At 38.4% G+C, this 1,065,320-nt stretch overlaps 5 protein-coding genes, 1 long non-coding RNA gene, 2 other non-coding genes and 3 pseudogenes across 39 annotated transcripts; 8 read left to right on the top strand and 3 right to left on the bottom strand.

The window, feature by feature from the left end:
- The first annotated feature begins 45,348 nt into the window (after positions 1-45,348).
- On the top strand, positions 45,349-433,735 carry HECW2 (HECT, C2 and WW domain containing E3 ubiquitin protein ligase 2). 14 transcript variants are annotated; one of them, XM_063791409.1, is made up of 29 exons: positions 45,349-45,436; positions 199,495-199,821; positions 289,126-289,233; positions 298,383-298,477; positions 303,241-303,316; positions 307,746-307,915; positions 310,254-310,396; positions 312,445-312,545; positions 312,958-314,331; positions 315,514-315,609; positions 324,782-324,932; positions 325,629-325,732; positions 326,250-326,374; positions 340,114-340,299; positions 354,244-354,378; positions 358,797-358,899; positions 361,634-361,730; positions 374,990-375,073; positions 378,856-378,965; positions 390,733-390,853; positions 392,386-392,499; positions 404,704-404,856; positions 407,093-407,191; positions 410,630-410,759; positions 412,032-412,178; positions 412,820-412,934; positions 415,881-415,966; positions 416,996-417,108; positions 431,596-433,735. In XM_063791409.1, the coding sequence occupies exons 2-29, from the start codon at positions 199,530-199,532 to the stop codon at positions 431,705-431,707; spliced, it is 4,740 nt and encodes a 1,579-aa protein (XP_063647479.1). In that variant the 5' UTR covers positions 45,349-45,436; positions 199,495-199,529; the 3' UTR covers positions 431,708-433,735. The 14 variants fall into 14 exon arrangements, 13 of the variants coding, with proteins under 13 accessions (XP_063647479.1, XP_063647480.1, XP_063647478.1 ...); XM_063791410.1 differs by lacking the exon at positions 45,349-45,436 and adding an exon at positions 45,961-46,502 and having other exon boundaries at positions 312,979-314,331; XM_063791408.1 differs by lacking the exon at positions 45,349-45,436 and adding an exon at positions 46,086-46,172.
- Positions 368,730-372,932, bottom strand: LOC134808060 (uncharacterized). The gene is made up of 3 exons (XR_010150181.1): positions 372,761-372,932; positions 372,553-372,681; positions 368,730-369,880 (listed from the first exon to the last, which is right to left on the bottom strand). It is a non-coding gene; the product is annotated as an uncharacterized LOC134808060 (long non-coding RNA).
- Positions 417,651-417,754, top strand: LOC112208514 (small nucleolar RNA U13). The gene has a single exon (XR_002942991.1). It is a non-coding gene; the product is annotated as a small nucleolar RNA U13 (small nucleolar RNA).
- Positions 433,736-450,226: 16,491 nt separating the features above from the next.
- STK17B (serine/threonine kinase 17b) lies at positions 450,227-499,495 on the top strand. Of its 3 annotated transcripts, XM_063791425.1 has the most exons (10): positions 450,227-450,558; positions 451,533-452,421; positions 456,505-456,765; positions 469,866-470,031; positions 476,618-476,830; positions 487,150-487,294; positions 489,500-489,626; positions 491,893-491,941; positions 493,385-493,564; positions 495,463-499,495. In XM_063791425.1, exons 4-10 carry the CDS (start codon positions 469,910-469,912, stop codon positions 495,743-495,745), a joined length of 1,119 nt encoding a protein of 372 aa, XP_063647495.1. In that variant the 5' UTR covers positions 450,227-450,558; positions 451,533-452,421; positions 456,505-456,765; positions 469,866-469,909; the 3' UTR covers positions 495,746-499,495. The 3 variants fall into 3 exon arrangements, with proteins under 3 accessions (XP_063647495.1, XP_063647494.1, XP_001168212.1); XM_063791424.1 differs by lacking the exons at positions 450,227-450,558; positions 451,533-452,421; positions 456,505-456,765 and adding exons at positions 461,365-461,649; positions 467,557-467,709; XM_001168212.7 differs by lacking the exons at positions 450,227-450,558; positions 451,533-452,421; positions 456,505-456,765 and adding an exon at positions 461,404-461,649.
- LOC112208390 (uncharacterized) lies at positions 459,539-467,061 on the bottom strand. The gene is made up of 4 exons (XM_054678848.2): positions 467,003-467,061; positions 461,952-462,277; positions 461,351-461,897; positions 459,539-461,077 (listed from the first exon to the last, which is right to left on the bottom strand). Exons 1-4 carry the CDS (start codon positions 467,059-467,061, stop codon positions 460,936-460,938), a joined length of 1,074 nt encoding a protein of 357 aa, XP_054534823.1. The 3' UTR covers positions 459,539-460,935.
- Positions 499,496-507,111: 7,616 nt separating the features above from the next.
- On the top strand, positions 507,112-900,438 carry DNAH7 (dynein axonemal heavy chain 7). Of its 10 annotated transcripts, none has more exons than XM_054679167.2 (66): positions 507,112-507,267; positions 564,778-564,845; positions 581,836-581,898; positions 588,695-588,757; positions 591,544-591,652; positions 592,440-592,587; positions 611,899-611,986; positions 613,000-613,180; positions 615,428-615,503; positions 620,672-620,797; positions 627,074-627,193; positions 638,084-638,267; positions 639,073-639,252; positions 651,696-651,968; positions 652,736-652,863; positions 655,229-655,307; positions 667,432-667,656; positions 669,798-669,944; positions 678,931-679,616; positions 682,331-682,517; positions 703,389-703,582; positions 705,414-705,612; positions 713,604-713,744; positions 716,361-716,573; positions 717,965-718,074; positions 729,924-730,092; positions 733,103-733,205; positions 733,326-733,453; positions 739,626-739,838; positions 742,352-742,450; positions 744,890-745,138; positions 748,309-748,458; positions 751,131-751,313; positions 751,678-751,854; positions 753,839-753,970; positions 755,307-755,531; positions 758,116-758,313; positions 763,574-763,729; positions 764,430-764,598; positions 766,628-766,754; positions 767,838-768,057; positions 775,018-775,890; positions 778,092-778,321; positions 781,235-781,565; positions 782,317-782,663; positions 784,049-784,229; positions 786,511-786,696; positions 794,918-795,081; positions 805,695-805,849; positions 816,031-816,221; positions 822,661-822,794; positions 823,527-823,862; positions 830,626-830,752; positions 831,615-831,809; positions 833,676-833,768; positions 841,040-841,216; positions 843,801-843,962; positions 845,999-846,199; positions 853,457-853,618; positions 862,540-862,725; positions 864,546-864,683; positions 868,666-868,896; positions 881,917-882,069; positions 883,686-883,863; positions 897,324-897,427; positions 900,013-900,438. In XM_054679167.2, exons 1-66 carry the CDS (start codon positions 507,183-507,185, stop codon positions 900,217-900,219), a joined length of 12,213 nt encoding a protein of 4,070 aa, XP_054535142.1. In that variant the 5' UTR covers positions 507,112-507,182; the 3' UTR covers positions 900,220-900,438. The 10 variants fall into 10 exon arrangements, with proteins under 10 accessions (XP_054535142.1, XP_054535143.1, XP_054535144.1 ...); XM_016950238.4 differs by having other exon boundaries at positions 507,147-507,171; XM_063791407.1 differs by having other exon boundaries at positions 507,194-507,257.
- Positions 575,998-576,765, top strand: LOC129143324 (glutathione S-transferase A4-like; annotated as a pseudogene).
- LOC104005309 (transcription factor E2F3-like) lies at positions 644,367-645,842 on the top strand (annotated as a pseudogene).
- Positions 897,295-1,058,653, bottom strand: SLC39A10 (solute carrier family 39 member 10). Of its 8 annotated transcripts, XM_063791423.1 has the most exons (13): positions 1,058,553-1,058,653; positions 1,038,999-1,039,107; positions 1,028,361-1,028,458; positions 954,418-955,436; positions 951,546-951,753; positions 931,338-931,507; positions 929,284-929,472; positions 924,618-924,738; positions 921,156-921,524; positions 919,827-919,907; positions 909,802-909,992; positions 898,315-898,405; positions 897,295-897,360 (listed from the first exon to the last, which is right to left on the bottom strand). In XM_063791423.1, exons 4-13 carry the CDS (start codon positions 955,423-955,425, stop codon positions 897,341-897,343), a joined length of 2,448 nt encoding a protein of 815 aa, XP_063647493.1. In that variant the 5' UTR covers positions 955,426-955,436; positions 1,028,361-1,028,458; positions 1,038,999-1,039,107; positions 1,058,553-1,058,653; the 3' UTR covers positions 897,295-897,340. The 8 variants fall into 8 exon arrangements, with proteins under 8 accessions (XP_063647493.1, XP_063647492.1, XP_054535148.1 ...); XM_063791422.1 differs by lacking the exons at positions 1,028,361-1,028,458; positions 1,038,999-1,039,107; positions 1,058,553-1,058,653 and adding an exon at positions 978,255-978,786; XM_054679173.1 differs by lacking the exons at positions 1,028,361-1,028,458; positions 1,038,999-1,039,107; positions 1,058,553-1,058,653 and adding an exon at positions 977,927-978,210.
- LOC112208563 (U6 spliceosomal RNA) lies at positions 965,055-965,157 on the top strand. The gene has a single exon (XR_002943023.1). It is a non-coding gene; the product is annotated as a U6 spliceosomal RNA (small nuclear RNA).
- LOC470609 (adenosylhomocysteinase-like) lies at positions 1,050,630-1,051,871 on the top strand (annotated as a pseudogene).
- Positions 1,058,654-1,065,320: the final 6,667 nt, after the last annotated feature.

Raw genomic sequence — 1,065,320 nt, 5'->3', positions numbered from 1 at the left:
CATGATGGCCACATGGAGAGTAAAACACAGAAATCTGTTTTCAGGTCTTTCGTCTCTTCAGCATAAATTATTTCTTGCCCTGTCTACAAGTTAATAGGTATTTGTAAATCTGAGTGTAAGTAGCTATGAAACGAAAAAGAGCATTGAGCTGTCCCTGGTTTTTTTGGTGGTTTGCTTTTTTGAGATAGGGTCTTCCTCTGTCGCCAAGGGTGGGTTACGGTGGTGCGATCTCGACTCACTGCAGCCTCGACCTCCCGAGCTCAAGCGATCCTCCCATCTCAGCCTCCCCAGTATCTAGGACCACAGGCGAGCGCCACCACGTCTGGCTAATTTTTGTATTTTTTCGTGGAGGCGGGGTTATCACCATATTGCTCAGGCTGGTCTCTTTGGGCTCTAGCCATCCGCCCACCTCGGCCTCCCAAAGTCCTGGGATTACAGGCGTGCATCACCACACCAGCGTTTCTGAGTTGTTTTGCTTTAAGAATATGTATTCTCACTTAAGGGAAAGCCTTCTATAGTGCAAAGACGCGGCTTTGCGTTTTGGTAGCTGGACAGAACACCTGTTATCCCTGCCAGGGCAATTAAAATGCATTTCTCTCTTCTCCCTAAGAGTGCAGCCAAGAATCACTTCAGCCCTCTCATGTAAGCAATCAGATCCGAGATGAGACCTCATTTACTTAGCCTGACAATTGATCTTGCTATTCTAATTCTTTTCATAGCGGAGCCTCAATGTGAGATGCAGAGACTGCCCATCAAACCACAGCCATATTCATCAAGCTTTGAGCCGATCCGATGAAGGAGAAATGAGTACTGCATACATTATTCAGAGAAAGGGACGAAATAAAGCTTTTAATAGGAAATGAAAATGTATTTTAAAGCGTCAGTGCAAACAGCCAATTATTTTCATTATGTATGTTTTATCTTGCAATGACCTCTGGTTTATCAGTGGAATTAAGAGATGAGTGATACATGTATCCACGTGTTTTTGTGTAATGAGAGTTTTCACCTTCTCCTCAAATCTCCATATTAAGCAGCAGTCAGGGAACCAAACTGATTAAATTCGTGTTTTTCATTTGTTTTCCCTTATTCACTGTCTGGCAAACCGTATAAGAACTTAAGCAATTACAAACTTAGAGAAAAGGACCTGAAGTCTTCAATAAACTTGAAATCAGGGAGTATAGTCCTCCAACTTTGTCCTTTTTCAAATTTGTTTTGGCTGTTCCTTTAACTTTCTAGTTCCTTTACCTTTCTCCCAAATTTTTTGAATCAACTTGTTGATACCTACAAAAATTCTGCCAGGATTTTGGTTGAAATAATGCCAAACATACCGATTTTCTTGCTGATTTCCCTCTTGATTTTCAGTTGATAAATAGTTCTCAGACATTACCCCATTTATCAAACAAGATCATTTCATTCACGGAAATCCTAGATATTCCATGAAGACCACATTCTGTTTCACTGCGATAACCTCCTAACTGGTTTTCCTATTACCCCTTCCAAAGTATCCTTCATATGGCTACCAGATCTTTTAAAAAAGTAAATCTGATTATCTCAGGTCTTTGCTTAAAGACATTTAATCGTTCCCCCATTGAACTAAAAGTTTTCCGTTGAGCAGGATGAAGACCTAACTGGTAATAGCTTCAGCCAAACCCTCCAGCCTACTCTGCACCTAGTGCCCCAGTGGAACTCTGAATTCAAGCCTGCTACCATAGAATGTCTTTGTGCTTGCAGGTTATGCTCACTCTGCTGTGCACTGCCTTCCTCTTGTCAGTCTCACCAGCTCAACAGAAACTTAGCCTCTTCTGTGAAGCCATTCTATTCTCTCCCAAAGCACTTCATAATTGTCAATGTATCTTATTTCCCCTTATTTGAGCTGTAAGCTACTTAAGGACAGGAATTTGTTTTTTTCTTTTCAACACCAAGTACAATGCCCGGCACACAGTAGGGGTTTGGAAAGTTTTTGTTAGGTGAGTGAATGAATAAATTTTGAAACGGCTCTACTAATAGAGGCTGTGTTTCACTCTCTACTTGTAAGCCAGGAAAAGGCCTCCAAATAGAATATACGCTGCAGATGATTTGACATTGTAGTTACACGAATGGCAGTAAAGTTCCCTGCAACTACTTCCCCTTGGAGTTGGAAATGTATTCCGTGGACAAAGAAATGCAAACAGAACACCCAAAGTTTTCATATCTTGTTGGTAAAATAAAAGAATAAAAATGGCAAATTCACTAACTGGTTCCTCACCTTATGTGGGCAATCCAGATATTTTGGTAAAGTATTGGCTCTGGGTATAGAGATTAGGATTTGAAAGAGTCTTTGGCTTTTTAATGAACTGGTGAATCAGCCCAAGGCTGAGAAGATAATTCTTTTTTTTTTGAGACGGAGTCTCACTCTGTCGCCCAGGCTGGAGTGCAGTGGCTCGATCTCTGCTCACTGCAAGCTCTGCCTCCCGGGTTCACGCCATTCTCCTGCCTCAGCTGGGACCACAGGCGCCCGCCACCACGCCCCACTAATTTTTTTGTATTTTTAGTAGAGACGGGGTTTCACCATGTTAGCCAGGATGGTCTCGATCTCTGGACCTCGTGATCCGCCCACTTCGCGTCTCCCAAAGTGCTGGGATTACAGGCGTGAGCCACCGCGCCCGACCACGGCTGAGAAGATAATTCTATTAATTGAATTGGCCAAGGATAACAGTGCTTCTTATACGGTCTCTGTCACTTAGCTCCACCAACTAAATTTTATAGTCAGGTAGATTTTCACCTTGTTCCATTAACCAAACTTATGAATAAGGTCAAGGCTATGATGACACTGCTGCAGCTCTATTTTACCTTTCCTAAGATTAAAGTACTCTTTTGTACTTTATCATATCACCACACATGATTCTGACTGTAACCTTTGGTGTAGTAGTTATATTCTCATTTTACTTATGAAGTAACTGACACCGGGGGAAGTTAAGTAACTTGCCTAAAGGCCATACAGCCAATAAGTGACAGAATGGTTATTTGGAATAGGCTCTATCTCGCTTCAAAGCTTATGCATTTTGGTTAGACTCCATCTCCTACCATTCTTCACCCCATCTGACAGCAGTGGGGTAAGACAGAATTTTCAGCATCTAACTATGCAATGAGAAATATATGAATTAACTTCACACAATCAAATACCATGTTTATCAAAGAAAATAAGGAAATCCAGGTGGTGGTATGTGAGTATTTACTATGCCATTCTTACAAATTTTCTGTATGTCTAAAATTATTTTCACAATAAAAATTTTTTTATGAGGAAAATGTCTATGTACTTATATGGAAAATTCTATAGGATATATTTTAAGTTGAACAAGTGAGGTATTGTGTAACGCCAGGAGGGATAAGAATTTTATATTTGTATAAATAAGCACTGGGAATATACACAAGAAATAAAAGTACCTTTTATTACCTGTGTAGATAGTGTGACCATATAATTTTTCATCCAAACCAAGATAATGTATCTCTCCACATATCTAAGATCTTCTTTGGTTTCTTTAATTAGTATCTTATAGTTTTCAATATATAGATACTATATATTTTTTTAGATTTGTGTTTAAGTTTTCCACTTTTTGTTACTAGTGTTTTTTTAAAATTTCAAATCCATTGTTTGTTGCTAGTATATAGAAATATAATTGACTTTTGTATTTTGAGCTCTTATCCTATGACCTTGCTAAACTCCCTTACTAGTTTTAGGACTAGCTTTAGAATTTTTTTCATATGTTATTTGGGATTTTTTTACATAAACAATTCTGACATCTGCAAATAGAGTTTTTTCTTTCCCTTTCAATCTGAATGACTTTGTTTTTCTTGCCTTGTTGCACTGGCTAAAACTTTTACTATGATATTGAATAGCAGTGGTGAAAGAAGGATGTCCTTATCTTGTTCCCATTAAGTATGATGTTAGTCATAGGTTTTTGCAGTTGTCCTTAATCATATCCAGGCAATTTCCTTTCATTTCTAGTCTGCTGAGAGTTTTTTTGGAAAGAAATTTGAATTTGTCAAATGCCATTTAGATAATCATGGTTTTTTTCTTTAGTTTGGTAATCTGGTAAACTACATTGGTTGAGTTTTCCCAAATTGAAACAATCTTGCATTCTTTGGATAAATCCCACTTAATCATTCTGTATTTTCCTTTTTTATATATTTCTAGACCCAATTTAATAATAATTTGTTGAGTATTCTTGTGTCTGTGTTTGTGGGGGATATTGGTCTTTCTTTTTCTTTTTTTTGGAAACAGAGTCTCACTCTGTCACCCAGGCTGGAGTGCAATGGTGTGCTCTCAGCTCACTGCAACCTCTACCTCCTAGACTCAAGCAATTACTGGGCCTCAGCCTCCCAAGTAGCTTGGACTACAGGCACTCACCACCACACCTAGCTAATTTTTGTATTTTTAGAAGAGAAAGGGTTTCACCATGTTGGCCAGTGTTGTTTCAAACTCTGGGCCTCAAGTGATCTGCCCGCCTCAGCCTCCCAAAGTGCTGGGATTATAGGCATGAGCCACCGCACCTGGCCTGGTCTTTATTTTTCTTTCATTATACTGGTTTTGCTATTAGGGTAATGCTAGCTTCATAAGATGCATGGGGAAGTGTTTCCTTCTCTTATAAATTCAGAAAAAGATTGTATAGAATTGTTATTGTTTCTTCCTTAAATGTTTTCTAGAATTTTGCAGTAAAATATATGGGCAGGGAACTTTCTTTTTTGAAAAGTTTTTAACCACAAATTCAATTTATTTAATAGTTGTAGAACTTTTTTTTTTTTTTTTTTTTTTTTTTTTAGTGAGTGTAGGTAGCTTGTGTATTTTAATAATTGGTCTGTTTTATCTAAGTTGTTGGATTTATGGGCATACAGTTGTTTTTAGGACAGTAAGTCCTTAACATCCTCAGTAGATTCTTGGAAATGGCAACTTTAATTGAAAGTTTAAGGAAACCACTTTTATTATAGCCTAATTGATATAAATGAGAATTAGGTGCCTATGACATACTTCTGGTCACAAAAAAATCACCAAATTTCTAAATAAAGACCAAAACACTTCTAATATTAAATATTGAAATAAATGAGAGCTATACATACATTTAAGACAGATTAATAGGCCAGGCATGGTGGCTCACGCCTGTAATCCCAGCACTTTGGGAGGTCAAGGTGAGTGGATCACCCGAGGTCAGGAGTCCAAGACCAGCCTGGCCAACATGGTGAAACCCCGTCTCTACTGAAAATACAAAAATGCCGGGCGTGGTGGCACGTGCCTGAAGTCCCAGCGACTGGGGAGGCTGAAGCATGAGAACTGCTTGAACCTGGCAGGCGGAGGTTGCAGTGAGCCAAGATTGAGCCACTACACTCCAGTCTGGACGATAGAGTGAGACGCGGTCTCAGAAAAAAAAAAAAAAAAAAAAAAGATTAATAAAAACAAGTAAGATAATTATTTACCCAGTTACCCCAGTTCAAGGTTGTGAGTGGCCAGAGCTTTTACCCAGTTATCCTAGTTCAGGGTTGTGGGTGGCCAGAGTCTATCCCCGCAGCTCAGGACACAGGGCAGGAACCAGCCCGAGGCAGGATGCCACCCTATCTCAGGGCACACACACACACACAAACATGCACACACATACACAATCAGTTACACGGGGACCATTTAGCTCAGCAGTTTACGTCACATGCACATCTTTGGGATTTGGGAGGAAACTGCAGTAACCAGAGAAAACCCGCAGACACGGGGAGGACATGCAAACTCTACGCAGACAGTGTGCCATTAATCAATTTTTTTGTTAACCTCATCAAAGTTGAATGAAATGACACACTTTGAGGACTTCCTGTATTCGTTTTATCATTTTAATTTCTGTGGGGGTCTGTCATGATAGCCCCTCTTTTATTTCCAATATTGGTAATTTTTGTCTTCTCCCTTTTTTTCTTTGTCAGTCTGGCTAGAAGTTTATCAATTTTATTGATGTTTTAGAAGAATCTGCTTTGGTTTCGTTAATTTTTTTCTATTACTTTTGTTTTCAAGTTCATTGATTTTTTTCCTCTCATGTTTATTAGTTAAACTTTTGAGAGTAAATGGGGGCACTATTAATAATTAAACCAAGAAAAAAGGCATAAACTGGAAATGTTGTTGGGAAACCACAATGTATGATCACTCCGCCTATAGGATATGTGACGGGGAGAAGAGAAGCAGATGGGAACCTTTGTGGGAATAAAACTTTACAGTGTATACCTTTTAGGATTACTTTGATTTAAAATCACTTGGAGTTTTTCCCCAGCTTTATTGAGATATGGTTGACAAATAAAAATTGGATATATTTTAAATATACAACATGATGTTTTGATATATGTATGATATATGTATACATAGTGAAATGATTACCACAATCAAACTAATTAACATATCAATCACCTAACATAATTACCTTTATTTTATTTATTTATTTATTTATTTATTTTGAGACGGAGTCTCGCTCTGTCGCCCAGGCTGGAGTGCAGTGGCGCCATCTTGGCTCACTGAAAGCTCCACATCCCAGGTTCACGCCATTCTCCTGCCTCAGCCTCCCGAGTAGCTGGGACTACAGGGGCCTGCCACCACGCCCAGCTAATTTTTTTTTTGTATTTTTAGTAGAGATGGAGTTTCACCGTGTTAGCCAGGATGGTCTCCATCTCCTGACCTCGTGATCCGCCCGCCTCAGCCTCCCAAAGTGCTGGGATTACAGATGTGAGCCACTGCACCCGGCCTACCTTTTATTTTTTTAATGACAATACTTGAGATCTACTCTTTTAGCAACTTTCAAGTGTACATTATTATTAACTACAGCTATCTGATATGGTTTGGCTCTGTGTCCCCACACAAATCTCATGTTGAACTGTAGTCCCCAGTGTTGGAGGTGGAGCCTGGTGGGAGGTGATTGGATCATGCGGGTGGTTTCTAATGGTTTAGACTATCCCCTTAATGCTGCCTCATGATACAGTTTTTAGGACATCTGGTTGTTCAAAGTGTATGGCACCTTTCCCTTTGCTGTCTCTCCTGCTCTGCCAGGTGAAGATGTGCCTGCTTCCCCTTCAACTTCTGCCATGATTGTAAGTTTCCTGAGGTCTCCCCAGCCATGCTTCCTGTACAGCCTGTGGAACTGTGAATCAATTAAACCTCTTTTCTTCATAAATTACCCAATCTCATGTGGTTTCTTATAGCAATGCGAGAATGGACTAATATACCATCATGCTGTACATTGGGTCTCCAGTACTTATTTACCTTATGGCTGAAGGTTTGTATCCCCAATATCTTCTTTTGTCCCCTTCTCCACAGTCTCTGGTAACAACCATTCTATTCTCTGTTCTGTGAGTTCCATTTTCTTTAAATTCCACATATACATTAGATCATGCAGTTTTGTCTTTCTGTGTTTGGTTTCTGTCACTTAGCATAATGTCTCCAAGTTTAATTCACGTTGTTGAAAATGGCAAGATTTACTTAGTTTTCAAGGCTTGATAATATTCCATTATATATGTATACCACATTTTCTTTATCCATTCATCTGTTGACAGACACTTAGGTTGTTTCCACATCTTGGCTGTTGTGAATAATGCTGCAATGAACATGGGAGTGCAGATACCTCTTTGACATACTGATTTCAATTTCTTTAGATACACACCCAGAAGTGAGATTTCTGGATCACATGGTGATTCTATTTTTAATTTTGTTGAGAAACTTCTATGCTGTTTTCCATAACAACTGTACCAATTTACATTCTCACAAAAAAATGTCTAAAAGTTCCCTTTTCTCCACATCCTTGCCAACACTTGTTATCTTTTGACGTTTTGGTAATAACCATCCTAACAAGTGTGAGGTGATAGCTCAGTGTGAGGGGATATCTCAGTTTAATTTGCATTTTTTTGATGATTAGTGAGGTTGAGCATCTTTTCATATAGTTGTTGGACATTGTATGTCTTCTTAGGGGAAAGTGTCTATTCAGGTCCTTTGCCCATTTTTAAATTGGGTTATTTAGGGTTTTTTTTTTTTGCTGTTGAGTTTTATGAGTTCCTTACATATTTTGAATATCAACTCATTGTTGGATATGTGGTTTACAAATATTTGCCACCATTTCATAAGCTGCCTTTTAATTTTGTTGGTTGTTTTCTTTGTTATGCAAAAACTTTGCAGTTTGATACTGTACAGTAAGTACATTTAGTTTTATTACTGTACATTGCTCATTTCTGTTTTTGTTGCCTGTCCTTTTGGTATCAAATCTGAAAAACTATTGCCGAGATCAATGTTGTGAAGTTTTCCTTTATGTTTTTTTCTAGGACTTTTATAGTTTCAGGTCTTATGTTTCGGTCATTAATCCCTTTTAAATTGATTTTTGTGTATGGTGTAAGAGAAGAGTTCAATTTAATTATTTATCTATTTGTTTGCTTTTCTTTCTTTCTTTCTGCATGTGGATATCCAGTTTACCGGAACCATTTATTGAAGAATCTATTTTTTTCCCTTTGTGTATTCTTGTCACCTTTGTTGAAAATTAGTAGACCAAATATGTATGGGTTTATTTCTTGGCTGTCTATTCTCTTCCACTGGTCTGTGTGTTTGTTTTTATGCCAGTACCATACTGTTTTGATTACTACAGCTTTGCAACATAGTTTGAAAGATGTCTTCAGCTTTGTTCTTCTTATTCAAGATGGTTTTCTCTGTTTGGGGTCTTTTGTGGTTTCATATAAATTTTAGGATTGTTGTTTTTTTTTTTTCTATTTCTGTGAAAAATGCCACTGTAATTTTAGTAGAGATTACATTGACTCTAGAGATCACATTGGGCAGTGTGGACATTTTAATAATGTTAACTCTTCAAATAGATGAACACAGGATATCTATTTCTTTGTGTCTTCTTCAATTTCTTGCATCAATATTTTAGAGTTTTTGTTGTATAGATCTTTCACCTCCTTGGTTAAATTGATTCCTAAGTATTTTATTTTTTATGCTATTGTAAAAGGGATCATTTTCTTAATTTCTTTTTCAGATAGTTCACTGTTAGTGTAGAAAAACATAACTGATTTTTGTAGGCTGATTTTGTATCTCACAATTTACTGAATTTATTAGCCTTATCATTTGTTTAATGAAGTCTTTAGAATTTTCTACATATATAAGATCATACCATCTGAAAACAGAAGCAATTTCACATTTTTCTTTCTGATTTAGATGCCTTTTATTTATTTTTCTTGCCTAACTGCTTTGGCTAGAACTTGCAACACTATGTTGAATAGAAGTGGTGAGAAGGGGCATTCTTGTCTTGTTTGTAATCTTAGAGGAAAAACTTCCGACTTTTCAGTTTTGAGTATGATGTTAGCTGTAGGCTTGTCATACATGGCCTTTATTATGTTAAGGTATGTTTTTGCTATAGCTAATTGGTGAGAGTTTTTGTTATAAAAGGATGTTCAATTTTGTCAAATGTTTTTTCTGCATCTATTGAGATGATCATATATGGGTTTTATCCTTCATTCTGTTAATGTGTTATGTCACATTGATACATTTGTGTATGTTGAACCATCCTTGCACAGCAGGAACAAATCTACTTGACTATGGCATATGATCCTTTTAGTGTGCTGTTGACTTTTGTTTGCTAGTATTTTATTGAGGATTTTTGCATCTATGTTAATCATTTGAATGTATAACCTATTTAAAAATAAAATAAATGCATTATTCAAATATCTGGCATAGTTTCTCGCATGTAATAAGATCTCAATGTAAGTTTGTTGAATAAATGAATGAATCAATCAATCTGTTAGCATTGTGATTACCTGGGCTTCATTGAAGAAAATTGAGGTAATCATTATACATCCACATCTGAAAGTCTATAACATATGTAGCAGAACTGAATGATTGATTTGTTCTGCATTCCTAACCTTTGGGTTTGGTAACATAAAGTATTATCAACACAGATTTTGTTATTTTGTTTTTATTATTTATATCCTTCTCTGCCTATTTTCCAATTCATTTGAGGCATCATGCATACAAAGAAAGAGTAAACTGCAACTTGCTGTAAAAAAGCAGGATGAAAGAAAAGGAGACTACAGATTTTCTGTAGAGGTTGTCATTGAGGGTCTCCCTATGTCCGATCCTTCTCCTCAAAATCTGTGCTCCATCTACATGGTGACTGTGAGAATTGTCATTTTCATATATGTTCTAAATGTATGTCCCCAGCACAGCTAGTGCCTCTTCCACACAATTTTTGCACAAGAAAACCTATACAATAATAGGAAAACTGATTGGAAATAAAATATATAATATGGTTATTTAGAATTCAATGTCTGAGTGAAGTGTTATAACTGCAGTCATAACTTCGGTTCATTTGTTCCTGAGACCCAGCTGCATTTTGGATATTTAGTATGTCTTTGAATTCCGGAAGCCAATAAATCAGATGAATAGAATGGAGTTGTTTTATTTCTGGAATGAACTATATAACACTATTCTTTCTGTAGATTTGTGGGAAAATTATGTCTTTCTTAAAAAACATATGAAAAACATGTGCACATACATATATGTCCTAAAGAACTGATTTGATCAATTAAATCCAAGTAATACATTCAGATAAGTACATTTGTTTTTTGGTATCCATGGGGGTATTCATTCCAGGACCCTGTAGATAAGAAAATCTGGGAATGCTCAAATCCCCTACATAAAATGGCACAGTATTTGCATGTAACCTATGCAATCCTCTCCTATACTTTAAATTATCTTTAGGTTGTTTTTAATACCTAGTACTATGCCTACACATCACCTCATTTATGTGGATTCAATGTAGTAGGTGGTGCTCCACAAATTCAAGTTTTGTTTTTATGGAACTTTTTTTTTTTTTTGAGACAGGATCTCTCTCTACTGCAGTGGCTCAGTCATGGGTCACTGCAGCCTCAACAACCTCCTGGGCTCAAGCAATCTTCCCACCTCAGCCTCTCAAGTAGCTGGGACTACAGGCGCACACCACTATGTCTGGCTAATTTTTAGAAACAGGGTTTCACCATATTGCCCAGGCTGGCCTCGAACTCCTGAGCTCAAGCGATCCACCCACCTTGGCTTCCCAAAGTGCTGGGATTACAGGCATGAGCCACTGCACTGGGCTTTGTGGAACTTTTTGCAAGTTTTTTTTCTCCTAATATTTTTGATACATGGTTGGTTGAATCCATGGATGGGGAACACATGGATATGGAGGGCGAACCCATGGATATGGAGGGCTGACTGTATTCCTGAAAAGAATAAGAATGCTCATGATTAATCCAGCCCTTCAAAAAACAAAAGACAGCCAGCCTAGTGGCTCATGCCTATAATCCCAGAGCTTTGGGAGGCTGAGGAGGGAGGATCGCTTGAGGCCAAGAGTTTGAGGGCACAGTGAGCTATGATCATGCCATTGCACTCCAGCCTGGGTGACAGAGTGAGACCTGTCTCTAAAAGTCATTATTACAACAACAAAATGTCTCATCAAAGATGTAGGAAAATTCAGTGGGTGACAAAAGTGGAAATCAAAATAATGTTTTACCGAAACATTGAATTCAAAACAATTGGTTTATAAACCTTGTTTCTCAGGATTTTTTTCCTTTATTGGAAAGTCCCTCTGATTCCTTTCTAGATATTAATTATATTCAGATACAGATGACATCTTATTGTTACAATAGTGGTAACCCCCTACAGAATACAAAAATATATATTCCACTAAAATCATTAAAATTGAGCTCAAGGTATCACTTGGATATCTTAGTGAGACAATTATCAGATGGTAGAAGGCTAAATCTTCATAAAACCTTCTTTGATATCATTATATTACAAAGCAGTAGAATTGTTTCTCCTCTGGCCCTCAACAAATAGAAAGATCCATATTCACGTTGGTTTCTTTGTTGCTTCCTCATAACGATCAGTAGAGAAGACTCATTGAGGTAGTACATCAATCAAACATATTGACAAAAAAATCAAGTTTCTACATTAGCACTGAAGTGCATATTGTCTTTCAAGACTTTTGACAGCTTGGCTGCTTTCATTTTCTATCCCCATGCATTCTCTTCCTGGAAAGCATCCCGACTTCTTTAAATAACTGTTCATGGAAAACATTCCTTCTAGCTACAGTGCTACCAAAACACAATTTTTTCTTATATAAATGGAACAGCTTAATAAATTCAAAAAGGCTACTGTTTTAAATGATAATGAAAAAATTAACCAATATGCCTGGCTCTACTATTCATTTGCTGTGTGATCTTGGCTAAGTTCCTTACACTCTCTGTGTTTTCGTTTCCATATTTGTAAAGTAGAGAGTATTAAGTTAATAAATACCATTAGGAGACAATTGTCTATAGGTCTTTCCCATTTCTACATGACTTATTAGAAAAGGCACCGAATGCCCTTTATTTCAGACTATCTTTTCAAGAATATTTGCATAGGGAACAGCAGTGGAAAATGGAAATAATGTCTTCCTCTGAAGCAAAGAGCAGTCTTGCTTACCACCAATTATAAAAAATTTGGATTCCCTAAACTCAGAGATCACCTACTGAAACACAACCTGCTACATGTACAAGTACCCATCTGGACTGATATGTGATGTCCCTCTGGTACTTTGGGTCAAGAGCAACTAATGCAAACATGCTGATGATCATGCTGCTTGCTGTGTCATGAATAACAAAGTCCTTTATCTCTGACCTAGGAGTTTCAGTTCTCTGCCAGCATCCATGAAACTGTGGCAAGATAACTTCTTAGTTTGCAAGTAAGGTCAACTCTCAGACCCTTTACAGTTCTTGACACATAAAAGACTAAGAGTCTAGAATATGGCTGGGCATGGTGGCTCATGCCTATAAATCCAGCACTTTGGGAGGCTGAGGTGGGCGGATCACCTGAGGTCAGGAGTTCAAGGCCAACCTGGCCAATATAGTAGAACCCTATCTCTACTAAAAAAATACAAAAATTAGCCGGGTGTGGTGGTGCGTGCCTGTAGTCCCAATGACTCAGGAGGCTAAGGCAGGAGAATCACTTGAACCCAGGAGGCGGAGGTTGCAGTGAGCCAAGATCATACCACTGCACTCCAGCCTGGGCAACAGAGTGAGACTCCGTCTCAAAAAAGTAAATAAATAGAGTCTAGAATATAGGAAATGCTCAACAAATATTAATGTTATTAATATTTATTACTATCAATATTATGTGGCTTCAAAAATACTAAGCTCTCATCTAGCAATTATAGTTCTGGGAACTTATCTGGCTTAGAGTTACAAGTTATTTTCTTTCTTTTTCCTTTTTTTTTTTGAGATGGGGTTTTGCTCTGTCACCCAGGCTGCAGTGCAGTGGTGCAATCACAGCTCACTGCAGCCTAACTTTCCAGGCTCAAGTGATCCTCCCACCTCAACCTCCTGAGTAGCTAAAACTACAGGCATGAGCCACTGTGTCTGGACACAAGATATCTTTAAAAAGATGGGTATTAATTACAAAATTGTTTATAACAACAAAAAAATTAGAACCAACCTAAATGAACATTCTATAATGCCCTGTATTACATTCTTATAGAACATTCTGTAATTCTTATATTGCCTCAGTAATACTGCCTAACGAAACCACTCTAAAACTCAGTGTCACACACAAATAAGAATTTATTCTCATATACTGCCTACAAGTTATCTGGGACAGCTCTGCTCCATGTGTCCCTTTCCGGGGCCCAGGCAAATGGGACCTCATTACCTGGGGCATGCTTTTCTTGGCCATGACAAGAATAAGATGACAAACGTAACTGCACAGACACACTTCAAGCCTCTGCTTGTGTCACATAATAACATCCTAATGGCTGAAACAAGCAACATAACTGAGCCCAAAGTCAAGGCAGAGAAAATCACATTGAGGCCACCCATGGCAAGGGTGTTTGATATACTGTAGAATAGTGAAGAATTAGAATGAATAATTCAATCTACCATACTCATTAACAGGAAAGTGGTTAAGTAATAATAGTATATCCATACTAAACAGCTGTCAGAAAGAATGAGTATATATGAATGTTCTAAAATGGAAAATATTCACAATACATCACTGAATGAAAGAAACAAGTTTAAAATATCTATCATATGATCCTTTTTTATTTTAAAAAATGTACATACACATATTTATTTTATATGCATAATAAAGAGATAAATACACAAACGGTTAACAGCATTTATCTCTCAGTATTAGAGTTGGGAGATGAAGAAATAACTTCGATTTTATACTTTTATGTACTTTTGTATTACTGGAAAAAATTTTTATATATATGTATTACTTTTTTTTTTTTTTTTGAGATGGAGTCTTGCTCTGTCACCCAGGCTGGAGTGCAGTGGTGCGATCTCTGCTCCCAGCAAGCTCTGCCTCCTGGGTTCACGCCATTCTCCTGCCTCAGCCTCCCAAGTAGATGGAACTACAGGCGCCCACCACCACGCCTGGCTAATTTTTTTGTATTTTTAGTAGAGATGGGGTTTCACCACGTTAGCCAGGATGGTCTCGATCTCCAGACCTTGTGATCCACCTGCCTTGGCCTCCCAAAGTGTTGGGATTACCAGCGTGAGCCACCGCGCCCAGCCATATATGTATTACTTTTGTGATGAAAAAACAAATATAAACAGAACAAACAAACAAATAATAAAAGAAAATGACTGACAACAATATTTTTCTTTTCCATGTATTTTCTAGTTGATGATACATTTTCCATTCCCTTTTCCCAGCACATGAAATAATAAAGTAACAAATCTAATATCCAGAAGTTTTAAATTTGTGCTTCTGCGCCTGCAAAACTTCATTCTGCTTTAAAAATGATCTACTTTATTCCTCATAATCACCCTTAGAATTGTGGGGTACATCTTAATTCTATTGGGTATCATCAGAAGCAGAGCATTCCTAAGAGTATTTGAAGATTTTCTGAGTTTCTTGATAGTTATTTCAAATATGGTATTTTTCTGTTTTAAAAATTCCATTTCTTTCTTTTTAATAGTTTCTATTTCTTAGTTGAGAACGTCTGTCTTTCAATTCATTTAGAGAGTGTTTACCTTTACCTTGTGGAGTATGTTTATAATAGCTGCTTTGGAGTCTTTGTATGATGTTTCCAACATCTAGATCAGGAGTTGGCAAACTACAGCCTATGTGCCAAATCCAAACGGCTGCCTGTTTATGCATGGCCCATGAGCAAAGAATTGTTTTGTTTTCAGTTTTAAATGGTTTGGGGGGAAATCAAAGAAAGACTAATATTTCATGAACCTAAAAATTAAATGAAAATCAGATTTTGGTTTCCATAAATATAATTTTATTGGAACATAGCCATGCTTATTTATTTACATATTGTCTGTGACTTTTTTGTCCTAAATGACAGAATTGAGTTATTGTGATGGAAACCATTTGGCCCCCATGCCCTAAAATATTCCTTCCATCCAGCTGTTTACAGAAAAAGCTTGCTCCTGATCTGAGTTAGCTCAGGTTTTGCATCTGTTGATTGTCCTGTCCCTTAAGAATTGGTCACATTTTCCTGGTTCTTTGTATGTTGAGTAATTTTGGATTGTATCCTGGACATTTTGAATATTATTTAATGACTTCAGGGCCTGTTAAATTCCTCTAGAATGTGGATTATTTATTGTTTTAACAGACAATCAACCCAGTTAGATTCATACCTCAAGCTCTATTTCAATCTCTGTGGGAAATGATTCCAATGTCATTTTAGTTTTCAAAGACTTCACTATACTGGTTTACATCTTTTTCATGTATGCTCAGCTCGGGGTGAGCTTGGAACTTGTGCTGGTTTATACTCAGAATAAGGGATTTTCTTCTCCAGTTCCCTTCTCTATGATATTTTCCTCCTTCTCTACAACTCCTCAGGGCCCCTCCTTCCAGTCCTCTGGTTAGAAGGATGGGATTTCTCTCATAATTACAGCTACCCATGCTGATGCACAGTTACACACAATTAGAGTTGCTCTTAAATCAACACCAGCAGAGAGAAGAGGGGCAGAGACGGAAAACTTACCCCAGTACGAGTCATTCACTAAGCTTTGACTCCTTTCCACAATCCACCTGCTATTGTTTTCCAGCGTCTTGAGGTAGCTACTTTTTGTGTATTGTCCAGAGTTTTTATTTACATAAGGTTTTGACTCCTGCCAATAATTAAGGGGTTGAAATTTCCAGAAAATAAGCACATCCTAAACAATGTCTTGATAATCCTTATATCACTATTTGGCAATAATTTAGCTCTAAAATCGTGGTCTTCTTGGGATTAAGCATATGCAAAAGGCAATATCATGGTGGATTTACACAGGACCAACAATTCCGTTGACTCCTGAGGTTCTTTACTAGAATAGAGTAGGTGGATCAATTCCTATGATAAAACCAAGTTGACCTGAGTAAAGAGGTTTACAGCCTATCAGAAAATGTAAGTATACTCAAAGTATTTATTCTGTTAGATTTAATGCAAGAAGTTGAATGGTAAATGAGGCTAGGACTCTTGTTTGCAAGTGACAAGAAGAAAATAAGAAAATAATTTTTTGCAAGACCAGAGGTGGGGTTAGGGTGGTAGAAAGACTAATGGCTCCCCAAAGATATCCATATCCTAATCCTCAGAATCTGTGAATATGTTTTTTTCATGGCCAAAGGGGATTTGTTCATTAAAATAAAAATCTTGAGATGCAGAGATTATCCTCTGTTACCATGTCCAAATATAATTAAAGGGTCTTTATAGCAGAAAGAAACAGAAAGAGGGAGGCAGGAGTGTCAGAATCATAGAAGGAGATGTGATGATGGAAGCAGAGGTCAGGGAGATGGAGAGAGAGAGAGAAATTTGGAGATGCTGTACTGCTGGCTTTGAAGATAGAGGAAGGGGCAAGGAGCCAAATAATGTAGACGTCTCTAGAATCTATAAAACGTAAGGAGCCAAATTCTCCTCTAGAATCTCCAGAAGGACCAAGCCCTGCTAACAACTTTCACCTCTCTTCAGCCCTGTGTCCCCAGAGTTAAATGGGGCTTTACCCTTTGGAGCCATTTAAGACAACCTCAGAGGAGGACTTTGGCTCAGGTCAACTGCCCAACCATTGAAACAATCATCTGAATAAATGGGAAAGAACAGAATTATAAGCCAGAACCACCTGAGTTACTTGCAGTCCCCCTTGACTAGGGAGAAGGTAATGTAATTGCAGTTACACTAGAAACACGTGGAAAAAGTAACAAATTTTCCAAAGGAGAGAAGGGTGCTGATCAGCCAAAGAGAAGAAGTCTTCACCATAGTTGGTCCTTTCGCTGATGAGACCCAGCAAGGCCATAGCAATGACAATGTCAACACATATCCCCAAATTTCCATTGAGATTACCAATTTATCATACCATTTCTAACACCATAATCTGTCTCCTCTTCTATCAGCATGTCTGCACTCACTTGTCTGGCTTACCTGCTGCATCATTTAATATTAGATTTTGCTTTGAGTGACAGTAAATGCAAAATAATGATAACTTGAGGTGTGTGTTTATGATGAGAGGGGGACAACTCAATGAGGCACTCTTTGTTGGATCTTCTCCCTTCTCTGTTTCACTGTCTCTGCCCCCTTATTTCAGCTGCCTGGGATCATCCCCTAAATAAACAATTTGCATTTCTCTACATAAATGAAATCTAGAGGTAGATAGTTCAGGGCTGGCAGATGCTCTGCAGTGCCAGGGCCCTGGGCATTTTCTATCTTGTTGTTTGCCGTCCTTAACAAGTTATTTCAACCTCAGGGTCCAAGATGGCTCCTCAGGCTCTACCCATCATGTCTGTATTCCAGAATGCAAAAAAGAAGGAATAAATAAGAACCTATCTCTTTCCTAAAGATATTTCCTGAAAGTTGAATAGATTCCATTTATCAGAATATAACCACATAGTCACATGTAGCTGTGAGACAGGACAGAAAATGGAGGTACGTTAGTGACAATGTGCCCAAAATCAGCTTCTGTTACGAAGAAAGAAAGGGGAAATACATATTGGGAACAGCCAGTGGTGTTGGTCACTTCACCTCCTAGATTCTTTAGGACATTGAATCATGATTGCCTCTACAATTTACCTAATCAGTCAGTTTACTTCTGGTCACATATAAACATCTTCTCCTGGACTCCATAATCTGTTGTTTCTGATGTTGTCATCATGAACATTTAGACATACTGCTGGGTATGTCAGGCCTAAACTTGGATTGCTAGCTCTCCCCTCTCTCCATCTATGCCCGATTTCTACCATATTGTGTTTTGTGGTTATTAATTCGTGTGAGATAGATAGCTATAAAAATGTAAGGACTCAAAGTAAATATCTATTTCCAAGGATTCTGTTGTCTTTGTATGTCTGCTAACCCTTTTTTGCCTCCCACAGTGTTGTCTTCAAACTCTGGTTTTAAACCATCCTCACCTCATCACCCTCCTCTTCCTTCAATGCCTCCAGCAGGTCCAGGGAGGGAGACAGCGCTAACAACTTTTGTGAAAAGTACATGATTTTCTCTCCCAGAAGGCCCAGAAAACACTTTCTCTCATGTTATTGGCTCTGGGTAATAGCTTCAATAAATGACTGACTGGGAGAATTTTGCCTCCTTATTATTTTATTTTATTTTATTTTTGCAATAGGTTCTCATTCTGTTGCCAAGGCTGGAGGGCAGTGGAGTGATCTTAGCTCACCGCAGCCTTCAACTCCAGGGCTCCGGTGATCCTCCTGCCTCAACCTCCCACGTAGTTAGGGCTACAGATACATACCACCATGCCCACCTTACATCTTTAATTATTATCTTCTATTTAGAATATTCCCCTGGCTTTTGATCTTCTGTGTATAGATATGCCCAGACAGCCATTTGTTGGGGGAGGAGGGAGTGGGTAGAAAAGAGCACATAAAAATAAAACAAAAACAATTATTTGACACTGGTTATCAAGCCACCAGCCTGAAAATGAGTGGGGAAAATAACTGAACTAGAGGGAAAAACAATCTGGCTCTGTCAACTTTCTAGCTGTGCGACTTTAGGAAGTCACAATCTGAGACTTAGTTTCTTTATTTGCAATATAAAGGTGTAATAGTTCAAATAATAACTAAGAAAAACTCAAGATTTCCTTTAATTTGCAATATAAATAATTTTCTAAACTGTTTCCACTTCTTTTATCTGCCTATTTTTAGGCACTGTAATTGGATAGTGATCTTCAGTACTTTCCCTGCAGTGGCCATCGGGGATGGTACTGTTGACCTCCATCTTGCAGGGTCCTGGTGGCTTTAAAAATTCTTGTCTTCATTCTTTCTGACCTTTCTGTAGCATGTAACACCATTGACCATCCTTGTTCTTCTGGGCACACTGTGTTTACTTCAGTTTTAAGATAGAGTACTCTACATCAAACACAGATAGACTCCCAACCTCAAAACTGAGCTGAAGCTAGGTTCTCCACTCTAACAAAACTTAATGAGTCTCAGGGCAGATGGAAGCACAGGAGACAACTGGCTACCAGGTATGGTTCTTTTTGTAACCATGGTTCATCCATAGGGATGCTCTTTTGCCTGGTTACCACATATTTCCCTGTGGCAGATGACAGTTTCCTTTACCCCTTATGAGTAGCTTCATGCATGTTCTTGGAGCCCAGGCCTAGAATGGTGAAAAAAATCCCTTCTCATCTGATTTAGGATCCTCCTCTTCCCAAGAAGATTGGCAGTGAAAATAACCATGCCCTTCATAACAGCTCACATATCCTCCTCAACATGACACCTCAGAGCACAGTATCCAATATCGATACAGGAGATGCACACCCATAGCAGTGGGATTCCAATCTTAAATGTCCCACTTCCAAATAGCAAAGAGACAAAAAACATTTCTTAAACATTTCTCAAACCTGTGTTGTTATATTTTCAATAATATCATATCCTTGACAGCAGCAATTCAGTCCAAGGTGAGCTTTGCTAAACCCAGTCTGGTTCCTTTTATGACTTCTTCTCCCGTGTGAGATGAATAAAGTGTCTGAACATGCTTCCTGCAGTTTTGAGGATTACAGGGCCTTATCTGTAATAACTGTTCAAATGAGAACACAATAATCTCAACAAAACCCAGCAACATTTGCAGGCACAAGGCAGTTTAAATCTACTTACAGAAAACATTTCTCCAAAGAGGACATGGTTTGCAGATATTCAGCTCTGGCTATAGCATAGAAAAAAATTCATGATCACAAATGCAGTTTAGCTTCTTAGAATTCACAACAGACACTTGGGTGTCCCAAACAACACTCTTAGCCCAGGTGATTCCAGCACAGCTATGGCGGACAATTCCAAGCACAGTGCCACATTCGACCTCAAATGTGGGCAGTGGCATCTCTCTGCCTTTCTACTTCAAGGCTTTCTTTGAAAAACAGAAGGCCACTCAGCCCAACCCAAGCAGATTCAGCTGAAAAGTTCAGGGAAGAGCATAGGAGGAGGCGGCAGTTGCTCCCGGGCCAACCCTTAACCAACTCCAGTTGCCCACAGCTCAGTGAGGCACTCTTTGTTGGTTCTTTTCCCTTCTCTGTTTTACTTTCTCCACCCACTTATTTCAGCTGCCTGGGATCACCTCCTAAATAATCAATCTGCACCCAAGTCCTTTCTCAGATTCAGGTATTGGAAAAACCCAATCACTAAGAACTCCAATATCTACACTGTCTTATATGGGCTCTGGTTTTCTTTTGTGCAATTAAATGTTTTATTTGAGTTGTTTTTTTCAAATTAAAACTATAACCCATATCAGAGCTGCATTCAATTCTCAGTGCCTTCCTTTTTTTTTTTTTGAGACGGAGTCTTGCTCTGTCGCCCAGGCTGGAGTGCAGTGGCGCGATCTCGGCTCACTGCAAGCTCCGCCTCCCGGGTTCACGCCATTCTCCTGCCTCAGCCTCCCGAGTAGCTGGGACCGCAGGCGCCCGCCACCACGCCCGGCTAATTTTTTTTGTGTTTTTAGTAGAGACGGGGTTTCACCATGTTAGCCAGGATGGCAGTGCCTTCCTTCTAACACACAAAGACTGATTGCAGCTCTGAGATGTCACTGAGCCCTATCCTCAACTTTCTACTATTTCTGCCAATGCTTAGGAGATCTTAGGCCTGTATTGAGTCAAGACTCAAGCTCAAAAAACCATGTTCAACCTCCCACCAGCTTTTTCTAGAAAGAAGAAGCACATTTGAAAAACATGCCCTAGAAATGGGAGCTTGGTCCTGAGCTGGGGGCAGAGGAAAGGCTGCTTTCCTATTTTACATCTTGCTCCTGCAACAGTCTCTGCCTACTCCCTGTGCAGTTAATAACTGCATTTTCTGCCAAACTCTATATGAGGTGTGAGCTGACTTAATTCATTAACTGACCACTTATTGCTTGGATCAGACACTATGCTAACTGTAGGGGTAGCAAATTAATAAGGCAAAGTTCCAGAAGACAAGGGCCTCGCTGTCTTGTAAGAAAGACTGAAATCCAAACAAGTAAGCCACCTCCTGTGATGGAAGAAAGTCGAGTAGGCTCAGGAGGGGCATCTTATTTGGATAGGGGTCTGAGAAAGTTTTCTGGAGGAAATGATGTCAGAGTTAAGTGAAAAGTGATGAACAGGAGTTATCCAGTTGAACAAGGGCAGAAAGGGAGCCCCAGGTGGGAGGAACAACCTGTGCAAGTGTGTTTGGTAGTGAGAAAGCAAGGTCCATGTGGGAAACTGAAAGTGCAGTGTGACTAGAGCAGAAATGCTGAGGAATGAAAGTAGGCACTACTTAGATCGAAGTTATGATAAGGAGTCTGAACTTTGTCTTGAAGCTGTCTGAATTTTGTCAGTAAGCTACTGATGTCATTTACTTACGGAATGAAATGGTTAGATTTGTGCTTTAGAGAGATAAATTTGGTAGTCCTATGAGATTGAATTGGAAATAGTAAAGGATAGAGGCAGAGAGACAAATTAAAAGGCTAAGGCAGTGATATGGCAGGCAAATAATTCTAAAGGCCTGAATTTTCATATGGTATACTTAATTGACACTGAATTTTTGTGTGTGTATGTGTAGAACACCTATTTGAAGTCTATGGTATCTAGTTTGGGAATTGCTGAATGAGGAAGCTATTCAGGAGGCAGAAATGATGGTCCACAGAGACTGATTAAATGTGGTAGTGAAGAGAGAAGAATTCAGAATGACTTGGTCAACAGGGTAGAGTATGGAGCCATTTAAGGAGACAAAGAAAAGAGGAAGAGGATGAGATTTGGGGGTATATTTGTTGTCTATTGCTGTGTAATACATTTTCACAAACTTAGCAGTTTAAACAGCACATTTGTTACCTCACAGGTTTTTCTGGGGGGTGGTCAGGGATCTGGGCATGACTGAGCTGGGTCCTCTGCTTAGCATCTTACAAGGTTGAATCAAAGTGTCGGCCAAGTTGAATTCTCATTGGTTGTTGGCAGAGTTCATGTCATGTGGTTGTAGAACTGAGGGTCCCTGCTTCTTACTTTAGTTCCTTGAGGCCATGTGCAGTTTCTGAAGATTGGTCACAGTTTCTTGCCACCTGGGCTCTCCCAACATGACTACTTATGTTATTAAGTCAGCAGAGAGAGTCTCTAAAGTGATTCTGCTGGTAAAATGGAATGTTGTATAACATAGTATGACCACAGGAGTGACATCCACTACCTTTGCCATATTCTACTGGTTAGAAGCAAGTCACAGGTCCTGGCCACACTCAAAGGAGAGGGGACAACACCGAGGTGTGAACACAGTGAGGCAGGGATCAAGGGGCTACCTTAGAATCTGTCTACCTCAAGGGGAAAGATGAGTTCAGTTTGGACATTTTGAGTTTCTTGTAACATTCAAAAACAGATATCCAGTGGGATATGTGGGTCCAGGACCAAAAAAGAGGCTTAGAGATGGAGCTGTAAGTTCAGAATCCACTTGTAGATCCACAACCGATAGGTGAAGCAGTAGAAGTAGATGAGATTGCCCAGGGAGGGTGTATATAGTGAGAGTAATACAGGCATCTGTGCAGATGTAGATGAACTATCCTTTCTCTAAACTGGAGGACAGCCAATTTATTCCTTGGCCTTCTCATTTTCAGAGTGAAACAAGATCCACTTCTGTTTTCTGTACACTTATTCCCTTTTAAAATCCTTTATTTTGTTCCCTCCCCTCTGGATTGTCTCTTGTTTCCCTATATTATACTTAAATGAAGGAATTAAAATTAGAGGCATAGCTATAGTAGCCAAATCAGCTTGACACTGGCATAAGAACAGACACATAGATCATGGAACAAAATAGAGAACGCAGAAATAAATCCAAACATTTATAGCCAACTCATTTTCAAAAAAGACATCAAGAACATACAATGGGGAAAGAACAGTGTCTTCAATAAAATGATGCAATAAATGGTGCTGGGAAAACTGAATATTCCATATGAAGAAGAATGAAACTAGATCACTGTTTCTTGCCATATCCAGAAATCAATAAAAATGGATTAAAGGCTTAAATCTAAGGCCTGAAACTAGGAAACTACCAGGAAAAAACATTGGAGAAATGCTCCAGTACATTGGTCTAGGCAAATTTTTTTTGTATAAGACCTTAAAAGCATAGGCAATCAAAGCAAAAATGGACAAATAGGATTATATCAAGCTAAAATGCTTCTGCACAGCAAAAAAAAAAAAAAAAAAAAAAAATCAACAATCACCCCAGTTAAAACGACTTTTATCAAAAAGCAGGGAATAATAAATGCTGGCAAGGATGGGAAGAAAGGGAAACTGTCATAAAATGTTGATAGGAATATAAATTAGTATAGCTACTATGGAAAACTGTATGGAGGTTCCTTAAAAAACCAAAAATAAAACTACCAGATATTTCAGCAATCCCACTATTGAATATATATCCAAAGAAAATAAATTCAATATGTTAAAGATATCTGCACTCCCATAATTATTGCAGCACTATTAGCAATAGTCAAAATATAAAACCAACCTAAGTGTCCACCAATGGATGAATGGATACAGAAAATGTGGTATATACACATAATGGAATATTATTCAGCCATAATAAAGAATAAAATTCTGTCATTTGCAGCAACATGGGTGGAACTGGGGGTCATTATGTTAAGTGAAATAAATCCAGACAAATATCACATGTTCTCACTCATATGGGAGCCAAAAAGGTGGATCTCATAAGGTAGTAGATTGGTAATTACCAGAGGCCAGGAAGGGTAGACCGGAGGATGAAGAGAGGTTGATTAATTTCTTTTATCAAATGTACACTTTGGTAGAAGAAATAAAACCTAGTATTTGATAGATCAGTAGGGTGACTATAGTTTACCAGAATCTATTGTGTATTTCAAAATAGTTTAAAAATAATAATTTGAATGCTTCCACCATAAAGAAAAGACACATATTTAAGGTAATATATATATCCCAATTGCACTGATTTGATCCTTACAAATTATATGAATGTATTGTTATCATGTGTACCTCAAAAATGTGTACATCCATTATTTATCAATTTTAAAAAAGAAAATTTAAAGGCAGTGCATTAATAAAGGTTCTAATTAATTCCCAATAAAGCAGAACTATCTTCTGGGTATTTTATGATTTTTTTTTTGTTTATGACAATAACATCATTTAAAACTTTTAAACAATCTGTTGTATCCAAAATTGTGTTTCACATATCTTGTACAATATTGCAGGAAGCCAAAGATAATTGAAATTTTACCAAAGTAATTAAAAATCTTGAAACACATCTAATAGTAATTTAAAGGAGTAAGAAGTGAACATGTAGTTATTGACATGTTTAACAAATTAATTTTGGCATCCCTGGTGAAGGGTAATAAATAAGGGAAAAATGTTACTTATACATTCAAAAGATTATCCTGGTTTAGTCTTTCAGATTTGAGAGTCAGAATTTAGAAGAAAAGTATATATTGTATATGCCATAGAGTTCTATAAATTAGGTAGTAATGTTAGTTCTTTCAGTGTTATACCAAATGATCAAAAAAGCTGAAAAAGAAAGCGCATCAGGGTGATGACTTAGGGGGTATGGGTTTCTTTTTGGGGTGATGAAAATGTGCTAAAATTGATTGTGGTGATGAATGCATAACTCTGAACATAGTAAAGACCCTCTAGGCCAGGCGCGGTGGCTCATGCCTATAATCCCAGCACTTTGGGAGGCCAAGGAGGGGGGATCACCTGAGGCTGGGAGTTTGAGACCAGCCTGACCAACATGGAGAAACCCCGTCTCTACTAAAAATACAAAATTAGCCAGGCGTGGTGGTGCATGCCTGTAATCCCAGCTACTCAGAGGCTGAGGCAGGAGAATCGCTTGAACTCAGGAGGCGGAGGTTGTGGTCAGCCGAGATCGCATCATTGCACTCCAGCTTGGGAAACAAGAGTGAAACTCCATCTCAAAAAATAAAAAATAAAGAAAAACTAAAGACCATCAAATTGCACACTTTTAATGAGTGAATTATATAGTATTTGAGTTATATCTCAATGATTTTTTTTTTTTAAGGCAGGGCAATGGTATTTATGGTATTTATTTGCTAACAGCATTTGTTTCTGCTGTCGTATCTCTGTTTCCCACTAGGGGAAGGTGAAGGATAGAAAACTCAGCAATTCTGAAGTTGTTCAATTGACAAGAAGACAAATCTTCTCTTGTCTTGCTACCTTCCTAAAACATCAGAGCGGAAAAACAAGTCTACCCTTTTCTTCAGGGAACTCTGGAATCAATCTCTCTCTCTCTCCATCGCTTTCTGTTTTCTGTTGTTGCCAATGCATAGTAGTAAACAACTGTAGTGTCAGAAATAAAACTTGTAGTTTAATAACTTGGATTTTTAGTTTATGGTTGTATGGAAGGAAGTAGTTAACACATCATTTTAAAATTAAGTTTATGGGCCGGGCGCGGTGGTTCACGCCTGTAATCCCAGCACTTTGGGAGGCCGAGGCAGGCAGATCACAAGGTCAGGAGATTGAGACCATCCTGGCTAACACGGTGAAACCCAGTCTCTACTAAAAATACAAAAAAAAAAAAAAAAAAAAAAAATTAGCGGGGCGGGTGGCGGGCACCTGTAGTCCCAGCTACTTGGGAGGCTGAGGCAGGAGAATGGCGTGAACCTGGGAGGTGGAGCTTGCAGTGAGCCAAGATTGTGCCACTGCACTCCAGCCTAGGTTAGAGAGCAAGACTCCGTCTCCAAAAAAAAAAAAAAAAAATTAAGTTTATGTACTATCTGCTAATATTTGTGTTAATTATGAAAGTACAAAACAATCACATTGATAATTATCTGTTTGCCTTTCCAAATCAATTTTCTGCCCTTCTCTTTCCTGTTCTGTGGTGCAAGAAACTGACCTTTAAGGACAGCATCGTATATTATAGGTTCTCCTGGCTTCTGGTTGGTTTTGGTCAATGAAAGGCACAGACAGGAGATCAGAGGAGGAAGGAAAGAGGGCCTGGTATTTATTTTCCTAGCAGGCCTTGGTTTAAGCAGCAGGCGAGATCCTCTAATTTCTCTGCTGAAGTTCTCAGCTCTTTTCTGACTCCTGTACCACTGCTGCAGCCCATGCCAGGCCCTGGGATCATTACTCCTTCCCCTTCCCCCTTCATATTCAGAGGTGGTAAGAGTCTCCCACTGTCATCACTCCTTGGACGTTTTACCATGTCTTCTTGTTCTTTGAAATTGCCAATCTCTATTTAAATAATCCCTTAATTACCCCTCTATTTATTCCATCTCTAATTGACCCTTTGAGTGTGCCATCAGTTTCTTGCTGGGATACTAACTGATTGAACCATAGTATATCTTGTATCTGAATATATGCACATGAAGAAAAATGTTACCAAAATGAAACAAAAAACCCACAAATAAAGGATGGGAATTATATACATCAACTTCAGGGTGTAGTTATTTCTGAGGAAGAGAGGGAAAATGGGAATTAGGACTTTTTAGCTTAGTTCTTTTTAGGCCTTTTTCTTGCTTAGTTCTGAAAATAGTATTTAACTTCTAAAAAAAAGATGTGAAATAAATATGGCTAATTGTTTGTTTAATCTCAGTCATAGACACCTGCATACCTCTTTTCTATATTTTTGAAAAAGTAAGCAATAAAATTTACCTTATTTTGGATTGAATCTATTTGTAAAAGAATCTATTCTGCATAACAGGTTGGCTGTACAGATGAATGAGAATTTGGTGTACATGGTCTAAGAAAAGGGAAAACAAAGACTGAACATTTAAGGACCTAGACTAGTTGTCCAAAAAAGTAGCCGAGTCTATACATATAACAGAGATAGACTCCTGTTGTTCTCACGAGATAGTGCAAATTCTATTTCTGGGTTCCTGGAAAAATCTTTTAGGAAAGTGGTCTGCTGCCACCTTAAATGTTCTACACAACCTCTGAGTTCATGTACTTGCATACTATGGCACTTTATGATTCCCTCCCTGGTTCTCAGCCATATTGTTTGTATGGGATGGACCCCACTCCCATCCGTAGAGGTAGATCCTGATTGGCATAAACCAAACCAATTAACCTATTTCAGCTTCTTTCCCCTGAGGTGACTGGTTCAGAAATACACACTTAGGCTGGGCATGGTGGATCAAGCTTATAATCCCAACATTTTGGGAGGCTGAGGTGGGAGGATTGCTGGAGACTGGGAGTTCAAGACCAGCCTGAGCAACTGTATTAGTCTGTTTTCATGCTGCTAATAAAGACACACCTGAGACTGGGAAGTAAAAGAGGTTTGATTAGACTTATAGTTCCATATGGCTGGGGAGGCCTCAAATCATGGCAGGAGCTGAAAGGCACTTCTTACTTGGTGGCAGCAAGAGAAAAGGAGGATGAAGCAAAAGTGGAAACCCCTGATAAACCCATCAGATCTCGTAAGACTTATTCACTATCATAAGAATAGCATGGGAAAGACCTGCCCCCATGATTCAATTACCTCCCCCTAGGTCCCTCCCACAACAAGTGGGAATTCTGGGAGACACAATTCAGTTGAAATTTGAATGGGGACACAGCCAAACCATATCAGCAACATAGCCAGAACCCGTCTGATATGGTTTGGCTGTGTCCGCATCCAAATCTCAGTTCCCATAATCACCACATGTTGTGGGAAGGATCTGGTGGGAGGTAATTGAATCATGCCGAGGGTTGGGGGGTGGTTATCTCCATGCTGTTCTTGTGGTAGTGAGTGAGTTCTCATGAGATCTGATGGTTTTATAAGGGGTTTTTCCCCTTCGGTCTGCAGTTCTCCTTGCTGCCTCCGTGTGAAGAAGGATGAGTTTTTTCCTCTTCTGCCATGATTGTAAGTTTCCTGAGGCCTCCCCAGCCATGCTGAAGCGTGAGTCAATTAAACCTCTTTCCTTTATAAATTACCCAGTCTCGGGTATGTCTTTATTAGCACTGTGAGAATGGACTAATACACTGTCTCTACAAAAAATAAAAAAAATTAGCAAGGTGTGGTAGCATGCACCTGTAGTCCCAGCTATTTGGGAGGCTGAGGTGGGAGAATCCCTTGAGCCCAGGAGCAGGAGGCTGCACTGAGCTATGCCCTCTAGCCTGGGTGACAGAGCAAGACCAGGAAATTCACACTTAATCAGAATCAATAATTGATAGAAGACCTTGTAGGAGCTTCAGTAAAAGAGAGGCTTTCACTCTTTTTCTGAGATTATGGAAATAAAGGTATGAGGAAGATGGGATTGTTGCAGCCATCTTGCTACCATAACAGCAGCCAGCCTGATGATGAAATCCCAAAGAGGCAGAGTCAACCTAGGTCCTAGTGTTCTAGTTTGACCTAAGTCAGGCTGTGCCTGATGCCAGCCCTAACTGAAGGCTTCAGTTATAGGGCCTACATACTCTTTTTCCTTTTTGCTAAGTTTAGTTTGATAGCTCAGCTGATACAGAGGCACACAGTGCAGTGTGACTCTCGACAAATACCCCTGGGCCAACTGACATGGTAGATTTGCTGAATTAGTTTGTTGATGTTAGGCAAGAATTGTGTTTGGCTGACAGTAACATGGACATCAACAGTGACTTATGTACCCAAGAGTTTATTCTCTCATATGCAATAAGCACAGAGTTTGGCAGTTCAGACTGGGGTATAGGGGCTCTGCAAAGGCCTAGGCTTATTCTACCTTTTTTGTTTCACTATCCTAGACATAGATTACATTCCCAGTATTAATCTCACAGTCCAATGTACTATTGGACTCCAGCCATTATGTCTGTGTTTGAGGCAGAAGGGAGGAAGGAAAGAGGAAGAAGAGAAGAGTGTACATTCCAGCTAAATCAACATCCTTTAACCATTCTTCCCCAAAGGCCCATCTATTTGCATATTATTGCCCAAAATTTAATATTATAACTGTATCTGGAATATACTTATAAATGTATTATTTTAGATGGTGATATAGCTACATGTGGCAGGCTGAATAGTGCCCACCCTAATCCCTGAAACCTGTGAATATGTTATTTTATATGGAAAAGGGGCTTTGCTGATGTGATTACATTAAGAATCTTGAGATAGGGAGATTGTATTAGTCTATTCTCATGCTGCTAATAAAGACATACCTGAGACTGGGTAATTTATTTATTCATTTATTTTTGAGACAGAGTCTCACTTTGTTGCCCAGGCTGGAGTGCAATGACACGGTCTCAGTTCACTGCAACCTCCACCTCCCGCGTTCAAGTGATTCTCCTGCCTCAGCCTCCCGAGTAGCTGGGACTACAGGCGGGTGCCACCACACTCTGCTAATTTTTTGTATTTTTTTTTTTTTTTAGTAGAGACGGGGTTTCACAGTGTTAGCCAGGATGGTCTTGATCTCCTGACCTCGTGATCCACCCACCTTGGCCTTCCAAAGTGCTGAGATTACAGGCGTGAGTCACTGCACCTGGCCAAAACTGGGCAATTTATAAAGAAACAGAGGTTTAATGGATTCACAGTTCCACATGGCTGGGGAGGCCTCATGATCATGGTAGAAGGCAAAGGAGGAGCAAAGGCACATCTTACGTGGTGGCAGGGAAGAGGTCATATGCAGAGGAACTGCCCTTTATAAAACCATCAGATCTTGTGAAACGTATTCATTACCATGAGAACAGCATGGGAAAAACCTGCCCCCATGATTCAATTACCACCCACTGGGTCCCTCCCATGACATGTGGGGATTATAAGAGCTAAAATTCGAGATGAGATTTTGGTGGGGACACAGCCAAACCATATCAGAGATTATCTTGAATTATCCAGATGGGGCTATTGTAATCACAAGGATCCTTATAAGACAGAAGAAAGAGGGTTAAAAGCAGAAGAAGGAAATAGAAGTTGGACAATGAAAATAGAGATTGAAAATAGAGGTTGGGGTGATGAGTTTTGAAAATGGAAGAAAGAGTCTCAGGCAAAAGGAGATAGGTGACCTTTAGAAGCTAGAAAGGACAAGGAAATAGAGTCAACAGAAGGTAGACCAGCTGACACCTTGACTTTAGTCCAGTGAAGCTGATTTCAGACTTCTGACTTCCAGGACTGCAAGATTATAAATTTGTGGCTTTTTAAAGCCATCAAATTTATGGTCATTTGTTACAGCAGCAGCAGGAAACTAATGAATTGCACCAGATGAAGTCAATATTCTGTTACCAAGGAAATAGACTCTATCAGTTTCTGCTGGAGTGGTAGGTAAAAAATGTCTGAAGTGTTGTGCATTTCCCAAACCCACTGCTCCTTGAGTGCAGCCAGTTGAGAAGACAATTACCATTACATTCTTCTAACCATAAAAGCGTGGGTCATCTAGGCCGGGCGTGGTGGCTTATCCCAGCACTTTGGGAGGCTGAGACATGCAGATCATGAGGTCAAGAGATTGAGACCATCCTGGCCAATGTGGTGAAACTCTGTCTCCACTAAAAATACAAAAATTAGCTGGGCGTGGTGGCACACGCCAGTAGTCCCAGCTACCTGGGGGGCTGAGGCAGGAGAACTGCTTGAACCCGGGAGGCATAGGTTGCAGTGAGCTGAGATTGCACCACAGCATTCCAGCCTGGTGACAGAGCAAGACTCTGTCTCAAAAAAAAAAAAAAAAAAAAAAAAATGGGTCATCTAAAAAGATAATTGCCTTAAGTCAATGCACTTTAATTTGGAACCACATTGGTGGAAAAGTCCCCACATTGTCATTTTCATCAATTCTTTAGCTCATAAGAGGCTTTTTTTTTTGGTCTGGTGGTAATGGTGGAGTGAGGAAGAGGAGTAATAGCACCTTATATTTGCCACAGCTTTAGTTAATAAAAGAAAAAAATAAATATTTGCAACTGGATTTCAAGAAGTGGTTAGAGAGCTTATAGTTATATTAGAAAAGCTACCAATGAAAGTCTGATTGTCATGAATACAATGGTTACAAAAAGAGTATTTGGACAATTTTAATCGCAGTGTAATTTTCTAATGTTGTTGATACATACTAAGCATTTTGGAGAAGTTTGCATGTTGAATGTCAATGAAGTCATAATGAACCAGCATTCTTCCCCTAAATGGGAAGGCCAGGAAGGTTTTCCTGTGTCTTTTGACAGCTGAGTGGTAAGACAAAACTCGTTATAAATAAACTAAATGAAAAGAATCAAATGCGTAAAATAATAAACTATTCATTACTAAAAATAATTATATTATGCTCAGAGAAAAACAATATTTTCTTTAAAAGAGTTAAGGCAAAGTGAAAAGAAATTCATTATTGTGAGGTTTCTTTAATGCTCATTAGTTTCATTTCTTGAATGATGTTTAAACAAAGTCCCTCTGGCATGGCAACCGTTGCCAGATAGGGCTTAGCTTCCTAAGGAGTTCATTGAGATAAGAGGCTGCTTTTAATCAACAAGCTAAAGGAACCAGATGTAGCCAGTAGGCTGAGCACACAATATTTGGTCCCACAAGTCAACAGCCAGACAAAATAAACAAAAACCAAAGCGGCCATGGTGCAGATCTCTGTCCATATGCAAAGCTGAGAAAAATGCTGGCTTTCAAATGGGGAGCTGCTGGCACCGTGGTAGTTTCTTAGATGGCCCTCAGGCCTGATTTGATGATTTTCCTCCAATAGTGTGACCCCCTTAGCTTATTTTGGTATAAAGTCAGCTAAATAAGACTACAGGAAAATAGTATTGTGTGTGCATAATTTTATTTTTATAAAATAAAATTAACAAGTTTAACCATCTTTTTTTAAATGCAAAGTTCAGTGGCATTAAGTACATTCACATCGTTTTGCAACCATCACCACCATTCAGCTCCAGAACTTTTTCACCTTTCCAAACCAAATCTCTGTATTCATTAAGCAACAACTCCACTTCTGCGCCCCCCGCAAGATCTTAGCAACCACCATTATACTTTCTGTTTCTATAAATTTGGCTACTCTAGGTATCTCATATAAATAGAATCATACAATATTTTTCCTGTTGTGTCTGGCTTATTTCACTTGGACTAATATCGTAGCATGAGTCAAGATTTCCTTCCTTTTTAGGATAAATAATATTCCTTTGTAGGTACATGCCACATTTTATTTGTCCATTCCACTGTTGATGGACATTTGTGTTGTTTCCACCTTTTGGCTGTTATGAATAATGCTGCTGTGAACATTGGCATATAAATATCTGTTCACATAGGAGCATGGTTTTTAACTATGGAAGTTACAATTCACCTGGGACATATTCTCAAAATATGTATGACAAGAAAGTGGGAGGAGACTGTCTTAGTCTGTTTGGGCTGCTATAACAAAATACCATAAACTGGGTAGCTTATAAACAACAGAAATTTATTTCTCACAGTTCTGGAGGCTGGGAAGTCCAAGATCCCATCCCCAGCAGAGCTGGTATCCGGTAAGGACCCATTTCCTGGTTCATAAATGGTATCTTCTAGCTGTGTCTTTGCATGGTGAAAGAGGCAAACAAGATACCTGGGCTTTTTTTTTTTTTTAAGTAAGGGTACCGATTTCATTTATGAGGGCTCTTCCATCATTACCTAATCACCTTCCAAAGGCCCCACCACCTAACACTATCACACTAGGCATTAGGTTTTAATGTAGGAATTTTGGAGGGACCCAAACATTCAGAGCACAGCAGAGACTCTAAGTATAGAGGCTTTGATTCAGTGTGTGTGGTGATTCCAAGGCACAAATCTGGTTACAAATCACTGCTCTTATGTATCAAGAAGACATATAAATAATGAGATTAAAAATTGAAACACATCAATGGGACTCTCCAGAAATAGCCAAGCTTAAGAAATGATTTCTAAGCATTTTTGTGAACGGGACCAGAGTGTTATCATCTAGAAAAGTGTTATGTTTCATCTGGAAGATATCCGAAAATGATAAGAGGCTAATGTAAAATAGTTGTAACACTGGATGTTATTACTTGAAATAATGTCACGGAAGAAGCGTTTAGTACTATCAATGAGTATCCCCTTGGAGAAGTTGGGTGGTAGTTTGTCAGTAGGTCTATAGCATTTTCCAAAAGAGAGCAAGCTTTGGTTCTAAAAGTGGTACTGGTAATTTTTAAAAATTTTTCATTGGCTTCCAATATAAATACAAAAGGTAAGCCCCTATTGTAAATGTACAGCTCAATAAAGTTTCACAAATGAATCTACCTGTATAACTAGCACCAAGATTAAATAAGGTAACATCACCAGCTTCCCAGAATCCCCTCTCATGGTTCTCTTTCAATCATAACCTCCCCACCCAAGGTAATTGCTATCCTGACCATACAATATATGCTTTTTTGTGTCTTTTTTCACTCAACATTACGCTTGGGAGATTCAACCATATTGTTTCAGACAATGGTTGTACAGACCTTGACTTACAATGGTTCTACGTATTATTTTTCCACTTTACCATGGTGCGAAAGCAACATGCATTCAGTATGTACCTCAACTTATGATGGAGTTACATCTGGATAAACTTGTTGTAAGTTGAAAATATTGTAAGTCAAAACCCACTTTCAACTTACAATGGTTTTATTGGAATGTAACCCCATCATAAGTCAAGACTTATTGGTATGTAGTTATAATTTGTTTATCCCTATTACTGTATAGTGTTCCCTGTAGGTACTGTGTTTGGTTTTGTTTTTTGTTTTTTAAATGTAGGCATATACTTGTGTATATAACAGCAATTAATATGTCAACATAAATTCATGGGAAAATCCCTTAAAAATATCCAGCGCCTCTAGTTCTAACTCTGTGCTCAACACGATACAAACATCTGATCTGTTATTTCAGATTCTAAACTGTATTACCCACCAGAAGGGAGAACCCTGGGTGGATGGCCTAATAGTTTTGATGCCAGAGATTTTCTTCTGCAAGTTAATAAATTGAATTTTGGAATTATCACTCAGTGTCCTATGGGTTTGTTTGACATAAATAGATTCCCTATGGTTCCATTATCTCCAGGTGAATTGATAAAATTAAAATTTTTGAACCTTCAAAATGTAAGTAAAAATTCTCAATGAAGCTAGGTCTCAAATGACCTGATGGCAATTGATTTGGTTTGTATTGACTCAAACTCTATTAATCTGAACTGTAAAGACTGTCTACTCTAAATGTACTTCTAACTGTGTCTGAATCTATCATTTCTTGGAGTGTAAATATCCTGAAAAAGAATGTCTGTCAAAAGCTCAGCAGAAAATAGAAGGCATGTTGAGCTGGGATGTTGTACATAATGTCATGAAACATCTATTCGCAGAGGCTTGGGCAGGGTTAAGAAAACTAACAAGGAATGTTGAAGCACCCAGGGATCTGCAACACTGGGATGCTGCTACTATTCATAGGCACAAAGGGAGGAGGGAAGGCAAGGATGTCCCTGGAGTCCAGAGAGGGCTGGGGCAGTGGAAGGGGCATGGACTGACAGGAGGGATGCTGGACCTGCATCACCAAGTCGAGGAGGAAAAAATCACTTTCACTTTTCTTTTCTTTCTTTCTTTTTTTTTTTTTTGAGACAGAAGCTCACTCTGTTGCCCAGGCTGGAGTGCAGTGGCACGATCTCAGCTCACCACAACCTCTGCCTTCTGGGTTCAAGTGATTCTCCTGCGTCAGCCTCCCAAGTAGCTGGGACTACGGGTGCGTGCCACAATGCCCAGCTGATTTTTGTATTTTTAGTAGAGACAGGGTTTCACCATGTTGGCCAGGATGGTCTCCATCTCTTGACCTTGCGTTCTGCCCGCCTCGGCCTCCCAAAGTGCTGGGATTACAGACATGAGCCACCGCGCCCGGCCACTCTCAGTTTTCTCTCTCCCTCCTCTCCAACCTCCCCCAGTTCCAGAGGGCAAGAGAGCCTGTTGTGCAGTCCATAGTGTCAGCCTTTCAGGACTCAAAGAAGGGCAGGGAAGGGTAGAACTTGGGTCCCAGAGAATTGGCTTGGCATAAGAGACAACCAGTGCCAAAGGATAAGTTTTGTGTAGTATAACATTGGCACAGGACATAGGTAAAGAATAACACTAAAAATGACACCATAATTAAAATTCTTAATTTTATATGATTTTTCTAGAACCTCACACTTTAAATTTAGCAATGTATTTTCTATGTTTCTGTTTCACTTTAGCTCTCCTTAGATTAATTGCTGCATCAGCTGTCACCTCTGTGTCCTAAATCACAACATAGACTCCTTGGCCCAAGTTTCAGTAATGATACAGCTTCTGGGAAAGGTCTTTCCTTTGGCCAAAAACTGTAGCATCACCCAGTCTTCTTCTCAACAAACAGAATCAAGTTTTAGGTTAGAATTTGGAGCCAAGGGGAATTGCTGAGTTGATCTGATATATTTTTCTATAAACAAGAAAAAATAGGTAAATTATATTATATATTTCGGATTTTTTAAAGCATTCACTATATGTATATATACACATATATACATATATACACATATGCACATATATACACATATATACATATATACACACATATACATATATACACATATACACACACATACACACACACACACACACACACATATATATATATATATTTTTAGACAGACTCTTGCTCTGTCACCCAAGCTGGAGTGCAGTGGCACGATCTCAGCTCACTGCAACCTCCACCTCCCAGGTTCAAGCAATTCTCCTGCCTCTGCCTCCTGAGTAGCTGGGATTCAGGCACCCACCGCCGCACACCTGGCTAATTTTGTATTTTTAGTAGAGACGCGGTTTCACCATGTTGGCCAGGCTGGTCTCGGACTCATGACCTCATGTGACCTCAGCCTCCCAAATTGCTGGAATTACAGGTATAAGCCATCTTGCCCAGCTGATATTTCTTAGATGCATAATTATGCTTAAGAGATTCACCCATATTGTTATAGATGGTAACCAAATATTAGAGGATAATAACCAAAGTATTATCCTCTCAGGGATCTCTTTCTATATGTTTGTTTATTTTGCCTTCTCATCTCAGGAAGTCGTGAAGATATATATTCATTCAAAAAGTGATTTGGGGATTTTCCTATATAAATATTACTGAAAATGCTATAAGGGGGTAGTAGCATCATGAAATATACTAACAAATAAAAATAAGAAGGTAAGAAACTTTAAAAAAACGATTTAAACAAATGCAAAAGAAATCTGAGCAAGCGAGTAATTTGAATGAGAGTGAGATTAATTTTAGGTGTCTTCAGGAAAGAAGTAATTTTAAAGCTATCTTAGCTTAACACAAGAGACAATACCCCATGGTAGAAAAACCACTGCACAAGGAGTTCAAAACCTGGTGTTGATCCTGGTAAATGACTTATCCTTTCTGTGCTTCAATTTCCTCACAATTAAGTTAGAATAATAGTGCAACTAATTCCTCAAAAGAGAAAGTATATAGTGAACTTACTGAGTTCAATACCCTTTGCCAATAATGCAAGTGTAATATTTTAAAAATACCTCCTGATTTAGTTTCCCTCATTGTTAAGCAGACCTCTTTCCCCATCCTTACCTCCATGGAGGCTTAGCAGTGTGGCTGGGTTTGGGAGGGAACACATGCCATAAAGGCACTGGGAAGCCCAGAGGCTCTGCTTCTGACCAGAGGAAGTCGTAGGTAGACAGGAAGGGGTGGTGAAAGCAAAGACATCTCTTCCAGGTCTGGCAGGTCATGGGATAAGGCAGATAGGAGAGGCCCACCGTGTGGCAGATGTTTTCCTCAAAATATATGCCCTTTCTGGGCTTTGGCCCAGAAGAGTGGATATGTTAGGGCAGGGACGCTTGCTTCAGCTTATATTTAAGGGTTAGGAAGGAGACTGCCTTACAGGATGCCCTGGTGCCAACCTGAGAGCAGCTGTAGCCAAGTAAATTCAGGGGTGCCGTGTCATGGTTAGGCAGAGGGAAACTCTGAGTTTAACTTTATTTACTGAGCCCAGGCCATGGAATTGATGGCACATGTGACTAAATGTTAGAGGAATCTATAGCAGCAGCAGCAGCAGCAGCAGCAGCAGCAGCAGCAACTATGAGGAGGTCAAATCCGCTAGGGAGCAATGCAGGGCCCCGTGCAAGCTGAGAGATCAAACTGTGAGATCAAACTGTGAGTCACAGCAGCCACAGGCGTCAGTTGCTATAAGTGGAATCACCAGGGTGGGACCAGTCAACCTTCTGCAGTCCAGGCAACCCAGATGGCCACTCCCCATGACAGGCCGGCACGCTCAAGGATGCCATGAGGACAGCTGGATCCAGCAACCCAGCCGCTGTCATGCAATCACAGAAGCCACCATTGCCACCTTTCCTCCCAGCCACTAGCTTGAGAGTGGAGACGAATCTGGGAGACTGAGGCTTGCCAAACTAAACAAGTTGAGAATTAATCTAAATAGAATCCTTTAACCATTATATAGACTAATTTTATCAGGTTGGCTTTCTTTTTTTAGATTAAAAAAAGTTTTTGTTACCAAGCAGGAAAGATGAAATCATACACACAAAACAAAATGAAACATAAGTATTAATAGTAATAATACCTTTGCAGCAGAATCATAACTATATTTACATTAAACTCATATCTTTGTATTAGTCCCTGGAATACTGGAATACTTAACTTTTTTGAATAAATGGATGAATGAAGCTCATAAAAATAATATATTTTTTGGAAACTTGGTATGGGCAAATACTACTGTAAAGAATCTTAAAAACAAGGTGATGGACAGAATCTCTGATACAGTCAGCACCTTTGTACTTACTGTTTCCCTTCTCCTTCTCCTTCTCCTCCTTCTTCTCCTTCTCCTTCTTCTTTTTTTTGAGAAAGTCTTCTTCTGTTCCCCAAGCTGGAGTGCAGTAGTGACATGATCGTAGCACACTGCAGCCTGGACCTCCCAGGGTTAAGTAATCTCCTCACCTAGCCCCCTGGACTCAAATGATCCTCCCATCTTGCTCTCCCAAACTGTTGGGATTACAGGCATGAGCCACTGCACCTGGCCTGTTTCTCCTTCTTAGAATGCTCTCCCCCCACATGACTGCTTGTTTGGTTCTTTTTCTCAGGTCTTTATTTAAAAGTCATCTTCTCAGGGAGGGTGTTTACTATCTAATATTCCAACCCCTTGAAAACTTTCTATCTCTATCTTCTTCTCTTTTCTTATACTTATGTGAACATAATTTACATTTTTAGATTTATTTGTGCTTAGGATCAGTAACACTAGCAGTTCTGACAACTAACTCCTAAATATGAGTGATTTAACATGAGAAATGGTTATTTCTTATTCATGTAACAAGTCTAGGGGTAAGTGGAGCTATTCTCTTGGGTAGCTCTTTTCCAAGTGGAACTCAGAAAGCCAGACTTTCATGTTGCAGTGTTGCTATCTTTCAAAATGTGGCCTTTCATGGTCTCTAGGGAAGGGGAAAAGGGAGACAGAGAAGGCACGTTATGTAATTCACCATCTCGGCCCAGATGTGACCCATATTAGTTCTGCTCACATTTCATTGGATAGTTAGTCACATTGCCATTTAACACAAGGAAGCCTCGGAAACATATAGAAGGACATAGTTACTGGTAAAGACCAATATATTGCCTTCTGGTCACCAAATATCCATTTTAGGCAGACAAATGAGTGAAGTCTCTGAGTGTGGGTGACATCTAAGTAGCTTAACACTTTCTTGCTCACATTACAGGACCCCACAAAATGATGGCTCAGGGATCCAGTCTCCTTCCATTTTGTGAGGATACCTTTTCAACACATGGCCTCTGTGGTTTCCAGTGAAGGCAAAGAGAATGAGAGAAGTCACACTATATTCTTAATCTTCACAGCCACAAGTGAGCCTCATCAAAACTCCTTAAATTCTATTTGTCAGAAGTAGTCACATGGCTATCCTAATTGCAAATGAGGATGCAAAATGTAGAAGAGCATATGGATTTTGTAAGCACTGATACTCTGCCACATGTTGCTTATTATTCGATCTCTGCTTCCCTATCCCACTAGAAAATCAGCATCACAAGGGCAGGGATTTTTGTCTATTCCCTTCACCTCTGCATCCTCAATAGTTAGAAGAGATCCTTTCTCATTAGTAAGTGGTTATTAAATATTTACTTAAAGGATATGTGAAATGGAGAACCCAGAGATTCTCATCATTGGTAATGAGTGAGAACTGGAAGACAGAAAGAAAGGATACTGAGCAACCAAAATAGATATCACGAAATTTATGCACCAAAGTTCATGTCCATTATCCACTGAACCTCCTCCCTCCCACAAGCCATTTTAGACAAAGTTCTAATATTTATTTAGTCTATCAATTCCATATAAAACCATAAGCAGGAAATTAGAATGAGATAAGAAAGATTATCAAGAAAGGAAAAAAATGAGCGGTGACAGGAAAAAAATGCGAGGTCCTAGAGAAAAAGTTACTCTTAAAGTACCACAATAACAAAAAAACCGATAGAAGCCTGAGGCCATTTAGTCTAAGGGCAAGACCACTTCTACATAGAAGCTTCTAAGAGTATCCCTGAATTAGAGCATGATAAATAAATCATAGCCACTATGAAAATAATGAGTCAATTATATTTAGTATACTTTCTTTAAAAAGGCAGAAAAGTCATAATACATCTAAGAATATATTTTGGCATTCAAATGGATATCCTTTGGTCATTCTACAAATTCCCTGGCTGTAACTATTAATTCATTCTCTTAGGATGGTTGACAGATAAAATACTACAGAAATGACTGTCTCAAGGCAATATTGTGCTTAAGTTAGTCACCTCTTCAGTTGGAATCTCCCACTTTTTTTGAGATGGAGTCTCACTTTGTCACCCAGGCTGGAGTGCAGTGGTGTGATCTTGGCTCACTGCATCCTCCGCTTCCCAGGTTCAAGAGATTCTCCTACCTCAGCCTCCAGAGTAGCTGGGATTACAGGCACCCACCACCACATCTGGCTAATTTCTGTATTTTTAGAAGAGACTGGGTTCCACCACGTTGGCTAGGCTGGTCTTGAACTCCTGACCTCAAGTGATCCACCTGCCTTGGCCTCCCAAAGTGCTGTGATTACAGGCGTGAGCTACGGTGCCTGGCCTGGAAACTCCCGTTCTTTGAATACTACACAGATTAGGTCACACTGAAGACAGATTCAGGTTCTGTGGAGACTGATGATTATACAATTCAGGACACTTCTCCCCTCCCTCTCCCCATCCCCTCCCCCTCCTCTCTCCATTCCCTCCCCCTCCCCTTCCGCTCCCCTTCCCTTTCCCTCCCCTTCCCCTTTCCCTCCCCTTCTCCTCCCCTCCCCCTCCCCTTCCCCTCCTCCCCTCCCCTTCCTTTTCCCCCTTCCCCTTCCCCTCCCCTTCCCCTCCTCCCCTCCCCTTCTCTTCCCCCCTTCCCCTCCTACCCTCCCCTTCCCTTCCCCCCTTCCCCTTCCCCTCCCCTTCCCCTCCTCCCTTCCCCTTCCCTTCCCCCCTTCCCCTCTCTTTCCCCTCTCGCCCCCACCTTTCCCTCCCCCTCCCCTCCCCTCCCTTTCCTTCCCTTTCCTTCCTTCCCTTCCCTTCTTTTCTTTTTTCTTTTTTTGAGACAGAGTTTCGCTCTTGTTGCCCAGGCTGGAGTGCAATGGCATGATCTCGGCTCACGGCAACCTCTGCCTCCCAGGTTCAAGCAATTCTCCTGCCTCAGCCTCCTGAGTATCTGGGATTACAGGTGCCTGCCATCACACCCAGCTGATTTTTCGTATTTTTAGTAGAGACAGTTTTTACCATGTTGGCCAGACTGGTCTTGAACTCCCAATTCAGGACACTTTTTAAGAAAAAAAAATACACATTATACATACAAAATGAGGTACTGAAAAGAATATATATCCAGAATAAAAAAAATCACAACAATTCGCACATTCAAAAAATCTTATAAGGCTGGGCATGGTGACTCACGCCTGTAATCCCAGCACTTTGGGAAGCCAAGGCCGGTGAATCACTTGAGGTCAGGAGTTTGAGACCAGCCTGGCCAACATGGTTGAACCCCGTCTCTACTAAAAATACAGAAATTAGCCAGATGTGATGGTGGGTTCCTGTAATCCCACCTACTCTGGAGGCTAAGGCAGGAGAATTGCTTGAACCTGGGAGGCAGAGGTTGCAGTGAGCCAAGACCGTGCCACTGCACCCCAGCCTAGGCGACAGTGACACTCCATCTCAAAAAAAAAAAACCAAACAGCAACAACAACAGCAACAACAAAACAACCTTACAAGTATTAGATCACCAAATACAGAAAAATACCACAATCTTTAAATTAACTAACTGCCTGACATACCTCTGTGATATGTCTTTCCTACGTATTTTGGCTTTATACTCTTTGATTTATTCTTCATATGAAAATGATTTTGTGACATTATGTTCTATAGAGTTAATAGATATTCCAGTGTTTTCACTAGTAAAGTTGACTAAAATTTGTTTTTATTACTGATAGTTTAGAGGAGTTTCTTTTCAGTCCACAATGCATTATTGGGAAAGTAACATATTTTTAGGATTGTTTCAAAATTTAGGAAAATCACTATTAAATTTATTTCACGTATAAACAATAAGATGTGGGAGGGTTTTCCATATTCTAGTTCTGAATCCGTACATACATTTCAAACATCATTTACCCCGTTACCCATATACTTCTGTGCTGGGTGCTGAAGTATGCAGTTATTAATACTTGGTGGTATAATTTCCATCCCTTTACCTTTGTGTCACAACACTGAAGGGCCCAAGTGACTGTCTTTGCACAGTCAAAATAGACATCACTGTCACAACTTTAATGCCCACAGACCACATAAATGTATTCCACTTAACCAATTCAACTTCCCTTTAGCCAGATCCCCACAAATGTCCACAATCACTCCACTTCTTTCAGAACAAGGGGAATTAGGACAACACGGAAGTTAGAATGAAAAGAGACAGCAGTCTTGTCTTAATTTAAGCTGCAATAACAAAGCATCCTAGACTGGGTGGCTTATGAAAAACAGAAATTTATTTTTCACAGTTCTGGACGCCAGAAGAATGAGATCAGGGTGCCAGTGTGGTTGTGATGTGGGTGGGAAGGCCCTCTTCCAGTTGCAGACTGCCATCTTTTCTTTGTATCCTCAAGAGGCAGAAAGAGGGTGAGAGAGCTCTCTTGGGTTTCTTTTATAAGGGCATTTATTCCATCACCTCCCAAAGGCGCCACCTCCTAATACCATCATATTAGGGGTTAGGATTTCAACACATGAATTTGGGGGAGCACAAACATTCAGTCCACTGCAAATCGCTTGAGATTAAAATATCTTACTTTGGAAGCTTTTATAAAAATATAAGACCACATGAACATGTCTCTCAGGCTCCTTCTTTGTTGTTGGAAGAGGGCTGGAGTATAAGTTTCTTGGAATCTGCCTTTGGGTTTAGCTTTGGCCATATGCTTTAGAAGGAGCAGTCACAAACCTTGGCACATCTGTAGAAAGGAGGTAACCTAGGATGATGAAGGGTCAGGACACATTGCCATGTGTCCTGCATGACTTATGGGTCATGCAAAGATCTTGGAAAAGAGACAATTCAAGTGGTTCACAAGTTTGTCTTCAGTGCTTGGAGTACTCTCAGGTGGAAGAAATATTTTAACTCAATATAAGGGATCACTTCCTAATGTCAGGCCAGTTTCAATGCAGAATTGACCAGCTTGTGAAGTACTGAGTTCTCTTTAAGGGAATGGCTCCAGGAGAGGATAAGTGAGACCCGGTCAGAGATCTTGTGAAGGAGAGTGGTGGTGATGACGAACGGGGAGTGCAGTGTGAAAGAACCTACCTAATCTTTACACACCTTTGCAAGTCTGAGATTTTTAGGATGACTTTGCTATTAATGTTCTTTGATGCCTTAGTCTCGGTTTTAATGGTCGATATGTAGAAAGTTTTAAAGGTAGTTGGGGCTGCTTTTAAAGTGAGAGAAAAATATTTTTTAAGACCTAGGGCAGCAATAGTGATTCACTTTGCCTCTATTCATTTTTAGGGTTCTTCTTTCTCCCTCCTTTCCTCCCTTCCTCCTCCTTTTTTCTTTTCTTTTTCTGTTTTTCTTTTCTTTCTTTCTTTTTCCTCCTCCTCCTCCTTCTTCCTCTTCCTCTTCTTTTTTGACAAGGTGACAGGGTCTTGCTCTGTCTTCAAGCTGGAGTGCAGTGGTGCAATCACAGCTCATTGCAGTCTTGAAATCCTGGGCTCAACTGATCTTCCTGCCTCAGCCTCCAGAGTAACTGGGATTACAGGTTCAGGCCACCATGCCTGGCTATTTTTATTTTTATTTATTTATTTAATGTATTATACTTTAAGTTCTGGGATATATGTGCAGAACGTGGAGGTTTGTTACATAGGTATACACGTGCCATGGTGGTTTGCTGCACCCATCAACCCATCTTTCTACATTAGGTATTTCTCCTAATGAGATCCCTCCCCTAGCCCCACAACCCCCGATAGGCCCCTCCTCCCTGATGTGATGTTCTCCTCCCTGTGTTCATGTGTTCTCATTGTTCAGCTCCCACTTATGAGTGAGAAAACGCAGTGTTTGGTTTTCTGTTCCTGTGTTAGTGGGGTCTCACTATGTTGCCCAGATTGGTCTTAAACTCCTGGCTTCAAGAGATCCTCCTGCCTCAGGCATGATTACAGGTGTGAGCCACTGCACCTGGCCCATTTTGATTAGAATGTAACATAGTGGTTAATCAACACAAAGAAGCTAAGGATTGCAGGTGTGGGGTTGCTGGATTTGAGTAAGTTGTGAAGGAGAACATCATGTGGGAACAAACCTCTAGGATCCCTGTTCTTCCAGCAAGAACTGGAATTGGGCCTTTTGTGGGGTGGGGCTCTTTGATTCTGTGGAGGATCCTAACAGTGATGCCTGGGCTGATAGATCCAGGGGACTAAGGAGTCAGGGCTCCTCTGAGACATGTGACAAAACACAGCTGACACTGACTTGAAATAAAAGAGAGAGGATTTATTGGCTTTAAGGGTAGAGTTCACTGCAGACACATCTACCTCCTGAGGTTCCTGAGAGGGTGGGACATCACCCTCTCACCAGCAGCTTTTCTTCCCTCAAAGTTGGCTTCATTGGCATGCACTGTTGGTCCTTGTTACCGTAGGCTTATATCCTTCCAATTTAGTTATCCTAGTTTAAAGAGCTTACTTTTCTGCAGTAATACATCCAAAGCCCTAGGCCGAGTTCCTGGATCAACATGCCCAACCCAGAACCGATCACTGCGGTCCGGAAGATGACTGGCTAGTTCTGGGGGTTGAGGGTGGGAGGTGTCAGTACCCTGGAGCCACAAAGACTCATTGTGGGTGAGGGGGAAGGGCAGTTCCCATAGGAATAATGAACTGCTGTTACCAGAAAAGGCGGAGAGATGGGTAATATTGAGCACACACTCAAAAGTCCCAAAGGAATGGCTATCCATTATTTGGGGACTTACTCCATATGGATATAGTTAAATCGTAAAATTGAATAAATCTTCCCTAAATCTGGACAGATGCAAGGGTGGGTGGGGAGGGACACAATATATTTACACTTTAGCATTTTTACTTTTTCTCCTACGTGGGACTGGTTGATGAAGATGCTATAGAAGTAAACAGAAAGCCGAAAGTATTAATACAGTAATTTTAAATTTTAGTGCCCTCTTTAGGCAAAGTATCCGGGAACGCTTTCAATAATCCATTTTTTCATCGTGACCACACCCTGTGTGTGCGACATGAGTATTACCATCTTGCCCTTGCAGTTGGGGAAACCGAGGCATGACACTCCCCTATTCAGCTTTCTGGTGGGGTTGAGGAACAGTGTTGTCTGCACGACCTCAGAGGGTCTCCTCCACCCTCCGCGACACCTCTAGGAATCCTCCTGTCCTTCGACTTCGCAGAAGGAGAGCAACTCAGGCTCCGCCGCAGCCTCGGGACTCGTCCTCCGCCCAGCCGCACCCGCCCCATTCTTCCGCACCTTCCTCAGGGAGGTCCCGCTGGCCAAGGTCTGGCTGTCCCTCCTGTCCTCTGCCCCCGCCTCCCTTCCACCGGTCCCCGACGTGCCGGCAGCTCCCAGCCCAGCGTCCCGCAGGGCGGTGCGGGCAGATGCCGCCGAAGCGTCTAGCGGGAAGGGCGCCGGCGCGGCTGGAGGTGAGGGGGCCGGACTCTTCGCTCTCCGCGGACCGGGGCACCGCGGCTGGAGCGGACGCCTGGCACCCGGGCGGGAGGAAGGTGGCGGCAGGGAGCGGCGAGAGGGTGGCGACGCGGGCGGGTCGGCGCCTGGAGAGCGAGCGGCGGGGAGCCGGGCGCTGCGGGGCCGCTCGGGGCCGCGCCGCGCTCGGCCACAAACCTCCCGGAGGCGCAGGACCCCCGGCGCCCTCCCGAGCGCGGGCGGGAGCCATGGCTTCGCGCGTCCCCGCCGCCGCTGCTGACTCGACACAATCGGCGGGTCGCGCGGGGGCCGTGGCGTAACCCGGGGGTGGGTGGCGGCGCGGAGCCGCCTCGAGAGCTCTGGGTGTCGCTGGGAGCTAGGAAGATGCCAGCACAAAGGCGAGCCGAGACCCAGCCCGCTGCGGAGGGCGGCGGGAAGAGCCGCTGAGGGGCGCGCCGGGCGCGCTCTGCCCCTGCGCCGCGTCTCTCCGGGCGCTTCTCGCGGTCTCGGGGTCGGGGACTGCAGCGCAGAGACTCTCGGCTCCGTGGCAGCGGCCGCAGCAGCCGTGAGCTGCATGCAACGCGCGGCGGCGCCCCCGGCCGCCTGCTTTCTCCGCGGCGCGCACGGACCGGCCGCAGGGCGCCGGGGCCGCGGGTCCGGGCGACTTCGGGGGCGCCCTCCCGCCCCGCGGCCGGGTCCCTACCCGCAGCTTGTGGCGACGGGCGCAAAGCCCAGGTGAGCGCGCGGCCCTCGCCGCAGGTAGCGGACGGCGGGAGGTGGCTTTGTTTTTCCTCCCTTGCGCCCCGGCGCGGTCATTCATTTGACATTTCGGTTTCCGCTGCCCAGAAACGCGGGCGAGAGGCACCAGGATGTGTTGGATGGTTTGGTTCTCCAGGGAAACTGGGACTTTGGGGTCTATTTGAGCATCAATTGAGGGAGAGGACGCTTCATTTCCTTTTTGGTTGGGAATGTGCCGTGAACATCCTCTGCTGGAGCTTGGGGCCTGGAGCAAACTGGGGCTGCAGATTTAGACGTAGACGTTTCCGAGGACGCGAGACTGCAGAGGTCTGACTCTCTCATGCCTTGTCTTCACTATTAGCAGCGCTCGGGTGCTTTTCGTCGTTTATTATTATTAATTTAGAGAACATCTTTACAGCCACATTTATTTCTTTTAGAGTTAGAAGTCTTTGGAGTCAGTACAGAGAGCTCACAATTAGAGTTACAAGGGTTCAATCGATATTAAACTTCAGGAAGGAAAACATTTGTGATCATTACAGATAGAGGTGGACAGCATGCAAACTTCGGGGGCCTTTAGCTTTTGGGTTATGATTTCTGCTTTCACTGTCCTAGACTCACGCAAACTCTGTTTTCGTATATATATACCTTTGTGAAAGTGTGAAACTTGTCTTTTCTGGAGTAGTGTTCTATAGTTTGTCATTTAGAAGAAGAATATTTTAGTGTAATTAGTAGAGCTCTCCATGTGTTCGTCTTATAAATATGATTTTCTTTTTACTATTTCTCCTATTCCCTCAAGGGTTCATTTCTTCTGTTGCTTTGAGAGAGCTTTTTTTCTTTCTCTTCCCAACAGATGGCTGTATGTTCCAAGAGGTTATCTTTAAAATGACACACACATTATCTACAAAGAAATAAAGATCAGTTATTGACTTTATCTTTGGAGTTATTAAAATAAAAGGCCTAATCTGGATGGGGATATTATTAATGGCGTGAAAATCTGGAGTTTGCTAATCTGTTTGGTCATCAGAAGATTCCTGCGGGGATTGTTTATATAGCGTGGGAGACAGATGGCATCCCTAGCAGACTAAAGAAGCCAGGCATAAAGGGTCATTGTATTCTTCAGAAATTATCCACTTCACTATTAGAGGTGGGGTAGGGTGGGGTGGGGGGTGGCAAAGACATTTTGATCTCTTAAAGGAGACACTGTAACGTTACTATCCAGCAGTCTAACCAACTTTAATTTTTCTTTTTGTTGAACATTCAAAAAGTCCCAATTGAGCTATTTGTTTTGATTATTTCATTGGCACATTTTGGCTTCGATGTGGTTGTGTGAAGCAGTTTATTAACAAAAATGTCTTTGAACTTAAAAATAATCGTGCTGCTTCTGGGTGAAAATCAGTTGCACCTTTCTTAGCTCTTGTATATAAATGGCCCCTTGGACTCAAACCGTCTTCTGGCTGGAAAGACTTTAGTCTTCATTAGTTTGAATCCAGTTTCCTTCACCATCTCCGTGACAGGTGGTTTCCAAATCCCCACCATTTGGCCGCAGACTCTGAGGTTTGGGCACCATGATGATTTCCCAGTCTAAGACATTCGCTTCACCATCGCCTCTATCACGGTATTGGGCAACATTTGGCAATGAATCTTTATGAATGACTGTGGTGTCCGTAAAGAAATCAAAATCATTCTGAACATTTGAGATAAACCAGCTGGAGCTTTTCTGCGCCTACCACTGTTGTGGATTATCTATGTGTTGTGTAGATTGCAACCAGATCACAAAGCTAGTTTTCCCTCTTTATGAATGTGAAGGAAAATATTCCAGTAAATTAACATTTGCCAGCCACAGGACTAAATTTAATGAAGATTATGAGCAATGTTTGACCCCTCTGAACAGGAGACAAAAAATAAAAGTAAGCACTGGTTCTGTTTCACTTGGGCAATGTGATCTTGGGAGAAAAACCTGTATTTTCTTACTCTTTTAAAAGGCTTTTGCAACACTGATTTCAGCCAAAGGCAAAGAAACCAAGGTTGTTACCTATAGTTGAGGACAGATGCTTTGGCGTTTTCTCCTAGATGAATGTGTTTTGCAGGAGAGGTGGCTTTTGGGATCTTCCCAGTTTTAATATGTGCCTACACATCAATGAAATGATCTTGCATTCAAAATACTTGTTAAGTCTATATGGTTGGTATCTGTGTAACCTCTAACCAGGTGGCTTTCTCTGTTGTGAAGTGTTCCTAAGAGAAACCAGAGGCTTCTCGCCTGGGGCTTGCTGTGGGCCTGGCCTGGATCCACATTCTTGTGCATTGCTGACTGCTTTCTTGGGAAAAACTGGAACCAGTTTTGCTTGGTGTGTTGGACAGGGAATGGCAGCATTGGGTGAAAACCTTTCCAGCTCTGTTACCAAAAGCCAGGCCTGGCCTGAAAGAGGGAGGACTATGTTTGAAGTTTGATTGATTTAACAGAGGCAGAGGTTGCTTCATTACACACAGGATGCCTTTTGTATCAGGATATGAATGAGAGATTAGAAAGGTGACCAGATGCCCTGCTTTGCTTGTGACAGTGCCAGTTTACTCCTGTTGGTTTATCTTAATTATCAAAAGCACCCCCTTTCACATGTAAAAGTGTCCTGGTTTGGGTGATAATTATCTGGTCACCCTAGATATTAAGGAATCCTGAATTTTTTTTCATCACCCCTCTTCCGACACCAGATTTTGAGTCTTGCCTTATTTCAGTCTTTTATTTATTAAATGCAAAGCTAGAAAATCAGAAAAATTTAAACCTGAAAAATATATAAGAAAAATGAAATAGGAGGAAGGAAGATAGGACAATGAGATAATTGTTTGTCATCTATTTACACACATAGTGAATAAAATAGTTTTATTCTTAAGTTACTAAGCGTCTGCCGTGGCTGTAAGCCCATATTATTATTGTCTTCAAGCACAATATGAATTAACACCTGTCCATATATCTAGAGCTGACACTAATTGGGACAAATCCTGTGATTTGGGAGAGCAGTTTCTACAAAGCCTGTTTGCAGACCTAATGGTTACCATGGCTCTTAGAGGTAGGAATGCAAGTTTCAAGATCTAGTGTCTGGTCCAGATCTTGGATATTTACTGAGATTCCAGAACACAAGTGTTGTTGTGAAAACTTGATTCCACATTCTCTTAGTTTCCAAGCTCTCAGGGCCATGAGGATAATAGGAGGGCTTTTGTTTTCTATACTCCCTTGTGTCTCCAGTGTTTGGTTTGGGTCTCAGCTTTTCATACAGAGGGGTCGCAGAGAGGGAGAACTGTTGTGTCTGTTCACCACATGAAAATTCTCTTGGGGGTTTGAGATTGTGCGGGTGACCTGGCAAGGGTTTGGGTTCTTTACCCAACTTAGATATATGAAGTTTGTGGCATTTGCTTCTGCAGTAGTTGCTATGCTCCTTTACCAAAGAATTGTGTGTTTGTAACACAGCTCACTTACTATGTTGGCCAGTGGATGTTATAATTAATTATGGCTGTCACCTTTCCCAAACTCACTCCACTGAAGTCCTCAAAAGCTTGGTCAGCATGTCTAAATAAGAAGAAATTTATTTATTTATTTATTTTTTGAGACAGAGTCTCACTCCATTGCCCAGACTGGAGTGCAGTGGTGCAATCTTGGCTCACCGCATCCTCCGCCTCCTGGGTTTAAGCGATTCTCGTGCCTCCATCTCCCAAGTAGCTGGGATTACAGGCACGCACCACTACCATCAGCAAATTTTTGTGTTTTTAGTAGAGACAGGATTTCACCATGTTGGCCAGGCTGGTCTTGAACTCCTGACAAATGACCCACCCTCCTCAGCCTCCCAAAGTGTTGGGATTACAGGCGTGAGCCACCGTGACCGGCCTATGTATCTTTTTTATAAGTAGGATGACTATGTAATTTAAAAAAATCCAGACAAGGACACTTTTGAGAGTAAAATATGGTACTAACTGGAAGGGGCATTAGATCAACAAGTATAAACTGAGACTGTGCCAGGAAAACTAGGATTTATGGCTATTCTAACTATGACTCAAGTGATAAGCTTGTATATGTATTATATCCATATGATGGAGAAATGTCCTTAGCTTCTTCTAGTCTTGTTCAACATATATGTGTATGTGTGTGTATGCAATGTATGTATAGATAAACATTGATAATGTATCTATGGATATGTGAATTGTAGGTTTGAAATAAACCACTTAAGAAGTCCTGGTAATTGGAAATTTATGCCCTTCCTTATCTCTTTCATTGGTTGACTTTTAAACTAAACTCTTTGGATCTAGCCTCTCCAAACTTTAAATCATCTCTCAACCTGGTCTATTTTAATACCATTCTATTGATATAATTCTTTTGCTTAAAAATCTCTGATGGCTTATCATTTTCTTTTTAATTCTCAAAGTAAGATCCATAGGCAGTTTGGTGGTTAGAAGGGAAAAGCAATGAAAAAATTTAATTCATTCATCCATTCATTTATTTGTTCATTCAAGTAATATGTATTGAGCTCCATCTGTGGGTTAGTCTCTGATCTAGGTGCTGGGAATATATCAATGAATAAAACAAAGATCTCTGACCTTGTAGAGTTTTCATTCTGTTGGGGGCAGGCAGGTGGGAGGTGGGAGACAGATAATAAACCAAATAACTAAATTATATATGATGCTAGAAGGAGATGAATGCTTTGGAAGAAAGAGAAAGTAGGACAGGGTAAGTGTGGTTGAGTAGGCTTCATGGAGAAAGAGACCTTAAGCAAAGAGTTAACAGAAGGTAAGAGAAGTTGCTTAATACAAATACCTGAGGGATAGAGTTGCAGGATGGCCAGTGCAAAGGCCCTGAGAAAAGAATGTGTTTGGATATGTTCAAAGATTTGCAAGATCAGCATGATGGGGTGGAATGACAAGGGGGAAGTCAGAAATGAGACCAGAAGGGTGGTGTGGGTGTTGCAAAGCCTGTAGGGCCTTGAGATAGGCCATTTAATTATGATTTCAGCAGACATCCCCTTATGTTCTTAAAACTTATCATAATATTTAAGATTGTGTTTGTGCTGCAAAGACTGCACTGGTGAGTGCGTATAGCTTACATTTTGTTAATGGTCCACTTCATGTTTGTTAATATAATTTTTATATCATTTACTTATTTTTTATTTGTTAAAAGAATATTTTTTGTTTTTGCTGTTCTTAAATTGTATTCCCATTTCACAAAACTAGATAAGTGGTTCAAAAGTAGTTCATTGAAGTGTAAAAATAATGTGAAAATAGTACTGTAAATGCTACATTTCAGAATACCATAAACATACTTAGAGAACTGAATCCCACTGCATATAAAATGGGAATATGTATGTATAGAGACAAGGGAATCTCTGAGAGTGACAATTTCAGAACAGTAGCTGAAATTGAAAAGTGCAAATGGAAATATGACAATGACTATCTCAAAACTATTTTTTATTGGACTTGCTATCCCCATTAGGACCAAATGAATCCGTAATCGTTGCCTGTTATGAAACTTTGTCCAATAGTGGCATGAAGCCATGGATGTTTTTGTGTCATTTTCGAACAAAGCACAGTGGCTTCTCTGTTATACTATTGAAGTTTTCTAGGACAAGCACACAATAATGCTTTCCTTTATAAAATTAATGTATTATATGGCTAAAGGTAGGTAAGAGATTATAATTCTATTAGCATCATTAAAGGATCCTTGTAGCAAAATAAGTATGAGTCATATTATTGAAGAGACACTTGGAAAATCAGCTGGAAAGTTAAAGACAAACATTATCCTTAGAGAGAAACCAGAAGTTATTGACAAAACTCCTTTGTCAAATAACATGGTTGGCTGTGGCATAATATCAGTGGAGTGGAGTGTGGAAGAGCGATTACTATCAAGTGCATGCTAGCAGATATTTCACTTTATGGTTGGATGAAACCACCGATGTCATGCAGAGAATGAATCAGCTTTTGGCATTTGTTCAGAAATGAGTGCTCGGTGATGCTTTTGTTCATTTGTCACTGAAAACTTGTGCTATAGGAAGAGTTTTTTTTTTTTTTTTTTTTGGTTAACCATTATTCATGAGAGTGGAAAAGTTGCTCAGGGGACAGAACTGACAGGGTACTGGGCTCAGGTACAGATAAGGTGATGGCTTCATGAAGAAAAGGAGTTGTACTTAGAAAGAAGCCAATCCACATGCTACCCACTTCATGGAGAAGACGTAATACCCTCTGATCTTGAGGAAATACAAAAAGAAACAGTGGAAACTATGGATTCAACCAAACTGTGGCCCTTGTGTCTGTGAGTTTGCTGTGCAAAGTGATGGGCAGTGAGTGTAAGACTGCTTCCCCAAGCTGACATATGCTAGCTGCATAGTGGAAAGGTGCTTGTGTAATATTTTATCTGTGGAGTAAGATATCTTTGGAGCAAGAAAAACATTTCCTTATGACAGTGATTAGAAATGATTTGTGTTATATCAAGTGGTATACCTAAGTCATATGCTTAGCCCGTGGTGAACCGTGGCAAGGACAGAGAGGGAAGGGAGAATTATTAACAAATAAAACAATATGCCACAATCTTAGACTATGAAATTTTTTATTAGGGAGTTGGAAGTTCACATTGACTGTAAATTAAGGAAGTGATATTTTCAGTAATAGACAGCCATTTATATCATAAGCATAGTATCTCTCAGTGACCTGCTAGAAGAATAAGAGCTCAAAGTAATAGAACTTAGACCCAGTAAGTTTTGATGGGGAGTAGACACAAGTGTATATTTGGTATTTGAGAGCATGTAGAGAACCATGGCAGGAGGGACCCAGACTTTTAGGATTTTGCATGAAGATATTGGGTGGCAGGGAGTACAGGCTGAAGGAGGTAGAGAAAACTGTCAGATTTCTCTGACAGTTGGATATGACCTTTCTTAAGTTTTTGCCTTAGGCTTCACTTCATTTCATCCAAATGGACTTCATACTCTAAGGTTTTCAGGACATAATCTTTATTGCCATTGGCATAATCTAGAAAAAATGAATGATTTCTTCTGGTCTTATAGTGGTCTTGGATACCCTCCGTATAGGCCCCCACCCCTTCCTCCCTCCATTTTTTCCTCTCTTCTCTTTCTCCTTCTCCTCCTTTGTTCTCTCCTTCTTTAAGCCATTGAGTTGGCATCTCTAAGCTACACGAGCTAGAAGAGCTCATCTTCTGTATCACTGTTATCTAGGCAGATATATGTGCTATTCAGGGAACAAGGGAAAGGAGCCCCTAGGGAAGGGAAGTTCTGTACCTTGCTCAACTAACTCATCCTAATGTCCGATATCCAGCTATAGCATGCATTTAAATGTAAACCCCATTCTTTAATAAAGACTCATTTCCTTTTTCCCCTCTTTGGACTTTTAATAAAGATGGAATCATTGTCTTTTGTTTAATAAGTCATCCATTGTGATGGCCCTTATTTAATACTAGGACAAAAGTCATTCATGCATTCTTCATTGAACCTTATATGCCAGGCTCTATGCTAAGTAATGGGTATAAAAGAGGTTAATAATCAGACATGGCTCTGTCCAGATAAGACAGAATCTAATGGAAAACAGGCCACACAGATATGAATAAATAAATAAGTATATAATTGCAAAACAAGGCAAAAATATTAATGTTTGTTAAATCTGGGTGTTGGTACGTATGGTATACCTCAGTAATATACTTAGGCCACAGTGAATCATGGCAAAGACAAACAAGGAAGGGAAAATTATTAGCAAGTAAAACCATATGCCACAATCTTAGACTATGAATTTTTTTATTAGAGAGTTAGATGTCCACATTGACCATAAATTAAGGAAGTAATATTTGGTATATGGGCTACTGTTATATTAACTTCTTAACAATATGAACTTCTAAATGTATATTTTAAATATTTCATAAGCAACAAATGAAAAAACCTAGTTGGAAGTACATTAAGTGCTTTGTCGAGGTGGGCTTTGGCAGAGAATGTTGTGTAACTGAGACTTCCTTTAGATGGAGTGCTCAGGGAAAACCTGAAGTGTAATTCATTACTTGCCTATATAAGAAGGATGAGGATAATTTGGAAAGGGTTCAGGGAAGAGTAACAAAGATGATTGATGACAGAGTTGAAAATAGCCCTATGAGAACAGTCTTAGAGAACTGGGGATGCTAAGCAGCAATGGAATGCTTAACCTAATGCAGTGATTTAGGTTTTTTTTTTTAATTTATAGGGAGTTTTACACATCCACATTCTCTTCACTTGTCTGCCATGGTCAACAGCAGGCAAGACACGTGATTCAATTTAGAATTATGGGTTGGAGAAGAATCAGAATTTTGTTCTGCACTTGAGGAAAAATTGGAAAGGATCTGAGAGGTAAACTAGTTTAGCCTTTCTGTAAAGAAATATCTCTTCAGTGTTTTTAACAGGTGGTCATCAGGTTTTTAGGAGATAGTTTCCATGCTTCCTCCACTAAAAATAGGGTGATGGTGAGTGGGACACTCTAGTTTACTTTAATTAGACAGGTCGTCTTCCTGTCCCATAAATACCCTAGACTCATCTCCACCTCAGTACTTTTACCACAGGAAGCAACTCCCACCTGGAATGCCCACCACTTCTACTTACTCTTTCAGGCCCCAGGTCTCCATTGCCCTTCTGTATGCAATTTAAAAACAGTGGTTTTTGTCATTTTTCCCACCTCATCCTTCTGAAGAATATGCCATTCCTGGAATTCAGTGTAGTTTCCCTTGTCAGTGATTGACAGTAAGAGTAAGGGTGGAGTAAGTATCTTATAGGAGGAGTTGGGAGACAGTGTGTTTAGCCTTCCACCCAGATGCTGATATGCTACCCTCTTGGGAATCACTCGTTTGTAGCAATTAAAATCTTAGTCATCTGCTGTTTTAGGTGGTACACTAGTTATTGTTTTCCATTAGTCTTCTTGCCAACTAGATTTTAAGCACTCTAAATATATGGAAACTTGGCAGATGCCCCTGTGTAATGCCCAGTATTGATCACATAGTGAATATTCAATAACCAATGCCTAATGGCTAAAGGAACCATCTATTTCTTCTTCATGGACCATTATGAAGTGTTGTTATTTATATAGATCAGATATTAATTGACACAGGATTCTAAAAGATTAACATTTTGGACTTTTAAAATGTCAGAAAGTCAAGTCTTGGAGGCCTAGTTCATTCAGATAACTCTCATCTCAGAACTTTCTTCCTTCGTAAGTCTTCTAACTCCTTGCTATTCAAAGTGTGGTCCACAGTCCAGGCAGCATCAGGATCACCAGGGAGCTTGTTGGAAATGCAGAATCTCAGGCACCACACCAGACTTATTGAATTTGAATCTGCATTTTTAAAAGATCCTCACATATGTTGGATGCACAGTAAAGTTTGAGAAACATCATTTTAAATCATCAGAACTCAGAAATTTAGGAGTATTTATCTTCAAAGAGAAGTAAGTGTGGAAATGAAGATTTCATCAGTCTGTGGATGAGATCCTCAGTGCCTTCTGCCATGTGGTCTGGAATTTTGCTACTTCATATAGGAGCTTGCCAGGCCAGAAGATACCTCTGCAGGAGTTCCCTGGGGTAGTTCAGGTATGTAGGTGATATTTAGGATTGGTGATTACAGGAAGAAGAAGCAGTTGTTGGCATGAGAAACTAGGAGAGGTTGTCATAAGTAGAGGAGCATGGCAATACGACCCTAAACCAAGAGATCGCTTTATGATTGGACACAACTTCTAACTCCCTGGACATGGACTTGTCTCAAACTCCAATACCTCCAGAGCCAACAGGTCACAAATGAAACCAGCTGGATGTGTTGTGTATGGTAGCCTTGTGGAGTGGTGAGGATCATGGAGAGACACACTTCATCAAAAGGAAAGGCAATGTCCCCACTTGGCTCACCTTATTGTTGCCACATGGGAATTTGGACCCACCATGGCCAAATCTTCAGATTTTTCAAGTGAAGCTAAACTTAATTACATGTAAGTTTGTATGTAAAACATCTCTTGGGTGTAATTTGTTGGTTAAGTATACTGTTTTCAGAACAGCTCATGCCAAATGAAATTCATGTGCTGTTGTGGTGTCTGTGTCTGGTTCGCAGTACCTGTTCTGGATCAACTGAATGTGTGAGGTGTTTTTGATACCTGGCTTCTTCAGTGCAGGGCACCAGACGCAGGTGTTATGGATCTCTACCAATAAAATGAAATAAAAAGACGTAAAATAAGGGAGCTGTATATGCTTTGATGACCTGATTTAAAATCTGTGATAATCTGAAGAACCTCAGTGGTGTTTGAAGAAAGGGTTAGGTGCCTAAAGGAATAAAATCCAGGTTTTGTAAAAACAGTAAGCAGGTGTTGAGGCAAGGGCAAGGAAATACAGAAACAGAAAGTACTTGGCATCCTCAAGCTAGGATCACACACTGCAACAAGGCAGTCAGGGCAAGGATGCTGGACCATAGCTGGAACCTTCTTGTGCTAGAAGAGAAGTGTAACCGTAGCTAGAATTTGAGTTAGTTTATCTTCAGCATCTGGTTATTGAATTTGGTGGCTACCGAAATTGAATTTTGCTGGATTTTCAATTGAAGTTTGTTGTGGTAAAATTACATATTTTGAGAGTGAAAACCAGGTGAAGAAACCAAAATTCTTCCTAATGATTTGCTACTTATTGTATTTGTTAAAGACTAAATTTCTTCAGGGTAAGGATAATTTATTATTATTATTATTATTATTATTATTATTATTTTTCGAGATGGAGTCTCACTATGTCACCCAGGCTGGAGTGCAGTGGCACAATCTCAGCTCACTGCAAGCTCCGCCTCCTGGGTTCACACCATTCTCCTGCCTCAGCCTCCTGAGTAGCTGGGACTACAGGCTCCCACCGCCACTCCCGGCTAATTTTTTGTATTTTTAGTAGAGATAGGGTTTCACCGTGTTAGCCAGGATGGTCTCAATCTCCTGACCTCGTGATCCACCTGCCTTGTCCTCACAGAGTGCTGGGATTACAGGCATGAGCCACCGCGCCCGTCCATGGTTTATTTATCTTTACATCCCTAGCATCTATCATAGTCCAAATCAATGAATGTTTCTTGACCTGAACTGATTATAAGACAAAATAAAGTTTATTTTCTATCTTGGAAGTCTATCTGTAGGTGTTCATTTTCCTAACTAAATTTTAAAAAACAGCTTTATTGAGGTATAATTCACATACCATAAAATTCACAATGTTAAGGTGTATAATTCAGTACTTATTATTTTTATCTTTTATTTTTTATTTTTTTTGAGATAGAGTCTCACTGTATCGTCCAGGCTGGAGTTCAGTGGTGTGATCTCAGCTCACTGCAATGTCTGCCTCCCAGGTTCAAGTGATTCTCATGCCTCAACCTCCTGAGTAGCTGGGACTACAGGCACATGCCACCATGCCCAGCTATTTTTGTATTTTTAGTAGAGATGGGGTTTTGCCGTGTTGGCCAGGCTGGTCTTGAACTCCTGACCTCAAGTGATTCTCCTGTCTTGGCCTCCCAAAGTGCTGGAATTACAGGTGTGAGCCATCATGCCCAGTCAATTCAGTACTTTTTAGTACATTCACAACAGTATGCAACCATCACCACTATCTAATTCCTGAACCTTTTCATCACCTCTAAATAGAAACTACATACCCATTAGTAGTTATTTCCCGTTTTTCCTGCTCCCAAACTCTTATCAACCACTACTCTAGATTTGCCTATTCTGGACATTTTGTATGAATGAAATCATATAATATGAAGTCTTTTGTGACTGCATCTTTCACTTAGCATAATATTTTTAAGGTTTATGCATGTTGTAGCATGTGTCACTACTTCACTCCTTTAAATGACCAAATATTTCACTGCATGAGTTTTGTTCATTTTGTTTATCCATCCATCAGTTGATGGACAATGAGGATGGTCTCATTTTTCGGCTATTATGAATAATGCTGCTATGAACATTTATGTAAAAGTTTTTGCATGGATGTATGTTTTTAGTTCTTTTGCATATATACCTAGGAGTAAAATTGTGGGCCATATGGTAAATCTGTGTTTTGAGGACCTGATTAACAGAAAGTAGGTGCAACATTTTATATTCTAATCAATGATGTATGAGAGCTCCAGTTTCTCCACCTCTTTCCCACTTTTTTTTTTTTTTTTTTGCCATTGTAGCGGGTGTGAAGTTGTGTTTCATTAAGGTTTTCGTTTGTATTTCCATGATGACTAATGATGTTGAACATTTTTTCATGTGCTTATTGGTTATTTAACTATTTATCTTCTTTGAGGAATTGTCTATTCAAATTCTTTGCTAATTTAAAAAATAGAGTTGTCTTTTTATTGTTGAGTTTTAAGACTTCCTTGTATTATGGATACTAGACCCTTAAGAGATATATGCCTTGCAAATATTTTCTTCTGTTTTGTAGATTGTTTTTTCACTTTATTGATAGTGTCTTTTGAAGCAGAAAAGTTTATAAATTTAATGAAATCCAACTCACCTTTTTAAAAATGGTTCCTTGTGCTTTTGGTGTTATAACTGTCCTTGTTGATCTTTAGTTGTTTTATCCATGAGGAGAAGTGGGATATTGATGTCTCTGACTATTGTTGTCCATTTCTCCCTTTAGCTTTGTCAGTTTTTGCCCATGTATTTTGCTGCCTTGTTGTTAAGTGCATATATGTTTATAATCATTATGTTTTCCTTTTCAATTGATCCTTTTATCATTACAGAATATCCTTCTTTGTCTTAAGTAACAATTTTTGTCTTAAAGTCTATTTTGTCTGATACTAATATTATCACTCCAACTCTTTTTTTGGTTGCTGTTATCATGTTGTATTGGTTTGCTAGGGCTGTCATAGAAAGTACCACACTCTGGGTGACTTACACAACAGAAATTTATTTTCTTGCAATTCTGGAGGCTGGAAGTATAAGATCAAGGTGTTGGCAAGTTTGGTTTCTTCTGAGGCTTCTCTCCTTGGCTTCAGGTGGTCACCTTCTTGCTGTGTTCTCATATAGGCTTTCCTCTGTGCATGTATGTCCCTGGTGTCTATCTGTGTGTCAGAATTTCCTCTTCTTATAAGGACACCTGTCAGATTAGATTAAGGTCTATACTAATGGCCTCATTTTAACTTAATTACTTCTTACAGGTTGTATCTCCAAATTTAGTTACATTTTGAACTACTTGGGGTTAGTACTTCAATATATGAAGTTTTTTTGTAGGAGGGCAATTCATCCCATAACACATGGTATATATATTTTTCGACTTAAAATTTTTATTCTGTTTTTATCTCTGATTATACAGTATCTCTTGTAGACAGCATATAGTTGGATCACTTAAAAAGTATTTTCTGCCAATTTCTGCCATTTGACTGGATTGTTTAATTTACTTAAACATTTAATGTAATTACTGATAATCAAGTAGCATTTATGTCTGTCTCTTTCCTGTTTGTTTTCTACATGTCTTCTACTTGTCTTGTAGAAGAGTTCCTGAGTTCCATTACTGTCTTATCTTGTGTTAAATATATATTTTCCAGTGTACCATTTTAATTCTCTTGTTGATATTTTTCTGGAGGAGGAGATTTTCATAGGTGTTTACTCCATAATTCCTGATGATACTGTTATGATATTTTTTGAGTTATTTTCTTAGTAGTTGCTCTGGGGATTACAATTAACTTCTTTACTTAAAACAACCTAGTTCAGATTAATCAACTTAAATTCAGAAGTATATAAAACTTCACTCCAATACTTCACTTTGCTCTCATTGTAATACAGATTACATCTTTATACATTATAAACCCGTGACTACACTTTTTAAATAATTGCTTTATGCAATTGTCATTTAAATTAGATAAAAAGGAAGGGTTATAAATATAAATATATTTATCTTCTCTGTGTGGATAGCTTTACCAATACTCTATTTCTGTGTGGCTTTGAGTTAATGTTTGGTGTCGTTTTTATTTCAGCCTCAAGGACTCCTTTTAGTATTTCTTGTAGGATGTGATGGTGACAGATTCTCTCAAGTTTTGCTTATTTGAGAATGGCTTAATTTTGCCTTCATTTTTTGAAGGATAGTTTTTCCAGTTATAGAAGTCTTGGTTGAACTTTTCTTTCAGCACTTTGAATTGTTATACTACTGCCTTTTGGCATCCTTGGTTTCTCATGAGAAATCAACTGTTATTTTTATTCAGGTTCCCTGTACATGCTGGAATATTTTTTTCATACTGCTTTTGTTTCTCTCTTTGTGTTTTGACATTTTGACTATGATGTACCTTGGTGTGAATCTTTTTTAGTTTATCCTGTTTGGAGTTTGTTTGAGCCTCCTGGATACATAGATTAATGGTTTTCATCAAATTCAAGAAATGTATGGCCACTAATCTTAAAAATATTCTTTCAATTTCTTTCCTCTTTTCCTGGAACTCCCAGTGTGCATATGTTGCTTTGCTTGTGGGTGTTTCACAGGTTTCTGAAGCTCTGTTAATTTTTCTTTGTTCTTTTTCTTTCTGTTCTTAAGACAGCATAACCTCAGTTGATATATCTTCAAGTACACTGATTCTTTTTTATGCCTGTTCAAATCTACTATTGAACCCCTCTAGTGAATTATTCATTTCAATTACTGTATTTTTCCACTCCACATTTTCTTTTTGGTCCTTTAAAGCTTTTTTCTTTATATTGATATTCTTTGGTGAAGCATCATTTTTATACTGTACTTTAATTCTTTAGACATGATTTCCTTTAGTAATTTGAACCTATTACATAGCCTATGTAAAGTCTTGGTCTGATATGTCCAACACCTAGGATTTTTTGATTGCCTGCTTTATTTCCTGTGAATGGGCCATGCTTTACTGTTTATTTGTATGTCTTGTAAGTCTGTTGAAAAGTGGACATTTCAAGTAAGATAATGTGACATAGATTGTCCTCCCTCCCCAGGATGTGGTATTGTTGCTCTTTGTTGTTGTTTATTTATTGACTTCAGAATGAATTCTGTAGTCTGTATTCTTTGTCATATGTAGCTACTGGAGTCTCTGTCTGGTTATATTAGTGGTCAGCTGATGGTTGAAAGAGATTTCCTTAATTGCCTTGGATTAGTAAATCTCAGTCATTGCTGAGAGCTCTGTGTACATGTTGGGGGCATACCTTCAACAATCAGCAAGACAGTTGACAATTCTGCCTTAGCCTTCACTTACTGCTTGCACACATCCTCAAGGTGAGCCAGAGATTAGAGCCTTCTTAGGTATGTCTTGGGTATGAGTACATACATGTGGCGTTCTAGAGTCTAAGGAATATGTCAGAGCTTTGCAAAGACCTATATGGACATCTCATTCCCCAGATCTTTCTTTTAAATTTTTTCTTTTTGCCAGTCTTTCCCCCAACATCAGGTCTAATAGATCCTTTTTCTTTGTTAATATCAAAGCCTTAAATAGATGACTAACATTATTATATTTAGTAAAATTTAATAAATGACTTTTTAATAAAATGACTAATTTGCAAAAGTAAAAATAAAGGTATAGTAGAAAAACAGCATAATTAGAAGTTATAATAAAAACTTAAGCACAGCACACCTAATTTTTTCCTTATATTTTTCTGGTTTTGAAGGCATATATATTCCAATTGGGCAACATTCTGTGAATGCAACCAGCTGCATGTGGAGACATGTGTTGTATATGAACCTGGAACATATCCACCTTGTAAATACTGATTCTGAGATTCAAATATGTCCCTAATAAGTTCTAGCCTATCATTATCTCTTTTCCTTCTTCTTACACTTGCCTTGACAAAATCCGTTATTTGCATCATTTTGAAATATTTGATGTATCATAACTTTGTTGAAGAGTCTTCAGCCATTTTCCTTCCTGTATAAGTGGAAAACATTTTTATTCTTAGATGATTGAAAACTGGATTGACTGATGAATCCAATGGTTTATTTTTATTTCTACATCCATTTCCTTTTTTTCTAATAAACCTTTTTCCAGCTTTATTGAGGTATAACTGACAAATAGAAATTATATATTTATAATGTGTATAATTTGGTGTTTTGATATGTGTATACATTGTGAAATGATCACCACAATGCTTGTTAACATTTGTTATCTCACATGGTTATCTTTTTTTTGTGGTGAGAACACTTAAGATCTATCATCTTAGCAAATTTGAAGTATACAATTAGTGTTGCCAACTATAGATATCATGCGGTATGTTAGATTTCTTGAACCTATTCATCTTGCATAACTGAAACTTTGTATGTTTGACGAATATATCCCCATTTTCCCCACCTTCCCAATTCCTGGCAACCACTATTCTACTCTGTGCGTCTGAGTTGGACTGTTTTCGATTCCACCTATAAGTGAGATCATGCAGTACTTGTCTTTCTGGACTATTTCACTTAGCATAATGTCTTCCAGGTTCATTCATGTTGTCACAAATGGCAGGATTTCCTTCTTTTTTAAGACTAAATAATATTTAATTGTACATACATGTACAGTCATGCATCACTTAATGATGGGGATAATTTCTATGAAATGTGTCATTAGGCAATTTAGTCATTGTGTGAACATCAAAGTATGTATGTACACAAACTTAGATGTTATAGCCTACTACACACTTAGGCTATATGGTATATATGGTATAGCTTATTGCTCTTGGGGTACAAACCTGTACAGCAGGTTTGTACTGAATACTGTAGACAATTATAACACAATGGTAAGTATTTGTCTATCTAAACATATATAAACACTGAAAAGGTATAGTAAAAATATGGTGTTATAATCTTATGAGACCACCGTTAATATAGTTTAGATATTTGTTCCCTCCAAATCTCATGTTGAAATGTGATCCCCAATGTTGGAGATAGGGCCTAGTGGGAGGTTTGGGTCCCACTCATTTATGAGGGGGTGGATCCCTCATAAACGGCTTGGTGCCCTCCCGTTGGTGATGAATGAGTTATTGCTCTGTTAGTTCATGCAAGAGGTGGTTGTTTAAAAGAGCTTGGCAGCTCTCTTGCTTCCTCTCGCCATGTGACACGCCTGCTCCTGCTTAGCCTCCCACCATGAGTAAAAGTTTCCTGAGACCTCACCAGAAGCCAAGCATATATTGGTGCTATTTGTACAGCCTGCAGAACCATGAGCTAAATAAACTTATTTTCTTTATAAATTACCCAGTCTTATGTATTCCTTTATAGCAATGCGAAATGGACTAATACAGCTGTCATCTATGCAGCCCATTGTCTATGTTAAATGTAATTATGTGGCTCATGACTGTGTGTATATATCTATATACATACACCATATTTTCTTCATTCATGTACTGATGGACATTTGACTGTTTCCATACCTTGGATATTATGAATAATGCTGCTTTGAACATGGGAGTGCAGATGTCTTTTTGAGATACTAATTTGATTTCCTTGGGTTATATACCCAGAAATGAGATTGTTAGATCATATGGTAATTCTATTTTTAATTTCTTGAGGAACTTCCATATTGTTTTGCACAATGACTGTACCAGTTTACATTCTCACTAAGTGTACCAGAGTTCCATTTTCTCCAAATTCTTGCCAATATTGTCTTTTTGATAACAGCTATTCTAAAAAGTGTGAGGTGATATCTTATTGTGGTTTTGATTTGCATTTCTCTGGTGGTTAGTGATGTTAAGCATTTTTTCATACATACGTTGGCCAATTGTATTTTTTTTTTTGCAAAATGTCTGTTCGGGATCTTTGCCTTTTTTTTTTTTTTTTTTTTTATTTGAGACAAGGCCTTGCTCTGTTACCCAGGCTGGAGTATAGTGGTATGATCATAGCTCACTGTAAGCTTGAACTCCTGGGCTCAAGCAGCAATCCTTTCACCTCAGCATGTGGATATTTAGTTTTCCCAACACCATGTATTTAAATGACTATCCTTTCCCTGTGATGTGTTCTTGGCATTCTTGTCAAAGATCAGATGACTGTAAATGAGTAGATTAATTTCTTGGCTTTTTATTCAGTTCCATTAGGCTATATGTCTGTTTTTATGCTGGTACCATACTGTTTTGATTAATGTAACTTGGTAATATGTTTTAAAATTAGGAAATGTGGTGCCTTTAGTGTTGCTCTTTTTGCTCAAGATTGCTTTAGCTATTAGTGTTCTGTGGTTCTGTGTAATTTTTAGGATATTTTAAAATTTCTGTAAAGGATGCCATTGGAATTTTGATAGGAATTTCATTGAATCTGTAGATCATTTTGTGTAGAGTGGACATTTTAATGTTATTAATTCTTCCAATCCATGAACACGGATGTCTTTTTATTTGTCTGTATCTTTAATTTTCTTCATTGATATTTTATAATTTTTGATGCACAAGTCTTTCACCTCTTTGGTTAAGTTTATTCCTAAGTATTTTATTCTTTTTTTTTTTCTTCTTGAGACAGAGTCTCACTCTATTGCCCACACTGGAGTGCAGTGGTGCTATCTCTGCTCACCGCAACCTCTGCCTCCTGAGTTCAGGCAATTCTCCTGCCTCAGCCTCCTGAGTAGCTGGGATTACGGGTGCATACCACCACACCCAGCTAATTTTTGTATTTTTAGTGGACACGGGGTTTCACTATGTTGGCCAGGCTGGTTTTGAACTCCTGACCTCAAGTGATCTGCCCGCCTCAGCCTCCCAAAGTGCTGGGATTACAGACGTGAGCCACCGTGCCTAGCCAAGTATTTTGTTCTTTTTGTCGCTATTGTAAATGGGATTATTCTCTTAATTTCCTTTTTGGCTAGTTTGTTGGTTGTGTATAGAAACACCAGTGATTTTATAATGTTGATTTTGTATCCTGGAACTTTTTTTTTGAAATGGGGATCCCACTGTATTGCCCAGGCTGGTCTTGAACTCCTGGGTTCAGGCAATCCTCTTGCCTCAGTCTCCCAAGTAGCAGGGATTACAGGCATGCACCATCCTGTCTAGCTGTTTATTATTTCTCACTGTTTTTTTTTTGTTGTTGTTGAGTCTGTAGGGTTTTCTATGTATATTATTATGTTACCTGCAAACAGAGATCATTTTACTTCTTCATTTATGAGTTGGATGCCTTTTATTTCTTTTTCTTGTCGAACTGTTCTGTTTCCCCAGCCTCTTGTTTGCCACAGCTGGTATTGCTGCCTAGGCATCCGCAGTGTTCGGCAATTGCAGCTGATTGTTTTCAACACATGCTGTGGGGATACGGCTTTTCCCATTGAGTGGGCACTGAGTCAGGTCCTATTAAGACAAGTCCTGAGAATAGGGCTTTTCCAGCTAACTGCCAGGTCATACAGTGATAATTTTCTGGGTTAGGGCCTTTTTGAGGAGCTCCAGACCTGTTTGCTCCCTTGTCCATGCACTCTGCCAGAGTGCTGTTTTCCATAGTTACCATGGCTACAAGGATCTGGGTTTTCAAGGGTCCTGTGATGCTGGGGAGAGAGTGATGGAAATAGGGCAAAAAATTAAAAAAAATAAAGCACACTGTCCTTACTGAGACTCAGATATTTTTCTTGAGTAAATCATCCTCATAATGTTGTAAGCCTATTTTTGATTTCCAGAGTTGTGAAAAAGTTGATTTTGACATTTTTTTTTTTTTTGGTCAGCATTCTTATTGCTTTTATGGAGAAACAAATTTCTGGGGGTCTTTGTTCGGTCATTCTGAAAGTGTTTTCCCCTCTTACTGAATTATAAAACTGCCTGCCACTCTCCTGATGTTTTATTTGATTGTTTTCTTTTTTAGATCTTAAAACATGGTTTGTATTATCGCATTTCTCATCTTTGTCATCTGTTTTTCCTCCCCTCTTCTCCCATAGGTACATACTTAAAGAAAAGTCCATGTGTAGATTTTAAAAGACTTTTAATTTGGTAAAATACACGTCTTAGTCAGCTCTGACTGCTATAACGGAATACCATAAACTGGGTTGCTTCAATAACAGATATTTACTTCTCACAGTTCAGGAGGTTGGACAACCAAGATCAGAGTGCCAGCAGGGTTGGGTTCTTGGTGAGGGCCCTCTTTCTGGCTTATAGACAGCTGTCTTGTGGCTGTGTAGACACATGGCAAAAAGGGAGCTAGCTAACTCTGTGGCCACTTCTTATAAGGATACTAATCGCAGTCATGAAGGCTCTACCCTTGTGACCTAATTACCTCCCAAAGTCTCCACCTCCAAATACCATCACATTGGGAGTAGGGTTTCAACATGAATTTGGAGGGGGCAAGCACAAACATTTAGTCTATTGTAACATATACCATAAAATTTGCTATCTTAAACTATTTTTAAATGTACAATTCAGTAATGTTAAGTACATTCACACTGTTATGCAACCAATCTCTAGAACTCTTTCATCTTGCAAAACTGAAACTCTGGGGCATGGTGGCTCATGCCTGTAATCCCAGCACTTTGGGAGGCTGAGGTGAGTAGATCGCCTGAGCCCATGAGTTTGAGACAAACCTGGGCAATACAGTATGACTTCGTCTGTACAAAAATTTAAAAAATTAGCCAAGCATGGTGGCACACACCTATAATCCCAGCTACTTGAGAGGCTGAGGTGGGAAGATCGCTTGAGTCCAAGAGCTGGAGGTTACAGTGAGCCGAGATCATGCCACTGCACTCCAACTTAGGCAACACAGTGAAATCCTGTCTCAAAAAACACAAAACAAAAACTTCTGAAACCCTTTACCCATTAAACAAAACTCCCTGCGTCCCTCTTCCATCAGTCCTTGGCAGTCACGACACTACTTTTTGTTTCTGAATTTCTGAATCTGATTGCTCTTGCTACCTCATATAAGTGGACTCACACAGTATTTGTCATTTTGTGACTGGCTTATTTCACTTAACATAATGCCCTCAAGATTCTTCCATGTTGTAGTATGTGTCAGAATTTCCTTCCTTTGTAAGACTGAAATATTTCATTGTATGCATATACCACATTTTTTTATTCATTCATTCCTTGATGGATTCTTGGGTTGCTTCTACCTTTTAGCTATTGTGATTAATGCTGCTATGAACATAGGTGACAAACATCTCTTTGTGACCTTGCTTTCGATTCTTTTGGGTGTATGATTGGTTTATTTTTGCTTTGTATGGAAGCATCTATAGAAATACCCAAGTTGATAATTGATTTTTCTTTTCTTTTATTTTTTGAGACAGAATCTCATCCCGTTGCCCAGGCCGGAGTGCAGTAGCATGATCTCGGCTCACTGCAACCTCCGCTTCCCATGCCTCTCGTGCCTCAGCCTCCTGAGTAGCTGGGATTACAGGTAACTGTCAGCACGCCCAGCTAATTTTTGTATTTTTAGTAGACTTGGGGTTTCACCATGTTGGCCAGGCTGGTCTCAAACTCCTGACCTCAAGTGATCCACCCGCCTTGGCCTCCGAAAGTGCTGGGATTAGAGGTGTGAGCCACTGCGCCCAGCCTCAACTTGATAATTTTTAATAGGCCAGTAAACTTAATGATTTGCTCAGATTTTGTTATTTTTGATACATTCTTCAGTAGACACAACTAAGTATTGTTTGCTGTTTATTCCCAAACATTAGACATTACCTCACTTGTTCTCTTGTGTTTAAAGTGATAAAGTTTAAACAATTTTAAATGACACAAAGCCATGTCAGGGATTAGGAAATGAGTACATTACAAAATTAAATGTAATCTGACTTCTGATTCCTAGTTGAATCCTTAAACTGCTGTGCTTTGTTATTATTTTTGTCTAAAGGAAGAGTATAAGGGTAAGAAGTATTGTAGTTCTTTTGAATAAGCAATTAACACAGCATTTCATAGTCTAAATTTCATTGATAAATTAGTAGGTTATTGGGGAAATATATTTAGGGAAAGAAAGTTACAGTTTTAGTCATTGAGATAGATGTGAGTGGCCATACGTTCTTTGAACATCAGGGAAACAAACTCAAATACCTGCACTGCACAAGCAGGTAACAAGTCCATGAAGCAAATGGGGTGAAGAGTCTGGCAAACTGGACCTCACATGCACTTTCTAAAGGGACAGCTTCTACTGGCTATTGCTGGTTATTGTCCCATGATACTAGCTAGATATGCCAATTTTTCAAGAAAAATCAGAAATAATAATTTGTATGTGAAATCTTTTTATTTTGAGAAGTGAGCAAATAATTTATTTATTTCTATTTTTAAATTATACTTTAAGTTCTAGGGTACATGTGCACAACATGCAGGTTTGCTACATAGGTATACATGTGCCATGTTGGTTTGCTGCACCCATCAACTCGTCATTTACATTAGGTATTTCTCCTAATGCTATCCCTCCCCCTACCCCCCACCCCATGACAGGCCCCGGGGTGTGATGTTCCCCACCCTGTGTCCCAAGTGTTCTCGTTTAATTCTCACCTATGAGTGAGAACATGCAGTGTTTGGGTTTCTGTCCTTGTGATAGTTGAGCAAATAATTTAAACATTTCAATAAAATACTGTGCTGCCCAACCAGATAAGTTTGCAAGCTTGATTTATGACTCTGACGTCGATAAATTTGTGAATTCAGAGGGTAGCTGGTTTGATAGGTGCAATATAAATGATATGTTCATTATAATCTGAGATAATTGACTAAAATGATTATGGTAATTACATTTCTCGTGTTGTAAAGTACCATAAGGATCATCTAGTGTATCCATTTTATTTTATAGTTAAGAAAACAGGACCTTACAACGTTTAATGACTTTCTGTGTTTGCAGTCATATCTATTGAGACTTTTAGAACCATACAAAGCAAGCTAAAGGGTAACAGTGCCAGTGCCGCCTTCTGAAAATGCATTTGGATATCTCTTGTGTCTTTTATTTTCAGAAACAAGGTATTGCTGTGATGTCCAGGCTAGAGTGCGTTGGCTATTCACAGGTGTGATCATAGTGCATTATAGGCTTGAACTCCTGGGTTCAGGCATTCTCCTACCTCAGCTTCCCAAGTAGCTGGGACTTCAGGCACGTGCCACCATGCCTGGTTCTTGTGTCCTTATTAGTAATAACTTGGGTTTATATAGTACTTTTCCATGTGCCTTCACATATAGGTGTTATTCTCATTTGGTCACAGAAGAAACTGAGTCCTAAAGAAGTTTTGTAACTTGCTTAAGTTCACACAGCTCATTTATGAGAGATAGTGTGTTCATTATAATTTATCCTACAGCCTGGTACATCTTTGAGTATGATAATTACACTGGGACAATAGGCACAAATCGGGGGTCCTGGGAAGTCTCAGATAGAGGGTCCCCCTAGTGATGGAACTGATGTTAGGATCTAGTACCTTTATTTGTAAACTTTCCCTGTCTTAGCAGGAAGATAAATAATATGACAAAATTAAGGTTTCTCAAGGGAAAAATATATGTGTGTAGAATAGAGAAGCATAAAAAAGTATCATATGGAAAAAGTAGACAGAAGTCATTTTCTTCTTTATGGTATTTATTTATCAAGGAGAAGTTGATGCTTGAGACACAAAGCCTATTTTATTTTATTTTATTTTAGTTTTGTTTAGTTTATTTTAGTTTAGTTTAGAGACAGTGTCTCACTCTGTCACCCAGGCTGGAGTGCAGTGGCACAATCATAGCTCATTATAACCTTGAACTCCTGGGCTCAAGTGAGCTTCCTGCCTCAGCCTCCTGAGTAGCCAAGGTTACAGATGTGTACCACCATGCCTAGCTATTTCTTTTTTCAAAGTTTTTGGAGAGATGGGGTCTCACTATGTTGCCCAGGCTGGTCTTGAACTCCTGGCCTCAAGTGATTCTCCTCCCTGGCCTCCCAAAGTGCTGAGATTTCAGGCATGAGCCGCCTTTCCCAGCCAGAGCCTATTTTATAACAAAGCTGTGAACATCTCATGTAATTTAGTGAATACTGCACTGAAAGTAAAAAACAGGATGGTTATATGGGCATTCACAATTAACATACACAACTGAAAGCACCCTGGACCTGGGATGTTTGAAGCATTGAACTAAAATTAATTGTGGATGCTGGGGATGCTACAGCGACCAGGTTATCAATTTCTCTGTCTCCTGATGAGGCTCGAGAGTAGCTGGTAGGGGACCCTGGAGTATCTATACTTGTTGATGGTTTAACGGGCGTAGTGCTCTTCAAGAAGTTAGTAAGTATTGGTTTTTTACCCTTGCGATTGTGTGGCTGACTAGGATCTGTGGCTTACTGCACTACCCAGCATTGCAAGAGTATCACATTGTATATTGCTAGGCCAGGAAAAGATCAGAGTTCAGAATCTAAAGTACGGTTTCAACTGAATGCATGTTGCTTTCACACCATTGTAAAGCTGAAAAATTGTAAATCAAACCATGGTTAAGTCCACATGCTTCTGGATTTATTATGGGGTTATGTCCTGATAAACCCATGGTAAAATTGAAAAATCATAAGTAAGCTCACCTATCATAAGTAAGGGGCTGTCTGTATTTCCTAGTTTTTGGCTTAGTGCTTTGTTAGGCTTTTTATTTTCCCCCATGTATTTTACTCACACTTCAGGTCTCCATTTTGTAGTAGATAGGAGTGGGTGAAACTAAGTACTGTTTGAGTTTTTAAGTTGGCTGCATTGACTGAGATGCTTTTAGGAAGTAAGGTTTCATATAATGGGAATACAGAAGTAACTATCATAACATAGAGGATTTTAATTTAGATATATATTTGAGTGTCCTAATGACTTTTTTCCCAAATTTTTAAAAAGAAACAGACACACAACTTCATGTTATGAGGTTTTAATGGATCCTTGAAAAAATTTGGAAATGAAAAGGTAATAAAGAGAGAACAAATGTAGCAAAATATGCAAACCCTTCAATTAGAACAATTCAATGTTTCTAGGAAATATGTTTGAAATATTATATTTATTAATTACTTTATTTTTAGGTATGTATAAGGTTAAAGTAAAATGAAAGGTTTACTGGATAACTGTGCTTAAAATATTTACTGGATAACATGATTAAAATATTTTCTTTCAAGCTTTAAGATAAAATATTCCATTTCTTAATTTCCAAAATGTGAGAAGACTTTATTTAGTGCTTTCAGTTTAATTCCCATTAGGGAGGAATGAAATTAATCTAGAAACAGATTTATTAAGACATCCTACTACTGAAATTTTTATTGTAGAAGATAAATAAGACTATGACTTTTGCCAAAGAACAGAATTATTTCCAGGATTTCTTTGTGATAATGGCCCATATCAGCGTTAGATAATTAATTCTGGTTGAACATCTGGAATCAGAGAAATATCTAATTCCTGCGCTTTCCATCATCTACTTTCCCTAGGGCAATAGGCTCTATAGGCATATGATTCCGCCTGCCTTCAAGGGAGTCTCAGGTGACAGGTTTGGCAGACATTTTACTGTGACAAACAAGGGTCACCAGTTTATGACCTTTTTCAGTTAGCAACATCTGCTTTCTTGTTTTGAGGGACCCAACTGCCAAACCAACGCTTCATATTTTATATTTATGTAACATCAGCACACCACTTCTGGCACCAGTTTCTATGATTGTTTGGATATGAGCTAAGCTGCTATAATAGGCACTCCTCCAAAGCACAGTGGCCCAATAAAGACAGAAGCTTATTTTTGTCTTAACATTCTTTCTGTTATTTCTCTCTTATTTCTACTTAAGGGAAACAGGTGGGTCAGGATGGACAGCACTGCCCATTTCTTGTATTTTGTTGCTCTGCCATCCCTTGTCATCTGTGCGGTCAGAGATGCCTCATCCACATTTGTACCCCAGTCTGTGAGAACAGAGAGAAGCACAAGATGTGGAAATGGCATGTTACTTCCACTAACATTTCATCAGTGAGAATTTAATCTTATGACTATGCCTGCACTCAGTCAGGGGCAGGCAGGTGTTTTCTCTCCATGGATGGTCATGTACCCAGCTAAAATGCTGTTACTAGGAAAGAAGGAGAGATTAGATTTTGGGGAATGCCTAGCAATCTGCCAGAGTTACTTAATTCCTCGGAATCTTAGTTTCCTCTTCTCTAAAATGTGGTAATAATTTTATCTACCTCAGAGAGTTGTCTCGAAAATTGGGTAATACATAGAAAGTATAGTTTCTGAGGCTGAGGAAGGCAGATCACTTTGAGGCCAGGAGTTTGAGACCAGCCTGGCCAACATGCTGAAACCGCATCTCTACCAAAAATACAAAAAAAAAAAAAAAAAAAAAATTAGCTGGGTGTGGTGGCTGGCACCTGTAGTCCTGGCTACTGAGGAGGCTGAGGCAGGAGAATCACTTGACCCCGGGGAGGCAGAGGTTGCAGTGAGCCAAGATCGTGCCACTGCACTCCAGCCTGGGCAGCAAGAACGAGATTCCATTTCAAAAAAAAAAAGAAAAGTATAGTTTCTGGTATATATAATATGCTCAATAAATGTTAGTTTTTAATTATGAAGATATTTTTCTAATGACAAGAGTGGCTATTGCTTTTTAGTTTATTAATGCATAAAGAACTTGTAAGCAATGCTTATTTTACTTCAGAAAAATTCTACTATTTAAAGCAGTAAAAGGCGCAGACCTAAATACGTGGAGACCATAGATATTACAGCACCATAACATCTGGGTTCTTTTTTTTTTTTTTTTTTTTGCTTATTTTTGAAAAAGCAAAATTATTAATGGAACAACCATTTACACTGTTTCTTAGAATGGTTTTAATGTAGATAAAGCGTAAGTAGGTTTTGAGGTAAGTAGTCCATTAGAGTAATTTAATTTCCCTTGCAAAAATTTTGGTTTTTTTTTCCTTTTAAAATGGGTCATCGCTAGAAGCAATTCATTTATTTGGCAAGATATTCTTAGCATATGGATTTGAGGCAGCGGTGAGAATTCTAAAATGCCTATGTAATTTAAAAAGTTGTTTCCTGGTAATTGGCTGAGGGAAACAAACAAAGTTTTTACTAGCCTAAAGAAAAACAAAAGCTGAAACATATACAAAAGTGGAAATAATTTACTAATATTTTAAACTGCTTGAGTTTGAAAGTAGGGAAAGTAACCTAGTATTGTGACTATTCACACGTACTATACATTATTTGCCATTGATAGCTATAATGAAACATTTAAATCCACAATTATTCTTTATTATTTTATAGACAATTATTATTTTTGAATAAAGAAAGATAACTTTATTTTGGGTTTTGGTTTCTTTACTTGTTAATTTCAGCCAGTTAATTGTTAAGGTTCATTATAATTTTTGAAAGCACTTTTTAGCAGAACTCAGTTTTTGGTCAAGAAGCAAAGATGAAAAGTGACTAGGAAGTTATTCAGAGATTTTTCACTAGTTTTGTGAAATTGGTGGTTAATATGGTTAAAGCACTCTGTATCCACTAGAAATATGTCTTAAAGATGAGGAAGCTGAACTTTAAATCTATTTGTTCATCTATTCCGTACTTTCAAAGGACATATGGGAAAACAAAGTAAAGAACATGTCAAGTTAAATTTTTTTTTTAAACTTAGCATCTCTAAAGCATGTTCATTTGTTGCATAAGAATTCTTCTTTGGTTTCCTATTTTTTGGGCAAAATGCCGAAAGAGGATATGTGTGCCATCTGCTTTGTCATCATCAATTTTAGATTAAATTCCCCAAATTTAGATTGAGTTTTCACTGATTTAACCTGCAGCTTTTGGTAATTTTTTTCCTTGATCTCTGGCATAGCTTCTGACTATTTTGTGGGTGAGTTAAAGATGATGTTTAGATGTAGTAAGATAGGGGTTGGGTTACTGCAGCCACTGGCCTTGCAATTAGTTAAGTTGGACTTCATTGTGAAGTTAGTGGGGAGCATTGGGCAAAAGAGAGTGGTGAATTTTACCAAAAGGTTTTTCTGTTTAATTAATTCATTATTAGCTAGGCTCTGTTTAACTATCTCTGTGAAGAAATAGTTAAGTTGCTTGCCTCAAAAAAAAAAAAAAAATCAAAGCATAGAAACAAATTACCACTCGACTTTTAATGTATTGTCTACTAGACTGTACTGCTCATTAGGCTTTTATTTGATATGCTATTTTATTTTTCAATTTTAAATTATAATCTATGTAAATTTGGAATATTGAATGTATAGGATGGAGATGACTTTAATTGCTGTCAAACTCCAAGGATAAGTTAAGTAGGAGGCATGAGGTTGAGGAACATAAGTTTTTATGAGAAAAAATAAGGTTAAGAGAGAATAAGAAAAAACAGTAATGAATGTTTAAATTAAAAATATTTCCTCTTTCCCTCAATTTTTAATTTAAAAAAACTTCTAACTGCAAAAAAAGTTGAAATAAAAAGAAAAAGCAGCACTCATAAGATCCATCTGTTGCATTCTGTCACATTTGATTCTCTATGTATGTGATATATTTATTTAGAAAGCTTTTAAAAATAAGTTATAGATACCATTAAACATCCTGCCTGAATACTTCCACACTTCCTGAGAATAAGGACATTCTCCTACCATCCCTAATATTATTGTTTTTGTGGTTATTACTGTTGCTGAATCTTCCTAATTAATCATAATTCAATAATATCATATCATGTACATTTTATGTTGAATTATCCCATTTTTTAAGGATCCAGGATGCAATAAAATTTCACACATTGCATTTGATTGTCATGCCTCTTAATCTCATTTTAATCTGGAAAAATTCCCCTGCCTTTTTTTAAAATTATGACTAATTTGAAGAGTGTAGACCAGTTATAGGATGTTCTATATTCTGGATTTGTCTGTTTCCCATTTTTTAGATTCACTTTTTTTGGCAAGAAGACAGCTGAGGTGATATCACTACTACTTCCCATCAGAAGGCACAGGATGTCTGCTACTGGTGATTGTGGAATGGGATTGTTTGGTTAAGTGTTAACTACTGTAGCTTTCCCATATACAAGTACCTGTGTCCTTTTGTGATTAGTAAATAGTCTCTGGGATGATACTGTGTGAGATCATGTGAATATCCTATTCCCCAATAATATTTTCCCAGGTACTTCTAGGCATTCATAGGTGATTCTTGCCTGAATTAATTACAGTGAAGATTGCAAAGGGATTATGTTCTAATTCTGTAATCCCTTTTTCATTTAATAGATAGCATTTTGCAACAACTTCCCTCACATCCTTCCACTCCCCCTTAATATGGACTCATGGATTTTTAAATTAAATGTATTATATTTAATACTTGATGATCAGTATTATATTTTTAGATGCACAAATTATTCAGATCTAGCCAGTGGGTGCCTTTTCAAGCTGGTTCCTGTGTTCTTTACTTGACTCCTGTAGTCTTTGAGCACTTTCTTGCATTCAGGAATGAATTTTGTTTGTTTGTTTTTGTTTTTTGAGATAGAGTCTCACTCTGTCACCCAAGTTTGAGTGCAGTGGTGGTGTGATCTCGGCTCACTACAACCTCCGCCTCCTGGGTTCAAGCGATTCTCCTGCCTCAGCCTCCTGGGTAACTGGGATTACAGGTGTCCGCCACCACATCTGGCTAATTTTTCAATTTTTAGTAGAGACGGGGTTTTGCCATGTTGGCCAGGCTGGTCTCAAACTCCTGACCTCAAGTGATCCACCTGCCTCGGCCTCCCAAAGTGCTGGGATTACAAGCGTGAGCCACCGTGCCCAGCCAGGAATGAATATTTTTTATGTGACTAAGATAACGTTATAACATTTATTTTATAATAAAGCAGTAAAAGTGGTTTAGACATTTTACACAAACTAATTTTCTTCTATCATCGTTTGATGGAAAGTTCTTCTTATAGTTTCAGTGATAACTGAAATAAGTGTATACCTCTTAATTATTGAAGATTATAAGCATATCAAGAGGCTGGTTTCTGGTGTGTTTCTCAAAGCTAGTACTTTTCTCTTATTTTTGAGACAGGGTCTCTCCCAGGCTGGAGTACATTGTGCGTTCATGGCTCACTGCAGCCTCAACCTCCCAGGCTCAAGCTATCCTTCCACCTTGGCCTCCGAGCAGCTGGGACTACAGGTGTGCCTCACCACACCTGGCTAATTTTTTAATTTTTTGTAGAGACAGGGTCTTGCTATATTGCTGAGGCTAGTCTTGAACTCCTGGGCTCAAGTGATCCTTCTGCCTCAGCCTACCAAAGTACTGGGATTACAGATGTGAGCCACCAAACCCGGCCAAAGCTGGTACTTTTCTGATTTGTGATTCGAATAAAAAATTCTGAGTGCTGCCTCCTGGGAACCTCTGTGAATGGATGCCTAAGATGGAGAAATACTTTGGGACAGCCCTCCTTACATGTATTTCTGCTCTGTCCCTCCTGCTTCTTGTGTATTTTGGAAATGCAGTGATAAGGCTGGGGTTTACTTGTGCTCATTTTCCATTATCTTTCCCACATTTTAATTGGACAATATCTAAATTGCTTCTCTGTATCCACTTTACCTGTCTTTTATATTTCCAAGCCCTCTTTCAGCTTTAGCTACTGAAAATGCTATTGAAAACAGTTTAAATAAATAACTCATACAGGGAGAATATCATTAAATTTTAAATATTGTCAAAAGAATGTGCTGTAAAGTATACTGAATTCCTCCTTTGTAAAATTCTGGTATAAGTGCCTTTACTTCTTTATACATTTAAAGTACATGTAAGAAATTTAGTATGTATCACTTGTGCTATTGTTTCTAACTTGGTTGGAGGGTGGGAGGGTTTAAAGCTGGGAAAGGGAAGGAACTATGAAGGAATCTTTTACTAGACTGACATTTATTCCACCAATTCATTGTCTTTGGATATTCTGCTTAACCACCTGCGAATCTATTCAGCATATCATTATTTAGGCTGCATGTCTCTATTCTTGGCCACAAGAGTGTTTTAAGAGACTTCATACCATGCCGACATCTAAATATGCTGTCTAAAGCGTTGTCATACCCACCATTTTCCTAACCCTGTCAAAAGGAAATAACGTGTTTGGCATAACTTATTCTTAGTGAAACCCTGCTGTTTTCTACTGATTGCCTCTTTTCATTGCCTCTAAGTTCTCACAGACCACTTATTTGGTAAACTATTTTAGAGGTGTGCAGGGTAGGACATCAGGCTCTGTGAGTCTCAGAATCTACCTTTCCTCCTAATCTTTGCCCATCCCAAGACATCAGTTCTTTCCCTGTAGCTGGATGTTGCCTGTGCTGCTGGGTAAGGCAAATCTCTAACTAAGAAGTCATTGTATGTATTAGGGGAACCAGCCCCTGATATTTCAACATAGGTTCTTTTCTATTTTCCCTAAGTGCCGACCAGTCTGAGAAATAAAGGGAAAGAGTACAAAAGAGAGAAATTTTAAAGCTAGGTGGCTGGGGGAGACATCACATGTCGGCAGGTTCCGTGATGCCTCCTGAGCTGTAAAAAACAGCAAGTTTTTATTAGCAATTTTCAAAGAGGAGGGAGTGTATGAATAGGGTGTGGGTCACAAAGATCACATGCTTCAAGGGCAACAAAAGATCACAAGGCAGAAGGTCAGGGTGGGATCACAAGGTCAGGGCAAAACTAGAATTACTAATGAAGTTCCATGTCCCACTGTGCACGCATTGTCATTGATAAACATCTTAACAGGGTTCAAGAGCAGAGAGCAGGTCTGACTAGAATTCGCCAGGCTGGAATTTCCTAATCCTAGCAAGCCTGGGGGCACTGCAGGAGGCCAGGGCGTGTTTCATCCCTTATCTGCAGCTGCATAAGGCAGACACCCCCAGAGTGGCCATTTTAGAGGCCCCCTCTGGGAATGCATTCTTTTCCCAAGGCTGTTAATTATTAATATTCCTTACTGGGGAAAGAATTCAGCAATATTTCTCTTACTCGTTTTTGGTAATAAGAGAAATGTGGCTCTGTCCTGCCTGGCTCCCAGGCAGTTAGACCTAATGGTTATCTCCCTTGTTCCCTGAACATCGCTGTTATCCTATTCTTTTTTCAAGGTGCCCAGGTTTCATATTGTTCAAACACACATGCTTTACAAACAATTTGTGCAGTTAATGCAATCATCACAGGGTCCTGAGGCGACATACATCTTCAGCTTACGAAGATGACAGGATTAAGAGATTAAGGTAAAGACAAGCATAGGAAATTATAAGAGTATTGATTGGGGAAGTGATAAATGTCCATGAAATCTTCACAATTTATGTTTTTCTGTCACGGCTTCAGCAAGTCCCTCCGTTCGGGGTCCCTGACTTCCCGCAACAGTATGGACTTTTTTGTGGGAAAATTATTTGTGTGGATCCACCAAGGAAATGTCTGCAGAGTCCACTTTGAGAAAAGCTGACTTGAGAAACTGATTTTCTGGACACATTGTATCAATTATTTCTGTAAATGAGAAGTCACTGAACTGGTAAAATATATATTTTTTAGATTATCCAAAAAAATGAACATGCAATTAAGATTTTTTTTAAAGCTTAGTTCCCTGGGACAGGGACAGGGAGTGCAGGCATATGAAGATCTCAGATAAGAAACAGTGGTTAAGGCTGGGCACAGTGGCTCAGGCCCGTAATCCCAGCACTTTGGGAGGCCCGAGGTGGGCAGATCACCTGAGGTCAGGAGTTTGAGACCAGCCTGGCTAACATGGTGAAACCCCGTCTCTACTAAAAATACAAAAATTAGCTGGGCATGGTGGTGGGTACCTGTAATCCCAGCTACTTGGGAGGCTGAGGCAGGAGAATCACTTGAACCTGGGAGGTGGAGGTTGCAGTGAGCCGAGATCGCGCCATTGCACTCCAACCTGGGCAACAAGAATGAGACCTTTGCTGTTAAAGGGTGGTCCCTGCAGCAGCAACATCATCAGGGTGCTTCATAGGAATACAGACTCTCAGGCCCTAATCCAGCCCTGTTGAGTCAAAATCTGCATTTTGACACCATCTCCAGGTGATTCATATACAAATTAGGTTTCAGAAGCTCTGGAAATCATTTTCATGAGACCGTCCCTCTCTGCAAGTGAACTGGTAGAGAGATAAAGACTCATCTTGTGAAGTACCTGCAGATACTAAATAGCATAATTAGGAAAATCCTTTTAGAGTGAAAGGAATTCAGATATTTATTGTACATTGTTGGCTCAATACAATTGTTTAATATTGACCTTCCTAGACTGTACCTTGTGAGATTTAAGATGTATGCAAATACAATGACTCTTTTTTTCAAAAAATGATTTTTGTAGTCATTTTACTAGCCATAAGCCAGAGTGCTCAAAACCTTTCCCCCTTTTTCTGCTTTCTGTATTCTTTCTAAAGGTGGCTAAATTGTCGAAGTTATAATTCAGCATGAAGAGAAAACTCCAAGAAAAAAGGCTTTAGCTGGGGCCATGCCTCTGTTGTTTGCATCCTAACTTTGTTAGAGCTCCTTAAGCCCAGTAGGGCCTCGTCTGTTCCATGACACTGCAGGCTTGTCGCATAACCCTATGAGTAGTAATCAACTGGACTCCAGATGTTGCTATCTCACATTAGCCCAACGTTAGCTTCAATAATGTTGATGGCAGCTTGATATATATCAGGGTTTCCTAGCTTTCTTAGATGTCTTACTTATATTGGGGGTGATGAAGGAATTGAACCTCCTCCCTTTAGCTGAGACATCCCCACGTGTTTCTGAAGAGTGGACATGTCAGGTAGGACTCTGATGGGCTGGTGTATGTGCTATTGAAGAAAATAATTTAAGCCAATGTCAGATTGCAGGTACATCTTACTGGCTCACTCAGGTGGGAGGGTCTAGTGGGAACTGTGGGTGTTGTGAGCTGGCAGAGGGCATCATTATGGTGTAGTGAAAAGAACATTGTGTTTCTAATTAGGTAGATGTAGTTTGAATCCCAGCTCTCCTGCTTATTAGTTCTGCAACCTAGTAGCAGTTATTTAGTCTCTGATTTTTGAGTTCCATAATTGTAAAAATAGGGTTAATTTCTATCTCCCTGGGTTGTTGTGAGACTCTAATGAGATGATGTATTAAGAGCCTAATATCGTGCCTGGCATAGAGTAGGTGCCCATTGAATGGTAAGTTCACATTACTAATCCATTTGGTATATTAAACAATTCCATACAGGTTTTTTTAAATGCCTGCCCCAGCTAAACTAAGTAAGGATTTAAGTAGCTTCTGATAGTTTTGCCCATCAAATGTATTTTCAAGTGATTCTTTGCCAGGTAAGCATCATCTTCTGTTATTGCCGCTGTGGCAGACACAGGCCTTCAAAGGCACAATGCTGTCAACCTGGCAGATTCATCAGCTGGATCAGAGCCAGCAGGGATTACATGTCCAGAAAGCTGAGAATATTCCATTTTACACAAGGGATACGCCAACATGTCAGCTAGAATCAAGGAAAAGCGACTACGTGCTTAAAACAATAACAAGTGGTAAAAAGAGCTTTGGTGAATTAATCACGTTCAAATGGTTGCAGTACCTGGTGTTGTTTTCTATGAAGAAGGCTATGAAATGCAACATTTTGTTTCAAAAAGTATGCTCATGCTCATATAATATCCTGGAAAGGACATTTTTCTTTATAATTATAAAGGGTGTAGAGTTTGATGTAAAGCTCTCCAAATTCACAACTCTGCTTATATCAGGAAACCAGGAGGTGTGGCACAAAATCCTAACTTATTAGTGTTCTACCTGTGAATATTTGACTGTAGACTTCTTCCATTACTTTTCTCTCTCTATTTCTGAATCTGAACCCATAGCCCGTCTGAGTTTGAAAGCTCTGATTTTAGGTATTGAAGTAGTGCCTTGGTTATTTTTTAACTTTTAAGTGGTTGCTGTTTAGAAAATGTTAGAAAAATAACTTTAATCAGATTTAAGAAAACTACTGGATGAAGAATATTTTTTGTTTTGACTAAATTACATTGATTCATCTTTTAAATGGGGATTATAATGGTACCTATTCCATAGGATTAGTATCTACCTTACAGAATAAATAAAGTATTAATAATATATGTGACGTGTTTAGTATATGGTGCTTGGCATGCCATAAGCATATTTTATAATCGTGTTAAGTATTATTAATTTTTTGCTATTGGTTTCTCTCTGCTTACAAAACAGAAATTTTCATTGTAGAAAATGTAAAATAAAACAAAGAAAAAAAATCACATAAATGCTCTACCTAATAACAGATACTGACATTTTAGTACATCTTCCCAGCCTTCTGTTTCCCTACATGCATATATTTTACATAAGCAAATCAAAATTGTAGTAGTTTCAAACTTGCATTTTTCACTCATTATATTAGCAGGATTTTCCCATGAAATATTATCACATGATTTTATTGTCATTTTATTTTACTTATGTCCTAAAACTTGTTTCCTCTATTGTTAGATATTTGTGTTTTCAGTCTTTCATTAGTTATTAGGAGCTCTCCAGTGAATTTTTTTTTCCCCTTGGGCTGAGTTGGAAGAGGAATTACTGGATTAAAAGCTGTATACACTTTTGTGCACATTGCAAAACTGTCTTTCAGGGAAGTTCTACAAATTTATATTCATACTTGGAATATATGAAATTTGGTGCTTACTCCTTCTGACACTGGGACATGATACTTTTTTTTTTTTTGAGATGGAGTTTTGCTCTTGTTGCCCAGGCTGGAGTGCAATGGTGCAATCTTGGCTCACTGCAGCCTGCGCCCCCCAGGTTCAAGCAATTCTCCTGCCTCAACCTCCCAAATAGCTGGGATTACAGGAATGTGCCACCACGCCCTGCTAATTTTGTATGTTTAGTAGAGATGGGGTTTCACCATGTTGGTCAGGCTGGTCTCGAACTCCTGACCTCAGGTGATCCGCCCACCTCAGGCTCCCAAAGTGCTGGGATTACAGACATGAGTCACTGCATCCTGCCAGACATAATTTTTAAAAAGTCTCAATTTAATAGGTTAAAAATACCATTTTTATGTAAAACTTAAATATTTTCTACTAGTATTGAACTTTTTATGTTCAGAAACTCTATTATTCTATATGAGTTTGCTTATCTGTGTCCTTTGAACATTTTGTGGGAGTTAGTTATTTATAGAAATCTCTAATTTTTAAGGCTATCAACTCTTAATCAGGAATACTGCAAGTATTTTTCCATAGTTTTCAATTTGCCTTTTAAGTTTGTTCACAATATTTTTGATAGAGATTTTTAGTTTTTGGTAGTCAGATGTAACAGTTTCTTTTTCTTCTTTGTTTCTGCCTCTGTGTTATGCTTGGGATATCTATCTCCACTCCAAGATTACACCATCGTCTATGTTTTAGTTCATTTCTTCATCCACGTACCTTAATCCCACAGATGTTCATTGAATGTCTCTTATATGGCAGGGCTAAGACAATTGCCAGGCAAAAAGTAATATACCTTACACATTTGGAGCTTCAATCTGGTAGGAAATTGACCTTAATAAGGACATGATGCTAAGTGAAATATGCCAGGCACAGAAAGATAAATACTGCATAATCTCACTTATAAATGGAAGCTAAAGAAAGTCAACTCATAGAAACAGAGAGTAGAAGGGTCGGGAATAGAAGGGTCGGGAACGGGAGAAAATGGGAGATATTGGTCAAAGGGTACACACTTCTAGTTATAAGATGAATACATTCTGGAGACTTACTGTACAGCATGATGACTATAGTGAATAATAATATATTGTATACTTGAAATTTGCTACGAGAATAGATCTTACATATTCTCGCCACAAAATCAAGGTAATTATGTGAGGTGATGGACATGTTAATTGGCTTGATTTTGGTAATCATTTCATAATGCATACATATATCAAAACATCATGTACTCTTTAAATATACAAAATTTTCATTTGTCAATTATACCTCAGTGAAGCTGCAAAAAGAAGAAAATAGGCCTTAATTTCTCTTAAATTTGCACAAATAAAATTAAAACTGTGCTAAGTATTATGAAGGAGAGGTAAATAGTAAAATAAAAATGTCTACTGAGGTTAACTGACCTGCTTGGGGAGGTCTGGGAGGGATTTCCAGTGGAAGTGGCCTTGATGGAAGATTGTAGTTGAATCACATAAGGAGGTGGTGGAGGAAGGCATTTCAGGCCTGGCAGATGCCACTGTGGCTGAAGCACAGAGATCAAGAAAGATAAAGCAGGATTATGTCAAGAAATGGCTGGAAAGGAATTTTGAAGCTAGACCTTGTGGGGACTTGTAAGTCTTGTTAAGGATTTTGATACTTTGTTGTAAGAGCAATGGAAAACCACTAATGCCATTTAAGGAGGATGCTCAGAGTAGGTGATATGATGCTGTCTTTTCTTTTTAAAAAATACTTAACTCTTTAATTCTTTTAGAGTTTATTTTTATGGGGCCTACAAATATTTTTTTCTAAGCAGTTAAAGTCACTGTACCTTTAGTTGAATAATTTTTTGTTTTCCCATTTTTCTGAAGTGTACTCTTATCATAAAGTAAAATTTTATATATCACTTGTGTCTTTTATGCAGCAAGATGTTTTGATAGGACCTATGTGCTATGATCTGAGTGTTTGTGTCCCCCCACCACCAATTCGTATGTTGAAACCTAACCTGCAATGTGATGGTATTAGGAGGTGGCCTTTGGCAGGTGATTAGGTCATGACAATGGAGCCCTCATGAAAAGGATTCGCACCCTTACAAAACAGGCCCCATGCAGCTGCCTTGTCCCTTCCACCACATAAGGACCCAGCAAGAAGGGGCTCTGAATCAGAAAGGAGCCCTCACCAGACACCAAATCTGCCTGCTTGATCTTGGACTTGATCTTGCACCTCCCCGCCTCCATAATGATGATAAATACATTTCTGTTGCTAATAATCTACCCAGTTTATGGTATTTGTTATAGCAGTCCAAACAGAAAAAAAATTGCTTGTTTTTTCTTCCTTATTTAGTCTTACTTCAGTGGAATCTGTTCATTCCTATTTTAGGCCATATTTATCCTTATTCTCAGTGTCTGTATTTTGGGCGACCTTGAAGGTTTGACAATCCCCCTTTGGCCTTTTAAAGTAGAGGGCAGAGTGTTGTGCACAGTCTGGACCCAACTGTGTTTTATCTTGGCCTTTATTGGCTGTGGATCTGTTGTCCCGTGCAGGGATTTTTTGGTCTCTTGTTCAGGTCTTTTTATGAGGGCGGGAATTGATTCTGTAATGATGTGAAAACATAAGTATTTTGCAAGCCAACAATTTTGCACACTGCAGAGCCTACTGCTCTTCGTTCTTCTAGGCTAAACTTCTCCGATGATTGACTTATGGATCAAAGCCCCAGACCCATTGCATGCTGGAAGATGAAGCTGGTGGAAATTAAAGTGGAATTGGAATAAGAAAAGACTTACTGAGAGAAAGGGACAGTTCTCAGTGATTTTAGAAAGCAGGTTAAGGGTGTAGTTTGCCCCCCTTTGTGTCCAAAGCCCAGTTTCTGGGAGGTGGGGCACATATTTTGGCTAGGTGAAGGAAATTCTGCTGTTTGACCATCCTCCTCATTCTTTGATTAAGGTCTCAGGGCTTCAACTGAGTTTTAGTTTTACTAACATTTAGTTAGTAGATGTTTCTTCAGTTTTTTCATAGATCATTGAGCCATTTGTCAAGATTCCAGGACTGTGAAAACATCAATACGATGATGAGCCAGTGAGCGTAAGTCACAAGTTGTTTTTTGCCATCATAATTCAAAAATCTTTTTAAGAGAAGCCCTCCAGCCCTATCCTAGATATCAGGGAGCTACCCTCCCTGGCAAACAACCTCTTGGCTTTTGTGCCATTTGGGGCTGTATTATTTTGTTTGAGTGAGATGTCAAGTTTACTGACTGAAGAGTTTTTTATTGGTTAGGTGGAAGTGACACTAGCACATAAATATATTTTGAGGCTTGTGTGGATTGGATATTACTGATTGGATATTACTGAGGCTCAAGTTAATGGTGTTTTAGGTTAAAAACTTACCTAGTATGTGGAGCATCAGTTTGATTCAGTATACAATTCTATAAGAAGCTTTCTTTGGTCTAGTGAGCCACTGGCCTGAAGACTTCTACAGACTGTTGTTCCGCAAATCAGAGTTTAAATGCAGATGTCTCCTAGACCAACAAATTGCTGCAATTTTCTACCATGTTTTCTTGGTCACTGCTTCATCCTGCTGAGGAGCCTGATGGCAGTGGGGTAGTGCCTGGAAGTATAATTTTGTTGAAGGGCGTAAGGCAAACACTTATTACCATTTGTAATGCTCTGCTTACTTGCTTATTATCTGTCTCCTCAGTAGTCTCTAAGCAGTGGCATGCATATCTGTTTTATTCTCTACTGTGTGCCCAGGGTCTAGCACAGTATCTGGTGCTCCATGTATATTTGATGAATGAATGAATGAACTTGAAAGAGTCTCAGTGCCAAGTACCCACAGGTTACAGGGAAGTTATAGACAAGTTTTTGCCTTTATTGGTTAACCTGCAACTTCAATTAACTTGGTTCCAAAACCTCTTCAGATGTAGTAGAATTACTACATGTAATGCATACTATTGGGTGGAATTCAAACAAAATGGTGTTTCTGAAGAAGAGCAATTGCATGTGAAATACATTTTCTTGTGACTAGCAAAAATAATTTATTAGCCTCTAGCTCATTTAAATTTGATTCCTAGAAAGCAGTTATAGTAAAACACAAAAGCCTGTGAGAAAAGATGCGATATTTTTCCCTTTGGCCCTACTCGCCCACCCCTTCTGGGGCTTGGGGCACAGTCATCTCCCCCTGGGGCCTTATCCAGATTAGGTAATGGAAACATTTTTCCTCGGGTGGGATGGAGATTTGGAGACTTTCTGGGTTCTAGGGTTATACTGAGAGGGACTTTATTTTGCTAGAGACTTCCTTAATGCCGGAGACATTTTGAGGCCAGATCTGGAAGTTCCTTTCCCTGATTCACTGAAGAGGAAGGATTCACCCTCTCACTGCCATTCTGGCCTCTACCCTTTCCATGGAAGTAAAATCTAATGGAACCAAATGGTGGAGATGCTTGGCCAGCCACAGAGAAAGAATGAGAGGAAGCCTCAGGCTCAGGAAGAGGAGGTAAGACACTTAAGGAACCATAGGGAGAGGGAGAGAGGAAGGACTTCCTTTGGCCTCTCAAGGTGATTATGTGAAGAGTTGAGCTGGTGATTTAGGGAACAATAAAAGAACTGTTTTGTACCATGCTCCTGACTCTACACTTTATCTTTTAATAGTAAGGCTTCTTTGCTAATGGACTATGAATATATCTCTGTTTTCTCTGAAGATGGAGGCTAGGTCATCTTCTGTGAGTGAGACAGATAAAGGCTGTGTGGAAATTTTGAGGAGAATGGGGAAAGTAAGAAATAGTTGTCATGAAAGTGGACCAGAAAGCTGCCAGGAGAAAACTTAGAAGGATTTCCAGGCAGCCAAGGGCCTAAGGGTCACTTTGTTGGGAGAATATAAACGTTTTCTCACACAAACCTGATTGGTCAGCTGCACAGCCTTTAAGAAGCTTTCTTTGACCATAAAGCTTTAAGTTTGATTTACAACTTAAATATCTCTCCCTGGTACTCGCATGTCAACTTGGCCATGCATTATAATTCTTATCATTTTGGGTTGAAATATTAGTTCCCTGCATCTCTCTTTTCAAAGACAGGTCATGCCTTGTTTCTTCTTTACCTGTAGGACCTGGTCCTGTGGCGCTGTCTTAATAGGCTCTGGGTAATGTTTGAATTAACCCAGATAAGTAGAGAAGGGTGAGAAGTGATTCAGGATGGTATGTTGTCATGAAGGCTGAGGAAGTGATAGCTGACAGTAAGAAATGCTAGGAAAATAAAATGAAGAAGTATTGCATATGAAGAAGGTCAGCTGATGACCTTGGAGAGGAGAGCTCCAGGCAAATTTGGATCCTGAAGACAGATTGCAGAGGCCTATGAAAAGAATGCATGACTGAATATTATTGTTTCCTCAGAATTTAGTGTAATTTTCAATTCATATTGATTCTCTTTCAAATCAGGGAATAATTATTGTACATCTAAGCTTAAAAGAAATTAATAGTCATGTTTACCATTTAAACAAAGTTATCAGATACTATATTTAGATGACCTGAAACTGCAGAGATGTTAAATCTTTCTTTATATAGTATGCACAGGGAAAAATTATATTATACCCGTATAAAGAAGCATGTTAAATCCAGACATTTGTATATTTTGAATTATCATCTGGAATAGAGTTTTAGAGTAAACAGAAGCCAAGTTCTGCTAGGTTATGTCTATGAATATCAGTCTTTCCATTTTCTAGAGTGGAGTGATTCAAAATAGTTGTGTTATCTACAGACTGTCACTTTTTAACAATAGCTTGACTTTTTTTGGTCTTTTAAGGTCTCATACAAATGTTTGCAAAAAGGAGTATTTACTTACTATTTCTTTTCACTTAACTTTCTCCTGCCCATGTCCTTGGCTGTAAGTGTGTGTTTCTTCCTAATAAAATGAAGTGGGTGTGTCTCTTAGCTGTTTTCATTGTGAAACTTTTATTCTTTTGGTCCCTGAAGTATTGCATTTCTTTGGCTTCTTCTAAACTTATGTAGCCTATGGAGCTATTTATCTGGTCTGTTGTGATGGAGATGAGAGGAACATTTGGATTTCATTTAACTTCTTAGTTGCCTTTGGAGGCAATGGAATTTTTACTGGATAAAAAGACAAACACTTAGATTTCATCCTAATTGGAAGTTTGAATGTTTGGCACTGTCTTGTGTACATGCTAGCAATAAGGCATGAAAGGTTTAAAATCTTTATTGATCTTATTAGAAATTCTTTTTTATATTAATTTTCTTGGTTGTAACTAAAGTTCTTCCAGTTGACTGTATTTGGTCTTAAGCTATAACGAACTGCTAAGGCAGAAGATAAGAATTGGGTGTTCTCATTGATCATGTATACATCTTCCTGAAAGAGATTATTTAAATAGATGCCTAATAAATTATAGTACATTCTTACAATAGAATTCTATTTTGCCATTTAAAATGACACTGTAAGAAAAAATTTATTGCCACAAGGTGGTCTCTGCAATATATTTTTAAGGCAATAAAGATAGTCACAAAATAGCATTTATAACATGTTCTCATTTTTGTTATCCCTTTACCTGTGTATTTATGAATGGAAAAGAAAGTCTGGAAGGATATGTGGTAAAATGTCTCTGAGTATTAGAAATAAGGGTGGCTTTCACTTTATTCCTAATAACATTTATAGAGACTAAAAAGCAATAGTAATTTTTTTTTTTTTTTTTTTTTTTTTGAGACGGAGTCTCGCTCTGTCGCCCAGGCTGGAGTGCAGTGGCGCGATCTCGGCTCACTGCAAGCTCCGCCTCCCAGGTTCACGCCATTCTCCTGCCTCAGCCTCCCGAGTAGCTGGGACTACAGGCGCCCGCTACCACGCCCGGCTAATTTTTTGTATTTTTAGTAGAGACGAGGTTTCACCGTGTTAGCCAGGATGGTCTCGATCTCCTGACCTCGTGATCCGCCCGCCTCGGCCTCCCAAAGTGCTGGAGCAATAGTAATTTTAAAAGGAAAAGCTGTTTTCTTAGAGAATTTTCAATGAAAATTTCATGTTTCTTAATTTTTTTTTTTTACTTAGTTCATTTCTACTTCATAGAGATATATCTGGAATGACAGGGAAAACAACTTCCCAACTGTGATTCATTTTGTAGAGGAGTCACATCACTGTTCGAACTTGTATTTAAATTACAATCAGAAAATACAGCTGATCATCAGGACTAGGAAATGAAGTCTGGATGGAGACTTCTAAGCAGGAATTAGAGTCCAAGCTTAGAATATGAAGTGAAAGAGTCAGTCAGTCTACCTTTATATGGCTGGTAGATAAGTTAACCAAACTAGTGTCCAATTCCAGCCTGTGTAGGCAAGGTCAGAGCATTGAGGAAACTTCAAGTTGAATCGATCAAGAAGCAAATATTCTCTGTTGAAACTCCAACAAGAATTGGTCAAGCCTCTAAAGTCAGCACAGTCTGGCAGGTTACATTGAAGATTCTGTGTTCATCAGTGAAGCTTGTCAGCCAGACCCTGCAAATGCCTGTCCCCTTCAACCACTGAATCATGCTCTCTTTCACCTTTACCTTGCCATTTACATACTTTGGGAGAAAGGGTCTATGGGCCAGTTCAGTTTAGAATATTATAGCATTGCCTGAAACATATCGGGTCGATTGGTAAATATACTTTGCTATGAGTATCGTTTCTTTTTCAGCTTTTCTGGGAAAATATCTGTGGAGGCATTGCTGAAGAAAATTGCTTGTATTATAATCTGTCTATGTAGGAGCTTTAAACAAAAAATGATTTTGTAAGATAAAAACTATAAAGTCAGTTGTAGTCATAGTAGTTTCAATGTGTAGATATAACTTTGATGTAGACATTGAAGGATGTGGGGATGTTAAAAAAAAAAAAAAAAAAAAGAGCAAGACTGGCAAATATCAGAAAATGTAGTGTTGACCAGCTAAGTTGGATTTAGGTTAATGGAATATTCTTTGAAACCATTTAAAAATGTAATTACATGGATGAATCTTACAAATATCTTGAGTGAAAGAAGACTCTAAATAATGTATTACAATATCGTTTCACTCACATGCAGTTCAAAAACCAAACTGTATTATGTTTGGGATACATTTAAAAGTGGTAAAACCATGAAGGAAAGAAAAGAAGTCATTTTCCTTAACGTAACGATAGTGAGACCTCCTGGAGGAGGGAGGGGAGTGTGACCAGGAAAGGGCATACAGGGGTCCCAGACTGCTGACTGTGCTCTATTTTTTGACCTGGATTGCAGTTATGCACGTGTTTCCTTTATAATTATTTGTTATGCTGTAGATTGATGTCTTAGCATTTTCCAAATCTGTTATATTTTCCAATAAAAAGGCTTTTAAGAGGATAAAATGACTATCATAGTCAGTACCTACTATTTGGTCTGAGATGTAAAGGGTTTCTAAGTTTGTGGGGTTGGATTGTGTCCCCCGCAAAGTTCATGTGTTGAAGTGCCAACCCCTTGTACCTTGGAATGTGACCTTAACTGGAGATAGGTTCGTTAAAGAGGTAATTAAGCTAAAAGGAGGTCATTAGGGTGGGCCCTAATCCAGTATAACTGGTGTCCTTATAAAAAGGGGAAATATGGGCAGAAAGACATGCACAGAGGGAAGACTATGTGAGGAGAAATAGGAGAAAGACCGCCACCTATAAGCCAAGGTGAGGGTAGAACAGATTCTTCCCTCACAGCCCCAAGAAGGAACCAACCCTGCCAACACCTTGACTGTGGGCTTCCAGCCTCCAGAACTGTGGGAAAATACATTTCTGTTATTTAAGCCACCCAGGCTGTGGTATTTCTTATGGCAGTCCCAATAAAGTAACAGTTCAGAAGACTGACAAACATTTTATCTTTTAATCAGTGGCTTTACTTATTACAATGACCTGTTTTGGGGTTTTTCAAAGTAGAATGGGGCAGCTACCTTTCCCATGTGACTCAGGAATTTCTAATTAAAGTGACTAAAGGCTGGGAGCAAGGATGTAGTTTATCCTCAAGTCATCCAGCTTTTGTTTAATATAATAGTTACCTATCTTTCAGAGCCTTTACTATTTTTTTGGTGTTTTTTTTTTCTTTTTGTAAGCATCTGTATTATGTAAGATCAGTGGATTTCTTTTTTCTTTTTCTTCTTTTCTTTTTTTTTTTTTGAGATGGAGTCTTGCTCTGTCATCCAGGCTGGAGTGCACTGGCGAGATCTTGGCCCACTGCAACCTCCACCTCCCCAATTCAAGCAATTCTCCTGCCTCAGCCTCCTGAGTAGCTGGGATTACAGGCAAGCAACCACCACAGCCTGGCTTATTTTTGTATTTTTGGTAGAGATAGGGTTTCTATATTGGCCAGGCTGGTCCTGAACTCCTGACCTCAAGTGATCCACCCATCTTAGCCTCCCAAAGTGCTGAGATTAAAGGTGTGAGCCACTGCGCCTGGCTCATAGTGGATTTCTTACTGGTGTTACTTAAGCAATGAGTTGCATTTGGATTAAAATCATCCAGGCTATGAAGAAGACCTCACTCGAATTCCCTCAGGTGATGAGAGTTGCCCAGAGAAGAGGTCCCCCAAGTGATGTCTTACAATATGATTCCACTCAGTTGCCCCTCAGTTGCTGGTATAGAGATGAGTTTCCTCACTGACTGTGAAGCTGGATATGATCATGTGACGAAATCTAGCCAATGGGGGAAAATCTAGCCATTTCTCTTTCTTCCTTCCTACTGACTGGGAGATGGTGAGACTTCAAACAGCCACCTGGAAGTAGAAGTGGAAGCCCTTCCTGTGTATTGCTTACCTCTTGACTGTTAAATGTGAAACATAAATATTGCTCCTGTTCAGGCCACCTTACTTCTTGGTTTCTGTGTGGTGGCACCTGAATCTATATCCACAACTAATACACACCACTAGTTAGAGGTAGGTGAAAACTGTAGTCTCCTATCAATGCCCCCACCCTCAGACATGAAAGCAAATCTTTATTTGTAAGAGGACACAAAAGTACACCTACAACCTATTTTATAAGTTTGATAGAGTCTATGACTTTGCCCTTTTAGGTGTTCCTTGCATTGTTTAAGAGGTTCACTTGGGGCAAATATAAAGTTTTTATATTATAAAGGCAGGATTCAGTTAAACTTACAGTTGGCCCTGGACAGCCAGAATCTTCCATCTGAATTGTGCCTGAGTGCAGTATCCCTCCTAGGGTCCTGTTCTTGAGTCCAGCCTTCTGAACATGCTAGGTTATAGCCCATCATGGAATGCTGGGGTGCCCCTGAAGTATTTCTAGTCAATTCACAAGTCTTGAACATCTTAGATTTTAACAGTAAAAACCCATTTCTACATTTCTGATATCCATTTTGATAACTGAGAACCTCAGCTCTTTACTAGAGGTAAAGATAGCTGAAAACTTTAAGAGACAGTAGCCATCTCTTAATGTGGCCCTTTTATTAACTGAGTCTTCATACTGTATTGTAGAGGAAGTTTCAGGTCACATAACAGTGGCTGTCATACTTTCCCGATGCTTACTTCAGCTTCTTTCTGTGTCTTTTCCTTCTCCTCTTTCTCTGCAGTTGTATATGCTCCTTTCTCCCTAGTGTCCTCATAGCTTTTGCTTATTCTTGGCCTCTCCTGCTTTAGAGTTTCAGTTTTTACTTTCTCTTTTTTTTTTTTTTTTTTTGCTGTCCTTCTCCTATATGACAGGTCTCTCTGTACGAGTTGCATTCAGATGCACTGCAAAAGAATCTTGTTGTGTTGCCTAATCACTGTTCAGTACAGTTTATCACCTATGCGGTTGAGCTGTCATGCCTGACCACCTTGAAAGCCAGTGGTCTTTCTCATGCCCAGTCCAGAGCTGAAACCTTTAGGTAGGTCAAGCACCAACCCCTGATCCAGATAGTTGTAGCCAGGGTTGCAGGATACATTTCGCAAAGGTTAAAAACTTGTGCACCATAAACTGTTTCTTAAAGGGAAGTCACACACCAGATTTCTAAGACTTCTCTCCAATACCTTCCTTGATGCTTGAAACCAAACAATGACATAAAAGCCACAAGCCAGATATTCTGGTAAAATTCTGACAAGTTTAGTTAATTAAATCCATTCGACTAATGTTTACAGAGCATCTGCTAGACACTGTGCTAGACTAGTCATGAAATCATCTGAAGTCTAGTAGGGGAGACGTGTAAACAAGTGATGACAAAGGTTTGGGGAGAGAACTACTTGCTTCTCTTTGTGGCTTGGGTTAATTAAGACAAGAAGCTGGGAAGTGGCACTAAGGGGAGGTCCTCAAAGAATCTAACCACAGACAGGATTTGTGCCTATAAGGAAGAAACCTTCATTTGCATAAAAGGTAGCTGTAATAGGAGATAAATTTGCAAACATGCACTTTTGTCCTCTGAATTTCTTATCGTGGTGAGCATAAACAACTCCTTGTGTTCGAAATAATGTGGGTTTAAAGAACTCACCTTTATTAAAGTATGAGTGATGTGTTCTCCATAATTGAAAATGTCATCAAAGATATAGTCAAAGACATATACTTGGAAACTATTCAGTGTCATTTTGCTACTGTAAGTGATTTTTTGATGCCAGAATTCACTGGAATGAATTCATTGCATTTAATTTGGAGGAATTGAGTTCTCTTGGGCAACATAGAATTTTATAATCTATTAAGTGGTTTTCAATTACTCTCAGTACTTGGGACCAAGTGATGCATCCTCTTAAGAACTTGGGAACAGGGGAAATGTGATTGCTTTCTGAGAGTTAACTTTTAAAGTTATTGTATAATGGAGCAGAGACAGAATGACTTGCAGTCCTGCCAGAACGGATTGAATGTAAGAGCATGGTTTCAGAGAGACTGTGTTAGTGGCAGGTGCGCTTGGTTAGGTGTCAGAGCAAGATGCCTAAGGATGATCCCTGGCGTGCCCTTGTGTAAATGCTTTCAACTAATGCTTATTAAATATTCAAATCATATTACAAACTCTCCTTAGCCAGTTCTATTTTCCCTATCAAAACTCTCATCTATTAATCAGGACTTTTTGTTTGCAAGAGATAGTGATGTTGTCGGGCTGTGGCTGTCTCCATTTCTTCCTTCTGCTCTCCCGTTGGGCTTTGTTTTCAGTCAATGCTCTCTCTTTGATATGGCCCTCAGTGTGTTCCAGCTCATATCCTTACCCTTTAGCAATCCGAGTAATTACTGAGGAGTTTCAGCCCTGAGACTGGCCAGTCCTGGGACATGTGCCCACCCAACCATCTAAATTATAAGTTCTCATCATGGGTGATGAATGGTTCCCAGAGGTAAAATTTTGTGATTTTGTAAGAGGGAATAGATTTGAATAGGCAGACATTGCAGGTTTCCTCTGTCACTCTATTATTTGACTTCCACATGATGAGCTTACAGGAAGCAGTTTTCCCTGTCAATGAATACATTAGCATTCTTTGTGTTTGGGTATGTGTGATCACACACACACACATCCACACGCCCACTCACATGTAGATCTTATGAGTTTCACTAAAGTGAGCTTGCCCTTGAGAGGGGTCTACTCAGAATGTGGCAACTCATGGGGTTCCTAAGCTTCCCTGGCTAAGAAGCAAAATCTGAACTTGAGCAAAACAAGGTATGAGGTTCGAGGTCCTGCGGGGCCCTTTTTCCTTTGCTGTTCCCTGTTCCCCCAGCCCCTGTTCTTTACTGTTGAATTCCCACACAGATTACCACATTGTGTGTGTGGTATGCCAGTTTTTAAAAAGGGCATGGCAACAGGAAGATGGAATTGCCACAACTGATTGGACCTGTCATCTGGCCAGCTTTGTGTTTAATAGAAATACTCTCCAGGGACCTGTGATTTGACTTGCTGTCTGCGAAGTAGCACCATTATTTATCCCATTCCTACATCGTGCTATGCAAATGACTTAGGTTGAAATTCATTTCTCAGAAATGGTGGTACCTGTGGAATTGTGAGGTAGTTTTGGAAGAGTGGGCTGAGACCTTCCAGTGCCCCCCAACTGGATTGGTTACAGCAATCAGGAGTTGGGGAGTCACAGGTGTATGCTGTGAAAGGGGAGGGGATGGCTGTTCAGGTCTTGACTGTCCGTCTCTCCCCTTCCTTTCCCTTTCACACTGAGGGACTCATGTTTCTTAGCTCAAGGACAAATGGGACCTCATTAACCACTCTAGCCTGCCTTTCAGGGGCTCATGAGGCTGAGGGAGGGAAGCCAGCTTGAGTTGGGCACTTGGTCCTGCTAGAGGCTGGGCTGGAGGCCTGCCATCCCACAGAGGCCTGTGTGAGGCCTTTGGATAAGAGCAAGGCCACACTTCCGGTCTTGATCTGAGTGGAGTTGTGTCAGTTCTTCTGAGGAAAACTGGTTACTGTCCTTAATGCTGGCAGTAGTTTTTATAGTGCCTGCTTTGAGAGCTGCTTGAGGTAGTCACTTTGCCTCCTTCATCTTTGTATCCCCTTTACCTAGCAGAGTCCTGGAATGTGGAAACATGGGGCTGCCTGATGGGTAGATGAACTGAATGCCCTGAGAATGCTGCCTAAGGCTTTCTAGATATTTTATTACCAATTTACCTGTCTTTCTAAGAAAAGTTCCTGGCTGGGTGCAATGGCTCACGCCTGTAATCCCAGTAGTTTGGGAGGCCGAGGCGGGCAGATCACGAGGTCTGGAATTCGAGACCAGCCTGCCTGGCATGGTGAAATCCTGTCTCTACTAAAAATACAAAAAATTAGCTGGGCGTGGTGGCACGTGCCTGTAATGCCAGCTACTCGGGAGGCTGAGGCAGGAGAATTGCTTGAACCCAGCAGGCGGAAGTTGCAGTGAGCCAAGATTGCGCCACTGCACTCCAGCGTGGGCGACAGAGCGAGACTCCATCTCAAAAGAAAAAAAAAATAAAAAAAGAAAAGTTTTTAAACCATGCCTTAGAATATGAACAGCAGCACACAAATGCTGATTACATACTGAGAAGGATGGCAATATTAAAGTTAAATTTTTGTAATTACCTCTGCATCTGCACATCTATAATAAGATCAATAATTTAACATTTGTGTATGGCATTTTATATTGAGTATATAATTATATGCACATTTACAAATACATTAAAAATACATTATAATATTTCCAGATTTGTCTTTCTGGGTAGGACTTTAAAATGTATCTTGAATGTTCTACACACAGAACATTTTTTTTTTTTTTACCAAAAACAACAAATTTATATATATAAAAAAATATATATTTCTAATTCTGAGAAATTATAGGCATCTAAATATGTGACACTCTTCACTTGTAGATTTGTATTTAACTGAACTACTGAACCACTGATGTCTAAAATATTTTCTGACTGTAGCAATATTTGATTACTACATAGAATCTGGAAAATATGAAAAGGCATAAAGAAAAAATAAAAATCACTGAAATGCTACCTCCCAGTGATAGCAACTGCTAATATTTGACAAACTTACTGTTGTCCTTTTTTCCTTTGTGTGTGTGTGTGTATTACAACGGAATTTTGAGGCCTGATTTTATATATATTAGATATGTATAATACCTATATATCATTAATATATAAATATATAATATATAGCTATCTATATCTATAGATCTATATTACATATATTAGATATACCTATATATAGATATATATTAGATATGTAATACCTATATTTTATTAGATGTATATTAGATATTAGATTATATATAGATATGTCTTTCTCTGTGTATCCATGTATCTATCTAGATATATTTATATATATATGCACATATATATCTTTGTATCCTACATTATTTATATAGGATACATTTGTATCCTATATTATTTTCATACCCACCTGCTTGTATACATGGACTGTCCCTAGAAGGAAACAGAAGAGTCTGTTAACAGTAGTTGCTTCTGCGGAGAGGAATGGGTGGCTGACAGAAAAGGGTGTAAGGGAGACTTTTCAATATTTACCATCTTATTGCCTTTGAATGTTGTACCATGTGCATATGTTACTTTTTCTAAAAATATGAATAAACTATCTAAAAATTATGCTATGAGCAATTTCCCATGTCAGTAGGAACTTTTTCAAAACATGAGTTTTAACCACTGCTTATTTTTCTTAATGTTTATTTTTCATGTCATTCGGTTTTCCAGTGTTGGATTTGCCTTTCTCTACGTCCAGTGTGGTTTTAATTCTAGTTCTTTTGTTCTTCTCTCTTGTTTACCGTACTTTTTTAAAACTTGCGCCTTTGTCTTTTTTTTTTTTTTTCTGAGACAGAGTCTCACTCTGTCGCCCAGGCTGGAATGCAGTGGCCAGATCTCAGCTCACTGCAACCTTCGCTTCCCGGGTTCAAGCAATTCTCCTGCCTCAGCCTCCTGAGTAGCTGGGACTACAGGTGTGCGCCACTACGTCTGACTAATTTTTGTATTTTTTTAGTAGAGAAGGGGTTTCACCATGTTGGCCAGACTGGTCTCAAACTCCTGACCTTGTGATCCGCCCACCTCAGCCTCCCAAAGTGCTGGGATTACAGGCATGAGCCACCGCGCCCGGCACCTTTGTCTTTTTCTATGTTACATTCCATTTCTTTTGTTTGTCCTGCTATTTATATATTTACCAAATATAGAAGTAAAATTTCTTTTTTTCTGCAATTATTCCTTTAGATAGTTCTTGCATACTATTGAAAATGTTGAACATTTTTCTGAAAAAATCTTCAGATGTTGGAAGGAGTTTGTTTTTAAGAGATAGAGTCCTTTCTGGTTTCTGGGACTTGTAGTTTTGGAATGAAAACAAAACAAAAAACAAAACAAAAAAAACCTTTAAATGTTTTCTTATAGGGATCTTTAAATGTAACCAGTTAAAGCAGAGAATCATGAAAGGTGATTGAATTATTCCTTATGCACACTTACCAATCTTTTGATATAAAACTGAGGTCTTCTCTTTGAGTCTGCATCTGCTAATTTGAGTTCCTCTGGGCTTTCTTGCAGAAGCCATACCCATAAGCCTTCCTCCGTGCTTTCATCATTAGTAAAAGGACTTAAAGGCTCTTGGGAAGCAATCTGAGATAAGATTTCTTCTAGAATTTTAAGATTTCTCCCAATCCTCTAGCCATTCTGAATTTGACAGAAGTATTTTTGGTTACCCGCCTTTTACTAAACCTTTCCAGAGCACCTAACTTGGTTTCCATAGATATAATCACTTTTTCTTTTCCTCTCAAATTTTCTGTGGCTTACATAATATTAAATTATACAATTAAATTACATAATATTAATTATGTTACATAATTATATAATTACAATAACAAGTAGAGCTGGCATAAAGAGGTTTATTAACAAATACAGTTGGCTTTTGGGGGCAGCCAACCCAGCTGATAGGTACAGAGGTGCACAGGCAGTCTGCAGAGCCGCTCCCAGGAGGTCCAGTGGGCATCACTCAGCATATCTTATGGAGGAAATATAGAGCATTGGCTATTTGGGTGGTTGGTTAGTGAAGGTTAACTTGGATGAGGTTGGTAAGGGAATTTGTAGTATAAAGATACTGATTGACGGAAGGGCACATTGATGGATGGCTTTATGTTCAGTCTCTTGGCAAGATGCTACATTTACAAGTTTGCTTTGTTTTTTCTTTCTAGTTCCTGATAATCACATTCTCTGTCATCAGTAAATGGGAGGAACAGCCATTTCTTTGTATGATTATCCTATGGAGAAAGTGTAGTGATTAAAAATATTGTGCTTCCTCATAGTGACTCCTATTCATTGTTTTAGAAAAAATATATGGTAAAAAGAAGATGACATTTGAAATTTAGATTCCTGACCAGGTGTAGTGGCTCATGCTTATAAACCCAGAGCTTTGAAGTAGGAGGATTGCTTGAGGCCAGGAGTTCAAGACCAGCCTGGGCAACATAGCGAGACTCCGTCTTTACAAAAACATTAAAAAATTAGCCGTGCATGGTGTTGTACTCTTGTAGTCTCAGCTACTTGGGAGGCTGAAGCAGGAGGATACTTGAGCCAGAAGTTCAAGATGACAGTGAACTGTGAGCTGTGATCTTGCCACTGCACTCCAACCTAGGTGACAGAGTGAGAACCTGTCTCTAAAAATAAAAATAAAAAAAAGAAAGAAAAATAAATTATATTCCTTAAACACAAATACCCCTTTCTTACTTGATTATTAAATTCTGATCAATGTCATTGACATTAACAGATTTCTCTAGGGGAGTAATTTTAAGATTGATAAGTAAGTCGTTAATAAGTAGAACAACTACTTGCTCTTTCAGTTTTTAAAAGTTTAAAGGAGTAACATTCATGATGATAAAATATTTGTTTATTTAAAAAATTTTAATCTTTTTTCCCCCAAAAATTGTATTGAAGGAAAAGTACAAAACATTTGAAGTACAATGTTTACAGTCACAAGTTGTAGTGAATGAATTCCCAAAAATATAGTACAACTCAAGTTGACTTATCTTGTTACATTAAAAAGCCTACTTTTGTCAAAGTAGTTCAGACAGTACATACATAGTGCTCCAGCTGTACCTACGTATAAACAAAGTGACTGCTCATTCATCCGCTGTCCTGAATAGCTTGGGAAACATTCCTACCTTTTTACATGGGAAAAACAAAACAAAAGATAGTATCAGTTTTGGAATTCTCTATAATTAAACAAGGCATATTCATGTACCACATATCCTTGCAGTGCTCAGAGGTAGCCTCTTCACTTTATATTTTTTAAAAGTGGTAAAATTCCTTTCCTTTTGTGCTATTGAACCTATCTTATATTCAGATTCTCTCAAGGACTAATAAACAAAATACTTACTTGATCGAGGAAGATTTAAGGCAAGTTCAAGCCCTTCCAAAGGGACCCTCATGTGAGATTACTCGTACACGTAAAAGTATTTGTTTTCTTTTTTTTCTTTTTCTTTTTGAGACGGAGTCTTGCTCTGTTGTCCAGGCTGGAGTGCAGTGTCTGGATCTTGGCTCACTGCAAGCTCCGCCTCCCAGGTTCACGCCATTCTCCTGCCTCAGCCTCCTGAGTAGCTGGTACCACAGGTGCCCGCCACCACAGCCGGCCAATTTTTTTGTATTTTTAAAGTAGAGACAGGGTTTCACCGTGTTAGCCAGGATGGTCTACATCTCCTGACCTCATGATCCACCCGCCTCGGCCTCCCAAAGTGCTGGGATTGCAGGCATGAGCCACTGCGTCCGGCCTACGTAAAAGTATTTGTTTATTGACTAACATTTTACGGAAAGTTGTCACATGTTTCCTGACATGTAAGCCTTAACATTTCCTGTGAGGAAGGATGGGAGGGAAGAGTTCCCTCATTTCACAGGTTTGTAAAAATGAGCCTGAGAGGTTAAGTGATTTGCCCGAGATCCTACAGGGACTGAGCGCCCCAGACAAGAACTTAGGAGTGCTCAGAGTTTCTCCACCGAACTACCTTTAGTCTCGGCTTAAGACTCCAGGGCACTTCTGGACTTCTGCCACTATTCATGCCTTTTGGGCAATAGTTCCTTACTTTTAGGACTAAAAAGGTTGAATCGAGTCTTCCCTTTCAGACCACCACTTCTCACTGTTGGAAGCACTTGGTGTCTTTTTTCAGGGATATTTAGGAAACCCTTTATTTTTTCCACTTTCAAAGAGTACCTGAGCTCCGAGGAAACTGCTGTGGTGGTGCGTTGATTGGTAGAGAGGAGGCAGCTGGTTCCTAGGTGACTGCTAAGCTTTTATTGCTGGTGAGTTTTGATGAGCAGCCTGCCAGCTGGCCTTTCTTATCACTGGAGCTGTCCTTCATATGAAATGAAGGTACCTGGGAGAAAAACTTATACGAGCAAAAGCAAAATTGTCAGAACATGTTAACTCATGAGACTGTTATAGTTTTTTTAAACTGAAAGTTTTTAATAAGACAAGTCATTTTTTTCTTACATACTCAAGGCTGGGTATAGAGGGGCACTGGTTAAGTCTGGGACTAACCAAACTCCAGGGTGGCTTCCCTGATACAAGACTAATCTAAGCTGCCATCCTAAATCTCCCAAAAATGTACTGTGGGACAGGAGTGTAAAGAACTTTCCCAAAACCTCTCTGAGGACTGCTAAGTGCGGGGTACCTTTTACGCTGCCAGAATGAATGTAGGGCTGCTACACCGGCTAGCATATTACCCTTTTTACTGCCCTCACCGCAGTTCAGTGTTTGCCAAAGTGTGATCCAGAACTGCTTGTATCACAGAATCTCTTGGGGCAGGGCCTGGCGTTCTTAATTTTAAACAAGCTCTCCAAGTGCTCAGTGACACTCTAAAAATTGACAGCCACTGGTTCCTTTATCACCTTCCTTGTTTGTCTTTATCAGAAAAAGTGGAGGATATGCCTCAGGTCAAATTGCTTTATGGAAGGAGGTGGAGAGGTTACAGGGGAGCAATCTTTGTAAGGTAGAGAAACGATGCAGGTACTTCACTGTCTCTGTCGGACTCCTTCGTCTTTCTGTTGAGTACGAGTGTTATAGGACAGGGGTCCTGATCCCGACACCAACAGAGGGTTCTCGGATCTCCCACAAGAAAGAATTCAGGGCGAGTCCACAGTGCAGAGTAAAAGCAAATTTATTAAGAGAGTACAGTGGTGAAAGGACAGCTACTCCACAGACAGAGTAGGAGGTTCCCTAGCTACAATGCTGGTATATATGGGGAGATGGGCTCTGTTACAAGGGTTTGTGATAAAGAATTAATTTTCTCAATTGCTATATTTTGCAAGAATCAATATTATTATCTTCAAAGAAAAATTGGGAATGCCTTTGTTCTCCAGATATCAGGATATCTGGACACTCCCAAGTCTGGGTCTGTTTAGTAAACATTATTAATTTGTTCCCTTAACCATAAACATCTAGAGGCTAGGAATGCCTCACTTTCTGAGAATGCAGCCCAGCAAGTCTCAGCCTCATTTTCCTAGCCCTCACTCAAGATGGAGTTGCTCTGGTTCGAACGCCTCTGACACCAGTACCGTTCAGCCACACCTCAGCTTCTCCTGTTGTCCGTCCTGGTTCATGCTGTCCCTGGTTTTCTAGACATGTTTTCATAATTATAATCATCTGTGCCCTGTCTGGTCTGCTTGGCAGGCCAAGAGCTTTGCTGCCTCCTGATCTCCAGCTTCAATTGAATTGGAAACGTTTTGAATGTAGCTCGCCGGTCTCTGGGTTGGATGTTTAAATTCCTCTTGGATCTATTGGCTTCCATCGTGAGGCTTTCCATCTTCCCACCTCCCACCCTGTCCCCATACATGGACAGCACATTCTCAGTTTCCACACAGGTTTCCCCAGTATCGCTTTGTCAGTTTTCTGTTTATGTCTAGGAGCACATTTTCCTGGAAACTCTATTGTAGTGTTTAGATGTTCAGGTTCTTCCACCAAAGCTCATTCACCCCATATGGAACTGAATTGTTCTTTCCTAGGAGCAGGAGGCCTGAGATATGGAGGGAGAAGGAAGAAGAATAGCTTTCTTCCTTCTTCCTAGGATGGAAATGATTTTAGGCAAAATTGAACAGAAAGGAATTGGTTTTCGCCCCTGCTTTCTTTTTACTAATTTCATCTTTCCTGGCCTCCTATGTTTGAGATTAGGTGATTAAGCTGTGAGATGTGAGTGATTTGTGTCCCTAGTGAATTTGGGGAGCTCTGGACTTGCTCAGTTACAGTGGCTGCTGTCTTTCATCCAACACAACCACCAATGCAGCCATCAAAGATCAAATGAGTTTCAGTGGCCTTCTAACTTGGTGTATTGATGCTCAGTTTGAGTAGCACAGTGGCCATTTAGCAGATTAATGATGGGAGTAACTGACTCTGTGGCTCTCAGCCCCTAGTCCAGAGAGTTGGATTATGTGCTCCTGAAGATTATTTGCTGTGTGACTTTTTGAGATCTATAATCTCCTTTTTTCCTTCAAGCTGGAGATTAGTCCTTGGAGGGGGTCTAGGAACAAAATGGCAGACTCTAGTGGTTATCAGGAACAAAAGTTTTTTAAAATTGCTTCTTCGCTTGTCGGTAGAGGAATTTTTAAGGTTGGTGGGAACAGAGATACATAGGCAGCAGGAGTTTTGTGAGGCTGAGCATGCCAACTTTTAGTATCTGTGGGCTTTAGACACATCCTCTGGAAAGCAAGTGCCCACTGACATTTCTGATCTTTCTCCAGCTCTCTCATGTAGTCCAGTGGCCTTTACAGTAGTCCCTTATGCAGAATACTCTCACAGCTGCTACAGTTCAGAGTGGCAAACCATGCACCTAGGTGTACCAAGAAAACTAATGAACTCAGAAGTTCTTTAAAGCCAGAGGGTCCCATCCCATAAGTTTTACAGGAGCCTCAAAGTGTTTACAGATCAGGTTACTGGTTGATGAGATCTATTAATTATCGGCTTGTTCAGTGTGTCCTTCATGCCCACCCTTGGCCATTTAGAAAAATTGGTATTTATTTTCCAAAAGTTTTTAGGAAGTCATGTAAGTCCTAAGGGCACACATTACCTTTCCAGGTTGTTCTAAAGTGCTCCCAAATTATTTAGCCTCTATCAACCATTTTTTCCTCTCTGTGGTTCTTTGATAGATGTTAGAGTGGAAAGCAATCTGATTGTATTTTTCATAGTCTAGTGATCCCCCTGGAGGTAGATTTTTTTTAACACATAATACTTGTTAACTCAGATCTCTAATTGATGACATCTCAGGCAATGTATCATAACAAAATGAGCCATTTCAAACATTCTAGACAAACGTGAAGGGACAGCATAAAATAATTTATGGCAGTTTGTCCCTGGAGTCTCTTCTTCTAAACTGTTTCTGCTTTCTCTATTTTTGCTAGTTTTGAACTCATAGCACCTCTGCATTTCCAAGGTGACTGTGATGATTTGGGATCGATGAGGAGAGGGTAAGGCAGAGAATATCCAGGACTATTATGTACACATTTAGGGTCGACTGTGCCACAGACATTAGACCCAGAAAGGTATGTGGTAAGCGGATAAGGGATTTTGATGCAGCATTCTCACTTATAGGATCTAAGTGCAGTGTGCTTGAGCCTTATAATTAAATTGCCTTATAATTTGCCTTTAGTAAGTCTCTTATCTTTTAATATATTATCCAAGGCATTATACCAAACTCACCACTCTAACCGCTGCATGTAAATTTGATGTGGTATGGTATTACATGTTTAACATTGATGTATTTGGAATCTTGTCCTTTGCTATACATTGTGTTTGAAGTGGCACTTAAGAATAACAAAACTAGCATGGTAAACAGGCTGCAGTTCTCACAGTGGTGGCAAGGATCCACCCACGTCTAGTTTAGTACTGATCTTGATTTTGTGTTTCTTCATTTGGAGTCTTTGCCAGCTTTATGAATACAGCACTGATTTTCAGAAACTGGGAAATCTATTTTTCTCTCTTATGGGAGTGTTGTGAGAAATGAAACTGATGAAGCTTTAAATGTGAGTTTTAGGGGCTAGCGTTTTTAGCAGTTGAAGGAGAGTGGGTTTTTTTTGTTGTTGTTGTTATATTGACAATTTGTTTTCTTCCTAATCATTTTGTCGTGCAAATTGGTATAGACTGAAGGGGACACACATTAGTTGGGGAGTTAGCCACTTTGTTAAGTTAGTATTTGCTGTTTCAAAAATTTCTCCATTAAGATGTGGAGAACTAAGTGGCAATTGAAATAGGATTTGATTTTGGTATCTTGGACTTGCAGTGAGATGTCTACCCTATCCCGCTCATTCTAGTCAGCCACACCCTGCCAGGTGAAGCCACTGGAGTAGGCAAAGCAAGCAGCATCTTGTTTCACAGTAGAGACTGACAATGGAAGTGCTTTCTGAGGCCGGGGCAGGCGATTGTGTTAAGCAGGTTCTTGGGAGCTACTTTTAGCTCTTTGAAAAATTTATATCTCAAAGCCCCAGCTCTCCCTCCTGCGTCACAGCAGCTGGCCTACATTTACCAGAATATGCAGACTCTCTTCTGATATTTATGGGAGATGGAGTGAGGCATCAGAGACTAGAAGAAGATTCAGCTATCATTTCAACCCCGTTCTCATTTCTGAGGCTGAAAAGATTCTTCCATGCTCCTTAGGCTATATATTATTTAAAGAGGAGAAAAGTAACAAATTCCTCCCTAGTGTTTCACACTCACTGAATTGAGATCTCAGAGTATGTTGCTACTAATAATTTATACCTGTTTATTAATGCTGACATATGAGCAGTTTAGTGCATGAGGCAGGGAAGGGCTACATAGTTGAAGAACAAAGTAGAGTAAAGATTTTTTTTTTCCTGCACAAAAACAGGAGGCCCTGACACACACCGAAGACTCATTTACAGTGAGAGTGAAGCTTTCCTGTGGTCAGGAAATACTTCTGTGAAATAGAACTATAAATACCTGATCTTGTAAAGGATGCTAAAGTTATACATACTACTTTCAAATTGTCTGATCTCATTTAGTTTAGACACAAAGTTGGGACTTCTTAGCAGATACATATTATCAGTGAAAGCAAATGAAATCAGGATTCTGGGAATAGTGTGCAACAGTAAATCAGGGAGCAGCAACAGAAAAACAAATCAAATCCCCAGCCCAGCTGACAGCTCATGAACAGTATCAAAGTAGCAGATGCACTAGGTAAGGTGGTTCATAGCAATGAGGTTATAAATTATGTACAATAATTATTTTCCAGAATGCTAGTATTATATTTTAGTCCTAAGAAAAATTTGGTTTCTTGTTCTTGATACAAAGCAAAATGGAAGCAGTTGTAAAGCTTTCATCTTACACACTTAATTAAATTCTCGAGTCTACCATTGACCTTATAACTGTTTTACAGTGAGATAAGTTGAGCCAGAAAAAAGTCAGGCTAGTTTAAGGTGACAGTAACAGAGCTTCTTGTCTAGTTAAACACATTGTTAATGGAAAATAAAGAATGAAATTACACCTATATATTCCTTTTCCAGTGTCATGGACAAGGATACATATGACTTTGCTGAGATTAAGGAATAGAAGCTCTTCCATCCTGCAGCCTGCAAACTGAAGGGGAAGGCAGGAGGGTGGAGGAAGAATTGAGAATTAGATAAAAGATACCCCCCCACACACAAAAAAAGATGAGTAGTCTCTTGGCTGTTGTGATTCAAAATAATTTAAAGGGCAAGTTTCATTTGTGGTGGTTGAGGTTCCTTCCTGTTATGGAAGGGGCTCTATCCCACGTCAATAATAAACATTTTTATGCTAGAAACTTAACACTGCAAATAGATAGAGGTCATTGGTTGCTAATTCGTAATCAACATAGGGATCTTTGCTACAGTTTCTCTACAGAGGTTAAGATTACCTGTTTGAACATTTTCATAACATTATAATTTATAAGTTCAAAAGATCAGCTGGCCAATTCCTGGTTACCACAGATAATTAAAACATAGTAGCTAAGCATCTGTTTTGGTCTTAAAACAAACATGACTAAGATGCAATTGCAATCTTATTTAAGGTAAGAATAGTAAGGGGACATTCAGTTGGTCTCCACACCAGAAAAATTACATGGTATGCACCTAAAAATATTAATATGATAGCTGAAGAAACTGTATGTTATCTGACTTTCTTCAACTTCCTTCCCCAAATATTTTCAATGTATTTTCTTAATAAGATATCTTGGGGAGCAGCCTAGACAGAAGAGTTCACTGAGCCATGCCAAGTTATGCCAAATTAGTGTGTCCCTCCTCCTTCTCCTCTTTTCCCCACCTCTTTGCTCTCCTTCTCCTTACTAGTGTTACTATAAGTAAAATAAAATAATATAAGCAATAAATATAGACGATAGCAAGGTAGTTGATAAGGTCTCTCCAGAGGTCATTGTAGCCAGTGTGGAGGAATGTGCCCTGGAAGATGGTAATTTTTTTTTAAATATTAACTTTTATTCCCTATTACACATACTATTTTTTAAATTATTATACTTTAAGTTCTGGGCTACATGTGCAGAATGTGCAGTTTTAATACATCGGTATACACGTGCTATGGTGTTTTAATGCACCCATCAACCCGTCACCTACATTAGGTATTTCTCCTAATGCTGTCCCTCCCCTAGACACCCACCCGCTGACAGGCCCTGGTATGTGATGTTCCCCTCCCTGTGTCCGTATGTTCTCCTTGTTCAACTCCCACTTATGAGTGAGAATATGTGGTGTTTGGTTTTCTGTTCTTGTGATAGTTTGCTGAGAATAATGGTTTCCAGCTTCATCCATGTCCCTGCAAAGGACATGAACTCATCCTTTTTTATGGCTGCATAGTATTCCGTGGTGTATATGTGCCACATTTTCTTTATCCAGTCTATCATTGATGGACATTTGGGTTGGTTCCAAGTCTTTGCTATTGTGAATAGTGCTGCAATAAACATACATATGCACGTGCCTTTATAGTAGAATGATTTTTAATCCTTTGGGTATATACCCAGTAATGGGATTGCTGGGTCAAATGGTATTTCTAGTTTTAGATCCTTGAGGAATCGCCACACTAGGAAGATCGTAATGTTAGATGCCAGTTGTGTGCAGGGCACATTGCTAGGTGCTGCCAGTGCAGCAATAAACAAGTGTGATGTGATCTCTTCCTTCAAGGAGCTTATAATGCTTTTGAGACTTTTAGAAAACTAAGAGCAGTGAAATATGTCAAAGTGATGATGAGAGGGTACAGGGTCTTCTGTTGGAGTGTGTGATAGGGATCTAATGGACCTTTAAGATTAGGGAGAGTCTCTCTAAGAAGACAATTTTTAAATAGTGATCCGGAGGCTAAGAAGTTAACTAGGTTAACATTAAGAGGTGGTAAAGTATTCTGAGCATAGGTAACAGCGTGTGCAAAGGCTCGGAAGTAAAAGAGAGCTTGGTCTCATCCTGAAAACTTTTTTTTTTTTTTTTTTTTGAGACAGAGTCTCACACTGTTGCCTGGGCTGGAGTGCAGTGGTACGATCTCAGGACACTGCAACCTCCGCTTCCCGGGTTCAAGTGATTCTCCTGCCTCAGCCTCCTGAGTAGCTGGGATTACCAGTGCCCATCACCATGCCCAGCTAATTTTTTGTATTGTATTTTTATTAGAGATGGGGTTTCATTATGTTGGCCAGGCTGGTCTCGAACTCCTGACCTTGTGATCCATCCACTTCAGCCTCCCAAAGTGTTGGGATTACAGGCCTGAGCTGCTGCGCCTGGCCAAAAACATTTAATAATAATAAGTTTAGTGTATTTGTTAAAGTACAAGCTAAGCTGCTGTAACAAAGTCACTCCATAGTACAGTAGATCGAACAAGACAGAAGTTTATTTCCCCTCCTGAAATAGTTTGGAATTAGTCAGCAAACCAGGGTGATAGGCAGCTCTCCTCTTAAAGGTCATTCTGGAACTTGGGCTCTTTTTATCTTGATCACTCATTTCACTAATGAAACATTATTTCTGGCATCCCTTATGCTAATTAATGAACCACAGTGCGTAAAATGACAGCTGAAAGTCAGAGAGAAGTCTGCTATTAGAATACATATCAAGGGAAATGGAACCCAGTCTTAAGGTTAGGGATAATATTGCGGAGGAAGTGAGAACTGAAGTAGAAGTTGGCCAGATGAAGGTTAGGAGGTGGGAGAGTTCTAGAGGGAACATGTGCGAGAACTCATGGTAAGAGGATAGTGTATTTAAGAAAATGAGAAACACTGGGTGTAGTATTAGGACATACTTTAAGGTACTGCAACAAGGAGGCCACAAATTACAATGAATCAAACAAGATAGGAGTTTATTTTCCTCCCATAGAACAGTTAGGATTTAGTATAGTGGCTTGTGGAGAGTGGACACCTCCATAGGGTCCTTGCAATGCCAGTAAGAGTAAATTACTGATTAGGGAAATTAAATTGTTATATTTAGTTGTTTATGAATAACTAAATAACTGTCTTACTGTATTTTAAAGTAGATTATAAGACAGCTCACTAAACCATGTTAAGGAGTTTAGGATTTATCCAAAGGTAAACATGAAACCATTTGAAAAGAGGGAATTAAGCTTGCAATTTATAAAGGTGGCACTGCTTTTAATGCCATGAATTAAGAGGAAAGCAAGATGGAAGGCTGGAAGGTCAGTTAGGCTATTGCTGTAATCCAGGTGAGAAAGGATATGGTGGTGGTCTGGACTCTGTAGAGATGGTTATCTGTTAGGCATAATATAATTAGTAGGCAGAACTTCATGGAGAGGAGTTTGGTAGAAATTATTTTAATCTATTACTGTCCAGGCCTGAGCTTCATAACATTGTATGCATCCCTAGAATTCTAAATGTCCATACATTTATTTAATGAGGGTTACAAAGTCAAATATTTACCAAGGCTTGCTTAGCAAAGGAAAACTAAATAAAGCAGGCTTGCTATAAGAGTGGGAGGTTTTGGGGAACTGGATAGCACATGCCCCCTTTAAAGAGGACAAGTCTATTCAGTTGCAGGCAAGTGTTGCCATTTGTAAATACGAATTATTGCCAGATCTTCTGATTTTTTTTCTTTTTCCAAAGAATCTTGGATTCTTATATGAAATCTAATTTTTACATGTTGATGTCTAAGTAAAAATTAAACAAACATGCAAACAGAATACTGAGTAGGCCAACATTGTTAGAGCCAAATGAAACAAGTAGGAGTGGGATTTGGTTTGCCTGGGTTCATTTGTGACCTCCAGCTAATAACTGTATTAGTTAGGGCAGGCTGATATGACAAAGAAATCCAATAAGAAAATGGCCAAAAGAACAGAGATGTTTGTTTCCCATGTGACAGTTCCAGTGTGAGTGGGCCAGGTGGCCAGACATTGTTGCTCTTCGTGGTCACTCAGGTGCTTTCCAAATTGTTATCTCCTAGTGTAGACTTGTTCACTGGCATGGTTGTAGCTGGCCCTCACCATGTCTGGATTCCAGCCATCGAAGAGGGAAGGAGAGTATGGATGAACATGAGCACACTCCTTGTCCTAAGGCCCTGGCCATCTATTCATAACAATGTAATATTTATGTATGTTTGTGTAGCATTCTTTTCTGTTAATTTTTTAAATCCTTACAGCCATTTGAGCCTGGCATGAGGGGTATTATTCCTGTGTGACAGATGAAGAAGTAAGGTTCAGGTGGGTTGTGACTTGCCCGAGATCACAAAGAGAATTAGTGGTGGAAAGACCAGAATCCACCTCAACTCTTTTTTAGTAATAATAAAATACCTTTTAAATGTATTAATAATAATTTATATGAGTTCCTATTACCAAACAAAATTGAGTCACTCACCAAAGTGTGAAGGGAGATGGCAACATGTTTTTCCTCCTGAAATATGTTACCATATTCCCCTTCCAAAATATCATTCTTGATCACAGCTAGCAGCACATGGGGAGGTACACAAGAGCCAGAAGTCCTTTGAGTTCTTAGTAGGATGGTTTTGCTCTGGAATACCAGAACATTCTTTTGTCTTAAATATTACAGGGTAATTGTGTGTGGGAATATTGATTCCATGTGGTGTGGCTTCTGCATGTGATTATAAGCTTCAGCCTCATTTGATTTCTGTTACTGAGAAAATGATGAGAGAGTCATGGCAAGAATTGCTCTCATTAGTCAAATCACTCTCCTGGTTCTGGGTAACCCCAACTCCCTGCACAGATAAAGGAAGTCTCATTTAACGGTTTTTGGAGCATTTCACTAATGTAGAAAAAGAGAAAGCCAGAGAGTTTCCAGATACCTGACTGTTCTCATTCATTGTTACCCAAGTCTTTGAATGAAACATTTAAACAGTAAATTTGGAGTTCTGCAGAATGAAAAGTTAGAGAGATGTGGAATTCTTTCTCCTCATTCTTTTATTAGAATTAGGAAAAGAACCAGGCATGACCACATAATTGTGACTGCTCCCATGAAGAATGGGCAGAACAATGAAACAGTGATGTGCTGACAGTGCCTTGGATGTGTACAATAGAAAAGCCTTCCTTTTTTGTTTTGTTTTGTTTTGCTTTTGAAGGAGCATCCTGTTCTGGTTGGTTGAGGCCAGGGTTATAATTCCAGGATACCAAGGTTCTAGTCCTGGTGTTTCTGCCCCTGATTCTCACCACTGACTTTGAAAATCTATTAGTGTTTGGTTGCTTCGGGCAACAAATCAGTTTTAAATAGGTGAGGCCAAGTATGTTCTGCCTCTTATGTGGAGAACAGAATAGTGTAATGTTGTTTTTATGTAATTTAATATATGTAATTAAAAATAATACAGTTGACTCTGCTTTCCACTAATTAGTCAATTTTTAATAATATAGATACCAATGTTAATATTTAATTAATTGCTTGGTAATGCATTTATATAATTGAAATCATTACACATTTATGTAATTGAATCATTTAAAGAGATATTTTTAAAAGTATAGGTCGTGTTTATTGAGGGAAGAATTTTGCATATTAAGTGATAGCCCAAATGATCTTATGGGAACTCTAATCAAAGTTACTACCACCATTACAGTTGCTATCACCTCCATCATCATCTTTTTAGTTCCTGCTATGGGACTCATTTTCTAGAAGAGGAAAAAGAACCTTTTAGAGGAAACCAAATCACTCAATCTTTTATGGGCTTTATGAACAAGAAATTAAGGAATCATTATCATTGTATTTTTAAAATGTGGAAATAATCAGAAGTGAAACCTGGTAGTTTTCAAGTCTGTGAGCCTTTTTTAAAAATTAATTTACATGACTGCTTATAAAATTTTAACCAGGACATAAAAGTCACTTAAATATGTTTCTGAAAAATTTCAAGTGGACTCCTTCTGGGACAGGGCTATAAACCCCTGGGGCTTGAAATATGGTTCAAAGCGTGCTGCTGTAAGTCTGAAGTTTCTCTGCAATGTATTACTTTAAAAATTCATGCAGATATAGTATTCTGTTTTGTATATTTTTTGTTTCAACATAAAAATACTGTTTTAAATTATTCAACGTAGGGTAAAATTTGACACTCCAGGAAGGTTTTCTTGTGGTTTGCCCTTAACGTTGCCTCAGACCTGAGTGTGAGCTTGGGCAAGCCCATTTATGTTGTTCATAGTGGCTGGATTAAAATGAAGGGATTCAAGTGACTTTCTAATATTCATATATAAGTTTCTGAAACATAATTGGGAAGCAAATTTTTTATAACTAGTGTCTATTAGAAATTTTCTGTATAGAATTAGGTATGAATTGGCAGTGATAGGATTTTCTTTTTCTTTCTTTCTTTTTTTTTTTTTTTGGTTACTCACGTTTCATAGTGAGGATGAAATACAAGAAAGACTGCAGGATAGAGGAAAACCCTTCGAAGTAATGATCCTGGGTGTGATGCTGGTCTCACTACTTTCTAGCTTTCTGAGCTTGGGCCTGTTATTATTACTTTACCTACAAAAGAGCTTTGATTCTTCCCATGTAAAATAGAATGATAGTACCTACTACGTTAGCTTGTTGTGAAGATGAAATGAAATAATGCTTTTCTCCTGATCTGAACCCACCCTAGTGTTGCATGCCACAAGGCTGCTGGGTTTTGTAGGGCTCGTTCCCTGGCTTTAAGCACATACTTTCTTCTATAAATCCTAAAATCATACTGTTTGAGCTAGCTCTCTTTATTTATTTTTTCTGACCTTATAAATAAGTTTATGTCTTATACGTGGTGAGTTATTCTTCTTGCGTGTCCTTCTGTGTGAACTGAGCATTACTGTTAACTAAATTGAATCCCCTCTGACCTACCCGTTTTCATCTTAGTTATGCTGCTTAACTGTGGAACGTTGATATATGATAGTCATTAAAAGCTACAGTGGAAAAACTGTTTTGAGTATTGTGTTACAAACTGATGTGAGACATTTTGGTTCTGCACAACTAGTAGGTTCTTTTGCTTTAGTGAACATTTCTAACCTCCAATATTTAGGGGTGATTTCTTACCAGATTACAGTGAAAGCAACTTATAGACTTCATTCCATTTCACATAAATGTGTTTATTAGCAAGAATGTAAAGACAAATATGCAACCTGTCTTAAAAGCCCTGTGAATTTCCCACTGTCTGCCCTTTCAGGTGCTCTTAAGGTGCACATTACATGATAGTTTTTCCTGCGGCAATTGCAACCACATTCTATCAGGAAGATTTTGTTAACTACGTAGGGTTGGGTAGACAGGAATCCATTGGAACAGAGACTATAGGTAGGGTCTTTAAGAATCAAGCCTAAGATGCCAGCCTTAATGGCACAGTCTACCATGCTCACTGGATCTTTTTTTTTTTTTGGTAATAATTTGAGATTGACAGAAAAATTGCAAAGATGATACAGAGTTTTAATATACTTTACCCAGTTTCCTCTATTTTTAGCCTTCTACATTATCATGGTATATTTATCAAAAGTAAGAATTCAACGTTGGTACATTACTTTCAACGAAACTTCAGACTTCTCTCCATAAATATCCTTTTTCAGTTCTAGAATCAAATCTAAAATACCACATTGCATTTAGTCACTAGAGTTTTGTATCATGTTCATGGAAGGAGGCAGTCCACACATCTTAAACTCTATTAATTTCACTAATGAAAACTTATCTCTAATATCTGCAGCACCTATGATTACCATCACTAGTGTGGATTGGAGGGAAGATCACTTCCTCTGGGAGTGTAATTCTCTTGAGTTAGTCAGTTGATTACCCCTGGAGCATGTCTCAATTAGAATGGAGATTAAAACTAACACATATGATTCATATAGTTCTCGTATTTTAAAGTAAATTCCAGGTAATGTAAGTGCCATTGCACCTATTTTCTTGGCTTAAACATTAATTTTTCCCTTAAATCTAATTACTCCTGTGACCCCTGGCAACAAAGGTAAATGTCAGAAATATTTGCAGTCCATGAATCTGCATTTATCCTTCTCCAAATAATGTTTCTGGGAAGCTTTTACCTTTTTGCCTTCAGGGGTTGACTGGCCTGATCTCAAGAGCTGAGAAGCAAGAACAAAAATTTTTTTCTAGTATAAAGCATTACTTTTGTTTAAGCAGTTTCTTACAGAATTTCATATTACGTATTTTAAGAAATAAGAAGGTGTGCATTTTCTTCAGAACATAGACGGGTTACCATGCTGATATTATAGCTGAAGCAAGTTGCTAGTGCTGTTTTCTGTTTGTTTATTTATTTATTTTTGGTACAGTTGTCGAGTACATTGTGGGAGAAATTGATGACAGTGGCTTTGCATGTCTGCTCTTCTGGTGAATCTATGAAAATGGAATAGGGTGGCAGACGGAAGTCAGTTTCATGTGAAATGGGGAGTTTCAGTCCTAGCTCCACCACCTTCTAAAGGTTTGAGACTGGGCATGCTGCTTAGCCCCTTCCCACTTTGTTTCCTCACCTATAGCATGGAGGTAGCGATAAATACCTCCTCAGAGAGCTGAAGGTGACATGAGCTGAGGTGGTCTATGTAAAGCACTTACACATATGCTAGCTATTGTTAGTATTAAATGTGTTGTTTGGGAAATAGTTGTAAATTGAAACAATTCCAGTTCTGAAGTAGACATCTATTGAACTGTAATTGTTAAGCTCTGGACATGGCACTAGAGATGCAGAGAAATGACATGTTCAGGTTCTCAAGATTCTGCATGTAGTAGTGGAGACAGACGCCAACACCGTGGGATACTGTGGGCCAGGCCTGGCAGAAAGACTGGTGAGGAGGCAGAGAAGGCTGCTTGTAAGAGGCAGAGATACAGAGAGGAGACCCAGGTGGGCAAGAGGGCAGCAGGCACTGAGCTAAGGCCAACTTTTAAATTATTGAGGGACAGTAGGTCATATCAGAGGGGAGTGAAGGATCCTGTGGAGCTTCAGAGTGCACAATTCTCTAAAGGGTTTTTTTTTTTTTTTTTTTTTTTTTTTGAGACAGAATCTCGCTCTGTTGCCTAGGCTGGAGTGCAGTGGCGCAATCTCAGCTCACTGCAACCTCTGCTTCCCGGGTTCAAGCAATTCTTCTGTCTCCGCCTCCCGAGTAGCTGGAATTACAGGCACTGCCACCATGCCCGGCTAATTTTTGTATTTTTAATAGAGATGGGGTTTCATGATGTTGACCAGGCTGGTCTCGAACTCCTGACCTCAAGCGATCCACCCACCTCGGCCTCCCAAAGTGCTGGGATTACAGTCGTGAGCCACCGCGCCTGGCCTAAAGGGATTCTTTAAGGTGATGCACAGAAGCCTTTTGTAAAGTGAGCCATCATTACTTAGCTCTTATCTTATAATTTGGTTTTAGGCATCCCATTTCTCATAACATCAGACTCAGATGTCTTTGTGTGATTTTGCATTGTTTTTCTATTATATTTTATTTTTTAATCACATTTTTGTATTACAAGAGACCTGTAACATCATCACAAAACTTGAAAAACAGAAAAAAGGAGGAAAAATCCCTACAATTCCATTGCTGTGTTAGTGTAGGGGATTTCTGTCTTTTTTCATTTAATCCCAGATGTGTTAAAAGCTTTCTTTCTCCCCTTCCTATTTATATTGCTAAAATTTGATTAACACAAACATTAAAGGACATTTGAATTGTAAAGTGCATGGTCTCTAAGGGGTGCAGTGTGAAGGGATTATCCCATGAGGTTTTACCTGGGTGATGCTTTGAGGTGGAATTAGGGGAAGTTATGAACCCCAAGCCTTTTTAGCAGTAGCTGCCCTCCCAGTCACTGGTGAGCTGCTGTATCCTGAAACTCTGGGGAGGTTGAGTTGGGGTGGTTCAAAGTAAGCATGATTTAGCGGAACAATTTTCCTAAGTTTTTACCTTATATGAGTGCCACCTCTACTATTGATTACTGATATTTTTGTTCTATTTACTCACTTTTTATTTAAGAAAACTTATTTTAAAAGGTAACTGTAGTATTATTATATGATTAAGACCAAGTAACTGTAACAATCTTTACAGTGAAAACAAAACAATGTCACTGACTTCTAATTGGATACTGATACTTGCCAAAGGCTCTAAGCTAAATGTCTGTTCTTTGTTAAAATGGGAGATTACCAAGTGTTGAAGATTTATTAAAGCCATCTTATCATTAAATACAGACTTTATTTCAGTAGAAATATTGTAATAAAATTTTTATATAGTGTTGTCATTTCTTTTTCCTTTTTAAAATTTTATTTTTAGGAACCTGTGACCGTGGCATTATTGTATGGTAATTTAGTTTGAAAGTGATTTAGTATAAAGGGTATGATTCTTCTCTTAATTTTCTCCTTAGAATGTGGTTAGTTATTATTCCAAGAACCCTCATAAGGAATTAACATCTTCAGTATTGAATATTTAGAACTTCAAATACTGGCTTAGAGATCTACCTTAGAGGATTTAATGAGCCTGAGGGATATTAGGAATAATTTTTCATGCATGAGATGAGTGCCTCCTTGTATGAATGACTGGTGGGAAGCCCAAGAGTCACTGTAGTTTCACCAGGACACTGGCTTGTCCCGCCATCAGGACACCTTGGTGTCTCTCTGGGAGGGAGTCTGTCAAGTTAGATAATGGCAGGAAGAAATTGGGACTTTCTAGACCTATAAAACAGATTTGGTGCCTGCTGGATAATGTATGTACCTTTGGTTGAATGTAATCCGTGACTTGATATCTTTGTAACAGCTTGCGAGGAATGGGATATTTTGCCTGGTAGCAAGCTTGTGAGGAATGGGATATATAGCCTGTACCTAGCTTAACTGATGCTTACTCAAAGACCTCTTCTGAACGGCTCATCTCGCAATGACTTTCTTACTGTCTGATTCAATGTAATTTAATGCCTAGTCTGTTACCAAGCAACACATCCTGAATTTGGGAAAATATAGCCCTAGGGAAAACTATGATTGCATAACTGGCTGGTTTCTAGCAGTTTGGGGTAGATCAATATTTTTCAGTGAGGGACTAATGTTTCTTTTATTAAATTTTAATTCCCGATACCTTGTGGACTGATACAGTGAATTACTAGAAAAACAAAATAAGAGCCAGACATACAAAATATAAACCCAGACTTTTTATTATTTGATTCAACAGACACAATTAAATTTCATTATATAATACGAATAAACATAGCTTAAGGAAAAAATTACAAAAATTATAATTACAAAAACAGTACACATGTTCCTTGAAAGTGTGTGTGTAGGCAGTTAATATAAAGAATTAGTATTACATTTGTAACTTGGTAGACTGCAATTATAGCTAAACAAATGGCTTTAAGAGAAATAGTGATTCCCTGTTTGTTTATATGCTTTGAACATAGACTGTCTGTATTAGTATTTAAAGTTTTTCATGCTACAAATGAGCTTGCTTCCTAAACCATGTTGGAGTGATGATAATGCTACTCACAAGGCATAATCCAACCTAAAAATATTTCAGATTTTTGTTTTGTTTTGTTTTGTTTATTGAGACAGAGTTTTGCTCTGTCACCCAGGCTGGAGTGCAGTGGTGCAATCTCAGCTCACTGCAAACTCTACCTCCTAGGTTCAAGCGATGCTCATGCCTTAGCCACCCGAGTAGCTGGGATTACAGACATGAGCCACCATGTCCAACTATTTTTTTTTTTTTTTGTATTTTTTTTTTTAGTAGAGAGGTGGTTTCGCCCTGTTGGCTAGCCTGGTTTCAAACTCCTGACCTCAAGTGATCCGCCTACCTCCACCTCCCAAAGTGTTGGGATTACAGGCATGAGCCACCACACCTGGCCTAGGTTTTGTTTTAATAACACTCATAGTAGCAAAACCAGTTTTGTGGAAGGGATCTTAACAGGAGTGGAAGAAGAGATTTTTAAAGTAATGTCAGCAACCACAGGATATTAACTTTACACTTTTATCCAAAGTAAAGGTATTATTTTCAGAATTAATCTTTCATTCATTCTCAGTAAACAATTTCAACAATATTGTAGTAAAGAATTTGCCTGTTGGAGAAATAAATGATTTCTGGGTTTGATACCCTTTTGGGTTATAGTTGGAAAGGGTTGCATGTTGTTACATGGTCCTGCTGCACATTACTGGCATGCAGCCTGTGCCACATGTGTTCTAACTGGTCAGTGATGTGCTCGCCAAGCCAAATCCATGGAACATGAGTTTAGATGTCAGGGTGTCATGAGATCGTTAGGGTGTTGCTTTGCCAGCTGGAAACCTCTGTTGCCGGCAGCATCTTCTGGCTGAGTTTTGTTTGCGTCTGCTGGGCTTATTCTGCCCACTCGGCCCAGCAGCCTGCACTTGGCTTGTACTAACAGCCTGGGTCCCACACCTGCCAAGCCGGGTGCAGAGCAGCGAGAAGTGTGTGGGCAAGTGAGCATGCGATCCGGCCACTGTGCACAGCCAGGCATGCCAGCTCCTGTGGCAGGGTGGGCAGCTCCAGGCGCCAGCACAGGTGCCGGCTCTGTGCGAGGCTGTGGCTGGACCGGATGTACTGCACATGGCTTCTGCTGTGGGCACCTGCGTCTGGACAAAGGGAATGCAGTGGTCCCTGGAGGCTTGGAGAGGCCAGGAACTGCAGAGCCCCAAAGAGGGTGTCACAGCCCTGGCTTGGGGAGCCCCTAGGTCTGGGCTCCCTAAAGGGCCGCTTCTCTCCTTCTGGACCTGTAATGTGGTAAGCAGGGGTGTATGTTTCAGCCCTGTTTGTGTTACAGCGCTTTTAGTCCCACCATTTGGCTGGTCCCAAGTTCTTGTCCTGCATCCAGGAAGAATGAGGTGTGCAGACAACTGGAGTGTGAGCAAGGCAGAGAGGAGCTTCACTGAGTGGCAGAACTGTTCTCAGGAGACTCAGAGTGGGTAGCTCCTTTCCGCAAGCAGGTCGTCCCAATGAGGGTCCAGCTCTCCTTGGAGAGGAGACCCAGAGTCAGTAGCTCCTGTCCTCAGGGGGGTTGTTCCATCATCTGCCCAAGTCTGGGTGAGTCTCAGATTTTTATGGACTTCAGAGGGGAGGGAGTGCATGCCGATTGGTCCATGGGTAGCCATGGGCGTGCCGGGAAAAAGCACCATAAGTTCTCACTCCAGTTTATGGAACTGACAGCCTGGCTTCCAGGCTTCAGACTGTCCTTGGCTTGAAGGTGGGACTTCATCAGGGACCCACCCCTTTCCACCCAGGAGCCCTTCTGCCTCCTGCTGCTGTTCATGGCGCCCAGGCTTTTCTGCTGAGGAGCGCCTACAGGCCTGTGCAGAGCCGCCCTCAGCCCCACTGTGGTCTCCTTCTGTGCTGGTTGGTGCCCAAAGTCTGAAGGGAACTTTACAGACTATACAGAGGCGGCAGGGGACAGGTGTGTCAGCGCCCTCCGAAGTGCATGCACACCTGGCTGGGTTGTGACAGTGCCCAGGCTCGGCCACAACTTTGCTCTGAAATTGGAGTGGGCACTAGAAGCAGGGAGAGGCCGGGCAGTGGGAACAGGTAATTCTGAGACTATGGGGTTGGGGAGCTTCCTGGGCCCCTGAGAGTGCAGGGAAGCCTGGGTCTGCAGCCCTTGATGGGGTGGCTGCTGCTGTACCTGGGAGGGCGGGGCTCCTGCCCCTCCAACTCCGAAGTGGGTGGGGCTCCAGCCTGTTGCTGGCTCCCACTGGCTCTGGAGTGGGCAGCCCCAGCAGCGCCTCCCCCACTGCCACCAGCGTCATGGCAGTGGCTGCACCAGATGGGCTGCTGCTACCATAAAGGGCAGTGCCCAAATGCTGGAAAGGTTTCTAACCACTTACCCTCTATTTCTGTACTTACTTCACGGACCAGTAGCAAACTGTTTGCCAACTGGCACTGGTCCATGGACCCCTCTTTGAGCACCACTGGTGTGGATGATCCCTTTTATCCGCTCTGTCTCTTCACACGTGACTTATATACCAGGCCTATTGGAATCTTACTTTTGTGGCTTCTTACTATCTTTATTTGTTCTGCACAGTTAAATATTTCATTATATACTGTTTTTATATTGTCTTCTAGTTGTTGATGAGATTTTTTTCTCATCAACAAGAATGTAAGCCCTTTGAGAACGGGTTGAGCATTATGCTGAACAGGTATTAAATGCTTATTGAATACTTTTTCTTTTTGAGACAGGGTCTCGCTCTGTCACCCAGGCTGAAGTTCAGTGTTGTGATCATGGCTCACTGCAGTCTCGACCTCCCTGGGCTCAGGTGATCCTCCTACCTCAGCCTCCTGAGTAGCTGGGAATACAGGCATGTGCCAACGTGCCCAGCTAATTTTTCTATTTTTTGTAGAGATGAGATTTCGCCATGTGGCCCAGGCTGGTCTCACTCCTGGGATCAAGTGATCCACCTGCCTTAGCCTCCCAAAGTGTGAATACTTTTTATATGGATTGTTGTGAAAGATGAAATTACTGCCACCTTCATTGTGGTAGATTTATGTTTAAAGACAGCAACACTTACTTACAAAAATTTAGAATATTATAAAATATACTATTATATCTTCACTGTAATCCATTCCTTAAATGTATATGATTTCTTAGGCTTAAGTAATAAAGGACAAGAATAGTGGAATGGATTATCCTATAGTTTTTTGTTTTCTTCGTCTGAAGTCTTGTGCTAATAGTATATTAAAAAGTCAAATCAGCTAGGCATAGTGGCTCATGCCTATAATCCCAGCACTTTGGGAGGCTGAGGTGGGCAGATTGCCTGAGGTCAGGAGTTTGAGACCAGCCTGGCCAACATGGTGAGACCCCGTCTCTACTAAAAATACAAAAAAATTAGCCAGGCATGGTGGTGTGCACCTGTAATCCCAGGTACTTGGGAGACTGAGGCAGGGGAATTGCTTGAACCAGGGAGGTGGAGGTTGCAGTGAGCTGAGATTGCACCACTGCACTCCAGCCTGGGTGACAGAGCGAGACTCCAACTCGAAAAAAAAAAAAAGTATAATCTGGCCAGGTGCAATCTCACTCCTGTAATACCAACACTTTGAGAGGTTGAGGTAGGATTGCTTGAGGCCAGGAGTTCAAGACCAGCCAGGGCAACATAGTGAGACCTCATCTATGCCCTCCAAAAAAAATTAGCTATGTTTGGTGGCACGTGCCTGTAGTCCTGGCTGCTTGAAAAGCTGAGGTGGGAGGACTGCTTGAGCCTGAGAGCTTGAGGTTGTGGTGAGCTGTGATCATGCCACTGCACTCCAGCCTGGGTGACAGTGAGACTATGTCTCAAAAAAAAAGAAAAAAGTTAAATCAGTTGAAGGGTTAAAAAAGTGACATCTTCTGTACCTAGATAACTGACATAAAATATTAAAGGGAGGTTGCAAAGTGGTGGGCCACAAATTTGCTTTATTTGCTCCGTATAGTCTTTAAAAACTGAAATGTTTCACATGAAAATATTTTCAGATGTCTAGCTTCTCTTTTGAAAATCTCTTATGTTTGGCCCCGTGGGTCCTGCATTCTCATGTGGCCCGTCATTGTGAATGGAATGAAAGTTACATCCTGCCTGTTTTCCAGGTCTCCATAGGTCTTTCACACAGAGTGTGCATACATATGTCTTCATTCATTTTCTTCACCTGCTTGGCCTTGTGGGCAATGAAATTTGTGATCTCTGGCATAGAGTAGTGTGTTAAAATCTTTCCTGCTCCACAGAACATGCAGTGAGCAGGCCTCAGTGAGGGACACCATCTAAAACAATCCATCAGTTTGCTTCATTAGTAACATCATAAATCCTGTTAGCAAGGGTGCCAAGTTCCTGAATCACAGGGCCTGCTCTGAATGGCTACTTTTTTTCTTTACCACTTCTCCCATCCTCCTATGCCCTTACTCCCCTTCTGGTCTCTCTAGAAACCTCCTTGTTGTATCAACCTTGATTGTTTGCCTGCCCCTTAAGACTCTGCCCTTTGGATCACACACTTTTCTCATGCAATACTAACCTTGCAATGCCCCTGGGTTTGCCTTTTCTGTCTTCCTTGTTCAGGAATATTTCCTCATAGCACTTTTTGTTTCTTTAATAACATCTGTCATAATTTGTAATGATATATTTATGTGCTTATTTATTTAATACCAGACTGTAAGCTCTGTGAAGATCCATCTCTGCTTTGTTCACCAGTGAATTTGAAACCACTGCTCTTGTATCTGGCATACAATAAATAGGTGCTCACATATTTGTTGGATGACTGAAATGAAGTTATCAGTGAAGTAGGCTTGAGGGTAGGTTGTGGAATTAATTTGTACCTCTGCAGTACACAATACAGCATTCAATCTTCATTTAAAGTCCATTTCTACCTTAACGATTCTAGAAAATGAATGGAAATATTGATTGGTGTTTTGATAACATCATTTAATTATATTTTTTGAGGTTGTGATTTCACATTTAGGAATTTAATATTTTATAATTCCCAAAATATTTATTGTACCTATATGATTATCAGTCAGGTTACAAAGTTTAACTTTTACCGGCCTGGCCTGGCCCACATGGTAAAACCCTGTCTTTGCTAAAAATACAAAAATTAGCTGGGTGTGCTGGTGCACACTTGTAATCCCAGCTACTTGGGAGGCAGAGGTGCATGGATCACCTGAACTTGGGAGGCGGAGGTTGCTGTGAGCCAAGATCACACGACTGCACTCCAGCCTGGGCGACAGAGTGAGACCCTGTCTCAAAACAAACAAACAAACAACAGCAAACCCAAACAAACAAGAAAAAAACCCCAAACAAACAAAAATTCCCATTTTTAGAGATTTTTCAAGAGAATGGGGGAGTAGTCCTCATAGTCCTCACTACTAATTGCTTGTGGTTATAATCCTGAGGGGAAAAATAAGTCACCATTAAATTAGCTTCATACTACTTACTAATTAAAACCACAGTGCTACACAATAATTAGAACTACTTCTCTATAAGCTCTTCTGGGCTTTTGATCACACCATTATAAAAAGATAGCTAAGTAAAAAAAAAATAACAATTTCCATATTTGTGGAAAATAACAATTAAAACCCTACCTTAAAAAAATCAGTGTCTTTAGTATTGAGGGATGGAAGACTTAAAAAAAAAAGGAATTATAACAATTAAAGGAATCTTCTAAAAGAAAACCCCACAACCTGGAGATAAAAGCATGAAGGCCTGTAAGTCTTCCTGAGTGTGTGCTCACATTCAGCATGAGTGGGACTAAAGGAGCATCCCCACTAGATTTTCCTGTTTCTCTGGTTGATCTGGGCGAGAGTGGGTGGAGGAGGATGCTGGTAAGACTATGAAATTCTTGCCAAGGGAGGAGTAATGCTGGTTTAATGATTATACTTTTTCTTTCTTCCCCACATCACCTCAATTTATTTTTCCTTTCCCCTGCCTGATGTAGTAGTTCTAGGACTGGTCTGCAACTACAAGTACAGAATTCCTAAGGGCCTGATGGTGGCGGGTTGTGGCTTCATCCCATCTAGCCAAATTGGGATTGAGAGTGAATGCAACCATATTGCCTAGTGGTAAAGATGGCTATGTAACCTTATCCCATCTGAATGGGAGTGGATGGGGGAGGCACTTCCTAGGCTGGGATTGCTGCCTGTAATCTAGACTAGCAGCACAATGGTGGAGTCTCATGTTTCTTCCAAAAGTGGTAAAGTTTGGCTATTAATGGAGAGAAGGAGGAATAGTAGTCAAGGCTTAAGAAATGAATAAATAGATTATGAGTTGAGTGGAGCACAGTATTACATTAATATCTTAAAAGAGTCTCAGAGCAAGCGATTGTATTGTCTTTTAGCTCACTTATGCCTGAAGGAGTGAAGCTATGTGTTTGCCAAGACCACTCCTGCTTTTGGAACCTGGCAGGATTGAATGGAAGCCTACAAACTTGAGTGGCCTCACCCTGGAAGTCATTTTTACAATATGATGGACTGGACTAATTGCTAATGATAGAATGGGATTCTGGCAATGTGGTACTATCTTTTGAGTTGTATGTCCTTTTTATTTAAGGGATCCAGGTTCAAAGACTAGGAGTGGACTGTGATACTGTGAATTTCATATTTGGTCTTTGTCCTTGTTTCCTGACATACAATGTTTAAAATCCTTGGGATCCCCAAAGTGATGCCTTTTTGTATGCTAATGATTGATTGATACCTGGAAGCCCCTAGTAGCTTCAGGATAGCCACTGGTCACCAGAAAAACAACGGCACTATTAGAAGATTGGGACTCCCAGCCCTACTCCTTGACTTCCAGGGAAAGGAGAGGGGCTAAAGGTTAAGTTGATCACCAGTGGCCAATGATTTAATCAACCATTCTTACATAATGAAGCTTCTTTAAAAACTCAAAAGGACTGGGTTTGGTGAGCTTCCAGATAGCTGAACACATGGAGGCTTACAGGAAGGTGAAAGAACTCATCCATGAGCCAGGAGGGTGGTGCACTCCCATTCCACAGGTACAGAAGTGTCAGCACTTGGGACCCCTTCCACAACTCACCCTATGTATCTCTTCATCTGGCTGTTTATTCATTTGTAGCCTTTAAAATATCTTTTGTAGTAAACTGGCAAATGTTAAAAAAAAAACCCACAATCCTATTAAACCTATTTATTTTCCTGCATTTGAGCTGAAAGCTTAATTAAACATTGAATACTTACTTTTGTCTGGGGTGCAGTGGCGCAATCTCAGCTCACTGAAAGCTCTGCTTCCCGGGTTCATGCCATTCTCCTGCCTCAGCCTCCTGAGTAGCTGGGACTACAGGCGCCCACCACCACGCCTGGCTAATTTTTTGTATTTTTAGTAGAGACAGGGTTTCACCATGTTAGCCAGGATGCATTTTTACAGAGTAATAAGTGTGGTTATTTTAAAGCTTAGGATGAAAATATTCACAAAAGAGACTCTGAAAGGAAAGAATGAAGTTTTCTTCAGGGATGGGGACAATGGAGGAGGAATGAAAGAAAGGAATGGGGGTGCTCATCCCCTGCTAAGATGCCTTTAGGGGATGAAGTGATGGAGGAAAAAGAGAGAGTGGAGGAAGGTTGGGGAGCCCCAATGGGAGTGATTTGCATACTTCACAGATATTAGTGGGAGGCTGGGATGAAGGAATTAAATCCGCTAAAGAACCAAAATACTGTTCTTTCTTATTATACCCCCACCTACTCATCCTACACACAACTCTCTGCACACACTGAAGCTTTTTATAATCTGTGAACTTTGAAAGTCAAACATTTCCTGCTCATCAGCTTCAGCGAGCATCCAGTAGCTTTCTTTGACCAGCTCTTAAATGGTGATCTTGAAGAAAATGTTTAATGGTTTTGTTTTCCAATTTGTATTTTAGCTGCACCACAGGGAAAGATGGAAATACTCAGCCTGTTTGTCTTGAGCATACCCAGAGATTGATGGATTCAGGTTTCTATATTTGACACAGATGGTTTATTAACTCTTCTTTTCTCCCTTCTGCAGTTGTAGTAAAGAAGTCGAAAACAGGTTAGAAAAAGTAGGTCAAGAGTGTTAGCTGAAGAAAAGTAGTGTATTTATGTCTCCTAACTTTTGTTTTTCAGAAAGCAGTACTCTTTTAAAGACAGTTGCAGAGGGATAAAAATACTTGTTTCAAGTAATCCAGTCCCCCTACCATACATAAGTTGTATAAATGGCATAAGAAAACAATATTTAAAACACACTAGCCTATTATAAAAATTTCCAGAACAGTTTGAAACAATGGACCCCTGCTTCCAGAGCATATTGGGGTTGAAGAGGAGTGTTAATGTCACAGGAGAAAAAATTAGCTGCACAAATGCTTTGGTGGACTGCTCTTAAACCATCTGACCATTGATAGGTGGTAGAAGGAATCCCTGAACTTTCCTTACTGCTGGAAAAGTCATTCCACTGGGGGAGGAACACACCCGTAGAGCATTCTCTCTCCTAATCATGACTGTTTTGTTAGGTGTAATGTTTAGGTAAATTTTAGAGTTGGTTATTTGGAATTCACAGTGCATTTTTCCATGGAAATAATGTTTTAACTCAGTGATAGGGTTGCAGTGGGTATAATGAGAAGAGTCTTGGAATCAGATTTGGAGTTAGATGTTGCATTTCCTTTAAGTCAGGGTTTCTCAACTTCATCACTATTGACATTTTGAACTGGATAATTATTTGTTGTGGGGAGCTCTCCTGTGTGTTCACTGTAGGATGTTTAGCAGCATCCCTGGCCTCTAACTACTGTATGCTAGTAGCAGTGACCCCAGTCATGACCATCAGAAATATCTCTAGACATTGCTAAATGTCCCCTGGGCACAAAATAATTCCCAGCTGAGAACCACTGCTCTAAACGTATGAGTTCTAAGACTTTGGTCATGTTATGTAACACTCCACAGCCTGTTTTTCTCTGTATATGTTGGGTATTACTTACCTCAAAAAAGGTAATGAATGGTTTTGAATATGCTCCGTAGTCTAGCTACATGTGTTTCTATTTATATGTGTGTAATATACACATATTAGTGTGTGTGTAATATACACATATTAGTGTGTGTAATATACACATATTAGTGTGTATAATATACACACTAACGTGTGTAATATACACATGTTAGTGTGTGTGCAATATGCACACATATAAATAGATTTTCCAATGTTGAGCCATTCTTTTATGCCAATATTCCATTTATTTCTGGAATAAAAATTCTAATAGCCATTCCAATATTACATTTATTTTTGGAATAAAACCTGCTTGGTAATTTTATATATGCATTGTTCTTTAAAATCCTTTCTGTATAGATTTTTCTAATACTGTATTTAAAATTTTGTATACCTGGGGGTCATAAGTCAGCTTGGCCTGTAGCAATGTTTTTCCAAATGTGGTCCATGTGCCAGTACCAAGTATTGGCAGAATGTGAACTACTCTCAGGTAGTATGTGGAAAAATATTTTAAAAATTGTAATAGTTATGCAGTTGTTTTAATTAATTTTGACAAGGGGTACTGGTTTTCTATTTATGATAGTAATATATTTTTGGCTACTTTGTAGCCAAAAATTTAAATAAATATTAATTAAATAATATTTCTGTGTACTACAGTGGTATCTAAGTATGTCAGAAATTGAAAAGGTGGTACCTGAATGACTGAGGTTTGGGGACCTTTGGTCCATGAAATAAGTGTGTATGTGTGCGTGTGTGGGTGCATGCTCATGCTAGAAAAGGGGCAGGGGTGGGAAGAACCCTGTGTATACCAGGTCTTCAATGATGTCCTTTCATTCAGCATCATTTCATTGACCAGAAGAAAAATATATCCCCAGCTGGTAAAATTAGTTTCGTTATACATCATTTCACTTGAAGTTGCAGTTTCCAGAACTATTGATTCTGCAAAGTGACCGTTTACTGCATATCTGTCTGATTTGTTTTCTAGATTCTGTAAGCCTCATAAACATTCAGAAATTTTCTATATAGGGCTTATCACTTCTTCAAAGCCTTGGTGAAATCCACCTGTAAAGCCATCTGAACCCAGTTTCTCCCATAGTTATTGATCTGTACAGTACTTTCACCTCGTTTGGGTCTTTTGTTGACTTAGAATGCATTTTTAAGGCCCATATCATATTATGCCATCCCCTTTCTCCCCTCCTCACTGAACTTGAACTAGCTGAGCACTGGCCAGTTACTTTTTGCTTGACCCACGTGGCCCCATCCCTCCCCGACTGCCTTATTGAGAGATACCCCTGCTCTGTTGCTCCCACTTAATCACCTTCATCTTCCTTCATAGCACTTATCACCATATGACATGCTATGTATTTTTAAATTTCTGTTCCCAGCCCTACCTCCCAAAGGAAAACTCCACAGTTGGGGGGACTTCATCTGTTTTGACTTTGATAGCCCCAGTGCTTGGTCTATAGGAGCTCCTCAGTAAATATTCATTGAATGAATTAATACATATATATTTCTAGAAAGTTATCCACCTGGGTTAAAGATCCAAATTTATTAGTATAAATCTATAATGTTTTCTTGATAAGGATTAGCCATTATGTCCCTTTATAATTTTAAAGAAAATTCTGGTTTTACTTGCGTATTTCCTCTTTTGAAAAATCAGACCAGCCTGTGATTTGTCTGCTTTATTGGTCTTTTCCAAGTATCATCTTTCGGTTCAGTAATCAAGTCTAGTTTCTTTGTTTTCTCTTTCTTCTTTTTTTTTTTTTTGATGAAGTCTCACTCTGTTGCCCAAGCTGGAGTGCAGTGGCACAATCTTGGTTCACTGCAGCCTCCACCTCCTGGGTTCAAGCGATTCTCCTGCTTCAGCCTCCTGAGTAGCTGGGATTACAGATACACACCACCACACCCAGCTAATTTTTGTGGTTTTAGTAGAGACGGGGTTTTCACCATGTTGGCCAGGATGGTCTTGATCTCTTGACCTCAGGTGATCCACCCGCCTCAGCTTCCCAAAGTGCTAGGATTACAAGCGTGAGCCACTGTGCCTGGCCTTGTTTTCTTGTTTATTAATTGCTGTTTTTGTCTTAATTCTTACTGCTGTCTTGGTTTTTTAAATTACTTTAAAAGTTTTTTTAAACGGTAAGGTGTGGTTATTAATCTAATTTTATCATTACTATGTGAACAAGTCCTTAAAAGCCTATTTAAGGCATGATGGAGCTGATGTCTCTGTTGACTGATACATAAGACTCTTTAGAGTCAACCATTCATGCAAGCAGGAAACTAATACAGTGGAATGACAGTAACATGGTATTAATAGTTTTACAGATATAGGTAGAGCTCTGTTTGGTGTGGTCAGAGATATTTTTAGCATTGTGGTCTTGAGTACCTTGCTTAAGCTCTCTGCACTCATTTTATTTTTCAGCCTGAAAATGTGTACAGTAATTATGGTTGGTAATGTTTTGTGAAGAGTAAATGAGATAATCTATGTAAAAAGCACAGTTCCAGAGACTGGCAGACATGTTCAAAAACTCCTTCCCTAATATTGAGTGTATAATATGTAAGGTTGGATCATACACTCTCTGTCCCAAAGAACTCACAAATAAACAATTAATTCAAGTCCAAAGAGATATGTCACATAAAAGAGAATGGTCTTGAATTCTTAGGAGAGTGAGGGCTGGTGTAGAGGCTTGCTGAACTCTAAAGAGTAGACTGGTGGGCTGGCATGGACCTGTTAGCATTTCCTTAAATACCATAGCATTTGCCTGGTGGATAGATAGAGAGAGAGGAAGGAGAGTTCATTTCTATGATGATCATGTGAGGCAGCCTCCCTGCCATATATCCTTGCTTGGAGGGACTGAGTGGGCCTCAGTCAGGTAGGATCATCCCGCGGGTGAGCCAAGGTGAGTATGTACTGCATCTCTTTGATTGGGGTTGGGCATAACAGGGTCCCAGCACCTGTGGTTAGCCAGTCATTGCATGGCCTCCACCAGCTTTTTTTTTTTTTTTTTTTTTTTTTTGAGAGAGAGTTTCACTCTTATCCCGCAGCTGGAGTGCAGTGGCACAATCTTGGCTCACTGCAACATCTGCCTCCCGGGTTCAAGTGATTCTCCTGCCTCAGCCTCCCGAGTAGCTGGGATTACAGGCGCCTGCCTCCACGCCTGGCTAATTTTTGTATTTTTAGTGGTGATGAGGTTACACTATGTTATCCAGGCTGATCTCAAACTCCTGACCTCAGATGATCTGCCCGCCTCGGCCTCCCAAAGTGCTGGGATTACAGGTGTGAGCCACCGCGCCTGGCAGCTTCCACCAGTTTTTGATGAAGTCGGCGTTGGATGCTCCCAAATTACAAGCATTTGTGTTGGATTTGACAGTGGGAGTCCCTGGGTTGGTGGTTCTGCAGTTGAAAGTCTCACAAAGAGCACAGTAAAGCCTGTGGTGGGAAAAGTACTTTTAAAAATGTGGGGGTTTTGTGTAATTTAATAAACAACTTTTAAAATGCTGCGGCTTATTTTTGAAACTTTTGTGTTTGTGTTTCTATCCATCTGAGATGGGCAGAACTGGCCTTGAGCAGAATCTTAATAAACATCAGTTGCTTTCCACTTTTTTCTTGTTTTTTCTCTCCCCTCCTGATTCTGCTGGGCTGTGTACTCTGCTATTATGGGGAGACACCACTCCCTGCCACAGCAGAGTAGGGTCCTCTCCTGTTTCCCTTCCCTTTGCTGCTGTTGGCCGACTGGGTGAGGGGAACAGGAGGGCAGAAGGAGTAGGGGGAGCACTCAGTAGCATCAGGATAGTATGTGTTTTTCCCTTGTCCCTAGTTCTTTTTCTGCCCTACCTCTCAATGCGGCTCTTGACTGACACTGAACAATTTACCTCTGCCTGTAGATGAACCCACTACTGCCCATAGATCTAGGCAAGAGGCCCTTCCCTTTCTCTGGCCCTCTTCTATCTTGCCCCTCTGCATAGGGCAAGGAGTCCGTAGGCCCAAGGGAATGTATTCACCTGGAGCCTGTGCCCTGCCTGTGGTAGTCTGAGATATAGGATTTCCATGCCCAAAAGCCCCAAGCCTGTTTCTTGGGGTTGTTTGGGGTTCTTTGTGGGGGTTCCTACTGGGGACAAACAGAGAAGCCAATGTACACACTCTCAGTCCCAAGGGGTGTCTAAGGAGCAGCTAATTGCAGAGATGTGAATGGAATTTCATGAGCTGGCACAGGTGCCCATGATTATGCAGAGGTGAGGCCCCTTGTGGTGCTGAATGGAGCTAGGGGTGGAAGGAGAAGGGTACCTGTCACCTCCAACACTCCTGCATTCTGAATTCCCAATTCAAATCTGGTCTTTTAGGCCATTATGAAGGTCAAGGTAGAAGAAGAGATCATATTTATCAGCTTAATTTATAGACTTTAAAATATTTAGACATAGGGATTTGGACCTCCATGTGTACTCTTTGCAAGTATGAGAGGTAGCCCTGTGTAAGAACATTGCCCATGCCTGTTCTCCACTGCCTGGTGGTATTGGGAAGAGCAAGGCTGGGTGAAGAGCATGCCTGTCCCACCACACATGAGCTCCATTGGGCGGGACCGTCCATAGTTGCTCTTACCCATTATTGTTCCTTAGAAACATGCCTGACACGTAATTGTGCAAGGAAGGAAGGAACAGTCATGGGATCTGAGGAGTAGTAGAAGGGAGGGAATTAGCCAGAAGTAGAAGGGAAATACTGCCACCATTGGAGTACGAATATGTATAACATAATCAGTCACATTGGAGTGTGCATAATCAATTGCATTGGAGTGCGATTATGTGTAACAAACGAAAGCCAGCTGTTCCAAGATGCTTTCTGATACTAACATGAAGTTTGAACTTTTTGTAGAATTTAGGGATCCTCAGTTATGTCAATTTGATAATATGTTATTGTTTGACTTTGTATCTGTAACATATTTTCTCTCTGAGGAAAGGGAGCTCCACAATAATTTTTTAATTCAGATTTTCATTTTAAATATCCATTCTAGGATGACGTACAGTTCAATTAGGTTAGAACAAACAAAAACAAAGAAAAGTCTGGAACACCAAAGTTGGTTAAACGAAGACAACAAATTAAGAAATACATTATAGAAAACTGTTGTAATTGTTGTTGATCATCGAGACTGTATGTTTTCAGCAAAATGAGAATATTATATTTTTTGACAATTTTTTCATATAAATACCAGCACTATTTTGAAATCATTTTACAAAATAAACAAAACTATGTGAGCTGGATTCAGGGAAAGTCCAAGTTTTCATACTAAAGAACGTTAAACTCAATATGACTTGAGTGATTGTAATCTAAGCCATTTGTGGGGATTGGGAGACTGTGCTAGAAGAGAATGTAAAGTGAGATTCATCCTGTGTCTTTTTTCCTTTTAGGGAATAAATGATAGATGAAGGCTTAGGAAAATATTATATACTGCTTTTATTTAGGCTTTGGAAAAGTATGGACTAAACATTATTGAATGCTCAAGAGAAGTATAACCATTCATGTTTCCAAACCAAAAGATATTATTTTTTTCTAAAATTTAATTAGAAGTAAGCCTAAGTCACTTTATGTTTTGATCTATGACAGTACTTGTAGGTTTAGATATTGAGAGTCTTTTACATTTTAAATAAGTATTTTAAAAAATCTAAAGCAGGAGAAACTGTGCTGTCATAAATGTAATTGCAAAATACATGGAGAACTTAGGCTTTTGGTTCTAATTTGAGAATTGGTAATTTTTTCCTTAAAAAAAAATTCTTGGCCAGGCATGGTGGCTCATGCCTGTACTCCTAGCACTTTGGGAGGCTGAGGTGGGCAGATCACTTGAGGTCAGGAGTTTGAGACCAACCTGGCCAACATGGTGAAAAATACAAAAACTTATATTTTTATAGAGACTCCCACGCCTGTCTCTACTAAAAATACAAAAATCAGCTGGGCGTGGGAGGTTGCAGTGAGCTGAGATCACGCCACTGTGCTCCAGCCTGGGCAACAGAGTGAAACTCTGTCTCAAAAAATAAAATTCTTTTTGTCAATTTCTGTAATTGTGGCATCCCTTCCAACTGTCTCTTTAATACGATGCAACATTTAAAAGGCAAGTTTCACAGTAAAGAAACCAGTTTTTAGAAAATATTAGTCACCTTTTATAACTTATAATTTTAAAAAGTTATTCTGATATTTTACGGTTTTCATAAAAAAGATAAAATGTACTTCTGCCATTATAATCAGACTACTTATTACATGAAAATTCTGTTATTATTACTTCAATTTCTGAAAAGAGCCACCTTCTGGATAAGAATTAAGTAAGTCTTAATCTTTAGCCTGGGAAATGATTTAAAGCGGGAAAATAAGGAAGCCCTCACTGTTGGAATCTTGCCTTCCATCTGGGGGCTTTGTTTCCCTCCAATCAAGCCTGCCTTGACTGTAGATTCTAAAGTGTTGAGTCCTGGATAGGTGACTCATCCTGTTGACAGAGATGGGGTGGAAGATTAAAGGAAGTAACAGGGGAATACAGACAAGAAATGGAGGTGTGGTAGGTTGTCCTTGAAATCCAGTATAGTCTAGATAAGTTGTTTTCAAATGCTGTTCTGAGACAATGTTTTTATGGGCTTAGAAAAACATAGACAATGGACTTTTTATTAATGCATAGGTTATTCAACGTAAGGAATTAAATGGTAAAGTGGTGTTAATTGAGCTAGTTTAAAAAATGTCATTGATAAAATAAAAGTTAGTTACTTTATGTCAGTCTGCAAAATGTTTTTGGAATTTTATTGTTCTTTGAAACTCAAAAGTTTTCCATTCATGCTTTTAGTGACAGCAACAATTACTTAGCATTTACTCTTTTTTTTCTAGCAGTGGGAATTGTTTCTATGCAGATTATTTGAACTCACATCCTTTGATGGTGTAAGATTGCATGTATGTATGTATGTATGCATGTATGTATGTAAGTATGATGAAGTGGTCCAACATACTGCTAATGCCTACAGTGTCTGGATGTCATGGGATGGGGAAGTAAACTTTGAATTTCTTTCCCTCCCCTCCCATAAAAGCAAAACATTGATATTCACAGAGTTGGATCTACTAAAAAAACTTGAAGTTCTAGAGTTGGGTAGAGCATTTTCACATGTATCATCTCATTTGATTCTTCTTGGGGTCACAGAGGTAGCACCAATCATTTGAGAATTTTAATTATTAGCAAAAGGTTTATATAATCTTTTTTTTTCTTGAGGAGGAACATTTTTGGGGATGCTTGATATTGGAACAAAATATGTGGTAGAACTTTATGTAAAATAGAATCCAAGACTCATTATTCCATCTGCTGTCATATGTGTATAGAAAAGAGTAGAAATGTAATACACAAGGGTGGTTTGTTGTAACAAAGTCATGTCTCTTTGAAAGGTCATACAGCATAATCATTAACTCAGAATGATTCAGAACAGTGAGGTTAAAATAAATAAAACCCTTGAGGAAAAGAACTTTCTGGAAGAACTTGAGTTCTTTAAAGGAGGTGTTGAGGGTTTGGTCAACATCAATGTTTAGTTTATAGTAAGTACTTTCTGAACTAATTTTTATCCCTTTTAAAAAATGCATGCATTTTAATGCATTGTCAAGTCTTAGAGTGAGAATTAAGTCCCAGAATTTAATTGAATATGAAAATCTGCAGAGTGGCAGGCCATAAGTTTGCCTTTAAGAAGGCTAGCAATAAAGATAAAATGTGTCTGGAGCTATCTGTAGATGCTAAGAAAAAAGTTAAGCCTCCATCTAAATAGCTTATTTCCTAATAAGCTCTTCTGAAGTCTTTACAGGGTCCCCTGCTTTGAAACTCTTAGATGCAGAGGACATTATTTATATTTGTAATGTAAATTATTTATATTATCAAGGCATGTTTAAGTTAGGAAACCTGCATTGATTAAAAAAAGAATGCTTAATGCTGGCAGAGGTCCAGTAGAACGAATACTTTCATAACCTGCAGTCAGAATGTATTTAAGCTTTTTTTTTTTTTAAGAAGTTTGTCAATGTGTCAACAATTTTTAAATATATTACTTTCCTATTTCCATTTCTGGTTTCTATTGTAAGAAGTAGTCATGTTACAGCCCAATGGGTTCTTCTTGCCTACTGCCCAGAAAAAGCCAATACACTGAGATGGCGGGTATTGCAGCAGAGAAAGCATTTAATAATTGCAGGGCAAGCTGAGCAAGGAGATGGGGGATATTTCTCAAATTTCCCTCTCTAAGAATTTTGAGGCTAGGGTTTTTCAAGGATAGGTTGGTGGGCAGGGGGCTGGGGAATAGGGAAGGCTAATTGGTTGGGTCTTGGATGAAATTATAGGGGGGTTGAAACTGTCTTCTTGTGCTGAGTCAGTTTCTGGGTGCATGTTACCAGTCTGGGTGGCACCAGTTGGTCTGTTGGAATGCAAGGTCTGAAAAGAAAAGTCTTAAACACTAGTTTTAGATTTTACAGTAGGGATGTTTTCTATAGAAGCAATTGAGGAAGTTATAAATCTTGTGACCACCGGCCATGTGACTCCTGTTAGTAAGCAGTTACAAAAAAGGCAAGCTATAAAACAATGACTGGTTAGAGTTTAACTATACCTACATCTTAGCAGAGTTCAGGCCTCTACCGTAAACTAACCCTGTGGCCTTTCATTAGTTTTACAAAGGTGATTTCAGTTCCCTAGCAAGGAGGGGATTAAGTTTGGTAAGGAACTATTAGCATCTTTGTTTTAAAGTTAAACTGTAAACTAAATTCCTCCCATAGCCTGGCCTATATGCAGGAATGAGCAAAGACAGCTTGTGAGTTTAGCAGTAAAATCGAGTCAGTTATTTTAGGTCTCTCTCACGGTCATAATGTTTGCAAAGGTGATTTCAGTCAGAAATCCATACAAATCTCTATTCATAAAGATGTTCACTGTGATACTGCACATAAAAATAAAAAAGGGACCTTCAGGCTATTTCTAATTAATAAGAATGGTTAGAAAAATTATGATGTAGTCATGCAATAAGATATTTACATAGCTTTTAAAATGACATGCTGGAAATTTTTTAATTAAATGAAAAAAGCACTTATGTTATAATATTATGTGAAAAAAACCAGGCTCTGAGATTTATATAAGTTTCAGTTATTAGGAGTGACATTATCTCTTGTAGTCCAAGATGCTTTTACCTTACTGGTTAGTTGGTGCTGTAGGGGCCAAGGAAGAGCTTTCCCCTTGGCCCTTTGAAAGTTCACTGAAAAATCAACTCTCAAAAGGCAGATTAATTGGAGAAAAGGCATAAGGATTTATTTAATGGGTATACATAGGGGGCTTTAGAGTGAAGACCCAAAGATGGAGATGAAATTCTCTATTTTCATGCTTAGGTTCAACAAAGTGTAGACAGCCACATAGAAATAGGATTGGACAAAAAGAGTACGATCTAATGTGAATGGACTGAGTGGGGAAACCCAGAAAGCCCTGTCTGTCTAGATGCTTCTTGCCCTCTGTGAGCAGCATTCCTTTCTTCTGGGTATGGAGCAGGACTCTCTGTGGTTAAGTAACTTCTCTATGGCTAGGTTTTGCAAGGAAAGGTGGAGGTAAGTTAGGGTAATATTTTTAGCTTTTTTGGCTGGTGTTGGGGAAAAGGGGTTCTAGTTTCTATGACACGCCTTGTGGAAGAGGGATTCTAGTTTCTACAGCTAGCCTTGGTGGGGAGAATGGGACTGAGAGACAGGAACATAGGAGAAGGTCAGAGAAAACCTTTTGCTTCTAAGGCTGTTGCTAAGGCCTTCATTTGGGGTATTGTTTTCTGGATCCCGACAGTGCATTATCATCATCTAATACTGGTCTTATAATTCATTCAGTTAAGTCAACAATCTCCCCTCTACTCTACCAGATATTGAGCTGGTCCTTGAGATACAAAGATGAATAGCCTAAGAACTACAATATTTGAATGCAAACTTAATATTTACTCATATTTATTTACTAGGAAGCTATAGAGTTTTAGTCAAATGTCACGGCCTGAATTTCTTTCCTAGGTGAAATGATTTGTTTGCTTTAGGAATCAAAGTCATACAAACTAAAGTTCAGCAGAAAAAGAGACCAGGAAATACAAGTTACCTTAGGAAATCTTAAGTGGATGACTTGGTCTAAACATTTTTAGCATGCATATTTTGGGGGAACCTATAGATCTTAGAATTGGGATTTGAGAATAAAATTTGATATACTTTTTAATGTTGTATTCACATTTCTCCCTCCTTTGGGCTCCTGAAAACCAATCCTGGTTTGATTTGGTCTAGATTATTAACTGGGAATGGGTCTGTCTACCCCACCTAACTGAGAATTCCTGTAAGGCAGATACCAAGACTTAGGTACGTTTTACTCATTTTTCCCCCTAGTTTTTCATAGTGTCTGGCAAATGCTAGGTACTCATTAATGTTTGGAAAAATGAATTACTGGTATAGTTATAGTTAACTGCCATGATATAGAATAGATGGATGGAGACATAACGTTTGAGTAACATGGCCTCCACAGTGTTGTCACTCTTTTGCAGTGAACTTTTAGAAAAAATATTTACTTCTCTTTTACAGGCCAGCGAGGTTATATAGTATTTCATACCTACTATCTCACAAGGACTTAACAAATTTTAGACTAATTATAAAGCAACATAAGCTGCTTGGAAGAAAAGCGCTTGTATATCTGAATTGGAAATTTGGTTATTTTTAATTCTAGTGGGAGTTCAATGGCAAATGAAGAGTGAAAAAGGGCTTAAGATTTGGATGAAAACATGCTGTAAAAAGAATATGAGCTTTATGTGTGATAATTATAAAAAATGCTTGAGATTAGTCATCCTGATAGAATATAAACATATGAGAACTACTCTATATGTATGCATGCATGTATAAATATATGTACTATATATATACATATATGGAAAGAGCTTATCAATGTTGCTCATATCAACCCAGCATACTGCATTTGTGATTAGTAAAAAGAAAATATTATCAGAAACATCAACAAATATGCTGAGTCTTAGGTTTCACATACAGTACTAGTCTCTGAGGCTGCCATGGCCCAAGGACTTATACAGCACACACCTGCACACACACACAGACACACACACACATACAAAGGTAAAGTTAAAAAATATATGTAAGCTGTAGAGTTTCAGCCAATTTTTTTAAAGCAGATCTAGAATTAGTATTTTCAACCTCTGTACTTATTGAAAACTCGTGTGGTCAAGCATAGGATGGGAAGCAGATCATTTTATAATTAGAGTTTCTTATATTTTAAATAAAAAGTCTGATGTTTGGAAAGATAAAAGATGCTCATCTTCCTTTCCTGTTCTAAAACCTTCAGTGGCATCTCTTGCATGTAGAATGAAGTCCAAAGTCTTCTTTGCTTTTTTTAACCTCTACAGTCTATTTTATACTTTCCGCCCACTGCTCACCATCATGAACTGTACACTGCAAATTCACCTTCCCCAGTTTTCTGTCTCTGTATATCTGCTAAATATGATGCCAGCTGCCTGTGCCCTGTGCTAAGAGTCTTACATATATTATCTCATAGAATCCTAATGGTGACCGAAAGGTAGTTGCAATTATTCTCATTTGGATTCATTATTTTGTCCAAAGTCATACAGCTAGTGAGTGTCAGAGTCCTAACATAAAGGCAGGCTCTCTGAGCAGAAGCCTTTGCACATGCTCTCTGGCCTTTTCCCACCACATGGAATGCCCTTTTGTCTCTGTCTCTGCATGTCTAAATCCCACTCATTCTGCAGGCTGTTTATATAGAAGTTCTTCCCTAGATCTTTCCTATTGGTGGTCTCTCTTTCTCTGATCACTCATCACTCTATATCTTTTTTAGAGCTATCCATCATCTTTCACAGTATATTATGGTATTTTTATGTTACATATCTCATCCTCCTCCTCTCCCCCAGCTCACAGGGTTTCTAGTATAAAGAGTGATGACAGGGCGTGGTGGCTCACGCCTGTAATCCCAGCACTTTGGGAGGCCGAGGTGGACAGATCACAAGTTCGGGAGATTGAGACCAGCCTGGCGAACATGGTGAAACCCCATCTCTACTAAAAATACAAAAATTAGCTGGGCGTGGTGGCGTACGCTTGTAATCCCAGTTACTTGGGAGGCTGAGTGAGGAGAATCGTTTGAACCTGGGAGGTGGAGGTTGCAGTGAGCCAAGATCACGCCGTTGCACTCCACCTGGGTGACAAGGCGAGACTCCATCTCAAAAAAAAAAAAAAAAGAATGATATATGTTACATTTTACCAACTTTTATGGATCACATACAAGGTGCCTGGTATCACGCCATTCCTGAGAGTTATTTAACACTCTCAGCAGTGCTGGGTAGAATAAATCTGCATTTTGCAGAGGAACAGAGTAGGTCAATGATTGTTGGAGACTACAGAGTAGGTGCAGCCTGGATTTGTAATAAGAGAATCTTGACTTCAAGTTTGGAGCTCTTTTCACCATGTACAGCAGCCTCATCAAATGCTCAGTGGAATACCTTGCGTCTGGGAAGCTGGCAATAAAGATCTCTCAAGTGATTAAGCCTGAACCTGCATAATAGTCACCTAAAGAGTTATACATGAAGAAAATGTCTTGGGAAGTTTCAGTAGTCTTAGACTTTTGGATTTCATATATTCAGTTTTTTATCTGCATGTTAAGTTTTACAAGTATCTTGAACACAACTATCCACCCTCAATTGTCATGCCTTCCCTATGTGCTCTGTTTTTGTAAATGGTAGTACCATCCACCCAGTTGGCTGGAGGAATCTGGGAACCTTCCTAAACTTCTCCCTTCTGTAACTGTCCCTCTCCCTGCCTTCTCCCCATCTGATTAAATACTAAAGTCTGGAAATTCTACCCCTTGAAAATATCTCTTGAATCTGTATCATCTTCCCTGTTACCTGGGGCCATTGTAATTGTTTTCAGGTTTTCTCCTTTCGGTATCATCCTCCACAATGCTACTAGAATGCTCTTCTTAATATGATGGTATGGTCATATCACTTTGTGGCTGGAAATTCCTTTTCAGGGCTCTTCCCAGCCCCCGCCAGCATATCAGCTTGACATACATGTTGCTTTATGATTTAGATTCCAACTCTCTGTCCAGCTTCAGCTCCCACTGCTACACTCTTGGCATCACAGAAACATTTTCCTGAACAAGTCCTGCTCTCAGACTTTCATTCCTCTATGCTTGGGATTCCTTTCTCTTGGAATGCCTCTCCTTACTGGTGAATTCCTACTAATTCTTCAATACTGAACTCAAAGCCATGACGTCTGTGAGACATTACTGAATCCTTGGAGCAGGTTAGTCACACCCTTTTTGTTTCTAGTGCAATTTATCCTTAAAGTTGAATTGTAGTGTATCTACTTATATGACTGTTTTATCTCTTAGATTTTGAACAACTCATCTTTGTAGTCTAGCACTGTGCAGGTAACCACTGAATAGTCACTCAGTAGATGCTTATATTGGGAAGCCAGTTTCCAATAGCATAAAAGGCTTCTCCCTCCTCCCCCAAATTTAGGAGCTAATGTTGACTATTCTTTAAACCTGATTATAATCTCTCACCTACAGCCCCAAATTTGCTTTTTGAAAAGCATTCAGAGGACCTGGGAAATATTTCTCTTCTGTCTCTGGCTTAAATCATGACCAATTAAGCCCTTGACAAAGAAGAGAAACACAGACCTAATTTTTTAAAAAACTGATCACTTTTAATTTGTGGTGAATCAGTCTACTTATTCATTTTTGAATTTGTTTGCTGTGAGAGTTACATCATACTGCTTTAAAAAATATACTTTAAAAAAAGAGATGGATAATATCTAATACACTGACAGACTCAATAGTTAAAAACAAGTGTTTTCATCAGTGGCAAAGATATATCTGAGTTTCTGTTTATGTCATCTAATTTTTTTCTGTGCTTTTTTGTTGTTGTTCTGACAGGGTCTCAGTACAGGGTCTCTGAGCCTGTTGCCCAATCTGGAGTGCAATGGTGCAGTCACATCTCACTGCAGCCTTGAGCTCCTGGACTCAAGTGATTCTCCACCTCAGCCTTCCTCATAGCTAGGACTACAGGTGATGCTACCATGCTCAGCTAATTTTTAAAATGTTTTGTAGAGATAAGGTCTTGCTGTGTTATCCAGGCTGGTCTTGAATTCCTGGCCTCAAGAGATTCTCCCACCTCAGCCTCCCAAAGTGCTCGGATTACAGGCATGAGCCACCATGTCTAGCCTGTGTTATCCAATTTCGATCTTATTAGAAATAGGCAGATTCTTCTGAAATATCCTGAATGTACATATTTCAGTCAGCCATCTCTATTCTATTCCCCCTATAACTTTACAGCAGTGTTTTTGTCTATTTATTTTTAAGACTCAAGACGTTTATTAAAGTTAACATCTCTGTTCTCTAACATCACAAACTTGAAAAGCCTTTGTTGTTTTTGTCAAAAAAAAATGAGTCTGTTGAATTTTGTTTATGAAAGTTTTGTTAAAGTAGCAGTTTTTCTGACTACTTCAAAGGTATGTCTTGCAAATTTCAAGCTGATGAAGACAGTAAAAGATGTGACAACACTTACTTGCCACTACTGATATTACTCTTTTGAGTACAGTTTTTTTCCCCCCAAATTTTCTTTTAAATTCAGGAAAGAGAATACTTTGGTAATAACAATGGTATCTTTGAATTAACACCTCAGAAAGAAACAAGTATTTCATAAGGATTCCACTCCCGCCCCTTTCCCCTACAATCCTTTGTCCTCTGACTGAGGATGAATTTGCAGGAGAGTTTAATAACTTCAGTTTGATAATCTGTTCTTTAACAGGCTGACACTTTATGGACTATGTGAATTTTTTTTCCTATTTACTCTTCCATAAGTTGTTGCAGGTTTGGGCATTCCACATGGCACTGGGCATTTTCCCTGTGGTTTGTGGGAGTAACTTACATTGGAGATTTTTAGTGAGGGGCAGGAGGTCACCATAACTCTGTCTAGTGGACTGGCATCATGGGAACCCATGGTCTGGATGACGGTCCAGGCTAGATGTTGATGTCTGTTGGGTAACAAAGTGACACTTGGTTTGCTCACCGTGGTGTCCCCTTTGGCCCTGGAGCATTCTGTGACAATCTGCAGGTTTTGTACTGAGGAGTGTAACTCTAAAAAATAAACCTTTGTTTTTCTCTATTTACATTGCAACATTTTTGACTATGTTAAATTGTTTTGTAAGAGATTGTATATTTTTATTTTAAACATTAAATGGTGATGTATACTATGTTTAAATCAAGATTTTAAGTGTTCACTCAGATTCAGAGATATAACTTACTTATTTGAAAAAAATTTTTACAAAATTGTTTCTCTTTTTGTTCTGTCACTATTATATTCACTTTAAATGAAATCTTAGAAGAGCTGATCTGGAATTATAGTGCTTTGTAATTGTTATCTTTATCTCAGAAGCCAATCATGTACTTGGAAATAAATTTTTTTTCTTTAATTATTGTACTAGTATGTAGAGAATTATAATACTGAAGAGATTAGATTTGAGACCATTTGCAAATGATATCTTTATTATTTTAAGTTATATCAACTATCTGACAACATCTTGAAAACTAGTTTTGATTAAGTGTGATTGGATTTCTTTCCTTAAAGACACAAAGCTCTTTGTTAATAAATTAGTCAGAAGGCTTAAACTTTCTGTTTTTTAATTTTAAATGTTAACATTCTAATATATATGTATATATACACACATATCTATGTATATATATTATTTTAGGCTTATCCATATATACATATATATGTGTGTATATGTGTGTGTGTGTGTATATATATATATATATATATACACCTAATATACCTAAGTGTGTATATATGTGTGTATATATATGCATACACACATAAGTGTGTGTGTGTGTGTGTGTATATATATATGTGTGTGTGATTTTGTATTTGTTTTAGACATGGGGTTTCACCATGTTGGCAGGGCTGGTCTTGAACTCCTGGCCTCAAGTGATCCATCTGATTCACCCACCTTGGCCTCCCAAAGTGCTAGGATTACAGGTGTGAGCCACTGCACCCAGCCAACAATCCATTATATTTTAAGTTTGTTCAGTATAGTAGGAGTGGAATAAACCTTATTTTTAAATGGTCTGTGTACTCACACTTTTCTTACAACTTTATTGTGGTATGATTTATATAACATAAAATTTATGTATTTTGAGTGCGTGATTTGGTAGTTTTTAGTAAATTCTCTGAGTTGTATAAGCGTGACTAAAATCCAGTTTTAGAGCATTTTCATCACCACAGTAAAATTGCTCATGACCTTTTACAGTTAATTATTTTCCCACCCCCAGTCCCAAACAACTACGAATCTACTTTCTGTCTTTCTAGATTTGCTTTTTCTAAATATTTCTTATAACTAGAATCATACAATATATGGTATTTTGGTTTTGGCTTTCTTCACTTAGCATGATGTTTTTGAGGTTCATTCATGTTGTGGCATGTATCACTACTTCCTTCCTTTATATGGCTGAATAGTATTCCATTTTATGGACATACCATATTTTGTTTAATCATTCACCAGTTCATGGACATTTGTGTTGGTTTTTACTTTTTGGCCTTATAAATAATGCTGCTGTGAACTTTCATATACAAGTTTTTATGTGGGTGAACATATGTTTTTATTTCTCTTGGATAGATATCTAGGGGTGGGATTGCTGGGCTTTATGGTAAATGTATGTTTAACTTCTTAAGAAACTGCCTATTTTCCAGAGTGACTTTTCTGTCTTGCATTTCCACCACCATTTTCACCAGTATGTGAGGGTTCTTCTTGTTGGAATAACTTTTTAGAGTCTTTGAAGTCTCATTTTGGATCAAATGAGAGCATCTTTGTGAATGAGTTTAGCTTGTGCACAGATATATCTCCTGTCATTGTCAGGTGACAGATAGTGTGGCTGATTTCACGAGAAAGATGAAACAAAAAAGGGAGAGAAAATAAAATGGAGGGAAAGAGGGACAACCTTTGAATAACCCCTCTTTTAATTTGTTGTTGTTTTGTTTAATTTGGGTTTAGTTGTTGGTTTTTCAGAGCTTATCAAGTGTAGTTAAATAAAATCCTTCCCAAGGAGGGCCAAGCCCAGAGGGCAAATGGAGTTTGCCAGGCAATTGGGCACCTCTGTTGTTTTTTGAGGGGTGGGGGGTCCATTAGCCATCTCCCACAGTGGCTGAGTGTGGGAAGGTAAGGCTTCTGACATCTCCTCTTGCTTTGCAGTGGTCATAGTGGAGAGTGGCATGGACATTATGCAGTATGGAGGAGCTCCCATATGGAGTCAGATAGCTTTGGCTTTGAAATTTGTCTCTGCCTCTTACTTTGTAGACCTGTTTAGGTCCCTTGGCCACCCCAGTCTTCAATGACCACATTCTTCTTGGTCACCTGGCTCTTCCCTCTCTGTAGTGTTCTCTGCAGAGTAACCTCAGATATGATAATGGAGGCTAAAGTGTCATCCACTGAACAGAAGAAAGTAGGGGACAGTGCATTCCCATTCTTTACCTTTTGCTGTGCTGCTGCCTTCCCACTTCTCTTTGGGTTATTTCCTTAGTAAAAGACCTACTTCCCAAGTCTGGGGCCAAGTGGATGGGCCATCCCAGACTTAAAATGGCAAACTTGAGTGTGTTAAGGGTAAGTATTTGAAACAGGCTTGTGGTCTGTTCCTTCACACGCCAGGGATGTTTTTCTTTGGAATTTTTTAGTTTAATGATTGGAAGGAAAGGATTTGGAGTATGTTAACCCTGTGGGACTTTCATTACAGAGTAGAACCATGATGTGGGTTCTTTTGATCTTTCTTCTGGTCACTCATTAGTCCCTGTTGAATTTAGCTGTGTCCTCCAGCACACCACTGAATTATAATAGTGTCTTTGGGAATAAATAGCTTTGAGGACCTTAGAAGAAAAACAGTACTTTGTTGCAGAAAATGATAGCTTTGTTATAATAGGGGAGTTATATATCTCTCTGTCTTTCAGTCCTTGAAAAACCTCCTCACAGTTTCTAGTCTAGCATAAAAACAAAGCACTATTTAAAAATATGTTCAGTATACGCTTCTATAAGCCTACTAATTTATGACCTCATGCTGTCTTCTGATTAACAAAGCAAAACAATGCCAAGGACTTATTACCTCTGTAAATTCCATGTTTTTTGAGATCCTCTTTCTGTAATTTAAATAAGACTACAAGAACAAAAGGTAACTAACTCTATTCATGTTACTCCCAAGTCTCTTTTTTGTTTTAGTTAGTATATACATTTTAATATAGCATAGTATGTGTAGGTAATATTTTTCCCTTTGCTTTTAGCTTACTTCTATGTATGCATTTTATGCATGGAATTTTTAAGTTAATGTTTATAGAGTGCTTCTTTTGTGTAGGCACTGAGTTTTGTGCTCTTCTCAGATATAATCTCATTTAGTTTCTACAATATCCTATGTGAGGCTAGATCCTATTTTGACCTTAAAAATCATGGTCATTGTAGAAAAGTAGGAAAAGTAAAAATAAAAAAACTGTATTAGGAATTCAGCCATTTAGAGATAACTTTTTGGATAAATTTTATTCCTTTCCCCCTTAGAGTTTTATGGAATCAGGTATGTTTTATGTGGGGTGTGTGTGTGTGTGTGTGTGTGTGTATTCATTCTTCATGATAAAATTAGTATCTCATTGTATATGTTGTTTTGAAATGTGCTCTTTATTATTTTAACAAGATATAGTGGTATAGTGTAATAAACATTTCTCCATGCCATTACATCTCCTTCTGTAACATTACTTTAATGATTTTCCCTGCTTACCATAAAGGGAATAGAGCTCATCGTCATTCAGTTAGTCAATTCAGAAAGATAAAGAAGAAAGAGAAAGAATTGCTGTTTTGTGTCTATGCTTTGAGACTTTTTTCTGGTCTTGATCTCTTAAAACAGCTATTTACATGTGGGTGGAAATATTTGTCAGAAATATAATGTGATATATCTTAACTCTTACTGGTTTTTATTGTAAGAGGGGAAGTAAATGTTATGTTGTTTTGAATATAAGAAGGATATGGTCCTCTTCCCTACCATATGCCTTTGAGAAATGGGATCATAATAGACACCTTGGAGAATATTAGCAAGCTGACTTCTATGCTTGCAGATCCATTGCTTAGTGTGGTAATGACAGTCTTACTGAATAATCCCCTATCTTGGAATACACACATACAGATTCTCATTTTAAAAAGGAAGCACAGTAAGTGGAATTTCAAAAACATCATAGTCTTTGAAGCTATCTCAACTGTTAATTTGTAGTTCTAGAGCTTTGCTTTATTCTTGTTATTTTTAACTAAGGTTTGTTCTTATTAGCCAGCAAATTTAAAAATAGAAATGTCCTGAAAGACCTAAGGACTCCTGTTATAAAGATGTTGCATTCTGGACAGATGTCATTGATACTGTACCCTTGGGAATACTGCCTAGTAAATATGCTGATCTAATAGCATTGCTGTTTTTATGTGGAAATTTTATCTTAACAACTATATCAAAATGTTTGAGTCATGCATTTAGGGTCAGTACTACAGTTTTGAGATGGTTAAATTCATGCAGTCTTTGGCTGTTCTCTTAGAAGACCGTGTGTGTCAGAGTCAAATTATCTAACAAAGCATTGCTCGGTGTGGGATGTAATGTGAGGCACCCCTTCTGCTGGTGCTGTGACCAAATAGGCCAATTTCTTTCCCTGGAGAGTGGGGTGTGGTTCCATGGCAGGGGTAAAGTCTCAACATCAGCACATTGGAACATTAGTAAGCAAGGTCTGGATAAGGTTACATTTTCCCAGAAATAAACAGGGAGCCTTTCTTCATGAGCTAACTTGAGCATTATCATCCAGAGATTGGGGATGTAGCGATAATTACCCATAGCTCATGGCACCACTTGGGCAATAATAGAAGTTTATTTAAGTCCTTGTTATTTTGCTTGTTTGTTTTTGAGACAGGGTCTTGCTCTGTCACACAGGCTGAAGTGCAGTGTCAACAGCATGGCTGACTGCCACCTCAACATCCTGGGCTCAAGTGATCCTCCCACCTCAGCCTCCTGGTAGCTGGGACTCCAGGTGGAAGCCACCATGCCTGGCTAATTTTTTTTTTTTTTAGGCAGTGTCTCAATCTGTTGCTCAGGCTGGAGTGCAGTGGTGCGATCTTGGCTCACCACAACCTCCGTCTCCTGGGTTCAAGCGATTCTCCTGCCGCAGCCTCCCAAGTAGCTGGGACTACAGATGTGTGCCACCATGCCTGGCTCATGCCTGGCTAATTTTTAAAAAAGTTTTTTGTAGTGACAGGGTCTCACTATGTTGCCCAGGCTGGTCTTAATCTCCTAGGCTCAAGTGATCCTCCTGCCTCGGCTTTCCATTAAATCCTAGTTTGAAGATTTAATATTAGCTCTGCTTTCCTAATTTTAGTGAATAGAGGTGAAGCTGCTTAAAATTATCTAAGCTTATATTCGGAATCACATGGATAAGAGGTGGACACTGAGGATTTCTATTCTTGTTTAATAGTTCCCTTGGATGCCGGGTCCCAGTCTTTGTTACTAGGTTAAAATATCATTCTATTCATTAAACCTCTCTAAAAATAGTCCAAGTTTGCAGTAATAATTAAGGGAGCTTCATTCCCCGTGTCTTCTTCCCATTTCTGTCTCTTCCAGGGGAGGGCTGCCACCCACACCCCGGGCCCTTAGAGGAGGCTCAGTGTTGCCACTTCTTTGTCTTTTCTGTTAGGGTCACTCCTGTGTATAATGCTGGAATAATGCATGGGCTTGAGGGTTTTCCAGAATCATAGTTTTTCTCTGAGCCCAGGGGGGTTGCATCTGTAGTGTGTGACCATGTGAAGCTTGGCCACCCTCCCTGTTCACTGACATAATGAGAAGCTCTGTGTAACTGCTAGTCCCACTGGCTGACATCAAGGTTAGGAAACATGCAAGCAGCTCAGCAGGGAGGCTCTGGAGAGCTGTGAAAATACCATTTAGTTTGCATAGAGAAATGTTGTGACTCCATGTAAACGCTCCAGCTAGAACTTCTAGAACATTTTCTCACGTTTAGAATTGCTCTTTGCCCTTCTATTAAGCTTCCTTCCTTCCTTATTCATAACTTTCCTACCAGACATGTTCCACGTAGCCAGTATCCGAATCTAGACTATCACCAGACCCTTTACAAAACCCACAAAAATTGCCATGTTTCTCACACTATTTTTGTGAGATATAGTGGGGAAATTATAGGTGCCATATTTGGTATTGGTAAGAGTTAGGAATAGTGTGGTATGTATGATGCAAGCTAATTCTGAATTGATTCAGGGAATAGCTTCCTGTGTTTTGAAAGTGTCTACCTCCTGAGTTGCTGGGACTACAGATGCATGCTACCATGCCTGGGTCTCCATTTTATTTTTCTAAATATCTTCCTCCCTCACACTTTTGATCACATTTTTCTTCTTTACCCTCATTTTTATTGTTTTACGAATTACTTTTGTAAGCCTTGGCTTTTATGGTGATATATCATCTTATTTTCCTTATGATCTTGTCTCTGGCCAGTTCCTTCCCAGTGGCTTTCCTAAACACGCCTTCCTTGGTCCCCTTGTTATGTGTTGATGTTTACTATGGTCTGGATATCACCCAAAATTTGGTGTTGAAACTTAATCACCATGTGATAATGTTAAGAGGTGGGGCCTATAGGAGGTAACTCATGAGGGTGCAGAGCCGTCTCTGCTGTCTCATCCCCCTGCCTTCCACCTCCACCTGTGAGGACACAACAAGGCACCATCTTGGAAGCAGAGAGACCTTGCCCTCACTAGACACCAAACCTGCTGGGACCTTGATCTTGGTCGTCCAGCCTCCAGAACTGTGAGAAATGAATTTCAGTTCTTTTAAAATTACCCAGTCTTAGGTACTTTGTTATAGCAGTAAAACGGACCAAGACAATGTTCTACCATGTTTTGTCTTTGACCTGATATTCTTCTTTTTCTGGTTTCAGCTGTGTGCTATGCTCCCAACTCAGCTTCTCTAAGCCACACCTTTCTGGAGACCCCCACTTCAGTATTTCACAGATACCTCACACTCAGTGCTCCAATAGAACTCTTCTTTTTTTGATATTTTCTTTTCTCCAATGGCTCTTTCTCTTGTGATCCCACTCTTAAGAAAGTGGGGAGTTATTCTGGACTTTTCCTCCTCTCAGTAATCACACTCAGCCCTGTTGGCCCTTCCTCCTTGCTGACTGATAACTCTGTCCTCTTCTCCCCTGCTCTCCAACCATACTGGGTTGATTCAGACTTGCCTCACTTTTGACCTAGAATCCTCCAACAGAACCTCTAACAGTTTCATCTTGCTACCTACCCAAAGTACAGCCGGAGGGTTGCTTACCGCATTGAATCTTTAACTTTCATGCTTGAATCCCTCCATCACTTTCATGGTTTTCAAGATGAAGTTGAAAGTCCTGCCTGTACATTCGGAGTCCTCTGTGATTTGGCATGTGGAGTGAATGAAGTATGAACTTGCCACTCCCCGGGGTTGGGGAGGGCGGTGCCTGGCATGGGGTGTATTAGGGGGTGAAGGTATGAACCAAAATAGGTTGTACCCAAAAAGACTTAGTTTAGGAGATGAACAAGAGCCATTTTCTGGAGAGCCCTTGATTCCTGGGATGGTATTATCTAAGTCTATGGGGCAGTGAAGGATAAGAACAGGGATTTGTGGATTTGGCTGCTGGGAGGGCAGGAGCAGAATAGGGTGACTGTGAGGAGGGACCGCAGAGTGAATAGTGAACTCCCATTAAGTGCAGTCCTGCAGGTTCAGGGTGTGCTGGGCAGCCTTCAGGATCATGCTGTGTAAGCAACCTGAGAGAGATTGTGAGCAAAGTCATTTTAAACATAAATTCTAAAGAAAAACCTTAAGTTTTGAACACTTAATGAGTGTGCAGTATATGGAAGATGCAAGAGGAGTAACCTAGTTCAGATATTAGAGTGAGCTGAGTGGAATCAATAGCAAGGTTTTAAAAAGTTCCTAAACATCTTAACAGTAATATACATGGAATGAGTGCTCACTGTGAACCGGGCACTATACTAAGCACTTCTTCATGCTGTAGCTTATAAACCTCCAACAACTTAATGAAGCAACAACTATTATTATTTCCCATTTTAGAGAGAGGACATAAAGCCAAACTTACCTGGAAACTTACCCAAATTTTTGTTACCCAGTCTCAGAAGAGATACTTCCAATCAGAAAACGATTTCAAAGCCTGGACCCTCAGCCATTACTCTGTCTTGCCTTTTTAACCATACATACATCACTATTATAACATCTAAAAATGAACGGTTCCTTAATTTCATTAAATATCTTGGTCTCATTAATGTCATGTTTTTTCCCCCTCAAAAGATTCAAAAACCTTTCACAGAAGGTCCACACTTTGCAAGTGGCTGATGTATTTTTAAAGTCTCTTTTTATTTAATAAGTGTTCCTCCACATTGCAATTTAAGATTCAAAGAAATTGAGTTATTTTTCCTAGTATAATTTCCCACAGTTTGGATTTTGCTGAATGTGTCCCTTATGGTTTGGTTAATATGTTTCCTTGTCCCCTGTATTTCTTGTAAATTGGTAGTTGAAACTGGAGGCATGAGCAAATTAGGGTTTGATATTTTTGGTAAGACTTATACTTTAGAGGTGATGGTGTGTTCTCACTTACTGGATTCTGAAAGTTTGTAGGAAAAGGACTGTAACTCCAAGGTACTATCGGTTTTCTTGAGAAAGATGTTTCTACTAAATGGGAAGGGTCTGGTAAACCTCCTCCCTGTCCCACTCAGCAGGGTTAGATGTTTTCCCTTTGTGTTCCATGGCAATTGATTCTGTAACACTTACCAAACTAAAGTGTCAATTTTTGTGTCTGTCTTCTCTATTTCAGTGAGCAGTCTTCATTCTTCAAGGAGTTGTATAATTCTTGATTTTTGTAACATGGAGCTTAGCATAATGCCTGGCATGTAGACACACAAGATTTATTAAATATCCATTGAGTAAATAAATTATTAGAGATTAATGCATTATGAAGGCATGTTTCAATCCCATATTATTGTTATGCTTGTCAAGTTGTCTATGTTGTCAGTATTTGGAGGCTACCACCAGGGTTGGAAACACGATAAATGAGAGTGCTTTTTTTTTTTTTTTACAACTATGAAATCAACACACATTGTGGATGTTGCTTAGCTTTTAAAATACTAGTCTGAAAATAATTTGTTCATTAAAGGGACACCTTAGTTTTCTCGAGGTAAGCCAATGAGTTGTAGCTGTTGGCAAAACTGGACTATATTTGCATGTTAGAGTTGTGTCACACCCAAGGACACTGAGAAGGAAACAAAAAGTCAGAGAAGTGGAGCTGGTGTTGTGATGTGTAACCAGTGAGTCACATAGGGCATCCCACTCAGAAAGGCTCTGCATTTGGGGCTCAGTGCTCTGTGGTTGCTATCTTGAATTCTTAGTAATTTTATTCTTGAATTTGTGATTTTGTAAGTGAAGTCCAATAGGACAGTGGAGCATGCGTCAGCAGCATGGAGCTCTGCCTTCTGTCACCTCCTTGCCTCCCAGGACAGATGCTCAGCAGCCAGCTCCCCTGCCCCCTGGTACCCTTGTCTCTCCTGGCCTCCCTTTGACACCACCATCAAGCAACCACTATTACCCTCTGTCCCTAGTTGGAGTCTGGGAGCAGGAGGGTCAATGTCTGCTATGAATACCCTGTGGTATCTTGTAGGCATGGTGCTGGCTGTCCCCACTCCCAGCTGGCAGTGCCACCATTCTTTCAGCAAGCAACAGTGGCAAGCCTCCCACTCATTCCTGATTCAGGTGCTGAGTGCATCCCAGCACAGAGGTTGTAATCCCTTGGAGTTGCCTGTCCACCATGAGCAGGGCAGCATGCTCCTTTGCAAGGGGAGATGCCTGGCTCAGGCCCACCACCTCTGGGTTGGCACTGTCAGTCCAATAACTTGCAGAAGGGGGAGCCCTATAGCTGATGGGTTGCACACTTATGCCCTTGATCATGGGACAAGGCCCTTGCATGCCTATGAGGGTCCATATTGGCCCTGTGAGTATCCCTGTGCTCAAGGGAGTTTGATATTAATAGCAATTTAAAAGCACCATGAGAGGTTGAAAGAGAGACACAGAAGAAAGGAAAAAATTTATACTTTGGTGCCTTTAATGGCACTTTCATCCTATTTTTTTCAGCAAGGAAACTCACATTTTTATTTTGGATTAAGCCCTGCAAATTATGTATCCCACCCTGAAGAGAAGGTAGTTAGAAGGCATACAGAAAAAGAGAGAACTTGGACATTGTGTAGGTAGTTCTTTCCATGGGATGGGAGTGGTGGTCAATTTTCTTGGATTTTTATGGGAACAGTCTCTTAAGGTGTCTCATCTGAAATACCTTTGGTAAGAGCCTTTAAGTCCCTTTTTATCTGATTTCAGTGTTCACCCAAGCAATCTTATGACCGTGGTTTGTCTTCCATATAGCTTAGCTACAGGAGAGAATGTAGTGATTAGGGGAACTTTAAGTTTTCTGATTCTTGTGATAGTTATTTTTTATTGTAAATTAAACTCACATTTTGAATTTCTGTTTTGGTCTGTAAGCTTGTTTTATGAAAGTCTGTCTTTGAAGATATATTCAGTTTGGGGGACTGCCACAATATGTTTTTGAGCTTGCAAGCCTGAGGGCTTGAACCATGGTCAGTTAATCCCAGAATGAGCAATACTCTGTGAGATCTCTAGGGAGATGGTCTGCCGCTGGTTTCCACTGTGAATGAGTCCACAATATTGCAATGTGGCAGAGCACATATGTGCTTATTTTTCCAAAGCATTTATGCTCTAGGGCACAAATAGCAACTGTGAAGCTTACTTGCGCCTAGAACAATACAAGCATAACTGTATCTCTTTTGGCAGCACCTATAAGCCTATGGCTCCTAAAAAGGATGAAATTAATATGTAATTGAAAGGGTTGGGGAGGCCAAGCTAAAATTGTGACATTCCACCTAATTTTAGAAAGATAAACAAGTTTGTGGTCTTCAAAAGATCTTTTAAAAAACATTGGCTGCCAAACACCTGCTTTACCATATGCCACTAGTACTTAAGCAGTCCTGAAAGCAGGCATGGGTTTTCACAGAAGAGTTTAATTGCGAATCCAAAGCCTTCTTGAAACTTGCTAATGAAAGCTTTTCAGTGTCTACTGACTACAAGTGATAAGGTGATGACTAAAGAGACTGCAAAGGGCTAAAATTAACTCCTCTTTTTCCTCACAATTAAAATATCTATTCTCTAATTCATGTCAAAAATATTTCTTGAGTACCAATACTTAACAAGTACAATGCATGTATGTCTATCTACATGTGTCTCATGTACAGTAACTCAGTTGAGCTATGCACAGAGGGAAACATGAGTCAGGATCAGACATTCTGCTTAACTAGCCAGTAGACAATAGAAAGGATGGTGTAGCAGGACTCTGTGATTGTGAGGGACCTTAAGCAAGAAGAGAATATTTTTTACTCACGTCACTGAAAATTTCAAGTATAAGACTAGGTTTTGCGTGGCATTGTTGCCAAGACAAGGTCTCTCACCTTTCAGCTCTGTGTCCTGCAGTGGATCCAGCTCTCCATCCTCCCTATTCAGTGCTCTTCCCAGTTCTTGAAGAAAACTCACGGACTGAGTTCTGTCCCAGCACTGTCTTGTTGACTTGTACAATGTCCACATCCAAGAACCCATCACTGTGGCTGGGGGATGGAATATGCTACCTGTCCTAGGCTGGGATCCTCTTCTCTACCCTTGGGGCCTTGAGGGAGGCCTCGCCCAATTTTAATGGACTGAGAGTTGGGGGGAAAGGGATCCCTAAATAGAAGTCAGGTTGTCTCACCACGTGGCAAACAACCTCAGGATGTTTTTTCACTACAGCGGATAAATGAGCACAAAGAGAATTATGTTAGGATAACCAAGTATAAACTGTGTGTGGAAGGGCAGATAAAAGGAGAAAGAAATCTTATATTAAAGAAGTTGGCAAAGCTACACGAGAGGGACCCCCCAAACTGATGTGATTTGAGTAGGAGTGTGGAAAGATATTTCAGACAGACACCTTTTTTTTTGTTTTTTAATTGGAAGTGATGGGGAAAACATATGGCTGAGATTGGAACCTGGTTGGGGAAGAATATACAGATTGGAGAATAGGTATTTTGGGGGGAGTGGCAGTGGTGTGCCAGGAAAGACAATGGAGTCATGTTATAAAAATTCTCAAATTCTAGGTCAAGGCATTTAATTTACTAGGCAATAGAGAGTCCTTTAAATATTTCTAAGCATGAATAATGCATAAATGGAGTTGAAGACAGTAGAAGTAGTTTCAGGATGCTCTGAAGGAGGGAGACCATTTAAGAGACAAGCTAAGAGTTCTTCAGGCAAGAGGATGGTAACAGGAGTAGAAAATCAGGGCAAGATGGAAAAGAAAATTGGGGCTGGTAGGAAGAGTCAAAGATAACTCAGAGCTCTTGGGTCAGGGTTCTGTTATAGAAATAAGGAGATCTGGAGAGGTTGCTGGTGGAGGGAGAGGAGAGAGATCCTGAATTTGTCCTTGGAAATATTGAGTACTGTGTTAACACAGTGTAATGTGCTTGGTTAAGCATTGAGTGGAGACTCAGCCAATGAGACACAATGCATAGCTGTGGTCCAGTGATCCAGTGATTCACAATTAGAGGCAGTCTGGGAAATGTGGTGGGGCAATGTTGATTGTGACTGGGAATGGCTACTGGAATTTAGTGAACACTGTTCTGCAATACTGGACACATCCCTGCACAAGGAAGAACTGTTCCAGCCAAATGCCAGTAGCACTTCTTGTTCTGGAGATTGGAAACTCCTTACTGATGAAAGCCTCAGGACCTTGGCAGTGAAAGAGCATGCAATCTTGCTGCCAAACATAAATTATTGCTCCTTGTTGTTTTTATGTCTATAACAGAATGATGAATATTATGCCAAGTGCCAAAGGTACTTTGGGGGTTTTAGATAAAAAATTTCCTTTTGGGAGAGAAGGAGAAGATGTGTGGCTGAGATAGAGTTAGAAGTGGTGTGAAAGGCCCTGGGTTCACTTTCTTATTTTGCCATCAACTTGTATGTGCTCGCAGTGATCAATTTTCTGCACCACTTCTTCTTTATCCATTACATTGGAAAAGGAGAGGGAAACTTTGCATCCCAGTGGAGTGAGCTGATGCTCTACTGTATTGTTCTGAATTATGTACCCCTCTTCTTGGCCCTCACATTGGCTGTGTTGCTCTTCACAAAGTGGGGTCCTAATGAGTGCCGCTTGGCCTCTTCTTTCTCTTGGGATAAAACCCAGTAATCATCAAGTTTGCCGTAAGATGACCCCTCTTCTATGTACCACAAATAGAGGTTGTCTTAGCTGTAGCCCTGGCTCCTGCTTGTTCTAACTGGTGCTGTGGGTGAGTTTCTATTTGGGGATGCACATTAACACAGAAATTCCCATGACATAGAGAGGAAGGTAGCTTTCTAGGGCCTTAAACTGCCCTGTCCTCCATTGTAGGGCTGGATTGCTTCTTCTGCTGAGTTGGGGGTCTCCTGTGACTCTTTTGACATACTTTTTTAAATGATAAGTTCTTCATGAAAATGTTTGTGGGGATTAGGTAAAAAGTAACTGTTGAGAGTGAAGTTAAAATGAATAGTGATAATAATAATTATTCCCGTTCAAGATACCGTTTTAATCCACTCAGTTTGTTGGGTGTAAGTAACAGAATGTTTAAACTTAAAGAACTAGATAGATAACAGTGACTGCAAAGCTACTGGGCAATGTGAAACCTGCTTTTTATATCACTGGACAGTAAAAGTAGTAATACCATCACAGACCAGCAGCCAGGAGACTCATCTGTGGAAATGTCACAAGAACCATTGTGAGTTAGTTGAGCAGGGACTTCAGTGGGATGTTTTTCCTTCTCCTTTCTGCCTGTCCAAATCCTACAGCTCCTCAGAGCCTAGATCAGGTCCCTTCTTGGCCTGAAGCCACTCCTGATGTGGTGACACTCTGATTTCTCCTTTTGAATTTTCTGCTGTTTCTGTGCCTCACAAGCAAGTGTCTAAGTTTCTTTAGAGACATGGTTCATGAGTGGGACTTGTGTACTCTGTGAGGTTTTTTTTGTTTGTTTTTGTTTTGTTTTTTGGATGTTTGTTTGTTTTTTGAGACAGAATCTCACTCTGTTGCCCAGGCTGGAGTGCAGTGGCATGATCTCGGCTCACTGCAACCTCCGCCTCCCAGGTTCAAGTGATCCTTCTGCCTCAGCCCCCCTAGTAGCTGGAATTACAGGCACGTGCCACCATGTTTGGCTAATTTTTGTATTTTCAGTAGAGACGGAGTTTCGCCATGTTGGCCAGACTGGTCTCGAACTCCTGACCTCAGGTGATCCACCCGCCTCAGCCTCCCAAAATGCTGGGATTACAGGTATGAGTCACCGCACCCGGCCTCTCTGTGAGGTGTTTAACTCCTAGAAGACAGGGGTGGTCCTTGTACTCGCTTCTTTCCAAGCCTCCTTCCAAGCCTGCCAGTGGGAGCTTGGAATGTTTCTGTCAGTTTTATTCAGATTTCATGTAAAAGAAATATGTAGCACTCATTCAGATTTTTGTGATGATTTGAAAAGGATTAAAGGGAGATAAATTAATAGCATAGACTTTGTATGAAATTATGGCCCTATAGAAAATGAAATCCCCTGTGACAGTTGAAGGGATTTTGAGGAAAAATGCATTATGTATCCCATTTAGACTTTTCCTTCTGAAACACTTGAAAGCTGAGAACTGCCTGGAAGAACTGTTTTCTTTATTTTAAAAAGCATGTAAGATTTCATACAAATGGTCTATTAATTTCTAACTTTAATAAAGGAATTTTGATTGAGTTTGATGTTTTTTAATGGCAGCAATTTGATGAATTGAATAGACCAAATTTTTATTAGACAACTGCTGGAAAAATATTCATTACAACATTCTTCCACATATTAAATATGGCCAATTTCTCATTTGCATGTATTCATTTAGCTTTTTCTTTTAATAAGTTGAGGTCATGATATTACTTCTAATTTTTTTTTTTTTTTTTTTTTTTTTGCTTTTCCCTCCAGGGAAAAAACCTCACCTACACAGGAGTGCAGTGGTGCAATCACAGCTCCTGTTAACCTCAAACTCCTGGGCTCAGGTGATCCTCTCACCTCAGCCTCCCAAGTAGCTAGGATTACAGGTGTGTGCCACCACGCCTGGCTAATTTTTAAAGTTGTTTTCCTTTTTTTTTTTTTTTTTTTTTTTTGTGAAGATGGGGTCTTGTCATGTTGCCAGGTCTGGTTTTGAACTCCTGGCCTCAAGTGATCCTCCTGCCTTGGCCTCCTAAACTGCTGGAATTACAGGCATGAGCCATTGCACCCAGCTGAAAAACCTCAATCTTTTACAGTTCAGAATTCCACTGTTCTGTGTACCCCAAATTTTAAGCTCCCTTCTTTTCTGAGTTTATCAGTAACCAAATTAGATAATTGTCACAATATAAAACCAGTGAGAGCTTTGGACAAAATGTAAATTAACTATAATCTTTTTAGATTGTTAGATGTTTAATGTCTTGTGGATTAAAAAAAGATCTACTTGATAGTTATTAACTGAACTTTTTCAAAATGACTCTGTTAGAAGACTTAATTCCTAACATTTATTGAGAGATAACTTTCTGCTGGGCACTGTTTTAAGCACTTTGCCTGTGTCATCTTATTTTTTGCCCCAACAACTTGATAGATGTGCCATTGTCGCCTGCCTTTTTTTTTTTTTTTTTTTGAGATGGAGTCTCACTTTGTCATCCAGGCTGGAGTGCAGTGGCACAATCCCGGTTTACTGCAACCTTTGCCTCCTGGGTTCAAGTGATTCTAGTGCCTCAGCGACCTAATAGCTGGGACCACAGGCATGCGCCACCACACCCGGCTAAGTTTTGTATTTTCAGTAGAGATGGGGTTTTGCCATGTTGGCCAGGCTGGTCTCAAACTCCTGACCTCAGGTGATCTGCCCACCTAGGCCTCCCAAAATGCTGGGATTACAGGCATGAGCCACTGCTCCCAGCCCACCTGCCTTTTTTTTTTTTGATGAGGAAACTGAGGCACAGAGAGATTATACAGCTTGCTAAAATGATAGAGCCAGAATTAGAACCCAGGCTGTTTGACTCTAGGGTCATTCACTACACCAAATGGGTTTTCCCTGTGTCAGAGAAATGTATTGAGGGTCCTATGCTAGATGGACATGGTGAGGCACAGCGGGTCCGAGGCTGGAAAAATGTGCAAGAGGATTTGAAGACAAAGCAGAACAAGGAGAGTCCTGAGATTGGCTGTGGTTTGCCTGAATGCTCTCCTGTAGCAACACCCAGTTTGCCTTTTGAAACTGTCCTTCCTTCTGATGCCGGAAGTGGGCAAATGGCCCAGGCCAGGCCAATCAGAGGAGTCCTTGCACCTCTCAGACCACAGTGATTGGTTCACAAATGGGCAGATAACCAACAGAGGCCAATTAAGCTGATGAGTTTTCATTCTGGAAATTTTATTGCAGTGCTTTAGAAAGAGATCCTGTCTTTTCACTGAATTTAAAGCTGGGAAGATGTAGGCCTGGTGCTGCTGGCAGATATCTTGTCACTGCTAAGATGAGACCCTGCTAGTAAGTGGGGATCATGCAGAGAAAAGCAGAGGTTAGAAATCGGGAAAAAGAGGTGAAGTTCTGATAATATCCCCTGGATCTGGCTATGTCTGAAGGTAGGAGACCCACTCCTCAATTTTTCAGTTATGTGAGCCGCCCTCCTTTTTTCCCTCCCCTCGTCTCTCTCCCCTCCCCTCCCTTCACTCTCTTTCTCCCTCCTCATCTTCCTATCTCCCCTCTTCCCTTTGCGCATCCCCTCCCTCCCTCTCCCCCCATCTCCTTTATTCTCCCCACTCCCTTCTCCTTCCCTACCATTATTTGCAGCTGAAGGAATTCTAGCATAAATGGTGATTAGATTTGGGAACTCTCCAATCTGGCAGGTTCCTCATTTCTGCCCTTGGCTGGAAGGGAGAACTGTTCAACTCTATAAGGGTACAGAACCAGGTGGGTGGGGGCAGTGTTAGGTGTGTGTGGGTGTCTTCTGAACATCTCAAAGAAAACCACTGAGAAAGGGCCTTTGGTTGTTGATGGTCCCTGGGAGGCAGAGCCATGGGACCATGGACCAAGCCACTGTTGGTGTATCACAGAAATTCGTTAAACTGTGTTAAGCGTCTGTAATGATGCTGCTCGCTGGGCCCAGAGAGTTGAGGATCAGGTGCGGGTGTGTGATGATACATAGCTTGTCTTCTGCTATTGAACATATTCTAATAAATGGGCCTCTGCCTTAAGAGTCTAGATGTTAGAGTGATTAATTTGCTTAGTTTCATGCCCTTGAGGGAAGAAATTAGAAATCTCAGCAAGTGCTTTTATCAAAAACTTATCTACCCTGGTATGAAATTATAACATTCCATGCTGTACCTTGTAGGAATCAATCCTAAAAAAAGATGGCAATGGAGATAGAATGAGAATTGCTTCCATTATCAGATATGAAATGACAGATAGCTTTCTATATAAGCTTTGCACATATAGAGCTGTGTAGCTTCCTTACAGCAAGGTACAAAATAGATGTCTGTGTCTACTAAAGGCCTGTGACCTCTAGTGAGATTTTCTGAACTGGTGTCCAAATGAATGTTTATGAAGAATTCTTTGAGAGGGCTTTCTTTTGCCTGCCTGGTGGGAGAACATCATTATTATTAGGGTAAAATGCACACTATCCTAATAAATATATTAATGTCTCTCAATTTATGACTAATGATATTTGTGGTATCCACCCACCTCCATTTCTACTTCTGCCAAAATGCAAGCCATTATGGTAGCTGGCTGATGTGCACTTTCTTACATTATCTGCTCATTGTTAAATTGATAAGTGGTGCATGTGAATAGTCCTCTCATTGTCCCCAAAAGATATTGAATACTTATTTTCACCAAAAGCATATTTATAATACTTTGCTAAACATTTGACAAAACTATATCCTGTTTATTATGAATGCTATTGGCAGTAACCAAGATCACTAGCTTGAAGGCCAAGAGGAGGAGTTTATTTTAAAATACTGCTTCTTTGAATAGTTATTTATAGTAAGATGATACTATTTGATTTCGTATAACTTATTTTATTGGAAGATTACACTCTAATCTAAAAGGTTTGTGAAACAGAGTTTTCTTTTCTGCCTCCTGAAGTTGGTTCTAGAAAAATTCTCGCTGCATTGTATCAGGCAAAAGCCCACACTCTCACTCACATTTTCTGGTGATGTGCCATTTTCTAAATATGTCCTGCCTGTTCCAAAATGAATATCAATAGCTGGAAGCAGTTGGAGAATGTTAATTTAGCACTTGTGTTACAGAGTGGCATTCAGTTTCCTAGATTGTGTCCTGTTGCCACGTGGGCTTTTCAAGTGATTTATTATCTTTTTCAAGCAAAGCATCCAACACGAATAAGGCCAGACCTGTTACTGCACTGGTTGGCAGTTATGTCAACCTTTGTCTTGAAGCCTGATGTGAAATTTGGTCTGTAGAAAGTTGGCAGACATAGGCTGTTTTCAGACTGTAGTTTTAGTCATCTAGTTCAAGATATTTTTTGACTAATAAATTATCTCTAAAAAAATCCAGTCCTCCTGTATAATCTCTATTTTTAACTTTCAGGGTCTGGATGTAGGTTACTTGGACAGGTGGTTTAGAAAGTCCATTAATGGTCATCCCTAACAGTGGTTTTTAAACTTTTTAGACCTTGCACTTTGATCAGTAAAGAATGATTTATAAATGACATGACATACCACTGTGCAGGAATATATTATATAAATTAATTTAGATTTGTGTCTGTTATGTATTTTCTATAACAGATGAAACCTAGAAATTGAAAGGATTTTATGGAAAAACACATAGTTCCAATATTTTCTTCTTGTGGCCCAATGCACTCCACTTTGGAAGCTACTGATTTAGAAAACAAAACATTATTCAGTACATGCAAATGGTTCTTTTGGAGCTATCACACTTATCCTAGTTTGATTTTTGAAAAATGTGGTTTTTAGTAAACTTCAGAATAAATGTGTCTTGAGTACAACTTCTGGTCACGATCAATTGCTATCAGTTATCTGTTTGAGTTATCTATTATGGGAGTGTGGTAACCAATTAACCAGGACAAGATTCTACAATTTCATTATGAAATATTTAAGACATACAAAAGTATAAAATGTAATGTGACAAATGTGCATGTTTTAATCCACCACCTTAAAAAAGTTACCTTCCAGCTGAGTGCGGTGGCTCCGGCCCGGAATCCCAGCACTTTGGGAGGCCAAGGCGGGTGGATCACTTGAGGTCAGGGGTTCGGAACCAGCCTGGCCAACATGGCGAAACCCCGTCTCTACTAAAAATACAAAATTAGCTGGATGTGGTGATGCATGCCTGTAATCTCAGCTACTTGGGAGGGTGAGGCAGGAGAATCGATTGAGCCTGGGAGGTGGAAGTTGCAGTGAGCGGAAATCGCGCCATTGCACTCCAGCCTGGGCAACCAGAGTGAAACTCCATCTCAAAAAAAAAAAAAAAAAGAAAAAGAAAAAGAAAAAAAAGTCATCTTCCTCCTACAGAGATCCACTATTCTGATCTGCCTTTTTAAATTTCCATGTAACTATAGACCTGTGTTTGGGTCCTAAACAGTGAGTTACTGTTTCACTTTTTTTTTTTTTTTTTTTTTTTTGACGGAGTCTCTGTCACCCAGGCTGGAGTGCAGTGGTGCAATCTCAGCCCACTGCAGCCTCCACCTCTCAGGTTCAAGTGGTTCTCCCACCTCAGCCTCTCGAGTAGCTGGGATTACAGGCGCCTCCCCCCACCGACCACCCCCAAATTTTTGTATTTTTAGTAGAGACAGGGTTTCTCCATGTTGGCCAGGCTGGTCTTGAACTCCTGACCTCAAGTGATCCTCCTGTCTTGGCCTCCCAAAGTGCTGGGATTACAGGCATGAGCCACCACACCCAGCCTGTTTTGAACGTTTTAAACTTTATGCAGTACCTACATACAATATATAGCATACATTTGACTACAACTATTTTTTTTTCGCCCTCTAAATGTGTTTGATTATGGGTAAATCTAGTTCATTCATTCCCACAGCTGCATTCTCTAAAGTTTGAGAATGCCACAGTATATCCATTCGTCTATAAGTGACTTTTAGGTTCTCTCTTGCTTTTCTTTTTTTTTTTTTTAAACTTTTGTTTTAGGTTCAGGGCTACACATGCAGGTTTGTTTTATAGGTAAGCTGTGTGCCATGGGGGTTTGGTGTACAGATTATTTCATCACCCAGATATTATGCTTAGTACCCAGTAGTTGTTTTTTCTGATCCTCTCCCTCCTCCTTTCTTCTACTGTCAAGTAGGTCCCAGTGTCCCTTGTTCCCCTCTTTGTGTCCATGTGTTCTCATTGTTTAGCCCCTACTTGTAAGTGAGAACATGTAGTATTTGGTTTTCTGTTCCTGCATCAATTCACTTAGGATAATGGCCTCCAGGTCCATCAATGTTGCTGCAAAGAACATAATCTCATTCTTTTATATGGCTGCCTAGTATTCCATGGTGTATATGTATAACATTTTCTTCATCCAGTCTACTGTTGATGGGCATTTAGGTTAATTCTATGTCTTTGCTTTTGTGGGTAGTGCTGCAGTGAACATATATGTGCATGTGTCTTTATGACAGAACAATTTATATTCCTTTATGTATATATCCAATAATAGGATTGCTGGGTCAAATGATAATTCTGTTTTAAGTTCTTTGAGGAATCACCACACTGCTTTCCACAAAGGATGAATTAACTTACACTCCCACCAGCAGTGTATAAGTGTTCCATTTTCTCTGCAACCTTGCCAGCATCGGTTAATTTTGATTTCTTAATAATAGCCATTCTGACTGGTATGAGATGGTATCTCACTGTGGTTTTGATTTGCATTTATCTATTGATTAGTGATGTTGTTTTTTCTATTCCAAATAATCGTGCTAGGGATTTTAAAAATAAAAATTTGTTGATGTTTTCTTAGAATATACTTAGGAGTAGAATTGCTAAATTGTAAGATGTGTACTTTATTGCATTCATGAGATACTCCCACCATTGTCCATATGAATCTCCCTTGCTCCTTGTCCTTGTTTACACTTGGTATTGTCAGACTTTTTTTTTTTTTTTTTTTTTTTTTGCCAATTTGATGGATGTGAAATAATATCGCATTGTGGCTTTATTTTTTTGTAAACGGTTTATTGGCTTTTGTGATTTTATTTTCTGTAACTTGCTTATTCATATACTTTGCTGTTTTCTTTTTTTCTTTCTGAGTTTTATACATTCTATGTATATTCAGGATACTAACCAGTTATCTATTATAGATGCCTGCGACCTGTCTTCACTTTTAAAAAATGTTGTCTTTTAATGAACAGAACTTTCATATATAAAGCTTCCATATATCAATGGGTCTATTTCTCCACTCTCTATTTTTTGGTCATGTACTAATAATCTAAATTGCTTTGACTGGATAATAAGTATTAGTTATGGCAGAATAAGTGCTTCCCCTATCTTACTCATCTAATGTAAAATTATTTTCTTCAATCTTGCTTAGTTTTTTATGCCTCATTTAAAAAATTGAATGGGCAACCAAGAATCATTGGACATTTTCTGAAAACAAAACAAAACTCCAAAACACAACTTCAATATGAAAGCAAGAGACGAAGATAAACAGAAAAAATAAAGTTTAGCATCCACAAAGTACTAATATGCATAAAGCAATATTATTTAGGACTAATCCTTACTCATTTGCAAAATATCCCTAAATTTAGCAGTGTTAACAAATCAGCCTTACTGTGACCCATTTATTTACTTAATATATTTTATTGGGAAACTCAAAATTGTATCCTTTTTTTTTTTGGAGACAAGGTCTTGCTCCATCACCCAGGTTGGAATATAGTGGTCAGAAACTGGCTCACTGCAATTGATGCTTGTCCAGATGAATAAGTAGCATACTAGAAGTATAGTAAGGTTTTGTTGTCATTATTGTTGTTGTTTATTTGCCTGGTATCTCTGTTACTTGGCTGTGTTATAAAACAGAATATAAATTTTTATTTTGCTTATGCGAATTTTTTTCTGTGATCCTTGTCTTTTCTGATCATTCTTTTGTAGTGAATATGTATATTATTTTTATAGATAGAATGGGAAATTTTTTTAAAGAAAGTTTTAACTAGAATTTTTCTGATAATTAAGTTTTATTCTAGAAATTCTTGTAAGGTGAACTTGAATTTTTTTTTGGATTCATTGTAAAAAAAAGTCAATTTCCCTCATAAAAAGTCATCCATATATTTTTTACTTTTATGACCTCCAATTAGTCCCCCGCCCCAGAGGTAACAGCCTTATTTTTTTTTCTTCATACTATATATACTTCTTGGTTAACTACTTATTATCTCATATGGATTATTTATATATTCAGGATGTTAACCTTTCATCATGTTATAATATTTCCTCAACTTTTCATTTGTCTTTTACCTCTGTTTATGAACTTTCTTACCACCTACATTTAAAATTTTTGTTATGACTATTTAATGACATATGTAAATAACCTTCTCTATCTCAAGATCATAAAACATACTTAATTTTGTTTCAGTGCCCCTATACTTTTTATTACATTTTTTATGTTTTAAATATATTATGAATATTCTAGATATATAAAGAATGAGATATTTAGCACCTGTGAGCCCACCAGGTGATTCAGGAATAAACTATAATCTATCCTCCTAAACTTCCTGGGTGTTCCTCCCCAGTTGCATTTCCCTCCTTTTGCCGCAGAGGTAGCCCCTCTGCCAAAGTGATGAGACAGTTGTCCCCATTTTTAAAATATATAACACTCTTATTAAAGTCTAACTTCTTACAGAAACTTGGTTCTGTTTCTGGTCCCTCTAGTTTGTTCTGTTTAGTTGTCTCTACATTTTGGCACCCATAACATGTTCTTTTATTTAAGGCGGGGCAGCTCCTCTTATATTATTCTTCCTTTTTACAATTTTCTTGGCTAGTTTCACTTATTTACACACACACACACACACACACACACACACACAGGTTCAGTGACCTGCGATAGAAAATAAAATGATTCTTTGTCTTCCTTCTTCACATCTGGCTCTGATGGGAAGTACCATATCACCTCCTCTCCTTGAAAAAGAATTGTTGCTTCTTCCATCGCGATATAGCGTAGTGGATGTAACCTGTCATTAGCCTGCTAAAAAACATTTTGCAACTTAAATGCTGTCTAGGAGGACGAGGCAGATAAATGTAGGAAAAATCTCAACAACACTGGCTTTCTGTAATTCTTGCTTGAACACCTGTAGACTTGGCTTAGATAACCCATATATGTATATCATCCTTCCCTTTGCTTCCCTGCTCCCAGAGTCCAAGTCCCTTCTTACAGATCTTGCTGACCCGAGTTATTTTGAAAACACACCTCAGACCTTCATTCATTTGGAAAATCTGTAGCTTTGGAAGTGGAAATATTAACAAGCAGGGAAAAAAAATGGAATAGTTTAGAGAATTGCCACTTAAAGTGTGGTCTGCAGATGGCAGTGTCACTATCACTTAGAAGTTTGTTAGAAATGCAGATTCTCAGGCTCCACTCCAATCCTACTGACTCAGAGGCTGCATTTTAACAAGTCACGCTTGAGAAGTTTTGCTTTAAAAATCAGAATCCTAGGCAAGGTTGACCTGCCTCAGAAGTGTCCACTCCTCCTCTAATCTTTAAAAAGTAACTGAAGCACAGGGGTGGGTGGGTGTTGACAATATTGTACATACTCCATGCAATTTGAGGCTTTACCAGTGAGAGATTAATTTGAGTTAATGTAATTAATTGAAACATTTGTCTTTAAAGAACAACCAGCTGGGCACGGTAGCTGATGCCTGTAATCATAACACTTTGGGAGGCCAACGCGGGCGGATCACTTGAGGTTAGGAGTTCGAGACCAGCCTTGCCAACATGGCAAAACCCTATCTCTACTAAAAATACAGAAATTAGCTGGGCTTGGTGGCATGTGCCTGTAATACCAGCTACTCGGGAGGCTGAGGCAGGAGAATTGCTTGGACCTGGGAGGTGGAGGTTGCAGTGCACTCTAGCCTGGGCAACGGAGTGAGACTCCGTCTCAAAAAAAGAAAAAAAAGAAACAACTGGGAGAATGAAGGGTTATTACCGGCTACTGGCTGTTTGTATTGCCAGTATGATTATTAGACACTGTTGATGCTGATGATTATTAGACTCTGTTGCTATATTCTATAAGGACACATTTAGCAAGAGAAGAGAAAGTAATTTTGTAACATGGACACTTAGGGAATAGGCTAGGCCTGGATTGGAGGGGGCTGTCAGGGAAACGTGACATTTATTTAGTAAGAAGAGGAATTAGAGGGTGAGATAAAGGTAGCATGGGGGTTTTGCTCAGAAATGAGAAAATCTTCCCTTTTCCTGCTTTTATGTTGTGATAATTTGTATGCTCAATATCCAGTATTATTCTTTTAATCTGACTTTTCAAGTTTAACCTGGAAAGTTAATTGCCACTTCCAATATTGTTTCTGTTTACAAATACATAGCAGCCATTTCCTGCATGTAGGGTTCCCTAAGAAGAATCAGACGCCGAAACCAACATTAGAATGAATGACTGTAAGCGCATCATAGAAGTATTGACTTGAGCCTCCGTGTCTTCCTTTTTCACAGGATTACAAGGAGGATTAAATGGAATCTGCAAGAAAGCCCGGAAAGCTCTCAATAAATAGCAGCTCCTCCTCCCCTTCCCTCCCTCCTTCCTCTCCCTCCCCCTCATCCTATACCAAGCAGTTTGATTCCAGATTCTGTAGAGGCTAATAATACTAAGAATAGCAGTAGTGGTAGAAATATTTATAAGGTGCAAAGATAAGGAGGAAGTAATTTTGTATTGGAAGAGATATTTGGGGTTCCAAGGGAATAGCTTTAAGAATGCATATGCAGAGTTTTGAGAATTGTCTTCATTTAAATTATAATAATTTACAATTTACTGAAGACAAGCTAGGCTGAAATTTATCCTAAACCATTTCTTTGGGAACCCCTAACAACAGCTTTAGGAGTTAAAGCTGACATCAACTGGTACTTGTTGTAATCCCTAGCAGGAGGTTCAGGGTTACCAAGTGACATGGCAGCAGGCTTGGTACTAGTATGCATTCTAGTCTAGCAAGTCTGAAAACTAAGACGGTTGGAGTTATCAGAGATCAGAAAAGAAGTTAAAGATCAGAAAATCGAGGAGTCAACAAAATTTGAGAGAATATTCTTAAAACACTTCTTTATCACTCTCATCATAGAACTTCAGTAGCTCCTTCTGCCTGGCTGATTTTTCAAGGTATTGCCAGACTGGCCCAAAGCCCATTTCTAGCTCACCTTATGCTTTTACCCATTTTTCTGCCTATTCAGTAATTCCCCTGGAGATGACACTTTCTACTTTTTCCAGCTGTCTAAAATCATAATCATCAATTAAGATCTGCTTCAAATCTCACTTCCCTTTCCTCTCTAAACTCTTCTGGAGAATTTCAAACAATTTGAATTCCTGCTGGCCAACCCTCTCACCAGCTTCAGTATTATTTTTGCACCTGCTTCTCTATGCATTTCCTATGTCTCTTCCCTGTGAATATTTGGAAGTGCCCTGAGGGCTGGGAAAGCTATAATTTGATGTTTTTATAAGTTCGTACTTACAAGTAGTAATTTTTTAATGTAAAAGGTAACCCTTGCTAGCTAAACTTTTATCCCTGGATTATCTAAACCCAGGGACAGAATGGATTTGGATAACATTTTGGAGAGGGAAATATTTGGAGGAAAGTCATTGAAGTGTAAATATTTTCATTGTGGCTTAATTCAAGCCAACAACCTGAGGTCTCAGGATGGGGAAGCCAGCTCTAGCACACTGCTGAAAGGGATCCTCCACTTTCCAACTCTTTATTCAAATCTCTGGAGCCAAATATTAATAGATTTGGGTAACACTGTTTTCCTCACTGTCAACCTCATGGATGGAGTAGGGAGAGTCATTTATACTTGATCACTGGATTCTGCTGGTATATAGGTGTGACAAAGAAAATTCTTAGCCATTAGGTAAATATGGTCGTTTCTAAAAAATATTCTTAACAGCCAGTCTGTTAGAGAAACAATTAAAAGGTTATGGGATTGGATGTGAACATAACTTTGTAGCTACATATTTGGACAGCCTGTGAAAGCAATTTCTTTGAAGGACTGTGAATAGCAAATGTTCAATAAATATTGGCCAGATGACTGATAGAAGAAAAGGGCTAAAGAAAGGGGAATGATTGCATTGTACATCCAGTGGAATTGCATGAGGCTAAAGGAATAGAAAACAAGAAATGGTGAGGCTTCATTTTCATTTTCTGTCCTTTTGGATCAGTGGTCCAGATCAGTTTCCTAACTGTGCCATGCAAATACGTGTCCAGAACGGCCACGTATTTGCATGGCACAGTTAGGAAACATGAGTTTATTTAAACTTAATATAAGCACAGGAATTTGTAGAGAAAGTTTACTAATCTTTATCATGGAAAAGCAAAAGTTAAGGCAGGTTCCCTAAAGTAAGATTAGGCTTACAAGCAATAGAAAAAATGGTGACTTTACCTCAAGAGCACCCTAAAAATCATGATGTAAGCTGGGCCCAGATTGTCCTAGGCACATGGTTATTTTTAAATCCATGATTCCTACTTCGGAGGACTAAGAACACTGAATCCAGCATTATTTTAATTATTTGAATTTGGATTCCTAATTAAAGCTAACTACTGCTTCACAGATTAATCTAGATAAGAAAGTTAAAGCAATTCTGTTGCCTTTAATAAACACCTCTGAATCTGGAAGAAGACTAGATTCGCCAAAATCTTATTTTATAACTTGAAGTTCTAAAAAGCAATAGCAAATCAGCCCCTTAGCATTTCCCAAAATACTCCAATCCATCTGCTTAAAAAAATTACTGCCAAATACTTTAATTTGTTAGAAATAAAATACTTTACTCTTAAAGCTATGCTTTGAGTTGTTCATTCTCCATTGAGGTGCATGTAGAACCCTACCTCTCCAGGAGAGCATATTAGGATTACAGGCAAGTAAGGGTATTGCTATCCCCTTCTTTTTTTGAAACAGAGTCTTGTACTGTCACCCGGGCTGGAGTGCAGTGGCACGATTTCGGCTCACTACAACCTCCACCTCCTGGGTTCAAGCGATTCTCCTACCTCAGCCTCCTGAGTAGCTGGGATTATAGGTGTGCGCCACCATTCCTGACTAATTTTTTGTATTTTTAGTAGAGACAGGGTTTCACTGTGTTAGGCCAGGCTGGTCTCGAACTCCTGACCTCGTGATCCGCCCACCTCGGCCTCCCAAAGTGCTGGGATTACAGGCGTGAGCCACCGTGCCTGGCCACTGTCCCTTTCTTTAAGCAAAGATTTTTACAAGCACAAAGTCTTATCCTATTTGGAGGTTTATCATCCTTTTTCCTAACATGAGCTTAAAAATACTATCATTACACTAACCTTTTGCCTCCTCTGAATTCTTATGGGTTTGAGCATGGCCAATGGGATAATTATAGACTGAATTTTTGCCTCTTGTTTGTAAAATCCTGGGAGTTATACTTTAGGTTTTCCTTTGGCTTTTCCCCTTTCTTGCTTATTTGGTATATAGTGGAAAGAGGATTGAATGTCTCAGCTTAGTCACCAAAAACCTGTAATTTGATATCTTGAAAGGAAACAGGATCTGCTTTAGTTTTGGTGGCATCTTCATGATTAGTAAAACAGAACAAAACAAAAATATTGATGATACTTAAGTTATCATTCTAACTCCCAGCGTTACTATTGAACCCTAGTTCTACCTGAAATTTTTTCCCCTCCTATGTAACCTATGTAGTTTTTCAGATGGGAATTCTGGGGTATGTTTAAAGGCCCTAAAATGAGAGTTAAGATGAGGCAATAACAGCTGGTGATAAAGTGGCAGCATATGCTTTCTTAGGTGCCATTTTCCTAATGTTTTATGTTGAGAGATCCAAAATGAAATTGGAAGCAGTTGAGATGATAATGGCCCCAAAAGTGGGTAGCAATTTTAATGTATTCCTATTCAGAAGTATTGGTTAAACCATTTCCAGAAAAAAAAAAAGGAAAAGCTGGAAGATGGAAAGATGGATTTGAAAGTAAAATAAAAGGACCTGAGTTTTCATAGGTGGAGGAAGGAGAATGGGAAAGTAGATCAAAATAGTACTTACTTTCAGTTCCTTTATATGAAGCTTTCAGCATAGTTTGATTTGCATTTTCTGGGTCAAGGTGAAGCCCAGATATTGAATGTTGCTAGTTGGGCTCGTTGCCCCTGTGGATTTTCAGGGAAAGGAAGATCACTGTACAGGCTGCCACCTGGTTGTAGCAGTATAAAGGGTAGAAGGTTTCAGAGTGAGGCAGATTATAACAAAAAACAGTGTTATCTAATAGAATTCAAAGAACAAAGAGATCAGGTAGTTCAGTTAATCACCTTGGAAATAGTTTCACTTTGTAATATAAAATACAATATTATATAAGCAAGTTTAAAACAATGATGAAAAAATTAGCACTTTCTCTGCAATTACTACTGTTATAGTCATAATGCAAACAAATGCCACTCTGCATTAGTGTTCTCAAAAAGCCCAGCCTTGTAGTTTTGAACTTTCATTTCTATTAAAATTTCCCCTTTGCAGTTGGAATTTTTCTTTTCTTTTTCTTTTTCCTTTTTCTTTTTTTTTTTTTTTGCAGGGTAGAGGGTGGTGGTGGGTGGTGTGCAGCCTGACTTGCGTGACGAATCTACATTGGATCTGTTTCAGTCCATTCCCAAACATTGTAGGCACTGAGGCAGCTCTGTGGTATTTTTAGAGAACTCATCTCTCACTCAGTAGTAACCCATGCTAACAGTTACAATTGATAATGCAATCACCTGTTACAATAATTACTGCTGCTTCTCTCCTAATCTCATGTGAAAGAGGTTGAGACACCCCTTCTGTTATACACCCAACAGGGTTTTTGATGCTATCACTAGTGACCATTAGAGAAGAAAGCACTGGGTTATTGGATGTCCCTATGACTAATTGCCACTTAGTGACTACAGAACTTACAAGTTAAATTTCTACCAAGACTCAGAAGCCCTGGCATACTACCACTGGGGAATGGGGGAGTTTGCAGTTTCTTTCACTGCTGGTGTGAGTGGAGGGCACTTCTCTCTTGTATTGGAGTCTCCCCGGACCAGGGGATAATGAATAAGTGAGAGTTTGTTTCTTTCATCAGGCATTTGTACACATTTGTTTCATCTCCTTAGGCCACTCTCTTAAGGCTTTCCGTTGCGTTTTATTTTCTAGTCTTTGTTGTTGAGATGAAAAAGTACAGTTGTTTTGACCTGACTTGTGTCTAAGATTACTCAGAATTGTTAAGTGCCTTGAAAGATCATTTCATTTTGTTCAACATCTTTTTTCGGGGGGAGGGGTGGGTGCTTGGGAACTGCTTCAGAGATTTACAAGTTTATAATTTACTAAAAATTTCCAAACCGTCTGCTTTGTAAATAAGTGGGCTTAAAGGAAGACCTGTTAATAAAAAAGATACCTGTTTTGGTTATGTTTCTGAGAAGGAATGATTATATTAGGTTTTAAGATTCTGTTCACCTAAGATCTGATTAAAGCATAACCAGAAATTGGCCGTCTGGAAAGCACTATTAATGGATCCAGAAATGTCATTGTCATCTTGATCATATAATAGAATTTGCATTGAAGAAAAATATGGTGGGCTGAGTAGAATTCAAAGTCTATGAAAAACTCAGAATTCCTTAACTTTATTCTTTCTTTAGGTCGATTTATTGCACATATCATTTTTAATTACTATTTTTCCCCTTTCCCATTTCCCCCTATCAAAATTTACATTATGATAGACTGCTTTTCAATACATTTTGAAATATAAATTGAATGATTACATAAAAAATAACAATCCAGGTTTTATTATTATAACTTTTTGCCTTTATAAAATTTTTGCCTTTCTTTAATATGATTCAAATTATGTTATGAAGAGGAAAAAACCTGTTTCTAAATGTATACATATATATATACATATATGTATACGCACACACACACACACACATAAACACACACATATATATATGAGTACAGAAAAGGTCTGACAGGATGCTCACATATTGATGGACATTTGGGTTTTTTCCAGTTATGAGTTATTACAAATAAAGCTGCTAGTGAACATTTGTACATAAGTGATATGGTTTGGCTGTGTCCCCACCCAAAATCTCATCCTGAATTGTAATCCCCATGGTTCCTGTGGTCCCCATAATCCCCATGTGTCAGGCGAGAGACCAGGTGGAGGTGGTTGAATCATGGGGATGGTTCCCCCATGCTGTTCTCATGACGTTGAGTGGGTTCTCACGAGATCTGATGGTTTTGTGGGTGTCTGGTGGTTCCTCCTGCATTCATTTTCCCTCCTGCCACCTTGTGAAGAAGGTGCCTTGCTTCCCTTTAACCTTCTGCCATGAATGTAAGTTTCCTGAGGCCTCCCCCGCCATACTGAACTGTGAGTCAATTAAACCTCTTTCCTTTATAAATTACCCAGTCTTGGGCAGTTCTTGATAGCAGTGTAAAAATGGACTAATACAATAAGTCTTTGTGTGGATATGTTTTCATTTCTCTTGAGTAAATAATTAGGAGTGGAAAAGCCGAATGGCATGGTGTGTGTATGAAAATGGTTTTCCAAAGTGTTTGTGCCATTTTGTACTCTGATCAGCAATGTATGACATTTACAGTTGTTCTCTACCCTTGTGAGCATTCAGTATTGGCTGTCTTAAATTTTGGTCATCCTAGTAATGGGTGTGTAGTAGTATAGTATCTTATTGTGGTTTTTCAGTAGTTCCTTGTTCATTGTCTTCATGCCAGACTTTGGTTTGTAATGTAATTCTTCTGACATGTTTTTAATCTCTGTTGCTTCTTGCCTGCCTGCCTGCCTGCCTTTCTTTCTGCCTCCCTCCCTTTCTTCCTTCCTATCAGGCTGTGCACTTATCCATGTATGCTTTCTTTTTGTTATTACCCATCTTCAACTGAAGGCCATTTTATCTATTACAACTGTTTACTCAAAAATTGAATGGGGAGGAAACAGAGAGTGAGTTGGGCCAACATCATCATTAATTCAGGCATTTTATCTCAGAATATTTTCTCACGTAATTAATTTGATCCTGTGCTGTGCTGTGTCTCCATTTAGGAGTCTCTTTATTAGGCTGGAGATGGTGGCTCACACCTGTAATCCTAGTACTTTGGGAGTCCGAGGTAGGAGGATCACTTGAGGCCAGAAGTTTGATACCAGCCTGGGCAACATAGTGAGAGCCTATCTCTCCAAAAAAAAAAAAAAAAAAAAAATTGCCAGGTGTGGTGATGCATGCTTGTAGCCCCAGTTACTTGGGAGGCTGAGGTGGGAGGATCATTTGAGCCCAGGAGGTTAAGGCTGCAGTGAGCCAGTTATGGCACCACTGTACTCCAGCCTGGGTGACAAGACGAAGACCCTGTCTCACAAACAAAAACAAAACAAGACAAAAAACAATTGAGATTTTTCCCTGCCCTGGGAGAAAAGCAAAAAATTAGACAGAAATTATATGTTCTCTGCTCTTTAAAAGAAAAAGCTAAATGAATACATGCAAAAAAAAAAAAAGGTTTAATCGGTTTTGTTTTTGTATCCTCATTCAATTTGGTTCAATTTTTACTTCATTGGAAATTATTCCTCATGGCTTGTAGATGAGATGGCCTTCTAATTAGGTTGAATATTGAGTCTGTTCTTTTTTGAGTTCTTTTTATTTTGGTTGTCTTTAGGAGGAAAGTCGAATAAAAATGCCTCTCTTCTGTTAACTTCAATCAAAAGTCTTACTTGATATTTCTTAGAGTCTTTTAATTATGCCCATCCCCATAAACTGTTAGTGGCTCTAATGCATCAAGTCTGACTCCTTGGATTTCTAGATTTTTTAATTCCAGCCTCATTGTCAGCTGAAGAATGACGAGGTTCATAAATTTGGAAAGGAGAGCTTTATTTTTCATAAAGGGTTGCAGCCTGCAGGGTAGCCATTCTGACAGACTGGGAAGCATAGCCTTCCATTGGAGACCAGAAACAAACAATTGGAGGGTGAGAAGAATAAGACAGGGATTCACACTGAAGGAGGTGGAGGAATATTCGTGTTCTGTAAGCAATAGGAGGAGTCATGTGTATTTAGGAAGGGAGAAACATGCGCATGCACAGCTGAGCCTCATCCTTCACCAGGGGACCCATGGTTTTTAACTATGGCGGCGTTAGCATGATCCAGGGTGGAATTTTCGGATCTCTGACTTCAAAAGATGAAGCAGAGGATGCAAAACCCCTCCCTGCACATCCTCCGTGGACTGGCCAGAACCACTCTGTGGTCTGTGGTCTCTTATCAAGAAGGAATGCTGGTTGGTTATTTTGTTGAAAACCACAAAAAGGAGGGGCGGTTTCAGGAGGTTGATTGACATCAGGGGTGGAGCGGGGCTTTCCAAAGGGCTGGTTTCTGTTTAATCCTTACGGAGGAAATCCTAATGTTGGTTATGGAGGGAGGGGACATCATGAGGCACGTCTGATCTCCTGTCTGGTCATGGTTGGGAACTGAGTTTTCAAGGATTTCTGGGGTCCCCTTGGCTAACAGGGGGTCTGTTCAGTAGGTTGGGGGGCTTAGGATTTCATCTTTATTTTTTACTGTATCTATACAACCTAATTTTTAAACCACTCTCCAGTACTCTCCTTTATACTCAAATACTCTAACCTGTACTTTTCCCCCCTTTAACTGTTTTCTTCTCCTCATGCTAAGGCTCATTGGAGTTTCTAAGCCCACTTCTGTATTTCTCATAGTCTACATCTCCCATCTCTCTTCAGCTAAGTCTTCTCAAGCTTTAAGACTCAGCTCAGTGTTACTGCCTCAAAGATGCCTTCCCTGTCTAATCTGATCCGAAGTGGTCCTCCTTTTCTGGAAATTTCTCCATCACTTATGTGCAGAATTTAACATTTAATTATACGTATAGTCTTGTGATGTTTCTTGTGCTGATTTGTTTGTTTGTTTTTTTAGCATTATCTCTCCCAGCTGGACTACTCAGAGAACTACTAGAGAACATGGACCAAATCATTCCTTATTCTGTAAATCCTGCAGTACCTAACATGGATCTGGACATACAATAAATCCTTAATAAAAAACTAGTGGTTAATTAGTCATGTGAACATATGAGTTTTGGCCAGTGTGTTTACACTTATCTCTCTTTGTTGTTGTTGTTGTTGTTGTTGTTGTTGTTGAGACAGAGTCTTACTCTCTTGCCAGGCTGGAGTGTAGTAGTGCAATCTCGGCTCACTGCAACCTCCTCCTCCTGGGTTCAAGTCATTCTCCTGCCTCAGCCTGCTGAGTAGCTGGAACTACAGGTGCACACCACCACGCCCAGCTAATTTTTGTATTTTTGGTAGAGACGGGGTTTCACCATGTTGGCATGATGGTCTCGATCTCTTGACCTCGTGATCCACCCGCCTCGGGCTCCCAAAGTGCTGGGATTACAGGCGTGAGCCACCCCGCCCAGCCTACACTTGTCATCTTTATCATCTGGTTTCACAGTTTTCCATCTGGAGCTTTTTAGAGTCTTGTATGATTTGCCTCAGTACTAGTAATGCCAAGTCACATATTTTCATCCCCTTGGGGTGTGTGTATGTGTGTGTGTGTGTGTGTGTGTGTGTGAGTGAGTGAGAGAGAGAGAGAGAAACAGTTAAGATCCAGAGACTCCCAGCATTATGAGACCTTTCCTTTTCAGAGCCTGGATATTTCAGGTGTAGAATTTAATAGAATTGGTAGAGTGCACAGGAAAGAGATAGTTCCCAATATTTTACTTATTTAATAATTCTTAGAGACAGGGTTTTGCTCTGTCACTTAGGGATGGAGTGCAGTGGCACAATCATGGCTCACTGCAGCTTTGACCTCCTGGGCTCAAGTGATCCTCCTGCCTCAGCCTCCTAAGTAGCTGAGACAATAGGCATGTGCTGCCACACCCAGCTAATTTTTTAATTTTTTGTAGAGATGGGGTCTCACTATGTTACCCAGGCTGGTCTCGAACTCCTGGGCTCAAGCAGTTCTCCCACCTCAGCCTCCCAAAGTGTTGGGATTACAGATGTGAGCCACTTTGTCCAGCCAGTTCCCAGTATTGTAGAGTATGGTGACTTTTAAGAATTGTGGCTATTGTCCCTTTTGATTATTTGTTTAGATCAAATACCATGATGCTTTATTGATAAATACTTTGGCATATTTGGACATACTTCCTAAGTATAGCGTGCTTGTGTATATAATGCTTTTCAGGTTTTGTGGTAGTAGCGGGTATGAGTATGCTCTGAGAAAAAGAATAGAAGTGAAAGACCTGGTTATACTTATTTTTAAATGAATCACAGACTTACAAAATTTGTAGAGCTAAGAGGTATCTTGGAAATCATATAGTCCCGCTCCTTCATTTTTAGGGTCAGGAATATAAAGGACCAGTGTGGTTGACTTACATAAGGTCACAGTAGTAGTAAGGAATAGCACAGTACTGTGAATAGGCTGAGATAATCAATTTATATTATTTCTGGATTTTCTGACCCAGTTTGAGGAAAGTATTGTGTATTTGAGAAACTCACACATTCTTAAAAAGTAATTTTTTAAACAGCTTTTCAAAAGATCTTTCATATGCTAAAATATTGAACAACATGCTTGGAGTATAGTTAAGAGGTGACAGTACCATGTAGTGGGCAGGTAGTTAAGAAATCTACATCCTAATTCCAGCTCTGGTACTTACAACCTTGGAAAAAGTCATACAGAATGAAGAAAGTCAGTTTGTATTATTCAAAATGAATGGATCAGGCGAGATTCTCTCTGAGGGCCCTTTTAGTTCAAAAATTCTGTGTAAAAGTGAAGCAGTTGTAAGCCATTGAAACTTGATGTGATCAAAGCTTTATGACATCAGAGCAGAGACATATGTGTAGTATCTCTCCAAAACGTATCAACAGCTCAACATATAGAATTTCATATCTTGATTCCATGCCATACCTACTCATTAGGCACTGTTGATTCTTTCCAGATACTTTCTATTTCTTAGGCTTAATTTGGATGCTCCTTCTTTGCTTGAAGCTTGGTACAGGAATATGAATACCAGGAATAGATATATATGAAGCAATAAATTTATTTGATAGTCTTTTGGCTCTTCCAAATGAATAGTTCACACATGTGTTAGATGTGTTGGTGTATTAAAGAATGAAGAAAACCCGAGGTTGCTTAAATTTGTAGCATCTTTTACTGTAAGGTACTATAACTGCTCTGTGGGCTAGTTTTGTTGAATTGGTATGTTTTGCTTGATCAATTTCCCTTATTTGATATTCTGGAAAATCTGTAAAAAAGTAAATCCGGAGTTTCTTAGGCAGCCTTACTCTAATTCAAGGAAAGTGTCCCATAAGAGCAGTAAAAAAGAAGACCATCTGGACACACTTCAGTGTCATTGTACCTTGTCCCCTATCACTGATGCTGGTATATGATTACTCTTATTTGCTGATTGCAGTGGTCTCCAAGTAATCAATCTGTGACCAGCCTAAGCTCAGACCATGTTTGCAGTGAAGCTTCCCCAACCTTTCTCCAGAAGACATATGGTCAGTCCCAAGGAGCCATTTACAATCCATATATAGAAAGTGCTTATGGAAGATTGTGTAGCAAGGGCAATGTGAAGCCAGTAGTGTGGCAATACTTTCCTTGCTGGGATAAGGTAAATCAGTGATAGGAGATAATGTATATAAGGCTCATAGCTTAGAGTCTGGCTCATTTATAAATGTTCAGTAAATATGTTCTTATTCTGCTTTACAATTTTGCCTTTGGACTTATAACCCTCAAGCAATCATGTATTTTGTTAAGGCTTGGGAAATCTTCTAGAATATTTGACTTAGTGTAGAGTTTTGATATAGTGTCCTTTCTTCTGTTGTTTAACTTAAAGAAGAGCTTAAATGTTTTGTGACTTCAATATTCCTCATTTTGGGGCTTAGCAATTTAGGGGCATGATTTATATTAAAGACCTTCATATCTAGAAATAATTTATACGCCTTCTCAGGGTGTGGGAGTATAGGGGTATGAATTGTGAAAAATTGAGTCTCCTTTCCAAATGTATATGCTGTTTTAGGTCAAAAACACAAGAAGTCAAGAATACTAGATGAAAATGTTATCCTTAAAGTTAAAGGGCTCAATATTTTTTATTGCAAATGGTGTTCTAATTTTTTTCTGTTATTTATATCATATATATTATTTAACAAAATAATTGATTTTGGGTTATTGTACAAACTGCATTATTGTCTGAATTTCTTTTGTCTTGCAAATTAATTTGCAAGAATAAAATAATTTTCTATTTTATCCTTTGTATTTCCAGTGTTAAAAATTACTGTGGTCTTTATTAAAAGTATGTGTTCAATTTAGTTAAAAAAGATTGTTTTAATGTAAAATGTTTAGTACTTTTTTCCCAAAAGAGAATGTCACAATTTAGAAGCAATCCAGAGTTTGTATTTAAAGGACTGTTTATAAGAAAACTATATGGAAAAAGTTGTCTGAATTACAACATTTTATTATTTTGATGTTTGAAATATTTTTAAAATCCTTTTATCATAAAGTCATAAATGAGATAAGGATATTTATGACCACTATTATCACTCACCTTTGTTTTAGAAGTTCTAACCAATGTAGTTATCTCAGAAAAATAAATCAGGAAGATATAGAAATCACTATTATTTATAAATGATATGATTGACTACTTTAGAAAAAGTTAATAAAAATTAAGTAAAAGGGGCTGGGCATTGTGGCCCACACCTGTAATCCCAGCACTTTGGGAGGCTGAGGTGGGCAGATCATGAGGTCAGGAGATCGAGACCATCCTGGCCAACATGGTGAAACCCCATCTCAACTAAAAATGCAAAAATTAGCTGGACGTGGTGGCACACACCTGTAATCCCAACTACTTGGGAGGCTGAGGCAGGAGAATCTCTTGAACCCAGGAGGTGGAGGTCGCAGTGAGCCAAGATCGTGCCACTGTACTCCAGCCTGGTGACAGAGTGAGACTCCGTCTCAAAAAAAAAAAAAAAAATTAAGTAAAAGGGTCTGTGGTCAATCCCAGAAATAATCAAATGAATACAGATTAAACCGAAACATGAGATTTGCTTTTACCTTTCAGGTGGACAATATCTCATATAATAAGTACACACTTATTGTTTATTGTACATCAAATATCATATTAACTCATTTAATTCTAATAATAACCCTTTCAGGTAGGTACAATGATACAATCCCCATTTAACAGAAATCTGCAGAAATGTTGAGTAGCCTTCCAGAGGTCATGGAGCATGGCAGAGCTGAGATTTGAACTCAGCTATAAAATTCTAGTTCTAGAACCTATACTTTTATCCACTAAGCTGCCTCCAAAGATGGATAACATTCAGTGTTGGTGAAGGTATTTGGAAGAAAATAGCTACCTTCTCTGCACTGCAGATATGGGAATGCTTATCATGCCTCCTTTTCAAAAGGCATTCGGTAACACTCATCAACGGCTTAGGATACAGCTATTTTGCTTCTAAGAAATAATCCTAAGGAAATAATCAGGCAAGTGTGCAATAATGAATGTGAGGGTGTGTTTACAGCATAGTTTACAACAATAATCTAAATGACCATCTTGAGGGAATTGTGTAACTAAATTATGGTATATACATCATACAGTGGAATGTTAAATAGCTATTAAAAAGGCTGATATAGTTTCATGTTTATTAATATGAATGCCCACTTTACATTTTGTGTGAAAACAAAGCAAACTACAAAAGAGTTTTGCTCTATAGTATCATTTCACCTTATTTATACATCAAAGTGGCTATACATTAAAGTAACTATACATGTATTATACATGTATAAATCTGGCGAGGCGGGCGGATCGCTTGAGGTCAGGAGTTTGAGACCAGCTTGGCCAATATGGTGGAACCCTGTTTCTACTAAAAATACAAAAATTAGCCATAAATTGCTTGAACCTGGGAGGCAGAGGTTGCAGTGAGCTGAGACCGTGCAACTGCACTCCAGCCTGGGCAACAGAGTGAGTCTCTGTCTCAAAAACAAATAAACAAACAAACAAAACCCATAGAAGTATTTCTTTTTTCTGTTCCCCCAACTGTTATTATTTTGTGATAAAATTAGGCCGACAATTTTCAGTTTGGTTTTTTGCCTTCTGAATGTGAGGCAGTCTTACATGGAGCTTTTCATGAAGCTCCACGTCACAATTTTGTTTTTGAAGTTTCAACTTTCAAGGTTATATTGATTCTCTATCCCCGAACTGCTCCAGAAATCTAGGTGTGCTGTCATTAGGTGGGGCTAGTGAGCTTTGGATGTTCTAAACTGCAGGTCCCACCCTCGTTTGCCTGAGCTTCCTGATGAAAACATGACTTTTAGGTAACATAATTTATAAGAAAATAGAACTCTGTTAAAGTAACTAAATATAAGCTATCACTGACTGTTAAAGCAGATGATATTTTAAGCTGCATTTAAAATCAACAAATGTCATTGTTAATCAGGAATCTTTTGTCAGACAGTCAGAATTTTTCTCTGAGATGCTCTGTATGGATCCTAATTACAATACTCTTCCTAATTACAATACTCTCCTTCCTAAGTGTTAGGAAGAGCTTCCTAAAGCTTGTACTCCACAGCACACCCCATCCTGGGTTCAGTCTTAGCTGATATTGAAGTGCTTTGAGGCAGTTCATTTTCTACTCAAACTTTTAGTTCACATGCTTAAAACTAATTTAGTTGGCTGCGTTCTTTCAAAGTCTTCTTTAGAAGTAATTGTCTGATGCATTTTAGCATCACCCCAGTCCAAGACCCTAAACTGATATGATGTAAAAGAAGAAAGAGTCACTACTGATTTATTGCAGAGAACCCAAACTCTTGGTGTTAGAGATCTTGAAATTCTGTGTCCTTAAAGAGGAATGAAGCCTACCCCTTCTTTCTTATGTGAGTGGATTAATTTGCTTACATGGTCTCTGTAGGCAGAACAAATACAAAGGTCTTGCTGAGTTGCCTAAACATATTCCTTAGAACAGAACTGCTATAAAAAGCAAATTTTACAGTAAATAAGCTTTAAAAAAATTTTTGTCAGAGGCCACAATTTCATCATGGAGTCTCACTGGTTCTTACGGATGGGGTTTAGTCTCATTTTTTGTATTCCCGGCCCTGGCATTGATTTGCTCAAATTAGAAGATTATCTTATTGGGCAGTCTCCCATTGATAAGCCCTGCTCTGGAAATATACCAGGCTACATTTATTGGGCCCTTTTTTTTTTTTTTTTTTTTAGTGCTTTGGGGTCAGTCACTCATTTGATCATGCATAGAAAAATCCCAGAATTGTTTTCTGAGGAAGATTTTGCCCAGAAATGATCCCTCCACCACCCTCCATGCAGGAGAGGAGTGGTCTTTTGTGCAGGTGCTCATGTTGGTTAGCTTCCTTCATGTTCATAAAAGGATGAAATCCTTCCAAAGTGGCTTTGCACTGGATCACATGTCAGATGTTCAAGGTCAGATTTATATTAGTGGATATTACCTTGAACTTTCTGTTGCCAGTTCTTACATTAAATTCGTTATAAAGAATTACTTGGAAAATAGGAAGCCCAGACATGGCTTTAAGAGTTAAAATTTAAGTCTAAATTTACCCTTGGACTGAGTTGGGAGTATAGTTGTTTATCCAGCACCATTCTAGTGAGCCACACATGTTAATTTTTAAAAATAGCCAAATTCAAAACAGATGAAATTAATTTTAATAGTATGTATTATTTAACTCAGTATATCTAAAACACTACCATTTATAATCTTGTAAAAACTTGTGATCAATACGTCTTATTGATGAGATATTTTAATTTTTTTGTGCTAATTCTTTAAAATCTGGTGTGCATTTTATACTTGCAGCATATCTCATTTTAGGCTAGCCACATTTCAAATGATCAATAGCCACATGTAGCTAGGAGCTCCTGTAATGGACAACACAGTGTTATACCATTACTGAGCTATGTATGCTTGTTCCTGAATTGGGCCTATTGGTGTTAGGCCAATGAGATGACATAAAAATGGTAATACAACACTATAGTATTTGATGTAGTTAGAAGAATGGAGACTAATACTTCATACACCATGAAGACCAATTGGAGAAAGTTCTCCAAATAAGAAATAAATCATTTCTTATTTATTTACTTATTGAGACGATGTCTTGCTCTGTTGCCCAAGCTGGAGTGCAGCGGTGTGATTTCGGTTCACTGCAACTTCCGCCTCCTGGGTTCAAGGGATCCTCCCACCTCAGCCTCCCAAGTAGCTGGGATTAGAAGTATGTGCCACCACGCCTGGCTAATTTTTGTATTTTTAGTAGAGACGCGGTTTCACCATGTTGGCCAGGCTGGTCTCAAACTCTTGACCTCAGTGATCCTCTTGCCTTGGCCTCCCAAAGTGGTTGGATTACAGGCATGAGCCACTGCGCCCAACCATTAGGAAATCATTTCTGTTTATCTTATGGATGGGGAATGGGTCTGTGATTCTTGTAACTCTTTGGGTGTTAGAAAGATCAGAGATAAATTAATGGCCTGTTTCTAGTATCTGAACAGAGGAGAAAAGCATGAGTTCTGGGTATAAACTTTGCCCCGTATTTCTTTTTTTTTTTTTTTTTTTTGAGATGGAGTCTCGCTCCATCACCAGGCTGGAGTGCAGTGGCGCAATCTCAGCTCACTGCAACCTCCGCTTCCCAGGTTCAAGCAATTCTCCTGCCTCAGCCTCCCAAGTAGCTGGGATTACAGGTGCGTGCCACCATGCCCAGCTAATTTTTGTATTTTTAGTAGAGACGGGGTTTCACCATGTTGGTCAGGCTGGTCTTGATCTCTTGACCTCGTGATCCACCCGCCTCGGCCTCCCAAAGTGCTGGGATTACAGACATGAACCACTGTGCCCAGCCTACCCCATATTTCTTAAGCTTGCTTTCCTTTTTTGACAACTTTCAGCTTGTTGAATGTAATACTGCAGTGTTTCAATTCCTTTTAATTAATAAAAATATTTTATTTCAATTTTCACAATGTTTCAATAATTATGTCTGTCTAAATTTTATGGGAAATAGAATTTAAAAATTCTTAGGCAAATCTCTCAGTTGACTTTTGGTTCATTTTAAATTTGTTTAACAAATTTGGATATACTTGGAGAGATAGTGTCAGTTATTTGGTCTAACTTGGGACTACATATAGTTAATACCTGGTGATTTCTTATGTCAGCAGTTCTCAAATTTCAGCATTTATCAGCATCAAATGGGGAACATGTTAAAAACCTGATATTTGGGCTGGGCGTGGTGGCTCACATCTGTAATCCCAGCAGTTTGGGAGGCTGAGGCGGGTGGATCACCTGAGGTCAGGAGTTGGAGACCAGCCTGACCAACATGGTGAAACCCTGTCTCTACTAAATGCAAAAAATTACCCAGGCGTGGTGGCACATGCCTGTAATCCTAACTACTTGGCAGGAGAATCTCTTGAACCCGGGAGGCAGAGGTTGCAGTGAGCCAAGATTATGCCATTGTACTCCAGCCTGGGAAACAAGAGAGAAACTCCATCTCAAAAAAAAAAAAAAAAAAAAAAAATCTGATATTTGGGCAGCATCTAACAGGTGGCTTATGATCAGTAGATTTGGAGACTAGACAATGGTAGTTGAACATGCTGTCTGCTGTTATATTCCTGGTAGCTGCCTCTTCCAGCTTTCTTCTTCCTCTCATCTCCAGAAAAAATGCTGTAACCCCACAATCCTTTTCTTTCTTTCCCTGCCACTCTCTGGCTAAGCACCGTGTTTTTATCGGTCAACTCAGATTCTTTCCCTTCTGCTTCACCTATTATCTAGGTTTTGTGTACTAAACAGTGGGACATATCCATTGTATTACTGAAGTTCTTTACATCTATGACAGAAACCCAACCTAAACTCTGCAACGCAAAAAGGGCAAAGTTTTAGATGCATAGGGATGGACTTTGCCTTAGGCACACTGGGTTAAGTCTGGAGGAATGGCCCACAACTTGCTTTCTGGTTCTCAGCCTGGCACACCACCAAGGCCCCCATACTTGTAGAAAGCCGGGGGAGGGACAACTGTAGGCAGAGAAAATGCATATAAGAAGAGGGGACAAGGAGTGCTAATATTTATGATTCCAAGTCTCTTCTTTATTCCTGTTTCCCATGCATTATGACCGAAGGAATCACACCACTGCAAAGGGTGGGTTCTTGTCTTATCTTTCTATAAATTAAAAAAAAAATGGATTAATGAGGTAATGGATAAGTGTGTAGTGTTTGAAAAGATTTTTCCTAATTACAACCAGTTAAAACTTTTGCATTTTAATGATATTTTAATTCATTTGAAATTATTATTTAAGGCCATGGTATTTTTACATTTTAGTAGTGCAGCATTCTTAGCAAAAATAATTTATTTATAAACTGAATGGATTTATTTCTTTGAATAGATTTTAATCTATTAATGAAAATGCAGCTTCTTTTAGTTTATTGAATTTGGGAGCAGGAATCCAATTTCTATAAATATAATGAGTTAAAATAATTTGACTCACTAAAACAAATGAAATCTTTCAGCATCCATAGAAAGAAATCGGCAATTTTACTTATGGTCATATAGTACTATCATTTTGTAAGGATTATCTAATTATCTATTCAGCAGAAATCATTCCATCAGACTTCAAACCTTGCTTCATTTATACCTTCTCATGTGTTCCATTTTTAGTGGATAGTTACCACAGTGTTTCTGCCCCTGCACTAGATACATTGCTAAACTAGTGAGATGAGACAGAGGTGGGGAAGACCACAGACCATACAACTCATAGTTTCAAGGTCAGCTGGAGAGCTATAGTAGGTCCAAAGGATTAGTTCTGTGCATCAATGTACTGGGGTGGGAGGAAACTGGTACTGTAGCCCAGCGAAATTCCCAGACTTGGCACCACAGTTTCTTCCTTTTTCCCCATATCTTTAGGCTAAGAGACCATCACCATCTTCCTTTTTAACACATAACCAGGTGCCACGGACACTCACCCCAACATTGAAGTGGGAGGCAGAACTTCACATCTCAACTTACTGTAGGATTCCTGAGTACAAGTGTTCACATGCTTGATTTACTTTGACTCAAGGAGACATCCAAATACTTACTATTTTTTTCCCCAAAAAAATGGATAGTGAGAGAGGAAGGGCAAAAAGGATGTGATTTGTATTGAGCTGCTACTCTGGAAGGGCTCCTAGCAGCAGAGCTACTCCTTCAGGCCTCTTTAATTATGCCTGCTTATCAACGAGTTGTCAGGGTCCATGGAGACTGTCTTGAGAGTGGGAAATTGCTACTTCTCAACAAGGTGATGGGCTTCTAAAGTTGATTTAAATCTGTGGCTCACAACAAATAAATAAATAATTGCTTTCTATATCTGCAAAGATAACAGTAGGTGAACCACAAATGAGAGTGAGAAAGCGAGGAGACACAGCAGAGCCGATCAGGCAGTTCTGCTTTGGCGGGGGAGGCTGCTTGGCTCCTGTTTATGGCACTGATTTTAAAACCTGTAAACAGTTGATTACGTCTTTCTCCCCAAATTTTGTGGATAAACCTGGGTTCCATATGATACAGCTTTCATAACCCAGTTGTAACCCAGAAGCCACAGGAGGCGTAGCATATTGGAATAAAATCAGACTTAAAAGACCTCAGAGTAGGTCTCAGCTGTGTCATCCACTAGCTTGGTGCCTGTCTGGAAGTCAAATCTAGGATTAAGAGCTGCATGATAACATGGGAGTGAGGGATGGGAGCGGAGGATAGACAGGAGTTACCAGGAAAGCAGGCCTCTTAAAGTAAATCTATTTACATTGATTGGGAAGCCAAATTGCAGAGTAAATAGGGAGACAAAGGGCTTGATCCTGACAAAAGTTCAAATGATGGGAATCAGTTTATTTTATCTTACACCAACATTTAGGTTATAATCACAAATATGGCCTGATCATTAGAAGGAACAAATAACAAATGAAGTGTTGAAACTTTTTGTTTGTTTGTTTTTGAGATGAAGTCTCCCTCTATTGCCGAGGATGGAGTGCAGTGGCGCAATCTCTGCTCACTGCAACCTGTGCCTCCTTGGTTCAAGTGATTCTCCTGTCTCAGCCTCCTGAGTAGCTGGGACTGCAGCTGTGCGCCACCACGCATGGCTAGCTTTTTTTGTATTTTTAGTAGAGATGGGGTTTCATCATATTGGCCAGGCTTGGCTCGAACTTCTGACCTCGTGATCTGCCTGCCTCGGCCTCCCAAAGTGCTGGGATTACAGGTGTGAGCCACTGCACCTGGCCCAAAGTGTTGAAACTTTTAGAGGGTTGGGATAATTCATTTTTTTCAAGAAAACTGTGTGATAGCACAATACGATATTTGATTTTCTCACTACAGTCATAAAGAAAGTCATATTGCAAAAACTATTTCAAGCCTCTGTTAACTTTCCCATGGCTTCTGTCTAATCCTAAGAGAGTCAAATTATCCTTAATTTTTTTCTCTTTAAGTTACCAATTGTTCTAACTTTGCCAGATCCTTATTACTCAGTGGTTTTGCATGTGACTTTAAAATCACTTTGACTTTTATGAATTCCTGAATCTTTTACCAGTTCATGTAATTTCTCTTTGCCATCAGTTTATTGTTGGAACATCTAACATTCAGTGAGAGACTAGCAGAAATGGGGTTGAAAGGGGTTGACAGGGGTTGACTCTCTCATTGTATGGGAGAAATGGTTGAATGGGGACTAATTTTACATCTTCAGTTCATAGTTGTGTGATACTTTTTGCTTTCATTGTCAGCCCATTAATAGAGTGGAGCTGGGCCATGAACACTTAGGTAAAAGGAATCTCTTCTTTGTTAAAAAAAAAACTGGAAAATACAGTGCTTTGTAGGTAGTCCTTTTGGAAAAGATTCCAAGCATTTTTTTTTTATCCCAGTATTTGAAGTAAAATTAAACTTGGTATCAACAAGCTGGATCATGACACTGAAGAGAACTGTTTCCTTATTCACATGTTGCATATTCATTTAGTTTTTTGGTTCTTCCAGATGAGTCTTTGCCCTCATTGGGGATCTCATAAATTGAGTAGTTTATTATTATTTTGAATTCATTCTTTTTCTAGTCTTATGACTGTAAGTTCCTTCAGAATGGAATTTGTTCCATTTGTTTGTTCTAGTGCAAGAACAATACCTCATACTTAGTAGGCATTGGATAACTCTTATTTGTATGAAAAACCAGGCAGGTTTGACACTCTTGTTTGTGACTTACATGTGCCTTTTCTTCCTAATGTGGTTCTTCCTTCTTGTTTGATTCCATCCCTTCTTGCTTTTTTCTGCTTTGATGCACCTTTTGTTGATTTCTGTAGTAATGGTAAGCATCAGTTGGTAACCTCAGACTTTAAAATTTAACCTGTGTGTTTGCAACATCTGCTTACAACCATTGCATTCTGCCCATGAAATCACTTCAATTAAAGATCTTACTGTGGTGCCAAATAGTTTGTAAAATTAAAAACAATAATTGATTAATTAAGTGAAACATTGTTCCAGGTGCTCTACCAAGAAAACCATGTAGGTCCAGCTGCCAACTTAGAGGTGATGTCTGTCTGTCATTTCTGACTCCTCATGAAGCATACATTCTAGGGGGAAGAGATGCAATAAACAGGTGAATAAATCATACTGTATATTACAATATGAAAAGTGCTGCAGGAGAAAAATAAAGCAGGAAAAGGGAGTAGGTAGTGTTGGAGCAGTTGAAATTTATCATGGGTGGTCAGGGAAGGTCCCTCTGAGAGGCTGCCATTTGGTAAAACCATGAAAGAAGTAACAAAGTGAGCCATGTGCATACTGAAGAGAAGAGCAGAGGGAATAGCATATGCAAAGGCCCTGTGGTAGAGAGTGGCTGGAACATTCTAGGAGCAGCAGTGGGACTGGAGCAGTGTGAACATGGAAGGTAGTAGCAAAAGATGAGGTCAGAGAGGACCAACAGCCAGATCATGTGGGGCTTTCTAGACCACTGTAAGGGTTTTGGCTTTTTCTCTGCATGAGATAGGGGTTACTGGAGGATTTTTGGTAGAGAACAAAATGATCTAACATCTGAACAGGGTCACTCTGGCTGTCATATTGAGAATATACAAAAATCAAGAATGGAAGAGGGGAAGGAGGCTGTTCATTCAGAGGAGAGATGACGGTGGCTTGGATAGAGTGAAGGTAGTGAAAGCTAATTCCTATCTATCTTTACTTTTTAGTTGTATTGTATGGCCTAGAATGCACGCCATATTTTTTAGTTGTACTCTAGTATGGCCTAAAATGCATGCCATGTTTCATGGCCCCTTCATATCTTTCAAGGTCCAGCTCAGATTTTCTCATTAGACTTTTCTTTACTTCAGCCCCTGCTGATCATGCCCCATAATGAGCTCTCTTACTGCCTTTTGCACTTATACATTACAGTACAGAAGGCAGTTACTTTCTACTTCTTTCATGTAGCTTGACTTTTATTTTTTGTATGCTGTAGCAAGAGCCTTATTTTATACTTTTTAGCACACAGTAGGCACTTTACTCAAAAAATCCTTTTTAGTTGGCTAATGTGGCTAATTCTAGTGACACACAATTTACCTATATAAGAAGCCTGCACGTGTACCCCTGAACCTAAAGTAAAAGTTTTTAAAAAAAGCCAATAATGCTAATTAAACAAGTGAATGGAGATGCTGTTAACACTGTGTCATTTTTCTGTAATGGATCTACCTTTGTAACTCAAAAATAAACTCCAAGTTTGGGGGAAAAAAAGAAAAGTCAAGATTTATTCATACTGTTGACTTTGTTCTTTTGCATTGTTATTTTCTCACTGGTAGCATTTGAAAAATAAACACTATTTGTGTAAGAGAAACAGTAATATGTCCTCAAAAAGCTTATAGTCTGGCAGGAGAAGACATGAATCTTCATAATTAGAATATGAGGCACTGTGAAGTATAAGTGATAAGAATAATATAAAAACAACTGGAATTGACATATAGGAATGTTGCCTTCTGGCTGGGTGCTCTTCAAAAAGAGAGTGTTCTTTAGGTCTTGAAGATGGAGCAGGTGGTAAGAATTGCATGGACACGGCTGGACTTGCTAAGCATTTGCAAGGGTAACAGAATAGATAAATTTGCATGGAGAAAGTTTGCATGAAACTTTTGGTTTATTCAGGGAATTATAAAGAAATCCAGGGAAAAAAAATCCACCCTCTGCTCTCCTCCCTGACCCCCAGAGCCACCACTGAAATCTGTGCCTTCCTTGCTACTCACCTGGACTATGCAACCATTTGCTAACTTCAGATCTCAGCCTAATGAGCTTTAATGTCACTACTTGTGAGAGGCCTTCCCTGTTCACCCTTGCCAAACTTGGTTCCTTCCCTGCTCCTTTGTTCACTTCCATCATGGCTTTTTAATTATGTCATTTACTTGATTGGAAGGGTTGGCATTGAAAAAGTGCTGTAGGGAGAGAGTAGATAGATTGGCTGGGGAAAATGTAAGGACCAGAGAGGTCTTTTTAGAAGTGGTGGTCTAGGTATGAAATGATGTGAACTTGGCTTAGTGCTGTTGTGGCAGTGGAAATGAAAGAGAGAAGCATTAAGGGTTAAAAATGTACTCTATGGAGTATAGACTGCATGATAGAATTGCTAGAATTTGTAGTTATGACCTCTGGTGTTTTACGGAATAAACAATTATATTGAAATACAGTTGGTCTTTTCTGGAAGCTTTTGCCAATCAGTAACTAGGAGCTTAAGTTTTGTGATTTGCTTTGCAAGGAAGACTTTCCCACCTAACGCGCTTCAGCCACCACAAAGTAATGTGGAATTCTTAAATATTTGAATTTCACTTACCAATAGTTTACCAACTTAACTACAGGTAATGTTTTGAGATGTATTCCACACAAAAGAGAAAAGATATCTTCCGCTTAAGGTTGCAAAGGAGTAAAAGTTTCGTATCTTTCAAAAGGAATGAATGTAAGAGGAAATGATTCCACTTCTCTCACATAAACCATTAATAATTGTTTTTGTTTTTATTGTTGCCACAGGGTCTCACTCTGTTGCCCAGGCTGGAGTGTAGTGGCCTGATCTCGGCTCACTGCCACTACCACCTCTCAGGCTCAAGCGATCCTCCCACTTCAGCCTCCCAAGTAGCTGGGACTATAGGCACACGCCACCATGCCCAGCTAATTTTTGTATTTTTTGTAGAGATGGGGTTTTGCCATGTTGCCCAGGCCAGGCTGGTCTCCAACTCCTGAGCTCAGGCAGTCTGCCCACCTCGGCCTCCCAAAGTGCTGGGATTACAGGCGTGAGCCACAGTGCCTGGCTAGTATTTGTTAATAAACGAGCAAACCACCAAAAGTGGTTGATATAAAAGCAAAGAGTTTTTCTTGTTTTCTTTTCTTCTTTTTTGACACTTGGATAGACTATGACTTCATGTATGTTTACTGAAAAATAGGTTGGAATTTTTAAAAGGTAGTGAAAATATGTGAAGTTTTGGCTTTCATTTTCCTAATCTGGCTTGACATTTAAAAATGATTCTTAAAATGAAGTTTTGCTCTTCTTAATTGACTAACATTTTAAAAGTATAGGTTAATGTAAAAAACTGATACCTCTGCCAATAAATATTGTTACAGTGGGGGCTCATCACAGTCTATCCTGTATTTAGATAAATGAGTAAGAGATGTTGCCCTTGTTCTTCCCATATTTGCTAGTCTATATTCTTCTCTTGTTACACATTTAAGGGTCTATGATATTGGCACTGGTATTTTGTTAGTGGCTTTTTTCTTTTATCTTTGTCCAGCATTCATTTTTTATTCATCTAGTAACAGCAAAGCTTCGTTTTCACTAATTTAATTCTTTTTGAGGAATCACTTCTCCCCAACTGCCTTCAGTTTTGGTAGAATTGCCCATCCATATGCCATCTCCTCTTCTCTGTAGGTCCATAGGATCCTGTCTCCTACCAGTCAGTCCTGAGCAACATCATGGAGAAAGGATGGATGTTTAGGTGGATTGATCCTGGTGGCTACTGTTACCCAAGAGCATCTTTAGTTCATTATTTTCCTTTATTTTGATTCTGTGGGCTACCTAATATCTTTCTAGTAAATTTCCTTTCTGTTTTGGTTTATCAGAGGGGGCTTCTGTTCCTTGCAACTAAGGAGCCCTCGAAGATAACCATTTATTGTAATAAATAAATAATAGTAGGAACCATCGTTTCATATCAGAGGTCTATTTTAAATAACATTATTATATATCTTATTGTAGAAAAATTCAAAAATTGAGTATCAAGAGGTAAAAACAATTGTAATCCCACTATCTATAACTTGAAAAAATATACTCTTTTTTCTATGTGTGTTATTAACACAATTTAATTATATTGTATATGTAACAGTATTTGATAATACTTAACCTTATAGCATGAACAAATTCCCATGTCAAATCTTAAAAATATGTTTTTAATGGCTTCATAATAGTCTATAAGGTAGATATGCTATAATGTAAACACTTTTCCATTGTTGGACATTTGTTTTGTTGTTAATTTGTTCTCTATTTTGAATAATGTTGTGGTGATCATCTTTTTATAACTCTTTGCTGGCATCTCTGCTTCTTTCCTTAGGGTAGAGCCCTGGAAATGAATCACTGGGCCTAAGGGTGTGAGCATACCTAAAGCTCCAGAAAGCTTTATGAAACTATCCTCTCAGCAACATATGAGTGTTGTTTCTCACTGCATTTTCACTTGAGTACTACTGCTTTTCAATGTTGATGTTTTAGTGGACAACAATTATATCTTTTTTAAAAATGTGTTTTGATATATACTTATTGATTCAATTTTTTGGTAAAATATCTACTCATACCTTCAAAGAAGGTTTTAATTAAATAATTGAATTAAAAATCTCACTGCGTTTAAATAACTGAGTTAAATATTAATGATTGTCTCTTTTTAATCTAGTTGCATATTTAATGATTTAAAGCTAAACCAACATCTTGAAAGCATTCTTGAAGTTAGTCTTTAAAATTAACAATTTTTTGGAACTTAAAATTATTTCTATTTGTGTACATCCCTTTTCCAAATTTACATTTGGGTAATTTTTATGTTGTGGATTATAACATATTCTTTAGTAAAATTTTGGGGAAAACACGCTTTTCCTAAAGGGCAGCAGGCTGGAGGATAAATTGCATTTTCTGAGACTTTTCCACCTGGAAAGAGGAAGTGAGGGGCAGCTCCAGTTACCCCAGGTTCTCTATTCAGTTCTCATTTCCTAGCAGGTTGTGTAAAAGGACATTTTCTGGTTTTCCTAATCATTTTATTAGCATACTCTTGCTGAGTAAGCTAAGCATCAAGTTGTGATTATCTATGATAAACACGGAGTTTATCTGAATGTTCATTTATACTGAATGACTGAAAATGCTCTCTCTTGCTACACACAGGGGAAATCCACTGGAGGGGGAGCTTTGGTGGAAGATTTGGTGACGTCCTTGTTCATCTCAGATGGCAATTGGCCTTGCTGGGGATGGGTTACTGCTTTCTTTTCCTATAGTTCTCACATCTCTACTTACTGCAGGCTAATTATATCTTGACTATAAATGTAGTTTTTCACCCTTTGTTTTCCTCATTTAGATAGTAAAAAATAAAAATAAAAAATCACTTGGAGTTTGAAGCATAGTATAGTTGAACAAGTGTGTGTGTGTGTGTGTGTGTGTGTTGTATGTTGTGTCTTTTGGAATTTGAAGGGTTAAACAAGTTTGTCTTTTATTATTATTGGTTTTATTTATCAATGCCAACTCTAGGAAGTTAGATCCTAGGATGCATTTCTTAAATTCTATAAAAATCCTCTGACAATGTTTTTCAGTACCTGCCCTTCAGGTGAGGTTTAGTAAATTGACATTCACCTCCAGATTCTTTAGCAAAACTATTTTCAATAAAAAACACTTGCTTAATGTATTTGTCATCTGCTACTGTCTATATCTTCTGAACAAAATCTGCTGGTTTTGGAATTGAAGTTGTATACTATGGCTTTTTGTGATTTGCTTAGTAATTAAATCTCTCTTGACCTCTTGAAGAAAAATGATTTTGTTTTCAGTTGTTTGAAACAGATGTCTTTTATCTGGGAGAGCAGCATGGTGCAGACCTAATCATATTTAGAAGGAGGGTTTTAAAAAAATTTTTAAGGAGTGCTACATCATGTTAAATTGTGCCCACTGGGAATGGGACAAATAGCTGCAGCACAGACTCACCCTGGGAGGGATGAGTTATCTAAGGAGCTTTAAAGGACCAGCTTTCTACTTAAGCCATATAGTGAATATTAACCTGTTTCCCTTGCCGTCGCCTTTATTTTCTGAAGCTTTTCAAACGAACGTGAATAATTTTCTGAAGAAAATGTGTCTTTCTTATTGCAGAAGGCAATAAGAAATGTGAAATCAAGAAGCAAATTGAGAGTCCTTAGGTTTCAGTATTAGAAAATGCGCAGCAGCTGTTCTCTGTTATTGAGTAACACTGGTTTTCCCATATGAGAATATTACATTGAATAAGGTAGCTAAAACTCAAATTTTAGGTATAAAATTTAGAGTGCTTTGATTTTTTTTCATTTTTATGTGACTTTGCAAATTAATTTTTGCACAGTACTTATTTACTATCAAAACGTGAACTCTAAAAACTATATTACATTTCCTATAAGGGAAAAATTAAGGTTTCCAAAGCAATTAGATAATAGTCCCTTGTTGTAATCTAAATAAAATCATTGATTTATTTCCTTTCCAGTTGACCTAAGTTATGTAAAGTAAAACATCTGAATGAGGTTTTTAAACCCTGAAATAAGACTTTTAGGGATATATTGGCATAGTCAATTTTAATTAATACTAAGGCTATTATTGAGCAGAGACTTGCATTTGAATATTTGTTTTATCCCCGGCCTCATAATAACCGACAATTTGGACCCACCCTCATAAGAGTTATATTTACTTGGATATATTGCATTTACTTCCATCTCACCTGAAATGATTTTGATTTTCTCAGCCCTGTCAATGTTTCTGGGATTCTGTTGTCACTTAGATTGAAAATCCAGAATTTAGTCCTAATTTCACCCTCACTTTTATCCCCTATATTCAATCTGTCATCATGTCTATGTGTTCTTCCTTTGAAACATTCCTGATTGATATTTCCTTTTCATGTCACTAAAATCCATCTTCTGCCAACGGCGCTGGGTTCCCTGACTGATCAGTTTCTCACTGGTTTCCCCACCTCTGTTTTCTTCCTGTTATAATCAGCCCTGCATAAACTCTCAGATTACGTTTCCTCAGACTTCCCTTTCCTATTTTCGCCTCTCTTCTCAAGACCCTGGAATGGCTCCCCACTCACTACTGTTGGTCAGGTTCCAACAGGACTACTTCAAGTTCTGTGGCCAAGTTTCTTAAATTCTTGTCTCCTCTGTCTTACATCTTACACTGTCCCATCGCTGGCTTGTGGGCGGTGGGCTCTGCAATTCTTTTCTAAGGGAGTTGTTTGGAGGTCGTCATTACTTTTTAATACAGAAACAGTTCTATAAAAGCTACGGTTGAGTTTCTTAAGCTGTAACTCAAGGCCTGTATGACCTAATGTGGCTGATTTCTGAGCCCTGGAAACCAGGAGCCATGTGGAATAGGTGGAGACAGGGGAAGGATGGACGTTTTCTTCTTTTTTTCTAAGTACAGGGTCATCTAGACTAGGCAGAACTTCTAGTGGTTTTTAATATGTAAAGTTGGTCTTCAGGATTTGCTTTCTGTTCACTGTCTTCCAAATCCTGGTGTTCCTCTCCCCAGGCTCTTAGGCATAAATAATTACCCTAGACTAAATAATGCATTAATTAATTCAGTAGTTATAATGTTTGCCTACTAAAATAACCATGGCTACTTTTTATTGAACACTTTCATCCACAGTATTTCAATCCTTAAAACAACCTTGCATGGTACATTAAAATTACTTCCATTTAATAGATAAATAAATTAAGGCAGGGTGAAGTTTAAATATATACAGCTACTGATTTATGTACTGACTTACAAATAACCTGTACATATTTGAATATCACTTAGGAAAAGTTTGTATCATATATGAGAGTTTGTTAAAGGAATATATAGAAAACCTCCATCCCTTCCCCACTTCATCTTCTCCCCTGACACACAAGCACCTCTGGGACACTTCTGCTTTTGAAGACTATACAGCTTCAGGGTACAAGAAAAGAAGCAAAAAGAGATATAAAGAGTTTCTGAGACTTGTCAACCTCCCCATCCTCAAGTCTATCCCCAGAAAACCCTCCACCCCCGGACTGGATGTCTTCGTATAACAGGATTGAACAATGATTCCTATTAGAGATTTGGCTCAAAAAGCATCTTTGTGCTAAAGTGTAATGAAAGAACTCTTGGAAGGATTAAGGAATTCTTGGCTATTAACACATTATTGTCAGCTAGTTCAATGACATCTTCTTCTGAGCTACCTTCAGGGTCTTTCTGATCAATGGAGTTGAAAAGGAAGTGGGGGCACCTCCATGGTTTAAATCTGTACTTCCCGGTCCTGTATGTAGCTGTGGAGGACGTGAAATGTGGTCAGTTTGAACTGAAATGTGCTTTAAGGGTAAAATTCACACTGGATTTAAAAGCCTTAGTATTTAAAAAAAGAAATAAAAAAATTAGTAACTGTTTATATTAATGTTGAAACAATAAGTTTGGATATAGTGAGTTAAATAAAATGTTATTAAAATTTTCATCTGTTTTATGTTTTTAAAATGTGATTACTAGAAAATTTTAAATTACACCCATGGGTTATGTTATATTTCAATTGGACAGTGCTGGTTTGGACTAATTCTCCACCTGTCCTGTGTCTTCCAGCTTTTGTTCATCCTAGTAGCCATGCTCTGTACTATGTCTCCTCTCTTTCCTACATCTTCATTCTCTCCTCTTTACTGGCCCTTTTCTCTCAGTTTTTATTCATTCAGCAAATATTTCCTGTTTTCTTAGTTCCTATGCTGGTATTAGGAACATGCAGAATCTCTTCCATCCTAAAAACAAAACAAAACGTGAAAGCAAACAAACCCAACTCTGTCTCAATCCATGTTGCCCTCCCCACATGCCTCCTTCTCTTCGCCATCCAGCCTTTTGAGGAAGAGCCTGGATTCTTTACCCCACTTTTACCACTCCATGCTAACTCTTTTGGCCACCAATTTTACCCACTCCTCAGTCTTTCCCTGCAGCATTTGACACTGTCCTTGGAGTCTCTCCTTCCTTGACTTCGAAGTTCTCTCTCTCTCTTTCATTTTTCTCTCTCCCGCTTTAACTTTGTTTTTAAGCATGTGACTGACTCATCAGCTTTGTGACGCTGGGTGGGCCTAACCTCATGGAGCCTCAGTATCTTCTGTGTCACATTGGGGCTTGCATTCGTCAGTGGGCACTGTGGTGACCCACCCCCTCCAAGGCTGGTGCTTTTTTTTTTTTTTTTGAGACAGAGTCTCACTCTGTTGCCCAGGCTGGAGTGCAGTGGTGTGATCTCGGCTCACTGCAACCCTTACCTCCCTGGTTCAAGCGATTCTCGTGCCTCAGCCTCCTGAGTAGCTGGGATTACAGGCATGTTCCACCATGCCCAGCTAATTTTTGTATTTTTAATGGAGACAGAGTTTTACCATGTTGGCCAGGTTGATCTTGAACTCCTGACCTCAGGTGATCTGACTGCCTCAGCCTCCCAAAGTGCTGGGATTATAAGCCTGAGCCACTGCGCCCGGCTGGTGCATGGTTTCTTTTGCAGGATTCTCATCATCTTCACCGGGTTCTGTGGAAACTCTACATTTGTTTTTTTCTTCCCCGCCTCCCAGTACTCTTCCTTGGTAGTTTCTTTGTATCCATGCTTCCAATTAGAATGCTCTTCATGCGTTTCTTTTTTTTTCTAATTCTTTAAGGCTCACGTCAGATATCACCTCTGCCACCAAGTGTTTTCTGTCTTCTTCAGCCAAACTTTTGCCTCACAAATCTTTCTCAGTTTCCTCATCTGAAAAGAGAGATAATGATGTTATCTCTTGGAATTAATTCACAATATTCTGAGGGCTTACTCGAGATACCTGACGTGAAAGTGCTTTGGAAAAGGTTAAGCCCATTATAAATATATTTTTATCACTTTCAGATGCCCTACAGCATTTATTGTCCCCACAACATATTTGTTAAGACTAATTATACATGTATATAAAGTGCCATTGATACCAGCTTGAATTATCTCATATATGAATATTTGCTTTTGTTCCCCAAAATTTCAAGTTCCCACAGGGAAAGGGCTATGTTAGGAAAAGAAAAGAAAGAAATTGAAAAAAAAAAAAACAAAACCTTACTCTTTTTACTATTTAGCATACGCTGCAGCTTTATGGTAGACATGTAGTAGTAGATGCTCCATACATTTTTGCAGGTGCAATTAAGCTAGCAGATTCACACATTTCTAGCTCTTTTTGTACTTTCACTGAAAACAAATATGTATTATGTATTTGGTTTTTGGCCCTTAGTTGCGTGTCTTTTCTTGTTAGAATGCAGGCTTTTTTGAACTAGGGACTTTGACTTTTGCTCTGTTGTATCCTTAATGCTTTTCACTTAGGAGGAGCACAGTAATTTGTTGCATGAACGATGAACCCACTACTGGTGATGAAGTTGAGTTTCAACTTTTTTTTTTTTTTTTGAGATGGAGTCTCGCTCTGTCGCCCAGACTGGAGTGCAGTGGTGCGATCTCTGCTCACTGCAAGCTCCGCCTCCTGGGTTCATGCCATTCTCCTGCCTCAGCCTCCCGAGTAGCTGGGACTACAGGCGCCCGCCACCACGCCTGGCTAATTTTTTCTATTTTGTAGTAGAGATGGGGTTTCACCATGTTAGCCAGGATGGTCTCAATCTCCTGACTTCATGATCCGCCTGCCTCGGCCTCCCAAAGTGCTGGGATTACAGGCGTGTGCCACCAGGCCCGGCTCAAAGACCAGGGAATGGCTCTTGTCAGTGTTATGGGGCCAAAGCTTGGGCTCTGAGATATCTGAGGTCCTCACTGCCTACAAGGCACTTTTATTTCTGTTAGGGGCTATGCTTTGAAATACTGAAGATGCTGATTAAGTAGAAGGGGTGATGGGAATTATGGGAGTATTAAAACCAGTTCTTGATATAATTAAAGTAGAATGTAGTCACATAATGGTATTAATAGCTAAACTTGACCAAGCACTTACTATATGCCAGACACTGTTTGAAATGTTTTATCTGTGCTGATTTATTTAGTTCTCTCCAAAATCCTATGAGGCAGATGTTATTCTGTTCTTCCTGGATAGGTGGGGAAACAGAGGGACAGAGAGTTAAAATAAATTGTCTAAGCTCATAGAGTGATAGAAAGTAAAGATATAACCGAAATCCAGAAGTTGGGCTTCAGAGCTTTTTCTCTTAGCTGCTGTGCTAACCTATCTCTCTGCTTAAATACAGATAATTTAAAAACAGTAATGTGGGCATACATACATGTTATTTCACTTTTTTCTAGAGCGGAATAATTGTCAGTATTTCTTCTGTTGTGGTTTTAAGCTATAAGGGTTGTGGCCTATTTCTTTCTTTCAGGGAAGTAGTTTAGTTATATACAGCCTGCATTTTTTATTCAACTACAATGTGTTAGGAGTTAATTATTTATAGTTCTTGCTGAAGCTGATGTGCTGCATGACTCACTGAGTTTATAAAGAAATAATGGCCTGTTGAAAGTCAGTAAAATGAAATTTCTTGAAACTATCACATTAGAAGTTGACCTGTATTTTAAGCTTCATAGACTGGAGATTTTCTAATAATTATGGATTCTTTTATGGTATCAGAGTTACCATAGACCACATACAGAAAATAAGTGCCAACTTTATGAAGAGAGATATGGGATTTAAAACCATTGAACTGAGTAAATCAGCTTATCTGTTCATTTTTATTTCTATCCTTTTCACAAAAGATATCTTGTCCAAGTTATTTTCATTCAAGAGATAGTGCTCAAAGTATGAGATCTACTTTATGGCAGAAACTGTTTGAATAAATACATTTGCAAGTGCTATAAACCTAGCACAGAAGCATGTCCTCTTCATCCAAAGTGTCTGTGAACTCAATGGGAGGATGAGAGAAAAAACCCTATCTTCCCTTGCCCTCCTCTCAGACTCAGTAGCCAAGGTCGTTAGCTGTCATGTAAATATTGCACCCAAGGTTACTTTGTTTGTTTTTTAAATGAAAACTCATGCAGTGGGTGTTGAAATATATCATATGAGAAGTGGTAGTGTGAGTGGCAGAAAGTTTTTTCATAGACTTCCCAGGACCCAATAGGGTTTGCCCTGAGATGAAACATGGCATAATGAAGATGGTGGCAGGTACTAAGCTTGCAGAATAAATGTGAAATCCATAAATTCATGAGTGGATTATGTAGTTCTGAAAGGGATGGTACAGAAGAAAATCAGATCAATTCTATGTAAAGCTAGTGAGATCCGAGTGAGGTAATGTAAACCCATGGCAAACAGGTAAGGCGCCGGTAGATAGAACCTTAGTTGTGCTGCGTTAAAGTACAGGAGGTACTGGAGTCTCTGTCTGTATCTGGAAGTATTTTATAACTAGACTCAGTGAGCCAAAAAGGGGCTGTCTAAGTTCCAACAGGGAAGGCCTTGTTCCTTTGGAACCAAAGGAAATAGCTTATCGGGAGCCAAAGGAAATAGCTTATCGTGATCCAGATGGCCCAAATAATGTGGACCAGCCAGAAAGTCAGGATGGCAAGGGGCAGGCTCAGGAAAGGGACTGGAGATACAAGTTATGTCAAGAAGTATCTAGGAGAAAGATGCTTACTCTTCCTGCATCTGTTATTTAACAAATATTTATCGACATGTACTGTGTAGCAGGCACTGTTGTAGACACTGGGGATAAAGTAGCCAACAAAACAGATGAAAATCCCTGCCTTTGTGAAACTTACATTCCTGTCAGGGGAAGTAGACAATAACCAAATAAATAAGTAAATTGTATGGTACGTTAGATCACAAAAATTGCTATGGAGAAAAATCAAGAAAGGAGGGATGGGGAATGCTGGGGTGCTGCAGTTTTAAATGTGATGGCCACTGTATTTAGGGGAAGAGGTAACATTTGAGCAAGCTCCTGAAAAGATTTCAGTGAGTTACATTCTTATGCTAAAGAAACTGAGCAAGTGAACTTGTACTTAATGGTGTACTTCAACTGTATTTAGCATGTGTCTCGCTATTTTAAAATTTCATTGCAGCAGCAAATAAATATGTGTGTGGGATGGAAAACGAGAAGAGGATGCCATGTTTGAACGTGGGGTGTTTGGGAAAGGATAGACCTAAAAGGGATGGCAGGGAAATCCTCTCCTCCTTGATTGCTAGGAGAAAGCTGTGCCAAGTGAAATCGAGGGTCGCAGGCATGTGACAGCCTTTGCCATCATGTGACTTGACTCTATAGAAGCTGTTTCTGACATCATCATTTAACAGTAGAATAATAGGTTTTATTTTGACAGCAGAAGATTATTGCATGATCAGGCTTATTAAACACCCTTTAAGCCTTTATGTCTGGAAAGCTTAAATCTAATTCTTCGTGTTGTAGCACTAATGTTTTATGTTTATCTGTCTCTTGCAGCTTTGTAGGCAGCCAATCCCAGAGAGGCAGACGGGATGGCTAGTTCAGCCCGGGAGCACCTGCTTTTTGTGAGGCGTCGAAATCCCCAGATGCGGTACACATTGAGCCCAGAGAACCTCCAGAGCCTCGCCGCCCAGAGCTCCATGCCAGAGAACATGACCCTGCAGCGGGCCAACAGCGACACCGACCTGGTGACTTCTGAGAGCCGCTCCAGCTTAACTGCCAGCATGTACGAGTACACGCTGGGGCAAGCCCAGAACCTCATTATCTTCTGGGACATTAAAGAGGAGGTGGACCCCAGTGATTGGATTGGACTTTATCATATAGGTGAGTCAAGTGGAATGGACTTGCATGTGACTCAGAGCATACAAGTTTTTAGTTTGACATTTTTACCATTCTGTATTTTCTTCTGGAAAAAAATTCACATGCACATATACACATAGCAGATTCTGGGAATTTATTTTTTTTCTTCTTTGGGAGGAGGAGATTCAACAGTACATTTGCTTATATTATGAAGTTTGTGGTTACATCTCTGCCTCATTAAATGTCAGAACCTTCAGAACCTGCAGGTGTTACAGTATTTTCTGTTAGGTCGATGCAAAAGTAATTGCACCAACAAAACTTCACCTTTCTCTTGATCAGCAGTCCCATTTTAGAAAGAGATATCTATTAACATTTACTAACATTTTTAAACTGATGAAAGAGACGTGTAGATTTAGATGACATATTTTAAAAGCTCTGTATTTTCTAAAATTTGAGTTTTGTTAAGAACTACTTGTAGCCTAAGATGTCTTTTTATTTTTAAATTTCATGACTCTGTTCTAGATCAATTAGGGGAAGGAAGTGTCATGTTTTCCTGACAAATGACTTATAAATAATTGCTATTTGCTTTAATAAAAACAGTTCAGCTCTGTTTAGCTAATTTACGCTTGTTGTTCTTAGTGAACTTACATTTGCTGAGTGAGCGATGAATGAAACATCCCAAAAAGTACGAAGTCTGCCACATTCGAAAGCAAAAATCTAACCTACCAACTAAACAAAAAGAAAATTGAAATCCAACCCAATAATAAAATCTAACATTTTCCAAAGTTGGAGAACTTTTTCATTGAATGAAGAAAATTCTCTCCAAAATTTAGCATCAGATATTAGGAAGACATTGTTGCTTTCAATGTAAGTTGTAAGCCAAGCATCCCCCCATCACCCCGCCGCCCTTTTTTTTTAACGAATAAATCAGAGGAAAAAAAGACCCATCTGTTTATGGCAGTACTTCTTAGCCAGGGAAGATTTTGCCCCCTAGAGGACATTCGGCAAGGTTTGGAGACATTTTTGGTTGTCACAACTGGGTAGGGGGATATGAAGCCAGGATGCTGTAAAACATCCAGCAATGTAAAGGACAGCCTCCCTCCACAGTGATCTAGCCCCAAATGCCAATAGCACCACTGTTGAGAAGCCCTGTTTGAGGCAAAACAGCACTCTTGCTGAAATTTTGTTAGATAGTTAAAGCCACTGAAATTTATTTTTCTCTGGGATAAAGAATTTTATATTGACTGAAATAAAAACATTTGATTTGTATTCACTTATATAACTCTTAATGGTTAATCATGCTGGAAAGCAAAAAGTCTAAACTGGGCAAAGCTTTAATGAATTGTTATCTCTCTTTTTTTCCTTATGGTAAACAAAAAAGGGGAAAAGTCTTCACAGCATTTTCCCTAAGTGTGTTTAAAAATATAATCAAATTGAGGAAGATACATAATTTAAAAATTACATTTGTATCATTATGTTCACAAAAAGTCTTAGTTTTGTTGGGACTTTAGATGTAACCCTTTTGATTTGAATGTAATTTCACTCTTTTGCACTTCATATAACTTCTCTTTAGACTTTCTCATTTTTTACCATTTTAGATTTTATTTTATAATCTTAATAGAAGACTTAATATGAGACTACAAATACCAAATTGTAGTTTAAAAAATCCTTTTATGATATTTATTTGGGAAATAATCAGTTTTACTTTCTCATATAAGATGATTTATTTTGTGTATGAGTAACTTAATCTTTAAACTGCTAGAATCACTTAAAAAGTTGATTCCCATACACACACTTGCTTTACTTCCCTGTCTAAATTTAATCAGGAAGGAACTAAGGAATTCCAACTGCAATGAATCTTATCTCCAAGTGACCAAACCCACAAAATCTTGATGTTGTTATATTTTACTTTCTAGAGGAAGAAGTATAGGTCAGAGTCCTAAGTCTGGAATTAATCCAAGGCTGTCACTAGGAAAGCAGAATTAGGAAATAAATCCCTTTTGAAAAGTGATAACTCTTCATCAGTTTATTTCAAGAAGCTTCTGTGTCTTTCTCATGTAAGTTATCATTGTGTCTTTGTTCCCCTGTATGTTACATGTCTTTTTTCCCCTCCTTTGGCTACTTTCAAGATTTTTCTCTTTATCTTGGTTTCCAGCAGTTTGTCTATGCTATACTTAGGTGTGATTTTCTTTTTATTTATTCCAGTTGATATTCTCTGAGCTTCGTAAGTTAATGTTTTTGATGAAATTTGGACAAATGTTGGCCATTATTTCTTCAAATATTTTTTCTCTTTTTATTTTTTTCTTCTTTTTCTGAGATGCCAGTTATGCATATGTTAGAATCATTTCATGTTGTTCTGCAAGGCCCCGAGGCTCTCGTTCATTTTCCTTCAACATCTTTTCTCTTTGATATTCAAATTTGATAATTTCTGTTTATCTATCTTCAAGTTCACTAACTTTGCCCTTTTTTGGTCTTCATTCTGTTGTCAGTCCCACCCAATGGATTTTTAAACTTTGAGTTATTTGACTTTTCATTTCTAGAATATGCATTTCTCTTTTTCTAGTTTTCATTTCTCTTATGAGATTTCTTGTGTGTTAACTCATTCAGATCATATTTTTGTTCAGTTCTTCAAACTGAATTGAATATAGCTACTTTAAAGATTCTGTCTTCTAATTTCAACATCTAGGCCATCTCATGATCAGTTCCTATTGACTATTTTTTTTTTTCATTGACCATGGTTCTTATTTTTTGGTTTCTTTGCATAGCTAGCACTTTTTGATTTTACACTGGATATTAAGGATTCTATGTGGTAGAAATTCTGAATTCTGTGGAATAACAGTGTTGATTTTTTTTCTAATAAGCAGGTTTATTTCTTTGAGCTTGTATAGGTTTGATTTTTTACACTTTGTTAGACTGGATCTGTGGAAAGGCCAGTGTATTTTTCTACTATTTCTAACTTGATGGAATTCATCCTCTGAATTTGGTCTCCCCTGTGAATTTTGTTAGGTCTTGCTTTTGGGCTGTGGTAAAATCAGTATATGGTAGGCCTTATATTAGTACATTCTGCTTACTCCTGAGCAGCAGCATTTCTGATGTCTTAGCTGGATACCTGGAGTGCTAGCCAGGTCTCTTCACTCTGGCTGGGCTGTAGCTCCAACATTCACCAGCACTGCTTACCCTCTGGTCACTCTGTTTTCCTCTCAGCCCTGTAAAGCTGCTCTCTATAAAGCCTTGGTCATTTCTTTCTGAGCATGTGCAGCCCAGACCTTGGCCAAAGATTTGTAGGGGATCCCCTTTGTGGACTTCTGGCCCTCATCCTTCTAGAGCTCTTTTCTTTCCAGGGCCCTGGCCTGGAGATTCTAGTACTGCAGTTGACTCAGACTCAGATCTCTGTATCCAAGCTCAGCAGAACTGCTATGGACTCTAGCTTCTTGCTCTACACTCAGGAAATTGTCCTCCATCTGAGATCTGGGTGATCATAGAGTCACCTCATAAGTTTCTCTTTTCTCTGAGATTATAGTCTAATACCATCTGTTTTCCAATGTCTGAAAACCACTTCTACTTCTAATTTTACAGTTATGTACATTGGGAAAGCTAGTCTGGTGCTAATTACGTCATTAAGGCCTGAAGCAGAAGTTCCTTTATAATTTGATTTAGGGTGGGAGATAAGAGGTCTCAATTTTCCCCTCTAGCCATTTCCAAAGAACTGAATAAAATTGATTGCTTACATCTATGTTGTCACTTCTTACTGTATTTTCTAATAGATTTCTATCCCTAGCAGGAAAGAGGGATGAGGACCTGGCATCCCAGACCCCACAAGGGTCCATTTTCTGCCCCCTTCGTTCTGTAGTCAGAACCCTGATGGGGTCATTGTGAGCAGTAAGTCCTTAATCTCAGGGCAGGTAGGCCCTCCCCAGGCTCAGGAAAGGTCTAGACTTGTATGCTAATCCAAACATTGAGTAGTCTAGAAGTAGACATGTGACTCGGTTCTTGCCCATGAGATCTAATGGGAAACCTTTGGGGGAACTTTGCTTTCCAATGAAAAGCCTGAGTTTCATGAAGAGTCTTTTAAACTTCCTCTTCTCTTGTACTTGGAACTCTGGTGAAAAGACACGATTTCTTGAGCTGTTGCATCCATGTAGCAATCATGAGGCATCAATCAAGAGAATAAAAAGCTATGGATGGCAGAGCAGAAAATAGATCTTGGACTGGCACTCTGAAGTTCATGTTATATGTGGAAAAAAATGTTCTTCTCTTTGTTTAAGTCAGCAACAGGCTTTCTTGTACCTGCAGTTGTTACTAATAGAGCCACTAACACAGCTAGAAATACAAGAAAGGGAAAAGGGTAACAACTGCTTTTAAAGGCAAGATAAAGAATGAGTGGGCTGCTTTGGTAGTTACTACTTCGTGGAGAGTGTTAAGGACTATTTTAATATCTGTGAAAGCCACCAGGTTGTTTTTAAAAGAAGCAACAACAATTTTGATATAAAAATTCTGAACACAGTAACTCCAAGCCATGTGGAAATTTTCAGTGCTTTAATAGGACCAATACTGTGTTGGGAATAATCTTTCAAATGAGTAATTAATAACATGAAAATGTGCAAAACAATTTTTTGGATACTATTAAATGAAAGTAGGTAAAATGATACATTTGGAGAGGAAGTGAAAGAAAAGAGGAAACACCATGCTAGAACAGGAAAAGATTTTTGAGGTTCAGGTTAAGTCACAAATTTAATACTGTGTGGCTAAACAGGAACATGCATAATAAATTCTCTCTTGGGCTCTGTGAAATAGATGTGCTGAGAATCCAGGTTTCGTAACAATAGCATGTATGTCAGAAATAGCTTCAGATTTCTATACCTTTTGGTAGGAAGCAGCCTCTCCCCTTCAGTTGTGTCCTGAGAAGCCTGACTGTTTCCTAGCAACTTCTAGTTTTAGTTATGGAACAGAGAGATGGTCTCTATAGAAATAAGTCCCAAAGGAGAAGGAATTTAGTAGAACATCAAGCTGACGAGGTGTGGCTTGTTGGCACACTCTGCATTTTGATTGTGTTTCTCTTGGCTTACATTTTCTTCCCCTCTAGAAGTGTGAGTTTTGTTTTTGTTTGGCTCATTGTGCAGAATGTTTTGAACTGTACAACTCACTCCAGATGACTTGTAGCACTTCTAATCTGGAGGGAAAACATATGCATGTGAATCAGAAAAATAAATCCTTCTTTAGGCATTTTTAGGCAGTAAATAGGCCCTATTGGAAATACAAAGAAAAAAGTTGAAAATATCAAAGCATTATTTGAGAAGACTTTGGGTGTGAACACAGTTCTCAAAACATATGCTAATTATATTTCCTCCTTCCAGAAAGCCTCGTATACACCCTGAGATTTCTAGAGATGATCACAATGGAGCTATAGGCCCAAACCTCCAAATTACAACAATTAATCCCTTGCAGATGGTTTGCGGAAATCACTAGGCTTATAATTTATTGTTGGTCTCCAAAATTAGAATTGATTCCTCACAAATTTAACAGTGCTATTTATTGCCTCCTCCTAAGTGCACCAAATAAAAAGAACCAAATGCTTATCTTATACAAAGACACTTAGGTCATCCAACACAAACAGCTTTCCATGAAGAATCAGATGGAAACAGTTTAAAGAGGATGTAGATTATAGTAAATTTGTTTCAGGCTCACTGTCTAATTCCCCTTCACCTTTGGACTATGCTCATTTTTCTGGCTGTACAAAAGAAAAACAAACACTTCAAAAGGCTCCATTTGCCATTTCTCATTTGTAGGCAACTTCAGGTACTTAACAGAACTAGGAAATTGCACATTAAGACAATTATTTATTTTTTAATTTTGCATAATGAAAATGTAAAAGTGTATACTATGCTATGTACCAGCAGTTATTCAAAATACTGGTCTGCAAACTGTTACTGATCTGTGAACAGATAAGGTGCTCTCTCCAAAATGTAAATCAATATACTGATTTCTTCGATGAGAAAATGTTGCTATGAAAAAAAACCATCTAAAGTTTCTTGATGTAAGTATTTCAGATTCTGGCTCAAGCTTCTTACATTGTCATGGACCGGTAACAAATAATTTACCAGCATTTCTCTGGACCACACTTTAAGTAGACCTCTCAGTGTCTATGGATTGATTATGTCTTCAAAAGTGAATGGCAGAACAACTGTATTTTGACTGTCAGTCTTAAAAAAGTATCATGGTAATATATTTTGACATTTTTCATATTTCTTCACATTTGGAGAATAAAATAAAGTAAGATTGCAATAGTGAACCAAAGCATTATCATCATGTATCTTAGAGCTTTAAGATCCCAAAGTTTAAGCTTATGTTTTATAAATAAATAGCTAAGGTCTAGAATGATGATACCCTACAGCTTGTTGGGGGAAGAGTCAAGGCTGGAACTTCAGTGTCCTATGTTCCAAGTCTTCATTTTTCTTTCCTGTGCTGAGAATTGTAGTCTCATATTTCCCAACTGTTAATTACTTGCTCACCACCTTCTTGATTTTTTGCAGTTTTAGATGATTGGCTATAGTGTTAGTATTTTCCTTTAAACTATCTAATTGACAAAGGACCAGAATAGACACTTCTCAAAAGAAGACAAGCAAATGTCCAACAGGTATATTTAAAAAAAAAAAATCAACATCACTAATCACCATGGAAATGCAAATTAAAACCACAATGAGATATCACCCCACACCTATTAGAATGGCTGTTATCAAAAAGACAAAAGATAACAAGTGTTGGTGACATTTGGAGAAAAGGGAACCCTTACACACTGTAGGTGGGAATGTAAATTAGTACAGCCATTATGGAAAACAATACAGGCATAACTCAGAGATAGTGTGGTTTCGGTTCTGGATTCCCATAATAAAGTGAATAGCAAATTAAAGCCAGTCACACAGTTTTTTGGTTTCTCAGTGCATGTAAAAGTTGTGTGTACACTATACTGTAATCTAAATATTAAGTGTGCAGTAGCACTATGTCTAAAAAAAACTGATGTACATACCTTAACTTAAAAAGACTTTATCATTAAAAAATGTTAATGATCATCTGAGCTTCAGTAAGTCATCATGTTTTTGCTGGTGGAGGGTCTTGCCTCCATGTTGATAGCTGCTGACTGATCAGGGTGGTGGTTGCTGAAGGTTGGGGTAGCTGCACAATGTCTTTAAATAAGACAGTAGTGAAGTTTGCTACATTGACAGACTCTTCCTTTCACGAAAGATTTCTCTGTAGCATGAATGCTATTTGATAGCATTTTACCCACAGTAGAACTTTTTTCAAAATTGGAGTCAATCTTTTCAAACCCTGCTGCTAGTTTTTCAACTCAGTTTATGGAATATTCTAATTTTTTTTGTTGTTGTAATTTTAACAATGTTCACAGCTTCTTTATCAGGAGTAGATTTTATCTCAGGAAACCACTTTCTTTACTCACCCATAAGAAGGAACTACTTATCCATTCAAGTTTTATCATAAGATTGGAGCAACTCAGTTACATCTTCAGGCACCACTTCTAATTCTAGTTCTCTTGCTATTTCTACCACATTTACAGTGACTTCCATCACTGAAGTCTTGAACCCTTCAAAGTCATCCATGAGGGTTGGAATCAACTTCTTCCAGACTCCTGTCAATGGTGATATTTTAGTCTACCCCATGAATTGAGAATGGCATCTAGAATGGTGAATCCCTTTCAGAAGGTTTTTAATTTACTTTGCCCAGATTCATCAGAGAAATTCCTATCTATGGCAGCTATAGCCTTAAGAAATGTATTGCTTAAATAATAAGACTTGAAATTCAAAATTACTCCTTGGCCCATGGGCTACAGAATGAGTGTTGTGTTAGCAGGCATGAAAACAACATTAATTTCCTTGTAAATCTTCATCAGACCTCTTAGGTGAGTTGTTGCAGTTTTTTTTTTCTTCTCCAAGCAGTATGTCTCAATAGTGGCCTTAAAATATTCAGCAAAATATTCAGTAAAAATATTCAGTAAATCTAAATGACAGGTGTGCTGTCATTTTGGCTTTGTTGTTCCATTTCTAGAGTGCCAACAGAGTGGCTTTAGTATAATTCTTAAGGGCTCTAGGATTTCTGGAATGGTAAATGAGCATTGGCTTCAACTTAAAGTCACCAGCTGTATGAGCCCCTAACAAGAGAGTCAATCTGTTCTTTAAGCTTTAAAGCCAGACATTGACATCTCCTCTAGCTATGGAAGTCCTAGATGGCATCTTCTTCCAATAGAAGGCTGTTTTGCCCACATTGAAAATCATTTGTTTAGTGTAGCCACCTTAATCAATGATCTTAGCTAGATCTTCTGGATAACTTACTGCAACTTCTACATCAACACTTGCTGTTTTACTTTGTACTTTTATACTATAGAGATGGCTTCTTTCCTTAAACTTATGAATCAACCTTTCCTAGCTTCCAGCTTTTCTTCTGCAGCTTCCTTACCTCTCTCAGCCTTCATAGAATTGAATAGGGTTAGGGTCTTGCTCTGGATTAGGCTTGGTTTAAGGGAATATTTTGACTATTTTGATCTTCTCTCCAGACCCCTATAATTTTCTCCATATCAATAATAAGGCTGTTTCACTTTCTTATCATTCGTATGTACTTTGGAATAGCATTTTAAATTTCCTTCAAGAACGTTTCCTTTGCTTTTACAACTTGGCTAACTGTTCGAAGCAAGAGGCCTAGCTTTTGGCCTGTCTCAATTTTTGAGATGCCTTCCTCTCTAAGTTTAATCACTTTTAACTTTTGATTTAAAGTGAGAGATGTGTGACTTTTCCTTTCATTTAAATACTTAGAGGCCATTGTAGGGTTATTAATTGGCCTATTTTCAATATTGTTGTGTCTCAGGAGTTAGGACAGCTGAAGAGAGGGAGAAAGAGGATCGTTGGGTCAGTGGAACAGTCAGAACACACACAATATTCATTGATTAAGTTTATAGTCTTGGGCACAGTTCATGGTGCCTCAAAACAATTACAATAATATCATCAAAAGACCACTGATCAGAGATCATCACAACAGGCATAATAATAATGAAAAAGCTTGAAATATTGCAATAAATAGCAAAATGTGATACAGAGACATGAAGTGAGCATATGCTGTTGGAAAAGAAATGGCACCAATAGACTTGCTCAATGTGGGGTTTCCACACACCTTCTATTTGTAACAAAAACACATTATCTGTGACGTGCAATAAAGCGAAGCATCATAAAAAGAGTTTTCTATGTAGGCTTCTCAAAAAATTAAAAATATAAATACTATATGACCCAGCAATCCCACTTATGGGTGTACATATCCAAAGGAAATGAAGTCAGCATACAGAAGAGATATCTGGATTCCCATGTTTATTGCAGCACTATTTATAATAGCCAAGATATGCAGTCAACCTAAGTGTCCATCAGTGGATGAATGGATAAGAAAAATGTGATACACACACACACACACACACACACACACACAATGGAATACTATACATTCATTAAAAAAGAAGGAAACCCTCTCATTTGTGACAACATAGATGAACCTGGAGGTGAAGTGAAATAACTCATTTGATTAAAACAAAACATGCTGTCTACCCTGACAATGTTCTAAGCAATAGTGTTAGAGAAAGGTTTGCGTTGTTAGGTATATTTCTTTCTGACATGCATTAACTGTTAAGGAATAACTTTTGTCAATGAACTACCCAGGACCGTCACAGCAGCACACTTTGAGAAGCTCTGACGTTATCAATTGTTGAGATCACAGGCGCTATAGTTAGACACATTAGTAAATTCAGTGAATGACTAGCTGAATGACCATGGGCAGATAATTTAACTTTTTAAACCTCAATTTCTCCATTTTTAAAAAAATGACTTAAACCACCAATATTATGAGAATTAAATGAGATATTGCATATAAAATGCTCGGCACGGTGCTTGGGCAGATTGTAAGGTTATTATTATAAACTATCATTAATATTTTGGTAATTATTAATAATAATAAAATCATTTTACTGGTAGCCTGAAGCTGCAGCTCAAACTTACCCACTGAATGAATTCCCAAGAAGGGATTTCCAGTTTAAAGTGACACAATGGGCCACTTCTACCTAAGGAAAACAAAATTCATTTATTTGAAGCAGAGCTCTAGAAATTATATAAGCACTTAAAATGTGAATGCTAAATAATACAGTATTTTAATTTGAGTATTATTTAGGTTCTAAATCAACATGCTTTACAAGGTGATGGGAAATCCGCAATTTAATCTGAAATTCAATCAAATGGAACAAATAATGCATTAGGTTTTTCATCTTCAGAATAGCTATCAAATACAGTTAAGAGTGCCCGATCCTAAGTTCTTTTGATATTTTATCATGATTCCTGGTGAAGGAAAGTTGTTTTAGGTCATATTTTTAAAATTTTAAAATGCTCTTAGAAAGTAAGAGCTTTGAACATGTAATTGTTTTTTGGAACAACTTAACTCTAAATTCTTTTCACCTAGTCAGATTATGCTGCAATAATCTACTAACCCTAAATCCTCAGGGCTTAACAGAACAAAGGATTATTTATTGCTAATGCTGCATGTCTAGTGTGGGTTGGCAGGGGGCTTGATTCATACTGTCACTTAGGGACTCAGGCTCATCACCTTCTTTATTTTTTCCATATTAGATTATTAAAGGCTCAACCATTTTATCATTATGCCATCTGGACACATGACCTCTTTGGGCAAGTGTCAGGAGAAGAGAGAGCTGGAAACTCTTATGCTAGCTCTTAAATTCTTAGACACCAAAGCCACACATTTCACTTCGGCTCAGAGCTCATTGTTCAGCATTGTTAGCAAAATTTTGCCTAACTGCAAGGGGACTGGAAAATGCATAGAAGCCTTTGGCTATTCAGTGAGCAATCAGTGTCTCTCCCATAGTAGAATGTCTTGCTAACAATGTATCTGGTCCTCTAGTCTGTTTCAAAGCTTAAGGCATCCTTGTATGGTCACTGCAAGAATAGATACTAGGGGTTAGAAAGTCTCATACTTCGGAATACACTTTGCAAGGTGTTCAGAGACTGAATGAGCAGGCATAGCCAGGGCAGTACCAAGGACAGTGCATGACCATTATAGATGAAAAATAGCTTAGTGGAATCTGAATTCACAGGATCACCTTGGTATCTCAGACTATCACGGATCTTCCTTTTAATATGCGTGTGGAAGATTTGGTCCACAGAGGAGTCCACATGTTCAAAATGGTTATGAAAGACTCCCCTGGATATTAGGTAGGTTTTCGAAAATTGCATAGGTTGGTGTAGCCAAAGAAGCTTTAGTGTATTTTATGCCTTAACATATTGACTGCAAGCGATACTTGATACAGGCATTCTTCTCTCCATAGATTGAGATGATTCTAGAAACATTACCCTTGTTGTATTTTTATTGCCCCCCATGCTTATTTGTGTCACTTTTCCTTAAAGGAGACTCATATAGCCAAAATTAGTAAATGTTAAATAATTGTAAATATTTTGTGATTGAGTTAAGATAGCTTTTGCATGCGGTTTAGAAATTCTTTGTTCTGATTGCAACCGTTACTAACCCACAAAATAATTGCTTACTATACATACTGATTTTATTGTGTTTGTTATAATTAGCTTTTTATACTTTCTTAAGGACTAAATAGTGGACACACCTATAAAGTTACTTACAATGCAATTATTTTATCCTGCTATATTTCTTAAAGTCTGTTTTGTCTGTTATCAGTTGTTATATCAACTTCCTTTCAGTTAGTTTTTGCTTAGTGTATCTTTTCCCATCAATTTACTTTCAGCCATTCTTTGGCGTGCTCTAGATTTATCTGCTGTAAATCATGTAAAGCTTTATGATTTTTAATCTAATTTAAGTGAGCATCTTTTAAAATTGGTACATGTAGAGTTTTTTACATCTGCTTTTACTTTTGATATGTTTGGACTTTTTACAACATCTTATTTATTTTCTGCATGTCATGCTTTTTCTTAGTTTTTTCCCCCTATTTTTATACCTTCAATGGAAATGATGAGTTGTTTTTACTCCCACATCTCACATTCTTCCTGAGCATATTTGCTTGGAATTTAAACATTCTAGTCTATTCTCTTAAAAGTTTATCCTTTCAATTTTTGACATATGTAATTGAGTTAGCATATAATGAATTGGGATCTTTAAGTGCCTCAAACTGTACAAGAATCTTAGGATCTTTTCATTTCAATCACTTTCTTTCCCATCTTCTCTTTTATTGTTGACGACATTTAATTCCATCCTATTTTAAACCCCTTCTTCCACATTAGTCATTACTATTATTATTGTGTTTTTTTCATAGACATATTCTATGTAACAAACCTCCATAACATAATGGCTGAAAACAGTAATCTTTTGGATAAATAAACAATTTGAAGATGAAAAAAAAGAACTGACTTATCTGAATCAGCAGCACCAGAGTACAACTGGGCTTGATTTTCTTATAGAACACATACGTACAAAAAATGTTGCATTATAAAATAAATGGAAGCACATAGGTGAAGTTTACAATTTAACTTCAAATCCTTGTTGGTTTACCAAACCAAAGAATATATTTTTTTCTTGATTAATGTAGGTTATGATGAAAGGTGTCAGATATATCCAAAATCTTCTCTTCATTTTCTCCAGTGGGTCTTCCCCTTAGCAGGCTCTCATGTGTTCTCTATTTCATTTTGCACCAGCTATTTTTATCATTATTTGTAAAGTCAAGGCCTTAAACCAATCTTATGCTTGCAATCTTTGAGTTACAGTGGAGCTGTGATAACTATCAAAGTCATTATATTTTTTTCCGTCAATTGTTTCCCACAATCTGGCTGACATTATTGTTGAATTGTTGAATAAATACAGACTTGCTTCACAATAGTGTGCAGTTCATATGGACTTCAGAGAAACTGCATTGAGCAACTCAGATTTTCAACCTGTTTTAAGTTTAGAAACCAGAGTATTGTAACTCAGATTTAGTGGTGACGTTAAGGGATTCTTCCACATTTTCATAGTTTGAGTTTTTGTACTTATTTTATTTAAATTATGAATTGCAAAATTCCAAATGTGTGTTCATTGAGAAAGCATGATATTTCTCTTCCTTCATCAAAATGTGTAAAACAACAGTCAAATAGTATAAATGATCACATTTTCTTAGCTACTGTAGTTCATAAAATCATTACCAGAACCATGGTAATGCCTTACCTACAAACAAGCTGGAACTGGATAAAGTCTCCATTAACCTCAACATTGGGTAATAATACAGTGGCTCTGAGGATCGTTTTGGAGTGGGGGTACGGGACAGTAGTTGGCACTTGGAAGAGTTGCTGAACCATTCCGAGCCTCAGTTTCTTAATATACCAACCTCATAAGATTGCACTGAAGGTGGAACAAGATAACATTTGTAATTGTGATACGCGAGTAGCCAGGTAGCCACCCCACTACCCACATCCCCAACAAACATTTGTTGAGAACCTACTGTGTGGCTGCCACTAGGCAATAGGATAAAAAATGAATCAGTTCATAAGAGGTGAGATATAAGTAGGAAGGAAATAATTGTAATGCACTGTGTTCAGAACAATATTACAAAGACCACAGGAGCATGGAGAAGGGGCAGTTTAATGCCTGAGATGGGTTCAGAGATGGGAAGGGTATAGAAAGGGCTTTACCAAGAAGATGATATTTGGACTTCATGTGAAATTGAGATGTTTTTTGGCATTCACACACAAGAAAGGTCATTCCAGGAGGTGGAAATTGTATGTGCACATGCCAGTCTTTTGTCCCGAAGGGTTTGCAGATGTACTTGAAGAGAACACCTCCTGTTCCTTTCCCTTTTTCTGTCTGAATTCCGTGTATCTTTTAAGTGAGGATTCAGAAAAATCGCCCACTCTGTGGGTAATCTACCTAACTATTCTGGGTAATCAGTCTGTTTTCCTACTCCCTTAGGTATTTTGTAATATCGCTGTCTCAGTGCTGATTACACTGTGTTATTTATAATTTGTCTTTCTCCATGCTTCTTCCTTCCATTGCACTCTTAACTCCTTAACTGCATCTTGTTCATGTTGTAGGCTGAGCACCTTACCCAGCTCTCTGTGCTGCATTATCTGTGCAGATTCATTAATTCATTCGAGAGTTGGTTTTAAGCTAGAGTAATTATGGTGTGAGTAAATACTTTTTTATTGAGGATGATTCCATATTATGTAGCTTTCAACTAATGATTTTATTGAACAGAATATCTTTGGTATTCATTCATCTGTTTGTTTAACAATGTTAGAACTTTACAATGTACCAGGCTTCTGAAAAAAAATTTTAAATATCCTCTATATTCAGGATCATAGTTAATAAGTCATCATTGCAGGTTTTTCCTAATTTTTTTACAGTGTACCAGCCTTTTGTTTCCCATTTCCTTACCTATAGGATCTATCTTCAATATTGAAAGCATTTTATGTTTAAATAGAAATAACATTTTCCTGAATTCAGTATGTCTACTGCTTTATACTCTCATTTTTTGGTCTTTTCTTATTCTCTTGTTTCCAAAAATGTGCATCTGTTGCTCTAAGCAGTCATAGATGTTTTCCTGAAAGTTATAACTTGTTTGACATGAAGAATATCTATTATATTTTTGACACTCTGAAATATGTAACAGTATATTTGCGATATAGTTATTATACCTCTAGTACAAGCAAGTGCTGTTTTGAGATTATTGATGGATCAAGAAGTGATCATCTGGCCGGGCACGGTGGCTCACGCCTGTAATCCCAGCACTTTGGGAGGCCGAGGCAGGCAGATCACGAGGTCAGGAAATCGAGACCATCCTGGCTAACACAGTGAAACCCCGTCTCTTCTAAAAATACAAAAAATTAGCCGGGCGTGGTGGCGGGCACCTGCGGTCCCAGCTACTTGGGAGGCTGAGGCAGGAGAATGGCATGAACCCGGGAGGCAGAGCTTGCAGTGAGCTGAGATGGTGCCACTGCACTCCAGCCTGGGCAACAGAGCGAGACTCCATCTCAAAAAAAAAAAAAAAGAAGTGATCATCCTTTCCCTCTACAAAATTAAGTACTGCTTTTTTGGGGACTATATTTATAGCACTAAGCTATACTATTAGACTCAAATATGTTAATGAATGACTAACCTAAAAAATGTGAAATTTCCAACTGGGAATTTACATTAAATTAACTAACAGGAGTCTAAATATTTACTATGTATCTTTTTAAGGCATCCAAGTAAATAGGAGGTTTTTTTTTCTTTAAGTGTAAGTCCGTGGCATATTTTTGACATTGTAAAGCATTCACCATGAAAAGGAAAGCTTTAAGAATTCAGCAAACATCTAGAGGTTAAATTCTTAGTTTGGGGCTCCGTGACAGCCACTTTTTCTCTTTTCACTTTAACTGCCAAAACCTGTCATTTCTGAGACATTTCAAGGAGATAAACAAGGTGAACTGTGCTATGCACATAACTCGACGTAACTGCTGATTTGAGCAAGGTTACTGGTCAGCATATGTAAGGTAACTTGGAGTTTTCTGGTCCATCATGTGATTCATTTGCCTGAATGGAGTGCTATGCAACTAATAAAATTCTTTTGAAAAATCAGCATTGTTTGCCAGTAGCACCAGTTACTAGGGAGGCTGAGGCTGGAGGATCACTTGAGCCCAGAAGTTTGAGTCCAGCTTGGGCAACATAGCAAGAGCCTGTCTCTAAAACTTTTTTTAATTAAAAATAATCAGGATTATTACTTGTAAAATTCTTTCTAACTGCATCAACGCTGCTAGGACAAGCAGCAACATTGTCATCTTAGTGACATCTTATTATGTGATGCTGTCTTTGGAATCTCCACAATTCTATGTTTTAAATAAGTTTCACTCAAATCTAAGGAAACTATATTACTTATTTAAGGAAATTGAATGCTAGCAGTGAAGTATGATATTTTTCATCATTTGGAATCATTAAAATATTATTTATATGTTGAAGTATATTTTAAAATATAGAGCCATAAAGGTTTTAAATTTAGAAATAAAATTAATGATCATTTACTCTATCGGTCTCATTTTACAAATTAGAAGCTGAAGGCTTAGATGGATTAAGTAATGTGTATCTGGTTGCTCAGTAAAACAACAGGGAAAAATACAGTGCCTAATAGGAATTTCCTTCATCGTGGAGTTGCTTCTTAAAAGGAATTAGTTGCTAAAGCCACTTCCTGAAGGTGATTTTTTAGTATAGCCAAAATTACCCCTGAAAACTCCTTAGGAAAGCAATATGACTTAACACCAAATTCAATGGCAGGTTTTTCTTCCAGCTTTAGAACAGACTGCTGTCTCAGACTGAGTGCCAGAGAAGAAGTTAGCTTGTGTTTATGGGCTGTTTTTATAAGAAAACAAACAAATAATAACAACAAAGCCCTTGTCATCAAAAACAAATTCCCTGCAGCCTGGCGGGATACTTGGAAGAATTGTATATTTCACATTCCCTCTTGGGTCACACATGCAGGGTTTGGAATTGTTCCCATGCTGCTTCAGTTGTCCCCTTTGTCAGTCTCCTCTCTTGCACCCAGTAGGCTTGTGTGGTTACACTGAAATATGTTAAATGGGCATTTACTGGGCCTCCCACTGAACATGAATCTGATCCTCCAAGATTCAGTAGAATATGATGATTCAGTTTCTTAGATGGAGGCTCATAGAGGTTTAATTTATAATTTTTTGCTAGTTTTTTAATAGCACCATTTAAAATATCTCACCAATACTGTTTTTGTAAAGCTGCCACAGTTTTTTAGGTGATCTTTATGATCAAATACATAGAAATACTTTTTTTCTGTTATCTCTTATGTTTCCTTTTTAGTGCAGCACACTGTCCTTGGGATTTTAAATCCACAGGGCTGAGTGCTTGCTTATATAAGCCCTAGGCATAGGAGAGAGTGAGATGATCTAACATGATTGTATATAGTACAAACATTTCTTTGCCACAAAATTTAAAACTTATTCATCTTTCTCTAAACTGTAACTGATGTAATTTATTGTTTTCTAAAGGTCAATGTGACCAATGCAAGTGTCTATAAGCTAAAATATTTCAGCATAATTTCTTTAATATCTTTAGTAAGAAAAGCTATCTCTATAGGTGGGAATTGAACAATGAGATCACATGGACACAGGAAGGGGAATATCATACTCTGGGGACTGTGGTGGGGAGGGGGGAGGGGGGAGGGATAGCATTGGGAGATATACCTAATGCTAGATGACGAGTTAGTGGGTGCAGCGCACCAGCATGGCACATGTATACGTATGTAACTAACCTGCACAATGTGCACATGTACCCTAAAACTTAAAGTATAATAAAAAATAAAAAATAAAAAAATAAAAAAAAGAAAAAGATACGAAGAAATAAAATTCAAATAGAAAATTCTTATTTTTATGAGAAATTACAACTAGAACCCCTCTATCCCTACTATGTAGTAAAACCATGCACTTGGAAATCAACAATAACTCTTAAAAGTTATATTACTAAACCTTTTGTTAATCTTCAACTCCCGACACCCTTTGATACTGTTTTTTGCCCCTTCTTTTTGAGACTTTTTTCTTCATTGGCTGTGACACTGTCCTGGATCTCCCTGTTTTCTGACCAATCCTTTCATTTTTACAGAAACTTGTTTCTTTCCTTATTCTAAATATTCTTCAGGCTTTATTGTGGATGTCCTTCTTTTTAAGAGGCCAGTTTAAGCAGAAAGCTTTGTCTCCAACCAAAGGTGCCTGGAGCCATCTCTTACTGGCTCCTGAGAGCCCATTCTGCACGTCATGCACGGAAAGCTCAGCTCCGCATTCAGTGCGTGCACGTTGGTAGCAGGAAGTCAGCTGTGATGAGAGCATTTACACCACAGGAAGCATCAAACACTACACATCACGGCTTTCCCACCCTCAGAGAGCCAGTGTCCCAGCATACCCCTATTGAATCCCAACCTCTGTCTAAAGCTCCCAGGATCATTTCTCTCCAAATATGCTACTCACTTTCAAACTCAGTTTGTTTAAAACGAACAGACTGACAAGCAAAACCAGTTCTTGATTTCCCTGTTTTTGTTGGTAGAAATGCCATTTTTTCAATCTCATAGGCTTGGAAACCTTGTACAAGATTTTGACTCCTACTACACTTTTAACATGCACATCCAGTCTCCTACCGAGGAATGTAAGTACCCTGCTTCTTTTCAGTGTATGTATATGTTTTTGACAAAGATAACAGGTTCACCAGAACATAGACAGTGGCCCCAGAGAAATCCCCTATGAAATCAACAACTCCTCTCTCACCTGGTAGCCAGGTAAGGGTCATGAGAATGATTCTGGACCACCTCCTTCCCATGTCCTGCTTAGACAGTGAGGCATCTCACTTTGGACTTTGGGTATGGCTGTCACCTTTCACTTCAGGGCCTCAGCAGGGGTACTTCCCTCTACCTCAAGTCAGATGAGAGAGGCATGAAGGGAACTGCTCTAAGAGCTTCCTGAGTGCTGTCTGCAGTGGACTGATATCCGACCCACACCTGAAGACTCCCAAGGTGAGAGGCTGTGGCTGGAACTCAGAGTGAGAGGGGCTGTGCTGACAATAACCTGCACGGTTTGAGTTGTTGGGGCAAGAACACATGATTCTTGTGGACCAGGTATGGGGGATCCGCCCACAACAAAGCTGGTGTTGGGGCACTGTTACTCCTGCTGAAGGAGTCCCCAGGGGCTGATGTTACCCAGGGGCCACAGAGGCCAGATGGAAGACCCTGGCAGAAAGAGGCAGTGTGTGGTCCTGAAGCCTAGTGTCTAGGGCTAGTGACCACCTCAGGGGAATTTGCAAGTGCAAGTCTCCAGAAATGGGTCGTCTCTCTAGGACTCAGGAAGGCCCCTTTGAGGGAAAGAGAGACACTCCACACTCACAGAATGTTCGCACCAGATCATGGCGATACCAGCTCAATCAGCCCTTCCCTGCCTCCTAAGCACATTCTATCTTTGAAGTTAGAAGGGGAGAAGATCCTAACACATACTGAGATTTGTTTGGCTTTATTTTTCAAGTTGGAAATGGAGATGTTACAGGAATGGAGGACTGGTAGGGTTTCAGTCTCAGATTCAGAGGTGAAATTGAGCTGACTCTGGCTGAGTAAAGTGGGATACAAAACGGTGCTGTTGGGGGAAATGTTGCCTTTCTCTGGTCTGTTGCTTCTGAGTCAAGCTAACTGACAGCTGTGCTCAAGTCCCCTGGAGAGAACCACTTTTGAAGAAATATTCACGTGGTGTGAGGCTCTGAACTATTTATGGAAAAGCAAAGCATTTCACTCAAAAGCAGCGAAGAAGAGAAAATCAGGGGACTGTCTTCTCAGTGCTTTTTGATGACTGTGTTGGTGGGGTACAGCTGAGTGCAGAGGTGAGCTGCAGAGTAGTGATCACCAGTAACACACAACGAAGGCAGAACCTGCCTCAGTCCTTGAGGCTTGAAGCACGGGGTGATGGAAATGAGGTCATCTGTCACTAAGAACAGCTTCCGCGTTCCTATAGAGACCAGCACCAGCCAACAGGCTAAGAGAAGTGCAGGCTGGTGTGGGTGGGCAGTGTAACTGTAGGAAACCTCAGAGAATACAGGGAGAGCTCCAGATTAGAGAGTGGAAAAGAGCAGAAGTAAGGGTTCAAGTTTTTCATCTGCTGTCCATTTTATCCATGATAATATTTTTATAGTGCTTTTATATTGAGAGAGCTCTTCTAATAATATTATCTCATATAATTTTTTTGAGACAGGGTCGGCTGGGCATAGTGGCTTACACCTGTAATCCCAGCACTTCGGGAGGCCAAGGCGGGTGTATCAGCTGAGGTCAGGAGTTTGAGACCAGCCTGGCCAACATTTGAAACCCTGTCTGTACTAGAAATACAAAAATTAGCCGGGCATGGTGGTGCGTGCCTGTAATCCCAGCTACTTGGGAGGCTGAGGCGGGAGAATTGCTTGAACCTGAGAGGCGGAGGTTGCAGTGAACCAAGATTGCACCACAGCACTCCAGCCTGAGCAATGGAGTGAGACTCAATCTCAAAAAAAAAAAAAAAAAAAAAAAAAGGCAGGGTCTTGCTCTGTCACCCAGGCTGGAGTGCAGTGGCACAATCATAGCTCACTGTTACCTCGCGCTCCTGTGCTCAAGCGATCCTCCCACGCCAGCTTCCTGAGTGGCTGGGACTGCAGGCAGTACACCACCATGCCTGGCTAAGTTTTTAATTTTTTTGTAGTGACAGGGTCTCTCTATGTTGCCCAGGCTAGTCTTGGACTCCTGGCCTCAAGTGATCCTCCAGCCTGGGCCTCCCAAAGTGCTGAGAGTACAGGAGTGAGCTATCATGCCCAGCTCTATTTCATGTTATTTCATATTTCATATAATTCTTAGGGCAGCTCTCCACCTGATTAACTGTTTCACCTGATGGTGGGAACCAGAGGAGGAAGTTAACAGGTTAAGTTGCTTACCCATGACAGATGATGGTGACAGAATTTGGACCAAAGTTGTCTAATAATTTCCTAATTCAGAGGGCTCCTTCCAGCCTTTAGGGCTATGTTGAACTGGGGTAGAAGGATTTCATATGATTCATGGGCAGTATTTTAAAATTTAATTGTAATGTGTTTAGTTTTAAATTTACTTTCTATTTTTGGCAGGGATACTGGTTTTCCATTAATGGACTGAGGTAAACTCACTTAAGTAAAAAGAGCAAAGATGAAAAAGCATCAAGTAAATAGTAGCATCAAGATGTGGCAGTAATTGTGAAGGGGACTGTGAACATGACATTTCAAAGCCACTGCTCTAAAGGCTTCCTGGCCAAAACAAAGAGCTTATCATTTGATTACATTCCCTAAAGGGTGTTCTGAATGTGTCCTGTGACTAAGTCCTGACCTCAAAATGGGATGATAAACTCTTTGTGAATAAGGACTGTGCCTTCTATAATTCAGATGCTGTGTCCTGGCACCCCCCAAATTCATATGTTGAAGTCGTAACCCCAGTACCTCAGAATGTGGTCTTATTTGGAGACAGCATCTTTACAGAGGTAAGCAAGTTAAATGATGTCATTAGGGTGGGCCTTAATTCAATATGACTGTTGCCCTATGGAAAGGGGAAGCAGCATGTGACATGAAGACGGTCACCTGCACACCAAGGAAAGAGGCTTAGAACAGATTTTCCTACACTGGTCGCAAAAGAAAACAACCCAGTCAACACCTTGATTTTGGACTTCTAGCCTCCAGAACTTTAAGACAATAACTTTCTGTTGTTTAAGCTAACCAGTTTGTGGTACTTTATCACGGCAGCCCTAGCAAACTAATACAATAGGTTTGTGCATAAATACTGGGGACATAAATAATGAACCTTAAACTGAATAACAGGATCTTCCCGTGTAATTTTTATTCATTTATTTATTTATTTTTATTTTTTAAGACAGAGTCTTGCTCTGTCACCCAGGCTGCAGTGCACTGGTGCAATTTTGGCTCACTGCAACCTCTGCCTCCTGGGCTCAAGTGATTCTCCTGCTTCAGCCTCCCAAGTAGCTGGGACTACAGGTGTGCGCCACTACACCAGCTAGTTTTTGTAGTTTTTGTAGAGATGGGGTTTCACCATGTTGGCCAGGCTGGTCTGAAACTCTTGACCTCAAGTTATCTGCCCACCTTGGCCTCCCAAAGTGCTAGCATTACAGGCGTGAGCCACCGCATCCAGGCTTCCCATGTAATTTTGATCCAAGTCACTCCAAGTTTCTAATTAAAAATGCCTCCTCTTGAGCTTTAAGGCCTTGTTGGCCAGCTCTTCTCTCTCTTTGCATTTCAACAATGCTTCCCACTGCCCCAGTACTGCTGTCTCCTGAGCTTGGGCACTTCCTGGTGTGTCTCCTTTTACAAAAGTACAGTGCCCTAGATGTCTGGACTTTGCCACTTGATTCAGTGGGGAGCCATCCTCCTTTGCACAAGACCTTTGTATTGAAACAGGATTGCTTTTTTTAAACCTTAAATGCCTTGCAAGGTTTTTTTTTTGTTTAATTCCTCTGACCAGAAAATAATTGTTACCTTTAGAAGTGATAGCACCCACTAAAAAGGAAGAGCACTGCACCCTGGAACCTGGCCCTTAATTAAAAGATGCTGCTAGTCCAGGCATGGTGGCTCATGCCTGTAATCCCAACACTTTGGGAGATGGAGGTGGGAGGATTGCTTTAGGCCAGGAGTTCGAAACCAGCCTGTGCAACATAGGGAGACCTTGTCTGTACAAAACTAAAAATAAAAAAAATTAGCCATATATGGTAGTGTGTACCTGTAGTCCCAGCTACTCAGGAAACTGAGGCAGGAGGATCACTTGAGCCTGAGAGGTCAAGGCTGTAATGAACTATGGTCACACCATTGCACTTCAGCCTCAGCAACAGAGTGAGACCCTGCCTCAAAACAAAACAAAACAAAAAGCTCCTGTCTCTAGCTGAGCCATTGCATTGCCTGGAATGGCCTTATGATCTCAGAATCTGCATGTATCTCTTCGGTGGGCTGTTGTTATCACTGCTGTCTGTATGCTATGTTGTTACATTTGTGGATGTGCTAGCCTTCTACTGTGCTCTGTGGACTTCTTGACTTTACAGACTGACCATGTCTGAATCATATTTGGATCAAGTTCAATAAAAATGTGTTGAATAATGAACATTTTAAAAGGAGAACTGAAGTTCAGTGTCCTGTTGGCTGTATTTCTGTTTGATATACAATTGAATTTTGTGACATGGTTCACTGGAAGTATCCCTCTAGTCTTTAGATTTAAAATCATGTTGATTTGGGGAAAGCTGTTAGTCCTGGACTGAATTTCCAAGACTTCATGGATCCTATATTGCTAGGGAGCTTTAAGAATTGTTTTCAATGGCTTAAGTACTGATCTGATCGGACATAACAGACTGACCTAAAAAACTCCCCCCTTTTTGTTTTAGTCTCTAAAGATTTATTTTTATGAATTAGATTAGATACATATGATCATTTTCTAGAATTCATTCTAAGTTTAAACTGCTTTGTCTATTTTTAAGTTCTGCTCTCTCTGACTGAATTTTTAGAAATCTGGCTCCAACACACTTACAAATAGATCCTGCTAGATATTGTTCTTGTCATCACTTTTAGGATTATGTCAAAATGTACCATTGCTATTTACTTGATCCCAAAATATGTTACATGCATTTTTCTTTCAAAGCACATGACCGTGGAACAATGATCATATTTACAAATCTTTGCATCCCTAAGTGAGAACACTTGGCAGAGCAGAAGCAACATTTCCATTTTTTTTCAGGATGAAACCTTGCACAATAACACTGCCATCCTACATGATAGGATAAATCTGTGCTGGCTTGTCATGAGCACTTATTTTGAGGAGTCCTCTGTTGCTCTGGGAGAAACATTTAACTAAATGTTATTCATTGCCCATATACCAATCTCAGGTCAATGAACCCCCAAACTCTACCAAACCAGGGAATTGACTGTAGCAAATCTTTTTATGATTCTTGTGCCAGGTTTTGTGGGTAATACGCAGTCTCTCCCTTCAAGGGATTTACTGTATAAGGGATTCAGGATGGTGGCTCAGGATCAAGACTGGAACTCTGGTGTTAGGATATGTGCTTTTTAAAAATCTTCTGGTAGCATGGCACTTTTCATTCCTGCCCTCATACCTAGAGGGCTTCTTATGGAACCTCACAACTGCAACAGGATAGAATTAGCATGCACTTGACAAATAATGGCCAGAAATGCTCTGAGAGCCTCTAGCCTAAGTCTAAATGTAACGCTTGAGTCAGCTGGAGGCTTTCTGAAACTTTCTTTCATGCAACTAAAAAATTAAGAGTCCTGAGAACTTTAGAACTATGACTAAGTTTGAGTGTGGTGCGTTGGCCAAATGCATCAGACTGAAACAGCACTAGACTGTGGTCTAGCAGAAGATGGGAAGATTGATCCATGTCTTGGTGCTGCCCAGCTTTTGGTTCCTGGAGAATTTCCTGTAAGATCTCGGGAGTCAGGGTAGGTATGACCCGGACAGAGAATCATAAAATCCCAAGTTTTAGATCCTAAAGAGATATTTGAGTTCATTTGTTTAACTTCTCTTAACATTTTAGTCAACAACACAGAGATTTAGAAACTTGCTCCAGTTTTCATAGTCAGTTAATGGGAATATTAGAACTAGAACCCAGGTTTCTTGATTTATGAATCTTCTCTTTGTTCTCTGTTGGTGTTGCATTATCTGTTTTTCCCAGAGCCCAGAGCCTTTCTAGCCAAGTGCCATGGTCAGTAGTGTGTTGACAAACTGGATTTCTCTTTCAAACAAAAACAAAAAACCCTGGTCTGTAGTGTTTGTTGATTTCCATGGTATAAATACTTCTACCATGGCCAATTTCAAGCTACCAACATCTAACAACCAGCTTGCAAGTTTCCTGAAAAAGTTAACAATAGACTCCCGCACACCATTGATTGTATTCTCCTGTATGCTTGTTCTTTTTGGCATTGTTGGTAGCATATCAGTGACCAACCTTTTGTAAGATAGGTGGGCCCCTTATGGCGATGGGAGATAAATTAATGGAATTAAGAGAAGGACTTGTTTCATTGATTAGCTTACTTCAAACGAGTCCAGCATTCCTCGGATCCTAATCTCTCCATAAGACTCAGTAGTCCTCTTGACTTAACGTGATAAAAAATAATGGAAGCTAAAGGGAGATATTTCCTTTGGTTCTAAAGCATTTTGAAACTGTTGTGTTGTGGGACTTAGGATTTGCTGTTCATAAAGGTTCTGCTTCTACTTTGTATCTTGAAAGAAAGTTCAATGGAGGGGTGTAGAATTTCTAGAATTTCCCATTTATCTAGTGATTTGTTCATTCATTCATTTATGTTTGACTATTACCACTGTACCCTAACCTAATTATGGCAATCCTCTAGCTATTTTGAGTTCAGAGACTGAGGGGGATAAGATACTGGATACAGTGTCATAAAAATCAAGACTACTTAGAGAGTAACAGATTTTAGAGCTGGGAACGACCCTACAGATGATCATCACCCCTATGCTGTAGATAAGGAAGCTGAGAGACTGACAGAAATCTGCATAGAATCACGCAGTTGTTTGGAGTCTTCACTGGGTTCATAACTTGTGATTCTTGATACCTCATTCAATGTTTTTCCATTATACCATTATAACTCATTTTTCTCCCACATTCAGAGCATGAAAAAAATATATAGCATATGTCTCTAGCCTGTGACTTCAGATTGAATAAATCTTAGATTTTCAGCACAGCCTTTTGATCATATCAGGAAGGGGGAAGTGAATTGGAGTACTGATTTAGAGGACTGCCTACTGCTCTTCTAACCTCCTGCATCTTGTGGCACATACATTGTCAGTGAAAGACTCAGAAGGTGCTGGATGGTGTGAAACTTAGGGCTTTTCAGAAGAATCATTAAGGGTTTTATATATTCAGAGTGAAGTCTTTAGTATTGAGATAGAATAACCAATCTGTTTTGCATGGAAAAGAAGACTTGGCTCTGATATGAGTATTCAGTTAAATTCAACCAGCATTTTAACACCTACAAGGTACCACACAGTGTGCTAAGCACTAGGAATATACAGATGAATAAAACATCAACTTTATTTTATAGGAACACATAGCCTGTGCGAAAAGAGACATGAACAAGTAACTTCAGTATAGTCTTCTAAGTGCAGCACACACACAGTTCAATACATTGTTTTCACTTGTTAATTTAGACTTAGTGGGAAGAGCACTGAGCAAGGAGTCTAGCCATTTAGGTTTTCGTCCCAGCACTGCCACTGCCTGACAGTGTGACCTGGTATAGATCATTGAGCACCTTCCTCTCTGTGTTGGGGAGAGGAAGGATCATGAAGACCTTCTAAAATGTAATCAGGAAAATTAAACAAATGTTTGTGAAAGTGTTTTGAGCCAGGTGTGCTGGCTCATGCCTGTAATCCCAGCCCTTTGGGAGGCTGAGGTGGGCAGATCGTGTAAGTCCAGGAGTTTGAGACCAGCCTAGGCAACATGGTGAAACCCTGTCTTTCACCCTTCCATGGTGGAAGTATTTATACCATGGAATAAAGAAAATTAGCTGAGTGTAGTAACATGCACTTCTAGTCCCAGCTACTTGGGAGGCTGAGGTGGGAGGATCACCTGAGTCCAGGAGGTAGAGGTTGCAGTGAGCCAGGAGAGACGCTGTCTTAAAAAAAAAAAAAAAAAAAGTTTTGAAAGTATTATCTGCCACATAAACCTAAGTATATTATTTTTATTTTGCAAATAGGTAACTTTTTTATACCGGAAAGCTCATACTCTTTGACTAAGCTCTACTGAGAAAGCACTTATTATCAAATATTTTTTGAGCATCCACTTGGCGCTAGACATACTTCTAGATCCTGGGATATGGCAATAAATACAACAGAGCGTCTCCCTACTTGTGGAGCTTACATTCTAAAGAGAAAAGATGGAAAATAAATACACAAGAAAAATATCAGATAGTATTTCAAGTAAGTACAATGCAGATAATAAAAACAGTGTAATGCAACAGGAATGATTGGGCAGACTTTAGATTGGGAGTCAGGAAAGACCTTTCTGCAAGGTGATGTTTAGGCTGAGTGACAAGAAGGAACAAGCATTGCCAACATCAGAGGTAGGAGCATTCTAGGCAGAGAATGGTTCCTAAGGCCCTAAGCAGGAACGAGCTTGGCAGGTGTCAGGAACAGAGAGAGGGCCAGGGTGGCTGGAGCATGGCGGGCCAGGTGGAAATGGGACACAGTGGGTTCAGAGAAGAAGGTTGGGGTCAGATCACAGAGAACTTTGTCAACCAACATAAGGAGTTTGTGTTTTATTCCAAGTACAGTGGAGACCAGGATTTTAAGCAGGAGATTAATAAGGTTTGACTTTTAGAAGATGACTCTGGCTTTTGGAGGAGAATGGATTATAGGTCAGTCTTGTAGCAGTGCAGATGAGAGGGAATATGGGCTTATACTGGGCTAATAATAGAAAAGTTGATAAAAGTAGAATATGTGTGGGGTATCACTGAAGATGGTATAAAGAGAAACTCCTCATGGCTTAGATTGGTGTGGGAAACAGAAGTATCAGGTGTGGTTCCTTGATTGTTGGCCAGAGTAGGACAATTTACAGAAGGAAAAGTAATTATGGGGAATGAGGAGGAAAAGGAGAGTCAGGAATTGTTTTGACCCTGTGAAATTTGACTTGCCTATCAGTCATCTTGGTGAATATGTCAAGAAGGAAGAAGCTGGGTCTGCAAATCTCTAGTGTGGGAATCACTGGCACATAGATGGAGCTGGAGGAGGTTACCCTGAAGGACAGTGTACACAGAGAAAGGAAGGGGTTCTAGCTTGGAGGCTGAGCCCAGAGAGGAGGCACAGAAGGCTGAAAAAGAATAGTCAGTGAGGAAAACCATGAGAATGAGGTGTCCTGGAAGCTACTAGAAGAAAGTAGGGGATAATCAAGTAGGAGGGAGGTCAAGCAGTGTAAGAACAGAGAAGCGACCACTGGGCTTGGCAATGTGTCAAGGGAAGCTGTCGGCTGGTGTCTTGACAGGACTGGTGGGGGTAGAAGTTGAAATGAAATGAGTTGAGAAAGAGTTGTGAGGTGAGGAAGTGGGTATTTCAGCTGTAGAGAATTCCCTTAAGAAGTCTGCTGTGAAGGGGGACAAAGCAATGGGGAATGCCTACTGGAGGATTCAGAACAAAGTAAAGATATCTGGTATGTTTGCACATTAATGAATATGATCTAGTAGACATTGTCCACATGACATTGATGTGCACAAGGAGGGATAATTATTGGAGATAAATCCTTGGTAAGGTGTGAGCAGATGGGATTTAGAGCATAAGATGGGGGGTTGGACTTCAACAGGAGCAGAGACATTTCATCCAGAAGAGCAAAAGGGAACACAGAGAAGAAGTATGGCAGATGAGTGGTAGATGTGGCATTGAAAAGGTGAATCTGTTTGCTTCTGTTCTTTATGCATTTGAAAGTGGTGGGGAGCTAGAGGAGAGAGGTAGACGTGTGATATCGTCACCTGGAGAAGTGAGGAAACACATATGTAGAGCACTGTGGCAAAGTTGCCTGGCAGTATTGAGTGCCCTGCAAGATTTGTGGTCCTGAGTCTAAAGTAAGACTCATGAGCATGCTTGTGTTTGGTTTTGTTTTATTCTTCTACCAGCTGGACTGCAGGTATCGTTTAAGTAGTAGCTAGTTTAATCACTGTTGGGTTTTTCCAGGGGAGTACAGTGGAAGGGGAGACGGAAGATGGAGTTAGAAATATTACCAACAGGAGGGGCCGCGCGCGATGGCTTACACCTGTAATCCCAGCACTTTGGGAGGCCGAGGCAGGCGGATCACGAGGTCAGGAGATTGAGACCATCCTGGCTAACATGGTGAAACCCCATCTCTACTAAAAATACAAAAAAAAAAAAAAAAAATTGCCGGGAGTGGTGGCGGGCACCTGTAGTCCCAGCTACTTGGGAGGCTGAGGCAGGAGAATGGCGTGAACCTGGGAGGCAGAGCTTGCAGTGAGCCGAGATTGCACCACTGCACTCCAGGCTGGGTGACAGAGCGAGACTATGTCTCAAAAAAAAAAAAAAAAAAAAGAAAAGAAAAAAGAAAAAAAAGAAATATTACCAACAGGATGATTATAAGAATGGATCAGGGAATCTGGCAGGATAAGGAGGAAATTGATAACTGGGGGTGATTAATGGAGAAAAAGTGGATTGGAGAGCTTGAGATGGAAGGGTTTCTGTAGTGGGAGCACTGGAACTGGTGACCTGGAAGATCAGGAAATGTTTGAATGCAGAAATGTGCCAAAAGACAGGAAACATTTTCCAAGATGATAAAAATCTCAGTAGTGAAAATCTCTTTGGGGTTTAATGTATTTTGAGGCTTTCACCACAATTAAAAAGTGACACTAATTCTGAAGTTACAGATCTTTGACTAGGGGAGGCAGTAGAAGACCCTCTGAACCTTCCTGGCTGGTCAGGACAAGCTTACTGGGTTTTGGGAAATAAAAACATCATTTTCTTCTCCTAGAAGGTCTAGAAAGAGACTTTGAAGAATCTCTTTATTACAGAATCCTAGCAGACATGACAGAGAGAGGCATGACTAATACTTAGGCAAGTAAGTATATATTCATGGGGCAAATCATAGGGAGAATTATGCTTTTTAACTATTAAAGTTCATGTAATGGGACTTACGCCCAGTCTCCAACTCAAGTGCCATGTTTCTCCTCAATTATTACAAAAATCAAGAGTATCCTATGTGGATACTACAAGTTGCTAAGCTCTTTATTGTATGGATTCAAACAGAAGACTTTTTTCTGGCACTCAATTGCATTTAGTAAAAATGCAGCATAACATGGTTAGCCAACCATAGCCATTGCATGGTTCCATTGTATGTTACTAGAGTGTTTTTCTCAGATGAATGTGAGGCCTAAAACACTCACAGTGACATAATTTCACAAGAAATTCTGGGTTCTATAGAGAAGGTTGGCAGTGTGATGCTGAAATATGTAACAGGCCTGAAATACAACCTGAAGGAATACTTGAAGAAGTGTCTGGCTTTCTGCTACATATCTTAAGCAGGAAGACAGGCATGTTCTTTTTTGTTATTATTTCCTTCAAAAGATCTGAGGACCTGTTACATGAGGTCATTCTTCTTCCCTGTGTACTCCCTTAGGCTGACTGGTCTTATAGCCACGATTATCTTCCCTGCAGAGAATGAATTTTCCAGAATGTTTTGGTTCATTTCCTTGAGAGCTTTTAAGCTTTAGAATTTTTTCACAGACTAGGATAGCTGTAAAACTTTAGGAAAGTGACTCAGTCTTCTTAAATAAATAATGTAAGCCACTGAGTACTTTGTAATCAAGTCACATTTTGCAGAAATGAGCTGCATAGTATGAATGTCTTTTTAAAAGTACATTAAAAATTATGGGCATCTTGAAGGTTTGTGTTTACTGTATCTCTCATATGAGGAGATGCATTTTTAATGACAGATCCTACCTTTCCCTGGAAGTCTTTTTAATAGTCTCTATGGATACCCTATGTGGAAAGCAGAAACACTTAAGCATCTGTTGCTTTATTACTGTGATCATGTTCCTGAACATGTATCTGTTAAATACTTTCTTGTACATTATGTCAGCTGTCAAATGCAGTATCAAAATGCAGCATTTAGTTGAGTGACATTTTAGTAGCCTGTGGCTATTTAGTACTTATTTGCTCTTTCTATGCCTATGTCTGTCCTACCCAGCACAGTTAAAATTGGTCACCAGTGGAAAGAATGACAGAAGAATAAGAATCCCAAGGTGGACAGGTGTGGTGGCTCATGCCTATAATCCCAGCACTTGGGAGGCCAAGGTGGGTGGATCACCTGAGGTCAGGAGTTCAATATGAGCCTGGCCAACATGGTGAAACTCTGTCTCTACTAAAAATACAAAAATTAGCCAAACATGGTAGTGCGCGCCTGTAATCCCAGCTACTCGGGAGGCTGAGGCACAAGAATTGCTTGAGCCCAGGAGGCGGAGGTTGCAGTGAGCTGAGATCGTGCCACTGCACTCCAGCCTGGGTGACAGAGCGAGACTCTGTCTCAAAAAAAAAAAAAAAAAAAAATTCCCAAGGCAAGGAATCTGTTTGTTAATTGATTACTTTATTTGATTTACAATATTCACATTTCCAAGTATGTATTTGACCTCCCAAATTAAATTGTTAGCTATAGAAATTTTGTTCGTTCTCTTACAGTTTGTTTTTTGAGTTTCAGGACTATTGTTAAAGGTATACCGTGACAATGTGTATTAGATACCATGAAAAATATATCATTGAATATGCTGTATCACTCACACTGACAAAAAGCTGTTAAATAAATGACAGAGAAACATTATGGAACATAATATCTGTCAGGGGGACTGAATCAGTGAAGGAAAAGTAGCCAAAGTAACCCATGACGTGGAGGTGCACCATGCACACTATTAATGGCTCAGAGTCTCTCACTCTTATTCCCATGTTAGACAACAATTTCAAAGTTTCTTTGACTAAGAATAAAAAGTAAATCTCTTGCAAGCCATCCCCCCAGAAATGAAACTCAAGGTCTGTTAAAGGGCCAGTATATAGCTGCACAATTATCAAATTTCTGAGCTAAAGCTTGTCATTTCCCTTTAGTAACTTATTATGGCAAGTTTCCCTTCTTTTTTTTTTTTTTTTTTTTTTTTTTTTTGAGACAGAGTCTCGTTCTGTTGCCCAGGCAGGAGTGCAGTGGTGCCATCTCGGCTCACTGCAAGCTCCGCCTCCCAGATTCATGCCATTCTCCTGCCTCAGCCTCCTGAGTAGCTGGGACTACAGGCGCCCACCACCACGTCCGGCTAATTTTTTTGTATTTTTAGTAGAGACAGGGTTTCACCGTGTTAGCCAGGATGGTCTCGATCTCCTGACCTCGTGATCTGCCTGCCTCAGCCTCCCAAAGTGCTGGGATTACAGGCATGAGCCACCGCGCCCGGCAAGTTTCCTTTCTTATGACGCCTAGTTATTTTTGGTACCCTCTCCATTTGAGAACATAGTAGGTCCTTGATTCAATGTCTTAACTTATCTGAGGGATTTTGTTTTCCATTGGAAATCATATTGGTGAAGAAAATATTCTCATTAGTAAAAATTTTTTCTCTAAGATTATAAATGAAAGCTCTTTAAATGTTCATTTTAAAACATCCTGAATATTCACATCTGTGTGATATACAGGATGAATATATACCCTGAATGTGTGTTCACACCTGTGTATATAAAACATCTGTGAAAGGTATATGTCACCTGAACCTAATATTTTGAAATATTTGACAAAAGGAACAACTGATCCATATTTTTTGAGGTAGAGTTTTTAAAGGAAAATTCTATTTAAAAATTCCAGAAGAGTATTGTATTTTTTATAAAATTTCAAATAATACTAATTGTTTCCCTTTCTTCACCAAAGGAAAGAAGTGTTAATGGTGGATTATATATAATAATACACACAGAGAAACACATATGCACAAGTGTACTTTTAAACAAAAATGTATTATGTTATGTGCATTCTTCTGTAAATAGTTGCTTCTACTTTGCAATATGCCTTAGACATCAATCCATCTCAATATTCATTGTTTATAACTTCTTGATAGTACTCCTTAATATGCTTGTACTATAATTTCTTTAACTATTACCCTATTAATGGTCCTTTGGGTTGGTCTTAATATTTGATATTACAAATAGTGCTGCAGTAAACATCCCTATACTTACATTTTTGAGCATTTGTGTCAGTATTTCAAAAAACAATTTCTAGGCATGAAACTGCTGAGGCAAAGAATGTGCGCATTTAATTTGAGACATACTGATAAATATCCCTACAGAAATGTTGTTTCAGTTTCCAGAAGTCTGTTATTAATCATGAAACGAAATAAATTAGAAGTTTCTCAAATGATAGGAATTACAAGTCTGCTGAATGATTAGGGCATATATCACAGATGAAGTTTTATAACTCTTTTTGGTTTTGTATAAATTTAAAATTTATATTTTAAGTAAACACAAGTTGAATACAAGACATGGAAATTATTTTAGCTCTTTTTTTTTTTTGCATTTTGTGGGAATGAGGGTTAGTGGCTCAGAGAGAGGAGAGGGCAAAAGAGTCACTATTTGGTCTTGGAAATGGAGAAATGTAGGTGAGTGAAAGCATCTTTATAAGAATATGCTTTCTGGAACAAGATGATGTTTAGTAAGGTTTTCATGATTTTCAAGTAAACCAGCTGTGACTGGGATTCAGTCCAAGAAGGTCTTTGTGCTGGGACAATACAGATCTTTAGGCTATGGAATAGGAGTAGAACAACAAAATTTCCTGTGCATATTTGGTTTATAAAAATAACCTCTTTGAAAGCACATTTTAAGTTTCAAGTATCCCGTGCTTCTGAACTATTTCTAGGCTATCCTGTTTCAGTCAAAGGGCTTGATTTTAATACAATACCTAAGCTTATCTTTTCACTCAAGAGCAAAAATTCTATATCTTTTCCAGAGTTATGCAGGCATTAGTCATATACTCTACTCTCCTTCCCCCCAACACGAAAATCCTTCCTCTGTCTGTCCCATTTCCTCACTGATGTATGTAACAGGAGTGATGCAATTTCTCTGCAATGTTGGCAGTTATAATTAGGCTATCTCTTTTGGAAAGGCCTCAAGAATCCCATAGTGAAGGCTGCAAAGGCACCACATGCTTTTTTATTCACTGTGTGATTAGAAAAATTATTGAAAATTTGAGATTTGATTCTTAGACCTATGAAGAAGCTCTTGTGAAACTGGCCTGAGAAAGGGAGCCAGTTAATTTCTTTATAAGACAAATTTCTCCATGCTTTCAGATTCCAGCATATTTTATTATTTTAGCAGGCACCCAGTTATTAATTACTGTAGTAATTCAGTTAAATATGATAAGATTGTTGAGTGCTCCTTAGGACCTTCTCCAGGAGTCTACTTAATTCCTGAGGACCCTTTCTTATACTAATACTGGGCTTGGCAGTATCTGGTGCACTATTCCCTCACCTAGGAAATGTCAGTAGACACAGCTGTGAAAGGCTATTTAACTGTTTGTTCAAAGATACGTTAATACTTGCTTATAATTTGAAGTATTCTTTTGAAAACTAGTTAGGCCTTCAGGTCCTATCTGTCAGTCCTACTTAGGAGACTGTGTGGTTAGAAAGAACAATAGCATTGGTGTTCAAATAGGCTTGTGTTTGAATCCCACTTTTGTTTTTGTTACCTACTACAGTGGCTTCAGCTTGGGCAGGTTATGTCAGATGGGTATCATAACTCCTGTGGGACTAGAGAAAGAAGTGAGCAAATGTTTGTAACATGCATAACACCACACTTAACTTGGGGGAAGAGCTGGATCAACAATCGTTGTTCTCGTCATTAGCACTTCCTTCTCAGTTTTGGGGAATCCTTAAAATAGTGCTTCCCAGAGTGTTCCACAAGGGTATTCCTGCTGCAGAAGATCATAAGCCCTCTGGCCTCTGGCAGTTTAGCCCAGAGTAGTCTGCTGCCAGGGGGAAATGACTTGAAGTCTTGTTTTACTTTAACCTCTTTGTAATATACATATGTTTTCATGCAGAAATGATGTTAGAATTACCAATTGAATAACTTAATGTAACTTGATGTTTCCCCTTCTTCAAATCCTTGGGGAAAAAATTAGCCTCCAAAAGTATGCTCCACACTTCTAATGGGGCTGAGTCTGGGGCAGCCCATTAGTAGTGCTTCCAGAGTGTACATGCTCAACCTGAGAACCATACCCAAGAGAAGCTCTGGAACTATTGGGGCTTGTATGCAGTTGGCCTTTTGAGATTAAGAATAGATTTTGGGGGCCAATATGTCATCATGAATTGAAATAAAATCATATAATAACATTGGATTGTAAATATATGTTGGTTTAGAAGCCATACTTTTGTCTCTATTTTTTGTTTTTAAAGAGACAGGGTCTCCCTCTCTTGCCCAGGCTGGAGTGCAGTGTTGAAATCACAGCTCACTGCAGCCTCTAACTCCTGGGCTCAAGCCATCCTCCCACATCACCCTCCCAAATGCAAGTAGCTGGGACTACAGGCATGCACCACCATGCTTCGCTCAGTATTTTTAAAAATTTTATTTCTCCTCAGAGTTATTGAGCTTCTGTATCTGCAGAATAACGTGAGTCTTTTGCTCTCACTGGGGAAACCAGATATGGGGATACAAGGTATCAGAAGATTCATAGCTACATGCAGTGGCATATGATTAGGTGAGAAATGGTGGTGTGGATCATAAATAACATGTTTAATAGAGAAAGATGCCACCTTGGACCGAAAGCCAGAGGTGGTTTCTTCGAGGTGCATAGATAACTTGATGAGTTTGGAGAATGGGTGGGATTTGATTGGTTGGAAAACAAGGCATCTTGGGATATTTCTTCCTTTCCATTCTCATAGCTATTACTAAATCTTACTGCTTATGTTTTCTACCAGCTCCTGAAACACTAATTTATTTGAACCTATGGCAATATCTCTTGTTTTTGAAAAGACCTGTAGTAATGGTATAACATTTTTGTTAAATGTGTTTATTTAAAACTGTCACATTTTACTATATGTCTGTGTTTCTCTGCATGCATAATCAAACAGTATTTTTTCCCACTGACTTGGCCATATTGTTTTGTCTTCAAAACGCTTAACCATTAACCTTTCTGATCAAATTATGAGTCTTTCCCATTTAGCTAAGATTATTTTCAGACCAATGTATCCTCCCTACTCACATGCATGCATTTTGACTTCCCAGGCCATTTCCCCTAACTCCCCCACCCACCCACACACCCATCCAGCCACCTTTCCCCTACACTCACTTTTTTCCCCTTCTATTATGTCCTTCCTTCTCCTTTGCTTGCCTGAAATCACCTACCTCTTCTTATAAAAGACTCCACTTCCTGGTGAGGTATCTCGGAAGGGTATGCTTTCTGCAGGGCTGTTAGAACTTTGTGGAAATACTTTGGCTCAGTGCAGCTTTATTGAGCCCTTCCATGAATATCTTTGGGAGCAGGTGAGGAGGATGGGGTATATGAAGCAATGGTATTGGGACTGCTTTTGAGTTTTAAAAGACTACATTGGAAGCATTTGGGAAACAATGTCTTGGCATATATGGAAGGAAATTATATCTAAACAGTTGGTGGAAATCCCAACCTAAAGAATTTAACAACTTCCAAGGGAAAACAGATTGTTGCAATTTACTTTCTTAATTTAAATGGGAAAACATGCCTTGGCCATTTTCAACTAATGATGCTGTCTGGTATTTGGTGGGGGACTAAAGGGGATTCTGTCACTATTATCTGGAGGTTGTATAGAGAGCCAGCGAAGCTGTTAAGCGTAAATAGAATACATTTTTTAAAAATAATAAAAAGAAAAAACAAACCAAACTCACTTTTATCCTTGCCCTCCACTGCCTTCACCCCAAAAAGAATTTAAGATTTCACAAAGCCACATCCCTAGAGGATGGCCAGAAGAGGTTTGTGTGTAGATCACTGAGATGATATAAAATGTGGTAGGTTCACATGGGCCCTAGGAAGTGAATGTCAGTAAGCCCTTCCAGATATGAATGTAAAGCTTTTCAGAAGAAGAGACATTTCTCTGGTACCTGCATCATATTAGGTGCTACCTTATGTTACCTTAGTTGGGACAGAAAGCAGGGACACACAGCAGTGTCTTTCCTCTGTCACACCAATCTGTCTAAACAGCTCTGATTCTTCCATATGTAGAAGAATTCCCAAAGACAGTTTTTTATTTTTGTTTTTTTTGTTTTGTTTTGTTTTGTTGAGACGGAGTCTCGCTGTGTCCCCCAGGCTGGATTGCAGTGGCGCCATCTCGGCTCACTGCAAGCTCCGCCTCCCGGGTTCACGCCTTCTCCTACCTCAGCTTCCCGAGTAGGTGGGACTACAGGTGCCCGCCACCATGCCCGGCTAATTTTTTTTGTATTTTTAGTAGAGACGGGGCTTCACCATGTTAGCCAGGATGGTCTCAATCTCCTGACCTCATGATCCGTCCGCCTCGGCCTCCCAGACTGCTGGGATGACAGGTGTGAGCCACCACACCCGGCCAGTTTTTTTTTTTTAATTGGAATATATGCAAACCTAGGTCTGTAATATTTTTGCAAGACAATAGTTTGCTGGAACTGGAGGGGACATTGCCACATCCCACCCAGGCCACTTTACTAATTCTTGTTTCCTTCTTGATCTCTGTAAACATTTCAGAGCCTCTAAGGAAATGCCTCTAGGCAAGGCTCTAGGTACCCAAAAACATTAGTCTGGGGCATATTTCTCCAAAAGGGGAAACAATAGAGATACATTGATAGCTTGTGTTGAACATTTATACATTATTCTTTAGAAGATTGAAATGGTCTTATATGTTGCAACCAGAAATGTGTAATAATGCCTGTTTTTATCTGTTTATTTTTCTTTACCAGGTGTTCAGGGACTCTGTAAAAATGGCACTTGTGAACTTTTCTCTATGTGATAATTTACTCTCTTTTTGGTTCTGCATATATTTGCATTCATCATTTTGTAAAGAGATCCTGGGAATTGACTATATGTGTTTATCTAAAAACTATTTCTATAGTTTGAATAGTAAAGTTCTCAATTACTTTTGTGCTATTGCTTGTTTGTATACTTTTTATTCCATTTAGATATGCAAACTTTTTCTCATTCATTCTCTCCTCTCCCCAGCCCCTGGCAACCATCATTCTACTTTCTGTCTCTATGAATTTGATTACTCTAGGTACCTCATGTATGTGGAATCATACAATATCTGTCCTTCATGACTGGCTTATATCACTTAGCGTAATATCTTCAGAGTTCATCCATGTTGTAGCATATGTCAGAATTTCCATCATTTTTAAGATTGGATCATGTTCCATTGTGTGTATATACTACATGTTATTTATTCAATGGACACTCAGTTTGCTTCCGCCTTTTGGCTATTGTGAATAGTGCTCCTATGAACATGGGCATACAGATACCTGTTTGAGTCCCATTTTAATCCCTTTACGTGTATACCCAGATGTAGAATAGCTGGATCGTATGGTAATTCTATGTTTAATTATTTGAAGAATTACCATATAATTTTTCATAGCAGCTGCACCATTTCACATTCTACCAGCAATGCACAAGTTCTCCACATCCTCACCAACATTTATGATTTTCTTTTTTTAAAAAAAAAAAAACGTAGTCATCCTAATGGGTGCACAGTGGTATCATTGTGATTTTGGCTTCCATTTTCCTAATGATGATGTGCATCATTAGTGATGTTAAACATCTTTTTAATGTGCTTAGTGGTCATTTGTATGTCTTTGGAGAAATGTCTATTAAGTTCTTTGCCCATTTCTAAACCAAGTTGTTTGGTTTTTGTTGTCGTTGTTGAGTTGTAGGAGTTCTTTATATATTCTGGATATCAATCTCTTATCACATACATGATTTGCAAATATTTTCTCCTATTCTGTATATTGCTTTTCCATTCTGTCGATAGTGTTTTTTGATGTACAAGAGTTTTAAATTTTGATGAAGTCCAATTTATCTATTTTTTTCTCCTGTTAACTGTGTTTTTGGTGTCATATTCAAGAAATCATTGCCAAATCCAATGTCATAGAGCTTTTACCGTATGTTTTCCTCTGAGAGTTTTAAGTTTTAGCTCTATGTTTAAGTCCTTGACCCATTTTTGAATTAATTTTTGTGTACTCTATAATGTAGAAGTCTGCTATGGTGTGAATCTTTGTTTCTTCCCAAAATTCATGTATTGATACCCCCAAGGTAATGATAGTAGGAGTTGGGGCCTTTGAGAGGTGATGAGGTCGTGAGGGCAGACCTCTCATGAATGGGATTAGTGCCCTTACGAAAAAGACCCCAAAGAGCTATCTGGCCCCTTCTACCAAGTGGGCACACATAAAAGGCATTATTTATGAGGAAGCAGGCCCTCACCAGACACTGAATCTGCTGATGTCTTGATCTTAGACTTCCCAGCCTTCAGAGGGAAATGAGAAATAAAGGTTTATTGTTTATAAGCTACCCAGTTTATGATATTTTCTGATAGCAACACAAAGGGACTAAGACATGGTCCAACTTCATTCTTTCACATCTGGAAAATGAGTTTTCCCAGCACTATTTGTTCAAAAGATTGTCCTTTTCCCAATGAATGGCAGACGTTCTTAGAAGTAATATTTTCAAAGCCATTTTTCTTTCTCAGAGAGGTATTGTGATATATTGAACTTTAGAATCATACAAATCTTACTTCACTACTAATTAACTGATCTGGGATACATTAATTGACCTGTCTGAGACAGGATATTGGAGAGATCGTTCATCTTTCTGGCTCTCGTGTCTGCCTTTAGGTGGTCTGAACTCTCTAAAGGGGGGATGTTTATTGACTCACTAAAATTACACCAGCTCCAATTTCAGGCAAAAAGATGGAAGGAATATTTTATTTTAAAACATGAGATTTTAGTTTCTCTCTATCTAATTGGTCTATCTTATACCTTAGGTTATAAGAAAAATAGAAAATAAATTCTGGTCTATCTTTACATTTACCACCTGTACTATTTTTCTGGGATCATTTTCTTTTCTTTTTTATTTTTAATTATACTTTAAGTTCTAGGGTACATGTGCACAACGTGCACATTTGTTACGTATGCATACATGTGCCATGTTGGTGTGCTGCACCCATTAACTCGTCATTTACGTTAGGTATATCTCCTAATGCTATCCCTCCCCCCTCTTCCCCCCTCACCCCCCGACAGGCCCCAGTGTGTGATGTTCCCCACCCTGTGTCCAAGTGTTCTCATTGTTCAGTTCCCACCTATGAGTGAGAACATGTGGTGTTTCTGTCCTTGTGATAGTTTGCTCAGAATGATGGTTTCCAGCTTCATCCATGTCCCTACAAAGGACATGAACTCATCCTTTTTTATGGCTGCATAGCATTCCATGGTGTATAGGTGCCACATTTTCTTAATCCAGTCTATCATTGATGGACATTTGGGTTGGTTCCAAGTCTTTGCTATTGTGAATAGTGCCGCAATAAACATATGTGTCCATGTGTCTTTATAGCAGCATGATTTATCATCATTTGGGTATATACCCAGTAATGGGATAGCTGGGTCAAATGGTATTTTAGTTCTAGATCCTTGAGGAATCTCCACACTGTCTTCCACAATGGTTAAGCTAGTTTACAATCCCACCAACAGTGTAAAAGTGTTCCTATTTCTCCACATCCTCTCCAGCACCTGTTGTTTCCTGACTTTTTAATGATCTCCATTCTAACTGGTCTGAGATGGTATCTTATTGTGGTTTTGATTTGCATTTCTCTGATAGCCAGTGATGATGAGCATTTTTTTGTGTGTCTGTTGGCTTCATAAATGTCTTCTTTTGAGAATTGTCTATTCATATCCTTTGCCCACTTGTCGATGGGGTTGTTTGATTTTTTTTTCTTGTAAATTTGTTTAAGTTCTTTGTAGATTCTCAATATTAGCCCTTTGTCAGATGGGTGGATTGTAAAAATTTTCTCCCATTCTGTAGGTTGCCTGTTCACTCTGATGGTAGTTTCTTTTGCTGTGCAGAAGCTCTTTAGTTTAATTAGATCCCATTTGTCAATTTTGGCTTTTGTTGCCATTGCTTTTGATGTTTTAGTCAGTCATGAAGTCCTTGTCTATGCCTATGTCCTGAATGGTATTGCTTAGGTTTTCTTCTAGGGATTTTATGGCTTTAGGTCTAATGTTTAAGTCTTTAATCCATCTTGAATTAATTTTTGTATAAGGTGTAAGGAAGGGATCCAGTTTCAGCTTTCTACATATGGCTAGCCCAGCACCATTTATTAAATAGGGAATCCTTTCCCCATTTCTTGTTTTTGTCAGGTTTGTCAAAGATCAGATGGTTGTAGATGTGTGGTATTATTTCTGAGGGCTCTGTTCTGTTCCATTGGTCTGCATCTCTGTTTTGGTACCAGTACCATGCTGTTTGGGTTACTGTAGCCTTGTAGTGTAGTTTGAAGTCAGGTAGCGTGATGCCTCCAGCTTTGTTCTTTTGGCTTAGGATTGTCTTGGCAATGTGGGCTCTTTTTTGGTTCCATATGAACTTTAAAGTAGTTTTTTCCAATATGAAAATCTTTTGTATGTAAATAGTGGTGGTTTCTTGTCTTCCTTTTCTCCTTTTATTACTGTTGTTTCAGTGTTGATTTGTATTGCTTTTGCATTTCTTTAATGTTTTCCAGAAATATTTCTGAAACATGGTGGTGGCATTTGGCATTTTTGTATTTTATATTTTGTTAAGGAGAATGATTCATGCTTTTCTGTTACCTACTCCTACTTATGACATTTATAAGTATTTTGATGTTAGAATATGGAACGCCTTGTGTTGCATTGCTGACAAAACACAAACAAATCTTTAAATTAATTTAAAAAAAATTTTTTAATGTACCACACTTCCTTAAACTTCTCTATGTAGCATTTTAATTAAGGAATATAAAACTTAAAAGCAAAGAACTAGAAGGAGCCTGATAGGTTACACAGCCGTGGCACCGAAAGTAGGTTTTATCTTACATTCCTATCCGAGTTGAATAGTGGAAGCTGCATAGAGTGCTATGTTAGGAAGACTGAGGCTTCATTCTGGAAAGAGTTGTATAATCAATTAGCGATGTTTGGCATGGGCAAGAGATGAAGCAAAATATTACTCAATTTTATTCTATTCATTACCAATCTTAATATAATTTATTTTACAGATAAAGGGATTGAATCTAAAAAGGAAAAAAGTTTGCATAGATTTACATAGCATATGTGTAGTGCTTTGAATAGTGTCCCCATAAGTCATGTCTTCCTGAATCTCCGAATATGACCTTGCTTGGAAGTAGGGTCTTTGCAGATATAATTAGTGAAGATAAGGTCATACTGGATTACAGTGGGCCAATGAATCCAATGAATGTTGTCCTTAAAAGAAGAGGACAGGATAAGAGAAAGACACAGAGAAGACCATGTGAAGACAGAGGCAGAGACTGGACAGATGCAGCTACAAACCAAGGAGTATGAAAGATTGCCAACAACCATCAGAAGCTAGGAAAGGGCAAGACAGGATTCTTCCCTAGAGCCTTTGGAGGGAGGATGGCTTGCTAACACCTTGATTTTAGACTTCTAGATTCTGAAAGTATGAGAGAGTAACTTTCTGTTGTTTTAAGTCACTCAGTTTGTGGTACTTTGTCACAGAAACTCTAAGAAACTAATACAATATCTGGGACTAAAACCCATACCTCCTTAATCTAATTCCAAAGAGTTAAGCACAGCATGAGAGAAAAAATATAGAACTAAACTTTGAAAAGTAGAAAAACTGTGGGGTTACATGTGATAAGCCTTTGGGTTCCAAATGTGAGATCCTATCATCTAAAACATACATTCATGAGAGTTAAACAGTATAATGAGAGCAGTATCAATTCAGTACAAAAAACAGTGCAAGGAAGTTCTTGATTGATTGCTATGTCAGTCAGGGTCCCTGCCAGATGCAGATGGCCATCTCAACTTAGATCATTTGTGTGACCTTTAATACAAGGACTGTTTATAAAAGCATAGAGAGATCATAGGGGTGATACATTACAACACAGCCAGTAACAGTGGGGCAGGGTACCGTTACTACTCCTAGGCCTGAAGATGTAAGAAGAGGGAACAGTTACTAGAACCTGGGTTACGGAGAGAGCTGGGTTGAGGGGTCACCTGGTAGAAGATAAATAACCTACAGAGAGACTATATATTTAGAACTGGGAGTTTAAATATTCCAGTCTTACTCTCCTCCCTGCCTCCTATCTCTTGCTGGTGCTCCCTGTTGACTAAATCCACTTGGAAATTTGAGGTCAGTGGAGCTCAGTGATGCAGTACCTATAGGTCGGTTTCCCAGGGCAGAGAGCAGAGTGTATGGGGGAGGGAGGGAGGCACATGGAAGATAACCAGTCAGTGCCAATGAGTATAAGACAGCAGATTAATAAAGAAATCGAGCTCGCACAATGTAGAATTTCCTAGACAATATGCAAAGCTCAAAACAGAAAGTCCTCTTGTGTCTAAGTACGTAGCCCATTCAAGTAAAAACAACATTCCTGCCTGTTGTGAAGTCTTAATCTACTTATCTCCAAGCATCTTATTTCTTATGGTGACATGTTTTGCAAAGAATGTATTTGTGTCTAGATCCATGAATGCCTTGGACCCAACAGGCATCAAGTATGAAACTGTTGTGTTAATAAAAAACAACAAGGTTATAGATGGCATTTTTTCCCTTAGGAGGCTAAACATGCAGTCACAGTACTTTCTCTACCACATTATGAATTAGTGCAAGTGTGATTTATGTTTTTCAGGTGAGCAAAGACAGGCACAGAAAAGGCTAGTAAGCTACCTAGGGTCACCTAGTGTGTTTAGTTTTCCATGCAGTGACTTTTGCTGTTTAGTTTCAGAGGTGACCGAGTGTCTGCTGCAAAGTCATGATAAGTGATCATTTGGGGGAGTACAAGGAGTGCTGGCAAGAATGTAAAAGCAGTTCCTTCTGATAATTAAACTATCAAGTTGACATATTGATCATTCCAACAACTTGGAAGGTTCTCCGATCTTTAAACCAGTAAAGCAGCTGGTAGAGAATGTGGATTCCAAAGACCAATGGCCTGGATGCAAATTTTTAGTTGGCCTTTCTTTTTCTGTAATTTTGGGCAAGCTACATAACTTCTTTGAGCCTCAGGTATTCATGAATAAAATGGGTATCATAATAGGGTCTACCTCATGGAGTTGTCAGGAAAATTATGAGATAATAAATATAATATAATATAGTATCTGAGCATAATATCAGTATTTCATGCCATATCTAACATTGAGAAAGTACTAAATAAATGTTAACTATTATTATTTCAAGCCTAAGCTTTCAAAGTATCTAAAGAGGTCCTGGACCATCAGAAAGGGTTTTGGCTGGTTGTGGAAGCTTAGCACGAGTGGTGTAGTCCTTTGTAGTGTCCATCCAGTGGCTGTTCAGGGAGAGGATACACTCATCCAAGGATGAGGTCTGTGGTCCCCAGGGCCACATGTGCATGAATCAGACTGTTAGCTAGAAACCTTTAAACATCTGAACTCACTCCCCCACTTCTGATTTCTTACTACCAAGAAAACTTGTGATGATAAATTGGCTTTCTCTATAGTTTTCCCAGAAAGTCAGAAGATGCCAAGAATAAGGCCCCTTTCAAAGTTACCTTTCTTAGTCAATTTAGTCTGCCTTTCTGGTACTGACCACCTCTGAGACCCTGACAAGGTCAAGCCTCTTGCAGAGGCAGGAGGCAGATCTGGAATAGTGGGGGATTCATCAAGTTACATTCCCCAGGCTGTTTGTAGGTGTTCTGTTATAAAGTGTTCCTGGGTTAAATCAGTTTAGGACGCCATAGAAGGCAGAGGGCTTCTGGAGCTTTCGTATTATTTACTAATGCATGTTTTGAACTTCTAAAAGGGGAGTATGGTATCCACCACATCCTAGTCTTATTTGACCAGGAGCCCATTTTTCCTAGTAACACCTCAAAACACTAGGGTTTCTCAAAATGCACTTTAGAAAATGCTGCACTAAGGAAATAACTCTCTGTAGGTCTTCTTGGTAACACATCCATTTGCCCATTTGCCTGCCACAGACAGTTTTGCAATATGACAGTTAATTTCATGTGCTAAATATTCTTTAATTAATGGTGTGAAGTGGCTGTGACATATAAAGAGAGAAATCAGATATGGGTGAAAAATTTGTAAAACCAGATGTGGGTGAAGAGTTTGTCCTGAATGGTCCATAAAGTGACTCCACAACAGATCGCACTTCAATCACAATTGGTATTTGCCAATATATTTATGCTTCGTATTCTAGGAACTATATAGCATTTCTGTTGCCTATAAAGGCTATCCTGTAGAGACTTATATTTCTGTTCAGTTTTTCACTGGGGTGCCCCTCAGAGTGGCAGTAACCATGCTTCCAAATGCCAGTCTTCCCCGTCAGCAAAAGTTAATTTATGTAACAGCAAAGCAGCTTTGTGGACCAGTGACTCTGGTGTCTGAGAAGTATATACCTCTAATAATCTTAACATTTTCACTTTTGAAAAACTACCACAATATTTTGCTTTTGATACCTAGACAAATTTGCCTCTTATCTTGTTTTTCTAGGTTTCCATTCTTATAGATTGAAAATTATGCATATGATTAGATGCTAGCCATACATTAAGGAAAAAGAAAAAAGATATATGTTGAAGTCCCACAAGTAAATATAGAGTAGCATAGCATAGCAGTTACATACATATACTCTGAAGCCAGATATCTGGATTGAATTCGGGCCCTACTACTGACTGACTAGTTGTGTACCCATGGATATATTACGTACCTTCTGTGTCTCAGTTTCCCCCACAGGTAACATGGGAATGATAATAGCATCTAATTTATAAAGTTGTTGTTAGGATTAAATAAATTTACATTTGTAAAGCACTATAAAGCATGCCTGACAGTAAGCACTATGTAACTATTAAATCGATAGACCTAAAGAAAGCCATGAAAAAACAAAAATCTCTAGAAATGACGTTTTGTACAATTATAATAACAAAACTGTAATTTTTTTTGAGACAGTGTCTTACTGTATCATCCATACTGGAGTACAGTAGTCCAATCATAGCTATTGCAACCTTGACCTGGGCTTATATGATCCTCTTGCTTCAGCCTCCCAGGCAGCTGAGACTACAGGTGCATGCCACCATGCCTGGATAATTAAAAAAAAAATTTTTTTTTTTAGTAGAGATGAGGTCTTATTACGTTGCCCAGTCTGGTCTTGAACTCCTGGGCTCAAGCAATCCTCCCACATTGGTCTCCCAAAGTGCTGGGATTATAGGTGTGAGACACTGTTTCTGGCCACAAAATTGTATTTTAAGGAGTGTTTACAAATAACTCAGTGCTTACAAGCCTTATTTAATTTAGTTGAGGTGAATTAGGGCCTTTGAATTTGATAAAACTTATTTACTGCTGCTACTCTTCAATGAAATACGGAGGTTGCTAAATGATATTCCCAGAGTCACAGCATGGAAGACAAATGCTGTAATTTGGCATGTTATTTTCTTACCTACATCACTCACCACAGAGACCCCAGTGGTCTCTTTTCTACTGTTGACTTCATGCTGAAATAGAGCCACAAGATTCTGATCCCTGGAGATATCTCTCTCTCTATATATATATAGATATGTAGATATATCTATGCATATTTTCAAGAGTATGTTTTTTATAAGACATTTTAAGTTTTGTGTTTTTGTTCAAAATAATCCACCTGTCTTAGTCCATTCAGGCTCCCATAACAGAAGACTTTAGGCTAGGTAATTTATAAACAACAGAAATTTCTTTCTCCGTTCTGGAGGCTGGGAAATGCAAGATCAAGGTGCCAGCAGATTCGGTGTCCAGTGAGGACCTATTCCTCACAGATGGTGCTACCTTTGTGTCCTCATATGGTGGAAGAGCAGAAAGGCAAAATGGGATGAACAAGCTCTCTCTTTTATAAGGATGCTAATTACATTCATGAGGGCTTTATCCTCATGACCTAATCACTGCTTAAAGGCCCACCTCTTAATAATATTGCATTGGGGATTTGAAGTCAACATATGGTTTTTGTGAGAGACACATCCAGACCATAGCACCCCAAAGTACTTAAGCATATTCTAACTAATGGAGATCATCAGTTTATAGTCTTCCTGCTTATAATATTGCTGTCACCAAGTAATACTGCTTTAACTGTCTGAGCTTATGAAAGAAGGTAAGAAGTAAGTTTAATATGTAAATTATGTGTTTGTGCCAAGAAAGGGCCAAAACAAAATACTTTTCTAATAGAGAAAAATGAGAAAAATTGAGTCATCACCTAGCACCATGCATTATGCTCATGATGGACTCAAAACAATCTTTGCTGTTAGGAGTTAGTATTATAGCCTTGTTATAAGCATAGTGATTTACTTCTAGCAAACGACTATAATCATTCACAGTGAGTGAGTGTTGTTAATCAGAACTTGATTCTTTTTCTAGTTTTGTTTGTATTTAATGCATCATTTTTTGTTTTATGAATTTGTTTAGCACTATTGGCAGTTAACTGTATGTTTTTGTACATTTAATGATACTATGATAACAGTATCTACACTAGGGATTGTGCCAGAAATTAGTCACATTCAAAAATCATTGCCTAGGAAGGAGATGGTCTTGTCCCTGAGGCCTTCATTTTGCTTAAAAAGGGACCCAGAGCAAAGAAGGCCAAGGAGATTTTTCTCACCTTTTCCTAATTTGCAGTGCTGGGATGCCCAGCTTGTCAACAGAGACAAGTCAAAAACAGTGGCAGCAGTGAAAAGCTAATTCAAACAGGTGGTCTGCTTCTTTACATTGCTGTTAATGTCTGCATTCCTTTTATCTCCTTGCTGCTTCTCAAGCATGTTAGCAAGCTCCCTCATTGGGGCCTTTGCACTGATTGTTCTTTTTGCTTGGAATGTAAGGCCAAATCCAAGACCTCACTCAATTCTTTGCTCAAACATCCCCTTCTGAATGAGGCCTACTATGCTTCCCTACTCTCAAGCCCCTGCTTTCCCTCTCTGCTCTCTTTCCCCCAACACTTATAACCATCCTATATACTATATGATTTACCTTAATATGTTCCTTGTTTACTGTCCATCTCCCCTTTCCATCTCCTGCTAGAATGTAAACTCCATGAGGGTAGGTGGTTTTCTTTTTGTTGAATTCACTCATGTATCCTAAGATCCTGGCACAAAGTAGGCACTCAGTAAATAGTTATTGAATAAATTGGTCTTTCTACCATCTTGTTAGTCCGATTCTTCATGAAGTTATAGCCTAAGTTTCTCCTTTCTAAACAGTTTCAGGGTTGAGGGTAGAGGTGGCACATTGGTGTATGTTAGTAGGAAGAAGTTCTAGATACACAGCTCTACACTGTTGTGACATTTTTCACTTTAAATGAGGCATTTTACATTCAATGAAACATACCTAATAGGTTTTAATAAATAGGCTTCCAACCAAGTTAGTTTCATTTGGACCAAATTCCTAAGTAATTAGGAAAAAAAACAAAACCCATGTACTACAGTAGTTATTTTAATCTAGACAAGTTATATTTGCATTTATATTGCACTTTACAGTTTGAAGAGCAGCTTATACAAAAATTTCCTTGGATTTTCAACCACCATGACTGGTCTAAACAAGTATTTTCAGTCCCCATGTGCTCCAGTTCCAGAGAAGTTAAAGGACTAGCTTCAGATCACAAAAGTGATTCTCTAAGACCTGCCACCCAGGTCTTCTAGAGTCCTAGCTTAGGTGAGTAGAGTGCTCTTTTTAATAAGAGGCTTTTGGTATCAGGTTTAATAAGAGGCTTTGGTATCAGGGCATAGGGCTTAATGGAGAGGGATGGCCAATGATACATGATTTTAGGAACAAGTTCTGCATGATGGAAAATTAATTACTTTCTAGTGAGATCATATTTTAAAAATTTGCTTTAATATCTCCATGTTCAGTGGTTTGTTGAATACTTTTCATTAAGTAACTAGAGCTTTTATATTCTGATTAAATGAATGAGCCGGGGCTTGTAAGATGGGGAAGGCTTTTACTGTCTTAATTAAATAAGATTATGATTTATTGCATATGAGATACAGAAAAGAAACCATCAGGCCAGGCACAATGGCTCATGCTTGTAATCCCAGCACTTTGGGAGGCTAAGGCAGGACGATTGCTTGAGCCCAGGAGTTCAAGACCAACCTGGGCAACATAGCAAGACCCTGTCTCTACAAATAAAAATTAGCTGGACATGGTAACTGGTGCCTACAGTCTCAGATATTTGGAAAGCTGAGGCAGGAGGATTGCTTGAGCCCAGGAGTTGGAGGCTGCAGTGAGCTGTGATTGTGCCACTGCCCTCCAGCCTGAGCGAAAGAACAGGACCCTGACTAAAAAAAAAAGTGAAAGAAAGAAAAAAAGAAACCATCTAACAGGTGGCTGAGGAGATTTATTGTTAGTTTCATGAAGTTACTGAGAATTGCAGAGAAGGATAGATTAAATAAAAGTATTTAGGAGAAGTGATTAACATTTTATAAAGCATGCTAAAGAAGTTAATCAATTGGCAGCCAAGTGTTTCTGTTTTTTGTAACCTTAATTCAGGATGTCATAATGAATGAATGTAAAAAATACTAGGGAGGGGCAGTAAGTGTTTTGTTCATCATTTCATTGTGTAAATACTTATGAATAACTCTTCAGACTTCTGCTATTTTATTTGCCACCTTATGATTAAAACAATTTTTTTTTTGGAGACAGGGTCTTGCTCTGTTGCCCAGGCTGGAGTATAGTAGTGCTGTCTCGGCTCACTGCAGCCTCTGCCTCCCGGGCTCAAGTGATCCTCCCACTTCAGCCTCATGAGTATCTGGGACTGCAGGCGGATGCCACCATGCTTGGTTAATTTTTAAATTTTTTTGTAGAGATGGGGTCTTTCTATATTATGCAGGCTGGTCTCAAACTCCTGGGCTCAAGCGATCCTCCTGCCTCGGCCTCCCAAAGTGTTGGAATTACAGGTACGAGCCACCGTGCTCAGCCTAAAAGAATTTTTTATGTAGCCTGTGAGAGCTGGGATCAAGCCCTAATCATTTTTTTTGTCCCCAGGTTCCAGTAAATTAAAGCCCATGGAAAGGGCTTAATAAATGTTTATTGCCAAGTGAATGAGTAAGGTTAATGAACAGTGCTGAATGAGCTTGTTAAACAATCCAACCTTCAATCAGGGAGGTCAAGATTTAATTTCTTTTTGGTTTTACACAGATGGAAGAGTTAAGAAATATAATAGCATCTGATGACTGAGCAGGCACTAAGCTAGTTGCTCACCTCATCTAACCCTCAGTAACCTGTTGAGGTTGTACAATTCCCATTGCCATTTTACAGATGAGTAATATGAGACACAGTCACACAAGTGATAGAAACAGGATTTTAACTCAGGGAATATATTTAACCACTATACTGAACTGTTTAACCTTTTGCCGTGAAATAAATGAGAATATGATTTCCATGTTCACGTCTTAGGGATTTGAAATGAGTGATGTGTGAAGGGCCACTATTGAATGATTTAGTTTTCTTAGTTGAAATGTTCACCTTCCATTTTATTCCTCAGCCCACCTCAGCCTAGCTTTCAACTCCAAACCTTGACTGTCACTGCCCCACTGAGGACATTGGAGCCCTTGTCATTGCCAACTGGGTGAAGTGGGGCTTTATCCTCTTAAATCTTGACAGTATTTGATGCTGTTGATGTCACTGTTCCCTTCTTGAAAAGGTCTAGTCTTTAATCTTTCCTAGACCCTTCTTTTCCAGTTACCTGCCTGAAGTTATTTCTGTTTTGTCCTTTGCTCTCTCTTCTTCCACCTTAGTTGGTGTTCCACAGATTTTTCTCTCCTAGGCTCTTTTCTCCTAATTTTGCTCTTGGCACCCTGCAATCTCATCTGTTTCCATGGATTCAGCCAATACCTATACACTTACATCCCCAATCTTCATTTTTTTCTGAGTGCCATTATTGTATTTCTAGCTGTTGACTTGGCATCTCCACCTGGATTGGCCTCAGACCCCTCAAATTCATTGTAGCCCAAACAGAATTTGACCACATCCTTCATCCTCCTTCATACGCCTCTTTAATGTTGCTGGCAGCAGTTATGCAAATCAGACATTTGAGACTTATGCTTGCATTTTTCTTCATCACTTCCATCCAGGTGGCCTGGTCAGTTAACCTCTTCAATTTATCTATATCTGGCTCCACTGCTTCAAATTTTATTCCTATCTTTGTTATCTTTCTCCTACCTTGAACCACTCTTCTGACTGATGCTTCTGCCACCAATTTCCTCTTACTGTAATTCATCCCCCATACCGCCACCAGAGCCACCTGTCTTACGAAAAATATAGTTTTATCCCTGATCATGAAAGTTAAGCTTAGTGAAAAACATTTAAAATACAGAAAATAGAAAGAATAAAATGAAAGCTACTTGTGGTCCTGCTACCATTTGCAATATCATTTTTACTAGTATTGAGGCTGGTTACATTTCTAAAGGTCAGGGTTATCATGCCAGCTACCCTGGTTTAGAACATTCATGTAAAGCAAGTGCCATTTCCATTGGAAATGCAGTTGCTGTAGATGCTTTTTAAAGCCAGGTTATTTATAAATAATGAAGACAAAGTAGGGCATGTATTGCTACAAGACAGAGAATACAATCCGCTATTATATTGTACAGACTCTCATTCTATCCTTTTTCATGTTATATACCTATTCAGAAATTCTTTCTGGGGTTTACTTAGGGCTTCATCAACTAGAGATTTACAAAATCTGAATACATCTCTAGTTTCTAATTTTTTTAAAAACTGTAAGATAATTTTATTACATGTTTTTTTTTGCCCTATGTGAATAACCAGAGGCCTTTTTTTGATTAAGTAATATAGTCATTTGGCCCAAAAAACTTTCTAAATGCAAAGAAGTAGTTTGACAAGTTTCCTTTCAACCTCTCAACCTCTCATGCATTTCCAAATTTTTCCCTTTTTTTCTCACAGGTAACAATGCTCATTAGTTTCAGGTTTATTCTTTCAAAGTTTTTATACATATATGGATGGATATATATTCCACACATGTATATATATATACACACACACACTATATATATATACACACACACATATACATACATGTATAGCAATAAGCAAATACAACTATGTAGAAATTTTCACCTCTTCTAATATAAAAAATAGCAAAATACATGCACTATTCTACACTTTGTTTCACTTATATATTGTTCAGATTTTTCCAGGTCAGAACATAGAAAGAGTCCCATTCTTATATATGTGCACACTTTTATTGTTGAGACGTAACATAATTTATTAACTGGTATACTTGATGGGTTAAGTGGTGGACATTTAAATTGTCTCCAGTTTTCTCTATTACAAACAAATAGTGCTGTAATGAATAATCATACATATATGTATATATTTAAATCACATTAGTGTTTTGTCTTGCTTAATATTACGTTTAATTTTATTTCAGTTTAAACTAGTTAAAGACTAATGTCAGCTGTGTCCTGCAGTAGATTTCTGCAGGAAATCTGGCAGTTTAGGAAAGCTGTCTTCTTTATGTCACACTAAACTTCTAGTCATGGTCCACAGAGAACCTTATCATGGGGATGTTGCCTTACTAATGACCCTTATAACCTCAGCTGGGTCTGATTTCTGGGAAACTCTTGCCCTCCTGGTAGGAGGCAAATGTCTGCTTCCTGACTTCCCAGAACTTTTCGTCTACTTTTATTTATTATAATATAAGGAACATTTTCTGGCTATTAATAGACTGGAACCTGCTTCTTTATAATCCTGACGCTATGAGAAACCAGTGACCTGCTTGAAAATTTCACTGTTGGTTGATTTTGGGTAGAATTTTATATGGACATTGATTTTACTTTATTTTTCTATACTGATTTACAACTTATTAACAGCTAAGGCACCAAAGCATTATGAAATGAAGATAAAACCTTCATAGAAGCTACTATCATAGTCCACATGGTTACTAGGACATGCTGAATTTAATCATTTTCCTAGTAGGAGGGATGACTTTGTGCTGAACTGATCCTTAGACTCAGTGACGTGAGAACCATGTGGGGTGATTGGTGAGGTTCATGGTCACAGAACAGTGTCTTAAGGGACTTTAGACTTTCTAAAGAGCATCATGCTTTAAGCAACTGTGCTTATTGTAAATGGCAGCTGAGAAGCCGGGTAGGGTTTTCCTACGGGGCTTAGGTCAGGGGTTTTCTTACCCCAATCTAACCTTCAAGGGATGATTGTGAGGAGAAGCACTTCGGGAATGGTAGAGTAAGAACCCCCACCACCACATTCTGCTCCCCAAAAAAGCAATGAAAACACTGGAGAAAATTGCAAAAGTCAACTTTTTTAGAACTCTGGAAATCAGCCAAAAGCTTTCAAGTACATGAGGAGCATTTGTTCAAGAAACAGGTTGAACTCAGCACAGTAGGCTTTGGCTGTGTAACATTTTATTATAACTTGCCTTTTATCATTCCTGTCTCCCCAGCTCTGCAATAAATGAAAACCAGAAGCTCTGCAACCATGGTAGTCATGAAAACAAACACACCTTACGAGCCACTAATGGCAGCAGAATGGGTTTTTCAGCTTCCCCAAAAACCTCATCCCTGTTAGAGAATTGTCACTACCTGACATGTCTGGCAGCTCTCTGGAAAATCCCCATTTGCAGGACTTTCGTTAACCTGGCTCATAGCTTCTTTGGTGCAAACAACCCTATCACCAGAACACTTTTCAAAAACAACCAATGGCAGTTGTTTAACACTGCACTTACCTGAGGTGGCAATACCACTTGGGGCACATAAGGGACTAACAGAAAAAAACGGAAAAGGACAATATAGAGAAAGAGATGTGCATAGCAGGCTTTGAAAAGCTCAAATATATTCCTGGGAATTGGGAAAGCCAAATGCATACAAAGGGCTGTGTGCATACCCAGGAGAGACCTTATTTTCTACTGTGCCTGACCTTCAGGCTCTGTGCAAGCAGGAAGTAAAAGTTAAGGCAGAGCTATAAACTGCTGAGAGTACTGAAGGAGTGTTCCATCAAACACACACAGCCCATCAGCAAAGGCTGGGAGACTTACTGATTGAGTGCATTTAAGCAAATCTTTGTGCATTTGTTATCCAACCACTGAGTGAACTGAGCAGGGACTTAAATAGCCACACAGGACAACTGCTTCACCCCTATGAACTTCTAATAGGGATATTTTCTTAAATAAGCAAAATGTCTTTATTATGCTTAATATTATACACAAGAATTATCTAATATTAAAATTTCACTGTTTCTCAAAAATAATTGATTTAAGCAAAATCCAGTTAACAATTTATTTATTATGTCACCTTTAATATAGAGCAGTACCTTCTCCCCTCATCCTTTTTTTTTTTTTTTTTTTTTTTTTGCTGGAGAATAGCATACATGCAGAGAAGTAAAATCATCATAAATGTATGGCTCTTGCATCTTCTCAGTAACACTCTTCCTTAAAGGTAACCATTGTCCTGACTTCAAACACCATAGGCTAATTATATCTCTTTTATTGTTTTATTGAGGAATTGCACATATTTAGGAAAGTCCTTAAGGTGCCATAATCCTTTTTTTTTTTTTTTTTTTGAGACGGAGTATCGCTCTGGCCCCCAGGCTGGAGTGCAGTGGTGCGATCTCAGCTCACTGCAAGCTCTGCCTCCCAGGTTCACGCCCTCCTCCTGCCTCAGCCTCCTGAGTAGCTGGGACTACAGGCGCCCGCCACCACGCCTGGCCAATTTTTTGTATTTTTAGTAGAGACGGGGTTTCACCATGTTAGCCAGGATGGTCTCGATCTCCTGACCTCGTGATCCACCTGCCTCGACCTCCCAAAGTGCTGGGATTACAGGCATGAGCCACCACGCCCAGCCAAGGTGCCATAATCTTAAGTGTACTGTGTAATGAACATTTACGTATGTGTAGACCTGTATAACTGCCACCCAGATCAGGACATAGAGTATTCTCAGCACCTCAAAAGTCCTCCTCATACTCCCAATCACAGCCTCCTTAAGGCTTGACTTCTAAAGCTGTAGGTTAGTTTTGCCTGTTTTTGAACTGTAGATAAAAAAGAGACTTATTTAGAGTGCATTAGTTTTATCTGACTCTTTTCACTATCATTTTTTCCTTTCATTTTTCACAGTGCCAGTGACAACTGTATCTGTTTTCCTTGAGAATGTCTCACATTCAGGATTTGTTTTTTTTTTTTTTTTGCTCACTGGTATTGTCTTTTAACTTGTTCCACTGACTCCCTTATTTCTTATAAATTGGAGGTTAACCAAAAGGGTCTTGAATATCATCAAGTTAATGTTTTTCCCCAAGGATGCTTCTTTGGTGGTGCTGTGTACTTCGTGTTGCATTCCATCAAAAGTTACACAAGAGTCTGACTGCCCCATTCTTCGTGATGCTAAGATTGATTAGTGGGTTCAAGTTGTGGCAACGTAATGTCTTCGTTAGAATGTTTCTCATTGATTTTTTTGTCTAATGTTTTCAAATATATTATTTTCTTATGCATTGAAAAATTATGAATTTTGTAATTATCTTATTTCTTCTGTACTTATTTCCTGGAATTCTTATGTAAAAAGCACTTCTCCTCATGGCTCGTTAGTACCTTTGAAATACTATTCATTCTGGAAAAGCAAAATGATGCTTAATTCTTTAATTTTCAATGACAGTTTTCAGAATATGTGGGCATTGGTGCCCTAGTTATTGTCAATTGTGACTAATGAGTTTTATTTTATTTAGGGGCTACATATATTTTAATATTGCTATGAACTCGTGTTTAAACATTTTATTTTCATGTGTTCTAATGAATTGCAGGGTTTTGAAAATATTCTAATTGGGCCAATGGGGAAAGCTATACAAGAAGGTGTTTTAAGAGTAGTTTTATATTTTATCCCTGGTATCTCCACTCTGAACACTTATTCTCTCTGTAGGTAACCATTTGTGGTGGCTTCTTCTTTATCGTTTCCGTGTTTCTTTTCATAAATAAAAGCACATTGTATGAAATCGTGTGTGTACGGGGGTGGTGGTGCAGTATATATGCTATTTCAGCCCTAGGCAATGGGAATTAAAGTGATTTAGCCAAGATGACAAAAAGATGACATGGTAGGGCCTGGATTTAAACTTAGGAATCTGACTTCTGAGCTTGGGTTTTTAACCACTCTGCTCTACTTATGGCAGTCCCATTGACTCCCAACCCAAGGAAAGGCCAAAGAGGAGACAGTTGTGATTTTGCTACTCTTAGAGTAATACGTGCAAAACTAATCTGAACACAGATTTAACAGTGGAACTTGTTTTTAAAATAATTGCAGAAATGCTTTGTGAGACTGCATCTGAGTAAACTTGTGCCAAGAAAATATATACTTCTTGATTTTCTTTCCTTTTTTTCTCTTTTGTATTTTGCTTGTTTGTTTGGTTCACATTTTCTAATTTGGCTTAGCAGTATTGACTTAATCTGCTGGTAAGAAACAGTGAGAAAAACTTATTTTAAGTGCTTTCAGATGTTGCAATTGTTATTGCATGAGAAATTTGTAAAATGGAAACTTTGCTTCATTCATGCATTAACTATGCTGAGGATATTTCAGGAAAATGTACATGATATGGTTTGGCTATGTTCCCACCCAAATCTCATCTTGAATTGTGGCTCCCACAGTTCCCACGTATTGTGGGAGGAACCCAATGGGAGGTAAGTGAATCGTGGAGGTGGGTCTTTCCCATGCTGTTCTCATGATGGTGAATAAGTCTCATGAGATCTGATGGTTTTATAAAGGGGAGTTCCCCTGCACAAGCCCTCTCTTGCCTGCTACCATGTAAGACGTCCCTTGCTCTTCCACCATGATTGTGGGGCCTCCCTAGCCATGTGGAACTGTGAGTCAGTTAAACCTCTTTCCTTTACTAATTACCCAGTTTTGGGTATGTCTTTATGAGCAGCGTGAGAACAGACTAATACACTGCATCAGGACAATTTTTAGTACCTTATATCAAGAATACAATTGTTGCAAGTAGATAACTTTAAAACTGACAAAAAAATCAAAATGACCATAATATAATTTGCCTCTTAGGTTGTGTTTGAGACTCTCTCTTCGGGATTCTCAGAATTTACTCATTATTTTATCACTGAAAGTTTAAGCTACTTTTCCGTGGCACTAACTAGCGGATAGCTTTGGCCGACCTGGTTTCCCTGTGATTTAGGAATTAATGTTATTAAAATTTCCTTGGCATGTTTATGAAATTTGAGTATGATCAAACAGTAATTTTTATAGAGTTTGTAACTCTATGTTTTTTCCCCCAAGGACTGAAAAATGATTTTAATTAATTCATTCATTTATTTTTATGTATTGATTTTTTTTTTTTTGAGATGGAGTTTTGCTCTTGTTGCCTAGGCTGGAGTGCAGTGGTGTGATCTTGGCTCACTGCAACCTCCGCCTCCCGGGTTCGAGATTCTCCTGTCTCAGCCTCTTGAGTAGCTGGGATTGCAGGTGCATGCCACCACACCTGGCTAATTTTTGTATTTTTAGTAGAGACGGGGTTTCATCGTATTGGTCAGGCTGGTCTCGAACTCCTGGACCTCAGGTTGATCCGCCTGCTTCAGCCTCCCAAAGTGCTGGGACTACAGGCGTGAGCCACCATGCCCGGCCTGTTTTTTTTTTTTTTTTTTTTTATGACAGAGTCTTGCTCTGTTGCCCAGGCTGGAGTGCAGTGGTGTGACGTGATGTTGGCTCACTGCAATGGCCGCCTCCCTGGTTCAAGCAATTGCTACCTGCCTCAGCCTCCTGAGTAGCTGAGATTACAGGTGCGCACCACTGCACCCAGCTAATTTTTGTATTTTTAGTAGAGATGGGGTTTCGTCATGTTGGCCAGGCTGGTCTCAAACTCCTGACGTTGTGATTCATCTGCCTCGGCCTCCCAAAGTGCTGGGATTACAGGCATGAGCCACTGTGCCCAGCTGAAAATCTATTTTAATTTATGTTTTGTTGTTGGATTCTTGTTTTTTACTTCTCAGTATAATGAGATTATTTTTGATGTGGCTTTTTGTCTATTATATTCTTAGTATCTCTTCAAATTGTTGTTTAAATAGTTGCTCTTAAATATACAAATTTGGAGACCAATAAGTTATGAAGTACTTCACACTTCTGGTTTGGGGCAAAGTTTGAGGGAAATAAAAGCTAAGATTCAGAATGTGTTATTATTCTTTTAATCAAAAATATGTATTGTGCCCTTCCCACCATTAGGTAATTGTTAGGAATACGGAGATTAATAAAACATGGTTCTGAGCCTGAAGGAACGTAGGCTGATAGAGGGAATTGGACCTGACAGTGTATCCAAATGGACCAGATTTTCCTAACTGGCATAAGAAGGCACATGCGAAAGTACTTTGAATAGTAGACATATAAGCTTTAAGAACACGTTCATCAGCCTTGGAAAAATGTATGGCATTGGTGATATAGAACAAGTGTCATTCATAATATTTGCATAACTGCAATACAGTAATAAGTAGAGGCTATTTCACTTTTATTCTGGACAATCTCTATTAGAAAAATTGAAATAGATGATGTTTCTCTGTAGACGTTTTCCCACCTCTCATGTTTGATTCCTTTTTCCTAGCCATTGCATGACACCAATATCCACATCTTTTTCCACTGTTGTGTTCCCACTAATAATCAATTTTGATTCTCAAGTATACACTTGCCAGTCTTTTACCCGTCCTGATGTTTTGAAAAAGGTTACCACTTCCTTTTCTTTCAAAACCCAGTGGTAACAAGCTGTGAAATTAAAAACATACTTCACAAACTGGCAAAAACTATTATCTCAATGAAAAAAGTAAAAGTAGAATCTATTAAAGTTTATAGAGAAACTGGAAATATCTGTGATCATGAATGCTCACAATGATTGATTGCAGTGTGATTTCTGTGTGTGTCTGTCTGTGTCTGTTTCCAGTCAGAGTTAGAGAGGCTCTAAGATAGACTGGGACTCCGAATTCTTTTAATATTTATGTTTGATTTAAATTGATGTCATGATTCCATTTGGGACAGTTCTCTTTAAGTTGATATCTGCTGAATACTTGAAGTTTTGAATACAACAGCTCAACAGATTGAAACTAGTTTTCTTTCTTTTTTTTCTTTTTTTTTTTTTGAGACTGAGTCTTACTCTGTTGCCCAGGCTAGAGTGCAGTGGCATGATCTCAGCTCACTGCTACCTCTGCCTCCTGGGTTCCAGCAATTCTGCCTCAGCCTCCCGAGTGGCTGGGATTACAGGTGCGCACCACCACGACTGGCTAATTTTTGTATTTTTTAGTAGAGACGGGGTTTCACCATGTTGGCCAAGCTGGTCTTGAACTCCTGACCTCGTGATCTGCCCACCTCGACCTCCCAAAGTGCTGGCATTACAGGCATGAGCCAGCGCCCGGCCAAAACTAGTTTTCATGTGCCGTCTTTGCTTCTTTTTTTTTTTTACTCTTCCCTTACTGGATGTATCCCACGTCTATGCTTTGTCCCCTAGAGGTGACCTTATGGTGGATGATACTTGTATTTTTTAGAATCTTAAGATATGAGTTGTTGATAATACTTTGTGGATAGCTACAAGGTCACTTTTTGGGGAAACTGCTTGATAAATGAAAACTTCTTTCTGAATATTTCATAAATCCACAGTACAAATAAGATTTTCAAATGTCAAAATAGTTGATGATTAAAGATAGATTTGCAAGGGCAGTGCAGAGGATGTAGAAAGATAGGAGAGAGATGCCAGCCTTCATTTTTTTCCTGTATTACTGTTTCTGTATTTGTCTGTGACACTAAGCCACAATGAAGCCTTTCTTTTCTGATTAGTAAAGTAATGCAAGTTCATTGTACACCACTTGGAAATTATGGACAAATATGAAGAACTTAGGTTTTCCAGCCAAGCTATAACTACTATGAACATTTTGGCATATTTCTTTTACAACTTTAAATATAGATTGTATACATATTTATTTTATAATCCAGTTAAGTTCCTATTGTACATATAATTTTGCAGTATGTTTTTCCACTTATTATCTCATGAACGTTTTCCATGTTATTAAAAATTATTTGAGAATATCATGGGATGGCTACATAATACCCTATAATATGACTGTACCATAATTTACCTTTTCATTAATTTCTGGACAGTTATTTAGCTTCTAATTATTATGAATCATGACATATTATTCACCGTTGAATTTATATAATCTTTGGTGGCACATATTTCTTGAGCATGCACCTTATTTTGCTTATCAAGCCATGGCAGATATTTTTTTTTCATGTATAATCATTACTTTTTTGTTTGTTTCCCCTTGTACTCTTATCCTTTACTGAAGGAAGTTGTTAAATTTTAAAAACAATAGCTTTTTTTAAGTTTGAGATGTTTATATATAAACCCTGAAATAGGTTAGAAGGTAAAATTACAAATCCTGATGACAGCAGTTTATGATGGAAATGCTTAAGGACCTTTAAATATAGCTTGGTAGGGAAGGGTGGGAGTGAATCAAGTTGTTACAGTTTGTTCCAGGAAGGACATTTTGGATGAATGCCATCTGCTTTTACAAAGATGTCCTGTGATTTTAGTTATATTTGCTCCACTTAACCTTTCCCAAAGTGTGCTGAAACAAATGTATGTGGTACACTAAAAGAAATTAACATAATTATAATTCCTTTGGTTAACTGAAAACAGGCAATTCTTTTTCTCCAAAGATGTTACTTGAATTACAAACAAAGTACTGAATTTGAACATGGTTTGGGCATGTTAGATAACCTAGATCAAGGAGACTGCAGAGATCAGTTCATCTAGCCAGCTGCCTTCCTGGTGGACTTTCCTTTATCTATTTTGTGTACTTGTCAGAGTGAGAAAATTCCAAGAACTTCTCTAGATTTTATTTCAGTGATTTAGAGTCTTCCTTGTTAAGAATAACAACACTCATATCTGAGCTTTTACTGCAGCAAGCGTGGACTCTGCACCAGGTCATGTGCTGCTGACTTTATGTAGCTTCACAATCCTCTCAAAATTGTACTGGCTGTGCCTCGTTATCCCAATTGTACAGATGTGAAAACTAAAGTTTAGGGAGTTAAATCACTTGGCCAACCTCACACAGCTAAAAAGGTGTCCATTTTTGGCCACGGAACCAAAGCTGTCCTGGACAGCCTGCAAGCTGTCAGAGAGTTCTTAGTCATATAGTTAACCGATTACATGAGAAAATGTCTTAAAAATTGGGTTTCTAAAAAAAATGTTAAGCAAATAAAATGAACAAATTTAGTGTGCAACTTATAAGCATCAGAAAGCAAATTTGGACACTTAATAGTTGACTTCCTAACTCTTCTCAAAGGGGGACACAATTAGGTAGGGAGGAAAAAATCCTCATTTTTATTCTTCCTGGCCAGAGATCTTGGCAACTGGGAAAGTGGTTGCTATTATTGTGACTTTACCCATTGTATGCACAGATTCATACTTCCAGGTTCTCCATCCTACACCTTTTATAAACACCATGTTTAACTTGGAAAGGGAAAATGTTATTCTTGGCAACACTTATATACCAAAAGTAGAAACTGTAGGGGACCACCAAAGGATATTATCAACCAGGAAGCAGATACCGTAAAGAATATATCTAACATTTAACTTTAATACTGTTTACAATGCAGGTCTTCAATAAGGGAGAAAATTATGATTCAAAGTTTACTAGGAGGCAGGGAAACCACAAAATGAGATCCGTGTCCCATGTATTTATGACTAGAATAATTTACTGATACTTTGTGCTTCTTATTACTGTTATTGCCACATATCAAGAAAATCATTAGGTAGTTGATAGGGACCTGGCATTAAGATGAGCAGAGCAGTTAAAGGATCTGCTTTTTGAGAATAGAGTGAGACCATAGTTTCATGTTAGCAAAAATGCACAGATAGGGTACAGATATTAATACAATGTAGCATTCGTCACTGAATCCTCAAATGTTAAGACTCAAGGGTCTCTTTGAAAAGTAAAAGACAAATAAAAGTGAAAAAGTACTACTTTACACTGTTGAAAGTAAACTTTTAAGAAATGTTACTAAAATGTTATTCTAAAAGGGGATACAAGCTAAAAAGAAGTTGGTAGATTCACAGAAAACAGAGATCGTTCATTGCTGACAGATTCACAGTAAGTAATTATGAGAAGTTGAGGATATTCACTTTTGTATTAAAATCCTGGGTTAGGAGAGGCTCACCGGACTAACCAAGAAGGCCGGTTCTTCTCTGTAGAGTTCACCAGTGCTTTGCAGACTACCTGTGGACATTGATCTTTGTAAAATAGAGTGAAAATAAGCTAGTAGAAAAAGAAATGGAATAAAATATAAGATCTATAAAATACAAGTCCAAAATTTTATTATTAGATTGAATAGACATAAAATTACTCTGACAAATTTCTGTAAAAGTTTCTAAGAGCTTCCAGTCAGTTTCTAGACCTATCTCAGATTATAAACAACCAATTCATGGACCAGCACTTACCCATGGCCCATATTTTGTGGAGCACTGTTCTCAGCTTAAATAGAATCTAAAACTTTGTTCTCATGTTAGTGCCCCTTTCTGTCTTCTTTATTCCTGTACTTGCTTGTCCTTTTATTATGCTTTTTTATTCTTTATTTAAAAGTAGATTGAACATAATAATTGTGAGCTGTTAAGGTAGGAGACACATTACAGGTACAGATGTATGTCTGTTTTTGAGTTTAATAAAATGAATATGCAAAATCAAAAATGGCATGTACCTATACGTGTACATTAATATATGGACTATTGGATTTTAAGACTCTACACCATTGTCTGTTAGAAATGTGGTTCAAAGAGTACCTGTATCAGAATTAGCTGAGGTAACTGTTTAAAAATGCAGACTTTAGGGGGCAGAGCAAGATGGTGGAATAGAAGCCTCCACTGATTGTCCTCTCACAGTAACACCAAATTGAACGACTCTCCACACACAAAAAAACACCTTCATAAGAACCAAAAATCAGATGAGCAATCACAGTATCTGGTTTTAATTTCATGCCACTGAAAGAGGCACTGAACAGGGTAGGAGAGAGAGTTTTTCATTTCCGACACTGCATCCCCGCTATCCTCCAGCAGCAGCAAGTGGCACAGAGAGAGAATCTATGCGCTAGGGGAGGGAGAATGCAGTGATTGTGGGACTTTGCATTGAAATGCTGTGCTGCATTGTCACAGCAGAAAGCAACGCTGGGCAGAACCTAGCTGGCACCCACGGAGGGAGCATTTAGATCAGCCCTAGCCAGAGGGGAATCACTCATTCTAGCAGTCAGAACCTGAATCCCAGCAAGCCTCGCCACCATGGGTTAAATTGCTCTGGGGTTGTAAATAAACATTAAGGGCAGTCTAGACCACAAGGACTGCAATTCCTGGGCAAGTCCTGGTGCTGTGCTGGGCTTAGAGCCAGTAGACTTTGGGGGCGTGTGGCCTAGTGAGACACCAGCTGGGGTAGCCAGGGGAGTGCTTGTGCCATCCCTCTCCCACCCCCAGGCAGCACAGCTCACAGTTCCAAAAGAGACCCCTGCATTCCACTTGAGGAGAAGAGAGGGAAGAATAAAGAGGACTTTGTCTTGCAACTTGGATACCAGCTCAGCCACAGTAGGATACGACACCAGACAGAGTCTTGAGGCTTCCATTCCAGGCCCTAGCTCCTGGATGACATTTTAGACACAGCCTGGGCCAGAAGGCAACTCACTTCCTTGAAGTGAAGGACTCAGACCTGTCAGGATTCATCACCTGCTGACTAAAGAGCCCTTGGGCCCTAAATAATCAGCAGCAGTACCCAGGTAGTACTCATCATGGGCCTTGCTGAGACTTGGAGACATGCTGGCTTCAGGTATGACCCAGCAGATTCCCAGCTGTGGCAGCTAAGGGGAGGGACTCCTTCTGCTTGAGAAAAGGAGAGGGAAGAGTAAGGGGACTTTGTCTTACTGCTTAGGGGACTTTGTCTTACTGCTTAGGTACCAGCTTGTCCACAATGGGTGAGGACACTACCCACTGGTGTCCTCAATTCTAGGTCTTGGCTTTTAGATGGCATTTCTGGAAATACCCTGGGCCAGAGGGGAGCCCACTGCTCTAAAGGGAGAGTTCCAGGCCTGGCAGCATTCACCACAAGCTGACTAAAGAGCTTTGTAAGCCTTGAATGAATATCAGCAGTAGCCAGGCAGTGCTCACCATGGACCTAGGGCAGTAGTGGCCATAGGGAGAAATGCCTCTGTTTGTGGAAAGATGAGGGCAGAGTGGAAGGACTTTGTTTTGTGGCTTGGGTGCCAGCTCAGCTGCAGTGGAATAGAACATCGAGTATATTCCTAAGTTTTCCTACTGTAGGCCCTGGTTCCTTGATGGCATCTTTAGGCCTGCCCAGGACTGAGGGGATTTTGCTGCCCTGAAGGGAAAGACATAAGCTTGGCTAGCTTCGTTATGTGCTGTGCTGATTGTAGAGCCCTAGGCCCTTGAGTGAACATAGGTGGTAGCCAGGCAGTGGTTAACATGTGCCTTGGGTGAGACCCAGTGCTGTGCTGGCTTCAGGTCTGACCCAGTGCAGTCCCAGTGGTGGTGACAACAGGAGTCCATGTGTCATTCCTCTCTTAGGTTCAGAGAGCTCATCAATGAGAGAGAGAGAGAGAGAGAGAGAGAGAGAGACTCCATTTGTTTAGGAGGAGTAAGGGAAGAGAAAAAGAGTTTCTACCAGGTAATCCACAGAATTCTTCTAGATCCTATCCAAGACTACCAAGGTGGTACCTATAGGAGTCTGCAAGAGTCACACTGTTACTAGGCTTGGGATGCCCCCTAATGAAGATGTGGCTGCAGTGATCAAAAACTTAGATCACAACACCAAAGTCCCTTAAATATCTGGAATACCTTCAAAGAAAGACAGGCACAAACAAGCCCAGACTGCAAAGACTACAATAAATACCTAACTCTTCAAAGCCCAGACCCTGAAGAACATTCACAAGCATCAAGACCACCCAGGAAAACATGACCTCACCAAAGGAACTAAATAAGACACCGGTGACCAGTCCTGGAGAGGCAGAGATTTGTGGTCAGTCAGACAGAGAATTCAAAGTGACTGTTTTGAGGAAACTAAAAGAAATTCAAGTAAACAAAGAGAAGGAATTTTGAATCCTATCAGATAAGTTAAACAAAGAGCTTGAAATAACTAAAAAGAGTCAAGCAGAAACTCTGGAGTTGGAAATGCAACTGACATATTGAAGAATGCCTCAGAGACTCTTAGCAGCAGAATTAATCAAGCAGAAGAAAGAATTAGCTTGAAGACAGGCTATTTGAAAACACACAGTCAGAGGAGACAAAAAAGAATAAAAAAGAATGAAGCATGCCTACAAGATCTAGAAAACAGCCTCAAAAGGGCAAATCTAAGTTATTGGCCCTAATCAGGAGGTAGAGAGAGATAGTGGTAGAAAGTTTATTCAAAGGGATAATAACAGAAAAACTCCCAAACCTAGAGAAAGATATCAATATTCAAATACAAGAAGGTTATAGAACAGCAAGTAGATTGAACTAAAACAAGACTACCTCAAGACATTTAATAATGGAACTGCCAAAGGTCAAGGATAAAGAAAGGATGCTAAAAGCAGTAGGAGAAAAGAAACAACATCCAATGGACTTCCAATATATCTAGCAGCAGAGAAATGCACAGCAAAACTACAATGAGATATCATTTTACCCCAGTTAAAATGGCTTTTAAAATGCTGGCGAGGATATGAAGAAAAGGGAACCCTTGTGCACCTTGGTAGGAATGTAAATTATTACAACCACTATGGAAAACAGTTTGGAGGTTCCTAAAAACTAAACATTGAACTAACATATGATCCAGCAATTACACTGCTAGGTATATATGTAAAAGAAAGGAAATCAGCGTATTGAAGAGATATCTGCACTGTTTGCTGCAGCACTGTTCACAATAGCCAAGATTTGAAAGCAACCTAAGTTTATAACAACAGACAAATGGAAAAAGAAAATGTGATATATATATATATGTATCATATATATGTATCTCATATATGTATCATATATATGTATCTCATATATGTATCATATATATGTATCTCATATATATATGTATCTATGTACCATACACACACACACACACACATACAATGGAGTACTATTCGGCCATGAAAAAGAATGAGATCCTGTCATTTGCAACAACATGGATGATACTGGAGGTCATTATGTTAAGTGAAATAAACCAGGGACAGAAAGACACACTTCACATGTTGTCACTTACTTGTGGGAACTAAAAATGAAAACAATTGAACTCATGGAGATAGAGAATAGAATGATGGTTACCAGAGGCTGGGAAGGGTAGTGGGTTGTGGGGGAAGTGCAGATGGTTTATGTATAAAAAAATATGGTTAGATAGAATGAATAAGATCTAGCATTTGATAGCACAACAGGGTGACAACAGTCAACAATAATTTATTGTACATTTAAAAGTAACTAAGAGTATAATTGAATTATTTTTAACACAAAGGATAAATGCTTGAGGTGATGAATATTTCATTTACCCTGATGTGATTATTATGCATTGTATGCCTGTATCAAAGTATCTCATGTACCCTGTAAATATAGGCACCTACCATGTACCCGCAACAATTAAAAATTAAAAAATGCAGACACCTAAGACCCATCCTATACCTACTGAATCACAATTTCTGTGATTTGCTCTATGGAGTCTGAATTTTAAACATGAGTCTCAGATGATTCTAAGACACGTAAAATGTAAGAACTACTCTTTCAGCATGTGGGAATCTGTGTGATATGTTTAATTCTGAATCATACACTATGGTGGTGAAGTATAAATGCCAATTTTGTTCACTAATGTGAATATATTAGAGTCTCTGAATGTGTTCTTTCAGGAGAGCATCTCCAGGGTATATTATTATGTTCATTGCTATATGCAAAGCATTATTGGAAAAGGGTAATGTTCCCATTTTACAGACAGAAACAACATATATATACACAGATAAAATAATTTTACATCTTTCTCTACTAGTTTCATCTTAATTGAAGATTTTTGCATGCTTAAAACCTATTCTTAAACTCCCCCTGGTTTACAATAATATAATTTAATTTGGAATGAAAAATAACATAGCTGAAGAACCCATTAACTGTGCAGTTAAAGAGTTATAAATTGAATTAGAGAAGGGGGATTGTATTTAAACCCCTTAACATTTCACTTGGAAACATTTGTGTTTCCATTAATATGGAGTTAACGCAACGTTAACACAAAGTTCACCATTAAGGAAAAATATAATACTCTTGATGTTAATATGAAATTCTCCCATGAGGAAAAATACTACATCCTAAGAGCTTCAAGACATATGCCAATCAAATAAACCAGATACCACTATAGCTGGGTCTTTAATTCTGTGGTGGAAGTAGGTGAAGGGAAAAGAACTACATTTATTCTGATTTGTGTATAGCTTTCAGAGTTTTTGGCACATTACATATGCTTGTGGGTATTGATCTGTTAAACATAGATAACTGAGGGTCATTTATTTTTGTGTACGAAAGTAATGGATCACAATGCTGATATTTTGGCTTGAATGGACATTCCTAGAGGGATTTCCTCGTCCACCGAAGATGAGGATATCAGTCCTTTGGGAATTTTCTTCTCTTCCAAAGCATATTAATAATTTCCCAGATAAAACTGAAAAACCTTAAGAAAGTAACAAGTCCTTAATTACTTTTACTAAACTCATTGTACCACACAAATTTCTTCTGAAATTGTGCAGGGTTCTGGGAAATCTTCCTCTGCACATTTCAGCCTTGCTGTGGTGCTCCCTTGATCAAGTTCCTGGAATTCTCTGAGCTCAGTTTCCTCATCTAGGGGCTAAGAACACTTCTCAGAATTACTGTGAGAATTCTTTCAGTGGATGATTCTTAATTACTGAGCGTAATTCTTGACATTTAGTGAATGGTAGGTAGTTATTGTGGGGGGAAGCTGTAGAAGAGTGGCAAAAGTATGGGTAAGCTTTGATGTTATACAGACCCAAGATTTGAAATCCAGCTAGTTTCTGGCTATGTGATCTTCTGTGAACAAGTTATTCAATCTATCTCCTAGTTTTCTTCATTTATGACATAGGGATTGTTACTCTGGTGACTCTGAGGATTAAATGAGTGTGTGTACACACTTATAGGGCCTAGCATGTATTCAGTTATTATAACAAATAATAGTCATGATCGTTTTTAGTGAGTTTAACGGCCTACTTTCTAAGCCAAATTTAAAAATACACGTATTTTGTACACATGTATCAACTTGGGTTTATATTTGAGGTCCTACCCTTGATATTTTAGCAGCTACCTCACTTTTGTATATATTTTCAAAAAGCTTTCTGATTTATACACAGACTGATGTGTATTCCCATTGAAACATTTTGGGAATCTGAAAACAGAGTGACAACGGGACAAGCATTCCTCTGGCTGCTTTAGGAACACAGGGTTCGAAGAAAAAGTCTCCAATAAAAATTGCAGCAGATAGGCAGACACATCCAGTGAGGCTTCAATAATGTATATAAGTGATGTCAGCCTCAGAGGCATGCAAAATGCAAAACACAAAGGAAATTCATAATGGGATTTTCAGGAAAAGGGTTGTTCCTTCCTGATGTGCTAACCTTGATTCTAGTTGTGTTTTTAGTACCAGCATAAAGATAGGTGGAGGAGGCACTGCTGAATTTTTCCATTGCCAATTTGTGTTGTAATCTAAGGACTGTGTCTTTGCTCTTCCCTGCTTTACTCACAATAAATATTCTGCGAGCTTTGGGGAATGAGCTACTTTAGTTAAGTGATGTCTTTAATTGTGTATAATTAATCCATTCAGCATCCATAAATCACATTTCCACCCATGGGCATCCTTGCTAGATCAATAGCTTTGAATGTTGAAAACTGTAATAATCAGTTGGGCTTGCAGTGGGAGATCTGATGGAAATGGGAAAGATAATTGGGGGATAATTTCCATTCCTTCATTCTTAAGCTTCCCTTTCTATCCCTTTACATCAATTCTTGAAATTTCTAGATGCTGTTCTCCTTCACCAGCCTCATCCCTTCAGAGCACGGTTCATATGCCAATGCCTTGAGTGAGCTTTCTCTTTTTCTCCTGACCACGTCATGTTGATGGCCCATCCATACTCTGAGGATCTTTTCTTTTTCCTTTGTAGCATGTGTCATAATTGTAATTAAAGAATTCATTTTATATTTATTTAATGTTTTTCTCTTTAAAATATAAGCTCTGTGAGGGCAGGGGCTATGTTTATTTTGTTCGCAGCTACCTCCCAGTGCCTAGCACCATATGATATCATAGTAAGTAAAAACATAAGAGTGTTTTGTTGATAAAAAGTCGTTATTAATGTGCTTCCCCATTTTATTTGTTGCTCTTGGTTTTGCTGGACTTTCCCCGCAAAGGGGTGTGGTTTGGAGAAAGGAAAGCATATGTGAATTTATGATACTCTGGATATACCTTCTCAATATAATCATTTGCTATGATTAAAGTAGTACTGGCTGAATTACTTGTGCTTAAAAAATTACCATCCCAGTGAAAGAGTACATGTGTGATGGCTTGAAATCGGAGCTCCAACATTCATCAACCACTGTGGCCCTACACTTTTTAGTTTCTTTCTTGGTTAGCTGGAAAATCTAATTCCATTATGATAGTGTCTTATGCTGGGGGGAAGTAGGTTTTCTCCATATAGGAAAATAGATAGTCACATGTAGGTGTTGGTAATACATGGGTAATCCAGAACCTAGAGCGCAGGTAAAGTGGTGTATGTACCAAATGTTATGGTATTTGGAAGGCAAAGAATCATGGCTTGGAGGACCAGAGTGATAGGAGCATCAGGTGGGATTCAGAGACCAGGGAGTGAGTGATAGTAAGAGCTGCACCATAAGCAGAGTAGGTGAGTCTCTCTTCTACCCAACAGAGAGTCTATTGGTCCATAACTAGAAAGTAGTCAAGAGCTCAAGATGATACTCTATTCCTGCCCGGGGATAAAAACAGAGAGGCTTACATTGTTAAGAAGTCTATTTGTTGTCCATAGGCTGTAGCCAACTTTGATGCCAAAAAGAGGAAATATATTTATTCTTTCTAGATTTCTTATTCTTTCTTTTCCTCCTTTCTGTTTCTTTTTAGAGACAGGATCTCACTCTGTTGCCCAGGCTGATTTGCATTGGCAGGATCGTAGCTCACTGTAGCCTCAAACTCCTGGGCTCAAGCGCTCCTCCCACCTCAGCCTCCCAAGTAGCTGGCACTACAGGTGCATGCCACCATGCCAAGCTAAGTTAAAAAAACATGTTTTTGTAGAGATGGTGTCTCACCATGATCTTGAACTCCTGGCCTCATGCGACCCTCCTACTTTGGCCTCCCAAAGTGCTTGGATTATAGGTGTGAGCCATGGTTCCTGGCCTAGATTTATTTTTCTTAATCTCCCAGTGGTGACTGAGCCCACTGTGGACCCATTGGCCACCTAAATTAGTGAGGTTGCTGGCATTTTCAAGAGTGTTATATGAGGAAGGCAGCGTATCTTAAAAGAGCTTGGGTTTAAGTGTCTTTCAGATGAGACTTTAAATCCTGGCTGTTATCACTTCTTCTCAGTGAGCCTCAGTTTTCTCATCTGTAACATGGGCCTAATGACACTACTGACCTTATTCTTAGAGCACAGTGACACTCATTTGATACTATTTTTAAAGCATCTCCTATGTGTCCCTGGCACATAGTACCATTCTGAACATGCTTGCTATTATTGTTGTTTGCTAGGACACTGGAAAGTCATAGTGATTTGTTCTAAAACTGGGCTGGGTTTGCATGTCCAGAAGAGGCCTGGACAGGGTGATGGTGATCCTGGAGTGCCTGGCTTGCTGTGTTCACTCATCCAATTCCAGAATCAGCCCAAAGCTCTGTGGCCCTTCGAAGCTTCAGGGCAAACTGTGTCTGGGTTAAGGGAACAATAGAGAGGTAATTGCAGCCATCAAATGTAGTGTGAAGCTTAAATCTAGTTTGCATCTTTTCACAGCAAATGTACCTGACATGTAAGACCATTTCATCTAGTTTTCCTGGAGGTTGCTGGAGAGAGATGGTCTTATAGCCTTTGATTACATTAAACCAGCACCTTGTAATTGCAACCGCTGACACAGGTGGGCTAACAGCTTCAGAAAGCCCCTTTCTCCATTAAAGAATGATGGATCTGGACTGGGGATTTCCCTACCCCAACTCTTTCCAGTATAAGACAAGAGCATTAGCTAGATTGATAATTGTATCTGTTTTCACATTAAAAGTCAGGTTTGAAAATAACTTCTGCATTGATAACCGCATGTTTGAATTTTCATTAAAGCTATATTACGTTTGAAAAAGCTTTAGTCCTTTTTCACAGTTTGAAATCACAAGTCCACAAATTTCACTCTGGATTAGTTAAAATACTGTAAGCCCATTTCAGTAACCTAAATGAATGCTATGTCTGATTTATGGTAATGGTAAGTTGGAGTTCTCAGGTAGTGACCACTCTATTCTGAGTAAATCAAATAGCAAGCTCCCCTTTCTGGGATTGCAGTCAGCTTGTTTGACATCAGCCCACTCTGTGTGCGTGTGTGTGTGTGTGTGTGTGTACACATAACTCATTCTTTGGAATTCTCCCATGGAAAAGCAAAGGAAGGAAGCTGAGGGGAGGATGGGGCGATTGCATCCTGTACCCTTTACAGGGGTGTGGCCACGACTGCCTCAGCCGAGGGGATGTGATACATTTTTTTCACTTAGGATGCCTGGACAGTGATAAGTCTTGATGAAAGGCAGGAGTGGCTTTTAGTGTCATTCGTACTGGACAGGAGCCTCTTGTTAGAGACCTGCCGGAATCCTGTCTAGTATTTCATTTCTAGAACTTTGGGGGAAGAGGAAGAGAAGCAGGAGCATCCGTGAAGTGGACCTGCAGAGCTTTCACAGCCACCTTAGAACTCCAGACCCGCCTTGACTTCAGTTCAGCTCTGGCTGCTCCTATGAATGAAACTGCCACGTGGGTTGGCCAGGTGTATGATTTTAAGGAAGAATGCCATGTTTCTTCTTGCTGCTGCCTAAGTCTCATTTGACTGATGGATTTTAAAACCTTTGGGATTATATGAGGTAAGATATTGGAAAGTGCTGTGGAATGAATTCCACTGTCACTTGATTTCCTTGTCCAGCTGTTTGGGATTTACAGTTTTCTCTGCCTTTCACTTTGAAAAGCTCTTAAAAGTGGTCCCCTCCCAGCTGGCTGAGGGACAATTATTAACAAACTATGTGGCACATTTATCACTTGGCAACTGGATATAAGAGATCAGTACTGAGATTAAAGCATGCAAAACTGTTACATATAGACAGTCACCTCATTGTGAATTTTTAGGGTTCTGCTTGTTTTAAATGGATTGTGTTGTTAAGTACAGGTTCTACCTACAAGAAAATGCTTTTGAAAATTGCCTTAGGTTGAGTCTAAATAGATTTCATGGAAGGTTATCTGTCCCTGGAATAATCATGGTTTTTGACAAATTTTAAACTTCTTCTCTCAGAGAGTGAGATGTGAAAACAGATTTACTTTTAGGGTAAAGTTCAAATGGACAAGTATTCATAGACATCCATATTCTAGAGACTGTTGATTGAATGACAGTCTTACAGCAACACTTTAACTTGAGAATAAAACCATGGTTTTTATGTAGTATCTTGTGGCAAACTGACTCAGTTTTCTATAGACCTCTAAAATTTGCAAGCAGAAAATCCACTTTAATTAATTATTTAAAAACTGGAATGACTCCAGGGCAAAATTTTAGTTTTATCCTAATTCCTTACAAGTTAGTTTTATACAGTGAAATTTTTTACTTTTTGGCTATTAAATGCCAGTCAGTGATTCTCAAGAGGGGTGGTGATGTTCATTTTTATTGCCATGTAGGGTGCAACTGGCATTTAGTGCCTGAGAGCCAAGGATGCTAATGTTTCTGCAATGTATTGGATAGACTCTCACAAAGAATTACCCACTAGAATGCCTGTAGTGCCCTCATTGAGCACAGTTTAGTGAAAAGTATGTTGAAGATTTAGTAAAGACTTACATGAGCAGTCATCTCTGGAAAGGTAACTGATCTTCTGATAAAGCAGTTTTGGGGAGGGACCCACAGAGAGCAGTCACTTCGTAACACTATTCTTTAGGATCAGGAGCAGTGAATGTTTCAGAAACATTTCTCCCACCTGTTTTTTTTTCTATTTTAGGTTCAGGGGTACATATGCAGGTTTGTTAGGTAGGTAAACTTGTGTCACAGGAGTTTGTTGAAGAGATTATTTTGTCACTCAGGTACTAAGCCACTAGGCTTAATTTTTTTTTCTGATCCTCTCTCTCCTCCCATCCTTCACCCTCGAGTAGGCCCCAGTGTCTGTTGTTCCCTTATTTGTGTCCATGAGTCTCATCTCTTAGCTCCCACTTACAAGTGAGAACATGCAGTATTTGGTTTTCTGTTCCTGTGTTAGTTTGCTAAGAATAATGGCCTCCAGCTCCATCCATGCTCCTGCAAAATACATGATCTCATTCTTTTTTATGGCTGCATAGTATCCCATGGTGTATATGTACTACATTTTCTTTATCCCATTTGTCATTGATGGGCATTTAGGTTGATTCCATGTCTTTGCTCTTGTGAATAGTGCTGCAGTGAACATGCGCAGGCATGTGCTATTATGATAGAATGATTTGTATTGTTTTGGGTATATACCCAGAAGTGGGATTGCTGGGTCGAATGGCAGTTCTGTTTTTAGCTCTTTGGAGGTTTGCTACCCTGCTCTTTTTGTGTAATTTTTTTTTAGAGACAGGGTCTCTCTCTGTTGCCTAGGCTGGAGTGCAGTGGCATGATCATAGCTCACTGCAGTCTGGAATTCCTGGGGCTCAAGCAATCCTCCTGCCTCAGCATCCTGAGTAGCTAGAACTGCAGGTGTGTGACACCGTGCCCAGCTAATTGTAAAAAATTATTTGTAGAGGCAGGGTTTGCTGTGTTGCCCAGGCTAGTCTCTAACTCATAGCGTCAAGCAATCCTCCGATCTTGGCCTCCCAAAGTGCTGGTATTACAGGCATAAGCCACTGCCCCCAGCCATTCCCACATGCTTCTAACTAATATTTTCAGGCTGAGATTAGATGAGCTCCAACAAGTATTTGGTTTAGTTCAATAAGAGTAACCTCCTTCTTTAAATAAAATTAGCTATTATAGTTCCTCATCCATATTATATGAACTCATTAAGATCAAAGGAATAATTTACTCCTAACCAAAGGATGCTTTTGTATTGAACATTGTATTTCATAATGATTGTATATTTCTCTGAATTTTCAGCCTTAGGTGCAATGTAAAAGTAATATCCTACAGGTTCTAGAATTTGCTAAACTTCACTTACTATTAAAAGAGATTATCTTTGAGTGCAGGCTTAATATATGCATGGTTTTGTTTGTTTGTTTGTTTGTTTGTTTGAAGATGGAGTCTCGCTCTGTTGCCAGGCTGGAGTGCAGTGGCACCACCTCGGCTCACTGCAACCTCTGCCTCCCAGGTTCAAGCAATTCTCCTGCCTCAGCCTCCTGAGTAGCTGGGACTACAGATGTGTGCCATCACACCCAGCTAATTTTTGTATTTTTAGTAGAAACAGGATTTCACCATGTTGGCCAGGATGGTGTCGATCTCCTGACCTCATGATCCACCTGCCTTGGCCTCCTGACATGCTGGGATTACAGGCATGAGCCACCGTGCCTGGCCTGCATGGTATGTTTTAAATAATTAGAGGAAAGAAAGGAGGGTGTGTAATCAAATTGCTATTATCATTCCTGGTAACTCTTTACACACATAGTGACAAGGTAGAGATTCTCAAGTTGAACACTATATTCAAGGTCCTGGCTTCATTGTGTAGGGAGATGAGGGCACCTCCATCTGGTTCTTTATCAAGCCAGGCTTAAAGCTCATTGACAGAATTTTAAGCTTTGAATGACCTTCTGTTGAAGAACTGGGCAGTATGGAGATACTACATGTGAGATACTGTGCTATGCTCTTAGTGGCATGGTTTACAATCACTGTACAGTAAGGACTTCACCCATGCTGCCTGTTCTTTTGGCATCTATGGATTAAGAAAGCAGAGTTTCAAGAAACATAAATAAGCATGCCTTTGTTTTAATTTATGTATATTTATGAGAAATTAGAATAAAATAAATTTTAAAAGTAAAAGCTAAGGAAATGAAGTTGGAGAATTGTGCTTTTGAGTAATGAAATGAAAACATAGCTCCCTTTAAAAGAAGGAATAAATAGAGTTTCTTTTTTTTTTTTTTTTTTTTTTTTTGAGACAGAGTCTTGCTCTGTCGCCCAGGCTGGAGTGCAGTGGCGCGATCTCGGCTCACTGCAACCTCCGCCTCCTGTGTTCAAGGGAGATTCAAGCAATTCTCCTGCCTCAGCCTCCCAAGTAGCTGGGATTATAGGCACCTGCCACCATGCCCAGCTAATTTTTTGTGTTTTTAGTAGAGACAGGGTTTCACCATGTTGGTCAGGCCAATCTCAAACTCAAGTGATCCACCTGCCTCAGCCTCCCAAAGTGCTGGGATTACAGGTATGAGCCACTGCGCCTGGTCCGAAATAGGTTTTTAAAACTCGTATGTTTAGCTCCTGATATATGCCAGGTTCACATACTATACTCATGTACTCCTCACAGCTTTCTGAGCTGAAGTGTGATTACTATCATTTTATAGATTAAGAAAATGGAGTCTATGCAGTTTTCAAGATTTGCCCAAGGTCATAAATCCAGTGAATGGGAGAAATGGAATTTAAACCCAAATCAGCTGTTACCCAGCAGTGGCAGCCTGGCAATATCAGTATCAAGTGGTGTATTATTCTCATTGCACCTGTAAGGTGTGATATATACATAGAAAAGGAAAATGTACTTTTGTTGGTGTATTAGTCCATTTCACACTACTATAAAGAACTTCCCTAAGACTGGATAATTTATAAACAAAAGAGATTTAATTGACTCACAGTTCCACATGGCTGGGGAGGCCTCAGGAAACTTACGATCATGGCAGAAGGTGAAGGGGAAGCAGGCACCTTCTTCGCAAGGTGGCAGGAGAGAGAAGTGAGCAAAAGCAGGGAAAACTGCCTCACAAAACCATCAGATCTCATGAGAACTCACTTGCTATCATGAGAACAGCATGGAGAGAACCACCCCCATGATCCAATGACCTCCCTCCCTCAACATGTGGGGATTACAAGTCCTTCCCTTGACACATGGGGATTACAATTTGGTAATTTGGGTAGGGACACAGAGCCAAACTTTGTTGGTAAATAAAGGTTTATGTAGGCTGAACACTAGTGCTATAGTAAACATGTTGCATTAAGGGTTTTACTGAGCTACAAAGTGATGGACAATCAGAGCTTTATATTTTGACTGATTAAAATTGAGTGTGGGGAAAATTGGACTTTTGGGAGTTGTTTGAATAAAGAGAGGGAGGAGAAGAGCATGGTGGAGGTAGACAGTGAAATTACAGGATGGTGTTTGACTTGGAGCGGGCTTAGAGGAGGATGAGTGCCGCCCCCCCGCCAACCCCCCCACCAGGGTTGTCAAACTGAAGAGTGCGAGATTGGGTCACAGCCTTTTGCACTAAGGTGGATATTTGTATCGGCTATAGCTCTGTCTGCACAGGGAGGATGGAGATGGAGGTGAGTCATATCCAGGTTATGGCTCCCATGCTTGGTCGTTGGCCTGGGCATGAAGCATTGTGTGCCATCCTCTCTTGCCATTCTACCATCTGTTCTGCACACAGCAGCCAGAGTTATCATTATCATTTTTTAATGCAGATCATGTCACTTCCCTGCTTTAAATCCTTCAATGACTTTCCATTATCCTCAGAGTGTGGTCTAGACAGACAGTAAGGTGTAGTGTTGAGGAGCATGGTCACTGGAGCAAGACTGGGTTCACTCTGTGCATACAGTAATTCCACTTTATCCATGGGGGATACGTTCCAAGACCCCCAGTGGATTCTGAACCTGAAGATAGTGCTGAACCCTACCATACACTGTTATTCCCTATACATATATACCTATGATAAAGTTTACTTTATAAATTAGGCACAGTAAGAGATTAACAGTAACTAATAACAAAATAGAACAATTATAACAATATATTATAACAAAAGTTAGGTGAATGTGGTCTCTCTCTCTCAAAATAGCTTCTGTGATTGTGATCTCTTTCTCTGAGAATATCTTACTGTGTTGTACTCACCCTTCTTCTTCTTTTTGTGATGATGCGAGATGACAAAATGCCTGCGTGATGAGATACTATGACAGCTGATCTGATAATTGAGATGGCTACTAAGTGACTGACAAGCAGGGAGCATCTACAGCATGGACCTGCTGGACAGAGAGATGATTTACATCCGGGCAGGATGGAAGGGACAATGCAAAATTTCATCACACTACTCAGAATGTACACAATCTAAAACTTATGAGTTGTTTGTTTCTGGAATTTTCCATTTAATATTTTCAGACTAAGGTTAACTTTGGGTAATGGAAATTGCAGAAAGTGAAACTATGGTTAAGAGGTGACTGCCGTACCAGCTTTATCATCCTAGACAAATTTCTTAACCTCTCCCTGTTTTACTCTCCTCATTGTTAAAAATTTTATAGATAATAGTTCCTACCCTAAAGGGTTGTTAGAGGTTTAAATGAGTGAATAAAAGTAAAACACTAGAACAGCACTGGCACATAGTAGGTTCTAGAGAGTGTTATTGTTATTATTACAGTCCGGAAGCCTGCCCCTGCCTGTCTGTTTCTCTCATCTCTTCTTCTCCCACTCTCTGCCTCATCCATGCTGCTGTGGCTGCATCACTTGGGTGTTCCTTGGAACATGGTAGGCTTGCTTCTGTTTCAGGGCTTTTGCATTTTTGTGTTATGCCTTTTCCCAAAATCTCCCTGTGGTTCAGTCCCCTGCTTCATTCAGGTTCCTGTTCAAATGCTTCCCTGACCAACCTATGTAAAATTGTACTCTCCTACCAACCTCTCTCCACCCCATTCCCAAGCTTTCTTTCTTTAAGCCAGTTACTACTACTTGACATTACATTTTTGCTTATGTATCTGCTTACTGACCACTTTCCCCACCAGACCAAAATCTCCACCAGGACAGGGACTTTGACTCTTTTACTCCTACCCAAATCCCTGTCACTTAGAATATTGCCTGGTAGATAGTAGATGCTCAATAAATATTTGTTGAATGAATTTTTGTAAATTTCATTTTCTCTATCCCTTCTATAATTGCTGTTTTCATTCTGTCTTTGAGGCTTAAAATGTTCTTTTCAACTGTCTTTGGCCTGTTTATCCAAATGGAAAAAGAGCATTTACTCTGCTCTTTCTTATGAAAGTTCTTTGACAGCAGGAAGTCTTGTTCTAATACTTTGAGCCTTGTTACAGGGGATGGGATTGAGGCATTTTATCATCATTGTCATAGAAAATTCTTGAAGGGCCTAATGTTGGATCTTGTGCTAAGGTGTTTACCGAGCTACCAAATGCTGGCCATACTTCACCATTTAAAAGGGCTCGGGTTTACATTTTCATTATAAAGCATAATTGCCAAAGGAAAGTAGCCATGCAAGTATGATGGGGAAAATCATGTACTGACAGCAGTGTGTACTTGAAAGAGACTTTGGAAATCTTGAAGTCTGAAGTTTTACAAAGAACACCTCATTCCTGCTAACATTTTTATCATGAAATTGGATGCAACTATTGCAAATGCCTTATTCTGTTTTCACATGAGATTTATCGTAAGTTTTACAATAGCCACCATAAATTATAAGTTTCTTGTTTGATGTAAGTAAGCCTTTAGTAATTTTCCATTTGAGCATTATCAAAGAATTTGAGTTCTCACAAATCCTATGTAGTAAAACATTCAGTCTGGGGAAAAAAATCTTAATTTATAAATGCTCTGAAAATCCTTGTCAAGAAGGAACTTTAAGATGTTTCAAAGGCCTTACTCGAAACTGGTTATGTGATCTTAGGTAAGCCTCTTAATCTTTTTTGTGCTTTGGTGTGACCAACTGTAGGATATAAACAAAGTTGAATGTCACATCAGCAGTGTGGATGAATTAAGTGTGAATGTTAATTGGAAATTCTTATTATAAAGATCCAGAGTTTAAGCTGGTCTTGTGGAATTCGCCTGATAATGCTTACCAAGAATTTGCAATGTTGTCCCTGTTTTTCTCTACTCTGAATAAGATGGAGATCTCTTTAAAAAGGCTTTGTGTGTTCCATGGTGAGAATGTTATTTCTTTTTTGTATATTTTAAGAATATAGTACTAATATTCAATTAATATCATATAATCAAAAGAAGATATCAAGATACTGATGCAGGATTTTTCTCAGCCCCCACAGCAGGAGGCACCCTGTCTAGTCAGCCCACCAGGCCATGGTTGGCTTGCACTCCAGTGTGGAACCCAGGGCTGCTGTGACTGTGCGCTCAGCCCCTAGTGGGAGGGAGTATGTGAGCAAGTGAGTGTGGGGTCTGGCCGGCCATTCCAACCACTGGTACAGCGGCAGGCTCCATGCAGAGCTTGTGGCTGGACCAGCCATGTCACCCTGACGGGAATGCGGTGGTGCCCAGGCAGGGGTGGCCACAACCCTGAAGCCTCAGAAGGGGTGTTACAATGTGGTAATTAGCTCTTTTAGTCCCACTATCTGCAGCCTGACTGATGGTGGTGTATTAACAGTCCAGTTAGCTCCTAGCCCCACTCTGGCCCATGGCTCTAGAGCTGGGGCTTGGCCCTGATGTTGCTTCCTGTTGCATGGGGTGGCTGCCCTCCACTGGCAGAGGGCAAAGGGCCACAGTATTAACAGCCTTTTGAGTACTTGCATTCGGTGGGTCCTGAGTTCTTGCCCCACATCCAAGAAGAATGAGGTCATACTGACAATTGAAGGGTGATGAGGTTGGAGAATTATATTGAGCAGTGAAACAGCTCTCAATGGAGAGGGGACGGGAAAGTAGTCTCTAACCCTAAGTCAGGTCATCTATCACCCTAAGTCAGGTTGTCTCTGCCAGTGTGGCTGAGTCTGAGGTTTTTATAGGCACAGGATGGGAGAGGGACAGACCATAGGCAGTACTGGAAAAGGCAACATTTGATTGGTTAAAAAGCATTATTCAAGAAAGAATCAATGGGGAAAGGGTGGGCAAACATGAACAGAGGTTCTTACTCTGGATCATGGCTTTCATCCAGAACCAGCAGCGTGGTCTTTCAGCCTTCAGGCTGTTTTTGGCTTGAAGGTGGCATTTCACCAGGGACTCGCCCCTATGTACCTAGGCATTTATCTGCCTCTTGTCATTATCAATATCTTTCATTCAACCAAATATTAGCACCTACTATGTGTCAGGTTTTATTCTAGGCACTTGGGATACATCAGTAAACAGAATAGACAAAATTCCTTGACCTCTTGGAGTTTACATTCAACAGAAGACAGACAATATATTTAAATGTGTAACTAGATTCTTATAGAGTATGTGAGAAGGTGATAAGGATTATGGATAGGAAATTGAGCAAAGTAAGATAGTCTGGGAATGCTGGAGGAAGACTTGCATTTCAAAATGAAGCAGTCAGAGTAGGTCTCATTGAAAAGGTGATGTATAAGCCACAAAATTGAAGGGAGGAATTGAGCCATAACAGTATCTCGGGGAAAGTTCCAGGTGAATGGGATGGCCAGAGCAATATCCCTGGAGCCAAATCCTGCCCACACCTTTGGGGACATCAGGGAGGTCAATGTGGCTGGAAGGGGGTAAGGAGCGAGGCGGGGAAAGTAGGAAAGGGTGCGGTCAGAGCTGTAATTGGAGGGAGTGGGCAGCCATGTCCTGTGGACACTGGAAGCCATCATAAACACTTTGGATTTCACTCTGAGAAAAATAGGGAGCCACTGAACAGAAGAGAGACATGTTTCTATATGCCAGTGTGACATGTGTTTGAAATTGATTCTTTTGTAAGCCATTTCTGAACTGCTTCTTATTATCTGGTATACTGGGCCATGATTGTAACTCTTGGGAGGGATTTACTGAAATGAGTCCAAGTGTTTCTTCTCACTGGGCTGTCAGTAATTTCTTTTCCTTGTCAAATGAGTGTTTAATCAAATAGTTTAGGACCAATTGTTTTTATCTAGGAAGTTGCTGAGCAGAGCCTCCTCCCTTTGCCTAGTACATCTAGAGGTGTGAGTGTGCAGGTGACCCCTCAGGGGTGTGGTTCAGACTTGACTATATGTCACCCAGTTTGGATCTAGTAAGACATTTCACATTCTCCAGTTGGGCCCCACTCCCTGCTTGTGATACCCTGCTATAGAGGATACAGCAATAAAACATCTCTCTTAAACTTGATAGTGCATATTGTGAGTTCAACAAGTGTGCCCTGTGCCTCTCCACTCTGCCAGCATTCCCTTCCAGGGCAGTGATGAGGTCCATGTCAGAGACAGTGTCCTGCACACCTTTCAGTGCACAGATATTCCCAAGGCCAGACCTTGCAGTCTTGTCATTGGCTCTTCTAAGCCCGTGTTGTTTTTTTCTACCCAGTAATGTGCTGGTGCCCATTTCTGCATTCTCGGGCACACTGTTCTCAGCAAATCATTCTGGTGCCATTCAAGTGGCTTCAAAGCCGTAGTCGCCAGTAGGTGCCCTCTTAGCAGGTGGCCTGGTGGTGCCATGATTGTCAGACACACTCTTGTCTCCATTCAGAGAAGACTTTAATATAAAGAATTGGGCATCTAAGGAGATTGTGTTAAAAACTAATGCTAAGTTTGCAAATTCATGAGGAAGTTTGCCAGTGAATTCTCCTAGCACTTAATAAAATTGGTGCTCCATTTGGTACATTCAGTTGTGAAGACCCACCCATCTTCCACACTATAGCTCAGCTCTCAAAGTCGTCGTCACAGTTTTCTCCTCAATGTAGCTCTGGGATTCCAGTAACTGGCCTGGTACTTGCTGGTAAATTTGTACCATTTTAACAGTCAAGCAGTCCCTCTGAAGGGGTGTTCTTTGCCCAGGTCTAGAATGATAATCTTGATTCAACTCCTAGCTTAGTATTGCTCTCCAATCCCAAATTCCAGACAGGCATCTAATTCCCGAGTGTACCCATAATAAGATCAAGCATCTTTATGGTTCCAATCTCAGGACATAGTTGTTTTCAATTTATATACAAAAGATAATTGAAAATCAATTTAGAATGTATGCCATTTTTTAAGAAAATGTAGAGAGGAGATGGAATTACTTTAAAGCAAAAGAAAATTTGTAAGTATTATTTTTCTGCTCTCTGGCACAATCGGTCACATGGCATCTTTCTCAAAAAATTTCTCCTCTATTTTCAACTCTCCTGGGTTGATTGGTAGGAGGGTAAGTGCTTTGGATACTTTTTTTGTTTCTATTTTATTTCAAGTACCGTATGGAGGTTTTGGAGTTATTTAACATAGACATAAAAACATTTCCAAATCTAGAATATGTTTGGATATGTCTGATATGTCTGTTCATGTTTCCTATATATTCTCTTATTATCTTAAAAGGATAATTTTCTGGAAATCCAAGAATCATGTACAGGAAAAAAATTAATCTTTTAAAAATAGTTTTCACACCCATCTCTGTGTGTGGAATATTATGGGGAAGAAAGAACTTGAAAAAAAATTTAAAGTTTTTCTGTTTACATTATTTTAGCTTGGTGTGTCATTTTTTTTAAAAAAAAGAATTAGTTTTTTTAAAAGACTACTCTCTATAATTACATTGTAGGTTAATATAATTATCAACTTTTCCAGGGAAGAAAAGGATAATCTCCTGGGGCCCAAGCAAAAATGGTAACATTGACCTCTGAATTCAGCTTTAAATATGTTGTTTCTGATGACCATTCATAGAACCAAAAATGTGAACTGTGGAAGGTAAAGAAATATATATGTCTAGGGAATGGGTGAGGAAACAATGTCTGGCTTAGATTTGTAGACTTCTCAAAGGAGATCTCCATAAACCCTTCCAAAGACACTTTAAACCTAACAGCTCAGAACCATATGAATCAAGCACAGACACCAGGATGACTAATCATTCCTCCTCTTTTTTCCTCTTTTAACAAAACATGGTTACCTTTACCATAGTAATTTTCGCATTGCATTATATATCTATGTGCCTTATCCCGTCAGCTCCTTATGGCAGGAAGTATCCCCCCTTATCCCGTCAGCTCCTTATGGCAGGAAATAGATGCTTATGGTCTTCATAGTAGTCAGTCAATAAATACCTGTCAAATGAATGAATGAATGAACAAGGTAACAAATGAGAGGGACAATGGTCAAAGACATATGCATGGTCCACAGCATTGCTGTGATTGCTCAACTTCCCTGGAAATAACCATGAAGCAGAATTTTTCAAAATGTGGTCTTTATGGTACTTGCATCTGAATCATCTGGTTGGGGTGCTTGCTAAAATTCAGATTCCTGAGCCCAGACTCAAACCTACTAAATTCAAAGTCTCTGGAAGAGCAGCACAAGAATTAGCATTTTATTTGTTTATTTTTTTAAGACGGAGTCTCGCCCTGTTGCCCAGGCCGGAGTGCAGTGGCACAATCTCAGCTCACTGCAACCTCTACCTCCCAGGTTCAAGCAATTCTCCTGCTCAGCCTCCCGTATAGCTGGGATTACAGATGTGCGCCTCCACACCCAGCTCCTTTTTTGTATTTTTATTAGAGTTGAGGTTTCACCATGTTAGCCAGGCTGATCGCAAACTCCTGACCTCAAGTGATCTGCCTGCCTCAGCCTCCCAAAGTGCTGGGATTACAAGCATGAGCCACCATGCAGGAATTAGCATTTTAAAGAAGCACCACTCACCCCCTTATTCATTGTGAGCCATGAAGTTGGGCATTCGTTGCCCTGGAGGATCAGGTAGCTGAAAGAGATGGTGACCCGTGAGGATCTGTGACAGTGAATGTGCAGGAGATTTTGGTAAGTCTGCTTATATAGAGATTCTGTTTAAGACCCCTAGGTGTTCCTCCTAAAAATAATGTGGTTTTAATGAAAGAAAAGGGGCCTATTTCTCACCTCATTAACAAGCTCTGAGAAGTTTCTCTGTGTCATTATATAGTTAGTAGAAGAGGGTTGTGTGTTGTAATCTTCTATTTCTACTCTTTTATCTCCTGGGTCCAAACACTTTGTTTCTCCCTTGAAGAAGCAGAATTAACATAACTAATTCCAGTATTAGTAACAGGATTAATGGGAGTAGCTCTAAGTTGTAATTTAAAATAATAATAATACATGAAATCACTCTGGATAAGTATCATGTTCAGGCATGGTGGCTCACATCTGTAATCCCAGTACTTTGGGAGGCCAAGGTACGCATGTGTGCACACACACGCACACACACACACACACGTTTCACTTTTCTATTTAGAGAAAATGTGTAGCCAACTAGACTTGTAAGAGAATGAAGAAGTCGTGAGACACGAAGGGACAAGCTTAATATAAACCCTACCAAACAAAATTAGATTTAGAAGGTATTTGGGTATATATGTATTAACATCTCCAATGTCCCTTTCTTTGTAATTATATTTCCACTAGGAAGTAACCTAAGAATCTAGAATATATACTCCTGTAATATAGACTGTTTTGTAACAGAAAAACAGACACTTTAATCCTAGTACGAGAGGAAATAGGAATGAGGATGGGAAAGAAGGCAAGGAAGGTAATGGTCAAAGAACAAAGACAAAAGCAGGAGAATATGCCTCATGGAAGCTGACAGGTTTCTAGGTTGAGTGGAAGGTCCCTCTAGAGAAAAAGGTTAAATATTAAGATGACAGAAAGTGACTGGTGGAGAAGAGGGCACCGCAGGCACCACTGTAAGGGGAAGTAGAACCCTGGGCAAGAAGGCAAGAAGTAGGCACAGATACAGAGGAGATAGTAGTAGGGAGATGGAGAAATCAAGGGAGATCAGGCCTAATGTCCTCTTGAATGCCACAGAATGCATGAGTTTAGGGACACAGAGTTCACACAGAGTTCCAGTGAGGGTGGAAATTAGGTAGGGGATGTGAGGACAGAGACAGATTTGGAATTGTTAAGAGAAACGAGAAAGGGAAGTGGCCAAGTATAACTTGGTTTTAAAGACCAGTGGCATTCTATGATTTGTCGGAACCTTTACTCATTTAAAGGAAGAAATAAAGTTATAATTACTTCTATATTACACATGTGGGGGATTTAGAATTGTTTCTTTGATATACCTTTTTATATTCAGTTATTGTTCTTTTTTTTGAGTTAGGGTCTTGCTCTGTCATCTGGGCTACAGTGCAGTGGTGCAATCGTGGCTCACTGCAGCCTCAAACTCCTGGGCTCAAGGGACACCCCTGTCTCAGCCTTCTGAGTAACTAGGGCTACAGGTGCATGCCACCATGCCCAGCTAATTAAAAAAAATTTTTTTTTGTAGAGACAGGGTCTTGTTGTGTTGCCCAGGCTGGTCTCAAACTTCTGGCCTCAAGCAATCCTCCTATCTTGTCCTACTGAAGTGTTAGGATGACAGGCATGACCCACTGCACCTGGGCCCACTATTGTTCTTACTTTGGGTTGGGGTCATTTTGAAAAAACCAAATCACCTCATACAGGTACTAAATGAGGATAAAAAAGAATAGTTCATTGAATATAGGAAAAAAAATATGTTGGCCTATACAAAAAAATCCATGAACAACAGAGCTGAGCAGAGAAAATGCTACCACTCTAAAATGATTCTCAGGCTAGACCAAAATTGACTGCAACCTAAACAAAGGTGTGAACAAAAAATTTGATCTAAAGGACTAATTAAAATTAATCTTCTTGGAACAAAGGAATTAGTCATTCTAGGCATTTCTTAGCATGATGTGCCAAGGCTGGCCATAGCTCTGCTAGCCACAGTAGGAGCAGTGGCAGTTGTAGAGATTGTAGTAGCCATTTCACAGTAATGTGAACTCTGTGTCCCTAAACTTATTTCTCAGGATTCATATTTGCAATTAAGGGTTGCTGCCACTCAGTGGCAGAAGTATTTGTATCTGTCAAGGATAATGAATTATCAAGAATATGATCACATCAAAGAAAAATTTCCATCTAGAATAACCAGAATATTAACTTGAGGGTCTCTTACTTGACAAGCACCATGGTTGGCAAGGAATAACGCAGCAGCTTTCCTTCCTTATGAAGGCCAAAGGATGGTCACTGGCCATGGCATTTGAACTTGTTTTCTGTAATCAAAACAGGCCCATCCAGCTCCTGCTCAGGGTCAGCTCATTCTGCTTCTGACCCATTTTTTGTCATATATGGAACATTTGTGTTCTGTGTGAACCTGAATACTCATGGTACAATTTACCCATTTGGCTTCAAAGGGCTAACTTTTATTTCTTTAAATGTCACAGATTTCACCAGGCCAGGTGTGGTGGCTCATGCCTGTAATCCCAGCAGTTTCAGAGGTTGAGGCAGGCTGATCACCTGAGGTCAGGAGTTCGAGACCAGCCTGGCCAACATGGTGAAACCTCATCTCTATTTTGTATTTTGTATTTTGAAAAATACAAAAATTAGCCAGGCGTGGTGGCTTACACCTGTAATCCTAGCACTTTGGGAGGCCGAAGCAGGTGGATCACGAGGTCAGGAATTCGAGACCAGCCTGGCCAACATGGTGAAACCCCGTCTCTACTGAAAATATAAAAAACAAAAAAATTAGCTGGGCGTGGTGGCAGGCACCTGTAATCCCAGCTACTCGGGAGGCTGAGGCAGGAGAATCACTTGAACCCAGGAGGCAGAGGTTGCAGTGAGCTTAGATAACACCACTGTACTCCAGCCTGGGTGACAGAATGAGACTCCATGTCAAAAAAAAAAAAAAAAAAAAAGTCACCAAACGGAAATGGAATTTTTTTTTTTTTTTTTTTTTTTTTGAGACGGAGTCTCACTCTGTCACCCAGGCTAGAGTGCGGTGGCGTGATCTCGGCTCACTGCAAACTCGGCCTCTCGGGTTCAAGCAATTCACCTGCCTCAGCCTCCCGAGTAGCTGGGATTACAGGCGCCTGTCACCACGCCCAGCTAATTTTGTTTTCTGTATTTTCAGTAGACACAGGGTTTCACCATGTTGGCCAGGCTGGTCTCGAATTCCTGACCTCGTGATCCACCTGCCTCAGCCTCCAAAAGTGCTAGGATTACAGGTGTGAGCCACTGTGCCCGGCTGGAAATGGAATTTTCTACATGGCCTATGAACTAACCAGGGGAACTAAGGCAGAGTTACAGAGATATAGAGTTTATCCCAACCTACAGGAGCTGGTGGGTGAATTGAACACTTAACTCTAGGCTTGTTTCATGGTAAAGCGTCTGGGAAGAAAGCACACGTTATTTATTCTCCCTTATCTCCTACTTCTGAGACTAAGCAAGGATATGCAAGTAGTACAATATTTATACCTTGAGATGAACCTAACTAGCAAAGGAAGTGATATTAGTGACCCATTTAGAATAAGAGATGCTGACACCAGTTCTCTGTCCAAGCTCCCTTCTAGGGACCATGTAAAGGAGCCTCAGGATCTCCTCTGTCCAGGGTTCAGGCCTCATCCTCATCCCATTCCTACCCATCCATTCTAATTTTTGATCCTCACTGGTCCATGTTCCCAAAATTGTCATGTCAGAAATGCGTTTGGATTAATTTATTGGCTTAATTGATTGCCTGGGGAGAAAAAGTTTAGTAATACCAAATAATGCATACACTTTTACAGTGAGGTCACATTAACAGGTACAACTTTTTTACAGTTGCTTTTTATCTTCTTGATTCTAGTACTTGCTCCTTAAAACCAGATTTGATACTGCCTCATCTTTTCCGAGGCCTCAAGAGGAAGGAATCTGTTACAACAACGTTTTTAGGAAATTTCCCATGTACATAACTACTTTTTTTAAAAAGCTTTGTGAATAGGTGGAAACCCTCTATCTCCTATGTGTGTGTTCTCTTTCTTTTAGAGTCCAGCCTTCTGTGCCTTCCAAGTGACCAGTAGCTAATAAGTAAATTTATTTGTGAAAATAGGAGAGTTCTTCTCCCAGCATCCAAGCAGCTCTGCTAATTAAAATATCTTTCAGAAGGTGAAGCAAATACCCTTGTTGTCTAACCTGGAGCAGTGATCCAAACTTGAGGATTCCAGATCAAGTCAGAAATGATGAGTCTGAATCACTGAGTGGTTTTTAGGATGGGTATATCTGTTAAGAATTGTGTGTAGCTGCAGGTAACAGAAACACAACCACAGTGGCTTAACCAAATAGGATTTTTTTTTTCCTAGGTAGCAAGAAGCCTAAAGGCAGGTGGGTCAGGGCTCAATGGATCATCCTGATTGCGTCTTGCTTCTTGCTCTGCCATCTTAGCAATGTGGCTTTACTTCAAAAAGAGGGGACAGGGAAGAGCAAAAGGATGTTGAGTTTGTCCTTTTCTTATTAGGAAAATTACAGTTTTCCATAGGGTTCCACCTAGTAGACTTCCACTTACATTTCACTGGGCAGAACCAGGCCACATGTCACCATTAGCTGGATGGGATTTTGGAGAGGTATTTTTAACAGGGCACATTGTTGCCTTGAACAAAATTGGGGTTCAGTTGGCAAGGTAGAAGCTCAGTGGTTATGCAGCAAGCAGGGTCTGCCCTAAGGAGCCATGTGATACCTTTCAAATCCAGTGATTTTTAAGTGATTGCCCGAGTACCATCTAAATATCAGCATCTTGGTTATATTTCTGTATGAAATGGAGTTGTTTGCTCGCATTGTTTGTCTAGGAGAGGATGTGATGCCATGAATGGGTTATGTCTTTCCATTCTTATAAAGAACAGTGGCTGCTTCTTGGCCTTTCACAGTAAAGAACCTTTGACTTATAATGTGCTCAATGCAAATGCATGAAAGGACTATCCCTCCCAAAGTTCTTTGGCTTTTCAATATGATGAAACTAGTAGGGCAACCACAAAAAAAAACAGAAATCCCTCTGTCCCCTTGCTTTGACCCATTTTCTGTTTCTTTCGTGCTTAAAAGAAGAGAAGTTTTTCTCCTCGGGACTATTCCTTTGGGCTTGGGACCTTTTCTCCATCTTTCCATTTTTAGTGTAGCTCATACTTCACCCCGTCTTCTTTATTCCAACTCTCAGTTAAAGTAAAGTGCAACCTTAATCCTTCCTCCTTGGAAAGGGATTTGGGGAAACAAATGAGGTACATCTGGCATTAAGAGCCAGGATCACTACATACTTTTTAATGTGCCTATAAAACTCCAAATTGTCTCCTTTTCATGTTTTCTAGTTTCATTTCCTATTCTGGGCCACTAAGACAGAGCTTCAAACTAGTGTAATGTGAGCAAATTATAGAATATGAATCCCCAGTCCTCAGGGTGCTGGGGGCAGAGCCTGAGGAAGCCAGAGCATCCCTGCCTGTCATATTAAATTGTAATCATGGCCTCTGTTGAATCTAGTGTGCCATACAAATACTACCATTTTCTTTGTGCCATGAGGTCAGAAAGCTTGGAAAATGCTGCTTTCAGGCCTTTTGGGGGGATCACTGTTCTTTCTATTCTTCTTCAACACAAAAGCCTATAGAGACTCTTTTTTTTTTTTTCTTATCTTGTCTCAAGGTCTATGCCTTTGGTCTTTTGCAAAGGACTGTCCTGACAGATGTGATGAACTTGGTTTGTGTTCCCTAAACACTGTTCCTGGCAAAGCTGTGCTGTATCTTGACTCACTTTCGTAGCTTAACGTCCCTTTTGTTCATCCCATCTTGAATTCTGTTATATTCTCCTAGGTCTGTTCTTCCTTTCCTTTTTATAAAAGCGTTTTACAAATGGGAGCACACCCAACCCCTTTGTTATAAATCAGCTCATAGCTAAAGTTGTAGCAGTTGTACCCTTTGTTCTTTGCAGTTTTGTCTTTTGGCAACATTGACCACCTTGGCCAAGCCCAGAGATGCCATCTTCTTTCCACCCAGCCCTCTTTCTCCCACATAAATGCAAGCACAGAAACTCGGGTAATACTCTGCTGGGAGGTAGTCATTAAGAATAATGTGCATTATATTTTCTCATTTATCTTTTTTCCATTTATTTTAGAACTTATGTTAATCTTCCTGCTAAGGAGAGACAGGTTATAATTAATCTGAAAAGTGTTTCTTTGGTTTTTCTAGATGAGAATTCTCCAGCCAACTTCTGGGATTCTAAGAACAGGGGTGTGACTGGAACACAAAAAGGGCAAATTGTATGGAGAATTGAGCCTGGGCCCTATTTCATGGAACGTAAGTAACTAAGTGTGAAATATAAACTTATTATTGAACATTGCATAAGTATGCAGAATTCTATGGAGTCTTTTTGAATGTTATTTTGAAATTCTTTGGTTTGGATTTACATATTTATGCCATGATGGAAAATATATTGTTTTAGAAAATGCTCAGTAAAGAATGTTCACATATTTTGAAAAAACTGTATGTGTTTAAATATACAGTTAGCCATCCATATCCGTGGATTTCACACCTACAGATTCAACCAACTGTGGATCAAAAATATTCAGGAAAAAAAAATGTCATTTTGTCTCTACTGAACAAGTACAGACATTTTTTCTTATTATTCCCTAAACAATATAGTATAAGAATTATTTGCATAGCATCTATATTAGGTATTATAAGTTATCTAGAGATGATTTAAAGTATACGAGAGGATGTACACAGGTTATATGCATATACTCTGACACTTTATGTAAGGAACTTGAGCATCTGTGGATTTTGGTATCCCATGGGGGTCTTGGAACGAATCCCCCGTAGATATCAAGGGACAACTATATAATATGTGCATGTGTGTATATGTATATACACACACACACACAAACATACACATTTACATATATATGCAAATATTACATGTACATACATATACATGTATATATACAAAAATATATATAGTATATTTTATATTTTACATATACATTATGAATGTATGGTATATAAATTATATATGGTTACTTTAATACTTTACACATTTTTATATACCCTTTATATCTATAATTAATATTTATTCATATGAATTTCAGAAAGAATAAGTCAAGATTTCACTTAATTTAATAACATGACTTGCATTTGAAATATCTCATTATAATTTTTGCCAGCGGCAGAATAACTTCGTGTTTGGACCCCAGTCTTTTCAAAGTGTTGATGAAATAGACGGGCTCACTGACATTGAGGTCAGCTTACCAGAAAATCAGACATTGGCTGCAGATAACTCAACTATTACCTAATTAATTCAGTGTTATAGTCATTTATAAATTCAAATGCTCATATATAGTGCCTGGTTCACAAAAATATCTTGTCCCTTTTTCTGTTGGGTGATGGTGTTATTTATAGTTGCCACCAATATTATTGAAAAAATAGTAAATACTCAGTACATTTTTGTGGAATATATAGAAGAATGAAGGAATAAATGCTTTACTAGTTGGTCCAGGTTAACTTCTACATTTATAGAATTTATTTTTCTTTCTTTCTTTTTTTTTTTTTTTTTCTTGAAACGGAGTTTAGCTCTTGTTGCCCAGGCTGGAGTACAATGGCGCAATCTCGGCTCATCACAACCTCCGCCTCCCGGGTTCAAGCAATTCTCCTCCCTCAGCCTCCAGAGTAGCTGGGATTACAGTCATGCACCACCACGCCCAGCTAATTTTGTATTTTTAGTAGAGACAGGGTTTCTCCATGTTGGTCAGGCTGGTCTCGAACTCCTGACCTCAGGTGATCCGCCCGCCTCAGCCTCCCAAAGTGCTGGGATTACAGGCATGAGCCCCTGTGCCTGGTCATTTTTCTTTAATGTAGAAAAAAAATGGGCTTTTTAAACTTTTTCTGAGTTGTTGAGCTCTGAGTGAGCCTTAAGATTAGTATATGCAAAAGATTTAATATAAAAGAGAATGCGTGGGTACTAGTACTTAAAGATAGCACTTACTAAACGTGAACATTAAAGATTTGATTAAATGGAAACCTGCCACAAGCATATCTTTGTGAAGCATATCAAACTTCTCTAATACACAGTTATCTTAAAAGGTTAACATCTGTTACTTTGAATTGCCATTAAAGGCATGAAGTAATTTCTTTTACCATCCTTACTAGTAAATCAGCACTCTAGAACTTTCTCTAATCCTGCTTCTGCCCCATAAGAAATGTCTTCTTTTCATATTCCAGTTTTCTGACTGGATTCTCTCTTAGGCCTTAAAAGAAATGTCATTTTTAAGGGAAAATGCTCACAAAAAGCAGAGAGAAAGGAAGGTCAGAAAGGGGAAGTAGGTACATTCAGCAGAATCCTAGCTAATAGCACAGCATATAGGAAAGTTTGGAAGAAAACTTGCCAACATGTGAATGAGGATGGTTTCTGGCAGGTGGAATTATGGATGATTTGTTTTTCCGACTTATGTCTATGTAACTTTCCAACATTGCCCCAGCTGGCACGACTATCTAAGTAATGAAGAAATAAGTGATAAAAGAATGTGGGAAAATGGAATGGGAAATAGCTGGTTTTACTTTCAGTGTGATTCCTCCTTTGAAAGGATCCTGGTGTTTAAAAGGCTGATCTAGCTGAGAAATATTGCCAACTGAACTTCAGGGGAAAAGGTAAAATCACTTCCTTTGGAGTGATTTTGGCAAAATCACTCCAAAATGCTGAAGGCTGCTGGTAATTATTGCCTGTTGGAGTGCACAGATTGATATTACAAGGCTCATGTGAACCCCTGGGAAGAAGTCAGTACCACGTGCTGCTATAGTTTGGAATATAATGTGAGAAAAAGCCCATTTACAGAGTATCCCCTTTGCTGTGATTGATTTTCTTTCTCCCTCCCAAAGTGTTAGAGATTCATAATGTCCTGGCTGATTAGGCTATAGTTAAATAGCTCTATCTTGACTGATTTCTCTACATCTCACCCTAGTATTTAATAGAAATGGGCTTGACATTGAAACTAGGAGTTGGGAATGAAGAAAAGAGAAGGGTTTTTTTTTTTCTTTTCTCCGTATTTTAGCATTTCCACCTTAATTCTTCTCACATAAAATTGGGAGTATTGCGGAGCATAATTGTAAAACTGGAAATATTCAGTGATGCATTTTTTAAAGACTGAGAAATGTAGTATAAGTAAAGTTCAGGACAGTGAATAGGAATTTCAGAAAGATTCTCCTTTGAATAAGTCTTTCTTCATTAATCAGAATGAAGCACTCCCTGCCCCCCCAAAACACTCACCCCCTACCCTTGCAATATAAAAGAAGTTGTAATTATATTTATAGTGCCTAGAAATAGTCTATGCCTTTGGGATGTCTTTTTTTTTTTTTTTTTTTTTTTTTTTTGAGACGGAGTCTTGCTGCGTCTCCCAGGCTGGACTGCAGTGGCGTGTTCTTGGCTCACTGCAACCTCCACCTCCTGGGTTCAAGCGATTCTCCTGCCTCAGCCTCCAAGTAGCTGGGATTACAGGTATGCATCACCATGCCCGGCTAATTTTTGTATTTTTAATATAGACAGGTTTTCACCATGTTGGCCAGGCTGGTTTCAAACTCCTGACCTCCAGTGATCCACCCACCTTGGCCTCCCAAAGTGCTGAGATTACAGACGTGAGCCACCGTGCCCGGCTGGATGTCATTTTTAAAACCCATTGTCTGGCTAGAGCATTCTTAAAGGGACTCACAATGGAATGTTGGTTGAATCTCTGGAGCTGATTGCATGGAACTTTTTTTTTTAATTGTGAAGAGATTAGACAGTTTCTAAAATATTTTCCACCTCCAATCCTGAAAATGCAAAGTATTTAAAAATGTTTGTTTTTATCTGCAGAAAGGAAATTTGTTTATCTTTAACTCACCAGAAGTCCAAACAAAGGTTTAAAAATCTCTGAAAATTGATCTATTAAAGTTCCAGGGAAAACCTGGATTTGAGCACTATGTAGACTATTTGTGAATTTAAGATGGCTTTAGTTTGTCTGGATAAATCCCCAGAGGAGGCAGGTAGTCCAAATTTATTTCATTATAGGGCTTACCTGAATGGATTTGAAGGACAAAACCAAGTATAAATGTGGGTAGATGAGCCTCAGGGCATTCAAGAGGAGGGCCAGCTTCATCTACACTTACTTGTCATAAGACAGTCAAGTATTCAAGAGAGCTCAGGCTCACAGAACCTGAATGGGTCATCTGTGCAGTATGCATTTGTGAGTTTTAAATTTTAAGAGGTTTCAAAAGTACTGGCAGGCCAGAATGTCTGTTTCATTCTGTACAGTCTTTTATGGGTTATGGTCATTCATTTATTCATATTTGCTTTTTGTTCTTCCTTCCCACCTTCCATCCATCTGTCCATCTATCTCCTCATCTATCCTGAAGTATTCATTGAGTGCTACCTTTGTGCTGGGTCTTATTCTAGGTGCTCACTAAATCTTGTATCAATGAGTGAGCTTAGAGTACTAAACTTCATCCTACATTGCTATGTACTGAATTGATATGTGATCATTGAGGAATATGACAAAACACTGATATTTGTATAAATTACATAGCGATTTCACATACTTACCCATCCCAGCCCTGGGAAATGTATATAGGATTAGGAAACAGTATGCAAGTGACAACTGTGAGTGAGAGTCTTTTCTCTGAGTGGTGCTCAGGTTGGTACCTTGCCAGAATAGATGTGTCATGGGTGCCTTTTTATTTGGTGTAGATGGGGTGGCCTCGGTCTCTTATTTTTACTATCAGAGCCTTTTCTGTAACTTTCACCATTCCTAAGTCCCCTCCCACCAATATCAGAAAGGTCTTTTTGCCCCTTGGATGGAGATTTAATGCTTTTCATCCCCCATCTTCACACTTTATATTTTAGGCCCAGTTAGTTCTCTAGTCCTATTAGGTTTCTGCCACATCTGCATGGATATTGTCCCTTTTGTTTTTCTGAGTTTTAGCAGAGGAAAGCCTGGCCATTTCAGGCTCCACTGGCCCTTGTTAAAGAGAAGACAACTTCCAGTGACATGTAACTGACAAGTGAGCATGTCACTGGCATGTGGGTAAATTTCCTCAAACGCATGAAGAGTAAAGCTGTGAATAAGAATCATAATATTAATAGTTTAATGAAAACACATAGGACAATGGTGAAAGTCATGTTCTAGAATAAATTACGATTAGCTTGATTCTTTAAGATTATTCTACCATTTAAGTAAAATAGATATGATTAAAGGAAGAAGGACATTTTTATTCCATCCATCTTTATGCTTCAAATATTCAACTTCTAGAAACTTGGGGAAAATCCAGACTCTCTAAATAGGAACAGGCTGTTAACTACTGCCTGAGTGAATCGTGTAGCTATTTAAGATGATGGATGAGATCCTAGTCTGAGGCAAAACCATTTCTTGCAGGGAGTGGCTTGTAGAACCTTTTTGCAGAGAGGGCTTGAAATATAATCTTATATAATTGCCTAGGGTTAATACAGCTGAGTTGTGATTGCTTTTCTAAAAAATAATTTTGAATAGGTAATATACGAAAGAGTATAACGTTTAAAAAGTACAAAAATCGAAAGTAAACGTCTCCCCAGCTTCATGTCCAGTTGCCAGTTTTCCCACCCTGAAGGCAACCACTACAACTAGTGTCAAGTTATCTATCTGGAAATATTTTATTCATATACAAACCCAGAAATGTATTCTTCTTTTAAACAGGTGGTAGAATGGTTGATTTAAAATGCAGTGTCAGAATTTCACAGTTACAGAAACCCCTTTACTCGAGAACAGGTTTAAGTTCCTAAACACTGTTCAAAGCCCCTCTGCCTCCCCAGCTTGCCCTGGAATATGCCCAAAGTGACGTCTCACAAATGACCACCCTCCAACCCATGGTAGAGGGGAGCAGGCATGCTGCTACCCTGAGGGACATCTTCATTTGTATTTATGAAAATTAGTAAGTCAAAAAATTGAAAATAATGGGGCTTTTCTGTTTAAAGAACATTCAAATACAGAGTGCTAAATCTGTATTTTAGCAATGCTATAAGCAAATGTATCCTGAAGATTATCAAAAGGGCCCCTTATATTGCCATGATCTATGACTGGCTTCAGCTGTCCAGAAGGGACCTCAGAGAGCAGATGCCGCTCATCCTCTGTTCTCTTCCTCCTGAGGCTAGACCTGGCTCAGCCGATATCAGGTCCTTACAGGTTCATACAGGATGCCTTTCCCTTTTCCTAGCTCACTGCCCTCTGAGGCAACATGCTTTTGATTGGTGAATTCAAAATACTCTTTTTATAGCCCAAAAGAATGGAGATAGATAGATATATAACATATATTATATATTTGGATATATATAAGTATATGCAAATATTAAAATATGTTTCTATACAAATATATATTTTACATATATATATATTTTTTATTTTTTTTCCATAATTTGAGGCCAGCAGGGGGAGATGTTGCCTGCCACATCAGGCTGTGGGGAAAAGCAGCTAGGATAGATGGACTCATTCATTGCTCTTTGGTACATGTCCTCCATCTCTCCTGCTTATGAACAGGAGGGCTGGGCTCTGTTGATCACTGGGATCCTCCCTAATCAGTCATCGTGCCTGTGCTTACTTCCACCTGCCTTTGTATATATTTCTCAGAAATAGCTTTTTACAAAAAAAACAAAATGCTCCTCTTGCAGTCAGAGGTTACACATTGTAGGTGCAACAGAAGCCTATGCCCCTGGGCACCAACTTCCCTTTTCCATCCTTCTGAGCATTCTTCCGTTACCTCTTCCAATAACCAAAATATTCAAATATATTAATCAAAATGCTGCTCTCCCCCTTTGTCAGAGGGGATGTTGCTTAGTTACACCATTTTTAAAAATCTTGTATGATGTTCTAAAACATTAAATAACATTTAAAGATGAAAACTCCCACTCAGAGTGGAACATTCCGATATTTTTAGGGGCAGGAATCTTCACTGATGTCCTGCTGAAGGATCCAGCTAGTTTTCATCCCTACGCAAACCACTCCTCATTCTGTCCAGGACTGTTTTCCTCTCTAGTGACCAGCCTGTGTGTGTGGTTTTGTAATGGGTGATCTGTGGAAATCCCCTCAGCTTTTTGCTCCTGCGACACACAGCTCTGTAGCACTGGTGGGGGTGGGGGGATTGGATCATGCCCACAAAATCTACTTTTGTGCAATTCGAGATACATTGATCTTAGTTTCAGGGATTCTACTTTGTCATCTGGGTTGGAGATTTTTGTTATAGCAAGGAATAAAGTAACACCCAAAATGGGTCAGCTAGCAAAGTTGGCATGATTATCATCATCCTCCAAAAAAAATAAGCAGTCACATTTTTTTTATCTCATTGTCTGTTACCTAGTTGACTATTAAAACCTTAGGAAAAGAAGATGGCATCCTTACTTGAGACAGAGTTAGGGGAAGATATCTTATAAAAATGCACTTCTCTCTGTGGAAAAAATGGCCTGCTCACTCGCTAACCATTGATTTGATCTATGAGGTGCTGCCTGTAGACAGAGCCACGGATGTTTGCTTCCCCAGCATGAAGAGTGTGATACCAATGAGCTCATGTCCAGAGAATTCAATCCCCATGCATGTTACCACACTTTACTCTGCTCGGACCGTCCTCGTGCACACTACTTAGCTTTGTTCTTGCAGACTACATGCTATTCGTCTTGGAAAAAAGCAAGTGGGAGAGTAAAGTTTGCTCAGATCTGTCCAGCTATTACTATTTCAGAAATAACCAGTAATCTGTGTTTGTGTTCAGGAAAGTCATTTGCAGAAGAGTTCTCAGGGAGGCAAAGTAATAGTAAAGCTAGAATTCCTGCGTAGGTCATCTCGCCATTCTTCAAACCCAGCATGCTTCATCTGTGCCTCCCTGCTTTTGCCACTCCTTAACTCTCTCTAGCCCCATTTTGCTCATCCATTAGACCTGTTTTTTCCATGACACCTTTCTGACTCCACCATGTCCTCTCTCATCTTCTCTACGCTCTCTATGCTGTTCGACCTGGTGCTCTTCCTTTTTAGTGTGTGTCTTCTGTATTTTGCCATGCCTGTGATTGGCATCTCAGCAGCTACACTACAGAACACCCGCTAGACCAGAAACCTTTCCTTGATTCCCTTGCACTGTCTGGCACATTGCTTCCTGGCCATGTGCTGTGGCAGGTACGTAGTAAAAATCTTCTGGCCAATGATGCTTATTAAATTATGAATTATTGGATAGTGACTCACATAAATAATATAAGGACTCAATATTTTTACCCCATAACAACTTTTGTTTTTTTGAGATTTAGTATTTGGTCATTGGTAGGAAGAGTGTAATGATATAAATTCCTGGAAGAGGATTTTTCTTCAGTTATCATATCTTTCTCTTAAAATAAGGAAACCAAAGACCCTGCAGGAGGCCATTTGGTACAGTCGAGAAAGTCAGTGAAAGATGAACTTCCTTAGGGAAATACATTGAGCAGCCCCACTTTAATAGTCCTGGTGACTCATTTGAGAGAGGAACTCCCTCCCGTAGCCTAGGATTCTCCCTCCAGGGCCTGCCCATCAGCATCCTTGCATATTTAGAACGACACCTTGGGAGAAATGCATCTCGCAGTGACACTTCAGTGACTCAGACGCTTTGTATACAGAGAAATTCCAGTGACTGTAGGTTTATCTTTAACACAGTTTGGTTTCATGCTTTGGAATTGTAGTTACTTTCCAAAAACCATAATTGGCATTTGTATTACTTTCTATCAAAGTGGAATTATCAGAAAAAAACGTATGAAATGTGTGGATTGCCACAAGCTGTGAGATATAGACATCAGTTGTTTGTAGATTTGATCCCTGTCTACTGGGTGTATTTAAATGACTTGGAAAATTAAAATAATATAAATTTACAGATCCTGTCACTAGAGAATCTACTACAGTATACTTCCATGCTTTGTTAGACTGCTTTTCCTCTATTTCCATTGAGAGCTACAGTCAATGTAGATAGAGGTTATGAGTGAAGGCTTTGGAATCAGACAGCTCGGGTTTGAGTCCTAACTCTCATTTCTTATCTGTCTGACCTACAGCAAACCTCAACATCTCATCTGTAATATGGGGAAAGGAATTTCTGCCTCCCAAGGTTCTGTGAGGGTTCACTAACAACATGAACGTGAGACATAACATTGTGGCACATTAAGGAGCACCTCAATAAATGCCAGCTAGTCCCATTCTTATCGCTACACTATTTCTATTTTGGCATGTTGTTTTGGTGCATCATTTTTCTGATATGTTCAAGAGGTTACAAAGTTTTGGAGGAGCATATAAAATCAAACAGAAATTGATGTAATCTGTTGGCGCTGAGTGGAAAAATGAGGTCATTCAGAGTCATGAGTAGGATTCCCTGAGAGGTGGTATGGTGGATTTCCACAGCTGATTCCTACATGACTTGTTTCACTGTTTAAATTACTGTTTTCTCCAATTGCTTTGCAGCGGAGATAAAAATCTGTTTTAAATATTACCACGGCATTAGTGGAGCCCTGCGAGCCACAACCCCCTGCATCACCGTGAAGAACCCAGCTGTGATGGTGAGTGCCCCTCGCTGCCAGCTTCCTTGTGAGATCCATGCTGGGTCTTGATTTCTATTTTTGCCTGTGCGGCCCTGACAGGGTTATGAGGAACAATGAAAAAGGAAACACATAACAGTGTGGGCACTGTTATAGGAAAGGAAATAGCTTACAAGGTTGTCACACCTGAATCCCTAATTCGAATCAGTAGAAACATAGGATTTGATTTGTAACCGCCATTTGTAGAGTCGACTCTCCAGGGAACCCATTCATGAAGCAAAGTAGCAAGTGCCCCATTTTGGAAGGTTTAAACTTAGTCTAGGTGACCAGTTGGTAGGAAAGAGTGGCATTGCATCTTATGTGAATTTTAACCATTTAAATTATGGGTGATTTACCTGCCAGTCAACTCAAGGAGCCGTTGCTCGGAAGGGAGTCTAAGTTGGCAGTCACAAGTGCACTGTTTTCCTTAAGGTCTTAGTGCTGGTTCCTTCTCAGTGCTGAGTTTGGATCTAGTGTCTAGAGATACGGCTCATATTTTGGGTAAGATGTGGCCACTCAAAGGAAGTCAACTTCTTTAACTTCAGAAGTTGACTTCAGAAGTCAGGCCTTCAGTTGAAGAAACAGATATCTAATTTACTTTTGTAGGAAACTTGTTGTGTTGGACTTTTGAAAGAAAGCCTGCCCGTTTCCAACATGGCAATTTTGTGATTTTTTAAATTTTATTTTAGAACCTAACAGTCTCACAATACACAGCTACACTGTATATGGGTGGTTGGACTCAGATGGTTTGGGGAGATTCTTAGAGTCCAAGATATGTAAATTACTTCAGTTTTAATTAGTCATTACTAAAAATGAGGTCATGAAAGCATAGAAAAAATACTGACTCCTATGACATAGAATCTTTACAACATTGTATGTGTGGGTATATGTGTATATACACATTTATAGATGCTTGCATTTTTGGAAACAGGCAAGTAGTCAGGTTGAAATTCAGAAAGCAGTCTTTGCAAATGGCACTTTGAAATTGTTCAGACTCACCCTATGCTGTCTCTGATAGTGCTTGTACCTCTATATCAAGCAGTCTTTCCCTCTCATCTATTAATTTAAACAAATATTCATTAAATGTCTGCTAAGTAAGCATTGTGCCACCACTACAGATGAAATGATGAAGAAAAACGCCATCATTGATCTCGTAGGTCTGGTGCAGAAGAGAGACGTCAATCAAATATTATATTTATTTGAGTGATAATTGTATGAGAGGGAGCAAAATGGGGCAAGAGAGCATGTTCTATGTAGTAGGATTTGTCCTGATCAGGAAATTCCTGGAAGGCTTACCTGAAGGTGTGTCCGAGAGACAAGCTGAAGAATGAATAGAAGTTTTATAGGTGAAGAGGGAGGGAAGAGCGTTGCAGGCAGAGGGAATAGTGTGTGCAAAATCCTCAACATCTAAGTACTCTGCTCACATTAGAATTATATTTGAGTTTCCATTGTAGTAAACATAGTGTAGAACATAAAAGAGAAGCCTACATTTACTATATAAGACTTTGAAGGTCACAAAGAGAATAGCAATTGTTGATTACAAAGTCTGCCATGTCACATAGTAAGCACTGGAACAGACTTTAGTTAATATTCTAAAAAAGGAAAGTTACAAAACTAGAAGAGTGGGGCTGTTTTTAATAAAATCTTTAAAAAAAATCATTGTGTCTGAAATTAGACAACAGCTTCCAAACATGATTAAGCATTTTCTGGATTTAGATTTTTTTAGACTTGAGCAATTTCAGTATTTAGATATCATCGAAGGCAGTGGGAGTTTACGGTTTGTTGAACACTGATCTTATTCCATTGATTTTTGCATTGAGATTGCTCTGTCAAAGCCTGTGGATAGTTTGGAGATAATTTGCTTCAAACAGGTTTCAGAGCATCTTGAAAGCGTCACAGATACAACACTGGCAATCAGTATAGTGTATTTTGGTTCAGAGACTGAATAATGCAATGGGTCGTTAATCGATTTCTGACCAAGCTTGAGACAGTTTGGTCTATGTCCAAAATTGAAAGGCTGTACCTCATGGGCACCTCATTTTGGGGATCAGGTCTATGTTTCTATAATAGCATGATGGTCATCTAGGTATATGACATGTGTTTAGTTATGTGACTGATTAACATCCTTGATACTTACAAATCCCACTTAGTACAATTATACCATGGCCAGATACAAAGAATAGACCTGGAAGATGTAATTGAGAAACTCCACAGGGAAGGAAATGAGCTGTCATGCTAATCATGTGGTCTCTTTTCTCACATATCCTATTGCAATGAATTGAAGATTAAAAAAAAAAAGGGGGACGTCTCTGTCATTTGTATTTTGTTTTCATTGTCATTCATCAGCATACACAGTGATATGTGTCTCAGATACTTGGAACAGGAAATCTTTCAGCTTCAGGGACAAATTAAGGCTGCCATTACTCACTACCATGTATTGTTTCAACACTTGGTTGACGTTCTTATTTCTGGGTTTTCCTGGAATGAATCTATGGAGTGAGTTTATTTTAAAGCTAGTCTCTAAACATTGAGTGCAGATGTGTTTATTATCCCTAATATCCCTGTATCTAGTGGTAATGCCTGGTTTTTCCTGGCTTTATTGTAATGAATGATAAAAATTGAATTATTTGGATATGATTTCAGATGAGCATTTTGCCAGAGTTGTTGTTCAGGACACTTTTTCTGTGAAGTCTTTGAGAATTGTTTCAGGAAGCCTTTTGCCAGAGGGTGAATTACATTTGAAAAATGAGAATTAGAGGTCATTTTCTTTCGTTTCTCATAATTTCTTATAATTTTCAAATAGGTTTTAAATGAAGACAGGTTATGAATTGTTTCAGCCTCATTAAACTCATTTAGCACAAATATCCATAGCCGACAGAGATGTGTTTTGAGGGGTGGCACATCTTACTGGGGCATGTGGCCCATTTGCAGAGAGGCCGCAGTTTCTAGGATATCTTCCTGTGCCCAGGCACAGAAGGAATGGCAGGTTACCGAGGGTGTGTCTCAGTCGTAGTCCAGCGTAGTGTGTGGTGAAAGCAGGATGAGATGGCCACAGCAGTTAGTTCTCTGGCCAGTGTACTGCTGCCTCTGCCCTAGTTAATCTGGAAATGCTGAGTCAGAGGAGTACAATACAATATAATAAACCACACATGTTTGTTGAGAGCCAACTCTATGACCCAGGAATTGGATCTATAGATGGAAGGAAAAACAGATACCTGGATGGACCCTGGTGTGTTGCAGAGGACATGTGAAGCAATCAGGATGCAGTTAAGTGGCACACAAAATAGTTTGACTAAGGTACAGGAGTTACAGTGGAGGCAGTAGAAATTTATACTTCAAAATTTGAATGGAATTTCTCAACTTTGCTTGGATTAGTGATGGCTTTTATCTCCTGGGGATGTATGATTTTTATAAGAGTGTGGGGAATGCAGCAAAGATAAAGGGGAGAAAGAGTTTAAAAAAAAAATCAGACCTGGACAGTAGTTAAGTAGTAAAAGCAAATTCAAATCAGAAACTATTGCATTAGGGGAAAAGAGAACTCAATATAGAATTGGCTCAATTCCAGATACAACCAGGGAAAGTGGGGGTTAGTAGCCAAGAAGCAGGGTTGGAGTGGAGGGATTGGCAGATGGAAATTTACCAAGAGCTTAGGGGGACTCTTGTTAAACTGACCTAACAGAATTCTTGCTGATGGCGGGGCCAGAGTGATCAGATATCACATGGAGGATGGTGGGAGATGAGGAGTTCGATCTGATATCAAGGGTGATCACATATTGAGGGTGGGGATTGACTCTAAACTGACTTACCAGGGATTTTGCTAAAACTAAACTCTATAAGGATGGAGATAAAAGCCCAAGGCCTGCCTAGTTGAGCAGAGAGCTCCAAAGAGCCTGAGTAAAGTTTGCTCAAGGAAATCATCTTTGTCAGAAGAATTTAATCTAAACTTCAGAATTAAAATGTGGTTCTATTTCCCACATTTAGGTATATTCTGCCTTCAATTCTGTTGACTTCTTTTGACTTATTTTGCAGAGTAATATGAAGGTTTTTCTTCCTAATGTACCACAAATTGTGCATTAATTGTACATAATTTGAGAGAAAGGTCTAAATTTGCTAGGTGGTTTATAAATTACTGGCTTCTTGTGAGGTATAATTTACTCAAAAGCTTTCAGGAAAAGGTTATCAGTATAATAGCACTGCAAATTCTTATTATTGCTAATTATAGTAGCATGTGCCATGTACCTGCAGCACAATAGAACACAAGCCTACAAGGGAGATAGGACTCCATGTGGATTTTCAGAAATACTTGACGAGAGAGCATAATTCTGTATATATGGGTAGGTCTGATATGAATCAATTGTTTCGTTTATTCTAGGTTTTCCTAACAAATCTGAAGGAACTTGATGTTTGGTTTTTAACTAAAGAGAATGTTTAATATAGTAATAGTAATATATTTACTACAAATCAACTATATTCTTATCAAAGGGAAAAAAGACATAGTTTGATTCATAGTTATTGGAAATTTTGAAGCTTATATATTTTTTGTTTGTGGTAAAGATTAAATTTTAGTCTTTCCTCCAATAATCAGCATTTGTGTCTCTGTTCCAAGATTGGGAAATGAAAGGACACATGATACAATACCCGTTTGATGCAAAAATCATTGCATTTAGGAACATACATGGTTTCCTAGTCAGATCCAGTGGCATCATATGCTTCTGAAACTTCAGATGCATGTTTTTTCTTTTCAGATGGGGGCAGAAGGCATGGAGGGAGGTGCTTCAGGAAACCTGCATTCTCGAAAACTTGTTAGCTTTACATTGTCAGGTAAGAATGTCTTTAAACGTGACATCCAGTTTGAAAGTGTACAGTTTCGAAGGTATGAATAGTCACTTCTTTCTACAGACTTTCGTATATGATATGATGATATGTGAACTAGTTTTGGGGGGTCATACTTCTGAAAATTCAAGTATATCTCTTACCATGATAAATTAATTATTAATATAAATTCAGAAATTATTTCTTCTACCAAGTTTTCTGGCGATAGACAGTCTATATAACTATGTATAGTTACTTTAAGAAAAACTGTAACGTAATGTGCTAACCTCACTGAGGAGCTTTGATTATTGAAAATAATTTATTCTTACTTCAGCTAGAGAAAGAAAAAATTTGAAGTCTGGAAAACAAAAGCCAATATACTTCTTTATCTGTGGAGGAATACACATGCAAATTGGAAAGTGGATAAGCCAATTATTTTTGGCTTGTTTTCTGATTAGTAAAATGTTCAAATTGCTTGTATGTTTACCATACAAGTAAAGCACGGCTTTTCAAGTTATGAGACAAGACTCATTTCCAGTTTGTAAGTTTGATTTAGTTAAAATCAGTAACTGAAAAAAAAAGAATAATGTCAGAGTTTACCACTAAAGGGATTTTTTTTGGGTAAAGCATCAATTTATATAAACTGAAAATTTTCATATACAATAATATACATCCCTATATTTATGTGTAGTAGGTTGCAATGTAAAATGTATTTCATACATAGGACACTGTTGAAAAAGTTTGAAGGGCACTGATTTTAGAAAATAAATTGGTAGTCATAAAGTCAAGAATAAGAAAATCCATATTTGAAATAGACTTTTAAAACAGATAACTATGCTACAATACATAGAAAATAAAGTCTAATGGATCTCCTTCACTGGAATATGTTTTGTTTTCATTTTTCTGTAGTTTTAGTACTTCCAAAATTTAAATTAGATCCACTTTTCTTGATTGCAAAAAACAAACAAACAAAAAACATGTTGTGAGAGTGAGCGTTAAAAGACCTGATCCTGAAACAGACTCTTCCACAACGCATAATTACCACATATGACTAAAGTGTACACATCAGTTCATTGCTGGCCCATGGCCTTCTGAGTATCTGTGCTTGGTTTTGCATGTTTCTCCTTTTCCCATATGAGCTTGCTTTTTTGCTTTGCTTCCCTGGTGAATTTCAGCAGCTGTAAACTAGTGACTTATTGTTCAAATTTGGCCAATAAATTTGTTTTGTTAGGAACCATCAGGGTTTAAAAAATATCTAGGTTTGCAGAAGGGCACTAAAAATAACCACAGCCTGTGGTACTATCTCCCTACCCCTCTTATCTGCCTGTTTCCTAAAAACATTTTGGCTGGACACCTGTGCTTTAAACCTTCACAGTACTGAGGGTCTGAAGCTACTAAAATCCCTGGTGACAGGCAGGAAACAATTTGTCGACCCTGATAGCTCAGAAAATTTAGAGTATGACCACACCATGGGTTTCTTGTTTTCGTTTTTTTAATTTACAGGTAAAAAAAATTTTTTTTATGGTGTACAGCATGATGTTTTGATATAAACCATGGGTTTCTTAGTTTAAAATTATTACCCTATGCTTTTAGGTGATCCGTATCATTCTAAGCATGACACACACTTATTGGTTTTGACTCCAGATGGGATGTTATTAACTGACTATGTGAGAATGACCATCTGCAAGTTAAAAATCCTAGGGCATTTTCCTAAAAAGTAGGAAGTAAGCTTTGAGGCACAGCCAAATGCTTCTTCCTTACACATTTCTTCCAACATCGCACCTCTATTCACATGGAGGCTAGCTACCTAACATCTGTTTTATTTCTTACCATATAGCCAGACATTTGCAGACAGTGTACAGAAATGACTAGGAGCTGAAACCAATTCTATAATGTTAATTCTAAAAATTAATCTGGTTGTAGCATACTAACAGCGGATGATAATATTTATCTGAGAACATTTAAGCACTGTAGAATGGCTGCCTACAAATGTTCCACTCTTGATTATCTATGGATAGGTAGGGGCACAAATACTTGAATTTTATGGCTAAAATTAAAAATGTATTTTCATTAATATTTTAAACATACTGCAAATAAGGCTTTACTTAGGATATTTAACACATCAAACCTTTGTGACTTTGAGTCCTTCTTTGGCCCATTATATGGTGTGGATATTTGTGAGCAATAGCATATGTAAAAGACAAAAAAGAAAAGATCAGAAATGAGATGGATAAAGGGAACTGAATAATCAGATTAAAAATCATTGGTAGTTTATTGTATTTATTAAGGAAGATTTATTTGTACAACGTCCCATTGTGGAAAAATTTTGTATCAGGCTTATCTAACAGTGATATTATTTATCGCAGTGACTTAATTGTCTGGTGGAATGCTTTTTGTTCAAAGGAATATTTTTTGTGAATGATTTAGCTCTGTCAGACCTTGTGGCATTCATTTCTGTCTATGTTACTCTTTATTTACTACAAAGAGATCCCTTTTTTGGGCATAGATTTAATATATAAAGAATATCATTCTTCTGTCTGGGTTCAAGGGCAACATAATCAAGAAAGGCAAGAAAATGAATGTGGCAATTGCCTTTTCTTCTCAAAGCTGTTCCCTGCTGAAGAAAGCCAAGTGAAAGTAGCATCGTTAAACTGACAGTAAGATGCAAATTCTGCATTTAATAATGAGTACATAGTTTATGAAGTGTCAGGAATGGGGATTGCAAGGCTAATGAGATTATGGCAGCCTCTCTGAAGTGCCTATCTAGTTCTTTACCTGTCTTTTCCTTCTCCTACTGGTTTTCAGATCAAAGATCTTGCTATGTATTTCATGCAGTGTTCTCAATGCGCAGTGGCTCACGCCTGTAATCCCAGCACTTTGGGAGGCAGAGGTGGGCAGGTCATGAGGTCAGGAGATCAAGACCATCCTGGCCAACATGGTGAAACCCCATCTCTACTAAAAATACAAAAATTCGCTGGGTGTGGTGGTACGTGCCTGTAATCCCAGCTACTCAGGAGGCTGAGGTATGAGAATCACCTGAACCCAGGAAGCAGAGGTTGCAGTGAGCCAAGATCACACCACAGCACTCCAGCCTGGCGACACAGCGAGACTCTGTCTCAAAAAAAAAAAAAAAAATTGCTCTTAGTTTAATTTTTAAATATTTGCAGATATATCAAACTTTCCACCTCTACTGCCAGGTATGTGTCATTAGACATTTCTGGAGTGTTTTCAGCACGTGTACCTGGGCCATGAGTTCTTGTGGGCCACTGGTGAGCCACCTCCTGGGAGCACTCCTTCGAGAATACGGTTCTATGGACAATTTCAGGCCAATTCTATTTTTCTAAGAAAGACCTTGTATTTCAGGAATGGGCTTGTGTGGGATGACCCTGGTGACTTCCTATAATTTAAGAGTCACTATCCAGGATCTGGTTGCCAGCTAATCTGGGTAATTCAAAGGTCTTTGGAGGTTCAGGGGCCATATGCAGAATTTCTCTCTGAACTACAGTGTTCAGAACCTCCCTAGATTAATCTTCCAGCATTTTCTAAGATGACTTAGCTCCCAGGCCTATCTTATTCAAACTGATGTTCTCTGAAACGTTGAAGACTCAGTGGAGCCAGCTTTATTTCCTGACATGTTTGTGTCTCTTAGCCTGACCATGGAAAAACATACAGTCTCCTCACTAAATGGACTTTGGCTAGGACTTTTAGCAGCATATAGTGTGAAACAGCAATTTGTGAATCTAAGGTGAGTTATAGGACATTCTTCAAATATTTAAGTTACTTTACTGGCTATTTAAAATAGCAGGCAGCACTTACATTTCAGAAAACCTTTCTCCTAACATTCATCACATTTATGGAATATATATGACATTTTAAATGTGGTACAAATGGATATATGCTCTGATGTTTCATCTCCAATTAAACTTAGTTCTATGTATATGTAGAAGATTCATTTTTCTCTCATGAAGGAACATGTTTTTCAGTGAACTGCTTACTCAGTATTTCTCTCAAAACATTGTCTGAAATTCTGGTTGCCGAATTACATTGCTCTAGGAAAAAGGTGGTGAAGATGCACATGTTGGAATCAAAAGAGTTCCCAGGAAAAGTCAGTTTAGGGATGTGAGCTGGTGCTAAAGGTTTGGCTTCACTTTTGCGGCCTGTTAGGTGACCCCTCTGCTGAAATTACTACCATAACCCATTTGTCTTCACTTACCTAAGCAATCATAGTGTGAATAACTGCTATTGTGTTACAGAGTCGTTTCTGTTTAGAGCCTCCTGTGTGTTTATTTAAGAACAAATTATCTTTGAGCTGCTTGTTCTAATCAGGACATATGGATCCTTCCTTCTTCTGTCCCTTGTTCTCTCCCTTCCTCCTTTCTTTCCTCCCTCCCTCCTGCTTTCTCTTTGTCCCTCCCTCCTTCTCCCTCTTTCTTTAAAGATCTTAGGGCAGTTGGGCTAAAGAAAGGGATGTTCTTCAATCCTGACCCTTATCTTAAGATGTCAATTCAGCCAGGAAAGAAGAGCAGTTTCCCCACCTGTGCCCACCATGGGCAAGAGAGACGGTCTACTATCATCAGTAACACCACCAATCCAATTTGGCACCGAGAGGTAAGATGATCCTCAGGGGTCTCCTACTTGATGGTGAGGAAGTCAGCCCAGTCTCTCTCTTTCCTTGAGACTTTTGCATCCCTCAGGTTGTTTATGAAGTGTCTAGGGGTTCTGCTGGGAAGGGGTACAATGAGAATGAGCTATTCCCATCTCTCCAGAGCCAGGTCTAGGGTAAGACAAATGAAGCTGTCACATCAGGGGAACAATTTAAGGAGCCTCCAAAAAACTCAATTGTTAAAATAAAGATCTTAATGCAGTTTTTTTAAACTCACAATTAATGCAAAAAATTCATAATGAATAAAATATGAACATTTAAAATAAGGACAGGATCAGTAACATTGCCTTGTAGAGTCAAAGTGGGGCCTGAGGCAAGAGGAAAAATCAGCAATACTGATCTTGTTTTATTTAAAATTTTGATATTTTGTTGTAGCATACATTTAGTACAAATTAAAGGAATTTCTCTCTCTGCGGGCTTTGGCAAATGTTTTATGAATTTCTAGAGTTTTGTTAATTAGATGAGCCATTCAAGGAGTCATCATCCTGAGTGAAGCCAGATTGTGTTGATGGTATTTTAGACTTCCTCACAGCTACAGTATGCTACCAGTCATCTTAGTGCACCATATCAGTGAAATCAAGCAAAGGGTTTTCTCATTTGAACTACGGAAAGTCAAAGAATGAACAAATAGACACTTCTTATCTAGTGAGCAAAGCTTGAGCTCTCCCTCCATTTCTTGGAGATCTGAGGCATGTTTTACATAACTAGTGTGAAAATCTTTCTGGGCTGGCATAGGAGTTACACAGTTAATTAGATCATACCCTAAATATTTAATGACAACAATATGTTCTAACAATATTGTAGAAATATTTAATTGGAGAGAGGTATATCAGGGGATCTAAAACCGATTGCAGAAAAGATGTCGTTATCTGAGACTTGCCAACACAGCAAGGCATTTCTCCTGGGCAGTTCCTATGGTTTTAGATATTGAATATTGCTTGTGTTCTTACACTTGGTTTAAGAAACTACAAATGATCTCATCATGGTAAAAGAAAAAAAAAAAACTCTTAAGGGCATGCCACTTAGTCTAATGCACTTCAAAGCCTAGAAGAAATAAAAATATATCTCAATATGATTCTAGAAAGCACATAATAGATATGATAATGAAACAAGCAGTAACTATTTTCCTAACATTTTAAATTTGCAAAGTTTTTGACCATGTCACCAGTGCAAGCCTGAAAGGGAGGCACGAAGGATGAGATTATTATGTCTTCATTTTGGTGATTAAGAAATTGAAGCTTGAAGTGTTTATGGGACTAGCTATTCAGAGACAGAAGTGGGGCTTAAACTCGGCTTTTTTATTCTAAGCAAGTACTTTTTTCCATTAAGCAGACTGCCAAATTGCTTGGCCCTTTGGAAAACCTTAATTGTTATGACTAGATAAACCTAGAGGCACCTAAGTGAAAAGTTGGCGAACACTATTCACATCACTATAGTTGCATGGATACTGCCAGGGAAGCAGTGAAATAATTTAGGTTAGATTCCTGGCACCATCATTTACTTATCCTGAGATTCTCATCTTTAAAAAGAAAGTTACATCGTTGTAAAGATAAAGTGAAGATAATATATGTAAAAGTCTCTGTGAGTAAAGCTCTTCATATTTATTTTATATCCTTCTTAATGTCCGATCCAAATTTCCCCAGTGGCATTCTTAAAATGAAAACAACAAAAGCTATCTTAACCTCATACTTTTATTTTTCTGTCCCAGAAGAAATGACCCTGTATGCCTTTTAAACTTAAGGAAAAATTCCATTTAAACATTCTTTTAACATTTATCAGGGAAACCACAGTATTCTGCAGATGTTCCTATTTTAACCACTAAGTGGAGGAGTATTTTCAACTATGTTTTGCAACTTCAGAATTTCATGAGATTAGGAATTCAAATTGTCAATCAAATATACTAGTTAATTCTAATCCATTCTATAACAAGATATTAAATATCAAAGAATTGAGATACAATAAATGTAGGGAGTACTAAAATTGCATTGTGCATAACTTAATATTTGATAACATCTCCTAAAACTGTGAAACTAGGAAGGGCTGCATGATTGACTGAGAAGGCTTCTTTTGTCATACAGATCCTTGACTGCTGCTTTTTAATCATGGTGAATGCTAATGATTCTGAGTGAATAAAGGATTGACAATAGCTGCAGCTATTTCTAGCTATGTGGAACTCTGTATGTTGTTAGAATTTAAGAGATACCATTTCCTATACAAATAAAATGATATAGTATCATATTTGTCTTTCTTTTAAACCAGCATGTTATCTGTTTGTGTTTTCAGAAATATTCCTTTTTTGCACTTCTTACTGATGTCTTAGAAATTGAAATTAAAGACAAATTTGCCAAGAGCCGTCCCATCATCAAGCGTTTTCTGGGGAAACTAACCATTCCAGTCCAGAGGCTGCTGGAGCGACAAGCCATCGGGTAATCAGCCCTTACCTTTGGGGATCTTGTTGAGATTAGTTCATATAGGAAAAAATGACATGAAACTTGGTAGTCCTAGGACTTTTCATACTGATAAGAAGTAGTAACACAATTCTTTTAAAAATATAAGTGTCCTTACACTTATTAAAATGTACTTGACAAAAAAGTAGTTTATTTTAATTATATATGTTTTTTGCGTCTTTATCTTTTCCAAGATGTACCCACTGTTAATATTTCAGTGTCAAATCTCATAGTGTTTGATTGTCTCTCAGTATATTGGAGCTTTTTATAAAACCTTCTCCCTAGGGCAGAATTCTTGGATCAGGTTGATGCCTACCTTATCCTAAATAATTCCATCCAGAGAACTTGTTACTCTTGAAAAATGGAAACAATCTTGTCTTGGAGCCATTTAAAACGAGACCTAGACTTGAAGAAGTGTTATAATAAAGCTCCTATACATATACATTCATTCAAGCAACTAAAATTTATTCATTGACATTCTCTTAAAATTTAATGTGTAATTAATGTCTATTTTCTTTTTGTGAGCTTTTTATAAGTTGTGAATAAAGTAGTAAGTCATACTGAGGAGATAGAGAAGACCAAAAACAAGTTATGCAAATTAACAATGCATAGCTGACTAGAGGCTCTAAACTGTACAGTGGAGCAAAGAGTAGATAGAAGAAACATTGTGTCTTCCTTCTGAAATAGCCATTAGAGGGCAGAGGTGGAGTGATTTGGCACTATCCTTTTGATGATTCTCCTTAATTAAGAATAAGTTGGCCGGGCACGGCAGCTCATTCCTGTAATCCCAGCACTTTGAGCGGCCGAGGTGGGCAGATCACCCGAGGTCAGGAGTTCGAGACCAGCCTGGCCAACATAGTGAAACCCTGTCTCTACTAAAAATACAAAAAAATTAGCTGAGTGTGGTGGCGGGCACCTATAATCCCAGCTACTTGGGAGGCTGAAGCTGGGAGAATTGCTTGAACCCGGGAGGTGGAGGTTGCAGTGAGCCAACATTGCACCACTACACTCCAACCTGGGCAACCCGGGCAACAGAGCGAGACTCTGTCTCAAAAAAAAAAAAAAAAAAAAAAGAGAGAGAAAAAGAATAAGTCATTTAATTCAGAATAAGATTGTTACTTGTGTGCAGGAAAATGAAATGACTGCATTTGACTTTGATAAAGAAACAGACTTGAAACAGATGGAAAACTCCATCCTTCAGGAGGCAGACAGTCCAAGCCCGGGGCCCCGGCAAGGCAAAAACTGAACCTGCTTCCAGATCTGGGATATGACCCCACCACAGGGGCACATCTGGCTTTGCCAACCATCCCATCAGCACTGCTTACAAGGCACCCTGAGAATCAGTGATAGGCCAGGCTTCCCAGCAGGGAGGGCCAGCAGCTGCAGCCTCCTTACTCTACAGGTGAGGAAGGAGAGCTTAGCTGTCCTCTCCCCATCACACAGCCAGGGCTGCTGTCTTGGCTATGAAGGGCGCTTTCATTCTTGTGTTCTTGTGCTTCTCTCCCCTAAGTCCCAGCTCCTGTTCTTCAGGGCATAGCACAGTGCCCTACGTGCCATGTTGGGTGATAATCCTTAGCTGTGAGTGTCCTTTTAGAACCAGCTTCCTGTTGTGCTAAATGCTGAGGAACCAGGCTCTCTCCCCTTTTACACCCGAGTCAAAAAACCCCTAAAACTTGAGGCCTTTCACAACTCCTTTATGACCTTCAAAATGTCCTTTTCCTGGTCACCCTTAAAAGTGAGAGAGCGAATCAGTGTCCTTAAAAATATCACATAGCATATGATGTCTTGTGCTCGTAATAATAATTTTTCTTATGGCAATATTTCCTTTTATCTCCGGGTTTATAAGTGTTCCATTTGTATGAATGAATAATATTACATTGGACTATAATGGGCTTTGAGCCTTTAATGTTCTTGTGAGTCTGAAAGTTTTAAGAGAGATAGGAGGGATTTGGTGGGTGGCCTGTGGAAAGACGGCGAAGGCTGACTCCAGCGTAGTCAGGATGAAAGAAGCATTTCTCTTCTTGCAGTGATCAAATGCTCAGCTACAACCTTGGCAGAAGGCTCCCAGCTGACCACGTGAGTGGGTACCTCCAGTTTAAAGTGGAGGTTACATCTTCTGTTCATGAAGGTGAGATATAAATATATCTGTATGAATACATTGCTATAGGAAAAACTTGTTAAACCTAACTCGATTGTCAGTTTGCTTCTGAAGAGAATTGAATTCATGTTCTGTTTTGAAAGTAAAATAGCTGTCAAATAATTACCTGCTGAAATTTTCTAAGCAAGTAGGAAAGGCTGTTTGCCCAAAAATGTCTCTTAGATTGATGCCTGCATTTTGAAACTGGGCTGTAGAGTTTTCAGCCATGCTAACATAGATAGCTCCTTGCCAAGCTGATTAGCAGTCTCCTCATTTAGTAGTGAGTGGTGAATCTTAGCAAGTCAGTAGAAAGCCCTCAGAATGACTGATTTCTTTGAACTTATTGGTGGCAAAGCAAATAAGTCATAAAACTTTCACTTATTATTTCTGGTTAATTTTTTAGAAATGCTGTTTTCTCATTCAGATGCCTCTCCAGAAGCTGTTGGCACAATACTTGGAGTCAATTCTGTGAATGGAGACTTAGGTAGCCCTTCCGATGACGAGGACATGCCAGGGAGCCATCACGACAGCCAGGTGTGCTCTAATGGGCCAGTTTCTGAGGACAGTGCTGCCGATGGAACCCCCAAGCATTCACTCAGGACTAGCTCCACTCTGGAAATAGACACAGAGGAATTAACCTCTACTTCTTCAAGGACCTCACCTCCCAGAGGACGTCAGGATTCACTCAATGATTACTTAGATGCTATCGAACACAATGGCCACTCCAGGCCGGGGACAGCGACCTGCTCTGAGAGGTCCATGGGTGCCTCTCCGAAACTGAGGAGTAGTTTTCCCACTGACACAAGACTCAATGCCATGCTTCATATTGATTCAGATGAAGAAGATCACGAGTTCCAGCAAGACCTGGGTTACCCATCTTCCTTGGAGGAGGAGGGAGGCCTGATCATGTTTAGCAGGGCATCCAGAGCTGATGATGGAAGCCTGACATCTCAGACAAAGCTGGAGGACAATCCTGTTGAGAATGAGGAAGCCTCCATACACGAAGCTGCTTCCTTTGAGGATAAGCCAGAAAATCTTCCAGAGCTTGCAGAGAGCTCCTTACCTGCAGGCCCAGCCCCAGAGGAAGGTGAAGGCGGCCCAGAGTCTCAACCCAGTGCTGACCAGGGCAGTGCTGAACTGTGTGGCTCTCAAGAGGTAGATCAGCCCACAAGTGGGGCAGACACGGGGACTTCTGATGCATCAGGAGGAAGCCGAAGAGCCGTCAGTGAGACCGAGTCTCTCGATCAGGGCTCTGAGCCTTCCCAGGTGTCCTCTGAAACAGAACCCAGTGATCCTGCCAGGACAGAGAGCGTGAGCGAAGCCAGCACCAGGCCTGAGGGAGAGAGTGACCTGGAATGCGCTGACAGCTCCTGCAATGAGAGTGTGACCACGCAGCTGTCCTCTGTGGACACACGGTGCTCCTCTCTTGAGAGCGCACGGTTTCCTGAAACCCCAGCCTTTTCTTCTCAGGAGGAGGAAGACGGAGCCTGTGCAGCAGAGCCCACCAGCAGTGGCCCTGCCGAAGGGTCGCAGGAATCCGTGTGCACTGCTGGTTCTTTACCTGTGGTACAGGTGCCCAGTGGGGAGGATGAAGGGCCAGGGGCAGAATCGGCCACTGTACCTGACCAGGAGTTGCTGGGGGAGGTCTGGCAGCGGAGGGGGAGCCTGGAGGGAGCTGCAGCTGCTGCCGAGAGCCCACTGCAAGAAGAAGGCAGTGCTGGGGAGGCCCAAGGCACCTGTGAAGGGGCAACTGCCCAGGAGGAGGGCGCTACTGGAGGTAGGATATGGACACCACTGTGGCTCTTGGCTCGAGCGTAGCTGTGCAGAGAGAAGTTCTGTAGTTTTCCCCTCAATGTAAATAAGGCCGCAGGTTACATATGACCTGAATTCCTCACCTTGAGGTTCAGCAGGCAAGAAGAGAGGCAAGATTGAAAACAGGGCCAGGAAGAGAAGGAAACAGGTAACAAATGAGTGGGCAGCTGAAACCCTTCCTCTAGATTAGGCCTCCTGTTTCAGAGCGGGGAGACCTTGGGACTTAATCACATAGCTAGGAAGAAGGCAGCATGGTTTGCATCCAGATGGGCTTGAGTTCAAATTCAGTGCTCTTTTAAAAAATGGCTCTTCTGCTGCTGAAGTAACAGGCCTGTTAAACAGCAGTCTTCAAACTTAAATAATGGGTCTCTATTGGAACCTGGGTTTGTAGATACACAACCAAACAGGCTGGCAGCTTCAACCTTAGTGTAATCTGCAAAGGTTATGAGAAACACCTAGCCACTCCTCCTTTCTAAAATTTCACAGTGGAAGATTAATGTATGCTATGCATCAAAGGTAGTGTTTTTGTCTTCTACAATTTAGGAATGTCAACTAAGTTAGGTGATGCCTTCTGACTTGGAGAATAAGCTGTTTTTGTATCCAAGGACACAAATTTACACCTGAAATTTGTATTACGCTCAGTGAATGCAGCTCTCTAGAATGATTCCTTTAATATGCCCTGTAAGGATGCATTAAAAATCAGAGAGCAATTTCATATGTCTGGCTGGCATAACTCAGAAATAGGAATGATTTTCTTTTTCTGTAATGTATTTTTCTACCTACATGATCCCCTTCTTTTCTTCCTCCTCCTTTTTTTTTTTAAATTTTGTTTCCTTCATTATATTGTAGCCACCATGTGACCCTAAAGCATTAGCGCATGACCAGGACAGAGGCCGTCATGGGTGAGGGATGAGGCAGGGGAAGCTGCAGGAGGGGGGGATACATGCAGAGGACATTTCTTCAGGAAGCCCTCTTCTAAGCATTCACCTCCTATTCTCTTCTTTTCTTTCTAGGTCCTCATATGGGAAATGAGACTAAACAGAGAAAAGAAACTAGCCTTGGGATTTATGTTAGGTTTTTTATATAGAGTCTGTTTTGATACTGAAAGAGAAAACAATACCTGGTAACTTTCTACCTTTAATCCTAGGTTCTCAAGCCAACGGCCACCAGCCACTGCGAACACTACCTTCAGTGCGCCAGGATGTTAGCCGGTACCAGAGGGTGGACGAGGCTCTCCCACCAAGTGAGGACCTGTTAGTTAAAAGGGCCCACCTAAATCAAAGGGTGAAAGGTGACAGGCAGGCCCATTCCCATGAGTCTCAAAAGATGGATACATGGTCTTCAAGCGGAAGGAATCTGGGGGTTGCCACTTGACATAGCAGGTGTAGTCCGGGACGTGCTAGGCCAATGACTCTTCTCTGGCACCATTATGCTGAAAGAAAGGGCAGCTGTAAATCCTGTGTTGCCCATGGGGTAAATACTGTAATAATGGAGGTAGATCCAGATATTTTGGGAAATTGGGTGCATAATAGAATTGTTTTAAATTATGTCTTACCACAGCATGAATGTTCTTTCAGCTAATAGACAAATTGGTACACTGTCTTAGAAAAACCTCACTCTATGTAATATACTGCCTTTTTGTTCACTTACAGCATTTAAAATCATTAAGCACAAGGTTCTGATTTTTTTTCTTAGGGATATGCGAGAAGTATTGTTAATTTCAGAAATTAGTCTACTAGTTATTTGGGATAGGACAATTAGCTGGGGACTTGAAAGACATTTCATTTATTTCACTTTTAGAAAACACTTAGCACTTAAGGAGAAATGGTGGAGGATTAGGGATGCTGGGATATAGTTACATAATCTGTATTCAAAGGTATGAGTGATACCCTTAGCCAATCATAATCCAAATGAAGTGTAAACTTTGTTTAAATTTCGACAGTCCTTTAAAGAGATGTAGCTCTATGAGAGCAATGCATTTTGATGAATATTGATAAAGCCTGGTAAACATTGCTTTAAAAAAAACACTGGAAGGTACACCCTTTTGCCTTACCGCTTTCCCTTCTTGCTCACCCCCTCCACTTACCCATCTTATATGTGACCATGACAACAGGCTGATGCCTTGGTTCCTCTGTTTTAAAAATGGTGGAACATAAAGAAGGGAGGGGATGTGTTTAAAGGGTTGCAATTCTGAGTGATTAGTCTGGCAAGTACTGACAAAAGAGCTGAATGGTACTATGAAGAGTTTATCAAAATATCGGCTTAATCCTTTTGAAATTCTTTTGGGCACAGATCTTTCCCTTGTTTGTTTATTTGGATAACTAAGGGCCGTGACTCATAACAAACATATTTTAAGCAGTTTAAAATAAAATGGACTGAGAGATTAATTAACCTTGTATCATCTTAAGCAGGTAGAGGGGCCCAGGGACCCGAGAGGGCCACAGAAAACTTCCTTATTGATAAAACAATTGGTAAACCTTTAGAGAAAAGATGAGTCAAAAAAGGAAAATGTTTCTGGAAGATATTTAGGTATAATTGGAGCAAAACAAATTCAGAACACTAGGAGAGAGTTCTGGGAGAGCTTTATTTTTATGTATATACAGATTAATAGTCATTTAGAGTTTCAGAGGGTTGGACAGGAGCATTGCAGAAGTGCATTGATAAATCACGTCTTCCTAGCCACATCCAATTGCTGTAATTTTTGCTGTATACAAGTTTGGTCTCCTGATTGTATTTAATAAAGACAGATACTTTCCTGCTGAAATTATGACCATAATTCATAAATGACATAAGATGTTTGTGACATCTCAATGTATTGTTTAAATACTGGTGTTTGCATTACACCTGTAGATACATCTTGGGAAATTTTTTTTACAATTGGCAGTTCCTTTTAATGAGTTGATGTATTTGCAAAAGTAAAGGCAACTTAGTGACTCATCGTATTTAATCAGTGACTGACAAACAGGAGGAAAATTCTTAAGAAGTGTTCCCTCTTATTCAGAGGTTTTCAGTGATGGCAGGGGATGCCACCCACTACGCGATGTTTAGAGTTGAGGTGGGGTGGCCTTTCAGTATAACAGTGGTTGAAGGGTGCTACTGGCATTTAGTGGGTGGAGGGCCAGTGTATCAAACATCCTGCAATGGGGGACAACTAAGAATTGTCCCACCCAAAATTCAACAGTGTGCACTCTAAGAAACACTTCTCTGTGCTAATTTATTTAATACTTGGTAAATAACATTTTTTTGTAAAATATAAACAGAATTTTTATATTTTAAAAACTCAGAAGTGAAGATGCCTCCCTCTAAAAATATAAGTTATACACACACACACACACACACACACACACACACACACACTCATACACTCGTGCTGTAGGACCAAGCAACTTGCAAATCTGGGGATGTGTATTCTCATGGATAGGTTGTGGATTGTGATCTGAGCATACCTGATTGCTGTTCAGCTCTGTCTCCCATTCCCATGTGTGTCTCATCCTTGTGACAGTGTTAATCGCTTGGCTGCCCTTGCTACTTGTCTGTCCTCACCTCAGCTGGATCCCTGCCCTCCTTTTCTAACTGGACAACTTTGCTACCACCTCTGGTCATGCGTCTGACTTACAGCTGTGGCATCTACACTCTGCAGTGTCTTGTGGCTTCTGGGCTCAGCTTGGGGTGTCTGGCTGGATCGTGCAGATTGGCCCATCTCTTAAATGACCTGATTGAATTTTAAGGCTAACAGTTGTGATTTTTAACACTGTTAGTTATTATAACTTCTTTTTTGCGGTGATCTACACTTTACAAAGCACACTTTTGCATCCTTTCCTTTATTTTTTGTTCTTTCAATAATTTTGCGAGGTAGGTGAAGCACGTCTTGTCTGTAATTTATAGGTTGTTGCATAGAAGTCAGCTAATCTGATTCTTTTATTTTATAGTTGCAGAAACTGAAGCCCAGATAAATTAAGTAATTTGCTTAAGATTTCATGCAAGTAAAAGTTGACACAGAGTCTCAAATATTCCCTCTCCTCTATCAGGTATTCTGATCTGAGATTGGAAGGGAAGGGCCTATTGTGTGGGTAGATGAATGTAAATTCTGAAAGTCTGGTTTGAGGCAGAGGGTGGCTTACACGGTGATATGTTATTTATTGGGCACCACCAATGCCTCACATCAGAGGGTTTGGGGGTTTCACTGAAACTTCAATATATTGCAGTGCTTTGAGGTCAGACCCACCAGGAAGACTCAAAAAGTGCTCAGCTTTCTCTTCTTCTGGGATAGAGTTATGCAAAGAGGCCCTCCCCAAGGAGGCCCCTCACCTATTAGGGAAGTGGCTGCAGTGGTTTGAGCCAACATCATGTGGTCCAGACAGATGTGCTGTATTCAGCATCTGTATTAGACCCAGCAGCACCTTTCCTCTCTGTGCAGGTCACTCTCTTTCTACCCTAGGGACAAGCTACTGAAGCAGTGTAGTTTGAGCTTTGATGGCCGCCATGTGGCATGATCATGGTGCACTGCAGCCTCAACTCATGGGCTCAAGTGAAGCTCCTGCCTCGGCCTCCTGAGTAGCTGGGACTATAGGCAAGCATGATCATGCCTGGCTGGTTTTTTTATGTTTTTATTTTTTGTAGAGACAGGGTTCTATGTTGCCAGGGCTGGCCTTGAACTCCTGGCCTCAAGCAATCCTCCCACCTTGGCCTCCCAAAGTGCTGGGATTATAGGTGTGAGCCACTGTGCCTGGCTTTGATTCTTTTTTTCTTTTTCTTTATCATTATTATTGTTGTTCTTGTTATTTTAGCACCTTTTCGTCATATTTTCAGGGATTTACTTGTTTGCTTTCTTCTTTTTCCATTCTTATTTCTCCCATCTCAAGAAGGGAACAGATCTTGGACTTAGTACTAAGATTGATCAGTGGTGATGGTGATCTACCAATTGGTTCTCAAAATCTTACTCTTGCCTTAGATGACACAGAGTGCCCTGTGGCCTTGTGGCTTGTGTAACTCCAGCTCTGGTTGAGAGATATTCTAATGATTTGTAAAAAATAAGAAAGTTCCAGGCCTTGGAGTCAGCATGACACTGTTGAGAGCCTCCCAGGGAAGTAGCTTGGACTCAATTATGCCCAGAATGCCTTAAGAATTTTCTGTATCTTCTCATTCTGATGTTACTGATGGTCCTGTCAGCTAGAGGTAGTTCAGGGCTAAAGCCCTCTAAAATATTATCAGTGTGACAAATGTTGGTCTTTTTAGCATTAAGATGAGTGAAAAAAGAATCGCCAGCCCAGCCCCTCTGAAAAACTATTTTCTTTTTCTCTTATTGATTCCAGTGTAATTGTGACTTAACCCATTGCTGCATTGGAGACAGTATGGAATTGTTGTATAAACGTTTTTCCCCCAAAATGGTAGTTTTTCTAGGAATAGGCCTAGATTCAGGATGAACAGTCTGGTTAGTGGACTCTGATAGGATCCCAGGATGTTGCATATTGTTAGGACTCGTCTATTACTTATGTGAGGGGTTCAAACTATGGGGGAACATTTATCATTTTTGTGGTTGTATACTTTCATTATTAAAGTATTTTTTAAAATGAAGGCCTAAAACCATGCAGTGAATCTGAAAAGTATAATTAATCTAAACTTAGAGTTTCTACTATGTTTAGGGTTAGGGACTCTTATTCTCTAAGGTTACAACTTTGTTTTGAGGAAAAAATGGATACTTTTAAACTAAAAAGCTACCTTATTAAAAATTGAAGATTAAAGTGCCAAATATGCAACTACTTGACTTTTTAAAAAACTTTTTGTTCAAATAAAATAGCAGAAAAGAGCACATATGGCCTCCCGAATTCTTTCTACTAAACATACATGGCAGGCCACGCCATCAGCACTCTAGAAGTCCCCTTTGTACCCTCTTTCAATCACTGACCGCAACTCCATATGGGGAAATGGGCCTACCGTCCTGATTCCTAAAGTCATAGATAAGTTTAGCCTACTTTTGTACTTTATACAAATGGAATTTTACTTCCTTGAGTGTTCAAATAAGAAAAAAAAATTTTTAAACACTGTCATCTGTCATTTATCACAAAGCTTATAATTTTCCTTGAAAGTACCTTTAGTTCATTAGAACTTAATCATCTCGCCATTTTGGTGATGATACCTGTGGTTATTATAGTTTTTTATAGTGGATTTATACATTTATTTCACAACAATCAGGTGCTTGATTTTACTAAATCCAATGATAACCAATTCAAAACCCTGCCCATAGCACCCCCCCAGCCATCCCTGATATGTTGTAATTCATGCTGTTTAGTTGTTAACTTCTCAATATCAGTATCCACTGAGATGTATTCACACCTCATCCGATCATAAGCGAAGTGGTCCAGTGGAGACCGAGGTCTGATTTGAAGGGAGTGGGAAAGGATGATGAGATGAGCAGAGGGATCACAGAAACAACCCTGCCCCCTTCCCACATATGTTGATTTTAAAAACTGTAAACTCTGAAGACCTTACATTCTACCTGCCTCTGTTCCCTGCTGAGGACACCAGTGCTGTGACAGTAACCTTGGAGTAGTTTTACCCACTTTCTAATTCTCCGACTTTCCCTTCATGTCCAGCCACTTAAAAGCGCCTATTTATATTTAAGTCTTAGGGTGTCTAAGAGTCTACTTGCTCCTGGATTTTAGGCAAGGTTTAGGGTTTTGTTTGTTTGTTGTTGTTGTTGTTTTGAGATGGAATCCAACTCTGTTACCCAGGCTGGAGTGCAGAGGCGTGATCTCAGCTCACTACAGCCTCTGCCTCCTGGGTTCAAGTGATTCTCCTGTCTCAGCCTCCTGAGTAGCTGGGATTACAGGCATGCACCACCACCCCTGGCTGAATTTTGTATTTTTAGTAGAGACAGGGTTTCACCTAGTTGGCCAGGCTGGTCTCAAACTCCTGGCCTCAGGTGATCTGCCCGACTTGCCCTCCCAAAGTGCTGGGATTACAGGTGTGAGCCACCGCACCCGGCCGCTGAGGTTTAGTTTCTTGTGAGCCCCCATTTCATGGTCTCTGAGAAAGCTAACATTTGCCTCATGGGTTTGTTCAGCAAACTAGCTACTGTTTTAAGTTCTTATTAATTTGTGTCAGTGTTGCTCAAATTTTAGTGTGTCTAGGAATAAGCCGAGAAGGTTGTTAAAAGTGTAGATAACTGAGCCCTAGCTTCAGATAGTCTGATTCTGAAGACCTGGGGTGCATCATAGGAATCTGCATTTTTATTGATCCTCAAAGTGATTCTGGCACATGTTGTCAGAGTCCACCTGCCTTGAGAAACATTTCTGTAGGTAATAGTTTTCAAACCTTATTATTGTCATGAAGCTATTTATGCAAATGAAATATTATGTGGAACACCAATATACACAGCAATAACATTGGAGCTGTCATGGCTAAAATAGGATTGTCAGGTGTTTGTGGAGCCCTGTCCCTCAGGGACTCAAATCTCCTGGCCCTGTAAGGCTAGCCTAGACATAAAATGTTACTAGGTTCTTGCTGAACTTAATATAATAAAATGGGCATAATTTTATAGATTCCTAGAATACTAGAACTGGAAGAGACCTTTGCAATTGTTTGATTTTGTCCTCTAATTTTTCAAAACTGTGATTCATAGGGGTGTAGTGACTTTTTTTAAGGTCTTGTAGTGAAAGTGTGTCAAGCCACAGCCAGAAATCAGGCCTTCTACCTCCCAATTCAGTGCAAAACACACACACACACACACCCAAAATCGTTGCTCTCGTTTTCACTGCACCCTGATTATATAACGTATTTGACAATGTGGCAAGACAAGGAAGTAAATGTTAAGTCCTCAGTCTTCTAACTCTACCTATCTCATTTTAGCATTGTCTATCTGAAAGAAACTTTGATGCTATGAAATGAGTTTTCATATGCTTTCTTATACCAAAAACAAACCAGGCCCAATATAAAGACATATAAGATGTTGGAGCAGTTGTACCCAGCAAAGTAACTTTGATAGATACAACAGAGAGCTAACCTTCCTGCAGGCACCTCTGCTGCCTTTGCCTGGGTAGAATGATATTGACAGCGTGGGTAGAAGTGGATATGTAGTTCATGGATAAACCAATAGCATAACAGCCCTTCCTGATTCAGAGACAAGCATTCACTTGAAATTGGCACTATAGAATTTGTCTTTATGGGGTCTTGAGTAATTACATCAGTGTGAAGATACAGTATTTGATAGGGATAATTTTAATATGTGTTCAGTGTTCCATGACCTTAGAAAGCAAATTTTTGGTCCTTGTTTTCTTATTCTCCCCATTGCACATTGAAAGGTCTTTATTGAACTATAAATTAAGGCTATTACTGGCCTTTGTAGAAGGTGAATACAAGAATCATTCTTTTTTGTGGCTTTGTGTCATTTTAAATTATTTTTTCATTTATTACATGCTATGTGCAAGACACATTAATTTGGCTGTTCTCTCTTCCACCTAGCCATTTTGCTACACATACAGACCTCAAACAAGCCATAGTCACATTTCACTTGGTAAATTCCTACTTTGTTAGTTCCAGGAAAAAATTCCATCTTTGAGAATTTTTTTCACTGTTTTTGTCAGAAAATGGAAAGTATGCAACAATGTGTTTTCTTTTCTGCCATAACTGCCAGAAAATTAAGAGCCAAATTTTAGTAATAATCTAATCTTGGGAGTTTGGCAGCATCTTCTCTCTCTGTTTCCTTTAGTTGGTCTAGTTGCTCTCTATTTTTTTATCCTGAATTGACCTATTCTACATTTTTAAAATTGGGGCTACTGTAAACATTCTTTGGAGAAGAATTGGTCATTTCTTTTCATGTGTATTTGATTTGATGTGTATGTGCCTGAATTACCCTGACTCCAATGAGAAAGGAATGAGATAGGGGTAATTGGTTCCCAAAATCTTTGAGATGGAAAAGCATGCAAGGAGCAGAGCAAAACAGTGAAATAAATCAAAGTGTTTTGAAAAATGGTTCCTGAGGATGCTTTAATGTACTTGCTATTTGTGAGCATATCAACAGGCTGGGCATGAGGTCTTTTGAAAATGTCTTATTGATGGGACTTCAGTGCCCAAAGAATTCAGATTTGGCAGGCTGTTTCATGGTACAGTCTGTGTTACCTTGGAACATGAATGGCATTGAGTTGTTTGCTGTCTGTGTGGTGCTTTTGTTCAGCCCAATTCCTCTTTCTTTTGCCATTTGTCATAAATTACAATGTGCTGAGATCAACAAAAGATGTCTTTCTGCTCCTAGCTGAGGTGATGGCCTTCAGCAATGGTCTGGTGCAGGCTGAGCTCTACCATGCAGGTCTTTCCAACCCTAAGGACTCTGTTGGGATACTTGCCCTGTTCCCTTACAGAGCAAATGCCATAGGTGGTCAGGAGAAAATATGCCCTCCTTCTGGTCTCCAGGATTAGCCCCACTGTGTCTGTTGATAAGCATGTGATCACATGGACAGTTTTGAGATAGTTGAATGTGTCAGGAGAAAAATGCTTATTAATTTCAAAAAATAACTTACACAAAAATATAAATGCATAAAGAACTTTCCTGGTTAAAGAATAGATTTCTGCTGTTTTCATGTTTCCTGTGCAAATTACCCTTCACACCTGTAATAAGTTTCAAAATTTTGCCTTTTGAAAAGATCAGCTCATGCTCTGTGGATTTCAGTAGGCGAATGGCCTTTTAGAGAGTCACAAAGGTGGGGTGTCTGACTCTGAAGACCAATCTGCCTTCTGAACATTCACTTGTATATTTCTCTAGAAAGATTTAACACACTTAAAAATAAAATTAATCTTTTAAAACGTTATGTTTATTTGACGTTGGGAAGCAAGAAATTGCCCTTGCTCTGAAAATGTAGTCATCTTTGGAAAAGTGCAAATAGAAGTTTGTAGATAATGATACTGTTTCATCACTAGGCGAGCATAGTTATTTTAGTTATTTTTTTCTGAGGACTAAATTTACTACAATTGTGCATGAATATGCGTGTGGAAGTTTCCAGCTATGAGGCTTTCACTGAAGCTAGAAAAGACGTAGAGAAATCAGGTTTTTTTGGTGAAAATAAACATCAGTACCCATTTTGACGTGACTATCTGAAGTGTTATGAAACCAACTACATATATTTTTAAAATGCTGGGGCTCATATGTGAAGGGTGAGCACTGTGGGCAAATTTGGAAAGATTCTCTACATTTAAAGATCATTTAAGGGACTGGTATTATATGCACAGGATAGGCTAAATAATCAGTCACAACAGATTCTGGAGTGGACTGGGGAGAAGTAAGGGATAGTGCAGTGAGATGTATGTTATTAGTCTCAGATTATAGCATGTCAGAGAAAGAAAACACATGCCGAACTTAATGAACCCTATTAATCATCTCACCTCCTCCTCCTAATTCCTTTCGGTGCCTCACTGCTGTTTAGACTGGGAGGCACGCATTGACAGCCACGGCAGGATCTTCTACGTGGATCACGTAAACAGAACCACGACGTGGCAGCGACCGACAGCTCCCCCAGCCCCACAGGTGCTGCAGAGATCTAACTCCATACAGCAAATGGAGCAGCTGAACCGGCGGTGAGGATGAGCATTTTGCTGTGACTGTTGTATTTTGTGGTTGGGCTAATTTTTACTTGGCACAAAGTAGAAGACATGGTTGTCTCTTTGATCTTTGTGTGTCCTGTCATTAAAGTGTAGCTGTTACCGCTTTTGATTCCCAGACTTCAATTGGATTTCTCTTGATTAAAAAAAAATAATAATACTCACCCACATATATACCTTGTTTGGAAACTAGAGAACAAATAAATATGACCCCTTTAGTCAACCCAAGCATTGATGTTTACTAAAGCAGAACATATACATTTGTTATTTAAAGCCAAACATCTTTTCTAGTCTCTAGAATCTTTATTTGTGGCTTCTCATTATTATCAACCTAAGCTTTTTAGATGAGTCATTCTTTTCCAAGAATTAATTGCTGTGGAACATAAAGTTTTTTTCCTTTAACAATATAGGAATTTACTTTTCTTTAGTTGAGGGCCACAGAATTTTTTTAGTGTTATTAATTTGCCAGGAAAATGTTCCCCAAACAATGGACAGAAGAAATTTAATGCAGTGTAATTTAAACAGCAGATGGCCAAGAAGTCCAGGGAATGGGGGTTGGAGGAGGAAATAGTTGAAGCTGAGAAGATAGTGAAAAGTTCTAGACTCTTGGGGAGCAGTTGAGTCCCATCTCTTAAATGCTGCTGGAATGTAACTCTAGGCTCATGATTTTAGATATCAGAGTATCCGCAGAACCATGACTAATGAGAGGCCTGAGGAAAATACCAATGCTATTGATGGGGCAGGGGAGGAAGCTGACTTTCACCAAGCCAGTGCAGGTAAGAGCTTTGGGCTTTGTTTTTGTAATTTCATAAAAGTGGAAAAAGAAGCAAATAAGGATTCCCAACAAATAAGGCTTTTCTTTTGGAGAACTTTTGCTCTTCAATAAGATCTGGTAATCCAACTCAAAAAACAGAATTTACCAGAAACCTCTTCTAATCCTCAATGTTTAATTAATATTAAGAAAGGAATCACAAAACCCAAGTAGAATATAAATTTCTTTAATTTCTTGATCTGTGGGATATTGGAAAAAGAATCAGATCATTTAAAACACGTAAGAATGCATTAAAATGTTAATAGTGACTAGAAATATTACTTAACTGAATTTTAGTGTAATTAAGAACAGCCATGTTTTATGTATGAATTTACAGCAAAGAAAAAAGCATTGGGGGATTAAAATGATGACACATGATGTGGGTATCCTGTGGTTCTTTTGAAATGCAGACTGAAGTGAGTAGATAGTTTTCACATCGTAGAAAGATTTCCCTGACAGCCTCTGTGGTCTGCCCCATCTAGATTTCCGACGGGAGAACATCCTGCCTCACTCTACCTCCAGATCCAGGCTCACGTTGCTGTTACAGTCTCCCCCCGTGAAGTTCCTCATCAGCCCAGAGTTCTTCACCGTGCTGCATTCTAACCCTGTGAGTAGCGAATCTGAAAGAGTGTGAAGGAAAACAACAGGCCAAAGCAAATGATCGTTGTTTTTGTAGTAATAGCAGGAATGATAATGGCGAATGTTTCCAGAGCACTTACTGTGTTCCGAGCTCTGTGTTGAGCACTGTACACTTTAACCCGTTTAGTCCAAAGAAACCATTTGAGTTCACTGGGCTGCTATAACAAAGCACTGTAAGCTGGGTGGCCTATAAGCAACAGAAATTTATTTCTCATGATTCTGGAGCTGTGAAGGCCAAGATTGAGGCACTGGCAGATATGGTGTCTGATGACAGTCCATTTCCTTGTGTGTAGATAGCATCTTCTCCCTCCATCTTCATATGGTCTAAGGGCTGAGGGTGCTCTCTCAGGCTTCTTTTATAAGGGTATTAATTCCTAATTACCTCTTAGGTCACCTCCTGCCCCCACCTCCTAATACTATTATATTGGTGATTAGGTTTCAACATACGAACTCTGGGGGACACAAACATCGGACCCATAACAGGAGGATTTAAAGGATTATTCCACGAGTCTCTGAGGGCTGAGGGAGTGGCTTACGGAAGATAGTAATTAAAGGAAGGTCATTTTAACTGCACATGAAGTGATTTAGAATGAGGGAAACATTGGCCATAGAAGTCTAGCAGGATATAATCCGTTCATCATGGCATGTGTTGATAGGAACCTGTACTAGGATATAAGAAAATAGACAAAAAGGATTCAGCATGAGAGGAATCGCAGACAGGGAGAAGATTTGGTGGGTAAATAGGTAGAATAGAAACTGAAGAAGTTGACCTTGAGTATTAATAATAATAATACATAAATAATGAACAATACATAATTAATAATACTAGGAAAATTCGAATGAGGGGCTTGTTAAAGGAATTGAAGGAGAACATATTGAATTTAACAAGACATATTGTACACTTTCGGAAAAAGAGTAGATCATAGAGAAAAATAAAAGTCAACATAGTCCTATCACCAGGAGTATGTGGTGAGGTAATTAGTATATATTAATACATATTTATTTATGTTAATATTTTTCTGCCTTCTTTAGCTTTGCTTTACAAGTATAAACATCTGTCTGCCTTTCCTCATCATTGTCTCCTGGTTTACAGGTTTAGCTTGGAGCAGAGAAGACTTGGGAGGAGAGTAAGCAACGAATAACATGCTAGCTATCCTCATATATTATGAGAGAGGGGTTAGATTTACTGAGCACTCAGCTTCGCAAGTTTGTTGATGATTATGTGCTAGGCACTGAGCTAAGACCTAGGGATACAGAGATGACAGCAACTGTGGGCCCTGGCATCCCAGACTTGAGAGTAATTATAATGTCATAACCAGAATTACAAGTGCAATAATGGATGGCTATAGAAGATACACTGCTGGAGTGGACGATTAACTCCACTCCAGGGAAGGCACATGGAAGGGGCCATAGACAGGTTTGCATTTGAGATTAGTTTTAAAGGCTGATTAAGAGCTTGTCCCAGAAACAAGATGGGCAGGAGTACTCTAGGTAGAAGGAGCATCATTTGCAAAACAATCGATTCATGAAGCTGCAAGTCTGTCTTGATAATTACTGCAGAAGTTCTAAAACTGGATTATTAGTATTGTAAGCAATTCGGTGTTGCTGGTGTATTGAGAACATAGGACACTAGTGAAAGTCAGATTTGAGCCTGGGAAGGGATACAGAAGCTAGGTTACACAAACCTAAACTCATGTATGGGACAATTCTAGGAGGTGACAGGCTTTCATGCAAGGCAGAATGGGCTAACATTTAGAGTTGTCACTGTAACAGAGAAAAAAAATCATCCTTTAATAGGAAGAGCCTCGGACTTGGAGTCAGAAGGCACAAGCTCCCCTTTGTTTTCTGTTCATTTGTTCATGCCTTCATTTAATCAGTATTTATTAAACGCCTGTGATTTGCCTGGTACATTCTAGACTCTGGGAATAGAGTGGTAAATAAGACAGAGTAGAATATAGTTAACAGACTAGTGAATAAAAAAGATAATGCAGGTACTGTAGTGTGGTGTGAGGCAACTGAAACCACACACTGGGATAGAGTTACTTGGGGATGAGGAGGAGGAAGCACTATTTTATTTTATTTTATCTTTTACTCTCAAAATCTCACAAGGAGGCACTATTTTAGATCAGGTGGACAGGAAGGCCTTTCCAAGGGAGCCACATTCAAGCCGTCATAAAATGCCCAGAAGCCGATAAGGTAAATGTCTGAGAACAGAACCTGCCTTGCCAAGGAAGTGCAGAGACTCAGGGGTAGGAATGAGTTTTCTGTGGTACATAATATGGTCAGGGAAGCGCGCAGGGCTACAGAAGGTTGGGCTTGCATGATCTGGCAAGGTATTTGGGCTTTATTCTGAAAGGGTTTTCTATATGGGAGTAATTTAGAGTTTTAAAAGTTCCTTCTAGCTGTTATGCAAAGAATGGGTTTTAGAGGGCAAGCTTGGCATCAGGGAGACTAAGTGAAAAGCTACTGTGGTAAGGCATGGAAGTGGCTTGGGCTAACGCAGTTAGCAGTAGAGACGGTGACAAGTGGATGAATATTGGATATATTTTGAAGACAGAGATGACATTCTTGCTAATAGATTGGAATATGGGATAGGAGAAAAAATGGCTTCAAGGAGGAGCAACTGTAGCTAGACTAATAAAGAAGAAAAGAGATAAGACTCAAATAAACACAATCAGAAATGATAAGGGACAGATAACCACTGACCCCACAGAAATACAAACAACTGTGTCAGAGAATACTATAAACACCTCTATGTACATAAACTAGAAAATCTAGAAGAAATAGATAAGTTCCTGGACACATACACCCTCCCAAGACTGAACCAGGATGAAATTGAATCTGTGAATAGACCAATAATGAGTTCTGAAATTGAGGCAGCAATAAATGGTCTATCAACCAAAAAAAGCCCGGGATCAGATGGATTGACAGCTGAATACTACTAGAGATACAAAAAAGAAGTGGTACCATTTCTACTGAAATGACTCCAAAAAATTGAAAAGGAGGGACTCCTCCCTAACTCATTCTATGAGGCCAGCATCATCTTGATACCAAAACTTGGCAGAGATATAGCAGAAAAAGAAAACTTCAGGCCAATATCCTTGATGAGCATCGATGCAAAAATTCTCAATAAAATACTGGAATCCAGCAGCACATCAAAAAAGTTATCCACCACAATCAAATTGACTTTATCCCCAGGATGCAGGGTTGGTTCAACATATGCAAATCAATACATGTGATTCATCACATAAACAGAACTAAAGACAGAAACCACATGATTATTTCAATAGACGCAGAAAAGGCCTTCGATAAAATTCAACATCACTTCATGTTAAAAACTCTCAATCAACTAGGTATTGAAGGAACGTACCTCAAAGTAATAAGAGCCATATATGGCAAACCAACATCCAGTATCATGCTGAATGGGCAAAAGCTGGAAGCATTCCCCTTGAAATCCAGCACAAGGCAAGGATGCTCTCTGTCACCACTCCTATTCAACATAGAATTGGAAGTTCTGGCCAGGGCAATCAGGCAAAAGAAAGAAATAAAAGGTATTCAGCTAGGAAGAAAGGAAGTCAAATTATCTTTGTTTGCAGATGACATGATTCTACATCTAGAAAACCCAGTCCTCTCAGCCCAAAAGATTCTTAAGCTGATAAGCAACTTCAGTCTCAGAATACAAAATCAGTGTGCAAAAATTGCTAGCATTCCTATACACCAACAACAGGCAAGCAGAGAGCCAAATCATGAATGAACTCCCATTCACACTTGCTACAAAAAGGATAAAATACCTAGGAATACAGCTAACAAGGGAAATGAAGGACTTTTTCAAGGAAAACTACAAACCACTGCTCAAAAAGAAAACAGAGAAGACACAAACAAAAGGAAAAACATTCCATCCTCATGGATAGGAAGAATCAATATCATGAAAATGGCCATATTGACCAAAGTAATTTATAGATTCAGTGCTGTTCCCATTAAACTACCATTGACATTCTTCACAGAATTAGAAAAAACTATTTAAAAATTCATATAGAACCAAAAAAGAGCCTGAATAGTCAAGACAATCCTAAACAACAAGAACAAAGCTGGAGGCATCACACTTCCTGACTTACAGCTATACTAGTAATTTCTAACTATACTAGTAACTTACAACTATACTAGTAACCAAAACAACATGATACTGATACAAAAACAGACACATAGACCAATGGAACAGAATAGAAAACTCAGAAATAAGACTGCACACCTACAACCATTTGACCTTCAGCAAACCTGACAAAAACAGGCATTGGGGAAAGGATTGATTCCCTATTTAATAAGTGGTGGTGGGAGAACTGGCTAGCCATATGCAGAAAATTGAAACTGGACCCTTTCCTTACATTATATACAAAAATTAACTCAAGATGGATTAAAGACTTCAATGTAAAGCTGAAAGCTATAAAAACCCTACAAAAAAATCTAGGCAATACTATTCAGGACATAGGCACAGGCAAAGATTTCATGACAAAAGTACCAAAAGCAATTGCAACAAAAGCAAAAACTGACACATGGGATCTAATTAAACTAAAGAGCTTCTACACAGCAAAAGAAACTATCATCAGAGTGAACAGACAACCTACAGAATGGGAGAAAATTTTTGTAGTCTGTCCATGTGACAAAGGTCTAATGTCCAGAGTCTACAAAGAACTTAAACACATCTACAAGAAAAAAAAAATCCCATTAAAAAGTGGGCAGAGGATATGAATAGACATTTCTCAAAAGAAGACATACACGTGGCCTACAAACACATGAAGAAAAGCTCAACATTACTGGTCATTATAGAAATGCAAATCAAAACCACAATGAGATGTCATCTCATGCCAGTCAGAATGGCCATTATGAAAAAGTAAGAACACAACAGATGCTGGCAAAGTTACAGAGATAAAGAAATGCTTCTGCACTTTCGGTGGGAGTGTAAATTAGTTCAACCATTGTGAAAGACAGTGTGGCGATTCCCTAAAGATCTAGAACCAGAAATACCACTTGACCCAGCAATCCCATTACTGGTTATATAACTAAAGGAATATAAATCATTCTATTATAAAGATACGTGAACATGTATGTTCATTGCGGCACTATTCACAATATCAAAGACATGGAATCAACCCAAATGCCCATCAATGATAGACTGGATAAAGAAAATGTGGTACATATATACCATGGAATACTGTGCAGTCATAAAAAGGAATGCAATCATGTCCTTTCCAGAGGCATGGATGGAGTTGGAAGCTATTATTCTCAGCAAACTAAAACACAAACAGAAAACCAAACACCACATGTTCTCGCTTTTAAGTGGGAGCTGAATGATGAGAACCCATGGACACATGGCAGGGAACAACACACACTGGTGCCTGTCGGGGGTGGGGTAGGGAGAGGGCGAGCATCAGGGATAATAGTTAATGGATGCTGGGCCTAATACCTAGGTGATAGGATGATCTGTGCAGCAAACCACCATGGCACACATTTATCTGTGTAACAAATCTGCACAACCTGCACACATACCCCTGAACTTAAAAGATGAAGAAAAAAAAAAGAGCAACTGATTGCATGGTAGTGTTCATGAGTTTTCTAGTATATGTTTAACCACTGGCTTTCTGGAGAAAAAAGTGTGTGTATATTTGTGTGTATGTAGGTTGTGTTTATACACACACATGTATGTCTGTGTATAAATATATGCATGTGAGATATATGTATATATGTGTGTATATATGTATAGATATAAATATAGATAAATATGTATAGATGGAGGCATCACACTTCCTGACTTATAATTTACAAATAATAGTAAAAGAGACACTGAATGCTTTTGTTGATTTTTGCTACCTACAGTGGTAATTGAAGAACAAGTATAATTCCAACAAGAATATTTTCATTTGCATTAACAAGTAAAGACAACAGTGTAAAAGGGAGACATGTTGGAGTTTCATATTCCTTTGTCAGTAGTTTTTGAATACTAGACTTACATTTCTTCATGTTATGTGTGTTTGTGCTATTTGCAATGTAACAGCAGAATTTGAAGTTTCATCTGCATTTTAATTTTCTCCATTAATTTCTTAAGTCTGGACCTTAAGTAAAGAAAAAGGCAGTAAACTTTTCCTATAAAGGGCCGGAGAGTAAATATTTTAGGCTTTTGGCCCAAAGACAACATGTAAGCAAATGGCCCTGGCTGAGTTCCAATGAAACTTTGTTTACAAACACAGACAGCTAGCCATTGGGCCTGTAGGTTGCCCACCCCTAGTCTAGACAGCCTACAGAACAATAAATCAAGCCCTGATATTGCATTTTCTGATTTCTGTAGTGTTAATATGCCCACTATGGCCAATGTCAAACCACCAATGACATCATGAAGCCCAGAGTTCTAACTTCTCTCTTTGGGCTGCCGTCTTCATACAAGTTCCTCATCACTGCATTGTTTCAAGTAGAGACTGGATTACTAGTCATTGAGTTGTGGTATAAGGCTGTGGGAATTTTTTTTTTTTTTTTTTTTTTTTTTTTTTGAGACAGAGTTTCGCTCTGTCGCCCAGGCTGGAGTGCAGTGGCACCATCTCGGCTCACTGCAAGCTCCACCTCCTGGGTTCACGCCATTCTCCTGCCTCAGCCTCCAGGGTAGCTGGGACCAAAGATGCCCACCACCACGCCCGGCTAATTTTTTGTATTTTTAGTAGAGACGGGGTTTCACCATGTTAGCCAGGATGGTCTCGATCTCCTGACCTCATGATCCGCCCACCTCGGCCTCCCAAAGTGCTGGGATTACAGGCGTGAGCCACCGCGCCAGGCCCAAGGCTGTGGTTTTTAAACTTGGTGACTTTAAAAAATAAAATGCATATTCTTGGTACCCAGATCTTAGAGATTCTGGTTCAGTAGGTCTGGAGTGGGTCCCAGCAGTCTGTTTTTATTTTGCTTTGTTTTGTTTTAGGCCCCTTAAGTGATTCTGATACAACTGTGGCCTGTAGTCTGGGAACTCCTAGGATAAAGAGATTTTGCATTAAATGTCCTTACCCTGTTTGTTACAACTATAACTCTCCTGGACTTTTGACAACTAACATGTTTTAACAGTATGAAAATACTAAGCAGCTTACAGGCTTTTTTTTTTTCTTAACTTATTTTGTTTTTGTGTTTTTATCGTGTTTCCTTTTTCTTTAGTTGGGCATGATTTTAGAATTTATTTTGCTGGATAGTCTATCTTGATTTCAAAGTATTCTCTCTAAAGCATTTTAATTTTTTTCTTCCTCTTACTGAACTGCATTTATATTAGCTAAAAAGATGATCCATGCTGTGCATTTATACATTTCTGTAAGACTTAAATTCTGTGGGTTTAGGAAGTATTATTTTCCTGACTTATATATGGCAAATATTGAAGTAGCTGGATTTGTCTTGCTAGAAGTCTCAAGGTATGAATTAATGGAGATAACTCAGACAATTTTTTCTAAAGGGCATTACTTGCTGGAATGTTTTCTTTTTTCCTAGATTAACAGAAAATGTTACAAAATAACTTTTATTTGATTTCTGTATTTTAAGATTTATTGTCTAGGGTTTTTTGCTAGAATTGTTTATGATCTATACCTCTTTCAGTTACTTCCCTGTTCGTATTATTGAAAATGTTCAATATGCAAAAGGAATGTGTTTAATAATTTTCCTATTTTTTTATGACTTGAAGGTATCAGTTTATGTTGAAAGAAAGTCATGAAAAATAGGTGGGAATTGAACAATGAGAACAACACTTGGACACAGGAAGGGGAACATCACACACCGGGGCCTGTCATGGGGTAGGCGGAGGAGGGAGGGATAGCATTAGGAGATATACCTAATGTAAATGACGAGTTAATGGGTGCAGCACACCAACATGGCACATGTATACATATGTAACAAACCTGCACGTTGTGCACATGTACCCGAGAACTTAAAGTATAAGAAAAAAATAATAAATTTAAAAAAAAAGAAAAATAGATTACGTGTAGTTGTAATACCTAGTAATCCTTACTGGAAAGAAAAGTGTTAAATAGATATATGGTTGTCATAACACTAAAGTAAAACTTGAGAAAGAAAATTTTGTGGGTTTTTTCTTTCTTTTTTTGCATTGTGGTTGCTTTAGGAATTATTCTACTGCCCTCTAATGGTTGTGATCAGATTTCTTTCAAAATTGTCCTGACAAACGATTTCTCTGTTAATTCAAGATTTAGTTATTAGTGCCATGTCTTTTATAGCTGATGTGCCTATATTTGTCTAATTAATGTCATACATAAATATATTTCATTATATTCAACTGAATAATTTTCCAACATACATGCCAAATAATTACTACTGTGGCTTTTAATGAGCTCTAAAAATACATTAATTCTAGCGTTTAAGTTTCTTAGTACTTAATGAAGAAAAATACTGTTCCAAAATCCATACATATATTCTTAAAACTTGGGAATTCCTGCTATTGCAAAATAGATGAATTGATCATTTGTAGATAGTTTTGTTAATGTGAAAATTCCCTTCCATTTTACTCTAGCTAGATGAAAACAATGTAAATCCTGTAAAATTAAAAATATTATGAAGACAGACTGTATAAAACAGGACTGTTTTGATATCTCTGCATACATATTATGCAAACATTTCTTGATTTTGTATATATTAAATTTTGTTTAGTGAATAATGTATACAAGTGCTCAAATCTGCTCCCTTGTGAATATGAGAGATGTTTGCTATAGATTCGGTGACGTGCTTTTCCAAACCTGAATTCAGAATGCCTATTCTTGATGAAGCCTTTCTGAAATATGAAAGAAAGACTTTATCAGTAATGTACTTAACTATGTTTTGAAAACAACAGAATTAGGTGAAGTTAGGACTGGGCCAGGTAATCTAGGACATTTGGTCATCATAACACTAAGGAAAACCTGCAAAAAAAGGAGAGGGGATTGATTATTATTTGCATTGTGGTTGACAAGAACTAAGTATTTGCATGTAATTTTCTTATTCTGCCGCCAAATGGCAATGACATTTACTTCTACAACCTCAAACAAACATGTAACCAAACAAAAGCACATTTAAGTTCTAAGGAGTGTTATTTAACAAAACTCCACTCAAGAAATTCAGTTGATCGTTCACTCAACCATCAAGTGCTTATTTCTTGCTAGGACGATGAGAAACAACCAGGAGGGAGGTTGGAACAGGGATTTTGGGAATTGAGAAGGAATAACTAAAAAGAATAGTTAAATTATGTCAAAGGAAAACAAAGTGTTGTTTCCTTTAGAGATCATTTAAAGGGGCTTTGTCTACTATTAACAATGACCAATTCCTCTTAACTACTCGAGTCCACATGCAGTGGCTTCCCAGGTGAATTCTGTTCATTATCATGAGACTATGTTATGAAATAGGTATCATGGGCTCTTCTCTAACCTACTTTTGTTTCAAGTAAAATATCAGATTCATTTACTGCATCTTTTTCTGTGAGATAAGCAAGCAAACAAACAAACATAGAAAAGGATCCTTACCTAGTTAGAACCACTAAACCCCAGGAGAATAAAGGGAAATATTTTCTCTTAACCCACAGCTTTGTCAATATCAGCTTCATGAAGACTAAACTCTGTCAACCTAATCCTGTTTAGTGTTTTTGGCTCTTTGGGCTGCTCCCATTCTTACCTCTGCTCATTCTGTCAGTGTGTTTCAGTATTTTCACGACTGTCGTGGCCTTTGTTTTTCCAACTCTTTCTGCCTCTGGTGAATCTCTTCCTTCCACCTCCCCCTATAATTCTCCTTCTTCATCCTTTTGAATGATCAGGCCTTGCTCATCTCTGTATCCTCAGGGTTTAGCACATGGCTTAGCACATGGCTTAGCACATAATTAATGAAGCTTAGGAGACCCTTGTTCAGTTTATAGAATGTGGGATGCTGGGCCAAGATCTTCAAAGACTAAAAGTGGTGAACAATTTTGCCACTCTCTTTATCTGTTATAACACAGGTATGATAGATATAATCCCCTATATATTTTTACTTACTTATAGCCTGTATTCTTAAAGTGATTTTGACCTTTTCAAATTACTTTACCATCCTTTGTCCCACTGGATTTGAATCTCACGTGCCTATGGAGAAAGCAAGGGAGTTATTATTATCCCATATTACAGTTAAGCAAATTGAGACAGAGATTAAGTAGTTTTCTTTGTCTCTATGAGTGACAGAGCTGAGACTAGAATCTGCACTGTAGTTCTATATGAAGTGGAGTATAAATATCCTTCCCAAACTATAGATATATAAATTACATATATATATACACACACATAAACTATATATACATATCTATACACACACAGTTTTTGCATAAACATATGCAGTTATTCAAACATAGTTTTGTTTTTTTTTATAGAAACATAGCAGTCTAGAAGTATGTTCCTGTTTGGCTTAAGTGTTTTGTATAGACCCTAACAGTCATGTACTTACTATTCAGACTTGAAAAGGCTGTGGATCTAAAGATTGTTTACTAGTTACTGAGAGAAATCTCCTGCATTGAATTACTTTGGTAGATGCTCTTTGCAAGATCAGATGTGTTTGGCACCATACTACATGTTTCATTGAGTGGAGAGGAGGAAGATGAAATGACATAATTAATTATAAGACCAGCCTTAAGATTTCTGTGCTTAAAGAGCTATTCAGCCCCAGGGAATTACTTCAAGTCTGAGGCTGGGATGAGTTTCTTAACTTAATTGCCACTGCTTCTTGCCCTAATGAAGTTCTTTTTTAACAAAGTCAGGAGCATTTCTGGTGCTCTAGATAAGAAATCAGAATGTGGCCTATTTAGTTATTTTAGTGAGAAGAGGGAGCAGTGAAGGCGATAAAGAGGTATACCTATTTAGAACAATGGGTAATGTAATGATTTATCCGACAGAATTATCCCCCAAATAATTTGTCCCTGAAGAGACTTAATATTTGTTTTACTCTTAGGTAGTAAGACCTGAAAGCTCATTATGATCCCTACACAAACTAGTGTGGTCTCAGGACTCTAACTTGCAATGACTTATGTGAAAATATATCAGCAACACTGAGCCAAATGCAGAAAACAGTTGCCTTGCTGATTGTATTTAAAACTCAAAGCAGAGTCAGCCAATAGAGCCAAAACTGTTACTTAGCTGAAGTTAGGTTTTTTCTGACACTGCCCAACTTCTGTTATTTCCTTCTCTGCTTTCATGGTATCACTTTCCTATCCTCTCATGCTCTCTAATTGCCCAGAGCCCATGCATAGGCCTGCCTGCATTGACAGTACTCTCTGCTCTGAACCACACAACTGCTCACAGCCATCAAAACCTCTTATTTAGACTGTCGGTTGAAATATGACTCAAAAGTATTTTATACTCAAGTGTACTGAGGAATTAAGGTTCAAGGATGGTTCATTGTGGTCTTCTTTCTTCTTCCCTTCCTCCTCCCTTCCTTTCTTCTTTCCTTTAATTTGTTTTGATAGGGAACAAGTATTTAATGATGGTAAATCAATCAGAATAATTTAGGTTATACTTCAATAATAATGACCAACAAATCTCAGTGGCTTAAGCTAACAAAGGATTACTTCTCATTCCAAGTCAGGTTATCAGGGTCCCTGTGGTCACTCAGGGACCCAGGGAGCCAGGCTGGGGAGCATCCCTGTTCAAACATTGCCACTTGCTGTGTCAAAGGGAAGAAAGCTCTAGAGGGACTCACATCAGCAATAAATGCTTTGACCTGGACATGACACATCTTGAGGGATCCTAGAAAGACTGGAGCAATGTTGACTGTCTTCACACTCATTCTTCTTTGATCCCTAATAACGAACACAGTACTGGGTACAGCAAAGACAATAAATGTTTATTAAAATGAAATCATTTCCAGAGACTCTAAGTCCTTGGGGTTTGCCTTGGGCTGTCTTAGACTAAAATAGATAACAACCCATAAAGTTTAGACTAAAATAGATAACAGAACCCATGCAATTTAGACTAAAATAGATAACAGAACCCGTAAAGCTGGAAGACGTCCAGACCCAGTCTAGTGTCCCTGAGACACTAAAGATAAAAGGAATCCAAAGCCCTTTGAATCAGTCTGAGAAGAATAGAGTTCCAGGATGATCATTCACGGCCTGGTCAGTTTCATGAATATCATATTCCCTCTGATGATTCAAGGAAACAGCTGCCATACAGTTATTCCTCTTCTGCTGTTTTGTGCATGGTATTATGCAATAAATATTTATTGACTGACTCATATGTGGACAATCATGACATAATCAGTTTGTGGAATCTTCTTTAAATATCATAGAAATGAAGACTGTAAGGTTTTGGACAAAACAATCACTTTTCTGTGTGGTGGTATAGTGGAGTTTTTTTAAACTTGCATTTCATTCATATACATCCAACCAAATATACACAGGGAAAAAGAGAAAAAAAGAAAAAAGAATGAGATGTACAGCCCAGGCACCTCAGCCTGCTATTCCATTCACCAAGCTTATATGCCTCTATGAAGGGTGAGATTCTAAAACCTCAGTCTATTGTGATCTCAGTTGAGTGTGATGGTCAGTGAGAGCAACTCATTCCATTGCATGTCCTTCTAGTATAGAAATGTATGGCAAGCATTTTTCCATGCAATTTGGCCCTTAAGTGTATACTAGTTGTGTCATCTGGCACTCACTCAGAGAACCAATAACCTAGTCCAATACTGGGGAAGAAACTGGCTATGTCAGGGCTCTCTGTAAGGTGGCATATTCATCACCAGTGTGGTATAATTTTGACTGTGTGTTTCTTTCCTAAAACCAGCTTCAGGATTTAATGGCCCATGTGCAGTGAGACTCCACAACATGTTTGTTCTTTAGTAAATTAGTTCAACCATTGTGGAAAACACTGTGGAGATTCCTCAAAGATCTAGAACCAGAAATACCATTTGACCCAGCAATCCCATTACTAGGTATTTACCCAAAGGAATATAAATCATTCTATTACAAAGATACCTGCACATATATGTTCCTTGCAGCATCATTCATAATAGCAAAGACATGGAATCAACCCAAATATCCATCAATGATAGACTGGATAAAGAAAATGTAGCATATATACACCATGGAATGCTATGCAGCCATGAAAAGGAATGAGATAATGTCCTTTGCAGGAACGTGGATGGAACTGGAAGCCATTATCCTCAGCAAACTAACACAGGAACAGAAAACCAAATACCACATGTTCTCACTTATAAGTGGGAGCTAAAAAATGAGAACACATGGACACAGAGAGGGGAACAACACACACTGGGGCCTGTTGGGGAGTGGGACTGGGGGAGGGAGAGAATTAGGGAAAAATAGCTAATGCGTGCTGGGCTTAATACCTGGGTGATGGGTTGATAGGTACAGCAAACCACCATGGCACACGTTTACCTGTTTAACAAACCTGCTCTTCTTGCACATGTACCCCAGAACTTCAAATACAAATAAAAATTAAAAAAAGAGAACTAGACACCAGCTGTGGATACTGCCTTACCTTCTGTAGTCTTTATGTTTCATTTTGTTCAAGATATTTTGCTCTGTCTGCTGTTTCCATACATGGGTCTAGAGTTCTGTCAAAGCCTATATATGCATCTCATTACTTATTGGAAGATTAGCCATACCCCTGTGTAGTATTTCTGGTGCTTCTGCATGTCATAAGTGGGTTAACATTGGTTCTCCATTCTTTTCTTTAGAGTGCCTACCGCATGTTTACAAACAACACGTGTTTGAAGCACATGATCACCAAAGTCCGGAGGGACACCCACCACTTTGAACGCTACCAGCATAACCGGGACCTTGTGGGATTCCTCAACATGTTCGCGAACAAACAGCTAGAGCTGCCGCGGGGATGGGAAATGAAACATGATCACCAGGGCAAGGTAACACGAGGGAGATGCCTCAGGGAGTGCCAAATGCCTGTGGGCTGCTTGTGGCTTCGACACTTGGCCCTACCCTTCAAGTGAGGGCCAAGGCTCTTTGTGAGGTGAAACATTCCACCTTCTGTTCAAGTGAAACCTGGACAGCAGGTTGTTTGTGACCACAAACAGTGACTGTGCCATTCTGAAGTCGTGGAGGGAGAGGCGGGAGGGCTGTGAGGCTGGCAAAGCATTCACTTCTCCCTGGAAACTCTCCTACCTGTCATCTCTCTCTATGCTCTGCTGATTAGAGGAAAGGGTTCTCAGGCAGTGCTTCCTTATCCCTAGTGATACAGCTTGTGTTGTAGGTATTTGAATAAAAAGTTGTGGTATTGTTTGGAGAAGGTGGCTAGGAGGTCACTAAGCAAGCAACTACATGAGGTGTGTCTTTGTGACACTGTCTGGGCTTGGCTTCAGTCTTACTGGTTCAGAACTGTGATTTTGTTAGCACATTAACCAAAACTCACTGATTGATTAATTTATGACAAGAAATGTGTAACTGCAACACAGGCCAGAATAGCTACATCCGTACTTCCTCTGTAAGTGGATGAACCAGAAAGCCTGGTTACAATCAGGAAGTCATTCTATGAGTAAGAAATCAGAATGAGAAAGTTAGTGCTTGTTATAAGGTGACCCTCAGCTAAGATTTAATTTTTATTTAACTCTTATGTAGTACCTACTATGAGCCATGAACTGTTTAAGCTCTTAAGGTCCTCACCACAACTTTGATAAAGCAGTACTATTATTATTGCCATTTACAGATAAGCAGCTCCATGTCCAGAATGGTTCAGTGACTTGCCTGACATCACAGAGACAGGCAGTGGCTGAGCCACGCTGTAGGCCAGCCAGGCTGGTTCCAGGAACCATGCTCTTAACCATGACATTATACTCTGCAAGTATTGAGTAACCAACCTCAGTTTCTCTGTCTATAAAAAGTCTGGGAATATGTGACTTGAAGGGTAGGGAAAATTAAAATGACATATTTAAAGTATTTAACAACCCTTGGAGTGTTTGTTCAACAAATATTTATTGAGCACCTAAGCAAAACAGGTAAGCCAACTACTTTGTAGAACTGTCATTCTCATGAATGCAGCATTCATGTCTCAGAGACAGGCAATAGACAAATAAATAAACATACTATTCTTCGTATGCCAAGAGCTGATTAATGCTATGATTAAAAATAACGCAACAAATGAGGTCTAGTGAAAGACAGGAATGGAGAATGTTATTTCATATAGGGTGGTTGGGGAAGGTGTCACAGATAAGGCCATAGGTGAGCAGATACCTGAAAGAAGTAAGGAGTAAAGTATATCAACATTCAAGGCAAATGGAACACGTAAAGTACTCAGTAAATGCCATTTACCCCCCAAAGTTCCCTCTAGCAGAGGGAACTTTACCACAATAGCCTCTTACTTATCCTGAACTCAGCTTCCAGCAATATTACCTGAGAATCTATGAGCAGTCAAAATGGTTGTTACAAAATGCATGTATTTTAATGCATGGGAGAAGCCCTTAAACTCTCATTGAAACTATTGACTTGATTTCTGCAAGTGTTTTTAATAAACCTCTAATTCCCAGCCAAGAGAAGATTAGAAGTGGCAAGCATGAAGTTTAGGAGAGATGAAAGAGAATTGGGCTTGTGATTATGTCCCTGGACCACAGGTAAAATGACACTGAATTAGAGTCAGATGGGCATGACAGAGAAGCCTTTCCAGAACACTGAGCTGGAAGCAGGGACACCAGGGGAAGATATGGCTTTGCTGGTACTATATTTGGTTCAACAGCCTGAGAGCCCAGTGTCTGTAAATATTCCATTGGATGGAAGGGCATAGATGGTCCAAGTAAGGACTTTGAAAAATACTGGTAGTATTATACCTGGGTATAAAAGAGTAGTAGCCCACCAAGAATTCATCTGTTTTCAGCTCTGACAAGATTTTACCTGGAATCATGAATGAGGAGCTGTGTTCATTAGAGAATCAGAGGTCCAGGGAAAACCCAAGTTAAGATAATGGATAATGCTGCATCTGTTTGTGCTCTGTGTTGAGATTTAACTTGTTAAGGCAGGGGTTGGTCCCTTCTTGCCAGTCATAACTTGCCAGACACACTTTAGGAGAGAGGTTCTTTTACTAACCCCTGAACCTTGAAAAAAGTTTCAATTACATATAGGATACTATTGAAGAAGAGTTGTAATGTATTCTTAAGAACAAGTTCTGTCTCATAGCTTTTATAAAAGTTTTGGTGGTTAAACAGGAGTAAACATTATCTCAACCATGTTCATAACATGACTATACAAAACATCCTATTTTCTGGGGATGTTTTTACTAATCTGGGTCTTACAACTTGAAGTTGGCATTGTACAGAACCCTGAGTGTAGGCTGGTAGAGAGCTGACCTCACAATCTGCTGCTGGCTTTTACATTAGAATCCTGTTTGGGGTGAAAGATTTGAAGGACCCCTGTCTTGTGGACAAGACAGATTAGCAGGCAGACCCAAAAGCTTATCACTTTAGCCTGATCTCTCTCTGTCATGCATTAAGACTTTAATAAGATTTTTAGCTAAGCTGGACACCTTAACTAAAGCAGATTTATCTCCGTGCGATTCTCCCATGTAAGTTTCTTCCCAAGTGACCAGCTTCCAGTAGATTAAAATAACTTAAAGGAACATTCAGGGAGGCTGGTGCTCGGTCTCTATTTGGCTACTCTGCTTTGGGCTGCATGTTAGGAGTCCTGTCTCCTGTCTTATGAATAGGCAGCTAATAGGTTTTCTGTCAACCCTGGAATTTTAGCCCCTTTTAATTGAATTTAATAATATTTATTTTAAGAGACAGGATCTTGCTATGTTGCCCAGGCTGGAGTACAGTGGCTATTCACAGATATGATCCCACTACTGATCAGCATGGGAGTTTCAACCTGTGCCATTTCTAACCTGGGCTGGTTCCTCCTACCTTAGGCAACCTGGTGATCTCCAACTCCTTGGAGTTCACCATATTGTTGGGGAACTTAGTGTGGACACCTGATTGGCATAGCACACTGTAGTCCAGAACTCCTGGGCTCAAGCAGTCCTCCCACTTCAGCCTCCCAAGTAGCTGGAACTATAGGCACGTGCCACCCTGCCTGCCTTGACCCTTTTAAAAATGAGTTGCTGTGCTTCTAGAACATTTGAAGGGAGAAAACATTTTTCGTGTAATGCAACATCAAAGCTATTAACTATTATGAAGTTATTTTCCCACAGTGATGACTGATTTCTAGAGTTGATATGAAACAGGATGTCCATATCCTCATCTGCATGAAAGGAAATGGTTCTTAACAGAAATGTTCTCAGGCTAAAATTTGCCTTCATCTCCTCTTCTCTAGTGTAACATCTTCCTTTCGTGTTTTCACTTATTTAGTCATTCAGCAACACTTCTGAGGTGTGTACCATTGTGCTAACAATGATGAAAATTTACCACTTAGTGTAGTATTCTGGAGTACGTAGCATTGCCCCTGGGCCAGACACTAGTTCATTTAGTGCTCACAGCAGCCTGGAGATGGGTGCTATTTTTATCCACATTATATAGAAGAGGAAACTGAGGCACAGCATGATTACGTGAATTGACCAAGGTCCCACAATTCGTAAGTGGTGGAATTGGATTTGCACCCAGGCAGTCCAGCTCCAGAGTCTGTGCTCTTCTCCTGCCTCTCACCAGTAAGGAGGGTGAAGGGATATCTTCAGCAATTATCATGAAGATAGCAAGGGCTTGGCAGGATGCTGTGGGAGCCTCCTGATAATTTATAAGGTAGGTATTATTATCATTCATAATTTACTGAAATTTAGAGGTAGAAGTAGGGATCTATATAGAATAGTAACCAAAAAATCTCATCAGTTTGGCATTTCATGAAAATAATACAGATTTGTTAATTATGAAACTTTACTCTTATAGGAAATGCATGATGACTTATAAGGGATATACTGTAGGATTCATGTCAGCATCCTATTCCTCCTCTTAAGGAACTGCTGGTCTCCCTTAACCGTGGTGGTCTGAGAGAATGGCATTTTCACAGCAGGGTTTCTTTTTGGTGTTACAGTTTTTTGCTGTCCATGTTGTTCTTGATCACTGCAGGGTAGTCTGACCTGGGCTGTTTGCTCCTGCCTTACACCTGTATAATGACATGGAATGTTCTCTGTTTCTGTATGATGCATGCTCTGATACTGTGGTGTCTGAGTGGATTTGTTCTCTTGCTGTATCAGTGGACTTCTGCTCTGGTGGTTGTATTCTCCATCAGCCATGATCATGAAACTAGGGTTTTAGAAACATCCTTGAAAGCCAAGTAATTTAGAACTGGAACTGAAATCAGATCGACACATTGGCACAAAATCATGTACTTCCTGTGTAAAGCCACTGACCATCCCTTTCCTAGACATTGTTCTTTTACCCTAATTGCCTCTTCTTTGAATTATAAAAGAATGCGTGCCTGTACACATATGTAACAAACCTGCACGTTGTGCACATGTACCCTAAAACTTAAAGTATAATAAAAAAAGATTAAAAAAAAAAAGGATGTGTGCCTTAGCACTGGTATGTGCTATGCAAGGGTCCACTGTAGAATGACTTATTTATGGCATGAGATACCTGGAAAGTTTTCATAGTAACAGCAGTATTTGAGGTGAGCCTTAAATGATGGGCTGAAGTTTGGTTAAAAGAGATTTTGGAGGAGAGAGAAAATAGGAATGGGGTGGGGAAAACACCCAAAGGAAAGGCACAGAGACAGGAAAGCACCAGGTGGGTATTTCTGGTTCCTGTGAAGAAATAATGAGTGAATTTCAAGAGACACATATGAATTACATGAAATCAGTGGATGCTGTACTGCAGAGAGTCAAACTGAGAGAATGCTACAAGATGACTTGGATAATGAGAAAACAAAACCGTGAAAGTTGTTATTTCTCAAGTTTACATAATGGGATTATTTGATTTAATTTTTAGAAAAAAAGTCTCTTTTTTTAAAATTTCCTTTAAGATGTTAAATACGGACTATTTCCCCCTGCCTCTTTGCTTTAGACTCTCAAACAATATTAACCCAGGGTTTTTTCCCCCAGATTATTCTCTTTGGGCCTAAATCAAGATGCGAAGAAACTTTGAACTTTATAAGTGACATATCATAAATGTCATGAGATTTTAAAAAATAAAAATATACAATGGGGACCATCTTCTTATTTAAAGTGAAATATCTTTCCCATAGTTTGTTGTGTTTTTCCCTACAGAAATCATGTGTTACAATATCTCCCAGCTAAATTGGCTTCCATTGCTATGTCCAAGCTTTGTAACTGTAGAGGTTTTGACTTTGGGTGTCAGATTGGGAGTTTAAGTATCAGAATGGTCCAAATACTCATCTTTGAGAACCACAGCAAATAGCATTTATGGTTATGAGGACAGATTTTAGAACAGAACAAATATTTGTAGGGTAGAAAGTACCACAGGCTGAGCCTATTTGAGAATTCTCATTTTACCAGACCCTAATAGCCTGTGTGGCTACAGTTGTTTCAGTAATGACCCAGACCCTGGTTTCAATCTTGCATGAAACTGATGGCAACTATTTACTGGGTCAAGTCCTATTTATCTCAGTGAGTAAAGTGCAACTTAATATTTGGAGGCCACAACTTATTATAATTTCAAAAGTCTCTTAGCAAGATAAGTGCTACATTTTGAAAAATATGTTGTCTACTTGACCACCACATTTGTTACTTTTGTGACACATTTTTAATTGCTTGGAAACAACTGATACCTCTTGTGGTGGGTATCTGGTTTAATTACCTTAAGTTATGCAGCAATCTAGCTGTTGATGGAATTAAACTATAAAATGATAGATAGCACATGGTTTTTAAGGACCTCTTGTCTATTTTAAAAGGTAAAAATATGTTAGAAAAAATTAATGCATAAGTATACATAGAAGGCAAATGGCAAAAATAAACTGTCTAGGGGTTGTGTACCTTTTTGAATGAGAAAATAGAGCAGAGATCAGTTTTCTGAATAAATTTCTGAGTAAAACAGTAGACTCATGGAATCTTGAAGGAATTGCCTAAGTACAGAGATGGCCTTTGCCTTTTCTTTTTTAACAGTTGTCTTTATGAGCTGCATGGATTTAAATATATATATATATATATATATGTGTATATATATATGTATATATATATGTGTGTATATATATATATGTATATATATATATATGACCTCCATCTTAAAATATATATATATGAGTATATGATTTCAACATTTCATGGTAATGCCCTTCTACTCCACCTAAAATGTGGTAATTTGGATAACTTTATTCCCACTCTTCCACAGCTGTAAGTTGGGAAATGTTGAACAATCAGCAATCTGTGGCAGGTGGAGAGGAGGGCTGATTTGTAGCACTTGCCAGTTTTGATGGTGTAAATTCTCCCAACATGGTCAATTACATGCTGTCAGCATCACATCAACCTGCTCACAGAATTCCTTAAAATTACAGTCCACTCTCACGAGCTGGTACAAACCATCTCCAACATAACACTGGCTCCCCTCTTATAGGTTGAACGCCTAAATACTGTCACTCCCAACATATAAAATACCACTCCCTTAGCTAACATTTTACATCAAAGTGTTGTACTTATATTGTGCTTGTCCACATCTACTAACCGACTGTTTTTGGGACTCTGGCCCAAGTACCACAAATCCCTGTTTCCTCTCCTAGCACCTTTAGAGCTGCAGTCATAGCAGTTAAACGTAATACTTTTCTATAAGCTTTTTTGTGACTGATACAGATGTCATGAAATAATTGGGACTACTGATTCCTTCAAAAGAACCAAGTTAGCATGACGATTTTTTACTGAGGATAAACTGTATCATTCAGCCCTTTTTATCTCCACTATTTGTGACAAAGAGTCTGTCTAAGACATAGAGAAAATAATAGCATGTTTATTCCTTATAACTGGGGGAATCTTGGGGGAAGGAGCCAGGAGCTGAGAAGAGAGTTATAATCTGGAAGGAAGAGAATGGGTAAGTAAATACAATCTTTAAAAAATGAAAGTAGATTAAAATGAGCCTTTTTTTGAGCACTTCTGAGACTTTGTAGGCTAAGACACCAGAATTTACAGCAGATACAATACATAGTGCTTCTGGCTTATCAATTATTGTCCTTTCACTGTTTACATAACTCTTTACAGAAAGAAAAATGGAAGATCGGATGTTCTGTCTTTCTGTAGCATTCTGTAGCATAGTTACAAGCACTTTTTGTTTTATTTTGTTTATATAGCCTTTTAATATGTATTCCTTAGTGGCAAAATAGTAACTGGAAACAATTTCAAACTTCTTTAACTTAGATTTGTTGAGCCTGAGGTTGGTATTTCTTCATAAATAGTGATGGCTTTTTCTTTTCTTAAAATAATAGAAGTTTTTTTAAAAAAAGAAAAAAGAAAGAATTGTGTAAAGAAAGAAATGTATTTTGTTTGGCTTCACTAAAATACCACTTGGCTCCAACTAGCCCATATTTCCTGACTCTGACTATGCCCCGAAGCAGTGAAAGGGTAGATGTTTTTAAAAATGAGATTCGAGTTTGTGTATTTGCATTCCTTTCAGTTTTTGAGTTGTTAGTTGGCCCAGCACTGTAAAGCTTGAGTGAATTTCCTTAATGAAACTTAGCATTAGGGAATCAATATTGTTCAAAATTTGCTTTGCTAGTAGCCAATGTGAAAAGGATCTATTTTTCCATACGATTTCTTTTTTCATGCCTGCATTCTCGACATACTCTACTCTAGACAGCATTTATTAATATGTGATAGATACTTACATAAATAATTGCAGGCTATTCAAAAACTGTGACATAAAGTGATCCAAATGTACTAGGTCAGCTTCATTGCTGGCTTGAACTAGGTAGCATTTCCTGTGGGAAAGTGATCCATTTTCCTGACATAATTGATATGTGTGTCACAAATAGAAATGGCATGCTTGGACTTTGCATGCTCTTCTCCTCATTTTAAAGTAGAATCTATTTTTCACAATTCAGCTGTGACCTGAGTAATTTCCTTTATGTGAATAAAGCAAAGCACTAAGGAAACCTGTCCAAGGTCACACAGTGGGCCCAGAGCAGAGCCAAAACTCACACCAAGGGATAGCTCCTTAGAAGTGCTATATTCAGTCAGTGCCCTAGCTGTGTGGCTTTGATGGAGGTCTTAATTGAGACTTTTCCCCTAAGTACTTGGCAGATGTAAAAAGCATGTGTAAACAATATACACATTCCATTTGACTCTGAAATAGAGCCCCTTGTGGGATACAAATAGGACCTATTCTCCACCCATGGCCATCCTTCCAACAGATTAGTGATGAGAATTGGGCGCAGTATGTAGAGCATGCTGTCTGGGATCAGTAGCAGTCTTTCCACTTGAAACTTTGCAGTGTTGAAACTGGTGAGGCCAAGCACTGTGAGTGGCTGTTACTGTCAGCCTCATTCAATACATAATGAAATGTTTTCCTAAAATAAAGTATGATATAAGGTGTGAGGGGAGTGGGAAGAACATAAAAAGGAAAAGATGGTAGGCAGAAAGCAGAATGGAAAAAAGGAGATAATGTATGAAAAGAAGAGAGGTGGGGAAAAAGATATTGCTCATTGGGCTTTGGGGTCAGACAGAAACATGGGTTCAAATCCCAGCTTGATAAGTTCCAACTGTACATTTCACTTAAATTGGGAATTGTATTCTAGCTGTATTAAAGGTGAATGATAGATATATCATTATTCACCAAATAGGGAAAATCCCTACATATAATGGTGGTTTCTGATTTTACTTTTAGAGAGACTGTCTTTCCTCTGCAGTGTGGAAACTTCACTGTTTCCAGTGGGATTTGATTTGACTGTGTCGTAGTGGAAAACCCATATACATTTTAACATACAAGACTGTATTCTCACCAGGCATGGTGGCTTACGCCTGTAATCCTGACACTTTGAGAGGCCAAAGCAGGTGGATCACCTGAGGTCAGGAGTTCAACACCAGCCTGGCCAACGTGATGAAACCCCGTCTCTATTAAAAATACAAAAAATTAGGTGTGGTAGCGTGGTGGTGCGTGCCTGTAATTCCAGCTACTTGGGAGGTGGAGGCAGGAGAGTCACTTGAACCTGGGAGGCAGAGGTTGCAGGGAGCCAAGATTGTGCCACTGCACTCCAGCCTGGGCAACAGAGCAAGACTCCATCTCAAAAAAAAAAAAGTGTATTCTCTCACATAAAGAAGTTGAGAGGTAGGCAGTCTAGGGTTGACCAGGGAGTTCATCATGTTGCAAAAGCCCCCATCTCCTTCCAACTTTTTTTTTTTTTTTTTTTTTTGAGATGGAGTCTTGCTCTGTCACCCAGGCTGGAGTGCAGTGGTGCGATCTCTGCTGACTGTAACCTCTGCCTCCCGGGTTCACGCCGTTCTCCTACCTCAGCCTCCCAAGTAGCTGGGACTACAGGTGCCCGCCACCACGCCCAGCTAACTTTTTGTATATTTTTAGTAGAGACGAGGTTTCATCATGTTAGCCAGGACGGTCTCCCTCTCCTGACCTCATGATCCGCCTGCCTTGGCCTCCCAAAGTGCTGGGATTACAGGTGTGAGCCACCACACCTAGCCGCTCCTTCCAACTTTTTGCTCAGCCATCCTTCATTTTGTAAACCAAAAATAAAATTCTAAGCCCCTCAACCATCTGAATGGACCCCTCCTCTCAGCCAAGGACATTCCAAAGTTAACCTAAAAAAGCTAGTTCAGGCCATGATGGAAAGTGGGGGGTTGGATATGCCTTGCAGCTGACCAGCATTAACACCAACACAGAGACCTTAAGACTGATAGAACAGAGCCTTTGAGTCTGATAAGAAATATTTACAGTCTATTCTCTCTGAAGCCTGCTACCTGGAGGCTTCATCTGCATGATAAAACCTTGGTCTCCACAATCGTTTTCATAACCCAGACATTCCTTTCTATTGATTCCAGATCTTTAGATAATAACCAATTGCCAAACAGAAAGTCTTTGAATCTCCCTATGACCTAGAACCGCCCCCACCCCTGCTTCCAGTTGTCTCGCCTTTCCAGACTAAACTAACATATATCTTGCATGTGTTTTTGGTGTCTTAGCCCTCTCTAAAATGTATAAAACCAAGTCCACCTTGGGTAGACATTCTCAGGATCTCTTGAGGGCTGTGTCACAAGCCATTGGCCACTCATGCTTGGCTCAGAATAAATCTCTTCAAATATTTTACAGAGTTTGACTCTTTTCCTCAACAATCCCCATGGTTCAGTATGGCTACTGGAGCTCCACTATTAAATTTGTGTTTCAGAGGGTAGGATGGGTGAAGGACAGAACGAAGGATCATCTGTCCCTTATCAGATTTCCCAGAAGTACTATGTTTTACATCTTACTGGTCAGAACTTAGTCTTGGCCACACATACTTACAAGGAGCCTGGTAACAAACACAGTTTTCACTGGTCCTCCTTTTTTTGAGCCTTGTGTATGGGCTTTAGCAAGAAACACTGTGATCCTTAGGAAACTGTTTCAGAAAAGAAAACTATTATTTGTGAAAATAATAGGACCTCATATTTGAGGTGTCACAGGCAGCATGCTCAAAAATTCATATGAACTATCTCAGTTAACCTTCCTTTAATGTAGTTATGATCCCCATTTAACAGGAAAAGAAACTGAGGTTTAAAATTTTTAACTAGTTTGCCCAAGGTGACATTGCTAGTGAGTAGCAAACTAGAGCTCAGAACCAAGCTTGTCTTTTTCCAAATTCGAAGCATTTAATCATTATGTTGCCTCCCACTTCTCAATTTTTAACCTGGTACATTTACAATGGGATTATTAAAATCTTCTGTTTGTGGTTTTAGGGTCTTTAGCTTCCCTCATTTTTTTCCCCCAAATCTTAAGTATTTCGGTAAAAGAACACGCTTTTTTTTTTTTGAGACGGGGTCTCACTCTGTCACCTACCCAGGCTGGAGTGCAGTGGTGCAATCTTCGCTCACTGCAATCACCACCTCCCAGGCTCAAATGATCCTCTCACTTCAGCCTCCCAAGTAGCTGGGACTACAGGTGTCTGCCACCGCATGCCTGGATAATTTCTGAATATTTTGTAGAGACAGGGTTTTGCCATGTTGCCCAGGCTGGCCTTAAACTTCTGAGCTCAAGCGATCCACCTACCTCAGCCTTCCAAAGTGCTGGGATTACAGGTGTGAGCCATCGCGCCTGGCCCAAGAACATGCTTTTTAGCACTTGGTTAGTTAATTGTTAGTTGTCTCCTTGTATTTTGGTTGGAAATTTAAGTTTTTGGCAATTTGTTTTTATCTGAGCACCCTCTTTCTCCCAGGCACAGCCCTAAAAGCTACTGGGGATAACAGAGTGACTATACAGTCACTACTCCCAAGGCTTTTGCAGTATAGTTCTTTTGAGAATGGATTTTAGACAAGCCTCTTAACATCACATTAGGCTATGACACTACATACAAATCATAGTTGACCTACATGTAGACACCCACTTGTCTTTATAATTGCAAGTGCATCATTGTACCATTAATGACCACCCATCCCTTCAAAACATTCCTAAGAAATTAGGTAAATAGGCCATTCTAATTTATGCTGTTTGTATTTTTCCCTTAAACAAGATGGTTAATAGGATTGTGTTAGTAATAAAAGCTTGTTACTCTCCATTTACATACAGAGGATATGGGTTTGGTTCTAATATGTATTATTTAAAAATAGGTATTAGCCACATCCATTGGTGCAAAATAATTTAATTGCTATTTTATGACATTTTGAATAGTGGCAGAAATAGTGGACAATTGTATTAGAAGCACAAACCAAATGGGACCAATGTGACGTTTGGGGTCAGAACCTGTCAATGCAAGTCCACACAGGTTTTATCACTGGAGTACTTTTTATAAGACCTGAGAAGAAGGATGTTTCACTCAAAGTTAGTGAAGAGGAAACATTACCCAGGATGTGAGGCTGATGACAAAATCTCACACAAAACCTTTATTTTTTTTGTACCCAGAATTGGATAGTAAGAGAAAGGACTGGGAAAGATTCCTGTTCTGTCCATTTTTCTGCTTTGTTTTCTGGTACATCCATTGCTTAAAGTTATTTCTTTATAAAGATGTAAAAATGTTTTCTATATGGGACCTGCCCCATTTCTTGATGATGTACATAGAGTTCCATATGAAACATTCTGTTCCATAATGGGAAAATAGGTTTCTAAATAGGCATAAATATACTATCTGCCTCTGGCATTTGCCTAGATACCTTCATCTCTAGGTGTTAAGGTACTTTGTTAACTGAGCTCCATTGGTTTGAAAGGTCAGTTCTTTTTTGCCTGTTATTTGGCATACATCATGTGCCTTGATACTAGGTTTATAGGTACTGAGTCTCCTGGCTCTCCTAATAGCCCCTTTCATCTTTGATGACCTAATTAACTATCTGATCATGGAAAACTTACAATTTCTAATTGTACTTAAGATAATGGGTTTCATTATTACCTTGAGTCAATTTTACTTTGAAAACTTACAACATTGGGCCCCTAAGGATAATGATAGATAGCACTTGTATAGTTTTAGAATTAAACAAACAGACCAAAAAATGCTTTGCTACATTGTAGTCCATCTTACTGCAATGCTGAGGTAAATGGTTTGTGCTCATTCATGATTTCATGTTATCAGAGATTCTGCAGTGATCATGACAGACATGGCTTCCACTCTTCTAACACATTATGGGGGAGAAATGTTAGGAATGAAGGAGACATGTTTTTGTAAGAAATATATAGCTCAGAGAACTTAAGTGACTTACCCAAAGTTCTAGACGGTATGTGATGAGTTTGTATGGGTGTGTAATGGGTGACTAAACTGGAAAGGCATGTAGGCAGACTGTTAAAGAGTAATGAAAAACTGACCAAAGAGTGGGAATGTCTTTTCTGTGGACAATGGATAGCCATGAGAAGCTTTGTATTGGGGTGGTGATGTAATTGAAGTGTTTAGAAAGAATATTCTTATAGTAACGGGCCAGTTAAATGACTATGGTGATAGAGATGTGGAGCAGCTGAGAAGCCACCAGTACTTGCACACATAAAATAAAGTCCCAAAATAATGGGGTGGTGTTCAGGCTGGGAGGGGACAAATAGAGGACACTACAGTGAGAAAATGAGAAGGATTTTGTGGCTTACTGTATAGGAGAAGGAAAAAAGAAGAGAAGTCAATGATATTTAAAAGTTTCGGCCGGGTGCCGTGGCTCACGCCTGTAATCCCAACACTTTGGGAGGCCAAGGCAGGCAGATCACGAGGTCAGGAGATCGAGACCATCCTGGCTAACACAGTGAAACCCCGTCTCTACTAAATATACAAAAAATTAGCCGGGCATGGTGGTGGGCGCCTGTAGTCCCAGCTACTTGGGAGGCTGAGGCAGGAGAATGGCGTGAACCTGGGAGGTGGAGCTTACAGTGAGCTGAGATCGCGCCACTGCACTCCAGCCTGGGCGACAGAGCGAGACTCAGTCTCAAAAAAAAAAAATTTTTTTTTTAAAGTTTCAAGGTGGTAAGAACTTTATAATACCACATATGACAGTAAGAGCTCAAAGACCATCAGTTAAGAGAAGCCTAAATGTCCATTCTTCTGGCTTCCTTCTTGGATCATATCTTTGGTGACTACCTCATGGAGTATTTCCTAAAACCAGGCATAATGTTCCTTCCTGCTCTCTTCGTTCTGGATCTCATCTAAGCTTGGCTTTCTCTAATCTGATCTGTCCTGTGTGCGTAAGGAGAAATTTCCCCAAAGATTGAAAATTATGAGAAAATAGAGCTAAGATTGTGACTCAGAAGTGAGTCTTTTCCTGACCGTCTGATGTTATAAGTCAGCTAAGACATGTGAGCGGCATGTATTTGACTCAGTGTATTGTATCCTAGGCATTCTTTGTGGACCACAACTCCCGCACCACCACTTTCATTGATCCCCGGCTCCCACTTCAGAGCAGTAGACCCACAAGTGCGCTGGTTCATCGGCAACACCTGACAAGGCAACGCAGCCACAGTGCGGGTGAGGTGAGTCATGCGTTTTGGGGACTGACCTGTTGGTTGATAGACGCTTCTAGTATGTGATGGTTTGAGGAATTCGACTGATTTTTTTAAAACATTTTTTCTTTCTTTTTTTTTTTTGAGTTTGATTTAGAGGCTGAAAAGCTTTCGAATGTTGACAGGGCTTCTCTGGAAATACATACAGCCTAAATCACAAATTTAAATAGGTAGGATATATGAGGCAAAACTGAAGAAATTTAAGATTTTTTGACTCAGAGGAAGGTGAGAGGGAGTTGATAATGTACTAAAATGTTCGAGACAGGAAGATGATAAGCCCATTTGCACACCCATTTTCAGCCTCACAGGAAGAAATGAATATAACTTGGTTAAATGTGGAATTTCTTTATATATATATATATATATATATATATATATATTTTATTATACTTTAAGTTCTAGGGTACACGTGCGCAATGTGAAGGTTTGTTACATATGTATACATGTGCCATGTTGGTGTGCTGCACCCATTAACTCATCATTTACATTAGGTATACCTCCTAATGCTATCCCTCCCCCCTCCCCCCACCCCATAACAGGCCCCGGTGTGTGATGTTCCCCTTCCTGTGTCCAAGTGTTCTCACTGTTCAATTCCCACCTATGAGTGAGAACATGCGATGTTTGGTTTTTTGTCCTTGTGATAGTTTACTGAGAATGATGGTTTCCAGCTTCATCCATGTCCCTACAAAGGACATGAACTCATCATTTTTTATGGCTGCGTAGTATTCCATGGTGTATATGTGCCACATTTTCTCAATCCAGTCTATCATTGTTGGACATTTGGATTGGTTCCAAGTCTTTGCTATTGTGAGTAGTGCCACAATAAACATACGTGTGCATGTGTCTTTATAGCAGCATGATTTATAGTCCTTTGGGTATATACCCAGTAATGGGATGGCTGGGTCAAATGGTATTTCTAGTTCTAGATCCCTGAGGAATCGCCACACTGTCTTCCACAACGGTTGAGCTAATTTACAGTCCCACCAACAGTGTAAAAGTGTTCCTATTTCTCCACATCCTCTCCAGCACCTGTTGTTTCCTGACTTTTTAATGATTGCCATTCTAACTGGTATGAGATGATAGAATTTCTTAAGTGAAGTTTTCTATATTACATTAAAATATCCATCCAGGGATATGGGATTATGGAATCCTCACTAGTATTCTTTAAAATTAGGATATTTTTGAGAGAGTTGATTTATATACTTTATGTGCCTGGAGAAAAAGGGCTGAACTAAGAATTACTAAAAACTGCTCTACTTTACCGGTTTGCAGGGACCAATGGTAACCACACGAGGGCCCTCTAATATCCTAACCAAAAAAAAGAACAACCCTTGTTTCACTTCTTCCTTTTGCAGCTTCAATATATAAAAGAAATGTCTTAAGTCAAGTTTTCTTCTCCTTCACATGGGCTTATGATTTGATTATATACCATCACTTGATTTACATTGTTTCTGAAAATTCCCTTAGACAATAGAATTTGGATCCTTTACCCACCTTTACATGCCTTTTCTGTGTCTATGTGCATGTCATATTTTCAGTATTATATTGTACATCAAATATCTTTTTATCCTTCTATTTTGTATAAGAAAAAATATGAATACAATAAATAACTGGATCTGATTCATCAAAATTCTACTCTTGGAATTTCCCCTCGTGATTTATATACTTGCTCCAATGCATCATGTGTTTGCTGGTTGTAAGTGCAGATATAGAAGGGTACACATGAGAAGCTCATATAAAAATGATATACAAATATATTACAGGATGAGGTATGTGCAAAAATTTTTCTGTTTTATGAGTAGCTAATAAATCTTTACCTTGCTGTCATGTAACCCATTAGTGGTGAACTGAATGACACTAACAACATTCATCTTAAAAGCAGAACAGACCTCTCACCTTTGGACTTTGTGTGTGATGTGTAGCACAATTAGGGCTCTGTCTGATATTTTATTGCATAGCCCGTGCCCTTTAACCACTCACCTTATCATGACTTCACAGTATGAAGCTGGCTGTTTGGTCTAGTTAGGACTATTTTTCTGGGAAAACATGCATGAGATTAATAGCTATACTTTCATTTTCTTTCAACCCCTCTACCTTAAAACATGAATATTTTCATGGTCTAGTAGTAGTAGCCTTTATGAGAGAGGGACCCTAAGGGATACATTAAGACTTTTCCTCCTATGGCTGGAAACTGAGCAGTGGCCCAGAGATAAGTCCATATAGACTAAGTGTCCAGCCCTCCACATTGTTAAACCTTCCGGGGGAGTGTCCTTTCTGACACAGCTGTTGGAAGCATGCACATCCTGAAGTGCTGCCCATCAGAGGGATTGCCCACTGTCCGCTGGTCTGGTTGCAAGGACTGAGGTCTTAGGGAGAAGACCTTTGGCTTTTCTGGGAAATGATGAGACATGGCAACATACTGTGAGGAGAGAAAGTATATATTGGAGTGTTGAAATGATAAGTTATCTGACTAACAGTCTATACTTAGTGATCAGATCTCCCCAGAGAGTAGCTGTATTCATTCCTCAAAGCCAGTAACTCAAGAGAAGCAGGATGAGAAGACTTCTAGTTACATACATGAGTCATTTGAGCCACTGTCTTATATTCCTTCAGCAAATATTCCATTCAGTAGAAATATTGATGTCTTTTCCATCTAACAAGTTAACACCAAACACCTGCTACAATGAAGAAACATAGTGGTTGCTGTTATGAGGGATGCAAATAAATAACACATTTCCTGCATTCTTTTTTTTTTTTTTTTAAGACAGAGTCTTGCTTTGTCGCCAGGCAGGAGTGCAGTGGCGCGATCTTTGCTCACTGCAACCACCACCTCCCGGGTTCAAGAGATTCTCCTGCCTCAGCCTCCCGAGTAGCTGGGACTACAGGCACCTGCCACCGTGCCCGGCTAATTTTTGTATTTTTAGTAGAGATGGGGTTTCACCATGTTGGCCAGGATGGTCTCGATCTGTTGACCTTGTAATCCGCCCGCCTTGGCCACCCAAAGCGCTGGGATTATAGGTGTGAGCCACCGTGCCCGGCCCACACATTTCCCGCATTCTTAATAGGAAAGGAAAATATGAAAGCCTACTACAAATGAATAAAAATATGAATGAAAAATGCTTTGTAAATTTTCTTTTTTAATAGTTGGGAAAGAAAAATATACCTTTAGATAATCATGTTTTCTTCTTTTTATTTATATCTTTCCAGCTTTAGTGAGGTATAATTGACAAATAATATAAACTGCTCACAATGGCAGCTGCTTGTTCTGTTTGTTCTGTGGGAGCTCAGAGGAGGTTGTATTTAACTTGGTCTTGAAGGAGAGGGAAGACCTTGTCGAGGAGGGGCTGTTTGAACTATGCTTTGAAGAATGAGTGAGAGCATTCTTGAAGGACAAGCAAGCAGTGGAGGGTGGGGAGGATATTTCCAGCATTAGAGTCTTTAGAAAAATCCTCAGCAAATACCCAAGTGATGCAACATGATAAAAGGGCTGCAAATGGTTGTGGGTGGAATAAAACTCTGTTTTCAAAATCCCAGTTTATAAATCCAGTACAGTATGTTATTTTTTCTTATTCTCTCTTATACTGCTGTTCTGCTATTGTCTCAAAAGATTTCTGTAATGTGGGGGAAAATGCTAAAGCAGAAGCAAAAACAACATTAGAGTTTTCTGGTAAGGCTGTTAATGGGTATTTTTGGTTATCTACTTGTGTGTATGAGTTTCTAAATCTATATTAGGTGCAATAAATAATTCTGGTTAGGACAACTCTATTTAGCTCCTCCACACCTGCTCCTATTAGCACCCTGGTGTGGGAGGCTCAAACCAGAAAGATCTGTTGTACCAGGTGTTCTAATAGGCATGGAGAATTGCTCCTGAGGAGATAATACACTAACTCGAAACCCCACATGAAGATTGCTGCTCTTCAACCCCTCCTCTGCTGAGCCAGGGAATTCCCTGGCCTGCCTTAGCCAAAAGAAGAAATATCTTGGCACTGCCCCAAAACATTTATACCACTCAGTCTTCCCTTTGATTTTGTTGTTGCAGACTGTGCTCTGTCAATGCAGAAGTTAGTACTGATGAACAAGTCTGCTGTTTAGCTGCTGCAGCCTCAGTAATTATAAGCAGATTGAACTACTTCTGTGCCACTTGGTAAAGAGTCACTGCCCCAGCCCCTCTCAAGAATGTGGATGCCTCAACTCCCCCCACCATTTAGCCACTAAAACAAGGCTTTCAATAACTAAGAACCCTACTTCAGCCCCACAGCTGGTGTCTGTTCTGATCAAGTGGTACTTCACCATGCTCATTGTTAATATTTTGAACAACTTGGTTTGGGATGCTGATATAGAGCATTCTGGCTCTTGGTGCAGAACATAAATGATGCTTCTGTTTGCAGGTAGGAGAAGATTCTCGACATGCAGGACCACCAGTTCTTCCCAGGCCATCCAGTACATTCAATACAGTCAGTAGGCCACAGTACCAGGACATGGTTCCAGTGGGTATGTCATCCCTTTCCAGAAATCATCTGTCCTTTTGTGCTATTATCTGTACCATGTACACTGTGCTGATACTTCCCCTGTTGTTAGCCTGCTACTTTTTGCCCTATATTGAGAAATTGCTGCATTATCCTTAAGAAATGTATAACAAAATCCTACAGACTTGAGTCTCAAAGGGCTTCTGTCTTGTAATATCCTAAAGGATGAGATTGTTTTTTAATACCACCCTACCTTTCCTGAGTAGAGGTATCAGATTAGATTATTGAAGTTAAGGAAAAATAATTTATTAAGGTAATACATTATGCAATCATTATAAATTAAGAATTTGGACTAGCATATACTTAGTATATATTTAAGGCCAAGACAGAATTTAAATGGTGTGTGAATCTGTAGCAGCCTCACAAAATGAACAATCAAAGAGAGCACATTCTTAAGGGCTTTTGTCACAAATAGAAGGCAGCAAGAACCTCTAAAATAGTAAAATAAAAATAAATGAGTGTGGGAGAAAGGCCTGAAAAACAACTTGAGTTGTTATTAAAAGGATGAGGTTGAAGTAGATCAGTGGTTGCCAAACCTGGAGCACCTAAGGCAGGTGGAGTGGACAGACTGGTGGGAGGCCATAGGGGCTCCGTGCTCCGTCTTAAATTAGACTAGGTTGGCTGGGCGCAGTGGCTCACGTCTGTAACCCCAGCACTTTGGGAGGCCGAGATGGGCAGATCACAAGGTCGACAGATCGAGACCATCCTGGCTAACACGGTGAAACCCCCTCTCTACTAAAAATACAAAAAATTAGCCAGGCATGGTGGCACGCACCTGTAGTCCCAGTTACTCGGAAGGCTGAGACAGGAGAATCACTTGAACCTGGGAGGCAGAGGTTCCAGTGAGCCGAGATCGCACCACTGCACTCCAGCCTAGGGGCAGAGCAAGACCCAATCTCAAAAAAAAAAAAAAAAAAAAAAAAAATAGACCAGCTCTCCATTTATCTTTGTTTTAAAACGTCTTCTTTAAATTTAAAAAAAAAAAAAATGTCGCGAAATTCAATATAATGCCCATGACCTAAGAAGTTTGACCTCTGGATAAGAAGAAATCTAGGGTTGAAGTCTAACAGTCTAGGTTTTTTTTTATGTTATTGCTAATATGACACTAAATACTGCACATGGAATTTTAAAGCACTATAAAATTGTTGCTTAGACAGTTATGTGGGCTCTGAGCTCAGATGCACTATAAACCCCAATTCAATAATTATCCAAGTGTCTTCATTATTCATATATAGTGAAACGTGCACTTAGGGAACATTTGAGTTGACAATGGTATTCCATTTTAGCAGGTAGTATTTCTTCAATAACAATTAAAATTGTTATTGTTATTGTATATATAAATATACATAACTAAAATAGATATGTTATAGGCAATATGATGCAGGTAAGATTGGAAATGGCAGATCTCTACAGAATTATTATACTTTTTTTGTTTAATTATTTGTTAAAGAAAGGCATGTATCTTGATAATATCCTATACCAGAATCTCTGATGTTTAAGAATTTAGACACTCTGTCCTAGTTCTGTGAATTTAAATATATTTGTGCCTATTTATGATTATCAACAAATATAATCAAGATGAATCATCTTAAGTAAACAAATTCATTTTCTTGACAAAAGAGTATTAACGGTATCCTTAATAAATTTTAATTAACTATTTTTAAGTTTCTTTAGCCAACCTTGACTGGGATTTAGATTTTTCTAAACACATTTTGTTCATGGTTCGTGATGATGGTTGTGTTGTAGCTGTTGGTATAGTTGGTTTGGTAAAGAGCTATTTGTGGCTTAATGGCATTGATTTCCACGTAGACTTTTAGAATAGTTTGTCCTCTGCATTTTGGTCCTAGTTGTTGCTGGCAACTAGTACATTTTGGCAAATTGAGTTCTGCCTCTTTACCTCCCTGGCTGGCTGCTAATCAATCAGAAGATGGTTTTTCATTTCTGACTTGTCATTTCTGTGAGGCTGATTTTCGTAAGCTTAAAATGATCAAGATCTAGAATCTCGTTGGTGACCTCATCTTGCCATTTGATAATAAATATGGCTTGTCAAATGAGTTTACTAAGAATGTTTAACTAAGCCACAGCTAACAGACCTAAGTCCAATAATCATATAAAAGGTTAGATACAAATTGGAATGTAAGCACCTATAGTGGTGGGCATAGTCTAGTTCCAAACTATAACTTTGAATATAAGTAATATTAGCCAGAAAAACAGATTTCATTTATTTATTTTGTTGTTGTTGTTTTTCAATAGAAACAAGTTCTCACTATGTTGCCCAGGCTGGTCTTAATCTCCTGAGCTCAAATGATCCTCCCAACTCAGACTCTCAAAGTGCTGGGGTTACAGGTGTGAGCTACCATGCCTGGCTGAAAAACAGATGATTTTGAAAAGTTTGGATTTATAGGCTGGGCACAGTGGCTTACACCTGTAATCCTAGCACTTTGGGAGGCCAAGGCAGGTGGATCAACTGAGGTCAGGAGTTTGAGATCAGCCTGGCCAACATGGCAAAACCCCATCCCTACTAAAAATACAAAAAAATTAGCTGAGCATGGTGGCAGGCACCTATAATCCCAGCTACTTGGAAGGCTGAGGCAGGAAAATCGCTTGAACCCGGTGGGGCACACAAGTTTGGATTTATATACATAAAACTAAAAATAGATTCTTTTTTAAATTGTTGTCTTTTTTGATTTTTTTTTCAGCTTACAATGACAAGATTGTTGCATTTCTACGTCAACCCAATATCTTTGAAATTCTACAGGAGCGTCAACCTGATCTTACCAGGAATCACTCACTCAGGTAACAATAATATTGGTATTTGGTTCAAGTTGCATAAACACAAACCATTAAATCTTAGTTGTACTGATAGTTGTCTTGGAAATTTATTCTTTCTTTCTGACATCCTTTGCAAAACATCTTGTATGCAAATATTTTGTCATCATCACCAGGTATTGTAGTGCTGGCTTCTCTCTATTAAGTATAAAAGTTGAATAAAATCGGCTGGGCACGGTGACTCACGCCTGTAATCTCAGCACTTGGGGAGGCCGAGGCAGGCAGATCATGAGGTCAAGAGAGCAAGACCATCCTGCCCAACATGGTGAAACCCCGTCTCTACTAAAAATACAAAAACTAGCTGAGCCTGGTGTTGCGTGCCTGTAGACCCAGCTACTCGGGAGGCTAAGGCAGGAGAATCGCTTGAACCTGGGAGGTGGAGGTTGCAGTGAGCTGAGATTGCACCACTGCACTCCAGTCTGGCGACAGAGTGAGACTCTGTCTCAAAAAAAAAAAAAAAATAAAGGTGAATAAAATCAACTAAACAACCCAGAACCCTATTTAAAAAACGAAATATGAAAAAAAATTTAAGCCAAGTGTTTATCCTAGATGTGCAGATTATAATGAAATTAATGACATAACTTTTTGAGTGTAACTTGAGTAAGCAAAAGTAGCATACAGTTTATTGAATTGAGATATATAGAGTTCCAGACTTGGTATTCACATTTTTCCATAATAAAAACAGATTAGAACCTAAGTAGGGAATATGATACTCTCTAAAACTGAGCCTCCCCTTGCATGAGCCCTCTCTTCTAAACAACTTTTCAAAACATCATTTCTCAAGCCCAGTTTTACTTTCCTGAATACATGCTGTTCCCCTTCCCTGGCAAGCTTTTCTCTCCTTCTAAGTTTGGGAAGCAAGATTTTTCCACTAAAACCCAGCAGAAGCTTTCCCTCCTTGAAATCTTTCAACTCCACTGTGGACTCTCACTTTCATGATCTAGGCTAGTATTTCTCTAAGTGTGCTAGGCATCAGTGGGGATAGGAAAAGAAGAGTTTCTGCTGAAAATCTTTCTTAACCCCAAGTCCAGTTGTCACTTTTACTGGTAGAAGTATATTTGCCTGGTAGTACCATCCTGGCCCACAGCAGTGATTCCCAAATACTGATCCACTAAGTTGTGCCCAACTGTTTTCATCAGTATCACCTGGGAAGCTTTGTATAATGCAAAATGCCAGGTCATGCCTCCTCCAATTCCTCTCCCTTCTCTGAATTTATACCCCTGTTCTCCCATGCCCTACCCAGAAATTTAATTCAAGAGGTCTGGGGTAGAGCCTAAGAATTATTTTTTCAAAACCTCTCTGTATAATTCTGATGGCACAGTTGGCTGCAATAACCTTTGGTCTTGACACTATTTTGATCATGAGTCATGAAATGTATCACATTGTCCTTTGTACTGGTTTGACTTTATGACTTTTGTGTTTTGATTTGACTTTTCAAGTCCTTATGCATTATTTTCCAATTAGATTTTAAGAGCCTTGCAAATAGGGATCTTATCCAACTCATCATTATTTTTCCTCCTTACTGTTCAAATATCTAGAATAGCATTTTGCACATACTGAATGTAAAAATATATATGTATATAGTTGTCGATTTGAAAATAAATTACCAAATATTCTCACGATATTCTTGGTCTCATGTCTTTTTTTTTTTTTTTTTTTTTTTTGGGAGGGGGGAGACGGAGTCCCACTCTTGTCGCCCAGGCTGGAGTGCAGTGGTGCGATCTCGGTTCACTGCAACCTCCGCCTTCCGGGTTCAAGCGATTCTCCTGCTTCAGCCTCCCGAGTAGCTGGGATGACAGGTGCCCACCTCAACACCCGGCTAATTTTTGTATTTTTAGTAGAGACGGGATTTCACCATGTTAGTCAGGCTGGTATTGAATGCCTGACCTCAGGTGATCCGCCCGCCTCGGCCTCCCGAAGTGCTGGGATTACAGGCATGAGTCACTGTGCCTGACCTTGGTCTCATGTCTTTAAAGTTGTCACTACCTTCTAAAGTTTGTAAAGGCTAAAGCTACACAAAATTTCAAGTATTATACTATAAACACTGTGTATATAAAAATCCCAGTTTCACCTGGTTTCACATGGTTAATAACATTTGACTCAACTCTTAGTGCCTTCCCCAACATAAGCATGCTGTTCTTAACCACGGAAAAATTATAATAATTATGCAAGTGAAGATTTTGCATGTTTGTTTATTATGGCATCCACTCAGTAATCCACGTTCCCCTAGAGAATCTTGTGTAAGAAGTTTTAGTTCTAAAAAATTGCAGAAACGAGCCCCTCAGTGATCTAATTAGAAATGTTAGCAATCCTAGACCTCAAAGCAAAACAAACAAAATTCTTCCTCTTTTGCTAATCACAAAATAAAGAGAACTCTATTTTCTCTCTTTTCTACCACTTCCAACCAACACATGCCACTAGTTAATATCTGTTCCTCTAAGTGTACCCCATCCCCCACAAAAGAGGAAACTCAAGAAGTTTTTCACTTTTTCTCTGCATTCCACATTAGTGTGTAATACTAATTAACATATCTTTAAATCTCCACCATCAGAGAGATTAGGTGATCTAATCTACCTGGACAGGGCATTTGTCATTAGTCTTTAATGACTTGACAGAATCTTAACAGATCCTAACAGAGGGAAAAGCTGCAGGCCCAAGTTGGTAGCCTCAAGTTTTGTTTTGTTTTCTTTCTGCTTTTTAGAGTCTGAAAAGTCTCTAATCTCCTAAAGATGTTGAAGATTTTTTTTTTAGTGGCATCTAGAGTCCTCAGTTAAGCATAATCTTTCTTCTAACATAGGATTCACATGGTAATCTATTTTTACGCAATTATTTGGTAGGCTATGAAATATATTTCCATCTTTACAGAATGTGACCATGGGAAGCAGATGCAGTCATGCTAAGTAAAAGGAAGGGGGAACTTAAATCAATGAGATAATGCCACTCCTCCTATCCAGAGTGTGTGTCACACTGCACTTCCATTTTCTGTCAAGTTTTTGGGAGTTAAATATTTTGCTTATCATAACATTGTAAAGGGGAAGTTTGTATATCTAAGAGAACATTCTGTTTTATATAGTTGTGAGGAGCATTCCCACAAACACAGGGGTGGGAAATAGGCTGAGCTTCTTTAATTTCCTATTTCAATGATATTTTTGATAACAGATTTATGCATGGAATGGAGCCACTGAGTAATCTATGTGTCAAAGTTCACTGTGGACCTTATATTCATACCTGGAGCAAGGATTCCCAGTACCAACATAGCTTTGCATATGTCCTTTCTCATCTGTGGCACACTACTTAAGATAAATATTCCTTCTTATTTTTCCCATAATATAATGATAAAAGTGGTAGCCCTTGAGAGATTGAAGTAGGTATACCTCTTTACTTTGTGTTTTCCTGGTTTGCTTGTGATTCATCCTAAGCCAGAGGATAGCAGGCAATTCATTTAGTTTGCATCTGTGTATAGTTTTCTCTTCCCTGAGACTTCACTGGTGTGTCTTCCTGTCTATGTGGCTATGGTTTGCCATGCATTGTGATATGGCTTTTACTTTCAACTGCTGTATTTAAATCGCTGCTCCCTATAAATTCATTTATCACACAAATGTGAATGGTACTAAGTTGCTGTCCTTTTTTTTTTTTTAAACAAACCTCAGGAGATGTTTATTTCCCCTGTTAGAAAAATCAGCTTCCAAACGTCAGTACCACGTCTGTAAAATGGGTAGTGTCCCCATGGGATTATTATATGCTACTACTGGTTCTCACTGAAAGAAGATGTTTGTATGCTATGACACTAAAATAAAAGCTGAAAAAAAGTTCTAACATTTTATACGAATACAAATATATTCATTAGAAAACAACCTTTAACAGTATTTTATAGGTGAATGTAATGCACATTTAAAAATTCAATAAAATTTTTAGTATTGGTGTTTGTACAGCACTCTGTAATGAGAAAGGCCATGAACCTGAGTTAAGAGTTGAGAATTTCCCCTCTAATATGATTATTAGGTCCAGCCAGTAAATCTGTTCCCTACTAGTCCAGCTCTCCCCAGGCACCAGTGATTATTTTTGGCAGCAGGCTGTTTCCTCCTTGAGTGCTTCCTATATAACTCCCCTCACCATGAGGACATGATCTGTGATAATTTTTTCATTCTGGGTAGATTAGATCATTCCATATTTTATGTTATTAGGAAATCAGTAACTTGGGAGTCAAGAAATTCTGAACCACAAAAGGCAAATGGATATGTGTCTCAGGATTCACCAGACTAGAGGCAAATGCAGAATTGAACCTTCTATTTCCTTTCATTATCCTATTTGAAGAGCCCTGGGGTTTTGTTAGAGTTTAATTTTACTCTTAATTTTTTTTATTTTAAAAATAATGGCCCATTTTGAAGTTTATCAAACAATACAGAATTTTAGTTAATAAAAAGTTAAAGTTTCAAAAGCTATATTTCTTAAGATAAACCCTAGTGTTCAAAATTGCTAACCTATTTCTTTTCCAGCTTTGTGGCAAATGAATTTTTCTGCATATAATATTAGACTGGAAATGTTAGTCTTGGTTAACAACTGAAGTACTTGGTGAAAATAGCATGAATTTACTTCTGCTGATCCGTATGCATTTTCCTGTTAAGACCTGCCTAGCTCTCTCCCTTAGTCCTCTCCTGATTTGTTTACTTATCACTCAGATGTCTGGACCAACATGGCAAACTTCTGATCTTTGCTGTACCAAACTTAAATAATAGCAAATCTGGACTGAGACTATTATTTTCCTACAGACAGTTTACATAGTGATAATTATTGAATTTTTAAAGACACCTTTTTTTTTTCTTTTGAGGCAGGGGGTCTCACTCTGTTGCCCAGGCTGCAGTGTAGTGTCGCGATCACAGCTGACTGCAGCATCAACCTCCTGGGCTCAAGCCATCCTCCTGCCTCAGCCTTCCAAGTAGCTGGGACTACAGGAGCACACCACCTTGCCCCGCTAATTGTTTTGTGTTTTTTTTTTTTTTAAATAGAGATGGAGTCTTGCTATGTTGTACAGGTTCATTTTGAATACCTGGGCTTAAGAGATCCTCCTGCTTCAGCCTCCCAAAGTGCTGGGATAACAGGCATGAGCCACTGTGCCTGGACACCTGATTAAAATAATTTATTGACACCACATAGTAATGGTAATTGGGAAGTCCTAATAGTAGACTCTGTCTCACTGGGACAGCAGCAGTAATGGCTCTTAGAAGGTAGTTGAGTATAGCTCTTAAGATTTTGTTCAGGTTTGGAGCCAGAAAGACCTAGGTTTGAATGCTGGCTCTGCAATTTACCCACCAGGTGACTTCGAATGAGACATTAAACAACCTCCAAGTTGTCATCCTCATCTGTAAAATGGGGATCGGAATTTCTAACTTCCAGCATCTTTTTGAAGATTAAATGAAATAATATATGTATAAACCATTTGGTACTGTGTAAGCATAGTAAGCATATAGTAAATTTAAATCAATATTATATTAGTAGTCTGCCCTTCACTTCTTTGTTCTATCAGAAGGACTCAGTTTAAAGTAATTTGCCCCTAAACTTACTCTAATTCTAAAAACCATTATTCCTGAAATTAATCATGCATATAAATGGACCAATGTGATTCTGTGGATATAATTTAAATGCAACTAGGATCTAGGATCTCTTTTCCTTTTGGGGGTGGGGAGCGGACAGAGTCTCACTCTGTCACCCAGGCTGGAGTGCAGTGGGCACAATCTCGGCTCACTGCAACCTCTGCCTCCCGGGTTCAAGCAATTCTTGTACCTCAGCCTCCTGAGTAGCCAGAACTACAGCAATGCACTACCATGCCCGGTTAATTTTTGTATTTTCAGTAGAGATGGGGTTTCACCATGTTGGCCAGGCTGGTCTTGAACTCCTGGCCTCAAGTGATCTGCCTTCCTGGGCCTCCCAAAGTGTTGGGATTATAGGCGTGAGCCACCCTGCCTGGCCATCTTTAATTCAACTATTAATTTGTTTATAGGAGGGCTTTTTAGTGGTGCTCTCACATTGTTTCCTACAGGGAGCGTTACTCTAAAATGTTTTACATTTACACAATAAAACCAGCCTTGACTGCTCCATGCCTAGACTGAGGACTGAGCCTTCTGGCTCGAGGTTTAGCCGGAAATTACTGAGGGCCAAAATATCATGGGAATATCATTAAGATAACGTTTTAGAAGCCATCCAAAGGTATATTAAAATACCTTTCCAAGGAGCTAATTATCTTGTAGGCCTATTAAGAGATTAGAGACTTTCTTCTTCAGGGCAGTAAGGAACACAGATTCTTAGAACCTGTCATCTATTCTATGACTTCTGCAAAAGGAATAAGTGCTAGTCGTGTTTTATTTGAATGGATGTACTAATTTATAGATCTACATATGCTTTTGAATTATATATCATGTATATATCTAATTTTCACATTTTTGATGCATGGAATCTCTTAATTATTAATGTCAACTTGAAGACAACTGGACAGTCAATCACCTAAAATTTAAAAGGCCCAAAACAGGAACTCCAATAGCCAAAATTAGTTTAGGTTCTTTTCACAGTATCACTCTCAGATATTTGTTAAATTATTTTCTGATAAACATTGTTCTCTGATGTAACTTTGAAAGATTCTCCAAATTATACATGCATTCATCCACTGGATATTTCTCCAAAGTATTGTGGTTTTTTGCTAATAAGTGGTTCAATCATGATTTTCAAGATGGTTTTCTTACATGAGGAATAATAATATTTTAGGTACATCTGTTTTACTGTTGATTTTTCCTACATTCTGTTATATTTATGAAGAAAACAGTTCAGCAAAATGTCATTTTCCTTTAGTAACTCATTAGACTTGGACTCTCTGTGGACCAAAGCAAAATATCAGTGCTGAAACCAGTCTCAGTGCCTTCCCCAACCCCAAAAGAATAATAAATCCACTTCTAAATCATAGAGAACAATGAATTATTTATGATAGCACAAAGTAGTTTTTAATAAAATCTGCTTTTTACTTATATTTAAATAAATTGCCCAGTTACTGAATCAGAAGCATTTCTTACAAAGCAAACAAAATAAGCATCCCTTCTATGTTAATAACATGTTAATAGTATGTTGGCAAGTTGATTTAGAACAACTTGCCAACAATACAAACAGAAAAAGGAGTGGGTCAAAGAAATCTAGTTTGGCTTTATTTTCAATAGATCATACTGTCTGCTGAAAAAGGAATAAATAATTATGGAGCCTGTCTAATAATATACTCAATAGTTTGAAATTATTGAGTGCTTCCTATATAATAGGCTCCAGGCTAAGTATTTCATTTGCATTCTATAATTATGTTTATATTAACATGAGGAAACAGAGTTAAGTAACTAAGTTCTTAGCATGCAGATAACTTATATCTATTTATGACAAACTTTGTCCCTACACATGTGGCTGATTAATTTCACATCTCTGGGTCCATAAGAATCATATGACCATAATGGACTTAAATTCCCATAACCTTTCAACTGCTCGGCTGTATCTGTCAAGTCAGACAGTGCCCTGTGACTGTAATAATGAGTATCAATGATCAGTGCTGGTCTTCCTTTCTTGACATTATACCATTAGGCAAGTCAAAGCATTTCTCTAGAACTGCCTGAGGGCAGTTTTTGAAAACGTTTATTTGTGAATGTGCCACTGAACTGTATCTAGAGGAACCAGGATGTGCGGAGTCGGCAATCCAGAGTTTTGTGGTTTTGAGCATTGCTGCTTCTGGTTGTCTCCGAACACATGCCCTTCTTTAACTTCACCAGAATATTGGGTGGTTTCATGAGAATGTTTTCTGTGGGAATTCAGTCTTGAGACTTTGTTCATTGTCCTCAAATGATCTAGTAGAGTTGATCTTCTGGGGTGATTCCATGCAGAGGAGGAAGTGGTTACACATACTGTGAGAGTCTGAGAGACAGCAGTAGCTGGAGACTTTTTCCTGAGTTTGTCGCTGTATGGTTTAGGTTCTCATTTTACAGTTGTGAGTTTTCATGTTAAGAGATTGCCTTTTTACCTGCCTTTGCATTTCTCTCCAGTGGATACTGTTTTAGTAAATAATTGGACATCGGCTTTCCAATTCTTTTTTTATTTCTCTGCCACAGGAAAAAAAGAAAAAAAAAAAGATAGCAAGATTGTTTATTCCAAACACCGGGTGGAAATTGTTAGGAGCCACATACGTTATTTTGGCCTAAATTAATCATGTCCCTGCTTTGTATTTTACTAAGCACTTATCAGGTAGACAGAAAAGTGTTTTGTACTTGGGGAACACAAAGATAAAGGAGGACGGGCTGAGCACCATAGCTCGTGCCTGTAATCCCAGCCACTTTGGGAGGCCGAGGTGGGTGGATCACTTGAGGTCAGGAGTTCACCTGGCCAACATATGAAACCCTATTTCCGCTAAAAATACAAAAATTAGCCAGACATGGTGGCGCATTCCTGTAATCCTAACTACACTGGAGGCTGAGGCAGGAGAATCACTTGAACCCAGGAGGCAGAGGTTGCAGTGAGTCGAGATTGGGTCTCTTCACTCCAGCCTGGGTGACACAGTGAGACTCCATCTCAAAAAAAAAGATAAAGGAGCAAGGGCTTTTGCCCTGAAGAAACTTATGTTTCAAAAGGAATTTAAGTTGTACCTCACTAGCCAAATCAGAAGGTGTACCCATAAAAGTGCTAGAATGTACTCTAAGGGGCACAGAGAGATAAACGTACCCATGTAGAGAGAGCCAAATGATAATACTTTGTATTAGTATAACCTTAATCTTCATTATATACCACTGAGGTTGAATTGAATTTCTTTGTTAAGAAGAAGCCAGGCTGATGCAGTAAGTAGCTCACTCCTATAATCCTAGTAGTTTGGGAGGCTGAGGCAGGAGGATCACTTGAGGCCAGGAGTTCAAGACCAGCCCAGACAACATAGCAAGACCCTGTCTCTACAAAAATGTTTAAAAATTAGCTGGGTGTGGTGGTACATACCTGTAGTCCCACCTACTCAGGAGACTGAGGCAAGAGGATCACCTGAGCCCAGGAGTTTGAAGCTATAGTGAGCTATGATTGTACCACTGCACTCTAGACTGGGCAACAGAGAGGACTGCCACAGATTGCTTCTAACTGTATACATTAATAAACTTGAATAAATATATTCAAGTAATTTTCAAACATTCCTCTAATCATGATCAGTTGTCTTTAACAACATTTCTCAAACTTGTTATGTTATTCCAAACGCTGGGTGGACTCATGAAAATTTGTAAGAGTCACATCTGTTATTTTTCCACTCTAAAAGGAAAAAGAAATATTGCGGACCTATAATGTTGACGTTAATCACTTTTATTTTAAACTTAAATGTGTACAAATATAAAATATGTATAAACCTCTTATGCTTACAGCTTTTATAAACTACAAAACCAAAAGACATACAAATTAAGTTAAAAACTAGAAAAAATCAATAACATTTGAATTAATGCTATTAATATGAGGACACTTTGTTTTTCAGAAGCCAAATCACCAATGTTGAGACCATTATCGGTGGAAAGACACATTTGCACCTTTCTGTGCTTGTGTTTGACTTGATTCTTTTGATTTTTTGCATCTCTGGCCTAGCATATGCCTCCTTGGAATTATCAGTCATCATTTTTCCTTCTTAACAAAAAGCTTATTTTTATCTACTGATTCATTGGTTTGATAAGCCAATTCATTTAATAGTGTAACCTGAAATACAATACTGAAGGATAAAACATATCGTTGAATGTGCCTTGGGATGAGTGGATTCTACCACCACTTTTCTATTTGCAAACTATTGCAGAGCTTTTGTTCTTAGAATAAGCCAGGATATCTTTTATGCATTATTTAGCATGAATGTATAATTTTCTTTTTAAATCCATCTCTTTTCTCTTTAGCCTGTGGTAATTTACATATACATTACTTAACCCCACTTGATCATTTTCATGATGCAAATTAATACTGTAAGAGAAAAGGTTTTTTTAATTGCTAAGCAAAGTGTGCGTAAGTGGCAGATGGGGACTGGTGTTATTATCATATTGAACATCAAGGCCCTGACAGCCTAAGGGCAGCCAGGTGTGTTCGCCGTCCCTTTAAAAGCTCACCTCTGATCACTTTGCACCAAGTGCCCTATAAATACAAACATGGGACCCAAAGTCATATGGCAAGATTCAGTCATAAATGTCATCCATCTCATCTAAAATATTATTATATTGTTTCATGTGCTTTGATCATTGAAGTGAAGACACAAAATTTAAAAATTCTTGCAGAGCTTGAGCTTATGTATGCAAATTTCTAGTAGACCAAGGATGCCAGTTTGAGAATCACTGGTCTATAGCATATTGGGCAAATACCTGGTAACCAAGAAGTGGTTCCTTTGTTTTTCTCAGAAAAGATTGGTGACATTTCCAGGACATCTGCTGACTTCTGTCTGTTCCTCAGCCTTGATCTGCTCTCTTTACAGGCAGTAAACTAATGCCTTCTTTGTTTCTACGTGAAAGGACTTTATAAAGAACTGTTTAGACCGGGAGAAGGTATAAAGCCTAACCACGCTTCAGTTAAGTGAATAGAAGAATTTAAATATTTTCACATCAAATGAGAATTACCTTTTGACTTTCTCTCTTCCACTGCACTGTAAGCTCCTTGAAAAGGGACTTTCTCTTACTCCCCATTGGATTCCCAGCGTGTGGTACCATGACTAGCACACAATAGGCATGCAGAAAATGTTCACTGAAAGAATGACTCAATATCAACATAAGAAAGTACTTACTGGTGTGATGTACATCAGACATGTTCCAGTGTCTGGTTCCTGGAAGCATATGACCCATAGCTTGTCATTGTGATGAATTAGCTGGCCTGGTAGAAAATTGGTCTCAGCCTGCCTCTCATATGTTCTCACCTGAAAAATCAGACCAGTTGCCTTCACAGACTGCTAGTTTATATCTGGAAAGTGATGAAAAGTTTCCCATCTGGCATACCTCCTCTGGTACCTTTGTCCTTTCTTTTTCTCATCCTATCATCCTTGTGACTCAAGAAGCGATGATGTTTTTCTTATTCACAGGAAACTTCCAAGCCGCAGACCAGGGCCTGATATCTACCATCACTCAACTCCTTCTGTGTAGCTCCAGTTAAGGAAGGAGGGGAGAGTGCTCAGCCTGTTTGTTTTTTGTCTTGTTCTGTTTGCCTGGATTCACTGTGTTGATAGACAAAAGAGATAAGCTGCATATTTGTGGGAGATAGCTTTTGATTCTTCAAGATCAAAGCATGGTGTTACTGACCCTTATAAGAGTAGTTCTTTGGTTAAGTTATTATTCATTTTTCTTCAAGATAACTTTCCTCTGATTTAGCTTTTATCAGCCAACATTTACATCTCTTATCAGAAAAACCATTCACCAGATAATGGGCCTGGGTTTCCATCACGTGTTTCAGATGTATGATTCCAAAACTTGAGGGAAAATGTTCTGTCTGGTTCAAGCCTTCACTGAAATAACCTTAAGCAGAGAGAGGCTGGCCTTCTGAGCAACTCCTTTACGTACATGCCTACCACTAATTTCTAATAGTCTTTAAAAAAAAAATAGTAGTTAGCTGCTGGCAATAAAGTACAGAAAGGAAAGTTTGGCAAATACTAAAGATTAGCTGCTTCATCTATCATATAAAATGGATCTAGCCAGAAGAAACCAAGGACTGAACTCTGTTTGTCATACCTCGTAAGCTGTGTGGCTAAGGGCAAATCCATTGACTTTTCTATGCGTTAGGGAATTTTTCATGTGAACATGAAGCCTTGCCTTCCACCTCAGTGCCTTCAAGTCAGCAAGCAATCTTAAGAAAAATATTTCAAATTTGGGAATATAAAAATCAGTGCAACTTGGCCAGGCATGGTGGCTTACGCCTATAATCCCAGCATTTGAGAGGCCAAGGCAGGCAGCTCACATGAGGCCAGGAGTTTGAGACCAGCATGGCGAACATGGCAAAACCCCATCTCCACCAAAAGTACAAAAATTAGCTGGGCGTGGTGACGCATGCCTATAATCCCAGCTACTCAAATGTCTGAGGCAGGAGAATCATTTGAACCCAGGAAGCAGAGGTTGCAGTGAGCCAAGATCATGCCACAGCACTCTGGCCTGGACGACAGAGTAAGGCCCTGTCTCAAAACAAACAAACAAAAAAATCAGTGGAACTTTGTGAAAATATCAAATAGAAAAACAAGTTGCTTGTAGATAAGAACTAAATCTAAATAAATACTTGTATCAGTGATTGGTATTTTGCTTTATGGTATTGGAATCAGAATATATTGTCCATAGCACTCAGAATAAAATTGCATATTTGCATTATCCTCTATATTCCAATGAAATAGAATGATTTTAGTACCATAATTTGTGTTTTTATTTTTTTCTTCATCTTATAAAAGTTAATATGGTGTGCTTTGAAATAGCATGATGTAAATAAGGGAAGAAAGCAACTAGGAAAAAAATTATTAAAATTGTATTCATATAACAAATTGAAAATAGTGACATGATGATGACTCATCAAACAAAAAAGAAAAAAACTGGTATCACATTTACCTATAACAAAATAATGGTAGAAATAACTCACCTTGTGTTTGATATGTATATGTATATATACATTGGCACAGGTATGCACACAATCTATTTCACCAACTGTTGTAGCAAAGTATTTCAGTTTTTTCTTTATTTAAAAAAGGCATATGCTTTTACACTGAATATGTAATGCATAGATACTATCTGCTTCCAATTAGGAATGAGCTCATCACATGCAACTTAAAGGTATGGCCTCAGGAAAATAGATGACTCTCCCAACACAATCCCTTTTTGGAACAGCAGGGCATCAGCGTAAGACTATATCGCTAAAATTCAGGCCCACAGTCAGCTTTAACTCAAAGCAGACACTGATTTTATTGGTTGAATAGTATACTATTTATAGTACTTGGGCAGCAAAATGATGAAGCCAGTGAAAGAATCTTTCTCCCCACAACATTAGAACTGGGAGGTGTTGATGCTTACAAGATCCCCCCCTTGAAGGCAAAGACCATGTCTCTCTTGGATGTGTATTCCTAGGGTATCACACAGTAGCTGCCACATCATAGGTACCAAAAAACATCATGACTATTATAAAAAATGCTCTTTACTACTGAGTTATAGCCTAAAGGTCTACCATATACATTTTGTGCTGTTTCTTTTTTTGAATAGGGAGAAGATCCAATTTATCCGAACTGAAGGGACTCCAGGATTGGTGCGCCTTTCAAGCGATGCAGACCTTGTTATGTTGCTGAGGTACATACGTAACACTCACTCTTGAAGCAGAAGGTCTCTTATCATCAGATATCATGGAACATTGTAGAAAATAATATGCCAATATTCATAGCCTAAAAATTATTCTTATTCTTTAGACTTGTGGAAATATTTTGAAGATTTAGGGTGCTGATTGAGTGATCATTCACTTCAGGTTGCATTTGTTACACTGAGATCTGTTTAATTTTGTTTTCACCCTGCTGGCAAGGGAGATGGTATTGGAAAAGGGAAAGGTTGTAGTGAATAGAATCTCCCACTCACAGAATGGAACAGAAGGGTATCAGAATAAGGCATCCACCGTTTACCCCTCAGTGTTTACCCTTTCAGTTTAATATTCTTTCAAATGTTTTTCTCAAAATATGTTTTGTCCCCTTTTGCTGACTCAAGGCATTATTTATTTACCTTGTGGTTTTGAGAGTGTACGTTTGGGAAATCAGATCAGAAAGTTGACATTTGGTCTATGCTACTCATTGCCAACTTGATAGCCCTTCATAAAACTGACCAATTATTTTCACCCTCCGCCCCCTAACCCTCCAATGGTTAAATCAGCTTTGGTTTTAAATTTTAGAGTAGTTTAGAAAGGAAACTGGCAAGTTTTCAAAAGACTTTCTCATTTTTTTATTATCCCTCAAATGTAGGCAAGCCAAAGTAAAATAATGCTTTGCTCTACCCAGTGGTTGGGACGCTCATCCCTGTAACCTCCAGAGAATTAAAAGGAACATCATACTGAGCCTTCCAGGCAAGGTTTTGTTTATCCCTGAGTGCTAATAACCTCATTCAAGTATTCATTATGATCTTGACCCTGACCATTTCTAATTCTCCATTCCATAGTTGCCATATTTGTTGCCATATTTCTGACCTCCCATGTGATTGTTGTCAGAAAATTATTTTTCTTTATGTGTAGTCAAAGCATAATTCAAAGGGATATATTCACTTTCTATAGATACTTCACTTCAGTTGACTCTGAATAGGACCTATGGTGGGGGTAGCTTCTCAACCTAATGGGTGGCCTCTCTCCTGTGGTATTGAGCCAGTTGTGAAACCAGCATATAGTATGCTAGGTGGTCAGGAAGACTACTGGTCAATTAACGTTAGAGTGTGATGTTTCTATCATGGTTTGGTTGGTGATAAAATAGTTGAAGTTTCTGTTAACAGAATTCTAGCCAGGATATGCTCTTTTTCTTCACTATAGAAAGCTAAGGTTTTTTTCTTTTAAACGAAGAATTCTGCTTTGGGAATTAGTAAAAACAGAAGTCATAATTATCATTCACCTATCCATAGTTAAATAATATTTAGATGGTATAGTCTTAAGTTTATTTTACTATAGCTTATAATATTTGTACTTTGATAACACAACAGTTTGCATGAGTTTCTATGTGTTAAGTAGTAGAATTCAAATGTATTTGAATTCAAATAATTCAGAACTCATTCATACATAAAGAGCAAGGCTGCATTTTCTCCTCTTTGGGAAAATAAGCAGGTTCTGTAAAGCTAATGGGCCTTTGGAGAAGTGTGAGAAATTTTCTTACATATAATAGTTCTCTAATTATTGTATACAAATGATGTCATTAAATTCTAGGCTTTTCATGTGGGTGATCACATGTGTTTATTATTTTAATAATAGTAAACAACACAATGTATTATATGTACATGCTTAATAAGTAATATGATTAGTGATTATTGAAAAATTTGGGGTTTTATTCATGTCCTCGATTATTTATTTATTTATTTATTTTTGAGATGCAGTCTCGCTCTGTTGCCCAGGCTGGAGTGCAGTGGTGAGATCTCATCTCATTGCAACCTCCACCTCCTGAGTTCAAGCAATTCTCCTGCCTCAGCCTCCCAAGTAGCTGGGACTACAGGTGCAAGCCACCACGCCCGGCTAATTTTTTGTATTTTAATAGAGACGAGGTTTCACCGTGTTGCCCAGGCTGGTCACGAACTCCTGAGCTCAGACAATCCGCCCTCCTCGGCCTCCCAAAGTGCTAGGATTACAGGTGTGAGCCACAGCGCTCAGCCATTCATTTTTTATTTTACTTTGGAATTGGAATGATTTGAATTGGTGACTACAAACTTCAGTCAGCATACTTGTCACTTACATAATGGAAGCCTTTGTGTCTATTTTAATGTTTTGTCTAATTTCTTAAAAAGGAAAAATCACTCCTGGTACAAATTGACTTATCAGTAAGCTGCAATGTAGAGATAGTGTTGCTCTAGGACATTATTCAATTCAGAATAAACCCATGTAAAGTTATTTTCCAATAGGGCTATTTTAAAACCCAATAATTTTTAAATGACCTTGTTTAATTTGTTATTGATTTTTGTATTTCATGTATCTTTTCACTAACTCAATTCATGTAAAAAATGTACCTCTATCAGAGCTCATACAAGAAATGATTGATAAATTTGGCTACATAAATATTTTTAAATGGATATAATGAAAGATACCACATATAAAGGCATAAAGAAAGATAATCAACTGGAAGAATAGATTTACAACATGTAAAACAAAGAGATCAGCTGGGCGCAGTAGCTCACGCCTGTAATCCCAGCACTTTGGGATGCTGAGGCAGGCGGATCATGATGAGGTCAGGAGATCGAGACCAACCTGGCCAACATGGTGAAACCCCATCTTTACTTAAAAAAAAAAAAAAAATTAGCTGAACGTGGTGACTCGCACCTGTAGTCCCAGCTACTCAAGAGGCTGAGGCAGGAGAATCACTTGAACCCAGGAAGTGGAGGTTGCAGTGAGCCAACATCGTGCCACTGCGCTCCAGCCATGCAACAGAGCTAGACTGTGTCTCAGGAAAAAAAAAAAAAGGAAACCAGATTGTGGATACATAAAGAAGGCCTTTAAAAGAAGAGAACCCAATAGAAAAATGGGTAAAGGTTATGAAAAGGCATAGAAATGGAAGTATGAATAGCCAATAAACCCATGGAAAGATGCTAGTAATGTAAGTGTAGTTTCAAATAATGAGATACCATTTCACAGTATTAGATTTGTAAGAGTCCGAAAGTCTGAATACCTAATGATACATAAGAACTCTCATATTGTCTGGGCTTAGTGGCATTGCAGTTTCTACAGTCTTGTTAGAGTACAAACTGACACTGTCTTGTACAGCTGAAAAGAGCTCAGGTCTCTGGTTACTCTCTTTTAGGAGAATATCAGAAACAGACATTTCAATATGGAGAAGAAAGAAGACAATTAAATGGTCTAAGATCCAAATCCTCACATTTGAAAAATAGTAGCCAGGGTAAACAAGGGAGCTAATTATTTTGTGATTGTAGTTATTTAAGAGGTGTTTTGTTTTATTTTGCTATTAATTATCAAATTAAATCCTAAGCCCTTCGAAGGCTGAGACCCTATTGTTTATTTCTTGGAATGAGGATATAGAACATACTTTATATATTTATGATGGGTTCTCAATAAACATTTTCTATTTTGTGTTGGAATCCTGTTTCCAAATCTGAAAACCTAGGTATGATTTTCAAACAAACATGTACACTCAAACTCATATGTTGAAATAGTAAAATAAAATCACGTTGTCCAAAGTTGGTAGGAAAACAGGGAAATAGCCACAGGGTTCACAAAAAGTACCACAGCCAGCCATTTTGTACCAAGAATTACCTGCAAGAGAAAGGGGGCGGATGCTCTCTTTGGGATATAAACCGGATCTTGGATGGAATATTCTACTCCTTTGGGATTTAGGCTTTTCCCCACTGCTTTGGCTGAAGTTCCCGTTTTGTTTCTTGTCTTTCCCCAGCTTATTTGAAGAAGAGATAATGTCATACGTGCCTCCACATGCCTTACTCCACCCCAGCTACTGTCAGTCCCCACGTGGCTCTCCCGTGTCATCTCCTCAGAACTCGCCAGGTGAGTCCACCTGCTGCTCACAGTGAATTCTCTGAGGAGTGAACCTTCAAGCCAGACGTTCTATCCTCCCTAAAGACAGAACAGTAAGGGAACACTTCAGGTACATCTTTGGTGTTAGCACAGACACACGTGTGCATTTCCTGTCTCGTAAGAGTGGCTTATTTCCATGAGGATTCATTTTGACAAACAGATAATGAATAGGAGGATTAGTGGTATGACATACTCAGATAGAGAATTTACTTTTCATGATGTTATGTCATACAATATCAGCAGACAAAATATTAAGTTGCTTTTTGACTTTAGAAAGTTCTAGTGAAGAGAACTTTTTTGATATACAATGAAGATAAAGTCTCTACTCTCAAGAAATAATATGGAATTGAAATTGTTCAGTGTAATGGACTTGGAAATTCCTGCAATTCATTAATTGCATTAGATAGAACAGAAATGGATTGGCAGATAGAAGATGTTGATAGGTAAACTGAAATGTGTACATTCAATCTCTTTTTGAAAGAGATAGGCCTGAATGAAAGAGTGAGTGGGTGGATGAATGGGTGGATGAGCAAATGGTAGAAAATGCAGCTTGGCAAATGAGCTTTGAAAATGAAGGCAGTCATGATGTTGACAGAATAGCAGATGTATATAGGTCCTTATTATAGGCAGTGCATTGTTCACACTTTAACAGCTGTCAGAACTGAAAATGATTTCAGTAGAAGTGCAAACTCCATATGTGTCACTAAGCTGCTGTATGTTCTTTGGTATATAACATGTGTTTTCACATACTGCAATGATAATGAAGCTGCAGCCTAATTGGATACTGCAGACAGGAAAAGATCTATTAATATGTTCATTTAACACAGATTTATGGAGCATCCAACTATGATCCAAGCACTGAATTAGACTCTAGGACTACAGAGATGAATAATACAGTTTCTTCCTTTGAAGAATTCATGGCGTGGCAGTGAGTCAACAAATAACTCTGTGAAGCTCTGTAGTTAGTTCTGTAATGAAGAAATGTATGAGAACACAGCTGTGGGAACAATTATTCTTTCAGGGCTGGGGATGGGGTATTTGGGGAAATATGAAGTGGAACCTTGAAGAATGATGAATAGGAGTTTACCAGGTGGACCAAAGAAAGAAGGACATTCTAGTGAAGGGAGTGATGTGTTAGGCCATTCTTGTGTAACTATAAAGAAAACCTGAGGCTGGGTAATTTATAAAGAAAGGTTTCACTGGCTTATGGTTTTGCAGACTGTACAATCATGGTGCCAGCATTTGCTTGGCTTCTGTTGAGGGCCTCAGGAAACTTCTACTCATGTCAGAAGGTGATGGAGAGCCAGCATGTCACATGGTGAGAGTGGGAGCCAGAGAGAGCAGGGGGGAGGTACCACACACCTTTAAACAATCAGATCTCCTGTGAGGTCACTCATCACCAAGGGAGTGGTGCTAAACCATTCATGAGGGATCTGCACTTATGATCCAAACACCCCCCACAAGGCCCTACCTCTGACACTGGGGATTATATTTAAACATGAGATTTAGAGGGAACAAACATCCAAAAAAACCATATCAGGTAGCATAAGCTAAGCCACAGAAGCATGAAAGTAGTGTAGGAAATAGATACAAGTATAGTTAATAGATACAAGGGAAGGGAAGTTCTCAAAGCTCAGGTTGGAAAGGTAGGCTAGGGCTGGTTGGTCATTGAAGCCTTATTATTATTATTATTATTATTATTATTATCATTATTATTATTATTATTATTATTTTGAATCGGAGTCACACTTCTTCGCCCAGGCTGGAGTGCAGTGGCGTGATCTCCCAGGTCCAAGTAATTCTCCTGCCTCAGCCTCCCCAGTAGCTAGGATAACAGATACGTGCCACCATGCCCAGCAAATTTTTGTATTTTTAGTAGAGACTGGGTTTCATCATGTTGGCCAGGCCGGTCTCAAACTCCTGACTTCAAATGATCTGCCTGTCTCGGCCTCCCAAAGTGCTGGTATTACAGGTGTGAGTTGCCACCCCCAGCCAGCCCTATTCTATCGTCCATGTGAAGCCACTGAAAATGTATAAGCAGAGGAATACCAATAATATCCTGCTTTTCAAAGATCAGTCTGGTGGCAGTTGGGAGGATAAATTAGAAAATGAGAGACTAGAGACAGTTTCTCAGAGAGGCCATTGCATTAGCCAGAGTAACATGATGAAAGACTGGACTAGGCAGTGGAGATGGGGACCAGAGAACGAATTGAAGGGATATGTAGGATGCAGAGACATCAGGACTTTGAGTAGAGGTAGGGAAGAGTCAAGGAAGATTCAAAGGCCCTCACTACCTAGGCTACCAGGCAGATGGTAGCACCCTCTGCCAAGAATGGGAAATGGTTAGACTCAAATTGGAAGATTGAGTGAGTTTGGTGTTGGACAAGCTTTATTGAGAAATCTTTGGGCCATCAATGGGAGATTCCCAAAGACAGCTGGAAATGGCAGCCATGGCGCACAGGAGAGGTTGAAAGCAAGGAGTTCAGTGTACTGGTGGCAACTGAAACCTAGAGTATAGATTAAAGCAATTGGGGAGAAAGTCACTGAAAAGGAGAGGAAATAGAGGATGATGTCATGAGAAACCTCAATATTTAAGGGATGAGCTGAGACAGAGAAGCAAGTGAAAGAAAGAGAGCCAACAGATTTTGAATAGACTTAGGAAAGTCTTTTCAGGGGAGCCGGGTTTCACAGAGGAGTGGTCAATAGAGCCACATGCTCAAAGGGCTCAGGAAGTCCCAGCTACTCACGGGGGCTGAAGTGGGAGGGTTACCTGGGCTCAGAAGGTCAAGCCTGCAGTGAGCCATGATCGTGCCACTGCACTCCAGCCTGGGCAACAGAGTGAGACCCTGTCTCAAAAGGGGGATAGGGCATCAAGAAGGATGAGATCTGAAAAGAGGCCTCATTTAGATTTGAAAATCATGACATTATCAATGGTCTTTGCCAAAGCAGGTTCTGTGAAGTAATAGGTTATAAACCGGATCATGATTGGTGACAGAATGATACAGGATCTGAAGCAGAAGTCAAATGTTCTTTTCACAAAATCTGGAGGTGAAAAGAAAGCAAAATAGAACAGTAGTTAGGAGAAGAGAGAGGGAAGGAATTTTAGGATGGGAAGTTGAGCATACATGTGCAGAGGACACAGGACGTGAGTGGAAGGAAAGTGGTTTGTGGAATAAGGCAGGCTCATGGGCAGCACAACACTGAAGGCAGAAACACAGGCCAACTTTGGAACAAAATAGGGACACCTATTTTCGTGACACAGGCTGAAAGAAGTGTATGACACTACAGGTAAGTTTAAAGGTTTAGGGGAAAACTTCATGAAATTCCCAACTGGGAATTTCATTCTTTTAGCAACTGTCTGACTTTAGGCAGGGTACCTCCTTCCCTGAGCCTGAATCTCTTTTTCTGTAAAATAGAGATAATAATAATTACCTCACCTCTCACGATTATTTTTGGAGAACACTTTGCTTGGTGCTTGGAACATAACAAGTAGCCAATAAAGGTTAATGTGTCGCTTTTTCTTTCTTTCTTTCTGGAAATTTGATTCTGAGAAGTAGTTTGTTCACATTTGAACCATTAATAACTGGAACATACAAACCCTGATTTGCAGAGCTGTCTGCTTAGATATTTAATCATGCAGAGTGGTTTTTATCTTAGTAAGAGCCTATGCTGGGGTTTAAAGTGGACCATCCCTTTACCTGTGTTTTATGGTTAAAGACATGAAGCCATGTGGATTGTTGCTCGTGCCAGTCAAGGCTGTCCTTTTCCAGGCCTTTTGTGTGGCCTGTCCTCCCTGAGGAAAAGGTAAATTGCCAAATGCTGCCCCTTCCGTGCCCTTTAAAGGCATGCACTTGAAGACTGCACACATTCTTCAAGACTGTATGAGCACTCTAAATGTGGCCGAGTTCACTTCCTCATTTAGCATCGCAAATGCACATGAGTAATCATTGGTGACAATAAAATCCATTCTAGAAACTTACATTTAGAGTTAAACATTTTCCAAAGACCTGTGTAACCCAAATATATCTAAATTGCTAGCAGTGTTTGTGGTGGTTTTAATTTTCAGGAAGAATCATCTCCATATTTCTGGCCTACTCTGTTTCAGTGGGCTTTGTTTGATCTTGAAACTGGGTTGTACAGCCTGATATCAATGGAAGTCACTATAACAAATTCCACATGATACCAGGGCAGGACTACCTAACCTCATTTCCCCTCTGGAGGAATCTTCTGTTCCTTTGAATAAAATAGCTTCTCCTTCTACCAGGATTCCTGAAGGTTTTGTGAAAGCAACATCTCAAACAGATTTTTTTTAAGTGGTCTGATCCTCCTTGTGACTATAATTTCACCCCTTTTAGTGGTGTGAGAATAATATCTTGAAAATTATGACAGTAATAAATTTTAATGATCTTCATTGAGAATTCCTAGGAACCTGGTAAACTTTCCCCGCTTTTCCTCATTCCAAGCACATTGACATGTATTTTCAAGTGCAGAAGAGAGAGGGGCTTTGGAAACTTTGACTCACTGCTTTTTGCAGCTGTTAGAGTGCTCACCAAAATTTGTCAAAATTTTGGAATGTGAAGGTTTGTTTTTCTAGGACCGTTATAATGCCAATCCCAACCTCAGTGATGCCAGAAGGAAAAGATCTTTCCAAACACCATGTGGCTTATTATGCCAAATATGGGACCCAGAAGTTTATTTAAGCTGCACGTTTCTAGGAAATTAAATGCAATAACACCTAATTTATCTGATATTATTGGAGATGTGCTCTCTTATGTGGATTTTCCAGGTAACCAAAGCTATGATTTTAACTGTTTGAGAATTTGTTTAACCCCCCATTTGCTGAAACTCTTTCATAAATATGTTATATTTCTCTTTACTTTCCTGTACACTGCACATTGAGGATATTTCATGGTTTGGGGGGATCATTGTGCCTATGAATCATGATGCAGAGCTCCTGTTACTTGACTAGAGCTGGACTCCCTGGAAACTAGCACCAGCAGAAAGTCACCTTCAACAGAAGTAAAACACTCAGAGAGCACAGAAGAGCCCTGTGGGTCTTTACTAAAGATTGTCTTGAGGGGATGGGTTGTGAGAGGGAATTATTTCTCCCACCACATTGTGTACCCTTAATGATCTTCCTTTTCTTTCTCCCACCACAAAGTCTTAGCATTTTACCAGCTGTTTATGTCATCTTCTTCTCTTTTCACAAACAGTTCCTCTTCTCTGCTCACTTTCTCTCCTTTTCTTCCTTCCTCCCTCTCTATTCCTCTCTGTCTCTCTCTCTCTCTCTGTGTGTGTGTGTGTGTGTGTGTGTGTGTGTGTCTGTCTCTCTCTCATCTGTCCCTCTCCCTTTCCCCACCTTTCCTACAGTCCCTGAAGTAGCTTTAGAGTTGTTTTTAGAAAAGGTGTTTGATCCCTTCCCTTGACTCAGCCCTACAAAGATGATCTAGGAACCAAATTGCACAAATGAAGGATGCTCCCTGGGTGGGTAGGGATGGGGAAGTTGTGATCCCAGAGACCAAAAGAAAGCCACAGACACTGTCTCTCTCATAGTATAGAGACTTAACTTTTTGTTGTTGTTAGTCTCCCTTGTCCTCACCCATGGAGCTGTCAGAGGGTGCCTGCTATTGGCAGACCCTTTACATTTCCCTTTAATAAATCACTTCCCTGCCAAGATCTCTGTCAAGGTTTGAGAAGTCAGAGCATTAAGTTATTTTCAATAAATGGTATGTACATGAACATCAGCAAGCTCCAAGAAATGACTCGAGGGCCTTTTACTACTCAGAGAATAAAGCAAAAATGCCAGGTTTTCAGTGCTTGTGCTTTGTGCCAGGGATTTGGACGTGTTTTTTGTTAAGTTCCAGCATTGAGCTATGTTCCAGAAGATGGAGCCTTCCAGAAATTATTGTAGTGCTTGATGTTTTGTTTTCATTCACTCACAGGGCATTTGTTTTAAATGTCATAGGGATTTTTTGAAAGTGAACCAGGAAAGAGATGAGCGTCTGAGCTGTCCCAGGACAGAGGCAGGGAGCCATGCTGGATCAGGCTAAGATCCAGCCCCTGTCCAATACGGAGAACCAGTGCTAGTCATCAGAACAGTCCAGGTTCTGGGTCACACACCCAGAATCAAAAAAGACTGAGACTGCCTGGGAGTTGGATGCCAAGCTATTTCTAGTGTCTTCTGAAATATTTTGTCAGATAGAATTCTTTAGTTTGTATATGATTATGCAATTTTGTAACAGTATATGAAAATAGGGTAACACAATATAGAAGTTCTTTAGACCTGCCTAGCAATGACAAAGCAAAACTCTCTAGTGTCTGTTACTGAAATCTTTTCCTGCACAGTATTAGCAAAATGCTGACTATCCGTGAAGTCAGCCCTTCATTTGATGTAACATTGATCTTTTGTACCTGATTTTCTTTAAGACTGTAAAGACCATAAAATTCCTCTGTCTACAAAGTATTATGACCTAGAACTTCACTTGTAGTTCTCATACAATTTTATTAGCGCAATCTTCCAAGAACATTTTGTATTTCCAAAGTGGAAGTAACATCATTCCTGCTCTGGAATTTCTTGGCAATTATACCTCACTTGTATTAAGAATTTGACAAAGGCCAACAGCATAATTTACTGTAATTTTATTTATTTATTTATTTATTTATTTATTTATTTATTTATTTATTTTGAGACGGAGCCTCACTCTGTTGCCAGGCTGGAGTGCAGTGGTGCGATGTCGGCTCACTGCAACCTCCGCCTCCTGGGTTCAAGTGATTCTCCTGCCTCAGACCCCAAGTAGCTGGGACTACAAGCACACCCAGCTAATCTTTGTGTTTTTAGTAGAGACGGGGTTTCACCATGTTGGCCAGGATGGTCTCGATCTCCTGACCTCATGATCCACCCACCTCGGCCTCCCAAAGTGATGGGATTACAGGCGTGAGCCACCGTACCCAGCCAATTTACTACAATTTTAAAATGAAATAATGTGTAAATGACTTCTTTCATGATGGAACTATGAGCAAAAGAATTTTTGCATTTAACAATTGCTGTCTCAGAGTTTTTATGATTAAATCCCTTTACCTAGAGTATAAACAGAATCAGAGCTAATTTTTATTGTGTCTGTATTGATATTGATGGAATGCATTATGGCATTTCCCACGTCCTTTTAAGCATCTCAAATTATATAGGAGTAGTTTGTGTCTGTGCTGTTTTTTAAAGTAATCAGCTCTTAAAAAAACATGTTTCTTGGCAGGGCACAGTGGCTCATGCCTGTAATCCCAGCACTTTGGGAGGCCGAGGTGGGTGGATCACAAGGTCAGGAGATCGAGATCATCCTGGCTAACATGGTGAAACCCCGTCTCTACTAAAAAAAATACAAAAAAAATTAGCCGGGCGTGGTGGCAGGCGCCTCTAGTCCGAGCTACTCAGCAGGCTGAGGCAGGAGAATGGCATGAACCCGGGAGGTGGAGCTTGCAGTGCCCGAGATCGTGCCACTGCCCTCCAGCCTGGGCGACAGAGTGAGACTCCGTCTAAAGGAAAAAAAAAAAAAAGTTTCTTTTGTGTCTTAAAAGATTTTCATTCAGTTCCTTGTTCTTCATTTTTCTCTCTCTTATCAATGATTTTGCTCTTGAAAGTTGATTCATTACAGCTGCGTTCTGCCCTGTCTGGGTTTTCTAGTCTGCAGTTTCTCAGACTGGAGCACTGACACTTTGATTGTGCCACCCTTGAGTGGACTTGAACTGCACGGTCCTATCCCTCATTCATCTAGGAGAGCAGCCTTGTGTTCATGGAGATAATGTTCCTTCGTGTTGCAAATTATGCCTTTCGGTACACAGGAAACATTTGCCCTGTGTTAGTCCCTGGATGCTGCCCATGTGTTTCACTGGTGATGTTTGACCTTCCTGTAAGGGAATAGTGTTCTCAGCCATAGCTACACATTACACATCGGAATCATCTGGACAGTTGTATTTAACACTCATGCCTGGGTCCCACCCCACATTCTGGGTCTTTACACATTTTGTTGTAATGCATCTTGGGTGTGGCCTGAACATTGGAATTTTTAAAAGCTTCCTAAGTGATTCTAATGTGCAGTCAAGATTGAGAACCCCTGCCTAGGAGTCCCTTCTGCTTCCCAGATCTCTAAAGTCAAGTTTATTCACTTGCTTTATGACATAACTCAGCTCTTTGCCTAACTATACAAACAGATCTCCAGACAGATTATTGGTCAATAGCCAGTTTTGTACAAATTCATTAGTAAAATCTCAATTCATTTCCCTGTCTTTAGTATTCACCTCTATGCAGATAACAACAGCTAACACTTATGTGGGATCTCTTATGCAACAGTCACTGCATAAAGTGCCATAAACACACTAACTCAGCTCATCCACATGTGTGGCCCTGAGCTCTCACCCCAATTCCAGCCCTGTATTTTTCAGTCTCTAGGGCATTTGGTTAGCTGTGATATCCAAGTCAATATGTATAAAGTTTCACATGCCCTTGTCCACCTGCATCACTTCCCACACTCTTCATAGCATCAGGTAGATAGACTTGGCTCAAATCCCAAATCTACTGTCACTGGAATATGACTCGGACAGGAAACTGCACCTTCATTTTCCTTAGTTGCAAAGTGGTGTGTGATGGTCCTAGTAATACCCGCTTCGTAGACTTGTGAGGATTTCTCAAGATCCCCTGTGTAATGTGCATCATCTGTAATGTACAGCAGGCACTTAACAAGTAAGACCTGTTGTTATTGTTTAAATACACTTTATATTATCATCATGCTTCCCATTCTTCTTCCTTGCTTACCTATTCTTTTCCCAGTGTATATTTCACATTGTAGCTGTTTCTCTGAGTCACTCACTCCAGTCTAGTCCTTATCCCCTCGGGCTTCAATTACTGCAACGACTCCTAACTGGGGCTCTTTCCTCTTGCCCACCCTTAATTTACTCAACACACTCTGAAAATAATTTCTTAAATAAAACACCATTTGTATGTTATTCTTCTGCTCAAGAACCTATAAAGGCACTGTTCACTGCATCATGCCCAAACTCCTCTGCTAGGTTTTAAAAATTCTTGTCATAATTTGGCTCCAACCCTTCTGATCAATTTCATTTCCCATTTACTCCCAGCACTCCTCCTCCACTCTAGGCTAGCTTGGTTCTCTTGGCGTCTTCTGAACACACATGCAGTGCTCATGCCAGCTGTTGCTGCTGTGTTCCACTATAGGATATAAATTCTCCTTCTTTTGCAAGGTGTGGTTCCAATTAAGCTTCCTCCCTAAGGCCTTTTCCACTTTGATCTCTACTTATACTCATTTCTTTTTTATAACATTACTATTACTTTTGTGTAACACTGATCTTAACAAATGCTTGCGGGGCTTGGGGGGCAGGCAGCCGTGTCATTGAGTGGCTGCCGCAGAGTGGTGAGCGCATGCCTCGTCTAACAGAGTAGCTGCAGCTGCCCGCTGGATCCCCAAGGAAAGGCAAGCCAGTCATTGCAAGATTTCCCAAATAATTTTCAAGAAAAAAATCTGGAATTTTTTAATTTGAAATTTAATTTGTAAATGTTGGCAATTAATTTAAAATATTCAAAAAAGATTATGGGGCAAGCAACTGGGATCTATAGGACTAGGTATAGCCCCAGGGGTATAGCTTTGTTTCCTCTGCTTTCTAGTCTGTATACCACCTAGTTCAGGACTTAATTATTCTCTAATTGTTTGATGTTTTATTTCTGTTTCCCCACCCCACTCCAGCAACCCCACCTTACTCATTTTGGACATCCATTGGTGAACCTAACATAGTATTCCCAATGAATAACAACTATTTAGTTCACTCATTTGTTAAAGACATTTTTAATGAACTTACATGGTATGTAATGAACAAGACTTCCCAGCTTTTGTTTTCTGGTTTCTTTCATTGGTTGGGAAATATTTAGTGGAAATATCCAGTGTTTTTGTCATGGCTCTGTGTCTGATTTCCATATTCATCATCAGTTTTCTATCCCAACCTGCTGCTTGTGTTACCCAGTGACACAAAACCAGATTTTTCTATGGAAAGAGGAACAATTGGCTGGGCATGGTGGCTCACGCCTGTAATCCCAGCACTTTGGAAGGCCGAGGTGGGCGGATCACCTGAGGTCAGGAGTTCGAGACCAGCCTGACCAACATGGAGAAACCACGTCCCTGCTAAAAATACAAAATTAGCTGGGCGTGGAGGTGCAAGACTGTAGTCCCAGCTATTCGGGAGGCTGAGGCAGGAGAATCGCTTGAACTCAGGAGACAGAGGTTGGGTTAGCCGAGATCACACCATTGCACTCCAGCCTGGGCAACAAGAGCAAAACTCCGTGTCAAAAAAAAGGAAAGAGAAACAATGTTACTTTTACATATTATTAGTGATAATTACCATTGAATAACGTATAAAATATGCTTATATAATCTAGATATTCTCAGTACTTGGCACATGTTAAGAATGCAATAAATGGTCTGGCGCAGTGGCTCACACCAGTAATCCCAGCACTTTGGGAGGCCAAGGCAGGTGGATTACCTGAGGTCGGGAGTTCAAGACCAGCCTGACCAACATGGAGAAACCATGACCCTACTAAAAATACAAAATTAGTCGGGCGTGGTGGCGCATGCCTGCAATCCCAGCTACTCAGTAGGCTGAGGCAGGACAATCACTTGAACCCGGGAGGTGGAGGTTGAGGTGAGCTGAGATTGTGCCATTGCACTCCAGCCTGGGCAACAAGAGCGAAACTCCATCTCAAAAAAAAAAAAAAAAAATCCAATAAATATTAATATTATTTATTATTTGTGCAAGTGCACACTTTGTGCAAGTGAGACAGGTGCCTTTTGCAATTATGTGTTATATTAAGATTTTACCCTGCAATACGATATTTATGTAATTATGTGTCTAAAATCATTCTTGGTGATAGTGCATATCTAAAAGAAGTTTTGTAGGCCAGGTGCGGTGGCTCACGCCTGTAATCCCAGCAATTTGGGAGGCTGAGGTGGGTGGATCACCTGAGGTCAGGAGTTCCAGACCAGCCTGGCCCACATGGCAAAACCCTGTCTCTACTAAAAATACAAAAATTAGCTGGGCATGGTGGCAGGCACCTGTAATCTCAGCTATTTGGGAGGCTGAAACAGGAGAATCACTTGAACCCGGGAGGTGGAGGGTGCAGTGAGCCAAGATTGCACCACTGCACTCCAGCCTGCTGGGTGACAGAGTAAGACTCCGTCTCAAAAAAAAAAAAAAAAAAAAAAAGTTTCATGAGGAGTTTTTTGGTGAGGAATTTAGAGTGAATGATTAAAACCTCACTCTTGGTGCCACTTACTTATATACCATGTACTTTCCATTGCAACTTCCTGTCTAATTGCCATGATATCATTTCAGCAGCAAGCAAAGATATTTCATCCTAACAGTTACTACTAGACATGAGTAACTCTGTTTGACTCATATTAGTTTGGACTGAAAAGGGGAACATACTTGAGAAACACATGGGCACCATTGTAACTATTCAAACAGAATTTTTATTCTCAACCAAAATGCCACAAAGAAGACGTCACTTAAGACCTTGGTTGAGGTTTGTTATATCCTTCAACTTGCAGAAATCAAAAATGCAGAAGTTAAGACAGTTGCCTCATTTGACTTGATGATTGTGATAGCTTTTGTCCATGGTGATGTGATGAACGTAAGGACGATGCACAAATCCAGATTGTCCTCTCTTTGTGGTTTGCTGCAGGTACCCAGCGTGCCAATGCCCGGGCTCCAGCCCCTTACAAGCGGGATTTCGAAGCCAAACTGAGGAACTTTTACAGGAAGTTAGAGACTAAAGGATATGGACAAGGCCCAGGGAAGTTAAAGTAAGTCAAAGTGACACAAACCACATAATGTATAGATGGTGAAAGGAGGGGGCACAGTTGGGCCTCTAGGAAATTGATTGTGATTTGGGATGACTAGCCTTCATTTTAGTCGGCATAATTATTTTGGAATTTGTAAATTATACGATCATCTAAAACATAGTCCTGGAATGAAACATGATTAAGCTTAACATTTTAAAACAAATAGTGAAGACACTGCCACTTTTCATGTAAAAATGAAGGCAAAATAAAAGCCTGATTTATTTTTTTCCTCTGAAAAGTACGTCTTTGTTGGTGCATAGTATATTCATTAGCTATAAAGCTATCCCAATGTCCTCCACTGCAAGTTTCTGTCTCCTGAACTGACCTGAGTGTAGGAATAGTGCTCAGCTCTGTTCAGTTCTGTGAAACAAACTTCACAGCAGAACATGTCATTAATGTTGTTTCTGCCTTTCTTCATCCACCTCCTCCTTTCAAATGGGGAAACTGAAACATCATCATGTTGTTTGGCCTAGAATTGTTTCCATTCCCTACTTACCCTTCTTTCTCTCCTCCCTGCCTTCACCCCTGTCCCACATCCCCAGTGGAGATCAGTCTGCCACTGAGAGAGGACAGAGGAGGGACGGTCTCCACTGGAGCACCCCTGTGACCCTGGGTGCCTGAGAGAGGGTCCAGAGACCAGACCAACAGCAGCAGCCCCATGGCTCACTGCCCGACCTACAGGAAGGCTTGCTTGATTAAAATCCACCTTCATTGCCCTAAAAAATCATCAGTCTGCCCAAGCATCATACTTCTCTGAGCTTTACTTTTCTCACACTTAGCTTACAAAGGTCTAGGATGATCCAGCTGTCATGCATTCAGCCTCCCTATCATCTCTCTGCCCATTACCATTTACATTAAGAGCAAATTGATACCTATGGAAGGATGACTTTAATTGGCATCATCACAAGTAGATTAACCTGCCACACACATCATTCATTTGTATCTGTCCCTTAGGGACTGTCAAGATTCACTTAATTTAACAATTAACAATTGGAAACTCCTCTGCTTTGGAGGATATTGAGAATTTTTTTTTTCCTCTTGGTTCTCACAGTCATCTTGCTGGGCACTTAATAATTGAATTCCTTGTCTACGTGCATTGAGGCTTAAAACATTGCCTCATAGAGATGTTCTTGCTTTACTAAACAAAACGTGTGTGGGGGGGGGGTGGGGGGGGTGTGGTGTGTGTGGTGTTGTTTTATGATCATTTTTTTTCTGGGATAAACTGATTTGACCATTTAGATAGGATTCTCCAGTTGTTTTCACTGGTCATAGGTAGGGTACTCTATTTACCAATGATTCTCTCATGTAACTTTTGCTAATGCTATTAAGAGTTAAAGACAAATGTGTACTTTATTGCAGACAGCAATGATATTAAGTAACTTTATTCTTACCTAGTTAATTGTGGCAAATGGAAATGTTCTAGAAAGATAAGTAAATTATCTTTAATAGTATAGTAATAATTTGTATTTTCTAAATTGTCTCTTTATGGACAGGTTAATTATCCGAAGAGATCACTTACTAGAAGATGCTTTTAATCAGATTATGGGCTACTCCAGAAAAGACCTGCAGAGAAATAAGCTGTATGTCACCTTCGTCGGGGAGGAAGGGTGAGTAGAACAGAGAAGTGGCCTGTGGAACATAGGCTGTGGCCACAAGGCGGATGTTTCTCCACGTCGCTGTGGTTGCCTGAAACAGGAAATCCTTCTGCCAGGAAGTGCTGTTCTCATACACTTAAACCTTTGGGCTTTTTTTTTTTTAAAGGTCTCCTCTGGCTTTTAAATCACTTGACATAGAAATCCTTTAGTAAAAACTTGTAGCTTTAGATCATTTTTGAGAACAGAAGCCTAGTTAGTTTCTTCTCTCCGGACCTCTCTTTCTCTTAAAGGGAAAAAGTAAGGCTTTACAAGGAAAAAAAACAAGGAATGGCATTTATGCAATTCCTTTGTGATCTGTGATCTTATTTTCTACCCTGCAGGGCTAGGTAGAACGTGCTTCCTCTATTAAATAAGTTCAGTTTCAGAAACATGAATTAGAATCTTGCTGTTCTACCCAGAAGCCTCCACAGAAGTAACTCTTGGGCCTTGGCTCTTATTTCTCTGCCTCCAGTTTTTGTCTTCCCTTGGGAAGGCAGCACACCTACCAACATTACTACCTAACATAAACAAACATGTCCCGCCTTCCATGACTCTTCCATGAGTGTGCTCGTCAAGATAAGGGTTAGGAAATGAAGCGGGGAAGACTCCTACACAGTGTCTGTTGTGCCCAAATAGACATAACTGTTATTACACATCACATTAGAAGAGGCCAGCTGTCATCCCTCCCAGACCCCTTCTTCCTCATTTCAGGTCTGGGTTCAAGTCTCAACATCTTCTTCATAACTCAGCAGCTGCTAGAGGGAATTTTTCTAATACCATACAATTGTCTGGTTGTGTTCTCTGTGGCTCTTGTTGATTTGGATCATTTTAAGGCTATCCCTCTCAGTCATGCCTGGGAATAAAGTGTATTAGATTATGGAATCATATTAGTGATATTGAACAAATTCAGCCATTCAGTACACAGTGGATGAAATAGCGACTCCAAACTATAAAATAATTTGCCTCTGCTGATGGAACTAGGGAATAGAAAAATCAGGATTCAAATTCAGGCCGTTTGTCTTTCATCTGGTACTCTTGGACTAGCTCTGGGACCTAAGCAAAACTCCTGCACTCCAGCCCATCTGAATTTTTTCCTATCTCTGGACATTTTGCCCATTCCAGCTAATGACTGATAACTTCCGCTCTTGTCACATGCAGTGCTGTGTAGTCTCCCAGCTATTCCTACATTAAGGTAAAGTAGTATGTGCAAACACACTATGACATGACAAAATTTGTACAGAAGTTTGCATGAGACCTGAGCCTTTCATTGCTGATGTGCATAAGTGGACTTCTCACTTGTGTTAGTTGGCTTAAAGATGAAGGTGCACAGTTGAAAATGAAGGCAAATGTTAGCCTGATCACCGGTATGCATGAGATTCCAAGTATTTCCTTACATAATCAGTCTGGTTTGGATGAGAATACTTTTCCTCCCCCAGAACTCCAGCTGCCTCCCTTCATTGTTGGACCAGAGTTTGTTGAGATCTCAAAGATGTAAAGAAGAGTCTTTGGAAGCACTGATATTTAAGTTTGAATGAACAGACGTTTATCATGACTGATTTTCCTAAAGCAGTCTCCTCATGGTGTGGATTAATGACATTAGTTCCTAGGAGGAGGTCCAGGGTGAGTGGGGCTTGATGCCTCTGTATTTGATTACATTACATTGATGTCCAAATGCTTCCTGCCTCCATCACCTGTCTCCTTCCTGTGACATCAGAGGGAAAACAAGGGAGAGGATGTTCTAAGCTGTGAGCTCAGTTAGCAGGGACAATTTCTTAATCTGTTCACTCTGCATATGGTTTATTGAAGCTGGATTTCTGGACTCATGACTTTGTCAGGTCAGTATCATAAATTATTAGATATAGACTTTAATTTGCTATTGAGGTACCGAGGATACATATGCTGTTTTTGAGAGATGAAAACAGTAATTGTGCTGGAAAAATAGAAAGCTAAAAAAAAAAAAAAAGAAAGAAAGAAACCTTGAGCTACATAAAAGTAAGGAGCTCTTTTAGCCTTTGCCACCTTCTCAAACACATTGACTCTATCACATGAAAATGAACAACCCTAACTTTTTTTCTGGATTATAATACATACCCAAAAGGAAGAGCGACCCAAATTTTCCATTGAACTATAAAAATGGAGCTGGAGGTTTTCTTTTTGTTTTGTTTTGTTTTGTTTTGTTTTTTGAGACAGAGTCTAACTCTGCTGCCCAGGCTGGAGTGCAGTGGCACTATCTTGGCTCACTGCAGCCTCTGCCTCCTGGGTTCAAGTGATTCTCCTGCCTCAGCCTCCTGAGTAGCTGGAACTACAGGCACATGCCACCACGCCCAGCTAATTTGTTTTGTATGGAGGTTTTCTGTTACTTTCTCTTTACCAATTCTAATCCCCTCAAAATGTATCATTTTGTAAGTTCTTCATGTCTGGGTCTAGTAATGAGCATTTAAAAACACATGTATCTGGCACCCAGATCTTGGTTTGTAATACCATTCTTTGATAAAAAGAATCAAGGTTTTTAGAGAAATGGCTGATTCTAACACTAAGCAGGAAATATACAAGATGCAGCCTGAAGCATCTTTTGGTATCTGCCAGAGATTAAAGAAATCCTCAAAAATCCCAGTCATGGGGTATGTTGAAAAAACCCAGGAGCCAACTGAAAGAGTTCCCAATGGACAAAGCTGAGATAATTTGAGCAACAAAATAAATACAAGGCTATTGATTATAAACCAAAGTATAAAATAAATAACCATACTGATATAAATACATGGTTGAATACATAAATAAATGGGGAAGAATAGAAAAGTAGAAAAATATCTTTTGCAAAATATGGAACCAGCCCAAATGTCCATCAATCAATGAGTGGATAAAGCCAATATGGTATATATATACACCATGGAATACTACTCAACCATAAAAAGGAACGAAATAATGACATTCACAGCAACCTGGATGGAATTGGAGACCATTATTCTAAGTGAAGTAACTCAAGAATGGAAAACCAAATATCTTACATTCTCACTCATATGTAGGAGCTAAGCTATGAGGACACAAAAGCATAAGAATGATACATTGAACTTTTGGGACTTGGGGGAAAGAGTTGGGGGTGGCAAGGGATAAAAGACTACACATTGGATACAGTGTAAACTGCTCAGGTGATGGTGCACCAAAATCTCAGAAATCACCACTAAAGAACTTACTCATATAACCAAACACCACCTGTTCCCCAAAAATCTATTGAAATAAAAAAGAATAACAATTAAAAAAAAAAAGAATCACTGCTCTCAAGGTAGATATCAATTTGTTTAAGGCAAACAGTAGAAAATATGCCCTTCAGAAACTGCTGTAGGTCTGGGGTAGGCACATGATGTAATTTGGCCCAATTAGACTGAAAGAAACTCTGTTATGTTGTAGTTGGTGAAAGGTTTCACTAAAAAAGAAAAAATCTATTTTGCAGAATATTTCCATACAATCAGCATAACTCTCTACTCTAGGTATGGAATGTGCATAGTGACTTTATTCCAAATAGTATAGTATGGAAAGAGGGGGAACAAAGTAACTTCACAGTAGAGAAACCTGACAAACACTATGGCAGTCAGGTGATCAAGGTCAACATCAATAGCCACAAGTCATGTTGATAATATGTACCCCTCGGTATGATGCGTGAGGATGGCACTTTACCTCTGTGGTCTTCCTCCCGAACACATAATGCTAGTCCAACCATGAGAAAAATGTTAGACAAAATCCCAACTGAGAGACATTGTACAAGATACCTTACCAGTACTCTTTAATACTCCCAAGGTCATCAAAGACCAGAGGAGCCTGAGAAACTGTCATAGCCAAGAGGGAGACATGACAATTAAATGTAATGTGGTTTCCTGTATGGGATCATGGAACAGATAAGGGACATTAGGTAGAAACTAGGGAAATGTAGATAAAGTATGGATTTTAGCTAATAATAGTGTATCAATATTGGTTTATTAATTACAACAAATGTATTATACTAATGTAAGATATTAATCGGTGTGTGAGGTATACAAGAACTCTCTGTTTTATCCTTGCAATCTTTCTGTAAGTTAAAACCTATTCTAAAACAAAATATTTATTAAAAGAAAATATGCAGTCAGGATTCAGGGAGATTTAGGAAATGTTTCTCTGGACAATTTGTTTCCTTGTTATCTGATAAATGACAGCCCCCAGGGTAAATTTTGGTATGTATATGCCTCTGTCTGCACTTGAGGTCATTAGAGTAATAAGTGTATATATGGGGTTAATTCTGTGGGAAGTCCAAATTAGTAGTGGCATTGGTATATATAAAGTATTATTTTGTGTTGCTTATGTCAACTGTGTTGTCTATGAGGGACTAATACTTTGCAATTCATATTGACATCATTTCAGTGATTATATTTTACCTGTCACCATCAAAGTCTTTATTTACAGTAGATTAGCTAAAGCATAAAGAAAAGGGAGTTTATTTTAAAGAATAACGCATCGGCCGGGCACAGTGGCTCATGCCTATAATGCCAGCACCTTGGGAGGCCAAGGCGAGCAGATCACAGGTCAGAAGATGGAGACCATCCTGGCTAACACGGTGAAACCCCATCTCTACTAAAAATACAAAAAAAATTAGCCGGGCATGGTGGCGGGTGCCTGTAGTCCCAGCTACTCGGGAGGCTGAGGCAGGAGAATGGCGTGAACCCAGGAGGCGGAGCTTGCGTGAGCCGAGATCACGCCACTGCACTCCAGCCAGGGCGACAGAGCGAGACTCCATCTCAAAAAAAAAAAAAAAAAAAAGAATAATGCATCTACCTGTGCTCCAAAAAAGGTGTGAATGAGCAGAGAGATTTCAGCTCCATTTTCTTTATTTGCATACATCTGAAACATGATATATAAATTGTTCCTAAAATAGAATAGTTGAGTCAAGAGAAATGATGGGAAAATTTATAGTCAGAAATTTACAGGATGGCTGCAAATTCCAGGCAAGGTAGAATTAGCCCCACAATACTAGAGATGTATGTATTCAATTTAGAAATACAAAAATAAGGCCAGGTGCGGTGGCTCACACCTGTAATCCCAGCACTTTGGGAGGCTGAGGCGGGCAGATCACGAGGTCAGGAGATTGAGACCATCCTGGCTAACTCATGGTGAAACCCCGTCTCTACTAAAAATACAAAAAAATTAGCCGGGCATGGTGGTGAGTGCCTGTACTCCCAGCTTCTAGGGTGGCTGAGGCAGGAGAATTGCTTGAACCTGGGAGGCAGAGCTTGCAGTGAGCCGAGATCACACCACTGCACTCCAGCCTGGGCGACAGAGCGAGACTCCGTCTAAAAAAAAAAAAAAAAAAAAAAATACAAAAAGAATCCTAGAGTCTATAAATACAAATAATTTAGTTGATTAGTTCATCACCAACTAAGATCACATTTTGTATTATGCTTTGGCTTTTTACAAAAAGTAGGTAGTTTCTAAGCCCTATCTTGGAACTAGTGATTTAATTTGGTTAGAGCTGGAGGTTTTGCTTTAGTCATGAAAATTTCCACACAACTTAATCTGGTTATCTGCCTTTGCAAAGGTGTGGGGAAGGGAGATCGGCAGTGGTGGAGTGGCTGAAAACTGAGTCATCTTGACTGAATGTGGCGTGAAATTGCACGCAGGGGTTGCCTATTTCTGCTGGGCATCAGTCTACTTAGAAGTTGCTTCTCTAGGGTTGAGGTCAATGAAATACTACATATTCTCCAGTGAATTATTCTACGTATTTTCCAGCTCTATTATTATACTACACATTCTCCAGTGTATTATTTTCTTTTGAATTAAAAGTCCTAGCAACTAAAGTTATATGATTTAAAAAGTTACCTAGATGCTAGGCATGGTGGCTCATACCTATAATCCCAGCACTTTGGGAGGCCAAGGTGGGAGTATTGCTTCAGGCGAGGAGTTCCAGACTAGATTGGGCAACATAGTGAGACCCCATTTCTATAAAAAAAATAAATAAATAATTAGCTGGTTGTGATGGCTTGTGCCTGTAGTCCTAGATACTTGGGAGGCTGAGGCAGGAGGATCGCTTGAGTCCAGGAGCTCAAGGTTACAGTGAGCTATGATTGTGCCACTGTACTCCAGCCTGGGTGACAGAGCAAAACCCTGTCACCCTGTCTCTTTTAAAAAAAAAAAAAAAACTGGATTAGACTGTTGTGTTCTGATAAGGCGTGGGGCCACTAATTTCTTAATACCCAAAACATTAAAGAAATAGTGGCCTGCATAAAGAGAGGAGGTTTACACTGTGATTGCCCTGCCTCTTTTTCTCCATGGCCAACCCTGTAAAAGGCACCTTTCTTAGGAAAGAATGAGTTTATTATGTGTGAGGTGCCATCAATATGACATCAATCATGTCTTGCAGAGCCACACTTTGACTGGGGAGGAGATGTGTACAAACAGTTTTAGTTTGGGAGTTTAAGAACTTCCTGTAATATCTTCCTTTTGAGCTTTCTGTAACTCCCCTGAGACAGGCAAATGAAAGCAACTAGGGAGGATGAGATCTGAAAGAGTTTTCTTCAGTCTCTGCTTATAAAGTAACCAACCAGTTCTTACATATGACTGGTCAGATCCTCACTAGAAGCTGTTTGAGGCCCTGAGCTTGGTCATTAATTTCTCAGAAATCTGTGAAGCTTCAAGGTACACTTTACGGTGTTCCCTTTTTTTCTTCCGAAAAGAGACATTCACAGGATAACCTAAATTACCCAAACCTTTCTAAAGAAGGGTGCTTCTGTATCTAGGCTTTGGTTTGGTAGCACCTGGTAAGACTTTGTTTATCATATCAAAATACCTTACTCACCTACCAGGCTTTCTTAATTGGCTCAAGAACTAACACCTTGCTGCTATAAATATCTGAGGGTGAATCAGAAGGTGTGTAGGCCATGTGTGCCTGAACCAACTTGTAGGAAATGGTGTGACTTCCCAAGGCCATCATCTTCTTTCATTTTATAGTCTGCTTTCATTAGAATACTTAGTTTTCAGTAATTATTAGTTGAAAATAAAGAATGGGAGAATAAAATTTGTTATTTTAACAAATTTTGGGTGCCACTGACAACTTGGGTGGAGTGCCAACCCAGCCATGTGATGATATTTAAAATGCTCTATCAGCACTTGGGGCTCCAGACTACATGGCCACCCTGGAGACATCTGTGCTTATTCGGAAATGCCCTCAGATGCAGCTGTTGTGCGGCTACACACCCGTTGTCCAGAGTTTTTATATTTCCGTGCCAAGCCTTTAGCTGTGGAACCAACCTAACTGGCAAAACAGGAATGTAACAGACAATCCCTGTGATATGAGTCATATTAACTATTTATATGAAAGAAGTTGCTAAGACATTACAGGAAGCAAAGGCATGATGTACCCTGCTGTGACATGTTTTACTGAGTTAGCTAGGCTTATTTATAAATTGTAATCTACAACCTGCTCTCAGATAGGCAGTTCTAAGCTTTGGATTATAATCAAATCAAAGTTTAAGACTATTTTGGCTTTAGAGGTGACTCCATCAGTGCTTCTAGAGTTAAAAGTCAGCAGATAAAAACTTGACCAGTTGAAGACACATTTTCTCCTAGAGGAACTAACTGTTAGCTCTGTTTTTGCTTGGGAAAACAAGACTTTTCATTTTCAGTTTAATTCCTCAGGGAACATTCATCTCATCTTCAGCCAGATTCAGCTATCATCATAAAAAGGGAACTAATCAGTGAGGTCAGTCTTTGTTGTTTTAGCAAACTTTACCACATGAGAAGATATTACATGTTAAACTTTCTAAGCATAATTTACTTGATGATTTCTGACAATGTTTTCAAATTGAGCAACCTTTCAGGGATTGGTATAACCTGTTCATGTCATTGAATCAATATACCACTCAAAGGCAAATGTGCAAATCTGCTAGATACCAAATAACAATGTAAGCAATGTTGATTTTTCTTTAGAAAGCATCAAAGAGCTCCACTCATTGATTCAACAATATATATTCAGCCCCCACTGTGTATCAGGCTAGGTACAGATATAAAAATGAGTAAAACATGGTCCCTGCGCCAGTGTAGTTACAGACTAGTATGTATATATAGGGGAGGCAGGCACATAGACAGATAATTGTAATGCACTCTATAAGTGCAGTATTATTAAAATACTCAGAGTTAAAGCTTAAAGAAACCCTGATACTTCTAACTGAATGCCACAGTTTAATTTTCAGCAGGCAAAATCCCATTTTACTTTTACCAGTTGTCTGTAAGAAAACTGACTCCTGAAGTATTTGCCTCGTGTTTCAGCTGTCTCTGACCTTATCCATTGTATGCTCTATTGTGTCTGAAAACCTCACAGAGAATGACCATGGCTGACGGGTGCTCACTCTGTGCCTCACACTTAGTATTCTACCCACTCCTTGAGGTTGCGTACACCCTAGGATATTGTAAGCTAGATTTTTTTTTTTATTTGATACAAAGTCTCTCTCACTGTCACCCAGGCTGGAGTGCAGTGGCGTGATCTCTGCTCACTGCAAGCTCTGCCTCCTGGGTTCACGCCATTCTCCTGCCTCAGCCTCCCAAGTAGCTGGGACTACAGGCGCCCACCACCACATTCTGCTAATTTTTTGTATTTTTAGTAGAGACGGGGTTTCACCATGTTAGCCAGGATGGCCTCGATGTCCTGACCTTGTGATCCGTCTGCCTCAGCCTCCCAAAGTGCTGGGATTACAGGCGTGAGCCACTGCCCCCGCCCGTAAGCTAGATATTTTAACAAGTAGTATTTTCCTCCTATTTTCTTTCTTTTGTAACAGAGATTAGCAAAATTTTCCTGTAAAGGGCTAGGTAGTAAATATTTGGGATTTCACCAGTCAAACCTCTATGGCACCTACTCAACTCTGCCCTTGTAGCAGGAAAGCGGACAACATCAATACATAAATGGGCACAGCTGTGTTCAAGTAAAACTTTATTTACAAACCAGAGGGTGGGGCAGATTGGACCTGCAGGTTTGCCAACCGCTACTCTATTAGCAGTATTTTTTTTAGTCTTGATGAACATTTAAAATTGGCTGAAGGGTAGGCTGTAAGAAGTAACAAGCATTAAACTTGGGGTCAGGGCACCTGCCTGAAGACCCCAAGGCCTGCTGGTTCTTCCATTTGCAGTTTTCATGTGATACAAGTCAGTGATCTCTTTCGGCCTTAGTCGTCTCTATAAAATGATGGCATTGGACAAAATGACTTCTAAGATGACTTTGACCACGGGCATGCTCTGTTTCTAAAAGACACAGGGGACTAAGTCTCAAAAAGTGAAATTTTAATCGGGAAAAGTATGGTCTAGTGTTAAGGCCTTTTTTTTTTTTTTTGAGACGGAGTCCTGCTCTGTCGCCAGGCTGGAGTGCAGAGGCGCCATCTGCAACCTCTGACTCCCTGGTTCAAGTGATTCTCCTGCCTCAGCCTCTCGAGTAGCTGGGATTACAGGCATGCGCCACCACACCCAGCTAATTTTTTGTATCTTTAGTAGAGACGGGGTTTCACCATGTTGGCCAGGATGGTCTCAATCTCCTGACCTCGTGATCCGCCTGCCTCAGCCTCCCAAAGTGCTGGGATTACAGGCATGAGCCATGGCACCCAGCCATACTAAGGCTTTTAAAAGATGCAGCTACATGCAGACAGGATGGGGGAGTCCTGGGTTAAAGCAGTTTAGATGAAAGGTTTCGGGCTTTAGCTGATGACTAGCACTTTATAAGTCAACAAAGTAAAGTGGTTGCTCCAAAGGCAGGATAAGTTTAACCTGCATCGCCGGAGAAAAGTGTCGAGGAGTTTCTAAGCTCTGTGCTGAGAAGACCTCACCTGGAGTGTTACGATCAAGTCTTTAATGCCACCAGGGTAGAGAAGGAATTCTCACCCCTGCCCTGAGAGAAGGTTGAAGGAAGTGGCCATGCTTAGGAGTGGGAAAGGGAGAGAAGGAGGCTGAGACCAGGAGACGGAAACTGCTAAACCTAAAGTTCCAATGGAAAATGACTTTGAAAACGTTTTATATCTTCAGGATCTAGATTAGCACCCCATATGTAATCAGCACACAGACTTTTGTTGAAAGAAAGCTTCTGAGTATGTAAAGAACGTTCAAGTGGAAGAAATATTCTACTTGTTCCTGGCGGCGTCACAGGCCAGAAGTAGGTCAGCGGGAGGAAGCCACAAAGGCTGCCTTCGTCACAGCATAAGGAGGGACAGGTAGTCTGTGCATCCCTGCCTGGAGGAGGCAGCCAGGGTACTGCTTTGGGAGTCCTCAGAGTAACCTGAGGGTAGTCCCACCGATCCTGGGAGCCACCTGTTAGCATGTTATATTCAGCTGCCCCAGAGGGCAGGTCCATCGTGTCACCTACAGCCTCTTTGGCTCTGGGAGTCTGCTGTTTGCATTTTTCTTTACATATAGGTTCCCTGTCAGCACAGTATGGGTGTGAGGATTTTAATACCACTGGTGATGTGTTAAATGATTTTAGCTACTACAAAGACTGACGTTTTTTATTTTAATATTCATGTATTCATTTTAAGGTATATTGGGAAACAATAGAGCTAGCACATCAAAACTTTATAAAGATTGTGTAAGACAAAGTTCTATTAAAAAGCAAATAGATTTAAAGTTGATTTAATGAAAAATATTAATAATAGTACATATATATTCAGATATAACAAAAATTGGGAAAGTAGTATGAATAATTGAAGTCTGTTCTGTGTAAACCATTTTTATTTATCTTCTGCCTATAGGATCCTTTTTGTTGCTGCTGTTCTTTCTCCATCACCTGGGCTGGAGTGCAGTGGCGTGATCATAGCTCACGCAGCCTCAAACTCTTGGGCTCAAGAGATGCTCCTGCTTCAGTCTCCCAAGTAGCTGAGACTACTGGCACATGCCACCACACCTGGCTAATTTTTTCTTATTTTTTGTAGAGACGGGGGTCTCACTGTGTCACTCTCTCAAACTCCTTGCCCAGGCTTATCTCAAACTCCTTGACTCAATGGATCTTCCCGCCTTGGCTTCCCAAAGTGCTGGGATTACAGGCATGAGCCAACATGCCCTGCCTAGGATCTGTTTTTTCCTCCTTCACACAATCCTATCACTGAACAAGACTCAGATTTTTTTTTCATTAAAAAAATGCAATGATGCCCACAAAAAAAAAATTCAAAAAGAAGAAAAAATGAGATAGAGGGAGAAAAGAGGAAGAAGGAGAAGAAAAGTCTTTCACAATCCCTCCTCCACCCCAGCTTCTCAGTTGCCTTCATTCCCTTTTCAGCATTCCTTCCCTATCTTTGAGCCCACGTGTATACTTTTTATCATAGGGTCGATGTACTTTATATTTTTCATTTTAAATTTAGCACATCACATTGCTTTACTGCAAACTCCTCCTTACTTTGCATTTTTTACTCTCATCATTTTTGGCCACTTGTCATTCCTCAGACCTAACACAATCTTTTCTTACACTTCAGTTTGACCCTGACATCTTTGTAAGTAAAGTAGAATTTATACTGTAGCTCAGGTGTTAGAGTTTCAGCCTCTTTCTCCAAATGCCTTCCTTAGGAAGCTTTAGGCACCCTCATTTTTCTTGTCTGTAATTTTCCTTTGTGTTTTATCATTTAAAACATTTGCACCCTATCACTCCATTTTTTGCTACTGATCTCCCTAAGGGGACTTGTGTCTGTAATGTCTTATCTTGAATTCATGGAAGTATCTTTCTTCTCCCATTTAAAAATATTTCAGACATCCATGAGGACTCCATGTCCTGTGAGCATATGTAACTGATTCCCCCTGGTTTTACCCTGTTTAAATAAAGCTTTCTCGTTGTGCTCCCTTTTTGTATAAGCTTGCTCCTGACATTCGAAAGATTTACCTCTTTATACATGTTTACATAATCAAAATATTAGCATATTGCCTATTGTATGTATTAGAATGTTGCCTATTGTATGCCTGTTGTATGATGTGTGGCTTAGTTTTAGGTATGCTCCACATAAATGTCCATTTTACTAATCTGGGTCAAGACACAATGAGATCAGAAACTATGATCATTCAGTTTGTTTTGGACAGCTCTGGCGTGTGGACAATTAGATTTGTAATGAGCATCCTATGGAAACTTGAGCTCTGGAGAAAAACTGCCCAATATCTAGAAAAAAAGTAACAGATTATTCTTTTTGTGGATTTTTGTTACAGGCTGGATTACAGTGGGCCTTCTAGAGAGTTTTTCTTCCTGGTATCCAGAGAACTCTTTAACCCATATTATGGCTTATTTGAATATTCAGCCAATGACACATACACAGTACAAATAAGTCCTATGTCTGCTTTTGTAGACAATCACCATGAATGGTAAGTATTTTTTCCCCAACACTTTTCTTCAGGTGATTTTCTATGATATTAGTTTTTTTATAGAACCCACATTTAAACATTAAAACATTTTTTCCCTTGGGCAAAGTCATATTTTCAGTTAAATACCTCATTTGACTCTTGTTTTTATTGTCAATTTTAAATATATAGGCAGTCTCCAAGCTAGGACTAGATCTGTTGATAGCTGGGAATTGATCTGCTCCATAAGATCAATTTAAGTGAGTTGGGTAGAATTCAAAAGGTATTTCCCATTGCAAGAAAGAGATAATGCGTTCCTGGTGAGATCCCTATATTCCTCTCTGTACCTTTGGGTGCCTATGAGCTCTAAGCTGAGGTGGGGATGAGGAGGGGAAGGGCCTGACCCAGAGATCAGACAGCTTCTAGAGCAGCCCTTGGGGCAGTGGCTGCCATGGGAGGAGGAGACAGGGCAGCTGGAACTCTGGCTGGGGCTCTGACTCTCAACTCTGGTAATGATGGTGCTCTAGTGGGCAGTGGGGCTGGTGTAGTGACCTGGGGGCATTGATGGTAGAAGAGCAGGAGTGGGGAGTCACAAGCAGTGGCCACTTACCGTATTAGCCATTTGAAGTTTGTAACCAGGTGTTGCCTCCCTCTTTCCTAATTTCTCACACAAAATCAAGGAAACTGATTTAGGATTCCCATCTGAAGATTATTTATGCTGAAAATCCCAAATTGCACTCTTTCCAAATGTCCTTACATCTTTTTTAAATCTCTGCATTTATACACTTCAAATATTTGTATAACCCCTGTTTGCTTGTTCCTGTTCATTTTCCCTGACAGCAACAAAGGAAAGAATATGAGCAGGATTCATGGAAAAAGCTTATTTGAATCATGAGATTAATATTGGTGGGTGGAGGGCATTATCTTTTAGGACTTACTCTTCAAATTAACTTCTGTTTAGCTGCAATTTGAAGTCCTTCTTCTGTGACTATTACAGTTGTGCTAAATAAATGGAAATAAAGAGGAACCATACTGCTGGACATTGTTCTTAAAATGGCTGCCCAATACTAAAATTACAAACTTACTGTACGAATCTCAGTATGGATTTATACTTTTGGAAGGCATCAGACTTTCAAAGAGCTAGAAACTTGAATCCTTTTGAAAGAGAAAGTAAGTTTACATCTCAGGCAGCAAATCCAGTCATAACAAATATATTTAATAAAATTTCCAAAGTGATTCAGAATAGAATTGAGCCTTGAAATTTTAGAGAACAGAATGTCCCAGAAGGAAACTCCCCCAAATGTCCATGTGCACAATTCTTGAATGGTGAAAATATCAGGAATGGGGCTTGAGAGAGAATAGGGATAGGAACTTTCTTGATCTGAGACTGGGCCTTTCCTCAGAAGGGAATTGCTACTGAGTTTGTATGAGAGAAATTCTGCTAATATTCATGCATACACACTAGGAGGGAATAGCATTTTCCCCACCTCCAGAGGTCTCATCTGTCAACATCTCTTAGAAGTGGTTTGGGGAAATGTCACTGAAATGCTCACAGGGGATTCATGAATGTGGGGTGCTACATTGTTGATATGCAGTGAAGGTGGAGCAGGGTCTCTAAATATGAGTGAAACCGATTCTTCAACAAGTAGGTATGAATTACTGGCTGTTTTAGCCCATTCTTGCATTGCTATAAAGAAATACCTGAGACTGGTAATTTATAAAGAAAAGAGGTTTAATTGGCTCATGATTCTGCAGGCTGTACAGGAAGCATAGCACCCAAATCACTGGGCTTTGGGGATGGTCTCAGGGAGCTTTTTCAATCATGGTGGAAGGCAAAGGGGAAGCAGGCACATCATATGACAAAAGCAGGAGGAAGAGAGAGAGAGAGTGTGTGTGTGTGTGTGTTGGAGGGAGGTGCCACACTTTTATATGACCAGATTTCATGAGAACTCACTATCACGAAGATAGCACCAAGCCATAAGGGATCAGCCTCCATAATCCAAACACCTCCCACCAGGCCCCACCCCCAGCAATGGGAATTGCAATTCAACATGACATTTGGGCAGGGACAAGTATACAAACTGTATCACTGGCCTGATGAAGACACAGCCCATGGTGCCTACAAATTCTCACTACCTAGTAGGCAATTAATATTGGAAAAATTTAGATGGTTAGCGCTGGAAGGCATTCTAGAAAGCATATGGAACCACCTAGAAACTGCTCCATGACATGTAAGCCATCTCATGTGTTTCCTTCACAGGTTCCGATTCAGTGGTAGGATCCTTGGTCTTGCACTAATACACCAGTATTTGTTGGATGCCTTCTTCACACGGCCCTTTTATAAGGCTCTTCTCAGAATGTAAGAATATTTTTATTGCCTGCATAATTAGCATGTAAAATGCAGTATTTACTTTTTTGAAAAAATTCTTCTGTCAAAGTCATTGTTTATCTGTTCACAATCTCAAATTTGTTGTTATTAAACCTAATAGTGGTTTAGATTTCTGAAACTAATGCAATTTCAAATATGATTACTGTGTTTTTCCTGCCTCTGACCTATTTAGCCCCCAGATTTTTAGTTTTGCTCTACCCCCCAAAATTTATTCTCATTTGTTGCAGCATGTGTTTCTTTAAAACAATTGTACTTCAAACACAGCCCTGGAATTCCTGTGGTATTAATGCAGATTATTAATAGAATAGTTGTGGGTTAGTCTTAGTGACTCACAGCCCCCCTCTCCTTTATGAGACACATTTTATATTTGGCTTGATGCATATTTTCAAATGCTTACTCCTCGTTCAAATCTTCATTTTCCTTTGTTTTGGTTTTGTTTTTTATTTGTTTGTCAAGGGTGGACAGTGCCATATGTTTCTTAAACTTTCTCTATGCCCTTAGTAATTTATTATAGAAAATGAAAATTCAGCATTCACAGAACTTTTTCTTCATTGTTAATGAAAGATTGCAGTTATTGTAAAATGTAGGGCTAATTGTTTCTGTCCTATAATCAGCAGCCATTTACAAGGCTGAACAGAAGACAACTGTCTGTGGGATAGTAGCTCAAATTTGCGATGAGAATGCACTGAATTATCACTTGGCTCTGTCCAGCTCATACCCTAACTGAGGCCACGCACTTGCTTACTGTAAAATGGAAGCCTAGACCTCAAATGAAAGCAAACAAAATGCTTCTTGTGGGCCCTTGGGAGGGTCAGTAGAAAGACTTTTGCCTTCTTCTCTTTCAGTGTCTTCACTGCTGTAGCACTGGGGAACAGGTGCCGTTTTCTGTCTCTTTGGTTCTTTGTGGCCCACTTTGCATCTTCCCATTTCATTGCCTTATCTCTTATCTTCTCATTTAAGCTTCCTGAAAAACTAGTCTATACTGACTGTCTACACTTACCTCAAATTCACACCCTAAGCACACTTCAGCCTGGTTTCTTTCCCACCAGAAAACCTGTGGAGGCATTTAAAGAATACTGATTAGTCTGTATCTTATTGGATCATGCTGCTGCTTCTGACACTGTGCACCACCCACACCCGCCACCATTTATTCCTGTGTCTTTCCTTCAGAGCTGGCATCTATGACACTGTACTTTGCGGGTTCTTTTTTTTAACTTTTCTGTCCCTTCATGAGTCCCTCTTCTGATTTGCCCTTAAGTCTTGGTGTACCTGAAGCTTCTATCACCAGGCCCCTCGTTTTCTCACTCAGTGTGCTCTCATGGGGGAATTTCTTCGCCTGTCTTATCTCCTCTGACTCCCAAATCTGTACTCTCAGTCATGATCTCCCTGAAGGTGTAGCCTCACATGGTCAACAGTCCACCAAATATCTCCACTCGGATGTCTTACAGGGACCTCAGAATCAACATGGTTAAGACTAAGCTCATCAAGTTTCCCTACCTAAAAGTATACCTTCTCCCATATGCCCAGTTACAGTTAATAGTGCCACTATTCTCAGGCCACTCTGGTCAGAAATTGGGAGTCACCCTTAAACAGCGATGACAAATACACACGGTACATGTTCTACTCTTCCCCATCTCTACTCTACCCCATCATTCCCAGGGTAGAGTTCACAAATCACCTGTGGTACTTTTTCCCACTGAACTCACTGTGGCCTCAGAAATCTTTTTAACTTATAGTGCTCAAGCCCAGCAATTAATTACAGTTAGTTTTGACATGAGTTCATTTGTCACCCCTGTTTTAGATATCCTTCTTTATACTCCCCCAATAAAACCATTTCCTGATTGCTACATGTTTGCCTCCTAAATGATTTTCAAATTCATCTTCTTCTCTCCAACCTTAATAGCACAGCCCTAGTTAGAGCCCTTATCTTATTTTGGCCATATTACTGTAGTGGTCTATTCATTGGTCTCTACCCTCTAATGATAACCACCCCTCATCCCACCCCATTTTAAATAATCCTTCACACTGGGACTTCCAGAGGAGCTGTTTATAATTCACATTTCACATCTGATCATGTCATGCCCTGTCTTAAAATCTTTTGGTAGTTCTGAATCACCAATCTCCTTAGGATGATATTAAGGCCTGTTCCCTTGCTGGCCTCATTCTCTAGAAATTCTGTCTTAAGGTTAACTCTCTCAAACTGCTGATATGCTTGGAGTTTCCTGTACACTTCCATGCCTTGTATTTTGTTCATGTTATTCTCTCTTTCTCCTTTCTCTTTCCCCTTCTCCTCCTTCATGTATTCCTTTTTACGTCTCTTGCTTTTAAACATCCTGAAAGATTTAATGTAGGCATCATCTTCTGCAAAAAGCTTTTCCTGAATCTCTCAGTCAAAGAAAATGCCCCTCATGTGTGCTCTGACACCTAAATCCCTATCCCTACCTTATCTTTTCTTAAATTGAAGTGTGACATAGATTTTAAAAGTACATGAATTTTAAGTGTTACCAATCTTATGTTATCACTTATCGCTTCATATTAACTTATCTGTTTGTGTACTTGGCTCCCCAACTAGCCCATTAGCTCCTGGGGGTAGTGACTATTCATCAAGTAGCTATTCAGATGTCTGGTACATGCTTGATGCCTAATGAATGTTCAGATTGAACTGAAAAAAAATGACCCTTAAAATTGGGTTAAGGGGAGTGAAATTTCAAAACAGCTATAGCAAATCAATGACTACCACTGTACAACTGGGCCATGGAACAGTAACTTACCTCATGTCGATTCTTTCTCTACAATTACAAAAAGTGGGGGAAAAATACAGATTGACGGCAGGTTCTGTGGCTTACTATTTTCAGAATAAGAACCATGAAGAAAAAGGGAATGTATGTGAAGATGAATCATGTCTTTAATAAAAAATAAAATAAAATAAAATAAATATTAAAATAAAAATCATGTCTTTCAATAAAAAAACAAAGTTAAAATATAGAAATATATAAATAATTTCAAATTAAGATAACAGTATTTTAAGGTAGTATAATATGGCCAGAAAGAATAATGGATCCAAGTTGTCAACCCGAGTGCCACTTCCTGATCTGGCATTGATGATGGATGACTGCGCAGATGGCACTCATTTTTGCACCTCCAGTTCTGTGTCTATAAAGGAAGACGCAGGCTGAATGATTCCTGTGGCATATTATATATTTAGGACTTTCTAATTTTATAACAAATTTCTGAATTATTTCACTGGTTTGGTTTAATTACTGGACTTGGACTAAGAACATTCCAGAAATCACTGCCTATGTAGTGGCTCTTATTCTTCTCTTTAATTCTTAGTTTCTTTCCTTATGACTCTGGGTTTTTGCTAATAGCCATGCCTACATATTTGTTTCTGTCTGTTTGTCATCTTAGTCTATGTGACCTGAGTGACCTAGAATACCTTGATGAAGAGTTCCATCAGAGCCTGCAGTGGATGAAAGACAATGATATCCATGACATCCTAGACCTCACGTTCACTGTGAACGAAGAAGTATTTGGGCAGGTGTGTGTATCTGCACACCTGGTGCCTAAGTGTGGTAACTGAAGGCTATTGATGAGTGAAGAATTAACTCCATGGCTAAGATCAGATGCTTATTTATTCGTGGTTTATTGGGTGATTTAAACTCAGGATCACACACAGTTATAATAACCGCAGTTACAAAGATTAGAATTAATGTCAGCTGCAGATTAAGATGCTGTAAATTACAGATGGTGATAACTGTTTATGTTGTAAGCAATCTTCTTTTTATTTCCAACTAAAATATCCCCCAAAATATGAGAATTTACCTTATATAGAATGCAGTTTTTTAAAGTCCACACTACAGAATTTTTTAATTGGCATTTATAGAATGGTGGCTGGGCACGGTGGCTCATGCCTGTAATCCCAGCACTTTGGGAGGCCAAGGCAGGAGGATCAGTTGAGCCTAGAAGTTCAGGACCAGCCTAGGCAACATGGTGAAACCCTATCTCTACAAAAAATACAAAAATTAGCCAGGTGTGGTGGCACATACCTGTAGTCCCAGCTACTCAGGAGGCCAAGGTGGGAGGGTCACCTGAGCTGGAGAGGTTGAGGCTGCAGTGAGCCTGTATCATGCCACTGCACTCTAGCCTGGGGGACGAGAGTGAGACCCTGTCTCAAAAAAGAAAAGAAAAATAAAGAGAACCAAAATTGATTTTTTTGAAGCTAAGGGAACATAAACAATGTTTTGGGGAAGACTTAAGAACAGAATATATTAATTTTTTTTTCAAAATTGGTGGAAGAGTAGGGAAAACATTTCTTCCAGAAATTATATACCAGTTTATAATTAATATTCTTATTTAGGCATTAATCTTTAGCTGCTTTTCTGAATTCCATGTGTTTTGAAAAAGTTCTCAATTTAACATTCACTTGAGTGTAATTCTGCTTCTTTAAAGTAAATCTTTACGCTAGATATAGTCAATTCTGAGAAATTTGTGAAAATGGGTTTTGTCAAACATTCAAATAGTAGCAGGCTAGTATCTGAAGCCGATTCATCGGCATTTTAAAACTTAACCTGTAGTAACAGCAATACATATATATTTTTTAATCACCAAAGCTTTCAAGCACCCCCTCAATGCCTATTTTTTCCTGAGTGTGTGTGCTCCGTGAGTGCCTGGGGCCTCACTGCCAGCTTGTGGGATGTGCCTAGGGCAGGGCTGGGACAGGTAGCTGGCTGATTTCAGCTCAATGCTAGTAATGTTGTTATAACATTAAGAGTATTGCTTTATAGTCATTCTTTTTATTTTGTAATCTCAGATAACTGAACGAGAATTAAAGCCAGGGGGTGCCAATATCCCAGTTACAGAGAAGAACAAGAAGGAGTACATCGAGAGGATGGTGAAGTGGAGGATTGAGAGGGGTGTTGTACAGCAAACAGAGAGCTTAGTGCGTGGCTTCTATGAGGTAAAGACAATCAGCAGTAGGAGGAGTTTGCAGTCTGACATCAATGATGCCACAGTCCATCTTATTGTACTTTACATGTGTAGACTATTTCTGCTGTATTTACTGTTGCTCTTTCCATGCGAAAAGTTCAGTATTTTTTCCCTTATGTTTCAAGAGCACCAAAAGAAGCTTAACTCACTGTTACAAGAGATCACTGAAATAAATGTTATGGACTGCATTCAAGTAGCATTTGTTGATTTAATGACCACTAGTAACATTTAAGCCATGCATCTTATGCTTAGATATGGATAATCAGATCTCATGCTTGCTATGTGAAATAATTATATCTGAGATCAGAATGAGTTGGCATGTATTGTATGTGACTTTTTCTGTAGAAACACTAGATAGTTTCCTAAAGGTGGACGGGACCTAGATTAATCAGCAATCAATTATAAAACAAAAATTCTGTTAAGGCAAATCTCATCAACCTTATACTAAAGAATGCCTTATATTTGTAGGGAGCTTTACAGGTTTTCAAGTGCCAACACAAGGTACACGCGTATTATTCCTGAAACTCCATGTGTCCCCTTTTCTAAGGCTTAATTATAGCTGATATTTCTCCAGGCTCCTAAGCCATGCCTTGTACTCTTTTTATTCCACAGGTGGTGGATGCCAGGCTGGTATCTGTTTTTGATGCAAGAGAACTGGAATTGGTCATCGCAGGCACAGCTGAAATAGACCTAAGTGATTGGAGAAACAACACAGAATATAGAGGAGGTGAAATTTGATTTATAGATGGCTAGATTTTAAATTTCAAATTAAAGGAAGGCATGGTTCAGCTTGCCAACTGAATATAGGACAGGCAACAGCACTTGGACTCTAATCATAGGTCTGATGCAGGCTCCCTTGAGACCTTGGGCAAGGTACATTCTCTTCTTTTCCTAGTTACCTCATCTGTCAGATGGGAGAAGGACTGTTTACACACCGTCAAAGGATGTCATAACTCTTAATTGTTGGTGAGGAAATGTGACCGTAAGAACACTAATTAATTACTTTATGGTGTTGTCAGTGAAGCACCAAGGAGCTAACATCCAGCTGGTCAAACTCCACCTATTCCATTTTGTTTCTAAAACTTAGAAAAGCATACCCTTTGAGCTTCCCAATCAGCACAGTTTTTCCACTGTTCACTACGCTCCTTATCAGTTGTAATTCATAGTCAGAACACTTGAATGGAATAAGACACAGTTCCCAAAATACAACATTATTGGAGAAGTTCTAAATTCAAGCATGAATTTCAAGTGAAAAGAAGACTGTGGTAAGATTAATTAAAAACTGCACTATCTGACACTTCACAAAATGGGAAGCTAAAAAAGTGACACTTCTGCAGATCAGTACAAATTATTGATTAGTAACTGGGACCAAAGCCATTGAAATTTGAGTGTTAAACCAATACTTTGCAAGGGACCTGATGGTAACCCAGAGTTAAGGTTTTATTAAATAATTTTAAGCAAAGAATACATTTTCTGAAAATTATCACCATGTTAGGAAGCCTTCAGAAATTCATGACAAATACCAGTTGTTTTCTGGTTTGGGTTTTGTTTTTTAACTCAAAGTATAAAAGATTAGAAGTAGTTCTGAACTTGGAGAATGAAAACTACAAACCTAACATCACTGAATTAATCACTTAGCAGAGTAAATTGAGAGCTGAACAGTTCTCCAGTTATCTCTAAGTTGAAGCCGAGATTTTTTTTAAAAAAGGTAGTTTTAAAAGTTTGTAGTGAAAAAATGCCTTAACATTTGCTAAATTGCTTTTGGTTATGCCTGTGCTTGCCTGTTCCAGCTCATCCCTGCACCACGGGCTGGCCTTGCTCACACATTTAATCTGAAAGGCTGTATTTAATTGCAGTTTCCATTGCTGCTATTTCTGAAGTCCAATTGCTGAAATAAGTATTTTCCAATTGGCCCAAGTATAATCCATGTATCTCTTTGGTTATTATAATGTTGTTAACCCATCGATTTTTACTGAGAGCACAATTTCTCTGACATGCTACATAAGTTATATTTTACCATAAATATTATTAGCTCATTCTTTCCTTCCAGGAGATGATTTTTTTTTTTTTCAGACAGAGGGCGTGTGCCACCATACCTGGCTAATTTTTGTATTTTTAGTAGAGATGGGGTTTCACCATGTTGGCCAGGCTGGTCTCGAATTCCTGGCCTCAAGCGATCTCCTGCCTTGGCCTCCCAAAGTGCTGGGATTACATGTGTAAGCCACCGCGCCCGGACCCAGGAGATTCTAATAGCAATGCATTAATAGAATCAGCCATTTTTGTATTTCCATGGCATAAAATTTTATTCACTAAATCTGACTAATCAAGGACCTATTTATATGGTTATTGTAAATCTTATCAAATGAAATATTTGGGAGGGGGAAGAAAAATGCTGAGAACCTCAGCTGCCATGTTTGCTCACCCAGCTACTTGGCACTGAGTAAAGAAGCGGCTGTGTGGCTGCCACCTGCCATATGTTCACACGCCAGCTGCTAGGAGAGAATATGATGAGACACATTCACTCTTCCTCCTCCAAAAGGTTTGGCACAAATAGCAAAAGGGAAGCAGAAAAGGGCTAATTCATAAGGTCAAAAACTTTAAAGCTACAAAGAGCCAGTGCACTTCTTTTGTAGATGAGAAACTTTGCTCGGTACCAAATTGCTAGTCTTCACCAAACTCTGGGCATGGCCCATGTGTCTTCATGTTCAATCCAGTTTTGATCAGCCTTCTCTTTGATCCTTTTTTTCTCCAAAGGGGACTAAACATCACTGAAATGGTAAACAGTAAGGTGAGATTCCTCCCAAATCCTACAACTACTGAAATGTGAGGAAAAATTTGGATTAAAATAATTTCTACCCGCCTTCTATTCTGGACTACTAACTCAGTGCCCATTAACTATGTCTATTCATTGGTTTGAATCACTAAATCCTTGTTATCCTTTTCTCTGAATTTAATTTTTGTTTTCACTGAAAGATTTTTGGAATCCATCATCACTGCCCATGAGGTGATTCCTTTGACATTTTCTTAAATTCTACTAAAGTATGGAATAAGAGTAAAATTAAGTTGGTGATTACTCAGGATTTATTTAAGGAACTAAAGGTCACTTTTCCCTTTTTATTAGTAAGTCAATGTGAAACTAAGTTGATTTTAAAGTATGAATATTATATATAGCTTTTAAGAGAGCTTGCAATTATGTATTTGTTTGTATAAATTATTTGATTAATGTGTCTCCCCTCTGCCAGAAGCCCTGGGAGGGTCTGTTTTCTTTGCCATTATGCCCCCAACCTTGGTACAGTGCTTGGCATAGAGGTATTTGAAAATTATTTCTTATGTGAATGACCGAAAGAGTTAAGTATTTCCAGTAACAACTGTTGTATTTTACAGAAATGATATGGTTAAAATAACTCATTTGTTGTTCTTCTCTTTACTAGTTTCACTTAGTGACCGTTAAATGAAAACAGAGACCTCTTGGTTTCACTTAATGTTGTTTTTGTTTAACTTTTGACACTCATATGATCATATATACAGTGTTATTCCTTAGTCTTAAAATTATAGACAACTTGTAAAGAATTCAAGAGGATGATTTATGTCTGGGGACTGTTCGTGTCACGTATCTTGGTGGCTTAATATAGAAGAGTCAAAGTAACATGGGCTTTTATGATTGGTTTGATAGGATACCATGACAATCATATTGTAATTCGGTGGTTCTGGGCTGCAGTGGAAAGATTCAACAATGAACAACGACTAAGGTTGTTACAGGTGAGATGCCATTATTTAATCTTTTAAATGTATCAATATGATTATTGTTGGAAGTGTATGTTTTTAATAACTGCTAACTATTCTCCATAAACACATACCATGTGTATCTGGAAATATGGGATACACCATTTCCAGACTCCTGATTGCATGGTTATGTGACTCCATGGCTATTCAGAACTTCCCTAAGCCAAGTTAAAGCATTTCATGAGAGTTTAGGCAAGTGTCAAGTCCAGTCCAAGAATCCCAGTAACAACATCTGCCTTCAGGACAGCTTGGACCCTTCAGCAAGAAGCACCCAGGGTACCCAAAGTGCAGGCCGGCATCCCTAGCAGCAGAAAGAAATGATTTTAAGTTCTTTAAAAAGGGATGCAGTTAGTTGACAGTCCTTTCTTCTCTTTCATCTAACTTTCCACAAATTTGAGAAAACAGTGACATTCAAGAACAGTGGGAAAACTAACTTGTGTTTTTTTTTTTTTGCGTGTGGTGTTTATGGTCATCCAGGACAATTACTGATTGGTTGCAGCTATAGAAATACCAGACACAAGGAAGCCTCTGGATGCTCAGGCAGAGCCTTACAAGTACTCTTAGCTCCTTTGGATCTTAGCTCCTTTGGATTAAGGGTCTGGGCCTCAAAATTGCAGGCCCAGACATTCTCTTTTTTAAATTCACCCGACATTGATCAGGGACTGATGCTAAGTTGACTCGGGTTAATTGATCCCACTTTATTCATCTATAGTGGGAAATGTGCCCGGTTTAAGCTTCCGAGCTGGTCAGCTGCATCAGGTGCTTTATTTTCTACAAACCCTCCACATCCCCTTTCCCTTTATCATGCACAGTATTCTCTTTCTTAGTATTATCTTCTGGCTCTGTGTCAGAATTGTGTTGTGATTATTCCACACCTGTGAAGTTTTGTCTTCAGAACTTTCCTGCCTGCTCTTCCTCAGGAGCTCTGCCCGTGAATGACGTGATGCCTTTCCTGGCTGTTGGTCTCTGGCTTCACCTTCTCCTTCTGTTTTCTTGGGTTGACAGTTTGTTACAGGCACATCCAGCATTCCCTATGAAGGATTTGCTTCACTCCGAGGGAGTAACGGCCCAAGAAGATTCTGTGTGGAGAAATGGGGGAAAATCACTGCTCTTCCCAGGTAAAATATAAAATAACATTTCTTTACTGTCACAACATTTGGTGGAGACATTCATTTATGTATATATTGATTAATTACTGCTTTTATATTAAAAGTTTGGGAGAGTGGAAAAGCTCTTAGAATGAATTTCTCCCTGATAACCTTTCTAAACGGAGAGGAAAAAAGATCTCTCTGGTTACACTTAAAATACATACATCCATATCTTAAAATACAAAACACAACAAAAGCAAAGTATTTGTTAGCATCAGTAAAGCGACGTTGGTTATCATGCTTGTGGCTTATGATTGTGGCTCTAATCAGGTGTTTCCAGAAGCTTGAGTTTTAACTTTATAACTATTTAGAATCCCTTCAGTAAAAATTACCGTTGTAGTTTCTAAAGAATATTAGATAATGTGGATGTGCTCTAGATCTCTTTAGCCTGTCTCATACATGTCTTAATTCCATGCTCTCTGCATTGTATTCTCATTCATAGTAAGATTACATATTTCCTTAGAATAGAAAAAAAATGCTTTGCTGTTGCTGCTAATAAAAGCAAAAGACTGATCCTTTTGCAGTTTGTAAGTGTGATAGTTGGGTGTTCATGCACATATGTGAGATGTGCCACCCTCAAGCCTTATTACAACGTCCACACATTACCCATCTGATATGGAAAATAGAAGCAAGGACTAGTACAAAAAGTGTTTGAGATTGAGTGGAGATAACTGGAGCTGGAGCAACAGAAAAGGAGCATATGAACAAAAGAGGAATGGAAGAAAATTTGTTTTAGAATTCCTTTATCCAATTAGTAGTAATACTGTAGCATTTTTGAGGTAAAAAGGAGCTGAAATTGCTTCTAACTTTACTAATAATACAACTATACTCTAGAGAGATTAAATGATATTAGGTACCCCAAGATGTTATCCTAAGTTGAAGTATAGATGACTTTGAGAAACCTGTTTTATTAGTGATATTAGGTGGTATTATTGTTATTATATAAGGTGACATTAGGTACCCCAAGATGTCATCTGTTTCTTTAAGTACAAGCAACTGAGCAATCTGTTATCAAAGCTTTCTTCTTAGCAATTGAAAGATGCCAGTTCTTAAGAACTGTATTGTCAGCATCAACAGATGAGAAAAGGGGTGCTGAAAATACAAATGGAGAGAGCGATAAAGAATGACTGCTCAAGGGTTTGCCTGACCCTCCTTGGCCACCCCACACGCATCACAGTCTGAACAGGCTGTGCATCCAGACACCTAAGTATTACCTGGCATATTTGATTTCCAAATCTGGGAATTCATTATTTGATTTCATTATTTAAAGAACTAGCTCATTTTATTTATGCTTGGATAATGAGTTTTCTCCCCTTCAACACATAAATCAACAGATTTAGCCTATCTGAATAAGGCTTTTTACTCTTCTGAGAAACTCTTTAAGAATTTGCATTGAAGAAGGAAAGGGTAGATTAATGGTCAGCTTTTTGTTGAAATCTATTTCTGTAAAGCCACTAAAGTATATGGAATAAAGTGCAACAGTAAGCAGATATGTCCTCTGTTCATATTTAATCACTGTAATTTTCACCAAACCTGATGGGTAGAGACAAGTAATTTGATATAGACCTGGAGCTTTAGCTTCAGAGAGACCTAGGCTGAGTCCCACCTCTGTTACTTACCTGCAGCAGGGTCTTGGTGAAGTTGCATGATCCTTCTGAGCCTCTGTTTCCTCATCTACCTGGTGGATTTGAAATTCTGAGGATGATGTGAAATCATTCATGAAAAATACTTAATACTGTCTCTGGCCATGAGTAAGCATCCAGTCAGTGATCGCTGCCATTGTGATTTCTGTCACCATCATCTGTAATACATATCAGGCAGGATATTTGCATATTGGAAAGAGGGCAGGGGTAGGAGTTAGAAGACCTAGCTTCTAGTCCCACCTCTGCCACCAGCTAACTCTGAGACCTTAGAGAACACTTCATCTTTGAGCCTTGATTTTCTCATTTGTAACAGGCCTGGAGGAGGTGGTATATTAGGTTGGGTTGAGCAAGAAGTAACACCGAAGGGTTGCTGAAGAATCTTGAGGGTCAGGCTGGATTTGCATTTCTGCTTCCCCCTGGAGCTCCGGGAAGTTCATGTGCTAACTCATTGTAAATGGTGGTGTTCTTCATTATTGTAGCATACACACAGTTGGGTAACAGGCACTGTCCTTTCTCCCTGTCTTCACTATGACCTAAGTTTGCTTCTACATTCCTAGTTTTACCCAGATTATAAAACAGCACAAATAAAGATGGTCTTAGGCACATTGAGCAAGCAGCCTCTTTTCATACCCTCTCCGTAACAAGCCCCATCTTTTGGGGTCTGATGAGAAGAAAGAGTTACTTGGCTTTTCTGCTTCAGAGTTGCAGTCACCTTATGTAACCCAGGTAACACACATGAGCACAGATCTAAGCCCTATGACACACTAGTTACATCATCCTAAGCAAGACCCTAGATCCATCCCTCTAAGGTAGGAGTAACAATGTTCAGAGTATTTTTGACAATTGTAAGATAATGTATATGAAAGGCTTAGGAACACTGTGTTTACTTTGTTCTTTTTTAACTTTTTATCCTGACTTTTGTAAGCCACTGTACTACTTTAACTATTAACATTGGCTCCACAAAGAAAAAAAGTACATTCGGAGGGAAAAAATTAAAAGAACTTAATTGCATGACAGTATAGTTATATGAGAAGCAACTTCTTCATTGACAACATTGTCATCACCCTTAATGAAATGTGGGGCATTACTTAGGTGTAAAAAAAGATCTGTAAAATTGGTTCTGGCCTAAAGAGATTCTTTTATATTATCAAGTCCATTTCTCCTACCATCAGAACAGATACACTGAAGCCATTTTTCTGCTATTTTTTGATAGGCGTTAAGTTGCACAATGGAAGAGCTGGTCTGTCTCAAGCTAGTTGGCCCCAGTGTATTTCTTTTTCCTATGAGTGAAATGATGTTTAACATTTAAAATGTGACATTGTACAAAAAAATAACAGATGCTGGTAAGGTTGCAGAGAAAAGGGAATGCTTATACCCTATTGGTGGGAGTATATATTAGTTCAACCACTGTGGAAGACAGTGTGGCAACTCCTCAAAGATCTGAAAACAGAAATACCATTCAACCCAGCAATCTCACTACTGGGTATATACCCAAGAGAATATAAATCATTCTGTTATAAGACACATGCATGTGTATCTTCATTGCAGCTCTGTTCACAATAACAAAGACACAGAATCAACCTAAATGCCCATCAATGGTAGACTGGATAAAGAAAATATGGTACATATATACCATGGAATACTATGCAGCCATAAAAAAGAATGAGATCATGTTCTTTGCAGGAACATGGATGGAGCTGGAGGCCATTACCCTTAGCAAACTAACACAGGAACAGAAAACCAAATACTACATCTTCTCACAAGCGGGAGCTAAATGATGAGAACACAAGGACACATAGAGGGGAATAACACTCACTGGGGCCTAATGGAGGGTGGAGGGTCAGAGGAGGGAGAGGATCAGGAAAAATAACTAATGTGTACTAGGCTTAATACCTGAGTGACAAAATAATCTGTAAAACAAACCCCCAGTGACACAGGTTTACCTCTATAACAAACTTGCACAAGTACCCCTGAACTTAAAATTAAAAAAAAAATTACATTGCACACATGGGAGAAAAATGGATAGATGTCCTTCTTACTTAAAAAATGAACCTGGCTGGGCATGGTGGCTCACACCTGTAATCCCAGCACTTTGGGAGGCCAAGGCGGACGGATTGCCTGAGGTCAGGAGTTTGAGACCAGCCTGGCTAACATGGTGAAACCCTGTCTCTACTAAAAATACAAAAATTACCTGGGTGTGGTGGCATACGCCTATAGTCCCAGCTACTCGGGAGGCAGGAGAATCGCTTGAACCCAGGAGGCAGAGGTTGCAGTGAGCCGAGATGGCAACGCTGCACTCCAGCCTGGGCGACAGAGCAAGACTCTGTCTCAAAAAGAAAAAAAAAAAGAATCCTCTAAGAAGTCTGGCATGGTCTTGTGTCAGGCATGGGAGTTTCTGCCCTGGAGGGTTGGAGGGGCTGTAAAGGATGAGGGCAGTCCTGGCAACCGGAGCAATGAGGGAGAGAATCTTAGTCTTTCTAGACAAGGATGATGGAGGGCCTTTCAATTTTCAAGCAGGCAAATGTGAGTCTCATTCTTTTCTCAGATTTCCTAGTCTCACTTTGCGGTATCAGTGGATAGCGCTGCTCACAGTATGAGTCAAGGAGTATATAAAAGTATATATGGTTGTCTCTGCAGCCAGTGCAAGTTGAATCCATGGCTCTTTTTTCCTCTTGTGGTTATGAAGTGACTAGAGACCCAGATGATAAATAAGGATGTAGACAGAAGGGTGTCTCCATGGAGACCTACAGCCTGAGCACATGACTGCACTTCCTCTGCTTCACGGTCGGTGGTTAGCTCTGTATTTTGCATTTCTGTGGAAGACTTCATACCCCTGGTGCTCTGATGGACTTTATGAAAAGAGAGTACATTCACTTTGTGGCAATTGCTCTCAGACAGTCCAAAAAATGTGCTGCTAAGATGCCAGCCTGAAAACTGCAGAGCAGTCCTGTCTCCCACCATGGTGTGAGTTTCTGTGTTCATCCCCCAGGTTCTTGCCAAGTTGGGTGATGGGACGGAGGACCTGCAGAGCTGCAATCGTCATGGGGGTGTGTTGGTTATTGCCAAAGGGAAAAGCGTTAATTTTTGAAAATGGCTGTGTCTGGAGATTATTATGAATGAAATGCTAACTGAAATTAAGAAATAAATTGTAAGAGTTAATTATGAAATAGATGTCTTATGGAGACAGTTAATCTAATGGAATAGAACTTTAAAAGATAAAATTATTTTTTAAAAACATAACAACTTTTTGTTTTTAAAATTCTGCTTTTTGGCAGAGTGCAGTGGCTCACACCTGAAATCCCAGCACTTTGGGAGGCCAAGGCAGGCAGATCACTTGAGGTCAGGAGTTTGAGACCACCCTGGCCAATATGGTGAAACCCCCATCTCTACTTAAAAAAAAAAAAAAATACAAAAATTAGCCAGGCATGGTGGTGTGCACCTGTAATCCCAGCTACTCGGGAGGCTGAGGCAGAAGAATCACTTGAACCCAGGAGGTGGAGGTTGCAGTGAGCCAAGATCATGCCACTGCCACTCCAGCCTGGGTGACAGAGTGAGACTCCATCTCAAAAGAAAAAAAATCTGCTTTTTATTCTAATTTATAAAAAGAAAATTTTACAAAAAATTGCTAAGAAATATATGTATATATTAAATATATATTAAAATACCTACATATGTATCAATCCAATGTCCACCCAATGTCCACTACTAGCTGGGCATGGTGGTGCATGCTTGGAGTCCCAGGTACTTGGGAGGCTAAGGCTTGAGCATGGGAGTTTGAGTCAAACCTGAGCAACATAGAGAGATCCCATTTCTGAAGGAGAAAAAAGTCAATTACTAAGATAAGCTCTGTTAACATGTTAGAGTATGTGATTTCACTCATTTCTTCAGGTACACACAGACACACACACACACACACACACACACACACACACATTTTAAAACAACATTCCGTTTATCACATGGAACATCTTTCCATGTCATTAAATATTGCTCTGTAATGTTATCAATAATTCAGTTTTCCCTCCTCCATTATAGGGAGCATTGTCTACTGTCAAAGTGAATTATCAGCCAGTATACCGGAAAATAACCAAGTCCTGAAATACAATGTCACTTTCCTCAATTAAAAGAAAAACCAGGCTGGGCACGGTGGCTCACGCCTGTAATCCCAGCACTTTGGGAGGCCAAGGTGGGCAGATCACGAGGTCAGGAGATCGAGACCATCCTGGCTAACATGGTGAAACCCCGTCTCTACTAAAAATACAAAAACTTGGCCGGGCGTGGTGGTGGGCGCCTGTAGCCCCATCTACTCGGGAGGCTGAGGCAGGAGAATGGCGGGAGCCCGGGAGGCGGAGCTTGCAGTGAGCCGAGATCGCGCCACTGCGCTCCAGCCTGGGCGACAGAGCGAGACTCCGTCTCAAAAAAAAAAAAAAGAAAGAAAGAAAGAAAGAAAAACCATCAGAACAAGAGATGAGCACTAGAAGGACCCTTTGGGGCCATCTCCTTTCTATATTTGCCCTGAGGTGTCCCTCGTTGGTCTTCCTAATTCCCTACCGCCTGCTGATGAGCTGATGTGGCTTTTCGTGTGGGAGAGAATTGACAGGAGATTCTCATACAGTGGTCTGCTCTGTAGTTGAACCTCAGGTCCAAGACTCTCTTCAACTCCTTTCCCCTCTGCCCTCTCACTCAGTTCTATCTAACTGTATTTTAAATTTTCACTTTATTCTGCCGTTGAATCTGCATGTACTAACAAAAACATGCCAGAGTTAACCCATCACATCACCATATTAAAGATTCTTAAATGTCATATACCTTTTGGATTGGTCTTTACTTTGGGAGGTGGGTAAATTTATCGTAAAAACAGATTGTATTAAAAAAAGGGACTCTTCTGTAATTAATGTAAAACGTCAAGCTATTGAAAGAATTTGTGACTTTAATGGAATGAGATAATCATTCCACTTGCATTCCATCAGCGTTGTTGCTGCTGACAACAGAGGACAGGATAGTCCAAGTCAAATCTACTAAAGGTCCTTGAGAGCTATTTCACAAGTCAGATTTTAAAGTGTCTATTTGTGAGTGACAGACATTGCAACAGTTAAAGAATGCTTACCCACTTTTCCTTGGCCTCAAGAGCAAAAACCAGTTTGGGCTCATTTCTTTCCACCAGCCTAGTCCATGACACCATCCCCCCCTCACCTGGACTACTGCAGTAGACTGCTGGCTAAATCCCCTGCTTCTCCTGCATCCCACCATTCATTCATTCTGCACTCAACAACCACTGGGATCTGCAAACATCTCAAGGTCACCTCCCTCCCTTGCCTACACCCTCTGGTGGCTTAGAATAAAATCCAGACTCCTTCCCAAGGACTTCCTGTGGGGCCCTGGTCTGCCTCCTCCTGCAACCTCAACATGTACCCTCTCCCCCAGCCCATGACACCTACCAGCCTCCTTCTGTGTATTCCTCAAATATGCCAAACTCAATTATGCTTCAAGGCTCAGGGAATTGCTGCCTATAACACTTTTCTGCTGGTCCTTCATGCCTGGCTCTTTCTTGTCCCCAAGACTCGGGTTAGAGGTGATCTCCTGAGAAAGGCCCACCAGGCTTCTGTCCTTAGTGCACCTGTCACTCTTTCACCCCTTACTTCCTTCACTAGACTTGACCCAATTCAGTCATCATGTTCAGTTATTGGTTTACTTGTTGATTATCTGTCTCCTCCTCTGGAATATAATCCTGTGAGAACAAGTACCTTATCTGAATTAAACATGGCTTTGCTCCTAGCAGTGAGCCCAGTGCTTAGCACATGTACTCCATAAATATTGTTTTTAGTGAATTTGAAATCTTTAGGGATAACTTTGGACCACTCCAGACAAGAAATTCCAAAATCATAATCCAGACTTTCATATCTCTGTATCCATATCTGAAAAGTTGGGATAGAAATTAGCATTTATATTACAAAGTTGTTTTGAAGATTAAATGAGATAACATGCAAAGTGCTTAGAATAAGGCCTAAAACATCATTCAATAAATTTAGCCATTCTTACTATTCTTCCTAATATCTAGCCTTCAGGGCTGGCCGGATACTTTATAGTCTTTAGGTGTGTGAGAAATGTGCCATATTCACCCAGCGTGTTTATATTTTGTTTGGACTTACAGGGGTTTCCATTCCTGGAACTGTCCTTACTGGACTTTGTTCTGTTTGGTTTAAATTCTTACATTTGAAAAGTATGTACCCTCTTTATCTCTCCCCAGAGGCATTCACAAGTGAAGAAGGTACCTGCTCAGAATGCATAGTTTGAAGAGTTTCTTCTGCCAGTTACCCCAGATACAGGAATTCCCCCCCATGGGAATATTCCACTTTGTATTTACAGATCCAAGTGCACCTTAACCAAAGTGACCTAATGAGACTTTGGAATAAGACATTAATTAGTGAATAGATTAATTCCCCTCACCCGTCTATAGATACTCATCATGGCTTTACTAAGTGCCGAACCTTGTGGGAGATATACGTTGACCTTAAAACACAGGGAGAGAAGCAATGGATATTTACATGAACAGATAACCAACATCATTGGTCCCAAAATGGCACATGACCAATGAGTAGTTGGAATAGCAAGCACCATAGAATTTCTTTCCATGAATTCACCTTTACCGAACACCTGGTGAAGGTCAGGGCGTTGTGCTCTGCTGCCATAAGTTACACACATATTTGTGCCCTACTCTTAATAGGAATTTCTGCTCTAAACCTCATGGCCTAAGAAGGTATTCATGAGGATATTAGATAAATTATGAATATTTTAAAAATTCTAACAAGTTTTACCATTAGTTGTGTTAATAAAGCTACCCAGGCTAACAAAACTATAACTGGATTCCTTTAATGGAATTTGATCACTCTATTTAATTGGTAACTTTGGATTTCTCATGCTGATTTCACGCCCTTGAATTCATCATCTGTCCCTCTACCCATTTCCTATATTCCCTGCCTTATTTAAAGATACCTCTGCCAACCCACTTTTCTTTCTTTCATCCATGAAATAACTGGAAAAGGTTTTTGCAAGAACACTCCTGGCTTCCTGATGTGACCCTGCCTCCCCATCTGGCCTCAGGTCCAACCTTGCCTCCTGTCCCTTAGGCGCTTGCCCCTCTCAGGTTTCCTGATGATGCAATGTCATGCTTCCAGGCCATCTGCTGGGAACATCCTTCTCCTTGTTGTTGATTCAGAGAAAACCTGCACACCTACAAATCTTTCAAGACTTGGCACAGATAGTGTCCTCTATGAACCTTCCTTGGCTCTGCTGAGCAAACTTGTAACTCATAGTATTATTAACTGTTTGTATGCAGGGCCACTAATAGCCCATCTTTGGGACTAATGAAACAAAGGTGTCTCCTAGCCTTTTGGAGAAATGCAGCCTGCAGCTAGGGCTCACAATTTGGCAAGCAGAGCCAAAGGAAGGCTGGATTTCAGTTCCTGCTTGCCCCAGAGCACAGGATACACAAACTTTAGAGGGTCTTTTTCCTGTATATTTTGCTGCCACAGTGTAAACTCCTTGAGGACAGAAACCAGACTTTTCATCCTCATCTCTCAGGGGACAGCTGAATCCCTGGCATGGAGTATATGCTTAGTAAGTACTTATTCAGCGAGTGAAGGAATAAATGAAATATAATGCAAATTGGAAAATTAAGTACATTCACATACAGAGAGAGAAATTAATCAACAAACCAATCTATGGAAACGGAAATGTAACTGATACTTTTGGCTCACTGGATTTGTCTAATTGACTTGTCTATCTGTAGGGAAAAAGGGAGGGTAAGCATGTGACCTCCTGATTAACATTTTTGAAGAATCCAGAAAGCACCAAGAGATCTATTAAGTCAGACCAGATGTCTGGAGAATTTTTAAATCTTCTTAATATTGATGCCAGCATGATTTCCCAAAGATGGGTTCAGACCTGCTTTCCTTGAGTGGTTCTGGCTAAATAGATTAAAATGAGGTAAACCCATTATAGCTTTAGTGTGACTGGCTTTGAAAGATTTGAAAAATGTTCTTTTATTGAGACTGAATAGCTGGATGCACTTTTGCTGCCAACATCAACACAGTCCAGGGCCCTCCTGTTATTTTCTGCTAGAGTTTTCTTAGGACATGGAATGGGGTGGGGGTGGGGGTGTGAAAAGCCTCCAAGGATTATGTGTTGCTTGCCTTTTGTTTGTTTTTTTCCTGGTCTTGGCTCATAGAGCAAGTTGATGGTAAATATTGGGCAATTTATTTAGCCACACTATTCCTCAATTTCCTTATTAGCAATGCTGTCTTGTTTATAAGGAGTTTTGAAATTTCTGCAAGCACATAAAACACTGGTGCAAATAGCCAATGTAGGTATCATATTGCTAATCCACTTGATGTCTCTCCAATAGTGGAGACCACCTGCATCAAACTCACTTGGCATATTTATTAAAATGCATATTCCCCCAGGCCCACCCCAAACCTTCTGAATTAAAATCACAAGGGGTGCAACCAAAAATCTCCATTGTAAAACAAGCTCCTGGAGTGATTTTGATACACTCTAAAGTATCCTTTTGAGTATTTGCCTTCTTCTATTAAGCCTGAGATTGAGCTAGATGGTATGATCACCTAAAAATCCCCTGGTATTTTTCAGGGTTTTCTGGATTGACTCAATCTCAGCCGCTTTCCCCAGAGCTACTGCATATTGTGATTGAATTATTCATTTAAAAAATATCTGAAGCTTTATTTTGCCAATCCTTGTCCTCAAAATGTGGATAATCTAGTAGGATGTTGAGGAATAATAGTTCGTAGTCAGAGGTAGGATAAAATTAATACTCAGGCTTCCAAAAGTAAAAGAATGAAGCCATGAGCATTAATCTCCCTGCTTTCAGTTTAATGTTGGACTTTCCCTAGGAGACCCAGAACTGAGGTCCTTTTCTTGATTTGGCCACTGACTCAGCTTTGACCTTGGGAAAACCATTTAATCTTTCCACACAGTTTCCCCCTCCACAATATATGCTTTCTCCATCATCGCGAAATATTTTCCAGAGGAGCTGTTTAGTTTATTAGAAGGAAAGTTGTGTTATGGTAACCATATATTATGCAACCAGATGTAATTTATGAAGCAGCAATAGCCTTAGATTATGGATTAGTAATGCTGATTATGTCTTATGACTGCAGAGGAACAAAAAAGGTTGTCTAGTCCTTCCCTTTGCCTTCCCTTTGTGTTGAGAACTGAAAAGAGTATTTAGGCTTGTGGATTTACTGGATAAGCTTCTAGAGTACCTGCAAAGATACTACAGAAATGGCAAAGAGACATTCAAAGTTCCTGTTTCTCTACTCAGAAACCTGGGAGAATGAAAGAACTGTTGCCAACCCCTAGCTTTGTTTCACCACCTGCCCTGGATAGATGATTCTACTGTATCACACTTAACATCACATTTGCCACCTTTTCTTGAACAGTTTCACTACCTTGAGACCTGTTACTGGTTCTACTGATGCAAAACAAATTACCACAAATTTAGCAGTGTAAAGCAACGCACATTTATGATCTCACTGTTTTCATGGAGCAGGCATCCAGGCACAGCTTAGCTGGGTCTTCTGCTCATGGTCTCACAAGGCTGAAATCAAGCTGTGGGTGGGGCTGCATTCTCATTTGGAGGACCAACTAGGGAAGAATCTGCTTCCAAGTCCCCTTGTGTTGTTGGCAGCATTCATTCCTTGCAGCTATAGAATTCATAGTAGCTTCCTTCTTCAAATTCAACAACAGTGAGAGTCTCTCTTGATTTCAATAAGAAATCCTAAGGCTTTAAAAGGTGAATGGACTTCATACCCATTACAAAAGCTATTATAAAACAAACAAACAAAAAAAACAAGAAATAAGTGTTGGTGAGGATGTAGAGAAATTGGAACCCTTGTGCACTGTTGATGGAAATGTAAAATGTTGCAGCCACTATGAAAAATGCAATATGATGTTGCACTTCTGTGTATATCCCCAAAAAAATTGAAAAGGAGGACTTAAACAGATAATTGTACACTCATGTTCATAGGAGCATTATTTACAATAGCCAAACGGTAGGAAAAAACTCCTGTTCATTAATGGATGAATGAATAAAGAAAATGTGGTATATACATACAATGGAACATTATTCAGCCTTAAAAAGGAAGGAAATTCTGACCCATGCTACAACATGAACCTTAAAATATTATGCTAAGTGAAATAAGCCAATCACAAAAGACAAATATTTTAAGATTCCACTTATATGAAGTACATAGGGTAGTGAAATTCATAGAGACACAAAGTAGAATGGTGGTTTCCAGGGGCTAGGGGGAGAGGAAATGGGAGTTACTATTTAATGGATACAGATTTCAGTTTTGCAAGATGCAGAAGTTCTGGAGATGGATAGTGATGATGGTTGCAAAATAAGGTAGGTGTACTAATGCCATGGTACTGTGCACTTAAATATAGTTAAAATGCTAAATGTTATATTATGTATATTTTATCACAATAAAAATACTGAAAAGTTAATCAGGCAAGAGAGATGAACATATGGATCACAAAACAGGAAATGTAAAAAGCAAGAGGACATGGGGGAAAGATGCTCAACCTTATTGGTAACCAAAGAAATGAAAATTTTAAAATAGTATTGTGGTATCATCTGTTAGTCTAACAGGATAATAAATGTTATTTGTCTAACACACAAAGTTTGGCATATAATTATATTCAAAACATATTCCACTTTTCTGCTTCTTCCTCCCCTACCCCTGGAACAGAGATAAATCTTTATTTAATATTTTTATTCCAATGTTTCACAGATGATAGATTATAAACCACTCCTAGGACTCTATTTTAGTATACAAGTTGAATTTTTAAATAAGTAAAACCTTTTCTTGAGGCTCAATTTGCGTTCCAGTCTAAGGATATCAAATGCAATTCTGAAATGCTTATTGTATCAAAAAAGGGTTTGCCTGCAAAGATTCATTAGATGATTTCCACCAATATATCCCAGAGTTTACAGTACTAGGAGTGGGTGAGTCGGTACTATCTCTATACCCTAAAACTCATACAGTTTGAGTATCCCTAGTCAAAAAATTTTAAATCTAAAATGCTCCAAAATACAAAACTTTTTGAGTGCCAACATGATGCCACAAGTAGAAAATTTCACAACTGACCTCATATGACAGGGTGCAGTCAAAAACACGGTCAAAACTTTGTTTCATGAACCAAATTATGTAAATATGGTATAAAATTACCTTCAGTCTGTGTATACAAGGTGCATATGAAACGTAAATGAATTTCATGTTTAGACTTGGGTCCCATTCCCCAAGATATCTCATTATATATATGCAAATATTCCAAATTCCAAAGAAATCTGAAATCCAAAGCACTTCTGGTGCCAAGCATTTTGGATAAGGAATACTCTATCTTTATTCTTACAATATAACAGATCCTGTTCACATTCCTGTTTTTAATAAGCCATGTGGCCACACACCTGCTTTATTATCCCTTTATTATCTCATCGTTCTCATGGGTCATTACTATTTGTGGCAATTCACTGAAAGCAATTAGAGTCAAATCTTGTTGATAGTAATGAAATGTAGCTAACAATACATCTATTATTAATTGGTCAAACACTATGAGCCAGTCATTCTGTTAAGCATGTTTCTGTTATTTCACTTAATCCTCACATCCTTCTCAGACAAGTTATATAACCACCCTTTTAAAGGTGAGAAATACGGGCTCAGAGTTTTAATAACTCACTCCAAATCACACACTTGTTGATAGAGCTAGAATCCAAACCCAAATATGTCCAACTGCAAATCTCTGGTCTTCCCACTACATTACACTGCATCCAGGAATATTAATTATATTTATTTCATAAGGAAAAGGGATTTATCAGAGTAAAAGTATAAACATGTGACTTTGTAGAAATAGCTTGTTAATAATCATAGTTCCTAAAATTTCTTATTCAGGAGTATTTTTTTTAAGTCAAAGTTATGTAGGTCCCCCAAACAAGCTGTTGTACATTCAGAATAGAATGTTTCCTATTTCATGTCAAAAGTGCAGATTTGCTTCCTGATAAGATGTACTATTTGGAGACTGTCTATTTTTTATTGTGATTCAGATGCAAATAACAGGAAAACATATTTTTTTCCTATCTTGGCAAAAGAAGTATTTCTAAAAAAGAATACTTAATGTAATGATTTAAATTGCTTATTTTGTTATTGTGAATTGGGAGAAAGCAAATTTTAGCACAGGATTCAAAGAAGTAACAATGGCCTACTGACTTAGAAAAGTCCAGCCAGGGAATTTCCCAAGACTCTAAGCCATGAGGCAGGCCCTCAGAGACACTGGCTCCTCTTCCCTGTCCAAGAAAATGAAAAAATGCATAACTACAGAGTATCGAAGAGACACCCAAGCATATGCCAACTCAAAATGAACTACTTCGCAAGGCCTTATGTCCGTGTATTAAAAAAAAAATCTAGCATCAAAAGAGAAACAAAAACCAAACTTGTCTTTGTAATCCTTAGACCACTCAATAAATGGTCATTTATATGTAATATAGCTTTTAAATGGTGGTGAAATGTAAATAAAATATTTTTTTTAATATCCTCTTTTCCTTAGAGAAATTCAGTTCTGAATTTTTAAGGTCAAAATGTTTTCAAAGATTTTTCAAAAGGAGTGTGAAAATTGGCAACAAATAAATTTGAATGTGAAAGACAGTCATACACACACAGACACACACACACACACACACACCACACACATTTTCATTTCACTCGGCCTGTTCTAAACTATGTGCTGTTTCTTGTGTTTTCAGAGCGCATACATGTTTTAACCGTCTGGATCTGCCTCCCTACCCATCCTTTTCCATGCTTTATGAAAAACTGTTGACAGCAGTTGAAGAAACCAGTACTTTTGGACTTGAGTGACCTGGAAGCTGAATGCCCATCTCTGTGGACAGGCAGTTTCAGAAGCTGCCTTCTAGAAGAATGATTGAACATTGGAAGTTTCAAGAGGATGCTTCCTTTAGGATAAAGCTACGTGCTGTTGTTTTCCAGGAACAAGTGCTCTGTCACATTTGGGGACTGGAGATGAGTCCTCTTGGAAGGATTTGGGTGAGCTTGATGCCCAGGGAACAACCCAACCGTCTTTCAATCAACAGTTCTTGACTGCCAAACTTTTTCCATTTGTTATGTTCCAAGACAAAGATGAACCCATACATGATCAGCTCCACAGTAATTTTTAGGGACTCAGGAGAATCTTGAAACTTACCCTTGAACGTGGTTCAAGCCAAACTGGCAGCACTTGGCCCAATCTCCAAATTAGAGCAAGTTAAATAATATAATAAAAGTAAATATATTTCCTGAAAGTACATTCATTTAAGCCCTAAGTTATAACAGAATATTCATTTCTTGCTTATGAGTGCCTGCATGGTGTGCACCATAGGTTTCCGCTTTCATGGGACATGAGTAAAAATGAAACCAAGTCAATATGAGGTACCTTTACAGATTTGCAATAAGATGGTCTGTGACAATGTATATTGCAAGTGGTATGTGTGTAATTATGGCTAAAGACAAACCATTATTCAGTGAATTACTAATGACAGATTTTATGCTTTATAATGCATGAAAACAATTTTAAAATAACTAGCAATTAATCACAGCATATCAGGAAAAAGTACACAGTGAGTTCTGTTTATTTTTTGTAGGTTCATTATGTTTATGTTCTTTAAGATGTATATAAGAACCTACCTATCATGCTGTATGTATCACTCATTCCATTTTCATGTTCCATGCATACTCGGGCATCATGCTAATATGTATCCTTTTAAGCACTCTCAAGGAAACAAAAGGGCCTTTTATTTTTATAAAGGTAAAAAAAATTCCCCAAATATTTTGCACTGAATGTACCAAAGGTGAAGGGACATTACAATATGACTAACAGCAACTCCATCACTTGAGAAGTATAATAGAAAATAGCTTCTAAATCAAACTTCCTTCACAGTGCCGTGTCTACCACTACAAGGACTGTGCATCTAAGTAATAATTTTTTAAGATTCACTATATGTGATAGTATGATATGCATTTATTTAAAATGCATTAGACTCTCTTCCATCCATCAAATACTTTACAGGATGGCATTTAATACAGATATTTCGTATTTCCCCCACTGCTTTTTATTTGTACAGCATCATTAAACACTAAGCTCAGTAAAGGAGCCATCAGCAACACTGAAGAGATCAGTAGTAAGAATTCCATTTTCCCTCATCAGTGAAGACATCACAAATTGAAACTCAGAACTATATTTCTAAGCCTGCATTTTCACTGATGCATAATTTTCTTATTAATATTAAGAAACAGTTTTTCTATGGCATCTCCAAAACTGCATGACATCACTAGTCTTACTTCTGCTTAATTTTATGAGAAGGTATTCTTCATTTTAATTGCTTTTGGGATTACTCCACATCTTTGTTTATTTCTTGACTAATCAGATTTTCAATAGAGTGAAGTTAAATTGGGGGTCATAAAAGCATTGGATTAACATATGGTTTGCCAGCCTATGGGTTTACAGGCATTGCCCAAACATTTCTTTGAGATCTATATTTATAAGCAGCCATGGAATTCCTATTATGGGATGTTGGCAATCTTACATTTTATAGAGGTCATATGCATAGTTTTCATAGGTGTTTTGTAAGAACTGATTGCTCTCCTGTGAGTTAAGCTATGCTTACTACTGGGACCCTCAAGAGGAATACCACTTGTGTTACACTCCTGCACTAAAGGCACGTACTGCAGCGTGAAGAAATGTTCTGAAAAAGGGTTATAGAAATCTGGAAATAAGAAAGGAAGAGCTCTCTGTATTCTATAATTGGAAGAGAAAAAAAGAAAAACTTTTAACTGGAAATGTTAGTTTGTACTTATTGATCATGAATACAAGTATATATTTAATTTTGCAAACTTTTCACTTGTTTGTATTCTTTTCATTATAAGGAAAAGTAGTATAACACACTTTTTTTAAGTCACATATTTGATGGTATACAAGATGTTTCAGGGCTGGCATTCTCCAAGCAGCAGATAAAGGTTGCATTTCTTTCAAAAATACATTCAAAGACCATGTTATCCTTCATTTTGGTTTGAGACATTTAGTTATGGTATTTCATATTATTAGGTAAAAGAGATTTGAAATAAAATATATCTCCTTAATTATTTCTAACAAATATATTTCTTTATTAAGGCATCCAACTTTTTCCCAAATAACAGTACATTTTAATGTATGTAGACATTCTTAATTAGTATAATCATCTAGTTGATACTGTTCTCAGATTGGGAATTATCAAAGATGTACTTAGCATATCAGAAAACCATGCTAACTTATCTATTATTCTTTCTTAGTAAAACAAAACAGCCAGTAATAACTATATAAAATATTAAATAACATTTCCACAGAATAAATTAGACTTTCATGTACTCTACAATTAGAAATATCCATAAATATTTTCTTCTGGACTGTGAACCCAGATAACTAGGCTTTCTGCTCTTATTTTAAGTGATGCTCTTTATACTATAGAAGACACTCTTAATACATCATATATGTATGCAGAACATCTCTTAGATGAGAGAACAAGCACATCATTGGCATTCCCTCTGTGCCAGTTTGATGTTTGTTTGACGATGGAGCTACAAGAGTCTAAATCTGCCTTTGAAAAGCTCAGCTCACAGTGTAGTAGAGTAGACTCCAAGGTTCAAAAAAGTGTTTTTGATAAAATTTGGTAAGTTCTACAATCAAGGAATGAAGAGAGAACAGCTTTTTCCATCTGGGAGATTCAATAATGGCTTCATATATAGATAGTGTGGCTAAAAAAATTACATCAATGCTGTTTCTATTGGGAAGCAATGGCAAGTAATAGTATGTCAATACTGGTCAAGTGTTGAAGCCAGGATGCACTTACACAACGAGAGTGTAAAGTGTGTAGGGAGCTGATCTGTGAAGGAGCAACTCAAAGATTTTGAAATTATCAATGAAATGCCAAAATTAAATCAAGTAGTTTCCCTGTTTCCCTTCATCTATTCTACAATGCACCATTGGTTTTCAGTGTGAAAAATCCCAATCCCTGAGCCCAAACCACTTCTGGGGTCAAAACATTTTTCTTGTGCACAAAATGAATGGATCTTGGTCAAAGAAGTATGGTCACAATTTTCTAGCATATATTGCGTTTATAATTTAGCAGAAATTCTGCAATAAATAAAGGAAAATCTGTTTTACCTGTGCAACAATCAGAAATGGTAAAAATGCATTCAAGTGTTTGAAAGTAATGGTAGAATATGCTTGCATAGTGCTTTATAGTTTCAAAGTGCTGTCAGGTACATCGTCCGTTTAGCTCCTCACGCACTTTGTAGGGTACAAGCATCATGTTCCATCTGGGTTGAGGCTGATTTTCATGGATGGCTTGTGGCATCAGTTTCATTACTTCATAGTCACAATTCTGTGTTTCATCTTGAGAAATGTGGAGACTAATGTTTGTACCAGTATATTCCACATTCAGTGAGGTTTCCAAGATGCTTCCTCCAAACTCTCACTTTCTTAAACAGATACATTTAAAATATGACACCTTCTGAAAAGTCCATAAAGAAATTAGTATATTCATGGAAAAAATTTCCCCATAGACTTATTTGTATTTCATGACTTGACATGAGAAATTTAAAAAACAGAAGGCAAAATGTGATTGCTTTTGATGGATTTATACAGAATAGTCACTTAATTTTCTCAAGTATTATTTGGAAACAAGATAATGGAAAACACTAATCAGAAGCCTTACTTTATTTTTAAATTTTTAATAGGGATGGATCTAGTAAGCCCTAATAGCTGAGTTCCAGTGATAAAATTCACAAATTTTATTTATGATTGGACCACTTCTAACAAGGCAAATATCTTATAATGAAGATAGGAGTCTGTTCAATTTAACCTTATTCAGGAAACTCCGTATTTATGTGAAATGATGCAATGCCATTATTAAGAGGTATCTGTAACCCTGCATAATAAAAACATGCATAAGAAGAATGTGGTCTAATCTCCAAACTGAGTCTCAGTTTCAGGGCCTTTTGCTTTTTTTGTTTGTTTGTTTGAGACAGTCTGGCTCTGACATCCAGGCTGGAGTGCAGTGGCACATGAGCTCACTGCAACCTCCACCTCCCAGGCTCAAGCGATCCTCCCACCTCAGTCTCCTGAGTAACTGGGACTACAGGCACACACCACCACACCTGGCTAATTTTTGTATTTTTGTAGAGACAAGGCCCAGGCTCGTCTCAAACTCTTGAGCTCAAGCGATCCGCCCACCTTGGCCTCCCAAAGTGCTAGGAGTAATTATAGGTGTGAGCCACCATGCTGGCAGTTGTTTTTGTTTGTTTATTTGTGATAAGGTCTGGCTGTCACCCATGCTGGAGTGCAGTGGCATGATCTTGGCTCACTGCAACCTCTGCCTCCCAGGCTCAAGCCAGCTTCCCACCTCAGCCTCTGAGCAGCTGGGACTACAGGCATGCACCACCATGCCCAGCTAATTTTTTTATATTTTTTGTAGACACAGGGTTTTGCCACGTTGCCCAGGCTGGTCTTGAACTCCTGAGCTCAAGCAGTCCTCCCACCTTGGCCTCCCAAAGTGCTGGGATTACAGACGTGAGCCGCTGGGCCTTGCTCTGTTTTGTCTGCTTTCTGATTTAGTAGGTGAGGGACAGCACTCTGGACCGTAGCCATTTTACTTCCATCTTACTGCCGTGAGTTTAATGAGAATGTCACTTTTAGACTCTAATTTTCAAAAACTTAGTTTCTTTCCCATTCATTTGTGTTTTCCAAATTAATTTGTTTGTCTAGTATGGATGCAAAGGAATGCTGAAGACATTAAAGCTTTCTGAATTGTGGCTTAAGGCCAGCTACTGCCCACTGAAAGGATGATAAAAATAAAAAAGGAGGAAAGAGGAGCCCAGCAGTTGTGCCACCCCCCAAGAATATAATGCTAATTATTGACCAACTGTCAAGATTCAGAGTGGTAACTGCATTCCGAGGAGCTGTCAGGAAGGATGACCGTGTGTGTGCTGTCCATATCATAGCCATCTGGGTCAGAAGGAGCGAAAGGATGGTTAGGACAGGAGTGTAGTGGAGGGAAAGTTAAAACAACGGTAGATGGATCATCTTAGGGCTTGCTGGTGGGGGTAGGAACATACTTCAATTTGGTTTCTGACTGAGAAGAAGAAAGCTATGCCCCCTGATGAAGGCACAGTTTGATCTACTAGATGGGAAATACCCTCATTTTATAACTTCAGTAATTTAACATTTTCTGTATTGCAAAATGTAATTTAGTCCCAAAGTATTAAAGCTAACCATAGCTTGATCAGGAGATTCGACAATTTAGCATAAAATTATGTTGTGGATTTTTTTTATTTAAGAATTATTGTTACTATTATTGAACACCATGTATGAAATAAAAGAAAGGGTGCTTTTATTTCATTATACTTTTTGTTTTTTTTAGCAGATATCCCTTGACATTAGAATAGCATTTGAGACATTTTCATGATTTCTAAAGATAACTTAAATGCTCTCTGTTAATCTGGAAAGTGAAATCCTAAGAGTGAGGTCGCAAATGGAGACTGAATTAGTGTTTCCAAGTCAGGAAGTTAATCAAGACCGGAAATAGATTTGCTTAGATTTTATCTGCAGAGTCGTTTATTTGGCTTTCGTAATTGAACAGCTCAGCAGAATAAGATGGCCCTAGTTTTATGGTTTCTGGGGAACACAGGATAATTAAATTTATATATGTGATTTTTATGTGTAGCGCCCTTGGGCAGGTGATATCTTTCTATATGACTTTTAAGATATTACAACCTGAGGAGTGTGGATAGCCGTGTTGTGTGATTCAAACTGAATCAGCTATTACTGATGCAGGTAGGGAACCATCAGTCAACTTCTGGTTACTATCACCTTCATAAAAAAGAATGGATGATGTTCAGGAATTACCTTGGAAGGATTAACCAGGAATTAACACAGAATGGGATGTTCTTTTAGGACCCTAATGCTCTAAAAGATAAAATTACAACCTATTTTTCTTTATATGATAGCATAAGTAAAATTTGGGGCTGTTAATATGTTGGAAAGTGCTTAAAATTACATGTTTTTATAATAGGGATGCAGGCATTCCAAAATAAATGAATAAAAATACATGCATCTCTCTCGCCTCTTACTGAAAGTATTAATCTAATTTTATAGTAATGATTACTTTTTAATATTAAGGCTCTGTAAAAAAAAATTATTTCTAAGATTTCAGTAGAACACAGGTGGTGTATTTTTTTAAGCTTTTAATTTCTCTTCACCAACCTCAGTCATTACGTTCACCACACAGTGTGTCACAGTTAATAGTGGTATTTCAGTTTTTGCGTTGATTTAAGCTTCATATTTATTTAATGTGACTTTTAATGGAGAATAATAATGGGAGATGCTTGCTGTTAGCATTAAGGTTATACAGCTCTCACTTCACCTTATATGTAATTTTTTTTTCAAAGTAAATAATGCAGATTGTTGACATCCTAGAAATGGTTTCTGGGTGGTATTATATGGGGCCTAGGACTCTGAACTGGGACTAGTTGTTTATTTTCTGGGAAGTCTGTATTCTTATTCTCAACTGAACCCCTGACTCTTTTGTTGTATTTTTTATGATTCCGAAATGCTTTGAGGGAAAGATATTTTAATGTGTACAATTTGTTTTATTTTCATACTGATCTCTATTTTTGTTTAAAACCATGTTGCATCATGAAATCACTTAATCCAAAATAAATCTTCTTTAAAAAAATAGATTATGACTTTTCTGTAATACTTTTGGGGAGGGAAAACTCAGAAGGGAGGAGAATAGAAGTAGAGATAAAGATTTCATGGCATTAGTTTGCAGCTCTATAAATATTGGAGGGTCTGTTTTCATAGTATTTATAGTATTTTGTTTATTTTTATTTATATTTTTATTATTTATTAATAAAATATTTGTTTATTTTGTTTGGAATCTACTTTGTTTATCCCTACAAGAATATTTTACTGTTTGATGGGCTGTTAATGTTAAAGGAATGAATTATAACACAAATCATAATTTCTTAACTCACATGGGTTGAGACTATTTGTTAAGCCATCTTATTTGAATGTTTAATTTATAAACACATAGGCACACCACTGCCGCCGCCACCACTACCACGCACGTCAATTTAATCTAGGGGTCGCGTGTGCATATGCCTACAGGGACCAGATAGGTATTTAACGAGTGAAATTGGCTAGGTGGAAGCAACACACAGTGGTAGGACTTACATGAAGGGACATTCTAATATTTTGCTCCAGCAGATCCTAGCCACATGAAATTCCAGTCTAGTGTTAAAAGATCTAATATATCAAGGGAAACCCAGAAACCCAAATTTTTGTGTGATATTTCCAGATCTTTTTAGTACTGGGTGGATCAAACCAAATATAGCTACAGATTGATTTGCCCTGCAGGTCACCAGTTTGGAACCCTTGCTTTAATGGATAACATTATCTTTTATATTTAGTTGACTAGTGGTGTAAATTGACCAGATAAGTAAAATGTTACTAAAACACAGCAGTTAATAAAAAGAGATGGGGAATATATATATATATAGCCATATATATGTGTGTGTGTATATATATATATATATATACACACACTATGAGGGCAGTCAATCACTAAGGGATGCCCTTAAAATGATCTGTATTTACCAACTCATGTTAATTTATATGAATTAACTCATGAAAACCAACTAGTGTTAATTCATATGAGTTAAGAGCAACCCTGTCAAGATTTCATGGAATACGTGTGTCATTAAGCTTCTTATTACATATTTTACACTAGAAATGAACTTCATATATCACATGACAGCATTTAAGCAGAAGATTCATCTGCTATCACCGACTGAAGTCTGACATTGTTACTGAAGGGGGAAGAGGGGGAAAAGCAAGATACTGATTCACAGCACTGACTTCTGGCTTTTGTGCCATGACATCCCTCTGTATCCTTTGACCTCAATGTGTTTTTAGAATGATAAATATATCTGCCTTCATAATTTCCTTTAATCCTGAACCCCATTTAATTAGTGAGAGTTTAGTAATAAATAATAATGAATAATTCCCACTATCCACCATCCCAGGAAGTCTTTCATACTGTTCTTTATTTCATACTTAAACCAGTTGAAGACATTCTGGTTTAAGTATGAAGTTAAGTTTAAGTATGAAGTTGAAGTCTCTTCATACTTTTCTCCTCCTTTTCTTGCTCAAAAATGTTTACCCATTAACTACTTTTTTTCCCCTTCTAAATAGATACCTCATTTGTCAGCCAAAGTAAACTTTGGAATCACAAGAATAAAGAAATGAGAACGTCTGATAAAGATATAATGTTTACCTTGATACACATGAGTTTCACACACTTTATTTGTCCTATTATTTTCAAATCCTTGTATGGATAGATGCTTCCAAAAGATGTTTAATCACTGGTGTTTCACTTAGAAAGGAAAAGCTAGGGGCCAGGAGCAGTGGCTCAGGCCTGTAATCTCAGCACTTCGGGAGGCCGAGGCAAGTGGATCGCCTGAGGTCAGGAGTTCGAGACCAGTCTGGCCAACATAGTGAAACCCCATCTCTACTAAAAATACAAAAATTGACTGAGCGTGTTGGCCGGCGCCCGTAATCCCAGCTACTGGGGAGGCTGAGGCAGGAGAATCACTTGAACCGGGGAGGCGCAGGTTGCAGTGAGCCGAGATGGTACCACTGCACTCCAGCCTGGGCAACAAAGAGCAAAACTCCATCTCAAAAAAAAAAAAAGAAAAGAAAAGCTAGAAAAGTGTAAATTATTGGAACAATATATATTTTCTGACAATTTATAATGTGATTAAATACCACCCTTGCTACACAGAATACCACCCCTTGGCTAGTATAAGAATTCATATCTAGGTTGGTATTCATTTGGCATGGAAAATGGACCCCAAGTCCAAATTCTTGAACCTCATCAACACATCCCTCTCCCTGCTCCTGCCCCCAGATTAAATTCCTGATTTCATGGCCAAGTAAAGACCTACTTTTTATTACTATGAGGCTTTTGTCCCAACATCCAAATTAATCTCTTTAGAATTGAATTAAACCATATGAATGACATCTTTTGAGTATAAGTAGAGTCAGGTCTAAGAAGACTGAATGCTTTAAAATGAATGTTTGTGTCCTCTCAAAATCTATATGTTAAAACCTAATTTCCAATGTGATAGTGTTTAGAGATGGGGCCTTCGAGAGGTGACTAGGTCCTGAAGGTGGAACTATCATGAATGGGATTAGTGCCCTTATAAAAGAAACCCCATAGATTCCTTCTGGCATGTGAAAACACAGTGAAAAGACAGCAATCTATGAACCAGGAAGCCAGCCCTTAACAGGCTCCAAATCTGCCAGAGCCTTGATCTTGAACTGCAGAACTGTAAGAGATAAATTTTTGTTGTTTATAAACTACCAAGTCTCTGGTATTCTGTTACAGCAGTTCAATGGACCAAGGCCCAAAAGAGGCCAAGAGGTTGCTTGTTTTTTCCTAAACCCACATTCACAGCTTGACCTTCTACATCTTATTTCAAGGGAAGGCAAATTCCAGAAAGAGAAAGCCGGCATATAAAGAGAAGTAGGATAATATATTTTCTAATACTTAAAGCAGCGCTGGTCCAGATTGCCCACTTCAGGTCTTCTTGGGGCAGAGGAACCCTGAATGAAAAGAGTCCAGGTCTTTCTGATAGGTCCAGAAAAATGGGAGGGCTCCCAGATGAGATGGTCAGACTTGCGTAAGGATGGGCAACTTCCCTACACTCCAGCCTCATGACCTGGAAATTCAAGAGAAATCTGAAGTGATCAAATCCCCAAGAAGAACACAACTCTGGATTCTTGAGCCTGTCCTAACTAGGACAGTGCTTCTCTGGGAGGAAGGGAGGGAGAATGAAGAGGAGCCATGCATTTCCCTTAGGGGCCAATTCTAGCCTTGAATGGTTGGCTTTCCAGAACAAAACAAGCCATTTTTAACTGTTAACTAAAGAGCTATTAACCAATTAGTGCTAATTTACTATTACTCCATATCAGCATTTCTTCAACTTTGTATCAAATCACCAATAATAATAAAGGACCCTTCAAATATGAACATGCAGCTAGCTCTACCAATACAAAATTATTCGTGTTTCATTTATTTTTAAGTAAATTTAAATTGTTCATATGTCAAACTGGGTTTCAATTTAAAAATATAATTTTTCCCCTTTAGCTTTAATAGCCACTTGTTATTATTAAGTAACCATAAGTATTAAAGACATTGGATGATACACTAAGATACTACTTTGATTTTGCCTCTTCCTTGACTTGCTGCTTTGTACCCTGAGGTGTGTGTATCACTGGTTTGAAAAGCAATGTATATATCATCAGAGTCTCTTCTCACACCATAGTACTGATAATTTGGAGCGAAAATGTTTGGGTTTGTTTTTCTCTCATCTGCAATTAGCCTGTCTGTTATGTCACTCATAATAATGTTTAAGGAGGAATGAAGATAACAGGCTGCCTCAAACTTAGAACCAAGCAGGAATACCAATAATGTGGTGGCTGGAGTGTATGTACCTATCTTTTTCATCCTGCCATGGAGTTTAGGTGTGGTAATGGTTGTATGAGTGCACGTTAGCAAATGTATTCTAACTGACTTTGAACCTATCCTTAGCTAAGTCTTTTTTACTTAAGACATAAAATAATATTTCAAAATTAGCCCTACTCCTTGGAGAAATGACTGCTTCTAGGAAATATACAAGATAAGCCTAGAGCATCTTGTAGTGCTAGAAACTGAAGTGAGTTTTAAAAATAAAACCAAAAAACACCATGAGAGTCTGTCAAAGGGATGCAGGAGCTAACTAAAAGAGCTCCAGTGGCCAAGGCTGGAACAGTTTGGACAACAAAATAAAGTAGTATCTGATTATAACGCAAAGTTATTTTATATAACTAAGTTCGTACTGATAAATAATTGATTGAATAATTAATAAATGAAGAGACAAATCTGGGCAGAATTCCAAACAATTTATGTAGATACTCCACTCTTAAGTGGGGGCTACCCATACTGACTTCTTTCCAAAGAGTACAGCAAAGGAAGGAGGAAAGGGGAGAAAAGTTACGGTGAAGAAGCCGGAGAAACACTACCTCAGCCAGATGCTCAAGTTCAACATCAACAGTTATAAATCACGTGAATAGTGTGTGCCTTTGATATGATGTGATAAAAATGACACTTTATCTCTGTGGTCTTTCTTCCCAAATACATAATCCCAATGTAACCATGAGAAAATAATCAGACAATCTCTAATAGAGGGACACTCTACAAAATAGCTAACCACTGCTCTTCAAAGCTGTCAAAGCCATCAAAACCAAGAAAAGTCTGAAAAATGATCACAACCAAGAGGAGCCTAATGAGATATGATGACTAAGTGGAATGTGGTGTCCTGGATAGGATCCTAGAACAGAAAGACAACATTGGGTAAATACAAAAGAAATTTGAATAATGTATGGACTTTAGTTAATAAAAATGTATTGATTTCTTAATTATAACTATTGTGCCATACTAATGTAAGATGTTGGCAAGGGAAACTAGTGTGAGGTATATGGAAACTCTACTGTTTTCTCAATTTTTCTATAAATCTAAAACAATTTTTTAAAATTAAAGTATTTAAAATTTAATAGCTAATTTTAAAATTAGCCCTAAAAGCAGAATATGTAACACAGCCCCCCAGATCAATTCATTAATGGTTCTTTACTCATAGGGTAACAAGAGGCCAATCTTTAACTGCAACCAAATAGCAACTATAACAATGAGCACAGACAACTGCAAAAACACCAAGCAATGAGAAGAATATGAGGAAGCACTGCTGGTTCAGTGGCAGAATTCTCGCCTCCCACGCAATGAGAAGAATCTTTGCTTGATAGGTAAGCAATGTTTTCATCCTAAGCAATATAATTGTGTTATAGATAGTAAATCTGATATTTTGCATTAAAAGTAAATGGAGTTTTTTTTAAAAAAAAAAAAGAAGAAGAAAAGAGAATTATTGATTACGGAGAAATATTTCAGTGACAGAATCCACCTAATAAAGTGAATAAAGTGCCAGAGATTTGGAAACCAGCTACTATGGTGCCATGCCTAGAAAGGTTCTGGAGTAGCTAACTCGTTACACAGATGGGTGTGCAGAAATCTAAAGAAGCAGTTTCACACTAAGTAGTCAACTAAATTCATCATTCAAGCCACACATGACACTGTTCGTCAAGTAATTGATAATACATCTATTTATCTTTTTACTTCTTAGAGTAATGCCTTCAGTTATCTTCCATTCCCAAGAACTAAATTATTCCACATAAAAGACTTTTACAGCTTATTATAACTCTCTAAGTGTGAAAAACCTAAACATTTTAACTCTTCTTATGGGGATCTTTTAAAAGATATACAAATTTCTATGATCTTAAATAGGACACACTAGAAAAAATGTATTTGTTGATAACTTAGGGTCACCCTTATAGACAACAAACAATATTATGCTGTAATTGTTGGGTAGATATTCAACTGTTTTATTCCTAAATTAAATGGTCCAGACTATACTTTACTGTTAATACCATTCTAATTCTCCTTTCTGGTTCACTAAAATTTCATTTTTGCTTCATTTTGACTAAAGTAGCCCCTCCTCATTCTCTACTTTGCTGCCTTAAATTAGTAATATGCTGAGAAATCAGATACACAAACTCACCTAACCTTTGGCTATATGAATAGAGAGGATGTTGTTGACAAGAACCTGAGGGCTATTCTTGGATACAGGATGAAAGTGCACATGTGTTAAAGAACAGTATGAAACAGTAACTTTCTCGCCTGGTTGTCATGTAGCAGTAAAATTCAGCCCCATGCTTCAAAAGAAAAATATTGATTGGTGGGAACAGGAGAATGGCCTAGTGTTACAAACTACACGTACAGTTAAAAGGAACATTTGCCAATAACAAGTAGCAATTATCATCCACTCATCATTATTGCATAACAAGCAATAAATTTTAACATATTTATATAAAGAGAAGGAGAATCTCAGAATAGCTGTCCTTTAAGTAAATTAAGTTTTATTAATAATCAGGTTGGTCCAGAGTTGGAGAAAATTTTTGCAATCTATCCATCTGACAAGGGTCTGATATCCAGAATCTACAAGGAACTTAAACAAATTTACAAAAACAAAAAAAACAAAAAACATTAAAATGTAGGCAAAGGATATGAACAGACACTTCTCAAAAGAAGACATTCATGCAGCCAACAAACATAAGAAAAAAAGCTCAACATCACTGAATATTAGAAAAATGCAAATCAAAACTACAATGAGATACCATCTCATGCCAGTCAGAATGGCAATTATTAAAAAGTCAAGAAACAACAGAAGCTGGCAAAGTTATGGAGAAATGGTAACGCTTTTACACTGTTGGTGGGAATGTTAATTAGTTCAACCATTGTGGAAGATGGTGTGGCAATTCCTCAAAGATCTAGAGCCAGAAATACCATTTGACCCAGCAATCCCATTGCTGGGTATATACCCAAAGGAGTATAAATCATACTATTACAAAGATAAATGCATGCATATGTTCATTGCAGCATTATTCACAATAGCAAAAAACATGGAATCAACCCAAATGCCCATCAGTGATAGACTGGATAAGAAAAATGTGGTACATATACACCATGGAATACTACGCAGCCATAAAAAGGAATGAGATCATGTCCTTTACAGGGACATGGATGGACCTGGAAGCCATTATCCTCAGCAAACTAATGCAGGGACAAAAAAACAAACACCACATGTTCTCACTTATAAGTGGGAGCTGAACAATGAGAACACATGGATACAGGGAGAGGCACAACACACACTGGGACCTGTCAGGAGGTAGGGTGGGGGAAGGGTGAGGATTAGGAAAAATAGCTAATGCATGTTGGGCTTAATACCTAGGTGATGGATTGACAGGTATAGCAAACCACCATGCCACATGTCTACCTATGTAACAAACCTGCACATCCTGCACATGTACTCTGGAATTTAAAATAAAAATAAATATTTAAAAAATTACGTTGGATTCTGTTATTTACAACCCAACAGTCCCAACTATTACATTCTATAAAGCATAAAGCCCCGGGTGTAGCACACACAAAGTGCTCAAAATACAATAACTGTAGTGACAGTTGTCTGACCCTCTACATGAGGCAGGCACTTCCTCACTAACTTCAAACTAGTTCTGCTCTAATAGTCCAGTTCAAAAGGTGGACTGACTTTGACGAGGCTTTATTCACCCCTCTGTTGGAGGTCTCTGTGGTTCTGACCAAAGAGGTGAAAGTCTTGCCCTTGGCTCTGACCCATTTCTCTATTTGTGTTAATCGCATTTGTGAGCCAGTTGTTAGTCTATTTCTATTCTTTGGGGAGGCTCCACTTCACCTAGTAGGTGGCCAGAAATGTAAGCCTCATTTTCTTGAGACCAGGGAGTAGTATCAAGTCAGATTCATGTAAGAGCCAGAAGCAAACTCTTGATCTTTCCTCTTCTGAGGGCTTATAACCCATTCAGAGGTGCCATGCATAGTTTATAAAAGCATTGCTTATCTTCACCAGAGTGACTCAAATGAAAAGAACTGATGATAGTTAACACGTATCAAGGATATGGAGCAATGGGAATTCTCTGCATTACTGGTAGGAGTGTAAATTGATGTAACCACTTTGATAAACTGTTTAGCAGCATCAATTACAGCCAAATATATGCACACCATGACTAGCAATTCCAGTTTCCGAGTGTGTACCCAACAGAAATGAGTGCTTATGTCCACCAAAACAAATGTTCAAGATTTGTTTCATAGCACTTTATTAATAAAACTGAAAACAATGCAAATGTCTGTCAATAGTAGAATAGATTGTGATTATAGTAATTCATGATAATATAACTCGGCGATGAAAAAGATCAATTGCTGCTGCAAGCAACAATGTAGATGTATCCACAGACAAAAGAGTCCTAACACAGCCGAGCACAGTGACTCACGCCTGTAATCCCGGCACTTTGGGAGGCCAAGGCGGGTGGATCATGAGGTTAGGAGTTCAAGACCAGCCTGGCCAACATAGTGAAACCCCATCTCTACTAAAACTACAAAAACATAAAAAATAAAAAAACTGGGCATGGTGGCAGGCTTCTATAGTCCCAGCTACTTGGGAGGCTGAGGCAGGAGAATCGCTTGAACCCAGGAGGCAGAGGTTGCAGTGAGCTGAGATAGCACCACTACACTCCAGCCTGGGTGAAACAGCGAGAATCTGCCAAAAAAGAAAAAAAAAAAAGAGTCCTAACGCAAAGAGGGCACACAGTTAAGGTTTCATCACGTGAACTTTAAAAACAGGCAACAGGAGCCGGTGATCATAGAAGTCAAAACCATGCTTACCATGGAGATACTGGAATTGGGGAGGACTTCTCCATGGCTAGAAGTGTACTATTTCTTGATTTGGGTGGTGGTACAAGGGTGTATGCATATTTGTTATCAACTGCATACTTAAAATATAAGCACTTCTTGTATGTAAGTTATGGGTCAATAAAAAAAGACAAACATATTTTAAAGTAAATTTGCTTCTTTTTAAGACAGGGTCTCACTCTGTCACCCATGCTGGAGCACAGTGGTGTGATCGTGGCTCACTGTAGCCTTGACCTCCTAGGCTCAAGTGATCCTCTCAACTCTGCCTCCTGAGTAGCTGGGACCACAGGTGCACCTCCATGCCCAGTTAATTTTTGTATTTTTTGTAGAGATGGGGTTTTGCCATGTTACCCAATCTGGTCTTGAACTCCTGAGCTCAAGCGATCCTCCCACCTTGGCCTCCCAAAGTTCTGAGATTACAGGCGTGAGTCACTGTGCCTGGCCAAATTTGCTTTATTTAAAAAAAAAAAAAAAAATGACAGATTAACTTCATATCCTGGTTCTGCACTTCATATCCTGGTTCTGCCACTTTGTTGGGTGACCTTGGGCAACCTCACCAGTGTAAGTCTCACTTTTTTCATTCGTAAAATAGGGGTTTTTCTTTCTCCTGCAGTGCTTTTTATGTTAAATAAGTCCATGTACAGCTATTAGGTTGGTGCAAGAGTAATCGTGGGTTTTACCATTACTTTTTTTTTGAGACAGAGTCTCACTCTATCACCCAGGCTGAAGTGCAGTGGCACAATCTCGGCTCACTGCAACCTCTGCCACTGGGGTTCAAGTGATTCTCCTACCTCAGCCTCCCGAGTAGCTGGGATTACAGGCACCTGCCACTGCACCTGGCTAATTTTTGTATTTTTAGTGAAGACGGGGTTTCACCATCTTGGCCAGGCAGGTCCTGAACTCCTGACCTCATGATCCACCTGCTTTGGCCTCCCAAAGTGCTAGGATTACAGGCGTGAGCCACCATTGAGCCACCGCACCCAGCCACCATTACTTCTAATAGTTCATTGCTTTGTACTTATTAAGGGCTCAGTAGATGTTACTTTCCTTCCTCCTCCTGTCCCAGTGGACTGGCTTCATAGCACCTGTCTATTGTCTTTGGGAGGCCACCAAATCTCAAGACTATTTATATGGAAAGGGTGATTGAGCTACCCTAGCTCAAAACGTAATCCAGTCTTCCCTAGGTCAGATGACAAAACCACATATTTCTGCACGTCCATTTGTCCATTCTTTCATCCATCCCATGAACACTTACCATACTTTGTGCCAGGTACCATAAGTGCTAGGAAACACTGCTGAATAAAGCAGCCATGTTTCCTGCCTTTGGGGAGTTTACAATGTCATGGGGAAGACGGGCAATAAACAAATAAGTCCATAATTACCAATGGTTATAAAAAGTGCTATAAAGAACAGGGAGCAGCAAGGGATGGAGAAAGCCTCTCAGAGGATGTAACATTTAAGATGAGAACTGAAGTTGGAAGAGCAACCAGTCATTGGAAGATCAGAGGGAAAGCTCCCACAGTATCCTATCATTGCAGTCCTATAAACATCCAAAATAATTACAGCGTATACTTGAAAGACAGAATGGCTGCCAAGGAGTATCTTCTCACATGTGAACGTTGTAACATCTATTATGTTTCTCAGAAGAGTTTTGGCCTACTTCCTGTTCCTTAGACGTTAGATAACCAGATAAGTAGGTTCCCACTATAATAATATAAACTTATTTGAATAATGAGTTACAGAGATGGGACATAATGGAAAATAAAAGTGAGAACAGGTAAGCTGTACTTGGATTGTAGTGCAGTATCCTGAAAAGAAATGGGATTTGTAATTTGAGTTCAAATTTTGTCTTCACTCACTCCCTATATGGCCTTAAGTAAGTCACTCAAACTCTGTAAGCCTGGGTTTCCTCATCTGAGAAGTGAGAATAACCATTCAAGGTTGTGTTCCAAGAATTAAATAAAATGACGAATACATTGCACCTTGCGTATAAATGTATTGCCCCGCTTTACTTAGAACATTCCTCTGTGTCATTTCACTGTAAAAACAATTAATTATTTGTACTCTTAGTTCTTCATTCTTACTACAGAAATGTCAACTTTTAAAAACAGCAAGTACATTTCTTTCTCTTAAATATCTTCCTCTAACCTTAGCTCTTGGTTTGCAATTCTTAGTTCTGTGCTAAATCTTATTACTTTAGGTGGTAAATCATTCTTGATTTTCCTAAATCCCCACCTGAAACCTCCTCAGGCAATCTGGGCTGCAGCAGGGAGTGAGTGTGGCTCGGCCAGGTGGGGAGATGTGAACACTGTTTTGGGGCTTCTGGTGCTGCACACACCTGCAGGTAAGACAGCCGTGGGGCTTGGTCTGGCTTGCCATCTGGACTTTGGGTCCTCCAGAAAAATTATGTTTCCCTTTCTTCTGCATTGTTCGCAGCTGATCTGTCATAGGGCTCCTATAATGCTTCAGGCAAGGGGTGGGGTGAGAGAAAAGAGAAAGCATGTCTCGGGTAAGTGTGCTCTCTGGAGAGTCTTCTCTGTTAGGGGTCACTCAAAAGAGCCCACAGTCTTCAGCCCTAGACTGAACCCTGACCTCTGATGGACAAGTCACTCTCACGACCTCTGTTCTCATCTGTAAAATGGGATAACACTAGCTTTGCTAACAGTAATCCCCAGACTGTTGAGGCTCAGATAAGTCATTGCATGTGAAAGCTCTATATTGACTAAACTGCTGTACAGACATCAAGTGTTATTAATATTAATATATCCTGTGCCACATTCAGCATGTGTGATTGACCCAGAAGCTTTCAGACCTACTCAGGACTGAGCTACTAGCAGGGGATTTTTCTAGGTCAATGAGTAACAGAAAGTGTCTCAAAGGTATCGCCTATTTTTACTGTGAAAGGACAACCTCCTCAGAGACAGGCTTAATGAGAAGAAGAACGCAAGGACTGGTGATTAAGAGATAATTATATACAAAACTAGCCTATTCTGATAATTTGTGTGATTTATTTGGGCAAATTATAAATGTGCTGTTAGCTTAGGTTAAACTAAACAAAGCTTACTGAATTAATGGCGACTGATCAAATCTTTATTTCTGCAATTTCCTGTTCTTAGCAGGAAGAAAAAAAAAAGGCCTGGGTGAGAGACAGGAAGAAATAAAGACAACTGATTTTATGCCTGTGGAACTTCTCTCAAGTAGACCAAGATAATCATCTGTCAAGTGCTCAAACATCTCATATTTTAAAAGGTGCGTCTGTAGTTTAGGCTTGCAAGAAATAGCTTAACAGTGGTCATTCCATGTGCCAGTTTTTAAATTTCTCAACCTGTTCTCAAGGTGGGGTGTACTAATTTATGCTTGTCTGTGGATTTCTACTATACACAAGCCTTTCTGCTGAGAAGTTAACTGTGGAAACTGGAGATGAGAGGAAATAGCAATGGGTTGCTCTCCTTGTACGTTTTCCCTAAATTATTTCAAGACGCTACTTCAAAGAATCCTTCATCTGTGGTAGTATTTCAATTGTAGAAGAAGATGCTTTTTCTAGTCAAAATTAATTTAAGTCCCTAATAATTCGAGTTAGCTTGAAATGGAAAGATCTGAAGGGCCCAACTGACCTGCACACTTTTCACTTTTGATGTCTAGCAATAAGGTAGTAACTAGACTAGAATAGAAATGCATTAAAATTTGCTTGCGAAATTGTAGAAGGCAGAACCATTCCAGGCACTAGCAGCTCAAACAGAAAAGCGTTATATTTTATATGTCGTATCAAATAATAATGAAAAGTAACCTAATAGGAACCAGTTCCAAAATCCTTTCTGGATAATTTGGTACATTTGAAATCTAGTATGCTTTTCATGCCTCTCTTAAGCACTCTATAAAACAAGATTCTCTCAAATGCGTTAGAACATTTCTGTTTTGATTGGCTCAGCGAGGCTGGAGGTACTTGAAATGATTTATAATGAACTAAGCACATGGCATGGCGTCACCAGGCATTCTCTTCAGAGCCTCTTGCCCATTTTATAGAAATTGCACAGCTGGGAAGTAATACAATGAAAATCTTACACTCTGCTTGTTGAAAGTTGGATCACAATTCCGAAGTCTAAGTAAAAGTGTATAGCCAGAGTAGAAGGCCAACATTTTTTTTTCATCTTTCAAAAAGCTAGATGTTTTAATTTATTTGTGTTGTTGTTTGTTTTCTTTTTTTTCTTTTTTTTGTTAAACAGGGTTGCCCAGGCTGGAGTGCAACGGCACAATTATAGCTCACTGCAACTTTGAACTCCAGAGCTCAAGCAGTCCCCCTTCTTCAGCATCCTGAGTAGCTAGGACTACAGGCGCATGCCACCATGCCTGCCTAATTTATTTATTTATTTATTTATTTATTTATTTATTTTTGTAGAGACAGAGTTTCACCATGTTGCCCAGGCCGGTCTCAAACTCCTGGCCTCAAGTGATCCTCCTGCCTCAGCCTCCCAAAATGCTGCGATTACAGGCATGAGCCACCGTGCCTGGCTGTTGTTCGTTTTCTATGGCAGATAAAACAAAGGGTACATTTATTTTGCTTTCTTTTTATTTTGGCTAACCATGGTTTATTTGTAGAATTTCAGAAAGGCTGATTAATATAAAAGTGGTCAAAATATATAACCACAGAAGCTAACTAAGAAATCAGTTTTTCATAGGACCAGTCAGAGTTCTTAATTGCAAGCAACTAAACATCTCTGGATATCTGAAGCTGAAAAACAATGTATTTAAAGGATATTGAGTAGTTCATAGAAAGGAGATCCAGGCTGGAGAACCAAAGTTAGGACAAGATAACTAGGAAAAACATCCAAAGTCATGTCTGTGGATTGTTCAGGGGAAGACGATGACACTATTACCCAAACTCAGGATTCTACACTGCACCCTGTGCCGTGGACACTGGAGATGCCACTAGACCTGCTGCTTCCAGGGCCTGATTGCTCCTTCCGTCTCAGCATTCTTCATGGCCCAGACTTACTAGCTCCAGATTCAAAGGTTCAAGTGCATATGTGTGATTGGTTGATAGAACCTAAGGTAATTGTTCCTCCCAAGCTGCAAGGAGTATATTTGTCACTTTCACTGTCATGGACTCAAAAGGTGAGGAATTCTCTAAACACTGATGGGGTTAAGATACAGGGTGGCCATAGAGTAACAAATGTCCCAGTCTTGAAAGAGCAAATGGGTCACTATGATGAGAATAGTGGTTCTCAAGCTGTTTGGTTCTCAAACTTCTACACTCAAATATTACTCAGGACCTCAAAGAGTTTTGGTTGATGCAGGTTATATCTACGTAGATAAGTAATGGTAAATATGGTAATCTAGTAAGTATAGTCCATAGGACATGGTTAGTATGGTCAATACTTACCATATTAGAAATTAAAGGAGAGGCAGGCAACATGCTAGATGAAAGATTCACTTTGTGATTAAAATCAGATGATATACATAATATTGAAACACAATTTTCTGGATCTCTTTCTGGATTCCTATTACATATACTTTTATCTGACTTGGAAATTTTGATTGGAGTTTGATATTGGATTGAACCTGCATCAGATTACTAGTACAATGGTGTTTTTAATAGACTGCAAAAATAATAGCAGGGCTATATTTTGATTATTTTATTAGTTCTACATTCTCTAAATTTGAATATTTAAAGCAATGGCAGACTCATTCATTTTTCTAAACAAAGCCTTTTATTTTAGAGCAGTTTTAGATTCATACCCAACCAATTTCCCTTTTTATTATAGGATCTTACATTAGCAAGGGTGCATTTGTCACAACTGATAAACCAACATTAATACGTTATTATTAAATAAAGATTTCCTTAGTTTTTGCCTAGCATCATTTTTCTATTCCAGGTTCCCACCCAGCATACCACACTACACTTAGTCGTCACGTCTCCTCAGGTCTCTCTTGGCTGTAATTATTTCTCAGACTTCCCTTGTTTTGGATGGCCTTGACAGTTTTGAGGAGTATAGGTCAGGTATTTTATAGAATGCTCCTCAACTGGGATTTGCCTAATGATTTTCTGATGGTTGCACTGGGATTGTGGGTTTTTGGGAGGAAGACTACACAGGCAAAGTATCATACTTATCATGTTATATTAAGGATACATAACATCATGACTTATGACTTATGACTACTGACCTTAACCTTGATCATCTGGCTTGAGGTGGGTTTCGTCAGGTTTCTCCACCCTAAAGCTGCTTTCTCCCCATCTCTTCCTATATTTCAGTCTTTGGAAGAAAGTCACTATGGGCAGCCCACACTTAAGGAGTGGGGAGTTATGCTCCACCGACTTGAGGGTGGAGTATCTGCATAAATTGCTCATATTTCTTCTGTATGGAAGATTTGTCTATTCTTTCAACCATTTACTTATGTCAGGATGAATTCATAGACATTTATTTTATACTTTGAGTTATAGTCTACTACTGCTTTATTTCTTGTGTTGCTCAAATTGTCCTAGCTTTGGCCATTGTGAGCTCTTGTAATTGGCTCCTGGTTCCCTTCTCTTTGAATGCCCCCATAATTGCATGGTGGTGTTTGCTTGCACTTCCTTCTTTCTGGACTACAAGATACTTCAGGCCCATCTGTATATTTCCAACCTCAGTCACAGAAGCAGCCATTTCTCCAAGGAGTTTTGATTCCTTTTCTTGGAGAATGATATTAGAGACTAAGACCTCAGTGCTAAGCATGCTGTTGTTTCTGAGGTGTCATTACTTTTTAGGCACCCTCAGCTAACAGAGCAAGGAGCTATACATGTGTATGTAAACCCATGTATATACACATAACCTATAAATATTTCTATATGTAAACATCTGTATCTATATTAAGCTAAACAGGAGTTTCAACCAGATGTCTCTAACTCTGAGCCCTCTCACTTTGCATTTTTTATATACTTGAAAAGTTATTTTAACAATAAAGCAATTTTGGAATGGTAGATGAGAGAAGAAACAAAAGGCTGAAAAGAACAAGGACTCCAGGAACTAGATGAATAAAACACCCAAGAAGGTGTGCTCTTTTGTTAGTAGCTAGTTATTAAATATCCACACAGTAAAAGTCTGTGTAGGCTGAGTGTGGTGGCTCACGCCTGTAATCCTGACACTTTGGGAGGCTGGGGGAAGCGGGGTTGCCTGAGCTCAGGAGTTTGAGATCAGCCTGGGCAAATGGCGAAACCCTGTCACTACTAAAAAAAAAAAAAAAAAAAAAAAAACAAACAACAAAAAAAAAACTGGGTGTGGAATGCACGCCTGTAGTCCCAGCTACTCAGGAGGCTGAGGCACGAGAATCACTTGAGCCTGGGGGGCAGGGGTTGCAGTGAGCTGAGATTGCGCCACTGCACTCCAGCCTGGCTGACAGAGTGAGAACCTGTCTCAAAAAAAAAAAAAAAAAAAGTCTGTGTAGTAGAGGATGGACTTGAATGACTGCAAGCAAGTATATAACTTCCATGTCCCTTAGTTTTCTGGTTGTTGGTTTTTTTTTTTTTTGAGATGGAATCTCACTCTGTTGCCCAGGCTGGAGTGCAGTGGTGTGATCTCAGCTCACTGCAAGCTCTGCCTCCCCGGTTCATGCCATTCTCCTGGCTCAGCCTCCCGAGTAGCTGGGACTACAGGCGCCACCATCACGCCCAGCTAATTTTTTTTTTTTTTTTGTAATTTTAGTAGAGACGGGGTTTCACCATGTTAGCCAGAATGGTCTCAATCTCCTGACCTCATGATCTACCTGCCTTGGCCTCCCAAAGTGCTGGGATTACAGGTGTGAGCCACCATGCCTGGCCAGTTTTCTTATCTTTAAAGGAGGAAAATATAGCACTGTAACTCATAGGAGGATGTGAGCATTAGATGAATTAACATAAGCAACACATTTAGAACAGTGCCAGTTTCATTATTTATGAACTGTTGTTGCCATGTACACTATGAGGCAAGTATATTATCTCCATTTTACAGATGAAAAATAGAGGCACAGAGATTTTCTAACCTGGTCAAGATCTCACAGCTGGTAAATTACAGAACCATTCTCTCATAATCTGTGACCTTTTAAAGGTTTCTGAACAGCTCTGAACTTACTGATTCTTCGGTAAAAGTGAAGCCATGAAATGCTGCTCTATAAATCTAAAGGAAAGGCCAATTACTAAAAAGACTCAAGAATCTTTGAATATTCTCAATGTCAGGAATGCTGTGATAATCAGGAATAGTACCATTTCCCACATTACTAATGCTTTTATGCCACAAAATGGCTCAACTTTCAGAGTAGATTGGCCTTCTCAATGTTCATGCTATCACCTTACACCAGTTGACACAAAGATCACTCCTAATGAGGGAGTTGCTGGAGATTAAAAGTTGGCTCTGCCTTATCTATATCTGCTACTGCCTGCTGTAAGAAGACTCACTCAGTGAAGGGTTTCTGGAAGGGTACCTGCCATGTACCCTGGAGAATGTGATAGCAGGTTGTCATTCATGGTATATGCAGTTGGCAGAGGAAGTTTCTTAGCAAAGTGAAAAAGGAAGAGATTTATTAGGGAGAGCTAGTAGGCGTTATCTACTCAAATCAAATAGACAGCACCCTATATTTATATCCTGTATTTATTTCTTTGTGCCACTTGATATCTACTTCCTTTAAACACTAGTGACTAATTTCTTTATCTCACACGGCCCCCTGGACTCCACCATTTGTTGACCTTACAGCTTCATTCCGAACTTGGGTGTCTCCACCAGATAGATACTGAAAGGAAAAGCAGTCACCTCCCTCTCCCCTGTCCTTTCCAATGACATTTTTCCCCCAATGATCCCTACTAGCATCAACCATAAGATGTGAGGAAAATCAAAAGTATCTTATAAAGCCATTTGACAAATATTTATATAGAACCCACAATGTCTTGAGCATCTTGCTAGTCACAGGGCGCAGTAGTGCACATGGGGAGCTGGCAAAGCACTGGTAAATAATAATAGCTTGTAGGAACAGAACCAAGGGTTTATTCTTGTTAGGCACTGTTCTTAGTATGCATTATCCCATTTCAATCTCATGGAGGTAGCTATTATTATTATCCCCATTTCACAGATGAGAAAACTGAGGATTGCCCAAAGTCACACAACGAGGAATGGGCAGAACTGGGACTTGAAGGCAGGGCTGCCTGATGTCACACACTTAACCACACATATATCTTCTCTTTCTCTCTCACAGCTTCTCACGAGGTAGAACTTTAGAGCCTGGTGTGTTTGTGGCTGGAGCATAGCAGCTCTTCTACAACTTTACTGTAGTTTCTACTGAATATTTTGGTTTGCAAATATAAAGGATTCTCTGAAGCACAACCTTAAATAACGTGTGGTAGACACCTGGGAGAGGAAAACTGCAGACAGAAAAATGTGGCCGGATGCTCTGTGGGCGGGCGGCAGCGATGTTCGGCCAGGTGGCTCCAGGGAGAGGAAGCAGTGATGCATTGAGGTAAGAGAGCTGACAGATGAAACCACATGGACCCTAAGACAGAGTGGAAGGAGGGTGCCTTAAATATTGTAGGGTGTGCTCTTATCAGGTTATGAGAATGCAGTTGGGATACAGGTTTGCTTTCTCTTGCCTGTATCATCGGAGTGATGATTCAGATAAATTTAAAAATTACTTTATTCTGAAGTATGTCTGATGTGAAGAGGCTTAAATAATATCTTAGGATTAAGAGTCAGGAGACCTAAATTATTGTTCAGATATGTACCACCTAATTTAGGTGTGTGATCTTTTGCAAGTCCCTCAACTTCTCTCATTGTAGGTTTCTTCCCTTCTAAAACAAGGGAGTTGGGTTACTGAACTGCAAGAATTTTTCTAGCTCCAGACTGCTCTGATTGTCTCTAGCACTGGAAATTTAGACACAATTAGAAGGCACGTTTCTAGCCCTTTAGACCTACACTGCCTAACTTAGTAGCCACACGTGGCCATGAAACACTTGAGATGTGGCTAACATGACAAAAGTTTCTATTTTATTTCATTGTCATTAAATTTATATTAAGAAACTGATACTGTATTTAGTTATTGAAAAACTTTATTTGAGACAGAGTCTCGCTTTGTCGCCCAAGCTGGAGTGCAGTGGTACGCAATCTCGGCTGACTGCAACCTCTGCCTCCTGGGTTCAAGTGATTCTCCTGCCTCAACCTACTGAGTTGCTGGGATCACAGGAACCTGCCACCATGCCTGGCTAATTTTTGTATTTTTAGTAGAGACGGGGTTTCACCATGTTGGCCAGGCTGGTCTTGAACTCCTGACCTCAAATCATCTGCCCGCCTTGGCCTCCCAAAGTGCTAGGATTACAGATATGAGCCACCACACCTGGCGTGAAAAACTTTAGTTTGTTTAAAACAACTTAGGAATGTGAATCTGCTTTTTGCAACAGTAAATTTTGTGAAATCTAAATACAGATCAAGTGTTTCCGATGAAAATTTGGCATCTGAATTGGGACATGCTGTAAGTAAAAAATACTAGATTTAAGACAATATTAAAAAAGGAAGTAAAATGTCTCAATAATTTTTGTTGATTACATGTTGAAATGACAATGTTTTAGAAATATTGGGTTAAATAAAATAAATTGTTAAAATTAATTTTATCTGTGTTTACTTTTTAAAATATGACTAGTAGAACATTCGCCAATGTGCGTGGCATTTCTTTTGGACAGCTTTTACAGGACAGGTTATACTCTATAAACTGCAGTGAGTGGTTGGATTGGCATATTGGCCCTAGTTGATCATGGATGTTTTGGAGAGGAAAGCTGTGTCACCCTTTAAGGAAGACACTTGTACCAGTCTGAGTTATTACTCTCATCAGACAAAACTAGCCCCAATTACCTTTGCTAATAGTGTTTCAAGAGAGTCAGGGGATGTGAGGTCTCTTAGAGTCTCTCTGGTTCTCAGTGCTTTCAAAATTGCAATGTGCTGTAGGCACCATGAGTAAATGCACTGCGACATCTCCATCTGAGTACACTCACTATTCCTACCTCCAGAGAGGGGATCTGTTTGGAGGAGCCTGTCTCCATTCAGTGAGCACCCCTGTTGGGTGGGGGGTTGAGCCACGCCCCTTCAGAGGCTGTTGGCCTTGCCTGCGTCTGGCTACCTTTAGCCTAGCCACAGGTTTCTGGTATATTCAGTTCTAGACAGGTAGTAGAGTTTGTTTTGCCTTTTCCACATGAATTCTTCAGAAGGAGGGTGTGTCAGTGGCAGGAGTTTTGAGTTTGAGGCCTTCTGCTCTGTGCAAAACCCTCCTTTTCTGCATCTATAGGGAGTAAACATGGAATCGGTGAGAATCACTTTCCTTGATCATTATGTGGTCAGTATGCGGTGACTGACTTGATGTGATTGGGGAAGGTCCCTTCCCTGGACAGAATATGGTGAGTGTCGTGCCATTACCAGAGAGGATCACCTTCCCTGGCCACATGTGGTAAGCAGTGACTGGGAACGATCATCGCTCCCAGTCAGTGTGTGATTACTAACCTGGAGTGATCCAGGAGGACCACTGTATTTGTTTGCTTGGGCTGCCATAACAAATACCACAGAGCGGACAGCTTAAACAACAGACAGTTCTGGAGGCTAGAGGCTGTTGATCAAGATATCAGCAGGTCTTGTTTCTTCTGAAACCTCTCTGCTTGCTTTGCAAATGGCCACCTTCTTGTTATGTCCTCACAGGGTTGTCCCTTAGTCAGTGTTGTATGTGTCCTAATTTCTTCTTATCAGGACACCAGTCATCTTGGATCAGGGGCCACTCATATTATCTCATTTTACCTTAATTACCTCTTTAAAGGCCCTGTCTCCACATACGGTCATACTCTGAGTTCCTGAGGGTTAGAATTTCAACGTATGAACTGGAAAAGAACACAACTGAGCCCATAACAACCACCATCCCTGGTCGGAATGTGTCATTCAAGGATGGTCAACTTAATGAACTGTGTGGTCAGAAGCAATGACCACAGAATGACCATCAGGTCACCTGGAGATTTCCTACTCAAGGGAATGAGAGCAGGAACATATATCTTTGACATGGTGATGAATGAGTTTAGGTAAATGAGGTGGATGGAGGAATGCATTGATTTCTGAATTTTCCTGCAAGGCCACAGATGTACTGCCTCCTCCTCAGCACCAGGAATTCCTTGTTACTTGAACCACAGTGCCTGAGACCAAGTAAGTGTAGTTGAATGTCCTTGGGATAGTGTGGTAAGTCCTAGTTAACAAATCTGACATCAGGCACAAGGGTTAACAATCTATTCAGGGTCATAAAAGAAACACAAACTATCAGCCCTGCACCAAAGAACATAAGGCAGAGGTGATCAGGCTGGGAATAGAAAGTAGGAATCAGTAGAGTTCTGATTCCTGAAGAAGGTAACCTTCTTAAAGTCAGAAACTGATGAACAGGTATGGATGAGGAGGATGGTGATAAGCTGGAGCTAAGGCAGAAGCAGGAAAACGCAAGACATGACAATATCCCTAGGAGGCTAGCTGGTTACAGCAGAGGTATTGTGACCAAGAGGATTGGCTTACAGTGGTGCCAGAGAGAGAAAAGTGTGTGCCTAGGTGTGAAGTGATCTGGGACTGGATTAGTGACGGGGAGTATGGGGTGAGTGTGAGAAGATTGCTAAAAGCTGGCAATTGATGAAATGTTGAAATTAAGGAGGTCCAAAGTTAAACACACAACCCCAAAACCACCATAATGATGTAATCCTGTGACCCCCAAGAGGTTACTAGTTTTGGTACTGGTGCTGAGACGTCTGGAATGCAACAGCTATGTTCATGAAAGAAAAGATGGGAACAGTCTCATTGCTTACGGATTCTTATACCCCAGAAAAGTTAATTCCAGTGTGTGGTATTTTATTTTCATCCTAACTTTAGGCTTCTCTAGTCAGCCCAATTGTTAGCAACAAGAAATTAGATAGATGGAAGCAATATTCTCCACTTGACAAGGTTTAGGGGCAAGACATTATTAAACTGGGAGGAGGAGTTAACCTAAGTAACAACAAGCAGACTTCATAAAAGGGCTGTGATGCATTCTATACCTTTATCTTGGGGAAAATGCAGTAGGAAAGGGAAACAGCTAGCTTCACAGGAATTTGCTTGGCTTACTGGGATAGAACAAGAAAACCTGTCCTTTATATGCTAACTGAACATTAAGTCTTTTGAAAGCAAGAGGACGACTCCACTCCCAGTATCCTTTCCCAAGGAAGGGTTTTCTGCAATTATCGTAAATGTCCTCTGAAAGCAATCCTAGATTACATAACTAATCCCATATATGTATGAGTATGTGTGTATCCTATACATATAAACTAGGATTATATATCTATGTAAAACATTTGTGTCTTGCACAGAACTTTGAAAATTTCCACTGTCTTCAAAGGATAACATCTTGAGTAGGTTGCTGAGGGCTTTCATCTTTTTCCTTAGCACCATAAATGCAAAATCGGCTATTCAGCCTATTGGGACCCTCCCTACACTGCCTTCAGTCAATGCCTCAGAAGGGACACCATTCGCGACAGCGGACGTTAGCAGTGGGGTCTAGGTTCCATAAATCCCCAACTGATGTTGACACTCCGAGGAACCTCTGCCAAGTTGTAGCAAACTGGGTTCTCCACTTACAGGGTAGGTTCCGGTCCTAAGGAAGACTCTCAAGAAGAGTCAGAAAATAGGTCTTTGGTAGGCACTGAAGTTTGGTAACTGGTCGCAGGCAGCTGGGACGAATTTTGCGGCTCCTTCTCCCCGGTCTCCGGATATTCACACCTCTCGCACTGACCTCTCTGAAGGTGGGAAGGAGTACACAGAGCAGTAGTTCCAGCCCCGCGCGCCTCCTCTGCAGCGCCGCCCCCTCCGCCCCTCCCTCGCGGCAGCCCGAGTGCGCCGCACCTGCGCCGCCACGCCGCCGCGCCTCCCCGCCCCGCCTCGGGCCAGCCAGGCGCCGCACCCTCTCACCGCCGGGCCCCGCCCCGCACACGCGCCCCCGGCCGGTGCCCCGCCCCTCCCGTCATGTGACAGACCCACCCTCCGCACCCGTTCCGATTGGCTCTCCCGACCTAGGGGGAGGGATCTGGCGAACGGCAATGCCCCAGACGCGGCTGCAGTTTTCAAACCGCAACTGCAAGCTTCGGTAGTCCTCTCCGCTGCTGTCGCCGGGAGTCACTTCACGAGAAGCCAGGTCACAACCATCGGCCCTTGTCTGGAAAAGTAAAAGTGGATCCTGCCACGTTCGGAGCTCCCTGGCGCCTCGCCCGGCTGGAGCTAGAGAACTCGTCCTGTGGCGGCCCCCGGCGTGGGGCGGGACAGCGGCCCCCTGGAGGGGGCAGTCCCGGGAGAACCTGCGGCGGCCGGAGCGGTTAGTGTCCTGCGGGATTGGCGGGTTGGCTCGGGGCTGCGATGGAACCAGCCGCCTCGGTACAGAGACCTCATACGTGAGGAAGGAGGACCTAGGAGGGTTTAGGCGGTACGGTCCGGCTGAGAGGGGCTTGGACTCCGCCGCCCCTGAGGTGGCTGATTGCTGCTGGCGCCCCTCCGCTTTGCGGCTGGAGTCCGGGTTCCCTGGGGTTCCGCGCGGGGTGCGGCCGGCGATCCTCCCACCCCCTCCTCAGCCCGGGGCGCGTGTCTGTGTGTGTCCGTGTGTCCCCGTGCGCCCTCCACCCGGCCGGCCCCGGCTCTCCCCAGGTCGCGCCAGGCAGGGCCCCCTTCGCGGCGGGCCCGCGCGGGTCCCTTCCACAGCAAGGCCACGCGGTCCCCCTAGCCTCTCCCGAGTCCCAGCTGCGGCGTGGGCGCGTTCCCATCGGGACTCGTGGACGCGTCCTGCTCCCAGCTGCCTTTCGTCTAGAGAAAGTTCGTGCTTATCTTGTGGGACGTTTTCAGTTACTGCTTGGGAACAGTGTTTTAAAACCAGCGAGAGAGCAAGACGGGCTACAGCTGTTTCCGTGATTTTCAGCGATCTGATTTTTACTTTGATGCCTTGTGACCCACTTAGTGTGCACGACTCATCCTCAAACTATACCATTACTGGATGCCAACGATTTTTGACATTTACCCAGGCTCTTTGTTTTATTGTAGGGAAAAGCGTTTCATTTGAATTTCCTCCGAGGGAGAAGTAGAGACAAAGTTGAAAGAGGCTTTATAGCAGCTGGTAGCTGGCATTAGTTTCTGTCTGGACTAGAGGCACTCTGACATCAATTTGGAAATTGGAATTAAGAAAATACGTTTTTAAAATCGTAATACTTATCAGATTTCACTAATATTTAAACACATGAGGACTGTGTATCACATTCACCGATTGTTTTGTCGACGTAATGTTTACATCTGTGGTGCTAATGATAAGCAGAACCTTGCCAGGGACGTTTGACGTGGTGTGGCCACTTTACGTTTTCAAGTTTATGAGAATGTCTGCGCGGAGACAGCGTAGCTCTGTAGAAATGAGTGGCAGCGTATGTAACCTGGCATTTTGAACCCAGGAGCACAATTTTATTAAAGGAAAATAAACCTACTTTCTCATTGATAACACTGTTTTTTAGTTTTATGGTGAACTGTTCCGAAGTAATTTTCAGCAAGTGCTTATTTTATAAATATTAGACCGTGTACCCCTAGGATTGTGTATTTTTTAAGAAAACTGGTCGATAGAAGCAGTGCAAAAGTTTTAAACTCATCTCCCTCGGATCCTCCTCCTCTGAGCAGATGCTCAATTAAACTTTTTCTAGTATCTTAATAATTGGAGGTATTAATAGATGTTTTATTTTTGAGATACATATTGTACATTTTAGATCTTTTTTTCTTTTTTTTCTTTTTTTCTTTTTTTCTTTTTTTTTTTTTTTTTGAGACGGAGTCTTGCTCTGTCTCCCAGGTTGGAGTGCAGTGGCGCGATCTCGGCTCACTGCAAGCTCCGCCTCCCGGGTTCACGCCATTCTCCTGCCTCAGCCTCCCAAGTAGCTGGGACTACAGGCGCCCGCCAACACGCCCGGCTAATTTTTTGTATTTTTAGTAGAAACGGGGTTTCACCGTGTTAGCCAAGATGGTCTCGATCTCCTGACCTCGTGATCCGCCCGTCTCGGCCTCCCAAAGTGCTAGGATTACAGGCGTGAGCCACCGCGCCCGGCCTAGATCTTTTTTTTCTAAAGTAGGGATCCAAAATTGAGGTGAAATATATTTGCTTACATGGCAAGACTTTTTAAAAGTAGAATTTCTGTAATTGAAGACCATCCTTTTTTGTGTGTGAATAGAATGGTTGCGGTTTCTCTTGGGATCATTGATTAGTGAATTACAATTTGGTTAAGATAGAATGCGTTTTTAGGAAGTTGGAGGTTTGACTAATCGCTGTGTTAGCATATGAGTAACAAATTTGAAGAAGATACAAGCATTTTTATGGCTGACGTTTCTAATCAGATAATTTTATTTTTAAGCTTGCTCTGTTTTACTTTTGTTAAGTGAACATTTTAACATGTTTTAAAGCTCTTTGATAATTATAAGGGAGAATTTCCTTATGAGAATATTTTTGCTTTAGAGACACAAGAAGTCAAGGAATTCAGTTAATAATACTTTCACTTAATCCTTAAATTGCCTTAAAATTGCATGCATAGTATATTGTAATTCACATTTTCTGTATGTAAGATTGGCAGTTAAGAATAGTATTCTGGCCGGGCGCAGTGGCTCAAGCCTGTAATCCCAGCACTTTGGGAGGCCGAGGCGGGCGGATCATAAGGTCAGGCGTTCGAGACCAATATGGTGAAACCCCGTGTCTACTAAAAATACAAAAATTAGCCGGGCATTGTGGCGCGCGCCTGTAGTCCCAGCTACTCGGGAGGCTGAGGCAGAAGAGTTGCTTGACCCGGAAGGCCGAGGTTGCAGTGAGCCGAGATCACGCCACTGCACTCCAGCCTGGGCAACAGAGCGAGACTCTGTCTCAAAAAAAAAAAAAGAATAGTATTCCTAGGCTTACTACTTTTAAAGGATACTGATTGATTCTTCTTTTCATAAAGAAATCTTTTGCACTGTATGGGTATTTGTTTTGTCAGAAACATTAGCAATCATTTATCTACTACCTTTCCACTTAGGAAAACTTCAAATGTCAGTTGCTTTAGTTTTTCATAATATTGATGACAAAATTCACTGATTTTATGTTTAAGTACTGTAGTTTGTATTCTATGCTGGACTGTTATCAAAGGCTATTTCTTTGAATATTTCAATTAAGAAATGTTCTTATAAAGTTACAAGCACGTATTTTTATCTAAATATGTTGTAATGTTGCAATTTTCAGGGCATACTTTATTAAGTTTTTTATTATCCTTTTTCCAGAACATCTAACCTCAAACTTCAGTGCCATTTAAAACATATATATTAGTTTCTTTTAATATTTATATGCATTATATTTTGGTTCATCCCTGACCCTTTGCAATTACTCCAAAAGAGGGTGTAGTGATACTGTAAGCATTGAAAAATTTTAACAGTGAGATGGTAATTTCCTCTTTAATCCTTAAAGGCAGATTCCATTTTGCATTGTAATAGTTACTGAATAAATAGTACTTAAGCGGTGCTATTAAGTAAACAATATTTTACAACAGAAACCCAATTTTCCGTCTTGTGAGTGACAAGCACCATGCATTTGTTGCCCACCCCGGAATCCCCCACTCTATTTCCGTTTTTCAACCTTTTATCCTGGTTCACAGTTAACAGGTTTAATTCTTTTTCTGGAGGTGGGAAGACACAGCATTAGGCCTTAGGGTCTTGGCACAGAATCAGGCCTAGGAGTCATTGCCTGACACTTCAGCCCTTGGATAGTATATACTAGAATGGTTGGATTAGAGTTAGTTTAGCTGACTTCCTATTGTGATTTTTAGAGGATTAAGTTTATGAATTATATTTTCTGTTCAAAATATTTTAAAAAACAAAACCTGTTGGCAGAATACATATGAGGAATATAATCTCTTCCTTGAAATTGAAAATCATCATCATTTCCATCTTGATACCAATACTTCTAATCAATGACTAATTAAAAACAAATACTTCTGCCACACCAGGAGAAAGTTCTTCCTTTACTTTTGATGGACGCTAAATCTCTTTTTCAGTTTCCTAGGGAAAGCTTGCTAGCAGTAAATGCCTTAAATGCCTATGTAGAAAGGAGTTGCTTCCCTTAGAATCTTCGGGCTTACTTTGCTTCCTATTGCCTTTCCAATGTACTTCATGATGATCTAGACTTATCAGTGATAAATCTTGATAGGACACTTACCTGAATCTCCTGATTTTTGGAGGCTCTTAAAAGAGTGATGTTCTTAACTGCAGTAGGTATTTGTATTAGTAGCTTGTATTAAAAACAAGTAGCCACCTTGTCTGGAAACAGTGGTAAAAACAAAAGGTCTATTGGCATTACATTATAGTATATGACAAAATAATTTTATCTGTGTTTCCAGACTTTGTGGCTACCTGTTTAGAACTGACATTTTGTAAGTGCAATTTAAAATAGTTACTTTATTTGTCCAAATGCTGAATTAAGCAGAGACTAGCTGCATTCAGAGCTCCAGTACTGTAAATTCAAGATGGATCTCAAGTTCTCCTAACCCCTCGAAGACATGAGATATACCTACAAATTCTTTTTTCTATATCTCATAATTCTTACAATTCAGTTCATCAAACATTTTTAAAATTCCTACCGGGTGGCAGATACCATGCTGGTTGCTTAGGCACAAAAGTAAAAGGATGCTGCCCTTTAAACACTGAACAGAATTGCAATCTAACATGTTACATTTTGAGGTAAAGAAGTATGCCAAGGATCCTCTTATTTGAAGCACAAAGGAGAAGCCTTTAAATCAACCTGTGGTTTTTAGGCAAAGCTTCCTGGGGGAGAGGCCATTCTGTGTTGAGTTTTGAAGGATGTGTAAGAAGAGTTAGCCATTTAAGGAAAGTAGAAAGGCTTTTTCAGGCAAAGAAGTATAACAAAGATGTGGTGGCAAAATATGAAATATGAGTGCGGCAGGAAATGTAGCTGGTGTATACTTGGCCTCAGAGGCCTTATGTGTTATGCTGTAAGTACTTGAAAGCTTGTAGATACTGGGGAGCTAATGAAGGAATCAAAACAGACAATTTGATTTTCTAAATGTCTTTATTATTGTATATTCTATTTTTTAAAAACTTTCTTATTTGATAATTTTGAAATAAATATCATGATAAATACTTTTTAAAATAGAGCTAGAGGTTTATAGAGATAGTCTTGCTTTTGTTCACATCACACTTGCTTTCTGCATTCAAGTAAGTGAAGGCCCAGATCAAGCCTAACATTTCCTTCTTTTCCTTCCTTCACTGATCTACTTCCAAATTCTTTTGGTAATTATTATAATAAGAATTAATGAAAAAAATATTTAAAAATAAGTGAGATACCATTATTTGTAGTAGTACTGTGTGATTAAAAGCTTAATTGTGTCTTACCTTCTATTACACTTTTTATAGGATCTAATCGTGTATACACATGCATATAAATTTACTTACCAGGTCCCTTAAGATGTTTTTTGAATGCTATAACCTGATAAAATGTTATAAAATGAATTTCAAATGGAGTGAGACATATAGGTAATTTAGAATCGGTAATATGAAGTGTGGTAGAAGACAAGAAAAGGCCTGGGAATTGTTGCAGTTAAAGAGAATTTGGTGGGAAATTTAGGAAGATACAAGAAGGAGCGACAGAGAGCTGACTGATAACCTGCATGTACCTTATATGAAGGGCAACCAGATGTTTGTGGAGGGCTTGGTGGACAAAGGTGACATTCATGCTCCACTATATGCAAAACTGGCCAAAGGAGAGGAAATGGAAAAATATCTTGGCTCTGACAATTGGTTCAGATGCAGTAAATAAAAGGAAAATGAACTTAAGAAATGCTTAAGGGATGCCTAAAGCAGCTTGTGATGTAGGTATATTTCTAATAAATAGATGAACTTATGAGGAAATTGGTACCCATATTGATCTTTCAGAACAATGGAAAAAAATCAGTGAAACTGAGTGCTATCAGAACTAAGAAGATACATAAGTAGTTAAAACAGACAACAAAAATGCTTTTAAGAATGAAGTTTAGACTAAGTTGGGATGAGAATTTTGTACATGGAAACGGTACAGCTATTCAACAATGGCAGGGAACTGCAGGGAGAGTATTTTTGGGTAGAATGTTAATTTTGTTTTGTGGAACAATAACGATATGCCCTTGTGACTTGCACTGTACCTGTGTCAGTGGACATGAGTTCAGCATATTTTAATTTTTAATCCTTGCAGCAACTGGAAGATCGATTCTTTTATCATCCATGCTTTAGAGGCAGCAAAATCGAAGCTTTCTTCACCAGTAAAAGGGAATGCGAAGTAAATCACAACAAAATTCCATTTCACCTTCATCACACTAGAATAGCCAAACTTAAAAGTCTGAATTGGGCAAGTATTGTCAAAGTAGTGATAAACCGTCCCATCCAGTGCTAGTGGGAGTGTAAACTGGGGGTGGAAAGAAGGGGCTATGTCTAATATGTTTTATTTTTAATTTAAATGAAATATGACCAAGTAATAAGATTGGAAAGTAAATGTTTGTATATAGTGTTCCTTATCTTACATTTGAAATATTAGATATTTTGTTTTCTTTTTAAATAACTGTGTTGCCGCAGATCAGGCGACTTAACAGAAGTATATTTTCTCAACAATTCTGGAGGCTAGAAATCTGGGATCAGGGTGTCTGCGGGGTTGGTTTCTTCTGAGGCCTGCCCTCTTGGCTTGTAGATGGCTGCCTTCTCCTAGTGTGTTCACATAGTCTTTCCTCTGTGTGTGTCTGTGTCCTAATTGGCCCACTTTAATGACCTCATTTTAACTTAATCACCTTTTTAAAGGCCCTGTCTCCAAAGACAGTCACATTATGAGATACAGGGGTTAGGGTTTTTCAACTTAGGAATTTGGGGGAAGACACAATTCAGCCCATAACAATAGCAAAGTTAAATAATTTAATTAAGGTCTCATAGCTGGTATGATGGATGAATGGAATTCAGACCCAGGTGTCTTTCAGTCTAAAGGTTATTCTCAGAATGCTACACTACAACCCTTTGACTCCTAGAGATGTACCCCAAAACTGGTTAGAGCTGTTTCCCCAAAGACTAAGAGATGTAGAGAAAACAATTTTACTATCTAGTTATGTGAAAGCTATAATTTTAATTTAATTTAATTTTTTGAGACAAGGTCTCCATCTATCGCCCAGGCTGAACTGCAGTGACGCATTCATAATTTGAGAATAACACCAAGAAGAGAAAATGTAGAAACTGAAAACGCTGAACTCTAATGACACTGCTTTTTGGCTAAGTAGACTATAGTTGGCATTTGAATTTAAGAAGATAAAGAACAGTACATATAAGTAGAAAATAGGAAAAAAAGGTGTCAGAGAAGGAACAAATGCTTAGCGGGTTACTACAGGAGGGTGCTAAAAGAATAATAATTGATATTTTATTAAGTAGGCATAGCAATAAATCATAAGTGTCTTGAAATATAGTATCTGTTATTGTTTTATGAATGCAATTAATATAATAGTTTTGATAACACTGAATGCATATAAACATCACAAATTTCCAGATACATATATGAGCTTCAGATACAGAACTTTGAAATAAAGCTTTATGTATAGGTTAGTCACTCTTCCAACAAAATTATTGAGCACTTCATACATAGCAGGCTCTGTGCTAGGTCCTGTTAAAGGAGGGACTCTTAAGACCTTTGAGAGTTTCTGAGTTTAGTACTGAAACATAGCCAATCCGTGGAAAAAGTTCTATTTCTTGTAGTCCTTCACGTCAGTAATATAACTCACAATATGTGCATTTACCACCAAATTTCTTTAGCCATGTGAAAATAAGTTTAAAATGAATAATTATTATCTTGTCGTATTAAATTACCTATTATGTGAAACCTATAACTTTATTTATTTATTTATTTATTTATTTATTTATTTATTGAGATAAGATCTCACTTTATTGCCCAAACTGAACTGCAGTAGCACATTCATAGCTCACTGCAACCTCAAACTTCTGGGCTCAAGTGATGCTCCTGCCTCAGCCTCCCAAGCAGCTGGGACTACAGGTGCGAGCCACTACACCCAGTTAATTTTTAAATTTTTTCATAGAGATGGGATCTCGCTATGTTGCCAGGACTGGTTTTGAACTTCTGGCCTCAAGTGATCATCCTGCCTCAGCCTCCCAAAGTGCTGGGATTATAGGCGTGTACCACCATGTCCAGCTGAAACCTCTATAACTTTAAAGAATGGAGTTTTATGATGAAACTAAGTGATTGTTTGCATTATAATTTTATCATAGCTATTTTTTTTAATTGAGAGGATTTTTATAGTAGTTTTATTCTGAAATGAAGTCAGTAACTTCGTTCAAGTGCCATAGTGTTATGGTTTATGTGTATGCTTTTTGTTTTTTCCTCCTTGTGGATAGAATGTCCTCTTTAAATCTTTTTTTTTTTTAGTTGTATTTTATAGCTATATTTGGAGCTGTGTAATGTAATGCACATCCTGCCTGAGATAACATCTTTTCTCTGTCTTCTCTTTTTTTGCATAGGTAAAAATAAGTGACTAAAGAAGCAGACCTGGGAATCACCTAACATGTCGAGGAGGAGATTTGATTGCCGAAGTATTTCAGGCCTACTAACTACAACTCCTCAAATTCCAATAAAAATGGAAAACTTTAATAATTTCTATATACTTACATCTAAAGAGCTAGGGAGGTAAGAAAACCATATGACGTGTATGCCATCTAAATTCAAATTTTGGATTTGTGTTTTTATAATTCTATAAAACTCACTTGGGATCATTATTTAACAATGATTAGGAAGGAAAGTTGTGATCTCTGTTGCTGTTACCTAGGGTCCAGTCTTAACTGACTTGAAAATCAAATCTGTGGAGGGTTTAGTGAACTTACATCATACATCCTACCTAGCCTCAGAGCCTCTGATAGGAGGTCTCTGTCCTTACATGAGGCTGTGCATGGGAAGAGGCAGCTCAGCATAGTGGACTGCCGAATTCAAGTTTGGACTCCACCAGTTACTAGGTGTGTGACTTCAACTAAATAACTGTACCTCTTTTTTAAATTTTTGTTTGTGGCGGGGTCTCTGTTGCTGAAGCTGGAGTGCAGTGACATGATCTTGGCTCACTGCAACCTCCTGTCTCCTGGGCTCAAGGGATCTGCCACCTCAGCCTCCTAAGTAGCTGGGACTACAGGCACACACCACGACACTGGGCTGGTTTTTTGTAGAGACAGGGTTTCTCCATGTTGCCCAGGCTGGTCTCCAACTTCTGGGTTCAAGCAGTCCTTTGGCCGTGGCCTCCCAAAGTGCTGAGATAATTGGTGTGAGCCCCTGCGCCCTGCCTACTGTACCTCTTAGTGCTGTCGTTTCCTCATCTGAAAAGTAGGGGTGAAGATAATTGTGTCTGTCTTATATGGTTGTTATGAGGATTAAGTTAGTTAATATTTGTAAAGTGCCTAGTACAGTGCTCTGTAAGTTTTTGTTAAATGAAATATTTTTTAAATTCCTAGGGTATTGTGCTTGGCTTAAAAAAAAAAAGAAGAAGAAGAAGAAATAGGGAGATTCTCCCCCTCTCCTAAGTTGAACAAAAAGAATGAATTCATATTTCATAGTCTGATTCTATGTCACAACAAATGAGTGGTTTATAAGTAAAAAGCCTTTACAAATTGTTTTCTCTTAACCAGTGTATAAACTCTGTACGGCCAAGGAGTGACATGATATTATGAAACCATTCTGTACTACCATTTTAATATATGAAAAGTTATAAAAGATATACCAAGTTATTTAAGTTATATATTCAGCATCTTTTGAGCTTTAAATTAAAGGTGCTTAATGAAGGGTTGGAAGATGGTAGTCATCATGTATTTTCAGTTTGATTTTAGTTCTGGAGGTAAATGTTTTGTTGTATGTTAAATGGTTTACTAAGTCCATATTTGTGTTGATAAATGTGCAGCAAAACAGTGTGATTGATTTTTGTCTTTGAAAATCTCGATGTGAGAAGAAAAGTTGACCGAATCATGAAAAGTAATTTCATTCTTGGTGGCCTTTTACCTTAAGGGCAGAGGCAAGTCCTGGCTTTTTCACGTTGCAGATGTTGGATGCAGCCTTTCTTTTGCAAAATAAGAATTATAATATCTGGCCAGGTGTGGTGACTCACGCCTGTAATCCCAGCATTTTGGGAGGCCGAGGAGGGTGGGTCATGAGGTCAGGAGTTCGAGACCAGCCTTGCCAACATAGTGAAACCCTGTGTCTACTAAAAATACAAAATTAGCCAGGCATGGTGGCGTGTGCCTGTAGTCCCAGCTACTCAGGAGGCTGAGGCAGAAGAATCACTTGAACCTGGCAGGTGGAGGTTGCAGTGAGCCGATATCATGCCACTGCACTCCAGCTTGGGCAACACAGTGAGACTTTGTCTCAAAAAAAAAAAAAAAAAAGAATTATAATATCTACCTCACTGACCAAGAATTAAATACAAAAGCACATTTCATAATTCCTGGCATACTAATTTAATGTGCAAAATATTTGGGTGTTTTAATGGTGTATTAAAAGATAGAGTTTTTAGAACCTTTTAAAATGAAATTTTAAGAAATTGTTCTAAATCTTAATTACTTCATTTTGCATTATAATAGGAAGAAAGGTTTTTTTTTTTCTTTTTTTCTTTTTCTTTTTTTTAAGTTTCCTGTATCTCACATTGAACCATAGAATCTCTGCATTGGAAAGACTTCAGTGGTCCGTGGTCTTACTAATACAATGTTTGTATGCAGTGCAGCAATCTTTCCTATAATTTCCCCAACAAACTGTTATCCAGCCTCAGTTTGAATGCTTCAGCGATGGGGAAATGAATATTATGCAAGTCTTGAACAGTACACACAATAAAAGTCACTTTCTCTTCTATTTTTCTGAGTTACTATTTGATGAGTAAATTTACTTACATTTTTTAAATTAACTTTTCAAAATCGGGGACATTATAGGAGCTAAAAAATCTATAAAGTATTTTTGCTTTGAGGGCTTTGGATAATTTAAACTTTGAGGATGATATTAATAATTCTAAATTGCTTTATAAATGAGGTGCCATCATAAATAAAGTTGAATTAGGCATACTTTTTAGAATTTTAGATAAAAAACTCATGATAGAATTTGATTAAAGCAAATATAGATTGATTGCTAAATTCCCATTTTAAAATATCTTTATGAAAGAGACCAAGTAACATCTTTCTTTTGAATTGATATGGGCTAATGAGTCACATGGTAAATATTGATATGTTTAATTATTAGATCTTCATAAATTAGAAATCATGGCTTTTCATCTGCCAAGAATGTACTGAAAGTTCTTTCAATATTGTTACCAATTTTAATATCCTATGCTTTTGTGAAATGGAAATTAGAATCATAATCATTTCTTCTGAGGTTTGCACATTTTGAAAGTTATCTTTCTGAATCAACTTTTTTATTTCAGAGTGTTAGTGTTTAATAATTCATTTTCCTTTAGCAAATTAAAGGAAATTATGTAAAAGTTAACAGTTCATTTTTTACTATTCTCAAAAAACTTGAATTGTTCCTGTTTTTTAACATGTTGGGTAAGTTTTTTCTACCCCTCCCCCAACTGAGGCAAAGGTTTCATAGGACTTCTTGTGGTTAGAAGGGTGAGGCAGATTCAGAAATAAACGTCAGCTTCCTTTGTGGCTTACCCTCCCGCCTCCTTTCACATTTTATTGTGTATTCTAGAATGCAGAAGGGGAATGCAGAAGGGTAACTACTAGACCTTTTCACTGCTGGGAAATCTAGTTAGCCTTGCCTTTTTAGGGTATAACTTAAGGATTATTTTTAAATGCTTTAACTTTTCTTAAATGTTTCAATTACATTTGGAATAGAAACATATTTTAAAGATCTTTTTTATACTTTTAAACTATAGCATTTTAGAATGGAAAACAAATATTTGGTTTTTTTCTTAAGTCATCTGATAATTATGGTAAAAATGTTTACCTTCATAGTATATAAATGAATACACACACACACACATATATATAATTTTATTGGAATCTCAATCTTTTAAGAAATACAAACACTTTAAGTACAGGATACAGAATAGCACAGTATATGGTATTATAGTGGGTACATATTTCTGGCATTCATTCAACAGATATTTCAGTTCCTATTATGTGTTAACGAACTGTAGATTTTATAATTACCATAATAATTAGGACAGACATGGTCCCTGCCCTCATGGAGCTTTTACTTAGTGGTGAACGTTGACAAATAAATAAATCATTATCCACATCATTTGGTCACCTTTGCCCTGGATTAATGAGTACTATACTTGTTTAAGAAAGCCTCTTGGGCTGGTGCAGTGGCTCATGCCTGTAAAATTTCAACACTTTGGGAGGCTGAGGCAGGAGAATCGTTTGAGCCCAGGAGTTTGAAACCAGCCTGGGCAACATAGGGAGACACTGTCTGTACAAATTATGTAAAAAATTAGCCAGGAGTGGTGGTGCGTGCCTGTGGTCCCAGCTACACAGGAGGCTGAAGTAAGAGAATCTTCTGAGCCTAGGAGGTTGAGGCTGCGGTGAGCTGAGATCCTGCCACTGCACTCCATCCTGGATGATAGAGTCGAGACCCTGTCTCAAAAAAAAAAAAAACCTCTTGGTAATACCTGGAACAATTAGATAAGAAGTGTTATTTATAGATAAAATAAATAATAAAATTATTGCAGAACTGAATTGTCACAAGCACTACTATAAACTGTTTTTTCAGATGCACAGTTTTCTTGGCTGACTAGTTTCTGTTTCCTAAATTTTACAAGTGAATTTCTTTATAAAACCCAAAATTTCCTTCCTGTTTTAGTCAAGTTTTTGCTTCGAAATCTAAGAATTGATAGAAGCAAGTGAGTTACACTTCTTTAACAAAACTGTTTTTTTTTTTTTTTTTTTTTTTTTGAGACACAGTCTTGCTCTGTCCCCCAGGCTGGAGTGCAGTGACGTGGTCTCGGCTCACTGCAACCTCCGTCTGCCGAGTTCAAGTGATTCTCCTGCCTCAGCTTCCTGAGTAGCTGGGATTACAGGCATGTGCCACCAAGCCCGGCTAATTTTTTGTATTTTTAGTAGAGACGGGATTTCATAGTGTTAGTCAAGATGGTCTTGATCTCCTGACCTCTGGATCTGCCCGCCTTGGCCTCCCCAAGTGCTGGTATTACAGGCATGAGCCACCACGTCTGGCCCAACAAAACTATTTTAAAGAGAGGAATTGTGTTATAGTGATTAGAACAGAAAGTTAGGAATTCACATTTCACAGTTTTATTCTTGAGGCTCGGATTCCATTTGTGACCTTTCATGAGGTATTTAATCTTATTCTGACTCAGTTTATCCAGTATAAAATTTATGAAACACCAGTGGATTGAATATAAAGGGACTAATTTTTGTGTGTGTGTGCTCGAAACCCATCAGTTTGTATTCCTTCTGCATACAATGAGAAAATATTTTATAGTTAAACATTCTCAAATCTTAAAACTGCTTTCAAAGAATCAGGTTTTTATATACAAATTTATTTAGTTGATGTATTAATATATTTTGATAAATGTAGAAGAGTCAAATTATAGTTTGATTTCCAGTACTTTTCATTGGCATCAATTTTGAGGAAATTTGGGTAATTAAAAAGTAGGACTCTTTGTCATCTTGGCCTTTGCGAATAGCTAGTAAAATACAGTCAAGCAGTGTAGTCCCCCAGTTTCCACCCCGTACCCCCTAAACACCAAGTTTTGTTTTCCATGCTAAGAGTCTGATAGACTGTGTTAGAAATATATTGAAGGGAATTGGGGCAAGAGGAGTTATGGAACAAACATTGCTTCCTAAAGATCTTTTATTTATACCTGATTTGTTAGTATCAGAATCCAGAGAGTAATTCAAAATTTAAGGTAGAGGTTCTTAATTTTGGATCCCCTATACTCAGCCTTATAAGGTTTATGGATGGGCTTTAAGATCTGAAAACCCTCTGGAATTATATGTAAAACTTCCTATTTAAGGGCGTGTGTATATTTTTCTGGGTAGGCAGTCAATAGGATAGCTTTTATTAATTTCCCAAAATAATCCTTGACTCAGAATAGCTTTAGGCTTTTGTGAAAATAAATTTTGGGCCGCTGTAGACTTACAGTAACACGTATGCCAATAGAAATGAATTTTCGTTGTCTTTAAATTTTGGCAGAGGTACTAAGCACTGCCATTGGAGAGAGCTAAAAGCATACTTATTTCTAAAATGATAAACATGACCTTAATGGGTGTGTTTGTACATAGCTGTGATAACCATTATTTTCTTAGTTTATCATGAAGTATCTTTGAATATTTTCTGTAGGACACATATACCTTAGTTATCTGTTACAGGCTTCAAAGACTACTGAGCATTACTAAGAGACATATTGCTAAAACAATTGACAATTGTGATAGTTTCAAAGGTGGTAAAAATTGTGTTGAAAGGAAAAATTACTAATAAAATTAAATAAGTCAAATACCCATTTTTGCATTCACTTTAATTTCTTATATTTAAAGGTAAGCTATTCTAATTAGAGAGTTAACATGATACCCTATGAAGGGTACAGTTTTTGGAAATAGACCTGAGTTTAAATCTTTACCTTGACTAAATTACATATCTTCTCTGAGGTGTGAAGAACAGGAGAGCATTTATTATATAGGATTGTTGTGATACTTAAACACAATAATTTATATCAAGAGCATGGCATGGAGTTGGTGTGCAAATGAGATTATTTCCCTGCAATGATAATGTATCTTTTTTTTTTTTTTTTGAGACAGTCTCACTCTGTCACCCAGGCTGGAGTACAGTGGCGTGATCTTGGCTCACTGCAACTTCTGCCTCCCAGATTCAATAGATTCTCCTGTGTAGCTGGGATTACAGGCATGCGCCACAACGCCTGGCTAATTTTTATATTTTTAGTAGAGACAGGGTTTTGCCATGTTGGCCAGGCTGGTCTTGAGCTCCTGACCTCAAGTGATCTGCCTGCCTCGGCCTCCCAAGATAATGTATCATTTTAATAGTGAAGAATAAATATAATTCTGTCTTATCCTGTTGTTATAGTTTGCCATTTACATTTGTACGTGATAGCACTATAAATTTTATAAAAGTACGTATGATATTTGAATCAATTTAGAGAACAAAGATAAATTCCTAATGGCACAGATATTTCAAAGAATTGACTTTAAGTTGGAGGTATAACAGAATCTGTAATATACTAACGTTGTTCTCTGCAGAAAAATTAAAATTGATTGTTCTCATCTTCTCCCAGAGGAAAATTTGCTGTGGTTAGACAATGTATATCAAAATCTACTGGCCAAGAATATGCTGCAAAATTTCTAAAAAAGAGAAGAAGAGGACAGGATTGTCGAGCAGAAATTTTACACGAGATTGCTGTGCTTGAATTGGCAAAGTCTTGTCCCCGTGTTATTAATCTTCATGAGGTCTATGAAAATACAAGTGAAATCATTTTGATATTGGAATAGTAAGTATATACTAAATAGTACCTATTTTAGTTGGTATGAAAAGATGATTAAAATGTCAAGAATAAGAATGATAAAAGTGTGACAAGAACTTGTAAAGATTCCTGTTAATAAAATGTAAAAGGGACCTAATTTATATTCAGATATTTTCATAAGACTAAATGTATAGCCTCGGGCACATACACAAAAACTAACAGCACAGAATAAGCAAATGACAAATACAACATTTGAGGAATGTGGAGAAATGAATATACATTATTTTCTTAATGGCTAATTGATTGAATTTTTCTGGAACACAATCTGATGGGCAGATAGAATTGAAGTAATTTGTATATTTTCTTCATCTATTTGAAAAATACCTTCAAGAAAATAAGGAGAATAGAAAGGTAAACTGCATAAAACTATGCTTAATACATTGTTTGTTAAAGAAATACATTTAGTATATGTAATGTGTAAAGCACTATGTTAGTTGTAGCAATAAGAAATAAATATATCTCTTGCCACAAGTCTGTGAAAAAGTGAAAACACCCCCAGTATTCTACAGTTCACCAGGTGGTAGGGGTAGAGGATTGTTAAGGTAACTGGTTTGTTACCTAGTATATTGACATGTGACTCTTACAGAGTGCCTTTGTTGCATGATTGTCTGTCACGTTTATTCTAAGGATGTAAAATGTGTTTGAACATCTGCAACAACTGGAAGAGATCAGCTAGATTTATGTTTAGTGTACCTTGGGTGCCAATAGTTTTTAATGAAGTAAATATATTTTATGATAAACCAAGAAGAGATAAGTGTTTATTTTAGTAAAAAATGTATTGCTAACTATAGTAATTCTTTTTAGTAACTAACTTGCATCATTGCCTTTTTAAATTTAAAGGTATATTAACCTTATTTTTGTATTTAGTTATTTTAAAATTAATGTTTTTGTTCCACGAAATAGATTGGCTGGAATCAACTTGTGAATGAAAATGAAGATTTTGCAAAATGTTAAACTGACAAGTAGTTCATTTAAGAATGAATACTATGTACATTTCCCAGAACCATCTTAAGGCGTGTTATATAGCACTTTCAAAATAAATTAGAATTGCAGAAAAGGCCAAGATACTACCAATATGATTTCAGTTTTCATATATTTTGTAATTATTTTTGTCAAAGATTCTTCAGCTGACCTTTAAAAAGTTACCTACTTGCATAACATCTGCATGTTTGAAGTGTGTAAAAAGTAGCTAACATTTGTCAAAACAGTAGTGGAATACTAGGTTTGGAGGATGAATATACATAAGAACATTGACTATTTTCATAAAATCCTCTTTTGGGGGTTCATCCAAACAGCAACGACAAAATACATCGGAAAGATTTGAGACATTTTATGGATGGACCTTGTTCATACTCCGGAAAATTGACTCAGGTACCTTACCCAGTAAACTGGCAGAACTTACTGATCTCTATACCTCTGGCTGAAATGTAGCAAGCACTCAGAAAATGTTTAAGTAGATTAATGTATTACATTTCTTACCAGAGTGACTAAGACCCACTAAAATTTATTGCTAGAACTTCAGCTTAATTACTATGCCTTCCGCTTTTGGGGTGGCATTGTCACATTTAGTAGTCTCAGTTGAAGGTAAAAATTTAATCAGGTTTAGTTGTTTTAGTAGTGTGGCATAATTTTTATATGGTGAAATTAAAATGGTGGCATCTTTAATAACTATCACCCAGTCAATTCTGTCCTCAAATCATCCTACACACTTTTTCTTCCCCAACTCTTATTTTACAAAATTCCAAATCTATAGAAAAGTTGAAAAACTAGTACAATTAACATCCTTATACTCTTCACTTTTATTCACCCGTTGTTGGCATTTTGCCACATTTACTGAACCATTTGAAAGTTGTAGGTATTATGATATTCCTTTTTGTGCTGAAGTATTTGGTGTGGGTGATGATGTGTATTTATTGTATCATATCAGGTGGCAATAAAGTCAGGTTGTTTTATTACTGGTTTTGCTAAATTTGAACATGCTTAAGGTGTAGTCTTCTAGCTCTCCTCATTGTAAAGGAACATTTTCCCTTTTTAATTAATCTGTGTAGTGATATTTACAGACCATGTGAATATTATCTTTTGTTGTTGTTGTTGTTGTTGTTGGAGTCTTGCTCTGTCACCAGGCTCGAGTGCAGTGGCGCGATCTCAGCTCACTGCAACCTCTGCCTCCTGGGTTCAAGCGATTGCCCTGCCTCAGCCTCCTGAGTAGCTGGGATTACAGGCACGTGCCACCATGCCCAGCAATTTTTTGTATGTTACTAGAGATGGGGTTTCACCATGTTGGCCAATATGTCTTGATCTCCTGACCTCGTGATCCACCCACCTCGGCCTCCCAAAGTGCTGGGATTACAGGTGTGAGCCACCGCTCCTGGCCAATATTATCTTCTTAACTTTTCGTCTAGTGATTTCCCTTTCCCACTTTTTAATATTTCTATGGATTTCATGTTTTTTAAATTAATCTAACACATGGCATTAATGGAAAATAACCCATTATGTTTTAATTAATGAGTTCTAATCAGTTTCTGCCACTGTCTTTTTTTCATGCTCAAATTGTCCCAAGCTTATCAGTGGTTCCCTTTCAAGCTACTTCCTATGTCCTTTTGATATAATGTCATTGGTGTTTGAAGACTCTCTTGCTTTATGCACACCAAGATTTCCAGGGTCATCTTGTTATCTTGCCTGCCCCAGACCTGTAATCAGCCATCTCTCTGAGAAGTTCTGGTTCTTTTAAGTGGGGAATAGCATTTAGAAACCAAATATGGGTGTTGGACATGCTCACTTCTAACGGAGCATCGTTATTTTTAGGACTTTTCTAAGGATAGTGTTAGGAAATCATATTTTTTCAAAATCACAAATTTAGTCTCATAGCTCCAATTCAAGTCCACCACTACAAGGTTCTTCATCACTTCTCACATTCTATATATGCATCTCCCCTTTCTCACAGTGAAAACCCAGGTTCTCAGCAATACTTGCTTGTTCACTTTATCCAACAATACGTACAAAATAGTTTCAGCATAACAATACTAATACTGCTACCAACAGCAAACTACTTAGTACAACTGTTTTTTTTTTTTTTTTTTTTTTTTTGGACATTGTTTTTGCACTTAGACTATAGTCCATTAAGGGTATCTAGTTAGAGTTATATATATAGTTAGATACATTTGTTTCTGTTGATATTCAGTGTTAGGATGTGATTTTTTATATTCTTATTCTGAAATTGTAAAAAAGGTTTGCATGATTCAAAACTTAAAAAAATGTGGCCAGGCATAGTAGCTCATGCCTGTAATCCTAGCAATTTGGGAGGCCGAGGCCAGAGGATCCCTTGAATCCAGGAGTTCGAGACCAGCCTGGGCAACAAACTGAGACCCTCATCTCCATATATTAAAAAAATAAAAAATAAATAATTGTTTTTTTAAACCACACAAAAAATGTATAAACATGTGTCCCCTGTACTGCAAAATCTTGCTCTCATTCCTATTCCTTCTACTCTCTTCCAACCATACCTATGTAGCTAACCACATTTATTCATTCTGGCTCATTCTTTATATGTTTCTTCTTGCAAATATAAGCAAACTTGTATATATTTAATATTCTTACTTACAGAAAATGTAGTATATATACTCCTTTGCACCTTGTATTTTTGTTTGTTTACTTAAGAATATATTCCAGAAATCATTCTACATTAGTTCATAGGCATCTTTTTGACTATTATTATGGCCAGTTTCTTAAATGGCTACATAGTACTCTGTTGTATGGTTGGATCTTGCTTTAGTCGACCTTCTGTAAATGGGAATTATTATGGAGATGTAGCTTTAGAGTAAATTCCTAGAAGAATGATTGCTGGTCAAAGAGTAAATGCATATGTAGTTTTATTAGATGTTGTCAAATTTCCTTCCATATGAGCAGCACACAATCACTTTTAAAAGGCACTTTTTTGGCCGGGCGTGGTGGCTCATGCCTGTAATCCCAGCACTTTGGGAGGCCAGGGCAGGAGGATCATGAGGTCAGGAGATGGAGACTATTCTGGCTAACAGGGTGAAACCCCATCTCTACTAAAAAATACAAAAAATTAGCCGGGCGTGTTGGCGCGTGCCTGTAGTCCCAGCTACTCAGGAGGCTGAGGCAGGAGAATTGCTTGAACCTGGGAGGCAGAGGTTGAGTGAGCTGAGATCGCACCACTACACTCCAGCCTGGGCAACAGAGCGAGACTTCGTCTCAAAAAAAAAAAAGGCACTTTTTTGATTTGTTACATTTGCTAATTATATGAATCAATCTAGAACTTTCTTCTGGAACAACTATAGCCTCTTTTTGCTTTTGTGTTTTGTTTTGCCTCTACCTAACCTATTGTTTGAATCAGTTTACTTTTGTGAATTAATCTCAAATTCTTGCAACCTGCTTGTCACTTTTAACAATTATTAAAATCTTTCCTTTCTTATTTTAATACATAGTTCATAGGAAAGTATTTCTTTGCCAGTTATGAAGTCTACATGATTGTTTTAGCCTTTTATTTCTTCAGAAAGTAATATAAATCTTACTTTTCTGGAAGGTAGTATTAGATCTATTTATACATATGGAGGAAAATTTGAGGATAATTGAGTCATTCCATCACCACTATCCATGAGACAAAGACTTTTCCATACCAAGTGTCTTTAAAGCATATTTGTAGAATTAAATAAAATATAGCTATACATATTAAAAATCTTTTTAAAAAACTTCTGGAAGGAAGGTATTATCTAATTGGACATACTAAGTTTTCAGTGCTGCATTTTGAGCAAATTAAAGTTGGTCATAAAAAATACTTAGCTTTGGCCGGACACGGTGGCTCACACCTGTAATCCCAGCACTTTGGGAGGCCAAGGTGGGCGGATCTCGAGGTCAGGAGATCGAGACCATCCTGGCTAACACAGTGAAACCCCATCTCTACTAAAAATACAGAAAATTAGCCAGGTGCCTGTAGTCCCAGCTACTCGGGAGGCTGAGGCAGGAGAGTGGTGTGAACCCAGGAGGCGGAGCTTGCAGTGAGCCGAGATCACACCACTGCACCCCAGTCTGGGCGACAGAGGGAGAGTAGTCTCAAAAAATAAAAACTTACCTTTTGGAGAACACAGAACAAAAACTTTGTCCTAGAAATAGTGAAAATCAAAAGGGGAACTTACATTCATCAGAGACAACTCTGAGATTATGTGAGAATGCTATTTTCTTTTTGTCAAGAAATTTTGTCTACTAAACATCTCTAAGTAAATACTAAGTACCCAACAGAAAAGGATGGAGACTGTAACAAAACATGCAAAACAGAAAGCCTTACCTTCTGGAATGATCTCAATCACCAGAGAAATAACATTTTAATATGATCTTAACAATTTCAACCATAACGTATGTTGAACATTTACAGTCTGGCAGGCACTGTGATAGGCACGTTATCTGTATTCTCATTTGATTTTTAAAACAATCCTCCAAAAAGGGAGATTGGTATTCACATCATATGTCTAGTTAATATTCTAATGTCTTTCCATTCTAAAATCCCATGGACTTTGTTTCTCCCATTAGCATAGGAATATAATTTTAAAGAGACTCTTAATATTCAAATTTTAAAACAAGTTCATTTTGATCACTGGAAATAAATGCTTATTTTAAAAATCTTTACCATGGCTTTTCAAAGCTATATGACTAGATTTGCATTTTATGGATAATTGAGATATTACTTTGTTTTACTGAAAATCTTGGCTCTCTATAACTCACAGAAATCTATCATTTTTGATAGGAAAATATTCTGATTTTAATCTTTCATGTATTAACTTTATGTTATAGGAATATTTCTAAAAGATCTTCTCTACTTGCTGTTCCCTATAAAAGACAGATGTAGAGCTAGATAATATATAGCACATAGGTTTTCATGACTGTGTAACCTGTGCTAAAGTACTGTTATCACGTATTCTCACACATAGCACATGTATATATATCCATTAGCAAGTGAACACAGATGCTGAATTTCTAAATTTCTTTTGTTGATATCCCTGCAAGGGACAAACTCTTTTTAGAGAGAAAGAGTAGAAGTCACCTGATTTATCTCCCAGGTCAATGATAATGATATAGGCGGCTTTTCTGACTGTAGATATTTTTCTTTTTCTTTTTTGTCTTTTTTTTTTTTTTTTTTTTTTTTTTTTTTTAGTCACTGCTCTGGGTGACTGCTCAGGGTGGTTTCCTTAACAGAAGTCTTGTTTGCTACTCACTGCTTCTGTTTCTTTTTCCAATTTCTGCTAACTTCTGCAATTTGCTGCTTGTGTTATCAGTTCTTTCCCTCCTAAGTCTTCCTAATTTTCCTATTTTCTGTAGCTCCACCTATGTTCCTCTGTTGTGTGAGAAATGGCAGTCCTACGAAATACATTGGTCAGCTTGTCAAACTAAAAGGAAGAGACGGTGTGATTGGCTGACAATCATAGTATTTTATTTGATCTTATTATTAAAACAAGCAAAAAACTCTGAGGATACTTTCCCTGATTATAAAAGTAACACCCATTCATTGTGTTAAATTTAGGAGATACAGAAAAGGGAAATCACATGTAAATGATGGTTACTTTATGATATGTTCCTGTATTTAAAAATTATTCTTTTTTTTGGTCTGTGCATATGTACTTTTAGAGACAACATTTTGATCTACTGGGCATATTCTATTGTAACTCTCCTTTTTCACTTAAGAATATAGTGTGTGCATCTTTATATGTACCATATAGTGTTTCTAAAAATAGATTTTAATTTAGCAAAGACTTTAAAAATTTCCTTCAAAATCAGAGTTCAACAAAAAGTCCCAAAATTTGGAAAGGCGAGATGTTGGCTAGATTTGCGATTAATGTTTGTTGGCTCATTATAACAGCTGATATTGGCTGGGCCCAGTGGCTCATGCCTGTAATCACAGCACTTTGGGAGGCCGAGGCGGGCGGATCACGAGGTCAGGAGATGGAGACCATCCTGGCTAACACGGTGAAACCCAGTCTCCACTAAAAAATACAAAAAATTAGCCGGGTGTGGTGCCACGTGCCTGTAGTCCTAGCAACTCGGGAGGCTGAGGCAGGAGAATTGCTTGAACCCAGGAGGGGGAGGTTGCGGTGAGTCGAGATTGCACTACTGCACTCCAGCCTGGGCGACAGAGCAAGACTCAGTCTCAGGAAAAAAAAAAATAGCTGTTATCTATTGAATATTTACCGTGTGTCAGACACTGTGATAAGTATTTATTGAAACGATCTGCTTTGATTCTTCTAGGATGTTTGTGCTCAATACTTTATGTGGATTATCCAATTTAATTCTTAGACCATGAAGTAGGAGCTATTCTATTGTTCACATTACAGTAGAAGAAACAGAGGCACATTTTGTCCCAGTTCACCTAGCCTAGTTAGTGACAGAGCTAGAGTGAAACCCAGGCAGTCTTGATTTCAGTAAGCACTCCTATGTGCACCATGCTATCCTGTCTCTTCCTAGGCACTGGGAATTGCTTTCCATACTTTCACTTTACTTTCTTGTATTTTGTTTTTAATTTTAGAATTGGTGGAGTGTTCTGGTTATTGAAGTAACTTTAACGAATTTGTAATATAAAATGTTGGTAAATAATCATAAAGTATTCAAGAATAAATGTCTTACCTAAACAATTTATGTTGCTGTACAAATGAAGAATACACATCTATTTTTTATATATTTAGGGGGTGTAAATATGTAAATTCATATTTTATACTGTTTTCTAATAATTTCAAGTTATTTGGTCTGATTTTTACAAGATAGGACTAGATTATCAGCATTTATATCTTGTAAAGTACCTAACAAAAAATATATTCTAAGAGAATCTAAAGTGTTCTTTCTTCATTTTCTTATTTGCTTATGATTGTATTAGTACTATTACCTAATATAATATTATTTGTAATATTATTTTGACTGTCTTTGCAGGAATATATTTAGACCACTTTCTGTTTTGAGACGATTTGTATCATTGAAACTAAACAGTGTAGCCGGAAAGGGAAGGAGTGATGGTGTCACTGCCAGTCTGTGCCTGGATTCCCACTCTGCCCTCAGGAGACCTTGAGAAGGGGTGTGAGAAATGAATACTGACATGCAGACCAAGGGCCGCTAGGCAGTGTGTATATTAATTATTCTTGAAGATTAGTGTATTTCTTTTTTTAGATTAAAAAAATGTGAATTCCCAAAATTGTCTTTCTATACCTTATTTTGGAGTTCACTACTATAAATTTAATAGCAAACTACACTTTTCAATACTCAGATTATCTTTATCATGATATGTTGAGGTAGATATTAAAATTAATGTCTCGGCCAGGCACGATGGCTCACACCTGTAATCCCAACACTTTGGGAGGCCAAGATGGGCAGATCACGAGGTCAAGAGATCGAGACCATCCTGGCCAACATAGTGAAACCTTATCTCTAATAAATACAAAAATTAGCCGGGCGTGGTGGCATGCACCTGTAGTCCCAGCTACTCGGGAGGCTGAGGCAGGAGAATCTCTTGAACCCAGGAGGTGGAGGTTGCAGTGAGCCGAGATGGCGCCACTGCACTCCAGCCTGGCAACAGAGTGAAACTCCATCTCAAAAAAAAAAAAAAAAAAATTATGTCTCATGAATTTACAGCAAGTTTTGGTGAGTGTAATGGGGTTAAAGTGACATATATGTGATTGGAGCTTTCACGTGTATTCCTTAGAAGCTGTCCTACAGAGTTTTTTTCTGCAAAGTCAGAAAGCGTAAAGCAGCAAATGTTTGTGGCTTCTAACTGGCTTACTGTGTTTAGATTGCTCAATTGCAAATTATATCTAGAGTGTGAAGTGTCAGTCCTTGTGACTTTCAACTTGGGACCGAAATTTGAGCCCACCATTATTTTTTCTTCTTATGGCTCCTAACACTTATGACATATTTTTTCCTCTTGGCAGTCACTGAGACTTCTGAATCCCCAGCTTCAACCCCTCTAAAGAATCGCTGCCCATTCCATCATTCATTCATTCAACAAACATTACTGACCACCTACTGCAGTGCATGCTAGATACTGTTCTTGATGTGGTTGTAGCAGTGAGCCAAAGAAGTAAAAATAGAGTAATAGTATTTTCCAGAGTGAGTTACTATTTTATCAAATAGAATATACTTGTGTATTCCCAAATATACCTTACAAATTTGATGAATAACTGTATAAATGTTTTTGCATGATGTTCTAATTTTATCTTATTTAGATTTAATCCCCCCCCAAAAAATCTGTGGATTTTATTGATATTTCTGCTTTATGGATGACTATAAGTAACTGACCCTAAGTTATATTGCAGGTAAATAGAAGAGTTAGGATTTATGTTTCGATAATTCATTCCAAACCTAGGAATTTTTCACTATGCCTTTTTCAGCATTCTTTAAATTTCAGTTCTTTAGAATTTATTTATTTATTTATTTGTGTTCTGGCCCCAAGTATTCTGCATGAAGCTATAGTACAAGATGGTATTGGCTAAGAATGCAGATTCTTACTCATATTCAAGTTTGTTAACCTAATTGTACTTGTTTCTACTGTAAAATGGGTGTAATAACCATGTACCTCACATGTTTGTCATGAGGCTCAAAATAGATGATATATATATAAGAATTCATATATATGAAAACATGTATATATATGAATACATATATATAGATGTACATATATGAGGAGAGCACAAAGAGCTACTATGTTTATTATCTTTATTGCAGTGAAGGCAGGCTGCAACATTATTGGATCATAAAGCAATTCAGTTTTATTTATTAATATTCAAGTATTAGTACCCAGAATTTGAAATAGTCTCATCACTTATTTTCTTTTTTCTTTTTTTTGGGGACGGAGTCTTGCTCTGTAGCTCAGGCTGGAATGCAGTGGTGCCATCTCGGCTCACTGCAACCTTTGCCTCCCAGGTTCAAGTGATTCTCCTGCCTCAGCTTCCCAAGTAGCTGAGATTATAGGCACCTGCCATCACGCCCAGCTAATTTTTGTGTTTTTAGTAGAGATGTTTCACCATGTTGGCCAAGCTGATCTCGAACTCCCAACCTTCAGTGATCCGCCTATCTCAGCCTCCCAAAGTGCTGGGATTACAGGCATGAGCCACCGCACCCAGCCATCATCACTTACTTTTTTCCTTAAAGATCTCTCACTTCCCTGCCCTATTTTTAAGTGTAACATATTAACATTTATATAGTTGTATGTCTTTTACTTAACAGGTACACAATATTTAAAAGTGTTTAGGTGAATGAATTTTCAAGTCTCTGTTCTTTGAATTTTATTTTAGTGCTGCAGGTGGAGAAATTTTCAACCTGTGTTTACCTGAGTTGGCTGAAATGGTTTCTGAAAATGATGTTATCAGACTCATTAAACAAATACTTGAAGGAGTTTATTATCTACATCAGAATAACATTGTACACCTTGATTTAAAGGTAACGTAACGTGATTTAAAGTAATGCAACATCTGTGTTCTTCTTCTGCTCTTAGTATGCACAGTTGCAAACTGGTATTAACAGGAAACAATGGTTGGTTCCTGGTCGTCTAGACTGCACTGGTGTGCTCTTTGCTTACGTGTGCTATGTGGCCTTAATTTTATATTGGCAGAAAGGAGAAGAGTGCATGTGTAAGCAGCTCAAATTACTGGGCTCTTAAAATGCATCATTCCTGTGTTCTAATCCTACATTAGATGGAATTAGTCCATTCCATCCCACTCTTACAACCACATCCTGGACCTTCTTATTTTAAAATGCTGTCTATCTCTGAAATGCTCAATTGTGTAATCTCCATCTCTGAAAATAAATCCTGCTAATACTCATTCATTTGCTCCTATTACCTTCATTCATTTTTGTCTTGAGGTTTTCAGTCTTTTGGCTTCTTCCAGATAGTTCAGGCTCTTTACCCAAGCCCCGAACCTCCAGTCTCTTATCTCCATCTCTCATGTTGTTATCCTTTCTCCTTATCCTTCTTTCATAACCACACAAGGACCTTAAGATCTGAATCAGTCTGTGTCTCATTTTTTGAGCATTAGATTCTTCTGTTTTTATGTGGTGTCCTTGCATGACCCTTTGGCTTCTATTACCACTTTAATAATAATAATAATTCAAAAATCTCCACCTACAGCCCAGGCCTCTCCCTTAATTTCCAAATCCTCTTACCGCTTTTTCAAAAGAAAAAACCCTGTACTTCTGTTTTGGGCCCCACTATGGAGCAGGGGGACAGTATTTACCATCTAGTATCCCTGCTATTTCCCCAACTGATAAAATATTGGAAAAGAAGCAACATAGTAAATGCCAAGATAATCACGCTCCCACCAGCTTCCTGTTGGGTCATTTTCCTGCTAACATCAACCCAAGTACATTACATAGCATCACATAGCCCTTGAAGTCTGGGATGGCATATAAACCTGTGGTTGACAACAACAGAGCTAATTACCTTTACCTTTTCTCCTGTAATAGGCTCTGTGCTTTAGTAATAAACAAGCATGAGATTGCCCCAAAGTTAAGCGACTGTTATAATTCTTTGCACAGATTTTGGGAGCAGCACCTTGGCAGAGGTATGGGTTATGACAGCAGCAGGGGACTTTGTAATAGGCCGTGGGCCTGCAGTAGTAGTAAAGCAAAGTCACGTGGTTCTAGGAGGCAATGGATGAGGTGTACTATGCCCTCTTATTGTCTAAGCTAAAGCCAGGGAACAGTCAGACCTGGCTCATCCAGAATCATCCCATTGTACTGAACCATTTTTCATTTCTGGAAATGTTTACGTTCTCATTCCTTTATGCCTTCTTTTGTGCTGTTCCCCAGAGCACCTTTCTGTTGTTCCTTTTTTTTTTTTTTTTTTTTGAGACAGAGTCTCGCTCTGTCGCCCAGGCTGAATTGCAGTGGTGCGATCTTGGCTCACTGCAAGCTCCACCTCCCGGGTTCATGCCATTCTTCTGCCTCAGCCTCCCAAGTAGCTGGGACTACAGGTGCCTGCCACCACGCCTGATTTTTTTGTATTTTTAGTAGAGATGGGGTTTCACCATGTTAGCTAGGATGGTCTTGATCTCCTGACCTCGTGATCTGCCTACCTCAGCCTCCCAAAGTGCTGGGATTACAGGCGTGAGCCACCATGCCCGGCCTCTTTTATTTTTTATTTTTTTATTTTTATTTTTTTTAAGAGAGGGTCTCACTATGTTGCACAGGCTACTCTTGAACTCCTGAGCTCAAACGATCCTCCCACCCCTGCTTCCAGAGTAGCTGAGACTACAGGTTGACACCACTGCACCCAGCTACCCGGAGCACCTTTCTAACCAGCATACTCTTTAAGTCTCAGCTTACACATCATCTCTACTGCAAAGCCTTCTTGGAATTTCTTATTGACAGAATGAGGCAGTCTTTTTATTACTGAGTATTCTATATCTTAATCTTTCCATTTAACTTCTTTTCTCTTCAAACCTAGAATCCTTTTTGGGTGTGTTTTTGGCTTTATGCATCATTGAATAATAGCTCCACCTAAGTAGTAAGTCAGTAAATGTTTGATGCATGACTCAGTGAAATGTATAATAGCTGAGCAATATCTTCCACTTAATATACCTTCCATCTGAGACTAGTATGCTTTTTTGTATATTACTTATCATGTTTTTGTTGTACTTTGTTTAGCCACAGAATATATTACTGAGCAGCATATACCCTCTCGGGGACATTAAAATAGTAGATTTTGGAATGTCTCGAAAAATAGGGCATGCGTGTGAACTTCGGGAAATCATGGGAACACCAGAATATTTAGGTAAGAATTTCCTTTTATTTTCTATACCATTTTGAAATTTATTAAGTAAATGGTACCTCTGTAGAACTATATTTTAGAGCATGTAATTCGATTCAGTTAAAAGGATTTGATTGGTTCAAGTATTTTGATACATTAAAACTTGGTTAGGTTAAGACACATTTAAATGAAATGTATTGAATAAAAGTATGAAACATTTACAGCAATTCAGGGGACACTGAATATGTAAGTGTACAAGTTGAATGTTTGTGTATAAAGGATTTGTACATAAGGAAAAAAGAAATGGGTAAGAGGGAAGTTAGGGAAAAAGAGAAAAATGGAAAAAGAAAAACTGCTGCAGTGAAGTGGCCCATGATTGTCTTTGAAGCCTGGCTGTTGGCTAGATCTCACTTCTATTTCTGGTCCCAATTCCAGAGCTGTTCACAATACAGATATCTTCAGTTTAAACTTACAGGAATTGTTAGCCGGCCACCTCATTTTTGTTTATTGCTGCTGCTTTAGAATATGAGGTTTTGCATAGGGTTGTGAAAGTAGGGTTTTGAACAAGAGTGCCAAAAAGAACCTTTGATTAGGTGATCTGGGCATATTGTGTGAAATCAACAAATTAGATTATGCATATGAAAGGTTTTTAAGTTGTATGAAGCAGTATATAAATTTGAAGTATTTTAACTTATTATCTTTTTACCTTTTTTTGTTTATTGTTTATACTGATGTCCCCATGTGGACATTGAAAAGATACAGTTAAACAGAACAGATGCGACTCAGCTAGGCAGCTGTCTTTTCCAAAAATAAAAAACAGAGAAAATTACTAACTTTTGAATGCTAACTGGGGCTATAGTCCTAGAATAAATGAATGTAATTATTGGTAACACAGCTCACAGAAGTATGTGAAAATGTAAGTGGTTTAACAGAAGCTGACTGTATATGATTTAAAGGCTTTATTAATAAAAATATTAGGCTTTAGGAAACAGTTTCTCTTTGGAGAAATTATGAAACCATATTGTGAAACAAGAAACTTATTTTTCACTCATAAATCGTAGTTTGGACTGTACTAATTCGAAATAATATGGTAATGTTTAGAAAGCTTAGAGAATTTATTGTGCACTTTTTTTTTGGCAAGTGAAGACAGCAGAAAATTAATTGCTTTGGAAATTAGGTCCTTGATAATTTAAGAGGAATGTTTAATTCACTGGAAAATCTAGCATTTCTGGCTGGGTGCAGTGGCTCACACCTGTAATCCCAGCACTTTGGGAGGCCAAGGCGAGTGGATCACTTGAAGTCAGGAGTTCGAGACCAGCCTGACCAACATGGTGAAACCCCATCTCTACTAAAAATACAAAATTAGCCAGGTGTGGTGGTGCATGCCTGTAGTCCCACCTACTTGGAAGGCTGAGGCAGGAGAATCGCTTGAATCCAAGAGGCGGAGGTTGCAGTGAGCCAAGATCATGCCATTTGTACTCCAGCCTGGGCAACAAGAGCGAAACTCCGTCAGAAAAAAGAAAATCTAGCATTTCTGAGAAGCAAAATTTGCTCATGATGTCATTGCAGATGCACATAATCCTATTTACCCCAAAAGAAAAACCTAAATTAATCTAAGAAAATAATGCAAATTAATTCTAAAGTAATAAAACTAAAATTTTTTTTAAAATTCTAGCTTCCAGAGTTTTACTTTTTTATAATTGTTTTTTTCTGAGATTAACCTAAATGAGTTTAACTACCTAGCCACTAATTACTCCAAGAATATTATCCATGTTTTTGAACCACCTGATCATATAATTTACTCAATATTAGGGATGTTTAAATGTCCAATCATAGAATAATTAATACTGTGCTAAATTTCTAAATTTCTATCATCTTATATCACTAGGCTTTCCAAAATTAAATCCAGTTACAATTTTTATTTTTTCCGAGACAGAGTCTCACTCTGTTGCCCAGGCTAGAGTGCAGTGGTGGGATCTCAGCTCACTGCAACCTATGCCTCCCGGGTTCAAGGGATTATCCTGCCTCAGCCTCCTGAGTAGCTGGGATTACAGGCATGTGCCATCACACCTGGCTAATTTTTGTATTTTTAGTAGAGACAGCGTTTCACCATGTTAGCCAGGCTGGTCTCGAACTGTGATCTCAGATGATCTGCCTGCCTCAGCCTCCCAAAGTGCTGAGATTACAGGCATGAGCCATCATGCCCAGTCCCAGTTATAACGTAATATAAAGTGATTTTCTTGTTTTAAAATTTGTCAATATTGAATTTAAGTTTTATCTTTTCTTTCAGCTCCAGAAATCCTGAACTATGATCCCATTACCACAGCAACAGATATGTGGTAAGATGTTGTTAGTTACAGTAAACATCTTTATGGAAAGTTGGGAAACGTATATTCTGGGGTTCTTTGACTCCAAGAGTAATAAATAATAAGGCTTTCTTCAAAAGATTTTATTTGAATATCATTATTATGCTACAGGAAAATATTTACCTTTCCATTATTTTTAAATAACACTTAACTTCTGAGCCAAAAGTACAGAAATTAATAGGAAAATCTCTCTCTGTGATGAAAACTCAGTTGAGTAAAAGAACAAAATACCTGCAGTACATTGCTACATATTTTATGATGAAGGTGAAATGCTTAATAAGCATAGAAGCAGCAGCAGACAGTCCATTGCCGGGCTCCACCTCACAAAGGGAGACATCTGATCTAGGTCTAAAAGAGTTGGCCGGGCGTGGTGGCTTACACCTGTAATCCCAGCACTTTGGGAGGCCAAGGCAGGTGGATCATCAGGTCAGGAGTTAGAGACCAGCCTGGCCAACATAGCAGAACCCTATCTCTACTAAAAATATGAAAATTAGCTGGACGTGGTGGCACGTACCTGTAATCCCAGCTACTCAGGATGCTGAGGCAGGAGAATCACTTGAACCAGGGAGGCAGAGGTTGCAGTGAGCCGAGATCATGCTATTGCACTCCAGCCTGGGTGACAAAAAAAAAAAAAAAAAGCTAGAAGAAGGTATTTGTTAAGCAGAATAATTAGGTCAGGCCCACCCAAAAATGTACTTTTATGAGAGTACATCTCTGGGAAATTATGAGTTTTTGTAGCTAGCAAAGAGAGAATACCATAGGGAATAGAACCAGAACTGATACTGGAGCTTCAGTTGAGACCACAAAGGGGACTGACTCCTCAGACCAAGTGGAAGGTTTAGACCTGTTCTGTGTTCTGTGGAACTGCTCATGGGTTTGCCCAGGAAAAAAGATGGTATGGCTAAATAAGTTGGTGAAACATGTACTGTATTGTCTTTTTCTGGCTCCTGGGCACCAGACTTGCCATTAACACATTTACAGATTTTAAAAGGTTTGCAGTGAAAAAATTTGCCTGCCCAGCTTTGTGCTTCGCCAAACTTGCAGCCTCTATTTGTGCAGAACCTCTCTTTACATCTCACAAGTCATTACTTTGCCATTGGAAACCACTTAGGAAATGCTGCAGCAGCTTTGTGTACTCCACGGCAGGTATCTGTGTGAAGGATAGACGGTAGCAATAATATATATTGAATACATTGTATTTATATAACACGTGCATTCCCTTGTGTTCTCTTTCTGTGAGGCACACTTTGAGATCATTATTTTAGTTTTAATAATATAGGAACTTTGAAAAGCAATGTAAATCTGTAGTTTAACCGTACCAGTTTTGAGGAGAGGAGTATGTTGAATGTCGATTGTACTTTGTATAAATGTTTAAAAATTAACATACATTTTAAGTTCCCCTCCCTTGTTTTTCAGGAATATTGGTATAATAGCATATATGTTGTTAACTCACACATCACCATTTGTGGGAGAAGATAATCAAGAAACATACCTCAATATTTCTCAAGTTAATGTAGATTATTCGGAAGAAACTTTTTCATCAGTTTCACAGCTGGCCACAGACTTTATTCAGAGCCTTTTAGTAAAAAATCCAGAGTAAGTAATAATTTGTTTAAATACTATTACAAATTTAATTTGTTTAAATACTATTACAGAATAAATAATATATACCTATTAAGAAAGTATATTCTAAAATAGTATAAAATTATTAGAAATATGTACAAGTTCTAGGTAAAATAGGTGGTATGAGCAATCATTAACAAATACATAACTTCAGATATAAAATATACAACAGGGGATTTTGAAGTAAAGAAAAGATTTGAGTTACTTCTCTCACAAACCACTACTAATCCCTGAAATTACCTAAAATAATTAGTCATAGAAATTTACAATACACATGGCTGGTTATGATAAGACTTTATTGTAAATGATTTATAGTTTAATGATTTTACGGCCGGGCGCGGTGGCTCACGCCTGTAATCCCAGCACTTTGGGAGGCTGAGGCAGATGGATCGGATCACGAGGTCAGGAGATTGAGACCCTCCTGGCTAACACGGTGAAACCCCATCTCTACTAAAAATACAAAAAAATTAGCCAGGCATGGTGGCAGGCACCTGTAGTCCCAGCTACTTGGGAGGCTGAGGCAGAATGGCGTGAATCCGGGAGGCAGAGCTTCCAGTAAGCAGAGATCGCGCCACTGCACTCTAGCCTAGGTGACAGAGCAAGACTCCGTCTCAAAAAAATAAAATAAAATAATTTTACATACATAACAAGTATCATTTACTGATTGTGAAATCTTGAAGGATTGGATGCCCTTTGACAACCTTACAAAAGAAGCGAGTCAGCTGAGCGTGGTGGCTCACGCCTGTATTCCCAGCACTTTGGGAGGCCAAGGTGGCCGGATCATGAGGTCAGGAGTTCGAGACTAGCCTGGCCAATATAGTGAAACACCATCTCTACTAAAAATACAAAAGTTAGCCGGGCATGGTGGCATGCACCTATAGTTCCAGCTACTCAGGAGGCTGAGGCAGGAGAATTGATTGAACCCGGAAAGCAGAGGTTGTGGTGAGCTGAGATTGCACCACTGCACTCCAGCCTGGGTGACAGAGTGAGACTCCATTGCAAAAAAAAAAAAAACAAAAAAAACAAAAGTGATTTGGAGGGTAGTTAAGCACTGTCTTTCAAAATATAAAGACCCACTAGCTTTACTAGTAACTCATCCTATGAACATAATTAGAGAAGATCCCAAAAAACATTTTCTCAATATTCATTGAAGCATATTTATAATAGCAAAATGCTAGAAGCTTCAATGGGCATCTGGTTAAATAAATTATGGTGTATCCATAGGAAGAGTACTAAATAATACAGCTGTTAATAAATATGTTAACTCTGTACTGATGTGGAAAAATGCTTGAGATGCATTATTGAGTAATAAAGAAAGCAAATTGCAGAAACATGGAGTATGTGAAGCTGTGTGTGTATGTGTATGTGTGTGTTTATGTTTGTGTATGTATATGCACATATATGTAGAAAAAATATCTGGAAGTGGGATTGGGGAATGAGAAAACAATTTTACTTTTTATCTTCATGAGAGATAATATGGTGTAATGCTTAAAAGCACAGACGATAGAGTCAAAGTTCCACTTAACTACCATTTACAAGTTAGGAGATTTGGGGTAAATTTCAAGCCTCCTGGTACCCTACTTTGCATATCTGTTAAATGAGGGTAATAATAGTACCCATTTCATGAGTTTCTTGTGATTGTTAAATAATGTATTTGAAGCGTATAGAATAGTCCCTGGCATATAACTAAGCATTCAGTAAATGTTAGCGGCTATTATCATTATTATTCTCTTCTGTACTGTTTGGATTTTATACTATGAGTATGTTTTATTTTCACAAGAAGTAAAAAATATGTCTATAATCTATCAAACTGAAGACATTTTCAACTTGATTTTTAGTTCTCAATTTTCCCTTGGTGCTTTCTTTCAAAGGAAAAGACCAACAGCAGAGATATGCCTTTCTCATTCTTGGCTACAGCAGTGGGACTTTGAAAACTTGTTTCACCCTGAAGAAACTTCCAGTTCCTCTCAAACTCAGGATCATTCTATAAGGTCCTCTGAAGACAAGACTTCTAAATCCTCCTGTAATGGAACCTGTGGTGATAGAGAAGACAAAGAGAATATCCCAGAGGATAGCAGCATGGTTTCCAAAAGATTTCGTTTCGATGACTCATTACCCAATCCCCATGAACTTGTTTCAGATTTGCTCTGTTAGCACTTTTTTCTTTGACTCATTTGGACTGAATTTGAAATTTTATATCCACTCCAGTGAGATTATGGTTTGTAGCTTCATATATGACATGTTTATACTGTAAATGCACTTTTCCATGGAATAATTTAGGGAAGTGTTTTAATGTTAAATTACTAGTTGCTAGCATGTTATGATTTCATATCCTGAGATAGCTCTGCAGATAAGAAAATATTTAAATATATGACAAAAAGTAAAATTGTACATGTGAGTTTACATGTTAATGAAATAATTCAAATTCAAATGAACTTACCAGAATGTTTTGCATATCAACAAAAAAAGTGGCTTGAGTTTTATTATAGTTGGTGTAAACTGAACACAATGAAGACATTGGAATTTAATAGGTTCTCTCTCTAAGGTGACTCTTATACCATGCCTCTATCAACATAATTTGTTTAGGAAAGCAGTATGAAGTTTAAGCCAAAATAATTTCTACTTTATAGATGCTCAAGAGACATTTTACAATTGAAAATGTGTTTCAATTACAAATATTTTGAAATTTCATAAGATTTTCATTTCTATGGTCTGTTATATGAGAGAGATCCTTTAACCAGAGCAAAGAGGGAGTTAGAAACCTGATCAGGGATATTCTTTACAAGTTGGAGCAGAGGAAAGAGTAGCATGCCTTCGTATTTTAACGCAAATGTCTTTTGGACCTCCTCCCAACCTACATGAGATCTGATAAGGTCTGGAAGATGGAGATATTTGGTATGCAAGTGTAGAGTTTTTTAATCCTCCAGAATTTCTAGAGTAGAAGATACTTAGGTATAGTTAAATATTCTGTATTTTTAGTCAAACATATTTATTAATTGAATATAGAAGAAAATGTTGACACACTCAGACAGCTTACTGAATTTTAGATGTCTTCTGCATCTTAGAATACAAGCCAGTCATTCAGAGTTCTAAAAGTATGCATAAAAAATTACAGCACCGGTAGGTCTATTAACACAGTGCCCGAGTCAGCAGTAGCAAGACTGATGTGATCATAAAACATGACATCAGGCTCATCTGAAGTTCTTGTGTGAAATTCCTAGTGAGTGAGGAGGCTCAGCTTAAAGCCATCTGCAGAGTGGCCCCTCATTGTGGTCTTTTGCTGGGACCAATGCAAGAAAGAGACTAGGGAGAGCAAAATGTTTGTTTATGGCTGGAGACTATATCCAGCCCTAATGATGGGGAAAGTTAGTCCTTTTCGCGTAATCTTTTATGAATTTTCACCTGATGACCGTTATATTGGTCTGTTATCATGTTACGATAACTGTGATCTCAGGACCATGTTGCTGTATCAGAAGAAATAGTTTGACAAATGGTAACAACAACCTGATGTTCCCCCTTTAGACCTTTAACTTCTCAAAATTTTGGTAAGTTTCCAAATTCTTTAATAATAACTTAAAACTGTTTTTGAATAACTATCAGGTCACTTTATTTGACCACATGGTGAATTCCTTTAACATCTTCAGCATTTGTTAAGGAAAAGTTTTCTCTACTTGTGTGTGTATGTGTGCACATGTGTGTATGTACAGGTGTATGTATATATCTATAGTTAGATACAATACATTCTTTAGACACTTTTCAAGATTCTTTGCTGTGGTATATTGTGCTCAACTCAGGTGCCAAAGGAGCTTTTTTTTTTTTTTTTTTTTTTTTTTGAGATGGAGTTTTGCTCTGTCGCTCAGGCTGGAGTGCAGTGGCATGATCTCAGCTCACGGCAACCTCTGCCTCCCGGGTTCAAGCAATTCTCCTGTCTCAGCCTCCTGAGTAGTTGGGATTACAGGCGCATGCCACCGTGCCCAGCTAATTTTTGTATTTTTAGTAGAGACGGGGTTTCACCATGTTGGCCAGGCTGGTCACAAACTCCTGACTTCAAGTGATCCACCCGCCTCGGCCTCCCAAAGTGCTGGGATTACAGGCGTGAGCCACTGTGCCCCCGCCCAGGAGCTCTTTCCTTATGACATATAAATTATGACATTTATATTCTTCATGTGACTTTATGTTCTTATGACATTTAAATTCTTTAAGTAGTTTGTTGGTCCAATAAACTAGACGTTGTATAATCTAAATTGAGCCCTTGTGTATCTAAAACTGATGAGTTGTTTCTAAATTGTTGATTGTCCATTTACTTGCCTTTGGTATTAAGATAATGCAAGTAAAGTTTAGTAAGTCATTGGATAATGAAATGATTATGTTTCTGAAGACCATATTATATTTTTAATTTTTAGAGGAATCATGCCATCCCCCAAAAAGTCAAGAAATATTTGAATTTTAAATTATAAGTTCATTTGTTAAAAGACATTTTTACAAATGTCTGAAAATATTAAAATAGTTTACATCTACCTTTAAGTAGTAGAATACAGAGCTGTAAATTTCCATGCCTTTTTTCCTGATATTAAGTTTTATAGTAAAAAATCAACTAGTGGTTGCACAAAGAATATAAAAATCCACTCTTTTTACAAAGGTGTGAATTTAAATAATGTTATTGATTGGAATATGAAAATAAACCAATCATTTAAGAGCTTTTTAGCAAATGATTCAGTTCTTACTCTTTTTCTCCCAAGATTGAAAAGCATAATGTATTTCTCTAACATAGGAATCTAGAGAGCCCCTGTGAGTGGACAAATGTCAGTAACACTTGAACACATGAGAAGATAAGTGTTATGTTGTGATAATTTAAAGTTAAATTTGCTTTTTGGGTAGGATCCCTAAATAGATGGGATTTTTAAATAGATGATATATAGATGACAATTGCAATTGTCATTTTAATTATTTTCCCTACAGTAAAGAATCTAGCTCTGAGCAGTGAAATTGTAATGGCACTTTAAAGGAAGTAAGCCGTTAACTGTTCTCTAGTCGAGCGATCTCCAACTGTTTTGGCACTAGGGACGGGTTTTGTGGAAGAAAATTTTTCCACGGGACTGGGGGTTTAGGGGGATGGTTTCAGGATGATTCAAGTACGTTACATTTATCATTAGATTCTCATAAGGAGCATGCAACCTAGATCTCTTGCATGTGCGGTTCACAGCAGGATTCGAGCTCCTTTGAGAATCTAATGCCATGGCTGATCTAACAGGAAGCTGAGCTCAGGCAGTAATGCTTGGCACCGTCCCCTCCCGCCCCCCCACCTTCTGTGCAGCCCGGTTGTGGCCTGGGGACTGGGGACCCCTGCTCTAGTCAGTAAAAAGGTACTTGTGCCAGAATATAAATCAACACATTGCTTCCTTTATCAAAGAAGTCTTGTTATTTAAAAAAAGTCAACTGAGCCAGTATGATTAGTGATGTAATTGATTTTCATTCTGGCACAAGCCTCTTTTATTCTGGACAGCTCACAAATAGTTAATGGACCATGCTTTGAATAGCCTTCCTCTAAGCAACATTTATAAATATTGATATTTTAGAACTGTTTACATTTCTTCTGTTTATTTTTGAATTTTCAGTTTGATATCTTGTCCTTATTCATTGTTGTATAAACAACTGTGCTTTAATTTCAAGTAGTATTAAAAGTATTTCACTTCAGTTTGGGGGGATTATTATCAATTTATAATTTTATAAAAGTATTTTAAAGAATAATTGTAAATTTTCCATAAATTACAACTTCCTGCCATCTTTTATTAAATAATAATATTGCTTAAGGCATATAGACAGACATTATTATGAGTATTCCAGTAAAAAAAATCTACATCAACTTGACCATTCTGGCTAAAAATTAAAAAGCACTTTTTTATATCTGTGGTTGTCATTTGTTTCAAAGCATTTCTAAGTTTATTGTTCTTAAAAGTATGTCTGCATGTTCTAGCCTTTGACCTAGGTCATCTATGAACCCTCTTTGTGTCTAATAAACATATCTATAAAGGCATATAAATCTGAAAACAAGTAGGTCTATTCGCTGGTATCAAGGAATAATTTTTAGAAAATGTCAATGAATTTAACTGTACTACATGTTGCACTATAGTGCACTACGTGTTACACAAAAGATGAATGAGAGATTCTTCAAGATATTTATAATCTGGTTGTAGACTAAGGTACAGTCAATTCTCATTATTCATGGTAGTTATGTTCTATAAAGTTCCCATACTTTAGTTACTAATCATTGCTCCTAGGGGAAATACAGAGTTAGGTTCCTGCAAGGCTCTGTTCATAGCATTTTAAACAATTGATCAATGCATAGTTTTGTTTTGTGTATTTCTATTTAATTGTACATTTAATATATATTGTTGGTTCCTTAACATTGAACTAACAGGCAATAGCACTGTAATTCTTGCCTGAATGAAGCTTACCTAACGTGTTTTTGAGGGAGAAGGAAAGGGAAAAATGATTGGAAAAATTCAGACTGCAGAAGCAGCCTGCCTGAAAAGTCACATAGCAACAGGCAAAAAATAAAACAACCTTGGAAAAAACTCAGGCTGCACATGGACAGGTAAGAAGATGAGGCTGTAAAACACAGATAAACAACTGGGGCACAGAAGGAGGGGGTGAGTCTCCCAGGTAATCACCAAACTTCACACTCATACAGTGGGCTCCAGTAAAAACAGTGGGCCTTAATAAGCACATTCCTTTCCTTTAGGCACACTAAGCTAGGGAAGCCAGAAGTGGATATTGGAGGGGGATACCTGCAGCTGGAAGAAAATGTCTGGGAACAGTCACAGAAACTCTCCCTCCCAAATAAGTGACACAAAGCAGCACACAGCAACACAGAGTCTGCCTAGGTTGTCAAGGAATCGGGTAAAGGCTGATAGAAACTCATGCTCTATGCAGATAGCACACCTGGTCCCAACTAAAGCTTCAGGCCCTAGGAGGATAAGATGCCCCCTTCCTCAGTAGCCCATGTATAAAAACCCTGACATTTTTACTGGAAACCCACTGGGGACCCCTCTCTGACAGCTGTTCTTTCCTTTTGCCTATTAAACTCCTGCTCCAGTTTCTGTGTGGGTTTGTCTGCAACCTCAATTTCCTTGGCCATGAGACCAAGAACCTTGGTGTTTACCCCAGACAATGAGGCTGCTTCATTTTGGGGGCTTGCCCAGGATTTGAAGGTGAATTCATCAGAAGGGTAAGGGAGCAGACTCTCTACTTTCACTTCTGAGGCTTCTCATCCTCAGTTTTTATTCTCTCAAAGAACTATCAAAAAACAAGGCATCTGCCTGCTGATTAATGAGCCACAAGGGCTAGCTGCCGGTCTTAAAGACTCAAATGTGAGGCTTGCTGGGGAGGACTTAGTCCATCCCCAGTGCCCTCAGGGTGCTGGGAATGTTGGCTCTGTCCAAACCAGTTTTCTGTCACACAGAACTTTGCTATTGCATGGGGCTGGAAGAGGTCCTGGAGCAACTGAGGATTTCTGGCCAGGGCTACTGCTGGACTGACCCCAGCCTCCAATTGCCCAACCAGGTGTCGGCCATAGGATCACCAAGCTTTCCTATGCAAACGTTAGTTTCCTCCTTTCCTTTCCACAGTCACCATGTCTCTTGTGCCGTCTCTGTATGCACTGCTGTAGGAGTTTTTACATCCCGGGGAAATAATTCAATTAGGCAAGCTTAGCAACCACCTTAGCAACCAGGAATGCAGGTCAAAAGATTGCTGTTTTTGTGACTTTCTACAGACAGGGGGACTTCATGATCCAGATCTCAAAGACTACTTAACTCCTAATGATAGCACTTCCTGGGGTTGGGTAGGAGGTCATGCCCCACCCAGCGAACATCTCTCTTTCCACCTGAGCTGTTTCCTTTCCCATGTGGGGAGCCAATACTGCCCAGTTGGACTGGATAGCCCCTCTATGAGACAAATGAACTTTCTCCTGCTAGGAGGTATGCTGTGGGAACAACTTGCCACATGTCAGACTTCCCTCTCTGTCCTTTGTTTAGAGGGCATATGGAGGCAAAGTTACTGCCTGGTATTTCAAGGCTTACAGCGCCACCTAGTGGGAAGAGAATTCCATCCCTGGGCGACCTTGTATGCCCTTTGCCAAAAGCCTCTAGTTTTCCAGTTCTTCTCTTTTTTACATCTGCTAGAGACCAACGTTATGCCCCCTCTGCAAGCAGGAGATCTCTGCTTTCAGCAGTGAGGAGAAATATGTCCTCCAAAACCAAATTTTAGTCTCAATACTCTCCATTAGCAGGAAGGCCACCCACCAATTGACCCTTATGTTCTTTTGAGACACTTATTCCGCCTACAACTAGAATGGCATCTAAATAGAAAGGGGATTTTATGTCTGGAAGTTAACTAGAACTGCCACCTAAGAATACATTCTCTAGTCCGGTCCATAATAGTAGAGTATGAAGCTCAGTCCAGTATACTCCCTCCATTAAAGGGCCTTGCTCAAATGCAACTGTTACATAATCTCTCTCAAGACTCACCCATCAAGGAGCCATGCAGGTCACACAAGTCTGGAAGATCAAACGGCAATCACCAGGCAGGGGACAAAGGCTACATGGGTATGCGTGACTATCCCCATTATTTAGCTTCTCTGGGACCATGGTTTAAGGGTCATGCCTGCAACCACTGGGTGGCACACACAGTGCTGGGACCCAGGGACCAGGGAGGGGAACAGTCAGGGGGACGCTCCCATTGTCTTCCCCTCTACCTTGGGTCATACCAAAAAGAACAAGGAGACTGAGGAATGCCTCTTCTCTTGTCTCTTTTCTAGGATGGGTAGCAAGCCATCTTCAGCCTGCACTCCTCTGGAGTGCATTTTGAACTCCTTTGACCCCAAAACTAATTTTATTTTGCCCAAGTGCATGGTCGTCTTACCATCCCAAGAATGAACAGACCTGGCCAGCTGAAGGAAACCTTGACTTTAATCTTATCCAACAATTAGATCTTTTCTGTAGACAGAAGGGCAAATGGTCCAAGTTCCCCTATGTACAGGCTTTCTCTGCCCTGCAAGACAACCCAGACCTTTGCAAGCATTGCACAATCACCTCAGCCCTCTTAGCAATCATATCAGGCAGGTCTGTGGAGAGTAGTTCCCCTAAGAAGAGCAGGTTTTAGAGGAGCCATTGGAGGTGGCTTCTAAGTACCCCAGTCCTTCCAGTTTCCCTTATCCAGGGACCCCTCCAATTGTGCCATCAGCTCCTCCAGCTCCACCATCTCTGAAACTCCCCATTGCCCAGTTTCACTCCTACCCCTATAAGAAATGCCAGATGGAAGGGGTACCGCTAGGGTACATGTTCCCTTCTCATTACAGGACCTTAGGGAAATAAAGAGACACTTGGACAGCTTGGGCAGATTTTCTGATGACCCTGATACGTATATAGAGGCTTTCCAAAATTTAACCCAAGTGTTTAATCTAACATAGAGAGAGATGCTATGTTACTTTTAAGCCAAACTCTGTCACAGAAAAGCCTTATAGGCAGCAGAAACATTCAGAGATAAACAGCATATCTCCTATAGCTGGTCTAAAATTCTTTTTTTTTTTTTTTGACCAAGTCTCACTCTGTCGCCCAGGCTGGAGTGCAGTGGTGTGATCTCGGCTCACTGCAACCTCCACCACCCAGGTTCAAGCAATTCTCCTGCCTCAGCCTCTGAGTAGCTGGGATTACAGGTGTGTGTCACCACACCCAGCTAATTTTTTGTATTTTTAGTAGAGACGAGGTTTCACCATGTTGGCCAGGCTGGCAGTCTAAAATTCTTGAAAGGAAAAAGTCTAAAGGAAAAAAAAAGGGTAAAAGAGAGACAGGATCCCCATTCTCAATAGAAAGAGTGCCCCTTTAAAAAGTGTAATTGGAGCCCTAGTGATCCCACAAACGAATGGCAAAGAAAACACTTTCTAATGTGCATGTTAAAGGCTTGCAAAGAACCAGAACAAAACCTCTTAATTACTCTAAACTGTCCTTGTTGAACCAGAAACCAGATGGAAACCCCTCTGCCTTTTTGGAAAGGCTGAGAGAAGCTTGAATAAAATATACCTCCCTATCTCCCAATTCAATAAGAAACAGGTTCATTACTTAGGCAGCCCCTGATATCAAAATAAAGTTGCTGAAACAGGCTCTGTCTAAAGATCTTTCTAGTTTTTCTTACCCTCAAGTTACAACTTTGCAGTGTGTAAATGACATTCTCCTCCATGCCCCAATCAAAGAAGTCTCAGAAAGGCACTGAGGCTCTCCTCAATTTCTTAGCTGAAAGGGAGTATAGGGTCTCAAAATCTAAAGCTCAGTTCTGTCAAACTTCAGTAAAGTACCTAGGTCTAATCTTATCAGAAGGAACCAGAGCACCAGATGAAGGAAGGATTAAGCCCATTTCCTTTAACAGTTAAGGGGATTCATTTGTCATTACTGAATTTTGCAGTCTGTGAGTACCTAGGTACAGGGAAATGGCTCACCCTTTATATCACCTCATAAGAGAAACTCAGTTAAAACTCGCCCCCACCTGCTTTGGGAACCTGAGGCTCAAAAGAGCCTTTAACCTGCTAAAGCAATCCTTACTTAAAACACTAGCCCTCAGTCTTCCCATAGGGAAAGCATTCAGGCTCTATGTATCAAAAATGAAGGGAACGACCCTGGAAGTTTTAACTAAGGCTTAAAGTCCAGCTCAGCAGCTGGTGGGTTACTTAAGCAAGGAACTTAACTTGGCGGCTAAAGGATGGTCAGCCTGCCTCCAAGCAGTTACAGCAGTGGCTTTGCTGATGCCAGAGGCCACTGGGTTAACCACAGGGAATAACATAACTGTTTAACCCCCCACAATATAGCAGGACTGCTGTCCTCTAAGGAAGGGCTTTGGGTAACAGACAATTTCCCCCTTAAGTATCAAGCCTTGCTGCCAAAGGTATCTGTAGGCCAGTTGAAACCTGCCCTTGCCTGAGCCCAGCCACTTTCTCCCAGAGAAAACTGGAGAACCTAAACATGATTGTAAACAGGTAGTAGTGTAAACTAGGGAAAAAATGGTAAGAATCACTGTTTATATTCTCTGTAAAGTTTTAATTAAGGAAAAAGGATTGTCTTAAAGAGTGCTCAGCTTAATTGAAAGTGGATATCCAAGCTATGGATACATTTAAAAGGCCGTTTTTCTCTTCATAAATCTGTCTTCCTGGAAAAGGTTTTTTTTCTCAGTCAACTGAATTACTCTTTTCACTACGTGTTGCCCCTCCTGGTGCATGCATGAAAGACCCTAGAATAACTTCTGGTAGCCTGGGACTCCTTGGGAAAACAGAAAAGGTGCCACAAATCCCATTTAGGGAAAAATCTCTATTTTCCTCATGGAACTCCTGGAATTAGAGGGGAATAAGTATCTCTCCAAATCTGTCTTTGTCTTCTGGCTATGCCTATTTATTAGGCCGTGGAAATTGTATTCCTAGTCCTATTCTTAAAGGGCCTCACCCGGAGGCCAATAATCCAACTAGGAAATTGGCAAATGTAAATCATATAACTACTGGATCTTCTTCTGTTTGTCTGTGTGATTATATATGTGTTATGTGTGTAATGTCTTTTTAAAAAGAGCTCTGATTGGCCTAAGAAAAATAAGTGCTTAAATCAAATATTTTTAAGGAAAAAGTAAAGGCTGTGGTAACTTTCAGTTCACGTGACTTTAATCTTAAAAAATAAAAAAAGTCTTAAGAATTATTGGTAAAATATAAATGACTTCAAGGTGTAAAAATGTGGTCTAAATTACACAGGTCAGATACTAGGTTTGCTAAATGTTTTAAGATTGTAAACTGCTTCTTTAGCCTTTAAAAACTGTCCAGCTTGCCTGCTTCACATTTGATAAGGCCTGAGAACATATGGAAGTAACCATGCCCCTAACTATGCTAAAAGGAATCAAACTTTATCTGCATCTAGTACATAATTAAAACAACTTACCAGGTTTTACATCAAAGTAAAAATTGCTAAGAGTTACCATTATGACATGTAGTTGAAATTACCGAACATGGAATTGCATGCAAGATGTGTTTAAAAAAAAGAAAAAAAAGCAGTAAAAGTGTTTCTTGTTAAAGATTATAAGGCATGGAAAGGTACATTTTGCCCAGAAACAAAGGATTGTCTTAAATTAAAATAAAGCAGAAGGTTTCAGCAAATTGTAAAAAGATTATAAACATTAATCTTGCAAAGGAAACTCTGTGTGTGAACATATTAACTAAATTCAAAAGGGTATTATATGGTTTTTTCTGTAAATTAAACACTGAAATAAAAGCACAACACGGTTTTCTTAAGATGCCAATCCACTCTTTAGCAAAACTTGTCAAGGGTTATAACGGATATGTAAAAATCTTACCTCATGGTCAAACTGGTTAAGATTAAGTAGGATTGTCTATAAGGTTTCATTAAAAATTAGGGTTAACATTAATAGCAAACTAATGCAAGGGTGAAATTTAACTTTCTCCCTTGAACAGGATTTTCATGTAATAGAAAAAGCTGATGAATGGCTTTTGCTCTTTCAAATTTTAAACTCACCATTTTGGCAAAACAAATAACTTATAGTAATCTAAAAATTCTGTTTCATAATATCAAGTGTTTTAAATTTCGAACATATTTAACAGGCTTCCCCAAATCAAACTTTAGTCTCAAGATTGTCTTTCCTGATCCCTGTCTTTTGGGTGCTGAAGAGAGCCTCTGGAGCTTCTGGAAGAGAGGCAAACAGAGTTGTTTAATATGTTTGGTACATAGAATTGCCAAAATGATGTTTAATACTCTTCAGGTTATATTTTAGGGTATAATATCAACATATGTTCCAAAACTGTATGAGATGTCCAAAGTTCCAATGTCTGAATATGTGCTATTAATCACAATTAAGGTTGTTATGTTGGGTTATTGTAAGCCATGGAAATAACCAAATTTGTCAATCATGTTCTTGACTGTAAACACCCTGGACATTTTGTCATTTACAGGGAATTGTTGTCTTGTTTTAATCTTCTTCTTCTTAAAAAAAAAGTTTATAATCAGTTATGGAACTTTAACAGGTGCTCTTAAATACAGGTTTCTGATTAAAAAAATGTGCAGAACTCATAAAAAGCTGAAACGTTTACAAATATCAAGCAGAAAAAGAGTTAACTGAGTGGACTGAACTAATAGAAAATTAAAGCAATATTCTTGATTTATTCTTGGAACATTGCTGATCCTTATTTTATTTTTCAAAGTCAAGGAAACTTGTCTTGAGCTAGCTACAGCCTTTAACAACTAAGTAAAGTATACTCCTGTAAACAAAGTTTCAAGCATGTTTGTTTCCTCTCTGCCTGGTTCCTCCAGAATTTAAAAACTAGTTGTAACATATAGTTGTTTGCATCAGTGCAATAAGAATCCTCTTTATTTTGCAGCTGGACACAATTGGAAAAACTGGTTGTTTTAACAAGCCTTTGACGGGAAGGGTGTGTTTCCCTTTAAGAAGTCAGGCTTGACTTGCAGAGCCAATAAAAGCCCCTTGGGAAACTGGCCTCATTCCTTGGCTACACCATCTCCATACAGGATTCCTAACCTGTGGTGAGTAAACAATGTCACTTTCTGACAGGCCTAGGAACTCCATGCTCTTGGAACCTCAAGAAGAAAGAAGTTTACCCAACTCACAGGTATTTGAAGGTACAAACCCATGGCTGGGCTGGGATTTAGAAAGGAATCTTATCTAAGATTCCTTGTGGAATAAAGTTCCATCAAAGCAAATCTAAAAGGCCTGTGTGGCTGGGCGCAGTGGCTCACGCCTGTAATCCCAGCAGTTTGGGAGGCTGAGGTGAGTGGATCATCTGAGGTCGGGAGGTCGAGATCAGCCTGGCTAACATGGTGAAACCGTGTCTCTACTAAAAATACAAAATTAGCTGGGCATGATGGCAGGCACCTGTAATCCCAGCTACTTGGGAGGCTGAGGCAGGAAAATTATTTGAACCCAGGAGCCAGAGGTTTCAGTGAGCCAGGATTGCACCACTGCACTCCAGCCTAGGTGACAGAGTGAGACTGGTCTCCAAAAAAAAAAAAAAAAAAAAAAAAAAAAGCCTATGTAAAAATAGTTATTCTTGTTGCACTTTATGCAAATAATCAAACCAAGTTTAAAACTAAAGTCTATTTTGCAAACAACTCGGTCCTATCATAATTTGTTTTTAACAGATATGAGGACTAGAAGAGGGAAAATATGTTCCAAACTTATCATGAATCTATTATTAACATCTAGTCTCATTAGTTGTTTTTAAGTTTTTGCCTACATTTTAAACTAACCATGCTTATTCCTGTGAGCCAACCACCAGTCTCCAGCTGTGGCTCAATGGAGACAAAAAGGAATGGGTAATGTAAAAATGGGGATCAATATTCTAGTTCTAAGCAATTATCCTGCAGATCCTGCTGGGTAATAGGAATAAATAGGGTGTACATAACCCAAAAATCTCTTTGGAAGGATAAAATCAAGAAAGTTTAACACAACCGAGCCCCAAACACTCAAATCTTTTGTTTGTTTGTTTGTTTGTTTGTTTGAGACGGAGTCTCGCTCTGTCGCCAGGCTAGAGTGCAGTGGCTAGATCTTGGCTCACTGCAACCTCCGCCTCCCAGGTTCAAGTGATTCTCCTGACTCAGCCTCCGAGTAGCTGGGACTATAGGTGTGTGCCACCACGCCCAGCTAATCTTTTTATTTTTTATTTTTATTTTTATTTTTTTTAGTAAAGACAGGGTTTCACCATGTTGGCCAGGATGGTCTCGATCTCTTGACCTCGTGATCCACGCACCTCGGCCTCCCAAAGCACTGGGATTACAGGCGTGAGCCACCGTGCCCAGCCCATACACCCAAATCTTAACAGGCATAACTATAGCCACCAGTTATCAGGGAGTGTCAGCAGACTCAAGATTTTAAGCTTACCCCCTCCTTGTCTCGTTTTAATACATGTCCCCTAATAACCCAAATTATTTCTTTTTGGCTAGAGGCTATCAAGCTCCAAGTGGTAATGCAAATGGAATCATGTATAAACATGCATTTCATCTGAGGACCCTTATACCAGCCCCTGGAGGAATCCTAGCTGCTGTTCCCCACACAATTCCCCTCTCCAGCAGGAAGTAGCCAGAAAGATCAACACCCATCTGCCTAACAGCAGTTAGGGTTTCCTCTCCTGAAGAGAGGAATGAGAGAGAAGGAAAGGAAAAATCATTGGAAAAATTCAGACAGCAGAAGCAGCCTGCCTGAAAAGTCACATAGCAACAGGCAAAAAATAAAACAGCCTTGGGAAAAACTTGGGGTGCACCTGGACAGATAAGAAGATCAGGCTGTAAAACACAGATAAACAACTCGGTCACAGAAGGAGGGGGTGAGTCTCCTGGATAATCACTAAACTTCACACTCATACAATGGGCCCCAGCAAAAACAGTGGGCCTTAATAAGCACATTCCTTTCCCTTTAGGCACACTAAGATAGGGAAGCTAGAAGCGGACATTGTGGGGGAATGTCTGCAGCTGCAAGAAAATGTCTGGGAACAGACACAGAAACTCTCCCTCCCAAATAAGCGACACAAAGCAGCACACAGCAACACACACTAAAAGTCTGCCTATGTGATGAAGCAATCAGGTAAAGGCTGATAGAAACTCTGCTCTATGCAGATAGCAAACCTGGTCTCAACCAAAATTTTCGGGCCCTAGGAAGATAAGATACCCCCTTTCTCACTAGCCCACGTATAAAAACCCTGACATTTTTACTACAACCTGGCAACTGCAACCTCTGCCATCCAGGTTCAAGCGATTCTCCTGCCTCAGCCTCCAGAGTAGCAACCCTCTTGGGTGGGACCCCTCTCTCTGTGACAGAGAGCTGTTCTTTCCTTTTGTCTATTAAACTCCTGCTCCAATCTCACTCTGTGTGTGTGTCCGCGACCTCAATTTCCTTGGCCGTGAGACCAAGAACCTTGGTATTTACCCCAGACAACGAGGCTGCTTCATTTTCTCTGTAAGTCACAGCATAACCCTCTTGCACATAGGACTACTACGCAGAACTTCAGTACTATACTTTGAGGTCATTTTAAATGGTGAAATCACTAATTAAAAGCATGAAAATGTGAAAAAAAGGACACTAAATTGCCCACGAAAGGTCATTTGTTCTATAGTATGAGAGCTGAAACAAGAAGGCAGAATGTCATCTTGCTCAACCTCAGAATGAGTTGTGTCTGATGACTCGAATTTCTTTACCACTCTGGATATGTCGGCAAATGACCATAAAAGAACCATACAGGTTGATTTTGGAGCTCCAATAAATTTTGGCAAGTGGGTAAATTCACAGGTATGGAACGACAGTTGATTCATAGGAATAACAAGGGTCAACTGTACATGATAGAATTACCAGGTAAAGGATTTGAAGTGTGATGAGAGATAAATGGTGTGCAGATCTTGACAATTAATTTAATCTGTAGGAAGGAGAAATTGGTATATGTTGGAACTTTTAAATTCTAACACTTCCCTTTGCAGTTCCGAATTTTCTTATTCTGTCACAAATGCATTCCCAAATTTTTCACCTTAGCCCAGATCTTATTCCTGGGTTCTGAGGTTTAGATATGATATAAGTAACTTCAGATATAAAATAGCTCTAAGTAAAATCATGATCATATTCTCCCTTTTGGTATCACCTCCTCACCCAAACTTCCTGCTCCATGTTACCTTCCTTAGTTAACAGTACTGTTCACCCACACATGAACTGGAAATCTCTACATGTCATTAAAAAGTTTGTGTTTTCTTACAGCACTCTTTCCAATTAGTTGTTAACTTCAATCACTTATATTTCCTTAATATATTTTATAATAATCCCCTCTTGATTCCTTCTAGTAGACAGTCTTTCATCTAGATCTAGATTGTCTAGATCATCTAGAAGGGGGTCAGCAGACTTTTTCTATAAAGAGCCAGTTATTAAAATTTACAGGCTTTCCAAGCTAGACCCTGTCACTACTCAACTCTGTGGCTGGAGCGCAAAAGCAACCATAGACAATATGCAAACAAAGGATGTTCCAATAAAACTTAATTTACAAAAGCAGACATAAGGACATTTAGTTTCTTGACCTCAATCTAGATTATTGCAATGATGGTTTAACTAGTTCTCCTAGCATGAGCATAATTAAGATGGGAGGAGAGGCCAGAAGGAGACAAGGCAGTGCAACGTCATAAGCTAAGGGAGAAACAAGTCTCATCTGAATTAACTTTGTCTAACAGACTTCCAAGAGGAAGAGGACTGATAGATGATCATTAGATATAATAATTTCACTCGAGTGGTGAGTTTGCAAGTGGTTAAGAAAATGTGAAAGTAGGCCGGGCATGGTGGCTCATGCCTGTAATCCCAGCACTTTGGGAGGCCTAGGTGGGCAGATTATGAGGTCAGGAGATCGAGACCATCCTGGCTAACACGGTGAAACCCCGTCTCTACTAAAAATACAAAAAATTTCCCGGGTGTGGTGGTGGGCGCCTGTAGTCCCATCTACTCAGGAGGCTGAGGCAGGAGAATGGCGTGAACCCGGGAGGTGGAGCTGGCAGTGAGCCGAGATCGCACCACTGCACTCCAGCCCGGGCAACAGAGCAAGACTCCGGTCTCAAAAAAAAAAAAAAAAAGAAAGAAAAAGAAAAAAGAAAATGTGAAAATAGAGGCCACAAGTATAGATTATTCTTTCAAGAAATCTGGGAAAAGAGGAAGAGAAGCATAGTTTGAAGAGTGTTTTAAAAATGTTTTAGGATGGGGAGGACTTTAAAATCTTTGTGGACAAAGAGATGGGGTCCACATGGAAGCAGCAGTTGAAGTGCATGAGAGGGCAAGATGATTGATGATAGAAAACGCTGAATGGCCAGGTGTGGTGGCTCACACCTATAATTCTAACACTTTAGGAGGCCAGGGTGGGAGGATCACTTGAGCCCAGAGTTTAGGACCAGCCTGGGCAACATAGCAAGATCCCATTTCTACAAAAATAAAATAATTAACTCTGCATGGTGGTACACACCTGTAGTCCCAGCTAGTTGGGAGGCTTAGGTGGAAGGATTGCTTGAGACCAGTAACTTGAGGGTTTAGTGAGGTATAATTGCACCACTACACTCCACCCCAGTGACAGAGCAACACTCTGTCTCTAAAAAAGAAAAAGGGCCGGGTGCAGTGGCTCACACCTGTAATCCCAACACTTTGGGAGGCCAAGGCGGGTGGATCCCCTGAGGCCAGGAGTTTGAGACCAGCCTAGCCAACATGATGAAACCCCGTCTCTACTAAAAGCACAAAAAAAAAATTAGCCAGGCATGGTGGTGGGCACCTGTTATCCCAGCTACTCAGGAGGCTGAGGCAGGAGAATTGCTTGAACCCCAGGTGGTGGAGGTTGCAGTGAGCCGAGATCACGCCATTGCACTCCAGCCTCGGTGATGAGCAAAATTCTATCTCAATAAAATTAAAAGAAATACATAAATAAATAAAAAAGAAAAATAAAAAGCCAGAAAAAGTGATGAGACCGACCACAAGCAAAAAATGGAGGGGTCAACCTTGGGTAGAGGAAGGAAGAATAGTTTTCTTCTCATGGACAAAAATGAAGAAAAAGAAGGTGGATGATAATAGAGATGGGAAGTAGAGGGCTAGTCAGTTTTTCCTTTACTAACAAGATTGCAGCCAGTCTTCTGCTGAGAGTGAAGAAGATGAAGGTGGGTGTGGCTTGAAGAGAGAAAATTTGGCAAAAGGTGAGTGACAGAATAGTCCTTGAACAGTGTGTGTTAACACTATAGAGCTTATAATCTATCAGGAGAGACAGACATTAAATACCAAATATTTTCATTTATGATTAAAGAGTTTATTGAATAATCGTTGGAGCCAAGCAATCTTTGTGATACTAATTTATCATTTCTGCCTATACTTTTCCCTTTTCCATCAGAAGGCTGTGCTTCTTTGCCTCAAGGGAGATATATTATTTTACTCAAAATGGGGGGAAAAACTCGAAACTTTCCTCTGGGGTTTTATTTGTAAATACTTTAGTCTTTTGGGGAAAATACAGTTTAAAAAGAATAGAAAAAGCTCAGAAGCAAATAAGGAGAGATCAATCTCTGGATTTTAGAGCAGTGACAAGAACCTTGCCCAGTTCCCTAGTGCATGTTGAGAATATCGCAGGACCTTGTAGAGAACCATCCAACACCAAGAATGTGGCTTCTAGGGCTAAGATAAAACCAAAAGTTGTGTAGGGGTTAACGTTGTCTCTGGAATGAGCATGGGAGGGGGAAGATAGCATTGTGCCTGAGAAGAGTTTCTCATGTGGATCTTATTACAGCTATTCTTTTATTTTGGACAACAACAACATGAACTGAATGTTCTTCACTATAAAAGCAGTAGATTTCATGTAACTAGTTCTAACCGTGTCTCTTGGTGGAAGCTGGAAGTATAAAACCACAATACAAGTCCCTGAAGGTAATTCTACCATTGCTAAGGGCACTGTAGTTTGGCCAACTCACCAGTCATAGCCAAGGTCTTTCTCCCTTGCCTGCCTCCACTATAGAGGCTATTCCAGCTCAGTTGGAATTAGGGATGAACTGGAAGTCTGCTGGGTGGCTTCTGAAAGGCTTTTGATTCCTTGATGAAAAGCAGAAATGCTGCTGACAGCCTTATACCTCCTCACCTTGTCCTCAGGGACAAGGGAATATTGGAGATGCTGGCCCTGATATTATTGACCCACAGAAGTCACTGGAGCAGTAACAGCAGTCGTCTCCTTCTTGACTTTTCAGTATATGATTAAAATAAACATCTGTTAGATTAAGCTATTTTCTTTTGGGTTTTCTATTATTAGCAGCTGAAAGCATCTTAATTGACATAATTATCCATGTTTCCCAAACTCACATTCCTCATAATGTGGCAAAGATATGTGGCACTAAGCATTCTGTGCCCAATTATGTTTTGGGAACACCATATTTAACAGTGTTAAACTTGCATTTTTACTGCAGGATTTTTTGGAGGCTTTAATTTACACAAGCAATCTTCAAATGAGGATTGTAATATGTAATGTATTTCATAATTACTTCAACCTTACTAACATCTTTTTAAATATTAATCAAGGACACTTATTTGGAAAACAAGGTACTAGATGTCAAAGCAATGTGATCCAATAATCTCCAAAGATCTGGCTTATCCCAGAATTGAATTCAAGTTATTTTGTGGGAACACATCAGTTCTTGTACTGGAGAAGGGCCTGGGAAGGGCAGGCTCTTAGAAATTATTGATCCAAGTAAGACCATTTCAGTAATCCTCTTTGTAGCACTGTAAGCTTCATACCTTTATTAGAAAGCAACAGTAGGTTCCAATACAACATGCTCTGGTTCTCATGGGCCCTCAATATCTTGAAGCTTGAATTTCTTGATACAAAGTCATTGTCAAGGCCTTCTGCTGGGGACTCAGCTTGGCCATGCCTTGGCTTCCAGAACCAGGAGACTGCACTCTCATGCCTCCTTTAATTCTATCAATTTACCTCTTTTGCAATATTTTCCATACCTGAAAATACAGGTCTTTCCATATCTTCTGACTTATCTATCAAAGCTTTCTAGTGAGAATAGGGAAGTTCCAACATTTTCCCATATAATTTACACACACACACACACACACACACACACACTTTTCCATCTTTTTAGATGGAAATGTATGTTTTTCTTGCAGGAAACAAGCAATCATCCAGCTTGTTGAAAAGTCCTTCCCTGTAAAACACATTACTAAAGGCCAGGTGCAGTGGCTCACCTGTAATCCCAGCACTTTGAGAGGCCAAGTCTGGTGGATCACTTGAGTCCAGGAGTTCAAGACCAGCCTGGGCAACATGGTGAAACCACGTCTCTACAAAAAAATACAAAATTAGCTGGGTGTGGTGGCAGATGCCTGTAGTCCCAGTTACTTGTGGGACTTCGGTGGAAGGATCGCTTGAGCCCGGGAGGTCAAGGCTGACATGAGCTGAGGTCGTGCCACTGCTCTCCAGCCTGGGCGACAAAGTGAAACCCTGTCTCAAAAATAAAATAAAATAAAATAAAATATACTAAAGAAAATGTTCAAGAATGCCTCCAATGGATAGGGTGGGTGCAACTGTGGTTGGGTCAGATGAATTATCTCTCACGTTTAGGTCCTGTGCCAACCCTGTGCTATGATCAACTCCCAGAATAAGCAAAAAATGGATTATTTTATAATTAGTTGCTAGGATTCCACGCTCTGTGGTTTCACCACTGGAATTTAAATCTAGTGATGGCAATACCCCTTTGAAAGGCCAAAGGAAAGATATATGCTAATTATACTGATATTTCTAGCCAGATTGTAAAATGCAACTGGGTCACCAATTACAGACACAATTGCAAGTGGACAGTTGCTCCAGCTATACTGAATAACAAACAATGGCTGCAAAATATATGTGGGGAAAAGAATAAGAGGGAATTATTGAATTAACAAAACACAGATTCTCCGTGTTCTATAATGCATATCACAATCCTTCTTTACTCTCTATATATGTTGATAATCATGAATAAATCTATGAGACTTAATGATCTTTCCTCATTTCAGCCTGGATCATTTTATGACTAAATTTTGTCATTTTTATAATTGAATTAATTGCCTGTATAGTCATAGAAAGTCAAATTTTATAGATAAATTATTGTAGTTTGTTTCTTCTTTTGAAAGCAGTCGTTAGCCCAATTTAATAAGAACGTGATTAGGTTTTAAATTGGGATTTGCACAAAAAGGCCTCTGAAATAAGTGAATATCTAAGTAATCACAAACTAAAGACCATAGAAAACAAGTTTAAAAGGAGAAAAAGACTTGGCCATTTATTTAGAGGCCTTTTTGGCTGCTTTAACCTGTGTGAACATCAACTACTTCTTTCTCTTACAAAGCAGCCGTAATCAGCTGTTTGCTTCTTTGATTCGTTCTGGTCCTAAGTCATTTAATACTAATGATTAAGCATGGGATACTACAAATAAACCTGTCCCCTTTCTTCCCAGAAATAGAATAATTACAATGGCCAATGGCTGGGGACTTTTTTTATTACTAAATTTGCTAAAGATTTAATTACTTTGGCTGGGCTCCAGTACCCTTAAAGAACATTACAAATAATCCCACGATATTGCATCTAAGTAGTCAATTTAATTTCAGAAGTTGTTTACAATATACATTTTTATGAAATGGTGTGTGTGTGTGTCTATATAAAAATATTTCCCGTGGGTATGTTTATATTCTGAGACATATGATGTATAAATTAAAAGAGAAAGAATAAAGTTTGCCAAAGGCCCATTATGAATCAGGAATTATATGTGGTTCTTTTATTCAAGATGTTTCATTTAATCTCAGCAACCCTGCAAATCAAATATTATCCTTATTTTATAGGTCAGAAAACTGAGTCTCAGAGAGGTTAGACAACTTTTCAAAGTTACCTAATTAATTACCCTAAGCTAGGATTTGAGCTCAAGTTTACCTGACTTCAAAAGGCTTTGCCTTTCCTATCACACCAAATATTAATTACATTTCCTAAGAATAAATTTTAAAACCTGGGGAAAATGAATGGAATATGCATAATCTGAATTGAAAAAAAATTGGATTAAAATTTTAAATTTTCATATGTTTGTTTAAAAAACCAAAAATGTAGCTGGACGTGGTGGCTCACGCCCCTCCCAGCACTTTGGGAAGCCAAGGCAGGAGGATCACTTGAGCTCAGGAGTTTGAGACCAGCCTGGGCAACATAGAAAGACTCCATCTCTACAAAAAATAAAAATTACAAATTAGCTGTAAATGGTGGTGCGTGCCTGTGGTCCTAGCTACTCAGGAGGCTGAGGCAGGAGGGTCACTTGTGCCTAGGATGTCAAGGTGGCCATGATCTGTGATCACTCCACTGCACTCCAGCCTGGGCAAAAAGGTGAAACCCTGTCTCAAAAAAAAAAAAAATTAAAATTAAAAATAAATAAATATTAAATAATTAAAAATTCATCATTCATGAAGTCAATTAAAGTTAGAAGAGAATACTCTAAATTGCAATATTTGCTGCATTAACAGACTGTAGTATTTGTTAAATAGAAGAGAGAAACATAAACAATTCACTACAATGTTTCCTGGTGTGCCGTTTGTACTACACAAATAGGTGTTATGCAGATTGTCTATATTCACACACAATTTACTATATGTGGAGCAGAAATTGGTATAAAACGAGTCTTCTATAATTCTTTATTTGTAATGTCTGAAAACTGTCTTGTAAAGGCAGCTTTTATTTTTCTTTTCTTTTCTTTTTTTTGAAACAGGGTCTTGCTCTGTTTCCCAGGCTGAAGTGCAGTGGCACGGTCATAGCTCACTGCAGCCCTGAACATCTGGGCTCAAACAATCTTCCCACCTCAGCCTCCCAAGTAGTTGGGACTGCAGATGCATACCACCATGTCTGGCTAATTTTTTTTTAATTTTAGTTTTTGTAGAGACAAGTTCTCACTATGTTGCCAAGGCTGGTCTCAAACTCCTAGGCTCAAGTGATCCCCCCACCTCAGCCTCCCAAAGTGCTGAGATTACACGCGTGAGCCATGGCACCTGGCCTAGTTTGCCTACTTTAAAATGGAATGATTTGTCTTTTTTTTTAGAAAAAAATTTGTTCTTAATTATTTATTTATTTTGAGGCAGGGTCTCACTCTGTCACCCAGGCTGTGGAGTACAGTGGCACAATCACAGATCACTGCAGCCTTAACCTCCTGGGCTCAAGCAGTCCTCCCACTTCAACCTCCCAAGTAGCTGGGACTACAGGTGTGTGCCACCATAGTCGGATACTTTTTTTATTTTTTGTAGAGATAGGGTCTCACTATGTTGCCTAGGCCGGTCTTGAACTCCTGGGCTCAAGTGATCCTCGTGCCTCAACCTCCCAAACAACTGAGATTATAGGTGCGAGCCACTGTACCTGGCCTGTATTTTTATGATTGAATTGTAGGTGTTCTTTTTATGCTCTAGATACATTAAGAGGATACTTTGTATACATTAAGAGCATACTTTGTATACTCCTCTTAATTTTTGAGGAACTACATCAAAGAAAACAAATATTAGATAAATCAGAATGTCTGATGTCGGCACTCAAAATTGAGACGTACACATAGTCACACAAATAAATAAAGGTAAAATTCTTTCATATTTTGACAGGGATGGTTTTTCATTAATTGCAATAATAAAACATTCCAAGAGTGTACAGATATACAAAAGAGAGAAAACAGTTAAGCCCATTATGGCGTATTTGGGTAATGAAGCATGATTATGTCTTCAAGATGGCAACTATGTTCTTCATGACTTCTGAGAATTTCTGATACATGAAGAGAAAAAACTTCACTTACGCAGTACGATCTCAGCTAAGTTTTTAAAAGTATGTAGAAAAATATCAAGAAACAAAAACATGCCAGTATCCACAGCCATAAAAAAAGAATGAGTTTAGTCCTTTGCAGGGACATGGATGAAGCTGGAAACCATCATTCTCAGAAAACTAACACAGGAACAGAAAATCAAACACTGCATGTTCTCACTCATAAGTGGGAGTTGAAAAATGGGAACACATGGATACAGGGAGGGGAACATCACACACTGGGGCCTGTCGGGAGGTAGGGAGCAAGGGGAGGGAGAGCATTAGGACAAATACCTAATGCATTTGGGGCTTAAAACCTAGATGATAGGTTGATAGGTGTAGCAAACCACCATGGCACATATATACCTGTGAAACAAACCTGCATGTTCTGCATGTGTATCCCAGAACTTAAAGTAAAATAAAAATAAAAAATAGGAAAATATGCCAGTATGTTAATCATGTCAGCACCTGGGCAGTGGAATGATAGGTGACTTTTTTTTTTTTATTCTTTCCAGTTGTCTCTGATGAACATGCATTTCTTTTATAATCAGGCATTTGATGGGAGAGGGTGGCAAATCTGTCTTAGTAATAGCACAAAAATTGCAAAATAAAAATAATAGATTGTCTTTAAGGAAATACGATGGTTTTAGAAGTACGTGGTATTTCAGGGCTTTCTGTTATATCTTTTTTGAGTAATCCCCAAAAATTAGAGTGATTTTTACTTGCAACATCCCACGACCATTTATCTTGGATATTATTTGTCCAGATGTTTAAGTGACTTCTTGGAGGGTAGTTTGGCACACTGAGACACATTTCCTTGCTTGGAAACAACACCTTATAGTATGAATGCACCTATCGACTTTGCAATATCTATAGAATCCTAATTAAGGACAAATTTTCTTTGTTTACTTTGATTATCTGTCTGCTTGCTTCATGTATTATTAAAAAGAGGCCCGTACAGCTTTGAAAAACATATTTCATGCCACAATAAGTCTATGCAGCTTGTTTTGCTCAGAGGCCAAGGATATTCCCATGATGTAGCCAAGCAATGGCTCTCTGGCCTCAGTTCTTGCAACTGCTATCATTTCAAGAGAAACCACTAATTGCTGAGGAATTCACCGGGAGCTAAAAAAGAACTTTTCTTCATAACATACTCATTGAGACCTCTTGCAGATTTCTGTTGTTCTCAGACCCCGAGTTCTCATTATTCACTACAGCTCTCATTCCTTACTCTCCATGTGAATGTATTTTCAGGCGAAACTGCTTTTGAAAAACAAAATGTTCTGGTGGATCTGTAGCCACAGTGACACAGTGATACTGGCACAGAGCTGAGGACATGCGTCCAGAACTGCTGCTTGTAAATGTGATAGTAATTTTACTAAAAATAAGGACGTTCTTTGCAATTTCTAGAGGTATGGATAGAGGGAAAACTGCAGTTGTCCTTTGCTTCTCAAGTGCCCTTTCATTTCCTGCTGTGTGCTGATGTTTCAAAGCCTCCACATGAATTAAAGTTCCAGTGAGATTTGCCATAGCGGTTTCTTGGGAATGTCCATAAATTTTTTTTTTTGCTTTGGTTTTTGTTCTCAGTAGAAAGTGTTGTTTGTGGTTATCCCTCTTCTAAATTATCTCTTTTTAAGATCTGAAAAATGAGCTTTTGTGTGTTTCAGGAAGTAAACAACTGTTTTTCCCCTGCCTTGTACCGGGCTGAGAGGTTTTACTTTTGGACATGGAGCTAGAGTTTTCAATTACTGATTCTACTGGAAGGTGACAGAGAACTCACTAATGTTTTCCTCTTTTAAGTAAACTTTTTCTGCATTTTTCCTGTGAGTGCTCATTGTTTTAGCAGGTTAATTATTTCACCACATTAAATGGTCATTGTTCCCTATCCCCAGTGCACTGAATAATTTAGGACATTTCCTTGTATTGAGACGACTCTTTGCTGGACTTCAAGAATGTTTACCAATTTGTTCAGATTTTCACCCATCCAGGGACTTAAAAGATTTTACAATAATAAATAAATAAATAAATAAATAACTTTAAAGGAGGAAAAAGAATTATGCAAATCAAAGTGAATACCCTGAAGCGTAACCCCTGCTGGCCTCTGGGTCACAAAGCAGTGAATATATTACTCTCCAAGGCTTTGCAATATTAACTATGGTGTACAGCTCCTGTTTTCTTCTACTCCACTTTTTTTTTTAAAAATTCCTTAAGGCAAACACACACACACACACACACACACACACACACACACACACACACAGAGGAAAATAAAGTAGGAATGCAAGGGCATTTGCAAATTCAAATTCAATTTCTTGCACTTTTTATTCCCTGGGGAACATTGAGGAATGTGGGAGGTTGTTGACTAATCTTGCTATTTGACATCAGCCACATAGGAATGAGCAGGTTTCAAATGCACGAGTCACGTGATGAACTTATTGATGCTAATAATAGCTAAAGCTTATTGAGTACTTACTTGCCAGGTACAAGGTAAATTCTACCCTTGTTACTCCAGTTCTCATTTAAATCTAAAACAACGGGCAGAGGTAAATATCATTATCTCTGTTTTACTGGAGTTAAATGAGTCAGCCAAGGAAACATAGCTGTCTTAGTTCAGATTGCTCTAACAAAATACCGTTAACTGAGTGGCTTAAACAATATAAATTTATTTCTCACAGTTGTGTAGGCTGAATGTTCAAGATTCAAGTGCTGGCCGATTCAGCTCCTGACTGTCAAACAGACACCTCCTTGTATCCTCATATGGTGAAGAGAGAGCTCATCTCTTTCCTGTCTCTTCTTACAAGGGCACTGATCCCATTCATGAGGGTTCTGTCTTCATGATCTAATTACCAAGACCCCACCTCCAAATATCATCACCCTGGGGGCTTCAACACATGAATATTTGTGAGGAGACAAAATTCAGTCTATACAACAGTCAGTGAAGGACAGAGGTAGGAATTTCATGCAGGCCACCCTGGATAGCAAAGAGGGTTTGCTTTCTACCTCTGTTATTTTATATTCAACCACAAAAGTACCTACATCTGTCAATAGTTCATATTATTTCCTTATGCTTCCCATGGACAGGAGTGCAAGTTTGCAAATCTCAGCTGTCCATTAAAACAGTGCATAAAACCACTTCATATATTATACAAAATGTTTAACAAGGGGCACTAGAATCCTGTGTGTTTACAGTGTTTTCAACAAATATTACATTCTATATTATTTGGAGTTCAATTGACAAAACTAGCAGAATATATATTTTAACAAAGTTATTCTAACAGGGATTGCAAGGTGAATGCCAGCATCTGTTTGCTTTAATAGCATTTAGAAGTTTATAGGAGTTTAAAAAGCATTATATTTCATAAATGTTTTTCTTAAAAGTATTACATTATATTTTATAAGTATTTTTATTAAAGTGGTAAATGCATTTACCACATAAAATACAGAAAAACAAAAAATGAAAAAAAATTTAAAAAATCAACTTAGAGCCAGGGGCGGTGGCTCACGCCTGTAATCCCAGCACTTTGGGAGGCTGAGGCGGGCAGATCACGAGGTCAGGAGATCGAGGCCATCCTGGCAACACGGTGAAACCCCATCTCTACTAAAAATAGAAAAAATTAGTCAGGCGTGGTGGTGGGCGCCTGTAGTCCCAGCTACTTGGGAAGCTGAGGCAGGAGAATGGTGTGAACCCGGGAGGCAGAGCTTGCAGTGAACAGAGATCACGCCACTGCACTCCAGCCTGGGCAACAGAGCAAGACTCCGTCTCAAAAAAAAAAAAAAATCAACTTAGATTCATATATTTAGTGATAATCACTGCTAACATGTTGGTTCATCTCTTTCTTTTACTTAATATATCATAAATATGGCCAGGTGCAGTGGCTCACGACTATAATTCCAGCACTTTGGGAAGCCAAGGCGGGTGGATCACTGGAGGTCAGGAGTTCGAGAACAGCCCGGCCAACATGGTGAAACCCTGTCTCTACTAAAAATACAAAAATTAGCCTGGTGTGGTGGCACAGGCCAGTAGTCCCAGTTACTCAGGAGGCTGAGGCAGGAGAATGGCTTGAACCCTGGGAGCGGAGGTTGCAGTGTGCCAAGTTTGTGCCACTGCTCTCCAGCCTGGGTGACAGAGTGAAATTCTGTCTCAAAAATAAATAAATAAATAAATAAATAAATAAATAAGAAAAAGAAAAAAAAACAAATATATTCTTGTCACAGAATATTCTAACATAACATTATTTTTAATGATTATATACATTACATTCTATGGGTATAGTATCCTTTATTTAACCAATTCCCTATGTTGGATGTTTCATTTTTTAAAGTAATTGTTGAAAACAGTGCAGCAATTATCCTTGAAGGCAAATATTTGTGTACATTTATGATTATTTTCTTAAGATAATTCCTTAAACGTAGAATTTCAAGGTCAAAGGATACATATTAGGATTTTTTCCTTCTGGAAAAAAAAACATACTATTTTTTTTTTCAGCTTTCTGTTCTATCTATAGTGGAAAAATCATGCCATACTAAGGCCCATTGGCTAAGTAAGAGTGCCTGTTTGTCCATCCTTGTTAACATTGGATATTATCAATTTTCAAGTCATTACCAATTTAATAGGATAAAATAGTATTTTGTCTTGTTTTATTTTTCATTTCTTTTATCACTGTGAGACCAGGCATCTTTTTATGGTTTATTAGTCATTTGTATTTCTTCTTGAATTACATTTTGAGAAGCAAGATTATATAATATTTTTGGCTCAGTTTAAGCAATACCAAATATCCTGATGATAGATCAAAAAAAAAAGTTTAGACTTTTTTCTGGAGTCTTTTTCCTTTATTTAGATGCCAAAACCATAGGCTTTGGGGTTTGTAGGGTAGCTTAATGTTGACACCATCTAGGTATGGCCTTGGTTAGCTTGGTGGCCTTTTCTGCTGAATGGATATGCACATGGTGGGTACTAAATGAACATTTGAAGAAATGTGCAAACTAATGACTAACATGACCCAAAGTAGAACTTTTTCTGACCTGACCAAAAACTAAAATGCTGAGTTGAGAGGCTATTTGTGGCTACAGAAATATTATTGGCAGGTAGTCTGGGGCTATCAAATTCAGTTTCATTTCTAATTGAATTAGAGACCTACATTCTTTTCTCCAACGAGACTAGTATACTAAATCCTGCCTTTGACATTTGATAGTATTAAACAGGATTTTAGCCAATGAACAAAGTTTCTATTTATGGAAAATGTCAAGGGATAAGCATGAAAGTGTAGTAATATCATTATTTTCTATCTAACTGAATAATTGAACATGAACAGTGAGAAAATTTCTGCCAAACAATAACAAATGTTCTGTCCTGAGAGGCTGGGTTAAAGATCTGTTGAATCGTAAAAGATCCAACACAAATGCAAAACAAATATTTCATGTGTGGGCAATTATAGGTGAAAAGAAAACCCCATGGAAACATGTATATGTTTCATTCAAAATGAAAGGAGCCTGTTCCTGAATGGCCAAGATAAATCCAGCTATTAGTCCCCTCTTTGTGGTTCATGTATTTTCCAGAATTTGAAAATTGTTATTTGCAATTGGAATATCCGTATCCCATATCCTGCCTCATCACCCCTGCACATGCATTCATGTGTGCGTGCGTGCACACGCACACACACACACACACCAGTCTAGGACTGCATGTTCCTCCAGCATGAATTACTCAAAGTAACAGAGACTTTGCATGTCAGGCCTCCAGCATGAGTCTGGCACAAAGCAAGTACTCACTAAATGTAAATGTGGATCATGGAATGAAAGAAGAAACTTGCCGAAGCACTCCAGAATAAAGCATTCAGGAGGCAATCCTGGCATTGTCACCTCTATCTGTCAAGTGAGAAGACTGAGGCTGAGTGGAGACTTTCTCAAGATTATATAGTTAATGATAGAGCTAAGACTTGAATGCAAATACGCTATTCATAGAAAGAAAATTATGGTGTTTTAAATACAAAAAATACCTGTTTCTGCATTTTTGAGTCTACTCCATATCATGAAAGTGAATTTATAATATTATAAAGGTTGTCTTCCATTCTATATTTACACCTTGTTTCATTTCCCAAATAATTCAGAGCAAACTATGACTGTACAATGAGGTGGGGAACTGAGGCGAGGATGGTGAGAGAGGTGGTGAGAGAGAAAGAGAATAAAGATTAAGAACTGTGAAAATGTATGCTAAAATTATAACAGTTAACATTTAGTACGTGCTGTATGCCACGCATTGTTCTAAGTGCTTGCCATAGATTAACTCATTGAATACACACAATTACTCTGTGAGGTAGGTACTACTGTTATCCCAACTTCACAGTTACAGGAACTGAAACACGGAGAACTCCAGTATCTTTCCTAGGTCACAGAGCTAAAAGATGGTGAGGCCAGTATATAAACCTAAGCAGTTATAGCCCTTGATCCCATGCTCAAAGCACTATATTATTCTGCCAATATATCCTTGGGATACATTATATCCTAGTGATATGGTTCAGCTGTGTCCCCAGCCAAATCTCATCTTGAGTTCCCATAATCCCCACGTGTCATGGGAGGGACCCAGCGGGAAGTAATTGAATCATGGGGCTGGTTTCCCCCATGCTGTTCTCGTGACAGTGACTGAGTTCTCACGAGATCTGATGGTTTTATAAGCATCTGGCATTTCCACTGCTGGCACTCATTCTCTCTCCTGCAACCCTCTAAAGAGGTGCCTTCCGCCATGATTGTAAATTTCCTGAGGCCTCCCCAGCCATGCGGAACTGTGAGTCAATTAAACCTTTTTTCCTTATAAATTACCCAGTCTTGGGCAGTTCTTTATAGCAGCGTGAGAACGGACTAATAGGATCTGTACTTCTCCAATTTTTGTCTCCTGACCCATACCCTGAAAGCCTATGCCCTAAATGTACCTCACACAGGGTTCTAAGAGCTGAATCCTAGGATCCTCTCTTAGGCTTGTTACACTTCCACTTTGGTAAATGAGTATTTGTTGAGATGAATATTGGACAAAGTTTTTTTTTATTTCCTCAGCAGGAGGGTTGATCCATATTAAGCTCTGATATTGAGCTCCCTTATTTATTGGTGGTGTGATCTTTGGGCAAGGCACCTATCTTTCTGCCTCAGTTTTCTCATCTGTCAAATATGGATAATATTAATAACTATCATATGTTTAGTGTGAGCATTAAATCTGACCGTGGATGAAAAGTATTAGCACAGTACCTGTCACATAGTAAAATTAATGAATTATTAAAGTAATGTTAGCTGTTATGATTATGATAAGAAAATATAATACTTTGAGTTTGTTACCTTAAGGCCCAGTTTGGTCAGATACTCAGAGAAGACTAAATCATCAGGACTAAAAAAATAAAATCAGGCCTAGATAATATAACCACCAACTGTTTGCAGTTTAGTCTTAATTAACCTCTAGCTTACTGTTCAATTGCCTCGCCTTAATTGGGTAAGTTTAGCTCATCCAGACGCAGGTATAACATATCTATTGAATTTATTTTTAATCTGCAAGCTTTCTAGACCAGTTTACTGTTTTTACATTTTAAAAGTATAATGCTAACTATGGAAATTTAGAAATTGGCTGGGCCCGGTGGCTCACGCCTGATAATGCCAGCATTTTGGAAGGCCGAGGCGGGTGGATTGCCTGAGCTCAGGAGTTCGCGACCAGCCTGGGCAACACGGTGAAACCCCATCTCTACTAAAAATACAAAAAATTAGCCGGGGGTGGCAGCGTGCCACCTGTAGTCCCAGCTACTCGGGAGGCTGAGGCAAAAGAATTGCCTGAACCCGGGAGGCAGAGGTTGCAGTGAGCTGAGATGGCGCCACTGCACTCCAGCCTGGGGGAAAGACCGAGACTCTGTCAAAAAAAAAAAAAAAAAAAAAAAAAAAAAAAAAAAAAAAGAAAAAGAAATTTTGAAATTGTAGAAATTTATGTATAAAGTGAAAAAAGTCATTCATAATCTCCTATTTTAATAATAGTGAAAATGGAATGAATCAGAATTCTTGTTTTATGGCACATAATAATCACTGGTCCATGTATGGCCACTCTTCATTCTGTTTATTCATCATGAAATGACATAATCATTAATAAAGACCCTCTGCCCTGCCCAAAAGTTAAATGTTTATGTCTCCTGTACTTGTTTTCCCTGGTGCCTCCTGACCTGTGCCTTCTTGCCAGAGGTGACTGTTATCCCAAATTTTGTGTTTTTCATTCCTTTCTTTTAGTTTCATCATGTACACATGGACACTTGCAAACACACATGTACGTGTATATGTGCCTAAATAATATATTTAGCTTAGCTTTTTTCTGAGCTATCAACAGGCAGTTTTGATATGTTATTGAGATACTAAAATTCAACCCTATTGTTTTATGTGGCTGAAGTAAGATCAAATGCCAAATGCAATTTTGCATTCTGCCATCTACATGTCCCTGCACTTGTCATATTTAAGAATTTTCTCATTTTATTGTAACTGTTCCAGACAATAACATCTCATTCAGTGGTTATATCATAATTTGCTTAACCATCTTGCCATTACTGGCCGTTTAGATTATTTCTTATCTTGGCTAGTATATTACCATATGGACAAACATTATTTAACATAAATATATTTTCTGAATTTTGTCTTATTTCCTGAAAGTGACTTCCATAATCAGAACTATTGGGTCAGATACCCAAACATTGTAGGACTCTTGTGTATTCTGCCGAATTGGTTTCCAAAGGCCTGAGACTAATTAAAACTCGACCCGCAATGATTCAGCATGCCATAGAAATGTCAATTTAAAATCTAGAGATTCAGAGGAAATCATGTGTTCAGAACTGCTTGGCAAGAATAAATCAGCCCGGGGAAACTAAATGCAAAGAGGAAGTACATTCGTAATTATCAGTGAACTATTTTAACCAACTCCTTAAAGTTATAACAAGAACAGTTTTAGAGTCAAGTTCTGAAAAGAAGAAAATCTGGATCATTGCTCTTTTCTTGGTACCATATCAAATATTTATTTGGAGTCATCCAGATAAATTACCAATATTTTCTTTCTAGACATTTCATATGTTTAAATGTAGCTGTAATTGAAACAACGTACTGCTATGATGAAAATTGTTTTGCTTTAGGAACTTTTGTGTTTTATGCTTTGTATTTTACCATAAATTAGCCTTTTATTTCCCTTTGTGTGTTTCAGGATTTTGTGTTCCTGAAGGCATTCCTTGGTTTACTTTGTATCACATAGTCTAGTTCTAACAGGACTCAGATGAGGGGAATTTTTTAAAACAAATCTTTATTTACTCAGTATAGAAATTCCTACTGTTCAGTAGATTATTTAAAACCATCTCAATTTCCCTTACAGTGCCAACCAACATAATGATACCAGCATTTTCAGGCATAATTATCTCTCCTAGAGGGAATCAGTAAATTTAACATGAAGTTTATTACTATCCCTATCTTTATGAAATGATTGATGAAAACATTTGGCTCTATTATACCTAAAACCAATAGCAGTAAAATGGATAAACAGTGATTGGGAAAGCCCACTAGCCAAAACAGAGTCTAGGCTTCTAAGTCTGGAATGGTTATAGCACAATATTCCATACATACTTTTGAAAGAAGAGGTTAGTGTAGAGAATAGTCAACATAGTTATACAAACATATAAAAACCATTAAAAATGTTGGTCTCCAACTAGGGAAAGCCAAAGGATTTTGATTCTAAATCAACTACTTGAAATCTCACATTTTCCCTCTAGTTGATGAGTTTTATGCCACAATTTATAAAGTTTATATTTTTCTGTTGGTTTCTTTCCCACATACACATTACTTTTCATTTTGTTTTTGTCAGCCCTTCATTTAGGTTTGAATGCTGCTTATGTTGTTTAATTTTACACCTAAAAGAATTTTTTGGATAAAATCTCCCTGCAGTTTATATCATGTATCAGACATGTATTTCCTAAATTGTTATTACTTTCTTAAAAATATAATTAGAGAGCCACCCCTTTGGGAAAGGTTAAGCAGTGGCAAGGGGTGGCTCTCTAATTGCTCTTTTCCTGGTACCATATCAAATATGCATTTGGAGTCGTCCAGATAAATTACCAATATTTTCTTTCTAGACATTTCATCCATTTAAATATAGCCATAATTAAAACAACATACTGCTGTGATGAAAATTGTTTTGCTTTAGGAATTTGTGGATTAGCAATGGTTTTCCTCTCTGTGCCTAGATGTCTTTACCTATAAAATGGGAATTAAAAACAGTACCACTTCCTATAGCTAAGGTTAAAAGAATTATGTAAAGTATGACAGGCACAAAGAAAATGTTATGTGAAAGTTAGTACTTTTACTTTTATGTATCTATGCCTCCTGAAATCTCCAATAGACTGTAAATATCAGCCCACATGGTTGAGAATCAAACAATAATACAATAATATCTCTGGAGGCACAAATATTGACCCTGAATTTGGTAAACATTTATTTAGGGCTTACCCTATGCAAATAAAAATATAAACTAAATGAATGTGTTTCATTAGTCAGAAGATCCTGAGCAAAAAGAGTGAGAATTATAGACACTTGCACTCCTTGCCTAAAAGACAGCCCTCTTCTACCTTGGAAGATTGTTCTGTCTGGTAAGGTTGACCGCTCACAAGGAACCTTGAAGAGGGTGTATAACAGACATTGCTATTTGCTAACTGTGCCATCCTTCTCCCCTCTTCTTACTCACTAACACAACCCATGAACTAGGCCACCACATCCTTCAAAAGAGGCCAGCCCTTCAGTTGTCCCAGGAGGTGGATCTTGATTCTGTGCCTCTCTCAGCGACTGGTTTAGAAATGGCTGAATAACTCCATTCTTGCTAATGCTGTGAGAAGCAAAGCCTACCGGGAGACTTCTTGGGAAATATTCCTGGTACTTTGAAAATGACACAGGAAAGACGAGGTTTTCTCTTCCAACTTTTAGATGTTAACGTGTAAAGATATAGTGCTTAGAACTGCAGTAACCACTTTTGACCCTGAGCGTAACTGCAGCAACCACATTTGACCATGAGTGGGTCAACCCAAAAAGATAAACCTTTGTGCTGAAAAAAAACAAAGCAAGGATTTGGGGAAAAAAACCCCTGGATCTTTGATGATGTCATTGAGCTGTTGAATGAACCAACTTGTAACATCCTGACTCTGTTACTCTGTTTTTAATATGTGAGACAATAGATCCCTTAACTGCAGAAACTATTTTGAGTTCAGGCTTCTGTTACTTGCAGCAGAAACATACAAACTAACAAAGGGAATTAGGGATCATGTCTCAGCTGGTTAGTCAGGTATATTAATTTCCTGTTGCAGGTGTAACAAATTACCACAAACTTAGTGGCCTAAAACAATGCAGATGTATTCCTTGACAGTTCAGGGGTCAGAAGTTTATAGTCAATCTGTAGGCAGGGCTGTGTTCCTTCTGGATGCTTAGGGGGGAATCTGTTTCCTTGCCTTTTTCAGATTCTAGAGACTGCCTATATTCCTTAGCTTGTGGCCCCTTCCTCACATCACTCCAGTCTGTGGCTTCCATCATCACATCTCCTAGTATTGACTTTCCTCCTTTTTATAAGGATCTTGGGCTCTCCTGGATAATTCAGGATAATCTCTCGATCTCACGATCCCTAATGTAATAACATGTGCTAAGTCCCTTTTATCATTGAACTAAATTAACATTTTCATAGGTTCCAAGGATTAGGACATTGACATCTTTGGGGACAGTGGTCATTCATTATTCAGTCTATCACACCAGGTGAACTAAACCAACCCTAGAGACAAATTCTGGATGAGATCTGCAGTCACAGCCAGCTCACCCATGTAGTTAGCGGGAGTACATGGGGCTTCGGAAAAAGGCTTTTCTTCCTAATAAAAGAAAGCTTGATATGACTGAGCTGCTAAATCAATCCACCCTGCAACCCTAATTTTGGACTTCTTGTATAGAGAGATGATAAATTCCTTATTGTTTAAACTCCATTTGATATAGTGAAAATTGCACCAAAAATCATCCTAACTGGTCTTCAGGGGTAGGAACCTGAATTTACTTTCAATTTCTGGAAGAGTATTATAAGCCACAAACTATCAACTCCTATATAAGTTGAAAAAATAAGCATTAATGGTAAACTGTAGGTATTGAGGAAATTGTGTTCATGCAAAGGGAATGAACATGATGAAGAGGGCTTGGTAAACTGTAATTATGATCTCCTCTATATTACTTTACTAGTAGCCAGCCATGCCAGAGTGTCTGCCATCATCTTTCTCTTTGCAAGTGAGTATCTTTGTTCCTAGTTGGTATCCCTAATTTAGCCCCAAGTGATCAATCCTTCTTGCCTCCTCATCTCTATAACAACACTTGATAATTAAATTGTGTCTTTTCTATGTGCCAGGCACTGCTTTAAGAGCTTTGCCTGGGTTAAATTAATCATCAGGATGAGACTTTGAAATTGTTACTACTGATATTCCGATTTTACAGGTGAGCAAATTCAACTGCAATTTCCTCAATAACCCCAGTTTACCATGAATGCTTATTTTCTCAGCTTGTATAGGAGTTGACAGTCTGTGGCTCATAACAGTCTTCCAGAAGTTGAAATAAATTCAGGTTCCTACCCATGAGGACCAGTTAGGATGCTTTTTGGTGCAATTTTCACTATATCCAATGGGGTTTAAACAATAAAGAATTTATTATCTCTCCAAACAAGTCCAAAATTAGGGTTGCAGGGTGGATTGATTTAGCAGCTCAGTCATACCAAGATTTCTTTTACTAGGAAGAAAATACTTTTTCCAAACCCCTAAGCAGTGTTTCTTTTTTTGGCGTGATCCCTACACCATTCACAGGCAAAGGGGAATGGATGATCCATGACTCCTCTCTGAGCCTGAGCCTAACTACCATGAGCATATTGTTGCCTGATCCCTGAACAAAGCCTGGGGTCTATTAGCAAAAGGAAAAGTGAGGGAACCAAAGGACCCTTACTCTCCAGGACATCTGCACGCCACCAGAGTGCAGAATGTAAGCTGTCTAGCATGCATATGAAAAACATAACTCTAACACTGACCCCAAGGTCTCTCCTGCTGTGCGTAACTAATAGGCCCTGTGACTGCTTACTGCTCTGATGCAGAACAGACTTCACAGGTGCTCCTCGGCTGGGACTGGTGTGGCAGCGTGGGAGGCAGGGGCATACTGTCACTATGACTTGAGTAGAGTATTATTGGAAATGGTGTTTGACTCCCTTCTTATTGGTGCAACTCAAAAGGGCAATGTAGTAAACAGTTCCAGACAAATTTGAAGACAAGATGTTTTTCATAAGGAAGGAAAAAATTCTCACAACAAGCCAAATGTGCATCTTTTCAGATAGGAGCCTTTCATATTCACTGGAATTTCTTAAAAAGTAACTTTCCACATATTTCCCCCAAAATAACCTATTTCACTAAGAGTAAAGCACGTGGCACCTAATTTATCTTCCCTGAACAGAGTAGAGCTGAGTCACTGACACAGAACTGAAACCTTCGCACCCAAGCGGGCTCAAGGGACTGAGCCAGAACTGATTCTCAGATAGCTCAACCCTCCCTCCCTCTCCCACAATAAAGGTTCATATCAAAATCACACTCTGAACATCTGACTCATATCTCGTGATTATTGAACATACTCCTCCTGTACCAATGTTCCTGTGGACATTTGACCATTTCCATGTTCATTTCTTAGGGAAAACAGGATTGTTTAGCTGGAGCTTTAATCAAATAGATATACATATTGAAACCAAGTGTCCTCTCTTGCTGTCTGAACATCCAAACAAAGCTAGAAGCAGCCCCCTTACCATTAATCAAGGACCAGATAAACAGCTATCTGCTGAGGAGGACTTCTACAGCAATGGCTTAGCCCTCACCTCTGGCACAAGGAAGGATGGATGGGTGGGCTGCAATTAGTTGGCATGTTCAAAATAAGAGACAAGTGGCAGGGAACACCTCTTGGTTTGACTTCAGCTTGCATCACTGTGGCTCTTGACTGCCATTTCTACTTTTCCTGTGTAGATCGAAAGCTCTAATCCTTACCCCTAGTAAGTGCAATAGTGCCCTTTGTACAGTTGGAGACCTCCACCTCCTAGTTTGAGCCAGAATGTGTTCTGTGCGTAAATACAACATTACATGGAGTCCAAGAGATTTCTTTCTTTCTTAATTTACACATAATAATTGTACATATTCATGGGGTATGTAAGGATGTTTTGATACATATAATGTATGATGATTAGATCAGGGTAATTAGCATATCCATTATCTCAAACATTTATCATTTCTTTGTGTTGGGAACATTCAATATCCTTCCTTCTAGCTATTTGAAACTACATATTGTTGTTAACTGTAGTAGTCCTACAGTGGTATAGAACACTAGAAACGTATTCCTCCTCCCTTGCTCTGATTCTGTAACCCTTAACAAATCTCTCCCTAAAGGTTTCTGTTAACTCCTAATAAATGATCACGTGGGTTGGCAGAGTCAAGAATGAGGTTAAATGGAGAATTCTTGGCCTGAGGACTATGAATTCCTTTTTTTTTTTTTTTGGCCCATTTGGTTCCATGTGTGCCTCCAGATCTCTGGTGCTGTGGAGCAGTGACTGTGCTGTGTGCTGCACACCTCACTCTCTTGCCGCTTTCCCTGGTCTCCATCAGGACTTTACCAAAACACTCAAGTGCTGTGGCATCTGAGAATGTCCCTCTATGCACTGTCTGTCCATATAGTGAGATAAGGGAGGTGCTGGAAACAATTGTTCTCTTCCTCTATGATTCCTGCAAGTATTGTTTTGCAATTGTGCTGCCCGCCTTGAAAATCACATGGTGCCCCACTGGCAGCTTTATGATCATTTCTCTAAATGAAAGTGAGAGGTTATCGAATTTGTCTAGTTTAGTGCGAGTCACTTATATGCCTGGGAAATGAAGTCCTATCCTGTGTTATTGATACTGGAAGCTGCACAAAAGGAATGAGTCTCTGGAGTTTAGAACTCACCTCATGAATCTCGCACCAACCAGTGCTGTCCTGGCTTTTCATTGGGATGGAATGAGAATCAAGTCCCCATGGTGGAGGTTATCGTGAAAAACCCCAGATTTTAATAGAGAGGTAATTTGAGTACATAACATATTGAACTTTAATATTATGCACTTGAAGGAAAAATATTTCCTTTGTAGTGGGCAGCCTCTATTATGTTTTGGAGGAATTTTCCAGTAAATCATCTAACAGCTGCTTTACTGTATAGGCCTTGAAATTTTATCTGTTCATTGGTTACAGACACTTTTGCTTTTGGAAACTTCACATGCTTCTCTTTACCAGTAATATTTTGTTCCCAAAATATCGGCTCCTGGGGAGGATTTAATAAGGGCTGACCCAACAAGACATGTTTTTGAGCAAACCTTTTGGATGTCTTTGGCTAGGAACCATGTCGTATGTAAGTGTATTCTATGTAAGATTATTACTAAAAATCCAAAAAGCAACCTACAGATTTTCTGACAAAAAGAAAATGTTAACCATCTCTGAACATAAAGGCATTTTGCATCTGTTAATGTAGAAACAGTGATTATAGTGGGTGCTAGTAGAGGTATAGAATGTATGTGTGTGTTTTGGAGGAGTGGCAAGGAAGAAACAATGGGAAAAGCATTGGTAAAAATATGGCTGGTGGAGATTCTTTCCTTCAGACTGTGGATTGAAGACACCCTTCACAGACAGGAGCCACTGAATAAACACCTCTGAAGAAGATAGAAAGAGAATAGCTTGCTCAATGCCACGCTAACTGAAATGAGCCTGCAATTCTCAAAATATGTTCCATTTGAGCGTTACCTGGAAGATGCTTATTCCAGAACAGAGGCATGATGTGTTGATTTCTGGAAGGGGCTCCTGGCCAACAGCAATTGAAAAACTGAAAAAAATGGAGGCTGAAAACTCAACAACCATGACTTCAGTTCATGGGGCACAGTCATTATTTAAGCCCTTTAAGAAAGAAAGATTCCACATGGACAGTGTGTGAAGACAGTGGAGAGGGTGAAGGAAGAGCAGAAAGCTTTGCTCTAAGAGGCCCATCTGACACTGGTCACAGGTCAGTATAAGGCAGAAGAGAGGAGGGCACGAGGCTTAGCTTGGAGTTGGTAAATGAAAGAGTTTTCAAGGAGATTTTCCAGTCATAATTTAGAGAGAACAAGAGCAGAAGAGGGGGCTATTTATGGAAATATTTGCAATAGGTGAATAGTTTGCAAATTATTGGGGAACCTGCATTTCTTTTTGTCTCATCTATTTATTTTAAGTCAGAATAATCCCTTATTTTAAAAATTATATGTATTGGCATATTAAAAGATTAATAAGTAAAATAGTTCTTTCCCTCTTAGGTTCTGTAGCACTGAAACCAATGGAGATAAAAATATCAGTTTGATTACTGAGAACAATTATATTGCAGGGTATGACTATGTAAGTGGTCAAATAGACATGCTAATACTCCACTTCCTCAATCTTTGCCTTGATTCAGCCCAATCAAGGTAAGTTTGGGGTACTTTTACCCATGATTCTTGTGTCACATTAATTTGGGACATGGAGAGAAGAAAAGAGAAATTCCTAGTAATGACAGGTTTAAAAAGTTTTAAATAGATAAGCTCTAGTCAAATGAAACCAATAGATCTTACATAGCAATTATTAGAGGGTAGAACAACAGGACAAAAGAGTTACCTCTTTGAGCGAAGCTCATCTACTTTTAAAAACCTGTAACTTTCACATGACAGCACATGTAGAAAATTATAATAATCATACATGATAGTAGAAATAAAAAGCTCATCTACTTTTATAAACCTGTAACTGTCACATGACAGCACATGTAGAAAAGTATAATCATACATGATAGTAGAAAAAAATGGATGAGTCAGCTTGAAGTTAGAGAAGTTAGCTTAGGGGCTCTGGCTTTCAGAAGCCCTTCATGGACTTGGTTCGCTTGTAACCAAAGGTTGTGGTCCACTATGTACATAGATACGGGATCTGGGCAAGCTGATTGGCAAGGTCAGCCCTAAAGGATCTGCCACCTGTTTTCTTATTGTACTTTTTGTGATGATCATGTAATTTTTCTTTTTTAATTTGTTAACCAGTGAAGTGTCTTTCCAATAATTCCTTGATTCTCTGACAGCAACTGGGTGTCCTATAATGTAGTTCAGTTCTGACACAACCCAGAATGAGTGCAGATTCCACAGGTTAAGGGCTCAGTCCCCCAAGACCACCCTCATTTCAGACACCGGTGGTAAGACCTGGAGGTTATGCATACTTCTGATGGACCAGCTATCCATTTGGGATTCCCTATGACCTCTGCTCAGGTTTAATAAGTCACTAGAATGACTCACAGAGCTTAGGAAAGCTATATAATTATGATTATGGTTTTATTATAAAGAATACAATTCAGAAACAGCCAAATGGAAGACAGGAGTAGGGCCAGGTATTGAGTGTGTGTAGGTAGGGCCGGGGAAGACACAGAGCTTCCACGTGCTCTGTGTGCACCATCATCCCAGCACATTGATGTGTTCCCCCACCTGGAGGCTTCCAGAGCCTCTTGTTCAAAGTGTTTAATCAAGGTTTCATTACATACACATGATTGACTAAATCATTTGCCAGTGGCGATTCAACAATCTCCGGCCTCCCTCTCCTCCCCAAAAGTGGGGCCGGCTGAGTGGGTGAGTGTGTAAGGCTGAAAGTTGTAACGCTCAGATCCCAAGCTTTGTCTTTCTGATAAGCTCCCGTCCTGAAGCTATCTAGGGGCCCTGCCTTGAGTCACCTCAGCGTGAACTCAGGTATGATGGAAACAAGCTCGTTATGAATAACAAAAGACACTCTGTCCCTCAGGAAAATCCAAGGGTTTTAGGAGCTCTGTGCTAGTAATCTGAGACAAAGGCAAATAAGTTTTTTATTATGCAGTAATAAAAGGGTAAATTATATTCATATATTTTTAAAAATCTTAAACAGTTCTTTCATTCTTTAACTGCTTATATTTTATATACTATTTGATTTGGTATACTAATACCTTGTTTTGGGTTTTCACATAGTAAAAATGGCCTATAGTTTTCCTTGTTGATATTGTCATTGTCTAATTTTGTTAGCAAGGTTCAATTGGGCTTATTAAATTAGTTTGGGATATTTTCTCTTTTTCTACTCTTAAAAAGAGTTTAAGAATATGTATGTTCCTTGAATGTTTCATTGAATTCATATATAGAACTTTCTGAGCTGGAGTTTACTTTTGAGAAGTCTCTTAATTACCATGTTAAAAGAAAAACTTTAAACAAATTAAATTTAATGGGATTTAATGCAGCAAAGAATAATTCACAAATGAGAAAGCCCCGAACCAGAACAGGTTCAGAGAGACTCCGGTGCTGCTGTGTGGTTGAAAAATATTTACCGACAGTAAAAGGAAAGTTATATACAGAAAATGGACGAGAGGTACAGAAACACCCAGATTGATTACAGCTTGGCAGTTGAACACAAGAGTAGGTTACAATTTGTTTACACATCCAGTTAGGTTACAGTTTACTATGTACAGAGAAACCTTTAGGCTGAACTTAAAATACATACGGAGGCAGATTCAGTTAAACTTTTAAAAACAACCGATTCAATAGCAAAAATCATTATAAGAGCATTCAGATGTTCTATTTATTCTTGAGTCTGTTTTGGTAAGTTATGTTTTCTAAGAATTTGTTCATATCATTAGGTTTTTAAACGTGGACACAAAGTTATTTATATTTTCTTTTTATTTATTTTTTTTATTCTTTAAGTTTTAGGGTACATATGCACATTGTGCAGGTTAGTTACATACGTATACATGTGCCATGCTGGTGTGCTGCACCCACTAACTCGTCATCTAGCATTAGGTATATCTCCCAATGCTATCCCTCCCCCCTCCCCCGACCCCACAACAGTCCCCAGAGTGTGATGTTCCCCTTCCTGTGTCCATGTGTTCTCATTGTTCAATTCCCACCTATGAGTGAGAATATGCGGTGTTTGGTTTTTTGTCCTTGCGATAGTTTACTGAGAATGATGATTTCCAATTTCATCCATGTCCCTACAAAGGACATGAACTCATCATTTTTTTATGGCTGCATAGTATTCCATGGTGTATATGTGCCACATTTTCTTAATCCAGTCTATCATTGTTGGACATTTGGGTTGGTTCCAAGTCTTTGCTATTGTGAATAATGCCGCAATAAACATATGTGTGCATGTGTCTTTATAGCAGCATGATTTATAGTCCTTTGGGTATATACCCAGTAATGGGATGGCTGGGTCAAATGGTATTTCTAGTTCTAGATCCCTGAGGAATTGCCACACTGACTTCCACAATGGTTGAACTAGTTTACAGTCCCACCAACAGTGTAAAAGTGTTCCTATTTCTCCACATCCTCTCCAGCACCTGTTGTTTCCTGACTTTTTAATGATTGCCATTCTAACTGGTGTGAGATGGTATCTCATTGTGGTTTTGATTTGCATTTCTCTGATGGCCAGTGATGGTGAGCATTTTTTCATGTGTTTTTTGGCTGCATAAATGTCTTCTTTTGAGAAGTGTCTGTTCATGTCCTTCACCCACTTTTTGATGGGGTTGTTTGTTTTTCTCTTGTAAATTTGTTGGAGTTCATTGTAGATTCTGGATATTAGCCCTTTGTCAGATGAGTAGGTTGCAAAAATTTTCTCCCATTTTGTAGGTTGCCTGTTCACTCTGATGGTAGTTTCTTTTGCTGTGCAGAAGCTCTTTAGTTTAATTAGATCCCATTTGTCAATTTTGGCTTTTGTTGCCATTGCTTTTGGTGTTTTAGACATGAAGTCCTTGCCCATACGTATGTCCTGAATGGTAATGCCTAGGTTTTCTTCTAGGGTTTTTGGTTTTAGGTCTAACGTTTAAGTCTTTAATCCATCTTGAATTGATTTTTGTATAAGGTGTAAGGAAGGGATCCAGTTTCAGCTTTCTACATATGGCTAGCCAGTTGTCCCAGCACCATTTATTAAATAGGGAATCCTTTCCCCATTGCTTGTTTTTGTCAGGTTTGTCAAAGATCAGATAGTTGTAGATATGCGGCGTTATTTCTGAGGGCTCTGTTCTGTTCCATTGATCTATATCTCTGTGTTGGCACCAGTACCATGCTGTTTTGGTTACTGTAGCCTTGTAGTATAGTTTGAAGTCAGGTAGTGTGATGCCTCCAGCTTCGTTGTTTTGGCTTAGGATTGACTTGGCGATGCTGGCTCTTTTTTGGTTCCATATGAACTTTAAAGTAGTTTTTTCCAATTCTGTGAAGAAAGGCATTGGTAGCTTGATGGGGATGGCATTGAATCTGTAAATTACCTTGGACAGTATGGCCATTTTCACGATATTGATTCTTCCTACCCATGAGCATGGAATGTTCTTCCATTTGTTTGTATCCTCTTTTATTTCCTTGAGCAGTGGTTTGTAGTTCTCCTTGAAGAGGTCCTTCACATCCCTTGTAAGTTGGATTCCTAGGTATTTTATTCTCTTTGAAGCAATTGTGAATGGGAGTTCACTCATGATTTGGCTCTCTGTTTGTCTGTTGTTGGTGTATAGGAATGCTTGTGATTTTTGCACGTTGATTTTGTATCCTGAGACTTTGCTGAAGTTGCTTATCAGCTTAAGGAGATTTTGGGCTGAGACCATGGGGTTTTCTAGATATACAATCATGTCATCTGCAAACAGGGACAATTTGACTTCTGCTTTTCCTAATTGAATACCCTTTATTTCTTTCTCCTGCCTAATTGCCCTGGCCAGAACTTCCAACACTCTGTTGAATAGGAGTGGTGAGAGAGGGCATCCCTGTCTTGTGCCAGTTTTCAAAGGGAATGCTTCCAGTTTTTGCCCATTCAGTATGATATTGGCTGTGGGTTTGTCATAGATAGCTCTTATTACTTTGAAATATGTCCCATCAATACCTAATTTATTGAGAGTTTTTAGCATGAAGGGTTGTTGAATTTTGTCAAAGGCCTTTTCTGCATCTATTGAGCTAATCATGTGGTTTTTGTCTTTGGCTCTGTTTATATGCTGGATTGCATTTATTGATTTGCATATGTTGAACCAGCCTTGCATCCCAGGGATGAAGCCCACTTGATCATGGTGGATAAGCTTTTTGATGTGCTGCTGGATTCGGTTTGCCAGTATTTTATTGAGGATTTTTGCATCAATGTTCATCAGGGATATTGGTGTAAAATTCTCTTTTTTTGTTGTGTCTCTGCCTGGCTTTGGTATCAGAATGATGCTGGCCTCATAAAACGAGTTAGGGGAGGATTCCCTCTTTTTCTATTGATTGGAATAGTTTCAGAAGGAATGGTACCAGTTCCTCCTTGTACCTCTGGTAGAATTCGGCTGTGAATCCATCTGGTCCTGGACTCTTTTTGGTTGGTAAGCTATTGATTATTGCCACAATTTCAGATCCTGTTATTGGTCTATTCAGAGATTCAACTTCTTCCTGGTTTAGTCTTGGGACAGTGTATGTGTCAAGGAATTTATCCATTTCTTCTAGATTTTCTAGTTTATTTGCGTAGAGGTGTTTGTAGTATTCTCTGATGGTAGTTTGTATTTCTGTGGGATTGGTGGTGATATCCCCTTTATCATTTTTTATTGCATCTATTTGATTCTTCTCTCTTTTTTTCTTTATTAGTCTTGCTAGTGGTCTATCAATTTTGTTGATCCTTTCAAAAAACCAGCTCCTGGATTCATTAATTTTTTGAGGGGATTTTTGTGTCTCTATTTCCTTCAGTTCTGCTCTGATTTTAGTTATTTCTTGTCTTCTGCTAGCTTTTGAATGTGTTTGCTCTTACTTTTCTAGTTCTTTTAATTGTGATGTTAGGGTGTCAATTTTGCATCTTTCCTGCTTTCTCTTGTGGGCATTTAGTGCTATAAATTTCCCTCTACACACTGCTTTGAATGTGTCCCAGAGATTCTGGTATGTTGTGTCTTTGTTCTCATTGGTTTCAAAGAACATCTTTATTTCTGCCTTCATTTCGTTATGTACCCAGTAGTCATTCAGGAGCAGGTTGTTCAGTTTCCATGTAGTTGAGTGGTTTTGAGTGAGATTCTTAATCCTGAGTTCTAGTTTGATTGCACTGTGGTCTGAAAGACAGTTTGTTATAATTTCTGTTCTTTTACATTTGCTGAGGAGAGCTTTACTTCCAAGTATGTGGTCAGTTTTGGAATAGGTGTGGTGTGGTGCTGAAAAAAATGTATATTCTGTTGATTTGGGGTGGAGAGTTCTGTAGATGTCTATTAGGTCCACTTGGTGCAGAGCTGAGTTCAATTCCTGGATATCCTTGTTGACTTTCTGTCTCGTTGATCTGTCTAATGTTGACAGTGGAGTGTTAAAGTCTCCCATTATTATTGTGTGGGAGTCTAAGTCTCTTTGTAGGTCTCTAAGGACTTGCTTTATGAATCTGGGTGCTCCTGTATTGGGTGCATATATATTTAGGATAGTTAGCTCTTCTTGTTGAATTGATCCCTTTACCATTATGTAATGGCCTTCTTTGTCTCTTTTGATCTTTGTTGGTTTAAAGTTTGTTTTATCAGAGACTAGGATTGCAACCCCTGCCTTTTTTTGTTTTCCATTTACTTGGTAGATCTTCCTCCATCCTTTTATTTTGAGCCTATGTGTGTCTCTGCACATGAGATGGGTTTCCTGAATACAGCACACTGATGGGTCTTGACTCTTTATCCAATTTGCCATTCTGTGTCTTTTAATTGGAGCATTTAGTCCATTTACATTTAAAGTTAATATTGTTATGTGTGAATTTGATCCTGTCATTATGATGTCAGCTGGTTATTTTGCTTATTAGTTGATGCAGTTTCTTCCTAGCATCAATGGTCTTTACATTTTGGCATGATTTTGCAGCAGCTGGTACTGGTTGTTCCTTTCCATGTTTAGTGCTTCCTTCAGGAGCTCTTGTAAGGCAGGCCTGGTGGTGACAAAATCTCTCAGCATTTGCTTGTCTGTAAAGTATTTTATTTCTCCTTCACTTATGAAGCTTAGTTTGGCTGGATATGAAATTCTGGGTTGAAAATTCTTTTCTTTAAGAATGTTGAATATTGGCCCCCACTCTCTTCTGGCTTGTAGGGTTTCTGCCAAGAGATCTGCTGTTAGTCTGTTGGGCTTCCCTTTGAGGGTAACCCGACCTTTCTCTCTGGCTGCCCTTAACATTTTTTCCTTCATTTCAACTTTGGTGAATCTGACAATTATGTGTCTTGGAGTTGCTCTTCTCGAGGAGTATCTTTGTGGTGTTCTCTGTATTTCCTGAATCTGAACGTTGGCCTGCCTTGCTAGATTGGGGAAGTTCTCCTGGACAATATCCTGCAGAGTGTTTTCCAACTTGGTTCCATTCTCCCCATCACTTTCAGGTACACCAATCAGACGTAGATTTGGTCTTTTCACATAGTCCCATATTTCTTGGAGGCTTTGCTCGTTTCTTTTTATTCTTTTTTCTCTAAACTTTCCTTCTCACTTCATTTCATTCATTTCATCTTCCATTGCTGATACCCTTTCTTCCAGTTGATCGCATCGGCTCCTGAGGCTTCTTCATTCTTCACGTAGTTCTCTAGCCTTGGCTTTCAGCTCCATCAGCTCCTTTAAGCACTTCTCTGTATTGGTTATTCTAGTTATACATTCTTCTAAATTTTTTTCAAAGTTTTCAACTTCTTTGCCTTTGGTTTGAATGTCCTCCTGTAGCTCAGAGTAATTTGATCGTCTGAAGCCTTCTTCTCTCAGCTCATCAAAGTCATTCTCCGTCCAGCTTTGTTCCATTGCTGGTGAGGAATTGCGTTCCTTTGGAGGAGGAGAGGCGCTCTGATTTTTAGAGTTTCCAGTTTTTCTGTTTTGTTTTTTCCCCATCTTTGTGGTTTTATCTACTTTTGGTCTTTGATGATGGTGATGTACAGATGGGTTTTTGGTGTGGATGTCCTTTCTGTTTGTTAGTTTTCCTTCTAACAGACAGGACCCTCAGCTGCAGGTCTGTTGGAGTACCCTGCAGTGTGAGGTGTCAGTGTGCCCCTGCTGGAGGGTGCCTCCCAGTTAGGCTGCTTGGGGGTCAGGGGTCAGGGACCCACTTGAGGAGGCAGTCTGCCCGTTCTCAGATCTCCAGCTGCGTACTGGGAGAACCACTGCTCTCTTCAAAGCTGTCAGACAGGGACATTTAAGTCTGCAGAGGTTACTGCTGTCTTTTTGTTTGTCTGTGCCCTGCCCCCAGAGGTGGAGCCTACAGAGGCAGGCAGGCCTCCTTGAGCTGTGGGGGGCTCCACCCAGTTCGAGCTTCCCGGCTGCTTTGTTTACCTAAGCAAGCCTGGGCAATGGTGGGCGCCCCTCCCCCAGCCTCGCTGCCACCTTGTAGTTTGATCTCAGACTGCTGTGCTGGCAATCAGCGAGACTCCGTGGGGTAGGACCCTCCGAGCCAGGTGCGGGATATAATCTCATGGTGCGCCGTTTTTTAAGCCCGTCGGAAAAGTGCAGTATTCGGGTGGGAGTGACCCGATTCTCCAGGTGCCGTCCGTCACCCCTTTCTTTGATTAGGAAAGGGAACTCCCCGACCCCTTGCGCTTCCTGAGTGAGGCAATGCCTCGCCCTGCTTCGGCTTGTGCACAGTGCGCGCACCTACTGACCTGCGCCCACTGTCTGGCACTCCCTAGTGAGATGAACCTGGTACCTCAGATGGAAATGCAGAAATCACCCGTCTTCTGCGTCGCTCAGGCTGGGAGCTGTAGACTGGAGCTGTTCCTGTTTAGCCATCTTGGCTCCTCCCCAGTTATTTATATTTTCTTATGTCTCAATACCAACTGCAATTATATTTATGCCCCTCTTTTGAATCTTCACACATTTCATTTTTGCCCAAGTACCAAGGCAGAAGCCATAGCTTATAATTCAATGGAATTCTTAATGCGATCCCTGACAAAAGTATTTTCCCTTTAGATACTTTGTGTGTGTGTGTGCGTGTGTGTGTGTGTGTGTGTGTGTGTGAGAGAGAGAGAGAGACAGAGACAGAGTCAGGCTGGAGTGCAGTGGTGCGGTCCTGGCTCACTGCCGCCTCCTGGGTTCAAGCAATTCTTGTGCCTCAGCCTCCCGAGTAGCTGGGACTAAAGGCACGCACCATCATGCCCAGCTAACTTTTGTATTTTTTAGTAGAGACAGGTTTTCACATGTTGGCGAGGCTGGTCTCGAACACCTGACCTCAAGTGATTTGCCCACCTCAACCTTCCAAAGTGCTAGGATTACAGGCGTGAGCTACTGTGCCCAGCCTCCCCTTAGATACTTATGAATGATATTAATTTCTGCCATCTGCCCCCATACTGTCTCCCTAACCCAGGATGTAATACTGGTTTTGATAATCCTTCTTGGCTGGGGATGTGGAAAGTTCTAGACGCTTCCACCTGGCCATCTCCACTATGATAGCCCAATGTGAGGTTATGCTAACTGCCAAGTGTGCCAATCCCAAATATTCAGTAGGAGAAAATAAATCTGCCTATAGAAATAGAACAAGAAATAACCCTGATGGTGAAATTAGTAGATAGGATTTTAGAACCACTATGATAAAGACATTCAAATATTTATTTATTTATTTATTTGCATGCTAATAATTTTTTATCGGATGCCAGAATTTGTGGATTGTACCTTTTGGGTGCTGAATATTCTTTTTGTTTTATATTATGCTTTAAGTTCTAGGGTACATGTCCACAACATGCAGGTTTGTTACATATGTATATATGTGCCATGTTGGTGTGCTGCACCCGTTAACTCGTTATTTACATTAGGTATATCTCCGAATGCTATCCCTCCTCCCTTCCCCCACCCCACGGCAGGCCCTGGTGTGTGATGTTCCCCTTCCTATGTCCACGTGTTCTCATTGTTCAATCCCCACCTATGAGTGAGAGCATGCAGTGTTTGGTTTTTCTGTCCTTGAGATAGTTTGCTGAGAATGATGGTTTCCAGCTTCATCCATGTCCCTACAAAGGACATGAACTCATCCTTTTTAATGGCTGCATAGTATTCCATGGTGTATATGTGCCACATTTTCTTAATCCAGTCTATCATTGATGGACATTTGGGTTGGTTCCACGTCTTTGCTATTGTGAATAGTGCCTCAATAAACATAAATGTGCATGTGTCTTTATGGTAGCATGATTTATAATCCTTTGGGTATATGCCCAGTAATGGGATGGCTGGGTCAATTGGTAGTTCTAGTTCTAGATCCTTGAGGAATCGCCACACTGTCTTCCACAATGGTTGAACTAGTTTATAGTCCCACCAACAGTTAAAAGCGTTCCTATTTCTCCACATCCTCTCCAGCACCTGTTGTTTCCTGACTTTTTAATGATTGCCATTCTAACTGGTGTGAGATGGTATCTCATTGTGGTTTTGATTTGCATTTCTCTGATGGCCAGTGATGATGAGCATTTTTTCATGTGTCTGTTGGCTGCATAAATGTCTTCTTTGGAGAAGTGTCTGTTCATATCCTTTGCCCTCTTTTTGATGGGGTTGATTTTTTCTTGTAAATTTAAGTTGTTTGTAGATTCTGGATATTAGCCCTTTGTCAGATAGGTAGATTGTAAAAATTTTCTCCCATTCTGTAGGTTGCCTGTTCACTCTGATGGTAGTTTCTTTTGCTGTGCAGAAGCTCTTTAGTTTAATTAGATCCCATTTGTTTGGCTTTTGTTGCCATTGCTTTTGGTGTTTTAGTTATGAAGTCCTTGCCCATGCATATGTCCTGAATGGTATTGCTTAGGTTTTCTTCTAGGGTTTTTATGGTTTTACGTCTAACATTTAAGTCTTTAATCCATCTTGAATTAATTTTTGTATAAGGTGTAAGGAAGGGATCCAGTTTCAGCTTTCTACATATGGCTAGCCAGTTTTCCCAGCACCATTTATTAAATAGGGAATCCTTTCCCTATTTCTTGTTTTTTGTCAGGTTTGTCCAATATCAGATGGTTGTAGAGATGTGGTATTATTTCCAGGGCCTGTATTCTGTTCCATTGGTCTATATCTCTGTTTTGGTACCAGTACCATGCTGTTTTGGTTACTGTAGCCTTGTAGTATAGTTTGAAGTCAGGTAGCGTGATGCCTCCAGCTTTGTTCTTTTGGCTTAGGATTGTCTTGGCAATGTGGGCTCTTTTTTGGCTCCATATGAACTTTAATAGTTTTTTCCAATTCTGTGAAGAAAGTCATTAGTAGCTTGATGGGGATGGTATTGAATCTATAAATTACCTTGGGCAGTATGGCCATTTTCACAATATTGTTTCTTCCTATCCATGAGCATGGAATGTTCTTCCGTTTGTTTGTGTCCTCTTTTATTTTGTTGAGCAGTGATTTGTAGTTCTCCTTGAAGAGGTCCTTCACATCCCTTGTAAGTTGGATTCCTAGGTATTTTATTCTCTTTGAAGCAATTGTGAATGGAAGTTCACCCATGATTTGGCTCTCTGTTTGTCTGTTATTGGTGTAGAGGAATGCTTGTGATTTTTGCACATTGATTTTGTACCCTGAGACTTTGCTGAAGTTGCTTATCAGCTTAAGGAGATTTTGGGCTGAGACCATGGGGTTTTCTAAATATACAATCACGTCATCTGCAAACAGGGACAATTTGACTTTCTCTGTTCCTAATTGAATACCCTTTATTTCTTTCTCTTGCCTGATTGCCCTGGCCAGAACTTCCAACACTATGTTGAATAGGAGTGGTGAGAGAGGGCATCCCTGTCCTGTGCCACTTTTCAAAGGGAATGCTTCCAGTTTTTGCCCATTCAGTATGATATTGGCTGTGGGTTTGTCATAAATAGGTCTTATTATTTTGAGATACGTCCCATCAATACCCAGTTTATTGAGAGTTTTTAGCATGAAGGGCTGTATTTTGTTGCAGGCCTTTTCTGCATCTATCCAGATAATCATGTGGTTTTCATCTTTGATTCTGTTTATATGATGGATTACATTTTTTGATTTGCATATGTTAAACCAGCCTTGCATCCCAGGGATGAAGCCCACTTGATCATGGTGGATAAGCTTTTTGATGTGCTGCTGGATTCGGTTTGCCAGTATTTTATTGAGGATTTTTGCATCAATGTTCATCAAGGATATAGGTCTAAAATTCTCTTTTTTTGTTGTGTCTCTGCCAGGCTTTGGTATCAGGATGATGCTGGCCTCATAAAATGAGTTAGGGAGGATTGCCTCTTTTTCTATTGATTGGAATAGTTTCAGAAGGAATGGTACCAGCTCCTCTTTGTACCACTGGTAGAATTCAGCTGTGAATCTGTCTGGTCCTGGACTTTTATTGGTTGGTAAGGTATTATTGCCTTAATTTCAGAGCCTGTTATTGGTCTGTTCAGAGATTCAACTTCTTCCTGGTTTAGTCTTGGGAGGGTGTTTGTGTTGAAGAATTTATCCATTTCTTCTAGATTTTCTAGTTTATTTGTGTAGAGGTGTTTATAGTATTCTCTGATGGTAGTTTGTATTTCTGTGGGATTGGTGGTGATATCCCCTTTATCATTTTTTATTGCATCTATTTGATTCTTCTCTCTTTTCTTCTTTATTAGCCTTGCTAGTGGTCTATCAATTTTGTTGATATTTTCAAAAAACTAGCTCCTGGATTCATTGATTTTTCGAAGGGTTTTTTGTGTCTCTATTTCTTTCAGTTCTGCTCTGATTTTAGTTATTTCTTGCCTTCTGCTAGCTTTTGAATGTGTTTGCTCTTGCTTCTCTAGTTCTTTTAATTGTGATGATAGGATGTCAATTTTGCATCTTTCCTGCTTTCTCTTGTGGGCATTTAGTGCTATAAATTTCCCTCTACACACTGCTTTGAATGTGTCCCAGAGATTCTGGTATGTTGTGTCTTTGTTCTCATTGGTTTCAAAGAACATCTTTATTTCTGCCTTCATTTCGTTATGTACCCAGTAGTCATTCAGGAGCAGGTTGTTGAGTTTCCATGTAGTTGAGTGGTTTTGAGTGAGTTTCTTAATCGTGAGTTCTAGTTTGATTGCACTGTGGTCTGAGAGATAGTTTGTTATAATTTCTGTTCTTTTACATTTGCTGAGGAGAGCTTTACTTCCAAGTATGTGGTCAATTTTGGAATAGGTGTGGTGTGGTGCTGAAAAAAATGTATATTCTGTTGATCTGGGGTGGAGAGTTCTGTAGATGTCTATTAGGTCCACTTGGTGCAGAGCTGAATTCAATTCCTGGATATCCTTGTTAACTTTCTGTCTCGTTGATCTGTCTAATGTTGACAGTGGAGTGTTAAAGTCTCCCATTATTATTGTGTGGGAGTCTAAGTCTCTTTGTAGGTCTCTAAGGACTTGCTTTATGAATCTGGGTGCTCCTGTATTGGGTGCATATATATTTAGGATAGTTAGCTCTTCTTGTTGAATTGATCCCTTTACCATTATGTAATGGCCTTCTTTGTCTCTTTTGATCTTTGTTGGTTTAAAGTCTGTTTTATCAGAGACAAGGATTGCAACCCCTGCTTTTTTGTTTTGTTTTCCATTTGCTTGGTAAATCTTCCTCCATCCCTTTATTTTGAGCCTATATGTGTCTCTGCACATGAGATGGGTTTCCTGAATACAGCACACTGATGGGTCTTGACTCTTTATCCAATTTGCCATTCTGTGTCTTTTAATTGGAGCATTTAGCCCATTTACATTTAAGGTTAATATTGTTATGTGTGAATTTGATCCTGTCATTATGATGTTAGCTGGTTATTTTGCTTGTTAATTTATGCAGTTTCTTCCTAGCATCAATGGTCTTTACAATTTGGCATGATTTTGCAGTGGCTGGTACCAGTTGTTCCTTTCCATGTTTAGTGCTTCCTTCAGGAGCTCTTTTAGGGCAGGCCTGGTGATGATAAAATCTCTCAGCATTTGTTTTTCTGTAAAGGATTTTATTTTTCCTTCACTTATGAAGCTTAGTTTGGCTGGATATGAAATTCTGGGTTTAAAATTCTTTCTTTAAGAATGTTGAATATTGGCCCCTACTCTCTTCTGGCTTGTAGAGTTTCTGCCGAGAGATCCACTGTTAGTCTGATGGGCTTCCCTTTGAGGGTAACCCAACCTTTCTCTCTGGCTGCCCTTAACATTGTTTCCTTCATTTCAACTTTGGTGTATCTGACAATTATGTGTCTTGGAGTTGCTCTTTTTGAGGAGTATCTTTGTGGTGTTCTCTGTATTTCCTGAGTTTGAATGTTGCCTGCCTCACTAGGTTGGGGAAGTTCTCCTGGATAATATCCTGAAGAGTGTTTTCCAACTTGGTTCCATTCTCCCTGTCACTTTCAGGTACACCAATCAGATGTAGATTTGGTTTTTTCACATAGTCCCATAATTCTTGGAGGCTTTGTTCATTTCTTTTTACTCTTTTTTGTCTAAACTTCTCTTCTCACTTCATTTCATTCATTTGATCTTCAATCACTGATACCCTTTCTTCCACTTCATCAAATCAGCTACTGAGGCTTGTGCATGCATCACGTAGTTCTAGTGCCATGGTTTTCAGCTCCATCAGGTCATTTAAGGAGTTCTCTACACTGGTTATTCTAGTTTGCCATTCGTCTAATCTTTTTTTCAAGGTTTTTAGCTTCTTTGCGATGGGTTCGAACATCCTCCTTTAGCTCAGAGAAGTTTGTTATTATTGATTGTCTGAAGCCACCTTCTCTCAACTCATCAAAGTCATTCTCCATCCAGCTTTGTTCCATTGCTGGCGAGGAGCTGTGTTCCTTTGGACGAGAAGAGGTGCTCTGATTTTTAGGATTTTCAGCTTTTCTGCTCTAGTTTCTCCCCATCTTTGTGGTTTTATCTACCTTTGGTCTTTGATGATGGTGATGTACAGATGGGGTTTTGGTGTGGATGTCATTTCTGTTTGTTAGTTTTCCTTCTAACAGTCAGGACCCTCAGCTGCAGGTCTGTTGGAGTTTGCTGGAGGTCCACTCCAGACACTATTTGCCTGGGTATCACCAGCAGAGGCTGCAGAACAGCAAATACTGCAGAACGGCGGATGTTGCTGCCTGATCCTTCCTCCGGAAGCTTCATCACAGAGGGGCACCTGGCTGTATGAGGTATCAGTCGGCCCCTACTGGGAGGTGTCTCCCAGTTAGGCTACTTGGGGGTCAGGGACCCACTTGAGGAGGCAGTCTGTCCGTTCTCAGATCTCAAACTCCATGCTGGGAGAACCACTACTCTCTTCAAAGGTATCAGACAGGGACGTTTAAGTCTGCAGAAGTTTCTGCTGCCTTTTGTTCAGCTATGCCCTGCCCCCAGAGGTGGAGTCTACAGAGGCAGGCAGGTCTCCTTGAGCTGTGGTGGGCTCCACCCAGTTGGAGCTTCCTGGCAGCTTTTGTTTACCTACTCAAGCCTCAGCAATGGCGGACACCCCTCCCCCAGCCTTGCTGCTGCCTTGCAGTTTGATCTCAGACTGCTGTGCTAGCAATGAGTGAGGCTCTGTGGGTGTGGGACCCTCCAAGCGAGGCGCGGGATATAATCTCCTGGTGTGCTAAGGCCATTGGAGAAGTGCAGTATTCAGGTGAGAGTGTCCCAATTTTCCAGGTACCATCTGTCACGGCTTCCCTTTGCTAGGAAAGGGAATTCCCCGACCCCCTGTGCTTCTCAGGTGAGGCGATGTCCTGCCCTGCTCCGTGGGCTGCACCCACTGTCTGACAAGCCCCAGTGAGATGAACCCAGTACCTCAGTTGGAAATGCATAAATCACTTGTCTTCTGCGTTGCTCATGCTGGGAGCTGCAGACTGGAGCTGTTCCTATTCGGCCACCTTGGAACCTCAAGATATTCAAATATTTAAAGAAAAACATGAACATATTGAGAAAACAGGGTATTTCAATAGAGAAATGAAATCTTTAAAAAAGAAGCAAATAGAAATTATAATACTGAAAAATATGGCATATAAAATGAAAATATCACAAGATAGGTTTACCATTACTGAAGCAAAAACTTGAAGACAGGCCACAAGAACTATGGAAAACTGAAACAGAGAAGGGAAAGATTGAAAAAAAGTGAATGAAGCCTCAGCAACCCGTGAAACATACGTAGTCTCTTTCTCTCTCTCTACATATATATATATATATGATCGATAGATAGATATCGATCATATATATATGATAGATAGATATCGATCATATATATATGATCGATAGATAGATATCTATCATATATATATGATCGATAGATAGATATCTATCATATATATGGTCGATAGATAGATATCTATCATATATATATGGTCGATAGATAGATATCTATCATATATATGGTCGATAGATAGATATCTATCATATATATATGGTCGATAGATAGATATCTATCATATATATATGGTCGATAGATAGATATCGATCATATATATGATAGATAGATAGATATCGATCATATATATATGATAGATAGATAGATATCGATCATATATATATGATAGATAGATAGATATCGATCATATATATATGATAGATAGATAGATATCGATCATATATATATGATAGATAGATAGATATCGATCATATATATGATAGATAGATAGATATCGATCATATATATGATAGATAGATAGATATCGATCATATATATATGATAGATAGATAGATATCGATCATATATATATGATAGACAGATATCGATCATATATATATATGATAGATAGATAGATAGATATCATATATATATGATAGATAGATAGATATCATATATATATGATAGATAGATAGATATCATATATATGATAGATAGATAGATATAGATATATATATCTATATATAGATATCTATCTATAGATAGATAGATATAGATATATCTGTCTATCATATATATATATGATCGATATCTATCTATCTATCATATACATATGATCGATATCTATCTATCATATATACATATGATCGATATCTATCTATCATATATACATATGATCGATATCTATCTATCATATATACATATGATCGATATCTACCTATCATATATACATATGATCGATATCTACCTATCATATATACATATGATCGATATCTACCTATCATATATACATATGATCGATATCTACCTATCATATATACATATGATCGATATCTACCTATCATATATACATATGATCGATATCTATCTATCATATATACATATGATAGATATCTATCTATCATATATACATATGATAGATAATCAGGAGGAAGGAGAAGGAACAGATTGGAGCAGATAAACATTTAAAGAAATATTGGTCCAATATTTTCCGAATTGAATGAAAAATATAGCCTAATAAAATTGATGAATATGAAGCAAGATGAACACAAAACTGCATCATCTCATAATCAAACTGCTAAAAGTCGATGATAAAGAGAAAATATTAAAAGCAACCAGAAAAAAGGCACATTACATATAGGTAAACAATATCAAGAATAATTGCTGACTTCTGAGTAAAGAAATACAGCTCAGAGCAGTCTGAGCTCTGTGAGGTGTGCACAATTCGTCAGGCCCAGAGAGACAGGAGTATGGGACTTCAGCCACACACCTCAATCCCTACCTGCATCCATGTTCAGGCATGACTGTTTAAAGGTATTTTTTCCCAACTGGGCGTGGTGGCACGTTTGTGCCTGTTGTCCTAACTACTCAGGAGGCTGAGGCACAGGGATCACTTGAGCCCATGAGGTCAAGGCTGCAGTGAGCTATGATTGCACCACTGTACTTCAGTCTGGGCAACAGAGCCAGACTTTGTCTCTAAAAAAAATATATATATATATATAACCACTTGTAATTGCTGTAACTGCTGCTAACCAGAGCATATATTTGAGCAACTTGAATCCCTATGCTCCTGGGTTGCAGGGCTCAAACTTGGCTTAAATAAACTCTTTATTAATTTGTCCTCAGTTTTTTCCTTTTAGATTGACACTTCTCAGTAACAATACAAGCCAGAACTAATGGATACTTTTGGCCCATCACTTGGACCACTTCAATCCATGTGTATCTCTTCAGGTATGCTGTATGATGTTGTTACAGACAGAATCTGTATAGTGCTATTTCTAGCCAGCCTCCAACCCCAGGAATCTGGCTTAAATAAATCCAAGTAGTAAAGCCAGGAACATATCATATGTTATGGAAATTATGCATCAGGTGGAAAAATATCTTAGAGTTGTGGGAATACTTTGATATATGTTCTTATTAATCATCAATGTGCTATATAACAGAATGCATGCTGCTTTAAATTTTAAAACCATTTGTGGAAAAAAGAAAAGAACTTACCACCTGGCTGGGTGCAGTGGCTCACACCTGCAATCTGAACACTTTGGGAGGCCGAGGCAGGGGGATCACCTGAGGTCAGGAGTTCAAGACCACCTGACCAATATGGTGAAACCTTGTCTCTACTAAAAATACAAAAATTAGCCAGGTGTGCTGGCATGCGACTGTAGTTCCAGCTACCCTGGAGGCTGAGGCAGGAGAATTGCTTGAACCCAGGAAGTAGAGTTTTCAGTGAGCCGAGATCGTGCCATTGCACTCCAGCCTGGGCAACAAAGTGAGACTCCGTCTCAAAAACAAACAAACAAAACAACAACAACAAAAAACTATTCGTGGCTAATAATCTAATGTGTTCAGAAGAGAAACCCTAGTACAAGAAAAAGAACTCTGTGTGAAGAACTATGTGAAGAACTGTGTGAAGAAACTATGATATAGAAAGTCAGAAGATATTGTACATGTTCTAAAGCATCCTGAGAAAGCGATATTAAGATCTCAGAAGTAAGTACCAAGAAAAAAATTATGTAGGTTTCAAAAGTAGTAAAAGAAATGAGTTTAGGCCTGCCATGGTGGCTCACACCTGTAATCTCAGCATTTTGGGAGACAAAGGCAGGAGAATTGCTTAAGGCCAGGAGTTAGAGACCAGCCTGGGCAATACAGGGAGACCTCATCTCTACAAAAAATAAAAATATTAGCTGGGCGTGGTGGCACATGCCTGTGATCCCAGCTACTCAGGAGGTGGAGGTCGGAGAATCACTTGAGCCCAGGAAGTCGAGGTTGCAGTGAGCTATGATCACACCACTGCACTGCAGCCTGAGCAGCAGAGTGAGAAGCCTGTCTTGGGGGAAAAGGAAAATGAAAACAAAATGAGTTTATTCAGGCTGCAGAAGTTCAAGTCAAAGGAAAGCTTAGAAATTTTATTTACATCAAGATAAAGAAGTTTAAAGCATATGATTATTAAATATTTCATTGGAGGACAGCATTTAATGGCAGAGAAAATAGTTATGATATTATTATATAGAAATAACAAGTCACACATTAGTAATGGATGTGGTATCATCCAGTAATAGAGAAAGTAGGCTTAAAGGTAATTTTTACTTTCTTCTTTTTGCTTTTTTGTATACCATTATGCATTTTCTACATGAAACTTTTTTTAGGTTTGTACATTGCTTAAAAATGTTTATTAGACTTTATTATTTTAAGAGGAGTTTTAGCTTTACAGCAAAATTGAGCAGATGGGTACACAGACTTCCATATGCACCACCACCTCCTCCCACCCACAGGCATGGCTCCCAATTATCAACACTGCCCACAGAGTTGCATGTTTGTTACAACTGATCAACCTATACTGGCACATTATGATCACCCAAATTTTATAAACATGTTATTATTTTTAATTAATATATTTTATCTTTTGAACAGTTTTAGGTTTACAGAAAAATTAAGTGGAAAGTACAGAGAGTTCCCATATTCCCCTTCACTTCCCCCACCCCAGATTCCATTATCAATAATACTAGTATTAGTGTCATATAGTTGTTACAGTAATGAGCAAATATTGATACATTATTAACTAAAGTCTGTAGCTTACATTAAGGTTTACACTTTGTGTTGTACATTCTATGGTTTTGACAAATGTATATTGAACTGTATCCATTGTTACAGTATCAATTCATTATTTTTGTAATTAGAAAAATGGTTATAAACACAAAATTAATGATTATTACATAGATGATAGTGATAGTATCTCAGGCTATAGAGATAAGCTGTTGTTTAATTCCACTGAAAACAGAATAGCTCTGGGAGTTCATTTCTATTTATTGCTTCTACTAATAATACCAATGGCTTAACCTAGAAAAATATCATCTTTCCCTATTAATTTATGTATGTACCCTTTGGGTCTGAGAAGGCAATTAGTTTCATTGAGGTCATTCTTAAAAAAAAAAAAAAAAGAACAATAGGAAGATTTTTACATCTTTTCAATTACATGTCTAAAACGATGCCAGGCACATTTGGGGGTCTCTAGTGCCTGGGATGGTGAGAGAAGACCTTGTACAGAAGATGATCTTTGAACTAGAACTTAAAGAATAAGTAAAAATGGAAAAAGAAAACAATAAAAGGAAAAGCAGAGTAGCATCCATGCAAACTGTAATGGTTAATACATTACATTGGAGGGTTATACTGTGTGAATTCTTGTTAAAAAAGAATAGATCTTTGTTGGATGTTTGAGTAAAAGCTTAATAGATGGAGTGCCTTTAAGTTGGGTTGTGATAAAATTAGACAAAGAAAAATACAGAGGAAAAGTAAAAGTAAACTCAGTCGCCTGGGTGTGGTGGTTCATGCCTATAATCCCAGCACTTTGGGAGGCCGAGGTGGGCAGATCCCTTAAGGTCAGGAGTTCAAGACCAGCCTGGCCAACATGGTGAAACCCATCTCTACTAAAAATACAAAAATTAGCTTGGTGTGGTGGCAGGTGCCTCTAGTCCCAGCTACTAGGGATGCTGAGGCAGGAGAATCACTTGAACCCAGGAAGTGGAGGTTGCAGTGAGCCAAGATCATGCTACTGCATTCCAGCCTGTGTAACAGAGTGAGACTCTGTCTCGAAAAAAAAAATAAAATAAATAAAATAAATTCAGTCAAAATGTGGAGGATCAAAATCTGAGGAGTGATTCTATGATAAGTAATACAGAGAGTGCATATAGAAGAGGTTTGTGGGAGATAAAGCTTGGTTGGTGACAAGGAAGGACTTGATGGATAGTCTTCTGAGACGGGGTTTGATCACAGCAAACCCGAGATGGAGTCATTCTGTATTATATTAACATTTTCTGCATTTAAATCTGTATATTGGATAGACTGGGGACAAAAAAAAGAGACAAAGACCCATACAATTATCTAGGCGTCCAGAGCCTACATTTAAAAAGTGGCATAGGACTAGAAAGAAAGGATGATCTGTAAGACATTTCTATGAAAAAGTAGTATCAGGAACTAATGACTTGTATTAGTCTGTTTTTTCATGTTGCTGATAAAGACATACTCAGGACTGTGAAGTAAAAGAGATTAATAGGACTTGCAGTTCCGCATGGTTAGGGAGGCTTCAGAATCATGGCAGGAGGTGAAAGGGACTTCTTAAATGGCAGCAGAAAGAGAAAAATGAGGAAGATGCAAAAGCAGAAACCCCTGATAAAACCATCAGATCTCGTGAGACTTATTTACTACCACAGGAAGATTATGGGAGAAACCACCGCCATGATTCAAATTATCTCCCACCAGGTCCCTCCCACAATACATGGGAATTATGGGAGTGGAATTCAAGATGAGATTTGGGTGGGGACACAGAGCCAAACCATATCATTCTGTCACTGCCCCCCCAAATCTCATGTTCTCACATTTCAAAACCAATCATGCCTTCCCAACAGTCCCCCAAAGTCTTAACTCATTTTGGCATTAACCCAAAAGTCCACAGTCCAAAGTCTCATCTGAGACAAGGCACGTCCCTTCTGCCTATGAGCCTGTAAAATCAAAAGCAAGATACTTTCTAGATAAATGGGGGTACAGGTATTGGGTAAATACAGGCATTCTAAATGGGAGAAATTGAACAAAACAAAGGGGTTACAGGGCCCATGCAAGTCCAAAATCCAGCAGGGCAGTAAAATTTTAAAGCTCCAAAATGATCTCCTTTGACTCCAGGTCTCACATCCAGGTCACACTGATGCAAGAGGTGGGTTCTCATAGTCTTGAGCAGTCCACCCCTGTGGCTTTGCAGGGTAAAGCCCCACTCCTGGCTGCTTTCACGGGCTGATGTTGAGTGTCTGCAGCTTTTCCAGGCATACAGTGCACGTTGTCGGTGGACCTACCATTCTGGGGTCTGGAGGATGGTGGCCCTCTTCTCATACCTCCACTAGGTGGTGCCCCAGTAGGAACTCTGTGTGGGAGGGGCTCTGACCCCACATTTCCCTTCCGCGCTGTCCTAGCAGAGGTTCCCCTGAGAGCTCCACCCCTGCAGCAAACTTCTATCTGGGCATCCAGATGTTTCCAGTCATCTGAAATCTGGGTGGAGGTTCCCAAGCCTCAATTTTTGACTTCTGTACACCCACAGGCTCAACACCATGTGGAAGCTGCCAAGGTTTGGGGCTTGCACTGTCTGAAACCATAGGCCGAGCTGTACCTTGGCCCCTTTTAGCAACAGCTGGAGCAGCTGGAACACAGGGAACCAAGTTGCTAGGCTGCAGACAGCATGGGGACCCTGGGCCCAGCCCGAAACCATTTTTTCCTCTTAGACTTCTGGGTCTGTGATGGGAGGGGCTGCCATGGAGACTTATGACATGCCCTGGAGACAATTTCTCCCTTGTCTTGGGGATTAACATTTGACTCCTTGTTACTTACACAAATTTCTGCAGTCTGCTTGAATTTCTTTTCAAAAAGTGGATTTTTCTTTTCTACTGTATCATCAGGCTGCAAATTTTCTGAACTTTTATGCTCCATTTCCGTTTTAAAATGGAATGTTTTTAACAGCACCCAAGTCACCTTTTGAATGCTTTGCTGTTTAGAAATTGCTTTGCCAAATACCCTAAATCATCTCTTTCAAGTTCAAAATTCCGCAATTCTGTAGGGCAGGGCAAAATGCCACGAGTCCCTTTGCTAAAACATAATAAGGATCACCTTTGCTCCAATTCCCAAAACTTCTTCAACTCCATCTGAGACCAACTCAGCCTGGACCTTATTGTTCATATCACTATCAGCATTTTTGTAATAGTCATTCAAAAAATCTCTAGGAGGTTCCAAACTTTACCAATTTTCCTGTCTTTCTGAGCCCTCCAAACTGTTCCAGCCTCTGCCTGTTACCCAGTTCCAAAGTTGCTTCCACATTTCGGGTATCTTTTTGGCAACAACCCACTCTAGGTACCAGTTTACTGTATTAGTCTGTTTTCACACTGTTGATTAAAGACATACCCGGGACTGGGAAGAAAAAGGGGTTTAATTGGACTTACTGTTCCACATGGCTGGGGAGGCCTCAGAATCATGGTGGGAGGCTAAAGACACTTGTTACATGGTGGCGGCAGGAGGAAAATGAGGAAGATGCAAAAGTAGAAATCCCTGATAAACCCATCAGATCTTGTGAGACTTATTCACTACCATGAGAACAGTATGGGGAAACTGCTCCCATGACTCAAATCATCTCCCACCAGCTCCCTCCCAGAATACGTGAAAATTATGGGAGTACAATTCAAGATGAGATTTGGGTGGGGACACAGAGCCAAACCATATCATGACTGGAGTTGAATTTGAAGAACAGAGAGAAAAACCAAGATGAACCCAAGATATTGAACTTAGAATACTGGTGAGGCTGAAGGTGAAATTAAAAAAGTGGGGAGGAAAGAGCAGTCTTGGACCTGTAGTTTTGGACAGTAATTAGAGGGAAAAGTCATGGAGGTAATTGGACACAAGAGAAAGGCATCCAAGTGAGAGAGAACACAGCAGGGAACACAAACTCAGGAGCCATAAGCATCAAGGTGAGAAATGAAACTTTGAGAGTAGATGAGCACTTGGCTGAGAATTGAAGGGAGAGAGTTCCCCCAGGCCTTTAAGGGATATCTGGAAAAGGAGGAACAGCAATGGAAGAAGAGCCAGAAAAGGAAGTGTGAGAGAACTAGGGGAATGAGGCTAGACAGTAACGACCAGAAAGGAGTAATTTTAAGAAGGAGGTGACAACATCAGCTTCTGAATAGTAGTTAAGAAAAATTAGAAGGGGGTCAAGGACATTAATAGTATTAAGTGTATTTCAACGGACTGTGGAAATAGAAGCTGGATTATAGAGGGTTTCCAAAGAGATCAAATGGTGGGGAAATAGTTTCTAAGTGGGTAATGACCACTCATTTGAGGATTTGGGATTTGAAAGGAAGGAGAAAATGATGTAGAATTAGAAAAAAAAGTCTATTCAACATATATTTTAGCAGCTAAGAAACTCATGAATGATTAAAAGCAGAAGGGAAGGAGTCTATTTCCATATTCTTTTCTGCATGTATTTTTTATTTTAAACTTGTAGCCATAGCCTGGTGTGGTGGTGCACATCTGTAATCCCAACTACTCAGGAGGCTGATGTGCGAGGATGGCTTGAACTTAGGAGTTTGAGACGACAGTGATCTAAGATCTCATTACCTGAGTATTCTTTTGAAAATATATTACCAGGCAATTATTTTGAAAAGAATGTTGTTTCATTATAATTTTTACTATTTGAAAGTATAGTCCTGTATTGTCTTCTTGAAGAACATGCAACCTTGCCTAGGTGCTCCTTAGGGAAAAACTGGGGCCACTGTAAAGTGGAGTCACACTGCAAGTGGGTCACAGAGCTGCTAACAAGCGATAAGAATTTAGGATTATTACTTTGCTTTTTTTTCTCGAGACAGTCTCATTCAGTTGCTCAGTCTGGAGTGCAGTGGCGTGATCTTGGCTCACTGAAACCTCTGCCTCCTGGGTTCAAGCCATTCTCCTGCCTCAGCCTCCCGAGTAGCTGGGACTACAGACACACACCACCATGCCTGGCTAATTGTTGTATTTTTAGTAGAGACGGAGTTTTACCATGTTGGCCAAGCTGGTCTTGAACTCCTGACCTCAAGTGACCCACTTGCCTTGGCCTCCCAAAGTGCTGGGATTACAGGCATGGGCTACCATGGCCAGCCAGGGTTACTACTTTTCTGTGTTATAGTTTGACACTCAGAAAACAGATCATCCATTTCATGTTTGATTTTTTATCCTTCATGACATTGAGGAACATTCAAATTCCAGCTTCAGCACCCTTTTATTCTGCAGTTTGATAAATAATAAAACTTCAATTTCTGCTTCAGTTATTTGTATCATAAAAATGGAGTTATATTTACAGATGTCAAATTATCATGCATACATTTCATGACCAATAATAAGATTTGACTAAGGGATTTTCAAAGAAAAATGATCTACTGGTGATGAATATTTATCATACACTCTTTGCTACATTATATCGTAGGTGATCGCCATTACTTCATGGCAACTGTAATCTGTTCCAGTTGAAAGTGAAACTCAGCAAAAACCATGGCCTTGATCTGGATGGTGAAACAAACAAAACTATGGCATGAGTACCAGAGTAAACCACACAAATAGAAGCCTAATATGTTATATATTTTAGTTATTTCTTTTTAATAATCTACAATTTTAAGGAAAAAGGTAATTTTCAGATGCTATCAGCAAAATGATTCAATCTGTATCTGTACACTTATACCCTTGATGAGTTCTGTTATCAAACTGCACGCAACAAAATAAATTGAAGGAAAACTGACCTGGAGATACATTCAAGTATGTGTTGAACGTCTGCTTCAAGTGGAGCATTGTGAAATGTGCTAAAATGAAAAACTATGAAATAGGGCATGACTAATGCTTTAAAAACCTACCTAGTTAGAGAGATACAGGTAAATGAAATGATTAAGTAGAAATGAAAAGAATGTGTTGTCAGATGATTGAATTGGATAAATGTTATAGGTGTTTGTAAAGGTGATTTCACTTAGGGCGGGAATGTCTTTTGGGGAAAGGAGGATTTGAACTGCACCTTTATGGGGGTGGGGAGGTAGAATTTACATTTACGGAGGGAAAAGGGAAGTTATTCTCTTCTGGGACTACAGCCCTTGCCTGACTTGCAGTGGCCTCCCTCTCCTCTCCCTTCTTCCAAGCCCATATTCAGGAGTAGCTGATCATGGACCATGTAGGACCTTGGTGAGATTCTATACCTGGCCTAGTGGTGTAGAGTTGTGTAGAGCACAGGGCAATACAGCTCTGACCACATGTACTTTTGCAAGTCTGCCTTATAAATGTGACCCAGGTCACATTCTGCACTTATCTTATCACCAGCACTTGACAAATACTTCAGAACACATAATCTATGAACATATGATTTATAAAACCATTTTAAAATATAAAGCATTTCAGATAGAAGGAAAGAGGAAGGCACAGGGAAGTTGGAATATCTGCTTTGTGCTAGGAACTAAGCTAGCTGCTTTTCATAATTCTCTGAATTAATGCTCACAACAATTCTAAAAGGTTGCAATTCCAATTTAGAGAAAAGAAAATGGTCGTTTACAGATGCAAAGTAACTTCTTCACTTTCACCAACCAGTAGAGACAAAGTCAGGATTTATACCAACTCTAATTCCAGAAAACAGTCTCTTTTCCTACACCATAATCCTCCCCTAGAGATAGAAAATATATTTTTTTCTCTTTAATTATCAGAAGCACTTTAGTGTTGAGGTTATGGAAAAGAGAACTTATTAAGCTAGTTACAAGGTCAAATAAAGTATTTGGTAGGCTAGGAACTGTTGGATACGGCTCACACTCAATCTTTGATTGGAAAAAAGGACTTTTTTTTTTTTTTTAGCATGTTTTAAGAAAGATTACCAAAGTAAATAAAGAGAAAGTTTTCTAGTTGCCCCAAGCAATCATGAAAACACTACATATCTATGTGATTACTTAGCAAAGTCGAAAAGCATTTTATTGGGCAAATAAAAAGTCCAGAATGAACTCTGTGCCCATGACCTTTAAGCCACCTGAAAAACATGGAACGTGATGAAGTACAGCACATTCTCAAAGTCCACAGACATAAGGTTGAGAGGCAATTCTTTTGACACTTGACTTACAGTAAGCCTATTACTGGAATTCCAAGGGAGGAAGAGTTGTTTCTTCAAATAAAAATTAGCTGGTTTATATGTTGTTGCTTTGCATTGCCCAAGAGAAAAATGACTAAGGTATCACCTGAAAATATAGCACATTATTAGCATATATAAAAGCCTTTTAGCAAAACCTGATTTAAAAAATAAGTCAGGCTACTTTCTAAACATATGTAATTTGTTCCAGTGTTTTTTGTTTTGGAGACAGGGTCTCCTTCGGTTGCCCAGGCTGGAGTGCAGTGGCATGATCACAGCTCACTACAGCCTCAATCTCCTGAGCCTAAGCAATCTTCCCACCCCAGCCTCCCAGTAGCTGAGACTACAGGTGCTTGCCACCATGCCTGGCTAAGTTTTGTATTTTTTGTAGAGACAGGATCTCACCATGTTGCCCAGGCTGGTCTCCAACTCCTGAGCTCAGGTGATCTGCCCGCCTTGGCCTCCCAAAGTGCTGGGATTACAGGAGTGACCCACCGTGCCTGGCTTGTTCCAGTTTTATAATACATGACTGTATTTCTTGATGACTGTAAAAATAATCAAACTTTAAAATATTCTATGATTCTGTGGTAAGAGTAGTTCTGTAGGAAAAAAGTAAGGATTTTTCTATTTTCCTGATTTACAGGTGACTTTATCTCCCTCTAGTGTTCAAAGAAACTAATGCCATCATTTGTGTTTTTCAGGTCTGGTTGTGATTAGCTGAAGGTCAATGTGTGGTAATAAAGCAACATCATTATTTGTTTTCATGGGAATTGGTCCATACATAGCTCAGGGTTTTCACAAACAAATACCACATGCATGAACTGTCAACCACATTTTGTAGGGTTCTTTTATATCTCAGTTATCTATTGTAACTCTAACTTTGTGCTTGCATAACTCTTTGATAAAATATCATAAAATATGTTGACAAAATATGTGATTTTTAAATTTCAAGTTTCCAGAAAGAGAAAACAACAGCCCCCAGGGCTTGGTCCTTAAACCATCTTTCTTTCTTTTTTTTTATTTATTCTATCTCATTTGATGATCTCATCTAATCTCATGACTTCAATGACCGTCTATATTTAGATGAACTTCGAATCTATACCCTGACAGGAGCTGCACCCAGACCAGGATGGTTTCCTGCCTCTTCAGCATCTCAACTGGATGCCTACTAGGCAACTGAAACTTAACATGCTTAAAACTGAATTTTTAAGAAATAATCCCACCAAAAAGTGGGCAAAGAATATGAATAGACAATTCTCAAAAGAAGAGATACAGCCAATAAACATGTGAAAAAATGCTCCACATCCCTAACCATCAGGGAAATGCAAATTAAAACCACAATGAGATACCACCTTACTCCTACAAGAATGGCCATAATTAAAAAGTCAAAAAACAATAGATGTTGGTGTGGATGTGGTGAAAAGGGAACAGTTTTACACTGCTTGTGGGAATGTAAATTAGTACAACCATTATGGAAAACAGTATGGAGATTCCTTAAAGAGCTAAAAGTAGAGCTGTTAGGTAGTTAGGTAGACATTAGCAGCTCGGAGGGGGTGAGAGAAGAAAGCAGAAGGGCTGTCACTAAGACAGGCCCTGGCCCACCTAAATTCAGCCCCCAAATCACCATAGCTCCACCCTAATGGACAGAATTTGTGGTAAAGTCTGTGGCCAGCACATCCTGGGGAAAGAAAAACTGGGGCACAGATAAAAATTTCCTAACGTGACACATGCCCCGTCCATCTAGGCCAGGGGTTTTCCAAGCTTTTGGCTTCCCTGGGCCACATTGAAAGAATCATCTTGGGCCATGCATAAAATACACTAACACTAACAATAGCTGATGAGCAAAAAAAAAGAAAAAAGAAAAAAATTGCAAAAAGTCTCATAATGTTTTAATAAAGCTTACGAATTTGTGTTGGGCCACATTCAAAGCTGTCCTGGGCCACATTTGGACAAGCTTGATCTAGGCCATAACCCTGGGGAACCCAATCCTTATTATACAGCCATTATAGTAAAATTTACTTGTGGTTTTGCCCCTCTGAGTGGGCTTTTCTTAACGAAATATCGGTAAAAACATGTTCAGTTTAACTTCAGCTATGTAACTATAAACTGCCAATCAAATGACATCATCCTGTCACTGAAACACAGCCCAAGCCTCAACTCCTCCCATAAAAGCATCCTGAGCTCTGCAAAGAGTGGCTGATTTCACTTCACAGAAGTTGGCCCACTCTCCCTTTGAGAGTGTATTACTGTGCCTTAATGAACTTTGCTTTGAGCTTGTACTTTGCTGTTAGTTTGCATTTCTTTGCTCACTATCACAAGAACTGAGATTGCTGGTCCAGAGCTCCAGCTCTGTTGATCTCGGTTAAAGGATCCATCCCAAGGCAGCAAGGCAGCATCCCTGGTAACAGAACTACCATTCCATCTAGCAATCCCACTACTGGGTATCTACCCAAAGGAAAAAAAGTCATTATATAAAAAAGACACATGCACACCCATGTTTATAGCAGTACAATTCACAGTTGCAATAATATGGAACCAACATAAGTACCTATCAACCAATGAGTGGATAAAGAAGATGTGGTATATATATACCATGAATGCTACTCAGCCATAAAAAAGGAATAAAATAATGTCTTTTGCAGCAACTTGGATGGGTCTGGAGGCCATTATTCTAAGTGAAGTAACTCAGGAATGGAAAACCAAATACCGTATGTTCTCACTTATAAGTGGGACCTGAGCTATGAGGACACAAAGGCATAAGAATGATATAACGGACTCTGGGGACTCAAGGTGGGAGGGGGTGAAGGATAAAAGACTACATATTGGGTACAGTGTACACTTCTTAGATGACAGGTATACTAAAATCTCAGAAATCACCACTAAAAAAAACTGAATTTTAAATTTAATTTCCTTCCTTCCTTCCCTTCTTTCCGCTTCCTTTCCCCCTCCCCCTTTCCCTCCCTTCTCCCCTCGCCTCCCTTCCCCTCTCCTTTCCTTTCCTTTTTTTGACAGTCTTGCTCTGTTGCACAGGCTGGAGTACACTGAGGCGACCTCGGCTCACTGCAAACTCTGCCTCCTGGATTCAAGCGATTCTCATGCCTCAGCCTTCCAAGTAGCTGGGATTTACAGGCTTACACCACGACACTCAGCTAATTTTTGTAGCATGTTGGCCAGGCTGGTCTGGAACTCCTGACCTCAGGTGATCCACTGGTCAAGGCCTCCCAAAGTGCTGGGATTACAGGCATGAGCCAACGCACCCAGATGAGTTTTAAATTTTCTTTCACCTTCCAACATGTCTTTCTGCTTCCTGGCCTTCCTCATTTTAAGGCACAACCATCCACCAAGAGGTTCAGGCAGAAAAAAACTCTAGGAGTAATTTTACCTTATTATCATCCCTTACACCTATTCTAGCAAGTCCTAGCAGATTTTCTTCCAAAATATATCCCTGATTTGTCCTCTTCTCTCCATCCTTCTAATTTTGCCTCCTTCTAGTTTAAGCCACCATTGATATTTCCCGGGCCTGTTCCAGTAGGCTCCTAATTGGCTTTCCTCCTACCCCATTTGCCCTGTTTCAGTTTATGATTTATCCATGTAATTAAAATAACATCCTTCTTCACTATGTTCCTGGCCTTCTTCAGGCCTTTGGACATTTCAAACTCATTTCCCTACTTGGACCTGTGATCTAGCTGCTCCTTACTTCCTGGGAAACTCATTTCCAAAGTATTTGAATGGCTGGCTCATTTTGGTCATTCAGATCCCAGCTCAAATGTCTCCTGGAAGATGTGTTCATTGATGACAGTCTCTCCCATTACCTTGTTTCATTTTCTTTTTGGACTTTTTACCAACTCAAATTATTCATTTATTAATTTACTTATTTTTTTCTCACTAATTTTCCATTTCTCTTTCCTAGAACAGAAACTGGGATCTTGGCTGCTCTCTGTATCTCTCATGCCTAGAATGGTCTCTGGCCTACTGCAGGTAGGAAATATTTGTTGACTGAGCAAGATGAGGATAATGAGGACAAGTATCAGTTCACAAAGAGAGAAGCATGGCAAAACAACAACAACAACAACAAACCAGATTCTGGACTCTGTTTTAAGTTGTACATTTGATTTTTCCAATCTTATACTCCATCCTAAGGTAACAAAAAAGCTGCCACACTGCCTCAAAGGAGGATGTAAAATAAGCTCTAGCACTCCTTGCTTCCTTCCACACATGCTACAGTTTCAAAAGCAGGAGGTAAAAAAAAAAAAAAGTAGTAACAAATAACAACATAAAAAGTCAGAACTCAGCAGCTGCATAAGCTTACACAATATATTTTAAGGGAAAAAAAAACATAGTCTTGTAAAAAATTCCCTTAGAATCAGCACAAGTTTGGGCATAAAATTCCTAAGCAAACATTTGGTTCATGTCTAATAAAATCATTTTAGCAAAAAACATCCAAACCATAAGAGAAAACACAAGATCATAAATGTAACTGAAGTTCAAGCTCAGGGAACCAAAATATCAGTAATTCAATTTCTTTTCTTTATTTGGTCTTTCAAATTTGGTTAAATGGAGGAATCAGTTTTAGTCCCCAGATACCTTCTTTTAAAATGGACTTCCATATTTATAGATTAGTAAACCAAAAGCATACAGACAGCTTTACCCAAATCAAGCACTAAGTGCAAAAGAGGATCTTTCAAGAGACAAATGACAAGATTGATAAAGTTCCTTTTTATAATTTGTGAGATACAGTGGTCCAACATGTCTAAACAAAAACTTCATTCAGAATATTTTGAGAACTGTATTGATTCTTATCAGGATTTTGAGCTGGTCTTAACCTGAACAGTGGGGACAGAGATTAGTTAGCTTATTTCTCCCATCTCAGCATTCAGTATAATTGGTGACATTACTGATTATTGTGAGAATTACTCTAAGAAGTCAGTGCTGAAAGCCACATTCCTCTTGCTTGACAGGGATCACGATAACTGACAAATACAAAGGAATTGTCCTTGCCAATTTTTAAAAAATTACTTTCCTTCCATAATTCTGGCAAGATACCCACCCAAAGACAAATTTAGAAACAGGATTCTGCAAATCAGAGGTTGACTCCAGGGTTGACCTGCAAATAGAGGTTGACTCCAGCTATATATGGTGGCCTAGTGGAGGCAATGTAGCAAGCCAGAATAGCCTGATGTTTGTAGATTTCAACAATGGCTTTTGAGATTGAAGGTGAATGGACAGTGAGATAGCAGAGGATTGAAGAAGGAAAGTTGGCAGATGGTAAAGAGTGGAAGGTGGATGGCTAATGTTTTTAGGCTCATCTGTGTCTCGTGCTGTTGCTGTGAATCCCTCAGTGTCTCCTGGCCTGCTCATGTGGACTATGACCCTCCATGAAGCAATCCAGTTAACCTTGAGCTTTTGCCAAGAATCTGAAACTCCTTCTAAACACCTCGGAACTGCTGGGACTAGTTCTTTTGGCATCAGGTTGGCAGCTGCTAAACGTAGTACACCTTTATATCTGTTGGTTATTGCCTGTGGAGTAAACCCTTGAGGCAATCTTTTTTTTCTTAAGTGCTTTTTGCTTCTAATTGGCTGACTGAACCCCCTAGTACTTTACTGACTTTCAACGCTTATCACTGTACCCTTAGGCTATGAAACAAAACTACATCTTCAACCCATTCTCAGAACTCTATTCTTATCTCCAGGTCTTTAATGAAATTTGTCTCTCCCTCAAGCCTATTTCTGTTTAGGCTTTTCCATTCTTCCAAGTTTGGGATATGGGGTCTGCAACATGTATCTTCTGTTTTCCACTATGAATTCTTACCAATCTTAGGCTCATAGCATCTCCTCTCCTTGACTCAGCTTCATTCATTGAAGACATTGGCTCACAGTTCTCCCCTACACTATGCTACTTCAGCATCCATGGGAACAGCCATAGCTTGAGGAACTTAGTTCCTTGACCTTCCATGGCAAAGTCCTTTACTTCAGTCCCCACTTCTGTGGCCACACTGGGGACATTCTCAACACCTGGAATAGCTCTACTTCTGAAATCACAGAGACAATACCCTCACTGCTTCACTTTGTGTTTTGAGAGTTAGTTTCTCCCACTATGTCACCCTTTCTGAGACCCTCTCCATCCCATTCCCTTTCTCCACAGTTAACAGTCCTTTCTTCCTCTACTCATTATTTTAGTTTCTGTGATTTTTTATTTCAACTTCACTCTTATCAGATTCTCTATTCTCATGCTCTGTTCTCCTGTTATACCAGCCTGGGAAAGACACTGTGTGTTTGTCTTCTCTGAAGCTAAGTCTGGTCTGTTGAAGACCTTTGGAGAGTGGTGCAGAGCCAAGTGGATAGTGGCTGGTGCTGATTAAGAGGCTTCAACTTCAGCTGAGCTTTTCCTCTATTTCTTTAATCACTTTTGTTCTCTCTCCATTTCTGCCACATAGTCATTGAAACTTCTTCCTCCTCAAATTTTTGACCATCCCCCGCCTCCTACCTTTCTTCTCGTTCTTGAAAGGTGATTTTGCTTTCTATACCACAGAAAAAATAAAATTCATTTTTTTGGGGGGGGATGTCCCCAACTACACACAAGCAAGCTTTAAACACCCACATTTCCACTCATCCTTCCTTCCTTCTTCCTTTTACAAGGCGTGCTTATAAGATCTCTCCATCTGAAATTAATCCTATCTCCTTTTACTTTTTCCTCTATCTTCATCTTCTCCTTTCCTATTTGCATTTAAACACAAACAAAACTTTCCTATTTGAAAAAATATAGTGCCTCTCTCCCTGAATCCATTCAGTCCCCAGTCTATCTCTCTTATTCATAACCTAAACTTTCTGAAGATTGTCTATTCTGGCAGTCTCCCTCCTTTCACTCTTCAGCCACTGGAATCTGGCCCCAAATCCTCCCACTGCATTGTACTGAAACTCCTTTGCCATGTTCACCAATGACTTCCTTGGCACTCTATCCAATGGATACGTTTAAATCCTTAGATTACATATTGTCAGAAGCTTTTGATACTGTTCTCTATATTCTTTTTCCTGAAATATTGTTTTTCTTTGTTTCTATGATTCTATATTCTGAGTTCCCTGTTATATCTAGCTACTTTTTCTCGATTTTCTTTGCAGGATCCCCCTCTATCCAATTCATAAAGATTGGTAGTGTTTAGGTTTTAGTTTTTTCTTTACTAGGTTCCTTTCTGTTCTGTCCCTACATACTCCTTGAACCATTTCATGTATGCTCATGGATTCAGATGTCATTTATATGTAAGCCTCAGATCCATGTCCTTAGCCCAGGAATTATCTTCTGAGCTCTGACCAATATGTGCAGTGTCTACCAGCCACATACACACTTCCATGTCCTATAGATATCTCACACTCAATCTGCCCAATGCTGGACTTATCACTTTCTCTGTAAAGCCTGTTTATTCTCCTCCTTTTTCTTACTCAGTGAACGATACCACTATCCATTCAGGTATCCAAAGCAGTAAAATGATCCTCAACCTTTTACCTTTAAACATCCACATCTTAAGTCATCTCCCACATATCTCTTGAATGTGTCCACTCCATTCCTACTGTCATTGGCTCAGTTCCAGCCATCCTCATCCCTCACTATACTCTTGTAATAGTCTTCTAACAGGTTTCTCTGTTACCGCCAGTCCCACCTACCTCCTATCCCTCTACCATGCTGAAATTAGGGTGATTTCTGTAAAATGGGAATATGATCTTGTCATTTTTCCTTCTTTATTTTTTGGTTTCAGTTTTCCTCCTCTTACTTTAAGGATATTTAAAACAAATTTCTAAAATTATGGTAAAACATATATAACATAAAATTTATCATTCTAACCATTGTCAAGTGTACGATTTAGTGGCATGAAGTCCATTCACATTGTGGTGCAACCATCACCATCATTCGTCTTCAAATTTTTTTTCATCTTGCATAATTGAAACTCTGTACCCATTAAACATTAATTCCTCATTCCCTTTCTTGGCTCTCCCTCTCCCAGTCCCTGGCAACCACCATTCTAATTTCTTTCTATATACATTTGGTTATACTCTATGTATTTCAGATGAGTGGAATCATACAGTATTTTTTTCTTTTGTGACTGGCTAATTTCAGTTATAATGTCTTCAAGGTTTATCCATGTTGCAGCAGATGTAGCAGTGTATCAGAATTTCCTTCCTTTTTAAAAAGCTGAATGTGTATGCTACATTTTGTTTATGCATTTGTCTATCAAGGGACATTTGGGTTGCTTCACCTTTTGACTATGGTGAATAATGCTGCTATAAATATGAGCATATATATACATATATATATGTATGTATGTTTGTGTCCCAGCTTTCACTTCTTTAGGTTTATACCAGAAGTGGAATTGTTGGATCATAACATATTTCTATTTTAATTTTTGGAGGAACTGCCATATTGTTTTCCATACCAGCTGCACCATTTTACATTCCCACCAGTGGTGCACAAGAGTTCCAATTTCTCTACATCCTCATTAACACTTGTTAATATTCTGTACATTAATCCCTCATCAGATTTGCAAATATCTCCTTCCATTCTGTGGACTTTTTTTTTTTTTTTTTTTTTTTTTGAGACGGAGTATTGCTGTGTCGCCCAGGCTGGTGTGCAGTGGTGTGATGTCGGCTCACTGCAACCTCCACCTCCTGGGTTCATGCCATTCTCCTGCCTCAGCCTCCCAAGTAGTTGGGACTACAGGTGCCCACCACCACACCCGGCTAATTTTTTGTGTGTGTTTTTAGTAGAGATAGGGTTTCACCATGTTAGGCGGGATGGTCTCGATCTCCTGACCTCGTGATCTGCCTGCCTCGGCCTCCCAAAGTGCTGGGATTACAAGCGTGAGCCAACGCACCCGGCCTGTGTGGATTGTCTTTTTACTGATGAGAGTATTCTTTGATGCACAAAGGTTTTTTATTCTGATGCAGCCGAATTGTCTATTTTTTCCTTGTCGTTTTGGTGTCATGTCCAAGAAATCACTGCCAAATCCAATGTCGTGAAGCGATTCTTCTAAGTTTTCTTCTAAGAGTTTTATAGTTTAAGACCTTACAGTTACATCTTTGATCAATTTTGAGATAATTTTGTATATGATGTTTTTAGGTAAAGGTCCAACTGCATTTTTTTCCGTATATGGACATTTAGTTTCCCCAGCATCATTTGTTGAAAATAAATTGTTAAGGTCACTATAGTTTTGTAGTAAGTTCTGAAATCAAGAAGTGTGAGTACTCCAACTTTGTTCTTTAATTTCAAGATTGTTTTGGCTATTTATGACCCCTTGGGGTTCCTCGTTAATTTCGGGATGGAATTCTGCCATTTCTTAGCATAAAACTTTTCAGTGGAGGTCAGTTGCTTTTGACATCCAAACTCCTGCCCTTTTATAGGGTCCTTTAAGATATACCACCTGCTTATCACCTCAGCTTCATCTCTAGACTGGCTCCAATCCCCTTTATCCAAACCTACTCGTCGACCTCTCAGAACCATTTTCACTGCTTCCAACAGCTATGCTCTCTTGTCTCAGGCCTTTGTATGTGACCTGCTTTTTGCCCGGCATTCTTTGCCTGGCATTTCTTCTTCCTTCACATTTCAGCTTCCACATCCCTTCCATACCCTCCATGAGAAAATTAGTTGGTGCTTTATGTTCTTACTCTGAGGACTGCCATTCTTAGCACCGTCTCCACTACACGGTAAGTGCTTGGCTTGGACACCCCCCAGCCTGTGGCGAATGGATGTCTTGGTCACATTTGTGCTTAGCACACCACTTTTCATGTAGTAAACCATCTGTGAATGTTGGTTTCAAAATTGTTGGGAGGTTCCTTTACTGGTATTCTTCCAAAGGATAGTTTTCTGGAGTGTGGGAAGAGTCAACAGCACAGGGGTTGGAAGCACATGAATAATGAAAGGTGTTTACTGGATCCTGCCTCGCATTACTCCACTCGCCCACATTAGCAATGAAATCTGTAATCATTTCATTCCAGTGTTTCTCCGAGACCTCTGAGGGGTTAAGGCAGCAGTCCTGGGCATCCGGCTCATTTAGAAGGAGGGTGCGGAAGTGTGAGGATCTACTTCAGTAATCAGAGGATATTGGAGGAGACCCACCCAGTGTCTTTGGTTATTCAACGCACACCTTAGACCTCACAACACTAGCAGAAGCGCCCCAGAAAGCTCCTCTTGCGGGAGCGCGCGCCAGCTTCCGGGTCCAGCCCCAGAAGGAACAGATGACCGGAAATGGAACCTGCGCGGGCCCGTTGCTTAGCAACAAACGCTGCCCGGACGCTAGACGGCTCTGGTTCGGAGGGAGCTAAGACCTCTGCAAGTCCCGGGGCCCTGCCTCTATCGTCCTAGGGGTTCCGCGGGCAGGAGCGACCCAGAAGCGCCGGTGAGGCCAGCGCGTCCTCGCAGCCATGAGCAGTGAGCAGGTGAGAGGGCTGCTCTTTGCCAGGCTCGCCGCCAGCCGCGACGCTTCCCAGGCGTTTCGGAAGTGGTGGAAGCCCCTCCTGCCTAGCGAACTCCCCAGCTGTGACTCCGCGGTGTACAGCTTCCTTCACCCCACTTGTGGCCTGGGTTACTGAGCGCTTTCCGTGAATGCCCTTATAAGTTCCCTTCCCAGCTGTTTGCCCTTGGTCGTCATAACAACCAAACCTAGCCGCCTAGCGGCGCGCCAGCAGGGGGAGCCACAGCCCAGAGCACCCCCAGAGTGCTAATGGGGGTGTGCTTGGGTGAGAGGCGGCTCTGCGAGGAGTTGCAGCGGGTTTGGGTTCTAGGGTGGGAATCGAAGCCAACTCCTAGCCGTGTGACTTTGGACCAATCTCTTAGTCTTTGTAAGCCGTAGTTCTCCCACCTCTTATGCAGAGCAGGGGAAACATCAGAACAACTTTTCTTCTTTTTGAGGTTGTTGTCAATTTCAAATTAGATACCATGCCATACCATAACTATACAATATTATACTATACATGAAAGGCCTTGGTAAGTGACATATGGCACTTCTTAAGATGATATTCCATGGTATGTGATAAAAGATGCACTTTGCAATAGCTGCTTTTCTTTCTCTTTTTTCTCGTTTTTTTCCTTTCTGTCTTTCTCTCCTTTTTCTTCTTTCTAAGAATTCTTTATTGAACTTAAGAGCAACTAACAGAAAGGCAGAACAATGGTCAGTCGTCTTAATATCAGCACGGAATGGGAAGATATTAAACGTGGTCATTATTCTGGCTAGCTAGAAAATAACTCTAGCTTTCTACGTAGTGATGAATAAGGAAAAGGACTCTATAAACCTCTTGGAAGAAAAACAGTTGTTTTTAAGCCTGCAAATTTCATTTAGCTTTTAAACAATATTAAACGGTAATTATTTTTTTATTGCTTTATAATGCTTTTTTCGGTAGTGTTAGAATTTATTGTGGAAACAGTATTAAAACAGATTTAGTCTCCTATCCATTGAGTTGTACATTACTAACAGAACTATGTGAAGATCCTGATTGGTTAGTTCATCAAATAAGTAATTAATACCTGAAATGCTCAAGAAAATTTGGTTTGAACCTTTTTAAAAAAATAATTTAAGAACTAAGAAATGGACACTGATTCATATGCTAAAGTATAATTAGTATTGGTATTAATAATAAAAGAGTAAATGAGCAAGCAAAAAACAAAAAGAATTCAGATACAAGTAACCAAAAACACTGAGCAATTGTTTAATAGATCTTACTAGTTTTTTTCTACATGATATTAATGTAATCAGATTTAAAAAATAACATTTGTTATCGTCACCATTATTATATATTGAGCAGCTTCTTTGCTTGTTGCCCAAATTAGTCTTCGGCCAGATCTTGAACCATATTCTACGTTGTTAGAGTTTAAAATACACTTTTACCACATTTCCAATGGTATTTCTCAATAGCTGTTTTTCACAATTCCCCTAACTTACCCATCTACAACCAAAAAGTATCCACAAAAAACCCACCAGCCGTTAAGTTCTAAATTTTGCTTCATCTTTATAAAAGTGATGTTGGGAAATGACACCCTAGTCTCTCACTCCCCCTCCAGAAAGGTTGTGATTTATTGAAGAGGCAGCGGGATCTTAAAAGAATGGACATGATTTCCATTTTCCACTTACTATTTTTGAACAGCAGAGGGCCCTCTATCACTGTTTTGGTTGATTTGTAATTTAAAAACTAATCTTGAGAATTTCATTTATGCTAATTTAGAGTGTAGCTTTCCTTTGGAAGGATGAAAGTTTTTATATTTTAACCTAAAACAAACAGAATGGATTAAACTTCTGGAAATGCCATTTTTTATGTGACATTTACTTGTGTATTCATTCAGTTTGAGAAAGTGAGCAGGTGGTAAAATCGTATTTGCTGAAGGAGATTTTAACATATTCATCTCATTAGTGGAAGGTTGAGAGTGACATGGAATTCTTCAGGAATAGCAGTCTGGGCTTTTCTCTTAAATTAGGCATTTAGAAGAAATGTAAATCTTTTGCAATTGCTCATTTCATTTTTAAAATGAGTTAAAACTTTAAAAGGCATTTTTAGTATCAGTTGAAAAACTTTGAGAGGTTTAGAGGCACAAATATCCGAAGACCAGGAAGCTCCCCATGGATATACTACAGATTGTGGGCAGAGAAGAGGAAAAAGCTGTCAGTCTTTTTCTACCCCAGCACTTTTTCTAGTTATGGAATCAAGTAATTTGTGTTTACATGATGTGATGCTCATTCCATTTTCCTTCATCATGTTTTTGAAATGTCATTGCTTAAAAAGGGGAAAGAATGAAAAAAGTTGGATATGAGACCAACAGCATGGTGATAACTTTAACAACCAGAACTCAAACATGTGACAACTGACAACTATATTTAAATCAGTACTACTAAATTTTGAGAGGTTATTGTTGATTTAACCAGACACATTTATAGATTCTAGTCATTTGATCAGGAGGGTTAATACTTGGGCTATCCCAGGTTTATGACATCTCTTCCAGCAGTCAAGTAGGTGAAAATCAGTGAAGTAAAAACAAAATGCAAAGCCAGACTATTTAAGGAAGACCCAGACTCCTTAGCAATTTTAATTTTAGAATGTAAAATTATATTAGTCAGGATCCCAACAGAAAACAGATGGCATACTCAAAAGGACTTAACTGAAGAACATTTATAAAAAGACCATTTGTAGAGGTGTTGGTAAGGTTAAAAACTAATCTTGAGAATTTCATTTATGCTAATTTAGAGTGTAGTTTTCCTTTGGAAGCATGAAAGGTAAGGTTAAGGGAACCACGAGGGATGAAGAGACACTCAAGGATTAACAGCAGTAGGACAGTAGGATGCCATTACCATGGCTAGGCCTGATGGGTCATTGAAACTGAACATTATTCTCAGACCCTGATGAGTGCTAGACACTTGGAATGGTAGCTTCCTGACAGGAGCTGAGGTCTGGAAGAATTCAGCCACTATCAGAACAACAGGGAACAGGGAAGACTAGGAAACAAATATCCTAAACTTTCTGCCCTCCTGCTCTTCAGTCTCCTCCTGGTGCCTTTTTTGGATAATTCCTATTAGAAGTCAGAGAACTGAAGGCACAGATGATGTCCATCTGTAGAATTCAGCCTCCCAGGCACAGAGCAGGAAGAAGAGGGTAAAGAATTGATCTGAGGCAGAGCACAACCATCACAGACATTATTATAAATGGATGCAATCTTCATAGTTCCCTGTCCATAAATCAGTTGGATTAACAGTTGTTGAGTTCCTATGATGAATTTTTCATTTAAAATATTTATACCTAAGAATAAGTCTAAAAAAGACATATGACACCCTTATGAAGACTACTACAAAATGTTTCTGAAGGATATGCTCCCAGAATCTGAATAAGTAAAGAAATACATTGTGCTCAAAAGAGAGAAGAGTCAGTATTCAATGTGTTTCTATCATTGTCCTAAAAAATTTCATGCAGTGTAGATCCTAAATTTCACATGGTAGAAAAAAGGTCAAGATTGTTTATGATAATTTTTAAGAAAGGTAAAGTGGAGGGAATTGCCCTACAGATATCAAGACCTATCAGGAATCATAGTAAATTAGGCAATATAATATAAATTTTTTTACAGATAATAAACCAATGGAATTAAAGGGACAAAACAGAGATGCACATGTATATTTATGTTACATATACACACATATGTGTGTATATATGAGATACATGCCTAAGAACTGTGTGTGTTTATACTAAAATACATGCCCAAGGAGTTCACTGAGACATCTTTTGTAATAGAGAAACATTGGAAATAAGTTAAATGTTCATTCGCTAGAGAATGGAATGGATACGTTGTACTATGCTCACAGAGTACTATACAGCTGTGAAAATCATTGAGAAACGTATTAATGGGGATACATTTCAAAAATGTAATATTAAAAAGCATGTTGCAGAAGGATACAAATTGTGTGATGGCATTTATATAAAATTTAAAATCATGTAGTAACAATATCTTAGGTTGTTTGACAATCATATGTAGTAATAAGTGTAGTAAAAATTTGCATAGGAATGATAAACACAAAATTCCAGGATGGCAAAGAGTTGGGTTGAAGATACATAAGTGTTCATGATGCTATTTTCTGTATGTTTGAAATATTTCCTAATTTTAAAGAGAATAAGACGTGAGTAAATATAGTCTGCACAGACAATCTTGGTACAGGAAACATAAATTAATTGGGTGATAATTGGAGTGAAAAGCACAATTAAAGAAGGTTTTGTTTTTCTTTTATATTTATTTATTTAATTAATTAATATATTTATTTATTTTGAGACAGAGTCTCACTCTGTCACCTAGGCTGGAGTGCAGTGGCACGATCTTGGCTCACTGCATCCTCCACCTCCCGGGTTCACGCCATTCTCCTGCCTCAGCCTCCTGAGTAGCTGGGACTACAGGCACCCGCCACTACGCCCAGCTAATTTTTGTATTTTTGGTAGAGATGGGATTTCACCATATTGGCCAGGCTGGTCTCAAATTCCTGACGTTATGATCCGCCTGCCTCAGCCTCCCAAAGTGCTGCGATTACAGGCATGAGCCACCGCGCCTGGCCTCCTTTCTTTTTAAAAATAAACATTCTTGGAGCTTCCAGATAGCTGAACAGAAAATCTTGAGCCAGGAGGCATGGCAGCCAAACCCAAGCTCTACTACTTTCATGTCAGGGGCAGGGTGGAGTCAGTCCCCTGGCTGCTGGCTGCAGCTGGAATAGAGTTTGAAGAAGAATTTATTGAAACAAGATAATAATATGAAAAGTTGCAGAAGGATAGACGCCTGCATTTTGGCCAAGTGCCTTTGGTTGAAATTGATGGAATGATGCTGACACTGACTACAGCCATCCTCAGCTATCTTGCTGCTAAGTACAATGTCTGTGGAAAGGACCTGAAGGAGAGAGTCGGGATCAACATGTGTGCTGAGGGCACCCTGGACCTGATGATGATGATGGCGCTGGCCCACTGAGGAAAAAGAGGAGAACCTTGCTCAGTTGTGAAGAAAGCTAAAACCCAGTACTTGGCCATCTTTGAAAAGATTTTGAAAGACCATGGAGAGGATCTTCTTGTTGGCAACAAATTCAGTTGGGCAGACATGCAACTGTTAGAAGCTGTTCTAATGGTAGAAGAACTCAATGCTTCTGTTCTTTCTGACTTCCCTCTGTTGAAGGCGTTTTAAACAGGAATCAGCAACATCCCCAGAATTAAGAAATTCCTGCAACCTGGGAGTCAGAGGAAGCCACTCCCTGATACCCAATATGTTGAACTAGTTAGAAACATTCTGCAGTTCTAGTGGCAGCAGGTCACATGATGGCAAGAATTAACGATCCAACCACAGTATCAGCACATGCCTTCTGTAGTGGATAATAGAAGCAAACTGTAGATCCTAGGAGGAAAGTGTCTGAAAAGAACCAACCTGGCCAGGCGTGGTGGCTTATGCCTGTAATCCCAGCACTTTGGGAGGCTGAGGCGGGCGGATCACCTGAGGTCAGGAGTTCGAGACCAGCCTGGCTAACGTAGCGAAACCCCATCTGTACTCAAAATACAAAAATTAGCCAGTGTGGTGGCACACGCCTGTAATCCTAGCTACTCGGGAGGCTTAGGCAGGAGAATGGCTTGAACCCAGGAGGTGGAGGTTGCAGTGAGCCGAGATTGCGCCACTGCACTACAGCCTGGGCGATGGAATGAGACTCTGTGTCAAACAAACAAAAAACAAAAACGAAACCATGCTGCCATTAACAGCAAATGTTGATTAAATATAACATTAAAACAAAAATAAAAATAAACATTCTTTATTTGAATGTTGATGGGAGTTCTGTAGCATAAAGGGAGGCATTGCTAATTCAAGGAAGAAGGGGGATTATCAGAAAAGCACTGTCTTCAATAAAGTGAAAGGAGATGGAGGGATTGGCCTGTGATCGTAGGGGCGATAGTGTCCCCAACTGCTTGTAGATGAAGGATAGAAGAACAATGAAGGTGTGATCGTAAGTAGGTCTGTAGACTTAGTTACAGGAAGATGGAGGCATTCTCAAGTACTAAAATGATGATGTGTGAGAAACTCTGGAGATAGGTCATTACAAAACTTAGGACACCAAATTTATTAGAAAATCTCAAAAGTTTTCAATGTCTGAGATTACTAATCATGCACTTAAAGTGAATCCAATAGGACTGGAGATGTGATTTTCCTCAGTAATATATACCTACTTGGGTACAAGCATAGAGAAGGTAAGTAGTTGAATTCCAATGGGATTATGGTTTAGTTAAGTATGTGCCAGAGGGAGTTGAGGGTATTTGATAGGGTGTAGTTGTGACTATGGACTGTAGAATCTAAATTGGGCAAGGAGGAAGAGAAGGTATGAGGGAGCAGATGGATACTGAGAAGGAGCTTAGATATTAGAGGTCTCAGTCAAAACAAAGAAATATAGGAGGGCATCAGATCGTACTTGCTGGGAGCAGAGGATGTGGTGGTCAGAGAAAAGAATGTTTTAAAATCAAGATTTCACAAGAGCTGCCATATTTAGTGATAAGATCCTAGAGGGGTTGCCATGAAAGTCGTTGGCAGAGATGAAGTGGAAGACAAGGTTACAGATGAGGAGGTTAAGTAACTAAGAGACTAGGCTGTTAGGTAGATTTAGTCACATGTATATTTTTAAGTCACTGAGACTGATGACCAAGAGTAGAAGCTCTTTTTATTGTAAGTAAGTACGATGGAACTCAAACTTCAAAAAATAAAACAGATTTTTTATGGTTTACTGAACTGGGAAATCCAAGAGAGTGGACATCAGAATAGATTCAGGTATGTAATGGACACATGATATAATAAGGATTCTTTCTCCTTTCCTCTTCCCTTTCTTTCTTGATCCCCCATTCTTTTTCTCCACCCCGATCTCTCTTTCCACTCTCCACTTTCTTTCCAGTTCCTTAGACCATGGTTACAGTAATAATGGATATTGTGAGATGTTGGATGCAGGATATATGTTCTAGGTAAAGCTCAAAGGGTTTGCTACTGAATTAAATGTGTGATATGAGAAAAAGGGAGGAATCAAGGATGGTACCAGGGATTTTAGCTTAAATAATGGTGTTAATGGTGATGCCATTTACTGAGTTTAAGAAAATATGGGGAAGTTCTGGTAGGGTTTGTGGGAGTTTATTGATCAAACAATATTTTGGACACATTAAGTTAGAGATGTCTATTTGACCTCTGAGTGGAGAGGGCAAAAATCAAATATAGGAGTGGGGAACTTAGGATAAAGGTTAATACTGGGGAGATAAATTTGGGAGATTCCAGTATATGGGTAATATTTAAAATATTTGGGCTGGATGGGGTCAATTAGAAAGGAAACATACCTGAGGATTGAGGGATGTCTGTCACACGAAGATCAGAAAATGAGAAGGAACAGGAGAAATAAGATCAAGAGATCTATTATACATCATGATGACTAGACTTCATAAAAATATATCCTTGAAAACTGCTATTAGAGTAGATTTTAAGTGCTCGTACCACAAAAAATAAGTATGTGGGGTAATGCATATGTTAATTAGCTTGATTTAGCCATTCTACGATTTATACATATATCAAAACACCACCTTGTCCATAAATGTATACAATTTTTATTTGTAAATTTAAAAATGAACTTTAAAAAATGAGAATGAATTGGCAATGAAAAGTTTAAGTGTTCACAGAGTTAGGAAGAGTATAAAATATATAATCATTCTGGAAATTGAGTGAAGACAGTATTCAGGAAGGAGACAGTGATCAACTGTGTCAAAATACTGTTAAAAGATTGAGTAAAATGAGGCCTGAGAATTTACCACAGGACTTGGCATTGTGGAGGTAATCAGAGCTCTGGATGAGAGGTATGCAAGGAATAAATACTTCACTGGAGAACATTCTGGAGAAATTGGGAGCAGAAAAATCGGGCAATTGCTAGAGGGAATATAGGATTAAGGCTGATACTTTTTCTGATGGGATTTTAACATGTTTGCATACTAGTGAAAATAATAGGGAGAGAACAAAAGGCACATTAGAGAGAGTTTCAAATTGCTGCAGCAAAAACAATGTCCTTTAGTAGTTGACTGAAAAATGTATTAAAGGCGAAGTGATAGAAATAAAAGTAAATACCACCTTGGCCTCTATAAGGGAAACAACACCAGAGGTAAGCAGAAAATCTTTAGACTGAGAGAGAAAAGAGATTATCTGTGAATGGAGGACATAGACATTGAAAATAAACCTCATTATTTTGGAAAAGAGAGTTTGGGGGATAATGGACAGACTGCAAGTAGATATTTTGAATATTCTGCTCCAAGCCATCTCTCTTTATTGAATGGAAATGTAGTTTTTTTGTTTGTTTGTTTTTGTTTTTCTTTTTTTTGAGACAGTGTCTCTCTCTGTTGCCCAGGCTGGAGTGCAGTGGCGCAATCTCGGCTCACTGCAAGCTCTGCCTCCTGGGTTCACACCATTCTCCTGCCTCAGCCTCCTGAGTAGCTAGGACTACAGGCGCCTGCCACCACACCCAGCTAACTGTTTTTTGTATTTTTAGTACAGATGGGGTTTCACCGTGTTAGCCAGGATGGTTTCGATCTCCTGACCTCGTGATCCGCCCACCTCGGCCTCCCAAAGTGCTGGGATTACAGGCATGAGCCACTGCGCCCAGCCAGAAACATAGTTTTAACATTAACCAGAATGTTAAGAGAGCAGAGACTCTCTGTTCGAAGAGAAGAGCCATCCCTTCCCCCAAAGCCTTTAGATTTAAGACCTCATGGGAGAAGGTGTGGCTGTGGCCCAGTGGGTGGACAAACATTTGCTGAGGAGATGCAGGTCTGGGCTAGGAGGAGAAAACCACCTGCTGGGATCCTGAAAGTTTGAAAGGAAGTCTCCCTCTGTGATGTAAGTGAAACTTGTGGAAAGCTGCCCACAGGGATGCTGGCGAAACTTGCTGGAGGGTGTCTGCCTCTGAGTTAGCCTCACACCACAGATTGACAAGGTTGCTGACTGCTGGCAGCCACACCATGGGAGCTATGAGAAAAAGCACTGGAATCAGGATGAAAGCCTCTTCCTCTTACAGTGCTTCTTGGCACCCATGATAATATGCTGGTTGTCAAAGGAGAAATGTTATAATGTCCTGTTACATATCCCAAAGGAGGGCAAAAAAGGCAGATTTGGAACTGAGGCAATACATTGACAAGTGGCCAGAAGCACAACTCATATTATCTGCTTTATAGATCAAATTGTCATTTTCAACAAATGCTTCTTCTCACTTAGACAAAACTTCTACCATGGAATTATTCTCTACTGCAAAGGAGATTAGCCCCTTTCTCTTAAGGTTACTGCTAAGAGGTTCAAATGTTACTTATGGCAGCTTGCGGGGGGAAAAACCAGAATACATATTCACCTTAGGAAGTAGACCATTCTAGGAAAAAAAATGAAGTTTTAGTTATAGAGAAGGGAGGTGGGGCCAAGTAAGTTTTGAATAAATTAGATTCAGACAGACTTCCAGAAGATATGCCCAATTCCCCATTAAATTGTCTTGGAACCCTCATGAAAAATCAATTGCCCATAAAAGTCTGGGTTTATTTCTGAACTCCTAATTCTATTCCCTTGATCTCTGTTTATCCTTATGCTAGAGCAATGCAGTCTTTATTACTGTAGTTTTGTAGTAAGTCGTAAAATCTCGAAGTGTGAGTCTGCCAAATTTGTTCCTCTTTTTCAAGATTGTTTGATTCTTCTTGATACATTTCCATGTTAATTTTATGATCAATTTGTTAATTTCTACAAGAAAGGAAGCTGGGATTTTGATAGGGATTATGTTCCATCTGTAGAATATTTTCAGGGTGTATTGCATCTTAACAATATTAGTCTCCCAATCCATGAACATGGGTTGTCCTTTTATTTATCAAGAACTTTAATTTTTTTCAATAATGTTTTATGGTTTCGTTGTATAGGTCTTACACTTCTTTTGTTAAATTTATTCTTAAGTCTTTTATTCCATTTCATGCAATTGTAAATGGAATTGTCTCAATTTCAATTTTGTATAAATACAATTATATTAAATACAATTGATTTTTCGAATACGTGTTATTACTGTTTTATTATAAGGGATACAAATCAGGAAAAAACATGTGGAGAGACACATGGGGAGAGGCCTGGGAGAGTCCTGGGTGCGGAGCTTCCATGTCCTCTCCCTGTGGAATTGGGATGCATCGCCCTCCTGGCGTATCCTATATACATTTGATGTTTGTGTGTTGATCTTGTATCCTGCAACCTAGCTGGATACAAGAACTCATTGACTAGCTTTAATATTTTTTGATGAATTATTTAAGATTTTCTGTATATAAGATCATGCCATTTGTACAGTATGTTTTAGAATATTTTGGATGATGTGTGCTTACAATAAACACTGTAAAATTTGGTTGAGTGAATCAATTTTAGCATTAACGGAGTAAACAGTTTTGTTTTTTCATGTTTTTCATACAGGATAAATCGGCCAGCAAAGAAAAATCCAAGAAACCAGTAAGATTTCTACCACAACTGTCTATGGTAATTTACCAATATACCATCATACTTCATTCCTTTATGATAATGTTTGTTTACTACTTTTCAAGCTTGAAAGTAAGTTACTGAATTTCTGATTTTAAATTTTGTACAATTTTAAATTCCATTTGATTCTTTTCTGATGGAGGAATTCTATGAGGTAGATAGGAAGAATAATATCAATAAAATAACTATAGGCTGTAATTTTCAGGTATGTACAGGATGGTTGGGTCCAGGTTAGATTTTACAGAATAAAATTTGCTGTCTAGGTATGTTGAGTTTAATGCTGTTGAGTTAAACTATTATAACTTCTACAGAAGTTGAGTTTAAGTGGAGTTTCAATTCAAATATTATTTGTTTTGAAACATTTTAAGAGCTCAGCATGAACTGTGTAATGGAATTTGGACTGCTTTATGCAGAGTTGATTCCTAATGTTTTGAAATAAACTTGGATGAAAATTTTAAGTGTATGATCTTGGACATTTCAAGTACATGTTTTAATTGTGTACTTATTCATATTAATAATACCAAGATTACCAAAAGTTCTACAAAATAGAATCAAAACATTTTTTTTAGTTCTGCAAATATTTATCTTGTTTCTAGTTTATAAGTAAACCTGAAATGAAATAGACATTTTCTCTTTTAAAAAATTTGACAAATTCTAAAATTGAAAAAAGGTATTAGCTTTTTTGGCATGTTAAATTTAAATTTACTTGCTGAATAAATATTCAGTGGCTGAGTTGAATAATCTCTTCTAGTCAGCAAGGCATGTAATTGTCTAAAATGCTTTCGTTGGCTGATTTAAAACCTTATATTGTGCTCATATTTGACTGGCTCTTGTAATTTTCCTTCCGTATCCTTTGAGTTTTATGTCTTTTAAAAGAAATTAGATTTTTAAGAGGTATTTAAAAACATTCATTTATTTAAAAATTTTTATTTGAATATTAAAGTTTGTTCCTGGCTGTAAGTTCTTCAGCAGTAATTGAGACATAGAGTGATTTTAATTACGGACCTTCGGGCTTCTAGAGGTGAACCCTGTAGTTGAAACTGGCACTGGTGGCTCTCAGCCCCTGTGAGCTGGTGACCTGATTCTCACCCTTTCTGCACACCTCATTCATATCCCTCCCACAAGTCTTAAATCTTTTATGGAACAAGATTAGAGTTGAACTATGAAAGAGCAAATGGAAAGATGAAAGAGCACTGACTTACATGTTTTCCTAGCCTATTTTCCTGTGCACAAGTTATCTGAAACAAGGACTTGTGTGCAGGTAGTGTATTTGAGACGCAATAATAAGAGACTGAGGAGAGTAAAAGTAGGAAGAAGGAAAGGCCACACAACCATGGGCTATCAAGTTGATTAGCACAGTAGGCAACTGGTATGTCCTGCCATGACCTTTGAGCTTATAGAATGCTTCCTGGAATTGATCACCTGAGGAGGGTCAAGGAATAGCATTTATCTGTCATCTTTCATCCTGTATTGGTGAAAGATTGTTCCTGGGGATGTTGACTCCCATCCTCTTCTGGCTGCTCATGTGTGTGAGCAGAGTGGGCTCTTCCTAGAGTCCCATACTGTAGCATTAGAGGATTCCCCCTGCAGAAAAGAAAAAACATTTCTTTTTTCTTTTTTTTTTTTTTTTTTTCAGACAGAGTGCAGTGGCATGATCTTGGCTCACTGCAACCTCCACCTCCCGGGCTCAAGCAATTCTCCTGTCTCAGCCTCCTGAGTAGCTGGGATTACAGGCGTATGCCACCAGGCCCGCCTAATTTTTGTATTTTTAGTAGAGATGTGGTTTCACCATGTTGGCCAGGCTGGTCTCGAACCCCTGACCTCAGGTAATCCGCCCGCCTCGGCCTCCCAAAGTGCTGGGATTACAGGCGTGAACCACTGCGTCCGGCCACAAAAGATGTTTTCTTGATGTGAGAAGCTAGCACAGAACTGTTTACTGCAGCCATGTCTGGAATCCAAGGTGAGGCCAGCAGGATGTGAGGCATCATTTGCCAGATGATTTTTCTGACATATGTGTGGCTGCTTGTCTTGGTTAGCTAGAGAAGCACTATTGGTAAAATATTCTATAAGATACATATTCTGCACTGCAATGTAAGAAGAAAACGTTAAGGTCCTCACCACCCTTCTTCACCTAGAGTGATGATGAGACTTGGAGAAATAGCTCAGTAACAGCATGGACGATGCAGAGATCTTAAAAAGTCAGGGTGGTGGCAGTGATGGGGTTGTTGTATAGGAGGCTTGGGTTACATAGGGTGTTTTGGATATTTGTAGTGACTCCAGGACAATAGATGTCATTTGAATTGCCTCTGTCCCTGATGTGAAAATTCCAGGGCACTTGGACTAGACATCCCAGAGCCATTCCTCTCTGTCATCTATAACTGCATTCTTCTCAGGCCTTTGCCACACCCTCATTCTCCCCAAAGGGAAGGCTTCAACTCTGAGAACACCTATTGCAGCTGTTAGCTTGAAAATGTTGTGCTCATATTTCCCTTCCCATTGTGTAGCCCAGTGGGAATTGTAGAAACTGGAACCATTTGGGTTACAGCATTGTATATGTGTGAAACGTTCCCCTAATCTGGTGCTTGTATTTCAGAAAGTACTGTCTGAAGCTCATTGCACTCTTTCCTTTTCTTTTCCTTTCCTTTCTTTTCTTATCTTTAGTTATCCATTTTTTAGGGCATGGTTAACCATTTTGTAATTTTTTTGAGACAAGGAGGTCTTGCTGTGTTGTCCAGGCTGGAGTGCAGTGGTGTGATCATGGCTCACTATAGCCTCTACCTCCTGGGCTTATGTGAGCCTCAACAGTAGCTGGGACCACAGGCATGGGTCACCACGCCCAGCTAATTTTTGTATTTTTGGTAGAGACAGGGTTTCACCATGTTGCCCAGGCTGGTCTTGAACTCCTGGGCTCCAGTGATCCTCCTGCCTTGGCTTTCCAAAAGTGCTGGGATTACAGCTGTGAGCCATTGTGCCCAGCCTCACCATTTTAAGATTTTCTAAGATAAAGCTAAAATGACTTTAAAGTCAGTTTTCCCATTGTATTAGTTCCTTCTCATGCTGCTATGAAGAAATACCCGAAACTGGGTAATTTATAAAGAGAAGAGCTTTAGTTGATTCACAGTTCCACATGGCTGGGGAGGCCTCAGGAAACTTACAAACATGGTGGAAAGGGAAGCAACTTTCTTCTTCACGTGGTGGCAGGAGACAAGAGGGAGAAGAATGAGAGCCAAGTGAAGGAGAAGCCCCTTATAAAACCATCAGATTTTGTGAGAACTCACTATCACAAGACTAGCATGGGGGAAACTGCTCCCATGATTCAATTACCTCCCACCCAGGTCCCTCCCATGACACATAGGGATTATGGGAACTATAATTCAAGATGAGATTTGGGTTGGGACACAGCCAAACCATGTCACTCATCTCTATAAGACTGATTTAGTAGGTGGAGGTGGGGTGGGGTGAGGGGTTAGGAGAACAGTATTGGTAGGTGTACACATAATTCATATATCAGAATATATTTTATTTATTTAAGGACAGGTGTCTCTCTGTTGCCCAGGCTGGAGTGCAGTAGTGCAGTCTTGGCTCATGGCAACCTCCACCTCCTGTGCTCAAGCAATCCTCACTCCTTAGCCTCCTGAGTAACCAGGACCATAGGCACCACCATACCCAGGTTATTTTTGTGTATCTTTTTTGGTAGAGATGGAGTTTCACCATGTTGCCCAGGCTGGTCTTGAACTCCTGAGCTCAAGCACTCCGCTCCCCTCTGCCTCCCAAAGTGCTAGGATTACAGGCATGAGCCATCACACCCAGCCAAAAATAATTTAAACAATAAAGAATGCTATGCATCTTCAAAGGAGATTACTTACAGTTGGAGTTAAGAAATGAAATGTAAACTTTTTCGATTTTGGTCTTAAAGGGCTAGATTTTAACAGGGAGATATTTTGGAACCTATTGGTGGCTCTGACAGGGTATTAATACTATCTGACAAAACAAATGGAAGTCGAAATCTCAGAGACTTAACCCAACAAAGATTAGGCCTTGCTCACATGAAGTCTGACGAGGGTCAGGTAGCGCTGCATCTTATAGCTATGCCAGTGGGAACACATGGGCTCCATGGGTGTGAGATAGTGATGGAGGAAGCACACCAGCTCTTAACTCCCTGTCCCTCTAGCTCTTAACTGCCTGTCCCTCTAGCACTTAACTGTGTTTCCTGTTGTGCTCACATTTCACTAGCCACACAAATCATATGGCTACAAAGTAACTAAGAGAAGCTGGAAAATAGTTTGGAGTATGTTGAGGAAGGCTTGGACACCAAGAAGAGTTGTGCCTACTTCAACAGGGGGCTTTAAAATGTTTCTGAACAGGAGAGCAGTATGATCAGAGCAGTGCCTTTGAGAGGTAGAGGTGACCTTTTGTTACCAGCATTTTCTGTAAATCCAGGCCCATGTCTCCTGTTGCCTATATTATTCTTAAAAACCTGCTAAACTAGCCTCTCTGCTGACTCTAGTCCCCTGCTTCTCATGTATCCTGTTCGTATCATCAGAACCATTTATGAAATAGCTTTTGTATGTCTCTACATCATAAACAGGATAGCATTATAATTTATCATCTAAACTAAGATGCCATTGAGAGCGAAAGTTGTACTAGTTATGCTTGGGCAAACTGAGACTAAAGGTGTAAACTGAGACTGTCTTCCGCAAACTGAGACTAAAGGTCACCCTAAAAGGAGACTGCAGTGGCTCTCTATTGCCAGCCTGGCCAGTCAAGCCCTGAAACCCATGTCCTCCTTAATATAACAGCACCCACTTGTCTAGCTCTAGTTTGTTCTTCCCCTACCTTTTATTCAGGTTCCTATTCAAACATAACCTCTGCAGAGAGGGTCTTACTACTCCATCTACCCAGCACTTTTCCACTCCTTCCCTCTCTGTTCCTTCACACTGTTTTATTACTCTTCATTGTACATACTAGTTTCTGAGATTATGTTATAGATCTGTTCTGAAATAACTGTCTGTACCTCCTCTAGAATGTGAACTCCATAAGCGGAGGGACTTAGTCCTTTCCAGGACTATGGACTAGGTATCTTAGTCTGTAGTCCTATGACTTAGTCTATGAGCCCAGCACATGGTAGGAGCTGGTGAACCATTGTTGAATTAGGGAATGGATTACCTTCCCCATCCACTCCAACATAGCCTCAAGCCTGCCATTGACATTTAGACTCCAATTCTTGATGCGCCCTCTGACTTCAGTAAGCTCTTTGCTGTCCTTCTCTGTGGAGATCCAGGTATGCTTTAAGGCTTAGCTCCACCCTTTTTCTTTTTGAAACGTTCTTAGAATACTCTGCTCCACATCCTGTCCTAGATGGAAGCACATGGTCTTTAATATTAACTGGACTGTGTGCTTTGCGAAGGCAGAGACTACATGATTTCTTATCTACGTAATAGGCACAAAAGTGGTACAACAGTATTTACCCCACAGCGTATAGAATATTACAGGTGTTAATTCATGTAAGCTTCTTAGAAACAATGTGGAACACATATGGTAATCAACATAAAATATGCTCTAATCAATATATAAACATTGATAATTTACATTCTTTGTGTTTTGTACTAAGTCTTCAACATCTAGTACATATTTTAAACTTAAACACATCTCACTTCAGAGGAGCCGCATTTCAAGTGTTTGGTAGTTACAGGGGGCTAGTGCATACTGTTTTGGACAGCACAGCCCCGAAGAATAGAGGAATAGCAGATATAAGGAGCAGCCACTCCCTCTAGGTCTGAGAGAGAGTGCTCGAGGAACAAACTTGGAAGATCCATCCCTTCCCCAAAGCCTTAGATTCAGACCTCATGGGAGATGTGGCTGTGGCCCACTGGATGACAAAGACATTTGCTGAAGAGCTGCAGGTCTGGGCTGGGAGGTGAAAACCACCTACTGGGATCCTGAAAGTTTGAAAGGAAGTCTCTGTCTGTGGTATAAGTGAGACTTGTGGAAAGTTGCTGTCAACTTGCAATATAAGCATACAAGTAAAAAGGTTTTATTTGAGAATAATATACAAGAAGTGAGATTGCAATCCAGGACTTACGTACAGACTAGGGTGGCCTCCAGTATGTCTGGAGAACAAGTTAAATGATTAGGGTTTAATTGGGGAAAGAGGAGGTTATACAAGTTGTTCTGAAAGAAAGTTTATTGGCACTGGCAGTGTCTTACAAGAGCTGGCGAGTTTTGATTGGTGAGTGTCAGCAGTTCCTAGGTAGAACTTGTGATTTTTTTTTTTTTCCTTGAGACAGAGTGTTGCTCTGTCGCCCAGGCTGGAGTGCAGTGGTGCGATCTCGGCTCGCTGCAACCTCCGCCTCCTGGGTTCACGCCATTCTCCTGCCTCAGTCTCCCAAGTAGCTGGGACTACAGGCACCCACCACCACGCCTGGCTAATTTTTTGTATTTTTAGTAGAGACGGGGTTTCACCATGTTAGCCAGGATGGTCTCGATCTCCTGACCTTGTGATCCGCCCACCTCAGCCTCCCAGAGTGCTGGGATTACAGCCACCGCGCCCGGCCGGTTTTGCATACTTTTTAAAGCTTTCTGATAAGTATTGCTGGATATAATTTTCCTTTATTTTCTTGCTCTAAAGAAAACAATTCTGAGACAAACCTGAGAATTTAAAAAGCAGTAAAGTTTATCTTTGAATATGTTGGATAATATGTACTTTTTAAATAGTCTTCTGTAAAATTTGGTTCAGTGAATCAATTTTAGCACTAACAGAGTAAACACTTTTTTCCCCCTCATATTTTTCACACAGGAGAAATTAGCCAGCAAAGAAAAGTTCAAGGCACCAGCAAGAGCTTTACCACAGCTGTCTATGGTAACTTATCCAAATATATTCTCATTGAATTTTTGTGCTTCAAAAAATGTTTATTAGTTTTCTAACTTGAAAATAAGTAAGCGAATTCCTGCTCCATTTGATTCTTTTCTGATGGAGAAATTCTATGAGGTGTGCATATTAGGACAAATAACTATCTTAGTAAAGTAACCATAAGCTATAATTACCTGTGTATGTAGAATATTTCAGTATTCTGAATGAACGACTTGCCAAGATTGGTTAGCAAAAGGAGTATTAGCGTTGGAGTAAATAAAAAAGGGCTTGGGGTAAAGCTTTGCCTCTAATGGCTCTGTGCCCTTTGGGGAGTCACTTACCTCTTGAGCCTCAGTTTCTGAGTTTGAAAATGAGCTGAGTTGATTTGATGATCTTCAAGGAGATGGGTCTTCCAGCAGAAAAATGCTGTGCTACAAAATATTTCTTAAATTTTGGAATCTTTTTTCATTATTTTGACTATAAAGTGTCATTGTCTTGTGGAAGAGGCAGTTAATAGACATTTTCAGTTGATAAAGCCCTGTACAAGTTAGATTTTAATGTAATAAAATTTATTGTCTAGTAATTATGTGGAGTTTAATGCCACCAAGTAACAGTCTTGTGACTCCTGAAAGTTAAATTTAAGGGGAGGGTCAATGCAAATATTATTGTTTTTTTAAAAAATTGATAAAATATACATAACATAACATAAAATGGTTAAAAATTTAACCATTTTTAAGTATTCAGTGACATTCAGTACATTCACATTGTTGTATAATTATTACTACCACTCATCTCCAGAACTCTTTTCATCTGACTAAACAGCAACCCTGTCCGTTAAACAATGACTCCCCATTTTCCCCTCCCCCACCTCCTGGCAAACCACCATTCTACTTCTTATCTCTATGTATTTGACTACTCTAGGTATTTCATATTGGTGGAATCATACAATATTTGTCCTTTTATGCCTGGCTTATTTCACTCAACATAATGTCTTCAGGGTTCATCCAAAGCATTATTTGCTTTGAAAGATATTTTAAAAGCTGAGAACAAACTATAGAATTGAATTTGTGTTGCTTTGTACAGAGAATATTACTGATAATTTGAAATGAAGGACAGTTTCGCTTAGGAAACTTGAACTAACATTGTTAGATTAATTATATTGAACATTTAAAAATACAAATTTTAATTGAAAATATGCTTTTATTGATAATGGCAAATTATTATAAAATGCCTGCAGAATCGAGCCATAGCATGTTTTCTCTAGTTCTGCAAAATCCCTCTTAATTTTCTAGTGTAAAAGATAAAAAACTGAAATGGAACAGACATTTTTTAGTTTGTTGCGGATTGTTAGTTTACAGATGTAGAAATATAAACTTAATTTAAATTTTCTTATCGAATATCTATGGCTGAGATGCATAATAATTTTTGCTTGTGGGCGAAGCATATAATGATCTAAAATGCTTTTATTGACTGATGTAAACCTGGTTTTGTATTCATATTTGGCTGTGTCTTGCAATTTTTCCTCAGCATTCTTTGAGTCTTATGTGTTTTAAGGGAAATCATATTTTCAACAGATATTTAGAAAATGAGCTATGGATTATTTTTTTTAAAACTACTTTTATTTGAATACAGTATTAAGGTTTGCACCTGGATAGAAGTTCTCCAGCAGTAATTACGACCTGGAGTGATTTTCTTTACAGACTTCAGGCTTCTAGAGGTGACCCCTGTAGTTGAAATCAAGAATGACCTGGCACTGGTGGCTCCCAGCCTCTGTGACCTGATTCTCACCCTTTCTGTACAACTCCTCGTAGCGCTTCTATGAGTTTTAAAACTTTTATGGAGCAAGACGAGAGTTGAGAAATGGGAAGGGCGGGTGGAAAATGGAAGAGCACTGTCTTACATGTTTTCTTATCCTATTTTCCTGTGTAAGAGGTACCTAAAATAAGGACTTGTGTACAGGTAGTTTATTAGGGAAGTGGAAGTAAGAGATTAGGGAGAGTAAAACTAGGCAGAAAGAGAAGCCAGTACAGACATGGACTTTTAAGTTGGTTTGGATTTGAAACGGAGAGACAGACTAAATTGTGCCCAAAATATATAGATTTTACTTTAAAATCCGACTGTCTGGGTTTATTGAAGAATGATAGGCTTCAGCAACAGTAGGTTTGTGTTCTGGTATTGCAATAATTGGCTTGAGCTAATTAGTCATTGCGTTTTTAGAAGATGAAGGTGCTCTCTCCTCTGCCACAGTCCTCACCACACACTGTTGTTTCCCAACATGGAGCCTGAGTGCCAGGAACCTATCATCATTAGCCTTCTCCCTTTTTATGACACCTGCCAAATTGTGTATGTATAATAATTTGTCACCCCTGCCTGAAACAATGGAATACATTTGTGAGTTGTCAGAGCAATCTAGGGTGGTTGACAGCCATGAGAACAGGAAGACCTTTTGGAGCTGGAATGCAGAGGAGACCAGCAGAGAGCACTTCTCATTAAAATAGGTTTAAAGACACTTGACAATATCTGGGGATGAGGACTAGCCTCTCTAGAATGAAGACCCTGGTTTTAGGTAACAGGCATTCACATCCAACCAGCAGCAGGACTTTTGTTAATGTCCCCCAAATGGTGCACACCATGACCGTTCACAGGCTTGAATAAGATCTACTGTTGAGTATTTTCTATCCAGATGTTCTGATCTGTTTGAGAAAATGTCTGTGTTTATAAACACTCGTGCATTTCATGGAAAAAGGCTTTTTTCTGATATTGTTTGTTAATGCTATTTAAATTTTGTATTTTAGGTGAGTACAAAGCCCCACTGGCAGCAGGCAGCTCCATCATTCCATTTGAGTGTAAAGCAGGATGATGAGAGTCCAGAACCATTTAGTGTTAAAAATGAACAGTCCTATGGTAAGAACTTCAATATTCTAAATTAGATTTAAGGATAATTTGTAGAGAGAGACCAGACAATATTTAGTTAATAGTGTAATAGAAGTACAAAACCTGAATGACATTAATGTCAAGTAGAAAAAAATTTTCCCAATACATCTTCCCTCAGAAAATAATTGATTCTAGTTCTTAGTTATTTTAGGCTGTTGTAAATGCTATAAGAGCTGATATTTTAGGAATTGGGATGTTGATACTAAAACGTTTATTTATTGTGGTCAGAATTTGCCTCTACATCAAAGACTGAGATTGTTCTAAGAGGGATTTTAATATATTTCTTTTTAAAATTTTTTGTGGATTTTAATAAATTGTGAACATGACTTCCAAATTAGTCATTTTAATGTTTTTATTATTTTGACTCATTAAATGTAGTGTTTATCAGATTGATTACAGTTAATATTAACTTTTTGTCATGGTTCTTTAAAATTTCTCAAATAGTTTTGTATCCTGTTTTTATCATAATTTTAATCTTCACTTTTAGAGAATCATATGTAAATATAATAGAAAATTTTATTAGTATATTAATCAAAATATAAATCAGTGGAATATTCTTCAAATAGATGTTTCTAGTTATGATGATACAGAAGAGGAGTAGTTTAACCTCCTGATAGTAAAAAAAAAATTATACTTAGGATTACTTTATAATGTAATTTTTTTATTAAAAGGCGATTTAGCATCTTATTTTAAGCATGTGAAATGCTTTAGCTTACCTTTTAGATGAATAATTGTGCTTTTTTTTTTTTAATTTAAGCTGAATACATGGAACGTTTTGGAAAAAAGGGCAAATTACCCCACCAAGTTGATGATAGTTATGCTGGACCATCTACTTCCAAATCAAAGGGCAAATCTCCACATAAAGAACGAGAAAACTTTCGAAGTACTCTTGTTAATGTCATTATGTAAGTTGCATAGGCTAACCGTTATGTGTTACCCATGTTAGAGCCCCTGGCAACGTTTAACCTAAGAATATTAGAATTCTGTGCATCTCTAAGGGTGCCTCGGAGACTTGTTGGAATGAGGTCAGAGTATAAATAAAGAGTGAAAGAGATTGAGTTTAACCCTGTTAAGTGTGTTCCACTTCTAAATATCATGAGTTGTAAAGGTAGCAATGTTAATACTTAATGTTGGCTGAATTTCTGGGAGTTCTTATTATAGCCATGGTAGCCAGTGGAGGATTCTAGCAGGTTTTTTTTCCCCAATCTCATCTGCTCAGGTGATGGGGGTGACTTTTCCGGCATTGTGATTCTCCTTGTATAGAAAAGGAATTGGGGTGAAATGGTCAGCAGTGTGTGCAGGGCCTGGTCTTACCTGGGTCTCACTGTTTCAGGACAGTTCATAAAGAGCAAGGCAGATGCAAGTCACCAGCTCTTCTTTGCCTTGTTTCCACACCGCTTTGTGCTAGTTGCTTAGTATTCTCTTTAGTTTCGTTATGATTCTCAGGGTGTACACCATTTGTGGGACAAGTGGGGTTTCATGACCCATTGTGGTAAGTAACTCACTCACAGGACCCTGTTCTACTGTCCCATGTGGGACTTTACTGGCTAGATGGTCATCTTGAAGGGAGGACAGTGGGTACTGAGTGCTTACAAGGCTAAAAAGGAGTGTATCGGAGTCCCATGCAGCTGGGTTGAGCATATGTGCTTCTTCTAGAGTGGTTTCGAGTTTGCTTTTGCCAGGTGCCACTAGGATGCTACCAGCTTTCCCCACTTACATTGTTTTCTTGACTTAAGCACTCTTAGATCAAACAAGCAGTATGATCAACACCCAAATCAATGGAGGGTAGACCTCTGGTTACAAATTTTTAGAAGAATTTTTTTTTTTCTACCTAGAGCCCTGCCCAAGAAAGATAAGCTTTCTTGACACAACTTCCTGTGCCTGTTATTTTTAGTCTTCCCTTATTTGAGGGTAGGGCAGATCTTGTTTCAGCTTTATACAGGATTTCAGTTGGAATTCCCCATTTCACTCAGGCCTATGGCATCATCTTCTTCCCCATATGGGCATGAAAATCCAAGGCCCTGCCCCCATAAGGGCAGCCATAGCCTTAGGATGGCCATGCCTGGCTACTTAATTTATTTTCCTCCTGATTTTTCTGTTTCTTTCTTGTAAGCTCAGCTATACCTTTAAAAGGAGCTTTGTGATATACTATCCAGTATTTATACAATTGTACTGGGAGGTTTTTTTTTGTTTCTGTGTTGTAAGAAACAGAAGTCTATTTTAACCATCTTTTGTCATTTTTCTGTTTTGCCTTTTATAAACAGGATATAGATGGACTTACTGAAATTCAATCTTAGAGTTCTATGCTTTAATAGCTTGTTTAATCCCATTTGTGTTTATTGGTATTTCTCATATATGTGGACTTCTACCAATGTATTTTATGTTTTCTATTTATCATATGTTGCTTTTGCTTATTTTTTTCTCTTTTTCTGCTTTCTGTTGAATTTTCTCTATTCTTCCTTTATTTTTATTGGTTTAAAAGGTATGAAATATATTTCTGTTCTTTTAATGGTTACCCTAACATTTAAAACTACATATTAAATTCATATTTCTTAAGGTTGAAAATTCATTTTTTTCTATCTTCCTTCTGAATAACACACAAAGACCTTAACATGATTTAATTTAGCTCTGAGCTTTCCTTTGTATTTTCTATGTGATTATTGTTTAATATTTCAGTTCCACCAAGTCCTTAAGTACCCATATTCTCTCTCTCTCTTTTTTTTTTTAAGTTAACACTTAGATTTACTAACATGTTTTCAAAATTTTTAGAAAGTTGCTTTTGCATTCCACTTCTCATTTCTGGGTTCATTTTCTTTTTTGCTGAAGCTTGTCTCTTAGTAGTTTACTCTTTCTTTCTGCCTTTCTTTCTTTCTCTCTCTCTCTCTCCTTTCTTCCTTCCTTCCCTCCCTCCCTTCCTCCCTCTTTTATTCTTTTCTCTTTTCTTTTTTTTCTTTTTTCTTTTCTTTCTCCTCCCTCCTTCCCTTTCATTCCCTTCCCTTCTTCTTTTTCTTCCCTCCCTCTCTTTATTCTTCTTCTCCTCCTCCTCCTTCTCTTCCTCCTCCTCCTCTTCTCTTCCTCCTCCTCCTCCTTCTCCTCCTCCTCCATCTCCTCTTCCTCCTCCTCCTCCCCCTCCTTCACCTTCTCCTTCTTTTCTTCTCTCCCTCTCTTTTTTGAGACAGAATCTCACCCTCTTGCCCAGGCTGGAGTGCAGTGGCATGATCATGGCTCACTCCAGACTTAGACACCCTGGGCTCAGATGTTTCTCCCACCTCAGGCTCCTGACTAAGGCACGTGCCACAACACCTGACTAATTTTTTGTATTATTGTTATTTTTTGTAGAGATGGGGTTGCACCATGTTGCCCAGGCTGGTGTCAAACTCCTGGGCTCAAGTGATCCCCTACCTCAACCTCTCAGAGTGCTGGGATTAATAGGTGTGAGCCACTGTGTCTGGCCAGTAGTTCTTTCAATGAGAATAAAGAGTAGTAAACTCTAGATATTCATGTCTATAAAGGTCTCAATTTCATCCTTTTTCTTGAATTAATGGTTAAGTTGGCTGTAGAATTAAAGAATAATAGCAGTTTTTCCCCTATACATCTGGGAAATTATAGATTGAAAAATATTAATGATTACCTTTTTAAAAATTATTATTTCAATAGTTTTTGGGGAAACAGGTGGTGTTTGGTTACAGGGGTAAATTCGTTAGTGGTGATTTCTGAGATTTTGGTGCACTCATCATCTAAACAGTGTACACTGTACCCAATGTGTAGTCTGTTATCCCTCACCCCCCTGCACCCTTTCCCCCTTGAGTCTCCAGAGTCCATGATATCATTCTTATGCCTTTGCGTCCTCATAGCTTAGGTCCCACATATGAGTGAGAACATTCGATGTTTGGATTTCCATTCCTGAGTTACTTCACTTAGAATAATGGTCACCAACTCCATCCACGTTGCTGCAAATGCTGTTATTTTATTCCTTTTTAGTAGTATTCCATGGTGTGTGTGTGTGTGTGTGTATACATACACACACACACACACACACACACACACACACATATATATATATAAACATTTTTTTATCCACTCATTGATTGATGAACATTTAGGCTGGTTCCATATTTTTACAATTGTGAATTTTGCTGCTATAAACGTGTGTGCAAGTGTCTTTTTTATATAATGACTTATTTTCCTCTGGGTAGATACTGAGTAATGGGATTGCTTCATCGAATGATAGTTCTATCTTTAGTTCTTTAAGGAATCTCCATACTGTTTTCTATAGTAGTTGTAGTAGTTTACATTCCCATTAGCAGTGTAAAAGTGTTCCCTTTTCAACACATCCACACCAACATCTATTATTTTTTGATTTTTAAATTATGGCCATTCTTGCAGGAGTAAAGTGGTATTGCATTGTGGTTTCGATTTGCATTTCCCCAATAATTAGGGATGTTGAGTATTTTTTCATATGCTTTTTGGCCATTTGCATATCTTTTGAAAATTGTCTATTCATGTCCTTAGCCCACTTTTGATGGGATTTTTTTTCTTCCTGATTTTTTGAGTTCCTTATAGATTCTGGATATTAGTCCTCTGTCAGATGCATAGTTTGCGAATTTATTCTCCCACTCTGGGTTGTCTGTTTTCTCTGCTGATTACTTCTTTTGCTGTGCAGGAGCTTTTTAGTTTAATTAAGTCCCATCTATTTATCTTTGTTTCTGTTGCATGTACTTTTGGATTCTTGGTCATGAACTCTTTGCCTAAGCTAATATCCAGAAGTTTTTCTGATGTAATCTTCTAGAATTTTTATGGTTTCAGATCTTAGATTTAAGTCTTTGATCCATCTTGAGTTGATTTTTGTATAAGGCGAGAGATAACCATTATGTTTTGGCATGCATTGTTGACGAGAACCCTATGTGACTTTATTTGTCATTATTTTGTTGGTAATCTGTCTTGGTTCTCTCTAACCTTTTTTGGGGGGAACATTTTATTTTCAAAGCCTCACAGATAGGCTTTTTTTCCCCTTTTTAAAAAAAAAGCTTTGAGAGATAATTCACATGCCACTAAATTCATCTATGTTAAATGTAAAATTTAGTGAGTTTTAGCGAATTTTTGTAGTTGCACAACCTTCACCAAAATCCAGTTTTAGAATACTTTTGTCATTCACAAAAGTTTCCACTTGCCCGTTTCAATTAATCCTCTTGCCCACTGGTTGCCCCAGGTAATCGCTAGTCTTCTTTCTATCTCTATACTTTTACCTTTTCTAAAATTTCATATAACTGCAATTATATATTTATTTCTGAGGTTTATTCATGGCATTTATTATGTTTGGGTTTTGACTATTATGAATGATGCTGATGTGAACATTTGCATGCACGTCTTGTGAACATACATTTTCATTTTTGCTGGGCAGATAGCTGAGTGTAGAATGAAAAGTTGTATAGTAGGTGTATGTTCAACTTTTTAAGACATGCTAAATTGTTTTCCAAGCTGCTGTACATTTTCTATTCCTACAAACAACAAACGAAGAAGTTTCTAGTTTCTCCACCTTACCCACATTTTGTTTTTATTTTATTTTGACACTGTAGCCATTCTAGTAGATGTGTTTTATCTTATTATGGCTTTAAGTTGATTTCCCTAATGACTAATATTGGGTATCATTTTTTGTGCTTGTTTGACATTCATGTATCTTCTTTGATGAGGTGCCTATTTAAATATTTGGCCCTTTTTTTATTGCGTAGTTTGCTGCTGCTGTATGCATTGGAAGAGTTCTTTATATATTTCCTTTACAAGTCCGTTTCAGATATCTTTTGCAAATATTATCTCCCAGTTTGTGCCTTATCTTTTCACACTATTGGTACATAATAATTTTATATATTTATGGGATACATGTAATATTTCAATATATGTCTACAATCAAATCAGGGTAATTGGGATATCTGTCCCCTCAAATATTTATTATTTCTTTGTGCAGATAACTCTTTGATATACTTATTTTCTTTATTTCGAATATATACCCAGCAATAGGATTTCTGGATCATGTAGTATTCTGTAATTACTTTTGAAACAATCTAATAATTCTATGTTTAGTTTTTAAAGGAACTTCCATACTGTTTTCTATATTGGCTGTACTAATTTACATTCCCACCAACAATGTGTGTGTGAATTCTCTTTCTCTACATCCTTGCCCACATCTGTTATTTTTTGTCTTTTTGATAATAGCCATTTTAACTGGGGTAAAATAATATCTCATTGTGGTTTTGCTTTGCATTTCCCTGATGATTAGAGATGTTGAGCAAGTTTTCACACATCCGTTGGCCATATGTACGTCTTCTTTGGAGAAATATCTATTCAGATCATTTGCCCATTTTTAATCAAATTATTATTATTATTATTATTTGTTGTTGAGTTGTTTGAGTTCCTTATATATTCTGGTTATTAATCCCTTATCCCTTGTCTATGGATAGTTTGCAAATATTTTTTCCCATTCTGTGGGTTGTCTCTTCATTCTGTTGATTGTTTCTTTTGCTATGCAAATATTTTTAGCTTGATATAATCTTATTTTTCTTTTGTTGCTTATGCTTTTGAGGTCTTACCCCAAAAAATCTTTGCCCAGACCAATGTCCTGAAGCATTTTTCCAATGTTTTCTTCTAGTACTTTCATAGTTTCAGGTCTTAGATTTAAGTCTTTAATCCATTTTCATTTTATTTTTGTAGATGGTGAGAGATAGGGTCTAGTTTTATTCTTCATATGGATACCCAGTTTCCCCAGCACCATTTATTGAAGAGGCTGTCCTTTCCCCAATTTATGTTCTTGGCACCTTTGTCAAAAATGAGTTGAATATAAATGCATGGATTTATTTATGCTTTCTCTATTCTTTTCCACAGGTCTAAGTGTCTGTTTTTATGTCAGCATTATGCTGTTTTGGTTACTATAGCTTTGTACTGTATTTTGAAGTCTGGTAGTGTGATTCCTCCATTTTTGGTCTTTTTGTTGTTGTTGTTGTTAAGGATTAGGGCTATTTGGGGTCTTCTGTGGTTCCATATAAATTTTAGGATTGTTTTTTCTATGTCTGTGAAGAGTGTCATTTGTATTTTGATAGGGAGTGTATTGAATGTATAGATTGCTTTGGGCAGTATGGACATTTTAACAATAATAATTTTTCCAATCCATGATTGCTTTGCATTTTTTAAGGGATTTTCTTCAATTTATTTTTTTCAGTGTTTTTTATTTTTCATTGTAGAGATCTTTCACTTTTTGATTAAATTTCTTCCTAGTTAATTAGTTTCTTAGCTGTTATAAATTGGATTGCTTTCTTTTTCTGAATGTTTGCTATTGGTATATTGAAATGCTACTGAGTTTTGTATGTTGATTTTGTATCTTGCAACTTTGCTGAAATCATTTATCAGTTCTAACAATTTTTGGGTAGAGTCCTTTTTTTTTTCTTTCTAAATATAAGATCATGTCATTTGCAAACAAGAACAATTTGACTTCTGCCTTTCCAATTAGGATGCCCTTTCTTTATCTTGCATAATTGCTCTGGCTAAGACTTCTGGTACAATGTTGAATAAAAGTGGTGAAAGTGGCAACCTTCTCTTGTTCCAGATCTTACAGAAAACTATTTTAATTTATCCCCATTTAGTATGATGAAAGCTGCAGATTTGTCATATATGGCCTTTATTGTTTTGTGGTATGTTCCTTCTGTACCAAGCTTGTGGAGAGTTTTTTTCACAAGGGCATGTTGAATTTTATTATCAAATGCTTTTTCCACATCTATTAAGATGATTGTATGGTTTCTCTTTCTTTGGTTGATGTGGTGTATCACATATATTGATTTATGAATGTTGAACCATCCTTGCATTCCTAGAATATATCCCCCTTGATTGTGGATTGTGGTATGTTATCTTTTTGATGTATTATTGGATTTGGTTTTGGTATTTTGGTGAGGATTTTTGTGTCTATGTTCCTCAGGAATATTGACCTGTAGTTTTCTCCTTTTGTTGTATCCGTATCTGGTTTTGGTATCAAGGTAATGCTTACCTTGTAGAATGAGTTAGGAAAAATTCCTTTCTCTTCAAGTTTTTGGAATAGTTTGAGAAAAATTGGTGTTAGTACTTTAAAATTTTCATAGAATTCAGCAGTAAAGTTATCCAGTGTTGGGCTTTTCTTTTTGGGGAGACTTTTTATTACTGTTTCAATCTCATTACTCACTATTTGTTGTGCAAATAATTTTATTACTGATTCAATCTCATTACTCATTATTTGTCTATTTCTTCCCTGGTTCAATATTGGTAGGTTATATGTGTCTAGGGATGTGTCTATTTTTTCTAGGTTTTTGAATTTATTGTTGTGTAGTTGTTGATCATAATAGTCTCTAATGATTTTTTCTTAGTCTAGTTAGTGGTTTGTCAATTTTATTTATCTTTTTAAAAAACTAAATTTTGAAATCTTTTTTTGTCTTTTTTTTTTTTTTTGAGGCAGAATCTCACTCTGTTGAGTACAGTGATGTAACCTAGGCTCACTCCAACCTCCACCTCCTGGGTTCAAGTGCTTCTCATGCCTCAACCTCCTAAGTAGCTGAGATAACAGGAACACACCTCCACCCCCAGCTAATTTTTTCTATTTTTAGCAGAGACAGGGTTTTGCCACGTTGGCCAGGCTAGTCTCTAACTCCTGGCCTCAAGTGATCCAGCTGCCTTGGCTTCCCAAAGTGCTGGGATTACAGGCGTGAACCACTGCACCTGGATTTTGGTCTCTTATTTAGTTCTACTCTGGTCTTTATTATTTCTTCTACTAATTTTGGATTTGATTTGTTCTTGCTTTTCTATTTCCTTAAGGTATGTTTTTATGTTGTTTATTTGAAATCTATTTTTTATGGGTTTCTTACTATAAACTTCCCTTTTAGCACTGCTTTTGCTGTATTCCATAGGTTTTAGTATACTATGTTTTCATTTTTATTTGTTTCAAGAAATTTTTTATTTCCATCTTAATGTTTTCGTTGATCCAGAGGTTCTTCATGAGCTTGGTATTTAATGTCCCTGTATTTGTACTGTTTTCAAAGTTGCTCTTGCTATTGGTTTCTAGTTTTACTTCATTGTGTGTGATTTGATTTTTTTACATTTGCTGAGACTTGTTTTGTGGCCTAACATGTGGTCTAACCTGGAGTATGTTCCATGCACTGATGAGAAGAATGCATATTTTGTAGCTATTGAAAGGAACATTTTGTAAATGTCTGTTAGGTCCATTTGGTCTACAGTGCAGTTTAGGTTCAGTGTTTCTTTGTTGATTTACTGTCTAGATGATCTGTCCAATGCTGAAAGTGGGGAATTAAAGTCCCTTTCTATTGTATTGGGGTCTATGTCTCTCCTTAACTTTAATAATATTTTCTTTATATATCTGAATGCTCCAGTATTGAGTGGGTATATATTTATAATTAGATCTACTTGGTGAATCGATCCCTTTTCATTATATAATGACCTCCTTTATCTCTTTTTATGTTTTTTTACTTAAAGTCTATTTTGTCTGATAGAAGTATAGTTACTACTTCATCTGTAAAGGCACACATGGACTAAAAGTGAAGATATACCATGCAAATTCTAAACCTGTTTTTGGTTCCCATTTGCATGGAATATCTTCATTTTTAGTCTATAGGTGTACCTTTACAGGTGAAGTGAGTTTCTTGTCAGCAGCATATAGTTGGGTTTTGTTTTTTTAATCAACTCAACCAGTCTGTATCTTTTAATTAGGGGAATTTAAACTGTTTATATATATTAAAGGTTGTTATTAATAGGTGAGGGCTTACTCCTGTCATTTTAATGATTGTTTTCTGGTTGTTTTATATGGCCTTTGTTCTCCTCTTACTGCTTACCTTTGTGATTTGGTGTTCTTCTATAAAGTATTGCTTGATTCCTTTTTCTCATTTGTGTATCTGCTCTTCTAGTGAATTTTATGCTTTAGTGTGTTTTCATGATGGTAGATATCATCCTTTTGCTTCCAGATGTAGGTCTCTCTTAACCATTTCCTGTAGGACCTGTTTAGTGGTGGTGAATTTGCTCAGTTTTTATTTGTTAGGGAAAGTCCTTATTTCTCCTCACTTCTGAAGGATAGCTTTGCTAAGTATAGTATTCTTGATTGACAGTTTTTTTTTCTTTTAGCACTTTAAATATATAGTCTTATTCTGTCTTGGTCTTTAAGGTTTCTGCTGATAAGTATGCTGTTTTTCGGTTGGCTATTCCCTTATATGTCACTTGACAAGAAAATTTTACAGCAAGTTTTCTTGTGCTGTTTTTAGAATTATTTGTCTTTGACTTTTGACAGATTAACTATATATGTTGTGCCGCAGAGAGGAACTTGTTGGATTGAATCTATTTGGGGATCTTTCTGAGTTTTGTATTTCTAGATGTTTATATCTCTTCTAAGACTTGGGAAGTTTTCAGTTATTATCTCATTAAATTAATTTTCTATGCTTTTTCCCATCTTTTCTCCTTCTGGAACTTGCCAAATTTCAATATTTGTTTGCTTGATGGTATCCCATATGCCCCTCAGGCTTTCTTCTTTTTGATTCATTTTTATTGTCTCACTGGGTTATTTCAAAATACCTGTCTTCAAGTTAAAAAATTCTTCCTCCTACTTGATCTAGTCCATTGCAGAAACTCCTGATTTTTTTATTTTGTCCATTTCTTCAGTTTCAGGATTTCTGTTTGGTTCTTTTTTTGTGATATCTATCCTTTCATTAAATTTCTAATTCAGATTATGAGTTTTTCTGATTTGCTTATATTGTTTATATGTGTTCTCTTGTATCTTGCTGAGTTTTCTTGAGATCATTATTTTTAATTCCTTTTCAGGCGTTTTTTAGATTTCCTTTTCTTTGGGGCTTATTGGTAGAGAATTATTGTGTTCCTTTGCAGGTGTTGTGTTTCCTTGATTTTTTCATGTTTCTGTTGTCCTTATGTTGATATCTGTGCATCTGTTATAACTGTCACTTCTTCCAATTTTATGAAGCAGCTTCCATAGGAAAATACTTTTTCTTGTGAATGTATCAATATGTTAACTGGGTAGGGTGCTTTGGCTTTGGTTCTGGGTGGACACCATAGTGTAATGTTCGTATGATTACTTTGACTGTATTTGATATCAGTAGTGTCTGCAAATTACTTAGTGGCTAGGCTGTGGGTGTTTGTGGAGGCTGTGATGAGGCTTTGCTAAGGACAGGGATACCAGGTAGGCTAGTCCTTAGGTCCCTAGGTGGTACATGGGGGCACTGGCAGGGATTTGGTGTGACTCATGGAGGGCAGTATCTGGGTCCCAGGAGGGGTGTGTGGGTGCTGGCAATGGTGGCAGTGGGCTAGGTGGACTGGTCCTTGGTTTCCTGGGTGGCATGCATGGGCACTGGCAGTGTTGAGCCCTGGGAATGCCAGTCCTTAGGTCTCTAGGCAGAGCATGTGGGCACTAGTAGGCAAGGAGATCTGCTCTTTGGGGCCCAGATGGGTTGCATAGATGCCAGCAATAGTGAAGGCAGGTTGGTCCTTGAGTGCTAGAATGGATCACACCCAGATTATTGGTGTCGGCCACAGGCCAGCTGGAAAGGTCCAGGGTAGGGCAGGTGGGCACTGGCAGCGTCTGCAGTGGGGTGGGCAGGCTGGTCCCTGGACCCCCAGGTGGGACACACAGTGTCCCTGCTGATGAGGGGGCATGGTCATTGTTGGTGGCAGTGGCCCAAGGTAGACTGCTCTTAGGCTCTGGGGAGTACACACTTTGGTTCCCAATACCTTGGGGGAAGACTCCTTGATGTGCTGGATTGCCTATTCCTTGGGTAGTAGGACACTGCATGAACTTGGGTGCTGGTGATGTGGCAATCCACTGGGTTCAGCCAATGCCATGCTATTGTAGCCCTCTGGGTGGATGTAGGGGGATGTCAGTGGGGCCTTAAGAATGTGGAGGCCAGGCACAGTTGCTCATGCCTGTAATCTCAGAACTTTGAGAGGCTGAGGTGGACAGATCACCTGAGGTCAGGAGTTCGAGACCAGCCTGGCCAACATGGCGAAACCCTGTCCCTACTAAAAATACAAAAAAATTAGCTGGGCATGGTGGCGGGCACCTGTAGTTCCAGCTACTTGGGAGGCTGAGGCAGGGTAATCGCTTGAACTCAGGAGGCAGAGGTTTCAGTGAGCTGAGATCACGCCATTGCACTCCAGCCTGGGCAACAAGAGTGAAACTCCGTCTGGAAAAAAAAAAAAAAAAGAATGTGGAGATGCAGGTACTGTTGTACCAAGGGCAGGGTATAATCCTGTGGTGTTGGCTCTGCTCTCAAAATGGTGCAGTGCTATGGCAGCTTGGGTTCCAGAAGTGGGATTTAGCCCAAGTTCCATCTCTGGAACAATGCAGTTGTGGGTGCTCCATGCAGCACCCTATACTAGGCTCAGGGATCCTGAGAGCCAACAGGCTTTTCTGTATCTAGGACTGCAGGTTTCTTGGGTGGAAATGTGAACAGCTGGGAAATACCTCACTTACATTTTTCCTGCAATGGAGCATTCCTCCTGGCTCTGTGCTGAACTGGCCTACTGCCCTACTTTCCTCTCTACATTGCCATCTTAAGTTTTCCATGCCTCAGAGGGTCCCTGTTTTTTCTCTGCTGGATTCCAGTGTTCTCCCCTAGGTGATCTACTTGATGTGTGTTTATGTACTTGCTGTTGTGGTCCTTCTTTATGGAGAAGACAGGCACTGGGTGCCTCTCTTCAGCTACTTCATACAATCATCCTTGAGAGCTGTTTGGCAGTAAACATGACAGTCTTCTGTCATCTTCTCTTCTCCTTTGTTCATTTAGTTTTCTTCCTCCAACAAATCCAAAGTGCCTTAGAGGTGGTGCAAAGACCCATCAGACTTCATACACTAGAAGGTGATGCAACAATGGTTGCAGGTTATATCAATATTTTTTGAAAATAAAAAGTTTTACATTTTTTAAAAATATAATTTATCAATTTTCCTTTTGTTGTTCATACTTTTGGAGACATATAAGTCTTTTCCTAATACAAATTCTCAAAGATTTCCTCCTATATTTTCTTCTGGAAGTCTTATAGGTTTTTTTTTGAGATGGAGTCTTTGTCTGTCACCCAGGCTGGAGTGCAGTGGCGTGATCTTGGCTCACTGCAACCTCCGCCTCCTGTGTTCAAGCGATTTTCCTACCTCAGCCTCTCAAGTACCTGGGATTACAGGTGTGCACCACCACAACCAGCTAATTTTTGTATTTTTAGTAGAGATGAGGTTTCACCATGTTGGTCAGGCTGGTCTCAAACTCCTGACCTCGGGTGATCCACTTGCCTCGGCCTCCCAAAGTGCTGGGATTACAGGCATGAGCCATTGTGCCTGGCCTAGGTTTTTAAAAATACTTTTAACTCAACGTTTACATGCATGATACATTTCAACTTCATTTTTGTCTATGGTGTAAGGTACGGTTTGATGTTCAATTTTTTGGCATATAAATGTTCAAATGTTTCAACCCCTAATCCCTTGAATTACCTTGGCATACTTGTGGAAAATAATTTCACCATGTACGAGGGGCTATTTCTGTTCCATTGATCTATATGTTTATTTTTACACCAGTACCATACTTGTCTTGATTACTTTAGCTTCATAGTAAGTTTTGAAATTAGATAGTTTAAGCCCTCAAAATTTATTCTTCTTTTTCAAAATTATTTTGGGTGTTTTAGGTCTTTTGCATTTCTACATACATTTAGAGATCAGCTTGTCAGATTTTGCAAAGGAAAAATGCCTACTGGGACTTAGAAAGCATTGCATTGAGACTGTGAATGAATTTTTGGAGAATTGTCATTTCAGTAATATTGACTTGCCTAGTCCATGAACATGTTATTTCTCTCCACTTATTTAGATCTCCGGTTGCTCTCAGCACTTTATATACATTTTTGTGTAGAAATCTTGCCCTTCTTTTTAAAAATGTAATCCCATTAATTTTATTGTGAATGAAATTATTTAATTTTATTTTCTGGTTGTTCTTTGCCAGTATATAGAAAAATCAGTTGATTTTTGCTTGTTGACCTTACGTTTTTGAGACCTTACTAAACTTACTTATTTTAGAGCTTTTAAAAGTTCCTTAGAGTTTCCTATACATACGATCATGCTGTATGCAAGTAAAAACAATTTTATTTCTTCATTTCCAACTTGGATGCTTTTCTTTTTATATCCTTTTTGCACTTATTAGGTCCTTTGGTATATTAGTGAAAATAATTGGTGAGAGTGGAATTCTTAGTCTAAGGGAGAAAGCATTCAGATTTTCACATTAATGTGAAATGTTAGTTGTAGGTTTTTAAGACACTTTGTGGAGAAAAGGAACCTTTGTACAGTATTGATGAGAATGTAAATTAGTACAGCCATTGTGGAAATTTGTATGAATATTTGTCAAAAAACTAATAATAGAATTACCATATGATCTAGCAATCTCATTTTTGGGTATTCACCCAAAAGATTTGAAATTAGTATGTTCAAGAGACATCTGCATGCCCATGTTCATTTCAGCACTGTTTATAATAGCTGAGTTATGTAATCAACCTGACTGTCCATCAGCAGATGAATGGATTAAAAAAAATGTGGTATATATACACAATGGAATACACTTCAGCCTTAAAAAAGGGAAATTTTATCATTTAACTTGGATGGAATCGAAGAACACTATGCTAAGTGAAATAAGATAGGTACAGAGAGACAAATATGCATGTTCTCATATGTTTAATCTAAAATACTTGAACTAAAAGAAGCAGAGAGTAGAATGGTTGTTACCAGAGGCTGGAGGGAGGCAGGGGGAATGGGGAGATGATGGTTAAAGGCTACAAAGACTTAGTTAGACAGGGGTAAGTTTTGTTTTTTTCTTTAAAACATATTGCACAGCATGGCAAATTTAGTAAATGTATTGTGCATTTCAAAATCTTTGAGAGTAAATTTCACAAATTCTCCACACAAAGTGTTAAGTATTTAGGTGATGGATATGTTAATTAGCTTTAATTATTCCACATTGTATTAATAAATCATAACACTTTTTACCTTATAATCATATACAACTATAAATCATCAATTTACAGTTAAATTACATATTAAATAATTAAATGAAGAAAAAATAACACAACGTGGGCTCAAAAAATATGTAAAGGAAATAGATATCTTTTATCACTTCCTTTCCAAATTTGTTGAGATATTTTATCATGAATGAATCCTGGATTTTTGTTAAATGCTTTTTCTGTGTCTATTGAGGTGATCATTTGGTTTTTGTTCTTTATTCTATTAATGTGATATATTACATTAGTTGCTTTTTATATATTAGTGCAACCTTGCATTCCTCTCACTTAGTCATTGTGTGTAATCCTTTTAATATGTTACTGGATCTGATTTGCTAGTATTTTGTTCGGGATTTTTTAGTTTATATTCATGAATGATATGGCCCTGTAGTTTTCTTGTGATATTGTTGTCTGGCTTTGATATCAGGCCACTAATGGCCTCATAAAAAGAGTTGGGAAGTGTTTTTACCTCTTCTATTTTCTGAAAGAATTTGTGTAGAATTGGTATTATTTCCTCCTTGTTTGATCAAATTCATTAGTGAAGCCATCTGGACTTGAACTTTTCTTTGTTGGCAAGCTTACTAACTCAATTAGTGTACTTGATACAGATCTATTCAGATTTTCTGTTGTTTATTGGGTCATATTTGATCCTTTTTTGCCTTTTGGGAACGTATTCTTTTTATGTAATTTGTTGGCAGAAAGCTGTTCAGATAACCTCCTTGTTTTCAGCCTTCCTACTCATTCTCTCCTTTGGTATCTGCCAACCCTGACACCAGAGCCTTTTCTAGTGGTCTCCCAGGCAGATTGTTTTCCTTCCTGTGTGAGTTTTGGGCTGTGGTGTCTTAAACTCTGTTTCATCTGTCCTCTCTTTTATGGTTTGGCTCTGTGTCCCCACCCAAATCTCATTTGAATTGCACTCCCATAATTCCCATATGTTGTGGGAGAGACCTGGTGGGACATAATTGAATCATGCGGATGGTTTCTCCCATACTGTTCTCATGGTAATGAATAAGTCTCAGGAGAGCTGATGGTTTGATAAGGGGAAACCCGTTTTACTTGGTTCTCATTTCTCTCTCTTGCCACCACATGTAAGAAGTGCCTTTTGCCTTCTGCCATGATTGTGAGACCCCCCCAACCACATGGAACTGTAAGTTCTATTAAACCTATTTCTTTTGTAAATTGCCCAGTTTCGGGTATGTCTTTATCAGCAGCATGAAAATGGACTAATACAGTAAATTGGTACCAGTATAGTGGGGTGTTGCTGAAAAGATATGTGAAAATGTGGAAGCAACTTTGGAACTGGGTAAAAGGCAGAGGTTGGAACAGTTAGGAAGGCTCAGAAAAAGATAGGAAAATGTGGGAAAGTTGGGAACTTCCTAGAGACTTGTTGAATGGCTTTGACCAAAAGCCTGATAGTGATATGGACAATAAGATCCAGGCTGAGGTGGCCTCAGATGGAGATGAGGAACTTGTTGGGAACTGGAGCAAAAGTGACTCTTGTTATGTTTTAGCAAAGAGACTGGTGACATTTTGCCCCTGCCCTAGGGATTTGTGGAACTTTGAACTTGAGAGAGATGATTTAAGGTATCTGGTGGAAGAAATTTCTAGGCAGCAAAGCATTCAAGAGGTGACGTGGATGCTGTTAAAGGCATTCAGTTTCATAAGAGATGCAGTGCATAAAAATTTGCAGCCTGACAATACGATAGGGAAAAAAAATCTTATTTTCAGAGGAGAAATTAAAGCCAGCTGTAGAAATTTGCATAAGTATCAAGGAGCCGAATGTTAATCCCCAAGACAATGGGAAAAATATTTCCAGGGCATGTCAGAGGTCTTCACGGCAGCCCCTCCCATCACAGGCCCAGAAGCCCAGGAGAAAATGGTTCTGTGGGCCAGGCCCAGGGTCCCCGTGCTGTGTGCAGGCTAGGGACTTGGTACCCTGTGTCCCAGCCGCTCTAGCTGTGGCTGAAAGGGGCCAACGTGGAGCTTGGGCCATGGCTTAAGAGGGTGCAAGCCTCAATCCTTGGCAGCTTCCATGTGGTGTTGAGCTTGCAAGTGCACAGAAGTCAAGAATTGGGCTTTGGGAACCTTCACCTAGATTTCAGAAGATGTATGGAAATGCCTGGATGCCCAGGCAAAAGTTTCCTGCAAGGGCAGGGCCCTCATGGAGAACCTCTGATATAACCGTGAAGAAGGGAAATGTGGGGTCAGAGCCCCCACTCAGAGTCCCTACTGGGGCACCACCTAGTGGAGCTGTGAGAAGAGGGCCACTGTCCTTCAGACCCCAGAATGGTAGATCCACTGACAGCTTGCACCGTTTGCCTGGAAAAGCCGCAGACACTCAACACCAGTCTGTGAAAGCAGCCAAGAGTGAGGCTGTACCCTGAAAAGCCACAGGGCAGAGATGCCCAAGACCATGGGAACCCACCTCTTGCATCAGCATGACCTGGATGTGAGACCTGGAGTCAAAGGAGATCATTTTGGAGCTTTAAAATTTTACTGCCCTGCTGGATTTCGGACTTGCATGGGCTCTGTAACCACTTTGTCTTGGCCAGTTTCTCCCATCTGGAATGGCTGTATTTACCCAATACCTGTACCCCCATTATATCTAGGAAATAACTAGCTTGCTTTTGACTTTACATGCTCGTAGGCGGTAGGGACTTGCCTTGTCTCAGATGAGACTCTGGACTGTGGACTTTTAGGTTAATGCTGAAATGAGTTAAGACTTTGGGAGACCGTTGGGAAGGTATGATTGGTTTTGAAATGTGAAGACATGAGATTTGGAGGGGCCAGGGGTAGAATGATATGGCTTGGCTCTGTGCCTCCACCCAAACTGCATCTTGAATTGTACTCCCATAATTACCACATGTTGTGGGAGGGACCCAGTGGGAGATAATTGAATCATGGGGTTGGTTTCTCCCATATTATTCCTATGATAGTGAGTAAGTCTCATGGGATCTGATGGTTTGATAAGGTGAAACCCCTTTCCCTTGGCTCTCATTTCTCTGTCTTTCTGCTATCATGTAAGAAGTGGCTTTCACCTTCTGCCATGATTGTGAGGCCTCCCTAACCACATGGAACTGTAAGTCCATTAAACCTCTTTCTTTTTTAAATTGCCCAGTCTCAGGTATGTCTTTATCAACAGTGTGAAAATGGACTAATATACTCTCCTTTTCAGGTTCCAGAAATTTGTGAAATATCTCCTTAGCTGATGACTTTTCTTCTAGTTTCTTCACAATTAATGGGTTAAAATTATTTCACTACCATTTTTTTTCAGGGCAATTTAAAAAAGGGATGCTCATTGCACCATCTTGAACCAAAAGCTTCTACTGATTTTGTAAAGAGAAAAAAAAATCAATATAGTTCTTTTCATTTTTGAGAAATAAAGTACATCATATTTTCTCTGTACCCAGGCCACATGTCTCCTCTATTGATCGTTTTATTTCTGAATGGAATAAGCACAGCTGTTTGGAAGCACATATTGAAGGGCAAATTCTTCCTTTCATAGTTAATTAGCTGTATGACCAAGGGGAGGTTATTTAAACCTCTCTGACATTCAATTTCTTCATCTGTGAAATGGGAATAATTATGTCATTGTCTTCTTTAACAATAGGTGTGAGGATTATAAATAATATATGTGAAACTATTGAGGGCCTGAGTAGGTAATCAATAAAAAGCTGCCATTATTATTGCTCTCGGTGAGAAGCAATAGTAATTGCTGGCCCCTAGAATGATAGAATCATGGAATTTTAGAGCTTAAAGGATCTTCACTCTGACTGGAAGAACTTCTACAGCCATTCCTACAACCCCCAACCTTCTACCTCCTCACCCACCCTTGCCCTGATGCCATCTTTCTAGGCAGGCGTTATTCACACAGAGAATGAGGTTTGTTTGATTCTTAGAATTCAGCAAGGTAGGTAGGATGAGCATTTCTGCCATAAAACAAACAAACAAACAAACAAACAAAACAGTTACTGAAGTCATATGCTTTATGGTGGCAGACTCTGAACCCAGATTTCCTGATTCCTGAAATACGTTACTGCTGAGTTCTCTTCTGTGTAGTCAACAATGTAATGAGATTATATTTGTAGTTAGAATAATCAACCGTTTCTCTCCATGTACTAAATACTTTGAGGATTTCTTCTACTTTCATACCTGCATTCCCTCACTTAACAAACATTTATTGATCACTAGCTATGTATTGAATTAAACTGAGACATTACCCAAAGCCTTGACTCTTTTATCTTGTCCATTTAATTGAAAAGAATATGTAAAATTCACAAAACACTGCATTCCTGGATTTGCAAAAGATAAATAAGTTAGAAGATCTATTCTGGGTACCCACTTTGGTATGGTATCTCAGATATACTCAATGAACCTCGAGTCTCCCCTCACTGGGCAGTTAGTGGGAAGGTGTACTTAATTATTCAGCATCACTGACCTGTATCCATTTTAGATGAAGTTGAGATCCAGAGAATGATACAGTCAATTATAAAGAGGTTAAAGCTATCCCAGAACAACTTATTTTTCTGAAAATGTGAACTATGCCTTTCTGCCCAGTGCAGCCCCAGAACATGTCACAAAATGTGGCTCATATTTGGCATATATTTTGAATTGAATTATAGTTACAAACATTATTGTATTATATGAACACATACCCAATAATAAATACATAGGCACATAAAAGCTTCCATGTCACTGATTGCTAACTTGTATGTCTATAGAAATCTGAGAAATGGCCTTTTGAAGAATGTGTCTGTGTCTTCTGCAAAACTGTGTTTAAAGTACTTTCCATCAGTGTTCTTTTTAAAACTCATATTTATAAATAACCATACATATTTTAGGAATAATGCAAGAGTGTTCCTTTATAATTTCAAAGAAGAGAGAGCTTGATTCTTGAGTAATGAGGAAGAATAAGTAAAGGCCATCAAGGAGGGTGTGATTTCTGAATAGGTCTTGCAAGTAACTTCCAATATAATTGTCTCTCTATGAATAAAGTATTTGGAGAGGAATATAGCACCAAACAAATGTGTATGCTGTTTGTAAAATGTTCAACAATTCATTTTTCCTTATGATTTAATAGAAAATAGTCCTGATGTTCTTATATCCATTGTTTTATGTTCTAACTGCCCGTTATCTACTTTTGAATAGTATGTTTATCATTTTCTTAGGCAACAAGATGCTGACTTAGACTCAGCTGTCCCTGATGGAAGCACAATTCCAAAACCGACCGCTTCTGCTATAGAGAAAGACATCTTGGTAACTGGCCATTTGTTTTGTCTGTATAATTGAAAATGAAAGAAACACTTGAAGATAATTTTATACTTTTGAGATCACTCTGTGCTTCTCCTTTGTGAAACTCTGTGGACATAGGAATAAATACAGAGTTCTATAAAAAGGCACTATGGGATTTGTGGAAGAAATCATTCTCTCCCTTGCCACCTAAGACCACAATTTAAAAAAATTTCAAATCTACCTGCTCTCCATATTAAAGCCAGCTTCAGTCATGTATAGCTTTACATGCCTTAATTTTTTTATGAGAAATTATCCTATAATAATTATATAATGTATATTTTACAAGGCATATTAACGTACTTCAGTGATTCTTCAAGTATTTAAATACATAATAATTTTTTTAAATGTAAATATCAAAGACAACACTGCTAATTCAAAAGTATTTTGACATTTAAATTTTTTCTAATAAGTGACATGTAAAAATTTGTGAACATATATTGAAGTTAAATGTTCATTATTATAGAAATAATAACTTGTTTTAAAATGAATATTTTATGAACACACACAATAGCAGCTATAAAATTATAGTATGGAATATTAATAGGCCAGTTGGAAATGTCCTAAATCCTATTGTATAATATTTCTGGAATTAATATATAGAGATACTGATTTGCTTACAGCTTTTAAGATCTACTTCTGATAATAATAAAAAGAGAAAAACTAACAAATCATTTTTAAAAATTAACAAAACACTAATTCAGCATGGACTCTGTTAAGTACACCATATATTTGGTAATATAACTTGATGTTTTACAGTATAGTTATTAACTGAGATAAGAGTTTTAGTTTTCATGAAAATACACATTTGTAACATTTAGGAGATCTCAAATAATACCTATGTGAATTGTACCAAATACTTTTTTATGCTTTATAAATACTTTGTTCTCCTAAAACTTGAATTTTGCTTGGTAGTTTTATTTTTGATAAACATACTTCTTTTGTTAAACATCTACATTTTTCCTATCTTCTTTTTGTAGAGATATTACTATTATATTCACCATGGAATTGATACAGACCATGTAGCCCCAATGGAAGATTCTTGGCTAGAACATGTACTGGATTTAGTTCCACAACATCTGAAAGTCTTCACTGACAGCATAGTTACATTATCTGATGAAATGAGAGAGGATTATCTTCTTAGTGTAAAGAAATCCATAGGTAAATTGGTATTATGCTTTGATTTTTAATTCAAATATGTGTCTCATTAAAGATTATTTTTGTATTAATAATACCTATACTTGAAACTAGTCACAATATTATAATTATGCCATTTATTACATTGTTGTTATATTACTTAAGATCTTAGGCAAATTCCATTAATGTAGTATTACAAAAAATAATTCTATTTCTATTTGTAGGGATATATCCCCACCACAAAGGATAGCACTGAAGAAAATTATAAAGCATTAATTTCAATCCCTCAAGATATTTATTGAGTGGCTAATTTATGCAAGGCATTAGGCATTTAGGAGATAGTCTCTCCCTTTAAGATGGTCTCTTCATTCCAGGATCTTTTGGTGTAGACATGAGACAAGACATACATATTGAAATAATTACCTAAAAGTGTAAGCATTAACAATGAACATTAGTATTACCGATGTCATAAATTAGAATGTGATTAATACAAAATTGTTGCAGTAGACCAAAGGTTGACAAACTATAGCTCGCAGGCAAATCTGGCCACTGCATGTTTTCATAAAGTTTTATTGGAACATAGCCACACTAATTCATTTGCATGTCATCTACAAATCTGGCTGCTTTTGAGCTACAAGAGCAAAATTGAGCAGTTGTGACAGAGTCCTTGTGGCCCACAAAGTCGAAAATAGTTACAGTCTAACCCTTTACATAAATAATTTGTTGACCCATGGTACAGACAAATAGATTCTAAGGCTGACTGATTTCCAGAACCGTTTTAAAAATACTGACTTCTGGCCCCACCTGAATTAAAATCCCTGGAGTCAGGGCCTTGGAATCTGTACTTTAAAAAAAGCGTCTCCAGTTGGTTATGATAGTAAACCTAGTATGACGGATGCTGTGTTCAAAATTGGAGAAATAATAATGCTTTGGAGTAATGTGGGGACCCTTATTGGTGGACATTCATTGTATTTATGACTTCTATGGAGTATCCTGGTGATATAAAAATAAAAAGCCTAATCCCTGCCCTCAGAGTTCATAGTGTAATGAGGGAGATAGACAAATAACTAAATATAAAGCAAAGTAATAAGTCCAAAGAGGAAAGAAACAGAAGATACACTGTAAGGGAGAAGAGGTCATCTCTAACTTGTTAGGAAGGACTCTGGAGGAGCCTAAACTAAGTCTTGAAGGATGAGCAACAGTCTAGTCGGGAACATGCTTGGCCTAGAAAATGGTGTGAATGATAGCAGACGCCCATGAGAGGCTCTTCTGGGCTTGTAAGCAGTTCTGAAGCCAAAGCATAGGGTGCATCTGGGGAAGGGGACAGAATCTGAAGGGCTTTATATGCCTTTTTAGAGCGCTTAAAGGTAAAGGAGAGTCTCTGAAAGATTGTAGGGAAGGGGGTAATACATATGATTTGCATATTAGAGCTTCTTGAAATATGGGCAGAAGAATTAGAATTAAATGTGAATTAAAGGCCATAGAAGACAGAAGCGAGGTAGCTGACTTTTCTGATTTTATAACAAGACTGTTTTATGCTCTTATGCAATTTAAAAGAGAACAAGGCAATACTGTTGTTCCTTGGTATCCACAGGAGATTGGTTCCAGGACACTCCCCTCCCTGACAGATACCAAAATCTGCAGATGCTTAAGTCTCTGATAGAAAATGGCATAGTATTTGCATATAACCTATGTACATCCTCCCGTATACTTTAAATCATCTCCAGATTTCTTATACTACCTCATACAATGTACATGCTATGTAAATCGTTGTTACACTGTATATTTTTATTTGTATCATTTTTATTGTTGTCTGTTATTTTTATTATTTTTTCTGAATATTTTTGATTCATCGTTGGTTGAATCCATGGATGCAGAACCTGCAGATACAGAGGGCCAACTGTATGTACCTTTCCTCAGTGAAATAGAACTACTGCTATCCTGTATTGTTGACCTTCAATTCAACAAGAATATATTTGATGGAATAGCTATAAAGGAAAATATAATATTAAGAGCAATTATTCCTTTCAAATGAAAGAGGAGGGACACATTGTGTTAAGAAAGGGAACATATATCCTCAAAGACACAGACATGATACATTTTCTTGTAAGATTTTAAAATTTTTCTTCTCATAAATGCACAAATTGCTCATTATTAAACAACTAACATAATTTAAACAGTTAATTTTAGTAGAACTAGCTTTGCAATTGCTTGGAAATGTACTACAGTTAATATAAGGTTATTTATCAGAATTTTAAAATTTTCTTTTAGTTGATTTTGTTTTAAAAGATCCTCGAGAGAAAGAAGATGATAAGAAGACAGATGAACTTCCAGCCCATCGTGCTGAGTGAGTGATCAGATTTCTCTAAGAATGTTGATTATGTGACCATTTCTGTATATGTTTATATCACCAATTATATTTTCTCAAATGTATGTTTATAATTTATATATAAATGTATATGTGTGTATGTACGTATTTCATATACAGGCATGCCCCATCTTATTGCACTTTGCTTTATTGTGCTTCACAGATACTGTGTTGTTTGCCAGTAGGAGGTTTGTGAGGGTTTTTTGCAACTGAAGGTCTTTGTCAAGCAAGTCTGTTGGCATCATTTTTCTAACAGCATGTGCTCACTTTGTGTCTCTGTGTCAGTTTTGGTAATTCTCACAATATTTTAAGCTTTTTCTGTTATTATTACATCTGTTATGGTGAGCTGTGATCAGTAATCTTTGATGTTACTATTATAATTATCTTGGAAAGCCACAAACTGCACCCATGTAAGATGGCAAACGATGTCAATAAATGTTGTGTGTGTTCTGACTCCTCCACCAACCAGTCACTCCCCGATTTCTCTTCCTTTCCTAAGGCCTCCCTAATTCCCTGAGACAGAACAGTATTGAAATTAGGCCAAGTAACCTACAATGGCCTCTGAGTTGCACATTTCTCACTTTAAATCAAAAGCTAGAAATGATTAAGCTTAGTGAGGAAGACATGTTGAAAGCCAAGATAGGCCAAAGCTAGGCCTCTAGTACCAGTTAGCCAGGTTGTGAATGCAAAGGAAATTAAAAGTGCTATTCCAGTGAACACATGACCAACAAGAAAGTGAAACAGCCTTATTGCTGATATGGAGGAAGTGGTCTGGAAGAAGATCAAACCAGCCATGACATTTCCTTAAGCCAGAGCCTAATCCAGAGCAAAGCCCTAACTCTCTTCAGTTCTGTAAAGGCTGAGAAAGGTAAGGAAGCTGCAGAAGAAATGTTTGAAGGTAGCAGAGGTTGCTTCATGAGGTTTAAGAAAAGAAGCAATCTCCATAACGGAGCAAGGGTTGAAAAATTAACTATTGGGTTCTGTGTTAGGCAGTTCTTATGTTGCTTTAAAGAAATACCAGAGACTGGGTGATTTATAAAGAAAAGAGGTTTAATTGGCTCACAGTTGCTCAGGTTTTATAGGAAGTATGTTGCTGGCACCTGCTTGACATCTGGGGAGGCCTTGGGAAGCTTACAATCATGGCAGAAGGCAAAGTGGGAGCAGGCATCTCACATGGAGAGAGCAGGATGAAGAGTGAGAGGGAAGATGCCACACACTTTTAAACATCCAGATCTCATGAGAACTTACCATTGCGAGGATAGTGCCAAGAGGATGATGCTAAACCATTCATGTGAAACCTGTCCCCATGATCCAGTTACCTCCCAACAGGCCCCACCTCCAGCACTGGGGATTACATTTCAACCTGAAATTTGGAGGGGATATACAAACTATATCAGGGACTGTGCTGGTACCTGGGTGTTGGGATCAACTGTTCCCCAAACCTCAGCATCACACAATATACCCATGTAACAAATATACCTGCACCTATACCCCCTGAATCTAAAATAAAAGTTGAAATTACAGAACAAATTTTTAAAAGGCTGTATCTACTATAGTGATTTCTCTGAGGGATCTTGGCAAAGTGAATTGAAAACTTTCTGGAAGAGATTCACTGTTGTAGATGCCGTTAAGAACATTTGTGATTCATACAAGGTGGTAAAAATATCAACATTAGCAGAAGTTTGGAAGAAGTTCAACCCTTACGGATGACTTTGAGTGGCTCAAGACTTCAGTAGAGGAAGTCACTGCAGATGTGTTGGAAAGATGTGTTGGAAGCCAGAGAACAAGAATTAGAAGTGGAGCCTGAAGATGTGACTGAATTTCTCCCATCTCATGATAAAACTTGAACAGATGAGGAGTTGCTTCTTATGGATGGGCAAAAACAGTGGTTTCTTAAGATGGATTCTACTCCTGGTGAAGATGCTGTGAGCACTGAAATGACAACAAAGGATTTAGAATATTACATAAGCTTAGTTGATAAGGCAGCATCAGAGTTCGAGAGGATTGATTCCAATTTTGAAAGAAGTTCTAGTTGGGTACAATGCTATCGAATAGCATTGAATGCTGCAGAGAAATCTGTCATGAAAAGAAGAGTCAATTGAGGATGTGGCAGATGTCATTGCTGTCTTATTTTTAAAAATTGCCACAGCTTGGTTAGTTAGAAGCCATTAAGACCTTCCACCAGCAAAAAGATTATGACTCGCAAAAGGCTCAGATGATTGTTAGTATTTTGTGGCAACAAAGTATTTTAAAATTAAGGTGTATACATTTTTTTTCCCGAGACAGGGTCTCACTCTCTTGCCCAGGCTGGAGTGCAGTGGTGTGATCTTGGCTCACTGCAACCTCTGCCTCTGGGTTTCAAGCGATTCTCCTGCCTCAGCCTTCTGAGTAAGTGGGATTACAGGTGTGCACCACCACGCCCGGCTAATTTTTGTATTTTTAGTAGAGACAGGGTTTAACCATGTTGGCCAGGCTTGTCTAAAACTCTTGACCTCAAGTGATCCACCTGCCTCAGCCTCCCACAGTGCTGGGATTACAGGTGTGAGCCACTGCACCTGGATTCCTTTTTTCATTTGTAATTTTCTTGAGATAGGGTTTCTTTGTTTCCCAGGTTGGAGTGCAGTGGCATGATCACAGTTCACTACAGCCTTAACCTCCCAGACCCAAGTGATCCTCCCACATCAGTTTCTCAAGGAGTTGGGACCACAGGTGCGTATCACTATGCCCAGCTAATTTAATTTTTTTTTTTTTTTTTTTTTTTTTTTTTTTTTTTTTTAGAGACGCAATCTCCCTATGTTGCCCAGGCTGGTCTCGAACTCCTGGGCTCAAGAAATCCTCCCACCTTGGCCTCCCAAAGTGCTGGGATTACAGGTGTGAGCCTCTGTGCCTGGCCCTATATTTTATTTTAAAGATATAATGCCATTGCCTGCTTAATAGACTACAGTATAGCGTAAACATAAGTTTTATATGCACTAGGAAACCAAAAATTTGTGTGACGTGCTTAATTGCAATATTTGCCTTATGGGGGTGGTCTTGAACCAAACTTGCAATATCTCCATTGCAAGCCTCTATACAACTAATTGTTCTTATGTGCTTTGTTTATTTATGTATTTAAGCCTAATGTTATATTTATGAGTTGATGGATCGATAGGTAGATGACTAGACATAGACAGATGGACACTAAGATGGTTAAAACATAAGTACTTGGTGGAAAGAATACGATATAGGTTTTTTAATCCCCATAGCAACTAGCACAGACTTCAGATATGGTAGGGGCATAAAAGCTTGATTTTGGGAACATTGGGAACATTACAGAATATATATATTTATAGAATGTATTTCAATTTATTACATGGATGAAAATATAGAACACATAATGGGAAAATCTCCTTGCTGTATATTTTCTCTAATAATAACATTTAGGAATAAATCTCTTAAAAAGTTTGAAGGATGGAACTTATATGATTAAATAACCACTTCAGTTTTATTTTCTTTTATATCATTTTAAAATGCCCCAAAGGCCAAGTGCGGTGGCTCACGCCCGTAATTCCAGCACTTTGGGAGGCTGAGAAGAGCAGATCACTTGAGGTCAGGAGTTTGAGACCAGTTCTGGCCAACGTGGTGAAACCCTGTCTCTACTGAAAATACAAAAGTTAGCTGGGCATGGTGGCGTGCGCTTGTAATCCCAGCTACTTAGGAGGCTGAGGCAAGAGAATTGCTTGAACCCAGGAGGTGGAGGTTGCAGTGAGCTGAGATCGTGCCACTGCACTTCAGCCTGGGCAACAGAGTGAGACTCCATCTCAAAAAAAAAAAAAAAAAAAAGCCCCAAATTATTCCCCATTCCACACACACACACACACAAAAAAAGTTATGTACCCATTTTCCATATCCTCTAGGGAGAACAACTTTTCTCCTGGGAAAGACAAAAATCATCCTTCATAATTGCAAAGGTGATACAGCCACATATGAAAAATTGAATTAAACTTACTATATACACAGAAAATGTAAATGTTTAAATATATTCTGAAAGATGAAGATGGCACATTTCAATATATAAAAGATCATTATTAAAGTCATAAGAGTTACAGAATACAGTTGATCTTTAACACGGGGGTAAGGGCCACTGAGCCCCTATACCACATATAATTTTTATATGTGGTAAAATATATAAGCTTAACTTATATATAACAAAGCTTAACTATTAATACCCTACTGTTCACTGGAAACCTTACTGATTACATAAACAGCCAATTAACACATATTTTATGTGTTATATGTATTATATACTGAATTCTTACAATAAGCTAGAGAAAAGAAAATTTTATTAACAAAATCATAAGAAAGAGAAAATATATTTACTATTCATCAAGTAGAAGTGGATCATCCTAAAGGTCTTCATCCTTGTAATCTTTACATGGTGGTGGTAGTGATAGAGGAGCAGGAGGAAGAGGAGGTGAAGGAGGAGGGAAAGAAGAAGGGGGAGGAGGAGGGGGAGGGAGAGGGAGATTGGTCTTGCTGTGTGGGGAGTGGGTGGTAGAAGTGGAAGAAAATCCACATGTAAGTTGATGTGCATAGTTCAAACCTGTGTTATTCAAGGGTTAACTGTAAATGTGTCTTCAAATAAAAACATTAGTGTTTGTGATTTATAAATGATGTTTACATATTAACGGGGTAAAGTTCGAGGGGATTTCTGTAGGAAGGTTGGACTATATCCTTAAAATGTTTTAAAAATAAAAATAAAGGAGGAATTTTAAAAATAAAGGGAAAATTTAAATGTATGTCCTGAAATTAGTAGAGAATCTTTGAAGATGTTTATGAGAGGTAGCTGGCTGCTGTTTTCATTTGTTCATTGTAAATTATTTGTGGATTCAATAAGATCAAGTATTTGGAGATAAAAATTAGTTACCTTTTGTATTAAAGATTTAAATCTAATTTCAGAGTCATTTTTATAATGAAATTATACTAAACCATCAAACATATGATCTTCATATATTTTAAAACATAATTGCTTGTTTTGTTATTATGATGAGGGATACAGCACATATTTTATTAAAATTAAATCATTATTACCCAAAATGTACAGTTACTATAAAAATACTTTCTTTTGACTTTGAAAGACTGTAACTAAATATTTTCTTTGTTTTCAGAATGGAAATTCTGCCAAAACCTTGGAGGAAATCTTTTTTAGCTGCAAGCAGTTATATTAGGGATCACTTGAATGCAATGAACCCCACAATGCTGGCTGTACTAGATTTGTGGCACACTAATTTTAAGTGAGTATATGTGGCCTTATAGAGGTTTTTAAAATATAGAGGGAAGTTGTTTTAGTATATCTTAATTATTTCTTTTACTATTTTAACTGCAAAGTAAAACATTACCATTTTAATGTAAGTATTCAAACATGGTTTTAAATAAACAACAAAGAAGTATACAGAGCAGAAAGTGAACACTGCTTTTCTAAAATTTTAAATTTTTTAATTTTTTGAGTACATAGTAGATGTATATATTTATGGGGTACATGAGATATTTTGGTAGAGGCATGCAATGATTAATAATCACACCATGGAAAGTTTGGTGTCCATCCCCTCAAGCATTTTTCCTTTGTGTTACAAACAATCCAGTTATACTCCTTTAGTTATTTTAAAATGTACAATTAAAGTATTATTGACTGTAGTCCTCCTGTTGTGCTATCAAATACTAGGTCTCATTCATTCTGTCTAACTATATATTTTCTTGTACCCATTAACCCAATTCTGCTATTAGTGGACTCTGATGCATTCTTCAGCATGTCAATTGTGTTTTTCAACTCTAGAATTTCTGCTTTATTTGTTTTAATTATTTCGATCTCTTTGTTAAATTTATCTTATGGAATTCTGAATTCCTTCTCTGTGTTATCTGGAATTACTTTGAATTCCAAGGACATTTATTTTATTTCAGTTTCTGATACTATGAATAATGCATCAGGAAATAACCTTGTAAATACGTTATTATTCACGGGTCCCTTTGTTTACATGGGATAGATTCACAAAAGTGGGATAACTAGATCATAGTATATTTATGTTTTTATTTTAGCATATTTTGCTGGGTTTTTTTTCCAGAAATGTTTGATACTTTACGTTTTTACCAACAGTAAATGAGAACTTCTTTCCCTAAAATTCTAACTATGTGTATTATACTATTTGTCAATCAATGTAAAATGCTATATCATCATTACTTCGATTTGCCTTTGCTAGACTACTAGGGAATTTGAACATCTTTTCATGTATTTGTTAGTTATTTGAATTTGATTATGAATTCTCTACTTATATCTTTGTCAGTGTTTTGTTGGTTCTTCATCTTTTCTTATCAATTTGATAACCTCTTAGAATAACAGAGGTTTCAGTTCTGTGTCTAGTACCTGAAACAAATCAAACAACTGCTAAAACTTAGGTTTATAATTTGTCCATTGACTGAGTTTATAGTTTCCTTCGATACTCTGAAATTAAAAATTTTTATACTGTTAAATATGTCTTTGTTTTCTTCTGAATTCTCCTAGTCTTGGTTAAGAAGATCTCCTTACTTAGTAAATTGTATGTGAGATCTTCCTGGCTAACTAGTAAAAATTTTTTTATTTTTTTAACATTTTAGTTTTTTGACCACCTGAAGATTATTTTTACCAATGATGTAGAATGAAATTCATTTTTATTTTCTTCCAGATAGCCAATTGTGCCAGCATCATTTCTTAAACAATCTACCTTTTCCCCCTTAATGGAGCTATCACCTTTGTCATGGATTAACTCTTCAATCTATAGAAATCTACAGAATTTATAGTAATCAGAATGTCTTTCTGGATTCTCTTATTTTTTTTCCTGTAATATTTGAATCTCTTTCTGTACAAGTACAGATTAATTTGATTAGGGTGACTCTATGGCATGTGCTTATATTTGGTGAGAGGAATCCCAACTCTATTTTTTATGCTCTTCTTGGCTATTTTTTAAACATTCACTTTTCCTTATTAAGTTTAAGCCTATTTTATTTAATTCAAAAGAAAGATGGAAAGAGAAAAATTGTCGGTGTTCTGATTGGAATTTATTAAGTTTTTACATTAATTTTAGAAAATAGACATGTGTAATTAAATTAAGAAGCACTTTGGGGCCAAGTGTTGTGGCTCATGCCTGTACTTCCAGCACTTTGGGAAGCCGAGGTGGGTGGATCACAAGGTCAGGAGTTCAAGACCAGCCTGCCCAAGATGGTGAAACCTCGTCTTTACTAAAAATACAAAAATTAGCTAGGTGTGGTGGTGGGCACCTGTAATCCCAGCTACTTGGGAGGCTGAGGCCAGAGAATAACTTGAACCAAAAGGCAGAGGTTGCAGTGAGCTGAGATAGCTGAGATCATGCCAATGCACTCCAGCTTGGGTGACAGAGCAAGACTCCAGCTCAAAATAAAATTAAAATTAAATTAAATTAAATAATAAAAAAGCACTCTCGCTCATATCCTACATATATGTCAATATTCAATCCTGTGTATATATTTCAGTAAGAGTTTGTAATTTTTATATAGATTTTCGGTTTACAGAATTCCCTCTCATTTCTTCTTTACAGCAGAATTTCTTTATAAATTTTGAGTGATTCCCTTTTGGGAGGGATACTTGGACATGAAGTTTCACTCTAATGCCTTTCTAGGAAGCTTTGCCTTCTCCATGTGGGTAAATTATTCAAGTTTATTTTTTCCTCCCCTCTTTTCAGTTGCACACTGTGGAACTCTCTGAACTTACAGACTCGGCTTACTTTGCTGAATGAACCCAGGTCTGCAGAATGTAATGAGATTATACAGGGTTTCTAACACATATTCTGACCTTCTACATACTTCAGGGGCCTCTGCTGACTTCAGAGAATGGGCTAGGATCCTTAAAACTGGCTTTAGCTTTCAGAATACATACTTCCAGGAAATGCATTCTTCCACCTTTCCATTGTACAGTATGGATTTCTTTGTCTGCTTAATTTGACTTGTACTAAGTAGGAAGAGGTTACTTCATTGCCCCATGTTTTTTTCATTTCTTTTCTTTTGAATATTGGAGTTAAAATACCTCTTCTCAGCTGACAAGGCCCATGATCTAATTTTGCATGCAGTCATGAGGTCATACAATATAGTATATTACTTTCACAAATTATGTTTGTGTAAATTAGTACATTTCATTTTCAAAACAACACCACAAGTTATCGTTTTCTTTTATATCCATTTTCAGAACACACTGAGCTGGACACTGAAGGATGGGACTCCATGACCTACTATTGTCCATAAAATGCTAGACTTGGTCTGTTAGACGATTTCAGGAGGCAAGAGATAAGAAAGTGAAAAGGGGGAAGAAAAAGTAACAAAGCTGAAATTTAAAAAACAATAGAAAGTGTATGTGTCCAAAATTAGGCTCCATAGTTGTGGTGGCAGAGATGTTCGCAGCAACTGAAGCAAACTTCAAGGCATCCATGATAAAGACACATGGGAAAGAAGCCTTGCAGTCTGTGGGTGAAAGAAGAGCTCCACAAGCTCCTATGTTGCCTTTGAAAGCCTAGGTTGTTTTTATTCTCTATGTGTGTATTAAGAGTGGGGGGACAGTCAACAAGGGCTGCCCCTCTGAGTAGTAGCCAGCATTGAATACAAAGGGCGTGCTTCTGGTGGCAGTCATTTACCCTGAATCTCAGCAGACCTTGAAAATGTACGACATCTCTATGTGTGGCAGTGGCTTGGGGAATGTTAATGCAAAAACGTGTCTGAGTGACTCTAAAATGCATGAGTTTGGAAACCTGATAAGATGCTCTCTAGAAAAGATGTTGAAATTCATGTTATTGGTATTTACACTTACAGAACCCACTTAATGTCATAGATAGCCGTTGTAATGCAGTCATATCCTACACAACACATATTTTTGCTTGTAAAATAATGCATATATGAAGATCACAAGAGAATGTAGAAATTACAGTGTAATATAAATCATCATAGTTGAATGTAAAAGCAGATGTCTGAGAAAGTTAAGCTCATTTTAAAGATGAAATGGCTTTTAAAAATTTATTATTTGATGAAGATGAATCTAGGAAAAAAATTACTAGATGAGAACACTATAATTGATTTACCATACAGCACACAGGATACAAATGAAATCATTTTTAAACATGTTAAAAAGATGCTTAACCTAACTCATAATACAAGAAATGTAAAGAGATTGAAATTAAAACTATACTGAGAAACCGTTTTCCCCACAAATTACAAAATTTGATATCCCATTTTATTAGTAAGGCTTGAAGAAATGGGCTCCCATTTGAGGGAATCCTAGCCATACCTATCAGAATTACAAATTACAGGTAACACTTGAATCCAGCAATTTCACTTTTGGATAAGTAGTGTACAGATGCACCCAAGAATGTAGGAAGTGATATAGTTATAATGCTATTTATGGTGGCATTTGTTTATAAGAGACTGGAAACAAGCCAGCATCCATTGATAGACTAGTTAAATAAGTTATACTATGCACAATGGAATATTATGTAGTTATAAAATATGAGTGAGAAAAATCTCGATGTGTTAATATGAAAAGGTCTCCAGGAGAAGATATTCAGTGAAAAAAGCAAGTGCAGGACACTGCCTATAGTGTGCTACTTTGAAAGTTACAAAAAAAGGAGGACTGGCAAAAGCAAAACATGTTCCTAAGAAAGGGAAAATTTCATGGGACAACCAAGAAATGTAGATACTTCGAGTGGAATTTCTGTGGGAAACTTGGTAAGAAGAGAGAAGATTAGTTTTGAGAACCAGAGAACAAAGGTAGAGACTGACTTGATGCTAAGTCCAGAGTATTGGACCAGGACTGTTGAAATTCCTCCTGCCTGAAAATCAGTGACAGAGCCAGGGGTCAGGGTGGATTTCAGCTTGGGGTGAGCATTAAGTGACAGTTGTGAGGGCAGGAGGGATATGTGACCGATAGATGGGTCTACAGAAATTCACTTCTGATTGGATGTGGGAAGATAAAGGATAGGAAGAGTTCAGAGACAGTCCTGAGTTTCATGGTCTGGGTGATTTGGAGCTGTTCGGTTCTACTAATAGAAAATTGCAATCAAGAAGTTATTTTGGTGAATAGAAGACTCATCATCATAAAACTTTTAAAGAGACTTACATTTCCTTCTGCTAACCAAATTGAAGCTAATGCATAGTGAGTGATATCTTTTTTCCTGATCCTTTCTATTGCCTTAAACCAATGATTTAAACTATTGTTTCACTGCTGGGTTATTGTAGGGACTATCCTGAGAAAGCAAGAACAGTGTCTGGTAGTATTTTTCCTGTTTTCTTAACAATTCATCCTATTGACCAGATGGGTAATGCTATCTGCAGAGATTTCATGGGAAAGTTATTGTACTGTGTAAAACCTTTCAATCTCAAAACATCAAAGATGGTATTCTGTGCCTCGAATTCTGTTTCAAATCGAATACGAAGAAACTAAGGAAAATTGGTCTGGTGACTCAATGGCAAGGTGAATTCCAGAGCTTGTGCCCTTGCAACTACTACTTATTCAGTGCTATCTCACACCACATGCATCTGCATCCTGATTACAGCTGCAATTTGAAAATGTAAAATAATGTTGAAAGCATTGACTAGGAAGCTAAAGAGATCAGATCATGTTTACTATGTGCTATTATGCTATATTTTAAACATTTTATTTAAAACATTACATTGCTCAATTATGCAGAATAACACATTGGTTCTCTAGCAATGGTTATACGTACTTTGTGCCTAATTATTATCAATGTCATGTATGGAGTACATTATAACTCAGATGAATTTTAGCTTGTGGAAGAAATATAAGGAAATAGATTTGAAATGTGTTTTATTTACTAACCAGTATTTTACATTGGTCTTTAAGGAAACATTAAATGTGATTTTTTAAAGAACAAGTTAATACTAATGCTAATATTATTCTTTCATTTTTGTTAACCTGACAGAGAAAATACTTAGATGAGTAAACCGTGTGTATAACAAAGATCTATAACATTGTAGTCAAAAGAAGGATTGTATTGAAAGTTGTTGACTCCAGTAATCCCTGTGTTCTTTAAAAAAAAACAGACAGGCTCAAAAGAGTTTGATATACTGGTTCTTGATTAGATGTGAGACTCCTTCAACCCATGCCTGCCTGAAATGAGGGCCACTTTCTTTTCAGAGAGGCTGCAATTTTTTCTTTTCAGAGCAGTGGATCCTAGAAGCATTGAGCCCTCCCTCTTTTCCTGTTTAAATTATTACAGTTTAAAAGCAAAAACCAGTTTAAACTATCCTTCATATCCCAGTTATTGCAACTTTCTTCTACTTCACAGTGAAGTTATGTATTTTGTTGTGTTCCTATTGAATTTAATTATATGAGTTATTTTTAAAATTAGAATATCTTGTGTTCTTTAACATTTAATTATATAGAACACAATTTTTAATGATTAAACCTAGGAATATGATATTTTTAAGAAGGAACCAATTAATAAAATATTAAATACCAAAAAAGTCATTGTTAAATTACTGTTTATTTTTATCTTTTGCAGAAAATTACGTTTAGTTGATATCAAAGAATTTCATAATTGCCAGGATGCATTAGAGCTGTCAAGTTTTCAGAACATTATCATGAGACACATGGAATCTGCCAAAGAGACTCTACTTAAAATGTAAAGGTTTGAAATTTCATGTAGGAAAGCATAAGTTTAAAAATATGATTGTGGGCTACTGCATTTTAAATGCTTTTAGAAGATCCAATTTTAATGTTTTAAATCATTTCTACATGATTTAAATATAATATCTTTAATTATCTTAGTCTGTAATATTTGTCCAGATGTTCTACACAGCGTAGATTGTGCAGAAACTAAAATGTTCATGACAAATGGTTACTTTTTTCTAAGTGTCTGGTTTGTACCTATCCTTTGAGAGGGGTGCTTAATACCATGAGAGAATGGTTACCTAATCATTATTCACCAGGTATTTGTCATCTACTGTTAACACATGCTAGGCTCTGTACCTCCTTTCATTTTGTTTTTGGATGGGGAAAGCAGAAGAGTTTAAAGAATGGTTAAGTGAGGAAAGTATATCGTTTAAATGAATTTAAAAAATCTCACTAGAAGGCAGACCTATCAGATGATAATTGAATATCTCCTTGGATTGGCTTTTCAGAATGGAATAGCCACATATGATAATTCATAATCTGGGAATCAGACAGTATGCTTTGAAGCAACTTAGGAAAATTGTTTCTCTCATGGGTCATTAAGTTATTATAAACAGGACCTTGAAATTCGGTCAAATTTAAGATAGCAGAGGACATAAAACTGCTAGCATAGCTTCATGATTTCTAAAAGTTACTTAGAAAGATATCTTCATAATTTGAGATTAAATATTTCCTTTATCTTGCTTTCTTCTCCAATGTGTTAGAATAAAATTCTTTGATATTACTTGAAAAAACTTTAGCCTTTTATTTTATATTAGTATTTAGTTAATGTAAAAGTAGAGTTAAGAGGTGATAAAATGAAAACCCATAATTAATTACAGAGAAGAAAGTGACCTCTTAAGGACAGGATACAAATAAATTATCTTGATCTGTAACTTCTGGGTTCTACCCTAGGAATACATTACCACTGTAAATTTTAGTTAAATGGGTGTCAAATTACAGAGTAGAGTACAAACCTTTATTGAATTATTTTTTTGCTGAGAAATGCAGATTGATTAGCTGTATCTCTTGATGCTTCCTGATTGATTCTCAGGGAAGAACTCTCTGACCATATTTTAAGTAGTGAGCCAGAAAGTGTTTATCATGACCAAAAGGCAGAGCATCAGCTCACAGAGGAGAAACAATTAGCAAATGATTAATTATGACTTCCACCTCAAACCCAAATGCCTTTTCATCGTCCTCATCTTCCATTTTTACTCACAGTGTGTGGTTTCCAGACTTCTGGAAACCCGCTTTTCTGTGCTGCTGTGTTTCTCTAGTTCTTCTTCCATTTATCTTTTTCTGGCTTTACTTATTATTATTCCCTACAAGTAGGGTTCCCCAGGTCTTTGTTGTTATCTCTCTTCTTTATATTTTCTTGACAATTTCATGATTTCGTCTGCCTCAAGATTTTGTATTCTGAGCTTTAGGCCTGTCTTACCAATTTTAAAAATCGATACATAATAATTGTACATATATAGGGTACATATATTAATGGAATATTTTGATGCATTCATACAATGCATAATGATTCAATTAGGGTAATTAGCATATCCATCACCTCAAACATTTATCATTTCTTTGTGTTGGGAGCATTCCAAATCTTCTCTTCTAGCTATTTTGGAATATACTATAAATTCTTGTTAACTATAGTCACATTACACTGCTGTCAAACACCAGAACTTATTCCTTCTATCAACTGTATTTTTGTGCGTATTAACCAACCTCTCTTCATCCTCCATCCCAAACCTGCCCTTCCTAGCTTCTCTTAACCACGATTCTACTTACAACCTCCATGACATCAATGTTTTTTTAGCTTCCACATATGAATAAGAGCATGTGATATTTATCTTTATGTGCCTGGCTTATTTCAGTTAACACGATGTACTCCAGGCTCATTCATGTTGCTGCAAATGACAGGATTATATTCATTTTTATGACTGAATAATATTCCATTGTGTATATAAACTACATTTTATATACTATATTTTATATACATTTTATATTTTGTTTACATTTTATATACTATACACACACACACACACACTATATTTTCTTTATCTATTCACCCACTGATGGGCCAAGGTTGATTCTGTATTTTGGCTGTTGTGAACAGTGCTGCAATAAACATGGGAGTACAGCTATCTCTTTGATATATTGATTTCCTTTATTTGGGGTATATACCCAGCAGTGGAACTGTTGAATTATATGGTAGCTGTAATTTTAGTTTTTTGAGGAACCTCTGTAGTGTTCTCTCTAGTGGTTGTACAAATTTGTGTTCCCAACAGTGTATGAAAGTTCCTCTTTTTGTCAGGGATGGTGGCTCACACCTATAGTCCCAGCACTTTGGGAGGCTGAGGTGGGCAGATCACTTGAGGTCAGGAGTTTGCAACCACAATTAACATGGTGAAACCCTATCTCTACTAAAAATACAAAAATTAGCAGGGTGTGGTGGCGCACACCTGTAATCCCAGCTACTTGGGAAGCTGAGGTGGAAGAATCGCTTGAACCTGGGAGGTGGAGGTTGCAGTGAGCCAGGATCACACCACTGCACTCCAGCCTGGGTGGCTGAGCGAGACTCTGGCTCAAGAAAAAAAAAAAAAGAGAGAGAAAGAAGAAGAAGAGCAGGGAGGGAGAGATGGATGGAGGGAGGAAGGAAGGAAAGAGTTCTTTCTCTGCATCCTTGCCAGCATCTGTTATTTTTTGTACTTTTGATAGTAGCCATTTTAACCGAAGTGAGATAATATCTCAGTGTGCTTTTGATTTGCATTTCCCTGATGGATAGGAATGTTGGCATCAGTGTGCTTTTGATTTGCATTTCCGTGATGAATAGGAATGTTGGGCATTCTTCATATACCTGTTGGCTATTTGTACATTTTATTTTGGGAAATGTTTATTTCAATCATTTGCCCATTTTTAGTGAGATTATTTGGATTTTTGCTGTTGAGTTGTTTGAGTTCTCTATGTATTCCAGTTATTAATCCTTTGTACAATGAATAGTTTGCAAACATTTTTTCCCATTCTGTAGGTTGTCTCTCTACTTTGTCTAGTTTCCTTTGCTATGCAAAGCTTTTTAGCTTGATGTTATCCTGTTTGTTAATTTTTGCCTTCTTGCCTGTGCTTTTAGGTATTCCTCAACACGTCTTTGCCCAGACCAATGTAATACTGAATATCTTTAGTTGAATGTCATGTCAGCATCTGAATCTCAGCATGTCCCTAGCAATGCTTATTCTCTTGGTTCGAAACCTGCTACTCTTCCTGTTGTGAACCATTACTAGGCCAAGTTGAAAACCTTGGGACTTTTTTTGTTCTCTTTTGAAATTTCATGTAAGAAAGCATGAAATTTTAGCTCTGCTTCCAGCGGTACCCAATGTATTGCTATTCTTTTTTTATTGAGAAATAATTCATTTACCATAAAATTCACTACTTTAATGTGTACAATTCAGTAGTTGATAATATACTCGCAAGGTTGTGCAACCATTACCATTAATTCCAGAACATTTTCATTTTCACCATGCCATATAGTTTGGATGCTTGTCCCCTCCAAATCTCATATTGAAACATAATCCCCAGTGTTGGAGGTGTGGCCTGGTGGGAGGTGTTTGGTCATGGGGGCAGATCACTCATGAATAGCTTGGTTCTGTCCTCATGATAATAAGTGAGTTCTTGCTCTGAGTTCACACAAGATCTGGTTGTTTAAAAGTGTATGGCACCTTCCTCCTTGCTCTCTTGCACTTGCTCTGGCCATGACATGGCTGCTCCCCCTTCACCTTCTGCCGTAATTATAATGTTCCTGAGGCCTTCACTGGAATCAGATGCTAGAACCATGCTGCTACAGCATATAGAATCATGAGCCAATTAAACCTCTTTTCTTTATAAATTACCCAGTCTCAGATATTTCTTTATAGCAACACAAGAATGGCTTAATACGCCCTAGAAAGAAACTGTACCTGTTAGCAGCCATTTCCCATTCTTCCACCCAGAGGTGCCTGGTAACTATGCTAATATTTTTTTTGTCTCCATGAATTTCCCTACTCTGGACATTTCGTCTCAGTGAATATATGGTCATTTATGCCTGGCTTCTTACAGGAAGCATAATGTTTTCAAAGTTCATTCATATTATAGCATGTATCAATATGTCATATCTTCTCATGGCCAAATGATACTTCAGTATGGCCAAATGATATTTCAGTATATGGATATAAGACATTTTATTCATCCAGTCATCAGGTGATGGGCATTTGGGTTGTTTCCACTTTTTGGCTGTTTTTGCTATGAACATTTATTTTGCATAAATATATTTTTAAATTCTCTTGACTGTATACCTAGGAGTGAAATTGCTGGGTTATATGGTAATTCTAACTTTTTGAGGAACACTCGCACTGTTTTCCAAAGTGACTATAAGATTTCACATTCCTAACAACAATTTATGAGGGTTCCAATTTCTCCACATACTTTCCAACACTTGTTATTGTCCATCTTTCTGCTTGTAGCCATCCTCGTGGTTATGAAGTTGTATCTCACTATGATTTTGATTTGCATTTCCCTCATGACCAATGATGTTGACTGTCTTTTTATGGGCTTATTGTCTATTTATTTGTCATCTTTGGAAAATGTCTATTCAAACCCTTTGCTCATTTTCTACTGGGTTGTCTGATTTTTATTATTGACATGTAAAATATCTGATATTTTGTTGTTGAGGTTTAAGAGTTCTTTGTATATTCTGGATACTAGACCCTTATCAATTATATTATTTACAAATATTTCTCCTATTGATAGTATCCTTTGAAGCACAAATATTTTTAATTTTGATGAAGTCTCATTTATGTTTTTTCTTTGGTTGTTTGTGCCTTTTGGTATCTGTGTTAATCTGTTCTCACACTGTTCATAAAGACATACCTGAGACTGGGTAATTTATAAAGGAAAGAGGTTGAATTGGCTCACAGTTCCACATGGCTGGGGAGGCCTCACAATCATGGTGGAAGGCAAATGAGGAGCAAAGCCCTGTCCTACATGGCGACAGGCAAGAGGGCATGTGTAGGGGAACTCCCATTTATAAAACCATCAAATCTCATGAGACTTATTCACTACCACAAGAAGAGTACAGGGGAAACTGCCCCTGTGATTCAATTATCTCCACTGGTCTCAGCTTTGACACATGGAGATTATTACTATTCAAGGTGAGATTTGGGTGGAGACACAGCCAAACCATATCAGTATCATATCCAAAGCCACCAAGATTTACCTGTTTACCTGTGTGGTAAACAGAACTAATCATTCTATAGTTGTAGCTCCTACATTTAGGCCTTTTTGACCTTTACAAACCAAATTCATTTTAACTTATACATGGTCTGAGGTAGGAGCCCAAATTTATTATTTTGCATATGGATATCTGGTAGTCTGAGCACCATTTGTGCAAGACTCTTCTGGGCGAGTTGTCTTGGCACCTTTGCTGAAAGTCATTTGACCATATATGGGAGGGTTTATTTCTGGGCTCTCTATTCTGTTTCATTGGCCTATTTGTCTTTATGCCAGTACCAAACCGTTTTGTAGTAAGTTTTGAGATAAGGAAGTGTGAGTCCTCCAATTTTGTTCTTATTTTTCTGAGTTGAAAAATTGTTGTTGTTCTGAGTCCTTTGTATTTTATATGCATTTTAGTAGCAACTTGTCCATTTTTTTAAAAATGCCATTGGGATTTTAATAGGGAATGCATTACATCTGTACATTAATTTTAACTTAATAATGTTAAGTGTTTCAATTCATGAACACAGGATGTCTTTCCATTTATTTAGTTCTTCTTTAATTTATTTCAACAATGTCGTATAGTTTTCAGTATATGTGTATTACATTTTTTGTATGTAATTATGTATGTAATTTTATATGTATTAAATGTAAATACAAAAATGTATTTTTTTGGTTTAATTTTTTTCTAAGTATTTTATTCTTCTTGATGCTATGTAAATGGAATGGTCTTCTCAATTTCATCTTCAGATTGTTGCTAGTGTGTAGAAATACAACTGAATTTTATATATTGATCTTGTATTCTACTACCTTACCAAACTTATTTATTAGCTTTAATGGTTTTTGCGTGTGGATTCTTTATGGCTTTCTATAAGATCATATCATCTGCAAATAGAGACAGTTTACTTCTTCCTTTCCTATCTGGATATGTTTTTTTTTTCCTTTCCTTAGCTAATTTCCCTGATTAGACCCTCCACTACAATGTTGAATAGAAGCAGCAAGAGCAGATATGGTTTTTTATCATGTAGTGTTAGATTTTATAAATGCTTTTTGAATCTATTGAGATAATCATGTGATTTTCCCTTTTATTCTATTAATATGGCATATTACATTGATTTTCATGTATTGAACCAAACTTGAATTCCTGAGGTAGATTCTACGTGGTCATGGAATGGAGATAATCCTGTCTTTTTTTGGAGACAGGGCCTTGCTCTGTCAGCCAGGCTGGAGTGCAGTGGTGCGATCCTGGCTCACTGCAACCCCTGCTTCCTGGGTTCAAGTGTTTCTTGTGCCTTATCCCCCTGAGTAGCTGGGACTACAGGCATGTGCCCAGCTAATTTTGTTCATTTTTGTAGAGACAAGGTCTCACTGTGTTGCCCAGGCTGGTCTCAAACTCCTGGACTCAAGCAATCCTCCTGACTCAGCCTCCCAAAGTGTTGGGATTACAGGCATGAGCCATCACATGTGATCATATAATACTTTTTATGTGCTTCTGGATTTGGATTTCTAGTACTTTGTTGAGGATTTTTATGTCTTTATTCATATGAGATATTGGTCTGTAGTTTTTTTTTTGTGTGTGTGTGTGTGTGTTATGTCTTTGTAGTTGGTATTATAGTAATACCTCACAGAATGAGTAGGAAAACATTCTTTTCTTTTTTCCTTTTTGGTTAGTGAATTCTTTACAAACCAAACATTTGGTTTGGTGTTAATTTTTTAAATTCTTGTTCGAACTACCAGTGAAGCCATCTAGTCCTGGCCCTTTTTTCCTGGAAGGTTTGTAAATTATTAATACTAATTTGATCTCTTTTACTTGCTACAGGTTTATTGATATTTTCTGTGTCTTTTTAAGTCAGATTTGGTAGTTTTTGTCTTCGTAGAATTTGTCCGTTTTTTCTAGATTATCAAATTTGTTGGCAAACAATTGTATATTATATTCCCTTTTAATTCTTTGTATTTCTGTAATGTTAGTATTAATGTCTCCCCTTTTATTCCTGATTTTAACAACTTGAGTCTTTGATCTTTTTTCTTGGTCAGTTTAACTATAAGTTCATGAGTTTTGTTGATCTTTTTAAACAACCAACTTTAGGTTTGTTGATTTTTCTTTATTTTTCTATTCAATATTTTTTTGTTTGGACTTACGTCTTTATTTCCTCCCTTCTCCTTCTTGTTTTGAGTTTATATATATATATATATTTTTTTTTGGAGATGGAGTCTTGCCCTGTCACCCAGGCTGGAATGCAGTGGTGCCATCTTGGCTCACTGCAAGCTCTGCCTCCCGGGTTCATGCCATTTTCCCACCTCAGCCTCCTGAGTAGCTCGGACTACAGGTGCCCACCACCACACCCAGCTAATTTTGTTTTTGTATTTTTAGTAGAAACGGGGTTTCACGGTGTTAGCTGGGATGGTCTTGATCTCCTGACCTTGTGATCTGCCTGCCTTGGCCTCCCAAAGTGCTGGGATTACAGGCGTGAGCCACTGCACCCAGCTCTTTTTTTTTTTTTTTGACACAAGGCCTCATGCTGTTGCCCAGGCAGGAGTGCTGTGGCATGAACATGGCTCGCTGCATCCTCTTGACCTCCTGGGCCCAAGCCATCCTCCCACCTCAGCCTCCTGTGTAGCTGGGAACACAGGCGCATGTCACCATGCCTAGCTAAGAGTGTGTGTGTGTGTGTGTGTGTGTGTGAGAGACAGACCCTCACCATGTTGTCCAGGCTGGTCTTGAACTCCTGGAGTCAAGAAATCCTCCCACCTTAGCTTCCCAAAGTGCTGGGATTATTACAGGCATGAGCCACCATGCCCAGCCCTCCCTTGTTTTTGACATAGGTGTTTACAGCTAAAAATTTCCCTCTAATCACTGATTTTGCTGCATTCCCTGAGTTATGCTATGTGGTGTTTTCGTTTCCATTCATCTTGTTTTCTAATTTCCCTTATGATTTCTTCTTTGAGTCATAGGCCATTTAGAAATGTGTTGTTTACTTTAGACATATTTGTGAATTTCTAAGTGTCTTTCTGTTATTGATTAATGATTTTGTATGATTTTAAACCTTTTACATTTATTGAGACTTATTTTATGACCATCAACTATTTTTGATCTACTCTCAGAAGCAACTTGCATGTGTATCCCTTCCTCTTAATCCCCAGGACTACTACCCTTGGCTGGCCCTCTTAGCCTCCCATATAGCCTATTGCAAAATCTGAATAACTGCCATATTCCTTTGTCTCTGCTGGCTTTCTTTTTCAAGCCTAGCCTATAAACCACTGCCGAATGAGTCTTAAAATATTCCCCAGTTCAGTGCCTCCCTTTTGTTGAGAAAGTAAGTCCAAATTTCTTAATATGCCTTTAAAGGTTTTCTGTAATATAGATCTAACTTGTCTTTTCCATCCTCAGTTCTAAAAAGACTTTCACCTTGGATCATGCCTGTAGAAATAGTCATGTTAAATGAAACAGAATATAACTTCTATGAATAGTCTGTAACCACACCTTACCACTGTTAAAAATCCATCTGTGCACTAAGTTTGAAGGCTCTTTGTTCCCCCTTTTAACCAAGTACTGATTTTTAAAGTGATTAGTTACTCCTTATTTGTTTTCATTTGTGAGATGGGAGTGCTATGAAAACTTGAAACTCTGAGACTCTTAGCATTGTCATCTTTGTTTGCCTAATTATAAAGATTGAATTAGAGGTTAAGGAGATTAAAATGGAATAAGGACCTCTTGCACACTATCAGCAAACTGTTATGGTTTACACTATTTAGAATGCTTGATGCAGGTCATTACTGGAGAAGACTCTCTTCTATCCTTCAATACCCAGCCTAAATGACCCTTCTTTCATGAAATTTTTACTGTTATCTCATCAAAAGTGATCTCTTCCTTATGAATGCCTCCAGTACTTTGTTCTCTTCTAAGTCCTTTTTAAAAACAATATTTATTTATGTATGTATGTGCCTCTTTCCCTTCACTGATCTATTAAGCACTTTGAGAATTAAGAAATCTTTTGTACCCCAAATGTTTCATTCATAATAGGGAGTCATATAAATATTTTTGAGAGAATGAGCAATTGAATACTTTTTAAAATACATCGTATTTGTCCTCTTTCCAGTTCTGCAGACCTAAACTTATTTCATCTCTTGCCTGAACTGGACCTTCCCCTGTATATTTCTTCCTGTTTTCTATTCTGTTGTCTATTTTAGACACTGAAATGATCTGATAACCCTACCTACTCCATTTATTTTTCTTTATAATTCTTCCACTTTGAATCTTTCTCTCAGGGCCTTCCTCATTCTCTTTTCCATCTTTTTTTTTTTTTTTTTTTTTTGGTGAAATTGCCATCTTCACTATGAAACCCTTCTTCATTATTTAAATGGAAAATTATATCTCTATCCTTTTATTTCAGATTTTTTTTTCTTTTATGACACATTGCTTTTATTATTATGAGAGAAATGATGATACCATCTTTTTTTTTTTTTCTTTTTGAGACGGAGTTTCACTCTCGTCACCCAGGCTGGAGTGGAATGGGACCATCTCGGCTCACTGCAACTTCTGCTTCCCAGGTTCAAGCAATTCTCTTTCCTCAGCCTCCCGAGTAGCTGGGATTACAGGCACTCACCACCACACCCAGCTAATTTTTGTATTTTTAGTAGAGATGGGGTTTCACCATGTTGGCCAGGCTGGTCTTGAACTCCTGACCTCAGGTGATCCACCCACCTTGGCCTCCCAAAGTGGTGAGACTACAGGTGTGAGCCACCGCACCCAGCCGATACCATATTTTTTATATCTTCTACAATGCTATTCCTAGTATGTAGTAGACACTTAACACATATTTGTTAAAGGGATGAATAAATATATTTCAAATTTAGATTTTCTCTCTTGGAACATTCAGGAAACTCCTGAAATTATATTGACTATTTAAAAAATTCATTATCTCTTATAAAAAAAGATAACAATATTTTAAAATTCTGTAGTGTTGGAGAGTGGTTTTATAAGTTGAAAACTTTGCTTATTATCATCATTATGTACCTATATATGAAATTACACTGTAATCCTTTTATTACAAGGACACATACACATTCGAAACTTTGTTTTAGATCAGACACTCTTTCAGGATATCACATTAAGGGGAATGAGAACATAAATACCTGATTTTGTTGATTTGCAAATTGTTTTCAAGTAACTGTAAACAGATAGAATAGCATGAAACAACAAAGTGTATTGAACATGGTATAAGCCCTCCCTTGGTTAATCAGTTATTCACATTTTAACTTTAAACTAACAAATATATTCCCTAGATAATATTTAGGAGATTGGAGAGGAGTATTTTGTAATATCCAGTAAAGTTAGTTCTATATTTCTTCAAAAAGTCAGGAGCCATAGTTCCAGGAGTTAGAATTATGTCTTTCTCACAGCATCACATCACTGAGTAATTTTCTATTGGCTAAGATTTAAAATTTCTTTTCCTAGAAGTGACATATTTTAGCACTTACATTTTGGAGAGTGGGTAATATCATTTAGCAATATACTTCTCTATGAAGACCTTTAGATGTCCAGAAATTAGTGTTAATGCTTAATATAAAAGGAGTAATTCACTGAAAGCACTGACTTTTAAAAGTCTTTTGTTCTTTCAAGGTGGTTTCCAGAAGTGCAGAATATTTATTACCAAGGTAATAAAAAAAAGCAGTTGCCAACTGGTGACAGCAGTGCCAAATTGGAATCTTTTTTCAACTGTGCTGCTGCACTTATGACTTTACAGCTGCAGGACCTCACTTTAGTCTCCATGCAAGATTTCACGGACTTAATTGCACAACCCCCAGTAAGTATGGTTCAGTTCACCAATATGTATTTACAAATTTATTTATTTTTAATTATTCCAGAGAGGAAAATAACATCTCTATCAGTGAGAGGGCAGAAAGTACATCTTTAGACCTATTACACTTATCTTAAAAGAAAAATTGTCAGCCAGGCATGGTGGCACATGTCTGTAGTCCCCACTACTCAAGAGGCTGAGGTGAGAGGAGCACTTGCGTCCAGGAGTTTGAGGCTGCAGCGAGCCAAGATTGTGCCATTGCACTCCAGCCTGGACAACAGAGCGAGACCCTGTCTCAAAAAAAAAAAAAAAGAGTTAATGTCAACCTGCATATTTAGGATATATGATTATCATGACTAGAGATAAGATTAGTGAAAATAAGTGAAAATTCACATAATTGGGAAATTTGGGTCATGAAGGCTGGAGAAAGTTACCATGAGGTAACTTTAGCAAAGAAGAACCGTTTCTGTTTCTGGAAGGAGGTCCTGTTGCAGTGTGAGCAGGGCCTTGGAATTGGAGTGTTCTTCTCTTGGGCTCTATCTTGTATGATTCTAGAACTCCACTGCTATGTACGCTTGTTTTTCTGGGACTTTGACCCTGTAGTTGACCTGTAGTCCCAATGGATACTGGATACCATCAACTGTAGCTCAGAATCACTCTTGCTCTTTTTATTAGAGCTCCTCCTTGGCTTAGCTGTCTGGGTCATAAGAGGAAGTGTGGGTTCCCATGTATTCTAATTGGGACTGGTGTACTACTTAGTCTGTCACAATTCATACATATTTATGTATGTAAATTTTTTAATTTTTTGCAGGATTCTGTTAGAGCTTTTGAACATCCAGGTTTCATCATGAGGCTGATTCTTGATAATGACACCATTAAGTTTGAACCTGAGTTGAGTGACTATATGGATATCTTTCTAAATGTTTATGATGTCATGATTAAAGCTGTCAGTTTTGTGCCAAGAGTTGAGACAAAATTATATTCCAAGTGGGTAAGTAACAAGGATATTAAGATTGCTTGAATTTGCATAATGACATTCACTTCAAGTAACTTCTGAAAGTTGAAGGCAGGTATCCTCTGCTTCACAGAATATAATAATGTTGGCTTATAAGAAAGTTTTCCTAAAAAACTACCATTTTCCAAATGGCCTCTCAAAATATACCTACTTTCCTAGTTTAGTCTTCCTTTGGACTTAGCTGAAAACTTTCTGAGGAGAAGGAATTAAAGTTCTGATCAGGTTTGAAGCAGCCAATGAGTGTTTACTGTAGCTCTCCTACCATTTCCTGTAAACTCATGCCATGCTGTAGGTCTCTTTATGCTTTTCCAGCTCTGTAAAACTGTCCTCGAATTTATTACTCCCCTCATACACCTTTTTCCGTAATAGTGAGCTCCTTTATACTTTCAACTCATAGATCTAATCTACGACATTTCCACAGTAGTTATTGGAATCTAGTATATGAAATGAGCATGTCTGGAAATTCTTCAACTTATAATGTTTTCTAGTTTTGTAAGTCCAATCAGAAGCTTTCTCCTTATTTTTGTATTTTTAAAATAACTTATACATATTTGCTGTATACAGAAGAGTGCAGGAAACTAGTGTGTAAAGGCTTCAGTAGTAATAAAGTTAACACCTAAATAGGCACAGCCCATCTTGAGGGATAGAATATTGCTGGTACCTTTAAGCTCTTCCCCTTTGCTCCTTCTTGTTTACATCCTTATCTCTCCACCTTCTAGCAAAGAATCACTATCTTGAAGTTTGGAGCTTTTGTTCTTAATTTTGAAAAATAGGCTCACTACTTGTCTGTTTATTACTAAACAATTTATGTTTAGTTTTTCCATGTCTTTGTATAGGTGGAAGCATCTTATAAGTAATTGGTGTTTTGCTTGTTTCACTTAACATTATATGAAATTATCCATTTTGAGGATATTATCCTTTTCATTGAGTTTCCAATTTTTTATTATTCTATTTTTATTTTTCAGGAATTCCATTAGGTTCTTTTCAAATAGGCCTAGTCGTTTTTGATAGTCTTTTATACTTGGTCATGTTTTCATTAAGCTTTTACTTCTCTTTACACAGATTAAATATTTTTAATACTCTGTATGTGATATTACCAATATCCACAGTTTTTGCTGATCTGATTCTGCTGTTTGCTGACTCCTGCTCCTGGTGGTATATTTCTCTGGGTATTTTTCCTTTATTATTATACTTAGGCTTGTAAGAAGTTTATGAAAAAAGTCTTTGAGGATTTGGTTTAAGTTGATTCCTTTGGAGTTTCCATATTCTTGTGACAGGTGCTCCCCAGACCCTTGCAGACCAAGGACCATTTTTAGCTGAATTCTTGCTTAATGATTTCAAGGACAATACTGGTTGTGCGAATATTCACTGAAATCTGTGTGAAAATAGACTTGTGGTTACAAATTCTTAAGGCAACCATCTTTTGTTTTTTTCCTCTACAGAGAAACAAAGCAAAACCAGGACATTTTTACTTTTCTCATATTCAAAGGTCTGTCACCTTTCAGCATTCTGAAGTTTCGTCTCCTCAGAACTCTCATTTTAAGATTGTGTCACCCTTCAGTGTTCTTGGCTTTACATGGAGATGCCAATTATGACTTCCAACTTTGCTCAACCTTGAGGCTTTGTTTCCTGGCAGCCCCTCCCATGCATCCACCTTGCCGGAAACTCATTAAAGCAAAGCTTAGAACACCAAGGATCAGTAGGGTCCCCAGGGCAACTGCTCACTTCTGCACATAATGACCTTTCAACTCATGCTTTCTCTCATTTTGGTCCCTTAGACTTTTTTGTTGTTGTTATTTCCTTAGCTATACGTTATAAAAGATAAAGTCAGCTTTATTCTTCTGGCATATTTATGTGTTTTGAATTGAGTAGTTGTTTTCTGGATATCTATTCCTCATACTACCATGAATAGAAGTCTCTCAAGAAACATACTGCTTACTTTGTCTTTTGTGTAATTCTAGTTCATCTATTGCATTCTTTTCTATTCTGTTTGTACCCTGACTTTTTCAAGAATGATTTGAAGTAACTTATGAAACAAGACAAATTTAACAAGTTAGTAAGAAAAGAATTAGTAGACAAAGATCAAGTGAAGAAAAGTAACTTTTTTTTTTTTTTTTTTTTTTTTGAGTTGGAGTCTCGCTCTGTTACCCAGGTTGGAGTGCAGTGGTGCTATCTTGGCTCTGCCTCCTTGGTTCACACCATTCTCCTGCTGCTCAGCCTTCTGAGTAGCTGGGACTACAGGCGCCTGCCACCATGCGTGGCTATTTTTTGTATTTTTAGTAGAAATGGGGTTTCAACATCTTAGCCAAGATGGTCTCGATCTTCCTGACCTCGTGATCCGCCCACCTCTGCCTCCCAAAGTGCTGGGATTATAGGCATGAGCCACCGCACCCAGCCATAACTTTTATAATTATCAAAAGGAATGCAGTTGCTATAGTGTTATAGTTATAAAATATGGCCCCAAGCTTCCTGGTTTCTAAAGGAAAGTATGACAAATTTTAATTATGATTAGAACAGTTAATTGAAACTTCTTAGGAAGAGAGATGTTTTTCATGGTATCAAATTTTGAGAGATAAAGCCTACAGTTGGCATCATTCATGGGTAGTGGTTCTGAAACCGTATGGATTATCATCATCTGGTAACACATTTTATTTTTCAACTTTTATTTTAGGTTCAAAGGTACTTGTGTAAGTTTGTTACATGAGTAAATTGCATGTCATTGAGGTTTGGTATACGAACGATCCAAATTCCAGGGATCCCATCACCATTCACCATTGTCCCTTGCCCCAGAGATACAGATTTATAATGATGGAGTCAGTACTCAGAAATCAGTACTGGTAAAATATGCCTAGATGATGCCCTACAAGTGATATGTAGGGTATCATGAATAGGATAATTGAACATGATCTCAGTGATCTTTGACAACAGTTGCAAAAATGGAATTTATATAGCTGTTTCTTAACACAACCTTTGGTAGAAATTGAAAGTCAACTAAAATACACTTTTTTTTTCATGGAAGGTAAACCTGCAATGGGTTAATGTACCATGAGTCCAAGCATATCACTATCTCCTGATTTAATGTGATATGCTTTAGAACATCTGGAGGTGTCTCATACAAAATATCATTTCTCATAACTGTTAATAGGAGACGATTAAATTCATATCAAAATGAATGACTCCGTCTTGCTCTGTCACCCAGGCTGGAGTGCAGTGATGTGATCTCGGCTCACTGGAAGCTCTGCCTCCTGGGTTCACGCGATTCTCCTGCCTCAGCCTCCCCGCGAGTAGCTGGGACTACAGGCGTGCGCCACCATGCCCAGCTAATTTTTGTATTTTTAGTAGAGATGGGGTTTCACCAGGTTGGCCAGGACGGGTCCGGATCTCTTGACCTCATGATCTGCCTGCCTTGGCCTCCCAAAGTGCTGGGATTACAGGCATGAGCCACCATGCATGGCCCCAAAATTATACTTTCTAATATAGTTTTGAAGTCGTAGTATCCGATTCTGCTTAGAAAGGTAAACCTATAGGCTTTACAAATTAGATAGGCTATTAATAAATTTAAGAAACAATCTATAGTGAATATTAGCTTCACATGAGATCAAGTAATTTTACATTGCACACAGTACATCGTATAGATTCCTTTATCTTAAAAATTTCTGTTTTCCAAAAAGATGATACCAAGCATCTAATGAGCCCAGGGGTGAAACAGTGGTGGGATTCACTAATGTTCTCATGAAGTACCTAGTTCTAAGCAAGATGATTTCCTGAAATGCCCACTGGGGGAATAGTAGGCAAATGACCCATGGATAACTGAGAAAATTACCCAGTTGCCTAAGGAATCCTTTGATACTATCAATTTGAATGTTGTAGAATGTCCACTGCAGACATGATTTTGTTTTGTTACAATATAGATAAAATCTGGGCAACAGGTAGAGCATATGTATATTTAAGAGTAAGTTGGGGACGGGCATGGTGGCTCATGCCTGTAATCCCAGCACTTTGGGAGGGCGAGGCGGGTGGATAACCTGAGGTCAGGAGTTTGAGATCAGCCTGGCCAACATGGTGAAACCCTGTCTGTACTAAAACTACAAAAATCAGCCAGGCATGGTGGTGGGCACCTGTAATCCCAGCTACTCAGGAGGCTGAGGCAGGAGAATCACTTGAACCCAGGAGGCAGAGGTTGCAGTGAGCTGAGATCATGCCACTGCACTTCAGCCTGGGCAACAGAATGAGACTCTGTCTCAAAAAAAAAAAAAAAAAAAAAAAAAAAAAAAAAAAAAAAAAAAGATTAAGTTGGTTCAGGTAATAAACCATGTGGGCATATTTACTTGTCCTCTAAAATGGAAAGAAAAGGAGATAAACTGTTAAGATTTGTTTGCTTATTTAAAATTTTTGTCTGGTCCATTCTTGCCTACAATTATTATAATCCTGAGAGCAGAATGCAAATTTTGCAGCTAAGGATTTTAGTCTGCTCTGGTTGCTGTTCACAGAATCAAAGATCAAAGGTCAGTGAATAAGTAGTCTTTCTTTGATCTAGATAGATTTCTCCTCAACGTGAAAAAGTATTGTTTTTAAAGATTATGATGATATGACATTGCACTCTAGTGTATTTTCTGTCAACAGTGAACAATGCAAGCACTGCCTTATAAAGCTAGCATATATGATTGCACAAAGTGTGGATTTTTCTGTGTTCATAAATGGGAAGAATTAACTATGTTAAAATGTCCATACTACCCAAAGTGATCTCCAGATTTAATGCAATCTCTATCAAAATACCAATGACATTCTTCCCAGAAGCAGAAAAAAGAATCTTAAAATTCATATGAAATCACAAAAGACCCTGAATAGCCAAAGCAATCTTGAGCAAAAAGAACAAAGTTGGAGGCATCACATTACCTTACTTGGAAATAGACTACAAAGACTACAAAGCAGGAGGCAGCAGGGGTTGCTGGAGAGTTAGGGAACCACTTCCTCTTGCACACAGGCTCCCTGGCCTGGGACAGTCCCAGCGCCCTCGCATCTGCCCAGCACCACCACCCTTTATCTTCTCTCCCTACTCCCCCACTGGTGCCCGCCTTCACCCCCACACCACTGGTCTGTTTGGCCCTCCGGGTCCCCTCTCTAGCTGGCCTCCCATCTTCCCCTGCTGAGCCAGGTTGGTTTCGGAAATGCCCTTACAGCAGCAGGCGAAGTGAAGCCTAGAGCTAGGAAAGGCGCGCACAGTACCTCTCAGATGGTTTCAAAACCCCTGAGGGCAAAAGAAGAGCTGCTCTATGAAGTCCAGATAGTCCTAAAACTCCAAAAGTCTCCCTCAGAAAAACGCCACATGATACATCCCTTGGTCTGCTCACCAAGAAGTTCATTCAGCTCCTGAGCCAGTCTCTCCATGGGGTCTTGGATTTGAACAAGGCAGAAAAACTGCTAAAAGTACAAAAGAGAAGGACTTATGATATCACCAACATTCAAAGCATCTCCCTCATTAAGAAGTCTAAAAATAGCCAGGTGTGTTGGCTCATGCCTGTAATCCCAGCACTTTGGGAGGCCGAGGTGGGCAGGTCACGAGGTCAAGAGATCAAGACCATCCTGGCCAACATGGTGAAACCCTGTCTCTACTAAAAATACAAAAATTAGCTGGGCATGGTGGTGTGTGCCTGTAGTCCCAGCTGCTCGGGAGGCTGAGGCAGGAGAATTGCTTGAACCCAGGAGGCAGAGCTTCCAGTGAGCCGAGATTGCACCACTGCACTCCAGCCTGGCAACAGAGCAAGACTCTGTCTAAAGAAAAGGAAGAAGGAAAACATCCAGTGGGCTACAGTCTGTCTGAGGATGAGGACATGCTGGCCCAATGTCAACGCCTGTCAAAAGAAGCAACCGAGCTCAGTCAGGAAGAGAAAAAATTAGATGAACTGATCCAAAGCTATACCCTGGACCTCAAACTATTAACCACAGATTCAGAGAATCAAAGGTTAGCTTATGTTACGTATCAAGATATTTGAAAACTTAGTGGTCTTAAAGACCAAACGGTTATAAGTTGTGAAAGCCCCTCCAGAAACAAGACTTGAAGCACTTTACTCAATAGAGAGCCTACAGATATATTTGGCAAGTACCCAAGGACCAATTGAGGTTTACTCCTGTCCAGAAGAGATGGAAACACACAATCCAGTGAAAACAAACAACCAAGACCACAATGGGAATATCTCTAAACCCAATTCCAAAGACTTGGATTCAACCAACACAGGACATGGCGATTGGTCAATTTCTATGGCAAACCTTTCTCCCTTGGCCTCCCCAGCCAACTTTTTACAGCAGACTGAGGACCAAATTCCTTCTAACCTAGAAGGACCATTTGTGAACTTACTGCCTCTCCTGCTGCAGGAGGACTGTCTCCTGAGCCTTGGGGAGGAGGAAGGCATCAGTGATATCTTTGATGCTGATGATTTGGAAAAGCTTCCACTGGTGGAAGACTTCAAGTATGGTTGATTATGCTTCATGTGCATTCTCCTTACAAATCAATAATTTTTTTATCATGGGACCAGAACATCTGTCATGCAGTGTGGTCCCTTCCTACTTTCTTCCTCCAAGAAATTATCACGAAGTAAACTACAGACTTCAGAAGAAAGCTGACATTTTAATGAATTAAAAAAAATAAACAACTTGTCTAAATGCACAGTTGCAGGCTCCCTTGGGAAAACCCTGCTTTTCTCCAGGCTCCATGATCTCCTGGATAAGTCAGGAAATGAAAAAATATGCAATCAGGTGTTTCTCACTCTAACTTTTTCTTCCTCCGTTCCTTCTTCCCGGATTGGCTCGCTGTGCCTGACAGATGGGCTGTAGAATGGGGTCTGGCCACCTGACCCACTGGTAAACAATGATCTTCCTTAATAGTATTTCAATCTCTGCCTTCTCCACAGAATGTATGCCTTTGGGGTATGCTAATATGGAATGGAACTGCCGCAAATGCAAACTTGAAGTCATGCAAAAGTATGAAATGGACTTCGGTTCTTCTTAGAAATATTTAAATTCAATTTAAGCTCTGGACTCTGTGTCCCAGAAGGAGGGGACACAAAACTTCCTCAAAACCCTTAAAAGCTCCATAGCCTTTAGGATGAAGAACCTGTTTTCAAATATACTTGTTGCAGTTACAGAAGACTAGTAGAGTTCTGCCACTCTAAGCTGTTGTGGATTTTTCTATCTCCATAAACTATGCCCACTCCCCTATCCCCCGCATGTTTGTGACTTTCCAGTTGATTTGTAGCAAATGCCTACTTAGTTCTTTGTGGATTATTTTAGACTTTTTGTACTTTTTTTTTAGCTGCCATTTATGTATTCCTGTGACATTCATCACCATTTCAATTTAATTGCTTACTTTGAAGGAAATTTTACAAATTCACATTACATAAGCAGAGGGATAGAACCTCTCCTGATTAGAACATCTAAACCTGTGTGATCTGAGGTTTATCAGGCTCTCCAAGAAGCATTGTCCCATCTTGCTTCCACTCCCAGCTTGGAGCAAGTTAGTCCTGGGGCTTGCTGACAGGAGTGACCCATTGGAAAGGAGAACCAGGTCAAATGATGTAACAGTCCCAAGGAGCAGCAGGCATGGATCCCTTAATCCTTGTGCTTCCCACGCCCCTGTTACTGGGAAAGGACTGTTAACGCTGCACTCGGAGACCTCTTCTCAGGATGGGGTCAGGTGGAGAGGCCTCTAGGGAGAAAGACATTCCCATTGTGTGAGTGGCATTTTCTTAAGCTGGCAGGAACAGGGGGCGCCCACTGTGTCAGGGGCTGGAATCATTCTGGCTAGACCCTGTTCCCCTTCCTCTATGAAGGAATGAGATGGACCAAGGAAAGCCAGGATGTAGAACATGGAGCAGAAGAATGCCAGGGCATTTCCCGCTTTACTCTTCAGGAATGATGTCCCAAGTTGGAGGGTTTGTGTCAGCTGCAAATCCTACCAGTTACGTTGAAGAATAGCTTTCCCATTGGCAGGAGGCAATGGCCATCTCCCACTGGGAATATGGCATAGTACCTTCAATCCATTTTTTGGATACTAAGGACTGTGGGAATGAGGGAGTCAGATAAAGAACAAACCTCAAAATGAACAGTTAAATTGAAATGCTATGTGCCTGACCCAGTGGCAGGCACACAGTAGGCACTCAACTCATACATGTTTAATTGAATTGAAAATATCCCTTAGGAAATAAAAACAAACAAACAAAAAAAACACAAAAGCCCCAGCCAGTTTACTCCAGGAAGATTTCTACAATATGCAAAGTGGTTGTGGGGTCAAGACAGATGACACTAGTGCTTTAAACTCTTTGTATGGGTGTGCATGGGTGTAAGTTTGGGAAAAAAACAAAGGTGAAGACTATCTGCCTTTTTCTTCTTCAGCTTCCACCTGTGGTCTCCTCCCTTCACACACACTAGACTTAGTACAAAACATCAGTGTGGTCCGAGAGGAAGCATTGGGGTGGAGGAGGGAGAGGGAGCTTTGTGTTGTCTACTAGAAATGCACTGAGGTTTTTTTTCCTGTATGGGAAACCATTTATGCCAAGCTTTTCCCCATTTCCCATATCTATGTCATCTGGTTAGCTGCCTCTACTTTGAGCTTTGTGTAATTATCTTTGCCAGCTGCACAAAGCTGATTTTTTGCAACATCTAAAGACAACTCACCTGGCTAGGTTGTTGTGTGTTTTGTTGAAACTTTTTGTAAGGTAATGCTGTATTTATTGTTTTAAAAACTAAAGGAATCCTAGTAAATCTTAAAAGTTTCTTCATGCGTAAGATTTTTCCAGTTGCTGGGCTTAACTGGTGTACATTAATTAGATGTCCATACTGTATTCTTGCATAGTCATTTTTTTTGACTTAGTATCTGAGCCCACAAAGTGAGTTAGTAAGTACCACAGTTTTTGCATTACTTTAAGTTCTAAGTATGCAGGTTTCCTGGTACCATTGGTAGCTGCTATTAAAGCTCACATATTGTATGGCTGAAAGTTACAAGTGTGCGAATTATGACTGCATGAGCCTTAGAAAATAAAATGAATAAAGGGCAACACATTAGCATGACAGTGTTAGGTGTGTGTTTATATGTACAGGGTTCTGCATAGCAATTGTTTTATTGAAGTTGATATGTAGTTTGCTCACATTTTTATTATTTAGCAATTTTGTACAAAAATAGCAACTAATTTGTAAACACTGCCAGAATATTTTCTAGCTGTTTTGTAATTTTTTTAAAGTGTTATTTTGTTTTGTTTTATTTTTGTTGTGGTTCTTGTTTTCACTTTTGTTTATGTGTAGATCTGTAAATAAAATTGCAGTATTTAAAGCTTAAGCTTTCAGGAAAAAGAAAGTAAGAATTCACTGTGTGCATGACAACTCATCTGTATGAGAAGGAGGGATTTGAAGGAAGATTCCTTGCAGAGAAAGTTGGGTGGCAATTGTCAGCATGTGGGAACTTATTTTCCTACAGGGTACATGATTTGGTAGAAAGGAAATATTTCTCCCAAAATTGGGAGTAGGCAAACTATGAGTCAGTTTAGCTTTGTGTTGTATGCTAGCTTAAAAAAGAAAATATGTAATGTAATGTAAAAAACAGCCAGAAAAAAGCTTTTATGATGAATTTTGTAAATAGATTTGTTACAGGGTGACCTGTTCCCTAGCTGTGATCTAATCACCTCAAATGGGTGTAATTTGAAAAAATGTCATATGGTAAAGTATCAATAAAATGATTTTAAACACTTAAGCATATATATATGTGTGTATATATATTTAAGTATATATATATATTTAAGTATATATGTATATATATTTAGGTATATATATGTATATATATATTTAAGTATATATATATACACACACACACACACACACACTACAAAGCTATAGTAACCTAAACATCATGGTACTGGCATAAAAACAAACACATAGACCAATGGAATGGCATAGATAACCTAGAAATGAATCCACACTTCTACAATAACTTTTTTTTTCGAGACAGGGTCTTATTCTGTCACCTAGGTTGGAGTGCAGTGGCATGATCATGGCTCGCTGCAGCCTTGACCTCCTGGGCTCAGGTGATTCTCTCACCTCAGTGCCCTTGGAGTAGCTGGGACTACAGATGTACACTATCACTAATTTTTTGTGTTTTTTGTAGAGACGAGGTTTTGCTATGTTGCTCAGGCTGGTCTTGAGCTCCTGGGCTCAAGTGATCTGCCTGCCTTGGCCTCCCAAAGTGCTGGGATTACAGGTGTGAGCCACCATGTCCAGCCAGTAACTAATTTTTGACAAAGTCACCAAGAGCATACATTGGGAAAGGGATAGTCTCTTTAATAAATGGTGCCAGAAAAATTGGATATCCACATACAGAAAAATCAAACTAGACCCCTGTCTCTCACCATATATAAAAATCACCTCCAAGTGGATTAAAGATTTAAATGTAACACCCAAAACTGTGAAACTGCTAGAAGAAAATATAGGGCAAATGCTTTATAACATTGATCTGGACAAGGATTTTTTGGATAAGACCTCAAAAACACAGGCAACAAAAATAAAAATTGACAAATGGGATTACATCAAACTAAAAAGCTTCTGCACAAAGGAGGCAGTGAATAAAGAGCCCACATAATGGGATAAAAAATTTGCAAACTGTACATCTGTGACAGGTCATTCTTGCATCGCTATAAAGAGATACCTGAGTGGATAATTTATTTAAAAAAGAGGTTTAATTGGCTTATGATGCTGCAAGCTGTACAGTAAGCATAATGCTTGCATCTGCTTCTGGGGAGGCCTCAGGAAGCTTACAGACATGATGGAAAGTGAAGAGGGAACAGGTGTCTCACATGGCAGGAGCAGGAGCAGGAGAGACTGGAGTGGGGAGTTAACACACACTTTTAAATGACCAGATCTCATGAGAACTTGTTTGCTATGGCAAGGGCAGAAGCAAACCATGAGGAATCCACCCCCATGACCCAGACACCTCCCACCAGGCCCTACCTGCAACACTGGGGATTACAATTCAACATGAGATTTGGCAGGGACATATATTCAAACTATATCAATGTCTGACAAGAGGTTAATATTCAGAATATAAAAGGAACTCAATAGCAAAACCACAAATAATCCTATTATTGATGGAAAACCTGACAAGACATTTATCACAAGAAGATATACAAATAGATGGCCAACAGGTATACTAAAAAATGTTCTACATCTCTAATTATCAGAGAAATACAAATAGAAACCACAATGAGATGTCACCTCACTCTAGTTAGAATAGCTATTCTTGAAAAGACAAAGGATGATGTGTTGACAAGGATGTAGAGAAAAGGGAACCCCTACACACTGTTGGTGGGAATGTAAATGAGTGCAGCCAATATAGAAAACAGTAAGGAGGTTCCTCAAAAAATTGCAGGTAGTACAGCCATATGATACAGCAATCCCACTATTGGGTATATATGCTAAAGGAAAGGAAATCAGTATGTTGAAGAGCTATTTGCACTCCCATGTTTATTACAGCACTATTCATAATAACCAAGATATGGAATTGACTTAAGTGTCCATCAGTGGTTGAATGGATAAAGAAAACATGATATATATATACACAGTGGAATACAATTCAGCTATAGAAAGAAGGAAGTCCTGTCATTTGCAATTATATGGATAACCCTGGAGCGCGTTATGTTAAGTGAAATAAGCCACACAGAAAGACAAATGCTGAATGATCTCACTTATATGTTGAATCTGAAAAAGTTGATCTCATAGAAATAAAGAGTAGAATAGTGGTTACCAGAGGCTAGGAAGGGTAGCAAGGAATGGGGGAGATGGGGACAGGTTGGTAATTGAGTACAAAGTTACAGTTAGATGGGAGGAGTAAGTTCTGGTGTTCTATTGCACATTAGGGTGACTATAGTTAACAATAATGCATTATATATCTCAAAATAGCTAGAAGGGAGGATTTTGAGTGTTTTTACTACAAAGAAATGAGAAATGTTTGAGGTGATGGATTTACTAATTATGTTGATTTGATCAATACACAATGTATACATGTGTCAAAGCATCACATTGTATTCCATAAATATGTATAATTATGTCAATTAAAAATAAAACTTAAAAATGTATATTTTGCTGTTTTTTGTTCTAAATATTATTTTGTATATATTTTCAATTGACTGTTCTTTCATCCATACAGAAAAACGAAACACAACTAGGTAGCCTTAAAGAAAACAAAAAATTATATGAACCCTAAATTTTAAAACACTGCTGCAATTAGTCTAATATCTTTCTATAGATTAGAGGTTAAACAGTTAAAACAACCTTGTGAATAAAAAGACAAGAAACATTGTAAGATTGGCGTTTGTACAAAGATAAATGATATAGTTACTTTAAGATATTTTAAATACTATTATTTTTACCCCCTTGTTTAGGAAAGTAAGTCTAAACCAACAACCTTGAAGCCCATAATTCTGAATGAAATTGTAGATGCTCACAAAGAAAAGATCAAGGAAGTTATTATGAAAGAGAGTGTGGCACCTACTGAGCACCTCAGACTCTATGACAAGTATGACTTTTTAATTACCAGAAAAGCTGAGCGAGATGTTGATAACTTCCTCGCAGAAAATCATAGTTATGAAAAAATAATAGATGAAATTTGCAAATACCAGAAACTAATAGAGGAAATACAGTACACATCCATAAAGGTAAATGACTCCAGTTTTGTACAACTGTTATCTCTATCTGGTATCTTTTCCCCAGTTTTATTAGGATGTATTTTTAGAACACAGTGAAATAATTAGAACATTATCATCAACAGGAAAAATATTTATTGAGCTTCTGATGTGTCCCTAGCATTGTGGTAAGCCCTGAGTATAAGATCCTAGGCAAAACACAGTTCTTGTGCTCATGTAGCTGAGACTCTACTACCACAACTCTGACACGTATTTTATATAATTTGCCCTGTCCCTATAATTCCAAGAACCTATTTGATTTTTGCCTTAGTGTTTATAAATCCTGTGGATTTATATGGAAAATATGGTAATTACACCAAAATATGGTTCTGTTTAGTAGAATACTAGTAACTTAAAATTTTCTTTTTTGTCCCCCTTTACATTTTCTAAATTTTCTACCATGAGCATGTATTTTTTTTGTACAGAGCAACTATAACGTTTGAAACCTACATTATTTATTTAGCAATACAGTAATTCAATTCACCAAAATTGTTATTGCTAATATTGTCCTGAGATTGAATTGGCTTCCAAGATAATAAACTTTTCAAGGATATTTACCCAGAAGATAGTTGTATAATACAAATGATTATTTGGAAAACCCTCCCTGAATTATATATATTTTTAAAAATCTCAATCTTGTTACATCACACACAAAAATAAAAATTAAGAGAATGGCAAAATTGTGAAAATTTATTTGTTTTATTTCTTCTTATGTTGATTAAACTTTTAATCTTTTGCAGACTATTCGTTTAGGAATGTTTGAAATGCACTGTGAGGAATTAATCAGAGCTTTGGTGAAGCGAGCAGATATTATTTGTGGGAAACTTCTAGCTAAAATGTTCAGAGATCATCAGGAAGTAAATACAAGGTATTTATGTGATACTGATTTTTTTTATTTTTTGGGAGGGGATGTTTAATAGAATCAGCTGTCACTCAACTAGAGTAATTGATTAAAGCAATGCCATAAATGATTCCCAAGAAATGATTATGCTAAACTTATTTCTACTTGGCTTTAAGTGTCACTTTGTGATGTGATTATTAGTATTTATTATTTTTTTCACCACAAATGTGCCTCCCCAATTGTCTGAGTTAAGGTGCTATTAAAATGTGTATTTTTTTACACAAGTCAAGTGGACATTATCTAAATTCAGATTTTTATATTTGTGTAATCAATATGCAAAGTGGGTTTCAAAGTGGATTTACATAGTAGTTATTATGGGTCCTAAGGGACCATCACATTTGAAACTTCATCTTCCTAAAATTACTCTTGAGGGCCACGGTAACTTTTTCTTTTATCTGGAAATTCATTTGTGACTAACCTAGGGATTTTCGGGAAAACTGACCCATGTTAAGTAAACTCACAGAATACTAGTGTATAAAGCAGAATACCTGTTTCTTTAAGACAAGAAGTAGAAAAGTGTAACTAGTCTTCCAACAACTGGTGGTAATGTTGCTCTGGGAATCTCTCGACTAGCATCAGTTACATGGGTGAAAAACTCTAAATAATCAGGATATATTTTATGATTATGGTATCAGAGAAAAAACAGATCATTAAAAATATTTCTTTCAAGCTGTATAGAAGCCTGAAGGAAGTTTTATTTACCTACTATGTGTTAGGCACTAGACTAGCCACTTCGGCTCTAAGGCTCTAAACATGAATAAAACTGCTGAAGGAAGTTACAATGTAGATGGAGAAATAGACACACAAACCAGTAAATTACAATACCATGCAATAAGTACTGTAATGAGCCACAAGGTAGAACAGAGAGGACAGAATTAATTTCCTCCCAAGATGGAGTTTGGGGGAGAGGGGAGAATTAGGGAAGGCTGCAAAGAGGAACTGATGAGTGAATTTTATTTTGAAGGAAGAGTGGGAGTCCGTCAGGTGTACAGTGTGGGTAAAAGAATTCCAGGAAGAGAAGATAATATGTAGAGGGCAGTGAGGTGTGAAAATGGCAGGGTGTATTCCAAGAACTAGGAGTGTTTTGCATTGCTTTCACAGACAGCGTGAGGGAAGAGAAGTGAAAGGAAAGGCTGGGGATGAAGGTACTGTGTGAAAGAGGACTAGGACTTGAGTACCTTATCTAGGAACCAGATCATATTTTCAACTTAAAGCACCTTTTCCTGTAAAAGAACTAGAAGAATAGTGAAAGTGTCTTCTTATTGCTGTTCATGCTGGGTGAAATACTTATTTTAATTTCATAGCTACTTCCCCTGCCTCTTAATGTTCTCTGAGCTTGTGCCAGTTCTACTTTTTCCCATTTTCTCCTAATTATGCCTCTTGCCTCTCACCAGACTCCCTAGGATGGACAGAGGACATATCAGGACTATTAAAAGAGTCATTAGATATGAATGCCTTCCACTTCTTGCCCCTGCATGGTTTGACTCACCTCTCCAGAAAGCCTGTCTCCCACATACTCAGAGGGCAGAAGTCTGTCACACCATTCAGTTTTTCTCTCTGCCTAGGAGCTCCGCCCCATTGCTTTCAATGCCTCTGAACCTGGCTCCTTCAGTTATCCCTTCTATATTCCTTATTTTGAACCTCTCCTTCCCGGCTGATTTTCCCTCTGAAGGTTACAAACATGTTGGAGGCCCTCTTTCATCTCCCAGCCCCAGACTTTAACCCATTATCCCCATGCTGTTCCACTCTCCTTCACCTTTCAGCCAATCTTACTGAAGAATTGTTCTATTCGTTTCATTTGAACTCCCTTAGCTCTTGCTACTTTTTTTTTCTGTATGCCAAAATAAGTTCATGATTTGTATTGGCAGCAACCCAAATCAGTAGGAAATATTTGCATATTACTGGAAGTTTCTGAGCACACAGGCCTATTTTAAACAATCCCTCCAAGTATAGTTAATCATTCCTTTCCTTTGTACTACTTTCTTTGTGCCATCTCAACTAAATCTCTCTTAGAGCCCTTAAAGCTCAGATTGGAAATGATTGTTCACAGTCCTATCTCCCTTACTGTATTGTGAGTTGCTTGAGGGCCATTATGCTATCTGATTCATTTATGTGTCACTGTCACAATATTATAGTTGAAAATGTAATAGATCATCAAATGTGCACTGAATAAGTAAATGTATGCAAATTTGCTTTTAATTATTAGATGTCATATAGCTAAGTTATAGTTTTTATTTTTCATGCAATGGAATATTTAAACAGTATACAGGAATATATTTTGGAATTAAATTTAACTGTAAATATGTAAGATTGGTTTTACTTGGTGTTTCAGATTATGCGATGAATTTGAGAGGATAGCTGAAAAAGCTCTTAGCACTCCTCCAAATACAGCAGAACTAATGGAAATGAAGGTATTGTTTATAGCTTCTCCATAATTGTGTGTGTATCAATTAATTATTGACACAATAATGCAGAGTAACAAATCACTCCAAAAGTTAAGACAGATTAAAAATAATAATGACTTTCAATTAGCTGGGTGTGGTGGCGTGCGCCTGTAGTCCCAGCTACTCAGGAGGCTGAGGCAGGAGAATCGGTTGAACCTGGGAGGCAGAGGTTGCAGTGAGTCGAGATTGCGCCACTGCACTCCAGCCTGGCAACACAGCAATACTCTGTCTCAAAAAAAAATAAATAAATAAAATAAATAAAAAATAATAATGACTTTCAAAATACATAGCTCATGAGTTTGCAGTTTGGTAATTTAGACTAGATGCTCCTGGTTGGTTCTTCTGGTCTCCATGGGGTCACCCTGTTGGGTCACTCACTTAGTTGGGTTGACTAGTCTAACTAACCTTCAGCAGGTTGACTTGGCTCCACTTGTCCCTCAAGCCCCAGCAGGCTCATCTGGGTGTGTTCTCATGTCATGGTACAGACATACAAGCAAATTCAATTGTACAAGTGCTTTTCAAGACTCTGCTTGTGTCACATTAGCTAACATCTCATTGACCAAAACAAGTCTGATTGAGAGGACCCTACAGGGCATGGATACTGGAGAGGTGAAGTATTGGAACAATTAATGCAGTTATCTATCAGGTTATTTTTGAGAACACGCAACAATTATTGCCATGCTAACAGGAACAAACCAGGACTGTCCCGGGAAGCCTGAGCTGTGTAATCACTCTTCATTTGTTTTATCAACAAATATTTAAGCCTTAAGTGACATTTTATTTTTTATAAAAGCTGTATTTTGTTTATATTAAGCTTTTCTGTGATAGTTTGTTGAGGTATATTTTGGGCATAGAATTTATGACACTGAAAATATTAGGTAAGTCTCACTTTCATTATTTCTCATGTTACTTCTATGTTTGAAGTTGATATAGTTTGAATGCTTGTCCCCTCCAAATCTTATGTTGAAACATGATCCCCAGTGTTGGAGGTGGGGCCTAGTAGGAGGTTTTTGGTGGATCCCTCATGAATGGCTTGGTGCCTTCCTGATGGTAATGAGTGACTTCTTGCTAGTTTAGTTTTCTTGAGATCTGATTATTAAAAAGAGCCTGGCACCCCCTCCTTTCTCTTCTGCTCCCCCTCTTGCCATGTGTCACATTACCCTTTGCCTTCTGCCATGAGTAAAAGCTTCCTGAGGCCCTGACCAGAAGCAGATGCTGGCACCATGCTTCTTGTACAGCTAGCAGAACTGTCAGCCAAAAAACCTATTTCCTTTACAAATTTACCCAGCCTCAGGTACTCCTTCATAGCAACACAAAATGGATTAATACAGAAGTCTACCTAATGGCAAATAAAATAATGTTAAACAACTAGCTAATTGCCATTTCATTTTGTTTACTTTTCATTCTTATAACATTAAGTTTTTGTGGTATTTTTCCATTATTATTCAAAAAATCCTTTTAAATTTTGTTTTATTTTTAATTTTCATGGGTACATAGCAGGTGCATGTATTTATGGGGAATATGAGATATTTTGATGTAGGCTTACAATGTGTAATAATCACATCAGGGTAAATGGGGTATCCGGCACCTCAAGCATTTATCCTTTGTGTTTCAGACAATCCAATTACATACTGTTAGCTATTTCAAAATGTACAATTAAATTATTGACTATAGTCATCTTGTTATGCTATCAAATACTAGATCTTTTTCATTCTTTCAAAATATTAATATATTTTTGCACCCACTAACCATCACCACATCCCCCACATCCACTCACTACCCTTACAACCTCTGGTAACCATCCTTCTATTCTCCACTTCCATGAGTTCAATTGTTCTAATTTTTAGCTATCACAAATAAGTGTGAACATGCAAAGTTTGTCTTTCTGTGCCTGGCTGATTTCACATAATGACCTTCAGTTCCATCCATGTTATTGCTAATGACAGAATCTCATTCTTTTTTATAACTGAGTAGTACTGCATTGTGTACCACATTTTCTATTCATCTGTTGATGGACACTTACGTTGCTTCCCAATCTTGGGTATTGTGAATAGTGCTGCAACAAACATAGGAGTGCAGATATCTCTTCAATATACTGATTTCCCTTCATTGGGGTATATACCAGCAGTGGGATTGCTGGATCATATGGTAGCTTTAGTTTTAAGTTTTTCAAGAAACCTCCAAACTGTTCTCTATAGTGGTTGTACTAATTTACATTCCCACCACCAGTGTAAGAGGGTTCCCTTTTCTCCGCATTCTCAGCAGCCTTTGTTATTGCCTGTCTTTTGGATAAAAGCCATTTTAACTGGAGTGAAATGATATGTCATTGTAGTTTTGATTTGCATTTCTCTGATGATTGGTGATGTTGAGCACCTTTCCATATGCCTGTTTGCCATTTGTATGTCTTTTGAAAAATATCTATTCAGATAATTTGCCCACTTTTTCATCAGATTATTAGAGATTTTTCTATAGAGTTGTTTGAGCTCCTTGTATAGTGCTGCAATAGTATAGTTCTGGTTATTAATCCTTCGTCAGATGGGTAGTTTGCAAATATTTTCTCCCATGCTCTGGGTTGTCTCTTCATGTTGTTGATCGTTTCCTTTGCCATGTAGCAGCTTTTTAACTGGATGTGATCCCATTTGTCCAATTTTGCTTTGTTTGCCTGTACTCGTGGTGTGTTACTCCAGAAATATTTGACCAGTCCAAGTTCCTGGAAAGTTTCTCCAATGTTTCCTTGTGGCAGTTTCATAGTTTGAGGTCTTAGATTTAAGTCTTTAATCCATTTTGATTTGATTTTTGTATATGTTGAGAGACAGAGGTCTAGTATCATTCTTCTGCATATGAATATCCAGTTTGCCCAGTACCATTTATTGCAGAGACTGTCCTTATCCCAAGGTATGTTCTTGGCATTTTTCTCGAAAATGAGTTCACTGTAGATTTATGAATTGGTTTCTGTGTTCTCCATTCTGTTCCAATAGTCTGTGTGTCAGTTTTTCTGCAAGCACCATGCTATTTTGGTTACTATAGCTCTATAGTATAATTTCTAATCAGGTAATGTGATTCCTCCAGTTTTGTTCTTTTTGCTCCGGATAGCTTTGGCTATTCTGGGGTTTTTGTGGTTTCGTATAAATTTTAAGTTTTTTTTTCTATTTCTGAGGAATGTCACTGACATTGACATTGCTTTTGGGGGTAGTATGGACATTTTAACAATATTGGATTCTTCTAATTTATGAACATGGAATATCTTTCCTTTTTTTGGTGTCTTCAATTTCTTTCATCATTGTGTTATAATTTTCACTATAGAGATCTTTCACTTCTTTAGTTAATCCTAGGTATTTAATTTTATTTATGGCTATTGTAAATGAGATTACTTTCTTGATTTCTTTTTCAGATTGTCCCACCTTTGGCATACGTAAATGTAAACGCTACTGGTTTCTGTATGTAACTTTGTATCCTGCAACTTTACCGAATTTATCAGTTCTAATAGTTTTTTGGTGGAGTCTCTAGGATTTTTCAAATATAATATATTATCTGCAAATGAGGATAATTTGACTTCTTTCTTTCTAATTTGGATGACTTTTATTTCTTTGTCTTATCTGATTGCTCTAGCTAGGACTTCTAGTACTATGTTGAATCACAGTGGTGAAAATTGGCATCCTTGTTGTGTTCCAGATTTTAGAGGAAAGGCTTTCAGTTTTTCCCCATTCAGTATGATACTAGCTGTGAGTCTGTCCTGTGGTTTTTATTGTGTCCTCCTGTGCACAATTTTTGAGGGTTTTTTTTATCATGGAGCAATGTTGAATTTTATGCTTTTTTAGCATCAATCAAAATGGTCATATGAATTTTGTCCTTCATTCTGTTGATACAGTGTATCACATTAATTTGCATATGTTGGATCATCCTTGCATCCCTGGGATAAATCCCACCTAGTCATGGTGAATGACCTTTTTAATGTGTGGTTGAATTCAGTTTGCTAGTATTTTATTGAGGACTTTTGCATCAATATTCATCAGAGATATTATCTTAAAGTTTTCTATTTTTTGATGCATCTTTGTCTAGTTTTGGTGTCAGAGTAATACTGGCCTCATAGAATGAGCTTGATGAAAGTATTTCCTCCTTGCATTAGTTTGTTCTCATGCTGATATGAAGAAATACCTGAGACTGGATGATTTATAAAGGAAAGAGGTTTAATTGACTCACAGTTCTGCAAGGCTGGGGAGGCCTCAGAAAACTTACAATCATGGCAGAAGGGAAAGCAAACATGTCCTTCTTCACATGGCAGCAGGAAGGCAAAGAATGAATGAAGCACGGTGGAAAAGCCACTTATAAAACCATCAGATCTCCTGAGAACTGACTCAGTATCACCAGAACAGCCTGAGGATAACTGCCACTGTAATTCAATTACCTCCCACTGGGTCCCTCCCATGACACATGGCGATTATGGGAGCTACAATTCAAGATGAGATTTGGGTGGGGACACAGCCAAACCATATCGCCCCTCCTCTAGTTTTTTTTTTTTTTTTTTGTATTAGTTTGAGTAGGAAGGTTTGGTAGAATTCAGCAGTGAAGCCATCAGGTCGTGGGCTTTTCCTTGTTGGGACACTTTTTATTATGGATTTGATCTTGTTACTTGATCTTGTTACCTGTTGGTCTGTTAAGGTTTTGTATTTCTTTGTGGTTCAGTCTTGATAGTTTGTATGTGTCTAGGAATTTGTCCATTTCTTCTAGGTTTTCCAATTTATTGGGATATAGTTGTCTTTAGTAGCCTCTAATGATCCTCTGAATTTCTGTGGTTTTGATTGTCATGTCTTCTTTTTCATCTCTGATTTTATTTATTTGAGTCTTCTCTCTTTTCTTCTTAGTCTGGATAAAGGTATGTCAATGTTGTTTAGCTTTTCATAAAACCAACTTTTCAGTTCATCTTTTGGTATTCTTTCCTTTATTTCAGTTTCATTTATTTCTGCTCTGTTGTTTATTATTTATTTTCTTAGACTAATTTTGGGTTTGATTTGCACTTGCTTTTAGAATTATTTAAATCAGAGCATTGTTTATTTGAAGTTTTTCTACTTTTTAATTTAGCCACTTGTAGCTATAAAATTCCCTCTTTGTGCTGCTTTTGCTGCGTCCCATAGGTTTTGGTATGTTATGTTTCCATTATCACTTCCTCCAAGAAATTTTTTCAATTTCCTTCTTAATTTCTTCATTGACTCACTGATCATTCAGGAGCATATTGTTTAATTTCCATGTGTTTGTGTAGTTTCCAAAATTCCTCTTGTTACTGATTTCTTGTTTTATTCCATTGTGGTCAGAGACTATACTTGATATTATTTCAATTTTTTGAAAGTTTTAAGATTTGTTTTGGCATCTAATATATGGTCTATTCTTGAGAATGATCCATGTGCTGCAGAGAAGGATGTGTATTTTGCAGCCATTGGATGAAATGTTCTGTAAATATCTATTAGGTCTATTTGGTCTATAGTGCAGATTAAATCTGATGATTCTTTGTTTATTTTTTTGTATGAATGATCTTTTTTTGTATAACATATGACATACAATCTTTTTTTGTATGACATGTTTTGTATGAATGTTGAAATGGGGTATTTAAGTCTCCAGTTATTATTGTATTGAGGTCTAGCTCTCTCTTTAGCTCTAATAATATTTGCTTAATATACCTGGTACTCCAGTGTTGGGTGCCTATATATCTTCAATTTTTATATCCTCTGGCTGTATCGGCCCCTATATCATTACACAATGACCTTCTTTGTCTCTTAATAGCTTTTATCTTGAAATCTACTTTTTCTGATATACGTGTAGCTACTCCGGGTCTCTTTTGGTTTTCATTGGCATGGAATATCTTTTTCCATCTCTTTATTGTCAGGCTATGTGTGTCTTTGTAGGTGAAGTGTGTTTCTTGTAGGTGAAAGATCACTGGGTCTTGTTTTGTTATCCATTCAGCAAGGCTATGTTTTTTGATTGGAGAGTTTAGTCCATTTACATTTGATGTTATTGTTGTTATTGATAATTTTTTGACTGATAAGTAAGGATATACTCCTGCCATTTTGTCATTTGTTTTCTGGTTGTTTTGCAGTCTTCTCTTCCTTCTTTTTCTCCTTTCTGTCTTCCTTTTAGTGAAGGTGATTTTCTCTGGTGGTATGTTTTAGCTTCCTGCTTTTCATTTTCTGTATGTCTGTTGTATGTTTTTTGATCTGAGGTTACCATAAATTTTGCAAATAATATTTTATAATTTATTATTTTACATTGTTGACAACACTGATTGCATAAACAAATAAGCAAGCAAAAAGAAAATTAATTTAAAAATCTATGTTTTGACTGTATCCCCCTGCTTTTTAACATTTTGTTGTTTCTGCTTATATCTTACTGTACTATATGTCTGGAAAAGTTGTAGTTATTTTTTACCAGTTCATCTTTCTGTCTTTCTACTTAACATATATATATAGTTTACACACCACAATTACAGTGTTATCATAGTCTGTGTTTTTCTGTTTATTTACCATAATTGATGAGTTTTGTACCTTCGGATTATTTATTGTTGTTCATTATTGTCCTTTGCTTTCAGATTGAAGAACTCCCTTTAATATTCCCTGTAGGACAGGTCTGGTGTTGATGAAATCCCTCAGCTTTTGTTTGTCTGGGAAAGTTCTTCTTTCCCCTTCATGTTTGAAGGATATTTTCACCAGATTTACTATTCTAGGATACAAGTTCTTTTTCCTTCAGCACTTTATGTCATGCCACTCTTTGCTGGGTGGTAAGGTTCTCACTGAAAAGTCTGCAGTCAGACGTGTTGGAGCTCCATTGGGGGTTGTTTATTTTCTCTTGCTGTTTTTAGGATCCTTTCTTTATTTTTGACCTTTGGGAGTTTGATTATTAAATATGTTGAGGTAGTCTTTGCTGGGTTAAATCTGCTTGGTGTTCTGTACCTTCTTGTACCGAAATATTGATATTTTTCTCTAGGTTTGGAAAATTTTCTGTTATTATCCTTTTGAATAAGGTTCTACCTATCTCTCTCTACCTCTTCTTTAAGGCCAATAACTCTTAGATTTGCCCTTTTGAGGCTATTTTCCAGATCCTATAGGTGTACTTCATTCTTTTTTATCCTTTTTTCTTTTGTCTCCTCTGTGTATTTTTAGATAGCCTATCTTCAAGCTCACTAATTCTTTCTTCTGTTTGATAAACTCTGCTATTAAGAGTCTGATGCATTCTTCAGTATGTCAATTGCATTTTCAACCCCAGAATTTCTTCTTGATTCTTTTTTCATTATTTCAAATTCTTTGTTAAATTTATATGATGAGATTCTGAATTCCTTCATGGTGTTATCTTGAATTTCAAAGAGTTTCCTGAAAACAGCTATTTTGAATTGTCTGTCACATATCTCTATCTCTTTGGGTTTATCTCTTTGGTGCCTTATTTAGGTTGTTTGATGAGGTTATGTTTTCTTGGACAGTCTTGATGCTTGTGCATGTTCATTGGTGTCTGGGCCTTGAAGAGTTAGGTATTATACCTTTAGCATTCTGGGCTTGTTTGTACCCTTCCTTCTTGAGAAGACTTTCCAGGTATTTGAAGGGACTTAAATGTTGTGATCTAAGTTTTTGGTCACTTCTTCTGTGTCTGCATTAAGGGATACCCCAAGCCCAGTAACACTGGATCTCATGGCCTTGTAGAGGTACTGCCTTGGTGGTCTTGGATATAATCTGGAAGACTTGTCTTGATTACCAGGCAGAGACTCTTATTCTCGTCCCTTAATTTCTCCCAAATAATTAGAGAGTCTCTCTCTCTCTCTCTCTCTCTCTCTCTCTCTCTCTCTCTCTGTCTCTCTGTCTCTCTGTCTCTCTGTCTCTCTCTGTCTGCTAAGCTGCCTGGAACTGGGGGAGGGGTGACACAAACACCCTTGTGACCATCACCACTGGGACTGTGCTTGGTCAGAACTGAAGCCAGCGCAACACTGGTTCTCATTTAAGGCCCATGGTAACCTCTTACTTGCTACTGCCTGTGTTTATTCAAGGCCCTAGGGCTCTACAATTGGCAGATGGTGAAGCCATCCAGGCATGTGTTCCTCCCTTCAGGTCAGTGAGTTCCCCCAGCTCCAAGTGTCCCTGAGATGCTGCCTGGGAGCCAGGGCCTAGAGTAGGAAACCTTAGGAATCTATGTGGTACTCTACTCTATTGCAGCTGAACTGGCATCAGACCACAAGACAAAGTCCTTCCCACTCTTCCCTCCCCTTTTGATAAGCAGAGGAGACTCTTATGTCCACCACCACCACAGGTCCTTGGGGAGTATTGCCAGGCCACAGCCAATGTTCACTTAAGGCCCAAGGGCTCTTCAGTCAGGTTGTGGTGCATGTTGCTAAACCTAGGACCCACTTTCACAAAAGTGGGCTCCCCTCTGGCCCAAGATAGGTCCAGAAATTCCTCCTAACAGCCAAGGCCTGGAATTGGGGACCCCAAGATCCCACTTCATACTCTGCCACACTGTGGCCGAGCTGCAAGGCTGAGGTATCTAAACTGCAAGACAGAGTCCTCTTTACTCTTCCCTCTGCTTTTCTTAAGCAGAAGGAGTCTCTCTTGGTAGCCACTACAGTTGTGAATGTGCCAGATCACACCTGAAGCCAGGACATCTCAGAGTCTCATCCAAGGCCCAGGGTGTTTCCTAACTGGCTACTGCTCCTGATTATTCAGTGCCCAAGGGCTCTTTAGTCAGCAGGTGATGAATTGTGCCAGGACTGCATCCCTCCCTTCAAGCCAGTGGGTTTTCTTCTGGCCCATGTGTGTCTAGAAATGTCTTCCAGGAGCTAGGGCCTGGGATGGGGGCCTCACGACTCTACCCGTTGCCCTATCCTGCTGTGGCTGAGCTGGTATCCAAGTTGCAAAGTCCTCTTTACTCTTTTCTCTTCCTCTCCTCAAGTGGAATGAAGGGGTCTTCTTTGGAGCAGTGAGCTGTGCTGCCTGGGGTTGGGGGAGGGATGGCACAACCACTTCTTTAGCTAGGTATATCACTAGGTCATGTGCTCCTCAAGCCCACTGGCTCTGACCCCACACAGCACTAAAACTTGCCTAGGAGTTGCAGTTCTTGTGGCCTAGACTGCCTTTCAAGTTGTTTAGGGCCTCAGAACACTTTAGCCCATGGTGGCAAGGTTTGCCAAAACTCAGGTTGTAACATCTGGAATGGGTGATTTCCCTCTGGCTAGGGCTGCTCTAAGTGGTCCCTCCATGGGCATTTGCTGAGGTCTGCCCATGTTGGCAGCACCGAGTTCCAACACAAAGTCCCACTCTCCCTCCCTGAGAACAGAGATTCTCAGTGCCCAGCAGCTGATGCGGGGGTGCAGGGGAGGGATGGCATCCACAATTCAAGACTATCTTTCCTACCCTCTTCGGTGTCTCTTTCAGTAATATGAAGTTAATACCAGGTACTGTGATCATTCACTTGATGTTTGGTTTTCATGAAGGTGCTTTTGCGTTTAGATGGTTGTTAAAGTTGGTATTTCTATGGGGAGAGTGATCAGTGGAGGCTTCTATTCAGCCATCTTTCTCTGCCTTGATCCTGATTTTAAAATATTTAAGTGCACCCAGCAAATCATAAAAATCATTCAAAACTTTCTATACACAGGAAATTATAAAAAAGAGTTAAAGTGATTACATATGTATTTTTAAAAATTATGCACTTAAATGAAAATTTGTTAAAATCATTAGAACCAATTTTTACGTATCAGTCTTTAAGGAGAGTTCTGTCCTTTTGAAAGTATTTGTACTTGGATTGAGGTCCTTCATATGTGACTGTGTGTGTGTGTGTGTGTGTAAAATATACATACATGCCTATATATTTTTTTAGAATATTTTTATATTTTATATTATTGTTGGACATCAAGTGATTCTTTGGTTATGAATGAATATAAATGTAGTTGGAGAGTTAAACTGTAAATTCCTGTTCATTAAAGGAAAATTCCTTTGGAAAAATGAATATTGAATATGGAGAGTATCATCATTTATTTATCCTCCTAGCTATTACTGGAAATATTTAGGAATTTGGGGATTATTTATTGTGAATTTCTACTGTACATAACAACCTTTGACAGAATTAGCAAATAGGATCCATTGCCTGATATTTCAAATATTTCTATATTTTAAAAAAGATTACTACCACAAGGGCAAAACAGTTGATGACTTTATTCAGTATAGAAATCAGTCCTTTATTATCAGTAAGAGGAAATAAAAATCCCAGTCATTTGACTACATAGATAGCTGATTAACTAAATTATCAAAAATATATTTTCAGTTAGACATTTTGTTACTTGTGGAAACCACCATGGTTTGTATCCTGTTGGTTTGGATTTACAACATAAAAACATTTAGTCTAATTAGAATAATATATCAATGAACAATTTCTAAGCAACTTTCTCCTTCAAAAACATTGTTAGGTCTTCATTATTTCCTTCCTTCTCCCTTTCTTTCTTCCCTTCCCCTTCCCCTTCTTTCTTGAAATGGAGTCTCGTTCTGTCACCCAGGCTGGAGTGCAGTGATGTGATCTCAGCTCAGTGCAACCACTGCCTCCTGGGTTCAAGCAATTCGCCTGCCTCAGCCTCCTAAGTAGCTGGATTACTGGCGCCCGCCACCACACCCGTCCAATTATTTCTGTATTTTTAGTAGAGACGGGGTTTCACCATGTTTTGAACTCTTGACCTCAGGTGATCCGCCTGCCTAGACCTCACAAAAGCCTAGGGTTACAGGCATGAGCCACCACACCCGGCCGATTTTTAATATTTTCTTAAAAATACAAAGGAAGGGTCAGCCGCGGTGGCTGACGCCTGTAATTCCAACATTTGGGGAGGCTGAGGTGGGCGGATCACCTGAGATTAGAAGTTCGAGATCAGCCTGTCCAACGTGGTGAAACCCCATCTCTACTCAAATTACAAAACAAACAGAAAACAACCTAGCACCTGCCTGAATCCCAGCTACTTGGGAGGCTGAGGCAGGAGAATCGCTGGAACATGGGAGGCTGAGGTTGCAGTCAGCCGAGATTGTGCCACTGTACTCCAGTCTGGGTGACAGAGTGAGACTCCATCTCAAAAAAAACAACAACAACAACAACAAACAAAAAAACTGTATAGGTCCAAACAGTTCAGGGAAAGAGGAAAAAGTGGAGTTTACAGTAAAGTGCATCCATGTTTAGGTTATCACATTCCCACGTGCCCAATACCCACCCATAAAACAAGAATTTCATTCCATGACACAAAGGAGCTCCTATTACCTTGAATGGTAGTCCAGAAGTATTGGTACCAGGGGGACTGGAACTAACGAAGAAATGTTGGTTGTCCTTGAGTATTCAGTACTGGAATAAATGAAACAAAGCCATCTGCTGCCCTACCACTCTGGTCTGCTGCCCTACCACTCTGCTGCAGTGCTGCTGGCCCCTCAGCCCCTTACCCTTGCTCCTTCTTGCCACTGGGCCCATGTTCCCTCCACATGCAGCCCTCTCCACTTGTTTCATTCCCTCGTTTCCTTCTATTTGTGCTTCTCCAAGATATGGGAACTACCCTCCACCTCTCACTACTTCACATCCTTATGATATGCTCTGAGCAGTGTGCCTGTGTAGCAGTTGTCTCTGTTGCAAGCTCGAAGTTTTACATTTGTTCTGGTGGTTATTTGGGTAAAAGAGACTCCCCAACTAGACTGCAAACTCAGGGAGGGCAGAGCCCATGTCTGTCTTTCATCACAGTGTATTGCCAGCACCTGGCACACTGTCAGGCCCATAGCAGGTGCCCATAAAATGTTACTCTGAAAGAGTAAATCTTCACTCAGATAGTATCTGCTTCATATCTATCTTCTGTGAACCCACAGCACTCCTCCCTGGTTTTCCACGTGTTGTTGAGCATTTTCTTTCTTTTTCTTTTTTTGTTGTTGTCATTTTAGTGAGATGTTTGGGAGGGATGAGAAGGAAACTATGCTGTAGTCCCTGATTTTGAACCAAAAGTGTTGACTTCTAATAAGTCTGTGCATAGTTATACAGTGTATTTCCGCAGGCTGTTTCGTGACATGAGCTGTTCGTTAAAATGTCACCTATAATTTTTGTTTTCCCTCAGGCTTACATTCGGAAAGTGGAGGTAACTGATATGACTGAACTAGAACAGAGATTAGTGGATTCCAAAAACTGCCTCGCCTTCCTCATCGAGTATGTCAACTTTTCTCCAGCAGACATTAGGCTAAATAATAGTGTTTTCCAGTGGTATGGAAGGATGGGAGAAATTTTTGAAGAACACAGGAAAATCATTAAAGAGAAAATAGAACAATATCAAGAAGGTCTGAAGGTTGGCATCTTAGATATTTTATTTTCATTTTCTGGAAATGTTTTTATCTTTTTATGTAGCATTGTCAGTTATTTTATTTGAGTGCATACTTTTTTAGCTTTCTCATACTATAATGCTATAATCTCACTATAAATATTAGTGGGAGACAGTAATATATTGGATCTTTTATAATGCTTATTGGATGATTATGGAGTCAGTAGTATATTGATCAATATGCAGTTACTTCTTGATTTTTCAAGATAATGTGAAAAAAATGGAATATATCGTGCATAGGTGATAGTTAATAAAAATAGTATTTATCTTACCTAATTTATAGTACTATTTTCGGTTTTTAAAACTTGCTTGAGTATCAAAGCTCCCTTGATGAAATGTGCTTTCATACCTCATGATTGCTCACTCTCATGAGCATTGTGCCCAGAATCGTCACTCTAACATTCAGTAACTCCAGCTTTTTTCTTGGCGGGGAGGGGGCAGTCTTCCATATAAGATGATTTATGATTTGCCCATTTCACTGTCCAGCCTCATTGCCTACTTCTCCCCACTCCTCACTCGTGACTTTTCAGTAACCCTGTCAACTTCTAGGTGTCTGCTCTCCTATGCTTCTTGTCTCCTGCACATTCTCCCCATCACTCTGAGCACACCCCCGCCCCACATGTGCCTGTTCATCTAGCACACTCTATTCATTTTTCTGAGAAGCCCTCTCAGCAGACCTCAGTGCTGCTTGTTCTCTCCTGTGCTCTCACTTTGACCACATCTCTATCAGACAATTATCTGATCATTATGTTAGTATTTGTAAGTCTGCCTCCTGATGGGATCATCAGCTCCTTGAGAGCAGGGCTGTTTCACTGTTACATTTCTCCATTTATATCCACTTCCCAGCACAGTGACTGACACACAGAAATGCTGTGAGCATTCCATAGCTACTGTCTTAGTAAATGACTTAATATTTACAGTCTCATTTTACAGATGGAAGAGTAAGTTTCCCAAAGATTAAGAGACTTGTTCTAGGTCAGCCAGTACAGATGTCCTTTAATAGCAAGCCATGCTTTCTTTCTATTACATTATAGCAAATATAATTGGCAAAATATGTTGTTTGGAGAATAATTCATAGGCTTAAAAAGACTCTTCGTTTTAAACTGTAGTTGGTATTTTTGTTTTACATTAAGTGTATATCAAATTTTTTAAAAAACTGCAGAAAACATCATGAGTAGTAAATATTAGATGTTTAAGTTTCAATAAAATAGACTCTTGGAAAATTGCTAAGTGGCCCAGAATTATTTATGCTATGTTTTAAAGTATACTATTCCACAAACTACAGACACTGTTGATGAACTTTTCCTCTCATTTTCTCTCCCCGACTGGGCTAGAGCAATAAGTTTGCCAGGAAACTAGAGAAAAGAGGACATAAATCAGCCTAGATAATCTATAAAATAGAAAATCTATTTTTGAATAACCTAAATTTTTTGAATATTTTATTGAGCTATTTTTTAGAGCCATTTAATTTGGAATGCCTTACCAATACCAATTATGTAACAAGGCTTTTTTACTTAAAACATACATACTTATATTAGAACACTATAGTTTTTAAGTGTTTAAATCCGGATTTATTTACCTTACGTGTTTCTTGTGAAGAGAGCCCATTGGACAAGAAAAATAACCTTGGAATATCTTGCTTTAGTATTGCTGATTGAAATGATATCAGAGTACAATTAAAGAAATTCTGTTTTTTCCAGTTGTTTATAAAAATAGCATAGGTAAAAATTGAAATTTTCTTTTAGTCCCATTCTTGATTATTAAGAGATTTTTCAAATGCTGATAAATTATTTGTTTGCATAAATTCTTCAGCATATTAAAGATCACCATTGTCTAACATTTTTATTCATTTTATTAGCTAGAACTTCTTACATAGATAATACAGAGTTGACTTTTTCTAATCTGTGAGTTAGAGGAATCTAAATCCATTAATTTAAAATTTTACAAGTCTGCATATTTTAGATCTCGGTCATTTTCCAGATCATCCTTTTATGTTTTACCAGTGACAAAATATAATAATAATTCTGATAACTCCTACAATGTTAAAATTTTTTGACACCAAGGGGTTTTAACTTTTAAGAATATTAACAACAAATTGTTTTTATTAGTTACGGTGCGAACGGTTTGTGGAGGAATTGGAGAGTTATGCTAAGCAATCAGAAGAATTTTATTCATTTGGAGATCTTCAGGATGTTCAGCGGTACCTAAAAAAGGCTCAAATACTGAATGGAAAGTTGGATTTAGCTGCAGATAAGGTATAATTCAAAAATTCTTAAAAAGATGAATTAGTTCAATTGAAAAAGCATTGAATTCGTTTTAGTTATTCACCTTTAAGAAGTAGATTCAAATAAAACAGTAACCACATTTAATTAGAGGATAATAGAATGACACAAATAGATTTTATAGACATGCTTCAAGGAGTAGCAGTATTGCTGTTTTCTATTGGTAGTGATACATTTTTTTCTATGTTAAAGATAGAGTTATATCTCAGTCTTCTTTTTAAACTTTGCTTTGCATCATTTAATTATTTGCATCATAGTTCTACTATGATAGTTGGGAGTCCATAGTTTTGAGCAGAAGCAGGCAAATGATAGTACCTGGTTACGGTTTAGTTCTTCCATCTTCATAGGGGACAGCTTAGATTTAGTGGCCTTGTTTTAAAATAAGGTCCATTATTTTCTCTCACCAAGCAATTTTGTTCCCAATACTACTGTTTCAGAAATCAGCTTTTTCATTAGAGGAAGCTGGAGGAAAAAGAGCCATACCCTTTGCCATATAAGATATTTACAGAGTTTAATTGTATTTTATATGAAAAGGAGAATGAAAACATACGATTAACTATGATGCTCTATCATTTTTCTTACATTGAAAGATCTTAATATCTTATTAGTTCAGGTAATTGTTTTATAATAATCACAAATATGTCAACATACGTGGAGAAAATAAAAACTCTGTAGTTATTTTAAACCAAGGCCACTGAGGTGGAACAAAATGGCTGAGTAGAAGCCTCCACTGATTGCTCCCCCCACCACCCACAGGAAACCAAGTTTTAACAATTATCTGCACACAGAAAAGCACCTTCATAAGAACCAAAAATCAGGTGAGCAATCACGTTACCTGGTTTTAACTTCATATCACTGAAAGAAGCATTGAAAACAGGAAAAACAGTCTTGAAACGCTGATGCTGCCCCTCCGCATTCCCCAATAGCACCCATGTGGTGCAGAGAGAGAATCTGTACACGTCGGGGAGGGACAGCATAGTGACTGGGGGACTTTGCATAGAACTCAGTGCTGCCCTGTTGCAGCAGAAAGCAAAACTGTTCTGACCTCAGCTGGCACCTACCCACACAGAGAGCATTTGGACCAGACATAGCCAGCAGGGAAGCACCCATCCCAGTGGTCAGAACTTGAATTTCTCAGCAGGCCGTGCCACTGTGGGCTAAAGTGCTCTGGAGTCCTAAGTGAATTTAAAAGACAGTCTAGGTTACAAGGACTGGAATTCTTAGGCAAGCCCTGTTGCTGTCCTGGGCTTAGAGCTGGTGAACTGGGTTAACATGTGACCTAAGGAGACACCATGCAGGGTGGCTGAGGAAGTGCTTATGCCATGCTTCTCCCAACCCTAAGCAGTGTAGCTCACACCCATGAAGGTGACTTCTTCCTTCTGCTTGAGGAGAGTAGGGAGGAGAGAAAAGACAGCTTTGTCTTGCATCTTGGATACTAGCTCAGCCACAGTAGGGCAGGGCAACGTGCAGGGTTGTGAGGCCCCCATTTCAGGCCTTATCTCCCAGATGACATATGTAGACATACCCTGGGCTGGAAGAGAACCCACTGCCTTGAAGGCCTTGAAGGGAAGGACACAATCCTGGCAGGATTCATCACCTGCTGACTAAAGAGCCCTTAGGCCCTGAATAACCAATAGTGATATCCAGGTAGTATGCTATGGGCCTTAGGTGAGACTCTGATACATGCTGGCTTTGGGTACCATCTCAGCCACACTGGGATAGAGAACCAAGTGGGACCTTGGGGCCCCCAAGTCCAGGCCTAGGCTCTTAGACAGTATTTCTGGACCTGCCATGGGCCAGAGGGGAGCCCACTGCCCTGAAGGCTGAGTCCCAGGCCTGGCAGTATTCACCACAAGCTGACTGAAGAGTGCTTGGGCCTTAAATGAACATTGGCAGTGGCCTGGCAGAACTGCCCATGGGCCAGTGGTGGCAGCAGCAGGAGAGGCTCTTCCTCTTGTGGAAAGAGGAGGGAAGGGTGGGAAGGATTTTGTCTTGTGGTTTGGGTTCAAGCTTAGTAGAATAGAACACCAAACCTGGAGAAAGATGCCAGTGTTCAAGTACAAGGTTATAGAACACCAAGCAAATTTAACCCAAAGAAGACTACCTCAAGGCATTTAATAATCAAACTTCCAAAGGTCAAAAATAAAGGAACCTAAAAGCAGCAAGAGAAAAGAAACAAATAGCACACAATGGAGCTCCAACACATCTGACTGCAGGCTTTTCAGTGGGAACCTTACAGGCCAGGACAATGGCATGACATATTTAAAGTGCTGAAAGAAAAAACTTGTACCCTAGAATAGTATATCTCATGAAAATATCCTTCAAACATGAACTAGCAAGAGAGACTTTCCCAGACAAACAAAAGCTGAGAGATTTCATCAACACCAGACCTATCCTACAGGAAATGCCATAGTTTGCGAATCTGAAAGAACAGGATGAGCAATAATAAATCATCTGAAGGCACAAAACTCACTGGTAATAATAAGCACACAGAAAAATAGACTATTATAATACTGTTTAATTGTGCTATGTAAACTACTCATGTCTTAAGTAGAAAGACTAAACGACGAGCCCATCAAAAATAATAAATGCAACTACTTTTCAAGATATAAACAGTACAAAAAGATATAAAGAGAAACAAAAAAAGTTAAAAAGCAGGAGGATGAAGTCAAAGTGTAGATTTTTAAATTAGTCTCCTTTTTGCTTATTTATGCAATCAGTGTTGTCTTCAGTTTAAAATCATGGGTCATAAGATATTATTTTCAAGCTTCATGGTAATCTAACATAAAAAACTATATACAACAGATGCACAAAAAATGAAAAGCAAGAAATTAAAACATACCACCAGAGAAAATCACCTTCACTAAAAGGAAGATAGGAAGGAAGGAAAGCAAGAGAAGCCCACAAAACAACCAGAAAACATAAAACAAAATGGCAGAAGTAACTCCTTACTTATCAATAATAATATTGAATGTAAATGGACTAACTTCTCTAATCAAAAGATATAGCATGGATAAATGGTTTTTTTAAAAAAAATAGCAAGACCCAGTGGTCTGTTGCCTTCAAGAAACACACTTTACCTATAAAGTCACACATAGACTGAAAATAAAAGGTTGAAAAAATATATTCCATGCCAATGGTAACAAAAAATTACCAGGAGTAGCAATGCTTGTATCAGGCAAAATAGACTTCAAGACAAAAACTGTGAGAAGACACAAAGTATTATATAACGATATGAGGATCAATTCAGCAAGAGGGTATGACAATTATAATTTATATGCAACAAACACTGGAGTGCCCAGATATATAAAGCAAATAATATTAGAGCTAAAGAGAGAAATAGACCTCAATACAATAACAGCTGGAGACTTAAACACCTCACTTTTGGCACTGGACAGATGTCCCTGACAGAAAACCAACAAAGAAACATCAGATTTAATCTATGCTGTAGACCAAATGAACCTAATAAATATTTACAGAACATTTCATCCAACAGCTGCAGAACGCGAATTCTTCTCCTCAGCATATGGGTAATCCTCAAGGATAGACATAAAAAAAGGTTTAAAACATTTTAAAAAAGGAAATGATATCAAGCATCTTCTCTGACCACAGTGGAATAAAACTAGAAATTAATAACAAGAAGAATTTTGGAAACTATACAAACACATAGGAATTAAGCAATATGCTCCTGAATGAGCAGTGGGGTCAATGAAAAAATTAAGAGGAAATGGAAAAATTTCTTGAAACAAATGATAATGGAAACACAACATACCAAAACATATGGCATCTAGTGAAAGCAGTGCTAAGGGGGAAATTTATAACTATAGGTACCTACACCAAAACAAACACACAAACAAACAAAAAAACTAATTATGCACCTTAAGGAACTAGAAAAGCAAGAGTAAACCAAACCCAAAATCAGTAGAGAAAAGAAATAATAAACATCAGAGCAGAAATTAAAAAATTGCAATGAAGAAAACAATAAAAATTAATGATATGAAAAGTTGGTTTTTGAAAAAATAAAATTGATAAACCTTTAACTAGACTACCCAAGAAAAAAAGAAAGACCCAAATGAGTAAAATCAGAAATGAAAAAGGAGACATTACAACTAATTCTGTAGAAATTCTAAGGCTCAATAGTGGCTACTGTGAGCAACTGTATGCCAATAAATAGGAAAATCTAGAGGAAATGCTTAAATTCCTAGATACACACAAAGTACCAAGATTGAACCATGCAGCAATCCAAAACCTGAACAGACCAACAACAAGTAAGAAGATTGAATGCATAATAAAAAAATCTCCCAGTAAAGAAAAACCCAGGACCCAATGGCTTCACTGCTAAATTCTAGCCAACATTTACAAAAGAACTAATGTCAATCCTACTCAAACTATTCTGAAAAATATAGGAGAGAATACTTCCAGATTTATTCTAGGAGGTTAGTATTACCTTGATACCAAAACTAGACAAAGACACATCAGAAAAAGAAAACTTTAGGCCAATATCCCTAATGAACATTGAGGCAAGAATCCTCAACAAAATACTGGCAAACTGAATTCAACAATGCATTAAAAACATCATTCATCATGATCAAGTGTAATTTATCCTGGGATGTAAGGATGGTTCTACATAAACATATCAATCAATTTGATGCATCATATAAAGAGAATGAAGGACAAAAATAATATGATCATTTCAATTGGTGCTGAAAAAGCATTTAATAAAATTCAACATCACTTCATGATGAAAACCCTCATAAAACTGGCTATTGAAGGAACATACCTCAACATAATAAAAGCCATAAAAGACAGACCCACAGCTAGTATCATACTGAATGGGGAAAAACTGAAAGAAAGCCTTTTATCTAAAATCTGGAAGACATCAAGGATGCCCACTTTCACCACTGTGAGTCAACATAGTGCTGGAAGTTCTAGCTACAGCAGTCCAATGAGAGAAGGAAATAAAGGGCATCCAAACTGGAAAGGAAGAAGTCATATTTTCCTTGTTTGTAGATGATATGAACTTTTTTTTTTTTTTCAGACGGAGTCTCACTCTGTCACCCAGGCTGGAGTGCAGTGGCGTGACCTCGGGTCACTGCATCCTCTGCCTCCTGGGTTCAAGCGATTCTTCTGCCTCAGTCTCTCTAGTAGCTAGGACTACAGGCGCGTGCCACCATGCCTGGCTAATTTTTTTTTTTTTTGTATTTTTAGTAGAGATGGGTGTTACCATGTTGGCCAGGCTGGTCTCGAACTCCTGACCTCGTGATCCGCCTGCCTTGGCCTCCCAAAGTGCTGGGATTACAGGCGTGAGCCACCGCGCCCGGCCAATATGATCTTGTAGTTGGAAAAATGTAAAGACTCCTCCAAAAAAAAAAAAAAAAACTATTAGAACTGATAAATTCAGTAAAGTCACAGGATACAAAATTGACATACAAAAATCAGTGGCATTTATATATACCAAAGGTGGACAATCTGAAAAAGAAATCAAGAAAGTAATCCCATTTACAATAGTCTCAAATAAATACCTAAGAATTAATTTAGCCAAAGAAGCCACAGATCTCTACAATGAAAAGTATAAAATATTGATGAAAGAAATTGAAGGTGACACATAAAAAGGTATATTCCATGTTCATGGATTTGAAGAATCAATATTGTTAAAATATTCATACTACCCAAAGCAATCTTCACATTCAATGTAATCCCTATCAAAATGCCAATGAGATTCCTCACAGAAATAGAAAAAACACTCCTAAATTTTTTTTGTCTCCTGCCCATCCCCACAGTTCTACAATTTTTATGGAACTACAAAAAACTTAGAATAGCCAAAGCTATCTTGAACAAAAAGAACAAAACTGGTGGAATCACATTACCTAGTTTCAAATTAGGATTCAGAGCTTTAGTAACCAAAGCAGCATGGTACTGGCAGAAAAACAGACGCATAGACCAATGGAACAGAATGGAGAGCCCAGAAACAAATTCATAAATCTACAGTAAATTCATTTTAGAGAAAAATGCCAAGGACATACTTTGGGAAAAAGACAATCTCTTCAACAAATAGTACTGGGAAAACTGGATATTCATATACAGAAGAATGAAACTAGACCCCTATCTCTCACCATATAAAAAATCAAATCAAAATGGATTAAAGACTTAAATCTAAGACCTCAAACTATGAAACTACTACAAGAAACATTGGAGAAACTCTCCAGGAATTTGGACTGGGCAAAAATTTCTTGAGTAATACCCCACAAGCACAGGCAAACAAAGCAAAAGTGGACAAACGGGATCACATCCAGTTAAAAACTTCTGTACAACAAAGGAAACAATAAACAACATGAAGAGACAACCCAGAGCATGGGAGAAAATATTTGCGAACTACCCATCTGATGAGGGATTAATAACTGGAATATGTAAGGAGATCATACAACTCTGTTGGAAAATCTCTAATAACCTGAATTTAAAATGGGCAAAAGATCTGAAGAGACATGTCACAAAAGAAGACATACAAATGGCAAATAGACATTTGGAAAGGTGTTCAACATCATTGATTATCAGAGACATGCAAATCAAAACTACAATGAGATACCATGTCACTTCAGTTAAAATGGCTTTTATTCAAAAAACAGTCAATAACTGCTGTCAAAGATGTAGAGAAAAGGAAACTTTCTTACACTGTTGATTGGAAGGTAAGTTAGTACAACCACTATGGAGAACAGTTTGCAGCTTCCTTAAAAAACTAAAACTAGAGCTACCATATCATCCAGGAGTCCCGCTGCTGGTATATACCCCAAAGAAAGGAAGTCAAGATATCAAAGAGATATCTGCACTCCCATGATTGTTGCAGAACTGTTGACAGTAGCCAAGATTTGGAAGCCTAAGTGTCCAGCAAGAGATGAATAGATAAAGAAAATGTGGTATCTGTACACAATGGTGTACTATTCAGCCATAACAAACAAGAAGATTCTGTCATTTGCAACAACACTGATGGAACTGGAAGTCATTATATTAAGTGAATAAGCCAGGCACAGAAAGACAAACTTTGCATGTTCCCACTTGTGTGAGCTAAAAAGTAAAACAATTGAACTCATGGAGATACAGAGTAGAAGAATGGTTACCAAAAGCTGGGAAGGGTAGTGATGGGGTGGGGTAGGGGGTAAGTAGGAACGTTGAGTGGGTACAAAAAATAGTAAGAATAAATAAGGTCTAGTATTTGTCAACAATAATTTAATTGCACATTTAAAAATAACCTAAAACAGGGCCAGGCACAGTGGCTCACACCTCTAATCCCAGCACTTTGGGAGGCCAAGGCAGGCAGATCACTTGAGCCAAGGAATTTGAGACCAGCCTGAGCAACATGGTGAAACCCTATCTCCACTAAAATTACAAAAATTAGCCAGGCATGGTGGCACGTGCCTGTAGTCCCAGCTACTTGGGAGGCTAAGGTGGGAGGATCATTTGAGCCCAGGAAATCGAGGCTGCAGTGAGCCGAGATCTTGCCACTGCATTCCAGTCTGAGTGACAGAGCAAGACTGTCTCAACAACAACCAACCAACCAAAAGTGTATAATTGGATTGTTTATAACACGAAGGATAAATATTTGAGGGAATGGATACCCCATTTAACATATGATTGTTAGGCATTGTATACCGCTATCAAAGTATCTCATGTACACCATAAGTATATACACCTACTACTGTGTACCCACAAATATTTTTTTAAAAACTGAGGCCACTGAAATTTTAAGTAACCTCATAACCCATGTATTTAGCTAACGAACACTTTTCAGTTCTCTTCTCAACTGTCCATATCCTCACATATTTCACAACTAAAGTAAGAGGAAGTGTTCAAGACTGAACTCGAGTTTCATTTTCTTTACAGAAGCATCTGTGACTGCAGTACTTCAGCACTCTCTCTCAACTCTGGGTGTTAGCATTTTATAGTATATTTTATTCATTTTAAATTTATTTCGCTGAGATGTCTTTTCTATTGCTTTATATTATTATTATTGAAAAATTAGTTAAATTTTCACCTATGTATATTTTTTCTCCTGAGCTGGATTACTAACTCCTTGGAGTTAGTATTTTGCAATATAATACTTTTGTTCTATTTTCCACAGTACCTAACACAATGCTGTGTATATTAAAAAATATTTAAGTTCTTATTAACTAAAGAATGATGCTGTGTCCTCAATGTGTCTAGACAGACAAAAACTCTTTCTTTATATATGTAAATGTGCATTAACTATTTTAACTAATGTAACCAGACATTGTTCTCTGAAAACTGTAATAAAAAAGAAATAGGGGAATGCTATTCAGCCTTAGAGGGGGAATAAAAACGGGAAATCCTGTCATTTGTGACAACATGGATAAACCTGGAGGACTTATGTTAAGTCAAATATGCCAGGCACAGAAAGACAAATACCACATGATCTCAGTTATAGTGGAATCTAATGAAAAATCAAATTCATAGGAGCAGAGAGTAGAATGATGCCTACAAGGGTGGGGCTGGTGGGTAGTGGGGATTGGGGAAGATGTTGGTCAAAGGATAAAAAATTTCAGTTAGGAGGAATACGTTTAGGTATCTATTGTACAAATTGGTAACTACAGCTAATAGCAATGTATTGTATACTTGAACATTGCTAAGAGTAGATTGTGTAGTGTTCTTATTACAAAAAAATAAGTGTGTGAGGTAATGTATGTTAATTAGTTTTATTTACCCATTCCATAATTATACATTTTCTCAAAACATGTTATGTACCATAAATATATACATTTTTGTCAATTAAAAAAGAAGTAAATAGGAAAATGAGATTACTGCTTTGTTTTTCTAGATTATTGAAGTTTAACTTCAGGGCTTAGTAAGGTTTTTTTGGCTCACATTTGAAATAGATATTTAAAAAAACTTAATTTGCAGTATCCTTCACTTTCAAAATAACTAATATATTCAATACTTATCCTTTCAGATTGAGCAGTTTAATGCTGAAGAGGAAGCATTTGGTTGGCTACCATCTGTATATCCTCAACGTAAAAAAATCCAAGATGGCTTGAACCCTTATCTTCGTCTTTATGAAACTGCTGTCGAATTTAGCAGCAAATATAGAGCATGGACAGAAGGGCCATATCACAAAGTGAATCCAGACCAAGTAGAAGCAGATACTGGAAATTACTGGAGAGGATTATATAAACTGGAGAAAACCTTTCATGATTCTCCATATGCATTGGCAATGACAAAAAAAGTAAGATCAAAGGTGGAAGATTTCAAGCAGCACATTCCTCTCATTCAAGTGATCTGTAATCCTGGTTTGCGCCCCAGGCACTGGGAGGCCATGTCTGCCATTGTTGGTTACCCTTTGCAGCCATCAGATGACTCCACAGTCTTCTCTTTTTTAGACATGAATCTGGAACCATATATAGACCGATTTGAAGGTATTAGTGAAGCAGCTAGCAAAGAATATTCTCTTGAAAAGGCGATGGAGAAGATGATTACTGAATGGGATGCAGTGGAATTTGTCATCCATTCTTATAGAGAAACTGGGACATTTATTTTGGCATCAGTTGATGAAATTCAGATGTTGTTGGATGACCATATTATTAAAACACAAACTATGCGAGGATCTCCTTTCATTAAGCCTTATGAAAAACAAATGAGGTAAAGTGATATTTATATGGCAATGTTTATGCTATGTTACCAAAATCACTTGTATTTGATGTAAAGTTCTTTTGAGAATTATTTCACACATAATATTTCATACTTAATATTTTATTTCTTTTGAGAATTGATTTTGCATTTCATACTTAGCATTTCATACTAAATATTTAAGATCTTTAAATATTTAAAGATATTATAATCAATGGCTTCATTGCTATTGGACGATTGCTCATCCTTTGCTATCATCTTAATGGTTTGTTAACTTCTGTATTCATAACAAAGACAGTGGACAATCAACATCCAGATATTCGTTTTTATTGCCTACAATATGATCTTATTTTTTAACTCTCAAAAATAATTTTGTATCTGTGAACGGAAGATAATAATTTTGTTTTAAAAATATATTAGCTTGTCATAGAAGATTGCTGAATATCTATTGTAATTTCTACTCATATGCATGCGGGATGGCAAGTAAGTGAAAAAGAATGAAACTATAATTTTAGTTGGGAGTTTTAAGTATCATACACAGCCAATTAAAGTAAGCCTAGCTGTCTGTCAATGTTTCCAGTTTTTGTAATTAGGCAGGCTATATATTACCTTAAAAAAACAGAGTCCATCAAAATCAGACTACTGTCTTCAGTGGATTTGCATGGCAAGGGAATGCTAACAGCTTGGTAGTATCTGCCTCTGGTGACTTAGGTGTTATCGTACACTTGAGCATGTTCTGATTGGTCTTGGCTCATTCTCTGTGTTTGGTCCTTCTGCCTCCTGCCAGCTTGCTCCAGCATGCACATTAAGAGAAGAATTTTTAAACTACTCTGAAGGTGGTACATCTAGATTCCATTTTAAGGGACTATGCGTGATATCATATAGCTGCTTGGAAATTTTCTGAATCACACAAAAATTAGATAGAAAAAGAGGGAAGAACAACAGAAGAAAGCAGAAGCATTCAGGTCTTCTTGTGCAAAGAGGTTAAACAAATTCACTGATAAGCATTGAAAGAAAAATATTTTAGAAAGACTTCTGAAAATGCCTGGTTACTTGGTGAACTCATTAACATTTCTTTGTTTTAAAGATCTAAAATCACAGAGCACCACTTAAATGATGAGTAATGTGTTAATATACGTAAGACTACGCCACATCTAAGTTCTGTTGCTATTTAATTAAATTTATTTATTTATTTATTTGAGATGGAGACTTGCTCTGATGCCCAGGCTGGAGTGCAGTGGCACAATCTCAGCTCACTGCAACCTCCACCTCCTGGATTCAAATGAAGTTGCTATTAATAAATCATTCTTCCTTATGACTATGTTATCTCTGATAGCAGAGTAATTACAACTGTCTGGGTTCAAATCTTGGCTCTATTGTTTATTATCTGGCTAAACTTGAGCCTGGCACTTGCCTCTATGTGCCTTAGTCTCTCCATTGATAAATAGATGTTACAATGGACCTTACCTCATAGGGTTGACATGATAATGGACTAAACACATAGAGACCTTAGAACTGTACTTGTAAAATTATTAGTTTATGGAGTAATTATATTTATTCTTGAGGAAATTAAATCATTATCTATATTCTCTATACTTAGAAACAAACTGATAACCTATTGTAAATTTAAATATTCCACCTTCTCATGAGTGCCACACTGTTTTGGAGTATGTACATTTTTCTTTAAATGCCAGTTACATCTTATAAATTGAAATACAGTTGACCCTTGAACAATTTGGGGTTTTAGGGGCGCTGACCCCCCACACAGTTGAAAATCTGCATATAACTTTTGACTCCTCAAAACCTTAACTACAAATAGCCTACCGTTAACCAGAAGCCTTAAAAATAACATAACACATACTTTGAATGTTACATGTATTATATACTATATTCTTAAAGTAGGCTGGAGGAAGGAAAATGTTATTAAGAAAATCATGAGAAAAATATATTTACTATTCATTAAGTGCCAGTGGATCATCATGAAGATCTTCATCCTCGTCATCTTCATGCCGAGTATACTGAGGAGGAGGAGGAAGAGGAGGGGTTGGTCTTCTTATCTCAGGGATGGCAGAAGCAGAAGAGGGGGAGAGGGTGTTAGGGGAGACAGGAGAGTCAGGCAAAGTCCATGTAACCTTTATTGAAAAAAATCCGTGTAAAAGTGGACCTACACAGTTGAAACCTGTGTTGTTGAAGGGTCAACTATATTTTAGAAATAAGGGCTTTATTCTAGAAATAAAGCCTTTATGAGCCCAAATTAAGGGGGAAAAAAGAACATTAAAGGAAAGGAGTATTGGATATAACTATCTTTCCTCAGAAGCTCAGAGTACCCTTGATTGGGAATACCTTTACTGTCAACAAAATCTCATTTTTCAATTTGTACTCTCTAGCCATGGAACTAGATAGCAGAAAGGTTTATTGCTATGACATATACAGAAACCAGCCCAATAGTAGATAAGTATATCTTAACGTGTATATCTGTATAAGCATAAATGTTATATTATCTTTAAACATATTTTGTAGAACAAATCTAGTGATTTATCTTTAAATGCAACTAGATGAATGGAAATTGGAATATTATATACATTATATACAAGATTGTATATAATGTATAACAATTGTATAACATTATATACAACATTGACAACCTAGTTGTGGTTTTGAATTTTGTCATTTGAAACATTTGCTTGGTTTGCTGTCAGTAAGAGCCACTGTGTTTTGCTCCTCAGAGAATGGGAGGGCAAGCTCCTACTGCTTCAGGAGATTCTGGATGAATGGCTCAAAGTCCAAGCCACGTGGCTGTATCTGGAGCCCATTTTCAGCTCTCCAGACATTATGTCTCAAATGCCTGAGGAAGGCAGACGATTTACAGCTGTGGATAAGACATGGAGAGATATAATGAGAAGTGTCATGCAGGTAGGTGAAAAAATCTCCAAAAATGTCATTATTTGGTTGAAGTGACATGATTTTTGTTTTCAGAAATCCGTATAAGCCATTATTGTTTCCAATAAGCCATTGTCTGTTTCATACATAAATTGTCTTTTCAGCTATTACTTTAGAATGCCAGGAGCAGAAAATGTCGCAAGCGAAAGTAGGTATTTTGTCCTGATTACTCCTTGAGGTCCAAATTGGAATTTGCATTGTTTAACAACCTTTGGTTCTATTATTGGTTCTTATCTGATGCACTGGAGGGAAGACACTGTACGAGGTACTTGCTGTCTCCGTCTATTCTGTGGCTCTCTTGTTATGGAATGCAACCCACTGAAACTCACTGTGGTGCACACATGTCAGTATGCCAACCTCTCAACACATTTTTCTGGTAGGGACCTAAAAAAAGATGAGTTGCGAAGATAAATATATCTAAAAAGTCCAATAAATGCAAATAAAATGCAATAAAGAAAGAAAAATACACAAATACTGTGGAGGAGAACTTAAAATTTAAGCTAAAGAGAGAGTTTAATAAAAACCAGTAACACTAAAAAAAAGTACGTTTTTCGTTCAATTCAGAAGACTTTTTTTTTTTTTTTGAGACAGAGTCTCGCTCTGTCACCCAGGCTGGAGTGCAGTGGTGCAATCTTGGCTTACTGCAACCTTTGCCTCCCAGGCTCAAGTGATTCTCCCGCCTCAGCCTCCCAAGTAACTGAGATTACAGGTGTGTGCCACCATGCCCAGCTAATTTTTGTATTTTTAGTAGAGATGGGGTTTCACCATGTTGGCCAGGCTGGTCTCGATCTCTTGACCTCAAGTGATCCACCTGCCTCGGCCTCCCAAAATGCTGGGATTGCAGGCGTGAGCCACCATGACTGGCAGAATACATTTATTTACTGCCTCGGAAGCATGGTTGTGTGTCATTAAATATTAAAATAGAAAAAAATTAGTTATTAAATCATATCATTAAATGAATATAAACTTCTGCATTGGTATTTTGATAAAATATAATACTATAAGGTAGGATAAGTATTATCTTAAAAATGTCTTACCCTGAAATAGAAATATGCATATCTTTATTGTTATTTAAACTTTAAGAGCTGTTACTATAATCCGAAATATTGATAATACTGTATTGACGTCAACTATATGATCTGATAGGAAAATATTCAGAAAGATGGACATAGTTTTATTTATTTAATCTTTACCTCATTTATATAATAATACCTGAAACAAATCTTTTTATAAACCAAACTTTTGTAAAATTAATCACACTGGAATTAATTCCATATTTAAAGAACCTATTAGTAAGTTGCTTTGTAACACAATCATCTCTAATTAATTTATGTCATAAATTCAGTCTTTTATATATAGTTTCCTTACAACAGTGCAAAATCCTTATAATATGGATATATTTCCATTTAGAAGGTGATGAAGGAGAACTTTTTGTTGTTTTAAAAAGCAAAAAGTAGATACTTGTATTCTTTTAGTTAGTATATTTTAAAAATTAAATTCTTTTAAAATATGCAATCAAAATACTCTTCAAAATTCCATATTGCCAAGAAATTTTATAGATATATCAGTTCCTTGAAAGGGCAGCTGTGTTGGGCCTTGTAAATAAAGGAGGCAAATTTTTATCCTATGAAACCACTGGAAACAAACAAAAACATTACTTGCCCTCATTTCTAAATAAAAAGGTATTTTTTGTGGGGGAGGGGAGAGTAACACTTCATTTACTTTTGCTTAAGACTTGATTGTCTTAATCCTAAGCCAAAAGAACAAAGCTGGAGGCATCAAGCTACCTGACTTCAAACTATACTACAAGGCTACAGTAACCAAAACAACATGGTACTGGTACCAAAACAGAGATATAGACCAATGGAACAGAAGAGATCCCTCAGAAATAATACCACATGTCTACAACCATCTGATCTTTGACAAACCTGACAAAAACAAGAAATGGGGAAAGGATTCCCTATTTAATAAATGGTGCTGGGAAAACTGGCTAGCCACATGTAGAAAGCTGAAACTGGATCCCTTCCTTACACCTTATACAAAAATTAAGTCAAGATGGATTAAAGACTTAAATGTTAGACCTAAAACCATAAAAACCCTAGAAGAAAACCTAGGCAATACCATTCAGGACATAGGCATGGGCAAGGACTTCATGTCTAAAACACCAAAAGCAATGGCAACAAAAGCCAAAATTGACAAATGGGGTATAATTAAACTAAAGAGCTTCTGCACAGCAAAAGAAACTACCATCAGAGTGAACAGGCAACCTACAGAATGGGAGAAAATTTTTGCAATCTACCCATCTGACAAAGGGCTAATATCCAGATTCTACAAAGAACTCCAACAAATTTACAAGAAAAAAACAACCCCATCAACAAGTGGGTGAAGGATATGAACAGACACTTCTCAAAAGAAGACATTTATGCAGCCAACAGACACATGAAAAAATGCTCATCATCACTGGCCATCAGAGAAATGCAAATCAAAACCACAATAAGATAACATCTCATGCCAGTTAGAATGGTGATCATTAAAAAGTCAGGAAACAACAGGTGCTGGAGAGGATGTGGAGAAATAGGAACACTTTTACACTGTTGGTGGGACTGTAAACTAGTTCAACCATTGTGGAAGACAGTGTGGTGATTCCTCAAGGATCTAGAACTAGAAATACCATTTGACCTGGCCATCCCATTACTGGGTATATGCCCAAAGGATAACAAATCATGCTGCTATAAAAACACATGCACACGTATGTTTAGTGCGGCACTATTCACAATAGCAAAGACATGGAACCAACCCAAATGTCCATCAATGATAGACTGGATAAAGAAAATGTGGCACATATACACCATGGAATACTATGCAGCCATAAATAAGGATGAGTTCATGTCCTTTGTAGGGACATGGATGAAGCTGGAAACCATCATTCTCAGCAAACTGTTGCAAGGACAGGAAACCAAACACTGCATGTTCTCACTCATAGGTGGGAATTGAACAATGAGAACACCTGGACACAGGAAGGGGAACATCACACACCAGGGCCTGTCGTGGGGTGGGGAGAGTGGGGAGGGATAGCATTAGGAGATATACCTAATGTTAAATGACGCGTTAATGGGTGCAGCACACCAACATGGCACATGTATACAATGTAACAAACCTGCACGTTGTGCACATGTACCCTAGAACTTAAAGTATAATTAATAAATAAAATTTGAAAAAAAGACTCGATTGTCTTTCTCATCTGCTTTGCATTTTCTCTTTCTCCATATGTTAGTATTCAGGGAAGCTTTTGCTCATGCTCTCCAAAGAGCTGAAAATAAACATAAACCCATATTCTTTTAGGAAGTCTAATGAGATGATGTGTACAGTAGAGGCCACTGGATTAATTGCTTGGTACATAAGGTTATTGCCTTCATTCTTAGGAGTTCCTAATAAAGGTTCTTTTAAAAACCTCAGAGGTTGAAAATAGGATGTAAATACTGTTGTTAATATAACTGGCTTACAGTGTAAACAGAGCCGCTGGGAAGTTCCAACTGGGTAGAGCCCAGAACACTGCAGCTCAGCAAAGCTGCTGTAGCCAGACTGTCTCTCTAGATTCCTCCTCTCTGGGCAGGGCATCTCTGAAAGAAAGGCAGCAGCCCCAGTCAGGGGCTTATAGATAAAACTCCCATCTCCCTGGGACAGACCACCCATGGGAAGGGGCGGCTGTGGGCACAGCTTCAGCAGACTTAAATGTTCCTACCTGCTGGCTCTGAAGAGAGCAGTGGATCACCCAGCAAAGTGCTTGAGCTCTGCTAAGGGACAGACTGCCTTCTCAGGTGGGCCCCTGACCTCTGTGCCTCCTGACTGGGAGACACCTCCCAGCCAGGGTCAACAGACACCTCATACAGGAGAACTCCAGCTGGCATCTGGCGGGTGCCCCTCTGGGACGAAGCTCCCAGAGGAAGGAATAGACAGCAATCTTTGCTGTTCTGCAGCCTCTGCTAGTGATAACCAGGCAAACAGGGTCTGGAGTGGACCTCCAGCACACTCCAGCAGACCTGCAGCAGAGGGGCCTGAGTATTAGAAGGAAAACCAACAAACAGAAAGGATTAGCATCAACATCAACCAAAAGGGCATCCACACAAAAACCCCATCCGAAGGTCACCAGCATCAAAGACCAAACGTAGATAAACCCACGAAGATGAGGAAAAACCAGGCAAAAAGGCTGAAAATTACAAAAACCAGAATGCCTCTTCTCCTCGAAAGGATTACAACTCCTTGCCAGCAAGGGAAAAACACTGGACCGAGAATGAGTTTCACAAATTGACAGAAGTAGGCTTCAGAAGGTAGGTAATAACAAACTCCTCCAAGCTAAAGGAGCATTTTCTAACCCGATGCAAGGAAGCTAAGAACCTTGAAAAAAGGTTAGACGAATTGCTAACTAGAATAACCAGTGTAGAGAAGAACATAAATGACCTGATGGAGCTGAAAAACACAGCACGAGAACTTTGTGAACCATACACAAGTATCAATAGCCAAATTGATCTAGTGGAAGAAAGGGTATCAGAGATTGAAGAGCAGCTTAATGAAATAAAGCATGAAGACAAGATTAGAGAGAAAAAGAATGAAAAGGAACGAACAAAGCCTTCAAGAAATATGGGACTATGTGAAAAGACCAAACCTGCATGTTTGATTGGTGTACCTGAAATTGATGGGGAGAATGGAACCAAGCTGGAAAACACTCTTCAGGATATTATCCAGGAGAACTTCCCCAGCCTAGCAGGACAGGCCATCATTCAAATTCAGGAAATACAGAGAACACCACAGAGATACTCCTCGAGAAGAGCAACCCCAAGACACATAGTCGTCAGATTCACCAAGGTTGAAATGAAGGAAAAAATGTTAACGGCAGCCAGAAAGGTCGGGTTACCCACAAGGGGAAGCCCATTGAACTAACAGCAGATCTCTCTGCAGAAGCCCTCCAAGCCAGAAAAGAGTAGGGGCCAATATTCAACATTCTTAAAGAAAAGAATTTTCAACCTAGAATTTTATATCCAGCCAAACTAAGGTTCATAAGTGAAGGATAAATAAAATCCTTTACAGACAAACAAATCCTGAGAGATTTTGTCACCACCAGGCCTGCCTTACTAGAGCTCCTGAAGGAAGCACTAAACATGGAAAGAAACAACTAGCATCAGCCACTGCAAAAACATACCAAATTGTAAAGATCATCGACACTATGAAGAAACTGCATCAACTAATGGGCCAAATAACCAGCTAGCATCATAATGACAGGATCAAATTCACACATAACAATATTAACCTTAAATGTAAGCAGGCTAAATGCCCCAATTAAAAGACACAGACTGTCACATTGGATAAAGAGTCAAGACCCATCAGTGTGCTGTATTCAGGAGACCCATCTCATGTGCAAGCACACACATAGGCTCAAAATGAAGGGATGGAGAAATATTTACCAAGCAAATGGAAGGAAAAAAAAAGGTTGCAATCCTAGTCTCTGATAAAACAGACTTTAAACCAACAAAGATCAAAAGAGACAAAGAAGGCCATTACATAATGGTAAAGGGATCAATGCAACAAGAAGAGCTAACTATCCTAAATATACATGCACCCAATATAGGAGCACCCAGATTCATAAAGCAAGTTCTTAGAGACCTAAGAAGAGACTTAGACTCCCACACAATAATAGTGGGAGACTTTAGCACCCCACAATATTAGACAGATCAACGAGACAGAAAATTAACAAGGATATTCAGGACTTCAACCCAGCTGTGGACCAAGCAGGCCTGGTAGACATCTGCAGAATGCTCTGCCCCAAATCAACAGAATATACATTCTTCTCAGTATCATATCACACTTACTCTAAATTTGGCCACATAATTGGAAGTAAAACACTCCTCAGCAAATGCAAAAGAACAGAAATCATAACAAACAGTCTCTCAGACCATGGTGCAATCAAATTAGAACTCAGAGTTAAGAAACTCACTCAAAACCACACAACTACATGGAAACTGAACAACCTGCTCCTGAATGACTACTGGGTAAATAACTAAATTAAGGCAGAAATAAATAAGTTCTTTGAAGCCGATGAGAACAAAGACACAACATACCAGAATCTCTGGGATACAGGTAAAGCAGTGTTTAGAGGGAACTTTATAGCACTAAATGCTCACAGGAGAAAGCAGGAAAGATCTAAAATCGACAGACACCCTAACATCACAATTTAAAGAACTAGAGAACCAAGAGCAAACAAGTTCAAAAGCTAGCAGAAGACAAGAAATAACTTAGATCAGAGCAGAACTGAAGGAGATAGAGACACAAAAAACCCGTCAAAAAAAATCATTGAATGCAGGAGCTGGTTTTTTTTTTTTTTTTTTTTTGAGACAGAGTCCCACTCTGTTGCCTAGGCTGGCGTGCAGTGGCATGATCTTGGCTCACTGCAAGCTTCGCCTCCTGGGTTCACGCCATTCTCCCGCCTTAGCCTTCCGAGTAGCTGGGACTATAGGCACCCGCCACCACGCCTGGCTAATTTTGGTTTTGTATTTTTAGTAGAGATGGGGTTTCACCACGTTAGCCAGGATGGTTTCGATCTCTTGACCTTGTGATCTGCCCGCTTCAGCCTCCCAAAGTGCTGGGATTACAGGTGTGAGCCACCATGCTCAGCCAGGAGCTGTTTTTTTGGAAAGATTAACAAAATAGATAGACTGCTAGCCAGACTAATAAAGAAGAAAAGAGAGAAGAATCAAATAGACACAATAAAAAAAAATGATAAAGGGGATATCACCACTGGCCCCACAGAAATACAAACTACCATCACAGAGATTACTATAAACACCTCTGCATAAATAAACTACAAAACCTAGAGGAGATGGATAAATTCTTGGGCACATACACCCTCCCAAAACTAAACCAGGAAGAAGTTGAATCCCTGAATAGACTAATAACAAGTTCTGAAATTGAGGCAGTAATTAATAGCCTACCAACCAAAAAAAGCCCAGGACCAGAGAGATTCACAGCCGAATTCTACCAGAGGAGTGCAAAGAGGAGCTGGTACCATTCCTTTTGAAACTGTTCCAAAGAATAGAAAAAGAGGGACTCCTCCCTAACCCATTTATGAGGCCAGCATCATCCTGATACCAAAACCTGGCAGAGACACAACAAAAAAAGAAAATTTCAGGCCAATATCCCTGATGGATATTGATGCGAAAATCCTCAGTAAAATACTGGCAAACCACATCTAGCAGCACATCAAAAAGCTTATCCAGCATGATCAAGTCAGTTTCATCCCTGGGATGCAAGGCTAGTTCAGCATATACAAATCAGTAAACGTAATCCATCACATAAGCAGAACCAATGACAAAAACCACATGATTATCTCAATAGATGCAGAAAAGACCTTTGATAAAATTCAACATCACATTATGCTAAAGACTCTCAATAAACTAGGTATTTATGGAACGTATCTCAAAATAATAATGTATTTATGACAAACCCACAGCCAATATCATACTGAATGGGCAAAAGCTGGAAGCATTCCCTCTGAAAAACCGGCACAAGACAAAGATGCCCTCTCTCACCACTGCTATTCAACATAGTATTGGAAGTTCTGGCCAGGGCAATCAGGCAGGATAAAGAAATAAAGGGTAAGCCAGGCGCTGTAGCTCATGCCTGTAATCCCAGCACTTTGGGAGGCTGAAGCGGGTGGATCACCTGTGGTCAGGAGTTCGAAACCAGCCTGACCAACAAGGTGAAACTCCGTCTCTACTGAAAATACAAAAATTAGCCAGGTGTAGTGGTGTGTGACTGTAGTCCCAGCTACTCAGGAAGCGAAGACAGGAGAATTGCTTGAACCCGGGAGGCAGAGGTTGCAGTGAACTGAGGTTGTGCCACTGCACTCCAGCCAGGACGATGGAGTGAGACTCCATCTCAATAAATAAATAAATAAATAAATAAATAAATAAATAAATGGTATTCAAATAGGAAGAGAGGAAGTCAGATTGTCTCTGTTTGCAGATGACATGATTGCATATTTAGAAAACTCCATCGTCTCAGCCCAAAATCTCCTTAAGCTGATAAGCAACTTCAGAAAAGTCTCAGGATACAAAAATCAATGTGCAGAAATCACAAGCATTCCTGTATACCAATAATAGACAAACAGCCAAATCATGACCGAACTCCCATTCACAATTCCTACAAAAAGAATAAAATACCTAGGAATACAACTTACAAGGGATGTGAAGGACCTCTTCAAGAAGAACTACAAACCACTGCTCAAGGAAGTAAGAGAAGATACAAACAAATGGAAAAAGATTCCATGCTCATGGATAGGAAGAATCAGTATTGTGAAAATGGCCATACTGCCCAAAGTAATTAATAGATTCAGTGCTATCTTCATCAAGCTGCTATTGACTTTCTTCACAGAATTAGAAAAAAACCACTTTAAATTTCATATGGAACCAAAAAAGAGCCCTTATAGCCAAGACAATCCTAAGCAAAAAGAACAAAGCAAGAGGCATCACGCTACCTGACTTCAAACTATACTACAAGGCTACAGTAACCAAAACAGCATGGTACTGGTACCAAAACAGAGATATAGACCAATGGAACAGAACAGAGACCTCAGAAATCACACCACACATCTACAACCATCTGATCTTTGACAAACCTGACAAAAACAATCAATGAGGAAGGCGTTCCCTATTTAATAAATGGTGTTGGGAAAACTGGCTAGCCATATGCAGAAAACAGAAACTGGACCCCTTCCTTACACCTTATACAAAATTTAACTCAAGATGGATTAAAGACTTAACATAAGACCAGTCTCGAACGTAACCTTAAACTTCTTAAACGTAAGACTTAAAACCATAAAAACCCTAGAAGAAAACCTAGGCAATACCATTCAGGATACAGGCATGGGCAAAGCCTTCATGACTAAAACACCAAAAGCAATGGCAACAAAAGCCAAACTTGACAAATGGGATATAATTAAGAGCTTCTGCACAGCAAAATAAACTATCATCAGAGTGAACAGGCAGTCTACAGAATGGGAGAAAATTTTTGCAATCTATCCATCTGACAAAGGGCTAATATCCAGAATCTACAAAGAACTTAAGCCAATTTGCAAGAAAAAAACAACCCCATCAGAAAGTGAGCAAGGCATGTGAACAGACACTTCTCAAAAGAAGACATTTATGTGGCCAACAAACCTATGAAAAAAAGCTCATTATCACTGGTCATTAGAGAAATGCAAATCAAAACCACAATGAGATACCATCTCATGCCAGTTAGAATGGCGATCACTAAAAAGTCAGGAAACAACAGATGCTGGAGGGGCTGTGGAGGAATAGGAACGTTTTTACACTGTTGGTGGGAGCGTAAATTAGTTCAACCATTGTGGAAGACAGTGTGGTGATTCCTCAAGGATCTAGGACCAGAAATACCATTTGACCCAGCAATCCCATTACTGGGTATATACCCAAAGGATTATAAATCATTCTGCTATAAAGACATATGCACACGTATGTTTATTGAAGCACTATTCACAATAGCAACGACTTGGAACCAACCCAAATGTCCATCAATGATAGACTGGATAAAGAAAATGTGGCACATATACACCATGGAATAATATGCAGCCATAAAAAAGGATGAGTTCATGTCCTTTACAGGGACATGAATGAAGCTGGAAACCATCATTTTCAGCAGACTAACACAGGAACAGAAAACCAAACACCACATGTTCTCACTCATAAAGGGGAGTAGAACAATGAGCACACATGGACACAGGGAGGGGAACGTCACACACTGGGGCCTGTTGTGGGGTGAAGGGGTAGGGGAGGGATAGCATTAGGAGAAATACCTAATGTAGATGACTAGTTGATAGGGTCAGCAAACCACCATGGCACGTGTATACCTATGTAACAAACCTGCACGTTCTGCACGTGTATCCCAGAACTTAAAGTATAATAATAATTTAAAAAAATAAGACATGTGGCTCACGCCTGTGATCCAGCACTCTGGGAGGCCAAGGTGGTGGATTACCTGAAGTCAGGAGTTCGAGACCAGCCTGGCCAACATGGTGAAACCCCGTCTCTACTAAAAATACTATATATAAAAAAATATATAATTATTATAATATATAATTATATATTATAATTATATATATTTTTATATATAGTATTTTATATGAATGAATGAATATATATTATAATAATTATATAATATATATTTATATATTTAATATATAAATATATATTTAATAATTATATAATATATAATATATTTAATAATTATATAATATATAATATATTTAATAATTATATAATATATAATATATTTAATAATTATATAATATATAATATATTTAATAATTATATAATATATAATTATATTTATAATTATTATATATATTATATATATAATATATAATATATATAATAATATATAATTATAATGTTGTAGATATATAAATATAATTATATATAAATATATATAATTTATAATTATAAAATATAAATATAAAATATTATAATTATATATAAATATATAATTATAATTATATAAATATATATATAATTGGCTTTATTGAGATGTCTTGGTTTCCTTGAGGTGTAAACATGAAATAATCTTATAATTCATGCTACCAACTATACTCCACCAGTGACCTTTCTCACTCAGAGAGGCTCCCTTATTGATCTTTCAATCTAATTCCAGAATTTTTCAGTCACTTTTGCTTATTAAGAGAGTTTTGTACCTGTTTCAAATCCTCAGTCTTCTTTTCTACTCTGAGCTCTCCTCTTCCCCACAGTGCAAGTAAACCTGAAGTTCCAGGGGTGGGGAGATATGGAGACTACTCTCCCACTCTACTTCTCTCCTCCTGTGCTTCTCATCTGGGGTTGGGACAAGGACCAGGTGAAGAGAAGGAGGAAGGGAGGGATGGGGAGAGAGAAAGTAAGAGGGAGAGAGAAAGGGAGAGGAAGAAAGAGAGAGTGAGAGTAAAAGAACATTTTCTGATATACCTGATCCTGCAAAATGGGCTGTTCTTTTTTGTCAGTGGTCATAAGGTAATTAACCTCCTGTCAGTGATGTGAAGGCCCTATGCCTTTTCTGTTGGTCTTTGCAACTGGTCTAGCGTTTTGGAGAGTTGTGGGTATGTAATGAGCACAGATTAATCCGGGGTAGACAGGTGAAGATCCAACACCGGTCTGGCTGCTGAGGGACTTCATCTTGAGTGTCTCCCCTAGGTTTGTTCATTGTCTGGGAGATTTGGCTACATCTTCAAACTGACCTTCTGATGTTGTATTTTGCCACGTTTTTGTTGTGTATGTCTCTTTACCCCATACTGTAGCAGTATTTCACAAATCTTCAGCCTTTAATTTCATATGCCTGCTTACTTTTAAGATTAGGTTATGGGAAAAAATTTTTCATCTGCCTGCCATAGCCCAAAAGTGGGGTCTGCAGAAGGGCACAATTCATCTTCTCTACCCACTTTGTTTGTATCCTTGAGCATATAGTTCTTGCCCCTTCTTCACTGGCCATTCCACCACACCATCTTCTCCCAGAGTTTTTTTCCTGTTCTAGTAGCATTGGAGCAGTTCAGCACACCTGGTGACTGACCAGACCTCCAGCTAGGAAAGATGTCAGCTTCCTCTCCTTTCAGCCACTTAGAAAATTTATTAGGGACTCTCTTGGGCCCCCCTTCCTGAGATTCAGGGAATGGGAACTAGTTAATTACCCACCAGATGGAGATGAAGTAAGTGGATAATCCCTCTCTCCATGCTGCATTTCACCCCCAAACTTGGTTTTTGACTCATCCAAGTCTTTTGTATTTCATGCAAAGCAGACAAAAACACTCTTAAATTTCTTCCCAAACATTTTCCTTTTCTAGTCTAACCCCATCTCAATAAATATAAACACTATTCTTTCTGTTGCTCAGGCCAAAAACTTAGTACTCATTCTTTATTTTCCTTGTTTTCTTTACTGTAGTAAATATAATTTGGCAACAAGCATTTCACCTCTATCAAGTGAGCTGAAAAGCAGAAAAGATCATCTGCCAGGCTCTCTACATCTGACTTTCTGGAAGTGAATTAGATCTTGTCAGTTAGATACACTCATTTGGGATTTGGATGGAAAAAGTGAAAGTGACCAGCTTTCTGTCATTTTAGCTATTTCTGCTGTCAAGGAAGATCATGAACACATGACTTTTTTTTCCAACAGGACTTATCTGGTTACCAGTTTTATAGGTATTATGAGGCAATGAATGGTGGCCTCCTGATCCCACCCACTGAACTCTAGCGTCAGAGCCACCATGATGGGTTGTTGAACTCAGTATTTCCAATGGTGTTATCCTTTAGTCCTGATTGGGGCAGAAGTAGTAAATCCTGAAAAGTCAGTTCTTGTGTTTTAGTAGTCTGTCCTGGAAGTATGCTCCCCTAGGCTTTCCAGTGATTTTGTAATCACTTTATTCCCTGTGTTAAATTCCTTTTTGCTTAATATGTAGAAGGGTTCTGCACTGAACTTGAATAAACTATACCAGAACCTCAAGTATGAGATCTAGGATTGTTTATGACCCACTTGGGTTTTAGAGTAGTGAAGATCTAGTTATTGCTTGAAAATAGGACACTAGGAGTATCTGGTATGCAGTGTAAAAATCACTCAGTCAATTATGTTCTTAGACTTCCAGAATGAACAATTTATTTTACAGGGAAGTGTTTGGTGGACCATGAGGCTGCTTGAGTAGGTCAATATGATAAGAATTTGAAGTACAAGAGAGGTGAGATGGGCTGAATTCTTTAAAAAGCACTGGAGAAATTAAAGACATGGTATAATTTGCAGTTTTAAATTCTCTGCTCAAGATGTGGTCAGAAAACTAAGAAACTTTTGTGATTTCCTAAAAGATCCTTTTATTTCTCATAGCTACAAATTTGATGTAGCCAAAAGTGAGTTATAGAATCTGATTCAATAGGTCACCAAATTTCAACGTAATTTAATTCATGGCCTTTCTAGATCTGTTATGTGAAAGATAGTTTACTTATTGCAAAGCATGGGGATGGTGAAAACTGAAAATGGAGACACTTGGATGTAATTGACTCTGGGTACCCTGACCCTCAAACTCTGTTTAGCCTCACTTGCCAGAATCCTTGGCAGAGGTGTAGATAAATGTAAGTGGCAATATATTGTAATGGTGCTTGTGTAGGGAGGAAAGAACATAAGTTAGATGTGGTCAAATGTGTTGATATGGGTGCACTTACCAGAGATCCTGTTTCAAGATGCTAGTCAAGGAGCTGTGAGTGGTTCTGTTTACTTGTTTTATTGACCAAACCTGGCTTCTGTAATGGCCTGTCTCAATTTGATTGAAATGGTAGAAAATCCTTGATTGGATTTAAAGAAATTAGAGACTTGCTTGCAGATGTTTGTGCCGCATATGCTTGCACCATCCAGAAGTGGAAATTATAACCCCATTTAGGGGTGGACTTAAAGAACGGTAGGAAAGAAATTCTTCTCATGGGCATAACTTCAATAATTATATTGGTTTTTTAACTTTCCTTGGAAAGAGTGCTTGGTCAGAAGTATGAATTTACGTTGATGATGGTCAGTAGCAAACAGTTATGCTGCATAATCAAGGACTTAGAAACAAGTCTGAAGGATTGGGAACAAGGAAGACTGGGGAAGAGGTATGTAAGGAATCAGAGAATATACCTAAAAGCGAGCATATTTGTGTTCCATGTGATTGCTTAGTAACAGGTGCAACTGCAAAAGGAGGAACTTAATTATATGGTTGACCAGTTGACCTAGTCTGTACATGTCAACCGGCATATGCCACTATGTGCACAGTGAGCTATGAAATAGAATAATCATTTAATATATTGTCCAAATTGGAGAACATTTGAGAGTTAAAGCAATTAATAATCTGAGAAAGCAAGCATAAACCAGAACTATCTTCATCAAACTGGGATACATGGCTAATGTAGCTATAAATGAAGAAGTCATGATGGCAGTGGTGGGAATTATGGAAGGAATTACTATCGGAGACTACCCCTCACCAACACTGCTGGGTGCTCAAGCTGCCAACAGCAGAAATTAACATAATGCTTCTGATACAGCAGTCATTTAGAGGGAATTGAATATTACATTGGCCCTCTTTCAGTATGGAAGCCAGCAATGTTGTGTCTGCACCAAATGAATTTTTGTTTTCCCACAGCAAGTTTCTGCCAATACTGTCATTCATTGACTTACTGAATGACTTACTCATTATCACAGTTTACACACAACATTGCATATGCTAAGGAACTCACCTTATAAGGGAAATAAGACAGTTGACTGACACCGGTAATAGTAAAGGTCCTACTATGAATATTGACCTTAAACAAAGTGAATTGGCTTATATTGAAGATTAATTTGCTCTATCTGTGTATGTTCGTCTGTTCTCATGCTGCTAATAAAGACATGCCTGAGACCAGGTAATTTACAAAGGAAAGAGGTTTAATTGACTTACAGTTCCACATGGCTGGGGAGGCCTCACAATCATGGTGGAAAGTAAATGAGAAGCAAAGTCACATCTTACATGGTGGCAAGCAAGAGAGCATGTGCAGGGGAACTCCCCTTTATAAAACCATCAGATCTCATGAGACTTATTCACTATCATGAGAACAGCACAGGAAAAACCCACCCCGATGATTCAATTACCTCCCACCAGGTCCCTCCTATGACACACAGGGGTTATTACAATTCAAGGTGAGATCTGGGTGGGGACAACAAACCATATCACTGTTGGAAGGTGATAGGAGTTCGGGATGCAGGTCTAGAGTGTACATGGTATATGTTCTCTGTCCACTCCAGGCATATGGTTTCTCTCATAGGTAGAGTACATGGATCTGGGAATTAAAGAGTAAAAATAGAAGTGACACGTCTCACCAATTAACCATGTAATCTGCTAACAACAATTTTGCTTCTCAACTTTTGGCTTTTCTAGATGAAATCTAGTAGAGATTATCCTAACTAGATTAAGTAATCTCAGTGTCCAGGGGAGAAATACTTCTATATGAGGGACATATTAATGATTTCATTAAATGGGAAGTTCTTGATCTGCTCATTCTATGCTTTTACCTCTCTGTCTTTATAACTTTTCACTTTACTTACTCTATTCCAGCCACACTGGCTACCTCCTCTTCTTCCTCCCTCCTCCTCTTCCTCTTCTTCCTTTTTCCTCTTCCTCCTTTTCATCTTCTTCCTTCTTCCTCTTCCTCCTCTTCATCTTCTTCTTTCTTCCTCGTCTCCTTCTCCTTCTTTTCCTTCCTCCCCACCCTTCCTTCTTCTCAAATAACAAACACACTATATCCGAGGGTGTTTGCACTGGTTGGACCCTCTTCCTGGAATGTGCTACCTCTAAATATCTGCGGTGCTAATGCTTTGCTTCCTTGATGTATTTTCTCAAATATTACCTTTATAAAGAGGCTCACATCGAACATCCTATTTGAAATTAACCCACCTTTGACTTTTTTGGCACTTCTTGTCACTTCTTTCTGTTTTGTAGCATCTATCATCTACCTTACTATATAATTTATCAATATGATGTTTGTTATTTATTGTCTGTCTCCCCCATGGAGGCTGGGATCTTTGTTTTGTCCACTGTTGTCACCCAAGCACTGAGAAAGGTCACTAACGTGTATTAGCCCTTGGTAAATGTTTGTTAAATGAGTAAATCAATAATTGAGATTGATGCTTGAATTATTGTTAATTCTAAGAATTCTGAGTTTATCCTGGAAAACTTCTGAAAATTCAATTTTAGGCAAATGGGCCCTGAGATTTAGATTAATCCTAGAAATACATTGAATCTAAATGAAAGAGTTTCTGCTCCTGATGAAGTCAAGGAATCTTAAAATTGTAAGAGGTTTTAAGTTCTACTCTGTCAACCTACATTTCCTTTCTTGAAGTGCAAAAGGTTTAATGAGGATCTTATCAATTTTCTATTGTCCAGGGATTTTGCATTAGGAAATTTATGCTCCCAGAAATTTACCAAGCAGGCTTGAGCTTAATTCCATTAAGTATACAAAACTGCATTATCTCTTTTTTTATTTTTTATTATTTTTTATTTTACTTTAAGTTTGGGGATACATGTGCAGAACGTGCAGGTTTGTTACCTTTGTATACATGTGTCATGGTGGTTTGCTGCACCTATCAACCTGTCATCTAGGTTTTTTTTTTTTTTTTTGTCATCTAGGTTCTAGGTTTTAAGCCCTGCATGCATTAGGTGTTTGTCCTAATGCTCTCCCTCCTCTTGCCCCCCAACCCCCGACAGGCCCCAGTGTGTGATATTTCCCTCCCTGTGTCCATGTTCAACTCCCATTTATGAGTGAGAACATGCGGTGTTTGGTTTTCTGTTCCTGTGTTAATTTGCTGAGAATGATGGCTTCCAGCTTTATCTATGTCCCTGCAAAGGACACGAACTCATTTTTTTAATGGCTGCATAGTATTCCATGGTGTATATGTGCCACATTTTCTTTATCCAGTCTATCATTGATGGGCATTTGGGTTGGTTCCAAGTCTTTGCTATTGTGAATAGTGCCGCAATAAACATATGTGTGCTTGTGGCTTTATGGTAGAATGATTTATAATCCTTTGGGTATATACCTAGTAATGGGATTGCTGGGTCAAAGGGTATTTCTGGTCCTAGATCTTTGAGGAATCGCCACACTGTCTTCCACAATGGTTGAACTAATTTACACTCCCACCAACAGTGTAAAAGCGTTCCTGTTTCTCCACATCCTCTCCAGCATCTGTTGTTTCCTGACTTTTTAATGATTGGCATTCTAACTGGCATGAGTTGGTATCTCATTGTGGTTTTGATTTGCATTTCTCTAATAACAAGTGATGATAAGCTTTTTTTCATAGGTTTGTTGGCCACATAAATGTCTTCTTTTGAGAAGTGTGTGTTCATATCCTTCACCCACTTTTTGATGGGGTTGTTTTTTTTTTTTTTAATTGGCTTAAGTTCCTTGTAGATTCTGGATATTAGCCCTTTGTCAGATGGATAGATTGCAAAAATGTTATCCCATTCTGTAGGTTGCTTGTTCACTCTGATGATAGTCTATTTTGCTGTGCAGAAGCTCTTTAGTTTAATTATATCCCATTTGTCAATTTTGGCTTTTGTTGCCATTGCTTTTGGTGTTTTAGCCATGAATTCTTTGCCCATGCCTGTATCCTGAATGGTATTGCCTAGGTTTTCTTTTTCTAGGGTTTTTATGGTTTTAAGTTTTACAATTAAGTCTTTAACCAATCTTGAGTTAATTTTTGTGTAAGGTGTAAGGAAGGGGTCCAGTTTCTGTTTTCTGCATATGGCTAGCCAGTTTTCTCAGCACCATTTGTTAAATAGGGATTTTTTTTCCCAATTTCTTGTTTTTATCAGGTTTGTCAAAGATCAGATGGTTGTAGAGGTGTGGTGTTATTTCTGAGGTCTCTGTTCTGTTCCATTGGTCTATATATCTGTTTTGGTACCAGTACCATGCTGTTTTGGTTACTGTAGCCTTGTAGTATAGTTTGAAGTCAGGTAGCACGATGCCTCCTGCTTTGTTCTTTTTGCTTAGGATTGTTTTGGCTATAAGGGCTCTTTTCTGGTTTCATGTGAAATTTAAAGTAGTTTCTTCTAATTCTGCAAAGAAAGTCAGTGGTAGCTTGAGGAGAATAGCATTGAATCTATAAATTACTTTGGGCAGTATGGCCAGTTTCATGATATTGATTCTTCCTATCCATGAGCATGGAATTTTTTTCCATTTGTTTGTGTTCTCTCTTATTTCCTTGAGCAGTGACAAAACTGTATTTTCTATGAAACTTCCTAGTAGCAGAAATGAGAAAGCTCTCTATATACTCAAAGTTTCGGGCCCCTGATATCACATTCATTTGGTTTAGAAATGTAAACCTAGTAGATCATCACTAGAGCTGATGAGATTGGTGGGTGGTTGTGAAGTAAAAGAAGACACTTAAAAATTGTCAGTCAGTGTTCTTTTAACCAAAAAAATGACAATTAATAATTCAATTCTTCCCCTACAGGAGACAGAAAGTAATTAACGTGTCAAAGAAGTCATACTAAGATTCAAATTTCTAGTAGCTTCCTGTTACAACATCTTATTGCTATGTTCTGAGGACATAGCTATGAAGTACCAGCCTTCTGTGACATGGAGGCTTGTACATTCCTTGAGTTTCCCTGTATGAGCCCAGGTGCAGTTTAACCTGCATTTGCTGAAGCACTCAACATGGAATGGTGACTCTGTACCAGGATTTGATGGCGATTCTTAGAGGAATTTAAAGTCAGTGTTATTTTACTATGATAAATACCTTTCTTGAAGGATGGAAGATTATAAAATGTTCATTTTAACTCCATAAAACATGGAGTGATGTAAATGGTTCATTTTCCCCTTTCCCCAGAGTCAATCCTTCCCCACCTGCACTCTTTCTAACAGACAATTTTGGGGTGAGGAGAAGGAAAGGGGGAGTAAAAGGGTCGCTTCAAGTATCTGTGTGTTTTAGACACCATATTAGTCACTTCAAATACATTATCTAATTTAGTCCTCATACCGATTTTGAGAGAGGGCTTTTATCCCCATTTTCAAGATAATAAAAAAGGGACTCAGATTAAGCAAATAATCTAAGGTCGCACAGGTAGTGGGGAATAGAGTGTGGACAGACACCAAGTCTGTTCAACTTGGGCTGCTTTCTTTATCTGATACAGTCTTTATTATGTTTGTCTTCTCACTGGGAGAGAGTAAAGGTAGTTGAGTTGCCAGTCATAAGATGATTACTTTTATTTTAAAATCTTACATCCATATACAAAGATACATAGATTATTGCTTGTGTTCATTTAAAAGTAACATATTTGGTTCAGAGTTATTAAGCTAATCTGGTTAAATAGGTTTGACCCTGGAAATTCAATAATAAAAAAAGTTTACCTGAATGCTCTTTCCATGGTTTGTTGTTGTTTGTTTGTTATTTTGGCAATTATACTATTTAGCAAATGGAATATACTTGTTTAAATAACTGAGTTTTTAGCTTTCAAATCTTAGATTAAGAATGGAAACATTGCAATAATTTTTTTGGTTGAGAATAACAAATACTGTTCATGTGTGAAAGGAGTTTTTTACATTTATTAGCCACACTTCAGCTTTTTTCCCTAAACAAATACAGGCATACTTTTCCAGAAGGTGGCACTCTAAGAACATTATTTTGATATTTGGATTTGGGCGGACATGATGGCCTGAGTCTGTTATGCTGTGTGTGTTTGTGTGTGTGTGTGTGTGTGTGTGTGAATGTCTATTTGAAACATAAAACAAGAGGCATAATAAAATTCCTTTTAAAAATTATACACCTTTAAAGATAAGTTGATCTAATTATATTATATGATTTATATATTCATGTTTTATTGAGGAAACAAGTAATAATTATTTTCTTTGATTAAATTGCCGTTTCCAAATTGCATTGTTGTAATCCAAAAAAAGCAAAAATTGTATCTTTCCTTTTCAGACACATTCAAAGTATGTTCACAAAAACATACTTTAGAGACTCCTGCAATTGAATAAAATTCCTATAGGAAAAAATTTACTGGTAACATTTTTGGTTATCTCTCAGTCATGGCTAAATACCAAACATATCTAATTAGTTAATCTTGAAATTTAGTATTTAGTTTTTAACAATGTTCTCTTGATTTAATTTCATATAAATTTTCTAAAATGCCCTGTTACATTAATAAATGTCTGGTGTATTTTCATGAGGTGTGCTACTTGGCGATTGAAATCTCTGTTGTGTTAGCACCTTTTTTGTTTTTTCAACACCTTCAAGCTTATTAAGTAAAGAACTTTCCTTACATTGTCAATGATGTCAGTGGTGAACACTGACTTTGGAATTATAAGACCAAGAATAGACCCAGATGACATCAACCATGTGTTAAAGAAAAAAAAGTAAAAAGAATTCTATTTCAACTATATCTAGGCTGTATTTTTATATGTATTTCTAAAGATTTTCATAAACTTGGTGGTTACCGTATAGATATTTTGAGAAATCAATAAACTCTTTACTTTTTTAAAAAATGAGTTCTTTAAGATCAGCTTTTGGTTATAATTCTTATTTTGAATACACAGGATAAAAGAAAACTCTTTTAAAAATATTTGATTGTGTTTGAATCACTTTAAAGCAAATAGCTCACAGTGACACTTTCAAGTGAGAATGTTCACTATGCCTTAAAGGTGGAACAGTCTGTCTCTAGAGAGTGCAGGAAGAGCACACCTTGAACTTGAGTCCTTCAGCAAGAAGTGTTATAAAGTAGTTTGAAGGGTCATTGTTTACAATGTAAGATCTTCTTAGAAAACTTTCTTCCTCATTTCCTCAACCCTTACTTTTTTCTCTGTAGTTATAAAACAGGGATTCTGTTATGTTATTATTATTCATAACAATAAAACTCAAAATAATAATTATAATGATGACTTATTGTTTAGAATTCTTTTCCTCAAAGAATAAAATACAAAAGAAAATATCTCATACCAGTTTGTTTCCACTGTCCTTCTTGTGAGTTCAGGCAGTGTTCTCTCTCTCTCATTTTCTGTTTCTTACACTTCTCAACTTAGAATGAGAATCGTTATGAACAGGGCTGAGGATTAAATCAATGTGACTTTTACAGAATCAGAGAGGCCAAGTAGACCTAGAATATGCAAGACTACTTTTAAAAAACAAATACTCCCCTTAAAATTTACATAACCTTTGTTTGATTACAAACATATAATCTCAAATATAATATGAATATAAATAGAGTTAGTATCTAATATTTTTGAATTGAGTGTTTTTTATTTTTATTTTTAGGATAAACATGTTCTGACAGTTGTAACCATTGACAGAATGCTGGAAAGGCTGAAAAAATCTAATGAACTTTTGGAGCTCATTCTTAAAGGACTTAATGAATATTTGGAAAAGAAACGCCTCTTTTTCCCCAGATTCTTTTTTTTGTCCAATGATGAACTTCTTGAGATACTATCTGAGACTAAAGATCCCACTAGGTAAGTAATTTACATGTAGAATACATGACTAAATTTATCTGCTTAAACTTAATTTTTAGAACAAAGTAGAACATAAATATATATAATCATGTTTATATAATAATTTTTCTACAAGAATGTTCCAAGTATTATATAATCAACTTTGGATAATTATTAAAAATGTAACTAGTATCACTGAATGAACCGTGGAATCGTTTTCTTTTTTTGTTTGTTTGTTTTTGAGATGGAGTTTCACTCTTGTTTCCCAGGCTGGAGTGCAATGGCGCGACCTTGGCTCACTGCAACCTCCGCCTCCCAGGTTCAAGTGATTCTTCTGCCTCAGCTTCCCGAGTAGCTGGGATTACAGGCGTGCACCACCATGCCCAGCTAATTTTGGTATTTTTAGTAGGGACAGGGTTTCACCATGTTGGCTAGGCTGGTCTTGAACTCCTGATCTCAAGTGATCCACCCGCCTCGGCCTCCCAGAGTGCTGGGATTACAGGTGTGAGCCACCGTGCCTGGCCAGATTTCTTAACTTATCACATCTTACAGATTTTTCAGAACACAGCTCTTTCACAGCACATTCAGAATAAAAGCCACTGCCCTCATGATGGTTTGCAATGCCCCACACAGATTATCCTTCCCCTGTTATCCTTCCTATTCTCCTACTAGTCTTCTTGCTCACTCTGCATGCAGTCCACCAGCCTTTTTGCAATTCCCTGGTAAAAGGGGCAGCCTCCTTTCTCAGTGTACTGCTCTCTTGCCTGGGATGCTCCTTACCCAAATGTTCATCATACTTCTTCCTTTACCTCCTGTAAGTCTTTGCGGAAATCTGGTTAAACATCTGTCATTCAGGGAGGCCCTCCCTGACCACCATATTTAAAGAGGCAGCTCCCTCCATGCTCAACTTGCCCTCTTTCCTGGACTTATTTTCCTTGCCTCATTTTCCTTCTGCATAGTTGTTATCATCTGGCATACTCTATAATTTACTTATTTGTTAATGGCATGTCTTCCTCTAGCAGAATATAAGCTCCACCATGGTAGAGATTTTTTTACTGTTTTTTTCCCACTGCTGATTCCCCAATCTTTAGAAGAGCATCTGATATAAAGTAAACAGTGAATAGATAGTTGTTAAACAAATTTGTTAATTTTGTAACTTGTGCCTTCAAAGTAGGGGATATGTAATCTAAACAAAAGGTAAATTTAGGCTCAGATTTCTATCTGAGTTTTTATACTTTGCTTCTTTTTGCCCATTTGAAAGATGAATGCAACGGTTTATTGGTAGTGTGCCAAAAATGAGGAGTTGTGTCAGTCCCATCTGTATTACATTGAATAGACTAATAGTTGGATACTGTCAACGCAGTTGATTTAGTAAACTGTAAAGTACCTAAGTTACTAAACATAGTCCACAATTTTCAAGTAGTCTCTGAAGATCCCAGTTGAAATGGCTACTTTTGTGCATTTGAAGATTCTTCAGATTCATGTATTTATCTGTTAGGCAAGATTGGTTTTCTCCTTATGTTACCTTTAGCATCTTTTAATTCATTGTATTGAAGACAAAGCCTCGTGGTTGTCTCTGTAGCTCTTACTATAATTGTAATTTTACAGATGTTTTGTGATTATTCAGTTAATACTGACATCTCAATGGACTATATAATGCATGTAGGCAGAGCTTGCGTTTTTTGTTTGTTTGTTTGTTTTGGGGGTTTCTGGTTTTTGCACAGCATTTCATTCCCAGCAGCACCTAGCATAGGTCTAACACTACACATTTATGAATTTTAAACGAAGAACTCTGGAGTGTAAGGAATTGTTTTAACTTGGTTAATTATCTTAAAAATGTTTTTCCTGACAGGGTGCAACCTCACTTGAAGAAATGTTTTGAAGGAATCGCAAAGGTAGAATTTACGGAAACTTTAGACATTACTCACATGAAGAGCAGCGAAGGAGAGGTTGTAGAACTCATAGAGATTATTTCAACAGCCAAAGCCAGAGGTCAAGTGGAGAAGTGGTTGGTTGAATTAGAGAGAGTTATGATTAACTCCATCCACAAGGTAGCCGATTATACTTATGATTTTTAGAAAAGGATGCTAGAATATGAATGTTACTAGAAACATACTATTGATAAATGTACTGTTATTTAAACAGAAATGGAGGCATGGAATTACCAATTCAAATGTGATAGATAACTTGAAGGCAAAGAGATGTTCTATGATAGTAATTTTGTAGTGACTCACTGGAAAAGTGGGACAAAATACCATCCATACTACAAAACACTTGGGTTTGAATAATGCATCTGCTCATTTCTTGTGGCCACATGCTAGTGCTTTCATCATTAATTAGATACACTTTGTTCTATGCGGTCTCTCTTTAGTCTTGCCTTGGAAGCACCTCTCTACATGATCACATCAATCTCCTTGACACGTATGAATCTTTTTGTTCGGTGTATATATGAAATGCATACAAAATGTTAGAAAATAATGTATGCTTCCTACAATTAATAACAACTTCATATTTTCCACATTTCATAAAACATACTGTGAGCTCAATCATTTGTGATTACTTTTGTTGGTAGAGAATTTCAAGGCACACCAATAAATAAAGATTGAGCACTCAGTTTTTTTTACTGTAGTGTGAGCTTAGCATTCAAGTTTTTAGTCAAGAATAAAAATCATGATGGAGCAAAGGAACGGAAGGGAGTATAACTAATTAATTAATTTTAAATTTTTATTTTTATTATACTTTAAGTTTTAGGGTACATGTGCACAACGTGCAGGTTTGTTACATTTGTATACATGTGCCATGTTGGTGTGCTGCACCCATTAACTTGTCATTTAACATTAGGTATATCTCCTAATGCTATCCCTCCCCCCATCCCCCATCCCACAACAGGCCCCGGTGTGTGATGTTCCTCTTCCTGTGTCCATGTGTTCTCATTGTTCAATTCCCACCTATGAGTGAGAACATGCGGTGTTTGGTTTTTTGTGTTTGTGTTAGTTTGCTGAGAATGATGGTTTCCAGCTTCATCCATGTCCCTACAAAGGACACGAACTCATCCTTTTTTATGGATGCATAGTATTCCATGGTGTATATGTGCCACATTTTCTTAATCCAGTCTATCATTGATGGACATTTGGGTTGGCTCCAAGTCTTTGCTATTGTGAATAGTGCCGCAATAAACATACATGTGCATATGTCTTTATAGCAACATGATTTATAATCCTTTAGGTATATACCCAGTAATGGGATGGCTGGGTCAAATGGTATTTCTAGTTCTAGATCCCTGAGGAATCGCCACACTGACTTTCACAATGGTTGAACTAGTTTACAGTCCCGCCAACAGTGTAAGTGTTCCTATTTCTCCACATCCTCTCCAGCACCTGTTGTTTCCTGACTTTTTAATGATCGCCATTCTAACTGGTGTGAGATGGTATCTCATTGTGGTTTTGATTTGCATTTCTCTGATGGCCAGTGATGATGAGCATTTTTTCATGTGTCTTTTGAAGAAGATGAATCTCTGAATAGACCAATAACAGGCTCTGAAATTGAGGCAATAATTAATAGCTTACCAACCAAAAAAAGTCCAGGACCAGATGGATTCACAGCTGAATTCTACCAGAGGTACAAGGAGGAGCTGGTACCATTCCTTCTGAAACTATTCCAATCAATAGAAAAAGAGGGAATCCTCCCTAACTCATTTTATGAGGCCAGCATCCTGATACCAAAGCCTGGCAGAGACACAACAAAAAAAGAGAATTTTAGACCAATATCCCTGATGAACATCGATGCAAAAATCCTCAATAAAATACTGGCAAACCGAATCCAGCAGCACATCAAAAAGCTTATCCACCATGATCAAGTGGGCTTCATCCCTGGGATGCAAGGCTGGTTCAACACACACAAATCAATAAACGTAATCCAACATATAAACAGAACCAACAACAAAAACCACATGATTATCTCAATAGATGCAGAAAAGGCCTTTGACAAAATTCAACAACCCTTCATGCTAAAAACTCTCAATAAAGTAGGTATTGATGGGATGTATATCAAAATAATAAGAGCTCTCTATGACAAACCCACAGCCAGTATCATACTGAATGGGCAAAAACTGGAAGCATTCCCTTTGAAAACTGGCACAAGACAGGGATGCCATCTCTCACCACTCCTATTCAACATATTGTTGGAAGTTCTGGCCAGGGCAATCAGGCAGAAGGACATAAAGGGTATTCAAGTAGGAAAAGAGGAAGTCAAATTGTCTCTGCTGCAGATGACATGATTGTATATCTAGAAAACCCCACCGTCTCAGCCCAAAATCTCCTTAAGCTGATAAGCAACTTCAGCAAAGTCTCAGGATACAAAATCAATGTGCAAAAATCACAAGCATTCTTATACACCAACAACAGACAAACAGCCAAATCATGAGTGAATTCCCATTCGCAATTGCTTCAAAGAGAATACAATACCTAGGAATCCAACTTAGAAGGGATGTGAAGGACCTCTTCAAGGAGAACTACAAACCACTGCTCAAGGAAATAAAAGAGGATACAAACAAATGGAAGAACATTCCATGCTCATGGGTAGGAAGAATCAATATCATGAAAATGGCCATACTGCCCAAGGTAATTTATAGATTCAATGCCGTCCCCATCAAGCTACCAATGACTTTCTTCACAGAATTGGAAAAAACTACTTTAAAGTTCATATGGAACCAAAAAAGAGCCCACATCGCCAAGTCAATCCTAAGCCAAAAGAACAAAGCTGGAGGCATCAAGCTACCTGACTTCAAACTATGCTACAAGGCTACAGTAACCAAAACAGCATGGCACTAGTACCAAAACAGAGATATAGACCAATGGAACAGAACAGAGTCCTCAGAAATAATGCCACATATTTACAACTATCTGATCTTTGACAAACCTGAGAAAAGCAATGGGGAAAGGATTCCCTATGTAATAAATGGTGCTGGGACAACTGGCTAGCCATATGTAGAAAGCTGAAACTGGATCCCTTCCTTACACCTTATACAAAAATTAATTCAAGATGGATTAAAGACTTACTTGTTAGACCTAAAACCATAAAAACCCTAGAGGAAAACCTAGGCATTACCATTCAGGACATAGGCATGGGCAAGGACTTCATGTCTAAAACACCAAAAGCAATGGCAACAAAAGCCAAAATTGACAAATGGGATCTAATTAAACTAAAGAGCTTCTGCACAGCAAAAGAAACTACCATCAGAGTGAACAGGCAACCTACAGAATGGGAGAAAATTTTTGCAACCTACTCATCTGACAAAGGGTTAATATCCAGAATCTACAATGAGCTCAAACAAATTTACAAGAAAAAAACAACCCCATCAACAAGTGGGGAAGAATATGAACAGACACTTCTCAAAAGAAGACATTTATGCAGCTAAATTTTTATTTTTTTAAATATCAACTTTTAGATTCAGGGGTACATGTGCAGGTTTGTTACATAGATATATCGTGTGATTCTGAGGTTTGGGGAGTGATTGATCCCATCACCCAGGTACTGAGCATAGTACCCAATAGTTAGTATATCAACCTTGACCCCTCTCTTCCTCCTCCTTGTAGTAGTTCCCAGTGTCTATTGTTGCCATTCCCATCTGTGACCATGAGTACCTAAGGTTTAGTTTCCACTTACTTGTAAGTGGGAACATGTGGTATTTGATTTTCTGTTCCTGTGTTAATTCGCTTAGGATGATGGTCTCCAGCTACATCCATGTTGCTGCAAAGAACATAATTTCATTATTTTTGTGGCTGCATAGTATTATATGGTGTATATTTATCACATTTTCTTAATCCAGGCCACCATTGATGGCACCTAGGTTGATTCCATGTCTTTGCTGTTGTGAATACTGCTCCAGTGAACATATATGTGTCTTTTTGGTAGAACAATTTATTTTCTTTTGGATATATACTCAGTAATGGGGTTGCTGGGTTGAATGGTAGTTCTGTTTTAAGTTCTTTGAGAGATCTCCAAACTGCTTTCTACAGCGGCTGAACTAACTTACAATCCCACCAATAGTGTATAAGCATTCCCTTTTCTCTGCAGCCTTATCAGCATTTTTTGTTTTTTTGTCTTTTTAGTAATAGCCTTTCTGAGTGGGGTGAGATGATATCTCATTTTGGTACTGATTTATATTTTCTGATGATTAGTGATGTGGAGCATTTTTCATATGTTTTTTGGCCACTAGTATGTCTTCTTTGGAGAAGTATCTATTCATGTCTGCTGCTCATTTTCTTTTCTTTTTTTGAGACGGTGTCTCACTCTGTCACCAGGCTGGAGTGCAGTGGTGCAATCTCATCTCACTGCAACCCCCATCTCCTAGATTCAAGCAATTCTGTCTCAGCTCCTGAGTGGCTGGTACTACAGGTGTGCACCATCACACCCAGCTAATTTTTGCATTTTTAGTAGAGACGGGGTTTCACCGTGTTGGCCAGGATGGTCTCAATCTCTTGACCTCGTGACCCACCTGCCTTGACCTCCCAAATTGCTGGGATTACAGGCTTGAACCACCGCACCTGGCCTGCTGCTCATTTTTTAATTGGGTTGTTTGTTTTTTGCTTGTTCAATTGTTTAAGTTCCTTATAGAATCTGGATATTAGACCTTGGTCAGATACATAGTTTGTGAATGTTTTCTCACAGTCTATAGGTTGTCTGTTTACTCTGTTGATAGTTTCTTTTGCTGTGCCAAAGCTCTTTAGTGTAATTAGTTTCCACTTGTCAATTTTTGTTTTTGTTGCAATTGCTTTTGAGAACTTAGTCATAAATATTTTCCCAAGACCAATGTCTAGAATGGTGTGTCCTAGGTTTTCTTCTAGGATTCTTATAGTTTGAAGTCTTACCTTTAAATAGTAATCCATCTTGAGTTAATTTTTGTATATGATGAAAGTTGGGGGTAAAGTTTCATTCTTCTTCATATGGCTAGCCAGCTATTTAAGCACCATTTATTGAATAGGGAGTCCTTTCTCCATTGCTTATTTTTGTTGACTTTGTCAAAGAGCAGATGGGTATAGGTGTGCACCTTTATTTCTGGGCTCCCTATTTTGTTCCATTATTCTGTGTGCCTGTTTTTGTACACATACCATGCTGTGTTGGATATGATAGCCTTATAATATACTTTGAAGTTGGCTAATGTAATGCTTCTGGCTTTGTTCTTTTTGCTTAGAATTTCTTTGGCTATTCAGGCTCTTGTGGTTCCATGTGAATTTTAGAATGTTTTTTTCCAGTTCTGTGAAAAATGATGTTGGTAGCTTGATAGGAATAGTGTTGAATTTGTAGGTTGCTTTGGGCAGTATGACCATTTTAATAATACTGATTTTTCTAATCCATGAGCATGGAATATTTTTCTGTTTGTTTGTGTCATCTGTGATTTCTTTCAGTAGTGTTTTGTAGTTCTCCTTGTAGAGATCTTTTACCTCTTTGGTTAGATGAATTCCTAGGTATTTTATTTTTGTTTGTGGCTGTTGTGAATGGGATTGCATTCTTGATGTGGCTCTCAGCTTGAACATTATTGGGGTATAGAAATGTTACCGATTTTTGTACATTGATTTAATATCCTGAAACTTTACTGAAGTCATTTATCAGCTCCAGAAGTCTTTTGTTGGGGTCTTTGAGGTTTTCTAGGTGTAGAATCATATTGCCAGTGAAGAGGGATTGTTTGACTTCTTCTTTTCCTATTTGATACCTTTTATTTCTTTCTCTTGCCTGATTGCTCTGTCTAGGACTTCCAATTAATTTATATTTAAATTAATGTGTCAGACTCTCCCACAAATGTGTTGGAAAAATTCACTGGAATCTAGATGTTCAATGTTACCATTGTTTCTTTCTCTTCTTAATGTTTCTTTCTGTTAAATATGGCTTTAATGCTTGCCTACACAATATTTTCCAGAAAATTTAAAATCTTTTGGACAGGTCTGGTTTTCTCCCTATTATGAATTATATTATAATGAATGTACTTATGCTTATATCTGGTTTCTTTGAATTTTAAGTTTTGTATGATAACGGCCCATGTGTAGGTTTACTGGGCCAAAGAAGATGAGTTTTCAAAGGCCTTGATAAATATTGACAAATAGCATTACTGTTTTTGTAACCATTGGCAATATTAATATATTCCACTTTGGCCACTCTTTAGCAGCATTAAATTGGCTTATATGATTTGCTAATTTATGTAGTATAGAGTAATAAGTCATTATTTTATGTATATCTGATAATAAACTACTCTTTTAATTTTGATTGTCAAAGTACTTGGAGAAAATATTTTGGTTGCCATTTCAAAGCATTAAGATAGGGTGGCAAGAAGTTGTATAGGATATGCAGGCATGAAAAAGAATGGAATCATGTCCTTTGTAGCAACATAGATGGAGCTGGAGTCCATAATCCTAAACAAATTAACACAGGAACAGAAAACCAAATACCACGTGTTCTCATAAGTGGGAGCTAAACATTGAGCACACATGGACATAAACATGGCAACAGTAGACACTGTAGACCTCTAGATGGGGAGAGAAGAAAGGGGAGCATGAGTTTAAAAACTAACTATTGGGCACTATGCTCACTACCTTGGTGCAATATGCCCATGTAACAAACCTGCACATATACCCCCTGTATCTAAAATAAAAGTTGAAAAATACAAAAAATAAAGTTTAAAAAAAGTGATGTAGAAAATAAGTATCTTTTAAAAATCTTCCTGTATAAGTTTGTGTTGACAAAATATCCAAGCAAGTGCAGTATACAGTTCTACAAATAGGAGATATGTGTGTTACTGTGTTGTGCTATGTGTATTTGCATGCTTGAAAGGCTACTACATATATATGTTATTCTATATATAGCATATATAATATGGTAAACATAGATATAATAATAGACTTTACATATAATATTGTGGAACTTTATATAATCATATTTCTCCTCATCTAACTATATAGAAATCCCTTTTTGTGATCCAGATTTGAATGTCTTTCTCTTGTTCTCCCCACAGTGTCCTTCTAGAGCACATTTTTACTCCATCTTCTTGGCATTTCTCTGCTGCGCCTATTTTATTTATTTATTTATTTATTTATTTATTTATTTATTTATTTGCTTCTCTCATCCCTCAGCTGTCCATTTTCACCTGTCCTTTCCTTGGCTTCTTCTGCTCTTAAAAATGTCTTTAATATCAACACCCAGCATTCTGCCCTTTATCATTGTTCCATTCTATAAATCTCCCAGCAAGACTAGAAATCCAGAATGGTTTAACCATCCTGAGATATTTCTCAGAAAAATCTAAGAAATCTTTTCTGAAATTCAAACATTAAAGTACATACCACCTCACAGACATCACTATTTTTGGTTGATGCATGTAACAGACTAGTGTGTTTCCCACCGATGGCTGGTAGAAAAAGTAGATGTATCAGTCCACTGAACATAGGTAGTGAAGTACAAAATTAGACTTCCTGACTTTACAGCCCTCAACTCTCCATGAATGAATCATACATCTGTCTCTGTCATCATTGCTTTGGGCTTCAAACTACAGGATTGAGAGGGAGTGAGGCCTGGAAACACAGGATTAACTTGAGAAAGATTGTGTGATGCCCAAGTGTGCATGTGTACAGGCATATGGCTGAGTGGAGATCTGATTAAATTTAAAGAAAATAATCTATAAATTTGATGGATCTCATTTTGGAATTATTTGAATTTGTATTTTGCAGTAAAATTGCTCATGCTTGTTCAATCCAAATGTATCTAGGATGTCTTTGGCTAAAATTATTCAAATGAATATTTGATACCATGTGGTTCACACAAATTGATAGTACATCAGGAAAATAAAATGTTATGTAGTATGTTTGCCTTGCTTATAAGTATGTGATTAAACTTGAATATAAATAGTTGTAATCACATGGTTTAAGTGAGTCTTGCATAAATGTCTAAGAATGTTGTAAAAAATTGAGCAGTATGAATTAATCTAGTTTAGTTTAGCTCTCAATTGTATAACTTGTTCAGGAAATGGTTAATATTTAGCATATTCTTTTTTGATTAGGTAATTGGAGATGCAACTTTTGCCTATACAAAATATGAACGAATTAACTGGGTAAGGGATTGGCCTGGACAGACCGTTCTCTGTGTGTCCCAAATCTTTTGGACGAAAGAAGTACAAACAGCTATTCCAATGGGGATAAAGGTAAGGTTTTATTAACCCTCGGGTTTTTTTAAGCATTTTTTCAATAGTATTATTGCCAGAATACACTTATTTTAAAAACTAAAATAAATACAGTTCACTTAAAAATCTACTTTATGCTGCAAGCCAAATTACAGATTTTTTAAATAAAAATTGCACGTAACAAATATGTAGGAAAAATTTATACCAATAATTTCAAAATTTATGTTTAAATCATGTTTATTCACGGTATATAAAAGTCAATGATACTTGAACCTCAATCTTGTTATTGTATACATTTTATGCCTTTAAAAATAGAGTGGTAATAGGACTAAGAAACTCATAAAGATTAGCAGGAAATAAAGTAACAGTATTCTCTTTTATACCTTGAGTAAAACTACCCTATATAGATAAAGCTCCAGTTGACTTACTGTGACTGTTTTTATTTCTAATGTATTGATTGTGAATACATAATAATTATGAATATTTAAATGATGCTTAGTATTAAATATGTAAATATTCTAATATAATTGGATATATTAATTTAATATTAATTAGATTGTAATTATTAATGAAAAACTAAAATTACATTCATTGCAGCAGTTCTATCATTGAGATAGGATTTTAAGTGAGTCAGCTTTCAGTTGACTGAGGGGTCAACTGGAACCTAGCAAATATAAATCTGTAGTTTAAAATCATAATTATTAAATATGTTTTTGACATGGAATTTGAAATGTCTTTAAGATATTGTTGAACAAGGGTTTGAAAATGATGCATGTTCTCTGTAGACAGACAGATTCCAAGGAGTAAGGGACTGAGTGACACATGTTTAATTCACTCCAACTTACCAACAGGTCACCTACTTCTCCTCTACAAGAAGGAATAGGGTGTAAAACAGGAAGTCAAGGGTTTTCAGGAAAAGGTCTTTCTTCATGAAAAGCAGGGCACTGGGGCATAAGAGTATCCCTAATAGCAGTAAGCCCCTGAGTTTACTTTTGGGCCCTTGGGTGTTTCTCCCCATGTGTATTTTTCCTTTTTCCTCAGTGAGTCCAGAGAATTCATTTTGTCTTTCTACTTTTAAGCTACCACTCACCAACCACCACACTCAGAGGGATTTCTCCAAGGTGGGCCGCCAGGGGACGTGCAGCCGCCTGGGATCTCCCTGCTTGTGGTTGAACATGGGTGAGACAGAAGTTTATTTTTTGCTACTGAAGAAGAAAATTAATAGCAAATTAACCATGTAAATAATAGAAATGAAATAGTGTTTAGGCACCAAACCTTTGAAAACTGATCTTTCTTAAAAAAAAAATAAATAAAAAAAGATGAAGTATTTCAAGAAACAAGAAAAGTGCCCCTTGGAGAAACAACTTGCAGTCCTCATCTCTGTCTTTTAAACTTTTTCTCATTCTTGGGAACCCTCACTTTTAGTTTCATTGCTGCCACTTAGCAATGGCTGTAACAGAGTGAAATAAACTCCGTGGTGTACAGTTTTATTAAATGTTTTTAAAGTAGAAAAAGCAGCCACTGGAGCATATTGATATGTCTCTTAAGCACAGTGTTTTTTGTTGACTATAATTTTATTTTTGTCTTTTTTAACTTACTCATTAGATTTACCTACCAGAAAAGAGAAGCAAGCCTGGTCTTCAGAACTGGCATTAGCTTATTATAAACTAACATGTTCAATGTTTTGTTTATTAGCATCTTTATATTTCAAGAAGCACAAACCCCTTTCAGAAAGCTTATGTGAGAGTACTAGAGGGACTCATAGGATCTAAACAGGAACAGTCGGAATCAGGACCTCAGGGCTGCATGGTGCTGTGGCCTCTCTCTTGCTCTCTCTCTTTTTTTTTTTCTTTTGTGATGGAGTCTCACTCTGTCACCCAGGCTGGAGTGCAGTGGCGTGATCTTGGCTCACTGCAACCTCCACCTCCCAGGTTCAAGCTATTCTGCTGCCTCAGCCTCCCGAGTAGCTGGGATTACAGGCACATGCCACCACACCCAGCTAACTTTTTATATTTTTGGTAGAGACGGGGTTTCACCATGTTGGTCAGGCTGGTCTCAAACTCCTGACCTCAAGTGATCCGCCCGCCTTGGCCTCCCAAAGTGCTGGGATTATAGGCCTCCACGCCCAGCCCTGGTCTGTCTTTTGTTGTTGCTTTCTATCTCTGTTGGCTCTGGTAGGCTTTATTCTGTAGAGCAGAAGACAGCTTGTAGTTACTTTAAGTTGGCATATCCACAGCCTACCAAGCCTAGTGAAGAGCACTTTTTCTCTCAATCTATATAGCAGTCCCCAGGAAGAACTATGATTGGCTCTGGTTTAGTCACACATCCCCTCCTTCATATTGCCATGGAGAGAGGGCAATATGATTGACAGCTCCAACAAAACCACAGAGAATAGAGAAGAAATAGAAAAGGAAAAGATAATGAGTAGACACAAATTACATATATCCATTATACGTGGCCTGATTAGTCTTGTTTACCTAGTATCTTTGTAGTCAGAAAAACAAATTATTTTTAAATTGTGTTACATGGAAAGTTGTGATCAAAATGCAGAGAATAATCTGTATATATACTAGTTCAGAATGTTTTGTTCAAAATAATTTTGATCACATTGGGAAATCATATCTTATTTTCTTTCAGGCTCTTGAGCAATACTTGAAAACGTGTAACAGACAAATTGATGATATTGTCACTTTGGTGCGTGGCAAATTGTCCATGCAGAATCGCGTAACTCTGGGAGCACTTGTGGTACTGGATGTCCATGCTAGAGATGTCCTCTCATCACTTGTAAAAAAAAATATTAGCGATGACTCTGACTTTGAATGGTTAAGTCAGCTTAGGTACTATTGGCAAGTAAGTGGTATCACTGAATGTTATATTACACAGCAATTTCAGCTCGTAGTTTTAAATTTGTGCTTGCTTGCTTACATGGGAAATAGTAGCGGTAATGTGAGATCTTTTGCTGATGGCAGACTATACCCAAGTAAGCATTTCTTTATATTGAAGATTAAGCTGCTGATAACTATGTCATCTGTATTGGTATCTGTATCCTTATCTATATACAAATGTATAGTTATATATAAACATGTATCCATATATAGATACACGAAAATCATGAGTAATTATCAAAAATTACTCATTTTAAATGAGTTGCTAGGCTTGCTGAATCTGCAAAATGTTGGGACTAGTCAGTTTAAAATTGTGTTTTTAGGTTCTTGATGCATCTAAAGGATGTATGAATCAAACTCTTTCAGTCTGATTTAGTCATTAAAGTTTCCTCTCATTGCGGGGCATGGTGACTCACGCCTGTGATCCTGGCACTTTGGGAGGCCAAGGCAGGCAGATCACTTGAGGTCAGGAGTTCAAGACCAGCCTGGCCAACATGGTGAAACCCCATCTCTACTAAAAATACAAAAATTAGCTGGGCACATGGTGGGGCGTGCTTGTAGCCCCAGCTACTTGAGGACTGAGGTGGGAGAACTGCTTGAACCCCAGGAGGCAGAGGTTGCAGTGAGCTGAGATTGTGCCACTGCACAAGCCTGGGTGACAGAGACCCTGTCTCAGGAAAAAAAAAAAAAAAATTCCTCTAATTGATCAATTGAAGAAGCCAGAAACATGGTTTTTACCAGGGCATCCAGGTGGATGGTGATGGTAGTCATGATGGGGAATGCAAACAGGGCCGGAACAGTAAAGTGGGCAAGATAGGGCCTATTGGGTGTGGGCATAGACAGGTGCATAGTTTTCATCATATAGGCTTTTGTGGAAGTCTTGGGAGGTATGGGGTGGGAGGAGAGAAAAAGTGAGAACTAGCATCCTGGGAAACAAATTGAGGGGCAGTGTATTTAGTACTGAGCTAGAAGCTCAGATGGCGGAATCATTTCAGATGCCAGATCCTCCTGTTACCAGATGTATAACCTCGGGGAAGTTACTTATTCTCTTTAAGCATCAATTTCCTCATCTGTTAAATGATGAGTAATATCCACTCTATTGTTAACACAAAATGATTAAAAATATGGAAGAGGTAAGGGACAAATACTAAAATATTTTATGGGAAAAATTAAAGCCAGTGACTTCAATTATTCATCGATGGAAACTAGATACTTAATTCTGCCATGGAATCAAATGACACCTGAAAAGTGAACTTTAAAGATGTCTATATTATGGTTATTACTTATTAAAGAGCTTGAGATTTCATATTATTTACAATTTTATTGTTTAACTTCATTTTATTTGATTTATCCTAGGAAAATCATTTAGAAACAAAAATGATCAATGCTGGTTTGCGATATGGATATGAATATCTGGGTAATTCCCCTAGGCTGGTTATTACGCCACTCACGGATAGATGTTACAGGTAAACCCTTTAATTTAAGGATCTATTGGAAATAACTTTCACTCACCCCTATACCACTGATTTATTTAAAAATACCAAATTGCCTCTCATACTGTTAATTTAGCCTATGTTATTTTTTCCTAGACCCTTGATTTTCCTCTCAGGTTTGTCTTCATTTTCTCTTTCTCTGCTGGCTTCCTCCTCTCAATACTAGGGCTCTAAGTATTAGTAGGTGTCACTTGTTGTTGACGCTGTCCATCCCTCTTTTCTTCCTGAAACTTTCTGACTTTTTCTTGGATCATTTGAGTCATTTTATTGTTCCCTTGAAACACTGAATTTTCTTTTTAAAATTGATATTTTTATTATTTCAATAGGTTTATGGGGAACAGGTGGTGTTTGGTTACATGGATAAGTTCTTTAGTGCTGATTTCTGAGATTTTGGTGCACCCATTACCTGAGCAATGTCCACTGTACCCAATGTGTAGTCTTTTATCCCGCACCCACTCCTACCCTTCTCCTCAAGTCGCTAAAGTCCATTGTGCCATTCTTAGGCCTTTGTGTCCTCATAGCTTAGCTCTCACTTATAAGTGAAAACATACGATGTTTGGTTTTCCATTCCTGAGTTACTTCACTTAGAATAACAGTCTCCAACTCCATCCCAGTTGCTGTGAATGTTATCATTTCCTTCCTTTTTATGGCTGAGTAGTATTCCATGGTGTGTGTGTGTGTGTGTGTGTGTGTGTGTGTGTGTGTACACCACATTTTCTTTATCCACTCATTGACTGATGGGCATTTGGGCTTGTTCCATATTTTTGCAATTGCAAATTGTGCTGCTATAAACATTTGTGTGCAAGTGTCTTTTCCATACAATAACTTCTTTTCCTCTGGGTACATATCCAGGAATGGGATTGCTTGATCAAATGGTAGATCTACTTTTACTTCTTTAAGGAATCTCCACATTGTTTTCCATAGTGGTTGTATAGTTTACATTCTTACCAGTGATGTAAAAGTGTTCCCCTTTCACCACATCCACACTAACATCTATTTTTTTATTTTTAAATTATGACCATTCTTACAGGAATAAAGTAGTATCAAATTGTGGTTTTGATTTGCATTTCCCTGATCATTAGTGACACTGAGCATTTTTTCATATGTTTGTTGGCCATTTGCATATCTTCTTTTGAGAATTGTCTATTCATGTCCATAACCCACTTTTTGTGGGATTAGTTATTTTTTTCTTGCAGATTTGAGTTCCTTGTAGATTCTGGATATTAGTTCTTTGTCAGATGCATAGTTTGCAAATATTTTCTCCCACTCTGTGGGTTGTCTGTTTACTCTGCTGATTATTTCTTTTGCTGTGCAGAAGCTGTTGAGTTTAAGTCCCATCTGTTTATCTTTGTTTTTGTTGCATTTGCTTTTGGGTTCCTGGTCATGAACTCTTTGCCTAAGCCAATGTCTAGAAGGATTTTTCCAATGTTAGCTTATAGAATTTTTATGGTTTCAGGTCTTAGATTTAAGTCTTTGATCCATCTTGAGTTGATTTTTATATAAGGTGAGAGCTGAGGATCCAGTTTCATTCTTCTACATATGGCTTGCCAGTTATCCCAGCACATTTGTTGAATAGCGTGTCCTTTCCCCACTTTACGTTTTTGTTGGCTTTGTTGAAGATCAGTTGGCTGGAAGTATTTGGCTTTATTTCTGGGTTCTCTGTTCTGTTCCATTTGTGTGCCTATGTGCCTATTTTTATACTAGTACCATGCTGTTTTGGTAACTATAGCCTTATAGTGTAGTTTGAAGTTGGGTAATGTGATACCTCCAGACTTGTTCTTTTCGCTTAGTTTTGCTTTGACTAGGCAGGCTCTTTTTTGCTTCCATATGAATTTTAGGATTTTTTTTTCTAGTTCTGTGAAGTACGACCATAGCATTTTGATATGGGAATTGTATTGAATCTGTAGATTGCTTTTGGCAGTATGGTCATTATCACAATATTGATCCATGAGAATGGGCTAGAAACACTCAGTTTTCGAGAGTTCTGTTTTCATGTAGTGATTTATCTCATGCCTTGTGATGTTCTGAATGTTATCATCCAGTCCCATGCTTTAATGGCCTACATCTTGAAGACCCCATATCTGTACCTCTGGCCAAGATCTCTCCTATAAGCTTGCTATACACAAGCCTACTTGATATTTCCATTTGATATCTCATAGATACTTACATTTACATTTCTTCTAAAAGCAAATGTACCATTTTACCTCCCAAATTCACTCAGCCTCCCCTAGTCCCATCTCAGGAAATGACAGTGGCTATTTATCAACCCAGTCATCTCTATAAATACCTAGTTTTGTCCTCAGCTCTTTCTCAGTTCTTCACATGTAGGCACACAGTAAGCCCTACTAATTTAATTGAATTAAATGTATTTATTTAATTCTCTTCCTTTAAAAGAGTAGACTTTTTGGCCTGGTGTGGTGGCTGATGCCTGTGATCCCAGCACTTTGGGAGGATGAGGGGGATGGATCATTTGAGCCCAGGAATTTGAGACCAGTCTGGTCAACATGGTGAAAACCTGTCTCTACTAAAAATATAAAAATTAGCTGGGTGGGGTGGTGTGCATCTGTAGTCCCAGCTACTCAGGAGGCTGAGGTAGAAAAATCACTTGAACCCAGGAGGTGGAGGCTGCAGTGAGCCGAGATTGTGCCACTGCACTCCAGCTTGGGTGACAGAGCAAGACTCTGTTTAAAAGAGAAAAATTCTTTTTAAAGAGTAATTTTAGATTTACAGAAAATTATGCAGAAAGTACAGAGAATTCCTAACCTCTCTCTATCCCACCCAGTTTCTCCCATTAACATCTTTTTTTTTAAAAAAAAACAAAACAAAGTCTTGCTGTGTCTCCAGGCTGCGTGATCTCAGCTCACTGCAACCTCCGACTCCCTGGTTCAAGTGATTCTCCTGCCTCAGTCTCCCGAGTAGCTGGGATTACAGGCATGCACCACCACGCCCAGCTATTTTTTGTATTTTTTAGTAGAGACAGAGTTTCACCATGTTGGCCAGGATGGTCTTGATCTCCTGACCTTGTGATCTGCCTGCCTCGGGCTCCCAAAGTGCTGGGATTACACACTTGAACCACTGCGCCTGGCCCAAAATCTTTCATTAGTGTGGTACATTTGTTATAATTGATAAACCAATATTGATACATGCCTGTTAACTAAAGTCCACAATTTGTACAATTTATATCAGGGTCCACTGCGTTGTAGAGTTCTGTGGGTTTTGACAAATGCATAATGTCATATATCCACTACTAAAGAATAATTTTACTGCCCTAAAAATGCCCCCTTGCTCCACATATAATTTCCTCCTCCTCTCCCGCAGAACCCCTGTCGACCACTGACCATTTTTGTCATGTATATATATTCCAAAGTGTTATATAGTATCTGGAATTATACGTACTGTCTCTTTTCACTTAGCAATATGCATTTAAGTTTCCTCCATGTCTTTTTGCAGCTTGATAACACATTTTTATTGATGAATAATACTCTATTATGTGGGTGTAACATAATTTATCCATTCACCTGTTGAAGGACATCTTGGTTGCTTCCAAGTTTCAGTGATTATAAATAAAGCTGCTGCAAATATTCTTGTGCAGGTTTTTGGGTGGACATACGTTTTAAACTCATTTGGGTAAATAACTAGGAGCATGATTGCTGGATCATGCACTAAGCCTATGTTTAGCTTTGTGAGAAACTGCTAGATTGTTTCCCAAAGTGGCTATACTTTGGAACTCCATTTGCATTGCCATCAGCAGTGAATGAGAGTTTCTATCTGGTGTTGTCAATGCTTTTGATTTTAGTCATTCTGATAGATGTGTAGTGGCATCACATTTTGCTTTATTTTGCAATTCCCTAATGATATATGATGCTGAGCATCTTTTCATATGTTTATTTTTATATGGATATCTCTTTTGGTGAGGTGTTTGTTCAGATCTTTTGTCCATTGTGTAATTGGGTTGTTTATTTTTCTTTTGTTAAGTTTTAAGTGTTCTTTGTACATTTTGAATACAAGTCCTTTATCTGATACGTGTTTCTGCAAATATTTCCTTCCAGTATGTAGCTTGTGTTTGTATTGTCTAAATACTATCTTTTGACTGAGTGCAGTGGCTCACACCTATAATTCCAGCACTTTGGGAGGCCAAGGGAGGAGGATCACTTGACACCAAGAATTCAAGACCAGCCTGGGCAACATAGCAAAACTCCCATCTCTACAAAAAATGTAAAACAAACAAACAAAAAATGGTCAAGTATGGTGGTGCACACCTTTAGTCCTAGCTACATTGAAGGCTGAGGCAGGAGGATCACTTGAGTCCAGGAGTTGAGGCTGTAGTGAGCCATGATAAAGCCACCATGTTACTGGTGGCAAATCCATGTAGGTCTGAAGCAACCTCAATTCTTGCCTCCTCAGAAGAAAAGAATTTGACAGAAGGGCATAAGCCAGAAGGAGAGACTGAGGCAAGTTTTAGAACAGGAGTAAAAGTTTATTAAAAAGCTCTAAAGCAGAAACAAAAGGAAGGAAAGTACACTTGGAAGAGGGCCAAGTGGACAACTTGAAAGACAAGTGCACGGTTTGACCTTTTGACTTGACATGCTTCTGTGGTCTTGTGTTCTTTCTCCCGTGATTCTTTCCTTAGGGTGGGCTGTCCACCTGTGCAGTGGCCTGCCAGCACTTGGGAGGGGAGCATGTGCAGTGTGTTTACTGGAGTTGTACCCATGCTCACTTGAGGTGTGTTTCCCTTACCAGCTGAATGTCCCTAGGAGATCATATACCTGTCAAACTCCGCCATTTGACTCTCTCAGTGGGCATTTGTGAGCCCACTTGCCCAACTCCTGAGATCTTATCGGGAAGCTGCTGATCACCAGCTTCAGATGTTTCTTTTTTTTTTTGAGATGGAGTCTCACTTTGTCACCCAGACTGGAGTGCAGTGATGCAATCTTTTTTTTTTTTGAGGCGGAGTCTCTCTCTGTTGCCCAGGCTGGAGTGCAGTGGCACAATCTCGGCTCACTGCAAGCTCTGCCTCCCGGGTTCACGCCATTCTCCTGACTCAGCCTCCTGAGTAGCTGGGACTACAGGCGCCCGCCACCACACCTGGCTAATTTTTTGTATTTTGTTTAGTAGAGATGGGGTTTCACCATGTTAGCCAGGATGGTCTCGATCTCCTGACCTCGTGATCCGCCCCCCTCCACCTCCCGAAGTGCTGGAATTACGGGCGTGAGCCACCACGCCCGGCTGATGCAATCTTGACTCACTGCAAACTCCGTCTCCAGGCTTCAAATGACTCTCCTGCCTCAGCCTCCTGAGTAGCTAGGACTACAGGCATGCACCACTATGCTCAGCTAATTTTTATATTTTTAGTAGAGATGGGGTTTCAGCATTTTAGCCAGGCTGGTCTCAAACTCCTGGCCCCAAGTGATCCACCCACCTCGGCCTCCCAAAGTGCTGGGATTACAGGTGTGGGCCATTGTGCCCAGCCAGGTGTTTCTGTTTATTGTGAGTCTGCCTTTCCCTGGAGCTGACTATGACCAATTATTATTTTAGAGAGACGGTTAACAACTGCCTGACCATCACCTGACGGTCGCCTGACATTCCTGGTGGGGCAGGGGTGGGGGGGTGGGAGGAGCCCTCTCCTGCCCTGCTTATGTCTGACTAACTACCTACTGTAACAACCACACTCCAGCCAGGGTGACAGAGTGAGACCTTGTCTCAAAAAAAGAAAAGAAATAGTGTCTTTCACAGATAATTTTTACCTTTATGAGTCCAATTTTTCAAGTTTTCTTTCATGAATCATGCTTTTTGGCATCATATCTAAAAAGTCATCATCAAACCCAGCATCACCTAGATTTTCTTTGATGATGTCTTATAGAAGTTGTATAGTTTTAAGTTTTACATTTAAGTCTGTGATCCATTTTGAATTAATTTTGTGTCTAGATTCACTTTTTCCAGTTGTTTCACCACCATTTGTTGAAAAGACTATCTGTTCTCCATAAAATTGCCCTTGCTCCTTTGTCAAAGATCTGATTTTATTTTAGAAATGTTTCTTAAATATGTGTTAGGAATTTGGAATCTACATTTTTCTTCCTTTCAGAGCACCTAAAGAGCTAAAGTAATGGAAAATTATTAGTTTATAAGTGGCTGAGCAATTATCTGATCCTCAATTCAGAGCTCTCATGTATAATCTGGATTGAAGAATGTAGCCTAGCTTGAAGATGACTGATTATTTCCTGCTCCTTGAAGCTAAGCATGCATGCTTTCCATATGGCTGAAGAACTGAATCCAAGAGAAAAAATAGTGGATCTAATTCATCCAGTTGCAGATGGGGAATGAGAGCCACACGATGACTCCAACCACTACTTAAACAGAGTCCCATTTATGTCAGGATTTGACCTCCTAAGTACAATATGGATGGAGTGAGAAATTAGAAGTTTTGATACAAGTTTCCTTCATATGGCTGATATAGTCAATAAGAGAGGAAAGATAGAAAGATTCTGCTCAATACTCTTTTCTTCTCGTTGGCTCTAATAGCACCATCCTATTAGCTACTTTAATATCTTCCCAATTTTTTAAGTTCTAATATAGTATATGAGGTGCAATATAATCTGTCTATTGGACTCAGTATTCCAGTAACACCAAACTCTTTCTTATGCATACCATTCTACTTCTTCACTCACTACCTGTGCACACAGTCTCTTGTTTCCCTGGCAAGTTCTCTCCCTTTCTTTTGTTCCTCAATAAATACAACTAACTCCTACTTAATCCTTTGGAACATCACCTTTTACAGGTAGCCTTTCTCTGACATTCCCTATATTACGAATCTCTCCTCAGTGATTCTCATCACACCATGTATCTTCTTCTGTCGTAGCACTCGTCATAATGGATTGAAAATATATTTGATATATCTGATATTCTTTATTGTAGTCTTTTCATGGACAAAGATTGTGCCCTATTTTTCTCCCCCCAGCACCAACTTGTTTCCTGGCATAACGCAGGCATTTAATAAAATGTATTGAATATCCACAAACTGAAAAGCAGTTTTAAATTATATTGTTTTCTAGAGAATGATTAGAATTGTAAACGTTTTGGCCAGGTATGGTGACTTAAGCCTGGAATCCCAGCACTTTGGGAGACCAAGGCGGGCGGATCACCTGAGGTTAGGAGTTTGAGACCAGCCTAGCCAACATGGTGAAACCCTGTCTACTAAAAATACAAAAATTAGTGGGACATGGTGGTACATGCCTGTAATCCCAGCTATTTGGGAGGCTGAGACAGGAGAATCACTTGAGCTCAGGAGGCAGAGGTTGCAGTGGGCCAAGATTTTGCCACCGCGCTCCAGCCTGGGTGACAGAGCAAGATTCTGTCTCAAAAAATAAATAAATAAGTAAATAAAATAAAATAATGTTTTTCAGATAGAGGATAGTGCTTAATGTGTGAGTCTTCCTCATTGGCCTGGTAGGACTATTATTTATGGAGCATCAAATGAATCAGGGCAAGTGGTTCAGAATTAAGGCCAAGAACAATGCAGTTGTACTGGAATCTTCTTTGATATCATGCCAATTGTATGGCACAGGGGCAGGCCCAATCACTTGAAGAACCTATACAGGATCTAACACTAGTGCAATTGCTTACAGTTGTACCCTGTACCCAGTGGAAGTCTTTATAGATTTTACAATATAGGAATCCCTTTACAGTTAACATTACAAGTGTATATCTACCAAGTAACTGTGAGAAAAAATAATTCTTAAATTTCATCTATCAATCCGAGAAGCAATTTTGATTAGCTACTATATACCACATACTTTAGTAGTGCTCTTGATAGAGAAAAGATATGGAGTTTCTGTATTTAAACATTTTTCAGTCAGATGGAAAAGTCAGTTTAAAAAACAATCACACTACAGTGTACTGAGTGAAATATTAGAGGTAAACATTAGGTGCTACAGATATATTAATCCAGAGGGGAATGGAAGTTCATGGGGGAATGCTTTGAGAAGGAAATGGTTAATAAAAGATCTGCGACTTGGCATGGTGGCTCACGCCTGTAATCTCAGCACTTTGAGAGGCCAAGGCGGGCAGATCACGAGGTCAGGAGATTGAGACCAGCCTGGCCAACATGGTGAAACCCCGTCTCTACTAAAAATACAAAAACTTGTTGGGCATGGTGGTGGGCACCTGTAATCCCAGCTACTTGGGAGGCTGAGGCAGGAGAATCGCTCGAACCCGGGAGGCGGAGGGTTGCAGTGAGCCGAGATTGCGCCACTGCACTCCAGCCTGGACGACAGAGCGAGACTCCGTCTCAAAACAAAAAACCAAACAACAACAGCAACAAAAACATCTGGATGGAGATCTTATATTAGGAGATCTAATATTGAAGGATAAGGAGATTTAGCCAAATGAAAATGAAGAGGGGCTGGCTCTGTATTCTTTGACTGACTAGCAAGTATAACACATTTATATTTAATGTGATTCATAAACTCTTTGGACTTATTTAAATCATCTTATTTTGTGCTTTATATTCTCCAAGTTTAACATTTTATTTTGTTTTGCTTTGTTTTTCTCATGTCCTGTCTTTTATTAAGTGATTGAGTTTTCTTTATTCATTTATCTCATTTGATATGGATATAACGTGGGATATGATATGGGCTATGATATAGGATGCTGTTTCTATTCTCTTAAAGGTTATCTTACATTTAAAGAATGCCTATTTTGCTTAATAAAGCCTAAAGTTAATAAATATCTCTATTCCCTTTCTGAATAATAAAATGTCTTTAACTACTTTAACTCCAGGTTCCTATCTCTTATATTCCAAATACTAAATTAAACTTTGTTTTTAAATTTCTTTCCAGAAAATTAGTCATTTTAACTAGTTTATTGAATAAACCAGTTTTAGGATGCAAGCAGAAAGCAATTTTATTCTTTCTTATTACTGTTTTTTTAAGTTGCTCTATTAAATAAATATTTCTCATTCCTGAATGAAATCTAGGGTAGATTCCCTAGCTTTTCTGGTCACTCTAAAATATTAATTATAAGTGTCATTTTTTAAAATAATAAAAGTCCACTTACATCTAATATCAAAATTAATAATAGCTCCCATCCAATTTAAAGCTTCCTTCTCCCTCAGCTCAAGCCTGACTCAGGCTGAGAGCCTGAATTTGGAAAATAGATGTGCTCAATTTTTAGCTATTTTTATCCCTATCCTTGGTTTCATCCCTCAATAGCTTATCTTTTGCTTCCCCCAGTATTGGAGGTTGAAGGGGAGAAAACAGAAAGAAGTAGGTTTATATGTGACAAGTGTCTTGTGTGACAACTATCTCTTGGCTGTATAGTGATGTCTTGGTGATGGCACAAGCCCAGATGTGCCAGATCTTCCAAGGGATGTTTATGCGGTTTCCTTAAAGCCCCTCCAGTGACTGGATTCTCCCACCTGTGGAAAATGCCTTCTCGGGCTGGCCGCAGGTGGCTTTTGCTTCAGCCTCTGAGGCTCACCACACACAGACCCTCTTTTGGGGATTTTCTCCTGTTTCAGATGGGCCTTCTGCATAGGGTCCCATTCAGTGTGACTCAAATCTGGCTCTCGGGATCTGGACCTGGCCAGGTGATAGACATACATTTGTTTTGCCAGCAGTGGGAACACATCTCTCTGTTTCTTTTCTCCCATTCTGCCATCAGGAGAAGTTCCAGGCATCTTTTCAGCTTGAAATGTTTTCGGTTGTGAGTCAGCACTCAGTTTCTGTGCTCTAGAAAATCCAAGGGGCAGATGGTGTGTTGAGCTTTCTGAGCAGTCTCAAAGGCCCCTCAGTTAGCTTGGGAGAGGGAAAAGTGCTGCTCTTTCTTCCACCATACAGAGAGAGGTAAAAAACACAACACACCAGTGATTCTTTCCAAAGAAGTCCTCACTCCTGATCACTCACTTACGGTCTTCTTATCTAACTTTTATATGCCCTGATGATAGCTAATGTTCCAAACCAACTTCGCCATCTATAAGATAAGATGAGATGGTATTTATTGTTCTCAGCTTGGGGCTTTAGTCAAAATTCCAAGAAGGAACCCTATTAAATAGAGTGTTACATATTTTTTACTATTAATATACAGGTTTACCAAAAATTTTTATCATTTTCTTCACTCACCAGTGCTTCTTGCTTTGCCTTACTTTTGGTTTAATTTTCTTCCCCTTACTAGGCAATATCTTCTAGTAATTGTTCCAGGGAGGCTCTGCAAGTAATGAGCTCTATCATTCTTTGTCTAAAAATGCTTCTTTGTGTGTCTTTGCTCAGTTATTAAATGACAGATTAGCTAGGTATAGAAGTGTAGATGAACAGTAGTTTTCCCTCAGCCCTTAAAACTCATTATTCTCCTGGCATCCATGGCTACTGCTGGTAAGTCCCTGTTATTCTTATTCTTTTGTAGGTAATTTTCTTTTCTCTCTTATAGTTTTTAAGATTTCTCTTTGTTGTTGATGTTCACTGTAAAGTTACTAGATGTAGATTAGTTTTTATTTATCCTATTTGGGCCTTTTTCCATTCATGTTTTTCTTGAATTCTGAAAAATTATCAGCCATTGCTGTTTAAATTTTGCTTCCTCCCCATTTTCTTCCTTCTATGTCTCTTAACTTTTCTTACATTCAGTCTCTGTATCTCTTTGAGTAATTTTCAGTGCATAATTTTCTGTTTCCTTATGTTTGTTCTGCTGTTTAACTTGTTCACTGAGTTTTTAAATTATATTTTTATTGCTAGAGTTTCAAATTGTCTCATTTATAAAATTGGCTTCTGTTTTTCTCTCACAATTTTTTGGTGTCTATTGCTTTATATTTAAAATCTCATTTAACAGACCACCAGGATACCATAGAGAGTAGGACGCCATTTATATAATAACACTCTTTGTCCATCTGCTTTTGCCACAGCAAATCTGACTCCTAACTCTGATCTCTCTCTCCTGTTTGAACTGTCAGCTGGTTTTAGTAGTGATTGTTTCCCCATGCAGTCTTGCATGTTGTCACCCTTGGAGGTGTCCATAAGGAGCAGTTTCATATTTATCTCTGAGGAAGACTCTAGAGTTTTTTTCTGGTTCAGAACAAAATGTTAATTTATCATTTTGGATTAATGTGCCCATGACTAGTAGAAATTTGGACCTCTTTTTCCCTGCACGAATGATACAAGCTTTTCATCAGGCCCCGCATGAAGGATAGGCTTCCTTGTCTCTTCCATAATTGACTCTTCTTTGTCCCTCTCCAGTAGGTTGCTGGAGTGATTTTAGTTTCCATGTAGAGACAAGACAGCCTTTCAAGACTTCTAGATTTATATAGGTGGATCCATTCCAGCTCCCCACATTGCTCACTTCTGAGGGTTTATTTTCTGTTTCTATCTGAGCATAAATATACTCATTTATTTATATACTGATCCCGAAACAATCTTTTAGTGTCTGATTCTCCAGCTTTGCATTCCCTCTTCATTGGTAATTTTCTTTTCATTCTTTCAAAAATGGCCATGTATTTTAAATTATTATTTGTTTTCTTATCTGTAACATTTCCATATGCTTATAGTTGGGGAATTAGGGGATTCAAGGTCAGCTGAATTCTTCATATTGGCCAGAAATCAACATTAAATTTCAAAAGTGAATTTGTTCTCAATGTGGCATATATATAGCTATTCAGAAATAAAATATAATAACAGACAAAGTAATGAACTATCAGAGATTTTCAGAGGTTACTGGGAAGGAAGAAATTATCAAGAGGAAGCTGGAGGTTTGGTTCTCAATTTAACCTTTTTCTCTTCTTGGCATGTGAATGGAAAAAAATCACATTATTCTACAAAGAATGTCTATTTAATATGTTTCAGAACCTTATTTGGAGCCCTTCATTTGCACCTCGGAGGAGCACCTGAGGGTCCAGCTGGCACTGGGAAGACTGAAACTACCAAGGATTTGGCAAAAGCTGTAGCCAAACAATGTGTTGTTTTCAACTGCTCTGATGGGTTGGATTATTTGGCTTTGGGAAAATTCTTTAAGGTTTGAATTAACTCCTCATTTCTTTACAACAGGATAACTGATCAGAGATGGTTATTTATGATGCAACATAATTGAATACAAGTAAAAGATTTACTGTAGCTTAAGTAAAAGTAAAAATTGAAGCACTATCTCAATAATTCTTAAAGGAAATAAGGTTATAACAAAACCCTATTTGCAGAGAATCTCTACTTTCCTCTCCAGTCCCTACTGTAACAAGTCATTATTACTGGTTGGAATAAGTGGTGTCCCTTAAATACATTGGAGCAGATAAGAGTTTGAGAACAATTGCATTGTGTAAAGGTCGTGGGATTCTAAAGACATCTTTAACCTACAGATCTTGTTATTAAGAAGTTATTTTGAGTTAGTAATTTACTTTTATAGACATATTCTAATCAGTCATTTCAGTGAACTTGAAATCTTAAGTTTTATTATTTGTTTTTATTTTTAAAAATCTATACATTATAGATGTACATATTTTCAGGTTACATGTGATAATTTAATAATTTCTAAAGATCAAATCAGTGTATTACTTTTTTTAAATTCTAAGTTAGATTCTTCTCGGTCCATGAGCTTCAAAAGGTAGAATTAGAGATACCAAGTCCCTGCCTATAAACCTATAAACATCTGATTATTTTAGCAGCTTGTGTCTATAGCCTGTTATTCCTTAAAATGTTAGGTGACACAACTGAACACAAAATGATCCACTTGAAATTATATATTTATTTATGTTTTTCTGTAATTTTTCAAAGCACATTTTATTTTTATTTCCAATTTTTATTTTAGGTTCCAGGGGTACAGGTGCAGGTTTGTTACATGGGTAGATTGTGTGTTGCGAGAGTTTATCTGGTGTACAGATAATTTTGTCACCCAGATAATCATCATAATAGCCAATAGGTAGTTTTTCAATCCTCACTCTCCTCCCACCCTCCACCCTCAAACAGGCCCCAGTGTCCATTGTTCTTTTCTTTGTGTCCGTGTACATGCAAAGCACATTTTAAAAATTCTAGAATGTTTACGTTTCCAAATTTTCTCCAGAAAAAGTTAACATTAAAAAAGATAAACAAACTAGCAAAATAGAATATATACCAACCCTAACCCATGCAGTAAACTGTTCCTGGCTGGAATATGACTGATCTGGAGTTTAATTACTCTCCATTTGTGATACTGGGACAATTAGAATTAGAACTTTTAAAAGCTCAAAATTATAATTAATAAAATAAGAAAACATTTAAATGACCAATTAACATTTTAATTCATTCTCTGTAATGATTTACAACCTTGTTGAAATGAGCACTATTCCCAATAGCAAAGATATGGAATCAACCTAAGTGTCCATCAGTGGAGAAATGGATGAAGAAAATGGGGTATATCTATACAATGAAATACTATTCAGCCATAAAAAAGAATGAAATCATGTCTTTTGCAGCAACATGGATGGAACTAGAGGTCATTACCTTAAATGAAACAAGCCAGGCACAGAAAGTCAAATATCCCATTTTCTCACTCATAAGTGGGCGCTAAGAAATCTGTACACATGGCTGTAGAGAGTAGAATGATAGAAATGGAAGGGCGCGAAGGTGGGAGAGGGGTGTGATGAGAGATTACTTAATGGGGCAATGTATGTTATGCAGGTGATGGATACCATAAAATGGTATGGATACCAAAATGGTATGATACCAGTGTATGTTATTCAAGTAAGGGATACCAAATTGCATAGTGACTCAGTCACTATGCAGTCTATGCATGTAACAAAATTGCACGCATACTCCATAAATTTGTACAAATAAAAATATATAAATAAAAGAAAATAACAAAACTAAAGAATTCTACATGCAGTTTGAATAGCCATCACATTATTAAATGTCTAAAGAAATGTCTGGTATATATTGCTCAGTTTTTGAATCTATGTAATGACCATCTTCATTCTTTTATTTAGAGTCATAAACTTAATAGTATTAAATTTGCTTATTAGTATTTGTAAATAGCTTCTTTATGTAGGCATTTAGCTGAATAATGGGGGTAGAAAATTAGAAAGACATGATTTTTATTATCAAGAATCTCAAAATTTATATAACTGCTTGAATATGACTTCCAAAGCATTCTGTTCTCTGTGATTTGTCACCATGCATTAGAGGTCAAAGTCATTTATAGGGTCTTCTCCGACTAATGAGAATGTACTATTCTTTGACATCCATAGAGTTCGTGTACAATCCAGTGTGGTTCAGAAGAATGAAATGTGTAAAAATCCAAGGTCAGCTGCTATAATCCGTGTGGCTTTGTGCTAATTATTTAACATCTCATATGGTATAGCCTTAGTGTCCTTGCATAAAATATGCATATGAAGTGCTGTGAGTCATGGTTGGCACATACAGTGTACTCGATATAACATGCATGTGTGTGCTTGCATGCACACACACAATCTATAAAATGTATGTTCAGTACATATTTGTTGAATCATTTGATGTTTTTAAAAGTAAATCTGAATTCAGATGAAACTACTCATGCTTGATTTTCCAGTTTTTCCTTATGATCGAATGGCACATATCTGTGAGGTAGCTGTGGGTTAGGACAGCAAACCAGGGCCTTAAACTATGGTAGTTGGCTATTAAGGTGCTCAAACCACAAGGCAATCTCACTGGCAACAGAAGTCATCTTATTTAGATGGTTGTTATAACCTATGCTATAAAATCCATGTGGAGTAAGCAAGTAAAATCAACTTGTAAATAAAAAGCAGGAAAGGCTTTGAGATTATAGGTGTATGTCTAAATGCTAAAAAATTGCAGAAAGGAGAAAAATGTTAATTGGAAAATTTTCCAATTGATCAAACTCTTTTATTCATGCAGAATAATGAATTGATAATGAAAAAATCAGCTGTCTTGAAAGATAAAGGCGAATAAGCAATTTCCTTGACAGGATATTAAATCCTTGAAAAGATCAGGTGAAAATACAACATTTCAGTGCAATATTGAATCAGATAAAGTCAAAAATTTTCATTACTCTTTTCTCATAGGGACTGTTATCTTGTGGAGCCTGGGCTTGCTTTGATGAGTTTAACAGAATTGATTTGGAAGTACTCTCTGTGGTTGCTCAACAAATCCTTACTATCCAAAGAGGTAATGGACTAGTTTGTCGTTGCATTATGTGAAAATAAAATAAATATGAGAGATAGTGAATGGTACAGCTCATGTTTATATGTGGTATTACTAAGTCATTTCATTCCTGATTACCTACAGGTATTAATGCAGGTGCTGATATACTGATGTTTGAAGGAACTGAACTAAAACTTGACCCCACATGTGCTGTGTTTATAACAATGAACCCTGGGTATGCTGGGCGATCAGAACTGCCAGATAACCTGAAGGTATGGAAGGAGTTATTATATAATCTATTTCTTCTCTATAATTTACAAAGTTAATATATGAAAAGAGCTGGGCGTGGTGGCTAACGCCTATAATCCTAGCACTTTGGGAGGCTGAGGTGGTGGGAGGATCACTTGAACTCAGGTGTTTGAGACCAGCCTGGGCATAGTGAGACCTTGTCTCTTAAAAAAAAAAAAAAAAAAAGAAAAAGAAAATATTTTAAAAGTGTGTGTGTGTGTGTGTGTGTGTGTCTGTCTGTGTGTATGTGAAAAGAAAGAGTATGCTATCCTTGAGTTTATGTAAAATATTTTGTTTTAGCTATAATGTTTTAGAAAATTGTTTTAGAAAACAATTTTTAAAGCTTTGAGTATTTTTACAGAGTAAATATCCACACCAGGAACAATTCCCAAAATATTTATTTTTAAAATAGTGCTAATTTTGAAAAATTAGAAAATATAGAAAAATGCTAAGGGTGTACCCATTCTACTGCTTACTATAGATTGTGTCCCCCTACTTTTAAATGCCTTATTACAATGCTGGAAACACACTATTGTGTATGCTTGGTGGGTTTTTTTTCATGTTAATATTATATCATGAGCACATTCCCATCTTTATAAGCATAATTCCAACTATTAATACATTTACTGAACTGTAGCTTACTTTTGGACATTCAGTTTGCTTTCAGTTTTCCTGCATTATAAATAATATCACAATGAGTAGTTTTTACTAAGGGCGTTTCTCTATTTTGAAATATTTCTTTAGATGGAGTCATGGGACTAAGATATTTATTGCTAAATTGTGCTCCAAGACAGGTTGAAATGATTTTCATCCCATATCAGTTCTCAATTTTCATTGACACCCAGCATTAATTTTTTAATGAAAAAGAACAAAACACTTTCTTGAATTGACCAGACTTTACTTTAAAAAAAAAAAAACCATTTTCTTTGATTATTAGTAAAATATGACATTTTCCCCATATTTTGGTTAACCATTTTATATCCTTTTCTGATGAATTGCATATGTATGGCACATATACAGACAGCAATGTTGAAGAATAATGCAATAGTAATTGTGGATCCAAAACCAAATCTCCTGACTAGATCCTATATTACTTCCACACTTCACATGCTTAGACTGACAGCTTCCCAGACTAAATGAGCAGTTTTTCTTTTCCACCAAAAAGACTTGATATGACTAATTGCTGCCAAGTGTTTTTGTATTTCCATTTCATGCCCCTTTATATGTTAAGTCTTATGTTTTAGGATTTTGCCTTAGTGAAGGAAGGCATGATTAACAAATGAAAAACGGTAAATCCTCTTCTATCTAAGAAACATTTTACAAGTTTTATTTGAAGTTTTCTTTTGGAAAGCCTTTCTTGTTGTTGTTGCAGTTCTTGTATTTGTTCGCTATGTTATTCATTTATTTGGTAGGATCAATCTGAATATGTAAATTTGCAAAGGTAGGAAAAGCAAAAATCTGTGAGTAGCTTGTTATAGAAAGCTGGGAGCCATTATTGGTTGAGTTTGTTAATGCCCTCTGCAGACTTTTCCATGGTTTTATTTACTGTGCAGATTGAAACAGTGCTAACATATTCACCTGGTAGTTCTTGGGGATAATGTATTTTCCTTCTACATGAGGCCAAAAGCTGTTCTCAATTCTGATAGCTTCTCCTATTGTGCAGCCTTCTTGGTTCAAGCTTCTACAGAGCATCTGTTTTCAGGTATATATGGAAATACCAATTACCTAACAAGTCTGAAATGAAAGAGTTACATATTCCTTAAAAAATAATAAAAGCCTGATGGGGCCCAGAAAGTATCATTACCAGTTTTCGGAATCATTCTCAAAAACTCCCTCTTCTTCACCTGGTGATTCAGTCAGTCACCAAGCCCAGGGTTTCCATTTCACACAACTCCTACAATCCCTGCTGTACTGACCTGGTCCCCCTGCCACACCTTGCTGCTCCCTGCCTTCTATCTTCTCCCATATGTCTTATTGGAATAGTTCACTTGTCATCAATTTCTTCTCTATTGAAATTCACTATAATGAATTCCCCATCACAATGCTACCAGTGTTATCTATCAAAAGAAATCTAATCATATAATCTTCAACTTTAAAAAACTGCTGGGCTCCTTTTTGTCCATGGACTAAAGTTCAGATTTCTTAGTACAATCTACAAGAGCCTTGGCATGAGGACTCAGTTGCATCTGTCCTGCCATTTCCCTGCCTCTGTCTGTTACACTGGGCCTCACTAGCCTCTGAAGGTCCCTTGCCTTTCTACATGCTATTTTCTCTCTCTCAAGTGCTCCTCTAGGCCTCCTCTTTCCTGTCTGACAAATTCATGGTCATCCTTTAAACTAGCAGTAAACGCTAAACATATGTACAGTTCAGATCTGACCTTCTGGGTGAAGTCCCTGGACTTGGCTGAGATTTATAGCTGAGTCCTGTCATGTGCATGTCCATGGGTTCTTCAGAGACTCTCCCATTAGGAGGAGTCTACTTGTAATTCCTGAAGCTTGAGTGATGGATTCTGTTTCTCCAGTTGTCATTGCCGTCTCTTTGCCTGGATCTCTGTGGTCAACTCCATGTAAACTTCACTGTTGGAGAGCTCTCACTCTGCCAGGAGGTATGTAGGGCAGCACTTATAGAGCTTCAGTGTGGCCCTTCTTTGTTGTGTACCGCTCATAAATCCTTTTCCCAATAAACCCTGGGTATTAATCCTGCTACCACAGGTCACTATCCTTTTTCAGACATGAGTCAGGCACCAGTCCATGTCTCCCGAAATGCAGGAGTATCTACCAAGCTCTCACAGAACTTGGGTGTAGTGAGGAGGGTTGTGGGGACTCAGAGCATAACGACAGCTCCCTTCAAAGGGAATATTTTCACAACTCCTTCCTCTCTCAAATATTTTGTAATCTACAAGTAGATGAGAGGGTTCAAGGTTGTAGACATTTCCTTTGTAGATTTTGTATATTGAGAAGATCATACTCACTGTAGTAACTGATGTATCATATCATACAGAAAGAGTCCCATTTTGACATCCTGTTACATTTAGACAAAATCTGCATAATAAAGCAATTTCTTAAATACATCTTCACTTTAGAGAAGCTATATTTTAGATTTAAACTATTCTGAAGAATCAGTAGTCAATGATCATTTTAGAATAGTTTGTTAGAAGCCACAGTAAAATAGACACATTCTAGATCTCCTAATGTCACAAAGCCAGTAAAGTGATACATAGCTTTTCAGAGTATATGTAGGGTGAAACACTAATAGTATTGAGGGGAAAAAAACAAAGTAGATCCTAAATCCTCCATTTCATTCAACTAAAATCCAGCTTGTTCCTGAACAGATCAAAATATTTATAAAATCGATTTGCAGTTTCTTAAAAGTAAATGGTAAAAAGTTATTGCTTGAATTTTTTTTTATTGTACCAATATGTAGTCCTTTGAAAGCATGCTCCAGAAAGTATACACATTTCCTTATGTACCACCCCCCTTCTTCCACCAATAGAGCAGAAGCAGTAGAACAGCTATTCTTGATCATTTATTTTTGCTGAGATAAACATGAAGATTATGTTCACATGGATTACATGCACTGGAATTTACTCAAGTCTTGGCATGTTACCTGGATCTGTACCCTCTTTGTTTTCACACTCAACAAACTATGTCACTGGTTAAGTTAGAATCCAATTTAATTTTTTTAACAAAGCACTAAATTATCTTCAAACTTACTGCTATTACCAACAAATTATTTCTGGTACATCCAAAATCGAACCACATTATATCTGTATGCTGCACAACCTGTTTGAGAATCACTAGTTTAGGCTTAAAAAATATTTCAATCAGGATGTTTTTCATTGTGTTACGTATCATTGTTCAATCATTGGTGGAGGACTCCTAATAAATGGAATATCATGATACCCCTTGACACTTGTTTACCTCACTTTATTTTTTGTTCTGCTAGTCAGAAATATGTCTGCTTCATCATTTTCCACAACCTTATGGCTAACAGTGCTAACAGGTGAATAGGATATTTGTGAAGTAACTAGGGTGGTCAAAGGGAAACCTACAACACACAGTCCTGGATGTTGACCTCAAACTAGTAGGAATTTGTGCTATTGCAGAAAAACTTTACCACCCTAACCCCATTGACTGGCTGACTGATTTGTTAATTCAGTCATTCTCTCTTTTATTCTTTAAAAAGTAGTTGTTGAGAACCTACCCTTTAAAAGAGATACCAACTGTATAGCAATTCTCATGCTCTTTTTTCCCTGATGTGTGTAGTGGTTAGAACACTTGCTTAAGCTTTTTTATTTCAAGTTATTTGCTCAAATTATATTTTTTAAACATTTTATTCTTTCCATTCTTTAATGGTAACCTTATTGATAAAATAGCAGCACTATGGCCTCTAACTAGTAATTAACACAACACATTAGAAGGATCTTATTTGATACAAATCTTCGAATTGTTCTCAACTTAGAAGAGTCATAACGGATCATTTAAACAAGATATTCTTGTTTTCTATCTACCTTGAGTTTTTGGTAATTCAACTAATTCCCAGAATGTACTTATGAACTATCTGACTGTGATTGTCATTCACTAGAATAACTTTTTTTTCCCTTAGAATATTGCTGTCTTCCATATTTTGTACAAGAAAGCCATGTTTTAATACATGAGCTATTGAAGTGAGTCCTCATACATACTAATATTCTATACCTAAATTCTTATTTATTCTTTCAAAATATATTGTTTTCTATTTACTTACCATCAAAAACATCATATAACCTCAGTATTTTAAATATCATGAGAAAAAGTTATCTTTACAATTTGTAAAATTGATTTATCTCTAATAATAATTGTGTATTACTTATTTCCAGTTTTCTTTCCTTTATTATGCTTGTTGAAAGACTGACATTGTGACTTCAGATTCAAAAAAGTTAAAAATATCTCAAAATGGATAATTTGTCTAACACTAACATAATCTGGTAAACCTTAGATTATATAATTAAGTAGATCCCTGTAGAGCCTCGCTTGAAGCCAGGTCTCCCAACGTGGGGACACTCAGCAGCCCAGATGAGAAACCCAACTTTTGAACATCCTGGGAGAGTCTGAGGTTCTGTAACATGTTGCTTCCCATGAAGAATATAATGTAATTGAAATTGAACACTTAGACGAAAAAGAATTGATACAAAAAGCTAATGATATATTTATTATATACACAACAGGAAATTGATTTTTTAAGTTGCTTTTTATCTATATGATTTGAACATTAAAATTTATTTTATTTTATATTTTCAGAAGCCAGGAATTTGTCTGTTTATTTGTTTACTTTTTAAACTTCCAGGTCAATGATTTTTTTATTGAAGTATGATTGACAAATAAACATCATACATATTTAAGGTGTACAATGTGATGTTTTGATATACATATACATCGTGTAACAATACCCCTAATCAAGCCAATCAACTTACCCACCACCTCACATATATACTTTTTCTGTTTTCTTTCTGTTGGTAACACTTAAGATCTACTCTCTTGGCAAATTTCAAGAATATAATACATTATTATTAATGGGCTATGAACATTAAAATTTAATGCTATTGTAGAAAAGGTATAAAGTCATAACATTATGAAATAAAGAGCATGATTATCTTTACAATGGTCTTTTTATTTATTTTAATCCCCTAACCTCTTTATTTATATATTTTTGCCTTTTAAAATTATTCTTAATGACATATAATAATTGTATATATTTATTGAGTAGAGAGGGATAGTTTGATGCATGTAAACAATGTGTAATGATCAAATCAGGGTATAGTGTATCTATCACCTCAAATATTTATCATTTATTTGTGTTGGAAACATTCAAATTCTTCTCTTTTAGCTATTTAAAAATATAGAATAAATTATTTTTAACTATAATCACCCCACAGTGCTACAGTACACTAGAATTTATTTCTTTTATGTACCTGAAATTTTGCATTTGTTAACCAGCCTCTCCCCATTGCCCCACCTCACCTTTCTCAGCCTCTAGTTACCACTATTTTACTCTCTACTTGTATGAGATAAACTTTTTTAGCCTCCACATATTAGTGAGAACGTGTGGTATTTATCTTTCCATGCCTAGCTTATTTTATGATGATCCTTTTAAAGGTAACTTTCTACCTACCCATAGGCTCTCTTTCGGACAGTAGCAATGATGGTACCTGACTATGCCATGATTGCTGAAATAGTCCTGTACTCCTGTGGGTTTGTCACTGCTCGACCACTGTCTGTAAAAATTGTGGCTACGTATCGCTTGTGTTCAGAGCAGCTGTCATCTCAACATCACTACGACTATGGAATGAGAGCCGTGAAGTCAGTTCTTACTGCTGCTGGGAATCTGAAGGTAGAGAACACAATATTTCTTACTTGTAAATTTCCTATTTGTAGATTTCCAGCCTAATGGGTCTTCAGAGAATTCCAATAACTTGTTGGTTTCATTAATTGATTGAAAAAAATCAATTATTAAACCAAAAATGTATTATCTTGTACACATGAAAAAAGAAATTTTATAATGATTTGTAAAACCTTACACATGTAATTCTTAGTGATTTGAGTTCTGTTTCATTAACGGGGTACTACCAAGGAATAAAATTGCTTACTCCTGAGAAATGTTTTGAATGCTCTCAGTCTATATAAACATATAAACAAATAAAGCATTAAATGAAATAAGTATAATAAATATACACAAAAGATTCTAAATATTGTCACTTATTATAATTACACAATTGCAGCCAACTGTGGACTAGCAGTAATAGATTTGCAGTATGATGTTTACCTTCAAAATGGTCTAAATTGTAACTGTAATATATGAAAGCCCAAATACTTGAAGCTTTGGTTGACTTTTCATTGAGAGTATATTGTAGAACCATGAAATATAACTGTACATTAGTTAGTTCTTTATGAAATCAGATAGGCTTAGTTAATAGAAAAAGGCAAAATATGACCTTGGAGCTTGCAAAATTTTCACATTCATGATTTGTAGAAGATACAGATTTTAAATTATATCCTATGTGATTAAGAACAATAGGATGCATTTTTATCTTCCATAATAATGTTATCAAGAATTCTGATATATAGTGGTGATATTCTATTTCACATTAGCCTGACATAACTTCAAGTCATTGTTTGTTGCAATAAACAAAAGGGACTAGAGGCAACAATTTGTATTAAGTTGGCATGTCAGGATTAGATTGTGGTCAGATAATGGGAAGTATAATGCATTGTCCTAGTGTATGTCATCACTGAAATCTTGACTATGGAATTGAGCTATTAAAGTTATGCAGCAAATGAATCCTGCAAATGAATCCTATCATTCTTTTTCAAAGCTAATATAGAATTGTTGAGTGTTCTGACCTGAATATTTTGAAGCTTGTTTCTATTATAGCAAGAAACAATTTAAGCATTTGCTTTAAAATAACAGCCTCTCAAAGAACAAAAGAGACTTCTGACACTGCATAATTGATGTGCAGTTAGATTGATCCAAAAACAAAATCCAGATCAACAGGACATGCTCTGTCATTGGGGAACTCGAGTTTCAGAGACTGACTCTGACTGCTAGGCATCACACACTTTGTAAGGCTGAAGCTAATTAAGTGAGAATATGGCATTTATTAGGCAGAGAGATTCTAGAGAAAAGGGAGAGGGTTCTGGAAAATTATATGCATGGTGGTAGAAGAAGCTTTGGAGTGAGATGTTGAATAATGTATTAAAGTTGGAAGAAATAATTCTGAGTTTGGATTTTTGTAAATTCATGTGAACATTATTATAGGTATGAGTAACAAGTTAAGAGTTCAACCAGATTTGTAGTAAACTTTGGGTACACCACAAATATTTTGGAATCTAATGTGAGTTTTCTTAAACACACTTTATTAAACTAACTTAGCGCATGACCAGCTGTCTCCACTGTCTCTGTGGAACTTGCTAACATGTGGCGTTCTGGGCGTGCAGCCAGCAGCATCCCCTGCTCTGCCCTTCCACTTCGGCTTCTGTCAGATGAGCTGCATTCCTTACTCAGAGCCGGTTTGCTTGTTCTTGAACCTTTTTGAAGCCGCTTGGACACGTTACTGTTATTATGTCATCTAACTGCATGGTGCGAAAACTGATGATATATAAGCATAGAAAGAAGGAATTTTTTTCCTGTGAAAACTAAGTTCATGTTTAAGAAAGATTCAATAACAATGAAATGCTAAAATTTTGACTTTGAATAAGATGTTGATAAGAAGTGTGTATAAAACTGAAGAAAAACTTAAAAATTTATCAGAATGATACACTTAAATTATATTACAAGTATCTTTGAAGAGCACTGGCCTCTTTAAAAAACAAAAACAGAACACAACAAGATAGAATAGATGATGTGTTATTGATGCTTTTGGAAAAAAAAAATTGTGCCTAACTGTATACGCAGAGAAAAGGCCTTGGCATCAAAATATGGGAAAATTAGTGAATGTTTATATGTTTTAAATTTAAATGCCTCTTTTCAAAATGATTGCCCACTTTTAATAATTTTCATTTGACCAATCTACTGCTAGTCATGAATACATGCAGAGAACAAGCAAGCTCTACCCAATATAAGGGATGGCAGCTGCCAAACTATATTTAATTCATGTTAATACCTCTTTACTTAGCATATCTGTGAAAAGGTAGTTAGTTTAACCTGTATTTTTATTATAAACTAGTAAAAAAAAAATACAAGTTTAAATGTCAGTTTCTAAAATTCATAGCAATCCAATATAATGAAAGAAGAGCAGCATTTGTTTAAACTGAGTACAGGGTCTGTAGGTTTGTGTGTATGCGAACACGAAGGGGGTAGGTGCTGTTAGCAGATGCAGATATCCTCATGAGTTTTTTTTTTTTTAGCTGAAATATCCAAATGAAAATGAAGAAATTTTGCTGCTTAGATCTATCATTGATGTAAATCTGCCAAAATTTTTATCCCATGATTTACCACTCTTTGAGGTAAGAACATTCATTATCCCGATGCATCAAAACTCTTATAATAATGTATCACATGTCTAAGGTTGTGAAGCTCCCACTATGGAAAACAATGACACAGTACAGAGAAACATAGATAATTCCATATTTTATTTGAAGTGTGTTTAGCTAGCTTTGTCACTTTGAGAACTTTCAACAACTTGGGATTTTAAAATAGTACTTTTAAGTTTGTTACTGCAGAAAATAATGGGCACATGAAAGTTACAAAATATTTGCTTATAAATTCCACTAGAATGCAGGCTCCGTAAAGAAAAATAATTGGTCTAACACACCACTGAATCCCTAGCACAGTATAGATATAGTAAATGCTTGTTCAACTAATGACTGAAGAAATAAAATAGATAAATATGCTTAATTTCCTTAAATGAGATGACTTTTATGAAATTGTTTTTTATGATAACATAAGAACTAAGCTTAATAATCTTATTATAATTTAAGATTATGAGTAATTGAGAGGAAGTATTAGAATAATGGTTAAAGTTTTCATAATATCCTTTGGTGTCATTCTTTTCCTCTTCTCCATACCAGGTAGAAGAACTCAGAGGGGTAGTGAGTGCCTCCTAAATGTTAGATGTTGGACTAACTTATGCTGTTTTGGAATTCAGGCAGTTAGCTTGCAGTGTGTTACATATTTCCAGATATAGGAATCTAGTTTCATTCTTCTGCATATAGTTATCCAGTTTTCCTAGCACTGAAGATATTGTTATGTCATGGGGAAGGGGAGAAGAGATGCTGTTGCTAGTATTGTCCAGTGTCATTAGCTACCGATGGCAACCATGTCTCATCATTCTGAAAAGAGCTTTACTTAGTATTTAGAGTTGACATGCAAATATATTATGGAGCAAATCAACAAGGAAAGAGTTCAGATTTTCTCCTTAAAGTTTTCCCTCAATTTGTTTAGTACTAGTGCACTGTACAGATTTTCCAGGAGTAAAACCTATGTTTATTTTCAGAATATGGAAATATACCTCACTAGATGTATTGTCATGCAGTTGTATATTCATTCAGCAAACATTTATTAAGCAGTATTTCTCAAGTGGAGGTGAGGAGTGAAGTCCACTTGCTTCTGTGCTGCCATTTTTGAACTAGAAGTCAGGACTCCAACTTTTTAACTTAAAAATAACATGAAACTAAATGTAAAACCTCAAGCTCTAACATTTCTAGCAGAAAACCTTTGTGACTTTGTGTTAGACAAAGATTACTTAAGTACAATACCAAAAAACACAATCCATAAAAGAATACATTGACAAAATTGAAAAAAAAAAAAACTACTCTTTGAAAGACACATAAGAAAATGAAAGACAAGATCAGGAAAAATATAAACATATGGCCTAAGCACAGGTAAAGAAGTTACTCATTGGAAAATACAAATCAAAACCGTAACAAAATATCACTGCACAGCATGGCTAAAATTTAAAAGATGGATCATACCTAATATTGGAACTTTTATACATGGCTAGAGGAACATGACTTAGTACAACCACTTTAGAAAACAGTTAAGCAGTTTCTTAAAATGTTCAACACCTATCCACCATATTCAGGTTATTCCACGTCTCAGTATTCACCCAAGGGAAATGAAAGCATTTGTTCATACAAATTCACACACAAATGTTTGTAGTCACTTTATTTGTAGTAGCCTAAAACTGGAACAGTGAAAATGCACATCAATAGGTGAATAGATTTAAAAACTGTAGCACTTTGTTACGGTGGAATATTACTCGGCAAAAAAAAGAATAAACTATTGATACCTGCTGTGACATGTTTGAATCTCAAAATATTTATGCCATGTGAAGGAAGCCAGAGGGAAAAAGTAGTATGCATATGGTCTAATTTCATTTATATTAAAGTCTAGACAATGCAAATAAAAATAGTAACCAAAAACAGATCAGTGGCAATCTGGGGATGGAGGTAGGAGGCAGCAAGGAGAGGAGGGAAGGAAGATTACAAAAGGTTACAGGAAACTTTTTGAGAGTGATGGATATGTTAATTTTCTTGGTTATTTTGACGGTTTTATTTATGAAATTTTATACTTTAAAATACTGCCACCTATAGTCCCAGCTACCCAGGAGGCTGACGTGGGGGATGGCTTGAGCCTGGGAGGCGGAGGCTGCAGTGAGCCATGATCGTGCCACTGCACTCCAGCCTGGGCAAGAGCCAGACCCTGTCTCAAACAAAACAAACCAAAACAAAAACAGTTTGCAAAACGAACATCATAAGGATCACAATTTAAAAATTGAAGAAAAGAAAAAAATACACGTTTGCGTATGTGAACTATTCCTCTATAAAGCTGTTAAAAATATTGTTGAACTATTATTATCTAATGGCCCTATTTCCATCAATACAAAATATTTGTATTTAATATAAATATATAAAATGTAAATCCTTCAAATCATCTATCATCAGGGAATTACTTCGGATTTGTTTCCTGGGGTAAAATTACCAAAACCAGATTACAATGATTTGCTGGCAGCTATCAAAGACAATTGTGCCTCCATGAATTTGCAAATGACTGCATTCTTTTCCGAGAAGATTCTTCAAGTATATGAAATGATGATCGTGCGTCATGGTTTTATGATTGTTGGAGAACCATTTGGAGGAAAAACTAGTGCATATCGTGTCTTAGCTGGAGCACTAAATGATATATGTGAAAAGGCAAGTATATTATTAATGCATTAATTTATTTATAATTGACTTTGTGCAAGGTAGAATGTACCATTATTTTAAAAGATGCATTCAATGTGGCAACTTAAAATCATGAGAAAAATGAGTCAAAGAGAAAATAAAGTTTTAGAAAAGTAAAATGAAGCAAATAGGAAGTTCAGCATATAAAGGGTATGCCACAAACTTGCTTTCAACCTTTTATTTCTTTTTTAAAAAAATTATTAAAGTAATACATGTCTCTTGTAGAAAAAAGTCTGAAAACAGAAAAATCTGAAGGTTTTCCTGCAATACTTTCAGAGGAGTCTTTTTTATTTTCTAGATAGATTTGTAATGCAAGCTTCTGTTATTGGCTGCTAGTGGTATTGAACTGAAATATGTATATGTGCATATGTGCACACATATATAATGACACATTCAGAATTCTTATACACATCACATTTTGATTGACTTTGAAATGCTGAAGGAGTGGGGCTGTTTTAAATACTTCAACTAATACTGCATTTCTATTTACCTCTCCTTATAGATATTTCAAATAGTTTTCACTTTATAAATTTCAATGTTCATATCCTATATGAGGTTTGTGATGATTATATCTTTACTTGAAGAGTCTCCCTTTCAATCAATATGAAATTACTTACTTTTCTGTTATTTGTTGTGATCTACTTTGTCTAATTTCAATATTGCTACCCCTACTTTCTCCCTGTATGTATATTTGCCCATGTCATTAATTATATCCTTGGGTGTCACTGTGATTTACTTTCTATAGAGAATAAATAGCTTGACTTTTGTTTTCTACAGATCAGTGGTCTTTATCTTTTCAAAGATAAGTTTAAAATCATTTGTATTTATTATACAAACTGATATGCTACTTATTCCTGCCATCTGTTTCTTCTGCTTTTACACTTCCATGCTGTTTTGTTTCTTTACTTCCCTTCTCTTTTTTCTTCCATTTTTTCACTTCTTAATTGTCTTCTGCATTCTTTATCTTATTTATGGCTCATTTGTATTTTTCCTGTTTTGTTATTTTATTGGCATAGGAACTGATCTTTTATATATATATACATATATAAAATAAAGTCTCCAAAAGAACCCAACAGGTCACTGCTCAAAGAGTAGAAGGAGATGAAGATATGAGCATGTATTCTGGTCCACTTGTAAAGTCTAAATGGCTCATTACCAGGGAATTCTAAGGGTGACATTGTGATTATGTCATAGGGCAGTCTTCGTTAGCCAACCAAGCTATCGCTTCACACTAGCCTTGCTGCATTTAGGATAAAAACTTTTCTTTGGTGACAGCAACTTTGTTCTGATTAGGAAGATAATAGAGATTTCCTATACTTCTTAATTTAGGAAGATACATTGTTATTGCCTTCCTGGCACACAAAAGAAAGCAAAGATATTGAGCTTGTTTTATTGTTTAAGATTACTATTCTGGGCCGGGCACGGTGGCTCACGCCTGTAATCCCAGCACTTTGGGAGGCTGAGGCGGGCGGATCACAAGGTCAGGAGACTGAGACCAACCTGGCTAACATGGTGAAACCCTGTCTCTACTAAAAATACAAAAATTAACCGGGCGTGGTGTCGGGTGCCTGTAGTCCCAGCTTCTAGGGAGGCTGAGGCAGGAGAATGTCGTGAACCCGGGAGGCAGAGCTTGCAGTGAGCCGAGATCGCACCACTGCACTCCAGCCTGGGCGACAGAGTGAGAAGATTACTATTCTGCCGGGAGTGGTGGCTCATTCCTGTAATCTTGGCCCTTTGGGAGGCCAAGACAGGCGGATCACTTGAGCCCAGGAGTCCTAGACCAGCCTGGATAAAAGTAGAAACCCTGTTTCTACTTTTAAAAAAAACACAAAAAATTAGCTGGGCGTGGTGGCATGTGCCATGTGTAGTCCCAGCTACTCAGGAGGCTGAGGTGAGAGGACCACTTGAGCCCAGGAGGCTGCAGTGAGCCGAGATTGTGCCACTGCACTCCAGCCTGGGTGACAGAGTGAGAGCCTATCTCAAAAGAAAAAAGAAAAAAGAAAAAAAAAGGTTAATATTCTCACTTTTTTTTTTTTCTTCAGTTTGGTAGTTTGTGTCCCAAGCTCGGGAGTGCCAGGCAGAAGGCAATATTAGAAAGAGTTGAACTTGTTATGTTTTTATATATAAAAAATAAATGATTGCCAATAGGTGGAGCACAGGATTTTTAGGGGAGTGAAAGTGTTCTGTATGGTACTATAATGGGGGATAATGATACTACACACTTGGCAAAACCCATATAATTATGCAACACAAAGAGTGAACCCTTAGTGTAAACTATAGACTTTAGTTAATAGTAATGCATTAATATGAATTCATCAGCCATAACAATGTACCACACCAATTCAAGATGTTAATAATAAGGAAAACTGTTGTGTCTTGGTAGTAGAGAGAGTATCTGGAATCTTTGTACTTTCTGCTCAATTTTTCTGTAAACCTTTTTTTAAAAAGCCAGTTAATTAAAAAAAAAAAAGATTATGTCCAAAGGGCATTAATATCTCTTATAATGCCATAGACCAGCTTTCAGGGTTTTGGGTAAAATTGACAATTTACCAACATTAACTTTTTCACTCCACAAGAAATAGACATTTCTGTATATTTCGATCTTTTAATTTTCTCTCAGAGGTTGTTTTGTAGCAGGGGTCAGCAAATTACAGTACATGGGCCAAATTCAGCCCCAAGCCTTTTTTCGTAATGCCAATAAACTTAGAATAGTGTTAACATTTTAAACATTTGTTAATTAAAAAAAGAAAACATAGAAGAATATGTGGCAGACGATATGAAACTTGCAAAGCCTATGTAATATTTACCATCTTATCCTTTACAGAAGAATTTGCCAACCCATTTTGTAGTTTAAGATATGTAGATCTTGCACATTTGCTAATTTCTTCCTAAGTATTTTGTGAGCTTTTAAATACTATTGTGAATATTTTTTAAATTTTATTTTTCAATCGTTAATTAGCATTGCATATAGATAATATAATTGATTTTATATATTGACCTTGTATGCTGGAACCTTGTCAAATTCACTACTTCTAATACTTTCTTTGTAGATTCCTTAGGATTTTCTGTATGTGCAATAATGTTTTCTATGAATAAAGACAGTATTCTTTACATAAATACATGGTTTTTTTTTCATTAAGGGGCTAATGGAAGAAAACAAAGTTCAAATAACTGTTTTAAATCCTAAGTCTGTCACCATGGGCCAACTGTACGGACAGTTTGATTCAGTGTCCCATGAATGGTCTGATGGGGTCCTTGCTGTCAGTTTTAGAGCATTTGCCTCTTCAGTGGTAAGTTCTAACACTTTCACATGCATATCTTAAAAGGTTAAGATATTTATTTCTGACCAGTTTCTGATTTTTTTTTCAAACAAACTAATTGTATCTATAGACTAAGATATTTATTTAAAACACAGTACTGGATATTCTGGCAGTATTTCTGTGAAGAAAAATGTCAGCACCTACAAAAATGCCAGAGACCAAGCTCCTTTACCCTGGAGGAATACAGAAGAGAGGGTAGGAAAAAAAAAAAAAGGCCAGGGCAAAGTATTTCTGGTTATTTTCTCCGAAGTGAGATGAACTAAAAATGAGAACATCTGAATCACATGATCCTTTTGCCTCTTCAGTAATGTTCTTCCTCCACCCACTCTGTGGGCTGCTGCTATTGTCATGCCTGCTAATTGTTAGATATACGCCAATGCTTAGAGAAGAAATTGCACACCTTTGCACAATGATGTCTTAAAGTTCCCACACTTTCCCTTTAGCATATTAGAAAGAGAATGACTGCCTTGTGGAAAGCAGAGGAGACAAGTGGCTTGCCAGCTGCTACTGGCTGTGAATGGAGAGTGGGCACTTACCTACTCCTGGCTTATTCTGCTGCCCACTCTCATAAAAAGAATCCACAGACCAATACATATTAACTTGGTTGCCATATTTTAGCAGGTTCTGCAGAGCATGTGATTATACGGGAGACAGCTTGCTAAAGCTGGTAGTATAGGAAAAGGGGCCTAGGCTCAGGACATTTAAGTTGTTTATCAAATCATTCTTTTTATAAGTGTTTTCTTTCTTCTGACTACCATACGTTCTAAACTTGATGCTGTCTACCCACTTAAGGACCTAGCAGAGCATGACTCATGAGTCAGGTAATAATGGATAAAACGTGAAATCTCAGCTCTGCTCTTATTGCTGGAAAGACCTTAGGCAATGAGTGACATAAGGACTGACTCTCATGGGGCAGAGATCTTGCCCAAAGTCAAGTGTTACTAGTAATTTCAAGGATAAAAGAAATTGTGGGCACAGGTGAAGCAGACAGAGCTCTGGAACCCTTGATGTGGCTTCTTAGGTCCTCTCTTGCCACAATGGAGGCACTCTGGCTCAGAATAAGAGATGAAGTCACTAGATAATATATACAGTTATATTATTTACACAGAAATAATCATGAGATACCTCTATTTTATACTTAGAACTTACATTTTTCAGGAAGCTATGTCCCACAAATACTGAGTCTCAGGGAGTTTAAGTAGTTCACCTGAAGTCCACAGCTCATAAGTAGTAGAGTCAAATGAAAAGTGAGGTCCTTGAGACTGTGAAGCCCAAGGTCTCGCCATTGCACGGTAGTGTTTCCCAAAGTGATGCATAACAGGCATGGGAAGCCCAGAGCAGGAGAGGAAGCTGATCTCAAGATGATCACCGAGCTGTGGCTCTTCCTTGCTTCCTGAACACAGCTAGAAGTGGCCTCTGAGTGTGGGTGTGGGGTGGCTTGAGCCTGAGACAGACCCATTATCTTATAGATTAATGCAGTTGGCTGCAGGGACTGAGAACGTGCTAATATGGATTCAAATCCTTCACCACTTCAACTTGAAATCATATTTGCTGAAGGAAAAGCAAGGAATCATTGGTGTATACAAAAAAGGTTGAATTACAAGGATCTGAAAAGGAGAATCAGTCTCTGTACACTCTGGCTAATACCTGGCTACTGTTTCATATCTGTTGAGCATTTACTATATTCTGGACAATGTATAAATATTTTCATATTTATTATATCATTGTGGGACTGTGAATGTTATATTGGTTGTAATTTTCCATACCATCAGGAAAGAGTTCAGCCCAAGTGGGTGTGTATACGTGTATGTATGTGTGTGAATTCATTCAGTGAAGGGGATAAGAAATTTGGTTTAGCACACAATGGTAATTAATTTGCATAAACATGGTACTATATAGAGTCAGATAATCTGAATAATTTTGTTTTTCCTAGAAAGTAGATATTTTTTACTTATATTACTTTCTAAAACATGTTAATATATTTGAATTCAGAAACATTGATCAAGGGCCAGGTGCAGTGGCTCATGCCTATAATCCCAGCACTTTGTGGGGGCAAGGCAGGTGGATCTTGAGCTCAGGAGTTCAAGACCAGCCTGGGCAACATAGTGAAACCCCATCTCTACCACAAGAAATAAAAAATTTAGCTGGGTGTGGTGGTGCGCACTCGTGGTCCTAGCTATTTGGGAGCTGAGGCAGGAGGATTGCTTGAACCTGGGAGTCAAAGACTGCAGTGAGCCATGATCACCCCACTCTGCCCTCCAGCCTGGACAACAGAGTGAGACACTGAAAAAAAAAGAAAAGAAAGAAAAAGAAAGAAAGGAAGGATGGATGGAAGGAAGGGAGGGAGGGAGGGAGGAAAGAAAGGAAGGAAGGAAGCAAGGGAGAAAGAATCTTAAGAAAAGATGACATATGTCTGTCTTGTCCATGGCATGTATAGTATAGGCTTCTTTAGTGATACGTATTATATACATCTGTGCACACACACACACATAGTAATCTTTATTCAAAAAGTGCTTTTACGTTTTCATGATGAAATTAATCCTAGTACTTATATTTTAAAATTTTGAAATAATATTATTGAACTGTTTCTTTATATTATCATCATTACGTTTTTGCCCTCTGTTCACATATGCATGAAACAGACTCCAGATAGGAAATGGTTAATTTTTGATGGCCCAGTAGATGCAGTGTGGATTGAGAATATGAACACTGTGCTGGATGACAACAAGAAGCTATGTCTGATGAGTGGGGAGATTATTCAGATGTCACCACAAATGAATCTAATTTTTGAGCCAATGGATTTAGAAGTTGCTTCCCCTGCCACTGTAAGTTCTCCATTTTGACATCTTTTTATAAATTATAAAATGTTATAAATGCATGTATTTGCTTAGTACCTTTGACTTTAAACAAAAAATATTAGCAGAATTTCTTTTAAGAGCGATCTGTGATTCTCAAAGTACAGACGTTATCTGTTGACATACCTTGACTAATTTAGTGGTCAGGATGTTTTTCTCTTGGTTTAGGACTATTTGGTAAAGTCAGACACAAAAATCGACATCATGAAATTATATAATATTAAGCTTCCCCCCGCCCAAGACTTTGCTGAAGGTTATAAAAAAACAGAGGTGCCAAATCATATTTATTTTATAAGCATTATTACCTTGATGGTAACCAATTATGGCTTTCCAGGTTTCCAGATGTGGCATGATTTACATGGAGCCTCACATGTTAGGCTGGAGACCACTGATGTTGTCCTGGGTGAATCTGTTACCTGCGTCAGTCAGTGTTATTCAAAAGGAATTTATAATGGGCTTATTTGACAGAATGGTCCCTGTTTCGGTTGAATTTATTAGAAAGCATACAAAGGTAAGGGAAATGAGAATTTTAAGATTAAAAAATAAATGGAAAACTCAAAATAGACTTACATATCAATTTTAATGTCTGTTTTTATTATCAGCTAAGAGATATTAAATCAAAACCTTTTTGATTAAATTAAAAATTTAGATTAGAATTCATACAGTTCACTAAAAATATTTCAAATGAGGTACATTGGTGCTACTCTTTTCTCTCTAAAAAAAAGAGAACTCAAAGGCCCGCATAACCATGTCAAAATGTTATTTCTTTCTTCTGATGGGCTATTGCATTTTAAATAATTTCCATTATTACAATATTATTTATTATCCAAAGTTCCTAAAATAAGCCAGTCAGTCCATGGTAGAAGGACTGGAAAGAAGTCCCAAAGTAGGCAAATTCATTTTTCTTTCTTTCAGTACACACTGGGGAGGGGAAGAGGAGGGAGGGGGATGGTGGGAGGGAGGAAAATGACAAGGAAATGGGAATCTCCTGCCTCTGAGAGTTGATGAGCTTCAGCGAGGCTCTTAAACTCTCTCTAGCTGGAAATTACAGAGCAAGAATGTTTAATTTCTGCTTTGGGAGATGCTGACCAAAGGTCTTTTAGAATGACTTTGGCCCTGGAGCAAATGTAGGGAAATAGGGTTGATAGTTCTCTTGATGTTGAAGATATAACAAAAAATCTTGAGGCAGAAGTTTAGCTCAAGGTACAGATTTGGAAAATGGACTTTAAAACCATGTTAATGTAGATTACCTAAAGAAAAAATCCAGAGAAAAAAAGAAGAGAGCAAGAGATAGAATCACAGGTACATGAGTGACTTAGACAAGAGAGAGGAAAGAGGGAAGAACATCTGAAGGAAGTGATGTGTCTTCCACCCTGCTCTTTCAAGAAGTTTGGCTGTAACTGAAATATGTTGTAGATATGAAGTAATCATGTTTCAAAAACAGTTAACATATATGAACTGAAGTCATAATAAAATAAGTTTCAGGGCCTTTATGGGGTTTTTTTCCAGCATTGTCAGAGAATTTAGATAATACAAATAATAAACGAATTTTCTATGTAACTGAAACATCCTTTCTATAGGAAAGCATGACACTTATAATGCAAGCTTTTTAAAATGTGCTGTGCACTTCTGTTATTTCTTGAAGAAATTAGGAATGCCTGTTATTTACTATGTAGTAATAAGTATCTGTTTTATTTGTAATGATAACTATTTGTATTTTAGTGTTGCATCAGTAATACTTAGTCCCACACTTAGAAACTCAGCTGTCATTTCTGATGTTTCTACTGGGGTGGCAACTGAACATGAAGTCACCTGCCTCTAATCTTCAGGGAGTCTGTCTCAGAGAGTTAATTTTTACTTGTTAATCACCAAACAATGTGACTTGGCAATTGGAAGAGAGCTGCGTGGGGAGAAGACAAACGCCTATGAGAACTTGCTATATGCTACATAGTTCTAGGAGCATTACACGTTATTTCATTTATTTTATAAACTATCATGGTGACAAGCAAAAGAGTAAAGTGCACGACAAGTTCAGCACTCCAGCAAGGTTTTTGAGGGCTCCAAGACTTGGAATTGTATTTCATAGTGATGAGTTTACCATGAGTATTGCTGTGGCTTATACATATGCTCTAAAATGGATTTTACTTATTAAGCATTTTAGATATAGAAATTAACTGCCTTCTCTGAAATTTTTTTAGTGTTTTTATTTATAAAATTAGTATACCATGGAATCCATATCTTAAATTAACTGCATATGTAACAGCAATTTTTTAAAACTTGAGAATCGATGCGAAAGGTTAAAGAGTACACACTACCTAAATGTAACATCCAGTTCTCCCAAGTGAATTGTAATAATAGTACCTACTCGTAGGTAGTATGAATTTAAAATTATTACTACCTGTTAAAATTAAATGAGCTTAATAAATATTAGCTGGGGCTATTTTAGCTATTACCTAATTTAAATTGTTTAGTCATTTTTCTTACTGACTTTTCAGGAATTATCTCCTACTTCCGATACAAACTTGGTCCGGTCCTTAATGAATCTAATAGACTGTTTTATGGATGATTTTGCTGATGAAGTCAAACTAAAGGAGAGAAATGATCGAGAAACTTACTCTTTGCTTGAGGTAAGGTCCGTTGCCTTCTGTATCCTGCTACAGAAAGACAGGTATCTACTGCTTTCCCCAAAGCTTCCTAATTTGTGAAACTCATTTTGCCCCTGAAGTTGGAGACTAGTCAACGGGTGGTAGCTGAAGAATGAGCAAAGAGCCAGGCCCCAAATTCTGAGTGCTGGTGGGGAAGCTTCTTGCCTGGCAGTCATGATGCATCATGAGGTTCGGGCGGAGCCCAGTGATCACATCAGATCTGCTACTGAAATCTCAGGTCGTTTGACCAGCCTTAGACATGATCCATTCCCAAAATGTCAGTGACCATTTTGGCAATGAGATTTACCTCCTTTCCAAACTATAATAATTTATTGCTTTATTTCCCTTGATTTTTCTTCCTTTTTTCATGAGATATAAATTATTTGTATGTGTGTGTGTGTATAAATATATATTTGGATTAAGGAAAGCAAGAAAATATGTAGGTAATCAATAAACCAATTTTTAAAATGGGAATAAAAATATCAGTAGACTTTGGATTTTTTAATGAAAATATTACTGCATTACTCGTGGTAGCACTTCTACTGTGGTCAATATGGTACTTGCTTAACTTAGATGTTTTAAAAGAAATTAATTTTTAATTTAATGTTAAAATGGTTTCTGGAGAGAAAGTCTGTGAGTAAACTAGGAGTAGGTGAATAGGGTTGAAGTAGAGTCCAGAACTTTTATGAGCATAGTCCAGAATCTCTTGGCTTTGTACTTAATAAAAGACCTTGTTTTAAACAAGCAAACAGGCTTCCTACCTTATTGGTAGGTCTTGTCTTCTACTCTGTTTCCTCTTTTTGAGTCTGGAAAGAAGAAAGCTAGTATCTTTTGCTTGCAGAATTGCAATTCTAGTTTACACACTTAATGCTCAGATATTACAAATAAAATAATTTAAATTTGTTCTTAAAGTAAACCCACCATATCAAAATTTAAATAGAAAATGGATATGTAGGTTATTTGCCTTATTAAAGTGTGCCTTAATACCTTAATAATAAGTTATTTCTATGTTCCTTTTAATATCAAGCTGCTGTCATGTGTTGAAAATGTGAGATTTACTAGATTAATCATTCTGAAGTTTCACTATGGCCAGAATGTATACTTTGTTTTGTATCATCTTCTCTAAGATTTTATAAGACATGCGATTTGATTTTTAAAAACCCTTATGATTACAAAATCCTGAGATGACCTACTAATATATTTGAGCTTACATGTTTCCTTTCAGAGATACTAATCTGGCTGATCTGATATGTAAGCTTCAAGGACAGATTAAAATTATTCTTTAATTGTTCTTAATCTTCTCATCTTTCCAATGCAGGGCATTTTTCTGTTTTCATTGATCTGGTCCGTTGGTGCTTCTTGTACAGATGATGATCGATTGAAATTTAATAAGATTCTTCGAGAACTAATGGAAAGTCCAATTTCAGATCGAACTCGAAATACGTTTAAATTACAGAGTGGTACTGAGCAAACATCCTCAAAGGCACTAACTGTCCCATTTCCTGAAAAAGGAACAATTTATGATTATCAATTTGTCACTGAGGTAAGAGTTCTGAAGCAAGATTTGCAGCTGCCAGCCTGGCAGAGTCCCCTCTCTCACACATAGCATATAATGGCCCTGTGGCCACCTTCATCATCACTATTTACCATAAGAGACAGCATAGAATAGAGGAAGATGCACTGGCTTGAAGTCAGACACCTCTAGGTTTGAGTCCTAGTAAAGTCACTTTCTTTCTGTATAGCCATGGACTAGTTGATTTCTCCGAACATAGTTCTTTCCAATGATACTATGAGATAATAATATCTAATGGACCAGTTGCACTCATTAAATAGAATCACACCAGGCACATACTGTTTAAGGACAGCTGTTAGAAGTTCATGGTGCATGTTAGTATACTAGGCACTAAGAAGTCCTGTAGGAATCCAGCTGGTATAATCTTAATTCAGTGCTTCCCAAACGGATTTGAAACTAAAACTTGGGTGGTAGTGGTTTTTGTATAACAACTCCCACCCACAAGTATTGTACTGAGGACCAAGTTTAGGAATATATGTTATTTAAATATATACAGATTTAAGTACAATTGGGATCATACCACATTCCCAATGGGCAGCTTTATATCCTTCTTGTTTTCTTAATGAGAACAGCTTTCCCTTTCACTAATGTTTCTTCAGTAAACTTGCTTTCTAAAGTCAATTTCCTACCCTTGGACATTGGACTGTTTTTGTTGTTTTTAGATTCTCACTTTTATAAGTACTACTTTGGTAAATATTCTTAGATACAAGTCATTGGGTACATATCTGATTATATCCTTAAGATAAATTTCTAGAAAAGGCATTACTGTATTGCTTTTTGGATTTTTATTTGCAGTGTATTGCTATGTCACCCCAAAAGGCACGACTGTGCCCAACACAGATATTTTTACTTTATTTAATTTCAAATTACTGATAATACCCTGCATTTTCAGGGTAGTTTACAGTTTATTAAGCTTTCTGCAATTATTTCCATTTCATTTTTCAACACCTTGGTGAAGTGGGAAGGATAAGATTATTTTGCAAGTTTTGCCATTGAGGAAATGGGGCTCAGAGATTTAATGTGATTGTCCCAGCATCACACAACCTGTAAATAACAGTACATTTCAGCGTTTCTGATTCTTTTTTTTGCGGGGGGGAGCGGGGACTGAGTCTCGCTGTGTTGTCCAGGTTGGAGTGCAGTGGCACAATCTCGGCTTACTGCAAGCTCCGCCTCCCAGGTTCACGCCATTCTCCTGCCTCAGCCTCTCCAAGTAGCTGGGACTACAGGCACCCGCCACCATGCCCAGCTAATTTTTTGTATTTTTAGTAGAGACGGGGTTTCACCGTGTTAGCCAGGATGGTCTCAATCTCCTGACCTTGTGATCGGCCCACTTCGGCCTCCCAAAGTGCTGGGATTACAGGCGTGAGCCACCTTGCCCGGCCAGGTTTTCTGATTCTTAATGGTTCCTTTCCTATACAGTATCAAAAGACACATGTTTGAAAAGATTATCAAGAATTTGGGAAAGGCATTATTTTCTTCATTGGTTCTAGAAATATTTCTTTATAATACAATTTTCAGACTGATGTGAATTTAACACCCCGAAAAAAAAATTCTCTGCTGTACGCACAGCCTTGTACCTGAAGATACAAGAATGAATAAAGCACAGTGCTAGCCTCAGTGAGTTCATAACCTCTTCAGATGACAGTCATGTGCCATTCTGGCCCAAGGAGTGCCATGCATCAAAGCTCGGGCCCAGGGAAGCAGGGTGGGGGGACCAGCAGGTGCATCAGTGAGGCCTGGTTGTGAAGGAAGGATGGGTCCGAATTCTGATGTACTTTGAATGACCAAGAATTTAGATTTTATTCTGCAAGAAGGGTGGTGGTGTTTTTCTAAGAAGACAGAGTTATCATGATGTTCTTGAATGTTTTTGTTACAAACACTGTCATAGCAAATTAAAATTTTAGTTCTCAAGCTAATTGGATGCAAAGATATGGCACAATGTTAACTCATAATAATAATCTCATATTAAGAAATCTTGCCTGTTCTAGAGATCTGTTACACAGCAATGTGAACGTAGTTAACACTACTGAACTGTACACCTAAAAATTGTTAAGGATAAATTTTATATATTTTTTTCTATACTTTTTTAAAAAGACATTTTGCCTGCAATGATAAGCTAATGTTATAAATACTGTTATAAAAGTCAAGCAATATGCAGCTTATCTTCTAGGGAGAAAAAATTCTGTATTGGTTAACATTTATTGAATAAAGTTCTTTACTCTTTAGCCTATTGGTTAGTTTGATTTTCTCAATGCCATTAAATAATCTAACATTTGGCCACAATAATTGATTATTAGGTTGGGATAAGCAGTGATTTCAGAGCATCAAAAAACCACAGTATTGCCGTTTCATTTGTATTCGTGTAAAAGCTAGTTTCTCCTTAATTTACACGTACAATTTAACCTTCAAACTGAGTGTAAAGTGTCTTAAAGGATAAAACAAATGTATACATATCAGGGTTTTTTGGTCTTAGTCTTTTCTACAATGGCACAGGAGTATAGAGCTTTTTAAAGTATTTTATAACATTCATTACTTGGTTGTTAATTATAAACAGGGAACAGGAAAATGGGAACCATGGATAAAGAAATTGAAAGAAGCTCCTCCAATTCCTAAAGATGTAATGTTTAATGAAATCATTGTGCCAACTCTGGACACAATTCGATACTCTGCATTAATGGAATTGTTGACCACCCATCAAAAGCCTTCAATATTTGTAGGACCAACAGGAACTGGGAAAAGTGTTTACATTACGGTAAGTACTGCAGAAATCTGCGTATTAAACTGTGCATAATCTTCCTAAGAATGTTTTTGAAATAGCAGACAAATAATTTTTTAAAAATACTCAAGTACTTTGATGTTTGAACTGCAGAGAATTTTTGAAAAATTGCCTACTTATTTTTTTTTTGTTTTAGCCACAAGGCCAAGAAGTGATAATTGCCTATTTATTTTCAAAAGTTGATTAATGATACGTTGCCATTTTATACCATTAAATTGTTGTCCCATTTATTTTGATATTTTAATAAGAATTGCTTGTTCCACATGAGAATTTCATACCTCTTGAAAAGTGTGTTTTAGTTACACTTGATATTTTCTAAGTTATTTTATATCTGAAGGATTATTATGTAGTAACAAGACTGATTTTCCTTAATGATGTCTGGAATTGGCTGTTAGTTAAGATAATGCTAGATGCTGTAATAGAAAATGCTGCAGTCTCAGTAGCTTTATGCAGCCTGTGGAGGAGAATGAAGATACTTTTGAGGGCCCCTCTTTGATTGTAGCTTCCAGTTAATTCACATTCTCCCACAGTACCTGTTTCTAGTTCTTTATTGACTTTAACATTACATCTTACAGTCTTTCTGAAATGTATTTGGCAGTGTAGTTACATAGCCATCCTAGTATTTATTGAATAATCTCTTTCATAAAAGATTGGAATGACATCTCTCATAAAGTAAATGCTTGCATGTATGGGAGTATCCAAGAGGAGGCAGAGATACATTTTCACTGAGAATTTAAATCAGGGAGTGTTTTTGGCCTGGATTAAAAAAAAACAAAACTAAAAGTGTACAGAAAGCTGAGAGATTTATCTAAGATATCACCATGGGTCAGGGAATGGAGACATAACATGATTGAAGGCAGTGGTTAGAGGAAAATTCAAGCCTTTTGTCATTTATACCTTCATCAGTTTCAGCCCAGGCAATAAAGTGCCTAGGCATAAAAACATTACTTTTCACAAACTTAGGAACTTACTTCTGTAATCTGCTTTTAAAACTAATATTGTAAATATTTTTCAATTTCATTATTCTTCTACAAGATGATTTTAAGGGTATTGTAATATTTGATTCTATAATTTTATGATAATTGATTCAAATCCCTAATTTTTCTAACATTTTGCTTTAGAAATAAGATTGCAGGCCGGGCGCAGTGGCTCACGCCTGTAATCCCAGCACTTTGGGAGGCCGAGGCGGGGGAATCACTAGGAGATTGAGACCATCCTGGCTAACACGGTGAAACCCAGTCTCTACTAAAAATACAAAAACAAGCAAACAAAAAAAGTAGCCGGGCGTCGTGGCGGGCGCCTGTAGCCCCAGCTACTCAGGTGGCTGAGGCAGGAGAATCGCTTCAACCCAGGAGGTGGAGCTTGCAGTGAGCCGAGATCGCGCCACTGCACGCCAGCCTGGGCGACAGAGTGAGACTCCGTCTCAAAAAAATAAAAATAAAAAGAAAGAAGATTGCAATGAACGTTTTTATAGCTAAGTCTTTGTTCTTATCTTTGCTTATTTGTTTAGGAAAATATCCTAAGATTCCTGGACATGGAATTGTTGATTTTTTTGATGAATATTAAACTGTTCCTCATAGAGGTTATTGTCCGCCATGCCCTTCAGGGGGATTTCATTGCCCCAATTAATTAAGATTTAGTTGTATTGTAAATAATACAAATATAGGGTTAACGTCTCTGAAATTTATTCTTCTGTGAAAGAAAATATTATTTTAAAACAATGCTACATAATTTTAATTTCTCTAAAGTAATATTAAGAATTTATTTATATAAACTGCTTAATAAAATTGTGTACATATATTTCATCTGGTTGAAAGAATTAAACATAAAATTTACAATTTAAAGTGATTTTTCTCTTCAAATTATTGCATGTCTATTTATATTTTAAATAAATGATGAAAAAACGTAGTATTCTATTTAAAGATTACCTAAAAATGTAAGTTAAAACAATACAACAAAAAAAAATTAACTGAAGACACTGGCTGACAGCAAATCTGTTGAGGGAGTTTTAATATCTTGATAGTGGTAGGAAGGAGTCTATAATTTCATACAATTTACTTAGTTGAGAACTTAGATTAAAATAATTGTTAACAAATACAATATTTAATATTCATTATAGTTATTTCTCATTTAAAGATTAGCTCTATTGGCAAATGAGTATTTTCCCTTTCACATAAATACACAGCTTTTATAGAATAATTTTAATCAACACATATAATTTGATCATTAAATTGAATAAACAAACAAGTAGTTTTTATAAGTATGTACTTAATTTTGAGTGTTAAATGTAAATATCAAAAATATTCATCTTTCAGTAGACCAAGTGAAATTTTATCTGCGGTAGTATTATAAGAGGTATTCATTTAAACTGAAGAATAAGGCTTACCTGACGATAGCTTATGAAAACATAAATTTTGTTTATATAATTTTTAAGGCATCCTGATAAAAAGTGAAAATGTGCCATTTAGAATTTTTAAAATCACCTATAAACTCCTGGAATTAGGGCGACATTCTGATAATGGTCTGATTTGTACATTTTATCTCTATATATGACGTAAGCAATACACAGAACCATACTCTATTAATTGTCCCCTTTAGTTACTTCTCTTTTGCTTTCTTTTTGTTTTCATTTACATGATCTATTTTTGCTTATTCTTTTTAAGTATTTCTGATCATTTAGACTCAGCGTGTCGCTGCATTTTTTATTTGTGTTAATCTGAGCCCTTTTTCCTTTTAATAAGGAAATTGACCTCATACATAAATTGTCATAATGAGTCATACTTTTGTATTCACATTTTCTGTTTAGCTTTTTATATGCTTTAAACATTTTTAATTACTGTTATGATGGTGTGTTTATAATATTTTCTTCTTCCTATTGATTTGGAAGGGTACGTAAACTATTTAAAATTCTTCTAGTGTTAATCTATTTTAAAACACTAAGGTTTTTTCTAAAGTCTACAGTTTTTTTCTAAATTCAGTTTTTAAATTATCAATATTATGAATGACAGTATCCATTGACCTCCTTCCCCTACCCAGTTAATCAGGAAGAGTGAAATACTGCTATTTATCACCAATACCTTTCACCATCTTCTGGTAAGACAGAGATGTTTTGAAACCTCAGTTTATTTTTGCCAAATTATTTTTAATATTATGCAGCAACTCTTTTGGAAGTTTTTTATATTAATTACATTTGGATTTTGGTTTTAGAACTATTTATGTTTATTATGGTTAGATTTAGTTCTGTTTTTAGATGGCCTCAATGCTCACTGCCAAACTGTTCACACCATGGCTTATGTATGTGTTGCATTCTTATTTTCATTATTTTATTATTTTTGAGAGACAGGGTCTTGCTCTGTCCCCTAGGCTGTAATGCAGTGGCACAATCACAGCTCACTGCAGCCTTGACCTCCTGGGCTCAAGTGATCCCCCCACTTCAGCCTCCCAAATAGCTGGGACTACAGGCATGCACCACCACACCCTCTAATTTTTTATGTAAAAGTGGGATCTTGCTATGTGGCCGAGGCTGATCTCCAACTCCTGGGCTCAAGCAATCCTCCTGACTTGGCCTCCCAAAGTGCTGGGATTACAGGCTGGAGCCACCACACCCACCCTTTATTTCACTCCTGTTTCATTTAGTTCATGCATCAATCCAACAAAAATTTATTGATTACCTACCATATGGCTTCCACTGTTAGCTAATAAAAATATATTATAATACAGTATTTACATTGTACATCATGTAGGCAAGCTAAGTGAAATAATATTTTAGAGTCTTAAGCAATAATTTTTAAAAACTTGTATAAATTTGCTTTACTCAGACATGTCATTCCTTCATTACAGTTGTTGCTCAGAATAGGGAGTTGTTTCTTTAAATAAATAGAATAACTTGTTTTCAAACTATTATTCCTCTTGAAATAATCTATCACTTACATTATAACTGTACAATCATAAAAGAAATTTTAATCATAAAAGTCACAAAAATATATTCCTACTTTTATTCTAAACTTCCCCATTCCCAGTTTTTGCTATTCTAACTGGCAATCACAGGTACGAACACAAAGTCTTCAAAGATTTTAAAGAACTTCCATTTTAGAATGTGCTCATTCTGTGAAAGGAAAATAATTTTAAATTTAAAAAGGTAGCTCCTGCTGGGCTGATGGGAGGAGTAAAAGCCTTCCTCCAGAATCTCTGACCAGCTTGTTACCCTACGTCTTCCTTATTTTCTATATTTGTTCTGCCTCCTCGTACTCCTGGCATGTGTGCTAAATGTAGTCATTAATGAGAACATCATAAGTCCTTTTTAAAATATGTATTGCCTTGATGAATAGATTAATATTCCAAAGTATGCTTTCAGAATTTCCATTTGCTTAATTATGGTAATGTTTAGTGTATAATCACATCATGAAAAGAGGACTTGCTTGAGGTATTTTACCATTTGATATTTTGGGTTAATAATTTAATATCTTAATTATAAAGCTGAATGCTGCAAGCATTTAATGCAAGTAAAGTTTAGAACAGTAAAAAAACTTTACTGTTTCCCTTCCTTTATTCATATGTGCATGTGATAGATATTACTGTTCATTAAGAAAATATGTGATTTACATAGGATGTTTTCTAATAAATTGGTCCTTAAGTGGCAAGGGATTGTGCCCTATACAGAACTCTTGAGGGAGAGAATGGGAAGAAAGAGTGAGGAGAGGCAATTTTATTTTGAAGAGCTCCTCAGGGAATTCTGGTATGTCCTGTCCCTGGCATACATCTTGATTAAGAACCATTGTAATTCCACCTGGTTTCCAGTGAATTCCATTTTGAAAATACAGTTATATTTTTAAGCTTTCTAACTTACAGAAAGATAGCTTTGTATGTAAGTGGAAAGATAATAAGATATATGAAAAAGAACATTCATCTAGAGAGAGACAAATGGCAGTCTGAATTCTTGCCCATCTCGGAGAACTTAGGAAGGTTTCCTAACCTCTGAGTCTCTGTGACTCCATGTTAAGGAGGAATGTGTACTCCCCGGTAGCTGTGAAAACCAGAGAAGTCACATACAAGAGGGTGGACAGATGGAGACACTCCATTGGCATGGTAACTGTTATTCCTACTGATTCCATCTATTTGTACAATGTTACAACACTTAAGGTTAAATTCGAGTCTATCAGTAATGATGCTTAGTGTTTATTCTGAAATGTCAAAACATAATTCCAACTATGGCTCATTTTATTATTTTGTTATATAGAATTTTCTTTTAAATCAACTAAATAAGGAAATCTACAAACCTCTGCTAATTAACTTCTCAGCACAAACTACAGCAGCTCAAACTCAGAATATTGTCATGTCAAAATTGGACAAGAGAAGAAAGGGAGTTTTTGGTCCTCCTTTGGGCAAGAGAATGGTAATGACTCTTTGTACAGTACCCGGGCCTATTCATATACATTGCTGCAGTTGGAACAAGGAAACCAAATATCCTGGGGATAGACATCTTTTTGTATAGTTTTTTAATGTCACAAATTTGGATTAAAAGGTTCTCCTAAAAATGTAGTTACATTTGTATGTGCACTAGACAGCTTGATGTTTAAAACAAGGAGTTGCCCTTTGAGTTGAAGGTAGAATATTCATCTGAGAAATTATCTACCTTCCTAATTTTTTCACTAACATTTTTATTCAGCAGTCTTTGCTGCTTGCTTTTGTAGACCTTCAGCAACACAGCTCTCAATAGATTTACCTGTGTTCCTCTGCAAAGAACACCCTTCTCACCCTAATCACACTTTTCTCATCTATTTTCATGAATTGAAGTGTAGTACAAGGAAAAAATATGCAGTATATTGAGAAACAAATTGTATGAGAGGATTAATAAGTCCTAAGCTATTAACCTATGAAGATTAGTAATGAGAATGTCTCCCTATTTCTTAAGGAATATGAATCCTAAAAGCATGGAAGCTAAGGATATTATCCTTGTTTAGAAAAGAAACCATCACTTCCTCATATGTACTCTGCAAATAGATAGCTAAGTATTTGCCTCAATATTGTTTACACAATAGGACTGTATGTTGAGATGTTAATATTTTCTATACCTCTTCTCTTCTCATTCTCAGGTTGTCTTTGTAGATGATGTCAATATGCCTGCTCGGGAGGTATATGGGGCTCAACCTCCCATTGAGTTACTTAGACAGTGGTTAGATCACTGGAACTGGTATGATCTAAAAGATTGTTCCATGATTAAACTAGTGGACATTCAGATCATGTGTGCTATGGGACCTCCAGGTACATTTTTTGAGTTTGTGATTACTAAGATGGAAAAATCTCCCTAGCAATAGCTAAAGAAATAACTGGAAAAAAAACCTCTTTTGAGTTGCAGTGTTTTGTGTATATGTTTTCTATGTGTATCTATTGTGACCTAACAGAGTGTATCACATGACCAACTCTATAAAGTGGGTGACCTTGGATGGGCTATGCACCCACCAACTCTTCCAAAACTTTTTTCTCCCACCTTCTGGAACTTTTTTCTCCCACCTTCTGAAACTTTTTTCTCCCACCTTCTGGAACTTTTTTCTCCCACCTTCTGAAACTTTTTTCTCCCACCTTCTGGAAGTCTTCCAAATCCTTTTTTCTCCCACCTTCTGGAATTTTTGCTCCCAATTTCCTGTTTCTGCCTTCTGAGAACTCACATCGTCCTGGGGCATCTCATCTTCCTCTGTGTCATTCCTTAATGCTTCAGTTGTATAGAATGGTCCCTGCTTCAGAAATCATCTTTATTCTACCCCAAATCAAGTCCCATTCAAGTCAGTCTCTGGATTTAAACAGGCTGCTGAGAAGAATTTAAGTAGGGAATGGCCAAAAGATCCTTTAAATTTTCCAAGATAAATTTATACTCAAAGGAATCTCTATGTAGAGGAAATTTGCTTTTTAATGCTGGGGTGTCTAAAATGGCTTGATTACTAACAAGAAATCTTTAACTGTTTTCTTCCTGACTATTTTCTTCAAGCCAGTATTCCATTTTTTAAAATGTTGCTTGTGTTGATGTACCACTTCAGGGAATCTCTCCGGTATTTGCTCCCTAACCCTGACCTTTATCTGACCTGTAATGCAGTTTGCTCTGAGTCAGTAATTGCTCTCAGCACATTCCCTGGGCCATTTTGAACACTTTCTGTTTGTTTGTTTTTGAGACAGGGTCTCACTCTGTTGCTTAGGTGGGGTGCAGTGGTGTGATCATAGCTCACGGCAGCCTCAAACTCCTGGGCTAAAGTGATCCTCCCACCTCAGCCTCCTGAGCAGCTAGGACTACAGGCATGCATCACCATGCATGGCTAATTTTGTTTCATATTTTGTGGAGACAAGGGCTTGGGGGCATATTATTATTATGCCCAGGCTGTTTTTTTTTTTTTTTAAATAAAAGACCATATTGCTCCTGGGTCTCAGACTTCAGTTCCACTTTGTCTCTCCCCCACCACCCCAAGCCAGGCATTTATACTCACATGTCCACTTTTCCCTGCCTCTTCAGGCATTGGTAAGAAAAGTATGCTGAAACCATGAGGTATCTTTTCCTTTCGGACCCCATGTCTGTTTTCTAAAAATATCACAATTCCGAACATTCTCTGGAAGGGTTGGAGACAGAGCTGGGGTAGATGATCTTACCATCTTTTCTTCTGCAACCCTTTCACCATCTCCTTAAACTCTTTTATATTTTCCAAAAGAAATGTATAAGCTCAAAGGAATCTTTCATTATTTTATGGAAAAATCCCCCAATTTTTAAAGATGCAAGCAGCCAGTGAAGTCACTATATGAACTGTATAGACTCGTCTTGGGTAAATTCGCTTCAAGATGTGGGGGAAGAATTTGGCTATATGTCATGGTTGTGCTGAATTCCAGCCTTGTGGGAAGTACCCTAAACTTTGGTCAGTCAGATTCACCAGAGTTACGTTAATATTGTATAATATTACATTTTAATATTGTATTGAGGATGTTTACCATTTACTGCTTTAAGCTGTAAACTGTGGAGAACATGGCCTGTGGCTTTTTCTGCGTGGTCTGATTTCCCTTAGTAATATAGTTTTGACCCAAGATTATGTCTAATTAGTTTAACTCATTCAGATAATTCACCTAGAAAAGTAACGTCTTGAATTTGAGGGAAAAATAGTTTTGATGTCAGGGTTATCCAAACAATTGATTACTCTTAACTTCATGTGCCGTGAATTTGTCCATCTTTCAAGTTACTTTAAACTATAGAATATTTGAGAAAATACTCTTGTATATACTAGTAACATTATTAAGAGTTATACTTTTTAATATTTAGGTGGTGGTCGAAATCCAGTAACTCCTCGATACATGCGACATTTCAATATTATAACAATCAATGAGTTTAGTGATAAATCCATGTATACAATCTTCTCTAGAATCTTAACTTGGCATTTAGAAATCTGGTAAGTAATCAAAAGTTTGTTTTTTTTTAATTAGGAGGTATAAAATATTTTAGAAACATATCAATATTAAGTAGCGTATTTCAAAGAACAAAAGCATTCCTAGATAAGGAAAAGTTAACAGACAACATCGTTTGCCTCTGTTCCTGCCACCTCCCAGTGTGGGAGCATAACACAAAGAGGTCTGACCATTCTGCTATATAATATGTTCACGTTTGAGTTATTATTTTGAATTTTCACCACTGAGTTCAATTACTGCTGGAAAGATGTACCAGGTTTATGCTGTGACTTTGATACCCTCTAGTAGAACTTGAGTTCTGCAGGGGTATTCGTGTCCAAGTCCGAGAAGTAATGCCTTGGAGCTGCCTAGCTGCAGAGATTGTGCTACTCCACAAGATGCAGAGATATCAGGGAGCCAAGCTGACCTGGGCAGGGGAAGTCTGTCTGTGTGCCCATGCCCATTCTCAAGAAATTGTCATTCCTTGCCTTATCCAGTGATGATGGAGTAATCACCTGGCTCCTAGACAAACCAGAAGTTAAATATAGGCAATCTTTCTAAATGAAAATTATTTCTCTACATTCTTTATACTCTTGTCTTGGCTCACTGTTTTACTTTCCTTTTTTTCTCTTTTCCTTATTTTTTTTACGTATTTTAATTTTCTTCCTTTTTTTCCTCTGAAAATACCTGTTTCACCAGTGTTCCTTATGGATTATATTTATATGCAGTTGAGAATGCCAGGGAATGAAAGAGGTCGGGAAATACTTGTCTAGTGGATTTGGGATTACATAATCTGGGTTCCTTGGCTGTCTCTTCTGTTCACTTACTTAAGTGATTTTAAGTCCATTAAACTGGCCCTGCCCATTTCACAGGGTTCTTTTGGACATAACATAAAATAGTACATGGAATATAGCTTTAAAAGGAGTAAAAATCTATTAGTATTATTATAGTAAGATATGGTAATTTTATAAATGAAATTGATTTAATCAAAATTAAAATTTTATGTTGGTCCTGCTAAATATCCTTTTTGTGTCGTAATTCTATAATTGCTAACATTTTCCTTTCTTTTTATTTAAAAAAATTTTAAGTTATAAATTTCCAGATGAATTTCTAGATTTGACCACACAAATCGTAAATGGCACAATGACTCTGTATAAAGAAGCAATGAAGAATCTCTTGCCTACTCCAGCTAAATCTCACTACTTGTTCAACCTCCGTGATTTCTCCCGTGTCATTCAAGGTGTTTGTTTGTCAAGACCAGAAACAACAGAAACCACAGAAGTGATTAAACGTCTTTGGGTTCATGAGGTAAATTTTCCTGTTATTGAAATGGGATTATGTGAGAAACAAAGATTTGCCATGCCAACAACTGGGTAAAAAGAATATTCTTCAATTTATATTGCTGAAATATATTCAGTTATTTGGCATTTTGAAGGCCAGTGTTCAGAAAAATTTTAAAAATATTTAACACTGAGATATTTTATGATGTTTAAAATGCTTTATCTCCCATATGCAGATTTAGGAAGTTCTGTTGATTTATAGAATATTTCAAAGTAGGTGTCACTTTGAGCCAGTTTCCCTTAAGTAGTTTAATCCTTGTTAGTTTGACTTCAAATAAATTTGAAATGGAACACTTTTTAAGGAGATGTTTTTATAAGAAGTGAATGTGTTTTTTTTTTTTTACATTACTTATTTGTATAGTATTACTAGATGCCAAAAGAATTGCAAAGCAAATTCTTGAGAGCATAGAAACTATATAAAAATGTATTTAAGCTCTCTTGGGAATAGGTATGTGGATGAGCATTTTCTTATAAGAAGTGGTAGAGGAGGCTCATGCCTGTAATCCCAGCACTTCAGGAGGCTGAGGCGGGAGAATTGCTTGAAGTTAGGAGTTTGAGGATGCAGTGAGCTATGATGGCACCACTGCACTTCAGCCTGGGTGATAGAGCAAGACCCTTATTTTAATTTTAATATGCAGTTAAGAAACATAGAACACGAGAATGTGCTACTGTGTTAAAACCATGTACTACAGAGATATAAATTTCAAAAGGTCTTTTAAAAATCCAGTTTCTCTGGACTTTTTAGATATACAGTTTGAATTCCTAAATCATCACACATTCAAATATATGTCCACGTGAAGATCCGTTCCACTTGCATGTTTTGGCCACAAGGTCTCCAAAAGTGATTCTTTGGAAAGGATGATGTAGAGATTCTTATAGCACTCCACAGCAGATTACCTAATTGCCTGAATGGGACCCACTTCCCAGGATATGGATGCAGGCTTGTGTTTGGGGGCCACATGGGTAATAGAAATGTACTGAGAGCTGGAGAGTGTGGGGGAAGTGAACAGGGAGGATGATGCTGAATTCATTCAAGGAGCATGCCTTAGTCCATTCAGGCTGTTATAAAACGTACCTAAACTGGGTGGCTTGTCAACAAACTGAAATTAATTTCTCACAGTTCTGGAGGCTGGAAAGTTCAAGATCAAGGCACTGGCAGATTTCATGTCTGGTAAGGGATTGTTTTCTAGTTATAGGTGGTGCCTTCTCACCATGTCCTCAAATGGTGGAAGGGGCAACGGGCTCTCTGGCCTCTTTTATAAAGGCACTAATTCCATTCATGAGGGTTCTGCTCCCATGACCTAATTACCTCCCAGAGTCTCCACTGCAATACTATCACCTTGGGGGTGAGGATTTCAACATATAAATTTAGGGGGAACATAAACATTGAAACCATAGCAGATTGCATTGCTGAAGGCAGCATTTTGTCGTGGGTGAATCTAACTCACGAGGAAGCATTTGGCATCCTCCACCTCAGTAACTTTGCCCTTGATATTCCTTCTGCCTAGAACACTCTTTCTCTGTTATCTGCAGGCTTGCCCACTTCCTTCCTTCAGATTTTTGCTGAAATACCCCCTTTTCATGCAAGCTCGCTTTGGGCCATCCCTACCCCCCTTGATTTTTTACTGCTTACCTTGCTTTGTTCTTCATAACATTGAACATCGCCTGACACCGTCTAAATTTGGGGCTTACTTATTGTCTTTACAATAATAGAAACGTTATGAGAATAGCAGTTATATTTATGTGCTGGTTTTCCCAGTGCCTGGCACACAGAAAACACTCAATAAATATTGGTGAATGAATGAGTGCATAAAGGGAGGAAGGCAGGCAGGCTTGCTACATATGACATGTTCTGTCACTTGAGATTATACATAACAGTGCTTTCTTCCAATCATGGGAATAGGTTGTTTGTGCTATTGTATATGTGTTAGACATAATTACTTTTAAGAGTTTTTTAGATTCTGTGCTGCTTTAGATGTCAGATTATTGAGTTTTGATAATGGTTGTTGAGCTCTTTGGGCATTTAGTGAGGTTTACTACTTCATATTTATACATACCTATATAAAACATAATGAATTTAGTCCTCAGCTCAAAACCTTGTATTAGCACCCTACTTCATTCAGAGGAATTTCGGATAAAAGTCCAGTGGCCCATGGGACCTGGGATGTGTTCCTCTTAGCCTGTTCCCCTCAGGCTGCCTCCTGCTCTCATCCTCATCCCCCTTTCACCAGCAGTACAGGCCTCCTGGCTATTCTCTTCTGCCTGCAATATTTCCCCCAGATATTGATGCTCTGGAATAGCTCCTTCCCTGCCTTTGATCAAATTCTTCTTTCTAGTTGAAGCTTTTTAATACCACAGCCTGACTCCCCTCCCCTATCCTAGTAGTTCCAGTCTTTCTTATCCTGTCCTATTTTACTTCTTTTCATAATATTTTCCAACGTCCAACATGTTGTAGAATTCATTCGTTATATGCATTGCTCATCTCCCTCAGATAGCAGGCAAGCCCCATGAGAGCAGAGATTTTCCTCTCTCTCTTTTTTTTTTTCTTACTGCAGTGCCAAGAAGGATGTTTGGTACATTATTCTCAACATCTTTAAAAATATGAGGTAATTGTGAGACAGTAGGTGGGAAGGGATCCCCCGAGAAACTCCAGCCAGCCAGTGCACTGGGGTGGAACCACAGAAGTTCATGCTGTTTGCAGTGGGGAGGAGCCTGGCCCCTCTTCTTCCTGGATGGAACCTGCGATTCAATCTGCAGGGTGGGAAGCACTCTAGAAGGGACGCTGGCCTTGTGGAGAGTCCCTGTTTCCCCCTTTTCTTCATTTTCACTCAATAAAACCTGTTTTACTCACCATTCAAATAGTCTGCGAGGCAAAATTTTCATGGCTGTGTAACAAGGACCCCACCTTTAGCTGAACTAAGGAAAAGTCCTGCAACAATTGAACTTAACACTAATTTGTGCTTTATTTCTGTTCACTCAGAAAATATTTCTTCAGGGTTTAATATATGTTAGAGACTACTTTACATGTCTTTTTCCTTTCCAGACATCATTATCATACTAGATAACCTTATATAATTTCACTAAATGGTTTCTAAGGTATAAAACTGACAACTCATTCCCTTTGGCTTCTCCATGGCTCTGAGACATTAGTTAATGCACGTATCACCTGGTTTGCTTGTTAAATACAGATATTCTGCAAAAACAAGACCCCCAAAATAGATGAATATGTTTCATCAAAATTAAAAAATTTTATGCTTCAAAAAACACCATCCAAAAAATGAAAAGACAATATATAGAATGGGATAAAATACCTGCAAATCATATAAACTGTTAAGTGTCTAGTACCCACAATACATAAAGAACTGTTATAACTCAACAATAAAAGACTAATAATGCAATTTAAAAGTGGGCAAAGGATTCAAAGACATCGCTCCAAAGGTGATATACAAATGGCCAATAAGGACATGATTAGTCATTAGGGAAATACAAATCAAAACTGCCATTAAGTACCTTTCACACTCAATAGGATGGCTGTAATAAAAAAGATGAATAATAGGCCAGGCGTGGTGGCTCACACCTGTAATCCCAGCACTTTGGGAGGCCGAGGCAGGCGGATCACGAGGTCAGGAGATCGAGACCATGGTGAAACCCTGTCTCTACTAAAAATACAAAAAATTAGCCGGGTGTGGTGGCGGGCACCTGTAGTCCCAGCTACTCAGAGAGGCTGAGGCAGGAGAATGGCGTGAACCCGGGAGGTGGAGCTTGCAGTGAGCCGAGATCGCACCACTGCACTCCAACCTGGGTGACAGAGCGAGACTCTGTCTCAAAAAAAAAAAAAAAAAAAAAAGATGAATAATAGAACAGTGTTGGTGAGCATGTGGAAGAATTGGAACCCTCATACATAGCTGGCAGTAATGTAATATAGAAAACAGTTTGGTAGGTTATCAAAAGGTTAAAACATAGGGTTACCATATGACCTAGCAGTTCCACTCCTAACTGTGGACCCAGAGGAACTGATACATGTCCATGCAAAAACTTGTACATGAATATTATTAGCAGAATTATTTATAATAGCCAAAAAGTAGAAACAACCCAAATATCCATCAGCTGATGAGTGGACAAACAAAATATTGTAAATACATACTGTGGAATTGTATTCAGTCCTAAAAAGAAATACTCATATATCCTACAACATAGATGAACCTGGAAACATTGTGCTAAGTTAAAAAGTCCATACACAAAAGGTCACCTATGATATGATTCATTTATATCATATATCCAGAATAAGCAAGTTAGTTCCATAGAGATAGTAAATAGATTAGTGTTGGCCAGGGCAGGTGGTAATGAGAAGTAGCTTCTATTGGGTACCAGGTTTCTTTTTGGGGTGATGATAAAGTTCTGGAGGGAGATAGTTGTGATGGTTGCACAACTTTGTGAATATTCTGATTTTGTATTCTTTTAAAGAATGAATTTTATGGTCCATGAATTATATCTCGATTTTAAAAGTCTGCAATCAAGACTTTGAGGTAAATAAATTCAAAGCACAAATTACAATATAAATATGCCAGAAATTATATCCTTTGCAACAATTTAGATTTATAATAGAAAGTTTTAAGTGTCAACTTTTTAAAATGTGAGAGGTGGTGATAGAATAATGGTTCCTTGTTGGGGAGGGAGGAAAGCAGGGATCAACAGGAGTGAGCATGAGGGAGCTTACTAAGGTGCTGGAAATGTTATATCTTGATCTTGGTGGTGGTTACATGGATGTGTAACTGTGTGCCAAAATTCTTTGAGCTGTACACTTAAGATTGTTGTACCTGTATTAGTCCATTTTCATGCTGCTGATAAAGACATACCCGAGACTGGGCAATTTACAAAAGAAAGAGGTTTATTGAACTTACAGTTCCACATGTCTAGTGATGCCTCACAATCATGGTGGAAGGTGAAAGGCATCTCTCACATGGTGGCAGACAGAAGAGAGATTGTGCAGGGAAACTCCCCTTTTTAAAACCATCAGGTCTCGTGAGACTTATTCACTATCACAAGAACAGCACGGGAAAGACCCACCCCATGATTCAATTGCCTCCCACCAGGTTCCTCCCACAACACGCGGGAATTCAAGATGAGATTTAGGTGGGAACACAGCCAAACCATATCTGTACCTTAAATAAGGAAAAAGAAAAAACAAAAAGAAACGGAAAGATATTCCCAGGAATCATCCTCTGTGTTTTTAAGTCAACAGATCCACTGTGGGGCCCAGGAATTTGCATTTTGAATAAGTACCTCAGATGATTTTAATGCAGATGTGTTGACTGTCTTTGAGAAATGCTGCTATAGGTTCTTGCTAAACTGCCAGCTAGATAATAATATACTTGTTTCATGCTTAGGCATTGATCCTGATACATGAAGTTGACTTAATTTAGGAATATTGTCTGAGATCTTAAGTACCTCAATTCAAAGATTGGCCATTGGCATGTATTGGGAAATTAGATTGTCTCACAGAGAAATAACTTTTGAACTGGTTGGAATATGAAGGAAGTTTAAATAATACCATTTGCTTATGCAGACACTATTAGTGAAAAAAAAAAAGGATAACACTATGAAATCATCAATTTGATAACAATACACTAAAACCATGATTCCTGAACACCATTAACCTTAATGCTAGGGCAATTTGCAGTAATTATCTATTTGAATTCTACAGTGTTTTCACATATTTTGTCATGTTACTTTTTCCCCAAATCTATGAGATTTGCGAGGTAGGTAATACTACTTCTATTTTATAGGTGAAGAAGTTGATGCAGACATTTTCAGTGATTTACTCAAAATGGTAGAGCAGAGTAAGGATCCAACGTTCCACTGACGAAATATGCATTATTTATAGCATATATGTATCAGTTGGCCATTAACAAAATAATACAGACTAAGTGGCTTAAACAACAGAAATTTATCTTCTCACGCTGGCTTGCTAAAGCCACCTTGTCTCTGTGTCCTCACATGGCCCTTCCTCTGTGCATATAAGGGCTGCCCAACAGAAACAAGAACCGGAGAGAGAGAGGGAGAGAGATAGAGAGGGAGAGAGCGCTTTAATGCCTCTTCCTCTCCTTATAAGGACACTATCCTATAAGATTAGGGCCCTACCCTTATGACTTCATTTAACCTTAATTGCCTCCTTAAAGGCCCTATCCCCAAATCCAGTCACATTGAGAATTATGGCTTCAACATAAGAATTTTGGGGGGACACAATTCAGTCCAAAATAGACTGTACCCCTGGGACACACTTCTTTAAGAAAACAGTTGCTACATGTAGCAAGCCTGATGTTTCTTGCAGTCCCATAACATGTGCATATAACCGGAGATTTATTTTAGTAGATTGCTCTCTGTAACGACTTAAAACAAAAATAATTAACAGATATCCCAAACAACTCTCCCTCTACCCAAGACATTTCCTGTTCTAGAAAATGTGCTTTTTGAAAAACAAAAACAAAAGCAAAAACTATTGATTTGTCAATAACTTTCAAAATGTTATCTATCTTAGAAAAAGGAAACATCACTGGAAAGGTGTTGGGTACCCCCTGGGTACTGGTGCCCAGCTCTGCTATCCACATCTGAGCAGCCAGCAAAGGCAGTCACTAACTTCTCAAGGCCTTAATTCTCTTAGCATCTCTACATCTGCTTCAGCTCCCACCCCCAAAATTACCTTTCATTGATGGATAACTGACTATAACCTTATTATTCTAAATATAGAGTTAAAATTAACATTTAAAATAACATTATTGTGAATCAGTCCTGATTATTTGGATATACTTTTAATAAAACCCACAGAAATTTTCTAATATTTTTATTACTTGAGATTAGCACAGATATAATAACACTTTCTTAAAAATCAGAAGAAAGTTTCTAAAGCTGCTTTCTAATTATTATACAGGTCCTTCGAGTGTATTATGACCGCCTTCTGGACAATACAGACAGAAGCTGGCTCATCAACTACATTCAAGAAATTTTGAGAAACTACATGTATGAAGATTTTCATGAGCTTTTTCAGCGTTTGGATTTTGATAATGATGGCATGGTGGAAGAAGATGACTTACGCAGCTTAATGTTTTGTGATTTCCATGATCCCAAGAGGGAGGATACCAACTACAGAGAAATCGCAGATGTGGATAATCTTCGAATGATAGTAGAAATTCACCTAGAAGAATACAACAATATAAGCAAAAAACCCATGAACCTTGTCTTGTTTCAATTTGCCATAGAGCACATCAGCAGAATTTCCAGGATCCTGAAGCAGCCTCGCAGCCATGCTCTCCTAGTAGGGGTTGGAGGGAGTGGAAGGCAGTCTGTCACCAGATTAGCTGCCCACATGGCTGATTATTCAGTTTTCCAAGTTGAAATCTCTAAGGGGTATGATACTACTGAATGGCATGAAGATTTAAAAGTGATCTTAAGGAAATGTGCGGAAGGTGAGATGCAGGGTGTCTTCCTGTTTACAGATACTCAAATTAAAAAAGAGTCTTTTCTGGAAGATGTCAATAATCTGCTAAATGCTGGGGAGATTCCAAATCTCTTTGCATTAGATGAGAAGCAAGAGATATGTGATAAGATGCGTCAGTTAGATCGCCAGCGGGATAAAACCAAGCAAACAGATGGCAGCCCCATAGCCCTTTTCAACATGTTTATTGATCGTTGCCGCAGCCAACTGCATGTGGTCCTTGCCATGAGTCCCATTGGAGATGCATTTCGGAATCGTCTTAGAAAGTTCCCTGCTCTTGTTAACTGCTGTACCATTGACTGGTTTCAGGTATTGTCATGTACATTTTAGATAGACTTCTAGAAATGTTGAATTTCCACTATCATCATGACTTATTTTATAGATTCCCAACCTGTAGTTTACCCCAAAATATTGTTTAGCAGAATCTTCTGATCAGTTATATCTTATGAAATTATAATTCAAGAAATTATAATAGAAAAGTATTTATTAAGAATATATGTGATCACTAACTTCAATATATTATAGGAAGTGTTATGATAAAATTGTGTATCAGAGTCCTGACAGGAAGCACAGAGCACCCTTGAACCCTTCACTGATGAAAGCATAATGAAGGAACTGTTCACAGAGGGGTAGGCAGGGTTAAGGGAACCAAGAGAGGATGTTGGAACACTCAGGAAGTGGTAGGTGGAGCAATAGCAGGAAGTGTTACTATAACCGTGTATGAAAGTCAGAGCTTAGAGCTGTGGATATAAGACTGCCCAACAGGAATAGGAACCAGAAACGTAGAACTCAGCTACGGCTGGAAAGGAAGGGAGGATCAAAATACCCCTATGTCTCACTTCTTCCACCCTGCCCCCAATCTCTTCCCATTAGCTAAACCCAAAGGAGTTAAGAGCGAGAAAGCCAGAGTGACCTTTTTTTCTGTGGACTTCAGTACTGGGAAGTACAGAGCAGAGCAGAAAAAGGCAGCGAATGGATGGGGGGTAGGGACGAGGGGTGGGGAAGGGGAGTAGCAAAGGAAGAGTAACTAGCTAGATGTGAATAGTAATTTAATTCTCCCTTCTGGCTTTAACAGCATATCACAATGCATTCTCTACCTGTGTGGTAAGAAATCTGTGGGCTGTGACTGAGATCCCGTGAGTGGGTTTTGACAGATAAGCATTTATGACCTTGGAAAGTTTACAGAACCTCTCTGTATCTCTACTTCGTGGTAAAATTAATTATTTCATGCAAACATTTATTGAATTCTGTTTTGCTTTGCAGCAAGTCTTAATCTAAAAGCTGGAGATGAAGCACATGAAATAGACAAGACCTCTGCTCTCCTTGAGCTTCTTGTCTACAGACAAATAAGCAAAACACAATTTCATCAGACAGGGTAGCAAATAGGGAGTAAATGCTTTGTTGTTGTGTTTGTTGTTTTGAGATGCAGTCTCACTCTTGTCACCCTGGCTGGAGTGCAGTGGTACAATCTTGGCTCACTGCAACCTCTGCCTCCCAGGTTCAAGCAATTCTTCTGCCTCAACCTCCCAAGTAGCTGGGATTACAGGCACCCACCACCATTCCTGGCTAATTTTTGTATTTTTAGTAGAGACGGGATTTCACCATGTTGGCCAGGCTGGTCTTGAACTCCTGACCTCAGGTGATCTGCCCGCCTCGGCCTCCCAAAGTGCTGGGATTACAGGTAAATACTTTTTAAATAAGGGACCAATTAAGGGTTTGAAGAGGAAACTGGAAAGACAAAAAAGTGTCAGTATTGAGATCTGAGCAGAGAGGATAAACTAGTGAAGTCAAGTGTCTAGACAGAAGGAAGGAGAGGGTGACAGAAAATCAGGGTGACAGGAGCACAGGAACTGTGGGGGGAGGTGGTATAACAGGTCAGAAATGTGGGAAGGGTCAAATCAGATAGAGATTGGCAAGTTGGTTCGGATTTTAAGAATTCTAGGAAGTCTTTGGTTATAAATTGGGGAGTGTGACATGAGCTGATTTATATTTTGAAAAGCTCACTCTTGCAGCTATGTAGAGAATGCAAGCAGTTTGGATGCTACTGGAATCTTCCAGGCAGATGATAGTGGAGGCTTGAATTGGGATGATTGAGGTAGACAAAGAAAGAAGAGAGGATTTGGAAGCTATTTCAGGAATAATGCCTACATCATTCTCAGGGAAATGTTAGGAGAATTAAATGAGATAATACCAGTAAAATGCATACAGAAATAGACATTCCATAAATTTAGTTCATTTGCCTTTCCTTTCTCCTGCAACACTCATGAACAATTTCTCTAATCTCAGAACAAACCACACACAGTGAATGTTATATGCACTAACTAGCTCCTGGCTCCCTCCCCTAAGTATGCAAGTCCTCGGGAAAGTTTCTTATGAAATTGTCTCTCCCACACCATCCCTCACACTATTCCCCTTCACCCCCAACATCCATAAGTTGTAAAGGGCTGCAGTAGTAGCAGATCCAGATTCGTAATCTTAATAAAATGCTAAAGCATTTATCTTACATTTAGTCATGGCCTGAAGATGCACTCCAGGCAGTTGCCTCACGATTCTTGGAAGAAATTGAAATGTCAGAGGAAATACGAGATGGCTGTATCGACATGTGTAAAAGCTTCCACACTTCTACTATAGATTTATCCAAATCTTTCTTTGTTGAACTTCAAAGATACAATTATGTGACTCCTACCTCTTACCTCGAATTAATCTCCACCTTCAAACTGTTGTTAGAAAAGAAAAGAAGGTAAAAATCAAATTTCATATTTCTAAGTAAGCTATGGCAATTAAAAATACTTGTGTGTGCAAAAATGACATAATATGATATAATGGAGATTTATTTCATAGAAATATACTGTAAGTTTTGTTACATCTTTAAATTATTTAATCCACAAACATTTTGAATTTAGGGAGGGGTCTTATCCTTCTCATATGGGCACATTGCCTAGCACATCATAGATGCATAATAACTCTTGGAAGAATGAAGATATTCCAACCAGAGCTGTGAATATTGAGTAAACACTAGTAGAGAGTGATTTTTCTCTGATAAATAATTAGGTAATAGTTAAACCCTCTCTTTGAATACTGAACAGCTGAGACTCTAGGGAGGGACAGCCACTCTCTAATAAACTCTCATTTGAAAACATCAATATAAACATGAGTAAACTTACCTGCTATAGAAAGTGTCAGTGTGAGTTTTTTTAATGTTCTGGAGGGTGACTTTTGTGTGCACAAAAGTTTATTCAAATATTTCTTTGGTTCCAAAAATTAAAATTCAGTATGTATATTACAAAATTTAAAAACATTATAACATTAAGGTAGAAAGTAGGAAGTTTGGAACATTTTAGTGGTTACCTTTAAAGGGGACCTTGGATTAATGTGTGGCTCCATTCAAAAGCTTGTTTAAATAAAATTTTTAATACATTATTTATATTTCCCTTTTAAGTTCTGATTTAACAAATCAAACATTACTAGATACTTAAATAATTTATAAGTCTAGTATTTTAAACATATACATATGGTAAGCCTTAAGTACTTTTAAATGTTTGAATATTATCTATAAATTAATATGATTTTTACTTAAAAGCACAAATGTAAATTTACTGCTCAGACACATGATTTATATTGAAAGCTCAAGCCTGATCCACGAATTGAACAGACCAAATTCTTTTAAAGATTAAAAAGAATACATAAAACAACAAATGTGCACAGATAATATAAAAATATTAATACTATGAGTTTGATTTTTATATATATTTCTATGGTTAATTCTAAATCTTCCTATGGCTAACCCACTATCTCAAGCATTTTGAAGGACCTTTTCTCATATTGGGCAGCATGCTACCTGGATATGGATATGACACTCCTCATCTGTATTCATAGTAACTATTGCTGTGCCCTCCCAACAGGACTGTCATAGTCACTGTGGTCTACAACCCTGTGTTTGAATCATACCTTTAGGAATTTTTCAACTACCTAGTGAAATCGGCAGTGCCCACCGTGGCTGCTGCATAGCTTGGCTGGAATTTATTATTTCTTTGGCTCTCGAGATAATTGTCTTTCTGTGTCGAGCTTATGATCTTTAACATAATGGAAACTTGCTTTTTTTCATATTTTCTTATCCAGGAGGATCAAAAGCTCTTGGAGATTGATTAAATTTTGGATATCACTCATGGCTTTTGTTTGACTCTGCACTCACAATAGTAAGGCCACCCTAACAAAAAAAAGGATTATAAAAACGAGAGGCAAACTTATAGGAAGAGTTTAAACTTACTGGTTATAAGTTTTAAAGTTACAAGGTTATAAGTTCAAACTTACAGGTTGAAAGTCATAGTTTTTAAGGTATTTTCAAATATTCTTATTTGCCCTTCAAATTTTCCTTTTTCAAATTTTTTCTTTTCAAAATTCCTTGCAAATGAAAAAAAAGATATTAAATTATCCTTTACCTCAACTAGAATTCCTACCCTGTGATTATTCTTCCCATAATAGCTAAAGCCTTCAGATCACGACAGCCAGGTAGTGCTGTAACCTAGAAGCAAGTTTTCAGGTTACTTGGAAGGAAATCTATGGTTAAGCTAGCAAAGCGTCACTTGGGATTAGCCACCATATTGAAACTGTCTCAGGCTGGCAGGAATGAGACCTTTCCTATGCTTGTTGCACAAGGTTTCAGCTGAAACCAAACTCACAGATAATACAGGCCATACATTCGGTCCCCTCTGTTCCCATTACTTTCTAATATTTTGCACACTCAGGGAATTTGACATGTGACAAAAATGTAGCATGCTCTCACTTATGAATTTTTTTAAAACAAAAATTATAATCCTTTCAGTGTTCTCCAGGTTACCTTTTCCAGCTCAAGCCAGTTCCTTACTACTACAGTCTGTTTTTTGAAGGGGATTTTAAAAACATGTCATTTTTTTACTTGGAGACATTATGGTATATCAAGTATTTTAAAATGAAATTATAAAGAAGAGTTTTCTCTATAGAGACATATATATATATTTGCAGATAAATGCAGATTAAATTTTTGACTACATTAAAATATTAAACTTTTAAAATATGCTAAAATATTACATTATTTCTAATCATTTGTTATTACTTTATAATCATTTTGCACCAAACAGGGTATTGAGCTTTATGATCTGCTCTATTTGTTACTTTTTCTTTAATAAAACAAATCTCTGTTTCAAGATGTATAATACATGTTAAAATCATTTTTTCACATTTGGAAACATTCAAAATAATATATTTTGAGCACTGAAGTGCGTTTAAAATAAGTGATCATAAAAAGGTTTAAAGCAGCAGTAGTGTTGCTGGGATCAACTTACCAACTTTAGAGGTACATCATTCATTTTGATACAGGAGACTCCTTGCCTCATCGCCAGTGTATTTATTCTTTTGAATTTCTGTTGTATGCGTTGATAACATATAGGTACTGAAAACACAAAAATGAATAAAACACGCTGTCTGCTCTTAACTGTGCACAAATCCGACATTCTAGGTTTCATGTTTTGACATATTGTCATTTATATGAAAATCTTTTAGACCACTCCGTAGTTATGTCTTGAAAAAGCCTAGAAAGCTCAGAAACACTGAAGTTTTTCCTTCATGTAGGATACAGAGCCTCGTGATTAACTTTGTTTTATCTATTTCCTTCCAGTGAAGTAATGAAAATGAAAAAGAGATATGAAGTGGGTTTGGAGAAACTGGATTCTGCTTCATCTCAAGTAGCCACAATGCAGATGGAGTTGGAGGCACTACATCCTCAATTAAAAGTTGCTAGCAAAGAGGTTGATGAAATGATGATAATGATTGAGAAAGAGTCTGTAGAAGTTGCCAAAACTGAAAAAATAGTGAAAGCTGATGAAACAATAGCGAACGAACAAGCTATGGCTTCCAAAGCCATCAAAGATGAGTGTGATGCTGACCTGGCAGGTGCCTTGCCAATATTAGAGTCAGCACTGGCCGCCCTTGATACTCTTACTGCACAGGTAAGAGCTTCGCCATACACTTTCTAGGACACATGTCATCATAGCCCAAGAAAGAAATTAGCATTGTGTTCTAGTCTAGTTTGTCTCTCCGAATTAGCCTGAAATTTTAATGAAGCTGAAATCATTTTGCAATTGGCAAAAGAATTCCCTAATTGACTTGAAAAAGAAATGCATGTGCATGCAAAAACACCTTTGAAATGGAAGAAAGCGGCCAGATGTTATAGCCTACCATAAAGCAACAGTTATTTCAAGAACTTTATACATCTTTGCACTGCAGTAATCAACAAAGACATAAGCTTTGAGATTATATTTTGATTCTAAGGGGTACCTTTTTCATATTTAGACACACTTGTCATTGGAATACATCTTATAGAGCATGTGATAAAGTATTAATTTTGCCAGTGATTTTTTTTGGGGGGGATACATAAAATAATAATGTGTTTTATAATAATTTATTTTACAATAGCAATGTCTTAGATTTCATGAGGTGTATTAAAAGTTAAGATGTGAAAGGGGAATATTTTAATTTAGAAAGATGAAGATAGATTTTTAAAATAAATAGTGCAGAGAATTTTGGCTAAACCTTTGGGTGGGACTCAGGAGGAAAGTGTAAGTGCAGTTCTATTACTGTCACCATTTCTACCCAGTGAACACAGTGAGTTTCTGTATGCTTAGTTTGAAAATAGGAACCACTTACAATTACTGTATAAACAAACATGTCTTTTAAAATAATTAACGTTGTTATTTCAAGGATATTACAGTGGTAAAATCCATGAAGAGTCCTCCTGCTGGTGTCAAGCTTGTTATGGAAGCTATATGCATCTTGAAAGGAATCAAAGCTGACAAAATCCCTGACCCAACAGGTTCAGGGAAAAAAATTGAGGATTTCTGGGGCCCAGCTAAGAGACTTCTTGGTGACATGAGGTTTCTACAGTCACTTCATGAATATGACAAGGACAATATTCCTCCAGCTTATATGAATATCATAAGAAAAAATTATATTCCAAATCCAGATTTTGTACCAGAAAAAATCAGAAATGCTTCTACAGCGGCCGAAGGTCTGTGCAAATGGGTCATAGCAATGGATTCATATGATAAGTAAGTGCTGATAAAAAGAAATCCAGCTGGTATGTTCTGTCTTCACTTCTGGTCAGTTAGAAAATATACAATTTAAAAGTTATGTAAGTGAGAGGCTCCTTGGAAAATCCTGTCTGAATTTGCTTTGTGTTTGCATATTTACTGGAGGCAAGATTATGCCAACTAGTAGTATAATACAGTGGTTCTTAAACTTTTTGGACTCAGGAACTGTTTATACTCTTAGAAAGTATTGAAGACCCCAATAAGATTTTGTTTATTTACCATATTAGAAATTAAAATGGAAAAATTTTAAAAATGTTTATTAATTCATTTTAAAAAGCAATAAAAATGTTACATGTTAATACAAGTGATTTATTTTTATTTTTTATAAATTTACATGTTTTTCTTTTAAAAATAGAAAAAAATAATGATGAGAAAAGTGGTATTTTATTATACCTTTACAAGTCTCTTTAATGTGTGGTTTAATGTGAGATAGCCAGACACCAAAATCTGCTTCTTCATTCATTCTGTTGCAATATGTTGTTTTAATTAAAGTATATTAAAAAAAAATCCACCATCACACAGAGGTTTAGTTGGACGAGGGAAGACCTCGTGAGCTCCCCAAAGGAGCAAGTGTCGTCAGGATCCCCAGGGGTCCTTGGACCACACTTTAAAAACCACTGGCATAATGTATTCTTGTGAAATAAGGAGCCTTTTTTGGTGATTATATGAGAACTAGTTATATCATATGCAAAACAGGGTAATTATTATTTTTTCAAAAAACAACTGTCATAGGATGTTTTTCAAACTCATATCCAATTTTAATCATTCTATATATATAGTAGTGCTATATATGTTTCAGACCATGATATTAGTTAATGATTAATTTAATGTTTGTTAGATAACATGACTGACTCCATTTTCCAGATACTAGGGAGAGAATTTAGATCCATCCTTTTTCCTATATAATTCCTTTTATTACCACATACGTATTTATAGGATAACTGTTTTTGGTTGATGTATTCTAGGATTTTTTTAAGTAAAATGACAAAGATAAAAGATACCTCACTTTCTCATGAAAACTAACCTTTAACCAATTAGGCTTCTAATAACATTGTAATATTCTACATGACTATCCTACTCTCCTTTTGGAAAGTTATCAAAATTCATACTGGCAAAATGTTTTTTGTATATTTGATGTCTATTTTAATAAAAGGCCGTTTCTTGTGTCCAGGATCAAGTTTGGATGATTGTTAGATGAAACAGGAAATATGGAAATCGGTTTAGATTTTTGCATAAAGAAGTGTTTTCAGTTATAGTAAGGGTATTAGAAAAGTAAATTCAGTGATAGAAAGTGTACTGGAATATTAAATGAATATTTAATTTTTCAATTTTACTTTTTGCAGAGTGGCAAAAATAGTAGCTCCCAAAAAGATAAAACTGGCTGCAGCTGAAGGGGAGCTTAAAATTGCCATGGATGGTCTTAGAAAGAAGCAGGCAGCCCTTAAGGAAGTTCAGGACAAGCTGGCCAGGCTTCAAGACACACTTGAATTAAATAAACAAAAGAAGGCTGACCTGGAAAACCAGGTGTGTGCTGATATAGAAAAAGATGGACAAATTCTCAATTATCGTAACTAAGAATGATGTTCGTACTAGCACATAACACACCAGTCCTGTTTCCTTCCTGGTCAGGGATTGGCAAACTATGACCCGCAGGCCACATCTGCCCATCGCCTGTTTTCGTGTGGCCCAAGAGCTAATAATGGTTTTGACATTTTAAAATAATTACATATTAATGGCCGTATAAATACCCATGAAATACGTAAATATCCTCAGTTTTGCTGCTTGGCTCACAAAGACTAAAATATTTATTCTCTGGGCCTTTCCAAAAAAAAAAAATGTCAGTCTGTCTGCCTTAGATTACTAGAATATAATATTGAGCTAGATTATTTAATCATTTTTCACTTTGCAAGTAAGGAAATTGAGAACCAAAATGTTAAGTGACGTAGGTTGTATGGCAGAGCTGAAATTAGAACTCAATACTCAGAACCATACAGTATCTACTAAAAATATTTTCAAGACTAAAAATACTACTCTAACTTAATTAGTGATACCATTTGGAAAAATTAACTGCTAAAGTCGATTATGGGCCAGAAGAAAAGTCATAATATTTTATAACAGTCAACATTTATTGAATGCTTATTATGTACAAAGGCCGGTTGTTCTAAGAACATTACATATTATACTATTTATTCTCACAATAACCTTTTGAGGGAAGTAATCATTTTGTACCATTTTGAAGAAACTAAAGAACAGAAAGATCAAGCAACTTGTCCATCGTCAACCCAGTTTCTGAGCATCAAGTCTGAGACCTGAACCCAGGCAGCCTGATTCCAATAGCTGTACTCTTTCCAGGACACCAGACTGCCTCTTTCTATAGTAACTATCCTGTATTCTGTATTTGCACAAATGTAAGACATTGTGCTAATCTTTAGAAGTGTAACATATTATGGCATGATTTTTGAATGATCAGTTTTAGTTTAAATAATATAACCAACAAATGGTTATGCAGTTGCTCTCTTTAAACATTTTTCAACTCTCCTATATGTTTGAAAATTTTATTTTTTATGATAAAATATTAGAAAATTATGGTAATATAAAATGAACATATGCATGTATGTGTATTAAAAATGTGCTTTTGGAGGTAAAATTTTAGCCAAAATATTTTTACTTAGTAGTTTCTGATGGCAACTTTGCCATAGTCCAAGACCTGATTCAGTTTATCATAAACATTGTTGAAAGAAGAATAGGTGAGGAAAGAAACTAGAAGACAAAAGATATTTAAAGAGGGAAAATTAAAAGGGAAAAAAATTAAATTTAGGAAGTATCACAAATACTGCAATTACATACCATTTGCTTTTTTCAAATCTATCTTTAGATAAATTGATACAGAATTATACATCTTTTAATCTAAAATCATTGACTTGATATACATGCTAATAACATTAGTAAAAAGCACAAGCCAAATTCCTATTCCAAAATAACCTAAATGTCTTTGTTTTTGTTGATTGTTGAATTTATCTTTTCATGTAATTATTTTTGAACATCAAGATAAGCTTTATTTAATCTCATCTCCTTCCAAGAATAATGATGTTAAGGTACTTAAAAATTTAATCAAAATAATTCACATATTCTGCTGGAATATTGCTATTGTGTGAACTGAAATAACTTTTCACCAAGTTTGCCACCTTTGTAATTATCTCTCTTTTGTTATCATATTGCTTAATTACATATAATCACATTTGGTTGACAGTCTTATGCACCAAATAGGCTCTCAGCTATTGTTTGGTGTCCTAATTTAAGCTGAATTGCAAGTGCCTGAGTAGTTTGACACAATTTAACAACCTGAAAATTGTGCTTTGTAAATAATCATAAATTATTAAAACCTTTAAACACTTAACCTTTAAGACCATGATATAAGTTAAATGAGGGGAAAATGTTTGTAGAATATTTAAAACAAAATGCATCTAGATTATTTAAAATGGAGGGAAAATATCTATATTTGCAGAAGAATGTCCTTTATTAATTAACTTTCAGTGTCTGGTACTGTATGTCATTTCCTAAATACAGCTGTTCTTTGTATTATATGGTAAATATTCATTCATTATTAATTTCATGAATTATATTAGACACTTTATATTTACAAATTCTAAAATATCATGGACTTTGCTATATCATAGTGATATAGGAAATCCCAGGCAGAAGTCTGTCATTAAAAATAATAATTCACTTCTGAGGGTAAAATCTTGCAGAATTTTAAACTTCTTATACTTGTAAATGTTGATAAAAGCTCACTTTTATTTTCGAGGTTGACCTTTGCAGCAAAAAACTAGAACGAGCTGAACAGTTGATTGGAGGCCTTGGAGGTGAGAAAACTCGATGGAGCCACACAGCTCTGGAGCTAGGTCAGCTGTACATCAACTTGACTGGGGATATCCTCATTTCCTCCGGAGTGGTTGCTTACCTCGGAGCCTTCACATCCACCTATAGACAGGTAAGGGTCGCTATTCCATCTCTTCCTGACCCTCTGCCCATCACAGCCAATATAACCCTTCAAGGTTTTGTTTTACTTTGGTTTCAGTTTTTTGTTAAGTACAAGGAGGAAGGTATTTTTGCGTGATTTCTGCTTGTGTATTTTAATTATTCTGTAAATTAGCTGGTTAGCCAAAAGATGCATATAATATACTCTTCAAAAATCTAATTGTTTTAAAAACAAAAATATCTACTTTAAAATGTAATGTGAAAATGGGGAGTCTCTGAACCTATTCTAGTTTGGGGCTGCCTGATTAAAAATAAAAATTTTTTTTAAAAGTAATGGGAAAATGGTAGCCTCTACTGATAACATCTCAGTTCCTAAGCAAGTACTGTAAAAAGGTATCAGAACTCTCTCTCTCTCTCTCTCTGTGTGTGTGTGTGTGTGTGTGTGTGTGTGTGTGTGTGTGTGTGTGTACTTCATCAGCTGTTTCCTATCAGTCTCAATAACAGCCATTTCAAAATCATTTCAGGGAATGAAACTTGAAGGGAGGAAAAGGTGAGCCTGCCTAAAACCCTGTTGATAAGTGGCTTTGTTCCTTAGAAAACAAACCCCACGTTCCCTGCCTTGACTCCCACCTCTCTGACTGATTCTGCCTCTTTCTTCTCCCTGGCCGAACATCTAACCCTAGGAGTTAATCCTAATTATTCTTCCTGCCTTTCTCTTCCACTTTTTAGTTTTTACTGAATGAGAGACCCAACATACTATTCAGCTCTTTTTAGAAAAATGGAACTGGAATCCAACCTGGGTCATGGCCCTATCAAAGCAGGCAGAGAGATTTAGAAAAATTAAGATAACTAAAAGAAAAAATGGGAGGGATGATAATGAGAATAAAAGAAGGGAGGAATTCAGAACATTTGACAATAGTTTTTGGTGTCAAACAAGAAAGAGTACATGTTACATCCCCTTTGTGTAGGGCTTTATAATTTCACTGAGCATTGGCTTACACATGGTCTCAATTGAGCCTCATTTAATTTCAGAACTATCTCCTAAGGAGGGTTGACTCTTGGTGGTGGTGTTTTTCTTTTTTTGTTTGTTTGTTTGTTTTTGAGAAGGAGCCTCCCTCTGTCGCCCAGGCTGGAGTGCAGTGGTGCGATCTCGGCTCTCTGCAAGCTCCACCTCCTGGGTTCACGCGATTCTTCTGCCTCAGCCTCCCAGGTAGCTGGGACTACAGGTGCCCGCCACCACGCCTGGCTAATTTTTTGTATTTTTAGTAGAGACGGGGTTTCACCATGTTAGCCAGGATGGTCTCAATCTCCTGACCTTATGATCTGCCCACCTTGCCCTCCCAAAGTGCCGGGATTACAGGTGTGAGCCACCGTGCCCTGCCAGTGGTGTTGTTTTTAACTAAATGTTTAAAATCCTCACCTAGTGGGTGCTTCTGTCTTTAGCACTCGGTGGTTACCTGCATCCTAATTTAGCACTCTTCCTACTCTCCTACATTGACATTTTGAACAATAAAAGGAGTAGCTTCAGCCACCCTTACCTTTCCCTGCTGGTTCAGAGCACATCACTAGGTGTCTGCACTGGCTCCTGTCTAGCATTCCAGAGCTCAGCAGAAAGTGTATTAGCACTACCCAGTGCACTAGCAGAATCCACTTTACCCAGTGCTTGGAGAGCTAGATGTACCATCCTCCCAACCAGGCCCTCTCTGACAGACTCACTCCAAGGGACTGCCTCTTCTGACTTTGCCATCATCACCTGGCTACTATCAGAATGGGGGGCTGCTAGTCAGACCACCACACAAATGCTTCAAGGGTGCCTTAAGCACGTGAACTGAGACTTGGAAATTTACTGACAGACACAAAGCCACATTCAACTTAGACACAAGACATGCCAAAGCTCAGAGTGCCTTCTGTGAACTCATTCACTGTCTGAACCCTTGATTCAAGTAGTCACTTCATCCCATGCCACCTCATCTCTGTGAAGGCTTGAAGGCAATTTTATTCCTTCCTTGCTTCGCTAGATCAACCTGAATTTTTACTTTCCTTAACAAATCTCTCATGTCACTCTCATGTCACAGGAAGGAATTCCTGTGGATTAATTCTGAGTCCCACTTTGTCATCTTCACTCTTTTATCTGTTTCTCTCAGGTCAAAACAGCGAGCAGTTTATTTCCCATCAAAACTGTCTCATTCAATTCTCAGCGTAAGGGTTGGATGGCAAACATCAGGGCTCTGACCAGAGCCCTTCCTGGCTTCTGTGTGCTTTCACACCCAACGACTAGCACCTGTGGCTCTTTCTGTCAGACTTCCCTTGGGTTCCTAGAACCCACTTTACCCAGTGTTTGGAGAGCAAGAAGTGCCTGGGAATGTACTTCCCTCTTGAGCAGCCCTTAATGAATAATTGAAGGGAGCATGGGAGTCTCTCTCCCTTCCCCCTGGTTGGGACAGCTCCAAGGAATAGCTTACACTATGGAGGCTCCCTGTGGCATCTAACGAGGCCACCTGCTGCAGAACTTAGGCTGGTCCCTCACCCTTTATTGGCTTCTACTCCTCCTTGTCCTGCTTCCCCCTGCATCCTTTCCTCAGCATGTCACCTCACATGAATCTTCATCCCACAGTCTGCTTCAGGGAACCCAAACTAAGAGACCTTACAACATTTGGTGCTTTTCTGACATCAAAGGGTTTCAAGTCTCTGGATATCAAGGGCCCTCAATAAATAGCTGCATTTCCCCTCCAAGCTTGAATCTGAGTAGTCGTCAATTATTTATCCACTCTTTTATAGATTCCTGGCACTTTTCATAAATAAAACATAGGAAAATCCAGTTCTTCCAGGGTAACTGGGCCCACAGCACTCAACTGCAATGCCTGTGCCATTTTCCAAAACAGAATCCTACAGTGCTATTATGAATATACAAGCCCTGGATTCGAATTAATTTGAACCTTCTAATTGACCTTTATCTGCCAATAACCAAAGTCGAAACTGTTTTAATGGTGTTGGGTATTTTCACCAAGATGACACTCTTAATGGCCAGTTTTCCACTTCTACCATCTCTCTCTCTCTCCCCTTTTTTTTTTCATGACCTTATGCCAGCAAATCCACCATCTAGCTCATCACCTGATTACCAGCCAAGGCCATTGGCTTGAATTTTGAGATGCTTGTTCGGAGTCCTCCATGCTCATTTTGGTTATTCTCTGATATTACACCCTTATAGACATGTAATTAGGCCTCTTAAATTGCTAATCCAGAGTTCATCTGTGGTAACGTACTATACCTGTCAACTCTAAGCTGAGCATTCTGCAGAAACTATTGCTTCTATTTTCTCTACTTCTTCCCTATGTCATAGGCTAGCATGCCTACTCCAGCTTCAAGCTAGATCCAAGAAAGCTTGCAGACCTCTCCAAAATGTCTGTAGGCCAACCTACAGCCTGAAAACAAATGGAACAAAACATGCCAGTAGTGCTGGGTGAGGTGGCTCACACCCGTAATCCCAGAATGTTGGGAGGCTGAGGTGTGCCGATTGCTTGAGCTCAGGAGTTTGAGACCAGCCTAGGGAACATAGTACAACCCTGTCTCTACAAAAAATACAAAAAATTATCTGGGCATGGTGGTGTGTGCCTGTAGTCCCAGTCCTGCTTGGAGGCTGAGGTGGGTGGATTGCTTGAGCCCAGGAGGCAGAGGTTGCAGTGAGCAAGATCATGCCACTGCACTCCAGCCTGGGTGACAGAGTTAAGATTCCATCTCAAAAAAATAAAAATTAAAAAATTAAAAATAAAACATGCCAGAAGCAACTGTGTATAGAAGTCAAACTGGAAATGCTATCTGTCCCTCCTCCCTACGTAGCAATACCATCTGTTCCTCATATCAACAACCAAATAAAACAAAATAGCCAGATGATATTTATTAAGTACTTATGCTAGGGAGAATTTTGGCCCCTATGATCTTCACCTCCAAGTGTTGTATCTGTAACTGTGCCACGTTACATGGCAAAGGGACTTTGCAGATGGAATTATGGTTGCTAGTCAACTGAGCTTAAAGTAGGAAGATTATCTTTGGCTATCTTGGACTTCACTGTAAGATAAAGCTGAAATGTCTTTTTTGAGCAAGAGTAAGGAAGTACCCAGAGAAAGATGGGGCCATGTCAAAAGGACACAGAATTTAGCTTAAGGGTATTCCCACTGGCCAAACTTGGACAATTTCAGCATTGCAATAAATAGTGACAGTAACATAAATCATTGGATAAAATATGAAAAAGATGAATCTATGCTGACATAAATTAGTAATAAAAAAATTGAATGTTTGAAAAAAACAGGACATTTTCATGGTTACAAAGTATCTCCCTGCAGAATGCTTATTACCTGCAAAGGGAATGGGGAAAAGAGCAATTTAACAGTGGGGAAGTTATAATATAATATTTCACAAGTGCTGTCTTAACCATTTTAAATAACAGTTAAAAACGCAGAATTCTCTCTTGTAAGTAGTTTGCTAAGCCCTCACCCCAACCATTTTCTTTACTAGGCTGGAACACTCCCGGGTTACAATAGATAGCCTCCAGAGGCCCCCAGATACCAGGGACAGCCCCTTCTTCCTTGCAACCACAGAATGATTCAAAATACCCAATCCCCAGGAAACATGTGAAACCCAGCTAATTCCATCCCATTTACCATATATAAACTGCCTCCCGCAGCTCTAGCTTGATGCTACACTGTCTCCTGACAACACCTGTGTGGCCCTGTGTGCAGCCTTCTCTCATTTGGAGCTATAACTTACAGAGTTCTGCCTTTCATTTATCTGAGTGTCTTTGCATTGCATCCCACCATCTGAAGAATCTATAATCACACATAAGCTCATATAATTATGACACAGAAGCCTGGCAGACAACACTTTAATCAAGTGATAAAAATTAGTGTCATCAGTAAATGAACATCAAAGTGTCATCAGAAATGAAATTGTGTGCCATCTGATGGATGCAATGAGAAGAGCACATGATTTCTGTGACATTTCTGCCAAAGATGCATAACCTGGCAAGGTGCCAGGAATCATGATGGAACACCATACAGACCCAGTTGTGGGGCTTCTGCATAATATTAACAGGCTTATCAAGGTCATGAATGTCATCAATTCCCCCAAAACTGTGATGCCCTTTCTTGTGCAAACCTCAAGGAATGTTGGTCCAGCCTACTCAGCAGGAGCCTGAGGGAGATGGCAGTGCCCAGCGTGGCCTCTCAGCCAGCGCCACCTGTGAGCACCCAGCACCCTCATCAACCCAGAGGCTGGTACCAGCACCATACATATCCACCTTCCCCTTGCCTTCGTCTAACTCCTTTCTCTCCAGTTATGTCTTTCACTATTTCTGAAATCTTTTATCTGTAAACTCAACTTGGATACTGACTTCTGACTTTCTGAACACGAACCTTGGCTTGTAGTACCGCCCGGGTTCCTGAGCATCCTACAGACTGTCCCCCAGGTAGAGTCTTACAAACTGCATTATGTGCCCTGATCCTTATTGGCACTGAAATGCCCTGCCGTAGCCACTCGCAGGGCATGTGAGTCAGAAGTAAAAGTTTTCCGTCTCTCCTACTGGTTCAAAATGGATTTACTTTTCTACTATAATATTGTATGTGCTAGATATTTGTAACATAAAGAAAATACTTGGAAAAATGTGGTGGTCCCAACTACTTTGTAAATTGAATCTTTGTGTTTTTTTTTTTTTTTTAACTTTTAGGTTCAGGGGTACATGTGCAGGTTTTTTACATAACCAAATTATGTGTCAACAGGGTTCGGTGTACAGATTATGTCATCACCCAGGTAATAAGCATAGTATCTAGTAGGTAGTTTTTCAGTCTTCACCCTCCTCCCACCCTCCACCCTCAAGTAGGCCCCAGTGTCTATTGCTCCCTTCTTTGTGTCTATGCCTTGTCATCATTTAGCTCCCACTTATAAGTGAGAACATGCAGTGTTTGGTTTCCTTTTCCTGCATTAGTTTGCTTAGGTTAATGGCCTCTAGTTCCATCCATGTTGCTGCAGAGGACATGATCTTACTCTTTTTTATGGCTGCATAGTATTCCATGGTGTATATGTACCATTTGAGTTGATTCTATGTCTTTGCTATTGTGAATAGTGCTGCGATGAACATACACATGTGTGTTAGGATTCTCTAGAGGGACAAAACTAGTAGGATATATATATATATATATATATATATATATCTTATATATATATCAGATATATATATCTGTTTATATATATAAGTATATATCTGATATATATATATAAGATATATATATATATCCGATATCCCACCATCTGAAGAATCAGATATATATATCAGATATATATATATGGGAGTTTATTAAGTAGTATTAACTACTAGAGGGACAGAACTAATAGGATTCTCTAAAAGGGCAGAACTGATAGGATATACACACACACACACACACACACACATACACATATATATAGGGGAGTTTATTACGTAGTATTAACTCACAGGATCACAAGGTCCCACAATAGGCCATCTGCAAGCTGAGGAGCAAGAAAGCCAGTCTGAGTTCCAAAGCTGAAGAACTTCGAGTCTTCACATTTGACGGCAGGAAGCATCCAGCATGGGAGAAAGATGTAGGCTGAAAGGCTAAGCCAGTCTAGCCTTTTCACGTTTTTCTGCCTGCTTTATATCCTGGCTGTGTTGTCAGCAGATTAGATGGTGCCTACCCAGATTAAGGATGGGTCTGCCTTTCCCAGCTGACTGACTCAAATGTTAATCTCCTTTGACAACACCCTCAGAGACACACCCAGGATCAATACTTTGCATCTTCAATCCAATCAAGTTGACATTCAGTATTAACCATCACAGTATGCATGTGTCTTTATGGTAGAACAATTTATATTTCTTTGGGCATATACCCAGTAATGGGGTTGCTGAGTTGAATAATAGTTCTAGGTTCTTTGAGAAATCACTACACTGCTCTGCCCAATGGCTGAACTAATTTACATTCCCACCAGCTGTGTATAAGCAGTCCCATTTCTCTGTGACCTCGCCAGCATCTGTTGTTTTTTCACTTTTAACAAAAGCCATTCTGATTGGTGCGAGATGGTATCTCATTGTGGTTTGGATTTGTATTTCTCTAATGACTAGCGATATTGAGCATTTTTTCATATCCTTGTGGCTGCGTGTATGTCTTCTGTTGAGAAGTATCTGTTCATGTTCTTTGCTTACTTTTTAAAGGGGTGAGTTGTTTTTTGCTTGTTAATTTGTTTAAGTTCCTTATGGATTCTAGATATATTGACCTTTGTCAGATGCATAGTTTGCAAATGTTTCTCCCCATTGTGTAGGTTGTCTATTTACTCTGCTGATAGTTTATTTTGCTGTGAATAAGCTCTTTAGTTTAATTAGGTCCCATTTGTCAATTTTCGTTTTTGTTGCAATTGTTTTTGGCATCCTTGCCATTTAATCTTGGCCAGGGCCTATGTCTAGAATGGTATTTCCTAGGTTTTCTTCTAAGGTTTTATAGTTTTAGGTTTTACATTTAAGTCTTTAATTCATCTTGAGTTGATTTTTGTATATGGCGTAACGAATGGGTCCAATTTCAGTCTTCTGCATATGGCTAGCCAGTTACCCTAGCACCATTTATTGAATAGGGAGTCCTTTCTCCATTGCTTATTTTTGTCAACTGTGTCAAAGATCAGATGCTTGTAGGTGTACAGCTTTATTTCTGTGCTCTCTATTCTGTTCCATTCATCTATGTTTTTGCACCAGTATCATGCTGTTTTGGTTATTGGAGCCTTGTAGTACAGTTCAAAGTTGGATAATGTGATGCCTCTGGCTTTGTTCTTTTTGCTAAGGATAGCTTTGGCTATTCGGGCTCTTTATTGGTTCCATATGAATTTTCGAATACTTTTTCCAAATTCTGTGAAAAATGTCATTGGTAGTTTGATAGGGGTAGCATTGAAAATGAAGCTTTATAATAACAATTGGTAATTATTTTTTCCAGATACAAAATTCTGACTTAAGTGCTTAATCTAGACTTTTACCTCAACATTGATTATGTTGAGTACATAGCTGACCTTCTCAATTAAAATTTTATTTGAAATCAGAATCTGAGAAACAGAAATCATTTTTGAGGTAGAGTTTCCACAATGGTTTGTTGACTCAATGAATACAGTATAAATTGAGGAATTATAAAGCATGCTTTTGATAACCTCCAGTCTCATTTCTTTATCTTTCTGTGGATGTTCTAAAGAATCAAACTAAAGAGTGGACAACTTTGTGCAAAGGAAGAGATATCCCCTGCTCAGATGATTGCTCTCTTATGGGTACCCTGGGAGAAGCTGTGACAATTCGAACTTGGAATATTGCTGGATTACCTTCTGACTCATTTTCCATTGATAATGGGATAATCATAATGTAAGAAAAATATTTTTCTCACAAATGGTCTTTATTAAATAACAGTAGATTTATCTGTGTTCCTTCTAACAATTTTAGGTAGCAAACTTTTACAGTATTAAAAAAATTACTTAACTAATTAGTGAAATTAAATATGAGTAATCACTTCCTTCTCTTATTAATATTATAATAGTTGAGTATTAGACACTGTAGTAAACAAATGAACCAGATGACTTGTACTTAATTTTTTTAAATTAATTTTTAGCAAATAGAGCAAAACCCTGCCTTAAGTAAGGGAAGTCCAAAATTTTCATTTCCATAAAATACAGGGTTTTGTTATTAGAGGTTAATGAAATGTGCATTAGTGTGTCATTGGTGGTGATTGGGCAGGGTGTTCCAAATTCCGTCTTAGTCACTAGTGTGGGACTGTTTTAAATTAGATGGATGTATTTCTGGGTCCTACACTGATAGGGAATAGTAGCCATTATACCTGTAGTTTCCTGGTTAGTAGAGAAAACCTGTGTAGACTGGGCTGGGAGAATATTAAAGGCTTGTCTGCCTTACCCTCTCCTCCAGGTCTCACCTCCCAGAAACCAAGGACTTCAGCCTGTCACAGTGTGAGGACAATCCTGTATTATTTCCAAGTTCACATTACCATGAGCCTTTTATCACTCGGCCAGTTTTCTCAGAGTTTTAGCATGTTAACGATAGCACAGATATTTCCTACTATCAGTAGGAAATGCTCTGTGTTACATGACTATTTTGACTAATTGTTAGGTTACTATGAAAAAGTAATTGATATGATGGTACTTTTTAAAGTAAAAATGTTTGAGGCATGGAAACTTTTAAAATAGAAGTAAACACTAAATGTGGAGACTAGTTATTCCTAAATTTTATGTATATGGTTTTTGGGTTTTTTGGTTTTTTTTGAGACGGAGTCTCACTCCGTTGCCCAGGCTGGAGTGCAGTGGTGCGATCTTGGCTCACTGCAAGCTCCGCCTCCCAGGTTCATGACATTTTCCTGCCTCAGCCTCCCGAGTAGCTGGGACTACAGGCACCTGCCACCACGCCCGGCTAATTTTTTGTATTTTTAGTAGAGACGGGGTTTCACCGTGTTAGGCAGGATGGTCTCGATCTCCTGACCTTGTGATCTGCCCGCCTCAGCCTCCCAAAATGCTGGGATTACAGGCGTAAACCACTGCGCCTGGCCTGTACATAGTATTTATGAAAATCATTTTACAAATTAAAACTCTGGTGAACACATTTATTTTCCAATAAATTATCCTGACATATGGATTTCTTTAGCATTCATTTACTAAATTGTTCTACAAGAATTTGAGGTATGTGCAGTATGATTATAATATAAAACAAGATAAAATCTGATGAGACCACCTAGGGTAAGTTAAAGGAGTAGTTACTGTTAGAATTTGAGACAAGCTAATTCCTATAGCTGGGCACTGAATTAAGTTTGACACTTTCTGATAACTAAGACAAAAATAAAAATTTGTATCACATAGTTCTTGTTTTTTAACCAAGTAAACTGTAGTTAAAGAGACCAACTTTTTCAGGAGCTAAAGTTAAATTTAATTATTTTATTTATTTAGAGAAAAAATTACTAAGCTTTACTTTGGGGAACTAAAATACTGGGTACTCTGATCCAATAATCTAAATTAATCCAAGGAGAAAATAGATAATCTAAAATCAATGATAAATATGTGCATTAGCTGGCTGCTAAAATAAAGATTTTAGCAGATTTTTAAGCGCCTTTTACCAAGCACAGAAGGGCAGCTCGTTGTTGAATTACTTAACATGTGGCATGCAGGCAGTGTGTGTTGATGTTTAGTGTTAGAATATACCTTACAGATTGACACAGGTGGGAGATCTCTGAAATTTTGGAAGTCTAACTTTTACTTTCACTTTTGTCTAGCTGGACCAATTAACTACAGCATGAAAATAGTCAAATATTTGCTGCTTTTGTTATTGTTTTTATCTCAGAAAAGAGCTTTGGCTCTTCTCAAGCTCTTGTGAACGTAGCTGGTCATGTCCTACATATTAGTAGTTACTGAAGTGGTAGTCATTGTCTTGATTTGCAATTTATATATCATGGTTCTGCCTAGCAGGACATCTATAACCACTATATCCACCATCAGAGGCCAAATTGCATCTTGTTTTCTAGCAAATAAACATACCCTTATTTTGGGGTCTAGTCATATTTCAAAAATAATAGAACTGTTGATGGATATATCTGCATATAAGATTCTAAACCGTTCAGTGATTATTTTTCAAGACAGCACACTCACATTTTGGGAGGGATGGAGACAGAAAATTATGTTAATGAGTCATAACCCCTACATCTTTACTATTCATTTGTAAAAATGTTGAAATATTAGCAGAAAGTTGTGGTAGCAACTATACTAAGAAGAAAATATTAACAATTTTCATTCTTGGCTTCTTTTCCCAATATATTTTGGTAATCTTATACCGAAAGCTTTCAGTAAATATGTTTAAAGTGATCACTTTGAAGTATCAGCTAAGTATCTTCTTTACCTGTGCAGTGCCCTCTTCCATTCCCCAGAAACTCTTGCTTGACAATGATAGTATCTAATATTGAGCACTCACAGAGGACCTAATCCTGTGCTAAGTGCTTTTCACATATCTTAGCTGAGTGAGGAGACGATTATTTAGGAAAACTGGAAGAATCTATAAAATTTGGGCAAGTTAGAATATAATTAACTTTTGGGGCTATTGACTCCTAAAGGTCCCTGGCTAATTAGAATTTCAAAGATTAGTGATAACATTAAATGTAATTAGATTGTATCTGAACATTTCACGGGTAAAGGATTAGGATTATTTAACAGCTTGATAAGTAGATCAGACCTGTATCTGATATAACTCTGCTTTTTAAAAAAGTAAATTTTCATTTCCATAGAAGAGAGATATATTAGGTTTAATTCAGTAGCAATAATAACTGAGAAGAGTAACACCTTTCCTTGTCTGTTTTTATGAATTTATGTGTGTGTAAAAACAAAAATATCAAAACTCTGAAATGTATTGCTGCTTCATATTCAAAATCTGTGGTCTGTGCAACTGCTGTGAACATGTATTTTCACTGTTAGAAGTCCATGTTTTCAAAAAGCCCACAAAAGCACCAAATAACAATCCTCTCTAGACAGTAACAAAAGAATACACACTGTCAAAACTTGGAACATTGAGTGCTATAAAAATTCAATTTCCATTTGGGAACCACTGATTTTAAAGCCTTTGTAGATTCAAGAATGTTTGATGGAGGAAGTAAAAGAGAGAAAGATTATGTGGAGAAAAACATTTTCTTGTTAAAAAAAAATACAAAATAATAATGGAGAAGAAGTAAGCAAGTAAATGTAGTGCTTGTGCGTTTTGAATTCAGAATTTGTATTCATCCAAAGACTGAAGCTATTTAAATCAGTTTGTTGCATACAGCTTTCCACAATTGTTGGTATATTTGTTAAACTGGTATTTTCTTTTTTATCTACATTGAAGATTATCTCCTTTAAAATTTTATTCATCTAATATGTTATTCTATGGAAGCCCAAATCTTTCAAATTGAATGTAAGCTGAAGTCACAAACATCCTGTCTTTGGATAAAAAAGATGTTACATTAAGACTGTTGTCTGGGAAAAATAAGTTTGATATAGTTATTAACTGGATATGGAACAACAAAAGATTTGTTTGTGTATAATTGCACACATCCATATATGGGGAAAGAGGGTTGGGGGTGAGGGGAGAGAGGAGAGAGAGAGACAGAGAGAGAGAAAGAGAGAGAAAATATACAATTGTTCCAGCATAATTTGTTGAAAATATTATCCTTTTTAAAATCGGATTGCCTTTACGTCTTTTTTGAAAATCATTGGTTCACATGCACATGGGTTTGTTGCTGAGTTCTCTGTTCCATTTACCTATTTGTCTTGATGTAAATACCATATTTCTTTGATTATTGAAGCATATTAAGTCTCAAAGTCAGGTATTACATCTTTCACATTTGTTCTTCTTTTTCAAAATTGTTTTGTCTACTTGTAACTCTACATATAAATTTTAGAATCAATTTTTAAATGACTACACAAAATCTTCCTGGGATTTGTATTGGTACTAATTGAATCTAAGATCAATTTGAGAAGAATTGACAACTTAGTATATATTTCTAATATATGAACACAGTGTATTTCTTTGTGTACTTAGGCCTCCTTTGATTTCTTTCATCAGTGTTTTGTGGTTAGATTTATACCCAGTATTTCTTTTATTTCTGTGTGGTACTTAAAAGATTGTGTTCAACTATTCATTAGGAAAGCAGTTTATTTTTGAATATTGACTTTTTACCCTGTAGCTTTAATAAACTCATTTATTAGTTCTGGGATCTTTTATGTAGATGTATTGGAATATTTTATATGTAGACAATCATGCTGTTTGCAATTAGTGACAGTTTAACTTACTACTTTCTAATCTGTGTGCCTTTTATTTCTTTTTCTTAGCTTATTGCACTGACAAGGGCTTCTAGTATAATGATGAACAGGGTTGATGAAATCAGACACTGTTGCCTTTTACCTGATCTTAGAGAGAATCAGTTTTTTACTATCACATGTGGTATTAGCTGTAGGTTTTTGTACCTCCTTTGTATCATGTGAAAGAGACTCCCTTCTATTCCTAGTTTGCTGATGGTTTTTAACATTAATGGATGTTAAATTTTGTGAAATGTTTTTTCTGCGTCTATTGAGTTGATCCTACAGTTTTTTTATGTTTAGTCTGTTAAAATGGTAAATTGTACCAATTGATTTTTGAATGTTGAACTAGCCTTGCATTTCCAGATTAAACTCTACTTGGTCATAATGTATTCTCTTATTTATATATTTTTGGATTCGATTTGCTAATGTGCTTTGAAGAGTTTTGCATTTATGTTCATGAGGAATATTGATCTGTGTTTTATTTTGTTGTAATGTCTGTATGGTTTTGCTTTCAGAGTAATGCTGGCCACGTAAAAGGAATTGGGAAGTCTTCTCTCCTATTTTGTGGAAGAGATCATGTAGAATTAGAATTATTTCTTTCTTAAATGTTTCATAGAAATGACCAAAAAATTATCTGTGCCTGGAATTTTTTTGTCATTGAAAGATTTTATCCATGAATTCAATTTTTGAAATGGTAACAGGTCTATCCAGGTGATCATTTCTTCCTAAGTGAGTTTTGGCAGTTTCTGTCTTTTCAGAAATTGCTCAGTTTCATCTAAGCTGTTAAATGTATGACCAGAGAGTTGTTTATAGTATTTCCTTAATATTTATTTAATGTCTGTAGGGTCTGTAATGATAATCTCACCTATCACTTCTGATTTGATAATTTGTGTATTCTTTCTATTTTTTTGGTCAATCTGGCTAGAGTTTGATAAATTTTGTTGATCCTATATAGGAACAAGCCTTTGGTTGCATTGTTTTTCTCCATTCTTTTTTTGTTTTCAATAATACTGGTTTCTTCCCTAATATTTATTATTTCTTTGCTTCTGTTTGCTTTAGGCATAAATTACTTTTATGTCTCTGGTTTCCTAAGGTGGAAGATTATTGATTCTAGATTTCTCCTTTCTAATCCATGGACTTAATGCTATATGTTTCACATTAAGTATTGCTTTAGCTACATAACACAAATTTTGATGTTTTATTTTAATTTTCATTTCCTTTAAAGAATTTTCTAATTTTTTTTGAAATTTCCTCTTTGATTCATGGATTTTTCAGAAATATATATTTTTAATTTCCAAATACTTGGAGACTTTTAGGGTATTTTTTTGTTACTGTTTTTAATTTCAAATTTATTTGTTATTTTCAGACTATCATTGTATGATTCCAGTTGTTTAAAATTTTTTAAGGTTTGTTTTATAGCATAAATCTTGTCTATATTTTTAATGTTCCATGTGCACTTGGAAAAAATATCCTGCTATTATTGAGTGAAGGGCATTTTGAAAGTTGGTTAGGTTGAATTGCTTGATACAGTTGTTCATGGCTTCAATATCCTTGCTAGTTTTCTGTCTACTTGTTCTCTCTTCAGTCTTATCAGTTTTAGCTTTATTTATTTTGGAGCTCTGTTGTTAGAAGCATACACATTAAAGACTATTATGTCTTCTTGATGAATTGACCCTTTTGTTGTTGCATATGTCCCCCTTTATCCTTGATGGTTTTCTTGTTCTGAAGTCTATTTTTTCTAATATACTATTGCCAGTACAGCTTTATTTTGTTTAGTGTTTTCATGGTATATCTTTTACCATCATTTTACTTTTAATATAACTATATTATTATATTTAAAGTGGGTATCTTGTAGACAGCTGACAGTTGGATCGTATAGTTTTATCCAATCTGATAGTGTCTCTCCTTGTTGATCAAATTGGACTATATATATTCATCTATCTTCAACTTCACTGACTCTTCTGTTATCTCTGTTCTGCTACTGAGCCCATACTATGGGACTTTTAATTTCAGATATTATGTTTTTCAGTTCTAAAATTTCCATTTGGTGCTCATTATCCTTTTTGTTTTCTTTTCCTCCTGAGAATGTCTCTATTTATTTCAAAAATGTTCACCTTTGTCTCATGGAGGATGGTTATAATATCTGCTTTAAAGTTTTTTCTGGTAATTTCAAATCTGTCTATTTCTTTGAGAATTAATCACATCCTTATTCTTTGTGTGTTGAGTAATTTTGGATTGCATCCTGGAAATTTTGAATATGAGACTCTGGGTCCTGTCAAAATCCTCTGGATAAGATTGATTTTTTGGTTTAGCAGTCAAATAACTCAGTTAAGTTTAGATCACAATTCTTAGTTCTCCTTCTGTGGGTGATGTTGCAATGTCAGTTCAGATTTGTAAGCCTTCACTATACTGTTTGAATCTACTCCTTGGCATTCATTACTCAGGAGTTAAATGGACTAGGATTTATGATATTGTTTAAAGCCTCTGATATGCTTCTTTAGAAGTGTTCCATGCATGCACAGCTTCAGGTCTTTTCAGAATTTATCCTACCCCTGCCCCACTTTCCATATCCCAGGGGCACCTTTTTTATACTTTTTTAATGGCCAAAATGATGAAGTTCTTTCAGAGTTTTCTCTTCCCTTGCCATTGCACAATTTCATGCCAACACTGGGGGCAAAGTGGTAAGAAAAAAGAAAAATACTTGGATTTCCCTTACTTCTGTGTACAACAGGGGCCTCTTTTTTTACTTCTGTCCAGAGAGACAGGTTTTTGCTCAGTGTTTTGGGTAACTGCACCACTGCTTTTTCTGTCATGATAATACAGTTCTGTGAGTGGGGTTAACCTTGGGGTAGAGATAAAAGAGAATAAAGAAAAAAAAAAAAGCAAAACATGAGATAAAACATGGATTTATGCCCATGCTCTCTGGCTCACATATGGTCATTTTTTCAGTTACTTATTTTGAGTTATTGCTACCTGTGCCTGCTGCACAGTTCCCCCACTAAGCCAGAAAATAGAAAGAAAGAAAAAACTTAGAAAACTCACTACCCCATTACAGATAATTCCTCAAGTTAGGATTTTTCTCCCATTCACTTGTTATTATTTACTTTTTAGAATCTGTAAGTAGTTGTTTTTTGTATTTTGTTCAACATTTTTAGATGTAATCAGTGAAAGAGATAGGCTGTAAAAAGCCCAGCCCATCTTGGTTAGAATCAGAAGTCCTTTCCTCTGGTTTTGAAATGCTGCTTATTGGACAAGTATTTTCTGTGCAGGGATAATCTCTTAGAGAATTTCAAGTTTTAGAATTATTTAATTTGTATGGTGTTTGCCCCATGACTTTACTGTTTCTATGTCAGTAGATTGTCACATGCAACCTTTATTTGATCTAGGAAAAAAAGAATAAAGAATGAGCATGGACCCTTCCTTTAAAGGAATAAACAATTTAGTTGGATGATGCGGCTAAGGAATTATAGAATTACCATAATAGAATATTACCATTACTTGCAAATACCATAAATATAACATGGATGAATTGCTAAAGAAGTTCAGAGAGAAAAGAGATGGAGAGAGGCTTTGTGGACTATATAGCTTTTGAGCTGATGTTCAAACATGAGTAGGACTTAAATGGGAAAAGATGGGAGAGAAGTGCATTTTGGACAAATAAACAGGATGAACATAGGTATTGTGGCTAAAAAATGTGGAAGTGATACAAGAGTAATTCAATTTATTTAGGAAAGCATAAATGCTGTTTAACATTCACACATAATCCTCCAAACTTAAAAATATATTTCTAAAATGTGACATAATGAAAACTTTTTATATATTTATATTTTTATTTCTTTCTAATTTCCCTTCTCTCACTCTCTTTAGAGTGATTTTTCATTAGTTAATTGCATCTAAGATGTTACATTACTCTTTTGATGTCTTTTCTTACATAATTAATGTCATAGACTGAATTATGCTGCCCCACCAAATTTTTATGTTGAAGCCATGACTCCCATGTGACCATATTTGGAGATAGAGCCTTTCTTTTTTTTTTTTTAAGACAGGGTCTCACTCTGTCACCCAGGCTGGAGTGCAGTGACACAATCCCAGCTCACTGCAAACTCAAGTGATCCTCGCACCTCAGCCTCCCAAGTAGCTGGGACTACAAGTGCCTGCCATCATGCCTGCTAATTGTTTTTTGTAGAGATGGGGTTTTGCTATGCTACCCATGCTGGTCTCGAACTCCTGGGCTTAAGTGATCTGTCCACCTCAGCCTCCCAAAGCACTGGGATTAGAAGCGTAAGCCACCATGCTGGCCCTGAACATAAGTCCTTTAAAGAGGTAACTAAGGTTAAATGAGGTCTTTAGGGGGAGCCCTAATCAAATAGTAATGGTGTCCTTGTAAGAAGAGGGAGCAGCACCAGGAACATCTTGCATGGAGCAGAGGCCATATAGGACACAGCAAGAAGGTACTATCTGCAAGTCAAGGAGAGAGGCTCTGCAAAAACCAAACCTGCTGAAACCTTAGTCTTGGACTTTCAGGGTCCAGAACTGTGAGAAAATAAATTCTGTTGTTTAAGCCACTCAGTCAGTGGTATACTGTTATGGCAGCCAGAGTGACACAAGGATAATGCTCACATTGGAGGATAAGAAAACTATTTTCTTTTTTATCTAAGCTACATTTTTGTTTGTTTGTTTGTTTGTTTTGTTTGAGACAGAGTCTTGCTCTGCCGCCAGGCTGGAGTGCTGTGGTGCAATCTCGGCTCACTGCAACCTCTGGCTCCCTGGTTCAAACAATTCTCCTGCCTCAGCCTCTTGAGTAGCTGGGATTACAGGCATGCACCACCACGCCCAGCTAATTTTTGTGTTTTTAGTAGAGACGGAGTTTCACCATATTGGCCAGGATGGTCTCGATCTCCTGACCTCATGATCCGCCTACCTTGGCCTCCGAAAGTGCTGGGATTACAGGCATGAGCTACCGCACCCGGCCTAAGCTACATGTTTTATACCAGGCTCTAACTAATAACTGATAAAAATATGGTTTCTTTTATTCTGGGGGACAAGTCATCCATTGACGTTCCAATTTCATGTTATAATGAGAGTGAATTTAATATGTTATCCTGTTATATCCCCCTACCTTTTTTTGCCTCAGTCACCTTTTATTTTCTCCTCCTGCTCTTCTAATGACCTAAATGAATTTGCTCTGCTCACTTTTGTTTTTTGTGTTTTTTGTGTTTTTTTTTTTTTACTTAATTTCATTAAAATGTCGTACTTCTCATGCTCTGCTCACTTTTGAAGAGTGTGGCAGTATCTTTAGAAAATTGGCCAGGATTAGAGCTTGTGTTGATTGAAACTTCTAAGAGAAAGAGAAAGAATAGTGATTTTGTTGCCAATTACATTTCACACAAGGTGGAAAGCTATGTGGTTGAATATCATACAGTAATTGCAGATACTGATGAAGTCATCTGTTCACTACACCCTAGAAAATAAACTGGGTTCCTCCTGGAGTATTGCCTTTGTTCTTCTCATAAAGCAAATATGTAATGAACTACATATATGACACTAAATACAGAAGTGTTTGAAACAAAGATTGGGTCAACAATTGTGTTAACACTTAAGTGTCCCTGCATATTATGAAGTTCAGATGATATAAAATCATGCTTTTTACCTTTTTGTTAGGCCGTTATTTCTTTAATGGTCTAGATTTTGAGATATAATATTCCAAACCTCTTTCCCTATTATACAAATGACAGCAGGTGGGAACTAAGGAAGCAAAGTGACTTACTCAAGGTCACATGATTCATTAATGGGAGGGCTTAGTGAAGAACTGGAGTTTCCTTATTTCCAACGCAGTCCTCTTGATGGTTGTCACTGTGACATAATTAGCAAGAGCAGCAAATATTTTCAAAAGTGTAATTTAACATTTAGAAAATGTAATTTTCCAAAAAGAGTATAATAACTTGTGCGAACTTTGCAGGATGGTTTCTGTAGTTGCCATTCAGGTAGCCCACTCAATCTACACGTCTCTGTTTTAAGAACATAGTTTCTCATAAGTTAAAAAGTAAAATATTACAATAAAGGGCAAACTTTTAAAAAGTGACCTGTGATGTGAACATGATTAAGTAGTGTAGAAACAAATCATGGCTTGACCAGCATCGTCTTTCTCCTCCTTTTCAGGAATGCAAGAAGGTGGCCTCTGATGATAGATCCTCAAAGTCAGGCTAATAAATGGATCAAGAACATGGAAAAAGCCAATAGTCTTTATGTGATTAAACTTAGTGAACCTGACTATGTCAGGACTCTGGAAAATTGCATCCAGTTTGGTACTCCTGGTATGTAGTTGAATAACTAAGATACATTACAGAACTGCCTGGAGAGGGCACAATTAACCCAAAACTGTATAGATTGTTTCAAGCGATCCTCCCACCTCAGCCTACCAAGTAGCTGAGACTACAGGCACATGCCCCCACGCTTGGCTAATTTTTGTATTTTTTGTAGAGATGAGGTTTCGCCATGTTGCCTAGGCTGGTCTCAAACTCCTGGGCTCAAGCAAACTGCCTTCCTTGGCCTCCTAAAGCACTGGGATTAAAGGCATTAGCCACCATGCCTGGCCCCAGACTCATCTTAAATGGTGACTTTGTTAACGTTTTTCATTATTTAATGATAATTAATCAAATGAGTATTTTAAAGATTACAAACCTCCCAGAAGGTTAGGCGGTTTTCTTTGTCTCAAGATTCATTTGTGATGCTTCCCCTAATTTAACTGTTTTAATTTTTGTCTGTTGTTTCCCTTTAGTTTTCATTATATCTCCAATTCTGCATTTAAAAGGGCCACTTGATATATGCCAATAGTATTTTAACACAACACTAGTTCAGTTATTTATGTATTCCTCTCTCATCTTACCCTATAGAAGTGGCAGAGAGGAGGGCCGGACGCAGCTCACGCCTGTAATCCCAGCGCTTTGGGAGGCTGAGGTGGGCGGATCACCTGAGGTCAGGAGTTCGAGACCAGCCTGGCCAACATGGTGAAACCCTGTCTTTACTAAAAATACAGACATTAGCCAGGCGTGCTGGCGGGTGCCTGTAATCCCAGCTACTCAGGAGGCTGAGGCAGGAGAATCGCTTGAACCTGGAGGTGGAGGTTGCAGTGAGCCAAGAGAGTGCCACTACACTCCAGCCTGGGTGGCAGAGCGAGACTCCATCTCAAAAAAATAAAAAATAAAAAGAAGTGGCAGAGAGGAGAGTACAGATTTTATGTGCCTGGTTATTATCTGCCATCTAAAATAAAGAGATTATAAACATGACAAAGATTTTTCAATACAGCTCTTATGTAGATATCACATTTATCAAAACGAAAAACAGAAAACTTGCGATTTGAGTAAATTGGGGTTATTAGTCATGCTTTAAATTCATGTAGCCCATCAAATTTTGACTATTTACATGGCCAAATAAAGGTAAGCCCTTATGAAACTACAATCTATTTAGCTCCAGGACAGTGCAGCAAGTCTCACTTGTTATTAGACCTAATATAATATGGAAGAATCATAATAAATATTCCAGGTAGTCTTACAGACACCTTATTTGTGCACATTAAAAGGGAGTTAGTCTTCAAATATTAATTATAGTTTTAGGCTATATTAGAATAAGTGTGAAATGAAGACAGTCTAAGTCTACCTATGAAATTTTGTGTTTATGTAATAGACACACAGACACATGCACACGTGTTATTTCATTCATTTAATTGGTGTTCTTAGCATATAGAATGTGATATAGGAGTTACATAGAAAAGGGGAACATGATCTCTACTATTAAATATTTTGCCTGTTTAACAGTAAGATCAGATATATGTGTGTGTGTGCATCACTGTAATAAAATTAGAAAGTGGTTATCACTAATTCTTATTGGGATCAGTGTAGTTAATGGGCAGGGGACTGTCCTTGGATTCAGAGTACTTGCCTCTGTCACTCAGTGTTTGCTTCAGTGACCTTCCTGAGACTCAGTTTCCCCATCTATATTTTAACCATATAGTATGAGGAAGAAATAAATTACTGTATGTTGGATACTTACAGTGGTGTCTATTGATCAATTTATGTTTTTTGTTGAACATTTACTGTATGATTTATGTGTATCATATTTTAGTATGATATAATAAGAAAGGCACAGATGATGTACTATAGGAATTCAGAGGAACTGGGGAAGACTTCTTGAAGGAACTGGCACCTTAAATACTTTAAGTAGGCTGGACACAGTGGCTCATGCCTGTAATCTCAACACTTTAGGAGGCTGAGACGGGAGGATTACTTGAACCCAGGAATTTGAGGCTAACTTGGGCAACATGGTGAGACCCATCTTTACAAAAAATACAAAAATTAGCTGGGCATGGTGCTATGTGCCTGTGGTCCCAGCTACTCAGGAGGCTGAGGTGGGAGAATTGCTTAAGCCCAAGATGTCAAGGCTGCAGTGAGCTATGATAACACCACTGCACTCCAACCTGGGCAACACAGTGAGACCCTATCTCAAAAAAAAAAAAAAAAAAAAAGAAAGAAAGAAAAAACCAAAAACAAAACCCAAAACATTAAGTAATTAAAATTACTTAGGTTAATTTAAATATTCAAATAATTTCCTTGACACAGTAAAAGACAATTAAATGATAATTGAGCATCTACCATATGCTTGACATTCTGGAGATTTCTGTGATGTCAGTCACAAATCTTGATGGTAGAATTCCATAATTTTAGACACAAAAGGGCCATAGAGATTATCAGTTTAGTGTTTTCCAAAGTATGGGTCATAACCATGGGAGAGAGAACCAATTTAGTGGGTCATGACCAATATTTTGTTAATAAGATGCAATAGGAAGGAATAGAACATAGTAGGCTGCAAGGCATAGTATAAAGGTAAGCATCATTTCATGAAATTTTTGTTTAAATTTTATATGCATATATATGTACTTAGTCAATATTTAAAATGTATTTCCTACTTTGAGTTGTGGCCAGAAAAGTTTGAAATCCAGTGGTGATTCCAGCCACTTCATTTTATTAACAAGGTAAGTGAGGTATTAGAGAATGTTAATTAAAAGGCTTAACCAAGGTAGTTAACTACCCCTTAACTATACTGGTCCCAATAAGGGTTAGTGATGGACGTTCCCTTTCTATTTATGTGTATATCATATCACCATACTATATGCTAATTAAGCCAGTTAAGAGGAGTGCTGAAACTAGTCCCTAAGTCTTCTTTGTCTGGTGCTTACTGTGTTACACAAGCAAGATTTTCTTTCAGTTGATTTAACCTACTTTTTGGAATAAAATACTTTTTAAATGCTAATGATTATTTACAATGCTTTCTAACATTAGTCATCAGAGAAGAGTGAAGTTTTAATCTCTTAATGGAAGGAGAGATAGATGGCAGATTCTAAAGCTATTTCTATATTTAACCATCAAGTAAAAGAATTGGTTACTGTTAAACATTTACGACATAAAGACTCTTCCATTTAAGGAGTTATGTTTAGATATTGGCCTCTTCAGAGTCAGTGGCTTTTGATCTATTGTCCCTTACAGGCAGCCTGGGTTGAGCAGGCAGAAGTTTTTGCCTGCTTCAGCTGCCTGCTTCAGCTACCTGCCTCTACTTCAACCAGAGCAGGTCTCACTTTTCTTTTTTATATTGCAGTTTATGATAAGATCCTCTTTGAAAAGAAGTATTCTGCTGCTTAAAAAAAAGTTTGAAAGCCAATGTTCTAGAAAATAAAGGTACATCTGTATTAGCTATGCCAATGGATAAAGTGTGCATAAAATACTAATCATACAAATATTGCTGATAAATCAATTTGTAGAGAAGATATTTTAATGACTTTCCATTGAATCTATTAAAAAAAACTTTGTATCAACAGCAGAATTTATCATATCTGAGCCCTCCTTACTTTTCTCATCTCCCAGCACTTTACTTTTCTTTCCCCCTTGTATGTAACAAACCAGGGATATAAAACTACTTCCAATTTAGTGTTTCTTTCATTTGCTCATTTATTTGTCCATTCATTCATTTAATTAACATTTATTTTGCAACTACCATGTACCAGGCAGTGTGGTAGGTACTAAAAACAACATGAATAAGACAGACTCAGTCTTTAGTTTCATGAAGCTTATAGGTTAAAGGGGCAGAAAGAGATTACAGACAAAATGAGGATTTAGAAGATGGGAGTGCAGGGTACTTGGGAGCAGCCAGCACTGAAACAACATGGCATTGTTTCAATCTCTTAGCTTGTTTTTGCTCTTCCATCCATCTGGTGGATTCCTTTAAATTCCATCCTTTAAGATACAGCTCAAATACCTCTTTTTCTGTGACATCTCGACCCCTCCAATGAAGTACCAACACTGAAACTTTCATGAATTTCCATGATTGCCCTTATTTTATGTGCATAACCGTTTGTTTCTCTTCTACAAGCTGCGTAAGGGCACCTGATAGGTGCTGAGTAACTGTTGAGTCTACTTTTGATAAAATATGCTACAGAGTTGAACATAAGTTGTAGAAGAAGTTTTTTTCTATTAATTTGAAGTCTCACATGGGATAATATAGATAATTCATAACTTAAAAACCACATTATTTAATGTCCTACATGCAAGAGAAATTTGAAAAGAACATTTAATTCTCATTATGTTTCTGTTGCTAAGGATAACTGTTTGTTTTGAGTGAGATGATGATCTGCCTTACTCAAAAATATTAGTGGCTGTGTGCTTGGATTCCTAGTCTTGATTTCCCATAAGCTTTGCAAATACTGTGATGTCTAGTGCTTGAGAATGAGAAATGAGGTTTTAACATAAACCAGCAAATTGTTAATCTTGATGATAGAAACATGAAGAGAAGTCTGTCTCTTGAATTTGCTCCTATTATTTTAACATGGTATATATTTTGATCTAATTAAAAGTTAAAGGAGTCAAAATAAAATAACGAAATTAAAGAGAGCATTCTGGGTAATTCATGTACCTATACATTTTTTCCTTTTTTTAAAATTTAAAATGCTTTAAATTTTAAAAAAATTTAAAATTTTCCAGTGAGACGCATAATATAATAAATATTCAGTACTAAGGATATATTTCTTTGAAATCAAGACACTACAAATATCTTTCCTAACAGGATTAAGACTTGATTCTAGCAATAAGACAATAAATTTTTCAAAATTGGGGGAAAAGAATCAAGTCTGTAATATTTAAGTTTCATAATGTATATTTTAGCTTCAAAAATGATTTTTACATATATTAATATAGACACTCTTAATTACATTTCAAAACTAAGAAAAATGTTAGGGTGAGTAGGGGATGAAAATATATAGTTACTTTTAGCCAACATTAAATATCAGATTTTATGTAAAAAATTAATATTGATAAATGTTGAGGCAGTAAGAGAAACTGAAACGTTATAATCTTCCTTAAACAGAATTTTGGTTCAAAATGGTTGAGCAAATTAGATTTTAAAAATATGATCATGTAAAAGTGAAAATGAGAAATTGATATCTGTTATGACTGTTATTGTTTAACATTGTTAGGAAAGTTGTTTTCAGTGCAATAAAACAAGAAACAATGAAGGTGCTATAACATTTAAAGGAAGAAACAATTGATATAGTAGGGCCAGATATACTGAACAAAAACAAAGAAAGAAAGGAGGAAACAAAATTATCATATTTATAAACAATATACCTCATCTAGACAACTAAAGATAATTAACTGAAAGGTATCAGAATTTAAAAATTCAGTGGAAGAGATACATTCCAAAAAGAATATTAAATCAGTGACAACTGAGAACCACCTATTTTGGTAGTTATTATAGTCAACCAGTGAATAGAAAGCAAAGCAAAACAAAACAACAAAATAACAACCTAGAGTAATTTTAACAATAAAAAGTGAGAAAAAGACAAAACTTTTCAGAAAAACCAGAGAAGGCTTAAGTACGACAGCTCTTTTTCTCTGACAGGAAAACTGAAAGTTGTAAAGATGTAAACTTTCAGAAATAAATGTTTAGAAAATAATACTTAACCTAGAAGAAAAGAGAGTAAGTAGTAAGCCACAAAACATTCAAAAGAGTAAGTTTGGAATTAACTGGAATAAGCTCTGGAATGAACCCTAATATATGTAAGGCTTTGATGCTCTATGAATTAAACCTTATAACCAACAGAAAAATGATACATCACACCAGCAAGTGGTATTAGGAAAATTGGCTTTGTGGAAAAATATTTTAGGTCAGAGTCTCACTTCACACCAAAATATGTTCCAGATGAGTTTAAAAATTAAATACGAAAGAAACAAAGACAAATGCTAAAAGGAAACATAGTCCTTTGATGGGAAAGGATGTCCTAAGCAAATATGCAATAGAAAAAAAAAAAAAAAATATATATATATATATATATGTATGTTATTTTTGAGATGGAGTCTTGCTCTGTCGCCCAGGCTGGAGTACAGTGTCAAGATCTCGGCTCACTGCAAGCTCTGCCTCCTGGGTTCACGCTGTTCTCCTGCCTCAGCCTCCCGAGTAGCTGGGACTACAGGCGCCGGCCACCACACCTGGCTAATTTTTTTGTATTTTTAGTAGAGACAGGGTTTCACTGTGTTAGCCAGGATGGTCTCGATGTCCTGACCTCATGATCCGCCCACCTCGGCCTCCCAAAATGCTGGGATTACAGGCATGAGCCACTGTGCCCGGCCTGGCAGAAATATTTGAAAAGAAAAAGTTTCAACCTATGAAACTTATTTGTATCCTAATTTAAGCCGTAACACTATAATCCAAATACCTTAAGACAATGGGGAATTATATTTTCTGCCTTGATACTTGACAAAACTGAATTATTAATTTTTTAAGATGCGTCAATTTTTAAACAGTTCTTATCTCCAAGAGATACTTGCAGCTGAAGTTTTATGATGTCTAGGATTTGTTTATAAATAATCCAGGTTAGATAAGGAATGGATGAAACTAGATTGGCCGAATTTACAATGCCTAAAGCAGGATGATTGGTAGTTATATCAAGTACCAATTATATACTATTCTCTTTATTTTGAGAAAGCCTTGAAAATTTCTACAACAAAAAGTTAAATTATAAGAAGAAATACAGGCAAATATAAAAACAAGTGGAAGGTCAGGTACAGTGGCTCATTCCTGTAATCCTAGCACTTTGGGAGTCTGAGGTGGGAGGATTGGTTGAGCCCAGGAGTTTGAGACCAGTCTGGGCAATGTAGCAAGACCCCATCTCTGAAAAAAAAAAAAATTAGCTGAGCCTGGTGGTCCATGCCTGTAGTTCCACCTATGTGAGGTTGAGGTGGGAGGATTGCCTGAGCCTGGAGGTTGAGGCTACAGTGAACTGTGATCACACCACTGCACTCCAGCCTGGGAGACACAGCTAGACGCTGTCTCAAAAAATAAAATAAAATAGGCTGGAGGCAGTAGTTCACACCTGTAATCCCAGCATTTTGGGAGGCTGGGGTGGGTGGATTGCTTGAGCTCAGGAGTTTAAGAGCAGCCTGGGCAACATGATGAAGCCCTGTCTTTACCAAAAACACAAAAAATTAGCTGGGTGTGATGGTACCCACCTGTAGTCCCAGCTACCCAGGAGGCTGAGGTGGGAAGATGGCCTGAGCCCAGGAGGTGGAGGTTGCAGTGAGCTGAGATTGTGCCACACTGCACTCCAGCCTGGGCAACAGAGTGAGACCCCATCTCAAATAAATTAATTAATTAAATAAGAACAAGTTGAAAACTGGGGGAAATATTTGCTAAAACAATGTTTAAAAAAACAGATAAAGTTTTTAAATTAGCACATGTGGCAATGAGTGCTGGTTGTTCCTGCCATCCACTCACCTTTCTCTTCAGTATCAGCACCAGTGTGTTACATGGGCACATTGCATCCAGGGTAAAGAACTGTATTTTCTAACCTCTGTTGTGGTTATATATGGCCATATGACTATGGTTGGGTTTGGTCAAATTACTGTATTCTGGCCAACAAGACGAGAGTGGAAGTACCATTTGTGACTGCCAGGAAACACCCTTAAAGGATATTTCTTCTTTTTTTTTTCTGATGGTTGGAATGTGGATGTGGTATAAAAGGCCATATTGGCCAAAGAGATCAAAGCCATGTGCCAAAAATAGTAAAGCTGCAAGATGGCAGGATCTTGGATCCCTCACTATTTAGATACACCATCCTTTCAGCCTTGAGCTGACTATCTTGGGCTCTCCTGTACATGAGACATAAATTTCTCCCTGTTGTTGCTATTATTTTGGGTTTTCTGACGGTTGTCACTGAACCTAATTGTAAATAATATATCCTACAATGAAAAGATGGTCAAGTATGTTAGTATACAGTTTCCAGAAAAAAATATATAGTTAACCAAAGAACAGCTAAAAACACCCTGCCAAAAATAAAAATTTTAACAGTATTTTTTACCTATCAAATAATAAAAGTCACAGATACATTATTGAATGCTGACAGTATGGTATAGTGGTTAAGAGAGCGACGAAGGAGCCAGACAGCCAGGTTCATGTCCCTGCTTTGCTTTGTCATTTACTAGCTGATTTAACTGAAAAATTTATTTTGATTTATTTTGATTGCCTGTCCTATTTCATCTGCAAAACATACTTTTTACAGTTATGAGGATGACAAGAAAATACAGTGCCAGCATGGTGTCCAGCATTTGTAAATACAGTGATATTTTGTAAAAATAGGTCTAAAAACAAATGACAAAATGAGTGCTCATTGCAACTCTGAAATCTCTACAGCTTTTCAGGAAAGTAACTTGGAATATAAATAGCTTTTAAAATGTTAATAACTGTTGACCATTAATTCTACTTCTAGGGCTCCAGCCTGATTAAGTAATTAGAGATGAACACAAAGGTTCATTCATAAAGATGTTCACTGTGGCATTATTAATAATAGTATAAAAGTAGAAGCAATCTAAACAACAGGAAATTAACATATTTAATACATTATGATGCATTCATATTATTTAACCATGAAAAATAATCATTTTATGCAAGTAGAAAATAAAAATGAGTTTAAAAATAATCTGACAGGCTGTTGGCTGAGATCTCAGCAACGGAGCAAATCACCAAGAAGACAATTTTAGGAATTCATTTAGCCAGGAGTAACCTGTGGGAAGGAGAAAATATGTCTGCACTTTCATGGCAATTGAGATCCAAATACCTGTCACCCCAGCACCCTGAGCCCCTTCCTTCCCATCCAGATTGTACACCCATCCTTTGAGGGACTTCTACAAAATGCCATCATCCAAATTTGGCCATGATAGCATCCCAAACACCGAAATGTAAGACTTTAACTCAGCAAAGATATCAATAGCCTTAACAATGTCACTGATCTTTGATCCAGGGATTCCTGTTCTAGAATGCTATCAGAGGAAAATATTCTGAAATGCAGTTTTTTTTTATACAGTGTTTGTTATAATATTCAGAACGAGAAACAATCCAAATATCTAATAATTGAATACTGGTTTAAAAAAGAGAACACTAATATGATACACTATTATGCAGTGATTAAAAGCATGCTTATTAGAGTTTTCAATAACATGGGGAAACATTTATGCTGTTAAGTCAAAAAAATAATTAGCATGCAAAATTCAATGTGTTGTTTAGTCTCAGCTATGTGTGGAGAAAGATAAATAACACTAGAGAGATAATAATTTATTCAACAGTTATACTATATGTAGTTTGTGTCATTTTTCTTTTTTTTTTCCTTATTTATGTTTGAGACAGGATATTGCTCTGTGGCCCAAGCTGGAGGGCAGTAGCTTGATCATGGCTCACTGCAGCCTTGACCTCCCAGGCTCATACAATCCTCCCAGCTCAGCCTCCCAAGTAGCTGCCACCTGGCTAATTCTTGTGTTTTCTTTGTAGAGACAGGATCTCGCCATGTTGCCTAGGCTGGTCTTGAACTCCTGGACTCAAGCAATCCTCCTGCCTCGTCCTCTCAAAGTGCTGGAATTACAGGCATGAGCCACTGTGCCTGGCCTTTGTGTCATTTTTCTATCAATCTATATACTGTATGAGTCAATTATTAAAATATTAGGGAGAAGTAGAGAGAGTAATTAAGCAAATCTAATTAGGAGCAGTTTTCCATTTCTTATTTATACCTTTCTTCCGGTACTTTGCAGATGTTCTACAATAAGCATTTTTAATAATTAAAAATACGGTAACAATTTAAATAACTACAACTGGAAATGCCTTTTCTCTGGTGTCTCAGATGGATAAACTTCACTGCCATAATACCTGGGCGCCTGGTGAACCCCAGGCCAGGCAGCATGCACCCAGCAGGACTATGACTCAGGAGAAGGGAAGCAGGCAGGATGACTAGGTAGACCCACCACTTAAGTCCTTCCCACAGAATGTAGCTATTTTTATGGCATTAACGAAAATAATTTTGTAGGTATCTAGGAACAGAATTTATCTATAAGGCTGAAAGAACTTGGAGGGTTGAATATTTATAGTCAATATTTAAAATAACATGAAATCTTTTCTGATTTTACTCCAGTGTTGCTAGAAAATGTTGGCGAAGAACTAGATCCTATTTTGGAACCTCTTCTACTAAAACAAACCTTTAAGCAGGGTGGGAGTACATGTATCCGGCTTGGGGACTCCACAATTGAATATGCACCTGACTTCCGCTTCTATATTACTACCAAGTTAAGAAATCCTCATTATCTTCCTGAAACATCAGTAAAGGCCAGTATATAAAATGAATGTTTCTTTATCAGATTTTGTAATTAGTGAGTATATATTCCTTCTGAGTCATAAGAAGAACAAGTCTTCCTAAGAAAATGGATTTTGCTTTATTTTGATATTTCCTGAAATTATTGCTATAATAATTTCCAAATGTTGTGTTGGTGAGTACATGTAAGTAATAAAGGAAACTTCAGCATGCTGTGAAAAAAGGTCATCAGAATCAAATTTCTACAATTGATATGATTCTTAGATTTTCATTGTTAAAAATAGAAGATATATGCCCACATTCTTTCTTTGTAATAAATGATGATATGCTAATTATTGAAATTGAAATTCAGAAACAGAACTCCATTCTTCTTTCTCAGACTAAGGTTGCTGCTGTCTGATTTTATGTAATTACTTAAAAGAACTGTTTTCAATCACTTCTTTTAGAATACTAAAAATTCCTTTAAAGAGTAAATTGAGCTTAAAGTTTTTTAGTCAGTGACTAAAATGTCCTGAGATGTTGATCTGCAGCTGAGCTCCTAGGTTTATGGGCTACACCTTATTCTGTTTTTAGTCCTACTTCTTAGCCTCGGTTGGCATTCATTAAATGTTTGTGGAGTGAGTGAATGAGTGAGTGAAGGATTGCTTTCATTTACAGAGGCAAGCAGGAGAAGACATTAAGAAGCTTATTTAGATTTTGAAAGTTATATAGAGAGGCAAGAGTTATATAGTGAATTCAAATACTTGCCTTTATTGGAAATATTTAAATTAACATAGGCATCTCTCTGCAGAGAGGCAGAGAAAAGATCGAGATGGTGTAATTTATTCCCTCCAAGATGAATAAACATGATCCCTGCTCTCCAGAGGTCTATCTTATAAATAATGTGTATGCAAAGTGACCGAATTGTGTGACTAGGAAGACACAGCGGAGCTGCAATGTGTCCTGGGAGCTCAGAGTTCAGGATATACTTAGGGTGGACATTCAGGGATGTCAGGAAGACTAGGGGAAAATGGAGTGACCCTTGAACTTAATTTTAAAAACAGAATGTTAAAACATGGAAATTCTTGGCTATTTTTAATTAATTAAAATCCAATATTATTTAAACACTTTCAGATGTCTACTATGTATTTACCTGCTAGGGAAGGGAATATCCAGTAGTAGTTAAGGCCATAGATTCGGGTGCTACTTGCCAGGTGTGCGATTTGGGACATTTCATGTAACCTCTCTGTGCCTCAATTCTCTCATCTGTCAAATGAGAATAACAAAAGTATCTATCTCATAGAGTGATGTGAATTAAATAAATTAATCTGCATAAGATGCTTAGAATAAAGCCAATAGATAGTATTACTATGAGTGTTACTTATTAGCAATATTATTTAACATTTAAATATAAGTGAAAAGAAGGAAGCAAAAAGGAAATGATAAAATCCCAGAGCTGTGTTAGAGACAAATGTTTAAGTAAATGACATGGAAAACCTTTTTTACTGTTCAGTAAAATACGTGGAACTATCGCACATAACATAAACAATTTTTAGTTCACTAATAACTGGTTATGGTAGGAGTCATAAAGTGCTGTGGGGAGGAAACTGACCTATGATTCAGTATCAAAACCCTTAAGATCCCTAGTGTGTCTTATTGCTTTATTATTTTTAATTGCTGGGATTGATTAAACAGGGATTAGAAAACATAGTGAGGCAGTTACTTGCTTTCATTTACAAATTATAATACTTCCTCTGGATCCCACTTTTAGGATCTTTTATGTACCTTTTGCTTTCAAAAGCACCCAAGGGATGGTGTCGTGCTGGTATAATCCTTTTGAGTCTAAATGAAAATAAAATTATGAAACCATAGTTTATGTTCTTAAATGTTTATTTGAGAATAAATGGCTTGATTTGAAAAGTCTTGATGTGAAAGGACCCAACATTAATGTAATATGAATGGATACCTCCTTGTGTCTGAATACAGTGAAGTAAAAGTTGCAAAACCTGCATTTTGCTACCACTGTGCCTATGGTTTTTGGATTAAAGCAAATGTAGCCTGTGGACTTGGTTTCTCATGCCAATAGGGAAAATATCTTCAAAGCTTTATACTTTTTCCATGAATAAATGGCAAAGCAGTAGAGAATTACATAACGTTTAATGAGTTTTCCAAATTGCTCAATTTTAAAAATTGCTTATCTCATATAAATTTATGATTATATCTATGTAGTCTATAGTTAGTGGCCTCCATGGTCTGCCATGGGACAAGTGGGGGAAAAGTTTTTAACCCAGATAATACCCCACTGAGGAGGTGCCTAGGTGTGGGCGGAAGGAGGGAATCATCTTCCTAGGGGTTTTGCAAGAAGCTGTTTTACACTTATTGGCCACAGGCAGGACATTTTCTTACAAAAATAAAATTACTCTGTCCCTGCAGAGGAAATATTTTCTTATAAGTAAAAGCAGGGAAACACGATATCTCCCACCCAGTAGCAGGAGCTGGGAATACAGAGATGTGGAGGCTAAAGCAACTCCATCTTGGATGCTAATCCACCAAGTTGGCTTCTGATTTACCTCTGTTCCGGGAAAGGTCTAAGATTTCCAGTTTATCTACTGTGCCTCCTGTAAGAGCAGGTACTTACCATACGTTCTGCTCTTCGGTCAAACAATCTTCAATTATTCTACACATCTCTTCTAAATCGTTTCTCCTATGGTATATGAGCCCTGGGTCTTGTGGGTAATGGCACAGGGATCCACCGACTTGTCTCCCTGCCACCCAGGACACAGACATGGCTTATGTTTGTTAAGTCCCTATTAGATGTTTCTTTCTAAGAAGTTAGATATGTCAGCCTCTTTCTTCAGCCTCAGCTTCTGCTGATTTCAGGGGTAGGTTTGCATAGACCTGCCCACCAGGAAACATCAGATGAAAAGACAAAAACCAAAAGTAGAGAGAACAGCAACCTCAGTAACAGCATTACCTATTTTTAGTCTGTAAAAAAGGAAAACCTTTGAGCCTTGGCAATGCAAACAATTTATAAATCAGGCAAAACCTCCAAAGGTGCTTTAAAAAAGTCATTAAGATTAGAAAAATAACATTTTTGACTCTTCTTCTTCTTCTTTTTTTTTTTTTTTTTTTTTTTTTTTTACCTTCCCACCAGTTGGGTAAAACACTGCTTGTCTTTAGGAGGGAGAGTGATGGCTCCTTCTATAGTTGTGCAGTCTGTACATAAAACAAAGGTGGAGTTGAAGAGGGCTGAAATCTAGCCCCAAGTTGCTTAGGCATTGGCCTGGTGCGGGGCTGATTCTGCATGCAGACAACATCTTTTTCTAATCCACACAAGGTACTTCATAGACTAGCAGAGCCTTGAGAGGAATAAAACATAAAAACAAGAACAACGCTTTTGCTTTGCAAATAAATCTTTTGAATAAGCTGCCTGTATTGGGTTTGGTTGATTATAACCTGCTACATGTAGGTAGTTTGCCCATGGGGTTGTTTCTTCTCTCCTAGTTTACATGTTTTATAATTCGAATTAAAATTCTTATTTAAAAAAACCCTCAGATTTTGGTATGCCAAAATGGCATTTTTTAGCTGCTACAATTTAGGTTAAGTTGTGATCGAAAATGTGTTTAAAAGTTTTGGACAAAATTGTCACTAACATATAGAATGCAGTGGTGTTATCTGGGTTTGGGAAAGTACTTTCTATTAAGGAACCTCCTTTCATTAGGGAAATGATGAAATCAGGAGCAAACACTGAGTCACCTCTGATGATTTGTGGTAGTTGCTGAAATTTTTGTAGCATTTTCAAGGGTAAAAAAACAAGTATTTCTTTTTTTTTTTTAATTTTACTTTAAGTTCTGGGATACATGTGCAGAGCGTGCAGGTTTGTTACATAGGTATACATATACTATGATGGTTTTCTGCACCTATCAACTCGTCATCTAGGTTTTAAGCCCCATATGCATTAGGTATTTGTCCTAACGCTCTCCCTCCCCTTGCCTCATACCCCCCAACAGGCCCCAGTGTGTGATGTCCCCCTCCCTGTGTCCATGTATTCTCATTGTTCAACTCCCACTTACGAGTGAGAACATGCGGTGTTTGGTTTTCTGTTCCTGTGTTAAAAAACAAGTATTTCTAATATTGCCGACTGCACACATTGAATTCTGATACATGTGGTAGAAAATGTTTGCCTTCAATTATAGGTAGTAGACGAAGAGTGCTCCTTGGGTCATACCTGCACACTCTCCAGTGGTAGAATAGATTCCTCTAAACGTGCTTTGCCTTTCTCTGCTGCTTTGTCTATGCTGTTTTGTTTGCCAAGAGCAATTGTTCTCAATCCTGGCTGAACATTGAAGTCACCTGGAGAGCTTTTAAAACTCCAAATACTCAGGCCACACTCTAGACCAATTAAACCAAACTATCTGGACATAAGACCCAGACACTACTGGTTTTTAAATTTCACAGTAGATTCCAATCAGCATCCAAGGTTGAAACTTTCTGCCCTGTAGAATGTTGCCCTCTTCTTTCTCTTGACTAACTGCTGATCACGCTTAAGTTTTAGCTCAGGTGTCCTTTGCTTGGGGGAAGTCCTTTTTGCCTCCCTGAGCTGGGTTGGGTGCCCTCTGTGCTCCTGTAGCATTGCAAGCTGTCCACTCTCAGAGTCCTTATCCCAATGTATGTTCTTTGTTCCTCTGTTTGCTCAACTAGATGAAAACTTTTCGAGGGCAGGGACCAGACTGTATCTTACTCTTCTTTATATCATAGAGCCTGATTCATGGTAGCTATTATTTTATATAAAATGCCTTTGGGAAGAATCATCAAGTGACTAAAATTTTAGGAAATAGAAGTAGCAGAGAGCAACTCTATGAACAGGGAATGTGGGCATTCTGATTGTTCATTCAATAAGTTTGTAGGGAGCATGACTTTCTGCTGAACAATACAACCATGAAGTCAAATAAGAGACGACCCCTGTGCTAAAGTTACTTTCATTCTGGTCTGGGAGAGAGGTGTATATGCCCATGATTGCATACAGTGTAATGTGTGCTGTAATGAGTTAAGACCCCTATGAGGAAGTGCAGAAAGTAGCTTGGGGTAGTGATTTGGGTAGAACACATTGTATGGGAAAGTGTCCAAGAGGAGCTGACACTTGATCTGCACACTGACAGATGAATAGGAGCTAATCTGGTGGATAACAAGGGGAAGGGCGTAGAGCAAACACTGAAGCACATGGAGGCATTTCATAGATAGCGTGTATGGGATTCCACAATCAGTTCCTTGCAGGAAAATGAAAGGCATGTGAATGGGAGTAGTGGGAGGTGATGCTTAAGACATAGGTGCAATGTATACAACTGTTATGTATCCATAAAAATTAAAATTAAAAAGATTGGTGATACATGGTGATAATAAAGAGCCATCTTTATTATTAAAAAAAGACATAGATGTGATTCAAGACATTAGGTCAGGCAGACTGCAGTATACATGAAAAAAAAAAGTGAGGATTTCAAATGAAGCCAAGGTCAAGACAGTGTTTATTGACTTATGGGTTCATTGGTGACCAGAGCCAGGAAGTTACTATGGTTTATAGCAGTGTGTGTGGATGAGTGTGCAGAGGCAGGGCAGGGAGCAGATTGTAAAGGGCTGTATCATGAAGTGAAGTGGAGGCAGAAAATATATATAAATAACATTTTCAATAAGTGTCGTTTCGAAAGCCCAAAGAGAGGTTATTCCATAGCTGGAAAGGATTGTGGGAGCAATAGAATGATTTGTTTGTTGTTTGCTTTTTTTAAAAAAAGAGTCCTCAGCATGTTTGCATGCTTATGGGAAAGAAACAGGAGATGTGGGCAATGAAGAGATACCTGCCTGTAAGAGCAATTAGGTCCCCAGATGAAGCAGGTGTTAGCAGACAGTCTTGATGGACACCATGAAAATGTAAATTCCTTAGTTCACAATAGTGGCTGATTATCAGATTGTAAAAATACTTCACTCATGACAAGTAACTACAGTGTTCCCTTTTCTCTTATCTCACTTTGTAAGATTTCCTTTACTTTTGACACCACTAGAATCCTTAAAATGTAAATCAGCTGGTCCAACTATTATGATTCTAGAGCCAGGCTTTGAACCATATATTATACCATGGCTGCTCTGATCAACTGAAATGAAAGATAGCTTCCAACCTGATTCTAATGAATTTTGCTGTTAAAGAGTTCTCAGAAATTGGACTAGTTTGAAATGAGAATAAGTTGATCACCAAACAAACCCTTTGAGGTATTAGATTTTTGACTATGAGAAACTGAGGTGGGTTTTAAATCCAACAATCATATTTGCCTATGTCGTTAATCATAGTCTCTACAAATTACACCTTCACAAGTACTACCATATATAGTAAATGGAGTCTATTTTAAGGTCAGAACTTGACACATAAAAGCAGAGACTTTTTAACAGAAATAATGATGTAATTTTTGTATATTTTTTCATTTATAGGTAACATTATTAAACTTCATGATAACCCCTGAGGGAATGCAAGATCAGCTTCTGGGAATTGTGGTGGCACAAGAAAGGCCAGATCTTGAAGAAGAAAAGCAAGCCTTGATATTACAAGGAGCTGAAAATAAAAGGTTTTAAATGTCATAAACAGAACTATTCTTATTTGTTTCTAGATCACTAGAATGAATTAAAATACATTTTACAGATCTCTTTTGTTAGATTTAATAGGAATACTGCAAGGGAAAATATAACAGGAAAATATAAGGAATTATACCTCTATGTCAATTTAGAAAACTGCATTACTGAGTATATTTTTACATGCAAGTTCTTAGGCACTGGAAGAGCTAGAAGGCCTGCCAGAAGTCAGGGCAGGGTATTTTCAAATATTCCACAAAGTTTTAGCACAAGAGTTTTGGTATTCACTGTGTAACTGAGGTAACCTGTTTTTACTGGAGCATCGTATGAATGAATATGTTGCATCCCACTTTCTGCTCATAACATCTATATCATAGGTAGAAAGAGTAAAGCTGTATAAGTCATGTAACATTTCAGAAAATAAATGGAGTGCTACTTTCTATTCACTCTGAGCTGAGATCCTTGATGGCAGAGTAAATTGGCTTGCCGTATTTCTCTCTAGTTAGCCCATAAATGATCATTAAAAAGGGAACTGGAGCAGAAAGGCCCATCTTTGTGACATTTTACGAGATAAGAAATTAATTATAAGGCATCACCATTACAGATATTTGTCACAAAGTGATGCATTTCTTTAGGTTACAAGTTCTTTGTTTCTTATAAAAGAACATATACGTGAAATGATTTTAAATGACTTCTTTTTCTTCTAAGAAAATTTTGTTTTATTCCAGGCAGTTAAAAGAAATAGAAGACAAGATTTTAGAAGTTCTTTCATCTTCGGAAGGCAATATATTAGAAGATGAAACTGCTATTAAGATATTATCTTCCTCCAAGGCCTTGGCTAATGAGATTTCTCAGAAGCAGGAAGTAGCCGAAGAGACAGAGAAAAAGATTGACACCACCCGCATGGGCTATCGTCCTATTGCCATCCATTCTTCCATCCTATTTTTTTCTCTTGCTGATTTAGCCAACATTGAGCCCATGTACCAGTATTCACTGACCTGGTTTATTAACCTTTTCATCCTGTCTATTGAAAATTCAGAGAAATCAGAAATTTTGGCAAAAAGGTATGTAAAGGAAATACTAGTTAATATTAACTAATTAATGCATGAAATCAGAGAGTAATTTGTGACCTCCATTGTTGTCTCAGAGTGGTACAAGCATTACAGCCACTTACCTAAAATGAACTTGATTAATCATCGTATCAGAAGTAAATATGGGGGTTAGAAATTGAACAGATGTGTCCAAATTCAATCTGCCAAGAAACTGTTTACAGAGATCTAGAATTATAATGTAATTCTAGAAAGAGAAAACGTTTACCTTATTTTTCATCTGCAAAATATATTTATGAATGGAAGTGTAGAAAGAGTAGTTAATAATTTTTAAAATATGACTCCTGTACAAACTGGCATTCTAAAAGTTGCAAATTCACAGTTTAATATACACATCTGTAAAATTTGTCAAATGCTAGGGTAAAAAAATCCCAAACCTTGTTGCGATTATTTGTGGTAATAGATCTTCTTTTCTATTATTCTTATTTACATAAAATACTTTATATTACTGTTGGCTATTACAATAAGTAATGGAATTAAGACCTGACTTAAATCTACAAGAGAATTAAATTTCATTTGATTTTTAAAAATCAGTTAGATAATTTTCAGTTTGGTATTAAGACATGTTTTTGTTTTGTTTTGTTTTGTTTTGTTTTGTTTTGAGACGGAGGCTCATTCTGTCGCCCAGGCAGGAGTGCAGTGGCGCGATCTCGGCTCACGCAAACTCCGCCTCCCGGGTTCACACCATTCTCCTGCCTCAGCCTCCTGAGTAGCTGGGACTACAGGCACCCACCACCATGCCCGGCTAATTTTTAGTAGAGACAGGGTTTCACCATGTTAGCCAGGATGGTCTTGATCTCCTGACCTCATGATCCACCCGCCTCGGCCTCCCAAGTGCTGGGATTACAGGCGTGAGCCACCATGCCTGGCCAAGACATGTTTTTAATAGAGTTTAATGTGTAATTACTTTTTGAAAAAAGAAAGTAATTAATAACAACTTTTGCCTTTTATAACCTTCTTGATCAGTATGAACCTAAACACTTCAGTTTCTTGACTGTTCAGACCCACAAGGGAAACTCAATTTAATTTTTATCACTCACAGCTAAGAATTATTTTTAGAAATCCAAAATGTTAATCTCACTAAAATCTGAATTTAATTCCTTTATCATAGTAGAGGTCTAAAATTTTGAGTGTTCTTAGACTTAGCAATTTTTTGTTAGTAAGATTTATTATTTTACAATTTGAATATGAGACTAATAAAGGTGTGAGTCTGACACTTTGAGCTTGGCCAAAAATATATATAGATATATAGATATCTGCCATTGAGAAAGAGAGGGAGTAGGTAATTTTTTTTGGAAGAAATGCACTGCGTAATGATAGAGTTTATTCACCTTTATGATATTTGAAAATGTTTAGTTTATTTCTTCCAGTTCTGAAATTTTCAAGTTTAGCAAGGATTACAGAAATAAAACAAAATTTTAAGTGATCTTTCTTAGAAAAGTTCCCAGCTATTTGCATTATAAGTTAGTTAATTAAACATGCATGTCTGGTTTTCATACTAGATTCTGAGTTCCATGAGACAAGAATTAAAAAAAAAAAAATATCCCCAGCCTGGGCACAGTGGCTCACACCTGTAATCCCAGCACTTTGGGAGGCCAAGATGAGCAGCTTGCATGAGTCCAGGAGTTTGAGACCAGCCTGGACAACATGGCAAAACCCCATCTCTACAAAAAATACAAAAATTTAGCTGGGCACGGTGGTGTGGGCTTGTAGTCCCAGCTACTGGGGAGGCTGAGGTGGGAGGATTACTTGAGCCCAGGAGGTTGAGGCCGCAGTGAGTCGTGATTGTGCCACCACACTTCAGCCTGGGCAGTGGGAGTGAGACCCCATCTCCAAAAGAAAAAAAAAAATTATTCCCAGTAGTTACAACAGTGCTAATCACATTATAGCCACACAATAAATAATGCTCTGCTTTTCACTACTGGTCTTAATTTCTACCTTGCTTATAACAATAACCACTAGAATGTTAATCTGTTAATTAGCTTAAAATCAAGGTATTTTCTGGAGTCTAGAGAAGAAAATTTCTTTGGTCTGCCATTTAAAGACATTTTTCATATAAGCTTTAAAAATTAAAACAATTCTATGCTTTGAAAATAATGATGGGTCCTTTATTGTCTCCTATTATATCAAGTTAGAACTCATCCAAGGTATGGAATTTGTTTCTTCATTACTGTGCTTTTGTCCCTTAAGATATAAGGAAAAGCAAATCCTTTTTACCCAGATGTGTGATTTGGATGAAATTTAGAAAACAAAATGTGGCCTTTTCTTTTTAGTTGAACTTCTTTAATTTCAAAACAATTAAAAGCATATGTATGTCTGCCGTAATACTAAAAGTATAATTTTGGAACCAAAAGGTAAATAGAGAAAATAGATTTTAAAACTTTTATTGAAGTTATCAATACACATGAAGAAACGTGCAGAAATCAGAAGTATTTGCCCAGTGAATTCTCATAAGTGAGCAAACCTGTGTAACCAGCACCTAACTCAAGACACAGAACATTATCAACAGCCCAGAAGTGTCCCCTCCTGATCACTAACCCTCTCCCCCAAGGTGACCACTGTCCTGACTTCCAACACCACAGGTTAGTTTTTGCCAGTTTTAGAACTTCATATAAATAAAATCACACAGTGTCTGCTTTTTTGTGTCTGATATCTTGCACTCAACATCATGCTTGTGAAATTAATGCACATTGTTTTGTCTAGTGCAGTGTTTTACTTACTTATTTAATTGTTAGTTTTCTATTGTTGGGGAAGTATAATTAAAAACTACATCTTTTCCCAACCCAGAAACTCTCTCCTCAAAGACAGTAGAGAAAGAAAATAGTTTTATTGTTGAATAAACATTAAACGGAACATGACACATAATCAGAGACAATCACAAAGAGATTGCAAAGACAGAGAGGAATCTCACCCCCTTAATTATCGAAGCAGATAAACCCATTACATCACACTTAGTTCATCCTAACTTTACTTGGCAATTGAAGTGACCATCTGTGTTAGCAAATTGGCTTTATCCAGAGGAAAACCAAACTTTTCGTATCTGTATGACAGGAGGTAGTTTTGCAACTTGAAATAAGCTTAACTGAAGTTAGGCTCCTACCCTTCTGCAGCACTTTGGAGACAAGTGGGCTATCTCCCTTGATGTTTAGATTTCAAAGAAATGGCTTCTGGGTCTTTGAGAAAGACATTACTGGGTCATAAAACTGACAAAGGTCTGACTAGTTTTCAAAAGGGTTTATATTCAACGAGGGGAGAAAGTACCTATAATTTTAGGTTTTCTAAATTAAGAAAAAAAGGAGGGAAGGAAAATCTCTCTCCTTATTTTCAACATAAAGAATTGAGTCTCTTATTTTCAATTTTTACTTGTCCTAATACTGTAACACAAATCATTTATCCATTGTACTGTTGAGGATATTTGGGTAGCTTCCAACTTGGGGTTATTACGAAATTTTGCTTCCTTGAACATTCCTGTACATGGCTTTTGGTGCCGATATGTATCTGTCTTTGGTGGGTGTATATCCAGGAATGAAATTGATGACCACAGGGCATGGTTATATTCCCTTTTAGTAAATACTGCCAATAGTTTTCCAAAGCATTATACCAAGAGAGAAACTTTGATCAGTCCTATTTAATCTTTTTTTTGTTGTTAAAGTAAACTAAGAGTTTCCAATTAAGAAGCTAGCTCCCAAATCAGAAATTAAAAAGAGAATGAGTTCTCACAGAAATGATTTGTTTTTCTGCCAATCATTGATAGACATCAAATAACTGGTAGACTTCAGGCAGTTATTGGACGATAGTTCTACCAAAAGCATAGAAAACATGTGACTATTAACACTAGCCAAGCTGATTGTTTTAGAATCTTAATATTGGTCTAAAATTATTTCTCATTTCTTTTTATTTAGGGATATAAATGTATTTCATTCTTGTTTGTCTTCTGGTAGTGATTATTGTATGGTACCAAGAATGTATTATGTTATGACTCGTATGGTATATACTGTGCAATTGCCATAACTTGGATCATCTGTTATTTATAAGATTTTAATGCATTAGAATTTATGTAACAGAATAAATAACTTTATGTAGCAAGCAAAATAAAACAAAAATAACATAAATATAGAAACCAAATCTAACTAGGATATGGTTTTGTTAAATATCCTGGAAATAATCTGTTGCTGTACAAATATGCATGTATATGTAATTGTAACCACCCAATGGGTTCTTCCTGTCTGCCGCACATAGAAAATCAACCCACTGAGACCATGACATTGTGATAAAGAAAGAGTTTAACTGATGTGAGGCCAGCCACACCATGCTGAAGATGGAGTCATTACTCAAATTAATCTCCTGAAAATTCGGAGGCTAGGGCTTTTCAAGGATAGTTTGATGGGCAGGGCGTTAGGGAGGAGGGCATGCTGATCGATTGGAAACACAATCATAGGAACTCAGCAAGGAAAACAGTCTTCCCTGAGTCTGCTTCTGGGTAGGGACTGCCAGAGGAGTTGCTGGTCTAGGTGAGGCCATCCAATAGTCAGAAATGCAAAAGCCTGAAAAGACAGCCCAAAAGGTCAATCTTAGGTTCTACAATAGTGATGTTATTTACAGGAGTGATTGGGGAAGTTGCAAATCTTACCACCTCTGGAATCATGGCTAGTAAACTAAATTTCTTCCAAAGTTAGCTTCGCCCATGCCCAGGAATGAACCAAGACAGCCAGCCTATGAGGCCAGAAGCAAGATGGAGTCAGCTATTTCAGATTTCTCTTACTCTCATAATTTTGCAAAGGCAATTTGATAATTACGCACACAGTTTTTTTTTTCTTTCACTTCTATCAAGACCATTCTCTCATGTTATTAAGTATTCTTCTGAAACATAAGTTTTAGGAGTTGCACAATATACATACCATTGTATGAATGTACCATAATTTTTGTATTATAAGACTTTTGGCTGGGTGGGGTGGCTTACACCTGTAATCCCAGCACTCGGGGAGGCTGAGGCGGGCAGATTGCTTGAGCCCAAGGGTTCGATACCAGCCTGGGTGACATGGCAAAACCCTGTCTCTACAAAAAATGCAAAAATTAGCCTGGCGTGATGACATGCACTTGTAGTCCCAGCTACCTGGGAGGCTGAAGTGGGAGGACTGCTTGAGCCCGGGAGTTCTAGGTTACAATGAGTTATGATCATACCACTGCAATCCAGCTTTGATGACAGAGACCCTGTCAAACAAACAAACAAATAAAAACACTTCTAAGTGGTCTCCAGCTTTTGTATTGTAAGTAATGCTGCAGTAAATATAAGTGTCTGCATCTTTGATTATTTTCTTAGGCTGAAATCCCAAAATTAGGACAAAGGTGTTCACTTCTTGCAGATTCCTGATATAAATTCCTTTCCTGGAAGATTATTCAAACACACAACTCCATCAGAGGAATATGAATGATCCTATATCACTGTATCACTCACCAGCATTGAGAATGATAATTTTAATCTTCTTTTTCACCTTAAAAGGTTATTAAAATATCATATTATATGTCCATTTTTACTAGTGATTGAACCTGAACTTATAATATGATTAACCTTTATAATTTCCCTTCAATCTTTCTGTCTACAAGAAGAGACTTGTTTTAAAGTGCAGAAAATTTTGTTTTACTCTGAAAAGACCAAATGTGAGTCACCCTGTATTAATTGTATGGTACTGCTACAAGTGAGACAAATTCAATGCCATGCATGAAAAGACAACCTATTAGCATAATAATGGGGACAGAAATAGTATGTTTATTTTAAGTCTTCTAAGAATTCAACTGTATTTTAGCAACTATTGCCAAGGCTTTCTCTACAAAAACCTTTTTTTTGAAGTTCCCAATTAAAAATAAGATACATCAATTTGTTGTAATTCTCTTTATGGGAATGCTGCAGGGGATAAAATAGTTAAGAAAATAGGCACGTAAGGAAAAGTGGGAAAAAAAAAAAGCTAGGATGATTGACAGCTTAGAATATCAGTTAGGACATTGCCAAAATTAGCCAGGCATGGTGGTGCACACCCGTAGTCCCAGCTACTTGGGAGGCTGAGGCAGGAGGATGGCTTGAGCCAGGGAGGTGGAGGTTGCAGTGAGCCAAGATTGCATCACTGCACTCACTCCAACCTGGGTGACAGAGTGAGACCCTGTCTCAAATAAATAAATAGATAAATAATAAAAAGGAAATATTGTGATTATTCCTATTTTCATGTTTTGCCTCTAGCAAATAAAAATGGAGTTTGCCAAGTTTTGTGATTTCTTCAGCTTTTATGAATTTATAATGAGTAGCACAATACTAAATTTAATAAAGAAGCTACTAATTTTAGACTATTCATTTAATATACAATATAAAACATTTGAAATTATTTGTTATAAAGAGGTCAAATTTTACCCCCAGAAATGCTTTGTGGATAAAAACAGTCTGTAAACTTTTTAATCTAACAGATTAATATACCATCCACTAACTTTTTTCGAAGAGGAAGATTAAGTTTTAAAAAAAAAACTCAGTCCACAGTAAAATGCAATTGGACTGAAGTGTTTCTACATTGTGTAGCTCTCAAATTGGTACACCCAATTAATGAGGATTCTTGATTGATTGGGGGGTAATTGACCAGAAAGTTTATCAGAAGACCATACATGTAAGTTTCTTAAGAGCATTATCTTTAAAGTATATTTTTATTTATTTCCTTTATTTTCTGTTGACCCTTAGGCTTCAGATTCTCAAGGATCACTTTACTTATTCACTGTATGTTAATGTCTGCCGGTCACTCTTTGAAAAGGATAAGCTGCTCTTTTCCTTTTGTCTAACTGTAAATCTACTGCTGCATGAGCGGGCGGTCAGTACTGTTTTCATTTGTAAGAAAAAAACCCTTAATAACGCTGATTCATTAATTTATTAATTTGTATGGGAATATATATAAAAAGATTGTAAATAGTTAAGCAATAATACTGTTTGTTATAGTTAAGGCAAGATGTTATCAGGAGGATAAATTTCACAGAAGTGAGATATAAATTAAGCACAGATTTCATTATGTTACTATTAAATTTTTGTATGTTTTATTTTAAAATAAATTGATTAGATTTTCATACAGCTATGCATATGAATTTACTTAATATTGATACGTTTACACCAGGTAGTAGTGTAAATGTTTTTAAAGACTTGTGCAAATTACTGAAATCTGTGTAAAGTCACTATTTTATACACTTACGTGTTTAAGATTTATGGATATTATATGGTGATGTATTGGTTGAATTCTGAAGAAATAAATACTGTATTGCATTTCTTGCAAAAGTTGTGTATCAGTAACTCATTATACTTTATGGAAAATAGTCAAAAACATGGCACATTGATGGGTTTCTGCCTTTCTACAATTTCTAGAGCCAATAGGACTCTAGGCAGTCATTTTGGAAAACATGTATTCGAATAGAACTTATTCAGATTTTCACATTTAGACAAGTAATTCTGGAGGAAAATTGTCAAAAAGTAACTATTTGAAATGGAACTATTTTGAAAACTGGTTATCATGAGTATACTGGTTTCCTATGAATAAATATTGAGCTATAACACTAGCTATAGAATTTCATAGAGACCACATCTGAAACTTGGAAGTCAACACTCAACTCTTTTATAATGGTTGTAAGCTTACTAGTTTATGATGAACTCATTTCTGACTCTTCATGCTGCCTTGTTTTCCAAAGATTAATAAAGCTGAGTGGAGATTTCTGCTAACTGGTGGCATTGGACTGGATAATCCTTATGCCAACCCTTGTACATGGCTTCCTCAGAAATCCTGGGATGAAATATGTCGATTAGATGATTTGCCTGCCTTCAAAACCATTCGTAGAGAGTTTATGCGCTTAAAGGATGGATGGAAGAAAGTATATGATAGTTTGGTATGTTTTAACCCTCTCACTTATTCCAATGTTTTTAAATGGAGAAAAGAATGTTAAATATCTTTTCATAAAAGCAAGATTTAAATAAGCTTTAAACAACTGGTCACATGTTAGAATGCAAATTTTGATTTATGGTATCCCCCCTTCTAAGTCAGTGGTTCTGTTTGAACTTCCATTCAAACTCCTTGAAATGTATTAAGATGCAAGAATGCTGTGTGGTTCTTGAAAATATACTTGTTGAATTTCCATGCCAGATGTTTGTTCATTATCAATGTAGATTTTGGCAATCCTAATAGCAGATGAGTTAAAGTTTATGGAACAGCTGTTGTTTAGATTTTCTGAATGCAAGATACAAGCTGATAAAATTTTGTGTGTGTGTCATTTGAGAAAAGGAAAAAGCTTGTACAGTAGTTCTAAAACAACTTTCACGAGACCTTGTTTTACTAACCGGGGAGTATTATACTTGACACAGACATAATATTCACAGTTTCCCATCTGGGATATATAGCAATTGTTGCTTTCTCTCAATTTTTCTTTAACACAAGGGCTAATATTTTTCCAATTCCCAGTTAATTTTTTCTATTCCTTTGTTTCTACTCTCTTGACTTCCTGCTTTCTGTGAGTTTAATATGCAAGAGCTCTCCTAGGGAGAGGTTGGAGGAAAGAAAGCTAGATGTGCAGAGAGTATGTTTTGTTTGGTTAACCTATACTTTATTTTGTTACCTATACAACCTATATTGTTGTATTATATGTGAGAATGAGATTATGTCTTCACACGAATTCAAATATTTGGAAGTGATCTCTTTTGGATTTCTCCTTGTTAGTAATAAAAATGTTTTCTAGAGACAAGTATGTGTTGTGAGTACCTCAACTAATTTAAAATTAAAATTTTATTACTATGCTGAAGCATGAAGATTTCTAATTTGAGATACCACATAGCTTTTCCTAAAGTTTCACAGGTACACATGTTTCCTTTTTTCCCCACCAAGGTTTACCCCTTCTGGTACCCTGATGGCTCTCTTCTTGTGATTTTTTAACAGCTCTCAATTGGCTTCTTCATTACACACATTCTCAAGTCTTCCTTTATAAAACAGTATTTTTAAAAAACAAGAAATAATACAATAAATTTCAGTACAATACCCTTTTTACTTGTTTTGAAATATTTATTTATTTTTATAAATAGATGATGAGGTAAGTGGGTAGGTTTTTAAAAATGTCTTTGTTCCAGCTGGGAGCAGTGGCTCATACCTGTAATCCCAGCACTTTGGGAGGCCAAGACAGGTGGATCACTTGAGGTCAGGAGTTCAAGACTAGCCTGGCCAACATGGTGAAACCCCATCTCTACTAAAAATACAAAAAGTTAGCTGGGTATGGTGGTGCACCACTGTAATCCCAGTTACCCAGGAGGCCGAGGCAGGAGAATTGCTTGAACCCAGGAGGCAGAGGTTGCAGTGAGCCAAGATCACACCACTGTACTCCAGCCTGGGCGACAGAGCAAAACTCCATCTTAAAAAAAGAAAAAAAAAAAAAAAAAAAAAAGAATGCCTGTGTTTGGAGGAATAAAGGGAAAATAGTAGCATATGCACATTTACTTTTTTCATAATAGGGATCATTTTGTCTGTTTATTAGTGTTCATGTCGACATTAACCTGATTAGTTCATGTCCTTGTTTTGACTCTTTTAAAGAATATTAACTTTTCCTATTATTATTTATTTTATAATGTCCCAACTTTACACTAAATAGTAAAATTTAGACAAGCATTCTTGATTTCATTTATATATTCTAAAAGTTGGTTTATAAGTGAAAATACTGTTCTCTTTATAATCAATCCCCAAAATAACTGAATTATTTACACTGTAATTTTAGGAACCACACCATGAGGTTTTCCCTGAAGAATGGGAAGATAAAGCAAATGAGTTTCAAAGGATGCTTATTATTCGTTGCTTGAGGCCAGACAAGGTAAATGTGGGCTTTGAAAACAGCTCAATGATTCCAAAGCCTTATGCCTACTCAGTCCATCCAAATGTGCGTTTCCTTACGTAATCATGGGGGAGGTAGAGGAGCCTGCAGGAAATAATCCCACTTCTTTCTAATGCAGACATTTTTTTCAAAAAGTTTGTATATTTTTCTAAAACCATCCTAAATCAGTAACTAGTTGGATTATATTGTATAATTTTATGTATTTTGTGATTATTTGTTTTTAATTTATGGTTTTCAGTACTCACAATCTACTCCCTTTACATATTTGTAGTCTTATCTTTACTGTTAATACTTTGGTGAAATTAGTCAGTGATGTCAACATCAAGCTGATAGACTAGAATCTGTGGACTTCTCAAGTGCTATCCTTATATATAGTTTTTTGTTGGAATTTGAATTTAAGATATTCGTCATTATTGACAACAAAGGAAAATGTCAATATTGTTACTTTTAACTTCTTTAAATAATAAATTATATAACCAGTGAATCAGCAGACCTGTTATATTAGCAAATGTCAGTATTCATTAACATCTTCATTTGTATTAGATAAAAAAATTCACCTATGAATATTGACCGATATCCACAAAGATATCAATGTACTCTAAAAAAAATAGACATTAGCTATGTTGGAAAAAATTGAGAAAATATCCTAGTTGTCCATTATTACCACTCAAAGTTTGACATAAATATTTCAAAACTTATATTCAGTTTCATCTGTTAAGGAATAGGAGACAATATCTCCATCCTAACCAAAAGAAAAAAAAATAAAGCAGAATTTAGATTGTCAAAGTAATGTATTAATTTTTTAAAAATACACATCAGTGATAATATGGGTTAGGGGCATTTTTCCCTCTATGAGCCCTACTCTGTTCACTGAACACATGTAATTCTTGCATGATGTGGCAGTCTGTTCTTAGCCAAGGCCCAAGTATCCATTAGGCACAGGAGGCACAGTGCTTGGGAACCAGAATACTTCTAGGGGTCTATGAAAATGTTGTAGTTTCTTTTAAAATCAGAAGAATATAATCCAGCGTGTGTATATTTGTCTTTATACCAACAATGGTAAAATATAATTTTTAATTTTTTTTTAACGGAGAAAGGGGCCTATGAAGTACCTTGGGTCCACGAAAGTCACTCTGCTACCCCACTCTCTTATGCTGGAAGTAACTACAGTAGTTCAGCATTCTTTATGACCCTGGTGAGACATCCTACCCCTTGGTAGCCCTTTTAAAAAACGTAATCTCCATGAAAATGCTAGTGTTAAGCCTCACAAGTTTTCACTTCATATGTTAAAGATGGGAGAATATGAGATGCTTCACAGTGTTGTTTAATGTGGCTTCCTCCTCTAAAACATTTTATTAAAATTTTCAGTTTTTCACTTTGTTTTCTAAGCTAGATAAAAACTGTTATACTATAATGGCTCTGGATGTACCACTGACCTTCCTCCCTCAATATTAAAAAAAAAAAGTTCGTGTTTTATATTAAGTTTAATTAAAAGTGATTAATGAGCCATTTCCTAATTGCAGCAGTTTTGTCTGCAAATATTTTCCCCCAGTTCAATGTTTTTTAAAATTTGACACTTTAATCTGAAAATACATGGAGCTATCAATAAGATGAAATATCTCTTTCTACGTTCACTCTCTTTTTAAAGTATATTCGAGGGAGGTGGGAAGTTACATAGTCAAGCTGAGGGGTTTTTTTGGTGGGGGACAGGTTGGTTTGTATGTTTTTTGTTTGTTTTTAAATCATTGGAGGTTAAATTTATGGTTTTATACTTCTTTCAGCTACTTTGCCTAGTAATTTAGCCCTCTGTCTTGTATCATCTTCATATATATTTTAAAATCTCCTCTACAGTTTCCCCATTTTACTTGGATAGATGCATAGATATGTGGACAATACTACTCATCAGTATTTCTGGTTCTTCTCTCCTGTGCACACTTGAAGTGGGAGGATTGTGGCCATACATCTTACTTTGACCAATAAAATGTGAGCAGAAGTGTTAGAGCAGAAGCATTTAACTGCCAGGGTCAGATTCTCTGAGGTGCTCTCCCTGCCATCAAAATAGTGGAATCACATATTGCTGCTATTTAAGCACTATAAGCAGGCTTGACTGCTGAGCCAATGCATGGAGACAGTTGCCTTAAGACTCAGATGACTTTGCAGGAACAAGAAGTAAGTTTTCATGTGTTAAGCCACTGCAGTTTGGAAACTGTTTGCCAACACAGCTAAACTCAGTCTATCCTGGTGATACAATTAACTAGGTACCATTAGCGACACCTCCACACTCATGTCCTTAATAAAAAAATAATTGTTAGTATGCCGTTATATTATCCAGTAGCTTCAAACCCTTTAATTTTACTGTTACCAGGTGCTCCAATTTCTATTGGTGAAATAATGATTTTGGAATCTATATATGATAAAATAATACATGGCTATTATGCTTTTACAAGAATGATTTTCCAAAGAAGAATGGTAGTAGAATACCAGGGAGAAGAACATTGCTGAATGGGGCTAATATCTGAGCTAGTACTCTATAAGAGTTTATTTCTTTTTCACCTCTAAGAGATAATCTGTATAGCCACAGATATCCAGGAAAATCAGCAATTAATTGCTCTCTAGTTTACTGTATGCTCCATGAGCACAATTTGGGGGGGTCTCCTTCCCCCCCTCTCCCCTCAAAACCAGCCCCACTCAGTGGTAAGAAGCCACAAATAGGCCCTCTAACGCTCCAGTTTGAAAAAATGTAAGAGTCTCACTAAATCACCAGTAGAAAAAATGATATGGGCTTGCACTTTCCTTTAGAATTTAATAGTTTATAGTGTTTTATTGACAAAAGAAACATATCAAATGGATAAATACTGAGGTGTGGAATGTTTTGAGTCCATTTACAAAATGAAGAGCTTCTGGCCACAGTTCTAACCTTCTAAATGGTAAACAAACAGCAAATTAATCAGCTTTCAATAAGAAACTTGTCAAATATAAGTTAATATGTTTCTCTGGCCTCAGATAAATCCAGTAGGAACTTGCAATAAATAGCAAAACATACATAGAAGACCGCAGACTTCTTCCCTGCCTGTGGGAGAATGGTTGCCTAAATTAGTCTGTAAGTTTTGTTACTGACAGATTTCATTTTACAAACCTAACGCTGGCATAATCAGATTGAAGAGGCAAACCCAATTCTGTTGCCTTGCAAACTGAATAGCTAACACAGGTTCATTTACCTCAGGAGTTACAATTCAGTCTTGGGAGCAAGTTAAGTTTTGTTCAGCTTCAACATTAAGAGTGAAACACTGCAGTTAGTCTCTGATCACTCTCAGGTGAGCACCCCTAACTTGATCCTCCAGTGCTAGCAGACAGAAAGAAGAATCACACTCTGCCAGACCCATTTGCCTGTGCAAAGTGACACCAGTTTGAACCACTCACAGAAGTGAGGCCATTTATAATTCAAACTTGCTTCAAGTAAAACCATGCACTTAAAACCCATGTTCTTTTCATTTTGTTTGCAAAACTATAATTTCATGAAGTTAGCCGTGGGAAGAAAGAGATTACGGAAAAAGTGGGGTTTTTTTTGTTAATTTTTTAAAAATCTATTGAGAAAAGACCAGCTATAGGAAAATAATAATAAAGAAAAGGGTAAGGCCAAGTCCTGGGACAGATAATTAGGATATTTTTCATCTTCTGACAATAAGTTTGACATCTGTGACCATTCAAAATATCTGAAACATTTATCATATGTGAAATAAGTCAGACACAGAAAGACGAATACTGAATGTTCTCACTTATAAGTGAGAGCTAAATAATGTGTATATCTGGATATAGAGTGTAGAATGACAAACAGAGGAGACTCAGAAGGGTGAACGGTGTGGCAGGGTGGATGACCAGAGATTACTTAAGGGGTACAATGTACATTATCTGGGTAACGGATACCCTAAAAGCCCTGACCTTACCACAACACAATCTATACATGTAAAAAATTGCACTCGCACCCTATAAATTTATACAAAGTTTTTGTTTTGTTTTTGTTTTTCCTTTTTGATTTTGTTTTTTTTGTTTTGAGACAGAGTCTCTTTGTCACCCAGGCTGGAATGCAGTGGCACCATCTCCTCTCAGTGCAACCTCCACCTCCTGGGTTTGAGTGATTCTCATGTCTTGGCCTCCTGAGTAGCTGAGATTACAGACATGCACCACCATGCCCAGCTAATCTTAAAAAAATTTTTTTTGAGATGGAGTTTCGTTCTCGTTGCCTAGGCTGGAGTGCAGTGGCATAATCTCGACTCATTGCAACCTCCACCTCCCGGGTTCAAGTGATTCTTGTGCCTCAGCTTCTCGAGTAGCTGGAATTATAGGCACACGCCACCATACCCTTATTTTTAGTAGAGACAGGGTTTCACCATGTTGGCCAGGCTGGTCTTGAACTCCTGCCCTCAGGTGATCCACCCACCTCAGCCTCCCAAAGTGCTGGGATCACAGGTGTGAGCCACCATGCCTGGCTGAAATTTATACAGATTTTAAATAAGAACAAAAAACAAAACCTGAAACATAAAATAACATCTATAAATGAAACTTTATGTGTAGGTGAATTAATTATGTATAGATGAATTAATTATTCTGTGATTTTTAATATTTTTGTAATTAGAACCCCACTTTCACAAAAATAGGCATCCTGAGCTTTTTATCAATTTAGTCATTCAATGGATGTTTATTTTGTGCAAACAGTATATATGTCATCCTCATAGGTAGGTCCATGCTATCAGGCATTTATAAATGTGTTGTTGCTCACCTATACATTTTCCATATTTGAATGAATCTAGAGAAATATTGGGAGGGATTAAAAAAAATCTGATCCCTAACACACATATTCCTCCATTGGCTCTCAGCTCCCCACCCTAACACACTCAGTCTCTCAGTCACACATGCACTAGGACTGACAGAAGGCATTGTGACATGTCAATTATTTTTACTTACAGATCTTGTATAAATAAATGTTTCATAGACTATAAAATTGAAGTTTGGAAGTATTTGCGATGTTTTACAGAGTAGACCATCGTTTTAAGATACTTGGCACCTGCACATTGCTCCTGCAGTTTGCTTCAAGTTGAGAAAAGTTGCAGGCTGGTGGAATTGTCTACATAGTGCAGTGTGTTGTATATACACACAATTCCATTCTTGTATCTGAGCAGCTATTCAGTCGGGGTGATGCTGGGGCCTTCAAAAAATCTTTCCATTACTCCTTCTCTTGAGATACCGCTGCTCTCTTCTGAAACTGGTATGCTTTTGTAGCCCCTTGTCTACTAGGAGTTTAATTTTAAACTGTAAGGTAGTGTTCACAATATTCTGTGAAGGGGGAATCCATTCATTTGCAAGAATTTGTGACTAAAAAATGAACAACAAATATTTACGACAATTTTGTGCATATATATATATATATATTTCAGAGCAGGAAAAAAAGTACTTTTGGTAGTTAATAGACGAGAAATTGAAATTAGATAATAGTCTTAGTCTGTTCTGTGTTGCTGTAACAGACAACCTAAGGCTTTGTCACTTATAAAGAAGAGAGATTAGAAACTCATGGTTCTACAGGCTGGAAAGTGCAAGAAGCATGGCATCAGCATCTGCTTGGCTTCTGGTGAGGGCTTTTGTGCAATGTCACAGCATGGCAGAAGGTCGAAGGGGAAGCAGACACCCAGAGGGTGTCTTGACTTTATATCAACTAATTCTTCAATTCATTCCATTTGTTTTGTCAGCACAGAAGTACTGGATATAGGAAAAGAGAAGCATAATAGTAAAGGGAGTACAGATTTGACAAAACAAAGGAGAAAATTGAAACATGAAACATGAGTGGATTTTTCTCTCCCACATTATTTTCTCCTGTGTTTTGTTCCTAGATTTACTTTTGCCTTTCATTTTGAGGCTTTTTTAATGAGGAAAAATAGGTATCAATTGATTTTTTTCCAGGAAAATAGAATAGCTTTAGGCTGAGTAATTAACAACATTGTTTCAATTTCTGTCGCACTTAATGAAGGTGTCAAAATATTTGTTTGATGTGAGTGAGGCATGAACATGGGAGCCAGGCGACAATGTCTCCTGCTTGACTTTATCAGAAGCATTGCAGATGTGCCCTTGAAAAGTGAAGTAGAAAAAGATCCGTTACATGTTATTAATATAGCATTTAATCCCCTGTTCAGGGAGAAGCATTTTTAGGCCTTCCTTGCTTTGCTATATATTGAATTTTCTTTTTTGCATAAAAGACAACCAAGCCTAATTAACAATATCATGTTAGAGTATTGAAATACCAAATAACTTCTTTAAAGTAGCTACTTTAGAGTAATAAATGTATACCTTTTATCACACATCCACTTGCCATGATTGGAATTTATATTCACTTTGAAAATAAATAGCAGCTACAAATATACATATGGACAACATGATGAACACAATTTGTTTAATTATTGGTGTACTTTGAGTTTGTCCCCACCAAAGCTCACCTTGAAATTTAATCCCAAATGTGGCGGTGTTGGGAGGAGAGGCCTAATGGGAGGTGTGAGGGTCATGAGAGTAGATCCCTTATAAATGGCTTGGTGTAGACCCTTTGTCAGAAAGCAGGAATGATGTACCCGAGGCTGTACATCAGTCATACTGAATGCAATTCCACCCCTAAATCAAGGCCTGAAAAGGACCAATTAGCAGAGACACCAAGCTGCAGAGTTCTGCTGTTTCTCAAACAGGCTCCCAGAAAATTCTCAGACAATGCTATCAGAAATTCTACACAACATAGTTTTGTCTGGTTTCCTGGGTGTGTGGCTTGTTTCTCTTGAATAGAGCTCTTCCTTTCCTTCTTCTTTTCCACAGTGGCATCAATTCTTTCTGGATGATGTGGGAAATTTTGCACAACTTAAACTAAAATTTCTACTTTTGAGTTGTGAATTTTTGAAACATAATTAGTGTTTTATAACTTAAGAGTTCAGGTTCCTTCTTCAGCCACTATGTCTTGAACATTCATTTCAAGGGGACAAAAAAAGTCTTTGAATGTTTGTATCAATTACCACTAATCTTTTATTATCTAAATATTTTATAATATTTCCTATCTAAAAGGCATTTATATAAACATTGATGCCTTGGACTCCCCACCATTAATGAATACCTAAACTAATAGAGCTAGGGTATTTTGTTTTAAAACTCCTTTGAATCTAAATTTTTAATGGTTTTAGGCAGATTTTGAATATTCTTCCAACTATATCCTTGTCTCTTTCTAGGTTATTCCAATGTTGCAGGAATTTATAATCAACAGATTGGGACGTGCATTCATTGAACCACCCCCCTTTGATTTAGCCAAGGCATTTGGAGACAGTAACTGCTGTGCACCACTGATTTTCGTGCTCTCTCCTGGAGTAGATCCCATGGCTGCCCTTCTAAAATTTGCTGATGACCAGGTACCTTACAATAGATGAAGTTATCGGATATTATTTTTAAAAAGCAATACTTGCTTATAATTGAAATTTTAAGGATGAGGGAAAGGTAGAAATTTGTCATTCAGCCTTTGAAAGTTATCACAAGTTGACAGAATCCCAAGAAAATGATACTAAAATGGCAGCACTGACACTAAAAAAGAACTCCTTATCCAAATTAAAATTTAATTAAAACTAGAATTGGGATTTAAGTGGCATTTACTTTTATTTGGGGTTGGGGGACAGGAAACTCTTTGACATTATTTGCACCAGTGTATGAACTTGGGTTGATTTAATGAATTCAAGCCTGGACAGTGGCCACAGGGGTGCACCTTTTCTGATCCCACCCCTCTGCCACTCTCTAAAGGGGGGCCTTCATTGACTTTCCAGAACAATTGTACGTTGTGGTCACTGTATTAGATTAAAATATGTTCTGGCCGGGCACGGTGGCTCACACTTGTAATCCCAACACTTTGGGAGGCCAAGGCGGGCAGATCACGAGGTCAGGAGATCGAGACCATCCTGGCCAACACGGTGAAACCCCGTCTCTACTAAAAATACAAAAAAAAATTAGCTGGGCATGGTTGCAGACGCCTGTAGTCCCAGCTACTCGGGAGGCTGAGGCAGGAGAATGGCGTGAACCCAGGAGGCTGAGCTTGCAGTGAGCCGAGATCGCACCATAGCACTCCAGCCTGGGCGACAGAGTGAGACTCCATCTCAAAAAAAAAAAAAAAAAAAAAAAAAAAAAAAAAAAAAAAAAAAATTCTACTATTTACATGCCTTGTCTTTAAAAATTAATTCAAATGAATTCAGTACAAATGTTCTTACATCATATGGTCTAGAACAAGAAAATAATAATAAACAGATGATTGGGCATTTCCTGAGTTGATTTTTTTCGATTTGGTACAATTAAAATAACACAGTGTGGTAATGCTACTGATATTTCTAAAGCCACCACCACCACTTGTATTGAGTGCTTAATGTATACTGTTGACTTTGCTAGACCTTGTTACATACATGTTCTACAACTCCATAAGGTAGATGGTGGTATCTCTATTATACAGATAGGAACACTAAAGCATGGACAGGTTAAGTATCTCCTCAAAGGCCACGTAGCTGAGAGGTTAAAAAAAATTTACTAGGCCAAAAAAAATTGATATAAGACATAGAAAAAAATTTAAGAAGACTTTTAACATAAGGAGGAAATAAAAAGGACTGGCTGCCTTGCAGCAACTCCTAAAACCTAAAGCTGAAAAGAAAACTATAAATAGGTGAACTTGTCCTATTTCCTCCAGATTTTTGAATTGTGTATTTTTGCATGAGTGTAATTCTCATATGCAGAAGAATAGATGGCTTAGCATAGTACTTATTATTTGTTGAAGAAGCATTGGAATGTGGCTGTGGTGATTGGAGGAGATGAGGTCTGAGACGTGTGAAGGACCAGATCATGTAGGGTCTCTGTAGGCCACATTAAGGACATTGAGTAAGATGGGAAGATGGAGGAGTAGGGTTTTAAGCAGCAAACTGACATGATCTGACCTATAATTTATAAAGTTCATCCTAGTTGGAGCCTGAAGAATTTATTTGGGTGGTGCAGAATAGAAAGAGGCCCTTAGTAAGGGGGGGTGGCTATTGAAAGTCCAGGAAGAGCAATGGTGGGTAGGAGTAGAGTGGGAATGGTGGAAGTGTTCACTTCTACGAAGGACTCACCTCTCCTAGTCAACACAAGCTTGACGACCCTTTGAGCCCCTCCTAGTTGCTTTTATATCTCTCCTCACACTGTACATATGATTATTCTCTGGCTCCTATGTGGGTCCTGCTCATGCATTCTCTTCTCTTGCTGTCTCCTCTTCTTCCAGAAACAGCAGGATCCAGCTCTACTTTGTTTTCTGCTGCCTCTACCAGCTAGTGACAATAAGCCATGGGTATTCGGGAGGGGCTGAGACCCCACTCTTCCATATCCAGGCCTCTTCTAAAGGGGAAGTCTAGTGATAACTACCCCAGAAAGGAGACCCAGAAGCCATGGACGAATTAGAATACAGTAGAACTGAATATAGGAAAACATTCCCACAGAATTCTCTAAAGAAACTGACATGGGAATCAGTGGCAATTTTTAAAATTCTCTTTTATACAGTAGCCAAAGTAACTAAAATATAGTTATTCAAAGATCTGGAGGAAACAGGACAAGTTCATCTGTCTCTTTTTAGTTTTCTTTTCAGATTTGGATTTTAGGAGTTGCTGCAAGACTGCCAGTGCCTTTCATCTCCTCCTTATGTTAAAAGTCTATTTAATTTATTCTTTCTATCCCTTCTATCAACAACCAAAGACTCTACAGAATTTTCCATTTATTGCCATGACTATTTCCTACGTGAATTGACTTGCTTTTTATCGAAGTGTTTATAAGATTCTTTGTCAAAGAGAGTTTTTTAGGGATGCATGTGTTTGGCTTTTTGAGACATGTGACCCAATTAAATTGTAATATAATCAATGTTAACATTTAAAAAAATAACAATATTGATGTTTCTTAAAATGTGATTTTACATAACATCTCTACTATTCTTGTACACAGGGATATGGGGGATCAAAACTTAGCTCTTTATCTCTTGGTCAAGGCCAAGGGCCCATTGCTATGAAGATGTTAGAAAAAGCTGTCAAGGAAGGAACATGGGTTGTTCTTCAGAACTGTCACCTTGCCACCTCTTGGATGCCAACCCTTGAGAAAGTCTGTGAGGTAAAAATGCAAGTTTATACTTATTAGATTGCATTCCCTGGATCTAATTAGTAGTATACATAACATTCGGGTAGCTCCATTCCCCTCTAATTTGGAGCATTGCAGGTTAGTGCTTTGGCTGGATTGCAGGAGAGAGAGGCTCACATTGAAAACCAGATCTGGAGGAACAGAGGCGAGCACATAGCCAGGCCTGGGCAAATCCCTCTTAACAGGGACAAGGGCTCATCCAGTGAGATGGAAATATCCTCAATCCTGAGGAGCAGGCTGAAGAAGGAGAGTAAACCACAGGGTAGATATACATCAACTTACTTTTTATAACAATGGCCTAAAGCAACCAAGGAGGACTGTTCAAGGTGAAATTCATGTGGCCACTCTCAACTCAAAGGCTTCAGAATGTCACTTTTCTTTAACTTACTTCTCTCCCACTTGGCCAGTTACCCTGCCACAGTAGAGAAATCTGAAACCCAAAGGGCACTGTTCCCACCCACCTTGCAGTGGGTCATGGGACTTCCCTGTTCTGGTTGGCAGAAATTCCAGGAAAAAAACTCCATGTAGCTCAACTGAGTAAACAGAAAGCCTGGCACTTGATCTCAACAAACAGAGAAAATGAATCCTCTGGAATTACCCATGACTCTAGCCCACTCCTAACTCCCTTCTAAATAACCATGGTGATGATAGAACTTGCACCATCCACCCATCTGGCTTTGTTTTTTCTTTACGTCACTTAGCGCCAGTTTGTTCTGGCCGTGTCTCCCACTAGAATGTAAGCATCATGAAGACAGTGACTTTGTCTTTATCTGTTGTATTCTCTGCTTTCCCTCCAGCACCTTGAACAGTGAGGCCCATAGGATACAATCAAGCAATATCTTCACTGCCTGACACTTTTCAATGGCCTCCCAAGGCATGCAAGACAAAGTTCAAACCCCCAACATGACCTACAGCACTCTTCAGAACCTGACCTTTGCCTACTTCTCAAGTTTCTTCTCAGGCCACTTTCATCATGACTTCCATGCTCTAGCCTTTTGAACTTCTTTCACTTTTATTGGTGCAGCACACTTTTTCAAGAGTATAGGTCATCATAGTTGATGTAATTTCTGCCTGAAAAACTATTCTTTTTATCATTTGCCTTACAACATTTCCTTATACTTCATGCCTTATATCAGAGGTGTTTGTTGTTGTTGTTGTTGTTGTTTTGAGATGAAGTCTCAATCTGTCACCCGGGCTGGAGTGCAGTGGCACGATCTTGGCTCACTGCAACCTCCGCCCCCTGGGTTCAAGCGATTCTGGTGCCTCCGCCTCCCGAGTAGCTAGGATTACAGGCACCTGCCACCATGGCCGGCTAAATTTTTGTATTTTTAGTAGAGACAGGGTTTCACCATGTTGGCCAGGCTGGTCTCGAACTCTTGAGCTCAGGTGATCCGCCCGCCTTGGCCTCCCAAAGTGCTGGGATTACAGGCGTGAGCCATCATGCCTGGCCTATCAGAGGTTTTATGTTTGTGCCTGTCTGCTTATGGTTCATCTGTCTCCAGACTGAGACTGTTCTCATGACCTGTTGAATTGTATCATATATACCATCACAGAGTCCTGTAAGAGAGAAATCTGTCCCTGACTTATCTGAGTGCCTTGTTTATTCTCACAACCTGGCTACAGCAAGAAAAATGGATTAGTCTTTAATCTAGCTCTGGGGCAGAGAATTATTTCTGTAAATATTTCAGCAACATCAGTGCATATACAAGAGTTTTGGGAATGTCTTAGTTATTTTAACCAACTCTAAATTATATAGCACTTTTGTAAACTTTATAATCGTATGAATTAATGTTACCAAGGAGAATGACAACACCTTGGGCCTTCTCAACAAGGCGTTATTGTTTTAGGAGCAGCATCAGATTTTAAAGCTTTTGCTGAAAATTGCAGCAGTTACATTTCTACTTTGTAAAAATACTTCCTCCCCCTTCCAACTCATCCTTCATATGTATGCTTTTGAGATTTTCTTTGGGTTTTATTTACCCTTTTGTATCTGATTTATTTTCTTACAGGAGTTAAGCCCGGAGTCAACACATCCAGATTTCCGAATGTGGCTAACGAGTTACCCATCTCCAAATTTCCCTGTGTCAGTACTGCAGAATGGAGTGAAAATGACCAATGAAGCACCAAAAGGTTTACGGGCTAATATCATTCGATCATACCTCATGGACCCGATCTCTGATCCGGAGTTCTTTGGCAGCTGCAAAAAGCCTGTTAGTAATGGTTAAGTCTTGTTACCTCGGCCCTGTAAAGCACTTCAAGTGGCCCCTGGTGATCATGGATGTGTGCACTGAGTAAAACTGAAAATTAAATAGGCCTCCTGCACCGCAGCGCAGTAGGTTTGGATAACTGATTATTGACTGTGCTGAAGTCAATTTTATTAATATTTTATTTTAATTTTAGCACCAGCCTCATTCCTGCTCAGCTGAGATCTTATGGGGTGTCATTAATAATGTAGCTTTCTATTTAGAAAGTCAGCTGTAAGCCATTCCCAGTACAAATCTGCAAGGTTGGAGAATCTTGTTTCAGGATATTAACTGAGCCTTGTGCTATTTAGAGCCATGTCTCTAAATTAAAACATAAAAATATTTCCTTCATATAACTATAATGAGAGCCAAAATGATTTTACTTCTTGATTGATGGGACTCATAAGGGTCTTTTTTAGCGTCACCAGGCAAGCAGAGAAACCACCCACTGCTTTCATGATTAGAATTATGTACGTGAATGTCTGTGACCTAAAATTGTTTCACAGCGTTTTGCCATAATTAAAAATGGAAGAGTTTCTTTTTAAGAGGGGTTATGAACTTTAGGAAGTTTTTGCTGTTAAAAAGCTCACACGCTTGATGTCTGAATTTGTTTTAAGTGCACATCAAAAGAAAACATTAAAAATAAAGAAGTACTTTCATTAAACAAAAGTCTTGGGTACTAAAACATAAAAGGGGGCCTATATTTAAAACTAAGTCAAACCATCTCTTAAGCTTCTAAGATCTGCCATAGGACTAGCTTTTGCATTGATTAGGGCCAGAGAGAGCAGGTTACTCCCAGATAGATGATGATGGCATTTCTGCGTATGATGGACTAGACAGAGCCTCTTTGCAAAATTTTAACTCAAACCCTCCCTTTCTTCTAGAACAAAAGGTCTCTCCAGCAGTAGTCACCTATATTTCAGGTCCAGGAATTTATGAAACACAGCCCGAACGAAAACCAAAGTCTCATTAAATGCCAAAGCAGCACATCATAATTTTTGTTTTAACTTTTTATTTGAAAATAATTTTAATCTTACAGAAAAAATGCGAGTATAAAAATAGTACAAGGGCCAGGCATGATGGCTTACACCTGTAATCCCAGTGCCTTGGGAGGCTGAGGCAAGAGGATTGTTTGAGGCCAGGAGTTTGTGGTCAGCCTGGACAATATAGTGAGACCCCTACCTCTATAAAAATAAATAAATAAAAAATTAGCCAGGCTTGGTGGCACACACCTATAGTCCCAGCTACTCAAGAGGCTGAGGAGGGAGGATCGCTGGAGCCCAGGAGTTTAAGGCTGCAGTGAGCCATGATCATCCCACTGCACTCCAGCCTGGGTGACAGAGCAAGAAGACCCTATTTCTAAATAAATAAATAAATAACAATAGTACAAGGAACATCCCTCCACCTTTTTACCCATATTCATCTCCTGTTAATATTTTATTCCTTTTGCTTTATTATTTGTGTTTCCTCTCTCTCTCTCTCCCCCTTCCCCTGACCATCCCTCCCCTGCCCCCACATCAGGTACATGTAAATCAGATAAGTTAGATATATCATGGCCCTTTATCATTACATTTTTTTGGTGTAAATTTTGTAAGAATAGGGATATTATCTTATTCTGGTACAGTTATTACTTTTAATAAGTTTAAGAAGGATACACTGTTATTTAATCTATCATTTGTGTTTCAATTTTGTCAGTTGATGCAGTAATATCCATTTCCCGTCCCTGACAGCATTGGTCTAGTATTCAGTATTATACTTAATTGCCTCGTCTCTTTTGTCTCTTTTAATCTGGCACATTTTCCTATTCTTTCTTTGTCTTTTATGACATTGATATCTCTGAAGAAGTCATCTCCCTCTGGTTTTTTAATATGTGTGTGTGTGTGTCTGTGTCTGTGTCTGTGTGTGTGTGTATTTTTTGGTTTTTTTGTACTTTCAACTTTTATTTTAGATTCAGGGGATACATTTACAGGTTTGTTAAATGGGTATATTAAGTGATGCTGAGGTTTGGGATATGAATGATCCTGTCACCCAGGTAGTGAGCATAGTACCCAACAGTTTTTAAGCCCTTGCCCCCTCACTCCCTTTCCCCTTAGTAGTCTCCAGTATCGTTCCTTTTTTTTTTTTTTTTTTTTTTTTTTGAGACAGGGTCTCACTCTATTGCCCAGGTTGGATTGCAGTGGCTCAATCACAGCTCACTGCAACCTCCACCTCTTGGGCTCAAACGATTATCCCACCTCAGCCTCATGAGTAGATGGGACTACACGTGCACACCACCACACCTGGCTAATTTTTATATTTTTTGGTAGAGACTGGGTTTCACCATGTTGGCCAGGCTGGTCTCAGACACTTGACCTAAGTGGTCCGCCCTCCTTGGCCTTCCGAAGTGCTAGGATTACAGGCATGAGCCACTGCACCTGGCCTATTGTTTCCTTCTTTATGTCTGTGTTTACCCAATGTTTAGCTCCTACTTATAAGTGAGAAGATGCAGTATTTGGTTTTCTGCTCCTGCATTAACTGTCTTAGGATAATGGCCTCCAGCTGCATCCATGTTGCTGCAAAGGGCCTGACTTCATTCTTTTTTATGGCTGCATAGTATGCCACAGTGTATAAGTACTACATTTTCTTAATCCAGTCCATCATTGACGTACACTAAGGTTGATTCCATGTCTTCGCTATTGCAATTAGTGCTGAGAATATATGAGTTCATGTGTCTTTTGAGTAGAATGTTTTATCTTCTCTGGATATACACACAGTAATGGGATTGTTTGGTGGAATGGTTGTTCTGTTTTAAGTTATTTAAGAAATCTCCAAACTGCTTTCCACAGCGGCTAAATTAATTTACATTCCTACCAACAGTGTATAAGCATTCCCTTTTCTCTGCAGCCTCACCAGCATCGATTGTGTTTTGACTTTTTTTTTTTTTTTTGAGACGGAGTCTCGCTATCACCCAGGTTGAAGTGCAATGGCGCGATCTCGGCTCACTGCAGGCTCCGCCCCCCGGGGTTCACGCCATTCTCCTGCTTCAGCCTCCTGAGTAGCTGGGACTACAGGTGCCTGCCACCTCACCCGGCTAATTTTTTGTATTTCTAGTAGAGACGGGGTTTCACTGTGTTAGCCAGGATGGTCTCGATCTCCTGACCTCGTGATCCACGCGCCTTCGCCTCCCAAAGTGCTGGGATTACAGGTGTGAGCCACCGAGCCTGGCCTTGACTTTTTAGTAATAGCCATTCTAACTGGTATGAGAAGGTATCTCATGGTGGTTTTGATTTGCATTTCTCTGATGATTAGTGATGTGGAGCACTTTTTTTGTTATGTTTCTTGGCCACTTGTAAGTCTTCTTTTAAGAAGTGTCTGTTCATGTCTTCTGCCCATTTTAATGGGGTTATTTGTTTATTGCTTGCTAAATTGTTTAAGTTCCTTATAGATTCTGGATATTAGACCATTGTCAGATGCATAGTTTGCAAATATTTTCTCCCATTCTGAAGGTTGTCTTTTTACTCTGTTGATAGTTTCTTTTGCTCTCCAGAAGCTCTTTAGTTTAATTAGGTCTCACTTGTCAATTTTTGTTTTTGTTGCAGTTGCTTTTGAGGACTTAGCCAAAAATTATTTTCCAAGGCCAATTTTGAGAAGGGTATTTCCTCGGTTTTCTTCTAGGATTTTTATAGTTTGAGTTTTTACATTGAAGTCTTTAATCCATTTTGAGCTAATTTTTGAATATGGTGAAATGTAGGGATCCAGTTTCATTCTTCTGCATATGGCTAGCCAGCTATCCCAGTACCATTTATTGAATAGGGAGTCTTTTCTCCATTGCTTATTTTTGTCAACTTTGTCAAAGAGCAGATGGCTGTAGGTGTGCAGCTTTATTTCTGGGTTCTCTATTCTCTTCCATTGGTCTATGTGTCTGTTTTTCTTTTTTTCTTTTTTTTTAACCAGTACCATGCTGTTTTGGTTACTGTAGCCTTGTAATATAATTTAAAGTTGGGTAATACGATGACTCTGGTATTCTTCTTTTTGCTTAGGATTGCTTTGGCTATTCAAGCTGTTTTTGGTTCTTTATGAGTTGTAGAATTAATTTTTTCTAATTCTGTGAAAAATGATTGATAGTTTGATAGGAATGGTGTTGAATGTGTATATTGCTTTGGGGTGTATGGCCATTTTAACAGTATTGATTCTTCCAGTCCATGAGCATGGAGTGTTTTTCCATTTGTTTAGGTCACCTGTGATTTCTTTCAGCGGTGTTTTGTGGTTCTCCTTGTAGAGATTTTTCAGCCCTTAGTTAAATGTATTCTTAGGTATTGTGTGGGGTGGGAGGCAGCTATTATAAATGGGATTGTGTCCTTGATTTGGCTTTCAGCTTGAACATTATTGGTGTATGGAAATGCTGCTCATTTTTGTACATTGATTTTGTATTCTGAAACTTTACTGAAGTCATTTATCAGTTCTAAGAGTCTTTTGGCAGAGTCTTTGGTGTTTTCTAGGTATAGAATCATATTGTCAGCAAAGAGAGATGGTTTGTCTTCTTCTTTTTCTATTTGGATGTCTTTTATTTTTTCTTTTGCCTGTTTACTCTGGCTAGGACTTCTTCTCTGTTTTTTAATAAATTTCTCATTTTGGTTTTTTTTTTAAATGTTTTCTCATGATTAGATTCAGGTGATTCATTCTTAGCCAAGATGTTCCATAGGTGATGTTGTATGCTCAGAGATCACATCTGGAGGCACATGATGCCATTTGTCCCTCATTGATGATACTAATTCTGATCACCAAGACAAAGTATTGCCTTATTTCCTCACTGTATAATAACTGCTTTCTCCTTTGCCAGGAATAATCAGTCTGTGGGGGAGATACTTTAGCACCATGAAAATATCCCATTCCTCATCAAAATCCAGCCCCAACCCAGACTTAGTAATCATTGATGATTCTTACCTGATCCAGTTATTCCTGTGATGATTGTAAAAATATTATTTCCCACCCAAGTGCTCCCTTCCACATTCGACACTTGGCACTCTACTACAAGCAACAGTTCTCCCTTCTCCGCCATTTGTTTATCTATTAATTGGCATGGACTATGAATTCCTATGCTTTCTTTTCCCCCTCAATGGTACATTAAGTATTTTCATTGCTATACTTGAGTCTTTCGGTACTCAGATTCTTCCAGAGTTGGTCAGTTAGGGCTCCTTCAAACTGCTTCCTCTGTACTTGGTATAGGTTCCATATTTAAAAAAAAAAATTCTATTATCTGGTGATTAGTAGCAGTAGTACCTCTTACTTTCTGGCATAAGATGTTCCAGGCTCATGGTGTACCTATCTTGCCCCAGCCCTGGAATCAGCCATTTTTCTGAAGAATCCCATTTCCTTTTAATGGAGAATGGCATTGGAGAGCATGGTTTGGGTGTTAGAGGAGCTTATTGCTACTGCATTATCTGTCTGTATTTTCTTGACTCTTTCAGTGGAGAGAACTTGGAAGTATATACATGTACACACATACACAAATATACAAATACACATGCACACATACATGCAAATATACAAATACACATACATGCAGACAAGTTCATGTGCACATAAATACTACATACATATTTTAGAAGTGATGAATTCATACTAATACCTCCAATTTCAGTCACGCTTCTCAGATATCTTTTTTGCTTTTCCTCATTCCATATTTGTATGTCCCTTCTTCTGCAATGAGAAGCCTGGTTTTCAACACATCAGCACATTTACTGATTTGCTCAATTCTCTAATATATTGAAAATAGTCCAGAATTAGCCCAGCATGTTTAACTACCTCTATGGTTAAATTTATGTAACTTTTTTTTTGTCTCCCACTCTACCTTTCAAAGTTATTCTATGAGGGAAACCCTTCCCCTGCTCTTGTATAAAATGCCATTTCTTTGACTTTTCTGGTTACTGTTAGGTAGTAAAGTGTTCTGTAGTCATTTTAAATTGTAAAGCCAGCCTTGATTCAGAAACCAAGAAGTATAATGTAATATATTGATCATTACTTCAACTTTTATTCAAAATCTAGGTTTCCACTTCCCAGTGTCTCACCTTGGGCCTGTAGTTAGTGGGCTTCCTGCCCTTGGGGGAAGATGGAGTTGGCATCTTTCTTCTTGTGACTCCTCCTGCACTTGATAGCTGGTGATACTGACTGCTCAGCTCCAAGTGTGTGTGAGGGCAAGGCTGGGAGAGGCAGAAATTCCTGATGGGGGCTGCTATTGCCTACAGCTCTCTGGACTTGGCAAATCATTTAAAGCTGACCCTTGAGCTCTTTGTGAAATCTCTTGTGAGTGTTTTCATGGGTTCTCCTTAGGCTCCCCTGCTGGACTTCTGTGACTGTGACTCTGTCACCTTTGGCAGTGCCTCTACTCAAGATGGCTACTCCAAATCCTCCTCAGCTTCTGGTTCTCCAGCACTCCCTTCATACAGGCTCTTACCCTTGGGGTTTCCTCACCCCGTGGCAGAAGTCTTCTTAACCAGGGCACCTTTAAAATGACCCCCAGCTCCCATTCTCAGCCCACACTCTCCGTCTGCTCCTTGGGATTCCCACTGGATGGGCCCACTATTGGAGGAGTGTGGCGACTTCACTTTTACCATCCTCTCCCTACTTTCCACCCTGCCCCAGCTGCAGGGGACATGTGTCAGCTCTCCAGGTGGCCCCATCAATTCCTTCTCACTAACTCGAACTTAGAGGGTAGACCCCACACAACCCTCCCTACTGGGGATTAGGGGAAGGGGACTCCCAGCATAACAGCTGTTCCCTCCCAGGAAATCTCTTCACAAATCCTCTTTCAAGTTCTATTTTCCTTGTTTCCTATTCTCCTCGTGGGTTTTAGAGACCTCTAATCGGTTCGAATTATCTCCTTTGACATTTCTCCATGGTGATCTGGGAGCACACGTTGGAATTGTTACATGTTGCCTTATGATGCTTCAGTAAGGACCTCAAAAATCTGTAACGCAGCATTAAGTTAGATGAGCCTCCAATGCTTCCTAAAAACCTGGGGTACACAGCTATGTGTGCATAGCTATGTGAACATATACACAGACGGACATACTTTGCTTGAAAAGCTGTAGAAACATACTTAACTCTGTTATAATTGTAATTTGGGATGAATATGTCCCTATGCTATTTATAAATGAAAGAAATTTGCTTTCATTTTAAAATATGGTAAATATAATGCAATATATGGAGAAAATAATGATGCGGCATCATTTCTTCTCATTACAGGAGGAATTCAAGAAATTGCTTTATGGCCTGTGTTTCTTTCATGCTTTGGTACAAGAAAGACGGAAATTTGGACCCCTAGGGTGGAATATTCCTTATGAGTTCAATGAGACAGATCTGAGAATCAGCGTACAGCAGCTCCACATGTTCCTGAACCAGTATGAGGTATCATAAAAATCACAGCAAGGACATTACCTATGTTGCTCTTTATCATGTTATAAGTGTGTTATAGTAAGTGGGCACTTCTGATTAATTTCTACTCTTATGAAATGAATAGGAGAGTAGTTCCCAACAGCTTATTAAGTAGTACTTTATTGTAATAGGGTATATAACTGCTATACTAGGTAGTTAGGACATCAGTTTGTCTATTAGAAACCCATGATATATCATTTATTTTGACACACAAACACTTAGGGAGATCCAAAAAATGATAATATTATACTTATTTTGAAAAGGACTTGCGAAGACTATTAACCAGCTTCCAAAATGTAAAAAACAAACAGACCAGTTGTCTTCCTTTGTGGAGTATGACTTTATTTTTAGGGAAATGTCGTTATACCATTATTCCAGAGCTTGGACCATTTGTCAGGAAAAAAAAAAAATCTATTTAAGCCATTGGTGTTAACCTGGGGTATAGACTGTGGAAAGAAGCCGAACAGCCTAATGTTGTCACATCAACCACATTTCAGCCTCTCCAGTTCTGATGTACTCATACACATGCAGCATGGCAGTACCCTTTCTCTCTTTGCTATTTATCAATGGGATTTTTGACATGCCTGTACCTTTGAAGAAGCACTTGGTAAATAAACCCAAATGTCCTATAAAAATATGAGGCCTTTTTCTGAAAGTTAATCCTCTAAGTTTTGACAATTTTGTTCAAATTTAGTTTGAAATCTATAACTAAATCATTTCGTCAATTGAGTATCAAAAAGTTTTGGTCTTTGAAACTTAGTAAATTATGACTTTTTAAAAAGGCTTACAAACAGGAAGGCATTGGATTCTATCTCTATAAAAGTAAAGAAGAAACTGAACAAAATAAATACTGAGAGTTCAGATGGTGTATCTAAACTTATGTGAAGAATCTTTTATTTGGGCTTCTGTGTTTCATCAGACAAATTCTTATTCTATAGAATGAATTCAGAAAGCCCTCAATTCTGCAGCATCTAAATTTGACAAAATATTCAAAAGAATCATAAATTTAATGAGCTTTGTTCTTGTAGTAACATTTATCCAAAAAATACACTAATAAGGGAGCAAAAATGCAGTGATACAGTGCCTGAGGAAGTATTCGAGCTATAATTACACTTTTCAAAACAAAAAAAATAAAAAAGGATGAGAAGCTCTTCCATTTAGGAATTTGTTCTGAACACTTGTAGGGTATATTCTAATTTAAAATATTATTTAGTGAAGAGTCAGTTAAAAGTATGCAGGTATGTGAGACTGGTTTAACATTACAAATTCAGTTAATGAATTAGAAAGCTGAAGAAGAACAACCACATGATCATATCGATAGATGCAGAAAAAACATCTGAAAAAATCCAACTCATTCATGATTTAAAACAAAACAACAACAACAACAACAACAAAAAGCTCTCAGTAAACTAGGAATGGAGGGGAGCATCCTCAACTTGATTAAACAAACATACAAAAAACCTACAGCTAATTGTACTTAAATGGTGAGAAACTAGAAGCTTTCCCACCAAGATCAGGAACAAGGCAATGATATCCTTTCTCACTACTGCTTTCGACATTGTACTAGAAGTCCTAGCTAATACAAGTCCTAGCTAAACAAGACCCTGTCTTAAAAAAATAAATTAAATTAAATTAAATTAAAAACACACACACACACAGACTAAGAGAAAATGTAAAAGACGTATCCGAAAAAGGACTCTTATCCAAAATATCCAACAAACTCTTAAAACTCAACAATAAGGAAACAAAATTCCTGGTTTAAAAATGGGTCGGCCGGGTGCGGTGGCTCACGCCTGTAATCCCAGCACTTTGGGAGGCCAAGGCAGGCAGATCACGAGGTCAGGAGATCGAGATCATCCTGACTAACACGGTGAAACCCCGTCTCTACTAAAAATACAAAAAATTAGCCGGGCGTGATGGCACAAGCCTGTAGTCCCAGCTACTTGGGAGGCTGAGGCAGGAGAATGGCGTGAAACCGGGAGGCGGAGCTTGCAGTGAGCCGAGATCGTGCCCACTGCACTCCAGCCTGGGTGACAGAGCGAGACTCCATCTCAAAAAAAAAGGGTCAAAGATATTAACAGACATCTCACTAATAAATATATACAATATGATAAGCATATAAAAGATGGTCCACATTATATGTCATCAGAGAAATAAAAACTAAAACAACGAGAGACCATTACACATCTATTAGAATGACCAAAATCTGGAACATTGACACCACCAAATGCTAACAAGGATGTGGAGCAGCAGGAACTCTCATTAATTGCTGGTGTGGGTACAGCCACTATGGAAGATACTTTAGCAGTTTCTTATAAAACTAAACATCCTTTTACCATATGATCCAGCAATCATGCTCCTTTGTATTTTCCCAGTGCAGTTGAAAACTTAGGTCCACACAAATACCTGCATATAGATGTGTAGAAGCTTTATTCATAATTGGCAAAACTTGGAAGCAACCAAGATGTCCTTTAGTAGGTGAGTGGATAAACTGTGATACATTCAGACAATGGGATATTATTCTGTGCTAAAAAGAAATAAGCTATTAAACCATAAAATGACATGGAGAAAACTTAAATGCATATTGCTAAGTGGGAGAATACAGTCATCCTGAAAAAGGCAAAATTGTGGAGACAGTGAAATGATTATTGGTTCCCAAGGCTTAGGTAGGAAAGAAAAATGAATAGGTAGAACACAGATGATTTTTATTTAGGGCAGCAAAAATATTCTATATGATACTGTAATGGTAGATACACAGCATTATGAATCTGTCCAAATCCATAGGATGTACAACCCCAGGAGTGAACCCTAATGTCAGCTGTGGACTTCGAGTCCTCATGAATGATGTGTCAGTGTAGGCTCATCATTTGTAAGACGTGTGCCACTTTGGTCATGGATGTTGATACTGGGGGAGGCTGTGCAGGTATGGGGACAGGGAATATGTGGGAAATCCCCATACCTTTTGTTCCATTTTGTTGTGAACCTAAAACTGTTCTTTAAAAATAATCTTAAAAAAAAAAAAGTACAAATCAGTGAAAAAATTTGGTTAACTGTGAGTGATTTGGAACGTTATGCCATGCCAACTAATTTGGTGGTTATTCTGTTGTTATTGGTGTGCTTTTTGGAGGCTATTTTTGCCTTTTAGGAAGATCACTCTTACAACAGAATGGAGAGTGGATTTAGAGAGACTTAGCTGGCAGGCTGGTTTTAGGAGATACTAGGAGTTGAATTGTGTCCCTGTAAAAGACATGTTGAAGTCTTAATCCATGGTAATTCAGAATGTGACATTATTTTGGGATGGGGTCATTGTGAGTGTAACTAGTTAAGTTAAAATGTGGTCATGTGGGAGTAGGTTGGGCCGTTAATCTAATATGACTAGTGTCATTATAAAAAGAGAGAAATCTGAACACACCCAGAGAAGGAAGACAGCCATGTGAAGACAGAGGCAGAGACTTGAGTTGTGCTGCCACAAGCCAAGAAACACCTGGAGCTACAACTAGAGGAGGCTGGGAAAGATCCTTACAGAGGCTTGAGAGAGAGTGTGGCCTGCCAATCCCTTGATTTCAGACTTTTAGGCTCCAGCACTGTTAGAAAATAAATTTCTATCATTTTAAGCCACCTATTGGTGTCATAGAAAAGTAATACAGGAGACTATCATGATAACCCAGGCAGATAACGATAAGAGTCTAAACGAAATCATTTGAGCAAGATTAGGGAACATGGTAGAGATACAATGGATATGTAGGGGAAAGGATTGAAATGACTTATATGTTCAATGGTAAAGGGAGAGGGAGAAGCCTTGGTTGATGTGAGTTTTCTGGTGTGGATTGGTGGTGATTTCATTCATTAATCCAGACAGGGAATAGAACCAGACATTAATAGGTATAGAGCAGATGGGCGAGTGGATATCCAGGTAAAAATGTCTTTTAGGCTCTTGGCATATAGATATAAAACTCAAGGGAAGAGAGAGCACAAAATAGAGATTTATAGGTTATTCAAGTGTTAGGAGAAGCCTGAAAATAGATGAGATTTAAAGGGGGGGCCTTGTGCTGTAGAAAAAGAAGAGAACAAAGATTGTATGTTGGTGAGCACCAAAACACAATGGTAGGAGAGAGAACAGAAGACATGGAGGGCAGATGGTGCAGCCAGGAAAAAAAGCAGGAGCGAGCAAGCTGAGTAAATAAAGAGTATCAAGAATAGTTCATCCTGTTAAATGCTGGAGAGAATAAATCAAGTGCCTGTTGGATTTGCAACAGTAATTTCAAAAGTGTTATGTCTTTTTAAATGCTGAACTCCATCTAACTTTCAGGACTTTGCAGAAATAATACAATTTTTTTTGGAAAAAAATGGCTAATTTACATGTTTTTCTGTGGTTCTTTTAGTTCATTTATAGTGAAAGAATATGATATTTAAATGTATTAAATAAAAAATGATAAATAATTACGTGGTACAAGTATGAGCTATTTCACTTTCTTCAAGAATCTTTAAATGACATGTTTCACTGACCAAAGTGGTTCCTTCTATTAAATGACAAGTCAGCAAGTGCTTCACAATTCCTCCAGCATAGTAATTGTATTGCAAACTTGCCAAAACTGCTATACTTGAGTCATGTATACTTCATCATGAGTTAAAGAGGGATTCTTTGCAGAATGTGGATTCATAGCTCCCTTTGACATTATTAAGTCTAATGCACTCCTTCTTGAACAATCAACATTAGAAATGGAAGAGGTATTTGATAAATGAAGTTAGAATAATTGGTTATTTGCTAAAGTAGATTCTTCATATATAATTTCTGTTGGATCCAAATAAAGACTAAATAGAAAAAATTAAAAGTGTAAAAGAAGAAAATTTAGGTGGATATATATTATCTACTTGGCAGATGGGCAATTGCTTTGTCATTCTTGTTTTGGTAGGGGTGTGTCTGTGTGTGTGTGTGTGTGTGTGTGTGTGTGTGTGTGTGTGTGTGTATGTATGTATAAGACCCACCTCTCACCCCTCATTCTGACCCTAACTGATCCCCAAGGCAACCATTTTCACATCCTGGGGCATATGTGCCTGGACATTTTCCTGTGCATATATAGATACACATATATAAACACAATACACACATAATTTTTTCTCAAAAACATTATTATAGTGTACATATTTATCTTCAGCTTACTTTTTTTTTACCTACATATGTTGTGGATAACTTTCAAAGTAGATAGAGATCTTCGTTTTAATGACCACTTACACAGCATTTCCCCTTTTTGATAATTAAGATTTTGTGTGTGTGTGTGTTTTGCTAGTTAAGGTTAAAATGAACTTCTTATATAACCATGAATACTAGTTGTTGACTTCGAGCCCTGTTTTCACCTACTTTCTCCTGCTGCTCATTGTCTCAACCCTCTTGTAACAAGGAACAGGGAAGCAATCCAAGCAGCAAACTGCCACTATTTCTAGAAACTTTAGTAATCTACATGCCCACCAACCCACCCACCCCTGGGGAAAACACTCCTCAATTTAATTGGCCCTGGATTTGACCAAACTTCTGAGAGAAACAACAGATAGCATTTACCTCATGGACTCTCAGGGGCATGTTGGCCAAGTTTAACCCTTATGAAATTCTCCTCCTCCGTATCTCATCTATGTCTACATCACAAAGCCTTCTCAAGGGCTAGCTGATCCACCTCTACCTCATTTACTACTTATTTGATTTGCATTGAGTTTTCTTATTATATTTCATTTTCTTATTGTACTTCATTTTTATGGGGTGAGGGCCTGTCAACAGCGCAAGCCCAGGCAGTATGTGTATCATCAAACTCCGCTCACATTTGCAGTTGGAAGCACATAAATGTTCTGCAATTCTTCCTGATTTGATTTGTTTTTTTTCACAAGGGCTTTGTCACTGACACGTGTTCTCCTAAATTCACTGCCTTAAGTTCTAGTTCTACCAAATAACAAGTCTTATAATTTCCAGCATCTAATTCAATAAATTTCCCCTCTCTAATCACTACTACTTACCCTAGTGCTACTGTTTCTACTTGAAAGGTTTGCTCAAAGTGGGATCACTAGAATGTCAGATCTATGCACTTTAGATTTTAGTAGGTTACTGTAAGGAGGACACAGAAAGCACAAAAATGATGAAAAAATTCTCAAGAGATTACTATATTTTAGTATAAAAATATATATATTTTTTGAGATTATATATATTTTGAGACAGAGTCTTGCCCTGTTGCCCAGGCTGGAGTGCAATGGCACGATCTCGGCTCACTGCAACCTCCACCTCCCAGGTTCAAGTGATTCTCATGCCTCAGCCTCCTGAGTAGCTGGGGTTACAGGTGCTTGCTCCACCACATCCAGCTAATTTTTGTATTTTTAGTAGAGATGGGGTTTCACCATGTTGGCCAGGCTGGTATCAAACTCCTGACCTCCAGTGATCTACCTGCCTCGGCCTCCCAAAGTGCTGGGATTACAAGTGTGAGCCACCGCGCCTGGCCTAGCATAAAATATTTTTAAATATTGCTATATTAAACTATCATAAACATCATAGAAGTAAAAGATAAATCAAAATGGATAAAATATTTAAAATTTTATCTGAAAGACTGATTCAATTTTTACAAAGAGCTTTTGAATAAGAAAAAGAAGATAACCATTTAAATTAGAAAAACATAGATCAGAGTGAATAATTTATAAAATAAGAAATACAAATGGTGAATAAAAATTTTGAGAGTGCCAATGTCAAAATCAAAATTAAAAATAATTATATTGTTTTATTATCAATTATTTTCCTAAATGATAATACTCTGTTTTCTTGAGAGTGGTGAGAAATAGAATTTTCTGTACTGCTAGTGGGTGTGTTAGTATTTATGCTCAGGATAAAATAAATTGCAATGTGAAAAATCAACACCATTGCATTCATAAACTAAAAATTCTATACACTAAAGAACATAATAAAATACTTTTTAAAACTAAGTAGAAAAAATATTTCCACAAATTTGAAAAATAAAAGTCAGTTTATAAAAGAGTATATACAAAGAAGTACTATTAAAACTTTAATAGGGCAGGGTGCAGTGGTTCATGCCTGTAATCCCAGCACTTTGGGAGGCTGAGGCAGTGGATTGCCTGAGCCTGGGAGTTCGAGGCCAGCCTGGGCAACATGGTGAAACCCCACCATTACATAAAATACAAAAATTAGCCGGGCATGGTGGCATATATCTGTAGTCTCAGCTACTTGAGAGGCTGAGGTAGGAGGATCTCTTTAACCCTGGAGGTGGAGACAGTGAGCCCTTATCACACCACTGTACTCCAGCCTGGGTGACAGAGCAAGACTCTGACTCAAAAAACAAACAAAAAAAACCCTACAATACTTTAATAGGAAAAGTAGATAGGAGGCTAGTTTAAAAAAAAAAACAAATATTATAAAACATATGAAATAATTGTGGACCTCACTATTGTTCTAGAAATGCAAATTAAAATAATATTATTGACCTACCATATTAGCAAAGATTTTAAAACTGGCTGCTACAAATGCTTCAGCTTTTTGGAAAAGCAGACTGGTAATGTTTATAAATTGCTTTTTATAAGCTTCTTTCTTTGGAAAGAAAATAGTAATTTCCTTTTCAGGAATCTAGACTGAAGAATCATTAGACATTTTAAGAAATGTATATTTAATGAACATAATTCAGCACACTAAAAAATTAGAAGCAATGAAAGTGTTTAATATTAGAAAACAGTTATTAAAATAGTATTTTCAAAGAATGTTTTATGAAATTGTAAAAGAAGTCATATAGGAATTTGTGGAAAAAAAAGTGTACAGTCTGGCTGGGAGCGGTAGCTCACGCCTGTAATCCCAGCACTTTGGGAGGCCAAGACAGGCGGATCATGAGGTCAGGAGATCGAGATCATCCTGGCTAACACGGTGAAACCCCGTCTCTACTAAAAATACAAAAAATTAGCTGGGCGTGGTGGCACACGCCTGTAGTCCCAGCTACTCGGGAGGCTGAGGCAGGAGAAACGCTTGAACCCGGGAGGTGGAGGTTGCAGTGAGCCGAGATCTTGCCATTGCACTCCAGCCTGGGCAACAAGAGTGAAACTCAGTCTCAAAAAAAAAAAAAAAAGTGTACAATTGTGTATATATATATATATATGATTCAAATTGTCAAATATATATGGATATTGAAAGGTGGTGAAGTAACACTGCTGATCTCTGAGTTTTATTTTATATATATACGTGTGTGTGTGTGTATATATATATATATATATATTTTTTTTTTTTTTTTTTTTTCAGACAAGGTCTTGCTCTGTCACCCAGGCTGGAGAGTAGTGGCACAATTATTGTTCACTGCAGCTTCGATCCTCCTACCTCAGCCCTTTCCCTAGCTTGGACTATAGGCATGTGCTACTATACCTGGTTAATTTTTTTTTTGGTAGGGACAGGGTCTCCCCATGTTGCCCAGGCTGTTCTCAAACTACTGGGCTCAAGTGATTCTCTCGCCTTGGCCTCTCAAAGTGCTGGGATTACAGTTGTGAGCCACCATGCCCGGCCCTCTGAATTACACTCTATCTGCTTTGCATGTCACTCAGCTGTGCAAAGTTTTCATAGATGATATTATGATCTAATTCATTCGTATCTGGCACATAGTAGGTGTTGAAATAATTTTGGTTGAATAGACAATAAATTCACAAGTTAATAGAGGAATTCCATTCTCAGCATTGACTGGATGGAAATAAAAAGCCAGAAAAGAAGTGAACGGCCCTGGGAAAAATGGCAACAATTAGCAGGGAAGCATACGAAGGGAAGTTGTGTTAATGCGAACTTTTTGTAAGATGTTTAATTTAATAGGAAAAAACAAGAAACACGATTCTGTATAACATGCTACTGATAACTGGTTGACTGACACGCACTATTTTAGGAGCTGCCGTATGAGGCTCTGCGGTACATGACTGGCGAATGCAATTATGGAGGCAGAGTGACCGATGACTGGGACCGGCGCACGCTGCGCAGCATTCTAAACAAATTCTTCAATCCCGAATTAGTTGAAAATTCAGACTATAAGTTCGACTCAAGTGGCATCTATTTTGTTCCTCCTTCTGGTGATGTAAGTATGCCCTTCAAAAAAACTAAAAGCAGTAAGACATGAAATTATTTTGGTAGTGATGATATTTTTTAAATGGTGATTTTGCTGCAGACCTTGTTTTTTTGTTACCCTTGTCTGTGCTTTCTTCAGTCATACAGGGACAAAACAAAGCTCATGCTATAGGTGGAGTTAGGGGTTTCCTGTTCGCTGTAATGTAAGAAGTATCAGAAACGTGTCTCACACTTTCTCAGTGACCTGAAGTTCTGTCATCATAAACTCAGTCCTTTGGCTAAAAAGACATTGTCCCCAATTAAAATGAAAATACATAAGAGATGGTATTAGCAAAATATTATTAGCAGTAGTAGTTAATATTTATAATTATTTGGAAGTCAGTTGCAAGTAATTATCTCACTAGAGCATCAAATTAACATTGGTATTATTATTTTATTCCTTTTACAAATGAGAAAGCAGGTTCATTACAGTAGAATAATTTGCCCAAGGCCACACAGGTAAGAAGGTGGCAGCGAGTCGCAGAACCACCTGCAGCACAAGACCAAGATTCCCTTCTGCTCTTCTCCAGTCCTGTCCACTGCCTTCTGATGATCACAGTGGATTTCTAGAGATTGCTAAGACAATCAAGTTGGTTCTCATGTTATTCCCAGAAGTCAAAGGGCATATATTGAAAGTTAAACACAAGCAACAGAAACACATACTGTAACCCCCAACCCTAACCTCATCTTCCACTAGGATTCATGCTAGCCAAGGGCAGATGTTGGTATAGATAAAGGGAAAAATCACTCCCAAAGCCTAGGTCACTGTTGGGTACAGCAAGTCAACATGGGAGCTGGGGTAACAAGATCTCCAATGATGAATTGCCAAGTGAGAAAAAAGCAAGATGAAGTAAGGTGTTTGTAAAGTGACCCAAATCGTAAAGCCATCCATGACCAAACCCCCTTTGCCATGTGTGTGTGTGGATGTTTGTATATGATTCTATGAGCATCAAGGAAGGTATGAAACTTTAATAGAAGTCCGTTTAAATAAAATATAAAATATGTGTGTATGCATAAAAAGAAGTATAACGTTAATGGTGATTATCTCAGAATAATAGAATTTTAAATAATTTTTACTTTTTTGAATTGGGTGAATTTTTTACAGTAAGAGTAAACAGAATAATCAGAGTAAATCAGAAAAAAATATTTTTATTGTGATAAATTAAGAATAATCATCAGCAAAATATGACACAAAGATTTCTCTGTAGGTAATTTCTAAATGAAGTTACCAGGATTCCCCTCCCCCCATTAAAAAACCCATTCCAATTGAATGGTACATTTTCTTTTTCTCTGTAAATATATTCTTTTTTTTTCCTCTTTTCTTTTTTTTTGAGATGGAGTTTCACTCTTCTTGCCCAGGCTGGAGTGTAATGGTGCAATCTCGGCTCACCGCAACTTCTGTCTCCTGGGTTCAAGTGATTCTCCTGTCTCAGCCTCCTGAGTAGCTGGGATCACAGGTGTGTGCCACCACACCCGACTAATTTTGTATTTTTAGTAGAGACGGGGTTTCTCCATGTTGGTCAGGCTGGTCTCAAACTCCCGACCTCAGGTAATCCACCCGCCTCGGCCTCCCAAAGTGCTGGGATTACAGGCGTGAGCCACCGCGCCTAGCTGTTCATATTTTTTTTTAAACTTTGGCCCAGGCTGAAAGAAAGTGAAAGCACTCAATGTCCAGTGTCACAGGCCTATCCAGTCAATAACTTGAGTATTGAAAACTGCCTCTTTTCTGTGAAAAGTTCTAGAAAGTAATTGATTTCTAATCTCCTGACTTCTTGTTATTCATCTCTGCAGCACAAAAGCTACATCGAATACACAAAGACTCTGCCACTGACCCCAGCACCAGAAATCTTTGGGATGAATGCCAATGCAGATATCACTAAGGATCAGTCAGAAACTCAGCTGCTATTTGATAACATTCTTCTTACACAGGTATGTGATCTGTATAGGAGCTGGATTCTGAGGCCTGGGAAGGATGCTCCCCAGGCACATGTGCCAGCACTGAACAGGCTTCCTTACACAATTCTGTTCAAGTGGAGAAACATTTAAAGGAAAAGACAAAAATACATACATAACTTAAATAAGGATTTGAACACTAAGTACCTGAACGTGCGTTTTTTTTTTTTTTTTTTCCATCTATCTTTTTTTGGGAACCAAGACATATTCTTTAAGTATCATTCTGCTTCTAGGAGTTTCATTTTGCCTTTCTTGCCCTACCTAAATACATCATACATTGTGTCCCTTTTAAATTTCTTTAAAGAGGAAGAAGAATTTCAAAGATACTTGGGAAGCAGTTTGATGAGAGAATTCATCTAAAATTTTACCTATTTTATTTTCCAGTCCCCTAGTATTTCAACAGCTGTTCCAGAACATTTAAACTGATTTACATGGACACAGTTTCATTCACACTCATATTTTTTCAGATTTATATTAGTATAACATTTAAAATATAATTGCAATAGTAAGTACAAAATGAATTTAAAAGTATAGGAGAAGAATTTGTAGATGCAGCTCTCCTGGAGAGTGCATAAGCGCATTGGGGTGTGGGAAAACAATCTGCAAAGACACCAGAATTTAGCTGCCGTGAGCACAGGTCAGTACATTTTAATGAAAAACATTTGCTAATCTTGCTTGTCTATTAAGAGATAGATTGGGTTTATCACAATTCAGAGGTAAAGAGACCAGAACTACAGAGCTTGGAGAGCAAGTTAATGATGACAAGACTTTGTATTTAACTAATTTATCTTGGAAAAAATAAAAGAGGAAGCTATCTTGTATTGTTATTCCTTTAGAAGATATGCTCAGTTGTTAATTTAATTTGTTTTTGAAAGGAAATTAGTCCAAATGGCAAGAGTTCCCATAATGATTCAATAAAATTTTGATGAATTAAGGAAGAATAATCAGTCAAGCAAATTATCCTATTAACTGAATTGTAACTGATCTTTTTATGGCATCTCAGAGTAAAAATGGCAACAGTTAATACTTTTGTATAGTGCTTACTCTGTACTAGTGCTATTCCAAGTGCTATTGTGTATAACAATGCAATGCTAATGACAGTCCCTCGAAGTAGGGTCTAACTATTACTATTCCCATTTTACAGTGAGAAAAGTGAGGCACAGAAAGATTAAGCAGTTTGCCCAAAGTCAGCTAGTACGATTTCAAATCAGGACTCAAAACCAAGCGGTCTGGCTCCTACCAGTTTGGCTCCAGAATCTTGTGTTCTAAACCACTATGCTATATTCTCTTTCCAGATTCTGAAAGGGGGATGAGAACTAGAAGGCAGATAGCCAGAGATTCTTAAAAAGCTAAAAATTAGAAGGATAATGTGGACTATTCATTAGTAATAGCATAATGGAATAATGGAAGAGTCCATGGAACTCCTATCTCTGGTCTACTCTACTATGACATTTTCTAATAAGGGAAAAGGAACAAAGACTATTTTTACATCCATTTTAGATATTGATAGCACTAAAATCAGTTATTGCCTGGGCATAAAAGTATATGTGCAAACATGAATGAGTAGCTCTTTAGGAGCATTAGATTGCATGTAATACACAACAGTCTGACAACAGGACATTAACAGTGTCTTTTGGCTTTACTTAAACTTGACGGGGTGTGCCACATTACAGAATACGTAAAACAGTGGGGTCATTCCAACAGAAAATGACTCTGAACCAAACAAATAAGTTTAAATACACAAGGGGTATCTTTTCAGTATATGATTAAACAGCCTCTTTCAATCCTCAAACTCAGGTTGGCGAATACAGTTATAGTAATGGGTGAGCAGTAGTTCAGTGATTCTAGATTGGGTTTATCACAATTCAGAGGTAAAGAGACCAGAACTGCAGAGCTTGGAGAGCAAGTTAATGATGACAAGACTTTTTGTATTTAACTAATTTATCTTGGAAAAAATAAAAGAGGAAGCTATCAGAGCTAAGAAGTTTGCTTGTGCAGAGCTCCTTTGCTTGTGGTTAACTGCCACACACTATTTAGAATAGAAAAATTGTTTCAACTTAGAATATTATAAAACTAGATAATAGTCTAGGATCTCTGAAAAGGTTAAACTTTCTGATGTCTCTGAAAATGAATTCCACTTATCTTTAAGAGGAAAATAACCCTTAGAAGATTCCAGATGCTATTTGTGATAACTCTAAAGAAAGATAGTAAAGAGGAAAAAGCTAAGATAAATAATTATAAATAAATAGGACCCAATTGCTCTTAATTATCAGTATCAGTTGGATATTGCTTTCAAAAACCTATCACCCTAATCATGTGATCTTTGTGTGTGAGAAATAGGTAAGGGGAATGTTTGCGTTATTAAATTTTTTTTTTTTACATTTTTTGAAGAACCATAGACCTGGATTTGTTTTTTTTTTTTTTTGCAGAGGCACAGCTCTTGTTAGAATATGGGAATATTTTAATGAGTTTTTGCTGCCTTTTATGCACACCAAAATACTACTGGAAATCAGCATAGATTCTTTAAATATAATGGAATTAGATATTTCATTAGTTTTAGCCAAATACTTTTTGTTCTCTATGATTTGTTTTTTATATTTTGTTGTAAACCTGGTACTATGGAATCATAATAAAGGATTATTATATGAGCATATCTCTTTTTTAATAGCCCATAATTAAAATGTACCAACATTTAATTATTTTATTGTGTAACTGTATAGGATATTATGGTGGTATGTGGTAAGTAGTGTTAAAATCACAGTAGAGGCCGGGCACGGTGGCTCATGCCTATAATCCCAGCACTTTGGGAGGCCGAGGCAGGCGGATCACCTGAGGCCAGGAGTTTGAGACCAGCCTGGCCAACATGGTGAAACACTGTCTCTACTAAAAATACAAAAATTAGCCAGGCGTGGTAGCAGTCCCCTATAATCCCAGCTATTTGGGAGACTGAGGCAGGAGAAGTGCTTGAACCCGGGAGGCAGAGGTTGCAGCGAACGGAAATCGTGCCACAGCACTCCAGCCTGGGCAACAGAGTGAGACTACATCTCAAAAAAAAAAAAAAAAAAAAGTCACAGTAGAAACTTAGGTAAAAATAGTTAATATTAAAAAACAATAAAAAAGTTAATATTTTCAGAATCAATTTTGAGCATATTAATATTTATAGTACAGAAACCAGGAAACAAAATCTAAAAGAAGACTAAACACAGTTTCCTTTGACTGGTAAAACATGAGATGTATTTATTTATGTTCTAATAGTACTTGTTTTCTTTCAACACATACCCCATATTCATTTGTTCTGAGGATTTAATTTTTTTTTCAGAAAATATAGATTCATTTACACAATGCCACCATAAATATAAAAAACAAAAATGGAATTGAAATTCTCCTTCCTTGCTTCCAACATGAATCACTAAAGTCTGTCTTTCGTCCATAACTCTTCCAGCTGCTTAGAGGAGATGAGCTTATTTTCTTTCTCTCCTGGTTCAAGGAGAAAACTATATCTCTGCTTTTGGCAACCAGTAGACACCAGAGTTATTGGCAAATATATTTTGTGGCATGCTTTCTCAAAGCAAGATGAGATTTCCCCTATCTGGGTTTTAATGCCCGCCATCGCTTGGCCACTCCACCAGTGCAATGCTTTTTCTTCCACTATCTGCAGCATCTGCAACTCCCCCTGTACCCTAGCAGCCAAGCATACAGCTTATTTGCTTTCTCCAGATCCTCTTTTGCCTCTGAACACATTACATGCCCTTATTCCTCCTCTCTAACAATAGTTTTCCCTTGAAAATCCATCCTCCTGCCTGTTACCATCACTTTAATAAATCTTGTGTGGAGATGGATCATGGATAAAATAGAGAGCAATGTTCTTTCTTATAAAGATTTACCTTAGGATTTTTCCTATTCAGCTATTCTTAGACCTTTATGAGGATTTTTGAGTTATAGTTTGGATTCTTCATAGTCTCGTTCAGCAGGTGCTGGTGCAAAATCATCAGATGAAGTAGTGAATGAGGTCGCTAGTGACATCTTGGGCAAACTTCCAAACAACTTCGACATCGAGGCTGCCATGAGGAGATACCCAACAACTTATACTCAGAGCATGAACACTGTACTTGTCCAAGAGATGGGACGGTTCAATAAGTTACTGAAGACCATAAGAGATTCGTGTGTAAATATTCAAAAAGCAATCAAGGTAAGGTGAAAAACACCAAAAAACCCCCATTAAATTATATATAGCATTCATTTATTTAGCAAATATTTGTTTAGCACAAATACTGTATAAGCACTGTTTTGGGTTCTGGGGATAGATACGATTAGAAAATAGTTCTTGCCCTTGAGGAGGTTATAGAATTCTGGGAGTGAGAGTTAATAAACAGGGAAATAAGTATAGAGGATGTTAGATAGGGATAGGACCCTGGATTGGATATATGCTAAGGAGACACAGTGTGGTAAGGAATGAGCCCTTGCCCTCATAAAGCACATTTTTTCATTTATTATTATTTTTTTTTAGAGATGGGGTCTCACTCTGTCACCCAGACTGGAGTATAGTGATGTGATTACTGCTCACTGCAGCCATGAACCCCTGGGCTCAAGGGATTCCTTTGCCTAACCTTCCTGAGTAGCTTAGATTAGAGGTGTGAGCCACCAAGCCTGGCTATTTTATTTTATTTTATTTTAATTTTATTTTTTTAGAGATGGGGTCTCGCCATCCTGCTCAGGCTGGTTTTGAACTGGGCTCAAGTGATACTCCCGCCTTGGCCTCCCAAACTGCAGGGACTATAGGTGTGAGCCACCAACTCCTGGCCCAGGCTCAAATTTTAGTGAGGGAGGCAAACTGAGAAATAAACTGGCCAAGTGTGGTGGCTCATGCTTGTAATCCTAGCATTTTGGGAGGCCAAGGTGGGAGGACTGCTTGAGCTCAGGAGTTTGAGAACTTCCTTGGCAACACAGCAAGACCTTGTCTCTTCTGAAAAAAAAAAAAAATGCTGGGCATGGTGGTGCATGCTACTCAGGAGGCTGAGACAGGAGGATCACTGGAGACTGGGAGGTTAAGGCTGCAGTAAGCTACGATCCTACCCAGCCCAGGCAACAGAGTGAGACCCTGTGTCAAACTAAAAATAAACAAATACATACAAATTTTGGTAAGTGATAAGTTTTATGGAGAAAAATTAAACAAGATTAGGGAGTAGAGAATGATGGGTGAGAAGCTCTCTTAGGTTGGGTCAGGTCCCTCTGAGGAATGACTGTTGGAGAGAGACCTAAATTACGTTGAGGGGCAATCCATGGAACGTTTCAGGGAAGAGTATTTCAGGCAGAGGGTATAACACAAGTGTAAAGCCAAGAGAAAACAAGCTGGGCCTGGTCCAGGAACACAAGTAGAAAGGCTGATTGGCTAGAGTGGAGTGAGCATGAGACAGACCCTAATACTACAGAGAAGACTGGCCAGAGGCTGGATCGTGATGGTGTTAGCCATAGTTAGGGTCTTAAATTTTGTTTTATTTGATTTTAAAGTATAAATATAAAGAGAAGGCTTCAGAGGGTTTTAAGCACTGAAGTGAAATGACCCATTTTACATTTTTAAAAGTTTACTCTAACCACTGCTGAAAGGATTATGGGGAAACAGCAGTACAGACAGAGACCAATGATATGATTGAGAAATCTAGCTGAACTGGTCTCTTGTTCAGCAACTCCCTCTGCATTGGAGGCAGAGGGAGGTGGCTGCTTATGAGTTATTACTGAAATAAAAAACTAGTTGGCAGTTCTTAAAGAGTAAAACAATAAACAAAAGAAATTACACATTATAATTATGGGATAAAGCTGAAGTTACACCCAAGAAAATTTATAGTCTTAACTTTATTTTTAATTTAATTATTAAACAAGAAAGATTGAAAAGAAGTGAATTATTTGGCTTAAGAGACAAGAAAAAGGATATCCTGTAAGTTCAGTACTAGAATAAATAAATTTTAAATGCTAAAACTGAACAAAAAAAAGGAGGAGGAAATTTTGAGGAGGAGGAGTAAAGGTATAGAAGTGTCGAACAACTCCATTTACAAATTGAGCTAACTGCTGTATATGGAACACTGATTCCCACAAAAGTATAATATACTTTCCTTTTCAAATTAACATGGAACATTTACAAAGATTGACTATATAAAAACTATAAAACAAGTCTCAATAAATTAAAAGGTCTCAGATCATCAGACTACATTCTCTGATCAGAGAGGAATTAAGCTAGTAATGAATAACAAAAGCACAATGAGAAATACCCATATATTTGGAAATTTAGTAAAACACTTCTTAATAACTCACAGCTTAAAAAATTTAAATGAAAATTTAATAATAATTTCTATTAAATTAGAGTGAACAGATATCAACATGCCAAAAATTGGAGAATGCAGCTTCAAATATATGTTAGAAAAACAAAAAGCATAATAAAATAAGGACAAATTAATGAAATAGAAAACAAACATAATAGACTCAACAAAGCCAAATGGTCCTTATTTTAAGACTAATAGAAGTGACAAAGCAAAAAAAGAGAAGTAACCAAAAACTAATATCAACAATGGAAATGAAGTAATCAAAATAGACACTATAGTCTAAGAGATCTGAAGATGACATCATGAAAACATTATGCCAATACATTTTACTTATTTATTATTTTTGTGGTTATATAGTAGATGTATATATTTGTGGGAAACATGAGATATTCTTATACAGGCATACAGTGAATAATAATTACATCAGGGTAAATGGGGTATCAATCACCTCAAACATGGATTCTTTGTGTTACAAACAATGAATTATTCTCTTTTAGTTATTTTTAAATGTGCAATTAAATTATTGACTGTAATCACTCTGTTGTGCCATCAAATACTAGATCTCCTTCATTCTTTCATTTTTTAAAATATTCATTAACCATCCCTACTATTAACCCTACCTACCACTACTCTACCCAACATCTGGTAGCCGTCATTCTACTCTCTAACTCCACAAGTTCAATTGTTTTAATATTTAGCTTCCATGGCCTGTGCATGGTAGCTCACGCCTGTAATCCCAGCACTTTGGGAACCGGAGGCCAGTGGATCACCTGAGGTCAGGAGTTTGAGACCAGCCTGGCCAACAGGGCGAAACCCATCTCTACTAAAAATACAAAAATTGGCATGGTGGGAGATGCCTGTAATCCCAGCTATTTGGAAGGCTGAGGCAGGCGGATTGCTTGAACCAGGGAGGCGGAGGTTGCAGTGAGCCAAGATTGTGCCACTGCCCTCCAGCCTGGGTGACAGAGCAAGACTCTGTCTCAAAAAAAAAAAAAAAAAAAAATTTGCTCCCACAAATTAAATGAGAACATGCAAAGTTTGTCCTTTAGTGGCTGGCTTTTTTTGCTTAACATAATGATCTCCGGTTCCATCCATTTTGTTGCAAATGACAGGATCTCATTCTTTTTATGACTGAATAGTACACTGTTGTGTATAAGTACCACGTTTTCTTCATCTGTTCCTTTGTTGATGGACACAGGTTGCTTTCATATCTTGGCTATTGTGAGTAGTGCGGCAATAAACATGGGAGTGCAGATATATCTTCAATATACTGATTTCCTTTCTTTGGGTATATATAGCAGTAGGATTGCTGGATCATATGGTAGCTCTCGTTTTAGTTTTTTAAGGAACCTCCAAACTGTTCTCCACAGTGGTTGTACTAATTTACATTCTCACCAACAGTGTACAAGCGTTCCCTTTTCTCCACATTCTCACCTGCATTTGTTACTGTCTGTCTTTTGGATATAAGCCATTTTAACTAGGGCGAGATGATATCTTATTGTAGTTTTGATTTGGGTTTCTCTGATGATCAGTGACATTGAGCACCTTTCCGTATGCCTTTTTGCCATTTGTATGTCTTCTTTTGAGAAATGTCTATTCAGATCTTTTGCCCATTTTAAAATTGGATTATTAGAGTTTTTCCTACAGAGTTGTTTGACCATCTTATATATTCTGGTTCTTAATGTCTCATCAGATAGGTAGTTTGCAAATATTTTCTCCCATTCTCTGTGTTCTCTGTTCATTTTATTGATTGCTTCTTTTGCTATGTACAAGCTTTTTAATTGGTGTGATCCCATTTGTCTACTTTTGCTTTGTTTGTCTGTGCCTGTGGAGTATTACTCAAGGAATCTTTGCCCAATCCAAGGTCCTGGAGAGCTTCTTCAATGTTTCCTCACAGTAGATTCATAGTTTGAGGTCTTAGATTTAAGCCTTTAATCCGTTTTAACTTTTTTAATATGGCAAGATGGGGGTCTGGTTTCACTTTTCTGCATATGAATATCCAGATTTCCCAGCACCATTTATTGAAGAGACTGTCAACTAAAGTATGTTCTTGGCAACTTTGTCAAAAATGAGTTCACTATAGATGTATGGATTTATCTATAGGTTCTCTCTCCTGTTCTATTGGACTGTGTGTCTGTTTTTATGCCAGTACCATGCTGTTTTGTTGATTATAGCTCTGTAGTATAATTTGAAATCAGGTAATGTGATTCCTCCAGTTTTGATCATTTTGCTCAGGATAGCTTTGGCTATTCTGGGTCTTATGTGGTTCCATATAAGTTTTAGCGGTTTTTTTTCTATTTTTATAAAGAATGTCATAGGTATTTTGATGGGGGTTGCACTGAATCTATAGACTGCTTTTGGTAGGACGGACATTTTAACAATATTGATTCTTCCAATCCATTGACATGGAATATCTTTCCATTTTACTGTGTCTTCTTCAATTTCTTTCACCAGTGTTTTATAGTTTTTATCATAGAGGTCTTTTTACTTCTTTGGTTAAGTCCTAGGTATTTTATCTTTTTGTAGCTATTGTAAATGGGATTCTTGATTTCTTGATTTCAGATTGTTCACTCTTGGCATATAGAGATGCTACTAATTTTTGTATATTGATTTTATATCCTGTAACTTTACTGAATTTGTTTATCAATTCTAACAGTATTTTTGATGGAGTCTTTAGGTTTTTCCAAATATAAGATCATATCAACTGCACACAAGGATAAGTTAATTTCTTCCTTTCTAATTTGGATGTGCTTTATTTCTTTCTCTTGTCTGATTGCTCCAACTAGGACTTCCAGTACTATGTTGATAACAGTTGTGAAAGTGGACATCCTTGTTATTTTCCACATCTAAGAGGAAAGGCTATCAGCTTTTCTCCATGCAGTATGATACTAGCTGTGGGTCTGTCATATATGGCTTTTATTAAGTTGATGTATGTTCCTTCTATACCCAGTTTTTAAAGTTTTTTTTTAATCATTAAGGGATGTTGAATTTTATCAAATGCTTTTTCAGTATCAATTGAAATTATTATATAGTTTTTGTCCTTCATTCTGTTGATATGATGTATCACATTGACTAATTTGTGTATGTTGAATCATTCTTGCATTCTTGGGATAAATCCCACTTGATCATGATGAATATATTGTTGAATTCAGTTTGCTAGTATTTTGTTCAAGATTTTTGCATCAGGGATGCAAAAATCAGGGATATTGGCCTGTAGTTTTTTTTCTCTGTAGTTTTCTTTGTTTGATATGTCTTTGTCTGGTTTTGGTAAAAGTAATACAGGCCTCATGGAATAAGTTTGTAATTATTCCCTCCACCTCTATTTTTCAGAATAGCTTAAGTAGGATTTGTATTCTTCTTTAAATGTTTGGTAGAATTCAGTACTGAATTCTAAGCTATCAGGTCCTGGGCTTTTCTTTGCTGGGAGACCCTTTATTATGGTTTTGATCTTATTACTTGATATTGGTCTGTTTAGTTTTTGGATATCCTCATGGTCCAATCCTGGTAGGTTGTATGTTTCTAGGAATTTCTCCATTTCTTCTAGGTTTTCCAGTTTATTGGTATAATAAATTGCTAATAGTAGCCACTAATGATCCTTTGAATTTATGTGCCATCTATTGTAATGTTTCTTTTTTCATCTCTGATTTTATTTATTTGGGTCTTCTCTCTTTTATTTTCTTAGTGTGGCTGAAGGTTTGTTGATTTTGTTTATCTTTTCGTAAAACCAACTTTTCATTTTGTTGATTATGTACTTTCTTCATTTCATTTTTCCTGCTCTGATTTTTATTATTTCTTTTCTTATATTAATTTTGGGTTCGGTTTGCTCTTGCTTTGCTAGTTCTTTAAGATATATCATTAGGTAGTTTATTTGAAGTTTTTCTACTTTTTTGATGTAGGCACTTAAACTACAAACATAGTTTAGAAACACTTAAACTATAAACATCCACCTTACTACTGTTTTCACTGTATCCTGTAGGATTTTGCATGTTGCATTTCCATTATCATGTGTTTCAAGAAAATTTTCAATTTCCTTTTTAGTTTCTTCATTGATTCACTGGTCTTCAGGAGCATATTGTTTAATTTCCATGTATTTGTATAGTTTCCAAAATTCCTCTTGTTATTGATTTCTTGTTTTATTCCATGTAGTCAGAGAAGATACTTGATATTATTTCATTTTTTTGGATATTTTGAAACTTTTTTTGTGGCCTAACATGTGAACGATCCACGTGCTGAGTTAAGCATGTATATTCTGCAGCCACTGGATGAGATGTTCTGTAAGTATCTATTAGGACCATTTGGTCTGCGGTGCAGTTTAAGTCTGATGTTTCTTTGTTGATTTTCTGACTGGATGGTCTGTCTGATGCTGAAAGTAGGGTGTTGAAGTCTCCAGCTACTATTTTTATTGGTGTCTGTGTCTCTCTTTGGCTGTAATAGTTGCTTTATATATCTTGGTTTTCCAGTGTTGGGTGCATATGTATTTAAAATTGTTATATCCTCTTGCTGAACTGACCACTTTATCATTATATAATGGCCTTCTTGGTCTCTTTTTGTAGTTTTTGTTTTGAAATCTATTTTGTCTGATATAAGTATAGCTACTCCTGCTCTTTTATGGTTTGTATTGGCATGGAATATCTTTATCCTTTTTTCAGTCTATATGTATCTTTATAGGTGAAGTGTGTTTCTTCTGGGCAACAGATCATTGAGTCTTGTTTTTTAAAAAAATTCATTCAGCCACTGTATGTGTTTTGATTGGAAAGTTTAGTCCATTTACATTCAACGTTATTGATAAGTAAGTACTTACTCCCGCCATTTTGTTATTTTCTGGTTTTCTCCTCCTTTCCTTCCTCTCCTCTTAATGAAGGTGATTTTTCTCTGGTAGTATGTTTTAACTTGCTGCTTTTAATTTTTTGTGTATTTATTATATGTTTTTTGATTTGAGGTTACCATGAGGCTTGCAAATAATATCTTGTAACCCATTATTTTAAACTGATGACAATTTAAAACTGATTGCATAAACAAAGAAACAAGCAAAGAGAAACCTAATAAAAACTCTACACTTTACCTTCATCCCTCCTGCTTTTTAACTTTTTGTTTTTCCTATTTATATCCTATTATACTGTCTGTGTCTTGAAAAATTGTTGTAGTTATTATTTTTTATTTGTTCATCTTTTAGTCTTTCTCCTCAAGATATGAGTAGTATACACAACACACTTGCAGTGTTATAATATTCTGTTTTTCTGTGAACTTAGTATTACCCTGAGTTTTATACCTTCAGATAATTTCTTATTGCTCATTTACATCCTTTTCTTTCAGGTTGTAGAATACCCTTTAGTATTTCTTATAGAACAAGTCTGGTGTGGATGAAATCCCTCTGCTTTTGTTTGTTTGGGAAAGTATCTTTATTTCTCCTTTATATTTGAAGGATATTTTCACCAGATATACTATTCTAGGGTAAAAGTTTTGTTCCTTCAGCACTTTAAATATGCCATGCCACTCTCTCATGGCCTGTAAGGTTTCCAATGAAAAGTCTGCTGCCAGACATATTGGAACTCCATTGTATGTTGTTTCTTTTATCTTACTGTTTTTAGGATCCTTTCTTTATTTTACTACCTTTGGGAGTTTGATTGTTAAATGCCTTGAGGTAGTCTTTTTTGGCTTAAATCTGCTTAGTGTTCTATAACCTTCTTGTACTTGAATATTGATATCATTCTCTAGGTTTAGGAAGTCCTTTGTTACTACTGCTTGAATAAACTTTCTTCCCATATATATCTCTCTCTACCTCTTCTTTAAGGCCAATAAGTGTTAGATTTGCCCTTTTAAGGCTATTTTCTAGATCTTGTAGGTGTGCTTTCTTGTTTTTTCTTTTATCTCATCTTACTGTGTATTTTCAAATAGCCTGTCTTCTAGCTAACTAGTTGTTTCCTCTGCTTGATTAGTTCTGCTGTTAAGAGACTCTGATGCATTATTCAGCATATTAATTGCATTTTTTAGCTCCAGAATTTCTGCTTGATTCTTTTTAAAAATCTCAATCTCTTTGTTGAATTTATCTCATAGGATTCTGGATTCCTTCTCAGTGTTATTTGGAATCTTTTTTTGCATTTCCTCAAAACACTTATTTGAATTCTCTGTCTGCAAGGTCACATATCTCTATATCTCCAGGATTAGTCACTGGTGCCTTAGTTTATTTGGTAAGGTCATGTTTTATGAATGGTCTTATTTTTTATTTTATTTTTTGCTACCCAGACACTATTCAGTATCCTAGATGGTCTTGATGCTTGTGGATGTTTCAGTATGTGGGCACTGATAAGTTTTTACTGTAGTCTTTGCAGTCTGGGCTTGTTTGTACCCATGCTTCTTGGGAAGGCTTTCCAGATATTTGAAGGGACTTGGATGTTGTGATCTAAGTTTTTGGTCACTGCAGCTGTATCTGCTTTAGGGGGCACTAGAAGCCCAGTAACACTGTAGCTCTTTCAGACTCATAGAGATACTGCCTTGGTGGTCTTGGATAAGGTTCAGAAGACTCCTCTAAATTACAAGGGAAAGAGTCTTGTTCTCTTCCCTTTGTTTCTCATAAACACATGGACTCTCTCTCTCTCTGTGCTGAGCTGCTTGAAGCTGGGGGAGGGGTGACAAAAGCACCCATATGGCCACCAACATTGAGACTGTGCTGGGTCAGACCTGAAACCAGCACAGCACTGGGTCTCATCCAAGGCCTGTTGTACCCACTCCCTGGCTACTGTCTATGTTTGCTCAAGGCCCTGGGGCTCTACAGTCAGCAGGTGGCAAAGCCAACCAGGCTTATGTCCTTCCCTTCACAGCAGTCAGTTTCCCTGGGCCCTGGACGAGTCCAGAGATGCTGCCTGGGAGTCAGAGCCTACAGCCTGAAACCTTAAGAATTCACCTGGTGCTCTGTTCTACTGCTGCTGAGCTGGCATCCAAACTACAAGACAAAGCTATTCTCAAACACAGTTGTGTTATCTTCTTTCCCCTTTCCACAGGCAGAGGAGCCTCTCCCTGTAGCTGCCATCATCACAGGTTCACAGGGAGTACTGCCGGGCTACTGCTGATCTTACTCAAGGCCCAAGGGGTCTTTAGCCACCTTGTGGTGAATGTTGCCAAAGTTAGTCTGTGATTTAATAGCTAGCAAGTAGCCAAGTATTGATTAAGAAGATTTTTCTATTAAAATTTGGTTAGATCAGGTGCAGTGGATCACACCTATAATCCCAGCACTTTGGGAGGCTGAGACAGGAGGATTGCTTGAGGCCAGGAGTTGGGAGAGCAGTATGGTCAACATAGTGAGACACCATCTCTACAATTTTTTTAAGGGTCTCACTTTGTCAACCAGGCTGGAGTGCAGCGGCACAATCTTGGCTCACTGCAGCCTCAACCTCCCAGGTTCAAGTGATCCTCTTGCCTCAGCCCCCCAAGCAGCTGGGACTAAAGACCTGCACCACCAACACCCAGCTAATTTTTTTATTTTTTGTAGAGACGGGGTTTCACCATGTTGCCCAGGCTAGTCTTGAACTCCTTTCCAGAAATGCCATCCAGGAGCCAAGGCCTGGAATTGGGGACCCTAGGAGACCTCTTGGTGCATACCCCACTGTAGCAGTCAAGCTGGTACCTAACCTGCAAGTCAAAGCCCCCTTTACTCTTCCCTGTGCTTTCCTCAAAAAGGAATCTCTCCTGGTAGCCACCAAGGTGGAAATGTGCAGGGTCACACCTGAAGCCTGCATGGCACTGAGTCTCACTCAAGGCCCATGGTGTGTACTACCTGGCTACTGCTGCTTATTATTCAGGGCCAAGAGCTCCTTAGTCATCAGGTGATGAATCCCGCCAGGAGTGGGCACTTCCCTTCAAGAGTGCAGGTTCCTTTATGACCAAATATGTGTCTAGAAATATTGTCCAGGAGCCAGGGCTTAGAATGTGGACCCCAGGACTGTTCCCGGTGCCCCATCCTACTGTGGCTGAACTGGCCCCCAAGTTGCAAGACAAAGTCCTCTTTACTCTTCCCTCTCCTCTCCTCAAGCAGTAGGAAGTAGTCTCTCCTGGAGCTGCAAGCTGTGCTGCCTGGGATTGGGGGAGGGGTGGTGCAAGCACTCTATTAACCACCCTGGCAGGTGTCTCACTAGATGGCATTCCCCCCGCAAGCCACTAGCTCCAAGTCTAGCACAGGACTAGGCCTTGCCTAGGAATTGTCGTTCCTGTGGCCTAGACTGCCTTTCAAGTTTATTTAGAACCCCAGAGCACTTTAGCTGGTGGTGGCAAGGCTTGCTGAAACTCCTGTTCCAACTGCTGGGATGTGTGTTTCCCCTGTAGTTAGGGTTGGTCTAAATGCTTCTTTCACAGGCATCAGCTGAGCTCTTCCTGGTGTTGCTGTCTTCTGTGACAGGAAAGCACTGAGTTCCAGTACAGTCTCAATCACTGTGCTCTCCCTCCCACAAGCGACAGATTCTCAGTGCCACACCGCCACTGCCGGGTGATGGAGGAGGGTTGGCATCAGCAATTCAAGACTGTCTTTCCTGCTCTCTTCGGTGCCTCTTTCAGTGATTAAAGTTAAAGCTGGGTACTGTGGTCATTCACCTGATTTTTGGTTCTTATGAAGTTGCTTTTTTGTGTAGATAGTTGTTAAATTTGGTGTTCCTGCAGGGAGGATGATTTGCGGAGGCTTCTATTAGCCATCTTGCTCTGCCTCCCTTCTCAAACCTATGCCAATACATTTAAAATGTAAATGAAATAGACAAATTCTTGGGAAAACATACATTACCAAATAGATACAAGAAGAAACAAAAAATCAGAATAATCTTTTTTGTGTTTAGAAGTTGAATGCATAAGTGAAAAACTTTACATGTTAGAAGCCTTTTCTGGTATCTGATAATTTGGGGTTGTCTACTTATGTTTAAGAATGCGGCATTATCATGTTGAATGAACACAATAAGAATACCGGTGATTGTTGACTGTGGTCTTCAATGTAGTGTTACCTGGACTGTGGTCTTCAATGTAGTGTTACCTGGCTAGGCTGTTTAAGAAACATTCAGCATGATTATGTATTTCTTCTTGACCTGCTTCTTCTTGTGTCCTTCCTGGAAGATAAAGGGCTGGCTCTAGTATTCTGGGAACTAAAAGGGAAAAGAAGCTCCAGGGAATCTCAGCATCCAGTATTCATGCATTCACTTAATCCCCCTGATTTCAGTATGGTAACTTTGGCCCTAACGGGGCCTGCCATTTCCCACTCTAGGGATTTCTGCATTTTCCTCTCCAGATTATATTCAAGGTAGGCAGTGCATAGTTTGTGGGGCGGGGGAGGAAGATCTGTTTTTTAAACCAAGTTTTAATGATCTTTAACACTGCCCTCCTCGCCCCACTTTCAGAAGTATCTATGACATTCATTCCCAAGATTTAGGGGTATTGTGCAGTGTATGTCTGGTTGATTCTTAGCTTTCCCCCCTGCCAATTCAGGATCAGGTTTCTTCTGTATGCTAAATCTACTACCAGCAGTCCATATGCTTTCTAGCTCCCACAATTGTCTTGTCATTTTCCCTTCCCCTCTTTGTTTCTACACTTGGGGGCTTATGTCTTTAAAAAGTAAATTCCTTTACTGCTGTTTTAGTGGGGTTTTGAGAAGATGGCAAATGAAATGTGTGTATTTAGTACATCAAATTTACTCCCAAATCTTTTCCCTATGTTAGTTGGAATAATATTTTCAACTATAGAAAAGACAGAAATGAATAATAGCAACTGGCCCAGTTAAAAGTCAAATAAGCAGGAATTATCAGGGCCTTCAAAGTTTTAACATCCGTGCATCAGCCATTCAAAATGGGAAATGGTCAACTAGACTTCGTAATTCAATTCCAGGACGTTTTAACTTTTCAAAGCATTTAATGTAATTTTTCTAATTTTATATTTATCACCATCCTTTTCAGAATGCAGTATAGAACTGTATTACTTATTCACTTAATAGTAAACTAAGTCAAAGTTAGTCTGTGATTTAATAGGTAGCGAGTAGCCAAGTATTGATTAAGATTTTTCTATTAAAACTTGGTTAGCTCAGGTGCAGGTGCAGTGGCTCATGCCTTTAATCCCAGCACTTCGGGAGGTCGAGACAGGAGGATTGCTTGAGGCCAGCAGTTTGAGACCGGCATGGGCAATATAGTAAGACCCCATCTCTACAACTTTTTTTTTTTTTTTTTTGAGACAGGGTCTCACTTTGTCACTCAGGCTGGAGTGCAAGTGGCACAATCTTGGCTCACTGCAGCCTCGACCTCGCAGGTTCAAGTGATCCTCTTGCCTCAGCCCCCCAAGTCACTGGGACTACAGGCATGCACCACCACACCCAGCGAATTTTTGTATTTGTTGTGGAGATGAGGTTTCGCCATGTGGCCCAGTCTAGTCTTGAACTCCTGAGCTCAAGTGATTCACCTGCCTCGGCCCCAAAGTCCTAGGATTACAGGCATGAGCCACCTTGCCTGGCTTCCTATACAAAAAAATTTTGAAAGTAAAAAATCAGTTGGGTGTGGTGATGCATGTCTGTAGTCCCAGTTTCTTGGGAGCCTGAGGTGGAAGGATTAATTGAGCCCAGAAGGTCGAGGTTGCAGTGAGCCATGATCCCACCACTGCACTCCAGCCTGGGCAATAGAGAAAGATCCCGTCTCAAAAAATAAAACAAAAAATGGTTAGATTAAAATTGTTAATATTTTTCTAAGGAATAATTCAAAGACTCCCTGGCCTACTTGTAAGGAAAAACAAATATCTTCACTTTTTTTTTTTCCTGTATGACTCAACCTTAACTAATCACAATGTAAACAAAGGATAATCATGAAGGAGGTATTTAAAAGGTGGTTGCTTATAATCTATCATAATCTATACTATTATATTAACCAAGGTTAAATGTGTTTCAGGGGCTTGCAGTCATGTCTACAGATCTTGAAGAAGTGGTTAGCAGCATTTTGAATGTCAAAATTCCAGAAATGTGGATGGGTAAATCCTACCCAAGCCTTAAACCACTTGGCAGCTATGTGAATGACTTCCTTGCAAGACTAAAATTCTTGCAGGTAAGTTCGTCTAAATGATCGTATATTGTTAAGTTTCTCCTGGTTTCATTTTCTTCGTCAGAATGCTTAATGTAATGAGTATTACTCTCTAGTTTTTCTGTGCATCCCAGGCACAAATCACCACTACTTAATATTTCATATAATGTATTTAACTGCTACACTGAACTGTCAAAAAGCTAGCACTAAATGAAGGCAGAAAACATCTAGCTATGTTGGTTTTTCCACTAAGTATTTAACATTAAAATAGATACCTACAGCAAAACATTTTCGAAAGCCAGTCAAGCTTCCAGTGAGGGGTGTTATAGCTTCATTGCCCAGAACTTTTCTAGGTCATGGAATCACTAGATTGCTGGTTCAGCCCAAGTCAGTAATGACCTCAATGGCTAATTGTCTTGGAAATGTTGGGTGGGCAGAAGCCTATCTACTAATTGTCTGGTAATATTGGTGCTTAACTATGTTCTTATTAACAACTCTACCTATTAGAAATATTGATTAATTTCCTAGATTCTGTATATAATGTGTCAAAAGCTGCCTATGAAGAAATTTCTGCAGGGATAAAAATGGTTAAATTCGCTTTTCATAATTCAGGCCTTTTGTTATGCTACAGTCAATACTAAGGAACTAAGATTGTTTTTGAAGGATAAAGTTATACCTTGGGCTCTTTTAGGGAAAAGCTTTTCAAACTCATTTCTTCAGATTGGCTTCTCTAATTTACTATCTAGTTAAAGTTGGTATTCAACTGACTCACCATTAGAATCTATGTTATGAACAGAGAACTAAAGTATCTTGATATTTCTAAAGGCCTTAAGGTCTCACTACCCTGCTTCTTCCAGGAATTCCTTGTACAATATTGTGTTCCTATATGTTGAATTTTACTGTGTTTTAGTGAAGTAGGAAGAAAAACTTCCAAAGCAACATTCTATTGGGTACTAATGACTAATTAGAGAGAGAAAAAAAGTGAAAAACATAACCATCTGACCAGACTTTATGGGGATCTCTTCTTCTGTTCAACTATGTAACATGATATATTGTGTAGCAATGCGTATTAGATATTCACTATTGTAGGGAGCGTTTCTGAAAGAATCATGAGGCATGTATAAAACAGACATTTGTTTGCATTAATGCACATTGTAATTTCCAAGCTGATATGATAGGTATGAAATTGAAGTCAGGACAAACACCGAATATGCCACCTGTTTTTAAAACCTTGAGAGTATGGCTTGTTACTCCTCAGAGGTTATTTGTTAGTTTATCTAAAAGACAATAAATGTCTTTGCATACATTTTATTAAGTAGTGTTGTATTCAAAAGTTGAAAGCCTCCCTAGGTGTGGTGGCTCATGCCTGTAATCCCAGCACTCTGGGAGGCTGAGGAAGGCATACTGCTTGAGTCTAGGAGTTCAAGACCAGCCTGGGCAAAATAGCAAAACCCCTTCTCAACTAAAAATACAAAAAAATTAGCCAGGCATGGTGGTATGTGCCTGTATTCCCAGCTACTTGGGAGGCTGAGGTGAGAGGATCACCTGAGCCCTGCCTGGGCAACCAGAGATCCTGTCTCAAAAAAAAAAAAAAAGGTTGAAAGGTGCTACTGTTAGCCCACTTGTGTTTTACACCCTAGCAATGGTACGAGGTTGGTCCTCCTCCAGTCTTCTGGCTTTCTGGCTTCTTCTTCACACAAGCCTTCCTGACTGGTGCCCAGCAGAACTACGCCAGGAAATACACAATTCCTATTGATCTTCTTGGGTTTGACTATGAAGTGATGGAAGACAAAGAATACAAGCATCCTCCTGAGGATGGTAAGTGCAGGGACAGAATGAGTCGGCTCATATCTGGGCACTGAACAAAAACATGACATTCTAGCATACTTTCCTCAGCTGTTAAAAAAGTAATAAACATGAATGTAATTTACCTTAAATGCCAGAGAAAAAAATTATTGAGATACAGAGAGCAAATGAGTGAGCCAGGGGGAAACAGAGAAAGAGAGAAGGGGTGAGGGGGAATGATCAAGCAAATAGGGGAAGAAAATGATAACAGTAGGTGAATCTGGATAAAGAATATATGTCCTTTGTACTTTTTGCAAAATTTTATGTTAGAAGTTATTCCTAAAATGTTAAGAAGGTAATCATCAGATTAACAGCATATAGGATAATCAGCCATAATCTTATGTTGGCTGTGGGGACTTGACATGTACAGCATTGAAAAGAAGGTTTTTCCTGGTCCCTTGAAGCATATACCTTCATAGAATCCTAAGATATGTATTCTTTCCTGTCATTCCAAAACTTATAACTTAACATTCCAAAACTTATAGCTAATAGCAACATTTGCTCTGTGGTTGAAAGATTGTGAGGAAATCTTTATTTTCTTGATGATTGTCTACACTTTATGGCTACCCTGATATTTTATTTCAAATTTAGTGGACAAGGCCACGATTTTAAATGAGTTATTTTTTAAATGCTACAGATTCCAGAATTTTATCAAAATTGTCTTTATATAAATGACATTAATCTCTAAGTGCCTGTTAATGTGTACTGCTTTAACTAGTGTGTTGAAGACAACTTCCTTATTCATCACTGAATGATGAATTCACTGGCTCACTCTTCTATCAGACACTGGAGATATCAACAGGGAACAATTTAGGATCTTGTCCCTCAACTAATTTATACTGTGGTGGGAGACACTAACAAGTAGATATGTAATCACAACAGTGTATGATAATCACATTACTGTGCCAAGAAGTTTTATTTTAAATTGATGGTCACAAATCTCAAGATGGTTTGTAACACTATGAAGCAATCCCACTACTATTCCCGGGGATATTTGCTTTCCTCCTCTCAAAACAACCACTTATGCCCTCTTTGCCCTTCCTTCTGCTCCCACATCTCACCTTATCCTTCATGAAAAAAAAAAGCCATCTGAAGAGAGCTTTTAGCACCACCGACTCAATACATTTGTCAACATCTGCACCCTCGAGGCATCCAGATCCCATTTTCTTTTTCCTTCTCAAGGGCTTTGCTCTTTTAATTGTGCCCTCTCTTTCAGGAATAAATTATTTCTCTTACTAGTAGATACTTCCTGTCAGCCTACAACATGCTCTAGAATCTCTCATCTTAAATCAGCCATTTCAATTGTCTTTCTACAATCCCCCTCAGCTGCTGTCCTGTATCTCCGCTCACCAGTATAGCAAAATTTCTCAAAAGAATTGTCTTTACATGCTGTCTGCAGGTTCTCACTTCCTATTTGTTATCTACCTTTCATCCCCTCTAATCAACTGATGCTGTTCTTTTCAGAGTTAGTGATGACTTTCTATGTTGACAAATCCCATGAATTCTCTTCTGTCTTCATCTTAACCTCTTAGTGATTTTTACCAGTTGCCATCTTCATCTTTCTAGAGACATGCTTCTCTCTTTGTTTCCAGTACATCACCCTCTCCTGATTTTCCTTATCTCATTGGCCATATTCATGCTGGTTGGCTGGTTTAGGTTCCCCCTAATATTAGAGTTTCCAAGGACTGAGTCCTGGGACTATTTCTCTTTTCTGATAGCATCCTACTCCAAGTGACCGACCTTATTCTTTTTTATCTTTAAACATTAACTCTTTGCTTATGTCCTCCAAATGTAAATCTCTGAATCTTCAATCTAGATCTTTCCTGTAAGATCAGACCTCCGCATCCAATTGCCAACCTGAAATCTACACTTTGGTATCTCCTGAATATGTAAAATGAGTCATTTCAATAAATGGCACCACCATCCAGACAGAAACCCAGGAACTCTTCGTTCTTCTGCTCCCTCATCTGTTCATATCAAGGGCTGTTGCTCACCTACAGTCCTACTGCCACCACAATTTTTTTTTTTTTTTTTTTTGAGATAGGGTCTCACATTGTGACCCCGCCTACAGTGTAGTGGCATGATCTCGACTTACTGCAGCCTTGATCTCCTGGGCCCAAGTGATCCTCCCACTCAGCCTCCTGAGTAGCTGAGACCAGAGCCGTGCGCCACCTTGCCCAGCTAATTTTTTCATTTTTTTGTATAGACAGGGTCTCCCTGTGTTGTCCAGGCTGGTCTCGGTCTCCTGAGCTCAAGGAATCCACTCACCTTGGGCTCCCAAAGTGCTGGGATTACAGGCGTGAGCCACTGCACCTGGCCCCACCACCATTTTTATCTTGCCTTCTCCTCTAGCCTTTATCCTGTCTCCCTACTGTCATTACCTACTTATTGCCCTTAATTTGTATGGAAGCCAAAGAACTTTTTTAAAAAATGAAAATAGATAATATCAGCCTTTGGTCTCCATTGAAAACCCAGACAACTAAATAAGTTTTTTCCCTTTGTGGTTTGAATAAAATCCAGACCCCTTATGGTGACAATGAGGCCAGGCGTGTTCTAGCCACCGCCCACCTGTACAAGCTCATCATGTGCCACTATGCTCAGGTCACGCTAACCTCCTGACAGTTTCTAGAACGGCTCATGTTCTTTTCTCTTTGGGATCTTGGGAACACCAACCACTTCCATCTGTTGGAGCCACCCATTTCACCTTGTTATCCTCTCTTGCGACTCTGCTTATTAATTTCAAAGCATCAGTCAGACTGTAATTATTTTATTTATTTCTTTCTTTATTATCTCTCTCCCTCACTACAGTACAGATACCAGAAGAGCGGTGATCTTGTTTGTCTGCACCATTCTTTCTTGAGTGCCTCTCAGTGTCTAGCACATAAAGGGCCCTCAAATGCTGCTGGGAGAAATTCCAAAAATTATGCTACCGGAATCCACTAAAAATGTATGGACTCGAACCCAACCTGTTAAAGATACTTCTTATTCCAGTCTCTAATACTTAAACAGTTTTATTGCAGAAACACATTTAAGAACAACAAATATAAGGAATAAAGAATCATTGGGACATATGATATCTTAGAAATATTATTTTTCAGCCACAGATGCCTAACATACCATTATTCTGACCATTTGTTCAAAATCCCTTTATTCTTAACATACTCAAAAGAAGCTTTATCCCACTAGAGGCTTTTAAAATAAATAAATAAAACAAATGCAGAAGGAAATTTAACAACCTTCTGCTAAGTTATTTAGTTTATTGTTTCCTTAATAATATAAGCTTTAACAAAATTTTTTCCCATACAGCTCACTATATTACATGTCATAAAAGACACTAATAAATATGAGTTTGAGCCCCTGCCCTCATAAAATTAAAAGTATAGTTAGATAAATTTAGCAACCTACCAGAAGGATAAATAATTTGGCTCAAATTAAGTATTTGGCAATGGAGGAAAGGAATGTCTAAGTTGGGTAAAAGCAAATCAAAGAAACAGCATGGATACTTATGGTGGGGCTGCTCTGTACCACTGCTGGGCTGCCCAGTCCATTACACTGAATCCTCACAATACCCCTATGGCTCAGATACTACTATTATCGCCATTAGACAAGGTGGAAACTAAGGCTCAGGGGGGTTAAGTAACTTGCTGAAGGTCTCACAGCTAATGAACAGAGGTGAGATTCAGACCCAGGCCATCTGGCTCTCATGCTTAGCTGCTTTCTCTATGGCCTACTGAGTATTTTGGTAGAAGTTTGAAAACATCACATTTCTCAACGAAAGTTTTCTTAAAGGAGTTATGGTTAATTCTTAAGTATTTAATTCAGATGCACGAATTTTTTTCTAGTTCTTTTTGTATTAGTATAATAGGCAGAAGGTCACATTTGGGTTGAAGTTTGAGCAGCACTGATGATGTCTTTCAGGGTTATATGTTTTTGAACTCAGCTAGAAGACTGAATTTATAAGCATTGCCAAAAGCTTCTGAACTACCTAATACCCAAGATCAAACTATTGTGTTGCCCATTATTATATACTGAACATAATTATTGTACAGGGTAGTTGATATTTATTTTTATGTTGATTTACTAATTTAATCCACAGAAGCTCTTATAAAAGAAGGTGAAGTATTAAAAATCCAAAATCATCTTGAAAACAGTGGAGTAAAAATAAAGCACAACTTATTAAAGGATCCATAAAGCCTATTTAGTGTTCCAAGATCATGCACTGAAGAGTAGTCATCAGCTAATTAAACTGTTTTACTGACTACCACAGTGTTGGTCCAGGCTTAATTTATTTATTTATTTATTTTTTAATTTAATTTAATTTTATTTTATTATTATTATACTTTAAGTTTTAAGGTACATGTGCACAATGTGCAGGTTAGTTACATATGTATACATGTGCCATACTGGTGTGCTGCACCCATTAACTCGTCATTTAGCATTAGGTATATCTCCTAAAGCTATCCCTCCCCCCCGCCCCCGCTTCCCCACAACAGTCCCCAGAGTGTGATGTTCCCCTTCCTGTGTCCATGTGTTCTCATTGTTCAATTCCCACCTATGAGTGAGAATACGCGGTGTTTGGTTTTTTGTTCTTGCGATAGTTTACTGAGAATGATGATTTCCAGTTTCATCCATGTCCCTACAAAGGACATGAACTCATCATTTTTTATGGCTGCATAGTATTCCATGGTGTATATTTGCCACATTTTCTTAATCCAGTCTATCATTGTTGGACATTTGGGTTGGTTCCAAGTCTTTGCTATTGTGACTAGTGCTGCAATAAACATACGTGTGCATGTGTCTTTATAGCAGCATGATTTATAGTCCTTTGGGTATATACCCAGTAATGGGATGGGTGGGTCAAATGGTATTTCTAGTTCTAGATCCCTGAGGAATCGCCACACTGACTTCCACAATGGTTGAACTAGTTTACAGTCCCACCAACAGTGTAAAAGTGTTCCTATTTCTCCACATCCTCTCCAGCACCTGTTGTTTCCTGACTTTTTAATGATTGCCATTCTAACTGGTGTGAGATGATATCTCATTGTGGTTTTGATTTGCATTTCTCTGATGGCCAGTGATGATGAGCATTTTTTCATGTGGTTTTTGGCTGCATAAATGTCTTCTTTTGAGAAGTGTTTTTTCATGTCCTTCACCCACTTTTTGATGGGGTTGTTTTTTTCTTGTAAATTTGTTTGAATTCATTGTAGATTCTGGATATTAGCCCTTTGTCAGATGAGTAGGTTGCGAAAATTTTCTCCCATTTTGTAGGTTGCCTGTTCACTCTGATGATAGTTTCTTTTGCTGTGCAGAAGCTCTTTAGTTTAATTAGATCCCATTTGTCAATTTTGTCTTTTGTTGCCATTGCTTTTGGTGTTTTAGACATGAAGTCCTTGCCCATGCCTATGTCCTAAATGGTAATGCCTAGGTTTTCTTCTAGGGTTTTTATGGTTTTAGGTCTAACGTTTAAGTCTTTAATCCATCTTGAATTAATTTTTGTATAAGGTGTAAGGAAGGGATCCAGTTTCAGCTTTCTGCATATGGCTAGCCAGATTTCCCAGCACCATTTATTAAATAGGGAATCCTTTCCCCATTGCTTGTTTTTGTCAGGTTTGTCAAAGATCAGATAGTTGTAGATATGCGGCGTTATTTCTGAGGGCTCTGTTCTGTTCCATTGATCTATATCTCTGTTTTGGTACCAGTACCATGCTGTTTTGGTTACTGTAGCCTTGTAGTATAGTTTGAAGTCAGGTAGTGTGATGCCCCCAGCTTTGTTCTTTTGGCTTAGGATTGACTTGGCGATGTGGGCTCTTTTTTGGTTCCATATGAACTTTAAAGTAGTTTTTTCCAATTCTGTGAAGAACGTCATTGGTAGCTTGATGGGGATGGCATTGAATCTATAAATTACCTTGGGCAGTATGGCCATTTTCACGATATTGATTCTTCCTACCCATGAGCATGGAATGTTCTTCCATTTGTTTTTTATCCTCTTTTATTTCACTGAGCAGTGGTTTGTAGTTCTCCTTGAAGAGGTCCTTCATGTCCCTTGTAAGTTGGATTTCTAGGTATTTTATTCTCTTTGAAGCAGTCGTGAATGGGAGTTCACTCATGATTTGGCTCTCTGTTTGTCTGTTATTGGTGTATAAGAATGCTTGTGATTTTTGCACATTGATTTTGTATCCTGAGACTTTGCTGAAGTTGCTTATCAGCTTAAGGAGATTTTGGGCTGAGATAATGGGGTTTTCTAGATATACAATCATGTCATCTGCAAACAGGGACAATTTGACTTCCTCTTACCTAATTGAATACCCTTTATTTCCTTCTCCTGCCTAATTGCCCTGGCCAGAACTTCCAACACTATGTTGAAAAGGAGTGGTGAGAGAGGGCATCCCTGTCTTGTGCCAGTTTTCAAAGGGAATCTTCCAGTTTTTGCCCATTCAGTATGATATTGGCTGTGGGTTTGTCATAGATAGCTCTTATTATTTTGAGATATGTCCCATCGATACCTAATTTATTGAGAGTTTTTAGCATGAAGGGTTGTTGAATTTTGTCAAAGGCCTTTTCTGCATCTATTGAGATAATCATGTGGTTTTTGTCTTTGGTTCTGTTTATATGCTGGATTACATTTATTGATTTGCGTATATTGAACCAGCCTTGTATCCCAGGGATGAAGCCCACTTGATCATGGTGGATAAGCTTTTTGATGTGCTGCTGGATTTGGTTTGCCAGTATTTTATTGAGGATTTTTGCATCAATGTTCACCAAGGATATTGGTCTAAAATTCTCTTTTTTGGTTGTGTCTCTGCCTGGCTTTGGTATCAGGATGATGCTGGCCTCATAAAATGAGTTAGGGAGGATTCCCTCTTTCTCTATTGATTGGAATAGTTTCAGAAGGAATGGTACCAGTTCCTCCTTGTACCTCTGGTAGAATTCGGCTGTGAATCCATCTGGTCCTGGACTCTTTTTGGTTGGTAAGCTATTGATTATTGCCACAATTTTAGAGCCTATTCAGAGATTCAACTTCTTCCTGGTTTAGTTTTGGGAGGATGTATGTGTCGAGGAATTTATCCATTTCTTCTAGATTTTCTAGTTTATTTGCATAGAGGTGTTTGTAGTATTCTCTGATGGTAGTTTGTATTTCTGTGGGATTGGTGGTGATATCCCCTTTCTCATTTTTTATTGCATCTATTTGATTCTTCTCTCTTTTCTTCTTCTTAGTCTTGCTAGTGGTCTATCAATTTTGTTGATCCTTTCAAAAAACTAGCTCCTGGATTCATTAATTTTTTGAAGGGTTTTTTGTGTCTCTATTTCCTTCAGTTCTGCTCTGATTTTAGTTATTTCTTGCCTTCTGCTAGCTTTTTGAATGTGTTTGCTCTTGCTTTTCTAGTTCTTTTAATTGTGATGTTAGGGTGTCAATTTTGGATCTTTCCTACTTTCTCTTGTGGGCATTTAGTGCTATAAATTTCCCTCTACACACTGCTTTGAATGTGTCCCAGAGATTCTGGTATGTTGTGTCTTTGTTCTTGTTGGTTTCAAAGAACATCTTTATTTCTGCCTTCATTTCGTTATGTACCCAGTAATCATTCAGGAGCAGGTTGTTGAGTTTCCATGTAGTTGAGCGGTTTTGAGTGAGTTTCTTAATCCTGAGTTCTAGTTTGATTGCACTGTGGTCTGAAAGACAGTTTGTTATAATTTCTGTTCTTTTACATTTGCTGAGGAGAGCTTTACTTCCAAGTATGTGGTCAATTTTGGAATAGGTGTGGTGTGGTGCTGAAAAAAATGTATATTCTGTTGATTTGGGGTGGAGAGTTCTGTAGATGTCTATTAGGTCCGCTTGGTGCAGAGCTGAGTTCAATTCCTGGATATCCTTGTTAACTTTCTGTCTCGTTGATCTCTAATATTGACAATGGGGTGTAAAGTCTCTCATTATTATTGTGTGGGAGTCTAAGTCTCTTTGTAGGTCACTCAGGACTTGCTTTATGAATCTGAGTGCTCCTGTATTGGGTGCATATATATTTAGGATAGTTAGCTCTTCTTGTTGAATTGACCCCTTTACCATTATGTAATGGCCTTCTTTGTCTCTTCTGATCTTTGTTGGTTTAAAGTTTGTTTTATCAGAGACTAGGATTGCAACCTCTGCCTTTGTTTTCCATTTGCTTGGTAGATCTTCCTCCATCCTTTTATCTTGAGCCTATGTGTGTCTCTGCACGTGAGATGGATTTCCTGAATACAGCACAGTGATGGGTCTTGACTCTTTATCCAATTTGCCAGTCTTTGTCTTTTAATTGGAGCATTTAGTCCATTTACATTTAAAGTTAATATTGTTATGTGTGAATTTGATCCTGTCATTATGATGTTAGCTGGTGATTTTGCTCGTTAGTTGATGCAGTTTCTTCCTAGCCTTGATGGTCTTTACAATTTGGCATGATTTTGCAGTGGCTGGTACCAGTTGTTCCTTTCCATGTTTAGTGCTTCCTTCAGGAGCTCTTTTAGGGCAGGCCTGGTGGTGACAAAATCTCTCAGCATTTGCTTGTCTGTAAAGTATTTTATTTCTCCTTCACTTATGAAGCTTAGTTTGGCTGGATATGAAATTCTGGGTTGAAAATTCTTTTCTTTAAGAATGTTCAATATTGGCCCCCATTCTCTTCTGGCTTGTAGAGTTTCTGCCAAGAGATCTGCTGTTAGTCTGATGGGCTTCCCTTTGTGGGTAACCCGACCTTTGTCTCTGGCTGCCCTTAAGATTTTTTCCTTCATTTCAACTTTGGTGAATCTGACAATTATGTGTCTTGGAGTTGCTCTTCTCGAGGAGTATCTTTGTGGCGTTCTCTATTTCCTGAATCTGAATGTTGGCCTGCCTTGCTAGATTGGGGAAGTTCTCCTGGATAATATCCTGCAGAGTGTTTTCCAACTTGGTTCCATTCTCTCCTCGTCACTTTCAGGTACACCAATCAGACGTAGATTTGGTCTTTTCACATAATCCCATCTTTCTTGGAGGCTTTGTTCGTTTCTTTTTATTCTTTTTTCTCTAAACTTCCCTTCTCGCTTCGTTTCATTCATTTCATCTTCCATCACTGATACCCTTTCTTCCAGTTGATCGCATCGGCTCCTGAGGCTTCTGCATTCTTCACGTAGTTCTCGAGCCTTGGCTTTCAGCTCCATCAGCTCCTTTAAGCACTTCTCTGTATTGGTTATTCTAGTTACACATTCGTCTAAATTTTTTTCAAAGTTTTTAACTGCTTTGCCTTTGGTTTGAATTTCCTCCTGTAGCTCAGAGTAGTTTGATCGTCTGAAGCCTTCTTCTCTCAACTCGTGAAAGTCATTCTCCGTCCAGCTTTGTTCCGTTCCTGGTGAGGAACTGCATTCCTTTGGAGGAGGAGAGGCACTCTGCTTTTTAGAGTTTCCAGTTTTTCTGCTCTGTTTTTTCCCCATCTTTGTGGTTTTATCTACTTTTGGTCTTTGATGATGGTGATGTACAGATGGGTTTTTGGTGTGTATGTCCTTTCTGTTTGTTAGTTTTCCTTCTAACAGACAGGACCCTCAGCTGCAGGTCTGTTGGAGTTTGCTAGAGGTCCACTCCGGACCCTGTTTGCCTGGGTAACAGCAGCGGTGGCTGCAGAACAGCGGATTTTCGTGAACCGTGAATGCTGCTGTCTGATCGTTCCTCTGGAAGTTTTGTCTCAGAGGAGTACCCGGCTGTGTGAGGTGTCAGTCTGCCCCTACTGGGGGATGCCTCCCAGTTAGGCTGCTCGGGGGTGAGGGGTCAGGGACCCACTTGAGGAGGCAGTCTGCCCGTTCTCATTATCTCCGGCTGCATGCTGGGAGAACCACTGCTCTCCTCAAAGCTGTCAGACAGGGACATTTAAGTCTGCAGAGGTTACTGCTGTCTTTTTGTTTGTTTGTCTGTGCCCTGCCCCCAGAGGTAGGCAGGCCTCCTTGAGCAGTTCAAGCTTCCCGGTTGCTTTGTTTACCTAGGCAAGCCTGGGCAATGGCGGGCACCCCTCCCCCAGCCTCGCTGCCACCTTGCAGTTTGATCTCAGACTGCTGTGCTAGCAATCAGCGAGACTCCATGGGCGTAGGCCCGTCCGAGGCAGGTGTGGGATATAATCTGCTGGTGGGCCGTTTTTTAAGCCCGTCAGAAAAGTGCAGTATTAGGGTGGGAGTGACCTGATTTTCCAGGTGGTGTCTGTCACCCCTTTCTTTGACTAGGAAAGGGAACTCCCTGACCCCTTGCGCTTCCCGAGTGAGGCAATGCCTTGCCCTGCTTCGGGTGGCACATGGTGCGCTGCACCCACTGTCCTGCACCCACTGTCTGGCACTCCCTAGTGAGATGAGCCCAGTACCTCAGATGGAAATGCAGAAATCACCTGTCTTCTGTGTTGCTCACGCTGGGAGCTGTAGACCAGAGCTGTTCCTATTTGGCCATCTTGAAAGGTGTCCGGTCCAGGCTTAATTTATAATAGCTGATACATTTCTGCAAAATCTTGAACTTTATTATTTTATACTTACCAACGCACATATACGTTTCACCAGTAAGCACACATATCCACAAATTAGCCTTTTTGTCATCCTAGCTTTTTCCTTCCTACTTAGCTAATTATCAGAAAGAAATAGAGAATCCATGGAATGATTTAGATAAATGGGTTTTTCCCCAAGGAATCACTTTCTCATAGGACCCTAGTGGGAGGGACATAGATCCCACCTGAGAACAGCTTGGGATAGAAGCCAAGTTTCTTTTTTTCCAATCTCTGCCCCTTTACCATACTTTAGACATATTTTTGTTATGTTCCTGTTTCTAGGTTCTGGGCCTCATAACACTGTCATCCTTATATAGCTAAGATTAAATTAAAATACAATGAAAAGGGGCAACTAAAGGCTACAGTGCTGCTGAACGTTTTTTAGTATTTGAAATCTGTATTAGTCAGGGTTCTCTAGACGGACAGAACTAATAGGATATATGTATATATGAGAGGGAGCTTATTAAGGAGAATTGACTCACACAATCACAAGGTAAAGTCCCACGATAAGCCGTCTGCAAGTTAAGGAGCAAGGAAGCCAGTAGTGGATCAGTCCCAGTCCCAAAACCTCAAAAGTACGGAAGCAGACAGCGCAGCCTTCAGTCTGTGGCTGCAGGCCCAAGAGCCCCTGGCAAACCACTAGAGTAAGTCCGAAAGTCCAAAAGCCAAAGAACTTGTAGGCTGATGTTTAAGGGTGGGAAGCATCCAGCATGGGAGAAAGATGAAGGCCAGAAGGCTTAGCAAGTCTGCTCTTTCCAACTTCTGCCTGCTTTATTCTAGCTGAACTGGAAGCTGATTAGATGGTGTCCACCCACACTGAGGGTGGGTCTGCCTCTCCCGATCCAATTGACTCAAATGTTAATCTCCTTTGGCAACACCCTCTTAGACACACCCAGGAATAATATTTTGCATACTTCAACCCAATCAAGTTGACAATATTAATCGTCACAGCATCCTATATTGTAGATGCAATTACCTAAGATTCCTCTTATCTGAATTGCTAGGTACTACTAGGTGACTCAGTCACCAGTTGACAGCACTGCACAGCATGAAGGGAGGCAGAGAATAGTGAACAAGAGAGGAACTGGAAAAACCGTAGCTGACAGTATGTGCTGATGACATCTCACAGATGGCAAAGGGCATCACTCATAGAGCAGGACAGCTGTTAAAAAGGACCTGTTAACATCTACCTGTCATTTTCTATATATTCTATGTATCTATATCCTCATGGTCCTTACTAGCCATGAGAAATAAGAATGTATTTAAAGATTCTCATCATATTTCCTATACAATTGATGGGTTAGAAAGAACTTTTATCCCTATCACCACTTTCCTAGGTGTTGAAATGAACTCTTTTGTTTACTTTCTATGATATTATCACTCTTCCCAAATGAGGAATAACTAATCTGATTGGTTAGAGGCAGAAATTTATTGGGCAATGCTTTCGAGCCAGTGAGGCAGGGTATTAAATAGCTCACTTGGACCTGTGTATAGGTTCTCTTTCTTTTCCATTGTATTCCATACTATAAAGTTCTCTTACTTTGCCCTATCCCCACCTGTTTTGGTGACTGATGGACAGGCCTTAGAGCTGGCCACAGAGGTAAAGACACAGAATGTGCTCTGCAGACCCATCTCTCCCCTCATGCAAGTCCACCCCTCCATTGCCCTGGAATCAAGGTCCATTTTGCAATCCAGCTTTACCAGAGTTATACACTGGCAGTTATTGGACAAGTGCTTTGTCAATTAATAAAACTGATACTATATTCCAACGTATTCTTCCCATCAGCTAAAACCCAGAGAAGAGAAAGGGTAAGTCTTTCCCTCAACTCTATCATTAAATTATCCACATGTGGCCATTTAAATTTAACTATAATTAAAATAAAATTAAAAATTCAGTTATTTGGTCACACCAGCCACATTTCAAGTGTTCAGCTTACTAATACCAGCCTCTTATAGCTAGTGACTACCACACAGGACAACACATAGAACATTTCCATCACTGCAAAATGTTCTACTGGACAGCACTGCTCAAGTAGATTTTCGTATGCTACTCTACAAAGGCATTTCCCCCTATGTTAGCTGATTTGATTCTAACAACTCTACAAGGTGGACAAAGCAGATATTACTATTTTACAAATGTTTTTAAGGTTGTTCTCCAGATGACAAAACAGGTTTTGAGGTTAAATTAATTGCTCAAGGTCACACAGCAAATTAGGAACTAAAACTTTGGTCTTCCCAAAGTCTACATTGCTTGACATCTGTACTGTTACAATCAGTTTTACCTGCAGACTCCAATCCATGAGGCTTTACTGATATGTAAAGCCAAAGAAAGTAACTCATGTTTCACTGATTGCCTAAATTGTACTCTTTAGCTGTTAGTGTACAACATGACATTCTAGAGAGAGTTCATCATGTGTCTTTCATCATCAACAGACTAAGGAGAGCTCTTGGCAGTAAGAATAAATTCTAAAAGGGGAGGAGCAATTTAATTCTTACGAAATTCTACAGAAGGGTACTTTGTTCATATGCTGCCCACTAGCCACCACCTATTACATTAAGAACTATTTTTTTTCCCTAGATTTCACAGCTTCTGAAAACACAGTATAATCATTGACCAATTAACAATATAAATTTGATAATGTTCACACACACACTGAGAACTTCCCATAGACCTGTTTAAAATTTCTTTCCTCTCGTCTTCCACACCTAATTTTACTATTGTCTTATTTCACTAGGCAAAGTTTCAATGTTCTTGAAATATGGATGTTAAAACACTCAGGAGATTGCTTTCATTGGAGAACAAATCTTAGGCTGCAAATCTAGTATCACCTGCATAGTACTTACATGTAGAAATTTCAGATTCAGAACTCAATCAAAATGCATATTTCAAGTGTTATATTAACGTGTTTCTTTTATATTTAGGTGTTTTCATTCACGGATTATTTCTGGATGGAGCTTCCTGGAATAGAAAGATCAAGAAACTTGCAGAATCGCATCCCAAAATTCTTTATGATACAGTGCCTGTGGTTAGTAAATTCTAATTATATATACATGTGGAATTATTTTATACATATTTTATATATTATATATAAAATAGACCCCATATTGTGTGTATATATGTGTATACATATATATATATATATACACACACACACACACACATATACAGTCAATTCTTGTTATTCATGGTAATTATGTTCTATAAAGTTGCTTCCAACATTGAATTAGCAAATACTGAACCATTGCTCCTGGGGAAATAAATACAGGGTTCTTTCTTTGGTCACAACATTTTTGTTAGCTGATCAGTAAATAACTTTTATTTTGTGTCTGTTTAAAGACACCTTATTTAATACACAATGTTGAGTCATTAACATTAACTCATGGTCAAAATGCTATGAGCTTCGTTGAGGCATGAGCTAATATTTTCTCTATGAGGCACATCAGCCTTCTTGCACTTAGCACTGGCTGGGCGCAGTGGCTCACACCTGTAATCCCAGCACTTTGGGAGGCCAAGGCAGACGGATCACCTGAGGTCGGGAGTTTGAGACCAGCCTGACCAACATGGAGAAACCCCGTCTCTACTGAAAATACAAAAATTAGCCGGGTGTGGTGGCAGGTGCCTGTAATTCCAGCTACTAGGGAGGCTGAGGCAGGAGAATCGCTTGAACCTGGGAGGTGGAGGTTGTGGTGAGCTTAGATCGCACCATTGCACTCCAGCCTGGGCAACAAGAGTGAAACTCCGTCTCCAAAGCAAAACAAAACAAAAAAACAGCACTGCGTTACGCATGGGGGTCATTTTAAACAGTGAAATCGCCAACAAAAACACAAAAATGTGAAAAACCTGGTACTAAATAGGCCACGAAAAGGACACTTGTTTACGGTTATGAGATGAAACAAGAAAGCAGAGCCTCACCTGTTTCAACCCGAGCTGGAAACGTGTGTTGGATGATGCAAATCTTTGATGCTCTGCAAATGTCCACCAAGGAGCGCGACAATGCTGCCAACTGATTTTAGGATTAGAAATAAACTGGTGAGTAGGCAAATTTGGAAATGTGGAATCCACAAATAGTGAGGTCCACTGTATATACATAAACACACACGTGTTCATTATATTTTTCTTATACTTTGACTTGAAAATGTGAAATTTGCATATTAAAGATTATGAAAACCATCAATTTAAAAAGCCCCATTTCCTAGGCACCTATCCAGTATTGGCAGATTAAGCTTTATAAAATATAATTAAGATTCCATCTATAACTGCATCATGAGAAAATGGCTTAAGAAAATAGCAATTTGAAGGGTAGATCTGGGATGCTGTGATAAAATATAGGCAGTGGGATTTATGTGAATTTTCTTTGCAGGATTCTGGCAGCAGCTCAAAGACAGGTTAAAAACCCCTTCAGAGCAGCTGTAACAGGATCAGTGAGGGGTCAACTGACAGCCAATTGCGAGAAAGCTGTCATACATTTTAAAATACCATGGGCACAAAAGTTTAAAATACAAGACCCAAATTGAAAGTTTCAAGGACAAATAAATGCAATTTCAGGAGCTGATCGAAATCTAGTCTTTCACATGGAAACTCTTAAGTAGCTTGCAGTGTGTACAAGAAGAAATTAATGTATAAATGGATAATGATTCTCCTGAATAAGCAGCTAGTTAGAAATAAAAATTCTCATTAGAAAAATCCCCTGGGGTTGAAATGAAATCTGAGTTAGGAAGAGTGCTTCGAGTTATACATTGTAGTTAGTATTTGCGAAACTGCCTTGTGGATCCCCCTTATGAAAATCTGGATTCCACAGTTAAGTGGGAGAAATAGAGAAACTCGCATCCTTATAAGCTCCTTCAACAATCTGTGTTTTGACCTGAGAAACCTAAAAGAGGGGTCTGAACACTGGGGCTGTCAAGTCCTATCATCTCGAGGATTGCTATTACTTCTACTCCAGAAAAATAAATTGAATTAAATTCTAAAATATCTTTATGAACATAGTTTGTTCTTACTCTTACATTCAAAGATCAAATTGCCTCAAAACCTTATTTTTAAGATTGATGAGGTCTAATAATAAATTGTAGGAACTTAATGACTAAAAAGAATGGGGTATAGATTGTGGTTATAAAGGAATGCAATTGTATTTTAAACAGCATAATATATATAGTATCTCCTTTATAATAGTCTCCTAAAATGGGAAGGTTCTCTAGCTATACAGCTGTTGATAAAAATCCCTTCAGAATTTTTTGGGACTGGCTTTCAATTAATATAAAGGCACATGATTCTCAGTATCAGTGTGGCAATTCTCTCCTTTGAAAGTGTATCTGATTTTTTTTTTAATCAATCATTGTAAGCACTAAAAGTCATTTCCCAGGTAATTGTGGCTGAGAGATAAATAGGTAGAAAATATGCTTTTAGAAAGAGAAGGCAAAAACTATTTTTTTCAGTTATGAGAGTTCTATAAAATGTTTTGAGCAATCACAACACTGCTGGTGAAAATAAATTTGGGCCACAGAAATTTGCATGCATAACCTTACTCTGAGAATACTATAGTAGGCTCAAACACATGTACATTTAACAAACAGCCTTGACTTAAAGAGGTGTTATGTACTTTCTTTCTTCCAGATGTGGCTAAAGCCCTGTAAGAGGGCAGATATACCGAAACGGTCAAGTTATGTTGCTCCATTGTATAAGACAAGTGAGCGGAGAGGAGTATTATCCACCACTGGCCATTCCACGAATTTTGTGATTGCCATGACTCTTCCCTCTGACCAACCCAAGGAACACTGGATTGGACGAGGTGTAGCACTGTTATGTCAACTTAATTCATAACCAGAAGACGTCATTTCCTTGTTCCTATTTCTTGTTGGCTGGCTAAGTAGAAAGCATATTTTACTACTTAAACCTTTTTTTTTTGTTTAAATACATTTGACTAAAGTTATAAAATTATGAATTTACTTATGAGCAAATGCAGATAAACTTAATATGACTCATACTTAAATGTAAGGAAATGTTCTGAAATAAAGACTAAAGAAAACACACTGGCATATTTGCTCTGAGTAACTTTATTTTGGAGGAGTTCCATAAGCATTAGGAACATACATAAAATGACACACCACTGTTGACAATGAAAAAAAAAAACAGCATTTGATATTTGCCAGCTTTTTAAGTTAAGTTAAAAAAAATGATTCACTTAAAACAAAACAAAAGTTTAGATATTTTAGCAAGAATCACCTTGCAGGACCATAATCACATTTAAGCCACTGACTTGTTTCTTAATGGAAAAAATTCACACTGCATCTAGTTAGTTAGTTACTATAGTATGTCTAAGCATAATCACAGCTGATTGAATGCAATGTGATTGATATATACCAAAATTCATATGGATGTCACACAGTGACAGCATTGTACAAGTAACATTAATGACCTCCAACAAACACATTTTAAATTAGACTGGTCAAGCTAAAAGGAATGTTGGAGCCAAAAGAAATGTAGTGGAATTCAGATTGTCTATTAAGACTTGAAACTATACATTAGAATGATGTGAAAACTAAATACTGGTGGAACCCTAATACTAGCAGCAACTGTTACAGCCCTCTTAAAAGATTTGTAAAATCTAGCAAATAAAGATAATACAATTTTTGAGAGAATATAAAACTTCTTTATATACTTCAGCATAACCTACTTGCTTTAAATCAGGCATTTATTTTAAAACTGGGAGTATATTCCAGCTATTGCTTTTATAAAGGTTCTAAAATGAAGCAGATTTAATGCTGGAATGCAGAATCCTACCGTGGGTATAAAAACCCAAAAATGAACTATAAATATATCTTGGTTCAGAAATCAAGATAGATAGATGATAGATCGATATCTGAATCACTTGAAGTTGGCAGTACTAAATAAAATATCAGCACCTTTTAGCTAGGTTGCTTGAAGGGCCAAGCAATGAGATGAGGACTGTCCTAATTCAGTGCCCAATGCTGAAAATTAATTATATATAAAACTTACTTCTACTTATTATAAGGAGGCCACGGAGTAAGTCAGAAATAATTTTTCAGATTCAAGCATAAATTAAAGAAATAACACCTAAGCTCCCTTGCTTATAGCATACAGAAAAGACACTGGCAATAATCTATAAATACCTGGATGCATGTGCTGCTCTCAAAGTTTTGTTTTTGTTTTGAAGTTCATAGAGTAGGAGGAAAGAAGAGTACTAAATGAAAACATTTTAGATGGAATGGAAAAGAGTTTGGCTCTTATATATTTGAACAATAAGATAGATTGTTACAGCAGCTACACTGGTTGCCAAGCAGATTAAAACAAAGCTAGCTGCACATAGTTCAAATACAGTTTACCTGGCATAAATAAAGACCATGTGGCATAGGATGTAAACAGAAAGCTACATGCATGTGACTAGTAATACAAATTATTAAGTAAAAATTCAGGATAAACATGGCTTGCACTTCTCACAAATCATTCACAATTATGGTAGGAGAACAGGGCACCTAAAAGACTAATCCCTATCAGGCACCAACAGCATATCTTGGCACAAGATGATCAAGTGATTTCAGCTGAGTAATTTAAATGCATCTTCCAAGTCACTTGGGTACCATGACAGCCATGGCAATAATGGAGTTTATCCTAGTAACTGTTCTAAATTGACACTTCATGTACACATTACAGACATGGTAAACTTCGATTTTCTGCTTTACAACCTTGTAGCCAGCCACGACATGTGCTCTTGGTTCCAGTGCCAAACTGGTAAAGCAATGTGAACATTCAGAACTTACATTTCCCAATTAACTAGTTGGTACTGTTAAAATAGGAAAATCAACTATTTAAACCACATCTGGTTCATTTCTTTGATATTTTCTAGAGGGTTACAATTTTTTAAAAAGAGAACATTGACCACATGCTCCAAACCCTCACCTCCCCCCGCCAAAAAAAAAAATTAAAAAAAAAAAATAAAAAAAAATTAAAGTAAAAAACAAAACAGAAAGAACACCCCAACACCAAGTATTATAATAATACAAAGAACCATTATGAATCTTTCATTAAACTGAAGCTCACACAAACATACAATCACAAATTTCAGTAGTTTAGGCTGCAGGTTTAAACACTATGCAAATATATACAAAAATAGTAACTCTAGATTCAAGAATAAGGGCTTTTCCCAATGCTAAATTCATACTCTAATGCAGCCTGAGCTTTCCTCTAGTTCCTATGTCTACTTTATGCAGTTTCAAAGTTGTGTCAAGTTGATCCCTATCACCACATGAATATATGTAGCTGAATTAAAGAGCACTACAATTCATTCTTAAAACACACAAAAAATGTCTCCCCAAAGTCCATTTAAAATATTTTTAAAGTTTAAATGATTTTTTTTTTGGTTCGATCTCTATTTCTGCATAGCCACAGAAGTTTCTACTAATAAAGAGACTAGTGTTTTATATGATTATTTTGTGAAAAGTCTTAATCAAACATATCAACACTGGTTCATGGAGTCCCATATTCTCCTCTCTTTATCACAAGCTTTATATTTTTAAAAGACCCCTACGTGCAGGGAAAACAGTACTAAGCACCAGCCTCTTGTGGTTAGGCTCAAATCTATGAAACTTGTAAGTAGTGCAAGCCACTGACTTTCCTTTGAGCAATGTGCATACAGTACAAGGAACAGATGCAAAGCTGCATGGTAACATTCTCGTAATCAACAGTGATTACTGGGAAAGGTCAAAACTGGATGTCAAACACAATTTTGTCTTCATAGAGGGCAATCACCAGCATAATGGCAAATCCAAAGAGCAATCCTAAATTCTGAAGGATGAATTGCCCCACAGGACAAAAGCCATGTTCTTCATTGTCACCATCACCATGCAACATTTCTGGAAGCTAGAAAAATAAATCTTCACATTAAACTTTGTATAGTACTTCTGCTCAAAACAGTTTTTAAAAACATTTTCCTACTTAAGAAAATTAATGACTGAAGTGTAACTACAGACAAAATAATTATTTTATTGAACACAGTGCTACCCACCAGATGTATTTTAGTCAAATACTGAAGAAATTTTATGCTTTTGCTAGGAAATACTAACTCTGTTCCCTCCTCCTCCTCATCCCCCACAACAAACACTTAAAATATGCACATTAGTCATTTTTCAAACAGTTACTATCCACTGACCTTATAAATTCTGACATTTTACTTTATGCTAAAGCATAAAGCAACTTATTACCAATAAGACACTCCAAAAACAGATCACCACAATTCCCACATTTACTAATATATCTTAAACTCAATAAGAAAGCAAGATTCTTGGGCCGGGCACGGTGGCTCACGCCCATAAATCCCAGCACTTTGGAAGGCCGAGGCGGGCGGATCATGGGGTCAGGAATTCAAAACCAGCCTGGCCAATATGGTGAAACCCATAAAAATACAAAAATTAGCTGGGTGTGGTGGGGCACGCTTGTAGTCCCAGCTACTCGGGAGGCTGAGGCAGGAGAATCATTTGAACCTGGGAGGCAAAGGTTGCAGTGAGCTGAGATCACACCACTGCACTCCAGCCTGGGCAACAGAGCAAAACTCCACCTCAAATTTTTTTTTTTTTTTTTTTTTTTTTAAAAAGGAAGATTCTTTTGGGAAATGGCCTAATTCAAAATGGTTTCACTTCTTCACTCTTTTCCACTTGAAATTCTTATTTCCCACTGCTCATGACAGCAAAGAGATACTTGTGGACAAATCCAAATTGGCATCTCTATGCCCTTATGCCATTGCTTTCATTCCAATAATAGACACAGAAAATAACCTAGCAGAGCTATCCAGCATAACTAGTACCAAGTCATGCACACTGCCCTCACAGTGTACTCTATTCTCTTAATATTGTTAAAATTTCAAAATTCTGAAAATTATCACATCTTTGAAGGCACAGTGCTTTGAAAAGTTTATATATGGCTGGGCGTTGTGGCTCATGCCTGTAATCCCAGCAGTTTGAGAGGCCGAGGTGGGCAGATCAACTGAGGTCGGGAGTTCGAGACCAGCCTGACCAACATAGAGTAACTCCGTCTCTACTAAAAATACAAAATCAGCTGGGCATGGTGGTGCATGCCTGTAATCACAGCTACTCAGGAGGCTGAGGCAGGAGAACTGCTTGAACCCAGGAGGCAGAGGTTGCGGTGAGCCAAGATTGCGCCACTGTACTCCGTCCTGGGCAACAAGAGCAAAACTCTGTCTCAAAAAAAAAAAAAAAAGAAAAAGAAAAGTTTATATACTTAATTTCTCAAGCATACCACATACTATTACATCCAAGAATAATCTGTAGATTCAAAATATAAAAATTCCTTTAATTTGTCTAAGTAAATAAGATTTGTGGAAGAAATACATTTGCATCATTATAGGCATACATTCTTTCCACCCAAACCTAATCTAAAATTGTGAAGGAATTGCTACTTCCAATTTTTACTTTCACTTTTCTGCAAACATAATTCAAATTTGCAGTCGTTATCTACAGAAAGATGACACTGATATGCTACCCTCTGGGACACTACGTTTTGCTCCAAAACAGTATCTTGGTGATTTGGGTTTAGGGAGGAGAAATCTAGTGTTAAGTCACATAATTCTTAACTCATACTTCTTCCTGTCTAGGAAGAAACATCATTATTTGTTATTAAATAATGGGTACAATTAATCTAACCACCATGCTCTGACAGTGCTATGGTATATTTTAGCAATCTCTTAAAGGTCATATTTAAGAACTACAGCATGCTATCATAAATTCTGTTTAAAAGTCTATGGTAATGGTATATAATAGCTAGTAAAGATTATTTTCTTGTCCAAACCATTCACAAAATCACTTTATCAAATCAACTAATGGTCTAAGAGTTGGCAAACCATGCTGAATCTGGCCATGCCTATTCATTTACACATTGTCTATGGCAGCTTTTGTGCTACAACAGCAGAGGCGCTGTCCCAGGAACCACTCACTACCACAGCAGAGTTGAATAACTGTGACAGAAACCATATGGTCCCCAAAGCCTAAACCATCTACTATCTGGCCCTTCAAACTGACAGCTTCCTACATATGGTTCTAGTAAGACTATTTTACTCTATCCTTTCTCCTCCTTCCAAGTTTTTATTGTTACAAAGATTTTTCATTATGACTTTCCTTAAATACTTAAGCATAAACAATATGCAGGATGTTTTACAGAAATATGCCCTCTAGATAGGTATACATACCAACTAGAATAGGAACTATGGCTTTGCCACATTTAATTCTAACCTGAATGTCAACACCCACACTGTTTGTCATAACCACAGCTAAGAGCCAACCAACAAGTATGGCCATACTTGTTTAAAATATTACACAAAAATGCTTTGATTGATAAACAGCACCACCCAAAGTCCTCTACAACTAGATACTTCCACCTGGTTATCCTATAGGTATCTCAAACTAAAACTTCTGGTACTGTTGATATCTTATTGAATGGCTTTAAATCAATAAAAGTCTTCCTCCATAGAGCCAAAGTCTTTCTGAAACAAAAATGTGATCATGTCATTCTACTGCTTAAACTTTTTCATAGCTCTTCAAAGTTTACAAGATAAATTCTCATCTTTTTGGTATGGCATGTTGTGCGACTGTCAGGATATGGCCAACACCTACCTGACGACAATATGGATCCATTTTTTCCTACTTAACATTAGAAAATACCCAATTTCTGGGTCATTAAACTCTCACAAAATATATGTGGACAGTTTCTTCCCTTTCTCTTGAACATTTAGAGTGTTTCCAATATAATTGTGACATTATAAATACTACTGCAAAGAACCAAGTAGTGAGGTTTTATTTTTGTTTGCTTGTTTTTATCAGGAGTAGTCATGTTATTTCCTCAGAATATAGTCCTAGCTATAGACTTACTGTTCAAAGGAATGATGTTATAAATCATTCAGCTTCCTCATACGACCCTTCCCCTTGCTTCTAATAAACTCCATTCTTTAGGACTCAGCTCGGATTTTTTTGATGGAAAAACTTTCTATTCCCCAACTTTTTAGCCAGCCTCTCTGTAGTTCCACAAACATGGTGCAAAACTCTATCATAACACATATCAAAATAACTGTAATTATGACTTTTCTTCTTCATTAAACTATAAATCCTTTCTGTAAAGACTCATTCTTCTTGTATCTGTAACTTTCTAGTGTTACAGATGTAAGGAAATACTAACTATATATAAACTAAATTTCCAGCAGTATATAAAATAAGACAAAAATGCCTGTCCTCCCAGAGCTGACATCTTAGTGGGGAAGACAATGAACACGATAAGTAAAACGGTGTTAATAGGTTGAGATACATGTACAAAGGAGAAAAAGTAAAGCAGGGATAGAGGATATGAAATGTTGAAGGGGAGATTTAAATTTTAGATAAGATGCCTCCTAAGCAGGAGCTAGCCATGAGGACGTCTGCAGGAAAACTATTCCGGAGGGGTGATCAGCAAGTGCCACAGCCCTGATGCGGAATGTCCCTCAGGGAGAGTGGGAGGATTTGAAGTAAGGATAGGAAAACGAAGGAGGACAAGGGAGTGGAAATGTTCAAGGATGATGAAAAACTTTGCAAATCAAAGAAAGAACTTTAGGACTTTTACTCTGAATGGGATGAAAAACCACAATGTGAAGCATACAAATGTGATGATGTGATCTATGGCTTAAAAGGATTGCTCTAGTTGAGCTGATACAGAGTTGGAAGGCAGGGCAAGGACAGAGCAGGGAGAGCAGTTAAAAAGAGAAAGATGGTGGTGGCTTGGATGAAAATGATGAGGGTACAGGTGGTTAGGCGAAAGAGGCCTCAGGACTTTCTGGCAAACAAGATGTGGAAGGGCAAAAAGTTGAGTCAAAGGACAACACTCAAGCTTTTTGAGCAACTAGAAGAAGAGAGGTATCATCATTTCTGAGATGGAGACTTCTACAAGACAGGCTGGTCAAGTAGTAGTGTTGGCAACGTCAAGAGCTGTTCTGAACATGTCAAGTGCACAATGCCTTTTAGACATTCAAGTACAGTTGGATTAGTCTGGAGTTAAAGGAAAGGCCTATAATAAAGATACGAATTTAGGAATCATCAGCCAACAAATATTTAAAGCCATGAAACTAGATGAAATTACTTACATCTTTTGCCAACATTTAGATGCAGGGGGAGAAGAGGAGGATCCAGTAAAGAGTCTGAGAAAAGCCAGCAAGGTGGAGAAAAGGCCAGGAAATTGTGGTATTATAGAAACCTACTGACAAAAGACTAGGCATGATGGCACATGCCTGTCATCGCAGCTACTTGGGTGGCTGAGGCATGAAAATTGCTTGAACCCAGGAGGCGGAGGTTGTAGTGAGCTGAGATCATGCCACTGTACTCCAGCCTGGGCAACAGAGCAAGACTGTCTCACAACAAACAAATAAACAAACAGAAGCCTACTGACACAAAAGCATTTCAAAGAAAAGAGAATGACCAACTGTCAAGTTCTGCTGTTATGACAAGAAAAATGAAGACTGGAAAATGACTAGCAGACTTAGCGATGCCCTGGTCAATGGTTAATTTGACAAAAGCAGTTCTGGCAGAAAAGTCAGGGGGAAAACCTGCTTAGGTTTGGCTCAAAAAAAGAGGAAAATTTAAAAATAAACAATGGGCAGGGCATGTTGGCTTATACCTATAATCTCAGCACTTTGGAAGGCTGAGGCTGGAGCATTGTTTGAGGCCAGGCATTCAAGACCAGCCTGGGCAACATAGACTCCATGTCTACAAAAAAAAAAAAAAAAAAAATTAGGCATGGTGGTGTGCACCCGTGGTCCCAGCTACTCAGGAGGTAGAGGCAGGAGGATCACTTGAGCCTGGGGAGTCGAGTCTGCAGTAAGCTATGATTGCACCATTGCATTCCGGCCTGGGTAACAGAGCGAGACCCTGTCTCAAAAAATAACCCAAAACAAAACCAACCAAACAAAACAATGAAAATATCCTAAAAGAGAGCAGCAATAGGGTGATAGCTAAAGGGGAAGTTGGAACTAAGAGAGGTCCCCCACCTCTTTAAGAAGGGAGAAGTAATATGAGGTTTATAGGCTAATAGAAATAATCCAGCAGAAGGGGGGAAATGGTGTGGGAAAGAGAAAGGAGAATTTAACGGAGTTAGCACGAGAGGATCAGTTCTAGGGAACAGTTTGCAGGAGCACCAGCTAGGAGGTTTCCTTTTGGTAACAGGAAAGAATGTAAATGGGCATAGATACAGCAAGGTAAGCAGAAGTGATGATGAGAACTTGTGGATTGATAGCTTCGGTGTTCCCCATGAAATCAGAAGCAAGGTTATCAGCTGAGGGTGAGAACAGGAAATGAGATATTAAAAGTCAGCAGGGAAGATAACTACTCCTAGGTAACTTTGTAAACAAAAAGAAACAATCGTTTACATTTTCAAAACCTTCTATGATAAATAGGCATTAATTCTGTGATTAAAAATTTAGGCTGGGCCGGGTGTGGTAGCTCACACTTGTAATCCCAGCACTTTGAGAGGCTGAGGCAGGAAGACTGCTTGGGCCCAGGAGTTTGAGACCAGCCTGGGCAACACAGCAAGACCCTATCTCGATAAAAAAAAGTTAAAAAAAATATTTTTGCTGGCTGTGGTGGCAGGCACGTGTAGTCCTAGCTACTCAGGGGCTGAGGCAGGAGGATTGCTTGAGCCCAGGAGGTCAAGGCTGCAGTGAGCCATATTCATGCCACTGTACTCCAGCCTAGGCAACAGAGCAAGACCCTATCTCATAAAAAAAAAAAAAAAAAAAAAAAAGCTGCATAATTTTGAAATAAGACTGTGATCTCACCAGAAAAAAAAAGTAAATGTCCTATCTAGTTAAACAAACAAACTAACATAAAAACCTAATTGCTAGTTCTGTAAATACACTGTCTAACATATTTGGGGTATTAAAGTAAAATCAAAATAAAACAAATTGTTAGCATTTACATTTAACTTTAAGCTAAATTTAGAAATAAGAGAAATTACATAAATCCTATGGAATACATACCACTTCCTTCCAGAAGACTGGCTTACCTAACAGGAATAGTATTTCTCTCCTGTTTGCCACAAAACAAACTCAAAAATTTAATTTTGCTAACAAAAATAAAACACTTCTACACCAATATTACAAAGTCTTTAAAGTAGTATAATAATTCTGTAATTATAACTCTACTACTAATGATTATTTAAATAGTAACATGATGGACAGACATTTTCAGCAACTCAACTGGTTTCCATAAAAGGAAACCTCCTACTTAAATGTCTTTCCTTAAGAGATTATTATGTCTTTAAAATGAGTTATATTTTCAAAAATAGTTTGGCTTCAAACCACTTCCAAGGATTTCTTTCATTTGCAGGTTTAGTACCACAAAAAAATATAAAATATCTTACCATATCCACCAAGGCTACATAGAGGAACATGCCTGCAGTGACTGCAAAGATCCAAAGTGTGATGTTATTGGCATACTGACCAACAGCTGTGCCTATGAGCATGCCTATGTAAGCCATCATGGCAGAGAGGAGGTTGTATACAATTGCTTGCTTTACAGTCATGCCTGCTTTAAGAAGAACTGCAAAATCTCCTGCAATTAAGAAACAATGGGAATGTTTTAAAACCACAGGACTTAAAACACAAATCTGAAAGGAGAAAACAAAATCAGCATTAAAAAGATACACACTTTTAATAAAAGTATTTTATGTGATATATAAAATATTTTACTTATTAAACCATAACGCATGCAAAAACTTGGATGAATCTCAAAGGCATGATACTGAAAGAAGTCCATCTGAAAGGTTATATATCTATTCTGAAACAGACAAAACTATAATAATGAAGAACAGTTAGTAGTTGCCAGGGGACAGAGATGGTGGAGAGCTGCGACTCTAAAGGAAGAGCACGGGGCAAGGGTTGTTGGGGGTGACAAAGCTACTCTGATCCTGATGGTGGCAGTGATTACAGAAATCTATATATATGTTAAAATTCAAAGAACTGTACTCACAAAAAAAGTCAATTCTACTGTACAACTTAAATGTCAAATTTTTACAAAAGAAAAAAACACGGTCACCACTCTTCTTGTAACCAACAATCAAGACCTCCCTGCTCGAACTTCTACCCTTTCTTCAAAGGGAAATGGCCTAAGGAAGAACAGAGGTAACAGGTGCTTTAAGTATATTTTATGCTATGGTTACAGTTATTTTTTTTTCCCAGAAAGAAAAACTTTAATCCTGAAAATTCTAAAAATGTAGTAAGAATGAAGAGCTCTTCCTACCACTTTTCCGTGCTTCTACAATGATGCACATAAATATCTGGCTGAGGCTCCGAAGAGCATCGACAAAGCTGAAAATAGAGCAAATGCCAGGTTCTTATTAAGCCATACTCCAAAGTCTGTTTCTAACTGTGCTGATGAAGAATGGTGACATTGGTGACTGTGAAATCATCCATGACCACAGAGCTGATGTTAAGACAAAAACTCACAGGAGGGAAAATACTGAAATGCTTTTTCTAAGGATCCTCAATGGACTCTCCTCCCGCCACCCCCTCCCTCCAAATAAGAAGAAAGGCACTTTTCTTATTCATCTGTCTAAAGTTGGAACATTATCTGCAAGCTTGACTAGTGCCTAAGAAAAATAATGAAGTTGGAACATTAGGGGGAAAAAAATGTTGCTCAGAGAAGTGTCAGTGGAAGGGCAAAATGATGCTAGAGATAATAATAATATTGAAGCTAATGGGTCGAAAGCAATAGCTTGTTCCACCTTGAAGAGGTATGAAAGAAAAAAACCCATTAGCTTTACATACTATAATAATTTTGTTTCAGTTACTACATGAACAAACATCTAATCAATTATTGAACACTCAGCATATGCAAGGTGCTATACAGAATACTAACTGGGCTTATTTCTTTCCCTTAAGAAAGGATCTTAACAGCTACGTATCTAAAAATACATGATCTATTATTCTTCTATACCTCTCATGGTTACAAGGTTCATAGTCTATGACAAGGAAAAGTTAACAATAAAGAAATTACCGCAAGGTTTATTTCCACCTTCCAACAAATTGCTACAAACTAAACACTGCAGCATTATTTTGGAAAGTTAAGATAATGTACCTAAGGAGATTATCTACCAATGGTTTCTAAGTTGTAATTGTCCAGTTTTCACCTAATGCTATTCTCCTTACGTCTTTTCTCCTCTGATCCTAAATACTTTAATTCTCCTGCTGAGACCTGGATTTAATATCAGCTTTTATCTCTTCTCTCTCCTGGAGTTTGGTTAATTTTCTCCAGTCTTTCTCAGCTTTTTCTCTGTGGAAAGAGCTCCCTAACTTCCCTAACAAATTTCCTCTCCTTGTTGTCAATAAATCACACACCAGCTGTGCTACAGAGGCAATTTCATTTAGCAGGTTATGTAAAACAAACTGAGACTACAGAAGTGTCTTTTAGATTACAAAATGCATTGCTTCCTTTTATAATTTAATAATGCGTTTAAAAATGAGCATTATTTAATACTCAATGAACAACGGTGTCATGGGTACAAAATACACCAACTTTGTTGCCTTCTCTAATATTACTGGATAGCAAGATGGTTTAAGTTCCTTCCTAAGTAACAACCAAACAGCATGAATTAACAAATCAAGATTCAAGGCGAACTATTTTCATTTAATACTTTTAAAAACTGTGGTATAATTACACAACTATTTCATTTTTTAAAAATGTAGACTTCTATGAATTTGGACAAACACATACACCCTATAACCATAAACACCATTAAACTCTAGAACTTTTTCATTACCCTTCCAAAATTTTTTTAGGCCACTTGCCCTTAGGCAACCAACAATCTGCTTTCTGTTCCTATAATTTTGCCTTTACCAGAACATCATCTAAATGGAAGCACACAGTATGTAGTCTTTCAAGTTTAGATTTTGTTCACTTAGAATAATGCATGTAAGACTCATTCGTGTTACTGTGTATATCAGAAAATTATTTTATTGCTCAGTAATATTCCATAGATGAACCATAGTTTATTTATCTATATTCACCAGCAAAGAACATTTAAGTTGTTCACCGTTTTTGGCAATTATGAAGAAAGCCACTGCACACATTCATAAACAGGCTTTTATGTCAACATAAGTTTTCATTTCTCTTGGGCAGACACCTATTAAGTGGGGTCACTGGGCCACACAGTTAAGCATATTTCTAATTTTATAAGAAATTGCATCCCCACCAGCAATGTATAGGAGCTCTAGCTGTTCCACATCCTTGACAGCCCACAATTTGAAATCCAGCATCTGAAATCTCATCTGTATACTTTCTTCAGTGAAATATTTGTTCAAGTCTTTTTGTCTATTTTATTTTGTTGGGCTGTTTGTTTTACTATGATTGAAGTCTTTTGTCAGGTATGTATTGTCCAAATATTTTGTCCCAGTTTGTGGCTTGCCTTTTTGTTAACTGTCTTTTGTGAAGAGTTTTTAATTTGTAAGAAGTGTATTTTATGACTGTTTTCCTTAATGGAGTATGCTTAGTGCTGTATCTAAGAATACTTTGCCTAACCCAAAGACACAGAGATATTCCATATTTTCTTCTATTTTTAAGAGTCTCCATTTAGATTACCTACTTTGAGTTCATTGTTTTTTCTATAGTGTGATATGGGTCAAAGGTATTTTTCTTTCTTCCTTTTTTTTTAATTGCATGTAGATGTCCAATTGTTACAGCGCCATTTGTTGAAAATACTATCCCATCCTTTCAACATGGAATTTTCTTTGTACTTTTGTTGAAGATTAATTGCCATATATGTGAGGACTCTTTGCTTTGTTCCATTGCTTTATGTGTCTACTCTTTCACCAATTCCAACTGTTTTGATTACGGTGGCTTTATAGTAAATCTTAAATCAACTTTGCTGCCCTTTTGCAAAATTCTACTGGCTATTCAAGTTCCTTCCCCTTTCCATATAAAATTTTTAAAAAGCTGTTCATCTCTGCAAAAAAGCCTGCTGGATTTTTTACTGAGAATGCACTGTGTCTACAGGAAAAAATTAACATCTTAACAATAGTCTTCTGGTCCCTGAACCTGGTATAGCTCTTCATTTAAGTCTCCTTTGGTTTCTTTTATTGATGATTTGTAGGTCTATGCATATTGTTAGATTTAAGCTAAATATTACATGTTTTTGATGCTATTATAAGTAGATTCTTTTAAAAATTTTATTTTCAACTGTTGATTACTAGTATATAGCAATACAAATGATTTTTGTATAATTATCTTTGTATCAAGTGAATTATTTCATTTTAAAATCTATCTTGGTTGTAGTCTTATCTCAGGTTATAAATTCTCAAAGGTATCTGCATATTTTTCTCTTTTTCCTCATTTCCCTTCTCAGTGAGAACCTGTATAAACATTTTAAAACTAAGTCAAAGGAATCCTCACAGCAGGGATTTATAGTAAACATGCAAATCTATTCATCTTTTGATAAATCAATATTCTTTCCTTCCTGCTGACAAGGGATATCATTAGTACAATGAATGAGGTGTGCCTGCCAAAGCTGTTAAACTAATGAGATCCAATGCTATAGATGTTAACATCTGTTAACATCCACTATTGAGATTTTTTAAAACATGTATATATTTTAAGGTTCTTTATTCTTGTCTTAAATAATGGTTGTATACACATTAAAATTCTACATAAATGTATACAATGAATGTTCAATTTCCTGTGGACAATTTAACACATTATGAAAATCTTATTTTAAATTTCTATGTAATCCTTAATTTGACAGAAAGGAAAAATGTACAACACTATAACCTCTCTTAACTGAGTCTTAATAATATGGCTACATATTTTTTTCTTTTTCAAAGCATGGGGTACCTGTGCAGGATTGTTACAGAGGTATATTATGTGATGCTGAGGTGTGGGGGTATGACTGGTCACCCTGGTATACTACACAATAGTACCCAGTACCCAATAGGTAAGTTTTCTAACCCTTGCCCCATGGCTGTATTTTTTTTTAATCAAAATGTTATTTCCTTGAAGTTGAAACACATTACTCAACATCAAGAAGAATGTTTGGGAAATTGTGCTAGACCAAGATGTCAAAATGGAAGGTGACCCACTCATATCCCAACATCCACAAGAATAATTCTGCATCCATCCACAGTCAAAAGCCTCTCTGTGGGAGTCTCAGAATTCCGGCAGGAGTTTGTGAAACCCTGGTGGAGTCCGAGACTCTGGGGCTGTTCTGAGAGTGCAGACGACACCCAGGTGGTTGATCTGTCCTGAGTTCAAACCTGGAAGCGGCTGTCTTCCTCCTGCCCTCTGGATGGTCCCCAACATTACATTGCCTATAGATGGCCTCCTCCTACTACAGGCTTTTATGTAAATTATTCTTCAAATGCTTATACAGTTCCTTATTGAAGGAAGGTGGAAAACAGTGAAGAGATAAGACAAAGTAGTATTGTAACTTAAATTCAGCTACATAAGTTTGGCAAACACAGAAAAGAGAGTAGTGACTTAGTAATTCAGGCAATTTAACCCATTACCACACCAGAGAGCAAACACAAAATGAGATGTGAGTTTTGCTATTTCCTCAAATGCTTTCAATTTCTTCATGTCTCGTACAGTCAAATTCCCTGAACTATATGTTATTCTATGGTTCTAAGGATATGTTTTTACGTATCACATTCCTAAACACAACTACAAAAAACACCTGCAGAAACTGCAGAGAGAAAAAGGGGTAAGTGGTAAGAAGGTAACCATCATTAATCTCTAAAACAACTTGTTTTCAATTCTGTGTCTCAGTGAATATACCACTGGAAAAACAGCAATCTGTTCAGAAAGGGAACACTAGAACTTGGAATTACCAACTGAGGGTCAGTCTCCATGTATTGCAATGTAATTGGAAAACATGTTTTTCCTCCAAGGGTCTGAGGTCAGTATGGAAATCTCAGAATTGTTTTAAGAATTCATAATGAAAAATGTAACAGGGCAAAATAGGTTTTAGATCAAATAAATTATCCTGAAATGTGACATACTATACTATTTTGTCAACATCTTAACCTAGAAAGTGGGAAGTGGACTTCTCCCTGGCTCTATCTGCCCATGCTTCTAACTCAACCTATAGAGGAATGATTTTCCCTGTGCTTGGGAGTTCTGAGGAAGAAGCTTGTATGCCTTTCTCCACATCCTGTTCCTCTCCGAGTAAGAATAGATGATCTGATCAGAGTAGGGACGCTGACCTGGTCCTATTGTACAAAAGTGCCCTTTGCTGTGCCTTAAGGCAAAAACTAGGCTCCACAATCATATTTTTACTTCCTTTATTTATGGTCCCTAGACCACTTCTTAACTTGTTGATAGATACAAGGACCAGAGCCCTTTCTGTCACCTCCAGAAGAGGAAGCTGGGTCATTTCTTTACACTGTTTCTTCCCTAGTAGCCTATCTAGCTACAGTATGGTACAGTTTACGTCAATTTAACATTAGGAAAAATGCACATTTTCTAAAAGCCCACTCCTTTCCCTCTAGCAAAATTCAGTATACTCTGGCTTGACATATCTTCTCATAGCAGTAGCAACATCTCAGCCTCTGATTTGTGGGATGAAACAGGTAGACATCTGAGGTCTGAATGACTCAGTAGGGGTTCCTGGTCCAAGCAGAGTTCTCCGCTCCAGTTTTTTACCAGAACTCTGCATTGGGTATCAAGGGCTTACCTAGCTATTAATGTATGTAATGCATTTGTTCTACATGTGGTTATCAGCCCTTGTGTGTCACTCCTTCAATGAGAAATTGCAGACAGAAAAAGGGTGGTAAGAAGGTAACCATCCTTAATCTCCAACTTGTTTTCAATTCTGTGTCTGAGTGAATCCTTCAAGGTCATGGCAATTCAGTAAAACCACACTTAAACTTGAAGTAGCCTGACACTCCATTTACCAGGTAGTGGGTAGATGAACAGGAAGGAAAGTTGGAGGTTTTTCTAGTATATTATGGAGGTGTATGCGTGATTATCCAAGTCTATTACTAAAAATAGTTTTTAAGTGAAAGATTAAATATGAGGCAACATGTTACTCATATATAAAAACTGATAGCCTTGATTTGTGGAGTTAGGCTAACAGCAGTATGTGATAGACCAACAGCAGTATGTGATAGTTAGAGAAGAGTATAAGACGTCGTATCTGTGCATTAAAAAACTACAGTTTAAGAAATATGGCATCTAACAAGAAAATGGGTGAAGGACCTCGAGAAAGCAAACAATAAAACTTAGAGGAAAGAGTAATCCAAGGCATGAGGTAAAAGACAGTAATAAAGCTGAAGATTCTTAACATGATAAACTAGGAATAGAAGTATTTGGGCCAGCCATGTAGGAGAATGGTATAAACAAGGAAACAGATTCAGGCACCCACACTACACATTTGGTGAATTGCGTTTAGTTGAAATGAAAAACATGTAACAGGATGTATTGCAGGTAACACTAAAAAGGTAGGTAGAGAGAAGAAGTGAAGGTCATTGAAAGTGTGACTCATAGCTGGGCGTGGTGGCTCACACCTGTAATCCCAGCACTTTAGGAGGTTGAGGGAGGTGGATCACTTGAGCCCAGGAGTTCAAGACCAGCTTGGGCAACATGACAACACCCTATCTATCAAAAATACAAAAATTAGCTGGGCATGGTGGTGTACGCCTGTAGTCCCAGCTACTCAGGAGGCTGAGGTAGAAGGATCATTTGAACCCAGGAGGTCAAGGCTGCATTAAGCCGTGATCAAGCCACTGCACTCCAGCCTGGGCAACAGAGGGAGACCCTGTTACAGGAGGAAAAAAATATATAAAATCCAGCTCTATTTTATATGTCAGGAAAGCTACTGGAAGACTTTAATTACATAAGAACATCACATTTAAGCAGATATATCTGGCAATGATATACTACAACAGAATAAAACCAGAGATATAAAGACTATGAAAACCGTCTAAGTAAAAACACCACAAAGGCGGTGATGACTTGGTCTGGATAAAGGATAATGGGCATGAACAAGAGATAAGATTATGTGTCTGAAGTTGGCAAGGTAAATGAAACCATACAGAATCAAGCCCCAAGGAATTAGCACCAAGTATGCACTAATATATTTTTACTGCTTTATGTAAGAAGTTTTTGATTTTTCAAGAAATTTATATGATAAGTTCTATTCAAAATGAGCAAATACTACAAATCAAGACAATTACGCACAGTCAAATGACAGACATTTCATAGCCAGGTGAGTTTTCAGAAAAATTAAATTAGAAAACACATGAAGAAATCCCTTGCATATTCGAAAGGTGACATTAGTATTTTTTCTTTCAAATTAATGCCATCTCCATTTCCCTCAGATATTTTCCGTGTGAATGAGTATTTACATCTTAAGCTACTGTTTTTTAATTTATAAAAGAAGAAAACCAAAGTAGTATTGCATGTGGAGAGAAACTAAATTGGTAAACCAATAAATACCAACTAAAATAAAAAAGAAATGGTTTACATCCATTACCTTGGTAAAAAAGAAAAAGTTAAGGCCAGGTGCAGTGGCTCACACCTGTAATCTCGGCACTTTGGGAGGCCGAGGCAGGCAGATCACTTGAGGTCAGGAGTTCAAAACCAGCCTGGCCAACATGGTGAAACCCTGTCTCTACTAAAAATACAAATATTATGGCCGGGCGCAGTGGCTCATGCCTGTAATCCCAGGACTTTGGGAGGCCGAGGCAGGCAGATCACCTGAGGTCAGGAGTTCGAGACCAGCCTGACCAACATGGAGAAACCCCGTCTCTACTAAAACTACAAAATTAGCCAGGCGTGGTGGCACAAGCCTGTAATCCCAGCTACTCGGGAGGCTGAGGCAGGAGAATCACTTGAACCCGGGAGGCGGAGGTTGAGGTGAGCCGAGATCACACCACTGTACTCCATCCTGGGCAACAAGAGCAAAACTCTGTCTCAAAACACAAAAACAAAAACAAAAAAACAAAAATTAGCCAGGCGTAGTGGCCCATGCCTGTAGTCCCAGCTACTTGGGAGGCTGAGGCATGAGAATCGCTTGAACCCAGGGGAGAGAGGCTGAAGTGAGTCGAGATCATGCCACTGCACTCCAGCCTGGGCAGCAGAGGAAGACTCTGTCTCAAAGAAAAAAAAAAAGTTAATGCCAAGTGCTGGGAGGGTTGTGGCAACAAGAACTTTCAGATATTGCTGTTTGGAAATCATACTGCTTTAGCATGCATACCCTAGACCTGTCAATTCTGTTTCTGAGTGTATATCTCAGAAGAGTTGACAGGTATCAAGTCTAGAAATGTTCAATGCACTACTATCTCTGATGGGAGGAAATTAAAGTCCACGTGCTGTGTCCGATAACAGGTGCTAAATATGTAAAATGTGGCGAAAGCACATTTCTGAGTACTGGGCAGAAACAACAGATTAAATTAACTCATCGTAATCGGGATGGAGAGTTTTAAAACATAGTAATAAGTAACATAAGGTAAGAAACATAAGGGATGTATCAGGATAGCGAATCAAAGTGAGGAGGAAGTAACCCATATCTCTTTTAGAAAAAAAAAGTGCAGCTCATTTCTAGCGCTCATTTTTAAGGGCAAATGGGAAATGCATTCGAAAAAAAAAAAAGAATGAAGTCCAACATAATAAATATGATTACTATAGTTGAAAGTGTATCAATAAACAAGAAAACATTTTTTAAATGAAAAAAGAAAAATATAGGTTTTTAAAGGTTATTTTTTGAGTATTCAGTTCCATTCGACCAAAATCACATAAGAAACACATACTAGATTTTTGGGTATTAAGATTATAATATTAAAATATATAAAATGAAAACAGAAATCATCCAACCTTCTTACTTCATAAAATAAGAGCTTTGGAAATAAATGATTACTCTAAAACCTCAGTGCTGGTCAGTAACCGAGTTAAGAACGTAACCCTATCTTTAATAACCATCCAGGTAACATTTTTGAACATCAGTATTAACTTTCTATTATTTATGAAGAAAGACTGCCTTAGGTACATCTAGAACAACTTTCAATTATGTAATTACAAACTTTACACCCTGATTCTTTTAAAAATATAGTCTACATGGTATATGAAATAAAAGTAGATTAACAGCAAAATGTGGCATTTAAGAAATATTTCTTTTTAAAAGTTATACTTAGTGAACCAGTCATAATCTATAATCTTCATTATAACAGCATAACTATGTTATTGAATGCAAAGGAAACCACACAGAAACGAACATTTCATCAATCTTAAGGAGCTTTTTTTTTTTCATATTTTAACATCATGAAATATCTTACAATTAGTGACACTATAGTTGCCATCAGCCATTTTTTATGCTTGAACATCTCTGAAATTTGAATGCAATTACAATTAAGGAAGTCTTAGATTTGATGAAATCTGGTAAAAATTTTAAGGTTATATTACCTAATTCATGTGGCAGTTCATGACAGAAGACGGCTATAGAAGTACTGATTCCTCCTGTCAATCCAGCACTGAAAGCTGCACCTGAGGAAGATAAGAAAAAAAACAAGTGAGGTTTGCTGATCTTAACTCTTCACATTTTCATTAATGACAGATGCAGTTTCTTTTGCCTATCTAAATTAATTTCTTAACATAGGAGTGACTCACTTATCTTACACACTATAGTTTTTGAACATATAGTGGGGTATAATAGGTATGTGACAACTAGAGAAATAGCTATTCAATAAAAGCAATATTCCATATTGAATTTAATTCTCTATTTTTGTAGCCTTCCAACTCACTAATATCTCGGGAATAGTAACAATTTTCAGAACTTCAAAGTAGTGGTTTGATGGTCAACTTTAAGTCTTATAAGTCTAAGATTGTACTTGCTCTCTCACATTGATCTTTATAGGGATTTAAATGGCTAACATCCTTATCAAAACTTTCCTAGACCTGGAAAATAAATGGCACAAAGTATTACTTGTCTGGTAGTATTGAGGACTGAGGTCAGATTTATAAATGCATCTAGGTCTACTAGCAGAATTATTTATTCTTTAGTATTAACAGCTACTATAGGCTGAGCATGGTGGCTCATGCCTGTAATCCTAGCACTTTGGGAGGCTGAGGCAGAAGGGTTGCTTGAGGCCTGGAGTTCAAGACCAGCCTGGGAAGCATATCTAGACTGTCTCTATTTAAAAAAAAAAAAAAAAAAAAAACAGCTACTGTAAATTCAAAAACATGGTCTCCGCTTTCTGAAAGAAACCAAAGCCTACTTCTGGGTGCTAAAAGAGTCTGGATCTCAAAGAAAATTATGTATTGATCACATTTAATGTTCTCTTTAACTGGTAATATCAGTTTACTTTAGCAAGATACTAATATATTTGAATTTAGTACAATGGATTTTTAATGTTGTAAATTTTTTTGCCTTTTCAAAGATATGGCAAATTTATTAAACCTAAGATTGAAATTAAACTGTTCTCTTTTAGGGATATGTAAATACATTTCAAAATATAATGTTAAGCAGTTTTTTCAATATGGTAACTCTACTTTGAGAAATCAAGTTATTAAAGAAATATACTACAGACATTTGTTTACGTGTTCTAAAAAACCCCACTAAATTATACCCTTACACCTCCAAATGTAACAACTGAACACAAAACTGTAGCCTTTGGGAAAAATCAACTGACCAGAGTGATACATAACCGTGTATTTGTTAAGCTCCAGCCAAATTTAATCATACATATTATAGTCCATAAGATTAGCACAGACAGTGGTTTCCAGTCCACTTACCAATTGCGAGCCCATCACTGAAGTTGTGGATGCCATCCCCCATGATCACCATCCAGGCTATATTAGCTATTCCTGTTTCTTTCAGATCGGATCCAGAATGACAGGGGCCATGGGAATGATGAGAATGCTTGTGGTGCCACTGGTGATTATGCTTCCTCAGCACAGTTTTGTTCTCGCCGTGGTGGTTATGTGCAGCAGCATGGAGATCATGCTCATGAATGGTATGTAATCCATCACTGTGAGAATGGTCTATGATTTTCTCCTCTTCTATACAAAGGTAATTTTTAGGAGGGGATTCTTGTTGGCCTTCTAGATCTGTCAGTTCAGTTTCATTAAGTCGATCTTCAGAAACAACCGAGTCATCAGTTCCTGTATTTATAGCAAAGGATATGCTTTATCAACAATTAAATGCATGGATATTTGCTAATTTAAACCTAGATAGAATAGCAGTGCAATGAACATTTCTTAAGTGAATGTCTTTTAGAATTCTTAAATAAATATATTTCCTAAAATTATTTAGAAGCCATTCTAATAGAAAAATGATTTCTGGAGTTCAATTAAAAAACAAGCAAAACAAAACAAAACAAACATACACACACAAAGAAGAAATTGGGTTTGGGGGGAGATTTAAAAGATGCTCCGGATGAGGTCAATGGGAGGGAACTGAAATCAAAAGGAGGCAAAGTGAGGAGAAAAACTGGAAAGCATGAAGATAAAAGTTCGGTAAGAGTTCATCTTTGGATAGAAAGCCTTTTTTAAAAAAAATTACTCCCTCTAGACCCCCTCCTCCCTTATTGCAGCAGCCTACTAAGAACTTTATTAACTGTAGCTGGCAAATTAGAAGCTACAATAATGATAAAGAGCAGAATTGTACTTAAAGTGCAGATCCTCGTTCTCTGACAATTTGTGATGTCTGAAAAGCCAGAACCCAAAAAGCTATGTTGAAATGTACAGGCATTATTTCAGACAGTAAATGGCTTGTGATACTCTGACACTTGTTTTCAAATGTATTTACTAACTGTAGTGTTGACTGCCTGACCAAATTCCAGTGAAACGTAATACACCAAAATATTCCTTCTCAGTCCTATTTACTAGTAACATGCACGCTATGACTGGCTGGTATAACCACCCCAGTTAAACTGTTTTCATAATTAGTACTGCCAGCAATAGTGGCAAACACTGCAACTTTTCTGCATAAAAAGCATTTATTGCATGCCTACCAGCCACACAAATACATAAGTTTTTCTGACTTCACGTTTATTAAGTGAAATTTATTTCCCTTGCTGTGGAAAGTTTATTGAGAACTTCTATTTCATAAATGGATATCCCTACTATGACTATGAAAACATGTCAAGTGTCACATTAGTGTCACAGAAAGCATACACCTATGCTATATTGCTTATTTATATTTATTTGTAAAAATTCAAGCCTAGTTTAAAAGATGTCAGTATTACTAGTCTTGAATTTCTTTTTTTTTTTTTTTTGAGACGGAGTCTCGCTCTGTCACCCAGGCTGGAGGGCAATGGCGCGACCTTGGCTCACTGCAACCCCCACCTCCCAGGTTCAAGCGATTCTCTTGCCTCAGCCATCTGAGTAACTGGGACTACAGGTGCGTGCCACCACACCCGGCTAATTTTTGTGTTCTTAGTAGAGACGGGGTTTCACCATATTGGTCAGGCTGGTCTTGAACTCCTGACCTCTTGATCCGCCCACCTTGGCCTCCCAAAGGGCTGGGATGACAGGCATGAGCCACCGCACCCAGCCACTAGTCTTGAGTTTCTAAGAGAGTTCTTTATGATTATACCAGGTAAGTATATAAAAGAGATTATGTGCTTTTTTCATCACTTATTTTCTTTAAAATCAGCTATTATAGGAAATATTTTTATTTTATACATGCTGTTTTTTAATTAAAATATAATCACTTAAGCTTACTAATTTGATTATAAGGTTTGTAGCATTGCCGGGCGCAGTGGCTCACGCCTGTAATCCCAGCACTTTGGGAGGCTGAGGCGGGCAAATCACGAGGTCAGGAGATCGAGACCATCCTGGCTAACACAGTGAAACCCCATCTCTACTAAAAACACAAAAAATTAGCTGGGCGTGATGGCGGGCACCTGTAGTACCAGCTACTCGGGAGGCTGAGGCAAAAGAATGGCATGAACCCGGGAGGTAGAGCTTACAGTGAGCCAAGATCGCGCCACTGCACTCCAGCCTGGGTGACAAAGTGAAACTCCGTCTCAAAAAAAAAAAAAGGTTTGTAGCATTACAGAATAACTAAATTTGGATTTATAAACCAGCAGTGATTAATAATGTAAAGTATTAAATATTGAACTTGAACCAGCTTTTTAGGAAAATTATGTTGTTTTTTCCCCTTTTATGGTTTTAACTAATTTGAATCCTTCAAGAGGGATTTTTCCATACTATTTTTTGAGACAGAAGATAATTTGAGGGGGAGGGGTGGAGAATGCATCTGTGATACTCTATAAATTCAAAGTTCTTTACCACAGGTAATAAATGATTATAAACAAGATGCATCTTATATAGTATTAATATTCTGAGCCTTGGATCATATATTTAATATAGGACCTATTTTGAATATTTAATCATATGGCTCCTAGCTTACAAGGGCTAGATCTAAGATTATTCCCATGAGAAATGCTGAATTTATGAAGAATAGATTTTGAAAATGGTTAATTTCTCAAAAACATCAATGTCCAAACATCTACCTTTTTTCATAGGAGGAGACACTAGCAAGCTAGACAAACTATCATAAAAGTATTTGTCGGCCGGGCGCGGTGGCTCACTCCTGTAATCCCAGCACTTTGGGAAGCCGAGGTGGGCAGATCACGAGGTCAGGAGATGGAGACCATCCTGGCTGACACGGTGAAACCCCGTCCCTACTAAAAATACAAAGAAAAAAATTAGCCAGGCGTGGTGGTGGGCGCCTGTAGTCCCAGCTACTGGGGAGGCTGAGGCAGGAGAATGGCATGAACCCAGGAGGCGGAGCTTGCAGTAAGCCGAGATGGCGCTACTGCACTCCAGCCTGGGCAACACAGTGAGACTCTGTCTCAAAAAAAAAAGTCTTTGTCATGCATAACCTGTGGTCTGTAGCTGATTAATAATACAGTACTTTTTCTTGTGTAATTCTTATCTTTATAGCACAAGTATTATCTCAGTGGATCATCTAGAATAACATCTGAAAGATAGGTTCATCTATGTGTTTGCTCTTTAAACTGTTGTTTCTCCTATCCCAAGTTGGCTTTGCATCTATCAGTAAATAAATTATTCAGCTGCCTTACTAGGAGTGCTATGAGGGTAACACCTTTTCTGCTTTTCATCTTGTATTTAGTTTACTGTATTATTTAATTTCAGATTGAATGAATGTAAATAGAAATTAAATGTAAATTTGAATGAAAAAAAAAAAAAGAAAAAAGTTTGTCTTGAGTCAGAATTGCTGTCTACCGGCAAGAGGCTTGAGTTGAAGCCAGTCAGAATCTGGTGTATTGTTTAACTTGTGATCTGAAAGCTTTCTTCCAATAGTTGATTCTTCTGTGTTCTGTTTCATAAACCATTTCTGTTTTCCCTAAAAAAAGAAAAAAAATAGTATCTGATATTAGTATAAAATGTGAGGACACAATTAGCAACAATATTGACTTATTAACACCTATAGGTAAAAATGGTGTTAACTTTATATAAAAATTATTTTAAAGGGGCGTGAAAAAAATTCTTGGGAGTAAAGCAATCCAGAGATGAAAAATCCAACTAAATTTGTATTTTTTAAAATATTCAACTAAGAGGTTCCATTCATCTACTTTGAAGTTAAGAACAGAGCACACAGTACTGAATTATTAGATGCAACAAATGAAACGTGTATAACGTGTACAATCTCTTATCCAAAAGTGTAAGGTAACAGAAAGTTCCAAAAAACTAAAGCTTGTTTGAATTTCGTTCACATTTAATGCAATCTATATTTCCCTGAATGTGACGTAAAGAAGAGTCAAATTTGAGTGAGAATCTTAAGTTTGTAGTTTCCATCTGACACTTAGGCAAGTTTGTTAAATTTATTGAATATAAGAATACTCATCTGTAAAAATAAAAATAACATTTTTATGAGGATTAAATGAGGTGATGTATGAAAGGACCTATCACAGTAAGTGACTCTTAGTAGTCTTATAGTAAAGACAAGCATCCTTTCTTACCACCTTGGAATTAGATGGAGAACATAATTTAATCTGTCCCTAATTAGTTACAAATACTAATTATTGTACTTCATTGTTTAGGTTTAAATTTTTCTTATTGTATGTCTTCACAGTCTGGCTTTTACTGCTTTCTTCTTTTATCAATGTAACTACCACTAACAACTCTTCCAACTTAAATTTCTGCTTCTAATGTATGCTAATTTAAGAAAGCAAATAATTATTCTAGAACAGTGTTGAAAAAAAAGTTTTCTCTGGGAGACGCTTACTGACTGGCATGGCATTTTTTTGTTGCTGGTTTTGTTTATAGGCTGTTAACTATGTTTCAGATGTTTAAGTCTTCTAACTGCTGCATAAGTAAGCTTGCATGGCTAGTAGAGCATAAGGTAATCTCAAAGATGGCCACTATCAATTTCCTTCCTCCCTGTATGAGCATTCTGCTCCACCCATGAGGACATGGAATCTACCCCCCTGCCCTGGAATTCTGGCTAGCCTTTTGACTTGTTTTGATCAATAGAATGCAGGAGAAGTGATGCTGTGCCACTTCCAAAAATAGCTTTATAGAGATCTGGAAGCTTTTGCTTTTGCTCAGGAAAGCCAGCCACTATCCTATGAAGAAGATTGGTCTCTCCTAGAAAGAGAAGCCATGTGGAGAAGCACTAAGATGCAGACAAGGAGTGAAGTATTCTTGGACTTTCCAGCCCTACACATCCTAATCCAGTGGCCTGCTGAATTTTAATGTAATAGTGTTAATGACTCTAGCAAATGGCAAGTAGAGAGGAACTTCCCATTTGAATCCTGGCACAGAGAATAAGAGAAGTAATGGTTAATGTAAGCCACTAAGCCAATAGAAACTGGGAAAAGTTAAGACATTCACAGGAAAATAATGATACGGACAAGTCCTAAAGAGAAGAAAAAAACCAGCAACCATGAGTTAAGGGGAAAAAGGGGAAGGAGGAGCCAACAACAGTACAAAAGTCAATGAGAAGGATATAGAAATTAAAGAAAATGAAAACACCAGCTGAGATCTGGTTTAATTGCTTTGGTTCTGATAGTCCACTTTCTTAGAAGCTTGCAAATCATTACCCTCAAGGTCCCCAACTTGCTGAAACAAGTCAACACCTAGTGTATTATTTAACTTGTGGTTTGAAAGCTGAAACAGTTGATTATTCTGTGCAGACTGTCAAATGTCTATTCTACTCAAGTATCACTAATTCCCTTTCTTCAAAAGAATGCCATAATCTTTTCATCTTAGGTTACTTATTGTCCTATTTACCATAAAGCAGATGCCCTGACTTATCTGGCCAGATTCCCTTCTCTGATATAGTTGAGAATTCCTTACTATTTAATATTTAGAGTACACTCCCTGCATCCAAGGTGTTCTTCCAATGTTTTACTTCCCACAATTTCAAATTTACAAAAAAGCTGTCATGGTTTGGTGACTCCATTCTTGTATCAGTTTTCTTTGCAAAAATAAATGTATAAGCACCAGTAAGCTTAGGTTCAAAATGAGATTAAAAAGATCAAATTATAAAAAACAAAAATCTTGTTTATCTGAAATCTGAAATGTTCCAAAATCTGAAACTTGAGGACTGACGTGATGGTCAAAGGGAAAGCTCACTGGAGCATTTCAGATCTTAGATTGTCACATTAGAGATGCTCAATTGGCAATTCTAAAACTTCTTTACAAACTTTGCAATATCTAATTTACTGTAGTGATGAACTTTTAAATACTTATATGTCTTACATCTAATCAACTAAGAAGTCTTCTTGATTCTCCCATCTAAATAATTCCCTTAATCATCTTTTCCTCCCCTATTTCTTCTGCCATGACCCTCATTCAAGCCCCACCACCTCTTTTGAATTATTCTGCAGTAATCTACTTAGCCAACTCTTGTTTCCCTGCAGCCCCTTCTGTGTTGGCAGCCCTCCCACCATATTTTATTCTCTACTCGTCCATCAGAATTAATTACTTCACCTTCCACAAGCCCCTTCAAAATCTAAATACTGTTAGCTCTCTTTTACTTTTCTCTAAGTTGAACTTTCCCAGTTCCTTTTATCATTCTTCTTTTCTAGGCTCACTATCTTAATCACCTCTCCTTTGGAGGCAAACAAATATGATGATGTCCTGACTAAATGTAACGAAAATATACAATTTGAAATAAGATATGAAAATACAGATGAGAAGTAAGATTTCTTTCTCATGATTTAGATAACTACTGGAAATCATGAGGAATGAGTCATAGTCACACAAATAAGTTTTATGTAAACCAGAATCACTCCCATGAATCCCAGTTCAGAGATCTGTTCCAAATCATGAAAGGAATATATACAAAACACACACATATGCAAACAAAACAGAAACAAAAATAGTATAAAATTGTATCTTAAAAGTAGACTGCACATCTTTAAGATCTTGACCATCCCAAAAAAGGTATCTGGAATTAACTAACAAAATGAATTTTCTAACTCTTTTTTTTGTGGAAAGCTTTACTTAAACAGAATATACTGAAGATAATCACTGTTAGTATCACAAACATGTTAGTGAGATGTGAACTGAAGTGAATAGGGAGGAGTATAAATCATAGTGAATGGCAGCAGCCCTGAATTTACTTTCTTGGAGGATAATTCTTCTTAGATATTTTTCGTAGTCTCATAAATGTGAGGTGAAACAGACAGCTGCATCAGCATCAGAGTATTTAAGCAACAGTTCAACCAAGCGTCAAGCATCATCTCCAAAGTAGTGCATCATTCTTGAAGAGTCACCATTTCCATCATTTCATTTTATTTTCTTCCTACAAAGCCCCCTTAATCTGACCTCTTACCTCCAGTAAGAAGTGTGAAAACACTTTTTGTGTGAAAACATTTTCATTAAAAAATACTACAATAAAAGTCACATGATTAAAAATATTACCTAAGAAGACGGATGAAACTTGCTTCTCTTTACATACTTTCACATTTTTATAATAAACTTAATTAGAAAATATCTTTTGCCATCCTATTTAGTCAATTAGGTATGATGTAACACAAAATAACTGAAACTGAGACTGCTGTATCTTGATTATAAATGCCAAAACAAATGTAGTAACAAAAATGGCAAAGATCAAAGTTATGTTGGGTGTGGTGCCTCATGCCTGTAATCCCAAGTCTTTGAGAGACTAAGGTGAGAGGATCACTTGAACCCAGGAGTTCAAGACCAGCCTGGGCAACATACTGAGAACTCTGTCTCTACAAATAATTTTTAATAGTTAGAGGGCACCAGGCGTGGTGGCTCATGTCTGTAATCCCAGCACTTTGGGAGGCTAAGGCAGGTGGATCACTTGAAGCCAGGAGTTCAAGACCACCCTGGCCAACATGGCAAAACCCCGTCTCTACTAAAAATACAAAAACTAGCCAGGCATGGTGGTGTGCAGCTATGGTCCTACCCACTTAGGAGGCCGAGGCACAAGAATTGCTTGAACCTAAGAGGTGGAGGTTGCTGTGAGTGGAGATCATGTCACTGCATTCTAGCCTGGGCCACATAGCGAGAATCTGTCTCAAAATACATACATACATACATACATACATACATACATACATACATACAAGTTAGCTGGGCATGGTGGCATGTGCCTATGGTCCCAGCTACTCGGGAGGCTGGGGCAAAAGGATCACCTGAGCCCAGGAGGTCAAGGTTGCAGTGAGCCATGATCACAACACTGCATTGCAGCCTAGGTGACAGAGGGAGACCCTGTCTCAAAAAAACCAAACAACCACCACCACACATTTAATTTTAAAAAATCAAAGTCAGCTTTTTACTCTAAAGATTAGCTGTTACAAAACTGAGACTTAATACACACCAACATCATAATTAAGGAAAGCATATACCCAGAAAAGGATAATTTTTGTTTTGAGTTTTATGGTATAAAATTGAATAAATAAAAAATACTTACTCTTTGTTGTTTGTAGTGCTTAAACATTCTAATGCAGTGTTCAATGATAAATAGCAAGTAAATGCCTCCTAGAGCAACAAGTCCTTTCAATACAGCATCATATTCTTCCAAAAACTTGTTAGATTCATGTCCATGAGAATGTCCATGCCCATGTGCATGTTGGTGACTGTGATCATGTCCACCCTGAGACTATTAATAAGAACAAATAAAACTTCTAAACAAATAATTGAAATGCTATTTAAAATTTTGAAATTATAATAATTATAATCTCCTAAATGACACAGAAAAAATACCTTTCAAGTTTTAAAGTGCTCCCCTAGATATTATCTCACTTAGTCTTCCATTTAATTTGCTTTACTCAGTTGTCCAGAATACTACTACATTTTACAGTAACTCAAAGACACCAAGTCAAATGCTATAAGAATAAGATACATACTACAGTGAGAGAATCAAGCCAGAAGTAACAATAGGGAGTGATGGGTTCTTTGTAAATTGAAGTGAACATGATCTACTTACATGCCAAATATTTAGTAAAAATGAAACAAAACACACAAACTAATTCACCAGCAGTCACTTGTGATTCCCTGTAATCTAATTCTTTCTTAAACTGATTATCATGTATTTTTTCTTTTAACTTTTATTTTAAGTTCAGGGGTACAAGTGCAGGTTTGTTACACAGGTCAACTTATGTCAGGGGGAGTTGTTGTACAGATTATTTCATCAATTTCTTCTCTTATAAATTATTTCAGAGGTAATAAGGTCGCTATCTCTGCATATACTGTGGAAAGTTAGCAAGAGGGTATCCTTAAATATGTAATTTTCTATATTTTAAAGCTTTAGCAATCATAAATGTATGTATAGAAAAGGTTATGTTTCAACATTATGAAATGTACAAGTATCACAACAGTAATCTTATACAACATAAGTTAGATAACTGCACTTAAGTATCTTTCTTCGTTCTAAAATTTATTTGTATTCTTTTCCTGTTAACTAGTGGTCAACCAAAGAGATATCTAAACCTCTCAGAGGATATCAGACCACTCAAAAAGGTAACAGCTAGGTTTAGTTAACCCTTCTTAATACAAAAACAAGTTGAACAGCACTTAAATACTGTTCTCACTTCAATAACTCTTACTAAGCCCAGTTCTAAAGGAAACTGTTGCTATTCTTGATGGCTAGTAGAAATGGTGAAACAAAAACTTCATATTCACAGCCTTAAGATTCATTAACCTGTTTATTAAAAAAAAAAAAGCAATGCCATATATTGCTGTAGATACTAAATCTGGAATTCTCAACCAAGAGTGCAGAAGAGGGGAGATATACACAACACACAAATATAATCCTGTCTCCCAAATTCTCTAGAAGGGAAATACTCAATACTTCAATTTTATATTTGGAAAAGAAAAATCCCCATTGTTTTTCATAATTTGAAGTAAAAATAGTAAAAGTGAATTAAATACTCTTAGCTGGTGATAGACAGCTATCTACCTAACTATTGATAGGTTATAGAGAGCAACTTTTAAAAAGGTTGGTAAGCATGGTACTAGGAATATGGGCTTGTGATCATATAATTAGAAGTGTTCCCAAAGAGAAGAAAAGGAGTGGCATGCCAGGTGAAAAGATAAATGCCCCCATGTATAAAGAGCTAAGTGTAAAACAGCGCACTGAGTGTATCTGCCTACTCCCGCTCAAAGATGCTGATGGCATACCACCTACAGGCATAATCATTACAACATATCTTATGCATTTCTCCTAAAGGCTAACCTGATATGCTACACAGATAAAAAAGACCACTCACTGCTACTGATATTGCAAATTTTAATCCAATGAGTTTTTTTTAAAGACTATTGAAAGCAAAGTTGACCTAATGATTCAATTTATTTTAAAAAATATTGCTATTAAAACTCTGAAAATGGAGAAAAAAATACTTCATCCTATAAGCAAATAAAACAATACAAATACTAGATTACTGTGCTATAGCTTGCTAATGAAGGACCCTTTCAGCTTAAATATTTTTATTTTAAATTTTTAAAAACATTAAAAACATTTCTTACATGGGGCAGTAGATGAAGAAGGGCGTCTCCACTCATTGTTCCTACAGCTAATGCAACAAGGAATGTAAGAAGGAATTTGAAGCATCCTTGGTTAATGATAGGAACCAAGATCACGCCTAGCAAGGAAAGCAGGCTAATGACAGTGATAGAAATGATACCACAAATCCAGGCTGTAGAAAAGAAATTAAGAGTCAACATTAGTATAACAATTTAAACCAACAGACTACCAAAAAGAATAAAAATATAAGATAAATGAATTGTAGAAGGTAGACTATTTTACCCAGATTATGAAAGCTTTAAGGCATTGTTTAAAAACAAAAATATGACATATAACTAACTTAAACATTTTTAAAAAGAATTAAGACTCAGATCAAGTTATAAATAGTACCTTCAATGGCCCACGAGATAAGAACCAGTGACTTAAAATGACTGAAGGCTGTGATTCACTTAATAGCTAAACTATAAATAAAAATTTCCCGAAGTCTAAAGGCAGAGCCACAATAATAAAGCTGTTTATTTAAAGAATATAATTATAAAACTCACCTGAGAACATTAAAAAAGCCAAGTATCTATTTAATGTGTTACAATCTTTGTAAATCTTTCTAATACAGAGTTTAAGAAATGTAACATAGCCCCAAATGGAAATATATTCATATGATGAGATAACAAAAAAGTCTTATTACTGGTAGCTTTATTGTTACAAAGGTTAGTTCAGTCCTATTTTCCTTGATTTTTTTTCTCCACACCTGGTTCCAAACTCCCATTCCTCCAATTTGGGTTTCTGTAACAATTTACCACTTAAAAAAGTCACTATATAATTTTAACTGGCTCAGAACACAAGAGAAATGTTTTCACAATATGACTTAAAGAAAAATAGGTATGGTGGGGAAGGGGAATTCTGTATACATGTCTTTATCTAGGTCATTCACAAACAGGTAAGACATCAGAAATATATGCCAGTGGTTTGGGGGCTGGACATTTTCATTACAATTTCTATTACTGGCCTAAAATGAAATAGAAATGTTATTAGTTTTTAAAATTCTGCTTATTTTAAGATCTACAGAAAATCCCACTGAAGAGCAATAATTTTATAAAGATTTTAATCTAAAATACTATTTTTCAAATCAAATCTAAGAGGACTATAAATCTGCTGAAAGACTTTATATTAAGTCTGTGATATAATATTGAAAAAATACATCTCTTCATCAAAATAACTCAAAATTTTCAACAACAAGGAAAAGTAAAGATAGGGAGATGATACTAACTGTCCCACTAAAGGCTGAACTTTATCAATAAAACTGTTTTATCCAATGGGCGTTGTATTCACAATATCCAGTAATGTTAACACTATAGCCAATACTCATTAGCTCAATTATCTCACTGAATTAAAACAATAGATAATCTATCACTAATAGAAGCTCTGTGGCTTCCCCTGTATCTTAAAAGAGAATTCCTATCACATAAATATAGGTAACCTAAGAGGCAAAATAGACTCAAACACAACCAGTATTACAGGACTGAGGATCTACCCACTAGATTTGGATTCAATGGCTTCAATCCTTGCAAGGATTTTGGATTAAGGAAGGAGCAGGAACTCAATTCTTGAGGAACCAGGATCATATTTATTACAAAAACAATATATCCTGGTTAGTGGAAAGAAAGGATGAGGAGGATTGCGGCCTGGCGTGGTGGCTCACGCTTCTAAACAGCACTTTGGGAGGCCGAGGCAGGCGGATAGCTTGAGTCCAGGAGTTTGAGACCAGCCTGGGCAACACGGTGAAACTCCATATGGACTAAAAATACAAAAATTAGCCAAGTGCGGTGGTACATGCCTGTAGCCCCAGCTACTTGGGAAGCTGAGGTGGAAGGATCGCTTGAGCTTGGGCAGCGGAGGTTCCAGTGAGCTAAGATTGTGCCACTGCACTCCAGCCTGGGTGACAAAGTAAGACCCTATCTCAAAACAAACAAACAAACAACAACAAAAAAAAAACCACAGGGGCAGGGGTGGGGCAGTGATTGCTCTAACTATTGTTGGGATGACAAACCACGGGGAGCTGATGTCAAAAACCTTATTCTAGAAAGAAAAAATATATGCTCAAATAAGGTTTATAGGCTAACTTAATGATGATCACCAGGCTAGTTTGTTTGTCCCCCGTTTATAGACAGGAAAAATAAAATCAGTGGAAGAACTTAATGAAATAAGTCATAAGTAGTCATAGGTATAAATTTTAGACACGAGGTCTTAGAGCCAATAAAGTTATTGGCCAGCTAAATCAAAAATGGTTTGTCAAAACTACTGCAGCTCTCTAGATCCAATCATATTGAAGAAAAAAATAGAGATAAAAAGGACAGGGAACTTACAATAACTACATGGGACAAAGTGAGTTGGTAACAAAAGCATTAACCTGAAGATAAACTGTATCTTACACAGTAATATATAACTCTCCCTTTACAAATATATTTCTCCTTATTATTTTGGCAAAAATCTAATATAGAAGCAACTTTTCTAAAAGCAACAGCCTAAAAGCAACTTCAATTAAGAATTTGAAAATGTGCACTCTAAACTACTTGGAAAAGCCAGTAATTCATACTCTAAGATACTCTAGGAGAAAAAAATAAAATGTATTTACTTACTAATGTAAATATATGTGAATGGGGACTGCCAGAACTACAGACAAGACCCCAAATACACAAGATATACAGAGTAAACACCTGATAACCCTTCATAGTTATTAGAAATTTTTATTAATCAGAATTATTTTAGCCAAGAATGCACTAGAATTAGTCACCAAAATTACCCAGTAAAAATATTTTAATGGCTCAGGGTCCTTTGCTTATGCCTGTAATCCAAGCATTTTGGGAGGTCGAGGCAGACAGGCTGATTAAGGTCAGGAGTTTGAGACCAGCCTGGGCAACATGGCAAAACCCCATCTCTGCAAAAAATATAAAAATTAGCCGGGCGTGGTGGCATGTGCCTGTAGTCCAAGATCCTTGGGAGACTGAGGTGAGAGGATGGCTGGAGCCTGGGAGGCTGAGATTGCAGTAAGCCAAGATCATGCCACTGCACTCCAGCCTGGGTGACAGAGTCAGACCCTGTCTCACAAAAAGAGTTCTTTTGTGGAATAGTGTTTTGATGAAAAGAAAACTTAAAATAAATCAATAAATAGTCTCTGTATTACTTTGAACATTTTAACTCTTTAAAAATATTTTTCTATTTCTTTTAGAGGAAATATGTATAGCATGCTTGCTATATAAAATATTTTAAAGACTACCTTCAAAAGATTTTTAACTGACTAAAAAAAAGACCTAAATTCTAGGACTAAAATTGATCCTATATCTTCTGATAACTTTGTTTTTACATATAAAACATAGAGGGCACAACTGGAAATATTATAACATAGTTAATTACTCCTTCATATATACATTGCCTTGATTGACAGAGTTGAAAATTATAAAAATATTTTCAAAGATGCCAATTATTCTGCCCCTTTAAAAAGAGAATCGTTCTAAATTATTTGCTTGTGATTAGCTACTTGAACTGGCCACATACTAGCTATTGTCATATTATACTGCTAGAAAAAATTTTAATAATCTAGCATTTCTCAAACTGAGATCATTAGTTCTGTGAGATAGGGGGTATTTCAAAGGGGAGGGAGGAGAAATTTGATAATCAAGTAAGTTTTGGTAATGCTGAATTACACAGGTTCCTTCAGAGCCTCTAACAGTTTAATAAGCAATGTGAATCTCTGAAAGAAGAATACAATATGCAGCATTTTCCCAACTTATCTGATCATGGAATTTATTAGTCTAGGAGAGGGTCTTCAAAAAGTTCATGGAAAATGCATATTATGAAAAAAATCAATTTACTTGTGCCCTAATTGAAAAGGACCAACAATTAACAGCACAAACAATACTCAACACCACAGACATCTCAGCTGGTTGACCTAACACAATTCTGACAGAAAAATTAAAGTTGAGCAAACTTTCCGCTCAACTGGTGCCAAAACTCCTGTGCCCAGATCAGCTGTAGACAAGAGAAGAACTTTCCATGGAAATTTTAAACAAGTGGGAGCACGATGCTGAAGTATTTCTTTGAAGAATTGAAGAAGGAAATGAAACATGGCCTTAATAGTATGATCCTGTAATTAATGCCAATGAACTGTATACTTAAACATGGTTAAAAGAGGAGGATTCTGGAAAGACTGTGGAGTAGGAAGCACCAGAAATCTGTATGCCCCCTAAACTGTAAATGAACTGACAAAATCTGTCTGATGTTAACTACTTTGGAACTCTGTAGTCTACTGAAGTCTAAGAAGTCTGAGTCTATTGAAGTCTAAGAGGACTTAATACAATAAACCAACTACATCTAATATACATATAAGGAACACTACTCAAAACAGCACTAGAAACATTCGTCAGTGCACATGGAACATTTTCCAGGATAGACCATGTATTAGGTCGCAAATTAAGTCTCAACAGATTTAAAAATATAAATATAATACAAAGTGTCTTCTCCTACCATAATGCAATAGTTAGAAATCAACTACTGAAGTAAAACTGGAAAATTTACAAATTCATAGAAATTAAACAACATATTCTTAACAACTGGATCAAGGAAGAAATTACAAGGGACATTAGAAAATACTTAAGAGACAAATGAAAACAAAACTACAACCAAAACTTAAGGGATACATCTAAACTAGTGCTAAGGGAAAAACAGATAATTATTAACACTCCATGAAAAAACAAGTAAGATCTCAAACCAAAAACTTAACATTACACTTAAGGGACTAGAAAAAGAAGAACAAAATAAGCCAAGACTAGCAGAAGGAAGAATATAACAAAAATTAGACCAGAGGTAAATGAATAGAGAGCAGAAAAACAAAATCAATGAAACCTATAGTTGATTCTTGGAAAAGATCACAAAATTGACAAACCTTTAGCTAGACTGACTAAGAAAAAGAGAGAAGATACAAATTACTAAATTCAGAAATTAAAGTGGGGATGTTACTACCGATTACAAAGAAATAAAAAGGATTATAATAGAATACTATGAACAGCTGTAAACCAACAAACTGGATAACCTATATGAAATGGACAAATTCCTGGCAACACAAAACCTACCAAGACTAAATCATCAAAAAACAGAAAATGGGAATAGACTATAACTGGTAAGACTGAATCAGAAATCAAAAATCTTCCAACAAAACAAAGTCCTGGACCTGATAAATTCTACCTAACATTTAAAGAAGAACTAATACCAATCCTTCTCAAACTTTTTCCAAAAAAATCAAAGAGGAGGTAACACTTTCTAACTCATTGTATGAGGCCAGCATTACCCTGATACTAAAGGTATCAAAGACACTACAAGAAATGACAACTACAGACCAATATCCCTTATGAACACAGATGTAAAAATTGTCAAAGAAAAAAAAAACTAGCAAACAAAATCCAGCAACATATTAAAAGGATTATACAACCTGACTAAATGGGATTTATTGCTGGAATGCAATAAAAGTTCAATATATAAAAATCAATATGTATTAACAGAATAAAGAAAAAAACACCCACATGATTATCTCAATGAGCAGAAAAAGCACATGACAAAATTCAATATCCTCTCATGATCAAAAGACTCAACAAACTAGGAACAGACAGAAACAACCTTACATAATAAAAGCCATATATGAAAAACTCACAGTAAACATCATACTCAATGGTGAAAGACAAAGCCTTTCCTCTAAGATGAAGAACAAAACAAGGATGCTTGCTTTCATCACTTCTATTCAATATAGTACTGGAAGTTCTAGCCAAACAATTAGGCAAGAAAAAAATTAAAAACATCCAATTTGGAAAGGAGTAAGTAAAATTACATCTGTTTGCACTTGATCTTACATATAGAAAATCATAAAGATTCCACACAAGCACTTGATTTTTCAAGTTGCCTGCTTGGCCCTCTTCCAAGTACTCTACTTTCTCTAATAAACTCTCACTTTTCTTAAAATAAATTCTCTGCTGTGTTTAAAAAAAACAAAAAAGATTTCACACAAAAAAGTATTAGAATGAATTCAGCAAAATAGTGGGATACAAAGTTAACACAAAAATCAGTTGCATTTTTATATATACTAACAATGAACAATCTGAAAAGGAAATTATGAAAACAATTCCACTTACAATAGCATCAAAAAGAATAAAATACTTAGCAATTAACTTAACCAAGGAGGTAGAAGACTTGTACAATGAAAACTACAAAACATTCTGACTGGTGTAAGATGGTATCTCATTGTGGTTTTGATTTGCATTTCTCTAATAATCAGTGATGTGGAGCTTTTCTTCATATGCTTGTTGGCTGCACGTATGTCTTTTATTGAAAAGTGTTTACTCATGTCCTTTGCCCACTTTTTAATGGGGTCATTTTTTCTTGTAAATTTGTTTAAATTCCTTACAGATGCTGGAGATTAGAGCTTTGTCATATGCATAACTTTGCAAAATTTTTCTCCCATTCTGTAGGCTGTCCCCTCTATGAGGGGAACAAGAGACACTGACGTCTATTCCATGGTGAAGGTGGGGAGGAACAGCATCAGGAAAAATAACTAATGGGCACTAGGCTTAATACCTGGGTGACTAATCTGTACAACAAAATACTATGACACAAATTTACCTATTAACAAACCTGCATGTATAACTTGAACTTAAAAGTTAAATTTAAAAAAAGAGTAAAAAAGAAAACTACAAAATATTGCGGAACGAAATTAAAGAAGACAAATAAATGAAAACATACCCCATGTTCACGGATCGGAAGACTTAATACAGTCATCACATGGTATCTGCAGAAATTAGTTCTAGTACCCCCCTACAGACACCAAAATCTGTGGATGCTCAAGTGCCTTATGTAATATAGCATAATAATTGCATTTAATCTATGCACATCCTCTCTTATATTTTAAATCATTATAAATTATAGTTGATCATTGAGCAACATGGGTTTGAACTGCGAGGATCCACTTAATACATGGATATTTTTCTGCCTTGGCCACCCCTGAGACAGTTAAGACCAACAGATCCCTCCCTCTTCCACCTCTGTCCTCAGCCTACTCAACATGAAGATGATGAGAATGAAGACCTTTATCATGATTCACTTTCATTTAATGAACAGTTAATATGAATAATGAATAGAAAATCCTAAAGATTCCACACAGGCACTTGATTTTTCAAGTCACCTGCTTGGCCCTTTTCCAAGTGTACTATACTTTCTCCAATAAACTCTCACTTTGCTTAAAATAAATTCTCTGCTGCATATCCTTACAATTAATAATAAATTCTACATAAATTCCTTATGATTCTTAATATATTTTCTTTTCTCTAGCTTATTTTATTCTAAGAATATACAATATATAATGGATATAACATACTGTTGACATAAATTGACTATATTATTGGTAAGGCTTCTGGTCAACAGTAGGCTACTAGTAGTTATATTTTGGGAGAGCCAAAAGTTATACACAAATTTTCGACTACACGGGGATTAGCACTGCTAATCCCCCCACGTTGTTCAAGGGCCAACTGTAATTTATAATATCTAACACAATATAAATGCTATGCAAATAGTTGTATTGCTTTTTATTTGTGTTATTTTTTACTCTTGTATTATTTTTATATTTTCCCCAAATATTTTTGGTCCTTGGGTTGGTTGAATCTGCACATGCAGAACTCACAGATATTAAGGGTGGACTGTATTGCTAAGATGTCAATGCTGCCCAAGTTGATTTACGGATTCAATGCAATCCCTATTAAAATCCTAATGATAGGTTTTTTTTTTTCAGAAATAAAAAATAAAAAACATCCTAAAATTCATGTGAAACTGCAAGGAACCCAAAATAGCCAAGATAAACTTGAAAAACAAAAACAAAACTGGAGGACTCACACTTCCTGATTTTAAAACTTACTACACAAAGCTACAGTAATCAAAACAGTTCAGTAACGGCATAAAAACAGACATACCAATGGAATAGAAGAGAGAGCCTGGAAATAAGCCTTCAAATATATGGTTAAATGATTTTTGACAAGGGTGCAAGATGAACATTTAATGACAGAAAGAACAGTCTTTTCAACAAATGATGCAAGAAAAACCAGATATCCACATGCAAAAGAATGCAGTTGGACTCTTATTTAGCACTATACATAAAAATTAATTCAAAATGAATCAAATACCTAAATTAAATATATGACCTAAAACTATAAAACTCTTAGAAGAAAACTGGGCAAAAGCTTCACAACATTAGATTTGAGAATAATTTCTGAAAAATGAAACCAAAGGCACAGGCAAAAACAAAAAAACAAACTGGATTTCATAAACATTTTTAAAATTTGTGCATCAAAAGACAATTACGGATTAAGATGGCGGATAGGCGGCTGGAATAGCTTGCAGCTCCTGCTCGGACAGAGCAGCATGTGGAGACTCACATCCTGAACTTTTGCTCCAAGAACTACCACAGCAACATACCAAAAAGCTGAGAGAATTCACAGACCTTTGGAGGAACTGGATTGCCTCTGCAGGCTCCCTGAGACACCAAAAAAACTGTAAGTCCACTTGCTTTCTCAGTGGGGAGGCTGGTGATCTCGGGCAGTTCTCAGTCCTGCTCACTGGCTGCCTGGAAATAGACTCGGTGCTTCTCCGGGGGAATGGTGGGAGTGGGACCCACCTTTAGGACTGCAGGTTGTGTGGGAGTGTGGTGAGGCCTGTGACTGCCAGTTTTCCCCCACTTCCCTGGTGACCTGTGTGACTCAGCAGAGGCAGCCATAATCCCCCTGGGAACAAAACTCCATTGGCCTGGGAACCACATCCCCATCCCCCACAGCAGCCACAGGAAGCCCCACCCAAGGAGAGTCTGAGCTCAGCCATGCCTATCTCTACCCCAGCCTGGTGGTCTTTCTCTACCTGCCCAGGTTGCCAAAGGCAAAGTGAGACAGACAGGTGGGAGGGGGTCCCCAGAAAAACTCCAACTGGCTTGAGCACTGGGAGGAATGCGCACTGGGGTGGAGCCTCAGGAAGTTGCCTCCGTTTGCAGCTGGGAGAAGCCTGGCCCCTCTTCTTCCTGTGTGGAATCTGGGATGCCTACCTGCGAGGCGAGAAGCACTTTAGCAGGGACTCCCGCCCCGCGGAGAGTCTGTTTTCCCCATTTCTTTCTTTCACTCAGTAAAACCCTGCTTTGCTCACCCTTCAGACCCCATCTGCGAGCCTAAATCTTCATGACCGAGGAAGGACAAGAACCACATCTTTGGCTGAATTAAGGAAAAGTCCTGCAACAAAAGGACATAATCTCTTGGTAGCTCTATAGCCCCACCCATCGCCTGATCCTCCCTACACAACTGCAGCTGATGCACTCTTGAAAGCGCCACATCCTGGCTCGATGCCAACCAACATAAAACCAGAGCGCCAAACAAAACTACAATCAAGGACCTTCAGAGTGTCCATTTCACTCTCCTGCTACCTCCTCAAGAACAGGTGCTGGTATCCACAGCTGACAGACCTGAAGGTGGATCACACCACAGGTCTCTCTGCAGACACTCCTTAGTACCAGCCTGGAGCCCAGTAGCTCTCTGCTGGATGGCTGAACCCAGAAGAACAAAAACAATCCTGTAGCTCGGGTCTCCCCTAAGGAAAGGGGGAGAACACCATATCAAGGGAGCACCCAGTGGGACAAAATAATCTAAACAGTAGACCTTGCGTTTTGACTTTAATACTCCACTGACAGCACTAGACAAATCATCAAGACAGAAAGTCAGCAAAGAAACAATGAACTTAAACTATACCCTAAAACAAATGAACGGAACAGATATTTACAGAACATTCTACCCAACAACTGCAGAATATACATTCTATTCATCAGCACATGGAACACTCTCCAAGATAGACCATATGACAAGGCACAAACAAGTCTCAGTAAATTTAAGAAAACGAAAATTGTATCAAGTACTGTCTCAGACCACAATGGAATAAAACTGGAAATCAACTACAAAAGGAACACTTAAAGCCATACAAATATAAAGAAATTAAATAACCTGCTCCTGAATGGTCATTGTGTCAACAATGAAGTCAAGAGGGAATTAAAAAATTATCTGAACTGAGCGATAATAGTGACACAACCTATCAAAACTTCTGGGATACAGCAAAAGCAGTGCTAAAAGTTTATAGCATTAAATGCCTATTACATCAAAAAGTCTGAAAGAGCACAAATAGACAATCCAAGGTCACACCTCACAGAACTGGAGAAGCAAGAACAATCCAAACCCAAACCCAGCAGAAGAAAAGAAATAACAAAGATCAGAGTAGAAATAAATAAAACTGAAACAAACAAACAACAATACAAAAGATAAATGAAACAAAAAGTTGGTTTTTTGAAAAGATAAATAAAATTGATAGACCATTAGTGAGATTAACTAAGAAGAGAGAAGATCCAAATAAGCTCAATTAGAAACCAAACAGGAGGTATTACTGCTGATGCCACAGAAATACAAAAGATTATTACTCAAGGCTACTATGAACACCTTTACACACATAAACCAGAAAACCTAGATGAGATGGATAAATTCCTGGAAATATACAACCGCCCTAGATCAAACCAGGAAAATATAGAAACACACCAATAACAAGCAGCGAGATTGAAACTGCCAACAAAAAAAAGTCCAGGACCAGACAGATTCACAGCTGAATTCTATCAGACATTCAAAGAATTGGTGCCAATCCTACGGACACTATTCCTCAGGATACAAAAGGAGGGAATCTTTCCTAAATCATTCTATGAAGCAAGTATCACCCTAATACCAAAACGAGGGAAGGACATAACAAAAAAAGAAAACTACACACCAATATCCTTGATGAACGCAGATGCAAAAGTCCTCAACAAAATACTAGTGAACCAACTCCAACAGCATATCAAAACGGTAATCCACCATGATCAAGTGGGTTTCATACTAGTGATGCAGGAATGGTTTAACATCTACAAGTCAATAAATGTGATACACCACATAAACAAAATTAAAAACAAAATCATACGATCATCTTGATAGATGCAGAAAAAGCATTTGACAAAATCCAGCATTCCTTTATGATTAAAACCCTCAGCAATTTTGCTGAGAAGGGACATACCTTAAGGTAATAAAAGGCATCTATGACAAACCCACAGCTAATATTATACTAAATGGGAAAAAGTTGAAAGCATTCCCTGAGAACTGGAACAAGACAAGGATGCCACTTTCACCACTTCTATTCAACATAGTACTGGAAGTCCTCCCAGAGCAATCAGAGAAGGGAAAGAAATCAAGGGCACCCAAATTGGTAAAGAGGAAGTCAAACTGTCACTGTTTCCTGATATGATCGTGTACCTAGAAAACCCTAAAGCCTCATCCAAAAAGCTCCCAGAACTAGTAAATGAATTCAGCAAAGTTTCAGGATACAAAATTAATCAGTAGCTCTGCTATACACCAACAGCAACCAAGCTGAGAATCAAATCAAGAACTCAACCCCCTTTACAATAGCTACAAATAAAATAACTTAGGAATATACCAAACCAAGTAGGTTAAAGACCTCTATAAGGAAAACTATAAAACAGTGCTGAAAGACATCATAGATGACACAAACAAATGGAAACATGTCCCATGCTCATGGATAGGTAGAATCGATATTGTGAAATTGACCACACTGCCAAAAGCAATCTACAGATTCAATGCAATTTCCATCAAAATACCATCATCATTCCTCACAAAACTAGAAAAAAAAATCTTAAAATTCATATGGAACCAAAAAAGAGCCTACATGGCCAATGCAAGACTAAGCAAAAAGAACAAATCTGGAGGCATCACATTACCTGACTTCAAACTATGCTATAAGGCCATAGCCACCAAAACAGCATGGTACTGGTATAAAAATAGGCACATAGACCAATGGAACAGAATAGAGAAACCAGAAATAAAGCCAAATACAGCCAACAGATCTTCAACAAAGCCAACAAAAACATAAAGTGGGGAAAGGACACCCTATTCAACAAATGGTGCTGGGATAACTGGTAAGCCATATGTAGAAGAATGAAACTGGATCCTCAGCTCTCACCTTATAAAAAAACCAACTCAAGGTGGAGCAAAGACTTAAATCTAAGACTTGAAACCAGAATATTGGAAACACCCTTCTAGACATTGGCTTAGGCAAAGACTTCATGCCAAGAACCCAAAAGCAAATGCAATAAAAACCAAGATAAACAGATGGGACTTAATTTAACTAAAAAGCTTCTGCACAGCAAAAGAAAATAATCAGCAGAGTTAACAGAAAACCCACAGAGTGGGAGAAAATCTTCACAATCTATACATCTGACAAGGAACTAATATCCAGAATCTACAAAGAACTGAAACAAACCAGCAAGAGAAAAACAAACAATCCCATCTAAAAGTGGCTCAGGGCATGAATAGACAACTCTCAAAAGAAGATACACAAATGGCCAAGAAACATATGGAAAAATGATCAACAACACTAATTACCAGGGAAATGCAAATCAAAACCACAATGTGATACCACCTCACTCCTGCAAGAATGGCCATAATCAAAAAACCAAAAAATAATAGATGTTGGCATAGATGTGGTGAAAAGGGAACACTTCTGCACTGCTGGTGGGAATGTAAATTAGTACAACCACTACGGAAAAACAGTGTGGAGATTACTTAAAGAACTAAAAGTAGATCTACCATTTGATCCAGCAATCTCATGACTAGGTATCTACCCAGAGGAAAAAAAGTCATTATACAACTAAAATACTTGGACACACGTTTACAGCAGCCCAACTTGCAATTCCAAAAATATGGAACCAGCCCAAATGCCCATCAACCAACGAGTGGATAGAGAAAATGTGGTATATATATAGATACACATATATACCATGGAATACTACTCAGCCATAAAAAGAAATAAAACAATGGCATTTGCAGAAACCTGGATGGAATTGGAGACTATTATTCTAAGTGAAGTAACTCAGGAATTGAACACCAAACATCGTATGTTCTCACTCATAATTGGGAGCTAAGCTATGAGGATACAAAGGCATAAAAATGATACAATGAACTTCGGGGACTCAGCGGAAAGGGTGGGAGGGGGGGTAAGGGATAAAACTACACATTGGGTACAGTATACACTGATTGGGTGATGGGTGCACCAAAATCTCAGAAATCACCACTAAAGAACTTATTCATGTAATCAAACTCCACCTGTTCCCCAAAAAACCTATTGAAATAAAAATTTAAAAACAAAAAGACAATTATCAACAGAGTAAAAAGGCAATATATAAAATGGGAGAAAATATTTGCAAATCATATATCTGATAAGGGAGATTAATATTCAGAATATAGAGAACTCCTAAAATTCAACAACAAAAATAATAACCAGATTAAAAAATGGGCAAAGAACTGTAATAGGCATTTTCTGAAAGGAGATATACAAATTGCCAAAAAGCACATGAAAAGATGCTCAACAGCACTAATCTTTAGGAAAGTTCAAATCAGAACTACAATGAGATACCACCTCACACCATTAGGATGACTACTATCAAGAAAACAAGTGTTGGCAAAGATGTGGAGAAACTGGGAGACTTGTGCACTCTTGGGGGTAACGTAAAATGGTACAGCCCTGGAAAATAGTATGGCAGTTCCTCAAAAAGTTAAAAACAGAATTACCATATGATAGGGCAATTCCACTTCTGGGTATATAACCAAAAGAATTTAAAACAGGGTCTCAGAGAGAGAGAGAGAGATGCCCATGTTCACAGCAACTATTCACATTAGCTAAACTGTGGAAGCAACCCAACTGTCCATGGACAGATAAATGCATAAGCAAAATGTGGTATATACATGTAATGTAATATTATTCAGCCTTAAAAAGGAAGGAATTTCTTTATTTTTTTTTTTTCAGAGAGTCTCACTCTGTTGCCCAGTCTGGAGTGCAGTGGTGTGATATCGGCTCACTGCAACCTCTGCCTCCCAGTTCAAACAATTCTCCTGCCTCAACGTCCCAAGTAGCTGGGATCACAGGCACCCGCCACCACATCCAGCTAATTTTTGTATTTTTAGTAGAAATGAGGTTTCACCATGTTGGTCAGGCTGGTCTCGAACTTCTGACCTCAGGTGATCCGCCCACCTCAGCCTCCCAAAGTGCTGGGATTATAGGCGTGAGCCACTGTGACCGGCCAGGAAGAAATTGCTGATGCTACAACATGAATGAACCTTGAGGACATAATGCTAAGTGAAATAAGCCAGTCACAAAAAGGCAAATAATGTATGGTTCTATTTATATGAGATGCTTAATCAAAATCATAAACATACAGTAGATTGATAGGTCCCAGGGTCTGGGGAGAGGGGGAAATAGGAGTTACTATTTAATGGGTATAGAGTTTTGGTTTTACAAGATGAAAAGAGTTACAGAGGCAGATAGTATGGATGGTTGTGTAACATTATGAATGTATTTAATATCACCAAACTGTATACTTAAAAATGGTTAAAATGACAAATTTTGTTACTGTATTTCACCACAGTAAAATTGGAAAAAAATTTGTTAAAATGGCAAATTTTATGTTATATAATTTTACTACAGTTCAAAAACATTTATATAGCTAAAAATAGCAAAGTTAAAACTAAACCCAAAGTCCTTTTTTTTTGAGACAGGGTCTCACTTCGTTATCCAGGTTGGAGTACGGTGGTGTGATCACAGCTCACTACAGCCTCAACCTCCCACGCTAAGGTCATCCTCCTGCCTCCGCCTCCCAAGTAGTTGGGACCACAGGCATGCACCACCATGCCCAGCTAATTTTTTCAAAAATGTAAAAATTATTTATAGAGACATGGTCTCCTTATGTTGCCCAGGCTAGTCTCGAACTCCTGGCCTCAAGGGATGCTCTTGCCTCAGACTGTCAAAGTGCTGAGATTACAGGTGTGAGCCACTGCTCCTAGCCAGTCCTCTAATTTTTAATCCACTGTTTTCTCCACTAAATCATCACAGTCTTTTCAGAGAATCCTTGGCCAAATGATTTATTTATGACTCCTGTGTTTACCTCATAGAGGTGGATTCACAGAAAAGAAAATCTATAAAAATATAAAGTACAATTAAACATGAAAGTAGGAAGGATTACTAACTTTATTAATCCAAATGGCAGTCCTTCTAAATTTGAGCTAATTAGGATAGAGGCAGACAGGCAAAAGAGTATCTCTACCTTGACAAAACAAACTTATAACTACATAAAATTATCAGAATATATTTATTTCAATGCCAACTAAAAATATACATAAGTAGTAAGGTTAATTATTTATTTTGCATGTAACACACATTGTCACTTACTCCTGCCAGTCCCAAATAAGGAGTAAAAAGCTAGATTTCCCTTTTCAGATAAATCAGAAAATTTCCAGGTATTTTCTGTAGATTGCAACTATTTCTGGACAACTATTTCATCAGGAAAACAGTCCTACTACTACTCTCCTAAGTATACAACATTACAAACATGTCTTCTTATCCTGAATTATTAATTTTAAAAAAACTTCAGCTTTCTAAAAGCACTACATATTCAAATGATAGTTCATTCTTCTAACAACTTGGACTCTTCCAAGGAATAATTCTTTTGACCTATGAGCAGAAATGGGAAGTTGTTTTGAACTTACTGTACTAAAATACTTTCCCGTGTTATTTAAATACTTTATTTGTAGAATTTATAACATTTAAATTTAAGCTTACATAAACTCTATCCTAATTTCCTACACGTAGGAAAAAAACCCAACAGTGGTAATAAAATTGTTTTGATTTCTAACCAAATTGTTGTGCTTTTTAATCACAATTCATTTGGTATAAAGCAAAAACTAAACAAAAGCTATCTTTTAAAAACCTTATATAAAACAATATACAAACTATTAAATACCACTAATAAATGTTTTCTTTATATGTACCCAAGATACCATATGCAATAAAAAAGCGCCAAATGTCTGAAACAAGCTTCACTTATTCTGCAAATTGGGTTGCTTAAAATGCTAAAGGTCTTCAAGCTTAGTTATTCACTGACTCCCTTTCTCATTATCTAGAGAGAAAATGCATTCTTTTAAAAAGAAGCGCTCATCTGTGGAAACTTTCTAATTAACTTGGTTCAAAGCATGTGCAAGATGGCAGTTTTCTACACTGCTTCAGCATTTTAATTGACACAAAATGCTTAGCAACCTATTCACATCCCCCCTTGGTAATTAAGCTAGGGTCAACTCTATGACTAAATGAGCCAATCTTGTGAAACAAACGATTTCTACCATACACAGTATATAGCATATTAGGTTTACAGCAGTCTTTGAACAAAGTTAATGAGGTAGTAGCTGTGCCACTATGGGAGATTTATATAGAACAAGTTAACCTTTCTTAATGGTGCAGTAGTCATTAAAACTAATTACTAGCAGGGCATTATCTCTAACAATTATTAACATCTATCAGCACATAATTAATTCAAGCTGCATTTCTGACAATGCTAATAACCACCTGCAAACAACTAATCAATATTCACTATTAGTAACATATTTGTTTTCAAAGCAAGTACAATTTCCTCTAAGGCTTTTCAGATTGAATAAGCTGTAACTTTCAGTATTGCTATAGTCAAGCATCTGTCAACAGCTTCATTACAATATATTGATTATGGCAATATTACAATACAGACAACTCTCATTAAAAGTCATAATCCACAGGTAACATAACAACAAAGAACAAGAATCTTTTCAGAAGCCTTCAAAATAAGAAAAAAAAGCTATTAGTTTTAACTTTAGATCAATCTTGTCAGTCTCCATGTTTCTCTGTAAGGAACAAATAAATCTATTTTATTTTTAATTAAGTTTAATCTCAGACCTAGCTTCCCCTTTCTCCTGCCACAGTGAGAATTTACAGGCACCTGAGAGGGACTAGGCCTCTCAGGGTGCTTATTCATCCACCAAGATCAATAAGCATGAAGTCAAGAAAGAGGACAAATTTATCTATTCGAAGATCAGAATTCAAATCTAGTTCAAAGCCTCACTTTCTCTCCTTTTACTCATCTTACCAGAGAGCCCCACTTGTTTACCAAGAAGACCATTCTTGGATTTTGTTTTAAACCACCAACTTATCTATACTTAAAACAATACTTGCAAATCTGTCAAAATACTACTAAAAATAATTCTATAAAACTCGCCTCATTTCTCTGCCACTTATATTCTAGCAAAGCACTCTCCAAAACCTTTTCAGGAGGAAACAGTAGAACAGGAAGTATAAGAATTACAGCACAGTGGTTATGATTATATGTTGTAGAAGGAGAATACTATAGTTCATAGCATGGCTCTGCTACCTGGCAGCAGTTTGTGTGACCTTGGGCAAGTTACCTGACTTATTCTCTAAGCCTCCTTTTCCTCACCAAATGAAAGTAAACAGAAGTGCTTGTATACTGGGTTTAATAAATTAAAAGAAATATCCTTGTAAAAATGTTTAGTACAGCACATGGTAAAGTCCCAATAAACATAGGTTTTTGTTTTGTTTTGTTTTGAGACGGAGTCTCACTCTGTCGCCAGGCTGGAGTGCAGTGGCGTGATCTCGGCTCACTGCAACCTCTGCCTCTCAGGTTCAAGCAATTCTCCTGCCTCAGCCTCCCGAGTAGCTGGGACTACAGGCCGCACCACCATATCCAGCTAATTTTTTGTATTTTAGTAGAGAGCATAGGTTATTATAATTAATTTATCTAGTCTAAATTTATTTTCCTATTGCAAAGATATTAACCAGAAATAGAAATGTAGGTGCCTAGAAGACTTTACTTTTTATGTAATAATATTTCCTTTTACTTGTATCTCTATCTCAAATAAAATTCTTATACATTGGAATGGGATGTCTACCTTATTCCTATGCTATGAAATGTTTAAAAATTCTGTCCTCTCAATCCTTTATTATGCCAGAATTCAGTTTTAAGTCCATATTCATATATATCATTTTGCTCATTTTAATTACTATCCTCTAAAGCCACTCTGTCTTTGGCATTTCATCCAGAACTATGTTCACAGTAATTCCGTCATAGTTTTTCATTACTTCATGGTAAAAAAGTTCATGAAAATCCAACTAATTTTGAGAACATTCATTATCAAAGTATACCAGGCTGACTGATATATTCACATAATGATCTTCAAAGACACATTTCAACAAGTATCTTTCCTGGATTATAACTGAACGCTTATAGACTAATATTAAGCAATTGTATTCATTCAATCAACATAAGAGCTTAAAAGGTTTAGTCACTGTATTAAAGCAACTAAAGTCCAACAAAAACAGATTAATTCAATTATTAAGATCCCCCAAGATCTGTACCATGAGGGAGACATCTAGAGATGTCAAGGAAGGGAACATAATTTAGCCTAGGATGGTCACTAAGTTTACCCAGAAGGGCCAATACTTGATCTGAATCTTTGAAGAATCGTAGTCGTCAGTCAGGCACGGGGGTTTAGAAAGTGAAGAGGGAGAAAGGGATGGGAGAAAAATGGCACAATCTATTATCAGTAGTTTATTATGGTTAGAACTGAGAAAAGAGGAGAGAAATGAATGATGAGGGTTAAGAATGTCAAGGCAGGCAGGGAGGATCATATTACGGAAAGCCTTGTGGGCCAAGTAAAGGGCTCTGAACAATACAGCATGATGCAGTTTCCTAAAATGTATGAGAAAAAAATATAACTAGCACATCACATCAAATCCATGTTCCAGAGATATAAAAAATAAATATTAGTGATAAAATACAAAGTATTAAATAGTGTAAAGATACATGGGAAAAATCACAAAGGTGATACCAGAACTAACTTAATTTGGAAGACAATGTCATAGGGATTAGATACTCAGAGGTTTCATCAGACAAACCTTAGGGTTTGTGGGCTCTGTCAGTTTCCTTATCTTGTTTTTAAAAACAAGGATCATAATATCTCCCTCACAGGATTACTGCCAAAATTTAGTGGAAAAAAAAAGCATTTAAAACAACACATAAGATAGCAAAATGGTTACAGGACTAAATATCAGTACTACCACTTATTAGCTCTGAGATATCAGAGAAGTTACTGGGAAGAGTAACATTACCTATCTCATAAAAGTGTTGTGAGGAGTAAATGAATTCAGCTTAGAACAGTGTCTGCAATATGTGTTTAAGTAAATAAGATTTAAAAAGTATGTATTAACAAAATGTTAGCTATCACTATAAAGAAAAAATTCTGTGTCAGAATCTCTTTGCATTTTAGAAAGATAAATCTAGTTTAAGTGCTAAGAATGTCTTGCAAGGGGACAAGAACATAGGCAGGGAAGGTTATGAAGTTATTTCAACAATCCAATAACCAAGAAAATCCAGAATTGTTACGACAGAGTGGATGAAGTTAGAAGATACTGAAGAGATAGCTTTAACTGGACTTCATACCTGATTATAGAATGGGAAAAAAAGGAAAAGAAAAAAACGAGAAAAAGAAAGTCAAAGAGTTCTAGATTTTATCAAAAGAATGAAATTAATGATATTTGGGATCCATTAAGGGGTACAAATTTTGTGTGGAGTATAAGTTTTGAAATATTAAGTGGGAGGTACCTGTGAACACCAAGGTGGAGCCAAGTGGGTACGATGAAAAAAGAGCCTAAGAGAAATTTAAAAATAGTTTTGGTTTTACCCTAGTTGAAGCTCTCTAGAAATACCCATAATAAAGTTCACATGCCAAGTTTGTTAGGCATTTCCCAGACATTCCTGGAGTTTACACACAGTAGCTTCCCTTTTTATGTCTTTAAAATTTTAATCATCTTTGCTTTTCAACAGAGGCACCCTGATAAATGTTAAGTAATTAGAAGAACAAATAACTTTATTTAGGGGGTCCCATTATTTATATTTGCTCATCAAAAATAATCAACTTATCACAAATCTATATTTCATTTTTAATCTAGTTCTCCGTCCATAGCAAAATATCCCTTTGTAATATACCAGAAGAGATAAATAAAACACATTATGCACCCGTCTTCCCCCAGTTTCTTTTAAATATGCATATCTAAACCTGATTAAAATATATTTAAAGTCTGACAACAAAAGAAAGCCAATAATTTAGGATTATTTTCTAATTCAACTATAGTTTAAAAAGTAAGTACAGGTACTATTTTAAGGAGAAAAAACTTAAAATCTCTCTTACCTGATGCCCCTATATTTGCCTCATCTTCAGGAACCAGGTTTTTATCCTTATTTATATCTTCAACTAAAAGTTTGTCAAAATGCTCAATACAAAGTCTGCTGTCGATTTGATATAACAATGCAGGGCAAAGGTATGTAAATAAATCAGTTGAGATGGGAGAGTTGGCACCATGACCATAGTATTTTAATAACTGAGTGACGTTCAAACACTGCAAGGAAAGTGATAAAACAAATTAAATAAGAGTGTCTTTAAGGAGATTATGCAAAAAAATAAATTACTGCCTAATAAATACTCTAAATATTACTTGCAAATAATCTGTAATACATAGATATCTATTACAAATAAAACTTTTTAATAAGAATTTGTAATAGGGATATACTCAACTATATTACCCAAAACTTTTCATGGACTTTAATAAATTTTTCTACTCCAACACATGAAAGATAATGACTTTCTGTCATGGATAAGGATGACTCACAACTATATCCCCAAGACTCTCGTAGGATGATGAGAAAAATCATTTCCCTATCAAATTGCAATCATCGGTGACTCAAGATCCTTATCTGTGAAACAGATTAAATAGATTTAGAGTACTTTAATGGCTTATATTAAAATATACCATATTATAGACATTTTCATTGCCAAATGCACTCTAAAAGCATATTGTTTTGGAAAATTCTAGCCCAATGTCGGTTGATAGGAACAAAACTGGAAGATAAAAATAAAGGCAGCTTCATCCACTGGTACTTTAAACAAACAAAAAAAAAGTAAGCTTAAAACTGATTAAAGAGGAGAAAGAAAAAAATAATAAAAAACAAAACAACGCAGAAAACAAATAGCAAACAAGTTTGGATCCATCATATGGTTAAAAACAAGTATCTAATATTACGGCAAAAGAGATTGGCACTGTCCCTTTGTCACATATATCTGCTCTGGTTGCATCCTTGTTTATTGACTTGCTACCTCACTATATGGCTTTATCTATGGCACCAAAAAAAACCCATCAAAAACTAAAATCAAAACCTATAAACACAGAAAAATGATTCTTCTTAGTTTATTTTTTATTTTTTATTTTTTTCTATTTAGCACCACTTAATTGCTTTTGATCTTCTTAGGTCTTAATTACCATAAGGTACTACTCTATTAAAAGTATTGAACATTTCAGAATCATGAGATTCACAGTATACATCAGACCTATCAGAATAGCATTAACAAGTCTAATAATGCAAACCTCACGGATGTGATACAAAGAGGAAATGAACAATAAAATCTTGTAATTATCAACAAAACATTCTAGGATATTCTCCTAAGTCATAATAATTAATTATCCTAAGTCATAATAATTAATGCACTGTAATCCCAGCACTTTGGGAAGTTAAGGCTGGAGAACTACTTGAGGCCAGGAGTTTGAGACCAGTCTGGGCAATATAGTAAGACCCCATCTTTACAAAAAATAAATTTTTGAAAATAATAATAAAATGAATGCATACTTTAAAATCATACTAAGATCTTAATATATGTTATTTTAAAATCAGTGTTTATAACTGCTGAAAACCAAATAGCTGATGATTTATCAAGGGAAGAAACACAAAGATCTTTACCTAGACATAAAACATATCTCAATGACAGTGACAGAAAAGGATGCGGTCATTTTCCACAGTTGATGGTGCTCCTTTCTATACATATGAACAACAAACTCAACAAGTTTTTCTAAACTTTAATAAGAATGCTAAAAATAGAATAAACAAGGAATCAACATCCCTTTAATGAAACTAAAATGAATGTGCTTAAGGTGAATAGTTAAAAAGAAAATCAAGGAGTCAACCAAATGTGTAAGTACCCAAGAGTATGAAAATTTTAAAGGAAAACAGGACATCCCATTACTATTAGCTTCTTATTATTATACCTTTTTATATTCATCCTAAGTCTGTGAAAGGCCTGAGAAAAAAACAATTATCATGAGTAAGTAGGCCCTATCATAAAGTGACACAGAGAAAACAAGCTAGCCATATGTGCAAAATACCTGACTTTGGAGCTACATCAATGACTTGGAACCACTCAATAGTTAATTCAATAAATTAACAATTTATGAAATAGAAACTGTTCTAGTTACTTCCCAAGAGGACAAGTTGAACAACAATTAAAAATTTTTAATTTTCAAATACCTAGAACATGGCTAACAATAATAACAGTAAGAGACTAGCTTGGAGGGTCAAATAATTCATAAGGAATACATTTTCTAACAACATTAAAACACTTAGTCTTCAGATACGTACTACAAAAAAAAATTTTCTTAAAAATACGTTTGGATTTGAGGAAACCAAATTTGAGAACATAAGAAACAAACAAATACAAGTGAAATTCAGATTTTAAAAATCTTTTTTCTTTCTTTTTTTGAGATGGAGACTCACTTTGTCGCCCAGGCTGGAGTGCAGAGTGGCATGATCTCGGCTCACTGCAACCTCTGCCTCCCGGGTTCAAGTGATTCTCCACCTCAGCCTCCCGAGTAGCTGGGGCTACAGGCGCCCACCACCATGCCCCGCTAATTTTTTGTATTTTTAGTAGAGACGGGGTTTCACCATGTTAGCCAGGATGGTCTCAATCTCCCGACCTCATGATCCACCCGCCTCGGCCTCCCAAAGTGCTGGGATTACAGGTGTCAGCCACCACGCCCGGCCACTTAAAAATCTTTACACTGATTTTGATTCCTTAATGTATTCTGTTCATGAACATTACCTGATGTTTCATAGGTAAACATATGGAAATAAGTTTAAATATGATTAATACTCCACTGTTACTTATCCTGTTTTTAAAATGCACCACAATTATGTAAGAATTAAGAAGCAGCTATCGGACATCTTTTTATACTTACTTCATGATGATGGTCATCTTCATTAAGATCTTTTCTCAAAGAAATTATTGCATTATTTTTAACATGTGGTGCTTCTCTCTTTCTAGTATGTCGAAGTTCACCTTCATTATCAGGATCAAGATCTTGGTGTCCACGACCAGGATCATGACCATTACGTTCTGGAAGATGTACATGAGAATGACCTGGGTTATGTACACGATCAGGTTTGTGGACCCGATTATGCTCATACTGTTCACCCTGATCATGGTTAGGGGGAAAACCTGGTGTAATAACCTCAGAATTTTCATTACTTTTCCTCCCTTTTTTCTTCCTCTTTCCTTTCGGTAGTTTAACATCAGATTGTTCCTGGGTTTTATTGGTCTCTGTTGAAGGTTCATTGCTAGGCTCCCCACGCTCACTGGGAGTAATGGAATCATTATGAAAATGGTGAGTGTTGTTATGATCAAGATGATGATGCAAACGATGGTGATGACGTAGGCGGTGATTATGGTCATGCATATGTTTATCATCAGATTTTACAGACACTTCAATTGTCTCTTTCTCTGGATCACATTTATAGTTTCTTTTTGTGGATACACTGGTCACAGTTTGATTTTCTGAATTTAAATGATTATGGGAATGCTGGTGGTTATGTGAGTGAAAATGCTTTCCCTCTTGAACTGCCAAAATATCTAAATGAGAAACATGATCGTGGCCAAGATCCTCATGATTAATCTCAACTACTTTTCTCTCTCCAAGGCCCAAGTTTGTTAAAAGTTTCTCCAAACCAAAAAAGGATAATCTTCCATTTTCACCATAACGCTCAAAAAGTTTTTCAATATAGTATTTTTTTTCATTTTCAGCAGCTTGCTTTGAAAATTTGCTTGGCTCCAATTCTGTCATTCCACGATGCTGTCTGTGAAGCGCTTCAGGGCCATGGTCATGTTCTTCATGGCAATGGTTGCAATGATGAAAAATAAATGTCAGCAAACAAATGAGGCAAAATTTTGTGTGCATATGTACCTTCATTTCTATTTTTCCTAAAGAGATTTAAAGAGAGAGACAAGTATTAGTTTCTACCTAGACACATTCAAAACAATCTAATTCTCTGGAAGTTGCCAATCCACTAAAAAAAGTTTTACTCCATTTCCTTCATGATAAAATATGTTAAGAACCAGAGAAAAGTGAAACTGTCATTATTCACAAATGGTAGAATTAATTATGCAGCATGCCTTAAAGAATCTTTAAGAATAAGTTAGTTTAGTACAGTTACTGAATATAAGGACAGTAATAAATTATATTCCTATATATCAGCAATAATTAGAAAATAAAACTCAAAAATAGTAACATTTACAACAGTAGCAAATAGCTAGGAATGTATCTAACCAAAGACATACAAGAACTTTACATAGAAAAGAGAGAAATTACTGAGAGAAATATTATTGACAGAAAATTATTGAGAGAAATAAAAGACCTAAATAAATGGATGGCTATATCATGTTATGACTGGATAAGCTATGTATCCAATACAACCCCAGTCAAAATCTCAGAATTTTGTGAAAACTGATTAACTGTTTTTAATATTGATGTGGAAATAGAAAGGGCCAAGAACAGCTAAGATGTGTTCCTTGAGGAACAAAATTGAAGCATTTACTCTACGAATTATCAAAGATGCTGTGGTATTTGGTGCAGTAACAAACAGACTAAAGGAACAGAAGACAAAAGCTAAAAACCGGAAAGGATGGTCTTTTCCTTGGTGCTTGGTCAATTAGGTTTCCACACAAAAGAAAATAATAAATAAAATCCAACCCTTACCTCACATCATTACAAAAATCAATTGCTAATAGCTCATGAACATAAATCTGAAACAAGAAATGCTAAAATGATAAAGTGTCCAGAACTGTCCAATTCAATGGGAGCCACTAGTCACATACGGGTACTTAAATGAACTAAAATTAAATTTAAAATGCAGCCTCTCAGTCACCCTGACTATGTTTTAATTGCTCAATAGCCACATGTAGCAAATGGCTAGTGTGTTGGACAATGTAGACGCAGAACATGTCCATCATTATAGAAAGTTCTATTGGACAAGCATACTTCAAGAATCTAGAAATATAATAAGAGCCAATTATGTAATTCTGAAGTTTTCCAGAATAGATGAAACTAATTTCATACTATTCTATTTAACCCATTATATCCAAAATATTATAATTTCAACATCTAATCAATATAAAAATTATTAAAATATTTTACATTCTTTTTAATACTATGTCTTTGAAATCTGTCTTGTATTTTACACTTACAGCACATCCTAATTCAGTCTAACTGTATTTCAAGTGCTCAACAGACACATGTGGCTACTGGCTACTGTACTGGAAAGTGCAGATCTTGAAGATTTGGGAGACTAATTTTAAGACCTTCAAGATAGAACACAAAATTGATAATATATTACACTGAAATTAAGAATTTATGTTTCATCAAGAGACATCCAAAAAAAAAAAAAAAAAAAAAAAAAAAACACACCTAACTAAAAAGGCAGGCTGCAGACTGGGAGAAGACTACCACAATGTATACTCAAAAATATATAAGGAACTTCTACAAATCAATATGAAAATTACAATAAGACGACCCAATGAAAAAATGAGTAGGTAACTTGAACAAGCACTTCATAACAGCAGCCAAACTCCTAAAAAGCAAATGAAAAGATGTTCAGCTCAGAAGTCTTCAGGAAACCAAATTAAAATCACAATTAGATACCACTATATACCCCACGAAAATAACTGAAATATAAAATACTGCCAATATCAAAAGTAGGCAAGAATATATAGAGTTAAATGGAACTTGTGTACTGACAGTAGGATTAGAGATTGTATCTTCCGAAAAACTGTTTGGCAAGATCTGCCAGAAGCTGAATGTAAGCCTATGTACTTGCACAGCAATTTTAATCTGGGGTATATGCCCAACAGAAATCCATGTACATGAATACCAACATGAATATTCACGTAATCATTATTCATCACAGTCAAAACTGAAAAAAGGCTGGGCGTGGTGACTCACACCTGTAATTCCAGCACTTTGGGAGGCCAAGGCAGGCAGATCACCTGAGGTCAGGAGTTTAAGACAGGCCTAGCAAACATGGTAAAACTGTTTTTACTAAAAGTACAAAAATTAGCCAGGTGTGGTGGCATGTGCCTGTAAGCCCAGCTACTCAGGAGGCTGACACAGGAGAATCACTTGAACCCAGGAGGCAGAGGTTGCAATGAGCCCTGATCGTGCCACTGCACTCCAGCATGGGCAACAGAGACAGACTCTCGTCAAAAAAAAAAAAAAAATCTGATAAAAGCCTAAATGTTAATCAACAACAAAATGATAAATGAAACAGAAAAATCTATCACACAGGAATAAAAATGAAATTACAGCTTCATGCATAGATGAATTTCACAAATATTGGGAAAAAAATGACAAACACCAAAGAAAGCAGTATAATTCTTATATAAAGGTAAAAAGGAATAAAACTAAACTTTGTGGGGTTTTGTTTGTTTTTGAGACAGGATGTCACTGTGACACCCAGGCTAGAGTACAGTGGCGCAATCATAGCTCACTGGAGCCTTAAACTTCCAGGCACAAGAGATCTTCCCACCTTAGCCTTCCAAGGAGCTGTGTGTGCCACCACGCTCAGTTTTAATTTTCTTCTTTTTGGGGTCTTGCTCTATTGTCCAGGCTGGTCTCAAACTCCTAGCCTCAAGCACTCCTCCCAACTCAAATTCCCAAAGTGCTAAGATTGCAGGTGTGAGCTACCGTACCTGGCCATGATTACTTTTTGAAAGAAAGATAGAGGGTAATAATTGGGAGAAGACCAGAGTGGAGGGGACTGCAAAGTGTAATGGTCTTTCCTGATATCAGTAGTAGTTATGTAAATACGTTTACTTTGTGATAATTCATGGCACTTATGCTCTGTGTACTTTCTGAACACAGTCTATTTCAATACAAAGTTTTATAAAAATCAAATTTTCTTCACTGAAAACCAATCACAAAATGTAATTATAAACAACATTGTATGGTTTCTAGAATTAATTAGAACAAGACATATAAAACCATTAAAAGGAAAAACTTATTAAGATGTTATTGAAGGACAGTAAAGAACTGACAAACCTGGAGAGACACATCATCTACATGGATAGATGGGATACACTGCATAAGGTATATAAAATCTTCCCAAGTGTATATACAAATTTAACTCAATGCCAATTAAAATCCTGGTAGCTGTTTAGTTTTGGTGAGACTTCATAAGCACATTCAAAAACTCATAAAAGCAAAAACCCAAGGACAATCAAGACAATTCAGAAGATTAGCAAGGTATTAAAGACTTCTTTTTATAAAATTATACTAACGAAAATAACATAGAACTAGCACAGGGGTAGATAGATAGGCCAGTGGAGTGGAACAGAGTTCTGAAAGAGAATCAATAATATTGACTGTGAAAATGTTTCTTCCTCACACTACACACAAAAGTCAATTCCAAGAACATTAAAAACCTATATGTGAAAAGCAAAATTATCAACAAGTTCTAGAAGAAAATGTAAGAGAATGTCTTTATGTCTTTGGGATAGGGAAATATTTTTTAGGCAAGATACAAAGCACATATCATGATGAAAATTTTTGATTAACTAAATTGTTTAAAAATTACTCTATAATAAAGGACACTATTAAAAAAAAAAAAAAAAAGCTTATAGGCCAGGCGCTGTGGCAGGCGCCTATAATCCCAGCTACTCGGGAGGCTGAGGCAGGAGAATTGCTTGAACTCGGGAGGTGGAGGTTGCAGTGAGCCGAGATTGTGCCACCACACTTCAGCCTGCCAGCCTGGGAGACACAGCAAGACTCTGTCTCGGTGGGGGCGGGGGAGGGGGAAGCTTATAGCAAGCCATATACTAGAAGATATTTGCAATGTGTATATATAAACAATGTATATAAAACATCAGTATCCAGAGTATATAAAGCACATATAGTAATAAAAAACTCCACTACTACATAGACAACTATGAAAAGAACATAAAACAGGTTGGTAAAACAGCAACATGATGACTAATAATCTAGGCAGTTCAAATCTAGATAAGGCTCTAAGACAGTAACAGGCAAAAATTAGTATCTCACAATACTAGATGTTAAGTAAAGGTCTAATATAAAGAAACAAACTACCTTACACGTCTGGTGGAAGTATATATTGGTACAGCCATTTTGGAAAGCAACTTGACATTTACTACAACCAAATATGAACACACTCTACAGCCCCCAAGTTCCATTTTAATTACCCTTGCACTTAGGCACGCAAAGACACATTCAAGAATCCTTACTGGGGCCAGGCATGGTGGCTCACGCCTGTAATCCCAGCACTTTGGGAGGCCGAGGTGGGTGGATCATGAGGTCAGGAGATCGAGTACATCCTGGCTAACACGGTGAAACTCCATCTCTACTAAAGATTCAAAAAAATTAGCCGGGCATGGTGGCGGGCGCCTGTAGTACGAGCTACTCGGGAGGCTGAGGAGAATGGCGTGAACCCGGGAAGCGCAGCTTGCAGTGAGCTGAGATCGCGCCACTGCACTCCAGCCTGGGCGACAGAGCGAGACTCTGTCTCAAAAAAAAAAAAAAAAAAAGAATCCTTATTACAATATTGTAAATGTTTTTCTAATGTGAACTATTGCAATAACAGAACACTCAACCAAAGTGGATAAAACAGAGGAAAACTTTCACATAAAAAGAAGTCAGGAGAAATGGGTGATTCTAAGACAGTACCAAAAATCCAAGCACTCTCAAATTTACCCTCAGAGTCCCAAGATAACCTTGCATAATCATATTCAAAACTGGAAGATTTATCTTTTTTAAAATACAATTTTTATTTTTTTTCCTCCTCAGAAATCCTGTTTGGATGGAAGGTTCATCTTCATGTCTCTCTTTTTAACCAGGGAGAAAAATATTTCCCTCAAGCCTCTCTTTACGTATCTTTGATCAGTCAGGTCTCTACCACATGCGCATGCTAAAGCCAATCACTGGTTTACAGTAGTGTATAGTAATGTCCCAGGCCTTCACATTCACTCACTGCCCACTCACTGACTCACTCACAGCTGCTTCCAGTCCTGCAAGCTCCATTCATATTAGTGCCCAACACTGGTGTACCATTTTTAAAATCTTTTATACTGAATTTTTACTGTACCTTTTCTATGTTTAAACATACAAATATTTACTATTGTATCACAACTGCCTACAGTATTCAGTATATCAACAGGTTTGTAGCCTAGAAGCAACTGGCTATACTCTATAGGTTGGTGTATAGCAGGCTACACCATCTAGGTTTGTCTAAGTATACTCTATGATGCTCACACAATGACAAAATCACCTAAGCCTGCAACTCAGAACATACTCAGCATTAAGCAATGCATATGACTGTATGTGGGAGAGGCAATACTCACAGAACATGGGGGAATAAGAGGCCTCAAGAAAAAAGGAGGTAAATAAAGAAAAGCAGGCCGGGTGCAGTGGTTCACGCCTATAATCCCAGTACTTTGGGAGGCCGAGGCGGGTGGATCACCTGAGGTCAGGAGTTCAAGACCAGCCTGACCAACATGGTGAAACCCCATCTCTACTAAAACACAAAAATTAGCCAGGCCTGGTGGCGGGTGCCTGTAATCTCAGCTACTCGGGAAGGTGAGGCAGGAGAATCGCTTGAACTCAGGAGGCGGAGGTTGCAGTGAGCCGAGATCATGCCATTGCACTCCAGCCTGGGCAACGAGAACAAAACTCTGTCTCAAAAATAAAATAAAATAAGGAAAAGTGGTCAGCTGTGTAACCATTATGTTGCCTGCTACAACCTAAATGCTCATCATTAGAATAAATAAATATGGTATATTTATTTAAAGATTACACTGCAGTTATAAATGTGACTATGAAGGACTTTGTATTAACATGCAATAATCTCAGAAATATAATTTTTAAAATTGCAAAAAGATACATGCTGTATAATTTACAGACAATCTAAAAACATGCAGAATTACTTATTTGGGGGTATATATTCATGTAGCAAGAGAACATGGGATGATTACATTCTGGAGTCATTCTCTTCTCAGAAAGGGAAGGAGGGAAATCAGCTGATAGAGGAAGTACACAGATTTAACTGCATTTGCAGTGTGTTATTTCTTTAAAAAAGGGAAAGGGATCTAATGCAATATGATAAAACATTTAATATTTGTTAAAGCAAGATAATGGGATTCAGGTGCTTGATTATTCTTCTGTGTACTTTTCTATAAATTTGAAAAGATACCACATAACCTGCATCAGTGGTTAATCAAACTGTGGTTGTGAGAGCAGCATAAGCTTGCTAGAAATCTGAAAGGCAAATTCCTGCATCCCACCCAGACCTACTATAACAGAAACATTAGGGATAGGACCCAGCAATGACTTATCCAGCCTTTCTAGTGAGTCTGATGCAAGCTACACAAAATTTGAGAGTGCCTATTTACACATATAAATTAGCAATGACTTATCCAGCCTTTCTAGTGAGTTTGATGCAAGCTAGACAACATTTGAGAGTGCCTATTTATACAAATAAATTACCAAACACTTCCATTTCTCTAAAATGATACTTTGGGCTGGGCACTGTGGTTCACGCCTGCAATTCCAACACTTTGGGAGGCAGAGGTTGGCGGATCTTGAGCGCAAGTTCAAGACCAGCCTGAGCAACATGGCAGAACCCCATCTCTACAAAAAAATACAAAAAAATTAGTTGGGCATGGTGGCGTGTCAGAAGCCAAGGTAGGAGGATCATCTGAGCTTGGGTGGTCAAGGCTGCAGTGAGCCCTGATCTTGCCACTGCACTCCAGCCTGGGCGATAAGAGACATTGTCTCAAAATAAATTAATAAATAAAGTAACACTTTAGTCAACTGAATGTTATGATCTATCTGAATAAATTAAGTTGAATTATCATATATGGCATATATAGGTTAAGCATTTTTTAAAAGTCTATAAAACAATTCCAAAGCAGCATTAAGTTTGAGATATTTTTTAATCTCACAGTCTCATGGATAAAGTCACCATTTAAACGGTGTATCAATTTTACTTGTACACTAATGAAGATTAAAAAGGTGTGGGTGATTAAGACCACTGTTAAGCAAAGGAAGATACATATTCCTTTGGCTCCCTGTTACACTCCCTGCAGTTACCTTGATTTTCCACTAGAAGATGCTAATTAAAGGTGTGAGTGTTGCTTCATTCAGCTGATATGTAAATACCATGAGGTTTCTTTAATGCATGTTATCTCACTGTCAAATGAATAGGTACCAGAGGTGGAAACAGGACATTCATATATATTGATCAGACATCATCAAATGAATGACTCCACGAAACACAAAAGCTGTAAATGGTTTACACAAGCTTTAAAACGTCATTTGTCTCTACTTTTTAAATATATTATACTCTATTATGGAAAAGATTTTAAGTATCTTGAGTACTCTAATCACTTACATTTAAGAGAATATAGGAATACAATGATACAAGCAATGTTATGAGGTAATATTAAGCCTGTGCTTTTTTTTTTATTTATTAAAGTAAATCATTCACTAACTTTGCAACTTTAGTTTAGAACTACTATAGCAGATGTATGCTTTCAGAATCATTTAGGCCAGGTATGGTGGATCATGCCTGTAATCCTGGCACTTTAGTAGGAGGCCAAGGCAGGAGGACGGTTGAGCCCAGGAGTTTGAGGCCAGCCTAGGCAATATACTGAGAGCTTATCTCTACAAAAAAAGTAAAAAATTAGCTGGTGTGGTGGTGTATGCCTGTACTCCCAGCTACTTAACAGGCTAAGGTGGGAGGATTGATTGAACCCAGGAGGGCCAGGCTGTAGTGAGCCAAGATCGTGCTGTGCTGTGCGCTCCAGCCTGGGTGACAGAGCAAGACCCTGTCTCAAAAGAAAAAAAAAATCATTTAGATGAAATATGCATTTTGTTATCACAGGCTAAACAGCTATTGATTGCAAAGAGACCCCTCTCAAAAGGCAGTGGTTTAAGAAATGGGCAAGTTTTTGTCTCTCTCAATAACAGTTCAAGATGACTACTCCATATTAAATCACTTGGACATTTAAAAAAAAAAAAAAAAAGATGACTACTCAGGGTCTGAGTGCAGCTCCGCTCCAGTCATTCAGAGACATAACATTCTTACATAGTTGATATTCCAGCCAACAGGGAAAGAGAAAGAATGGAAGTCCAGGTTCAGAAGTTTCTTCTTCAGCATCAAGGGAAGTAGAAGTTGCAGGCATCACTTCTCATCACATTCCACTGGCAAGGGGTTAGTCACATGATCTCAATTGGCTAGGAGGCCAGGGTCTCACCAACTTACAGAGTTTCCCAAGCATTCCAGTATATGTTAACAATCTTTTCCATTGACAGCACAAAGAGGATCTCTGAGATGGAGACAGGAATGGGGGAAATGGTAGAAGCCCATATACCACTCAACCCTAAAAACTGACATTTATAGGACGCAGATTTGCCCAAGCCAAAATATTCTATTATGTCTCTTGTGTTTTGGAGTTTTCCAAGTTTTATGCATTAAGAATATGTTAGTTTTATAATTGATAATATTTTTTCAGTTCAGCTGAGTTACATCTACTGAAGAGTTCTGCTAGGTGCTGTCGACATCAATGGATGAGGCTACTGACAAGAAATGGGAAAAGGGATTCCGGTAAATAACTAGCAGTGCCACAACAAATTTATTTTCATCTTTTGCTGTTGATTTCCAATACATAACCACAGTTAAAAGCCTAAGTATTCTATCACTGTATAATTTCTGCATTAAGAGTGGGGCTAATTTACAGTTAGGAACTTAATCATTGTGCTAATTATTACACTATTTTGAATGCAAATATTTTGCTTTGGATGCAAAGAAAAAATGAAGTTCACTAATATTCTCTTGTATTCAAGACTAAAACCAGAACTAAATGTGTAGCGAAGTGATTATACTTTGGTGTGCGGAGTGACTGGGCAGAATCATGAGAGGAATTCTGGGTTCCTATTAATGTCCTATTTCCTTACCTGGGTGCTGGGTACATGGTTGCACTTCACTTCATGAAAACTGCTTGAATTTCACTTCATGAAAACTGCTTGAATTTTACACTTAACATTTGAGTACTTTTCTGTAGCTGTGTTATATTTCATCCAAAACTTAATTTTTATTCCCCACATGAAGTTTATTCCAACCTTCAATTAGTAAAATCAGTAACACATAATTTCTAGAAACACATCCATACTTAATAATACGCAAAGGGAAATGTGCTTTTTTTAACTTATTTTGAAATAATTTAAGATTCACAAGAAGTTGTAAAATTAGTTCAGAGTTTCCATGTACTCTTTTCCCCAACTTTTCCCAATAACATCTAACATAACTGTAGTACATGTTCAAAACCAAGAAACTGACATCGATACTATTAACTACGAACCTTATTCAAATTTCATCAGGTTTTACACACACTCTAAAAAATATTGTAATAGAAAATCAATTTTCTAACCAGAAAAAAATGGCATTTTTGGTAACAAAAAGATATTGCTTAACAAAATACATGGTTATATTTAAGAGAAAGGTTAACTAGATCCTTAAATGAAAGGAATTAGGGTGTGTGCTTCAGCAGCACATACACCAAGATTGAAACAATACAGAGAAGATTAGCATAGCCCCTGCACAAAGATAACATGCAAATTTGTGAAATGGTCTACATTGTTGAATGTTCTCACCACAAAAAAACATGGTATGTGAGATAATGTATTTGTTAGCTCAATTTAGACATTCCACAATGTATACATATCTCAAAATACATGTTGTACATAATAAATATATACTATTTTTGTCAAAAAAAAAAAAAAAGGAATTAGGGTTGATATTCTCCATAGCAATTTCTCCTGTAAAAGCTTACAAAAAACTTTTTTATTTTATTTTTGGAGACAGAATCTTGCTCTGTCACCAGGCTGGAGTGCAGTGGCATGATCTCCGCTCACTGCAACCTCCACCTCCAGGGTTCAAGCGATTCTCCTGCCTCAGCCTCCCGAGTAGCTGGGACTACAGGCACACACCACCACACCCAGCTAATTTTTGCATTTTTAGTAGAGACAGGATTTCTCCATGTTGGCCAGGATGGTCTTGATCTCCTGAATTTGTTATCCACCCGCCTCGGTCTCCCAAAGTGCTGGGATTACAGGTGTGAGTCACAGCGCCCGGCTCAAAAACCTTTTTTAAAGACATTTATTCATTTTTATTTTTCATATAGAGATGAGCTCTCACTATGTTGCCCATGCTGGTCTCAAACTCCTGGGCTCAAGGGATCCTCCCCACCTCAGCCTCCCAAGCTGCTGGGATTACAGGTGTAAGCCATCGTGCCCAGCCTACAAAAACCTTAACTATAGGCTTTGGATTGTAGTTTTGAAATGTGTAAAATGCCAAGCTACAAATTTTAAAAATTTTAAATAAAATTAAACACCTAAATAACAAGTTCAGTAGGAATATATACAAATGGTTAACATGACAAATCTTCCTACAGATATTTTGTCTTAGATTGTTTTTTATTTCATATAGATGAACATAATAAAAATGTAGAATGAGATTTTAAAAATCCTCAGGTGTATTTAGCTAAATAATGTTATGTACAAGGAATCTAAGACCCAGAAAAGGTATCTAACGTGATTAAGCTGTTATTTCAAGTCTGTGGCATTTCTCTGACTTGAAAGACAGGGGCTCTTTAGTCTACTACAGTAGCATATTTGTGTATCTTAAAACCAGAACACTGTGAGATCTTTATTAAAGTCATCTAAAATATACTACAAAGACTTTTTTTAAGGGAAAAGAAATTGTCTCCTAATACTACTTACTCAGTAGAAAAAACCAAGACATTGTGAATAAATTTAGATTACTTAACAAAATGACTGTCTGACATAGTAAGAAAAATAGCAGATAAATACTAAAATAATCCTAGTTCCAACTGCTGGAGAGGCCAATCAACTTAGTAATTTTTTTTTTTTTTCTGAGAGGGAGTCACCCTGTTGCCCAGGCTGGAGCACAGTGGCACGATCTCGGCTCACTGCAACCTTTGCCTCCCAGGTTCAAGGGATTATCCTGACTCAGCCTCCTGAGTAGCTGGGATTACAGGCGCCTGCCTGGCTAATTTTTGTATTTTTAGTAGAGACAGGGTTTCACTATGTTGGCCAGGTTGGTCTTGAACTCCTGACCTCAGGTAATCCACCCCCCTCAGCCTCCCAAAGTGCTGGGATGTGACCCAAAGTGCTGGGTGCGAGCGACAGTACCCGGCCCGATCAATTTAGTACTTATTGCCTGTGTGTAATCTACTTAACTCATTTCACTAAAACCAAAACCAACAACCAAAAAACAAACAAACAACAGCAACAACAAAAAAAACACCTCTTTTTACTCTAGGGAGTATTTTTTTAAAGGAAAATGAAGACCAAATAAAAGAACGAGAAGTTATTATCTGTATCGCAATTCTTTCTTTCATACCCATGTGTGTATGCACATGTGCACATGCACACAAACACACAAAATATGCTAATAATGATGGGGAAAGATACTATAAGTTGCTTAGCAAGGTTTTAAAGCAAGCTTTTTCAGTGTTCCAGATTGCTATTCTGAAGGTAAATAAGGTAGAAACCAAAAGATTAATCACTAAAACCCTCATCCTGGATAATATACCATGTTTTAAGTAAACAATGTGAAAATCTATTCAATAAATGTATATACAGTTTCCTAATTTCATAAAGGACTTCATTTTTTAAAAGTTTCATTACAGGACTACTTTAAAAGGTTGAAATCAGTTTTACTTATAGCCTCAATCATATAAACACAGCTGATATCTATACGACTGATGGCTTTATCAAACTTTATCTTGACAGCAATGTAGGTAGTCAAATATCAATTTAGTTTCCTTCTGTGATTCAGTAATGGCACACACAGAGTAACAGAGAAGCAGTGAGACTGTGTGCATAGTGAAGATAGATTAGCCTAGGAGTCAAAGATGTTAGAGATCTGACTCTGCCATTTATTAGCTATGAGTCCTTGAGCAAGTCCCTTAACCACTTTAAGTCTTATTACTACTTATAAAGTGGGACTGTTAATTTCTGTTCTATTTTATGGTAACTATAAGAACAAAATAAAATTACGTACATATTTTTGTAAAATATTTGTTAATTTTCCTACATTATTTGCAATATTTACATGTTATTTAAGTGCAAGCTATTAATAATACAAATTGAGTTCTGTCCCTACTTCTCGTATATCCATTAAATGTGGTATTTTGTATACAGTACAGAACCAGGAATCAGAAACCTCTGTCTCTAGTTCATCCCTGTTGTGCCACTGTTTTCTCTCTGCAAAACAGGGGAAATAATACCTACACTTATCCACCAAATAAACGAATGTATACGAAACTGCTTTGTAAAGCAATTAAATATATTAACCTAAGGTATTACCATTATTAGATGTAGTATTATGTATCTTTCACTTAAATTACAAAAAGTATGGTGGTGGGGGAGGAGTCTCTCTGTTGTGACTCTTTTGAAAGAATGCTAACAAAATATTACAAGAGCACATGCATCGTTAGCACATCCAAGACCTGCTCTAGATTGCAGGAGGCACCCAATTCGCTAGTATCTGAGCAGAAGTTGGAAAGACTCACTACACCTTACCAGTTTCACTGACATTAGAAAATTCTTCAAGGGATAAAAAGTATTGTAGTAATGAGTTCTCAGCAGGGACCACAAAATCCTCTTACAGCTTCATGGTTTGCTTTTTCATCCCCCTACTTCACCAGCTATCTAATCTACTGGAAATCATATTCACAGTTTGGAATGCCACTGCAACTCTTCCAATAAATAAATAAAAGCACAGTTCAGGCAACCCAATCTTTCCACTGAGATTCATTCATGTAAAAAGTTAAGTGCATGCTAATTAAGCTTGGGCATTAACTCAGTTCTCCTGTTTCACTAACTTGAGAGAGAATATAAACATTTATACCTTGATTTAAAGTATCAAATCAATCAACAACACATCATATCTTTATTGTATTCTATACATTCATGTACAAACCTACATTTTCTCATCAAATGTCAAAACAATTACCTGCATTTCTGCTTTTCAGCCTTTCATTACAGGGAACCTGGAACCATATTGGAGAAAGCTACCTGTAATATTGCTACCTCTGTTCTGCTATTTGTGAATACAAACATCTGAGATTAGTAAATGCAGTTGTTGGGATGTCTTTTGAAGCTACTAAAATGTTTATGATTTTAGTTACATGCATTATGAAGCAGACTTACAGTGCTAACCAGCCGGATGCAGTGGCTCACACCTGTAATCCCAGCACTTTGGGAGACCAAAGCAGGCATATGGCTTGAGCCCAGGAATTTGAGAGCAGCCTGAGCAACATGGCCAAACCCCATCTCTATAGAAAATGTTTTAAAAATTAGCCAGGTGTGGTAGCCCATGCCTGTAGTCCCAGCTACCTGGGAGGCTCAGGTGGGAGGATTACTTGAGCCCGGGAGGTCAAGGCTGCAGTGAGCTGTGATCGTACCACTATACTCCAGCCTGGCAACAGCTTATTGTTCTCTTTCCACTCATCACTGACAGCTGTCTTTATTCTAAAAATAGCTACTGCTGCACTACCTCAAATCTTTATTATTCCATGCATTTTCACCCTTCCCTTTTTCAGTGTCTTGTCACTGTTATACATCCTTGATTTTATACCAGCTTGCCATTGTAAAAACTGCCAGCTAAAATGATCCTTCTTTTCCATGATGTCATGGGAAAAAAATAATCAAAAAATCTCCAAGTCAATCTTTGTATAACATTGACTTTTTTTATGTTTCAGACAACACAGAGGCTACTTATTCCCCAAAATGGGAGCTTTCTGTCCAATTAATTTTTTAAAACTACATAAAATTCTTGAACATAGAGTCTTGACCACATTCCCCTTTCTTATATAGCTACATTCAGAAACACAGAGCTGGGGTCTTTTAATATATGCATATTAAATAAAAGGACAAAAAAAATCAAGCTAATTATTACCAGAAAAAACAAAGTTGTGCAGGAAAGTAGTCATTTATTACAATGGCACATTGTATAAAATAATATTTATAGCATAAAAATGTAACCCCAATTACTGTTCTAAACCAAAATTACAATGAAAATTGTACGGAGAAACCGGAGTACAGGAAATAGGAAGGTATGCAGAGAAGTGAAAGAGCACTAAAATCATTCTTCATTAAATAGATAATAGTTAGAACTGAAAATCAGCTGCAAGTAATGAACATGTTATCTGGAGACATGGTAATGAATAGCAAAATAATCAACTAAAGGAATTAAGGGGTTCCTTATCTCTCTAGGCAGAATATGAAAGGAACAGACAGGGGACTGATTTTTCCCCCCAAGAAACTTCACACAACTATTTGATTCTTTAAACTATATTCATGTATAACTTTGAAAAAAACCTAAAAGTTGGCAATTATAAATTAAATTTTAGTTGACAAACCAATAAAATAATGTCACATGTGGAAGAAAATGAATTCTAGCTTTAAGATTTTCACAAGCATTTGTCTGTGGGTTTTTGTTTTTTAAGTATTTATTTTTTGAGGCAGGTTTCCACTGTTGCCCAGGCTGTAGTGCAGTGGTGCAATGATAGCTCACTGAAGTCTCAAATTCCTGGGCTGAAGCCATCCTCCTACACAGCTGGGACTACAGGCGCGCAGCACCACACCCAGCTAATTTTATTCATTTTTTTTGACAGAGTCTCGCTCTGTCACCCAGGCTGGAGTGCAATGGCGCAATCTCTGCTCGCTGCAACCTCCATCTCCCAGGTTCAAGCAATTCTCCTGCCTCAGCATCCCAAGTAGCTGGGATTACAGGCACCTGCTACCACACCCAGCTAATTTTTTGTATTTTTAATAGAGACGCCATGTTGGCCAGGCTAGTCTCAAACTCCTGACCTCAGGTGATCCAGCCCCCCTCAGCCTCCCAAAGCGCTGGGATTACAGGCGTGAGCCACCGTGCCCGACCTCACACTGGGCTAATTTTTTTGTCGAGATGGTGGTTTCCCTATGTTGCCCAGGATGGTCTCGAACTCTTGGCCTTAAGTAATCCTCCCACCCCGGCTTCCCCAAGTGCTGGGATTACAGGTGTGAGCCACTGCACCCAGCCTGTTTGCAGTCTGAAACACAATATGCAAACATTTTAATTCCAATTTGTGCTATTATCTTTGATTACTTGCTTCGAATGAATTCCAAGATGAAGGGAAAAACTATAAAAACTTTAACACTTTTCAGGTTTTGTCATATACTTACTTTCCAAATTGATTTCTAGAGAAATTAAGCTTGGTTATACTGCCACCAGCAGTATGATCATAGCACTCTCATTCACATTATTATAAATTTTTAAATAAATAAAAGGTCTTACCTTATTTTTAATTCATATTTTTAAAGTTATTCCTGATGTCTCAATATTTTTTCCAACATATATGAGCTTTTACATAACATGATTCAGTCACATTTTCTGCAAAAACCCTTCAGTTCTATTATGTTCCTTTTTATTTTGATCATGTTTTCCCTTTCATGTATAGATGTTTTCATGTACATGCAATGAAACTTATTAAGGTTTTTGCAATTTCTTCTATGACTGCTGCTAAATTTTAAAAGTTTTTTCTCCCCATATTTTAGTGTATATTTTCTTATTTTTTTTTTTTAAGAAAAGCTATAATTAAAAATAACTCCTAAAAAACTAAAACCCCTAACATCTATTTCTTTTTTAGGAAAAAGAAAAATGTCAGTTGCACTAACATCCAACACTTTCGCACACATATCAGTTAACTAAAAAACCTTAAGTACTTGTGTTTAGGCAAAAATCTTCACAGAAAAAGATTTAAGAATTTGTTTTAGAAATTATATATTCCATGAAATTACATTTACAGTGAATTTAAAGAACTTTTTTTCTTAATATATTTCAGTGATTTAACTTTAGCATACCTTTCTGATTTTCAATTTTTAACTGGCATGATTATTTGCTTGAAAATAAATTCTATATTTTCACAGTGAAAGTACACTGTATGTACTTTCATAAGATGTTATATACATTCAATTATTCACTTTATTTGGAAAAAACGGGAGAGAAGGAGGAGGGAAAGGGCTGAAAAACTAGTTGTTGGGCACCATGCTCAGTACCTGGATGACAGGATCATTCATGCCCCAAACTTCAGCATCACACAATATAACCCAGGTAACAAACCTGTTCATGTACCCCCTGAATCTAAAATAAAAGTTGAAAAAAAAAAAGAAAAAAACTAGACTATCCTAATTTAAAACCCATATCTTTTTTCTGTTTTAATATACAATTTACTTTTCTCTTATTTCCTTTTTGTTTCATAACTTCTATATTCTTGAAACACCATAAAATCAAAATCTTAAAAACAGTATATTCCAAACATTAAAAAATTATGAAAATATGATATGCTTTTCTAAAAAAGGTCCATGGGAATAGAAAACATGATCTCACTGCCTTATAATGTATATATACACAGAATACGTTATGTGTATATTATACTATATTATTATTACGTTTTCTTACATTGTTTTACTGATCTCATTTTATAATGTAGTAACACACCATGTATTATTTCATTTATATTGATAAAGTATTTAAATCAATCTTTCCCTAGCCCCTTTCATCAAGAAGCTATGTTCCTCTATAACACAGTGCAAAGTATATTTCTTCACATGCAAGCAAAATAATGTAAGAAGTCATCTTCAGTAGAAGTGCACTGAGTTAATATACCAAAATATTTGTTTACAGGCCTGTAAGCATGCAGTTTTGAATTGCTTTATGAGGGGAGTGAGAAGATAGGAGGGAAAGGGGAAGGGAAAGAAGATATGAGACATAGGCGGCATAAAAATATGATCCATTTCCTGCTCTGAGAGAGTTACAAGGAAGACACAATCAGCTTTTCAATTAGAAAAGGTAAACTGTGAGAGAGCTACATAAGTAGCTACAAACAGTGTGACAGTTCAGTGGTAACCAACAGTTGAAGGCCAAGGGCTTCACATTCCTTTTCCGACTCCAAGCATAATAAAGCATAATTCCCTCTGCAGAGGAAAAATGGAAAGCGGAAAGAGACAAAAAGCTTCTCTACTATGTAGGTAAAGAACACCTGCAAATTCACATTACCTATGAATTGATCATTTGACTGAACATTTTTCTACTAAAGTATTTTACCGCAAGAGCAGCTATAGACAATACACACATGAATAAGCAAGTTTTGTTCCAACAATTTACAGAAGCAGGGATATTTGGCCCATAGTTTGCTGACCCGAATTTAATTTACACATTTTTTTTTAAAGTGCCAATCCAGCAGACAATTATAGGGGAAACCACTATTTTAAAACTCAAAAATTCAAATATATAAAAGTGAATTTAGAAAAAAGCCTAGAGGTGGGAAGGCAAGGAATATCTGAAATTGTTTCTTTTTATAGATATTAAAGTAATAGCATAGGCTGGGCACGGTGGCTCATGCCTGTAATCCCAGCACTTCAGGAGGCCAAGGCAGGTAGCTCACTTGAGTTCAAGAGTTTGAGACCAGCCTGGGCAACATGGTGAAACTCTTGTCTCTACAATAAAAAATACAAAACATTAGCTAGGAATGGTGGCACACGCTCCTGTATTCCCAGCTACTAGGAAGGATGAGGTAAGGGGATGACCCAAGCCCAGGAGGTCAGGGCTGCAGTGAGCCCTGATCTCACCACTGCACTCCAGCCTGGGGAACAGAGATACTGTCTCAAAAAAAAAAAAAAGGGAACACCACAGTAGGATACATATCTCTGTGATGTTCTTACTACACTAAAAGTGACTGAGGTTTTTCTTCTTCCTTTATTCAATGAAAATCTAAAACCTAAAGTGATCACTGATTAAATCTTCATTATAAAGGATTAAAATTAACCTCCTTCATAGTTCACAGTTTTTATAACAATACTTCTCATCCTATGGAAGTACATAATGATATTAATAAGGATACACCCTACAACATTCTTGCTTTTCTAATCCCTAAAAATCTTAACGGGATGGGCTGTCCCCCAAAGTTGAGTATATAAAAGGGTAAAATTGATTAGAAATATTAATACAAGGATAAGTATTATCTGATACCTCCCTTTCAGCAGTATCTAAAAATGAGTAATTATAAAACATGATTATAAACGTAGGTTATGACAAAATATTTACTTTTAGATTGTGAAAATAAACACTACCTGAGCAAGATTTTAGATTTTGTCCTTATACTTGTACAAGCCTGCAAACCTGTATCACCAGTAGCATCCTATTCTAACATCTTTTAACATAAAAATATCTACCATTAAAAATCTATTAAATAACCACTCCTTGTATCTGGCAATCCAAAAAAACCCTTACGTTCTGATAGGAAAACAGTATTCAACACAGAATTACTGATGTGATACAATGAATTGTGTCCTGTTTTAACATGTCTGAACATTGTATGTGGTCTCCTAAGCAGTCAATTTGGAAATAATTTAATATTACTGGCTGGGCACGGTGGCTCATGCCTGTAATCCCAGCACTTTGGGAGGCCAAGATGGGAGGATTGCCTGAGCCCAAGAGTTTGTGACCAGCCTGGACAACATGGCAAGATCCTTGTCTCTATATAAATAAATACATACTATTATTTAAAACTGTAATTTTGGTTCTATATTTCCTCATACCTACTATACTTTTAAGCATTCCACTAATTTTTTATTGAGAATATGTTTGGATATTTTAGAAAAAGCTAAAAGTTATCCTGTGGCCTATCCATAGAACTTATAAGGGATAATAAAAAGAAAAAAAGAGTTTGAAATACTGATATTGCAATAATCTAAATAAAACCTAAAACCTTAAGAGTTTGCATTGACTATAGAAAATCCTTTCTGTAAAGTAGATTTTGTAGAATGTTATCTGTTCATTGCCTTTGTGTAGTGGTATACTGTGTTATAATATCTGTGTGTAAACTGAATACTTGGGTTTCATTATAGTATTCATATAAAATAATATTAATGATATAAAAAAGGAAATCTTGTGGCTATGAAGAGGTCCTTGAAACTATTTTTTAAGAATCATTCTATAAAAGTCATAGAAAATAAATTCGAATTTTAAAAAAAAGCTCACAATGTAAATTTAACACTTTCAAACTTTATTATCAGTACAGTCAAAGCAATACAAAGTTATATGGAACTAAATTAATCTAGAAAGTAGATTTTTATATCATTCAAGATAAGGAGAAGCCCAGATTAAATATATAAAATTGTTGTTATTTACACAGCTAACTTCCCGCTTTGAAAACAATCCCATACGTAAATTTCTTTTTTTGGAGCAAGGTAACTTGGTGATTGTTCTATCTCTACCCAAAATTCACCCCTATTTGGAAAACTGGGGGCTAAAAGCAATCAGAATTCACCAGTTCAAAAACACTTACGTCCATCTTATTAGCAACACTAACTAGCCAGTGGAAACTTTAAAATAGACCAGATTTACAGCAGTAAGTAAATCTAATTGTAATTTAAACATTATCTTATTTTAGCAAAAGGTGAAGGGAATCAAACGCTAGGGGGCAGCATCAAACTGTTGTGGGTTAGGCTGGGCAGCCTTGCAAACTTTAAGCTTTAGGGTATTTTTAATGAGAATTACACTTACATAAAAGATGAATTATAAAACTTCCGTTATAAAGGAAAAAACTAGTTGTTTTGATTCCCTACATTTCTCTTCCATTTCCCATTGTGTACTTTCTTTTGCAACTATGACTGGTATCACTTTAAAATGCACTAGTAATAATGTCCTTCTGATACTAAACTCATGGCATTTCCAATACTGAGGTAAGCACTATATAAATACAAGCTGACATTTTTAGCCTAACCATAATGGTTAAGTTTTGATTCACTCAATTAGCATTTTAAACTTAATTAAAGAGCTTGACAAGCTCTGCATATTCATGTGTCATAAGCAGTATGTGACCAAAAAAAACTGTGCAGTATGTACCCCCTCAAGAAATTTAGTTTGGCAGGGAAAACAAGATGCACATGTTATTATAAATTAGAAAATGGAAGAGAAGTAGAAATAAATCCATGAGTATTATATATAAGTAACAGAACAAAAACAACAGGATAACTGTATCCCCCCCAAAGGCCCAGTAGAGACCATCAAAGCTCATTCTGGGGGTAGTGAAGGAGGGAGTGGAGGGAGAAAAAGAACGCAGACCTTCAACCACTAATGAAAGAACTGAAACGTCTGTATGTAGAAAAAAGGTAAAATCAACTCACTATCACCAGGTCACAGTTAAGTCCGTGAGTAGGGTTTCTGTACTTGAAGTTCAAATAGAAGATTAAGATAAGCAAATTCCTCAAGGTAAGCAAACTAATTAATAGATCAAGGTTTTGAACTTTTAAAATTTCACTCCAAAGCCCTAAATTTTTTCCAGTATTGGTCAACACTGAGGGTAGAAGGGTTGGGTGAACAGAATATTAACAAGGTAAATTTCTCTAATCAGAAGCAAATGATCATCCCAGATGCTGAATTTTCCTTGCTATAATACTACATCCTATCTTCTCCAAAAATCACTTTTGAAAAAGGCACACCCCCTAGATTAGTACTTGCATACGACACTTGAGGCCTACTCAAAGTACTTCAAATCAGGTGCTCAAAAAAAGGGAAGGACCGTGTTAGCTTTTAAGCAGTTAGAATTTAAATTGGTAACAGTAAGAACTAGTATAGGTTATCATGCAATCTATTATTGATGTCATTTCCTATGAGGTCTTCCCCAACCACTTCTTTTAAAGTAGCACCAAAGTCATTCTTGCACAGGGGTTCTTATCCAGGCGTCTATGTACGGAACGCAGAATGCTTGTAAATATGGACAGGAAAAAAAAGAAAAAGATTTATCTTAACCTCTGACATTTACTTATCTCTTCAGTTACGAATGCAGGCAAAAATTACAGCGATGTGAAATACCTGATAGCAATTTTAGATTATATTTAAGCCAAATTCTTTAAAGATCATTTACAGTCCTCACTAATGCTTTACTAAAATATGGCTGTCATATTTAATATCTTCATTAAGTATTTCATAACTGGTTTCTGTTGCAATTCTATGTATTTCATACATTTAAAACCATCATTCTGTGGTTCATCACATAAAAAAGTTAAAAATCCATACCAGCACATCATTGTTTTATTTTCTTCACAGCACTTATCACTGATATTATATGTTTCCAGTAAGGAGCCACTGGAGTAACCAGTGTCTGCAGAATGTGCGTTGTCTGGCATGGATCCAAGATCTAGAAAAAGTAACTGACTCATATAAAGGTACTCAAATATTTGTACAATAGAGTCCTAATACAAAACAATACACAGGAGTCTTGAGTTGAGGCTTTCAATTGCATACTAAGTTAGAAGGAACTAAGTTCTACATCTCCAGCTTTTCCATTACTTGCTTTTTCTTAATTACGTACAATTTAGATACACATCCAAAAAGAAAACAAAGGAAATATAAACCTATTCTAGTTTTGCTCCAAGAATGACTCAGTTCCAATGTAAAATTAGAGGACTTAACAGCAAAAGGCATAAATAGAAGTTTCTTTTAAGAGACAGTATAACCTACCATACTTTTTGTTTTTTTCTAACATGTGTTTTGTGTCACTGTTACTTAGAATAGGTACTCGAGTGAACGACCCTTCCAACGGAGGGCTTCTGCTTCTGCAGTGATATTTCTTCCTCGTGCCAGATCCTTAGTACAGCCCATGTGGACAGGCTCCCACGTGAACATTTCTTTACAGAAGCCACAGGAAGACCTTGAACGTCATGTTGCTCGCGCCCTGGCAAGGCCCCCGCCCTTCTTAGCTGGGGCGTTCGAGGGACCCCAAGAGAGGCAAGGAGTTCAGCAGATTCCCAGACCCGGAGAGGTGGTGCGCGAAGGTTCCTCTACGCGCTCCCCCTGCCGCGCCCCACATCGCTCTCCACCTAAGCGCTTTCCGGAACAAAGCCGGGCGGCCGCGCCACCTCCGGCCCACCCGGCCTGTCCCACCGACCCGGCCCCACCCTCACCCTCAGCTCCAGGGACCCCCAGCAGGCCGAGATCTTCACACCCCCGCGCTCCGCCTCGGCTTTTCGGTTGGTCCGGGAGAAAACTAGTAGGAGCAGAGGCGCCGCCGTCCGTTAGCCTCGGTCCGGAACAGCGGCGCCGAGGCTCCATCCCGGGGTCCCCTCGCCCCATTACAGACCAGAGAGAAGGACTGGAGAAGAAAAAACCGGGGCGCTGGTCGCCAAGCCCCCGAAGACCTGCCTACAGATCCCCAAAGCCTCGCCCGCCCGCGCCTGCGACGCCATCCGCGGCCGGCGCGCAGCCCCCTAACCGCCGCCACCCGCCCAGCGGTCACTCCCCCACTCCGGGCGCGGCCCGCGAGGCTCCGCCAACCTCCACAGGAGGGTGAGGGGGGCGCGAGGCTCCGCACGCGAAGTGGACGCCGCCGGCTCCCGATCCCGCGGCCCGCAGCAGCCCAGACCGCACACGAGGAGCCGCGGCGCCCAACGCTCTGCCCACCACGCGCTCTGCTTCGGCTGGCCGCCGCCGACTGCAGCAGCTGCGGGAACCCCAGCGCCCGCATCCCCGAGGGAACCAGCCCCGTCTCCCCGGTTCTGTTCTCCCTTTCTACCCCCACGCCGTCCCGGGACTCGCAGTCTCCGCCGCGCACGGGGCCGGTTCTGGGGGAGGGAATGTAAACAAATCGGGGTTTTATAGTTACCTCACACTCGAGTGCCGTGTGCATCTCCTCTCCGCTCGGTACCAAACCCCGGCTGCACCAAATCGTGTATTCACCAAAGCAGACTGCGCTAACTGCGTCGCAGAAACCGGCGCGTCTGACACCCTGCTACGCTTGCGGCGTACAAGGTCCACTCAGCTCCCTGCGCAGCCGCACCCCGTCCGCCTATGGGTGCTACGCTATGGGCGTACACGCGCCACCTAGCTATTCACTTCGGATAACGCCAGTTGCGTAAAGGAGTCGCACTACTCACGGATTCCACATGGATCGTCCGAGGAATAGGAAATTCAAGTCTACGCAAACTGCGGAGTTCCGTGGCTCCGCGCTAGTTTTGTTCCAAGAAAGAACGCTGCGGGGGAGTTGGGGGCGGCTTCTTAACGCATGCGTGGAGCGCCCTTTATCATTCGTCTTTTCTCCTGGCTTTAGAACGTCGGTTGCTGAGGCCTTGGGCAAGGCGGATGAGTAATGGAAGCTCTAAACCCAAACGCTTTAGCCAAAAAGCTTCAGAGTGATCAACTGGAATGTTCATCTGTATACGAGTTAAACATCTACGTTAAGTTAACCCCGCCCCCTTTTTTAAAGTAACCTTTTCAGTCTCTTAGGGCAACAGCGAACTTTATTTAGTGCTAAGTGCGAGGTGTTTTGCCTAGCTCCCCTTCCCACCCATTTAATTCTAAAGCACACTTACTGCGGGTCTTCCAAGCCTAAAAGAAAAAGTTGAGTCCTGAGAACATGTCACACATGTAGAGAAATTCTCGAGGCTTTTGGCAACTTTCCAAGGTCTTCACTCCTCTACTCCTTAACTGGTCGATTATTTCTTAACACTCTATGACAAAAAAATCCCGATCCAGCCAAGCAGTTCCATGGACTTGTGCCTACACCGTGCTCATTCTTGCCCTTTGCTCACGCCATACATCGCATCTAAATTGTCTCCTCCCCTCTTAAGCAACCACCAACCCACATTTTCTTTAAAGGTGACTCTGGCCATCTTATTTTTGCTTCATTACTCTGCTTCCTGGCTCTTACTTAATCCACATGTTGAGGTGTATCTGCATTCCGCCTGGGGTGCCTGTGTTTCTATATCCAACCAGAATCTACTTAACACAGCGAGTTCTGGGGGTGCCTTACTGGTGTCTAGTAGAGAAAATAAAACCATGAACAGCAGTAATCGCAGGCTTGACTGTGTGTCAAGTACTCCACATATATATTAATTTAATCACCATAACACGGTGTGGTAGGAAACTGAGGCACACAAGACTTTAACTTGCCTGGTATCACAGAGCAGGTAGAGAAAAGAGTTGGGATTTCCAAACCCATTCAGTATGGACGGCTAGGTAGTCCCGCTAACCTGCATATTATACCTTCATGAAAGAAGGTTATTTTTTGTTTTGTATCTCTACAAAAAACATCCAAAACAACGAAAATCGTGCTTAATAAATGCCTACTGATTGCCATACGTAGTTCAGAACACTGAACTACTCATATGCCCTTTTCCTTGTTTGGAAAGCCAGAGCATGGACCTCACTCCTGCTTACAAAGGGAGAAGTCCTGAGGTGTGGAGAAAAGAGATTAAGCCTGAGTCCTAGTTTCAAGTCTCACCATTGCCACTAAATGTGAGACAATAGCTGTGGTCCTCAGATTCATTGATAAATTAAGGGGATCGTTTTAAATATATTCTAAGGTTCATCCTAGAACTAAAGTCCTTAGAGTTCATAAAATCATGATAGTACATCCTTTGTGTGCAAAGCATAAGAAGCTTCCAAATTAGCTTGATATTTTATGGCTCATAATTATTTTATTGAACGCATTATTATCAACACCCTTAAAACATACATAACCTTTCTTTCAAATATCAATAAGATATAGCACTTGCAGTCCTTATATTTTAGGGCACCTACACTGCTTTTTTAGTTATGGATATACAAGGCTAACGTTCAGCTGGTACACACAAGTACTGCTGAACCAACTAATCAAATACTGAAATACTTCAATGCAAGTTGGTTAACAGCTGCAACTCTGAGTGGTATCCCCCCATGCTTCTCACCCCTGTGCCAGTCCTTCCTCTCAAGATTCCCCAGACCTCCACATTTTAGGAACTAGTGGGTTAATACCTGGCTAAGATAGAGCCCTTTGGACCCAGCTCTTATTAGTCACTCCCATTCTACTTGGTTGGTGCCTATTCTTTACTAATTGTTACATATTTTAAATGTCATCCCTATAGAAAACTATGTGGTAAGCAACTTGAAAATAGAGACTGTGTCTCCTAACACTTTTTAAACTCACCCAAACATTTATATACCTTCAAGTGTATACACACTGATTTGGGCAGATTTTCAAGCAAAATTATCAGATAGAATAAATGATTAATCTGCATACTAGCATATTACTTTTCCTACTGAGAAAAGGAATCTCAGAAAATGACTTGCAGGCTTACACAAAATCACCTGCTGAGTCAAATAATGGACACTACAGCAACAATATCACTATATGAATTTCATTTTATCTTTACCAGTTTTATATATAAGTAATATGTTAGGGTAAAGACTTTCTAATATGTTAGAATCATAAAACTTTCTGAAAGTGTAAGACATTTTCTTTTTCCAGCCACCTCACTTGATTCATAAAGAAGCTCATCTCAACTATAAAAATAGTATAAATGATTTTCAGTACCTGGGGGAAAGAGAGGTACTGAATTATGTGTAAATGGTTTACCTTTCATTGTTTAGCTTATTCATGCTGCTTCAGCCACAATATTAGTTCACATATCTAAAAATTCAAATGTGACCAGTCTACCTTTGTGAGACATGATATAGTAAATCCAAGGGTCTTTTTGCCCCTCAGAGGATTTGAAAAGAACCAACTATTAATACAAAAGAGGAAATAAGAAACATACTTCATACCCCAATCTTTAGCAGTGGCTGAAGGAAGTCCATGTCATAAACCTGGGTTTCCCTCTTACAGAGGAGAAAATAGTCATCATACACAACAAAATTAAGAGTCTTTAATGAAATCTATAAAGAACATGACTAATTCTGCCGGGCGTGGTGGCTCACGCCTGTAATCCCAGCACTTCGGGAGGCTGAGGTGGGCGGATCACCTGAGGTCCGGAGTTTGAGACCAGCCTGTCCCACATGGAGAAACCCCATCTCTACTAAAAATACAAAATTAGCCAGGCTTGGTGGGACATGCCTATAATCCCAGCTACTTGGGAAGGCTGAGGCAGGAGAATCGCTTGAACCTGGGAGGTGGAGGTTGCGGTGAGCCGAGATCATGCCATTGCACTCCAGCCTGGGCAACAAGAGCAAAACTCCGTCTCAAAAAAACAAAACAAACAAAAAAAAGAACACGATTAATTCTAAGAAATCAGGCCTTTCAAACTTGTTCTTTCCGTGATTCAAGATTAGTAATAACCAATGATAAAGACCCCTTCTTAAATTCATGTCCAGTTTAAACTGTTACTTTTACATGGCCTAAAAGTTTACTTTAGACAAAGCTATGCCTAGAGAGGCTGTGAACCAAAAATAAAATTTTAAGCCTCCCAACTAACTGAATGGTCACCTCTTCTTTGCCAAGGGCATTCCAAAGTTAACCTGAAACACTAGTACCAGGCATGATGGGAATGGATGGTTAAACATGCCTCATTATATTCTCCTCACTTTAAAATTCAGGCACAGGCCGGGCGTGGTGGCTCACGCTTGTAATCCCAGCACTTATGGAGGCCAAGGCGGGGGGATCACCTGAGGTCAGGAGTTCGAGACCAGCTGGCCAACATGGCAAAATCCCATCTCTACTAAAAATAACAAAAATTAGCCAGGCATGGTGGCAGGCACCTGTAATCCCAGCTACTCGGGAGGCTAAGGCAGGGAGACTCGCTTGAACCCAGGAGGCAGAGGTTGCAGTGAGTTGAGATTGTGCCGTTGCACTCCAGCCTGGGTGACAGAAGAAGACTCTGTCTCAAAAAAAAAAAATTCAGGCACAGATGACCAGTATTAACATTAAAACAGACCTTAAGACTGATGAAAGAGACTTTTTGTAGCAATAAGATACCAACATGACAGATAGCAGGCTCTGAAAGAATTCGAAGTATTTTTCTCCAAAACATATTTCTTTGACATGTTTTGAAATGGCCTTGCAAAACTGTCTCTTGTGGGAAACATCTACATTCTATAGAGCAGCAGTCCCCAACTTTTTTTGGCACCAGAGATTGGTTTCCTGGAAGACAATTTTTCCACAGATGGGGGTGGGTGGGGATGGTTTTGGGATGAAACTGTTCCACCTCAGATTATCAGGCATTAGTTAGATTCTCATAAGGACTGCACAACCTAGATCCCTCACATACACAGTTCACAATAGGGTTTGTGCTCCTATGAGAATCTAATGCCACCATTGATCTGACAGGAGGTGGAACTCAGGCAGTAATTCTCACTGCCTGACACTCACCTCCTGCTGTGTGGCCCCATTCCTAACAGGCCATGTACCCGAACCAGTCTAGTGGCTGGGGGACCCCTGCTGTAGAGAATCCCCTTCCCTTTCCAAGTCTCTTCCCTGATCCAGGAGAGAATTAACTGAGTCTAGCGTCTTTTAAAGTCTGGTAAGAAACACTTACAATTTATTCTCTCTGAAGCCTGCTAGGTGGAGGCTTCATCGGCATAATAAGAACCTTGGTCTCCATAACCCCTTATCTTTTTAAAAAAATTTTCTTTCTTTTTTTTTTTTTTTAAGATGAGTCTCACTCTGTTGCCCAGGCTGGAGTGCAGTGGCGAGATCTCGGCTCACTGCAACCTCTGCCTCCCAGGCTCAGGCGATTCTCCTGCCTCAGCCTCCCGAGTAGCTGGGATTACAGGCACCTACCACCACGCCCAGCTAGTTTTTGTATGGGTTTTCTCCATGTTGGCCAGGCTGTTTTCAAACTCCTGACCTCAAGTGATTCACCCGCCTCGGCGTCCCAAAGTGCTGGTATTACAAGTGTTAGCCACCACGCCTAGGCTAAATTTTATTTCTTTTCTGACTACTTATCCCCAAGTTCTACATAGCCCCTTATCTTAACCCAGACACTCCCTCATATTGATTCCAGGTCTTTAGATAAACTATTTCAACCAACTGCCAATCAGAAAATCTTCGAATCCACCTAAGACCTGGAACCAGCCCCTGCTTCCAGTTGTCCCACTTTTCTGGACCAAACCAATGTACATCGTACATGTATTGTGTCTTATATCTCCCTAAAATGTATAAAACCAAGCTGTTGCTTAACTACCACCTTGGGCACACATTCTAAGGATTTCCTGGGGTTGTGTGACAGGCCATTGGTCACTCATGTTTGTTTGGCTCAGAAAAAAATATCTTCAAATAAGTTACAGAATTTGACTCTTTTCATTGATGAAGTCATTAGGAGCACAAGGAAGACTAAATTACATTGCTATACCAATGTGGTGGGGTGTGGGGATATTAAGTACCAGAACAGGTGTTAAGATTTGGAAAAGGGGGCCATGGGCAGTGGCTCACACCTGTAATCCCAGCACTTTGGGAGGCCAAAGCGGGTGGATCACTTGAGGTCAGGAGTTCAAGACCAGCCTGGCCAACATGATGAAAACCCATCTCTACTAAAAATACAAAAATTAGCTGGATGTGATGGCAAGCACCTGCAATCCTAGCTACTTGGGAGGCTGAAGCAGGAGAATCGCTTGATCCTGGGAGGTGGAGGTTGCAGTGAGCCGAGATCACGCCCCTGCTTTCCAGCCTGGGTGACATGGCAAGACTCTATCTCAAAAAAAAAAGAGATTTGGGAAAGGAAGATGTCAGCAATATGTAGGTAAAATTCCAAACTGAGGCCTCAAACTTAATAGCTACTCTTCATTTTTAGAGACTATTTCAGCCTGGGGATTGAAGCTCCAGCTCTAAAACTGATGCCAGAGATATTTAAAGGATACAAATTATTTCCATTATTTGAGACCTGTGGCACTGTGTAACATCTAACATGGCAAACACACTGTCAGAATAGGGAAGTTGGACCCATGCGGTAGTCTTTTTCTGATCCCTGAGAAATTATGGCTCTATCATCTCATTTTTTGCAAGCTCTAAAGACTAAGGTAGGATAAATGGGCCTTGAGAAGTCCATGGGAGTTCTCAGTAGAGGAGCACAACTCCCCTTATACTCTTTTCTAAATAAAAAAAAAAAAAACTTTTTTTTGAGACGGGGTCTCATTCTGTCTCCCAGGCTGGAGTGCAGTGGTGCAATCACAGCTCACTGCAGACTCAACCTCCCAGGCTCAAGCAAAATCCTCCCACCTCCCACCTCCTTCGCCTTCCCCACCCACAGTAGCTGGGATTTTTTTTTTTTTTTAACTCCTTTCTAAAGAGCAAAAATTGCATATCTGGGAAGGCCATCCTCTTCCACAGACCCCACCATTTTGAGATGGGCACACGAAGGCAGGGAGAAATAAACCAATACAACTCTGGTGAGGGACAAACTTGTCTGATGCACCTGAGACCATTCTGAATTGGTAGGCTTGTGCAATAAAACCGAGTTTCAGGCTATTTGCAGAGACAAAAATAGATTGGAGAAATGAAACAATTGACACAAAAATTTAAGCAACTTCTCACCCAGGGGAGAAAAATTAACTTTTTTATGATCTGCCTACATGATCCTAACCTAAGAATAACCAGAACCCTTAGTTTAAGGGTTTGTATTGCCATGGCAATACAAATAAAAGGTGTTAGCATTAGGCATCTCTCCTGGAAGACAGACAATAACAGAGAAGCTTAAAGCCTCTGATTGACCATGGCAAGTCCTTTCAAAAATACAGATGAGACCAGGCTCAAGAGAAAGAGAAAGACCTACTCAGAAGAATGAACAAAAGCAAAAAACTCAGAGCCAGAGCCAGACTAACACGTTGACCATACATTTGCCCACGTCATAGTGCCATGAAGACTTCTCACCCTAAACCAATATTTTTCTTTTTTCTTTTTTCTTTTTTTGGAGGAGGAGTCCATCTCTGTCGCCCAGGCTGGAGTGCAGTGGTGGGATCTCGGCTCACTGCAAGCTCCGCCTCCCGGGTTCATGCCATTTTCCCACCTCAGCCGCCTGAGTAGCTGGGACTACAGGTGCCCACCACCATGTCCGGCTAATTTTTTGTATTTTTAGTGTACTTGCCAATTCCTACAATTACACAGCATTTCATCCCTGGGCCTTGAAACCAGAAGAACTTGGAGGGAAATTGCTACAGTTGTATTACCTATTTATACCTCTGTGAGAATATATTTTCCTTAGGTTTTTTCTAAAGAGGAAGTTCTAAGAAAAGAGAAAACACGGTTGTCTAGATTCTTGAGGGTAGTGTGGTGCAAAGGGAAAGAAGAAAAACTGTAGACAAATTGCTAACTTCTCAATCTTGCTTCCAGGCAAGCTCATTCACTCACAGAGTAGTAAGATGAAGAAAAACAGGTGTGGTAGGTAGCCATTTTAGGTCGTTTGCAACTCTACTGGCACAGCAGAAATTGACTTTTCAGAACATAACTCCTAGTCCAAAGGAATTAGAAAAAAGTGGCATAAATATCCACATGAATATGGCAAACTTCAAAAGTATTTGTGAGTGATTACACTTCAATTTAAGGAAAACTGTCAACATGGAAATGAATTAACAATAAGTTACCACGTAAACTTTTTTAAAAAGGCTCATTTGTTAAACTGGTTGAAATTAATACATCCATTTTAAAATGTCATCACATAAGATCAAATTTCAAATTTTGCCTAAGGCTTTAATTAATAAGGCGACCCATTTCACACCTGACATTTATGAAAATAATCAAGTACATCTTCTAAAATCAAGACACACGTGTTCTGTCTTAGCAAATACTGCTTACCTTTATTTCTTAAAAAATATTTGATGGCAACAATGCAGCAAAATTCTAAATATTAGGGAAGCCAGGAAATGAATTGTCAAAACAAGAATAACTTGCAGGGATTTCTGAATTTTTCTTGTACTATTTCTAGGTAAAGCTTGGATTATATTTTGTATTTCACACAATAAGCCACTTTCACATTCTTCATAGAATCCCATGTCTTCTCTCCAGCACATATCTTTTTGTTGTTGTTGTCATTCTTTTTTTGTTTTGTTTTTTCAAGCACACGTCTTTAGAGAAGATTTGGAAACTTCCTAATGTTTCATGAGAAATGCTTCTGGCAGTGCCCGGTGGTTAGCGACCCATCATGCTTGGCTTTTTCTTTCTCATAGATGATCTCACCTACAGCCTCCAATGATTTCATCACACCCGTTTCATTTTAATTACAACGACAGTTGCTTTCTCTAAGCATTTATGTTTTACAATCTTCCTTCCCACCCTAACCACATGAAGCTGTATTATTTAAAATGTGCCAGGCACCATTTAAATGCTCTAAATGGAACTCATTTACTTCTACAGCAACCCTCTGAGGTGGATATTACTGTGTCCATTTCACAAATGAAGAAAACTGAGATGGTTACATAAAATATGGCAGAGCCAGGATCCCAGGCTGGCTCTAGAGTCTCTGTTCTTAACTCTTACATTATCCAACCTATTTTTATTTTTGTTTTTTTGAGATAGGGTCTAGCTCTGTTGCCCAGGCTGGAGTATACAGTGTCACTATCTCTTGGCTCACTGCAGCCTTGACCTCCCAAACTCAAGTGATCCTCCCACCTCAGCCTCCTGAGTAGCTGGGACCACAGGCATGTACCACCATGCCTGGCTAATTTTTGAATTTTTTGTAGAGACACAGTTTCATCATGTTGCCCAGACTGGTCTTGAACTCCTGGGCTCAAGCAATTGGCTGACCTCCATCTCCCAAAGTGTTGGAATTACAGGTGTGAGCCACCATGTCTGGCTGTTTCTTTTTCAAATTACCAACATTTTCAGAGGAAGTGGTATAGAAATTCTTGCAAAAATAGTGACATGTGCACAGTCTTGATATAAGAAGCCAGATAAGGGCTGAGTTCAGTGGCTCACCTATAATTCCAGCATAGGCGGAGGCCAAGATGGGAGGATCGCTTGAGCCCAGGAGTTCAAGACCAGTCTGGACAACATAGCGAGACCTCTTCTCTACAAAAAAATTGTTTTAAAAATTAGATGGGCATGGTGTCACACACCTGTGGTCCCAGCTACTCGGGAGGGTGAAGCAAGAGGATCACTGGAGCCCAGGAGGTGGAGGCTGCAGTGAGCCATGATTTTGTCACTGCATTCTAGCCTGGGTGACAGAGTGGGACCTTGCCTCAGTAAATTAATTCATTAATTAAATGAAATCCATTTGGAGGATTAAAGGTACATTTACTTTTCAGTCCTTAGATTTATATGACTCTACATCCTCTATAAGTCTGTCTTGGAAAAAGAGACACATAAATATTAAGGGATATATCTTTAAGCAAAAGTTTGTGCTTCTCAGTTAATAGGGTTGCTTTAAAAAATAAAAAGTTTGTGTTTTTATTGTGTGCAAGCCACTCTGATAAGTAACTGATACAAGGGTGAAAAAATGAGAGGCTGACCTTTAAGTTGCCTGTAGTCTCGTGGTGGTGGTGGTGGTGGTGGATGGTAATTAAAGAGATAATTACAGTATCGCATGGCAAGTGCTATGTTAGATATAGGTATAGCTTGCAACGGTAGCAAAGGCCAAAATTTGGGGATACACTCAGGCTTCCCAAAGGAAGTCACATCTGAAGTCTGACTTAAGGATGAGTAGTAGAGTCAAATAAAAGGCTGGGAAAAGAGCAAACAAGCAGATGAATGAGATGAGTGAATGCCTGGTTTTCAGTTTGGGGAAGTGAAACACACAGTCTTGTTGTGTGTTTTGGGAATGGGGAGTTGGGAGAGATGAGACAGGACTGGTAAGGAAGGCCTTTGTGTATCACATTAAGGAGCCTGAATGAGTCTGAATGCTACCCTGAGGGCAACAAGGGCCACTGAAGAATTTTCGGTGGGCAAGTGACGTGATCATGGGCAAGAAGGGAAATCATATTATCATACGACTAGGGTGGTAGACAGAATAATGCCTCCCCCATAAAGACATCCACATGCTAATCCCTGGATCCTATGAACATGTAGATTACATGGCAAAGGGTACAAAGGCTGGAGATGGAATTAAAGTTGCTAACCAACTGACCTCGAAATGAACAAATTAGTTTCAATTATCCAAATGGGCCCGATTTAATCATAAGAGACTCTAAAAATGGAAGAGGGAAGAAGAGGAGAGTCAGAGGAAGATAAAGAGAAATGACACTCAGAGAGATAGAATGTTGCTGAATAAAGGGAGCCACAAGCTAAGGCAGCAGTCCCCCAACCTTTTTGGCGCCAGGGACCGGTCTCCTAGAAGACACTTTTTCCACAGATGGCAGGGGGATGGTTTCAGGATGAAACTGCTCCACCTGAGATGATCAGGCATTAGATTCTCATAAGCAGTGTGCAACCTAGATCCCTCACAGGCACGGTTCACCATAGGGTTCGTGCTCCCATGAGAATGTAATGCTGCTGCTTAATCTGATAGGAGGCAAAGCTCAGGCGGTAATGCTCGCTCACCCTCCGCTCACCTCCTGCTGTGCAGCAGTGTTCTTAAAAGGCCCTACCGGCCTTACCGGGTCTGTAGGGGGTTGGTGGTGGGGGGAGGTGGGTGGGGGGTGAGGACCCCTGAACTAAGGAATGTGGGTAGCCTCTAAAGCTAGAAAAACAGGAAATGGATTCCTCCTTAGAGCCTCCAGAAGAAATGTGGCCCTGCTGACACCCTGGTTTTGGCTCAGTGAAATTCGTGTCAGACCTACAGAGCTGCATAACAAATTTGTATTGTTTGAAGCCACCAAATATGTGGTAATGTGTTACAGCAGCAATAGGAAATTAAAACAATTAGGAAACTGTGATAGGGACAACCCATGTGAGAAGTGACAGTGGATAAAGAGAAATTGTTGAACTGGAGAAGTTTCAAGAAGACAGAATTGCTGGGCACATCAGGGTACGCTTAAGTAAATAAAAAATAATAAATAAAAAGAATTGTTGAGTGTGCTGGCTCACATCTGTAATCCCAACACTTTGGGAGGCTGAGGTGGGCGGATCGCTTGAGCCCAGGAGTTCAAGACCAGCCTGGGCAACACGGCGAAATCCCATCTCTACAAAAAATTCAAAAATTAGCCAGGCATGGTGGTGCACGCTTGTAGTCCCAGCTACTCAGGAGCTGAGGTGGGAAGATCGCTTGAGCCTGGAGGTCAAGGCTGCAGTGAGCTGTGATTGTGCCACTGCACTCCAGCCTTTTTTTTGAGACACAGTGAGACCCCATCTCAAAAACAAACAAAGAAAAAAAGACAGAATCCAATCTGAACACCAGCTCTTCTAACTTATTTCCTGTGGCTTTAACGTGATCATTAAGCTTCATTTTCAGTACCTGTAGAATGATCAATACTTTGCAGGATATTGTTTATTTTCATTTTTATTTTTTTGATCAAGGTAATACATTAACATTAGCTTTGGAATTCAAATAAAAATACATGCTACAACATGAATTAACCTTAAAAACACTATGCTAAGCGAAATAAGCCAGACACAAAAACACAGACATTATATGATTTCACTTCTATGAGGTATTTAGAATAGGAAAATTTATAGAGACAAGAAAGTAGAATAGAGGTTACCAGAGGGTTGGGTAGAAAGAAATGGGGAATGGGAAGTTAATGTTTAATTGGTAGCGTTTCTGTTTGGAAAAATGAAAGTAAAAAATCAAGCACTGCAATAAATACAAATTAAACAAATATACTATCTAATGTCTATAATGCTCAAGGAATTGAACCATATTACAGTACGTAAATGATTTTATAAACCTAGAATTTTTCAATGTAATTTTGAGAATAAGTTTCCAGAATTAGTTTGTAACACTCTCCCTATATTTTAAATAGGAATTTCAAGTACAAGCAGTAGCTTTGTAGCTGGAACAGTTTTGAGATTACCAAAATGTATAGGCAATGACATTAGCCAGTATGATGCTGTTATACCTCTGCCCAGCACTCATTTTTTTTTTTTAAATAAAGTAGTTAGATGGCCAGGCGCGGTGGCTCATGCCTATAATCCCAGCACTTTGGGAGGCCGAGGCAGGCGGATCACCTGAGGTCGGAAGTTCGAGACCAGCCTGACCAACGTGAAGAAACCACGTCTCTACTAAAAATACAAAATTAGCCGGGCGTGGTGGCACATGCCTGTAATCCTAGCTACTAGGGCGGCTGAGGCAGGAGAATCGCTTGAACCTGGGAGGCAGAGGTTGCGGTGAGCCGAGATCACGCCATTGCACTCCAGCCTAGGCAACAAGAGTGAAACTCTGCCTCTAAATAAATAAATAAATAAAGTAGTTAGATTGGTCATGGGTGAGGCAACTGGGCAAAACTTGAACATAATACAAATGTGATTTTCTTTTGTTTTCCTTTTTTTTTTGAGACAGGATGTCTCTCTGTTACCCAGGCTAGAGTGCAGTGGCGTGATAAAGCTCAGTGCAGCCATCACCTCCTGGGGTCAAGTGATCCTTCCACCTCAGCCTCCCGAATAGCTGGGACTACAGGTCAGTGTCACCACATGCAGCTATTTTTTTAATTTTTTAGTTGAGGGGCCTGTGGCTCATGCCTGTAATCCCAACACTTTGGGAGGCCGAAGCGGGCGGATCACAAGGTCAGGAGTTCAAGACCAGCCTGACCAACATGGTGAAACCCCGTCTCTACTAAAAATACAAAAATTAGCCGGGTGTGGTGATGCGTGCCTGTAATCCCAGCTACTCAAGAGACTGAGGCAGGAGAATCGCTTGAACCCGGGAAGCAGAGGTTGCAGTGAGCTGAGATCGTGCCACTGCACTCCAGCCTGGGCAACAGAGCGAGACTCCGTCTCAAAAAAAAAAAAAAAAATTATTTGAGACAGGGTCTTGCTATGTTGTTCAGGCTGGTACTGAACTCCTGAGCTCAAGCAATCCTCCCACTTCGGCCTCCCAAAGTGCTGGGATCACAGGCGTGAGCCACCAAACCCAGATTTTCAAATTAATTGGCTCCATTCCAAAACAAATCCATCCTCTTGGAAGGAAATTTAAAAAAAAAATGAATTTACATTTAACCCAATTAAATGTTCAACTCTGTTTAGAACTGAAGCTCTAATACGCCTGTTTATATCTCCTTTTATTTGTTTTGATACTTTGTAGCACTCCACATTCATGTTGAAAGCAAAACACATCTTTTAAATATTTACTGCGTATGTGCAATATCTAAGCTGGTACTCAACAATGTGTGGTGTTAACAATGTTAACTAGCAAGTTTGGTGGCTGATAATCAGCCAATTCTAGATTAACCAGGTAATGGGGATGATGTTGAGTAGAAAGGAGGAAACAGCAAATACAAAACTACTGTAACAGTGAAGTTCTGACAACCTCTTATTTAGCAGAGATACATCAACTTATTTGTGGGCTACCCATGGTTGAATGATGGTAGAATTTTACCAGTTTGAGGCTAAGATTATTGGGCAGTAGAGGACAGGTAAGAAGGAGACTGAGAAATTCAGGTTCAAGGTTCCAGTTTCTCCTCCTTTCTCATCTCCCTCATCCAACCCCAAACTACTGCAGCTTGGCACTTCTTTCAAGCCATCAGTAATCAGCTATAGTTATTCTGCAAAATGGTTTATCCATTCAATTACTAGTAGAAGTGACAGTATGACTGGAGATCATTTGGCTGATTTAAATATATAAACATAAATTATTTAATGAGTATATTTATGAAGCAGAGACAGAGATTCTGTGGTTTCACATCCCTTAGCATTTCCTGAGTGAACATCCTTGTATGCACTCTGCCTTCTCTCTCCTCCTTTTCTCTGCCAAGAAGACTTTTCTACACTAACTTGACCCACTTGTTCAACTCACCTATTGCAGTTGGGCTTCCATTCCTGCTAGGTCATCCAAATTGCCACCCAATGGCCTTAGTTACTAAATCCAATTGTCACTTTCAACTGGTACTCTATTTACTTTCTCTGTTACTTTGAGGCAGTGACTTCCTCCAAATCCTCAAGGAATTTGATAAATTTGGTGGTATGGTGAGGTGACATCCCCAGGACAGACACCTTGAACAGTAAGCAAAGAATAGTGCTTTTTTCCCATGCTGATTGTCCCACCAAGTAAGGTACCTACCTAGTTGTCCCACCTTCAGTCTTGTTCCCTTTAAATAAGAATCTGCCACTCCCCTCTACTTTAATAGCAGACAGGACTTTTGGTCTTTCATTAACCTCTCTAGTGGCTCATTTCCTATCTTCTTCAAGGGCTTTTGTTCTCCAACCTTCCATACACACAGGCAATCTCCTTCTGGGTCCTCTTATATATTATTCTACTCTAGTGTGTGTAAAGGAGTGTTTTAAGCACCACTTGCATCAGTTCCTAGGGGCTTTTATTAAAAACGCAATTTCTAGCCCTCTCCCAACAGCTACTGAACCAGTAACTTGGGGATGAAGCCAAAAATCTGCATTTTAAATCAGCTCCCAGGTACTTTTCGTTTTTAATTCAGGTATGAGAAATACTGTTTAATCTACGCATCCTGGGTAATTTTATCCAATCCCAGGGCTTTGGTTACTGTCTGTATACTGGTGACATGGACTTCTCTGTTTCACATGCAAACGTTACGCTTGGATAATTTAAAATGTCCCAAGCAGAACACATTGTTTCTCAATCCTGCCATTCTTCCTCTTGTTTCCCCCAATCCTTAAAATGGTTCTGCTGTGTTCCTCAGGGGTTTGAGGGAGAAAGCAGAAGTGAGGGGGCATTCCTGTCTTCTCAACACACTTTCAATCCTTACAGATTCTCTTACAATTACAATTCTCTTACAATTCTGTTACAGATTCTTTACAATTCTTACAGATGCCTTGTGTCCAGATTCTACTTCTCACCACACCCAAGTTACTCTGCTGGTTAAGGTTATTATCATCTATGGCCTAGTTGGCTTCTGATCAAGTCCACCTATAATCCATTCTCCACCGTGAAAGTTAGAGTCATCACTAATTTGATCAGGTCCTCCCATGCATAGACCTTTCACAGCTTCCCATAACCCTCGGGTTAAACAATTTCGCTGACAAACAGTATCTGCCCTAATCTGCTCCCATATTATCTCTGCAGATTAATTGCTCATGACTTCACACTAGAACTATACTATCAGGCCAGGCACAGTGGCTCACACTTGTAATCCCCGCACTTTGGGAGGCCAAGGCGGGTGGACCATCTGAGGTCAGGAGTTCAAAACCAGCCTGGTCAACATGGTGAAAACCCGTCTCTACTAAAAATAAAAACATTAGCCAGGTGTGGTGGCACACGTCTGTAATCTCAGCTACTTGGGAGGCTGAGACAGGAGAATCACTTGAACTTGGGAGGTGGAGGTTGCAGTGAGCAGAGATTGCACCACTGCACTCCAGCCTGGGCAAGACTCCCAGAGCGAGACTCCAACTCAAAAAAAAAAAAAAAAAAGAGCTATACTATCTAATGTGGTAGACACTAGTCACATGTAGCTATTGAGCACATGAAATCTGGCTAGTCTAAATTGACATGTGATATAAGTATAAAACATACGTTGGATTTCTAAAACTTAGTACAAAGAATATAAAAAGTCCCATTAATAATTTTTCATATTGATTACATGCTAACATTTTAAGTACATTGGGCTAAATAAGAATATTATTAAAATTTCTGTTGACTCATTTTACTTTCTTAATGTGACTACTAAAAATTTTTAAATTGCATGTGGTTCACATTACACTGTTATTGAACAATGCAACTCTAAAACTCTACAATCCAGCCATACTGAAAGACTTGTTATTTCCTCAGCTGTCATGCTTTTCCTTGCTTAAAGCTTAAAGTGCCTCATCTCCTCGGCACCCCTTCCCCTTGCACCCTCTGATTACCTCCTATTTGTCCTTCAGGATTCAGTTTATACATCACTATAAACTTGCCTGTCCCTCTCTGGGTTAGGTGTCCTCCTATACACTTACACATGTATCTTCCATGATAGCACAAGGTTTGCACTGTGCTACATTTGTGGCCCACTTATCTCCCGCTCCCTGCACCAGGATGTCTCCTATACTCACCGATTCCTTGAGAGCAGGGACTGTTCCTTGTTCAATGTACTATCTTCAGCATCTGGCACATTGCTTGGTGCAAAGTGGGTACTGAGTGAATACTACTAGAATGGCTGCTGGAAATGGCTTCCCTGAACCCAACACATGAACCATTGCTGATAATAGTGTGTGTGGGAGGAGTTATAAATTAATATTTTCTCTTTATCCTTAACCTGTCCACACCCTAACAAGCAACACCCCAACTCTCTCTCGCTTTTTTTGCCCCCAGTTAAATTTTAAAACTTCATCAGTTAATCTGAGGAAATGATCAGAGAACAAAATGAACACAACTTTTGTGTTCTAAATATTTTAAAATTGCTTTACTGCTAGAAGACATTCACTGTGAGAAAAATTACCTATTCATTGGAAAACATTTTTATAGCATTTCTGAAGATCAAGTCTTTGCAGGAATTTAAATGAGACCTAAAATCAAATCATTTTCTCTATAATCCTGCACTGTTGGCATTCATAGGGAAGCTTTAAGTACATCAAATATTCTGGCATACTCACATTATAATTAACGTTTACATTACTCCCTGTTTAAAAAAAAACTAGTGTATGCCAAATATTAAAGCCATAAGAACAAACAGTAACTATTTTCTTTTTTCTTTGGCTCAACCTCATCAGATATAAATTTTTAGTGGTGTCCTCGGTGTTCATCCAATTTGATCACTCTGGGATTTTTAAGGTTTTTTTTTTTTTTTCTTTTAATGCTTCAGGGCTTTTCATGGCATAGGCAGGGCTTTCATCTACCTGTGTTTTATGAGATTAAAATGTCTTAAGGACTTATAAAGACAAATATTAAGCCTCACCCTGATTTAAGGTGCTACTTAACTGCCTTTGTGCTTCCACTTCTTCAACACTTATTTACTTCTCAACGTACTGTTATGCTGTGTTTACCACTCTGGTGAAATTGCTCTCCCAAGAGTCATCATTGAATGAGGGTATGTGAAAGAGTCACAGGAGCCAATTGAAACAGCTCCCAAAAGGCAAATCTGAGAAATTTGAGCAACAAAATAAATAGTTTTGGATTATAATCCAAACTATAAAACAAATATCCATGACTCTACACTGATAAAAATTAATTAATTAATTAATTAACAATGGCAGAGAACAAATATCTCCTGCAGAAGAATTCCAAATAATTTATGTGGATTTTCCATCTGTAAGTATTAAGAGCAGTCGGGTACTGTGGCTTATGCCTGTAATCCCAGTGCTTTGGGAGGCTGAGGCAGGTGGTCAGGAGTTCAAGACCAGCTTGGGCAACATGGCGAAACCCGTCTGTATTAAAAACGCAAAAATTAGCCGGGTGTGGTGGCACTCACCTGTAATCCCAGCTACTCGGGAGGTTGAGAATTGCTGGAACCCAGGAGGTGAAGGCTGCAGTTAGCAGAGATTGCATCACTGCACTCCAGCCTGGGTGACAAAGCAAAACTCCATCTCAAAAAAATAAAATAAAATAAATATAAGAATTCAGAGCATAACTTCCCACTCATTAAATGTGGGCTATCCATACTGACTTCCTTTGAAAAAGTACAGTCTGGAAATGGGGAAAAAGAGTAACTTTAAAGTGGAAAAACCTGACAAATGCTAACTCAGCCAAAAGATCAAGGTCAACATCAACAATGATAAATCATGTTGCTAGGAGATAGCTCTGATACAATGTGATGAAAATGGCAGTTTACCCCTGTGGTCTTCCTCCTCAAAACCCTTAACCCCAGTCTGATCATGAGAAAAACATCAGGGACATTCTGCAAAATACCTGACCAGTACCTCCTTAAACTGTCAAGGTCAGTCAGATACAGTGGCTCACGCTTGTAATTCCAACACTTTGGGAGGCCAAGGTGGGAGGATTGCTTGAGGCCAGAAGTTCACCACCAGCCTGGGCAACATAGCAAGACTTATCTTTACAAATCTGAAAATTGGCCAAGCATGGTGGTGTGTGCCTGTAGTCCCAGCTACATAGGAGGCAGAGGCAGGAGGATCACTTGAGCCCAGGAGTTAGAGGTCATAGTGAGCTACGATGGTTCCACTGCACTCCAGCCAGGGCACCAGCATGACCCTGTCTCAAAAACAAAAACAAAAAAAAACTGCCAAGGTCATCAAAAAACAAGAAAAATTTGAGAAACTGTCACAAGCAAGAGGAGCCTAGGGACTCATAATGACTAAATATAATGTAACTTAGATATGATTCTAGGATGGAAAAATGACCTTTGATAAAAACTAATAAAATCTGAATAAACTACAGTCTTTAGTTAGTAAACGTATATCAATATTGGTTCATAATTGTAACAAATACACTAACAGAAAATGGTAATAATAAAACAAACTGGATGGGGGGTATATAGAAACTCTCTGTACTATCTTTGCAATGTTTCTGTAAATTTAAAACCGTTTTAGGCTGGGTGCGATGGCTCATGCCTGTAATCCCAGCACTTTGGGAGGCCGAGGTCGGTGGATCGCTTGAGGTCAGGAGTTCGAGACCAGCCTGGCCAACATGGTGAAACCCTGTCTCTACTAAAAAAAAAAAAACAAAAATTAGCCGAGTGTGGTGGCAGGTGCCTGTAGTCTCAGCTACTCGGGAGGCTAAGGCAGGAGAATCGCTTGAACCTGGGAGGTGGAGGCTGCAGTGAGCCCAGATTGCATCACTGCACTCCAGCCTGGGCGACAGAGTGAGACTGTCTCAAAACAAAAACAAACTAAAAAAAAAGTTTAAAAAAGTAGCTTATTTATTTTTTAAAGTTATTTTTGAGGCTAGGCACAATAGTTCATACCTGTAATCCTAGCACTTTGGGAGGCTGAGGCAGGAGGATGGCTTGAGTCCAGGAGTTTGAGATCAGCCTGGACAACATAGCAAGGTCCCGTCTCTATTTATTTATAAAAAATTGGTAGATAAAATAAATAAATAAAATTATTGTTGACCTCTTACTTGGCAAATTTTACTGACTTTTCACAGTCTTCATCCTGTACTGTACTGAGAACAATCTCCTTATGGGAGCTCTCTTCTTTAGCATCTTTGATAATATCTTCTCTAGGATCTCTTCCTTCCTAATACCTTTTCTAGTCTCCAATACAGGATTGTTCTTCTTCCCATCTCTTAAGTGGTATTTCCTAAGTTCCTAACTTTGACTAACTTGTCTTATCACTTCATATTATCTCACATGGGGAAAGAAATCTCAACTCCAGCAGCTTCGACTATGGCCTTTATGTTGCACTTTCCGAGATTCTAAGCCCGATCATAGTTCCAACTACCTGGTGGACATTTCTACCTACGCAGACCTTCAGGGATGTTAAACTCAACATGTCCAAAGAAGAAACCCTTGTTTAAAACCTGAATCCTCTGGCTCCTGTTGTGCCTCAATTATGGTTAAGAATGAGCATTATAACTTCTCTATTCTTCCAACAGGAGCCGTACATATACCATTACTGTTTTCTTGACCACCATTATTCTCTGATCTCATACAAATATTGTTTGACTGTATTTCTACCTGCTCCCTTTACTGTCACTGCATTCATTTTCTTGCATAATTACTAATCCATCATTCAAAACAGCCTTGGCTGACTGTAGAACCTGGAAGTGAGCCCCAGTAAAGCTGAGTGAACCCCTACAGTCCTGGTATGAGATAAATATATGAGATATTTTGTGTTCCCTGGGAAAGAACCAAAATACCTCTCGTGTGGGGCAAAGACCACCATTTGTTTCTGACAGGCAGGCCAGAGACTGAAGTTGATCCCCCAGCTAACTGCCTCTGTCCACTTTCTACATGCAGCTTATGGAGAAAGCTTTCCCCTAAAATTTGGCAGCCCAGGAGCATTGCAGTGTGAGGCCTCTGTCCCTGAGACATGATAATCTTTTCTCAACATTTTCCAAGAGGTTACAGCTTGCTGACTGCCACATGCCACTGGAACAATTCTCATTCACCTTAACTGTGGCAGACCATTGCTGACTCATCAAGCCATTAGCAACTCCCTCCCCTTTTTCTTTGTTAATAATATCCTGCTTTTATTGAGACTAGAGGGAATTATGTACATAGGGGAGGCCAAAACCAAGCCCCAAATGGTAAATATTTTATTAGTCTAAACCAAATGGTTCTCAAATTTCTGGTTTCAGGGCCCTTTTATACTCTTCAAAAATTTTTTTTTAGTTTTTTATGGAGATGGGGTTTCTCCATGTTGCCTAGGCTGGTCTTGAACTCCTGGGCTCAAACGATCCTCCCACCTTGGCCTCCCAAAGTGCTGGGATTATTTAAAACTTTTTTATTTTTTTTCTTTAGACAGAGTCTTGCTCTGTCGCCCAGGCTGGAGTGCAGTGGCGCGATCTAGGCTCACTGCAAGCTCCGCCTCCCGGGTTCAAGCCATTCTCCTGCCTCAGCCTCCTGAGTAGCTGGGACTACAGGCACCCGCCACCACGCCCAACTAATTTTTTTTTGTTTTTTTAGTAGAGACGGTGTTTCACCGTGTTAGCCAGGATGGTCTCGACCTCCTGACCTTGTGATCCACCCGCCTCAGCCTCCCAAAGTGCTGGGATTACAGGCGTGAGCCACTGCGCCAGGCCAATTATTTAAAACTATTGAGGACTACAAAGTGCATTTGTTTATGTGAGTCACATCTATCAATAATTACCATTTTAGAAACTAAAAATTAAAAAAATTTAAATACTTACTATTTCATGTGGAAATAAACCCATTACATATGATATAACAATATTTTACAGAAAAATAACTATAGTTTTCAAAGTAAGAAAAAAATGTCAAGAAGCCTGGCCTAATAGAAGACATGGATTCTCATATCTGCTTCTGCATTAGTCTGTTGTCTTGGCTGAAATGTATATTGAGTCTCATACAAATATGTTGTTGAAAGAGGAAGAAATATTTTAATAGCTATCTCAGATAAGTTTGAATATTCTTCTTTAATACTACATTAAAACTCAAAAAAGTGGTAGTTTGCTGAAGGTTAATTACAAAGTGAAATCAGAAAACCTATAAGTGAAATTTTGTACTCTGTTCCCCTTAGATCTTTTGGCCTAGTATGCATTTTGAATGGATCTTTTAACCCATCTGTGATTTTGTGTCATGCATTGATCATACTGGTTCACTGAGTTATGCAGATCTTTCAAATACATTTCACCATACCATGTAAAAAAATCACTTTTGTTGATATCAACACCAATCTCAGACAAATCCTTTCATTATCTGCCTTTTGTTTTCCTTGAAATGGCAGGCTCACATTTTTAATTTTCAAGAAAATGTCTGCAAAATATTCAAGTCTACATAACCATATTTTCTTTGTCAGTCTTTCAAGTAAAAAAAAAAAAAAAAAAGTGGGGGGGGGGGTTCCACAAAAAAAGCAATCATTTCAGCTCACAATTCAATTACTTAAGGGATACTGTGACTTGAGATAACTAAAGCACTTTAGCATGTGCCAGGAAAGCAAGCAAACAATCAAAACATGAAACTTTATATGGTGCCTGTGAAGAAGACGGCTTCTAGTATGTGTCACTTCTTTGATTTGTGCTAAACTACTGGCAGTGCTATCCACTACTGCTGCTTCTGCACCATCAATGCAGTGAAAAAGGCAAATAATATCTTAGCATTATTAGGGTAAATGATTTTAACCTTGTGAACTCCCTGAAAGGATCTCAGGGCTCCCAGGTTCCATGGACCACTGCTGAATTAAGCCAATTGATATTCCATTTTACTTACCAATTAGTTCTGGAATAGATACATGACACAAGTCTGGCCATAACCCAGAGGGGCCTCCAGGAAAGGTTCTTCTTTTAACAAGATACGTGGAAGTGAAAACAAATTTCCCTTTTCTGCCTTTGGCATCTATATGGGAAGCCTAGAAATAACATGCCCAAGAGGACAAACAACACACTCAACACACTGAATTTGGGAAAGTGGAAAAATTAAAAACATCTGGGCAAATTGATGTCAGTGTTCTTTTGTTTTGTTTTGTTTTTTGTTTTTGTTTTGTTTTTTTTGGAGACAAAGTCTTGCTCTATTGCCCAGGCTGGAGTAGCAGTGGTGCGATCTCAGCTCACTGCAACTTCCACCTCCCAGGTTCAACCAATCCTTCCTTCTGCCTTAGCCTCCCGAGTAGCTAGGATTACAGGTACCCACCATCATGCCTGGCTAATTTTTGTATTTTTAATAGAGACAGGGTTGCACCATGTTGGCCTGGCAGGTCTTGAACTCCTGACTTCAAGTGATCCACCCACCTCAGCCTCCCAAAGTGCTGGGATTACAGGCATGAGCCACCGCACCTGGCCTGAGGTCAATGTTGAACCACTGAATTATTCAACACTGAAACTGTCCTATCGCTAGAATTCTTATTATGTGAGATAAAAATTTTCCTTATCAAGTGACTTTTAGAAGGATTTTTTGTTCCTTACAGTTGAAAGCATCTTTACTCATACATATTCTTACATTTCTGTCAATACATCAATATTCAAAAGACCCAAAATCCTGATTACCAGAGTTTGATACATTCTAAACTCCCTGAAATAAGCAAGCAAAATAAAATTATTACAAGTCATTTAACAAGGCACAGTAGCTGGAAGGAGGCACATCAAGTTGAACAACTAAAACAGGTGGCTTATATGAAGGCAAATCAAATAAAAGAGAAAAAATTAAATTTTAATAAAAACATAATGACAACACTTAAGGGGATGAGAATATAACACTAAAAATTCAAGGACTATGAAGCATTATTCCTCTGTTATATAGTAATCAGGATCAGAAAGTAACCAGGTGTTTAGGAGCAAAACCCTTGGCATATATCCAGCATCAGGAAATGGAATCAGATTACGTAGATCAATAGAAAAGTATTCGTTATTCTGTGTTAACACAACCAGTGTTCTACCACCAAAGTTGGGGATGTGGTCTTTAGTAAGATAAGTAAAACATATTTGTGTTTGTAAATTTTCAGGTTACAGCAGAGTTCTTTTCAAAATAAAATTGCTCTATCTTTTGATACCTGCATGTGAGTTTGAAGATTTTGAATCTGAATTTCTTCTTTAACCTTTATATATCACACTGTTGATAAGGACAGGAGGCAGAGAAATTCTAGGCAGAAAAGGGCAGGGTCCCTGGCGAAGCCCCACCCTCAAGCCGAAAAGCCTGAGACCATGGCCTAAAGCGAGAACTGATATCTCTGTTTTCCCACCCATGGCCTCACCCCACCCCACCCTGTGTCTATAAAGACCCCAGAAGCAGCTAAACATCAAGAGGAGAAGAAGCAGCTGAATGTTGGAGAGAAGTAGTTTGACTTCAGAGGGACAGCTCGACAGCGGGACTTCAGAGTGGAGTCCAGCCAAAGATGGCCGGACTTCAGGGGAAGAATACTGTCCTGCTCTATCCCCTTTCCAGCTCCTCTTCCCGCTGAGAGGCACTTCCATTGGCAATAAAACCTCCCACATTTACTATCCTTCAGTTCTTTCCTGTGACCTTATTTTTCCTGGATGCTGGACAAGAGCTCGGGATATAGCAGGCTGTCACACTAGACCCTCTGCCCTCACTGGCAGAGAGCAACTATCTCACACAAAAAGGCAGAGGGCCCACTGAGCCTGTCTGCAGATGGCAAAAATTAAAAGAGCCTCACTGTACCACTCTTCTGGGGCTTCAGGGGTCATCGGTATTCCCTCTTAGACGCTGCCTCGGGTCCCACATGGAGTTTTGCTCCTGCCGGTGCTGAAAACACTAGCCTCGCCTCCTGCAACCGTTCACCTGCGTGCTCCCTCCCACGAGGGGTTGAGTGCAATGCAACAGGTTTGAGTTGAGTGGAGTGGAGTTTGCTGCTGCCACTGAAATGGCTGACTAGTTCTAGTGCCCACACTCTAGTTCCTGCCCATGAAGGGGTCAGAGAAAATTTCCTGTTTCCCTGTGAGATTCAGAAGACAAAATGATTACATCAGAGAAATACAAGAGAAAAAACTGGTCTTGTTGATAGAAAAAATTATTTTTTTTAGCTCTCTTATCCATTTCCCCTCTGTGTGAAAAGCACACAGAAAAGCAGAAATGGTTCACAGCTAATTGTGCCTTGCAAGATCCAAGTTCCTATCTCTACAAGGAGAATCCAGTCCCCGTTATAAAGGATGGTTTTAGGAAAATAACAATCTCTATCAATCAACTTTCAGCTCCTCCAATGTATAATAATTCTAAAACTGAATGACAAAGATGTTTTAAACTCAAACATTAAATATCATTGAATTGCATATTTTAATTTAAAGGAACTCTGAAATGAGTAGAAATTACCACATCAGAATTGATTATTTTAGAGGTTTCAAAATAAATAAGTGCTATCTTTTCATCACCAGATGAAGAGACCAAATTCATGGGTAGAAATGGGTCTAGACTCTAAGAGAAATGGATGAAACCATGAATCGTAATTCACATCAGTAGATCAAGTACTACAATTGTTTAAAAGGAAGTAGAGCCAGGTGTGGTGGCTCATGCCTGTAATCCCAGCAGTTTGGGAGGCCAAGGCAGGTGGATCACCTGAGGTCAGGAGTTTGAGGAGTTTGAGACCAGCCTGGCCAACACAGTGAAACCCTGTCTCTACTAAAAATACAAAATTAACCAGGCGTGGTGGCAAGCGCCTGTAGTCCCAGCTACTTAGGAGGCTGAGGCAGGAGAATCACTTGAACCCAGGACGAGGAGGTTGCAGTGAGCTGAGATGACACCACAGCACTCTAGCCTGGGCAACAGAGGGAGACTCTGTCTCAAAAAAAAAAAAAAAAAAAAAAGGAAGTAGAATGAGAGCTGGTGACCTTTGTATTTGACATTACCACTCAAATTTCACAGAAAAAGCTTTGATAAGAATAACAAAACAGGCTGGGCATGATGATAGGTGTGGTGGCTCATGCTTATAATCCCAGATCTTTGGGAGGCCGAGGTGGGAGGATCACTTAAGTCCAAGAGTTTGAGACCAGCCTGGGCAACATAGTGAGACCCCATCTTTACAAAATTTAAAAAAAGAAATTGGCCAGGCATGGTGGCACATGCCTGTAGTCCCACCTACTCAGAAGGCTGAGGTGGGAGGATTGCTTGAGCCCAGGAGGTTGAGGCAGCAGTGAGCCATGATCATGCCACTGCACTCCAGCCTGGATGACAGAGCAAGATCCTGTCTCAATAAATAAATCAATTAATAATAAAATAAACTCCCTGAACAAAGAGCCTCAGCAATAAATATTATGTTACCCAAAGAGTTACAGTCATGGTAAGATGAAGCAGCTATAGCAATTGTGCTATAAAGATAATAAGTGATGGTACATATAGTAGTAGTTGTGCATTTACTGAAAATTTTCACCCTACATCATAAATATAATCTAGTTGCTTTGTCTTTTATAATGATCAGTATATCTATAAAAGTTTGCATTGCTTTCTACCTCAGAATGGAATAAAACTGATCTTGTGTAAATGCCAATACTTTTCCCACATCTCTGTTGCAAATGAACATAGATGTTATATACTGGTCAATATTCTTGATCACAAATTGAGATAGCTTTTAAGGATATTTTTTGGAAACACTTTAAAGACCCAGCAAGGATTAATATATTTTCATTCAATAGCATGTTTAAGTATTTTTAAGCACTAACAGAAAAAATGGATGGTTATCAACAACTCTACATTATGGTTAAATGAATTATGTTACAATTTCGTTTAACAATTTGATCTCTCTTTTTTTTAAGTAGTTATTTAAACTTTGAAGTAATATTGTATTTTGAGGGTGCTATAAAAATTAGCTGTATATATATTCTATTTTTATTTTTATATTTGTAACTCTCTAGCTCTATGTCATAAAGCTGATATATATATCTCTCTCTATATAGATATATAGATATATTTAAGACAGAGTCTCACTCTATCTCCCAGGCTGGAGTGCAGTGGCGTGATCTCAGCTCATTGCAACCTCCACCCCCTGGGTTCAAGTGATTCTCCTGCTCAGCCTCCTGAGTAGCTGGAATTACAGGTGCCTGCCACCGTGCCTGGCTAATTTTTGTATTTTTAGTAAAGACAGGATTTCACCATGTTGGCCAGGCTGGTCTCAAACTCTTGACCTCAAGTGATCCACCTGCCTCGGCCTCCCAAAGTGCTGGGATTACAGGCATGAGCCACTGCACCAGGCCAAATGCTGATATATTTTTTAAATAGCTGTACAGCTTGGGGCCAAAATATGTTTGGTGTTTTAATTAGAGATTGAATTTTTTAGTAGGATATTTGACTTGACATTTTAAACTCAGATGTCAAGTGAAATAACCAGTTCAGTTCTTCCAGTAGTAGTGTGAAAATAATTTCTTCCTCAAATTCTTCCTTTTGGTTAGGTGCCTGTGGTGTTATGATACATAATGGTTTTCGTCCATGGTTCCCGGTTCATAACTACCATTGCCCTTGTTGCAGTCTTTTGTTACACTGTTGGGTGTGTTAGGCCTCTCTGGCAGGCGTCCGACCTTCTCTTGCCCTTCTTCTACTCTAATGTTTCCCTGACTTTCTGATTAAGGGTCTTAAGACCCTTCTCTGAAAGGCTCCCACCCTATGGGCAAAGGAGTGCTGATGTCCTGAAGCTTCTCTGAAAAACCAAGAGGACAGGATTCACAGAGCTTCCGAATAGCGGAATACTTGGAGGTTCTTGGAGGGTAGTGTGCCCAGGGAGGGCATGGAAGCCCTGCATCCCTTCCCCCATCCCTCACCCTACACATCTTTTCATCTGTATCCTTTATAATAAACCAACAAACATGCTTCACTGAGTTCTGTGAGACAATCCAGTAAAGTAATCGAATCCTAAGAGGGGGTTGTGGGAACCCCAACTTGAATGCAGTCAGTCAAAAGCCCAGGAGTTTGTCTCAGTTTATTAAACTTGTCTCAGTTTATTAAAAAAAAACAAAAACAAAAAACCCAAACCATACACACACACACACACACACACACACACACACACATATAAAATGAGTTTTCTCTATATAGTACCACAGGGAAAAATTAATTTTAAGTTACTGATAGCCTTGGAAGGGTGCAGTAGTGGCTCATTCCTGTAATCCCAGCACTTTGGGAGGCCAAAGTGGGCAGATCATTTGAGCCTAGGACTTTGAGACCAACTTAGCCAACATGGTGAGATCCCCTATCTCTACAAAAAATAAAAAGTAAAAAATAGCCAGGCATGGTGGCATGCACCTGTGGTCCCAGCTACTTGAGAGGTTGAAGCAGGATTGCTTGATCCCAGGAGTTCAAGGCTACATTGAGCTACAATCACCACTTTACTTTAGCCTGGATGACAAGAGCGAGATTGTCTTAAAAGAAAGTTATTGATAGCCTTACTAGCCATCAGAAAAGAAAGTTTGCTGAATCATTTGTATAATGTAAGAACAAAGCAATTGCCATGACATATACTGAGATAAAAGAATCTCCTCCAGAATGCTGTCTGTGGCTCCAGAGCTGTGGTTGTATTCAGACAATATTGAGTTTGTGTTTATTGGTGCTACTGCAGTAATCCAAGCAAAATATGCTGGTGTAGAAGCAGTGTCAAAGAGAGGAGACAGACTTGAGATATATATTTTGGAGGTAGAATTGATGGGACCTGGCTATAAACTGTGTAAGATGTGTGTGGGGGTGGGTTGAAGGTCAAGGATAACTCTTTTTTTTTTTTTTTTGAAAGGAATCTCGCTCTGTCGTCCGGGCTGGAGTGCAGTGGTGTGATCTCGGCTCACTGCAACCTCTACCTCTCGGGTTCAAGCGATTCTCCTGCCTCAGCCTCCTGAGTAGCTGGGACTACAGGCACCCGCCACCACATCTGGCTAATTTTTGTGTGTGTGTGTGTATTTTTAGAGATGCGGTTTCACCGTGTTAACCAGGATGATCTCGATTTCCTGACCTCGTGATCCGCTCACCTTGGTCTCCCAAAGTGCTGGGATTACAGGGGTAAGCCACCGTGCCCGGCAAGGATAACTCTTGAGTTTCTGACACAAACAACTATGTGGATGGAGGTATCTTTTACCAACAAGGAGAAAATTGGAGGAGGGGCAGATTTGGAAGTGGTGATGAGGAATGAAGACTTAATAATTGAGATATTTCAAGTTTGAGATATTAATACACAAGAGACATCCGTGGAGATGCCAAGTAGGTAATGGACTATGCAGGTCAAGCTCTGAAGAGAAGTCTGAGTCAGATAATACATTTTGGAATTGTCAGCATTTTAGATTACATTTGAAACTGTAGGACTGGATAACATTGCTTAAGAATAATGGGTTAGAATGTAAAGAAGATTCAAGATCTCTGCCTGGAAAATGGGAGGAACTGGTCCACCCTATCTCTTCCAGGCTAACTTCTCATATTTTCAGGTCTCTGCTTAATTTTTACTTTTGTTGAAAGAAATTTTCTGAGCACCTTCCCATTCGCCCTCATCCTTTTTCTTCAAAGTGCTTATCACATTTGCAATTAATTACTTGTGATTATTTGTTTTATACTTGTCTTTCCACTAGAATGTATGTTTCATGAGGACAGAGGCCTTTTGTTTCCATCTGTATCCCAGTGCCTAGCACAGTGCCCGGCATATAATATATACTAAATATGCATTCAGTAATGAATTAAAGTGGATGTGGCTGTTGGTTGATCTAAGATGAGCCTGCTAAGGTGATAAAGCAATTTAACAATCATTAATATATGTAAAAATTTAAGATGTTAGCCAGATGTTAAAAGTTCATTTATCTTAAACTTTCCTAAGGGAAAAGTAAATTAAGTAGCAAAAGATTCAAGCATTTTAGTTTACTGTTTCACTCTCCATGGAGCAACTGTGATATATGAATGTTTTTGGAGAATTTTATATGTTCAAAGTACAGACAATTCATCAACCCTACAAGTGTTATCTCATAAGCTCCCAGGGTAGAGGGAACATCTAAATCTTTCTCACAGTTTTCTTACAGATGATGAATAGTACATAAATGTTTACTGTTTCAATGTATGCTTTAATTATAACATTAAAGTAGTTACTTACATGTTTTAATTGTAGCATTAGTAAAGATGGTAGAAATGACATTGACTTTGCTGATCTAATGCAAAGCGGTTATCTTTGTAAATGTTCCTTATACCAGAGGTCCATATTTCTAAAATGCATTTTAATGTCTCTTTAAAGAGAGATCTCTTCCCCAAAGGACTTAATAAATTGTTCACACAGTAGACACTCCCAGAAGCATGAGATAGCCATCCTCTCCCATCTTTGGAATTTCTTTTCCTCTTCAGTGCTTTTTTGCTGCCTCTCAGTATTTAGAGATTCTCAATGCAGCTCCTGGCCATTCAGTATACAATGCACATCTTCCTTCCCTCAGACTTATCTGTCTTGTTTCCAATTCCTTCCCAGTCTCACTTTGTATTATACAAGAAAATGTCTAGCTGTGGGTTAATAAAAAAAAATTAAGAAACATATATGGCATGTTAGAATTGGCAGATCCTTAGAAGTTGCTCATCCTCACATAGTTGCTCCATGGAGAGTGAAACAGAAGTCACTCATCCTCATTTTTCAGCTACTCAGGTCTTCTGGGTTATGTTAATTTGGATAAAATAATTGCCTTTAGGGAGTGTTGCTAATGGTGGGAAGCTGGTGTGGCTCGAATCACATCGCCAGCCCTCCTGCATACAGAATGGCATAAATTTGGCACAATTTAAATGGGCATCTTCATAGCTTATTCCATTTTAAAATGGAAGAATGGACAATTATTGAAGTTGTAGCTATTTTGCTTTAATCACTGAGGTAGATGTGAGTCATTGGGCGCGGGGTGAGGGTGTCATTTTGTTTTGTTTAATGCAGATTTCTAGAACTACTGTTTCAAAATGTTTTGAAAAATGGCTCAGGACTAAACTCTCTAGAGTCATTATAGCAAATTAAAACTTGCATATCTCTGGTTCAAAACTCCGGATCTAGGTAATAGTGAACTCTTCATTTAATTCAGAAAAGTAATATTTTAAAATGCAATTTTAAGGCAAATCTTTGAGCTGTTGAGAATATACTGATGCATAATCATGAATATATTTTCCCCCAGAAATACAGATTAATGCTTTGAGATAAAAACAGCCAAGGGATATGGGAAGACATTTACGTGCAAGGAGAGAAACCGTATCTCCAGGCTACAACCATTTATCAATTTTCCTGGCAATAAAACTTGCCAGCCAGTTTGTAAGCCTGGGATACAGATGAGTAACTCTATATAGAAAAATCATGTCTTTTGGAGAAATTTGCTCGGGAAAATTACTACCCATTGATGATATTTTACCTGGCATTCTTTTTACCCTCATCTGTACCTTGCACAAATACTTTCCAGCTGACTCTAACTATAGCCTACCCTCTGCAGTAGAAATGCCTGAGGTCTTCCCTAAAAGCTAGATAGGTGGTTTGGTATTTAAATGAAGCTCTTCTACTTTCATTTCTACATAATTATGTAAGTCTTGTTTTTTTTAAGATAATATATAGATTAGTAATGCTTATCTTACAACCCTGAAAAAAAGTACTTGTATTATTTTCTCCATTATATGTCTAATTAAAATTTTGTTACTGTCATCTCAAGTCTTCAGGAACAGAGCCATCAAGAGAAAAAGAAATTGGAAAGGAGCCCTAGTATATAGTCAGACAATCAAGACAGGATTGAATTCATTGCTGTCAGGGTCTGACAATCTGAATCTGAGCAAGACCTTATCACAAGGGGAATCTGACACATTTTAGGGTTTCTGGTCATAAGACTGCTATCTGTAGGGGAATAATAAAGTGCACAAAACATAAGAAGATCTCAGAGACTTTTAATCTCCTCAAGACTAAGAGTGCAAGGGAGGGCCTCATTTAGAGGAGGCCTGAAGCTTTGAAGAGCTTGTGATTCCTCATATATTTTTCAAATAAAATCAGCACCTAGTTTTAAATCGGAAAATGTACATATATACTTAAATTAAGAGCTTCTCTTTGCTTGTAAAAATTTGGCCGGCCAGGCACAGTGGCTCACTTCTATAATTCCAGCACTTCGGGAGTCCAAGGAGGGCAGATCATTTAAGCCCAGGGGTTCGAGACCAGCATGGGCAATGTGGTGAAACCCTGTCTCTACAATAAATACAAAAATTAGCCAGGTATGGCGCAGGCAACTGTAGTCCCAGCTATTCAGGAGGCTAACGTGGGAGAATTGCTCGATCCCTGGAGATTGTGCCACTGCTCTCCTGCCCGGGTGACAGAGCGAGACTGTTCTCCAAAAAGAAAAATGTGGTTAAGTGTATCATCACTGAGCTTTCCTCCATTTTTGGTATCACTGCTTTGCTGGTGTCCGCTGAGCAATCCGGAATGAACAAAGATCTTATCTTAAATATGCATTTTCCTGGCTCATCTTCCATAGCAATGCCTTGCACACAATTAGGTACTTAATAAAAGGACTAAGAGTGGGGACATATAATGGTGAAAATGGACTCCTTATATAACTGGCTAATTAAAATAAGTTGTCAGGCTGGGCGCAGTGGCTCAGGCCTGTAATCCTAGCACTTTGGGAGGCCGAGGCGGGTGGATCACCTGAGGTCGGGAGTTCGAGATCAGCCTGACCAATATGGAGAAACCCCGTCTCAACTAAAAATACAAAAAATTAGCCGGGCGTGGTGGCAGGTGCCTGTAATTCCAGCTACTCGGGAGACTGAGGCAGGAGAATCGCTTGAACTTGGGAGGCGGAGGTTGCGGTGAGCCGAGATCGTGCCATTGCACTCCAGCCTGGGCAACAAGAGCGAAACTCCGTCTCAAAAAAAAAGAAAAAAAAGTTTTAAATCTTTCTTTCTTTTTTTTTTTTTTTGAGACAGAGTGTCCCTCTGTCGCACAGGCTGGAGTGCAGTGGCACGATTTTGGCTCACGGTAACCTCTGCCTCCCAGGTTCAAGTGATTCTCCTGCCTCAGCCTCCCGAGTAGCTGGGATTACAGGCGCCCGCCAACATACCCAGCTAATTTTTTGTATTTTTAGTAGAGGTGGGGTTTCTCCATGTTGGTCAGGCTGGTCTCGAACTCCCAACCTCATGTGATTCACCCGCCTCGGCCTCCCAAAGTGCCGGAATTACAGGTGTGAACGACCGCACCTGGCCAGGCCTCCTTTATATACAAATACAGCTGAAGGGATCACAAGATTTTGACTGGTAAATGATCTTTCTCTTAATTTTATTCCTGAGTACAAATTTTTAGGAAATGACAAAGTCTTTAACTTTTGAATCGTTAATGTAATTTTTCCTAACCTGCATATCTAAGACGGTGTGTGTGTGTGTGTGTGTGTGTGTGTGTGGTTTTTTGTTTAGTTGGTTGTATTGTTATTTTTTTTAATAAATGACCAAAAACCTCCTTACTTGGATGGAATATTTTTGCAATGTTACAAGCATATTCACAGTGTTTTCAGGCTCTCATTTTCAAAGGCTTAAAAAGCAAGTTGCTGAGAAAAAAGAATAATACACATAAAAGTGTATAATATGGTAAATTCATTTTGCCCTATTTAAAATTCAAAAACAAGCAAGTTTACAAAACAAAAAAGTGTTTTCTTGTCTGAGACAAATTTCTGTTTTAGTGCTAAAGCATCCAATTAATGGGTTGCCTCAAACTTTAGCTATGAACTCAAGGTAAAAATCACATTAAGATTGTAACTGTGGAGTACCAGTTATTTGTTTCACAGTAAGTATTTGGTTTACTGTGACCTCTTATTTAAGAAACATACTGAACCCAAAAATTGTGCACTTCTAGTGCAAGAATGTATCATTAACAATTTATTTACAATAAATTATACAACACGGGGTAAGGATGGGTAGTGGGGGACAAGGAAATTCTATGTTCTTATATTAATATTTAAGTATTACTACTTACACTTAGGAGGGAAACTCCTATTGTCAAGAAAACAACACACATAAGACCAATAACGTCATGAAAATACATGCCCTTGGGTAATTTGGCAGGGCAACCTTGAATACAATGGATCTTTTTACTAAATGGATCTGAAATTCTACTTTGAAGGGAAGTGATTCATTTACATACATACTTTCACACTTAACTTTCCTCATACCCCTTTCAATCATACTCTCTAGGCTTAGCTGACTTAGCCTAGGTAATCATTGCTTGGTGACATTATCTCTGTGGCATCTCTAGCTATTGTCCTTTCTGTCTATTCTTCAAGCCCAGACATGAATGATGTTCAAACTTGGTTCTTTTTTTTTTTTTTTTTTTTTTTTTTTGAGACAGGAGTCTCGCTCTGTCACCCAGGCTGGAGTGCAGGGGCGCCATCTCGGCTCACTGCAACCTCTGCCTCCCAGGTTCAAGCAATTCTCCATCTCAGCCTCCTGAGTAGCTGGGATTACAGGTGCCCGCCACCACACCTGGCCAATTTTTTTGTAATTTTAGTAGAGACAGCGTTTCACCATCTTGGCCAGGCTGGTCTTTAACTCCTGACCTTGTGATCCACCCGCTTTGGCCTCCCAAAGTGCTGGGATTATAGGCGTGAGCCACCGTGCCCGGCCCTCAAACTTGGTTTTAATTCACAAGTCACTATCACATTCACCACTATTTCTCCCTCAAACATTTGAGCTCTTTTAAAACTCCCTGACCTTAAAAAATTACCTTTACTTATGCCTGGAAGGCATGGCTGACTAGTAACAGTGTTGGTGTTGTCATCTAACTGCTATTAATCTTTGGCCTCAAACAGAAAATATTCACTTCAGAAAGCCTACTTAACCCAAAAAACACTTCCGGGAATGTTGAAATCTTTGAACTTAAAAGGGTAAATTCTAAATCACTCATTTTCTTTCTTCATCTTCTCTCTCTTTTATTTATTTATTTTTTTAGAGACAGGGTCTCACTCTTGTCGCCCAGGCTAGAGTGCAGTGGCATGATCATGGCTCACTGCAGCCTTGACCTCCGGGGCTCAAGCCATCCTCCCATCTCAGCCTCCCATATAGCTGGGACTACAGGCACTCACCACCATGCCCAACTATTTTTTGTATTTTTTGTAGAGACAGGGTTTCCCCATGTTGGCCAGACTGGTCTCAAACTGCTGGGCTTAAGCAATCCATCCACCTCGGCCTCCCAAAATGCTGGGATTATAGGCATAAACCACGGCCCCCAGCCCTAAATCACTTGTTTTCTTAAAAAAGTACAATGATAGGCGCAATAGCAAGACATGATGTGATATAATGAAAAAGAAACAGACTTAGACCCAGACAGATTTCAGTCTAAATCCCGGCACAACCATTTACTATCTGGGCCTCAGTTTGTTTTTGTTTTTTTAATCTGCAAAATATGCCTTACTTTATAGGGTGTTTATGAAGAGTTAACAGGAAAATTTTCATGAAGCACCTATCATATTTCCTATGTGTGGTATGTTGATCACTGTATTTATTATGATCATAGGTAACTTCTCTATAAAAACACAAAGAATTAATTTCAGAATGCTCACTTCATACTATAATTACTACAAATTTATTCAGGTTAGTTTGCAAATCTCTGAATTAGTGAAAATTCTTCCAGTGAAATGATCTGTTCCAACAGTGCTGGCTCTGGACCTTTTCTCCCTAATTCTACCTTCTGCCACTGCCACTTCTTTCTGAGAATCAGGTCTAATGATAGAGGGAAGCTTCAAAGTATTTGGAGGAAAATGACAACCTATCCTACAGGTAGCTTCTAAGTCAGCATAGTTGAATTCTACAAAGATAAAAACAGTCCTTGCCCCTACGCTGAATTCAGTACCAAGAAAACAAACTCCATCAAACACTTCCTTCAAAGAAGTCAAAGAACTCACAATCAGTATGGCATTAAATTTCCAATTCTAAATATGCACTTAAGGACATTCAGCTGATTTTTCAACATGTACTTTTGTGTTAGCCTTCTTTCCAAATATTTTGTTATCAAACATCTAGAAAAACATAGTATGTACTACATAAACAACCTAAATAATGTATATTCAAATTTTGCCTGTCTCAACAATTCATATAATTCACTATGATTCCAAAAAGCACCATCATTGATCATCCTGCTGTCTCATCCACTACTGGCAGTCAGACAGCAGAGAGTCGAAAGGAAATGAGTAAACCCAATGAATAAGTTATATCTTAGATAAATTTGAGATAAATTAAAACTATAGAAAATTTATGTTCTATTTGAAAAATATTAGATCCAGACTCTTGAACCCTCTATTTATTTTTGGAGCAAGGATTCTCTGTCCCCTGCATTGATCTCTGAGATACCAGAGTCAGGCAGAGATAGGAGAGGAAATGGATGAGCGATCCAAGAAGTGGGAACTATGGCAAGAGACAGGTTTTCAAGAAGGTAGGTTTTACAAGAGCTGAGCTGCTAGTTGCTCAGTACCTGAAATGGAGCAATATTCAATAAACTTTGATTGGATACATTCCTTTCTTCTGTTTTGTTCACTCCATATCTTTGGCATCTAAAACAACAACTCCCGTACATTGTTTATAAATAGTTATTCAATGAATGAATGGCTCTTGAAGGGGCGCTGACAGTGTAGATGATTTAGAGTGGGGATTTTGTGGCAGTATTTGTGGTACGCTTTTCCTGGGGATCAGGAACTTCAATCCTTAACTACAGAGTGCTTGCTAAATAGAGAATTTCCTATGTATTTCTCCAGACTTTAAAGATTCACAAGCAGAAGATTTCACAAAGTCTAGACAACATGAACTACCAAATGTAACTCTAATATTTAACTTTCACCTCAGGAAGGTTTGCACTATATTTCATGCATATCAGTTTACAATGTAATCCCCTCTCTTTCTCTGAACTCTGGGGAAGTATTTCTACAATGCCTTCATTTATTTATTGTGAATGGAGTCACCATTGGTTCTTCTTTTCTCCAGGCTAACTCAAATATACTTTTATACCTCAGCTATATTTTTCTAACCCTTTAATGATCTTGGTTGCTCTTTGAATGTTCTCCAGCACTCTAATGTCTAAAGTCCTGGAGGCAGGCTGGGCACGGTGGCTTATGTCTGTAATCCCAGCACTTTGGGAGGCCAAGGTGGGGGGATCACTTGAGGTCAGGAGTTTGAGACCAGCCTGACCAACATGGTGAAATCCTGTCTCTACCAAAAATACAAAAAATTAGCTGGGTGTGGTGGTGGGCACTGGTAATCCCAGCTACTTGGGAGGCTGAGGTAAGAGAATCGCTTGAGCCCGGGAGGCAGCGGTTTCAGTGAGTCAAGATCGTGCCACTGCACTCCAGCCTGGGTGATGGAGCGAGACTCTGTCTCAAAATAAATAAATAAATAAATAAATAGTAAAGTCCTGAAGACTCTGTCTCTAAATAAATAAATAAATAAAGTCCTGGAGGCCACACTTGAACATAGTATGCTGGGACTGGCAGGCGGAGGCTAATACTAAATTATTATTCTAAGACCACCCCATGCTTCCTATTCCATCTTACTCAGACTTGTGTCAGCTTTAGTTTAGTTTTTTTTTCTTTTTTTATTTTCATTACATGCTCCATTTGCAAGTTCATTCTGTCTCACCATTGCTGAAGCCGTTATCTTTTACATTGGGAATTCACAGATCTAATTTGTCATTCTATAGCTTCTGCATTTGCGATTTCCTTCCTTGAGTACATTCATCGTGTGCATCAGCATTACATTTTCTCTTTATTTCTAAACACACCATAGCTAGGCACATCACACCTCAGCCCTGTGTTAGGCAAATGCAAGCACTCCAAATATAGTATTGATATCTGAAATTGAAAACCACACTCATTCTTTTATCAGTATCTCTCCATCCCCAAACTTGTTCCTTCTGCTAACTCCTCAGTCTGGATTCTTCTGGATTCTCAGCAGCACCACATGCACAAGCTAGAAAGGTCAATCAATTTTATTACATTCTCTTTTACTACCTATAGCTAATTGGTTTCCAAGTCCTGCTGAGTTTAATTCTGACATGTCCTGTTGAGTTCGCTCTGGAAGATGGCCCTTCCCCTTAATTATACTCTACTACCTAAGTTCAGGTCTTCAGCATCCCTGGATTGGTCTACCCGTATTAGAAGCCTTTGGTTTCTCTCATTCAATGCATTATTCTTTCCTTTCTCTCTCTCTCTGTCTTTTTTTTTTTTTTTTTTTTTTTGAGACAGAGTCTTGCTCTGTTGCCCAGGCTGGAGTGCAATGGTGCGATCTCAGCTCACTGCAACCTCCGCCTCCTGGGTTCAAGCGATTCTCCCACCTCAGCCACCCGAGTAGCTGGGATTACAGGCACCCGCCATCATGCCCGGCTAATTTTGGTATTTTTAGTAGAGACGGGGTTTCACCATGTTGACCAGGCTGGTCCCAAACTCCTGACCTCAAGTGATCCTCCCATCTCAGACTCCTGAAGTGCTGGGATTACAGGCGTGAGCCACCGCACCTGACCTCTTTCCTTTCTCTTAACATATGTATTATCATGCCATTTTTTACCTTAAAAAAATTCACATTGTCTCTATTGCTTAATATGCATTCAGGACCCTGATATCACCTGCCATTTCAGATATATCTCTTGCTATCATTCCTTACAAACCAAATTCTACACCAGGATAGCAAATGTGTTTATTTTTATTAATTGAAAGTTGCTGCATAAAACAATATATTGTAAGGAAAAGTGCCATGACAAATTGGCCATGCCTACCATGAAGCGGAGGTAATGACAACACCTATGTAAAATATTAGCTATCCATCTAGCTCTACAGATTGAATATTTAAATTTCCCCAACACTTCATTTACTTTGGTACTCTATGACTTACTTTTCTAGAACTGATCTCCTGGATTTGAATCTTGCTTTCCTTTCTCAATACTGTCAGTTAACTTTTTCTCTCTCTTTTTTTTTTTTTTTTTTTTTTGGTGAGACGGAGTCTCATTCTGACGCCCAGGCTGAAGTGCAATGGCACGACCTCAGCTCACTGCAACCTCTCCCTCCCAGGCTCAAGTGATTCTCCTGCCTCAGCCTCCCGCGTAGCTGGGATTACAGGCGTGTGCCACCATGCCCTGCTAATTTTTGTATTTTTAGTAGAGACACGGTTTCACCATGTTGGCCAGCCTGGTCTCGAACCCCTGACCTCAGGTGATCCACCCCACCTCGGCCTCCCAAAGTACTGGGATTACAGGTGTGAGGCACCGCACCCAGCCCTTCTTTTTCTTTTTAAAATAGAGACAAGGCCGGGCGAGGTGGCTCACGCCTGTAATCCCAGCACTTTGGGAGGCCAAGGTGGGCGGATCACGAGGTCTGGAGATTGAGACCATCCTGGCTAACATGGTGAAACCCCGTCTCTACTAAAAATACAAAAAATCAGCCGGGCGTGGTGGCGGTCACCTGTAGTCCCAGCTACTCGGGAGGCTGAGGCAGGAGAATGGCGTGACCCTAGGAGGCAGAGCTTGCAGTGAGCCGAGATTGCGCCACTGCACTCCAGCCTGGTAGACAGGGAGACTCTGTCTCAAAAATAAAATAAAGTAAAATAAAATAAAATAAAATAAAATAAAATAAAATAAAATAAAATAAAGAGACAAGGTCTCACTATGTTGCCTAGGCTGGTCTTGAACTCCTGAGCTCGAGTGATTTTCCCAGCTCAGCCTCCCAAAGTGCTCAACTTACAGGCGTGAGCCACCACGCTCGGTCATCTCAGTTAACTTTCTTTTTTTCTTTGAGACGGTGTCTCTCTCTGTCACCCAGGCTGGAGTACAGTGGCACAATCCCAGCTCACTGCAACCTCTGCCTCCCAGGTTCAAGCGATTCTTCTGCATCAGCCTCCCGAGTAGCTGGGACTACAGGTGCGTGCCACCACACCCGGCTAATTTTTTCTATTTTTAGTAGAGACGGGGTTTCAGCATATTGGCCAGGCTGGCCTCAAACTCCTGACCTTGTGATCTGCCCACCTTTGCCTCCCAAAGTGCTGGGATTACAGGCATGAGCCACTATGCCCGGCTCAGTTAACTTTTAAAAAATAATTTTAAAAAAGATATTTGGACAGCAAATGGGCATGCAAAAAAATTTTTTTGATCCATGCCTTATATCATATACCAAATATATATGAAAGATCAAATACTTAAAAGTAAAAAGGTGGAGCTGTAAATGTCCTATAATGCACTATCGAAGAATTCATTTATAGTCTTGGAGTAAAAAAGGACTTTGTAACTATGTCTCAAAATCCTGAAATCATAATGTAAAATATTGGTAAGTTTAACTATCAAAAGCAAAACTTCGTATAAGACAAAAACTGATAGGCCAGCAACTAACAACACAACAACAAAACAGGTAGTTTACAGAAGGAAAACATCAATGGCTCTTTAACAAAAGATTTTCCGGGCCGGGGGCGGTGGCTCCCGCCTGTAATCCTAGAACTTCGGGAGGCTGAGGTGGGCGGATCACGAGGTCAGGAGATCGAGACCATCCTGGCTAACACAGTGAAACCCCGTCTCTACTAAAAATACAAAAAATTAGCCAGGCGTGGTGGCGGGAGCCTGTAGTCCCAGCTACTTGGGAGGCTGAGGCAGGAGAATGGCGTGAACCTGGGAGGCGGAGCTTGCAGTGAGCCGAGATGGCACCACTGCACTCCAGCCTGGGTGACAGAGGTTCAACTTCACTCATAACAAGATAAATCCAGGCCAGGCGCGGTGGCTCATGCCTGTAACCCCAGTACTTTGAGGGGCCAAGGTGGGCAGATCATGAGGTCAAGAGATCGAGACCATCCTGGCCAACATGTTGAAACCCTGTCTCTACTAAAAATACAAAAGTTAGCCAGGCGTGGTGGCACACGCCTGTAGTCCCAGCTACTCGGGAGGCTGAGGCAGGAGAACCACTTGAACCCGGGAGGCGGAGGTTGCAGTGAGCCAAAATTGCGTCATTGCACTCCAGCCTGGTGACAGAGTGAGACTCTGTCTCAAAAAATCAATCAATGAATCAATCAATCCAAATTGAAATATTAAAATATCAGTTTAAAATCTCCTAGATCTGGCTGGGCACGGTGGCTCACACCTGTAATCCTAACACTTTGGGAGGCCGAGGCAGGCAGATTACATGAGGTCAGGAGTTCAAAGCCAACCTGGCCAACATGGTGAAAACCCGTCTCTACTGAAAATACAAAAATTAGCCGGACTGGTGGCTTATGCCTGTAATCCCAGTTACTCGGGAGGCTGAGGCAGGAGAATCGCTTGCACCCAGGCCATGGAGTTTGCAGTGAGCCAAGATTCTGCCACTGCACTCTAGCCTGGGCGAACTGGGAAACTGCAAGGAAACATAAAAAGAGGTGAGACAATCTCTGCCTTCAGGTAGTTTATCAATCAAGGAGGTTAAGATAAATACACATAATTAGAAAGCAGAATGTGGTCACTGCCATAGGAATTATAAGCAAAGTTGTATAGGATTTAGAGCGAAGTAGAATTTTGTAATGTTAGAATAATTTTTTAAATGTATTATATATCTGAAGAATGCAGTGGTATTTGAAAAAGGGTTTTGAAAGACTAGTGTGATTTCCTTAAGAAAGGGCAAGGTATTTAATTCAGAAAATCACATGTCTCTAGGGGCCAGGCAAGTAATATCTGTAAGTGAATGGACTGCCAAGAGGAAACTGAGATAAATGAATCTAGGGGTTCTTAAACTTGACTGCACATTACCATCATCTGCGAAATTTAAAAAGTCCCTGTACTCAGGCCATAACCCAAGCCAACTAAATCAGAATCCAGGGAGGTGGGATGGGGTGAGAGTGGAACCTAAACACCTGTATATTTTTTAAAAACTGGCCAGATGGCCGGTCATAGTGGCTCACACCTATACTCCCAGCACTTTGGGAGGTTGAGGTGGGAGGATTGCCTGAAGACAGGAGTTAGAAACCAGCCCGAGCAGCAATAGCCAGACCCTGTCTATAAAACAAACAAAAACTGCCCCAGGTGATTTCAGTGTGGACCAGCAACATCTTCATTACCTGGAGATTTGTTGAAAATGCATATTCCCAAGCCTCACTCTGAACCTACCCAATCAGAAACTGCACTGTGACGATATCTCCAGTGATTCTCACCTACACTACAGTTTGTGAAGTTCTGCTCTAGAGAACTTTATCCTCCTCTGAGGGAACAAACATTCACTACCCAGTATCTATCTAGTACTTCTATGAGGGAAACCAGACCCCCTCTATTTTCCCTTTTTTTGTTGCTTTTTGAGACAAGGTCTCACTGTTCCCCGGGCTGAGTATACTGACATGGTCACAATCACGGCTCACTGTAGCTTTGACCTCCCAGGCTCAGGTGATCCTTCCACCTCAGCCTCTCGAGTAGCTAGGACCACAAGGCACACACCACCATGTCCAGCTAATATTTTATTTTTTGTAGCAGGGTCTTGCTATGTTGCCTAGGTTGGTCTCAAACTCCTGGACTCAAGTGATCCTGCCGCCTCAGCCTCCCAAAGTGCCAGGATAACAGTCCTAAGCCACCATGCCTGACTATTTTTTTCATTTATATTGCTGGCAATAACACAAATAATTGAAATCAGTTTCAAGCCATCAAAAGATAACTGAGGCTTCCCAGTTTGTGGGGGGAGAAAATGGTGAATTAGCAGAGTTTGTCTAAAGCTTAAGTTCTTTTAGAGTGGAAGTGTTTTAAGGGGGTTTTTTGATATTAACATTAATACCAAAAGCCAAAACATCTCTGCCAGCAATATTTTATGTCAAAGTTTAGTATGTGACACTGCTCAAAGTGGGTAAGGGTTGTGGAGCGCTACCAGATGAGCAATTCTTCTCTACAAGTTCCTTAAGCAAAATGTAAAGGAAATTGAATATTGGAAATGAATCCATAAAAGTGTGGAGGGCTCGGAATGCAAAAGTAGAGCTTACATGCTTAATTTTGGCACCGAAAATTCACTCAATATTTTTAAAGCCAGGATTATAATTATAATACAAACAAAAATGAAAACTTGCTCCATCATGATCTGGTTAGATGTATAACTGGTGCAAAGAAAAACAGTTGAAGACTTTTAAGCAGCAAATACTTCTCAAGCTCCTACTATGTATCAGATGCTATTCCAAGCCCTTTAACTTAATTCCTTCTGTAGTCATGGCCTTTATCTTTATTCCCAGCCAGCCAGCCTTCTGGAAAATTGATGTCATTGCTCATAGAATGAATGATCTCACAAGATAAAAGTGTGGATGACTCAGAGCAGCTCAACCATCCAACTAGAGACTAGAGACTGTCAACAGCTCAGTAACTTTGTCTGAATATGAAGGACCTGAAGGACCACTGAGATTGGAGACAGAACAAAGGTAGGGACAGAACAGGTGAAAATACACCACCGAAGATTCCTTTCTCCACATTGCTAATAAGTTTGACAACAGTTACAAAATTTAAACGGAAAATAGTTGTGGCTTTCAAAGAATAATAAATATTAGCAACCATTTTCTCTTGCTCCTATAATCCTTATATGATCTATTATTCTTTTTTAGGTTAATTTGTTGCACTGGGTAATGTTTTTATCTACCTCTGCTGAAATACTATATAAAATCACTTCTGTGGTTAAATATAATTGATTAATTGCAGATGAAAAAGACAGTCTAAAAGCTTTAATCTGTTGAACTTCCACTTTATTAAACTATGCATTATTACTACTAAAACACATTAGGTATTTTTATATACAATTCATAGGAGCAAAAATAAAACACTTCACAAAATAGGTTTCTGTAAGAAGTTTGTTGACAGATTTTTAAAAAGAAACTCCTAAGCACTTTCAAAATTTTAAACACTCTAAGAATATAATCAGAGAACAGCTGTACCATTCCTTTGTAATTTTATAAAGCATGCACTTACTTTGTTTGGACAAAAAGTTCACATTTGTTTTTGAGACATGCACAAGCATAGTAACAAAGGAAATGAGAAACAATGTACTGTATTAGATAGGCAAGGCACACAGACATGACAAAGGAAAAAAAATTCTCCTTTTGAGCTAAAAAGAGAAAAATGATTACTATCATCAAGGAGGAAGAAAGGCATCTCCGAGAAAGAAATATTTTCCCAGTAGTTATCTAGGAGGATAGAGGGGTGGGTTGGGGGAACAGAAGGGTACCAGGTCAGAGAACATTGTTGATGGTCCCTATGAACAGAACTTTGATTTATACAACAAATCAATTCACTTACAGGACGTGCTTAACTTCACCTGTTGGGAGTAAGTTCAGTCTCTTTCCCTTCTTTGAATGAATGGGAAAGGTTTTCCACTCATCCGCTGCCTCCCACCACAGGAATGCTTGCTATCTGGAGAGTTGTTTTGAAACCCATAGCACTTAAAGGAGCTGTATCAACAGGTTTTTCCTTCTCCCTCACACTGAGCCAATTGTAAATGTTGAATGAGAACCTTGAACAGGTTAAACACTATTGCAGGAATTCAAAACCAGCTCTAGCTAGGGTTCCCCCCACCAAGAGAATCTCAATTTACAATTTATCACTTCAACCTTTCTGAGGGAGGGCTATAGAGCCAGGACTATTTCCTGGCAGTATAATACAAAGCACATTTTAAGGAAAGCCTGAAAGTTGGCCTTGGAATTTAGTTGAGACAGAGAAATGTGACTTCCCAGATGGAGCTGCTAATGTGTGTCAAGAAAACTCAAAATAGCCAAAAATGTCTTTCCCACCAACGTAACAAATTCCAAGCCCTTATATACTTATTTCTACTTTTATTTTTGAGTTGGAGTCTCGCTCTGTCGCCAGGCTGGAGTGCAGTGGCGTGATCTCGGCTCACGGCAACCTCTGCCTCCCAGGTTCAAGCGATTCTCCTGCCTCAGTCTCTCTAGTAGCTGGGATTACAAGTGCGCGCCACCACGCCCAGCTAATTTATGTATTTTTAGAGACGAGGTTTCACCATGTTGGCCAGGATGGTCTCGATCTCTTGACCTCATGATCCACCCGCCTCAGCCTCCCAAAGTGCTGGGATTACAGGCATGAGCCACCTCACCCGGCCATATACTTATATAGAAGTATTTCTATGGTCACCACTCATCAACACAAATATTTATCTTTTTCCTCTCAACTTTGGCCTATAGAGTTTCTATTCCATCTTGAAATAAAACTGCTTCCAGCACGTGGGTGATGGGGCAAAATACTCATCTTAGAAGCTCCACTCTACCAGCCCTAAATGCTAGAGGGAAAGTCATAGACAAACTCGAACTATATTTTAATCTTCTAATATGAATGTTAAAAACTGGAAATTGAAAAGTCATTTGTATTTTTTCCTTAGATTAACCTTTTTTTTGGTTGAAGGGCTAATGTCCAGAACTTGGCTTGCCATGTTTGCACAGTCATTTGTCACTATTTTCATATCACTTTCAATTTATTTTGCACTACCAAGTGGCTACTTTTAACAGGTTCTGTGGCTTGAAATAATTTGATTTATCATGAAGCTTCTTAAACTTCATTTGGCATAAACTTTATTGGAAATGACTGTACTATGATATCAAACATTGAACAATGATGTGATAAAGAATATGCATTTTTACTATAAGTAAACAAACAACACAATTAAAAATAAGCTGACATTCCCAAAATGAACACACAGTTTAAAAGACTATCCTTAATCTTAATGAAAGAAATTAAGATCTCTGTAATAAAAAAATAAACTACTGGGCAAATAACTTGCTATGTACAGATTATTTTAACTAGTTTCCTAGATGATCTATATACAAAAATTGAAAAGGGACAGTGTTGGTTAGGCAGTGGCTCATGCCTGTAATCCCAGCACTTTGGGAGGCCGAGGCAGGAGGATTGCTTGAGCCCAGGTGTTCAAGACCAGCCAGAGAAACACAGTGAGACCCCATCTCTCTCTTTTTTTTTTTTTTTTTTTGAGACAGAGTCTTGCTCTGTCACCGAGGCTGGAGTGCAGTGGCACGATCTTGGCTCACTGCAACCTCCACCGCCTGAGTTCAAACAATTCTCATGCCTCAGCCTCCCAGGTAGCTGGCACTACCAGCGTGCACCACCACTTCCAGCTAATTTTTCGTATTTTAGTAGAGAGGGGGTTTCACCATGTTGTCCAGGCTGGTCTTGAACTCCTGAGCTCAGGCAATCCACCCACCTTGGCCTCCCAAAGTGCTTGGATTACAGGCATGAGCCATGGCGCCTGGCCTGAGACCCCACCTCTACAAAAAATTAGAAAAAGAAAAAAAGAAAAAAAAAAGAAAAGGGAGAATGTCTAGGTAACTAGTTAATTTATTAATGTAATAGATTCTAGGGCTCAACAAAAAACTTGAATGTCTAATTACTCTGCATTTGAGGAAGCAAAATAAAGTAACAACAAAAGCAGAGACATTTAAGGAAATGAAATAAGGAATCAAAACATAAGAGTCAGCAATGGAGATGGCTTGTCATAGTGCACAAACCATAGTGAATACTTAAAGATACATTTTACTGTGTTTCTCAGCCTCCCTGAGATTCATTCAACAGTTTGGAGTCTTCATCAAGTTAAACAATAAACAAAGCAACAACAAAAAAACCTTTCAGAAAAATACTTAAAGTCAACCAAATTACCTACTGAACTTTGCCCTAAAATTTGCACTAGACACTATGATTTTATCACTTTTTAAAGGGATACAACAAAGTTTTTTAAAAGAATTTCCAGAGGGCATAAAGTATTTCCAAAAGTGAGGAAAAGAAGTCTATAATCATGTAAGCATTACTTATTTAGCCATTGCAAATTAAGATGATCAGATATCTCCATAAAATGGGAATTATTAATTTAAAGTTTTATACTAACATGCCTACACATTTTCCCATCCTCCCTCCCTCCTTTTCTCCTTCCCTCTCTTTCTCTCTCTTTTCTAAAATCTGGGGCTACAGAGGAGTGAGTTAGTTTGTTTGCTTGTTTGTTTTGAGACACAGTCTTGCTCTGTCTCCCAGGCTGGAGTGCAGTGGCGCAATCTCAGCTCACTGCAACCTCCGCCTCCTGGGTTCAAGCGATTCTCCTGCCTCAGCCTCCCGAGTAGCTGGGACTACAGGGGCATGCACAGAGATTTTTCATCTTCCTTTAAATTCTGGTGCCAAAGTAACCAAACCAACGTGGAGCAAGATTAGCTGGGAACATGTAAACCCTCTGCAGAATTTTATTTATGACAATTTCTACAGGGAGTGGCATGAAAAAAATTAAGAATCCACAGTGGAGATGTTCAAGGCATCTTCACGTGTAATAGCAATATTCATCAATAAAAAGATTCATCAACAGGGAAGGATATGTTGTGGTACATTCATGCCATGGAATACTACAAAACAAAATAACAAATTACTGACACATGAAAGTACATAGTTTATGGTTCCATTCACATGAAGGTAATAGCAGAGTTTACCAGGGAGGAGTTATTGGTTGGGAAAGGGCCCCAGGAGCCTTCTGTGGGCTAAAAATGTGCTAGGTCTTGAGTTGAGTGAAGTATACAGGTATATCAATGCGTAAACATTCATTGAGGTATAATATGATTTGCACACTTTCCTGTATCTAGGTTGTTCCACAATTTAAAATTTCAATAATGAAATTAAAGGAAAATTCACAATAGAGGGAAAAAAGTCCAAGTTAGAAAGCAACCACCAAAATGCCAACAGGTTCAACAAAGTGGAATTCTCAAGAAAGAGAATTCCCACTTTAAAAAGTACAGAGAAATAACCCCCTTCCCCAGGGGTTGAAAGAATGAGCAACTTGTTTTTCTTTTAAAGTTCCTTCTCTCATTAGGCATAGGAGGGAAACTAAAGAATGGTAAAACACCCCCAAAACTAGGAGGTTTGGGAAACACTTAGGAATTGTTTGGTGTCTCCTCAGAAGCTGTAGGGGGTACTCCGATTTTCTTTTGAGGGAGATGGCTGCCGAGTGACCGAGAGGACAAAGAGGAAATCAATCATCTGGGTTTCAAGTAGAGAATTAAAGTTTGGCCTCAAGCTTACTTTCTATATTGCTCAACAAGAGGGAAGACTGTGGGCAGAAGTACCATCCAGGTATGAATGATGTACATTTGGTTGGACTTTCCTTTGTGTTCTTTCTGGGAAAAACCAACAGCTTGATCTGGTAGATCAGGAGTAGAAGGATGAGAAGCCCTAGTGTTTATTTCTAGTGAAACTCTTTTGATATCATTTATGTGCTCTTCTTTTTTAAAAAGCTATTGCAAAACAAATCCCTGCCTTCGTAGCCACTTTTCTTTTTTCCAGGTTTTTAGGCACACGATGAAGGCTTTTCTCCTATTCTCCCTCTGGGCACTCCCCAGCCGTGGGAGGTTATTTCAGACAGTAGAGGCTGTGGCTGGTGATGAATGTTTAGAAGGCTTCAGCTTGGGCCTTGAGCTTCATGATCTGGCATTCCTACCTCCCGTCTGAAATTTTAACACTAGCTCACTGTCTCATTCACCACTCAAAAGTGCTGCCAATTATAGCCTGGCTGCATTTATGAAATTGATTTAGAAATCCTAGACCAAAATGAATAGAGACAATAATGGACAATGCTAAACCTGAACATTTCATTTAAATAATATGTATGAGGGAAGAGAATTAAAAACTTAGGGCCTATGTATTAGGTGTTTTGTATACATTACTGCACTTAGCCCTCATGACACCTCTATAAGCTAAAAGTTAGTATCTTCATTTTATAAGTTGAAATCTCAGATTTCAGAGAACAAAAGCTGGCCACATATGTATGATGGCTCACGCCTGTAAGCCCAGAACTTTGGGAGGCTGAGGTGAATGGATCACTTGAGCCCAAGAATTCTAGACTAGCCTGCAACATGGCAAAAAACACATCTCTACAAAAACCACAAAAACTTAGCCAGATGTGGTGGCACACACCTGTAATGACAGCCACTGGAGAGGCTGAGGTGAGAGGACCACTTGAGCGCAGGAGATTGGGGCTGCAGTGAGCCAAGATCACACCACTGCACTCCAGCCTGGGTGACAGTGTGAGATCCTATCTTGAAAAATAAAATAAAAAATAAAGGAACAAAGGTACTAAGTGTGCACAGCTAGGTTTCAAGCTCAGATTCACCTAACTCCAAAACCATTTTATCTTACTGTTGCTCAGACAAAATTCTTACTCAACACACACAAAGCTAAATTGTTCTTTTATCCTATGACAGAACATACATGATATATTAAATCAGCTAAAATAGATAGTAACCTCCTTGAGGGCAAAGGTTGATTACTCTTCTTTTAGCATAGCATAGAGTGTGCCTCAATGTATTAGATGCATACTTCCAAATAGGTGCACATGGGATAGATGTTGATTTTTAAAATAAATTACAAACATACACACAATACATAAATTTTCTCAAAGCATGTATAAGCATCTACATCATTGTCCTTATGGATTCAAACATGCAAAAAAATAAAATTTACACATTTAAGACGATGCAGTAAAAAGTGAAGTCAGTGCAAAGGATGGTTAGAACGCCAAATGATAACATAACCAAAAGAATTTTTAAAGCTGGGTACTGAATTGCATTTGCTTGTCTTTAGCCTAAAAGCAAATTGGTTAATGTTTGTTATTCCACAATTAACAAGAAAGGAAGAATAAAGCCTTTCATGGCATAACTGATCCTAAATACAAAATCACTTCAAAAAACAAAAACAAAAACAAAAACGAAAACATGCAAATACAAGATGTTCTGCTTACACAAGATGAAACCTAAATGAGCAGACTAAAATCCAACTGTTAGTAAATTTATACCCTCATAACCAGTTCTTTACACCAAAAAATCCAAAAGCTGACTGAAAACTTTATTTACTGGGCTTCTCCCCCGTTTTATTTTCTTTGTGTGAAATAAAAGTTCTGAAAAAGATTTAAATTCTTAATGCCTTATTTTTTCATGAAAATTATAGTCTGAACTAGCTTATTTACTTTTAAATTCAATCATAATTTCTCACTCAGAGAACTGTACCTAGGCCTTTCGTTTCTGTATTGTCAATGATTCTTTGTAGTTAAAGACACGCAGATTTCCAAGGTGGTGTGCTTTGTTATTTTCTTCTTACTATTAAAATTCTGAGTTTGCCTGAAGGTAAGCAACTCAGAATTTTAAATTATTTCATAGAATAAAAAATGGCTTCTTTCAATAATGAAGGCTTATTTGGCTTTCTGGTAGAATTATCCAGGTTTTCAAGTTTGTGGTGGTTGTATTCGTGCTTCAGAATTATCTAAGGATGAGTTTGGTTGTGATTCTAGTCTACTCATAAGTAGTTAATCTCCATCCCAATATATTTGGTTAAGTCCAGTTTTGAGATGATAAGAAAAAGAAAAACAACACCCAGTGTTTCTTTCTTTCAAGACCTTGTCTTCATTACTTTGTTCATGATATGTTATTGCAGTAAACAGACATTCCTGAAATGTTAATAATGTGTACCTATGCACTGTAATTTTTTTCCTCCATTATTCAAAAATATTTCCTCTTATTGTTTACTTTTGTGATTCTCCTTTCAACATTTTTTAGAGTGGTCATTTTCTATCAAAAGGAATGTCTTATGTTGGCTAAATTTGGGGAGGGGGCATCTCTTTTCAATCATTTTGAGTTACTTTTGCATACAGCCTTTGGTCCACATTATACTTCTTAAACCAATCTGTTTGGGCACATAAATTTCCTTCTTGTTCCTGCTTCTCCATCTTTAATGCTTGTCATTGTCTCAGCATTCTCTCAGTTTTAAGTCACATTTTTTTTTCTATTCCTTTGTATGAATCTACATATTTCTTCCTTTTAATTGGTAGCCACTTCATTCTGTTTTAAGGTCTTTAAAATTTACTTTTGGTCCCCATTGAGTCCCCTGTTGATGTCCATTTAGTAACACACCAAAGATTTACTGAATGGCACACTCCCTAAATATGACACTTCTGGTGTGTGGATGGAGGGCATGTCTGTCACTCTCAGAATGACTCCAGGATGACTGAAGACATTGTTACCCAAAAATCAACTACTAAAAGAAATGTCCAACTGTTTAACCAATAGTATATACTATACCATTTAACAAATGGTTAAAAAAAAAAAGAAAGAAACTTACCCTTTAAAGATTTCAGTAGATGATATAGGATCTTTACTTCTTTATTTCAATTCAATCCAACTCAGGTAACAATTATTGAAGCCTCTCGGGTCCAGGGGCTGTGGAGACCACAAATAGAAGGATAAGGCAAGTCCCTCCTCTTAAATTTGCATTCATTTAGATCAGCTAAGGCTTTCAAACACCAAACTTTATATAAAGTGTTTTCCTGGAAGGGTGTGTAGTAACTGTTTTCTCCAGCCAGTGAGGATCTTAGATTCCCCTACTTTTAAAGCTTCAGGTTGTTCTTCAGCTATTCCTTTTATGTTGAATATCCTCAGGGGATTATGCCCACTTTTATATTTAATGTATTTTAATTCAGCCTGGTAATGATCTATATATATGTATTCATGAGCTCATCTTTCCCTTAGGACTTACACAGGTAGCAGAAATTACATTGGCATTCTTTACTACTTCCTGGCAATTGTAAGTCTGACTTCATAAATACTTCTATTTCTGTGCTTGCATCTAAAAGTTTCAGAGACACTGTGATTACTTGATTACATAAATAAAACAAGGTCTTTTGGACTGATTTCTTTTACAACACCATGACTATAGCAAACTGGCAACACACACAATACAGAGTCTGGCTTTTCCTCTTCTTTAAATCATATCCCCACCCAACCAACCTCAACTTTTTTCTTTTTCTCCCTGTGAAAGATCCCTTTGAAATCTTGCAGGGTTTGTATCCTTTCTCATAGCATGCATTAATGCTCCTACCCTGAGTATAATATTTCATGCTCACTTTGTAGACCTTATTGGCCCTAGGACAAAAAATACATTTTGCATTTGAAGACAAAGAAAAGTATTTTTCTTCCCATTTCTTTCTTCTTTGGGCAAGGAAAGTGGGATGAGAGGGTGGGTGGGAGAGAAGTAATGCCCAAAAGAGAAACCAGTGAATCCTGATACAACCATATGCGACATCTTCAAGGAAGGTATGGTCTGGAGGGATTCTTAATTGAAATGATATCAAATACCACCTCCTAACTCAAACAACTCAATAGCAAGAAAACAATGAACCCAATCAAAAAACCGGCAAAAGGACCTAAATACATTTCTCAAAAGAAAACAAGCAGATGGCCAACAGATACATAAAAAAATACTCAGCATCATTAATCCTCAGGGAAATGCAAATTAAAACCACAATAATATATCATCTCACACCTTTTAGAATTGCTATTATCAAAAAGATGAAAGGTAATAACTGTTGGCAAGGGTGTGGTGAAAAAGGAACCCTAGTGTGCTGATAGTGGAAATGTAAATGAATACAGCCACGATGGAAAACAGTATAGAGGTTCCTCTACACTGAAACTAGAATTACCATATGATTCAGCAATCCCACTACTGGGTGCATATTCAAAGAAAATGAAATCAGTATGTAAAAGAAGTATCTGCATTCCCATGTTCATTGCAGGATATATATATATATGTATAATATATAAATATACGTGTGTGTGTGTATATATATATATTGCATATATATTTTGAGACAGGGTCTCACTCTGTGACTCAGGGTAGAGTGCAGTAGCACAATCATGGTTGACTGCAGCCTTAACCTCCCCAGGCTCAGGCGATCCTCCTACCTCAGACTCCCCAGTAGCTGGGACTACAGGTGCCACCACACTCAGCTAATTTTTATATTTTTTGTAGAGACAGGGTTTGGTCATGTTGCCCAGGCTGGTCTAGAACTCCTGACCTCAAGCAATCCACCCGTCTCAGCCTCTCAAAGTGCTGGAATTACAGGTGTTAGCCACCACACCTGGCCAGTTAAATTCTAAGGTGAAAAAAAAAAAGAGAGAAACTTCTCAACTTGGAAGACTAAGCATTGTTCCCTGTTGAACTATATAACCAGACCCCCTGTGCCTTGCTTAGGGTAAGAAACAGCCTACATCTGTCTGGGGGCTGTAGTCACTATGCAGTGGCTCTTTGCCTGAAATATGGGGAGCGAGCACCAATGAAGAGAGCAAAATAAGGAAATGAATATGGAGGCCAAGATTTACTAGATTAGGTCACAGTCCAGAAAGACCAAATGTAGATGGGCCGTTAGACGCCGGGTAAACAAGTTGGTCATAGGCATTTGCATTATGAATCTCTTGCCTCATATCACTTTGTTCAAAGTGAAGGCAATATAATGTTTAAGAATGCATTAATTCAGGGTCTGAAACCAAAGCACATATTTTACAAAGTAAACAAGACCTGAAGCGATAAAAGAGTGCATAATTTGGGGTCAGATAGATCTGGGTTTGAGTCTTGGCATTGACATTTATTGTGTTAGTTACATAACCACACACACAAACACCTCCCCTCCCATACCCTCCAAGACTGTTTCTTTATTTGTAAAATAGGATAATAATTAAACATATTTCATTGAGTACTTGTTGTGCAGGTTGGATGACTTAATGTATGTAAATGAAGTCCTTAGCACAGTGCCTGACATTCTCAGTGGATGGTAGCTAAAAACAAGCAATGAAACGTCAATTGCTCAGCAACTCCTATCTGGAAAAAGGTGACAGGATTGAAGAAAGCCTGTGGCACGGGAAATCAAATAGACTCTATCCCTCTGAACAAGGGCTGTCACACGTCCTCTGTCCTCTTGTTATTTTAGATTCCCTTCATACTCCCCTGCCTTGCCATGGCCAGACGCTGCTAAAGACATTTCTTCATTTGACAAATGTCTAATAAGTGCCAACTCTGTGTCAAGTAGTCAGCTATGGGTTAGGGATATATTGGCGAACACCTCACAGAAATATTTGAAAAGATAGTTAATAAATAAGATAACCACACAAATACAAATAAGTGTCACTTGTAAGAAGAAAAAAAACCAGCTGGGCGCGGTGGCTCACGCCTGTAATCCCAGCACTTTGGGAGTCCAAGGCGGGCGGATCACGAGGTCAGGAGATCGAGACCATCCTGGCTAACACGGTGAAACCCCGTCTCTACTAAAAATACAAAAAATTAGCCGGGCATGGTGGCGGGCACCTGTAGTCCCAGCTACTCGGGAGGCTGAGGCAGGAGAATGGCATGAACCCAGGAGGCGGAGCTGGCAGTGAGCCGAGATAGCGCCACTGCACTCCGGCCTAGGCGAAAGAGATACCGTCTCAAAAAACAAACAAACAAACAAACAAAAAAAACCAGGATTCCTCTCTAGGTGGGTTGACAAAACAAGATCTCTGTGAGGAAGGGAAATTTAAGCTGAGACACACCAAAGATAAGAGTGGCCGTGGTTTTTCTCCACACGTTATGGCCTTTCTCTGAAGAGCTTGTGATAATCACCAGCCTTATCTGCCCTGTAACTTCCTTGTACTCCCTGGCTATCATTCTCTGGAATTAATGTCAAGAGGCATCAAGGACAAACTATTTACTAAACTAGAGTGACCCTGCGACCACACTCACAGATATAGCCACCAGGCAGCCACATGCATATTTGCACTGGCTATTACTACGTAAGCACGCCAGACAAGCCAAGTACCCTGGCATGAGTCTGTATTCTCCTGCCTATGGGGAAGGGTGGCTTTTTCTACTTCACACAGGTAGAGCTGGCTAGTGGCCCTGGACATCCTCAAAATAAAAGCACACTCAGAAACCAGTGACAGGTTTTAATTTTTTTTAAGAGATGAGGTTTCACTATGTTGCTTAGGCTGGTCTTGAACTCCTGGGCTCAAGTGATACTCCCGCCTCAGCCTCCCAAAGTGCTTGAGCACAGGGATTACAGGTATGAACCACAATGCCTGGCTGAGTTAAAGGTTTTCAAAAGAAGGCTGGCAGGTCAGGCGCAGTGGCTCACACCTGTAATCCCGATACTTTGGGAGGCTGAGGCAGGCGGATCACTCGAGGTCAGGGGTTCAAGACCAGCCTGGCCAACATGGTGAAACCTGGTTTCTACCCAAAATACAAAAATTACCCGGGTGTGGTGGGTAATCCCAGCTACTCGGGAGGCTGAGACAGGAGAATCACTTGAACCCGGGAGGTGGATGTTGCAGTGAGCCGAGATCACGCCATTGCACTCCAGCCTGGGAGACAGAGCGAGACTCCGTCTCAAAAAAAAAAAAAAAAAAAAAAAAAGAGGCTGGCACTGAAGTGTCCTCCCAGGACAACCCAACATAATACCTAAGTATAAGAGTTATAGAGAACCCATAGTACTATAGCCATAGTACTATAGACTCGCACCATGATTTATAACCCCGTGTTTTTTTTTGTTTTGTTTTGTTTTTGTTTTTTGAGATGGAGTCTCGCTCTTGTTGCCCAGGCTGGAGTGCAATGGCACGATCTCGGCTCACTGCAACCTCCGCCTCCCAGGCTCAAGTGATTCTCCTGCCTTAGCCTCCCAAGTAGGCTGGGATTACAGGCTCCCACCGCACACTCAGCTAATTTTTGTATTTTTAGTAGAGACAAGGTTTTACCATGTTGGCCAGGCTGGTCTCAAATTCCTGACCTCAGGTGATCTGCCTGCCTCGGCCTCCCAGAGTGCTGGGATTACAGGCGTGAGCTACTGCACCCAGCCTATAACCCCTTTTTTTTTTTGCTTCAGGAAAAGTGTGTGTTTCCTCCTCTTGGCATCTTAAGGAAGACAGAGAGTCTGTGCTGGCTTTCTAGCTCAGTGGCACGGTGCGGGCACATCTGGCCAAGGGAGGGGCAGCCTGGGTGCCCCCTTGCCTGAGTCCTCACACAAGCCCTCACTTCTTCCAGCAAGGGCTCCTACAAGAGGTCTCTGTCTGGCACTGATGGTCCTCAAAACTATGACTAATGGTCTCCTTCTCAGGTTCTCAAAACTGAACGGTTCTTGTTAGATTTGGAATGATTCTCCTTCATACCAGAGCAGAATCATTCTTCCTGATTACATAAAACAAGGCACAAAGAAGCTCTTTGGGGTTGTAGTAAGTGGTGGGAGTAACAGGAGAAGAAATAGGAGAGAAATGTAGGTAACTATGAGCTAAAAACAACAGAATGTCAAGTGATTGTTGGCATACTCAGAGCAGTATCTAATTAAAATATTTCAGGAGGTAGAGGAAAGATTTTTATAGAGAATCAAGTTAAGTTAGTTTCAATAGGTTTAACAACAACAACAACAATCCACATATAATATTCTCTTGGCTAGCTGTCTTATATATTAAAATCTAGAATTATGCAGATACATTCTCAGGCTAAGACATGTTTTGGCCTAATTAAAAACATCTCAGACTAGCACACACACAGGACTCTATGATTTTAAAGATAGCACTTATACTTAAGGCAAGAACTAGTAAAACTGGCCAGACTTGATTTCTAGCAAGGTTTTCTTGGAGGAAGTTAAGAAAGATAAAGAAGAAAAAGGTCTCTTAGAGAATTGAAATGACAGCAGAGCTGGACATCAATAGTGTGCAAACTTGACATGGATTAATTTGGATGCACCAATTAAGAAAAATATAACCCTGGCCAGGTGCAGTGGCTCACACCTGTAATCCCAGCACTTTGGGAGGCCGAGGTGGGTGGATCATCTGAGGTCAGGAATTTGAGACCAGTCCGACCAACAAGGTGAAATCCCGTCTCTGCCCAAAATACAAAAATTAGCCAGGCGTGGTGGCACGTGACTGTAATCCCAGCTATTCGGGAGGTTGAGGCAGGAGAATCGCTTGAACCTGGGAGGTGGAGGTTGCAGTGAGCTGAGATCGCGCCACTGCACTCCAGCCTGGGCAATAAGAATGAGCGAGATTCCGTCTCAAAAAAAAAAAAGAAAAAAGAAAAAAGAAAAAAGAAAAATGTAACCCTCCTGCCACATTTGAAGACTGCACAAATTATAACTCTAGTTAATACGTTTTAAAATTCTAAATTAGTCACAATCCCAATCCAGAGATCCTGGTTTCTCTACCAAGCTAATATATTTATAGTAATTTCAAGGGTATTGTAAAAATCTCAGAATAAAATTAATATTGATTTGCCTGAATTTTAAAAAGAAATAAACATGAAATATAAGTTTGTGGGGGGATGGTGAGGTTACTCTAAAAAGACTGATAATCTCTATTGCAAGAACTACCATTTTTATTCCTGGGCCACAAACATGGCTGACAGCTCTTTTGCAGAGTTATGCAAAGAAACAAAAGCTTTGTAAAGAAAGAGTGCAATAAGAAATTTGCAATCATTCAAGAATGTACTTATGATATAAAAATTTCAGGGCCATGCAACCATAAAAAAGAATGAGATCCTGTCCTTTGCAGGGACATGGATGAAGCTGGAAACCATCATTCTCAGCAAACTAACACAGGAACAGAAAACCAAACACCGCATGTTCTCACTTATAAGTGGGAGTTGAACAATGACAACACATGGACACAGGGAGAAGAACATTACACAACAGGGCCTGTCAGTGGGTGGAGGGCAAAGGGAGGGATAGCATTAGGACAAATACCTAATGCATGCAGGGCTTAAAACCTAGATGACGGGTTGATAGGTGCAGCAAACCACCATGGCACGTGTATACCTATGTAACAAACTTGCACGTTCTGCACATGTATCCCGAAACTTAAAGTAAAAAAAAAAAAAAAAAAAAAAAAAAAAAAAAATCAGTGCCATCTCTCTTTTTTTTTTTTTTTTCTGGTCTCAGTCCCTACCCATCCTCAGCTGTTTACCATGAAAACAAATTTGTACTGACTTGCCATATACAGATTTGAGGGCTTTTTCTCTGGTATGTTTTCTTTTGGAACAGTATTGAAAGGCAGCTATCTCTTGACGTTTAAGTAATCAGAAATACAGTAAACGCTGCAGTGATAGACCTAGAAATGCAAACTACATGGCCTTTCAGCTTAATACTCATATGCAATTGCTTGGGAGCTAGTGTAGATACACTAGTTACCTTCGAATTATTCTTCAGCCAGCCTAATCTTTAGAATTCTGGGTGAGGGTGAAAATGAAAATCGTCACCATAATATAGATCATTCATTCACACAACAAATATTTGCAAAGAACCTACAGTTCTAGGTGCTTGGGATACAGCAGTGAACAAACTGTGTCAATACTATCAAACAACTTGAACTAAATGACATATATAGAACACTCCATGCAAAAAATAACAATTCGCATTTTTTAAAACATAAATGGAACATTCAAGAAGTTACATCAAATTTTGGACTTAAACATATATCAATAAATTTGTAGGAATTTAAATTTTAAAAAAGATGTTCCTGGCCATAACGGAAGGAAATTATGGGGTTCAAGACATGTTAGCCCAAAATATGGTACCTCGACATTTGAGAAAACAGCAGAAGCAGGAAGCCTTCTCTTCCCATCACTCTTCTCCTCTGAGGCAGGTCATAAGACTCTCATTACAAGGGCCCTCTCTTGCTAAGTTCTCCCAGTTTATTAACATTAGTTCATACTCCTTTTGTCCTCCAATCATATTTTCCCAAAACTGTTCACTTTTCATCAAACCTAAGCATGAATATATACAGGTTTCCCTGTTTCCTTGTTTCCGTAATGAATGTACTCATGTCTCACAACATTTATATTGAATAAATGTGTATGCTTTTCTCGTTAATGTCTTTTATTTTATTTTATTTTTTGGAGATGGAGGTCTCCCTCTGTCACCCAGGCTGGACCGCAGTGGCACAATCATGGCTCATTGCAGCCTTGACCTCTTGGGCTCAAGCAATCCTCCCACCTCAGCCTCCTGAGTAGCTGGGACTATAGACATGCACCACCATGCATGGCTAATTTTTTTATTTTTTGTAGAGACAGGTTCTCACTATATAGCCCAGGCTGGATTCAAACTTCTGGGCTCAAGGGATCCTCTGCCTTGCCAACACACCTGGCTCTTAATGTCTTCTGTTATAGGGGTCTCAGCTATGAACCTAGCAGTGGATAAGAAATCTTTCCTTCTCCACAGAAACAAGGTATCAATAATTTTCAAGATACATGGAAAATCCTCAAATATTTGAATTAAGCAACGTACTTCTAAATAGCACATGGTAATAAGAAGAAAATACACTTATGTGAATACAAATTTAAAATACAACATATTGGGCCTGGTGTGGTCACTTACACCTGTAATCCCAGCACTTTTGGAGGCCGAGGTGGGTGGATCACTTGAGCCCAGGAGTTCGAGACAAGCCTGGGCAACATAGTGAAACTCCGCGTGGTGGCGGAAGCCTGTTGTCCCAGCTACTTGGGAGATGGAGGTAGGAGGATCAGTTACACCTGGGAAATCATGGCTGCAGTGAGCCGTGATCGCACCACTGCACTCCAGCGTAGGTGATAGAGCAAGTCCGTATCTCAAAAAAAAAAAAAAAAAAAAAAAGTTACGTTATGCTGCCAAAACAGTGTTTGGTGAGAAATTTATAACATTAAATGCTTATGTTAGAAGAGAAGAAAGGTTTAAAATGAATGCACTAAGCTTTCACATTAAGCAACTGGAACAAATTAAACTTAAGGTAAACAGAAGGATGAAAAAGGATAAAGAGTAGGAATTAATGAATCAGAAAATGGATCATAATAATAGAAGCTGAAAACAAATTAGAAGCTATATACGTGACCAAAAACTTCAGTCTAATCAAGGGTAAAATTTGTTTGCAACATATTGCTAAATTGATTTCTCACTTGCTAAGAAAATCTATAAAATCCTATCATTTCTTTCAAAAGAGGATGTTTGAAAGCAGCAGCATATTCATATTTAAAATTGAAGTAACATAGTTACAAAAAAAATAAAATGGAAGAAGCAAACAGAAAAAAAGGAACAAATTTAAACACTTTATTAATTGGTAAAAACACTTAAGAGAATAAGAAAAATAAACCAAGAGAAATGATATTGTTCAAAAGTCAAAAAGAAAGACATATATAAATCAAGAGGAAAATAGCTTTAATCTCCTAATTAGGAGGCAGAAATAGAGAAAAAAATCCAACCAGATGGGCAGGGCTTTGAGGGCAGCCTTATTATTGGATTTGTGGCTGCCAAATAGTGTAGGCCATTTCCAGAAATTGGGTTCTATATTGTAAGAATTTAGTATCTAGAGATGTGACATTAATTAAATCTCAGTTTTTGCAACAAGCCCTATATTCAGAAGAGACTCCCTAGCTTCTGCAGAACACACTGCCAGCCAACATATTAATAGTTGAGGGGTATTTCTTCCATTTCAAGATGACAGCTGCATTCCTTTCTTTGGCAATTAGACTTTCAACTCTCTGGGGAATGAAGATTCTTTGCAGATTTGCAACAATTATCCTAACTTGCCTTGTACTACTTTACTGTTGCTTTGCACTGCCCCCGCTGATCTGCTGGTCAGTTCTGCTACTCATGCCTGATGAAGCTATTGTAAAAGATAGAAGAAACTGAGAAGCCCAGTGTGTTGACTTAGGACATTTCATTTTCTCTTTAAAAGCAGACATCCTTGTAATCTACGCCCTCGTACCATAACTTTCCCTTCTATTTCTGTAACTTGTTAAACGAAGGCACCATGTATTGAATGATTTTTCATACCAAATGATCTTGATAGATGCTCATTCCTGAAGCACCTGCTGTCTTAAATATTTAAGGGCAAAAGATTCTGAGAAGGTACGACCTTGGTAGAACGTCGTTCAAGCCTAATGAAAATGAGCACATTCTTGAAAATGCTACAGAGCATACACAGAAGTAAATAATTCCAATGCAATGAAATATTTCCCTCAGCAGTTTGTGAGGCAAGTGAGATTTCTGAAAAGCATTGCCAGCTTGTGGGGAATGGCACAGAGATGAAGATTGATCCTTTACCTGTATCTGCATCCAGTGGGACTGAACAGCCCACAGCACTTGTGGGCAACGGGTTTCAAAAGGGCTATGGGTGCAAGAGGTGGAGCCAAATGCAGGACTTTAAGAGACTGTTAAACTCACTTCCAGGAGCCTCATCTCACAGAACGACTGTGACGCTGATGCTGAAGCCATCAACTAACTCCACCATTACCAAAGTTGTTGCCCAAAGAATGCTTCAAAGGGGCTAAAGAACCAAGCCATCCAATATTTTGGCTAGGCTATATTGCTCAACTTAAATGTGTTCTAAGGTCATCGTTTGCATTCAGCTGAGTTGTCGTGACTAGTTTGTGTGAAGTTATAGCACATTCTTATAATTTCGTGTTGCCTCGACACCCATTTTGAGTATAAGTTGGGCTTTCTCATACCAGAAGCAAGACTTCCTCATCCTTGACAGTTTTCCGTTCTCTGTCTCTTCCCAGTTCCTCAGTGTGCTTGATCCAGATATCTTATCGGCCTCTTGCTGTCCACCTCCCTATGGTAGAGCTAAATACAATCTGCTTGACTCACCCCACTGACCCCACACCCTGCATGGACTTCACAGATATGCCTCAATGACCATCTTAGTCCACAAGTGCCTCCGTGGAAATTGTGCCTGCTTGCTCTAGACTCACTGATTAGAACGCCGCACTGGAAACCTGCTCAGGTAACACCCTGGACCCCAAGAAAGGCTTTAGCCCTCTTGTCTTTTCTCTCCTTCTCTCTCGCTCCCCATCAAGCATGTGTGTCCTGGATGGGCCCCTACTTTGCATTTCCCCTTCCAGGCATGCAGCCCTCTTCTTTTCGGACCTGTAAGTAATAAACTGCTTCTGTTAGTTCATGTGTTTTGTTGAGTGGTCTCCTCTGTGTCTTACCTGGCTGACACAGCTGAACCTAACTTCTTTCCTGATCAGAGCTCTCCTAGAGATTGGCTTTCTTGCAAGATTAAACAGGACACAGGTCAGATGAGGGCCACAAATTTCTCTGCCAATATAAACAAGTTTCCTGTGAGAGGGACACCTGATCAGAGGTTGGACAATTAGACATTAGGCTGTCCACTATCATAAAGAAGTATCCTGTGAAAAGCACCCTGTAAACATCCACAACCACCTTCCCTGAAGCCCCATCAGCGCAGGGCTAGAATTTATAGTCATTCTCCAGAGAGACACCTCAAGACCAAATTTGAAGAAAATACGAGATATGTCAATTAATTTGTTGTTCACAAGTTGTAAAATTGGCATAAATGTTTGAAGTTTACTTAATACATACACAAGGGTGGATTCATAGCTTTCCTTATATTCATTTGCATTCTACAACTCTGACTGTGAAATGAGGGATTTCAATACAGCTAGGAATTCCTGGAATTGTGTATAATCTCGGGCACACCCAAGCAAGCATTTACCCCCTACTAACATCACCCACTATGTGCATCAGCAAGATAATTGAGAAGCAGTCTGATAAAGCTGTCGTACTATCGTAAATTCAATTGTTCTGTTTTTTGTTTGTTTGTTTGTTTGTCTTTAAAAAAAAAAAGATTACCTAGGACCCAAGAAAAAGTACTGCACTCTTTAGGCTCTAATAGTGAGATAATAAACTTGACTAAATTAGAATTACAACTAGATTTTTAATTCAAAAGAGTATCTTTCCTCTGTTTAAAGGAAGCTGGTTATTATTTGCCCAGAAAGATATTCTTATGGCTTCTTCAGTTAATCAAAGATGAATTAAGTCTCAGGAGACACACATCTAAATGCTTCCTTCCTTTTGTCATTTTCCCAGAACATTCAACCTCAGACAGTTTGACAAATAAGGTCAGAACTTGAACTTGCACACACTGATCATTAATTCTTCTGAAAGAAAATCGCTAATTAAGTGACAGTATCTTTAGAGTTTACAAATAGTGGAAAATAAGGCATTTTGGTTTCTGATATGAAAAAGGACACCTATCAGCAAATGTCACTGGAAAGTTTTCCATTGTTTTTGGAAGAGATTACTCTTGTTTTCTCTTTCAGTGTCTTATCTTCCTTCTTGTCAAACCTACCAACTCTGGTCTCTACCCTTTCAGTTTCTATATCAGGACAATGAACTTGCATAAGAATAGCTTTCATTAGTGGAGTATTAATGTTTTCTCTTTAGATAACTCAGGCTGTAACTTGACAATCAATAGCGGAAGTAATGATTTAGATCAGAGGTTGGCTAGCTTTTTCTCTAAAGGGTCAGCCTGACCTTTTAGAGAAAAGCTATATATATATATATATATATATATATATATATATTTTTTTTTTTTTTTTTTGAGATGGAGTTTCACTCTTTGTTGCCCAGGCTGGAGTACAATGGCGTGATCTCAGCTCACTGCAAACTCTGCCTCTCGGGTTCAAGCGATTCTCCTGCCTCAGCCTCCCAAGTAGCTGGGAATTACAGGCGCCTGCCACCATGCCCAGCTAATTTTTTTGTATTTTTAGTAGAGACAGGGTTTCACCACATTGGCCAGGGTGGTCTTGAACTCCTGACCTCAGGTGATCCGCCCGCCTTGGCCTCCCAAAGTGCTGGGATTACAGGTGTGAGCCACCGCGCCCGGCCCAGGTAATAAGTATTTAGGCTTTGCCAGCCATGTGGTCTCTGTGGCACCTACGCAACTCTGCCCTTGTCACACAAGCAGTCCTAGACAATGTGTAGACAAATGAGTGAGGCTGTGTTCCAATAAAACTCTACTTATAGCTGAAACTCAAATTCCATATAATTTTTATATGTCAGAAAATATCCTTTTGATTTTTTTCAACCACCGAAAAGTACACAAAACATTCTTAGCTTGCAAGTTGTAGAAAAACAGGCGATGACCGGATTTGGTATGTGGGAAGTAGTTTGCTTACGTTTGACTTAGAATCACACTAACCTATACTTCACCCTGTAATTGCTGTAAAAAAAAAAGAAGAAAGAAAGAAAGAGAGAGAGAGAAAGAAAGGAAAGAAAGAAAAGAAAGAAAGAAAGAAAGAAAAAGAAAGAAAGAAAACCAATCAAAATGCCATAAACTAAGTCTAAATAATTAAATAGTAATTTGGGGTTTTCATATTTCACTGTATTACACTGTTTGTATCGGTCCTCAGGAATCCCCAGGAGACTGCTTGAATTGTGTCTTTTAAAAATTTTCCGTAAAGTACTAGTCGTGAGAATCGTAAGGGAGTCTAAGAGGGCATAGTTGTCATGAAACTGGCCTGCCGCAAATATAAAATTTCCTTCAAGTTCTATGTTTTGTCTTAAATGTTGTTGTAAATTTTGCATTCTATTCCATAATATTTCCCCTCAAATTTTCTAGAAAAGCTAAAAAAAAAAAAAAAAAAAATGCCTGTTTGTACAGATTCTTATGCTTACAGAGAGATGTGGTACTTTAATTTGAAAAGCCAAAGAGGCAAGCTTAGATAATAGCATAATCAAATAAAATTAAAAGGAAGGTAAAAATCTAGTTGCAGGGTCCTATGTATTTAGTTAAATAGCTTCTACCAGGAATAATTGTTCCTGGTAAACTGCTGCAATGACACCGTTTTTAAATGTAGCTTTTCTGTAAAAGAGGAAAAGAAGTATAATGCGATTAATATGTATAGAAACAATGACTTCAGAATGAAAAGAATATAGGAAAAGAGTAGGATCAAATGCGCTGAATTGGAGTCTTCCATAAGTAACCAACAGGACAACAAAGAAGCTAATAGCAGATAGCTTCAATTCTAAAAGAATGTACATATTTTAATTACCAAATAGCTCCAATTGCTTTTGACTTTTAGGTTCTTTCTTTTAGCCCTGCAATTTGGTGTGAGTCTTCTCCTCCAGGCTTGGCAAGACTTACCGGTTGACTTTTTTCTGTTGTTTTTCACCCAAGACACCTACTTTTTCAAAAATTCAAACCAAAACCTTAAATCGGTTTTGATCCACTTCCAAAAGACTCTTCTGTTACTCGTGTGTGTGTGTGTGTGTGTGTGTGTGTGTGTGTGTGTGTGTGTGTGTTTGTAAGAGGGAGACAGGATCTCGCTATGTTTCCTGGGCTGGTCTCAAACCCCTGGGTTCAAGCTATACTTCTGCCTCAGCCTTCAGATTAGGTGGACTACAGATGTGCGCCACTGTGCCCCACTTCTCACCCATTTGATGCAAGCAGTTGATATTCTCTTTTAAGAATGTATCCCGAAATTGTTCCCTAAAGCTCACAACAGTCTTGTACCCTGGTGAGTTACCATGGTAACCCTCAGATTAGCTTCTGGAAAACAGTAACAAGGGTTTTATCCTATTTCCATCACTACATTACACAGCCCCATCCTGCCCTTTGAATCCTAACATGAGATCAGTGCTAATTTTTCTGCTTCAACTTCTTTTCTTTGAAGAGGTGAGATTAGGGGAAGAGGTTAACCTCTCTCTCCTTGAAATGACTACAATCAAGGAAAGAAACTTTGCCAAAATCCTGGAGTCAGCATTTTGCTTTAAAGGGTAGTTTTGACTTGGCTTTTGAATTTTTTGTATTAAATACTTTTTCTTTTAACCCAATGGATGAGTAAGTTAAATCTAGGGTTATGTTTTACAATATTGGGCACTCTACCTTCACAGATTTACAAATGAAGCCACAACCCATTAACTTTGGAAGGTCGCTGTCTTAACTTGAGAAGAATTTGGAATCCGACTATATACATTGCTTTTCCACAAGCCTTTAGTGGCTAAAGGAAGCAAGGCAAAGCATAGCAGAGCTAGAATAAAGACTTTCCAGGTATAGTGGCTCACGTCTATAATCTTAGCACTTTGGGAGGAGGCACGAGGATCATTTGAGCCTAGGAGTTTGAGATCAGCATGGGCAACGCAGTGAGACCCCATCGCCACAAAAAAATAAAAATAAAGGCTGGGCGCAGTGTCCCACATCTGTAATCCCAGCACTCTGGGAGGTCAAGGCAGGCAGATCACCTGAGGTCGGGAGTTCGAGACCAGCCTGACCAACATGGAGAAACCCCCATCTCCACTAAAAGTACAAAATTAGCTGGGCATGGTGGCGCGTGCCTGTAATCCCAGCTTCTCGAGAGTCTGAGACAGGAGAATCGCTTGAACCGGGAGGTGGAGGTTGCAGTAAGCCAAGATTGCACCATTGCACGCCAGCCTGGGCAACAAGAGCGAGCCTCTGTCTCAAAAAAATCAATCAATCAATAAATAAAAATAAAAATAAAACAATTAGCCAGGCATGGTGGAGCACACCTGTGGTCTCAGCTACGCGCGAGGCTCAGCTGGGAGGCTAAGCTGGGAGGATCACTTGAGCCTAGGACGTTGAGGCTACAATGAGCTGTGACTGCACCACTGTACTCCAGCCTTGGTGACACAGTGAGACCCTGTCTCAAAACAAAAAACAAAAGACTGAACTTGCTGGCCCAGACAGAGGGCTTGTGGCTTTGCAGACTCTGAACCTTGATTCTTTCTGATTTAATCTTTCTACTTCGATCCAAAGGTCACTTCTTCTTAGCAGTTGCACAAGAGACACCATCCCACTTCCATGTCTAAAGTATAGGAAGAATAAGGAAAAACTGTGCTGGTTTGGTAGGTTGCCAAACTTCCCTTTACTCTGAGGTGTTACTCCTTATGCACAGCCTTTGATGTCAGGGTTTCTGTTCAGGGGTTCCTTGACATCTGAGAGGCCTTGATCTTTGTCCTACACAATTCCAGAAATACCCTTATTTATAAACACTATTGGTTTCCTTTGGTTTTATTTGTACTCAAACCAGGTTTCCAGACAAAAGCAAAGTCATGCCCTTCTCCCTTCTCCCATCCCCTGATGTGCCAACTCTTTAGTTGGCATACCTAGAAGTGTGCTGAGTGGTTAAGGCATTTGGCCAAAGGATAGTGAGCCAGAAATAGTTCATCTGTAAGCCAGGGTTTAGCCTTAATTTATTATTTTCATAAGAAGAAAATAATATAATGCTAATGTTGGCTCCTTTGAAAGGCTTTTAGAATTAAGTACTACATACCATAAGGTCTGGGCAGCCTGCAAATATTCCATTTTATAGGTGTATATTGTAGTTTCTAAAATTTAGAGATTCAAACAGTGCAAAATACCTCTTGGTCTGCAAGTATTGCAGCTGCAATCAGGGACCTGCTAACAGCGGCCTGACATTACAGGTCATTGTTGTCCTTCAGGCCCTGTGTGTAGAGAGTGCTGTGTCTGAGGCTCACCTAGCCCTCTCTTTAGTTCTTGAAACCTCAATCTTAGAGTTTCACAGTAAATGATGGATTATTTATTTATATCAAAGTAATGCTTTGCCTACCTGAGGTACTTTTATGAGAAATTCTACCACATACAGCTTTATTTCTGGATACAATTTCCTAAACTATGAACATTTCAGTGTTGGCCATTGAGAAATGAGAAGAACTCCAGTTTGTGGTAATCAAAAAAGAGGAATATGGGAGATTGGGGATAGAAAACAGAGTTGAAGAGGATTAGCAAAGAGAAAAGAAGCTGAGAGGTGGACATTCCAGGTCTCTGAGATGCATGTGAATCGCATCCTAAGGAAAAAGGCAACTGAGACTTGAGTGGATAATCTAATATCTGAAGCCTCAGTGTGAGGTTAAGAAGGGAGTTTAAGACTAGATCAGCACAGGTTTTAGACAGGATTGAGAAATATCTACTTGGCTATATACAGTAGGTCAAATAAAGACAATCTGAAACTGGGCCAGGCATGGTGGCTCATGCCTGTAATCACAGTACTTTGAGAAGCTGAGGTGGATATGTACACCTGTAATTCCAGCTACTTGGTGAGGCTGAGTCTGGAGAATCGCTTCAACTGGGGAGATGGAGGTTGCAGTGAGCGGGGATCACGCCACTGCACTCCAGCCTGGGTGACAGAGTGAGACAATGTCTCAAAAAAAAGATAACCTGAAATTTAATTATTAATTATTAAAATTATTCTATGACAAACAGCCTGAAGATTGAATAAAAGACAAAAGATGCAAACACCACCACCATCACCCATGTCAATAGAAGAAAAACAAAACAAAATTCTTCCAGATTTACATTACTGATGTGTCATGGTTTCACTTAGTGTGCTCATTTCATTGATTTGTTTCAGTGAATGGCCAAATAATCATCAGGATTTCTCTAAAGCTACTCTTGACCTTCGTTTCTAGAATATTATTTCTTCAGGAGGTTTTGCATTTCTAAATAACATACTTCAGGGCTGGGTGCGGTGGCTCACGCCTGTAATCCTAGCACTTTGGGAAGCTGAGGCGGGTGGATCACCTGAGGTCAGGAGTTCAAGACCAGCCTGGCCAGCATGGCGAAACCCCGTCTTTAGTAACATTACAAAAAACTTCGCTGGGCATGGTGGCGTGCACCCGTGGTCCCAGCTTTTTGGGAGGCTGAGTCATGAGAATCTCTTGAATCCTAGAGGCGGAGGTTGCAGTGAGCCAAGATCGCGCCATTGTACCCCAGACTGGGAGACAGAGGGAGACTCTCTCGAAAAACATTATTTTTTAATAATTAAAAATAAATAAATAACATACTTTTTTTGTTTTCTGTTTTTTTTTTTTTTTTAAATTTCAAGGCATTCAACAAGAAGCATAAATAACATACTTTCCAAGAGAGAAGTTTTCAGAAATCTAAACTTGGGATGGGCCTGCTCCTTTTGGGAGCGAGAATATTTTGAGCTGGAAGAGAGTTTGCACCAACAGAGTTAATTCACACTTCAGCCATTCCAATAGCCTGGAATCTGTGCTTCTATCCCAGGGACTGGACACCTCCCAGTACACTTAGCACTTGGCACTGACCTAAAATGCCTACTGAGCAGTCTGGGCCTGTAAGTAATTTTCTTTTATTTTTAAAATTATACCCTTGCCACAGCTAATCTCAAGGTGCAACATATTAACATTTTTTTTAAGACTACAAAGCAATTCCAGTGGAGGATATATAATATAAACCAGGATTTGAAAATTTTTTACCCATTTTCAGTGTTCAATATTAGTTTCCCAGAAGGTATTAAGTACTATTTAATGACCACAGCTTTGTCTCTGTATTGTACAACCTCTCTTTGTATTATCTTTGATTCTTCAACCTTAAGGCCAGCATTGTGAAAACTGCACATGCTCTTTAAATGTTTTAATGTGCATACTTTACATTGTATGGAAATTTATCTGCATTTATTTTTATCATCTCTTGTCCTTCCTAACATCCTTTTACATTCACGTAATATTTTTCTGTTTCACCATTTCATAAAACTGTTTTGCAGTTTGAATCAGTACTTCTAAATGACTCGTTTAGAGTAGAAAAAACATTTTTTTGAGACAGGGTTTGGCTCTGCTGTCCAGGCTGGAGTGCAGTGGTATGATCATGGCTCACTGCAACCTCCGCCTCCTGGGCTCAAGTGATCCTTCTGCCTCAGGTTCCCGAGTAGCTAGGACTACAGGCCTACACAACCACATCCGGCTATTTTTTTTTTTTTTTTTTTTTTTTTTTTTTTTTTTTTTTGTAGAGCCTGGGTTTCACCAGGTTGCCCAGGCTGGTTTCAAACTCCTGAGCTCAACCGATCCAGCCTCCTTGGCCTCCCAAGTGCTGGGGCTACAGGTGTGAGCCACTGCTCCTGGCCTAGAAAAATTTTTAGTGTTCAGTTTAACCCTTAGTTTTTCTGTATATATTCCTTCATCACATAATTTAGGTATTTGGGGGTTTAATGATCACTTTAAAGACATGAGGTCATGCTAGCAGTATATCTTTTTCATTACTATTTTATGTATTTTACTGATTTAATATTTTACTATTTCCATTTTCTAATCAGCCTGAAAATCTTTCTTGATCAAACTGCTTATTTTCTTTCTTTTTTTTTTTTTTACAGAATTACACACAAGCCTCAAACTATTTATAAGCTGCTAACCGAAGGACTTTAGTGTATCATCTACTGTGCAAATTACTGTGATGTTATGAACCATCAGCATAGACATATGCACCACTATCTGTGTCAAAATTATATATTTCACACAGAAGGAGCTAAAACTTTTTTGTTATTGTTTCCTTTTTCTCTTAATTCAAAAGTTTATCCAGAAAGTTGCCTGTAATCCCAGCACTTTGGGAGGCTGAGGCGGGCGGATCACTTGAGGGTGGCCAGGAGTTCAAGACCAGCCTGGTAAACATGGTGAAACCCCGTCTGTAATAAAAATACAAAAATTAGCCGGGCATGATGGTGTGCATGCCTACAGTCCCAGCTACTTGAGAGGCTGAGGCACAAGAATTGCTTGAACCTGGAACGCTGAGGTTGCAGTGAGCCAAGATTGCGCCGCTGCACTCCAGCCTGGATGACAGAGCAAGACTGTGTCTAAAAAATAAATAAATAAATAAATAAATAAATAAATGCTTATCAGGAAAGTTAAAAGACACAATTTTTTTTGCACTTTTGTTTATTGCCTTAAATAATGTTGCCTGAGAATTGTGTCGTATATCCAACATTCTGCATGATCCTAGAATCTAGACCCTCATAATTGAAAGCAACATTGAGAGGAACAGATCAAATCTATGATCTTTGTCTTACTTGATTCCTCACAATTAAATTGTGTGGATCACACTACTGACTCATAAGCTATTAGATGGAACACCACATCGCTTAGAGAGATGGCAAAGAAACCAGTCACCTCAGTTTTGTTTCATCTTATATTGAATTGCTTTTAAAAACATAGATCTAATAATTTAAGCTTCAAATAAATGATCTCCTGTGTATATATTAATATCTGTAATTCAGTTTTCTATGTGCCAAACACTTATTTTGTTACTAGACTTAGTCGTTCCTAGATTTATTTCTCTGCTAATAAGATGAGAAAGGAGGTTGGATGAGAGAATGTAGACAAGGTACACGAATCTTAGATTCAAAGTTGACAAAATTTTTCTTTGGGTAGTCAGTTTCTATTCTGTAGAAATTTGTATCTTCAACAAAATAGTTCATTAATACACCAGAAGCACTCTACCATCCTTGAATCTTGGTTGGGTGCCAGCCCCACAACATCAAGTTCAAGTGCTTAAATAGTACAGAAATACACAGTCACGTCAGAGAGGCACTAAATATCCTTTGCCCAGCCTCAGTAATGATATGCCTTAAACCCAGGGTGGGTGGAACATAAGAAGACTTACCCTGGCAACAGCTCTTCAAGGTGCTCTGGGTCCAAAGAAGAATGCCAGTTCTGCTTTCCCTAAAATAAATCTCCCTCTGTGTTGGTAGGAAGAGATAGGATGAAAGGTCAAAATGGTCTGAGCCTACCTCAGCCTAAGGTATTCCTGTGATGAGCTTTTGGGAGGGGCTTGCTGTTCCTAATTAGCATCACCATGGATCCCAATCAAATCCTAATCTACTGCAAATTTCTAGCTTTTGTAATTTTTATAGCTTGTTAATTCTCTCCATTTTTCTTAGCACAGATAAATTTTCCCTAAACATCCAAACTCCATTTTACAATTTTATCAAACTCTGTAGGGCTACAATTTTACACTTGAGAGATAACTGATGTTAAAACTTACACCTTTAAAGTGATGATTCTAAGGACTTTGCTGTGTAGTTTTCACTGCAAAATGAGCAAATGTCAAATAAAACAGTGCTGACTTTGTGAGTTCTTTCTCTTCAGAAGCAGCTTCCAAATGATTCAAGAGTGGCCTTTTCTTTTTTCTTTTTGATTTTGACAGAGCCTCGCTCTGTTGCTCAGGTTAAAGTGCAGAGGCACCACTTGCAACCTCCGCCTCCCAGATTCAAGCGATTCTCCTGTCTCAGCCTCCCAAGTAGCTGGGACTACAGGGCCATGCCACCACTCCCGGCTAATTTTTGTATTTTTAGTAGAGACAGGGTTTCACTATGTTGGCCAGGCTGGTCCCAAACTTCTGACCTCAAGTGATCTGCTCATCTCAGCCTCTCAAAGTGCTGGGATTACAGGCGTGAGTTACTGCACCCAGTCAAGGATGGCTTTGTCATTCTTCAAGTCTACACACACCTTAAGTAAGAATTACTGAGGAATAACATTAGAACTACTGTAAGTAAGTAAGAATTACTAAGGAATAAAGTTAGAATTCCAGTGTCCTGTAGATGTCCTGTAATTCTGCAGGACGCTGGAATTCTAACATTTCATTTCTGTATGAAAATTGCGTTCTCAAGGAGAACAAGAGAGGTGGGGAGGGCAGGGCTTAGCTTTCAGTTTAGGTAAAACTAGAAGCCTCTGGAGGAAGTTTAGAACCCTTATAGAACAGGCATCATCATTACCATCATCAGTAACACTATCGCAACTGGTAATTTTATTTATTTTTTTGAGAGGGAGTCTTGCTCTCTTGCCCAGGCTGGAGTGCAATGGCGTGATCTTGGCTCACTGCAACCTCTGCCTCCCGGGTTCAAGCAATTCTCCTGCCTCTGCCTCCCAAGTAGCTGGGTCTACAGGCGCGTGCCACCATGGCACCAGGCTAATTTTTGTAGAGACGGGGTTTCACCATGTTGGCCAGGCTGGTCTTGAACTCCTCACCTTGGGTGATCCACCTGCCTCGGCCTCCCAAAGTGCTGAGATTACAGGCGTCAGCCACTGTGCCCGGCCTACAACTGGTAATTTTATAGCAGGCTTACTGTGCACTAGTAAGACACCAGACATTGCACTAAGCATTTCACATGCATTATCTCATTTTAATCTTCCAAACAATCTTATAAAGTCGGGGCTATTATCTCTATTTAACAAAGAGGAAAAAGAATTTATTGGAGTAAATTGGTCAGACTTACTGGAGATTAAGTAACGAGTGGTACTATGATTAAAATACAGAATAACTCTCATCATCTAAAACTGGACTTGCTGAGATCCAGTTAAAAATTAATTTAAACATTAACTTTTTTAATTTTAATTTTTTTGTTCTTTAAAATTAATAGAGAAGAGGTCTCACTCTATTGCCTAGGCTGGTCTTGAACTCCTGAACTCAAGTGATCCTCTCAGACGTGGCCTCCCAAAGTGCTAGGATTACAGTCGTGAACCACCACACCTGGCCTTAATTTCTAAAGCTTATTTGATCTAGGCACTGAGTGTCTTGTGAACTTAATGAATTATCATGATCACGTTATATACTTAGCTTATAAATTTTTTTTAAATTATGTATCTACTTCTGGTAAACCCTCTACAAAAAATACAAAAACTAGCCGGGTGCGGTGGCATGCCTGTAGTTCCAGCTACTTGGGAGGCTGAGGTAGGAGGATTGCTTGAGTCAAGGCTGCAGTGAGCCAAGATTGTGCCACTGCACTCCTGCTTGGACAATAGAGCCAGACCCTGTCTCAAAAAAATATTTATATATGCGTATACATATTTTTTATCTAATCCCTAATTCCCTGACCTGATATTCAAAATGAATCAAAAGTATCAATTTATGAACTGTTTACTTATGAGAAATTATATAATATATAAACCTAAACTGCTCTGCCCGGAACAGCCTGTGCTGTGTCTGTCCCTAGTCGGAGGCCCGGCCTCCTTCACCTGTGTCCCCCACTCTATGCAGAAGTGCTTCCAGCATGTCTGACAAACTGCCCTACAAAGTCACTGATATGGATCTGGCTGCCTGGGGACACAAGACCCTAGACATTGCAGAGGATGAGATGCTGGGCCTGATGTGCAGGTGGAAGTTGTACTCAACCTCCAAACCACTGAAAGGCACCTGCATCGCTGGCTGTCTGCACATGGACTGTGGAGACCGCCGTCCTCATTGAGACCCTCATCTACCTGGGTGCTGAGGGGCAGTTGTCCACCTGCAACCTCTTCTCCACCCAGGACCATGCGGCACTGCTATTGCCAAGGCTGGCATTCCAGTGTATGCCTGGAAGGGAGAAACAGATGAGGAGTACCAGTGGTGCATCCAGCAGACAGTGAACTAAAAGGACGGGCCCCTCAATGTCATTCATTCACACCAAGTTCCCACAGCTCCTGTTGGGCATCGAGGTATCTCCCAAGAGACCCTGACTGGGGTCCACAACTTACACAAGATGATGGCCAATGGGATCCTGAAGGTGCCTGCCATCAATGTGAACGACTCTGTCACCAAGAGCAAGCAAGCATCCCTCACAGATGGCATCATGCAGGCCACAGAGGTGGTGACTGCCAGCAAGGTAGTAGTGATAGTGGGCTATGGCAATGTGGGCAAGGACTGTGCCCAGGCCCTCAGGGGTTTTGTGGATCATGTCATTGTCACCGAGATTGACCCCATCAATGCACTGCAGGCTGCCATGGAGAGCTATGAGGTGACAACCATGGACAAGGCCTGTCAGGAGGACATCTTTGTCACCACCACAGGCTGTAATGACAGCATCCTCGATTGGCACTTTAAGCAGATGAAGGATGATGCCATCATGGTAACACTGGCACTTTGACATGGAGATTGATGTCAAGTGGCTCAACAAAAACGCTGTCGAGAAAATGAACATCAAGCCCAGGTGGATTGCTCCTGGTTAAAGAACGGGTGCTGCATCATCCTGCTGGCTGAGGGCTGGCTGGTCAACCTGGGTTGTGTTATGGGCCACCCCAACTCTTTGATGAGTAACTCCCTCACCAACCAGGTAATGGCACAGATTGAGCTGTGGACTCACCCAGACAAGTACCCCATTAGGGTTCACTTTGGGCCCAAGAAGCTGGATGAAGCAGTGCTTGAAGCCCACTGGAGCAAGCTGAATGAGAAGCTGACCAAGCTCACTGAGAAGCAGGCCCTGTACCTGGGCATGTCCGGTGATAGCCCCTTCGAGTCTAATCCCTACTGCTACTGAGAGCCAGGCCTTCCCTCTACCTTCTAGCTGCTGTGCTTCCCTGGACCCCGCCTCTCCTGCCCAAGAGCAAATGGCACCAACTTTGTGATTGGTTTGTCAGTGTCCCCCATTGGCACCCTGAAGTTGGTCACTTAGTTTTTGGACTCTGCTGCATCCCTCATACTGTTACAATTGTGGCAGGGGGAATTCAGAGGCCCCTCCTGAAGCCCTGGTTACGATGGAGGTATAATGGAGACAGCCAGAGGGAACCATGAGCTCAGTGGTCTTGGAACTGCTCACTAAGTCAGTTCTTCACTAGCCTGGAGGTTGATAGTGGGGTCACAAAACCCATATATTTTACCATCTAGGTATTCACCAGGCCTATGGAGTTATACCCATGTGTTTGTTTATAGGCTCAATGGTTCCTAAGTCCATGACAGCTGAGAAGGAGCTATATCCAAGGGCAAGGAGGAACTGTTGGAGTTGGAATGTTCCTGAAAGCCTGGTTTAGTGCTGGGGCTTCTTTTAAACTATGTAACAATGAGGTTGGTACTTTCACTGTGTATCGTACAAAGATAAGCATAGACTGTTAAGGAACAATCAAGAGAGGACAGAGAAGCGACAGCCAGAGGTTGAGAGGGGCCAGAAAAAGTAAAAGCAAGCGTAGATCCACCACCACTTTGTAACAGGATGGTTCTTATCACAACCCTGTGTCAAAAAGAGTAGTTTGGTTTAAAATGTTTATATAACATTTATAATGTTAAAAGAAAGCAGGAGGGGGGGTCAATAAAAATTTTGGTGCCTAAAAAAGAAAAAAAATAACTTTAAGAATGAAAGAAAGCGTGTACTGGTTATAATTTCTAGAGCACAATTATTTTACAAAGTGTTTACTGAAAACATTGGTTTTTGTCAATTGCTTATTGTGATTTCAGGGTTTTTTTCTTTTTTCTTTTTTTGTTGTTTGTTGTTGTTTTGAAACAGGGTCTTGTTCTGCTGCCCATGCTAGAGCGCAATGGCACAATCATGGGTTACTTGACCCATGGGCCTTGTCCTCCTGGGCTCAAGCAATCCTCCTGCCTCAGCCTCCTGAGTAGCTGGGACTACAAGCTCATGCCACCAGGCCTGGCTAATTTTTAAATTTTTCTGTAGAGATGAGGTCTCCCTATGTTGCCCAGGCTGGTCTGATTTCAGTTTTGTAAATTTATAGAAATATTAGTCAGGAAAACCTAATCACTTTAGTTATTATGCCAGAAAATCTGCATTTAAACTTATTTCTGCCCCAGAATGCATTCTGCTAAAAATGGACTTTCCTAATTATTGTTGGTTATCTCAGATCTCCCACTAATATATTTTGTGCAGCTGCTCATCAAGTTGCACAGATTTCCAAAAGGGATTAGCAGTCTTAACAACTTTGCCACTGCATTAGCTACACCAATAGCATCTTTTGTGGGTGTTTTTCTTATCTTTTGCTTTAGCAAATGTGTTATTGTTTTAGTATCATTTGGTATGGGTAACAATCTGGAATCTACATCTAAAACATGTACATTTCTTGTTTTTTTTAAAGACCAAACATAAACCATTAATTATAATAAGAAATGCCTGAAGAAATTTATTTTTATTTATGTATTTATTTATTTATTTTTGAGACAGAATCTCACTGTCAACCAGGCTGGAGTGCAGTGGTGCATTCTTGGCTCACTGCAACCTCTGTCTCCTGGGTTCAAGTGCTTCTCCTGCCTCAGCTTCCGGAGTAGCTGGGATTAGAGGCATGTGCCACTACGCCCAGCTAATTTTTGTATTTTTAGTAGAGACAGGGTTTCACCATGTTGACCAGGTTGGTCACAAACTCCTGGCCTCAAGTGATCCGCCTGCCTTAGCCTTCCAAAGTGCTGGGATCACAGGCATGAGTCACTGCACCTGGCCCTAAAAACATATTTTTTCTGATTTTGGGAAGCAACAGATACTCTGATTATTGAAAGTAGCTTCTTTCTCACTTGAAGTCATGATCTTCTCATTCTACTCTATTTTTCTTTCCTTCCTTCATTTTTCCTCCCTCTTCCACACTTCCTTTCTTTCTTCTTTCCTTCATTTTATCCTCTTTTCCTATTTTCTTCCTTTCTTTTTCTCTTTTTTGAAAGAAAAAAGAAGAAAAAATAATTGCCTTACAAGGAGGCAATCACTGAATCCTAATCTGTTAAGGGTTGTTAACAGCTTCTAGTAAAACACAGGGGCCATTTAGTTGCAACATGTAGCTTCATGTATATTTGAGATAAAGAATACTGGACATTCCATTGACTTCAATACCAGATTTATGACTAGGTAACTGTAAATTACTGAACATTCCAACCCTTGTTGAGAGACCATAGATCAACTTGTTGGACCTCAGGAGAATTGAGTAATGGCAATACTTAGTTTGAATTCTACGCACGTGGTAAGATGGTGTATACACGCTCTCCACTGTGCAAAAAGGAGAAGTCCATAATCTGTCTTGATAGCCTCATTATAGTTAGAGGACAAAACAGGAAGTGCCATTGTTAAAGGGCAGAAACATAAAAGTTATGTTCTTAAAAACACCTTGAACCTTCCTCCCCATGATATTTTGCATGCAGGAACTTTGGGTGGGACCATATGGCTTCCTGCATTTTCTTCAATCAAAGTGGTAAAGTTTGTTTTTGTTTTAAAATACAGTTTAAAGGAAAGATACTTAGCCATTTCAGAAGAGAACAACATTCAGTTCCTTTTAGATTTTTATGAGCATATGTGATCATTTGTCATATGTGGCTAAAAAATGACCAGTACTGATGAAGTGCTATTTTATTTTTAGAGATATGCCTCAGTACACTTTCCCAAAATAATAATAAAAAAAAATCTCTGCTTCCTTCCAGGAAAGTTTTGTCCATGGCTAAATGTGGGTGCATATACTTTCATGACAAAGACTATCTTTTCATCCAAACATACTGATGATGAGAAGCTTGAGTGCTATGGTCTCTGAAACTGGCAAAGTAAAATTCCATTTCCTCGGTTCTTTGTGCACAAATACCAATATGTCATTTTTATAATACTTGTTGGCTTGAAGTAATATTTTAAATAAAGACAAAAATGTCATAAATCTGAAAAATGAAGGGAAAGTCAGGAAAGAAATCATATATTAAATAGGTATCTTGGTCTTTTTTTTTTTTATACTTTAAGTTTTAGGGTACATGTGCACAACATGCAGGTTAGTTACATATGTATACGGTATCTTGGTCTTTAAACATTTATTTCTAACCGTCCAGATTTCTCATAGCCCATGTCTGAAGGTAAACAAATATTCTAGGACGAAACTAATCATTCAGGCTGGGCCCAGGGGCTCAGGCCTGTGATCCCAGCACTTTTGGGAGGCCAAGGCAGGAGGATCCCTTGAGCCCAGGAGTTTGAGACCAACCTGGGCAACATAGTGAGACCCCCATTCTTAAAAAAAAAATTAGACAGATGTGATAGCACATGCCTGTTGTCTAAGCTATTCAGGAGGCTGAGGTGGGAGAACTGCTTGAGCCCAGGAGCTTGAGCCCAGGAATAACCAGGTTATTCTAATATATTGAGGAAACATTTTTAGCCAAAATGCTTAATTAGAAGTTAATTTTGAGGGATGGGCAGGGTGAAAAAAATTTAATTGAATTTAAAAATTTTTAAAAACTTAAAAAAATAGAAATCTTTTTTTATTGGGAAGCTGTCATCATACTACAAACAGCTTAATGCAGTAACAAAGTAAAAGACATAATGGACCAGGAAATTAAGATAAAACACTTCTCTATACATACTTAGATCCAGTCAAGTACTTGACCAAGGACACCTTTTTTTGTATCTTTCTTTTTTTAAAATATATAATTTATGGCCGGGCGCGGTGGCTCACGCTTGTAATTCCAGCACTTTGGGAGGCTGAGGCGGGCAGATCATGAAGTCAGGAGATCAAGACCATGGTGAAACCCCGTCTCTACTAAAAATACAAAAAAATTAGCCAGGCGTGGTTGCGGGCGCCTGTAGTCCCAGCTACCTGGAGAGGATGAGGCAGGAGAATGGCGTGAACCCGGGAGGCAGAGGTTGCAGTGAGCTGAGATTGTGCCACTGCACTCCAGCCTGGGCGACAGAGCGAGACTCCGTCTCAAAAAAATAAAAAATAAAAAAATAAATAAATAAAAATAAAATAAAATAAAATAAATATATAATTTCTTTATTTTTATTTTATTTTATTTTTTTTAAGTTCCAAGGTACCTGTGCAGGATGTGCAGGTTTGTTACACAGGTAAACATGTGCCATGGTGGTTTGCTGTACCTAGCAACCCATCACCTAGGTATTAGGCCCAGCATGCATTAGCTCTTTCCCTAATGCTCTCCCCCACCCCACCTATGTATCTTTCTTTGTGGCCTTAAATACATTTGAGTTTCTTATTCCTTACATAATGATGTCTGTATACAGAAAATAAAACTTTTTCTGACTTATCTATTGTAGATTACAGTATGACTGGCTTTAATGAAAAATAGGCATTTTGCAGAACTATTAAACTGGTCTAAGAATAGATGATATTGTACTGAATCTCCTAATCTAGCAATCCATTCAAACGCTTTTTGTTTTTTTTCTACCATCAAAGCGTGGAAGAGGTAATGGCCTAGGACCAGAATGGGGGTCTTTCATCTGTCATGTTTTATTGTAACAGATTTACTTGAAATTACGTTTCTCACCTGCAGAAACTAAGAGAAAGAGCAAGAATCAGCAGAGTAGAAGGGGGAAAGGGGACAATCAGAGCATCTCAGTGTTTTAGAGTTTGATGTGATCACTGGGCATTTAGGTTAGCCTTTTGCCTTTTCTCTCTCCAAGATTGTGGTGCTTCTGTCCAATTTTTGTTTTATAAGATGAGTTGGAAATTTAATGGATTTTATGTATGCAGCTGGAATTTTGAAACAGAAAATTAAAAGGGAGCTGCATTGGCCTGAAGGATCAAAGTTATATTTAAAAAAAAGTGGGTTTCTTATACGAAAAAGCTTTAAAAACTAGTATTTTAAAAACATTTTACAGTTTACAAAGCACTTTTCTATAAAATTATTTCATTTGAACATACAATGAGGGAGGTCCAGGGTTATAGCATGAGTTACTGTTAGAGCTGTGACCATAAACCATGCATCTTTTTTGCTTTGTTCTTTTTTTGAGACAGGATCTCACTATGTTGCCCACACTGGTTTCAAACTCCTGGACTCAAGCAATCCTCCTGCCTCGGCCTCCTAAAGTGCTGGGATTGCAGGTGTGAGCCACCACACCCGGCCTGCATCTTGTTTCCTTGTCTAAGACTCTTTGCATTACATATCTCCCTCTTTCATTCCCCCTTGCTCCTTCTTTCATGAATGATTCTGATAGTTACTTTATGGATGCTTAACATAAAAGACTAAAGGCTTTTTGAGGGCACATTTGGTATCCTACTTATCTTTGCATCTCTGGTATTGAACAGATCCAAAGCTGGTGTTTTGTTAATGTTTTTGAATGGACAAATGAATGAAATTAAAATAAAAAGGCAAATTAAAACAGAGAAACAATTTTTCAGATTTTAAAATAAGTAAATGAAAACAGCAGATCAATATTATAGTTTTTATATAACTTCAGAATGTCAAATGCTGTATTAGCTGCTATGCATTTATCTACCATATCTATCTATCTATCTATCTATCTATCTATCTATCTATCTGTCATTTATCTTGTTAGCTTCACTCCAAATAATTAATTTTATCATCCATTGTTATTTACAAATTCTCAGGTCACTAAGTCATAATTATAACTTGGGAAAATGTGTCCTATTTTATTGATAGCACAGAAATTAGAATTTATTCTTCAGCACCATAAGGTTTATGGGAACACGACAAATAAAAATGGTCACAATTATTTGTCATGTCTGGAAAAGTACAAGACTGTGACTACTAATTCATAACACATTTATATCAGTTTTACTTACTTATGGCTATTATATTTCCGTTGTGAATTTCACAGGTTTATGAAAGCATTAACTGATTTTTTTATATTACTCTATCTTCATGGCTTATCCACAGCTAGATTTCAACTGGCCATGCTTAGATAAAGCAAATTTCCATATATATTTTTTTCTACCTTCATGCCTAGGTAGAGATCCTAGATATGTTGAGCTTTATTTTATTTCTTCAAATGTAAGTAAACATTTGTACATGTGACTTGGAGGAAAATTAGAGGAAGAATTTATTTATTGTTCATTTAAGACTGATAATTATTGGGTTCATGTACTAGGAAGTTATACTAAGAAAAAGACTCTCAAAGAAGACACAAATTTTACAAAGCCATACTCATAAAACATATAAAGATGATGACATATCCAGGATCAGATTTAGATCCTCTAGATCCATCCCAAAGAAGAAAATACCAAAAAATAGCCCAAGCTGTAACTTTACCAATTTAGTTACTGCTGTCAAGAAACATTGCACAATGCCATCTAGTGACGAGTGACCAATGTATGATTAATCACATAGAAATGACTGGATGAGGAGGGGGAAATTCCCAGGATTTTATATGTAAGAGGGAAAGTCCTTCTGAGAGAATTAAAATGGATAGAGATTAGTTTTATTTCTCCAGGTACACTTAGTGCATGACAATTTATCACCGATCTGAAGCTTGGTAGTTTTTATTTTGAAATACTGTATTGCCACCTACCTCCGAATCTGCAGCTCTACCTCCTTCTGCAGCTGCCCTTCATTATTCCGTCCACAGCTGAACTCAGAACTGTGAGTGTTCTCCAAGCCGCAGCCCCCCATCTAATGACAGGTGGTGGAGGTGGAGCACTTTAGAAACCAGTCTCAACAAATTAAAAAAAAAAAAGGACTTCAAAAAAGGGAACCAAGTTGATTCTTAAAACAATCTGTGCCACATTAAAAATAATAACAATAAATAAACTTGGAAGTTCAAAGAGTAAAACTAAAACAGGGACTAAAGGAAATCATCTTTGTTTTTTGCAGCCAATGACTGTGCAGACCTGATGCTGTCTTGTTCTTGTACCAAATTCTCCTTGAAAATACCAGAGACCTCTCTCTGAATGGCCATAACATTATACCCTAAGGGAAATAATTTTCTCCAACGTTTCTCATCTTTTGTAAGCAGATGGCATATATATATTTAATATATAGATATTTATAGATATATTTATATATATATTTAAAGAGAAAGAGAAATACCAACAGTCTGCCAACTGTGGAATTCTTATAGTCCGATAGTTTCTTTTTGGTTATTTTTTCACAACTAAATTAACTAGTGTTGCTGCCATAGATACATTTAAGAAAATCAGACACTTTGCTGCTTTTACATATATCTGTCTGAAACTCAGCAGGAATATTTCAGTTGCCTTAGAAAAATATCCAGTTAACAAACTTTGTGAAGTGAAAAGAAAACCTTATCAAAATCTCCAGCTTCAAGTACATTTAGTTGTTTTCTTTTTATTGTTGCTTACATGCTGTGATTGGAGCACAATATGTGGAAATTGCATAACCATTATTTCCACAAATCAAAGCTATTGAGACATGGGAAGGCCATGTGGAGCTGCTGCATGAAATGTTGGTTAAAAAAATTCCACTCTGCCTTTATATCTAAAGTCTTCCCTTCTTTCAGGTATCAATGGTTTCTTCAGTCATAAGCATCACTAGGTTGTGTTTCGTTTGTTTAACTGCTTTTAAAATCAGAATTAGCCATAGGTCAAATAACATTTTTTGAAAAACATTTTCTCTATGTGTCTTATATTTTTCCTTAGTTCTACTTTGTTTTGTTATTTTTAATATTTTGGGGGTAATCTAGGCAAAGAGCTCTTAATTCTTAATGCATTAGAACCATCAAGAAACATTCAGTGCAATTTCCATGTCTCAGGGGAAAGTTTTGGTGTCCTCACCTCGATCCATTCCCACGTTTATGGGGACTAGGGAGAATCCTTTCACTATTATTTTACATTTTAAAATATACCTAATCAAGTGCAGTGCAGTGGTGTATGCCTGTGGTCCCAGCTGCTCGGGAAGCTCAGGAGAGAGCATCACTGTAGCCCAGGAGTTTCAGTCCAGCCTGGGCAACACAGCAAGATCCCATCTCTAAAAAAAGAAAAGAAAGAAAAGAAAACAGTGGCCAGTCAGATGGCTATGTAGGTCAAAGACAGCCTGACTGAATCATATGAGAGGGAAGAAAAACACTTGTCATTCCTAGCTTTCTGTGTTCCTCTTTTGCTCCAGCAGAGCTTTGGTTGTACTACTCTAATACCCATACAACACTGCTTTCCTTAGAGCCACAGCTACTGCTGAGAACTCAAAAACTTCTTCCTTTCCGGTGAACACGTCTAGACTTGGGCTGGGGATGGGATGAAGATCTCTAACACCTTCCTGGAAATCAAGAAGTGCAAATAGGTAATTTTCCCTTTTTTTTTTTTGAGATGGAGTCTCACTCTGTCGCCCAGGTTGGAGTGCAGTGGTGCAATCTGGCTCACTGCAATTCTCCCTGCTTCAGCCTCCTGAGTAGCTGGGATTACAGGTGCCCGCCACCACACCCAGCTATTTTTTTTAGTTTTAGTAGAGACGGGGTTTCACCGCATTGGGCAGGCTGGTCTCGAACCCCTCACCTCAGGTAGATCCGCCTGCCTCGTCCTCCCAAAGTGCTGAGATTACAGGTGTGAGCCACCGTGCCCAGCCTGGTAATTTTCTTAAGAGAGAAATAAAGCTTTGTTTTGAGATGTTCTGCTGGGGTATTCTGGTAGCTCTTTCAGTGCTTAAACTCATTCCGAGTCTGCACAAATGGCATAATATTTAGCTGTGCTTTGACACTCTTCAGCACCTGGAATATAATGAGCATAAATATCTTTTTAGGTTTCTAGATCAAAGGTTGTTTTCTTCTGTAATGTTTCTCCTCAAAGAAGTGTTTCACTGTTCTGTAAAGTAAATTTCAGAGATTATAAGGCCAAAATAGCGATTATAGCAAAAGTCTATGATCAGTTACATTGTCTAATTTTGAATTACAGTGGCAGCTTTTCTTTTACCTTTAAATTTGGTGCCATTTCTTCCTATCATTTCCACCCCTGGGATTTTTCTGGTTAGAGATGTATATAATTGCCTTTCTGCCCACATTCCCTTCTAAAAGAATCTGTTCCCCTGCTGAACAGATGGGCCTAGTCATCTATGTTTATATCATATGACCCTACTCCCTGGTTATGATGATTGGACCAGGGTGGGGAGACCTACTCTGAGAGTCGATCCATAGGTTAGGCCAAGCCAACTAGATGATATTGTTTGAAAAAATTTCACTGAGACACAAAAGTCATAGTTAAGTGATGAGAATTGGAGTTGTCGGGTCACAGGTATTTAGTGTGAGACCTCTATGGCAAGCTTCAGCTACATGAACATCAAATTATGAGGGAACCCAAAGTAAAATCCTTACATGTGGAGCCAGCCTACAAGAGCAACCTAGAATAGACATGCAGAGAGAAGCAGTAGCAAGAGCTTACACTGACATTTGTAAAATCCCTTCTCACCATCCAGAGCCTTTTCTACTTTAAACAAACAGTATGTTTTTGAGCATGGCTTGGGCTGGATTGCCCACCTCCAGAGAACCTGTTTGTCTTACACTAATCAGCATTATTACATCATTCTGTCCATGTGACTGATTCAGAGTAGGCATGTGAACCATTAATGGACAATAAAGGAGACAGTTGCTGGAGTTTTGTTTGTTTTTTTTTTTTTTGAGACTGGGTTTCGCTCTGTCATCCAGGCTGACGGGCAATGGCGGGATCATGGCTCAGTGCAGTTTCGATCTCCTGGGCTCAAGTGGTCCTCCCACCTCAGCCTCCCAAGAAGTTGGGACCACAGGAGGGGGCCACCATACCCGGCTAATTTTTTTGATGTTTTGTAGATATGGGGTCTCCCTATGTTGCCCAGGTTGGTCTCTAACTCCTGAGCTCAAGTGTTCTGCCCACTTCAGCCTCCCAAAGTGCTAGGGTGAAAGGCCTGAGTCACCACTGCCAGCCAATTGCTGAAGTTTTTGGAAAAGAAAATTCTTGTCTGATCCATGGGAGTTGCTTCAAAGGTACTCTCTGCTTTTGTAGATATGAACTAGGAAGCATGTAACTGTGGTTGCTTCTGACTACACTAGAAGACGCAGCCTAAGAAGAAAACTGCTTCACAGGAGATAGAGTGCAGCAGTGGAAAGAAAGCAGGTCTTGATTGACATTATGGGACTACTGGTTTTGTTAAAATCTGCCCAGTTTTTGGTTCGTCAGTCACATCGGCCAATACATTCCCTTGGTTGTTTAAGTTGTTTGATTGGATTTCCTTTTCCTTGTAACTGAACTCTTAAATTTGAGTGAGATTAATGATTTTCTAGGTCTTAGGAGACAAAGCAATCCCTTGAATTTCCTGGCTCCCTAAGTAGAACAGTCGTTAGTACCATCTTGTCCATTGTGTTTTGCTTGGTTCTGTACCACCTAGCAGAATGCCTAGGACACATTAGTTGCATCATCGAAATTTATTAAGTGATAAGTTCCCTCCTCTTGAACTCTCTCAGTAATATGATCAGCATACAATCTTCGAAAGTAGTGGATTTCAGGGAGACCTCTGACTTTCAGGTTGTGTGATGTGCTCTTGGAGAAGATGAAAGGCAACTATTAATGAAATGAAAGTGATTAAGGAAGAAGCCAATCAACTTCGTCAAGGCTGGGAAAAATAAACTGATAGTGCTATGCAAACAGACATCATACCATATTTTTCCTTATTATATATTTTGTATAGTTATCCTCATTCCTACCTTAATGAAACTGTGTCCTCTACATTTAGAATGCAGATAGATTTAAGAAAAAAAAAAGATTATATTTTCCCATAGTCAAAATTAAGGTATGTATCTGGGACTTTGGTACATTACCTCACATAATCCTGACAATCCTGACTGGTGGGTATCATTAGTTCTATCATACAGATGAGGAAATTGAGAAAGAGACATTAATTAACTTGTTCAAGTTAGTAAGTAATGAGAGTTGAGATTGAAGTTAAAAGGTCTACTATTACTTTATGATAATTCCAAATACAATTAATTTATGACCTCTCTGGTCTTGCTAGGTCTGAAGCTCTTGCTGAAAGGATATCATAGCACGCATAGACTATCTCTGGTGACAGTGGTTTCCTCCAAAGATGCTAACTGGGTGACTAGGAGTGGGAGACATTTATTTTTCACTGTCCAGTGTTTTGTACCTTTTGAAATTTGAACTATATGCTTATATTACTTTATCCAAAATATACATATTTAGAAAAAAATTATATCATGGAAATTTTATCTGATAAAACAATAGGCCTGTAATAGATGATTTTGAGATCCCTTCTAGTGCTAAATATATTTCATTGTGTGAGTCTATAAAAAGGTCTCCCAGTTTTAGAGAATACAAAGATTTCTGCACTGAATGTTCTCCCAAACCACTGAAATTGCCTAAAAGGATCTTTAAAAAGGTTATCTATCTGTCTATCTATCTATCTATCTATCTATCTATCTATCTATCTATTTTTTTTTTTTGAGACAGTCTCGCTTTGTCGCCCAGGCTGGGGTGCAGTGGTGAGATCTCGGCTCACTGTAAGCTCCGCCTCCCAGGTTCATGCCATTCTCCTGCCTCAGCCTCCCGAGTAGCTAGGACTACAGGCGCCCGCCACCACACCCAGCTAATTTTTTGTATGTTTAGTAGAGACGGGGTTTCACTATGTTAGCCAGGATGGTCTCGATCTCCTGACCTCGTGATCCGCCCGCCTCGGCCTCCCAAAGTACTGGGATTACAGGATTGAGCCACCGAGCTCGGCCAAAGGTCATCTATATTTTTGTCAGTATGAGTGGCTTAAAAAAAAAAGATCAGATCAATTAAATTTTGGAAATTAAGCTTTAGATTCAGATTAGGCCAAATGTCTCTGGGGCCCAATAAAACCTAAAGGGACCTGCCAGCATTTTCACTTGAAAGGACAACTTTGTTGTGATTAACACCAAACTACCAAAGGAATGGAGAGAGGAGCAGTTAAGAGTTCAGCAATTAATCACTCAAGATGTCTCCCATGGGTATGGACAAGCTGAAGGGAAGCAAGTTTTGCACATTTTATTTTCTCAGGAACACAGCAGGCATCTTGTAAAATCACTAGGATAGGCTCCATAACCAAAACAAAGGAGGATAAAGACAATTCATGTACATAGGCACTGGCAATTTGCCTTTGTTCTCTAATGACAAACCCTACAGGAGACAGGAACCCGCTGGAGTCTGACCTTGCCTCTTCCTAGTGAGGACAGCTTAGTATGTGCATGTGTGTGTTTAAAGCAACTGCTTCACATGTAGGATATCTTTCAAGTGTCGGAGATACCAATTGTATGTGATCTTAAGAAGCTTTTTCATCAAACATGGCATAATTTTTCAGTACAGCTACTTGAGTGTGCATATTTATGAGTAGCTTGAAACAATAAAAACAATGAAAAACCTTTTAATGCACTGAAATTAGCACAAATATGAGCTATGTAGCTAAGCTCCATTGTTCATGGCATTGAAGATAGTCACATCTAATTTTGCTGCTATAGAAAGCAAATCAGTTCTGCTAACTGAAGCCCACGATATTTTGCACATTATTTTTTTGAATTCCTTCGGTCTATTTTAGTGTTTGAAATGCTAAAAACTTCTGTCCCAGCATTCTTTCTGGAAAAAAGTCTGTATACTGTCTTTTGATCTCTGCTACTAGTTCACAAGTCACTCTCGACTGAAGTTATAAAGCAAGAGAGGGGATTTTATTTATGGGATTTTGTATTGTTTTTTTCTATTCACTATAGTGCATTTCCTCCTCCCAGGCCACAGGATTCTGCTGCAAATTCTAACAGGAGGAGGCAATGGCAGCCCTTACTAAAACCTCAGAACTACAGGAAGAGGATCCCTGAGTGGGATTCCTGTGTGAAAGGCATTTTCGCCTTTTTGTGTATCTTCAGAATCTTAACTTTCATGAGAGAAGAATAGAAATGCAACAATGGAACAATCCACTGTATACACGTAGCTGACAATTTAATAAACTTGAAGGAAATGCTACAGATTCCTGTCAATGTCTTTCTTGGGCCACATGCGGCTTCTGTAGGAGATCTTCTATGTGTCAGGCCAGAAATTCCATGCAACCAGTCCTAGATTTCCCAATGGTGGTGCTGAATGGAGCGTTTCACTTGGTGTCATTGTCAGACAGTTCTGCCAAGTTTGTTATTAGGCCTCACGTGGCCTATGTAACAGGTTTTCCCCTACATCTTGTCTAACCAACCTAGCAAAACTTTCAGTTCATCCCCTTCTATTCCAATCTGATCAAAGCTTGAGAGTGTCTCATGAAATTTTATAGGTTTAGTTGTCTCATTTAAATTACCACCATGAAAATCTCCTGGATCTTAAAATTAATGTAAACTTTAATCTACAAT

The sequence above is a fragment of the Pan troglodytes genome, chromosome 13, assembly GCF_028858775.2.
Source record: "Pan troglodytes isolate AG18354 chromosome 13, NHGRI_mPanTro3-v2.0_pri, whole genome shotgun sequence".
Lineage (NCBI taxonomy): Eukaryota > Metazoa > Chordata > Mammalia > Primates > Hominidae > Pan > Pan troglodytes.
The sequence above is the reverse complement of the archived record's forward strand: the minus strand, read 5'-3'. Positions and strand labels throughout refer to the sequence as shown.

Coding starts and splice junctions, on each gene's coding strand:
- HECW2 (XM_063791409.1), top strand. CDS start 199,530: ATGGCTAGTTCAGCCCGGGAGCACCTGCTTTTTGTGAGGCGTCGAAAT. Junction 326,375..340,113: donor CCGTGCTGCATTCTAACCCT/GTGAGTAGCGAA, acceptor TCTTTTCTTTAG/AGTGCCTACCGCATGTTTAC. Junction 378,966..390,732: donor ATCTCCTCAGAACTCGCCAG/GTGAGTCCACCT, acceptor GGTTTGCTGCAG/GTACCCAGCGTGCCAATGCC.
- LOC112208390 (XM_054678848.2), bottom strand. CDS start 467,061: ATGAATGTCACCTTTGTCCACCAAGCCCTCCACAAACATCTGGTTGCC. Junction 461,898..461,951: donor GGAGAGCCGGGGCCGGCCGG/GTGGAGGGCGCA, acceptor CCCCGGGCTGAG/GAGGGGGTGGGAGGATCGCC. Junction 461,078..461,350: donor CGCCAGATCCCTCCCCCTAG/GTCGGGAGAGCC, acceptor TCCCACCTTCAG/AGAGGTCAGTGCGAGAGGTG.
- STK17B (XM_063791425.1), top strand. CDS start 469,910: ATGTCGAGGAGGAGATTTGATTGCCGAAGTATTTCAGGCCTACTAACT. Junction 476,831..487,149: donor ATCATTTTGATATTGGAATA/GTAAGTATATAC, acceptor ATTTTATTTTAG/TGCTGCAGGTGGAGAAATTT. Junction 487,295..489,499: donor TTGTACACCTTGATTTAAAG/GTAACGTAACGT, acceptor TACTTTGTTTAG/CCACAGAATATATTACTGAG.
- DNAH7 (XM_054679167.2), top strand. CDS start 507,183: ATGTCACTTTCTGACAGGCCTAGGAACTCCATGCTCTTGGAACCTCAA. Junction 718,075..729,923: donor CTCACGGATAGATGTTACAG/GTAAACCCTTTA, acceptor AATATGTTTCAG/AACCTTATTTGGAGCCCTTC. Junction 763,730..764,429: donor CTCCTTTGGGCAAGAGAATG/GTAATGACTCTT, acceptor TCTCATTCTCAG/GTTGTCTTTGTAGATGATGT.
- SLC39A10 (XM_016950247.4), bottom strand. CDS start 978,116: ATGCGGGCGCTGGGGTTCCCGCAGCTGCTGCAGTCGGCGGCGGCCAGC. Junction 929,473..931,337: donor TTCTTCATCTACTGCCCCAT/GTAAGAAATGTT, acceptor TCTTATTAATAG/TCTCAGGGTGGACATGATCA. Junction 909,993..919,826: donor TGAACTGCCACATGAATTAG/GTAATATAACCT, acceptor TCTTAATTGCAG/GAGATTTTGCAGTTCTTCTT.